This window comes from Trachypithecus francoisi, unplaced genomic scaffold (genome assembly GCF_009764315.1).
Source record: "Trachypithecus francoisi isolate TF-2019V2 unplaced genomic scaffold, Tfra_2.0 Lachesis_group13, whole genome shotgun sequence".
Classification (NCBI taxonomy): Eukaryota; Metazoa; Chordata; class Mammalia; order Primates; family Cercopithecidae; genus Trachypithecus; species Trachypithecus francoisi.
In genome coordinates, this window is record NW_022681458.1 from 5,728,677 (window position 1) to 6,882,109 (window position 1,153,433).

The window sequence follows — 1,153,433 nt, forward strand, 5'->3', positions numbered from 1 at the left end:
CAGGAGTGCACAGAAATCCACCTGAGGGCTCTGCACTCCCACAAGTCATGGAATTATAGGCTTTGAGCCAAGTTTACCACCCTTGAGGCATGGGGAGGTCGCAGGTAATATTTAGGTTACTTTTCTCTCACTTCTGTGATGCTTTTGTCTTCCTGAGATCAGCCAGTCCTTCTCTGAATTTGGAAACCAAAGATTCCATTCTATTCTATGCAGTTGGAGGCACGTCCAATTTACAGGTGACCAGACGCTCCTTTTAGAGGAAGTGAAGGAACACAAGGGGTAGAATATTAGAAAATATTCCTTTCTGCAGAACGGAGGTCCAAGCCCAGTGCCAGGAAGAGGTTTAAAAAGTTTCAGGAGAGAGCCTCACTTTTGATAAAAGAAGACATTATTCAACAATACCCATGAAAGCTCTCTTTGAAAATATTGTCTCTCCTTCTTACACCACTCACAAACATGTCCGCTGCCCCCACCTCTAGAATAATCCTTTGCTGAGGCCTCTGGAAAGATTACTTCACACCTCCCTGCTGGCCGGTGGCCCTCCCCAGGGACTGTAAGAGGAGCCAGGGTGCTGCTACTTATAGCAGCCCTCACGCCACTCTTGCGGACAGCTGCTGACTTTGGAGTCACTTTAGAGGAAGAAAAGAAGGGCTGGTCACTGCACAAACGACACAACAATGTCCAACTCGGATTACCTTCCCGACTACCCACTCAACTCAGATTTAGTGAAGAGATTAAAGTCTGCCCTGGATGCCAAAGATGAGGAGAGAGTGGGGGATTTAATCTGCACTGAAGTCACGCCCGTGGACGCCGTGATAGAACTGGCCAATGATGACTGGATGAAAGACCCCTCGGCTCAGCTGCCCCCCGGCATGCTGCTAGGTAAGCAGAACGAGCCTGCTGCATCTGGGACTTTATTACTAAGTTACGCTGATAGGTGGGCAGATCCTGGAGGTAGAGGGGCAAATGTTTGGAAAAAGCAAATGATATGTACTCGGATATCTGACTCTCGTACATACGTGCATACACGCGTACTGCATAGACCGTGTACATGCATGTGCTACATAAGCAACAAGTGCAACACAACACAAAAAAACTAACCTTTGGTGCCATAATCCACCACAGTGGCTGCTCTGTGGCTCCATTGTTTTCCAAGCTTGTCCATTTGCATATGTAAATTTCACCCACTGATAACCATATCATACACATAATTGTGTGTTCTGCTCCCCGAGATCTAAAAAATCTAAAGTATCTTCCATGTTGCTAGTCTTCCTAATTTCAATCCCCTATTGAAATACTTAAACCAAATGCCTACAAAAATATAATATTTGGTTACCTTTTTGCTTCTATAAATAATGCTGTAATGAGCATCTTTATTAGGATTCATATGGCTTTTTTCTTATTTGGGATTATATCCTTACCATAAATTCCTAGGAGCCATATAACTGGAACAAGAACATAACATTTTTTCAAAGTGTATTGTTTCTAAATTGGTTCCAAATTGTTTTCCGCAAGGGTCTCTATTCCCTCTGACAGTGAGGTGATGTGTTTTGCCACAGCCTCACCAAGGAGCATCGCTGGTAATGAATGTTTGCATTAAATTGCCATTTAATAAGCGTACACTGGTCATTCTTCACTGCCTGCGCCCATCCTTTCTTTACAGGTCTGGACGAAGTCTTGTCCACAGGATTTTTTCTTTGTAGGCCTCATCCGGTGCAAGACTTGTCTATTTGGGTCTTGGGCAGGAACGTTCCGTCTCTTTGAATCATTTTTATCATTTTGTAGGACTTCTTTATGCAGCATAGAAATCATCCCTTTGGGCCGGGCGCGGTGGCTCAAGCCTGTAATCCCAGCACTTTGGGAGGCCGAGATGGGCGGATCACAAGGTCAGGAGATCGAGACCATCCTGGCTAACCCGGTGAAACCCCGTCTCTACTAAAAACTACAAAAAACTAGCCGGGCGAGGTGGCGGGCACCTGTAGTCCCAGCTACTCGGGAGGCTGAGGCAGGAGAATGGCGTGAACCCGGGAGGCGGAGCTTGCAGTGAGCTGAGATGCGGCCACTGCACTCCAGCCTGGGCGACAGAGCGAGACTCCGTCTCAAAAAAAAAAAAAAGAAAGAAGAAAAAAAGAAATCATCCCTTTGTTGTGCTTCCTCAAAGTGTTTTCCGGACCTATGATTTACTTTTAGTTGTATTGTGCTGTTTCCCAGCTTGTCAGATTAGGGGACGAGGTTAGTCTTGGCCCCTAAGGGGTGCTAAGGGCTCCTCTTCACCCCCGTTCTCCCTTCCAACATAGGTGCACACATGCACACACATGTGCGCAACATGCAGGAGGAACACGGATGGGACATGTGTGAGAGTTGCTGCCAGGGATTGGAGCTTTCGGGGTGCTGAGATGCTGAGGTCTGAGATTGGAACTTCCGAGGGGGTCCGCCCCACCCCCTTGGTTTGGGTCTACTTCCTGGGCTGCCTCGCAGCGGGGACTTAAGCCAGCCGCTTTAGGAAGGAACCTTCTCTTGCTTCCTCTTCACCTTGGTTTTCCTCATATCTGGCAGGGGTCAGGAGCCATGATCCAAAACGTGGTACCTTCCATCTCTCTAGATGATTGCCCTGGGGGGATGTGGTTAGGGAAGGTTGTCATCACAAGCAGTGGTTGGACCAGGAGTGCTGAGCTGTACATCTTGCATTTGCCCTCAAGGCCCACCGTACCCAAGCAGCCCCCGAGGCTGATCTCTGCAAACTGCGTCAGTCCCACTTGCCCTCTGGCTCCTGTTGGGTGCCACTAATGAAAGGAGCTGGGGGAAAGCGAGGGCAGGGAGAGTGCTTCCCCGGCCCTCCTTGCCAGATCGCTGCTGGGTTTAGCACCTCCTTCTGTGGAAGGCTCGGCTCCTTCCCAGCAGCTCCTGCCCCTCTTGCACCATCAGGTACAGGGTTAGGAATGGCCACCCACTGTGGCTGCTGCCGCCTGTAGGTGGTCTCCTGTAGCTCCTGTAACCCTGCCTGCCTTCAGCATGCCCTGAGCTCATGCCATCTGCTTTCTGCTGAGATCCCGACGGCAGCAAGCGTCCTCTCAACAGCTCTTCCTTTATAAACCTGTCCCAGTTGGTTGAAGATTTGTGTATTGGGAATCTTGAACCTAAATATCCTTTCTTTTCACATGACTAATTGCCCTGCAAAATCTTTCCTGTGTGTCTCATTTTACCAAACACTTGAAACTGTGAAAATGGTGATAGGAATGTTACATTCCTTCCACAATGAATCCATTAAGTTATAAATTACATACTGATATGGTTTGGCTGTGTCCCCACCCAAATCTCATCTTGGATTATAGTTCCCACGTGTTGTGGGAGGGACCCAGTGGGAGATAATTGAATCATGGGGGCTGTTTTCCCCATACTATTCTTGTGGTAGTGAATACGTCTCACAAGAGCTGAAGGTTTTATAAGGGGCTTCCCCTTTCGCTTAGTTCTCCTTATCTCTTGCCTGCCACCATGTAAAACATGCCTTTGTTCTTCCCTCGCCTTCTGCCATGATTGTGAGGCCTCTCCAGCCATGTGGAACTGTGAGTCTGTTAAACCTCTGTCTTTATAAATTACCCAGTCTCCGGTATGCCTTTATCAGCAGCATGAAAACGGACTGATACACATACACATGCACTTTTTCCTACCTAAGGATTCAGCAGTGCAGGAACAATTTGATACTGATGACATGTTTAAAGTGCTTGGGTCTCTCCAGGTTGCTTCAATTCAGGATGATGGTATGCTAAATGATTAAACAGGTGATCCTAGGGTACGCCTTATCAGTGACTTTATCACAGAGAAAACAGGCTGGACTTCAGGACGAGGGTGCAGGGAGCAATACAGTCAGACGTTCATTTGGGGTATGCCACTCTGGCTAACATGGGAAACTAGGATTTGAAGGAGGCAGAGAAAGGCTAGGAAGAAGATGAATCTAGCTGGGAGTTCCACTTATTAACGAGGGTACGAGATTAGATCACTGCTTCTCACATAGAGACCCACAAGCTTCCTGAGAAAAGCTCCATGGTGGGATGAGCTTGGGAACTGCTTTCTGCTGGGTCCTCCCCTCAGAGATTGTCACGATGACATATCAAAGACTTGGAGGAGTTTTACCACAAAGGGACTTAAGGATTGCAATTGCATTTGGCGCGGTTTCTCATCTCACCCCAGAACCTCACTTTCATGTCTGCTGACAACCCGTAGAATTGGTGATTTGCAGAGGCTCTTGGGGAACTGCTGCTGGCTTGGATCATCGTTTAGGTTCCCTCCTTCTCCATGCTTCCCTGAAGCCATAATCCCAAAGACTCACTGTCGCAGCCTAAAATGGGCATAGGCTCCTTTTTCCTGTGGGAACAAATGTTCTCTTTCTCAAGGCAAGAGAAAGTTTGGGGGGATCATCCTTCACGGAAGAAAGAGCTGTTTGGATTGTAAGCTACATGTAGGGTCTTTACAATTTTTGAACAGTGGTCAAAACTCATCGCAATGACCTTGAAATGCAGCACATTTTGGGAATAGACCCTGTCAAGCATCTAAATCCCTGAGAGGAAGAATGTGAAAAGGAAGGAATGATAACACAGGAAAACGGGGCTGGGCCAAGAGAGGGGGCAGAGCTAGGGATGCCCACCCGGGCCAGGAGAAGGCAAGGGTCAAGGCTCATGTTGGCAAAAGTACCTGGGGGAAAGAAGAGGGAAGAGGTTTCTATCCCAAGGACAACCTCAGTAAACAGAAGAACTCTGAGTTTTGTTCAAAAAATGACAATATGAAAAAATAAGAAAAAGAAAAGTAACCATTCTTTCTGCATGTTAACATGATCACTTGAGGACGTTGCCTCTTGCACTGCAATCACCATGCTCATTGGCCTGTAAACTTATTACTTCCACCAAATAGAACAGAAAGAAACAGAATATATTTTGATGCATCCATGTCAACATCACCACAAAAAAAAAAAAAAAAAAAAAAGCATAGAGAAAAAGTGGTATCCAATGGTGGAAAGAACTTTTTCTGGAGAAGTCCCTCAGGTGAACATGTGCCCCCACCTTGGTGCAGGCAGAAGTCAAAGGAACTGAAATTTTTAGCCCTAGCAGACATTGGGCAGGCATTAGGCAGGAGAATGGCCATCAATCCGAGTTCTCTTAAAGAGCCAACTGGCCTGTGCCCTTGCGAAGACACATGCTCTCCTGCAAGGATGGACCTGGGATGCCCAACATCCTGCTGGGCTCACTGAGGCTAAGCCCCCCAGCTCCCTACAGTCAGCCTCCCCATCCCAACAGGATCCTCCCAGCCAGGGCTGCACCTCCTCTGCTCACCTTTGCCATCTTATCCTTCCAGATCCCAAGCAGGGGAGGTCACCTCCATTGGAAGGCCATCCCTGAGCTCTGGGACAGAATCTTGCATCCTCCCTCCATGAAAGCATAATGCCTTTAGTCTCCATCCATTACTGAAATGCATGGCCTTGCTAGGCTGGTTTTTATATACCAACTGGACAATTCAAACCCAAATGCAACCTCTTCCAGGGCAAGAACCTCACCTAACACTCGATTATAACCAGAGCCTAGCACGGAATTTTAGCCCTGAGAGAAAGCTCGGACTCTGGGTGCAGTGACTGGCATGGAGGAGCCAAGCTCCTTTGCTGACCTTCAGCTGGGTGGGCACAGACTGCATTTCCACAGACACTATTGGGATTTGTGTTTCTGCAGAGAAATATTTAATTCTACTTTCTGCTACAGCCAAGTCTCTATTGTTTAATATTAGTAATAACTGCATTATTTGTGCTTGCCTCTTTTCAATACCAATTGGCTCAGTAGCTGCAGAGAACACAGAGAGGGACAAAGTACGGCTGGGGGAGGGGCAGTGAGACCCATCTCGCCCCCAAATGCATCAACTGTACAATTTGGTAACTAGTGTAATCAAACGACTTAAGAAACAACTGATTACTAATTGCTATTATTAAGGATGTCAGCATTCCATGATTTTGCTGCTGATATATTATATACAAGTCAAGATGCTACTTGAATTCTTGATTGAAATAGAAAAATAGAGGCATTATGTTGTGTTTGGGGTAATGGTATTTAAGCATCCAGAGGAAAGTTAAAGAAATACTAATTGAGTTTTTATTAAGAGATCTCACCAGCCGCATGTATAGGTGGGGAATGAGTGAGGGTAAACACACCACGGACATGTGCATACGTGTGAAAATGGGGTCCATCTGCAGAATTAGACTTCTCATCTAAGGCTTGATGTGGGGCGAACCATGACACACGGGCCATATCCCCTGCTCCTTTAAGTCAGACATCCTTCCTTATGCCTGGAGAATAACATCACTCAGGACAAACCAAATGGTTGACTCGAAGTTAAATGAGCACAGCTCCCGCCTTGGAGGAATCATTTTCCAACGCAATGACAAGAGCGTACCCATTGATGATGGTGCCGAGACGTGGTGTAATGGGAAGGGCAAGGGACTGAGAGGAAGGGGACCCAGGTTCTTGCCTAAGCTCTCCCATGACCTGTGTGACCTTGAACATGTCAGACCACCTCTTTGAACCTTAATTTCCTCATTTTCAAAAATGGATTGGTCTGGATCATCTCTAAGCATCTTTACCAATCGGACTAACTCAGGTTCTAAGACAAATGGCTTGTGTTTGTGGAGGGGATGAACAAAGCCTCCCGACCCCCACTGCCTTCCCAGGAGTGGTGGATTCTAACAGGGGCTTGTGTGGGCCACACCCCGCCTTGGAAGGAAGGGCTCCAGTGCTGAGGTTCAGGTCAAGAGGCAGTGAGGATACCAGCTGGAAGGTGCGTAGGAAGCTGGTTTACGAACTCATATGCACAGATGAAGCAGCAGCTTGGCTCAAGGCTTAGGAAGAATAAGTCCCCAAATCAGGGCATGTTCAAACTGAAACTGGTCCTACACAGAGGCCAAGAAGGAGGAGTCGGCAATGCGTCAAGGACCTGCTGTTCCCTGGAGAACAGGTGAGAGCATCTCCAAGAGCTCTCACCTTTCCACTCCTCCGGCTGAGGAAAATGAGGCTTGGAGAAGTTGCATGACACACCTTGGGTTCCACAGTCGGCAATATAAACCCAGTGCCCTTTCCTGTGCTCCACGGCACCTGTAGTTCATCCCACAGCTACGTTCTACAGACGGGAACACTGCTGCTCACCTGTGTTGCTAGTCGACAGCCAGTTAGGAGCAGAGTGGGAGCAGGTATGCTTCCTGACTTGTAGTCAGGGACTCTTGCTGCCTACCCACCCAGAGACATTTTGCAGGAAGGTCCCTGAAAAAACTTCCCAGTGAAGCTGTCTACAACCTTTTAATCTGACATGATGCACATATATGCATATGTACACATGCACACACACAGTCATGCACACATGCACACACACACACAATCTCAGTAGATGGAGTCCCTGGTTTCAAATCATTGAGCAAAAATAATCCAAAAAATCACAGGCAAGTGAGTGGGGTGCTAGGCTGGAGAATAAAAACAGAAATGGGAATAAAAACAGAGAGGTCACCCACGGCAGGGCAGGCAGGAGGAGAAGCGTTCTGCTGTCTTGACTGCTCATCCCACCAGAGAACGTGGGGGCAGGGAGACCCTGCTCGAAGCAAAATGAAATTAAACCTTTCTAAGTACTTATAAATCAGCACCTAATGACACTATCCCACCACCAGCCTGAGCATTGCTCTTATTACTTTGATTCACAAGCCAGGAAAAGATCCGGAATTATGCACAAATTATTGTCCCATCTTCTTAATTAACGCTGATTGCAAAATTCTTGCTAAAGTCCTTGCTAACAGACTCAATTATGCGCTGCCTGAATTGATTCACCCAGATCAAGTGGAATTTATTAGAAATACACTTTCCTACAATAACATCAGATTATCTTTGAATATAGTTAAATTATTTAGGAATAAAATGGCTGCAGCAGCAGCCCTCTCTTTAGATACAGAAAAATATCTCCCACCACCTAGAATTAAAATGTTTCTTTGCTTTCTATGAGACACACACCCTAGGCTCTTTTTTTTTCCCCAGAAGCAGGTTGAATCACACTGTGATGAGATGAGATGCATGCCTTAGAGCTAATGGTCCCGCTTCAAAGGCACATGGGCAAGAAAAAAAATCCTACAGGGTCGCGTCTCAGCTCCCCCCAAGTACGAACCGTCACTGCCCGTGGAACACAGTGAAATTGCAATTAGACTAAATCAGGATATTTTCAGAATCAAAATTGAGAAACGGGCTAATAAAGAAATAATGTATGCTGATGACATACATCTATTAGCATCACTCCCAAGCACACTGGAGAGTTTGGAAAGAACAAAAAGAAATGAGAATAATAGCGAAGAGGCTTTTCTACCTTTGCAAGATGACGACAGTTTCCTGCCACAAGTGCTCGGCTTGAGAAATAAACATTCTAAAGGAACTAACTGGAAATGGCAGGCATGCTCTCTACAGCCTGATTCTAGCTTCGCATCCAATGCCCCACTATCTTTTAATGCCAGCCTCTGCACCTGGAGATTGGACAGGGACTAGGTTTGTCTTATTTGACACATCCTGCACATAGTAGGTACCTAATAAATATTTATGGGCTGGGCATGATGGTTCATGCCTGTAACCCTAGCACTTTGGGAGGCTGAGGTGGGCAAATCTCTTGAGCCCGGGAGTTTGAGAGCAGCCTGAGCAACATGGCAAGACCCTATCTCTACAAAAAATACAACAATTAGCCAGGCGTGATGGCACACACCTATAGTCCCAGTTACTTGGGGGACTGAGGCAGGAGGATCACTTAAGCTGGAAGGTGCTGCAGTGAACTGGGATCGTGCCACTGCACTCCAACCTGGCAACAGTGAAAATCAGTCTCCAAAAAACAAATGAATACATAGAAGTTAAGTTAAAAATAAATAAATAAATAATAAATATTAATGTGCCAAATAGCACAGGGAGAACACAGTAGAAATCCTCTGGCTCCATCCTCGAAAGAGGAGCATGTTCCTGGGAGACTGTGACCCAAAGGAAGGAAGCACAAATAAAGGGAGACCAGCAGCAAACGTAGTGCCCCCAAGACATCGCACCTGGGACAGGGAAGTGGGACCCAACTAGGACTTGGGTGTGTAAGTCAGAGAAGAGAGGAAGCCCCGGGCAAAGAGATTGGGACGATATTGTTTGAGGCCACAAATTCTAAGCACAGGTGCTTACACTTACTTGGAAAGGCCATGAGGAGCCATTCAGCAAAGGAATGAGGTCATCTTAATTTGTAAAGAAAACACCTGACTCCTTTACCTAAAGAGAAGATAGAGGAGAAAGGACAGGTGCCAGGAGATGCCACCAGCTGCCAGCTGTCCCCTCACAACCACCCTCCTCCTCTGCTTTACCAGCAAAATCCTGTGGCGTGCAACGTGCCCACCTGAAGAAAGAAATTCATCTCCCCACTGTGTTAGTCCATTCTCACATTGCAATAAAGAAATACCAGGCCAGGCGCAGTGGCTCACACCTCTAATCCCCAGCACTTTAAGAGACCCAGGTGGATGGATCACCTGAGGTCAGGAGTTCAAGACCAGCCTGGCCAACATGGTGAAACCCTGTTTCTACAAAAAATACAAAAATTAGCCAGAGGTGGTGGTGTGCGCCCATAATTTCAGCTACTCAAGAGGCTGAGGCAGGAGAATCGCTTGAACCTGGGAGGCGGAGGTTGCAGTGAGCCAAGATCGTGCCACTGTATGCCAGCCTGGGCGACAGAATGAGACTCCATCTCAAAGAAAAAAAAAAGAAATACCAGAGGTTTAACTGGCTCACAGTTCTGCAGGCTGTATGGGAAGCACAGTGGCTTCGGCTTCCAGGGAGACTTCAGGAAACTTTCAATCATGGCGGAAGGCAAATGGGAAGCAGGCGGCTTACACGGCAGGAGCAGGAGCAGGAGCAGGAGAAAGAGCGGGGTGGGGAGTGCTACACACTTTTAAACAACCAGATCTCACAAGAACTCACTCACTATCTTGAGAACAGCACCAAGGGAACGGCACTAAACCATTCCTGAGAATTCCGCCCCCATGATCCCATCACCCCCGACCAGGCCCCACCTCCAGCATTGAGAATGACAATTCGCCTGAGATCTGGGCGGGGACACAAATCCAAACCCTATCACCCACTTCCCTTGAAACTAGGGCTGGTCTTGTTCCCATCAACAATGGGCTTCACAGCAGATGGAGGAGGACAGAAGACAGAGCTGGCAAATTTGAAAACATCAATAGAAAAATATTTGATCTGAAGAAGAGAAAGTAAAATGATGGGAAATTAAATGAACAGGGTCTGTGGGACAAGATAAAAGGTTTAACATACACAACTGGAGTCCAAGAAAGAGAAGAGAAGAGCAATAACAGGATGGAAAAAACGATTAAAGAAATAACTGCCAAGCGTTTCCCAATTTTAGTGTAAAAAACATAAGCTTATAGATCCAAGAAGTTCAGCCAAGCAGAAGAAGGGCAGAGTTGACAGAAGGGGGTCGGCTGTGTGGGCTCGCATGGCTGGGTGCTCAATTCCTGTTGCTGAGTCAGGTTTACTCTGAGAATAAACAGCAGGTTCCATGGGAGTGAAGGGGTGAAACGTGTGCAGAGAGAAGGGTGCAATCAGTTCGATATATGGAGATGCATCATGTAACTCTTCTTCCCACAAACCTGCCATACTCTGTACTGCCTACAGCAAAGGCTGGCCTGTGGGTTGGCTGCCTGTTTTTATGAATAAAGTTTTATTGGAACTCAGCCACCTCCTTCATTTACATATTCTTTATGGCTGCCTTCATGTGAGCGTAGCAGAATTGGGCAGTTGCCACAGAGACCATATGACCTGCAAAATGTAAAATATTTACTGTCTGGCACTTTATGGAAAAAGTTTGGTGACTCCTGTCCAACAGCACACAGTTTAAATATTATAACAGGCATCCAAAGGCCTAAAGATGTACCCTGAGCTAACTCAGCCCTGCCGTTCGTTCTCTCCCAACTTCTCTGCTGTTCTCTCCCCACATCCCTGCACCCACCCAGAGGCTGATTAGTCACAGGGCTACTCTGAGGAGGCAGGAGGCACTGTGGGAAGTGTCTGACAGAAATTGACAGTAAGTATTTAGACATGTTTACAGCAATTTAACACATTCATGTAACATCTATGACTTTGATTTGCAGACTTGTAATTACCTGTTGTTTTTCAGTTTTATTTTTGCCAGTAACTAATTTCATGTACTTTGAAAGAGAATCAGACCAGGTGAAGTGGCTCAGGCCAGTAATCCCAGCACTTTGGGAAGCTGAGGGGGGAGGATCGCTTGAGGCCAGGAGTTAGAGACCAGCCTGGGCAACATAGTGAGACCCCATCTCCCACCACACACACACACAAAAATTAATAATAAATTAACCGGCAAGTGCCTATAGTCCCAGTTACTCAGGAGACTGAGGTGGAAGGATCACTTGTGCCCAGGAGTTCAGGTTCCAGTGAGCTATGACTGGAGCACTGCACTCTAGCCTAGGCAAGAGAGTGAGATGCTGTCCTTAAAAAAATAAAAAACAAAAATAAAGACTGAGCCCCTTGAATAAGAATCAAACTGCAACAGATTAGAATCAGAAAAGAAAAGAAAATCCGTGCTCCCTCACCTCGGGTGCTTAAGAAACTCTGGTCCAAGCCACAGCTCCACAACACCTCAGTCCCCAGTCCCTTCCTGGCCTTTGCACAGCCACCTCCTCTGCTGCTTCCTGTCCTCTTGTGTGCCAGCAACACACGCACCATCCTCCCAGTGGCTCGTGAGCTCAGGGGTCAGTGCTGGATGCTGAGCAGAGCTTGTTTCGCAGGAAACTTCATAGGATTAACACCTAGAAAGCCAGGCTGGCAAGGGCAGTGGGGACCCTTGACACCACGTAACCATGTCTTGGCTGACCCCAGGGGCAGCTCTGGAACAGAGATGACCTGTCACAGTTTTCCCTGCTTGGGGCCAGAATGGCAGGACAGCTCTAGCTGCACCTGGATCCATCACTGGATCTGGCCACATTGCGGGGAGTGTTCCTGGGTGAGGCAGCTCTGCAGCTGAGGCAAACCGTGGAGGAGCCAACAGCTGGGGTGACAAGTCCTCCCTACAGCTGGGGCCTGGGCGGCTCATCTCTGTGTCCACCAAAGGATCTAGGCCCCTCCTCTCCTCTCAGTCCTGAATCACAGGCCTGTTGTCTGTGGCGGCTTCATTTCCTGCTCAGGTGCCCGTCGGCCTGACCCCTCCACGTCATCAAAGGGCTGGCTGCCTTCCTGACTGCACCTGTGTCCCCAAGCGCCATAGCATGGTGGCTAGTGACACCTGCCTCTTGCTCAGGCCGGAACATAGGGTACAGCTCCCCACAGCAATAGATCAAGAGGAGGAAACAGACATCCGGGGGAGGAAATGCACCTTCCGTGTCCTACACCTCCCTCTCGCTTTGCTCAGATGCCACATTAGGGGAAAGCTGGCCCTTTCCCTAGCCCATCACTCTCATCCCATCACTCTCATCCCTTATTTGAGGCATCCCCATCTTAATACCTGTACCTCCATACAGCAGTGATCTGATTCCACCGCTAGTTAATGGTGGCCGTCTGCCCTCCCACTCAATTCAACACTCCTTAAAGGCAAGGATTTCTACTTTTTTTTTGTGAGACAGAGTCTCGCTCTGTTGCCAAGGCTGGAGTGCAGTGGCACGACCTCGGCTCACTGCAGCTATGCCTCCCAGGTTCAAGCAATTTTCCTGCCTCAGCTTCCCGAGTAGCTGGGACTACAGGCGCACACCACCATGCTCGACTGATTTTTGTACTTTTAGTAGAGACAGGGGTTTACCATGTTGGTCAGCCTGGTCTGGAACTCCTGACCTCAGGTGATTCACCTGCCTCAGCCTCCCAAAGTGCTGGGATTACAGGCGTGAGCCACCACGCCTGGCCAGATTTCTACTATTTATTTCTGTAAGCTTCTAGTACCTGAAAAATGCTCTGTACATGTAAACTCCGTATAGAACATTTCCAAACTGAACAGAAATTTACCCTCCCACCTGCCAGCTGGGAGAGCATTAGTGTCATTGAACTCTTCAAAAACTTGACTTTTAAAAAATCTTTCACAATAGGCAAAAAGATGTCTTGTCATTTTTAACTTGCATTTTAAGTTAGTAAAACTGAACGTGATTAGTGGTCCTGTGGTTTAGCGTCACTTATAGTTCTTATCATTTTTTTTTTGGAAGTTTAAAGTTCTAATTTTGGAATTTAACTCCGTCAGACAAAACTGGCCTCACTTTGCTGTATGCAGTGTCTACCAAATTGTCTCCCAGACCACCCTTCTCAACGGCAGGATAGGTAAACTTCTTGTTTCTAGAGGGATATAAAGGATCACAGGGCAGAACATTCAGACCAAACCAACTTCAAGAGAGAAGTATTTTGCTCTCTGTGTGAGATTCATAAAAAACAATCAGTCTGAACATGCAATTTGTCTCGAGAGGCAGGAGCTGCAATTTTATCATGTAATTAAATCCCCACGCCAGTTGTAAAGAAACTTCGTCCCCTTTATCAGGGAGAGCTTCAATGATACGCTTTCCAGCAACGTCCCCAGAGTCTATAAATGTCCTTCCAGGGCTATTTACTTGTGGTTGTGCACGCTGAGGATTGGGCCACTGCGTTTTGCGCTCATCCACAGCGGATCCACGGCGTTCAAGGGCACCTTTGTTTCTGAGCTTCCAAAAAAGCCCTCCTGGCTGCCAGTGAAAGCGGCACTTGACCTTTGGGTAAGATCACGTTAATAATGAGAAGTGACTGTTGTTCTGCATTATCTGCACTGGGCTTGGTAGCAGTGACGGGAAAACAAGTTAGTGAGGTGGTTTCCTCCCTTATTGTGTTCCTCCACTTGATGGAAATGAGATTTCTTAATAATGTGAAATCAGCACAGACAATTTAAGTCATTATTAATAGATGCACTTGATCTGAGGAAGTAAAATGTTTTAATGTTTTGTTAAATGAGGTGTGCTGTGCTAACACTGTTATTCAGAGAGGAGGTTGAGATACTTTAACATTTTTGATATTAACGTCTGTGTGACTAACTCTGGTGGATGGATGTGTCCTGGAACTCTTAAAAGCAGAACTTTATATACCTACCCAGCTTCTTATTTTTAATTTTTTTTTTAATTCTGCAGGGAGTGGGGTGAAAGAAAGGTGGCTTTAGACATTAAAACAGGAAGAATAAAGACCAGAAAAGGGTGTGAAAGTAACCCCACTGGAAGGCCTGGGGCTGCTGCACCAGTCTGTAGTGATGTTACTATCCCAGAGTCCAATCAGACTTAGTACATGGCCATTTACAGAAACCCTTCAGGTAAAAAAGGGGAGAAGGAAATTGACCAGGTCAACAAGGTGCACTGGCATAGTTAAGAAAGAGTGCATGGAATCTCACAATGTCCACAAGGGTAATGACCTTCTGCCCCTGTCTGTCCACTTGGACATTTCCAGAAGGAAGCCAGACATTTGCCAATGACCTAGGAAAGAATCTGAACATTTGCCCTTCCCCAAGAACAGAAGAAAATGGCAGGGTGTCCTGCAGCCTCGAAAACTCTACCTCTTGGCTTGAAGGTATGGAAAGTTGTGACCATGGAGAAAGAGCGTGACCCTGCCACAAAGCCCGCCAGCCCCAGGTTTCAGCCTCAGCTGGATTAATCCTTGGAGGCTTCTGGGGAAAAGAAAATCACTAGTCAACTCAATGGCAGGAAGCAAAGATCCCAATGTCACGTGAAAATAATAATCACCATTCAAACACTACCATTTGGATAACCCATTATAATTTCAAGGTGGATTTTACCTTTTTCATCTCATTTGATCCAGAGGCAAAAACTCCCTCTCATTAGCTACCTACACTATAGGACTCAGTTATAAAGAACTAGTGTTTGTGTCTCCTGCAGATGAAATATTATGCTTATTATTTAAGCCTCCAAAATATTCTTTGCAAAATTATATTTAAATCCAGTTGACTTACCTGGCAAATATTAGAGAAATTCAGTCTATTCACTCTGTTAGCCAGACACAAGTCAGGCCTCCTCTCCTGCTTGGATTCTTGCCTTCCTTTTCCTAAATTCACTTCATGGTCTGCAACAAAAGACCACAGCAATTACATTTGTTTAGTATTCTGCCACGGTCCACCCATACAAATGAGCTTCCTCATCAACTAAGTATACCATTTGAAAAACTAAAAATATTAAATGTACTGCCTTGGAGAAAGTTACATTCATCAGAATCCCTCTCTTTCAAGAAGGGCACTGTATTTGTTTAGAAGCATTCCTTGGCCTCCATACCCTGGAGTAGACGTTGAAACCCCACGGGCCCTGGCAATGCACAGAACAACACTGAAGAAAAAAGGGGGAGGATTTCTATGGCTGTACCAGAGAGAAAGGAAACAGACATGGAAGTGAAAAGTGGAATAAGGCTGTGCAAACTGTGATGGACCCCTTCACATCCTCACTGTGATTGCCAGATACACTAAGTGATGCTCTTAGTGGGCTAGCTTGAAAACAAACCAACCAACCAAGAAAAATCAAAGAAGCCCATGGTGGCCGCCATTGTGGGAGGAGAGCGGAAGGTACACCGTGCAAGCAAACACAGAGATCAAGGACAACACCCGGAAGCAAAGCACAGGGGCTCTCAGGAGTTCTCAGAGGGACTCTCAGTTCTACAAAGCCAAGAGTGCTAATGAGAAAGGGAACTTAAATGGTCATCTGTCTGACATGAGTTACTCTTACTGTACAGACATGCTTTGAATGTTTTCAAATAATTTGCTGCATTTATGCCATCTAAATTTGGGTATAAATATCAATGCATCAAAACAACCAACAACATCTGAACCTGAAAACAAGAGAAATAAACTTCTAGTGCCCCAAACAGGGAACCCATAGCAGTGAGTAGCTGTTTCAGCCACACAATTCTCAAGGACCACAGATGCCTATGGGCCTGGGGTTTGAATGCGGCATTGATTGAATCAGCCCGTTGCTCTGATCTGTTGAGACCTTTTGGAATCTTGGCTGTGTCACGCTCCATGGCACCCATCTGATCCCTAACTTTCCACATATGCATTCAAATCACGATATGTATCACACAGAATAGAGGTAAGTCCAGGGATAAAAGCCATTCCACACTGCATTGAAAGGGTCACAGATTCCACGGCTGCCTTTCACAGCAATGGTTCTCAAACTTGGCTGCATAGTAGAAGTTCCTGGGGACTCTTTTTTTTGTTTTGGAGACAGAGTCTTGCTCTGTTGCCCAGGCTGGAGTGTAGTGGCATGATCTCAGCTCACCACAACCTCTGCCTCCTAGGCTCAAGGGATTCTCCTGCCTCAGCCTCCCAAGTAGCTGGGACTACAGGCACATGTCACCTTGCCTGGCCGATTTTTGTATTTTTAGCAGAGACAGGGTTTCACTGTGTTGGCCAGGCTGATCTCAAACTCCTGACCTCAGGTGATCCACTTGCCTCGGCCTCCCAAAGTGCTGGGATTACAGGCGTGAGCCACCACGCCCAGCCACCGGGGACTTGTTAACAGTCCTGATGCCCAGGCTGCACCTCCAGCCCATTATGTCCGAAACTCCCAGGTGGGCTCCAGGCATCGTGTTTTTTCAAGTTCCCCAGGTGATTCATTGTTCCAGCCAAGGTTTGAACTGCTGCTGTCAAGGCATCATGTGCATTATTTCTGCAGTTTGCATTATTTAGCCAGAGTTTCCTAAAGAAAGACTCACACTGCTTCCATCTCCTCCAAGAGGCTGTCATGAAACTGGCATTGCAGGTTGTTGCCTATACCCCCTCCGCATATTTATGATAACCCTGTCACAGAAGAAAATTCTAGTCCACCCCGACGTGTTCCTAGCGACTCACGGAGCTCCAGGTGATTCCACTCCATTTTCTAAATGCTCCCAGACCATCCTTTTCATAATCCGTGTAGGGATCTTGCCCAGGTCTAATGTCAAGATCATCAGTCTGAGGAATCCGAAGTCTCTTTCCATTTGAAAACTAAACCTCTAGACTTCTGGTCCTTTTTTGTTTGATCACACAGTTCCTCAAAGACTTTGACAATTGTTCAGCAACTTCATACGCAAATTCACTCTTGAAAGAAGTTGAGGCCGGGCGCAGTGGCTCAAGCCTGTAATCCCAGCACTTTGGGAGGCCGAGACGGGCGGATCACGAGGTCAGGAGGTCGAGACCATCCTGGCTAACACGGTGAAACCCCGTCTCTACTAAAAAAAATACAAAAACTAGCCAGACGAGGTGGCGGGTGCCTGTAGTCCCAGCTCCTCGGGAGGCTGAGGCAGTTGAATGGCTTAAACCCGGGAGGCGGAGCTTGCACTGAGCTGAGATCCGGCCACTGCACTCCAGCCTGGGCGACAGAGCCAGACGCCTTGTCAAAAAAAAAAAAAGAAGTTGAATTTGTATATGTGCTAAAGTTGGCAAAGAAGATAAAACCTGAGTTGTATCTTGAGGCTATGTATTGGCTTTGACTAAGCAGAGAAGGGTGAGGACCAAAAAAATAATGAGATTAAAATGACCTGACCCAAGCAAGCTATAGATAATGTGAAGGCAGCAGGCAACAAAGAGCACAGTCAAGAGCACTGGGTCAGAAAACAGTGTTATTCACGCCACTACAGGGCATCGTTCAGCTGCTGGGAAAGAAAACTAAAGAACTTCTGTCTGCTGGAGTCCTCTGCTCCTTGCTTTCTCCTGTTTGATCCTTGCAGGCAGGGGTATTATTAGGTTTTTTGCCTTCAAACCCTCAAACCTTAAGACTCGCCCTAAAACATAAAAAAGATTACATAAATGCTTAGTGAATGAATGAATGAATGAAAATGAATGAATGAATGGGTTGTTTTCAGGTTTGTTTGTTTTAATGCAGTCATCAACATGTGGCTATTATTGTTCTTTAAAAAAAAAAAGACAGCTCTCTGCCATGCTTATGAAGTCATCTGCATGTCCTACTTATGAACTAATGCTATCTACCATGAGCTATTTTTAAAGCTTTCAAAAAAAAAAAAAAAAGTCTGTTTCTTGACTACTATGCCTTACCTACTGAAACCAAGCTTGGATATTTAGGGAGCTGTTGACAAATAACACTGGAAAGCTAAATTTAGCATCTGGTGCAGTGTGGAATGGCTTTTATCCCTGGACCTACCTCCAGTGTCCCAGCCCTTTTAAAAATAACCAATGACAAGCTATATCAGGCATCAGAAAATGTGCTAGTTTAAAGTGAAACACAGGTTCAAGTTGGATCAGATTATAGCTGTGCATGAGTAAGTCCTTCAGAAATTTATCTAATCACGAACAATCAGTCCGAGAAAAAATAAAATGGCAAAATGGCTATGCTTAGAGAAAGGAAGGACCCCAAGACCTTCATATTGTGGGGAAATGAACAGTGCAACTACGGAATACACAACTGAAGGGGGAAGGAGATGAGGCCGAAGCCCATCACGTTGTTCTGGTGGACATTTGAGAAGCGAAGTGGTCTCCACTGCGTTACTGTTGGTCATTTTATGCATGCAAACGCATTTGACCTCCAATGAAGGCTCTAAGTTCCTAACAAATATGGTCCATTTCTTCTTTACTGATGCATTTTCCACTGCACCAGCAGAGTCCTAAGCACACAGTGGGCTCTTTGAAAAAAAATCTCTGCTATTCCCATTGATGACATTGATGCTGCTTTTGCTACTGATGATGTGGATAATGGAGATGAACTTTAAAAACATGTGAAACAAAGTTTTAAAGAGTTCTCAGGGGGCATACGGTAGCCAAGATTTTTTATTTTTTTTGAGACGGAGTCTCACTCTGTCACCCAAGCTGCAGTGCAGTGGCATGATCTCGGCCCACTGCAACCTATGCCTCCTAGGTTCAAGCAGCAATTCGCCTGCCTCAGCCTCCCCAGAAGCTGGGATTACGGGGGCGTGCCACCACACCAGGCTAGTTTTTGTATTTTTAGCAGAGACAGGGTTTCACCATGTTGGCCAGGCTGGTCTTGAACTCCTGACCTCACGTGATCCACCCGCCAAAGTGCTGGGATCATAGGCATGACCTACTGTGCCAGACCAGGTCTTCTTACAAAACCTAGTAAGGATCTCTACAGGTGGGAGAAGGTAGGCTGTGCAGTGAGGTGCACAGATCTGAGGTAAGTCCCCACGCTGAGCACCCGAGATCTGCCCCAGGCCAGCGGAGCGTCCATGTTACTATGGTGTTCTTCCCTAAGGGCGAAAGGCAACAGATGGCCAAGAATAAGAGTAAGAACCACTGAGGAATTTTAACATTGAGCAAATTTCAAAGAGTCCAGTCCATTCGCTCTCTCCCTTATTGACACTGAAGACCTTCTCTGTGTGGAACACCATGCAGTGCATGGAGAACTTCCCAGAGAGGAAGAGGCAGCCCCAGCATCCTCCAAAAAGCTCATGGTGAAGTGGGACACAGGAACAGCAGTAATAGTTAGAGTGCCCAGTGCCACAGTCAGGGTGCAAGGACAGACATCAGGACTGGTCTTGGAGGTCAAGGGAGGCTAAGCTGTGTTGGAGGATGAATGAGGCTGGCCAGGCAAGGAGGGGAAAATAAGAACCGCAGGCAGAAGGAACAGCCTGCACAGACACCTGGAGAGATGAAGGCACTATCTGGGGACTGCAGATCCCTATGCTAAGGTGTGGCGTGCTCCAGGGACAACAGTGAGGGCAAGGTAGGAAGCCCTTGTACTCACGGGAAGGTGCTTGGGCACGGCTTTGTCAGGACTGAGAAACCTTGAGAAAGGTAACTGAATCTGTGAGTCCCAGTTTCATCACCTGCAAATGACCTCAAGGGTAACCACCTGCAGGGATACACCTGACACAGAGTCACTCACAGTGGGTGTCCAGGGAGCAGTAGCCCCCGAGTGCAGCTGGCCCTGACCCCCCAAGAGCTAAGCCCAGTGGGTCCTTCTGCAGCCTCAGAACTGAGTCTTTGCCCAGAGGTCAGAGAAACATGGTAAAAAAATAAACTCACGGCCCCCATGGCCACCAACTGGGGTCATGGCCAAGCCTCCCCCAACACCCAGCTGAGGTTGACTCTCACCCGTGTGAGCCCCTCAGCTTTCATGGCACAGCCCCTGTCCCTTATCCCCCTGCATCATAGATGTCCAAACGTGGCCTCGTCCCTCCCCACCCAGCAACCCGCAGCCCTCCTCTGTAGAAGAGAGGTGGGTTTTATCATTTGGGTGAACCTCCAGGCCTTGGGTCAGTCTGTGCACATAAACTCATGCCTGTAACAAGGGTCAGAACAAGGGTTCTACAACAAGGGTCAAAACACCTCTATATCAAACCATAAATGTGTGTGATTTCTACTTCACCCTTTGCTGCAACCTCTTGTAAGGAAAATCAAAGGTCTCCCTTTGCTGGGCACCCCTTAGTTATAAAAGATCTTGGTGAAAGGGGCAACCCAAAGGCCAGGTTACTCTTCCAAATAAAGAGCCCACACAGAAAGCCTGCTCTGGTTGGACACTCCGAGGTCAGGGGGCACTTAACGAGAGGTTGGGGGAGTCACAGGGCAGCCTTTGTGTGCAGAGAAGAATGAGAGAGAAGAAACTAGCATAAGAGGAAGCTTAGGAAGCTCGACTGTGACCAAGGATGCGCAGCCCAGTGAGCTGTATTCCTTTATTTCACATCTTTTTCCCTGTTGCTTCTCTGCTATTGCTTCCTGGTTGCAACACCATGTGGGGATGGGATCCCATGGGTCCCCAGGTCTAACATTGGCCATGAGCAAATGGGGGCTCATGCTATGCCCGCCTCCCTGGGCGAGGGTCTGCTTAGCTCTCCTGGGCACATACTCCACTGCCCTTCTCTCTGCTCATCCAGGCAAAGCTCTCCTGACCCTTTCGCCTCCCTCCAGCTTCTGCTCACATAGTTTGTATTGTAACTCATGTGCACAAGCCAAAGAATTCTGTTGCTCACCATCATTGGCCCATTCCAACTTCCTAATGGGGAAAAACAAGAATGGTTGAAAGAAAGAAAGAAAAACAGGCCAAGCACGGTGGCTCACACCTGTAATCCCAGCACTTTGGGAGGCCGAAGTGGGCAGATCACCTGAGGTCAGGAGTTTGAGACCAGCCTAGCTGGCCGGGCGCGGTGGCTCAAGCCTGTAATCCCAGCACTTTGGGAGGCCGAGACGGGCGGATCACGAGGTCAGGAGATCGAGACCATCCTGGCTAACACGGTGAAACCCCGTCTCTACTAAAAAATACAAAAAACTAGCCGGGCGAGGTGGCGGGCGCCTGTAGTCCCAGCTACTCGGGAGGCTGAGGCAGGAGAATGGCGTAAACCCGGGAGGCGGAGCTTGCAGTGAGCTGAGATCCGGCCACTGCACTCCAGCCCGGGAGACAGAGCAAGACTCCGTCTCAAAAAAAAAAAAGAAAAAGAAAAGAAAGAGACCAGCCTAGCTAACAAGGTGAAACCCTGTCTCTACTAAAAATAAAAAAATTAGCTGGGTGTGGTGGTGAGAATCTGTAGTCCCAGCTACTCAGGAGGCTGAAGCAAGAGAATCACTTGAACCCTGGAGGCAGAGGTTGCAGTGAGCAGAGATCACACTGCTGCACTCCAGCCTGAGTGACAGAGCAAGACTCTGTCTCAAAAAAAAAAAAGAAGGAAGGAATTGCATATGATTTATATTACAAGAAAAAAAATGAGCTTATTTAATTTTTTGACAATAAAATAACCAAACCTTAGTAAATAACTCATAAGTTACTAATCAAGAACTGTTACCATTCATTCAAAAAAAAAAAAAATGTGGCATTTCTCATCTTCAGCAAGGGACACACATTTGGGGATCAGTTATCCATCCCTGGAAGAAACTCACAGGTACCAGCACCCCAGATCATGTCTTTGGGAACCTCCCCCATCTGTCCCATGGAGCCTCCTAACACCCAGGGACACTTATCTGGAACCTGGTCATTTGCAGTATCCAGTGGGGCCTCCCTCACACATCCTCAGGCTGGCCACAACCCTTGGAACACACAGCTGCTCATCACTGGTCATGGCAACAGAGAACATGGATGGGATAAAAAGCAAAAAGACACTCTTCAAACCAAGAAAGAGAAGCCTCACTTATTTCAGGTAGTAATTAGTTTTTTTTGAGACAGGGTCTCACTTCACTGCCCAGGCTGGAGTACAGTGGCACAATCATGGTTCCTTATAGCCTCGAGCTCCAATGATCCTCCCCACCTCAGTCTCCCAAAGAGCTGGGACCACAGGTGCACATCACCATGCCCAGCTAATTTTTTTTTTTTTTTGGAGAGATGGAGTGACTCTTGTTCTCTTACCTGGTCTCAAACTCCTGGACTCAATCAATTCTCCCACCTCTACCTCCCAAAGTGCTGGGATTGGCCAGACACAGTGTCTCATGCCTGTAATCTCAGCACTTTGGGAGACCGAGGTGGGCGGGTCACTTGAGATCAAGAGTTCGAGACGAGCCTGGTCAACATGGTGAAACCCCATCTCTACAAAAAATAATAATAATAAAAACATTACCTGGCCGTGGCAGCACATGTTTGTAGTCTCAGCTACACAGGAGGCTGAGGTAGGAGAATCACTTGAACCCAGGAGGTGGAGGGTTGCTGTGACTATCATGAAATATTATTCTTCTTTTGATTTTTCCCAACTATTTATAAATGTAGGAACCATTCATAGCACCCAAACCATACAAGAGCTGGGAGTGGAGAGCGCTGACTAGTGACAGCAGACAGACCCTTTCGGCCCTATCACCCTGCGAGTAGGTCCTGCTCCGTGGCACCACCTTCACGTGGAGAGAGACTAAATCCTGGGGAGCCAAGAGCCCTCTCTGGAAAGTGGCTCCTGACAGTGCTGACCCAGTTCTGAGTAGGTCCTACCTGATGAAGTGGAAGCCAGCAGAGTGGTGTGGGGGGACAGAGGACGGACTCTTGAGACAGACGCACGTGGGTTCCAATCACAGCATAGCTGCTAGCTTGCCAAGAGGCCGTGGTCATGCTATTTCCTTCATGTGGTTGTTATTGGGAGTAAATAAATAAATATGGTAATACTTAAAAAGCAACTAGTGTACAATGGGTGCTTCATAAATATTTGTTTCTTTCCTCTGAGCTTAAGACTTTTATTTCCAGATTCTAAATATAGTACTTTTTTAAAAAATCTGAGAGTATATTACTTATTTGCTAAGTATTCTGGTCACTGACGTCATATTTATAAGTGAGTCTCTTACTCCACATAAACAGGTAAATTCAATGCTATTTAAGACTGGGGAATCATCTGCCCAACAGCAGGATAAACAAGTCCATCACAATTAAATGTGTGCTGGGAGTCTGCCCTCGGTGCATGGAGAGCTGCTTTGGAGCTATCCAGATGTGGTCTGTCTCCAGAGTTAGCATCTATATCATCACAAAGGGGGTGGCTGAGCACTGCAACATCCCAGTGCTCACATGCCCCTGGTCATATCAAGTAACCATTATCACATCAGAGCCCACAGGAGTTATAAATACACCACCATCGAGCCCCAACTGGATGACAATTGAGTAATGACAATAGAAATAGCTCACACTCCGTAAGACCATCTTTCCTGTTCCTGAACTGAAATCGACGGTATCGTAATGGAGAGACAGCCAGGGCCAGACAGAGGAAAACTTCAAATCTTTCAAAAGACAGAGAAGGAGCCACAAGCTAGAGCAGGGTCTCCAGTGCTGGAGTACCACACTGCCCTGGTCGCAGGGGACCTGGAGCATCTGAAGCCCCTCATGGACCAGTTCTTCCAGGATGCCAATGTGGTATTGAGATCAGTAAGGATGAGATGGAATGGCAGGTGAAATCTCCAGCCACGTTTGGACTGTCAGGTACCCTTGTTCTTTAAAGCTCAGTCATTTATTTTTAAGGGGCTACTAATACTCTCCTGGAATGTAAGGCTCCCGTGTGTAGACTGGGCACAGTGGCACTGGGTTTAACCTATACAAGAAAAGGACATCTGACGAAGTTTGCTCTGCAGTAGTTTTAAAGTGTAGGTTTTAGGTGATGGCCTATAAGAGATCCAATTGGAAAGGCAAAGCAGCGATTGGCGGGAATGCCTGTCCGATGACGCTGTGTGTGCCTCTTGTCTTTACAAAGGAGCATTGGTTTGGGTGCAGAGCTGCCTGTGCCTGCATCTGGCAGCCAGGGAGGTGGGCGCTGAAGAAGGAAAGTCTCTCCTTCAATTATGCCCGGAGCAGCCTCTGGCACACAGCTCTGTGTGAGGTTTTTCTATGAATCTGCAAATGCCACAGCTACAGCAGGGTGACCAGGGCACAGCCAGCATCAACAGAGGCAGGACCCCAGGGCTCTCTGTAGATCCGCCTCCTGGAATCTAGGGAATCCCGAGAATGGGGAAGGAAAGGGGAAGAAACCAGAGGTCCTGACTTCGTACATGTCTGCAGGTGCTCTTGCTGCCTGAACATGGTGACTGTGCGCTGGGCAGACAAGCAGACCTCCCAAGTGGAGAGAGGTCCCCTCCTCCCCCTGCCTACTCAGGATGTGTAGACGCTTGCTGACCACCATGCTGCATCCGGGCCTTTCTCGGCTGGCATTGCTTTGGGCACCCCACCTGCCACCGGCTCAGATGCAACATATTTACCAGGAAGTTTCATGCGTTGGAATCTACAGCAGCTCTGCCAGACCATGGGCTTTGAGAATCTGAGGTCAGTGGCCGGTGGCCAGTGTCCCATGTCCCTGATTCTTAAGCTCTGGCAGGCAAAGAATGAGGAAGGTTGGCTTCCAAAGAACTGACACAGTTCTGTTTATACCTCACATGGGAGAAGAGAATAAACTCAAGACACTGTCAGTGGGCCAAGCAGCTTCTGCCAATCAGTGAGGCAGTGGGGGCTGTGGGAAAGGCAAATGGCAGTTCCTGTCGGGGCTGCATGTCCCAGCCGAGTCCTTCTGGGCCTCCTCTCCCTCACCTATCCCAGGCCAAAACTACCAACTGCAGCCCTGGACATACACACACAAATGTCACAGTTTCAAATAGATAGTCATGTTCACCCATCATTTGCACATTCTGTATCCAAAATCAGGTTCCTCTTTCCCTCCTGAATCTTCCCACCCCTAAGTTCTGCTGCTGTCCTGGGGCACACCTGGACAACAGGACGCCAGAGCACGCCCACAGTGAAGGGATGCGGGCTGCTACTGAGGAAACCGCAGCCCCCACGTGAGTAGTGGCCCCAGGCTTCCACACAGGCTGGGAAGAGAGGGAGGCAAGCTCAGGCTGCCTGGATTCCAGTCTCCTTCAGCACAGCCACCTGACTGCCCTGTAGCAGATCCAGCAGCAGAAACTCCCAGACCCTGTTTGAAAACAGTGGCCTCATGTGTTCTCCCATGAAAAGACTTCCCGGTGGTCAGTTCCAGCTCCCCTGGCGGGGAATTGAGTACAGGGAGCAGGTCCCCAGTGGCCACCACTTCAGTGCCCCTCTGTGATGGAATGCCGGCCCATCCAGCCCACAGTTATAGAGAGCACTGACATGGGTGAGCCGATGCTTAGAGGGACGCACAACATGCAGAGAAGCCTTAATCCATGTCCCTCCTGGTGGCAGAACTGGGACCAGAGGGTGGGAGTTACAGAAAGCGGATTCAGCTTCCTGACTGCATGGCCAAGGACATGGAGATGGTGCTGGCCCATACTGTGGCTGAGCTAGATCCCCACCTGCGGCTTCTTCCCATCAGTCCCTGGGAAGACTCAGGAATCCAGAGTGGGTTTACTGACCTGCTAGGGTCGGGTGGGGCTGGGATGGGGACTTAGCGTTCCCCAGAGAAGGCAGTAAGTAGTTTTCATCTCTCAAAAAAACGAATCGAATCAAAAAACCAAGCGCTGGTGCCTGCAGGAATGTAGGTTATTGTTACCACAGGGATAACAATGTAGATAGACTACATCCATCACCCCCTCCAGATCGGACCTGGTCTTCACGGGGAAGGGCAGCTCAAACCCATGCAGGTCCACGTCCCGGGGGCCTCTGGCCACCACCATTCCACGCCAGTCCCACAGCTCCCCCTTCCCCCACCGAGTGCGCAACAAGCTCCAGGCTGGGCCTTGGGGACTCAGGGCGGCTGGAACTCGGCACCACATGCAGGTAGGTAATTAATGAATGGGCTTTCAAGGCTGCTCAGCATGGGTCCCAGGAAGGAGGTGGCCTGTGAAAAGGGTCTCCTCTGCGGCTCATTACAGCCACCGTATCGATTCTTCCATCATTATCAGAAGGCCTTCCTGCCATGTGAAATCCTGCCCCTTGAAGTGTATTCACCAGGGACTACTTCCCCCATTTCCACGAGCGCTCCTGGCCGCTAACAACCTTCCACGGGCTTTTTGAAAGTGCCAAAGTTTTCAGAGAAGTAAAAATGTATAGCACCTGCTCCATTCATCCCTCAAGAAAGAGCAACCCTACACACACACACACACACACACACACACCCCTAGAAAGCGCAAAGAAACAAACCAGAATTGTGCTGAATGTGGACCCGCCACATCAAAGCGTGCTTCTAAAAACTCAGCCACTTGCAAGAGAGCTAAACTTCCTCTGAGTCCTTTTCTTGAACAACCTTGGTGATGTGTGGGTCAGTTTGTTTTGTCCGTTGTCTCTTCTTAATGACAAAGGGACAAGTTTGGGGCTCAGCTAAGGGAGTGCTGGATTCGGGAAAATTCCACAACCCACTTTCCTCTTTCAAGCTGCCCTAACTCAGGGCCTGGAACGGGTGGATTCCTCACTTAAATTCGCCTACCGTGCACCCTGCTTGGACAGCTTTTAACTGACCCCATTTCCCAGTCACCCTCGTATTTGGCAAAACCCTCTTGCTTCTCAATACCTGGCGCCCCATCTCTCTGGCTCCGTTTTAGCCTTCAATCTCTCCTTTGTATTTCTTCCTCTGTCTCCGCCTGTCTCTTCCCAGTGTGTCTCTCTGCTCTCTGTCTCTGTGTGCGTCTCTGATTCCACGCTCTTCTCCCTACATGCCCACCTGGTACCTACAAGAGCCGCGTCACCCTCCTTGCGCCTTAATGAACACCGCCCACCACCCCTACCACTAACCTCCCCCTGACCTTACATTCCACCTCCCTCCCCGCAGGCCTCTGGACCCTGGAATACAAACGCGAGCTCACCACGCCCCTGTGCATCGCCGCGGCCCACGGCCACACCGCCTGCGTGCGATACCTGCTCGGCCGCGGCGCAGACCCCGACGCCAGCCCCGGCGGCCGCGGCGCCCTGCACGAGGCCTGCCTCGGGGGCCACACGGCCTGCGCCCGCCTGCTGCTGCAGCACCGCGCCGACCCCGACCTGCTCAGCGCCGAGGGCCTGGCGCCTCTGCACCTCTGCCGCACGGTCGCCTCGCTCGGGTAAGGACCTCAGGTCAGGCCCGCGGCGCCCGCCCCACCCCAAGACCAGACCACTCCCCCAGGGCCCCGACCCCGCCTCCGTCCCAGCCCCCGCCTCCGGACCGAGACCCTGCACCCTTGACTCTGCACACTGGATCCGCAGGTCCGCATCCGCCCCGTCCCTACCCTGGCCCCTGCTTCGGGACCCAGAGCCAAGACCCCTGACCCGGGACCCCAGACCCGGCACCTCCCGGCCCTCGTCCCGCGCCCCGGCCCCCGCCGGTTTAATTAGCGCTTGATTGCGAGCGCGCGCGGGAGGCGCCACGCCGAGGTAATGAGCGCGGTGATCACGGCCCAGCCGCCGGCGCCGGGGATGCTAAAAGGCCACTGGCGGGGTTGGAGGCTGAAAAATTAGGGTTTTTAATGATAATTTTATGCAGAATAATTGTCGCAGTGTGACATAAATGGTTAGCTCCTCGGGCGGGGCTTCCAGGCCCGCTCGGAAACCGAGCTGTGCCGGCCTCTAGGGAGGCCCAGCGGCCGTGCAGCCAGTTCGCGCCCGGGCGCGGGGTCTGGGGGTCCCACAGCACCCCGTCCCTGGAGAGCGCCCTCCCAGCGGTGCTCCGGGGCTCGGAGAAGAAGCGGGGCCACGTGTCTTTGTACAGGACTCGTATTGGGGTTTCTCGGCTTGCATTGTGTCATCTTGACATTTCTGTTAGTCAAAATGCTCCAGCCCCTGCCCTTGGAGTTGTCATTGCGTGGCCTTCTGTCTCTAGGGGAAGATTCAGGAAAGTCGCCCACGTTTAGCGCTGGGAACCCGTGCGGCTCTCAGAAACCGCATCGCCCTTGCTGCTTCTCCACCGACTGTCAAAGCTGCTGGATGTCCTGCCCAGCAGGGGCAGCAATGCAGGCAGGCGGGGCTACTGGGCACTCAGGGACCCAGCCAGGGGAACCCCCCTAAGAAAGGTCACCTGAGTTCAGAGGGGGGACTCAGAGGGCCACGTCGACCTCCGCCAGTCTTGTGAATGAGGAAGGAAACAAGGTTCTAGCAATGCTCTTTAAAAGCAGCTTTACGGAAGTGTGATTGACATTCAGCAAGCCGCACGTGTTTAAGGCGTACAATTTGGTAAATTCTGCAGATTATACACTCGTGCAACACCCCACAGTCCGTGGAGGTTAGATATTTATCATTGTCCCTGTGGCCTCCCGAGGCCCACGGTTCTCCCTCCCACTGGCCCCTTCCTCATTCTCCATCCCTAGCATCTGCTTTTTATTACTTGGCTTAGTCTGAATTTTCTAGAATTTTGTATAAATCGAATCTGCAGTCTTTTATCTGGCTTCTCTCGCTCGACATAATTATTTTGAGATTCATCTATGTTGCTGTGTGTACCCGTAGTTCATTCCTTTTATTCCTGGGTAGTGGTCTGTGGTATGGATGAACCACAGTATGCTCATCCATTCATATGTTGGGAGACATTTGATTGTTTCCAGTCTGGGTCTTTTACAAAGTTATCATGCACATTTGTGTGCCAGCCTTTGAATGGGCATATGCTGTTATGTGTTTTGAATAAATACCTAGGATTGGAATGGCTAGGTCACATGATATGATTAAGAACGTAACTGCTAGGCTAGGTGCGGTGGCTCACGCCGGTAATTCCCACACTTTGGGAGACCGAGACAGGCAGATCACTTGAGTACAGGAGTTCGAGACCAGCCTGGGCAACACGGCAAAGCCCCATCTCTACAAAAAATACAAAAATTAGTCAGGCATGTTGGCATGCACCTGTAATCCCAGCTACTCAGGGGACTGAGGTGGGAGGATCGCTTAAGCACAGGAGTAAGCCCTGTTCACGCCACTGCACTCCAGCCTGGGTGACAGAGTTGAGACCCTATCTCAAAAAATAATAATAACTAAGAAATGGCCCAACTAGTTTGGAAGGTTGTATCATTTTACATCCCCACCAGCGATGTCTGCATGTTCCAGTTGCTTCACAGTCTCACCAATATGTGGTATGGTCAGGCCTTAACTGTACACATTCTAACAGGTGTGTAGACATATCTTGTTATAGTTTTGATTTTCATTTCCCTGGTAACTAGTGATGTTGAGCATTGTTTCATGAACTTACTTGCCATCCACATACAGTCATCTGTGGCTTAACAATGGGGATACATTCTCAGAAATGTGTCGTTTCATCATTGTGTAAACATCATAGAGTATATTTACACAAACCAGGATGGCATAGCCCACTGCCCCCCTTGGCTATATGGTTTAGCCTCTAGCTCCCAGGCTGCAAAACTGGAGAGCATGCTACTGTACTGAATACTGTAGGGAATTGTAACACAATAGGAAGTATTTGTATATCTAAACATAGAAAAGGTACAGTATAATCTTATGGGACCACTATTGTATATGTGGTCTGTTGTTGACTAAAACCATTGTTATAAGGTACATGACTGTATCTTCTTTGGTAAAGTGTCTGTTTAAATCTTTTGCCCATTTTTTAAATTGGGTTGTTTTCTTATTTAATTTTGAGGTTTCTTGGGATATTCTATATATGAATCTCTTGTGAGATACATGATTGATAAGTATTACCTGCCAGTCTCTGGCTTAGATTTTATTCTCTTAGCAATGTGTTTTGAAGAACAGAAGTTCTTAATTTTTTTTTTTTTTTTGAGACAGAGTCTCGCTCTGTAGCCCGGGCTGGAGTGCAGTGGCCGGATCTCAGCTCACTGCAAGCTCCGCCTCCCGGGTTTACGCCATTCTCCTGCCTCAGCCTCCGGAGTAGCTGGGACTACAGGCGCCCGCCACCTCGCCTGGCTAGATTTTTTGTATTTTTTTAGTAGAGACGGGGTTTCACCGTGTTAGCCAGGATGGTCTCGATCTCCTGACCTCGTGATCCGCCCGTCTCGGCCTTAATTTTTATGGAGTCCAGTTTATCCGTTTTTTCTCTTTTAAGGATTATGTTGGGTTATGGTGTCTAAAAAAAATTTTGCCTAACCCAAGGTCATACAGATTTTCTCTTATATTTTCTTCTAGAAATTTCATAACTTTACATTTTACATTTAAGTCTGTGATCCATTTTGAGTTCATTTCTGAATATAATGTGAACTATGGATAGAAGCTTTTGATTTATTTATTTTTGCATATGGATATCTGACAGTTCCAGCACTGTTAGTCAAAAATAAGTATTTGTGCATCTCAACCCTTCCTTTCTCCACCAAATGGTCTTTGCACCTTTGTCAAAAATGAATGGACTACATATGCATGAGTTTATTTCTGAGCTGTCTTGTCACGCATGTGCAAAACAGGGCAAGGTCTGACTGGTTCACCTGGTGAAGATGTGAGGAGCCACTTTATTACATAAACAGTGAAAGGAAGAGTAGCCAGTGGTGTTGGCTCCTCACGGTCTTTATCCCACACACCAAAGAGGATAACACCTAGACAAAAGGGGCTGGATGACGTCAACACAAGTTGAAGAATACCCCATTTCTGAGCAGCCATGCCTAGATCTGAACAGAGAGGTTCATAGCCTGTATCTCTATTCTGAAGGGGCTGAAGCAAGAAGCTCCCTGCCTCCTCAGGATCCAGACGGCATTGAGAAACCGTCTTATAGCAACCTCCTAGGGGACATAGCCAGGCAAGGGGGCAAGGGCCTTATAGCAACTCCTTACAAGCTTCCAACCCAGGAGTATCCAGGTGTTCTGCCGAGATGTAGATTCAGTACTGGTTTGCTTTGTGGCCTATGTGGATATGTGCAGGGTCACCAGGGTGCCACAGCAGAGCCATCCCCCTTCATCTCTATTCTGTTTCATTGCTCTATTTGCCTATTTTAACACCAATACCATACTGTCTTGAATATTGTAACTTTATAATACATTTTGAAGTCAGGTAGTATAAGTTTTCAACCATTGTTCTTCTTTCTCAAAGTTGTTTTGGCTATTCTAACTCCTTTGCATTTCCAGATGAATTTTAGATTCAGTTCATCCATTTCTACAACATAGCCTGCTGGGTTATGTGGTCCAAATCTATAAATCAATTTGAATAAAAATAAAAATATTAAGGCTTTCAAATCATGCACACGATATACTCCATTTATTTAGTTCTTCCTTAATTTTTCTCAGCTGTGTTTGATAGTTTTTTAAGGTACAGGGTTTGCATATATTTTGTAAGATTTATCCCTAATTATTTCATTTTTGATGCTGTTGACAACTATATATTTAAATTTCCAATTCTGATTGTGTGTAGTTACTATATAAAATTTATAATAATTTATTTTTGCATATTGACCTTGTATCCTATAACCCTTCTCAACTCACTGTTCTAGTAGAATTCCACAGGATTTCTTGTAAACAATCATGTCATCTATAAATAAATACAATTTTACTTCTTCTACAATCTAGATGCCTTTTATTACTTTTCCTTGTTTTATTGCACTTACTAGAACCTCCAGTGCACTGCTGAATAAAAGTGGTGAGAGCAGACAATTTTTCTTGTTCCTGATCCTAAGGAAAGCATTAATTCACCACTAAGTATGATATTAGCTGTAAAATTTTGCAGATTCCTTTTTTCAGAGATAGAGAGCTCTCTTCTGTTTCTAGTTTGCTGACAGTTTGTATTACAAATTAATATTGAATTTTCTCAAGTGCTTTTTCTACACATATGGAAATAATCATATGGTGTAAGTTTTGTCTGTTAATATAATAGTTTATATTGATTAATTTTCAAATGTTAAACTAACCTTGCATTCCTGGGATAAACCACACTTGATCATGAGGAGTTATCCTTTTTTGTATATTATCGGGCTTGATTTACTGGAAAAAATATTTAATATCCACATCTATGTTCATGAAAGATATTGGTCTGTAGTTTTATTTTCTTATAATATCTTTCTCTGGTTTTGGTATCAGAGTAATGCTGGCCTCAAAAATAATTTGAGAAGTATTCCCTCCTCTTCTATTTTCTGGAAGACCTTGTGTGAAATTATTATTTCTTCCTTAAATGTTTGATAGAATTCATCAGTAAAGCTATCTGGACATGGAGTCTTTTTGTGATAAGGTTTTTAACTATGAATTTAATTTCTTTACTAGCTATAGGGCTACTCAGATTCTTTCTCTTTTTTTTTTTTTTTTGAGTGAGCATTTTAGTGCTTTAATAGTTGTATTTTCTAAGAGATTGACCTCTTTCAGCTAAGTTGTTGAACTTACTGCCATAAAGTTGTTCCTTATTATCCTTTTAAGTGCTGTAGATTCTATAGTGATATCACCTCTCTCATTCATGATGCTAGAATTTGTCTTCTTTTCCCCCTAATAAGTCTTACTTTTGGTTTCATTGTTTTTCTCTATTTCATTGATTTCCACTACACTATTATTCTTTCTTGCTCACATTTGGGTTTCATTGGCTCTTCTTTTCTAGTTTCTTAAGGTGGAAGCTAATGTCATTGAGTCAGGAACTTTCATGTTTTTTAATATAGGCTTTTAGTGCTATACATGTCTCACTACGTACTATTTTAGCTGAATCCCACAAATTTTAATATGAGGTTTTTACTTTCAATCAGTTTTAAATACTTTCTAATTTTCCTTTTTTTTTTTGAATCATGGGTTATGTAGAAGTATGTTATTGAGTTTCCAAATATGTGGGGATTTTCCAGATATGATTTCTAATTTAATTCCATTGTGGCTAGAGAATTTATTTTGTATGACTTTACTCCTTTCTAAATTTATTGAGAATTGTTTTAGGATCCAAGATATGCTATTCCTTGGTAAATGTTTCATGTATACTAGAAAAGAATGTGTATTCTGCAGTAGTTCAATGGAGTATTCTATAAATGTCAATTAAATCAAGTTGCCTAAGAGTGTTGTTTAAGATTTCTATATACTTGCTGATTTTCACTGGACTTGTTTTACAAGTTATTGAAAGAAGAGTGTCAAACTCTAAGTATAATTGTGGATTTGTCTGTTTCTCTTTGCAGTTCTATTGGTTTTTGTTTCAAGTAATTTGAAACTCTATTATTAGGTACATAAATGCTTAGCATTATTCTGTCCTTTTGAAGAACGGACCTTTTTATCATCATGAAATTATTTTTCTTGAGTAATATTCTTTGGTCTAGGTCAGGTGCAGTGGATCACACCTATAATCCCAGCACTCTGGGAGGCCAAGGTTGGAGGACTGCATGAGGCCGGGAGTTTGAGACCAGCCTGAGCAACATAACGAGAACCCTTAGCCAGGGGTGATGATAATAAAAATGTATTTCTCACAGTCCTAGAGGCTGGGAAGTCCCAGATCAAGGTGCCAGCAGATTCACTGTCTGGTGAGGGCCTGTTCTCTGCTTCCAAGATGGCATTGTGTTGCTGCATTGTCACATGGCAGAGGAGCAGAAAAAATGGAAGAGGCAAATTTAATCCCTCAAGCCCTTTTATAAGGGCACTAATCCCATCTATGAGGGCCTAATCACTTCCTAATGACCCACCTCTTGATACTATTACATTGGGAATTAAGTTTCAACATGAATTTTGGAGGGACACGAACATTTCAACCACAGCATTTGTCATGTGGACCTCTCTAACATGAAACTGGCTTCATCAAAGTATGCAAGCTGAGGAGACAATAGAGACGATCTGCTTGCAAGATGGACGTTATTATTCACAGAAACAATCTCCTGTTACCTTTGCAATAGTCTATTGGTTAGCAGCAAATCAAAGGTTCTGTGCACACTCAAGAAGAGGAGAGAAGAGCATGGATACCAGAAGATAGACTTCAATGGGGGACGATGCTAGAGACTGCCTACCACACCATCCTTCCATTTTTTAACTTACCTGTGTCTTTATTTTTTAAGTGGGTTTCTTGTAGGCAGATTATAATTGAGTCTTGCTTTTTTTAATCCAATCTGACAGTTTCTGTTTTTTAATTGGGTGTAGATCATTCACATTTAATATAATTTTGATACGGTTAGGTTCAAAGCAAATGTCTATTTCTTTTCTATTTAGTTCATCTATTATTTGTCTCTTTATCTTCTCTTCTAACTTCTTCTATTCTGAACATTTTTAATGATTTCATTTTACTTTCTTTTTTGGCTTACTAGATATAACTTTTTGTTGTGTTAAGTGATTTCTTTAGGGTTTATAGTATACATCTTTACTTTATCACATTCTACCCTCAGGTAATACTATTCTACTTCATGTGTAGTATAAAAACTATATGGCAGCATACTTCCATTTCTCTCCTCCTGGCCTTTGTGCTATTATTGGTAATATACATTTTACTTCTACATATAAGTCCCACAATACATTGTTATTATTTTTGTTTAAACAGAGAATTTTCTTTTAAATATATTGAAGTAATAAGAAACAAGTGTTTGTGTTTACTCATATAGTTACCACTTCTGGTTCCCTTCATGTATTTGTGTGGCTCCAAAATTCCATCTAGTATCATTTTCCTTCTGCTTAAAGGGCTTTCTTTAACATTTCTTGCACTGTATGTCTACTGGTAATGGGTCCTTTCAGCATTTGTATGTTTGAAAAAGTCTTCATTTCACCTGAGTAATTGAAAGGCATTTTTGCTGGATACAGCATTATGAGTTGACAGTTCAGTTTTTTATTTTCTTCTTCTTTTTTCTGCACTTTAGACCCATAACTGTACTGTCTTCTAACTTGGATTTTTTAAAATGAGAAATTTGCTATCACCTTTTTATCTTTGTTCTTTCATATCTAATAAATATCCTTTTATCTGGCTTTAAGATTTTCTGTAATCACTGGTTTTAAGCAATTTGGTTATAAGGTGCTTTGATGTAGTTTTCTTTATGTTTCTTTTTTATTATTATTAGATGATGTCTCACTCTGTTGCCTAGATTGGAGTGTAGTGGCATGATCTTAGCTCACTGCAACCTCTGCTTCCCGGATTCACATGATTCTCCTGCCTCAGCCTGCCAAATAGCTGGGATTACAGATGCACGCCACCATACCAGCTAATTTTTGTATTTTTAGTAGATCCAGGGTTTCGCCATGTTGACCAGGTTAGTCTTGAACCCCTGACCTCAGATGATCCGCCCACCTTGGCCTCTCAAAGTGCTGGCCTTAGAAGTGTAAGCCACCACACCAGGCCAGTTTTCTTTATGTTTCTTATGCTTGGGATTCATTGAGTATCTCAGATTGGTGGGTTTATATGCTTTTCATCCAATTTGGAAATATTTTTGCAATTATTTTTTTTTTTTTTTTTTTTTTTTTTGAGACGGAGTCTGGCTCTGTCACCCAGGCTGGAGTGCAGTGGCCGGATCTCAGCTCACTGCAAGCTCCGCCTCCTGGGTTCATGCCATTCTCCTGCCTCAGCCTCCCGAGTAGCTGGGACTACAGGCACCCGCCACCTCGCCCGGCTAGTTTTTTGTATTTTTTTAGTACAGATGGGGTTTCACCGTGTTAGCCAGGATGGTCTCGATCTCCTGACCTAGTGATCCGCCCGTCTAGGCCTCCCAAAGTGCTGGGATTACAGGCGTGAGCCACCGCGCCCGGCTGCAATTATTTCTTCACATTTTTTTCTATACAACCAGTACTCTCCTTCAGGGACTTCAATTACACATATACTATGCCACTTAAAATTGTTCCACAGTTCACTGATGTCCTGTTCATTTTGCTCAGCCTCTCTCTGTCTCTCTGATTGATTGATTGATCTTCTCTTCTGAAACACCTGATCTGCCATGAGCCTTATCCAGGACATTTTTATCTCCAACACTGTAGTTTCAACTTCAGAATTCCAATTTTAGGACTTACATTTCTGTATTTTACTTAACATGGTCAGTCTTTCCTCTAGCTTCTCCAACAAGTGGAATATAGTTATAACAACTGTTTTAATGGCCCTGCCTACTGATTCTGTCACCTGTGTCATTTCTGTGTCACTTATTTATTTATTGTAGAATTGGGGTCTTGTTTTGCTGCCCAGGCTTGTCTCAAACTCCTGGCTTCAAATGATTCTCCTGTCTCACCCTCCCAAAGTGCTGGGATTACAGGCATAAGCCACTGCTCCCAGCCTCTGGGTCACTTTTGATTTTTTGTGTTTTTTTTTTCTCTATATTTCATTGGGTGTTTGATATTTTTGTATTCCTGTCAATATTCTTGATCTCTGCTCTGGAATGTAAAGTTACTTGGAAATAGTTTGATCCTTTTGGATCTTGCTTTTAAGCTTTATTAGCCAGAATTCAATCAGTAGTTAGTCTAACATTAATTTTTTTTTCTACTACTGAGACAACTCATTTTGGTACTCTCTCCATTCCTAATTATTTATAAGGTTTCACACTTTGGTTGCTGAGAACAGCCACTATTCCTGAACCTGTGCATTCCTGAACCTGAACCTATTCCTGATGAGCACTGCACCACTTCTGTCCTAGAAACTTTCTGGTAGAAATCCACCAGCCCACACTCTCAACCTCTATGCACACAATATATTTGACATATTTCAGTCAGTTCTAATCCTTCCTTTCAGGTGGTTCTTTCCACAGCTTAGGTAGTTTCCTCATGCCCACACACTAATTAGTGTTGAGCTGAATCCTCAAGGGGGCCCTCTGCAAAGTTCTTTCTGTGTGAAGCTTTCTCCTCTCCAGCACCCTACCCTACAAACTCCAGCTGCCCTGGGATCCCTAGACTTCCAGTGCCATCTCCTCCACTCAGAGAGCTCACCAGGCTCTGCCTGGATCCTCTTCATAGAACCCTCAGCCTGGGAGCCCAGAAGGCCTTTGAGAGGTTGAGAAATCCAATGTTGCCAATCATACTGGGGAGTAAGTTCCAACCTTGTGACACATTTCTGTCCTTAGCTGCAGGCATTCTCCACTTTCCACCAGGAGATTTTCTTTCCAATTATTAATTAAACATGGATTAATTTCTACCTTGCATTCACTTGCAATTTTTGTTCTTGACTCATCTGATAGATGATTTGCTGGGATGTGAAAAGGTGTCATCTTGTGAAAAAATTATAGAAATTCCATTTATTTTGAAACACACAGCTCCAAGGTCAACCAATATTGACTCCATTCCTGCAAGCATTCAATCACCAGTTATTGAACCCTGTGAGGGGCTGAAGGTGGGCTGCATTAGACATAGTCCCTGCCCTCAAAGTGCTTGCAGTTTCAGGGGAGAGGAAGGTAATGATATGGCAATGTGCCAAACATTGGACCAGAAATACGTCAAATATATTGTATGCATGGAGGTCGAGAATGGGATGCTGGTGGATTTCTACCAGAAAGTTTCTAAGACAGAAAGAAGCATCAGCTTTATTAAAGGACGGAAGCCAACCAAATCAATTGCAAAAGTCTTTCTATATACTAAGAAAAGAGGCAAAATTATTCAATTGTGCATTGAATGCATTCAAGTTTGATCACATTTGCATACGATACAATTTTATATCTACACTTATATATTTAACACATTTGAGGCCCAGGTTGAATTCTAATTCCAACACTTACTAGCTGTGCAACATTGGACAAGTTATTTAATTTTTCTGGGTCTCTGTGTTCTCACTTGTAAAATAGGGATGATAATTGAGCCTACTACATAGGACGGTTATGAGAATTGAATGAATTACTATAGCTAATTTGCTTAGAAGAGCACCTACCAAATAGAATTATGCAGGTGCTGACTGCAATTGCTGGGGTCTCATGTCTAATCACTGTATTTCTTTTATGGGAATTGAAACTGTATTTTACTATTTCAAATTCATTTGGGGGCTTGATGTTTCTTTCCTTTATCTCCATAGTTGTTGGTCATTTATTACTTACTTGCTATAATGTCTTTAGTCAAGAATATAACTCCCCATTATAACATGTTCCTATGGAAAATATAACCCATTTGATGATATTCCAAGTCAGGGTATTCACCATTCCTCCCTCCCCGCCTTGCCAAAATGCATGGTTATATTTATTATTCTCTCGTTCAAAATTAAGTTCTTTAAATGCAACATGGTATCCTGCATTGGATCCTAAAATTGAACATGAACATCAGTGGGAAACATGGTAAAATCCAAATAAAGTCAACAGTTTGGTTAATAGTCTTGTACCATTGTTAATTTCTTTGTTTTGACAAATATACCATAATAATATTGGATATGAACTTTAGGGGAAGCTGGTGAAGGATATTTAGAAACTCTCTATGCTATCTTTCCTACTCCTCTGAAAATCTAAAATAATTTTAAAATAAAAAGGTTTTTAAAAATCAAGTCTGCTTCATACCTTAGGCCCCAACTCCTCTCCCACTTTAAAGGATCAGAAAAGTATTGCTTCTTACTAAGAAATGAGAATGCAGCACCCAATCGTAGCACAAAATAAACACAAATGCTGTGAACCCTTACAGTACTCCTGAAGAGAAGCCAACAAGCTTACATTTGGACACCATAAGGGGCTGAGGCCATCTGCAGACCACCAGAGCTACTCAGCTTACACGCTGCACAACAGAATCTAATATCCTGGCTTCCGTTGGTTTTACAAAAATCATACGGGCCCAGGCCATTGTTTAATAAGGACTTGTTAAATGTCTTTTTATTAGAGTGGAGACTTAAAAAATCTCTCTTCTTCTGTCTTCCTCTTATTCCTCCTCTTTCTTCTTTCTTGTTTCATTTTCTCTTTTCTGTGTCGCTCTATGGGAATCTTTCCCTTTGACTGTTTAATTTGACACCCTTGAGTTATTTAAATCTGGATTATTGGGGGAAAGTTTAAGATAAGTGATGAATAAACCAGCATTTCAGGCAGAACTCTGTAATAGCTGACTTAGAATCCCTTCAATATCAATGATGACAATGGAATATGCTGGCAGGTCCCATTGAACACCTCCACAATAACACAGCCAACTACCTTGAAGGATAAAAAGTTAATAGATGTCGAAAGGGCCTGAGGTTTTGACCATGGCTTTTCAGCTCTAAAGAGTCCCCCTAAAGTCATACTCTGAGGAGGTCTGGCTTCGGGTAGTATAAACATTATCACTTTGACAAGAAAGAGCTACTGTCTCTGCAATCTTTTTAAACACAGTAGATTTTAGGTCATCCTTAATTTTTTTACCTCACAGTAGAGAGGGGGTCGCTGACCTACATACAGAGCCATTGCATTTTCTGACTCTTGATGACAATGGTCTCCACACCTAGGGACCCTGTTCTGCTCCATCCCCTTTTAGCTGGCAATTCGCCATGGGCACAGGACTTTAAAACCTTTGAGTCTCTGAGTTCCTGGGATTAAAAAAAAAAAAATTACCTGTGCTTCCTTCCAACCAGCAAGCTTCAGAATTCAGAATTCAACACACTGAAAGGGATATCAGAGCTTTAATCTAGGAGCCTTTTGAAGAGATTTTCCCAAAAAGAAAAGTTCCAGTAAAGTTCCTGTGTTCACATCAGTAGCCTGCATGCTAGCCTCGCCCTATTTATTATCAGATTCCTCTCCTTGATCCTTTTTTATTCGAGATAATTAAAATAAGAAAATAATGTGTTGATGCTCTATTCTTTTTCTTGTCTGTAGCTGTCTTGATTTAAACAAAAGTGAGGATGACTTGCTTTCCTCATGGAACTTATTAATGAAAAGCATGCAAGTTTACTTTTTTGTCTCAGGTGTGTTAATTCAACTAAACAAAAAATAATTCATGTGGGCACAGTGGCTCATGCCTGTAATCCCATCATTTTAGGAGGCCAAGACTAGAGGATCACTTGAGCCCAGGAGTTTGAAACCAGCCTGGGCAACATAGTGAGAAAAATTAGCAAGGTGTGGTGGCACACAACTGTAGCCTCAGCTACTTGGGAGGCTGAGTCTGGAGGATCACTTGAGCCCAGGAGGTCGAGGCTACAGTGAGTCATGATCATGTCACTGCACTCCAACCTGAGTGACAGAGTGAGACTCTGTCTTAATAAAAACGAACAAAAAAAAAAATTATTCATCAGCCGGAGTTGGATCTATAAAAGCAGCTAATTATCTTATGGGTTGGGGAACTCAGTAATCTCCACCTAAGAACAGGAAGTTCACCTGCCTGAGATCCCAGGTTCACAGGCGTTGATACATAATCCAGAAAACAATACACTCTCCACATCCCAGGGGAGTGACTATTGGTTATTCAAGTAAAGAGGAGAACATGGTCTTGTTCAATAGAACTTTAAGGCATCTTTGCAGAGAAAGGCGGCCCCCAGTAGATGATTTAATATTTGCAGAATGTCACACATTCCTGAGCATTTGCAAATGTCTTATTTCCTCTGAACCTCTCAGGCCTGCAAGGCATGGTACAGATTAGAAAACCGAGGCTCAGAGAGAGTCCGTGTTATGCCAGTGAGGTGGCAAGGAACAGAAACCAGCAGAGCCAGGACCCAAAGCCAAAGGTTGTGAGAACAATGCTAAAAGATTGCCTCTCCTTTGTTAACTGAAGTTTTTTTTCCCAAAAACTGTCTATAATCAGGAAGTAGTTCCACTTATCTCTGGCCACCTCCCTTCAAACATCCTCTGTTACAAGTGTCTCCCCTTCCCTGCCCCTCAGTGGCATCCCAGGCACATTCTTCGGCTTTCTAGTCACTTGGCAAGTCCCATTTTAATACCCAAAAGCCAGTCCAGACCAAATCAAAACTTTACACTCTGGGCAAAAGCCTTGATCAGACACTTTCTGAACAACATACAAATGGCCAATAAGCAAATGAAGAGGTGCTCAACATCATTAATCATCAAGGAAATGCAAATGAAACCACAAAGAAATATTCACCATTTCACATGCATTAGAATGGCTAAAAACAAAAACAAAAACAAAAAAAAAAATTATTCATCAGCCGGAGTTGGATCTATAAAAGCAGCTAATTATCTTATGGGTTGGGGAACTCAGTAATCTCCACCTAAGAACAGGAAGTTCACCTGCCTGAGATCCCAGGTTCACAGGCGTTGATACATAATCCAGAAAACAATACACTCTCTCCACATCCCAGGGGAGTGACTATTGGTTATTCAAGTAAAGAGGAGAACATGGTCTTGTTCAATAGAACTTTAAGGCATCTTTGCAGAGAAAGGCGGCCCCCAGTAGATGATTTAATATTTGCAGAATGTCACACATTCCTGAGCATTTGCAAATGTCTTATTTCCTCTGAACCTCTCAGGCCTGCAAGGCATGGTACAGATTAGAAAACCGAGGCTCAGAGAGAGTCCGTGTTATGCCAGTGAGGTGGCAAGGAACAGAAACCAGCAGAGCCAGGACCCAAAGCCAAAGGTTGTGAGAACAATGCTAAAAGATTGCCTCTCCTTTGTTAACTGAAGTTTTTTTTCCCAAAAACTGTCTATAATCAGGAAGTAGTTCCACTTATCTCTGGCCACCTCCCTTCAAACATCCTCTGTTACAAGTGTCTCCCCTTCCCTGCCCCTCAGTGGCATCCCAGGCACATTCTTCGGCTTTCTAGTCACTTGGCAAGTCCCATTTTAATACCCAAAAGCCAGTCCAGACCAAATCAAAACTTTACACTCTGGGCAAAAGCCTTGATCAGACACTTTCTGAACAACATACAAATGGCCAATAAGCAAATGAAGAGGTGCTCAACATCATTAATCATCAAGGAAATGCAAATGAAACCACAAAGAAATATTCACCATTTCACATGCATTAGAATGGCTAAAAACAAAAACAAAAACAAAAAAACCCTGACAACACCAAATGTTGACAAGATCAGAGAGCAACTAGAACTTTCATACACAGTTTTGGGTGGGTAAAATGATATCTCTTTGGAAAACTGTTTGGCAGTTTCTTATAAAGCTAAATACATACCTACCAGCAATTCCATTTTTAGGTGTTTACCTAAGAAAAATGAGAACATATGTCCCCAGGAAGACTTATACAAAAACATTCATAAAAGCTTTATTCATAATAGGCAAAAAATAGAAACATGCAACTGTCCATCAATATCAATGAGAAAATGGCTTAAAATTATGGTATATACATACAATCGAATACGACTCAGCAATTAAAAAAAGGATGAATTACTCCATGCTTGCAACAGTATGGATGAATGTGAACAGCATGATGCTGAGCAAAAGAAGCCAGATACTGCCGGGCGCGGTGGCTCAAGCCTGTAATCCCAGCACTTTGGGAGGCCAAGACGGGCGGATCACGAGGTCAGGAGATCGAGAGCATCCTGGCTAACACGGTGAAACCCCGTCTCTACTAAAAATACAAAAAACTAGCCAGGCGAGGTGGCGGCGCCTGTAGTCCCAGCTACTCGGGAGGCTGAGGCAGGAGAATGGCGTGAACCTGGGAGGCAGAGCTTGCAGTGAGCCGAGATCCGGCCACTGCACTCCAGCCCGGGCGATAGAGTGAGACTCCGCCTCAAAAAAAAAAAAAAAAAAAAAAAAGAAGCCAGATACAAAACAGTAGAAAATTTTAGAAAATGCAAAACTAACCCACTGTGAGAAAAATCAGCACAGTGGTTGCCTATGGGGGTTATGACTGACTGGTGGTAAATACAAGAGAAATTCCTGGCAAAATGGAAATATTCTACATCTTCATGGCGGTATTGGTTACACAGGTATAGTCCTTTGTTGAAATTCCTTCAATTGTGCTCTTCAGACTTGTGCATTTCTGTGTGTGTACCTCACAAAAGATATTGTATTAAAATATATATATGTACCTACCTGCATACAACGTTTCTCTCATCCAGTTTAAAGCTCCCCCCGGCCGGGCGCGGTGGCTCAAGCCTGTAATCCCAGCACTTTGGGAGGCCGAGGCGGGCGGATCACGAGGTCACGAGATCCAGACCATCCTGGCTAACACAGTGAAACCCCGTCTCTACTAAAAAATACAAAAATCTAGCTGGGCGAGGTGGCGGGCGCCTGTAGTCCCAGCTACTCGGGAGGCTGAGGCAGGAGAATGGTGTGAACCCGGGAGGCGGAGCTTGCAGTGAGCCGAGACACGGCCATTGCACTCCAACCTGGGCGACAGAGCGAGACTATGTCTCAAAAAAAATAATAATAATAAAAATAAAAGCTCCCCCCACCTCACCCCATCCCTGTCTAAGAAGCTAGTAGAGTCTTTCCTTTTCCATTTCCTCCGTTTCTTTTTTTTTTTTTTTTTTTTTAGAGATTTGAAGTGATTTTACCTTTATTTCCTTCACTTTAAGCCAATCATGAAATTTCACAGTGATTTCTGGGGTGGGGACAGAAGGAAGGTGGTGTTAAGAATCATCGGGGCTGTGGCACAGTCAGCCCTCAGAGGTGCAGGCAGGGTGGGCCCTTACTGGGGCAGCTGGAGGAGCACGGACTGCCCTGCCGGCAGGTAGGTGATGTTCCCAGAACGTGAGAACTGGTATGCGATGTCCTCCGCGGCTTCCAGCTTGCGCAGCTCGATCAGGCCGTCCCCTGCAGTGGCCAGTGAGTTGGCAATCAGCTCAGCCGCCTTGGAGTCACCCTCAGCAGAGATGATGGCTGACTTTTTCTGCTGCTCAGCCTTTTCCACCACAAATCTGGCCCTCTCTGCTCCCTGCTGAGCCACCTGTTTGGCTTCCACCGCTTCTGTGAACTCCTTCCCGAAGGTCAGATGTGTCGAGGACACGCCATCCAGGATGAGCCCAAAGGTGGCTGCTCGCTCTGTAAGATCGTCGCTCACCTGCCTGAAGACCAGTTCTCTCTAGGTGATTAGTTCTCCAGCATCAAAGCGAGCCACCACTGACTTGAGGATCTCGGTCGTGATAGATGGCAGCACATGCTCATCATAGGCCTCTCTGATCCTGGTGAAGATGCGAGGAAGCTGGCTAGCGACGGGTCGGAAGAGGATGTGCAGTGTGATGTTGACATTCTGTAAATCTTTGCTACCAGTGATGACTGGCACATTACGTGTTCGAGAACGGCAGTCAAAGATAATTGGTTTCTGTACCCATGGGATGAGAAATTGAGTCCCTTCCCCTACCACAATGTCCTGTACTCCACGGAACTAGTCAACGATGACAGCTCTGTGCCCAGCATCCACATTATATAAGGCAGAGTTCACCACGCCTCCTGCAACAGCTAAGGCCAGGCCAAACTTGCCAATGGACACAAACACTTTGGCAGCCATGTTTTCTTCTGCTGGACCCTCTCACACCTGCTTCCACTCTGACCTCCATTTCCTCCTTTTCTTTCCTCTCCGATGCTACTGCGTCTTCCTCTTCATCTAGTATATTGGGACCAGGGGATGAGGGAAAGACGAAGAAAAGTTACACATGCCTTACTGAGGAAGGGACACCAAAGAAGCTTTCAGAAAGTCAGGTGCTGCTTAGTGGGCATGTGAGGTGTATTAGGCCATTCTTGCACTGCTATAAAGAAATACTTGAGCCTGGGAAATTATAAAAAGAAAAGCTTAGTTGGCTTACTGTTCTGCAGGCTGTACAGGAAGCATAATGCTGGGATCTACTTCTAGGGAGGCCTCAGGAAGCTTTTTACTCATGGCAGAAGGTAAACGGCAAGCAGGCACACCACACAGTGAAAGCAGGAGCAGGGATGGGAGGTGCCACACACCATTTTTTGGAGACGGAGTCTCACTCTGTCACCCAGGCTGGAGTGCCGTGGCACCATCTCAGCTGACTGCAACCTCCGCCTCCAGGGCTTAAGTGATTCTCCTGACTCAGCTTCCCAAGTAGCTGGGACTACAAGCATGTGCCACCACGCCAATCTAATTTTTGTATTTTTAGTAGATATAGGGTTTCACCATGTTGGCCAGGCCGGTCTCGAACTCCCCTCAGGTGATCCACCCATCTTGGCCTCCCAAAGTGTTGGGATTACAGGCATGAGCCACCACACCTGGCTGCCACACACTTTTGAACATCCAGATCACCCATGAACTTGTTATCGTGAGGAAAGCACCAGGGGGATGGTGCTAAACCATTCGTGAGAGATCTACCCCCATGATCCAACCACCTCCCACCAGGCCCCACCTCACCCCCAACATTGGGGATTACATTTCAACATGAGATTTCGGCACTGATAAATATCCAAACTATATCATGGGGCAAACAGTGGAGCTGACTTTACAAATCTTGTTCACGAAATCATTTTTCAGTTTGCCAAGGTTCCATTTACAATGGGGAGAGAATTTGCCCAAAATAACATCATCCACTGCAATCATCCCACACTTCAGAAAAACATATGATGGTTGGCAGCCATTGCTCCAAGGGAAACCATGATGACAGAAATGGCCAACCAGTTTCTTTCTCAGTCGCCCTCCTACCTTGATGGACTTGTCTATTCATATCAGCCATTTCAATTGCAAACATTTATGCCTGATAGTCTCATAACTTAGCATCCCAGGAGAGAGGGAGAGAGAAGAAAATGCAGAACAGAAAGTGGGTAGATGGAAGATCCCCAAAGGAAAGCTTCAGCAGAAGGTCCAGGGAAATAAAGTAGAACTGCTCCTCCATCAAAGTCATGGAGCTGTGGCTTCCCCGTCCTTCATCGGAGTCAGCTGGGGCATAGACCCACAGGAGGGAACCTTCCTGCAGCAGCTTCATTAGAAAACACGGCTCTGTTTTCCTCCCAAGGCTCTCCCCCTACCTTGCCCTCATAGGCTGGCACATGCCCAGCACCCACCCTGGGACCCAGCCTTCAACTGCAGCCACACTTCCCCTGGGATGTGTCTCCAGCCCATCTGCTTCCGTGTCATCTCTGAGGAGGAAAAGCAGCAGTAACTAATTCAACAAGATGAGCTCATAACACCCATTACCCCCACTGAATACACTGTGTAGTGGTCAACCCCCTTCTGTCTGTCAGAAGAGATTCCAGCAGCAGTCACGTAAGGAGAACAGGAGAAGGGAGCTCAGGATTTGCCCAAAGACTCTGGCGACTTCCAGAGACAGATGCTGTATTAGTCCGTCTTCACGCTGCTGATAAAGACATACCTGAGACTGGGCAATTTACAAAAGAAAGAGGTTTATTGGACTTACTGTTCCATGTGGCTGGGGAGGTGGAAGGTGAAAGGCACATCTCACATGGCAGCAGCAAGAGACAGAATGAGAGCCAAGCGAAAGGGGTTTCCCCTTATCAAACCACCAGATCTTGTGAGACTTACTCACTACCCAGAGAACAGTATGAAGGAAACCGCCCCCATGATTCAATTAGCTCCCACCGGGTCCTTCCCACAACACGTGGGAATTATGGGAGCATAATTCAAGATGAGATTTGGGTGGGGACACAACCAAACCAAATCCGATATTTAACATTTCCAACAAAATGTTCAGAAGCAATGTCCTTTTCCCCACACACACACAAAAGAGGTGACGTTTGAGTCTTGAATGCAGCCTTATTTTTATCAGTTGTTTGTTGTTGTTGTTGTTGTTGTTGTTGCATTGCTCAGTCAGCATCATCTTTTGGTGGTTGTGGAGTCCTTATATTCACCACTGGATAGCTGGGGGCTGGAGTTCATATCCCAAACAGAACACACTGACTGCAAGGCCACCATCCTCTGCCAGGCCCTGCCCTTGAGACCACTGCTTAAACCTCAAAGACAAACTCCTCACCAAAAATGAGGGAGGACGTCATCTACCATGCCAGTAGCTGGGAGGACTGGGTGAGAACTAGTTACTGTGCCATCCCATAGAATGCGGTCCCTGGGTCGCCTTGCCCTACCTTCAGTGTCCTGTTGGTGAGTCTGTCCAGGAATTCTTGTGGAGTGATAAAAGAAGAAACACTTCTCCTTGCCTCGAAAGGAGCATGGCACATGTTCTCTGCTTACTGAACGAATGAAAAGGTCAGTGATAACTTGTGGAAAATGCCTAGAACAGAACCTGCCTCAGAGAAGGTGCTTAACAAATAAAACCAGTTGGAAGGGGCAGTGGAGGGGTGTGTGACTGACAGTTGGGAAGCCACATAAAGCAATGAGACCTCTGCTTTGCCACTTCCTGGCCACATGGCCTTATGCATGTCACTGGCATTTTAAGCCTCAGTTTCCCCAACTGTAAATTCTACCTACAATGCAAAGTTGTTGCAGGGACTAAAGATAAATAGTTGTTAAAAAAAAAAAAAAAAAAGACCAAGTACTGGGGAATCCAAAAGACCTTTCAGTTCAGAACCAGGAGGCAGAGAAGCAGCATTTCCAGGGCTTTAAATAAAGAGGGTGATCAGGAGGCAGGTGAGACGAGAGAATGGAAGCCTGGACAGGCTCTGGCTGAGAAGAGGCATCTGGGCAGACGTGCAGGGAGCATGGAGGTTTGGCATGCACATGAAACAGGTGGGAGCAGGTGGGTGAGACAGGTGGGTAAAGGAAGGAGCAAACAGTGGGAGAGCCCAGGCTGAGGCCTTCAGGCCTTGTGCCCTGGGAGGGGACTAGAAAAAGCCAGTGCTTTGGGAAGGTGCTAGAGGGTGGACAGGAGGGTGTGCAGGGAGTGGCCAAAGTCCCACATCCCCCCATCCTGTAGACATGAATTGGAATGACATTGATCCAGCAGTCCCTGATGGGTTCATCTCTATTAACTCCTGCCTTTGGGCTTAAGTTACTTTTTCTTTCTGCTGTCAATCCTAAGCCCCTGTAACAGCCTGTCATTGTAGTCATTATCGAAGACAAAGATGAGGGACCCAGAGATGAATGTGTTTGTCCAAAGTGCTTCATATCAGAAGCTGCTGAGACAACATGATGTCTCCTTAATCTTTGCAAGATAAAGACAAAGTTGTTCTGACATCCTCAGATGGGAATTCTACCCTTAGATCCCAACAGCGACTGTTCTACCCTGACCCCAGGCCTTTCTGACTTTTGCCTATCAGGATAGCAGGAAACCCACTCACAAAATCTTGCCTTGGAGTAAAAGGCTCAGCCAAGGCTGGGTCCCACACATAGGCCTGCAAAGCTTCAGGGATGCTTTCCCTACTGAGCTATTTCTTCTTCCACTGGTGACATTGACACAGAGAAGGCAATGAAATGACAAACTATGCTTTTCCCACTGGGCCATTTCTTCCACTGGTGACACTGATAGGAGGGATTGAAATGATAGTGTTTCAAGGATGGGCCTGGGTCCTGGGGTCAGGTCTGTTATCACTGAGTAGCTCCCAGCCAGCCCAGCTCTCTCCTCTCCTCACCTTCTCATGGGCATTGCCATACATACGTTCCAAAATGTTGCCTATACCTAAACAGATCAATGGAAATTTCAAGCGTATTCTGGGAACCTGGAAAGCCAAAGGGATATTCTTAGAATCCATGAGCTGTTGCTGGAGCAGGTAGGGAGGGTTCTGTTATTAATAACCCCTGTTATGGTTCTTGTATCAAACTGCACCTTGACTTATTTTGGAAAACTTGAAAAATACATGCAGGCAAAAAGGAAACAGAAGCTCCCACTATGCCCATCATCCAGCGATAAACACACATTGCCCTCTACATTTCTAGGTTTTTTGGCAGGGCACATGAGCCTATAATCTCAACACTTTGAGAGGCCAAGGCAGGAAGATCACTTAAGCTCAGGAGCTTCGGAGCAGCCTGGGAAACATAGCAAGACCCCGTCAATATAAAAATAAAACAAAAAAAAATTCAGCTGAGCATGGGAGCACTTGGCTATAGTCTCAGCTACTTGGGAGACTGAGGCAGGAGGACTGCTGGAGCCCAGAAGTTCAAGGCTGCAGTGAGCCGTGATCGTGCCACTGCACTCCAGGCGAGATGATAGAGCAAGATCCTGTCTCTAAAAAAATTAAAATTAAAATCAATTAAAAACTGAAATGAAAAATTTCTGGTATTCTTTTTTTTTTTTCTTTTGAGATGGAGTCTCACTCTCACCCAGGCTGGAGTGCAGTGGCGCAATCTCAGCTCACTGCAAGCTCCGCCTCCCAGGTTCACACTATTCTCCTGCCTCAGCCTCCCAAGCAGCTGGGACTACAGGCGCCTGCCACAACTCCCAGCTAAGTTTTTGTATTTTTAGTAAAGCTGGGGTTTCACTGTGTTAGCGAGGATGGTCTTGATCTCCCGACCTCGTGATCCGCCTGCCTCGGCCTACCAAAGTGCTGGGATTACAGGCGTGAGCCACGGCGCCCGTCCAATTTCTGGTATTCTTCATATACTCATAGATATATTTATGCTTTGTCAAAATGGGACTGTACAGTGGTGCTATTTTGTAACCTGATCTGTTCACATATCCACTGCAAATATATTTTCATGCCATTAAATAGGCTCTCACACCTTCATTTTTAATGACTGCCACTGTGTGCAAGCAGAGACATGCCCCAGTCAATTTGTTGTGTTGTTTCTTCCCCATGCTTGTGGTTCTGCAACTTAAACCATTGCCCACTCTAAAAAAGTGCCAAGGTTTAGCCAATTAGAAGCTCTTCATTAAAAACGAAAAGGGCATCTGCAGCCCTCCAGAGGGTGGGCCAGCGTCCTCATTCCTCTGAAAGGTATCTGTGTTGCAAATAGCAGCCTGGCCATTAGCCAGCTAGGCTGTGCATGTGGAAAAGCCTGGCCATTAGCCAGCTACAGGCTGTGCACGTGGAAAAGGGGACTGGTCGCATTTCCCTGTGGACTTCTTTAGAGAGGTTGAGCTGCTTAAAAAATTTTTTTCTTTAAAAAGAAGAAAATGTTTTGTAATTGTTTGCAAGTGCTCACAGGCTCAGTGGCAAAACGAGATGGAACCCTTGATTTCTAACCTCCTGCTGCACTGTTCAAAACTCCTCCCAGAGAAGCAAGTAGGAAGCAAAGTAAAGCACTCTACTGTAAAATTTGCATCCTCCCTTAGCCAACCTGGTCCCAAAGGACTCCACATCAAACTGTACTTGTTTGTAAAGATCTTTCACTCAAGACACACCACTTCTCAAGACACTGCTGATGTAGAAATGAGACAATCCAAAGGGAGAATTTAAAATATTGAGAGCCTCTAGGTAAAAATATAAATGGATTTAAGGGCAGCCGGGAAACCCTCAGTGGATGATCTTGTTCAGAGCTCCAGTTAGGTAAATATAGTAGGAAAAGCAGCGGCAAAGAAAAGCTGAAAGGTGTTAATTAATGGGATGTGTTTGTTCAACATGCTTTTAGGGAATACCAATAGTGTGGTAGGCACTGGGAATCAGAGATAAACAAAGCCTCCATTTCTACACCCAAGGAGTTCAAGGTGCCTTTTTTTTTTTTTTTTTTTTTTTTTGACAGAGTCTCGCTCTGTTGTCCCCAGGTTGGAGTTTAGGGGCATAATCTTGGCTCACTCCAACCTCCACCTCCCGGGTTTAAGTGATTCTCCTGCCTCAGCCTCCCGAGTAACTGGGATTACATGCATCCACCACTACGCCCGGCTAATTTTGTGTTTTTAGTAGAGATGGGTTTTCACCATGTTGGCCAGGCTGGTCTCAAACTCCTGACCTCAGGTGATCCACTCACCTCAGCCTCCCAAAGTGCTGGGATTACAGGCATGAGCCACCGTGCCTGGCCCAACAAATATTTGAAATATGGGGTGACCAATGTGGTGCCTGGGCACATAGTGCAAGGCATGTGACAACACAGAGGTGTGACCCCTCTTCCTCTGCCTGGTGGCACAGGAAGGCTTCTAAAAGGAAGGAAAGATGGGACTGTGTGGGCCATCGCGTGCAGCGGGGCAATCTGGAAGAAGCTAGCGGAGGGCATGGGGGCATGGCATGGCAGCGTATGCACTCAGCACCATGCCTGGTCAGGTAGAATTGAAGCATGGAGAGGCGGCGCCTCAGGAGGTGAACCCGGTGAGGCCCCCAGGAGCTGGATCATGATGTGTCCTGGGTCTTGAGGAGAGCAGTGTGGGCTTCGCCCCGCAGGCAGAGGGAGTGGTGGGGTTGTCGGCAGGCACATATTTGCTTCGCACTGGAAAGGTTCCTTCCAGATAGTATGCAGCTTGCTAGATGGCAGCAAGGGGCAAATAAAGAGACTCATAAGCATTCAGAGAAACCATGTGGCCTCAACAAAGGACAGTGACAGTGGGAGTGGAGGGGGGAAGCAGTTCAGGTGATGAGATGGACCCAGCACGGCTCAGTGACCAGTTGAAATGGGGCAGGGAAATAGAAGGGCATGAAAATGGCAAGGAGCAAGTCATCTAGAGCAAGACCCCAAAGAGGCCAAAGAGGACTAACTCTGGGTCAAGATGATCGAGAGGGAGTGCCTTCTTTAGGCATGAGGAAGAGGGAGGCAACAGCAGTTGTCAAAACAGATTCTAATCAGTGTTGAAACAGATGTGTTTGCAGAAGGCAGGCAGGTGAGGGAGTTCCCGGGAGCTGCACCTTGAATGAAGCCAGTGCAGACAGCTAAGAGGGAGGAAGGCGGAAAGAGGGCGGAAGCTCCAGGACCAAGGTCAACACTAGGAGTGGCTAGTGAAGAGCAAGGCATGAGGAGGTGGCCTTAACACTGAAAGGTATCAGTTAACTGAGGCCCAGCTGAGACTAAGTCCAGCTCCATGAATGCTACGTCCTCCAACAGGGCTCGGCAGACCGGCAGAGAAAAGGAAGGGGGTGAAGAATGGATGCTGGCTTGAAGATTCGGCCATTTGAGTAGGGGATGGCCATGGTCCCCTCCATTCAAGGGAACTGAGGTTGTAGATGAAGAGGTGACCACAGTACTGCCCAGGAAAGGAAATGAAGCCAGGAAGGGTAGCGAGAAACAAGAAGTCCAGGGCCGGGCGGGCACGGTGGTTCAAGCCTGTAATCCCAGCACTTTGGGAGGCCAAGACGGGCGGATCATGAGGTCAGGAGATCGAGACCATCCTGGCTAACACGGTGAAACCCCGTCTCTACTAAAAATACAAAAACTAGCCGGGTGAGGTGGCGGACGCCTGTAGTCCCAGCTACTCGGGAGGCTGAGGCAGGAGAATGGCATAAACCCGGGAGGCGGAGCTTGCAGTGAGCTGAGATCCGGCCACTGCACTCCAGTCCAGGCGACAGAGCGAGACTCCACCTCAAAAAAAAAAAAAAAAAGAAGAAGAAGTCCAGGGCTTCGGTCTCTATAGAGCAAAGATGGCGAGTAGGACCAACAGGCGTTGGGGAGCTAGAGGACCGGGCTGTAGTCTGAAGTTGGCATGTTTGCAGACTTCCAAGGCTGGAGCGGCCTTATCGATGGCAGGTGACTGTGGGAGCAGGTGGCTGAAGTTGGGGGCGGACTTGTGTTTTTCAGTGTCCGTGAAGGACAAGGACCAGCGGAGGGAGGAGGGTCTGTATGAGTGTCTTCCCGCTTCCAGGCTGGAGCACACTTCTCACTAGGCATCTGGGCCCAGGCTGAGCTGTTTCGCGTGCCCCAGGGGATGGGAGAGGCTCTGAGGAAGCGTTGGTGCCCAGGGTAGAGGACAGTCATGCTCCTGGAGGCAGCAGAAGAAAGAGACTCATCTCTGGGGGAGACCACAGGCTCCCATAGGGGTCTAGAAGCTCCTAGAGACCACTGGGGAATTCGGGTGCAGCCAATATCCAGTCTGTTCAAGGAGCACAGGTAGGCTCACAACAGGGCACGGTTGTACTTCCCACCTAATGCTCCCCGGACTGTCAGAGGACAGAGCGGTGCCAGGCTGAGTCAGTGTCCTGAGGGATGGGGAAAGTCCCTTCCTGGTGCAAGGCAAGGCTTGCCTCACACCCTCACAAAGCTGAGCGGTTTCCAGAAGGGCTAGATGGGGGCCGAGAAAGAATCTGACCCCCAAGGGCCTCTCCCTAGAACTGTGACTGCCAAACGCGTAACCTCCGGGTGTGACAAACAGCCCAGGTAACCAGTGCATGGAGCACTGTCATTTGAACCACATCACCCTCCCAGGAAGCTCCAAGAAGTTAAAATGTCCTTATAAATTGTAACTCTGCACGTGGATTCTTATGACATGTCCTTGGCTATTTCCACCACTCGGGAACTGGTGTTGCCATAATCTCGCTCTCTCTTTTTTTTTTTTTTTTTTGTTTGTTTGTTTTTTCCAGCTTAGTTTGAATTTCCGACGCCTTGTATGGGAGAACGGAGCATGTCTTTTCATTCAGGGATCACTTGATATTTTGGAGCAGCAGGCCGGGGGTGGAAGGGTGCGGGCGTCCTGCGGGGCGCCCAAGTGATGGGCCCTGGCCTCCTACAGGTGCGCACAGGCGCTGCTGGAGCACGGGGCCTCGGTGCAGCGCGTGGGCGGCAAGGGCCGGGACACGCCGCTGCACGTGGCGGCGCAGCGCGGCCTGGACGAGCACGCGCGCCTCTACCTGGACCGCGGGGCGTACGTGGACGCGAGGAACGGCTGCGGGGAGACGGCCCTAAGCGCGGCCTGCGGGGCGGCGCGGAGACCCGACGAGCACGGGCGCTGCCTGCGCCTGTGCGCGCTGCTGCTGCGGCACGGGGCGGAGGCGGACGCGCGCGACGAGGACGAGCGCAGCCCACTGCACAAGGCCTGCGGCCACGCGAGCCACAGCCTGGCGCGCCTCCTGCTGCGGCACGGCGCCGACGCGGGCGCGCTCGACTATGGCGGGGCCTCGCCGCTGGCCCGCGTGCTGCAGACCGCAGCCTGCGCGCTCCAGTCTGCACCGCAGCGCACGGTGCAGGCGCTGCTCAACCACGGCTCGCCCACTGTGTGGCCCGACGCCTTCCCCAAGGTAAGGCAAGATCCGGCCGGGCTGGCACGTGCCCTGGAGTTTTGCCACTTAGTGACCGGCCTGGGAGCTGGGTTGCATGCGGTGCTCTCAAACTGTAATGGCCCAGGCACCCCTGGGGACTTGTGAAAATGCAGAATCTGCTCAGTGGGTCTGGGGTGGGAGAGCCTGCATTGCTAACAAGCTCCCGGGTGTGGCCGAGACTGCTGGTCCTGGGACCCCATTTTGAGGAGCGGGAACCTAGAACCCTTCTGATTGGAGCCACTGGAGAATTAAGGGGTTGCATGTCAAGAATGCATCCTTTCAAAGTAGTCACCGGGGACGGACGCCAGGCACTTATTTCGATGATGCAGTCAGAGCTCAAAATATTTTGGCAGCTCGTCTTTAGGTATAATTTTCAAAACAATGAAAATCAGTCTCTTGCCGCATCTGGCATTTGATCTGAAACGAAATTACCCAATCTGATCATCCACCTTGTTAATGAGAGCGCTTCGTATATTTGCAGACTTATCTCATTCGGTCCTCACCACATTGCAGTGAAACACGAGAGGCGGGTGATATTCTCCCTCTACCTGGGGTTCGGCCAGGTAAAGTGCCCTGCCCAGGTCGTTGCAGAGTTGGGACCTCACCCCCATTCTGATGGCTCACCCTTGCTGCAGACTTGACTCTGAACAACTCATCCTTGTTCCACTCGTCAGATCTACCCTGAAATAATAATGATAGGCCGGGCGCCTTGGCTCACACCTGTAATCCCAGCACTTTGGGAGGCCGAGGCAGGCGGATTACGAGGTCAGGAGATCAAGACCATCCTGGCTAACACAGTGAAACCCCGTCTCTAATAAAGAATACAAAAAATTAGCCGGGCGAGGTGGCGGGCGCCTATAGTCCCAGCTACTCAGGAGGTTGAGGCAGGAGAATGGCGTGAACCCGGGAGGCGGAGCTTGCAGTGAGCCGAGATTGCGCCACTGCACTCCAGCCTGGGCGACAGAGCAAGACTACGTCTCAAAAAAAAAAAAGAAAGAAAGAAAAAAGAAATAATAATGATAAAGAATAAAGATTTCTCACCTCAGACAATACCCAAAAGACTGAAAATGTTTCCAAAATATTGGTTGGAGTAAGAGGTTGTCCTCCCCAAACGACTTCATTGAAGGGGTCATTCCGTTAGATGTAAAACCTGGGTATTTTTAATTTAAAAATTCTCTCCGGGCCTGGCTAACACAGTGAAACCCCGTCTCTACTAAAAAAATACAAAAAGCTAGCCGGGCAAGGTGGCGGGCGCCTGTAGTCCCAGCTACTCAGGAGGCTGAGGCAGGAGAATGGCGTAAACCCGGGAGGCGGAGCTTGCAGTGAGCTGAGATCCGGCCACTGCACTCCAGCCCGGGCGACAGAGTGAGACTCCATCTCAAAAAAAAAAAAAAAAAAAAATTATCTCCATCAACCAAGACTCATCATTCATAGGCATAAGACATATTTTGGCGCCGGGCGCGGTGGCTCAAGCCTGTAATCCCAGCACTTTGGGAGGCTGAGACGGGCGGATCACGAGGTCAGGAGATCGAGACCATCCTGGCGAACACGGTGAAACCCCGTCTCTACTAAAAATACAAAAACTAGCCGGGCGAGGCGGCGGGCGCCTGTAGTCCCAGCTACTCGGGAGGCTGAGGCAGGAGAATGGCGTAAACCGGGAGGCGGAGCTTGCAGTGAGCTGAGATCCGGCCACTGCACTCCAGTCCGGGCGACAGAGCGAGACTCCGCCTCGAAAAAAAAAAAAAAAAAAATATTTTGGCTTGATTAGTTTTGAACAAATAGCTGAAAAGCTAATATGCAAAAGGACAGTGTTCTCAGTGGTCTTGAACCATAAAGAAGTAAAGATTCACACATTTCTCTCAAATGCTAACTTTCCATTATAGGTGCGTTCAGAGTAAAGACTCTATCTAGGAAAAGTTAGAAAATCCCCCAAGACAACTCCCCTAGTGTTTCCTTACTTGAGAAACAGGATGGCACTTTCCGGATGCTATCTCACCCCCTCTATGGGTGATTGTCTTGTGGTGGTCCACTAATGCAGTGATTTCAATATGGTGGACTCCTGAAAGGGAAGAAATGCTAGCATTTTTATGTTCTGTGACAGCTGCCTTTTATTTTTATTATTTAAATTTTAATGTTTCCCATCATTAGCAGGCTTAGTTCATCAACCTATAACATGGAAACAAGACTCACCCACCGCCCTTCCCATGCACGTTATGTCTGCATTAAACCAACACACACTTCAACCCTTGTCATATGAAACTGCATAAAGAATGAAAAGAGGCCAGGCATGGCGACTCACACCTGTAATCCCAGCACTTTGGGAGGCTGAGGCAAGAGGACCACTTGAGTCCAGGAGTTCAAGACCAGCCTGGGCAACATAGCAAGACCCTATCTCTACAAAAAAATTTTTTCAAAAATTAGCTGGGCCTGTTGGCATGCACCTGTAGTCCCAGCTACTCAAGAGGCTGAGGCAGGAGTATTACCTAAATCCAGGATGTGGAGGCTGCAGTGAGCTGTGATAGCAACACTGCACTCCAGCCTGGGTGATAGAGCAAGACCTGTCTCCAAAAAAAAGGAATGAAAAGAGAAAACAAACTTTACAGGATGGGCCACAAGGGTAAAATATCTGGGGCAGTTTTTTTTTCTGACTTATTTCTCCAGGACAGAATGGGGCAATTTATTTGAAAGAAAAAGAAAGGAGTCAGTATATTTCAGTAGTGACTACAAGTCATCCTTTGTTAGCCTTGAAGTTATTTCAATGTGAGTGATCTCTGACCAGGCTTTCAAGTCCTAGGGGCAGCCCCACAGGCACATTTCTTGGAACAGGACCTCTGACCCCTGGACTCTGTTCCCAAGGCTGTAGGAATTACCCTGCCTTGACTAGAGATATAGAAGAAAGCGCAGTGCCTCCCCTCGGGTGTTCAGGGGCCCTGTTCTGGGGTGGGATCCCCAATACTATGTCAGCCACACAGGAATGGGGTAGTCAGTGATACAAGTCATCCTCCATTCAGGTTGGGGGTAGGTTTAGATTGAGGGGACAGTTTGTTCTGGAGAAATCTTAATACCTTGAGGCTTTCACCAAAAAGCATTGCCCACCACTGCCTCCCTGAACATAGCACCTGCAAGTGCAGACCTTCCATCAGTGTTTGCTGAATGAATGAAGGGATTCCAGCCACTCCAGGCTTATGGCCTGCACTAAATCTTTGTAAATAAGGATTCCACCTCTTTGCAAGGGGATTCCCCCAAACCTCCAGCGGGTACCCCTACACCTGGCCAGGAGAGGGTGGCAGATGGGGACGCATTCACCATGCTCAGAATCCCCTAAGCAAAGGCAGCAGTGCCTGTAATGTTCTAGCCTTGTCCCCACAACCGAAGCAAAACACTCTGGAAAGCTAGAGGCAGCCTCTTCCTCCACCCAGTCTCCCTGCAATCGCTCCTCCAGGGACAGCATCTAATCATGTGCGACATCAAAGCAACAGACCCAACAGACGCGGCAGCCGGCCACAAAGATGCTGGGCAGGCACCACACGGGCGCCATGGCGAGGCGAGCGCAGAGCCACCAGCACTGTCACAGGGCACGCCGTCCGTGGGCAGCAGCCGTACTGTGAATAGATGTAAAGAGACACCCATGGAGCACAGAATTACTGAGGCAAAAGGTTTCACAGCGAGCTTATGACATAAATCACAGCTCCCCATGCCCAGACAAAGGCACCATCGCCGCGGCAGGCGGACACAGGGCATCCTTCCGAGCCAGCGCAGTGCTCTGCACTGAGAATCAAAGCAGTGTCATGGCTTCGGAAGCCCACATGTTGACAGTGCCAGGCCTTTCTGCCCGGCTGACCGCTAGTTAACACTGGGGGCAGGGACAGGGCGTCGAGGGCAGGCACAGGGGGCAGGCTGTGGATTCTGGCAGGTTTGGATTCTGGAAGGTGTCAGGACGCGCTGGGGCTGGGTCTGTTGGGCAGCAGGCAGGAAGGCAGAGAAGCACACACAGATGTGGACCTGAATTTGTTTGGCACCTGCCACAGGTGACTCTGTGGGCTGGATGCTTGGTCTGGATAAAAGGCTGTGCTCAGGGGCCTCTTTCCTTCAGCCTCTCCTTACCTGGAAGACGAATTTGTGAAAGAGTCATGAAGTCCCACGGGATCTTTTTCCAAGGAAGCACTACTTTGCCCTTCTCACCTCTTTGAAGAGCATATTTCTGGCTCGACCCCAGAAAATGATGGAGCATCAAAGAGTGTGGGAAGGTGTAAGTCCAGCCCCGCTCCAAGATGGGACACAGAGCTGATGGTAGCAGCACCCAGCCAGGGCTCACACCCCTGCCCTCCCCTGCCTCCTTCACAGGTGTTCATTTGGGAACCTCCTTGATTCACCGTTCAGTTTACATGGCCAGCTCTATTTGTCCCTGGATGTCACCTGATGCCCGTCCATGAACACTTTTCATTCGCAGTCAGCATGCGTAGCCAGCACACTCCAGCCACTCCTACCCTGTCTCCTATTTTGTGCTATTTCCCAAAGGCCCTTCTGTTTCCTGTGGTGCAGAGGCCAGCAGCAGCCCGGGGAAACGCACCTGCAGGTGGCTGTAAAGAGTTCAGGCTCCCACCTGGCAGAGGAGATGCCATGATCACAAAGGTGGTTTTCTCAGGGTGAGACTTCTGGATTGCATTCCAGGTCTGATGACCCGCACGGTTTTCCCAGATACGAGAAACTCATAGATGCAGAAACTGCATGATTTGTGGTTGAGAGGGACTGCATTTCCACTCTCCCCTGTGTAAAAATGAAATCCTAATAATACTTCAAACTTGTCCACCAGTCGGGGACGTGCAGGGACAACACCAGTAATGAACAATTTCCCCTAAGTCATGTAGGCATTGGCTGTGCTTCCCACGGGCATCCCTTTAGTACTTATGTATTCATTCCACAGACATTTTGGGGGAACTTGGGTGCTTGGTACTGGAGTCACGGGGAAGAGCAGGAGCATGCGTATTTCCCACCCTGGTGAGGCTGCTTGTCACGTGGATCAGCCAAGGTGAAGTTGCTGTGGTGAGAAGTGCTGCAAAGCACAGAACAGGGGTTTCACCTGGCTGGGGGGGGGCAGGGTCCAAGGCTCCCTCAAGTGTGTGATGAGTGAGCCGAGATCTGAAGGCTGAAGGCTCAGCTGTGTGAAGCAGGGGACAAACATTCTAGACAAACGTCCTGAGCAAATGTCCTGGAGCAGGACGGGCACGGTTGTCCTGTGCAGTTGGAAAAATGACCCAGTCGCTGGAGAGGAAACAGCTAGGGGCACCAGTTGAGACTAGGCAGCCAAGTGGGGCCTTAAGGGCCTGGGCCTCTGACTTGGGAATATTAGGAGTTGATCACATAATTTTCAAGGAAGGAGATTACATCATCAAATCAGTATTTTGGAATTTCTAAGTTCAACGTAGAGAACACACAAGGTAGGGGGTGGTGGCAGTCCAGGTGAAGGATTCACATAGCTTGCATGGGGGATGGAGGTTGATGCAAGAATAACAGAGTCTAGGCCAGAGGCAGGGGCTCATGCCTATAATCCCAGCACTTTGGGAGCCACAAGGATAACCTGAGCCCAGGAGTTTGAGACCAGCCTAGACAACATAGTGAGACCCCATCTCTACAAAAAATTAAAAATAAATTACCTGGGCATGGTGGCATGCACCTGTAGTCCCAGTTACTCAGGAGGCTGAGGCAGGAGGATTACCTAAACTCAGGAGGTAGAAGCTGCAGTGGGCCATGATCGCGACACTACACTCCAGCCTGGACGACAGAGCAAGACCTTGTCTTAAAAAAAAAAAAAAAAAAAAGCAGATTCTAGAAACATCTGCAAATCTCTGGTCTTGTCTCAGCTTCTGAGCACTAACCATACTGCAAATGGAGACCTACAGTTTTCATGTTTTCTTTTTACCTAATTACAGAATCAGGTAGAGACTTCGCTTATCCCGATTCCACAGGATTTTTAGTGGTAGATTTCTGAGGTAGCAGTAGTCAAAAACCAGGGCTTCCCCTCCCGTTTTCCCAGAGCCCAGTGCACCCAGTCCCCAGCGGGAGGAGGGAGGAGAGATCATAAGTAGGGCGCCTGTGTTTTTCTTGCTCTTGTTTTATTTCTCCATCTACATATAAAGCAATGTGCCTGTGTGATTTTCCCCCTTAATTTTCTTTCTGCCGCCTCATTAGCTGAAGAGAGTGCGCGTGGATACTAATGACATCAGCATGTCAGAGTAATGTGGCAGCCGCCTCTCCGCAGACAGCAAGGAGGCAGCGGAGATTTTTAAACTGTGTTGGCGTAAAAACAATGAAGGCAGCCAGCTGCCTGGCAAACATGAGGGGGCATGATGCAGAGGACGGGGAGGGGCAGGGAGCCCCAGAGAGGTGGAACAGAGGAGAGACAGAAAATGAATTCCCAGAGACAGGCAATAAGACTCTGTCACAGTCTGTGACCCGGTGGGGGAGGGGCGGGAGGAGGCGGTGCTTTTGCTCTAAGGGAGGGCAGCTCTTCCCAGGGTGGGGCATGTCTGGGTTACCTGCGGTCCCTGGGAGCCATTTACCATTTTGCAGAGAAGTGACAGGGCCAGTGGGAGGGTTGCTGGAGGGTTGCGATGAGCAAGACCTAAGCATCGCCTAGGGTACCAGATAAATAGCAGCAGACTCCATCCCGAGGGGTCCAGCGTGAGTCCTTCTTAATGGCGTGATTTTTTCCCAACACAGAAGGGGATAATTGAAATCAGAGATTGCCGTGCACAAGGAAATGGCATGTTAGTGGGGCTTACGATAGCCGGAAATACCAACATGTGTGGGGCGCAGAGAGGGACAGGGCTGGTGAGATGGACTGGGAAGACTGTGCCGGCCCCAGGCCACCTGCCAGGCATTCCCTCTGCGGCTTGGTCTCTCCGTGTCTCTGTGTTCATGCTCCATCTCTCTCTTTCCCTAAAGCTTGCTAAGCCTGACTCAGTGACAGTAATGGATGAGAACAAAAATAATTGGGCGTGGGGAGGGGACCACCGATAATAGCTCTTACAATGTCAGTATGATGCCCAGTCTAGAAAGAGCAGCTCCTGTCCTCTAAAAAATAGCTTTGAAGGCACAGATTAGAGGAAGGAAGAAAGAAAGGGAGAGAAAGAGAGAGAGGAAATCCACAGCAACAACAAGGCAACCTCATGTCTGAGTCTAGGAAGACCCAGACCCAATGTCCTTCTGCTGCACGGCCGTAAGTTTCCAGGCTGTCAGGCAGACATTACCAAAAAAAAAAAAAAGGTCAGCCAGGCAGTGGGGAACGCCTGTGAAGCCAGAGTAAAGTGCAGAGGTGAAAATCCCAGGAATCCCGGTTTCAGGTCAACCTGCCAACTGCAGGAAGAGGGTAGCAGGAGGAAGCCTCCAGGCCAAAGCTCAAGTCCACCAAGCTAACCATCCAACTGGGAACAGGGCTGGATCAGGCCCTCGTCCCCCTCCCTGCACGCTGTCCCTCCACAGTCTCCCGGGTGGGCACAGAGCAGGACCACAGACTTCCCCTGCATGTTGGCAAAATTTGCCTCTGGTTCTCTCCTTAATCAAAGACTAATAAGGAGAAAAAGGAATGGATTCATGGGGGAAAAGAGGACAAACAAAGAAAAATAGAACAGCATCCAGAAAACAGAAAGGAGATCCAAGAAAATCTCAGAAAGTATATGCCATCCTTTATGGAGTACAAGAAGACATAGCCTCTGGGATCCATCGAAACAATACTAGTTAGGATGAAAACTCAATAGAGTGACATGAAAAGGAAGATGGAGGAGATAGTATACCAAGAAACTAACAGCACAGATTGAATTATACACTAAAGAAGGAAAAGGCAAAGTTGATTCATAAAGAAAGAATCAAATCCATGGGTGCTGGGCCATTGACCTTTGTGCCCTCAGACCCTTTTTCCTGCTGTTCCTGGGTCCTGCTCTGCATCCTGGGGGACAGGGCGAAAGGGAAAGCCCCCTCAAACTGCCCTCAGAGCCCCCATCAGCTGGCTTCTAGTTGGACTTAGCCAATGGGAGACACCATGGGAAACTGGAGTGTGGAGGAAGAAAGAAGCCAGGGTAGTTCTCCTCTTCTGTCTCTGTCTTGTGTAGCTTCACCAGCAGCACCTGCATCTTCTCTGTGACACCAACACCCACCAGAAGCCCCTCCCTTCATGGCCCTAGTCCCCAGTGGGTAGCCCCTGACTCAACTTGGTTCCAGCAGATGGCCCTGCTCTCTGGACTCTGATTAGGCTACCTCATCCCACTGTCCCACCAACTCTAAGAGTAATGACAGCTTTCTATTTTGCTAATCTCTGGGCTACTTCACCTTCTCCTTGTTGGAATCTCAGCAGTTTGATTACCTATATAATCAATTCCATGTGTAAAGTTGTTTCTGGTTGAAATACCTGGATTGGTTTCCTTTGCCTGATTGGACTCTGATACAGGTGTCCAGGTGGTTTAAATCACAAGTAGCAGAAAACCCAGTTCAAACAGGTTTAAATAAGGAAATGTATCTTTTTATATCACATATCAGTAAGTGCAGAAGTAGCAGGCTTCAGAATTGGTTGTTTCAGTGTCTGGATGATGTCCTCAAAGAACCTGGTGCTTTCCAACTCTCTGCTCTGCCATCCTCAGTGAGTCAGCTTTGTCCTCAGAATGGCTCCCTCATGGCCACAAGATGGCTTCCAGCAACAATGGGCCCATTTCCTTGTTCATATCCAGTTGTTCCTTTTTTCTAGAAACCCTGAGGAAGTGTCATCAGTTGGCTTAAACCTGCCCTTCTCTGAACCAATAACTGGCAAAGGAGATTGGATTACCATGATTGGATTAAACTCATCATCTGAATTGTTGGAAAGTCAACCTCAATGTTCACTATAATGAAAGACTAATGTTAAAAACTCTTCTTAAGTGAAGAAAAAAAAAAGAGAGATAAACTAAAAGAGAAAGTGATAGTAATAAAGGATAGAGTAGAGAGCCAACCCACAGATAAGTGATGTTACTGCAGAAGAGCCTAGGACAAATGGATCAGAAATAATAACCAAAGATATAATAGAAGAAAACTTAGCTGCACTGAAAGTCTTAACTTTTGGTTGGCAATCAAAAGGGTGTTCTCTGCAAATCAGTGACGGGAGGCACATACCTATATATGTTCTAACTTAAATGTTCTAAAAAGACATGGAAAAATCTGGCAAAGTATTTAAGCAGAAAACAGGCCATTCATAAAGGAATAGAAACCAGGCTGGAGTCAGATATTTGTACTGTAATAGTAACATAGGACAATGAAATATCATCTATAGATTTTGAAAGGAAAAGTTTGGACACTAGAATTTTAGACTCAGTGAAGATAGTTTCATTTTGATGACAAAAGACACTTTTAGATATCAAGCGTTCATAAAACATGCCTTTCTAATGCATTTTCTGAAAAAGAAAAAAATACTTCAATTATTTATCAGCAAGTATTTACTGAGCACCAGTCATGTCCCAGCAACATACTAGGCACATGGGATAAGTGAGTGAACTGATAAGGGAAAGAAGTATTCCTGCTATGTGGAGCTTACATTCTAATGGGGAAGACAGGCATTAAACACTGAGCATGATCAGCAGACCAAAAAGGTGATAAGGACTATAGAGAAATTAAAAGGGTGGAAGGCAGTTGCAATTTTCAGTTGGGCAGTTAGGGTCAGTGACTGCTGAACAAAGACTTGAGAGACGTGAGGGACCCACTGTGCGGATGTCTGGGGAAGAGCAGTCCAGCAGAGGACCAGCCATCTGTAGCCTAAGGCTGGAGTGGGCCAGCCCTGCGCACAGAACCACAGGGGACCAGTGTGGCCAGAGGTGGAAGGAGCTAGTAGGATGGGAGTAGGAGATGAGATTGGGGGGGTAGGGGAGAGGGCACAGGTTGTGTGGGGTCTACATTGTAATGACTTTGGCCATTGGAGGGATTTAAGTAGAGGAGTGACGTAATCCAACAATATTTTGTAAAGATCTTCCCCTCAGCACCATGTTAAGCAGATACTTGAGAAGAAGGACAACAGACATGGAAAGATGAGTTAGGAGGGTGTTGCTGTGGTTCACATGAGGGATGATGGTGGTGTGAACAAGGAAGGCAATCTGACCCTGGATATATTTTGGAGGTAGAGCCAACAGGATTTTTTTTAACAGATTGGATGTGGAGTATAGGAGAAATAGGAGCAATGGATGACTCTGATTCCAGCCCAAGAGACTGCAAGAATGAGTTTGCTGTCAACTGGGAATGGGGCAGGTTATGGGTAGCACAGCAGTTTGGGACCTGGTGAACCAGGGAGTTCAGTTTTTGGTATGTTGAGTGTGAGATACAGTCAGGTGGAGCTACAATGTAAGCAGCTGGGTATTCAAGCCCAAATTTGAGAGGGAGAGATCTGGCCAACCTGGAGATATACCTTTGAGGGTCAGTGAAAAGGGATGGTATTTAAAGCCAGGAAACTAGACAAGATCACCAGCAAGTGAGAGTAAATGGAAAAAAGGAACAGGCCTGAATGCAGAGACAGTCCAATATCTGAAGGATGGAGATGAGACAGCAGCTAAGGAAACTGAAGAGGGGCGACCAGCGAGGTGGAAAGAATGAGAGCACACCTTCCTCGAAGCCAAGTGAAGGCTGCATTGAGGTAGAAGACATCATCGACATGTCAGGCATGGCTGACACAGCAAGTAAAGTGATGCAGAGTATGGACCACTGGCAAGGCAGAGCCTGGGCCAAGAGCAGCATTGGTGCCCTTGGTAAGGACAGTATGGGAGAGTGGCTGGGGCTAATGGCCCCATATAAATATAAATATAAAAACCATAATAATAATGGTTATTATTTCTGATCCATTTGTCCTAGGCTCTTCTGCAGTAACATCACTTATCTGTGGGTTGGCTCTCTACTCTATCCTTTATTACTATCACTTTCTCTTTTAGTTTATCTCTCTTTTTTTTTCTTCACTTAAGAAGAGTTTTTAACATTAGTCTTTCATTATAGTGAACATTGAGGTTGACTTTCCAACAATTCAGATGATGAGTTTAATCCAATCATGGTAATCCAATCTCCTTTGCCAGTTATTGGTTCAGAGAAGGGCAGGTTTAAGCCAACTGATGACACTTCCTCAGGGTTTCTAGAGGTGGACGTACTGCAGCTGACAAAGAGATAACACTAAAGAAGAGCTCAGGAATGGGGAAATCAATCCCCAGATTCTCCCCACTCTGCCCCTTAAATATCTCTCAAAATCTCCTACCCTCCTGACTGCCACCACCCGAGGTGAGGTCACCACCATTTCTCCCCTAGATGGACACGTCTTCTTCACTGGGCTCTCTGTCTCCTCTAAACTCTTCCCCAGATTCAGCCTTGGTGGTATTTCCTTGGTTGGTTGGTTGGTTGGTTGGGTTGGTTTTTGAGACAGGGCCTCACTCTGTTGCCCAGGCTGGAGTGCAGCAGTGCAATCATAGCTCACTGCAGCCTCGACCTTCTAGGCTCAAGCAATCCTCCCACCTCAGCCTCCTGGGTAGCTGGGACTACAGGTGCACACCATCAGGACCAGCTAATTTTTTATATTTTTTGTAGAAATAGGATTTCTCCATGTTGCCAAGACTGGTCTCAAACTCCTGGACTCAAGTAATCTGTCTGCCTTGGCTTCCCAAAGTGCTGGGATTACAGGCCTGAGCCACCACACCCAGCCTTGGTGATATCTCTAAAATTAAAATCAGACCCGGCCGCTCCTCCACTCGTACCCGGCAAGTGCTCCCTGTGTCAGCCTCCTTCTCAGGCAGATAATGGACTCCATGGTCTTCCCTGCTTTGCTCTCCTGTTTCATTGCCCAGCACTCCCCATGTCACACTAATTCCCCAGCCGACATTATTTGCTCCTTCTCACCTCCCAAACCTGGCGTAATATGTTTTCTCTGCCTAGAACACTCTTGTCCCCAGAACTCTCCATGCCTTTTTCCCCCCCCACTAACTCCTGCTCCACGGCCAGGTCTCAACTTGGATGTCACTTCATCCAGAAATCTTCCCCTGAACTCCCCCTCATATGACCACAGCACCTGCATTGTTGTTGTTATATTTGGGACCATAAAGCTCTGTGAAGGTGGAGCTGGCCATCATAACACGCAGACAAAACACAATCCCTGTCTTCTAGTAGGAGCTCGGCAAATATCTACAGAAGGGATGACTTAAAGTACAAGTGGTGAGCATACAACCAAGCTAGAATAGTGACAAATAATTGGGAAGCGAGTTGTAAAACTAAATGCAAATACTAAAATGGTTACTGAAGGAGATACGCAATATAAAATATGATCATGTAATAATCACAAACTGAACCCAAACTCCAGTATTATTAAGAAAGGAAGGGAGGCCGGGCGCAGTGGCTCAAGCCTGTAATCCCAGCACTTTGGGAGGCCGAGTCGGGTGGATCATGAGGTCAGGAGATCAAGACCATCCTGGCTAACACGATGAAACCACCTCTCTACTAAAAAATACAAAAAACTAGCCGGGCGAGGTGGAGGGCTCCTGTAGTCCCAGCTACTCGGGAGGCTGAGGCAGGAGAATGGCGTAAACCCGGGAGGCGGAGCTTGCAGTGAGCTGAGATCTGGCCACTGCACTCCAGCCTGGGTGACAGAGCGAGACTCCGTCTCAAAAAAAAAAAAAAAAGGAAGGAAGGGAGAAGAACTGGTTAAGAGAGAAATGTGAGAGATAGGGTGATGGAATATCCAGAGAGAGAGAGAGAGATTTTTTTTTTTTTTTCTTAGAGTCTCACTCTGTCACCCAGGCTGGAGTGCAGTGGCATGATCTCAGCTCACTGCAACCTCTGCCTCCCAGGTTCAAGCAATTCTCCTGCCTCAGCCTCCTGAGTAGCTGGTACTACAGGTGCGTGCCACCACACCCAGCTAATTTTTGTATTTTTAGTAGAGACGGGGTTTCACCATGTTGGCCAGGATGGTCTCCATCTCTTGACCTCGTGATCCGCCCGCCTTGGCCTCCCAAAGTGTTGGGATTACAGGTGTGAGCCACTGCACCAGGCCTAGGTTGATATTTTTTTATTTTAAAGGTAACTAATAGCATTTTAAAGACAGTGCATACTTCCAAAATATGGAAGATGAACCCAAAGAAAATACATACCTGTACAACAGAACCAGAAAACAAAGGAAACAAGAAGCAGAAAAAAACAAAAAGAATAAAGTGAGACTGGAGTGAGACCAAACACTTGATTTATAACAATAAATGAAAATCGCTTAAACTACCCTTTTACCAACACAGACTCGCAAACACATTTCAAACAAACTGAAACAAAAGGTTAAAATTAAAAAATGAGGCCAGGTGTGGTGGCTCACGCCGATAATCCCAGCGCTTTGGAAGGCTGAGGTGGGTGGATCACCTGAGGTCAGGAGTTCAAGACCAGCCTGGCCAACATGGTGAAACCCCGTCTCTACAAAAATACAAAAATTAGCTGGGCATGATGGTGGGTCCCTGTAATCCCAACTACTCAGGAGGCTGAGGCGGGAGAATCGCTTGAACCCAGGAGACGGAGGTTGCCCTGAGCCGAGATCTCGCCATTGCATGCCAGCCGGGGTGACAGAGCGAGACTCTGTTTCAAAAAAAAATTAAAGAATGAGCAGAGGGCCAGGCACGGTGGCTCACACCTGTAATCCCAGCACTTTGGGAGGCCAAGGCGGGTGGATTACGAGGTCAGGAGATCGAGACCATCCTGGCTAACACAGTGGAACCCCGTCTCTACTAAAAATACAAAAAATTATCCGGGTGTGGTGGTGGGCGCCTGCAGTCCCGGCTACTTGGGAGGCTGAGGCAGGAGAATGGCGTGAACCCGGGAGGCGGAGCTGGCAGTGAGCTGAGATCGCACCACTGCACTCAAGCCTGAGCAAAAGAATGAGACTCCATCTCAAAAAAAAAAAAAAAAAAAAAAAAGAATGAGCAGAGATAGATAATTCTGGCAAAAACAAGCCAAAAAAAATGTATTTTTATATCAATATGCAAATAGAATTCCAGGGAAATACACAAAATGAGAGGGGAAAAAATATTCATTTGATATTGACCAAAGATATAGTCCATGGTGAAAAGATAACCATTATAAACTTTATGTGCCAAAGAAGATTGTGTTACAATAGAGAAATTGACTGAAAAATTTAGGTGATTCTTAATTCATATCTGTCTATCACAGACCAAGTGAGCCAAGAAAAAAAAATGAAGTGCAGTAGCCCCAAACTATAAATGTGACAAACATATTTTGAAAGAAATGAAATGCGACTTCTGCTAATGCCGAAACAGACACTGTCGACAGCCATATTGCAATATACCAGAACACTAATAGTAAAAAGTCTGTTAATTTTAAACAATAACATAACCATTTGAAAATGTTATAGCACACTCCCAAATAACTACTGCCTCAACAGTTATTTAATTGCAGACTATTAAGAAAGATGAGCTGGGTGTAGTGGCTCACAGCTATAATCCCGGCACTTTGGGAGGCTACAGTGGGAAGATCACTTGAGCCCAGCCTGGGCAACATAGTGAGACCTTGTCTCTACAAAAAAAATTTTAAAAATTAGCCTGGCATAGTGGCATGCGCCTGTAGTCCCAGCTACTCAGGAGGCTGAGGTGGGAGGATTGCTTGAGTCCAGGAGCTCAAGGCTATACTGAGCCATGATCACACCATTGCATTGCAGCATAGGTGACAGAGCAAGACCCTGTCTCAAAATAAGGAAGGAAGGAAGGAAGGAAGGAAGGAGGAGGGAGGGAGGGAGGGAGGGAAAGAAGGAAGGAAGGAAGGAAGGAAGGAAGGAAGGAAGGAAGGAAGGAAGGAAGGAAGGAAGGAAGGAAGGAAGGAAAGAAACACTGCCTCAAAACTCTTGGCTATGACCCTACCAATGTTGAAAGGGAAATTTATACCATTTTAAAAGTTGCTTTTATTATGACTCTAGGAAAAAAACGTTATGAAAATGACTGCGCAGTCAATCCAAGGAGCATGAAAGAGAAACAAAACATACCTAAGGAGATAGGAGAAAGGAATTAATTATGATAAAGGCAAAAATTAATGGGTTAGAATATTTTAAAAGAGAACTGATCAACAAAATCCCATAGCTGATTTCTTGAAAAAAGGTGCAAAATGGAAAAACCTCCAGCAAAACTAAACAGGAAAACATTGAAAACACAATTACAGTGAATTTCAAATGAGAAAAGGGTGCTTATTCATTGATACAGTGAAGATCTCTTCCTTCCACCTTTATGGATCTGTATGGACCTCATTCTACAGCTCTCAGCCCTCTGCCTTCCAGCTGGATGTAGCCAGTGGGGTGTCCTGGCAGCAGGAGGGAGGAAAGGAGAGTGAGGGCAGAACATGCATTCTCTGGGCTGGCTCTTTGCCTCAGGCTAGCTGTGTATCCCCAAGCAAGGATTGCTGCTTCTGCTAAGACAGCTCACCTGACTGGCCCTTCAGCCCAGGATGGTAATACCTCTGCCACCAACCCCACATTACCACCCTGACCCTTGTCAGTTTCCTTGTACCCACGTCTGGTTAAATAGTTCCTGTATCAATAAACACTTCTGGAATGATCCCATATCGAACTTGCCATCTCTCTTTTTTTTTTTTTTTTTTTTTTTTTTAGACGGAGTCTCGCTCTGTCACCCAGGCTGGAGTGCAGTGGCATGATCTCAGCTCACTGCAACCTCTGCCTCCTGGGTTCAAGCAATTATCCTGCCTCAGCCTCCCGAGTAGCTGGGACTACAGATGTGTACCACTATGCCCAGCTAATTTTGTTGTATTTTTAGTAGAGACAGGGCTTCACTATGTTGGCCAGGCTAGTCTCAAACTCCTGACCTCAGGTGATCCACCCACCTCGGCCTCCCAAAGTGCTGGAATTACAGGAGTGAGCCACTGTGCCCGGCCTCTCCATCTCTTTTCTATTGGACCTTGACTGGTACCTATGCAATGCTAAATTTCTTTAAAATGAAGATTATTTTCCAGGAAAATATAGATTAACAAAATGGACTCAAGAAATCAAAATAAAATGTGCCAGTAAACATGAAAGAAATGAAAAATATCAAATTATGACCTGCAACTAAATGCCAGGCATAGACAATGTCAAATGCAAGATCTACTGTGCCTTCCTAATTCCAATAATGGTCTGCTTTTTTTTTTTTTTTGAGATGGAGTCTCGCTCTGTCGCCCAGGCTGGAGTGCAGTGGCCGGATCTCAGCTCACTGCAAGCTCCGCCTCCCGGGTTCACGCCATTCTCCTGCCTCAGCCTCCCGAGTAGCTGGGACTACAGGCGCCCGCCACCTCGCCCGGCTAGTTTTTTGTATTTTTTAGTAGAGATGGGGTTTCACAGTGTTAGCCAGGATGGTCTCGATCTCCTGACCTCGTGATCCGCCCGTCTCAGCCTCCCAAAGTGCTGGGATTACAGGCTTGAGCCACCGCGCCCGGCCATGGTCTGCTTTTTAAAATCTTCCCAAGTATTAAAAAAAAAACAAATTTTCTCAGATAGTTTTACTAAGTTAACATAACATGATGTTAAAACCTGACAAAAATAACTCAAAAAATAAAACTATAAACCAAGTTTATTTATTAAAAGAGATTTAAAAATCTTAGTAAATTGAGTCTGGCACTGTTTTATATATACTATACTATTTCAAGTGAGAAAAGGGGGCTTGTTCATAAATATTACAGTGAAGATCTAGCCTGATCTAGTATATATAATAGCACATATATCTCTCTCTGATATATAGTGATATCATAATTATATTTTTTATATATAATATGTGCATTAAATATAGAAGAATAGCCAAATAGGGCCTGTTTTATGAAGGCAAAAATGGGTCAGTATTGGAAAATCTTTTTTTTTTTTTTTTTTTTTTGAGGCAGAGTCTCACTCTGTCACCCAGACTGGAGTGCAGTGGCATGATCTCAGCTCACTGCAACCTCCACCTCCAGGGTTCAAGCAGTTCTCCTGCCTTAGCCTCCCAAGTAGCTGGGATTACAAACGTGCACCCCCATGCCTGGCTAATTTTTGTATTTTTAGTAGAGAAGGGGTTTCATCGTGTTGGTCAGGCTGGTCTTGAACTCCTGACCTCAGGTGATCCACTTACCTCAGCCTCTCAAAGTGCTGGGATTACAGGCATGAGCCACCATGTCCGGCCTGGAAAATCTTTTTCTATCAACTTGGTTAGAAAAAGGCAAAACATGAAATTACATCTTAAACTTTGTAGTAACCTAGGAATAGAAAGATATTTTCTTCACTTAGAACAGAGTATCTATTTGAAACTAATATTCAAGGTTATATTTATGGTGAAACATTAGAGACAATCCTATTAAAGTTAGGAATAAGATAATTATGCATGCTATTAATGTTGTTATTTAGTATTGAACTGAAAAGCTCTAGCCAGTGTAATAAGAGAAATATTAATATTGAGGAGGAAAAAAATCATCATAGACAAAAGTATTGTCTTTTGTCTATGATGTCATCATAGACAAAAGTACTGAAAATAACCCTAATAAATAAAATGTACTTACAAATCAGTGAAGAAGTGAACACACCAATAGAAAAATGAGCAAAAGACATAATTGAGCAATTCACAAAGGAAGAAAAACAAATGGTCAAACAAACAAAACAAAAGTAAATAGTCCATATTGGGCCGGGCGCAGTGGCTCACGCCTGTAATCCCAGCACTTTGGGAGGCTGAGGTGGGCGGATCACGAGGTCAGGAGTTGGAGACCAGCCTAGCCAACATGGTGAAACCCTGTCTCTAATAAAAATTCAAAAATCAGCCGGGTGTGGTGGCACCTGCTTGTAGTCCCAGCCACTTGGGAGGCCGAGGCAGGAGAATAGCTTGAACTGGGAGACAGAGGTTGCAGTAAGTCAAGATCACACCACTGCACTCCAGCCTGGGTGATAGAGCAAGACTCCATCCAAAACAAACAAACAAAAAAGAGTAATTGATTGTAAATAGATTCACAATCTATTCTGCATGGGAAAAAATCAGATTTCAAAATCATATGCAAAGCATTCACCCATTGTTGTCATATATATTAATTTTCTGTGTAAACACACAAAACATTCGCTTACACAAAATGTTAATAGTAGTTATCTCTGACCAAAGGAATATGAATTTTTTTTTTTTTTTTAGTTTGTCATATTTGTATTTTAAAGGGGTTTTAGGTCTGGAGCTGTGGAGAAGGGAGCCAAGCTATGAAGTGAGCAGCCAGTAGGAGTGACTTCAATACTTTCTTCTGTTTGACTCTGTGTCCATAGAACCCCAGCAGACATGATGCAGGGCAGGCTCTGGTAGTGGTTCAAGTCATTGTTGCAGATATATGGCAGCTGGTCTTAGCAAAGCTGCATCACTTCAGGTTTCTCAACCAAGAAGTAGAAAGAACAGATTATACAACACTTGGCAAATCTTAGACCTCAAAAAGAGAGAACTATGAAATTGCCCTGCACCTCTCCGAAATCTAATCTGAATTTGGTCCAGCCTCTTTTTTTTTTTGAGACTGAGTTTCACTCTTGTTGCCCAGGCTGGAGGGCAGTGGCACAATCTCGGCTCACTGCAACCTCCGCCTCCCGGGTTCAAGTGATTCTCCTGCCTCAGCCTCCCGCGTAGCTGGGATTACAGGCATGTGCCACCAGGTCTGGCTAATGTTTGTATTTTAAGTAGAGACGGGGTTTCTCCATGTTGGTCAGGCTGGTCTTCAACCCCCGATGTCAGGTGATCCGCCTGCCTCAGCCTCCCAAACTGCTGGTATTACAGGCGTGAGCCACTGCGCCCAGCAACTGAATCTGGTCCAGCTTCTAAATCCAACTACTAATTTACAGAAAACAGAGGAAGAGCAGCATGTCCGCAAACCCCACAGGAATGTAATCAGCAAAAGCCACACAGTGAGAAACGCTACAAATAACCCAGTTCCCACCACAAATAAGTCACATGAAACAAAAAAAGACATCTAAAAATACATCACAGCAACCAGTCTCACTATGTCGGCCTTAACTAGAATGATTATTCAAACCAACAAATTATTTTGTTAATATAATGGCATTTAAGAGAAATCTGTGAATTTAAACACTGTATATGACATGATATTACAAAACTATTGTTAATTTCTCAGGTGCTATCATCTTCTCTTTGTTTCTTCAAAGGGTCATATAAAAGATGCACTGAAATACAGATAAAATTATAGGATGCATGGAATTTGCTTTAATCTTAGGGGAAGTGGATGGGGCAGGATTAACCATGGGTTGATGGGAGGGGTGGTACATGGGTTTATCATACTGTTGGTGCTACTTTTGTGTATGAAGGTTCAAACTTCTCCATAACAAAAAAAAAAGTTTATTTTTTAAAAGCAAATAGCGTTCCCATCTTTATGGTGAAGCTAATGGACTTGAATTATAAATTTGCGAGTAAGGAAATAGGAATCTTTGCCAGTGGGGACTGTGAAAATACAATGGAAATGCCAAGTCAAGAGGAAATTCAACAGCAAAACAATTCCTCTCCCCCAATTCTCAATTTCCTGACACATTTGAAAATTGAGGTAAGAAATTGGGAACACCATCCTCGGGCCACACCTTCTCCTAGCAGAACTTCATTCCTTTTCTCTGAGCAGCTCTCTGGGGGGCCAAGAAGGCCTACCAAGCCATCAGCATAGCCCCCCGGGAACCTGGATGCTTAAGCACTTGGTCCAGACTTTGGATGGGCGGCCATCATCACGGGAAGAAGGGCTCCCGTGCAGAGCGGTTGCCTTGTGTCTTTGTGTGCACTAACTCAGGTGATCCCTGCAGCAACCCTGTGGTCCTGCTCTGTTGCTGTTTCCTGTGTGACTTGGGCACAGGGAGGTCACACAGCTAGGGAGAACTTCCCCGCACAGCCCCCCACCCTTTCCCCACTGAGACCCAGAACCCAGTCAGCCTACGCTGCGTCTTTCACCTCTTCCCACCAGGTGCTGAAGACCTGCGCATCGGTCCCCGCTGTGGTCGAGGTGCTTTTCAACTCCTACCCTCAGCTCTGTGTGTCAGAGTCCTGGAAGGAAGTGATTCCTGGGGAGGCGTTCCAGGCAAGAGAGCTGCCTTCCCGCCTGCCTTTAGTACAAAACTTGTGTCTGCTTTTGCTTCTTTGCATGGGGAGTTTTGCACTGATATTCAGCTAAGTGTAATGCATCTGAAAAAGGAAGAATGGGAAATGAGGGTGTATTTGCACAATGTCTGTTTTTTTTCTGGAGGTTCCATAATCACACAGCCAGGAGCTTGTTATAGTAGTTGCAGTATCATGGCTTCAAGGAGCACAGAGCCCCATGCTGGCCTGAAAAACGCCAGGGTTCTCTTAACCAGTGTCCAAAGAAAGGCCAGAGCTGCCTGAATCCACGGGCCTAGCTCCATGTCAGGACATACTACTCCGGCCCTGTGAATCAGCTTCATGCTCCAGCTGCTCAAGATATGACCAAGGAAGCAGTGGGCATTACATCTATCCACAACAAAGTCCACAGGTGACTGCCCATTAAAAGAGAGTGAGAACAGGCCAGGTGCGGTGGCTCATGCCTGTAATCCTAGCACTTTCAGAGGCCAAGGCAGGCAGATCACTTGAGGTCAGGAGTTCAAGACCAGCCTGGCCAACATGATGAAACCCTGTCTACTAAAAATACAAAAATTACCTGGGCATGGTGGCAGGCGCCTGTAATCCCAGGTACTCAGGAGGCTAAGGCAGGAGAATTGCTTGAGCCCAGGAGGCAGAGGGTGCAGTGAGCAGAGATCGTGCCACTGCACTCCAGCCTGGGAGACAGAGCTAGACTCCATCTCAAAAAAAAAAAAAAAAAAAAAGGCCGGGTGCGGTGGCTCAAGCCTGTAATCCCAGCACTTTGGGAGGCCAAGACGGGTGGATCACGAGGTCAGGAGATCGGGACCATCCTGGCTAACACAGTGAAACCCCGTCTCTACTAAAAAATACAAACAACTAGCCGGGCGAGGTGGTGGGCGCCTGTGGTCCCAGCTACTCCGGAGGCTGAGGCAGGAGAATGGCGTTAAACCCGGGAGGCGGAGCTTGCAGTGAGCTGAGATCCGGCCACTGCACTCCAGCCTGGGCGGCAGAGCGAGACTCCATCTCAAAAAAAAAAGAGAGAGAGTGAGAAGAGTTGTGTTTGTTTTTTCTGTTTCACTGACTTGAGTCATGTGTGCATGACTGACGACCAGACCAATGCCACGCACTCGCTCCTGAGCCCCTCCCTGGCAAAAGGGAAGAGCTGGTCATGACTGGGGGAGATGAACAGGGCCACCCTGGAACTGCAGGGCTGCTGTGCAAAGAGGATAGAGCAAAACGGAATTCGGGGAGACCGCCTGGAGCATCTGAAGTCACCCCAGTCAGAATCCCCTCTCCCTTGGCAGGAACTGTGCTGTGGGAGAGCACACGAGCTCCCGGGTAGACGGTGGTTCCCACAAAGTGGTGCGTCTCTCCGTGCGCTGATCAGGGGTCACCTAGCCATAAAAAGCCCGCTTGCCCCATCCGTGGTCTAGCTAGGAAGAAAACGTATGTCAGTTCCACGTGCCCGGATTTCTAATCCGCCTGCCTTCCCTTCCAGATGCACAAGCCATTCTACCAGTCCCTCTTTGCCTTGGCCCACACCCCGCGCTGCCTGCAGCATCTTTGCCGCTGTGCCCTTCGCAGACTGTTTGGCAAAAGATGCTTTGACCTCATCCCCCTGTTACCCTTGCCAAAGCCCCTGCAGAATTATGTACTTTTGGAGCCACGGGGTGTCTTGCACTGAAACACAGAACACGGCAAGCAATGCTGTCGTTCTCCTCCCTGCCCTTCCGTGGAGGCCATGTTGAGGAGAGCACCCTGGTGAAGACGGAGATGATGGCAGTTCCCTTCCCACTCGCTCTCGGTGGGACCGGGTGAAGCACAGACCTTGCCAAGCTGCAGGTTCACCTCGAAATGGAATTGGCAACAAAAGCCCTATCTGCCTCTCAGGGTCGCTTGTGAAAATCCAGAGAAATCGTGACTATCACAGCACCTGGTCTCGGAAAGTACCTTTCAACAACAGTTAAGCCAAAAGGTACAGTGAGTCCTCGCTTAAGGTCTTCGATAGGTTTTGGGAACCAGCTTTAAGCGAAATGATGTATAACAAAGCCAGTTTTCCCAAGGTTAATTGATATAAACAAGAGTAACGTTCCTACAGCATATTTCTGGTCACAAAAAGATTGCCACACTTCTAAATAAAGACCAATACAGTTCTAATAGTAAACATTGAAATAAATGCAAGCTACGCATACCCTTAAGAGATTAATAACAAGTAAGATAATTATGTGCCCAATTTTTAGTGAATCAGTAAGTGATGGTGGTTGTCCTGCTGGTGGGTTAGATCAAGGAATAAATGTTTGCAAAACGAACCTTGTCAGGAGCACCTCCTGCCACCACGAAGTTCAGAACAGTCACCAATGTGACAGGCTTGCTAGGCCCTCTCATACTGCATCATTTATTGTCATGCATTTGGATGATTATTGTATGCCTTATGAATTTTTACTTTACAATAACTTGCATTCATTCATTCATTCATATTCTAACATGCTTATTCTAGTTCAGGGTCATGGGTGGCCAGAGCCCACCCCAGCAACTCAGTGTGCAGGGCAGGAACCAGGCCTGGACAGGGTGCTGTTCCATTGCAGGGTACTCACACACCCCCACACCCACCCACACACCCACCCACCCACACACCCCTACACACACACTGGGGCAATTCAGACACCCCAGCTCACCTCACCTGCTCAGCTTTGGGATGTGGGAGGGAACCGGAACACCCAGAGAAAACCCACACAGACGGTGGCCCTGCCCAGGAATCAGTTTTATTTCTCATCAGTGTTAAAATAAAATGAAATTAAACAAAACATTATTTAAGGACCTGCTGTATACATATTTTTCCAATGTGTTAGCAGCCCTCATGCTGTCCCTGAGCCTTGGGACCCTCCCCTCACAGAGAGGCCTCTCACCCCGCTGGGGCCCGACCACCCAGGGAAGCTCTGTACCCTAGATCACGACGGACCTGCATGTTGAGAAAGGACACTTACAACCGCCGCACACACACCTGCCCAGGGCCTGTTGGTGCTCCCAAGCACGTTACAGTCCAGAGCTCCCCTCAGTGCTCCCAGGCACGTTACAGTCCAGAGCTCCCCTCAGTGCTCCCAAGCACGTTACCGTCCAGAGCTCCCCTCAGTGCTCCCAAGCACGTTACCGTCCAGAGCTCCCCTCAGTGCTCCCAAGCACGTTACAGTCCAGAGCTCCCCTCAGTGCTCCCAAGCACGTTACTGTCCAGAGCTCCCCTCAGTGCTCCCAAGCACGTTACAGTCCAGAGCTCCCCTCAGTGCTCCCAGGCACGTTACAGTCCAGAGCTCCCCTCAGTGCTCCCAGGCACGTTACAGTCCAGAGTCCCCAGGAGGGCACCAGCAGGATGGTGAGTGAGAAGTTGCCATCCTGTGTGAGTCTTCGTGTGACACCTTCACCAGAAGCCACTGCTCCAGCTCCAGGAACAGTCTGGGAAGTCAGATGCCAGGAACAGACACAGGTTGATTGAAGGGGCCTTCAGCTCAGCCTGAGCATCATGCCAAGAGAGATGCTCTAGACATCAAGGACTATATCAACTTCGTCTTATTTTCTCTGTTCCATATATATGTCCACCTTGAGATAGAGGGTGGTTCCCACAGAATGGTGCATCTCTCTCGAGCGCACGCACCTGGGATAGGTAGCCATAGAAAAGCCCCGCTTGTCCCATCCGTGGTCTGGCTGGGAAGAAACTGTATGTTGGTTCCACGTGCCCAGCTGTATATATGCCAGAATGTCACTCTGTCACCCAGCGGTGCAATCATAGCTCACTGCAGCCTCGACCTTCTGGGCTCGAGTGATCCTCTTGCCTCAGCCTCCCATGTAGCTGGGACTACAGGTGCAGACCACCACACTAGGATAATTTTTTCTATTTTAAATAGATGGGATCTCGCATGTTGCCCAGGCTCTAATTCCTGGCCTCATGTAATCCTCCTGCCTCTGCCTCCCGAGTACCTGGGATTACAGGAGTGAGCCCCTTCCCCTAGCTTACTTTCTTTATTCAGATTCTTCAACATCTGGGGCCGTGCTGATCCAAGAGGAGCTGACCGTCCCCCTCCCCCCAACCAGGCTTAGCCAGTTCTTAGAGACAGTGAACAATTTCACACAGAGCACGCTTTTCCAATGTTAGCCAACCAATCTGGAGCCCAGAGCCCACACCTCAACCACCTCTTATATCCCACTCTTTCTCACATGCCAGACCACTGTCTACTCCAGAGCAGTTGCCACACAACTTGGGACAGCCCTATGCCCCAGAATCTGCTGAAATTATCAAACTAGCCAAACTTTAGCCTTGCCCTCTCCTGCCCATTCCTCCCCAACCTCCTGAAAGACCCTGAGGCTTCCCCATGGGCTGCCCCCATGTCACAGCATGCCCTCTCCTCTTAGGAACAGTGTGCAGTAAAACACATTTTCAACAGCAATCATCTCCTGATCTGTTGGCCCTATGAGACATCGAATTGTCTATGAATACATTGTATTTTAAAGCAAAGACTCTTCATGGTCATCCTCCAAGGACAAGCAGTGGCTCTCGTGCCCTGATGAACCTCAGAGGAAACAGTCCCTCTGTATTGGTCTGTTTTGCGTCGCTCTAAAGGAATAGCTGAGGCTGGGCAATTTATAAAGAAAAGAGGTTTATTCAGCTCACAGTTCTGCAGGCTGTACAAGAAGCATTGTGCCAGCATCTGCTTCTGGTGAGGTCTTTCAAGAAGCTTTTGCTCATGGCAGAAAGTGAAAGGGAGCCAGTGTGTCACATGGCAAGAGAGGGACAAGGGAGTGAGGAGGAGTTGCTGGGCTTTTTAACGATCAGTTCCCAAGTGCACTAATCCAGCAAGAACTCACTCAATATTGCAGGGAGGGCACCAAGGCCCTGTGACCCAAACGCCTCTCATGGGGCCCTACCTCCAACACTGGGGATCAAACTTCAACATGAGATTAGGAGGGAACAAATATACAAACCATACTACCCTCTCATTGGTAGAGTCTGGAAAGAGAATTCAGACCCCAGCAAATAACTGCAGGGTGAGGTGGGATGTTGTATGCACCATGAGTATAGCCCATTATGGAGTGAAAGGGGGGCCCAGACTGAGCCCAGGAAGTGAGGATGGGCATCATGAAGCGGGTAGCCAGGCTGTAACTTGGTGGACCATCAAGTTTTAACACAGTGGATCTGCCCAGGGAGTGATAAGACAGCATCCCCCAGCTCCATCAGCTGACCCACCTTCACCCACCCTTTGAGATAGACAACTGATCTGTCCTACAAAAGGGCCATGTCAACTCAGCTTCAAGACCCCTCAGATCCCCATCCCAGGCAGATGATTCTCCCCAAGCCTTTCCTACATAGACTTTCAGGAGTTACCACTGCCTCCAAAGGAAAACTTGAATGAAGGCAGGGGTGCAGGGAAGTACAGGGTTCCGTGGAGGGATAGTGATTTACCCTCCTGGCTGGGAGGATCCCCACGCTTTGGCAGCTGGAAGGAGGCAAGGCTGGAGAAGGTGGGGGCAGATCAGGAGGTACTTGGCTTCCAGACCTAGGATTCTGAACTTCACTGGACAGGCTATGAGGAACCATGAAGCAGGTAAGCAGGTTTGGTCTCAGTGAAACTCTAGGAAGATCGCTTTGTCCCGGAAAGGGATGCAATGCACTGGAAGATGAGTGAGTAGCAGCCCAAGATAACACCTTAGAGACAGGTACAGAGCTTCTCTACTGAACAAGAACAACGACTGAATTGAGTTACTGAAACTGGCTCAATTTGCAGACCTGGGAAGTGAACATATCTGCGCCTCTCTCACTTACTTAGGAATTAGTAAGATGTCTGATATAAGGCAGGCCTTCTCCAAATTTGAAGGGATCTTGTTGAAATGCAGATGCAGACTCTAGAGTTTTGCAGTGGGGCCCAGATTCTGTGGCTCCAAGCATTTGGATGTTTCTATTAACCTTGGATCTGGTCTGCAGGCCTCACTGAGCAGAGAAACTGCAAAAACCCAGGCCCAGAGCCCAACCCAGAGAAGGAATTCGATCAATGGTTCCTTCTGTTATTAGGATTGTTTTATCATTAGAAGAAGAAAACAGCCCAATATTAAGATAGAGACTGTAAAAAATGGGGGAAAATAGCAATTTTTTTTTTTTTTTTTTTTTTTGAGACAAGGTCTCACTCTGTCAGCTAGGCTGGAGTGCAGTGGCTTGAACATGGCTTACTGCAGCCTCGACCTTCTGGGCTCAAGTGATGCTGCTGCCTCAGCCCCTCATGTAGCTGGGACTACAGGTGCACACCATCAATTTTTTTGTTTTTTGTAGAGATGGGGTCTCGCTTTGTTGCCCAGACTGCTCTTGAACTCCTGGGCTCAGCAATCTGCCTGCCTCAGCCTCCCAAAGTGCTGGGATTACAGACATGAACCACAATGCCCAGCCAGCAATGTTATTTAAATAGCATGGGTAAGAACAGTAAGAAATAGAGCCACCATGGCCTTTAAGGAGCCCAGTCCTCACTGAATTCTGAAAATGGAAATATGCCTGTCTTCTAAGACTATACCCTCCAGCCACCCCTTCCACCCCACCCTACCATAGAAAACGGTTTGGTTGACATTCTAAAATTTTATGTATTGAAGAGTCCTGGAAGAATGCAGAGCTCTTTTAAAACATACTGACGATCGAGACCATCCTGGCTAACACGGCAAAACCCCGTCTCTACTAAAAATACAAAAAATTAGCCTGGCATGGTGGCACGTGCCTGTAATCCCAGCTACTTGGGAGGCTGAGGCAGGAGAATCACTTGAACCTGGGAAGTGGAAGTTGCAGTAAGCTGAGATCACGCCACTGCACTCCAGCCTGGGCGACAGTGGGAGACTCCATCTCAAAAATAAATAAATAAAAGAAAAGAATACTGACTTAGCTGGGCATGGTGGCTCATGCCTGTAATCCCAGCACTTTGGGAGGCAGAGGTGGGTGGATGACCTGAGGTCAGGAGTTCAAGACCAGCCTCTGACCAACATGGCAAAACCCTGTCTATACTAAAAATACAAAAATTAGTGGGACACAGTGACAGTTGCCTGTACTCCCAGCTCCTTGAGAGGCTGAGGCCGGAGAATCACTTGAACCTGGGAGGTGGAGGTTGCAGTGAGCCAAGACTGTGCCATTGCACTCTGGCCTGGGTGACAGAAAAAGACTCAGTTTAAATAAATAGATACATACATACATACATACTGACTTTACACTTCTAAAAATCTAATAAATAATAATCAATTACTAGGTTTCCAAAAACTTATTTTTCCCCAAATTGCAGCTTAAAAACAGCAACATGATTCTCACAATGATCCCCGAAGGTCTCCCCATAGCTGCCTGAAATTTTGTCAACATGGAGGAATTATTTCTTTTTCATTATTTTTACCCCTAAGATTTTTAAAATTCAGATGCTCCTGGGAAGAGTTAATCCATGAAGTTCCTTTGGAATAAACCATTCACTCATTTGTTCATTTATTTATTTATTTTTATTTTTATTTTTATTTTTTGAGATGGAGTCTCACTCTGTTGCCCAGGCTGGAGTGCAGTGGCGCCATCTCAGCTCACTGCAAGCTCCGCCTTCCGGGTTCATGCCATTCTCCTGCCTCAGCTTCCCGAGTAGCTGTGATTACAGGTGCCCGCCAACATGCCCGGCTAATTTTTTGTATTTTTAGTAGAGGCAGGGTTCACCATGTTAGCCAGGGTGGTCTCAATCTCCTGACCTTGTGATCCACCCGCCTTGGCCTCCCAGAGTGCTGGGATTACAGCCGTGAGCCACTGCCCCTGGCCTATTTTTAATTTTTTTTTTTTTTTTTTACATTTTATTGTGGTTAAAAGCACATAATATAAAATTTTCCCAACTGGGCACAGTGTCTCATGCCTGTAATCCCAGCACTAGGGAGGCCAAGGCAGGTGGATCACGAGGTCAGGAGTTCAAGATCAATTTGGCCAAGATGGTGAAACTCTGTCTCTACTGAAAATACAAAAAAAACAAAAACAAGAAAACAAATTAGCCAGGCATGGTGGTGGGCGCCTGTAATTTCAGCTACTCGGGGGGCTGAGGCAGAGAATTACTTGAACCAGGGAGGTGGAGTTTGCAGTGAGCAGAGATCGCGCCACTGCCCTCCAACCTGGGCGACAGAGTGAGACTCCGTCTCAAAAAAAAAAAAAATTTCCTGCTAGCTATTTTAAGTGTACAGTTCAGTAGTGTTAAGTAGATTCACACTGCTGTGTAATAGTTCTCTAGAACTTTTTCACATTGAAAAGCAACTCCCTGTTTCCCCTCCCCCCAGCCCTGACAACCACCAGTCTACTTACTGTGCCCATAGTTTTGACTGCTCTAAATACCTCCTACTAAGTGGAATCATACAGCATTTGTCCTTTTGCAACTGGCTTCTTTGATTCAGCATAGTGTCCTCAACATTCATCCATGTTGTAGCATGCCACAGGATTTCCTTCTTCTTTTTTGGGGGGTGGGGGTGGGGATTCAGGGTCTTACTCTGTCACCCAGGCTGAAGTGCAGTGTCATGAACACAGCTCACAGCAGCCTTGACCTCCTGGGTTCAGCTGCTTCTCCTGCCTCAGCCTCCTGAGTAGCTGGGACCACAGGCACATGCCACCATATCTGGCTAATTAAAAAAAAAAAAATGTTTTGTAGAAACAGGGTCTCGTGCCATGTTGCCCTAGCTGGTCTTGAACTCCTGGGCTCAGGTAATCCTCTCACCTAGGCCTCACAAAGTGCTGAGACTGTAGGCATGAGCCCCATGGCTGGCCTCTTTCTTTTTAAAAGCTGAATAGGCCGGGCATGGTGGCTCACGCCTGTAGTGAGCACTTTGGGAGGCCAAGGTGGGTGGATCACGAGGTCAGGAGATCGAGACCATCCTGGCTAACACAGTGAAACCCTGTGTCTACTAAAAATACAAAAAAAATAGCCGAGCGTGGTGGCAGGCGCCTATAGTCCCAGCTACTCGGGAAGCTGAGGCGGGAGAACTGCTTGAACCCAGGAGGTGGAGCTTGCAGTGAGTCGAGATCGTGCCACTGCACTTCAGCCTGGGCGACAGAGCAAGACTCCATCTCAAAAAATAAAAATAAAAATAAAAAAATAAAAAATAAAAGCTGAATAATATTATGTTGTATATACTACATTTTGTGTATCCACTCATCTGTCAATGGACACTTAGACTGTTTCCACCTCTTGGCTATGGTGAAGAATGCTGCAATGAATATGGGTGTGCAAACAGCTCTTCCAGATCCTACTTTCAATTCCTTTAGATATATAGCCAAAAGTGGGATTGCCAGATGAGACAGTAATTCTGGATTTAATCTTTTAAGGTACCTCTATATTATTTTTCCATAGCAGCTGCACAATTTTACCTTCCCACCAGCAATATGCAAGAGTTCCAATTCCCCCACATGCTTATCAACAGTAACTATTTTCTGGGTTTCTATTTTTTTTTCTTGACATTTGCTCATTCATTTAGCTATCACTTTTGAAAGTCTGCTGGGGGTGGAGCCCAGTGCTTGGGGCCAAGGATCCATCATCAACAAGACACACTCGACGGGTGCCCTCCTGCTTTTGGTGCTCACAGCCAAGTATAGGACAGCTTGTCTCAAGGCTGCTGGAGAAACCTGGGCATATTAGGAAGGCATGGAGAGGAAGGGCTCCCATTCTTGGCCATGTTCTCTCTGCCTATGGGCCTGTGTTGAATGAGGGCTGTCATATTCCCAGGGCAGGTGGCAATTTGTGCACCGTGTGGCTTCCCTGGCCATTGCTCTCATTAGTGTCCCACAGGCAGTCAGGCGATTTCTGTGATAAGCATTCCCTTAGTCCCACCCCGCCAAGTCAATATCACATGAACTATGGCAACCAGACCTTCAGCCAAGTGCTCTTGGTCAGCGTGGACCATGTGCAGCAGTCGCACAGCAATCAACTGAACCTCCTCAGAAAGAATCCTTCCCTCTGCCCCTAACTTCTCAGGAACATGACATCACAGCTGCAAGAGAATGGGTAGAAAATCAAGTGGCACTAGAAATGAGTTCTGAGTCACCTGGGTTCTAGTGGCTGTTGAGATGTGCTGAATATTGTACCTGATTTATGGATGGCCGTAAGACAAACATGGCTAGTGGGTTATCTGGCCCTATCTGAATCATCAGACGAGATGGAACTTATTCATAGTTTTGTAGAATTTACTGCTAGCAAATTGCTTTGTTAGAGCAAAAAAATAAAATAAAATGCCTGACAAAAATATTGTTTCAGTGACTGTGTTTAGCTATGCTCTGTGCTACATGTGTTAGGAAGTTCTACAATTAAAGGACTTGCATAATTCCACATAGATAAGTGTATTAGTCTGTTCTTGCATTGCTATAAAAAATGAGGCTAAGTAGTTTATAAAGAAAAGGTTTAATTGGCTCAAGGTTCTACAGGTTATATAGGAAGCATGGTGCTAGCACCTGTTCCCAGAAAGGGCCTCAGGAAGCTTCAATCATGGCGGAAGGCAAAGGGGGAGCAGGTGCGTTATGTGGCAAGAGTAGAAACAAGAGAGTGGGGAGGTGCAACACTCTTTTTTTTTTTTTTTTGAAATGGAGTTTCACTTTGTCACCCAGATTGGAGTGCAATGGCACAATCTTGGCTCACTGCAACCTCCATCTCCCGGGTTCAAGCGATTCTCCTGCCTCAGCCTCCAGAGTAGCTGGGATTACAGGCATGCGCCACCATGCCCAGCTAATTTTGTATTTTTAGTAGAGACAGGGTTTCACCATGTTGGTCAGGCTAGTCTTGAACTCCTGATCTCAGGTGATTTGCCCATCTCAGCCTCCCAAAGTGGTGGGATTACAGGCGTGAGCCACCATGCCTGGCGCAACACTCTTTTAAACAACCAGATCCTATGTGAACAACCAGAGTGAAAACTCACTCATCACCAAGGGGATGGCACTGAGCCATTTGTGAGGGATCTGCCCCCATGATCCAAACACCACTCACCAGGCCCCCCTCCAACACTGTGGACTGCATTTCCACACGAGATTTGGAGAGGACAAATACCACTCACCAGGCCCCCCTCCAACACTGTGGACTGCATTTCCACACGAGATTTGGAGAGGACAAATACCACTCACCAGGCCCCCCTCCAACACTGTGGACTGCATTTCCACACGAGATTTGGAAAGGACAAATACCACTCACCAGGCCCCCCTCCAACACTGTGGACTGCATTTCCACACGAGATTTGGAGAGGACAAATACCACTCACCAGGCCCCCCTCCAACACTGTGGACTGCATTTCCACATGAGATTTGGAGAGGACAAATACCCAAATCGTATCATTCTAGCCTTAGACCCCTGCATTTCATGTCCTTCTCACATTTCAAAATACAATTATGTATTTGCAATAGCCTCCCAAAGTCTTAGCTCATTCATTAAATCAAAAGTCCCAAGCCCCAAGTCTCATCTGGAGTGCCTTCCACCCATGAGCCTAGGAGGTCAAAAACAAATTATATACTCCTAAGATACAAGGGTGGTACAGGAATTGAGTGTACGTTCCCATTCCAAAAGGGAAAACTTGGCCAAAGGAAAGGGTCAGCAGGCCCACACAAGTCTGTAACGGCAGGGTAGTCATTAAATCTTAAAGCTCCAAAACAATCTCATTTGACTCCACATCCTGCATCCTGGTGTGAGGGCTGGGCTTCCAAGACCTTGGGTAGCCCCACCCCTATGGCTTCCCTGGATGCAGCCCACATGACTGCTCTCACACGTTGGAGTTGGGTACCTGCAGCTTTTCCACACTGAGGTTGCAAGCTGCCAGTGGCTCTACCATTCTTGGGTCTGAAGGGTGGAGATCCCCTTCCCACAATTGCATTCAGCAGCTGAGCAATCCTGCATTTCCCCTCTGTATTGCCCTAGTAGAGGTTCTCTATGGAGGCTCTGTCCCTGTGGCAGGCTTCTGCTTGGGCACCCAGGCTTTTCCATACATTCTCTGGAATCTAAGTGGGAGCTGCCAAACCTCTTTCACTCTTGCATTCTGTGCACCTGCAGTGTTAACACCATGTGGAAGCTGCCAATGTATATGGCAGCTTGTGCTCTCAAAAGCAGCAGCCCAAGCTGTGCCTGGGCCCCTTTGAGCTGATGTTGGAGCCAGAGTGGCCAGGATACAGGGAACAGTGTCCTGAGGTTGTACAAGGCAGCAGGGCCCTGGGCCTGCCCCACAAAACCATTCTTTCCTCCTAGTCCTCTGGGCTTGTGATGGGAGGGGCTGCCTTGGAGATCTCTGAAATGTGCTTTCAAGGACTTTTTCCCATTGTCTTGGACATTAACACTAGGCTCCCTTTTAGTCATGCTAATCTCTCTAGCAAATGGTTGCTTAATGGCCTGCTTATATTCTTGTCTTGAAAATGCTTTTTCTTTCTCTGCGACACAGCTAGGCTGCAAATTTTCCAAACTTTTATGCATCAATTCTTTTCAAATATAAGTTGCAACTTTAAGTCATTTCTTTGCTTCTGTAACTGTAGATTGTTAAAAGCAGCCAGGCTGCCTCTTGAATACTTTGCTGCTTAGAAATTTCTTCTATCAGGCTGGACACAGTGGCTCATGCCTATAATCCTCCACTTTGGGAAGCCAAGGTGGGCAGATCAGTTGAGGTCAGGAGTTCGAGACCAGCCCAGCCAACATGGTAAGGCTCCATCTCTACTACAAATACAAAAATTAGCCAAACACAGTGGTGGGTGCCTGTAATCCCAGCTACTTGGGAGGCTGAGGCAGGAGAATCGCTTGAATCCAGGAGCCTGAGGTTGCAGTTAGCCAAGATCATGCCACTGGACTCTAGCCTGGACAACAGAACAAGACTCCATCTCAAAAAAAAACACAAAAAAACAGAATTTCTTCTACCAGATACCCTAAGTCATCATTCTTAAGGTCAAATTCCACAGATCCCTAGGGCATGGACACAATGCAGCCAAGCTCTTTGCTAACGGATAACAAGGGTGACCTTTGCTCCAGTTCCCAATAAGTTCCTCATTTCCATCTGAGATGGCTTTCATTGTCCTGGCCTTCATTGTCCATATCACTATCAGCATTTTGTCACAACCATTTAACCAGTCTCAAAGAAGTTCCAAACTTTCCTTCATCTTCCTGTCTTCTTTGGAGCCCTCCAAACTCTTACAACCTCTGCCCATTACCCAGTTCCAAAGCTGCTTCCACATTTTCAGGTATCTTTATCATAACACCCCCATCTTTGGTACCAAGTTTCTATATTAGTTGGTTCTTGCAATGCTATTAAGAAATAGCTAAGGCTGAGTAATATATAAAGAAAATAGTTTTAATTGCCTCAGGGTTCTGCAGGTTATACAGGAAGCATGGTGTCGGCATCTGCTCCTGGTGAGGGCCTCAGGAAGCTTCAATCATGGTGGAAGGTGAAGGGGGAACAGGCATGTCATATGGTGAAAGCAGGAGTGAGAGCAAGAAGGGGCAGATGCCACATTCTTTTAAACAACCAGATCTCATGTGAACCACCGGAGCAAGAATTCATTCCTCACCAAGGGGATAGTGCTAAGCTATTCATGAGGGATCTGCCCCCATGACTCAAATGCCTCCCACCAGGCCCCACCTCCAACAATGGAGGTTACATTTCAATATGAGATTTTGAGGGGAAAAACATCAAACCATATCAATAAGAAGAAGAGAAAGAGCCAGTCACAGTGGCTCACACCTATAATCCCAGCACTTTGGGAGGCCAAAGCGGGTGGATACCTTGAGCCCAGGAGTTTGAGACCAGCCTGGGCAATATGGTGAAACTCCATCTTTACCAAAAATACAAAAAGTTAGCCAGGTGTGGTGGCATGCGCCCATAGTCCCAGCTACTCGGGAGGCTAAGATGGGAGGATCACCTGAGCCTGGGAGGTGGAGGTTGCAGTGAGTCAAGATGGCACCACTGAACTCCAACCTGGGTAACAAAGTGAGACTTTGTGAAAGAGAACAAAAAAAAAAAAAGAGAAGACAGAGAAGGAAGAAGAGGAGGAGGAGGAGGGAGACAAGGCTAAGAAAAGGAAAGGAGGCAATTAGAGAAGCAGGGAGGGAAAAAGGAGACAGGGAGGTAAGTTAGTTGATAAACATGTAAAGAGGCGTTCTAAGGCCGGGCGCGGTGGCTCAAGCCTGTAATCCCAGCACTTTGGGAGGCCGAGACGGGCGGATCACGAGGTCAGGAGATCGAGACCATCCTGGCTAATACGGTGAAACCCCGTCTCTACTAAAAATACAAAAACTAGCCGGGCGAGGTGGCGGCGCCTGTAGTCCCAGCTACTCGGGAGGCTGAGGCGAGAGAATGGTGTAAACCCAGGAGGCGGAGCTTTAAGACTAGAATTATCTTGGCTTACTTCTTTTCCAGTGAACAAAATATACTCTGGTTTGTTTGTTTTATTAAAGGGTCTAAAAATGTTTTCCTTTCTTACACAGTTCACATTGAACATCATTCTTCTTCTCACTGAATATATTATCTAAACTCAATTCTACAAGGCCTAAATTATTTCCTTTAATTTCAAATTTAGCTTTTAATGACACATTCACACAGCTCAAAATTCAAAAAGTAACAAAAGAGTAAAGGATGCTTTTACCAGCTGTTTCTACTTAAAAAAAAAAAAGAAAAGAAAGATAGCAGAGGGCCAGGCACAGGGGCTCATGCCTGTAATCCCCACCCTTTGGGAGGCAGGAGGATCATTTCAGCCCAGGAGTTCAAGACCAGCCTGGGCAACACAGTGACACCTTATCTCTACCAAAAATTTGAAAATTCACTGGACACTGTGGCATGCACCTGTGTTCCCAGCTACTCAGGACGCTGAAGCAGGAGTATCACTTAAGCCTGGACGGTCAGGGCTCCAGTGAACTATGATTGTACCATTGCACTCCAGCCTGGATGACAGAGTGAGACCCTGTGTCAAAGAAACAAAAAAGACAACAACAGAGGAATATTTTCCCTCCAACTTTTGTTGAATGTCTTTGATTATTACTTGTCATTTGACCACAGAGAATTAAAAAAGAAACAAGTGGCTGGGCACAGTGGCTCACACCTGTAACCTCTGCACTTTGGGAGGCCTAGGAAAGGTGGATTGCTGGACCTCAGGAGTTCAAGACCAGCCTGGGCAACCTGGTGAAACCCTATCTCTACCAAAAATACAAAAAAATTAGCCAGGCGTGGGCTCACGTGCCTGTGGTCCCAACTACTCAGGGGGCTGAGATGAGAGGATCGCTTGACCCTGGGAGGTGGAGATTGCAGCGAGCAGAGATCGTGCTACTACACTCCAACCTGGGTGGCAGAGTGAGAGGCCATCTCAAAAAAATAAAATACACAAATGAAGCTCTCCGCCAATATTGGTCCTGGCGAGGCTGGCCTCTGTCAGCACCAACCATGTCCAGGACAGGAAGAAAAAATCACGGTTGGACCATCAGACACAATCCACCGTCCACAGGCAATTAGTACACAGAGCCAGCACTGTGTGACATGTTATGTTTAAAACTCTGAGCTCAGCATTAGGCCTGTCTTTTTAGTATATTTATGTTGATTTAAGTTACTTGATAATCACTGACTCAGTATGGTTTAAAGAAAATCAAAGCCACTGACTCTTTAAGTCTATGGAGCATTTGCTGATCCCAGTAACTGTACATAATTGTCAAATCTCCAATCTCTGAAATGACCCTTTAGACACATACTGATGGGGCAGGCTGTTGAACTTTTGCAAAGACCACTTAACCTTCTGCAGAAACAGTGTAAAATACAGGCTTGGAGAACGAGCTGGTCCACTCCAGCGCCCCCACCTCCTGTCCACGCCAGGCACCTAAGAAGCTGCTCAATCACTACAATTTCAGGTGCTATTAGCTTGCCAAGTGCTTTTCATCTCTTAAGGGCTGCCCTAGGACCAAGGGCTAAACGAGGAATGTTGTATCTTTTATTCCATTATTTTAAGGATAAATTACTGCTTAGTCAAATTTGTTATGTCCAGATGGGATATGCAGAAACCCCTGTGTTTTTATTATGGTCAATACTGCATCTCATTTCTAGGATTTAAGTGTAGTTTGGGAACATCAAAATCCTTTCCAAACTCTGGGATTTGCCTTGAAATTGTTAACATCTTTCTCTGTTAAAACAAAAATTAATTTCACTAAACTGTTAAAATAAGCCTGAGCAATCTAGAACCCTGCGGAAGATTGCATAGGTATTGAAATTCATTTTCAGAGAGGCCTGCAGGTGGCGCCATAAGCAAACGGTCTTACCCTCGCCCACCACCCTACTCTCCCCAGAATTAAAAAACGAGGAAAACAGGAAGATCTTAGCTCACATGGTAAAGGGGAGGAGAGCCTAGGAAAACTACAGATTCGTAAACTATCGTATAGAATCGTGCTGCCATAATAAAAAATTCAGTAATTAAAATATTGATTATGGAATTGCCTGCTTCCTTTGTATTAAATATGTGCAGTTTATAGGCAATGTGTTTATAAATAAATATAATTTTCAGTTGACTCTTTTATGATACCATAATAACAGCCCAATACTCATTTGTGTGTTAAACGTGTTCTTTAACAAAATTATACATTTACTATTGCAATGTAACTAGCTGGGTTTTCAGCCTTCGTCTAATTTTCCAGAATGGTATTTCTGCAGTCCTAACATTCTCTGCTTAATCACTCCAATAAAAACAGTGGATTTCTTTGTAATGCAATTTGTAAGCAATAAACATGATTGAGAATGCAGTATTTGCTGTCGACTATGTTTAACACAGGGTTTTAATTTAGTGGGTAAATTATTCATTTGGTAGACACTTTTTCCATTCACATTTATTTTCCCTGCTCTTAAGAAAGTTCGCAAGTTTGGAGAACCTTGGAAAACCAGGGTTGTGGCGTATTTGATGTAAGCCAGAGTTTGATACAGATGTTACCGCAAGAGAACATTTTTTTTATCTGCTAAAGACAGGAGGTCACATTAACTCGTAATACAGACACATAAAAATGTGATTATGGGTTCTAAACAGAACGCAGTAGGCTCCTAGTTAACACAATGAGATTTCTAGGAAGTGATGCATAAATTCTTCAAAAATGACACATTTCTCACGTTCCATTCCAATTAAATTACTGAGGCAGCTAACAGCCATGAGCACAAAGTACGGGATAAAATGAGGGTTTGCTTCTTGTAACTGTGTCTCTGTGAAAGTATATTTTTATGAGAAGCAGTTAATATTAAGCTATTATTTTTCAGCTGTGCTGGAAGGGATGTCTCGAGCCTTTCTTGTCGCGCTCTCCCTAGAAGACCCTCCTCCTTTGTTTCTTGGGTTTGCTGATAGGAAGAGCGCGTTGCTCCACCGGCTACCGCCTTCACCTGGGGCTTTGGAGTGAAAGGGATCAGCCCAGGAAGGGGTCCCCAGCGCCAGTCCCCAAGGGTGGGTCTAATCGCTGCCCAGAGGCCCTCAGCCAGGAGATTCAAAGGCGGGAGGCGGCCCCTCTGCTCCGCTCCCCCTACCCGCAGCACCCGGCCGGGACGGGAGGTGCGGGCCTGGCCCCCACTAGCAATCCGCGAACACGCAGGGCTCGTCCTCCACGCCCAGCTCAGGCCTCAGGGACACGAGCGCCCCGCGGCTGCGCGGCGTGGGAGGGGTTCCGACAGCCTGCGGAGCCCAGCCCCTCTCTCCCCAGACCCGCTCGCAGCAAGAGGGGTTCAGGGCTGTTCCCCCGGGAAGGAGGCCCGAAGAGCGTGGAGCTGCCGGGCGGGGTGGGGCGGGCGGGGGCGTCGCAAGACAAAAGGATGTGAGGCTTTAAATTCAAAAAGATGTTTTGAAAGCCACGCGCTGGGGTTTGAAAGGCGCTGGGAGGACGGCGGCAGAGCGATCCCAATCAGAAATGCGATTTGAAGTCCTAATGAACTTGATTGCGTGAACATTTATAATCCCCTATGGCCCTAAATGAAATCAGATATAATCAGAAGATACAGGGAAGGGAGTGTTTACAGCCGACGCCGGGCGGCCGCGGGACGGGGAGATGCGGCCTCGGTATTGATGTCGAAAATGATGGATAACGCGGGAATGGCAAATATACTATTTGTCTAATGGCTCGGCAATTAAATTCCCCTGTAAATGACCCATGCCTCATTTCATCCTAATCTATGGAATTTTGATTGAATTCGTCAGCTCTAATTGAAAAATACTGCACTTTAATGTCTGCATTGCAGTTTCAGGACGAGAGTGGTTTTAATGAGACAGTGCCCCCATGACCCGGGAATATTTGAGACTTTTATTCGGAATTTAAAGCCAGGAGATTGCTCGACTGAGCCCTGAGATTTCCTCTCCTGTATCCACGTCCATCCATCTCCAGGCGCGATTTAATAAACGCACTTGAAGATAAATGCGCCCCCGACCCTCGCGCCGACGACGTGTTACCCCACGGGCGCCCCTCCTGGGAATAAGGGACGGCGGAGGCCGGGGCGGCGCCGGGGTTGCGGGACTCCGAAGAAGGTCCTGGCCCCTCCCTGGCCCAAGCTTCCTGCCCTCCCTGCCACCCTGGTCCCCAGGCACTGTTGTGAACCCCAGCCTCCGCCTTCCCTAGGCCAAACCTAGGTGACCTCCCTGGACGAGGAGGCCTGGCTGCCTGCCACCCGCTCACCGGGAGAAGAGACTCGCGCACTCCAAGGGGCCGGGCCCCGACGTGCTTTATATGCAAATGGCGAGGCGAAGCCATCCCTGAGAAATTAGCTACTTGCTGAAGCATATTTACTAGATTGAAACGAGTTAAAGAGAAACATTTTAAGTCGTGCAAACGAGATAATTGGGCCGCATTAAAGCTGGAAATGTTTGCTCCTTTCAAAAAAAAAAACAAAACGCCGGAGGAGAAAGACAACAGAAAAAGGAAGCGCAGAAATGAAGCCCCAGCTGGTCAGAGACCGGAAATCCGGTAGTGCACGGGACGGGTTCCCTCAAGGATCTCGGAGGGGATACCCCGACCTGGGAGGTCCTGAAGGCAGCGCCACTCCCGCCCCGGCGCGCGGCCCAGTTCCCTCATTACAAGGGGCCGATCCCCACCGCGGCCCGCAGGGGGCGCGCTCAAGCCAAGGTCCCGCGACGAGAACGGTGCCCGGTGGGAGCCAAGGGCGAGGCCGGCCCTAGGTCCTTGGCCGGCAGTTCGGGTACCGCCCCCAACTTCGCCCTCCTGCGTCCCGCCACGCTCCATCGCCAGCGGTGTTCAAAACTCTGATGGCATGGGGGGGTTGAGGGGGTGGCCCTGGGGAGACCGAGTGTGGGGGCAAGCAGGAGGCCTAGGTGCACGCGTTGCCTCTCCCCGGCCCACAAGAATGTAGCTGAGGTTTTGCACACATATTTTAAAGTAAAATAATCCAAAAAATGACAGAAAAGCCTTCTCCCTGGGAAGGCCATGCCTGGCGCCCTGGCGATGCCAGACTTGGCGCTGAGAGCAGACGGCAGAGGGAGGAGTCTCCAGGGTCGGGGACGGCCTCCGCGCCTCCGTCTCGATTCGTGCAATGGGGATGGCGCTGCGCCCACCCAGTAGAGGCGCTCGCGGGCTCTCCCTTCCGGGGAGAGGCATCGTGTGTTGTGAAATGTCACACTGCGTCCTCTTCCACTGGGTGGCCTCTGATCTGTTTTTAGATGTTCCAGAGGCCGGACGCGGTGCCTCACGCCTGTAATCCCAGCACTTTGGGAGGCCGAGACAGGTGGATCACTTGAGGTCAGGAGTTCAAGACCAGCCTGGCCAACATGGCGAAACCCTGTCTCTACTAAAAATACAAAAATGAACCGGGCGTGGTGGCAAATGCCTGTAATTCCAGCTACTTGGGAGGCTAAGGCAGCAGAATCACTTGGACCTGGGAGACAGAGGTTGCAGTAAGCCGAGATCACGCCACTGCATTCTAGCCTGGGTGTCAGAGTGAGACTCTGTCTCAGAAATTAATCAATTAATAATAAATAAATGCCCCAGAATCTGGTGCCCAGAGGCTGCCTTCCCACGGATACTCTCACTCCGAGAGCACAGGCTTTCGCCCCTGGCTGGTACGCACTCCCCAAGCTCCCTGCAGCGTGCTTGCTCCTGCAGCTGCCCTCCTGAGCATCCTCTCCGGGCCAAGCTCCCGGCCCACGTGTGTTACGCGATCGAGTTCAGTGCCCAGTGCCCACATCAACTCGTGCTATATTAATTATCCCCGTTTGGGGGACACAGTCAAGCCGCTGGTGGAGGACAGCGGGGATTCCTGCCCACTAGGCAAATGGAACTGCAGAGGGAGGGTGGCCTCAGCTGCAGCCCAGGACCCTCAGGCCCAGACGTCCGAGGTCTTCCTATCTATCCCCTTCCAGGACCTGCTCAGGGTGACGCAGAGTCTGGAGAACCTTACATGGATTCTATAAGGAAGCCGAGGCGGGTTTTCTAAGATCACCTCCAAAATCTGACGGTATTTCTTACACCTTCGGCAATCATGGAGGTCTGATTTTATTTCCCCATCGTTTATGACAAAGGCTTCTCTGATGGCCTGGGTGTTTAAAATGAAAAGAAACTGGAGATCTTTTTCCTGTCCAACTATAGGCATGAGAAAGACATACCTCTCAGCCCTTCTGACCCCTGGGGATGGACAGTCGGGTCCTACCCTGGATTCCAGAGCCCAGCCAGCGTCCACGGCGGATGCCATTTCTTACGTGGTGCATAGGGGGCGCTGCGGGTGCTTGAGCGCCCTGCGCACCCACGAGGATCTTCAGGTTAATACTTCAGAAATTGTGAAGCCTTAAATAAAACTGTTTCCTGCCACTCCCTCATTAACTATAAAATCTATAATACTTATTTGAGTTACGTTTACAGATATGAATAACCTTGTTAGACAGCTAAAAATATAATGTAAAACTACATTATAAATTTCCAAATAACTTACAATATGGGGAATGAACTGAATGTGAAACTTTTTTGGTTAAAGTTAAACTTTAAAAAGTCTCTCATCTCTTAAGGTTTCCAGGATTGTCTTGTTTGTGCTTTAACTGGGTCTACAAGAAACTAGAGAACAAGGGGAAATTGATAATAATAACTAAGAGATAGACTAGGAATATCACAGTAACAATTAGATTCTAAAACATTCACCTCCATAAAATAAGGAGATGGGGAGGGAATGAAGTTGGGTAAGTAGAAGAAGAAGAAAGTCCCTGAACTCAATGAAGGCATCAAAGTTGGTCACATGATATCCAGTCCAATCAGCCGTCATTTTCTGAGCCATGATCAATTTCAGCTCCTTCTAAAGCTTCAATGTTCATTATTGTCACAGACTTCAGGGAACAGGTTTGTCCAGGTGGAGACAAGCCAGATAGCTTCTGACTTTGGTTCATTTCCCATACTAGTTTTTCTCATATGCCCAGAAGGAAAGCTGGGAGGCAGAGGGCCTGCAAGAGGCCCATTCACAAAGTCACTGTCAGCGGTGGCTGCTGTGCTGTGGCCTGGTCACACTAGGTATCTGACACACAGGGGACCCCCCCAGAACCAGCCCCCGGCTCCTCTTCTGGTGTCAATGGCTGTGTCCCCTGCAGATAGCAATTGCCCGCCTTCATGTGTGGGTGTAAAGGAACCGCAGGGAAATAACACACGGTCCTGTGAATGACTTCCCCCTGCAGGGGTGTTTTAAAGTCACTGTGCAGAATAAATACTAGATAGCAAGTCTGAACACCTTTTCTTTAACTCCGTGTTCATCATTTGGAGAGAAAAAAAAAACCACTCACTATACACACACACACACACACACACACACACACACGGACAACATGCCCCATGCAAAATGTTTTCATTTCCTACAAAACCCAGAAATGTCCTCTAGGAATGTCTGAGAGGCAGCATTCTGGATTCCAGCAATTTTCTGGATTCTTCCCACTGTGACTCAAAGAATTAATTTCTCCTCATTCCCTCAGTTTCCTATTTATTTCACACGCACTCTAGCAGTTTTTGGTCACTAGCTGGAAATACTTTGGGATCTTTGGATTTGTTCTCTGACCTCACTCTTAGTTCCCTCTTTTTCTAAAGCTTGGGAACTTCAGGCCACACCCATAGGGAGATGGAATTGTTTGCAGCAAAGTCATGCAAATTGAGTTATCCGTATTTTTTCCCATGATAAATGGAAGAAACCCAAGGGTTTCAAAGGCCAAGGAGGTCACCATTCCCAATTATTTCTGCAATCACCAAGAAGGGGATGTGTACTTAAAGAACCTGAGGCACCGGGAACAATTGTAGACCTAAAAACAAAGAGGCTCTCCTTCCTATGAACTCACCCCGACCTTCTTGGGCAGTAGCAGAGAATGATCGGGGGTGTGAGGTAACTGTGGAACTGCTGGAGATGGCCCCAGCCTACCTTGCATTTCTCATGGCCCAGGAGCTGGCTCAGCCTCTTGTGAGACCATGACCTCACAGCCCACCTTGGAGCCCAGGATAGGTGAGGGTTCTAAGAGCCTGAAGTGGGTGGGGGCAGTTGAGTCTGTCCTCACTGGCTCTGGTTCTCCAGGACTTTCAAGTGTCTCAAACAAGAGCAAAGATCTACCCTGGGATGCTCCTCGAATATGGGAATACGTCTGCCCCAGGTGGTTTCAGGGCAAGGGTTCTTTTCTCTGATTCTGTAAACCTGGTGCCCTACTTTAAGTGAAATGATCGTGTTTACTTTCTTTAAAGGACGGGAATCTGTTGCCCTCACTTTTTTGTATTTTGTAAACAGAATGGACCCCACCACCACCTCGCATCAGCATACACTCCCCTCCTGTTCTCTCCTGGGAAAAGTCCATCAGTTAGGGTGATTTTCCTGAGGAGCTTTCTCTGACAGGCACAGGGGTCCTTTGGAGCAATGTCAATGGGGCTAGACACACCTACCCTTGAGTTTTCCAGATGAGCTTATTTCTGAGTGACATTTCCCTGGGAATTCCAATGACTTTCGCCTGGGACTTCCACCTGGTGACAGAGGCCATTCCAATTCTCCCTCCCCGTTTAGTCAACATCTCTCCTTTCCATTCATACCCAACCCCGTTCCCCTGTCTTGTGACATTCTTTTCAGGAGGAGGAAATAACCAGAGGAAATTCAGGCTCTGCTTTGCAGGATTTTCTGGAAGAAGACACAGTTCTTGCTACAGCAATCGCTGCTCATTTGGTCCCAGAAGAAGTTAGAGTTGGAGGGGTGCCCCTTTGTGGAAGGCTGTTGATTCAACACCCTTCTGCTCCCTCCAGCGCGGTTTCTAAAGGGTTAAATGCGTGCCCTCCGGGCAGACTGCATCCTCTTTAAAATACTACGCCCCTGAAGGAGGTCGGGGCCATCCTGGAGGCAGCGGCTGGGGACTTGGTTTGGGGTGTCCAACAGTCTCGGGGGGTTCCAGCCTCCAGGGAAGATTCATAGGGTCCATGGCCTGCCTCTCCTAGACACACGGTCTCCTGGCCAGCATTGGAAGCTCGTGGGGCCCACAGCTGAGTGCCGGCCATCGTCCTTGGCCTGCTGCTTCTTCCTCCGTGCGTTGGACGCTGACTGCGTCCAGCCCAGGCCCATTGCGACGGGCGCCCGCAGCCTTCCAGTACAAGACAGGCGGGATGCGGCGCCCGCACGGTAGCGGACCCGGGCTCCTCAGGAGGGCTGCTCGAGAGGCCGTCCCGAAGGTCCCCAGCCCAGGCCAATGCGCACCCCCTCACCCCTCTGTGCCCTCTGCCGGGCTCCCAGGCCGCGGTTCACGCGGTCCGGGGATTAGCATCTCTGTGAAGTCCCCCAAACAATGCCTGCTGTGCGGGAGATGAAAGCCGGGCTCCGGGTGGCAGGGCGCATTTGAAGTCCCCGAAAGGTGGGGCCTCGGGAATCGAGGGAGCAAATGGGAGGAGATGAAGCCAGGTGAGAAGCGCCTGGCGGCCGGCGTCCCCCTCACCAAACACTCCAGGGACTGGGGTTCGCCAACGGACGCGGCCTCCAGAACCCTGGCAGGAGTCAGATCCGGACGGGACACAAGGGGACACCACTTCCATCCGCAGCCCTGGCCTCTGCCCGCACAACGGCAGCCCTTGAGCCCGAGCCCCCAGCCTGGCCTCTGCCTGGTGCTCCCTCTTCCCAGGCTGGGAGCCCCGGGGCGGGCGTACGCCTCAGTCCCCACGGAGAATCCCCCTTTGCCTGGCTAAGTGCTCCCAGAGAGACGTGCGGTGAGCGCGGGCGCTGGGCTTCCAGGACGAAGGCGATGGGCGATCAGTTACCCCCAGTGGTCTTGAACTGCCCAGCCTCAATCGTTAGGGCTGCTCTGAAAAAGAACTAGGACACCCGCAAGCGCCCTCTGACATCTGGATCCCGGCCGGGGGAGCCGAGCTCCGCGTGGAGTTGGGGTAGTCCCGGGCTCCAAGCGTACGCAACTCGCACCTGGGTGCACAGTCAGCGCCACAGCGCCCGCCGCCCCAGGGGCTCCGGGGCTGTGCAGAAGTCCACCCCCACCTTCCTGTCCCCAGATCCCACGAGGGCTCCCCTCGGGGGCCTAGCGGCTGTAGCTCCTCCTGTTCCTCGTCGCTGGAGTGGAGAGGGTGGCGCAGGTGTAAAAAGGTCACGTTTCCCAGCCTTCAGGCCTGCGGATAACATTTTCCAACTCCCAGGAGGAAATGAAGAAGCAGCAGAAGAAAAACCCTCCCCCTCACATTTCTATTTTGCAGTTGTTTTGTTTCTGCTACTTTGAGGGTGGGGGACAAAAAGCAAAGTTTCTACATAAGAATGTCGCAGCACACACAGTCCCGCAAAGTGTTTCTTCTTCAGGGCGCTTTAGAAAACCCCCTGTCCTGCTTTCTGCATGGTCAAGGAGCAGAATAATGAAACCAAAGACTTTTATTTTATAAACCACTTGATCTTTGCTTGGGAAACTCTATTAATTGAATGGGTTTGCCTTTTTTGCCAGTCCCCTTTATCATTATTTATGGGCTTTAAATTGTTTAAAGTTCCCTTGACGTTCAATTTACAAGTTTGGGGACTTTTTTTGTTCTGCCTTTTGTCCTGGAGAAAGACATCGTGTTGGAAGTGCTTTGAAAAGCCAAACATGAGAGGTTGGCAATGAAAGGGAAGCGGGCGAGATCCCTTTTAATTCCGTCCTGTTGGTGAATGGCTCTTTTACATAATTGCAGGAGCTATTTCAAAGCCAGCCAAGGGCTGACTTCACTTAGAACCACATGGAGTCTATTTTGGGCTTTCAGATTTAAAAAAAAAAAAAAAAAGCTGAATAAAATGTTTAAAAAGATGAGGCTTCAATGCTTTCTGCTACTTGCAAATTGGTGTGTCTGATGGGGAATTTTACACAAGCACCCCTTTGTAAGTGCGTCCTGGCCTCGGGAGGGACTGTTTAGGGTTAGCTGGGTGTGAATCCCAATTGCCCTTCCATAAATAAAACCCATCCCAAGTTATTTCCCAACTATTGCCAGGAGCAAGAGCTGTGGCAATGACCACACGATCGGGCTTCTCAAAATCCCTGTAAATAAAAACAACTCGGTTGCCCGAGAAACCAGCCTGTCGCCTAGGACTGGGCGACTGGCGGGAGCGCCAGACCCGCGAGGACCGCAGAATTCCCCGCGTCCTCCGAGACCACGGGCGCCCACACCGTATCCTCTCCACGACCACCCGCGACCTCGACTCTGGCGGCGGCAGCGAAAGGCGCGATTCGCGGTGCTTCCTCCTCCAGACTGGGTTGGGCTGGGCTGGGCAGGCCAGCACAAGTTTGCTGCATGAATATTCATGTACTTGTGCGTTTTCTATTTCACCCTCAACCTTCATATATCTGCATGCAAGCGCAGACTGGGACAATCCCGAAGCGAGGGGCCAACTTAATTACCATCTCTTTTTCGGAATGTCTGAGGTTGTAAGTGGCATAATCTGAACCTGACACTAGCCTAGCACCTGTCGAGTAAAGTGCCCAGGGGCTGAGCTGTCTTCATCTGGGTGGGGGAGAAGAGGGGAGGGAAGTTCACGAAGTTAACTGGAGTTGGAGGACCCAGTTCTCCCTTCGGGTGCGCCCTTCATTCGTCCTAATTGGAGGGGGGAGGGGATAAAGTTGCAAACATCTGTGCCCGGTGATTTTCCCGCGCAGACTGGGCCGAGCTGAGTCACGGAGGACTCTGCAGTTTGAGGCTGTTATGAGCTAAGGCAAGTAGGAATCCGGAGGATGGATAAGCCATGTATCTGTCGCTCCTGTCCATAAATCTCTCCGAGGATCCGAGAAAACTCTAAAGGCTTTTATTATCCGCAGTCCCCACGCTCTGAACGCTTTGCAGGTAGCTGAGGTGCCCCGAATGAGTCTTGTTAATCACGCCGAAACACAAGGATCCTTTTATAACACGAACAGTCGTTTTCTAAGCAGTTAAGCATTAGATGAGAAAGTATTACTGCATTGCATTTGCGAAAAAAGCACTAGTAAATAAAATTCATATTGATGAGAATTATCTGAACTCACTAATAAAGGATTAGTATTATAACCCCTGCAGTCAATACTTTCTATGGCAATTTATGGATGCCAATAATATGCCACCAAATTATTTCAAGTGTAGCTATAATTCGACGGACCTAAATCTTCTTGCTGAACTTTAAATGTAGAATAATCACCAAAATAATCAAAGGAATCCCTGTCTCTCGGGGGGTAATCAGGCGACAAAAGTCCCTAGAACAATATTTTTGGGGCGAAATAGCAAAGTGCATGGCAAACCTGCGTAGGTAAAATGAATAACAGCTTCCCCCGGCATGCCAGTGGCAAGCCGGAAGGGCCCCGGCTGTAGCCACATAAATCAAGGAAGGAGTGGAGCGTTTCTTAGTATTCAAAAAACAAGGTAATGGCACCCAAGGCTGTGTTACTGTAACTATCTCATAATGAGAGGGAGTATTTATTATGCTCATAAAGATATCAGCCTTTTGCCCTGGGCTTCGATTTTTTTCTTTTCCTTTTTCTTCTTTTCCGGGACTGAAGAAGGAGGGATAGAGCTTGGAAATCCCACAGACACCTCCTTCTCCATGGATCCCAAAGGGAATTCATTTCCCCTCACACTGCCTAAGCCACCTTGGGGTCTGGGCGTGAAGTCAGGGGAGGCAATCCAGGCAGCGTCCTAATGAATTCCTTTCAAACCGCCTGCTGCCGGAGCCATCTATTACTGCGGCCTGGAGTGGGGAAACGCGCTCGAGACGTCTTTGTCCGGGTGGTGGTGGGGAGGGAGGAGGAGGCGAGGAGGAGGAGAGGGCTGGCGGCGGGACCATCGAGTTTTCCCAGCGTCCCGGGGCAGCAAGGACACACCCTCCCCTCTTTCCTCCAGGCCCGCTGGATGGGCAGTGGGTCTCCGGCGGGACTCCTGGCGGAGGAGCTGATCTGGGATTAAGGCGTCCCCTGGGGGGCCTTGGGGTTGGAGGGAGAGAAACAGGAAGAACGCGAAAAAAGAGCTTCAAAGAATCGGGTCGATAAATTCATAAAGATCGATTTATCTTTATCTCCCAATTAAATGTGCTTGTAAGTGATACATAACACACGTCCAACACGGGCCAACTCCCCAACCACTAGCTCCTCGGCGTGAGCTGATTTCTAATGACCGAACTAACAATGCCCTTCTTTCCTTCTCCCCAACCCGGTGCTGCTGGCGGTTCAGAGCTGACGTCTAGACCCGGGAAGTTGAAGCCCGGGCCTTGGAGTCGCGAGGAAGCCCCGCGCGCGCTGGTGCGCTCTGCACGGTCTGCCCTTGTCACGAAATTAATTCCATTTTTAAAGGGAAGACAAGAGCTGAAAGTTTTTGTTTTAAAATGGAGGAGGGGATAAGAACGTCCCTGGTTTCCCTCCACCCCCAAATTCCCTTACTTCCAAATGTGGGGGTCTTTACCATTGTCGAGAACAGGGGAAACATCCTGAGGGGATCGGCTCCATCCCGCAGTCAGCAAAGAGGAACCGCGCGCCCTCCAGTCCTCGCGCTGGAAACTGGGCGGCGGCGCCAGGGTGAGCACTCCCTGCGTTCGCAACGTGCTTAATTAGCGCCTATTTACAAAACGCAGCTTTTATTTGAGCAAACATCATAAAGCTTTCATCAGGATAATCTCACATTACACAATCTGGAGGCGCAGCAACTCCCCCCTTCCTCCCCGAGGATGGAGCAGATAAAGGACTCTCTCTATTATCATAATTATCGTGGTTGTTATTTTGGTGCGCGCTGGCAAAGTGTGTAAATAGGTGCGATGATTAAGAATGTCATGAAAAATGAGAGACGGGATCGCTCACGGGAAAGCCCGGCAGCAGCCTCCCCGCCCCACCTGGAGCGCAGACCAGCAGCGAGCAACCCGGCGGGTTCCCGGCAGCGGGCAGGGCCTGCCTGCTCCCAGCCTTCGCCCCGGGGGTGGCTCTGGAGGGGTAGGACCCTGTCCCCAACTCCAGGATCCTCGCCCGGACCCCAGGCGCAGCCGGAGCACCCAGTGCTGGAGCGAGCCGCAGGCAGGTTGGTTCCAGGACAAATACAGTAAAAGAAATAAAGCGCCCACGGCCCAGCCGCGGGGGTGCCCTTCGAGGCGGCCTCGACAAGGCTGCAGGGCCCCAAGGTCCGAGTCTTGGAGGTGCCATCCGCCCCTCTCAGGTTTGCGCGGCGCGGGCTAGGCACTCAGGCTCCCGCTCCCCGGCCCGCGCGCCTCCGACGGTGGCGCCCGCAGCCCGTTCGCGGCCAGCTTGGGTGGAAAGGGCGGGGCCCCGCTTTCGCCCCACCCCCTCCCCGCTCAGCCAATGGCCAGCGGCGCCCAGCCCCACGTGAGGCGAGTCGGGCCAGGCGGCAGGCAAAATGTGAATGAGAAAGAGGAGCGCGATTTAAAGGTGCTGGCGGCGCCCGCCGGAGACAAGTACGCCGGCTTCGCGCGCTACCCAGCGGCCAGCGGGAGGCGACGGACGGCGGGACAGACAGACGGACGGACGGACGGCAGCTTACCGGGGCTTAGGGCCGCACCCGCGACGCGCGCGGGCTCCGACGGGCAAGCGGCGGACTGGGGCTCCGGCGAGCCCGCGGGGCCCGGGCGTCCTCTCCACTCCGGGGCGCACGGTCTCACCCCGCACACCCCCTGCACCCGCCGGGCATGCAGCTGGCCCAGGACTGAGGGGCGGAGGCTTCTGCTCTCCGGATTCCGCTCGGCCCCTGCCCGACGCTCCCGGCCGTGCTCCCGGCGTCCGGCGGGCTTCCCGGCGGCGGCGCGGCGCGGGGACTTTTCGCCTCTCGCTGGCCTCTCCCGAGCGCGTCTATGAGCGCAGCGTTCCCGCCGTCGCTGATGATGATGCAGCGCCCGCTGGGGAGTAGCACCGCCTTCAGCATAGACTCGCTGATCGGCAGCCCGCCGCAGCCCAGCCCAGGCCATTTCGTCTACACCGGCTACCCCATGTTCATGCCCTACCGGCCGGTAGTGCTGCCGCCGCCGCCGCCGCCGCCGCCCGCGCTGCCCCAGGCCGCGCTGCAGCCAGCGCTGCCGCCCGCACACCCTCACCACCAGATCCCCAGCCTGCCCACCGGCTTCTGCTCCAGCCTGGCGCAGGGCATGGCGCTCACCTCTACGCTCATGGCCACGCTCCCCGGCGGCTTCTCCGCGTCGCCCCAGCACCAGGAGGCGGCAGCGGCCCGCAAGTTCGCGCCGCAGCCGCTGCCCGGCGGCGGTAACTTCGACAAGGCGGAGGCGCTGCAGGCTGACGCGGAGGACGGCAAAGGCTTCCTGGCCAAAGAGGGCTCGCTGCTCGCCTTCTCCGCGGCCGAGGCGGTGCAGGCTTCGCTTGGTGAGTCGGCGGCGCGCGCAGCCGGGACTCGGGGGCGGGAGGAGGCGGGGGCGGGCCAGCGCCGGGTTCCCGCGGGAGACCAAGGGGCGAGGCCGCGCCCCTGCTCGACCCCCACCGGAGGACCTGGAGGATGAGGCCCGGCTGTGCCGCTGGGCCTCCGGGGGGCATTCAGAGCCACGCAACAAGCGAGGTCTCGGCGGGGGGGCATTTAGCGCCCCGCGACCAGCTGCTGCCCTGGGCCGCATATCTATCTGACGATGCGTTTGGCCGAGTCCGCCTCTACCGCTCCGTGGTGACCTGGGATCCTGGGTAGGTTGCAGCCTCTAGGGGAGACGAGTTGGGCTGAGCGTCTCAGCCGTGCGTGTGCCCAGGGGCGCCCAGACTTTTTAAGCCCCTTCGCTTATCTTGCTACTTTCCGGGAGAACGGATTGCTGGAAGGCTGTGTGTCTGTGTGTGTGTGTGTTGGGGGTGTCTGGTGGGAACTTCTAAGGCCACAAAACATCTCTTTGACCAATGTTGTCTGTCTCAAAAAAGACGGTCTGGGATCTGCACGTCCCTACGCCTCTACTCCGGTTAGGAAGCAATTGAGGTTCACTGAATTTTCGCGGTGGGGGAGGCAGGATGGATCCTGAATCCCCCCATCAGTCCTCCACCAGCCCCCACCCCAGGGACAAAGCGGGTAATGTCTTGGGCCTCGCGCCTCCTGCTACTTCTCCTATGCTGCCGAGGCTGGGAGGGTGCGGGGGAGGCATGGCGACCCTTTGAGTGATGGTTCTGGGCGAAGGGCCGTCGTCTGTACTGCCTCCTCTCCTTTGAGCTTTCTCACGCTCCCCCCACCCCTCCTCTACCCCTCAAAGGCCAGGAAATCACAATGTGTTAATGTCATAGAAAGACAATCCGCTAAAGGGCGGGGGGCGGGAGGGGGGCGCGGAATGCCCAAGTGACAGTGGGAAGGAGAAAAGAAGGCCAGTGTGCGAAATGTAATAAAATGCCGTTTGGTTTTGCTTTCAGTCGGGGCTGTCCGAGGGCAAGGGAAAGACGAGTCAAAGGTGGAAGACGACCCGAAGGGCAAGGAGGAGAGCTTCTCGCTGGAGAGCGATGTGGACTACAGCTCGGATGACAATCTGACTGGCCAGGCAGCTCACAAGGAGGAAGACCCGGGCCACACACTGGAGGAGACCCCGCCGAGCAGCGGCGCGGCGGGCAGCACCACGTCTACGGGCAAGAACCGGCGGCGGCGGACTGCCTTCACCAGCGAGCAGCTGTTGGAGCTGGAGAAGGAGTTCCACTGCAAAAAGTACCTCTCCTTGACGGAGCGCTCGCAGATCGCCCACGCCCTCAAACTCAGCGAGGTGCAGGTGAAAATCTGGTTCCAGAACCGACGGGCCAAGTGGAAACGAGTGAAGGCGGGCAATGCCAATTCCAAGACAGGGGAGCCCTCCCGGAACCCTAAGATCGTCGTCCCCATCCCCGTCCACGTCAGCAGGTTCGCTATCAGAAGTCAGCATCAGCAGCTAGAGCAGGCCCGGCCCTGAGGGTCCAGAAGGGCCAGGGCCTGGCACCCACCTGGAGAAGCCCCCGCACCCAAGGGAACCCATGGTGGACTCCACTGTGTTTGAAGCAACAAAGTCACAGCCCAATTGTGGCCATCCTAAGCAAATTGAGAATATATTCACTAAATGGGCTTAAAAGACTGCTTTTGAAGGGGCTTACAGCCACACCAGAAGACACGCTAAATATTTATTATACTATCCTACTTTGTACATAAATATCTCTATAGACTGGATCTCAGCTGCAGTATTTTGAAAGTTATAGGACTTAATTACCCAGTCATGTTCTCCACTCATTCCAGAAGAAAACAAAACCTCTGCTGTAATATGTGCCGTTAGCAGCCACCTTTCCATACTTTTCCAAAGGTAAACGTGAAACCCAAGAACAAGCGCTGGGGTTTAAACTGATTTTGGTTTGCGTTCTGGCTTTTTGAGTTGACTGAAAAGCAGACATTGTTAGGCAGCCTGGAAATTCGCTTTGCTTTGCTTTGGTTTTGCCTGGCTTTCGTTTCCCCTGGGGTTGCCTATCCTATCTGAGCCATGTGAAGCACGTCTCTGTTGTGTTAATTTATTTGAGTGTAGCTTATTTTCTTATAAGTTATGACATTTAAACAATTTCAGTCTTGTGAATAATAAAAAGGAGAGGGGGGGAGAAAGACCAATCCCTGGGCCTCATAAGTGTGTCCAGAATTTGAATGTCCCGGGCACTGCCAGGGTGTGGCCGGGCAACTGGTCTGGGACCAGTACTGGAGAAACATCCCCTGAAACCTGTTTCCTTAGGCAGCCTGGACTTGAGCCACCCGGCACTTTACCAGGTTTAAAATAGGAGGGCAAGAGCGCCGATAGGGTTACGAATTTAAGAAAACCCAATTTTCACCTTAGAAATCTATATCCCCCTTTTGCACAGCCTAATCGATACCTAGTAGGCCGGCAAACTTCGGCCAGAGGAGGAGGTGGGTGCCCGGAGGAGGCAAGCGAGTGCGGGTACTGGTGGCTTTGCACAAACTCCTGATGCTCCAAATCGACTACAGTCAGGAAGGAAACGTCTTTCCTTTGCAAATATCTCCGGCCCGAAAAGAAGCGGTGCTCGCCTGCTGGCAGAGTGAGGGTCCATAAATCAGGCTCCGGGCGTTACCTGGCGACAGGAGCAAAAACCCTGCGAGCCCAGCCGGCTTCCCGGCAGCCCTCAGTCGGAGGCGGAGGCGGGCTGGAGCGCCCGCGGCCGCTGCACCTCCCCTTCCGGGCGGGGTCGAGGGGGCGGGACCCGGCCACCGCCCCCCCGCAAGGACGCCCCAGTATCCCGCACTACAAAGGGGGAAAAGGGGAGAGGCTACGCAGGGAGCTGGGAGTCGGTCTGCAAGGGACCGGGAACTGCGCGCCTCCCCAACTCGGTGGGGCGTGCCTGGTCCCCAAGCCCACTTCTGTCCCACCCCCGACCCTGCGCTCAGAGCTCCCTGCCGGACCCAGAAGCGCGCCGCCAGATACTGCGGTCCGGCCCGCGGGAGACAGACCCCGGGCGCCTAGGGGCGTGCCAGAGAGGGGCCAGAGAGGGTGAGCGTGGTGCCACCAAGCCAGCAGCCCGAAGCGCGAGAGAAGCCGGGGCTTCGCCAGCCTCAGCCTTTCGAGTGGGGGAAGGAGGGGAGGCCGGGAAGCCGCTGCAGTGCGGCAGCGCTAGGCCCTCGGCGTGGTTCTCAGCCCAAGAAAGGGAAGCGCGGCCCGCCATGGGTTAACACTAATATTGACTTAATTTTTACTACTTACAGGCCGTCACCTCCCCACGCTGGAGGGGCCTGGGGACCAAGACCTCCACCCAAACTTCAGGCGCAGGGTGAAGGCTGGGAGCGACCGAGTCACCCTTTCCCGCCGCGTTCCCAACAGTTCCGGTGACAGAAAATGGCCCAGGCGTGGTTTTTGAGCCCAGTAAAATAGAAGGGCCAGTCCTCCGAGGGCCTCGGCCGGCTCTGCGGGGCGCCGAGAGCTGCAGAGGCTCTTGGCCGCGCCCCGCCCAGCGCCACGAAGCCTGACAGGGAGGGGATGGCTCCCGGGTCGTGTCCTGGCCTGGCGCGGGGGCCGCAAGGCCCGGATCCCACCTGCCAGGACGCACAGAGCGCAGGTCCCCGGTGAGCGCCATCTGCTCGGGGCAGGTCCCCGCTGGCCACACGATGCTGCTGCAGCATTCGAGGCCCGCAGGGACGTCGTTCCCCGACCCACACACCTGAGCCAGTCTGCCCGTGGCTGGGGGCGAAGAGTTTAGCCGGGAAGGTGGAGGAGCGGCGGCCTCTGCCCCGCGGCACTGCGGGTCGGGGGAAGAGACCCTGGGACTCCCCGCAGATCCTGGAGTGCCCCCGACATCCCCTTCCACCGTAACAAGTGTAACCCCCACCTGCCTTCTCCAAAAGCCCATGGCAGGCTTGAGGGGCAGAGGGACCGGAAGCCTTGACCGCGCAAACCCGGCGGGAAAGCGAAACCCACTAGGAACTGGAGGCTGCCGTCAGGAAGTCCCGCTCCTGGGACCGAGCTCCGGGCCCTCCCAGCCTCGAGGTCCTCGCCCTATGGAGACACGAGGAGGAGAGGGCTCGAGCTGGCCGACGCCACCCGCCCTCCTGCTCCTCGGGGCGCTGACCCCCTCCCTCCCCAACCCCTGAGCGCCGGGGCGCCCCCGAGAGCCCGGCAGGGAGGCCGAGGCCCGGGAGACAGGCCGAGGGGAGGAAGATAAACAAGCGGCGCTTGATGGCCGCTGTCATCATGGCCGTCATCATGGCTTTCATTTGGCTGCCTAATGAGTCACATCACAGGCAGAGAGAAAAATTGTCAATCGCCCGGGCCCTAATGAATTTTTTTGCAAATTGTAATCAAGCCAGGCCGTCTCAGCTGGCTGATTAATGAGACCCACGAGGCTCGGCCAGCACCTCCGCTTTTTATTCCATCCCGTCCTCCCTGCACTAAATTAACAGCAACTTGTCTGCGCTTCAAATTAACTCCCAATGATTAATTCTGATGGGGGGGCCTGAAGAATAGCTTGTTCTAATAGGCTCTGGCCTGAGATGCTGTTAGAAATTAATACACTTCCCCTTTGGCTGCCGGCTTTAATCCAAGGTTGGGTTTTGACATCACTATATTTGTTGTTACAATAAATTCCACTTACATCTGCAGATCAAATAATTACGCTTGGGAGCTCCTTGGACCTGCGCCCCTAGCCATGCACTGCCATGCCTCAGGGCTGCCTGCACCCCGCAGCCACCGACCTAGGCAGAGGTCGGAGGAGGGCCACAGGAACAGTCACTCCACCCAGTGACTGCCCTTGCTCCCTGGCAAGTCAGACACCCCTGCCCCGTGGAGAACCAAAGGTATGCTGAAAATCCGCAGCCATCTCCCAGTTCGTGGGGCAGGGCCCTCTTTAGCTTGGTCCCGGGCCTCAAGCAACTTCCTCTTCCAGGAGGAGCCCAGGACTACCTTCCCAGCAGCCAAGACCACCTGCACTGGAGGCTGCTCAAATCCCAACCTGCTCTGGAATTTTCGAGATTTAGTGCATGCTTGTGCATCCAGCCTTTGCCTCCTGTCTTCAGCCCCCTGGGTGGCTCTTTCACAGATGGCTTGTCAGCTAAATGGAGAGCAGGGAGTGGCCCTGCAGGCTTTTTTGAGCCCAGGTTTGCCTCAGAGGACATCCTGACTCTATGGCTGTCTGTAGGTCTGGCCTTCAGCCTGGATGCTTGTACCAGCCTGGGCACATCGCTGGTACCTGCATTCCAAGAACCCTTTCTCTCGGGGTCAGCACCCTCTCCGTCTTGTTTGAGCTTAATGGGCTTAATTATTTCAGCTGCGTCTGGCGACACTCACACAGGGCCTCCGAGGCTGCTCCCTCCAGCCCAGACCTGTCCAGAACAGAGCCCCGTGCTATGCCCCATGACAGGTGGTTCTAGGTGCACTGAAAGCCAGGAGTGACCTGCTAGCTCTCCGGCCTCAGGAGCCTCTGGATCACCCTCTGGTTCTCACCTCAGGGCCTTCCTAGTCCCAAGTGGCTGGAGCCCACGCATTCAGCAGCGCTGGCAGCAGAGACCCACTTGGGGCTCTCTTCTTTCCCCAGCTGGACTTCAGTGGCAGTGTGGCACACTCATGCCCAGCTGTGGCTTCCCAGGGAAGGAGGCTCCAGTGCACACACCTATTTCTGTCCCCAGACCCCAGGCATCTGCCCAAGCATGCACAGCCAGAGCAGGTGGCCTGCTCTGACCTTCTGGCCACTAGGGCCTCCCAGGCAGCTTCAGTGCAGTGCTCAGGGCCCAGTTCCAGGGTAGCAGGGCTCTGGGGTCTTGGGGGAAGCTAAAGTCGGGGTTCTACAGGGACAGCCTGGATGAAGGGAGGTGGCATTAATCTTCATTTTAGGCCCTTATGGTGTAAACAGGAGAAATATGATCTTGGTAACCCAACATGAATGCAAATCACACGGGCAGAGTAATAAAGCACCTGAAACCGACGCACAAAAGCAACACCATATGTATGAAGACAACCTGCATAAATTATAAATTACATCATAAAAATTGATTGCCTTTTTGAACAGTTCAGAGGTGGGGGCCTAAGCTGACTTCCCCCCTGCCCTCCGTGGCTTTGGGGAAAGGTCAAGCCGCAGTTCCCCTGGACAGGCGGGACTGGAGTGACTGCACCGAGTCTCCCGGCAGCGCTGCACTGAGGCCTGGCTGGCACAGGGAGCCTGGGAGGCAGGCAGCACACTGTCACTGCAGTCGGCAAGCTCTGCTCGGCTGGGGCAGGGGGCCAGGCCCACGCATTTGCGAGCCGCGGAAGGATCCAGGCTTCTTGGACTGGGGGACCAATGGCGGATCATGGCTTGGCGAGGGCCCACCCCCAGAGAGACTGCCCCTTGACCCAGGTCCTGGCTGCCAGTGCCTGGTGCTGCTGTCCTGGAACCCGCTCAGATTTTCCAGCTTGAACTCCAAAAGGTCCCTGTGAGCGCCTCCCTCGGTCCCCACGGAGTTGGCTCTGTACTGAGCAGGGATGTGAGCGTGCGCGTGTGGACGGGTGTGCAAGTGCTTGAGTATGTGTGGGCGTGAGCAGGTGACAGTGGGAGTGTGTGTGTGCGTGTGCCATTCCCTTTCACGTCCAACCCTGCTTTGCCGAGTTTCTCCACATTCCTAATAGCCAAGGGTCGGACCCCACTGGCTCAGCCAAAAATGCTGCCCTCAGGCACCCAGCAAAGCTGAACTGTCCCTGTGCCCCTGAGTCCGCCCCTGTGGACTGCTCCTTCTCACAGTGTATCCCTTCCGTGGCGGGAAGCCCCTCCCCCCATTCTTTCCCCTCTGCCTAGAGGACTCCCGCACCCCCCACCACTCTTGTCTGTGACTCCCACCCGGCATCCTGCAGTCCACTTTCCCCCCACTGCCAGGGTTTGGCCTCTGAGCTCTCCCCACATACCCCCAACCTCCAACGCATGGAGCACCCCTCACTTTCTGTCCCTGGGATGACCCCCTCCGCAGTTCACACTGCTCCCACCCCCACCTGGACTTCAGAGCTCTTCCGGGTCTGGCCTATGGGCTGTTCCAGCTCACCACCTACGCAGTCCACCATCGACACCCTAGCCTCCACCGCCAGGCGCCCCTACACTCTCTCTTTCTCTCTCTGTGTGTGTCTCTCTCTGCCTCTCTCTCTCTGCCTCTCTCTCTCTCTCTCTCTCCCTCTCTCTCTCTCTCTCTCTCCTCCTAAACTGACTCCCAGAGCCCCCCACCCCCAGCCCATCCCCTTCATGCCGCAGTCGGGCACACCCTCATCCTCTCCCTGGAACTGGCACTCGGAAGGACGCCAATGTGCGGCCCAGAGCTGCGCCACACGCTAGGCTAGGGCTAGGGAAGCCGAGGCCAGGGTAGCCCAGGGGTAGGCCGCCAGGGAGTCGTGCACCCCATGGGCCTCGAGGGAGAGAGGCAGGAGGTCCGGCTGCGCTACCGGCCTGGCAGCTAGACACTCAAGGAGGCAGGGAGGCCGTAGCGGGGCGCGGCGGCCCATCTCGGGCGACCTTGTTCTCCTGATACTCCCGGGGGCCTGAGACAAACCGGGGACCGAGCCCCGAGGGCGCGCCCACGGCTCGAGAGCGGCCTGGGCTCTAGGCGAAAGCCTGAGGCAGGGCCGGGCCCGGGGGCGGGGGGCGGACGTCACTCCGGGCACCCACCCCCAAAGCCTTCATCTCTTTATTTCACCGCCACTGGGTCCCTGACGGCCTTTGTCATGCCGGTGCATCTCTGGTGTGGCCGCCGTCGCCCTAAAGGGCCGGGCCCCCCAGCTCCAGCCCCGCGGCCTCCTGAATGACAATGGCTGAAATGGGATTACACAGACCTGATCCTATTAAGCCTGACCGCTAGCGGCCGGGCCCCCAGGCCCGGGCCCGGGAGGACACAGATCTCCTAACCCCACCTTCTCGCGTTCCCCTTCTCCCCGCCCCCCATCCGACTTCCCCCATGCACCTGGCTCGGCGGGGACCCGGCAGAGAGCTGAGCGCCATGCGGGTTTGGAAGTGGCCGCCTGACCCCAGGAAGAGAGAGGCACCCGGCTCTGAATAACAAAAGCCGAGCCTGACCAGGCGGAGGAAGGAAAGAAAGGAGGGGCAGACCCCACCCCAGCCTGGCCGGGCCTCCGAGCATGCAGAGGTGTGTGCAGTCCAGACTGTCAAAGCCATGCTTGATGGCTCTGCGTGGCAGTTTCCGAGGCACCTCTCCCACCACGCCACCTGGGACCTGGGATGCGATAGAAACGAGAAAGAGGTGTCCTTGCACCCAGCACCTTACCTGCCCGCCAGTATGGCACAGCCGCCCAGAGGCAAGGGTGAGGGTCCCCTTCTGCAGACAGAGCAGCCATCCCGGGCAGGGGACTCTGGCTGGGCCGCACTTGCAGCGGGAACTGGCCTGGATCCCTCCAAATCCTGACCTCGTCCCCTCCGCAAGCCTTGGGTTCTGAGCCAAGGCCACTGGCACTGACTTCTTTCCAGGGTCGGGGGCCAAGGCAGAGCCCCTTGCCTGCGGGGGAAGGGCGGGACAATGGACGCCCGTCCTGGGAGAGAGGAGAGCCAGAGTTTTGACCACCCCTGCTGGTGGATACCGGACAGTGCTTGGGGGAAGCTGCGATGTTTGCTCTTGTTTCAAGTTTTCATTTTTCTTCTCTTCTCAGCCGAGTTCATCATCTTTATTTGAAGTTGGGTAGAACTTGTGGGAGAGGTGCACAGCTGTGTCCAGAGGCCAGAGAGGCCTCTGCTCCTGGTGGAGGCTCCCCTTAGCTAACCAGATCAAACCACTCCACACAGCGGAACCTGCGCTTCCCCGTTGCTTCTAGGGCACAGGTGTCTTCCAGACAGCTTGGTTTCTGGGGGAGGGGAATGGTGTAGTAGAGGTGAAGTGCGTGATAACATCACACCCACACGAGCAGCCCACTCAGGGCTAGATTCACAGCTTTGAACTCAGACCACCTGACTTTCCATCCTCAGGTGGTTAATTCTCCAAGTCTCAGTTTCCTCCTCAGCTGGTCCAATGCAAGCAAAGGGTGCCTTGCCGAGCTGGGCACACAGTGAGTGCCGGTCACCATCAGCCACCGTTTCTATCGCCACCCACACAGAGGCTGGCTCTTCTGCTGAAGGCTGAAGAGAAACAAGGCTCCAGAGCAGTCCTCCTGCATGGCTCTCCCTTGGTTAGGGTTTGCTGTGTCTGGTTCAGATTCTTCCATGACAGCTGCTCCACCTGCTCAGCCCAAGTCTGTCTTGCCACACTTTAAGGCCATGTCATTCAGTCCTATCCTTTGTGGAGATGGTTTGGAATTCATAGTAGCATCTTCTTTACTCACTTGGCAAACAGGCTTCAGATCCTCTGCTGGTGCCCTCCACCTGAGGAGCCTGAGGTCTGTGGAAGGAGATGGCGCTGTGGGCTGCTGACCCAGAGGTGCTTCCGTAGGACAGCTACGCACTGCTTTAACCCATATAGACCCTCTCTGTTCAGTTTCCCCCATAAAACCAGAGGGTCTCAATTATCTTCATGTTCTGTCTTATTGGACCTAGTTTGATATCTTAGATCCAGAGGCAGAGGGGTCCCTGGGGTTGGCCTGGGGCAGGGGCAGGATTCAGACTCTGTCTTATTCTTAGTCCTGGCAGGGGAGATCTCAGTGAAGGTGTCAATTATGAACAATGAAGTGTCATTTCAGAAAGGCCTTTTCCGTTCTTAGTATTTGCACAATTCCTCCTTTGCACAGGGTCACCCACCTCCCTCAGAGGTGCCTGGTGGATTAGTTAGAAAGATGGCAGGAACCCAAGCATTGCAAAACCTAAGGTAAGAATTTCAACCCTGTGTTGTCACCATCCTTAGTCAAAGAATCTCCAAGCTGGGTAAGATCCTGCCAGATGAATCATTTGATTTTCCGGTAACTTGGGGCTCCGAGCCGCCTGGATGCGGAATGTTGACCTTAATGTGATCACGCAGAGCGTTTCTGTTACCAAAGCAGTCACTTCACACATATATATGTGAGCATTACTTTTGAACCTGAGGTTATTGATCATTTCAAGTATGTTTATCAGTTGTCTTGAAGCGGATTTCCATTTTCTGTGACCACAGCTGGAATTTTTCCCCCAGTAATTTTCACATTTCAGCATTTTGAAAGCTACAGATTGCCAGAAAAGAATGATAATCGCCCATCTTTAAATGAGAAATTGTTAATTTGGGGTTTATAAAGGACTTTCTTTAATGAATAGTAGTGAAGACAGATTTGTCTTCCCGCCTCATTTTGCAAAGTCACATTTGTGAAGTCAGGAGATTTCCATTCTGCCTCTAATTACTCTCTCCCCCAACAGGCCTGCAGCGAAGGAGAGGCCACCGGGGGTGAGCTGGGTGGACTGTGGCGGTGCCCTTGGTCCTGAGTGGGTGGCAGCCATATAGAGGATCTGGGGGCTGTCCTCTGGTTACCCCTACACCACCTCCAGGCAGGGCTTTACCACCGGGGCTGTGGGCACTGGCACAGGATAATTCTTTGTGGTGTGGGACTGCCCATGAATGCCAGAGGGGCACCCTGTCATGTGACCGCCAAAAGTACCCCAGAGGAAAGCAGACCTGTCCCCAGTTAAGTGTCCTCTGCTGGCACTGTGCTAGGCATGAGGGACTGACAGGTGCTTGTTTGCAGTACATGCCCTCAGGGGTTCAGAACCCACAGGGAAGACAGGTAGAACCCAGTGTGGGGAGACCAGTATGCCCTGAGTTCACACAGGGGCCTCATCCCCAGCGTGGATGAGAAAGGTGCTCAGGGCCAGGGATCCCTGGGTGGAGGCTGTGGGATAAGCAGGTATCACCCCAGGGAATGACTTTGCAGTGGAGATGCTTTGGGTCCCCATGGCCTGGAGTCAACATAACAGGGTTTGCATTCAGGCCTCACTCAGACTGGCCACCTGGAACTCCATGCCCTCTGCCTAGAGGCCTCCAAGTTCATCGGTTCCTCCCCTCAGATGCCCTCTGGGCTCTGGCGGTCCTACTTCCCTGGGGGTCTTCACTCTGCCTCTGAAGCTCGGGGTGATTTTGCCCATTTGAGCTCAGTGATTGCAGCCAACCAGAGCTGGGCAGTGGCTGAGGGATCCCTGCCCTGTGGGCACCTGGGCTTCATAGCTGACACCGAACGCAGGGCGAGTCCTCAGGTCTGGGAGTGGCCAGTTCTGTGCAGCGAGCCCTCCCTCTTTTCTCAAGGCACCTCTCCTCTGCCAAGGTTGAACAGCACGTTTTTGGTTCAAGGGCTACTTCCTTGGGCTCAGGACCCTCTGGTCTGTCTCAGGGACATGAGGGCCTTCCTGGGGATCTGCTCTGGCCACCCAGAGCTCTTGAGGTGGCTGCTAACCCCACAGGCCTTTGCAATGCTTTCTCAAGATGAATGAATGAATAGTGGATAATGACGATGATGATGATGATAAATTTTAAAAAATAATAATAACCCTTCCTCCCCACATTACCCAGCCTCAGCCACCTGACAGCTAAGGAGGCAGTCTAATTTGGAGTCATTTAGTGAAGTCCTTGGTGAGGGCAAGTCTACAACTTCTGAGTAATTCAGCACATTAAGCCCACAGCCTGCCTGCACCCTGGCACTGCAGTGCTCCAGCTGGAGGAATTAGATGAGGTTTTCTGGAAAGTTTCTCATTGACATGATTCCTACTTGACAGAGATGCCTTAGTCTGAAAATCCTGATTTAATAAAATGAGCCCCCTTCCTTGCCCAGCCCTCTGTTAGACCCTCCAGATGCAGGCTGGTAGTGGTTCCAGATGTTCAGTGCAGTCCACCTTCTCCCTTCCTTTCCCTTCCAGAGCACATGAAACCGACTCTGCTGGGGCCCTCAGAGGAGACTGGAGTCACCAGGGACACCAGTGGGCACGGGGTGGGAGGACAAGGATTGCAAAGATGTCAGCACTCCCCAAACTCATTTATTAGTTAAATGCAATCCCAATCAGATCCCAGTAGAGTTATCTTGGAAGCTTCACCAAATGGTTCTAAAGCACATCTGGGAGAATAAACATAAGAATTCAGCTGGAGAATTTTTAAAGAGACACATCATGAAGAGGGGCACTTGCTTCAAGAGGAGTGATTGCCCCTTGTGTGTGGGCGATGGACACTCTTTCTAGCATCTGACCTTGAAGCTCACAACAACCCTAGGAAGTAGGTATTACCTTTAACCATACAGAATTGCTGGTATTTGATGATTTTGAGGCCTAGGAAATGGCAATTTTCTATTATCGTCATCTACATTTTGCAAAACCAAGGCACAGAGAAAATAAGAACTGGCGCAAGGTCACACAGCGCCATTGGTAGATCCGGAATTTAAACCCAGATAGGTTGGCTGCAGGGCTGGTGCTCATAAGATTACATTATATAATCAACAGATAATGTAACTCAGAGATAGACTCTAGAATAGGTGAAAATTTAATCTGTGATAAGGAAACCTCTTTGGTTTGGTTCCACAAATCAAATTTGTGGAAAAGGAAACATTGTTTTGCATATATGATATTTGGAAAAACTGGCTAATTGGAGGGAAAGGTGGAACAATCTTCACTTCTCACCTTGCCACAGATCAATTACAGATGGATTAAAGTATTCAGTGTATAAAAGGCAACCTTTAAAACTATGAAAGAGGATTAGCTGGATCATTATCTGCTGTGTGGGGAGGATACAAGGGAAGAATAGCAAAGCTGTCTACATAAAAAACAGAGGTTTCTGTGCATTCCAAAGATAAAAAAACAATGAAAAATACAAGGAACAATTGGGAAAAATGCTCGTCAGAAACACGATAAGGTGAATTAGTATATTTCTACATAAAGAGCTAGAATGAAAGAGAAAGAAGATTGGGAAAGAGCATGGATGACCAGTTCGTGGAAGGTGAAAAGCAAACACACCGATTCCACAAATATATGTGGGGCAGTCATGACTTGTCAGATACCGTTCTGGTCTTGCGGATGGAGCTTGCATTCTATGGGGTGAGGCTGACGCAAAACAAGCCAACAGGTGATATGTAATATAACGTCAGGTATTACGAAGTCATGTAACTGATAGGAAGGAGAATAAGGCACAGTAAGGAGGTAGGGAGTGGAAGGGGCTATTTTAGATGAAGAGGTCAGGGACCATCTTGCTGACTATTGGGTAACTTTTTGAAAGAAGCAAGGGGCCGGGCATGGTGGTTCATGCCTGTAATCCCAGCACTTTGGGAGGCTGAGGCGGGCAGATCACTGGAGGTCAGGAGTTCAAGACCAGCCTGGCCAACATGGTGAAACTCCGTTTTTACTAAAAATACAAAAATTAGCCGACCATGGTGGCATGTGCCTGTAGTCCCAGCTACTCGGGAGGCTAAAGCAGGAGAATAACTTGAACCTGGAAGGTGAAGGTTGCAATGAGCCAAGATTGCACCACTGCACCCCCAGCCTGGGGAACAGAGCGAAACTGTGTCTCAAAAAGAAAGAAAGAAGCAAGGGCTTAAGAAATGCACAGATCTGGGAGAAGAACATTCCAGGCAGAGGGACAGGCAATGAGACTAATGTAACTGGGTAAATTGGGCAAGGAGGAGAGTGATGAATGATGGGTTCACAGAGGTAGCCAGACACATAATCATGTTTAATCATGGGGAGGTTTGGAGGCTCTGCAAATAATTTTTAATTTTATTTCAAGCGATACAGGAAGACATTAGTGGAGTTAGAGCAGAGGGGTACATTTTTGTCTTTATTTTTTAATAAACATATAAAATTGTTCAAACTCAAAAAGATAAACATTAAAACCAAAATGAAATATCAAAAAATTTTAAGACCAGACACTGAAATGGTACAGTTAGATGGACACTCATCTGTGGCTGGAAGAAATACATCTGCTCACTAAATCAATAAACATTCATTGAGCATCCACCATGAGCCATGAGCCAGGTAATGTTTTGTTTTGTTCCTTTTTTAGAGACAGGGTCTCACTCTGTCACCCAGGCTGACGTGCAGCCATATGGCAAACTTCTGGCTTCAAGCAATCCTCACCTCTTCACCTCCCAAAGTGCTGGAATTACAGGCATGAACCACTGTGCCCTTCCAAGCCAGATAATCTTTGGGGGTTTGGGGAGGCAGCACAAGATAAGAGAGACAAGGGATCTGTGTTCAGGAGGTAGAGCAAAAATGTTCTCTCAGTCTATTTTATATTTGTTAAACAATAAGCAATATACTTTACTATCAAAAACAGTAATGGGCTGGTCTGAGTGCAGTGGTGTTTACAACTAATCGATCACAATGAGTTACAGATTATTTTGTTCCTTCTCCATTCTCACTGCTTACCTTGACTAGCCTTATTAAAAAGAAAATAGGAAAACTACTATTACTTTTATTCAGCATTGTTACTATATATCCTAACCAAAGCAATAAGATAAGAAAAATAAATAAAAGGCATAGGATGAAGAAGGGGAAAGTCAAAGTGTATTAATGAAAGATATATTTGAAACCAACACAAATATAAAGCACATAGGAAAAATTATAGCTTTTTTTTGGAGACATGAAAGAACATCAGACCAGCTAGAGAGAGACACCACAGTTTTGGGCAGAAAGATTCAATGTCATAAGCATGTCAGTTATTCCCACAAAAACCCCATGAAGATATTTGAGGAGCTTGGGTTAAGAATACCCTTGACCTGGCTGGGAACAGTGGCTCAGGCCGGTAATCCCAGCACTTTGGGAGTCTGAGGCGGGCGAATCAGGAGTTTGAGACCAGCCTGGCCAACATGGTGAAACCCCGTCTCTACTAAGAGTACAAAAAATTACCTGGGCCTGGTGGCAAATGTTTGTAATCCCAGCTACTTCGGAGCTGAGGCAGGAGAATTGCTTGAACCCGGGAGGTGGAGGTTGCAGTTAGCCGAGATTGCCCCATTGCACTCCAGCCTGGGTGACAAGAGCAAAACTGTCAAAAAAAAAAAAAAAAAAAGAATAGCCTTGACCCATGAGAAGAGGAAGATAAGATGATGAAGGATGAAATATCCTGCCAGAAATCAGCCAGGTGTGGTGGCTCACGCCTGTAATCCCAGCACTTTGGGAGGCCGAGGTGGGCAGATCATGAGGTCAAGAGATCCAGACCATCCTGGCTAACATGGTGAAACCTCGTCTCTACTAAAAATACAAAAAAATTAGCAGCGCATGGTGGCCGGCACCTGTAGTCCCAGCTACTCGGCAGGCTGAGGCAGGAGAATGGCATGAACCTGGGAGGTGGAGCTTGCAGTGAGCCGAGATCGCACCACTGCACTCCAGCCTGGGTGACAGAGCAAGACTCTGTCTCAAAACAAACAAACAAAAGAAATATCCTGCCTGATATCAAGACTTGTAGGCCGGGCGGGGTGGCTCATACCTGTAATCCCAGCACTTTGGGAAGCCAAGGCAGGCAGATCACGAGGTCAGGAGATCGAGACCATCCTGGCTAACACGGTGAAACCCCGTCTCTACTGAAAATACGAAAAAATTTAGCCAGGCATGGTGGTGGGCGCCTGTAGTCCCAGCTACTCGGGAGGCTGAGGCAGGAGAATGGTGTGAACCCGGGAGGTGAAACTTGCAGTGAGCTGAGAACGCACTACTGCACTCCAGCCTGGACGACAGAGCAAGACTCCATCTCAAAAAAAAAAAAGACTTGTAAAGTTCTCTTAAGGAAGAAAGTGTAGCATTGACATGGGAATGAAGAAACCAGGTAAGGAAATAGAAGGAAAGGGCCAATATATATACCCCATGCATCTCTGGAAACTTGATTTATGACGGAGGTAATGGATTATCTATTTTTTTTTTCTTTGAGACGGAGTCTCGCTCTGTCGCCCAGGTTGGAGTGCAGTGGCCAGATCTCAGCTCACTGCAAGCTCCGCTTCCCAGGTTTACGCCATTCTCCTGCTTCAACCTCCAGAGTAGCTGGGACTACAGGCGACACCTTGCCTGGCTAGTTTTTTGTATTTTTTAGTAGAGACAGGGTTTCACCATGTTAGCCAGGATGGTCTTGATCTCCTGACCTCATGATCCGCCCGTCTTGGCCTCCCAAAATGCTGGAATTACAGGCTTGAGCCACCGCGCCCAGCCAAGGAAAGGATTTCTTAAACAGGTTGTAAAAACACTGTTCATCAAATGAGGGCAAAAAAAAAAAAAAAAAAAGCCACAAACTAGAAGAAAATATTTGCAAGGGATTGGTCTAAAGAATGATAAAGAACAGCTACTCATGACAAACGAACAAATTAGCCCATATAAAATAGGAAAGAAAAAGTCTATAAACAGGGATTTCACAAAGGAGAAACTATGCTTGGCAAGTACATTTATGAGTATATGCTCAACCTCATTTGTAATCAGAGAAATTCAAACTAAAGCTATTTATTCATGGTATACGATTATACATTCATCAGATTGCAAAGATGAAAAAGCCTGACAGTACCAAGTGGTGACAAAGATGTAGAGTACCTGGAACTCTCATACATAGTTGGTGAGGATGTCAATTTGTACTACCACCTAAGAAAGCAGTTTGGCTTTTGTACTGTGAAGTCGAACACACACATATCCTACCACACAGCAGCTCTACTCTTAGGGATGTATTCTAGAACAATGGTTTCAAACAGAGATACACACAATGATTTTCCAAGGAGTTACAAGAAACTGACGGTCTTCAGGAATCTATTCAGACAAACTTCCAAATGTCCTCTTCTCCACATTTCCCCTTTTCCACTTCCCTTTCACAAGTGATGATTTTCCTATTTTCCCTTCCCCATGCTTAAATCTTTTCTTTGATATATCACTGCAGGTTGCAGAAAGTTCTAGATTGTCAGATGTAGGTGCACTGAAAGATATTGATGTCAGAATTGAAAAAGTGAATGACTAGTGATTGCTTTATAAACTCATTGCAAGTCAGGTGGTTTTCAATGCATTGTGCTCAGTGACATGGAAGAGGAAGTAATCAAGTTATCAGCTGGTATAATTTTTTTTTTTTCGAGGTAGAATCTCACTGTGTCACCCAAGCTAGAGTGCAGTGGCACGATCTCAGCTCATTCCAACCTCCACCTCCCAGGTTCAAGTGATTCTCATGCCTCAGCCTTCCAAAGAGCTGGGATTACAGACATAAGCCCCTGCCTGTTCCCTTATTTTTTAAAAGATAGTTTAGTTATTACACATAACAAGTACTTTTGCTTATTTCTGAGCTTTATAAAACTGGAATCATTCTCTTTTTACATTCAACAGATTTTCCAAGACATGTCCATGTCATGTGTTACTGAATGGAGTTCATTCATTTGTACTTTCCAGAATGCACCACAATTTGAGGAGTTTCCAGTTGTTGCCATCACCAACCAGGCAGCCAGGAATGTTCTCATACACTTTTCTTTTTTTTTTTTTTTTGAGACGGAGTCTCGCTCTGTCGCCCAGGCTGGAGTGCAGTGGCCAGATCTCAGCTCACTGCAAGCTCCGCCTCCCGGGTTCACGCCATTATTCTGCCTCAGCCTCCCGAGTAGCTGGGACTACAGGCGCCCGCCATCTCGCCCGGGTAGTTTTTTGTATTTTTAGTAGAGACGAGGTTTCACCGTGTTAGCCAGGATGGTCTCGATCTCCTGACCTCATGATCCGCCCGTCTCGGCCTCCCAAAGTGCTGGGATTACAGGCTTGAGCCACCGCGCCCGGCCTCTCATACACTTTTCTAGTGTGCAAGAGTTTCCCTAGGTCTATGGTCTTTCAACTCGCCCCTCATGGACTCCCTAAAAGAGTTTGAAAAATTATGTATCCACTCACGTGTTTTAAAGTTGAAATCTCAGTCTTCTTTAATCATAAGTGTAATCATTGAAATATGCATAATCTTGGCACTTTGTAAGTATTAGCATTAAAAACAATTACACAAACCTTTAATTTTTGAAATAATTTTATTTCATTATATTTCAAGTGTACTATACAAAAAGAATTAGGAATACAAAAGTATTAGGAATTTTGTCAAATATATAAAGCAAGAAATGGCCAAATCTGTTTTGTTTTGTTTGTTTTTTGAGACGGAGTCTCATTCTATCGTCCAGGCTGGAGTGCTTTGGCACGATCTCAACTCACTGCAACCTCCACCTCCTGGGTTCAAGCGATTCTCCTGCCTCAGCCTCTCGAGTAGCTGGGACTACAGGCACACACCACCATGCCTGGCTAATTTTTTGTATTTTCAGTAGAGATGGGGTTTCGCCTTGTTGTCCAGGCTGGCCTCGAACTCCCGGCCTCAGGTGATGCACCAGCCTTGGCCTCCCAAAGTGCTGGGATTACAGGCATGAGCCATTGCACCCAGCCCTGATTGTGAATAAATACAATTTGCCTCTCTTCATGGCTTTTTTATTTTTAGTTCGAGACAGGATCTCCCTCTGTCACTCAGGTGGTGGCACAATCACAGCTCACTGCAGCCTTGATCTCCCAGGCTCGAGCAATCATCTCATCTCAGCCTCCTGAGTAGCTGGGACTACAGGTGCACACCACCACACCAGGCTATTTTTTTTTTTTTTTTAATTTTTAGTAGAGATAGGTTCTCATCTCACTATGTTGCCCAAGCTGGTCTCAAACTGCTGAGCTCAAGAGATCCTCCAGCTTCAGCCTCCCAAAGTGCTGGATTGCAGGCATGAGCCACCATGCCCAGTCTCTTCACAGCAAAACAGTTCTTCACTCTTCAAGCTACACCTTTTTTTTTTTTTTTTTTTTTTTTGAGACAGAGTCTCTTTCTGTTACCCAGGCTGGAGTGCAGTGGCATGATCTTGGCGCCCTGCACGCCAGCCTGGGCAGCAGAGCAAGACTCTGTCTCAAAAAAAAAAAAAAAAGTAAGGGAACAGTTTGCACAGCATTCAAGATAGCAGTTACTTCTACGGGAGAAATACTCAGCGGCACTGGTAATTTTCTAGCACTTCGGTAGGATGGTGGGTTATTTTGTTATTCACTGTCATAGCTTCTATAAATCCCATTCTAGCATCACACCTTATCTAATGAAATCTATTTCTCAAATTTAAATATATAGGAAAATTAAAAGAATAGCATGTGAACTCCTGTATACGCTTCACCTACATTCAATGGTCACTGATATTTTATGGTTGTTTGTGGTTGAATCACTCCAAACCCTTCACACATCTTCTGAGAATAAAGACATGTGACTATGTTACTCTGAAATCATCACCCACCTAAAAATATTATGAGTAATTTTACAGTAGCTTTCAATTCCCCGTCCATATTTGGATTTCCTCAGGTGCTTCATATGTTATAGCTTTAAAAAAACAGCCATCAAAGTTCATAAATTGCATTTGATTATTATGATTTTTAGTCTCTCTTTCAAGAAAAATTTTTGCTGGGTGCCGTGGCTCGCATCTGTAATCCTAGTAGTTTGGGAGGCCGAGGTGGGCAGATCACTTGAAGTCAGAAGTTTGAGACCAGCCTGGCCAACATGGTAAACTCCTGTCTCTACTAAAAATACAAAGATTACTTAGGTATGGTGGCAGGTGCCTGTAATTACAGCTACTCAGGAGGTTGAGGTGAGAGGATCACTTGAACCGGGGAGGTGGAAGTTGTAGTGAGCCGAGATTGCTCCATTGCACTCCAGCCTGAGCGACAGAGCGAGACTCCATTTCAAAATATATATATATATTTAATTTAAAAATTTTTTGTTTGTAGAGATGAGATTTCACTATGTTGCTCAGGCTGTCTTGGACTCCTGGCTTCAAGCAACCTTGCCACCCCAACCTCCCAAAGCACCGGTACTACAGGCATGAACCACAGCGCCCAAATTTGAGTCTCTCTTATTCTACAACACCCACCTCCCCTTCCATGGCATTGATTTTTTGAAGGTTTCATGCAAGTATCCTCACCGAATGCTCTCCTGACTAGATTTGTCAAAGTATTATTTTCTTCTAGCCTTTGTATTTCCTATTGCTGATGCCTTGCTCACAGTGCTGAGGGAAAAAAAACCTTTAAGAAAAGACAAATGACGCGTTTTACTGTATAATATTTACATAGGCAAAATCTGTCCATTCTTCTAAGCTTTTGATTTTTATATTTTGATGAGGCAAGCCTTCTTCAGTCCAGAATTCTAAAAATATGCCATAATTTTCTAATACTTTTGGATTTTGCATTTGCTAGATAAATTCTATTTGGAATTTATTTTTGCCTGTGGCAGGGTAGGAGTCTAAGGATACTTGTCCCTGAATGGTTAGCCAACTGTCCCTCCCTAGTTTGTTTGTTTGTTTGTTTTTGAGATGGAGTCTCGCTCTGTCACCAGGCTGGAGTGCAGTGGCCCAATCTCTGCTCACTGCAAGCTCCACCTCCCAGGTTCACGCCATTTTCCTGCCTCAGCCACCTGAGTAGCTGGGACTACGCGCAGCTAAGTTTTTTTTTTGTTTTTTTTTTTTTTAGTAGAGACGGGGTTTCACCGTGTTAGCCAGGATGGTCTCGATCTCCTGACCTCGTGACCTGCCTGCCTTGGCCTCCCAAAGTGCTGGGATTACAGGCGTGAGACACCGTGCCCGTCCAAGTTTTGTATTTTTAGTAGAGACAGGTTTTCACCATGTTGGCCAGGCTGGTCTCGAACTCCTGACCTCAGGTGATCTGCCTTCCTCGGCCTCCCAAGGTGCTGGGATTACAGACCTGAGCCACTGCACCCGGCCTGATCTATTTGTTACTTCCTGCTCCAACACCGCCTCACCTTAATTTTTCTAGTTTTGATACCGGTTGTGGGGAGCTCTTCCTTGTTGTTCTTCATTTTCCACTTTTTCTTAGCTAATTTTTCACATTTTCTCTTCCAAATGAATTTTAGAATCATCTATTTGAGTTGTTTTGAAAATCCCATTTGGACTTTTGACTGCCAATGTCCTGAACTTACAGGCTACTGGAGGGCAAGGTGACATTTTCACAATACAGTCTTGTGCGTGATCACGGGCCACCTGTTGTTCAGGTCTCTGCTGTGCTTCTGGAAAGATTTAGACTTTTGCTCACGTGGGGCTCGCACGTGCCTTCCACAGTGCATGCCTGGGTGCTTAACAAATATCAGTTGGTATTGTAAATTGGTAACCTTTATCTTACACAAAAATTTCAGATGTTATCAGTGTGCAGTTGGTTTTTTTGTGGGATTTCTCTCTCCTGTTCCAATATTTGTAGCCCTTTTTATTCTTGTCTATTGCACTGGCTAGACCCTTCCATATAGTAATGAGTGGCAGTGGTGATAATTTGCATCTTTGATGTGTTCCTGACTTTGCCAGGGATGCTTCACTTTGCTTTTTAATCTACGGCTGCATGGGGTTGAAGTTCAGCATGTGTACACACATGCACCCCACCAAGCCAGAGCTCAGATCACTCAACCAGGGATGTAGCTAGTCACATTTCCAGGGGTGCTCAGGCCTCAATTTTGCCTTTTCACACCGTTATGTGGCCTTGGGCAGGTTCCTGACCTCTTGACGCCTCATTCTGTTCCTTTGTAAGATGGAGACGATTAGGAGCTCCTAGCTAGGGGATGCTTAACCCCTTCATGGCTGTACTGCCCTGGCTTTAGATCATGGCTTTAGAGGGCATCATGGCTCTAATCATGGCTTTAGAGGGGATGACACACTCTATAGGCAAATTGGTCTAAATAGATCATGAAATATTTTAACTAAAAATGCTGTCTTTTCCTTAGGATGTCCTTGAGAACGTGGTAACAAAATATGTATCATGTAAAGATCAATGAGTTACATTAGACCTCCTTGCTCAACCTCTTCTGGGAGGCTTCACTATGCTGATGGGGGAACTGAGCCCACGGAGGCTGTTTGAGGTCCCATATTCAGCATTTTCCACATATATGTGTGACCACAAAGTCCTCTTTGAGGTTCTATAGCGCAGAACACTTTATTCCAGGTGTGGTGGTACAGGCTTAGCAACCAGCTCCGGGGATGGGTATGTGTGGTGGGGAGGACCTTGATTTGTAGCATATGCCAATTTCCGTGGTGTAAATACTCCCACCTTGGCCACCTATGTGATGTCACGGAACACAGAATTCCGAAGAGGTACTCACGGGCAGCTCCTGAGAGACAGTGAAAGCCACCTCCCGCACATCACTGCTCAGGTACCTGATATCTCACGAGACCTCCGCTCCCTGAGCGCTGGATGGTGACGCCACTCACTGTGCTCCAACACAGGTCATAGTTTGTGTTCCTTCCAGAAATTGTTTCTGTGCATGCATCAGTATATATAAATGGGTAAATGATATGTTCATGTGTTGCATTTTATACTAGCAGAGATGTTTTACTCTGTACCTTGACTTTTAAAAAATTACTATATCACGGTCACTTTTCCATAATCAGAACAAACAGAACATATGCAAGGGCCTGGCTCTGGCTCTTTTGGCCCATTTGGTCCCTTTTTTTTTTTTTTTTGGAGACAGAGTCTTGCTCTGTCACCCAGGCTGGAGTTCAGTGGCGCTTTCTCAGCCCACTGCAAGCTCCGCCTCCCGGGTCCAAGCAATTCACGTGAATAGCTGAGATTACAGGCTCCCACCACCACGCCCAGCTAATTTTTTGTGTGTATTTTAGTAGAGATGGGGTTTCACCATATTGCCTAGGATGGTCTCAAACTCCTGAACTCAGGCAATCTGCCCGCCTCGGACTCCCAGCAACCGGCCAGTCCATAGCCTCTAACCAGCGCCCTCTATTGGACGTTTCAGTGATTTCCTTTCCAGGCCTCTCCTGGGGCAGTCAGGGCTGAAGGTAACAACCCGGTTCTCCCCAAGCACACATTTCTGGGGCCTCCCTTGAGGTTCCACTCTGGGCAGCCTGGCTCAGTCCTGCCTGTTCCCCATCGTGGACTCCTGCAGAGTGGCTGGGAACTGATTTATCTGGGGTGCTACTGCCTAATAACGAGCCAGGAAGTGCCCTTTCCTGAGCTCTTGGGGGTTTCCCCGCCCCCAAACCCACAGACAGGACAACTCTCTGGTGCGATGCACCAGAGGTTTGGGGGAGGTGGAGATTCTCCGGACCTTGGAGCAAGAAGGAGTCTCAGGCTGTGGCGGCTGTGTCCCATCTGTCTCCATCTCAAGATTCTGGGTTCTTGGCAGAGCAGCTGTTTCAGAGTCCGTCTGAACCTGGCTCAAAGCAGGTCCCAGGGCACACCAGGACACTGCAGGCAGGGAAAGCCAGCAGCAACAGCAATTGTGAGCTCCTCCTCGCAGCCACTCGGAAGTAGCTGCTTTCCACTTGGCAACTCTGCGTGGCCAGGGCTGGGAGTCGGGGCAGACGTTTCAGTGTAATTACAGCTGATGAGTTTCCAGAGCAGTGAGGGGAGGGCAAAACTGACTTATTCAGTATATTAACTAAACACTTTATGCAAGGTGTTGTTTTGGGTGCTGGGAAAAAGTGGACAGTGAGATAGAATTAGGGCCTGTCCTGGGATCCATGTTCTGGAGACGATGTAGACTCCAGCAGGTAACAGTGCAGGTGTGCTATCACTCAGGAGCGGTAAAGTGCCTCAACCACAAAGAAGGCGGAATAAGGGAAAAGAGAGTGTCGGTAGGGACTGGGTTACAGGGTCAGGCTGTGCTTCTCCGGGGAGATGAGTTTTGAACAGAGATCTAAAGAAGGCAAGGGAGGAGCCACGGGAGGACTGTGTGAGGAGCTAACCGGGCAGGGGCCGGCGTCGGGGCTGGGCGAGGGGAACCGCAAGTGCAAAAATGGGAACTCATTCAGATTGTTCAGAAAAAGCAAGGCCGGTGTGTCTGAGGGTGGGGGGCAGGCAATACATGGGGTGTGCATAGGCTATAAGATGGTTTGAAGAATGCTATTTTATTCTTAAAATAAAAGTACAGTGGGGCACAGCAGCTCACTCCTGTAATCCTAGCACTAGGGGAGGCCAAGGCAGGAGGATTGCTTGAGCCCAGCCTGGGCAACGTAGTGAGACCCCCATCTCTATAAAAAATTAAAAAATCAGCCAGGTGAGGTGGCACATACCTGTAGTCTCAGCTACTCAGGAGGCTGAGGTGAGAGGGTCGTTTGAGTCTCAGAGGTTGAGGCTGTAGTGAGCCATGATTCCACCACTGCCCTCCAGCCTGTGTGACAGAGCAAGACTCTGTCTCAAAAATAAAATTATTTAATTTAATTTAATTTAATTAAAAAATATATGTGGCCTGGCACCGTGGCTCACACCTGTAATCCCAGCCCTCTGGGGGGCCAAGGTGGGTGGATCACCTGAGGTCAGGAGTTCGAGACCAGCCTGGCCAATATGGTGAAACCCCGTCTCTACTAAAAATACAAAAATTAGCTGGATGTGGTGGCGTGTGCCTGTAATCTCAGCTACTCAGGAGGCTGAGGCAGGAGAATCATTTGAACCTGGGAGGTGAATGTTGCAGTGAGCCAAGATTGTGCCACTGCACTCCAGCCTGGGAAACAAGAGCGAAACTCCATCTAAAAAAAAAAAATTAAAAAAAAAAAAAGGTACATGTTTATTTTAAACAGGATGCAGAATGCCAGAACACATATCCACACCCTAAGAAGGCCTGTCTCTGGGTGGTTGGTCATTGTTCATTTCATTTTCTTTCCTTCTTTTTAAAAGTTATAGAAATAATAATTTTTCAGACAAATAGTTCAAATAAGCAGAAAGAACAAATTAAAATCGAGTTTAATCTCAGGCTGGTGTGGTGGCTCACGCCTATAATTCTAGCACCTTGGGAGGCCGAGGCGGATGGATCGCTTGAGCCCAGGAGTTCAAGACCAGCTTGTGTAACATGTCGGAACCCCATCTCTGCCAAAAGTTAGCCTGGCATGGTGGTACGTGCCTGTGGTCCCAGCTGAGTGTGGTTTGGCAAAGGCAATTCGCCATACGTTTGGAAAACCCACACAAGTGGGGCGCAGTCCTGGGCTACTCCATCCCCTCAGCCACCTCCCCAGCCTGAGGGCAAGAAAGTTGCTGCTGGCTGCATCGGCACAGTCACCTGGACAGGTGGCATCTATTGAGGACTTTGCGAGATATTCAGAGGACCCTGCATACAAGTGAATCACTGAATCCCTTAGCCAGAGGCAGCGCGATGCCAGGTTCCCATCATCCCTGCTAGTGGTGTGTGTGTGTGTGTGTGTGTGTGTATGTGTGTGTGTGTGGTAGTTCCCCTTGTAGTGCAGTAAATGAGGGCTTTTTTTCCCCTCCAGCTTTAAAAATAAACAGATCTTGAAAGTGAGTGCAGCTAGAGCATTGGTCAATATCATATGCAAATAAATAAGTGTTAATTGCCTGCAGTGTCTTTGGATGTCAGGTGCGGTTATTGGACCACATTTATGGGCCAATTAGGAGCCTTACTGGACTCTAGTGGTGATAAATTGCGGCGGAGTGGCTTCTCGGAACATGCTGGAGACAGTAGGGCTGATCGTAACTCCTCCCCACTCGCGGCTGGAGTGGACTGCCAGGCTTTGTCCCTTGTACAGCTGCACTGTCATCCTCGCTGTCACCACGGGCAGGTCTGGGTGCAGCGAGGGCGGGGTGGGGAGCCCTGTATGAACCCAGGCTAGGGGAGAGCCCGTGGGTCAACAAGGTACCTGGCCCCTGGGACATAGGCCATAGTTGAGGTTCCACCAAAGTGCCATGGGCTGCAGAGGAGGGAGGAGTGAGCGAGCCTGGCCCTTCCTTCCAGGGAACCTGGGTGGGCCTGGCTGGAGTTTGGAAGGAGGACCCCTTGGGTGCATTGCCCCCCCAGCCCGTGTTTTGTCCTGTCCTGTCACAGTTATAATGAGGGTTGGTTTCCTGAAAAGTAGACACAAAGAAAACTGCTGCTGCAGCTGGACGCTCGGCACTCAATTGCTCCAAGGCAGGCAAGGCCATTGATGGGCCAGAGCTTGTTCCTTTGTTCATTCACTGGTTGGGTCAGTGGATATTCGTTCAGGCTGGGCCCTGGGTCCTGGGTGTAACCCACACAGATCCATGATCTTGGAGCTCAGGGGAGGTGCAGGAGAGGGGTGAATGATCCCACAAGGAAAGGCCTGTGGTGGGCACCGCAGAGAGGGCAAGAGCAGGGAAGCCTGACGGAGCCGGGGCCAGGTGTGGAGGCCTCTTTGAGGAAGGGACAGTTCATTGGAGACCCCAGAGATGACAAGGAAGAAGCCACGGAGAGCAGGGCCTTCCCAGGTGGAGGAAAAGGTGGAGAGCAGGATCAGATCCCCAGGAGGGACAAGAAAGGTCAAGGAGAGAACATTCAGGAGCCAGCATGGTCCCCTGGTGGGAGAGGAGGGGGCTGGGAGGGCGGCAGGAGGCAGGGCTGGCCTTCTGGAAGGTTCCCAACTGTGTTTGGATGTTGTGGTCAGGGGTCAGTTTGAACTTTATTTCTTCAGATTCTGTAACCTACGGTTTGGTTTGCTCCTTATCGCAATGCTTCCTGATTTTTAAAAATTAATTAATTAATTAATTAATTAATTTATTTATATTTGAGACGGAGTTTCGCTCTGTTGCCCAGGCTGGAGCGCAGTGGCGCGATCTTGGCTCACTGCAAGCTCCGCCTCCCAGGTTCACACCATTCTCCTGCCTCAGCCTCCCCAGTAGTTGGGACTGCAGGCCCCCGCCACCATACCCGGCTAGTTTTTTTTTTTTTTTTTTTTGAGACGAAGTCTCGCTCTGTCGCCCAGGCTGGAGTGCAGTGGCCGGATCTCAGCTCACTGCAAGCTCCGCCTCCCGGGTTCACGCCATTCTCCTGCCTCAGCCTCCCGAGTAGCTGGGACTACAGGCGCCCGCCACCTCGCCCGGCTAGTTTTTTGTATTTTTTTAGTAGAGACGGGGTTTCACCCTGTTAGCCAGGATGGTCTCGATCTCCTGACCTCGTGATCCGCCCGTCTCGGCCTCCCAAAGTGCTAGGATTACAGGCTTGAGCCACCGCGCCCGGCCAGCACTGATTCCTCCTAAAAGCACCTTTCCTTGTGCTTTTTTTTCTTCTGTATTTCTTGGAAGCCAAGTCAGCCCGGTACCCTTGTGCATGAGGCCTGTGGATGTCCTGTGACTGCAGATGACCAGGTCTGTGTGCTGGGTGAGGGGCTGCCCTGCCTGTGGCCTCACATTCCATGTTGGGGCTGTCCACAAGGCATTTCGTGGCACTGTGGGCTCCCATGCCATGGGAAAACGTCAACAAAAAATGTCACTAATGTGTCATGAGATCATGAGGTTCTCTATGTCTTGAATGGAAGAGTAGGGGGAAGAGGACACCCGTGTCTGCAGAGTCTCTGGAAGGCATTCCCAAAATTAGCGGTGGCTTTTTTTGTTGTTTTGTTTTGAGATGGAGTGTTGTTTTGTTGCCCAGACTGGAGTGCAGTGGCGTGGTCTTGGCTCGCTGCAACCTCTGTCTCTTGGGTTCAAGCGATTCTCCTGCCTTGGCCTCGCGAGTAGCTGGGATTACAGGCGTGCCCCACCACGCCCAGCTGATTTTTGTATTTTTAGTAGAGACGGAGTTTCACCATGTTGGCCAGGCTGGTCTTGAACTCCTGACCTTGGGTGATCCAACCTCCTTGGCCTCCCAAAAGTGCTGGGATTACAGGTGTGAACCACTGCACCTGGCTAGTTTTCTGTTTTTTTTTTTTTGAGACGGAGTCTCGCTCTCTGTCGCCCAGGCTGGAGTGCAGTGGCCGGATCTCAGCTCACTGCAAGCTCCACCTCCGGGGTTTACGCCATTCACCTGCCTCAGCCTCCCGAGTAGCTGGGACTACAGGCGCCCGCCACCTCGCCCGGCTAGTTTTTTGTATTTTTTAGTAGAGACGGGGTTTCACTGTGTTAGCCAGGATGGTCTCGATCTCCTGACCTCGTGATCTGCCCGTCTTGGCCTCCCAAAGTGCTGGGATTACAGGCTTCAGCCACTGCGCCCGGCTGGTTTTTTTTTTTTTTGCGGGAGGAAGATATAATGTAGTTTGTATGCAAAAATTACAGTAATATTAATGATAATAATGGTATTAATCAGAGTTCTGGGATGGTTTTACTGCTAGCCACCTGCTGGGAACAGTTCTTATGATACACCTGGGGCAGTGTGGCACAGTGCAAAGATACAGAAGCATCTGGAACTTCTGGGCCCAGTCAACCCTGGCTGGGCAAAGAACATTCTCTTGGAGTTTCTGTCCTTGTAAAGGAAGAAGCCAGAAGAGACACTCTCGATCTCTTTCCTCATGCCAACTGCAAATTCCCTCGGGCCTGGGGCAGCCCCTCCCCGCAGGAGCCAGAGCTCCTTTTCTGATTTACCTTGCTTGGGCTTAGAAACACAGTTCGTTGTGACAAATGACCAATGCCACCAAAAAAAAAAAAAAAAAGAAAACTCCACGGAAGCGGTGTAGACATATTTTCATTTCTTTATTAGAAAGAGGTCTCTCCACCATAGCCACCTCTCTCTGTTACTTTACACATCTTTCTTTTCCCCTTAGAATACTGTACAGCGGACACAAAAAAATCCCAAGGCAGGAAAATACAAACTGGCATATTTAATCAAAACAAGATCATATGAAATAACAAGCCAAGTGAAATGTCTGTCGATGGTTTTAATTACAGTACAAACAATATAAATAAAGCATCATTGAGTCATTGTGAAACATAAAGTTGCTGAATGAGGTAATAGAAAACATCCAAAAAAAAAACAAAAACAAAAAAACAAAAACAAACCTCAACCCATCTGTGGACACGCCCACGCTGCCCTTCCATCTCTATACACTGCTATTTACAGAAACAGAAAACCGGCTGTACGGTGGGCTGGCCTTCCCTGCCCCTGCCTAGAAATGCATCTCAGTCGTCACCTTTGACCTGCTCCGGCTCCCCTTTAGGAAACACGTCCCTGTGGCAAGATGAGAACCAAATTCCAAGCTGGCAGAAGGGAACAGTCAGGGCAGGAGAGTGGGCCAGACAGGGCAGGAGACCGGGACCCGTGTAACCCTCCCCTCTCCAGGCTGAGCCCAGCAAAGGCCTCCCCGGTGCTCAGGTGCTCAGGGCTGAGAGGGGCTGCATCTGGAGAATTAGATGTATTTCAGACACAAAAAACCCAGCTGTGGGAGGGAAACTGATGCTTTTCAAGTCTGCAAGAAGGAATTATTTCCAACATTACACTGCTGGGCCCTCCCCCGTTCTCAACGCCACGAAGCAGCTTCTAAATGCACACTTTGCCCATCCACCGTGCAACTGCCCCACCCCTCTCCAGTCACCTGTGTACCCCCAAAACAGCCGTGCTCAGAACCCTGCTGGGACCCTTGGGGCTGGGGAGGTCCCTTATGTGCCAACCTGAGCAGTGCGTGAGACCCACTCCCCAGACTGGCCCCTGGCTCACAACACCCTTGGAGCCTTCTCTGTTCTCCTACCCTGAGAACCCAGGCGGGAAATGCGTTTGCCCAGGGACCTCCAGGAATGTCAGGGGACACCCTAGGGCTGTGGTACTGGGCAGGGGGCTGGGCTGCCTGCCAGTGTCTGCGTGAGGCCCATCAGGATTCCATGTGCCTAGACTGTCCTTCCTCAAGTCCAAAAGCCTCTGAAATCCTCTTGCACAGCTGCTGACTGAGTGGGCTTCCAGTGTCTTCTTTTTACCAGAGCTCTCCAAGCAGCTCAGACATTAGCTTCCTGGGCCAGTGTGGACTGTTTGGCACCAGGGAGATGCAGGGAGATGAGGGTTTAATCTGATTTAGGGGCAGCTGTTCCCAACAGCTGGTGTTTGTTAAGGGGGTTTGTTCCACTGGGAAGATTTCCCAACGCACTCACGCCTTGTTTGGTTCCTTTCTTTCACCTGCATCTCAAGGCAAAGGCCATGCAATTCCCCCAGAGTGCATTCTAGATCAGTCCGACGTGGACTGCGACAAGGAGTCTCTATCATATGGTTTCACCATCCTCGGGTTGGGGGGTGCTCCCTACAGACGCCCTGTGCCAGGCCAAAATAAAAGCCAAGCCCTGAGCCAGCTCTCCCCACATTCATGAGGATATCCTGTTTCAGGCACACGGAGCGGCCCAGCTTGGGTGTTTGAATGCCGGATGCCACAGCCGCCTGCTGGTCTCACTTAGCGGCCTTAGGCCTGAGCGCTGGGGCTTTCAGAGCCCATGCAAGTCTCTGCTGGCCACTCCGGCCCTACCTGCCCATCTCCAGACCCTGAGGCCCATCTGTAGGGGGTGAGGGCCTCAGACAAGAACAGTTCTACCGAACAGGTGCAAAACCCCAAACCAAGTGCTGTCATTTTACACCAAAACCAGCACCTCACAGGGAAAGACAGTAAGAACGGGTGTTCAGATTTAGGTTTGCTTACTGCTACTCTGGGGTGGGTGTTTACTACACTGGTGAACTTAAATACTTTCTCATACAACTCATGGGTTTAAAACAGACTTGTTGGTTTCACAGACTCCCTTTCCAGAATCACCTGCCAACGCAGACGTGTGATGCGAGGAAAGCCGCAGACACACCAATTACATGGGGCGGCGGGGGGTCGGGGGGGCATTAATATTTCAACAGTCTATTTAAGGGCAGTATTTCTTCTCTAAGGGGAAGAAAGTTTGTGTTTTTGAAACAGTAAATATCTAAGTACATATGTCTTCCTCCATGGAGAGGGCAGGAGTCTGCCATAGGGGTTTCTGTCTCATCACAGACGGGGCACGGGTCACTTCTCTCTAATCACAGACAGCGCAGCATCCCAGGGGCCAGCGATCAAGATCACTCCCTGGCTGTGTCGGAAGGACCAGTCTGAGGACGGTGTCTTAGTGACCCAGCTACTCCGAGGAGATACACCTGCGTCACTTCTGTCTCCCGCACCATGGGAGCAAAGCTGACATTTCACTGAAAAGCAACCTTTTGGTGGCGGCATTAAAGCCATGTGACCACAAGGGCTCCCTGAAGAAAGCCACTCAGAAATCCAAGCGCGAGCCTCGGAAAGGTGGAGAATGCACGCATTGATGCCAAAGGCCCTTATTTAGCTTTTTGGGGAAGGATGAGGGTGACAATCATTCAAGATGTGACTTCACAACACGTGAAACCCCCCTCTGAGGCGACGGTTGGAAATAAATTACATTTCCTTTGAAGGAAAGCTGTGTGTCTCCAGCACTTTCCTATCAGAACTCCTTCCTGACTGCTTTTCAATTTGTTTGCTTGAAGGCCATAAATACAACCCCAGGGAGTTCTAGAAAAGTCTCAACGACCTTGTGCAGGAGGTGAGGGACGGAAGCAGAGCACATGCCGTGCGGGGAGGGAAGCGCCCCCGCTGGAGGTTTGGGGTTTGCTTTCCAAACACCTTTGCCTCCTGAGTAGTTGCTGAGGCCTGATTATACCCCATCTGAGGGGAAGCTACATCGTTGCCAGGTTTCTCACCTCCCAGGGCAGGAATATGGATTTCTCCTCATTTCCAGAACATCCTAAGTGCAGGGAGGAAGAGTTGGCATCCTGGGCACCACGGGGACCCAGGGCGGCTACGGCACACTGCATGCTGCAGACTAAGCAGGTCTCTCGGTCTCTCTTGTGGGGTAAGATGAGTCCACCAAGTTCAAGCACAAAACACACTGGGAGCCTGGGGACGGGGAGAGAGGGACAGGCCTGCAGCCAAGCACGGCGACCCAGGGTGCTCTCCAGCAAGCTCCGATCTCAGACAGGAGGAGGAGGGGAGGCCCAATGCACGCGTGAGTCACGCAGCTCACGGCAACGGGAAGGTGGCATCTGAAGGGAGGGACGCTGTCCACACCGACACCACCTCAACAGGCTGTGGGGGAGAGGGAAGGGTCGTCTTGGCCCTGACCAGCACCGGCGAACAGCACGAGGGTAGAACTCAGCCCCTTCCACGCCTCTAGAAAATCAGCTTCAGACTACAAAGTGGAATATCCATGTTGAGAAAAGTGGGCAGGTTCCAGAGAGGCTCTCAGGGAGCAAGCACTTCCTGGGAGCCTCCCCTCCTCACTGACGCTGTTCCCCGCCATGTGGAGGGCCAGGGCAGGGCACTGGCAGGCTGAGAGAGGAGGGCCCCGGGCTCTACGGGAGGCGCTTGGCAAACATGCCCGTCACGGCCTCCCCTGGGTGCAGGCTGGAGGACAGTGTCAGCCACGGGCAGGTTTCCTGGTGTGTGTGCCGGCTTCGGTCCCATCAGTGTTTCTGTTCTTAACACGTGCTCCTGTCTCCCCAGCATCCCCTGGCCAGGTGTGAGGCTGGCATTTACCACACGGGTTTGAAACCTCACTGCACCCTGCAACTTTCACAGATGAGGAAAAAGAGCTCAGAAAGCTGAGTGCTTGTCCAGAGCTGCGTGGGAATCCTCTGGAGGGCTGGCAGCACCAGCTGAGCCTAGGGGTCCGTCTTTTTCATCAGACCATGTTTCTCCCTAACAAGGTTAGCAACAGCTCCTATGCAGACATAGGGAATGCCCTCAAATGTGCACAAAAACAGGAAGACGGGTATCTACACTGGATGACAGAGGCTGGAACCATGCAGACCTCATCAGGCTGGGCAAAGTCTCAGAAGAGGGCGCTTCAACGCAAGGCCCTTGTGCTGCAAAGCCACTGCCCAGAACTGGCCTGTGGACCAGGGGCCCTGCAGGAAATGCAATTCAATAAGATCCCGCTCTCTCCTGCCTCTGAGAACCCTGCAATTGGCGAGTGACCTGCTGCCTTCGCCCTCCTTTCCGGTGCGTATACATTGTGTACACGCATGGGAGATAGGACACTGCACTTGGTTTTGGGGCAAATGACTCAGAAACTTGTCACTTGCTCACTCTCGGGCTTATTTCCTGGGATGAAACAGAGAGAAGGACCAGGGACCAGGACTGGGATGCTAGGCGGGGTAAACCACTTGTCCGCCCCAGCACCTGAGGTCAGAATCAGAGTCCTGTCCCTGTGGGATGTTCCTGCTGCAGCCAGGTCTGCACCACACCCCTCCACTCCCCTCCAAGTTCAGTCTCTGCGAAGCTGAACGTCGGGGTGCAGACGTGTCCAGATCACCCACAGGGTTACACAAGCCGCTCGTGTGCCTCCCCCAGCTGGCTGTTTCTCATCAAGGCAGAGTTTTAATTCTGAACCGGAAAGGTCAGGTGGATCCTGCAGTGGTGATCTGTCATCATCACGTCACAGAACTGAACATGGAAATGAACAACAAAAACTCAACTGCCTTCTCAAACGAGTTACTCCTAACTCCGCCCTTGGTCCTTGCCTCTCCCAGCCTTGGTGGTAATTAGCTTGAAAGTGGGAACGAGAGTGTGGTCAGCAAAGAACGGGCTTCTGGTTAGACACTGAAACACAAACAGATTAGCCAGCTGTCTTCTTTATTTGGAAAGACCCTCGAAACTGCCTTTCCTTTTGCTACTAAAACTTGGGCCCTAGAAAGCGGCTGCGCGTGGAGCAGATAGACATCGCTGAGAATGGCAGGGGAGGGGCTGTGTTTTCTGAGGGGGAGTCATGGCGGCCCGTGCTGGGGACCAGGAAGGGAAAAGCCAATCTAGCATTCAGGTTGTGGAAGGCAAAGTGAAACAGGAAGTCATTTGGGAAAATATTATATTATAAACACATAGAATAATATGTACAGTCATATACATCCCAGAGAGAAGCCTCAAGGGGTTCCGTTTCTTCTCAAAAGAAGCTTCACTAGGAGAAAGCATTCCTAGAGTGGGAATTCACTACAATGAAATAATTTAACAGTTTCATTTATGCTATATGTGTCCACTACAGAGTCTACGGTGAAGGCTGTGTGGAGCGAGTGTGTCTAGTGGATTCGAACACCAATGCGCTCTTCAAAAATAGGCAATGATCTTTGTTTCTTTTCTATTCACATTTACAACAGCTACACAGAGATGAAACGCAGACTGCAAAATCAAATGGCAGGACCATGGGACTGTCGCCAAAGTTCTCAGACTTGTGGCTTCTGCACCTGTTACACTTTTGGATACGAGTGAGCTCCACTTAGCTTCGTTAAGATTAGAAATTTCCATGAAACACTTACCCACATATAAATTATGTGTAAAGCTTTATTTTTTCCCCACCTACTTTAATTTTTTTTAAAAAGTGAAAGAAGAGGAAAAACTCTTATAAAATATAAGGTTTAATATATGAGAGGGAGGAACACCCCGGAGGCTGCCAGCATGTGTGGCTTTGTGTTTCTGTGCTACAGGAGTCTGGTGTCCTCATCTTCCATCGTGACAACCCTTCTCCCCGCGTCACACTGCCAGCAGGCTCTGGGCAAAGCTGCCCCGTTTGCTTTTAATCTAAGGGATGCTGTGGTTTGGCTGACTACGTTTCACTACCACCACGGAAGGCGGCGGACGTCTGAAGCGGCCAGATACCGCGACGATGGATATCAGGCGAGGTACTAGCGTGGAGGGCCGGGCTGCCGGGTCAAGGTTGTCTGGGTTCTCAGGAGCCAGTCTGTGCCACAGAACCATCGGCAGCTGCCTTCCGTAAGGCACCTCGGTCTGGCATTCGGAAAACCGCCCCGTCTTGCCAGAGCCCCTTGGTCTTGGTTAGCAAAAGCCGTCTCCAATCTAAACCATGCTTTCAATCATGAGAAACCACATTCCTGCTTTTTCCTTTCTAATATACTCCAGTGTGTCTTTTTTTTCTTTCTCAATTTTAATAAGCAAATTGTACCACCATCTTATTCTGAGACGCTCCTTTTTAAAAGCTGTAGATCACGTTAATGGAAGTGTTTACTGCTGGGAATATTTTCCATGTACAATGATCTGTAACCCTCTTATCTCAACTAGTTGCACATTATTAGTTCACATCCAGTTCAATTTATAAATTAAGAGAGGTGCCATTTGTCTGTACAAAAATCAATGCATATTTATGAACTTCTTTTATTCAAATATATTTTCACACATCTTATCTAAATACATAATACAGAAGCCTGTGTGACTTGGGCAATGTGGCCCAGGAGGGCCTGAGACTAACACATCCACCTTGGCAAAAGGACATAAAATCTCTCTTACGGTCGGAAAAAATAGCCTTTTGTGTATTTACTTAGTTTACGAAATATACTCGAAATGCTATTGTTAGCTGTATTTGTGATTTCCTTTTGAATTTGAGTTATTCTTATTTACTTTTCCCATTTTGTTTTTGCACCAAGGAGACTGGAGTCAAATAATACTCAGCGACTGATTTCCTCTCTTTGGACTGAAAAATTAAACAGATACTAAATTATGACAGTGAATTTAGAAAGGAGGGCTCCAAGGGCTTGAAAGAACATGTCTGGGATAATATGACGCTTCTAAGAGTATTGCAATCACATCGTGGCAATCACCGGAGCGTGCTACGTAACTACCTCCTCGGCTAATATGCTTTCTTCTCGGTGATGACTAATCATGTTCTATTAAACAGCAGTAATGCTGGAAGAACTCAACTATACAAGTGTAATGAAGCCAGTATTCTCCCTGGACAGATTAGCTACAACTGATTTGACACATACCATCATAAGGGCTTCAAACCTGACAAACTCTGTGCTTGCTTCTGATTTATGCCGTCAAGCTCCTCAGAGAAGAGATGGAATCCAAGTGTTCCGTTCGGTAGAGGTGAAATGTACTATGTGCTTAACTGCCAGTTAACGGAAGTTGCCCCTTCTCCTTGTTCCTCGCCTCCCCTCCCCCTCACGTCCCCGTCCCTTGTGCCACCAGGACAAGGGTCCTGCGCCGTGTGCTATCGTCAAAGGGCCGAGGCCCGTCGCTCTCTCCTATTTGTGGTTTAGGGGAGTTTATGAAAAGGAGCCACTTCTGCAGTCTCCCGGCCGCCTCTTCGCCCCTTGAGGATGTCCAGGTTTTGTGATTTTGTTTGGGGTGACAGTGGGTGGGCGGGAAGGAGGCGGCCACCAGGAAGAGGGAGGGGATGCGACGGGACTCACGTGCTGCGAATTCCGAGCGAGTATGCGGCAAGGCTGCCGCGTCCCGGGTGTGGCGAGCAGGCGGGCACGGCTGTTCCTCAGATGATGGTGGGCACCCTCCCGCTGCTGTTGTTCCGGTTATTGTTTCTCCTGGACAGGTTGGGAGTGGCCATGAGCACGAAGCGTTCGTCGGGGCAGCCGTACTGCAGCAGGACGTCGATGCACTCCTGGCTGGAGGCCTGCCGGGCGTAGGCCAGCGCTGTGTTCCCGTGGGCATCTCGGGCCATGACGTCCACCCCGTACTGCGGAGGTAACGGAGCCCACATTAGTATCACGGGGGATGTGATGGAAGGAGGGGGCAGGGACGCTTTCTCTCAGCCCTTTGGCGTGGCTTGTGCTTGGACAGCAGGGCCAGCTACAGAACTGGCTGGCACAGCCTGCACCCACGGCCAGCGGATTCTTTTAAGGAAAGAACGTGTCTTTTTTTCAACTGAAAGCCCCTCCTTTGTGCAACATTAAGGAATCAAAGATAACTTTAGTTTTGCTGTTTCTATTTTGACTTTCCAATTGCACAAAGAAAAAAAAGATCACTGTTTTGATCTCAGAATTTTCATTATAAGAAATATATAAATAACACATAAGAGCTCAAGAAGAAAAAAAAATCACCCATAATCTTGCTATTCAGAGATAACCTTTGTCAATTAGTGGATTTCCTTCCAATGGGTTTTCTTCGAATCTAAATGTGTATGTGCCTAATTGAGATAAGACTATACAAATACTTTGTATTGTTTTTCATTTTTTATTGATCACTATACTGTGATCATTTTCTTACATCATTAAACATTACTCAGAGGCCGGGCGCGGTGGCTCACGCCTGTAATCCCAGCACTTTGGGAGGCCGAGGTGGGCGGATCACGAGGTTAGGAGATCGAGACCATCCTGGCTAACTCGGTGAAACCCCGTCTCTACTAAAAATACAAAAAATTAGCCAGGCGTGGTGGCGGGCGCCTGTAGTCCCAGCTACTTAGGAGGCTGAGGCAGGAGAATGATGTGAACCCGGAAGGCGGAGCTTGCAGTGAGCCGAGATCGCACCACTGCACTCCAGCCTGGGCAACAGAGCGAGACTCCGTCTCAAAAAACAAAAAACAAAAAACATTACTCAGAAGCACGACACAAGCTGTGTGCAGCAGCTCACTGCAGCCCAGAAGTTCAAGATTAGCCTAAGCAATATAGGGAGATCCTGTCTCTAGAAAAAAACACGTTTTTTAAAAACTAGCTGGGCATGGTGGCATGTGCCTGTGGACCCAGCTACACAGGATGCTGAGGTGAGAGGGTCACTTGAGCCTAGGAGGCAGAGGCTGCCGTGGGCCGAGATCACACCACTGTACTCCAGCCAGGGCAACAGAGTGAGACCCCGTCTCCCCACCCCTCAAATGGCATGACACAGGCAAGTCATACAATATTCCACCACCAGAACAGGACTCAGAACTCTCCCCTCAACTGTGCACACTCTGTAAAAATTGTCACTGGAGCTGGGTGTGGTGGCTCAATCCTGTAATCCCAGCACTTTGGGAGGCCGAGGTGGGGGGATCACGAGGTCAGGAGTTTGAGACCAGCCTGACCAACATGTTGAAACCCCATCTCTACTAAAAATACAAAAATTATCTGGGCTTGGTGGTGTATGCTTGTAATCCCAGCTAGTCAGGAGGCCGAGGCAGGAGAATTGTGTGAACTCAGGAGACGGAGGTTTCAGTGAGCTGAGATCGTGCCACTGCACTCCAGCCTGGGCGACAGAGTGAGACTCCATCTTAAAAATAAACAAATAAATAAATAAAAATAAATAAATAAAAAATTGTCACTGGAAGAAACAGTACTCGAATGTACGTCCTCACACAGAATCTTTCTCAGGGTTAAAGTACACAACATTTTTAAGCTTTTTGCTCATGAAAAAGAGTGAATTCACTTCCACTTCTGCCAACGCACAATGTGTGGGAGTCTGAGGCCACTCACCAGCATGGAACCAGCGCCGTCAAAGGAATTCTTGCTCAGCTGGAGGAGGAAACATGGCCTGTAATTTATAACTGTGTCCTCTGCTCCCACCAACAATTCATATGTTTAAGTCCTAATACCCAGTACTTTCGCATGTGACTGCATTTGGGGATAGATCCTTTATGTTGGTATATGAGCTTAAATGAGGTCACAATAGGGTTGGTATTTGTATGAGAAGAGGAAGAGGCTGTGCTGAGAGGCTGATACCTGTAATCTCAACACTTCGGGAGGCTGAGGTGAGAGGACTGCTTAAAGCCAGGAGTTCAAAACCCATGGGCAATATGGTAAGAACCTAACTTTACAAAAATTAAAAAAAAATTTGCCATTCATGGAGGTGCATGTCTGTGGTCCCAACTACTTGGCAGGCTGGCGGGGGGATTGCTTGAGCCCAGGAGTGCGAGCTTACAGTGGGCTATGATTGTGCTACTGCACTCTAGCCTGGACAACAGAGCAAGACTTTGCCCCAGAAAGAAGGAGGGGAGGGTGGAAAGGAAAGATCTCCCAGGAGCAAGCGCAGAGGAAAGGACCTGTGAGAACACAGGGAGGGGGCGGCCGTCTACCAGCCACGAGAGAGGCCTCACCAGGAACTATCCCTGCCGAGCCTTTGAGCTTGTACTTCCAGCCTCCAAAACTGTGAGAAAATAAATGTCTGCTGTTGAAGCACCCGTCTGGGGTATTTTGTTATGGTAGCCCTAGCATACTACACACAACTCTTACTGAATTTGCATAACATCACATGTATGACTAATGAGTAAAAGGTAGTATCTTTGATTTTCGTGTAGTGTCTGTATATCTCATCTCATTCTCCAACTGCACCCATCAAAAAAGTCAGATCAAGGCCAGGTGTGGTGGGTCATGCCTGTAATCCCAGCACTTTGGGAGGCCGAGGAGTTCGAGACCAGTCTGACCAACCTGGTGAAACCCCGTCTCTACTAAAAATATAAAAATTAGCCGGGCGTGGTGGCGGGTGCCTGTAATCCCAGCTACTCGGGGGGCTGAGGCAGAAGAATTGCTTGAACCTGGGAGGCGGATGTTGCAGTGAGCCGAGGTCGCACGACTGCGCTCCAGCCTGGGCGACAGAGTGAGACTGTCTCAAAAAAACAAAAAAAAGTCAGATCAAAAACATGCAGAAACCTGCAGCACTCTACACATGCTGCTGTAGAACGTTGCTGCTGTGCTGGACTGATCCATCCTGCCCTGTGAGTGGAGACAGAAGAGCCTCCAGCTGGGTGTCCCACCTCTGGGTGCCGTCCCCACTTCTGGGCATACACCTGCCTTCCCTACCTGGGGAGCCTCCCTGCAGGTGGAGTCTGCCTCTGATGGGGACCTGCCTCGGCTGAAGCCCCAGGGGTCCACGGGCAGCCCCTAGGTGGGCTTCTCAGACGTGGCTCCTGGGTGGCACAGGAAAGGCCTCTCTGCACAACCACTTTATCCTTCTCTTTTACTCATTCAAGCATTGTGACACATGCTTCAACAGGAATGTAAAGAATACTCTTCCCCAGTAGAAATTCATCAGAATGGTTCAAAAGAAGCCCTCTGACAAACTCCTGCCACATCAGACCTCAAAGTTTAGGGTCCAGTCTTTCTCTGTTAAGTGAACAGAAACACCAAAGGTTTGGAAATGGGGAAACCCTACAAGCCATCCCGTTAATACACCGCCTTCTCTCCAGAAGATGATGGGAATGAAAAAGAGGGGCACCACCAACCCTCCTTGACAAGGGGCAGTCACAAAGTGGCAATTTTCAGAAACTCTGGCAAGTACTGTACACGGAGGACCGACTGTGTCTCTATAAGGCCCTCTGCCCTTCAATCAGAGTTTCCCATTAGGAACTCTTCCCACTTGCGGACCAAGAACAACAGCTTTCTGCGAGAAAGATGCCCACGGAAGCAGAACAAAGCAGAGAGTGCCCCCTGTGGCCCCGTCCTCTGCCAGGGATGCCGACCACCTACCCAGATCAGGAGCTGTGCCAGGACCACATTCCCCTTGCGGCAGGCCAGATGCAGCGCCGTGCGGCCGTCTCCCTCCCCGCAGGTCTCGTTCACCTCGTCCCGGGAGCCGTGTGCCAGCAGCAGGATGGCCATCCGCAGGTCCTCGTCGGCGGTGGCCCGCAGCAGGTGCTGGCCCAGGGACAGCTCCGTGCAGGGTAGTGGGGCCAGGAAGAGCTTCTGCTCGTACTTGGCACGGATCCACCGTTCCTTCTCTTCCCTGCAAAGAGCCACCAGACAGGTGCGGTCACGATCAGGCCCGAGAACACAGGCTGCAAGCACCCGCCCCATGTGGTCGGGAGGAGCCAAGAGGGAAGTGAAGTAACAGAAAGCAAAGGTCTTCACTCGGCACAAAGCTCCCTGGAGGAAAGGTTTATCCACTTTCACAAAACAGTATCCTCACCAGCAGCATCAGCCCAGAAATGCAGATTCTCAGGTCATGTCCCAGACCCCCTGAATTCGAACCTCCAGGAGTGTTTTAACAAGCCCCGCAGGGGATTCCAATAGGCCCAAGGTGTGAGAGCCGCTGATCTCAGGCTCACACGCTGTCTTGGTGCTCTTTGTTTCTGTCACTTTTAGTGCAGAATCTGTCCTTGGAAAGAAAACTATCAAGTGAGGGCTCAAGGCCATGGCCTTGGATCAGTGGCTCTCACAGGCCGAGGCACGGGGGAACCACCCTACTGCCTGGGACTGGCACGATGGAAGCATGGTCTCCGGGACCGAGAGCACGGACCTGCATGATGGAGCATGGTCTCAGGGGCCGAAAGCATGGACCTGTATGATGGAGCATGGTCTCCGGGGCCGAGAGCATGGACCTGCATGATGGAGCATGGTCTCAGGGGCCGAGAGCATGGACCTGCATGATGGAGCACGGTCTCCAGGGCCGAGAGCATGGACCTGTATGATGGAGCATGGTCTCCGGGACCGAGAGCACGGACCTGCATGATGGAGCATGGTCTCAGGGGCCGAGAGCACGGACCTGCATGATGGAGCATGGTCTCAGGGGCCGAGAGCATGGACCTGCATGATGGAAGCATGGTCTCAGGGGCCGAGAGCACGGACCTACGTGATGGAGCATGGTCTCAGATTGCCGAGAGCACGGACCTGCATGATGGAAGCATGGTCTCCAGGGCCGAGAGCTGTTTTACTGTAAGCAGGACTGTAGTCAGGACTATAGGACACTTGGCTGAAGCTGAGGGGTGGGGGGACGGGACAGCCAGTGCGCTCCCCACAGCTGGGGGTGCCCATGTGGTCTTAGCTCCAAACTCTGAAATAGGGTGTGTGTGTGTGTGTGTGTGTGGACTCCCCAGGTTTTCTAAACCCTTTCAGCTGAAGAAAACATGGCAACAGACTCAAGCAGGAGAGGGCAGAGACTCCAATGAGGAGGTTTAGAAGGGAGATGCAGCTTTTAGAATCTCCAGATACTTGGGAAAGGCTTAAGTGGAAAGGACAGAATGTCAGGAACTCCTTAAATGACAAAGAACGGTTGGGTGTTCTGAGGGAAACTGTTCCAGGGACTGGGAAACAGGCAGGTAGCTCCCAGAAGCCAGAGCTGAGCCCAGAGGCAGAGGAGAGGATGAAGCTGGGGAGGGGTGCATGGGGTCGGGGGTGTGGGGAGCAGATGATGCTGGTGCCTGCCCACCCCCAGCATCACAACCTGGCTAAGATGGGGCTGCCTGAGCTGGCCAGTGTCATACGTGGTGGTCTTCTCCTGGGGGGGTCTACAGAGGATGGGGACCCTGCTACCCATCTGTGGGGAGGGCTGAGAAGGAGAGGACAGGATGAGATGAGAAGCTCAAGAAATATAAGAGGAAACCGACAGTAAGACACGTTTATGTTGACCCAGAGGAAGGACCCCAGGCGAGCAGCTCCTGTATTCTGGCTACTCACGATGGTTTCTGGTTTCTTAAAAAAGTGTGAGAGATACTGAAAACTCAAGACTCTGTAGCACTGCTAGAGGGGGGAAAAAGGTGGGGTGGTGGGGGACAAGAAATTTACAAAGAACAATGTGAGATTTTACAAGTAGCTCTTGAAATTTTACAAGGATCCCAGGAGCAGAGCCCAGCCAGGGAAGTGCTCCCTGCCTGCCTTTTTGATGAGGATGACAAAGAAAAGAGGCCAGGAGCAGTGGCTCATGCCTGTAATCCTAGCACTTTGGGAGGCTGAGGTGGGTGGATCACCTGAGGTCAGGAGTTTGAGACCAGCTTGGCCAACATGGCGAAACCCCATCTCTACAAAAAATACAAAAATTAGCCGGTGTGGTGGCAGGTGTCTGTAATCCCAGCTACTCGGGAGGCCGAGGTAGGAGAATCGCTTGAACCCGGGAGGCAGAGGTTGCAGTGAGCCGAGACTGCACCACTGCACTCCAACCTGGGTGATAGAATGAGACTCTGTCTCAAAAAAAAAAAAAAAATTAAGAAAAAGAAAAGCCCTACATGTAAGAAAGCACTGCAGTTACCCCACAGAGACTTTAATAACGCGCTGATTCACAATTGCCCTCTCCAAAATTCAGGTTTCTCCAGGGGAATAATCAGAGTACACAGCTACAAATGACACAGAGAAATCACTCAGGGCTTCCGCGAAAGTCTAGAAAGAAAACTCATTACCCATGACATTTCTGCTTCCGAAGTACAGAGGAAAGGCCTTGTTTACACCTTTTACCCGTGTTTACATTGCACCTAGTGATCTAGTGTCGGGTTAGCCCTAATCTGTTTTTAAATACTTAGGCAAACAAATTCTTCCAGGAGTAAATCTGGATTAGTTTTGCTTCACTTCCTGGTACATGTGAGTGACCCCAGAGTGACCCCCGACTCTTTTCATTTGGAGATTTCCAGGACAAACACTTGGCTACAGCTGAGAACTGACGCCAGCCCCCACAAATGCAGCAGAGGCAGCCCCCACACCCCACTCGGGCAAAAACGCGAGCACAAAAGCACTGACAATGTCTGGGAAATACGGGTTCAGGAGACAGACAAAAAGAAGTGCTTCTGATACTGTTTTAAAGGCCTTGTTGAAAATGTATTAAACATTTGTTGATGCATTTCATAAATCACAAAAGAGAAGGAGCAAAACGTGAATTAAATGAAAAGGGATGACGGGGAAGGATACGTCCAGACTTTCCAGTTCCAATTTGCTAACTCTCATTTTTTGGTAGGCATTAAAATCACAACTATTTGATTCCGCTCCAACTGATTTTAATAGCCATTGCCAAATCACCCAGGGATAAACCAGATAACTTAACACAGTAGCTACAGTGCTAACTGCAATTATTCAATTTCTTTTTAATATTCGAACATCCCAGCCAAAGAATGAGTACAAACCTACAGCTCCTGAACCCTTCCCTGTGTCAGTATGTTCTCCCCGGGAACTGCTGGAGTGATTCTTTGTCCTCACATCTCACCCCATAGGCAACCTCATCTGAACTGACAAGCTGATACACAGTTGAATGAGCTGTTCTTTACTTTTAAAAATCAGGATTGTTGGCCAGGCGTGGTGGTGCATGCCTGTAATCCCAGCACTTTGGGAGGCCGAGGTGGGCGGATCACGAGGTCAGGAGATGGAGACCATCCTGGCTAACACGGTGAAACCCCGTCTCTACTAAAAAAAAAAAAAAAATTAGCCGGGCACGGTGGCGGGCACCTGTAGCCCCAGCTACTCGGGAGGCTGAGGCAGGAGAATGGCGCAAACCTGGGAGGCGGAGCTTGCAGTGAGCCGAGATCCGGCCACTGCACTCCAGCCTGAGTGACTGAGTGAAACTCTCTCAAAACAAACAAACAAACAAACAAACAAACATCATGATTGTTGATGCCACCTTAATCCTTCAAGAGTGGCCATAATCAAAAAAATCAAAAAACAGTAGATGTTGGTGTGGATGCTGCTGGTGGGAATGTAAACGAGCACAGCCACTATGGTAAACGGTGTGAAGATTCCTTAAAGAACTAAAAGTAGAACTATCATTTGATCCAGCAATCACACTACTGTATCTACCCAGAGGAAAAGAAGTCATTACATGAAAAAGATACTTACACACACGTTTATAGCAGCACAATTCGCAATTGCAAAATTGTGGAACCAACCCAAATGGCCTCAATCAACAAGTGGATAAAGAAACTGTGGTATATATATATATATATATATATATATGATGGAATACTACACAGCCATAAAAAGGAATGGGTTAACAGCATTTGCAGTGACCTCCAATGAGAGTGGAGACTATTATTCTAAGGAAAGTAACTCAAGAACGGAAAGCTAAACGTCGTATGTTCTCACTGATATGTGAGAGCTAAGCTATGGGGACACAAAAGGCATAAGAATAATACAATGGACTTTGCGGACTTGGGGAGAAGAGTGGGAGGGGGGTGAGGGATAAAAGACTACAAATAGGGTACAATGTATACTGCTCAGGTGATGCGTGCACCAAAATCTCACAAATCACCACTAAAGAACTTACCTATGGCTGGCTGTGGTGGCTCACGCTTGTAATCCCAGCACTTTGGGAGGCTGAGGCGGGTGGATCTCTTGAGGTCAGGAGTTCGAGACCAGCCTGGCCAACATGGAGAAACCCTGTCTCTACTAAAAATACAAAATAGCCGAGGGTGGTGGCGTGCACCTGTAATCCCAGCTACTCAGGAGGCTGATGCAAGAGAATCGCTTGAACCCAGGAGGCGGAGGTTGCAGTGAGCCAAGATTGCACCACTGCACTCCAGCCCGGGCGACAGAGTGAAACTGTCTCTCTCTCAAAAAAAAAAAAAAAAAAAAAAGAAAATGAACTTACTAATTAACCAAATACCACCTGTACCCCAATAACTTATGGAAAAAAAAATCAGCATTGTATAAACTATGTAATAAAAGGTAGGTCCAGGATTTGTGGGCCCGAAACCCACAAATGGGAGACTGAGACAGGAGAATTGCTTGAACCCTGTGGAGGGTGGAGGATGCAGTGAGCCGAGATTGCGCCATTGCACTCCAGCCTGGGCAACAAGAGTGAAACTCCGTTTTCAAAACAAAAGTTTTCAGCCAGGTGCGGTGGCTCATGCCTGTAATCCCAGCACTCTGGGAGGCCGAGGCCGGGCAGGCCACCTGAGGTCCAGAGTTCGAGACCAGTCTGGCCAACATAGTGAAAACCCGTCTCTACTAAAAATATAAAAATCAGCCTGGCGTGGTGGCGCACACCTGTAGTCCCAGCTACTCAGGAGGCTGAGGCAGGAGAATCGCTTGGATCTAGGGGGAGGAGGCTGCAGTGAGCCAAGATTGCGCCACTGCACTCCAGCCTGGGTGACAGAGTGAGAGTCTGTCAAAAGAAAAGGAAAAGAAAAGAAAAGAAAAGAAAAAAGAAAGCAAAACAGAAGCTTTCAATGCTGACTTCTGAGTCCTTTGGGACTGCAATATTTCCGTGTTTTTTGGACACTAGGAGGTGATCAGGGAGCTAGGGGCAGTCACTGGGCTTTGTGTCTGCATCAGACGTGATTCTTGTTAGCAGCTGAAATTTAACTAGTATGAAAACAGGGGCCGGGCGCGGTGGCTCAAGCCTGTAATCCCAGCACTTTGGGAGGCCGAGACGGGCGGATCACGAGGTCAGGAGATCGAGACCATCCTGGCTAACACGGTGAAACCCCGTCTCTACTAAAAATACAAAAACTAGCCGGGCGAGGTGGCGGGCACCTGTAGTCCCAGCTACTCGGGAGGCTGAGGCAGGAGAATGGCGTAAACCTGGGAGACGGAGCTTGCAGTGAGCTGAGATCCGGCCACTGCACTCCAGTCCGGGCGACAGAGCGAGACTCCGCCTCAAAAAAAAAAAAAAAAAAAAAAAAAGAAAACAGGACTCAGACAAGGGCGCTGGGTTTTTTGGGTGCTACTTCAGCAACCTCACGCATATCAGTCCCCTGCTGTGACTTGAAGCCCACTCCTGTGGATGTTCCCATCCTGATACCAGGGGCAAAGCTTAGCTCCCTGGACTTTCTGCAAGGCCCAAAGGCAGGAAAAGCAAATCTCCCCACTGATACTGGGCTCGCAGGCTGCACTCTTACGCATTAGAGAGACTGTGGCCTTAGTGCCTGCTTTTTTCTACTTAGTGGTGCAGATGTTCACCTTTCTAATAACTTCTTGGACCCTCCTTTCCTCATCTGTCAAATGGGGACGGTGACATCTACACTAGGCAGGGCTGTTTTGGGATTTGGGATCACACATTTGGATGACACCATGGCCACAGCGGTTCCCCCGCAAACAGCGGCTGTGGTTATGACCGAAGAGAACCTCTCTGATAATTCAACATTATGTGAGCAACAGGAGCTCACCAGTGGAAGCGGCACGTGTAGGGGAAGTGCCAGTGGCACGGGACCGTGGGTACTGAAGGCCTGCTGGGCACGGGAGGCTTCTAAATGACAGCTGCGTGTACATACGAGCTTCACGCAACTCCTCATGCCCAGCATGGTACGGGGGCCGCTCTTGGCCAGAGGCCTTGCTGAGCCAGCTGGCATCTTGTGAGCTCCCCTGAGGGTGCAGAGGATCCTGAGACTCTGGGGTAAGGAGTTTGGCTGGTTTAAATGACCCCATAGCTGTCAGAGTTGCAGGAGCTACATCTGGTTGGCTCCTGTCCCATAGCCTTGAGATGCTTAAAGGCTTCTTGGATGTTAGAGGACGAGTTGTGTCCCACAAAATTCACATGCTGAAGCCTTAACCCTCAATGTTGCTGTATGTGGAGATGGGATCTTCAGGGAGAGAATCAAGGTGAAATGACGCTATAAACGTACAGCCCTAATTCAATAAGCCAGATGTCTGTATAAGAGGATGAGACACTGGCGATGTCTCGCTTCCTCTGAGCGCGCCCGGAGGAAAGGCAGGACACAGGGAGAAGGCACCATCTGAACCAGGGAGAGAGGTCTCACCAGAACCAACCCTCTGGGCACCCTGACCCCGGACTTCCAGCCTCCAGAACTGTGAGACGTGAATGTCCTGCACTTAAGCCACCCGCGTGTATTACATTATTATGGCAGCCTGAGCTGACGCATACTCTGGATAGCATCCTTCATCTTTCTCACTAGTGTCTGCAAACACAGGTCACATGTGACCGAGGCACATGCTGACAATGGCTTCTTCTCGATGACAATATTCCGTTTAGAGGCATTTGCCCTAAGAAGCCACGACGTCAAAGCACACAGACTCGGATAGTCACTCGGAGGCCGCGATTCTACTTCTGGGATCCCTGGCTTGTCTTGGCTGAGCCTTTCATTTTCCCCAAGGAAGGCCAGTTCAAGAGCAGGCAGCCGGCAGTAGATCACCTCCCCTCATTCCAATCCCCGGGAGGACCACTGCTCACAGCCTCCGTTAGCTAATGAGCTAAAAAATGAATTATTGGCGCGGTCGGCCGTCAGCAGAAAGGAGGGGGCCCAGTTCCTCATTTGATGCGGTGCTGACACACCTTTAAATAAATCAACCGCAGTAGAGCGAGGGAAAATGAGGGAATGGGCGACTCAGCGGAAGAAAGGCACTGACACAATCCCCAAAATGAAATGAAAAGATACATTTAAGGCGCCATCGTATTTTATATTTGCTTTTCCTCCTGCCTAAAAGAAGACCTCTTTTGTAGGTGGCTCTTTCTCTCTCTCTGGGCCATGTCAGGAAGCCATCTACAGGGACAGCCAGGCACTGAGCACAGGACATAGGAATCACCGGGTAGGTCGCAGGAGCCATGAACCCTCTGGTTTTTTCGGGGTCTGAGAGCTCAGAGACAGATACTCTAGCATTGCTGCCTGATGGGCTTTGCTGCACCTGACCTTGAGGGGTGGTGACTTGGCCAAGGTGGCTTTCCTGTGTCCACCCCAAAGACAATTATCTTGGACACTCCCCACCTGCAACCCGCATACTTAGTGCCCGCCACGCCAAATCCACCGTATGACTCAGCTGGCAAGGTGTAATCTCCATGTAACCAGAGCACTTAGTGTCGGGATAAGGATGACAGTAACTGACTTTATTGATCATTCCTGGTAACATCAGACTCTTAAGAGGACTCCCGAGCAAATACACATTTAAAAAACAAACTCTAGCCAGGCATGGTGGCTCACGCCTGTAATCCCAGCACTTTGGGAGGCTGAAGTGGGTGGATCACGAGGTCAGGAGTTCAAGACCAGCCTGGCCAACATGGTAAAATCCCATCTCTACTAAAAACAGAAGTGTGGTGGTGGACACCTGTAATCCCAGCTACTCAGGCGGCTCAGGCAGAGAATTGCTTGAACCTGGGAGGTGGAGGGTGCGTCAGCCAAGATCACACCACTGCACTCCAGCCTGGGCAACAGAGAGAGACTCAGTCTCAAAAACAAACAAACTCCATATCAAATGTGGAACAAGATGCACATGTGACGGCAGACTGGTGGCCATATTTTCGGATATCATAGGAAAAAAGAAAGGCTGCAGGAAAGAAGAGACAGGTCGATTTTATTGCAAGTTTCAAAAGGGGAGAGAGTGGAGAGCCTAGAACTGACAGACCTGGCTTTTCCTTCCTTGAAACAGAGCAAGAAGGAAGGAAAGATCCAGGGAATTTTACACCATCCAGGCCAGACAGGGCTGCAGAGCGGAAGCAGGGAGGCTCCCAATCTAGTCCCCACCTTCAGGACAGGCCTGGAGCCATGAGGTGGCCGGCTGCGCCTGGCAGGGCCAAAGTTCTCTTCTCTGGAAAAAGATGGATGCTGAGCTGCCTTCAACCTGCCCAGGGACCAGACTGCAAGAGCGGGAGAGCCTCCTGTGCATGTATGCGTGAGCGTGAGTGCTGAGAGAGCAGGAGAGCCTTCTGTGCGTGTGCGTGTGCGTGTGTGTGTGCGTGTGCGAGTGAGTGCCGGCTCCCGACTCCTGAGCCCCTGAGGTCGGGCCAGGATGCTCACGCTGCTCCCAGTTTGCTCAGCGTCATACAACTCCCAGAACCTGCGAACAGAAAGCAGGTGCTGCACAGACAGCATGACAGCCAATCCAGTGACAACAGAACCAAGGCAGAGTCAATAACACATCAGGAGGGAGGGGATGGGGGATGGAGAGAAGCATTTGTGTTTACAAAAGAAAATGTGCAAGTCAGCGTTGTGGGGAGAGAGAGCTTTTCTTTCTTTTCTTTCTCTCTCTTTTTTTTTTTTTTGAGATGGAGTCTCGCTCGCTGTGCCGCCCAGGCTGGAGTGCAGTGGCACTATCTTGGCTCACTACAACCTCCACCTCCTGGGTTCAAGCAATTCTCCTGCCTCAGCCTCCTGAGTATCTGGGATTATAGGCATGTGCCACCATGTCTGCCTAATCTTTGTATTTTTAGTAGAGATGGGGTTTTGCCATGTTGGCCAGGCTGGTCTCAAACTATGGACCTCAGGTGATCCACCCTCTTCAGCCTCCCAAAGTGCTGGGATTACAGGTGTAAGCCACCACACCTGGCCTCCAGAGAGTTTTCATTTCAATCTCTGTGGCAAGGACTCAGGGTGGGGGCCAATCATCACATGCAGGCTGCACCGGGCTCTGTCTTGTGGTTACAGGTCCTGGGGTAAAAGCCCGAGGGAAGACCACATGGGAGGCCTCACTGCAGTGCCCACTGGAGAATGTACCTGAGCAAGACCATTCGCGTGACAACACTGTCGATGACTCCAATGAAAATGCAACAACCAACTGTGATGGTTTATCTGTCCTCAAGTGACTGGGGGATGCCACGGGCAGATCTGTGTGTTCCCGACACTTCACACTGCCCGATACTGGGATGGACCCTTTCTTCTTCTTCTTCTTCTTTTTTTTGAGATAGGGTCTCACTGTCACTCAGGCTGGAGTACAGTGGCTTGACTAGGGCTCACTATAGCCTCAAACTCCTGGGCTCAAGCAGTTCTCTCAACTCAGCCTCCAAAGTAGCTGGGAATACAGGCGTATACCACCATGCTTGGCTAATTTTTTATACTTTTTGTAAAGATGGGGTTTCACCATGTTGCCCAGACTGGTCTCAAACTCCTGGACTCAAGTGATCCACCTGCCTTGTGCTAAGGTTACAAGTGTTGAGACACAGTGCCCGGTCTTCTTCTCTTTTCGTTTTTCTTCTTTTTTAAGATAGGGTCTTGCTATGTTGCCCAGGCTGGGTTTGAGCAGGCTGGACTGCTTTGGTCCCAAGCGATCCTCCTACCTCAGTCTCTTGAGCAGCTGTGACTACAGATGTGTGCCACCATGCCTCGCTTTTTGTTTTTTTGTTTTGTTTTGTAGAGATAGGGGTCTTGCTATATTGCCCAGGTTGGGATTCAAGCAATCCCTCCACCTCAGCCTCCTGAATAGCTGGGCCCATAGGCATGCACCACCATGCTCAGCTGGGATCAGCCCTTTCTCATCCCAGTGACTGGAAATGCTGTAGTGAGGGTGCCTTCCCTGCACGGATTTATCAACAAAGTCTGCTCTTTTATCATTGCTATGTGTTTGCGTCACCCCAAATCCATCTGCTGAAATCCTAACTCCCCAAGGTGATGTTATTAAGAGGGAGGGCCTTTGGGAGGTGACTAGCTGCTTATGGCCCTGCCCTCATAAATGGGATTTAGGGCTCCTATAAAGGAGGCCTGAGGAAGCTGGTTTGCCTCTTCTACCACATGAGGATGCAGCAATGAGGTATTCTCCATGAAGCAGAGACCGAGCCCTCACCAGACACCGAATCTGCCGGTGCCTCTATCTTGGACTTTCCAGACTCCAGAACTGTCAGCAAGACACTTCTTTTGTTTATAAATTACCCCATCTAAGTATTTTGTTATAGCAGCCCCAGAGGACTAAGACAATTATAAACATAGGTCTTTCTGCATAATTTCTCCATCTTTATTTACAATGCTACATGAGCCAAATGGTGGGTTTTAGGTGACTGATCATGGACATATATTTATATAATGTAGAGTCACTATTAAAATAGACAAACTCTGTTATATAGACTAGGAAAAGTATCAGTAATGTTCACAGCCAATGCTTATCAAGTATTTGTGATGTGCCAACCACTGACTTGAGGCTTTTTTGTTTTTTGAGACAGGGTCTTGCTTTATCACCCAGACCAGAGTGCAGTGGCGCAATCACAGCTCACTGCAGTCTGGAACTCCTGGGCTCAAGTGATCCTCCTGCCTCAGCCTCCCAGGTAGGTGGAACTACAGGTGCACATCACCATGCCCAGCTAATTTTTAATTGTTTTGTAGAGAAGGGGGTCTTTTTTGGAGACAGGGTCTCTCTCTGTTGCCCAGGTTGGAGTGCAGTGGCTCCACCAGGGTTGCCCAGGCTGGTCTTGAACTCCTGGCCTCAAGGAATCCTCCCGCCTTGGCCTCCCAAAGTGCTGGGATGATAGGTGTGAGTCACTGCACCCAGCCCAGGCGGAAGCATTTGCACAACGACCTGATTTAATTCTGACAACACCTAGTGAGGAAGGTCATATTCTTACCCCCATCTTAGAGGAGAAGGACAGTGATACAGCACACTGCCCAGGACCCCCAGCGGGGACACCTGACAGACCGGCTGCCCTGGCACTGCCTGACCTCTTGTTCAGGGATCTGATGCCTCCCAAATTAGGAAACTTCTTCCCATCTGCACAGCTACCACCTGGGCTTCGAGCGTCTAGGTGGATCCACAACTCCACTCTCACTCTCTCCCTTTGGCCATCTCAACATTTGGTTCTGGTCTTTGGTGAAGGGTTAGGTAGGGTTTGCTCCAGAGAAAGAATCTAGAGCTGTGCCCCCCAATGGGGCAGCTATAAGCTGCCCGTGGGTGTAGACGTGAATTAATTGAGACAAAATAACATTAAAAACACAGTTCCTTTTTTTTTTTTTTGAGGCGGAGTCTCGCTCTGTCGCCCAGGCTGGAGTGCAGTGGCCGGATCTCAGCTCACTGCAAGCTCCGCCTCCCGGGTTTACGCCATTCTCCTGCCTCAGCCTCCCCAGTAGCTGGGACTACAGGCGCCCGCCTCGTCGCCCGGCTAGTTTTTGTATTTTTAGTAGAGACGGGGTTTCACCGTGTTAGCCAGGATGGTCTCGATCTCCTGACCTCGTGATCCGCCCGTCTCGGCCTCCCAAAGTGCTGGGATTACAGGCTTGAGCCACCGAGCCCGGCCACAACACAGTTCCTTTAGACACATTTCAAGTGCTTTACATAAATGTGCGGTTGGCAGCTGCCACCCTGGGCTGCTCGGATCCAGAACATTTCCACAGCTGCCGGTCTAGAGCACCGACACTGACGCCGACTAGGACGTCTCCACGGCTGCCAGTCTGGAGCACCGACACTGATGCCGACTAGGACATTTCCACGGCTGCCGATTGAGAACGCTTCTGCTATTACAGAGGATGCATGGATCTAGATCATCTCAGTTTTTCCTTCCTCCTCTTCTTCACTATCAAAACTATCTATAATTTATTATTATAAATATTTATAACAATTACAAAGATTAATAATAATTCATGGAATTTTAGAATGAAGAGAAAGGAGATCACTAAAAGGAAAAGGCAAGTCATACAGATACCAGCACCCAAAACAGAAGTGCTGCCCAGGTAGGAGGTGCTCGGGGGGTGAGGCTGACCAGGCAGCTGAGTCCCAGAGGTGACCTTGGTCACTGCTAGTGGCAGTGTCATTTATGCACTGGCAAATCCTTGTCAGCGATGAGCAAAGCGTAGACCAAGACCTCTGGGGACACCTGGAGAGTGCAGGGAGAGTCACACCTACACACAACTACCTTCAGAGAGCAACGCTGTCTTCCCGCAATGCCCCATTCTCTGTTCCTCATGCATTTGAGAGCTACAAAGATGCAGTCTCACACAGCCACCATCAGCTGTGTTCGGTCCTGGCAGGGAAGGGTCAGCACATTGCCAAGGGGTAATACGGTTAATGGGTTGGATTCCCAGAAAAGAAAGTTTTTAGCAAATAACCACAAAGCTTCTGACTGCCTTTCAGCACTGTCTTGTGGCAGGGGCTGGGAGATGAACGGGACACAGACAAGGGAGTGGGCAGCCAGACGCCCGCCTTGGTCCTCACAGGGGCCGCTGTGTGTGGCAGGGCTGGGGCGCTCTGGGATGCTGTAAAAACGGTCTCTTGGTGGTTTCATCCTCAGCCTTCGAATCTCACAAATGTGGCTTTCTCAGCACGTCTATAAAACACTGAGCAACAGCCTTTCCCGAAAGTGCACTCCAGGTCGAGTCTAATGGGTTCATTTTTATTGGAACCCCCTCTCTTCCAGTGTGAAAAGGCCAAAAGAAGAATTTGTGTATGTGTGCCTGCCACTTGTCATAGTCTTCCCTTTGGAAACATCTTCCCCTGCCCCCGCCAACAGGGGGGAGAGGAGTTTGGCAGTGATATTCAAGGAGATTCTGTCGCAGAGTGGGCTGGCACGGAGGAACACCCTCGGGATAAGGAGCAGACACTGGAGGGGACCCATCGGCCTGGTGCTGAAACTGACAGAGGAGAGGAAGGGCAGAGGAAGATGAGAAAAGAGGGCTAGCAGCAAGGAATTTCCAGAGTGCTTCCTGCCTCAAGCAAAACAGGAACTGGGAGGGGAGGCATGGAAGAGGGGGCTGGAACAATACGTAAGGAAGAGAGAGGGGCTTCCTCTCTCGGCAGGGGAAGACCCCGGCCCACTGCGAGCGGGCGCTGACAGCTGCCTCCCCCTTGCATGCATGCCTTCTCCCCGAGCCGCGTTGCTAGGGGGTCAGGCGGAGGGACGGAGCACAGCCCACAAAGGCCAGTGGATATTTATTCCTTAATTACTGAATGCTTTTAAGAAGCTGGCCACTGTAAATCCCGCACACGGGGAGCAGGAGTCAGTGGACAAGGATTTATGCTTGTGGGGCAAAGACAAAATAAATATCCCGCCTGACTTCTGATCAATATTATGAGTGTTTTTGCCAACCTGCAGGGTGTTTTATGAGCACAGAGGAACAGAAGAGGATCATTATTAATTAAATAAAGTCAACCATATTAGGCTTATTACTTCTGCAAGTCACAGTTAAATGTGCCTGGCGGCAGGTGTGGGGGCTGGCGGATCCCCGGCAGGTGCGGGCCCCAGGCGGCCCAGGAGAGCGAAGATGTGCCCGGGTGCTCTGGCCCCAGCCAGGTTTTCCTGATTCTGCAGTGCCCTGTGCAGGCTGGCACAGCCTGTGTTGTTCCAGAAGGGATTGGGGCAAGGGGAGGGCCAGTTACCGGGAGGTGAGCTTGGTCTTGTCCCCAAAGCTTCGCCTGAGGTTCAGGTTGAGACTTGGTGCACTCGTGACTTTGCTGCCATTAGCCACTGGGCACTCCCAACCCTCCCTGCCTGTTGAGAACCTGACCAGCCCGAGTAGGATAATATTCCTGGATACAAGTCACAGTGCAAATGCAGCCTCATTCTTCTAGAGTTTTCAGGTGAACTATGGAGACTATCCGAGGAATCATGAAAGCAGGCACCTAGGACATGTGGGACCGGGCCAGCGGCCCACAGCAGCCCGGGAGGGAGGATGCGTGAGGCTAGCTAGTGAACTCAACCAGCTCAGGCCCAAGGGTCTGTTTGGTGTGTAGATGTGCCAAGCGCTCAAGAAGCACCCAGCACAGAGGAGGAGGGACCCAGGCCTCTCTGGGCAGGGCCATGGTTGGCTGTGGGGCCCTGGGCAGCCACCCTCTTCCAGGCCTCAGTTTCCTTCTAGAGAGGCTCAATGATTCAAGGCCTGCTGCCTCTGAAGTTTGAGGTCCTGTAGGAGAATCCGCTGGGGGTGGGGGGAGGTAAAGACAGGACAGAAGGCAGCTGCTGCCCCTCGGGAACAGAGAGCTGCCTGCACAGCAGGTACAGATCCCACCCAGGGTGCTCTCTCACTGAGCCTCCTCCTAGGATGGTCTTGGCCCAGCTTGCCATGTTGACACATCTGTAAAATGCACCATAGGCCAGGGCAGCCACCCCCTCGTAGACTTCAGGCACCTCCACGGGGCCCAGCACACTCTGTGAGATGCAGTTGGGCAAGGAGGCAGAAGAGGTTCTTGCGGTCCTCTCTCCTGGGTCCCCATCATGAAGCCAGACCTTGCCTGCTCCTCCTGGCCTACTCCTGCGAGACCTGCAGACCCCATCCTGCTGCCACCAGCACCATGACTAACGCAGGTGGAAAAATGAGCCCATGGCCTGCAGACAGCCCTGCCCACCAGCTGGCTGTGTGTGACCCCAGCTGCTTTCTCCAACTGCATTCATGGGAGATTCACCCCAGAATGAAAGAACTGGCTTACGTGAATTCTCGGGTCCCTGGAATCACAGCATGCCCCGCTGAGCCCACCCTTCTCGAAGCTTTTCACTGCCTACTTGGGATGCCACAAGGCTGGAAGAAGTGCAGTGCCCATCACACAAAGGGCAGGGGCTGGCCAAGTCACACACACAACAGCCTGGGTGGCACACAGGTGCCCAGGGGCCCCGCACCCTGTGCCCTGCTGCAGTGCCTGCCCATTAACCCTCCTTAGGCTGGCTCTGGCGAGCTGCATATGGACATCTGCTTCCCACTCTGGTTTGGATGACACGCTAGGAAAGGCCAAGAGAGGTTTGGCCACTGCTGCTCTGCAGATGGACCAAAGCTCCTTAGGCTTCAATCAAGGTTCTAAAACCAAGGTCCTCTCTAGCTCCAGCCACACTGATTCTAGTATGTGCTTTGAAATGAGCAAACAGAGCAGGCGTCCTGATGCCCAGGGCCTGGCCCCAAAGGCTGCCAGCCAGCCAGCCAGCCAGCCAAGGGCAGCCAGAAAACAGTGCAAGGTGCAAGGTGTCCCTGGGAGGGGCAACAGGAGCACTGGTGCATGCGTGCTCCTGAAAGTCACTCGCTGAGGCCCTAACCCCCCACATGATGGTGTCTGGAGACAGGACCTCTGGGAGGTGATTAGGACAGGAGAGTAGACCCCATGAATGGGATTCTCATCCTTATAAGAAGAGGCACAAGAGGGGCCAGGCGCGGTGGCACACGCCTGTAATCCCAGCACTTTGGGAGGCCAAGGTGGGTAGATCACAAGGTCAGGAGATGGAGACCATTTTGGTTAACACGGTGAAACCCTGTCTCTACTAAAAATACAAAAACAAAATTAGCCGGGTGTGGTGGTGGGTGCCTGTAGTTCCAGCTACTCGGGAGGCTGAGGCGGGAGAATGGCGTGAACCCAGGAGGCGGAGGTTGCAGTGAGCCGAGTTTGAGCCACTGCACTCCAGCCTGAGTGACGGAGTCTCACAAAAAAAAAAAAAAAAGAGACGCAAGAGAGATGCCCCTCTCCTCTCTCCTCCACGTGAGGACACTGCAAGAGGCATCTGTCTATAAGCCAGGAAGAGGTCCCTCACCAGAAACAAATCAGCCGACACCTTGATCATGGACTTCCCAGCCCTCAGAAGCGTGAGGAATACATGTCTGTTGTGTATTTTGTCACAGCAGGCGGAGTTCACAGAGCCTCTGTCTTCCCCTCTGTTCTTGGTCCCCCTGCCCGTCCCATCTTTCACCCCTACCTGGCTATCATGTTAAAACTGAAGTTGATTCAAGACTGTGTGCAAGCCGGGTTCTTAATTTTAAAACAGGTAAGTGGGATGTTTTGGATTTTTCCATTCAGACCAATTCACCACTTTGCTTGAATCTAACTGCTTTTCCTTACAGGTAGCCCGAATGCATGTCTTGTTGGCTTGGAAAGTCAGCCCTGATCTCTACTCCCCTGGGTGAGGGCCGTGCCTTCTCTCACTGAGACAGATGGAAGGAACTCAGCTTCATCTTCCTGCCCAGCAGCCAGGAAAGCCTGTCTCTCCTAATGCTAACCTGCCAGGGTGGAGTTGGTGAAATGCAGTCAGAGCTACGGGCACAGGCTGAGACGGGCATCCACAGCTCTGCTCTGGTACCTCGAGGACTCTCTGTGCACGCTGCTAGTACTTTTTTTTTTTTTTTTTTTGAGACAGAGTCTCACTGTGTAGCCCAGGCTGCAGTGCAGTGGCATGATCTTGGGCTCACTGCTACCTCCACCTCCCGGGTCCCAGTTCAAGTGATTCTTCTGCCTCAGCCTCCCAAGTAGCTGGGATTACAGGCATGCACCACCATGCCCAGCTAATCTTTGTATTTTTAGTAGAGATGGGGTTTCACCATATTGGCCAAGCTGGTCTTGAACTCCTGATCTTGTGATCTACCCACCTTGGCCTCCCAAAGTGCTGGATTACAGGCGTGAGCCACCACACCTGACCTGTACACACTCGTCTTTGTAACCCAAGTTGGATTCTCTAAGAGGCGAGAGGGCTGTGGCTTTGTAAGGGATTCTGATGATGGTCCTGACCCTCACAGCCCTGTGCCACCAGGAATCAGAGAAGGGACAAGGATTTTGTGAGCAACAGACAGCACAGGTGCTGGTGGAGGGGCAGGATCCACCCCTGATGCGGAGTCGTTTGATGAGGCTGCAGGACTGAATGAAGTCTCCACCTGTCTAGGAGCACAGCTGGGGGACTTCTTAGTCCTGTTCAGCCAGAGGGCACTGGGGATGGCACAGGATGGGGTGCTGGTGGCTGCACTGCTTTGGGAAACTGGAACTGCCCGTGTCAGCCTGGCCTGGTGATGTGTCTCCACAGCAGCCAACAGGCCTGGCCCTATCAACGCCCCGGCTGCTGGCACGGGCCCTCAGCCTCTTCTCGCAGGCCTTTACACAGGCCTCCCGCCTTGCGGGGCTCCTGGGGCAGACCCACTGCCCAAGGCCCCCCACCTAAATGCAAGTGGGAAGTACTTAAGGTTTCACATTGCTGCAGGCCTGGGTTCGAATATTCAGTTTCCCTATCTGCAAAAAGGGGATAAAACCCTCCACATCTTAAGGATACAGTAAGGATGCAAGGCAGCTGTGCATGTGGCTCAATGCCTAGGTTAGCCCTTGGTAAACGCACAAGGGCAGAGTGGGGACAGAAGCCAGGGAGGATGGCGGGGTGCTTAGAAGGGGCCCAGGAGAGGCTGGGCACATGGCTAACGCCTGTAATACCAGCACTTTGGGAGGCCGAGGTGGGCGGATCATGAGGTCAGGAGTTCGAGACCAGCCTGACCAACATGGTGAAACCCTGTCTCTACCAAATACAAAAATTTAGCCAGGCGTGGTGGTGGCTGCCTATAATCCCAGTTACTTGGGAGGCTGAGGCAGGAGAACTGCTTGAACCCAGGAGGCGGAGGTTACAGTGAGCCGAGATTGCGTCACTGCACTCCGGCTCTGGAGGACAGAGCAAGACTCCGTCTTAGGGGAAAAACAAAAAGAAAGAAAGAAACAAACAAACAAGGGGCCCAGGAGAAAAAGATGGAGCCTGTGCTGAGGTGGGGGTGGGGAGCGGCCCAGCGGGGTCAGACTGCACAGGTTGTGAACAAAATGAGGACCAGCCAGCCCAGCTGCCCCCCTTGGGGGCTAACATGCCCTGAACTGGGTGCTCAGGGCTTGTGACCAGTGGGTGGGACCATTACTTTGGAAACAGCAGAGCCTGGCATGTGGAGTGACTGACCAGTGACCTTGGTGTAGAGATTTTTCCTTTTTCTGGGAGGCAGTGGGCAGAGATGAGGCCAGAGGATGGCACGGGACAGAGGTGCTGGTTTTGGTGAGGGAGACCCCTCCATGAGCGTCTTGTCCAGACATGTGCTGTCTGGAGCAGGGAGAGGCGCTATGCTGGGGGCTGTGTCTTCTGGGAGTCTGTTAATGGGGCAGGCGTTGGAGATGTGGCACCCAGGAGGCCGGGCCTGGGGGTGGGGGGTGGGCAGAAACTCCGGAGGGGAGGGGATAGGCAGAGCCAAGAGGTGGGTCGGGGGCTTGCAGTGGGGGAACAGAAAGCCATTTTGAAGTCTAACTTTTAGGAAAGTGACTTTTGAAAAAAATGTTACACTATTAGTGAAAGGCAAAACATCCAGAATGTTCCAGAAGCAGCCGAGATATTTTTAATTTGACTATTTCCCCATCATTTTCTAATCTGTTATAAAAACAACACAACAAAACACGGAACGTTTACAGGAAAAATTGCCAGTGACACCCCCTTCACTCGCAAAGTCTCTTTGTGTCTCTGAGCCCCTTCCTGCCATTCTCCACTTGCAGACATATTTTACCTACTTGGCATTTAACACAGGCAACTTTATTATTCTGCTCAAAGGAAGTTTTTTTTTTTTTTTTTTTCCAGAGTCTTACGCTGTTGCCCGGGGTGGAGTACAATGACGCGATCTCAGCTCACTGCAACCTCCTCATCCTGGGTTCAAGTGATTCTCCTGCCTCAGTCTCCTGAGTAGCTGGGATGACAGGCATGTGCCACCACACTCGGCTAATTTTTGTATTTTTAGTAGAGACAGGGTTTCACCATGCTGGCCAGGCTGGTCTCAAACTCCTGGCCTCAAGAGATCTGCCCGCCTCAGCCTCCCAAAGTGCTGGGATTATAGGCATAAGCCACCGTGCCCGGCCTCAAAGGAAGTTTTATAAGGGAAGTTTGTGAATTCATTTGGAAACTGTGTGCGTGTGTCTGCACAGAAACACAGCTAAGCCATGCTAGTCACACACAGAGTGGACGTTTCTGTACTTCACCATCAGAAAAAATGTGAACTACTGTTTTCAAGCATAAATCCCGATAAATGTGTGCCCAGTGAGAGGGAGCCCGAGCCAGTGGGGTGAGGCCGTCCTACACTCCGCGTAATGTGGCATGAAGCGCACGGCGGCCCTAGTGGTAGCAGCCCCCATCACAGCGAATTAAGTTCACCATAACAGTGGCTGATGTGATCGGCTTTGGAACATATCACATCATAAACAGATAAGGGAAGAGAAATGGCCCTTTTCCTCCGCTCAGGATACTGTAAAGTGGATGCGAGCCCTTGCCGTACGTGTACCGATGCCCTTTAAACACCGGGGAGAGGAACAGCCAACGCTCTTCTCACACGGGAGAGCCAGGGACAGGCCGGAGTGACTGCAGAGGGCACACAACAGGCCAGTGGCTTCTCAGGGACTTGTTGGCTAAGTGGTTGTCAAACCCGAGAAAGAGAAGGTCGCAGGCTATGATACGGCGACACGTTCGGAAAAAGTTGCAGAGAACTCCATGCAGGCTTCTAATAAAAACTGCCAGGTGGCTGTAAGAACTGCAGCCTGTGGTAATATTATTTTTTATTTTTAATTTTTATTTTTTTTATTTTTTGAGACGGAGTCTAGCTCTGTCGCCCGGGCTGGAGTGCAGTGGCCGGATCTCAGCTCGCTGCAAGCTCCGCCTCCCGGGTTTACGCCATTCTCCTGGCTCAGCCTCCCGGGTAGCTGGGACTATAGGCGCCCGCCACCTCGCCCGGCTAGCTTTTTGTATTTTTTAGTAGAGACGGGGTTTCACCGTGTTAGCCAGGATGGTCTCGAACTCCTGACCTCGTGATCCGCCCGTCTCAGCCTCCCAAAGTGCTGGGATTACAGGCTTGAGCCACCGCGCCCGGCCGGTAATATTATTTTTTAAAGACATAGGACTCTTGCTTTGGAACAATAAGGAGCCTTCTTAATGTGGTGTTCCTTTTAATCTGCTTGTGGTAGGGGATTACAACAGTTAAAACGGCCAAACAACAGTACCAACAACCACAGACTCTAAGAGAGGACAGGCATGGGAGTGGGGAATAACCAAAGGGAAACACATTGAAAATTAATTTGCATTTTGACTTTTTTCAAAATACGAAAACATGGAAACATGCTGAAAGCAGCTGACAGAATGAGGGGCCTGGGTCTGCGGATCCCTGTGTCAGCCTGGCTGACACTCACATTCTTTGCAATGGGGTTGCCTGGCATGAAGCCACTCACTCCAGCCAAGATGAATTCCATCCAGGGTAATGATGACTGGAATTTTATTATAGACTGGATGGCGTTTCCAGAGAAAACCCAACAAATGTACAGTACCTGGCTTTTCTTTCTCAACTAATTTTTTTTTTTTTCTTGAGACAGAATCTCACTGTGTTGCCCAGGTTGGAGTGCAATGATGTGATCTTGGCTCACTGCAGCCTCCGCTTCCTGGGCTTAAGCGATTCTCGTGCCTCAGCCTCCCGAGTAGCTGGGACAACAGGCGTGCACCACACCACGTCCGGCTAATCTTTTTTGTATTTTTAGTAGAGATGAGGTTTCACCATGTTGGCCACGCTGATCTTGAACTCCTGGTCTCAAGTGATCTGCCTGCCTTGGCCACCCAAAATGCTGGGATTACAGGTGTGAACCACTGCATCCGGCCTCAACTAATCTTAACCTTAAAAATAATACAAATATCAGAGTCAAATCTACACATCCACTAGGTTTTTTCCCCTCCCTAAGTCTGGCTGTGTAGCTGGAGAGCTGATGAGAACGATTCATCACGAATATATAAATTAATTCTCTAGAGTAAGGAAAGCATTATGATTTAACAAGCTAAGTGAAATTCTTTCATTAAAATCACCAAACCTATCACTAATGGGATCAGGAGGCAGAAACTGGTCAGATGTTTTATTTTCTACAATTGACACAGAGTTTAACTTGCTCAATGTCATTGATTTTGATAAAGCAAAAATCAAAACTCTCTGCTGAGCTTCTTGGTGGGGAAGGAACCCTAGAAGAGGGGCATGGAGGGGGGCCTCGGGGCTCTGTTAGCCCAAGGCTGGCTGCATGGGTGTGGGTCTCTACGGTTGCACAGGGCCCTGTGCTCAGAAGGGGCCCATGCTCGGTTCTGCTGTTACCACCTTGAAATTCTTTTTTATTTTTTTTTTTGAGATGGAGTCTTGCTCTGTGGCCCAGGCTGGAGTGCAGTGGCACAATCTCGCCTCACTGGAACCTCCGCCTCCTGGGTTCAACCACTCCTGGGTTCAACCAATTATCTCTCTTAGCCTCCTGGGTAGCTGGGATTACAGGCGCATGCCACCATGCTTGGGTAATTTTTGTATTTTTAATAGAGACGGGGTTTCACCACATTGGTTAAGCTGGTCTTGAACTCCTGACCTCAGGTGATCCACCTGTCTCAGCCTCCCAAAGTGCTGGGATTACAGGTGTGAGCCACCGCGCCCAGCCTTAAATTCTTGATAATTATTGAAATGGGCCCTGAATTCTCTAACTGATCCTGGAGAGCCCAGTTGCTTTCAAGTGTCGGTTGGTGGCAAAGATATCACCAAGTCCTCTGAGAAACAATATAAAACCACACAGTGAGGTTTTCAGGAAGCTAGATTTTTGAATTTGTGGGGCAATTCTGATGTTATGGTCTCCCTATAAAATGTCCCTTTTTTGAAATGATGGTTGACAGTGAATGACTTATGTAATGTCCTGAATTCTGCAAAATTAAGAACCAAGCACTCTATTTCTATTTCCCAAATACATTTTAAAACCTGACTTAACTGGGAAGCCTCATCCCCCTGTGCGTCCTTGCAGTGAAGTCCGTGCCCAGCAGCCCACCTGCTGGCTGCTCTGCTGGGGAGGTGGGGCTAGTCTGCTCCTAGGCCTGGCCTCCTTCCTCTGTTCTTACACACTAGGATGGTTGGAGGCCTTTAGAAAAGGCTTTTAGGGCCAGGCGGGCTAACGCCTGTCATTCCAGCACTTGGGGAGGCTAACGTGGCAGGATCACTCGAAGCCAAGGGTTTCAGATCAGCCTGGTCAACATGAGACCTTGTCTCTATAAAAATTAAAAAAAAATTAGCTGGGTATGGTGCTGCACACCTGCAGTCCCAGCTACTTGGGAGACTGATGTGGGGGACTGCTTGAGCCCAGGAGTTAGAAGTGGCAGCGAGCTATGTTTGTGGCACTGCACTCCAGCCTGGGCAGGGGAGCAAGACCCTGTTGCTCTTAAAAAAAAAAAAAAAAAAAGGATTTCATTAAGTCAGCCAACATTTTAATTTAATTAATTTATTTTTGCATCAGAGTCTTGCTGTGTCACCCAGGCTGGATTGCAGCGGTGCAATCTCGGCTCACTGTGACCTCCGCCTCCTGGGTTCAAGTGATTCTTGTGTCTTTGCCTCCTGAGTAGCTGGGATTACAGGCGTGCACTACTACGCCCAGCTGATTTTTATATTTTTAGTAAAGATGAAGTTTCATCATGTTGCCCAGGCTGGTCTTGAACTCCTGACCTCGTGTGTTCCCCCTTGGCCTCCCAAAGTGCTGGGATTACAGGTGTGAGCCCCCGCACCTGGCCCAACATTATTTTAAATGAATAAAACATTCAGAATCTAAAAAAACAGTATGACACTTCAGCATGGCATTAGCGTACAGTCCAGCAATTTCACTTCTAGGTATATACCCAAAAGAATCGAAAGCAGGGACTGAAGTAGACATTTGTATGTCCACGTTCATAGCAGCATTCCTCACAATAGCTAAGATGTGGAAGAAACACAAGTGTTCATTGACAAAAGTTTAGATAAGCAAAATGTGGTCTATCCACACAATGGAATAGCATTCACCTTTCTTAAAGGCTGCATATTCTAATATTCAGGGATAGAAATTCTAATATCTGCTACAACATGATGAACCTTGAGGACACTCTGCTAGTGAGGTAAGTCAGGCACAAAAGACACATACTATAGGATTCCACTCACAGGAGGTGCCGGGAGTCGTCATGTCATAGAGAAGGAGAGGAGAATGGCACGGGCCAGGGGCCAGGGGATGTGGGAGTTTGCATTTCATAGGCACAAAGTTTCAGTTTGGGATAATGGAAAAGTTCTGGAGATGGATGGTGGTGATGGTTGTGCAGCAATGTCAACGTACTGAGCACCACTGAACTGCCCACTTAAAATTGGTTAAGATGTCCTAACCTCGTGATCCACCACCTTGGCCTCCCAAAGTGCCAGCATTACAGGCATGAGCCACCGCACCTGGCTGAGACCACCCTGGTCAACATGGCGAAAACCCATTTCGACTAAAATACAAAAACTTAGCTGGGCGTGGTGGCGCATGCCTGTAGTTCCAGCTACTCAGGAGGCTGAGGCAGGGGAATCACTTGAACCTGGGAGGCAAGGTTGCAGTGAACGGAGATCATGCCACTGCATTCCAGCTTGGCGACAGAGCAAGACTCCATCTCCAAAAAAAAAAAAAAACCAAAAAAACAACAAAACAAAACAAAACAAAAGGTTAGGATAAATTTTATGTTAGGTATATTTCATCACAATTAAAACATCCAGACTCTGGGTATTCCTTTGCTCCCTCAGACAGACGCCACAGTGTGAGTTAAGTTGCAAGCCCATGTTTTGAAGGCCCACATTTAGCCAAAGAACTTAAAATTGATACATTTTTACCTATCATGGGTTTGGATCATACTCCTGAAAGACACAATTCCAAATACCATAATCCTAAACGCTGAAAAAAGTACAGCATTTTATTATAAACGCTTATTTGAAGATTTGAGGGACTTTGCAGGAGGAAATAGATTTCACTTGAGTACCAAACCATAGCGACAGATTTGGAATTGGTGCCATCAAGGCTTCTGAAAGTGAATTTCAAGATATTATCAATGAACTTTGCTTTTCCATTCAGCATAATGCATTTGGTAAAAAAGTCAGATGAGAGGATTGGCCAGGTGATACTGGAAGGATGAAACTTCGGTTTAAAAGTGCTTCATTTGGCCCTGCGGGGTGGCTCACACCTGTAATCTCAGCATTTTGGGAGGCCGAGGTGGATCACTTGAGGTCGGGAGCTCGAGACCAGCCTGGCCAACATGGTGAAATCCCATCTCTACTAAAAAAAAAAAAAATACAAAAAATTAGCTGGGTGTGGTGGTGGGCACCTGTAATCCCAGCTACTCAGGAGGCCAAGGCAGAAGAATCACTTGAACCGGGGAGGCGGAGGTTGCAGTGAGACGAGATCGTGCCACTGCACTCCTGCCTGGGTGACAACAGCGAGACTCTGTCTCAAAAACATAAAAAATAAAAAAAATAATAAAACTGCATCATTTGTCTGCACTGGCATTTCATCTAACTGATGACATTCCAGGAGCATTTTTTATTTCTTTTGAGATGGAGTCTCACTCTGCTCCCCAGGCCAGAGTGCAGTAGCGCGATCTTGGCTCACTGCAACCTCTGCCTCCCAGGTTCAAGGGATTCTGTCGCCTCAGCTTCCCAGTAGTTGGGATTACAGGCGCGCACCACCACGCCCAGCTAATTTTTGTATTTTAGTAGAGATGGGTGTTTCACCATGTTGGCCAGGCTGGTCTCAAACTCCCGACCTCCAGGCTTCGCCCGCCTCGGCCTCCCAAAGTGATGGGATTACAGGCGTGAGCCACTACGCCTGGCCGACATTCCAGGAGCTTTTAACGAGAAAAGTCATATTTGGGTGAAGAAGCCAGTGAAGTTACCTACTGGTTCAACAATAACTATGCACATGGTAGGGTAAGAGACACAGTATTGCTGTTCCATCACCAGTATTGCTTCCACCATATCTGTGGTTTGTATCTCAGTGAATGCAGAATGGATTTCCAAGTACCCAAAACAATAAAGAAGCATGGCACAGAAGCTGGGGAAATGTAATGGGAAATAACTCATGTTGGCAAACCCTGCATCACAGAAGAATTTCCAAAAGAGCAGCGTCGCACAGAAAATGAATGTGAATTTATTCTCTACAGAGAGTCACATCCTAAAGGGAAAAAAGCAGCTATGTGGCATGATGCAAAACTCAAGAATATAATGATCGTGAAAGGTGGCCAGCTCTCAGGGATTATCTCTGTGCAACTACCCATAATCTATCCCTAAACTAATATACTTTTTCATATGTCAAATTTCTTAAAAGTTTTTTCCACAATTTTACATTGCCAGCATTATTCTAATTAGTTTTACGCATTTTTTGCAAACTTGACTCCATCAAAGTACATTTACCACAACACTGTAAGCACTGTGCCCATGTCAACATCTACCAACATGAGAATTTCCTGTTACATTTTCCCTTTTTTTTTTGGCATTTTTTTTAAGAGAGAGTCTTTTTTTCATATTCTTAATCTTTTTTTATTTTACAGAGAAGGCATCTCACTATGTTGCCTAGGCTGGTCTCAAACTCCTGTGCTCAAGTGATCCTCCGGCCTCAGCCTCCCACAGTGCTGGGATTACACACACAAGCCACTGTGCCCAGCCAAGACAGGGTCCAACTCTGTCAACCAGGCTGGAATGCAGTGGCATGATCATGGCTCACTGCAGCCTTGACTTTCTGGGCTCCAGTGATCCTCCCACTTCAGCCCCCCAGTAGTCGGGACCACAGGCGCATGCAACCACACCTGGCTAATTTTTCAATTTTTTGTAGAGAGGGGGTTTCACCACAGTTCCCCGGCTGGTCTTGAACTCCTGAGCTCAAGTAATCCACCCACCTTGGCCTCCCAAAGTGCTGGAATTACAGGCGTCAGCTACCACGCCTGCCCTGCCCCGCCCCCTCCAACCTTTTTTGCGACAGTGTCTCACTCTCACCAAGGCTAAAGTACAATGGCCTTGATCAGGGTTCACTGCAGCCTGGACCTCCCGGGCTCAACTGCTCCTCCTATCTCATCCTCAAGAGTAGCTAGGACCTTGGCCGGGCGCGGTGGCTCAACCCTGTAATCCCAGCACTTTGGGAGGCCGAGACGGGCGGATCATGAGGTCAGGAGATCGAGACCATCCTGGCTAACCTGGTGAAACCCCGTCTCTACTAAAAAATACAAAAAACTAGCCAGGTATGGTGGTGGGCGCCTGTAGTACCAGCTACTCAGGAGGCTGAGGCAGGAGAACAGCGTAAACCCGGGAGGCAGAGCTTGCAGTGAGCTGAGATCCGGCCACTGCACTCCAGCCTGGGCCACAGAGCAAGATTCTGTCTCAAAAAAAAAAAAAAAAAAAAAAAGAAAGAGTAGCTGGGACCACAGGCACGCGCCACTACACCCGGCTAATTTTTTTTTTTTTTTTTTGTAGAGATTGGGTCTCGCTATGATGCCTAGGCTGGTCTCGAACTCCTGGACTCAAGTGATCTGTCTGCCTTAGCTTCCCAAAGTTTTAGGATTACAGGCATGAGCCACTGTTGCCCCGATCAATTTTTCCATCTTCTGTGCCAGGCTTTTTCATGGTTTTGGGTATGTGGAAATTCATTCTGTATGCACTTATATACAGTCCACAAATTTCATGAAATTTCTTCAATAAATGAACATCTACATTTGTGAAAGATAAAATTTCTCCAGATCTCACTGGGTGCAGTTCTCATGCCTGTAATCCCAGTGCTTTGGGAGGTCAAGATGGGAGGATCGCTTGAATCCAGGAGATCAAGACCCGCCTGAACAACACAGTGAAGCCTGGTCTCTACAAAAAATACAAAAACTAGCTGGTCGTGGGTCTGTGCCTATATTTGCAACTACCCAGGAGGCTGAAGTGGGAGGTTTAGTTGATCCCGGGAGGCGGACGTTGCAGTGAACCATGATTGAGCCATGGCTCTCCAGCCTGAGCAACAGAGACCCTGTCCTAAAAAAAAAAAAAAAAAAAAAAAAGATTCTCAGCTCTTAGCTCTTTTGGCAACTTCATAGGCCATGGTGACCCATCATATTTGCATTTTTTTTTTTTTTTTTTTTTTTTTTTAAAGATACAGAGTCTCATTATGTTGCCCAGGCTGGCCTGGAAATTCTGGGCTCAAGTGATCCTCCTGACGTGGCCTTCTGAGTAGCTGGGACTATGGTTGTGTGCCATACACTGGGTCCATCACAACTTTTGATCAATCTTGTCAAAAGACTGAAGAAGTTCATCACGGTATTTCAGGTGTTATAAAGCTGAGTGCACACAACTAGCAACCACACTGACATGCATTGATATATTTCTGACCTATGAATACGGTCTGCTTGTAACTGTTATAGCCGTATGACTGCTGTTAGTACACCGGGGGTTTTTATGCTTGCAAAAATATATGTTATCATTGCCTATTTTATCGTGAAAAGTGCTCTAAAAAGTGTTCTGTTGAGTTTTTACATGTTTCTCAGAGAAACCCCCTTCAAAAATGTCAAAAAATATCTTAAGTAATTTTTCAAATGATCTTTTCCAGGATTGTATTTTTGGGATTTCGATTTTTTGGGATTGTCATTTTGGGGATTTCACACTTGAGATTTCAGTTTTTCAAGATTTCAAGACTTGGAATTACAGTGTTTGGGATTGCGTCTTTCATGATCATGACTGGTACCCACTGATATGTGGTCAATATTCAGTTTTCCCCAACTGATCAAAAAATATGTTCTAGGGTTGAATTTCTCTCCCAATCCAGGATATATGTTGCCTTTGGTCATCCTCTTACACCTCCTCCCATGTGAGAGTCCCTTCCAAACCCCACTCTTCTGTCTGGCCTTTCTTTACATTGGTCTTTTGAGGATTTCAAGTTATTTCTATTGTAAAATGCTCCCAACTGTGTTTGTCCGATTCCATTTGGGTCAAAATATTACTACGGAGGTGCCACGTCTCCCTTGTGTCACCAGCAGGAGGCACAGACTGTGAGTCGTTCCACTACTGAGTCTGTCTGAGTCTGTGGTTAAAGCAGGAGCCAACAGGCCTCTGTCCAGGTCCCTGTCCCCCTTTACAACGACCAAGTGATCCCTGGGCTGACACCGTGAGGCGGAATATCTTGTTCCTCTCCCCCAAGGGGCGCAGCTTCAGTTGATGATCCCTGACTGAACCAATTAAAATATCACATTCTTGCCGGGCGCGGTGCCTCACGCCTGTAATCCCAGCACTTTGGGAGGCCGAGGCGGGTGGATCACAAGGTCAGGAGTTCAAGACCAGCCTGGCCAATATGGTTAAACCCCATCTCTACCAAAAATACAAAAAGTAGCTGGGCATGGTAGCACATGTCTGTAATCCCAGCTACCTGGGAGGCTGAGGCAGGAGAATCACTTGAACCCAGGAGGCGGAGGCTGCAGTGAGCCAAGACCACGCCACTGCACTCTAGCCTGGTGACAGAGCGAGACTCCGTCTCAAAAAAAAAAAAAAAAAAAAAAAGAAAAAAAATCACATTCTTGGTTGCGGGATAGAGATCTTTCAGTTCCCTTATCCTATCTGTTTACTGGTTGGCCTTTTTTATAAAGAAGAGCTTCTCCTCCACTGCCTTTCTGGAGTATCATCGTGGACCCATGTTTAAAAATTAAATGTGTCACATAAACTGCCACCACCACTATTCTTTTTGATGCTTCAATTCTTCCAGATCTGGCCAGTGGGAGGCCTGGAGCCACTCTTGTTTCTGTCTGCTGCGTCTGCCCTGGTCCCTGGCAGCTTCATGCTTTCTTTCTGGCACAGCAGGATGCTCCCGGGCTATTCCCTACTTCTCAACCAGATCTGGAATGAGCCATTTCTCCAAGAAGCCCAGATTCTTTTAAGGGAAGCCACCTTTTAGTTTGCTTGATTGTTTTAAACTTTTTAGTAAACTTTTTTGAAATAGTTGTGGATTCACATGGAGTTTAAAGAAATAATCCGGCTGGGCGTGGTGGCTCACGCCTGTAATCCCAGCACTTTGGAAGGCCAAGGCAGGTGGATCGTGAGGTCAGGAATTTGAGATCAGCCTGGCCAACACAGTGAAACTCCGTCTCTACTAAAAATACAAAAATTAGCTGGGCGCGGTGGTGGGCACCTGTAATCCCAGTTACTTGAGAGGCTGAGGCAGGAGAACTGCTTGAACCCAGGCAGAGGTTGCAGTGAGCCGAGATCGCGCCACTGTACTCTAGCCTGAGTGACAGAGCAAGACTCCATCACAAAAAAAAAAAAAGAAAGAAAAATAAATAATACAGAGATCTCATGTACTCCTTACCTGGTTTCCCCCTAAAGGCAGTATCTTGAAAAACTATCATATATTATCACCATTAGGATATTGATACAATCTACCTGGCCTGTTCACATTTCCCGTTTTCCATGTGGTCATTTGTATTTATGTGTCCACGTATTTGGTTCAATGCAATTTGATCACAGGCACATTCCTGTATCTAGCACCAGTCAAGGGTCTCTCTTGTTGCCTTTTTAAAACCTCACCCCCCACTCCATCCCTAACCCTGGACAACCACTAACCTGTTCTCTAGCTCCATAATTCTGTAATATCAACAGTGTGACATAAACAGAATCCTACAGCATGTGATCTTTTGGGATTGGCTTTTCTTCACTCAATGTAATTCCCCGCAGATTCACCTAAGTTGTTGTGTGTATTCAGAATTCAATCCTTTTCACTGCCAACTACTTTTCCACAGTGTGGATGGTCTACAGTTTGTTTACTTTTTCACCCACTGAAGGGCATCTGGGTTGTTTCTGGTTTTGGGCTCTTACGAACAACGCCACTAAGAACATTCACATATAGGTTTTTGTGTAAATCTAAGTTTTATGGTTTATTTATTAAGGCAGAGCCTTGCTTTGTTGCCCAGGCTGACTGTAACCTCTGCTTCCCAGGCTCAAGCGATCCTCCTGTCTCAGTCTCCTGGGTAGTTGAGACTACAGGTGCATGCCACCATACCCGGCTAATTTTTGTATTTTTTTTGTAGAGACAGGATCTTGCTATGTTGCCCAGGCTGGTCTTGAACTCCCGGGCTCAGCTATCTGTCTGCCTCAGCCTCCCAAAGTGCTGGGATTACAGGAGTGACCACCGCGCCCAGCCTAGGCTTTTCTCTCTCTAGGGTGAGTGCCTAATAGCGCAGATGCTGAGTCATAAGGAAGGTGCATGCTTCGTTTTATAAGAAACTGTCAAACTGTTTTTCAGAGCAGAGGCAACTAAATGTTAAAAACAGTATTTGATAAAACCAAATTCCATTATGAAAAAGGAACGGTTGAAACCCTCAGGATTTAGAGGACTTGAAATCCTCTGTGTCAGAGGGCAGGGCCCCAGGCGACCTTGACTAGCAGCGACCTCCGTCTCACCCCTCCAGAGTTCCTGCACAGAGAGACACGCACAGCTGACTCAGATCTGTTTTTGGAAGTACACTGGACATGCAGATATGCAAACACACATGCATGTGTGTAGAAAACGCATGGCCAAGGACACGACACGCAGGCAGCAGACTCATGTGTCAGGAATGTGCTTACCAGGAAGGATTCCGGCCGGCGCGGCAGCTCACCCCTGTAACCCCAGCACTTCGGCGGGCCGAGGCAGGCGGATCACTTGAGGTCAGGAGGTCGAGACCAGCCTGGCCAACATGGTGAAACCTTGTCCCTACTAAAAACACAAAATTAGCCGGGTGTGGTGGCGCATGCCTATAATCCCAGCTACTCAGGAGGCTGAGGCATGAGAATTGCTTGCACCTGGGAGGCGGAGGTTGCAGTGGGCCAAGATCTTCCACTGCACTTCAGTCTGGGCAACAAGAGCGAAACTCCCTCTCAAAAAATACAAAACAAAACACCACCACCACCAACCAAACAAAAACAAGGAAGGATTATGTTTGCAAGCTGGGCAGTATAACTGGGAAGACCCCCTCCCTGCTAGCTTTCAATATCAAAAAGTGATGAAAATAATACAAAAATCTGAACAACTAGAAACACGCTGCAGGAGGCAGGTCTCCCTCCGGCCCCCTCCTCTCACTCGCTTGGCAAAGCCCGTTCGCTTTTCCATGCCTCTGTTCCCTCCCTTCACAGTCTCTTTGGGGGCACATTTGGAAATTATTTAAAAAGATAAAATGCCTCTAATCTGTTACCAATTAGAAGAAACATGTGAATATTATTTTCTAATTTGTGACTCTTGAGTGTGCGTCTCAAAAACCAGAGAGAAGTAATTGAAATAATTATGTCTGCTTCTGAATATTTCTATTATGCTCTTGAAATAAGAGGGTGGCTTTGTCCTCTTTGCATGGTATGCCTGAGGGTTGAATGTATCAGTAAGAACATCAAAGTTCTGGGTGCGAATGGCCACAGAACTGCCATTTCTACACAGCCCATCCCCGGCCTGTGCAGCTGGAGGCCAGGATGGCGACAGAGGGGCGAGGACACGGCTGGTCTCTTTGAAGGGCTCAGGCGCGCAGGGCAGCGTGAGGAGAGCAGTGGGTTTCCTGGTAAACACGTGCTCCTCCCTGCAACTCCACTCACCCCAAACTTCTGTATCCGATGGAGTCATTTGCAGCCGAAGAGCCACTGTACAGGCATAAGGTTGATTTATAACAGGAGCAGGGTGGGTTTTTTTTTTCCAACCTAGTCATAGTACGACTTGAGTGACTAACTCCTGAAAATTGGTAATTTCTTGGTGGTTAACAGTAGAAAGTCCACCAATGAGAAGTGAGGCATGCTAATAAATTTATAGGGCGTTATATGCCAATTAGACCTCGTCAGCCATTCAAGAGGCAGGGATGCCAGTCAGGTTATCATTCCACAAATGCACTCTTTATTGCCTGCACTCTTGCAATTCAATCCCCCATTTGTATGTCTGAAAAGCGGCATATTAATGCTGACTGTACAGGAATCAGAAATGTGCAGAGGGCCTTTTTGGTTAAATAACCTCTCTTTTCTTCTGTGCAAACTCTTCTTTGTTCTCCAGCGCCAAATAAGGACTTTGGGATGAGCATGAACTCTATATGGAACCAGATTCCTTCCAGACTTTGGGTCTCATCAACAGCCAACAGGCGCAGGCCATCAGGCCACCTCCCAGTTGCTCTGCTCACTCTCTTCTGCCCGTACCTGGCAGCCTAGTAGGTGCTTTCTCTCCAGCATGCAGTTCATTGGCAAGGACCTCAGCTTGACCCGGGATGGCATCTTTGCAACTGGGAGACTGAGAGGCACAGCAGCACATGTGTCCTTTACGGAAGAACAAGGAACATGTAGCACTGCCCAGGGAAACTGTGTGTGTCAGTTTGCTCTTTGTGTCAAATTGACTACACTGACTTTAAGCTTTTATTTTTTTTCTTGGGAAAAAAAAAAATCACACAAGTGTATGTGCTTTGAAAAGACCTCATCCACGCAGAAATGTACAAACTGGACTTGGACGCTGCCACCCATGTGAGCGGTCTGACTTGTACCCTCTCCTTTCGGATATTTTCGGCCCCAAGTGTAGCATCCCACTCTTTCTGCTCCTTCGCGTGATGGATGGTGGTGATGTACCTTCCACCTTCTGTACTTTGAAACATATTATACAAATCAATTCTCTCTCTCTTTTGGTAGAAGTGAGTTCTTTGAATTTGATTTCAGCCCTGTGTGTCTTTAGGACTTTCACCATCACCATCGAATGTCCTGTTAAGCATCCATTCTTTCAAGAAATACCCACTAAGCACTTGTGAGGAATGAGGTACTGCACTGCACCGTGAGGTTCTGGAACACAGGTGAACATAGGCAGATGGATACACAGATTCGTGACAATGGGGACAGGGCTACAATTGTGGTATAAACTGCTGGAATTCACAGAAATCAAACAAACAAAAGAGAATCTATGGTTTTTACTATGTAGACAGCTCTGGACTTAGTTTACAAAATTAAAGTGTAGTTAAACCCAGATAAATAATTAACACTATGTTCTGCAGCTTAAGAATACAAAATGCCTCAGTAAACAGGAAAGCATCTATGAATCTGCCTGGAGCCCGTGAGTCACTGCACCAACATTTAAGTTCACAGAGGCATCCTCCTCATGTCACAGCTACCACCCACTGACCCAACAGTGAGGATGACTCTGTGGAAATGCCAGCCAACTCACATGCCCACTGCAAGTGTCTTACCCTCCAAGACGGTCATTACAGAGTATGACAACCCAGGACCCCAAACTCCAGACGCTTAATGGGCCTTTGCACTTTCCAGCAGAGCTGGAGCTATCTAGCTGTTTCTTCAGTGTGCATTAAACCCCTTCAAAGCATTGCAGGGGACAACTTTCCTTTTGCCAATTCCAAAATGAAAACTGTGCTGGCCGCTCTCAGTCAGGTGATGGAAGGATGCCACTGTCCAACGACACTCGGACACGTGATGAAGCTGGGGACTCAGAGACGGGGATGTGGCTAGGTGTCCTGGAGCCCAGCTGGGTAAGGTTCACAATGAAAGGCACATTGGTGAAGGTCCCCACTTTTCTGGAAATAACAATCGTGGAGACTGAGGGTCTTTCTTGCTCATGAGGGAGTCCTGCCAGATAGCCATCATCAAACTGAATAACCTGGACCCCGGAGCCAAGGATACCAAGCAGGTCTCTCGCCCTCCCTGCCCCTCTCCTGGCTGTGTGAGATGCTGATGTTTAATCGAGAACAGTCTTCAAGGTATTTACACATCTTTAAGCAGGTGCCAACCAGAGAGGACTGCCATAACGTCTCCCCGGCAAAGACCTCTGGTCTTTTCCTCCCCACAGCCCATATCAAAAGCTTTGTGATAATAAATAATCAATCTAGTTTAATGGACACCAACTTCTTCTTATTTGGTGCTTCATGGACAAAGAAAATGGATATGTCCCTGGTTGTCACCTAACCAATAAGGCCACTTACATGGCTTATGAGACTACATAATGGACCACATGGAAACAGGAAAAAGCTTTGAAAAACGCCAGGAGATCACGTTATCACGTTTACCCAAGGGTCTCCATTCAGAACATCGGACTGGTCACAGGTGGGCATGAGCCGTCCAAGCGGCCAGTCATGGGGAAGTGTGCACCGCATTTGCCATTTCAGCTGGGACTGTGGGGCGGGCACAAGCTCTCTTGGGAAGATGGTGTGGTAGAGCCACGAGAAGTGTCTAGGTCATAATATAAAAGGTAGATGATCCTGCAAGAAGAGGCTGTCTGTCCTTGGAGTAGGGCTGTCGGGGACCTGGACTCTTTCAATGAACACAGAGAGCTAGCCCCCGCCCCCACCCCCACCCCAGGCTCTGGCTTCCTCTCATTCCCACCTCACCCCCTAAATAACACTGGAATGCCCTGTCCCCTGATGGGCTCCATAATGAGAAGGCCTGTCAATCACAGCTCCATTAGCCTGGACAGACTTTCACTTCCTGAAACAATTTATTGGATTCCCAGAAGCAAATGGGCCTTCTTCCTTTTCAGCTCTGTTTTTAGGGAGCTATTCAGAGGGAGTGTGTGCCCCTTCTGCTCCTGCTGCGCGGCCTTTGTTTCCCTCATTTACTCATGAAAACAGTTTCCTGAGTTTACCTACCTCCTCTGTCCTGGGTCTCCCGAGTGTTTGCCAAAACTTTTTTCCCCCACTGTTCAGTAGCCACACAAAACCCACCAGCTGCTTCCAGCTACTCAACCAGGGAGGAAGCGGGGAATTTTATTTGCAGATTTCTGGAGGGAGGGAGGTAGGGCAGGGGGGTGGGGGAGGGGAGAGGCACATACTTGAAGAAATTAAATTTATGCAAAGAAAGAAAGAAAGAACGCTGATGACTCCGTGCTGGCTGATGGATGCCCTCCTGTGTATCTCTGGGGTCCATGACTTCGTTCCCTTTCTGTCTCATTCCTGACCAAGAATTTAAGCAGCTCTATTAAAAATGACTAAAGACGCCCTAGCTAAAATTTTATCCTAAGAATATTGAAAATTTTTTGGAATGTATGCACAACACTTATCAGCTCTATGCTATGAGCGACGGTTAGTTTTGTTTGGATAAGACTTCCAGCTATTTAAAAGAGAAACTATGGTACCTGCAATCAAATTGTTGCCCAAAGACTTTAGATGGGCACTACTTCTTTCAGTTTCTGAATTGAAAAGGAGGATTTAAAATTACATAAAATAATATTTTCCTTCTACTGCTCTTCTTACAGAATAATATACACTGTGCAACTACCCTTGAGCAGTAAGGCGATCTTCTTTTAGCATAAATCAGTTTAACTTTTAACCTGGGAAAACAGACTGAAGAAGACAGAGAGTTATGTCTCGCCTTCTGAGAATTTCGAGTCAATAGTAAATTGGGGGGCACGTTAGTGCCACTGAGATCCAATCAGGATAAAATTATGCAGTCATGTAAGAAATAATATCTATTAGGCTAATTTAATCACCGAATACTTTACAGATGAATTAGAATTTAGAATCCAATTATTTCTTACATTCGGACTGTCAGAGCCGGTATCTAAGCAGGAGGAGGGGAAAGAGCACTAGGAAAAGGAAAGTTAGGACATAAAGGAAGATGAGGGCATCTTTAAAAATACAGTAAATGGAACAGACCCTGTCCCGCTCCAAGGCCGTGATAACAGCAGAGAAATGACGCGTGTGGTCAGGGTTGCTGCCATCAGCCCAGCCCAGTGGCCAGATGAACCCACGGCCAGGACGCTGGAATTTGCTATCACTGATGGCCAGCCATTGTCCCCTCCAGGAGCCCTCCTCCTTGTGGTGGGCTTGCCTTCACAAAGGAAGCCGGCTGGGCCACATCCTGAGGCGGCCCATGGAGCCAGGCAGCTCCTCGGCCTGGAAAACCACAGGATGCCCCTGGAGGCCACCACATGGGCCCTGGTCACGCCCTGGGCAACGGGACTCGGTCTAACCCTCTTCTAGCCCCTGGTTCTCTTTTTATGAACAGTCAAGGCTGTCTGGAGATGGGGAGGAGAGAAATGAGAAAAAAGGAGCCCTGAGCCTGCTGGGCCTCTGGGATCCATGGGCTGGTCCTACCAGCTGGGACAGTGTTTGTTGCTCCTTGTGTGGGGAAACTGGGGATGAATGGAAACTCAGGCCGGGAAGTGAGGCTGGCACTAGAGACGCACTAGAGATTCGATCATCTGAGCAAGAACAAAACTAGCCTTACAGACTGCTCCTCTCCCAGACAGCTCCTCTGGGCGGTTGGGGAGAGCTGCAGCAACAAAGGACGCTTCTGATTTGCACCCCAGTGCTCCAGCATGACTGGGTGCTCCAGAAAGAATCAAACACCGCCCCCACCTTCTCTGTTTGTCCTGGCCAGTTCAGGCAGTTATAGAATTGGGTAAATACAAATTTTATTTTATTTTATTTATTTTTTAGAGATGGACTCTCGCTCTTTTGTCCAGGTTGGAGTGCAACGGCATGATCTCGGCTCACCGCAACCTCTGCCTCCTGGGTTCAAGCGATTCTCCCCGTTCAGCCTCCTGAGGAGCTGGGACTACAGGCGCCTGCAGCACGCCCGGCTAATTTTTGTATTTTTAGCAGAGATGCAGTTTCACCATGTCGGCCAGGCTGGTCTCGAACTCCTGACCTCAAATGATCTGCCTGCCTCGGCCTCCCAAAGTCCTGGGATTACAGGCGTGAGCTGCCGTGCCCGGCAAAAATTCTTATAATTGATATTTGAGTTGTGAATAGAACGACATATTTGTTTCAAGGTTTCAATTAGTTATATCCATAAAGAGGTTTTCCTGAAAGAAAATGGCTGAAAATTACTTTTTGTTTGCATGCTACATTTTCTTTAAGAAACAGAAATACACTGAAGCCCCTTGCATTATGGCTGTTTCAAAAAGCTCAACAATCTCCCACACTTCCAAAAGTAGAGTAGGAATGTCAGGGAAAAACCACTACTTATCCTTCGTTCCAGAATGATCCTTACAGCGTGAAGTGAATGAATGTACTGTGAATTTAAATTTTAATATGCCAGCAGGTCACGGGGCTGGCCGTCAAGACTGAATCCACTTGTTTAAGTTTAAGGTGGCCGCAGAGACCCCTCCTCTTCAGGAAGGCACAACTAAAGCGAACCATCATTACAGCCATTCCCCACTGGGGCCTCCCAGCCCCACTCCAAGGCGGTAGCGGGAGTGAACTTTGGTGTTTACAGGCCGTAGGGGTTTTATGATGGGGGTGCTTCCTGCCTGGCTGAACAGAGAGTGCCAATCCTCCAGACTTTGTGAGTCCTCCTCCTGCACCTTTTCTTCCACCTGGCACACAATGAGTCCTTATTATCTCTTTAATGACTGAACTGGATCCCTCTGTTCCTTCTCATTGTGTGTGCCTGTGTGTATGTGTGCACATGTGTGTGCCTGTGTCTGTATGTGTGCACATGTGTGTGCCTGTGTGCACGTGTCTGTGCATGTGTGCACGTGTGTGCCTGTGTGTATGTGTGCACATGTGTGTGCATACACACGCACATCCCCATTTATCTCTGATTCATTTAATTGAGGGCAGGGCATCAAATGAGATCTCAGAAGAGGCACTCCTTGCTGTACGATGATTTATTGCGGCTCTTAAAAACACCTGTTCATCCATTCATCCTTTTGTAAAAAACCAGACTTAATGTGCAGTTTTTTTAAGGTATCAAAAAAACCCTTCCTATGTAATATATTAAGTAAAAAAAACCAAAAAAACCCCACATTATTACAAGGAAATAAAGAATGATCATAAGAAAGCCTCCCAAATGTGGGGTTCTCCTCTTTCTATGTAGGTATACGTGTGGGCATGGACACATTTATATGGAATTCCAGTGACGACGTCTTAGTTAAGCTGGTAACTGCTTGAAAATAAATAGGCTCTTCAAAATAACAGGAGAATCACTTGTAGCATTTAGGCACCAACTTTGATGGGTTCATACCAAAAATGTCTCTTCCTTATAATAAAATGAAAACAATCCTTTAATCTTTCCTTTAGAGAAAATATCAGCCTCCAAAGCCAAAACGTCAACGTAATGAGCCCGTGAGGAGGACGACGCTTCCTTGTAACAAACCGAGCTCATCACATGACATCTGCATTATTAGGCACACACTGGCTGTCCTGAAAAACCCAACACCAAAGCCTCGGCGACTGACAACAGCCCCTTCTTCGGCAAGTTCACGAGCCAATCTAAATGGAAGGCGGGGCCTCTTTTCTTTTCTTTTTTTTTTTTTTGAGACAGAGTTTGGCTCTTGTTGCCCAGGCTGGAGTGCAATGGCGCGATCTCGGCTCACTGCAACCTCTGCCTCCCAGGTTCAAGTGATTCTCCTGCCTCGGCCTCCTAAGTAGCTGGGATTACAGGCGTGCACCACCATGCCCGGCTAATTTTGTATTTTTAGTAGAGATGGGGTTTCTCCATTTTGGTCAGGCTGGTCTCGAACTCCTGATCTCAGATGATCTGGCTGCCTCGGCCTCCCAAAGTGCTGGGATTACAGGTGTGAGCCACTGTGCCTGGCCGATGGAGTTTTGCTCTTGTCGTCCAGTCTGGAGTTCAATGGCATGATCTCGGCTCACTGCAACCTCCGCCTCCAGGGTTCAAGCAATTCTCCTGCCTCAGCTTCCCCAGTAGCTGGGATCACAGGTGCCCACCACCACGCCAGGTTAATTTTTGTATTTTTAGTAGATACGGGGTTTCACCATGTTGGCAAGGCTGGTCCCAAACTCCTGGCCTCAGGTGATCCACCTATCTCAGCCTCCCAAAGTGTTGGGATTATAGGCATGAGCCATTGCACCCGGCCCTCTTTTCTTCAACTAGGTGAATTTTGTAAACCAATCACCACTGCAGGTGAGCTGTTTGCCCCTGATAGGCCTTTGGGGAACCATCTTCCTTTCTGGAGGGGATCGATGCTTAGGAAAAGCTCTCCCTCTCTGAGAGATCAAATGGGCAGCAGCCCCGTAGCAGGACCTGGTGGGTGAGCTCCCACCACATGCCTAATTAATGACCCTGCTGGTCGCAGCTGGAAGAGCTGAGCTGGGGGTGATTAATTAAATTAGCTGGCAGAGGAAATTACAGTGGAAAAGCCAAGGTTTGATTGCTCCATAATTAACCGCAGTGCAAATAATATCTGCATCTATAACTTCCAGCGATGAGATCAGAAGCCAATTGAATTTGGCACTGATTGAAGCTGTAAATATCCCGTGGTGAAAAATGATAGGTTTGTTCTAGAGGGAAAACTTACAGAAATGGACATCTAGCAAATGTGATCGGGGGAAAGAAAAGGGCACCAGAGGAAACGGCAGGAAGGAAGCCTTACCTTTCATGCTGCCTTTTTCCAACATTAAAACAACTCTTTTTTCACATTTCTTTTGGATTAGTGACTAGGCGTGCTGTATTTCCTGTCTCTAAATTTCAGGTTTGACTTCCCATGCATGGAACCTATGTTAGGGTTCCATCCCCCTTTCTCGTTCCAGGGATTAAAACCCAATTCAAAAATAATTTCATAGGCTAATAGGAGGGGACCGCTTTCATCTCCCTGAGAAGAAAAATGTTCTATTTAGACCATCAAATGCATGAGCTATTGCAGCTTTTCTGGATAATGACATTTTTTCTTCTTTGTAACAATTTTCATGTTCAAAATATGGTTTCATTAGCAATAGGATTCTACTTAAAAGAAAAAAAGTATTTTATACAGATAATTGCCCTGCAAAAAAAAAAAAAAAAAAAAAAACCACAGAACTTTCAGCAGACTGGAAACATTACTTTTTCTACCATCCACATATTTTCACTATAAGTTGTTTTAAGGAAGGAGTCATGCATCTCTACTGGAAAAGCTTTGAAAAGTAATGACTTGGTGGCTTTGGACCAGGAGGTGTGGTTTCTGTCTGCAACTGGTCAGAAAGAATTTACCCCAGTCTTGACACACAGACTCTCAGTCGGGTGGAGGACACACTGCAGCTACTAAAATGTGACACAGAGAGTGTCTGTCCAAATGTAGTGGGGTTCAGACATGCACCCCAGCCATTTTCTCCGCTGAGCTTCCATACAACCTGAGGGGTCAGTATGGCAGGTGTGCTTACTCTCTCTCTCTCTCTCTCTTTATTTTTAAAGAAGAAAGTTGAGGTTCTAGGTGGTCAGTGTTGTGGCAGGACAAGACCCCGGCCTCCTGCCCATTGTCCTCACTCTAGCCAGGCCTCTCCCTTCCTGATTCTATGTGGTTTTCCTTCCAACAGACAACTGCATCTGCACCCTATATGCTGAGATGTACCCACAGGCACCACCTGTCTGGATGGAAAGAAATAGGCAGGGCTGTGACTGTCATGGGGGTTTGATGACATGGGCCACAGTGTCTACAGAGGTCAGAATAATGTGGTAGAAGGAAAATGGCTACCAAAGACGTCAACGTCCTAATCCCCAGGAGCTGTGACTATGCAACCTCACATGGCAATTTAACTGCAGATACAGTTAAGCCAAGGCCCTTGAGGGGGGAGAGTAGCTTGGATTATCCAGGTGGGCCCAATTTACAAGGGTCCTTATAAGAGGGTCATATGAATAGGAGCATCAGAGTCAGAAGATGTGAGGTCAGAGGGGATGCAAGGCCACCAAGACAAGTGGCAGCTTCTAGAAGCTGCAAAAGACAGGGGCATGGACTCCCTCATAGCCTCTAGAAGGAATGACACCATGCAGACCCAGCTTGGACTTCTGACCTCCAGAACTGTAATGGAATACATCCGTGTTACTTTAAACTACTCAGTGGGTGGTAATTTGTTACAGCAGCAATGGGAATCTTTTTTTTTTTTTTTTTTTTTTTGAGACGGAGTCTCGCTCTGTGGCCCAGGCTGGAGTGCAGTGGCCGGATCTCAGCTCACTGCAAGCTCCACCTCCCGGGTTCCCGCCATTCTCTTGCCTCAGCTTCCCGAGTAGCTGGGACTATAGGCGCCCGCCACCTCGCCCAGCTAGTTTTTTTTTTTTTGTATTTTTTAGTAGAGACGGGGTTTCACCATGTTAGCCAGGATGGTCTCGATCTCCTGACCTCATGATCCGCCCATCTCGGCCTCCCAAAGTGCTGGGATTACAGGCTTGAGCCACCGCGCCCGGCCAGCAATGGGAATCTTATACCTACCCTATTAGGAAGAGAAAGACTGAGAGGCTAAAAGCTGGATGGATGAAACGTGTACGAGACACGGCAGGTAGCTGTCCTTGGTGGCATCCATTGAGCTTGATGTCTGGTGTGATCTGTCCCTCTTGGCCACAGAGTCTCCATAACACCTCTTCCCTTGGCCTGGGAATTCCACAGGCCTCTAAACTTCTCTGGTTGCAAACTGATGTCCTAATTTCCTCCTAGCTGTCCCTCCCAGACCGAGATGGAGGTTTCTGGACTCACAGAATCTAGACCAGAGACTTGGTGGAGAAGGCAGTCTGATCTCTGCCTTCCTTCCTTTGCCAGGTAACAATTCTTCTCTCTCCTTTCCCCGTGTCTTTCCAGCAGAGGCTCTGCCTGCCTTTTTCCCCACCTATCTTTCCAAGAACGTGCACAGGAAACAGCCTTGGACGACGGAGACAGCATCTCCCTCCAGAGCACACGGCAAATGTGCTTTCTGCCCACTGTAGAAGATTTGGGTTCCTAAGCTTAGGGTTCCGTTCCTGCAATGCAGCCCTTGATGTGTGCGGATGCCGTGGGGCCCCGACTGCATCACAGCTATGGGCACTGGGGCCCGGGAAATGACCCAGATGCTAATACTCTGGCTACTGCTATTGCTGTGAATAACGAATTTTTCTTTGTCTCTGACCCTGAAGTCTCGTATCTTAGACCAACTCCATGAAACTGGAAGGCCAACTTGCCAGGGAAGTAAAATCTCAAACCCGTCACAAGTTCTCATTCCCTGGTAGCCAGCGCCTCGAGTGTTAGTCTTCAGCAACAGTGGAATACATGTTAGCATGCTGGGGGGTCCTCTTTTATACCTTTGCGTGGGGGTTCCCTTCATCTGTACCACCCCTTCCCTGTCCCACCAACTGCCTGTCAGGGCCACTCCATCTCAGGTTTTTTTCTCTGAGGCTTGCCTTGACCCTGCAGCCCACTTCCTCCTGTTTGCCCACTTCTGCTGCAGTTTTTGCATGGATCACTCTCTCTCTCTATATATATGTGTGTGTGTGTGTGTGTGTATATACACATATACACTTTTTTTTTTTTTTTTTGAGATGAGGTCTCTGTTACCCAGGCTGGAATGCAGTGGCACGATCACAGCTCACTGCAGCCTTAAACTCCTGGGCTCAAGTGATCCTCCCAACTCAGCCTTCTGAGTAGCTGGGACTACAGACACATGCCACCATGCCTGTTTTTTTTTTTCTTTTTCTTTTTAATTTTGTTTTTTTGTAGAGACAGAGTCTCACTACGCTGCCTAGGCTGGTCTCAAACTCCTGGTCTCAAGGAACTCTCCCACCTTGGCCTCCCAAAGTGCTGGGATTACAGGTGTAAGAAATGGTGCCTGGCCAGCATGGGTCACAGTATCAAGCAATTTTTGATGTGTCTGTCTCCCCTTCATGTTGTGAGCTTCCTGAGGGCAGGTGTGGGGCTAGCACAGTGCCTGGCACACAGCAGCTAGAGGGTACTCTGCAGAACCCTCTGTCTAATGCCAGGCCGGGCGTAGCATCAGAGCCCTAACCCACCAGGTAGAGGTGTGGATCAGGCTGTTTCAACCACCTCCTACACCCCCGGCCGCGGCGCCGGGCGTAGCATCAGAGCCCTAACCCACCAGGTAGGGGTGTGGATCAGGCTGTTTCAACCACCTCCTACACCCCCGGCTGCGGCGTCAGGTATCTTCCCCCATGAGGGAGGAGGCTAAAGGGATGGGACTGGAACGTCACTGTTGAAGCCCATTGGGTCACTGTGTGAGGCTGGCCCTTCTGCTGGAATGAAGAACAGAGCTGGAGGTGAGAAAGGAAAGGCAGTGGGTGTGACCACCCACTTAACCATGTGGGATGGGACAGCTGCAGGGGTGGGAGGGTGGGCAACCAGCCTGGTAGAAAAACCAGTCTGGCTCAAACTTAGGATTCCTACAGGGAGAAGGGGCCGGAGGGTAGACTGGGTCCCATGGTCCCATCCAGCACCCAGCCACAGGAACCAGATAGGGGAGAGACATGTGTGAAACATCTGGTGTCAAGAAATGCTAGCACGCTGCTCAGCAGGTAGTTCAGTAGTAATACTTATCCAGGGAGATGACGTTTTCAAAGGCAAAAGTGCCCAATAAGTGCAACCCACCCCTCTGGGAGAGGCAGCTTGTGGCTTTTGCTGGGAAGGAATTCTCAAGGCAATTAAAGTCATAGCAGGGTGACTCATGATCGGTTTCACACGTCAACCTGGCCAGGCCACGGTGCCCAGTGATTTCATCACACGTAACCTATGCATTACTGTGAAGGCCTTTTGTAGATGTCACCTACAGTCCGTGGACTCCAAGCAAAGGCGATTATCCTTGATAATGCAGGTGGGCCTCATCCCATCAGGTGAGGGCCCAAAGAGCAAAAAACAGGTTTCCTGACGATGAAATCCTACATCAAGCGTGCAGCACTAACTTCTGCCTGGGTTTCCAGAACACCCGCCTGTCCTACACACTTCAGATTTCTCTCATACACACACACCAGGCTGCCTGCCCTACACACTTCAGATTACACACACACACAACTGGTTGCTTCTCTGGAGAACCCTGATGGATATAGCAGGGCTGAGAGCAGAGCAATGAGCCAATCGAAGCAGAGCTCTAGCGCTGTGAGGCTGGCAGTGACCCTGGGGAGGCGCAAGGTGAGCAAGAACAGATGCACACGGAGGGCACCACCCTTCTGGAGAGCAGCACGGTGATGCTGGATCAATACCTGAAAAAGTCCACAGCCTTTGATCTCGTTTGGCTCCTTCTAGAAACTCATCCTTAGAAATGAATGAATCATAAGCTCCATAAGCTGTACTCACAAACATGCTCAACCCAGAGGTATTTCGATATTTCACTGCAAACCCATGTCCAAGGGGGATGATTATGTAATGACGGCTCAACTATGGATGGATTACTGTGACACCATCAAAAATAACGCTTTAAAAGACACACATGGCCGGGCGCGGTGGCTCACGCCTGTAATCCCAGCACTTTGGGAGGTTGAGGTGGGCGGATCACCTGAGGTCAGGAGTTCGAGACAAGCCTGACCAATATGATGAAACCCCGTCTCTACTAAAAATACAAAAATTAGCCGGGCATGGTGGCATGCGCCTGTAATCCCAGCTACTCAAGAGGCTGAGACAGGAGAATCACTTCAACACAGGAGGCAGAGGTTGCAGTGAGCCGAGATCGTGCCATTGCACTCCAGCTTGGGCAACAGAGCGAAACTCCGTCTCAAAAAAAAAAAAAAACAAAACAAAGACATACATAAGGACATGAGAAGATGTTGACGATATAGTATTAGCCCAAAAAATGCTCTTAAATTGTCTTTAAAGCATTGTTTCTTTCCATAAATGTTACATAGGAAGACTATATGTAATATGTCAAACATTAACTGATTATCTCTCGAGGGTTGGAATATATATAATAATAATTATTTTTTCTACTCTTTTTTCTTTCTTTGAGATAGGGTCTCACTCTGTTGCCCAGGCTGGAGTGCAGTGGCATAATCACAGCTTATTGCAACCTCCACCTCCCAGACTCAAGCGATTCTCCCGCCTCAGCCTCTGGAGTAGCTGGGACCACAGACATGCACCACCATGCCTGGCTTTTTTTTGGGGGGGTATTTTCTGTAGTGACAGGATTTTGCCATGTTGCCGAGGCTGGTCTTGAACTCCTAGGCTCAAGCAATCAGCTCACCTTGGCCTCCCAAAGTGCTGGGATTACAGGCATGAGCCGCTGTGCTGGGCCTATTTTTCTCCTCTGTAGGATACAGTCACTTCCCAAAATGTGGCTCTGGCTCACTGGAGGCATCTGTCTAGGAATCATTCTGTTGCCAGGTGTGTTCATAGGGCTGGGGCTTCCCTCTTTAGTGGTTTGGGAAATCATATGTACCGTAAAGAAGCCTCTGTAATTTTGTTTAATCCAGTTCTTAAAACATAACAACTCCTTTTCCAGAAACATCTATCATAACTCTCTGAGATTAAAATTTCCAGGAGTATACTGTGGAAATCACGGCTTTCCCAGATTCGATGGTGTCCTGGGTCACATGCTGAGAAGGTCAGGACAGCTTGTTATGGTATGGGCCATGTGTAAAGTTGTCAGGAAGTAGACATTCTCAAGACTTTTTTTGAGATGGAGTCTCACTCTGTCAACCAGGCTGGAGTACAATGGCGTGATATTGACTCACTGCAACCTCTGCCTCCAGGGTTCAAGCGATTCTGCCTCAGTCTCCCAAGTAGCTGGGATTACAGGTGCATGCCACCCTGCCTGGCTAATTTTTGTATGTTTAGTAGATGGGGATTCACCATGTTGGCCAGGCTGGTCTCGAACTCCTGACCTCAAGTGATCCAACCACTTTGGCCTCTCAAAGTGCTGGGATTACAGGCATGAGCCATGGCGCCTAGCCTCAAGATTTTAAAAAACTCCACAATATTCTCTTGTGAAACCAATCTGACTTTCAATTCCTAGATCTGATTGAGGGGTGCCTCTGAAGGAGGACCGCTATGACAGCACCGGTCTTGGGCTTTGGTAAGGAGCAGAGCTGCCCTTGGATCCCTGGTCTGTGTAATGGGTGGCACCGCCTCCGCCTGGGTGACCCGCGCTGCCCTGGCCTCCCCTGCATCGTGGCCCCTGCTGTCACTCCCTGTGGAGGTTTGCTCTAATGGAACTTCTGCTGCTGCCTCTGAATATCTGTTTGCCTTCTCCAAATGAATTTCAGATTAAGCCACCTATTCGGCCACAGATTTCAAAGCTCGAATCAACGACGGCATCTTGATGACACTGGGCAGCTCTCAGCATTCACTGCTGTTTGTCAAAGGCTCCTCTTGGGACCTTTGTCAGGGACGCAGAAAGGCCTGTGAGGTTTGGGAAGAGCTTGAAGGGGCTATGAGCTCCTCAAAGCAGTGGAGGAGACAGGAGCTCCTCAAAGCTCCTGGGGGGCTTCCCCTGGAGGCCACTGAGGGGGACGTCGGCTGTTTCCAGTGCTGAAAAACCTGGCTGGTCCCATATTTACCTGGAAGGCTTTGAAAACCAAAGAAAAAGATGCGGTCCCAGCTTCCTTCATCCTCACCCAAGGCTAGAACACTGAGCCACCATGTCCAGCCTGTTTCTTTCACTGAGAACTCACTATTAGGATGTCTAAGGGGGCAGCAGCCACGACCCTTTGTGGCTTCAACCCCCATCCATCTGTCTTATGTTTTCCTTAGTTTTCTTAATAAACTGGGAGCCCTTGAGGCTGGGGATGGGCAGTACCAAGTCTTCTGTTTTCCTCAACAGCTTTATTAAGGTATAATTTACATACCATAAGATCTACCTGTTTTTAGGGATACACTTCAGTGATTTTTAGTAAAAAAAAAACCCAGCTTGCAACCATCACCAGAATCTGGTTTAGAACATTTCTGTTACCCCTAAAAGATTCCTCATGCCCACCTGAAATTCCCATTTCCACACCGATGCAAATGCTTCTCTTTCTAGCTCTACAGATTGGCCTTTTCTGAGATTCCATATAAACAGAATCACAACACCTATATAGCCTTTTGGGTTTCGTTTTTTTTTTTTTGAGAGGTCTGCCTCTATCATCCAAGCTGAGTGCAGTGGAGTGATCTTGGCTCACTGCAACCTCCAACTCTCAGGCTCAAACCATTCTCCCACCTCAGCCTCCCGAGTAGCTAGGACTACAGGCGTGCAACCACGCCTGGCTAATTTCTGTATTTTTTGCAGAGATGGGGTTTTGCCATGCGGTCCAGGCTGGTCTTGAATTCATGAGCTCAACTGATCTGCATGCTTCCGCTTCTCAAACTGCTGGAATCACAGGCATGAGCCACCGTGCCCAGCCTGGTTTCTGTTACTGAGAACTCAGTCTTTATGTTAATTCTATAGACTCTGAGTAAACGAAAACAAGAAATGGAAATAAAAACCAAATCTGAGTGTGCTTTGCACTGAAGAAATTTTTGGTCACTGTCTAATTCAATAAATGTTTCATAACATTTTTCCACATTTATTTTGGTTGAGTGTGGTTCAGAATGCCTACTGTATGGAGGTGTTAGGTTTTATGGAGACTATTACCTCGTAAGAGCAAATGGACTCTTTTAATGTTTAGAATGAACTGGAAACTGCTGAGTTTAAGCTTATAAAAATTAAGAACAGCCTGTGCCAGGCCAGATAAAAACTGTTCATTAACTTCCCAGAGTGCATAGTGTGCACAGAACACCCCAGTATCCTTCTATGCTGATCCAAAGTCGTCCCAAAGAAATGGCTAAAGCTTTTACAGTTGATGCTATGGGGAGGGAGTGGAGAGAATCACACGCTTCCCAAGCTAGCAGGGGCTCTCCGGGGGTCTTCTTGCTTAGCCTCTCCCTTGCAGAGGGTACTGATGTTACGAGAAGTGACTGATGCTGACTTGTGGCCCAAATGGTCCAGGAAGGCAAGGTTTCTCACCAGGGCCCCTACTGCGTCAAGCTGCTCCTCACAGTCAGCTGGGATGCAATGGAGAAAACTCTCATGCCAACTGTCACTGGATCTTTAATGAGAAGGAAAGTTGTCTACTAGGAAGGACGGTTTGGAAGTCCAAAAAACCATCGGCTATCTGTTCTGGGGGAAGCCATTTCCCCTGCCTTCTCTGAAGTGGAGGAGTCAGAATGGAAACCGAGGCACGCAGCAGAGGCAGAATCCGTCGTAATGCAATGCCAGACTGCTCCCATTGGCAAAAGCACGGGATGAAGTATAGCCCCGAGCTCGCTCAATAGCTCCTCAGGAGGGTCTGCTTTAAGCCCTGGCCCTGGCCAGAGCTGGGCCTGTGTGTGGGCAGCCTGGCAGGGCCTGATGGGGACCAGCGTGGAAACCCCAGCCCACCCTCAGCCTTGCTTTTCTCTCCTCTTTCACAGCCATGTTGCCTGCCCCCAAAGGTGTGGTGGCTTTATCTGGGGGCGACAGTGGTTCGGGGTTCCTGACGACCCACGGGGCCCATCTCCAGAGGGGTTTCAGAAAAGCCTTTGCTCTATTCATTGGCCAGGTGTGGGCTTGTGACTCCCCTATGCAGCTTCTTCCTGGGCCTCTGCTCTCTGCCCCACCTCTTCATCCCTTCATTCAGACTGTGTCAGGCAGAGCTTCCCTATCTTGGCTTTACATGCAAATCAGCTGGGGAATTTCTGCAAATTCTGAAAGTCTAAACCCCACCTCTGTCTAATCACAGTCTCGGGGTGAGGCAGACATCAGCCTTTCTAGAGCCCCAGGTGCTCTAGGGGGCAGCTACTCTCGAAAGTGTGGCCCCTGGACCTGCAGCCCCAGCCTCTCCTGGGAACTTGTCAGAATGCAGATTCGCCTGTTCTGCCCCAGGCACACTGAGTGAGAACTTCTGGGGCTGGCTGGGTTTTCAACACACCCTCCAGGTGATTCTGAGAACCGCGGCCCCAGGAGGGTTTCTGACCCTCAGTACTGCCAGGTAACTCTCTGTTGCAGGGGAGTTTCCCTGTGCATTACAGGCTGGCCAGCAGCATCCCTGGCCCTGCTCACTAGATGCCAGTGGCAGCTCCCCAGCCCCCCACCACGCTAGGACAATCCAGAATGTCTCCAGGCATTTCCGAATGTCCCTGGGGGCAGATCAGCCCCAGGTGAGAACCTGTGCTCCTGGAGGAGACCCTGGCACCCAGAGGGTGGTTCTTGACCCGGGATGTGCAGTGGAAATGCTTGGGGGGAGGGGCATGCCCAGGCTCACCAGCATAGTGTGATTCTGTGGGTCTGGCGGGGGGCTGCAGGTCTCCCGCAGATTCTAAAATGTGTTGAGAAAGCCACGGGAGTTGGTGGGGTAAAGCCATGTTGTGGCCCACGTGAACAAGCTGGCCTGCCTGTACCCCCACCACTGATGAAGTTACAAGTTACAACGGTTAAGCGGCTTCTAAGCTCAAAGTTGCTGTGGTGGGCCCTGGACTGGGGAAGGGGAACATCACACATCGGGGCCTATCATGGGGTGGGGGGAGGGGGAGGGATTGCATTGGGAGTTATACCTGATATAAATGACGAATTGACGGGTGCTGACGAGTTGATGGGTGCAGCACACCAACATGGCACAAGTATACATATGTAACAAACCTGCACGTTATGCACATGTACCCTAGAACTTAAAGTATAATAAAAAAAAAAAAATAAATAAATAAAAACAAAAATTATAATTAAAAAAAGATCAGGTTACTTAATTACCATTCTCAGGTTATGTTATAGGTACTTATAAATTATTTTATATGCGAGCATCATTACAAGGTCCTTGTCAAAGACTAACTTACGACAATTACTCCCGATTGGCGCAACAACAGGATGGAATAATTCAACATCCCCACTCCCCAGCTGTTTTGCAAGTTGACAGGGCAAATGTAACTCCTGCCCTGATAAGCCATCTAGACCCATGATGGCTAAACATGGGCCACATGTGGCCATCAGAAGCTTGAAATGTGGCTAGTCCTAACGGAGATGTGCTGTGTGAAATAACTTACTGACATGTCAAAGGCTCAGAATAAAAGAAGAATATAGGCCAGGCACGGTGGCTTATACCTGTAATCCCAGTACTTTGGGAGACTGAGGCAGGCGGTTCATGAGGAGAGGAGTTCAAGACCAGCCTGGTCAATATGGTGGAACCCCGTCTCTACTAAAAAATACAAAAATTAGCCGGGCGTGCTGGTGCGTGCCTGTAGTACCAGCTACTCAGGAGGCTGAGGCAGGAGAATTGCTTGAATTCGGTAGGTGGAGGTTGCAGTGAGCTGAGACTGCCCCACTACCTACTCCAGCCTGGCGACAGAGCCAGACTCCGTCTCAAAAAAAAAAAAAAAATTATATATATATATACACACACACACACACACATATATATACATATATATATCTCCTGAATGCTTTTTTACATTGCTTGCTATGCTGAATTGACATGTTAGATATACTGGGTTAACTATATTATTAAAATTACTTCCATCAGATTTTTTTTGACTTTTAAACATGTAGCTACTAGAAAATTTAAAACAACACACGCGGCTCCCGGTCTAGTTCAGCTGGACCACAGACAGTGCTGATGGTAAGACATTCGAGGGGAAAATGTAAGAAAAGACTATTTTTGGGCTAGATGCAGTGCTTCACTCCTGTAATCCCAGCACTTTCAGAGGCCAAGGTGGAAGGATCACTTGAAATCAGGAGTTTGCACCAACCTGGCCAACAAAGTGAGACCCTGTCTATACCTACCTACCTACGTAAGGAAGTAAATTAAATTACATTTAGCTGGTCATGGTGGCTCATACCTGTAATCCTGACTCCTCAGGAGGCTGAGGCAGGAGGAGCCTTTGAGCCCAGGAGTTTAAGGTTGCAGTGAGCCATGATCACACCACTGTACTCCACTCTGGGCAACAGAGTGAGACCCTATCTCTGCTTTTTTTTTTTTTTGAGACAGAGTCTTGCTCTGTCCCCAGGCTGGAGTGCAGTGGCAAGATCTCAGCTCACTCACTGCAAGCTCCGCCTCCCGGGTTCAAGCAATTCTCCTGCCTCAGCCTCCCGAGTAGCTGTGACTACAGGCGTGTGCCACCATGCCCAGCTAATTTTTTGTATTTTTAGTAGAGATGGAGTTTCACCATGTTGGCCAAGATGGTCTTGATCTCTTTACCTTGTGATCCACCCGCCTCAGCCTCCCAAAGTGCTGGGATTATAGGCACAAACTACCGTGCCCAGCAACCTTATCCCTAAAACAAAACGAAACAAAACAAAACAAAACAAAACAAAACAAAAACAAAGACTACTTTTGGAGAGGACAGGGGAGACAAAAGCATTTTTTGAGAATTGAAAAACCACAGGATATGTAAGTTTTTAAAAAAGGTTTAGTTCTCTCCTAGAGATGGGCCAGGGACACCATTTGAAGGAGAATCATCTGGTGTCTCTGGACAATTTTAAGTTTACCACAACACTGGATAATTCCAAAATCTGGATTGGTTTTTAAAACCGAGAAAAATTACGACTCTGTGTGCCAGCCACAGGCAGCTGTAGTGCTCCAACCTGTCTGTCTCAGGAGGCTGCTGGGAGCTTCCAGAAGACCCTGAACAGGGGCTGGGCGGCAGCGAAACTCCCCAGCAACACTGGGGAGCACTCCCCTGCTGCTGGCCATTTTTTTTCCTTCTTCATTTCTATTATTAAAACTTTCACTTTTAATTCAGCACTTTCAGACACATCAGCCCAAATGGCTTTCCTAGGCTGGTCCTGGTCAGTCCACTGCAGATCAGGCAGGTTTTCCTGCATCGCACTGCAGATTCACAAATGCTGGCTGAACTGGTTACCGTGAGTCCCCTCTGCACACACTGCACACACAAGGGTCTACGGATCACATGGCCCGTGTGGTTCTGGGAGAGTGGCTGTTGAACAAATGCTCCAGATTGTATGTATCCTTGGGGTCAGGCCCTGCCACTCCCTGCTAGGCCCTCACAGTCACTTGGGTGGCCTCTGTCTGCTCTCTGTGCTAGAACCAATCCTTCCAGGAGTGGCTGGGACCACTGAGGTGCTCAGCAGGAAGCCATCTGCAGGCCAGGTGAGCTCAGACTTGGTCCATGACTATCCCAGACAGTTCACAAACCCCTTTTATTGTCTCAAATAAAATCTGTTGGACACTTAAAAATCCTGCATATTTAGCGTGAGTGCTTCTTTGATTTTCTAAAAAGGATTCTTCGGGGCTAAGGCCACTGATGTCAAAGAAATGAACCAGCGCTGCCCTCCAAGCCCGACTGGGCAGGCGGTTCCCATCTTCTCGCTCCACGCCGGCAAAGCCGTGGGCTTCCTTAACGGTCTCAGAAACATGATCTCCTCCAGCTTTGTTTAAAACTCAGAACATGCTCTCTTTGATTTTTCCCACCACTTAAAATGTGGCATATCTTTTCTTTTTTCTAACACCTTTGTTGAGATGTAATTCACATACCCTACAATTCACTCATTTCCAAATGCACCATTCAATGGTTTTAGCATTTTTCAGAGTCATGGAACCACCATGACAATCAATTTTGGGACATTCTAATCACCCCAAAAAGAAGTCCTACGAGCAAGCACTGCCCATCCCCCCCAATGTCTCCCCACCCCTGCCCCGGCCCAGGGCCACCCCAATCCACTTTCTGTCTGTATGGATTGGGCCTATCCTGGCCATTTCATATAATCACACGGTATGAAGTCTTTTGTGACCGGCTTCATAATGCTGAAGGTGCATTCACATTGTAGTATACATCAATGCTTTAGTCCTCTTTGTGGTGGAACAATATTCCATTGTGTGGATACACTGTATTTTGTTTATGCATTCATTGGTGGATAGACATCTTAGTTTGTTTCCACTGCTTAGCTAATAGGAACAATGCTGCCATGAACATTTATGTGCAAGTTTTGTTGAACACAGGTTTCATTTATCTTGTGTACACACCTAGGGGTGGAACTGGTAGGCCACAGAGTAGCTGTAAAATTACACTGGAACTTTGGAGGAACTCCTAACTTTATAGATGCTCCTCATCTGCCAAGAGTCCTTCAGAATTAGCCTGAGGATTTACATGCAGCTCTTTTTCTCTTTTTTTTTTTGACATGGAGTCTCGCCCTGTCGCCCAGGCTGGAATGCAGTGGTGCAATCTCAGCTCACTGCAATCTCTGCCTCCCGGGTTCAAGCAATTCTCCTGCCCCAGCCTCCTAAGCAGCTGGGATTACAGGTGTGTGCCATCACGCCCAGCTAATTTTTGTATTTTTAGTAAAGACGGGGTTTCACTACGTTGGTTAGGCTGGTCTCAAACTCTTGACCTCGTGATCCGCCCGCCTCGGCCTCCCAAAGTGTTGGGATTACAGGCGTGAGCCACCACGCCCAGCCCATGTGCAGCTCTTTTTCATTCATCCGGGTGGGTGAGTACGGCGTCTGGATGCTGCCCCTAACCACTTGCCCTGATGCCAAATCCAAACCAAGAGGAAACTGGGAACAAAAGGAGAACTAGCAGGTCCACTTCCAGAGGAGGAAACTGAGTCTGGGGAAGGCGCGGGTCACAGCTGCACAGCTTTCGGGAGCAAAGTGGGGCTCACATCCCAGTGGTACTCCTAACACCAACGCTCTCATACAGTGCCACAGCCAGCAGATGCCAGGGCTCTAAGCGCCACTGACAGTGGACCACTTGGGTGGCGTCAGTCACCACTGTCACACTGGGTGAAAGGCAAGCCATGCCATTCATGTCAATGACACATCCCCGGCCCTCTACGGCTCTGATCACATGGATAGCTTATTAAAAATCTGACCAAAATTTTAAAATGGCAGAAAATTAGAAAATAAAGATAAGCAATAAATAAGAATAAATCAGAACCCTATCCCCTAGAAAAAGAGTCACAATTAACAATTTGGGGTACACTGTATTTTAACGGAATACCATAGCTATCTCTCCATGTAATTACATTTTCACCTGCACCACATTTCATGGCTTCAAAATGTTGCACTGGCCAGGTGCAGTGGCTCACTCCGGTAATCCCAATACTTTAGGAGGCTGAGGTGGGCAGATCACTTGAGGTCAGGTATTCAAGACCAGCCTGGCCAACATGGTGAAAACCTGTCTTTACTAAAAATACAAAAGTTAGCCAGGTGTGGTGGTGTGCATCTGTAATCCCAGCTATTTGGGAGGCTGAGGCAGGAGAATTGCTTGAACCTGGGAGGCAGAGGTTGCAGTGAGCCGAGGTTACGCCACTGTCCTCCAGACTGGGCGACAGAGCGAGACTCTGTATCACAAGAAAAAAAAAGTTGCACTGTTTATATCATGTGCTATAATCATTTGTATAAATAATGCATACACTTACCATATAAAATGTATACATTATATATAATTCATTACATTATATGAAATGTAGGATTTTATGATATATATTCAATTATACATCATGTTTACATTGCACATTGTCACATGTACACCACAAAATCATGTATTTTATATAATGTAAGTATATGTATTACTTGCATACTAAAGTAATTATTTAATTGCCTATTTTGAATTTTTGCTTTATTTAAAATTTCTTTTCTTTTCTTTTTTTTTGTTTGAGATGGAGTCTCACTGTTGCCCAGGCTGGAGTGCACTGGCGTGATCTCGGCTCACTGCAATCTTCACCTCTCAGGTTCAAGTGATTCTCCTGCCTCAGCCTCCCAAGCAGTTGGGATTACTGGCACGTGCCACCACGCCCAGCCAATTGTTGCATTTTTAATAGAGACGGGGTTTCACCATGTTAGCCAGTATGGTCTTGATCTCCTGACCTCATGATCCACCTGCCTTGGCCTCCCAAAGTGCTGGGATTACAGGCGTGAGCCACCACGCTCAGCCTACATCCTTCATTTTTTAGGATAAATGTTAAGAGAAGAACTGCTACATCAAAAAGCATATCATTTTAAAGGCTACTGACACATACTGCCAAGTTCCTTCCAGGAAGGTTTTCCCAGCTTTCACTCTTACCAGCAGCACCGAAGGAGGGGAAAGGGAGTTGGCCAACAGGAAGGGTTATTATATTAATGAACTAAACAATCTCTATTTTTTACCATCAGATGTTTCATAGCGATTTGTGCTAATTATTTGATTTTTTCTTTTTTTGAGCTGGAGTCTTGCTCTGTTGCCCAGGCTGGAGTGTAGTGGCACAATCTAGGCTCACTACAACCTCTGCTTCCTGGGTTTAAGCGATTCTCCCTCAGCCTCCGAGTAGCTGGGATTATAGGAGCACGCCACCATGCCCAGCTAATTTTTGTATTTTTTAGTAGAGACGAGGTTTCGTCATGTTGGCCGGACTGGTCTCAAACTCCTGACTTCAGGCGATCTGCCTGGCTTGGCCTCCCAAAGTGCTGGGATTACAGGTGTGAGCCACCATGCCCGGCCAATTATTTGATTTCAGTAAGAGCCACTCTGTCTTATAGGAGCATACACAACATATCCTTCTCTTTGCCAGATGAGCTAGCAAAGGATGGATGGCTGACTCTAACAGCCCAGTGGTTACGATTTGGGACACGATGCAAAACATCCAGGATAGGTCACTACTCTGAGTCCCTTGTGAAAAACACTTGCTCTTCCTCATCTCGCTTCACGTGAACACGACATACTGGAAAGGATGTGCAGAATGTCTCTATTAAGAGACGAAGTTTCTTCCCCAGAACAGAGGAGAGACCGGACCCCATTCTCTTCTTCCAATACATGTTACTCTCAATCTTGGCTACATCATCTAGTGCATAGTAACATGAATTATTTTACACTGCTTCCTAAGAAAGTAATCGGATTGTCTTTCTAGAAACACCCTTCCTTTCTCAAAGGATTCCTAGCTCAATCCTAGGCATTTCTGTAGATACTGAAGACTTGTCCTGCCCACTTGATTTAGCACATTATAGCAAATATGAAAGGTAGACAGAATATTTTTCATTATAATTTTTAATGAAGTTTCTGAACTTGCTCAGTGTCTCACTCTTATAACTTTTTCCCCTTTAAAAGCTTAGTGATTTTTCCTTAAGAAAAACTAATGGATGACTTCTATTTAGAATTCAGCCCTCTATTGAGAAGATTAGGTGTTCAGCGTTGTGTTACATACATTGTTCATTTAATTCCTGAAATCATTCTGATGAGGCAGGTACTACACTTACCCCTCACTTGGCAGATTGGGAAACTGAGGCACAGTGAGGGTAATCATCCAGCCCAGGTCACATAGCAAGCCAGTGGTGAAGACCAGGTTGGATCCTGCCAGTCTGACCTGAGTTGGAACTCTGAATCCCAACTCCAAAAGCAGGTCTACACAGAGTACATCTGACATACAGTAAACTCTTAGGTCTCAGTGATTAAAAAAAAAAAAAAAAAAAAAAAAAAATTGGTTGGTGAGAAGACATTTTCAGATATCCCCTTACATGCGGAAAATGTACCATTGGTAGATACACAATCCTTTTCAATTATATTTTTGAGTGATAGTAGCCAGGCACAAAAACGTATATACCATATAATTCCATTTCCATGAATTTTCCAAGAGGCAAAACTAACCTATCCTGACAGATGTCAGATTCATGGCTGCTTCTGAACAGGGAGAATAAACAGGAGGGGGGACAGGGGAAGTTCCTGGGATGATAGCGATATTATTGATAGACCTATGCAGTTATCAAAACCAATTGAACTGACTGTATATTCAAAATGTGTGCAATGCAGTATGCAAATTATACCCCAATATAAATTTTTTTTTTAAAGCTAAAAGAAAAATATGCCACTTGCTCTGGGTAATCCAACCATTTTAAGAGTTCATGATGTATCTCAACAATCTAAAAAGAATGGCATGATACTGGCACTTTGAGAATGAGGTATTCAAAATTCTAGTAATTCGGCTGGGCACGGCGTCTCGCGCCTGTAATCCCAGCACTTTGGGAGGCTGACGCAGGTGGACCAATTGAGGTCAGGAATTTGACACCAGCCTGGCCAACATGGCAAAACCCCATCTCTACTACAAATACAAAAATGAGCTGGGCGTGGTGGCGGGCGTCTGTAATCCCAGCTACTCAGGAGGGTGAGGCAGGAGAATCACTTGAGTCCGGGAGGCAGAGGTTGCAGTGAACTGAGATTGTGCCACTGCACCAGCTAGGGCGACAGAGTAAGACTCTGTCTCAAAACAAACAACACCCTCCCCAAGAGAAAAACCAATAAAAAACAAAAACCGAAATTCTAGTAATTTGTGCATTCACTGCAGCCTGCAAATCAGGGCTTCCTGAGGCCCATGTGTCAGTAAAAGGATCTGCAAAGTGAGTGTCCCCTCCAGAGCTTGGGCAGGGTGGCGCTAGTGGGACAAGCAATGAAAGCAGGGTTTTCAGGACACATGGGCAAGTCATTACTGAGGGCACATCCCACTGAGGGCCAGGAGTAGTGACTCCGATGTTGCTGGACACACGCCGACCACAGTGCCACCCCGGCCACCAGACAGCTACTCCCTAGAATCTCAGCGCAACAGCCGGGGACAAGCACAGTGACTTGTCACGTTTAATGATGCAAAGATCTTCCCATCTGATAAGGAAACTGCTGGACAGAAGGGCGGGCTCCGGAAGGCTTTGCTGAAAGCAGTGCTAGATGGTGGGTCCTACGGCTTCATTTGTCCTGCAGCCCAACTGGGCGCCACAGAGCTCTGCAACCCAGCAGGAGGCCGCTGTCAGAAGAGCCTCGTTTTTCAGAGGATGATGGAGATGATCTGTTCCGGCAACAATGGGATCCCACTCGCTTGCCTTACGGAAACAGGGTTTTGTTGTAAATATGTACATTTAAAAGCATTCCTTTTTCTATGAGCTCTGCAACCCCTGTGGGCCTCCCTTTCGATAATCACCCAACTGTCCACAGGCTGGCCGAACACTGTTCCTGTTCCAGAGAGAGCCTGATGGAGTGTTAGCAACGTGTCAGAAAAGGTTTCTAGGCTGCCTGTGAACAGAACATTTAGGGGAGCTTTCTTTGATGGTGGCTTCACGGCCAGATGAAAACTGGCCACGGGGCGAGTGTATTTCAGAAATAAAATGCATCCAGTTGAATGCAGAGTCACAAGCAGGCGGCAACACTAGGGGCCCGAGGAGCTGAAGACACCACCATTGACACTCCTCACTCAAAGCCAATGGACGTGCTCCTGTGTGGGAATAAGTTATTCAACTTCCACTGGCTTGGCCATTTCAAAACCACAAGTGGGAACGTCAGTAACAGAGCCTGTTCCAACACCGTGTTGAAACCCAGAGGTTTTGACGAAGTCCGTGATGAAGGCAGCACGTAAGCCTTCGGGCCTCCGATCAGCTGCTGTCTGTGTCTGCCTCACCTCTCCAGCAGTATCAGTCAGGCTGACACTCCACGGAGCCTTTGCCTGGCCACTTACTTCCACTTCCTTTTTCTTTTTTTTTTTTTTTTGAGACGGAGTCTCGCGCTGTCACCCAGGCTGGAGTGCAGTGGCCGGATCTCAGCTCACTGCAAGCTCCGCCTCCCGGGTTCACGCCATTCTCCTGCCTCAGCCTCCCGAGTAGCTGGGACTACAGGCGCCGCCACCTCGCCCGGCTAGTTTTTTGTAGTTTTTAGTAGAGACGGGGTTTCACCGTGTTAGTCAGGATGGTCTCGATCTCCTGACCTCGTGATCCGCCCGTCTCGGCCTCCCAAAGTGCTAGGATGACAGGCTTGAGCCACCGCGCCCGGCCTCCACTTCCTTTTTCTATCAGTCATACATTGCGACTCTAACTTTAGTTTTAGGGGAAAGAAACAATGAAAAAGTAACACTCTCTCTCAAATATTTATTGAATGTCTACTATGATTCCTCTGGAATGTTATAGAACAGGTGATTATTCTTATTTTCATTTTATGTGTTTAGAAAGGTAGACTTTGGCAATTGAGAATGAAAACATATTCCTCTTTCTCAGTTCATTCCTTCCACACCCCAAAAGAATTCTCCCAGGAAGGGTGCGAGGCTCTTCCAGGCCTTTTCATGTGCTGCTGAAAGGATACCAGCAATCAGCTGGTGGGAGCCGAGCCTGGATCCCTCTGCAGCACTGCAGGTCTAACTTTTGGAGGGCTCTTTCCATGCTCCTCAGCAGGGGTGCTACTGGCATTTTGTTTATTTATTTATTGAGTTTTGAGGCGGAGTTTTGCTCTGTCCTCCAGGATGGAGTGCAGTGGCGCCATCTCAGCTCACTGCAACCTCCACCTCCCGGGTTCAGGTGACTCTCCTGCTTCAGCCTCCTGAGTAGCTGGGATTACAGACGTGTGCCACTATGCCTGGCTAATTTTTGTGTTTTTTTAGTAGAGACGGGGTTTCACCATGTTGGCCAGGCAGGTCTCAAACTCCTGACCTCATGTGATCCACCCATCTTGGCCTCCCCAAAGGGCTAGGATTACAGGCGCGAGCCACCGCAGAACCAATTTTCACTGTGTAGGAGAGTCCTGGGCTTTAGCATTGGAGGCTGAAAGCCACTGGAGGCATTTGCAACCATAATTCCACGCTCCTAAGCCATGCTGTTGGCTTATCTCAGGAGCCTGTGGGTGACGGGTCCACAGGCTTGGTTAATTACAGGCAAGTCACTTTTCCTGTCTGGGTGTCATCTTCTCTGATTTTAAATAGTTATCTCCTAATTTCTTAAGACGGCAAGGATCAGTGTGAAGACATTATGGCAGCTCTTCGAGGTTCCTGAGGAGAAACTTACAGGTAAGTCATCACGATTATGTATGTGTCCTCCAGGGTCATTAGTATTAGATCATGTACATCAGAGATGCTTTTTATATGAGTGGATCCCTAAAACTGAGTGATGTGTACTCCAGAAAACGTTCATTTTCCGGACCCCTGGTTGATGAAATTTTGTATCAGTTATAAATGACATTTAATTATTTGAAACTTTAATGGTGTTGCCACTGCTGTTTTCCCTTCCTGGGCCTCAAGTAATTCTGTGAAGAAGTCAGATCTCTGCAGCCAGGAGTGGCTTGCTTTGTCCCACTGGCCTCGGACAGTTTGCCTCTGAAGCCCAGTGACCCGGCCACAAAGCCAAGACTGCACAGGTGAGGCTAGGCCTCTGCTATACTGGGTGGCCAGCCTAGAAATCAATCAATCAATCAATCAATCAATCAATCTTGTCAAAATCACCAGCACAAATGTGTGCAACTTCTACCTTTCTTAACATGAAAATAATCTCATCCAGATTTTAAGACCGGAATTATCTTTTGTGTGTTGTTCAAAGGTCTCATCATCTTCCCAATGGCCCAAGAAAGAAACTAAACGTTGACATGAATGTTTGTCTTTCCACACCGCACATTCACTTTGGTTAAGAGTCCCAGTGGCTCACGCCTGCAATCCCAACACTTCGGAGGTCGAGGCCGGTGGATCACTTGGGGTCAGGAGTTCAAGACTGGCTTGGCCAACATGGCGAAACCCATCTCTACTAAATATACAAAAATTAGCCAGGAGTGGTGGTGGGTACCTGTAATCCCAGGCAGGAGGCTGAGGCAGGAGAATCACTTGAACCTGGGAGGTGGAAGTTGCAGTGAGCCAAGATCGCGCCACTGCACTCCAGCCTGGGCAACAGAGCAGAGAGAGTCCTGAGTACAGCCGGGTGCAGTGCCTCACACCTGTAATCCCAGCACTTTGGGAGGCCAAGGCAGGAGGATCACTGGAGGCCAGGAGTTTGAAACCAGCCTGGGCAATACAGTGAGATCCCCATCTCTTAAAAAAAAAAAAAAAAAAAAGCTGACGGCCAGGTGCGATGGCTCGCGCCTGTAATTCCAGCACTTTGGGAGGCCGAGGCGGATGGATTACGAGGTCAGGAGTTCAAAACCAGCCTGGCCAAGATGGCGAAACCCCATCTCTACTAAAAATACAAAAATTAGCCGGACGTGGTGGTGGACACCTGTAATCCCAGCTACTTGGGAGGCTGAGACAGAGAACTGCTTGAACCCAGGAGGTGGAGGCTGCAGTGAGCCAATATTGTGCCACTGCACTCCAGCCTGGATGACGAAGTGAGACTCCATCTCAAAAAAAACAACCCAAAAAACCCAAAAAAACAACCATGGAGGCACGTGCCTGTGTGCCTGTAGTCCCAGCTACTTGGGAGGCTGACTAGGGAGGATTGCGGATTGCTTGAGCCTGGGAGTCTGGGATTGCAGTAAGCTATGATCATGCCACTGCATTCAAGCCTGTGTGATAGAGTGAGATTCTGTCTCTAAAAAAATACATGAAATAAATGAAAAGTAACAACAACAACAAAATACGAGTCCTGAGTATGCTCCCAGAATCCCATATTAGCCTGACTCTGCCTCCCTCCCCTCCCTTCTGGCCATGGCTCCCTCTAGGAAGGTCAGATCTTGCGGGGGTTCTGGCCCATCCTCCATGCACAGGCTCAGGGAGACTCAGGCCCGAGTTTCCTCATCCAGCAAAAGGAAAGAATGATGTTGGTTTGTTGTATGGATTCCACAAGGCAGGGCTTGTCAAGTGCCTGGTCGCTCCCAGGGATCCCCAGTATCTGGTGGTGATGATGGTTGATTCAGACTCACTTGCTCACCTGGATAGATGCACCACCTTCCACCTGCTCTCGCCCTCCTCTGGGACGTCCGCGGGGCAGAATTTGCCTGCAGTGCACATCCTGCTCAGAGCTCTGCTCCCCAGGACTGAGGAGGGGCAGCCACACTAGCCCCTGCCCAGCACCCAGGTCCCGTTCCTGTGCACCAGCACCTTTGCCCCAGCTGCTCTCTTTGTGGAACACCCTGGCCCATCTGTTTTCCTTTGGAAATCCTTTTTTTTCCAAAATCGACACAATTTATATACCATAAAATTTACACTTTAAAAGTGTATATAACTCAGTGATTTTTAGTATATTTGCGAGGTTGTACAACCATCACTACTATGCAAATCCAGGTCATTTTTGCTGTCTCCAAAAGAAGTTTTGTACGCATTAGTCAGTCACTCCCTATACGTCATTGCCCCTCCCTTCCCTGCACCTGGCAAGCATGAATCTGCTTTGCATTACTATGGAGGTGCCTGTTTTGGCCATCAGACAGATGGAGTGGGACACGGTGTAGCCTTCTGTGTCTGCTTCCTTTCCTAATTTAGCATCATGTTTTCAAGGTTCACCCAAGCTACAACCTGTATCCACGCTTTACTCCTTCCCATGGCAGAATCACATTCTGGTGTATGGATAGACCATGTTTTGTCCACCCATTCATCCACAGATGGACACTTGGGTTACTTCCACTTTTTGGCTATTACGAATGATGTTGCTGTGAACACTCATGTGTACACTTTTGCGTGGACATGTGTTTTCATGTATCTTAGGTATAGACCTGGGAGAGGAATGGCTGGGTCATACGGTCACTCTAGGTCTAACTTTTCGAGGAAGTGCCAGACTATCTTCCCAAATGGCTGCACCATTTGGCATTCCCGTTGGGAGCGTCCGAGAGCTCCAGTGTCTCCACATTCCTCACTAACAAATTGCCATAGCTGTCCAAGAGCATGTGCGGTGGGGCCTATGGGTTTCTGATCTGCATTTCCCTAAAAAGCAACGACATTAGGCATCTTTTCATGTATTTATCGGCCATTTTTATATCCTCTTTGGAGGAATGCCTATTTAGATTCTCAGCCCATTTTTATTGTTTTACTGATTTTATTTTTGAGACGAGGTCTCGTTCTGTTATCCAGGCTAGAGTGGAGTGGTGTAATAACGGCTCAGTGCAACCTCAAACTCCTAGACTCAAGAGGTCCTCCCACCGCAGCCTCCCAGGTAGCTGGGACTATAGGTGTGCCCCACTGTGTCCAGCTAATTTTTAAAAGATTTTGTAGAGGTGGGGTCTCACTGTGTTGATCAGGCAGGTCTTGAGCTGTTGGCCTCAAGTGATCCTCCTGCCTCAGCCTCCCCACGTGCTGGGATTATGGGCATAAGCCTCCGTGCCCAGCTCTTTGCCCAGGTTTAAATTGGACAATCTAACCTTCTATTGTTGAGTTGTGTGTGTTTTTTTTAATTCTTATTTTTTTGAGATGGGGTCTCACTGTGCTGCCCAGGCTGGAGTGCAGTGGTGCGATCACGGCTCACTGAAGCCTTGACCTCCTAAGCTCAACCAGTCCTCCTGCCTCAGCCTCCTGAGTGGCTTACCTATGACCACAGGTGCACGTCACCATGCCTGGCTAATGTTTTTTATTTTTTGTAGAGATGGGGTATCCCTATGTTGTCCAGGCTGGTTTCAAACTCCTGGGCTCCAGTGATCCTCCCACCTTGGCCTCCCAAAGTGCTAGGATTACAGGCATGAGCCACCACGCCCAGCTGTAACTGTTCTTTAAATATTCTGGATACCAGACCCCTATTAGATATTTAATTTTCAAATGTTTTCACCCATTTTGTGCATCTTTAGTTTTTTGACACTGCCCTTTGAAGCACTAAAATTTTAATTTGGCGAATATTCAATTTATCTATTGTTTCTTTTATTGCATTTACTTTAGGTATCATATCTAAGAAACCACTGCCTAATCTAAAGTCACAAAGATTTACCCCTTACTTTCTTCTAAAAGTTTTATAGTTTCAGTTTTTGCACTGAAGTCTTTGATAAATTTGGAGTTAATGTGTGTGTGTCTGTGTGTGTGTTTTTTGAGACAAAGTCTTGCTCTGTCACCCAGGCTGGAGTGCAGTGGTGTGATCTTGGCTCACTGCAACCTTCAAATCTTGGGATCAAGTGATTATTTTGCCTTAGCCTCCCAAGTAGCTGGGATTACAGGTGCATGCCACCATGCCCAGCTAATTTTTGTATTTTTTAGGAGATATGGGGGTTTCACCATATTGGCCAGGCTGGTCTCGAACTCCTGACCTCAAATGTCCACCCGCCTCCGCCTCCCAAAGTGCTAGGATTACAGGCGTTGGAGTTAATTTTTATATATAGCATTAGATAAGAGTCTAACTTCATTCTTTTGCAAGTGGATATCCAGTTGTCCCAGGACCACTTCCTAAAAAGACCATTCCTTCCCCATTGATGGGGAAGATATCTTGGCATCTTTTTTGGAAATCAACTGACCACCGACGAAGGGGCTTATTTCCGGACTCTCGATTCTACTTCATTGATGTATATGTCTATTTTTACACCAATATCACACAGGCTTGGATCACCATGGTTTTGTAGTAAAGTCTGAAATCAGAAAGTGTGAGATCTCCAACTTTTTAACACTTTTTTCAAGACTGTTTTTGATATCTGATGGTCTCTTACTGTACTATATAAATTTTAGGATAAGCTGTCACATTTTTGGAAAAAAACCAGGCAGCTGAGATTCTGAAAGTGATTTTGCAGACTCTGTACATTGATTTGAAGAGTACTGGCATCTTAGCAGTAAGTATTCCAACCCATTAACATGATGTCATTTCATTTATTTAGGTCTTCTTTAATTTCTTTCAATGATGCTTTGTGGTTTTCAGTGTACAGGTAATTTACTCCTAAGTGTATTACTCTTTTTGATACTATTTGTAAATGGAATTGTCCTTAATTTTATTTTGATTGTTCATTGCCAGTGTATAGAAATACAATAGTTTTTGTTTTTTTTGAGATAAGGTCTTGTTATGTTGCCCAGGCTGGTCTTGAACTCCCAGCTTCAAGTCAGCCTCCCAAAACATTGGGATTTAAGGCATGAGCCACTGCACTTGGCCTTTTTGATTTTTTAAGAGTCAGAGTTGTGCTCTGTTCCCCAGGCTGGAAAGGGGTGGTGCAATTGTGGCCCACTGCAGCCTTGAAATCCTGGGCTCGAGCAATCCTCCTGCCTTAGCCTCTTGAGTAGCTGGGACTACAGGCCTGTGCCACCATGGCCAGCTAAGAGTTTTGCATATTGATGTTGTAGCCTTCAATTTTGCTTAACTTGTTTCTTGTGGGTTCCTTAGGATTTTCTACTTAAAAGATTATGTCATCTGGAAATGGAGGTAGTTTTACTTCTTCTTTTCAAATCTGGTTGCCTTTGGTTTCTTCTTCTTGCCTAATTCCCTGGCTTGAACCTTCAGTATAATGCTGAACAGATCTGGTAATATTCTTGTCTTGTTCGTGATCTTAGGGGAAAAGCCTGCAGTATTTCACCATCAAGTACAATGTTAGCTGTGGGGTTTTTAGAGATGTCCTTTATCAGGTTCAGCAAATTTCCTTTTATTCCTAGTTTGCTGAGTGTTTGTTACCAGGAAAGGGCAATGGGTTTTGTCAAATGTATTTTCTGCATCCCTTGAAAAGATTGTTTTTCTCTCTTTACTGTATTAATGTGGTATATTACACTGACTGATTTCTGTGTGTTGAACCAACCTTGCCTTCCTTGCATTCAATGCCACCTGATAACAGAGTATAATCCTCTTGTAGATGCTCTCTGGCTGTAACATCTGCTGGATATGTTAGGCCAGACAACAGTCTGGTAAAGGAAGAAAACAGAAGACTTGGGTCTCCAGAAGTGAGGAATGAAGTCTAGGGACTTGGACTAAGACAGTGAGTTCACAGGTGAGATTGTGGACTTTAATTTTTCCTACTTAGTGCAGACCAGAGTGTCTCAAACTTTAATGTGCATAAGAATTACCTAGAGAGTTAAAACACACCACTGGACCCTACCCCCTAGGGATGCTGACTGAGTAAGCCTGGGTGGGGCTCAAGAATATACCTTTCTATGTGATACTGATGCTATGATAAACCACTATATAGATACAAAGCAAAATAAACATGGACCACATCTTCTATATCAGCAGGTCCTACACAACCACTGGGGAGGGTATGGACCACTTGTCCCTCTCACTGCCAGTAGGCATGACCCAGGCCTCAAAGCTGATTGTGTCTTCCAGATAAAAAGGAAGCCCAGGAAACTTCATAAATATTATTTTCTTTTAGCACTAATCTACATAATTAAGTGGGTGGAAAAATGACTAGTCTCTTCTTAGAAATGAGGAATTACCCTTCTTTTAAAAAGATTAAAATGGCAGAAGATGCTAGGCATGAAACCAGAACCAGGAACTTTGTGGCCTGAGCTATGTATGGCTCCATACTGTACCATGCAGATAATAAATATGATTGTGAGGTCTCTGTAATATAGGCTTTACATTCCCAAAAGGCAGTGTTGGGTCAGGGACATGAGTAGGATGTGGTTCTGTGAAACATGGGGACTCTTTAACTCTGCACCTGTGTGGGTGGATCTCAACATTTTACAGTTCTCAGCGCTGTTTTTTTGTGGAAGCTCTTAGGATTAGCACTGGTGGAAGAGAATTAAGACTTCAGAATCATGGCTATGTGACTTAAAAGGTCAGGTTTTGGCCAGCCACAGTGGCTCATGCCTGTAATCCCAGCACTTTGTGGGGCCGAGGCAGGCGATCACTTGAGGTCAGGAGTTCGAGACCAGCCTGGCTAACATGTCAAAACCCTAAAAATGTATTTTCTACTAAAATGTATTTCTCTACTAAAAATACAAAAATTAGCTGGCTGTGGTGGTGCACGCCTGTAATCCTAGCTACTTGGGAGGTTGAGGTAGCAGAATCGCTTGAACCTAGGAGGTGGAGGTCGCAGTGAGCCGAGATTGCGCCACTGCACTCTAGCCTGGGCGGCAGAGCGAGACGCCAACTAAAAAAGAAAAAAAAAAAAAAAAGTCAAGTTTGCTACACGAATGTAAACTAAAATGGAAAAGGCTTTATGATTACTTACATTACTGTAAGTGAAGCTACTGTACAGTGGAAAGATACTGTAGTTATATTATTATACGTAAGTTTGCACTACTTATTTAATAAGTTTGACACACGATGGCTACTGAGACAGAAACTGACCAGGGGCGAGTGGTAGGGGATGCTGCTAAACATGTCGATTCTCTCAATGCCACTACTGACATGGATTTGGCAGAAAAGGAACAGGAGCAGCAGCAGGACTGCAGAGCGGCATCTGGAGTCAGATCCTGGTGCCTGCAGTCTGACCCGCGCTCCCATGTGACCCTGGCACACTCCTGGGAATGGGGATAATCCAAGCACACAGGGCACTGCACGCTCCGGCCATGTTTTTGTCTCCCTCCTCTTCATTATGAAGAAGAAGAAAGAGAAAAGTGCCCTAGCAGACAGAGAATCCCTGGTACAAAACAAGCAAAACACCACTGAAAGACAGGGCCCCTTGGAAAATGCTCGACTGCTGGAGCAATCAAAATACAGGCCATATTTATTGGCCTATGTTATATAATTCAAGCCTAAAAAGGTTAATCTTCCCATTCCATTCCTTCATATACTCCCGCAAGTAGACACGGGCTTGAACGTGGGCAGGACACCTGGAAGCCAGTTGCTACCTGCTGATGACTTGCCTTCTCATCTGCTGGGGTAGTAAAAATTCTTAAGCATCAGAAACTCCTTAATTGTCACGACGGTCATATTTCAGAATGTAAATGATAAGGATTTTCAACCCAAGACAGCTCTGTGGTAGCAAAGCCGGCTCCCAGCACACACTGGTTTCTTGCAGGATCAAACAAATAACTGGGGTTCGTGTGCGGCAGGCGGCATGATACACCGAGAGCACCATTCTGTCCGTCTGGTTCAAAGGCAAATGTGAGTACAGTTATCCTTTCAAAAGCAGATCCCATTATACTTAACCTCACGGAGAATCTTCTTAGAATCACCGTTCTTATAATTAGAGCCAGGCTTTCCGGAGAGCTTGCTCGAATTCCCACCAAGCTCCCTGGCGGAGGTTCACTAGATGCACTGCTGTGTCTGTTGTCAAGTGTAATCTATAGGTATTATTTTAAAGGCAGTGTTAACGTACTTCTCATTTGTACATTTTCCTAATTGGCTTAATATTTATAGCAGAATATTTCTGATCCGGGCCCGGAGCTCTAGTAAACTGAAGCATATTTAGCAGTGTGCTAATGAGGACCATCCAGTCATGAAGGGTGGCTAAGTGAGTTATGGTTCTCTCGGTCTGATTCCAAGTTGGCTTGCTAAGACAAGTTGCTAAAATATCTTAAGTAAAGGCTGAGGTCCCCGAGCAGCTGTTGCGTTTGCAGAGCTGAGGATGTATAAACTTTATTGGTAGTAAATGTCACTCCTGCAAGCAGACGGTGTGCCTGCAAACCCACGGCTCCTTGGAAGAGTCTGCCACTGTCGTGGCTTGAGCAGGGCATCGTCCCCGCCTGGACGGGGAAACTAGGAGGGTGGACCCGCTCTGCGGCCGGGGCCAGGGCATGCCCACTGACAGGCACGCCGTGGTGACAGAAATTCACTTTGAGTTGCAATTAGTGGCACTGTCATTTTCGGGGGCTCCTGCCAATTAATTAAGCCTGTCAAATAGAAAAACCACAGCGTTCACATGATAATTTATATTGGAAGAGACGAGCCTCACAGAGCACAGCGGCTTCCTCCACAAACAGAATTCTCCCTCAGAGCACTGAAAGAAACACATGAAAACAAGGCACAGAAAACCACACGCAAAAGTGTGCATGTGTGTACGTGTAGGGGGGTCTGCACGGGGAAGAAGAAAGTTAAACTGTCCTTGCTGTAATTGTTAACTCTGATCGCCGGAGTAGAAGACAGGCTGATTAAAACTCCAAACGAGCCTCCAGCTCCCTGAACCCTCTGCGTCCGGGATGATAGAATCAGAGGAGTTTATTCATACCATTAAGCCCCAGAGAACTTAATTGAAAGAAGAGCACAGCCCGGACCTTGACAAGCGGGAGGTCACAGTAATTGCTGCCGGACATATTTAACATTAAGATAATCAGGCCATTAATTACCCTTTGGATCATTAAATCAGCCAGTTGCAAAATGAAATTTCTGCCTCTATTACTCACTTGAGAGACCACAGGGGTGGCCTTTAATTTATCAGTGAGCTTGAGATACAAAGGCTGGGGCTGGGGGAGGGCAGTCGGGGAGGGGGCCCGGGCCCGGCAGTGGCGGCAGGGGCAGGGCATCAATCCGCCATGCTCGGTGATCGTGGCAAATTAACTAGGTAAGATAACCTCCGCTTCCAAAGGCAGGAGCCGGGAGTATGTAAATAGATGAGTGCAGACAGGGAGATCAGAGTCTGCACACCACTTAGCAGGATAATAAAGGAAATCATCCTTGATTATCAGTGCTAATTTGGACACTGCCGGTAGCTTGTTATGCGTGTTCTGAGTAGCATTTAATTAATTCAATTGCTTGTTAATGAGGGAAGTGACATGTGGGGAGCAGATGCCACCCAACTGCAGATGGACTCTGGTCATCGCGGCAAAGTCCTTTTTCTATTTTTTTTCTCCTTTCTCCCCCTCCCCATTTTTTTTTTTTAAAGAAAGAAAATAGGAAAAGGTGTCAAGCATAGAGGAACACTCAAAAGAGACAAAACAGTGACCTCAGCAGGCCAAGAACTGTTGAAAAATAATAAGATGAGACAGTCCTGGGGCTGTGTGGGCAGTCGTGTTCCCTAAGGCCACATTTGGAACAGTGCATCTTTATGCCAGAAATTTGAGCCCGAGATTACTATATTGTGATCTTATGATCAAACCTAACAAGACAAAGACACAGCCAAGTGGTACTGCTTTTAATATCTCAGAGTTAGCTGTAGGGATCCAATTATTTTCAGTTTGGATACATTTCCCCTTTATCAATATCTCCATGTGCATAAATAAGATGAAAGTGGAGTTCCAGAATCAAAGAGAGACGGAACTCACATCACTGGGCAGACTTGTTCCATCTGGAAGTGTACGGCCAGTCTCTCCCACGCAGATTTCTGATGTCTGGCCCCAAATCTTCCTATCGAAGGCGACATCTTTTTATAGGTTAAAGATGAGAAGGGAGTTTAGGCATGGAGGTGAACTTACAAATAATGGGGGGAAGAAAAAGAAAAAGGATGCTAAAAGAGGGAAAAGAACACGTACTAAATCAGCAAACTCGGTTCCCTTCCAAGTGGCATCAAAGAGGTAATGGGTGATTTCAGTTGCGCTTAGAGCTCCTCTCAAGGGCTCTTTCAGGGAATTGAAAACACTGTTCTCCACTTCCAGGTTCCTTTGATTTCCTGGCCCAAATCAGCAGGCTCCCAAACCCCCGTGTAAACAGGCTACCTGCACTCAAATGCAAATAGCAGCGAGTCCCTGCAGGGCCGTGGGGGCCAAATGCTTTGACCCTGGGAGGCAGAGATGGGAGACGCGGCGCCACGCAGAGCGAGGCTTCCGCCAAGAGGAACGAGGCACCAGAGGGCTCTGCTCCGTCTTGCTAGGAAATCACTTGCGCTGCAGCCAATCCCAAATGTTTTTAAGTGCAATGGGGGCAACAACAAAGAACAGCGGCCGGGGCGCTGCCGCGCAGCCCCGGAAACACTGCTGTGTCGGGAGAGAGGATGAGAGGATGGAGAGAGGGAGAGAGGATGTGCGTGGACGGGTTTACTGAGACCGCTTTGCTGGTGCTGCAAACGTCAAAGCCCCAGTTTCACTCACATGAGGAATTCCAAGGCCCCGAAGGAGCAAGAGCACCTGACATGTGTTCCATGATGAGGAGGTCCCGCTTTCACTCAGTTACTCGTTCAATCATTCATTCATGCAGGAGACAGCCGCTCCACTGTTTCAGCATCTTCACCTCTGAGCTTATTACTCTCGCCTTTGAAAGGCTCACCATGGAGCTCGGCAACTTCTCCCTACAGTAACACCATGTGCCTCTAACACTGGAACCCAGAGCCCTGCCTGGCCGGTGGCCCCCGGCCCCGCTGCTCAACACCCTACAACACGCTGTTATGGTACCACACACACACACAAGTCGGGTGTTATGAAGTCCGGTTCTACACACAGCTGACTCCTCCCTTCTTAAACCCCTAAAACCTAGTTAGTTCTGTCCACTGTTACTACCTCGCCACCACTTCAACGTCCCCACTTAAAATCAGTATTTTAAGTGTGTGCTTAAATGGTATCAATAGCAATTAGAGAGGGGAATTGTGATTCTACCCCAGATGTAGTTAATTGTTGTAGCATTGATCTGTTCTCTAACGCGCTGCTTTCTCCAAATTAAACCCCCATTACAGAGGGGGACGAAGGGCGTCCTCTCCCCTCCTGTGACAATAAATTTAATATCGAATGCACTGGGAAAAAATGGCAGTTGTTGCAGAATCCATCCAAAAAGATTTTTTTTTTCCTTCCTAGGAGTAATTAAAAGATGCTTTTCTTGACTAATGATTCCCCTGTTTAGGAATGGGAAGTCAATACTGCTTCAGCCGTCAGCTTCGATTGATCATGATGCTGCTCAAGTTTGAACGGCAGTTCTCAGGGCGGCAGAGATTTACTAGAACCAATTATAAGCTGTCCGAAGCTGCCCTAATCAGGGGTGCAGGGACACGGCAGAGGCCGGCTGTCCAGGGCGCCTGTTGTCCTAACTGGCCGCACAAATAGGTGACTCCAGTGTGCGGCAGTCTCTTTGGAGGAAGATCTGCTGTGTTCTACTTCCCCACAGTCTTGAATTGTGTGTGTGTGTGTGTGTTTGGGGGTGGGGGCAGGCGGAATGACGCATTTCTAATTATATTCCACTGTCAGAATGAATCTTCTGCACAAGGCGGAATGGACCAGAGCTCCTCGGGAAAACAGCTGGGCCCTTTTTCAAAGAATTACACCGAATATATTGCACTTGGCTTTTCCTTCGATAGAGATAAAAATTTATTAAAATATTTCTTTTTGGTATTACCTGAGGGCCACATTAAAAGAACCTTCCAGCTGTTTCTCCTAACAATCGTAGGTTCTGCAGACCAGGAGGGGTGGAGGGAGTGGGGAAGGGGGAGCGGGGGTGGCTTCCAAAGGCAGAATCTTCTCACGTCATGGACAGAAAGAACTGCGTGCGGAGATTCCAGCCCCGGCTTTCACTTTCCCGTTTTCTATTGAGGAGGTGGTGAAGGTGGTGGGAGTCTGAATTTCTACTCTGTTACTGGCCTGGGTGTGTTTTGCTTTGGACAGTGTAGTTAAGGCTTCCCGCATGTTCCACCAGGACCCCGGCCTTCCAGCTGGAAGGGACAGAGGCCTTGCTGGCTGCCTTTAGTCCTCTTGGGAACAGGTGGGACAGACAGAACCCATGAAGAGATAAACCCCTCCCCTCTCCCCTGCCCCCAGGGTTGCTTTTAAAGTGCCAGCCCTGGCTCAGAGGCCCTTCCTGCTTCTGCTCTTTGGGCTTCCCCCATCCCTGCTCCTCCTCATTCATGGGAGGCTGCCATCCACGGTGCTGGACTCGCTGACACGCACTCCTCCCCACGGGCCAAGCCTGCATCCGCCGAGGCCACTCCCACCCTCCAACCAGCCTTCCCACCTGGTCCCCTGGCCGCGGCCCTGGGAATCACTCCCTATTCCAGCTCAGATGCCATCTCTCCAGTGACACTTCCCAGAACGCACCTACTGCCAGCACTCTCCCGAGCCCTGGCATCCTCAGGCGGCCCCGAGAACCTTCACCAATCACCAGGGAACTGCAATCATCACTTACTGTTTCTTTTCTACCAGAAAGTGCTCAATGATTATTTGCTGATTTTCACTGAAAACAAAACTCCCCAGGAAAATTACTACAGGCACAAAGAAACATTCAATTCTTGTATGTGTTTATCTTCTTAGGTGCGAAGGGAATTTAGAAATGCCACAGTTACCTTCAGCAACAGCAGGGAACCACATCACCAACACCACAGTCTCGGAGAGGAATTACAACTCGGCACTGCTCTTTAGGAAAGCTATGGTGACTGAAGAAAAGATGGGACTGACCTGCAACCACTGTACTTGTGAGAAAGCAAGTCTCGGCAATAGGTCTCTAAAATACAATGATGTGATGTAACTAACACTGGAAAAAAGACTGGGCTCTACACTCAAGAACTTAATTCAAGGATGCAAATTAGAACTATAAAATACCTGTGTACACACAATCTTCATTTACGAATGAAGATGAAATTATACAATATTTATCAGGTAAAACATGAACGCATATATTTGCTTCTAATAATTCTAAATTGTTTCTAAATTGTAATGGATGGATAAACAAACTTTTCTAATAGTTCAGGGTATTGAAAATAGTGAATGTGCTTCTTTTACATATAAACAGTAAGATGCATCGTTTTTTCCAACATATTTCAACGTTTTCTGTGTTCATACATTCAGCTCAATCGAATTTCCAATCATTTTTCATTTTCAGACCCAAGTTTCCTCCAATGTTATTATCTATGAAAAAATAGGTATTCAAACATGAATTCATGTTTTAAGCATGTCCACAGTTGATGACCCAGCCGATTGTTATGGTAGTGTTAAACCAAGAAAAATAATTTTTAAAGTCCACAATGTCTTTGGTTTGTAAGAAACTTACCCCTGTTTACACTATAGAGCATAACTCATAAAGTGCTCATGTATCAAAACCATGTAATTTTAAACAAATACATTCTTTGCACCTTTCCTGTCCTCCCCACTACCACAGAATCCCTCACACAGAGAGCAAGATGAGTAACACACCAGCTTCATTCTCTCCAGTGAGCCAAGGGTGGCACCACAAATTCATTTTTCAGTGTTAATGAATTGAAGTCTACCAGCCCTTCTCACGTTCTTACTGCTCTGCAGTAGAAACCGGTTTCCGTGGCTGAACCACAGATTACCACCTGAACTTTCATTGTATCTGATCAGCAGCAACACAAATCAGAGGAACCTAAAAAGTACCAGCGATGGGAGACCTCTCCTCTCCCTTCATCTCTTCAGACACCTGAGAGGCAAACACTGACAGCAAACCTCAAACCCCTGCTTCCTATTGTGGGGGAAAAACATAGCACCTGAGCAACCCTGGAAGCCACTTGCTTTGGACAAGCACGGAGATGAAATGCTCTATTCTGCCTCCATGCCATACGCCTTCTGAGAAGACATGCCATTTTATCACCTCTTAGGAACATTAAATATGTATGTGTACTCAAAAGCGGTTTATAATAGCTGTAAATGAAAAATGAGAAACTAAACGGCCTCAAAATAAATGCGTTTTTTTACACTGTTGAACAATTAACATTAATGAGGAGTGACACCACACATTATGCTGAACTCGGTTGACTAAATGTGTTAGAGATATATTTTAGAAAATAAAATATATTTTGTTACCATAAAAATAACTTTTATGTGATGGTGGCGGGGGGGAATGACAGAGCAGATGCTTATCAAAGCTATAAGAATAACAAAATTAAAGGATCAAAAATTCATAATTAGTGTCAACGGCACAGCTTATGCCTATTAGAAATGTATTAATTAAAGTAATATATTCATAAGGTTAGAAGCTTAATACATTTCTAAGAGGGGGAGAGAAATCTCCAAGGCCTAAAAACAAACAAAAAATTAAGGAGTGTGAATTATCCACGTCTGCTTAAGACCAGTTTTAAACACAGACATTCCTATGCCGGATGAATCAGAACTCCTGAACTCCTACAGGTTATCAGGGCCATCCCAATTGTGGCCGTCATGACGATCACTTCCAGTTGCCTAACTGTTGGCAAACGTGTCGGGAGCTAGGCATCTTCCAAAGTTCCTACCTTGTGGAGTCTACTGAGGGTTTCGTCCGCCCCTGGCTGCTCTCTTCCCAGACGCTGTTGGCTAGCTCGTTCCCGATGGACGACATCACCTTGATGAGCTCGACTGGCCAGTCATCCAGGTCCAGAGATCGGACTCGGGAAAGGTGGGTGCCAAGATTTCGGTGGATCCCTGAGCACTCGATGCACATGAGGGCTCCCAAGTTCAAACTGGCCCAGTTAGGATCTATGGGAAAAGGAACAGAATGCTAAATGCAATCAGACCATCATCTCTCATTCCAACTGTCCTTAGAAATACAAGGCCACAAATCAGTCCAACTTCGCATCCACAGGCTCTTCCTAGAACCACATCCACGGCTAGAAGAAATGCTCCCTAGCCAGTGCTCAGTCCTGTTTGAGGTGTCCCAAATGACTGGCAGGTGGTAGTAGCTTCAGAACACATTTGGCTGAAGCCAAAGCCTTGGAGTTTCCCACACTAAATAACTGACAGCGTTGGTTTGGATAGAAAAGATGCACTTTCCCATACGTCACAGCAGCATTCACCTTGAGAGGGCTGACCTGTATGGGGAAAAAACACGTGTGACTCAGCACCCACTGTGGACAGCTGCTGCCGAGGAGAAGTGCTGAGGGGCAGCCGGGTGACACCGTGACTCTGGTCATTCCCTCATTGCTACCTCTGCAGCCACTGGCACATCAAAGTTTCCAGGAGGTACACAACGGGCATGCCTGCAAATTTCAAAGATGAGAGAGAGGTACACTACAGTGCAAAAATACCGTTTTCAGTGATCTTATTTAACTATAGCTACTGAAGCAACTGCACTGTGGGCAAGTTGGCGGGCAAGGCCCTTTGGTGGGGTTATCACACAGCGCAACCAACGCTGACTTGCAGAATGAATGGTGACAGGCTTTGGGCTGTGAAACCAGACCAAGGACTAGTGCAAGGATTGCGCAGGACAAGAAGTGGGTTCAGACAGCAGCACTGGAGCACTCACTGCGTGAAACTGGCTGGCATCATCAGAAGACCAAGAACTCAGGCCTGGGTTGACTTCATGCTAGAATCTACAGCTGATGTGCTGAGATGGGGTTGCCCTTGAGAGTCAATGGCTTTCACCAATGTAAGTAGACACGGCTTACTCACCTGGGAATAGGCAATGTTTGCTCCGGGCACACTTGAAGAGTCAACAAAAGACCAAGTAGCTCAGGTCACATTTGACACACTAGGGAGACATCTTTTGTTTTAAATGTCAAGTGACCAGCAATAGCTTTACGCCAGTTGATCAGAAATCAGAAAACCAGTCCTTTATTTAACATCTACTGCACGTGCAAGAAGGCAGTGACAGATACCACAAGAAATGTGAGAAGAGGCTGGGTGCGGTGGCTCATGCCTGTAATTCCAGCACTTTGGGAGGCCAAGATGGGCGAGATAAGGTCAGGAGTTCGAGACCAGCATGACCAACATGGTGAAACCCTGTCTCTACTAAAATTCCAAAAAAGTTAGCTGGGCATGGTGGAGGGCACCGGTAATCCCAGCTCCTCGGGAGGCTGTGGCAGGAGAATTGCTTGAACTCGGGAGATGGAGGTTGCAGTGAGCTGAGATCCTGCCACTGCATTCCAGCCTGAGCAACAAAGCGAGACTCCTTCTAAAAAAAAAAAAAAAAAAAAAAATGCGAGAAGAGAGGTCTGTGACCTCAGAGAGGTTCTGGCTGGGAAGGGGAAACCTGTGCATCAAATGGAGAAAACCCAAGCAGAAGAGAACAGAGAAATGCAGAGACTCAATGCTAAAAAGTGTAGTCAGAACCAATGCGCAGGTCGCACGGGAAGGAAGAGGGCAGCGGGGACAGGAAGGATAGCCACATGGGGGATGCCCTGGTCTGGGGGTGTGGAGGGTGGAGGCATGGCACACAGCTGGCATGGACCCCTCCTCGCCTGTGGCTCTCCCTTTGTGTCTGCACAGCCCACCTCTCCATTGGCCCCCTCTGCTTCTGCACCTCTGGATCACTGACAACCAGGTCCCCACCTCCAGATCAGGGATACAGCACAGCCAAAGTCACCAGCCCCTTCCAGGGCTAAACCCAAAAGACTCCTGTGGCCAACATTTCACTTGGCCTCTTGTGGGCTGGTCACTGCCCAACCCCTCCTCACAACACTGACTACTACTTTTTTTTTTGAAATAGGGTCTCTCGTGGTGGCACAATCACTGCTCACTGCAGCCTTAAACTCCTGGGCTCCAGTGATCCTCCTGCCTCAGCTTCTCGAGTGGCTGGGACTATAGGTGCATACCACCATGCCTGGCTAACTTTTGACATTTTTTTTGCAGAGATGGGGTCTTGCTATGTTGCCTAGGCTGGTCTTGAACCCCTGGGCTCAAGCAATCCTCCTGCCTGGGCCTCCCAAATGTTGGGATTAAAGGCAGAAGCCACTGTGCTGGGCCAGTGCTAACTTCTGATACCTTTTTGGTCAACAACCTCTCTGGATTTTTTTCCCACTTTCCTGGTTGCTCTGTTGTGATCTCTTTCCCAGCTCTTCCTCCCTGACCTCAGGGCTCCTGTGGGGTCATCTCTTCCGATTCTGTAGTCTCTTTTAGGCCAACCCAACCCACACTTTAATCACCACCCAAGCACTAACACCTCTTCCTGGCTCCCGAATTATCATACACGCAACGACCACGTACATTTCAGTTGGGAGAATCTCCTCGTCAACATCCACTCTGCAAATGCATTCTTCTGCCAGGTCCTTCCTGTCTCAGCTATTCAAGTTGGGACCCCAGGGGTCCACCTTGATTCTTCCATCATTCCCACAGCCAATCGCAAGGTTCTCAACCTCTCGTAAGTCCAACCAACCCTTTCTTCTAGAACCTACTGCTCCGATGGGCGTCCTCACCAGCATCGCAACTGGGGTGCAAGGGGCTCCTGTCTGCAGCCTCGCCCGTCACTTCCCTGCAGACCTCTTCACACAACAGCCAGGGCCCCACTGAACACAGTAGTGCTGATCATGTCACACCACCGCTCAAAACCCAGCACCTCTCCTGCTCCCTTACGTCCCCGCATCCGGCCCACCAAGTGCTGTGGGGAAGGGTCTCACACACTGTCCCCACTCACATCTGGATCCCTACAGCCACTTGCCTAAACTCTTGCCAGAACCTCTGATTTGGTACCTATGCCCACCCCACCGCCCTCCATGCCGCTGTGGGTTGCAGACACAGAAGCCACTCATGCTGGCCCCTCATTCAGACCTTCGTGCACCCGCCTCCTACCTCCCCCAAGCAGCTCCCAGGCTGTCAGGTCCAGATCTGAAGGACGACATGAACGCATGGGACACGTTCCTGTGCCTGGACTCCAAATTCTGTGAAACCCAAAATGTTGCAGGGGGCGGGGGGGGGAAAGTGTTCCAGGGCCCCGTGCTCACCACCCTCCGCTTAGAGACAGGGAAGGCTGGGGCTGACTGAGGGGAGAACCTCGCCTCTGCTCCAGCAGAGAATGACTCATCGGCAAGGGCTGGGATCTAAGCATCACCACTGCAATTTCCTTGAAAGACGTCTTAAGGCCAACTGGGACACTTCGCTGTGTCTCGGCCTGGGTGGAGAACCTCGGCCTGTGGCTGATCCCAGCCTCCTGGCACGGCCTCAGACCTCTGAACTGTCTCCTGCCCCCGACCTGGCTTCAGGCCCCGCTGGTTCCACAGCCCCAGGCCTGCCGTGCCTGTTCTCCAGGCCCCCACACCTGTGTGCGTGCCACCTGCCAGCAGTGCCTTTTCACCTTTGTCCTCTGTAAGCCTCTCGCTCTCTGGGCCTCAGCTCCCCTCCTGAGAAATGATAATTCCCATCCTCAAGGGGCTGTCAGAAGGATTAAAAGCTACGAGGCACTTAGAGCAGTGGCTGCCCCATGGGAAGTACAGCGTTAGGTGTTGGCTGTAATTACATCTGTTCCTTCACATATTCAACCAATATTAACACACTGGCTTCTGGGGATACAGTGGTGAAGAAAATGGAGAAAAATCCCTGCCCACAGAAATGTAGGACGTAGATTCTATGGGGACAGACCAACCAGGAAAAAGTCAAAAAACTAGGCCCAGCACAGTGGCCCCCGCCTATAATCCCAGCACTTTGGGAGGCCAATGTGGGAGGATCGCTGAAGGCCAGGAGTTTAAGAACAGCCTGGGCAGCATAGTGAGACTACCTCTCCACAAAAATTTTAAAAAATCAACTCGGCATGGTGGCATGCACATGTAGTCACAGCTACTCAGGAGTCTGAGGTGGGAGGATTGCTGGAGCCTAAGAGTTGAAGGCTGAAGTGAGCCATGATTATACTGCTGCAACCAAGGACAGGCCCTGAGAGGCAGCCCATCTGCTGCACTGCTGCACTCCATCCTGGGCTATAGGGCAAGACCCCATCTCAACCCACTCCTGCCCCCGCCCCAAACCAGAAAAGAGCTAAGAAAATTGTACGATACACCAGAGCTAGGAAGCCCTCAGGGCAGGACAGCAGGGAGTAGGGATGTGTGTGTATAATTTCAAACCTGGTGGTCAGGGAAGGACTAAGAGGCAACAATGGGAATGGAAACCCAACGTTGCGGGACCCAAGGTTCTATTTGTGGGCCAAGCTGAAGATGAGAGCCTGGATGTGCTCCTACCATAGGCTGTGGTGAGCTATCTGGTGGTGGTGGTGGGTGCCAGTCCCCTCTTGTGTGCAGGCCTGGAGTCCACAAAGGGAAATAAGGCAGGATTCTAGACATCAGAAAGGCCCAGGAGAGAGGGGCACCTGTGAGGTCCACGCAGCAGGGCGAGAGGGACCAGCACACAGTCAGCTCTGACCAGGGCTTCATTCACGACATGGATAGGCAGACAGAAAGCAGCAGAAAGGGTGGGCTGCCTCTCAGGGCCTGTCCATGAAGGTCAGACCTGCTGGTGAGAGCCACTGATGGTCCCAAGCCCTAGGATTCTCAGGGGCCTCAGATGTGGATTTCCCTTGGCATGTTCCTGGCAGAAGGCAGGCAACAGGTGCCCTAAACAAAGGCCCCACTGTCCGATGGGCCTGGGACACGCTGGGATGGGCCGTGCTGAATAGGCATCTTCAGAGCAGGACTCCCCAGAAGCACAGGTGTCCGAAGGCTGCAACTTCCTGGGAGGTGGATGCTGTGAAGAGTTTCCCAAATTCACTGGCTCTCGGAAACCCTTTATAGACAGGCACCCCCAAAGCTCCAGAAGCTCAGCGTCCACTCTGGAAACAGTGCTGTGGGATGTGCCCAGTGCGCAGACAGAGGGGGCTCCTGGTGGTCTACAGCATTAGGGGGCCAGGGAGCTGTTACCACAATTCCAAATTCCACGCTGCATGAAAATCCCCAAGCCTCAAAAGATCCTACCACTCAGACACAACTGGTGCTAACCTTTCAGAGATCAGCTTACAGATCTTTCCCCGCTAAATACCTGTAAATATTCGTTAGGTTCATCCAGACTCATTGTCATACCCCTTTTTCATTTTACAGCACATTATGAAGTTTCTTTATCTCAATTAAGCCCCCTACCCTCCCTTTTTTTCCCTTGAGACGAAGTCTCACTCTGTCACCCGGGCTGGAGTGCAATGACGCGATCTTGGCTCACTGCAAACTCTGCCTCTCCAGTTCAAGTGATTCTCCTGCCTCAGCCTCCCAAGTAGCCAGGATTACAGGCATGTGCCACCATGCCCGGTTAATTTTTGTATTTTTAATAGAGATGGGGTTTCACCATGTTGGCCAGCCTGGTCTCGAACTCCTGACCTCAGATGATCCACCCACCTTGGCCTCCCAAAGTGCTGGGATTACAGGTGTGAGCCACCACGCCCAGGATCAATTAAGTCTTTTTCCATGATTTTTAAAGGTAGAAAAGAGAAGACATCACCATGAACTGCATTTCAAATTGTTAAGACATTTGGGATGCTTCTGATTTTGTGCCATATAAAGCACTGTGATGAACATCTGGAAAGACAGATCTCTGCGCCTGCCTTGCTCAGTCCCATCTGTTTAGTTCCTGGAGTGTACACCTGGAGTCAAGGGCATCCACTCTTCAAAAGCTTTTTATATCCATTTTCAAAAGGCCCCATGGAGGTGTTTACAGTTCATCATCAGTGTGGGCAGTGTACCTATCCCAGTACTTTCACCAAAATTGGGTATTTTTACTTAACACATCCTTGCCAACGTGCTACATCTTCTGAGCCTTCCCATTCTTCTCAAGGCCCTTGTTCTTGAGAAAATACAGCAGGCTGGCCAACAGCTTGGTTTGAATCCTGCTATGGGACTTGCTATTTCTGTGACCTCAGACAAATGACTTGACCCTTCAGGCTCCTCAATTCCTCCTCTTTAAGTGGGGCCCACAGGAGCAACAACTATTAGGGTTGCAGAATGAAAAGACAGCGCCTGCGAGGGTTTGGCACGGGGCTGACACAGACCACACATTTAGCAAATGCGTGCTTGCTATTGCCTTCCTCCTGAATTGTCCAACTCTGCCTCTTCCCTTTGTCCCTGTCTATCTGCTCAGGTGGTCTTGCTCAGAACAAACTGGCCCACACCTCCCCTGCACTGGCCTCCCCTTCCCACCCCCATCCGCACTCACATGCACAAGCTCATCTCAGACAGGACCTGCGACCTCCGATTTGCCCGGTATCACGGTCCCCGCAAGCCATGGATGGCTTTCTTTTAAAGCAACCTTCAGATGCACGGTGGAAACAACTGCAGGCATTTTCCTTAATGGATGTTCTCATATTTCTCAGATTTGTGCTTTTAAAAAAGCTCTAACTTTTAAAACTTTTTGATAGAAACATACTTCAAATAACTGCTTCTCTCTTCGAACTTCATTTCACCACACATTTGAAAGTAAAACTTAAAAATTCAAACATAAGGAGGTGCTTTAAAGAACAACCTCGAGATACTTGGAGAAGAACCCCCTTCCCTCACCCGCAGGACAGACTCCTCCACAGAGGCCGTAGACGGACTTTTGATCTCTCTCCTGCCTGCTATGCCGCCGAGTGGACTCTTGGAGGGGTGCTTCCCTTCCCTTTTGTCTGGAGCAGTCCTGGGCTCCTGTCTCCCTTCCCGGCCGAGCTGACCCTGGCTGGCCTCCTCCCTGCTTTGCCTCTATTCCAGTCTGTTCAAAATGGTCTGGCCAGATCCGTCTCCCCAAGTGGAGCTCAGGGTCCATCTCCTTCCTGCTCTAAAACTCCAGTGATGTCCCTCTGCTTACAAATGAAGAACAAAGCTGGCAAGTTTCACTTAGCATTCACACTCCAACTGGCTTCTACTGGTTTCCCAGCCCAAACAGCACCTCTGATCCTACAACCACCTGGAGCAGCTCTCCTCAAGCCACTCACTTTGCTCACAATGATTCCTTCGGCCCCTTCCCTGTACACACCCTGCCCGTCTCCAGAGCCCTGCTGACTGACAGCTCCTGCGTGGGTGGCAAGGCCGCTGGGTGCCCCTGATGACTCTCCCCAGCGCTTAGCTCCATGGTCAGCAGGTCGGTGCCTTGTCCAGTGCGTTTCAGGCTTCAGGATGGCAGGACCCACCACGCCATGCACGTCTGACTCCTGGGCGGCACCCAGCCTGGTACCAGCACCTCTTACCTTGTTTGAACTGGACTTCCTTCTCTTCAAAACACTACTTAACAAAAAATATCTGAATGGAAGAAGTTTACTGAATGTCTCCAATACTGTCTCTAGGCTGGGACTGCAACAATGAAAATAAGTCCATACTCTCAATATCATGACAACAAAATGACTTTTTCAAAGGGAAAATAATAGTACGGATTAGACAACAGAAAGCATGAAATAAAACTGGGTTACTCTATGGCACAAAGCAGTACTTACAACCTGTATCAGTTCAATCAGAGGCATTAGTGGGTAATGGATTTAAGACCAAAAAAAAAAAAAAAAAACAAAGACATCATTTGATGGTGAAACCCAGAACATATGATTATGAAATTAAAAAAACAATACCCAGAAATCTCTAGGCAGGAATGAACCAATTACATTCTATTTTTATGAAAAAAAAATCAGTAAGTGATCACTGTAAGCCAGCCACCATGCCTGGCTAATTTCTAATTTTTTGTAGAGATGGGGGTCTCCCTGTGTTGCCCAGGCTGGTCTTGAACTCCCGGCCTTCCTAGCCTTGGCACAGGCTGTGGGGCCGAATCCTTCGCATCCCAGGTGTGACTGCTGCTCATCGGATGCCTAAGGCAAGGAAAGACTCACAGAAACGCACCCTGCAGACAGGGGCGAGGCTTGTGTGGAAGGCGCTCTGTTAAGGTAAAATCCAAACAAAGTATCTCAGTTTCCTAAAAGCAGTTAACTCTTATCTGTCAAACAGGACAGACGTGAGTTCCCTGCAACCCGGGCCTAGTGGGACCATGTGGTCTCCAGCTGCAGAGTGCCAGCCCCTGCTGCCACCGCATACACTTACTCTGGGTATCGCAGTCCACACAGTGGGAGTTCCCGCGCATGTTCCGGATCGACTGCAGGGCCATGGCCTCGCTCTGGCTCGTCAGCCGGGACTGGGCACGAGGAAGACACAAATACAAGGAGAAACACACATCACTGATAACGTCAGGAAAAGATCAAACAGACTGGGAGCAAATGTAGGATGAGGGTAGTTTCCAAACAATCACTCCTGTTTTGACGTCTTTGGGAAAGAGCATAACTGAAGGAGACATCATCATGCACGGGGCTGGGGGAGGGAGGAAATGTCACATTTTAACACTCAGCAGCTGAGAGGGACTCTGCCAGAAATGAGCAAAGAGGAGAGCTCTGGATCATCTGTGAATAAACATGGACCATGCTCACCTGGAGAAGGTAAATGGGTAACCTTCTGGGCAGCAGCCCCATGTCTACTTGATATGAAGAATGAAAAAGAAATAATCCGTTTATAAGCCCAGGGTTAGGGCTTCATCAGCACTGTAAGACATATCTCATGGTTTCTTGTCAGAAAACCCCATCCATACCACACATCACCCTGGGAGATGCACCTGTCATCTGAAGACCCTCAGTTGCCACAGTGACAAAGCCACTCACCAAGGTGGGGGCAGGGATGAACATGAGCATAGCTGGGGGTGCTGATTCTTAACCTTACACTTGATGGCTTGCTTTATTTATTTATTTATTTATTTATTTTTTAAGCTAGCGTCTCTGTGGCTGAAGCTGGGGTGCAGTGGCGCGATCATAGCTCACTGCAGCCTTGAACTCCTGGGCTCAAGTGATCCTCCTGCCTCAGCCTCCTATAGTGTTGAGATTACAGGTGTGAGCCACTGCACCTAGCTCTATGGTCTTCTTTAAAAAGGATTTAAAAACATACGTGCTCATTGCAGCAAGTTTAGAAAATACAGAGAGGGGAAAAAGAACATAAAGATTTATAAACAATGATATGGCCATCCATAGTTAAGCATTATTAACATTTTGATATCTGTTCTTTCAGCCTGTTGTTTAAACACATCTACATACACATATGTACTTTAAAAAGCCAGCATAATACATATTGCTGGGTAGAAACCTGCCCTTTCCAGCCTAATGACATCTGTTCATTGCTCAGTGCCATCACATAGTCTCTGACATCATCATTTTAAATGGCTGCATAGCATTCCACTTAGTGAAGACCTATTTATTAAGTTCTCTTTGATGGACATTTAAGTCACTTCCAATTTTTCTCTATCATAAACAATGCTGTAAGAACATACGATGGCTAAGTCTTGGTACACATCCATGATTATTTACTAAGAACAGATTCCTGGAAGTAGAAGTTCGAAGTGAAAGGTATGTACTGGATATGTACCTTTTTCCTCCCCTAGAGAGAGGGTCTTGCTCTGTTGCCCAGGCTGGAGTAGTGCAATCACAGCTCAATGCAGCCTGCATCTCCTGGGCTCAAGTGGCCCTCCCACCTCAGCCTCCTGAGTAGTTGGAACTACAGGTGTGAGCCATGCATCTGGCTATTTTAAAATTTGTAGAAACGGGGGGGTCTCCCTACGTTGCCCAGGCTGGTTTCAAACTCTTGGCCTCAAGTGATCTTCCCACCTTAGCCTCCCAAAGCACTAGGAGTACAGGCGTGAATCATCATATCTGGCTGCTATGTACAGTTTTTAAGGCTTATTAAATATGCATTTAATATCACAGTTAAAGCAAAAATTGATCTATTTCAGAGGACAGTTAAAATAAGCTTGATTTTTGTATAAGAATTTTTCATAAATTGAAACATCTCATGTCAAATTGATGTGAAACAATATATTCCTTGCTACATAATAATAAATTGTAATGTATTAATTACTACTGTCTAATTAGCATCATGCATTATTGAATTTTAATTCCCTTTGGTTAGATACCCAAGTATTCAAAATATGTTTAAACAGTTTACACTGGCATCTGGAATGCACATGTGTGATCACACACACACACACACACACACACACGGATGTGCTTCTGTCTCTCTGTGTATATGTATCACTTCTGTAGTTGGTTTGTCTTGTCTGTCTGTCTGTCTGTCTAGCTATGCCTATACTTGTATCAGCTTCAATTATCCACTGGCAGGTAAAACATTATAAAGCTGGTGGTCAACTGGGCCTGTGTTTTTGCCCTCCTGCCACTCCTTGTGGACAGTATTTCCATGTTTTATGCCCTCACACCTGTTCAACCAATGCCCAAGAGGACCAGCTGTGAGTTGGCCACCTTTGGTTGCTCAATGCATCCCCCTCCCAAGGGAGCAATTCCCCGGAGCACAGGCGCCTAGTGGGGGCCAAGGGGCAGCATTCTAAAGGCTTGCGTGTGCATCGGCTGAGACACGAGCAGGGAGGAGCCTGGCAAGGTGTGGAATGGGAAAGGCTGCCACCATCCCAGATCTTCCTGAATTAGGTCGAGGTGGCATGGGCTCAGAGTCTGCCGTGAGAGACTGTGATTCTCCCATGAAGGCGGGAATCTGTGCCTCTGTTTGGTAACACATCCTGCCTCCCCGCCTTCCTTCTCAGAATGAGCTGCCCACGCTTGGAGGATGCGGCGTGCTGTTGCTCCCCATCGAGGTGGCCCCAAAGCACCCTGTGCTCGTTTCAGGAGGCATATCGTGGATGCATGTGGACGTGACCCAGTAAAGCCAGGGTGTATGGAATGAAAGGCAGTGGTTCTCCCCACCTTGGGTATAAAACATCTTTTAAAAAGGGAAGCAAATTACATTATAATAATAATGACCGTGGTCTGGTTTACCCTGGTTAAAGAGGGTAATAAAATAAGACACTTTATCTTTCTGAAAGACAGACTCTCTTTTTAGTGACAAAGCTGCACATAAATCATTGGCAGAAATTTCTTTAAATGGTTACAAATGAAACTGCAGGTCGGTGGGTAACGTCCTATCTCTTAGTTTCTAGTTGAACATGGTTTGAAATATCAAAATGCTCTCCAAAAGTCTATAGCGTCCCAACAAAGAGGTTAAAGAGAACCAAACATGAAAATAATGACATGGAAGCAATCCTTGATGGGAAAAAGGACTTTTGTAGAAGGAATATCACTGGGCAGTAGTCTAGAGAATACAGGTTAAGCCAGGTGCAGTAGCTCATGCCTGGAATCCCAGCACTCTGGGCATCTGAGGCAGGTGGATCACTTGAGCCCAAGAGTTTGAGACCAGCCTGGGCAACATGATGAAACCCCACCTCCACAAAGAATATATATTAAATCAATATATATATAAATAAATAAGCAAGCAAGCCAGGCATGGTGGCACATGCCTGTAGTCCCAGCTACTCAGGAGGCTGAGGTGGGAGGAATGCTTGAGCTTGGAGATTGCAGTGAGCTGAGATTGTGCCACTGTACTCCAGCCTAGGTGACAGACAGACAGACTCTCTCCAGAGAAAAAACAGAGAGAAAAAAAATATAGGTTAAAATCTTTTTTCTTTTTTAGCTAAATAACTACAAAAAACAAATTGCCTCTAATTTTTTTTTAATATAGAAAAGAGCTGCAACACCACCTCTAATTATTGAATAAAACACATACCAGGCTTTATCAGTTTAGATAACAGAAACTTGATCTTCCCAAGCTCCCTGCAAGCTCATATAGACCCTGTACTTTTCATTTATGTCCCTAACAAGAGACGGTTTTCCAACTTGATGTCAATTTGAATTCTGGGCATTTATGAGAACAGTGCATCTTTTAAGTCCATCTCTTTTTTTCTGAGCGTATTCTGTCCAAAACAAAAATAAATGTGGACCCAGAAGCCACAAGAGTCCAAAAGATTCCCTCTGGGATTGGCTAAGAGAGTGAAGATTTAACCTTGGCTCTTCTGCCAGGGAAGCATAGTCAGGCTGGAACACTCACATATGACGGTATGGACACAGGTGTTTCTGATCGTTTTAGTTATTGAGCTTTCTGCTCACAAAGAATAACTAGGTCCTGTCATTCACACCAGTCCTCTATTTTCCCCTCCGTGGGGCATTACTTGGGGCCCGCATTCCCCGAGCAGCCGCAGCCCTGGTTTTGGGCAGCCTGGGGCCTCACCTTGTTCTTGCTGCTCTCGCACGACTGCAGGCTGGCCAGGATCTGGCTCTCGATGGCTTGGACCCAGGCGTCCCGCTCCTCATACGTCGTGGCTTCAAAGTGCCACGTTTGGCCAGTGAGGGACACAATGATAAACTCAAAGTTTTCTTCTTGTTCTGAAACACAGAGTGTGGGATGAAGAGTTTAGCTTTCACGAGACAGCAGTCCCCCTGCTGGCCCTCTGTCATAGAAGTGCCTCTGGGTTCAGCTGCCCCTGCACGGGCTGGTGACGCACACAGCACTGGACAACCACAGCAGCGGAGATCTGAATCTGTGCACCTCCCAGCACTCCAGACGTGGTTCCTAAGGCCAGCATGGCTTAGCCAGGTTTCAACCAAGGCTCAGGAGACAAGGCCTGATGAAATCGACGAGTGATGTCAGTGTCTCTGTGTGGTGCACACACAAAACAACTTACGAGAATAACTATGTAACTCATGGCTGACCATCCTTATCTGTGGGATGAAAATTAAGTTAGGGCCGCTAACCTCCGGATGCAGGGTTAATTTCTACCAAGCACTCGCACAGATCCACAGACATTCCATGGAAAGAGGAACATGGGAAGGTTTCTGTTCTTTTATGGCAGAGGACCTGTTGCCATGGGAGAGGCATCAATTCCCGTGTTTCAGTTGGGCAGAGTGTGTGGGATCCCGCGCGCCTTAGGAGGATCTCAGCTGAGACAGGCCCCAGACTTGGTAGCCACTCTGGGGCCGTGACTGGAATGGGAAGAAAGGAACTTGGGGCTACCCCTGCGACCCCACCTGCCACATCTGAGTCTTTGGGCACATTCCTTGACTCTTCGAGGTTCATTTTTTCTAACCCATAAAATGAAGGCAAAGGGCACTGACTGTCTAGTGCTTTTCTGCTAGTTCCATGAAGTGCACAGACCCACGTGGACGTGGGGCCTGGTCCATGCGAGACACTCCACAGATTCACGCCGGCCTCTGTTCATGATTCCTGTCCCCACTCCCAGGCCCCAAGTCCCTGTCAAAGGAGGAGGCACCACTGGCAAAGAGCATAACTAATTGCAGACAAGCATGAATAATTTCTTTTGAGATGGGGTCCCACTTTGTGGTCCAAGCTGGAGTGCTGTAGTACGATCACAGCTCACTACATCTTCCACCTCCCAGGTTCAAGCGAGCCTCCTGCCTTTGCCTCCTGAGACCCTAGGCTAGTCTCAAACTCCTGACCTCAAGTGATCCTCACTCCTTGGCCTCCCAAAGTGCTGAGTGACAAGTGTGAGCCAGTGCATCAGACCCTTATTAAGAAATCTTCAGCTGGGATTTTAGACGCAACACCTCATTTGACTCAATGTTTCCAGGCCCTGGCCTGTGAACTAACTGCATTAGAATCCCCTGGCAAGCAACTATTATTGGTACTGACTTTCATCTACCTGTCTGCCAACTACTTTACTTATCTCCGTCCCCAGCCCGTGGCCATTGGGCTGGCTCATGTCTACTGCACGGACCTCTGACCTTTCAGACTCTTGGTCCCTGTAGCCCAGCTTCCAAGCACGGCTTACTGCCCTTACCTAGGCTGGCTCTCCCAGGCCCTTCCTGGGACATAAGGATGTGCCACCCCACTCGCCCTTTCCCCACTCCTTTCTGGCTGGGTGGACGTGCAGCCCTCTTTATGGCTGAGATCCCTTCCACCTGAAGGGATCTGCTGCCAAGCCTCAGTCCCAGGGGTGTGGGGACAGCGCCCAGCCAGAGAGGGCCCATGGCCTCCACCAGCCCCTCAAAGGTCTGTGACTCCCCTAGGTGCTGACAGCCACTGCGCCCCGGGCATATTCTGGGGGCTGCAGGAAAGTGCTGTGACGTGGGTGCTGAGTGGAGGTTGGGCCTGAGGTCCTGGCTGGTTAGTCCCCCTTGGGGTGTCGGCACTGAGGCCCACCCCATCTGTGAAAGGGACTGATCTGGGCTGGAGTGGGAGGGGAGAGAAAAGTCTTCACAGGAAGTTCTCGGCTGACCCACACGGTATGTGGGTGTCCTTTGTGCTCTCAATCACCCTGGTTCCTGATTTGTGGAGAGCTGGTGACAAGAGGTCAGGATGAGAGGGTCTGGTCGCTCAGGAATTTTATCCCAATCTATTGGGCTCTTGAATTTGAAGAACAAATGATCCCCCCACCACCTGTGTATTGATGCAGACGCAAACACTCCACCTGCTGTGGAAAGGAGGGTGGGGGAGGAAGGCGGGGGTCGGGGTGTCTGCAGGTCATGCCTTCAATAATGACCTTAAACACTCAGGGACTTGGAGTTTTCATTAAAAAAAAAAAAAATCATTGTAACTGTAAGTTTCACATAGGTTTCACCATGGCTGACTTACAATGATACCGTGCAATTACTGGCTGAGCCACTGCCTCTGTGGGTCTTGGTCCAGCTTCTTGATCCATGGGCTTTTATGTCCTAGTACTATGAATTACAATATTTTCCTTACAGATTCTCATAGGATAGTGCCCCAATTCATGTATGTTATGCAAAACTCTCCTAGTGAACAGATAAGTAAGGTAAGAAAAAACTACGTAACTCATAGTTAGGTCATAAGGAACACTTGGTAATTCATGGGTGGGATGTGACAATTTTTCATTAGGAGATCAAACCCAACAGGCTCACACTTTGTTTAATCTGTGAAATTCAAATACACGTATCAAAGCTCCCTCTGATCAGTGTTTATTGGATCTTCTAGTGAAAAAAATTACAACCATTAGCTTCCCAGTTAAATTTCTGCACAACTGGTCCCCTGTAAAGCTTTCCTGTTCAAATGTGTGGCTCTAGTCAGTCATGAGCTACAGTCACTGGAACAAAGGCCAAAAGCTGAACTTGCATTACACTGTACAGGTGCAGGTCTCGGTCACTGTGGTCCTTAGCTGCCCTCCCCCACATGCTAGGCACTGGGCTGGGTGGAAGGGATTCCAGCATGCAGAAGCCTGTGCCCTCTAAATGTCTCTACATGGTGAGGATGGGCACACACAAGCAGGCAGATGACTGAACACAAAGTGATAAAGACAATGGAAATCTGAAGGAAGTTCCACGGGAACATCTCTATTTTTTGCCTCATCTCAATGCAGTAGCTGCTATCTGGTATCTTGCACTGGCATACTCTCAGTATCTCATGCAAAGACAAAACTTGCAAATTAAATTGCTAAAGCACAGTTTGGCTCTGCCCGATTAATTATGTAAACAAAATTTACCTATGCATGCAAACTCTACGTAGGGGAACAAATATATGTAAGTGTTCACAGGAACATCAGAACCCATTTCGAGCTAATATTCAAATGTGCTCCCTGCTTCATCACTCACTCTATTTATTTATTTATTTTTCGAGACAGAGTTTTGCTCTTGTCTCCCAGGATGGAGTGCAATAGCGTGATCTCAGCTCACTGCAACCTCCGCCTCCCGGGTTCAAGCGATTCTCCTGCTTCAGCCTCCTGAGTAGATGGGATTACAGGTGGGTGCTATCACACCTAGTGAATTTTGTATTTTCAGTAGAGACGGGTTTCTCCATGTTGGCCAGGCTGGTCTTGAACTCCTGACCTCAGGTGATCCGCCCACCTCGGCCTCCCAAAGTGCTTGGATTACAGGCATGAGTCACTGCACCTGGCCGAACATTCACTTTAACAATCTATCCCACCACCTGTCTTCTCCTTGTACTGGATACAAGTAAGTTCCCTTTTCTAGTATCTTCTATGTCACTCAACATTTTTGTCTCTCCTTTCAGCTCCTGGTCCTTTCTTCCCCCATCTCTCTGCATCCTTTACCTGGTCCCCTCATACCTTTTTGCGGACCTGGATTTGGCATGGTTTCCTCACTCTCTTGCAAACCTGATGTCCCCCTTCTACAGACCTCCTGCCCTCACTTCCTGATCTCACTCCATCCTTGAGAGAGATCATCACCTCTTTTCTTCATCCTTCACTTGCACAGCCTGCAAAGCAGACACGTGTATGCATGCATCCAGCTCTTTACCACACTGTGTTTTCTAATAATGCTTCCCCATCATCCACCCTATTGAAACCTCACTTTATAAGATTACAAATCAAGGAACAGCCAGGGGTCATGGGCTGTGCTCGGTCTTCTTTCTCACTGACCCCCCTCTTTTTGGAGCACCTTACGGGGCTGATAGGCACCACCATCTTGCAGTATTTTCCGCCTTGGTCTTCTGAGATGCTTGATCACCTTGAAGACTCACCCAGATGTGAGCAAGGCATTTATCAGGGTGAATGAAAGAGATGTGAATAGAGTTACATGGATTCACAACTAAGGGGTACTAAGTAGCATAAACTAGTAGGAGGTCTGCAGTGGTCAACCATGGAACTTTTACCTCTGTCTTGCCTCATTCAATATTCATTATGTTTTATCAATGACTTGGATAAAGACATATAAAGTCTGCTTACCAAATTTGGAAAGCAAAGAGTTTTGGGGGATAACAGATAAACTAAGGTTTTATTCCCATCCCCAGGGTCTAAAAAGAGGAGGATCTCTGAGCTGAACTGACAACTCAAATGGTCAAATGCATGACTAGAATTCCTTCCCTCGGACCCCAACAGCAAGAGAGGTTTGGGGGGAAGATTTTGCTTCCCAACTACAAATATGAACAGGCTGAAGGACTGCAGTGAACAGGAAGCCCATAATGGGGCTCCCGATGAAAGTGAAGGCTGTGAGTGTGTCATCCACAGTGGTGCGGAGGTGGTCCTGTCTCCATCACTCAGGGTGGTAGCCAGCAGGCACCCCAGTGAGAGCCTCATGCCAGGGACTGCTCACTGGGGACTCTGAGCACAGGGGACTTCTGTCTGATGGAATAGGGATGACACCTGTTCTGGGTGCCCTGGAGTCAACCCAGGACAGAAAAAAATGATGGAGACCCAGCAAGTGGAAGATTCTTTCCCTCTCACAACTATCCATAGATGGAGCTTATGGGTTCTGCTCTCTTGGGAGTTTCAGGACCTTGAATGTGGCCCTTTCAGATGGAGACTGGTGGGAATTCAGCATCTCATAGGTGATTGGGAGGACCCTTGCAACTCTGAGATGCTGTGGGAGTGATGCAAGATAGCTGAGAACTATCTTGCATCTGTGTTCTCAATGCAGGCAGCTTTGAGCAGCTGCAGGGAGTTCTGTGTTGACATCTCCAAGGCTGGCTCCAGGCTCCTGGAGAAGGATCTGTGATTAGCTAGCAATCTCTACCCCAGGGCAAGGAGGGGTGCCCGTGGCGTGCCTGCCATCTTCTCACTGTGCAACTATAGTTCTCTTTCCAGCTTTCTGATCACTGCTTCTCTTTCTCCTCCCTGGTTCCTCTGCATGTGGGCTTTAGTGAAGGCAAACTTCAAGGTTAGTTAATGTTCCTCCTTCCTCCTCCCTCCTTCTTAAGGGTTCCTTTCCTTCCGAAGCTTAGACAGTCACTTCCTACAGACATGTACAGTTCATATATACATATATATACATATATACACACACACATATATACACACACACATATATATCTAATTCATATATCTAATTGGTTTTGGATTTTTAAATGCCTATGGATTGTTTCTCAAATACTTTGTCCTCATATCAAATTTAACATGCATCACATAGATTTGCTAGAATTTTCAAATGCTCCTCTTGGGGTTCTGTATTTCTCTTAATGATTACAATGCTATTCTAATCATAAAATCTCAAAATTACCTGGATTCCTCCCTCTCCCTCTTCCTACTGCCATCTCATCAGTCACAGCCCTGCTTAGCAATACCCGCCAATCTGTACCCTTCCACGTCCTTCCACTTTCAGCCCTTGCCTGACTGTGAATTGGCTCTGGCCCAGCTTTAACCCTTCTCTGAGTTTACCGTGTAGGAAGTTTGTGCAGTTGCTCCCCTCCCCAACACTTAAGCACTTCTCCCTTGTTCCTGGGGCCTGGCTTCTCTTCCAAGCTGATGGTTCACAACACAGCAGTCCACAGTGACGCCTGATCTCCAAGAGGACCCTCCTTCTCCCTCCCCAAATCAGATACACAAGCTGAAACTAGAACTGTGAACCTAAAGTGCTAAAAACCTGCAAAAGTGAAGGCTACCCTGAGAGGCAAACACTTTTGGTAGCACAACAGATAAGGTCCTAAGACAGGAAACATAAACCCAGGGTCTAGTACCCGGCAATCCTGCAAGGACAGGAGCCAGGAAGCCCCAGGTCTCAGAGGTCCCGTGGCTTCTGGTATCTTCTCTACAGGAAAGCTTCCCATGGACGGAGACCAATTATATCTGAACTCAAAACCAGAGGTCATCCAACACACTGCAAACAAGACAGCAGATTTAGATCCAAAGCATTACTGATACAGGCCGGGCACAATGGCTCAGGCCTGTAATCCCAGCACTTTGGGAGGCTGAGGCTGGTGGATCACCTAAGGTGTCAGGAGTTCAAGACCAGCCTGGTCAGCATGGTGAAACCCCGTCACTAGAGACAGATTGTTCTTAACCAAATATCAAGACGGATCACAGACTTGTTAAGAGTAACAGTCAGAGTCGCGAGAGTGTGGAATAATAACCTCAAGGGAAAATAACAGTGTAGACTTGAGACTCAGGAAAATTCTTGAGATTCACTCTGAAGAACAAGAGTGAAATACAGGCCAGGTGCAGGGCATCACGTCTGCCATCTCAGCACTTTGGGATGTGAGGTGGGAGAATCACTTGAACCCAGGAGTTCAAGATTGGTCTGGGCAACATAGTGAGACCTCATCTCTACAAAAAATTTGAAAATTAGCCAGGCATGGTGGCTTGCACCTGTAGCCCCAGCTACTTGGGAAGCTGAGGTGGGAGGATCACCTGAGCCTGGGAGATGGAGGCTGCAGTGAGCTGTGATCACACCACTGTACTCCAGCCTGGGTCACAGAGTGAGACTCTATGAAAGAAAAAACAGAAAAGAGCAGAGAAGAAAAGAAAGGAAGAGAAAAGAAAGGGAAAGAGAAAAGAAAAAGAGAGAAAAAACAAAATATAATGTTTCTGCAAAAGACCCCAAAGTGCTTATTACCAATAGACATCCACTAGGGAAATTACTACGTGATATATTTCAGGGACAGGCACAGTGGCTCACGTCTGTAATCCCAACACTTTGGGAGGTCGAGGCAGGCGGATCATCTGAGGTCAGGAGTTCAAGACCTGCCCGGCCTACATAGCGAAACCCTATCTCTACTAAAATACCAAAAAAAAAAAGAAAAAAAAAAATTGGCTGGGATGGTGGCATGCACCTGTAATACCAGCTACTTGGGAGGCTGAGAAAGGAGAATCACTTGAACCTGGAAAGCGGAGGTCGCAGTGAGCTGAGATCACGCCACTGAACTCCAGCCTGGGTGACAAAGCAAGGCTTCATCTCGGAAAAAAAAAAAAAAAAGATGTACTTCAGGAAGATCCTAGAAGGCAGGTTTGTGAAAGATGTGTTAATGAGCAAAGGAACTGATAAATACGTAAAAAAAAAAAATCTAAATAAAAACAATACAGACTAAGACTGCTAATGACAATGCCTACCATGGGAAAAGTCAAAATGCTGGAGAAAGTGAGAGTGGCGGTGAGGACAGGAGAGTTAGGATGTCACAGGGGCCTTGGACTGCTCTCCTGGGGGAGGTTAAGGACTCACTTCACATGTTGGTAAATTAAGTCTATGTGGTAAACTTCTGCAAGAAAAGAAGTAGAATGTGCAATTTCTCAACCAGAAGAAAGAAAAAAAAAAATAAGAGAAAGAAGCATGATTAAAACTTCTTAGCCGGCCGGGCGCGGTGGCTCACGCCTGTCATCCCAGCACTTTGGGAGGCCGAGACGGGCGGATCAGGAGGTCAGGAGATCGAGACCATCCTGGCGAACACGGTGAAACCCCGTCTCTACTAAAAAAATACAAAAAAACTAGCCGGGCGAGGTGGCGGGCGCCTGTAGTCCCAGCTACTTGGGAGGCTGAGGCAGGAGAATGGCGGGAACCCGGGAGGCGGAGCTTGCAGTGAGCTGAGATCCGGCCACTGCACTCCAGCCTGGGCGACAGAGCGAGACTCCGTCTCAAAAAACAAAACAAAACAAAATAAAAAACAAAAAAAACTTCTTAGCCAACGAGGAATAGAAGAGAACTCCCTTACCTTGGACAGAGACGATCTCTCCCTAAACCCACAGTGTCACTAATCCTAAGGGTGAGATGTCAGAAACATACCTTTGAACACTCAGTTACAGGATGCTCAAGACAAGGACACCCACCGTAACCGCTTTTTTTCATCCCTGCTACCGGGTGTAGCAAGACAAAAATAAGGAAATAAAAGACCGAGAGATTGGAAAGGAAGATAAAGACATTCACAAGGTATACGACTGTCTTCATAGAAAACCCCAAATCACCTACAAATTATTAAAAACCTAACAGCAGTTGGCAAATGGGCAAGATATAAGATGAATACAGAAATATTAATCGCATTTCTGTACACTAGCAAACAAAAATCGTATTTAAGCAGGCCTTCCCAAATAATAGGCATATATTTGTATCTGTTGAGTAGAAAAGGAGAGACACAAAGACTCGTGAATGAGCTAAATACTTCCCTAAAAGTAACGTCAAGAACCACTTGGTATCCGCAGCCGCTCAGAAGAGGTGGTAAAGAGAAGACTTCACACTTTGCCTGGAGGTGACGGATTAGCCAGAGTCTGAGGGTGGCCTGCTCAGGTTCAGGCCTCCTCTCTTGGAGAAGGAAACCCTGGCTAATTGGCTAATTACCATGAAACACCAACAAGGCCCAACAGAGTAAAGAGGAAACAGACGCAAGACACTCCGGGATCCAGGCTGATGGGCACCAGTTTTAGGTAAAGGCATGGATTAGGAAGGCCAGCGCCATGATAGGCCCTGCTGACCCAGGAAAGCACAGCTAAGCTTCGCTTCCCAACTAAGAACCAACTGTGCAACCCTAGGCTCACTTAAGATATACTTTTTGCGAGGGGGAGTCCTGTGCAATAACTCTAAACCTGGAAAAGCACAGGATTATACAAATAATGAAGAAATGAAGACAAGAATTGCAATCCTCAGGATCAACAGCTCGGTGATAAAGTGTGGTGAGCAGGAAGCTGTGCCATCTCTGTGATCCTTGGGTATAGTCTGTCTCTGACGTGTACGAAGCACACACAAAGGCCCTGTGATCACAGGGCAGGTCTTAACGCCACGCTTTTCCTTGTGAGTAGCAGTTCACCACGCAGTGAATGCAGTGAGATGCTGATGAACAGCTCTTTGGGGTTTCTGTTCTGTTTGGACTGGATGGTTCAGCCTATACCTGGAGAAGCAGAAGATGGCCCCCTCTGTCTCGTCAATGCAGGGTCCAGCACCAGCTCCCAAATCAAGAGGCAATGGTGCTGCTGGCCCTGGGCTGGCCTCTCCCAGGCAGGCTGTGCTGATGAGGACCGGGGCTGAACAGTGTTGCAAACATCTGGGACACCTGGAGGGAAGAGGCTCAGTCTGCCCTGCGGAAGGCAGGGCAGAGGCGGGAGATGGAACCCTACACCCTCAGTGCAGAGGCGGGCCCCAGCAGGGGGACTACCCTGTGCCTTCTTTTGGATTTTCAGGCCCTGAAATCTATGACAAGGGTCTGAACAGCTGGACCTTGCTTCCTGAGGAAGGATTAACATCTGAGCACAGAGCCTAATTAAGGCCACTCTACACCAGCACTGCCGAGTGGAATCCAGCTATGCTAGGCCATGTGTTTCCTAGGATCCTGTGTTTAGGTGGCTTTATTTTTTTAATTTTCAAGGAGAGTAATAGGTGAATACCCATACATAGAGTTTCAGATCTAATTTATATCTGCCATATGACTTTTCTCTGCCTCCCAAGATTAAAAAAATAAGCACAAGGATTACAGAGCAACTGCATAGTCATGTTACAACTTCCAGGAAGAAATCTGTTTATCTGTAACAAATCTACTGCATGGAATAATAAATACAAAAAATAATACCACTGGGCTCCAAATTCTGTATCAGGCACAACGCCAGGACTTTACAGCCATTATTGCGTGTAATCATTTTCCTCTCTTAAAGTGGCAGTACTCTTCCTCCATTTCCTAAAAACAAATTAACATTTAAAAAAAGGAGCTCTCCTTAGGAATCAAAGATGGCGTAGGGGCCGGAAGGGTCTCCCAGTGGTTTTCCATTATCTTCTCTTATTCCTCACGCCAAGAGAGCAAGACGGTTGGGCCTTTTGAAAGTAGTTTCCCCAGAAATCCCTCAACAGCTTGTGCTACTGTTATTCTTTTTTTTCTGAGATGGATTCTCACTCTGTAGCACAGGCTCGAGTGCAATGGCGTGATCTTAGCTCACTGCAACCTCCCCTTCCCAGGTTCAAGTGATTCTCTTGCCTCAGCCTCCTGAGTAGCTGGGACTACAGGCGTGAGCCACCACGCCCAGTGTCTCATTCTTTTACAATTGGATTTCTGTCGTTACTAAACCCAGTTCTGACTCATCCAGTACAGAAGACCTATCCTGGTGGTGATCTCCTATGTGCTGCTCTGGTGACATTATTAGGTCAACATCTAGCAAATCTCAAGATTTAATCCGTGTTTACACTTTGGTGGCACTGCAGTGACCATTTATGTTCATTATGTAAACAATGAATAGATTTTTGGACCCACGTGTTTTCCCTTCTTCTGTGTGGAGAGAACAGGGACATGCTCCTCTGGAGGTTCAAAGAAGAATTTTTAGCAGATGATAGAGCCTTATTCAAATCACCGATGGCCCCGAAGGGCTGCAGCACATTACAAAGTGACATGGTGATGACATTTTACTTATGAGCAACTAAATTAAAAATGATCAAAACAGTAATTGGCAGCGTGAGGCCCATCAGTCAGAGACAGAGCCGAGCATTACTCTCCACTGCCACCTTCACTTCAAACGTGCAGAACAAGCATGAACCCGTGAGGATGCCCCGTTCCGAGCTTTCATTTTTTGTGGTGTCATTTCACTAATACAAACTTCCTATTAGTGACAATTGCAGTGGCTTCTATTTCATTCACTGTAAAAACAGATTTTGGGTTGTAGAAGTTCCTGATGATATATCCATTAAAAGCATGTTGAAGTTTCAGATACACTCACAGACAGCAAAATTAATCCCCCTGCTCCTGAAAAATCAAAATGCCACCACGCCCCAAAGCCCGAAGTAACAGACGGTGTGCTCTTTCCCAGTGTGACATTCCAGGGCTTAGCTGTTTAATAAAGTTTTGTGATTGGGCTCACAGGGATTTAAACAGTTTTCTGTGTTTAACGGTTAGCTGTGGAAAGGTCCACTATAATAGTATTTTAGCACCATGAACCTGTCGAAATCAACCTGCCCAATTATTCCAAACGACATTAATAACACCGGATATTACACTAATTGTGTCCAGTTTCTATGCAGACGAGGCCCCGTGGGGCTAATTTTGCCTCCTTAGGGGCAAGAAACTCAGCCATCAGACTGATTTCACAAGGAATCCCTCCTCATTACACGAATCCAGGCTGTCAAACTTTTTTTTTCTTAAAGGTTAATGGGCCAATCCGTCATCAATTACTTTTTGGCAGAATTCTAGCAGACAAAGGGTTAAAGGGCTAAAAACAGCTGAAAACCGTTTCACATTTGGAAGTTGATTTCAACAGGAGGCATCTGACAAGGATGCATGGGGGAGTGTGGGTGCCAGGCGAGGGAAGGAGGGAGGCACAGAGGCACAGGTCTCGGGCAAGGGGTTTGGGGAAGAGGACAACCGCACTGTGCTCTTGCAAAGGCCAAGAGGACCTGGATCTGTGTCCTGGACTATGACGCAAAATGGCTCAAAGCTGTTGATGGGGCCGGGCGCAGTGGCTCATGCCTGTAATCCTAACACTTTGGGAGGCTGAGGTGGGCAGACTGCCTGAGCTCAGGAGTTCGAGACCAGCCTGGGCAACATGAAGAAATCCCATCTCTACTAAAATACGAATAAAAAAAATTAGCTGGGCGTGGTAGGGTGCGCCTATAGTCCGAGCTACTCGGGAAGCTGAGGCAGGAGAACTACTTGAACCCGGGAGGTGGAGGTTGTAGTGAGCCAAGATCACGCCACTGCACTCCAGCTTGGGTGACAAAGCGAGGCTCTGTTTCCAAAAAAAAAGAAAAAACTGCTGATGGGTGCAGGTGCAAGATCATGCCACTGCACTCCAGCCTGGATGACAAAGCAAGACTCCGTCTCCAAAAAAACAAACAAACAAAAAAATTACTGATGGGCGCAGGTGCAATGCCGAGATCTGTTTCTCTCCTGAATCAAAAAAGGCTCAAGGAGGATGTAGAAGTCACACACTCCAAGTTCTTCAATGACCGGATGAGAATCTGGGTCCTGGGGAGAGAGGAGGTTCTCCCAGGGTGCCCTATAGCCTGAAATCCAGGATCCTGAGGCCCACCCAGTGTTCCATCCACAAGGCTAAGCATCCTTTGTGACACATTTAATGACAAACCCATGATGAAAACGAAACGTGCTATTGCAACGGTGTAGAGATGACATGCTCAGCGCGGAGGATGTGCATGTTCGCTGCACGAAGAGTCCAGGATCTACCAAGCCCAGAGGCCTCCAGACAGCACCACTGCAAAATGACGGGACAATACAACAGCCAGGGCCTGAGCAGAAAATAACCATCTTCTCCACTCCTGCCCTTGGTAAAAGAATTGGGACTTCTGTTTTAGGACACACCACAAAGCCCTGGTGAACACATTACCGATGCTTACCTTCCGCCAAGCCTTTGTTCTTTTCCCCCTTTGAACAAGTGGGTTTTCGCTATGGGTTTTCCCAGTTTCTGTCCGAACCAGAGCTCCAATTTTGGGGTTCTCTCTCCTGGAACCTACTTCCTACTCTGCTATCGACAGACTGGTGCCCATGAACAGCCCACTTCATCTTTCTGATTTCAGCTTTATCTGCAAGGGAGGTGCCACGCTGGACCTGGGATGACAAAGGGAAGCTCTCTCTCCTTTTATTTTAAAAACAGACATTCCTAACTGTTCCTGAAGAGGCTGGTGCAGCCCCAGAATTCCTCTTCACACAGTTCTCCAGGTAGCCACTGTCAATGCAATGGGGTTGGAAACTCAGATGGAATGTACTCGCTACCTTGTGGTCTTTCTCCCTCTACCACGACCCATACCCTAAGCGGCAATGTCAGGTACCTACCCGAGCTTTAATGCTATTTTCTGTCATACACTTTGTAAAATCCTCCAATATTTCTGTTTTAAAAGCATCTATTACATAGGCATGTGGCTTAGATATTTTACCCAACTATGACAAAAAGTGCACACATTAAGATGTCAGCCAAAACGCAGTATTAAAAAGTCAGTTTTTGTTTTCAAATTTTCTCCCATTTTTGTAGGAAAAGATTGATGTGAAAGAAAGCCTGCTGGCCGGGTGCGGTGGCTCAAGCCTGTAATCCTAACACTTTGAGAGGCCTAGTTGGGGCAGATCACTTGAGGTCAGGAGTTCGGGAGCAGCCTGCGTGACATGGCAAAACCCCATCTCTACTAAAAATACAAAAAGTAGCTGGGTGTGGTGGCGGGTGTCTGTAATCCCAGCTACTCAGGAGGCCGAGGCATGAGAATCACTTGAACCCTGGAGATGGAGGCTGCAGCGAGCGGAGATTGTGCCACTGCACTCCAGCCTGGGCAACAGAGTGAGACTCCCTGTTCAAAAAACAAAAAACAAAAAGACGAAGAAAGCAGGCAAGCCTGGAGAATATGGACCAGGGTTGTACAGAACCAAGACCTATGGAAAATAACACATAAAGCCCACCCCTTACTGTAATTGAGAAGTTATTAATTTTAAACCAAAACAAAAGATCATTATAAACACACACAGTTCACGGTTCTCAGGTAACTATTTCTGGAAACTCTGAATTTGGTCAATATCTTTGTTAAGGCAAGAGAGTCCAACAGAGGTGCTGTCCTGTGGCTTAATTTAGAAGAGTGTGATTAATTCTGCGAAGAAGCAAGTCCCACAGGTAAATTACAAGGTTAGGAATGTTTAACTACTAAATATTCCCCGGGAAGGTTCTCATGACATACAAAGGACGCTTTTGTTTTTCAAACACATCATAAAGGGTTGGGATACCAGTTCAAGGGCCACGTGTAAAGAAACTCCATTTGAAAGCTTTGGCTTCCAGATCTGTAGGATGCCATATGTGCCTTTTTTTTTTTTTTTCTTTTCTGAGACAGGGTCTCTGTCGCCCAGGCTGGAGGACAATGGCATCATCTCGGCTCACTGTAACCTCCACCTCCTGGGCTCAAGTGCTCTTCCCACCTCAGCCTCCCGAGTAGCTGGGACTACAGGTGTGTGCCACCACGCCTGGCTAATTCTTGTATTTTTTGTAGAGAAAAATTTGTTGCCCAGGCTGGTCTTGAATTCCTGAACTCAGGCAATCCACCCACCTCAGCCTCCCAAAGTGATGGGATTAGAGATGTGAGTCACCGTGCCTGGCCCATGCATGTCTTAAATTAAGAAAAGACTCCAAAACAAAGCTCTTGGAAAAAAAAAAAAAAGTTACCTGACCGCAAATTGAAAACATCTTGCGATATGGCAGGGGTGAGGGTTGAGGTCTCCCTTGTACTTTCTCCGTCCCAGACACCCTGTGAAAGCTCCAGGCCCAAGTGTTCCATTTACAAAGAGAAAGCAATGAGAGGCGCGTGCTGTGATTTATCTCGATTTATCTCGTTACTAAGTGGTAACCATTTGTTACTCATCCTGACACACTCCCCACTTTGCAGAGGTCCCCTTGGGCTCCTAATTATAGGACTAAGTGAACACGGCCACACTGGGCAGGCCTAGGGCGGGTTCCTCTGCAAGAGTCCAGCATGGCCATCATGAGACCCGGCCCCCAGGCTCACCAGGAATCTGCAGGGGCACCCTTCACTGTCCACGGGGGGCTTCCTCTCCTAGGTGCTGCCCAGCGCCGAGGTGATGCCCAAGACTGTCATCCTTTCAAAAGGAGGGGGCTAGAAAAATGAGCATTCTTGCCTCTCTCCCCAAAATGTCGATTCTAGTTATTCTCCGTGCAAGGGTTTCCTAAATCTGAAGTTATCTGCATTATTTTTTTTTTTTTTTTTTTTTGAGACAGAGTCTTGCTCTGTCGCCCAGGCTGGAGTGTAGTGGCACGATCTTGGCTCACTGCAACCTCTGCCTCCCTGGTTCAAGAGATTCTTGTGCCTCAGCCTCCCAAGTAGCTGGGATTACAGGCATGCACCACCACGCCCAGCTAATTTTTGTATTTTTAGTAGAGACGGGGTTTCACCACATTGATCAGGCTGGTCTCGAATGCCTGACCTCAAGCGATCCGCCCACCTCGACCTCCCAAGGTGCTGGGGTTACAGGAGTGAGCCACTGCGCCCAGCCTACCTGCATTAGTTCTTACTTGGTGCTGCTCATCACTGAGGGCGACTGGCTTTGGCCCACTCTGCTCTGCACTGATACATGAAAAAGGCCTACCGAATAGTCCGCAGATATTCTCCATGGAGTCTTTGGGTCATTTTTCTATTAAATAAGTCTGTATAGCAATGTAATAGCAGCCACGGCGACCAGCTTACCCATGTGCCAAGCTCTGTGGGAAGCGCTTCCCAGGCTTCACTTCATTTCTTCTTCAATTACCCTTCGAGGTAGGTTTTACTGTCTCCGTGCGAGAGGAAGAAAAGAACAGAGAGGAAGGACAGATCCAGGAAAGCGTCCCAAGCCACAGAGCTGGGAAGTGGCAGAGAGGGGATGAGACCGAGGCGTGTGTGACTCGACAGCCAAATTTCTACAACTGACGATTCTTCTCAGATGGAGAAAGCAAATGGAAGCAGGAGGGTAGGTTTAAAAGTCTCCAAAACAGATTAAGTTTCATTTCTAAATTCCCCCTCTATGCTTCACAGGCAATGCTTCTTATCAAATCTCTGTTTCTGGCTACATACACAACGTTTAAGCACTGCAATTTTCTTTGAATAACAGAGAGAATCTGGGTACTCGAGTAGTGGGGCTTCTGGTCCCAGGCAAGGACCAATGCAGGGGCCATGTTCCACGCCTCTAGGTATGTTAGCTTGCTGACTCCTCCCCACACCCTGTGCAGTGGCCATCATCACCCCAGTTTATAGGTGGGGAAACCGAGGTACAGGGAAGACACATCAAGAACCCAAGGTTAGAGCTATGAAGTGGGGATGTGGGACTGAACCAAGACCACCTGAGTTAAGATTTGGGCTTGAGTCTGGTGCCAACGCCTGCCTCGCACAAACAAGAGCAGTGATTCAGTGTGAAAGAGAACTCCGCCTGAGCCTGGAGAATGCTCACTGCAGAGAGCAGGTTCTGGAAGGCAGCCTGTGGGGACCTGCACGGGGCACTGGGGAGACTGCTGGGGCATCTGGAGGGGGCCTTGATCAAACACTGCAGTGAGTCCTTCAGGAAACACACAACAGGATGGGTCACAGATTGTCAAGCAGGGCTGCCTTCTTCGTCTGCTGGAGATGACGCTGATGGCTGTCTGCAGATCTGTGGATCATCTAGTCCCCTCCACCGGTCCCGGTCCCCAAAGAATCCTCTGCACATACTTCACACTCAAGCCTAAGGGCGCGGCAGGCTCTGTACTGAGCCCCGTCCAGGTGCAGGCTGTTGCCTCCACCCGGAATTCCAGCCCCATCTCCCTGAGAGCTCCTGGGGCTCATGCCTGCCCTTCTCCCAGGCTCAGTTTCTTCTTTTATAAAACAAAGAGGAGGAAAAGATCTCCCTCTGCTAGCGGTGCATGACAGGATGCAGGAAATTGCTCAGTGCTGAGGATGTGGTCACTGTGGTTCCTGTCACATCCTGCAGGCTGTGATACCTGTCCTGACCCCTAAATTAAATGTATTTCCGCTCTCCACAAAGCCCCCAGAACATCCAGGGCCTCTTCCCTCCTTCTGCATGAGATCCTTTGTGCAGCCTCCTAGACTGACAGTAAGCTCCCTGAGGGCAGTGGGCAGGTGCACCTTTACCCTCTCCATTGCCCCAGAACCCAACACAGGCAATGGCGCATCCCGGCAGGGAGCTGAGAGTCAGGAACAAGGAGGCAGGCCTACCTCACACTCAGCAAGACCATCATTCTCAGATGTGGGTCTGTAATTTGTTTAACTGTGAATGAGCTGAAGTCTCAGAACTGTGACCAAGAATACGAGTGGTAGAGGGAAGGGCCCACGAGTTAGGCCTGCTCACATCTGCTCAGAGAAACAGTGACCATCTGGGCTGTTCAGTGGAGAAGGCAGGTGCGGGTCTGACTGCAGGCCTGAGGCTCGAAGCTGTATCTATGATGACATCTCCCAAAGGAGGTTTGCTGTTTCCCCACGGCCACACCTATGCTTGGAATTGCAGTGCCAGGGAGACTGGGTTCCAGCAATCTCACCCACTGTGGTGAAGAGAAGTACCCAAAGCAGAGGTTTCCCAGGCCTGTTGCTGGGGCGAGCTCTAAATCCACAGAAATGGGCCTTTATAGACAGGCTCCAATTAGGACTTTGGGCCAATACTGAATCTAGCTAACACTTGCATGCAAGCGTCATCACCTATGTGAAGAGGCCTATCTTAAGTATTCGTTCTGCTGCCAGGGAATGGGCTTGGTACCCCAAGAAGTGCTCCCTTGTTTCCTAAAACTTCTCTCCTTTATCTGTTTAGGTACTGGAAGTACTTTTCTTCTGCTAAAACAGTGAGCTTAAACGCTCTTGAAAGAGCCCATTTGTTCACCCAACTCACAGCGGATGATAACATCATCTGTGTTTAGCGGCATGGGGCAGGCAAGGCCTGGAGATGGCTCCAGGTGTCGTGCAATTCTGCCCTGCCGTGCAGCGAACAGAGGCCTCCCTCCCGAGTTTCCTCTTGCACAACGTCCACTCTTCCGCCACTTGGTCCACTTTGTTCTTTCTCCAATACATTTACTTTAGAGTTGAACACGTGTGAGTCTAGCCTCAGTCATCTGGTATTTAGCTCTTTTCCTCCCTTGGGTTGGGAGTCAGCAGTTTATTGGAGGATCATATCATTAAGACACCCTTCCATTCACAAGCTCCTGAGATGGAAAAGTTACAGCTGCATTCTGGTTGAAGAATATTCAATGTCACCCATCTTGAGAAAGTTCATTGTTAAAAAGCAACAAAAGTTTGTACATTAGTGCAATTGTATATATCCAAAGTTTCTATCTCGGTTTCAGTGTTAGCCATAATGGACAGACAACAGATAAAATATTTTTGTTTTTTAATCTTGTCTGTGTGTTTCCCTTGCAAGTTTTGTTTGTTTCTATCCACTCCTGACATCCATCCACAAACTCCTTCCACGTGGATCCGTGAGCAGGTCCCAGAGTCAAGAGATCTGGGCACATGTCCTGCCTCTGGTACATGCTAGCTTGTTCTGCAGAAAATCACTTGAGTTATCAGAATCCCAATTTTCCATCCATCACGTGATACCTACCTGGCAAGGGGAGTGTCAAGATTAAATGAGATAATGTGGTCCAGGGGACGGAAGAGAGAGGACATAAAAGAAAAAGGGCTTCAGAGAGATCCTTAGACTCAAACCGTGGCTCTGCCTGTCTCTCCTAAACCTGGATCCCGAGGAAAGTCCCAGAACAGCTGAATCCACTCCCGGTTTCTAGTGGGTGGTCTCCCCTTATCCCTGAAGCTCAAGTTCTCCCTCTAGACACAGGAAACTCTAGTGTCCACCTTACTTGGGTGGTGTTTTTTGGGTGCCTTTGAGTAAATCACTCAAGTGAGCCACTTTAAAAGATACTCCACTTGGGGATGGGTATATTTAGTGTAACACTCAAGACGTGAGGTTAAAACAAAAGCTAAAGTTCAGGATACAAATCATGAAGTGTCACTTTATAGACAGTGAATATGTGATAACATACATCAAAAGGCTGCCAATCAGAAAGGAATTTGATAATTATTTTATATAATTTTATAAATTCTGTAATGTACTTTTTTTTTTTTTTTGAGATGGAGTCTCGCTCTGTCATCCAGACTGGAGTGCAGTGGAGTGATCTTGGCTCACTGCAACCTCCGCCTCCTGGGTTCAAGTGATTCTCCCGCCTCAGCCTCCTAAGTAGGTGGGATTACAGGTGCCCGCTGGGATTACCCAACAGTAGTTGGGTAATTTTTAAAAATTATTTTTAGTAGAGATGGGGTTTCACCGTGTTGGCCAGGCTGGTCTCGAACTCCTGACCTCCGGTGATCCACCCGTCTCAGCCTCCCAAAGTGCTGGGATTACAGGTATGAGCCACTGCATCTGGCCTGAATCCTGTAATATATTATTAAAAACCATATGAAATGAGATTATATGTGTACAGATGTTAATCTTAAACCCAAAGTAAATGAAGAATGCTGTCTTTTAATTGAAAATTCACACATGACCTTGAACAGCAAACAGAAACTTACTATAACTGAGAAAAATGAGAGAGAATGTGAGGGACAATTGGATATGCAGTCATTATTTAATATCCCCAAGAATGCCTTTCATAGCTACTGAGAGGGACCCCAAGTTTGCAATGCTATACAGTACTGACAGATTTCAGAGAGGAATTCGCACCATCCGCCCCGCCGAGGTGCTGGGCAGCGCAGATGCTGTGTATTACCTGAGAAGCTAAGGCTGAGAAGTTCGCACTGCTGCAAATCCTCACTCCTGGTTCTACTGGGTCCCATGTCACCCACCAGCGTCTCCAGTAAGGCCAGCAAGTCTCAGGGAACCATTAGCCCTCAAGGCTAAGGAGGTATGCCCCTTGCTATCCCCCAATTTTGTATACAATTGCATTTGAAATCAGACCTCACAATTTTTTTTTTTAAAGGCTGGAAGTCAATAAACAAACTTGTTGCGACAAACCCACATGCATACAAAAATAAATAAATAAATAAATAAACCCCAACGTATTTGGTAAGGACACAGGGAGGAGAAATGATATGCACGCTAAGTTGAAAAACTTTTAAAAAACAGTGAAAAGAGTCCATTAATACCCTTTAAAATGCAACAAAAACGATACTGAATGTGACGTTTCTTACATTCTATTCTTTCCCCCCTTTCATTTGGTGTTTCTTGAGTGCTTTGAAAGAAGATACCCACCAGGCCAAGCTCACTGGTATCTTAACACACAACAATTTCCCCTTGAGAAATGAAAAAAAAAAAAAAATTAAAAAATGGCTCTTTAACAAGCCATAGTGAAAACGTAGATTTGTTTTCCAGATTTCTTTCTTTTTCTTTTTTTTTTTCCTGGCTGAGAGCAGGGCTTTCAGTGGCAAGACAGGAGTCATTGTGAAGGAAAGAAAAAAGAGGATGGCGATATAAATCAGCAAAGGTTAATGACCGGGATGTGAAGAGAGGGACTTGTTTACAGAAATAGCGTGCAATTTAAAATTTACAAGAGATTTAATGCCATGGCTTGGCAATCGCTAAAATCAACAGCCCAGAAAACAGTGACATTAAGAAAAATATTACAGTTATAATAATCCCCAAATAAGTCAATTAGTGTTAGGGCACGAGCTTGCGATTACTTGACCCATTTGGCTTGCACTTAAGTGAAAAAAAATTCCCCCATTACACCAAGATTGCTGGATTGTGACCTGCTTTGCATCACACCTCCTATACCCCCGCCTCCCTTATGTGTGCGTGGGCAGATGGCGGTGGCTTTCCCTTGCCTGGCATCAAAATAATTCTGACCCTTGACATTTGTAATCATAAAAAAAAAAAGGCAATTTATAATTGTGTTGTTCAAATGAAGGTGGGGGAAAAATTCAATCTGCTATTATACAAAAGCAATGACGGCTGTCTTCGGTGAAAAAAGCAACGCAAGTCAATTTGTGAACTTTGGCACCAAACGACCTTTAGAAACACAACAAAATACTGAATTTACAAGCAATAGCAGCCCATGCAAATGGCCCGGGCCTGCTTGCCTGTGGATTAGAGCTGCACAGAGCATTATGGAGAATGCTTCCACAAAACAAATTAAGACTGTTACTTAAATGTCACGGCACACTATTGTATTTGGCTACAGATCATTACACCTGATACTAACACTTTTAAAAACTGTAATAACTTGGGAAATATTACACTGAGTGCCCACATGTATAAAGGAAAAGAAAAAAGAGGAGAAAATAGGTTTCTGAAGTAATTTAAACATCACTACTCTACGACTGAAGGGAAAGGTCAAAATTTAAGTAAGCTGAAAGGAACATGAATGGTAAAATAAAACACACAAACAAATAGATGAAAAGACCACAGGAATGACTCTGCAAACACAATAAGGGAGCATGCGGCTTTGGGCAAATTGCATTTCCATGCCTGTGTTGAAAGGGAAGGGGCGGGCAGGGGATGAGGCGGGAAGAGGCAGGTGGAGGTGTGGAGGCGTTACCTTCGGTGTTGGTGCTGCTGCTGTATATATTTCGCAGGCTACCAACACGGTTTAGTTTCCATGCTTTGCGTTTGGCTGCATCCCGAGAGCAGAAAGGGGAGAGGGGAAAAAGAGAGAAAACAAAAAGGAAAAGAAAACAAATGAAAAGGGGAGAAAAAAAAAAACGGTCAAAGCAGCACACAACGTTGCCTCAGAGCTGTCTGCGCGAAGCGGTTGGGTGCCATGGAGCTCCGTGGCCCGAGCCCTCCAACTCCCCCACAGTCAACAGAGGAAGTCGGGAAGGGCGGAGGTGGATCAGGGTCATCAGGTTCGTATCTCACATCAAAGAAGTACCCACGCGCAGAAGTCTACTTCGCCCTGCTGGGTTTCACGCGTGGCCACTCAAAACAGCACAAAAACTGGCCTCTGCCTTGAGAAATGATGGCGCCATTTGAAGGAGCCATGATGCCAGTCACCGAAAGCCCTTTGATTCAGCCAAATATTAGGAGCATGTCAAATCAAGAGACCCCGGTTAGGAGCAGTTCACGCCTATGTGTTGCGGAAGGTAGGTTTTAAAACCAAGAGCTGGTAAAAGTGAAGTTGTCTTCCCCAGACAGATTTTTGATCCAGGCAATATCTACAGCAGCAAAACCCTAGTGCCATTCTGCTGTCTTGAAGGGAGGAGTCCATTCTCTTTGACGTTTGGAGGAGTTTCAGGCTCTAACTGGAGCTCCTGGGAACCAGAGGAGAAAATGCCACCTCAGGTTCCCAGAAGGAAGGACAAAATGCCTAGTCACCGACAGCGGGACGCCGGGCTAACAAGAGAAGCAATTTAACAAGGGTGCACCAGGCCCACCACTCAGGCTGCGGCCAGTCCCTGCCTGGATCACTGATCCCCTGCCCACCCTCCAGGGACACATTCTCCACCCCACCAGGCCTCCACCCTCCCAACCATCAACTCAGAAATGCCGACATCTGTGGCAGGGAAGACGTCGACTTGAGGCGTTCTCTCTCCCTTCAGGAGATATTTTATAAAAACCCAAGAGTTAAACAGGGTGGCTCAAGTCTTCAGGCAAATGCAGGGAAAGGCACAGCCCCAGGTCACAGGGCTGGAGGGCTCGGCCTGCCGTGCAGGCAGGTACGACGGAATGCTTAGTGGCGGTCACTGCCATTCACCTTCTGAACAAGGGGTCTCACAGGACCGTCTGTCTCTCTCAACTTCCACAGGCAGGAAGAGAAACCAGTGCAAGCTCCCACGGGGCTCTGTGTGGCCGTCTGTTTAATGCAGGTGAGCAGTGCTTATCTGGGACAGGCAGGCCTTTACATTTCCAGAGGCAGGTCTTAGGCCCACAAAGCAGGCAGCCAGGCTGACCCTTTGGTTCCCAAGGCATGAGTTGGCCAACGGTCAGCTCCCTGATCAACCCCAACGCGTTCCTGACTTATGACAGGTTAACTCTTCTTGCCTGCTGTAGTGTTTGAGCCAAAATTCTCAATTTCAAACGGTACAGTTTAGGCTGTGGTTGTAGGTTCTGCGTGTGCACCAAGTTCTGGTGGCCACAAAATGACCCAGGGTGATGCCTAGGCCCCTGTCATGAGTTATGTTGCAGAAATGAATCTCAAGAGCTTCCAACTACACTGGATTTCTTTGTAGAGACAACACAAAACATACGCGAGAAACCTGAACCTTTAAGGAAGTAAATAAAATTCTGCAATAAAGCACTGTATACTTAGGATGCAAATTTTACGTCACTCACAAGTAAAAACTAGCTGTGATTTAGTTGCCTCTTGATTTAAAGTGATATTAACTTGTTATAACTAAACACATCTTACAATTCCTTTGCAGCGTGAAAATCAACAAATAGGCCAGGTCCTCACACCTGTAATCCCAGAACTTTGGGAGGCTGAGGTGGGCGGATCACTTGAGGACAGACGTTCAAGACCAGCCTGGCCAGCATGGCAAAACACCGTCTCTACTAAAAATACAAAAATTAGCCGGGCATGGTAGGGCATGCCTATAATCCCAGCTACTCTGGAAGGAGAGGTTGCAGTGAGCTGAGATCGTACCACGGTACTCCAGCCTGGGCGACAGTGAGAGACTCCGTCTCAAAAAATTAAAAAAAAAAAAATCAACCAATAATTTAGTAAGAAACAACCTCTAAACTAGCAGGCATCTGCAGTTTTACAGGATATGGGTCTACATTTAATTTTTCACAAGTGAAGTCTTCCTTATGTCTATACCTTCAGGTTTCTTCACTATCTATAAGGTCCGACCTAAGTATCTGTCTCAGGTGATTCCAAACCTGGGAAAAGGATCCTCAGAACCCACGGGTACAAATGCCTTGCATCAGGAACGAAGGAAACCAAACCCATCACAGCTCTCAAATGTGTGCTTTAGAAATGCTTGATAGATGTGTACCAGGGGCCCCAGGCATAATGATGCGGAATTAGGCACGGGCTTAATTTTTAAGTGCTCCAGCTCTGGTATCTGGGACAGTATTTCACAAGTTCCAGAAAGAAGTAGCCATGACGAGGCTGCACTCCTCAGAGTACAACTTACCTCCTTCTGCAACATTTACATAGAAATAGGCAGAATGGAGGCTGGGCACCCCTCAGGAGGGGAGGGATGCTGGAGTGCAGGAAGCCTCTTTCCTCGCCCGCTTTCTGCCTTGCATTTTTCACACTCCGCTTTCCCATTACCACAGGATGTATAAGCAGGAAGTGAACTTGCAGCCTGGCTTTCTATTAACCTATTGATGAAATAATCCATTTTAATGTGCAAAATGTCGTGCCTGTTTCTTCCTCTTAAACAAATGGACGTTTTCTGGCTGATACTAAGGTCCTGATACGTGCATCGGTCTCCGGGGACATTGATCGCTCTAAATTCTCTTGTTTAGAAGCTTCTCAACGAGAAAATACAATCCTATTATCATCAATAACACCTCGGGTTATGTCGGATGCCGCTGCCTGGAGTCACGCCCAGAGGCTACGGAGGCACTGCACCAAATGGAACCAGGAGGCTCCGAGCTGATGTTCGGTGCCACCAGGCCACTGCCCACCACTGGCAGCCTCCCTCTGGTCTCAGGCCTTTGGAATAAAAGGTGATTCTCGGGGACTTCAGGGGGACTAGCTATAGACTAAACTTTCCAGGTCTTTATTTTAATTAAAATCAATTAAAAGTATTAGTAAAATTCCTGTTTTACTTTCAGGAATATTCTTCCTCTTAAACACAGGCTAACTTATTTTGATTTTGTTACTAATGCTATTTCTCACAAAACCTATTATTCTGATATCAAAATTTCACCTATTATTCAATAAAAAGGCAGCAGGGTGTGAGCATTCTGTGTTTTCCACTCTGCTATTTTGCTTGCTGCATAGGCAAAAGTCTCTTCCGTAAACAGTTTCACAATGCCTCCCATAGCTATGTACGCGGCAGGATGTCTCAGCATTCTCTTACATGTTTAAAAACACACATGCAAATCTCAATAGACATGAAATCCCACAGGTATAATTTCAGATGTGGTACAAACTGATTGTCACCTCCACTGTAGACAGCAAGACTATCTCTTCTCACTTTAGTCTGCAAATCAGATGGAACTTTCTGAGCTCTAATCTGGGTACACAGAACAGTCAGTGGGCCTGGGGAGAGAATGCCACACGTGGGAGGACAGCACTGGCCCCACAATGGTGCCAAAACGTGAACCGTGAGCTCAGGTGAAACACAAGAGTGCTACATGTGGGTATCACAGCAAGAGGTGCAACAAGAGAATCACCGCTGACTGCTGGGAATTTAAAACACACGTGGAAAACGCATCATCATACTGGCTGGAAGGTATTTTCTAAGGATTAAAAGGATCAAAACTTTGAAAAACTCAGGTTAAGACAATGCAGGCGGACTCACTCCTAAACTCTAAGATAACATGTTTACCCTTATCTTAACAATGGTATTAATTTCCCTGCAAACACACACAGAGCCCTCCTGTTGAGGAACACCGAAGGCTTTAGTAAACTGAATTCACAAGGCAGTCTTTGAATTACAAAGAGAGATCACTGTGGCACCTTCTGGTACCACAATCCTAATGTGGACAAAGTGTGCTTTATGTCTGCACTGGCTATGTATGTATTTTCTATGTCTTCAGGTTGGCAGATGGGATGGGTGTCACTCCACTCGTGAGGGTCTCACGTGGTGCAAACCAGAGTGATGCATTTAAAGAAGAAAGCCTGATGGAAACTTTAATTCACAGAACATTTCTTAAGGCATCTGATAGTTATAAACAACAAATCTTGTGTCTGGATGACCAAACGAGGCCTGGCATAATATACTCAACTCCTTGTAATTACTAACAGACAGTCACGATCTTTTCAAAGAGAGACAGAAGGGGAAAGTGTGCAGTTTACTACGTCTTTCTACTAAGTTAGAGGAGCTGGAATCATTTAGCGTTAACAGCTCCCAATTATTACACCTCTACTTATTTTTAGAAGCTACAGCTTTTCATCTGGGTTCTTGTAACATGAGGGACTTCAATTTTATTCTGAAATAAAATGTGTTAATTTGTTTCTCTAAAAGTTTTTTTTTTTTTTTTAAACTAACACATGTGAATGCCTGAAAACTTATCACCTGAGACTCTTTTGACTGGCTCTGTATAAGCAGAATAAAAATATTCTTTAGTCTGCCGGCATGCTCAAACGAGCAGGGTTTTATTCTAAACTCTTCCTCCATCATTGTACCAGGAAACCACAAGCTTATTAATGTCACCTCTGGTCTCCTCCTGACAGCACTCTTTGTTGATCAGATAAATATTCCTCAGATAGCTGATTAAAAAATGATGCAGCGCTGAGGCTGTGTGTCCAAGGCGCGTCAGCCATGTTGGACGTCCAAGTGTGCATGAATTACATCCTGGCGTGAACCGAGCAGGGCCGGCTAAATGAGGCACGCTGCAGCCCTCAGAATCAATTATGAGAACTAATAGGATCTTTTTACCTCCACGGAGGCAGTGGCTGGGTTGAAGAGGTGTGCCACTCATTTCTAACAATGTCTTGTCTCCGAATGAAACAAATAGCTCTCTCTATTCATATAAGGGAGTGTAAATTTGTACCTCTAAGAAAAGTCAAATGATCACCTTGTCAGACAGTACTACTCTCTGTCCACATCAGACGTGTATTAATTTATTTTTAAAGATGCCATCAGTATAAATGCCACCGTTGCAGAGGGGAGCGTCTCTGCTCCTCGCAGTGTTTCAGGCTGACTGCGGCACCAGGATCCTTGATAGAAAGATCATCCCCCAGGAACCTCGGCGGGTGTGAGCGGATTCTGCTGTGGTTCTGTGTCACTTCCAGTTTAGTGTGCCCGGCATCCCGTGATCTTTTGTCCGTGGCAATTTCATTGTGAGGTTAGAGATTGGGGATTTCTTTTGTGCTGGCCATTTGAACGTTCATTTGCTCAACAAGACGGTGTAAATGTTCTGTTCTCTTATAAAAAGGCAGTGGATTTCTTTTTTTCATAAGATGCAACCCAGAAGATTCTTCCACTATGTGAACTCACTACTTTAGCTGTGAAGGGGCTTGACATGATGGCTGCTTCCTGGCGGAGACCTCACAGAGAAGGAGTCATGTTGAAACGTCAGTTCAAAGGGCCTTTGAAGGGATTAAACAAAACCCGAGGCCAAGCAAATATACAGGACACATGTTCAGGAAGGAAAATAACTTTATCGTGATCAGTTTCTGTCAAGGCCAACAGTCTTCGTAATTTGGAGCCACAAAACACAGAAGATAAAATACCTAAGTAAAACTCATGAAATAAAAGTCATCAATCTCGAATTAGGGAATTTGAATCTGGTTTCCAATAACTCATAACGGCTTTCTTTATAGAGTAAATACAACTTTCACATTGGTGGCTTCTTTCAACCTCTTACTCTGTGAAAACTGCCATGGGCTTCTCCATAGTGGGCCCATGTAGGTGCACCCGGGAAATACCATCAACCCGGGAAAATAGGGAAAATAAAAACGAAGCAAGACCTCCAGGATATGCCATAAAACCAGAAGTTCCAATTAAGTAGAGAGCTGGTTTTCCCTTTGGCCTAGAAATACGCAGAGGCAGAGATCAAGGGTACAGGTGCACCCCAAATCCACTGGGCATTTCGGTGCAACACCAAGAGTGTAAGTTTTCTTTTCTTTTTTTTTTTTTTGAGACGGAGTCTCGCTCTGTCGCCCAGGCTTAAGTGCAGTGGCGCGATCTCGGCTCACTGCAAGCTCCGCCTCCCGGGTTTACGCCATTGTCCTGCCTCAGCCTCCCGAGTAGCTGGGACTACAGGCGCCCGCCACCTCGCCCGGCTAGTTTTTTGTACTTTTTAGTAGAGACAGGGTTTCACCGTGTTAGCCAGGATGGTCTCGATCTCCTGACCTAGTGATCTGCCCGTCTCGGCCTCCCAAAGTGCTGGGATTACAGGCTTGAGCCACCGCGCCCGGCTGTTTTTTGTATTTTTTAATAGAGACGGGGTTTCACCGTGTAGGCCAGGATGTTCTCGATCTCCTGACCTCGTGATCCACCCGTCTCTCGGCCTCCCAAAGTGCTGGGATTACAGGCTTGAGCCACCGCGCCCGGCCGAGTGTAAGTTTTCACAGGGAGTGAAAAACAGTGAGTTGAAGTAGGATATAACTTCACGATACATTTCTAATGTAGACTTTTTGTTTTGCACATTGTCAAATGAACACGAGAAATGCATCAGTGAAAACCAGAAACTTCTCTCCCTGTTTTCACAGAGTGCCTGTTCATTTTGCAAAGGAAAGGCTTTTTTGGAGGATGGCTTGTCAGGGATTTGACACCAAGGCGCCATGGTTCCTGGGCTTCCCCTTCTGCGGGGTATACGACAACAACGTAAGAACAGAAACCCACGAGGCCTCGGGTGTGGCTGGGCCCCAGCCAGCATCATGAGGCATCCCCTGCCTAGAAAATAACCTCACCGTGATCAGTTTTATTTTCTAGGTCTAGTTATTCGGCTGCACAGTGTTACATGCACTCCAATCATCACATGTGTTAGGACTGAATACTTGGCAATCAAAATTGAAAACACACACACAGTAAACCAAATTCTCACTTAGAAAAAAATGAGGTTCAAATTAGCTTTTCAAAACCAAATGACGTGTGGAGTAACATGCACCTCTTTCTTGTGCGATTTGATCAGTTGTGGTCACACAATTGTGTGGGTTGAGCAGTAGTGGTGCCCAGGAGCAGCCGCAGGTCCCCTGACTTCTGCCCCTTCTCATATCCCCTCTCCAAGGACTGGCTGGCTGCTCTGTGAAACGGATAGCAGGCTGGGGGCTGGGGATGCCGGGATGGGGAGGCTGGTGAGGAGGGGCCACCTCAGCCCTCCTGAGACAGAAATGGGTGATAATGGGAAACATTCATCTCTTTTTTTCCCTCATCCCTTTCTTCTTTTTAATTTCCTCTAACAGAATATATTGCAGGCCTTTTGGTTCTTTTTTTTTTTCTTAAACACAAAATCTTTTTCAAACATTCCAAAAAACTTGTTTCTTAATCAAACTCCAAATTGTGTTATCATATTTCAAAGGCAATGGCCAGTTCAAGCAACTCATCAAAGGTATAATTATGTAATGACTGCTGCTTGTGCTCTCACGCAGGGCCGTAATTGGGGGGCTGTGATCGCTGGACCACCAGCCTCCACAATGGCAAACCACCACTCTTCTGGAAGTATTTGATCTGCCATCTTTGTAGTTGAGTTCTGACAACCAGAGCGGGTGAAATGATACACTTCAGGGTTATCCAGTCAATCGCGTTCCTCTTATATGTCAGCCATCTGAACTGAAGACTGGTGAAAATATCTACTAGAGATAATTTTAGCTTTTCCATTTAAGGACTTGTCCGGAAATTCCCAAAAGTATCCTGATGGTTTGAGAAATCATGAAAACCATAAGATACACAGCATTTATTCAGTCAGTCAAGTATTAATACAAAGATCAGCGTGGAAAAACAAAGGAAGCATTCCCAACTCTGGGCTCTTCTCGCTATTATGGAAATACCTTCCTTTAAACACTCACAGATTTCCTACCATAAAACTGCTCTGACCGTAACTTCGCAACTTTCTAGCATGCTCTTTGGTTACTGTGAATGAGTAAACAAGGTCATTACTGATCTGGGAGGGCCTGAAAAGGCACTGCAGGGCTAACACAACAACGGAATAAAAAAAAGTCTCATTTCTTTCATTTAAAATTAAATACATCAACTTCATTCAGGTTTCAGCAAGAACTCATTGGAAGACTAACATTAATGCAGAAGCAAAGTTAATTTTATGTTAACTTAATATTAAGAATAAGCCATGGCTAATCTACCTTTTCCATTTTTCCTTTAAAGTTCTTATCCGTACACACACACAACTATCACATTGTAAGCATAAATCCAACAGAGACCTGTACTACTTTTTAATGTGAAGTATTGTGTTTCCATAGTTTTCCAAACTGTCCCTTATAACAGTTGCATCATGGAGGTAGTATAACAGAGTTGTAGCCATTCCTTATGTTAAAACACTTAGTTATTTCCAATTTTATGCCAGTGAGAATATGAAATCTGTTAAATATAGATACAAATGGTTACATTTAGAAACATTTGTAGATATATATGCATATGCAGGTTAATATACACACATGTATTTCTTTACTCTGTTGGCCAAGAGAACCAAGAAATGGCACCCCAGAAGCAATGGGCACACCTAGCTCCAAGACACTGATTTCTAATACTATTCTCTGGTAAAAGGAACCAAAGCTCTTTGGGGAAACAGCTGATTCTAAGATTGTGCCAGGAAAGATACAAAGTGCACCTTGTACTGACAGAAAGGAAGGAAAGTGCTCAAACAAAAGAAAACCCACAGAGATGGGGTGCAGGAGCAAAGGGCGCGGGAGCAGCCAGAAGAGCTCCTAGGAGCCACAGGTGGAATAATCTGAGCCACAGCAGTATTGGATAGCAGGCTAGAATGCAAAATAAATATTCACAAGTCCATATGAATATAAATAGACAATTGAATATATTCATAAATGGGGGACAGAGACAAATCTCCCCTGCACAAGAATTCTACGTAATTTACATAGACACCCCGCCCTCAAGGACAGGGGGTCTAACACCCCACTCCTTAAGTGCAGAGTGACTTCCTTCCAGAAGTACAGCATGGGCTGGGGAGGGGCGCAATGACTTCACAGCAGAGAAACTTGACAGACACTACCTCAAGTCAAAGGATCAAGGTCAACATCAGCAGCCATAAATAAAATTGACGGTAGATACCCTTGACAGGATAGGATGGAAATAGCACATCACCCTGTGGTCTTTCTCCACAAAACTCCTACCTCAAGACTAATCCTGAGAAAAGCACTGCACAAATTCCAATAGAGGGACTCCTATCATACACCTGGCCCAGCATGCCTCAAGACCTTCAAGGTCATCAAACACAAGAAAAGTCTGAGAAAATGTCCCAGCCAAGAGAAGGCTAAGGAGACGTGACAACGGAATAAAATGTGGATCCTGGAATAGAAACAGGGCATGAGGGTAAAGCTAACGAGATGCAAAGAGAGTGTGGAATTTAATTAATAAAAACGTGTCAATATTGGCTCCTTAACTGTAAGAAATGTACCATACTAATGAAAGAGGTAAATTAACAGGGGATAGGGTGGGCATGGTGGTTCACACCTGTAATCCCAGCATTTTGGGAGGCTGAGGTGGGCGGATCATTTGAGGTCAGGAGTTTGAGACCAGCCTGGCCAACATGGTGAAACCCCGTCTCTACCAAAAACAAAAAAATTAGCCGGTGGCACACTCCTGTAGTCCCAGCTATTTCGGAGGCTGAAGGATGAGAATCGCTTGAGTATGGGAGGTGGAGGGTGCAATGAGCCAAGATTGCGCCACTGCACTCGAGCCTTGGTGACAGAGTGAGACCCTATCACAAAAACAAACAAAAACCAAAACACACACACACACAAAACAGCGGAAACTTGTCAGGGGGAAGTGGTGGGAAGCCTACGGGAATTACCTATAATATCTCCTCAATTTTTCTAAAAGTCTAAAGCTTTCCTAGAAAATAAGGTCTATCAAATACACTCTAATAAGCATCTTGAACAGGAATATTATTTTTTCTTCCATTCATTTTAGTTGTTTCCATAGAGTAAAATGCCAAGAGTAACACTGCCAAATTAAAGGCTGGAAGTATTTGATAGCTTGGAGTACACACAGAGAACACTATTATCTCGTCACAATATATCATTTCTTCTCCTCACTAAATTTTACAAATTAATGACAATTTGAAATCTTACTGTGGCACACACACTGTATGTCATATTTGCTACTGAACTGCTTAACAACTCGAAAGCCTGCCCCAACTGGCATTCAGTTGTGACTGAAAGAAGTACTATTTAATTTACGATTGCGAAGATGGCTTTCAAAGTATGTTTGCTAACTAATATTCTTTGGAGGCAATAAGTTACCAATGCCAGTTCTTCTGGATACTGTGCTGTCTCCTTATATTTTATTTGGAATTGTGGGAGGAGGGCATAGCCTCCTGCTGCTCTTTGGCGGTAGACCAGCTGTTTCCACAAAGACGCAGAACACTGCTTGAAATTATTATTTTTGCCCTTAACAGATTACAACGTATGCTTGAACCATGTTCCAGCTAATTTTCAGGATTAGCTTTTAATGATCAGAAATGAGTTTTGGCCCACTGGGAAAAAAAGGTTTGTGCTTATGTTGAATTTGGATCCCAGCTTCTAATCAGCACACTAAAATCATCTTTTTAATAACAATGACAAAGTTCAGTAAAGCTGGAGACTTGGGTCATGCTAAGCTGGCTTTGTGAAATTCACCGAGGCACATCTGTGGTCGCTCATCTCCCCTGGGAAGGTCTGAACTCAGGAATGGTCTCAAGAACCCCAACTGCTACAGTCGGGAGACAAAATGAGCATCTTTCCTGAGACAGGAAAGACAGTGACAAAGTTACACAGGAGGAGGTTTGCAGTCGCCCAGGCATCCACAATACACTGTCCTAAATAGGAATATGTGGGGCACAAGATATGAGGTGCCCACTGGCTATTTTCACCAAAGCTCATTCCACCTGTAAAAACCCCAAGTGAGTTGCCAGAAAAAGGAATACTAAACTACCCATAGCACAGAGCCACGGAGTCCAGGGGCTGACTGTCTGATCACATCAATCTATACCACGTATGTATTATTTAGGGGTTCTCTCATATTCTTTCCTTTTAAATTCTTTGGAAAAAAAGTTACATACTTACAGATAGTGTAGGACATGTAAACTGCCAGAAAACAAAGTAGCAGGACAGCAGGGACCCCTCCACAGTGACCTGCACGCAGGCTGTGTCAGGTTTCAGTGGGGTTAATGACTGAATTTGATCAGTGTGGAAGTGCCCACCAGGCCCTCCTCTCTGCACCACCAGGTGCATGGCCAGAGAAAGAACAGGCGCAAATCCAAGGGAGAGTGTGGGGTGGAGAGAGCTGGGGTGTGGGACTTAAGGTCACCCCATGCGGGTGGCAGTGGTGCAGGGCGGCTGGGGGTGACTCCGGGCCCTGGGCTGTGGGTCCCCTGTCTGTGCTCAGAGTCCACCTCCATCTCAGCATGGCCATGAGGAGGACGTGCGACCACACACACAGGGGGTAAAATCTTGGTGCCTTGGTGTGGGCTAGCACCCTCCCCTGCTGTGTGAGGTCAAGGCCCTCCAAAGGACAAAGACCCATGAAAAGAAAGCATCCCGGGCCGGGCGTGGTGGTTCACTCTTGGAATAGTAGCACACTGGGAGGCTGAGGCAGGCAGATCACCTGAGGCTAGGAATTCGAGACCAGCCTAGGCAACATGGCAAAACCCCGTTTCTACTAAAAATACAAAAATTAGCTGGGCATGGTGGCATGTACCTATAATCCCAGCTACTTGGGGGGTTGAGGCACAAGAACTGCTTGAACCTGGGAGGCAGAGGCTGCAGTAAGAGCTGAGATGGTGCCATTGCACTCCGGCCTGGGCAACAGAGTAAGACTCTGTCGGCACACAGTGGGCAAATATGTGAATAACTTTCTAACTGACTTCTGTGTTAGTTCCTGAGTCGTCTTCTTGGTGAGCAAAACAAAAGAAAAGCTGGGTGCAGAGCAGGTATCTCGTGGCTGTCCTGGAACCCAGTGACCCCGGCCCTCCTACTCACCCACAAACTTCACCTTAGGAGGCTTGGTCATTTTTCAAACCACACTTAACTTGAGCACATACTGAATTCAATGCAAGAAATATCATATACAGGTTTCTATTTATAGAAATCTAATACGAATTGGACTTCTGAAACTTTTGGTAAAATTCAATACTTATATGAAATCTCGCTTTTCAGGGGGACTCTCACAGACCTGCCCATCTCTGTGTCCCTGCTTTAAATGTTTAAGTGTCCTGTATTCATCCAGGAGGGACAAGAAGATGCAGAGTTCCACCCTCAAAGGCCAAAGACTGCCAATGAACAGGAATGCATGAAGTAATTCTTTCCAAGACCTTCTATAAGCACAGCCAGTGACCCACTCATGAGAGGGGGTGACATTACTTGTTAACATATTTGTTTCATGTCTCTTTTGTCAGAAAATCAGGATTCGCTTATGAAAGCACACAGTCTCTCCCCTACTCACACAGGTGCACACATGTGCGCATGGATACACGGAAGAGAGTGAGGATAGGAAAGGGGATGGGGAAGAAGGAAAGTCATTTGCAGACTGTCCAGCTGGGGATGACATCTGAGCTCTGAGACACTGGCAGTTGCAGGACATGACCGGCAGCCTCCTGGGCTCAGGCTGCATGCATGGGTAATGTTGTGTTTGTCTGTTTATTCTCAGAGCCCAGCACGTGCCTACCACACATGTTCTGAACGGGTTTGCTGAATGAATGACTCAGTAACAAATGGGCCCCTGGTAGCACTGCTTGTGCAGGGAAGCCAGCAGTTCTAGGCACGTCACTTGAGAAACTCTCTGTTCTCACCCATGGCCCTGCCAACACAGACATCCCAAGTCTGGCTGTTTCTCACGGTGTCCTCACCCAAGTCCAGGACCAGCCATGGATGCATGAGTTGAATGTGCAACGCAAGCTTCTTCTCAGGCAGAGACGTCCACAGGAGCAAAGCATGAGCGCTTCAGAGTGTATTTAAAACGTTCAGGGCAGTATTATTGGCAACTGTTAAAACACAGTTGGGGCAATTTCAATGCCCAACGAAACCTATTAGAGGCCACGTATTCTACACAGTGTCCTGCAGCCTTTCAAACAGCTTGTGGAAGAACTGGAGACTCATGGGGCGTTAAATTAGAAAAGTAAAATTCCAGAATATACATGGTATGACCTAATTTATGCAGAAACAAAACAAAAGGTGAAATCCCTGCCCCTCCAGGATGTGCTGTTCTTTCACTCTCGGCCTCCTGGTCTCCCAGCCCTGGCTTCTGTGTCCTCCCACTTCCCATATTAACTCCATCAGCAAGTCCTGCCAGCTCTGCTTCCAACCCACAGTCTGTGTCTCTCCTGTGGTGCCCATGCCTGTGGTGCCCGCCGCCACCACTGCCTACTTCAGCCCCTGCAGCCCACTCTGCCCAGCCGCCAGAGGGGAATTTTCAATGTTAACAGGCTCACGTTAACACACCTTCCCCGGCTCCCTACTGTGCGGAGGACACAAGAGACTGGGCGGGGGGCACTAGTAGCCTGCACCTGTCACAATGCACTGCACGCTGGGTGGCGTAAAACCACTGAAATGCGTTTCCTCTGGGTTCCTCAGAGGCCCGAAGGCTGTGCTCCCCATGAAGGCTCCCCAGAGGACCTGTTCCTTTCCTTTCTCTTGGTTTCTGATGGTGGCGTTTATCTCAGCTTTTTCTGCCCACAGCCGTGCTGCCCCAGCCACCACCTGAGTCTCTACACGGTGCTTTCTGTGTGTCTGTCTCGCCGCTGAGGGTCCATCCCTTCCACTCCTGTATGGCTAATGACATCTGCCATGACCCTGGTTCCATATAAGGCCACATTCTGAGGTACTGGGGGTTAGAACTTCAACTCATCTCCTTCTAGAGGTCACAATTCAGCCCACAACAGATGCATGACAGTCCTTGGTGGCACAGACTCTCGTCCTACTCATGCCATGCGGCGCCTGCCTCCCTCACTTGGCCCCGGTTCCTTCCACGCAGGACCTCTCTCATCAGGCACTCTCTGCGCCTGGAAGACCCTCCTCACGGATCAGCACAAGTGAGGCTCCTTCTTGCTGTCACGGGCAACTCCTCCGTCCTCCTTAGTGGCCCTCACTGCAAACACAATCTCTAGCACCTGGCCCGCCACACCATCGGGGCTCATCGCCCCAGGCACGTGCCACTATCTGAAATCACCTGTGTTTTGTTCCTCATTGTGCACCTCCCTGAAGGGAAGTGAGTGCCAACGACGTCCGTGTCCGTCCTGCTCAAGTCAGGCTCGGGCTGGTGTTTGCCCAGCCTCTGCACAGAGCCGGGGCTCCATGGCCTTCTAGGAACAGGCTCAGGGGATGGGGGATTCACACCCTACCATCAACGCTCAGGGTAGGGGACTGGACGGAGGAGGGGGACGCAGGACCACTGTCTCTAAACAACTTTTTATTATTTGAGCTGTCACGCATAGCGATTTTTGTACAGAAAGTCCTCAGTGCCATCGACAGGTTCTTGGACATGTGTGACTTGAAGCAAAACTGTGTACAGCAGGTCCTCAAATAACTTTGTTTCCTTCTAAGTTGTTACGTTATGATGCTGATGAGGAAAAAAACTGGCTTCATTATAAGTCATTTCGCTTCAAGTCAAAGTTTTAAGAAGCTATTGACGGCGTTGAGTGAGGACTTAGTGTAATTGGAAAGATAAAAATAAGAACGTAACACGCAGCTCTCCAGTGATGCTGACACAAACGCTGACCTGCAGGGGGCGCGTGTCCTCCCAGATGGACGCTGCACGCTCATGGCTACTAACAAACCAACCTTGGAGGACGTCCGCATGTGAGGACACCGGTCCAGAAGCTGGCCTTCATACATTCTTTCTGACAGTCATTAGAAGCAGGATCAACGGTCTATGAGACTATTCTGAACTCATGACTATAAAACTACATTCTTGGTGTAGCAGATTTGTTTTGGGCACACATCAGGAGCACCCAAAAATGTAAAAATCGTGACTTACAAGTTTAAATGAATGGAAGTCAGAACACTGCCCTGCTTTACACAGCTCAGACCTGACCCCCAACATTCAGGGAAGCATCAAGATACAGGTTCCTCATCAATACCATAATCAGCATCATCACCACCATACCACATTGGTCATCACACTGCCATCATCGCCATTACCACCACCACTATCACCATCACCACCACCACCACCTCCACCATCACCACCACCTCTCACCATCATCACCACCATACCATATTGGTCATCACACTGCCATCATCACCACCACCACCACCTCCACCATCACCACCACCTCTCACCATCATCACCACCATACCATATTGGTCATCACACTGTCATCATCGCCATTACCACCACCACCACCACCACCACCACCACCACCACCTCAACCACCACCACCATCATCATCACTACCACCTCTCACCATCATCACCACCATACCATATTAGTCATCACTCTGCCATCATCACCATTACCACCACCACCACCATCATCATCGCCATTACCACCACCACCACCATCATCACCACTACCACCACCTCAACCACCACCACCATCATCACCACCACCACCACCTCAACCACCACCACCATCATCATCACTACCACCTCTCACCATCATCACCACCATACCATATTGGTCATCACACTGCCATCATCACCATTACCACCATTACCACCACCACCACCACCACCACCACCACCACCTCTCACCATTGCCACCACAATCACTACCACCATTGTCACCATCACTATAACCTCTCACCATCATCACCACCATACCATATTGGGCATCACACTGCCATCATCGCCATTATCACCACCACTATCATCACCACCACCACCATCACCTCCATCATCACCACCGCCACCATCACCACCAACTCTCACCATCATCACCACTATACCATATTGGTCATCACACTGCCATCATCACCATTACCACTATCATCATCACCACCACCACCCCATCATCACCACCATCATCAACACCACCTCTCACCATCATCACCACAATCACTACCACCATTGTCACCACCCCCACCACCTCTCACCATCATCACCACCATATCATACTGGTCACCATACCATCATCATCATTCTTGCCATCACCACTACCACCACCATCGTTAACTCTCACCACTGTCACCATAATCACCACCACTACCCCTGTCACTACCAGCCCTATACCTCTCACCATCATCACTACCATACCATATTGATCATCATACTATCATTGTCATTGCCATCACCACTACCGCCACCACCACCAACTCTCACCATCCTCACCACACTCACAACCACCACCACCACCAACTCTCACCAATGTCACCACAATCATTACCACCACTGTCACAACCACCTTCATAACCTCACCATCATCACCACTGTACATTAATCATCATACCATCGCCATCAGCATTACTGCTTTCATCACCACTGCTATCATCGTCGTCATCACCACCACCCGCACCTCTCACCATTGTCACTATCACCATCCCTAACTTCTGCTGAGCCAGGTACCATGCTGAGCACTTACCATAGCTTTAGATTTAGAAAGCTGGCCTTAAGGCATTATTTTATCTCATTCCATTTTCCCAGCCTTTCCATGAGTGAACTACTATTCTATCTCCATTCCAGAGGTGTAAGAGCTAGGCTGAAGCCCCACAGCTTTCAGGGGTAAGGTAGGGGCTCAGTGAGAGGGGCTCCGGAGCCTGCTGGCTCACCTCCAGTGCATCCATCTTCTTACCCCTGTCCCTGCAGTCAAGAAAACCTGACATATGCCTCAGGTAATCTTTAGCTTTTTCTCCGAGATTTCTCCACTAGGTGGTAACTGAGCAGAGCTTCCTAAACACTGATACAAAATGTTTTCCTCCCATCTGCAGTAAAATTAGAAAAAGAGGCTCTGAGCAGCGTCAGGGTAAGTCAGTTCATTGTACCTTGGCCAGAGCTTACACTTGCTCTCTCCCGTCGGTGCTTACGCAGTCTTCTTCTATGAAATGATGGTGGCAGTTCACAGTGGTTATTGTTTTAAATATCCTTGTTTGGCAAAACTCAAAGTTGGTCAATCTTATGTTAGTCTCTCAATTTACTGACACGATTTCGTTAATCACTGAAATTACAAACGCCTGAGGTCCACTTTCAGAGTAAAACAGCAGGCAACAGCGACCTAACTGCATCCAAACTGTGGGCCCTTCACATTTCTCACCAGTCTCCGAGACCCTGAAGTGCTACGTGGAAGATGACCGTGGCTCGCAGTTTCAAAGAATACCCCATAAACAAATGCACTGGGAGGTCCGCTTAGAAATGCAATCCCTACAGAAGCGACTGAGCTACTATGCAATTAAGAGGGCAGACCAGAACCTTCCATTGGAATGGGCTTCAGATGTTTTAGTTAGGAAAGCAAAAGAGTTTTTCTTGGTTATTCTGGAGACGGACTGCGCTGGGGAGCTGGAGTGGCTCAGAAGCTCTCAAAACCACTTCTTCTTAAACAATAAACCAAAAGCTTTCACAAGGATCAACATACGCAGTCCCCACATACAGTGGGCAGTTACCCCACGGTCAGCTAGATGCTGCGGGCATGGAAGACACAAGACAGGGCTCTAGGCCTCACAAAAATCTCTGGCCACGCTACAAAAATACCGAACAGTAACCTTAAGGTAGTAGAGAAAGGTGCTGGAAAGTACTAGAAATGCAATTTAGAATGACATCTTAAATTACGAGTTATACTATATTTTAAAAGATCTTCATTAGGCCAGGCGTGGTGGCTCATGCCTGTAGTCCCAACACTTTGGGAGGCTGAGGTGGGCAGATCACCTGAGGTCAGGAGTTTAAGACCATCCTGACCAACATGGAGAAACCCCGTCTCTACTAAAAATACAAAATTAGGCGGGCATGGTGACGTGCGCCTGTTAATTCCAGCTGCCTGGGAGGCTGAGGAAGGAGAATCACTTGAACCTGGGAGGCAGAGGTTGCAGTGAGCCAAGATTGCGCCATTGCACTCCAGCCTGGGCAACGAGAGTGAAACTCTGTCTCAACAACAACACCACCACCACAAAGATCTTCATTAAAGGCAATACGCATGTATCTATGTACCTATGCATGCACACACACTCCTGTCTCCATTATGGGAAAAGCCAGAACTCTGGTAGAATAATTAAACAGGTCTCCATGATACATACATTCAGTGATTTTTTTTTTTCTTCTCCTACATTTAGCTAGTGGTGGATTTATTTCTTCTGATAAATTAGACTTCAGTAAAAAAGTAAAAAAATTGGCAAGGATTAATCTCTTTCAGTGGTTCCCAAATTTTACAAAATACGCAGAGGCGTCTTTGGATGAGCACGATTTGGCAACATTCTAAAATGACTGTTTCCCATTAATCACAATTTCACTATATGATTACTTCCACCTACACAAACCTACACACTGATTCCAGGCCCTTGGCGTCTCCAGAGGTCTGTTCCTGCAGGCTGGGAGCTGTGCTCCATCCTCTCTCCTTACTCCAGATGAACTGGGCGTAATGGTGAACAGAAGGTCCCCGGTGGGCAGCCGGCTGGCAGGGCCTGGCTCTACCGCCAGGTCATGCTGACATCAGCGCTTGGGTGCAGGTAGGAACAACACAATTTCTCTAATCAAGATGGTTGGCATTTAAATGAAAAGGCAAGAATATTTTCATAAAAGGATCAGTAGGTGGTAACAGAATAATGTCCACCTGTTTACTATTCTCATAACTACAGTAGAAATTAACTACGTGTCAAGGCATAAGTTAAAAAATTAGAAGACACCTGTCAGATACGAATCTCTAACGGGCCAAGTGGCCGTGGGAGATGAGTGTGGCCTAATTTCTGCTGGAGAGGTGGGCCGTGGACGGGTTTCCACCTGGGTGCAGGTGTCAAGCGGGGGCCCTGCTGGCGGAAGCTTTGAGTTGTTAACTACAGATAAATAAATGACAATGGCCGCTACTAATCGCTTATTGAATAATGAAACTGACACAACTGATAAAAGGTTTCAATCTTGAGAAAAATGATTTAGCGTATCCCAGTTTACTGGCACTGCTTTTTGTGTGACAAACGGTTGGCAAGCTTCCGGTTAATCTCTGCATCCCTCCGAGCCCACGTGGCAGCTTGGGCTCACACATCCAAATCAGGAACAGCTAATAACACTGCACGGAGGCTGAGAGGGCTGAAGAGTGGTCTTTGATCGAGGCTGACCTCCAGACCTATTGCACAATGACCTCCAAACCCATTTTTGGCAATGGGTGAGGGAAAGTGAGGGACAGAAGAGCCAGAGGCAAGGAAGAAAGGAACACTGCCACACCACCACCACCATCACCACACTCAGGCCACAGCTTGCAGTGACGCATCTAAAGCACGGTTCCGAGAAGGAGAAATGGAATCATCGATGGGACCAAAGCATCAACAGCTTCCGATGAGGTCTGTGCAGCTTTCTTGATGGCAGAATCGGACCCACAGTGTCAAGCTGCTCTGCTAAGGTTGTCTGCCACACGTCGGTGGGGGGCTGCTGTGCACGGTGAATGTGCCTTCCGTTTATGATGCACAGAAGGTCTTTCTTCTTTAATTGTTTCTTTTGTTTGTTTTTTGAGTCAGTCTTGCTCTGTCGCTGAGGCTTAAGTGCAGTGGCACCATCTTGGCTCACTGCAATCTCCGCCTCCCAGGTTCAAGCAATCCTTCTGCCTCAGCCTCCCAAGGAGGTGGGATTATAGGCGCACACCACCAAGCCCGGCTAATTTTTGTATTTTTAGTAGAAACAGGGTTTCGCCACGTTGGCCAGGCTGGTCTCGAACTCCTGACCTCAAGTGATGTGCCCACCTCGGCTTCCCAAAGTGTTGGGAGTACGGGTATGAGCCACTGTGCCTAGCCTTTTCTTTTGTTTTTTTTTTTTACTATGGGAGGGGGGGTGGGGCATGACAGCTTTAAGTAAATTAAAGATTTTATTTATAAGCAATACTCCAAATAAGCTATTTACTACTGTGGTACTCCAAATCATCCATTTAATACTGTGGTACAGAATAAGATACTGTTGTATTCTTTTTTTTTTTGAAGCAGTCTTGCACTGTCTCCCTGGTTGGAGTGCAATGGTGCGACCTTGGCTCACTGCAACCTCGGCCTCACGGGTTCAAGCGATTCTCTTGCCTCAGCCTCCCAAGTAGCTGAAATTACAGGAGCATACCACCATGTTTGGCTAACGTTTTTGTATTTTTAGTAGAGATGGGGTTTCACTATGTTGGCCAGGCTTGTCTCAAACTCTTTTTTTTTTTTTTTTTGAGACGGAGTCTCGCTCTGTCACCCAGGCTGGAGTGCAGTGGCCGGATCTCAGCTCACTGCAAGCTCCGCCTCCCGGGTTTACGCCATTCTCCTGCCTCAGCCTCCCGAGTAGCTGGGACTACAGGCACCCGCCACCTTGCCCGGCTAGTTTTTTGTAATTTTTTTTGTAGAGATGGGGTTTCACCATGTTAGCCAGGATGGTCTCGATCTCCTGACCTCATGATCCGCCCGCCTCGGCCTCCCAAAGTGCTGGGATTACAGGCTTGAGGCACTGCACCTGGCCTTTGTCTCAAACTCCTGACCTTGTGATCCACCTGCCTTGGCCTCCCAAAGTCCTTAGGATTACAGGTGTGAGCCATTGTGCCTGGCCTATTCTAATTTTAGTTAAAAAAAAAAAAGAAAAAAAAAAGGGAAAAAAAGAAAAGAAATCCATCACGCTCTTCCCTTCAGAAGTTTGTGTAATGTGGAAATCTGAACAACTGAGCACTCTGAACTCTCCACTGCTGCCTGGTCACTGTATCATCTGTTTGCAGGGGGCTGGGAAAGTCAGGACTGAACATGGTAATGACCTACTTCTCAACTTCCAAACCAGAAAGAAACGACCCCCTGTTCACGCTGTCCTATCCACAGGTAACTAAGTATGAGCACTAAAAAACTTGTTGCATGAGAAGAAATGAATTTTGAGGTATGCCTTATCAACTATGTTATCTTCATTAACTATGGCACAGCACGAACATGACAGAGAACACCCCTAAATGGAACCAGCTTTCAGGAGGGCATAAAAGCACAGACATGGAGAAATGCTAAATACGATGGGTTTCAACAGGAATGGACGTAGGCACTCTAAGATGAAGGTGTCTTGCCGAAATGAGAGTATGGAACGACAAGACTGTTAAAAAGGACATACATGGAAAGCGTGTTTAGAAGCTTTGGGGGATACAGAAAGAGAGCCGTAACTTGGGCATGATATGCTAGAGGAATTAGAAGCTGGGGGACACACAGCCAATGGGGGTCCCTGGGGAAGGTGTCTGTGCTACAGCTGTCCTGTGGAGCGGGCTTACGGGCTATTGTAACTTTTCGAAGCTAAAAAAACAAAACAAAACACCTAGGACCTGTGTTCCTATGACATCTGGAATGCTCTGGGTTTTCATATTAGTAAAATCCCAACTGCTTACAGACTTTTCCCAAATTAGAAGTGAGGAGGTCTCAGGACGTCCCAAATGTTGCTGGGTAAGTAATTAAAACTCTACCTTCTCAAAGTCCACCTGGGGACACACCTGCGCTCCCCAGGACTGGAACGGCATCTACACAGCCAAAGCAGAAGGGTGTGGTAAAGCCGGTTTGGTAAGAAATAGTTTAAGTTAAACAAGGGTATTTTCAAATGGAGGGTTTCTCAGAGCCCTTCATTGGGTATTGTGCATCAAAAACTCCAACAGGGAGACAGGCTGCAACATTCTCCATGCATTTTCCTTCACGGTATCTTGCTGGCTTCAGTTTCCACAATGTGAACTTTGGGAAGCATTGGTTTATATCACATAAAACCATACTTGCAGAAAAGAAATACATTGCAAATCCAATTAGTACCTCCCTACAGGCCTACGGAGATGCTCCCTATCTTCCACTTTGAGAAGCAGTTTCTATCAGGCACATACCACACGCACACCCTGTGCTGGACTTTCAGGGACACCAGGAAATATCTGAGACTAGTCTCCTGCCTTCTTGGGCTTCCAGTCTAGTCGAAGGGACAAGACTAACCCAAGTGAAATGTTTAAAACACTGGCAGCAGGTCAGAACACAAGGCTGCCAAGGCCGCTCCAAGGCAGTACATATCAATAGTATTGTATAGACTGGCCTGAGCTGAGGAAAAGATCACTGCAAATCGCCTTCCTCCCCGTAAAACCAGTTTGGTGTTTGAACTGTACAACTGTCAATTGTGGGAATCCCATATATATGCTGCTATCGATACTTACATACTTAAACAACTCCACATACTAGCCAGAATCTCTGCTAAAGTCATTTTCGGATTGTACATATGAAAAAAATCAATCCATGCCGTAAACTCATATTTTTGTGATGTGTAACAATAACTTTTGCTACTATCTTACATGAAAGCCAGACATGACAGCACGGAGGCATTTCCAGTTCCACTATGTGGCCAGCCAGGCTCTCCCAGGTATGGAGGAGGTCAGAGAGACATCCATGGTTCACAATGGAAAGAGGCCAACACAAGCTCAACTGTGAAGGCCATGAAGCAATGCGCAGCCTGTGCATGGAAACAGCTGGTCTACCCCAAAGAGCAGCAGGAGGCTATGTTAACAGGAGGCTATGCTCTCCTCGGCGTCCACGGCCCTGATGCATCCCCAGGCGGGCATGACCTTAGTGGCCAGGATATTCTTGGTGAGTTGAAGAGTCACCTTAAAAATGTGGTTCAGTGCTATTTAATGTGTAATTTCTGATGATTATTGCCTTCAACATTTAAAAAGCATAATATAACAAGTGATCTCTTAGAAGAACACGACAATGTCCCCGAGCCTTTCTCAGGTGAGTCAATAAAATCTGAAAATACACTGTACATAATTTGGCTCCCTAATATTGCAGTCTATAAGAACTGAATCCTCAGAAAGGAATGGGTGGCAGCCTCTGTCCCCACATGGAGGGTCGCCTGCCGCTACATGCCAGACACTTGAAGCACAGGAGTTCACTGACTGAATCCTGACAACAGTCTTGGGAGGTGGACAACCTGACCGTTCCCATTTTACAGCAGAGAGCACTATGGGAGAGCGTGTGGCACTCGCCCAGGCCACCCTGCCAGGAAGAAGTGGAGCTGCAATTCAAACCCAGGAAGACTGGCTCCTCTGTGCACTCCTAACCATGCATCTCAAACCCAGGAAGACTGGCTCCTCTGTGCACTCCTCACCACCCCTGTTATCTGGGCCCTCACAGATGAGAGAGAAGTGTGGACATTTGTGAGGCTGGATGTTTCACTTTCACGGACAGCAAGATTCTAAGCATTTTTCTGCAAGTCTGAATCTGTGGAGACTCTTTTACTTTTCTTCCCCGACTCACAATTCAAGAAGACATTACAGGAGAAAATCAGAGGTAAAAAGAACATTTTCCAAAGTCGGAGCAATGAGAAGAAATGAAACCCTTACATGAAATATTTCAGCAGAAGAGAAATTCCTTCTTCTTCATTAGATTTGGGAATTGCAGAAGGAAATGCCTTAATTACCCATGAAGCAAGATAGCCTTACGTGACTGCCTTCACTTTAAGAGCCTTAGAGAGAATGCCCAGTATTAAACGCTTATGTCTTTTTCCAATTGCTGGGCAACTCCAATGCCACGCACCAACCTCTGAAAATAATCTTATACGAAATGAAATGATTTAAAAAACCATCTTTCTTTCTTTCTTAAGAGGTGGGGTCTCACTGGGATGCCCAGGCAGTACTTGAACTCCTGGCCTCAAGCGACCTTCCCGCCTCAGTCTCCCTAGGAAACTGCCTTGAAACTGTAAGAGTGATATGCATTTTTGTTAGCACCACTTCATATTTGCTGGTTCTCTGGACCACTTTTTAAAACTGTCCAATTTTCTGATTGATCATGCTGCTTGGATAGAATAAATCCTACAAATATTGGAATATAATTGTATGTGGAGAATGAGCTAGAACATACTGAATAAAAGTATTTTTTTTTTTTTTTTTTGAGACGGAATCTCCCTCTGTCACCCAGGCTGTAGTGCAGTGGTGCAATCTTGGCTCACTGCAAGCTCCGCCTCCTGGGTTCACATCATTCTCCTGCCTCAGCCTCTCGAGTAGCTGGGACTACAGGTGCCTGCCACCACGGCTGGCTAATTTTTTGTATTTTCAGTGGAGACGGGGTTTCACTGTGTTAGCCAGATGGTCTTGATCTCCTGACCTTGTGATCCGCCTGCCTCAGCCTCCCAAAGTGTTGGGATTTCAGGTGTGAGCCACCGCACCGAGCTGAATAAAAGTATTTTTATACTGACCCTTGCAAATTAAAGGACAGAGAAATAAGAAATGTATAATAATTCTTGAGACATAAAATACTTCTCCAGTCACATTACCAGAGAATAAGTACAACACAAAAATCTAGGTAAAATTCAGCTTGTTTTACACAATACAGTAGAACATAAGCATACAGCACGTGATGTTAACTACAAACAAGTACTGAGTTTAATGCGGCCACCACAACAGTGCAAACACAGTTCCCCGGCCGGGAAGATGCCGACCACAGCGGGCCACCTGGCGACAGCCTCACCTCTGCTGGGCCTCTGCTGTGTGGGCTCCTTGGTGAGTCCTGCTTGGCTGCCTTCGTGGAAAAGAACCTTGCCCACCCCTGGTGGTCCCAATTCCTCTTCCTCTATCTTGTTCACACAGATCTAGCTGATCACAATCTGACATATTACACATTCATTATTTACTGTTGCAGTCCGCATGCGCTTCTAGAACCTTGCCACTCTCCATCCAGAGGCAGAGTCTATTTCTGCTACCCTAGACCCTAGGTGGGACTCTGTGTTGACTACAGATGGAGTAAAATTGACACTCTGTGTCCTCCGAGGCAAGGTCACAGAGGAAACGAGACTTCAGCCCAGCCACGTACCTCTCTCATGTGATGCCTGCCCTTGGAATCCAGCCGCCAGGTTGGAAGGAAGCCCTGGCCACATGCAGAGGTCCCGTGTAGGTGTTCTGGCTGAAAGCCCTTGCTAAGGTCCCACCCAACAGGCAGCATCAACAGTCAGACACGTGAACGACTGGGATTCGAGATGTTGCCAGTCTTGGCTTCTGAGTCTTCCAGGTGAGGCCCCAAACATCATGAGGCAGACACAGGCCTTCCTAGCTGCAGCCATCCTAATTCCTGACCCACAGAGGCTGCGGGGAAGCATCTTTGCGGGAACTCTGCTGGAAGGTGTGGCTGGACACAGGGGCACACATCAGTGGAGAGAGATGGGTGCTTTAAGGAGGATGATCTGTTTTGAAAACAGCATCTACTGCTCAAATAGTAACTTTGACACAACAGATAATATTTGAGCTTTTATTTTTCTGCAATTTGATTTAAACCAATAAAACAGGGTAGGAAAAACATAAAAAAAAAGGTTTTAACAGGAATCTTAATGGTAGCGCTCTTGGGACAACATAAGAATGGCTTGTGGGGCTGTGGGTCCTGGGGTGTGGCCCACATTTTGATGAGTCTGAATCTTGGTGACGCTGGTCCTTCACACAGATCTAGCTGATCTTAACCTAAACCACTGGTTCCCAATCCTGGCTACACAGCTGAATGATCTAAACTGTCCAGATTGCTGACTGGCCAGCCCTTCCCCCTCTCTTTCATCTCTTCTCCTCTGGGCAAAAGGAAGACTCATGGATTCCCTCTTTCGAGGCTGTCCCTCCCAGTGAGCTGCTGCTGTGACTGCTCCACTCCATGCACTTCTCCCGCATGGAGTGATGCTTGCCAATGTCTTCAGTCCTCCTCCCACTGATCCACCTGCTCCAGGGATTCCCCGTCCTCCTGGACTCCTCGATTCATGACTCTTTCTAAAACCAACACCCAGGAGCTGGTGCAGCCTGAACTCTCCTAATCCCCTCTAGCTTCTCCCACATCTTTCTGGGCGGCCCTAAGCTTCGTGTATGGCTTCACGTCCTCCTTCCACACAGGCAGCCCCTCAGCTATGCCACCAGTGTGCCCAGGCCCTGCCTGGGGCTGCCTCCCCAGGGCAAACCCTCCTCTAGCCCAGCTCATCCTGTCCCAGCTCCCACCTCTCCCCTACGCTCATCACCACTGAGCTGCGGACCCTCCTGATGTTTTCACCTGGTCTGTTCTTCCTTCCCCCCATGGTTCCAGTTGGGGGAAGGCTCAGGAACTAGGTTTTCATTCAGGACATTGTAAGCTTACAAAGTCACCAGATGGGCAGAGGAGCTGGGTGAAGCCACACGCAGCAGCGACCTCTACATAGTGCCCGGTCAATAAATACCTGTCAGCGGCCTCAATGAAAAATATCTGATTCCAAGGAAGAAGGAAGACACCACAGACAACAAGCTGTTAAGATCTGGTATTGCCTAAGTCTTACAGTTTTAAAGAACAATAACAACCATCATCATCACCTTCATCTCACATTATTATCTGAAGGACACAGGAGAGGAATTCTCAGGGGATGCAAACTCTGAAGAACAGGAAAACCAAGACTCCACATTGTCGGCTAAGGGAAGCCTGACAACACGTGGTCTGTGCGGTCCTCGGGAGACCCAAACTAAAACTCAACGACCCCAAGGTGCAGGTGCGTGACAACTGGAGGCCCACCAGCTCCCAGGCAAAGCAGCACTGAAGCAAATCACCTGCTGGGAGACCATGTGAGTGATGAGAGTCAAGGAGGTGACAGTGACACCCAGTCTGGGAAACACAAGCCGACCACAGCAAAAAGGGTGGGTGCAGGGGAATGAGCACGCATCACCGATTCTGAAGTGCAATCTGAGAGCTCATCTTGTCCAGAGTGGAGTCGGCGGCAAAAAACATAATCATCTCTTGTCTTTAAGATTCCATTTACCCACTGGGCCACTCATTACTGGAGAGTTATAGGAAAAATGCAAGTGTTTCAGAGACAATGGAAAAAGCTGACCTCTGCAGACAAACGAAAACAAGGAGAAATGCCTGCATGCCTTGACTCAGTACCTGCTGCTCAGAGACACAGCCACACTCGCCAGAGAACACTTACACTAAGGTTCAGAAATCACTTTCCGACTTCAGGGGAGGGGCGCGGGTGGCATTTAAGGACAATAAATTCTGAGTAGTATCTGAAGTAGGTGCGACTGATTCATGGCCACAGGGACAAGGGATCCATTGTCAACCACGCACCAATCAAAAGGAGTTTTAGGCCAGGCACAGTGGCTCACGCCTGTAATCCTACCACTTTGGGAGGCCGAGGCAGGTGGATCACCTGAAGTCAGGAGTTCAAGACCAGCCTGGCCAATATGGTGAAGCCCCGTCTCTACTAAAAACACAAATATTAGCCAGGCGTGGTGGCGGGCACCTTTAACCCCATCTACTTGGGAGGCTGAGGCAGGAGAATCACTTGAACTCGGGAGGCGGAGGTTGCGGTGAGCCGAGATCGTGCCACCACACTCCAGCCTGGGCAATAGAGTGAGACTCTGTTTCAAAAAACAAAACAGAACAAACACAAAATAACAAAAGGGGTTTTAACTACCAACCTTCTGCATACTTTTGATTTTATTTTCTGGAAAAAGCAACAATACTTTTAACGTGTTTAAATCACCTACTTTTGTAATTAGGAGGGAGCCTAAAAGTTGACTGGCTCCATTACAGGAACTTCTTTAATTCTGTATTACGCATGGACGGATGAGGACAAGGTGAAGTCACAGAATGATGTAAGAGAAGAATTTGGCGGTTCCCACACAGTTACATGGAAATTGAATAACCTGCTCTTCAATGACTCCTGGGCAAATAATGAAATTAAGGCAGAAATCAAGAAGTTCTTTGAAACCAATGAGAACAAAGAGAGAACTTAGCCAGAATCTCCGGGACACCACTAAAGCAGTGTTCAGAGGAAAACTTATAGCACTAAATGCCCACATTGGACACAGCTAGAGAGGCAAGAACAAACGAATCCAAAAGCTAGCAGAAGACAAGAAATAACTAAGATCAGAGAAGAACTGATAGAGACATGAAAAACCCTCCAGGAAAAAAAAAAAAAAAAAGTCAATGAATCCAGTAGCTGGATTTTTCGAAAAAAAACAAAAAACAATGAATCCAATAGCTGGTTTTTTGAAAAAATTAACAAAACAGACCACTAGCTAAACTAATAAAGAAGAAGAGAGAGAAAAATCAAATCAAAATAATACAAAATGATAAAAGGGATATTACCACTGACCCCACAGAAATACAAACTACCATCAGAGAATACTACAAACACCTCTATGCAAATAAACTAGAAAATCTAGAAGAAACGGATAAATTTCTGGACACATTCATCCTACCAAGACTAAACTAGGAAGAAGTCTAATCCCTGAATAGACTAATAACAAGTTCTGAAATTGAGGCAGTAATTAATAGCCTACCAACCAAAAAATAAATTTAAAAAATAAAATAAAATAAAATAAAAAGCCCAGGACCAGACAGCTTCACAGCTGAATTCTAACAGAAATACAAAGAGCTGGTACCATTCCTTCTGAAACTATTCCAAACAATTGAAAAGGACGCACTCCTCCCTAACTCATTTTATGAAGCCACCATCATCCAGATACCAAAACCAGAAAGAGACACAACAAAAAAAGAAAACTTCAGGTAAATATCCCTGATGAACATCAAGGTAAAAATCTTCAATAAAATACTGGCAAAACAAGTCCAGCAGCACATCAAAAAACTTATCCACCACGATCAAGTCGGCTTCATCCCTGGGATGCAAGGTTGGTTCAACACATGCAAATCAATAAATGTAAACCATCACATAAACAGAACCAAAGATAAAACCACATCATTATATCAATAGATGCAGAAAAGGCCTTCGATAAAATTCAACATCCCTTCAAGTTAAAAACTCTCAATAAACTAGGTATTCATGGAACATATCTCAAAATAGTAAGAGCTATTTATGACAAACCCACAGGCAATATCGTATTCAATGTGCAAGAGCTGGAAGTATTCCTTCTGAAAACTGGTACAAGACAAGAGCGCTCTCTCTCACCGCTCCCATTCAACACAGTGTTGGAAATTCTGGCCAGGACAATCAGGCAAGAGAAGGAAATAAAGGGTATGCAAATAGGAAGAGAGGAAGTCAAACTGTCTCTGTTTGCAGATGACATGATTTTATATTGAGAAAACCCCATCATCTCAGCCTAAAAACTCCTTGAACTAATAAGCAACTTCAGCAAAAAGTCTCAGGATATACAAGATTAATGTGCAAAAATCACAAGCATTCCTTTACACCAATAATAAGCAAGCAGAGAGCCAAATCATGAATGAACTCTCATTCACAATCATTACAAAGAGAATAAAATACCTGGGAATACAACTAACAAGGGATGTGAAGGCTGTCTGCAAGGAGAACTACAAACCACTGCTCAAGGAAATAAGAGAGGACACAAAAAAATGGAAAAACACTCCATCCTCACGGACAGGAAGAATCAGTATCATAAAAATGGCCATACTGCCCGAAGTAATTTACAGATTCAATGCTATTCCTATGAAACTACCATTGACATTCTCCATAGAATTAGAAAAAACTGTTTAACTGTTTTAAATTTCATATAGAATCAAAGAAGACCCTGTATAGCCAAAACAATCCTAAGCAAAAAGAACAAATCTGAAGGCATCACGCTACCTGACTTCAAACTATACTACGAGGCTACAGTAACCAAAACAGCATGGTACTGGTACCAAAACAGACATATAGACCAATGGAGCAGAACAGAGACCTCAGAAATAACACCACACATATACAACCAACTGATCTTTGACAAACCTGACAAAAACAAGCAATGGGGAAAGGATTTCCTACTCGGTAAATGGTAGCGGGAAAACTGACTAGTCATATGCAGAAAACTGAAACGGGACCCCTTCCTTACACCTTTTACAAAAATTAACTCAAGATGAATTAAAGAGTTAAATGTAAAACCTCAAACCATAAAAACCCTAGAAGAAAACCTGACCAATACCATTCAGGACATAGACATGTGCAAAGACTTGATGACAAAAATGCCAAAAGCAATGGCAGCAAAAGCCAAAATTGACAAATGGGATCTAACTAAAGAGCATCCACACAGCAAAAGAAACTATCATCAGAGTGAACAGGCAACCTACAGACTGGGAGAACATTTCTGCAATCTATCCATCTGACAAAGGGCTAATATCCAGAATCTACAAAGAACTTAAACAAATTTACAAGAAACAAACAAACAACCCCATCAAAAAGTGGGCAAAGGATATGAACAGATACTTCTCAAAAGAAGACATTTATGCAGCCAACAAACATATAAAGAAAAGCTCAACATCACTGATCATCAGAGAAATGCAAATCAAAACCACAATGAGATACTATCTCATGCCAGTTATAATGGTGATTATTAAAAAGTCAGGAAACAAAAGATGCTGGTGAGGCTATGGAGCAATAGGAATGCTTTTACACTGTTGGTGGGAATGTAAATTAGTTCAACCACTGTGGAAGACAGTATAGTGATTCCTCAAGGATCTAGAGCCAGAAATACCATTTGATCCAGCAATCCTATTACTGGGTTTATACCCAAAGGAATATAAATCATTCTGCTATAAAGACACATGCACACATACGTTTATTGCAGCACTATTCACAATAGCAAAGACATGGAACCAACCCAAATGCCCAACAATGACAGACTGGGTAAAGAAAATGTAGTACATATATACCATGGAATACTATGCAGCCATAAAAAGGAATGAGATCATGTCCTTTGCAGGGACATGGATGAAGCGGGAAGCCATTATCCTCAGCAAACTAAGACAGGAACAGAAAATCAAACACCGTAGGTTCTCACTCATAAGTGGGAGTTGAACATTGAGAACACATGGACACAGAGAGGGGAACACCACATACCAGGGTCTGTTGTGGGGTCGGGGGTAAGGGAAGGGAACTTAGAAGATGGGTCAATAGGTGCGGCAAACCACCATGGCACATGTATACCTATGTAACAAACCTGCACGACTTGTGCATGTATCCTTTTTATTATTTTGTTTTTGAAGAAATAAAGAACAACAAAAAAAAGAATTTGGTGGTTCTTTGAAAAGCTGAACAGAGTTACCAGATGACCCAGCAATTCCACTCCTAGGTTTATACCCTGAAAAAACTGAAAACAGGGACTCAAACAGATACTCGTATGACAATGTTCACTGCAGCATCATTCACAATAGCCAAAAGCTAGAAACAATCCAAGTGTCCCTCAACAAACAAAATGTAGTAAATCCACACTATGGAATGTTATCCATCCTTAAAAAAGAGTGGTGTATGGACACATGCTACAACATGGAACATCATGCCAAATATAAGATGCCAGACACAAAAAGATTCATATTCAACTATCACATGATTCTATTTATATGGAATATCCAGATGAGGCAAATTCACAGAGAGAAAACAGATCAGAGGTCACAGGGGCTGGGAGAAGTAGGGGCTGGGGAGCTGCTGCTTCATGGTTAGCAGGTTTCTGTTTGGAGTGAAGACAATGTTTTGGGAATGGTGGTTATGGTTGTCCAGCACTGTGAATGTGCAAATATAATTCAATGGCACTGAATTGAACACTTAAAAATGATTAAAATGGCAAATTCTGTGTTACATACAGCCATGTATCCCCATCGTTAAGTGATGCATTCTGAGAAACGCGTTGTTAGGCGATTTTGTCATTGTGTGACCATCACAGAGTCCATACATAAGCCTAGATGGCGTGGCCTACTACACACCCAGGGTGTGTGCAGAGCCTATTGCTCCCAGGGCATAAACCCATACAGTATGTGACTGTACCGAATACTGTCGGTGGCGGTAACACAATGCGAAGTGTGTATTTAAACATCCAACCATAGAAAAGGCACAGTAAGGACATGGTATTCTAATCTCATGGGACCACCATCACATTATGTGGTCCATCATTGAACAAAATGTCGCAATGTGATACACGACTGTATTCTGCCACAATAAAAAAGTTCAAAGAAAAAAGAAAGAAAAAAAGGGAATAAGAAAGGGAGAAAAAGACAATGATGGAGTTATGGATGGGAAAAGAAGGGAAATTAAATAAGAGAAGCAAGGACAGTCTTACAGGAAAAAAGGAGAATGGAACAGAAAGAAGGAAAGGAGAACAAGGGGCCAGAATGTAGAAAGTGATGGGAGGTTGGTGCTGGAGAGGAGGAGCTGAACAAAAGGAGGGGGCCTAGTAAGAGGAGGAGCCCCTTGCCTGGCCCCTGGCCCTGGTGGATGCCCTCCCAGTCGTGTTCCCTGCAGCAGCACTGGTCCTTTGCACACCTGTACAGAGACCCTGCTGCAGCTTCCCCTTGCTGGGCACTTCCATAACCCCCACTCCTGCCCCTTCCACCAGCCCCAGCATCCAGGGAGACCCCTGAGGCCAGCTTCCTCTCCCAGCAAACGGCCCTGCAGCAGTGAGTACACTTCCAGAGACCCTGCGGGCTTATGGAGTGTCTCCTCATGCTCACACATCACTCATCTGAACAGAGTGGAGGAGGGTTTTCAAATGCTTTTTAGGGGTTGGGAAAAGAACTAAAACAAGAACTGGATTTGGCCTATAAACGAATGGGTATCAAATCTTGTCTCAGAACTCAAGTAAAAGAACTTGGGAAAAAGTAGCTCTCCTGGGCAAACTAAGCTGATGGGCAATCAGAAATAGAAGGCAACAAGTCACTGATGACATAACATATTCATCTTTGAATGTCCAGAAGGAAAGAAAACCAATTTCCCATCAATGACATTCTGGAACCACTTGGGACACAATGGTGGAAGTCTGGAAAGAATGGCTGGCTTTGGTTCTGCCCTTCCACGAATGGACCGGGCAGGTGTTTCTGTGCTGCTCAAAAGGAAACAGGGCCTAAACCTTCTCTATGTCCCTTCAATGAGCCTGGGAGAGCAGACGAGGAAGAGGGAGGTTGAAAATTCCTATCTTTGGTAGTCCCCTAGAGCCAATGATAACACAAGTTACTTCTACCATGTATGAGTTCTTCAAACCAACACCCCACAACAGCACTGCCTCATCGGATGAATCATCCCCCCTTCCTTCTGACCTCCTAGCGATGACCCTCCCAGCTGATGTCCCCACGTTGTGCAGAATAAAGTAATATTTGGGGGGAAAATCAAGAAAACAGTTACAGATCTTAAATTGCTGAATTAATTGGCCTGTTGAGGTAATTATAGGCTCATTGTAAGAGTGACTCTGCATTCACAGCTAAAAGTGTTTCTGCATGTTTACTGACTCTTTGATTCTCCTTAAATGTGAGAAATGGATTTACTTGTCCAGGTAAAATTACCAGGCTGCAAAGAGATCATCATTATATATGCCAGCTTTCCAAAATTACAGCCTTTGAAACTTTGATCATTTGTTCTTCGTGGATCTGATATTTTCCAAGTGCTGTAAAAATGCCTTCTGTCAATCTGCTGCAGCACAGCCTCGGGTAAAATGTCAGAAGTTTTTATGGCTGGAATATTAACTTATTAAAATTAAGAAACACTCTTCAGATAACCCATGATAAAACCCCTTATTTTATATGAACTTCTTCTGTAGGAAGAATCCTAGACAAGCCAAGATTTGGAGGCAAGACCACTGAAAAGACAAGCACCCCCGTCCAAGGGGAGGGAAGGTCACCGTGGAGACGTGTTAGAGGCAGCGAGCACTGCTGCCCTCGCCTGGATCGGTGGCCCTATCGCCGCTTTCTATGTCTATGGCCTTGAGCAAGTTACTTAAACTTTATGACCCTCGGTAACCTCGGTTATAAAAATGAGGATAATGGCACCCACCTCCCAGGTTCTTGTGAGGGTTATGAGACGCTGCGTGCAAAGCATTTAAGCCCAGTGCCTGACACATGGCAATAGTCAGTAATTGATTGCGATGATATTGCTAATAGATTGTCAACTATGAGTTTCTGTTTTGAGATTGATTTCCTCTCTGAAAGAGGCATCACTAAATGTGTATTCTGGTAGAAAATATTTTATTTTCATGAAATTCAGAAAGAAAAAAAATAACACTGTGTGTGTGTATGTGTGTGTGTGTGTGTGTGTACGCATGGAACATGAACTTAGAAATTCTGGTCAGCTCTCTCAGGGGTGTTCTGGTAACCATGCCTACAGTATATCATGGCTTCTGCAGAAAACCAACTGAAGGGGAAAATCATTCCTACCCGAAGAAAGCAAGAAAGATCCAAATGAAAAATCAAGCCAAAGAACGAAGCTACCTATTTATTTAATGAAGAAGAGTCAAATCAAGTGATTGAAATACCTGCTGGAGCAATGCTAGGACTCTCATCCCTCACATAAGCTTAGTGACCAGAGGCCCCCAGGCAGTGTGTCTTGGCGAGTTCAAGACAGACTTTGAGAGACATCTCACAGTGATCACATACTCTGGGGTGTCCAATTCCGTAAGTCTTGCACAAAATGTTAAAAAAAAAAACCACCTTAGAAATTGTCCTAATAATTCTAAGACAATCCTTAAGACAAGAATCAGAATTAACAGCATAACATGAGGAGGCAAAAAAACTTGGTTTATACCAGTTTTCACTTCTACATAGTAACATTGGTTTAATTGTCTGACTTTCGTAACAGGCAACATCATGCCTCAACCTGGTAGGAAACAATCCCATCCTTTCAAATGTCCCCAGACTTCAAGATCAATAGCAAGGGGAGGGAGGCAACAATGGGAGAAAGCCTTTTGGGCACAGGGTAGCAGGCTGAGCCCAAACCCAGCAATGCTGACATGAGCTCCACGGTCACATGGAGCGACCACTCAACAGTAGGAAGAATTCTCTGCCTATTTTCCTGCAGATGAAAATATCTTTAGATAATTAATGCTTTTATGCCAAGATGGAAACTAACCGCCATATCTCCTCAAAGCTTGGAGCCTCCCCTGGATCAATCGGGAACCTGAACACGGTGGCCACATAATTGAACCTGTCCTCGACGCTCAACATGTGTGCTCAGCGGCAAATGCGGTGAGATATCTTAAATATTATCAAACACTGTATCATTAAACAGAAATTAGATGGAAACAAGGGAAGCCTAAAAATTGACTAGGAGTTCGGATGCTCTCAATGGCTAATATGTCCATTTTTCACCTGAAGCCCTCTCCAAACGCAGTTTTGCTATTAAGCAAAACCCAAAGAAAGGTAATCAATTCCAACTAAAAAGCACTTATCCTGGGATGACGATGTACAAGGCACTTCAAACCCCTGGCTGCCTGCCAAAACCCAGACAACAGCCATCAATGTTTCCGACTATTCGAGGAGCACAGGGGCCATGCATAATTGACTAGAAGATGGGCTAAAACTGTGCCCAATCAGTGTGTGATCAAAAACGCGTGGAATATTCAGCGCCACTTGATTACACGGAGGTTCGTCCTTTCACTCTCCTCATGAAATCTCTTCAAGGTCCACAGTACTGTAATAAGATCATTACTGTCAAGCGGTACGAATCGCAGGCAATGAGTCTTGGGATAGGGAGTCATACTTCACAAGCTCCCCTGCTTTCTCTCGCTCTCTTTTTTTTGTATTTTACTGCATGCAGAGGCAGCAAGGCGACGAGGTGGCAGATAATGATCACATCACTGTGTGGCGACTAGAAAGGCACTTTTAAGAAAAAGCAGAGCGAAATCAGCTTAAGAGAAAACTAAAACATTTTTCCTTTGCTTTTTTCCGCTTAAAAAAATTAAATAGAATTAAACTGTGTGCAGTAGGCACTTTTCATGAACTCTGATACAATGTCATTGATTTTACCCATTTGATAGATTTTCATATTGCAGCAAAGCCCATTACCCCACAGACAAATGGCCAATTTTCTCCATGTCCCACGTGCACAAGAGGCCCTTGTGAAGTTGTGTGTGCGTGCCCGGCAATGCCTGCCGGAGCGTTCACTGCGCCTGTCCTTTCATTGGCTCCACACCCTGGTGCCTATGGTATGTCTGAGATGAGAAAGGGGTGGAGTGGAAAGCCAAGAGGGTATTACTACATTAACTAAAGATTACTAAATAAACACACAAAGTTGATCTCAACTACACCTTCTCCAAAGCATGAATAATACATCTTGATAAAATGAGAGCGAGTCAGTAACTATGATCGGACCCCGCAGCCGGGCGAGACAGGCATTTGATTAACACTTAAATCAGCCATGCAGGATTCAAATGAACGATGGGGGGCTTAATCAATCGCCACCCTCCTCCCTCCAACCTCAAACTGCCCTTAAAAATGCGCACTCTAGCTGGCTGTGGTGATACACGCTTGTAAATGGCAGCAACTCAGGAAGCTGACATGGGAGGATCTCTTGAGACCAGGGATTTGAGACTAGCCTGGACAACACAGTGAGACCACATCTCAAAAAGAACACAAATAACACTTCCCTCATCCAAAAAAAAAAAGGCCTATCAATCTTAAAACGAACAGGAAAACTGGGTTTACTACATCTGAATTAAATGTCCATAAGTTCAAAAAAATTTCAAGAGATGTCCCCTTGTAACACAGCCCATCTAATCCTGTAGGTTCTAACTGTCTGCAAAGCAGCTGAAGCAGTGATTTACATCTTTTTTAAAAAACGTGCCAGAGTGTGCATGCACCGTTTTGCAAGGAAGCCATACCACAACCCAACAGGCCTCCTGAGAACACCAGCCAAGGAATGACTGCCTCCCAGTTCTCAAGGGCAGTGGTGGGGATCCGTGGGCACGGCCCTGCTGTGCTGCCGAAATGGACATGTACAGAGGGAGAAGCAACTCTGAGAGCCACAGGATGGAGAGTCAGAGGCCTGCAGAAGGCTCTCCCCCCACTCCAATCCCCTGAGCCTTTTCCAGGTTAACAGATGAAATGCAAAGCAAAATACAGACTTCCAAGTCCCAGAGGCCACTCATCTACTGGCCTTGGGCAAATTGCTCAACTTGATTCAACCCTCTTCCTCATTTGTGACAACAGAAATACCACCACACACCTGCCAACACCGCACGGGGCCGTTTTAAGGATGCAATGAGGTAGCGCACATGTACGAGCAGGCAGTAAATCCATGGTGTCCTTCCTTTGCCTTGGATGATGTCTCCTGACAACAAATCCAAGACTCAGAAGGGAAGAGGGAAGGGGAAAGAATAGCTGTGATCTGTCCAAGCAGTTTCTGACCTGAGAGAGTCCATGGAATATTTTCCTTAAATGGTATATGGTGAGTGGGTGAGTGGGTGGGTGGGGGCCACAGGGACATTAATCCCACAACCAGGAATAGAAAGTCACATGGTTTCACAGACTGAATGTTTGTCTCCCTCCAAAATTCACATGTTGTAGCTCCTCACCCCACCAACATGCTGGTATTTGGAGACTGGGCCTTTGGGAGGTGATGAGGGTTAGTTGAGGCCATGAGGGCTGGGCCCTCATGATGGGATGTGTGTTCTTGTAAGACAAAGAAGAGCTTCTCTCTCTGTGTGTGTGCACACCACAGAAGGGCCACATGAGGACACAGCAAACAAAGGGCCACCTGCAAGCCAGGAAGAGAGTTCTCCCTAGGAACAGAGTCAGTTGGCACCGTGATCTTGGACTTCGCAGCCTGCAGAACCATGAGAAATGAGTTTCTGCTGGTGAAGCCCCCGGTCTGTGGCGTTTTGATATGGCAGGCTAAGACAAACGGTAGGTGCAATTTTATTTCATCCTCCCCATTTGCCAAGTTGCTTCCACATAGACTAAGTTTTACATTAGTCAATATCCCTTTTGTTTTACATCTTTAGACAGAGGAACGAAGTCGCCACTGCCTGTGAGATAAAACACTGCCTAGTTTCATGATTGCCAGGGCTGGGAGGAAAGAGAAAGCGAGCTCAGCTAGAACATCTGAAAATATAACCCCCGGGCATCTCTACTTCCCGAAGCCCGGACCACACGTGTCTAACAGAGCATGGGAACATCTGAGGGCTGCTGAGGCCGAGAAAAATGCCCTCGTGCATGAGATGAGAACCTCTCATACCTTGCTGCGGAACATTTCAATCTGCATCCCTGTACTTTGTGTGTAAAATACATGCAGCTGAGAAAGTATAAAAGAGTAGATGAAGATTTAGAAGAGTAAGGAAGACACAAGTTGAACAGCACTGGCCGCCAGAACCAGCCCCTCTTCCGGCTTCGGGACCTTGATTGGAGTGGACCATAATTTCACTGTGACTTAAATGACATCCAAAGAGCCTGAGAGCTCAAACATTTTGAGACCATCAAGAAAATGACTTCAAGACAGATCCTAGATGCTGATGAAAGTCGACCAACACAGGGTCTCCCAAGCTAGCCCGAATTCTCCTCCCAGGGTGCACAGAGGAAAACATGGTGTCCCGAGTTCTCCGCCGGTGGACACCGGAGCCTGTGAGCAGCTCATGCTAACCGAGCCTCACTTGCAGGAGAGAATCTCGAAGTCTAGCTAAAAAAAGGAGGTGAGGTCCGTCACATTTCTATATCTTAGAAAGAGACCTTGTGAGTAGTGAGCATTTTTCAAAGGCGAGTTTATGCTTCTGTGTAGCAGGAGGCTATGGAGCTCAAACGTTTGTCTGTGGCGTCAGGAGTTGCCTAGGTGCCCCCAGGAGCTCCAAGCCACCTCCTTACAAGATTTAGTTTGTTTTGACTTTTCAGATTGTTTCCTTTTTTCCTCCTTGGAATAGCAGATATTTTGTTCTCTATAGAATGTGTGTGAGTGTCTATTGCCCTTTGCGGAACCTCCCTGAGGTCCCCCAGGCAGCTGGGGGTGCCCTGTGCTCCTGCATATCCAAGTTTCCCAGTGCATTTCTGCTTTCTCCACTGGTCTATGTGCGTCCTGATGGCTGGGCCGCTTCAGTTAACGTCCCATCCAGCATCAGACAAAACTCTTGAGTGCAGTAGGTGCTCAATGAACGTTCTTGGACCTGAATCTAACCCCTTTAAGTTTGCGTGTGCTTAAAAAAATTAAAAACAAACAAACAAACAAAACCACACTACCAAAAATCCTTCTGTGCATCGGTTTGTCATGATGGGAATCCTCTGTTCTGGCTGCCCCTGCTGTGATCGACTCATCTTTGTTTATTTCCAACCTGCCGGCTTCCACAAAGGATGTGAGAGCGCTTACAGCTTCTGTGTGTTTGTGGCAGCCGGACTGTACCCTCCAGGATGGCTTTTGAGTCAACTGTGCCCAATCTACAATGTCAATGTCTAGAGTAAACCCAGATGATCTACTCAATTTCAGCAAACTCATTCTCTTGGAGTTACAACCTGAGAGCAAACTCTCTTTGGAAAAGTCATCTAGTTTGTGGGGAGGAGGCAAGTCCATCAGGATACATGACAGCTCAAGGGTGAGGAAACCCAGCCAGTCTCCTGATACCCTTAGCAGAGTCCAACGACTGCATTGCCAGTGTATCTCCCAGGAAAATGTTCTGATTCTTGGTTTTCCACATTCGCTATAATGAACTGTTCAACTCAACTGTTCAGATGCACTAACCAGTGGTTCACCAATAACGAAGTTTAATTAAGAAGTCCTTATTGTATCAAAAAGTACTGTTGATTATACAGTTTTTATGGAGCTGATTGTGGAGACTTCTTGTTCCCTTTCCAGGGTAGCTGCCAATGGTAAACAAGGAGCAGACACGGGAGGTGCCGGTGGAATGCTGACGGAGATGAAAAGGAGAAAACCCGATGGAGGAATGACATTAACACTCGTGCTACTGGATCTCCCCTCCAGCTTCCTCCAAATAACACAGAATTCAATGTGAAAGCCCCTGTAGACCGGATATAAACCTGGAAGGTAACAGTTTCCGGGCCCTGACACCTTGCCAGTCATGTGCTCACCATCACGTGCATACTAATTGCACCCCAGGAGTGAGAACAGATGAGAACCTTGTGCTAATAAGACTCTTACAACCTTGTTACATTCTAAATAACAAAACAAACACACTGTCCTCCCAATCAGGGCATGCGAAATCCCCAAACTACCCAGCAGTGGCTCAAGCTGCATGACAGTCCATCTAACTGGATGGTTACAGATTAACTGAGAGCTTCCACGCACCCATGTATTGCTTTTCTGTAATAATGAATATGCAAGAAAAAAACAACAACAACACCGTACGCTACGCATGCACGATTCTTTCATTTCTCTCCAAAGTGCCTTCCAAAACATCAACTAATTAATATAAAAAAAAAAAAAAGTCCTAAGGTAAAAGGTAACTGATCAATTCGAATAGCAACATCTGTTTCTTAGCATCTAAGTAAAAACAAAACTCCATTTTGTGACTAATGAAATCACCACCACTGGTGTTTCAAGTTGTAAATAGGCAACATTTAATGAAAAAGTAATGCTTTCTGCAGTTTTATTAAATAAGACAACCATTATGTGCTCAATCTGCACAATAAAAATTAAGCTCTCCAACAGGTTAGCCTTCCCTAACTTTTACAACTCAGTGCATTTTTGTGCTTCTTCTGAATTCCCATGCCTTTCTCGAATATTCTGCCTGACATCCTCGTTATAGTTTCTTGCATGTCTTATCTCCATAATCAGGCTCTAAACTCCTTGGAGAGAGAGAGGAACTGAGTTTCATTTCTCAGCGTCTCCCATGGAGCCAAACACACAACGCTCTCCCTGTGCTGGTAGCTTCATATTTGATGAAAGAATAAAATGATCCACAATTTCAGGTTCTCCTTTGAAAGAGTGAAGGGAAACTAAGTCCTGGGTGACCTCTGCAACTCTGGAGTTAATGAAATTTGTCAACATTTCATTGCTCAGTGAGTGCAGCTGTGATGAGCAATTCATTTTCTACCATAACAGTGAGAGGCCCGTTTGTAACTTACCCTCTACAGGAGAATCTTTCAATATCCATCCAGGATCAACCACACAATGGTGCGATAAAGACCAGAATGAACAACCAAAGGAACAAGATGAGAAGGATAAAATAAATTCCCTTCTGAGACCTTCAGAACAAAGCGCTGTGAACCCAAGGGGGGGAAAACACCAGGATTTCTGCATACCCTCTCCTATAATAAGATTGGGTAAATCCAGCCCGGTCCTGCATTTTTAAAGAAAGATCTTTGCTACACAACTTCTAGATGTTATGAGACATATAAAAGTCAGTATCTTTACATGGAATCTGAGAAATATCAAGGAAGCTATTCAGTGTGCCCCACTCCCAGATTCAAAAGCAGCTCCACATACCTCAAAGACTTGCTTTTTGCCTGGTGGAAAGAGTTTGAGGCAGAGAATCAAGAGACAGTTCTGTCACCTACCAGCAATCTGACCCTGGACAAGAAAGCCACTTAACCTCTCTCTACTTCAGCCTTTTCACTGGGGAAACAGGGAAATTAGCACTTGATGCAAACTTGCATGAATGTTATAAAACTAACGAGAACCACCAGGTTCGGGGCCACAGAATGGGACTGCAGAGACCGTTCATTTTAGCAATGACAACCTCACTACTGGGCCTGAGATAAGAAGATGCCCAGAAAGGATTGTAATTCAAAGACAATGCCAAGAGGTGACAAGCCACTAAAGATCTGGAAAATCCCAGATCTTTTCCAGGTGCTTTTCCCTGGGAACATACCCTTCAACTCGGACCTGGTCGGGAATCCAGGGCCGTGGTGCAATCACCTTCCAGAGCCTGGGTTCCTCTACCGTGGTCCAACCCATGCAGACCTCATGCAGAGTCAGGGTCACTCCCTCTCAGGCGGCCCTGGTTCACAGAGCTTATCCTAGAGCTTTTAATATCGGAACCAAAATACATCTCCTTGAGGCTTCCACCCATCAGGTCCCATGGTTACCACCTGGGCCATCCAGGACAAGTCAGGATGCCCTTCACTCGGCAGACCTTCCACCAGCTGGTCACAGTCACCATGCCTCGTGGCCTTCATCCTCGTCATCACCCTTTTCTCCAGTCACTGCACGCTCCCTCCACGCATGGGCTTCAGGCCCCGTCATCATCCTGCCCAGTCACATCTCAAGCTCCTTCCACTGGTCTACAATGACCAGGCAGCACAGCAGCCCATCTGTGATGTAAGAGCCTAGTGGCGGGCTCCGTCATCCACACATCTCCTGGTAATCCTCAGGACCCAAAATATACACAACAAGATAAGGGATTCTCCAGTCACAGTCCCTGCTCCTGCAACTTTCTAGATTCATCCAATTCATGTTAAATTGTAAACCTAAGAAAATAAAGGCTCTCCTTAGGCTGGGGTCTGACACCCTCTGCCATCTGGTGCAGAACAAAGTGGCCGTTCTTCAGCAAAAAGAGCACAGCAAGGACCTGTGCAGGGAGAAACTCAATGGCAGGACCAGCCCTATTTCCACCGGTCACGCTGACAGGCCCCGTGCAGATACAGCGTTTCTGGGTTTGCAGCAGCAGATACTGGTGATTCCTACCATCAGCCTTTACTTTCTGAATGAGCGCGCCACAGAGGTTAGAAACAGCCAGAGTGGGAACCTCTGCGCTTGGCTGGGAGTCTAGGAAGACCTTCTGGCAGGGTCCTTGTCGCGCACAGCTGGGGAAGGGTGCTGAGGTCTGTTCAGGAAGGCGGGAGGGCTCCCTGGGCCAGGCTAAAGCCTGACCCTGGGGGATGATGGATGGGAGCACACACCCCTGCCCTCTAGCGGCTTCGTTTCCTGTGCTTGCGGACCACCAGCAGAGCGGCATGGCACAGGCTGCAGGGGCTTGCAGGAGGTGCTGTGAAAGACGAACACTCTACGGCTTCCGTTGGTTTTGTCTCGGTCCTGGGAGCCAACTGTGTGAACTGGCATCCTGGGCTCTCAGGCCTTTCAGCTTCTGGTTGGATTTGGTCAAGGAGGGGCCACTGGAGACCAGTGGGAGGGAGAAGAGTGAGGTCACCCTCACCCTCCCGGTCACCACAGCTGCATGTGTCTCTCCCGAAGGCCACAGATCCTAGCTGGAAGCTTGCCCAGATAGTTGCCCTCTCTTTGCCCCATTACACCCCAGGTTCTACACCAAACCCACCGCTCTCCCCGCACCTCTGCAGACAGTCCCAGGAAGACTGTCCTCAGCGAGCCAGCTTGCGAGCCCCATCCCATTTCAGATTCATCAGCTGACCTCAATGGATTCTACTGACCAATGGATTCAAAGGACCTTGAAGAATTTGCTGACTTCAGTGGCATTTTATTTTTCTTATACTCTAAAGAGATTTGAACCTAGTTATTTGTTCCAATAGGGTATGTTAAAAACCATAAAATTCAACTACTTTACACACATCTTCTATACAATTTTTTATATCTGTAATTCCAACTTTTCAGCACTTGGTCAGGTGACAGAGAACACACTAGTAGTAAACAGTCACAGAGCCTTGCAGGAAAGAGAAGCAGAAATGGTTTCTTATAATTAAACAGTCTTCTTAAAATATAAAATACAGGCCAGGTGTGGTGACTCATGCCTGTAATCCCAGCACTTTGGGAGGCTGAGGTGGGAGGATTGCTAGAGCCCAGGAGTTCAAGACCAGCCTGGGCAAAAGAGTGAAACTCTGTTTCTACAAAAAAACAAAAAATCAGTCAGGTGTCATGGTGCCTGCCTGTGGTCCCAGCTACTTAGGAGGCCGAGGTGGGAGGATCACTTGAACCTGGGAGGTCGAGGCTGCAGTGAGCCATGATCGCACCACTGCACCCCAGCCTGGGTGACAGAGTGAGACTCTGTCTCAAAAAATACAATCAATCAATCAATCAATAAAATAAAACAAAACAGATACAACTAGCTTTAATTTCAAGAACAGAATGTTTAATTTGGGTGTTTTACACAATGTACTTTCAAGGAATTAACAGTAAATAAAACTATCAAAAACATCGTATATCATTGAATCTACAATGATAAGATATGTTCTGACTTTAGAGATGTTCCAATCTGGGGGGGAAAACGTGGCTTTGAAAAAATGAAATATAGACTGTTTCATAAAAGTGACTCATTTGTAGTCTGATAGGCAACTTTTCCCAGAGAAAAATGATACGTTCTTTTTATAAATAACTGATGACTTATTTTCTATTGGAAAGATGTCATAGCCGCTGACATAGAGACCAGACTCTCCTAATTAGAGAGTGGGTGGATCCCTTGAAATCTCTGCCTTGGAATTCCAAACACACGCCACCCTCTTACACATCCATGTTTGAGACACTTGCTATTTTCTAATCTCGGAGTTTCCATGGTGCCTGAAATCTTTCTGCTGGTGTTACCACTTCAGCAGTAAGACCCTTTAAGGAAAGGGGTCCCCAGTTGCTGCTTGGACACAGCCCCTGTCTCAGCCTTGGTATCCACTATTGCCTGGCACCCACATACCATCCCACTCACTCAGCAAGTGGACTCGAAACATCAGGTCCAACATGGTCATGGTCACTTGTCAAACTTCCTTCAAACGCACCAGTACTGAAGGGAACACTGGGTAGAAACGGCTGCTCAATTAAATGTGCAGAAACGCTACTGATTTATGGTGGCGCCCCCCCCCCCCCATTCACTTGTTTACACAGCAGTCAACACGTGGGTGGGATAATGAAAGTGTATCTAAGTGGCAACTATCAGTTCCTACCAGGCTGTGCATAAAAAACCACAGACCTCCACTGGAAACACACAACAAACGCAAAAAGGCGTGTACCTGTGAAAATGAGCACATGGCCTGACCCTAAAGGGAATCTAACCCCTGCCCCTGTATGTGCAGCCTGGGGGTGTGGAGGGCACCGGCTGCCCACCCTGGGGGAGGCTAACCTTCTTCCCAATCAGGGACGGGTAGTCACACGTGCTTGCCAGGGTGATTTTTGCCAAACGGTTGTCTGAAGGAGTCTTACCAACACAACGCGCTTGTGGCTGAATCCGTTTTCAGTGGGAAGGTCAGTGGCACCTGTGGCTGCTCTGACCCGTAACTATTACTTTCCACCATCGCTGACTAAATGGAATTATCCTCACTCACCACTACATGAGAAAAATCTTTTTTTTCAAAGACAGTCTCACTCTGTCGCCCAGGCTGGAGTGCAGTGGCGTGGTCTCAGTTCACTGCAACCTCCACCTCCTGGGTTCAATCAACTCTCCCACCACAGCCTCCCAAGTAGCTGGGATGACAGGTGTGCGCCACCACACCCAGCTCATTTTTGGATTTTTAGTAGAGACAGAATTTCATCCTGTTGGCCAGGCTGGTCTCAAACTCCTGACATCACGTGATCTTCCTGCCTTGGCCTCCCAAAATGCTGGGATTATAGGTGTAAGCCACCGTGCCTGGCCGAAAAATCAGTTTTTATTGCCTAAATATGTTAGCAGAAAGCTTATAGGAGGCAAAGCGGGAAGAAATGTCACGAAGGAGAAAGGCTTCCAACCATTCTGCAGAGGCTGGTGGGCTACTCAGAGTTCTGCACTTCAGCTTCCTGATGGTGAAGAAATGATGCTCCCCGCCTCGGGCGTTATGGAAACACACCCCCCACGCTCGGCCCCTTCCCTGCGAACACGCGCACCCTGGGTTCACGCACTCCGCTCTGGATATGCGGAGGGGACGGGCCACCCCCTCAATGTGGTCACTGTCTGATAGCTCGTGGGTTTGAACCCTCCATTGAGCAGAGTATCTGGAAAAAGCATGGCAGCCACAGAGAAAGGACGGAAGCCATCAAGGTTGCCCCTGAGCACAAGACTCTTGCTGAAGACACGCTTTTACCACTGCCGTTCTCACAGGTAACCACTTTCTTACTACTGCCGGTCTCACAGGTAACCACCCCTCTTACCACTGCCGTTCTCACAGGTAACCACAGTCTTTTACCACTGCCGGTCTCACAGGTAACCACCCCTCTTACCACTGCCGTTCTCACAGGCAACCACCCTCTTACCACTGCCGGTCTCACAGGTAACCACCCCTCTTACCACTGCCGTTCTCACAGGTAACCACCCTCTTACCACTGCCGTTCTCACAGGCAACCACCCTCTTACCACTGCCGTTCTCACAGGCAACACCCTCTTACCACTGCCGTTCTCACAGGCAACCACCTCTTACCACTGCCGTTCTCACAGGTAACCACCCTCTTACCACTGCCGTTCTCACAGGTAACCACCCCTCTTACCACTGCCGTTCTCACAGGCAACCACCCTCTTACCACTGCGGTCTCACAGGTAACCACCCCTCTACCACTGCCGGTCTCACAGGTAACCACCCTCTTACCACTGCGGTCTCACAGGTAACCACCCCTCTTACCACTGCGGTCTCACAGGTAACCACCCTCTTACCACTGCCGTTCTCACAGGTAACCCCCTCTTACCACTGCCGTTCTCACAGGCAACCACCCTCTTACCATTGCCGTTCTCACAGGTAACCACAGTCTTTTACCACTGCCGTTCTCACAGGTAACCACAGTCTTTTACCACTGCCGTTCTCACAGGTAACCACTTTCTTACCACTGCCGGTCTCACAGGCAACCACCCTCTTACCACTGCCGGTCTCACAGGCAACCACCCTCTTACCACTGCCGGTCTCACAGGTAACCACAGTCTTTTACCACTGCCGTTCTCACAGGTAACCACCCTCTTACCACTGCCGTTCTCACAGGTAACCACCCCTCTTACCACTGCCATTCTCACAGGCAACCACCCTCTTACCACTGCCGTTCTCACAGGTAACCACCCTCTTACCACTGCCGTTCTCACAGGTAACCACCCTCTTACCACTGCCGTTCTCACAGGTAACCACAGTCTTTTACCACTGCCGTTCTCACAGGTAACCACCCCTCTTACCACTGCCGTTCTCACAGGTAACCACCCCTCTTACCACTGCCGTTCTCACAGGCAACCACCCTCTTACCACTGCCGTTCTCACAGGCAACCACCCTCTTACCACTGCCGTTCTCACAGGCAACCACCCTCTTACCACTGCCGGTCTCACAGGTAACCACCCTCTTACCACTGCCGGTCTCACAGGTAACCACCCTCTTACCACTGCCGGTCTCACAGGTAACCACCCTCTTACCACTGCCGTTCTCACAGGTAACCACCCTCTTACCACTGCCGTTCTCACAGGTAACCACCCCTCTTACCACTGCCGTTCTCACAGGCAACCACCCTCTTACCACTGCCGTTCTCACAGGTAATCACAGTCTTTTACCACTGCCGTTCTCACAGGTAACCACAGTCTTTTACCACTGCCGTTCTCACAGGTAACCACTTTCTTACCACTGCCGGTCTCACAGGCAACCACCCTCTTACCACTGCCGGTCTCACAGGTAACCACAGTCTTTTACCACTGCCGTTCTCACAGGTAACCACCCCTCTTACCACTGCCGTTCTCACAGGCAACCACCCTCTTACCACTGCCGGTCTCACAGGTAACCACCCTCTTACCACTGCCGGTCTCACAGGTAACCACCCTCTTACCACTGCCGTTCTCACAGGTAACCACCCTCTTACCACTGCCGTTCTCACAGGTAACCACCCTCTTACCACTGCCGGTCTCACAGGTAACCACCCTCTTACCACTGCCGTTCTCCCAGGTAACCACCCTCTTACCACTGCCGGTCTCACAGGTAACCACCCTCTTACCACTGCCGTTCTCACAGGTAACCACCCTCTTACCACTGCCGGTCTCACAGGTAACCACCCCTCTTACCACTGCCGTTCTCACAGGTAACCACAGTCTTTTACCACTGCCGTTCTCACAGGTAACCACTTTCTTACCACTGCCGTTCTCACAGGCAACCACCCCTCTTACCACTGCCGGTCTCACAGGCAACAATTCATGTTCTGACAACAAGGTTCTCAAATTTTAATTTTTCCTTTTAAGTACTCCTTTGTTACAACTGCACTAATTTTACCTCTCAGAATGTGGGGGGTATGTGTGTATGTATGTGTGTGTATGCGTGCACTCACGTGTCTCTACTCACATCTATGGAATTTAAAAAAAGGGAATTCACTTGGAGGAGCCACTTCAGGAAGCTCAGGTCCAGTCATCAGTGGCAATAAAAACTAAGGAAGGACTCAGGTGAAAGGAGACTCACAATGAGCGGTGACAACTGGAATATTAATAGAGCCCACATACCAGCAAGAGCTGACGGACATGAACAGAAGAGGTGTTTATCACAATACGTTGCTAAAAGCTGAAATCAAGGCAGGTGTCTGGTTAGTTAAGGGTCACCAATATCAGAGACGATTCCTAAACTAGAAGTAGGCACGGTCCCCAGTGGAGTCAGGCAGCATGGCCCGCCTTGGCTGGAGAGGACACTCGCCCAGGCTGCCAGGGTGGGCGAGGCCTCAGAACCGGATCAGGCCTGTGGCAGGGAGACCAGCACTCCTACCAGCTACCAGCGACAGCGGCCAAGAGTGAGAGCGGATTTGGTTGAGAAACATGAGAATCAGACAGTGATGAAAAGGTCCCAAAGGCCCTCAGCCCTCTAGTGCCACCTTGCAAACAGAAAGCACATTCGGTGACCAGCATTACCGTGCATTTGTGGTGCTAAGGGTGTCTAATTTCGCACATTTGAAGAATAACAAAAGAATATTCCGAAGTGGAGACTCTCTCCCTGGGCACTCTGGAGCCCTTACCTTCAGCAGTGCCGGACAGGCCATCGGCTTTGAAGTTGCTAGTGCTTTTCTTCCTTCGGTGCTTCTTTCTGTTGGCGTGAGGGGAGGGGGGCGGGTCGAGCTTGGGGCTGGTGGTGCTGGAGATACTGGGGCTGGAGCAGACGGAGTCACCCAGCCCCGTGTCTGCCGTTGGACCGGAAAAGGCAAAAAAAAAAAAAAAAAAACGCAGAGAGTGAGCACTTACAAAGTAGAGTATGCAGAAACAGCACAGCCACGCTCCTCCCACATCACACGGGGTCCTGCAAGTAACATCCCATCACTGCATTGCTGGGTTGGAGGCCCAGAGCCTCTGGTATGAGATGGGCTCAGTCCCCCTTGCTCTACTGTGCCACCCGCTATTTAAAAACAAGCATTTATTTTTCTATCACCAGCATGCTATGGATAAGTTCTCCTTCTCTCCTCTGCATGACTGGAGCTCTGCAAAAGGAAAGGGGTGAGTTTATGCTTTTTAGTAGTCTTTCTCTTCTTAAAATTACCTTGACATATTAGAAACGAAAACGATGCATTTAAGAATACATTTGGAAATCTCATCTGAAATGGGTTTGACTCCTGTGGGTGCACAGGATAAGGGATTCCTGATCCTTTCTTCTGGCCTCAATATTACAGATGACTGTAACTTCATCTTGTTTTATTATCAGTGAAAAATTCTATGCTATTTTTTTTCTCTCTCTCACCAATGTCCAGTGACAGTGTTTGGAAGTCGATATAGCAGGCCTGCCAATTTTTGATTCACTGAAGCCACTTAGAAAAGTTTCAAACCCAGTGCACACGTGATTATTCACTGTAAGTGAAACTCTCAATGTATTATGTCTGTTTGTATCTTTATCAAAGAGAAGGCCAAAGTGGTACTAAATAACCAGAACGCACATATAATTCAACCAGGGTGGAAAAGTACACTGAACATGCGCAGGAAAAACAGGTGGTGTGTGCCTCTGAAATCTTGAAAAGTTTTCATTTTACAATTCAGCATCTTTAAGTCCAAAGTCAGAGTTCTGTGCAGCACACTGCACCCATTCAGCTGATTTTTTCAGCACTGACTGTGAGCCAGCAGCTTTTCGAGATGCTGGGAGCCACCACTGATTGAGGAGAAACAGATAAAACATTCCTGCCCCCAATGGGAACCCTCTAAAGTGGAGTGGCAGCGACACGGCAGCCAGGCTAGAACCTAGAGTCCATCAGAAGCTGGTAAGAGTTATGGGAAAGACAGAATAGGAACATGGGGCATCGAGGCTAGGAGGTTTGGGAGAGGTGGCAGTGATGGGGGGTGTCATTTAAAATAGGGTAGCTGGGGCAGGTCTCGCTGAGCAGGGGACACAGAGTTAAGATTTAAAAATGGCAGAGGAGTGAGAAGGTAATGAGGGCAGAGAAACAGCCAGAGCCTGGCTCTAAGGAGGGATCCTGGTGTGTTCCAGAAACGGAGAGGGGGCCGGAGTGGCGGCGGCCGGTGTGGGTGGGGAAGGCCCGTGGAAGGTGGCACTGGAGAGGAGGGGGGCTTGTGGGCCACCGTGAGGACCCTCGCCTGTGCTCTGGGGGAAATGGGGAGCCACTGCAGGGTTTTGAGCAGAACAGTGACATGATTTCAAATATAAAGATAATGGAAATCAAAATGAATTGAAAATATGTTTATTTTGCGAAGTTCTAGGAATTTTTATCGTATGTTGAGAAATGCAAAAACATTCAATTTAAGGTATCTGAGAAATACATATGGTCCCAAGAGCACCCCGACGCACGTTCCTGGCCGCCCTAAGGCAGAGACCCCTCACCCCTCTCTGCACGGTCGGAAACATCACCTGTTATTGCACGCACCCTTTACACATGGAAGAAGAGGGCTGTGGGGAGCTCCTCCTGCGACGCGGGTGAAGGGCCACCCCAGGGCTCCTGCAGGGCAGGCCAGGCAGCACTGGACACCGCGAGACCCCTGAGACTGTGTCCCCCGTGTGCACTCCTTGTGGGTGGACACTCACTCACAAAAGGCGGAAGTTCCCTTCACCACTTTAAGGAGTTGCGAGAAATGTGGCAATTCGGTGTCTCAGCGACTTTCCCTCTACCAGGCCGGAAATGCTTCCTACAGATGCACATTCTCAGATGCAGAGGCACATGGACAGGTCACTGTCCCCTGGCAACAGGTGGGAGGTAACGTCAACGGCAGAAATCTGCCTGTCAGCTTCCTGGGACATCACTGTTGTGACTCCACCATCATGGCTCCTCTACGGGTCTTCTCGCATCTCCTCCATTCCCAGAGAACGAGTTCCCCTCTTCTCCATCCCTAGAGAAACGAGCTCCCCTCTCTCCATCCTCAGAGGAACAGGCTCTCCTCTCTCCATCCTCAGAGGAACAGGCTCCCCTCTCTCCATCCCTAGAGGAACGGGGTCCCCTTTCTCCATCCCTAGAGGAACGGGGTCCCCTCTCTCTATCCCTAGAGGAACGGGCTCCCCTCTCTCCATCCCTAGAGGAACAGGTTCTCCTCTCTCCATCCTCAGAGGAACAGGCTCCCCTCTCTCCATCCCTAGAGAAACGGGCTCCCCCTCTCCATCCCTAGAGAAACGAGCTCCCCTCTCTCCATCCCTAGAGGAACGGGCTCCCCTCTCTCCATCCCTAGAGAAACGGGCTCCGCTCTCTCCATCCCTAGAGGAACGGGCTCCCCTCTCTCCATCCCTAGAGGAACGGACTCCCCTCTCTCCATCCCTAGAGGAACGGGCTCCCCTCTCTCCATCCCTAGAGGAACGGGCTCCCCTCTCTCGCTAAATGAACCTTCCTAGCTTGTCCTGGTTCCATGTTTCATCCTCAGGTGTCTTGGCCAGGTCACTTCCACTCATTCCTCCCTCTCCATCGCTTCATTCCTGTCCTTAGAGGTCCCAAGATCTTTCATACCTGCTTCCCTACACCTTTCCTTAACCCCATTATTCCTTAACCCTTGAAGCCATAGTCTCAACAGCAAATACTCATCTGAGGTCACTACCCATCAGGGGTTATTGCAAGCTCAACCTTCAGCAATGCGTTCAGGGCTCTAAGCAATCCGCTGAGGCAGGTGGTGTTCCTACCACCTCCACTTTACAGATTAGAAAACCAAGGCACAGGGGGAGGTTAAGTAACTTGCTGAAGTCACAGAGCTCGGTCAGGTCTGCTCAAAACCGCTGCAGACCTCTCCAGACAAGGTTCCTATCCAGATAGAGGGTTTAAATTCATTGCGTTTCTTCCTGACTCCTTGAAGTCTGGCTTCCCTCACCACTGCTTCTTCAAAATGGCACACTGTTTCACTGTGCCTTCCTTCGCCCCCTTAAGCCTTCCTTTCCCTTATCATGCTAACTGTGCCCACCCAAGATGCCATGTTTTCCTGCCTCTCCTCCCTACGTCTGCACGGGCATTCTCCATGTGCATGACACCAACACTGGTTCCAGGCTTGGCTCTACCCGAACCTCTCCTCCCGGCAGCCGGCTCCCAAGAAACAGGACTTACTCTGACCTTTGCATTCCGGGCAGCTTTCTCTGCTATCACCTTGCGCTTCACCCTTGAAACCTGACACTTGCCCGCCACTTCTGCCCAACTCCTGCTTTCCACGGTGGACATCTGGTAAACCTCCTTGGTCAGCTGGACCGAAGGTGCAGCCAGCAGTCCTGAGACCCCCTGAGCCTGCACTATGGCTGTTTGGTTGCGGTGGGACTGCAGAGGTGGGAGCGGGCAGGTTTAAACAAGACACGTCCCTTGCCTTGAGCAGCCTGGGACCCCGAGCTCAATCTGTTTTCACAAAGCCGCTCCCTGGCTGCCTGCTCTCCGTTTAAACACCATTCACCCCTGGTCCAGTTCTTACCTCACCCCCAAGCCTGGACCGTGCAGCCAGCTCCACGAGGTCCCTCTCCTCCCAGAGTTTTTAAGCTGTCCCACGATTTTACAATACTAATATTTCTAAAGTAGTGGTTCTTATATGTATTTCTGAAATACTAGATTCCACTGAATATCAGATAAAAGTTATAGATACCCCGGAAAAAAGGGCAAGACTAATTCATTTTTGTGTATGACTTAACACTGTTCAGAAGTCTCGTGATGTTCGGGGGTAGGACATCCAGAGACCACCAAGATCATGACCTGGTTCTAAAGCAACCCTTCCCTGTGTTATTTATTCAGTGCTCAAACCAGGCAATGAATCCTTTTGCTCATTTTAAATATTTTCTGCCCAGGGTTCCCAAGTCTTCACCCCCTTACCCCATCCTCTCTATTCAGTGTTAGGAGCCCACTCTGCCAGGCCTGGTGCCAGGCCATGGGCAACAATGGTCACTGTGACTGTCTTTGTCCTCAGAGAGCTCAACCCTAGTCCTGCAGGCAGATAAGCAGAACAGGCAAACGCAACTTTCCTGCTGCTGGGGGCCGCTATTAAGTAACATTATATTAAAATCATATTATTATTTTACTCTGTCCCTTGGGTGGCCTCTCATTTCGACAGGCCATGTTCATCCCCAACTGTGTGTCCTTCCTTCTGTCACTCTGTGTTTAACACCCTCTCCTAAACTAACATTTCTCATCTCTAAACTCCTATGGAGCCCACAGTTAGGACCTTTTGCACACGGCTGCCAGTCGCTTATCTCAACCTAACTAGCACGCCTATGCCCATGCCCAAGGCAACCACTGTTGCTTGCCTCCCCCGTGACCTATGCAATGCGGAGCCCACAGCAGGTGCATTATAGCATAAACTGTCCTCCGTTATCCAGTGGTTGTTTTTATGAGTGTATACCAGTATTTCTAAGACACTCAGAACATATACATTAGCTATGTCGTCCACACGACAGGCTTCCACACGGGCATGGTGGGTGGGTCCACTGCTCGGCTCTCTATTCCAGGCCACCACTCTTTATGTCTCTCTCCGTGTTCTAGGCCTATGCATTGTTACTCTTCACAATTGTCTTAGTTATGCTTGGCCGTTCTGACCATATACTCCTATCCATCCATCCACGTCAATGAAAAAGACGGTGGATATGGTGGACATGGTGGAGTCAAGATAGAGCTTCCCACCTTCAGATGCACCATCCACTCCTGGGAGATTCTGAGAGTGACCACTGAGCCCAGATAAATCACACTGTCTTTGTGTTCAGCTCACATATCTTTCAACTTGCCTATGAGGAAACCAAGGAACAATCTTATCAAATACTCTGCTGAGGGTTACATGGGTACCCAACTCACACATATTTTTGACAACTTAAAAACAACAAAGGGACATCTATTTGAACTCTATCCATTCTCTTTAATAAACTATCCCTGTTCAAATACATGCTTCCTTTTCCATGTGCACACAAAGCACCCCTTTAACCATCAAATTCAGAATCCCACCTGGGTGTGACCTGACTCACTGGCACCTAGCTCAGAATTCATGTTTCTGCAAATCAAAATGGCACGTCTGTTACTAGGCCCCTTCCCACTTCCAGCTGTAGAAAACTTTTTGCAAAATAGTTGACAGGGACAGGGCCCTCTCATTTCCAAGCTTTCTCCATATCTTGGAACATTTATAATTCAGGGAGAAATCCCGGACTCATCTGGAGGAAGCAGCTAAGTGGCAGTCTTGGGGAGGAGACAGCACTCGGAAATACCACCCACCTTCCCCTAAGAGACCACCACAGCCAACCCACCAGCATTCCCTCCACATCCGCATTTTCCTTTTGCGTCCTTCCATACCAGCGCTTCCAGCCCCATGGGACTCTCGATTCCCACAGATCCACTGGTTCTCCAGGAGCCCCCACCCAGGACCTCTGGCAATGGATGGAGACGTTTCTGGGTATCAAACTGGGTGGGGTGGAGGTGCTAGAGGCATCAGGTGGTAGAAGCCAGAGGTGCTGAAAAATGCCCTACAATGCACAGGACAGCCCCGCCACAAAGAACAGTCTAAAATACCTAAAATATCAATAGCGAGAAACCCCACAGAATTTAACCAGAACTTCTAGTCTTCAATCTCTCGAAGGCTCCTCGTTTGGAATTTTGATCTGTCTGCATCTCAACCTCCTGGGTGTCCTTTCCAGCACCCTGGCCTCTGCACCACTCCACTCTCATGAAGCTCTTCTGCCCTGGACCTCAGCCGCCCTCTCTCATGGTCTCACCCAGGCTTGCTACCAGCAAGAACCACAGTTTCTGGGGTCTATAACTGCCACCCCCACCCCTGCCTCCCCAGCTCACTAGGCCTTCACTCCCATGGCTGCTCTATGCCCTGAGTTCCACGCCATCTGACGTCCAACCTGCTCACATCCCACTGTTGTCCTCATACAGCCGGCTGGCATCCCACACTACTTGAAACTCACCCTTGTAAGTTTCCCTTCTCCCAACCACCTCTCCTGAGCAGGAAGCCCCAACTTCACTGACTTCCAACCCTCCACGTGCTCGGCACCATCACGGGCCAGGGCTGGGAGAGGGTGGTGCTGTGCACACCGGCCACCTCTGCGTGATCAATGTACCCCTCCATGGTCTCTGGCCTGCCCTTCAATCCTACCTCACTTCTGTAGTAACTCACTTCCCACTCTCCAGGGGGCTATTTCACAGCCTCTCCTCCTGCTTCAAACACCCCACGCCCCACACCATTTCTGTGATGACCTCACTTTTCACTTCACTGAAAAACACAGAACGAAAAACCAAAAGCATCCATCAGAAGAGGGCACCCTGCACCCCGCCCTGCCCCAGCCTGTCCCAGCAGTCTCCATGGGCACGGGGCCCCTCCCCTGGGAACTGGATGCTCCCCCAGCACCCGGCACTAAACATGAGCCGTCATCTCACATTTTTTTTTTTTTTTTTTGAGATGGAGTCTTGCTCTGTCGCCAGGCTGGAGTGCAGTGGCGTGATCTCGGCTCACTGCCACCTCTGCCTCCCGAGTTCAAGCGATTCTCCTGCACCACGCCCAGCTAATTTTTGTATTTTCAGTGAAGACGGTGCTTCACCATGTTGGCCAGGATGGTCTCGATCTCTTGACCTCGTGATCCGCCAGCTTCGACCTCCCAAAGTGTTGGGATTACAGGCGTGAGCCATCGCATCCAGCCCCGTCATCTCACACTTTTAATGCAACTCTCCCTTGGCCCCACACCTCCACCCTGGACATTTGACTCCTGCCCTTCTTTAAAGTACAACTCCCCAGGGCCTGTCCCTCTGCACTGCTGTCCACAGCTGGCCTCACTCCAGTCCTGCTCACATCCCACCAACCACTGGGGTCAGCAGCACCCTGCAGGTGCTGCATCAGTGGACAAGGCTCAAAGTAGTCACACCAGTCTCGGCAGCATCCACACAGCTCATCCCTGCCGCCTTAGATGGGGAACTGTGTCGAGGGGTTCTGCTAGGCAGGCAGAAGGGATACCAGGAAGTTTTAGACTCCAGAAGCCAAAGGAAGAAGCCCTAAGAGAGGCCTTCCCCAAGCTGGCCACTGGCACATCCAGCTCCTCCCAGCCCCCTGTGCTCAGTGGCTCTCTCCACATGGGGACACGACATGTTCCATGAGGGTTTCTTTGTTTACAGAACATCTTCCCTGCGAGTGCTCGAGCTTCAGGAAGGTGGGCCTTCGCTCATCCTCTTCGCCAGCACACATCCTTCCTGAAGCATATTCAGGATGAGTAATGGGGTTCCATACGTATTTGTTTTATGAAAGAACTGACCTCTGTGTGAGAGGCACTTGCACAGGTGGATGGAACGGACCACTTTCTGGTGTTATCACACAGCAGTGTATCAATTTCGCGACTTACAGTTTTAAAACTAGCCACAAGCACGCTTTTGTGCCAAAGCACTGTCCTGTGAGTTTCCAACCATTTGGAATCTAGTTTTAGGCAATCGACTGAGCCCACGAGTGAAGTCTATTGACATGGAGAAAGCATCTCCCTGTTGAGTGTCCCCATGCACCAAGCATGCCCTAGGAGCTGGCTGCTCTCAGAGAATAAAGGGCAAGACCCCTGTCTCCACGGGGCTGATTTTTAAGGAGTGAAGAGAATGCCTATCAGATTTCTTGCTTGATGCCTTCTATAAAAGATGATTTTTCCTGGGCCCTGCTACTTGAACAAAGAAGGAAGAGGGGAATCACATCTCCGGCAAGCACGCCGACGGCAGGGCCGCAGGTGCAGGGAGAAGTGAGGTATGGAAGAGTCCGCACGCACCCCTGCACTGGGCCGAGCATACCCAGGCTACCTCCAGCCGCCCCAGAGAATGGGACCAATAGGGAGATGAAGGTGTCATTGCACCAGGAGAAAGCCCAGGAGAGGGCTGGGGAGAAAGAGCAGAAAAATGTGAGCCTTGCTCTGGCCACTGCAGAGAGAGGGAGGCAAGCTTTTCAGAGGACACAGGATTGTCATGGAATAAAAACGACAGTGATCTCAAGAATGGAAACAAAAAGCAAGGCCAGCATTCATGAGCTCCTCGCAATCGTCCTCAGGAGGCTATGACTCGAGTAACTGACGTGTACAAAGCACCGGAGATCCCGGAAGCAGCACCAGCCCACGCTTCCATCTGCCGCTCACAGGGCCGAGGTCCTCCAAGGTGGGTCCGCAAGCACCCTCCCCGCCCCCATTTGGAGGCATGGAGTTGAGGCAGTGAGTGACTTTCCAGGCCATGCTGCAGGCAGGGCGTGGCGCATCTCTGCCCACTGTGTTCTCCTGCCACAGCAATGCTCCAACACTCTACGACCCAGGCCCTGGACATTTTACTCCAACTTTCTTGCTGGAAGGAGACAACCAGTGGCACCTGACCACTCAGAGGTGGGGTGTCTATGGCGGCCCAGGAGGGAGGCACTCAAGCCCTTAGAAAAGTCACGTGCTCTGGGCTGGGGCGAGTGGGAGCAGGTTCGGCAGGAGTGGACAGGCAGCCTGCAGGGAAAGCCGCACAGCTTTGACAGGAGGGAGCTCTGGTGCCAGTTCCAGATGCCTGTCCGTGGGAGGGCCCAGCTGCAGCAGCAGGGGCACCGGCTGCACGAGGGAGTGGCCACCATGGTGCTGAGAAGGCGATGGCAGCGGTGAAATGGGATGTGAACTGAGGGGGCCGTGGCAGGAGACAGAAGTCGAGCAGGAAGTGTGACCTGGGACTCAAGACCAGTGAAGACCAACCAGAGAGGACCCGCCTGGAGGCCAGGCCCTGCCTGACCTCTCCTGGGCTGGGTGTTCTCATGGTAAGAATGACCAGGTTCCCGTCCACCGGGCGCTGGGCTCCGCCACGGGAATATGAATGCCTCTGGCTTCTAGGTCTTGAGAGCTCCCTTTCAAGGAGTTGTTTAACATTCCCCTGGTTTAAAATATGAGCAATCACAACGCACTAGGCTTCCACGCTGTGCTTTTCCATTCCGACTACTCCTCTCGCCTGACAAGGTATTCCTCAAATTGAAGAGGGCCCGAAAGCCCCGCCTGAGACACTGTAAATGAGCTCCAGCCAGCCCACGGAGCGCCATCCGCTCCTCCTGGCTGCATACAAAGAACGCATTTTATTTTGTATCAATTACCGGGCGCCAGGACAGACGACTACTGTGGATGGTGTTAAGTACGGGAGGGGAGAAACGAAGAGCAAAAAGCCATGCCAAATTAAAAAAGCGAGCGCCTCATTACTCCACATCTAAAGTGGCTTTGACGGAGGGACTCGGGGTCCCGAGCCACGCGGCGCTGAACCAGGATGGGCCGGCACCATCCCGCACATTCAATGTCAGCCATTAGTTCTTCCCAATCGGGCATCAATGTTCAACGCACACCCCCAAAAATATATAATACGAGCAATAATGATCACAATCTGCAGTCTCTCCGAGCTTCGGAACGTGAAGTATGAGTCAAAGAAGCAGTTTCACTTTTCACTCGGAGAGCTGACAAGCATGACTAGAGGGGGAATAAAATAACATTCCGTCCGCATAAATATCAAGCAGCCTGCTTGAGACTGATGGGCCAGGAATGTATTCTTAGCTATCATTCCGGCAGACAGGCCCAAGGACACTCATAACTTATTTTACAATCATTTAGTTTCAGCTCAAGTGGAAAACGTGACAACTTATCTCTGCTGACAAGATGCCATATCGAACCTTACAATTAACTCTCCTCTGATTATCTGCCCAGCCGATCATTAGCTGGGCAATTTTTGATGAACCGTTGCAGGGAGCTTGCCTTGGTGAGGGTCCTCGCCAGGTGTGCTGATAGGTTTTTGATATCCCGGGTGATATTCGAGAGAGGAGGCCCCGTGCTTGTGATTCTCATGTCCCTCCCGCTTCCAAGGGTCTCTAAGCGTGTCCGCTGGGGGAGGTGCTGGGCGTAGGCGTACTTGATCTCTGCAAGCCTCCCTGCCGCAAGGACTCCCGCCGTTACTGCTGCCCTTAGCAGGGCCTTAATCCCCGCCCGGCTCACATCTTCCCTGACCCTGGAGCCTGGATTTCAGGGAGTGCTGGGCCCTCCAGAGACACCTGCAACCACTCTTCCGCAGGGGGCTCAGTGTGATGAGGGTCACACCAAGAATTTGCTAGAAGGAGCCAACACTCACTCTGGGGGAGCTTCAGTGGTTCCCGAAGAGTTGGCTGTTAATTTTCTATATGTTGATTAAAGATACAAAATGCCTTAAAACATGTTCATAAGAAGCATGCATCTATACAGGAAAAAAAGGAAAAGAAAGAAGAAAAGAGAGAGGAAAACGCTGAGCACATGTGTATTGGCCCCCCGCCCCCGCTGGCTTCCACCCATACCTTAATTTACCTCTTTGGCAGTGTCAGGTACATGACTAAAAATCCTTTTTTGTTTGGTATTAAAAGAATTTAAAATTATCAAAGACAGGCCCATTTGTAGGTGTCAGGAGGGGAAATCAGTCAAGGGCTAAAGCCCCCTATGATCTCAAGATGAAGTCGTTGTAGGAACTCGTAAATTAAAACACACTTCCTTTGATACACGGCCAATGATAGAAAGCTAATTTGGATCTTTAATAAGGGCTCTGTTCTTTCTGAAGCTTACAGAGATGTGTAGGCCGGTAAATAAAGAACAGGCCACCTTTGCCATCCAAGGAAATCACAACATCCTGGGTCTCTGTTAAAAGGTGAGTGTGAAGTGAGGTTCAAAACCTCACCCCTTCGCACAGTCCTTTTGACGGGAGCTTTCAGCGGGAGGAGGTTGACTTGAATTCCCCATCTCTGAAGATGTTTCAGAGACTGGTATTATTGTCCCTTCCCTTTGCCGCTCACACAGAGGTACACAATGTCAGAGGGGCAGCGGGGACACGGCAGGGGGCCCAGCAAGATGACAGGTGTTGGCAAAAGGAAAAGACAACACAGTGTTAGGCTGAGTTATAAAAACGGGGAGGAAAGGAATACAATAGGAGGAGCCAGAACCAAGAGAACACACGGGAGAGAAGAATCGCCCACTCGGGCCATTTTCAATTACGCCCAGAGATCTCTCTAAATTAAGCCGAGTCAGTAGGAATTTAGGAAATTGGATCTTCCATTGAGATGAGGACCTTGATGACTGAAATATGTTTATAAAGCTTTACAAAGAAAAAAAGCACATGTTCTGACCACCGATTCGGGTACAGAGTTTCTTTCTGGAGACGATGAAAATGTTCTGAGATTGACTGTGGTGATGGTTGCATGTATCTGTGAGATACTAAAAACTACTGCATTGCACCCGTTAAATGCGGAAAGTGTGTTACGTGATTTTTACCTGAATAAAGCTGTTTAAAAAACAAGAAAAAAATGGGAGGGGTTGTTGTGTTACATGCTACAAAGCAATTAAATACGGGAAATTTTAAAAAGTCCACTGTATGGTCCAGTGAGATGGGGGGGCAGATGGGGGAGAAGGTGGGCCGGGTTCCCCCAGAAACGGAAGCTAAAGGCCATCATGAGACTTGGGCCACGAGCTGAGTCTGGATGTGGCTGTCTGGTCTCCAGCCACCTGCCAGGATCTGGCTCTACACAGCGGACCCACAGGAGGCCCTAGTCTTGGTTGCTCATAGGGCCCCACACTGAAGGGGTGTCCCCAGTCTCCTTCCCACAGGCGGGACAGCCCTGGGCTTCTCAAGCTTCTCTCTTCTCGCCTCCCAGGTCATACTCCTCTGCTCTTTCCTCTGGTTCCTGTCGCTTTCTTTGCATCCCATCCATTTCCTGGTATCTCTCCTTTCTTGTCCACTACCACAGTTTTTTTTTTTTTTCGTGCTGGAGGGCCAGCTGGCGCCGAACGGCATCATCCAATTTGAAGGGATGACAGAAGGAACACAGAGTGGCCAAGTGAGGCAGAAAGTCTGGGAAAGCCACGGGGAGTGTGCCAGGAAGGAGCATGCTTGGGAATGCACATCAGGATTTTATAGTTAAGGCTCAAAAATCAAATTGTTCTCTAGCTGATTTTTAGCTGAACGCAAGCAGCACAAAGTTTAAATTAATACGGTGAACTCCAATAAATGGGAAGGCACGATGCACAGTGCTGTTAGGTGGAAATGAAATCATTTCGAGAGATTCCTGCTTCTCCCCAGCCTCTTCACTTTTTACGTAATCAGCCACTACCATTTCTCAAGTTGGGTGCTCAGATCTGCTAAATTGAAAAGAGATTCTGTTTCACATGTGAGGGTGAGCAGACTGGGGGGAGACTGAGGGTGTCTTGCAGAAAACTCAATTAAATCAGGAAGGTAATTAGATGTAGGAGCCCTCTTTGATCACATAAATTTCTCATCTTTAGAAATTTAGCTGTTTCTAAGAAAAGTCACATGTAGTCAAAAGACCCACTGCTGCACAGGAAAGCGTCCTGTCTGAGCAGGGAAGGTGGGCTCCTTAGGCCAGTACAGTGAGGGGCTTTGTCCAGGGTCCTGAACGCACCTGGCCACTTCACTCTGCTCAAGGTACAGCAATACACCAAACTCAGGCCGCTGCCTTGAAATACATCCCTGCTCATATCTACTGACATAATGTGGTTTTAAAAAGCGTGTTGGTGTCCTTAGCTATCGGAAAACCTGACATGCAGAAGCCCAGACTTAAAAAGGAGGCAATCTGGTTGTGAGATATCATCCCATGGGTTGAGCGTTAAATGTCATAAGATAAGTAATAGGGTTCTTTTCTTCTTTAACATCATAAAGAGCAGAATATGCTTTGGTTTGCTTAGTCAGTTCCCTGCTGCTTAGATGGATTCCAAATTTTTGACCATAAATCAGTACTTCTGTGTGTTTTCAGTAATGAGAATTATGACTTTGGGGGCAGTTTTCGAGACACAGGCTCATGAACACGAGCATTCGTGGGGCTCTGGATATATGCTGCTGAGCCGAAGTCCTGGGCTGCTCCCATCAGTGGTGTATGGGGATGTCCAAGCTGTGTGTCGCTGGAGCTGACAGGTCTGTTACACTTCAGCTCCCACCCTGCCCACCTGCTGATGGAGAGGTCCCTGTTCCTCAGGACGGCCCACACCCAGGGTACAAGGAGGAGGCAGATGGAGGTCAGGGAGAAAACTTTATGGTGCTCCATGAACTGGAACCGCACAGACTCAAAGTCAGCTCCAAGCCCCAGCCTAGCCACCTGGCCATGTGACCCTGGGCATGTCATTTCTTTTAGCCTCAATTTCTTCACACAGGAAATGAACAAAATAGCACCCCTGAACCTCTGCCCTCAAACAGCCTCACCCTACTTTTGCTCTCTTCTCCATCCTGGTCAACTAAGATGGCCAAGAGCTAGTTAAAGACCCTCCAGGTCAAACCAAGGGGAGGCAGTGCCATGTGGCCCATCTACCATGTGCTTGGTGTGGGGCTGGACAACGTCCAGACACATGGAGGGACAGACAGACTCACGGCCCAGTCAGGCTGTCTCCTAGGAGCTGTGATAATAGCAGTAAATAAACAAAGCTCCTGCTCTAAAAAGCTTAGGTGCCAGCAAGGGGAGAGAGTTAATAAGCATATATATGTGTGCGTATCGATCATGAGGAGGGATGACAAGTGCTGTGGACGAAACTGAAGGACTCGCAATGGGGTGGCAGGTGGAGGCGGGGTATGGAGGCTGCTGGTGTGCTGGGCCCCCCTTGTTCCTAAAGAAAGTGCAAACATGGCTGTGAAGGGCCCCCGGCTTTTCCAGAGAATCATCACTCACACAGTTAAAACGCAGGACCTCCACACAGACCCGTAACATATGAGATGCACGTCACTTCTGGAAAAGATGAGGCATTGTAAGGAGAAAGTCAGAGACCGATGAGACAGGATATTGGGAAATACAGTTTTAGACCTGCCACAGTGAAAGCTGCACAGACCACCGTGCCTGTGAGCCGTGCTGGGAGGGCTGAAGCCTGCCCGTCAGTGGCACAGGAAGCAGCCTCTCTTCCCAGCTCCCTCGGACACTGCACCCCTTTCATGGCCCTTAGTGTGCTATGATCGCTTCTGTGGATGTCTCCTTTATGTGGCTGTGTCCCTCTGATTTTTTTTTTTTTTTTGAGGTGGAGTTTCACTCTTACCGCAAAGGCTAGAGTGCCATGGCGTGACCTTGACTCACAGCAACCTCCGCCTCCCGGGTTCAAGCGATTCTGCTGCCTCAGCCTCCCAAGTAGCTGGGATTACAGGCAGGTGCCACCACGCCTGGCTAATTTTGTATTTTTAGTAGACAATAGAGGAAACAGGGTTTCTCCATATTGGTCAGGCTAGTCTCGAACTCCCGACCTCAGGTAATCTGCCTGCCTCAGCCTCCCAAAGTGCTGGGATTACAGGCACGAGCCACTGTGCCCGGCCTGAGTTTTAAAAGCACATTTTCTTTTTCAGACAATGTCTCACTGTCACCAGGCTGGAATGCAGTGGCATGATCATAGCTCACTGCAGCCTTGAACTCCTGGGCTCCAGCGATCCTCCTGCCTCAGCCTCCCAAGAAGCTGGGACCACAGGTGTGCCCCACCGTGCTCTGATGATTTCTTTGTAGAGAGAGGGTCTCACTATACCTCCCAGGCTGGTCTCAGACTCCTAGCTTGAGTGATCCTTCTGCTTTGGGCTCCCAAAGCACTGAGATTACAGGCGTGGAAAAAATTTTCTTTATGGATGCTCAGTGGCCAGTAAGCACCATGCACAAAATAGGTGCTCCATAATCAAGTCTGTCAAGACAAGGAGGTGCCAAGTAAGACCACTGCAGCACAAGAACAAACAAAATTTGAGTAATGTCTTTGAAATGCTGGAGGGAAAAAAATGCAGTATACTTCTAATTATCTATTTAAGGCTTAGGAGTGTTGAATATTATTTAAATACCGGCTAAGAAATCTGTATGAAATATCCTTCAGTTTGAACATTTTGGAGAATAAAAAATTAACATAATGATAAATTACACCTTCTTTTCCCTTGGCCATCACATGTAACCTTTTGTTATGTTAGAAGGCAACCATGGGAACCATCAGGGTACTTTTTTGGGGGTTAAATCAAATACTAATTTGCACTAATATGCAAAATTCATTCCCCCTTATCTGTCCTCAGAAATATTTTGTAAACACCTAAAATATTTGAAAAACTTCTTGTTCCAGGTGATTTCGTGACTCTCTCCTAAACTGTAGACAGGAGGTTTCATTATGAAAAGGGGTCCTTGGGGCTCCCAAGCCTTTAGTGGAGGTGGGTGGCACGTCCCAGTCAGCGAGGACGGTGATAGCATCGTGGTGTCAGGTGCCTCGTACGGAAGGCCCAGTCACTTGAAAGAGAGGCCGTACGGGTCCTTCCGCCACACCTGGCTCTAACAATTGCCCCAGTCAACAGGCTGGAGGTCACAGAGCAATATTCTGGCTCTTGGAGCCACCCAGCCCACAGGGCAGCTTTGAGGGCTTGGGTTCCACTGGTAATTTATCCACAGTGACCCTGAACAGAAGGCCGTTGGGGCTGAGCTGAAGGAGGCGATGCAACTGCTCAGGACCACCAGGATGGTGAGGCTCAGCACCGGAGGGACACGATCTTGACAGCACACTTGAGTGCTGTGTGCGGGAAACTCCAGATATTTACAGATTTGACCAACAACTACCCAGGGCCACTCGGGGGAGGCATTGTTTAAGGCCCGGGGAAATAGTAGTGAAACAAAACAGAGTATTTCCAGTTAAAAAAAAAAACAAACAAACAGGTGAAATTTACAGTGCAAACACTTCACACTAATCCAATCCTAATTCTATATTGATACAGACTGACTCGTAGACACAGGGGCACTCAAAATATATCTGTGTACACTTGCATCATGAGCTGCCTGGGGCATCTCTCTGGTACCTGGATAACCATTTAAGAATATAAACATTTTTGATAAAAATACAGGAAAAAAGTCCCCATATTTAAATTTGAGGATTTGGCTGATGATTTTTTTTTTTTTAAAGCTATGTTATGACTTCTTTGACAGCCACTGAAAAGAAAATATTTTTCTCTCCTGCTGTTTTGGGATTTTGCAAATGACTAATGACTGTGCTACATATTTTATGTAGATTCCAAGGCTGGGGTTCACCTCTAACTTCTTCTGCTTGAAAACTAGGTATTATCGGCCCATTCATGTCTCTGACAAGAGGCAGGTGAGCTCTGCTCAGCACATTCATGTCAATAAGGAAGATGAAACATGAGGTCAGCTGTGCACTGAATATTGGAATCAATCTGGTGTGGTGTTAATGAGAAGATGAGGCTTATGACCTCTCATTGCCGACTACACTATTAAACAACTGTGTTTAAAAATAATTTACCAGGTCACAAATACATAGCAGGCAGGATGACAGACGCTTCCCCAAACCAGATGGTAAATGAGTAGATCAGGGTGGGCCATTTGTTTCCAACAAAAACCTGTAGCTAAGACTTCCTCTTGCAAAGGAACCTGACAGTTTCCTGCATTTATGAAGCTCTAAGTTTGGCTGGTGTAAAAACTGCCTGTGTGTGACGAGACTGGGAGACTGGCGTGCTGTGACTCACCTGCCGCCCAAGGCTCCGGTCATCCGGGATAGGAGGAAATGTTTATTTTATATCAACAGACAACGAGCGATTCCCGAGAATGAACTGGTGAGAAACAAAGGCTGTAGCAAAGGGCAGTGGCGCGAGCCGCCTTCACCAGGATGACATTCATTCTGTCTTTCCTGGGAGAATCTCCATTTACACGTGTTTCTCGGTGCAATTATTAATATGTGGTCACGGCAATCTTAAACCAACCCTGCAATCATTCCAAAAATAATAAGAACAAAGTTCAGAGGAAATCTACTAATTTTGACTAAGCTTTGGGCAAGTAAGAGGTTTGAAAACCTGCTACACGTTTTTTAGTTCCACGCTACTCTCTCTCTTGATGACCATAGTCGTACCTAGGGCTGGTAAACGCTGGGAAAATTTGTAACATGAAAGATACTTTGAATGCACTGTGGACATCGATCGAGTATATACTTGGGATAACTATCTCCACTAACACCTCCACTCATGAGCATCTTCATCCACAACTGCAGCTCAAAGTCAGAAGTATCTTCTAAAGCACAGCCTTTTAAAAAAACAGTTCCATCACAGTGGCCAAATGTGTCTTCTTTAGTCTGCATTTTCCACAAAATTAGAAATCATTCAGAGTGCAAACTCTGGAATTGATGATATTTAAAAACTAGAATATAATTTACTTCCAACAAAAAACTATGAGCAATTCACCATTACTATTAGATACTATTAGAACATTCTTTTTTTAAAACAGAACTGAGTTTGTTTGCACCAACAAAGTTGTATCATACTATTTCCACTAGTATCTTGGAATTTGGGCTCTGTCCTAGCGAAAAAAAAAAAAAAAAGGCGCCTGGAGATCCTGAGTTACATTTGCTGTGAGTTTAAAGCATTTCCTTTATCAAACTAAAATTTTGTTAACATAGTTCAGTCAGATACTGTGGTTGATCTTTAGGGAAAATTGCTTTAAAATAAACTGAAAGGTAAGATTGTGCTCCAAAATGTAATAGCTGACATTTTTCTCTTTTCCTTTAAGCAAAACCCTGACCTCCTGTGGCTGCTGGAAGGGTCAGTGTTGGATGTGGTGAGAATTAGAATCCTGGCCGGCTGGCTATTCAGCAGACAAAGCTCCGGCCATTCTTCCCTACAGCGGCCTTTCATCCCCCCACCTCTCAGCCAGAATCAGGGTCCCTCCCTTCCTTCCCAGCGCTGCCAGCCCCCAATCCTCAGGAGTACATCCCTTTTCTCCTCCCGCAATTCCTGCAGGTTCCCACCAGCCATAATTTTCTCTTGCATGCACTCCTGGCATTTGCTCCTGCCCACACACCCTGTGATGTCCTATGGCACAGCCATGGCCAGGTCTGGCTGGCTGGCTCCTGCTGTTCTTTGGAATTCTGTAGCTCACCAGCCCAAGTCCCTGCGCTGGGCTGGGGAAACCTGGAGTCACCGCTGGGAGAGAAGACTTTCCCGGGGCACTCTGGGCATGAGACTGGCAGGAGTTTCTTACTCCAAATTTGTGCAGGCTCACTGGGGCCATAACCCAGGCTAGACTTTCACACTCACCCCACTTTCTGTGCTCTCTAACTCCAGCATGGACCTTCACCCATCCCGATTGGCTTTTCCCAGCAAACACCTCACTCTCTGTGCCCAAGCGTCTCCCAGCGACCCTCCAGGGAGCTGCTTCATCGCTACTTTTAGTGTCTTCCCAGATTTCCCAGCTCTGGCTACAGAAAAAGAAGAAACAGGTGTAGTTTCTTCCATGAAATTCAGGTTAGTTTTCTAGTTCTACATCCAGGATACTTTTGCCTAGGCGAGGGAGTCCATTTTTCCTGGCAGAACTTTCCATTCTGCATGAGCTGTGACTCTGGCCTTTGATACTGTGGTCAGAGATGAGCACAGCATCCACACGCTGGGGGGTGCGGCGTGGCTGGGGAAGCTCAGCCCCAGGGGTGTTTATGCAGCTGGAGCAACTTGTGTTTTGCTTGTATTTTATGAGGCTAAGTGGAAAATGTAAAGATTTTAACTGATATTAGTGAAAAGAGCATGGCGCTTATAAGCTTACTATGCAAAAGAGGCACAAAAATTGAACTTGCTAGGCATGCTCCAAGCGTCAAATCGACGCGGCCTTAGGTGCTCGAGGGATTTAAGCAGACCTGTTCAGTTGTGAAGAAAGAGACTAAGATGATGATGTAGAGACATGGTGCAGAAGAACCAGCTGAGAAGCAGCATCATCAGGAATTTCATGGCATTTTTCAGCTCCTTGGGAAGAGCACCCCCTGGCCACCGCCCTCTTTTCAAGCGGTATGGCTGCACTTCTTACCAATTCAACGTCATAAGTGTTTCCAGAAAAAAAAAATTATAAAGGAAATGACAGGTTGAGTATCCCTAATCCGAAAATCCGAAATGTTCCAAAAGCTGAAAATTTTTGAATGCCGAAGTGATGCTAAAAGGAAATGCTCAATGGAGCCCTTCGGATTTTGGATTTTAGCTTTAGGGAGCTCAACCTGCATGTCTGAAAGAAGAGGCCCTCCTGTATTTGACTGCACATCAGGCACTTTTCAAAAATCTATCGACTCATGCCATGCCTGCCTCACCCAGGGAGAAGGGGCTGGGGCAAGAGAGGATTCAGAGCCTTGCTCCCCATCTGGGCAGGTGAAAATATTCACTGACTATGAAAAATTACAACTTGCTTAATCTAACTAAACTGTAAGTCGTGATATATCCTATTGTGGACACTGCGTTTGTGAATAATTCCAGGTAACACTGGAATGCTGTTGGCTTTACTGGACACGGCATAGGCTTTGCAGAGCCGCACCGTGATTTGATACCTGGCTGCTCTGTACTGAATTGGATCTTCCTGTACACCTGTCATTTTCTTGACTGTGTGGCAAGTGGCAGGATGGGGGCCACGATCCTAGCATTCTCTGTCTTGACACACGCCTCTGCTTGGCCGCTGTGCCCCCACTGTCCCCTCCAAGTCTCAAACACTCGCCTTTGCCTGCCCTTCTCTGTCACGGCCAGCTGAGGACCCCGCTCTAGCACCACAAAGACAGACTCACTGCACTCACTTTTTAAATTAAAGTTTCAAACTAAACATCCCTACTGCCAAAGCGGACGTGGAAATTCTCAAATGTTCACCTCTCAATTTGTGTTTTCATTATGAAATTCGTATTTTAAAATAACTTCATTTAAAACATTTGTAGCCCAGGCGCAGTGGCTCACGCCTATAATGCCAGGGCTTTGGGAGATGAAGGTGGGGGGAACACTTAAGCTCAGGAGTTCAAGACCAGCCTGGGCACTACAGTGAAACCCCCATCTCTACCAAAAATACAAAAAATTAGCTGGGCATGGTGGTGCGTGCTGTGGTCCCAGGTTCTTGGGAGGATGAAGTGGGAGGATCCCTTGAGCCCAGGAGGCAGAGTCTGCAGTGAGCTGAGATCGTGCCACTGCAGTCTGCCTAAGTGACAGAGTGAGACTCTGTCTCTAAGACAAAAAATAAAATAAAATAAAAACCCGGCACATTTTTAGATAAGTATGTACTTATTACTAAAAGCTGAAACGGAACAGGTAAAACAGGTAAAACTTCCCATGAAAACAGGTAAAACTTCCCATGAGTCCCCTGCCCTCTTCATTTGCTCCATATATCGCATGCCAGATCCTCCTCACCCGCACAAGTTATTTAAATTCTTTAGGACTTGAGCAAGTTATTCAAATTATTTACGACTCAGTTTAATCATTTGAAAATGAGGATAATAGTACCACCTCAGAGAACTTCAGTGTAGACGTAACAACTAGTGCCTATAAAGCATTGAATCCAGGGCTTAGACAATGGCAAACAGTAACGTTCAGCTGCTCATTCTACCACCTAATACTTAGAAAAATCACTCAAGAGGGGCTGACTGTGCCCCTACTGATGAAGACACTGTTCTAGGCTTTGAGAATAGAGGCAAACAGGACAGTCCCTCCCTTTAAGAAGCTTAAATTCTGGTGTGTGTGTTGGGGGGTAGATGACAGATCAGAAAATGGATCCAGCAGTCCCACTACTGGGTATCTACCCAGAGGAAAATAAGTCATTATACAAAAAGACACTTGTACACACATGTTTATAGCAGCACAATTTGCAACTGCAAAAATACAGAACCAGTCCAAATGCCCATCAATCGAGTGGATAAAGAAAATGTTATATATATATATGTTATATATATATATAATATATATATATATAAAATTATGGAATACTACTCAGCCATAAAAAGGAACAAATTAATGGCATTTGCAGCAACCTAGGCAGATGTGGAGACCATTATTCCAAGTGAAGTAACTCAGGAATGGCAAACCAAACATGGTATGCTCTCCCTCATAAACAGGAGCTAAGCTATGAGGATGCAAAGGCGTAAGAGTGCTACAACGGACTCTGGGGACTCAGGTGAAAGGGTGGGAGGGGCTGAGGGATAAAAGACTACACACTGGGTAGAGTATACACTGCTCGGGTGATGGGTGCACCAAAATCTCAGAAACCAGCACTAAAGAACTTATCCATATAACCAAATACTACCTGTTCCCCAAAAGCCTACTGAACTCAAAATAAAAACCAGAAAAAAAGAATCAGATTTCAATCAGCTAAATAAAATATCTATATATAATATTTTTAAAAAAGAAAGGAGGACAAAGGTTGTTAGAAGGTGAGTGGTGGCATGGAGAAGTAAGGTGGGGAAGAAGGACATGGATAAGTTAAAACTGGGGTCAGAAACGTCTCATGGTGAAGGTGGTATTTGGTGGACATGAGGGTGGGGAGGGGTTCCCATGCACAGCTGGTGAAAAGGCACTGGGGTGGCAGGGATATGCCTGGCTTGGCAGAGGGGCAGGACCACACAGTGCTGCTTCCCTGCTGGTTCTTAGAACAATGACACCTGGTGATTTCAATGGCCAGCTTTCCAAGCTACTACATAGAAAGCAGCATTGAATGGCTGCACAGCCTCCCGTGGAGGGGCCCCCAGTCCCCCTACTGCTGGACGTGGAGATTGTTTCTAGTTTCTGAACTGTTTCCAGAGACTGTGGAAATTTAACATATTTATACTTATTTTCTTTTAAATGCCATTAAGTACATGAAAATATTCTATGACATGGAAAATTTTAATGAACATATTGTATGTTTAAGTGGAAAAAGCCTGGCTGGGCGCAGTAGCTCACACCTGTAATCCCAGACTTTGGGAGGCCAAGGCACGTGGATCACCTGAGGTCAGGAGAATCACTTGAACCTGGGAGGTAGAGCTTGCAGTGAGCTGAGATCGCACCACTGCACTCCAGCCTGGCTGACAGAACGAGACTCTGTCTCAAAAAACCGAAAAACCAAAAAAACCAAAAAAACCAAAAAAGGAAAAAAGCCTATTATGATCCAATCCCCTTTGGGGGAATAAACAAATAACCACACACACACAAACTGGAAGGGTATACACCTGCAAAATTAACAGCTTTAGAGCTTATCTGCATTTTAAATGTTTCTAAAATGTTTTTAAATTACGGGAAAAGCGCATCATTTGGATCTGTGTCTCCGCCCAGATCTCACGTCAAATTGTCATCCCCAGTGCTGGAGGTGGGGCCTGGTGGGAGGTGACTGGATCGTGGGGGCAGAGTTCCCCCTCGATGTCGGTCTCATGAGATCTGGTCACTTGAAATTGTGCGGCAAGTCCCCTCCTACCGCCCCCCCGCCGCCAGCCATGTGAAGTGCGGGCTCCCCCTCTGCCTTCTGCCATGATGGTAAGTTTCCCCAGGCACCTTCCAGAAGCCAAGCGGGCGCCAACATCACATTTCCCATACAGCGTGTGGAACAATGAGCCAACAAAACCTCTTGCCTTTATAAATTGCCCAGTCTCAGCTGTTTATCTATAGCAGTGTGAGAACAGATTCATACAGGTACACACTCCCAAATCTAACAGCTTTGTGTAGGACGGAGTTTTTTAAGAAACCAAAAAGCTTAATTGCATTTTAAATGTTTCTAAAATTGATGTTTTTTTATTACAGGAAAATGCAAAGGTATTATTGTAAAATTAGCAAAGAGAAATGGTAGGTAACCCATAAGCTGGAAGAAAAAGGCAGACTTGTAAAAACGGGCTGAAATATGCGCAACAGACACCAACATTCTGCTGCCCTCCAGCCACGCACGGTGGCCTCCATTTACTGGTGGGACTTGTCCACTAGCGCACACGTTAACCATGCTTCTGTAATGAAGGAATTTTAAAAATGAAGAGCTTCACAAAACACAATTTTAGGAAAAGAGAAAAGTTGTTTAAAAGGACAAATAATTTCTTTTTTAAAAAATGAATTGTCAGGAACTTGGATTAGCAAGATTTGATCAATAACCCTTTGGTTTACAACGTTGCCACCGTCCCCCAGGAGGAAGTCCTATGTAAAAGCCAGGTGCTGGTCCAGGTAATAACCCAAACCTTGACTGCTTCAGAAGGTGGTGTAAGATGATAATTTTTCCAGAACGTGTGGTCGGAATGGATGCTGCAGCCTCACAAATCTCATCTGGGGGCCTGACCCGCCTGTCTTGCTGTCGCTGCCACTGCCTCCTGATTGATGAGGGCCTGACGTGCCCCCGGACTCCAATTCCCCTCGTACCACCCCCATAAAGGCTCTCGCAAAGAGACACTGACGTGGTGCCTCTGGACACAGCCTTTCCTGAACATCTGGATGTTGAGGAAAGCAACAGCCAGCCAGATGATTTCAGATGTATTACTGTGGGGGAATGGAGATACTTATTTCACTTTCTGCATTAATACGAAGCTTGATAATAGAACAAAGAATGGGTCAACGGCTGGTTTAAAGTTGAGTTTCCCCACTTGGGAAAAGTAAGCTTCAAATGTGGAAGTACATAAAGAATTTGGAAGTAGATGGAATTTTCTGATTCTATTTCACGTAGGAAGTAATTCTTAAGTGGTATGCTTACCCACTTATAATTTCAAAATCCAGCAAAGGACTATTTATCTACAAACATCATAAAAATAGAGTACCGAAAAAGATAACTGGTAAGGTTGTTAACCTGATGAATGTTCAGAGAGCAAGTCTCCTCCTAGAGCTGAATTCTTGAACTATGACCAGATGGAATGATCATGTGTGAGAACAGTGTGATGTACTTATCGATAATCTGAAGCCCCTCATTCTGTTTTCTCTATGTAATTATAATTGTTGCCTGTAAATAAGTATATTATTTAACAGGATCTGAAATATACATAGAAACATTTCCTTGCAAATGTAGTTAAGATTTTAAAAATCCCACTGCAGAGATAATGTAGCAATTAAAATAGCATTTATAACTAAATATGTTTAAAATGTTTCTTCTCATATGAAAGAGTAAAATTTTAAGTCATTTAAAATCACCATCTGCTTCTGTGATATAAAATTTTTAGTATCATTGTATAATTAATATTAATATCACTTTGTTAATAACCTTATCTGTCACGTAATAAAGCCAAGATGTAACATGATATGTTCATTGAAAGACATTTAAGAGTGCAAAACCAAAGTAACATACACATCCTAAAGGAGAAGCTGCACAGTGGGCTTGCTCGGTCACACCCCACCCTCTGTCACCCGTCTTTGGCTGTCTCTCGAGCGAGCCATGTTATAACCATCTTATAACAACTTGTTCGTTTTAAATACCTCTCTTCTTCAACACTCGCTTCTTCCATGCCTTTCTTTCTCCTTGATACCCCCCACCCCCGCCAAATTTTAAGCGACCAGCATCATGCCTGTAATCCCAACACTTTGGGAGGCCAAGGAGGATCACCTGAGGTCAGGAGTTCGAGACCAGCCTGGCCAACATGGCGAAACCCCGTCTCCATCAAAAACACAAAAATTAGCCAGGCATAGTGGCATGCGGCTGTAATCCCAGCTAGTTGGGAGGCTGAGGCAGGAGAATTACTTGAACCTGGAAGTGAGCCAAGATCGTGCCACTGCACTCTAGCCTGGGAGACAAGGCTGAAACTCTGTCTCAAAAAAAAAAAAAAAAAAGCCCTTTAGATCTTTGCCTTTTTGCATGTGTTTATAAAATCTACAAAAGGAAGTGAGGGAGGAAATGAGAAAGATTTGACCAATTTTATTTGAATAGTTGACAAAGTTGCCAGGGAGACAGTGCGATTGAGGTTTCTTAACCTGTTGGCTTCCTAGGTTGTGCCACTGAGCAAACCACAGAAATACCAAGCAAATATTTTCCTGTCCCAAGAGTGGTATAAAGTCATGTGGAAAAAAGTCCTGTATTGCTTAAAAATGTACATTATAAAATCAGACCTTCTAATGTTGAGAACACAAAAGATCACAAAGTTTTCTTTCCAGTTGGAGAAGCAGCACATATATTTGGCAAATATTCAAATATATGTGCCTCTTAAGTAGCCGGGACTAGAGACACACAACACCAGGCCCAGCTATTTAAATGAATTTGTTTAGTAGAGATAGGGTCTCCCCATGTTGCCCAGGTTGGTCTCAAACTGACAAAGCTTTCTGTGCTGTACTGCCTATTCATAATTTGAAGCTAGGGTAGTCAATGATGCTTTCTATCTTTAAAAAGTCCCCTTGAAATTCAAAATTTGCATCTGCAAACATGGGGACTAAAAAAATTAATAAAACGCTACATAATTTCGTAAAATTTTAGATTTCTGTATGCTAGGAAATTTTTAAAATGTAAGTTTTTTTTTTTTTGAGACGGAGTTTTGCTCTTGTTACCCAGGTTGGAGTGCAACGGTGCGATCTCGGCTCACCACAACCTCTGCCTCCCAGGTTCAAGCAATTCTCCTGCCTCAGCCTCCTGAGTAGCTGAGATTACAGGTGCACACCACCACGCCCAGCTAATTTTGTATTTTTAGTATAGACGGGGTTTCTCCATGTTGGTCAGGCTGGTCTTGAACTCCTGACCTCAGGTGATCTGCCCGCCTCGGCCTCCCAAACTGCTAGGATGACAGGTGTGAGCCACCGCGCCCGGCCTAAAATGTAAGTTAATGACACATTGTTGCCTTGAGGCCAATGAGAAGTGACCTGACTAAAAACTGGGCCAAGCAAATAAGAAAGGAACCAAGGAATGAGATGCAAATTTCAGTGACAGCTCTACCTGCGGCTCCTGGACTTCTGGAGCCAGGGGAATTGTGGGTTGTCTGCAGTGAGCCCACTCTGCTCTCGATTAACCCAGCCTGGCATAACCTGTCTACGTAGCAGACGATAACCCAGGCTGACTCAAGAGGGATCTTTTCAGATCACATTTCTCTCCTCCCTAGGAGACGATGAGAGTAGTCATGGCTGGGGATATGAGCTTGGGTACCTTCAGTCCAGAGGAATAGGCAGGCCTATTTCAAGAGGACTGCAGGGAGGGTGGGAGAGAGCTGAGTTCTGGGCCACATCCACTAGGGCATTCTGCTGGCTCAGCCTCACGGGCAATCCTTTTTAGAATCCTTTTCCTCACTCTTCCTGACTGGGTTGGAACCCTCCTTTCTTCCTCCGTGCCTCACCTTCAGTGGCTGCCCTTCTCACCCCCCCACCACAAAGCGCCATAGCCGCTCATACCCTTCCCTTTGCGTGGATCCCACACCCTTTAGCCTACTGAGTTCTTGGCAGCACCTGCTGAACTGGACCCACTGATGCGTCCATCCTCTCTGGGGTCACTTTCCAGTGTACCCTGGGACACCACTGCACATGATCAAGTGCTAGTTATATGTCTGTCAAATGAACGGAACGAACGACAAACAGATACGTTGCTGTGATGGTCTCAGTTGAAAACACACTTAGTAATTCACACACTCATGCATGCACGCCTTGACTTCAGAACGTGAACGGATGCCTTGCACCTGCTCACCCTCATTTTACTTTTCACCACCTGACAAAGCAGATTTCAGTTTGTTTCCTTAGTGATGATCTGTCGGTTCTTCTTTTGCAACTAGAGAGACCTGGGAACTCCGTTTGGATTCCTGCTCCACTCCCAGGGCCAGGGCAGTGGGTGGCCACCAGTGGTCAATAAATACTTGCGGACTAAATGAAGTTACATATGAAATAACTGCTGTGAAATGTACCTAATCTACATAATCCCTATTAATTTACACCACTGACTTTACTTATGATTCAGGAACAGGCTAAGATGATCCAAGGCAGGAAACCCAGTTTCCACTCTAACTACTGATACTAATTTAAGAACCTGTTGCTGAGACTGCTGCCAGTGTTTTCTGCCATAAACTGTATACACGGTGACCAACATGCTCAGTCTTAAGGGGCACCAGCACTGGTTCTCTGTTAAGAACCAGTTTCTAAAGCAATATGCAAAGCATTAAGATACTTAATCTTAAAAATTCAAAAAATTGTATCATATAAAACTGGCGGGAGCCTTGGAGCTCATTTCGCAAGTCTAATAAAATACACCAAGCCACCCGCCCCTGCCACCACTTGGACGATTGCTATTTGGGGATGCCATTCAAGTGTGCTCACTAACTCAGCATAATTCCTGTGCAATGACATTGTGATGACGGGCTGGGCACAGCTCCAGGTAGTCAAGAAAGTGGAGACAGACAAGACCCTGAAGCCCCTCTTTCTGGTGGAGTTAGAATTCTTGCAGAAGACACATAAGCAAACAGGACCATTTCGCATAGTGACAGACGCTAGAAAAACCATACAAGATGACAGGGGCAGGATGACCGCTAGTGACGGGGTAGGAGTCAAATAAGAATGTGCCCAGAGTAAGTCAAGCCACAACACTTGCTGAGAAAGACAATAAAAGTCTGGGTAACCGCGCAGAATGGGATGGAGAGGGGTTGTCTGCAGCGATGTGCACATGCTGGACCCGACGTCTGGGAGGAAGCCTGAACCATTTGGTGGATGACTCATCCCAGATCTCAGCAGAGCAGCCGGCTGGAGCCGTGGAGAGGCCGTCAAGAAACAGGGGTCAGACCAGCTGGGGCCTTGCCAGCCAGAAATCAAGAATTGAGAATATATTCCATGGGCAGTGGGAAGCCACTGGAGTGGGTGTGGGGAGTGGCAATCTGGCTCACGTTTTTTTTTTTAAAAGGTGAATCTGGCTGCAGAGAGAGAGGACTTTTGGGAAGTAAGAATGACAGGCCAGAGATAAGTTACGACTGATGCAGCAGCAGGACTGGGGGAACACAGAGGAGGTGGAGGTACGGGGCAGACCCAGCTTGTATTCTTGGAGGTCAAGTGGAGGGAACCAAGCAAATGAACAGACTGTGAGGTGAGGCCAAGGGAGGGTGTGCACATGACGCTTTGGGTGTGTCTTTAGCTATCGGGATGATAGATGGTGAAAAGGTGGGTGAGAAACAGACGCTCTGGATGAAAGCTGGAGTTCTTCAAACACGCTGAGCATGAGCCGCCCAACTGCCTTCCACAAGTAGGCATTTGGTTACCTGTGTTCGATGCGGAGAGAGCGGTCATGGCTGGGGATGTGAACTTGGGTATCTTCTGGGTCTAGAGGAATGGTCAGGCCTTGTTCAAGAGGAGTGCAGGGAGGATGGGAGAGAGCTGAGTTCTGGGCCACATCCATCACCTGAGGTCTGGTGGTAAAAGGAGGATGACCTCACAGGGGGCAGCCAGAGAGCAGCAGGAAAAACCCGTGTGTATCTTCAGAGAAGCCCAGAGGAGAGAGGGTTTCAAGCAAGACGGGGAGTCAGCAGGGCTTCCACTACGAAGATGACCACGGGAACCAAGGAGCGCTCCCGGGGGTGAAGCGGATGAGAGCAGTGTCGGAGGGTGCTGGCCTGATGATACATGGGAGAGGGTCGAAGAGAACATGGGTGGTAGCTGGGGACAGTGAGGACAGACGAGTGTCCTGGAATGTGTGGTGAGAAGGAAAGTAGGAGGAGAGGCGGAAACTGCAGAGGGCCATGGTGCTAGGCTGAGCGATGGCCGAGCAGGTGTGTAAGCTGAAAGCAGTGATCCAGTATCCGGGAGAAACCGCTGGGACAGGAGAGGGTGTCCGCAGAAGGAGAGTCCTTTGGAAGACGAGAGGTGATGGGTTCAGAGGTGGAAGGGATGCCCTACCCCATGTCCAGGCAGGAACAGATCACACATGGTAGCTCCACAGGTTGGAGAGGCATATGGGTTTTGGCATGGGAGAGACACGGGCACCTTCCCCCGTTTCACTGGGAAAGGAGGCAGAGGGCCTTCAGGCAAGGGAGAGGAAGGCAGAGATGCCAGAGGAGAAAGCTGGAAACAGTCACTGGGAACTGTCTCACTGCATCATACTACTTGGTGTCAAAAAGATGTCTTTCCTGCAACTCCTACCCGTTGCTCCCAGTTCAACTCTCTGGGTTTATACAGAATCAGAATCAGATTTTGTCCTATGACCACCAGTCACACACATCACTCAGGTCCCTCTGAAAGAGCTTCTCAACTCTGGTTGCGTATCTGAAACCCCTGGGGGACACTCCACTGCTAGGGCTCCATCCCAGACCAAATGGACTAGATCTCTAGCTGTTGGTCCCAGGAACAAGCTTTTAAGAAATTGCCACCAAGAATATAATGGGCAGCCATTGGACAATGCCTTCCCGAAAGGCTCCTCTGGCCTCCCAGGTTTTCAGCCACGCTGGCTGCTGAGGGTTTCAGGCCCCTCCCTCCATCCCGGCCTCCGCTTCATGTGCTTCCCAGTCTGCCTATGTCTTTCTCAAAATGTGGCCCCCGAAAGGATCCTCGGAGCCCAGTGAGACGTTCACAACCTCTCTCGTCCTTAGTGCTCAATGTTAAGTCTTGAAAGCACTTCTGCAGACAAACCACATCCAGGCCTTCCCCACCAGGGTCCGGTACTCCTATTCCATTATCTGTAAAGTTGGTTTATTGAGCCTGAATTCAAGATTTTATCTGTTTCACTTTGTTAGTTTTGACCCATTTTGTAGTCTCTACATCTGGAGATTTCAATGTAGATTATGTCTCAGCTTGTGGCATCCACACATCTGATGGCCTCACCCTCCCTGTCCTCACACACGCAGCGGAGGGACATGCTGAGCACCCAGTGTTCTTGGAGGCGGTCGGGTGGGTAGGGGAACAGCTTAGTGACAATTACGACACAGCCTGTTTGAATCTAGCCTTGCCCGCTGACCTGCTGCTGCAATAGGCCCAACTGCCCTCTGCTCCTGCTTCCTCATCTAAAATGGGGAAGTCTCTGGCGCTCATCTCCTGGGGGCCTGTGCCCGGCAAGCAGCGAGTTCCACGAATGTCACATCACGTCAACGCTGGTGGCAGCAGGACTGCTGCTGAAGCGGCCGTGGCCCCCGGCGGATGCTCTGAGACGCGGTGTGGAAAGCACCCTGGGGACCAGGCACTGCCCTGGATTGGCTGCAGTAACCCTTCTGTAAACCAGAAACCGGCTTTCCCTTCTTTGGGAAGGATTCTTACCGACTTACGGTGCAATGCAGCAACCGCAGCTGGAAGGGGCCACAGAAGCAAAACCTTCATTGCCCAGATCGGGGCTTCCTGACCATGGCACTGCTGGTGTTTTGGGCTGAATCACTGTCGGCTGTGGGGGGCTGGCCCCTACACCACGGCACACTCAGCAGCACCCTGGTGGCTTCTACCCACTAGCTTCCAGGAGCATCACCCTCCTGTACGTGACAACCAAAAACGCCTTGAGACATCACGAACTGTCCCAGGGAGACAAAATCAGCCCTGGTCGGGAGCCCTGGAACAGAGGAAGATACGCCGAAGGCCAGGGGACTAAGAAGTCTGGTCCAGGCACTACAACAACTATCAACAGTATCCTTCTCTACTCCCTGTTTACGAGGATTTCTAGAATTTTTTTTTTGCCTTGCAACAACATAAGGATTTCTGGTCTTCGGGCATGAAATGTGCTGCCCCCGTTTGGTTTTGATCACGGGGCAGCATTTCACTGTCCTCTGTTTCCCCTGGTCAGCGGCTACTGCTGAAAATAGCTGATAGGAAGGAACTAAGGAGACAAAGTACAAAGTTACAACATTCTGATTGGGAGGAAAAAAAAATCCACCTTTCACCCCCTGTGTCCAGTTACCCCAGGACGCTTCTGCCTGCTCCTCGGCCACATGCAGAGATAGGAAAGCAGGCTCCGAGCACAGAAGGGAGCGGGGTCAGCCTTTTAATTAGGCCGGCCAGCCTGGCGAGCCGAGCAGCCCCCCGGCGGTGAGGCAGGGAGTGCCCAGCTTTGAGAGATGAGAGCCCAGGGGCCTTTAACACTGAGCTAAGCTGAAGGTTGATGACAACCCCCAGGGAAGGCTTTTGAATGCCAGCCAAGATTTGGGAAGAATTGATAAAGGAAACTTCAGCATCAGGGAGAGAAGACAAAATGTCGATCCATCTTAGAATGTATTTCCTTGAAAAAGCAAGTGCTATCAAAAGACAAACAATTTTTATGATACAATGTTTTAGTACTAAGCATGCGTTTCTCCTTTAAAAAAAAAATAGCAGAGGGGAATGATTATAAGCTTTGAAATCAGAAAGACCTGGGTTTGAATGTTGGCTAATTATGGTAAGTATGGTCTTGGTTTCTCAGCCTTTTGGAAGCTCAGTTATCAGGCATAGATGATGATCCCCAGGAAAACGAGTGTTGGGTGTGAAGGTCACCACAGGGGAGGCAGTCAACACATGTACTTCCTCCTTTCTACGCTTCATTGACCCCCTCCCATCAAAGAAGCTTCCAGGTCAGAGACCGGCAGTATCACATTATCGCCGCCTGCTGGTCATGCACTAAAATTGTCAGTATAACATCCAAAAAGGGAAAAAAAAAAAATGCTCCCATTATAAAGATAAAAATTGATGAACGGTGTGGACATGCTTGCTGGAAAGTGTGGTTCAAATGCATTGGCTCCAAAAGGAAGTGTGGGACGGACAGCTTCTGAAGCTGAAACTCGTGTTTCGAACCCCCATCATCAAAACTGACGTGCAAAACATTTTTATAATGAGAAAAGACATTTAAAAGTTGGCAAAAACTCAAATGCTTTCCACTGAGGATCAGCTGCTTTACAACCACAGAGTCTGCTGGAAAGACACAATGATTACACGGCCAGAAGGAAACAGGGACCAGAGCATACACATGCACACACACACGTGATGCACTCCTTCCACGTGGAAGATGGATATGGTGTTTGTGCTCGATGGTGACAAGGCCGTGTGGTGGCCTGGGGGAGGCCAAGGGAAGTGAGGCTCAAGAGCCACACGGAAGAGTCATGTGAAGAAATGCAATATTAACAGTGATGGCCAGTCGGTGTGGCAGAAGATAAACTGTTGGACTGAAGCAATCGGGGATGGGGTGGAGCTATCAGAAGAACCTGACAGCCCAGGGCTGGGGGAACGAGGCTGCCACGGCAACAGCATCAGCCGAGACCACCAGCTGAGGCTGGCCCAGGCAGGAGCCAGCGGGGAGGGCTGGCCAGGCTCACCCAGGTACTCAGGAGGTAGGCAGGCAGGTAAGCGCTCTGGCCCTGAGGACAGGTGCAATGCATCTTGCCTCGAAGTAAGATAGGACGGCCAAGTATGCTACAAACGACCCCCCAGGGCCCCTGCTACCCACAGTGATGCTGACTCGTGGCTAACACTTCCAGAGGAAATTACCTATGGAGGAAATGATTAATCAAAAAAAAGTACAGGCTTCCAGTAAGATTCAAGAGAACCCTCAGCCAATAGTTGTTGCAGAGATAATTGTTCTGAATCTATCAATAAAGCAAAGCTGCCCCTTCATTGACTGCAAACACCAATTTCTTTCACCCAGGATTATAAGTTGGTGTTCACGGGCTCACTACTGCCATTACAGTGATAAACAGTTTAAACCACAACAGGATCTGACATGTAGATCAATTCTGGGTCCATAAAGAATCTACACAAGAGGTTGCAGGACAGGAATTTACAGCCACCAGTTTTTATTCTCTCTTGCTGCAAAAATTACTTCTGTCAAACACTTAGAAGAGTGAGAAAAAATGTAAAAAAATTAATTTTTCATGTACTCTTGGAACGGCCTTTTTCAATGCAGAGGCTCAAGATGAATATGTTTCTGCATTTAAAAAATTACACTCAGCAGCATGTGGTGCTCAGCAGAGGAGGGATCCAATCCTCTGTGCTGCCTGCAAGCTGGCAGACGGCAATTTGAAACCCGGAACCGAGCTGTCTGCATTTTCTCTAAGGGCAGATGCAAGTCTCATGTTAGCAACGCCAAATTATATTAGACATTTAATTTTAAACCTCAGGTACTTAAATGTGAAACCTTACAACAGTAATAGTCATAAAGCAGTGGGCATTCCATTTCACAAAATGGATTCTTTTCTTCTTCCCTTAATTTAAGCAGCACCTCCTGTTTTGTAGGTTGCCCCTACAAAGGAATCTATCTAATTAGGAGTTTCTCACAGCTGCTTTAAAGGCAGAAACCCCGGGGGGACCTGTGTGTCTAGAGAGTTCTGAAAAGTTCTCCAGAGCCAAAGTCTTAATTTAGGGTGGACGGGGGGCGGGGGGGCAGAGAAACAGTGAATCCCAGTGTTGTTAGGATTATGATGTTTTAGAATAAGAGTGAGCGACTATGGGAAGGCAAACTTGCCAACACGGGCTTCTGTCTTCCCAAGCTGCTTAGGCTCTCCCCGTTCATTCCTGCTGCTGCACAGAGTGAGCGACTCTGAAATCCAAACCAAAGACTAGGGATGGGGGCAGATACATTTAAAAAGAAAGTGGGGGCAGGGGGGACTTAATATAACCTGCAACTTAAGAAGAAAGAACATGACAGAAAGCTCTTAACCATGTTTGTTTCTGCTGTGATTACTTTCTAAGCCCTGCAGCGAAGGTTTATACCAAGACTGAGGCCTTGAAATCCATTCATAAACACGTTTTCTGGAAGTTGTCCATGAGATCCCGTGCCCTGGTGTTCACTAAAAATTGCTGGGGTCTAGCCACTTGACGCATCAGCGCACTGAAGGGGGGAATGACGCGAACCAGAGGGATGCCGGGATGGTGCCCTTGGCGCAGACAGACAAGGATGGGTCCAGCGGTCTGGGTGGAGCCTGAATTCTGCATCACCAGTCAAATCCCTGGAGCTGGCAGATGCCACGCGGCCCATGGACCAGGCTTTGGGAAGTGAGGACTTAGAGCAGTGGTTTCCAAGCTTCAGCATGCCATGTGGTCCCAGAGGGCTTGCTATACACAGGTTGCCTGGTCCCATCCCCTGAGGACTGGATTCAGTGGGACTGACACGGGGCCTGAGAACGGACATTTCTAAGCAGTTCCCAGGGGTGGCTGCGGCTGCTGCTCCTGGAGGCACACCTTGACATGCAGTGATGTGTGGAGAGCTGAATCGGGCCACCTGGGTTTGAGTCCCGGCCCCTCCTAGGATATGACTTTGAGCAGGTGATATTTAACCCTTCTGTACCAAAGGCAGCCCCTGGAGAAGGGAGGTAACAACTGGATCTACTCTGTGACGATCAAATGAGATTATCTACATAAAGCCCTCAATAAATTGTAGCTCTTACTATTATTATTGTCTCCCTTTTCAAAATATTTTGGGTATGACATATTATTAATCCTTAGAAAACGCAGGAATCCACCAAGATCCCCATAAAACTGTAGGAATCAAACCTCTGTGCACCATTCTGCTGTCTTTCTGGATCTTTGCTCCGTAAAATGTCAGCTCCCAAGTCTGAAAATCAGATGCTAACTTGGCAGCGCTGGGCTCTCAGCACTCATCTCTTCTGGTCTCTCCTCATTTTTCTGCACCCCACCTCTCACCTTTCACTTCACGGTAGCTCGTGGCTATTCCATCTTCCCTTTTCCCCCTCTCTGGGTCTTTGTCCGAAGTGCCCCAATGCTTATAATAACTTCCTCCTGCTGTTTTGCACAAAAAAATCCATCTGGTTCTTTAAGCATGGCTCAAGTTTGATTTTCTTTGGGAAGCTTTCCTTGATCAACTCTATCAATCCTTAAACGACCTGCCCAATTTCAGCCCTGGGCTCTCCCTACAGCTCTCCTTCCATGTCCCTCAGCAGGCTGACATCTGGGGCATCCGCTTGCTTGTTTCTTATCTTCTGTGTTCAGGGTTCAAGATTTACGAGGTCAGGGAGCACACTGGTCTTTAATGGACACCCACGTGGGTTAATATTATAGAAATTGCTTTGTGAATAAAAAACTGGCATTCAAGCTTCGGTGACTTTAGACTCGCATGGGTACTGTACAAATGCGTGTGTGCAGACGATGCAGCCCGCTTCTGTGGAAAGAGACTTCCAACCAAACCGAGGCTCTGGAAAGCAGAGTCTCATGACGTGGCAGCGTGGAAACGCCCATTGCAGGTACGAACAGCTCAACAGAAAGAGCTACTCAGTAGAGGGAAACTTACCCAGTGAGTCTTTATCAAACAGGTAAGTGTGCACAAGGAAAATCTGTCTAGGATGAATTTTAGATGAATATTTAAAGACCTGTATTACTGGCACCTCAACTACTCTCACTCAGCAGAGGCTGCTTGGTAAGGCAAGGCCTTGTCCGTGTCACCTGTGCACCTGGCTCCAGAAGGCCCAGTGTGCATCTCCCCACACCCTCAAACGTGGCCCGGAGCAAGAACACCTTCACCAGATGGCGGCCCCAGAATGAAACGTTATCAAATAGTAATACTCATTGATGACATATCTTTTAAAGTATTTGGTAATGAAGTATGTGGACTCTTTGCTCCTCCTAAAGGAACTGTGATAACAGTAGTTCTTCAGTCATGAAGAGCCAAGTGTCCGGTGTTGTGGCACACGCCTAACTACTACGTAAGGGAGGGGAGAACGTGTCCATTGAACAGATGAGAAAACGGAGGCTCACGGAGGTACAGAGGCTCATGCTAGGCTGCCTGGTTGGCAGGTGGCGGGGCTTCAGCTGCAGCACACGCAGGTCTGATGAAAGGCCGACTACGAGGCCTGCTGGGGCACGCAATGGTTACGAAGAGAGTAAACTGTAGACGGTTAATTTATCCTAACTTCAAACTTCTTGTTTGGGGTTTTCAGGGCTTTCATCATGATTCCAGATGAGGCAGAGAGCCTTGGAGAGCCCTTGAAGAGGCTGCAGGCAGACCTTTGCTAAGGGAAGGAAGGAGCCCCAACGCTGGGGTGGGAATGGGCCAGCTGGGGCAGGCGCGTGACGCTCTGTGTGTCTGCTCCAAGTCACAGGCTTTTCCAGATCCGCAGCGCTACGGCGTGCAGCTGCCTTGCTGCCTCCGCGTCTCCTGGCACGGTTTGGAGACGTCTTCCTTTAAGGCTTCTGGTTGGTGGTGTCTGCAGAGCCACTAGAAATAAGGATGATGTTTACCCAAAGCAAATGTCCTGCTGCAGCAGCTGGTGGGTCTACAGGGAAGACCTGATGCTGAATCTTTTAATTAGAACAAATTATGCTAAGATTACTCTAAAACCCTGTCTGATAGATTACATACAACAGTGGGAATTCCTTTAAATACCGGTGAACAGGCCAGAGACAAAACGCCACAGGCAAACCCTGCTGCAGCTGCCAGGGTGCCCTCCATGCCGCGTCCTTCACGCTCCACACAGACGGCGAGATCGTTTCCAACGTGCACGCTTGTTCCCCGAAAAGCTGGCTACATTTGTCAAAATAATAATAATAATAATAATAATAATGCCGAAGGAATGTGAAAACTGAGGGATTACAAAGGGGACTCCAGAATTTAGAGGGTACATCAGGAATTCTGGAAAACAGACAAGGAGACTGAATTCACCCTAATGATATAAAACGTGCACTAGTGTAGAAGTGTAGGCCACGCTGTGTAGGGCAGTGTGATTGGGGAGATAAAATCAGATACTATTTCTCAGTGCTGCCACCTCTGTCACGTGACCCTGGGTAAGCCACCTGCCCTGTCTGCAGCCTCAGTTTCCAAACTGACCAAATGGGATGACCACCTCCTCCCTGTGCCGAAGAGGAACAGAAGAGATGACATGGGCAAGACAGCCTAGCAAGGACACAACGTTCCATAGATGAAAGGCAAGGTGTGAGTCTCTGCTGCAGCCGCCCCACGGGGTGCCGCGCTCCCAGAGGAGCATGAGAGCTTAGGGCGTCCTGTCCAGCCCCCGGCTTACAACGAAGGACCTCGAGGTGGCCGCGGGCCCGTGGGGCTGCGCCCCCTCTTACCACTGCTGATGGCCGAGTTTGCAATGACTGTAGCCTCACTCCACTGGTCGGCACTGGAGACTGAGTAGGAGCGCTGGTGCATGCCGTCGGGTCGGCTGTTGAAGGAGACCAGGCTGATGCCGCTTGCCATCTGAGACCCAGATGCACTAGTGACATTCCCTAGGAATAAACAAGTCAGGTGAACACCACCGCGGACTGCAGACCACAGAGACCAGCGCGAGTTAGTCTACGGGACCCATGCGCTGGCACACAGTGCGCCTTACCACCGAGAGCAGCCGTCGTCCTGCCTGCATGGCCAACGGAAGCGACAGACAGAAGATATTTGGGAGGAATAAAAGGCGGATGCCAATCTTGATGGTGCCTGACAAAGCAATGTGAGGGGACCTCATGCCGCAGATGACTCGCACAGAACAACCCTATACAAAGGCGCAACCCAAGTGCAATCGCAACATCGGGTGGAAGAGAAGACAAAAGACCCAGTCGGTCTCAGCAGAGGCACCGCGATCCGGCAGGCCAGCAAGATGGTGGCTCCAGGAGCCTGGCCGTGTCACCCTATCAACGGAACAGAAAGGGATCACCCATTGAGAGTCAACTGTCTGGTGCCAGAGGATTATTTTCATGGGGAAGCCATACTTTATGATGAACACAAATCAAAGTCCCTAGACACGACACGGAGGAAATGCAGGCTCTTCAACCAGATAAGTTTACTCTTAACCTTGAAAAGACTAAGCAGAGGAAAAATAACCTGCGTGACTTCACAGAGCACACGGGCTGTGATGAAAAATGATTCCATTGTATACTTAATGATTTGAATCAGTTGCTCAACATCAAAATGAATTATTATCTGGTCATACCAATTTTAGACTCAAAAACATAATTAAGTGCCTTTCTCTAAAGCTCAGCCAATCATACCTTGCTGCCAGCAAATTAGTCTGTTAGGTCTGTTTGCAGATCTTCGGAGGTATTAGGGCCTTTTATAAAAAAATTTTCTTCCAATTGTTTTAGTTCAGAACCAACTAAGTTCTAAACTGTCTCAACAGAAGTTTTTCAAAGTGCAGGATTTTATAATAAATACGCAGCCCGTATTAGCAGTTCTTAAATCTGGCCAATTACCAGAATTTCCTGTGGAGCTTTTTAAAACTAGAGGCTTCAAAAAATACAGATTTTGATTCAGAAGCTCTGGGAATGGGGCTTGGGAAAAGATGCATTTTCAAAAGCACGCCGGTGATTTGGATGAGAAGCCAGAGGCAGGAACCAGGGCTCCCCTCAAACAAGTGGCCTCACTGCGATCCCGTGCAGCACCGGGAAGCCAGGGAATGACGAGCTGAAGCCAGCGTACGAGCCCTACACCCAATCAGCGATTAACAACCATGAGGCGTTTGGCTTTGAAGAATAGAGTTTTGCCTTAAAAAAAGAAAAGATACCTATTTTATGCTGTTGTCTGAACTGAGTACATTCTGAACGTCATAGGCAGGTCTGTTTGATTCCAGAAAAAAGTCCAAAGTGATGGCTCAGGGAGGGAAGGATCGGAAAGCCACAGAGGCTGTGGTCTTCGGGCCCACAGAAGCAGCACTGCCAAGAGGCATGAGAGAAATGCAGAATCCCAGGCCCCACCCACCAACTGCCTCTTAGTAAGATCCCGGGTGATCTGCATGCACATTAATTACAAAAACCACTCCAGCCAGAAAATCACCACCATGAAACGAAAAATCGCAACCAAAACTCCACCACGGCAGACCACTGGCATCCAAGGGGCTCAGGTGGGAGGAGCACAGCACAATGGCTTGGAAGCCTCGGGTCTGGGTTCCCCTGCTTACATGTAGGGTCTTGAGGCAGTTTCTCATGCCCCTAATCCCTGATGTTCTGAGAGCTCCATCTCAGGGCATGGGCGTGCCCTAACGCCCTAGAAATGCACAGTGTCATTTGGAGCTCATATTTTGCATGATAGTGCCATGTGGTGCTCCCATGCTTGCTCCTGCACCAAGCCTCATAGCAGCCTGGGGAGGTGGACCAGGCGTGTGGCATCTTAGAGACGTGGAGGAGCAGCCCAGGGCTGGCAATGTGGCACTAAGGGGAGCACTCACGCTCCTTCCTGTATTCTCCACGTGCCACCATCGAAGCCACCCTGGGGTTGTCCTCTGGGTATTGTGTGCCTCAGCCGGATCCGTATTACAATAGGACATTCAGACCCCACAGAAGGCGGCATCCACACAGAGCAGAGGAGACACTCCCATCTGGAGGATCCCCTCCTGGAGCCTGTGCCCACCATGTTCCTGCCATACCACTTCTCCGTCCCGCTCTCCTCCTGGGAAGGCACCCATATGGGCTGCACCTGTTGGCTCCAGCACCTTCTAGCTTCTCACTGGGCTCAACCAATAGCGAGCACGGCAGGAATCTTAAGGAGAGAGGAGGGTGAGGGTGGGTGCTGACTCCAGGGCTCCTTCCCCGAGCAGTCGTCTTGCTGGGTGACCCCCTCTCTCCTTGGCCCTTGGTGCCTGCATTGTCCTGTGTGCTTCTCTTCCCCTTCTCTACCTCAATCCCACACAGCCACCTATCGAAGGTACGTTTGGGGAGGAGGCGCCCCCCAAGAGTGGCTGCCGGGCCTTCCTTGGCCTGGTTCCGCTTTTATCACGCGAATTCCGAGCAGACAAAAGGCTTCCAGATACTGCTGACATTGTTAAGGTGGGCGAAAGGACTCCAGAAAGGTGGAAAGGGACAATGACGAGATGCCTGCAAACAGTTGGGGGTGCGGCAGGGGGGACACCTCCCTTGCTGGGACCCTGACTGCCGTGCCAGGCACTTCTGGGCCTCCTCTACCTGCAGGGACACCTGCTGTGTGGGTACGGTGTCAAGGTGGTGATTTCTTCCCCACTGCAATGCCCAGTCAGACCCCTGTCAAGTCATTATTAAGCATGCCATCTGTCCACAGGCCTCATTTTATACCAGCTTTAGGCACGTAAGGTTCCAACACCTGAAAAACAAAAAAGAATTTCACGATGTCTGTCTGTCCCTCCATCTTTGGGTCGTTGATGACAACATGGCACTCAATACAGCACCACTTCTCTTGCTCCTTCTCCCTGGAGAGTGGTTCTCCGATGACAACCAGGCCTAGAAACCTTCCAGAACAATTCCCTTTAAAAGGCAGAGGAAAGTATTTCAGTGTATTCACTGACTCCTTGCAATTAAGCTCCAGAAATAAGTATCCACACACAGTAAGGAGAGCCAAATCAATCTCAACTCCAGACAAGGGACACGAAATGTTCCAATGGAGGTAGCTGATCAAGAACTCATCTTAGGTTTACCAGTTCTGCATCTCAAGGCCAAATATCACACTACTAAAAAAGGAAGGGAGAGATTCCTTCAAGTCTACACACTAATGAGAAACAACAGGACCCTGCCGCGAACGCACTCGTTTTTCAAACTTCTGTCTGTCCAGCAAAATTCAAGGACAAGTCTGATCCACTGAGATGCTGGTGGAGCAGCTCTGGGGGTGTGGCTTAGAGCCCACCTTCTGCCTCCTGAGAGAGTCCCAAGGAACCAACCCGGAACCTCTGGGGTGAAGAACCTCCTGGCAAGACCACATGCTCCTGGTGTCCAGATGGAAGACACCAGACCAGCTATGCACAATCCTTCTGACGGCAGACTCTTAGAGCCCTATAGCTCGTGAAGGCCCCTAAGCCCCAACCACACCCACTTCCCCACTGCAGGACTAAACTGAAACAGCCGTGACTGAATTTGGGCCACATCACGGTATATACATGGACACACAGTGATAAAGGTGAAATTTTCAATCAGATCCACAGACTACCGCCTGACGTCCAGGCTGAGCTCATAGATGCATTTTTACTTAGTTCATCATTTCTTTCAAAGTAGAATTAAGTTGGGAGATTTCACTTAAAAATTGGTGGTTTCTGGCATCACTTAGAAAATGAGAGTATCCGGGAGCTGTGGGCCTGTGTTTGTGAACAAAGAGCTGACAGTCTCTCTCCCTCTGGATCTGTCTGCAGGATCTGAGTGGGTTCCGCTGTTGCCCAGGCTCACACCTGCCTCCCCCAACCCCACTGCACTCAACCCACCTCACTCTTGACCTTTGGTCAAGACTTCCAAAATACGCCGAGGAAGAGTCTCATTCCATAAGCAAAACATTTCCGATTTTCTTGCAAGGGAGTAAATCTGTTTTAATATATACCCATTCACTATATTTGATGTCAGTTAAACTTTCTTTCAGAAAAACCAACTAACCACGATGTAAAGAAACAAAAGCATTTTCTGTGATAATGCAGAAACATATTTGTTTAACTACAAAAAATTACAGAGGGTCAGAAATACTGTTTCTGGGATCCGAACACAGTACTTGCCTTCCAACATAAATGCATGAAGACATCTGCTTTAACTCTGAGCAAACCAGTGGTCCACGGCCTGAGCCACGACACTATGGAAGCTGCCATGCTGGGTTAACAGGCCCGTGGAGCATCTCGTGCCACGTGTCAGCGGTCCCAGGCCAGTGGCCACACTTTGAGGCATTTCCACTCACTTTCAGTAAATCCATCCGTCAAAGAAATGAACCACCCCCAAATGTGGAGTGAATCTTTTTTAATAACCATGCACATTCTAAATCCAATTACAGTGTCATACTTTCTCATGCTTATTTTTATACACATGCGCATACAGTCTAACATGTATCCTCATTTCTGTTCTTGAATGAATGTCATTAACTAACTGACCTACTAATGCTGTCCTGGCATCCAGTTTTGTTATGTAAGCATCAAGCAATACCAGCCTTATGTGTTACCACACAGGAGTTTTGAACACTTTTGGAAATATCTTTAAGCATAAAAAGGAAGACTGTTTAAAATCATTGTCTTCTCACTCAAAGTACTTGAGGGCTACTGTTTTCACTGACTGGAATTCATTTCATGTTAACAAGTTATTAATGAAGGCTGAAAGTCTGAAGTCCTCATTTGTGAAAGAAGCTGATGACTTTGATTGCTTGAGAGGTAAGGATCCTGACATCAAGACCAGCTAGGATACAAGTGCACCAAACACTGTTCTAGCAGTCCTGCCGAGGTGGGGGCCTCATACCCAGCAACCAGGTTGAAGGGCAGGGGACCTAAACCCACGTGCCACCAACAGTCAATAAAGACACCAAGCTCTGCTGCTGCTATATTGATTAGTTAAATCAAATTTTCACACCTAGACCTGATAGCTAAGAGGGTGAGTTTAAGGAAAGGCCTGAGTGCTTGCTACCCAGGCATTAAAGTTACTACTTCAAGAAGGCTACTGGACTTAGAGCTACATTCAGAAATGCCAGGAGGAATGCAAGGTGCACGGGGTCTGCAGGAAGCCATGCCCCAACCTTCAGCCCCCGTAATGCCCGGGAAAGACAGCCTCTTGAGTCTGTCTCCACCAGGGACCACCTCGACACACAGCTGTTTCGCTGCAGAATTTCATTCCTGTGTCTGAGGAATAAGACATGAAGCTGGGGTCTTTTAGACGTGGGGGAACTCTGCGCACCATAGTTGGAAATGTTCTTTGCAGGCATGTCTGTATTTCCCTAGAAGGAAGAGATTATAAAAGCCAGATTAGAATGTCCTCCTTCCTGGGGTAGACAAGGTAAGTCTAACAAGTGGTCCAAACTCACCAACCTCAAGTCATGGGCAAATACAAGAGCCTTAAAAGGAAGTTTGTACCCCCGGAAGCGGAGGGGACACTTGTACTTGGGGATAAGTACAAGGATGTGGCTCCTTTGGGGGTGAGTACTCTCCACCTCTCCACTCTTCCCTTCCCTTACATTCCTCCCTGCCGCCACCAGCACGTCCTGCCCCACTGCTGCTGGCAGCCAGCTCTCCGCAGGCCTCAGTTTCTTCTCGTCTTTTGAGTGTGGACACAGGCAGGTGCCCTCTGCTCTCGGTTATTTTGCAAGGGATGTTGACAGAGTGAACAGACTGGTACGACAGAGGTAGTGTCTACATCCAGAGAGGGGCACATCTGTTTGCTGTCTGGGACAGTAAATGTCGCTTTCCACGGCAAACTTCGGACAGGCTTGCTTATATGCTATTATTAAACACAGGGGTTTCCTAAGCTCGGGGTTCCTCTTACTGTGTGAGTCACTGTGTGTGCTGGTGTCACCCTGTGGGAACTGAGGCGTGGGGAGCCAGTGCATGACAATGCTGATACTCTCACTATTGCTATTGCTGCAAGAGACTGTCATTTATCTTGATCCAGGAGTCTCATCACCCAGGAACCTAGGTTGGCTAACCTGTTAACCCGTGGGTAGGGGAAGACGGGAACCGGCATGCAGGAGCTGCCGCCTGTTCTAACACTGACCTTCTAGCTTGCTGAGCAGCCGCATGGAACTGAGCCTCTACTGTGTTGAGCACGATGAAGGAAGGAGTCCCTGTCTTAGGAAACATACAATCTAGTCTAGTAGAAGGTATACAGCAGGTTCACATGTGGCCCAAATGCAAGACAGAGTAACACAAGAGTGGCCAGAAAGTATGAGGGGCAGGGAGCCCATCCCTGCTGGAAGGTACAGGAGAGGCTCCAGGGGACACTGTGGCTTTTAAACTTTGGAATTAGGTCCATCTAGATAAAGAACAGATGGAAAGGGGAGATACTACCTTAAGTCTAAGGTAGTATCTTGCAAGGGATGTTGACAGAGTGAACAGACTGGTATGAGAGGGGTAGCGTCTACTTCCAGAGAGGGGCACATCTATTTGCTGTCTGGGACAGTAAATGTCGCTTTCCACGGCAAACTTTGGACAGGCTTGCTTAGGTGCTATTATTAAACACGCGGGCTTCCTAAGCTCGGGGTTGTCCCAGGACAACCTGTATCGCTCTTCCAATCGACTTACCAGATGCAAAGCTTTCATAAAACATTTCAACATCAATTCTGTTTTTCTCCTTTCAGATTTCTCTTCTCCTTTCACATCTTTCAGATTTAAATCATACAGATGCACATAAACATGGCTACCAAAAAGTAGGTGCTAGAATGTTCAGAGCAGCACCGCTCGTAACAGCCCATGCTGGGAATGACGGCACTGTCCATCACCGTAGGTACGTCACGGTACAATGGAACATTACACAGTGGTAACAATGAACTGCTGACACGGGCCACAACTGGGGCAGCATCACACACAGAACACAGAGCCAAAGACAAGTGCGAGAGTGCCAAGTGTTAGGATCCTGTTCAAGGACAGGCGAAACCCATCTATGGAGTGAGAAATCACCCTTGTGAGTGGGGTGGGGGTGCATGTAACAGGAAGGGGTCCATGAGGGCTGGCTACCTGCTGCTTCTGGATGTGAGTGGTGGCCCCTGTAAACGTGGCTGTGACTTATGATTATAGAAACAAAATACTTCTGTTTCTTTACATATGACTTACGAACCCTGAGCTTAGGAAACCCCTGTGTTTAATAACAGCATGTAAGTAAGCCTGGCCAAAATTTGCCGTGGAAAGCGACATTTACTGTCCCAGAGAGCAAACAGAAGTGCCCCTCTCTGGAGCGGCACAGAGTGTACCCTCTCAGAAGTAGAGAATCATAAGTCATTCTTATGTGTATGCTGTATCAATAACACTTATCCAAAAAACGAGAAAATGTCATTGGAATGGTTTGTGAATGCAGAGGTCAGGTCAGGAAGTGTAAGAGATAGAATAGGGTTGTGCAAGGGAACACTTTTATCAGCAATAAGTCCTTAAAAAGTGGCCCAGCCCCAAACTGTATAGGATGCTGGCTTCCACAAGAAGGCAGTCATAAAAGGACCTTTTCGGCATTGTCCCCCAAATATTATTTGCGTTACCATGAAATACATGATTGACAACTTGGCCCATTCTGAACTCAGAAAGAGCGTTTCCTCAAATACTCCATCTACGGATCAGCTGGTACTCGCCCCGATTAGCAGGGGGCGAGCGCATTACCATGCTAATCCATGTCCTCGCAGCGCCACTTCCTTGATATGGATATGTGTGTGTGCTTACTGCGCTGCCTTGATTAGTGCAAGCTTCCATGTGTCAAAAGCGCCAGATTCTTTCCAAAGAATAATTTTAGCTGTACTTATATCCCTAAAGTGGAAGAGTTGATTTGAAAAGGTACTTACCTCCACCATATGCTATTTTTCTTTAAACAATTTGCATTTCAAAGTGAATATGGCATTTATATCTGAATGAATATCAGTATGTTGCCTGAACTGATCTCAAATGAGCATGAAAAAGATGCTGGTTTTCTATTGAACAAGCATGTTTTCATCCACCAAATGACATCAAAGACAGAATCCTTCTTTTAAGCTATTGGCTTATTACATTAAAAATAGCCTGCTCTGATTTTTAAAAATTTACTCTGAAATGATGGCTTTTCACAGCATACAAAGAAAGATTCATCAACAAATCTTTACAATAACAATAACAAAATACAAAAGTTCATTCCCTGCACCTTCCAATTTTGGTCTGTCTTTACAAATAGGACTTAACTTCACCAAAGCATTTCACTAGGAAAATAATAGCTGGCATTTGACTTATTGGTTAAATAAGCCTGAAGAGATGAGCAACTATTGGTGATGGGTGATAGGAACTTTCATGTACATAGAGGGCAGGAAAAGAGCCAAAAAGGATTCTATGAGCACCTAAGTGTAAACTAGACGTTTATTCCCACTGCAGAATTGTATACCTGTTATTTTAAAAAATCCTAATTACAGGAATATGACTGACAGGAATTCACCCCTCCCCTCTGGAGCCCTCACCCTCAGAAACATCCAGGGACTGCTTTTTTCGGTCCGATCTCATTCACAGATAGCTTCAAATGCTATATAAAAACTCAGCGTGAGTGGCTACCTTGCAAACCCTACAGCTGCACTGCACCCGTTCTGCGCATGCGTGGGAAAAGCAGGTTCCCTGGAATCACAACTGGATGAAGGAGGCGACGCTAATGGTCACATCACTTCAAACTAGGCCTTCGCCATCTGTTCTGTCCTCTAATTACAAACCCAACAAGAATATAATTCACAACACTACCATAAAAAGTGACACACATGATTTAAGGCCTGTGAATGGGACCCCTTCGCTCCTGTATTTGCATTGGAGATCTGCCTTGTTTTTGGCAAGTGGAATTTCAGGCTAAGAGGATTTTTTTCCAAGGACACACTCCGTATCTTGTAAGATGTAGGCATTCAGGACTCTGCATCCTGTGATACTTGTTTTGTAAAAGAGTACAATTCAACCTTCTACTAGGGAGACACAAATCTGGTGTTTCTTGATACCTTCCTTTTTAGTTAAGAGATTTTCCAGGTTATGTTTATCAGAGACAAAGTACAGAGTTCAGACCTAGTCACAATGACAGATGTAATTACTACTAAATACAGCAATGTGGCCAGGCTTAGGATTCAACATCCTGGAATTATACAGCCCACGGCTCTTTCCTACAATGTAGAAACAGCTCATTGTATGCTGCTTCCTCCCTGCTCTAAATTATGAAGTCAAGGAAAAAATAATGGGGGCCTATTTTGTTGTACTGTTAAAATTTACTTGGCAAAAAAGTACAGATAAACAAATAATATAAACTGAATCCACCAAAATCTCATCTAATAGATCGATTTTTTAGTGAACATACGCATACATTTTTCTTGGTTATGGCCACAGAAAAGATGTAACTTTATATACTTCTTTAATATGATTTCCTAACCATTTCCCCCATGTTGTTACATAATCTTCATAATTTTAGATATGTAACATTATTGATTTAATGTACATAATTTATATTACCATTTTTCTACTTCTGGATAGTTTTGGTTGTTTCCAATTTCTGACTGTAAACAACACTGCAAAGGACATCTTCTACTTTTGAATTTTCCTTAGGAGAAATTCTCAGTAGCATTATTACTGAAACAAACAGCATAATGTGTCTTTCTGATTCATGCTATGTGTTGCTAATTTTCTTAATGACCAGTAACTAAAAGAAGATGGAACCTGGGCATCTTTTAAAACAATTTAGTCCATAATTTCTAAAGTGGATAATAATAATAATGAAGAAATGGTGATAATGATAACAGTATGCCCCATGTGGTTAATATAATGATCAAATTATGTAAAGCACTCTGTAAACTGCAAAACCTCTACAGATATCAGTTATTAATCTCATCAACAGTGGGTTTTCCTATCTCTACAGTTTTTTAGCAGAAGCTTAAAATGATGATGTTGCTAATTTTGTCTTTAAAATCTAAACCGTCTGAATATTCTCCTTACGTTTCCCTTGTAATGGTGTCTCTACATGTATAAACTGTGCATGCCATCTGCCTTCTGTTTGCTTTAGTGCTGTAGTTGGCATCACTTTGCTTGAGCTCACTCCCTCCCTCAGTGAGTGCTTACTGAACACCCACCATCAACTAGTGAAGTGCTTGGTGCTGGGGACAACTCCACAGCATGCCCATCTTCCAGCATCCCAAAGGTCTGATGATCAGAGCGATGCCAATGTTGTCAGAGGTACAGTTTACAAAAGAAAGGAAGGAGAGAAAAAAAAACCAAACCGAACCCTGTGTTTGGGGCACCATGTACACGCAGATGAAGGACATGGCCTGACAGCAGGTGACAGTGAGCTGGAGCGCCAGGGTCATCCCCTCCTTCCCATCCCTGGGTTACTGCTCCATGTTGGGGGTGGATATCATGTGGCATCTCATACAATTCAAGATAAAGTATTTACCATGTCAGACGCTAACTTCTCATTTAAGTAATTATATTTAGAAATAAATGTATTTATTTATTCTAAAGACAAAGTAGCTTTCTCCAGCCACACAGTTCTACACTGAACAGAAAAAATATATAGAATCCAGACCCAGATGCAACGACAAATGTCATGACTACTAAATACATCAATGTGGCCATGCAGAATTCAACATCCTAGAATTAAGACGGTTCATTGTCACTTCCTAAAATGTGGAGTTTTATTCTGATCTTTGTAAAACAATGTGTGCCCTTCTCATTTTGCCATTTTTATCTGCTGACGGAATACGTGCTGCTCCAGATTCCAATAGTGTTTATAGAGAGAGCCATCATATGGCTGGCTTGGCCACAATCCATCTCCTGGTTATATGGACAAGCTGATAGGCAATGGTGATGATGAGGTGTGTAAAAGCATTATGAAAACGGAGAAGAAAAGAATTTTTCTTTGTTTGTTGTCTTCCTTTGCCATGAATAACGGTTCCATCTTTATTCTTTCTCCTTTATATGATAAATGCAACAGGTGTGTGTGTGTGTGTGTGTGTGTTTTAACATAAAATTCATTTTCATTTGACAACACTGTTTTGAGGGGAGCTTTCTCTGGTCATCTCTGAATTTTACAGTCCCTTTCCAGGAGCAGGTGGCCACACTGCTCTACTCTGAGGAGTATGCACTACTACGTCTTTCTCTGCCTTCCAGTTCTTACAAAATGATCTCACAACCGAATCCAGCAATGACACAGGGAAGACTAAGTACCAAGGGGTACCCCAGGCTCACAAGTCTGATAACATGGGCGGGTTTTACAGGTTTGCTGGTTGGGATGTTGCCGAGTTTGACCACTCACTAGAAATATTCCAGAAAGGCAATCGTGCACTATATGAGTGGTAACTCAAAACAATGGGCCACAATGTTTCAAGACGGAAAAATGTCACGATTACTTCGAAAAACTCTCCTCTGCCAATGTGGGAAAGGACTGCAGAAAGCAGGGAAGCCACGTACTCAACTCCAGCCTGGAAGAGTCAGAAGTCCTTTTCCAAGGCTGCGGTTCTCACTGGCACCTGGGGCTGGCTGCTGGCTCCCTGGTGGAGGGGGCCCGAGTAATTCACACAGGCTCTTCCCGGCACCTCGTCTTTCCCACAGCTGACCCTGCAGACCACTTCGCTGGTCTCAGAAGCATCAGTGCAGCAGCTGAAACACTATTCCTCACCACCCACATGCATTTTTGAGAGAAAAAAAGTTTTTGAAGCACCTTTTATTTACTTGTAGGCACACCTGTTACCACATCCAACTCAGGAGCCTGGCCATCCTGTTATGTCTCAGCTGAAATCATCAGGAATCAAGTTGCTTTAGTTGGTTCTTTCAGAAAAGAACACCCCACTTAGAGTTCAAATAATGGAAGCTTTCCTTACATCGGAAGTGCGACACTTACTTCTGAATTGCGCACCAATGCTCGGGACCATGGAGGGCTACTACAGGGGAACATCATCTGCAGGAAACCAACTAATCTCCTCCTCAACATCGATCACTTACATTTCACATGACGGGTAACATGCAGGAATACAGACTTAATGAAAAAATAATTGCTAGGTCACAAAACTAAAAGAGGATAACAAAGAAAGAGAAATAACAGTGTATGCCTCCAAGAGTTTACAATTTAATGATGGAAGCAATATCACACGAATTTGCCTAAACCTCAGTGGGAGCAATGTATAAACACAGAAACAACTAGCAGTGAGAATGCATTACTCATAAAAGCTGAAGATACTGCAATTCTTCAAAAGAACTAAGATGAACTTTCGTGTCTTTAAATGTCAGATTTAGCTAACTTCCTGACGTCTAAGAGAAGAAGCCTCACAAAACATTAACTTTTTCCCTAAAAATTGTCAAATAGACATTAACACTAATTCCAACAAAACCTGGTTTATGAAAGCAGATATCACATGCTACTGATATTGAGGTTTTATTTCAGAAAAATAATTCTCAACTCTCAATAAGGCTTCTGTTTGCAAATGGTCTACACCAAAGTGCTGGAAGGGTACTTAGCAGAAGCCTCCAATTTACATATTAGAGGTTGGAACCAAGATCCAATGTATGGGAAACTCCCGGGTGACCTCGATTGACATGAGTGGGATGCAAGGATCTGTGTTCCACCAAGCCTTGGCCACGCTGCATGCCGGCAGGGGACACGCGTGGACTGACACTGCTCATCCAGGGCCCACAACAGACTCTGGACTCCAGAGTTATTATAATGTTTTCTAGACCGTTTGAAACTAAACAAAGAAAAACTTTCTTTCCATGAGACAACGGGTCTAGTTTTGATGTTGCGTTATTTTTTTTTTAATAGCTATTACCACTGTAACAGCAGCTTCGCGACTCCGCGTCTGCAGTGTGAGCAGTTTTGATAAACAGCCTCTGCGGGCCACACAACGGGGATAATGTATCCTTAAGTACCGCCAATGAGCTGCCATTCTGCACAGCCAATTACTTCTGTGCGTCTGTCACTCAAAGGAAAAATGACTGAGCCCATTAGATCAAACCTTTGTCACTGTTCCTAATGCACTCTTAGGCCTCATTAATCTCCGGGAGCAGCAACAGAGCCGCCGGTGCCTCATTGCCTCCCCCGAACAGGCCCACGTGAAGCCTCTCATCTCTCCCCCAAGTGCACCACGTTAATCAAGCTCTCCTTATTACCCCGGTCCCTGTCACGGCGGAGAGCGCTCCCTCTTAAATGCTCTCATTATGACCCATCTTTAGAGCCGGCTAAGTGGAAAAAAAGAGAGAGGGAGAGAGGGAGAAAGAGGACGAGAGAGAAAGAGGAGAGGAAAAAGCAAGTCCGATCACATTAATATTCATGACAATAATTAGTATTCTAGGTCACTGAATATTCATGCTATTAGTTTGGTTTTTTATGGGTTTGCTGGATGTCCTGATTGCTGAAGTGTGGAGAAAACAGCATGGTTGAGACTTTAGATGTCAACGGCAGTTCAATACTCAAAACACATTTGCTGTCCCCGCCTCCCCCACCTCCCCTGGAAAATCAGCTTCAACCCTCCTGACGGCTTTAATATTTCGAAACCGCTGGGGGCCTCAAGTGGGGAAGGGGGGGGATGTGGAGGAGAAGGGGAAAGGTTTCCTTTGACAAAGGTCTAAGCATCAATCTGGTTAGGATAAAAACATATCCATAGTTGCAAAAACCCAACAAAGACACACTTTAGAGACAAGAAGATATCTGTCATCCTAGAACAAAAATGTCACAACCAGGAGTTACAGAATAAAGTGACCACAGGACACAGACTGGAGCAGATAGCTCCATGGAGATCCATGAAAGTCCGGAAGAGCATTTCTTCTGTCTGCCCCCTCACTGCCATGATAGTGGGATGCTGTCTGTTGGGGAGCATGGGTTTGTGAAGTCTAAGCCCTATGTCCATTACGTCTACGCAAAGGCTATGTCAATGCTTTATTGTATTTGAAAAATTAATTCAAGAACATAATTTCTTTCCCCTCTTCCTTCCTTTTGGTATGACCATTATGATGAAGTAATGATATAATTCTGTGAAGTCAGCATCAGCCAAGCTTTTCAGAGGAATGCTGTGTGTTCTTCTCCGCAGAACAGAAGTGGACACCATTTCCCCATTTTAAAAACAAGGAAGCTGGGGTTTAGTGAGACAACTTCAGAAGTGTCTGAGACAGGAGAAATGGGATTCTATTCAGTGATTTTGCCTCCGAAACCCTTGCTGTCGGCCATTATGTTTTCCTGCTCTCTACTTAAATGTGACAATAACTGTGGAAGCCAATACAACTCTGCATTCTGTGACACGTGGATACAGCGTCACCAAACCAGGCTGGCCAAACATTCATGTCAGAAAATACCTTGATGTTTTACCTCCTTCTCTGGACCTATACCTGCAATTCAAGTTGCGAAGATTCTCCAAAATGTGGCTTCTGGTGGATCCCCATTAGAATGGCAACTTAAGACAGCGTAAGTTCCAGGCCAAAAGAATGGAAGTGGATAATGGCCATGGACATCCTGAGAAGCTAGTGACCTTGAATGAGGAAGGGAAGGTTTAACCAGGCCTGAATAAATATTTTTTGGATTCTTCTTTTTTTCTGGAGTAGATCCTTAAGTAATTTTTTCAAAACCCTTTAAGACAGAGATGTTGCATAGCCCTGTATGTTGTCTAAAGATGTCTTTTTTTCTACCTTCATTTTGATTAGTAGTCGTCTTTGCATGGGCTTCTAGGTTCAGAATTAATTGTCCTTAGGAGGGAATATTTCCATTATATTTAAGAATGCATGTTGCTCTTGAGAATTCTACAGTCAGATTTCTCTTGTAGGTTACCTTATTGTTCTCCTATTTCAGGTGTGTTTTAAGATTTTATTTTTATTTTTGCAGAGCCTCCTCTCCCATCCAACTTGATACTTGACTCTTCAGATATCCTTACTTGCCTCTAGTATATATTTTTCTGTTATATCTTTGACTACCAACATGTCTTTAGCCATGTTCTTTACAGTATTTGTCTACTGAATTTTTTAATTTTTTGCAATCTTTATTTCTAAAACTCTTTCTCCTATAGTATTTTCACATATTCTTTATTTTTTTGACACAGGCCTCACTCTGTTGCCCAGGCTGGAGTACAGTGGCATGATCAAGGCTCACTGCAGCCTTGACCTCTTGGGCTCAAGCTATCCTCCCACCTCAGCCTCCCCAGCAGCTGGGACCACAGGCACTCATCACTATGCCCAGCTAATTTTTGCATTTTTTGTAAAGACAGGGTTTCACCATGTTGGTCTCGAACTCTTGGGCTCAGGTGATCTGCCCACCTAGGCCTCCCAAAGTGCTGTGGTTACAGGCATGAGCCACCACACACGGCCAAACACACGCTCTCGGTTTGCTTAATTTTATGAGTATCATTAATAACTAACCTATTAAATTCTTCTGTTGACAGGAGTTATAATTTCCTTTTAAATTCCCTTTCACCAAAATGTCATTCTTTTTCCTAAGATCAGTTATCCTTCACATCTTTACTGTTGATTCCCACAAACATCTTCATTGTCCATTATCTATGAATAAGAGCATGTGGATTGATAAGGCAGATGAAGTGGCCAAGGTTTTCTCTGCAGCCTCGACCAACCAGAAGGCTTGTTATGGGCTCTGAGCAGGTGTATGGCCCATGCTGACTGGTGGGTTTCATTTTAGACCTATTGTGTGAGGCGCTGTGAGTGGCTGGTGCACTTCATACCACCTATGGTTAGAGCTGCCTTGCCTCTCCATTTCTTTCTCTTCCTCTGTGACTGTGAGGAGGTTTGAGTTTCACAATCATCTCCGTTTCCCTCTTTCGAGCACCAGCATCCACATCAAAAGGTTCTGCCCTCCCTAGGCATGCTGCCTGTTCCCATGCATGCTCTCTTGGGGGCGTTGGTGGCAGGGACAACACTGGCCAGCTCTCCTTGATTTCGTCGCACAGCCTGCTCTGTGCCCCAGCCCACTCCTGAACTCCACGACTGCCACAGGGAGCCCAGAGCCACCCCATCACCATTGCAGCTCCTCTGCCGTCCTCAATGCATGAGCCCCAGAGGGTGGCCTGAGCCCAGTCATCAGCAGTGCACAAGGCAGCTGCTCTGACAGCGCGTGTTTCTTTTTTTTTTTTTTTTATTTTGAGAGGGAGTCTCGCTCTGTCGCCCAGGCTGGAGTGCAGTGGCTGGATCTCAGCTCACTGCAAGCTCCGCCTCCTGGATTCACGCCATTCTCCTGCCTCAGCCTCCCGAGTAGCTGGGACTAGAGGCGCCGCCACCTCGCCTGGCTAGGTTTTGTATTTTTTTAGTAGAGACGGGGTTTCACCGTGTTGGCCAGGATGGTCTCGATCTCCTGACCTTGTGATCCGCCCTCTCGGCCTCCCAAAGTGCTGGGATGACAGGCTTGAGCCACCGCGCCCGGCCTTACAGTGCGTGTTTCTTCCTCTCTCCCAAACCCATGGCAAAAACTGACAGGGAGATGACCACATTTCCAGCGTTTTAAAGTGTGACATGTAGTCACTATTTCAATACAGGCAAATAACTTCCCAAGTCCTAGGAAGACCTCACCCCAAACCCCTCCCAAACCCCCTCCAGGTATTTTCTATTCAATTGCCCCAAGTATCCCTTCAGCACTTATCATTCCTTACAATGATCTTACTTGTGTGTTTATCTTTGGAATCCTCCACCCCCACTTGAGTGTAAGGCTCCCGGAGAGACCGTCTTGTCCTCCCCCTACCCCAATATCCGGAGCATTAATCAAGGGTGGGCGCACAGCAGACTCAGTAACAATGGAGATGAATGGCACAGGAGGCGGCGACACAATCCAGTCTCTGTGTCAGTAAACTGGTGGGAGAAATTAAAAGTCAACACTGACATACAGTTAGGCATTATAATATCTGAAATATGGAATGCATGATGACTGTGTGCCAGAGAATCAACAGACACCTCCAATAGCTATTCCAACTAACAAGAGTTCAGCAAGATGGCGGAATATAGAAAATACAAAAAGTAGGAGTTTTCTTAATTCTTACCAATTAGATGACATAATAGACCCCACCCCTCTAAAAACGATTAGCTTCACAATGCATCAAAAATTATAAACTAACAGAATAGATTAACAAGACATGTCCAGCATCTAAATGAAAAAAAAAAAATGCTGAACTTTGCTGGAGGCTATAATACAAATTTGAATAAATTGGGAAATAACATAGTAAAGATGTCACTTCCTCCACAATTAATAGCTTAAAACCAATGCCAGTTAAAAGCCATGACAGGATTATTTTTATTATTTTATTTTATTTACGTGCCCGTATCACAGCCTCAGGAAGTCCTGATGTCATGTGCCCCAATGAGGGGATTATTTTTCATCAAGACGGAGAAGGTTTCAAGTTATTCTTTAGTTCATTTGAGAAAAATAAGCAGGTAGCAGTAGCCAAGAAAAACTGGAAGATAAAAGAGAAATATTCAACTGTGTTATATACTACCAGATATAAACGGAGTCATAAACCTACGACATTGTGGTAAATCTACCTAAGGTAAGACAATGTAGGGATACCAGGTCTCGGAATAACATTGGAGAGGCCAGAAACACAGCCCATTGGATGAAATGACTGAGTTCTACAACAAAGGAGACATATGGAATTAATAAGGAAAGAAAAAAAATTCAACAAAGAGAAAAAAGGACAGTTGAGTATTTATTTGAATAAAAAATTCAATTAGATTTCTGTCACACACAATAGACCCAAACAAATTAAAGGTGGATTAGGGGCTAAATACATGCATATACATGTATACACACACATACATACAGATATATATGCATATACATATATTCACACACATAAACACATATACATATATTTTTTAAGGAAAAAAACAATAAAACTAAAACTTAGAAGTATACATATATCAACTGTGATCTGGTTTCAAGATTATTAAAGGCTTTCTAAATAGCTTAAAGTAGAAATCACCACAGTAAAAGATAATCTGATTATAAATAAAAGAGAGGGAAAACCACTTTATGTAAAGAAGACCATAAAATTTAAAAGGTAAATAATAAACTGGGGAAATACCTGCAAAATATATTCATATCCTAAATATACAAAGAGTTCTTAGATATCAATAAGAAAAAGACAAGAACCTAGAGCAAAAATGGGCAAATATACACCTAAACAATTAATTACAACGTAAGAAACACATACAGCTAACACATGTGAGCTGTTCAGCTTCCCTACCGATTGAAAAAATCCAAATAAACAAAACGAGGTATTTTTATGGCTTATCAGATTAGCATAAATTCTAACAATAATATTAATAGCATTAGCAAGTGTGTGAGGTGAAATGGGTGACAGCTATGGATGGGAAGAGTTTTTATATAAAACCTTTTAGAAGTTAATTTGGAAATGTGTATCAAGAACCCTGGAAATGGTTGTACCAACCGAATGAATCATTCCACATATGGACAGTAATTCCAAAGCAATAATAGGTGTTATCCACAAAGACTTAGGTTCATACATACATCAAGTCTATGTGAATGTAAATTACGGGAAGAGAAGGCACAAAACGTTGATCTAATTCAATCACATTGAGATAAGAAAATGAATACAGAAATGAAAACATAAAGAAAGAAAACCCTCCAGTTCACCTAGAACTGAGACAAAACAAACAAGTCTCAAGAGTGAAGAATAAAGTATTCAATTTTTGGGCACACAGCTCTCTAATACCTATTTTTAGCTAAAAGTCCGTCTCTTAAATGTAGCCTCAATTTATTTCAGATTGAATTTGTTGTGTTGGAATTCCTCGGGTGAAAGGACATTTTGTGAATGATGGTTTTAGACATAAGAAACTCCATTTTCAAAGAGCATAAAAACTCAAATCCCCAAACGCTTTAATTTCTGAAGCAAGAAAGAATGTATCACTTTACAGATTCATGTTCATGTTTAGAGGAGGTGAATGCAAACGAAAATTTCCCAATATTTTAATGAAGCTGCTTCCTCTTACAGAAGTGCCTCCACCCGCAGCTCATTCTCAGAACCAAAGAATGAAGCTGAGCAGTCCACAAGGGCTGCCATCTGAGGATCTACCTGTGCATTCTCGCTGCACACCAGCTGATGACTTCACCGGCATGCTTGGTCAGGGTGCCACTTCCCTTAGCACTGCTGTGGCCATCAGGCATTTTCTTCTTCCCAAAGTGGCACTGCCTTTGTGCTAAGGCCATACCCCCACTTCTGTATCCCTAGTTGAAATCCAGAGAAGAGGGAAAGTCAGCCAGGCCCCTGTGCAGGATTAACCTGTCTGAGGGTTGCGGAGATGTCCTGTGACACACTGAGGGCTGTGACCATGGAAAAGGGATTTCAATCTCGTCACAACCCTCCCATTTGCCCAACAGGGGGGCTCTTAAAGAGAATGAAACTGAGCAATGGGAAATGCCTTCCAAGGACACACAGCTCACTCCCTCAAAGAGAGAGGCCCATGCCACAGCCGATTCCATCAGATATGGCACGGTTTATAGGGTCTTTGCATTATCTACTTACAATCAAACATTAGTGTTTCCCTCAGGACAACAGTGGCATTTGGCTCCAAGGAACGTAAGTCTCAAGATGAGGAAGTTCGAAATCCTACTTTTACATAGTGAACGCTTCTTCACAGATTTGGTGCCCTTCCTTCATATCTGTGTGCCTGGCAAATTCCTATCCTTTATTCAAACTCAGCAGGTATCCCCTATTCCTTGAAGCCTGGCCCACCTCCTGGGGTGGAGCCAACCATAGCATCACTGAGTCTCCATGCCCTGCCCTTTACACAGCCCTCCTGGGGCCTGGGGCCTGGGGCCTGGTGCGGCCTCTGTCTACTTGTCTCTCTCCCCAACAACAGGGGAGATTCCTGAGGGCAGGAACTATATCTCAGGCACACACTAGAAACTCCACGAATGGCATGATTTAGCCATTCCACAATGTATATACATAATTCAAAACACCATGTTACAAAGATAAATAACTTTTTATTTAAGTTTAATTAATTCTATTTAACATATTTTTATCAGTTTAAAATTATAAAAATGAAACTCAATAAACACTTGTTGACTGAAATAACTAGATGACTAGATGCGATGTGATAGGTCAGAAGGGGAGATGGAAATGGAAGAATTCTAGAGGTTAGGGACTCCATATCTATAGTTTGCATAATTTCTGGCACAAAATAGGTGCTTGATAGATTTTTTTTTTTTTTTTTTTGAGACAGAGTCTCACTCTGTTGTGCAGGCTGGAGTGCAGTGGCGTGATCTCAGCTCACTGCAACCTTCGCCTCCTGGGTTTAAGCGATTCCCCTGCCTCAGCCTCCTGAGTAGCTGGGATTACAGGCACGCACCACCACGCCCAGCTAATTTTTGTATTTTTAATAGAGACGGGGTTTCACCATGTTGGCCAGGCTGGTCTTGAACTCCTGACCTCAGGTGATTCACCTACCTCAGCCTCCCAAAGTGCTGGGGTTACAGCCGTGAGCCACCGCACCCGGCCTATAGATATTCTTTGAATAAATGAATGAGCTTACGTAATGTGCTAATGCAATAAAGCCTTCAGCTTTTTCCTCACTACAGATTGTTTTCTCTTTCTCGTGCCCTTCTTTTCTCTTCCCACCCCATAGTTAGCACAATGCTCTAGTAAGAAAAACCTCACGCATGTCTTGGAAGAAAGGTCGGCAGGTCATAGAAGCCCCAGGAAAAATACTGTCCTCACTTTTCTGGGAGGCACTCAAGACTCCTTTAGCATAAAGCCAGTTTTTATTTTGATGAGAAACAACAGCTTGCGTTTGTATTCAGCTTTCCAGCACTTCCATGTTATCTTCTCTGACATGGCTCCCCCTGCAACAGAGGGAGGCCAGGCAAGAGCACCCCAGTGTGGTGGGAAGGAACCAGCTCAGTGACTGCCTAACACTGTGCAGTGGAGCCCAGGATGGAGGACCCAAATCTGAACTCCTCTGTACCATCCTGCTCTCACCTACCAGTGTCGTTCATGCCACAGAACCAGGCCGTCAGCATCGTCCCTCTTTAAAAGCACTTAATGCTTCAGAAGAGGAAAGTGCAGCATTAAAGACCAGAAACTTGTAGGAGAGAAATCTGTTGCTTTTTTTTGTTTTTGTTTTTGAGATGGAGTCCCGCTCTGTCACCCTGGCTGGAGTGCAATGATGCAATCTCGGCTCACTGCAACCTCCGCCTCTCGGGGTCAAGCGATTCTCCTGCCTCAGCCTCCCAAGTAGCTGAGATTACAGGCACCTGCCACCACGCCTGGCTAGTTTTTGTATTTGTAGTAGGGCTGGGGTTTCACCAGGTTGGCCAGGCTGGTCTCGAACTCCTGACCTCAGGCGATCCTCCCGCCTCAGTCTCCCAAAGTGCTGGGATTATAGGCGTGAGCCACTGCGCCTAGCCAGAAATCTGTTTTAAGAAGACAGGATGTAGGTGGAAGAGAAGAAAGTTCTGGACTTCCTGCTGGAGAAAATGCAACATTCTTGAAGGGATTTCCCTATGCTGAAGGAGCCTGACTGTGTGTGTGGGAGGACTCAAGAGCATCTTCACCCTATCTCTGATGAACAGCAATGGGAAGGTTCATGACACAGGGCAATTATTTGCACAAACGTAAATAAAAATGAACGTCATTTTGGATGGCTTGCAACTGGGCACAGAGGCCAGAAATTTCTAAACACATCAACATTTGCGAAAATAACAGCTTTCTCTGATCCTGAATGAATAAAAAATCTCCTTTAAAAGAGAATACAGAGAACCAAAGTTGCATTAAAGAATGGCAGATAATTAACATATAGTAACACAAAATTTGCATTTTATATAGGTCAAATGGTTTCCTCTGAATGTTGCATCCGAATGGTTTTACCACTTTCATACATACAGTTATCACAAATGAGTTAATCTTTGACATTAACATTAATTCATGTTTTTCAGAAGGCCCTTAAATACCCAGTTCACACGTTAAACTTCACTTTCCACCACGCAGCCCTGCGAAAGGCCTAGATGCATGGTTTTTGCAGCTGTGATTCAAAGCACCATTTGCTCGCTGGCATTTGCGGAACTGAAAGTTTAAAGGAAATGATCAGCCACAGAAGTGATAAGGTTTCTAAACCTTAATCTGTAACGTGATAGTTACCACCTCCACTTAACCTAAGAGCCCAACATTGTCCTCAAGCCTGGACCATCTGTTGCCATTGAACTTGATTTCTTAGTGCGTTTGCCGTAAGCTTACCTGAATTGGGTGAGATGTGTAAACTGCTCATGTCCTTGGACAGGCCATTGGTTTTAGGGCTGGAGATGGGCGCGCAGGCCGACGTGGCTCGGGGTGGCCTCTTCCCTGGGACTTTCACAGTGGTTCTCAGAAGGTCAATCTCCTTACCATGAACATTCTGCATGTAATCCTGTTCAAAATGTTAAACATCCAAGAGAGATTAAAAAAAAAAGACCTTTTACAACCTAGAACAAAAGGGTCTATCAGACGTCATGAGTTATAACCCTAAGACCCTTCCACTGTGGAAAGCACTTTAAAAATCATGAGATTTTTATCTGCAGAGTACTGGTAGCATCATCATTATATTTAATCAGAGTTTTGCTTCTGTTTCCTGAACTAACCCAGGAGCTACAGATACAAGGAGAGACACAGCAGGTACCTCCTTCAAGGGGCATTAGGAAGTAAGTCTACACATAAAATCCGATTTTTTGAACTCTTGTTTATCAGAGAGTACATTAGGCTCCTCCCATAAATTCCAAATAAAATTCCATGGAGTAGGAAACCATGTTGTAATAACCTTTCTGTTTCAGATGGGAATGTCATTAAAATCTTGATAAGGCTGAAGCTCTCTGGTGAAAAATCAGGAGAAAACTGGAAGTAAAAAGGTCAAGTGTTTCGCTAAGAACCAGGAAGACGTCCAAGGGGTGGGAGTTATGGCATCAAAAAAATAGGGAGCTCAGGGATGGATACAAAACAGCTGGATGTTAGAAAAAGAATCTGGCTTTCTAGGCCTTGGAAGCACATGACCAGCAGCGATCAGGGAACTACCGGGAAGCCTCGGTGGACAGTGACGGCTCTCTGGCAGCTCACTTAACTCACCGTGGAGTCAAACAGTACCTGGGAACTGACTGAAGGGCAGGGAAGGGGGAAGGTGAACAAGCACCTGAGAGCCGGGGCATGGGCCTGCTGGCCAGTGAGTTACTGATCCTTTAGTGCATCATCATCATCATCACTCATTGTTGTTTTTTTTTTTTTTTGGTGATGAGACTCCTTGCCTGCAAATACAGTATCTTAAGCACTCTGGACACATACTACTCGATATCACACCTTAAGAAAGAATATATACTCAGCCCTCTGTAACAATATAACAATTAAAAAATACAAAATAAGAAAATATTGCATTTACGTTGCATGAGGTATAAGTAATCTAGGGATGATTTAAGGTATACGGGAGAATGTGTGCAGGTTATATGTAAATACTATGCTGTATTATATAAGGAACTTGAGCATTTGAGGATCTTGGTATTCTGGAGGGTCCTGGAGCCAATCCCACATGAATACAGAGAAATGATTGTATTTGGAAATCACCCTTGGAAAAACAACATTTCAAGTGTTTTAAGACTCTGCAGGAAGTGGGAATAAATATGCTCTTTCTTTGGCAGCATCTTGGTGAATTCCCTCTAGATTTGAAAACCAATAAATTTGTCTTTGTTTTAAGTAATTAAGTTCAAGTGAACATAATTCCATTTCATTTATTAATTTTTTTAGGCATGGGGTCTTGCTAGGTTGCCCAGGTTGGTGTTCAACTCCTAGTCTCAAGTCACCCTCCCAAAGCACTGGGGTTACAGGCATAAGCCACCGTGCTCAGCCAACGTAATTTTAGAAGAACTGCCAAATAAACTCACATGCTGGATGCAAGGGACCGGGGCAGGGTGGGGAAGTGGGCTGCTGTCTTTTAACAGGCCAACGGCAGTTACCTGATGCAGAGAGATAGTTGGATAAAGTTCTAGAATCATTATGCAAGGGTTGGAAACCTCTGTCTCAGGGACTAGGAAACTTGGCCAAGTGTTTTGAGGGAGCTGCTGGGACACAGGGTAGCAGAGAGGCCAAAGCGAGATCCCAGTGGCTTCCAGCAAACAGGCTGTCCACCTTTTTTTCTTTTTTGAGACAAGAGTCTCACTCTACTGCCCAGGCTGCAGTGCAGTGGCATGCTCTCAGCTCACTGCAACCTCTGCCTTCCAAATTCAAGTGATTCTCCTGCTTCAGTCTCCTGAGTAGCTGGGATTACAGGCAAGCAGTACACCTTTTAATTGTAGGACAACACCCACACTTGTGAAGGAGTCACAGGTTTATCAACAAGTAGATGTTTGCTGATAGAAGAAACGGCACAATGAAAGCCACGAAGTACACAATTCCAGTTCAGGGGAAAGGAATGAAATCGTGGGTCCTTGGGGCAGAGGATGAGAAGACCTGTTTTCTCCCTGCCCAACCATGGGAAGGTGGGTGAGCCTGGGGTGTGACAGTGTAGACCTCCCCGCAACCGACGCGACTTAGAGGGTGCCACGTGGAGCCAAATCAGACTCAAGAGAAAAGGGTGCAGGAATTCTCAATGGCAGGATGGGCGGGAGGAGAACCTCTTACATGAGGGCACAAAGAGGGCACAGCCACACTGGCGGGGGACATTCTGGCAGAGAAATAGAGAAATGCAGGTTCCCCTACACCAGCCCCAGAGGGACAAGATGCTTCAGGGTCCTTGGTGACCCCTGAGGACAGAAGTCTTGGGGCTGACAGAAAGCTCAAAACACCGAGGTCAGAACCAGGAGGAAGAACAATGGGCTGAAGACCACTGAAGAAAGGATCAGAAACTGCCACAGTGGTGCAAGTTCAGAGGCAGGGGCAGGGCCGGGTATTCCCCGGCAGACGACAGACAGGCCATCCAGGCAGAAAACCCTGGCACGCGTGTATCTCACATCAGCCCAGAGGCCGGGAGCAGAGGTGCCTGGCCACCTGAGGCTGGTGACTGGCCATTTCATCTTACAGGGTGGCTCAGGGAGGATGGCCTGACTCTCAGGGCAGGCTGGCCGGAGTCAGCCACGGTCCCACTGGAGGAAAGCTGTCATGGTGGGTTTGGGGTATGGGAGGGTGGTATCTGGGCTGGGAACCGCAAATCTGACTTCACCAGCCCCCGAAAGGAGATTCCACTTGGAAGCCGAGATGCTGGACTCCACAAAACACAAACAACTTTGAGAGGATGTAGACCAAAGACAGAAAGAAAGTTATTATTGAATTAACTCTGTTAAACTAGATGGAAGGAAAGGTAGAGCTGGAAGAGACACAGGAATTCTCAGGACTGCGCCGTGTTGAGGATGACAAATGAAAAGCATATCAGGCTGGGTGCGGTGGCTCACGCCTTGTAATCCCAGCACTTTGGGAGGCCAAGGCGGGTGGATCACTTGAGGTCAGGAGTTCAAGACCAGCCTAGCCAACATGGTGAAATGCCTTCTCTACTAAAAATACAAAATTAGCCAGGCATGGTGGCATGTGCCTTTAAGCCCAGCTACTTAGGAGGCTAAGGCAGGAGAATAGCTTGAACTTGGGAGACAGAGGTTGCAGTGGGCAGAGATCGTGCCATTGCACTCCAGCCTGAGTGACAAGACCTAAACTCTATCTTGAAAAGAAAAGAAAAGAAAAGAAAAGAAAAGAAAAGAAAAGAAAAGGCACATCATAGAGTGGTTAGTGTTGGTCATTTCTTAAAACAGGTTTTTCTCAAGCATCTTTAGTTTACTTCCATTAATATCCACTGAAAATATGCAAACCCAACTTTCCAAACCAAAGTTAATGCTTGTAAATAATGAATTCCTTCTTGCACAGTTACTCCTTTAAAAATATCAACTTGCTATAACTTTCTTCCTTAATGCCAATTCTTAACAAATTAAAATACAATAACAGGAGTGTAATTGAGCATTTATTGCTTATGGGCTCTAAAATGAGGCTAATCAGATAGTGACTAAGCCTCAGCATGGGCTCTTGTAATAGGCATGTTTTAACATACAATAACCAGGATATTTTATTTAAAATTATTATAGAAATGTACCAAGTGTCTGCTCTCCAGATTCGAAAGCGGCAAGGGAACCCATTTATCTTTAGCTCAGCATGGGCTAAGGGATCTGTTTTCTTGCCTGAGTTAGGCGTTACAACTTCAGAACTAGCTCTAAAAAAAAAAAAATCGGTATATAAAATAGCCAATTCTTATATTTCAAGGCACTGCACAATTTTAAAAACTTTACAAAATGCATTTCCTAGTCAATAAAAGCCCTCCGACTCAGTGCTTCACACACAGGTGGGAGGTGAAGACACAGGTATCTGTGGCTTCTAGTTCCTCCCAAGAGGAACGACACCAAGCTTTCTGGTTTTGAAAGAACTGATCCTTTTCATCTCTCTCCCCAGCTTGGTACCTGAGGAATTAAAGCTACAACCACTAAACAATGTCCTTCTTAGAAGTCAAGGGGCTGTGCAGACCCTTCACGGGTCTGAGGCAGGGCACTAGGTAAAATTAAGACAGGAAGCTTGATTCTGATATGCAAATGTTCCAGATACTATCCTTCTCCATGTTCCTTGTTGAAAATGCTGATCGAAGATAAAAGAGGAAAAATCCTTTAACAAGGCGTGAGGGTAATTCAAAGCCAAGTACTTTTAAACAGCACTTAACAAGTCCCTGGGGCCCACTCAAGAGCCAGGCCCCCCAGAGGTGCCATCTCCTGCCCCTCAACAGCTTGAAAAAGTAGTAATTGCAAACCTATTTGCATTTTCCTTCTCAAGTTGTCCATGATCATCACGCGGCTTATTTTTTCCAAGCAGGCGCCAGAGCAAAGGGACCTGTTTCTGAACCCGCCAATCGCTCGGTAACTGTGCCTTGCTGTCCCCCTGCAACCCTGCTCCGGCACCTTTGCCATCCCTTGTTTTTTACATTTCGCTCCTAATTATGTTGCATCTATTGCCGTACACTTAATTAGCTGCATTAATGTGATTTCTTTTCACATAGTCAAGCAATTAAGAGCTATGATTGAGTTTCATTCAATTAGCCTCAACAAACATGCTAATTGATGTCCCAGATGCAAATGAGGTGCAATGAGAGAAACCTGCTAGCAATTGAGAGCCGTGTCAGAGACCCACAGCTTTCAGCTTGCTGACAGCAGCACAGCTTAACGTGGCGCCCGCCTTCTGTGGGGCTGCCTTTGGAGAAGGATGCAGAGTCATTAGTACCTCGGTGTACCAGATCCCTCCTGATACAGAGAATTAATTGATTCGCTGCTGTATCACGTTGTCCTAGAATTTCACAGCTATGTGTTCCCAGGACCGGGAGGTTACCAAATGAGTAACACTTGGCTCCAGTAAGGAGGGTGGTACAAAGTCCTCATCAAAATACCGTATTAGGCTACTAAAAAACATACAAGAATTCTCCCCAAAACTACAAAGGGAAAGGTGCGTACATCTTGTCTTGGCAATCCCAGATTCCACTATGTGCCTGATGACCTCTCCCGTCCTCAGTAAATGGTGAGTTCATCTTAGTCAGCTCTGGGGCATTTGGCACTTGAAGTTAAGCTCAAAATACAGCAATCCATCAACAGTCCCTAAAAATACCCTTACTATATTGATTCTTACTGCCTCACGTCCAGAGGTTACCTTTGGCTGTCTGGTGAAAGATGGTTTGCTGATGTGTTCACAGGGGTACTAAAAGCAGTTAACAAGATCTTAAAGCTAAACTGAAATGCATAAACTATATGATTGGCATCTCAACATTAGATCAGAAATAAGCATAAGGCTTTGAAAATCTGACAGTGCTTCTGCGCCGCTTCTTCAAGGATAATGTAATCAGCATACTCCATGTTTACGTATACTTTAAAAAAGTATTAAGACTTTCAATTTACATAGTTCAAGGATGGAAAAAATAATGGAAAATAGTGGAAATCTTTTCCAATTCGGTTTCTCCATTAAGTTCTAGTTTATAACTGTACATGCATGTTGAGAAATATATTTTATATTAATATATAATACTGAAAAGATAGATAATTCTTCAGACAAATCAATAAGATTTTCAAAACAATTCAGAAACAGTACTTGCCTTTTTATTGCTGTGTTGACATTGGTTTTGATGGTGCAAACATGCTGGTGATTAACATGAATCCGAGTGGGAGCCCCAAACTGTTACTAGTCACCATCACATTATTCACTGGCATGTTCTTTAAGTACGAACAAAAAGTTTCACTTACAGATGTTCTGAATACACTTAAAAAAGAAGTGCTACTGATTTTTAAACATTTCAACCTTTGAGTGCATGTCTTCATTTTCTCAGGTGTGACGTGGAAAGCATGCATAAAGCATTTTTGCTGGGTACCGGAGGGTGATGGTTGGAGTTGCAAGCTGAACTAGCCACTTTTGTGGTGGGATAACATTTTTACCTGAAAGAATGACTATGCCAGACATTGACTGACTATGGCTTTCAGTTCTACGTATGTGGCAAACTTGTATCTCTAACTACGAGCTTGATACCTTCCAAAGACTTAGCAACTTTTCTGACAAGATTTGCGGTGACATCAATGACATTTTTTGATGTTCTATGATGAAAACGGTCACTATTTAGAAATCTGCATACTTCATTTCAGAAATAGTTTTTCTTGAAATGGCCGGGGTATGACATCACATGCCTGGATGCATATGGATATGCTTGTGTGGATAAAACACACATAAAAGATCATCCAAAGGGCAAGTCAGTTGGATGGATTTTAAGGTAGTAGAGGTGGAAAAAAAATTAGTGATTCCACATTGCAGTACTAAGCTTTAAGATTAACAATCACATGTTGAGTTTTGGTGAAGTATCCAAGAGGAATATCCACAATGATCTGAAATGATGATTGTACTCCTCCCTCTTCCAACCACACATCTGTGTAACATGAGATATTCAAAGACTAACCAAAACAACCTATCACAACAGACTGACGCAGATACGAGAATCCAGCTCTCTTACATGAAACTGGGTATCAAAGAGACCTAAAAAATATACAAAACAATGCAACCCTTCTCATGACTTTTTATTTTGAAAATTATACTTTTCACAAAATTATTATTTACATTAACATGTCATGGGTGGTTTATTGTTAAATGGATTACACATTTAAAATTTTTCTCAGTTTGAATTTCTAACATGATGAATATCAATAGACAGAAGCCATATGAACAGATGCTCTTTGGAGTCCCTCCAGAATTTTTTTTTTTTTGAGACGGAGTCTCTCTCTGTCGCCCAGGCTGGAGTACAGCAGTGTGATCTCGGCTCACTGCAATTTCTGCCTCCTGGGTTCAAGCGATTCTGCTGCCTCAGCCTCCCGAGTAGCTGGAACTACAGGCACGTTCCTAAGCTCAGATAATTTCTGTAGTTTTAGCAGAGATGGGATTTCACCATGTTGGCCAGACTAGTCTCCAAGTTCTGACTTCAGGTGACCCACCCGCCTTGGCCTCCCAAAGTGTTGGGATTACAGGCGTGAGCCACCATGCCTGGCTCATACTTCTTAAAAAGATAAAGGGGTCCTGAGTCCAAAGTCTTGAGAACCACTAGTCTAGCTCTGTATCTGCAAAGCAGCCATTGGCTCCATGTGTATGCTTTTATGTACACAACCCGGGAAGAGGAAAGGGTTGGACTGTGGAAAGATACTGTAAATGTTTTCACATTTGTTTGTTCCTCCTTCTCCTGGAAGAAAAGAACGACTCATTATTTCCTATTTTTACTGCACATCATGAATATCCAGCGTCAAAAGGAAGCAGTAATTTGTTAAGTTCTATCTTTAAAGAGCCTCACTTCTGGGCTTAAAAAAAAAAAAAGGGCCGGGCGCGGTGGCTCAAGCCTGTAATCCCAGTACTTTGGGAGGCAGAGACAGGCGGATCACGAGGTCAGGAGGTCGAGACCAGCCTGGCTAACACAGTGAAACCCCGTCTCTACCAAAAAATACAAAAAACTAGCCGGGCAAGGTGGTGGGCGCCTGTAGTCCCATCTACTCGGGAGGCTGAGGCAGGAGAATGGCATGAACCGGGAGGCGGAGCTTGCAGTGAGCCGAGATCGCACCACTGCACTCCAGCCTGGGCAATAGGGCGAGACTCTGTCTCAAAAAAAAAAAGTACGGAAGAGAAGCCATTGTAAAGTCCACTGCTATTCCCAAACTCCGTTTAATATTATTTTCAAAGGAAACTAATCATAAAGACACATATAGGACCACCCATTCAAAAAGATCAAGCAAATGTTCACGTCCCACATTCATGAATAATAAACAATAGCCTCGTACGTAGTCACAGGTGCAGACCAAAGTCATGTTCCTAAAAATACTGTGAAAATATTGTAAAACTACGAAAACTCTTCTGGCCACATCCCTTCAAATCACAGAACTCAAAGTTTGAAGACAATTTCTCTTCTCTCCAAAGGATCATACTCACAATAGCAAGGTAGGAAGCAACTTCAAAAGGAAAAATCCCATGAGAAATAATTTTGTTTCGGAAGACAGCCAACAGCATTCCAGTGTTTCTCTTTCAGAACCGCCTTCCTAAAGACTACTTGATCCATGCTTGCAAGTACATGAGAGTGACCAGCAGCCATGGCGGGAAGAAGGCACCTGGCCAATCGATGTGTAGCACGGATAGAGGCAAACGGCTCATGCTTATGGAAGTCACTGGTCTTACCATGTTCCCCATCATCCTGAAGCAGCTGGATTGACAGAAGGGTGGAATGGCCTTTTAAAGTCATAATTACAATGCCAACTAGGTGACAATCCTTTGCAGGGCTGGGACAAAGTTCTCCAGAAGGCCGTGTATGCTCTGAATCAGTGTCCAATATATGGTACTGTTTTTCCCATTGCCAGCATTCACGGGTCCAGGAATTGAGGGGCATAAATGGAAGTGGCACCACTCACCGTCACCCTAGTGACCCACTAGCTAAATTTTTGCTTCCTGTTCCCGCAACATTATATTCTGCTGGCCTAGGGGTCTCAGTTCCAGAGGGAGAAATGCTGCCACCAGGAGACACAATAACAATTCCATTAAACTGGAAGATTGTCACCTGGCCACTTTGGGCTCCTCCTACCTCAAAGTCAAGAGGCTAACAAGGAAGTTACAGTGTTGGCTGGAGTGACTGACCCGGACTATCAAGATGAAATCAGTCTATCACTCCATCATGGAGGTAAGGAAGAGTATGTGTGGAATATTCTTACTTAGTAAATCCTTTACTGGGTCTGGTTCGTTACACTACACATGGTAAAAGAGAAGGTTGTGATGCCTTGTTGGGGACCAGTGGTGGCAGCTTCTTGTACAATGGAGAATCCCTACATGACAGCAAAAGCAAACTTTCCTGCTCCATGTGCTGCAGAGGCCAGCGTCCAACATGTGTGGGCTCAAGTACACCAGCCCAAAGGGGTAAGTTATTCTAATACAAATCAAAAAGCAGAAAATTCCAAATCAAATTATGAATACACCTCTTGCTTGTATCTGTCTTGACTCCCCTACTATATTGAGGTTTACACTGCGGGAAAGATTTTTCTCATTCTAGGTTAAAGTGAGTATTATGCAGTTGTAATCCACGCCTATTCAAACCTAGCCTGTACAATGAATGCCTCGGACATGAAAACAGCTGCCTGTCTCTACACAGTCGCTGTAGGCCTCTCACTACAATGAACTTCAAGGAGCCAGCACCATTCCTTTGCTGTCCTAGTATTTTAATATTTGAATATGGCTTGAAACAACTGGATCAGCAGATCCTAGAAATTTTGTTATATGGAAATGTTCACCATGGTGATAGTGCCTGTCTGGGTCTCTTTAAAACTTCAGATTTCTTTGGATGAATTTGCTGAAATGTGCAGCTAAAACAGATAGTATATATATATAGATATCTATCGATATCTATCTATAGATATCTATATATATATTTTTAGACAGAGTTTTGCTCTTGTTGCTCAGGCTGCAGTGCAATGGCATGATCTCGGTTCACTGCAACCTCTGCCTCCTGGGTTCAAGCAATTCTCCTGCCTCAGCCTCCCGAGTAGCTGGGATTACAGGTGCCCGCCACCATGCCTGGCTAATTTTTGTATTTTTAGTAGAGACGGCGTTTCTCCATGTTAGCTAGGCTGGTCTTGAACGCCTGACCTCAAGTGATCCACCTGCCTCGGCCTCCCAAAGTGCTGGGATTACAGGGGTGAGCCACTGCACCTGGCCAAAAAGTAGAGTTTTAAGACAGCAGAGCATATACATCTGTCCTCTGAAGTGAGTATCGATTGCTACATTGTGTCTTCTGCCATCAGACCCAAGGTAACATGGAGAAACTCCCACTTCGGTTTTTCCCCATGACAAATGCTAAGTACTTCCAATTTTTAAACTTTCCACCTAGGCCTATTTAGAACTCTCCTAATTGTATTTTTCCCAGGAATTACTCTGTTTTCCTAAACATAACGCCTACCAAGGGAGTTCACAGCACCTTGTATTAGATTCCACTCAAATGAATCAGGTAATTCACTGATAACCACACTTGTCTGATTTCCTAAAGAAGTCTTCGGAAGACCAAAGTCCACTTTCTCTTGGTCAGGGAATAAGCCTCGAACTCAGAGCGCCTCCACTGTCTTCCGAGTTGCACACGTAGGGCATGTCATTCAGCCACTCAGAGTCCCCATGTCCACATCTTTAAAAACAGTTCTTGCTTCATGATACTGTTGTGAGGGTTCACTGAGATGATATTGAAGTGTTTAACACAGCGCCAAAGCCCTCAATAAATGTTAGCTCTTACCACTCTTGTCCAATAAAAATACTGAAATATTTTCTCTCTGACTTTATGGGGCAATTTCTTGAGCTAAAGGTGTTGCTCCCACTTGAGGTAGCAATTCTGACATGATAAGTCATTAGGGTTGACCTGCAAAAGCCATTTTTCACTTTGCAGCACGGGGGGGAAACACAGAAAACCTGTCCTCTACAAACGCATGACATTTTCTGCTTTTTCTTCTTTCTCTTCCCCCACCCTTTTTTTTTTTTTTTTTTAAGTGGGGGCGGCCTGTATATGATAGTCAGACATTTTTATTGCAAAATGCCGTCTGGAAAAGATGCAAAACAAAATTGCTAAAATGCAAGGGGAAAAAAAAGGGGGGGGGGGAACAAAAGGCCCCGTTCCCTTTGCTTATTGAGTTCAAAGGCATAACATGTAGCACCCTGCAGCAAATGGGAAGCTACACTAATTTTAAAGCCATAAAACGCTATCAAGTGCCCTGCGGGGCAGGACTACTCTGAAGCTAGTGGCACCTAAATAAGACATGGTTCATTTACTTCGCAGCTTAGCCTAATGTAATCATCAGCGGATTTTTAGCCTAGAGTTGTAACAGGCAAATAGCCGATGCGGCAGAGGCGGTCCTCCCAGCCATGGAGGGGGCTGCAGCTAGATTGCTGTTGATTAGAAAATTTTTCAGTTTTGACAAGCACTTAATGAACATAAATCGCACCTTGATTGGTTTCCATTTGGGGCCACAGGCACACCTGAGAAGAAACAGGCCTCTCCAGCCCCACCCCTCCCTACCTTCCAAGACCTCAGCAACAAGCTCGCAATCAGGTTAGGCGCCAAGTAAGAAAATATTTATAAAATATAATAATGAAATTCAATTTCTTAGAAGTAAAAGAACATTCCTCATGACCCCCCACAGTCATCCTCTCCCACTGAGTCCTCGGCTGTGACTTACTGTTGCTGAGGAAACCAGAGTGATTGGATTTATTTACTTTGCGTAAGAATTTTTGGCCTCTATGAGTAACACTAAAAGGCCAAAAATGGAAAACAAAATGTTTATCAATAGGGTACAAAGGACAGCCAGAGACGATCTGACATATCACGCTGTATACTGGTAGGACAATGTCTCTTGGATTCCACTGGAAGCTTAGAGACTCAAACCCTCCAGCCACACTGTTAAATCTGCTATTTATAGAAACACACACATGCTCTATTTTTTCGTTTTATCTGGAAATGCAAGAAGGCAGAATTTTTCAGTGCTGAAAATAGGTTAGATAGCATCTACGCTATTTAGTGGTTTAATTTTTAGAAATATGAGGACTTGGTCAGGCACGGGGGTTCACGCCTGTAACCCCAGCACTTTGGGAGGCCGAGGTGGGTGGATCAGTTGAGGTCAGGTATTCGAGACCAGCCTAGCCAACAGGGCAAAACCCTGTCCCTACCAAAAATATAAAAATTAGCAGGGCATGGTGGAATTGCTTGAACCCCGGAGGCGGAGCTTGCAGTGAGCTGAGATAACATCACTGCACTCCAGCCTGGGCAACAGAGCGAGACTTTGTCTCAAAAAAAACAAATAAAACCAAATAAAACAAAAAACAAACAAAAAAACAGAAAAGAAAAAAATAAGAGGACTTTATTTTGTCCAGTCTCACCCTACTTCCATTCACCGCGTGTCAACAACATCAAGGATGAAATGTCGTGAGGACAGCTTTCGGCCCTTTTATTTTTAAATCGCAAACATTTCCAAACCCTGGGGGTATATAAAATAAAGAATTCCTTAGACAGAAATAGACTTTGATAAAGAATCCTTTTCGTGTTTGTGTAACAGTAGTGAGTTTTTTGGTAGGCTCCGTTTCCAACAAAAGTTGTCAATATGCCCTGAAAATATTTCTACTCTTATGGTGGTCTAATACCTTGGCTTTGGAACTGTTGCTATACGGGAGAAACAACAGACCATAATCTTTCAAACAGGTCACGTGAATGACAAAGCTCCTTCCCAGGTCACCTAGGTGCTTGGCAAACTCCGGGGGGCCCACGTGACCACGTCACTGCTAGGTGGTTTTCTTATCACACGGCTTCCAGACCACCATGCAGGTTACGAAGCCTGCACAGTTCACTGCGGTGAGGACTGAGCCCACAAATGTCCTACGACCAGCGTGCTGGCAAGGTTGGGCAGGTTTAACATTCAGCCATACTCTGTAGCTTTCCCATGTTACAGTTTTTACATTTAAAACCCAAGCTCTGAAGAGTTATCTGTATGCTCCCATTCCTAGCAGCATTGTTCACAATGGCCAAGAGGTGGAAGCAAGTGTCCATCCATGGACAAACACAACGTGGTGTGTACATATGACGGAATATTACTCAGCCTCAAACGGGAAGAAAATTCTGACACACATTACAACTGGAAGAACCTTGAGGACATAATGTTAAATGCAACAAGCCAGTCATAAAAAGACAGACAGTGTTATGACTTCATTTATATGAGGTTCCTAGAGCAGACAAATTCATAGAGACAGAAACTAGATGCTGGTTGCCAGGGGCTGAGAGGAGTGGGGATGGGAATTTGTGTTTATGGGTAACATAGTTTGTTTTGTAAGATGGAAAAGTTCTGGAGGTTGATTGCCCAACGACATGAACATACATAGTACTATTGAATCGTATACTTAAAATGGTTAAGATGGCAAATGTTGTATGTATTTTACAATTAAAATGAAAAAAAAAAAACAACTAACAAAATCCTGAAGCTTTTCTCCCACCATCGAGATCCTTCTCTAAGTTGCAGCAAATGGAGCCAGAATATGGCTGAGACATATTTCTGCTTCCTAAAAGCGTTGCATGGTGGATTCCTTCCACGAGGTTTCAGGAACTCTAGTCCTACAGATTTAAGGAAAGGTTAAGCATATGGGCTAATTGTGCCCCCATCTATCCATCTATCTATCCATCCATCCATCCATCCATCCATCCATCCATCCACCCACCCACCCATCCATCCAACAAGCCAGTGTTCCAGATGTTAGAGATACATTGGTGACATACACATCCTTGCCTCAAGGAGCTTCCAGTCTTGTGGGAGAATCAGAGAGACGGCCCTCTAGAGTAATGTGAGACCACACACAGCACGGGTGCTCAAATAGGCTGAGTGGGGGGAAACTCCCAAGAGGAGGCAGCATATAAGCCAGGATTGCCAGAAAACATGGCAAGTATGAGAAACTAAAAGCAAACAAAGACAGCGATAGAGCAGGAAGGGGGTGAGAGGAGAGTCTGAGGAGGCAAGCTGGGGCAAGAGCAGGGGCACAGACATCATCCAAGGGGGAGCAGGGATCTATCTCCATCGTCGAAATACAGAAAATAACTCAAAGGAGGGAAATAAACAAAAATATGATTAGAATGACAAGGTGAAGGTTAAAAGCAGTTGAGGAGTAATCGCTGTTCTTCGTACAGCCAACAGGTTTTAGAAACTTCATGAGCAGGCCACTGCGCTAGTTGAACTGAGCAAAAACGCAAGATGCACACTCAGGGGAGTATGGTCTGCAAGATCATCTCATGTGACTTCTGGCGCCATTCTGGATGAATTCCCAGGAGGAAGAGAAAACGGAGGCCGAGGTTATGGGTGGAAGAAGAAGAGCTAGCAAAGCAGTCACTGCATAATTGACCTTGAGAGGCTCAGTGATTCTCACACTGTGCCTGAGTCCCAGGACTCCACAAAGCCATGTTGGAACCAACATGGAGGTGGGTGGGGAAATGGCAGGACCGGAAACGATGTCTGATTCCCAGTTCGGTGTTCCTTTGACCTGCACACCAGAGGATTAGCTAAGAAAGGAGCTGACTCTCACTTTAGAATGGAGGAGGGGAAGAAATCTTAAGAAGGAAGGAGGTAATTTAGATTTGCAAACCACAAAGATCCAACACCTTTACTTCACAATCTACATAAAAGAAGTTGAAATGAAGTTGTGCCCATAGCTGTGTGTGTGTGTGTGTATATACGCACGTGTATGTATGTGTGTATTGTATGTGTGAGTGTGAGTGTATGATGTACGTATGGTCCTATGCGTGTGTTCACAATACATTTTCACATCAATTGTCTGTTGGAAACTGCCTCAAATCCTATCTTGGAAAGAGGCAGGGCTGCAGTATGACTTGAAGCAGGCAATATCTACACATCAAGGTTGCCAAGGTGACATTCACAGCACTGGCCTGAAGGGCCAGGTGTCCCTGTGAAAGCAATCCGTGCGGAAAGCTGGACTCTGGCTGTTCCCAGGGAACTGAAGAACATTCAAAGACTCAAGGATGTGAGTGTAAGCTCCGTTCAATGGGGATTATTGCTTTAGTCCCAAGAACAGCCAACCAGCTGAGGATTCTTCCTGCTTCCCCCGAGCTGACTCCTGCCAGTCTTAGAAACTTGCAGAAACACCGGTTGCGGTTCATATTGTGTATGAAACCACTCCCATCTGCCTAAAACAGACAGCTCAGGCTAGAACAGCAATGTTGGTTTGTTGTCATAGAGTTCCAGATCTTTGTTCTTTAATATCTGTATAATCTCCTCATATACCTCTAAATGGATTGGCTTTTGGATTCCAGTGAGGTTTTCAGATTTTGCAGCATTTGTAATAGTGTCGTGTGAGGACGTGTGTGAGTGTGTGTTCTCCCCCCACCCTATGTCAGCTTAGGGAGTCCATGTTGTATGACGTGGTGAGTATTGTTAGCTCAATCACACCACAATCTGTAGAGCAGAGCCAGGATTGCCAATGTTGAGGGTTGGAGTCCAGGCAGTTCAGGAACAAAGATGCTGAAGGAGTCACATGATTGGAAGCTTCATTGTGGCAGCACTCAAGTCACTGTGACCAGTGCATCCTAAGCAATACCTATGTGCCACTCACATGACAACCCCTGGGCAGACTGCGGGGAACACAGCTCTCCTCCTCAATGATGTACACTAGATGGGGCAGAAAAGGCCATTCTCACCAGAGACAATGACACACTAGATGCGGCCTGGGAACCAGGGAGGGCCATGAAGGCACAACTGTATGATGGACACAGTGTACCCTCATGATGGACAAGGCACATCCTCACCACAGACACGCCACACACATGCCACAGACACGGTGCTCCCTTATGATGGACACGGCACACCCACACCACAGACACGCCACATCCATGCCACAGACACGGCGCTCCCTTATGATGGACACGGCACACCTGCACCACAGACACGCCACACCCATGCCACAGACACGGCGCTCCCTTATGATGGACACGGCACACCTGCACCACAGACACGCCACACCCATGCCACAGACACGCCACACCCTTATGATGGACATGGCAGACCCGTGCAAAAGACACAATGCACCCTTACCATGGACGTGGCACACCCTCACCACAGACATGGCGCTCCCTTATGATGGACATGCCACACCCATGCCACAGACCGGCACTCTCTTATGATGGATACAGCACACCTGCACCACAGACACAGCACACCCACGCCACAGACATGGCACATCCGCACCAGAGACACAGCACATGAAAGGCCAAAGGACAGCTCCAGGCACCTTGGCTTATGACCAAGAAAGCAAGATGAAATAATTTTCGATCTTAAGATGAATCACGCCTTCTGCAGCAGCGTGCCATAGACTTGACATGTCTGAATACGCTCTTCTCAGTAAGAAAGGGAGGTCTGTCTTTTTGGTCATCCCAGCTTCACATCTGAAAATCTGGCCTTCACATTTGTCAATCCAGTAGCCTGAACAGGAGTTATTCTGATTGTTTCAATGTTCTGGGGAAATCAGTGAAAAGTTTCTCTGAGTGTAAATGAATATTCACCACCTCAAGAAGTTCGAGGTCCACCCTAGTAGACATGTGAAGGTAGGTGAAGAGACGGATCACAGATTCTTAGTGAATCCTCAATCCAAGTAAAATACTGCAGTCCCGTGTGAGGAATTCGTGTATTTACAAAGTCAATTACAGGCACTGAGCACAGCCACGAGCTGCCATTCTCACGGTATAGGTATCTTTTTTTTTTTCTTGAATGATTTCTTTAGAGGAAAATACCCACTTAGGAATCATCACGGATCTTTTTATTGTCTTTATATCAGTAAAGAAGTGGGTCTTCTGTCTGATTTTGAAACTAGAAACTTTCTGAAATCTGCCTTCTGATGACAATTTTAGAGAGTCCAGGTTTGGCCGCCCTGGCTTTGAAAAAACAAAACCAAATCTCGATGACACACAGAATCAAAGGGTTTGTGTGTTGCAGGGGAGTCCAAGCCACTCAGTTAGAAATTAACCTGCCTAGTAATGAAAAGAAGGAAAGCTCTTTAATAATTTTAAAGGAGGAAAACTTAAGAAGGAAAAGTCCAGTATTGCAGGTCAGGAAGAAATGACAGAGCCACAGCTGTTTTAATCTGGGCACATGCAGAATGGAAAGGAATCTAAGAAGGAGATTTTTTTTTTTTTTTTTTTCTGAGATGGAGTCTCACTCTGTTGCTGACGCTGGAGTGCAGTGGCACCATGTCGGCTCGCCGCAACCTCCGTCTCCTGGGTTCAAGGAATTCTCCTGCCTCAGCCTCCCAAGTAGCTGGGATTACAGGCACCCACCACCATACCCGGATAGCTTTTATATTTTTCGTAGAGATGGGGTTTCACCATATTGGCCAGGCTGGTCTCGAACTCTTGACCTCAGGTGATCCAACCACCTCAGTCTCCCGAAGTGCTGGGATTACAGGTGTGATCCACCGCACCTGGCCAGAAGGAGGTTTTTTAAAAGTCTGAGCAGTTCATGCACGTCAGCCAGGTATGGCCCGGGGGGGAGGAGTTTCACAGCTGCCAAACAACCTCCTGAGGAAGCACAGAGAGCCAGGATCAGACCTCAGGTGAGCTTTCCTGGACAGAGGCACCGTGAAGTCCTTGGCTTGACCGTGAGGCCACTGAGCTCATCCTTCCAGGTACACTTAGGCATCCCACTGCACACATCTTTGTCAGCAGGAATAGCAGCCATGCACTCGATGGCCATGCTCGCGACACGGAAGATGAATAGGTGGCCACGCTGAAAACTGTGAAGCCCTGAGGTCCAAGTTCTTTCTCATTATGCCTCCATTTTTCTATCAAGGTGCTCCCTAAGGCTCACATTTAAATCCACAGAAAGGGACTCTCAGGGTCTCAGAACAGGCTGCCCTCGATCCACCTCAACTGCGATCCAGCGAAGTGTCTGAAACCCTGAGACACTCATTTTCCCCCAACAAAGTTAAGCAGTCAGGGCTTTTTAAAAGTCCTGGAGACATACCATTTTTCAAAGACACAAACATGTAGACCACGGAGCAGCAGCAGCAGCCAGCGTGCTTGCTTTGACCGTGTCAGTCTTATTCACATATTTGGGGTTATCTTTGCAAAATGCCAAGTGGAGGTAAAGGAGTTGTTAGGGTGGTCAGTCCCAGAGTAAGTGTGACCAGGTCCCAGCTTGCCCAGGACTTCCCTGATTTTAGCTAAGGCAGTCCGGCACCCTGGGAATCCCTCAGTCCTGCAGAAAACCAGGGCAGTTGGTCACCCCATTAAGGCAGTTTCATTCATTATTTGGTTGAGCTTTCTATGTGTTATCTAAACTGGGTTATAGGTTTCATTTAATAATAGCATCTTGAGAAAGAAAGATGAAATAACTGAAGCTTTTTTTTTTTTAAACCCCCGTTTTAGTCTTACCCCCAGTAGCTTCAACTTTAGGACAGCGTTTTCCTTAGAAATCCAACTAACTCCATTAGCTTTTGTTTGCTAAGAGCTTTTGGTGAAAGTTTCAGAGCTCGCACTCTTCAGAGTCTGAAGTGACTCTTTCTCATCATGCCTCCATTTTTCTCTTGAGGTGCTCCCCAAGGCTCACATTTACGTTCACAGACATTATTAAGTTTGAAGACAACGTCATCAAAACTTCCTACCCAGTCAAAGAACTCGTACTCCACGTTTCCAAAATGGACATCTTCCAGCCAGTTCCCAATGTCTACCTTCAAACGCACCCACTAGAACAGACGTAACCTGAGCGTCCGCAGCAGGGCACCTCTGTGTGACCCGAAAGCTACGCAGACGCTCCTGGACAGGCTGGGCAGCCCCCGCCTACTGTCAACCAGTGGCTGAACATACTCTGCCAGGGAAGCAATGATGTGGACGCTGTAGGTTCATTCACCTCTCCCCACTCTGGCGCTGTCCTTGTTATCCTGCCCTACCACTGGCCTTTAGGAATAACCACAGCCAGGTGCAGTGGCTCACACCTGTAATCTCAGCACTTTGGGAGGCTCAGGCAGGTGGATCCCTTGAGGTCAGGAGTTTGAGACCAGCTTGGGCAACATGGTGAAACCTCATCTCTACTAAAACAAAAAATTAGCCAGGTGTGGTGGTGCACGCCTATAATCCCAGCTACTTGGGAGGCTGAGGCAGGAGAATCACTTGAACTTGGAGGTTGCAGTGAGCTGAGATTGTGCCACAGCACTCCAGCCTGGGGGACAGAGGAAGACTCTTAAAAAAAAAATAAAATAAAATAACTGCAGTGGAAATCTACCATCACTTCCTCCTGTGCCCATACCGCCTTCTCTCAACCTACAAAGCACAGAAGTGCAGGGACCCCATCGTCCTGGGGCAGCCAGTGCTAACATCTCCTAACGCTTTGGGGAAGAGCTGAAGGAGGCTGGGAGATGTGGCTGTGGGTGATGGCTGGGGTCAAGACTTCACAGAATCCAAGCTGAGCACATCTGGGGCCTGGAGGTATCACCGGCATAAACCTTCAGGGAGCTTTCTTAGTCGGAGTTGGCTCAATGTTTTGCTTATTTTCCCCTCTGATTTCCAGGGAAATTATCACATCCTATGACCCGACTACTCCATCAGCAATTCTGTTCCACTGCTTAGAAACAAAGGTTCTCTCCTAAGAAAAAGTTTTACGGTTTTCAACAACAGGAAACAGACCTGGGGAAAAAGATTTCCCTCCACGTCTTCCATCTGTGGTGTAGGAAGGGTATGTAGATGTAGCTGATGTCCTAAGTAAAGGGCAGAGTGAGGCTGGGCTGTGTGTCAAAGGAACTAGGGATTGCTGGTCTCCTAACAATCTTTGTAAGGACTGAGCTGGGGGCTCAGGGCAAAAAACCCCCCAAAAAAACAAACAAACCGAGAAAGGTTTTCTTGTCATTCTGGGAGATGACAAGGACAGAAGGAGAAATCTGAAGCAATTCAGTGGGAAGGAAAGTGACATCCCAGGGCCACCACCCAGCTGAAGTCCCTTGTCAGGATCCCCTGCACGTAGAAAGCTGCCCCCGTTCTGAGGGAGACACGCAGTTCCTGGGGATCAGTATTTGTGAGGTTCCCAGGCAGCCGACCCATTCCAGGTACATGTTCAGCCTCACACCAGCCCCACGGTGTCCTGCAATGCCAGGTGCCCCCCGTTTCATGACTGGCTGCTTTGTTCTGAAGCCACAGTTCCCAAGAACAGGTCATCCTGCTGAGATTCCACAAGCTCAGCACATAGCACGGCCACCGACCGACTGGCCAAGAGCTGGGTCTATTTTAGAACACACCGATGTGTGGAAAACATCTGTCTGGGACTGATACTTGAAGTTCGTGTCCACAGGTGATCGATCTTTCACACAAACATGTCCGTGGACACTTGTGCAATAAGCAAACCGTGTTCAGATACCTCAGGAATCGAACTCACCTCTTCAGGGAGATCTTTTTCTAAGGGCATCTAATGGAGACATTGAAAAACCCTCATCCAGAGTTTTTAGCCAGGTTAGGAAACGGTCAGTCTCCTGCTTCCACAGTGTGCAAAGGAACTGAAAGCCGGGGTTCCCCACTGCTGCGGCATCTTTCCCAAGTAAAGGTATGAGGATGCTGGCACTGCCGGGAGCCTGCAGGAGCGGAGGCGGCCACAGGGAAGACTGGGGTAGCGGGTGGCCGCTCCACCCGACAGCAACAAATGCTATACCTGCCTCTATCAACTCGTTTTTTTTTTTTTTTTTTTTAAAGACAGGGTCTTGTTCTGTCGCCCAAGCTGGAGTGCAGTGGCACGATCACAGCTCACTGTGCAGCCCTGACCTCCTGGCTCAAGTGATCCTCCTGACTCAGCCTCCTGAGTAGCTGGGACCACAGGTGTGCTCTACCATGCCTGGCTCTTTTTTTTATTTGTTGTAGAGATGGGGTCTCTCCATGTTGCCCAGGCTGGTCTATCAACTCGGCCCTTGCATGCCTGTCTTGTCTAGGGAGGACCGGTTGGGGAGCTTGATGGGGAATTCAATTTGGTTGACTAATGCAGGAGCCGTGTGGAGCAGCCCTAGGAGGGCAGTTGAGCCTTCTAGACCCTCCTATCCCACATGGGCAGTCCTCTGACATCGGCCACTATGCCTGAGCATCCCTGTGTCACAGAGGGAAAAGGACAAGGCTGGTAAAGACCCTCGATTCTACCCTCTGGGTTTGATCCTAAAGAAAAAACAATCCTGAGATCCTGTTGAACTACCCCCTCCCCCACCCCCACCCATAACCACATTGGCCTATAGAATTTAAACTTGACTCAGTTGTTTACTCTTGCTCCAACGTTCCTTGTATGCCAGACCCTCTCCCCAGATCCCTGAATTTAACATGATAAGCAAATGGAAGGAGGCTGCTGGTGGCACCAGGGTCCAGCCTCACGGGGACTGCGAGCAGCACACACATGGAAAGAAAACAAATGTTTGTGCTGGAAGGAAGAGGGCCTCGCCACCACAGGCAAGCACTGGTGTTGATGGGCTGCTGCACGGCCCTACCTCATCTCTGTCTGAATCTGCCATATTTAATACAACTGCAGGCCTGGTACTCTCAAGTCCCCACCCCATAATAGAAGTATTAGCTGATTAGAATCCCGTCTCCCCAGAAGCATGCTAGTTTCCTTTTTAGTCCACTAATTACCTGGGCTTCTTAGGTTAGTGGTATACACCAGTAGCTGGTACAGCAACCTCACTATTGATACTCGCTTACATCTTTGTAGAAAAATCTAAAAATATCTGATGCTTTGGCTGGGATTTTTTTCCTGGGCTCTGTGGAAAAGAACGGGCTATAGGCTGCGCTACACGAGAATAACGCAGGCCCCTGTTCCAGGGGCTCCTGCTCTGGGGCTTTTGCTCTGGGGGCTCCTGCGGAACCTGGGCCCCATCTGCCTTTCAGAGAAAAGGTGGATAAGAACCGTGTTCTCAGAAACCAGATAACATTTTCCTCTAGTGTAAGAGAGGGAGTTATTCTGGTCCACTGACAGGTTAACATCTACTTTTAATGACTTGATATAGGTCTACAGAGGCTGGCAGAGGCCCGAATCCCAGAGGAGAGAAAAGGAAGCAGGTTCCCATGTTCAGACAATAGGGTGTTAACAGGGAGAGGCCCCACTGCACGCTGTGGTCAGTAATAGAGTCAGGACCAACAATAATGACTCTGAAACTCAAACGCCACCAATCTTGGTAGCTTCCCCAGCACTTCACCACTTATGCCACCACTGAATGTGGCCAAGGACTCTCACAGTCCTTCTGCCATAATACATCCTGGAGATAACCAACGATGTGGGTGTCACAGTGTGGTCTGTGTTTAACTGAGATCATCTGGTTCTACAATCTTTTGAAATTTTCCAGACTGAGATAACGGGGTCACTCTCACAGTGTAGAATTTTGGGACTTGGACTAGCAACACATTTGCACATTCTCAAGTTTCTTATTAAGGAAAATCTGGATTTGGCTCATGGATGTCCCATTGAATGCCTCTTCCCATTTTGAACCAAGACCACCAGACTAACTCAGCTGGTGTGGGTCAGCATGTCCCCTAACAACTCACAACAGAACAGACTCGTACGCACCTGTCAGAGAATACACCTGGAAGTCACTACCTCTCCACAATTTTATCCAATGCTTGGCTGTGAAAATGAAACCAGTGAAGGATTACATGGAAGGTCATGCAATCTCACCAGGCTCTAGTGATTCAAATCCATTCCTGGATTAAGCCCCTCCCCTAGGGAACTATGTAACTGCATCAAAAATTTCAGTTCCTCAAGCCTGTAATCCCAGCACTTTGGGAGGCCGAGACGGGCGGATCACGAGGTCAGGAGATCGAGACCATCCTGGCTAACACGGTGAAACCCCGTCTCTACTAAAAATACAAAATCTAGCCGGGCGAGGTGGCAGGCGCCTGTAGTCCCAGCTACTCGGGATGCTGAGGCAGGAGAATGGTGTGAACCCGGGAGGCGGAGCTTGCAGTGAGCTGAGATCCGGCCACTGCACTCCAGTCCCGGCGACAGAGCGAGACTCCGCCTCAAAAAAAAAAAAAAAAAAAAAAAAAAAAAAAATTTCAGTTCCAAGGAGACTAGCATTAACAGGATTGCATCTGAAAATGACATTGCCTCGCCGGGCGCAGTGGCTTAAGCCGGTAATCCCAGCACTTTGTGAGGCCAAGGCAGGTGGATCACGAGGTCAGGAGATCAAGACCATCCTGGCTAACAGAGTGAAACCTCGTCTCTACTGAAAATACAAAAAATTAGCTGGGTGTGCTGGCGGGCGCCTGTAGTCCCAGCTACTCTGTAGGCTGAGGCAGGAGAATGGCGTGAACCCGGGAGGCAGAGCTTGCAGTGAGCCGAGATCATGCCACTGCACTGCAGCCCGGGCGACAGAGCGAGACTCTGTCTCACCAAAAAAAAAAAAAAAAAAAAAAAAAAAGAAAGAAAATGACATTGGCTCTTGCTTGTTATACAATTATACAACAAAGCCCCACTGCGCGCCTCTTCTGTACTCCAATAACATTCACGCATACTTATGAATGAAGGCCAAAGGATGGAATTGGCAAACACTGAGGGACATGACAAGAAAAAGCCTGTGGATAGGAGAATTGTTGAAGAACTGGTTGTGATTCTATACTCAAGAGGTTGGATGAAAAGCAAACAGGCTTTAGGCCTCCTAAGGGAATCTTCTGATACATATCGTTGTTACCACACCTGCCCCTTGGCAAGAATCAGCAAACATCCCTTCCACTGAGCCTGGGCTCAGCAGTGAGCATAGGTTGACTGGAAATGTATCATTCATCAGCTCTCACTTTTTACTGGTCAGTGAGTCTTACCAAGAATGATATTTTGATTGCACTTCTCTAACTTACATAAAGCAACTGGTTCAATAGTTAGACCTCTGCTCTCTGACAGGGTCCATAGGAGGAGCTAAGCCAGCAACAGGGCAGCCCCACCGCTGCTGATGGAGCAACTTTGCAGAGAGAACGAGGGAAGACCCGGTGCGTTGCTGTTGTTCTGATGGATGGAAGCTGGGTGTGCAGCGGAGACCTGCAGAACTGGAGACCTAGATGGGGTGGTCCTGGAGAGATGCCAACCTGGTCCCAGGTGGGCCTCATGGGACAGGTATTACATCTCTCTGATTTGAGGGCCCCCTGGAGAACCAGTATGACTATATTCCAAAACTAAACTAGTGGGTCACTGAGCACAAAGGAATTTCCTTACTACAATAAAGAATATCTATGTAAGAATCTATCCTTATCCATATCTTGAACCCCACTGAATAGTAATGCATGGGAGGTGCTCTCAGTAACCACAGAAACCAGAGATGCTGATGGAACACCTGCTTTGCTGCCTGGTTCTGAAAGGTGTAGCTACTGCTAAAAGATGAGGAGACAAGGGCAACTCAGGCCAGCAAGTGAATTCGGCATCAAGGTTACTATGTGCTACCTATCATATTAGGAAAAGCTATTCTTTCTGAAGGTAAATGTTCTTGAGAGGGCAGAGAAAGGGCCAGATGAGACAAACTAATACAACTTTTCTGGGAATTTGACAACATACACCAAAACCATGAAAGCACACGTAACTCTTCAACGCAGGAAGCCGACTGCTAGGAATTTATCCTAGGCAAGGCAAATGGACAAGGGGACAGAGAGATAAACAGAGGAATGCTGGTTAGAGTTCTTTATGATAGTGAAAAACTGAAACTAAATTTATTTGAGAAGGTTCATTTTTCAGATACCGTGGGATCAAGGAAGGCAGATCCACACAGTGGAATATTATATAATCATTAAAAATGGTGGTGTACAAGTACATTTCTTGACATGAAAATATCTACCGTTAGTGAGGAAGGCAGGCTGTGGGCAGTGTATACACAATGGCCACGTGTTTGTGGAAGGAAAAGGCATATATACATAGAAAAGAGCTGGGAGTATGCACCCTAAAATGTTAAGTCAGGTTCCCTAGGTGGTATTTTAGGAATAATATTAATTTTCTTCAATATGCTTTTTCTAACTTCTCATCAATAACTGTGTCATTTTATAAAGCATTTCCAATTTTTAAAAATTAATAGCTTAGCTGGGTGTCATGGCTCATGACTGTAATCCTAGCACATTGGGAAGGCGAGGTTAGGCAGACTGCTTGAGGCCAAGAATTCAAAACTAGCCTGGGCAACATAGGGAGACCCAATCTCTACCAAAAACTACAAAAAATACTGCTGCTGCTGCTACTATTACCACTAGCCTGACACAGTGATAGAAAGTTGTCCTTTGTATCTGTGGATTCTGAATGTGCAGATTCAATCAATTGTGGATTAAAAATATTCAAAAGACGGCCAGGTGTGGTAGCTCATACCTGTAATCCCAGCATTTTGGGAGGCCGACACAGGCAGATTTCTTGAGGTCAGGAGTTTGAGACCAGCCTGGCCAACGTGGTGAAACCACGCCTCTACTAAAAGTACAAAAAAATTTAGCTGGGTGTGGTGGCAGGCACCTGTAATTCCAGCTATTTGGGAGGCTGAGGCAGGAGAATCGCTTGAATCCAGGAGAGAGAGGTTGCAGTGAGCCAGGATCACACCACTGCACTCCAGCCTGGGAGACACAGCAAGATTCCTCTCAAAAAAAAAAAAAACAGAAAGAAAAAAAATCAAAGGAAAAAAAAAAAACAGTGAAAAATAACTAATACAACAATGAAAAATTATACAAATAAAAAACAACAGTATAGCAACGATTTACAGATAATTTACATTCTATTACATATTATAAGTAATCTAGAGATGTCTTAAAAGTATAGAGGAGGATGCGCTCAGGTTATACGCAGATACTATGCTATTTTATACAAGGGACTCGAGCATCATGGATTTTGGTATCCGAGGCAGATCCCAGAACCCATTCCCCATAGATACTGAGGGACAATGGAATAGAAGGACTGACTTCCACCATATATTCTAATCTACACATTTCTCTACATTAAGTAAGAGTTTTGGAATGTATTGCTATGAAACTAGAATTAACATCCCAACTTTAAATTTTATCAAGGGTAGAATGTCTGCATTTTTTGTATTTTATCAATGGGTAGAATGTCTGCATTTCTTCCCCAAGAATAAAGTTAATTTTGTTTATAAATCTATCTTACACACCACCAGTATAACAAACTTATATATAATACAAACTTACATATAACACAAAGAGAAAAGTTTCTTTTGCCTAATGAACTGGAATGTGTTATCTGACAGTAAAAGCTGAGTCATGAATTGCACTTAACTTCCGATTTTTGTTCACAGCTTTTCAAAGCTAAATCCTGGGTTCAATTGTGATTGTTTCCTTCATTCTCGATTTTCAGATACATCACTCTTCTCTCCTTTCTCTTTTCTTCTTGCCCCTGTCTTTTTACTCTCATCTAAAATTTTACTTCATCTGTGCCTTTTATTGTAATTCTTTGTAGAACTGGAAAGCCACAGATTGACTGGCAGGGAGGGGAAGAGAGAGAAAGACATATGGTCTAGTGGAGTGTGAGGGACAGTGTTATTTATCTCACAGTTGAGCAGGAGACCAAATACGAACTTTCACTTCAAACAGAGACAAGAGGCTGGGCTGCTGGTAGGTCCCCCTTCCCTACGGTGTTTAGTTGAGGTCTGCAGCTGTTAATTGCTCCGAGGGGGCCATACTCACATGTAAACTGGGGTGATAGGTCAGCACGCCATTGTCACACAGGGTGACATATTTCTTTTTCCACTCTTTATTCAACGATTTGCCACTTCGCTTCAACAGCATGCCCTGCAAGGGAAAAAGAGCCAAACAGAAAGTCTAACGTAAATAAAAAAAAAAAGAAAAACCAGGTACACAGGCAACGCGTACGTTCAAAACACTTGTGTGTGTGCGGGACTTCACTCTGTGATGCTGGCGAATGCTAAAAGACGTGCCATTAGTTCAACAAACGCGACACGAACACAGGGAGGTGTGCTACACTTACATCTTTTGGATAATTAACCGCTAAACACACAGGGAACACCTAAAGGTATAATGTTTTAAAGAAAGAAACCTCAGGCTGGGCACAGTGTAGGGATCATTTGAGCCCAGGAGTTCGAGACCAGCCTGGGCAAGATGCTGACACCCCTATCTCTAAACAAATAATAAATAAATAAATAAATAAATAAAATTAGCTGGGCATGGTGGTGAGCTTCTGTAATCCCAGTTACTTGGGGGGCTGAGGTGGGAGGATCCCTTGAGCCCAGGAGGTTGAGGTGGCAGTGAGCTATGATTGTACCACCGTACTCCAGCCTGAGTGACAAAGCGAGACCTTGTGAAAGAAAGAGAGAGGGGAGAGGAGAGACAGAGAGGAAAAGAAAGAACAAACTAAAAAAACTGCATCGGCCGGGCGTGGTTGCTCAAGTCTGTAATCCCAGCACTCTGGGAGGCCAAGATGGGTGGATCCCGAGGTCAGGAAATTGAGACCATTCTGGCTAACACGGTGAAACCCCGTCTCTACTGAAAAATACGAAAAACTAGCCGGGCGAGGGGCGGGTGCCTGTGGTCCCAGCTACTCGGGAGGCTGAGGCAGGAGAATGGTGTAAACCCGGGAGGCGGAGCTTGCACTGAGCCCAGATTGCGCCACTGCCCTCCAGCCTGGGCGACAAAGCGAGACTCCGTCTCAAAAAACAAAACAAAACAAAATTAAAACTGCATTAACTGGGCTGGGCACAGTGGCTCACGCCTGTAATCCCAGCACTTTGGGAGGCTGAGGCGGGCAGATCACCTGAGGTCAGGAGTTTGAGACCAGCCTGGCTAACCATGGCCAACACTGGCGAAACCCTGTCTCTACTAAAAATACAAAAATTAGCTGGGCGTAGTGGTGGGCACCTATAATCCCAGCTACTCGGGGAGGCTGAGGCAGGAGAATTGCTTGAACCCAGGAGGCAGAGGTTGCAGTGAGCTGAGATCCCGCCACGGCACTCCAGCCTGGGCTCTAGCAGGAGACTCTGCCAAAAAACCAACCAACCAACCAACCAACCAACCAACCAGTGGGCTCGGAGCGGGATGGCACTGATTGTTTTAAGAAAATGGCAGACAGGCCGGGTGCGGTGGCTCAAGCCTGTAATCCCAGCACTTTGGGAGGCCGAGACGGGCGGATCACGGGGTCAGGAGATCGAGACCATCCTGGCTAACATGGTGAAACCCCGTCTCTACTAAAAAAATACAAAAAATTAGCCGGGCGAGGTGGCGGGCGCCTGTAGTCCCAGCTACTCGGGAGGCTGAGGCAGGAGAATGGCGTAAACCCGGGAGGCGGAGCTTGCAGTGAGCTGAGATCCGGCCACTGCATTCCAGCCTGGGCGACAGAGCAAGACTCCGTCTCAAAAAAAAAAAAAAAAAAAAAAGAAAGAAAATGGCAGACAGCCGGGCGCGGTGGCTCAAGCCTGTAATCCCAGCACTTTGGGAGGCTGAGACGGGTGGATCACAAGGTTAGGAGATCAAGACCACCCTGGCTAACATGGTGAAACCCCGTCTCTACTAAAAAATACAAAAAAACTAGCCGGGCGAGGTGGCGGGCACCTGTAGTCCCAGCTACTCGGGAGGCTGCGGCAGGAGAATGGCGTACACCCGGGAGGCAGAGCTTGCAGTGAGCCGAGATCGCACCACTGCACTCCAGCCTGGGTGACAGAGCGACAGAGCGAGACTCCGTCTCAAAAAAAAAAAAAAAGAAAATGGCAGACAAACCAGACATGGGGGAAACGCCAGCTTTGATGGCGCCAAGCTGAAGAAAACAGAGACGCAGGAGAAGAACACCCTGCCGACCAGAGACCATTGGGCAGAAGTGGAGTGAAATTTCCTAAGAGCCTGGAGGATTTCCTGCCCTCGTCATCCCTGAGACCCCAGTCGTGGTGTGGAGGAAGAGCCACCTGCAAGACGGACACGAGCCACAAGCCGCACTGTGAACCTGGGCACCCCGCGCTGATGCCACCGGCCTGTGGGTCTCTGAAGGAACCACTCCCAATCGGACTGCCAAATTCTCTGGTTGGCTCCGGGACATTATAGAAAATTATTTCTATGAATAATGAAAATAAAACACACCTCGTGGCCAAAAAAACACCAAAAACCAAAACAAAACAAAACTCACAAAAAAACCCCAGAAAAACCCAAACTGCATTAACTGTATTCTCACCTTAGATTTGTAAAGAAGAATTTTTTTTACAGTTTCCTTCATTTCAGATTTTTTATTAAAACCAAAATTCCACTGGCAAATTTCAGTAACAATATTTAATAGATGAATCCCATGTAATTGACTCTAATTCACTTTTAATGGAATCATATTAGGCCTCCTTGAAAACCACTCAGAATCTGAAACCAACACATTTTTGAAGCCATGTTTAATCCAGTTTTCTTAAACGGTTGCTGAGAATTTCTTCTTGTTTTAACACCAATTCCCAGCAAGCCTTGCTCTATCTTTACAGGTTTCCCTTTGTTAAGGAAGCCGATGGCCAACACTGAGCCTGGGCAGGCCCAGCGCCTTGAGCTGGGGTTCTCTCCTCAGCCTGGGCTCCATGCCTGTCCAGCTCAGTCCCTTTCAACGATAGCGTTCACTTCAGGAGTCTCTGCCTCTGTCTTCCTCCCTTCTCATCTTACTCTGCTCCATGTTAACCAAGAAAACTGAGAGAATCTCTTTACTTCCTCTTCCGCTATCCTTTTATAAACTTATGTAACCTTAATAGGACTGAGAAAGCGTAAGACTCAGGCTAATTCACCTGGACTAAGGCAGAAGGAAAGTTATGAGTTTTGAAATACAAGAAGACACTTTGAGAAAGCTGAGATGCCCCACGAGTCACCTCCGGAACTTTTCCCAGGCTCCACTGACCTCCTAAACTCTGCTGTCTTTCAAGAATCACAACATGAGAATGAATTAAGTACTATTATGGGATATAATTGAGTTCAAGTTCCAATTAATTACCAATACTGCGGCATTACTGTTTTTTATTTACTAAATCGTAACCAAGTTTTGCGAACATAAGGAAGTATGGGCCAGCTTGGGGCTCCAACCACCACTAGACATTGTTGCTTAAGGGAAAACATCTGAGTTTGAAACGACTTTGGAAGATGATTTCTTTGCAAGTTCTTACTCACGGAAACGTGGCAAAATGTGGCATACCTTGATTTCTTGGAATCTAAATCACTATAAACCAAATATGGAACTGAGACCAATCAACTGAACGAACCAAGTCCATAGGAAAATGCTAACTAAGTTGCAAACCACGACAATAAGAGCTTCCTCGCATGGAGGAGTGAGAGGAGAGGGGCAGTCACCACTAGTGGCGCAGTAATAAATAAGCGATTGCTTCAACTCATGAGAGACCCCTCTCCAGTGGGATTCCCGAGGATTTTAAAACTTAGCATAACAAAGCCTCACGCAAGGTCCTTTTTTTTTTTTTTTTGAGACGAAGTCTCCCTCTGCCGCCCAGGCTGGAGTGCAGTGGCGCGATCTCGGCTCACTGCAACCTCCGCCTCCCAGGTTCAAGTGATGCTCCTGCCTCAGCCTCCCAAATAGCTGGGATTACAGACATGTGCCACAATGCCCAGCTAAATTTTTTTCTTTTTTTTGTATTTTTAGTAGAAACGGGGTTTCACCATGTTAGCCAGGCTGATCTCGAACTCTTGACCTCAGGTGATCCACCTGCCTCAGCCTCCCAAAGTGCTGGGATTACAGGCGTGAGCCACTGCACCCGGCCCTCAGTCAAGTTCTCCAATGGGCTCCCATTTTTCCGTCATTCATCTCAGATGAAATTCAAACGATGACAAGTCTCTGGTGTCACCAGAAGATGACAGATGCTCCCGGCTTCATTCAGAAAGCTTCGTCCCTTCCCACTCAGACAAACGCTGGCCACGGCGCACGCCCCTGGGGCTCCATGCGGATGGACTTGCACCACTCTTCTGGCTGGCGTATGGGGGGTGCTTTCGCGAGCAAATCATATCCTCAAAATTGTTCTACCGCAGTGAAGGCTACGAGGACTTACTTGTTAAGGGAAAAAGGGGAAACAGTCTAATCGGGAGGCATGTGAAGACATGATTTCATAGCTTTCTGAAGAACTAAACTAGGCTAAATTAAAACCTTTTTTTTAAATTAAAAAAAAAAAAGGCTGGAGTGCAGTGATGCCATCATAGCTCCTTGTGGCCTTGAACTCCTGGGCTCAAGTGATCCTCCCTCCTTCCTCCTGAGTAGCTTGGGATTACAGGCGTGTGCCATCCTGGTCGGCTAATTTTTTTATTTTTGTTTTTTGTGAAGATATGGTCTCGCTGTATTGCCCAGGTTGGAGTGCAGTACACTGATGCAATTACAGCTCACTGCAACCTTGAACTTTCTGGCTCAAGCAATCCTCCTGCCCCAGTCTCCTCCGAGTAGCTAGGACTACACATACGTGCCACCATGTCTGTCTAATTTTTTATTTTACTTTTTGTAGAGACAGGGTCTCACCATCTTGCCCAGGCTGGTCTCAAACTCCTGGGCTCAAGCAATCCTCCCATCTTGGCTTCCCAAAGGTGCTGGGGTAACAGCGAAGTGAGCCACTGTGCCTCGCTTAGGTCTTCAGAAAGTGCTGGATGACAGGGAGTGAGCCACTGCACCTGGCCTAGGCTGATTTTCTTTTGATCCTAGGAAAACTCTTAATGAACTTAAGAGCTTATTAAATAAATAAACTTAACTTAAACTCTACGTCTTGCCAGGGAGGATAATCTTGGATTACAGGCACTATTCAAATGCTGCGTTAAGTCGGCAGGACTACGGAATACCCTGGCCTCTTAGGAGTCATATTTCTGCCTTCCAGCCTCGGCCCCAGTTGGGTTTATTATATGACCCCCCCAAGAACTGCTGTGGAGACGAAGAGCCACTTGGCTGCCCCGCTTGTCACGTCATGGCTGTGGTCCAGCTGGGCTGGGGCAGGTGCGCTTTTCTTTCAGTGGCTGGAGCACTACCCCACGCTCAGCCTGGCTGTGCAGTCGTGTCCCCTGACTCTCCTGCTCCCCAAAGGAACAGGTCAGGGGCAGCAAAGTTATGGAAGCCATGGCTCCCTGAAAGCCAGGACTCTGAGTCACACAGGGCAAGTGTCTTGTTAGCTAATGGAACGTGGCAGGGCCAGCCCTCCTGCCCGCTTCACTCCTGCCAGGACACTGGGCTGCCGGGCTGCCAAAGTCTCCCGTTCCTACTCATGGGCGGTGACCTGCTCCCCACACAGAACCTCTGGGTGTTCCAGCCACTGCCCAGCCCAGCACTTTTGGTTTTGAACTTCAGCTTCCGCTTCCAAAGCACAAACACCAAGGGGCGGCTGCTCAGGATCCTTCTGGCAGGCCCCTCTGTCACCTGAGTCCCTTGTAGGGACAGACGTGAGACTTCATGACAACTCGCATTTTATCTTCCCGCTGCACCCCACAGTTTACAGAGGGTATTCCCAATTCCCAAGACATTCTGATTCAGTCAAGGACCATGAGCAGCCAGGGGCTCCGCTTCACTCCCACATTCCCACTGAAACAAAACGCGAGCTCGGAGTGAGAGCAGAGGAGCAAATATTTCCCTTAACTGAGAGTGCACATGGCTCCAGAGGAAGCAGTTTCTGTTTGCTAAATCCAGGAGCAGCCTGAGAAGGCCTCCACTCTGAGTGTCTTCAAGGAAAGGAGAACAGGACAAGAAATCTTTTTTTTATTATTATTATACTTTAAGTTCTAGGGTACATGTGCACAACATGCAAGTTTGTTACATATGTATACATGTGCCATGTTGCCGTGCTGCACCCATTAACTCGTCATTTACATTAGGTATGTCTCCTAATGCTATCCCTCCCCACTACCCCCTCCCCACAATAGGACCCGCTGTGTGATGCTCCCCTTCCTGTGTCCAAGTGATCTCATTGTTCAATTCCCACCTATGAGTGAGAGCATGTGGTGTTTGGTTTTCTGTTCTTGTGAGAGTTTGCTGAGAATGATGGTTTCCAGAAATGAACGAAGCCTGCAAGAAGTATGGGATTATGTGAAAAGACCAAATCTACGTCTGATTGGGGTGCCTGAAAGTGATGGGGAAATGGAACCAAGTTGGAAAACACTCTTCAGGATATCATCCAGGAGAACTTCCCCAACCTAGTAAGGCAGGCCAACACCCAAATTCAGAAAATACAGAGAACGCCACAAAGATACTCCTCGAGAAGAGCACCTCCAAGACACATAATTGTCAGATTCACCAAAGTTGAAACGAAGGAAAAAATGTTAAGGGCAGCCAGAGGACAAGAAATCTTAACCCGACTAGCAAATTCTAGGAACAGGGTGCCCAGGGCTGCTGGAAACTGGAGGTCAGACCTGCTTGGCAAGGAGGCGTACTTTAGCCCAGAACATGACAGGGCCACGTGCTGCCACCACCAGGCCCCTGGGGTTGTGCAACACAGTGACCCTGCAGGGCTGGAGGGCCCCATGTGTCCAGATATGCTGATTATCGAAGAGAAGTAGAAACATTGGACTTGTGTGTGATGGTTTCTTATGTGAAAATAGTGGCCACAGGTACACATTTTTGCACTGAACACAGGTTACACCGAACCTGCTGCAGGCCAGCTGCACATGCGCACGGTGTTTGTGACTTTTGGCCAAGAGTCACTGGGGTTGGATGGAGCCCCCCTGGCCTCCCATGGATCTAGGGATCCAGCAGTCACAGCACCTATACTCTCCATCTGACATGGGGAGCGTGGCCTGAGGGGCAGCGGTGTGCAGAGGCCACACTACCGGGTTTCCGCGGGCACCGTGGGCCCTTCTCTCAAACCAGCGGGCTACCCTCAGCCCCACTTCCTGCCTGGCCCTGGAGGTGCCTGAATGTCTGGGCCCTGCCATAGGTGAGCAGGGTGGTGGAAGGAAGGGGTTATATGATTTGCATTAGGAAAGATTCCCCTGGTGAGGAGTTGGCAAGACGGAAGCGCTTTCCGGCTCAAAGTATGGCCCACTTTGGAGCAGCGGTTGGGTCTACTCAAGAGGGGAGGAATCAATCCGAATGTAACAAGATCCCCAGACGGTCTGAGCAAATTTGAGACACGTTGGAAGAATTTTTAAAATTTTGAGTGTATTTTAATCACTATCTAAAAAGTGATCCAAAACCACCACTGGATTCCACCACCCGAGTTGGCATCTCTCACTTCCTGGGTCACGAGTTGCGCTAAGGGGGAGAGCCCCGAGGGAGACGCAACATGTAAATCACTCACTCCGAGAACAAGTCAACCCCAGGGGAAGGCACCGCATGCTGTACACAAAACGATTTCTCAGTATGAAAGCAGGAAAGGAAGAGGCTGGCGTCACCACGTGATACAGTCACGAGGCAGTTGAAACCAAAGGAGCCTGCACTGCAACCGTCATCCCTAACCCCTGGCACGGAAGGCCGCCATTTTGTTTCAGCAAAACATCATCATCCTTATCATTAAATGCACAATAAATTAATGCTATTAATTTAAAATTTTAATAAATATAACTTTTATATTTATTTAAAAGCTATAAAGACAAGGAGCTAAATCTTAGTTTTCTGCTTGTACCTAACTGCGTAATTATTATCAAAACAATTAAATAAATGTTGAAGGATTTATGAGATGTTTGTTCTTTTAAAAGGCTCTGGCTGGGCTCAGTAGCTCACGCCTGTAATTCCAGCAATTTGGTAGGCCGAGGTAGGTGGATCACGAGGTCAGGAGTTCAAGACCAGCCTGACCAACACAGTGAAACCCCATCTCTACTAAAAATACAAAAATTAGCCCGGCATGGTGGTGCATGCCTGTAATCCCAGCTACTTGGGAGGCTGAGGTAGAAGAATTGCTTGAACCCGGGAGGCGGAGGTTGCAGTGAGCCAAGATTGCGCCATTGCACTCCAGAATGGGCAACAAGAATGAAACTCTGTCTTAAAAACAAAAACAAAAACAAACACAAAACAAAACAAAAGTTCCACACCATTCAAATGTGGGAAAGACTGGTCTAGAATGGCAGTGATGATCAGGGATATTTCTGGGGGCAAGGGAGGAGAAGGTTAGGCAGGCAAGGAGAACGCAGGTGCGAGAAACACGCTGGAGGTAAAATCGGGACAAGGCACTGGGTGGGGTGGGGCGGGGCCAGCACAGACAAAGTCAGGCTTTAGTTGTTGTGGCCCAGCGGGGTCATTCACTGAGCCAGAGAGTACAGGAGCTGGTGACCAGGAGGGAAAAGAAGACTTTGGTATTAGCCACATAGCACTGGAGGGGCTGGTGACCCAGGTAGGCAAGGCGGCCAGGCCAGCCGTTGAGGTTCCACATTCAAGGAGGAAGTCTGGGAGATGGAAGGTGGCCGGGGAGGAGCCAAGAAATACAGGAAGAAGCCTAGGGAGTTCGAACATGGTCACACTTAAGGTTTAGCATGCAAGGGCCGGGTTATAATCTGCTTAGCCAACACAGAATCAGAATCCCATTTTGAAGAATTATTATCTAAGGGTCAGCAAAATTTTCCTGAGAATCTTTAAGATCATGATGTAATCATTTAATAGGTTGACTAGTTCATTCTCCTTTAAAAATAAATTATTTTAAATATTTCTAAAAGTACATAAATTGATAGTAAAAAGCATCATGTTCACCTTAGGAAAACAACAGATAGAATATTTGCAGTTTCAAATGAGGAAGCTAGAGAATAATGAAGTAAATAAAGAGAAAGCAACGCCCACCTGTATTGGAGATGATGAAATTATCTGCAGGTGAGCCCCTTCCCCTGGAAACAAGTTATCTAATTACAGCGAGGAGACCCTGGTCATGGGTCTGACATAGAACAACTACTTTTTGAGGAAATTAGCATTTGTTCCATTATATGGTCAAACTTAACTCTCATTAAATGAATCTATGTTAAATATAAACAAACAATGCATCGAGGTTTTAAAATGAAATAAAAAGACATTCACCAGTTGAATAAAAATTTGTAAGTCCCTAGTGCAATTACAATGTATTTCGGAAGATGTGTTTGATTAGTCTAGATAATCAGCCATCAAAATCAGTGCACGTACAGTTTGGCAATGAGAAGTGTAGATATCTGTGCACAACTAACACGAAAGTCTCCAAGTGGCTCCACGTGTTGGTTTCATGGCGCCCCATAAGCAAATGCAGATGGGAAACAAGAGAGCACACACTCCCGGGAAAGCTGGGGAGAGAAGCTCTACTCAACCACAGGCCCGGGCTGCAGGTGGAACCTCAGGAAACGTGCTGGGAATCATGTGTCCAATCGTAGCCTTCAAAGCACAAGTGTTCCAACACACAGTAAGCACGTGACTCAAAATCGACCTGGCCCTGAGAAGCACAGCCTTGTGGGTATCGCAGACCTGTGCTGAGGTCTCAGCCCCGGCAAACATCGAGTGGGGAAGGCTGGTCCCCTGGGAATCAGATCTCTCAGCAGACAGCACGATGGTGAGCCTTGGATCTCGGTGGGCTTTTATACTAAGATCCCAGGAACCCAAAGTGCTTGTTCATCCCAAGCATTTAAAATACCATCGATTCTATTACAATTGTTGTTAGTCCCAGGAATTCTAAAAGGTGGAAACAAACCATGGGAGTTGCTCTCCAGTTGGCAGATACAGAGACAGGACGGGGCCATGGACCAGTAAGGTTGAAAAGTGACCTCATTTATAAAACAAGGCTGACCTCCTCCTTGCAGCAAGGGCAGATGGGGGAAAGGGGGTGACAGGGCTCTCTCCATCCCAGGACCCCAGGAATACTGCCCCTGGCCTCCAGGGTTCTTCCCCCAAAACTCAGTCTTCCATCAGTCCTAGTTTCTCTTTTCGCCCACGTTTGGGAGCTGTTTCTAGTTTGCCTCCACTTCACAAGAGGTTACTGCTTATCTAATGGAAATGTGGGGCCATGACATTGACAATTTCTCTGATAAGTGGGTATTTTAGTACCAGTTTTTAAACTCAGCCCATGTCTGCCTTGATCCATGAACATGCGCGCATGCGTGCACGTGCGCACACACACACACGCGCGTGCACACACACACACAGAGTATCTTGGTTCTAGGAGTGATGCTGTCTTTGTAATGAGTTCTATACATGAATGCCTTCTCTTTCATATTCAATGTCCAGGTTCTCTTGAAACTTCCAGAGTAGATGAAGGCAAAGCCAGAAACGTGACAGAGCCCTGTCCTGACCCATGGGGATAGGAGCAGCTGATCCAAGTGAGGCCTGCCACAGCATCTTGAGCGCACCCCTGTCCCACCCAAACCCGTCAGATGTTAGCATCTGAGCCTCTTAGCTCCCTGCAAGTGCACTTCGGTTGCTCTGCCTAGGTGAAAGCATCTACAGTGATGGACAGCAACTATAACCACAGCCCTGGCCCCAAGGAGGCATGAGGGCAGCCATGTCTGAGAAGCTACTGCAGCGCCCCCAGTTAAGCCACCTTCTTTCTACATCACCAGGTAACCTCGGGAGCTCAGCTCAAGAATATGGTTCTGGGTCAGGTGCGGTGGCTTACACCTGTAATCCCAGCACTTTGGGAGGCCGTGGTGGGCAGATCACGAGGTCAGGAGATCGAGAACATCCTAGCCAACATAGTGAAGCTCCGTCTCTACTAAAATGCAAAAAATTAGCCGGGTGTGGTGGCGGGCGCCGGTAGACCCAGCTACTCAGGAGGCTGAGGTAGGGGAATCACTGGAACCCGGGAAGCAGAGGTTGCCGTGGAGCTGAGATCATGCCACTGCATTCCAGCCGGGCAACAAAGCAAGACTCCGTCTCAAACAAAAACAAAAACAAAAACAAAACAAAAAACAGAATGTGGTTCAGGGCTGGGCACGATGGCTCACGCCTGTGACCCCAGCACTTTGGGAGGCGGAGACGAGGGGACTGTGTAAGTCCAGGAGTTTCAGACCAGCCTGGGCAACAAATTGAAACCCTTGAAAGCCCGTCTCTACAAAAAATACACAAATTAGCCGGGTGTGGTGGTGTGTACCTATAGTCCCAGCTACCTGGGAAGCTGAGGTACAGAACTGTCTGAGCTCAGGAGGTCGAGGCTGCAGTGAGCCGTGACTGTGCCACTGCACTCCAGCCTGGGTGACAGAATAAGACCTTGTCTCAAAAACAAAACAAAAATGTGGTTCTGGACTGACATCAAGGTCCTTCCACATGGACCGGACAGCTGCACTGGCCTTCCCACAGCCGGGCAGCTTAGGCCTCCAACTTACTACACAGGCTTCAACTTCCTTGAAGGGCCCCAATCCCAGGAAAGCCCAGACTCCCCAGCTGTGGTTTTAACGCCCACAGATCTTTGACATCAGAGAGTCCATGTCTGCACTTATACATGTAAACCTTAAAAAAAAAAAAAGGTTTGCCAAAACAATAGGATAAACTACAAAACTCTCTATTGTCTCTCCTTAAATAACTCTAAAAGGCCTTTTCTCAAAAGCACAATTAGACAGCTCTCTGATGAGTAAAGACGTTGGCTGGGGCTTCAGAAGCAGGAGGCAAGATGAGCGTTCGTAATCAGAGGTTCAATTGGACTACAAATGAGCAGACTCGGGAAATAGATTTTGTGGATTAAAAACATGCTTTTTCTTTCTTGGCTTAAATTAATTCTGAAGTTGATTTTTGAAGAGTGTTTGTACCAAGTGGGAATCACAGAATTTCAGCCTAGAGCGGCCCCAGAAGTTAAACCATTCAGCCCTGAATCTGCTACAAAAATGTTTTGCAGTATCCCCACCTAGGGCCCCTCAGTCTCTGCATGAGCACCCTGGGGACAGGGGTCCACAGGTCTCAACAGTGAGAGCTGCCTGGACGATCTCCCTCGGAAAGAGCCAGGGTCCTCTGCCCTCCCAGGGCGCGGCTGGTACCTAACGCTAGAGCTGCACTGAGCTGGTGGGGACTTCCACGGACCGTGGAGCCGCCACAAAAGCCCCAGTGAGATGTCTTCTCATATGTGGCAACACAAGCCAAGCCCCTTCTTAGTCCACACTCTTTCCAAAGCAAGTTCCAGTTTGACCATGGGACGCCCCTCTGAATACACTCAGCGTCCCCCACATGCAGCAGCCAAATGGAAAACAACTGGGGAAGACAGGGAGCCCGTCGCCTTCCTTAGGGAGGAAGTGGTACTAAGGTGGCCTCCACTGGTCTGGGCTGAGCATGCAGACAGCCTCCCCTAAGCTTCCATCAGTCCGAACTTTCACACTTCCCTACTCTAGGGACCAAGAAGATGGAAAACTCTAAAAATAGTTCATTTGAAACTTTTAGAGGACATGAAGCCATGATTCTACTGGTCAGGAGATGACAGAGGCCGGAAGGCTCTGCCGGAGACGCTCAGGCAGACAGTTCCCGTCAGTGAGTGCCAATGGTCCCTGTGATCCTAAGTTTTTTTGATTCCGCATAACCCAGGGCCAAACGGCATGGTGGCATGTCACCATGCATACTTTGTCCATCTCTCAGATGCCACTTTTGTACATGTGAAAACCACCTCTGCTTAAGATTCTTTCTTGCTGTCCAGCTGTCACAGTGAAGACATCCATTAAAATGCTTTCTTTGACTCCTATGTGGCTTCGGCATTTATTTAAAAAAGTTTTTTTTTATTTCTATGCAATATTGGGCTCACTCTGAACCAGACGCTGCTGCTCTAAGTGCCTTGCAACTGTGAACCCACTGAAAGTGCATGACAACCGGGTGGTCATTGATTATCCTCATTTCATGGACAGGAATTGATATGACACCTTTAACAGGGGTCCAAAGAGTGTGAACACCAATCCCTCAGCATTCACAACTGCCTATTTCATCAACTGCAGTTTCATCACAATTGACATCCACGACGATCCTCACTTCACGGATAAGGACACTGAAACAGACTGGTTATGGAACTTGCCCCACGTGCACAGCCAGCGTGCCATCTGTTCTCCAAAGACGGCTCCCACTGAACCACACTTCGTGGCACTGGTGCCCTGGTATAAATAAATCCTCCCACACTGACCCTGGGCTGCCCGAGACTCACTTTAGCTAACAGCATCCATGGGAATAACACTAGCTCCTTTGGGTTTAATTCTCGAGAAAGCCTCGCAGCACCTGCCTTGGGGAGCTCTGACAGACAAGTCAGCCCTGCTGGGCTCTGTCCACAGGCCTCAGCCACAGTGTTATAACAAATAGTCAAATGATCATTTTCTTAAATCCTGAAGTATCAGGGCAGATCCTTATGCAGCAACAGGTAAGAAAAACAGAATTAGCATCCTGTACTGCTGTAACAAAAATCAAAAACACATGGCAGTGGCTTGGAACTAGGCAGTTGGCTGAGGCTAGCAGAGATGTAAGAAGCATGAGTGGAAGTTGTGATGACAGTGATGAAAATCCTACCTGAGGATGGAAATGGGGCTGGCAGACCGTGCACCAGCAGGGCAGTTAGCAAACCTGCTCCCCCATCAGGGGGATGGGTAGCATAGCAAGAGTGCCTCGTGAGCCTGCACACCTGGCTACCAGATTGCCATGCTGGATGCTGGAAGTGCTCCTGGCTCTGTTAAATATGGGAGGAGAGAGGAGGTCCAGGAAATTTTCCAGCACAATTAGAACAAATATTTCAACTGAAAACCTTGCTGGACTGATCACAAAACAGTTTCTCATTCCCAGCTTCTCCTGACAGCAGAAAACCCTTGAGTAAGAACCGGCATCGGAACTAAGATCAAATTCTGGAGATACCAGTAGCTGTGATCACAGAATGAGGACCCCTTCAACGGTGTGGCAGTCAGACCCTTTCCATGAGAACTCAAAGATTTGAAGGCAATGCCTCACAGACCCTTCTGATTAGAGATCCATGGATTACAGAGAGAAATCTGTGCATTAGTTTTTGTTTAATGGAACAGATTATGATTCGACACAAAGGATACCCACAAGATTTTTAAAGGAATTATACCACCTTGGATTAAAATGCACAGAGAAAGTTTAGAAAGAAAAGTGGTCTCTGGGCCCTCAACTTTAAGTACAGCAGGAAGCAGGCTGAGAAAGCTGTGTAGTAGCAAACATGGGTCAATTCTTATGGGAGAGGCAGAGCCCAGGGCCAAGGAGGATGCCTCCTGGGGAGAACATACCGTTCTTATGCCCAGAGCAGGGTGAATCAGCATCATGTGCTGGCTGGATTTCAGAATTGTTATGGGCCAGTGACTGCTCCATGTCTCTTGTCCCTCTCCACCTCTTTTTGTTTTGTTTTGAGATGGAGTTTCGCTCTTGTTGCCCAGGCTAGAGGGCAATGGTGCGACCTCAGCTCACCATAACCTCCGCTTCCTGGGTTCAAGTGATTCTCCTGCCTCAGCCTCCGAAGTAGCTGGGATTATAGGCATGTGCTACCACGCCTGGCTAATTTTGTATTTTTAGTAGAGACAGGGTTTCACCATGTTGGCTAGGCTGGTCTCTAACTCCCGACCTGAGGTGATCCACCCATCTCAGCCTCCCAAAGTGCTGGGATTACAGCCTCTCCACCTTTTTAGAATAAGGGTATCTGTTGCAGTTCTCCTGTTCCTGAGTCACCCCTGCACAGTGTGTGAGATAACTTGTCTCCTGGGTACCCTGGTCTTCCGATGGGGAGGACCATATCCAAGGAGACTCATCCACATGTGTACCTCGTGTAGATGACAAGGCCATGACCTTCGAGCCTGGGCCGGATGCCATAATGGCTTGAGACTTTGGGTAGCTGGGGACAGGCTGTGGGTACTTTGCATGAAGGAGGGTAGAGTGAAGTAGATAGTGTCCAAAGATGGCACACAAAAACCAGTTCCCTCATCCCCCGTGGTGCTCATACCCTGTGTGATCACTCTGCCCTCTGACTCAATTGAACCAACAGAATGTGGTGGAAATGATGCTGTGCCACTTCTGGCCAAAGCCTGAAGAAGGCCTGGAAGCTCCTGCTTTTATGCCCCTTGGGAAGCCTGAGCAGCCTTGTGAAGAGGTCAAACTATCCTACCAGGGAGACCAAGTAAAGAGGAGACATCCTGAGACTGCTCGAGGAAGAACTGGGGTCTCAGACAGATGACTGCCAATGACCTTTCCATGTTAGCCCCCAGCCAGCTGAGCCACTTCTGCTGAGGCACCCGATACATTAGTAAAGAAATGATCTTGGACGCTGTGGCCCTAAGAAGTATATTGTGGAGCATGGACAAACTGTCCCCAATATGCCCTGCCGAAACTCCTGGCCCACAGAATGATAAACAATAAGGTGGCACTGTTTTTAAAAATTATTTTTTATTTTTGAGATGGAGTCTCGCTCTGTTGCCCAGGCTGGAGTGCAGTGGCGTGATCTTGGCTCACTGCAACCTCCACCTTCTGGGTTCAAGTGTTTCTCCTACCTCAGCCTCCTGAGTAGCTGGGATTCTAGGCACCCGCCACCACGTCTGTTTTTTTTTTTTTTTGGTACTCTTTAGTAGAGATGGGGTTTCATCATGTTAGCCAGGTTGGTCTCAATCTCCTGACCTAGTGATCCACCTGCCTTGGCCTCCCAAAGTGCTGGGATTACAGGTGTGAACCAGCACACCTGGCCAAAATGGCACTGTTTTAAGCCACTATAATTCGGGGTCATCACCCAGCAACAGATAACCCAAACGGCAGTAAGGGACAGAAACAGGGGCAAGATTCGAGGCACAAACCAAGGGTTTGTACTTGTTACCCCCCTGCTTTGCTGCTTCCGTGCGAATCATTTCATCTACGAGACAAATTTTAACTTGTTTGTATAGCAAGAAATTTTAAGTGTTTTGTGACATCGCAAATTATTCTTCTTACCTTACTTGGAAATGGCAAATGTTGGTCTAATTCCTACCACCTAATTTACTGACATATCAGAAAGACTGATTTTAATGATCTACAACCAAAATATCAGGATTCCAGGCAGGCACATTTTGCTTTCTGCCCAAGGAACCTTTTCTACAGTGGAGCAAAGAGTAGAATTGTCTTTTGGCTGCAATCTCTTTATTCGTCATATGTATTCTTTGTCTAGTCCCAAGAGGTCATTGAAAGCCAAAAGCAATGTTAAGTGTACAAGCTTTAAATAACTTACAAAGTTAATGTAATGAATGTAAGTGCTATCTGAAATCCATCACTCAGTGTTTGCTGCAGCCCCAAGCTGTGATAAAACACCACTCATAAATTTATATTAAAACTCTGCTCGATAGCAATTATTTACCAACAAAGATTTATTGACTGCATTAGAGACTGGGGGTCTTAACCAGGCAAATCAGTCTTTGTTTTGAGTCTCAGGGACCAAATGGTGCTGGCCTCTGCTCGCACAGAGATCGTCGTTACACAGAGGGAACATTTCATGGCTAAGCTCCTACGTGGTGATGGAGCAACAGTCTCAACGCAGGCGGCTCCAAGTCGAGATCAGATTATCAACAGACACGTCCACAACCACTCGCCTTCGCTCTGTGGGCAGCATTCTTTGTCGGCTTTAACAGACACCGGGAGGCCGCACACGCATTTGACTGAATGTAAAGGACAGTGCCCGTGTGATTTCGCAGCGAGGTCCAATGAATCCTCTTGCTGCTGCAGGAGCACCAATAGTTTCCCAATTACCAAGTTAAAAAAAAAGTTTTTCCTGGCTTAAAAACACCCACGCAAGTTCAAAAATGTTTGTTTCTACTTCTGAAAAAAAAAAAGTGATGTTTGAGTACTTCTGTGGTTTTACAGTGAATACTGTTAATCGCTCATTTAGTACTTTATGATTTGCATTCATTACACTTTGGAACAGGTTCTTGTTAAAGGTTTCTATGAAGTTCTAAAATGGCTCAGAGAAAAGCTGGTACCTTTAACTGAGATCCAAAGAGTGTGAGTACCAATCACTCAATTTTCACATTTGTGTTTAATAATTTTATTCTAATTATTCTAATTAAGATTTTTTTCCCTATAACATGTATTAAAATTGTGGCTGAGAGGAACCAAACTGATCTCAATAAAACTAGAGAAATGCATTTGGGTGGGTGGTAGGTGGACGGAATGTCATCATTGGAAACTGGAAAAGCACACGGGTCATACAAGCTGTGACCTATTCTTCCCTCATGGCACCAGCTCCATGTGGAAAATGGTCCATCCAGGTGATGCTCCTGCTGAGGCTCCCGACATCCCACTCTTCCGTGATGAACACTTACTCATCTTGATTCTGTCCTCTCATTATGCTAAGCTATACTCTGCAGATAACACCTAGCTAGAAATAGGCCTGGACCCATGAGAGTGAAAATCCATGGCCCGGTGTGCTTGGTTTGGGGGTCACCCTCCCTCACTTGCACTCACGATTAGGCTGGTGCGTGCATGTGCCCGCCCGCCCGTGCGCATACACACACACACACACACACACACACACAACTACAGCACCAGCATAAGGTGTACAATCCCGAGTGGCCAGAGCCTTCCCACCTAACAGGAACTCTCACAGCCTGTGCACCCTCATCCAGACTATTAGCATTCGGGATCCTAAGGGACTGGGGCCGGCAACCTCCCACATGTTGGCCAAATCTGATCTTCTGCCTCTTCCTGTAAATAAAGTTTTATCGGAACACAGTCAAGTTCATTCGTTGGAATGGGTGCATCTGCCCTGAACTGGCAGAGGTAGATAGCTCAGGAGAAACCACAGGACCCATGAAGCCTCACGTACTTCCTCTCTAGCCTTTTACAGAAGACTGCTGATTCCTGCTACAGGACAGGAAACCATGCAGACCCAACCAGAGGCCATCACCTTTCATGTAAATTGAGAAATTCAATTCTTTCTCTCCGAAATGTCCTTCTTGCATCCTCCCCCTTACTCCGGCCATCCTCGTGAGCACCCCTTTAGCCTCCCACGCTGAGCTGCAGGGTCACAGGCTCTGCATAAGCAAACACCCCCCCCCACAATGCTCATCCATTAGACGATGACTATTATGGGCTGCATTGTGCTCCACTCCCTAATTCAGATATTGAGATCCTAATGCCCAGCACTCACAATGTGACTCTATTTGGAGTCAGGGCCTTTACAGAGCAAATCATGTTAAAATAAGGCTGTTAGGATGGGCCCTAATCCAATATGACTGTTGTCCTTATTAGAAAAGATCAGGACACAGACACTCACAGAGAAAGACCACATGAAGACACAGGGAGAAGATGGCTGTCTGCAAGCCAAGGTGAGAAGCTTCGGGAGAAGCCAGTCCCGCTGATGCCTTGATCTAAGACTTCCAGCCTCCAGAACTGGGAGACAAACGTTTGCTGTGTAAGACAAAGTCTGTCGTCTTCTGTTATGGCAGTTCGAGCTGACTCACACACAGGTGCGTGAACAGGACGTGCACTGCTCTAGGACAGAGAAATGCTGTCCTCCCCTTCCCCCTCCCACACCGACGGCACACGGCATGGGAGGCGGTCCAACGCTGACCTCACCAGTCTCACCAAATATGCCCCACAGGCCCTGGTGTCACACTGGGGACTTCAGCTGTCTCTTTCCCACTTGCTGGAGTCTCAATTCCCATTCCGTGCTGGACACACTTCCCCAAGCATCTATCAGGCACCTCAAGTCCAACACACCCCAACCACACACACGGATTGTCTCCCCAGCGGGTTAGGAATTCTGGGGAGTCAGGACTGTATGAGGCGGCTCTGGCTCCCAGATTCCCACATCAGTAGCTGGCACCCGGCTCAACCTGCAACAATAATCACGCCAAGTTATAGGTACTCCTAGTCTCAGAAAATAAAATAAAAAAAATCAAAGCAATCCATCAAAAACCTAAAACCAAAAATAAAGAAGCGCACAGGGTGTCACATGCTGCAGCTTAATTAAAACAGCATCAAGTCAATCTGGATGAGTGACGCACATACTGTAGGACGTAGGATTTAACAGAAAAAACCAAGGGTGGCAAAAATGACCAGACCACAGATACACATATATGGATCAAGGCAGCTTTCATTCAAGCTGCAGTTAAGTGGAAGAAGTAAATCGATAACATAGAAATCATTCGTTGGGTGCAAAAACACATCCCAATTAACTGGCTTTCCTCAGTCCTCCACAAATGGAAAACTTCTGGCAAATTCACATCCACGATGCTGGGAGGTAAATTTTGGTAAAAGGAGATGACTAGAAAATCTGACCAGCAGACACAAGCTTTGCCACTACTAAATCTTTTTAACTTTCTATCCAGTTTAAAGTGTTTCCATAGGAACAGCAGGAATCCCCCCTTAACCGAGCTTTTTAAAATAGTAATATTTCCCACCCTGCCCCTCCTCCAGAGCACCTATTATTTTACAGATGGAGGCTTTTCTGTTGCTCCTTCTGTACAGTGGAGGGAGTTGGGGGAGGGGCAAACGGGCCAGGGGCTGATTCTGGATCTTTAACCAGCTCCCCAAAGACCCCCTCCCCTTTCTGGTGAGTAATATTTCTGTCGTTCTGCCAGGTTGCAGGGTACAAAGGGTTACACTTTAATTGAGCTGTCAGCATCTCCAACAATCCTATAAAGCCCCGATTATGCACGGCGGGGTTAGTGACACACTTGTTATTGTGGATGCCCTATTTGCGAAACCCAAGCCTGTGCCACACACAGGTCAGTTCACCCGCGCGACCTTCCTGTCATTAGCCGCGTCTATTCCTACCTCACTGCTGAGAAAATCACACAGCACAGGCTTCAAAGTGCCGGTCGGGACTGGATTCGGCCAGGAGCTAATCACCCACAAATCCAGCTCAAATGGCAATAATTGGCTAAACTGCTCCCCTCTCCAGAGCTCAGCAGTAATTTGGGATAATAAAGAAAAGAATTATTCAGCTAACTGCCCCGAAATGTATGCTTTGTGACCGACACACTTCACATTTTAATAATGATGGACACAGAATCCAATTTAATACAGCGTCCACTGAATAACAAGACCAAGAACAATGACAGGGAAAGAAATAAAAAGTTTGTTGTGTTTCTTTCCTTCCCTTTAAAAAAAACCATGCTGATGATAAGTAATGTCGATGACATGTATGGTTCACATTAGGTCTGGCTAGCATTATTAAGTCTCAACCAGAACCAAATGCTAATCAAAGGAATTTTGAATATGGGCAGAAAAAAAGCCAATGAAGCTACTATATGCTGGGGTACTAAAACCAAACCAAACCTCCTCCATCCGAAGGAAAGAAAAGAAAGGAAAAGGAAACTAAGAAAAACAGTAATTTTTTTTTTTTCCCCACCAGGACTGACAGATCCCCTCTTGATTTTTCTAGTTAATATTATATCTTGATCACCTCGTTTTTCTTCCCCTTCACTCTGTCTCTCCCTGTCATAAGATCTTTGGGGACGACACCAGGGACGACAGTATCTGCACTTAATGGCTGCTGGTAACACCTCTGCAGGACGGCCCTCCGCGGTGACCTGCGTTCTGGGGCTCCGGGGGCTGTGCAATGGAGCAGAAATACTCAATCACCTTCTGGCCGCCCATCTCCTCCTCCCACCCAGACCGCCCTGGAGGCCAGAACTGCAAACAAAACCAAAGGGCACTTACCATGGTCTGGAAATGGACTCCATTTCTCCCATAGCTAAAGAAAATTAAACCGAATCCAACTGCCTGCCTAGGAAGTACACCCAGGCCTCCAGGCTGCTCACAGAGTGAGCCGAACCCTCACTTCATGGGATGGGGGCATTCTGCGAAAACGCAAAGAGTTCACGGGACTACACAGTGGCACATGGATATGGCAGGGAGGAATTCCTGTAAAAGGAACAATCAGTACCTGCTGCTCCTGCTTTATGCTAGCGAACGATCCCTACATTGTTGCCGTTGCAAAGATGATATATGCTACCGCAACTGTTTACTAACTCACGTGGGAAGGGCCTGCTTGCGCATTCAAGTCAGATCTGTAGAGTCAAAACCGGGGACATTAGGCAAGCTATGAAGTCGATCTTCATATCTATGGAAAATACTTACAAGTCCTCTGCATGGGAGATTTGTCCTTTCTCTCCAACACACCTTTTAAATACAGAAAGCTCCTGAAAGACACACTTCCCTTGTTCTCTCTAGTTCCTCTTTCCCATTTCTGGCAACTTTTCATCCACCTGACTCTTCAATGCTCAGAGTTCCTTTCTTTCTGAGTTAACTCTTCCCCTAGAAGGTCTCATCCACAGCTGCAGACATCAGTACCTGGTGTCCCACAAGTGGCACATCCTCAGCCTGCACGCCAAGTGTCCCGGCTCACACCAGGGATTCCTCCCACGCTGCTGTCTTGCATTGGCGAGCGACCTGCAGCTAGCCATGTGCTCTCCCGACCCGGGCCTTCGATGACCTCGGGCCCAGGAGGCCCACCTCACACTGCCTCCCCAACCCCAGCCAGCGTCTGTCTCCTGGTCAGCTGAAATCATCCCTCGCTCAAAGAGGAGGCTGTCCTTGGACCTGTACTGTCCCACAGGGCCACCATCAGCCACATGTGCCAACTGAGGACTCGACGGGAGGCCAATCCCAGGTGAGAGGTGCTGTATAGGTGAACTACACAACAGATTTTGAAGGTTCCACAAGGCACAAGGTAACTTTTTGTATTGACTATATGCTAAAATGATCAAACACTGGATATACTAGGTTAAATAGAGCATACTAAAATAAACTTTGGATTCACTTGTTTCCTCTTACTTTTTCTAATGTACCTGCCCCTGCAAAATGGAAATCACATTGTGGTTGGCACTGTGTTTCCATTTGACAGGGCTGTTCAGATCACGTGGGATGCCACTGCCGTCTGGCTCCTTAGTTGCTGGATCGTGGGCTTATGGACAGTAGGGACCACTGCCGTCTTGCCCATAACCTGGCAAATATCAAGTGTTCAAAAAGTATTGGATGAATGAATTACTGATTCTAACAAATATCATGAATGGTAAAAAGTTTCATGGAGGTTAAATAATTGGGCAAAGTAATATAACCAGTGAGGAGGAAAGGTGAAGCCACATTGTCTGTGGGCTCCAAATCCCATTATGGTAACTACATACATATGCCCTGCCCTACACAGAGCAGAGGAGATTAGAAAGAGCATGCACACAGAGATCTCACCAGAGACCAAAGCAACCCAAACAGTCTCAACGCATGCATGGTGAGTGGACAGCACTACCCTGGATGCGAAGAGGCATGAAGAACACACCCAGGGCTGCCCTCAGGATCCTGACATCTGTTACAGAAGTTCAGAGGTGCATATGGTTGGTGAAGGCAATTCAGACATGGACTAGAGGTTCTACTGCAGAAATGAAAAAGATGACTCACTTTCTTCCTGATTAAAGAAAGAGAAAGGTTTATGCAGACAAATAGCCATGTGTCAATTTTAGTCTTAAAGGCTTAAACCAAGAATGGCTAAAAGGTACCTGGGGCAGTTTGCAAGTGGGCTCCCACTGCCCTACCCCACGGTGATGGCAGGTGGCATCTGCAACGCCTGAGCCTCAGAAGCCTTCTCAACACAGTACTCCATGCAGTCTCTGCTACGGATGAGAACCGGCACGGAAAATGCACCCTTCATCCGGCCCTGATTTCCAGAAACATTCCATGTACACATTTCATTACGAGCAGAGCCAATATTTCCTTATACTGCTATTACTACCACTGCCACTTTGACGATGACGATGACAAGGACTGCTACCACTGCTACTAGCAGTAATTCCCTACTACAAATAATTTAATTTCTTGGACATGTGAATACCATCCTGAACGGATTAGAAGTTAGAAAACAAACTATGCTTCTGGAGAACAAAGTGCATTGAATCAGGGTCATGGTCCCGGGCTGTGTGTGCCTGGAGCCATGGATAAACAGAGCCATGGATGAACGGAGCCATGGATGAACGGAGCCATGGATGAACGGGGCATGGATGAACGGGGTCATGGATGAACGGGGTCATGGATGAACGGGGTCATGGATGAACGGGGCCATGGATGAACGGGGCCATGGATGAACGGGGCCATGGATGAACGGGGCCATGGATGAACGGGGCCATGGATGAACGGGGCCATGGATGAACGGGGCCATGGATGAACGGGGCCATGGATGAACGGGGCCATGGATGAATGGAGCCATGGATGAACGGGGTCATGGATGAACGCCCGGGACAGCTGGGCCCCTGAGTGGTCTAATGCGCTCCTGCAGTTTTCTTTCTGAGACACTCACCTGCCAGGTGCTAAGCTATCCGGTAGCACAAGCTGAAGAAGGCACTCCTGGTTCTGATCTGTGATAAAAAAAATGAACTCAAGCAAAGGTACCCAGGACACTCAGGAACCCCATGGGCCAGGGTTCCCAATGGTTCTCTTCCCCCAAAATGGGACTTTTTAAGTCATGTTACATCTAAAATGTCAGAGAGATTTTTCTACAGATGTTAACGTTTCATTGAAGGAAACACCAAGTTACTGGAAATGGTGACCAGATGGGGGTAAGATATAGATATGCATAGAGAAGGTGAAGGGTCATGCCCAGAATCATTCCCCTGATGAGCAGGAACCAGGGTATCTACCAGTCCACCAGCTGCCCACCAGGGACACAGTGGGTCTTTCTACAGACGAGCAGTCAGCTCAACTGCCTGGACCTTCCTGGAACTAAGGAGAGGGAAGAGAGCCGCCAGCATGTGCTCCCTGTAAATCACAGGCAGAGGCTGCCCTGCTCAACACAGGTGGTGAACGTGACAGTTAATGTGGGACGGCTTGGATGTGTTTCGTTTCCACCAAATGTCCAACTTAGAGGCTGTAACAGAGATTGCATGCTGTTGCTATCAATAAGAAATGTGTTCCCTGATGATGGAGGAGATTTACATGGTGCCTCTGACACCTTACCAGTTTCAAAAATCTGGATGAAATGCACGGCAATGGTCAAAATGGCACTTCTGGAAATGACCACATAAAACAGACCACACCTTATTCCACTCCAAAGTTCCCAAATGCCAATTACCATTTAAAGAAGAGGAGGAAGTGATGTTGAACAAATCCTCTGATTCATCACATTTAAAAGAAAACAACTCAAATAGTCCCTCTATAGAAGTTGATTGTTAATCAGAACAGTCTAATGATGAACCACTGCAAATATTATATCAGCAAGTTAAAAACGGCCTTGTTTCAATGGAAGAATCACACGTACATACCATAAAGTATTGTATTTCATGCCCCATTTCCTGTAACATATTAGTGGGTTCAGTCATCAAGTGACAATTGTCTCCTTGCCTGGTTCAGATATTGTGGGGGTTGAGAGGAGGGGTGTCTGCAGTGGGAGAACAGCCCTCGGAGGCTGATGGCCATACACAGGGAGAGATTTGGTACTATTTGTTTTATGGGCCCATCAACAATATTAAATAATTGCACATCTCCATCTTGGCAAATAATGCAGTCTTGGTAAATATTTATTTTTATACATGCTAATTGAACCACCATTTGGCATGTTGTTCTTCCTTTAATTATTTAAGATTACTCAAAAAAGAACGGCTGAATAGCAGAATCTTCCTGCAATTATTTGATTAATTTACTTCACTATTAAAATGTCAGAAACATTTATTACGAAAAACCAGAATCTGCACTACCGCCACTTCTCTGTAAAGGTAAACACTGTACTGTCTTTAATTATGAGCTGTTTGGAATCTCAGTCACTTGCTATATTTTCAAAAAATTCCAAAACTGAGAGTAAGATTCACGAGGACAATATTGCACTTGTTAGATTCCCTTTAACACTATCCTAGATACCATTAATAAAATACTTATCTGTGATGTGAGACTGGAAGGTATGGGGAGACAGTGGTGACTAGAAAGCTGTGCAGTTAGAAAAAAGGAATCCTCATATTAAATCCATAAGCCACCTCCTTGAGGCAAAAAAAAAAAAGTAATTATAATTATGGTTTCAAGTTAGAACACAGTTAAAGGAAATACAGAATGCACTTATGTAATGACTTCCAGCAGAGCTCAGAATCATCTTCCTTTTTGCCTTGAGTGCTAGGACGCTCAGAGACAAAGTTATATTTTTTATTTCCCAGTGTATGTTTTCTGGGATAACGTCCTTTCCTTTGTTGCTTGACAACTATCTTTTCACTGTTTTAATGAGTATCTGTGTTTCTTTCAGGGTAAGATACAAGTTAAAAGAAGGAGGAGGAGGAAGAGGAGCATAAAAAGAAAACAAACTGAGATGAAGGATTAGCCCCTAAACTTAGCATTACTGAGGACAGAAGAAAGCAATTATGAGACTGGGCTGGGAGGGGAAGGTAACCCATGGGGACAGTGATCCCAGCCTAGTTCCTTTACAAGAGACATTCGCTGTGGTGTGGCCATACAACCTCTGCTTGCTGGTGGAAGGCGCTGCGCACAGCCAAGAACTGAGTTGTCCCAGAATCAGAGCTGTTTGTTGCCTCTTGCTGCCGAAAGAGGAGCAGCTCCAGGGCGGAGGCATTTCAGAGCCTTTTGAACTCCACACAGTACTGTGAAGGGCAGGCAATGGCTTTTCAGACAATAGTTCAGAACTTATTCAGCAAAGCTCGATTCTTTCCTTCAAAGGTTGAAATTTGTTCTACAGATAAAAGTAATGCCTTCGGGAAAATAACTCTAAGGCCTTCCGGACAAATGGGAGACTCTCTGAGCATTGAGTTACTATTGTGTTAAGGTATAGTCAGCTATGGAAATACAGTTAGAAAAGGGAAGCAGGAACTTTTTTTTTTTTTTAAACTGTTCAGGAAAAGTAAGAAACTGGAAGGCCTCATACCAATTAGTCGTTCCTATCTGAACGCTGCAGATCCAAAATACTGTGTAGTTTTTAGAGGTAATATGCTCCAGTTTTGCAAGGGGATGGAACAAAAGGCGGAGGGGGGGTTGCAGATTTCAGGATGGGGGTTCTAACCGGGCCAGTCATGGCCATTTCCCCGCAACAACAGAGAATGGTTCTCTGGTCTTAGCAAACAATTCCTCCCATTTAACTTCTCTGAAAACTTCTTATGGGTGGAGAGGGAGTTAACAAAAGAAACAATATGTATAAAAAAAAAAATGCAAGGTGCCCAGAGTACGGCTAATGGAATTTGATGCTGGCTTTAATTTTAATGAAGAAAGTTGCCAGTAGCAACAAAACTGTCAGCAGCCGCCGAGCACCATTAATAAAGATCGAGACAACATTAGTGCCCGGCACCAGTACAAAAGGTTCCCCTCGCTTCATGCTGAGCTAAATTGGCTGCCCAATTTTTCTTAAGTGTCCATTCTATTTAGAAGACAATTTATTAATTTTTGCCATTCATTGTCAGTTGACAGGCCATCATTTTGTAGCCCGAATTTTAGATGAAAACTAATTGAAAAGACTGGCAGTATTTATGAGGGGTATTATTTGTCAATTACAGTGGCAAATACTCCTTGCTACCACCAACTTCGATGCCCCTGATCTCTGGGTGTGAACACTGTTACTGCTGGCGTTAAAATATGAGTAAGCCTCTCCCTGCTCATCAATTTCACAGGCATGTAGGGAAACCACCTTTCATGTTCTAGGGACCTTTTATGGTCGATGGATACATTGTAACTTTTGACAAAGGGGAAGTACACATCAAGTAATGATCAGACAATCATGCACACAAAATATAATTCATTGTGAACTAATTCATATTTATGATTTTTTATCATCTCTCAATAACAGTTATTGGTTAAAAGGTCTGTTTCCTAAATTTTGTATGGTTTTAAAACATTTTCCCCCTAAACTACTGCATCTTAAACTCAAATATGTACAAACAGGATATATACATTCTGCCCATTAATTTGCCAACTTGAAAGCTCAATGTCTTACCTTAAAAAAAGGCTGACTTTATAAGCAAAAACGTTTTTAATCAGTAAGAAGCCCTTAGAAACTTTGTAACTAAAGTTTGATAAGTATACTTCTCTAAAAATATTATGTTCATGTTCTATAACATTATCCTTACATTTTTTAACTAACACTACCAAAACCGTTGATAAAACGCATCTTAGCAATGAATAGCAATCTGCTTACTAACTAAAGAAAAATTTACCGAATTACAATTTTATATGCCCAACTTAACTTCGTTTTTGTGGTAATGTTGATGATGGAATTCATTAAAGATTGCTATATAGTTTGGATTATGTTCAATTTGAATTTATACAAAGTTGAAGATTTTAGCAATTAAGATACACATTTTCCCCAAGTGGTGATACTGAAGTAAATGCTGTACTGGCATAGTATCGTGAAACAGTCCTGTACAGTCCTGTTACATGGTATCGTGTAACAGTCGTGTAGTATCCAGTCCTGTACCAGAGAAGTGAAAATCCCCCAAGATCACCCAGGAAGCAGCCCTGGGTATATGCCTCACACTCCCAACATGGGCAGACAGTGTGGCAAAACACACGGCACAGGGCGAAAGGCCTGCTTCTGCAGGCTCTGGTTCTTTCAGCGCTTTTTCTGGAAAACTCTTTATACCCAGTCAATTTCCAAATGCCGACTGTACTACATTCTTGCAAATGAATTAAACAAAAATGCTTATCATTAGCTGCTTCCAGTCTTCCCTCATCACCAACTGACTTTGAATTTGCTGCTATACAAAAGCTGGTTGGCAAACCGAGGAGGTGATCTTCTGTGTCATTTCTGTATGGTGTATATGTGGAGAAACAGACAATGTATACACATGACACACAATGCATCCATGTTCTTGGTGTATCGACTTCTATAGGTTCTGTTTAAGAAGGAACAGCTGCAATCAGGGTGGAAAGCTGCACGCATGCTGTGAGCCACTGGAGGGTTGGGGTCAGGACCCTGCAAGGCAGGAAGCTGTGTCTGAGGGTCTCCTTGGGGATGCTCATGAAAGGATCGACGACAGCGGCCCCCAACCTTTTTGGCACCAGGGACCAGTTTCCTGGAAGACAAGTTTTCCATGGATAGGGAGGGGGGGATGGTTTGAGGGTGAAACTGCTCCACCTCAGATCATCGGGCAGTAGATTCTCAAAGAAGTGTGCATCCTAGATCCCTCACATGTGTAGTTCTCAACAGGGTTCGCACTTCTATGAGAATCTAATGCCCCCGCTGACCTGATGGGAGGCGGCGATCAGGTAGTAATGCTCACTCACCCGCCGCTCACCTCCTGCTGTGTGGCCTGGTTCCTAACAGGCCACAGACTGGTACCAGGCTGTCACCCAGGAATGGGTGACCCCTGCTCTAAAGTGTAGCATCTCGGGCTCACCACCTGCGTCTCCACGGAGATCACTGATGCTACTACTGCTCCAGTGAGGGCACTTCCCATGGAACGTCTGACTCCCACTTACACAAATCCGGGCCCATTAAATCCCGTGTGGCTGAGTGTGTGTGTCTTCACGTTTCTCTACGGCGGCATTCTTTCAGGCATTGGTCTCACATCTACCACATCCAACCGAACCGCAGCGCAGGAACCAAGCGTGTTCTCAGAACCCTGAGCTCACGACAGTGGCCAGCACTTGCAGGAGGCCTTCAGGTCTGAGTGTCAAGTAGGGAACACTGGCTGAAGTTCTAAAATTTCAGGACAACTTGGGCAAGGGACATTTATGGTGGCTGTCCTACATCCAACTCCTGTGCTCATGGCCAGGACCTGTGACTCTGCATGGGAAGGTGACCCTGTCCCATCCTGGCCTGTGTACTCTAGGTTAACATGTGGCCTAGGCCAAGACAATGAGCCCCAGTCACAGGAACTGGTTCAGTACTGGACAGGCAGATGGTCCACACGGGGCTGCTCACGACTGATGAGGGCATTTCCAGGCCTCTGATTTGAGTCTACTGCTGGCTGACACGTGGAAAGGACAGGAACCTCAAGGGCCCAAGTTTAAGCACACGGGTCATGAGAATGTACAGATCCTGTCGGCAGTCCCAACCCAAAGGGATCGAAATCAAGCCATGCCTCCTCACGGTGCTGTTTGGGGTGACCCCCCTGCTTCCATGAGTCAGAGAATCCCTACTTTACTGACACCAAGCGAATCACATTTTCTTATATGGAAAACCCAAATAATTCTCGGTGAATCACTGGGTATAAGAATAAACTAAAGAGAAGAAGCTATAGCTTCAGTGATGCTAACTTAAGATGAACATTTAAGAATATTTTCGGCCAGGCGCGGTGGCTCACGCCTGTAACACCAGCAATTTGGGAGGCCAAGGTGAACGGATCACAAGGTCAGGAGTTCAGGACCAGCCTGGCCCATCCGGTGAAACCCCACCTCTACTAAAAATACAAAAATTAGCCGGGCGTGGTGGCAGGTGCCTGTAGTTCCAGCTACTCGGGAGGCCGAGGCAGGAGAATCACTTGAACCCAAGAGGCAGAAGTTGCAGTGAGCCAAGATCATGCCACTGCACTCCAGCCTGGGTGACAGACCGAGACTCCGTCTCAAAAAAAAAAAAAAAAAGAATATTCTCAGTACTTCTGAGACAAGGCTGACCCCCCTGGGAATGCAGTAGCCTCCGCGCATCTAGAGACCCCATAGGGTAAACAAGTCATTTCCTCTAAGGCATGAGGATCAAGGATGTGTCCCCACTCACCCACTTGTCACTGTCACACATTTACCAACACCCAGTCTCCAATTCAAACAAATATCTTCTGACTTGAATTGAGGGGAGCTGCTCAGCCTCTCAGTCTTCTCAGCACGGTGGAGGTAAAAGAATGAGATGAGTAGCTGTATATTTATAATATCAAAATCAAAAGTTCAGAGCAGCGAATCTAAAGGAAAGATTGATACTCTATATTTAAAGCAGAAACTGCTCGATTTAAAATTTACTATAACTCAACTTTTATGACTTCAAAAACGTACTGAACGTAACACAGTTTAGAATTTGGTGTGAAAAATGATAAATCTGTAACTGAATGAATAAGGACATCTAAGAAACTATAGCAATTATCTTTAAATGTAGTATAGCAAAGAGAACTTAGAATTTCAGCTGACATTTAGCTTTGAATAAATCTACTGATGATTAATTTTGACATGCCTGTCACACTACTAACTCCCTGGAAAATCAAAGCAACCATTTTCCAGGTAGACTTTTGTTACTGATCACAAGGATGACCTCACGCTTCCATTTCCGTGCGCCACCCCTAGGGACGGCAAGCACACGCATCACCACGTCAGTTTTCCACCTGGGGCCTGATGAGGCCGGTTTGTTGAACATCACAGACAAATATCTTCATCTTTTTTTGCCTTTAAACCTTTTCTACTTTTCTGTTCCTTCACGAAATAAGGGTCCATGAGTCACCCTAGCTTAAAATAACTGGCATTAAGATTTCAGAAGTAACAAATACAAGGAGGCAGATCTCATGGTGGGGCCTCCTCTGAAGCATCCTCTCACAAAGTCTACGTGATGAAGTTGTAGCTGACCAAACGTCTTAGGCTCCCAGAGCAGAGGCGATCTACACTTCTGAGGGCATTGTACAGGATGCAGACTCCAAAAACAAGAATGAATAAAGATTTGTTTCTCATTTGCTCCATTAACTCCTCTAGGAAAACAACAATAATAATAATAAAACAAGTGAAACCAGGGGACACTCAGCCACTTTTGAGCTCTGACCATGGGAGTCCACAATTCACTGCCATCAGCAACTGTCACTTAATAGATAAAGCATGTCAGCATTGGAGGGTAAGAAACATCCCCAAGTCCACCATTAGTAAGCGGACGCGGCAGCCCTAGGCTCCAAGCCGGTCTGGGTTGAAAGCCTCTGGTTTCCTACAATGCGCTGAAATGGGCTGCTGTACAGCTGGCTGTGCCTTTGCAGCCACAACAGCAGCTGAGGCTGGAATGAGGCAGCCATCTTCCCCCACCTCTGTGATGAAGGGCAAATAGCCAGCAGGGAGGTGAGATGGCAGGAGTGGCCCCATCTGATGCCAAGCAGAGCTAGAGACAGGCCTCATAGGTCCCATCTAACGGGGAGAGAAGCAGGGAAGGAGAGCAGGCCCGTAGGGAGCCAACAGGACCACAGCCCATGTTCAGTTGGATGCGGGGGAGGAGCAGGGTCTACTCCATGCAATATTCTTTTTCCATGTGACCCTGAACAAGGCCTGAGTTTCTCGGCTGTGATGGGAGTTGTCAACGCTTGATCACTGGTTTTCAAATTGGGTTTGCTGGAGGTGACCCCACAAGCCCTGGAAGACAAGGGGAGGCTGAGGGGGAGTGCCTGCCTCTACACGGTGGCTCCACTCTCTCTTAGCTGAGTTATTTGGATTTTATCCAGTCGTATAAGGTGCAATCATCCCATGAGCCTACACATCAACTTCCTTTTGCTACACTCAAAGCAAGCCTGGAATGGACATATTTACCATATTTGCTTCATTAAAAACTCGGAATCGTTAGGTATGGCTCAATTATGGCATCTAGTATCTCCACATGGGCAGCTGACAATGAGTCTACAATGAATGACTAGGGACTTCGCTGGTAACAGTGCTTCCCAAGTTAACTCCTTATAGCCTACACTTAAAAACAAAACAAACTAGCAACCATCCTTTCCCCCATCCACACACACCTGTCTGTTGGCTTCTCATCCTACTTCGCAAAAATGAACTAGTTTGTTCTACAAATTTCAGCACTTGTAGATGCACTTATCATACTTTACTCCCTAAATGAGGCTGAATAATATATTCGTCTGATTAAATTTTCATTAACATCCAAAATCATTATACAGCCATATTGTCTGAAAAAACATTCTGGCCTTAAGTCCCCAAATAATAACCATAGGGTGGTCTGGAAAAGTGATACCTAGTCTTGCTAACAACGAAGAAACAAAACTGCCATTTAATCTGTCTATTATAAAACACTGTAGAAGAGTGAAAAGAAAGGCTCACATCTTCCTATCTGCCACATCCCTGGGGTACTGAGAGGTTTATCTGTACCTGCCTGGGGGTTAATTAGAAAGGAACAACTAAAATCACAAGGAAGTTGACATTATTTCCAACTCAGTACCAAGAAAGTCACAACCTTCCCTGTTCCTAAAACAATTCCTCACTCAACCTGCCTGAATCAGATATTTCAAATCTTGAAGCAGAGTAGGGGAGCCATTTTACCCTGTTTTTTTCTCATCCAGTCTATAAAACGCAGTCAAGACATATCCGCTCAATCTTGAATTTTAATGTCTTATGGTTCTACTACTGCTCGTACCCAAAACATGCAGAGTGCCAGCAAATGGATTTTTCTTTAAAAAAAGGTTCCTTAAAGAAAGAGCATAAACTCTCATTGATTTCCTTCCTTTGTGGACTGAGTTGCCCGCTATAGAAATTAAGGAGTCTTTTGTGAGTTGCCCAACTTTCTGGAGGAGTGCTCCATTTCTCCAGCTCTCCCTCCCGTAACCTCTTTGTTGGAAGGTGTCAAAGGTCTATCAGAGATGCGCTGAAGTCAGGACAAACAGCGGCAGCCTGCGAGCTATCGGCAGATCTGGAGTTCACCTCTATGTTAACTCCCACCACTAATTCATCATGGCCCGGACAGCTGGGCTGATTGTGGGCCTTCAGCACAATGCGGGCTGGGCTGACCACCCCTCGGCCCTGGCCAGGGGGAGGACTGACGGGCACGGGCTCCAGCAGGCCCGAGATAAGTGCTGGCTGTCAGTGCAAGGACAAAGAAGGGCAGGCCCTGGGGAGAGAAAGGAGATAAAAAAAATTCTTCACAACTGCTTTATCTGATGAGGGTTATGGCTAATTAATTATAAACTCAATTACCTAACCCTTACTTCAGCAGTCTCTATTCATTAAGAGATAAAACTTGACTGACGGCTAACTTTCTCTCGCACACATCCACACACAGCATGCTCGCTTCAATTTAGACTCGCAAACACCCAATTTCCTCAAAAGATCTCCAAAGGCACCCATACCTGTCAGGCGCCTGTCAAAAGGCGGTCTGTTTGGGGGTTCCCTCCGTTTCCACCCCAAGCCCCCTCCGCGCACACTAGGAGGGCCCTGCTCCCATGCTGGGCGCTGGCATTAGAAAGCAAACGCAGACGCAGACAATAGGCATTATGCACGCGCGGGCCCCTCTCCGCTGCCTCACTCGTCTCTGCTGCATTTTCAGTGAATCTTTTAATTTGGGTGCTCAAATTGGGTAATCGGCTACAGAACCGTTTTTCCTCTTCCCGAGTAAATCTTTTCAGTCAGAAACAGGGAGAAACGAGCACTCAAGCATATATTAGTTTTAAATATAAATCTCCATTTCCCCCCTAAATTCTGGACAGGCCTGACCTTCTTTTCAGTTCCTGGCACCTTGTTTCAGAGCGGCAGCAGCTCACAGGCCTGTTCCATCAATGGGTTCTATTCAGTGGAGGTTGTTAATCTCTTTCACCCTCTCTCCGCTTTGCCCACTTTAATGTATTTTCATGTCTATAAGTTCTTTTAATAAGCTGGGAGGGTCTGGGAGAGAAATACTTCAGGTTTCCTTACTGCTCGTCGCCAAAATTACCTCTGGCGTACTGCAGATGAGATGTGCGAGTTGTGCATCAAAACACAGGGTTTTATTTCTTTTCCTAACAGGAGGCTACCAAAGCCCCCAGATTTAATTTCAGCTCAATTATTTTTATGGCGAGCAGTCAAAAAGCGCTTCCCCATCCCCTTCTTCTTTCTGTTCATGGGCTCCTTGCAGTTGCACTTGCATTTCCGGGTGTTCTGGGTTCAGGGCCACACACGCGGAGATGAGTCCAGAGTACACTGCCGTGGGCATCCTGGTGTCACTGGCTGCAAACGCTCCAAGGGGAGAGATATCCAAGGGACACTGGTAGCAAGTAATTGCAAGAACACACAACACACTTTGCCTTAAAAAAAAAAAAATTCCCCCAAACAGGGGCCATTTTCCCATCACTCGCCTGGGGCACACGGTACACTGGTGGACAGGTGAAGTTTAGGGAAAGGGGTGATGTGCAGACCCCTGGGGCTAAGCTGCTTCTGCCTTTCCCAGGAAATGGCCTTGCTAAGTGTGTTCACCGTTCCATGGCCTCCCAGTCCAAACCCCATGTCTGTAGCGGAGCCGCATTTCCCTCCCAGCTCCGATCGAACAGCAGGAGTGCCAGGCGGGCATTGATGGTCTATATTCAGCACTGACAGCCTGGACAGGGCCCTCTGAGGTCCACTGGCTCCTTGCACTCTAGGCCAGGCCGTGAGCTCAGAGGTCCTGGTGACACTGGCTGCTGTGTCCGAGGTTAACACTGGGCCGTGCCTAGAAATCAGGTCTCCTGGCTCCTTGACAGCCCGGCACCCTTCCTGTGGGAGAGTCCTGTGAATGCCAACCCCGTGAACGGCCTCCCGGGAGCCCCTCCGTAGGTTAAGCAGGGAGGCTGTGTACAGCGGGAGGTTGCTGGGCCAGGTCCCGGAACAGCCATTCCCTTGCTAAACCCCTCGGGCAGGTCAGTCAGCCTCTGCCCACCACAGAACCACAGTCCCCCAAATGGACTTGAACCTGGAAACCCACTGCTCCCTGGAATGCACCTGACATGAGTGGGCTGTGGGGTGGGCCATGGAATTCCCTGACTTTGAAGTACAGTCATCATCCTTTCAAATCTAAAATGTGTGTGACGTCACCACCCCCATCCTGTGGGATGGTATGAAGATGAAGGGTGATCAGAAACAGGAATACTCTTTGCAAAAGCAGCTATTTTTTGTGAGAACACACAACAGCTATTCCAAAATGTCCTGAAGTATGTCTTTGCAAAGCCCTACCTGCCAGCAGCCTCAGGAAACCAAGGGGCAACACCACGCCCTCGTTTCCCAAGCGAGGCCTCTGGAGTCAGAGCTGCTCAGAGGGATGTCTTCACCAAGGTGTGTGGACACTCTCATGTGGGGTGGCAGAGCAAGCTGGCTGATGTCCTGCAGAGGTGCATGATGCAGAGGTGCTGGGACCAAGGGCACCACGTCAGGCACTGCCCCTGGGGAGGTGGCTCCTTTCAGAACTACAGAGAGGCCACACATGAGTAGAGCAAGACTGGAAGAGAGGTAGAGGCCAGTCACTTGTGGCTATGGAGATTTCCATTGCATTTAGATGTAACAGACCACCTCCCACTGCTTCAGATGTTTTTCTGCAGAGCTGGAACACGCACATCTTCCTTCTAGAGTCTCCATTCCTTTGGCTCAGCTGCAGCCTCTGTGTTTGCTAATGTTTTCCGGTGACTAATCCATGGTTTGCCTGAATCTGTCCAAAGCACTGTAAGAAGTGCTGTGGGCTGCAGAGCCCTGGGGCCAGGACACCGTGGGGTGAGTGGGAAAGGCAAGGAGACAGACATGTGTACACCCAGCATGGGCAAGTGCCAGGCCAGACCTGCTCAGGAGGCATCAATGCTCCTCCCCGCCTTTCCTCTGCCCTGTCCTCCATCAAAGAGGAAGAGGCTGTGAAGAAGGCTGAGAGGGAAAAGTGAGAAAGGCAGGACCAAGAGAGAGTGGTGGTAAGAGGGAGAGAGGAGCATGTCAGGGTGTGAGTGGCTTGTTCTACACATGTGTGAGATGGGGACAGGCACACAGGGCACCCAGAACATGCCCGTCTTCCTCCCCTCCAGGGGCAGGACGCAGAGTGGACGGTGGGGGTGTTGTGAGTGGCTTGTTCCACACATGTGTGAGATGGGGACAGGCACACAGGGCACCCAGAACATGCTTGTCTTCCTCCCCTCCAGGGGCAGGACACAGAGTGGATGGTGGAGCAGGGAAAAGGCCATCTGTCCTGGAGAACGGAAGGCTTGCCCTAGTTAGTGGCCATGAGGAACTGAGAAAGGCCAGGTGAGGGGTCGGGTGAGACTGGACACTCCATGCCCAACAGGCGGCAACCCTTATCCAGGCCTGGCATCCCTGCAGCATGAAGAAGTCGTGGCTGCAGAGGCTGAGCTCTCAGGGTACAGGCAGAAGGGGGCCAGGGCTTCTGCTCACTCCAGAAACCCTCCAGCGTCACACATGAAAACCTGCACTCAAACTGTGATGTTTTGCAAACCTGTCCTCCACTGCAGGAGGAGAGGCCACTGCCTGAAAACTTAACGTTGGCTTGTTTCTATCATCTACACCACTCCGATAGAGAAATCACTTTTAAATTTGATTTCAAACAATGAATACTTGGAGAGACATTCACCAAAAATCCAGTTAATTATAGTCATATGTGTACTCATTATTGGCCCTGGTTGGCCAATAGAAGGAAGATATTTGCAACTTTTCCCAGGAAATTATATTCTAAATCCTTCACGAGGTGGACCTCGTCCTTTTTCTGAGAAAACTTGATGGCGGTCTTTAGTATTCACTGGCATAATTAGGACTGCAGTTAATTTCATTAAATTCTCTTGCTGCTAAATGAAGCAGATTATGAGACATCTTTTATTGCAAGGCGTGAAATTACAGCCTGTCAGCTGCCAATGGTGGGGTGAAACTAATGAATTACAGGGTAAATAACACCAGAATTAACCAGCCAATTTAACATAGTGCCACGGAACAAAGTCATTTTTACTTAGAGCTTTAAGGAATAACATGGCCAGGATACCTCCAAAGCACACCGATGGACAGGGAAATCAGTCCTGGGATACTGACAACCCTAAACACTGAGACGGGCAGGAAGGGGGGAGAACAAAGCAGCCCCGAATACAATTCCTAAAACCTTCCCCAATATCAGAAAAGCATTCAGAGCCCAAATGAGAGAAACTCCTCAAATACTCACTAGCTGGGGGGAAAAGTTAAAGCACTAAATGATTACGGTGCAACTGTGTGTTCTCACTTGATCTTTTTGGTCAAAGGACCAGGAAAATCATCTGGTTATCTGGGTGCTGTGTGATTTACATTTCAACACACACAGCAGGGTTTGGAAAATGTAAAAGTACTTTGAAAATAGGACCTTCCGAGCAAACTAAATTACCAAGATTATTCTCAAGAGTAATGATCTCACCATGGACATCACTATCAATGGATTATTAATTTCATTGTGAATTATTTCCAGTTTTTGCTAAATCCAAATCTTTGTTGAGACAATAATTATTTCCCTCTTTTTCTTAAGCATGTTCTTAAGTATGTTCTCATATGGCATAGGCAGCTGAACAGCTCCCAGTGTTAGAAGGAAGAGGCGAACCTCTGAGCACGACCTCGTTCCTTATTCACTGACCTTGCATGGACTCTGTCCCAGGTTCTGTGCTGGGTGTGGGTGGACAGATGACAGCACAGGCACAGCACTGTCTATCCACAGATGTGGTCAGACAGATGCAGTTTAGTGAAAGCTAGGCCAAGACAGGGCCATGCCCAGAGCGCTGGGAGGAGCCAGGCAAGGGCCCTTAACCTAGCGTGAGGACAGCTGTGTGAGCCATGGCTCACGGAAACAGCGTCCTCAGGATGATGGCGAGTGACAGTGTAACCGGTGGGATCCTCCCTGTCTAGGACACCCAGAAACCAAGCAGTGCCTAGAAATAGGTATCACGCAGGAGGCTGTGAACGGCTGTTGCTTACAGAATGGACCAAAAGTTGTGTTATGCCAAAGGTTTTAATTCTTCCCCATTGTATTAACCAGACTGTGAAAACACAGGACTTTTTAACCCTGGTGTGAGAAGTGGCTTCCAAGGCCGCCTGGTAAGATCCATCATGATAAGTCAGGAACAGGATCACTTCCTGGGGATTCTGCCATCCTCGGTCAAGAAATGGAAAACGGAGCCCCAGGGAGCTTGGCTTGGGCAGCACCTTCACGTGAGATATACGTCAGGCGTCGTGCACGAGAGCCACTGTCGTGGCAAACAAGCACAGAAAGGCGCCCGTTTCAGGATCTACGAACAGTACTGAATAGAAATGATCTCTTTAGTAACACCAGCTGTACTGCTTGAGTGATGAGTAGTCAAAATATTAAAAATTTTTCTTATTTGATAAAATGACTCAGATTAAATTACTATGGCTAGAAGAGCTTTACGATAAACTTGATTCATTTTAACCCTGTCATATCTTTTCAAAGATGTAATTTTCTATACAAAATGAACTTCAAGCTAAATAATTTATGAAGTGGTTCACATTACTTATGAATTTAATATTGAGTATGTAAACTGTGTAACAACATCATTTTCTTTATGAATCATTTTTCTTTTGGACAAAATTGAAAGCAAGAGCCAGTGAGTAGAAAGAGCATTCGGTATTTTGGGATAGAGTCAAAAGCCAGAATGGCCATACATGAAAAAGACGGCCGATTTTCAATCCCAGTTTCCTTTCGACAGCATTATTTTTTCTGAACCCAATCATCTTTTCTTCCTTAGTTTGCTATTCTGTTAATGAAACCACCATTCTTACAGGCACCCATTCTGGAAACCTAAAGTCTCATGAGATGTTCTACCTTTAAGCCTCTATATTCAAAAAGTTGCTGAGTCTTGGAGTGCTTGCTGGTCCCCACCTGTTTGCCTGCCACGATGGCCTCTGCACCAACCTCCTAGCATTTTGCTCAACATGTTGAACCTGGGACATGTCAAGCAATCCACGACTCTTAACCTCTTAGGGTGGGGAAGATGGGGAGGCCACAGGCCCTCTTCAAAACTGTGGAGCCAGACCAGGCTCAGTGGCTCATGCCTGTCATCCCAGCACTTTGAGAGGCCAAGGCAAGAGGACTGCTCGAGACCAGGAGTTCCAGACCAGCCTGGGACACACAGTGAGACCCTGTTCTCTACAAAAAAAGAAACATCAGCCAGCCATGGTGGAATATGCTTGTAGTCCTAGCTACTGGGGAGGCTGAGGTGAGAGGATCACTTGAACCCAGGAGTTAGAGGCTGCAGTGAGCTGTGATTATGGCACTGCACTCCAGCCTGGGCCTTGTCTCTAAAAACGAACAAAAAAAATTATTTAATAAATAAATAGGCCGGGCACAGTGGTTCATGCCTGTAATCCCAGCACTTTTAGAGACTGAGGTGGGAGGATCACTTGAGGTCATGAGTTCCCACCTGGCCAACATGGTGAAACCCTGTCTCTACTAAACAAACAAACAAACAAACAAACAAAAATTAACCAGGAATCATGGTGCCTGCTTGTAATCCCAGCTACTCAGGAGGCTGAGGCAGAAGAATCGCTTGAACCCAGGAGGTGGAGGTCGCAGTGAGCTGAGATCATTGTACCACTGTACTCCAGCCTGGGTGACAGAGTGAGATTCTGTCAATAAATAAATAAATCACCCATAGAACCTCTTCTGAGAAGATGTACATACAAACTCTTACATTCCATTTTAGGTTTCACAAGGGTCTACAAACCTCAGGGTAAGAATTTACAAATGGCTTTCTTTAAAATCTTCTGAGTCCTAGATCGAAATTTCCAACAGTTCAGTAAATGATTTACAAGGATGTCTCTTTCAAACTCAACGGCTTATGGAGAAAAAGACATCTAAATATAGGATCTCAGTAAAATATGGTGAGTGTAAAGGTGAGAAGTTTGAGGAAATAGTGAAATTAAAAAAAATTTTTTTTAAATTTAATTTAGTATTCTTTAAATTTAAGCCTTATCTGGGAGGTCTGGAGGGCCTGGGAAAGATTTCAACCCTGTGGCTGCAGCTGAAGGGTGAGTGGAGGGGCCACTCTGGGGGTGCAGGAAGGAGGGCGTATCTGAGGGCTACAGACTGAAGGCTGGAAACCAGTGAGGGGGCCCGAACACACATCCAGGCCCCAAACCACATGCACGACTCCTTTGGCGGGCACGACGGGACAGGTGCTCAGGAAGAAAGGGAGGAAGGACCTGGTGACCATCCAGGAGCAGCTGGAGAAAGATAACAGATGAGACCAGGAATAGTCCTGACTGGCGACTTGGGTGACTCCATGGATGTCACTGAGAGGCAAAGACAAGCAGATTATACCAGAAAACATACACCGAGAAATTAAAAAGCAGATCTGGGGGGTCAGGAAAGGAGGAACTGGAAGCAAAGATTTGCGGCTGACTGGTTAGGCTGTCGGTGGCTAGTGGTCACCCCACAGCTAAGGACTGGGTGTCCTCAGGAAGCCCAGGGTTCGCCCAGTTGGCTGAGCAATGCTCAGCCCCCATTCCATTTGCTGACTCAGAAACTCAGGGTATCACATGATTTTCTGCTTACAAATCTGCAAAATCTGCACTCCCAGAAGCCAGCACCGTGTTGGATTTTGGTCTGGGGGTCCCCTGAGCACACCATACATGTGGTCTGAGCTGGATTAATTACAGACTCAGCCGCTAGAGTCCTGTGCAGGGGTCTGGCTATCTCCCCTGTACTCGCTGCTGGGCCTCTTTGTGAGATCCCGGGATGGCTGGGCTGGTGCTCCCAGGTCTCCTGGACACGCGTAGCTCTTGGGACTAAGCTTCAGCCCCATCCACAGTTCTCTGTTTGAGTGATCGGCTAAACAGGGTGACGCAGGACTTGGGGTTAGGAGGCTGCCTTGTGGACTGCTCAATTCAGCCATGTGGAGCCCCACTGCTGGGCCGGGACCCCGCTAGGTCCTGGGGACGTGGAACAGCAAGCTGTAATTGCTGCTCCTACAAAAATCAGAGTCTAGTGGGGGAGGCGGCAAAGGTAATAAATTATCATTACCCAGCGTGACGGGTGCTACTATGTTCGTCTACAGAAGGCCATCTTGGGAATGAAGGGATGAGGCACAGAAAAGAGGCACCCCTCGGGCCAGGGAGAGGAAAGCTAGTAAGACTTCTGAGGGGGCGACAGCACCAACGCCATGTCTTGGACCAGCAGGACCAATCAGGTGAGTGATGGATGGAAGAGCACTGTGTGCCCAGGTCCGGAGAGGAGGCCACTCAGATGCCTGGGGACTTGGGTGTTGGGCGTGGATAAGACAGAAGCTGGGACAGGAAGGCAGACATCGGTCAGGGGGAGCCCTAAATGCCGTGCCAAGCTGCACGGGCTTCCTGGGAAGGTCGGGGTGGGTTTAATGCAGAGACGCCATCTTGGTGACTTGGGGACTATTTCTAGTCTACAGCAGCATTTTTCATCAGCCCCCAAAAGCGCATAATAGATGTATGGAATCAGTTGCCAACATTTAATTATTGTAAAATTTTATATGCGAATCAAAATTCCTGGCTTTCCTTAAACACTAGGACCATCCGGGAACACGAGACCACTGAGCACGAGGAGGGTGGAAGTGAGGGACGGCTGCCCCGTGGGTGGGAGCTGCCCTCCCTGTTCACCCAGACCCTTGCCCTCTCCAAACCCACTTATGACAAGTACAGCTCCTGCATTCAAGTTAAACATTTTAATTCATTGTTTAGAACATTCAAGATGGAGAGGGAATGGGGATGAGAGCCATGAGCTGAGCTCCAGACCAGCAGGGGAGGCCTGTGGGGGCAAGCCAAGGACTCCCACATGCAGACAATGGATGGCCCGGAAGGCTTTCAGCAGGAAAGACTTCATTAGCAGTGGGGAGAACAGACTCAATGGGGCCAAGACTGAGGCTGGGTGGTCCTATGAGGACTCCTGCCAGATTCCAAGAGGGAGAGGTTCAAGCTCTGAGCTGGGGCAGCGGGCAAGGTCCTGAGTGACACTGATGACAATCTGAGGCCATGCTGGGAAGCAGGCTCCTTTCTCTGCCAGCTCCACACCACTGGCGGCCCAGGAGGCTGCCTGGAAGAAGATTCTGGGCCAAGTGTGGACACAAAAGGAAAAGAAAATGTGGCAGTGACTCTCGATGGTGGCCACTGGCACCCAGGTCTATGCTGTCCACTGACATCTTGGAAAAGTCCAATGGGGAGGTCCTGACGGGAGCTGGGCTGATGAGATGAAAAGGATCCCAGTGGCTACACATCTAGGGAGAGCTGGCCTAAAACCAGCGATCTCAGATGCAGGGCGGAGGGGAGCCCAGGTGCAGAAAGACCATAGTTGAGGGCGAAGAGAAGGCTGGCACTGCTGGTCAAGACATGGCACCCAGAGGCTCCAAATGGGGAACGAAGGGAGGCAGAGGCATCCCGGGGCAGAAAGAGCGCCGTGCAGGAGGAGCTGCACTGCTTTTCTGGAAATGGTAACATTGCTCACTGGTCCCAGAAAATACCTTTCCAGGAAGAACGTGGGGCTCAATCAGACCCTGCCATGCAATAAGCAGATACAGAGGAGGAGGAATTCTGACATGAACTCAAAGAAAGGAAGAGAAAGGGGCTCAGCGTGGGACAAAGGGAGGAGATGGAAAGAATCACTCGGGTGAGAAAGGGGAGGCAGTGAGCAGTGAGACCCAGGGGGCTGGAAGGCCGCAGCCGAAGCTCAGGTCCCCCCCAAGGCTGCTCTCTAAGAGGAAGGAGGGCTGGTGATGGGTTCTGGGAGCCGGGGGTACAGAGAGCCTGCAGGGATGAACAGCAACTTCACAGGTGGATTTGGTCTCGAAGGGCTGCAGGGCGAAAAACCAACAAGGGTGGTAACAGGACAACGAGCACTTCTGTGTCATTTTGAAGATCCGCGTCCTCAACTTTACATCAAGTCTCACATGGGCCAGGCATGGCAGCTCATGCCTGTAATACCAACACTTTGGGAGGCTGAGGCGGGTAGATCACCTGAGGTCAGGAGTTCGAGACCATCCTGACTAACATGGTGAAACCCCATCTCTACCAAAAATACAAAATTAGCTGGGCGTGGTGGTGTATGCCTGTAATCTCAGCTAGTCGGGAGGCTGAGGCAGAAGAATCACTTGAACCTGGGATGTGGAAGTTGCAGTGAACCAAGATCATACCACCGCACTCTGGTCTGGGTGACAGAGTGAGACTCCATCTCAAAAAAACAAAACAAAACAAAAAAACAAACCTCACACATGGGATGAAAACTTCAGTTTATAGAACTAACAGGGTAAGAAACTCAAATCCACAGGGAGGCTTGCTACAGGTGGGTCTTTTTTGGCACGTCCCAAAGGATCCCTTCTCAAAACATTATGTTTAAATTCACAGGATTACAAAAGAACCAATCACATCAAAATGCAGTCACCAAAATATAAGCAATGCCTGTGGCTGGGTAATAAGCACACTGCTTTATTAATGCACTGAGACGCGATGGCAGACCTAGTACCCATCATTGCCAAATGGTGACCAGAGAAAACAACCTATTCAATTATCTGTGACAACGGCAATGTGCTGTGAACGTGTCTGCAATTCCGAGGGCGGCAAAGTCACAGGTTCTGCTAACACGACTGTGGATCGTTGAGGACATTCATGTCTGAAGGAAACGTTAACTTTCAGTTGAAGTCAGTGGAAATACGAATGAATTTCCCCTAGCCACATTCGCGGACCCCTGAATTCTAGCTACGGAACCAGAGTCTGTGCTCCAAAACTAAGAAACGGGGAGCAGGAGGAAGCCCAACACCAGCAGGCCGGGGAGATGCGCCGCCATGGAGTGAGCCAGGGCTTCCAACGAGAGGCCCTCGTCCACAAGAGCAGCACCCGGCAGGAAGCAGCAGGTGAAAACCTTAGTATCCGAGCATCTGCATGGAGTGCTGACGGCAAGATTTCTTCTAAACACGGAGAAGCATCGAAGTTCCTGAACTCACTAATGAGGGTGTAGGGAAGACCTCCCAGAGCTTCAGGGGAAGAGAGAGAGCAGTGGGTTATGGGCGAGGAAACAGGAAATCAGGAGGAAATGCGACCTGGATGAGACTATAGGCGGGAATATAACTTACGCTCTCAGCAACAACCGAGGAAAACAGAAACTCAGAGCTGTCTGGAAGGAACTCTCCTTTGGTGAAAATTAAATGCATTCGTAACATAAAGCCAAATTACAATGCCTAACATGCACAAAGTGTTTGACAAATATAGGTAATTACTGATAAATTGCTAAATGATAAGCTACAAGTTTTCTTTTTCGAGACAGGGTCTTGTTCTGTCACAGCTCATGCTGGAGTGCAGTGGCGTGATCATGGTTCACTGCAGCCTCGACCTCCCTGAGCTCAGGTGATCCTTCTACCTCCGCCTCCAGAGTCGCTGGGACCACAGATGGACACCACTACGCCTGGCTAATCTGTTTATTTCCTGCAGAGATGGGGTCTATGTTGCCCAGGCTGGTCTAGAACTCGTGGGGTCAAGGGATGCGCTCACCTTGACCTCCTACAGTGCTGGGATTAGTGTTGAGCCACCACATCAGGCCCGCAAGCTACTAACTTAAAGCAAATGTATCTCTGCTCTAGGGTTTCCTTGTGAGCGGGGACTGTTGGTAATTTCTGTTTGGAACAGTTTGCCACTGTATCGTTTATTATTCCAAGCGAATCGGTAACTTCTAGACCTGTTCCTCCCTTTAGCATCACAGCTGGGCCTCTCCTGGGCGGTGTCTACACTTGCTGTACCGCGGCTCCCTCCTGCTCATTGTTCCCAGTCCTGTCGCTGCTTCCCCTCCACCATTTCCCTGATGTCATCAATGACCCCTCCATCCCACAAGCCCATGGACATGTGTTAGTTCTTTTCCTATTTGATCTCCCTCTTTCAAAAGGCAAGTTCTTTTTTGTTCTAGGAGAACAGTCTCTCACGTTTCTTTCCCGCTTCTCTGGTCCTGTTTGCTTTCTGGTGATTCTGCCTTTGTCTCTCCTAAGAACACCAGTGTTCCTTAGCTCTCATTCCATGAAATTTCTGGATCTCACACTCTCTCATGTCTTCAATGGCTATTTCTGTATGATTCCCAAACACATACCACCTTCAGCACAAGTGTCCCTCATCTATTAAAAAAAAAATAACAAAAAAACTCTTCTTTCTCCTTCATCCTCCATATCGAACCAACCTGTCCACCAGTCCTATATATTCTACTTCCCGAACGCCTCCAGACAGGTCTTCTCCTCTCCACTCCTGCAGCCCCCAACTCTGACAGCCCACCAGGCTCTCCCTGGGAATGCTGCTCTACCGACCACCTCCTGCCTGGGCTCCTGCCCTCCGACGGCCTCCATTCTACAGCCAGCTTGGCCTTTCTGAAGTACAACATGGTTGAATGGTGCTGCCAAGACAACACGGACCCATGAGTATTGAGGGCTGACCCACCACAGTGCATGGCTTCTAAAGGGGGAAGTATAGAAAGGAGGCTCAGGAAGAGGCCGTTTCTAACACCTTCTGGGCAAAGGTGAGAACAAGGAGAGGAACAGCCGTGTCTTCTCTGCCCCTACATAAATGTCACCCTGTTATGTCTCTAAGCCACTTTACTTTCTTTAATGGTCACTGCAATGGCTGAAGCCATCAGAATGGACAGCGGCGGCTTGTTGGCATGAAAGCCCGGCTGTCAACAGGTGTCACCTCTGGAGGGAACCTACCCTAACTCCCCTAACTGTAAGGCCAGGAGGGGAAAAACAGAAACCACAGGCTGTGGGAAGATCACAATACGACCCGATTACCAACATCCCCATCAAGGGTTTTGAACAAACAGCTAATATGCTCTTAGATGGAAAATTATTTTCCTCATAAATTATTTCAGATTTTAATTTTCCCCTTTTCTGGGTATGCCGCCTCCCTTCATTGACTTTCTCATTTTAACAGAAGTTCATAATTCTTTATAAGGTTCTCCCATCCTGTGTTGGTGACATCTATTTCTGAGTGGAAATCAGGCTACGAAAATGTCTTTCAAATGATAATCTGCAAATAAAAAACCATTTCATGTATGAAAAGGCAAATACTCGTCCTGTTCCCATGTCTCCTGGAAAGGAGGTACACACAGGAGCCCCTTTCCTCTGCCTAATGTTCCTCTAACGTGGGTGTTCTTAAGAGGCTGGAAATGAATTCGCTGGGAAAATGGATTCTCAACAAATCTACCCTCCCCAGGAAAGCCCATTCCCAAAGCCTGGGGTCTGGCTCCTGCAACATCATGTTTTGTTTTTCAGGTGGGGTCTTGCTCTGCCGCCCAGGCTGGAGTGCAGTAGTGCCATCACAGCTCACTGCAGCCTTGAGCTCCTGGCCTCCCGTCTTAGCTCCCCAAAGTGCTAAGATCAGAGGCATGAGCTACTGTGCCCTAAGGCTTGTTTTTTGTTTTTTAAAGCTCTCCAGGTGATTCTGATGAACACCTTCGAAAGGGAAACACTAGAGAACAGATGCCCGGGCCCCACCCAGGCCCAAGGAGTGTGACTCTGACCCTCCGTGGACAGAGTGTGTGTGTATGTGTGCGCGCAGGCCTGCACCTGTGGGCATTTCCAGGGTTGAAAATCACTGGTCCAACGCCTTTGGGGTCTTCTTATGCCATATTTAAATGGAGAAGCACAGGTTTGTGTTCTCAGACATTCTATTGCAAACTCATTCTACTGTTTGTAAGTTTTTTTCCATAAAAGATTGCTTCATACTAAATGCAGACTCAGGTCCCTGGGAAGAGAAACGGCATGGGCATGACTTCTGATGTTTAGACCTCGGTCACACAAAATACCAAACAGGGTTAATATGCTAAATACTGAAACACCAACCATTTATCTCTTGAATAAATCTCACATACATCCGAGTTAGCCTAATGAATGGCTTTATGTTTCCAACTGAAATTCGAGAGCGGCAACATTTAACCAGAAAGTCTTAGGCACTGGATTTTGTTGTTGTTGTTGAGACGGAGTCTCGCTCTGTCGCCCAGGCTGGAGTGCAGCGGCCGGATCTCAGCTCGCTGCAAGCTCCGCCTCCCGGGTTTACGCCATTCTCCTGCCTCAGCCTCCCAAGTAGCTGGGACTACAGGCACCCGCCACCTCGCCTGGCTAGTTTTTTGCATTTTTTTAGTAGAGACGGGGTTTCACCGTGTTAACCAGGATGGTCTCGATCTCCTGACCTCGTGATCCGCCCGTCTCGGCCTCCCAAAGTGCTGGGATTACAGGCTTGAGCCACTGCGCCCGGCCTGGCACTGGATTTTTGACTTACAAGTCCAAAAAGTTGTGTTCACTTCTAATTTATGCTTCTTAAAAAAAAAAAGTCTTTAATCAATTAAGGTCTCAGAGAGAGGCTTTCTGTTCACTAAATGTCATCTGAAGAAAATACTAGAAGGTTGGGGATGGATGTAACACATGAAACTGAAGCAAGTGCTCCCTTTGGGGTTCCCCGGCACATTTTATCTAGTGCATACCTAGTAGAGTCAGATCTGCACGGCAGTTACTGAGACAAACCTAACTTTCTTCCTAGGTTGTGAGTTCTTAAGAGCGTAGATGTATCTCACTCAAATCAATTTCCTTTTTATGATTACTGATGGTGGCTAATACATATATATGGTCAGTAAATGCTGGCTGGCACAATATGTAGTTAATCATGTCATAATATTTTGGAGCAAACTATTTTGAATTCATCAGATTTTCTGAACACTTACCCCTGGGAAAAATTCCAAGGAGGAATGAATGCTTCAGAAAGCACAGCGCCTCTTCCTCCTCCTACCATATGAAATGTTACAGAAAACGTATATATACATACTTTTAGCAAAATCACTTTGGAGACAAAATATTCACCAATGGCAAGTCTGTTATTTATCAAGAGTGCCATTTACTTACATTTGTGAGATGGCTCACTTGTCAATTAAATCTGTTAAACTACAGCTTTGTAAAGTAACCCTGACATTCCCTCTTTTTTTTTTTTTTTTTGGAGACACAGTCTCACTCTGTCACCCAGGCTGGAGTACAATGGCACAATCTATACTCACTGCAATCTCCGCCTTTTGGGTTCAAGTGATTCTCTTGCCTCAGCATCCCAAGTAGCTGGGACTACACGTGTGCACCACGATGCCCAGCTAAGTTTTTTTGTGTTTTTAGTAGAGATGGGGTTTCATCATGTTGGCCAGACTGGTCTCAGACTCCTGACCTCAGGTGATCTACCCGCCTCAGCCTCCGAAAGGGCTGGAACTACAGGTGTGAGCCACCACACCCGGCTCTGACATCACCTCTTAGTCTTTATTAAGGAAGCTTGTACTTCCTTATCTATTCTATTTTTCTGCTTAATTTTTTTCTAACATTGATCTGGAATTAACAGTCATAAATTTATTGATGAGAAAAGAGACTCCTCCGATACGGAGTTACTATGACCTAATAAGGTTCAACGTCTAGTGTCTACATATGGTTACTTTTATAGGAATACAGCGATCATGATGATAGTAACTGTTATTTAGTGGGCTATTATTATATGCCACCTGCTTTACAGGTAGTATCCATCATCTTATTAATCCACCAACAACCCTGGGGAAGAGGGTTGTTTTATCATCCTCATTCTGCACCGGAGTTAACTGAGGTTCAGAGAGGTCTAGGGCTCTGAGGCTCACAGCCGGCAAGCAGGGTCTCCTTCCAAGGCTTACGGCCCTGGACCTAGCAGCCCTCCCTACTCTTCCAGCAGTTGTCACCCTGAACATTAGTGTCAGGGCTCAGGCCTGCAACTGCGTATCTGGATCCTTTAAAGTAAACGTTCCCTCTCAGTAAAGTACTCAGTATTACTTTAATGTAACCGCTGTTAATCATATTTAACCTGAACCTTTCTAAAAAAAAAATCCATGCAGGCTGGGTGCAGTGGCTCATGCCTGTAATCCCAGCACTTTGGGAGGCTGTGGTGGGTGGATCACCTGAGGTCAGGAGTTCAAGACCAGCCTGATCAACATAGAGAAACTCTGTCTCTACTAAAAATACAAAATTAGCCAGGCGTGGTGTCACATGCCTGTAATCCTAGCTACTTGGGAGGCTGAGGCAGGAGAATCACTTGAACCCCAGAGGCAGAGGTTGCGGTAAGCCGAGATCGTGCCATTGCACTCCAGCTTGGACAACAAGAGCAAAACTCCGTCTCAAACCGCAAAAGAAAAGAAAAGAAAAGAAACAAACAAACCCTTGAACTCTCCATCCAGCTGCCTGAGTTGTGATCTCCAGTTTTACACCAGCATTCTGAATCACCTAGAGAGTTAACCGTGAATGTAAATGGCACCAGTGCTACCCGTTCCTTCTGTTCTGTCTGTGCCCCCATCGCTCTGGCCGGAGTCATAGTTCTCCATCTCGAGGAGGCAGCTTTAGAACCCATTGCTCTGGCCTGGGTCATAGTTCTCTATCTCGAGGAGGCAGCTTTAAAACCCATTGCTCTGACCTGAGTCATAGTTCTCCATCTCGAGGAGGCAACTTTAGAACCCGTCGCTCTGGCCGGAGTCATAGTTCTCCATCTCGAGGAGGCAGCTTTAGAACCCATCATTCTCACCTGAGTCATAGTCTCCATCTCGAGGAGGCAGCTTTAGAACCCATCATTCTCACCTGAGTCATAGTTCTCCATCTCGAGGAGGCAGCTTTAGAACCCATTGCTCTGGCCTGGGTCATAGTTCTCCATCTCGAGGAGGCAACTTTAGAACCCGTCGCTCTGGCCGGAGTCATAGTTCTCCATCTCGAGGAGGCAGCTTTAGAACCCATCATTCTCACCTGAGTCATAGTTCTCCATCTCGAGGAGGCAGCTTTAGAACCCATTGCTCTGACCTGAGTCATAGTTCTCCATCTCGAGGAGGCAACTTTAGAACCCGTCGCTCTGGCCGGAGTCATAGTTCTCCATCTCGAGGAGGCAGCTTTAGAACCCATCATTCTCACCTGAGTCATAGTTCTCCATCTCGAGGAGGCAGCTTTAGAACCCATCATTCTCACCTGAGTCATAGTTCTCCATCTCGAGGAGGCAGCTTTAGAACCCATTGCTCTGGCCTGGGTCATAGTTCTCCATCTCGAGGACGGAGCTTTAGAACCACTGCTCTTGCCTAAGTCATACTTCTCTATCTCGAGGAGGTAGCTTTAGAAAACATACCAGGCACTTGATTCTTCAGGGCTGTCTCCATCTTCTCCCGCTCCTTGAGAAGAGTGGATGGAGTCCTGGATTTTTGGAATCACCCACCTAAACTGGTTAACTTTCAATGCCTCCCCCTGAAGCATGACACAAATCAACACAGTTTGAAATGTGAGAACCCAAGAGGAGAAAAAGTGTGATGGACACCAGATTTTCACTTCCCGGCTAAGGTCCTTGCAGCAGGCTGGCTGAGACACTGACTTCGGTATCACAGTGTGAACCTGTACTTACGTGACTGGGTTCTGAAGCAATCTCAGTCACGAGCGTAGCTTTCAAAAGTCAGCAGCGGCCGGGCGCGGTGGGTCAAGCCTGTAATCCCAGCACTTTGGGAGGCCGAGACGGGCGGATCACTAGGTCAGGAGATCGAGACCATCCTGGCGAACACGGTGAAACCCCGTCTCTACTAAAAAAATACAAAAAACTAGCCGGGCGAGGTGGCGGGCGCCTGTAGTCCCAGCTACTCGGGAGGCTGAGGCAGGAGAATGGCGTAAACCCGGGAGGCAGAGCTTGCAGTGAGCTGAGATCCGGCCACTGCACTCCAGCCCGGGCGACAGAGCGAGACTCCGTCTCAAAAAAAAAAAAAAAAAAGTCAGCAGCATTCCCACAAGGGAGTGGACACATTTCCTACAGGACCACTTTTTGGTGTCTCTCCTCTATCGGCCCCTAAAGGATTCCACAGGGCCATCCCCAGCATGCCCGACCACCTGCTGCAGTGCTCTAATTTGAGTATTACTCACTCAACATTGCTTTTGATCGCTGTGCCTTTACCAAAGAATTAAGGTAATGGAAAGTTTATGGCAATATTTATAGCCATCAAAAGTTTGCTTCATTCAAAAGCCGGCTAAAGGGCTTTAGACGCGTGCTGTTCAGTTTACTCTTTTGATTGCTTTTCCACTATGTAAATCAATTTGTTAATGTTCCTTACAAAATGCATGAGCCAGTTATACTGACAAACACACAAAGCTCAATCGTAATTAGCAGTTAATTAGTAAGAAGGAACAGATGCTGTTAGAGTTTCAGCAGGCGAACAGGTTCTGTAAACAATGCTTATAAATCTAAATGAATTTATTAACCACAATACAACTGTCAACATTTTGTTGGCAACCATACAAAATATGGCGGAATCCCCAAAATGTCTCTACAATGTATTAATAATCACGGTGACAGCCGGAGCCTCTCCAGTCAGTGGTTGGCTGTTGTCAGCCGCCTTCTTTGTCTAAGCAGCAGTATCGAAATCATTACTTTCTACCTTCATCTCTGATACACACTTATTAGTAAGCTACATGAGCAAAGCTTAACATGATAGAAACTTTCTGCAATGGAGACATGATTTGGTTGGAAAGTGCTCAGCACAGGGCTAAGCACCAAAGTCCCAGCAATCTCCAGGAACTCAGTGTCCATGGAAAGCCAGATAGGAACCTCTCATCCTCCTTGGAAAAGCTTACACACGTGAACTCAGTGTCCATGGAAAGCCAGATAGGAACCTCTCATCCTCCTTGGAAAAGCTTACACACGTGCCAGGTACTTTAACAAAGTAACGGACGAAGTGCTAAGAGGCCCACAGGATGGGGCAGCGGGCAACTTACACCGCAGATGAATGAGAACGGTTACGCAAGAGAGGGGCTACATGAGCAACATCTGAAAAGATGACAAGTTTACAAAACAGACAAGATGTAGATGAAGGAAGAAAAATGCTCCAAGCTGAGGAGCGTCTCTGGCAGGGGTGGCAGCACAAGACACACTGTGTATTTGAAAACCAAGAAAGTTGATGGCTGGGAGCTCTGGGGAAACTATCTGAGACCAGACCAGGGCTGGGGTGTGCAGGGCTCCCACACCTTCCAAGGGTTATAAACATTTTGGTGCAGGCCATGGGGAGCCACTGAAGAATGCAAGTGAGGCCGTGACAAAATCCAGCTGGCACTCACTGAAAGCTACCTCTGAGCTCAGTGTGGGAAATGCATGCCCGGGGAACACAGTGAGGGCACCTGTCCATCCGGTGAGGCTACTGTGCAATCCGGGAGAGCAGAAGTAGTGAGAATCGGGAACGGGGGAGGTGTGAGGCCGACGGACGGGGATGCCAAGGCTGTAAGCAAGACTCCCTGCTCTGGTTTCTGAAGTCATCCCCGTCCACTCCAACTAATGAATCACATGTTCTCGTGATGCTAGGAAAATGCTTCTGCAAGTTTTCTGCATAGAGTCTGTTCCACCTGCGTGGCGTGATTAACACGGGCTCTCCCTATGGCACAGGGGCCTCACCCTTCACCACTCGACCCGAGCCTCTAAGGGCGCAGATATTCCGCACAAGTGCCCAGAAGTCAACCTCTCTTTCCACATCCACCTTTCTCCAGATGCTTGTCTAACTTCGGAGCCTCTCGTTCTTGCTGACCTTTATTTAAATGGCATTTTCCTGTTCTCTCACGGGACCTCGCAGGGACCTCCTTTCTAATGGTCTGCTAAGTGAACCAACAACTGGTGAAAATGAATGTGAACTCCAGCGGATGGTACCCAAAAAACCGACATTCCGGGTAAAATATTTTTTCAAGGCAGGCACGGAATATGTACATTAAGAGCCATAATTATGGGTTAGGCTGCAGAGGAGGACAGGGCTCTGCCCTCCTGCTGTTCACAGACCCAGCTCTGTGGCCTGGGTGGGTGCCGCCCAGATCCCAGATGAAACAGGAGGACAGGACGCAGCATGGGAAGCAGTTATTCCAGCAGGCGGGGACAGAGGGTGACCCAGGACACACCATTTGATAGAGCAGAAGGCACATCTGAATCTGCAGTGTGATCCTGTCCCCATGTTCTGTCTGACACTGGTGGGTCCCTATGAAATAAAAGCCTGCACGCCATCCTACATGGAAGAACACACAGAGACACGAACCTCATGGCCAGCACACCTCTGTGTACCTGTGGATGCGGCTCAAGAAAACCTGGAACTTTTCTCCCACAAGGCACCATATGGGGCACCCATCTGACCACGGTGATCGCGCTGAGAACTAACCTCAGGTGTTCCACCCGGGTAAATGAGAGCGCAGCATGCCAGCAGACTGCATGGAGACACAGCACTGGATTGCTCCAGACTGACCTACATGGAGAAGGCTGGCTCACCCAGGATGACAGCTAACATGTCAATACTGGACAAAGAGCCAGTGCTGCTACTATGATGTTTTACAAAATATGTGAGATAATTAGTGGGTCATGAAATTACTTTAGTGAGCTGCAACCAGAGCTTTAAAACAAAAACAAAAACAAAGAACCAGAGTGGAGGACTGGCATGAGATGCACTTAGGATCATTTCACGGAACTTCTGTTTCAATTATACACGTGTATACATAAACATGCACACATATAACCAGTGTGTGATTTCATTTTATAAGTACATTTGTAGTGGGATCCCATTTGATAAATGTATTTAAAGGTTTACCAGTTATCGTTCCATTTATTCCTTCAGGATATATTTCTTGAGCACCTTTTATGACATTCACTGTAACGAAAAGTCAAGATTTCTACCCCCATGGAAGCCGGGGTAGGTGCGATCCGGAGTGACACTAGCAAGCACTCCGAGGAGGGAGCGGGGTGATGGGGAGAGTCAAGGTGAGCACGAAGGCCTTGGGGAGTGGCGGTGGGTGGGTTCGAAGGTGTTTCACAGAAAGTGAACTCGACAGGTGCAAACTATGGGGATAACCACGTTCATCCCAGAGTAATGGCATTAAGGGGGTGAATTCTGTTTTTCTCCATGAACATCTCCTAATTTTGCTACAGTAAGCAGGCGTGATTTTTCTAAGTTTCTAAAATAATGCTGCCCAGACCCTTCCTTCCTGCTCATTTGGCCACGTGTGGTCCCTCTCCTGTGCCTACGCGAGCCTCTGCCGTGGCCCTGGCATTACTCAGCATGGTTGCAGGCCGACGGTGCTTCCACAGCACTGCTCCAACGGAGAGCGCCTGCAGCACCCAACGGCCTGCTTGCTGCCTGCACCCTAGGGTCCTGCCAGTGTCCCCAAGCCAGCTGCTCTCTGGCTTGCCTCTTCTGCCATGTTCCCTGGCCCACCAGCCCCCTCTAGGTCTTATTTCCTCGTGATGATGTCCATGCCCTGGCCATCAGATGTGACATGGTCTCAGAGCCAAAGGCCCTGGCCCTGGGTCAGGGCAGTGATAGAGGCTACTCACTGCCTTGGGGCTGCCAGTCTCCTGTCGTACACCACGAAGCAGGGGAGAGACCAGCCTCCTCCTGGCAGCCTGGGCTCTCCCTCCCTCTCTCTCACACGCACAGTATTGATCCATGGGAGCTGGGTGCCAGCTGCCCACCTGCCTTCTAATCTGTGGGGCTGAACATCCCCCCACTCCCAAGGCTCAGCCAGGCTTGGTTTGCACGTGGTCACTTCAGCCAATAAGCGCAGCTGCAAACAGGCAACGACTTCCCCAGCTGTTAATTACAGATGTTATTAGCACTGACATGGGATGGGGAGAATTATTATTCATAAGAACTTCACAGATTCCTGAATGCCTATTAAGTGGAATGAAGTCTAGAATGTCTACAATATATAACTCATAAAACGTCACCCATTCTACATTTCATACAATGTTTAAAAGTGCTTTTAAGAACTGTATATGCTCCTAAGCAATTACCTCAGCGGAAGAGCTGATGATTTGGAGGATGTGCTCACTCAGAAGGTTTAACAGTGTAGAAACTGTTGAAATTAATTTTACCAAACTAAAGAAAATGCTAATGATATATTACGGGCAAAATCAAGCCCAAGATCTATATAAACGGCATATCAATAAGCTGGAGAACCTTGAAGGAGAACAATGATTAGGAATGAAAAGAAGAAAGAGCAAGAAAATGAGAAGACAAGCTAGAGACTGGGAGAAAATATCTATAAAAACACATCTGAAAAGGAATATCCAAAACATACAAAGAAACTTTCCAATCAACAAGAAAGTGAACAACTCAATCGCAAAGTGAGCAGAAGATCCGAACAGAAACCTCAGCAAAGACGACCTACAGATGGCGACTGAACGTATGAAAAGATGCTCCTCATTATATGTCATTAGGTAACTGCACATGGAAATGATCAGGGGACACCACTATACACACATCAGAGTGGCCAAAGTCTAACACCGACAACACCAAGTGCTGACAGGAAGTGGAGCAAGAGAAACTCTCATTCATTGCTGGTGGAAGTAAAAAGTGATACAGCTACTCTGGAAGACAGTTTGGCAGTTTCTCACAAAACTGAAAATATTCTTATCATACCGTCTAGCAATCATGTTCTTTGGTATTTACACAAATGAGCTGAAAACTTAGGTCCACATGAAAACCTGCACCCAAATGTGTATTAGCAGCAGAAATCATAATTGCAAAAAGTTGGAAGCACCCAAGATGTCTTTCAATAGGTGAATGGATAAACACACTGTGGTACATCCAGGCAATGGAATATTACTCAGCACTGAAAAAGAAATGAGCTACTGAGCCATGGAAAGACATGGAGAAAGCTTAAATGCATATTAGCGAAAGAAGCCAATCTGAAAAGCTTACACCTCTATGATTCTAACTCTATGGCATCCTGGAAAAGGAAAAACTAGAGAGGCAGTAAAAAGATCTGTGATTTCAGGGGGTGGGGGAAATGAACAGGTAGAACACAGGATTTTTAGGGCAGTGAAACTGTTTCTTATGACCCTATATACCACAGTGGTGGATACAGCTCATTATACATTTGTCCAGATTCACAGAACACACTCCAACAGTGAACCCTAAAGTACAGATGGACCGAGGGTGACAGTGCTGTCAGCGCAGGCACATCGGCTGCAACAGACAGTGGGGGACAATGGTGGAGGCTGTGGGTGTCCTTCTGCTCAACTTTGCTGTGACCTAAAACTGCTCTAAAAAAGAACATCTACTTTTTTTTTTTAAAAAAAAAAAGAAGAAGAGTGAAACACTCCAGACCAATCCAGTTAAAGTCTCGAATGTGATTCCCTAACAGCTGTCATCAGCACAGAGAGCAGTCGGTAGGTGCTGGTACCACTGTGACTCTCACCGGCCACACTCAGGACATCTTATAAAGGTAGCAAATGCCAGCCCCGTAGAAGGGCTTCCCGGGTATTGCCTACACCTGTGACACACAGGTGACAAGGCAGCACCCATCAACATTCTCACAGGAGTCCCCACCATCCAGTCCCACTCCTGCTTAGCTGTAGACAACTAACCAGCTAATAACTTCCAAGGAAGAAATATATTATAAATGCATTTTCCACCTGCTGTGAGGAACAGTGGGAGTGCTGTGTTAGTGGCTTGGGGCCACACCCTGTCCTGGGCTGGCCTGGGAACCTCAAGGTGCAACCCCTATCCCCAACATTGCTTCCCCCCACAAATAAACTCCGAGCCCCCTGAGCCCCCAAAGTATCTCTCAAAGAGCGCTCAGCATGCAACACTTCTGAACTGTAAACTTGCTGGTACACACGGACCTGATGAGAGGGGACCCTCTGTCAGCGCTTTCTGACTGATGGGATGTTTAATGAAATGAACACTTTGAAAAACAATGAATGCACTAGAATTAGGAGAAGCAAAAAGGGTAAATATATATACAGACGCTAAGTATGCTTACCCAGTCCTCCATGCCCACACAGCAATATGGAGAGAAAGGGAATTCCTAACTTCTGAGGGAACACCTAGCAAACATCAGGAAGCCATTAGGAGATTATTATTGGCTGTCCAGAAACCTAAACAGGTGGCAGTCTCACACTGCTGGGGTCATAAGAAAGGAAAGGAAAGGGAAATAGAAGGGAACCGCCAAGACGATATTGAAGCCAAAAGAGCCGCAAGGCAGGACCCTCCGTTAGAAATGCTTCTAGGAGGACCCCCAGTATGAGGTCATCCCCTCCGGGAAACCAAGCCCCAGTGCTCAGCAGGAAAAACAGAATAGGGAACCTCATGAGGACACACTTTCCTCCCCTCCAGATGGCTAGCCACCGAAGAAGGAACAATACTTTTGCCTGCAGCTAACCAATAGAAATTACTTAAAACCCTTCACCAAACTTTTCACTTAGGCATTGACAGCACCCATCAGATGGCCAAATGATTATTTACTGGACCAGGCCTTTTCAAAACGATCAAGCAGATAGTCAGGGCCTGTGAAGTGTGCCAAAGAAATAATCCCGTGCACTGCAGGCCATACATTTCAATCCCTGTATCTTTAACCTCCTTGTTAAGTTTGTCTCTTCCAGAATTGAAGCTATAAAACTACAAATGGTTCTTTAAATGGAGCCCCAGATGTAGTCCATGACTAAGATCTACTGCGGACCCCTGGACCGGCCAGCTAGCCTGTGCTTCCACGTTAATGACATCAAAGACACCCCTCCTGAGGAAATCTCAACTGCATAACCCCTACTACACCCCAATTCAGGAGGAAGCAGTTAGAGTGGTCGTCACCCAACCTCCCCAACGGCACTTGGGTTTTCCTGTTGAGGGGGGGGACTGAGAGACAGGACTAGCTGGATTTCCTAGGCCGACTAAGAATCCCTAAACCGAGCTGGGAAGGTGACCACATCCACCTTTAAACATGGGGCTTGCAACTTAGCTCACACCCGACCAATCAGATAGTAAGAAGAGCTCACTAAAATGCTAATTACGCAACAACAGAAGGTAAAGAAATAGCCAATCATCTGTTGCCTGAGGGCGCAGTGGGAGAGACAAAGATCGGGATATAAACCCAGGCATTCCAGCCAGCAACAGCAACCCCCTTGGGTCCCCTCCCTCTGGATGGGAGCTCTGTTTTCACTCTATTTCACTCTATTAAATCTTGCAACTGCAAAAAAACAAAACAAAACAAAACCAAAAAAAAAAAAAAAGAAAAACAATGAATGGAACTGACTGCTTCAAAAGTGCCTGCAGCAACCAGAAAATTCACTGGCCTTCATTTGAAGACAAAGGACACTGCTAAGCGGCAGCACACATCTATCTCCTCATTGACATGACCAAAATATGAAGAAAAATTCCATCTGCTACATAATTCAGTGGACTTTTAAAAAACAATGAATTTACTAAGTAAACTAATCCTCCACCGGCACTCAAACGGAGACTGTAGCCTGGCCCACTGGTGTCATGGGGAAGTCGCACAGAGCCGATTCCTACCTTGTCTGCATCTTCTCTGGGCCTCCCAGTCTCGGATCACAGTGCCCTTGCGTTGGAAAGTACTGCTTTAGCACTGGACAATGTCTTCACAAATGAGACCGACTCCATCAGCTGCCAAAGCTCTGCATCACGCTGTCCCACCCCAATCCCGTCTTCCTTTGACTGTCCATGTCCAGGTGTCCTGGTCCCCATGTGCCCCGACTCTTCCGTTGACTGTCCATGTCCAGATGTGCCAGTCCCCATCCCCAGCAATCTTCCTTCTGACTGTCCATGTCCAGGTGTGCCAGTCCCCACCCCCAGCAATCTTTCTTCTGACTGTCCATGTCCAGGTGTGCCGGTCCCCACCCCCAGCAATCTTCCTTCTGACTGTCCATGTCCAGGTGTGCCGGTCCCCACCCCCAGCAATCTTCCTTCTGACTGTCCATGTCCAGGTGTGCCAGTCCCCACCCCCAGCAATCTTTCTTCTGACTGTCCATGTCCAGGTGTGCTGGTCCCCACCCCCAGCAATCTTCCTTCTGACTGTCCATGTCCAGGTGTGCCAGTCCCCACCCCCAGCAATCTTCCTTCTGACTGTCCATGTCCAGGTGTGCTGGTCCCCAGAGACTACCTGTCACTTCCTGAAGCTCTGCCTGTCCCGGCCCAGTGACACCCACTCTCTATTGCCAGTTCTTCACACCACCTTCTCTGGTCCTTGACCAGCCCCTGCATGGAAAACTCCTCAGGGCCAAGCAGCCTCCTCTCTATCTATGCCTTCTACACAGCTCAGCACAAAGGGGAGACCATCAGGCTGAGACACCAAACCCTCATGGAGTTTGAAGAATTTCCCACAAAGAAGATATAGAAATACACAGTGTCCAAAAAATTAAAAATCACCTATTACCAACTTATAAAAAATATCTTCACAATATACAACAAGCTAACATCACGATTAATTTTTCACAAACTACCCAACTGGCTTCATCAGGAGTGGTAGTGAATTCTCCAGCGGCAATTCAGTACAGATTTGGCCAGGATTGACTCAGATGTGAAATGCTGTGCCCTTTCTTGCTCACAAGGTCTCAGGGTTCTTAGGAAAGTTAGAACTTGGTTATTAACATGGCCAATCTCTACATCCCGAAAATACTTCTCCCTTTGGAAACACAGGTGACTGACTGCTAATGCTGCCCCTATCACATAATGGACATAAAGAAAAGAAATCCTTGATCAAGAAAGTGGAATTCTGACAAAGGCCACAGTGGTCCAGCTCCAGCTCTCTCTCTTCAGAAAATGAAATGCACCATCTAACAGCAAGGCCAGGGGCCGGGGGGATGCATGGAGGCCACCTGAAAACCCAAGGTCAGCCAGGCTCTGCCTCACGCCCTGTGGCAGAACAGACAGGGAACGCAGGTTGCAGACAAAGTCCTGGTGCCTATCCACCCAGACACTGGTGCCCATCTACCCAGCAGCCCAGATGTTGAAAGACAACAGGAATAAAACAGAGAGACCTGCCTTAGACTGAACTCTGTACCAGTCCCCAAAACTTCATCTTAAGACAATGACACCTGACCCCCAAAACTGAGGCTCAGAACTCCAGAGAGACCCCGTCTGAGAGCTGTGTCTTGCAAACGAGGACTCAAGGTCTGTCCTTTCTCAAAGGATCCACTGCACATTCGAATGGTAAAGGCTGTGAGTCATGCAAAATGACACCCATTATCTTCGTGTGGTTTAGCATGTCCTCAACGTGTCAACCAGGGACATATCAACCAGTGACACCGCAGTAGCATGTGGACCCAGCAGTCTTGGGATGGACTTTGAAAATGCTGGGTGAGCGAAAGCTTCTGGAGTTTGCTCCCTGACATTCCACTCTTAGGACAACATGCTCTCAAAGTAAACTTGAGCCTAAATTCTACCACGGATGACCCGCTACGTTTCCAATTCCAGCGGCTTATCAACTAAGACATACACACCCCGGGCATGACCTCTCCAGGGCTTTTCTGCCTTCCCACAGAGCAAATGTGACTTGTGGGCAGTCCCACACAATGCATAAGCGTTAGTTTACCACTCCCAGGCTGTGTGACATTAAGTGGCTCAACTTCTCTGAGCATTCATTCTGTCTGTGAAAGGGGGATTATGCCATTATCCTTCCTAAGGTGGTTGTGAGAATTGTGATTTTTCATTAAATAAGTATTTACTGAGCGCTACTCTAGGTGTCTGGGATACACTAGTGACCAAAAAAAGAAATTTCGGACATTGGGGTCCTTACGTTCCAGGGGCTGCTACCGAAAGGGGTCGGCCTAGCATAGAGAAATGCTCATTTCACTGAGTTCAAAATACCTCCTCTTCCATCAAGTCCTGTACCCAAGAAAGACACTTGAATTTAACCCCATTATTTCCCAGAAACCTGAGAACAAACCAGCAAATACTCATCCCCAGGAAACCAAAATTCAGGATCCCCATCCGCTCTCATCTTTCTCTGGGATACTTGTCGTTAGGTCTGTCAAAATGCAGTCCCTTGGTGAGCCGACTTGCTGCGCCGTCAGGACCCACAGTGGCTGGGCGTCAGTACCGGAACGCTGCTGGGCCCGCCCGCTCCAGAAGCCAGCGCAGCCTCCCTCCCTCGCAGCCCGGCCCTCCAGGCCTCTCCCCCTAAGCATGCTAGCAACACCCCAACAGGCCCACAGTATTCCAGAGTGAAGACAGCCACCCCTGAAAACACCTCTCCATCTTCAAGGCCTACATTTCTCTAGTATTCTGACAGCTCTTAGTAGGGGCAAGCTACGTTAGGGCAAAGCCTCCCGGACTAACCTTGGAAGTGTCATTCAAGACCGGTGGCGATTCAGCTACTCCTAGGTGTGCGGCCTGTGCCACTTATGACTTACGCTCAGAGGGCAGAATGCGGGCCATGGCCATGGCCACGGCCACGCCCTCTCCCCTTCCTTCCAGGGGCTGCAGCAAAGTATCCTGGCACACTAAAGAACTTTTAAAAGTCATTGATAAGGCTCATTAATGTATCAAAATATCACCTACTCAATGTGAACCATTAAAAATTATTAGTACAAGTATTAGTAGAAATAGTCATTAAAGTGCAGAAATATCATGAGAAATATCAAGTAGAAATATTCATCACCTTGGAGCTATGCCTGCAGCCCTCGCCTCCTGCTCCAAGCCCCTCAGCCACGTGGGTCAGGAGCAGTGCCCTGTGGTCTCAGCCCTCAGTTCAAAGCCCTGAAACCACAGGGTGAGCAAAGAGAGTCTGGGTGGAGAATCAGTTTCACTCAAGCACTTGGAGAAAAACAGCAATGTTAACTGACAAATAATAGAAATCATATTCAAACACGTGGTACGTTTGTGAAGCAGAAAGCAAAAGTCATATCTGTTTTTAAAATAAGATGTTTGCAGCTGCGTCCTCTCATCTTGAAGGGGGGACGTATTTCCTCTCCTCTATGATTTGGGGAGATGCACAAGCCACACTACAAACCCGCCCAGGGTTGAAGAGCTCCCCTCCTCCCCGCCCTGCTTAGGAAGAGCCATGATCTGGTACTGAGTTCTCCAACAGGCGGAGCCACCATATCTGAAGAGGGAAGGTACTTGTCTCTAACTTAATCAAAGTTAGTGAAACAGGAGGAAGGAGTTACGAAATCATTGCTTTGGAGGCTGTTTCGCCAAATTTGTGTCTTTCAGAAACATTCTGTGGAGAAAGTGACGAAGACAGCCAGCTACTTCCACAGGAACTTCGTGAAGAGACTTTCAGGGGGGCTAATGTAGGAAAAAAAAATTTTTTTTAAGATATGGGGAAGCAGGCCAGATGCAGTGGCTCATACCTGTAATTCCAGCACTTTGGGAGGCTGAGAGGGGTGGTAGGAGTTCGAGCCCAGCCTGGCCAACACGGTAAAATCCCGTCTCTACTAAAAGTACAAAAGTAGCCGGGTGTGGTGGTGGGAGCCTGTAATCCCAGCTACTCGGGAGGCTGAAGCAGGAGAATCACTTGAACCTGGGAGGTGCAGGTTGCAGTGCGCCAAGATCATGCCACTGCACTCCAGCCTGGGTGACAGAGCAGCAAGACTCTGTCTCAAAAAAAGGAGGGGAGTGGGGGAAGAAAAAAAAAGTAAGTGCAATGGAGCAACGGAGACGAAAGTAGAAAGAATGAACCTGAAATGCATGATTATGCAGCTGATGGTTACCTTTCCTTATCCCCAGTCAGGCCCTGTATCTGCCCAAGCCGCACCTCTGAGTTGGCAGAGGTTGGACTTTGGGGCCCTTAATAAGCCATGCTCATGAGGAAAACCAGGTTACTCCATTTGAGGGTAACCTGAAAGGAATCTATCAGGCACAGAGAGGCTGCCAAAGCTCTGCCATCCAGTAAGCAAACAGTGTGTTCCTTCTCCTTCTACTGGAGCCAACAACTAACCAAGTGGCTCTTTCATCACAGGGCGTGGCGCCATGTTAGCACGGTTTAGCACACCTCTTCCACGGCTGGGTGCGGCAACAATTGAGAGGGCTTCTATTTTTTTTTTCCATTTTTAATGTTTGAGTACACAGTAGGTGTATATATTTACGAGGCACAGGAGACATTCTGATACAGGCATGCAATGTGAAAGTAGCACACCATGGAGAACAAGGTCTCCATCCTCTCACTTATCCGCTGAGCTACAAACAATCCAATGACACCCTGTAAGTTATTGTTCAATGTACAGTTATTACTGACTGTATTCACCCTGCTGTGCTGTCAAATAGTAGGTCTCACTCATTCTATTTTTTGGACCTAGAGAGGGTTTTTATATTTCAAATTAAACACTATTTTTTATTGTATATACTGACCAACATGCAAACATAATTTATCTGATAAATTAGTAACTGTGTTCAATGTATATTTAGTTCTAGCCATCTTAAGCTTTTTAATGAAGACATTGCTAAATACATTTTCTGCTTTACCTAACTGAAAATAAAATACTACCATCTACTTTTAAAAGTAGACACGGAAATAATGCACATGATTTTTGCCCCAGCTAAGCAAAAGCATAATGGTATTTATATGTGTAAGTGATCACAGGAAGGGCAATAGAAAAAATAACGGGCTGGCCTAAAATTAATAATAATAGTTTTCAAAAACTTGTTAATGCTGCTTTTCAGGCCATAAGCACAGCCAACAAGATATTAAAAATGTTTTCCTCAAAATGAAGCCACAGCTACCATGTTGGCAGCTGTTCAAAGGGTCGCCAGATCTTCCGCTGGAAATTGAAAAGGACAACGGTTTCTACATCTTCCACATAAGCAGCACCAGTATGTGCATCATTTCAGAGTCCTCTTCCCTTGGTCACCAAGAAGGAAGGGGTCTGGAGATGGGAGCCCGCATCCAGGAAGCCTGGCCCACGATGGCTCACTGTCTCTCCTTCTATCCACACTCAATTTAAACAAGGAGAAACAGGTCTCATTTTCTTCCAGTATCATTTTCAGTAGCAATTTGCACTTTTCTACAAATGGTCTTTCGTATGGTTATTCTTGCTGAATTGCCAACAATAAGAAAAAGCTTCCATAAATCAAGTCTCCCGAATCTCCTCCACTGTTGATAAAAAAGGAAGGTTTCCATTAGGGGGAAAGAAAAATCAGAAAAGTGCCTGTAAACGTAAGACATAAAAACATGCTTTCCTTTTCCTGAAATTATCCAAACCCGTGAATGCACCGGTTACCTTGATGGGTATACATCAAACAACAATATGCCTGAGAAAAACACAGTTGTGTTTTCGGTGGGTATTTTTTGGTGCCGCGAAAGAATGAGGGCCGTCTGATATAAGGGCACATCTCATCTAAGTGTGGAATATATTTTTATTGCTCTGGGAATAGTCACTGTTAACTGAATGCAACAACAAAAAGGGGGAAAAGGAGCATGCAGACCCGAGGGAATCACCAAATCAATTAACAAGTAATTCGGGAACTAATTTCTATATTGCCTCTTAGCACAAAATTGTATCTTTAATTTCGCCGGCAATAAGCATCTCAATGATGGTCCTAACACACACTGACGCTGTAAATGAGTTTACAAGTATCTCTTTTTGATTGGCTGTACAACATTATTTCTTCACAGTTCAATGCTACTGTAGCCAAGTGCTCTGAAATATTTAATTATACTGGTAGCTACCAGTTACCAATTTGCAAGATCCACAGTGAGTACAGTACATTTTAAAGAACCAGTAATCAACTAATTAAAACCACTGTCAATCCCAGATACTCCAATTACAAACAACTGCTTTCGAATACACTTATTCGAGGATTTCTGCATTAAGGCAAAACGGATCTCGCAGAAGGCCAAGCTGTACCATGGAACGCGGGTGCCACCAACCAAAGACCCCTCAGTGTCGGCGCTACTTAGAAAACGTTTCTGCAGCAGTCCCTGGGTGTAGTCCTGTGCCTGAATTTTTAACATAAACAAAACGTTAAGTTATATATTTTTAAGTTAAGTTAGATACTGGGAGCTCGGTGCTACATAAGGAACTTCAATGTGAAGGCCGCTGGTTTTAGGATAAGCAGACCTGGGTTTGAATCTTATCTTTGCCTCTTCCAGGCTCTAGGAAATCATGCAAGCCAAGCCTCAGCTTTCTCATCTATAAAATGTGCAGGGGAATGAATGCCAACTAGGCTCACAGGACTGCTGGGAATCAATGAGCCTGCGAGATACATAAACACAAAGGATGGTCATGTTCTCTCTTAGTAACCAGATGCTTTCAAATGTAATGCTTTTTATCTATTTCCTTGCATATTAAAAAACAAATAGATAAAACAGCACGAAGCTTAAGAATTCAACTTAGAAAAAGGTGACCAGTCACAATACAATCAAAATATCTGGGTTGAAACAGTAAACAAACACTATTTGTTATTTCTATTTTTTTGAGAAGTGCACAAGGAATGAGGAAATGCCAGTGTCAGTGGTGGAAAAGGTACTGGAAGAACATCTGGAAGGACCTTGGACAAGCTCTTTACCCTTCCCGGGACTCAGTTTCCCTATGTAGAAGATGAGGGTGTTCCAGCTTTAAAAACAGCACGTTTGTTGGGCAATTCACCGTAATTCGGGTGCTAGCACAGGGAAAAGCACTCTAGAGCTGGGTGTGGGGGCTCACACCCATAGTTCCAGCTACTCCGAGAGGCTAAGGCAGGAGGTTCGCTTGAAGCCAGGAGCTTGAGACCAGCCTGGGTGACATGGGGAGGTGGGGAAGGAGAGCACTCAGTTATTTGGGCAACAATGGGAAGATGGAAGGGAAAAATAAATCTCAGGGTTAATCTACAGAATTATAGATTATAATTGTGAACATAATATATAATGTTACATATCATAACATCTTAACATATTACATGAATTTACATATGTATACACATACTGTATATAGTTTTTGTTCTCTGAGAGAAATTACTTGGGAAAAACAGGTAAGATTCTGAATAACAATTTCCAACCTTCATGAATGAAATTACATGAGACGAAATCTAAAGAACACACGTTTGTTTGTGGCCGTGCCTTTGTAAAGCTTCTTTACCCAAACAGAGGACCACGCCTGGATCACAGCAGCACTTGAACTGCATCTTTTGCTTGATATACATATTGGCATGGCCTGAAAGGAAATCAATAACCATCCATCCTTTCCTTGGATGTGCTGGGTATCTACGGCGTGCCGACCCCTCGGGGTCCACGACCAGGGGCCCCTCTTGTTCAGTTCCAGAACTGCCACCCTATTCTCACCAGATCTATCTGGGAAGGTCCACTCACACTCACACCCTCAACACTCCCAGCTTGGGCTCACTCTCAGGGCCTCTCCAGTCCCTCTTCACCACTGAGCTGCTTCAGCTTCTCCCCATTCCCAAGCTTCTCTAGCTCCTCCTCACCCTTGGGCTTCTCCAGCTCCTCCTCACCCTTGAGTTTCTTCAGCTTCTCTTCATTTTTGAGCTTCTCCAGCTCCACTTCACCCTTGAGCTTCTCCAGCTTCTCTAATTCTTGAGCTCCTCCAGCTCTTCCTCACCCTTGAGCTTCTCCAGTTCCTCCTCACCTTTGAGTTTCTCCAGCTCCTTGTCACCTTTGAGTTTCCCCTAATTCTTGAGCTTCTCCAGCTCCCCCTCACCCCTGGGCTTCTCTAGCTCCTCCTCACTCCTGGGCTTCTCCAGTTCCTCCTCACCTCCAGGTTTCCCCAGGTCTTAAGTAACCAATAAGTTTCAAAATCATCCTCATTTACTCCTTCCCTCCGGTACAGGAGGAGTGAAAAAGCACTTCAAATGTTATTAAAAACTGTGCACATTTACCAGAAGAAAATAGTTTTCATGTTCTAAAACCTACTTATTATTGAATACAATGTCCAGCTTTAAAAATGATCCGCACAGCCTCAAAGTATCTCCCCCAAGACATGCATCCCTATCTTTATCAAATGGAAAAATAAGAACTCAAGGGAGAAATCCAATAGGTCTCGCCTTGTCCAAATGACCAAGGTCAATGTCCTCAGGAATAAGACAGGTGGCTGTCAAGTGCCTCCGGTAGACAGCACCAGGAAGGTGCAAGGCTTCTGTGGTTTTCCTGCCAGAAATGTAGATCCTCTATCTATTCAGGAGATGACGTTGGGCAATCCAAATTAAAGGGCTTTCTACAAAGTAACTGATCAATATTCCTAAAATAGTGTCAAGGTCATGGACCGTAAGAAAGACAGGAATTTTCTCAGGGTGGAAGTGGCAAAGTAAATAAAGCAATTAAGCGAAAGGAGGGATCCTGGATTGGATCCTGAGATAAAAAAGAACGTTTCAGGAAAAACGTGAAATGTGAAGAAGGCATATAGGTAAGTTACTAGTACTTTACCAATACTAATTTCCTGGGTTTTATAGCTGTACTAAGTTACATAAAAATGTCCACAGTGGAGGAAGCTAAGTGAAGGGTATATGGGCTCTCTGTATTATTTTTTGCAAATTTCCTTCAAATCTAAAATTACTTCAAAACAAGAAGTTAAAATTTTTAAAGTTCCCTGTAGTCCCAGCTACTCGGGAGGCTGAGGCAGGAGAATGGCGTGAACCCAGGAGGCAGAGCTTGCAGTGAGCTGAGATGGTGCCACTGCACTCCAGCCTGGGTGACAGAGCAAGACTCTATCTCAACAACAACAAAAAAAGTAAAGTTCTGTTTTAATCCTAGCCCAATTCACTTGTTACTGTGTTCCTATTCATCCAATTTAACACCACATGTATGCATATTTTCATGTTCCAATTATTACACAGTTTTATGTTTTATGCTTTCAGTCATCTCTAAAGAGTATTCAAATTGGCCATTTTAATGGCTGTACATCCTGGTACTATTCAGTCAGCAATTACTAATTTAACTTCTTGCTTGTTGAAAATTTGTAGCTCCCAGAATTTTAATATTATAAATAACTGCTATGCACACTGTTTTACACTAAAGGTGTTTTTCCATTTCTCCTAGTGAATTATTCCTTTGAGGATAAACTTCTACAAGACAGATCACTGGGACAAAGTGCATCAAATTTCTTATGTCCATCATATATGACTGTTAGATTGTCCTTCAAGAGGGCTGGGTCAAGTTTCAGGACTATAGCAGTGCATTTCCACAACTCTGCTCCTCCTAATATTTCTTAGAGTAGGATTTTATCGTTCTTTGTTAATGATACATTTTAGTATACAATGATTTCATACTGTCTTAAATCTCCATTACTTTAGATATGAGCAAAGGAAGGCCACACACCCACATCCAGGGCTATCTGCTTCTCATGGTTCTCACTGCCTGATCATGACTTGGCACATTACTCATGTCTCCACCAGTACTTCTATGTAGTTGGTGTTTTATATATTTGTATAAAATTAATTTTTATGTACACTAAAAATACAAACATTCTTATTTTTAACACTAATTACAGTCACAGAGGTTGTGGCTGATAGACACTGAACAATACGGTAAAAACCTGGCAATTACAAAAACAGTCTGGTGTTTCTAAAATTTGTGGGTTTAACCTTAAAGAATTCCTTATAAACAAAATTGTGTATGTGAAGACATTTATTTAGACAAATTTTTTTCTGTATAAATACTCAAAAGTAGAAAAGTTATATAAGAAACCAGTTTTCTGAAATTATTTTGGGTCACTGGCAAAAGTTTTATTCTTTGCAGATTAAAAAAAAATGTGACCACTTTTGTGTAACTAAATATACTCTCTTATATACATAAAAGTTAAAGAATGTTGACTTAAAAATTATAACGTTCCTGATAATACAATTTAATGAATACTGCAACTTCTCCAATATAACATATTCTTTTAAACAAAATCTGTTTCGATGAAGAAGACATTTTAGCCAGGCACGGTGGCTGTAATCCCAGCACTTTGGAAGGCCGAGGCGAGCAGATCACCTGAGGTTGCGAGTTGGAGACCAGCCTGAACAACATGGAGAAACCCCATCTCTATTAAAAATACAAAATTAGCTGGGCGTGGTGGTGCATGCCTGTAATCCCAGCTACTCAGGAGGCTGAGGCAAAAGAATCACTTGAACCTGGGAGGCAGAGGTTGTGGTGAGCTGAGATTGCACCATTGCACTCCAGCCTGGGTAACAAGAGTGAAACTCCATCTCAAAAAAAAAAAAAAAAAAGAAAATCCAATTTACACAATTAACTTATGCTACCTAGTATTACTACCACCAGCAACCTCCCTAACAAATACCCTCCCTGCTGTGTAAACAATGCGGGAGAAAGAACATGTCTCGGAGTGTGCACCATCAGGAAGCATGTGGTAAAGGAGACGTGAAGGATGCACACATGCATCAACAGGGAAGATAGAGAGCAAAAGCCCAAGAACGGATGGGCATCGAAGGAGAGAAGAGGAAAGAGAACACATCTCATCAGTTTTCTCGGACCAGAAGGCATCTGACACGGGCCTCATGGATGGCAAGATTTTCACAAGCACAGATTAAAGGGATGGCACCAATCAAAGTTAAGAGTCATCTGTGTGTGAGGCCAGAAACAAAGAAGCCCCAAGTGACTCCATGCACCTAGAAAGGGGATCTCAAAGTATGGCTCCTGGATTAGCAGCATCAGCATCACTTGAGAACACAGAAATGCAATTTCCTGCCAGGTGCAGCAGCTCATGCCTGTAATCCCAGCACCTAGGGAGGTGGAGGTGGTTGGACTGCCTGAGCTCAGGAGTTTGAGACCAGCCTGGGCAACATGGCAAAAACTGGTCTCTATTAAAAGTACAAAAAATTAGCCAGGTATGGTGGTGCACGCTTGTAGTCCCAGCTACTTGGGAGGCTGAGTTATGAGGATCAATTCAACACGGGAGGCAGAGGTTGCAGTGAGCCAAGATCGCACCATTTCACTCCAGCCTGGGTGACAGAGTAGACTCTGTCTCCAAAAAAAAAAAAGAAATACAATTTCCTAATACTTGATTCTGACCTACTCAGGCAACCTCTGGCCCCACAGAGACTCTGATGAACACTGGAGTTCAAGGACCTCATCTGATCTTGATCCAGGTGCCAGACAGCACAGATTCTCCAGGACAGCCCTGCATACAACAGCCTGCCTTGCTGGTCCCCCACCGGGAAAGTACACCGTGTACTTGACCCTTGATCTCGCATTGAAAAGACGGCCACGGGCCGTGCATGGGGGCTCATGCCTGTAATCCCAACACTTTGGGAGGCTGAGGCAGGTGGATTACCCGAGATCAGGAGTTCGAGAACAGCCTGACTAACATAGTGAAACCCCGTCTCTATGAAAAACACAAAACTTAGCCAGGCGAGGTGGCTCATGCCTGTAATCCCAGCTACTCAGGAGGGTGAGGCAGGAGAATTGCTGAAGGTCAGGAGTTTGAGACCAGCCTAACATGGTAAAACCCTGTCTCTACTAAAATACAAAACGTAGCTGGGCATGGTGGCCTGTGCCTGTAATCCCAGCTACTTGGGAGGCTGAGGCAGGAGAATCGCTTGAACCTGGGAGGCAGAGGTTGCAGTGAGCCGAGATCGTGCCATTGCACTCCAGCCTGGGTGACAGAGCAAGACTCTGTCTCAAAAAAAAAATAAAAATAAAAAAAAAGAAAAAGAAAAAGAAAAAAAGATGGTCATGGTGAGCACAGATTGCATGGTGGGGGCAGGAGGGGGATGCAACAGCACAGGTTTTTCTAGAAAGTTTCAGAGAGGACTCCTGGATTTGAATCCCAGCTCCTCCACTCACGGGGAGGTAACATCAGTCTCATACCTTAACATCCCCAAACCTCAAACTCTTCGTCTAGAACAGAGTAGCAAGTTGAGTCTTAGGTTGGTGGAGGATTAAATGAGGTCTTATGATGAAGCATCCAGTGTAATAATGCACAATACATACTCGGCATATAACTGCCAGCATTCTTACTACAAGTCTCACACAGTAATAATGTGGTTGATTCTGATGAGTTCAAGCAGAAGAAAAGGTTACGGAGTAAATATTGCAGGGAGCAGATTGGACTGAACTAGGAGGACTAGGCTTGGGACGGCCCTAAGATGTTAAATTTTGAAATGTTTCTGTTTTCACCAGTCTGCAAACATTAACTATAGTATTAGGTATTTTATAGACAATGTCTAACTAGGAACATATTTCCTAAACTAACAAACTCTTCTGTTTTTGGGGGCGGACAGAGTCTCACTCTGTCACCCAGGCTGGAGTGCAGTGGTGCGATCTCAGCTCACTGCAACCTCCCCTTCCCGGGTTTAAGCGATTCTCCTGCCTCAGCCTCCTGAGTAGTTGGAATTACAGGCAAGCACCACCATGCCCGGCTAATTTTTGTATTTTTGGTAGAGATGGGGTTTCACCACGTTGGCCGGAACTCCTGACCTCAAGTGATCTGCCTGCCTCAGCCTCCCAAAGTGCTGGAATTACAGGCACGGGGCACCGCACCCAACCCAAAACTAACAAACTCTTCCATGCCTAGTTTATAATATTTACATTCCTATATATTTAATTATAGCTGTCAGCTTTGGTACCAAGGAAATAGTGTTTTTTGGTTTCAAAACTTGGCCTTCAGTGAGCCAGTTAAAAGTAAATTCTTTTACTTTTAGATGTAGGAAAGGAAAAAGTGTTTTTGCTACTCAAAACTCTGATAAAAATGTCAATGCCTGATGACTTTCCTGCAAAGCCTCAAAAGAGGACTGTGAAGACTTCTTAAGCTGCCACCTTCTTTAGAACTTGTGGAGCCAAAGGCTCTGGAGTAGGCAACAAGCAGAGCCATGTCATCAAGCGGTGTGTGAGGGAGAACCACAGCGATAGTCTTGGGACAGAGTGGACAGTCTGGGCTTTCCTGACCATGTCTGGGAAAATGTGTCTGGTGTGAGAGCCATGCCAAGTGTGGTAAGTTCCATGGTTGCTGCTTCTAAAGAAAACATGAAACGCTGACGGCCAGTGATTCTCTCTGCCAGGAGAGGTGCTTGTTTGGGTGTCAAATTCTCTATTCACAAAGGACAAAACTCAGCTTGGGAGAAGTCCTGTTCCACAGTCCAAGTTCCTACACGAGGAGAAACTGAGTCTGCTGTCAGGAACTGTTAAATAAATACTGCAGAACTGAAATAATAAGACCTTAATGATATGATTTCCTCAGGATTATTGGTCTTGGTAGATATCTTTTTTTTTTTTTTTTCTTTTTGAGAGAGATCCAAAAAGGAGTCTAGTAGCGTGATCTTGGCTTACTGCAACCTCCGTCTTCTGGGTTCAAGTGATTCTCATGCCTCAGCCTCCCAAGTAGCTGGGATTACAGGTGCGCACCACCACGTGGGGCTAGTTTTTGCATTTTTAGTAGAGATGAGTTTTTGCTGTGTTGGCCAGGCTGGTCTTGAACTCCTGGCCTCAGGTGATCCACTCACCTCGGTCTCCCAAAGTGCTGAGATTAGAGGCGTGAGCCACCACACCCAGCTGGTAGACATCTGTTTCTGTGTAGTGTTTGCAAATGGCCAAAGACTATGGGAAGTAGTCATAGCTACTTGTCATGTGTGTGGAATTTAACCTTTAAGGTGAAAGGCCTCCTAAGTCTGACCTGGGGTCCCTGCACTCCTGCTCTTTCTTTCTTTTCCCTATCTTTTCCTTCTTCTCTTCTCTCTTTCTCTTAATTTTTTTTTTTTTGTGAGACGCAGTCTTGCTCTGTCACCCAGGCTGGAGTGCAGTGGCGCAATCTCAGCTCACTGCAGCCTCCACCTCCTGGGTTCCTGCAATTCTCCTGCCTCAGCCTCCCGAATAGCTGGGACTACAGGTGCCCGCCACCACACCTGGCTGATTTTTTATATTTCTAGTAGAGATGGGGGGTTTCACCGTGTCAGGATGGTCTCGATCTCCTGACCTTGTGATCCACCCACCTCGGCCTCCCAAAGTGCTGGGATTACAGGCATGGGCCCCTGCGCCCAGCTGTATCTTTCAGTAATGAAGTAAGTATACAGCCATCTTTTATACCTGGGAGAAATTAAACAAAACACAAAGCACCACAGCCACTATCAAAGCAACCAGTGACACAACTGATGGACAGCAGGCACCTGCTCAATCCACAGGCTTTTCCAGAACATCCCCAGCTGCAGGCCCAACGTTTGCCCGCGGCCCTGAGGAGCTGCCTCTGCAAGGAAAGGGAGTTTTGGTTTTCAAAACCAGCCTGAGGGAGGTCTCCCATGGACGCGATTGAAAGGCCTTAACGGCTGTAAAATGCACTGCACAGAGAGCTACGCACCTTGGATAAGGATTCGTTCCAGCAACAGTCTTACTTCAAATGACAACAGTTTACCAAACTTAGGAGAGTTTCAATGGAAACCCTCAAGTCGGAGTACTTCGAGTTTCATATGTTTCCTATCTAACGCGTGCGGCCTCGTAAGTTTTTCTTTTTTATTCTCAAACATGTTGGTCAGAAATCAAGTGGCCTCACCTTGTATGGCCTCACCTTGTATGACCAGGAAGCTAGGACATTCCAGATGGAAAGAACATGGCAGATGGCCCTCGGCCACACAGAGCTCAGCTCCCGTCCCAGCTCTGCTACTACCCAGCTGTGTGTTACAGGATGAAATATGTCCCCCCAAATTTGCACACTGAAGCCCTCAACCCCAGGCGGACTGTATTTGGAGACGAGGACTTTAAGGGGGTCTATAACGTAAATGACGTTGTACAGATGGGGCCCTAATTCAATGGGACTGGCATCATTATAAGAAAAAGAGACAGCAGGCGTGTGCACATGGAGTCCAGGCCATAGGAGGGCACAGCAAGAAGGCAACAGGCTCAAGCCAAGGAGAGGTCTCTTCAGAAACTGCCAGGCCTTGTCTTGGAGAACCGAGAGATCAACTTCCGCTGTTTAAGCCGGGGCTGCCCAGCATGCCCCACTGTCTCCCCAAGCCTTAATGTTCCCATATGGGAAAGCGGACTGTGGCACTTCCTAGGTAAGAGGGACGGCAGCAGAAAACTCTAGCACAGGGCACTCGAAAAAGTGGTCAATAAACGCTGGTTACCGCCAATACTCTGGTACATGAGAACCCCCATCATCTCAAACCCTGTGGGGACAGAGTAAGAAGGGGAGGGAGATCCGTTCCGTGTGGCCACAAGTCTCTAAACCCCCACACCACTGCTCCTACAAACAATACGGGGAAATCAACCCCCCTCTGCAGGGCAGCCAGAGTCCTTGGCAAGCAGATGCCCCGGGCCTTTAGGACCCTCCTGCCCGCTTCCTCGTGAACCCCTCCATCCGCAGCTCTGCTCTCCGCCTCCCTCCTGTTCTGTCACCACCTACTTGTATGTCCCAGTTCAGTGGGATTGTCCCCATCTCCATTTAGCTGTCCTTTCCTCACCCTCTCCTGTCTAACTCAGTAGAATGCACCATTCTTTGGTGTGACATCCGTCCACTTGCATTGGGGGTCATGGGATGGGATTGTCAGTACATGTCTGAGCTGAGCCCGGGGGCTGCAGACACCTTCTGCCTCCTCCAGCCCTAGCAGAGGACCCAGGGCATGTCACACAAGGACCAGAGCACAGTTGTGACTAGTTGATCAAATCTGATAAGAAATTAATTCTAGAAATAAGTATCTTATTGATTCATCAACACAAAAACAAGTTCTGGCAACATTAACTTTGAGAATCTTCCCTTTACTTGTAGGATAGTTTGTATTTCTGGAGCTCATGGGGAATTGGATTTCACCACCACTGCTCAACTTTTAAAGAAAATAAGCACTATTTTGCTGAAACAAATCACTTAGATACTATCCTGGTGAAATGGGAGGCAGGCGGGGAGGCAGGGAAGTGCTGGGTAGAGAAGGGCAGGCCACCTGGCGAGAGCTCCACCCTTGGGCCTATGCCCACAGACCTAGGTAAGGACAAGCACTCCAGTTTTTGCGCCCAAACATTGCATTTTCCGAGACCACCCCGGCCTGCCATGTCCCCCCATCCTGTGCCTATAAAAACCCTGAGACCCTAGCGGGCACACACACAAGCGGCTGGGCATCGAGAGAAGCACACCAGCAGAAGAACATACCAACAGACTCTGGAAGGCCACCAATGGCAGAATGATGTGGATGACATGGAATTCAGCTGGCGGCGGTAGGAGGAGAGTCTGGCCACTCAGTGGCTGGACTCCAGGGGAAGGCCACCTTCCCACTCCATCCCCCTTCTGGCTCCCATCCATCTGCTAAGAGCTACTGCCACCACTCAGTAAAACCTTGCACTCCTTCTCCAAGCCAACGTGTGACCCAATTCTTCCAGTACACTAAGGAAAGAACCCTGAGATACAGAAACCCTCTGTCCTTGCAATAAGGCAGAGGGACTCATTGAGCTGATGACCACAGGCCGCCTGTGGACAGCCAAGCCGAAAAGCACACTGTAACACACGCCCACGGAGGCTTCAGGAGCTGTAAACGCCCAGCCCAAGACCATGCTGTGGGGTCAGAGCCTACGCTCCCCACAAGCCGCCTGTCTGCCTGCCCCGCTAGGGGTCTGAGCTGCAGGGCCCCGGAGAAGTGAGCCACACCCCATCACACGCCCTGCGAGGGGGATAAAGGAACTTTTCCTGTTTCACTAGCTCCTGGATAATGGATACACAGACGACACACTGAGTCTTCAAGGTAACTTCCGTTCTTGGAAGTGCCATTCTGCTGGCATGGCAGTTGGTAGCGTCTGAAGCACCTTGGCCTACGCTACTTCCCATCACCCTCATGCAGCCCTCACGACCAAGGGAAGTATTCGTTCCGATTGCTCTGCAGATTTGTGTATAAATGATGGGTTTTGTGTTTTGACGAAAGTAATTCCAATAAACATTCTGTGCATCCTGCGAGGAACATATTGTCACCCACCAACGTTGCCAAAAGGGCGGGGATGTAGGGGAGGGTGTGCCCGATATACTCAAAGACGGATGAGTTGTCATTTCACGTGTAGGCCTCCAGATATTCTGGACTGTTCTGGCAATGACAATATGAGATTTGAGGAGTCAAAGTAAAAGCACTGATACACCCGCCTGGCCATTAAATTAATCATTGTAACTGGGCCAGGTCTGTTGTGAACCAGGCTGAATATAAGACTCTCACGGAGCTGTTCACCCAAGTGAGGTCAATTAGCTTGCAGGGCACGGCAAGTTCACCCAGTAAATTATCTGCTTCTGGGGAGCACAACGGGCTCCGATGCCCAGGCAGAGCTGATTTGCCACGTGGGTGGGCATCGTACACTTGGCGAGCCTCTCGCTCACCTTGTTTCCTCAATGGTTGGGCTTAATAAACGTGAGCTGTCCTCCTGTAAACCTCTGCCTACACAGAGAGGCCGCAGGCCTGCGGAGCTCCTCTCTCCACACCCCGGAAGGAAGGGCACTGCCATTCCTCTCCATCTCTTCCAATCTCTATCAAGTTTCGGCGCGGTCTTCACATTTGTTTCCTCCATGAAAGCAGCACGCGACGGCGAGGCACTCAACCAACTCACTGTGACCAGTGTCAAAGTTTCAGGAGCTGTTAACGCGGGCGTCATTAGGCTGCTTTCATTCTGCCCACGCCACACAATACACCCCTCGTGTTGATCCCAGGTACCAGACAACACAGGTCGGTGGCCTGCGGCAGGCTGGACGAGGGGATTAACTCCAGAGGTTCCTTTCACTTAATTGACAATTGCCTCTTTCTACTCAACTGAGAATCAAAAACACGCACGGCTTCAAAACAGTTCACAGGCCTGATGGCGGGTGCGGTGGGCTTGTCCCGGGCAGGCCGGCTCTTCCTCTGACAGCTTGGGAAGGTTTTTCCCGCGGCTTCAGATGGCTGCTGGAAAATGACTGCTCTCACAGCTGACTCCCTGGAGGTGGTCATGACATCAGGGTTCAAGGTCAAAATGAAGACTTAACAAAAAAAGTTTTGAGGAATGTTGTTTCTTTGGTGTCTCCACCGAGCATCACAAAAGGGAGCCTGCCGGATGCAAGGTCCCCCTTAGTGCCCTGCAGCCCCGAGAACTGACAAACAGCACCTTGGCGGGCATCGCAGAGGAAGGACCAGAGTGGGTGGCCTGCAAGAAAAGGACCCCCAGCACATGACCACCGCAGCCATCAGGGCTGTCGCCTCCCGATGCACACCTCTCTGCCTACCTTTCTTTGAGGCAAGCAGAGACCTGGTTCTCTCAAAACATCAGCCAGTTGATCAAATAAACAAACACAAAACTTCCGAAAGTCGCAGGCAGTGCTCTTCCCATGAACCTCTAAGAGCTCTCTGTGAGTCCTGCTAGCACCTAAATCCTTACACACAAAACCATGAGCGCGAGACACCTGGCCAAAGCTGAGCCAGGCCAGGGGCGGCCCCTCTGAGGGGTCTGCATGACAGGGAGGGGTCGTCCCCATGGCCTGAGGCACAGAGCATGCCCCGCACACTTTCTGTATTTCTCATTCCTGACTAACCCTAGGAATGCCAATCCTCTGATGGTCCAACCACATACCAGGGACGGGGGATAATGGCTACATACAGTTGGCCTGTCTGAAGCAGGAAGAAAAGACCCCCAAATGGAAGCATGATAAGGCAGAGATGGTACCTTCCATTCTGTTTCATTCTCTGAAACCTCATGAGACAACACATAGTCTAAATAGATGTCATGAGGAGGTTCCGTGTGTCCCCACCAAATAAAAATAACATGTTTTCAATTGTGTAAGTATGACGAAATAAACTGAGCACGATTTTCAAAAAATTCAAATCCTTCTAGTGTATGCTACCAAGTACAAGGCAAGTCTTGAACGGTTTCTGCAGCCTGGACATCGGGGCAGGAGGGGATGGCCAGGTTCTCTGGCCAGGGCTCTGCAAAGGGCAGGGAGGAGGCCAAGGCGTACGGCTGTGTATCTGTACTCAAATATAGAGATTAAAAAATGCTAAAGAGAAAGAAAGAAAGGAGAGACACAGCTGCCATCCCCCAAACAGACCTCCCATCTGCCACCCACGATTTGCATGTCACCTTCTCCGGGCTCATTTGTACTTCATTAACTGCCATTGACTTAACAAGATTTATGCAAATGGCACCATAGGAGCTCCCTAACTCCCACTGCAATCAAGTGATTATGTATGTACAACTCTCCACAGCAATGAAAAATTAATACGTGACAAGCCCACTCGCCGCTGAGCCAGGCCTCTGGCTTTTATTTTTCTTGCTTTGCTTTTTAATTTTTACTCCAATAGACCTTATCTTCTTAGTTAAAAAAAAAAAAAAAAAAAGAAACCGAACTCTCTGAACCAATCTCTTCCAAGACCCCAGAAAGGACACAAAAGGAGAAGTAGACCCAGGTCCACAAGCAATGAAGTTATAGTCCAGAAAATAAGTTATATTCTTGATGAGGAATCTGTAATTGGGAGAAAGAAGAGATAATGTCATTGACCATCATGATTCGGCGAACTCCCACACTGAGGTCGGGGGAGCCTTGGTGCTCACGGTGAACCAGCTATCACATGGAAGTGAAAGTGGGTTAACACAAGCCACTGCGACATGTACAATCTGTAAACTCAGAGGTTAGGTTGCAGAGTGTTGAAGGCTGACTTGCTGGGTCCTAAACCATCCGTTACAAGACTCCTGTTGGGGGAAAGAAGAGTCTGCATTAGCAACTCCACGCAGGTTGCTGAAGTTCTAAAACGATTCCTCTGCCATTAGGCAAAGGTCCATTAGCTGGTGTGTGAGGCTTTGATCACGCAGACCTGAGTCTTTCACACGGGCTGAGCACTAAGACACAGTTCTCTGCAGCTGGTGACAAAAGCAGAGAACACGTTTGCGGCAAACACGGTAAGGATGGGAATGGAAAGATGCCTCCCACCCGGAGAATGGCTGAGCACGGCTGTGTTACCCCTGGAGAAACATGTCGCTGCAGGCAGTCTCAGAAGTTTCTTTATACAGTCATAAGATACTTTCGTCTCAGGTTGTGGTTCACTTATTTAATTGAAAACATGTAACGTTGCTTCCTCAGCTTTCTGAAGGCTTTTCATCGACGGGCAGTGGAAAGAGCACGGGCGTGGGGGCAGAGAGGCCTGGTCTGCATCCTTGCACCTACTTCCTGGCTGCCTGGTATAGGGTCCTCCCCATCTCTGTTTAAAATAAGGACAACACAGCTACCACAACTGTGGCAATGTCGAGGATTACATGGGATCCCGAATGAATAGCACTTACATAATAAGCACTCATTTAATTGTTCATTTATTCAACAAATAATTCGGTTGAGTTTCTAGAATATGGCCATCAGGCTCCATCCCCTGCAATCCTCTCATTTCATTTCCACACTGAAGTCATCACACCAGGAGGGTCAGGAATTCGGGCTACCTGGAGTGATCTATGTTCCTTTAGAAACAAGGGCACATGCAGGGATGTGAGATTAATCGATACAACCGTCTGCAAATCCACATCCATCTGCCCGACGCACAGAGAGGCTTTGACAAGGGTGCCCTGAACATGACTAATTCAAAAATCCAGTATTGCTAACATTTAAAAATTCTCTGTGGAACCTCCACATCTAACTGCTTCAAGGGCTTCAGACATCATCCAGTTCCCCATTTTACAGATGAGGCACCTGAGGCCTGGAGAGCCAGCCACAGGGGGACTCTGCTGGGCCAGGTGTGGATTTGAGGAGGGAGCTGTCTGTGGCTGCAAGAGGGGGACAATTAGGAGGGACAAGGAGCTAGCTCCCTGTGCCCAGGAGTCACCGGGAAATCAGACCATGATTTAGATTTCAACGAGATTACTTTGAACATTCACAATCGAAAGGCTTCCAAGGACTGGATAATACTCATTTTACGCTTGATGGTCAACTCCAATCTGCACACATATTGAAAAGGAGCCTGCAAAGCCAGCCCCTCCACAGATGAGCAGGGTACACATTGAACGAAGGTTCCAATTATTCCGGGGCCCGCCTGGCTCGCACAGAGGGACTCCTGCCAGGCTGCTGAGCACTCCCACCCAAATCAACCACAGACAGGCATTAAGAAAATGGTCTATTATTAAGTTTTAATATTCCCCAAAGTAAATGTCCTGGCACCAGTTTATAAAAAAGAAAATAAAATGTTAAATGATTTTTAAATTCCAGTTGAAAAAGGTATCAATGGCATAAAAATTACACATTAAAATCAGCTTATGCAGAGTTAGGTTAAAAATAAATGCACCGAGAAAGAATAAACAACTATGCGCACGGACCTCTAAAGTGAAGGACCTTTTTTTATAGTGAAAACACCACCCACCATCAAAGTGGGAAGTTCTGTTGTTGCTGTCTTTGAATATATGGAGGGAAGAGAACCTCTCCTCAAGGTGCTCCGGGCCAGTCCATACATTTGCGGCCCAGTAGATGAACGTGTGTCTTACACAGATGCATGAGGGCCTTGGTGATGACCTGCAGGCCTCCTTCTTCTCTGCCTGGCAAAGGCATGCCCTGTGAGCAAGGAAGAAGCAAGCCTGATCCCGGGCAGGGTCAGTCACGCTGCGGGCAGAGGTGTGGTCTTTGCAGTAGTTCCTGGGCATCTTGGGAAACTCTGTGGACTCCCTCCTCTGGTCTCACCCAAGATGCCGTGGCCCTATTTAACCCCTACCTCTCCCACATCTTCACGCTGACACTGCCTGGCCACCCTCTAAGGCTGTGTTCCTATTTGCTTCAAATGGACGAAACCTACATGACCAGAATAATCCTCCCGTTTTTAAGGGCAGCCAGTGCCTACACAGTGCCTAAGGGATTAGGGACGCGGCACAGGTACCCGCAGGAGAGAGGACAGCAAAGCAGTGAGCTGGACCAGAGGTGCACACCGGTCACAAGCCCTGTGCCTGAGAGGCGGAGCCATTCTCCTGCCCACAGAGGCTTTTGCTCAAGAAGGATGCACTCCAAATCAATTGGCTTTCTTTAACAAACCAGAAGATGCCATTTCCAGAAGCCACTGTGTGGGGTTGAACTCTATTTTTATTCTCCTTGGAAATCGAACCACAATCTACGTCACACGTGGACTCCAGGGTTTTTTTTTTTTTTCTTATTGGAGACATAAAGTGATTTAGAATCCGGTTCTGGGCTAATGAAACCCTGTTCCAGGCTAGCAACACAGGCCAAAACAAATGGTTGAATTCAAGTCCTGTTGTGTAATGAGGAAGTTTAATTAAGGCCCCACATTACAGCTGTAAATGTTCCTTTATATAATAAGGTCTAAATGAAACCGAACCTAATCAAAGTTACAATTCCTTCATTAGCAAATTACAAACAAGAGCGCACAGCTGACACACCGGCTATGATTATCACAACTAATTGCCTCGTTGTTACAAACCAGCCTGAAACAGTGTTCAGATGTCCGTCTGTGAGAGCAAATTAGGGCCACGTCGGGCTGTTCCTGTGATCACAAGGGGCTCTTGTAGGCGATCTGAGTTACCCCTGTTGCCCGGCGGCCCGCGGCCCAATCAAAGCCGCGCTACAAAGGCAGCCTTTGAAGGCTCTCAGCCTGCAAACGCACTCCATATGCAGGCGGGCAGCCCGCACTTCATTAGGTCTGTTGTCTCCGTTCCCTCTTCTCATTCTAATGATCCCATTTGAATACACACAGGAACTCTGCTAATTGATGTCAAGTGACAGACTTCTACATTCATCAACAGAGCACAGCAGACAGACCTTGGCGCGCGAGCCAGCATCATCTCCGGGAAGACCTGAGGTGTGTCTCCGGCGACAGGGAGGGAAGGATGGGGATGCTGCTCACCTGTTTAATTGGGATGGCTCGGCCGCTCCCGATGCTGTCCGCACGACTCTCCAGGCCTTTCTTCTCTTTGTCTGGGTCGCTCCCTTTCCGAGACTGCAAAGCAAAAGGAAAGTTGGCATCTGGGTAAGGGCTGCGGTTCACAGACGGGGCTCTGCCCCTGTTTGTAGAATTCCTGCCAATACACATTTAGAAAACACGCGTGATCTATGTGTGCACACAGACATGTCCGACCAGCAGACCGCTCGGTAGTTCATCTCCACTGACTCATCATTTTTAAAGAGAACCGTCTAAACTTTCCCGCTGACTTTTCCACCACAAAATTATCTTTTAATTCTTTTTTAAAAAGTTCAAAATTCAATTACTACAAACCAATGGGCCATAGAGGAAAGTAACACCCAATAGAAAAACGCATTCGAAAGCTGCAGTTCACATAGCCGAGGAAAAAAGGGGCTGCTCTATGTTCATTTGGAAAATCCACTACATAAACATACATATTTAACTAATGTTTGAATGATTTCAAAATTCTATTAACTAGTCAGCTGTGCGATTTAACGGCACACCCTCGATTAGTATCAAGGTGCTGTTAACATTTTCCTTGTATTGCTTCTGGATGGGTGGAAAATGGCAAATTCGAAGTTAAGCTAATGGACAAAACCACAAAAAATAACGAAGGGAAAAGAAAACCCCTGAAAATCGCCTTTGGACCACAGGTCAGTATTTGGGAAATAATGAACAGCTTTGTTTGACAAGGTCCTGAGTCAATTATCTCTGATGCACTGCTGACCTGCTGCGGACGACGAGTGCCGGGCGCCGGGTGGGAAGGGTGGCGACCTTTAACCCAGGGAAGCCCCAGCCAAAAGCACACGTTGACTTGGGTAAAACTGAAGGAGCTCCATCGTCTCAGCCTCCTCTCTCGATGGCATGAGGAAGTGTGAGCACAATGATTTTCTGACAGATTTATTTTATTATGAGAGAAAGATCGGAGACTCGTCCTCCTTAATAACTGTGCTGACAAGTGACAACTTCACTCCATTACTTTTCAATGGGAACATTACTCACGCAATATTGAAAATGGAGAAACATTTTCATGTGCTTTTCAAATCTGAGATGATATATGAAATGAACAGACTTTGTGGTGTCCACTGCTACAATGAAACGCTAATGGAATCCAGGTTCAAAGGGATGTGAGATGGAACAGCTGATTTAAAAAATATACATATTAAAAGGGGGCAATGTCACGGGTCGTAATAAAAACAAGGGCTGATGAGACACATTTAGGATTCCAGAGGTATCCTCTGGATAGAGGCTGCTACCAAATTAAGGAGGAGGACAAGGAGAACAGTTCCCATGATGGAAACTCAGATCCAGCACTTCAAAGGGTGCTACTCTCCTGCGCAGCTGTGCTCATTAGGAAATACGCTTCGCAGATGGTGATAAGAGCTGATGTTTATTGAACACCTACTACGTGCCAAGCACTGTGCACTTGTTTCCCTTAGAATGGTGGATGCCTAGAATGAGATGACAGGGAATAAGTCAAGTAACAAACACAAAGTTGCAGAAGAATATAAAACGTAAGGTTAACCCTTTGGGCTAGAAGGAAAACAGAGATATTTATCAATTCCTTGTCAAGAGCTCATTTTTCTCTTTAATTAATTAATAATGTATAGTAAGAGCTACACAATAGCCTTAAATTCTTTTCTCCACGTCTCAATTGATGAGAAAAGCTGGCTCCTGAGGTTCCTACTTTTAAGATAAATTTCAAAGCACACAGTGATAACACTAAAAAAAAATTTTTTTTAATTAACAAAGAATATTTAAGAGTACTTTGGGAATTTTACAAATTCTAAATTTCTAAATTTGGAAATCCATCTTCATTATTCTCTATTAACCAGAATAATTAACAAAACAAACATTAAAAAATTACCATCTTCAAGGCAGCACATCTGTCCCCCCAGCCACTCCATTCTCAGAACAGAATTTCAGATTCCACTTGAAATGGGAAGAAATAGCTCATTGCCCTGCTGCAAACACCTTAGAACACGAACTGTGGACAACGAAACTCAACATCTGATCACACACTGAGATAAAAGAGACTGAAACTTCAGTAAGACTTCATTGCAAAAATAAAACAAAATTTCCTGACAACTTTAACAATTCGCTGGAGACAGTCAAAACACTAAAATTTCCAGGAAAGAACAGTGGCAAGCTGTTAGGCAAAAGAGTTTGCTGTACCTCAGCCCCACAATCACTTTGTCTACATCAGGCTGTATCCATAACATTGAAATCCGACAACCAGACTCAATCAAATCCAATGGGCAGAGACACCCCAGCATATACAAATTCCCAGTAGGGTTTCCTTTCTCTGCCAAGTTGGGAGACTTCATCACTAACGGCACATCCTTCTGTGATGCTGGAATGGCTTTGAGGAATCATCAGACACAAGGCAGCCCTCAGCACCCACGGCGTCTGCCAGGAGTGACCCTGCCCTGCATACAGCCTGCTGCACACTGCCCGAAATGTAACAACAGCAGATCACACCCATCCCAGAAGGGTTGCAGATTTAAAGTCAACGCACAGCAAGCCACCATAGTAACTGCTTCGCCTCCAACAAACACTCAATGCAGAGGAAAGAAAGGTTAAGGTAATCCAATTATCACCTGCTTCTTTACAAAAATGTTTAACTTCTCGACATGGTGAGAGAAGCCATGAAGGACACCCCCATCAACTACCTGCCTACAGGAACAAGGGCATCATTGCCAAGAGCCCTCTGTATCAAACAGAAACCGCTTTCCCCCTTTCAACCAGTGGCTAAGTCAACAGCTGCTGGAACACACTATGGGAGGTACCCAGGAGCTCCTCTGCAAAAACAAATAAATGCCATTCAAACAGTTCTGTTCACACTATGAATTTTGCTGCCTTTTTTTTTTATGGCAAGTTTCTGAGTTGGGCAATGTATATTCACAATCTTTGCTTCCTGGGTACGCTTGGCTCTGTTTAATGGTATCAGCATTATACGGTAAGCTTTTAAAAAATATCACATAAATGACATCGTTATTATAAAGCTTGAAAATGAACAAAGCCATGCAATGTATAATTTCAGGACTCAAACTAGAGCAAGTTGACAGCATGGACACAGATAATACAGACCAAATTCAGGTTAATGCTGATCCCTGGGCAGACAGGCAGGAGAAATGTGTTCTGGAGACACATGGAAGGAGCTGCAACTTTTACTTAGGATTTGCTTATTTCTTGCAGTAGCAGCGTGGCAGAAAAGGGCTTGTATTTGATGAAGTGCGTGGTGAGGACACATATGCTTTTTATTTCTGTATGTCTGAAACATTTTTCTAATAAAACATTTTAACCACATGTAAACTAGGGCTGCTAAACTAAATTAACTGCTCTAGGAACCCATATTACCAAACTAGGGATTAACTGGAGACAGTCTTTCAACGCTTTTTTCCCGAAAGAAATGAATGAAATAAAATATAACTTAGTGTTTGATTAGTAAAGTATAATTCCTACTGTAAATGTAACATAGAATTTGGACTATGACAGAGATTTTGTTTGTACTCTTTGGTAAAAAAGTGTCATTTACTTTTGTTTAAAAATTGTATATGAATATATGCAAACAAACATCTGGGAGCACAAAATGTTAGCCCAGAGCAGTACATTACAGTCTACTTTATAAAATGTATAAGAATGGTATTGGAAAAAATGATGCGTGTACTACTTAATTAACTATGGCCTCTTTATGATGTTCTAATAAATACGGTGGATAGTGCCCCTCCAGCTGGGTGTTACAATCCCAGTCTGCACAAATTTTTATTCACTAAGATTGTCTGTATACCATGCATCTGTCCTCCGACTAGATACTTCCAAACAAATACACATTTTAATAGTTTATGCCTATAATCACCAACAACTGCCAGGGATGAAGAGTCTATCAAATTTTACATATTTAAAAATAGAAGAAAACTGGTCACGCTAAAAATTTAATTTCTTAATTGCTATGATTTCAAAATTAATTTGCCTTCTTTTTGTTCCTTGGATGACACTGACATCTAGTGGAGTTACTATTTCCAAGAACTTCAACTTAAGACTACACCACACGCATCATCACCATCACCACCACCACCACCACCATCATCACCATTATTTTGTTCAATGTCGAGCCCACAGAGGACCAACATATGGATCCCTGCCCAGAACTATCACCATCTTTTCCTTAAACGCCACAATGCAAACCTATTGCAGTGGCAGCTTCTGTGATGACTCCAAGTTTCTATTCTCACTAATGCCAATGAGGCAGCTGGATTCAATTTCTGATCTGATCTCAAATTTGTTTTCCAAGATCAAGGAGAAAGACAGCAAACACTGGTCACACTTAGATCCATAGGCAGGCCATTATATTACGCGACACATTAATGGTGAAATAATTAATTGTCATTTTTGGTCACTGTAACAATGAGTTTTTACTGGCTTCTGCACCTGCCCTGTCCAGCCTCTTCATGGATGCCTGAAAGTGCATCTGTGTGTCTGCAGCGTGAATCCGCAGGAACAGGGTCTCTCTTCCTAGGGTGCAGAGTCCCTTCTCCTTCACCCTAAACTCTTTCTCGTGAACATGTGTTGACTCCGGCAGCGAGATTCTCCTAGACACTGAGCAAAACCAGGGCTGTGCAGACAGCAGATGTTAAGTCAGTATTTATTAACTGAGCTGTTATTTTGATTCTCTCTGCCTTCAGGTCTTTTCCTCCCTAAGTCACCTGGGTGGTCAGTTACCCAGTGGGATACTACTTTCTGGCACACTCCAGTTCCACAGCTTATAAAGGGAGGGGACGGGAAGGTGCTGGCATTCTCCTCATAAATATTCTCATTTTTAAAGACACTTTGTGGTTTTTAAATTTCTCTCCTTTGAAGAGAAAGCAAAGTCCACAAGCAGAAAATGTGGCCCTCAGAAGGTGTCTGAGAATGAGTGCTGTCCCCCTTCCACTCCCTTAACAAAGGCACAGAAGGTGTTCTCGACCACCACGATGACAAGCCCGCCCCTCCTCCCAGGGCACAGGCCGCCTGCCCACAGCCCACCCTCTCGCAATCCAGCTGCATCTTTGGCTATTGGTCTCTCAAGTCACCGAGTCATTGTGCAGCCTGTTCTGAGAGGAAACACTTCAACCCAGAGCCCCCCAGCCTGGGTGCAGACAGGGGCTCCAGGTGTTAGACGGAGCTGGGAAGCAGCTATTTAGGTAACTGCTGCTGTTCTCGGTGTGTCTGAAGAAACTGCCCAATAAAACATGTTATCCATGCACTAATTTAAGCATGTGAGATACTCACCTGTATTTTGCAGAAACCTAGTTACCCACCTCCTATAATCTATCACATATGCTTAACACTACCAGAAATCATTTTATAGCATCAATGGCAGTGAGAAAACAACGGAAGTAATGCCACCAGGTCTCTTCTGCCTCCTCCAGGAAGCCCTCCCGGAAGCCCCACTGCAGAAGTACTGTGGTTTCCAGCTCAAAGAGGTCAAGTCATTTGCCTAAGGTCAGACATCCGTCAGCAGTGGAGGCCGGGGTCTGAGCTTGGTCTGTCTGATCAGTCCTGACCCTGCTGCCCAGCAGCAGCCTCTGTGGGAGCTGATGTGGCGTAAGGCAACCAGCAAAGGCAAGAGGAGCTGTGTGCAGCTGGCAACTGCCTCAGCAGTCATGAGCATCCAATGAGAGCCTGCCCCAGACACGTGGCAGAGGGGCTGGGGATCTCCCAGACTTGGCAGGAACCACAACGTAATATCAAGATCGGATTTACAAAGGGGCAAGCAATGTGACTCCCAGCCACCCCTCTAGAGTCCTCCTTTAACTCAATAGGAAATATTAAGCTTTGCATCTGGGTCAGCAGTAATCAATCAGAAATGGAAGTCGGATGGTTTAAAACAGGGCACCACTGACATGTGGGGCTGGATAATTCCCTGCTGTGAGGGGCTGACCTGTGCACTGTGGGATGCTTTGCAGCACCCCTGGTTGTTACTCATGACTAGACATCTGCAGAACCTTACCTTCCCACTCCCATACTCCTGTTGTGATAGCCCAAAGTCTCTCCAGAAATTGCCAAACGTCCTTGGAGAGCAAAACCACCCTGGTTGGGAAGCACTGTTTCAAAAGCATGTACTTGTGAGGCATGATCCAGGGAGGACAAGCATTCTTCTCAAGTCCAAAGGCTTCGGTCACCTGGCAGCAGCCGTGCCTGGAGTTTGGGGCTCAACTGTGTAGACTCCAGATTGACTGGTAATGTCTGCTATGCACAGGGAAGGGACAGGCTGGTGGCATTTTTGCCTCCTCTGTAATTCAGGGATTCTCTGCATCTCAATCACCCAGGGAGTTTTTAAGCACTTCCCATGCTGGCTGTGCACTATGGCTCTTGCCTGTAATCCCAGCACTTCAGGAGGCCAAGGCGGGAGGATGGCTTGAGCCCAGGAGTTCAAGACCATCCTAGGCAACACAGTAAAACCCACTTCTTAAAAAAAAAAAATAGCCACACATAGTAGTGAGTGCCTGTGGTCCCAGCTACTCAGAAGGCTGAAGTGGGAGGATTTCAGGAGGCTGAGGCTGCAGTGAGCCATGACTGAGCCACTGCACTCCAGCCTGGGCAACAGAGTGAGACCCCGTCTCAACAGGGGGGTAAAAAAAAAAGGAACTACGCGTGCCCGAGTGCACCCAGATTGTGAATTTATAAACCTGAACCCAGAGAGCTCATCTCTGCTTTCAACATGCTCTATAGAAAAAAACCCAAGCGGAGAGCCTCATGGCAATGAGCCTCCAGGAAGTACCTCCCAGCCCCCAGCCTCCACCCCGAGGCAGCACCAGGCACGCCAGCAGAAGAAGAGGGCCTGTGGACAGTAATAGCTTAGATATCATCTGAAACGTTAGAGACACACATCTGGGAAACTTAGAGTTTTGTCATCTCCTTGTATCCACTGTGACATGTCTTTAGCTGGAGCCACAGGATAACAAGTGCCTTTATACACACCCCCAGCTCTTTATTTCAGACACATGAAGTCAGGAATGTCTACACTAAGAAACCCCCACTCTACTCAACATTCAAATCTTTGCTTCTCATGATTTTCTTAGGGTTCCACAGAAATCAATGGTATTAACTTTAATATAGTTGAGATTCTACAAATCCCACTGAACCGTGTGGCAACCAGGTTTGCATTCATGGAGACGCTTCAGAATCCCATTCAGATCTCCACCCAGGGGTGACTGACACTCACGGTGAACAGGTTGGACCGGCGCTTGGACTGCTTGCGAACAGGTGTGGGCGTGTTGGCAGTGGGAGGAACATCGATCCGAAGTTCCTTCTGGCTGGTGCTGGGAGTCGATGGAACAGAGGAGGAATAGTCGCTTAAACTCCCACCTCCATTACTTGTCTGAAATGATTAAAATCCAAGGTTTTATTAACGACACACTCAGGAACCCAAGCCCTCCACTTAAGCAAGGTCATAACCAACAAGTGAGCATGAGCCCCATGGAAGGGATGCGTGAGAATGGCTGACTGGCGTCTATGGCTTTGCCAGGTGTATTAGCATCATGTCTACGAAGTCTCATCCTGGAACATGCCAACCATCTCACTCAGTGGCGTCCCCTAAGAAAAGTGACTGAAGACAAAGAAGTCTCTTTCATTTAACTTAGAAGATTTCTGAAGTTCAAATTTGATTATTTTCTCTTTTCTCTGAAAATGAAAGAGACTGGTTAAACTAAATGGATTCTATGTTTTTTTCGCTGCCTCAGATCAGTAGAACCACAGCTAAAATTCTGAAAGCAACACCTGGAAAATCTGAGTGTTTTTGAAAAGTATTTCAAGATTCACAGAAAAATAAACACAGCAAGTGAAGACATTCTTTTTTTACGTATTTATTTTTTTGAGACAGGGTCTCACTCTGTCACCCAGGCTGGAGTGCAGTGGTGCAATCTCACTCACTGCAGCCTCGATCTTCTGCTGGGCACAGGTGATCCTCCCACCTCAGCCTCCCAAGGCACAAGATACCATGCCTGGCTAATTTTTCTATTTTTTGTAGATACAGAGGTGTGATTCTGCCATGTTGCCCAGGCTGGTCTTGAACTACTGAGCTCATGTGATCCACCTGCCTTGAGCTCCCAAAGTGCTGGGATTACAGGCATCTGCCACTCAGCCCAGCCAGCATGAACATTCATGACTGAACATTCATGACTGTACCTGGACAGGCTCTGACAATACATGCCCTAACTTTACTGGCTTCCCAAGTGAACTGAAAGCATGACATTGAACCTTTTCGCCATGTCCTTAAAAAAAAAAAAGTGCCAATAGAATACCTGCCCAGGAAACGTAATCAAAAAACAAGCACAGGCAAAAACAAAGCATTAAGAGGTTTTTGGTTGGGTTCTTCAAAGTGACAATTATTTCGTTTGCTTCCAAGTAAATAATTTTGCAAAATGTTGTTATGGAAAGATAGCAGTTTCTATGGGACCTAAGGGAGATGGTAATTATAATTGAATGCCACTACCAAATTTAAGTATAAAGCGAGATTGGCCATTAAGATTTACTCACAACTGTTCAACCTATAAGCAGACTAGGACCAAGACCAGAGAAGGGTGGTTTAAATCACCAGCGAGGACCACAGCCACACACCTCCCATCACCACCTGGGCCAGCATGCCTCATAACACAGGCAGCATGAAGACAGAAAACATTAAAGAATGATTCCCATAAAACTCACTTGGCCACAGCAGTTTCTGAAGAAAATGTTAAGTCAATTACATCATGCTGTTACTCACAAAGTTGAAAAAAAAAAAATCAATCTTGCATTGGCTGGGAACACTATTTGCACATTCTCTTTGGTTCTAAGAGTCCGACTTCTCATGTCACCTAACATACCTGGCTGATGTGCACGGCGGACACCTGCGCAGAACAGACGGAAGAATGGCTGGGAGAATTAGGCAGCGACTTGCAGGGTCCTATGGACAGCTGCTGCTTCTTCCTTGTGGCAACAATCTTCTGGGCAACTGGTGGACGCACAGACAAAAAGAAATCCATGTCAATCAATTTCCAAATTCAGGCACAGAGCAGAGATCATCAGTCTGTCATCGAAATCTGTTATTTCCTTCTTTCGCAGTAATAGCATTCCTGGTTCTTAGTTGGGCAAATGACAACCAGAATAAACATGACGTTTTCCAGAGCCTCTTCCCATCCCCCCACACCCACATCAGCTGAACATGGCCAGGTGCACCAGCTCTGGCCAGGGGAATAAGAGCAGAAGGATCACAGGGCAGCTTTTAAGGATCTTTCTTGAGAGCTTCCCTTTGCCCCCAAATTCTTGTATGGTTTTCCTACTTGTTGCCTGAAATGCACAAATGTTATGTAGCCTCAGCAGCATTGTGGAACACGAGGTGACACTGGGAACAGGAGCCACATGGGAGGGAGACAGAGCCGGTCCCCCACCTCCACAGAAGGCCTCAGCCGCCCTGCACAGACCACCTCAGAGGAATGTGAAGCAAAAAAATACACACCTGTCTCATTTAAGTTATTCTCATAAAATGATCTTTTTTCCCAGTTACTTGGAACAAAAATAATCCTAAATAAGGCAGGGCAATTTAACCAAACCCCCTGGAAAGACAAAAACTGTTTTTTTTTGGGGGGGGTTTTTTTTTCCCCTAAAGCCTAAAGAATTCCTCTTAACTCTACAAGCTATCATACAGAATTATATTCAAGGACATGTAATTATATCAAAGACCTCTTTTATTTAAATATATTACTGCACACATTGGAAGTTTATCTTAATCAATACAAATCTAAATTCAAGCAGCCATAACTCCTCTTGGCAAATAGGCTCGCTGATAAAGCATACTGGATGTAATTGGAAAGGAAGTCAACGATTAGAAAACTCTTCCTACACCAATGGGTGTCAGTGCCGCAGAATAACTACAGTTTTGATTTGAATAGATGTGTGTCTTTGGGGACTAGCAGTAATTAAGTTCAACGATATTCAATCCTTGTCTTTACCTAGATAGTTGCTATTTTTGGAGATGTCCATGGAAAAGAACATGGGATCTCCCCCCAGCAATAGGTTATAACATAGACGGGGTCCATATCGTGTTTGCAGATCATTTCTTTTCCGAATGAATGCAATTTTAATAAGAAACTGGTCTGTCCACAGCCTATAGGTTTCATGTAAATGAACGATGGTATAAATATGATTAAGTGAAAATGCAATATATAAAAAATGGCTCACAGAGATGAAGAAGCAGCTTCATTAGTTACATCCCACCTCCAATAGGCCTCTTATCATCCTGAAAGGATGATATCAATTAATTTATCTTCCGGTAGTGTATTGATCATAACCTTCATCAGCTAATCATGTTTAAATTACGGAGGAATATCGTGGCACTCTGTCATTTCAGAACCATTGGCGTATTGATCTGGGGTCTTTGAAGACATTTACTAGAGTATTTTAAAAGTTTATTACGTGAACTCAAAATTAAAATCTAAGATTTCAACAGATGCAAAATGTGTTGTCTAGGTACCCTGAAATTGCAAAAACCAAGAGTAAATTAGCCAAGAATCGTAACTGCCTGGGTGAGAGCTAAAGTACTGCTACTTTGTTTTTGAAAAATAGCAGTAAGGGGACTTTGATTATCAGCTACACTGAGAACTGATTTTACTCCCAGCCTCAGAGCCACTATTCAGCTGGATGGCCACACTGACTTTACACTCGCAAGAAATGCGCAGATGTCAGAATTAGATAGGTCTAGGAGGCAGGCTTTGAGAGCTCTGCAGACATTTTCATTTGTAGAAACTAGGGGAAGACATGAGAAACTTACTACAAGTCAAATATGTTATTAAAATCTCTACTGTATGAAACTTCAAATGCAAATGAATGTTCTATCCTTCCTACTTGGAGTCTAGGAAGAGTCAGTTCATGAGTAAAGAGAATATTTTTACAACAAAGCCTCTCATCAACCTACAGACAGGATGTACAAAGTATGAGTATTTAGCATTGTTAACTGCTGAAATTCTTCTATTTAATTATTGTTCTACCACATTAATTAAAAAATAAAACGAAGTCACAACATCCAATAACTGGTAGTATTTTTTAAACTCGACTGTTTTTTTCGTATTTGTCCTATTTCCCCTCTACATGTAACTGTTATGTCCTTCCTGCTTCCATCCACAAACGAAGGAAAGAAAATGATTTATAAATATATTGTTCTAAAATATACAGACTGCTTGAATGCTTTAAGACTATAGGGTGACCCATAAGAATAAGGGAAAACTTTAATGAAGAACAAAAAGTATCTGACTTGAGGGGGAGGAGGGAGAGTATGAGGAACAGGAAGGGAAAGGACTCCTCTGTAACATCTGCCTATGTCTCCCCCATCTTGAAAATGCAAACTGACTACAGAGTCAACGCTGGCCAACAGCCACAAATTTGTCAATGGCTGCTGCTGCTATTTGCTCCATGTCCCAGGGATGGGATGGAATCTCTGGGCGCCTCACTTAAAGACATCCCTAAATGAATTGTTTGGGCAAGCAAAAAACTAGAGTGACGACTGCCATCCAAGACATCGGCAATCCTTCTCCACATAACCCGGCAGCAGGCTGGGTGAGTTCACAAAAGCTCCTAGAGGGAAAAGCTTGCTGGGTCTATGTGAGTGGAGGAACCCCCACTCCATTCCCATCCCCAAAAAAACAACTCAAAGAAAATGGATGGAATGTCACGGGAGGGAGATCGTCTTCTGTGGCTGTAATCGCTAATTACTCATAATATTTAGAACATTTAAATGTTAATAGGTTTAACATGTGAATATTACCCCAGACTATGCTGTCTGGGAAGCTTTTTATAACCATTGAGTTTTTGTCTATATTTGATTATTCAAGAAATAAATTTGCTGCTTTATATAAATACATATGTTCAATGTAAACGTGTGTTGGTGCAGAGACATAAATGTTCAATGTAAATGTGTGTGGGTACAGAGACATAAATGTTCAATGTAAACGTGTGTGGGTGCAGAGACATAAATGTTCAATGTAAACGTGTATGGGTGCATAGACACAAATATGTTCAATGTAAACGTGTGTGGGTGCATAGACATATAGGTTCAATGTAAACATGTGTGTGCAAAGACATATGTTCCATGTAAATGTGTGTGGGTGCATAGACAAAGATGTTCAATGTAAACGTGTTTGATGCACAGGCATAAATATGTTCAATGTAAATGTGTGTGGGCGCACAGACATAAATATGTTCAATGTAAATGTCTGCGGGCACATAGACATAAATATGTTCAATGTAAACGTGTTTGGCGCATAGACATAAATATGTTCAATGTAAATGTGTGTGGGCGCATAGACATAAATATGCTCAATGTAAACGTGTTTGGCGCATAGACATAAATATGTTCAATGTAAATGTGTTTGTTGCATAGACATAAATATGTTCAATGTAAATGTGTGAGGGTACATAGGCATAAATATGTTCAATGTAAATGTATGTGGGTGCATAGATCAGAAACACAATCACACGGACTTATGTAAAAAAAATCTGTAAGTTGCTGGGCGTGGGGGCTCACACCTGTAATCCCAGCACTTTGGGAGGCCAAGGAAGGCAGATCACCTGAGGTCAGGAGTTCAAGTCCAGCCTGGCCAACATGGCGAAACCCCATCTCTTACTAAAAATACAAAAATTAGCTGTGTGTGGTGGCGGATGCCTGTAATCCCAGCTACTTGGGAGGCTGAGACAAGAGAATCACTTGAACTTGGGAGGCAGAGGTTACAGCGAGCCAAGATTGCACCACTGCACTCCAGCCTGGGCAACAGAGACAGTCTCAGAAAAATTAAATTTAATGTTTAAAGAAGTCTGGAAGCTTTGTCATTGAGATTTGATGTTTTCTCAAATTGGACGGCACACTTCACCATGACTCTGTCACACGAGCTATTCCTAAATCTAAAACAGTGTCAGCGGGTACAGAAAACATTTGCTCTTACTACTGACACTACCAATTAAATTACCCTCCTGAGACTCCCAAGAGTAATGCTTAGCGTTCTTTTAAAAGTCACTTCCTCTACGATTTTAAAATTTTATCTGGATTTACAGATAGAAGATACCTTTAGCTAGCCCTTCGACTGTGCACGTGTGCGTGTGTGTGTACCCTGTGTAAAGGTGAAAACCAAGCCGGTTTCACCACGGGCTCAGAAGGGAGAAGTGCGCCCATCTTTAGGGAGTAGAGCAGACAGGTGCCTGGGACAGGATGCAGGGGGTTCTGGGGGCTGGAAATAGGTCCTTCTTGACCTGAGGATAATTTTGTGACAACTTTTTAAGCCCAAAAATACACTTTCATGTATGTTTCCATTCTTCAATAAAAAAAAAAAAAGTTTAAGAACAAAAAAAGTGAGGCATACATTTACTTTATCTACAAATTGTAAATGTTTTATTCTACAGAGGGAAACAACACCCTTTAATTAGTGGTTAAAAATAAGACAATAGCTCCCAAACAAGGCTTCATTAAATCCTGACATAATGCCCAATTTCTACTTCCACCTTGTTTCTAAATCACACAAAATGAGGCAAGGAATCGCCCTTGGTCACACTATGAGCCTCCGGGCCAGCCTCATGCCCTCTATAATCAGAGAACAGCTCCTCCTCCTCCTCCTTGCTGTTCAAAGGCTGAGCAAGGCTGGGTGGCCTACACTTCCCATCTATTAACTCATTTCATCCTCTCAGCTCTTTCATTTTGCAGGTGAGAAAAACCAGGCAGCGAGTTCACCAGAGCAATCCGACGGCTCCGTGACTGCTCATGACACCACCACGTGGCAATCAAACACCCAACTTCCTTGCCAGCGCCCCAACAGACTGTCCTGCTTCCACAGTACAAATAATGTGTTCTTTTGCCCTGCACCCTCAGTTTCTCATCAATTTCTAACTTTTATTTGGGTGACTAAACAAAATGCTGAACAGGACTGAGTGTGGCGACCGGCACACGGGAGGTGCTCACCAAGACTGCCCCGATTACATGGTGTGCCACACCCCATTCCCAGCCAAATGCTGAAAAGGACTGAATGTGGTGACTGGCACACAGGAGGTGCTCACCAAGGCACACCGATTACCCCGTGTGCCACACCCCATTCCCAGCCAGGCCTTCTGGAAAGCTTGGGGATGCTGCTGGACTCTGCCTCTCCTGCTCTCTGCAATCCCTGGGCTGGGCCTGCCATTGCCATGGTCACTGGGAACGACCCAGAGGCCAGGTGGCACGTTCCTGGACCTCTGAGCAGCACGTGGCATTCCTGATCATTCCCTCCTTTCCTCCTCTGCATCTTCCTTGGGCTTCCATAAACCCTGACGTCCCTGGTTTTCCTCCTCCGGCTGGAACTTCTCTTTCTCATCCTCCCTTGCTGGCTCCTGAAGTATGGGCGCTTCCCTGGCGTCCTCCTGGTGTCCTCTTTTTTCCCATGCCCTCTGCCTGGGCAATCTCCTCGCGAATGTCTCAGTCACCACCTCAGCGCCAGGCGCTCCCACCATCGCCGTTGCCATGAAGAGCTCTGCCTCGCATCCTGCCTTCTAGAGTTGTGCAGCCAATGACCAACTCAGGATCTCCCCTTGGATCTGCTTGCAGCGCCTTCAAGTCTGCGCTGCCCAGCCTGGGCCTCCTCGCCTCTCTCCGACCTGCCTCTCTCATCTGTTTTCTAGCTCAGTCGATGGCACACTCACTCTTCAGCATGGACAGAACAGGCCTAACAGATGACTGGTTCAACCACCAGAGTTTCCCAGAAATTCATCTTCACTGCCACTGCCTTGATCTTTAAGACTGATCCCTCCATAGCTGGTGACCAAAGCAGCTTCCAAATGAGTCTCCCTGACTGCCCCCTAAAGGACCCGAACACGCCGCGGGGTGACCTCAAAGGCAGATCTTACCACGGCACTGTTCTATTTCTACTTCTTCAACAGCTCCTTAGCAAAACTGGGCTCTTTCACGTTTGGGGAAGGTGGCTTGTCCACTCCTGGTATTTCCTTGTATTAGCACTACTGGATAAGGATCATAGTCTCTTCTGGAATAAGCGGAAAGCTCAGACAAGCCCCATGCAGCAGCTTTATGGGGGACCAGATGACACGCGAAGGGTGGGAAAAGTGGGGGCAGAGAACTAAGGAAAACACAGAGAAAGCGTAGAGACTCCAGTGACACCGAAGAGCCACCATTAGATGACAACCAACAACTCGGTGTAAATCGAGCCCACGTTTGGGAAGAGGATTCCTCTGCTACCGGGAAAGCTGGAGCACAGTGAGGCCAGTAACTCGGGAGAAGGGGGAGCAATTCCGAGTAAGCACTGTTAGGGAGGGATTATCAAGTACGAACCACATCTCCAATAAAACCGTATTTTAAATGTTCATCACAGAAACAATGATGAAATTTAATTCACATGAGACAAAACACTAACTTTACTCCACGAAAATATTTTAAAAGCAAAACTTACGCAGCTGAGGGCACTGCAAGTCTTGTGGTGTCTTTGGTGTCTCCACCCAAAGGTGACATTTACTCCACCTTTCATTGAAAGGCTCTTCCAGGTCGGGGGCGGTGGCTCACACCTGTAATTCCAGCACTTGGAGAGGCTGAGGTGGGCGGATCACCTGAGGTCAGGAGTTCAAGACCAGCCTGGTCAACATGGTGAAACCCTGTCTCTACTAAAAATACAAAAATTAGCCAAGCATGGCAGTGTGTGCCTGTAGTGCCAGCTACCCTGGAGGCTGAGGCAGAAGAATTGCTTGAACCCAGGAGGCAGAGGTTGTAGTGAGCCGTGAGCCAAGATCACGCCACTGTACTCCAGCCTGGCCAAAGAGCAAGAATCCGTCTCAAAAAAAAAAAAAAAAAAAAAAAAAATCAATCAACGTGCCATCTTATTGTTTATCATGATTCTGTGGGTCAGGAGTTTGTGCAGGGCGTATCAGGGACAGTTTTCCCTAATCCATCTCAAAAAAAAAAAAAAAAGAAAAGGGAAAAAGAAAAAGAAAGCATCTTCCACTCGAAACATGGGGGGCTTACCTGGAGACCTTCCATAAATAATGAAAGCCACTACCGGCTGTAAATCTTCCAGTAACAAATAAAAGATCCCCTAACGTCTCAACGTGGTTTTAAATTACAGTAGAGTGATCATTAAACTATCTTATTAATTAAGAAGAAACTAAACCAAATTATCTATGTAGTTCAGAATGTGTGACTTTGGAGTGAAAAGAAATACGCAGAATTTTTCTCACCATAAAAATCTCAAAGTTAAACGTTAAAGAAGGTGCACTCTATATGGTTGCTAATGCAAGCCTATCTCCTCAACGTGTTTTCATAGGATCTGTGAGCAATAAAGAAAAGCCAAGTCAAATCACAGCCACGTGAGGAAGCACACACATCCATGAGGGTCTCTTGGGTTTTCCGGCTCCAGTATGTTCCTTAATGGCAATCAGTGAACCATGGGACCCACGGCACGGCCTGGCACTTAACACACCTGTGGAGATCCTGTCCAACTGTGCCGTCTACTGAAGAATACAGTCAGCCCATGTTCCAAGACAATGGATCAACTCCACGGAGCTGGGACCTCTTCTGGAAATGCTTGAGGCCATGCTGTCTTTAACTTCCTAGGGCCAGGGCCTGCCCGACACTCAAAGGGCACACACCAACTGGATGAATGAATGGATGGATCAACAGTGGGGCCGGAGTGGGAAGGTTATAAGAAGGGAGTGGTAGAAGATGCTGAAACGGGCAACTAGACATGCATTTCTAAGGACTTGATATGCAGAGAAGAGTGGCAAGTGTGAAGCTGTCCTTAGCACAACGGAGGTTATTCACATTGAATAGTGAAGAGATTTATGCTTTGGAAAGATACCTGGGGTGGTTAGAAAATACAGGTCATTCCTACCTGGAGTGTGCAGGGGTGTGGGGAGGGGACAGGCTGGGAAAGAGCCTCAGGGGCTGAACTCAGCAGCCTGGTTCCAGCTGTTTCCCAAGAAACACACAATTTGAATTTTGTTTTGAGACTCCCATATCTAAAACTGTGTCCCTCTACCCTTTTACTGGATTAATATTTTGGCAGCACATAGAATTCTAGGCTAATTACATATCATCTGATGATTCTAAGCTACCCAAATGAGTTCTGATAAGCGGATACAAGCTCACTGATACAGTTTTAGCTAAACTCCAATAGTTTCTTTAACCTGCGTTCCATCTTCCCATAAGCACGGCGACCCCACAAGGAGAAATTCATTATCCCTGTTCTAGAAGAAGAGGCTTTCATCATTTTTTTGCCACTACCTTTAAAATCAGCACTTCGCTATTCACCCCAAATCTACCCATTCCCACCCATCCTTCACACAGATGCTGCATTTATGAACAAGTCTGGTCCAGCCACTTCCACATTTCAACAGGACAAATTCTAATTTTTGCAAATTATTTTTTTTTTGCAGAATACTTTCCCAATCAAAACAAATACTAAAAAGGAAGGTAAGACATCCTGCAATAAACAGGTCATAAATTTAACGTAGGGGTGTATAAATAGGAAATGCTCTTCTATGCATTTGCTTTTCGGTTCCTTGTCACTGAAAGCCTAATGAGAGGCTGTGGCCAAGATTCAACTGCTCAAGCAAGTCATTAGGACTTGCCATGCCCCAAGCAAGCCAGCAGGAGAAAGGGTTTGGTGGGTGGTAATCCTTCGATAACTTACCTCACGTATATCAAAGTAATCCTTTGATGCTTTTACCTTCTGAGTACCGAAGCACAAAATATGTCTCTCTCTCTCTCACTCTCTCTCTCTCTCTCTCTAGATATATTTTTTTGCGCAAACAACCCTCTAATCTAAAACAGGTTATGGTTAAAAAGGCAAGCTTGCTTTAATTTCTTCTAGTGAAGCTTTCAAGTTTTTCCTGAAGTACTGAAGTCCGAATTCTTAATCTGAAATTCAGCTCTTGTCTGTATTCTTTTTATCTCGTTGTATTAAAACAAATTTATCTTCATTTATGTCGCAATTACCTATTAGGGTTGTTAATTTGCTGGAGATGAAGCTATTGTTTAATTGCTCCTATTAATCGGGGGATTTAAATGCCGACTGTAATAAACAGTTACCTTCAGGACGGAGCAAAGTCAAGGCTGCTGACATTAATTTCAGAATTTTAGAATGAGGGGAAATTTCTACCATGTCTAGGGCAGCTGGAGTTCCCTTTTCCTTTCAGAGAAAAGGGGAAAGAACACAATTAAAAACAAAAACAAGAACAAAAAACACCCTGTGCTGAAGCAAATTGAGTATATTTGACATCTGTTAACATGTGGATCCAATTCTGGTATAAAGTAGCTGTTTGTGGTAAAGCGGACATCAAATCATGCTGCAGGAAACACATACCCCTTCCTCTTCCACCTCTTCCATGCATTCCTCCACAGCAAAATCGTTCCTTAAAACTGCATCCCAAAGTCAAGCTGCCAAAAATCAGGAATGTTTGATTCCTACAGTCACCCTGGGCGACAGGGCCGCAGGGGCTGAGGAGCTGACCATCTGCCAGGCTCCAGGCCTCGGAAGGACCAGGGACCCTGTATTCAGAAGCACCAACACGCCAACATTCACTCCTGAGAGATGTGGAAAAGCACCCTAAACGTGGTGTGGCCCTGCAGCTGGTTTCGTCTACCGCCAGTGTGAACGCACGCTTCTGAGGGTTCCATTCTGCTTCCATCAGCACGTCTCCCCCACCATTTGGGAAAGGAGAAGGGGCTCGATACGATCCTGTCTGGAGAACCCTCGGGGGTCATGTGTCAGGCTTCAGTCTGCCCCATGTGCCAACAGGACACCCACCAGTCAGTTCCAGGCACTGGGATGTGCACTGAGGACACCGATGGATCCTCCCACTCCTCTCCTTGCCCCACTTTACCTCCCACTCCTCTCCTCACCCCACCTCACCTACTCTCCCACTCCTCTCCCTGCCCTGCCTCGCCTTCCCTCAGCATTGGTCTCATCCATGCCTTCTCCAGTTTTCTAACCTTCATCCAAAATCCGCACCATACCATCCTGGCTTACTAGTTGTTTATCCTTTTGGTGGACCTTCCTGAATTAAAATCCTCAGACCTTCTAGGTCTTTTCCTATCCTTAGGGATTAGGAGTTTGTACATCCAAGTCATACTCCAGCTTGAAGGACTTAAGCTGTGTCTGTAACCCTGTGTCTCTGGCTGGCTGTACCACAGAGTCCCAGTCTGGGGCTCTGCTTCTTGGTGCACTTGAGCTAAGTTCTGTGTATGATCATGGCCTTTCAAAACCTCTTGCCCTACTCAAGTAAGTCCTACCCATCAAGCACAGTAGTTAAGTCAGGATGACACCCATGAGGCATGCGTGACCCAGAGGCTGCAGTGCTGATGCCAATGGCCTAGGAAGGCCCCAGAATGTATAATACTTGGTCAAACTCTTGGTCCCAGAATGCTCATCATGGTCATGGCTCTTGGTCCCGGAATGCCCATGGCCTAGAATGCTCTTGATCCTACAATGTATTTGGTCATCTTCCTGGTCCCAGAATGCTCTTTGGCTTGCTCTTGGTCAATGCAGAGTTAAGCAAGTCCTCAAAGAAACAAAGCAAGTTGCTTCCCATTCTTTAATACGTGGAGTTGGCTGCTTTTCCCTTTCATGTGTCAAGGAAGGTTTCTTTACTATGCTTTATAGCATCCCTCACTCATCCCATTTACTAACTGTTTTCATTGAGCAACTAGTATGTGCCAGGCAACTTGCTAGATGTGGGAGACTGTGGGATCCAGACAAATCTGCCAGCTGCACCATCTAGAAAATGTCAACCAACCAACCAGAACATCCCATCCATCTCCTGCACGCCTTGTCAGCACCTTTCTCTCCCAATGTGTTAGATAAGTGACAGCGTGCGGGATACAGAAAGCGCTGTCTAGAGAGGTGTGTGTTTATGATGCAGACAAAGAAGGAATCATCTGCAAGAGGGAAATACTGAGAAATTATGAATGTTGCATAGACACAGAAGAGACACTTAAACCAGGAAACACTCAGATGGGTGAATGAAACATGAGAAAGTATTCCGCCCGTGGAACAGGCGGTCATTAGTGCATGACGAAGAAAAGCTTTCATGACATAGGAAACCCACATGGTTTGCAAGCAGCAGCCAAAGGGGGAGGCGGCCCCTGCTAGTTCAACTCTAAAACAGGAGAGGGGAGAAGTCTGAGAACTCAAAGGCAAGAAGTGAGAACTGGAACCCATTGATCACAAGCCTGTGGGGCCACGGCCTGGGCCAGCTCGACTCTGAGCACTGCCTAAGTATGTGTCAAAGTGGCAGGAGCTGGTGTCAAGACCCTTAAGGGGGAGCTGACAGCTCCCTCGCTCCCTCAAGGAAGCCTGATGGAAACAAAACTAGCATATGCCGGAAAAGATGTCAAGGAGAAAACGGGAGCCAGTACAAGCGGGGAAGAGTGGCAGGCCCGGGAGGATCAATGGACAGAGCTCACGCTTTCTCACTGGAACTCCAGGGGTCTCCTGATCCCTATAAACAAATGAACTTATTCTTCAGGACCTTATTAATGAGCTTCTTCTTCGGGACCTCACCTGCTCAGAGTAAGAGAGCTGTGCTCTTCTCATCACAGGGTACAAGAAAATAGACGAAATCTTGTCACAGGCACGTTCTCCTTCGGATAGCTTTTAACTTCCCAGAAAAATGGACTGTAACACAACTGAAGCTGTTTTCCTATTTCCAAAAATAATTATAACTACAACAATCTCCATAAAAATTTCAGAATCTCTTAGAGCGCTGAACACACCATTTCCCTCCATGCCCAACTACAATTCTGTATTAATTATTCCACTTAATTAAATAAATCATCATCAACAACAAGTAGGCAGAATTGAAAAGCAGCTCACACAGCTTAGGTTAATCTGAAATGAGAAAGATATGTAAAAAGCATAAATTAAAGATCTTCGGAAGAGCAGAGCTTTCTAGAACAGGACACTGTTCTATTCTCCTTGTGATACAGGTTAACACAGGGTTGAATATAGACTCTCATTAGAAAACATGTAACATTTCAAATGCTACAATTAAACACAGTACAAATCGGTTCCAAAGGCCAGGAGATGATTGACTTTCTTGCTCACTTATTCTCAAGCTGGATGCAAATCAGCGTCTTCCAAGACGAGGCAAGTGAATATCCCAGTAAATTGGCAATACAATTTAGATGGCAGGCAAGGATCTCAAAGATAAATGGCTTAAACAAAGAGGGGAAAGATGAACCTGTCACTTCTTCTCAACTCATCAAGCTGTCTCGCAGAGAAAGTTGATGATCCTGGAGCAGCAATGTTTCTGCCACCCCCTGAAGGTGACGGCTCCAATTCTTTCATCCACATGGCGAGGCTGCTCCACACTCTTCCATGCCAGCAAGGCTACAGGACTTCCCTTTTCCATCCACATTTTTTTTAAAAGGCCCAAATTAGGGGTTACAAAGTAAACTAACACAATTTGTCAGCAGAATGAAAGAAAGACCTAAGTGCAGATAAATGTGGTGGTATCAAAGGAATATGACACACTATGAAGACAGAATACAGAAAAAGTGACTGGCAAAGGATTTTAAAACATACACAGAGAAAAACATACCAACAAAAACATGATAGCGTGCCAGACCAATTACGCTAACTTATCCCAGCTAAAGAAACTACACAAAATTTAAAATAGATTGTGCTAAATTATCCCAGCTAAACTACACAAAATTTTAAAGAAAATAGATTATGCTAAATTATTCCAGCTAAAGAAAAATAGACTGTGCTAAATTATTCCAGCTAAACTATACAAAATTTTAAAGAAAAAAAGATGACAAGATCAAGATAAACGAGGAACAGGAGACTCAAGAGTCCTAAAGATGGGAAAACATAGGATGTAAAGGCCGAAAGTCGATTTTGAAATCAGGAACCTTGAGACAGATTCAATTAAGTACAATAATTGGTTTTCTTTCTAAAAAATTAAGTTTGATTAATATAGGCTTAACAACTTATCAGGTCTAATTTGCTTCCTATTTTGAGATATGAATACCAACAGAAAAAGGAGTTTAGAAACTTCTCTAATCTTTCCATTTGTCACAGGCACACTCTCCTTCGGATAGCTTCTAACTTTTAAGAAAAATGAACGTATCTACCACCACTGAAGCTGTTTTCCTATTTCCAGAAATAATTATCTTTACAACAATCTCCATAAAAAAGACATTTTCTTCTTAAAGTGGGGGAGAGAAGATGTCTTGGTTGGAACCTGAGAGAATTATTCCTCTCCTCCCTGCTCTGTTAATAATGAACCAGCAGCGGTGGCCCTGTGCACGGGAAGAAGTGACAGTGACACACAGGTTGAATTATACAATGTATTGTGATGCAATTAGGAAGAAGGATGAGATGACAAAACAGATTTCCACTTGGTCTTCAACAGGGCTTTGTGCATTAAGTCATTGTAATACTCTCCCCAGCACCCATCCATTATTATTACTTAACCAGCATTACCTCCCAGAAACCTACCTTTTCTGATACATGAAGATCCTTTGGGGAAGTTTTGCCCTTTGTGATGTTATAGGAACATTACCCACGAAGTTAGGAGATGCATGATGAATGTGAGGGTCCACATAAACGCTTTTAAAATGATCTACATACAATTCGACATGATTGACATATAAATCTAGATAAATTTTTTTTGCATAGGCCACGGCTACTGAAGAGTTAAGTATATAGCAGAGAGAAACTTTTCATGGTTTTCTTCCCCCCTCTAATAAGAAATTAAGTTTATCAATTGCCATTGTAATTACTCACAGCACCTCAGGTAATTAAAAGGGATCTAAATCTAATTTTATTTACATTTAGAATACCTGAGGTCATCGCCGATCAAGATTTCACATTTGTGACTAATAATGTTTAAGTGTTAATTAGAGTTCAGCAGAGAATACTGATTGATTTTGAATCTGTAATCTGCTGTGATTTAGAAATTGTGAGGAAGTCAAAGTATTCTTACTGTTACTGCAGTTTCTACGCATTAGTGAAATTCTTCAAAGAATCATGTATGCCTTTTAATTCTGGCAGGATTCATTTTTTAAAAAATTGTGGCTCATCATAATACTGTACACTTCTACTTGTGAGAAAGCACTCACATTAAATTAGGTTTATCTGGACCCATCTTCATGTAAGAGCTCTACAATGACATTTTTAATGCAGTAACAATTATTTTGATTTTCCCCTATATTTTATTAACACATTTTTTTTTTTTTTTTTTTTTTTTTTGAGACGGAGTCTCGCTCTGTCACCCGGACTGGAGTGCAGTGGCCAGATCTCAGCTCACTGCAAGCTCCGCCTCCCGGGTTTACGCCATTCTCCTGCCTCAGCCTCCCGAGTAGCTGGGACTACAGGCGCCAGCCACCTCGCCCGGCTAGCTTTTTGTATTTTTTAGTAGAGACGGGGTTTCACCGTGTTAGCCAGGATGGTCTCGAACTCCTGACCTCGTGATCCGCCCGTCTCGGCCTCCCAAAGTGCTGGGATTACAGGCTTGAGCCACCGCCCCCGGCCTATTAACACATTTTTTAAGCATACAAAAAAAGTTGAAAGTGAACACCTCCTTCCACTCCAGCTACATTTTATAATTGTAACATGTTGCTATATACTTGCTTTATTACATATCTATCTATCCATCCATCCGTCCGTCCGTCCATCCATCCATCCGTCTGTCCGTCCATTTCATTTTCTGATGCAATTCAACTATGGTGCAGGCATCAGTTCACTTCACTCCCACACATTTCAACATGCACGTGATTAACTATTAGGTTCTTTTTTTGAGATTAAATGTACATACTGTGAAATGTAAAACACCTTAGTTGTACCAGTCCATGAATGTTGACAGATGCCGTGTAAGCCAAGCCACGATGAAAATATCCCTCTAAGGAGTTCCTCTGGGCCACCCCCAACCCCAACCAATCCTGCCTTCTCACTTCCTGGCAATCACTCTTCCAATTTCTTTCGTCACCAATTAGTTTGCCTGTTGTCGAACTTCATATAAATGGAATCATTATTTTCTGTGCATGCCTCTTTCCACAGAGCATAATGTTCTGCGGGTATGTCCATAAAAACAAGTTTTCCAACCACATCACTGGCATAACAAGATACTAGAAGCCTGTGATGACAGGGACGGGACAAGGTCTTTTTCTCTCCACAGTGACACAGAGCAGTCAGTCCTCTGCTTCCTAACAGGACTCTAGGAGAACATGGTGATGTTCTACCACAAACAAAGGAATACCTGATTATCAATAACTTCTCTGGTCCGGCCACGGATGAGCAAGGAACAGACTTTTTAGAACATTAAGCATATATCTAAATTTATTTGACCTGAGGTATGTAAGTGTTAGCTATAGGTAAAAGGTTATAATGACTCTTCAGGCCATAAATTCAACTTTTTTTTAACCCCCAAATCTTGCTATAAACTACCCTAGGAAACTATCTTTCAGTAAGAAAAGCCTGAGAAACACTGTCTTTGGTGACATCATAGTGCAAAGCTCACTGAGAAAAATGGTATTTAAGAAAAAAAATCCATGGTGAACACTTTGAAAACAAGTCTCAATCACAGACTCGATCCTCACTCTACAACCTACACACACACACAAACACACACACACAATCTCCTGCTGATCACAAAGTAGTCTACAAAGTTAAAAACTAAAATAAATAAACCACTATTTATTCCATTTACAGCTGAAAATGCTGCGTGCCATACCATGCCCATCCTGCCACTGCCAGTTACACAACTACTTGGAAAGGTATACCGCAACTTAGACACAGTCCGCAGGTTTACCTTCATACTGACCGCTGTGAAAATTAAGCATGCAATACGGTTTCCTCAATACCATCCAAGGGTGATAAAGAGAAAGTGGGAATAGCTGACGGGGACTCCTATTCAGTTATTCCAAAGAAGGCAGATTTTCCTTCCGGGCTTCAGAGTTCTCCCAATGGTACTGCTACACAGCACCTTTTTATCTATTACCAGCATAAATGTTTACATATAAGCTCTTCTAGTGATGCTTTTGCAAATTCATTTTGAAGGGGGAAAAAAACAACGTGCATAGATAAAAAGAACTCAAATTTGTGCCAGTTAATAACCCAAACCATTAGCACCCATCTGAAGAATTAAAGGAAGTAATTTGAAAGTAATGCAACCATTTCATTGTGGACACTCAAATACATCTGTGGATGAGATACGTAAGAAAAAGGCAAATTACAGCTTGTAAAATTTAAGGTGGCAAATGGTGACATTGTCAAAGTATAGAAAATCGGCTATTTCCTTCCTCCAAAAAATAACATACATGGGAAAAGATGGTAAAGATATTACCTCTGTTTTCAAAACAGATTTCTCTTTTGATGGAAAAAATACAAAAACAAAAACAACAAAAAAACAGGCAGGAGTGTATATACTGTATAGTAGCCAAAGTTATCCTTCATATAGATTGAAAATCCACCCAACCATGGCTTTGAATCAAACGCCATGCTCTCGGTGCCCTGCGTCCGGCCTGCAGCCTCTCATGAGGAGGGCACCTGCCCAGCTCCATCTCCTGGGCTGGAGGCCTTCCTTCTGAAATGAAGAGTTAGTCCTGCTGTCCAGTTACACTAGGCCTTAAAACAACAATTCCAATCAACTGGCCAAACTGTGAACAATGAAAGGAACCACATTGTATCACTGGGTCTAGAAAGTCAAAGGCTATCACAGCTTCCATGATGCAAAAAGATGTAGTTTCAAGTTTCCTTGATTCTACAAAAGGAATGCAGAAACTCCGTATGTACTGGTGGCGTCCATTAGAGAAACAGGCATCTGATGAAAAGATTATTTACATCCAAAGAAAAAAAAAAGCCCCCCCCCCACCACCTTCTACTCACCTCCCCACCCCCCAAAGAAAAAGCCAACTGGTGATAGGAACAATAATTTGCCATTTGAGTGTTTTTCGAAACAGCTTCCACTGGCTCAGGCCTTACCCTTCCAGAGCCCAACTGCATCAGAAAAAAGAGATACTGGATACTGTTTGGCTTATGAAGGCTTCTAGGTGCCTCTGAGACTGTGAATCTAGGAATGAACAGGTGTCCTATGAAAAACTGTCTGCATTTGGTAAGTGTGATTTAGTCTCCAATAAAGACCCAACTCTCCATTTGTGCCTTTCTGGCCTTTATAAGCATTTAACTGTCATAACATCCATAATTCAGCATAGAAAAGGCATCATAGAGCATTTATTATAAATCTTACAAAACATCTAAGGCCCCTTTGCACTTTAATCATGAGCTAACAGTTACAATAAGATTGTATTAAAAATTTAAACTGCCCTACTTAAGCAATTTACCTTCAAACGTCCATTTCCAGGGAATGAATCCAAGGGATATGAATGTCGAACCCTTGGTCAGATTTATTGCACCAAAGAATATTTCTCCCGATATAGCTCTGATGAGTGAAGTCTAATGACTTTAGTTTTATTACTTTTTAAGCACTTAATGGGAAAATTTAGACATTTTCACAAGACTGAGCTTCAACAAGAATGGTACATTTAAAAAATGACAGGTAGGGAAAGGTCTATAAGATTACTTTAGACATACCCAGATTAAATATAATCAGTGGAAATTTTAAGGCAGTGGCTAATATCACAGGCTTGCCTCTGTCATTATTAGTTTGGGTTTCTTTTTTTTAAATGTCTTAAATAATAGTCCAGAGAATATTTAGCAAAGAGTAACTGCAGAGAATTTTATTATTATACATGTAAAATTTTAAAGCCATTTAAAAACCCCACAGTATTTAATTTTTTTTCCCACACTTATAAACCACCTACCTTGAAGAGGCTATACAGCATATACCGTAATTATCTCGGTATAATTACCCCAGCCTTGGCCAGGATCAACTGTTTCTACCACCAACCAGACTGTCAGCGGGAGAACTATCTTCAAAATGTTAAGAAGCAAATCTAAAAGTTTTCCTTTACTTGAAGTAATTTTTTCCCCCTAACTTAAACCCACAGCTGTGATCCCTCAGATTTCAATTAATGCCTAGGCAGTAATCCTATCAATCACCAAGGACTATAAATTTCTGATCTTTCTCATTAGCTACACCGTTGCACAGCTTAAATATAAACATACCTTGCCACAGCACTGTAAATTACTTGGCCGAGCGACTCTACCCACCGTCAGAAGGGGCAGGAATGATTTCAGCAAATCTGTGGTGTGCTTGCTGCACTAAAGCTGATTTACAATTCTCCAAAAAAATAAAAAAAAACACCAAGAGTCACACTGACAGCAGATCTCTTTGAGTTTGCTTATTTGGCTTAAAACTGGTAATGACCTGACTTTATTAGTATTACTAAGTTTTATGGGCAGAATCCAATTTTCTGTGGAAAACATATATATATATATATATATATTTTTTTTTTTTTTTGCTGCATCTGCCAATGATATCTTTTGCAGTTACCTGTAGCTATTAATTTTTTTAAACCTAAATTCCTCAACTTACTTTTTAAAGCTGTAAAAAAAAAAAAAAAGGCAACAAACTATCTTCTTCTTGAAATAAAATTAGGCACAACTGTATCAAGAGATGGCGATAACAGGAGGTAGGGTGGAGGTGGGAGGGGCGGTCCACCAGGAATGTCACCTCCTATCTCAAACACTCTTTTAGGCTAACGTGGTGATACCATTACTCTGGGTCTTGCATGAACTGCTTCATTAAATTTTCTCTAAGGAGACTGTGCAGTCCAATTCTTTAATGGAATAGAGACTATTTATGCCAGTTGTTGTTAAGTACAAACTTTGCAGCCTACATTCCGAGCACCAGTGATGAGGATTTTGCTGCTGCACCTTACAAAGCAGCTGCCAGGGGTCCAGGCTTTAGGCTGCACAGTTCCCACAGCGGACCGGGCCTCAGCCATGAGCTTCCAGTTTCCTATTACATTCACTTTATGTCTAATTTAATTAATTGTATCTTTCAAATTAAAATGGATGTAGCACATTAACTGGCTATCACCTTCAGTCTGCAAAGCCTATAGGTTACTGATGATCTCACCTGAAGGAAACCAGGGGCAGGGATGTCTGAGCCCCAGCTCCAAGGGCACCTCCAGCCAGGGCGGTACTGCCATCTAGTGGCCTCCGCTGTCACTTGCCGGACTTTTCCAAGGAGCAGCTTGGGCTCTGGACTCGGAGAGCTGAAGGGCAGAAACCGGAGAGCCAGCGGGTTCTGAGTGCTGAGCTCTGACATATTCTCACATAACCAAACATGGCATTTGAAAAGCCCGGAGGAGTAAGACTAATAGACTGATGTTCTACGGGAGGAAATGTAACCAACATTCATCCCCAATTATTTTCAGATTATGAACAACCCAAGAGTGGCGCAAGCCCCTCAAAACAAGTCAAACCCAAAACCATCTCAAAAACAGAGCTAAATCGTTAGGTTTGAGGCTATGTGAATTGTATCTTGGGGAAGCTGTATTTTAAAAATAACACACGCCACCTGAATCCACTGATGTGTCTACAAGGATTTTTCTCCCTCGAGTCCTCTGGCTGCTCCTTGTCAGGTTACTGAGGCTTCCTTGCAGATGAGTCTGTGTTTTCGGCAAATGTTCACAGGTCGCCTGACAGAGGTGGGGAGCGCCGACGCTGACTGCCCGGGTTCCCAGCTCAATTAGGCAATTTATGACCTGCACGATCTTTAGCAAGTTACCTGGCTCTTTTGTGCCTCAGTTTCCTTATCTGCAAAATGTACACACCTGATGTACTTCTTGGGGTTGGTGAGGAAAGTCAGTTAATCCATATGAGGCACAGATGGGGTGCCAGTCTCATGCAGTGAGGACTGCCACGGGGCTGGAGAGACCACAGAGATGTAGGTGACAAAGATGTGGTACCCGGGCTGGCATCCCTAATATGAGGGTCAAGATGTGGTTCTTGATCCCATGGGGTTTATAGTCTAGACCAAGAACACAGCCACCAGAGGTCACTGTCATCTCCAGGCCATGCTGAGCCCCACCTTGTGTGGGGTCCTGCTCCAAGCACTGGTAGGGCCTCTGTCATCACCAATTTCTCAGATGAGGACCCTGGCACTGCGTCTCGGGTCAGGGGAGCCACATGGCAGCCACGAATCCCGACCCCAGAACTGAACTAGGGAGAAGAGGCGGAAGAAATACTCCCCGGGAAGCTAGGAGCTGAAGCTCTACGCTCACAGGTAAGGAGTGAGTGAGGGGTTCAGGGCAGGAGGAAGAGCACAGAGCAGGAAGGATGAGGACAGGGACTCTAAGAATCTCGAGGAACCTTCTGGCTCTCAGGATCCACAGCACAGGGGAGTCTGAGAAAGACACTAAAGAGGTGCTGTCTGATGAGATGTGAAATAAAACTCCCCGCTGGCTTCACTGGTCAAAGAACTGGGGGAAATGGGTGGATACCCAAAGTGGAAAGTGCAGAAGGAAACCCAGGCGGGACGATGGTGGCTGCGGCCGGGGCACTGATGGCAAGGGTCGCACAAGGTACGTGAACCAATATAACCTGGTGCTCAAGCGGCCACAGGGACTAAGAGTCAGAGCGGTCCAGGGGTCTAACCTGAGCCAGGGACACGGGGGCCACTCGGCTGGGGCCCAGGTGTGATGTCAAGGACACAGCTGATATTTAAGTCTCAAGCTCAGAGAAAGGATCTCAGTGGGCGGAAATGTGAGCGCTCCGGTGCAACACACAGATAGGAGATCACCCAGGTCCGAGGCAGAGGGTGAGGGCAGCGGGCCCAGGGCGGAGCCAGGAGGGGCCAAGGAAGCCCCCTCCTCCCAACCACTACAAACATTTCAAAGGTACAGAAAATGTAACACAACAGATAAACCCCATAAACCCACCAACACGCAACAAATACAAGTCCTTTGCCATATTTGTCCTATCTCTGTATTTGTCAACTGAGTCAGTTACATCACAGCCATCATTTGTTAACATCCCAAACACTTGAGCATGCACCTTTATCAGGACATCTGCCTACCTAGTCCTTATGCCAATGGCAGTGCTCAAGTCCTTATGCCAATGGGCAGGAGGCTTGAACATGCTCAGGTGACAGCTGAAGGCACTCAGGACCGGTGTCGGATTCTGAGAAGGCGATTGGAGGGGCGCAGGTTAGACAGCTGGGACTTGTCCTCTATGGCAACAGGATGTGGCGAGTACAGCCAGCATAATTTGCTGGTGAAACAATGGTTTCTGCTCCCAGAGGCAGACGTGAGGCTGCCTGCTGATAACGAGGAGGGAGGTGGGTGGCTATCAGCCCCACAGAGGCTCTTCACACCTGGAATTTTTCTTCTGTCCCAGGTCTGCTGGTTCTGTCTCCAGCTTGGAGCAACTCAAGAAATCACTTTTGTCTTTTTTTTTTTTCTTTTTGAGACAGTCTTGCTCTATCACCCAGGCTGGAGTGCAGTGGGGCAATCTTGGCTCACTGCAACCTCTGCTTCCCAGGTTCAAGTGATTCTCCTGCCTCAGCCTCCCGAGCAGCTGGGACTACAAGGGCCCATCACCACGCCTGGCTAAATTTTTTTGTATTTTTAGTAGAGATGGGGTTTCACTGTGCTAGCCAGGGTGGTCTCGATCTCCCGACCTCGTGATCCGTCCGCCTCGGACTCCCAAAGTGCTGGGATTACAGGCGTGAGCCACCGTGCCCGGAATCACTTTTATCTTTACTTCCTCGTTCCTCTGTGGGATCCAGTCCGGCCTCTCAAGAGCAGATGCTCATATGATAAAACGTGCTGGGAACTCGCCATGTACTCCACAAAGGGAAGCAAGAGTGAGCACAGCCCTACCTTTTCCTGCTCGGAGGCTGCTTCCAGGTTGGCGGAAAAGGCAGAGATAGGTTTCAGCCAAGAAAGGGCTAGGGGAGCCTGGAGGTTTTGGAAAAGGGGCTCCGAGCTAGTGCTGATGCCTGAGGTACGGGCAGGTTTTTGCTCAGTGGAGCAAGCGTTCGAGGCTAAGGAAAGGGTGCGAGCTTGCAGCACCTGGAGTACAAGGTGTGCAAGGGGAAGGGGTAGGGCCCTCCGCTCCCTGCAGGGCGTGGCACCTGCAACACAGGAGGCTCTCTGGGAAGAGCTGCTCAGTGAGCGAGTGACGCCCACTGTGGCAGGTGGTGCCACATTCAGAGGGCAGGAATCCCGGTGCCCTGCACTGCCTGCTGCCTTACACATACATGGCCTTCAACTTAGGAGACCCTTGAAGAGTTCACAGCCAAAAACAAGTTTGGAAACCACTATGGTAGGTGCTAGGGAGTCATCAAAGGCTTTTGAGCAGGAAAGAATCCTATCTGAGCTGTCACAGGCAAGCGCAGAGGCCAGCACAGCAAAGATTCGGAGTGGGGGCATCTGCTTGGATACAGAGGGGGAGGCTGACAAAGCAGTCTCAGTGACCGAGGAGGAGGCCTGGACTTCTGAATGGGCAGTGAGTAGGGGGAGAGAGGCTGAGGGACTGGAGGCAACACCAGTCCTGACCACCCCTGCTTGGCCTTGGAGCCCCACCCTCCTCCCTTGTCACTCTCATTCATTAAGCCACACTGATGGAGAATTCACCACATTCTAGACACTGTGACCAGAATTTTGAAACAGGTCCACTTGGCCCTTGTAGAGCTTATTAAAGCAAAATCAGTTCTTAAGAGGAAGGGTCACGCATCTAACATACATTCAAAACCAAACACAACGCAGTCTCCTAAGCCATACAATGTCCGATGTCCACACTTCCTTATAAACTAGGAAAATATCTTAGGAAAACCTTCAAAGGGCCGAAGCTGGCGGTTGCACATAAGGCAATCCTAGGTACAAGAAAAACCTAAACACTTAAAAGGAATCAACAGGCCATCTTGATATTCAATTCTTATTGCCAACTCTGCACAACCTCCTTGAAAACTTATGTTCAGAAATTCCTAAAATGTGTTTCCAACGTTTTTCTATCTTTGAAATACTTCCAGGAGTACTAATCAATGTTTTGATTAATTACATGTACATAGAATTTAAGACGAAGTAAAGGCTCTTCCATCCCCTCAAGTCCCCAGAGAACATTTGTAATAGCAAAGGACCATCATTACTAAATGAGAGTGTGACCAGGTATGTACCGGAGTTAACACGTAACTCGGGCAGGGGAGGAGGAAGGACGATGACACTTCTCAGTGGCCATGAATTATTAAGCCTTTATCTCCTGACAGACAGAGAAATCTAGGCCGACAACAACAGAGGAGAGTACATTTATTTTTCTTTTTTGTCTTTAAGAAATAAGCTCAGAAGGTAGGAAATCACATTTTTTAAAAAAAGCTTTCTATGGTAACTTGTCCTGGAAAGAAAGTCATTACATCCATGATTTAAGAGAACAGCTTTTTATGCTTCCACTAATAAAACTCACTTTTGGCTGGCACAAAGTGATCTCACAAGAATTCTTTCAGTCATCAGGGTCCCAAACACAGGCTATACTGATGCAAACCTCCTTTCACTGAGGGTGACACGGCCCCACGACAATCCTGCGCCAAAGAGTGTGCAACCGTCTGGGACAGGAATCCCAAATGGTTGGTTCCTGGACACCTGCAGGACCTGTGGGCGCTGTCTCCACTCACCTTCTCTGTTCCCCGGCTGGCTGCAGGCAGACAGGACAATCTCCAACGTCCCTTCTGTCCACCCGGTCCTTTTTCTTCGTCACCACTCCTGGAGCTTCCTCTCAAACCTTCCCAGAATTGACAGGGGAATCCCTTCCATACAAGTAATAAATTTGGCTCTCAGCAGGAAACTCCAGCCTTCCCCACACCGACACTGACATGTCAACAGGGACCCCAGTGAGGGGTGGTGGCTTCGTTTTTGTAGCCTGGTGACAAGTACAGGAGGTGAATGAACGGGCGAGTGAATGCAGGCGTCACTCAGATCATCCCACTGCAGAGATCTCACTCATCTGAATTCTCTTTCACAAGATAAAAAGGTTAGTAATTACTTTAGGACTGCATCTGTTTTCTACTCTGAGACTTCACTGAAGATACCAAAATAAGTTCATTTGAAATCTCTGATTGGATTCAAAGTACCGCCATAAAGATGCAGGCAGCCTGTGTAGCTAAGGTAATTGGAAGCGGCCTAACGACTATTTTAATTACTGCATTTAGGCCCAGCTCTACTTCAGAGCACTGGCTTCATTTCCATTTTAAATGCGACAGTTCTCAGTCCTTGATCGCTTTCCTATCAGCAATTTTTAGGCTACTACACTTGAAGGTTTGGCTTCTTATTTTCCCATTAGCCTACTGGTCCTGCCCAAGTCCACACTGATTTGGGAAAAGTGACTGCCTGCCGTGATGGAAGGGAGGTACCCAACCCGACAGACTCAGCCCTTTCTAAAAACTGGAAGCAGGGGTGAGTCGCGGAACTCCCTCCGCAGCAGGGCCTCCATCTTCCCATCCCTGGGCTGGCGACGGTACGCCAGGGACTCCTCTGATGGCTGGGGATGGGGGAGGCTGGCATCTCTGCCTTACGGATTTTCTGGATGTGCATTCTTAGAGGTATGCTGTACTTCATGGGAGAAACGTCTATAATATCAAGAATAAGGGCATTCATCTATTAGTTGAATTTTCAAGATTTTCTACAAATCGTTTTCTCATAGATCTGGATATTTAATTATAAGACAGTAAAACAATTTGAGATAAAGAAATTTAGCTTTTGTTCACAGTAGTCATAATAGTAGTAATAATTGCTATCTCTTGGTCCTGTTTATTTTTGCTAAAAATCTGGGGGGGGGCGGTGGGGGAGGGAAGATTGGCTGAATGAACTAGCAGGCGAGATGAAGAGTTGGTTGTCTTCAAACATAAAATCTCTCTTCAAGCAAGAAAAGAAGAAAAAAATCTCTTCAGTAAATGTTGGCAATATTTTCAAAACGATTTTTTTTTCTTTTGGTGCAAGGACAATAAAGGAAAACAAAAGACACTCAATTAATTAGAAGATAAACTGTGGTTCTCCGAAGAAAACCAGCCCCAACTCAGAAAACTTTGGTAGGCGAGGACATGACTCACCAGTCCATTCACAGGTCCAACCACTGTTTCTAACGAATGAGCCAGCGCTATTATTTAAAAGGATCTGAATCTATAGTGAGGCAGTAGAATCGAGTATGGGGGCAGGGAACCTAAGGCCGATTCACACTGACTTCCAGGAACTAAATAGAAGGAAAACCCCAACTTTCTATACCTAAGTAACAAAGGACCTGAGGCTGCTCCCTTTGCAACCCCCTCCCTGCCTTCTTCTGCATGGCAGACAGAAAATTGAAAGTGCCTCTGCCTGGTTGCTTTCTGCAACCAATCAGACGTTTGCATAGGAGTGTACCTTTGTAACTTTGCTTCAGCCTTTGATTGGCTGCTTTCCACAACCAATCAGACTGACCCTAGGTCAAATCTTCATGTGCACAGAAGCATAACCTTTGTCACCTCACTTCCACCTTGGATTGGCTGCTTTCCGCAACAAATCAGACTGACTGGGGGCCACTATTTCATTTGCATGGGGTGTACGCCAAGTGGCCAATGGGAAACCTCTAGAGGATATTTAAACCCCAGAAAAGTCTGTAACTGGGTTCTTGAGCCCCCTACGCTTGGGCTGCTCCCACCCTGTGGAGTGTACTCTCGCTTTCAATAAATCTCTGGTTTTGTTGCTTCATTCTTTCCTTGCCTCGTTTGTGCATTTTGTTCAGTTCTTTGTTCAAAAGGCCAAGAACCTGGACACCTTCCACCAGTAACAACAGTAAGTTGATCTGCTTCCAAAACACAGAGGGGAGAAAAAGTGCTTACAGAGAGCTTGGTGCTTTTTACGCTACATCCCAACAAAATCAAACAGAGCCATTCCAACAGCTTTACTGGGCACGTAAAGACTGCAGGGCCCACAAGGACTCGGTCGCCTCCTGAACGTCAGAGACCGACCAGTGTGCATCCCAGGCTCCGAGGGCGGCCTCTGCCTCTCTGCTTGCGGCTAGTTCTGTGTGAAGGCTGGTCACAGTCGCTCAGCTGTGCTCAGTCCTGTGACAATGAACTCTCTGCCTTGTGTTTAGTGTCACCCACCTTCTTGGGCCCAAGCTACAGACACATGTCAGCTATGATGGGCATTCCCAGAAGGAGATAATCAAGAAAAGGCAGATCCATTTCACAGCTGGGTCAACTGAGATGCTGAATCACCACGATTGGGAGGACTCTGTGGTTCAGTCCAGCGTTTATCCATCCACAGGCCATAATCTACAAGTGTTGGCTTCTTGGATAGCTGACTGAGGAACAACTAAGATGGAGATCTGATGGGGCTGGAATTCATGTGCCTGCTGGTGAGTAGCTATTTGTCAACAGCTGTCTTTAGGGAAGCTTGTCAAGAGAAATCAGTTTCTCTGTGTGGTCTGTGATGAGCATCCGCTCTGCTTGTCTTGTCGTTGGCAGGATTATAAGAAACATCTGGGGCTAGGTGCGGTGGCTTACACATGTAATCCCAGCACTTTGGGAGGCTGAGGCAGGCGGATCACCTGAGGTCAGGTTTCGAGACCAGCCCGGCCAACATGGTGAAATCCCGTCTCTGCTAAAAATACAAAAATTAGCCAGGCGTGGTGGTTGGTTAATTAACGTAATCTCAGCTACTTGGGAGGCTGAGGCAGGAGAATCACTTGAACCTGGGAGGTGCAGGTTGCAGTGATCCAAGATCACACCACTGCACTCCAGCCTGGGCAACAGAGCAAGACTCCATCTCAAAAAAAGAAAAAAGAAAAGAAAAAAGAAATATCTCAGTTCTGGAACGTTCCATTCACTCCTATTTTCTAAACAGAATCGTCAATGTAATTCCATCTGAATTTTTTGTCACAGGTCTCGAAACAAGTAAAAAGGATGAATGATTAAAATATGCAGTATCCTAAGGCTAAAACGACATACTGATTCTTTGAAGAGAAATTCAGAACTCATATCTAACGCTGGGGAGAGACAGGAGTGCTGGAAAGATGGGGAGGTAAGGAGTGAGTGTGTGGGAAGAAGGAAGCAGGGGGCCCCTGGCTGCATAAGATGACACTGACGCAGATGGGGGCCCACCACAATGGCCGGAGAGGAGCCAGCAGTCACACAGCCTCTCCTGCTCGCTTCAGCTTCCCAGGCTCTAAGCCTCTCCAGGCGGGGATGAGTCTTCGGGGAAGACCCAACAAGGCAGATGGCGCTCTCAAGTCACGTGAACACGTGGCCACCTGTTCCATGAGTCAGAGACCAGCATGTCTCCAGTTGAAAAGCCACACCGGTCGTCTCTGCATGCCACACATGCCCTAGGTCACCCTGGCTGTGTCGTGTGGCAGATCTGTGGGTTCCTGGTGGTGCCCTGCTCCCCCAGGTGTGCCCACATGTGGTGGGAGCCCCAGAGCAGCCCCGAGGCTCCTTAGGTGCACCTGAATCTTCTGCACCTATGGCATGGCCTGGAGATCGTGCTCCCCAGCAGAAGCCCTCTGGAGCCGGCCTGCCTCTGACCATCTGCCTTAGCTTCCCGCAGCTACTCTAACAAGTTCCCACGAACCCAGTGGCCCAACAGAAACTTAATTTCCTCAAAGTTCTGGAGGTCAAAGTTCGAAATCGCCATCACTTGGCTGACAGCAAGGTGCTGGGGGCCACGCTGGACCCAGAGGCTCTAGGGGAGCAGTGGGCCTCCCAGCACCTGTGGCTGCCACACTCCTGGGCCACGTCAGTCCCAACATCCGAGGCAGCATCTTCAAACTCCTTTGCTCCACGTGGACCCTTCTGCCTTCCTATTATAAGGATACACGCAACTGCTTTCAGGACCTGACCAGAATGTATTCAAGATTCTTCATCACATCTGCAAAGACCCTTTATATTCTGGACATAAAATACAACATGCATCAATTCCAGGGATTGGAACATGAGTATCTTTTGGGAACCCGTCTTCCCGCCCACCACACCATCTCGGTACAGGGATCGGACGTTCCTGAAGCTTTGGAATCTGTCATTTCGAGCTTAATTATCCTAGCACTGACTGTGATAATCCACCAAAGGCAATTTTTTTTCAAAACCCACCAGCTTTTCTAAGTAGTTTAAATAAAAGTCTGAAATGATTCTGAGTGTTCTAAGCCTTGTACTTCAATTGAAGATTCTATTTAAATCTTCTACTGTAGATTTTATGATTGGGTGAATACTCATCACGGGTTTAGGAGTGGATCTTTATAAAATCCAGCTCAGCTTTATCATTTGCCAGCAAAAAGGGGACTCAGTGAGCCTGTCCGGTCCCTGGCAATTTTCATCAAATGTATTTATTTAATGATATCAGTTCCATTATTTCCAGTGAGACATCTACTTATCAAAGGGATGGACTCCTGTCACCCTCTGGCTACTGGTGACTTCTCATGGCGAAATCTACCTGGAAGCCAGTTTTTAACTGCACAGTCCACAGGTGACCAGGGACGCAGGAGAGGGGGTCCTGACAGGCTGACATCCCCCCCCAACTGCAGGGACTTGGGGCACCCATCCGGGAGCCCTGCCATGTGCCAGCTCCTGTCTCCCCATGACCGGGGTGCTCTGGTCAGACCCAGGAACGTCACAGCTGGCTGTGCCTGGGCTAAATGCCCAGAGTCTAATCTGCTGTGAGTTCAACAAAAGCTCTTGAACAAGAGGCATGCACTCCTGCTACCCAGTAGGCACTCAAAAAATATGCACAGCACGGACCCAGCGAAGGACTGAGCAGCACATGGCTGTCCCTGGGGATGTCCGTCCACCGCCAGCAGATGCCAGCAGGGAAAAATGCTACGGTGTCATCAAGACATGGGTTCCAGAGGAAATTAAGTAACATGGTAAATAGTGTCAGGCCTTATTAAAGCAAATTATTTAAAAGAGAGTCCCAATTTTACTTAAGAAGTATTGAAAACTAAGGGGCATTTACAATTAAGTATTTGTTATTGGCTGGGCACGGTGGCTCATGCCTGTAATCCCAGCACTTTGGGAGGCCGAGGCAGGTGGATTACCTGAGGTCAGGAGATCAACACCAGCCTGGGCAACATGATGAAACCCAGTCTCTACTGAAAATACAAAAAGTTGCTGGGCGTGGTGGCGCAGCTTGAGGAGACTTTATGATTGGCTGAACACCCGTCATGGGATGCAGGAGCCCTCTGGAGTCCCGGCTTGAGAACCACTTGAGCCTGGGAGGCTGCGGCTGCCATGAGCCAAGATTGCACCACTGCAGTACAGCCTGGGTGACAGAGTTGAGGCTCTGTCTCAAAAAGAAAGGTTAGAAAAAAATGTGTATATATATTAGTTATTATTAGCAGGTGGGATTACAGGTGATTTTTACTGGCTTTCTTATAGTTTCCTGTATTTTTACAAACAAGTTATTTTAATCACAAAAACATGTTTAAATGTATGTAAATATTGAGAAGATATGAGATACACATGCTAATATATGAAACATACATAACTTGTATCTTAATAGAAATGGATGTGAAGTGTAACTCTGGAAAACCAAAGTCCGTGGAAAGGACCAGATGCTCCTTGGCAGCTGAGGGCCATGTCCTCCCCTGCGCCAGCGCAGAACTCAGCGAACACAAGCCAGGCTGCCTCTGCACGACGTCTGTGCCTCCCCCATGATCCACGACCGGGTGAGAGGCGGCACCTGGAGATGCCCTTTAGTCACTGCTTTTGTTTTTCTTCACTGCCTCCCCGACATTTTGACGATATTTTACAGCAATTATTTGTATGCTGTGTTGGAAGGATTTCCTTTGAATGTCATTAAATTTCTTCAAGAGCATCCTAACTTATCTCACACAACAATATGAACAGAACAACTAACTGTTTGCGTTTCTTTAACAACCATTTGGGCAAAGGGCCTGCCTAGGAAGGAGGACAGAAACCAAAGGCCCAAGTGAGGCTTGTCACCATCTCTCTCACAAAACTCTAATTCTTTAAAATATTAGTTAGTAGCATAAGCCAATGATGCAATGCCAACACTTTTCTGCAAAAGGGTGAAGATCACACAAACTTTGCCATTAGAGGAAAAAGAAAACTCCAAGCAGAAAGACTTGGGCACACGCCGCTCAGCAGCCCAGGCATGTCCTGGCTCTCGTGGGTTGAAGAGACAGACCCAGCTGTGTGTGCAGGTGAGCAGTGACTGCATGACCTGCCACCAGTCCTAGGAGGGCTCCTGGAGGGCACCATGCCAGGCACTGGGGGGGGGACAAAAGACACGCCTGGACCCCAAGGCAGCAGCAACAGGACTGTGTGACGGAGCTACTGGGGACGGGCACCAAGAACCCAGAAGAGGGAAAACACCCGGGGAAACAAAGTATCTGGGAAAATGATCCTAGGCTGGCCATTTCCAATCCAGTTAAATAATTTTCACTCATTTATTGGGAATTACTCGTGTCACTGGGATCTTTAGTGCAGTTGGTATAATTATTGGGGTATTTGCTAAGGTCTGTCATCAGGAATCCTATTTCTGAGATGAGCATTTTTTAAACTGCATTTCGGCAGCAGGTGCTGCTTCTTCTGTAAGAAATGCATCTGGGAACTCGATGAATCAGAGGAAGCTGCAGCGCTGGCCGAACTGGGGCCTGGACCACATGGCTTCCCCTATCCTCCTGACAACACTGTCAACCGCTCACAGTGCTGGGAGCCGGCTTCATCCCACGGAGGCTGTGCCTCTCTACAAAGCCGTGCCCACCTGCAGGCAAGTTCTGTGAATGCACCCCGGCACCATGCACATCCTTGGATGCCGCTGGAGTTTACTGATTCGACTGCACCTCCTGAATGTTGGGCCACAGTTCTACCCACTGGCTCCCCATAGAATGCCCTAATTTTTAGAGGATGGTAAAACATTGTCTTTTGGCACTAACAGACTACTTTGAGAAAGCTACCCTCCTAAAGGCAGTGCAGCACTCTGTTCTGACGAAATGCCCACTTTCACTCACTTTTCTCATGACTTTCTGCCAAATGTTCACTATTCTATATACTGAAAGTGGTAAAATTCTTGAAAATCTTTAATAAATTCTAGACACTCAATTTGTACATATTCTGATAGAGAAAATGTTTGAAGAATACTGAGTTTGTGATTGGATGTATTTCTCGTTTGAGGTACTGAAAATCCAATTAGTCCCATTTTACAAATACAGAAATTGAAAATGTTCTGATCTGAGATGCTACAATTTCTCAAATTCTAAAGAACCTTATGTAGTGAGAGAAAATAAAGGGTGAAAACAGTAAACAAATAAAGGAAAACTGGCAGGGAGCAGTCCTCTATCCAAGGGTGGGAAAACCTAAGAGGGAAAAGAAAAAAACCTTCAAGAAGCTAGAAGACTCTGCCCAGGCTCGTTGGTTCACACCTGTAATTCTAGCATTGTGGGAGGTACAGGCGAGTGGAATGGTTGAGGCCAGGAGTTTGAAACCAGTCTGGCCAACATGGTGTAACCCTGTTTCTACTAAAAATACAGAAATGAGTCGGGCATGATGGTGCGGGTGCCTGGAGTCCAAGCTACTTGGGAGGCTGAGGCAGGAGAATTGCTTGAACCTGGGAGGCAGAGGTTGCAGTGAGTCCACATCGCACCACTGCACTCCAGCCTGGGCGACAGAGCCAGATTCCTTCTCAAAAAAAAACAAAACAAAAAACTCCCCCGAAGAAACCTTTGTATCTTTGGCCAGCTTTTCTTTGATTCTTCTGTAAAGTTACATGCAAGGCAAAATCACAGGATATATAACCACAGAACGTAGAATTCTTTAACCACAGAATACAAAATTTCACCTTTTCAATTTTGTTCTCCTCCTCATTCCAATGAATGAAACTTTTTTACTTCTGCACTCATGTGCTGCTGATCCAGTAACTTCACACGCTTTATGGAGTGTATCTTATTACAAGTCTAAATGGTCTCTTAAACCAGTGTGTTTTATTACGTCTGTGTTCTCCATGGTGACAGCAAAAGGAAAAAATATGCGCAAGAATAATCCTTAGAAGCGCTTTCAATGCCTCCTAGTGGCGGTTCACTAAATTACAACAGCACTTGAATGCATACACTGTACTTTATGGGCCACATGGTCCTTCTAGCTCAGACCTTGTCACAGATCCAATGTCCTGTTACCCACATGTTCTGCTGCACGCAGAAAACGCTCTGTGTGAATGAGTTTTTATTAGTTAGCTTATAAAAAATAATCAGTGTGTTGATTATCATACTGCATTTAATCCAAGCACCCTGTGTTCAAATGGCTTAAATTTTATTAAAAATAATAACTTAAAGGAGCATTTTATTTTAGCTCACTACCAAGTTTTTAAATGTAGCCAATGGCTTCTAAGTATAACATTCATAAAACAAGAAAAAAACTGTGCAGCCAAAATATACAGACCTAATTTCTAGCACCTGCCTTGCTACTGAACATGCTCTGACAAGACCGGTCCTGTCCACCTGTGAGGGGAAGGGTCGAGCTAGGTGGGGTCTCTGTCCTTCCAGCTCTGAAATTCTACACATCTAGAGGTCAGGCCAGAAATGTAAGCGCTACCTTGGACTTTTCATTGAATAATGAAATCTCGGTGTGGGCATGGGAGTATTTCCTAGTATCCAGATGACTATGCTGGTGTTCAGTATTTTTTCTTACAGTTTACACACAAAGTTAAATGAGGGAATTTTCTGAAACTTCAGAATTCACAGACCATAAACAGTCACTCTGAACTATGGCTGTGCTTAGAATACAGTTGGCTGGGGACAAGTCACAGCCTCTCTTGCAGAAGTAGACATGCAGAAGCCAAAGTGCTGCTGAACATTTAGGGGGGAAGCGAGTGCTCAGCCCAGGGAGAAGGGAACACGTGGTACAGTCCACTTGGCTGCGCTCACGGCACCAGGACTGACCACGCAGCAGCAAGCCGATGAGCCCCCAAACAGTGTTCGGCTTCTCTTTTTAGGCTGGAGTGCTGCTGATTAATTCTATGTTTGACTACGAAGTGCAGGCACATGTTTCCACTGGAGGGGCCGGGCCTGTGGGGGCAGCATGAGACTGCCACCCATGCGGAAAACAAAGCAGCTGCCACGGGTGCTCCCAGATGCCCCCATCTCACGGGTGCTCCCAGATACCCCCATCCCACAGGCACTCCCAAATACCCCCATCCCACAGACACTCCCAGATGCCCCCATCCCAGACACTCCCAGATGCCCCCATCTCACAGGCGCTCCCAGGTGCCCCCATCCCACGGACACTCCCAGGTGCCCCCATCCCACAGACACTCCCAGGTGCCCCCATCTCACAGGCGCTCCCAGGTGCCCCCATCAGAGGTGGGAACATGTAGGCAGCTGAGCCGACTCAGGATGCAGCACAGATAAGGAGGCAAGTTTGGGTTTTAATTCTTTAACAGTTGTGGCAGTGACCTGTCAGTGACGGAGTTCTGAAATCTTGATACTTCAAACATGGAATAACAGATTCTTGTGATCACCAAAGCGGGGGACGTGCTTTAGGTGCCTGGGAAACACAGGTCTGCCCGACCAAGGTCCCCAGTTCAGACGGACGATGAGGAGAAGCAGAAAAGGAATAAACATGGCAACGGGGAGGAGCTGAAGCAACCGTGGCGGGACACAGCTCTTCCCTGAACCTCGGTTTCTGAGCGTGAAAATGAAGGGTATAGAGGGGTTCTCAAGCCCTTCAGAGCACCAACAACGTACAGCCATGCTCAAGAACTGGCAGTTTTGCTTTCTCTTTGCCTCCCTTGAAGTGTACTCCAGATATTTGTCTGTAAGGTGCTGATGTGCCGATAAAAGTGCCTACCAACCAGTCGGAAGAGTTTATGGAAGCACCCTACTTCTGCCGTGGAAGTTAACCTCCACGTGTCACAGCCACACACGGGCCAGAGCCACGCACGGGCCACAGCCACGCACGGGCCATAGCCATGCACAGGCCACAGCCACGCACGGGCCACAGCCACACACGGGTCACAGCCATACATGGGTCACAGCCACACACAGATCTTCAGACCAGCACTCTGTGCTGTCAGCATTCCGGGGAGCATGGCTGCGCCCACCTCTGCAACCGCCTGATGACCCCAAAAGGGCGCATCTGTAAGAGCAGCAAGGACTGCCTGGGTCCCACGTGTCACCCTCGATAGCAGACCTTTCCTAGCTAGGACAGGTACAAAATCAGTTAACAAAACTGATGACAGGACGTGGACTTATTTTCTTATTTGGGGGTGACTTACATGAAATAATACTTGACTTTTTTCTGTGTATAAACTGATAGAGGTTTTCAAAATGAATATACCCAGTGTGGCCAGGTGCAGAAAAAGGGCAGCTGCTGGGGAACCCTGAATTAGGACGGGCCTCCTAGAAGGCAAGTCAACACTGGGGATTGAAAGCCTTAACACTCTGCAAGCCATGGACGTACAGTCTCACTTCCAGAGATGTATCCCAGGGGAAAATTAGGAAGGACAGAGACACAGCTTTCAGTAAAGAGAACCATGCATGGAAGCACTGATCAAAATGAAATACAGAGGGATAAAAATCCAACTGAATGTCTAACTGGAGACTGGATCCAAACGCTGTTCTGTTTGCTCACGGAAACGCCATGCAAAAATCAGTAACCACAGGGTAGGAAAAGAACTCACAGGTTGGGGATCTCTTAACCAAAATGTTTGGAAACCAGGGTGTTTCGAATTTCAGTTTTGTTTTGTTTTTTTTATTTTTTATTTTGGAGTATTTGCAGAATATCTGCAGACGGAGCATCCCTAAACTGAAAACCTGGAATCCGAAATTCTCCATGAGCACTTGTGTGGCATGTCTGCACTCAAAACATTTCAGATTTTGGAGCATTACCAGTTTTAGAGTTTGGATTTTCAGATTAGGGATGCTCCACGTGTATGTGAAAGAGTACGCTATAAAGTCTCACAATGCATGACAGTCCATCTTTTTCAAACACGGCAGGCACACGCGCGCAAGTGCACGTGCGCACGCGCACACACACTCACCCACTCAGCCTTAACAATCATTGCCCCTGGGTGGCAGTGTTGTGAGTGGTTTTATTTCCATATTTTATATCCTCTAAAAATGATCTTTCTTCTCTTTGGCAAATTTCACAAAATCCAATGTACTCACTGAAGGTTTTACAATCTATTTTTCCTTTTTTTTTGAGATGGAGTCTCAACTCTGTCTTCCAGGCTGGAGTGCAGTGCTGCAATCTCAGCTCACCACAACCTCTGCCTCCTGGGTTCAAGCAGTCCTCCTGCCTTAGCCTCCTGAGCAGCTGGGATTACAGGTGCCCACCACCATGCTCAGCTAAATTTTTTTTTGCATTTTTAGTAGACACAGAGTTTCTCCATGTTGGCCAGGCTGGACCTGAACTCCTGAACTCAGGGGATCCACCTGCCTCGGCCTACCAAAGTGCTGGAATTACAGGTGTGAGCCATTGCATCTGGCCTATTTTTCTCTAAGAAAAACAAGGTTGGAATCCACTCTTCACAGCTGACTTTTGCTTGCATCAGGGAAGACTGACAAGGCTGTCAGTGCATCATTCTCCTCGTCACAATGCTTCCAGTGGTTCCGCATTCAATACACAAACTCACCCCGGATTTCAGAGCCCAGCCTTTAAGGATGCCCCTGATTTGCTCCAATTCTTCACCTCCTCTTGGAGCCAGTGCCTGGCCAGGCTCACCCTACAAGGACCATGCAAAAAACATCAAAAGTCCACGAGACAAAGCCACCCTTTCCGAGGTTAAAGAACTTCACGACTTAAAAAGGATTACTTTTCCTCATCTGCCATGAAGTGAACAAATTCAGTGCTGCTAACGCAGTGGTTTGAGGGTAGCTCCCCCATGAGTGAAGTCTACTTAGGAAAAAGGACCATATGGCTATGTCCATATTCTCTGCAATTTTTTTTTTTTTTTGAGACGGAGTTTTGCTCTTGTCCCCCAGGTTGGAGTGCAATGGCACAATCTTGGCTCATTGCAACCTCTGCCTCCCAGGTTCAGGCGATTCTCCTGCCTCAGCCTCCTGAGTAGCTGGGATTACAGGCACGCACCACCACGCCCGGCTAATTTTTTTGTTTTTAGTAGAGACGGGGATTCATCATGTTGGCCAGGCTGGTCTCAAACTCCCAACTTCAAGTGATCCACCCACCTTGGCCTCCCAAAGTGCTGGGATTACAGGCGTGAGCTACTGTGTGTCCAGCCTATGTCCATATTCTCTAAGGAAAAAAATTATAAAAAACTTCAAAATAACTGGAAAACATCAGCTACGGATTGTAACAACTTCTGACTAGCCTAGCTAAGTAATATTCTCTTAATCTTTTCATCAGCGATTCCGTGGAGGGTTAACTAGGTCAAAAAGTACATCACTACTTAATCATTTTAAAAACATTAGAAAGAGCAGAATGCCGTGGCATTATGAACAGATTATGAACAAAAATAAAAGCCATTTGTATGCATTAATGATACATCACGCTAATTCAAGCTGGCTAAAGTCATTAGAGAGAAGTCCTGGGGCAAAACACAGCTATGATACCGCAGTGCAGAAAAGTATTAAAATAACCATTTTCTACGTCATTGATAAAATTAATTCTATGAGCAAAAGAGATGAGTCTTAACATGAAAATCAAAATAGAGAACTTTCCTAATAGTGTGTTTAATGATCTAATGTTGGCAGTGTGAGAGTTAATTCAGGCATTTCTCTGCACACGTATGAGCATCTGTGCACACTTAACGTTTCCAGTAAGAGAAGCACAGCAGGAAAAATCCCAGACTTAGGGTAAGAAATTGCCAGAAGAGATCACAGGCTCTATTAACACAATATTTTACAACACTACTAAATAACAAATATTGTCTCTCGCTGTTTGTAATATCAACCTTAAGATTTTAAGATAATTTCTTCCTGTTATCTCTGAATCAAAATTCCTTTCCTTATTGGTTCCTTTGGAGTCACTTTATCATGTTTCATACTTGACCCCATATTGTTAAGGCCAGCAGGTGCAATCTGTGGAGTACGGAGCACAATGATAATTAAGATATTCCCTCCCCCACCTAAACATTTTCATGTTAAATGGCTGGTGTTAAGCAAATCAAGCGACAGACTGAGAGAGAATCCTTTAAAAGTGGGGCTGCTGGGAGTGGTGGCTAACGCCTATAACCCCATCATACTTTGGAAGGCTGAGACGGGAGGATCACTTGAGACCAGTAGCCGGAGACTAGATGTGACAATACATCGAAACTCCCATCTCTACAAAAATTTTGAAAAATGAGCTGGGCATGGTGGCACGCACCAGCAGTGCTAGCTACTCAGGAGGCTGAGGCAGGAGGACTGCTTGAGCCCAAGAGTCTGAAACTGCAGTGAGCTATGATGGCATCACTGTACTCCAGCCTGTGTGACAGGCGAGATCCTGTCTCAATTAAGAAATAATAATAAAAAGAAGGGGCAACTCCAAACAAGAAACAAGCTGATTTCCTGTTGCTAAGATGACATAATTGAAATGATATTCAAAAACACTTGGATGATTGAAGGATCATCACCTCAAGCACATTCTCCAATTAGTTCTGAAAATGGTTGGTGTAGTTTCGTAATGAATTCTATCTTACACATTCGTATTTATTTTGTTTTCGGTTTTGTCTTTTTGAGACGGAGTCTCCCTCTGTCGCCCAGGCTGGAGTGCAGCAACGTGATCTCAGCTCACTGCAACCTCTGCCTCCCGGGTTCAAGAGATTCTCCCGCCTCAGCCTCCTGAGTAGCTGGGATTACAGGCATGCGGCACCACGCCCAGCTAATTTTTGTAGTTTTAGAGACGGGGCTTTCGGCATGTTGGCCAGGCTGGTCTCAAACTGCTGACCTCAGGTAATCCGCCCGCCTCAGCCTTCCAACGTGCTGAGATTACAGCTGTGAGCCTCCGCGCCCAGCCCATCTTCTATATTTGTATTTATTGAGTGAGTATGGACGATTTTTGTCTCAGCTGATGTGCCAGAAGCTTCCCTCATCAGTAAAACATGTACTTTTATAGCTTCATGAGGGTAAGAATTTTTCAATCCAAACTAATTTTTTTTCTAAAAATAATAACTCAAAAGTATTTTTCATTTTGTTGGATTTTTTTAAACCTCTGAATGTATGGTTTACTATACAAAAAGCTTTATTTTAGTTTTGGTATTAATTTGCTATTTCAGTTTATAATTTAACCCTGTTGTAGAAAGAGCTTCTTTGGTTAAGAACTGAATTTGAAAAAGCGTTACGAAGAAAGGAATTGGCAATGTCATGTTTCATAAAAATGATCACTGTCAAACATGTACGCATTTTCCCATCCAAATATAAACCAGGGATATGGCATAAGAGAAAGACCCACACAAACCCACAAAGGCTTCTTCCTTACCTGTGCGCCCCCACCAACAGGCTGAATCAAGTCTCCTTACAGTCAGTGGCAGGTCAGTACCTCCCCCATTCGTGGGAGATAAGCTACTAGGCCGGCCAGATGCGGCTCTTCTGAAGACAATCTGCAGATTCTGACAAGCCCTGAATGGCCCTGCATTAGATGTTGCCGGCGAGTGACATCAATGACCCTAGGGCTAATGACACCAGAACGGCTCCCAAACTAGCATCAAACCCCCTTATATGGCCGGGTGCCATGACTCACGCCTGTAATCCCAGCACTTTAGGAGGCTGAGGCAGTCGGATCGCTTTGAGTTCAGGAATTCGAGACTAGCCTGGGCAACATGGCAAAACCCCATTTCCACTAAACATGCAAAAACTAGCTGGGTGTGGTGGCACGCACCTGTAATCCCAGCTACTTGGGAGGCTGCAGTGGGAGGAGGGCTTGAGCCCAGAAGGCAGAGGTTGCAGTGAACCAAGATTGTGTCACTGCACTCCAGCTTGTGTGACAGAGTGAGACACAGTCTCAAAACAAAACAAAAACAACACACCTTACGTGACTTGATCATCCAACCCCCCATTTGTATTGGTACCGCATAAGTGCTGCCAGAGCCTTATGTAAGTCACTTTCTTCGTGTCATCTTTGTTCTCAGAAAATGCTGAAATATGAACCCCCTTAATGAAGTGTAACTTAAGCAGCTGAATCTCTTTCATATTGTCCTAATACACATCAACCACCCATCTGCCCCTGGAAGTCTTGGAATTAGACTTTTAATGTGTGGAGGGGGTGGGGGTGTGGAGAGGGGGGCAGTGATGAGTACAGGTGCACAGCCAAGACCACAGGTAGAAACGGGAAATGCTGGCCCGGCCTGACACCAGCTGCACCGTGTGCCTCTGGGAAGGAAGCATTTCCAACAATGTAGTCCCAGCTGTAACTGGGCCTAATGAGATCCACTATCCTACATCATAAGCCGTTAAATTGTTATATAATTATTAGTCATTACAAGTGATTAAAAAATGGACAATTAATGACCCATTAATTTACCTTTTGAACATATATCAAGTGCCTAATGTACACATATACAGGGCTTGCTTTCAAGTGTAAAAAATCTTATTTTTTGAAGTATTCCCTCGCTAACACACACACACGCCTGCACACACACACACACAAGTTCCAATCTAATCTCTAATACAATAAAGGAGGAAAAAAAAATAGCAACAAAAACAAATCATAAAACCGGCCACCCCGACAATGAAAATTAAGCTGGTTTCAGGAAAGAACGGAATAGGCCTAATTGATATATCCTTTAACAGCACAAAGACTGCGGTGCAAGCAAAACGAAATGGTCCAAGATGATGGAGGACTCAGGAGAAAAGGCCCAGAAGACCGCGTACATTCACCGACGCTCTAGCTCAAGGAATTAGGTGGCACCAACGGGCTCATTAATACAGCTCCCCTGGTTGTGGACTCACCTGTAATTAGGACCAGGCAGCTGCAGACATTTAATGTGAGGTGGGGTTCTTTGTACACCAGGATTTCAATCTCTGGAAGCCAAGCATCAAGAGCACACCGAGGTTCCCTGACTTGCAGCACAACCTTGGTAAAATCACGCAACCTCTCCCAGCTCGGGCTCTCGGCATGGGTTAGACATGCCCATGTGAGCTGTTACTGGGAAGGGACGAAAGACAAATGGAATGGCTTCTGTAAAAGTGCTTTCCAGAATGTTAATTGCAACACAAACATAAAAAACCTGGGGCAATGAGGTCAAAGGACTAACATAGATCTGCCTAGACCAGGAACTACTCTGCCAGATAAATACCCATCCACCAGGATGATGTACACAGCGTGTAATCAGAGGAAGCCCTAATAAGCCACAGGCTGTGGCCGTGCTAGCACCTGGCACACAGAGCCCTTCCAGCGCCACTGCCCAGCTTTCCCATACACCCAGACCCCACTGTCTCTCCCTCCACAATAATGCAGGTCTGTTCTAGGACAGAAGTCTCCCATGTGAGAGCACAAAACTGACCCTGGAGACAGTTAAGCAGAGAGATGATAATTTGTAATTTACCTCTTTGACATGGATCTTGACCTGGTCTAACAACTATTATCACAGTCAAAGTTCTGCACGTAGGTTTTCCTATGGTTGTACGAATTACAAGGTTAAGAAGAGGCTGAGGTTTTGGTGGGGAGCACGCCCTAGCACAGTGCAGATCATACATACAATGTGATGCTTTAAACTGGGATTTGACACCTGACTAGAAGGTTCAGAAGACGCATGCAAGAATATTAAATTCTATATACCAGCAGTCCCCAACCTTTTTGGCACCAAGCACGGGTTTCATGGAAGACAATTTTTCCAAGATTCAGGGGTTGGGGGGGCAGGTGGGGGATGGGGATGGTTTTGGGATGAAACTGTTCCACCTCAGATCGTCAGGCATTAGATTCTCATAAGGAGCATGTAACCTAGATCCCACGCATGTGCAGTTCACAATAGGGCTCGTGCTCCTAGGATCTAATGCTGCCGCTGATCCGACAGGAGGCGGAGCTCAGGGAGTAATGCTCGCTTGCCAGCTGCTCACCTCCTGTGCGGCTTGACTGGAGACCCCTACTGTATACAAAACATGCTGGGATGCAAAAAACCAATCCACGCATAAAACCACACTGTGGACCACTCAGATACATCTTTATCAGCTCGTTCTAGGAGAGGGGGAGTGAAGGGAGAAAGGGTACCAAGCTGTTTGGAGAAGAAGAAATGAAAACAATTCTTTGTACCACTATCAGGTTGTACTCCTGATCGCACATGAACGGGAAACCCCTCTTTCTGTAGGTATCAGGGGCCTTTAAAATCCCACATGCCATACAGCTACCACAAGGACACCATAATTGAACAGTCATAAACCATGCCCAGTAAAAGTTGGGGTGCATTGGCTCTAAAATGTCAAACAAAAACACCCTGATCCTGTCTCCCCGACTGAACAGATGCCACGACACAGGCCCCTGTGTTCCTCTACGGCACAGCCACCTGCAGCAGAGAAAGCTCCTAACACGCCACTCAGGAAGACAAGAAACTCAAATGCATCTGAAGACAGACTAAAACTGACGCTCTCCAAAACCTAACTGCAGGGAACGACAGTGCTGAATGCACCCTCCAAGAATATACAGGCAGAGCCTGATCTCTGCTCTCTTCCTCCCAAGGTGCACGTGTAATGCTCAAAAGGGCCCTGTCGTTACCTATACATGGCTTGCTACCACCTTGAACATGACTTGGCCTTCTGAAGGGAGGATTTACTTTTGTCGCTAAGTTGTAACTATCTTAGGTGACCTTTCAGCATGTAAGCTGAGAAATCCCATTGCCAACACTACATCCTTCCTGACCTTCCGAAGACCTGACTACAGTCTCATGTCAGACACGCACTCTGTCTGTCCGGAAGAGCTGCTTGCTGCCACTCAAAAAGCTGGTTCTTCATATGACGTGGGAGAAACGTCTCTTTAAAAAAGACTCGCAAGCTGGGCGCAGTGGGTCATGCCTGTAATCCCAGCACTTTGGAAGGCTGAGGCTAGAGGATCACTTGACTTGAGGCCAGGATATCAAGACCAGCCTAGCCAACATGGCAAAAACCAGTCTCTACTAAATATACAAACAACTAGCTGGGCATGGTGGTACATGCCTGTAATCCCAGCTATTCAGGAATCTGAGGCAGGAGAACTGCTTGCAACCAGGAGGTAGAGGTTGCAGTGAGCCTAGGTCGTGCCACTGCACTCCAACCTGAGTGACAGAGACCCTGCCTGAAAAAGGAAGGAAGGGAGGGAGGGAGGGACGGAGGAAGGGAGGGAGAGTGGAAGGAATCACAGGACCAGAGAACAATGTCTACAAGGAAGGAACTTTATTTTTCTGTAATCCTTCATGTTCATGTATCCAGGCCCTAGGAGAACAAATGAACACGGACTTTCAAAAAATTTCATGCCAAACACTGAAATCACCATTTTAACCTTAAGAATAGAAAAACTTGTATATAGGTAATTTCCTAGATGTGGCAAGAGGCAAACAGAGCCACGCAGAATCTGACAGGTGCAGAGCCGCTGGCTGTAGGGCGATCTAGGAAGGGGAGCCCTGTGCAGCCCCCACAGACGGACCTGCAGCCCCCAGCTGCCAAGTCCACACGTCCAGCCTGCCCCAAGCCCCCAGTGTCTCCCTCCCCCAGGGCTCTGCTAAGAATCCAAACAGTTGGGTATCCATGGTCCATGTCCAGCTCAGCTGCCCAGGTCAAGCAGAAATCATCTTGTGGAGCCAGCTCACCCTGTCCCACAAGTCACACGATCTCGCCTGCGAGCAGGAGCGAAGACGCTCCCAGGCTGCTGGGAAGGACCCCCAGAAAACGGCCTAGGCCGTCACACTTCTTCTCCACCCCTGGGCAAGACACAAGGTCATGTTTCTGGGTGACTGATGTTTACCCTCCCTAGCGGACCTTAACTTCACGGAGGAAGGGACCCTGCCTGCGCTTCCGAATCTGCCTCCAGCCCCTGACCAGAGGCACAGTGGGTGGGAAGCTGGTGCTCAGACGAACAAGTGACTGGATGGATGAACCAGCTTGCTAGCCTGCTTCCCAATACCTAAAGCCACTTGCTAGTAGCCATCTGGCAACTCCATGAATGAAAGAAAAGTAAACAGGACTACACAAGTGAACAGGAAAGTGAATGCAATGTTTCTTCATTAATTTTTAACAATGTCCTTTTGTTATAAGACACTAAGAAGTCAAATGTTGAAGAAGCAAAGAATAAGGTCCCTGGCCTTTTAAATGAACCTTGGTACAGAGTCAATCAGGAACGCAGACTCCGCAGGGCAATAGAAGCAGCTGGATTATTTTTTCTTTTATTTACAAGCCGAACATTACGTAGAAATTACACGGTTTTCCTTCATGTTTTCTTTCTACCATATATAGGTATAAAAAGTAAATAAACAAAGTAAGCCCTAGGGCAAAAAAGAAGCCAGAGAGTCATCGAGATAGCTGAATAAACTGAGTCTGCAAGCGGGCAGGGGCCCTGCTGGCGGGGTGCGTCCCCTGAGACAGGCCCTCCCCAGACCTGTGGGGAGAGCGGGCAGGGGCCCTGCTGGCGGGGTGTGTCCCCTGAGACAGGCCCTCCCCAGACCTGTGGGGAGAGCAGGCAGGGGCCCTGCTGGCGGGGTGTGTCCCCTGAGACAGGCCCTCCCCAGACCTGTGGGGAGAGCGGGCAGGGGCCCTGCTGGCGGGGTGTGTCCCCTGCCAGGCCCTCCCCAGACCTGTGGGGAGAGCGGGCAGGGGCCCTGCTGGCGGGGTGTGTCCCCTGAGACAGGCCCTCCCCAGACCTGTGGGGAGAGCAGGCAGGGGCCCTGCTGGCGGGGTGTGTCCCCTGAGACAGGCTGTGTCCCTCTTGGTCAAGCTATGTCATTTCTCTAAGCCTCGATTTCTTCAACAGTATATAAACCTTACAATGTTTAACTTTCCTTTAGGATTTTTACTTTGTTATTGTTAGGGATCGCTAAGTACTGAACAAAGCTTCTCCTCAGCAACTACTTTTATCACTAACAATGAGAGTGTTTGTGATTTAAGTGAAAAAATATATATAAGAAACCATATACCATATAACTACTACATAAAATATGCAGAGTAACCCTGATTTTATTTTTAAAATGTATCTTCATATGAAAATATTTGAAGGACAAAAAAAATGCAACAGTCACAGAAGTTACAGCATCACAGGTATTTGCTTTTCAGATTCCATAAAGTTCGAATACTTTTTGTTTTTTTCTTGAGACAGTGGCTCTGTCACCCAGGCTGGAGTGCAGTGGTGCGATCTCGGCTCACTGCAACCTCTGCTTCCCAGATTCAAGCAATTCTCCTGCTTCAGCCTCCTGAGTAGCTGGGATTACAGGCACTCACCACCACACCCAGCTAATTTTTTGTAATTTTAGAAGAGATGGGGTTTCGCCATGCTGTCCAGACTGGTCTCAAACTCCTGGCCTCAGGTGATCCACCTGCCTCGGCCTCCCAAAGTGCTGGGATTACAGGCGTGAGTCACCACACTCGGCCAAAATCTGATAATGAGAACGTATTATGTCTTTTTTTCTTTTTGAGACGGAGTTTTGTTCTTGTTGCCCAAGCTGGAGTGTAATGGCGCAATCTCAGCTCACTGCAACCTCCACCTCTGGGGTTCATGTGATTCTCCTGCCTCAGCTTCCTCAGTAGGTGGGATTACAGGTGCACGCCACCACACCCAGGTAATTTTTTTGTATTATTAGTAGAAACGGGGTTTCACCATGTTGGCCAGGCTGGTCTCAAACTCCTGATCTCAGGTGATCTGCCTGCCTCGGCCTCCCAAAGTGCTGGGATTACAGGTGTGAGTCACCGTGCCCGGCAGAGAATGTACTACTTCTAAAACATGAAACTGGAATGGAAATCTCCTGTGCCTATGAAAACAGACACTCGTCACAGCACTACCTGGGGAGGTGTGACATGAGCTGTCACAGCAACGGTGACGCTTTATCTCAATATTTTAAAATAAAAATATTTAGAAATATCAGTCCTTATTCTCCCCTTGCCAACCCCCCAACTTGACGAAAACAAAACACTTCCAACACAGAGGTGGCTGCCTGTCCTCAGACTTGAATGTGCTGGGTATGGTATGGAACTCAACCCAAATTCTTACCCTGAAATCCCGACCCTCAGGGGAAAAGTGGGGCCTCTGCCAGGTGACTGATCACAAGGGTGGAGCCCTGTGATGGGTTAAGCGCCTTTATGGGAAGGGACAGGCGAGGGCTCATGTCCTCTGTTCTCCACTATGTGAGCACACAGCCCACCAGGAGGATGGCCCTCGGCAGGCACCACACCCACCAGCACCTGGCCCTGGACTCCCATCCTCCATAACTGGGGAAAACAAAAGTCTGTTGTGTAAGCCACTGGGTCTTGTTAGAGCAGCCAGAACGGACGAAGACAGGCTGTTTGGCAGGAAGGCACCATCATCCTGACATCCTCCAGTATTCATTAATTGATAACATTATTTTTATAAGGAACATTCATCAATTTATGGAAAACTCATGTATGTTAACCATGATAAACATAAAAGCAAAGGAGTCACTGTGCAGACTCAACTTATCCAGACAACTGAGTCCCTGATATCCTGCATCAGGGACTGGCAAGCTCTCTGCACGGGGCCAGAGTGTCAATATTCTGGGCTTTGCAGGCCGCAAAGACCCTCATCTCTGCTGTCACAGCTGGAGAACAGCCCAAACCCGCTGCAGCCCATCGACACAAAGCATGGCTCTGCGTCACCAAAAGTCTATTTGCAGCCAGGCGTGGTGGCTCATGCCTATAATCCTAGCACTCTGGGAGGTCAAGGTCGGCGGACTGCCTGAACTCAGGAGTTTGAGACCAACTTGGGCAACATGGTGAAAATCCGGTCTCTACTAAAATATAAAACATTAGCCAGGTGTGGTGGCGTGTGCCTGTAATCCCAGCTACTAGGGAGGCTAAGGCACAAGAATTGCCTGAACCTGGGAAGCGGAGGTTGCAGTGAGCTGATCGCACCCCTGCACTCCAGCCTGGGTGGCAGAGCAAGACTCTGTCTGAAGAAAAGGAAGAAAAGTCTATTTATGAAAACAGGCAGCAGGCCTCATGCACGGACCCGGGGACGCCTCCTCTACACAGCTTTACTTCAACATTCACGGCGCCTCAGCAGCGCGGTGGCCGACAGTGACCTTGCTCCCCGAAGGTTCACCTCTCGGAAGAGCTCCAAGGGCCTCCCTGCACAGTTCTTCCAAGTCTTACTAACATCCCACCAACGTTCACCGGCACGGCTAGAAATGAGGTTTGCTCCCCACAGGACGTTCTCCCAACAGAGGTGGCACGAGGTGCCCGGAATAAACGTGAGTGGAGGGAAGAAGCGGCTGTGGGCCCCCAGCGACTTCGTGCTGCCTCTCAGGGGAACCCTGCGCTGCTTCAGCACTGCACTGGAAAAGGCGAGAAGAAACGTGGAGGCCGTGAAGGACTAACTAGGACCAACGTGCTGAAATGCAGCTAAGTATCTGAGAGGCAGAGATGCGTGGGAAGAGACGGCGGGCTCAGAAAAGGAACCTCACTGCTACAGGAAAGAAAACGTCAAGTCTGAGAACTCATGTCATCTTTGAAACTGAGTTGAACAGTGAACGTACAGAATCTCTACAACTGCATCTGAAGACTACTTGAAACATTTAAAAGAACAACACAGACTGCCCCATTTGGAGGAGGTCCCGGAACAGTCCGTCACTGCTTTCATAGCTCGTCTTCGGGGTCAGGGCGCGGCGAGTCCTCCATCTCCTCCCAGCTCCGAGCGGCTCTGGCACTCTCCAGAGAGCCCCAGCGTGGCTGCCCTGCTCTGCCCCCAACAACCCCCTTGGCACCAGAGCAGGGGCACAGGTGGCTCTGCCCCCATGGATTAAACCAGAAGGGGAGAGGACCCTACAAGTGATTTCCACCACTCCTGCCAGCAATGCCACCCTCTGCCAGAACACCATGCCTCTCCCAAGTTCCCAAGTTGAAAAGACTGGATTTAGAAACATCAGTCTTTATTCACCCCACACCTTCCTATCCCCAGGGTGACACCACCTCTCCCGCCCACCCCACGCATCTCCACAGGCTCCTCTCTCATAGCCCACGTCTGGAGCTACAGTCATCTGCCAAGATCTGACCCCCTGCAGAACCTCAGCCCTTCTAGGAGAACTTTCTGTCTGATTTGTGGCCGTTCCTGAAGGCAGATGATCAATAATGAATAAAATCACCTAAAAACAATTCCAAAAGGCTGGTCCTCACTCGCTGCTGTGAGTCCTACCGTGTCATGTTATTATGTTTTTGGTGGGAAAGTCCAGACTTGATACTCACTCTCCTCCTTTCAGTTCTCTCCTTAAAGCCTGATATCAAATATTGAAACTGCTTTAAAGGACGGGATTGGATTAAGCATGGGCAATGACAATAAAGAAATGGCTCACAAACAAGTTTTACAGAGCCCATGGATGAACAACAGCTCAAGAAATGTTCTATCCTGTATACAAAAAGGCCCCATCGGTGACACCAGGCTGTTCTCAAGCCATGTCTTGTTGCCTCTTCTGAACACAGCACTTTATATCCAAAACATACCTGAGAGTCGCCTCCGGAATGGAGTGCTCTCGACACTAACGCCCACCCATCAATGACGTGTTTCCGCCACCCACGTGCACAAGTGCAGGCAGGACTGATTTCTTGAAGTGCCTCCTGTATCGTGAACTGAAAGTAAATTCCCAGCCATGCGCATTTACCGTCCTGGAAGACCCTCTCCACGTTCAGCCCGTAGGTAGCACACGTCTCGTAGTACGTGCACCGTTTCAGGTCATTGGAGAGCTTCCTCGCCCTGGCGTCATCGATGACCCTCGGGTTAGTAGAACTTATGGCATCTGGAACAGAAGACCAAAAAAGTAACGGCATGGTGACAACGACAGCTCTGACTACTTCCCACACTCCCCACGTCGCAGAAAACCGGTACCTTACTCAACAGAAATGTAATCAGTCTATGAATCTGGAGTTTGTAGAGCATAGTTTGCCTCCCAAAGAACAGGTTCAAACACCAGAGAAAGTTATTCATTAGTAGAAATGTGTTTTGCAGGAGAGCTTCTGAAACTGAAATTTCACAATGTTCAGAAAGAAGCAACAAGATTTCAATGTGGGTCTGAAGGACACGTACTTCCGAAAGAAGGAAAAACCACACACCCAGTCCCTATGTGCAGGTCCCTTCTGAGCACCACGCAGGTGCCTAAGCATATTCCCTACACTGGCATTATTCTTCCAGGCGTGGTTGCTTGTCCAATGACCCATCTAATAAATGCTCAGAGCCCCCATTTTGGGTCTGTTCCTGTTCTATGCACAGGGACACCCCAGTGAATGAAACAGACATTTTAGCTGGCCAGAGAGGCAAGCAGAAAATAAAGACGAATGTGATGAATGGTTCTGAATGTAAGATGGCCACACCGTGAGTGATGCTGGGAAGGAGGTCAGGAGGCTTGGGTGAGTCTGGGTTTTAGAGCCCTTGCTGAAGGGATCAGGGAATCCTCACCTGCAGCAGGTGGGTGCAGCAGGCACTGCCTGGGGCAGAGTGCCTGAGGCAGAGGGCGGCAGGGCAGCTGGTGCATGTGAGGGAGATGCTGCGGGGGTGAGGCCTAGGGGGTGAGGGAGGTGTGCGGAGAGGGGAGCAATGAGTCCCCTGAGGTTTTGATGGACCTCCTCAGGGTCACAGGTGACCTGAATCCCCCCAATCTAAGTCATGTGTGCACATGGGGGCGTTTGAGCAGCTGCAGAGATGTTGGCACCAGTTTCCTAAAAAAGAAACTGAGCCTTTTTTTTTTTTTTTTTTTTTTAAAGTTCAGCTGCCAGGATCCCCCAGCCTCAGCCCCGCCCCATTCATTCTGTTACTATTGAGTTACAGTGGCACATGGAACACAGAAATAAGGAGCTGGAATGTGAACAGCCACGAGGCTTAGGAGTGATAGAGGACTTTTCACAGACGGTTTTCTTTTTCTTTCTTTCTTTTTTTTTTTATGAGATGGAGTCTCACTCTGTCGCCCAGACTGGAGTACAGTGGCATGATCTGGCTCACTGCAACCTCTGCCTCCTGGTTTCAAGTGATTCACCTGCCTCAGGCTCCCAAGTAGCTGGCATTACAGGTACCCACCACCACGCCCAGCTAATTGTTTGTATTTTTAGTAGACACAGGGTTTCACCATGTTGGCCAGGCTGGTGTCAAACTCCTGGCCTCAAGTGATCCACCCGCCTGGGCCTCCCAAAGTGCTGGGATTCCAGGCGTGAGCCACTGTGCCCACCCTTCAGAGACAGTTTCCTAACCTGAATCTTTTTCATAGGGCTTGAAGGCTCTTACGCCAAAGAAAACAATAAGCGACTCTTTAAACAAAAATCCACCAACAGGATTTCTCTACCAGCCAAAGAAATAGTAGCAAAGTTATACTGCAGAATGACCACCTTTGACATTTTATTTTTGTGGAGGAAGGGCATTTGGTAACTCCATTTTCTGAAGTATATTTAAAACGTGACGTCCGGAGGAATTTATCCCGTTTTTCCTTTTCTCATGTTATTTTCTCAGCCCTATGAAATACTGACCTCTGTAGTTAAGGGTTCCTCCTTTGACAATCGCCACTACAGCCTCCATAGGCTGCACCCCTGTTCCAGGGATACGGTTAAAGGGCACCTCATCCTGCCTTCTTGTCTTGCTGATTAGTAAATCTCACTTGCATTTCACAACATTTAAGAAAATAGTTTTTTTTTTTTCTTTAAGTACAAACATTTCTTTTTAATTGTAGAAAGAAGTTAGAAGTCCATGATGTTTCAATGTTCTAGGATAATTCTGAAAACACAGGCCATGTGGCATCCACCTGGCTTCCACGAGACCCTGACCTGTGGCCCAGCGATCCCGCAGCCCCTCCGTCCTCAGTGGCTCACTCGGTTTCTGTCAACTTTCCGCTTCAAAGGTGCACCATGGGAGTCTCTGCCACTGCATGGAAATGGGCTTCTGCACTCGCATTTTGGTTCTATACCTGTCTCATTTTCATTCCGCTTTTAACTCCGTAGCTTTTTACAGATCCTGCTTCTCCCTCAAATCAATTTCATTTGCAAGTCTTTAAAACAGAACCTGTTTAACAAACATTAAATGATTACCTCATTCATTCCCATCTTGTCCAATTACGAACATTCGTGTAGTCCTTAGCTGCTGCCCAGAAAGAGCTCCTGCTGGCAGAGCTGCCCCTCCTGCCAGCGGGCGGAGGCCTCACCCCAGCCCAGGCATTCTTTGGCAATGAACCTAATTCCTCTTCGGTTCTTTCCCATCCCATATGCTCTGACCTCTCTGGCTGCCTACCCCAAACCAGCAGGAACAGAAATGCCAGGTGCCCTCTTGGACAACGTGGTCCCTCTTTTGTCTCTGGCAGCCCAGGAAGCCAAGCCCCTGCAAAAGCAGCCGAGCACAGGCTTTACAGAGAGCAAGTCTGCAGGCAGGAAGCCAGCGTCGCAGCAGGGACCCTCAGAGCCCACGTGCATGCCAGCTTCCTGCCACCGGGCTGCTGGGGTGCTCCTTGAAGTCTAGGTAAGGACCAAGAGAATCCCACAGGTGAGGAATGCAGCCCTAATTGGAACTTTTCGTTCTGGTTCATCTGGGGGTGGTCCAGCTAAAAGGAGTCCACGGGGAGGGCATGGGGCCGGCTTACCTGCTCACCCCAGGAGGGTGTGCGGCCGGCTTTACCTCCCCACCCCAGAGGCCACCCTCGCACATGCAGACACTCCCTTGTGGTCTTCCTGGGCATCTTTCCACATCCGATCAATGGATGTCCATGGAATTCACGGGAATAAATGGGGGTACTTTCTTTCACTCAAGGACTTCAACTTCATTAGTGTTTCCTGAGAATCTAAGTAGCCATCCCGGCAGGAGGCTGGATGTGCCCCTCGGCTCAGGCAGGAGACTCAGAGGGATATGCTGTCTCCAGGGGCAGGGATAGTCGGGGGTGGGGTTCAGGATCCCAGGCAGGGCCCTTGGAACACCAGTCACACATTGAAATATGAGGGACAAAAGCAGCCACCATTAGATGCCTATCACCTACCCATGGATGCACTGAGTGTCTTTTGGGAATTCCTGTTGAACCCCAGCAGAGCCCCGGGGGTCAAGGTCACACAGCAGCAGCCAGTCACATGCAGGTGTGTGTGGTCCCAACTCCCAGGATCTCAGACACTCCCTTCCTACTGACGGAACATGGCTGTGTACTCAGAACTCCGAGAACAGACACTGATCGCAGAGAATCTTTCCAGGCTGGGAACTTCACTGCCACTTTTCACAGTGAGTCCAAGCAAAAGCCCATTCTGAGTCCTAAAATCAAACCTTCTGAGCTCCAGCAGCCCACGAGCGGTGTCTGCACAGCCCCGAAGGACTGCTCAGAAATGCCATGGTCGGGCCTGCGGGAAGGGGAGCTTATCTGGAATTTCTCTATTCGACTTCAAGGCAGCTTCAAGCAGAATCTGCTGTGGATGAGCATCCACTTGAAAACACGATTAGGAATTTTCAAGATGTCACCTCAAATACAGCAATTCTGCATTCTCACAAGAACCAAGGGCTTTTTGGTGGTGCGGCCTTGTCTCCTGGTGAACACTAGAGGGCGTGTTAGGCCTAAGAATCCCTCCTCCCTTCTGTGATAGGAAAAACAGAGCTCTGGCTCTGAGGGTTTCAGGAGGGAGAGTGACCGGTGGCTACTCCAAGAGTTCTTTAAAAAAAAAAAAAAAAAAAAAAAAAAGGTGGAGAGGTGCTCTCCAGGAAGCCCAACTCTAACACCTCCCATCTATCACACTGAGAAGATGCTTTTAGTTTTTTTTTTTTTTCTTGAGATCGAGTCTCCCTCTACCAGGCTAGAGTGCAGTGGCACAATCTTGGCTCACTGCAACCTCCACCTCCCCAGATTCAAAAGATTCTCCTGCCTCAGCCTCCCAAGTAGCTGGGATTACAGGTACCCGCCAGCATGCCTGGCTTTTTATTTTATTTTATTTTATTTTTTTGAGACAGAATCTTGCTCTGTCACCCAGGCTGGAGTGCAGTGGCATGATCTCAGCTCCCTGCAACCTCTGCTTCCTGGGTTCAAGTGATTCTCCTGCCTCAGCCTCCTGAGTAGTTGGTATTACAGGCATGCGCCACCATGCCTGGCTAATTTTTCTATTTTTAGTAGAGACGGGGTTTCACCATGTTGGCCAGGCTGGTCAACTCCTGACTTCAAGTGATCCACCTGCCTAGGCCTCCCAAAGTGCTGGGATTACAGGTGTGAGCCACCATGTCTGGCTGCAAAATGCTTTTAGTTTACGCCACACTATTTATCTGGGCTTCTGTAGGTTCCTGATCAAGCAGCCAATCATTTGCCTGCTCAACCTCCTACTTAGACCACACCCAGTACGGTATGGACAGCTGATGTCCTAATGAGAAACGTCTTGCCTCAGAGCATGGACGGGCATGTCAGATAGGCTAATTTTAAAAGAATTTGCAAAACAGTCTATTAACAGCCACAACAAAAATGAAGGGATATACAATTTTTCCTGACGGGATCATTTGTCAGTTACCCGTATTTCTGACAAAGCAGTTTTAAAGCTAACCTCCACCTGACTTTTAAAAACATCCTATGTGACATCGTAGACCCTAGTGGCAGACCCCAGCACAGCCATGGGTCTGTGATCAAGAACGAGGATGCTGTGCCTCAGTCCATGTGACAGCCACTCTACTAACAGACCAAGCGTGAAGTGACCTGATGGAAAACAAGAAACGTGCCCAGCATAATTCTACGCTCTCTGAGGCGCCTGCTAGATTAAATATGAGATACAGATCACAAGACGGTGACAAGTAGAACTTAATAAACGGAACTGCTCTATGTTGAAAATCAGCACTGTAAGGCCGGGCGCGGTGGCTCAAGCCTGTAATCCCAGCACTTTGGGAGGCCGAGATGGGCGGATCACGAGGTCAGGAGATCGAGACCATCCTGGCTAACACTGTGAAACCCCGTCTCTACTAAAAACTACTACAAAAAACTAGCCGGGCGAGGTGGCGGCGCCTGTAGTCCCAGCTACTCGGGAGGCTGAGGCAGGAGAATGGCGTAAACCCGGGAGGCGGAGCTTGCAGTGAGCTGAGATCTGGCCACTGCACTCCAGCCCGGGCGACAGAGCGAGACTCCGTCTCAAAAGAAAAAAAAAAAAAAGAAAATCAGCACTATTTTCAAGATGCACTGAAAGATAAGCTTTAATAGATTGTTTATAAATCATTTCATAGAACGCAGAATTAAAATACAGCAGAAAACAATATATGTATTTGGCTATATATGTTTATACACAAAACATACACACACACACACACACACACACACACACATATATTTTTTTCTCCCCAGAAAACAAGGGAAAATAGATTTATTTTTCCTAAAGCACCTAGGATATGTGTGTGTGTGTTGTTTTCAGGTTGTTAAATGAGTGGTTCCACCATAAAATCCAATCAGGAAATGTGATCATTTCAGTTTCACGATTTTTCCCAAAAAAGTGAGCGTTCAGTAGGCAATTTTTCCTTTTTAAAAGCATTTTTAAAACTCCCCCATACTGAAAATACGTAACTGTTAGAATCCTCTCAAAACAACCTACACACGAGCATCACTCACCCTGGGTTCCCACCAGAACCAGAGGAACCTCGCTCGTGTTCCGATAGTTGGCCATTCGACTGTAGTAGTGGTAAACAGTCTGGAAACTTATTTCATCCTCCAAGCTGAAGACAAATATAACAGCGTCCACCCACATGGCAAACTAGGGAGAGAAGAAGAGGAGGAGAGCAGGAGCTGAGTGAGAAGGCTTAATTAAGAACAGACGTCTGGACGGTGGCGGGCAGCAGGGACTGCAGGAATCCCCTCGGTCGTGTGCTGGGTGCCTGACTTGACTGTCACTGTCCCACACTGTCACGGCACCAACGTCCTCCTCCTGAGCACACCGTGGGCGGTGTTCCCCTCGGGAATGGGGCCTTCATTCTGTTCCCACTCAAGACGCTCTGTCTTCAGAGGACACAAACCACACAGTCTCCCCGCGGTCCTCATGCTCCTGGCCTGTCCACCTGCTGCCCCGACCAGCCAAGACGGCCCCGCAGACAGGCGGCCAGCCCCACTTCCTGCCAGAGCCTCTCAAACCCCGAGGCTTTCCACTGTACTCTCAACCTCTTAAGGAAGCCTTGCTGGACCCCTCAGCCTGCTCAGAACCTCCCCACCCCACAGTCCTCCCCACTCGCTACCGCAGCAGCCGGCCTACTCTGATGAAGGGTAAAGACTCAACCTAGGCTCAACCCTGGCTGAACTCCTGCAGCACCCCTGCAAGAAAATGACTATTTATTTTCAGGGAAATTAACAAAACTTAGGGAAGAAAGCCTGACTCTTGCCATTTTGTTCTTGCTGTGCTGTACTCATTTGATTCTTGTCTTGCCAGTTTAACCTACATCGCATCCTCTTTCTGACAAATACCCACGCTGTCAGGCATATATTCATGCCTCAGTTAGTACTAATAACCATCTTGCAAAACTGGAGCTGAGTGAGTGCAGCCTCCCTGCAGGGCAGACGCTTCCCACACTCACTGCAACTGGCTCAGCAAATCTGACATCAGGTCTATCAGGCAACAAAGATCCTTCTCCTTCCAAGCGGAAATTTGAAAAACAAAACCGAAATGTATCCTGTTTCCTTTCTCTCTAGAAGCAGCTGTAGTTCCTAGATAGGTTTTTATGGCCAAGGTAATCACCTCTAATACATTTGGGGGAAGTTTTTAATGGGTTAAACTCTGACTTCCGCATATAAGTGAAAAGTGTATTCAGTTATATGTAAAACGTTTACATGAGAAAACTTAACCCAAAGTTCTAATGATAAATACAAAATTAAATGAGAACGAGGACTTGAAAACAAAGAAGGCTGGGAGAGACCTGGGAAGACTGCGATAGCAGCTCCCACAGAGTGCAGCAGTGCAGCAGGACCTAGACTGATGAAAGGCATCTCCTTTTCCTCTTCTCTGCCTTGAGGAAGGCTCTTCCTGTCTCTTCCAAACAAGCGGGAGGAGCAGACTCCCCCTGCGCCCTGAAGAGCGCTGGCTGACCGGAACCAGACCTCAGTTCCCAAACCCATGGCTGAAGCCCATTTGAACATCCACCCGGAGGAAACATGCACCGTGGCCGTCATCTCCTAAGGGTGCATTCTGACTTCCACGCTCCTTGTGTGTGAGGTACCCAATACATAACCCCCCACTCTAACATGTTCACCATCAGAAAACTGAAACTATGCTTTGGGAGTTTTTTGTTTTTTGAGACAAAGTCTCACTCTGTCGCCCAGGCTGGAGTGCAGTGGTGAGATCTCGGCTCACTGCAACCACCTCCTTCTAGGTTTAAGCGATTCTGCTGCCTCAGCCTCCCAAGTAGCTGGGATTATAGGTACACGTCACCACGCCTGGCTACTTTTTGTATTTTCAGTAGAAACGGGGTTTCACCATGTTGGCCAGGCTGGTCTTGAATTCCCGACGTCAGGTGATCCGCTTGCCTGAGCTTCCCAAAGTGCTCGGATTACAGGTGTGAGCCTCTTCTGTAGATTTTTCTATATATATAAGCTTTCGTGCTTCATATTCAATTTTGTGCTTCATATACTGCTAAGACTTGCTCCTTAATCGTGGAGAAAAAAGCTTGTTTCCAGTCACTCAAAACATTTACATGCTGGGGAAAACGGAAAATAAACTCAGGTGATTCTAAATGTTACCTACTTCTTTCTCCGATCACCAGCCACAGGAGGGCCCTTGCATTCAAGAGTTCCTTTGCAGCAGAACCCAGTCCTATATCCTCAGTGGGACTAAGAAAGAGCTGACTTTCATCAGCATCACAAACCTAGGATCCTATCAGTCAGACCTCTAACTTAGCCCTGCCTTACTATAAACTACCAGATGGTCACTGAACATGGGCTCAAACTGCTTTGCAACTAAGTTTTCACTTTTAACATGTCTTCAAGCTCTTTCCTTATTATGATCAGCATATGGTATCAATGCTAAGAAACAAAATGTTACACACTTTAACATCTTTGAAATCAGAATGCACCTAATTATTGCGGCTGTTTCACAGTTCAATTGGCAGCATCCTCCCTTTGAATATTGGTACATCCTACGGTCACTGATGTTTTAGAGTCAATGGCACATGGCACATCTGTGGCATCTCTGTCTAACCACACAGCCCTCCAATGTGTGGAGTACTAGACCTGAGGCCTCAGAAGTCCTGTATTCAATATCTTTCACTGTCATCATCTTACAATCCTATGCTGCATGTTCACAAAAAGACAGGTCCAGGAGATAACGCCAAGAAAATCTTTGACATTCAGTGTGCATTTACTAGCTCCTGGCTCCTTTCAAGTGTGTACTCGGTAAATTACGCTTCAAGTAAAACAAAGCAGGTTAAAGAAACCAAAAAAAGAGATCTTCCACACGCGTGCTTTGTTATTTCCAGAATGTTCATCTTTCCAGGAACTTCCAAAGAAATCATCATATGCTTCATACCAGCTTTCGGGGGAGACCGCCTTGCTTGGGCCAAGGCCAGGGAGGCACAGAGGCGCCAACGCCTATGGTTAGCAGAGACAGAGAAGATGAGACTCCAAATTCCACCCAGCAAGCTCTCCACATCTCACTGCTCTAGAGATCACACCACTCAAAGGCAAAGGCCAAAACACAAACCAAACTACAGACATGTCCAGATGTCATTTCCACTGGGTTCCCCAGCCAGGGCAGAGGGTGCGTTTCCTGCCTTTTTAAAAACACAGAAAGTGAAAAGCTACCATACACACCCAACTTCTCTGTAGGATTTAGTCCGGGGGGGAGGGGGAGGGGAAGACTTAGCTTCTTAGAGATGAGAAAAAAGGCAGTGACAGGAAACATTTTTTATGGGACTTCCACCTTTTTGGAAAGCACTTCACTGATTTCTAGAAGCACGTGTTGAATGAGACCTTAGAAAACAAAGGGAAAAAGAGCTGGCTTGGGTCGTCTGCATATACTCACCTGCGCCTCCGGGGGGCCCCCTTCATCTCTAATCAGCAGCAGATAGCTCTGTCCGTCAACGACAATCTCTTTCTTGAACCTGCCACCTGCCACACACACAAAACATCTCGTTACACAAGAACAGCAGAGAGTGAGGAGGGCAGACAGACGTGGGCTTCGCTTGTGGAAAAATACACCCTAGGCTGTCGCCCTGGAGGCAACTAAGGATTTAGGATGTCGCCAGCAAACGCTGAATTTTAACAGAGCTGAACTCAGATTTAAATGTTCGTCTGTAAGAACTCGTGTGCGTTTCCAGTTAGAAGGCACAGCCTCCTTCGCAATGCCAGTCACTCGTGGCCAAGAAGTGTGGACTTTTCATGTGGGCTTTCTATGTAAATTCAGGAATTCTCACTCACTGGGAAACAGAGAACATCAAAATTGTCATTCTCTTGTTGGGTTCACGAAACTGAAACAAATTTTTCATGCTTAACAGGTGCCTGATCTGCAAGCTCTTGGTAAATGACAGGGCCGAGAACCTGTATTCTCCTCAAGAGAAACCCAGTTCTTGAAAGGGAGACACAGAACATCATGAGAATGGTGTTTCCAGAGTCACAGGCCACAATTAGGGGAGGGACGCTTCACTACTACACACGGGTTAGACAGAAACTACTGGATGGGACCTCCACACACGTGGAGACAGCAGAGCAGCAGCTGACAGAAGGCGTTAGAGACCACGTGGGGTTAACGGGAGACCACCGGGACCCTGCAGGAACAGAGGAGACCACGAGGAGGGGGACGGGCATGAGGGGCCCAGTGCTACCCTGGATGTCCCGGCCCCTGATGCTCTCAGGAGGGGATGGTACAAGGTTGCTGCAGTGCCCAGCCGGCCCTCTAGGCCAGCCCTGCTCCTCCTCGGCAGCAGGAAGGACTCCACCCTGGCTCCTCTGCCTTCTCCAACGACAGACGCCCCCTCCAGATCCTGGGCTCTGAGAGCACGCTAGGGGACCCTCACAGGGATTCGGAACTCTCGTTTTAGAGAGGGGAAGGCACGCACCAGTTCCTAGCTCTCCTCTTCTGCTCCTCTGTGCGGATGTCTTCCAGAAACCCTGTCTAAACCCCACATCACTGGATCCAGAGGACAACGCTGTCAGAGCCCAGAGGCTACCTGCCAGCTCCTCTGCCGCCCAGAGACACATCTGATTCCCTCCCCTGCGACAGGAGCCTTCCCTCCTAGAATCCTGGGTCTGAACCACATCAGTGTCCGAGAGGCAAAAAATCGGAGTACCCATCCCAGCCGGAAAGTGTCCGAGGCCCTCCAGACAGGCAGCTACCCTCTGAGGCCACAGAGGGCTGACTGGGGTACTGGCCCGTTCCCGCAAACTCCCGCCGCACTCGTGTGCTCACACTCAACACCTACGCCACCATCACAGGCAGCTGCATTTGCTAAAGCAAATAAATCTGCTGTTCAGTTCACTCAATAACACAACAATGAAGAAAACCTTTTGATATTAAAGCAGATAAACTCTCCTTTTGCTGTCCCCCCATCACTGAAACAAGAGGGTGGGGCCTGCTGGAAACGGTCAGGCTGAGGTCCATTAGCAGGGGACAGAGCCGGGCCAGTCAGGGCGCCGGGTCCAGACAGGGTGAGGCCCAGCTGCACGAGGGGCCCAAAGACTCAGGGTCCCTGAATCGAGAGTGCTCATAGGCAAAAAGGAAACTGCTTTTCTAGCAGAGCTCTTGTCATCATGAAACAACCTGGGAAACATCTGACCCAGGTGGACGTCCCCACGTATGTGAAGCTGATGCAGACGGTCGCCCCCAGACCCCGATACTGATCTAGCTCTGCCTGAACCCTGGCTCTGCCACACACAGCTGTGTAGCCTCGCCTCACCTCTCCCCACCTCAGTGTCCCCAGATGCAAAGGGGATGATGTCCTAGCAGGTGAGGAGTAACAAGTTGACACAAAGCACTCTGAACAGTACCCAGCCTGGTCTTACTTGAAATTTCTGCCAAGGTTCTTTTAACCTGTTTTTATAAAAGTCATATTTAACATTGAATAAACCTGCTTACGACACAAAAATCTGCAACAGTGATAGCAATATTATTCCTCTTTAAAAAAACTTTTTAAAAAGAGATGCTGGAAACCTGCTATATCTTGGAGACATGAATCAAATGTGACCCTTTTAAGAAAAATAACATTTGAGGCTGGATGCGGTGGCTCACACCTGTAATCCCAGCACTTTGGGAGGCCAAGGCAGGTGGATCACCTGAGGTCAGGAGTTCGAGACCAGCCTGACCAACATGGTGAAACCCTGTCTCTACTAAAAATACAAAAATCAGCCAGGTGGGGTGGCTGGTGCCTGTAATCCCAGCTACTTGGGAGGCTGAGACTGGAGAATTGCTTGAACCTGGGAGGCGGAGGTTGCAGTGAGCCAAGATTGTGCCACTGCTCCAGCCTAAGACTGTGTCTGAAAAAAAAAAAAAATAATAAAAAGAAAAAAAGAAAAAGAAAAAGAACATTTGAAAAGGCAATCTGTTACTCTTTATTTGGAGAAAAATCTCCTTCATGCCCTGATCTGTGCATGGCCCCAGGTAGCAGCCCACCAGGTTCAAATCCCTGTCTAGCCCTTCCTAGCTGGGTGACCTGCGGCAAATAACTCAACTGCTCGGTGCCTCAGTTTCCTCACCTGTGAAATGAGGGTAAACAGAGCCTTCTTTAATGAGTTAATGCATGAAAAGCACTTGAATCCTGCTTAGGACAGAGAGCTCAGTGAACAGGTATCCTCATCACCCCCACCCCACTTATCTCATCCCCAAGCATTTTCATATCCCTCCGCTCTTCTTCCCTGCCTCTCACATTCACTGAAATCGTCTACACTTCTTCGCTAGGTTTCTGCACAAATTTCCCACCTGTCCGCGCCCACTCCCGGCCTTGGCTCCTCCTTCCCCTAACATACAGCACAGCAGAGGGACCGCACCGCGACATAGTCCTGACCCTGTGTCCTGAGCCCCACATGTGCTCCTCTGTGCCCTCCGGACGCTGATTGCCCTACAGGGCCCTGGCTCCAGTCCTGCCCTCTGACGGCCACCCCAGATACAAGAGTGCGTGGAAGGCCCTTCCCTGCTAGATGAATCCTAGGGTTCAACTTTGATGAAGCTTCGTCTCGCCGAGGCACGCTGGCCCCAGGTCCCATTCCTCAGTCACTAGACTGTGTCACCTCCAGAGCAAGAAGGGAGGCGTGGAGCCTGTCCCAGGGGCCCTGCAATGCCAGTGTCCCTTGGCTGCCTACCTCCCTGGGAATGGGAACTTGGGGAGTGTCACCACCCAGCTCTCGTGGAATGACCATGACGCCTTGGCAGATGACCCCCTCCCCGCTGCATTCAGGTGAGTACACGCAGGACGGATTTCACGTCCATCCTCTCCTTTGCTTCCTCTAACGTGTTTTTGCAGAGTCACGTTCACAAGTGAAGAAGCTTCCAGGTGGCTGAATCACAACATTCAAGTTACAAAAGCTTCCCTAGAAGGGCACTGAGCCTTCTCGCTTCTGCTCTTCTACAGTCTCTGGCTTTGTAACCTCAAGCAAAGGACTCCAGGCCCAACTTTCATTGCCTCTAAAAGCAGCAGTGATTCCTTCTCTCATCAGCAAGGTCTCTTCGAATCCTAAAGTCGGTTTACATTTCCCTCCCCAGATACAGAGTAAAATTAACAGTTCTTTTCAGCATTTTACAGTTTCAAACACTAGATACTGGTAATTGATTTGCATGCTTTTTTTTTGTATTACCCTTAGAAAGCAAAAATTAAATACTGCTAAGTATTTGCCACAAACCCAAAGGTGAATAATAAGATAAAAGTCAGCCAGATGCTCAAGCAACCAGGTTGTAAGAATTCAAGAGTGTCTTTACTGGGGACGTTTTCAAAAGGTCCTGCAGGGCACTACTGATAGGAGCAGGCTCAGCTCAATAGGACCACTGGGCCTTGAGAAGCCTGGGCTGGCAGGTAGGTAACACTTTAAAATTCATTTTCTGCACTTGAACCACTTTAACCACAGAAGGAGAGCCTTAGGATGACAGCATGGTTGGCAACAAGCTGGTATTCTGCCGGCACCACCACTCGCATCATTTTAAATTCAACCCCACCATTTCATCAGATCTCATCCCAGTCATTAGATTTTCATTGTTGTTGTTGTTGTTTGTGTGTGTGTGTGTGTGTGTGTGTGTGTGTGTTCTGAGACACAGTCTCACTCTGTTGCCTACGTTGGAGTGCGGTGGCACAGACAGGCTCACTGCAACCTCGACTGCCTAGGCTCAAGAGATCCTCCCACCTCAGCCTCCCAAGTAGCCAGGCCCACGGACACGCGCCGGCATACCTGGATAAATGAGATGGGGCCTCATTATGTTGCCCAGGCTAGTCTTGAACTCCTGGGCTCAAGCGGTCCACCTGCCTCAGCCTCCCAAAGGGAGATCTTTTTTCCACCAAAATTTTAGAGGATATCACCAAATTCTCATCCAGTTTCAAGCTGAATGTCGCTTTTTAAATGCCTATTTTGTTCCCGTTTCCACGTATTTTCCTGCAGGTCTGTTTTGCCCACCTGGATCCTCCCAGCACCCGATGCACACAGCTTCGCCCATGGCCCATGTGACAGATCTGCCATGAGGGATGTGCAATCTTCTCTGCTGCCAATTATGTTGACATAACATTAAATCGTATCAGGATAACTTCATTCTCAAAAAGGGTTTTCAGTCTCTCCAAATCTGACGTCCCTGTCAGACACGCATCTGGCCCAGGCACACCTGTGAACAGGTGCTAGGCGAGCTCTGCAGGCAGGGCAAGTGTCCACCCTGGAACCGCAGCACCTCCCAACGGCGGGCACCCCCAGGCTGAGGAACCAGACAGATCAGCCACAGCTGCCTGACCCTAAGGTGGAACCAGGTTGCTGGGCAGCTGTGACCGCATCTCAGTGAGAGGGGAAAACAGAGTCCCAGTCTCACTGAAATCTGTGCTTCTCCAAGACACAGGGATGTCACCGGAGGTAAACAGCATCACATGGAATCCTCAGCCTAGAGCAGAGGGAGGTGAGAACAGAACCTGCATCCTTTCTGGGCTTGGCTTTCTGTACTGAGTTTAAAGCAGAATGGAGTGCTCTTATCTCATCTGAGTTACTTGGGGATACGGCAGTACTGTCTTCTTGTCTGAACTCAACTTCAAGTACAATGTATTAGGTTTCTGTTTCACCCCAAGGCAAGTCTTCAGGGTTCCCAGAACATGTGGAAACTGCACTGGGAGCCTTGGTTTGCCCTTGAGCTTGTATTTGTAAGTGAGTCGAGGTCTTAATTTTTCCCTGAATCCCACACTGCAGAGAGAAAAGTGTATGGAAGGTGGAACTGAGTTATTTCCACCAAGATGCTGAAGTGGATGTGTTCGCCGTGAATGAATAGCACACCAGGAAGAAAAGGATACAGCTGCCCTCTTGTTTTTAAATACCTTTTTCTAAGTCCTCCTAGCCTTTCGTGATTATTTCTCTGAATCCTGGTCTCACAATATGAGAACCAGTTTTAAATGTGGGCTGCGGGGGGAAATAAAACAAGCGGGTTCCTTCGAGTTTCTGCACTCACGCGAGGTGGAGCTACAGCGGAGCCTCTTCAACACAAGTGCGGTCTACACAGAGAGCCATCGGAGAGGGGGATCATCTATGCTGTCATTTCTGCTTTCAGAAAAAAAAAAGAAAACTGAACTTTCCCGTTCCAAAAAAAAGGGCTCTTTTGGGAGTCAACACTGCAACAGATGTTTGGTATTTCTGTCATTTTGGCTAATTGAACTGAAAGCTATCAACGTATCATTAACAGTCCTCCAAGCGACAGCTATGGCAACGACAGTGTGCTTTCCAAAGCCGTCGTCTACAAAGCACTTGTTTTCCCACATCATCCCCGTTATCCCTCACCCCGTCTTATGATGCAAACATCACTGGCGACGCCCAAATCCACGCAGGAGGAAAAGGAGTTCAGACACAGAGCAAGAGCTCCACAGCCAGCACGCGGCAGGACCAAGACTCCAATCCAGACGCTCTGACTGCTTCTTACCCCTCCCTCTCTTTCCATGTGAACTTCTGCTAAGACAAGCCCTACAGAAACAAAGCCAGCAGCCTCCGTGTTTGCTGGGTTTTGCAGCACTCACAGGGTCAACATCAAACACGCAGAGAGGCGGGACTATCTTATCCTTACTCCACTCACACTCGGGGAAGGGTGGTCTCTGCCTTCAGCTCCAACAATCATCACTGTGCTTAGGAAACTAAAAAGACACCTATCTGTAACTTTCATTTTCTACTGTTGATTTTTATCTTTTTAAAGTGTTTTAAAATGTTTTATTATTATTATTTTTCTTTATGCCTGAGCTAAGGATGAAAATGACTCTTGACTTCAAAGCTGCATGTGTAGAACCCACTGTTTCCCTTTGCCATTAGAGAGGGGAGGGACCTCATGCAGTGTCTGATCAAGATGCAGTGGAGCCACCCGGTTCTTTCAGCAGGTGCAAGCTGGCCACGCCTCGTCAACCGCCCAACGCTGTGCGGTTCAGACTGGACGGGAGAGACAGGCGGAGCATGGCTGGCAGGTCCTGGGTTCCTTCCGGCCATGTGTTTGGGATTTCTTCCAGGAAAACATTTTCAAAATTCATCTACAATATTCTTTGTTGCTGAGTGCCATCATGACATCGGGAGAAAATCTGCAAACTGGATTGTTCCCTGATTATTTTTAACAAGTGGGGTGAGATGGATGCCTTGGAAAGGACCACAGGCCCTTGTTTTTCCCTAGAAGACTTAAAATTTCAATCATGAATGCGCCAGAAATTTGTAAAAAATTAATTTGGCTCGTTTAACTTGGATAAAAATACTGAAGTCAGTTACCAATGTTGGGGTTTTGGAAAAGTTTCGTATTGTGACATTTAAAAGGAATTTTGGACCACATATTTATTTATACACTGGGAAAAAGGTTTTACTGGTAACATCTTTGTTTACAAAATTTAGCCAAATCAGATTTCACTTCCTCTCTCAACTTGTTTTTTTAAAACTTACATTGTATAATAAAAAGTAACTACTCTACAAAGGTACCAGCAGTGAGTGAGGACCCCACACGTGCGGACTGCTGACTATTTCCAGGGGGGGGAAACATGCCGGGGTTCTGACCCGCAGTGAAGTGGGGCACTTAACACACGATTTTCCTGGGCAGGCCACGGTCTCTCACGGTTTTATTTAACCCAGATCTAAGCAAGGTACTAAAGGAACACAGAAAAAGAAAAAAGCCAAACTCCAGGTTAAGACAGCGGATAAGAACTTCACTGTAACTGAATTTTCTTTCCTCTTTTCCTAATAAAGCAAGGGGGAAACATGAAAGCCCGAAGGAAGGGACTTCACCATCCAACAGGAAAAAGGGCACAGCTTAACATAATAGACCTCAAAAAATGCAGGCTCTAAGGAACGAAAAGGAAGATTGGAGCTGAGCGGAGGCTCCTCGTCTCTCCTGAGCCATCAGTACCCCACCACTCCACCCCAAAGTGTGCAGGGAAGAAACAGAAGGGGCAGCCGTGGCCTCATCTTTTTGGTCTCCTGACTGAGGAATGGAAATGACAAAGCCTTGGAAGTGAATGGCCTGGCAGAGGCTCTCTGGAGGCGAAGAAGATGCCAGCGGTGCCTGGTGAGTGGGAGAAGTGAGCCACGCAGGGGGGCACCTCAAGGGGAACGATGATACATTCCTCCCACCCCCCAGGACAGGTGAAGGGAACCTGGAAGAGGAGGTGGTAAATTCCCAGGAAGAGCAGAGCTCTGGTCCCTAATGAAGGGCAGACTCCTTCAACGGGAGGCAGCTCCCTCTGACTACAGAGGGATGGCAGGGCATGGATGTTCAGCAAATCCTGGGATCTCTGGAAGAACGGCATCCAGTCTCAGGTCCCGCAGCATGGGCAGTGACACTAGACAGATGCCCCCAAACGCCCCTGCAGCTGGCTGGGAGAGGTGGCTGAGCTCCAGCAAATGGGAATGTGGACAGAATGGTCCAGCCCATCTCATCCGGGACACTCAGGATGACAGCATCTCCTCTCCCTCACCTTCTCCCACCACCGGAAGCAGGGCGGTGAGAGGCTCCCAACAGCCCAGATCTGACTCAGAATGAGGGAGAACCCTTCCAGTGGTCAGCGTCAGTCTCGGTCAAGACAACGTCTGGGAAGAGAGGTCCAAGCCCAGAAGGCTGAAGAGCAGGGCTGGGAACATAATGCAAAGGCTCCCCAGCAGGGAAAACAGGAAGGTGGGAGAGGCTTGGGAATAGGAAGGAGGGAAGGGAACAGAAGAGAAACAAAGCAACAATGGAGAAGAAAACAAAACTCAGAAAGCAGAAGGAAGTCCCTTAAACCGCTTCCCACTCCAATGTGACTTAAGAAAGAACAGCCATTCCGTGAGACGAGAAACTCCAGGATGAGAATTTGAAACAACATGAGATAAAATGGAAACGTCCAGATCTGAGGATCAAAACAGCATTTGGGGAACTGAGGAATAAAATTAGAAAAAGTAAGGAGCAGGAGAGACAAGGCTGAAAGAACGGCTTGAAACAGACACAGTCAATGAGATTAAAAAGACAGAGGTAAAGTATTTAAGAGAGAAGTTCATTGACAAACGGACCTAAACAAAAGGATAAATGGTATCTCTGACAACACATCCCCAACAAAAGGACTCAAAGACTATTCGAAGATAAAAGACAAAGGAATGTTCCTGAGACGCAGAAAGATCTGAATCCGCAGATCAAAAGTGCACGCGATATCCCAGGACAATGTGACACAGATTCACAGCTTTCAAGATGAGAAAACCGAGGTCTGGGGAAAAACAGCACACGCTGGCCGAGGTGGGGGGCGGGGTTCTTATTGGCTGCAAGACCTCTGAGCAGCAGGGTTTCAAAGTGAGTTCCAAGGAGCATTTTTCCAAGGAGGCATCAGCGAGTTCAAAACTGGCTCCAGGGCCGGGTGCGGTGGCTGATGCCTGTCATAATCCCCGGGCTTTAGGAGGCCAAGGTGCGAGAAGCGCTTGAGCTCAGGAATTTAAAACCAGCCCTGGCAACACAATGAGACCGACTCTATAAAAAATTTAAAATTTTGCCAGGCATGGTGGCACAGGCCTGTAGTCCCAGCTACTAAGGAGGCTGAGGCAGGAGGATCGCTTGAGTCTGGAAGTTTGAAGCTGCAGTGAGCCATGACTGCCCCACCGCACTCCAGCCTGGGCAACAGAGTGAGACCCTGTCTCCGAAATAAAAATAATTAAAAAAAAAAAAAAAAAGTCTGCTTTAGATATTTTAAAATATATATATACACCTGTTTTTTTAAACTGTATCACAGTAACAACAAACCTGCACTCAAGTGTGCTACTGAATAAAAGTGAGACCAAGAACACGGAACACATGGGTAAACTCCTGTGCAAAGCAGAGCCCACCTGCTGTGGCTTAGGCTGGAAGACTGCAGCTTCACACTGGCCTTTCAACAACCTTGGCCTGCATTTGTTTGCACCTGAAAATTATGCAGACAAGCACACAGCTGTGGGAGGCATCCAACCTTCTCATGAGTGACATGTCAGGTAAGCAGTAAGGACTGTTAACTAGCTGACTCTTCAAAGTATGTTATGGTGGGTTTAATGTTTACCATGACTTAGAAGGCTTCTATCTGACAACTTCCAAGGAATGAGAACAGTTGCTTTTACTGACCCACCTTGGAATTCTTGAAGACCCGCTACTCCTATTATTTAAAGACTCTGGATCTATTTAATTGAAGAGCGCTTGAAATTACAAGTAGGTTGATAAAGAAAGGGTTAAAGAAAGGGTGGGGAGAAGTCCTTCTGAACCCCCTCGGCACATCTCTGAATGCACACAAGCAGGAGGATGGCCTGAACACAGAAGGTGGAGGTTGCGATGAGCCGAGATCACACCACTGCACTCCAGTCTGGGTGTCTCCCCGCCAAAAAAAAAAAAAAAAAAAAAGGAGAGGACTTACCTGAGTAGCTCAGGAATTACTGATACAAAGTAAACAAAAACAAACTTAACTGGATGAAAAACCAGATATAAAACTGAAACCTGAAGGTCCTAATATGTGTTCATGAAAATAACTTCATTGCTGTCTTCAACAAATGTACAAATACATAAACTTGAACTAGTAAGTTATACTTACAATATTTTTGAAAAAATATGATATTGCTGCTCGAAAAGAAGCTAAAAAGCTAGTGTTTGAGAAAACAGTTTCTTGCCCAATAGTTACAATTTAATTTTCTTACGTCTTGACTTCCAAGAGCTTTGAGAAAAACAAAACTTAGCAGCTTAACACATAAAACCTATTAAGAGCTCTCTCTTCCAAATAACATATTTTAAAAACTAAAATAAAAACAGGCCAGGCGTGGGGGCTGACACCTGTAAAACCAGCCTCAGCCTCCTGAGTAGCTGGGATTACAGGCACCCACCACCATGCCCAGATAATTTTTGTGTTTTTAGTAGAGACAGGGTTTTGCCACGTTGGCCAGGCTGGTCTCGAACTCCTCACTTCAGGTGATCCACCCGCCTCGGCCTCCCCAAGTGTGACCCTGAATATCTCTTGTGGCCTCTGGTGCCTCCGTTTCCCTAGGTGTAAATGAGCTAATCCACGTCGGCTGTCAGCTTCCTCAAACATCACAAGTGGCTCATAAAAATTAACGAACGACTGCTACATTACGACCATGACCACATCATTTCCAAATGGAAACTCACACATGGAGGGAGAGCTTAGCAACAGAAGAAGCAAAACTGCAACAACTAGAACATGAGAGATGCATCTGTCTTCTGTTCAATTCCCATAGGAAAGCCAGGCCTCTTCCTAATATGCAGTCGTAATTCCATGCTTTCTGGAAGATTCAGGATACATCTCTTCCTTTACATCAAAATAGCCTATAAAATAGCATGTCTTGGACAAGTGCTTCTCAAATGGCTCTAGGGACAAGATTCTACAAATCTCCAGTAAAGGAGTCCATGTTTATCCGAGCGTGTGGCATGTTCCTAAAGTCAGACCAGAGCTTGCAGGTAAGCAAGTGATAAAATAACAAACGGGAACGCATCTGCTGTACACTCAGCCGATGATACAATCTGGTTCCTATTAGTGTGAGCTCCTTTTCTGCAACTACACCACAAGGGCCTGTGCCTGTTTCTCCATTACCACCCCACACAGGTCAAGAACATCCTGGTCATCTCAACCACCACCAAACATCCAGCCCCATAACATGCCAGACACAGCCTTGATGCCAGGAATAGGGTGAACAAGGCAAGGTCTCCGCCCTGATGGAGTTTATTGTCCAGAGCAGCAGGAGAAGCAAACTAACTCATGTTAGACAAGGAGAGCCGGGCTGGGGGCTGGGGGCTGGGGGTTGGGGGTGAGCTGCAGGTAGGCTCAAGCCTGCACCTCTCAGAGAAAACGATTGGGGGCTGCTTTTCAATCACCACTCTGAAGAAAAAAAAATAGTCACATAATGATGGGCCCCACCCAATAAAACCGAATTTACAACCAAAGAAGTAAACTGTTAATTGAAAATCTTCCAACACCCACCAACGCAGTGGTGCTTGAATATTTCAGCATCTCCCGCTGTCTCTGAGAGAGCCTGCATGGTCAGCTTAACATATTTAGTCATACACATTTGGTTCTTGTGAGGAAAATGATTTTTAATATTTTGTACATTTATTTTAAGCATAAAAAGGGTAAACAGGCACAGTGGCTCACACCTGTAATACCAGAACTTTGGGAGGCCAAGTCAAGTAGATCGCTTGAGCCCAGGAGTTCAAGGTGTAGTGAACTATGATGGCACCACTGCACTCCAGCCCAGGTGACAGAGACCTTATCTCGTTTAAATAAAAAAAAAAAAAAAAAAGTAAACAAAGGAAAATTGCAGAACTGGAGAAAGTGCCTAACTCTTCACCTGGGGTATTTAAATAAGGTTTTCTCACCAAGTAACGGCACCGTGACCTGAGATGGATGCACAACGGCACAAGTGTTAGAATCCAGAGAGGGCAGGAAGTGACAGCAGAGTGCCACTCAGGGGCCCCTCGGCAGTTACTCGGCTGCCCACACGGGCTCCTCATCCCTCAGAGCCTATTGCTCTACGCTAGTGCTTCCTATGTGAACGTAACTTTAGATTAAAAAATAATTGCCTTTACATGAACTCTCTTTTTCAATATGCAATTCAGGAAGTGAGTATGTAAAAGTATGGGCTGATGAGCTGTTAGTCCACATATAATTCTCTGAATGTAAATAAGGTGCTTGTTTCAAGAAACTAAGAAAGGGTGGTTGCTATTCGATGAGCCTGCATGGAGAAACCAAGAAATCCTACGCAATTTGACTGTTCTACGTCGGTTTTATACACTGTAGGGTAGGGACTGGCGAACTGCCCATATAAAAGGCCAGAAAGTAAGTACTTTAGGCCTTGCATGCTGTATCCTTGTTTTTATGTTTACGACCCTTTAAAAAAAACTAAAAACCTCTGTTCTCAGGCAGTAGCAACACAGACGAGGTGACAGGTCGCTGCTGCAGTCTCATCTTTGGTATTTCTTTTGTTGACAGATGCACTTTGTTCTTCTAACTGCCAGACTCCTTTTACTCTGGGGACTCCGGAAAACGCATCTGTAATTCTTACAATCCTGAGGTGACACTGTAATAGCTTTAATGGAAGGAGGCCAGCAAGTTGTCTCCAGGCCTGTCCCCATCCTAACTAGGATTTTGGTCCCCAAGAATACCCAAGTGGACCAACGCCCTGGGCTGGAAAGCACCAAGACCGGGTCCAGCCTCTCATCCACAGGTGGCAGAGGTGAGACCACCCCTAGACCACCCCTACAGCATCCTCGTGGGGGATGGGGTCACTGGCTCTCAGGTTGAGCTGACCACCCAAGGCCCAGTGGTTCTTCCAGGAACCTCCTGCTTCTGGAACATCTTGGAATGAGCTACATCTGCCACTGAGGCACTGCCGGGCTCCCAGCCGAGATGCTGCCCATGTTAAAGTAGGTGCCAGGTCACATGGTTCTAGACAGTCCAAACACACCCGGGAACCAGTTTTTCTTAGGCCTAATAAGCAGATGCAGCTCCTGAAGGAGCAAGTGCCCTAGTCAGCGCGGGGGGCTTCATGGTGATGGGCTTTAGCAGCTCATCCCATTAGCCAGTGTCAAGGTCCAGAGGTAGCCTGGGGATTCCCCTATCTGTCCTCTTAAGTCCCTCTCCAAAGCCAGTGCTCCTACTAATAACCTGGCTGGAGCCCTGGAGCCCAGCCGCCCTGACTCTATCGTGCCTCTGCCCGGCCAACCCCACTTCTCCTCTCTCTGTCCCTGGAAGACCCACACAGCAGCTGGCCTGGTCCCCTGCCAGATGGTGCAGCCACATCACGCCTGGGTTTTGACCATTCCTCCACACCCCCTGCTCTTGTCCAGGCTCCAAACCTCCCTTCTTCGTCCAACTTAAACCTACTCCCTTCTTGTGTCTAGAGGGAGATGCTGCAGGCTGGCTTCCCCTCCTCCCCGCCCCACTCTTGGTCCACCAGGCATGCTTTCATTTCAACGTATTTGGCCTTCAAAGAGCAAGTGCTGATTTTTTTCCTTCTTCCTTGTGGTGGTGTTATTTTTAAAAATATACAACATTAAGAAACGGGGCTCCGAAAATAAACACTGGCCACGTGGACTGCCCTCACGCAACAAGAAGAGACCACCAGCTTGTGGACCCAGGGCAGGCACCAGAAGCTGTCACACTAGCACTCCTCCTGCACTCAGACCTTGCCTTAGAATCCTCCTGAACCCTGTGCCTTCCAGAAGCCACCAAGCATGGATAAAGGACTACACTGTGAGTTGAATCAGGTTTCCATTTCTGGTCTGGGTCAATCATTAATGAATTTATTACGTTAAGCCATTGGCACCATATGAAAATGTCATCTTTTGCAGATTATTGGCAGCCGTATATAGCCTAATTTACATTGATTTAAGAGCACGCGTGGACACACACACACACACACACACACACACACACACACACACAGAGTCTGGCCCAGTCCTTTTCAGATCTCACGGCTGGTAGCCCATGAAGCGGAGCGGGGAGCTTGGGGGCACTTTCACTACATCTCAAATTCTCCTGATGTAATTCTTTCTGGCACTCGACCTAATTTGCTATTGGGACCTTCCTTCAACTTCTACTTTCCTTGTCTCCACTGTCCTGGCCCTTGGAGTTTGCCATGGGCAGGGAAGTAGCACTTAGTGTCCAGGTCCCCACTGGGCAGGCACGATCTTACAGGATGCAACATTTTCTTCGGGGAGCTGCGAGAGGCAATCCCAGCTCTAACCACTGCTGAGCGGAACGTGTGCTCCGCACATTCAATTTCATTCCCGGCCTCCTCTCAAGCATCAATCTCTCCATCCTGACCCACAGCCAGGCCCTCAAACTAGACATGCTGCACCCTCACCCTGTCTTTTCTCTGCACTTCACCTTTTTTAGTATGCTATCTTCCACAGGAAACCATTCAACCCCGATTGCTGGACTGCCTACGCCTAAGAAAGGCTGTATTATGATCAATATGGGTACCTTCTGAGAAACTGCTCTCTCCCCTTTTCTGACACCGATAAAATAGGTTGGGGGAGAAGGGGAGAGGAGGAGGAGTGGTGAGTTAATGTGGCTGATGACGCTGGAGGAAGGATGTAAAAACATTATTTTGTGAGCTGACATTTTTAAGATCCAAACAATGTATAACATTCCAAAGACTAAGCTTTCAGCATTGGAGATTAAGAAGGAAAAACTTGCCTGAAAATGTCAGAGGTCCACAGCCCAAGTGAGACTGTAAAAGTCACAGGGAGACATTTACCAGAGGTAGTTTTGGGGTGAATTCAAACATACCCCAGGTGCTTCTCCTTTAGCACCCAAGTTCAAATCGTGCAAGCTGGGTGTAACCTGATCTGTGAATTAGGAGAGAGAACTGCACTGCACAACACCCCCCTCCCTCCAACCCCCATACTGGCCAAAATGCTTTAAAAGGGCAAACTCTGAAGACACAAGGTTCAGACACAAGGTTCAGACGTGCCTCCCTGCCTTTTCTGGGGTCCACCTTCTGCCCAGCCCTAGTCTATCATACTCCTGCTCAAGCCACTCAGCTCAGTTAGGCTGACCTCATCTCCCTACCCCAAGAGACAGAACAATCAAAACATCCCCTCCAACCCCTGTGATACGGATTGTTTTAGGGAAAAGCATGTGGCTCAAATGAGGCCACGTGGAACTGACTTATAGTCTTTTGCTGGAGCTACTGACAAAAATACTCACCTTTCCCTCCTCACCATATCTGAGCACTAACGACCATGAAACCACCATGAAGGGCTTGCTACCAAGTGGGGAGACCTGGCGGGGCATGAAGACCAACACGGGCAAGAAATGGGGGAGAGGGTTCCTCAAGAACTCCAGTGCATCAGGAGATTAGGGTCTTTCTAACACTAAATCCATCCCCTTGGCTGCTCCAGGGATGCAAGTTAAGAAGTTAATAATTCACCACTGACCCCTTCCCTTTCTGTTTTAGCTCTTTTAAGCTGGTCAACCATCTCTTGCAACCAACAGAGCACAGACTAACACAATGGGCATGGCCCTGGGGCTTCCAGACCAGAACAAGAGGTTCCTGGCCAGGGGCAGACTGGTCTGCTGCCATTTGGTCTCCTGGACCTGGAACTGGGCTTCCAGAGAGATGGCGTGATCAAGGCCAAAGACGGGAGCAGTGAACACAGGCGAAAGTGTGTGATGGTGGTTCCGGTGGGATAGATCCAATGGCTCTGTTAATCCGCAATTAATAGGTAAATGCGCACACAGCCTCAGAACACCTTTGGGGTAAAATTTCTCTAGGAAAAATGAAGAATGATGAGTAATCACATATGTGAAACTCTCTAGGCTCTAGCCTCCTTTTTCGTCTTAAAGAACAGTTTTGTTAAAACCTCCGATGCCCTGAGGTTTCTTAGGGAAGCAACAGTTGTGTCAACAGCATGTGCTGTGCTGTTTCTGGGCTCTGTGAGTTAAGGGACACTATGAGCCTCTGGGTCCTGCCCTGAGGAGACAGTGACTCCCGACAGAAGCCAGCGGGCTTGTCCTCTTCAGGGCGCTCCCCGACCGGGTGTAAGTCCCAGCCCTGAATCACGGTTACTTATTCAGAAAGGTCTTTTCTCTGGAACGCAGGCTCCACCGCAGGCCCAGTATGGCGTTCAGTAAGCCCTGGATTTCTTGTCAAATTAATTATAACAATATGGGGCAATACATTCTGAGTCCATGCAGCCAACTCAAAAACACACTCTGCCCTGCCAATTTCGTCAATGCCAAAAACACGACAATCTCCTTAGTCTGATTTTACAGCTTTTTTTCTTGCTCAAAATGAAACAGAACAGGCTTCCTTTTATTATTTTTTTGAACATCTAGTAATGTTAGCATCCTTTACCTATTTTTAGACAATATCACCTGATCCTCATTGGCAGCTTCCATGCCAGGGGTCAAGTTGGGGACTGTCACACACACACAGGAAGACAAGAACAAAGGGGAATGGTATTTCCATGGTGAGTGATCAGGGTATTCTGAAAATCATCAGTGAAGATGGCTGAACTGACTTCTGCTGTATCTATGAAACCAACATAGCAGCAGGCTCATAATCTCAAAGTTTACAGATAATCCTCATTAAAAAATTATCATGTGTTTTTTATAATCACTTGGTTGCAACTAACGGTCAAATTCAGGTTGAAAAATCTAAATGGCTAGATTTCACGACTAGTCAAGTGTTACTGGAGTATTACAGGTTTTTTTTTTTTTCCACTGGAACATTAAACAGCACCCGAGAACAGCTTTAGAAATAAGCCCTAACATCTGGGATGCAGTGGTAGCTGACAACTATTTTTTTTTTAAACTTATTTGACTTGGAAAGGGTTTGTGGAGCTGACAGCTTAAACACACTTCATGTGTCCCAGAAAATAAGACTGGGTGTTTACCACATGTTTTGTTTCTAGGAAACTAAGTAAACATTCGTTAAAACATATTTAAGATACACGTGCTCCTGAGAACACATTTACTGTCCTGATGACAGGAAAAAATTCTGGGCAGTCCTGGAGGAGGGTAGCAAGGCTGACCCCGGGAGAGAGACTCGAAGGTGGCTGTACAGCCAGCTGGCTCTGGAGGCCAGAAGCCAGTGGCCAGTAGAACTCTCCTTCAGCATGCCGCATCAGCAGCTAGGAACAAGCAACAGAAACCAAACACGCAGTGGAAAATCCCAGAACCCTTCAGCCTCAGTGCAGCACAGCCTGACCCTCGAGATGCTGGAAACGAGACGTCCTTTCTCCAGGAGGTGAAGCAGCTCATTCCTTCCTACAGAACCTCCAAGCCTTGAGCAAACTCTGATGTGAACCAAATAAACCGAACAGACAAGCCAAAGGGTTCTCTTGGAGAGATGTGAGAAATGAAATGGGTCTGGTGCACTTTCCTACTTCCCAGGCACAAAGCAAAAGTATGTTTGAGAATTTCCTATGACTTATGCTCCAAAACTCGACTTTCCTGAGTTATGGAACTGTCAAGCTTCATCTCACCCACTGTTTCTCACTGGTCCTCACCTGGTAGTTATAAGTGCTCTTAGCACCTGATATTTTCTCTTAAAGCTTTTCCTCATGAGCACGGGGTGTTGAGGTTTCTTCAGTCTCCCTTATCTGTTTTGGACTCTTCTTTACATAGGGAAGCCTCCTTGCAGGTACCTTTTCCACCTGGGAGGACACCGGCTTCCCTGCCCTATGCTGGCAGGCTCTCGAGTGAAACAGCTGCCTTGAGCTCCTTGACCTTCCTCTTCCAGCTACCTCGACTATCATACTCTATCGGCAAAACGAACAGGGGAGGCTAATCTCCTAGTGACCAATGTGTTCTGTCTTTGGGACAGAGCATGGGGATAGCTGCTGCCTATGTGTGGCCCGAGCTGGGAAGATGGAAGAGCCTGGAGATGGGGCTGATGGGCTGGAGGGTCACCCTTCTGGGAGGGAGGCAGGGCGGGCACAGCCTTTACCAGCCATCCCCATTACCAGGCTCCCGGCCAGGAGCTCGCTGGCTGTAGGCCTAGGCACATTCAGGGCTGTCTCAGCCTTGGAGCTAGCTTTCTGCCTAAAATTTTGAGTTGGTTAAGAATCAACAGAAACTCTAGATTCCATCACTGAAGGAAGGAGCCCCTGCTGAATTCAGCTCATGAAGACTCGGGAATGACAGGGCCAACGTTCCCACATCATGCCTGGCTAAGGCCCTTCCCTGCGAATCCCTCTGTGTGGTGGCAGCAGGCTACAACAACACTGACCCTCGCAGGCAGCCACCGGGCCTCATGGGCAGGCCGGCCCCGGCCCTCCTTTTGCCACTTTCACACCTGGATGTTGGTTTCTTCCGGATCTGGGATGAAAGGCGGCTCTCAGATGGCACACCTTCCTCTCGGGACTTTCAGTGCCATTTCGCAGCTTGGAGTTGGTCTATGAACATTCTTAAGTCGGTCTCGACCAACCAACCATAAAAGCTCCCACTCAATCCATACACAGTTTAATCTCATCTTGGGAAACTTGTGGGGCCACCTTTCTGCCCTACTCCAGTGAGCCACGATCTCAACGTGGTGCCGGCTTTCAGCTTTTCTGGCCCTGAGGTCCTTCTAGCACATGGGGTTACCCTGCACAGCTCAGGAGGGCCCATGGCCCAGGGCACCTGGGACGCCATGGGTGACACAGAGAAAGACATCCTAGCAAATGGGTCTCAGAGCAATGACTCAGTTCTGCAACCTGGAAAGATCTCAGGAGGATGCCACACTCTCCCTAGCTGCAGGGGCTGAGTGCCTCGGGGCAGGCCCACATTTCCTACCAATGTCCACATAACACTGGATGTGCTGGCTTTGCTTCCTTTGACTTTCTCTTTTTTGAAAGGAGAGTTAAAAGCTCAGTGGCATCATGTGGGGTCTGTGTTGGGGGAGGCAGGCACATGCTGAATAGGAAGCACACAAACACACGACGAGGAAAGTCACATCACACACCCAAAACATCACACGATTCTAATCAGCAGCCATTAACAGGGTTCCACTGGCAAATGAGGAATTTTCATTTGATTCTGGAAGTGAATGGCAGCTGTGAAATTGTCCTCAGAGGTGTGAAGGTCACTGCCAGCCGAAGAGTCCTTGTGAGGTTCTAGAACACCAGCAGAGCTTGCAAAAGCATCGCCGGCAGACCCGTGACCACCACCAAGGGATGGGGCCAACTCCAGCAGTTCTAAGTGTAGTGCCCATCTAAACCGAGCTTCTCTAACCTGCCACCCAGGAAGGCTTTGAATGCGGCCCAACACAAATTTGTAAACTTTCTTAACACATGAGTTTTTAGTGTGTGTATAATTTTTTTTTTTTTTTAGCTGATTTGCTGTTGTTAGTGTTAGTGTATTTTATGTGTGGCCCAAGACAATTCTTCTTCCAATGTAGCCCAGGGAAGCCAAAAGACTGGACACCCCTGGAAAACATCACAGGTATATAACGCACACACTGCTGCGGATTGAATGTGTCCCTCAGAAGATACGTTCAAGCCCTAACCCCTGGGACCTGTGGTGGGACCTCACCTGGATACAGGGTCTTTGTAGATGGGATCAAGTAAAGATGACGTCATGCTGGAGGAGGGTGGGACCTAAATCAAATGGCTGTTGTCCTTATAAGAAAAAAAGTTTGGACACGGTCACCGGTAGCTGGGAAAATGCTGTGACCACAGAGACAGAGACTGGAGTTAGGAGTCTGAGCCAAGAAACGCCAGGGATTGCTGACCACCACCAGAAACTCTCCCAGCCATCTAAATATCCCAGCCACAGGTCATGATTAGGATAAAGGATATTCACGCACTAATTAAACCACAACAACTGTGCACAGACATACAACAGATTCAACCTCAAAGCCTGCAGAGGGACCAATGCCGTCAACACCTTCATTTCTGACTTGCGAGAATACATTCTGTTTTAAGCCACAGTTTGTGGTACTTTGTTACCACAGCCCTAGGACTGAGGTACATATACATGTATTACCCCCTGGGTGCGCGCACACACACATGCATGAGCACGCACACCCAATTAAGGAATGTGTCTATACAAGAGGTTTACTCTCGGACTGCTTTCATGAAATCACAAGCTCTCTATGGAGTTACCCACTTTCACATTGTTAATTCACTAATTGAAAAACAGTATTTACATCCTTCCCTCATTTGAACTGCATCTTTAAAATCATCTAAATCTTGTGAGTTGGCTCTCTTCACTGTAAAAATAAAATATCAACCAAAATGCATCACACAATTAAAAGACAGCAGATGTTACCCTCTGGGACGGAGCTAAAATGCATCTGATGTATCTGCTGAAAAGTAGGCTCAGATCTGGAGACGGCTCCGCACCAGAAATGTTTCTACCAAGAGAGAGCTCTCCCCGGAAGACAGGAAGGCCCTCACCGCCTCACCCCTCCCAGCTATCTACATATCCTAGCTACAGGTCAGGATTAGGAATATAAAGGATATTCACGCACTAATTAAATCAGAACTGCACAGACACAGAACAGATTCAACATTCAACCTCTAAGCTGCAAAAGGAACCAACCCCGTCAACACCTTGATTTCAGACTTCTGAGAACTATGAGAATACATTTCTGTTTGAAGCCACACTGTGTGTGGTAGTTTGTTACTACAGTGCTAGGAGTGAAGTACACATACACATATTACACATCTAGGTGTACACACACACACACACACACACACATACATACACACATACACACACACACACATACACACACACACACACATATACACACACACATACACACATATACACACACACACATATGCACACACACATATACACACACACACATACACACACACACCACATACACACACACACACATATACACACACACACACACAGTTAAGGAATCTGTCAATCCAAGAGTTTTACTCTCTGACTGCTTTCATGGAATCACAAGCTCCCTACCGTGTTACCCACTTTTGAGCTGCTAATTCACTAACTGAAAAGCAGAATATTTACATCCTTCCCTCATTTGAACTGCATCTCTAAAATTATCTAAATTTTGGCTGGATGTGGTGGCTCATGCCTGTAATCCCAACACTTTGGGGGGCCCAGGCGGGTGGATCACTTGAGGTCAGGAGTTCGAGACCAGCCTGGCCAATATGGTGAAACCCCACCTCTACTAAAAATACAAAAATTATCCAGGCATGGTGGCACGCACCTGTAATACCAGCTACTCAGGAGGCCTGAGCAGGAGGATCACTTGAACCCTGGAGGCAGAGGTTGTAGTGAGCTGAGATCGCGCCACTGCACTCCAGTCTGGGTGACAGAGTGAGAGACTCCGTCTCAAAATAAATAAATAAATAATATAATCCAAATCTTGTGAGTTGGCTCTCTTCACTACAAGAATAAAATATCAACCAAAATGCATCATACAATTAAAAGACAGCAGATATTACCCTCCGGGATGGAGCTAAAATGCATCTGATGTATCTGATGAAAAGCAGGCTCGGATCTGTAGACGGCTCTGCACCAGAAATCTTTCTACCACGAGAGAGCTCTCCCCTGAAGACAGGAAGGCCCTCACCGCCTCACCCCTCCCAGCAAGAGTCAGGATTAGGATATAAAGGATATTCACGCACTAATAAATCAGAAGAACAGGGTACAGACATTTAAGAAGCACAGGGAGAATCCAAGGAACTACCTGGACAGGCAGATACACAGCAAATGCCTTTCATTCAAAGTAGCTGCCCAGTTGATGGCTCCAGCAATCATACGAGGAAAGGGGGGCTGATGAGAAAGGAGCAGTACACCAAGAAATGGGAAGGTCACAGAGCTCACTCAAAATCCAATCCCTCAACCGGGCGCCAACCACTCCCACCATCGGTTGTGCCCTCACCTTTGTGTGGGTAACTAACCACAGGTGAGGCTGGGCCATCGTCGGCTTTGTCAACCTCCAGCACTCCCCAAGGACAACACATCCCTTTGACATTCTCCACACACCCAGGCGACAGCACAGTAAATTATATCCCAAACCCACAACACTCTATACCTAAAGCTTCTCAATTAAGCAAAGCACAGGTAATTGATCAACATTCACTGGACAAAACTTGAAATCACTTTCCAGGTACAGGCTCCCTGAGCATGAGAAGGAATTTCAGGATGGCAGGACCATGGTATGAAAGAAATCACGGCTTCTCGTTCACTTTCTTTCCCAAACAGCAAGTATGGCTCCCTTCATTACAAGTTACATTACAACAAGCTATGGCTCCCTGCTGCCACTGTCATGAGGCACACAGTCAAATGAACAGGAAGTAAAAGTCCGTTCCCTGGTCTCGTTAAGAAGGGCAAAGACAGTGTGGAACCACCTGCTTGGTTCTACACGGGAAAGGTGGCTCAGCCATGAGAAGTATGAATTCAGCAGGACTAAGAGTCTTCCAGGCACAAGGAGCCACGTATTCATAATTCTTTCAGCACCTGGGGGCCCTAGACGCACACCCACTGGGGTGTACCTGGGCGTCTGCTGCTGTCAGCTCCTCACACTCCCACAGAACAATCCCTGGGACCTTGAGTCAAAAGATGAGAGGCCACATGCCCAGGGAGGGCTGCTGCAGGGCATGAGAAAAGGTCAGGGATCATGATCTTTCCCCTGACCCAGGAAAAGCCTTGGGCATGGGGCCCCATGGAGGGGATGAGCTATTTCCACTTTGCAGATGAAGAAAGGGAGGTACTCACCCATGCTCCTACTCTTCACAATAATGTATTTTTAAAAACCATAGACAATACTATGAAATTCCAATGGAGTAAAATGAACTACGTGAAAAACCAAAGAGGCAGGGCTGTTAGTGATCAGTTTAGGTCCCCCCAAAATCCTTCCTTTTGATGTACAAACGTTCAAGAGAAATGCCTTGGTGTTAGTCAAAATGTAAGGGTCAATTATGCATCGCAAAGACATCACAGCTGGAACCAAACACAACGGAACACACTGTGAATGCCCAGAGGGAAAAAAGCAAAAAGCCATAAAAATGACCAAATAGCTGCACAGCAGAAAGGCTACCATGAGGGAGTCATGGTCCTTGTTCTTACTCCAGAGACCCAGGGCCTCCAGCGCGGCCCCACCAGACACCTGAACCCCAGGGCCAGGGACAGCCAGAGCAACAGCAACACCCACGTCTAACTTCCTGTGATCCCAGGTTGAAATCCACAGAGTTGCAGGGGCCTGAAGGTAGACTTACTTGGAAAAGGTGGTCATTTCACTTGCAGGTGAGTTAACCTCTGTATAACCTCTACAATAGCGAGCCCCGAGAAATAAGTGGAAAACCCAAGGGAACATCTCTAAAAGATTCTCTAGGTGTCATCAGCTGGCTGTGGCTAACATTCAGACTCCAACACAAAGGAGCAAATAAAAGCCATCCAAACTCAGGGACAGAGCCTTGGCAAAATGTGGCCTTTGCTCGTTTCTCCAAATCATGCCATTTTCTAGCATCTGTATGCATTTCTCAGTGGATAGGCAAGCTTTCTCTTACTGACCCCCACATACGAGCCTTCATTTCCATCTTTAATCTTCCTAAATCATCATTTCAGTATGGAAGGTCTTTTCCTGAAGCATGAGGTGTTCATTACATGACTGCACAATTCTGCAAAACAGTGGCAGAGCCTCAAGCCACTTCTATACTTTTCCGAACAGTTCCACAGTATTCAGGACAAGAGTTAAATGCTAGGACAGGTGTTACAGGAAACAGGTGAAGCTACTTGGGACTACTGCTAAAAAGACAACTAAGGGACAAAACAGGGTGGAATGTTCAACTGAAAAAAAAGATAAAATGAAACCAAATAGGATGGTACATAGAACAAGGAGGGAAGGGAACGCTACAGTACAAAGTGGTGCCTTTCCTCTCTCTCCAAAACAAGACAAGCGCTGCCATGAAGAAAATGAATAGTTACCTGCATCCATATCTGCAAAGAATGGAACAGCCAGTAAGAAAAAGAAGGAACCAGAAATTCAGTGTCTCAGAGTTGGATTTAACACGGTTACATGGAGAGAAAATTTCATTTAGAAAACTGCTTGTCAACTACACCCCTTCATTATGGGACGTGGGAGCTAAATGCTTTCCTATCATTATCATAACTTTATTTAAGGCAAAAAATAAAATATGGACATGTTAACTGAAGAAGTAAATGCCTAATGGCAAAAAAAATAAAAAAATCTTACTCTCATGCAAAATGATTATTAAATGTTTATAAATATAAGGGGGGAAACATAGTCAAACATATGGTGGTGGTAATCTGAACGTCTTGTCCAGAAAGGCTCATATCTATAACTAAGTAACATTACATACAAGTCATGTATAAATTCAATATCCAGATCACAGAAATGTCCAGTCAATATTTAAAGGAGTAACAGTGGATAAAAAGGACACTGGATTAAAAACGACATTTGAAAGGACAGAACAATTAGATAAGAAATAAATTCAATGGTATTTCATGGTCCTACTGTACTATTCCAAATACCAAAGTGAATATAATGGGTTTGCTAGAAATACTACAGAAGAAACCGCATACTTAAGGGTTTTTACTGCTTGGTATATTTTATTGCTTTCTTGACCTGTGATACATCAAAGTCATGATTTAGAATGTGCTAAGGAAAATTTTTTCAAAGCTACATTCTTAAGCTTGCAACCGCCTGCCAAACAGCATACCTTCCGGAGACTCCTCCTGGACATATGTGCCCGTCAGGTACCGGTGCACCAGGGCAGACTTGCCGCTGGCCAAGTTACCCACAATTCCCTGAAACAGAAATGGACAACCGTTAAGCATCATCAAATCACTCTATTTGGCATTTTGCAAATACAAAGAGGCTAAAATAGACAAGAGGCCTAAACACAAACATAACCAAGCACTGGCTGGATGGCCAAAAACAAGCTCGTTCAGTACTTCTATTGGAGTAAAAGGGAGTCCAACACTCTTAATGAACATCTCATGTTCTCATCAGCCTCAACAGCTGCAATGGCATCAGCAATGCTGGTATAAACACTGGTTTGGCATTCTTCCAGAAAACAAGCACATTGCTTACATCAGGGCTGTTCCTTGAGTTAGCCCGCCGGCATCTACTGTGCACCCTCCAGAGACGGAGAAAAGCAGCAAGTGAGGTGGCATCCAAGGGCAGAGCTGAGTGACATGGAAAGAGTGGCGAGGACCCATGCATGGCAGCATCTCTAGGGAATGAGCCTAGGGTAGACTTGGGGGCAGGACAACAGGAGCAGAAAAGAGCAGTGTGGGGAGACCTGGGGGTGGAGGAGTGAGGCGGGGGCCGGCCATACAGGTAAGGACACACACCTGCCTCCCAGACACAGGACCCACCATGGCATCTCCGAGAAAAAGGGGATGGTGCCGGGGCTGCTGGGAGAGACAGCAAAGGTGCTCGTTTGTGCTGGATTAGAAGGCGACCCTCAGGAGTAAGGGTGACATGAGGGCCACTGTCCTAGCAGTAACCTGGCGGCAAGGCTGACCCTCCAGGAGCTTCTTCAGAGGAAGCCTCCCTGTTGACACAGTGTACACACCTGGCCTCCAAGCCTCCAAGTGGGTGGATCCCACAGGAAACCTCCCTTTCCCTGTGCCTGGGAGCTGTATACCCCCAACACCGCCTTCTGTGGGAAGCTGCTCATCAAAAACCTCCTGCATTTTAATCTCTTCCTCCCCCACTAGAACATTGCTAGCGATCAAATTTAAGCATGATTGAACTGATTCCTTTAAAAGCCCAAAACATCACAAGGGACCCATCCCTGGGCACAGGCGCTTATTAAGGCCACTTGCCATTCCCAGAGCTGGGACTCGGCCCCACTTGCTCTCGGTTCCACTTGTTGACCTCCCTCCTGCCTCCACTCAGATTATCTGAAGCTCTGGCCCTGTTGCTACCAGGAAACTGCCCACTAGGTCACCCGTGACTTTCATTTCAAAGCCACTAGCCTGTCTTGCTCTGACCTGACCCCATCACCGGCAGCTGCTGCTAAGACACTCTCTTCCAACTCTCACATTGGCTTCCGCCTCTACCTCCCTCCCAGCCCTATGGGCTCTTCCTCCATCTGCCGGGACACCCTGGGGCTCGCCAGGGCTCCATCCTCACATCTCCAGCTGATCCTCCACTCTAAGGTCCCAACACGTGCCTGTCCATATCCAACTTTCTCTCAATGAGCTGTGATTCCATTTAAAAGGAGACGCCCTGCAGACTCTGGAATCATAGCTCGTTGATAGAAGGTTGATGTGGGAAAAAAAGCTGCCTATTCCCAAAATCTCATCCCCTGGCCGCTGTCCACCCCAGCTCCAGGCGCCCCTATTCAGCTCCCACCAGGACTTCTTATATATCCATACACCCCCTACGTGGTGCTCACGCCTCGACGAGTCCACACCTCGCCTCTCCCCCAGACTGCTCATCAGCTTCTGAGGCCACATTACACCCAGCCTCTCAAACCAGAAAGCCGGAGGCCATCCCCGACTCCCAGTGGCTGGAAGTCAGGGAGCCCGCTCCCTCCTGGGCACGCTGGTGCCACCTCGGTGCGGACTCTCTGGTGTGCAGAGATCGAGGAAGCAGCCTCTAGGGCCTCTCCCTGCCTGCAAGCACCTGCTTTTCATCCAGAGAACACGAGAGGTTCCTAGAAACAAACTGACCATGAGAAAGTGGCATCCCTTCATTTCACAAGCCCTGGGAGACTCCTGCTGCCTGGAGGCCAAACTCCAAACATTTTAGGAACAAACTGTCTCCCTCCAAATCCTCACACACAACTTTGCTGGCAGCTAATGGACCCAGCAGGTCCGTGAACTTGCCACAAGAACACTTCACTGCTCCTGTCACCTGAGCACCCCTCCCCTCTCACCCGATGAGGGCTTCACTTTCTCCTGGGAAGGCTTCCCTGCTTTCCTCCCATCCCCAGAGGGCCTTGACAGTGGCTGGTGAGGCCCTGGGCTCCACCTACCACTACACTTAGGACCCTGAGGGCCAAGATCTATGTCTCTGGATATGGGCCAAGACACCAACTCCGACTCTGTGCACTTGTCATAGTTTCTGGCCCCTGGAGAGGCCTGGTAAACATAAGATGGGTCGATGGATAGATGGATGGCAAGGAAGAACGACGGGAGGGAGGGAGGAAGGAGAGATGGAAAGAAAGCGGAGAGGAGGAGAAACAGGAGGGAGGAAGGAACACTGATTAAGTAGATGATAGAGCCAATAGCTATAAGAACAAACAGGGCCGGGCGCGGTGGCTCACGCCTGTCATCCCAGCACTTTGGGAGGCCAAGGCGGGCAGATCACGAAGTCAGGAGATCGAGACCATCCTGGCTAACACGGTGAAACCCCATCTCTACTAAAAATACAAAAAAATTAGCCGGGTGTGGTGGCGCACACCTATAGTAGTCCCAGCTCCTCAGGTGGCTGAGGCAGGAGAATCGTTTGAACCCGGGAGGCAGAGGTTGCAGTGAGCTGACATCACGCCTCTGCACTCCACTCCAGCATGGGTGACAGAGCGAGACTCCTTCTCAAAAAAAAAAAAAAAGAAAGAAAGAAAGAAAGAAAACAAACAAACATAGAAGAACATATTTGGCATGACAGTGTAGAAAAAAGGTTCTCAGTGATTTATAGGCCACCGTGGTCTGCTGTCTGAGTGATGGCTTATGGATCCAAATGTTCTCCTTCACCCAGTTGTGGCCGCTCCCACTCTCTACTCACCATCCAGAGTGGCCTTTCTAAAACCTATACCCGGTCCTTTTCTCTTTTACACCCCAGTTACAACCCTCCTGTCTCTCACCTTCCTGCTCTCTGCTCGGCCTTCTAGTCAATCAGCTACCAAGCCCCATCCTAACAGGCCTTGCTGTCTCCAGGCAACTAAAGCTTTCCACATCAATCATTCTCTGAAACCTACTCTTTCTATCAGTTCAGATGTCACTTCCTCTGAGAAGCCTGCAGCTATGGTAGGAATGTTTAGGCTTCCCCCTCCTACTCCCACACTCCCAGCCAAACTCATATGTTGAAACCTAACCCCCGGCTGGGCACGGTGGTTCACGCCTGTAATCTCAGCCCTTTGGGAGGCTGAGGCAGGTGGATCACCTGAGGTCAGGAATTCAAGACCAGACTGGCCAACATGGTGAAACCCCATCTCTACTAAAAAAATACAAAAATTAGCCAGGTGTGGCAGTACATGCCTGTAATCCCAGCTACTCCAGGCTGAGGCAGGTGGATCACCTGAGGTCAGGAGTTCAAGACCAGACTGGCCAACATGGTGAAACCTCATCTCTACTAAAAAAATACAAAAATTAGCCAGGCATGGTGGTTCATGCCTGTAATCCCAGCTACTCGAGGCTGAGGCAGGAGAATCACTTGAACCTGGGAGGCAGAGGTTGCAGTGAGCTGAGTTTGCACCACTGCACTCTAGCCTGGGTGACAGAGCTGGTAAAAAATAAAAACAAAATAATACATAATTTTTTAAAAAAAGAACCGTAACCCCCAAGGTGACTGTATTACGAGGTGAGGCAGCTGTGGGAGCAGATTAATGCCCTTATAGAAGAGGCCTGAGAAAGACCTCTTGCCTCTTCCTCCACGTGAGGACACAGCAAGAAGATGCCACCTACAAACTAGCAAGCAGGTCCTCAGGCATCAAATCTGCAGGTGCCTTGATCTTGGACTTCCCCGCCTCCAGAACTGTGAGCTACACATTTCTGTTGTTTATCAGCAGCTTAGTGTATATTTTGTTACAGGAGCCGGAAGAGACGAAGACACCTTCCTAATGCCACAGTCTCAATTGGATGGCTCTCCTGAAAGCTCCCTTAGGCCACTGCCCCAAGGATATCTTACAAGGGAATACATTATTTTGGAAACAACAGTATGTTGATCTGGCTCCCTCCAATACTGACAATTCCTCAAGGGCAGGCACCCTGTCTTACTTGTCTTGTTCTCTGAATTTCTGAGTAACACAGAGCCCAAGGTAGACGCTAAACAGCACTGGCCGAGTAAAAGAATGGGTAAGTAGATGAATGACTCCACTGCTGGTGAGTATGAATGAGATGCTTATTACTAAGGCTCACAGCCAGGCTCAAGTCAGGCTGTGTGGACAGATTCTAAAAAAAGCTGTTTCCCCTCCTAATTCGACGTACATCTTTTTTTTACTCTGGGCCTCTATAATCTGAGAATTTCTACCTACTAATTATTCTTTTGCTCAAGGGCACCCGCTGTTTGTCAGCTTCATGCTGGGAAAATCCAAAACAGTATGCCACAGAATTAAATTTTTAATTAAGATCAGTTTCTCTTTCCCGAGGAAGAAAATGCTCAAAAACCAAACATCCTTTGGTCTGCGCCTTCTCTGCATAGCAACGTTCCTGCCTTCTTCCACCTAACAAGATGGGCGAAGACTAAGCTCACACTTTAGGGGAACAAAGGCAATCAATCTTGGAGTGCAGCGGGAAGGGGCTTGGTTTGGCTGGAACAGCCATCTCACAGACCACCTCACAGTCACACATGATGGCATTATTTTACTTTGAAACGCTGGTGGAAATTAACGGTTGATGGTGAAAGGAAAATAAAATAAGGAGTCAAAATGCCCTTTCAAGTGCATCACGTCACCTGTGAAGCTGTCGCAGCAGCTGCTGGAAGTAAACCAAGACAGAGGAAATCAATCCAGAGCGAGCCAAAGACCTACGTGAGGAGGAATGAAGTGTCTTAAAAACCACAGAACTACACACTTAAGGCAAGAAGAGGTCGCCACTGTCAACCCCGCATCGTCTAGTGCGGGGCCATGAAGTGTGTCGGAGCCCATACTCGGCCCTTCATATGACAAGGCCAAAGGGAACGCAGTGTCTTTCTAAACTGTTTTTCTCCAGCGCCCCACACTTCACCACTGACCTGCTAACCTTGAGGTTTGCTGAGAAGGAAATGAAGGCTTTTAGAAAAATCCCAGTTGGTGTTCAATGAAAATACACAAATAGGATGTGAGGAGCTGGGGACTGAGGTCCCTGACACAGGCAAGATGTCCAGGGCCTATCTGCCTTCCCCTCCGACAAAAGCATCAAGCCTTTGCTGCTGGGCACACATCCGCAGCCAGCAGCGGTTGGCTCCTCTGTAGCGCCAAAAGCAACCGGTCATGGACGCTCTGACCACAGTGCAACTTCAGAAAACATAAGGCCGGGTGCGGTGGCTCATGCCTGTCATCCCAGCACTTTGGGAGGCCAAGGCAGGCGGATGACTCGAGGTCAGGAGTTCGAGAACAGCCTGGCCAATGCGGTAAAATCTTGTCTCTACTAAAAATACGCAAATTAGCCAGATGTGGTGGTGGGCGCTTGTCATCCCAGCTACTTGGGAGGCTGAGGCACGAGAATCACTTGAACCCAGGAGGCAGGTTGCAGTGAGCCGAGATGGCACCACTGCACTCCGGCCTGGGTGACAGAGTGAGACCCTGTCACAAAAACAAAAAAAAAAAGAAAGAAAAGAAAACATAAGACATGGTACTACCACTCTTGAGAAGAAAGCGAACATTGAATTTTTTTCTCTGACAGATTTCAAAAGATTTACTGCAAAATGTTACATAAAGGGCCTATTGGAGGCTTGCCATGACATCATGTCACTGCTGCGCTTGTGAAGCAGGGGCTGGGTTCCTGAGACGCTGACCTAAAGGGCCACCTGTCCTGGAGGGGGGGGCTGCACTAGGAAGGAAACAATTGCAGCCCTATAGGCACTTGGAGATTGCTTAGGGAACAATGCAGCGCTTTCTTCAGACCCTGAGCACTCCTTAGCACACAAGAGATCTGCTGAGGCTGCCGATGAGGACCAGCGCCCGCTGATACCACAACAGGAAGGCACTTGGGCTAGAGCAGAGCTGGTGGGGCTGCCAGGATCCCGTCCATCCACACTGAGGCCAGGGACAGGAGTGTTCTGAGAACTGCAGAACCAACAGCACTGAAGTCCCCGGTGTCAGCAAATTGAAGCAAGCCTTAAGACAGTCCATTTCAGAATGAGGAGCCCATGCTGCGTTAAACGCAACTGTCTCCTCTAGCTCTCCTCCAGCAGATATTCCAGAAAATCACATGCCTTCGAAACACCAGGAAAGCACAAGGTTTTGGTGGTAAGCATCCTCGATTGTGGGTTGGTATGATCACGTGGGCCCTCCCTGAACCTGTAACACCTTGAACTGCCAAGTCAGGAGGTTCGATACTTGACGATCAGTTAGTCTGTAATGCTGGCACTAGGGTGGCCACTGGCCCTGTGTGGCTATTTAAATTTAAATGAACTAGAATCAAACTTAAAATGCAGCTCCTTGATGGCACTGACTGGCCACATTTCAATCACTCAACAGCCACATGGTGCCAGCCACAACCGCACTGGGCAGTGCAGACACAGGAGGTTTGTACCGTCGAGAAAGTTCTACCAGGCAGTGTGGTGGTGGAAGCCCTAACTCCAGGTTCAAACCTCAGCTCCACCACTTACTGTGGCTCCTTGGGCAAGCTCTTCATGTCTCTGAGCATCAGTTTCCTCATCTGTGAAGTGGGGATAACCGTACCTACCCCTCCCCATGGGGCAGTTGTCAGGATTAAGTAACGTTGTAAAGCACTCAGAACGCGACCCGCACAGAGCCGAGCCAGCGCTTATCGACACCATCACCACCAGTAAAGCACCGTGCCTGCTGCTCCGTGCCCATCACAGCACCTGAGTGGCAGGGGCTGCCTTAACAGGGAGTAACTGAAACTGGGGGATTGTTCTGGAAATCTCCTGGTAACAACACTGCCAAGCCTGTGCCATTTATTCAACACATATTTCCTGGACGGCTTCAATGGGCTTAAGACACCCTGCCAGTGCCGCGGTGACAAAGCACACAAAAGGCAGAAAGAGGCGGCTCTTTGCAGGCCAGTCTTGCGGAACCCCAGGCTTCTGAGACGGCACTGGGACTGAGAGATGCTTTGTCTCCCATGGGCGAGCGCTGCAGGGACAGCCCAGAGACCTTCAGGGAGGAATAGGGCGGGGGGCAGACACCAGGAAGGAGATGGGCCCAGCCGACGACACCCCGTGGTCGCAGTGGGGATGAGGGTGTGTCAGACACCAATGAGAGAGAGGGCACAGTGACCACGGGGCGTTCCCATCTCAGGGCACTCCCACTCATTGTACTTCATCTCCTAAGTTTAAAAACGAATACTTTTCCTGGTGACAAAAGGCTTTTCAAAGACCTAGAAGTTCTTTGTTGCTCTATCTCCTCATCTCAGACATGAGAGACCAAAAGGATCCTGTCTCCTGGCCCCTGTCCTGTCCTCCAAGCACGCAACGAGGTTGGGGGTCAGTGGGGAGGAGTCCACGGGCTGCAGGGGATCTGGTGCTGTCAACAGAAATGCAGAGGACAGAGACACTAGGCAGGCCCATGCCAGAGTCTGCAGAACAGCGGGAGCTCATCTGCTTTCCTTTCATGGTCAAATTAGAAAATACATACACACACACACAGAAATTAGACATATATACGCACATATATGCATGCATACATACATAAATATAAACATACACACACAGAAATTAGACATACATACACATATACACCTACATACATAAACATACACACAAAACGCCACATATTTCACAACAAAGAACGTGGTTGTTTCGAAGTTAGACTTGCCCCTTCCTTCCATCCTACGGTGGGTGGTGACTAGAGGGGAGTGGCTGGAAAGGGTGGCTGCAACGGACCATCTTTTACATACGCCAATTTGAAGCTCTGGATAATTTCACCAAAAGGGTAAAGTTAATAATAAAAGATAAAAAATTTTAATTTTATGCCAATACTTGGTCATACGGTAAATAGTCACATTTCAAAAATGACGGATACCAAAGTGTGGCCACCCATTACAGAAGCCTTCCGTGACCTCCTGCAAAGGACAAATCAACCCACCCACGAGACATGAGAGAGAGGATGATGATGGCCTCTGCCCTGCACATGAAACGCCACCCTGGCTGGGTGGGAGTCATGGCTGTCGTAGCTGTCCCGGGGCACTCAGGGACTTGGACTCTAGTCCCAAGCTATCAACTATACCTGGCCCTTCCCAGGAACACACCCAGGGTCACACTCCCCGTCTGGGCCGCAGGCGATGACCAGTTGCCTGGGAATGCAGGCTTGGGTGTGCACAGAGCCCCCCCCTTCCCACAGGTGAGGAAGGACAACTGCCAGGGCCAGAAGGAACCACTCACCACTTTGAGCTCCGGGACAGATCGACTCAGCGTCCATTCCTGGCTGTTCACAAAGGCATCTGAAAAACAGAAGGACACAAAGTCAGACACCACAACTCACGTAAAGGCCGAGTCAAAGTACCTCCAATGGGCCATTTTCCCATCCGAAGGTCACCGAAGATGGTGCAGATCAGCCTCCTTGTGTCACTCCCACTCCAGAAAGATCAGTTTGTCCCAGTTCAAGACACTCAGCTAGATGCCAGTGGGGTGTTCCAGCTCCAAGTCTGTGGTCAGTAACACATGCTCTGTCCAATGACTTTGAAAGTTACTGAAAAATCTAACTTTCCATTTTTCCCCTGCTCAAGCCACAGCCCTTCCTACAGAGGAGCATGTATCTTCAGACCCTCCTGACTGTGCCTGTTCACAAGTGTGGAGATATTTAAGGACACGCCTCGCTTTCTGGGAAGTGATTCTGTTAGAGCCAGTAGGTCCACTTTTGGTCTTTTGGTTGTCTACTACAATAGTCACTTTTCCGAAATCCCACACACACAGAAAAAAGTATGACGACTGAATTTGAAGATCTTAACACTCACAATGTAAGTTAACACTTTAGTGTTTATAAGTAACAGGCTACAGCTCAGAAGAAAGATCTGGTGCTACAGTTTTGATCCTCACAAAGATATTAAACACTGAACACCCAGCCAGGATGGTTTAGACTACGTCAGAAAGATGGAGGGCTCCTAAGCTCCATGGGGTGGTCTACAGAGCCCAGCTCTGTGCAGGGGCACTCTCCCCCGCCTCCCCTGAAGGACTGTGCACAGGGCACCCACCCGATACAGATGACCCAAACAACCATGGCTTTACCTGCGACCCAGTTTTCCACACTAGCCACAAGCCACTCTTATCATAATGAGACCCCATGATAGTAGCCATGATCTGTCCTAATGACCACATAGCAGCTCGGTCAACACAAGCCGAGTGGGCTGGACTAGAGGAAGGAAGTGCATCCCACTGACAGAAAAATAGCTCTTTCCACATGGGATTCACTTCCGATATACTGTCCTCCAATGTTGAAACTTAGTCTACATTATGTCTAAGAAGTGACGTGATTCGTAAGATGCTTAAAAGTTAAGAAAAACCATCACCTTCAAAGAACTGTGTGATATGAGGACCGCATGGATGCAGGGCTAGAAGCCAAGGGCCTGACCAGACCACAGATGTGACACAGGAAGGCAAGCCTGGCATCTGAAGGAGGCCAGGCACACCCTGGGGAGCACAAGCCACCATGTCACACGCTGGGGGAGCACAACCCACCATGTCACACGCTGGGGGAGCACAACCCACCAGGTCACACGCTGGGGGAGCACAACCCACCATGTCACACGCTGGGGGAGCACAACCCATCAGGTCACACACTGGGGAGGGAGCACGTCCCACCAGGTCACATGCGGGGGAGCACAACCCACCATGCCACACGCTGGGGGAGCACAACCCATCAGGTCACACACTGGGGAGGGATCACGTCCCACCAGGTCACACGCGGGGGAGCACAACCCACCATGTCACACGCTGGGGAGGGAGCAGGTCCCACCAGGTCACACGCGGGGGAGCACGTCCCACCGGGTCACAGATTGGGGAGCACGTCCCACCGGGTCACACGCTGGGGAGCATGTCCTACCGGGTCACAGATTGGGGAGCACGTCACACCAGGTCACACGCGGGGGAGCATGTCCCACCGGGTCACAGATTGGGGAGCACGTCCTGCCGGGTCACACGCTGGGGAGCATGTCCTACCGGGTCACAGATTGGGGAGCACGTCACACCAGGTCACACGCGGGGGAGCATGTCCCACCGGGTCACAGATTGGGGAGCACGTCCTGCCGGGTCACACGCTGGGAAGCATGTCCCACCAGGTCACAGATTGGGGGGCACATCTACCCAGGGTGTGCTGGGCGGGGAGCCAGGGGGGCAACTGTGCAGCAAACCAACCAGATGCCATAGGCCCTACAACGACAGCACCAAGGGTCTCCCGATGTCGAGTGAGACATCCAGTCAGAGGAACACTCCCTGCTCCAGAAAAGGAGAGCTGGGTAGATCAGGAGGAGATCTGAGTGATCTCTAGAGGGCAGAGACTTTCGGGGCACAAAAATGCCTGTCCAGCTGGCAGAGGCCCATCTGCAGGAGCTCAGGAGAAAAGTGCAAGAGCCCTGAGGAAGAAGATGCCTGTGGGCAGGACTTTCCCTGCACTGCCCACAAAGACTCCAAGTCACTGTCCCTCTACTCTCCTCCCACTGACACGGACACATTGGGAGCTCAATATCGGGGGTGCACATTGTGATTTTGCATAATTGTGCACCCAAACACCACGCCAACATGCTGCAGACAAACTTTACCCGTGCACAGATGACGTGAGGAATGCACTAGCATGGGCCTGACACCCAGCAGGCGCTCAGTGGTTACTAATTGTGTCTTAATACCATAAGTGAACAACAGCATTACCAATTAAGTTGCAAAACACTTCTTTCTGTTATCAACTACTCTCGCAGAAAAATGGCAATGTGGCCTCAGAGGATCTGCAGGGTGACCCCAGTGGTCCAGGGAAAACTGAAAGGTCAATGATGATGACTCCAAAATGCATGCACCGTGGCTCAGGCTGGGCGTGGTGGCTCACGCCTGTCATCCCAGCACTTAATGTGAGGCTGAGGGGGGCTGATCACTTGAGGTCAGGAATTTGAGACCAGCCCGGCCAGCATGGTGAAATAACACCTCTACTAAAAATATAAAAACTAGCCAAGTGAGGTGGTGCGCACCTGTAATCCCAGCTACGTGGGAGGCTTGAGGCAGGAGAATTGCTTGAACCTGGGAGGTGGAGGTGGCAGTGAGCTAAGATTGCGCTACTGTACTCCAGCCTGAGTGACAGAGCCAGACTCTGTCAACAAAACAAAACAAAACAAAACAAAAACCAAGAAAACTGGCTCACAGTGACCATTAACTCCACATGGAGTAAAACAAACTAAAAGGCATTACTAGAGTTAGTTTTCATCCCAGGTCAACCCATATTGCATCAACCCACATAAAATTGCCGGGTCAATCTGACCGTAGCCAGGAGGAGATGCTGCTGCTTGGAGACAGGCACACATGCTATCTGTACTCGCTGCTGCACTAGAGGCACAAATATGGTCAAATATGGTTGAATAACGGCAATTTCATAGGGAGGTTCAACCTACAGCACATAAACATGCATGAAAAATGTCATCCATGTGATATGACTACTAACATACACCAGAAATTCTAGAGTGGGAAGTAATCCTGGAAATGCCTCCACTTGGACTTTCTTAGCATTCTACCTCAGCAAACAACAGCATCAAAGGAACAGGGTCCAAGGACTACGGTCAAGGAAGAGAACTTTCAGAGGAGACTGGACCTGAGATAAGGAAGCCCCACCTTCCCAGGCTGCGGGAGCCCGGCTGCAAGGACCAGGTAAGGCAGCTCCTGTCCAGCAGTGCCTCCACTGCGTCCTTCCTCGGGATTTCAGAGCCTTCTGCTAAAGGCTCCCCGACAATCTTCATTCGACAAGGGAGCCAGGACCTCATCTTCATCAAAACAGCCATCGCCTGGCAGGTAGGCTCATTCCCCAGCAGAGCTATGGACTCTAATTTTCTCCTCCAAATTATCAACTAGAAGCACAGCGGGCTGCCAAATATCAGAATGACTTGATGGTCTCCTGTGTCATGCTCACCCCCAGCCCAGCTTGGCTCCAGGAACCACAAATACGCATTCCAGACAAAACTGGTGAAATTATACACAAGGGTAAAAAAAGGAACCAGAAATTGCAGGTGAGATTTTAAAAACAACATATTATCTCAGAGATTAGGATGTGTCTTTGAAAACCTTAAATGTCACAAGGATTTTAACTATTATTTTTAGCACAGAAAAGGGGAGGTGCGTTTATTTTTAGTTTAAAGCAGCTGTAAAGTCCCCAGATATAAAATAAAACAACAATGGAAGAAAGATGGCACATCCACACACAGAGGAGAGGAGCGCTGGACGAGGCTGTGGCTGCCGCGGCCGGGTCAGTTCTGTGCCGAGGAAGGAAGTGGAGTCCTTAATAAAGAAATCCATTTCAATGCAGCCGGAAAAGAGCCCGCTGCAAACTGGATCAGACATAATCCGCTGATGACTTTCAAATGCAGGACTTAGCAGAAGTTCACCAGCACAGTTTCAATGGTATGATTTACATTCTTATTTGGAAATCCTTGAATCCCTATAATAACTGAAATAAAACATAAACCCTGGGGATACCAGATTGTTTCAGGCTTCCCTGGAAGTTCAGGCTCAAAGATCCTTTTCAGCAGCCTCAAAGATCCACAGACAAGACAGGTTCCCACCCTGCCACGTCCCGACAGCATCCCCTGCCCTCCCATTCACCAGGCCCTCTCAGTGCAGGGTGACGAACACCTGGCCACCAACACAGCACCATGCCCACGCCTGCAGGCACATCCACACCACTGCCTGCAATTCCAAGGCTCTTTCCCCTGAGCCCTGAGGTGACTCAGAATCTGTCACAACAAGGTCAGCATTTGACTGGGTCCTCTCTCATCTCCTCTAAGGAAATCCCACAGCAAAAGTCTATCAGCCCAAATGGGCTCTAGAGGAATTGCAGGTTTTTAACTTCTTCGAGGATAGTGATTGTTTTTCTTCTCTCTCTCTCTCATATATACATACACATATATACATATACTTATATATGTATATATAATATACAAAATACACACTAGACTATATAATATATACATAATATGTAATATATGCATATAACCATGTTATATAGAGTATATAATACACATATAGACATATATAATATATACTAGAGTATATAATACATAATACACATATAATACCTACATAATATATATTATAAATATACACTATGTAGAGTATATTATATAATATATATAATATACACTACACACACACACACACACACACAGAAATTGATTCTCACTCTGTCACCCAGGCTGGAGTGCAGTGGCACAATCTTGGCTCACTGCAACCTCTGCCTCCAGGGTTCAAGGGAATTCTCCTACCTCAGCCTCTCGAGTAGCTGGGACTACAGGCACGCGATACCATGCCTGGTTAATTTTTGTATTTTCAGTAGAGACGGGGTTTCGCCATGTTCCCCAGGCTGGTCTGGAACTCCTGACTTCAAATGATCCGCCCACCTTGGCTTCCCAAAGTGCTGGGATTACAAGTGTGAGCCACCACGCCCCGCCTCATTTTCATTACAGTTTCTTCAAAAGCATTCCTGAGTGCCTCATAATACTCCTGTTCCAGAATCACCGTTCCCCAAGAACGCCCTTGTTGTGGGTGTCTAAAGCATTGCTTAAAGGATTCATGTCTGAGAGCAGCAAAGCAGAGGGCGTGAGGATTTGAAAGTGAAAACGGCAAGGAAGAAAATTGCCCTTTCTTTTTTAACATGTGAAAATAGAGGCCCCCACCTACAGCCTTGGGGGCGGAGCACAGTTCTCCTGCGCAGCTGGGATTATTTTCCACATTTCCTTCAGAAGAACTGTGTTTCATTAGCTGAGGCTGCTTCAGAATATTTAATGCATAAATAATAACTTCACAGTCCTGAAACTCGTGCCCCAATTCCACCCAATTTCCACCTCACTGTTATAAACCAAGGTGATAACAGGTTTTGTTGCAAGCATCTTCCTAGGGCAGGTTTTGGGTCCAGTGCAGTATGGCCTTCTGACCCCAGTTTGTTAACCTACAGGCTGAGTACAAGCTTGTTCACAGATGCAGGGAAGACATTCATCCCAAGCTCCAGAAACAGGCCATTCCCCCAACACCGAGGTCCCCAGAAGAATCAGCCTCAGGTTGCCTCCAAAATACATTTTGTGGCCTCCTTGGCACTTCTGGCAAAGTCCCACACCTCACAAGTTCCTTGTTTCACAGTCTCACTTCCATCTTTAATTCTCGAACCTGGACAGCTTGGTAGAGAGTGCAGACACCCCTGCTGCAATGGTAGAGAGTGCAGACACCCCTACTGTGAATGCTGGTTCTCCTGGAGCCCGGACTGCTGACGCGGTCAGTGGAGAAGGAATGGCCTGCCCATCCTGTGGGTAAAGCACTGCGGCTCTCAAAACCAAAAATGCTTCTGAGTTTGCAACTCCGAGTGACGTTAACCACTTTGGGCATGGAATGCAATTTGGATGTGGTCCTTCACTTTTTGGAGGGCATTTCATGACTCTAAGAAGTAAATTTCAGCCACAAAATGCTGTGGGGGTTTTACAAAGAGGGAGGGAGTATCCAGGATCCCATTTAACCCCCGAGGAGTCACAGAACTCCAGGGGAAAAAAGTACAATTCAACTTCCAGTATATAGTGAGCTCCAATGTCATGAAAAGTTAGCCCCAGTTTCCCCTGCTAAAGGGACCAAACCCCTGATCACCATCATCCAAAACCTTCTTAGCCTTCTTACAAATACATCAGGCTCTCTGGACCAAGATAACCCAACCAAAGACACTGCCTGCATCTACAGGAGGTCTCCCCAGGCCCTGGGGCCCTGTCCCCTGACCCAGCTCATCCACTGTAGTTCCCATGCCTCAGCAGTAACACCTGACTCCCCCCACCAAAGGAGGGGAAAACCTGGAGGGGAAGGGTGGGGGCATGGGGCCCAGTGGGGACATCCTGCCCAATCAGTTCTTTCCTTCCCACCTTCCCCGTCCCTCCTGTGCGAGCCTGGGATGGGGGAATGGGGGGTGGCATGTCTGATGCCAGTGGTCGTCCAGGCCCCCATCTCCTGCCTGCACCACCGACCAGCCACGGGGAAGGGGCTCCCCTGTGCTCCTCTCCTCTCTAATCTCCAGACAACTGCCTTCAGGAGCTTGCTAAAAATCCACCCCAGGGTTTCACACGCTGACCACATGTTCAATTTATTGTTGAGCCTCTGAGTAACTGAGCTTCTATCTGAGGTGGGAAGAGCAATAAAAATGGAAAAATTGAGATAGGTGTGATGAACAATTATGCAACCATCAAGCTGCTACAATAACAAGAACCTGAGAAAATGACTGTAGGAACACACTGAGCGCCACCACCAGAACGCCAGCTGTCACACTAGGGAGACTCGGCCTCCTGCCAGGGGTTCCTGGCACCCCAAGAAGCGGGAGAACATCGTCACCTTAGACCAAAGCCAGAATCCTACATTTATATAAGAAGTAGAATTTTGAACAGATCTCGAGAATGTTTTAAAACATGTTAACACCTAAAATGAAACCGCCGAGTCCTTGAGAGTAAAAATGTTGAAATAGGGATATTTTATGAAAAGGTACGAGTCAGAAACTGCAAGAGAAAACAAAATTCATAGATTAAATTCACAGCCTTTTTTTTTTTCTTGACATATAATAGTAGACAGCTATTTGTCTTACTGCAGTTTGGGTGGAGATACATATTATTTATTAAAACAGGGGTCCCCAACCATGGGGACATGGACTGATACTTATCCATGGCCTGTTAGGAACAGGGCCACACAGCTGGAGGTGAGCGGCGTGTGAGCCAGCAAAGCGAAGCTTCATCTGTATTTACAGCCACTCCCCATGGCTCCCATTACCTCCTGCACCCTGCCCTGCCTCCTGTCATATCAGTGGCGGCATTAGAGTCTCATAGGAGTGCGAGCTCCATTGTGAACCGCACCTGTGAGGGATCTAGGATGCGTGCTCTTTATGAGAATCTAATGCCTGATGATCTGAGGTGGAACAGTTTCATCCCAAATCATCCCGCCTCCCCCGACCCCTGGGTCCCTGGAAAAACTGTCTTCCACAAAACCAGTCACTGGTGCCAAAAAAAAAAAATCGATGGAGACCACTGTATTAAAAGGTAATTTCGACTCTGCAGCTTAGATGCTGGAAGCATGCAAGAGCCACTGTATTTGCTTAAGTTCAGACAAAGTTGATAGACATGAGAACATTTTCCCGGGTTAAAATAAAGAACGTAGGAGAGAAGATATTTACAATTCGTATGTAGAGTTTCTGTCAGTCCTGGGCTGGATATAATTGGGCCTGACAGTTTTCATTCCAGAAAGAATTATCAACTCAGTCAGTCATATTGTTTAATTCATGGTGAAATTAATGTTTATAATAAGGGATGGCTCAATAATAGACACAAACAAATCCAGAAGATTATTACAGAAAGAGCAATCAGAATTAACTTGCTCCTTACTGTTGCTGAATTTTGGCCACAACAGCAGACTAAGAAATTGGTTGAGGGACAGTCCGTGGGGCAAGGTGAAGGTAGCACAGTCTGTGAAGCCAAGGGTCACCCCTCCCAGGCAGAGGGGTGACAGGCACAGAGAGTTCACTGCCATGTCACTCACAGAGAAGCGTTCCTTCATCAGGGATTGCAGGGGGAAGTGGGAGCAATGACTGATGTGGCTAAACTACTTCTAACAACCTCACATGAAGAAGAACTACATGTATATCCAACACAGCTCACAAGCAAACCAGCACCTCCCCATCCCGATGCGGCAATGCTCGTTCAAATCCACGCTCTGCATGGAACACCTGGGCAGCTTTTCTGTGAGTCACTTAGCCTGTTGGGGCCTCAATCTCTTCATCTGTGAAATGGGAGGGCCACATCTGGTTCTTCCAGCTCTCACCTCCCAGAATCTACTCTTAGTAAGAACACCCTTTCCATGCAGATCTAAAGCTGGATGGTGCCTGGGGCTGTCCCAGCTTCTCTCAGGTTAACGGGCTGGCACTGACCAAAGGGGAAGGTTCAGCTAAAATCACCCCTGACTTAATGTTGATAAAAGCAAATCGAACCAAACAAAAGTTAGGATATTTCTTTTTTTTTTTTTTTTTTTTTTTTGAGATAGAGTCTCCAGGCTCTGTCGCCAGGCTCGAGTGCAGTGATGCCATCTTGGTTCACTGCAACCTCTGACTCCCTGGTTCAAGTGATTCTCCAGCCTCAGCCCCCTGAGTAGCTAGGATGACAGGCATGCACCACCACACCCAGCTGATTTCTGTATTTTTAGTAGAGATGGGGTTTCACTGTGTTGGCCGGGATGGTCTCGTATAAGATGGGGACGAGGCTCATTCTGAGAGGCGGCATGGAGAACTTTTCCCCCACAAATAAGTCTGCAGCACACGCATGGGGAATGGGCAGTGATTTCATGGTGCCACTACTAATTTTGTGGTTGTGTTACACGATTAAAACAAATCCTGCCCATCAGGTTGTAATGCCTGGCAAACCTAACCAGCCTCCTGGGAGAAGGCCTGTTGAGCCAGCTGACCCACACAGACCCTCTCTCCTCCCTGTGGGCTTGGTCTGTGCCTCACATCCAAGATGCCACGATCCAGGCTGGAAAGTGTGGAAGCTGGGGCACCCGACCCGCCCTTGACACTGAAATGTCCACCGTGCACCCTGGGACCTCACACGACTCTTAGTTTCCCCATCACTGATGCTCAGGGTAAGGGTCATAAGCCATGGTTTAAAAATTGGTAAACAGGCCGGGGGCTGTGGCTCATGCCTGTAATCCCAGCACTTTGGGAGGCCGAGGCAGGTGGATCACCCGAGGTCAGGAGTTCAAGAACAGCCTGACCAACATGAAGAAACCTTGTCTCTACTAAAAGTACAAAAAGTAGCTGGGCATGAGGGTGCACACCTGTAATCTCAGCTACTTTGGAGGCTGAGGCAGGAGAATCGGGAGGCACAGGTTGCAGTGAGCTGAGATCATGCCTCTGCACTCCAGCCTGGGCAACAGAGTGAAACTCCGTCTCAAAAAAAAAAAAAAAAGGTAAACAAAACAATCACGCAGGTTCCCTCTGGGCAATACCCATCCTGGTGCCACTCTGTCGACAACCCCATGCAAGCATCTCCTTGGCCCTCCTCTGTTCTCAGCACAGACCTTCCACTGGTGCACTGAAGGGAATAAAACTTGAAGACTATGTCACAGTGTCACAGAGGTGTTGGTGATTCAGCATCTCCCGCGACCATGCTGTCTGGTGTCCAGAAAAGAAGCTACCTCCTTGTGAAGGACAGTGACCCCTCTCAGCTCCCTGGGCTTGGAGCTCAAATGTTACTGTAAACACGCACGGTTTCTTTGTGCCCCTGCTGACTTACCTCTTAGCTCTTTCACCCAGCAAAGTGCCCCCACTGTACCCGGCCCTCGGCCTGACCAGCTCAGATGTGGAAGAGACACTGCTCTGCCAATATGTATGCTCAGAGGCAGACCTTGGCCCCACCAAATACTGTGTCTGGAACAAAAGCTGTCTGTTCTCGAAAAAAAGTTCCATGGCAGATCAAGTGTAATAATACACTGAGCACAAAAACTGGGCTACAGATTGTCTGTAACCTGAGCCCCTGAGCTCCCCTCATGGACACTCAGCCCCAGGCCCAGCACCTCAGAGAAGCCGCTGACTGGCATGCACCTCACCAGCATCAAACCACACTTTGCCCTGCTGCCCCTATGCCCTCCCCCCTTGCCTTCCTGGGCCATCCTTTTCTGACTCGGCCTTAGTGCCTAGCCAGTGGGCTCCCCTTGCTGACCCTCAGCCCGTGTTCACCGTGTCACTGACGGATTGAGACGGCATATAAACACCTGTGGAGGAAGCTGTCTTCAAGAATATCCAATTGATCTTACAACAGCAGCTATCTCTGAGGGACAGGGGCTAGGGGATTGCCTTTTTCTCTTTACCAGTTTCAATCCTGTTGTAAGTCTGTATGATGAGCTAGATCTAGTATTTCTGTAAGACAGGGCAATAAAGGTGCTCTCACGGAGAGGAGCAGGTCCTTTCTACACCTCTAAGGGCTATTAGGGTGTGAGTGGATTCATCTGCATCCACGTGGTGATCAAGCTGAAACCCTGAAGCCTGCAAAGATCAGCTTCGATGCTTAAAACATCGGCAAGCATCGTTAAGGAGGAAACGTGAGGCAAAGGTCCTTGTTACTTCCCAGCTTCTCATTCTTCACACTATGAATGTCAAAGATTCTTACCTGGTTTCGAGGGTATACAGTCTATTTGATAGTAAAAGAGCAGACATACGATTTTTAAAATACTTACATTCCCCAACTATGGAGCCCTGCTCAGCACCTCCCACCCGCCCACGTGCAGGTGAAACTGTAAAGAAGCCGGAACCCCCCCAAGCATCCTGATGCTTACACGTCTCTTCATTTGATATCCAAGTCTGAGATGCGTTTGCTTCCTAATCATCCACAACTCCTCAGGAGAGGAGAGGAACACCCCACATATACAAGGTGAGCTGTACAGTGACAGCAGGACTTGCCCCGAAAGGTGTCCAGGAGATGCCTGAGCAAGACGAGGAGGAGCAAGTGTCCTTGGGAAGGTAGCAGCTTCTTGATCTTTTTCTTTTTTTCTCCCTGAGGCAGAGTCTCACTTTGTCACTCAGGCTGGAGTGCAGTGGCGCAGTCTCGGCTCACTGCAACCTCCACCTCCCGTTAAAGCAATTCTCCTGCCTCAGCCTCTCAGTAGCTGGGATTACAAGGGCCTGCCACCAGGCCCAGCTAATTTTTTGTATTTTTAGTAGAGATGGGGTTTCACCATGTTGGCCAGGCTGGTCTCGAACTCCTGACCTCAGGTGATCCACCCACCTCAGCCTCCCAAAGTGCTGGGATTACAGGTGTGAGCCACCATGTCCGGCCAGCTTCCTGATCTTATTCCTTATGCTTTACATCACTAGACTTCAAGATAAATAGACAGTTTAATTAGATCCCATGTGTCAATTTTTGCTTTTGCTGCCGTTACCATCAGAGTGAACAGGCAACCTACAGAATGGGAGAAAATTTTTGCAATCTACTCATCTGACAAAGGGCTAATATCCAGAATCTACAAAGAACTCAAACAAATATACAAGAAAAAAACAAACAACCCCATCAAAAAGTGGGGAAAGGATATGAACAGACATTTCTCAAAAGAAGACATCCATACCGCCAACAGACACATGAAAAAATGCTCATCATCACTGGCCATCAGAGAAATGCAAATCAAAACCACAATGAGATACCATCTCACACCAGTTAGAATGGCAATCATTAAGAAGTCAGGAAACAACAGGTGTTGGAGAGGATGTGGAGAAATAGGAACACTTTTACACTGTTGGTGGGATTGTAAACTAGTTCAACCATTATGGAAAACAGTATGGCAATTCCTCAAGGATCTAGAACTAGATGTACCATATGACCCAGCCATCCCACTACTGGGTATATACCCAAAGGATTATACATTACTCTACTACAAAGACACATGCACACGTATGTTTATTGCGGCACTATTCACAATAGCAAAGACTTGGAATCAACCCAAATGTCCATCTGTGACAGACTGGATTAAGAAAATGTGGCACATATACACCATGGAATACTATGCAGCCATAAAAAAGGATGAGTTTGCGTCCTTTGTAGGGACATGGATGCAGCTGGAAACCATCATTCTTAGCAAACTATCACAAGAAGAGAAAACCAAACACCGCATGTTCTCACTCATAGGTGGGAACTGAACAATGAGATCACTTGGACTCGGGAAGGGGAACATCACACACTGGGGCCTATCATGGGGAGGGGGGCGGAGGGAGGAATTGCATTGGGGAGTTATACATGATATAAACGTCATGCACATGTACCCTAGAACTTAAAGTATAATAAAAAAAAAAAAAAGAAAAAAAAAAGATAAATAGTTAACTACGCAGCTTCCAGAATCACATGGTAGTCTCTGTTGCTTTTTACAAAATGTTCCTGGTATGCTTTGCAACAGTGGGAGACACTGAAACTGCCATGTTTTTCCAATGGGAACGTCATTAACCCCCAAGTAAATGCTGGGGACCAACTCACAGGACCCACCCTCATGCCAGAGGAAATCAAGTTTATTTCTGATTTTTTCAATGGGAATAGAAACTAATTCAAATCCATTCTCAGTTAACTCTTATCTAATTTCTACACCCTCCTATGGGAATAGCAAGCACTACTACATCTAATGTTTTGTGGGGTTTTTTGGGGATGAGGTCTCACTATGTTGCCCAGGCTGCACTCGAACTCCCGAGTTCAAGCAATCCTCCCGCCGCAGCTTCCTAAGTAGCTAGGACTACAGTCGTGAGCCACCACGCCTGGCTTCATGCTCTTTTAATGAGGGCTTTCCGCAATGCCTTCATGTGACTGTGGTGGGCACCAGCCTGCCCCCTCTGTTCAGGGGTAAAGCCTTCAGTACCTGGCTGCCGCGAGTGCAGGTGGCTGGTCACTCCAGTCCGAGTCCCCACGCCAGAGACTGCACTTGGGCTGCGAAGTCAGTGGTGTGGCCCAAGGATACGACCCCCGGAGGGTAGAACACATCCAATCACAGACTGGTAACAGGCATAAAGGCCCAGCCCCCTTGCCTAATGAGGGACAGCTTTGAGCGCTACCCCAGCTCCTAAGCCCACAGTGCCATCACCTTCAGGGCCCCTGAACCCTTTGTGGAGACTGCATTGCAGCCCCAAAGACCCCTCCTCCAGGCCTGCCAGCTGAGCGAACCCTTAGGTGGGAGCTCGAGAGGCTCTGTAGCACGTGCTCTCCTTCCAGAGCCTCCTTCCCGAGGAGCTGGCCTCCGCCTGGCCTTCCCCAGCAGTGACTGTCGCAGCCCACACCAGGAAGGCCCCTAGGCCAGCGAGTGGAATCTGACACTCTACAGTCCACACTGGGCCTCAGCCACTGGTCTGCAGGCCACATTCCCTCTCCCATGGACGGTACCTGCCAACTCCACTGACGCCACCGCCAGCAGCAGGTCCTGCTCACTGCCTCCCTCCCTCCCTCGATATCTCCAGAGCCAGGCAGTACCACACCGAGGGAGATATGCACACCAAGCATGCCCTGATTCCGCCTTCGAGAAGCAGCAGAGCAGGCGACCAGCAAGTCCACCGCAAGACCTGTGACTGCAGGCTGTAATGAATGCCACGGAGGACACATGAGGTGGCGGAAAAGGATAAGCAGGGGAGACTGGTGGGGTGCATGTCAGTCAGCGGCTTCTCTGAGGTGCTGGGACTAGGGGCTGAGGGTCAGCGAGGGGAGCCCACTGGCTAGGCACTGAGGCCGAGTCAGAAAAGGACGGCCCAGGAAGGCAAGTTGGGCGGGCATAGGGGCAGTAGTGTCAAGTGTGGTTCGATGCTGGTGCTGGAGTGCAGAGTTTGGGTTTCATTCTAATGGCAGTGGAAGTCACTTGGTGGCTTTTGGGAGTTGGAAGGCAACATGAGTCACATTTTCTAGCTGGTGCCCCTCCTGCTCTCTAAGCCAGATTAGGCTTGGTGTGCGCCTGGCAGTGCAGGCACAAAGGAGAAAGTGGACGGCCCAGTGCTGGAGAAGGCAAAGTACCCACTGGCACACTAGGGAAGATGGAAGGCAGGGGCCACGTTCTGCTATGGGGATGAGGCCAGAGGAGCAGGTGCGAGGCAGCAGGCATATCTACATGGGTGTCACCACCTAGACTGATGAGACCTGGCCAGGCAGGGGCATCTGCCAGGGAGCCCCCAACTTTGGCTTATGGATACATAACACATGTACAAAAGCTTCCTAGATGGATATTCAAAGTCAAACTCAATATGCGCACTTGGGGTCTGAATTGATTTGGTTTACTTCGTTTACATCCTCTTGAGAAAACTTTATGGTCTTTGTTAACTGGCTCTGTCTTACCACTAGGAACTAGATAACCAGCAACTAGAGGATGTGCTGTCGTGATGCTGCTGACTTCGCTGTGACATTTCACAATATGCTGCATGTCTGTTTCTACTGGGAACTCCGACTCTGCATTCCTGCCTTGCCTCTAAGTTCCCTCTCCTGGATGTCACTGGCCATTGTCCCCAAGCTCATCCCTATCCAATACTTTCTCCTAGTGGTTGAATGTGGGGTGGGCAGGAGCGCAGGGGTCAACATGACGGAGGCCACACTCAGGACAGGGCATGAAGGGAATGGAGGCATGGTCCCCAGAGCAAGAGGCCCCTCAGTTCCCCAGTTTGGAGCCTTCTGCAGATGTGCACGAGCCCAAAGCAACACAACTTGTCCTGAGTCTCCCGCCGGTGTCCACTGTCCAGCACTTGTCAACATGGGGCCTGGCAGTGGTCACATCCACAAATGACCGTGGTTATCCAATCGTTTGAGAACCAGTGTTGCTGTGTGGAGGGAGAGGGACTGACGGTCAGTCACAGAATCCTCAGTGCCCCAAATAAATGTTGGCACATCTCAAATGAGTATCTTTAGAGTCTTCAGCAGATTGTAAAGATGTGTTAAATCTACTTTCGCTTCTTGCGATGGAGACGTTTAACAATTCCTGCCTCCAAAAGTAAGTACTGGCAACCATTGGCCATTACATAGGTGTGCCTTTCTAACTTGCCACCAACAGGGTGGCGCCCACTGCCAGAGTGGCCTTTCCCTGGGTATGACAGTCCTGGGGCCGGGTACAGAGACCTACGTGCATGTGCTTGATTGATGGTGGGGAAAAAGGCACCAGCATCAAGCAGCCCAGAGCCTCCCAGGGCTGGGGTTTCGCAGAAGGGACTAAGGCCTCAGAATCACCTGGGCAGACTCCTCACTGGCCCTGCCTCAGCCTAGGGAGCAGAGTCTGGAGGACGGGGTAGAATCTTGTCTACAAACCCACCCCGGCACTCTAGGCACACTAATCTGAGTGTTCTAAGATATAGGCTCACAGCCTAACTGGAGAAAACCGGGTGGTGAGCAACTTCCAAGAAGGCTCCTGGCGTATCTAAAATAGCAGCCACAAATCCCTGCCAAACCCTCAGGCCAGATCCGAAGTATTTATATGGCTGGATTTAGAACTCCGAAAATAAAACCATTGATTTTAACTTCTCAAAACCAATACTATGACTAGACTGGAGAAAAAATAAATACATTAAGAAGAAACACAATGACTTTGCCCGAAGATACTGTAAAAGCAACAAAAAGTCAATGCGCCTGCCCCAAGCAGACAGGTGTCTACCAGTAGCCGGAAGTCTGTACCTTTTCCCAAAGAGCTCCTTCAAATACAGTCAGGGGCAGGAGCACTGGCTGCCCAACCCATCAGAGCTCCTCAAGCAGACACCCTGCTGTAGATCTCAGCTTTAGCAATATCCATCCTGCCTCGGACTCCGGGTCTGATGTGGCTGCTTAGGTGTCTGAGTTGGCCAGCCTCCTCTACCGGAAGCTAGGAATAAACCAAGCTTTCCTCCTCAGTTACCACCTTTATTTTAAACTAGAAGCTGTGTCTCAATGTTTCAAATGCACAGTATCAAGTGCTCCAATGTAAGCCCTGCCTCTGAAACAAAATTTAACCTGAAGACCCAGGCTCCCTCCTGCACCTGCCCCTGCCCCCAGGGGCACGGCCTCCCCAGCCCCAGGAGTCCGCCCCACCTGCTGCTTTCACCTTTAAAGGGTGGGGTGCGGAGGGAGGGTCAGAGTCCCTTTTAGCTCAACATTCCAGGGTTGTTTAAGACTGTGTACTGAAGTTCTCTGAGTGATAAAAGGAAGCCACTGGATTGGCTCCAAGCATGAGGTAGGAAGTGAGATCCCTCAGTACCTCAGGTAGGGGTAGAGGGGAACCTGGGGAACCAGCGCCTGGGGAGAAGAGACTGTCAATACTGCATGAAAACCCACAAGGAGAGACACCCGGGGTCTTAGAACTCCCAGTCACCTTTGCATTTGCTGTGATATCACTTTCATCAAATGCATGCAACAATGCGATCCATTTACCAGCCGAAAAAATTAGACCAGGGAAATAAACAAAAGCAGTATTAAAAAAAACATAAATGACACTATAGGTTCTGAAGTGCTCCATGCACACAGAAACTCCTGGAAAGGAGGTGTAGGACACCACCCCAGACACTCTCCTGGCAGCAGCCTCAGCCCTGCTGGCTGAGTCTCTGCAGGCACGAGCTGGCACATCACACAAGTGTGCACGTACATACATGCAGGACAGTTTACCAACAGCACAGCAATATGACTGTCCCAAAAAGTGCAACTCTCAACCGAGTGGGAATGTTTCAGATACTTCATTACACAGATTTGAGGTTACGGGTGGTCCCTATGGTGACCTGCCAATTTGGGGTCCATCAGAAATTATTTGCCTGAAACAAGGAAAACAAGAGCGGAGTTGAGAAACAGACTTAAGACTTTCAGAATTCCCCACCACACAGTACCATCTTTCTCTGGCTTACAAATGCACTATTATTTTCCTGGACAAGCTCTTCTGCCTGCCTCTCTGCAGTCAAAATTGTTATGTTCTATGGTTTAACGCACTGCTTTCTGCTCACTAACCCGGTATTGTGCTGGAGACCCTACGGGCCGATGAACAGCAGCAGGCACACGCCAGGCCGGCATGGTGAGCTGTGCAGTGACCTGTGGACACAGCAACCTCACTCTCTCCATTGCTCTTGCTCTAGCTCCCAAGTGCCCTGAACCATCTTAGTGCCGGCGAATGAAGAGTGTCCAAGGCACAGGCAGGGCCAGGGCCATCTACTGAAGGCAGCACAAGGGCCAGCAAAGCACAGAAGCCCTGAAGCCCCTAACTCATGGGATAGATTTGGGCTTATTTCTTCATTGTTCTATAACTACGTATATGCAGATGTCTCCTACAGATAACCAATCAGTCTTACAGACCTACAGGACAATAATCGACCGCACAGGGTTGTTGCTGGAATCACTGCACAAATGCATGCCAAGTGCTTCCAACAGTACTCAGCTTGGCGAACGTCACACAGGTGTGGCTGCTGCTGCTGTAACTGCGTTACTGTGGCACAGCAACAAACCCCGTCTAAACACAGGCACAGGTGGTTCTGGCCCTCAAATAGCACTAGCAGGTGAATTAGGGACAGGATGAGGGGACCCAGGCCTAGCCCTGCCATTGATTCCCCTGCTCCTCCAACATGTCACCAAAACATGCTCATGTTCATTTCCTCCAATACAAAATGAATAAACAATGACTTTTCTTTCAGCAGCGGTGACTCCCTTGTCTAGTCTTAACGGGTACACACGTGGTCATGACAAAAATCTCAACAAAAGGAAAAAATTCCAATTCCCACTTCCCACCCACCTAAAACTGGAGATGTAGGATACAACAGATTCCAGCAGGGCCTGCAGTTTCATGTGGCGGGATCTGGCGTTTTCTGAAAGCAGCTTACATCTGCAGGGCATACTAAGCACCACCAAGAGAGGCAGAAAGTTTCAGAAGTCTGTCTGAAGCGGGAGGACTGGAAATGTGAGAGGTGAGTGAGTGGAGGGGACCCTCATGACCTTCCAGAGAGAATGCAAAAAACAACGTCAGGAAAGCAAAAGTGGAGAGTGCAGATTCCTTCCTGCACACACCTGCTCCCCAAACAGACATCACGGACCCCAAACACCAACAAGCAAAAGGAGTGGTCACACACCGAAAATACTGACACCTGTATCCATCTACAGCCCAGCAAGAGCAGACAGGAGATTCAAGATCTGAGGGCAAGGCTGGGCATGGTGGCTCAATGCCTATAATCCCAGTACTCTGGGACACCGAGGCAGGCAGATCTCTTGATCAAGGTCAGGAGTCTGAGACCAGCCTGGCCAGCATGGTAAAACCCCGTCTCTACTGAAAATACAAAAATTAGCTGGGCATGGTGGTGCGTGCCTGTAATCCCAGCTACTCTGGAGGCTGAGGCTGGAGAATAGTTTGAACCCAGGAGGTGGAGGTTGCAGTGAGCTGAGATCGCACCACTGCACTCCAGCCTGGGTGACAGAGTGAGACTCCACCTCAAAATAAATAAATAAATAAATAAATAAACAGTCAGAGGGCAGAGATTAAGAAAATCCAAAAGAAAAAAAAGAAAAAGAAAAATCCAGGAACACATCCTTCTACCAGAGAGCACTGATTCCTCAGTAACGTGTACTTTGCCCTCACTTAAATTATCTGACCTTCCTCATCACAGCTAATGTCTTAAATAAATCTCTGGCTACATCCTGCAAAGGAAAGTAAGTCTGATCTGAATGAAGGTGGCGTTCTGGCGTTCCTGCATCTCTGTGTATTTTGGAAATGGACAAAATGAAAACTCATCAGGTTATGTAAACCATCTTTCTAACACTGGTCCTCATGTAATATGTTTTTATCTGCATGTTTATCAAATTGAACTGATAGACATCCAATGTATCTGTTTGGAAACTCACTTAAAATGAATTTTAAACTGTTATCTACGATGAAGGGCTACTACAATTTACACATATCAGACTGTCACCCCCAAAGGTCAACTACAAATGAAATCTGGACTCAAAGGTCTGCAGAGGGATGACATTCCTACACATGAAAGGTTTGGGTTAGCACTCGCCACCTAGGAACATTAAAACTGAAATCATTACACCTGATGGAACTGGAAAACTTAATCTCCTTCCAAGGGATCAATATCTACCTTAGACTTCAAAGAAACGCGAAACGTCGCAAACGTCTCCTGCGGTGTGGAAAATTAACTGCCTGAAGAACGGGAATCTGTTTGATAGTAAATGCCCAGATTCTTCTGTTGAGAATAATGTTTACTTTTAGAGCTAAGGTGCATCCCTTCACTGGACATACGAGGAAACTGAGGCCAAGTGAGACTGTTATCAGCTCCTGCCCACCTGATCTGCCATCTGCACGTCAAGTGAGCAGACATGTAATAAATTCCAGCAGGGTTCATCAGGATTGAGTGGAGAGTGAGCAGAAAGAGAGTGAGCAAGATGATTATTCAAAAAGCCTTCCTAGGCCAAGCCCAGTGGCTCAGACCTGTAATCCCAACATTTGGGAGGCAGAGGCAGGAGGTTCACTTAAGCTCAAGGCTCTGAGACCAGCCTGGGCAGCACAGTAAGACCTCATCTCTACCAAAAAATATATATATATATACATTTTAATTACCTGGGCATGATGGCATGTGTCTGTAGTCTCAGCAACTTGGGTGGCTGAGGTGGGAAGATTGCTTAAGCCCATGGCTGTTGTGAGCCATGACCATGCTACTGTGCTCCAGCCTGGGCTTCAGAGAGAGACCCTGTCTCAAAAAAACAAAACAAAACAAAAAATACACACACATACACACACGTTTACATGTATATATACATATATGTATATGCACATATGTGCATATGTACATACACGCACGCATACGTGTGTGTACATATATGTATACACATGTATATACATATATGTATATTTGTATACACATGTATGTGTGTATACACGTATATACACATATATAGGTGTGTGTATATATGTGTCTATATACATTTATGCACTGAAAGTGAATCCTAGGGCTTGCTCCTTCACCAGGCCACGACGGGCTGGGTCTCATGATTGCCTTAAGAAAGGCTGTCTCCCAGTGTGGCGATTCCTCAAGGATCTGGAACTAGAAATACCATTGGACCCAGCAATCCCATTACTGGGTATATACCCAAAGGGTTATAAATCATGCTACTATAAAGACACATGTACATATATGTTTACTGTGGCACTATTCACAATAGCAAAGACTTGGAACCAACCCAAATGTCCATCAGTGATAGACTGGATTAAGAAAATGTGGCATATATACACCAAGGAATATTATGCAGCCATAAAAAAGGATGCATTTGGCTGGGCGCGGTGGCTCACGCCTATAATCCCAGCATTTCGGGAGGCCGAGGTGGGCAGATCACATGAGGTCAGGAGTTCGAGACCAGCCTGGCCAACACGGTGAAACCTCGTCTCTACTAAAAATACAAAATTAGCTGGGCATGGTGGTGCCTGTCTATAGTCCCAGCTACCCAGGAGGCTGAGGCAGGAGAATCACTGGAATCCAGGAGGCAGAGGTTGCAGTGAACCAAGACTGCACCACTGCACTCCAGCCTGGGTGACAGAGTGAGACTCCATCTCAAAAAAAAAAAAGAAAAGAAAAAAAGAGAAAGAAAAAGGATGAGTTCATGTCCTTTGCAGGGACATGGATGACACTGGAAACCATCATTCTCAGCAAAACTTTCACAAGGACAGAAAACCAAACATCACGTGCTCTCACTTACAGGTCGGAGTTGAACAATGAGAACACATGGACACCGGGTGGGTAACATCACATGCCGGGGCCTGTCAGGGGGCGGGGGGTTGGGGGTGGTGGAAATAGCATTAGGAGAAATACCTAATATAAACGACGAGTTGATGGGTGTAGCAAGCCAACATGGCACATGTATACCTACATAACAAACTTGCATGCTGTGCACATGTACCCTAGAACTTAAAGTATAATGAAAAAAAAAAAAAAAGGCCATCTCCTCAAAGGCGAGCGAGCTGGACTCTTGACCTCAGCATACACCTTTCAATCCAGAGCTTCTTTGCCTTTCTAACAAGTTATTCCTAAATTTTACAAACTTACATTTAACACATTTAAATATTAAAATAACTAAACTTATTTTATAATCTATACATTTTATTGTATAATTTATAAATATTAAATATAATACGTATTAAGTATTGTACAATATTTATAAATTATACAAATCTAGATGGTATTATATCAAATATGAGGGAGGCAAGTACATTTTTAATAAAACAATGGTATCTAAAATAGTTACTTCTTTCCAAGGGATCAGTATTTTTACCAATTCTGTCTTTTTTGTTGTTGTTTTTTGAAATGGAGTCTCACTCTGTTGCCCAGGCTGGAGTGCAGTGGTGCGATCTCAGCTCACTGCTATCTCTGCCTCCCGAGTTCAGGCAATTCTCCCACCTCAGCCCCCCAAGTAGCTGGGATTACAGGCATCCGCCACCATGCCTGGCTAATTTTTTTAGTATTTTTACTAGAGACAGGGTTTCACCATGTTGGCCAGGCTGGTCTCGAACTCCTGACCTCAAGTGATCTGCCTACCTTGGCCTCCCAAAGTGCTAGGATTACAGGAGTTGAGCCACCGCGCCAGTCCCCAGTTCTGTCTTAAAGAAAATAATTTACTTTGGGTTTTCCAGGAGAATAAGATTTCCCACAGACACAGAACCATGGCAGGGTAGCTGCACTTCCTTCCAGAACATTCCCTGTGTTGGAGGGGGTGGGATGAGTCCATTAACAAAAAGGACTGTAAACTACAGCAGCTGGCAACAAGCCGGAACACGAACTCCATGCTCGTGCTACCTGAAAACACACACACAAACACGCATGTGAGCACACTCCCACACGAGTTCACTCACCAACGCCCAGCAGGTTAAATGCCATTGCCAGTCCTCGCTTTTCGAGTGAGAAAACTGAGGCACAGACAGGTTAAATAACTTGCTAAAGGTCACACATCTAGAAACCGGCAAATTCAGGGTTCTGGGCCAGGCACAGTGGCTCAGGCCTGTAATCCCAGCACTTTGGGAGGCCAACGTGGGCGGATCATTTGAGGTCACGAGTTCGAGACCAGCCTGGCCAACATGGCGAAACCCCATCTCTACTAAAAATTTTTAAAACATTAACCAGGCATGGTGGCACGCACCTGTAATCACAGCTACTTGAGAGGCTGAGGCAGGAGAATCACTTGAACCTGGGAGGCAGAGGTTGCAGTGAGCCAAGATTGCACCACTGCACTCCAGCCTGGACAACAGAGTGAGACTCCATCTCAAACAAAACGAAACAAAACCCCCACCAAACAGGATCCTGGCTCCAGATGCCTCATTCTTAGCTACCAAGCTAGTTCAGAGTGAAAATGAAATATGACCATCTTGAAAGGAGGAGTCCACAATGTATATATTGTTATTTCTACGTTAAAACAAACAAAAGTGTTGATACTGTTTTATAACACAGTATAAAATATGCAAACTGAGGCCGGGCGTGGTGGCTCACACCTGTAATCTCAGCACTTTGAGAGGCTGAGGTGGGTGGATCACAAGGTCAGGAGTTCGAGACCAGCCTGGCCAACATGGTGAAACCCCATCTCTACTAAAAATATTTAAAAAATTAGCCAGGCGTAGTGGCGGATGCCTGTAGTCCCAGCTACTTGGGAGGCTGAGGCAGATAATTGCTTGAACCCAGGAGGCGGAGGCTGCAGTGAGCCAAGATCGCACCACTGCACTCCAGCCTATGCGACAGAGCAAGACTCCATCTCAAATAAAAACTACAAGCAAACTAAATTAGACCCTTTATAGGACTTAAGGTATACACACGTGGAAAACAATAAATTTCGCCAATACTGTAATTTCCAACCTACTGCTCTACTAACAATCTACTTTTAAAAGTCAATTAACACAGAGCCTAAGAGCACATTACTCAGTAAGTGCTGGTCAATGCTAACGGTACAGATGAAAATTAAAACTATTCTATTTTTAGGTGCATACTGTATTCCACATTTATTCTTGTCTTGTGAACTTGAACTGTTAAGTCTCAAGAATGAGTGAACAAAGCCTTTACACTTTCACAGATCTTTCAAAAAACAATGGTTCTGCATGTGTCTGGCGTCCATGTGTGGGCTGTGTTGGGAGAAGGGAGCAGACAAGATGGTTAACCAGCTGGAGGAAGGGTAACAGGACAGTCACCCCTCTCCCGTTCCAGCATGGCACCAGGTTTGCAGTCACCTGCTCCTCCACTCTAGTGCATGCTTCCTCCTTGGGAGGCGCACAAGAAGTGTCAGAGAGAGTGTCAAAGGGCTAAAATTTTCAGAGGCCAGCAAACCGCCCAGCTGAGAGGAAGTAGGAAAAACACAGCTGGCTGCATCCTGAGCTGCAGCTGTGAGCTCGGTCATCGTATCTGCATTCACAGTCGCAGTGTCAGCTCAGGTGTTCAGAGGGGGAAGCTGGCCCAGGAAGTGTGGAGTGGGACTCTGAGCTGAACCTGTGGGAGCCCGCAGCCACTCTCTTCCCACCAGGCCAGGCGATTCTTCTGGTGAGGCCTGAAGATGAGGATGTGCCTAAGGACAGCAATCCCAACAAGGAGAAGCTCAGGCAGGCTACCCATGCCAGGATGTTCCTGGCAGGTACAGCCCAGCTACACATACCTGCGTAGGTACTATCACCATGTCAGCACCAGCCAAAATGGATGTCACTTGCTCCCTGCCAAGAACAAGACACCAGGAGAAGCCAGCCTTCTGCTCTCGGTGCCTCCCACCATGGCATCAAGAGGATGCCTGGGACCCCTTCCTCAGGCCCACAGAGAGCCACAGAACAGAGACGGGGGGAATCACACATCAAGTCACCTGAGATGGGTCCAAATGGTCACAAGCGTGCTTCCCAAGTCACAGCTTCCAGAGGGGGCTGCAGGGCCCCTGACCCCTCTGGACACCAGCATTCATACTCAAACCCCTGCCCCATCCCACCCCCACAAGGGCTCAGGCCCAACACTTCTCCTGCAGCCCAATCAAAGCCCAAACATTCTTGAATTCTTTTTTTTTTTTGAGATGGAGTCTCGCTCTGTCGCCAGGGCTGGAATGCAGTGGCCAGATCTCAGCTCACTGCAAGCTCCGCCTCCCGGGTTTGCGCCATTCTCCTGCCTCAGCCTCCTGAGTAGCTGGGACTACAGGCACCCGCCACCTCGCCCAGCTCGTTTTCTGTAATTTTTAGTAGAGACGGGGTTTCACCGTGTTAGCCAGGACGGTCTCGATCTCCTGACCTCGTGATCCGCCCGTCTCGGCCTCCCAAAGTGCTGGGATTACAGGCTTGAGCCACCGTGCCCAGCCTGAATTGTTAATATTTTAGCTCATTTCCACAGACAAAGCAGATTTTATCAATCTTCTATGAATATATATTTAATCACCGCTCTTCAGTCGCAGGGCGTGGGTAGCCACAAGGAAGGCCAGCCATGGGGCCAGCTCCCTGTGCTCTGGTCTCTTGCATATAAAGCTAAAGTTCCTCTCACTAGTTACCTGCTGGCACAACCATTATCTAAGTTTGTAACATTATCTTCAATGGTTAAGCCACGGTGCTTTTGATCCAAAGTAGTCGTACATTACTTACAAATGACAGTCAAAATGTCAGCGTCAGTACAACACAGATCCACGTAACACCATTCGTATCATATTAGAAACCTAAATATCTGAAAATACTGAATTCACCGAATGACCTTTATTAGACTCCAGTGAACAAACCTCATCAATATATTGTGTCAATGCTTTCTTACTCTGAAGATGGAAAGTCACACCCAACAAGGAATATCCATCCTTATTCTCTAAAATCTCAAGAGCACTGATGACTCTGCTTTCCAGGCAATGCTCTCTGGTGCCAGCCCTCCGGAAGAAGGCACAGCAGGGATTATGAAAGGTGACGCTGGGACGCAGCACTCAGACTAGCTCTCCAAAATAAACACATATTTGGCTTGTACCAGGAATGAGACGAATCCATATGCTGCCAAGTAATCGTTACTCCTCCAGTTCTATGAATAAGAGGAGTGGGAAGGGGATTAAGCCAAAGGAAAAAAAGAGCTCTATTCTTCCCGTTTATAATTTTAAGGTAAGAATGGTCAATCATTTTAAAGGAAGTAGTTAAATTGAAGATCATGAGAAAACACAGGGGAAAACAGTGAAAGCAAAATACAAGGTTGGCTTATACTTGTAGCTTCGGGATATAAAAAATCCACCTGGGCAAATGTATATCTCATAGTAACTATAAATACAAACATAGCCACATATGCAATGTTTCTATTTTTAGGTCTTTTGCAAAACCCATATTACAGCTAAATCAAGTAAAACAAAGATATGGTGCTGGGCTGCACGGGGACACATTTGTTTACTGGCATAAGGTAGGCAGGGCTCAGGGATGTAGATAACTAGGCAGAACCACCTTACTAACCGAAGTATTGCTGTCAAGACTAAATCCACTCCACTGAATCAAGACACTGTGCTTTCTCCACGTGGCAATTTAAATGTGTTCCAACAACCAACAGAAAAGCGTTCATTCTTTCTTGCCACCATCATTGTATTATCCACACACCTAAAATCAGTTTTTGAGTCAAGACTGTGCATAGGAGGAATCCGATTAAGATCATGCCCAGCCACCACTCGCCATCTGGATGCCCTGAAGACAAATGGCATCGGTATCGAGAGGGGCTTCATGGCCAAACACAAGCCCAGGCAGCACTACTGTGGGGCTGGCAGGCGGGAAAGGGAGAGTGGGAAGCAGGGACCTTCCACCCAGCACTTCGCAGCTGACAGGCAGAACTCTTCCTACGTCTCAGGTGAGCCAGCAGAATATACCAGGATTCCAAGTTGGGGGCGGGAGGCAGGCAGGCAGGAGGACAGTCCAAAGAAACTCCAGACAAGTATCTTCCTTTAAATCTGGGAGAAAAGTAACCGCTGAGAGAAGACCAGGTGAAACATCAAATCCTAGATTCTGAAAGGACTCTAGACCTTGAAAACTAGGATGGGACTTGAAGACCACCAATGCTACCCGCGACAATACACACAGCCCTATCCTAACAGACCCTCACCAGCCCGAGTCTGGGTGCCTCCAGTGATAGGAGAAGCCAGCTTCTTCCACATTGGAATAGCTCTGCTTGTGAGAAATGACTTCCTAATTCGGAGCCCAAATCCTTTTGCCTTTAAGTTTCCTTAAGCAGCGCTAGACACTGTGTCCTTTCCATGTCTGTTTCTCTAATACTAGGAACAAAGCCTCCATGCTCCAGTCTCCTCTTCCAAATGACACATCCACAGTGTCTTCAATGAACTTGGCTTCCAGAGTGTTCATGAACCAGATCAGGAGAGCAGAGTAGACATCTATGAACAAATCCAAAAGAGAACAGACTCTCAGAAGGTTGAGATTCTAGTTTGGCAACTGAAATAGCCAGAAGAGTGAGCTATCCAAGTATCTTGGAGCTGTCAACGAGCTGCACTGGCACCAGAGGAGCAAGACCAGCGCCGCGCAGGCCCATCAGCACCATACGTGACTGTGCCCGCTCCTGAGGCAGCAGCACTTATGGTACAGGAAAGCAAGTCACAAACACACATCCTCAAGGCCAAAACCCTGCTTTGCATATTTCACAGAACAACTGGTTTTGCTTTTTTTTTTTTTTTTTTTTTTTCCTGTAAAGAGCTAATGGGGGCAGAAAGGCAGAAACTGGATAAATATTCTTCCCTCACCTCCACCAACAGAAGTGGTATCTGAGTGATTCTGATCCTGTGTAGGAGTCAGAGAGGGCGGGGCCCGTGTCAGAAAGGCTGGCGGCATTGTTCACGGAGTCAGTCTCAAGTGCCTGACAGTCAGCAGACCAGCTCAAAGAAGCCCTTGCAATGACAGGCACAGAGAGCAAAGGAACACAAGATTCCCTCTGACAATCGTCTCAAACAAATGAACATCCACTCAAACGATGCCCCCAAAGGCCGTACAGAGAAAAAAGGAGCGCTCCTGCATGCTGACCAAGCCACCCGGCACACGACGTCGCGTGAAATCTTGGACCTCACGATCACACCGGAAACAGATTCAAAATATTTTCACCATTCCCAACAAAGGACAGTATAGGAAAGCAACCATCATTTTCCCTTCCACTCCCACCGACCCAAAGGCACCTCATAAAAATTATCTTCATTTGTTAGATAAGGAGCTGCGGAAACAATCCCTTCACGAGCCCCTCACTGGTACACCCTGGTACTGAATGAGAGGAGAGGACGCCCATCTTCCGACCCAGCGAAGCGTGCTGTCTGGTAAGCTTTCTGAGTCTTTAGAGCTGTTAGTGATGTCACAATTAAAAATCAACCAGGAAAATGAACACAACAAAAGATGATAAGAATACAAAGGGCCAAGACCCATCGTTGAATTAAAACTAGCTAAACGAAATTAAAGGAGCAGCTACATTCATGTCTTAATAGGAGAAGAGAGAACTAGCAATGGTGAGTACATGTATCCACAATGGGAAACACAGGAAAAATCAACACCGCAGTGGATTCTAATTTGGGCTGAACAAAACCTAAACCAAAACGATCATGGGCAGATGGTACTTCTTTCTAAATAACGAAGAGACAATAATCTCCCCCCTTTCTGCTAATCCATTGACCTTAATACCAATTCTGTTCTTAACCACCTGGCAACATGAGTGCAGCTGTGCACACTTCAGCTCATCACCAGACTACCCTCAATAACTAAAACTTTTTTTTTGTTATTTCACTCATTGTGACATCATTTTAAGCTAATATAATTGTTTCAAATCATTACAGGAAAATAAATTGACAACAGCCTAAAGGAGAATTCCTATCAGAAACAAAAACCATATACCAAAAACAGTTTTCAAAAACAAAAACACCAAAGCTCACTGCAGAAAGAGTAACATCCTGTTTTATGTTTAGTGTTAGCATTAGTCATAAAGATCTGGGGAACAGGAATAAATTCTTAACAATTAACTACAGAAATCCCAAACACCTTGCTGGTGGAGTCGTCTCTACCTGGTAAACTCCTACAGATCCTACAAGATCCAGTTCGTTTACCCCTCTGTGAGGCCTTCATTAACTCCTTCCCATTAACTCAAGGACATTCAATTCACTCCCTCTTCTAGTTCTCTCATTAGTTCCTCCCACAAACATTTACTAAAATCCATGTGTCCAGCACAGTGTCTATAACTCGGCAGTACACAGAGAAATGATGACGCTTCATGCCCAGGAAGGACTCACCCGTTAGAAGTGGCAGGCATGTATGCGAGGTGATTATTACACAGTGCGACTAGTGCTCTAATGGAGATACGCCGTGCAGAGAAACAGTCGTATCTTCCCTCAAGTACCCCGTGAGGCTGTGATTCATTCAATCGTTTCCATCTCCTCCAGGAGATGCTACTGACCTGTGGAGACAGGAACTGTGCTCTAGCTAGCTCCAGCTCCCACTGCCTAGTGAATGCAGAACACACTATAGAAACGCAACATGTTGTTAATGCATTAGAGACAATAAGATTACTTAAAAAAACAAAACTACCGGTGCTTTATAATTGGGCCTTACAGCTCCAAACGAAAGGTATTTGTTAACTGTATAACCCAATAATTTGCTGCAATGTGCGTGCTAGCACTGGAGGACCTCTGGAGCAGATATACTTTTGAACATTCCCCTGGTGGCAGGATATTCCAACCCCAAGTTATCAAAGAGAAAGATGTTGACAGGTGACCTATGCTGAAACTTGGGCTCCAACCTAAGGAAATAAACACAGCAGGACACAGACCCCGGGGTGGCTTACAAGGTTCCCTGGCTGACCTTCAGCACAGCTCTTCCATGTACCCCAAGCACAACTGCTCTGTCTCCAGGAGAATAATTTTAGCCCTAAACAAAAATAATGAGAAGTTTCCCAAATTGCTATCTGGAGTCATTTACAAAAAGCAAGCAAACTCTAGGAAGGTTCAGTTGTAACAGCAAAAGACTGTAGCTAATCAATTCTAATAACAAAAGACTGTGATCAGTTCAAAATGTTTCAAATGAGAAACACTGAATTACATAGTTTCCTTCCAAGTGTCCTTTTCAGGAACAAATCAAATTTAAAAATCAAAATCTATCAAATTGTTTCCTTGAATTGTTGTGTCCTCACATTCTCCACTGAAGGTTGTTTGTTTAAAATGATTTAAAAAACAAAAACAAAACCGGGGTGAGGTGGCTCATGCCTGTAATCCCAGCACTTTGGGAGACCGAGGGGGTTGGATCAAGAGGTCAAGAGATGGAGACCATCCTGGCCAACATGGTGAAACCACGTCTCTACTAAAAATACAAAAACTAGCTGGGCATGGTGGCGGGCGCCTGTAGTACCAGCTACTTGGGAGGCTGAGGTAGGAGAATCGCTTGAACCTGGGAGGGGGAGGTTGCAGTGAGCCGAAATTGGGTCACTGCACTCCAGCCTGGCAACAGAGTGAGACTCCGTCCAAAAAAAAAAAAAAAAGTCTATCACCCTACAGTAATTGAGTGATATAAATCAAGGGAATCAGAAATTAAAGAACAAAAGCCACTCATAAAATGTGCTGTCAAAAATTAGTTGTAAGTTACTAATTTTAAAAGCTAACCTCAGTAAGAGTATCAACGAATCACTTTATTACTGTAACAAATCCTCCCAGACAGCTAGAGAACACCCTAAAGACACTGAATGCTCTGGATGGGCATAGTCAGTGTGGACTTCACTCCCAGCGCAGCTGGTTCCAGGGCTGGCCCGGATGGCATCCACTGGGATGCAGAGAGCATGCGCTGCAAGGGGACACCCTACAATGCCATTAATCATTTATTATTTGATCTTTCCTTGCATTAAATTATACTTGAGTCAACGGACTCTGCCTCAATACATGTGTATCAGGTAACACGAAACTGCCCTTGATCTGACACAGGGTCTTTCTGGAATGTCTGCTGGCTAGCTGCTGTCAGCTGCAAGCCTTACATAGAGGGAGCAGCCCTCAACTCAGGGAGGCAACTGTTCTGCGTTAGGGGGAAGAACTGGGAAGAGCCTAAATAGACAAGTTCCAACACGGATCAGACAGTACACGAGAATCATCCTACAAAAGGTAGGTGTTCCAATCCTTTCATCCTTAACGCCTTGAGTTCAGAATACAGGCAAACCAAAGGCACACATATGTAGGAGCCCGTGTGTGCTTTAAAATAAGACTCCAGCCATCTTGCTTCCCTGTGCTAATGGAAATACCTTGCCTAAGCATTTAACTTTAAGAAGCCAAATAGACTATTTAATGCAATAATTACTTTGTCTTTAGTTTCCTGTAGCCAATTCAAAAATTTACTTAGCTGTTTTAAAGAAGATGGAAAGATTCTAACAGAAGGAAAACCTGCACCAGCTGATGTCATTTTTAATTTCCTTTATATTTTCAAGGGCTCTAAATTCTAAACATTATGGCTAAGATGCAGAGAAAGCCGGTGGTGCTTCTCACGATGCTTATCATGTTGCAGATCTACGATAGTTTAGCTGTCAATCTAAAATCCAAAAAGGTCTGAGAATGGAAGGAACTTCTTTTCATAAATGGTTGGCAAATTATTTTGGTGGCAAAACCAGACTCTAACCTAACTGGCATGAGGCTATTTTTAATCACTATTTATTTCACTGAGTGTGGATATCTCAGGCTTTGCTGCAAAATACTAGTGTGTTATTACAGGGCGCCACCCGACCTCACAGGCAGTGTTCTATAACACACACCATTTTACCTTCCTCAGATCCAAAATTTCCGAGTTCTACAAACTCACCTGTTCCCAGTGGTTTCGGGGCTTGCATCCTATGGACATTTACAGGGAAACCGAGCCTGGGCTCTACTGCATCTGACTCTTACCTTAGAGACTCTCATCTAAATTCAAAATCTTATACAGCACCTAAATTCTGAATAATTTATGTCACAGGAAGCAAATATGTCAAGACTGGAGAAGTGTAATAAAATGAGAGGTTGTGATACTTGTGGGGACAACAGCTTTTACCTGTAATAGACACTGGTATCACCAAAATCCTAAGAATATTGATATTTCAGACATTTTAGCCAAAGGCAAAGAATTTATCCAGGTGAAAGATGTAGCTTTTTTGAGTATGTAATTACCTAGCACTTCAGAAAAAAGTGAGGCCCTAGAGTTCTGACCATATGTGCTGTAGTGTAGTTCATTAAATTTCCATTTTTCTATACAACTCACAATGCTAGTAATATTATGTCTCAGACCAAAGTAATTCCACCCAGAGAAGGACTGACCACAAAGAACAAACTGAGCATTACTATAAACATTCCAACACACGTCACCCCCTTACTACTCCAAATCTACTATCAATCCATTCGACCAGAGGAACTACCCAAACCCCAAATGCTTTTAACTTGTATCAAGAGGGACCACAACGAAACGCATCCTCTCTAAATCATGTCTGTGCCTTTGTCTTTCTCTCTCTGACACAAACTTGTCTGGAACCAAGGCAGCTAATTACTGTTTTCTTCAAAGTCCACAGAACAAAGATGCAAACCTGCTATTAGAGAACTGGGACCTTCGGGTCTTAACTTCCTCTGAACGCCAACGATGACAGGAGCAATTTCGTGCAAACCAATTCGTTTAACAAAATAACACGCATCATTTTCTAATATTTTAAGAGAATACACGAAGGGAAGTTTCTGGAGGCTCTGACCCCCAAATGCTACCAAAAGGTTAACTGATTCCTGCAGTGGAATACCATATCTGGCTGGAGATCCCTCCCTGCAAAGTCCCTGTCAGAGGACATAAGGGAACAGACACCTGAGGTTTCAGAACAGGCTGCAGGGCTGCAGTTTTCCTGCCCCTTTGCTAGCCTACATTACGAGGAAACAGATCCAGTCCCAGACTCGCTCTCCTCATTAAGATGCCACCTGGGCCGGGCGCGGTGGCTCAAGCCTGTAATCCCAGCACTTTGGGAGGCCGAGACGGGTGGATCACAAGGTCAGGAGATCGAGACCATCCTGGCTAACACGGTGAAATCCCGTCTCTACTTAAAAATACAAAAAACTAGCCGGGCGAGGTGGCGGGCGCCTGTCGTCCCAGCTACTCGGGAGGCTGAGGCAAGAGAATGGCGTGAACCCGGGAGGCGGAGCTTGCAGTGAGCTGAGATCTGGCCACTGCACTCCAGCCTGGGTGACAGAGCGAGACTCCGTCTCAAAAAAAAAAAAAAAAAAAAAAAAAGATGCCACCTGGCAGGAAAGCTGTGGAGAGAGAGACCTCCGTCCCGCCCTGCGCCCCACCACTGTAGTGAAGTGTCCTCACAGCCAGCTCAATACCGAGGGCCACGGAGTCATCTGAGGCCACACCACAGCATTCACAGACGGTAGCACCAACAGGGAGACGACTCCAGGCACGGAGGGGCGCCAGGATGAATGCCGGCTCTTCCCGCCCAGGCAGCGGCACCTGTGCGGCGGCGACCCGCGAGCCTCAGCTCCCTGGGACGGCCTCACAGGTGTCGCGGGCAGCCAGTTGAGGGCCCGCTCCCGCAGAAGGCCGAGCCAGAACGCGAGGGAAGTCGGCGCCGCCTGGCAAGGCGACCTGTCCCGGGTCAAGCTCTCCTTGATGAAGGTGGTGGACCCCGAGGGAAACTAGCACGCACAGCCAGGCGCAGGGGCAGCCAGAAAACCCAGGACCGCTGCGCCCTGCTAGGGAAAACCGCAGTACCCGAGTTCACATCTCTCGAGGCCACGTGCCGGCTACCGACCCGGGAGGGCGGGTTCCATGGCCACCGCGGAGCCAGCAAGTCCCCACCACGCCCCTTCCCGTCCCGGGACCCCTGGCCACGCTGCCCACCTCGGCGCGGGGAGCCGTCGATGCTCTCGGCGCTGGACGAGTGCGCCTCGGCCGGCGGCCGCCGCAGACTGAAGTAGCCGCGCGGCCGCGAGGCTCCGCTCCGTGGGGAGGGCCCGCCGCCCGGGCCCCCATCCCTGCGCGCGAAGATGCCGCTGAAGAAGCGCAGCAGCCGGTGTTCCGAGGCCGCGCCGGCCCCGGCCGCCGCCCGCGCGCGCTCCAGCCGCTGCAGGTCGCTGTTGTCTAGCGTGCGGTTCTTGCTCTTACTGCGCTCCCAACGCTCCAGGTCCGATAGCGTGTCGTTCTTGCTGAGCACCTCGCCCACGTCCAGGGTGTTGCGCTTCTCCGAGGAGGGCTGCGTGGCAGCCGCGGGCTCCAGAGTGACCCCGGCGGCGGCCTCGTCACCCGGCGCCCAGGCCAGGCTCCCGGAGCTGCTGTGGCGCCTCCCACCGTCCAGTATCCGGCCCTGCGGCGCCTCAGGCCCGCTCCAGTGCCTGAAGCTCAAGCTCCGCCGCAGGGGCGCGGCCCGGGCCCCCTCCACGTCGGGGCTGCAGGGCGCTGGCGAGCCTCGTCCCTCCTCCTCCGCCCGCACGCTGCTGGCCAGGTCCGCGGGCTCCAGGCCGCGTGCGCAAGGCCGGAGCCGCCCCAGCTCCAGCTGCCCGGTGCTGCGGGTGCGGAAGGTGCGGAAATCCCATGCGCGCGGCCGGCGACCCTCCGGTTCCTCCGCCTCCTCGGCTTCCTCCTCAAGCCGCCCGGGCGCGTCCGGGGAGCGCGCGGGCCGGGGCCGCCGAGCCGGGCGCGGGTCCGAGCAGCCGGAGTCCGGCGCGGCCAGCTGCTCTTTCCGGACCATGGTCACCGAGATGCGGTAGACGGTCTTTCTGGGAGGCGTCCCGCGCGGCATCGCGTCCGCGGGTGGCGACGCGGGCTCGCCGCTGCCGTCCAACAAGTACATGTCGCCCGCACACTGGAGCCCCGCCGCATCCAGCGAGCCCGCGGGCTGGGAGGGCGTCGGGTCAGGCGGGGAGGGCAGGCGGTCCGGGAGTGTGGCCCACGCCCCCCGCTCGCCGCGAGGGCCGCACTCAGGCTGCGGGGAAGGCGCCCCTGGCACCCGCCGGCCCGTACGCCGCGCCGCCCGAGTGCCGGGGTCCGAGCCCGGGGCGCCGAGCCATGGGCCGGCAGGGCCAGGCGAAGGCGGCCGGTCAGGCGCGAGAGCGCTCTCGCCGGCAGGTGCGGCCGCGGTGCGCAGGGCCCAGGGCGGGCGGCGGCGCCCGCGGCTTCATTGTCTACGACGCGGGGCCCGTGCGCATCCTCCCACCCCGGCAGCACAGCTCCGCGGTTCCGCAGCCTCCGCCACTCCCTGGGCTCCGGGACGCGCGGACAGCTGCGCCGGCTGCGACCGAAGGGTGGCGGGCGGCGGGCGGCGGTTTAAAATGGAAACGCGCGCCGGGGCGGGGCGGGCGGCGGGGCCAACGTGCAGGGACCGCGGGCCGCGCGCCCAGCCGGGCTGGCGGAGTCCCGGGAGCGCGGTGGCGGCGGCGGCGGCGAGCGCGGCGGCGTGCAGGCCCAAGCGCCGGGATGGATCGGCGCAGCGCGGACCGGAGCCACAGGGGGGCCTAGCCCAGCACCAGCCTGCACCCTAAAACCACGCACACTTTGGGGCTTGGCCTGCAAAAACAAAACTAGGGGCATGTCTCACCTGCTGCGCGTTTATATGAGGCATCTTTCCTAACCATGCAGCCTCGAAGATGCAACTCATGTGACTTGTTTAAAAAAGTATCTTTAGGCCGGGCGCGGTGGCTCAAGCCTGTAATCCCAGCACTTTGGGAGGCCGAGACGGGCGGATCACGAGGTCAGAAGATCGAGACCATCCTGGCTAACACGGTGAAACCCTGTCTCTACTAAAAACTACAAAAAAAAAAAAAAAAAAAAAACTAGCCGGGCGAGGTGGCGGCGCGTATAGTCCCAGCTACTCGGGAGGCTGAGGCAGGAGAATGGCGTGAACCCGGGAGGCGGAGCTTGCAATGAGCTGAGATCCGGCCACAGCACTCCAGCCTGGGTGACAGAGCAAGACTCCGTCTCAAAAAAAAAAAAAAAAGTATCTTTAGCACCTGTTACCCCCAGCCTCACCTAGGAACAGGAATAAGTGGGCTTCCAGGAAGACAAGAACAAAGATATGTGACTGTGAGGGGAGGGTGCTGTTTACACCAATGCCCTGCCAATGAAGGGCTACAATCTGTCTCCTCACATAATTCTATCTTGTTTTCATTTTCAATTAGCAACAATCTCACCCCAGATAAACCTCTATGGCTACGATACTGCCTCTGTGCAAAGCTTCTAAAATAATCTCGTAGGGTTATTTTACCAATGTGTGGGGAAAGATTCCTCACAGGTAAGCACTTGCTCCCCATGACAACAGACAGGAGAATACTGCGGTTAAGAGCAAGAAGACAGACGTGCCTGCCCGCAAGCCAGGCTTATCCACTGACAAACCACCTGCTTTTCCACCTGTAAAACAGGAGTGCCGAGAAAAGCTCCTAAACTTTGAGCATTCTTGTGAAGATTAAATTGATTAAAATCCTATGTGCCATGCATTCTGTATACATGCTACATATTCACCATTAATACTGAAAACTCAACTTCTCTTCCATCAAATCCCCCACTTCCTACCTGGTGGGCTGACAGATATTGGTCTTGGATATTACCGAGGCCACACATATTTAGACATAGGTGATCAGCTTATCAGTTCCTCACGCTGTCTTAAACACAGATGTCTTGTTTCAGAGTTTTCTTGATGAAAAGTTTCAGAAGGAAAAATACAATGTCCCCTAATCACACCACATGCTTACATGACCTTCTCCTGACCTAGAAATGCCACAGCTTGCTACAGGCTGTTTCTGGGCAAGGTGCTGGTGGCCAGGCCAGGGGGAAGCATTACTTTGGGATATGCTATTTGCAGGCAGGGATTGTCAGGTGCCAACTTTCCCTACTTTAATCTTACTGTGGGGGTACCTATTGTGTTCACGGCACTGGAAGTGGCATAAAAATGAATAGGGCAAGCTCTCTTTTGAGGAAAGTTATAGAAGTTATAGCCTAGGAAATCTGGATTTTATGACAGCTTGAAATTTAATATTCAGATTTAATGAAATAAATCCGAGTGACTGCTAGGTGATTCACTTTATTTTTCTTGAACGGATACTTTAAAATACACCTGACCAACCCCTCTGGCCTCGATCTTAACATGATTTTCAGCATCATAGGGTCACACCTCAGCCTACCTGCTACTCAAACTTTAAAGGCTCTGGATGTGGTACCTCTGATTACGTCCTCATTGTAAGGAGGGGTTCCCAAGACAGAATCATTTTACCTTTTGAGTTTCAATAACGAAGCCCTCTTTGATAAGAACCAAGAACCCCCAACTTCTAGAGTGGGAGCCAGGTGGAATTCATCTGTCAGAATGGTTCAGAATGACAGCCTAACACCCATCTGGTTAGGGAGATGCAGAGGCTTGGAGACAAAGGGCACTTCCCCAGGTTTACACAGCTCCTCAGTAAGGGTGAAATCTGGGGTTTGGGGGTCACACTGCCTGTGCTCATTTTTTTTGTCTTAGCATCAGCATTCTGCTTTGTTGATAACAAAGACCAAAGTAAACATGTGAGTATTACTAAACTCCAAGCAAGTCAAATGTAAATGTTATCTTGACATTTCCAGGTAGCATTTTTAGCAAACTTTCAGACTTACTCATTTTTCTATTGGTTCATTTATTCATCGAATATATATTGAGTACCTACTGCAATGCTACACAGTGACAATGCAGGGGTTCTGTCCTCAAAGAATTGACACAACTCCCCAAAAATGCTAAGACTATGTGATTTTACCGCAAAAAGACAGTGGGGGAGATAAAAGCTTCGCGATAATCCCAGAGACAGCTACAGTGCCATACCGTCTCTTTAATGATGAACACCACTAAAATTTGGCAAAAGTCTAAAATTTTATCACTGCAGCTATACAGACTTAAAGGTCACCCAGGTCTGTAAGTTGAGAAACGGAGCAATGTGGACAGACAGAGATCTTTGCTACTGTCAAGGGTGGGACCAGAACCCTGGGCTCCTAACTTAGCCAGGTGTGGGAAGGGGAGGTCAATTACCACTATTTGAGACCATGGCTATGTTCAGATACTGAGATGAACTTTAATATGAAAGTAGCTTGTCCATAATTAAGATATGCAAATCTATCTCACTTGTTATCTGAAGCATTCACAGAGCCCAAAGTAAAAAATAAAGTAGTACTCCTTCGGGGCTAAAATACTGGACTGTTTGTGTCTCCCAATTACTGTACCTTTGTCTAGAATCCATCCCAGGTTTTGCACTTTGCCATATGAGATGCAGGCTGCAGAGTAGAAGAATCCATTCCATCCACCTTAGATGACACTGACTCTTCCAGGGAACCTCTTTCAGCCATAGCCAGTGTGTTTGTGATCCTTCAGCATTTCCACCTCAGAAGGAAGCACTTATTTTCCATACTGATCATAATAATGCCATGTCAAGTGTGACTGTGGGTGCTGAAAAACCTGGTCACAGAGAATTGCCTTTCCCCACTGCCCTAGAGAGATGGGCTCTCCCGATGCAAAGAAGACACATGCTCCCGACATGTCACTCGAAAATCTAAATCCCCTTCTACAAAGCCAGACCAGTCTTTTTTGAAGAGGAAAAAAAAAAAATCATAATCCTATATATGTTCAGGTGGCGTTATGCTTTATTTTTCAGTGGTTTTTTAAACTGACTCCACTAGACTGTCATTTCCTGAATTTTTCCATGCCATGGAGCATATCACCATTTTTTTTTTTTAAGCATGTAGTTGATTTCACTGCTACCTCAAAACCAAACAGCAGCCGGGCAATGCCTCCGTGCTGCAGGGACTAATGCCGCCCAAGAGAGGAAGACTGCAGAGGAGAGTTCAGGAAAGGTGCCAGCCCTAGCTAACCCCCATTCATCACCCTCAGCAGCTGGCTTCGCTCCCTTAGTTCCAACTTTATGAGATGCTTTGGCCACCCTCCCACGACTCCTCTGTCCCGGGTCATTTCTAGCGACCTATAAATCAAACATTCTCCTTGAAAATAGTATTTCCAAGTGTTGCTAGAGTCGATAAGCCTTATTTAAAGGAAACTTCTGGTAGCCAGTCAGCAGAGCCCCATCTGCTACACAGGCTGGCTTTCCAAATAACAGAACCTGACAGCCAGTAATCACGTTTGCAGTATCTTAGCAGAACCGCGTCTGCTAACTGTAGAAACTGGCCAACCACTGGTTCTGCCCTGGCCCTAGCATGCCCACCCCCGGAGCCAACCAAGAGCCCCTTCATGGGCATATCAAAGGCTATTTTCTGGTAGCCAGTTGGCTGACAGATACATGTAAGCAGCAGCAATTAGAAAGACAGTTATGTCTTATTAATACTTTTATATTTTTAGCATGAGACTCAAATTCTCATCTGAGAATGTCATGGTAGAATGGTTTCTAAGCTAAGATTTGCCATGATGCTCAGCTTCCAGGAACTGAAAATTCTGCATGCATCTCTTTGCCTGGCACACTCCAGCCGAACTCACTGGGGATCCCATTTTTCTCATTTTAAAAGCTGAAGGTTAAACATGGAACTGTAAAAGAGATGGGGACTTGACCCTTATCTGCTAGTCGAGGAAGGACTGGTATGGTCTGTCTCTAAGACAGGAACATTGATCCAGCAGGAAAAAAGACCCTAGAAGGTCCTCTGAGCACCTGCATCCTTCCTGTGTTTTTTCTTAAGGATCAACGATGGCAATTCCTGCCAACAGAACACTGGCCATTTCTATTGTGTATGAACACACCACCACACAGACAGGCTAGAGGGCAGTGGCAAGATCACAGCTCACTACAGCCTTGAACTCCTGGGCTCAAGTGATCCTCCTGCCTCCTGAAAAGCTGGGACCACAGGCACATGTCACCACCCCTGGCTAATTTTTTAATTTTTCTGTAGAGAGGAGGGTCTTGCCATGTTGCCCAGGCTGCTCTCGAACTCCTCACCTCAGGTGATTCTCCCACCGTGGCCTCCTAAAGTGCTGGGATTTACAGGCGTGAACCATCATGCTTGGCTAACTTTTTTTTTTTTTTTTTCCATTTATTGTAAAGATGGGGGTCTCACTATATTCCATAGGTGGGTCTCCCTTGTTATGCCTGCACCTGGCAAGGGTTGAGGTGGCATCACTCACACATACCTTATGCTCTGAGAACGGGAACTGCCACGTTACAGAAGAAGAGACTTTAGTTCTACCTACGCATGAGGAACACGGGAGAGATTCAGGCCCAGATTCCTTTCCTCCATGCAGCCAACAGGAAGCATCGGACCCCACACTAAGACTTCATTTCCACTTAAACAGGCCAGTGAGAAGCAAGCTTGGTTTTAAAACAAGCCAGTAAGTGTCCGTTGTGAGTAGATTCTTATTAGCAAACAAAAGGAAAATATTAGATATTTCTTGGTAGTTTTTCTTGCTAAGTGTCAGGCAAAGGTGACTTAAGATATTAAATCAGGCCAGGCATGGTGGCTCATGTTTGTAATACCAGCACTTTGGGAGGCTGAGGCGGGTGGATCGCCTGAGGTCAGGAGTTTGAGACCAACCTGGCCGACATGGTAAAACCTTTTTTTTTTTTTTTTTGAGACGGAGTCTCGCTCTGCCGCCCAGGCTGGAGTGCAGTGGCCGGATCTCAGCTCACTGCAAGCTCCGCCTCCCGGGTTTACGCCATTCTCCTGCCTCAGCCTCCCGAGTAGCTGGGACTGCAGGCGCCTGCCACGTCGCCCGGCTAGTTTTTTGTATTTTTGAGTAGAGACGGGGTTTCACAGTGTTAGCCAGGATGGTCTCGATCTCCTGACCTCGTGATCCGCCCGTCTCGGCCTCCCAAAGTGCTGGGATTACAGGCTTGAGCAACCGCGCCCGGCCCGGTAAAACCTTTTTTATATCTGTAAAAATACAAAACAAAAATTAGCTGGGTGTGGTGGTGTGTACCTGTAATCCCAGCTACCTGGGAGGCTGAGGCAGGCAAATCGCTTGAACCCAGGAGGCAGAGGTTTCAGTGAGCTGAGATCATGCCACTGCACTCTAGCCTGGGCAACAAGAGTGAAACTCCGTCTCCAAAAAAAAATAAAAAATAAAAAAAGCTATATATTAAAATTCGATCTATTTAAGCACTGTTTTATAGAGCCAACACAAACAACACTGAGCAGCCACTTTACAAACACAGCAGCTCCCAGTTCTGGCCACAGTTAGAAAGTCCCCAAAGGAGCTCCCATCGACCATCCAGCCTTGGAGCTCAGGGACAGGAGGGATGCAGTCAAGGGTAACACACAACACTGCAGCTGTCTATCAGACAGCCTCAAAGCAGCTCTGGAGCTTGTGTGCAGAAAAACCAAGACATCCCTACAAATTATCTAATCTTCCTAGTATTAGGTACACAGGGGAACAGGCCTGTTTGGTAACATTTTCCTCTACAGGATTCACGGGAGGGAACTCTTCTAATATCACCATGTGTACGATGGTCTTCATGCAGACATTCCTTCTCAAAGCACAGGGAAGAGTCAGATTTGGATTCGCCTAAGAGCCTTCTGGAGTAGGAACGAATACCACGAACTGTCAGAGAACAATGACCTAAATATGTTTGACAACATCTGGATGTTTACCAAGCTTTTCTTTAGATCCACTGACCTCAAAGATTTAGAAAATCCATGACTTACATGAAAATCACATCGAGGCCACAAACGATGCCCTGGGAATTTCTGCCAGCCCCATTACAAAGCCCAGCTTCTGGAAGAGCATCATTTTACAGTTCTCCCTTCTGCATCCCATCTGGGATTTGGCTGCAGAGATATGTGAAAAATCTTTGATCTGTGCTGAGGAGACTTGAGTATTTGATGTATCTTTTTCCTCTAAATGTGGAAAACAAAATGCCTACGATGCCAGTTCAAAGCCCAACCCAGTGCTGCTGCTCCCGTCTCAGCAGAGGGAGGGACATGATTGCTCCCCTTCCATTTTTTTTTTTTTAAGACAGTTTCGCTCTTGTTGTCCAGACTGGAGTGCAATGGTGCAATCTCGACTCACTGTAACCTCTGCCTCCCAGGTTCAAGCGATTCCTCCTGTCTCAGCCTCCCAAGTAGATGGGATCACAGGCACCCGCCATCACACCCAGCTAATTTTTTGTATTTTCAGTAGAGGCGGGGTTTCACCTTGTTGGTCAGGCTGACCTCAAATGATCCACTCGCCTTGGCCTCCCAAAGTGCTGGGATTACAGGCATGAGCCACCACACCCAGCTCCCCTTCCTCTATTAGCCAGCGTGTCCCTAGCTCGGTGTTCCCCAGGCTTGGAGGAAAACACATCAGGGGCTGCTGGGAGCGGCAGCTACCTGCCCTCCTAGTTAGAATGTGCATGGGAGCTCTTAAGAAAGAACTGGGTCCCCGGGATCACGTCTGACACAGTAAGATGGAATAAAACCTCTGCTCGCCATGTACCAGTCAGCAGTGGCCAGGAGCACTGAGCAGGGTGAGGGGTTCTTGCAGCGGGGCAGGGGGATGAGGGACCCAGAGGCTGGGTGTGAGCCCCGAGAACCCCAACTCCTGCAGCTGCTGAGCACCTTTGATGAGTTATGACACCGTGCTATCTTTCCACTGTCCAAAATCACCAACTCTGGCCAGGCATGGTGGCGTGCGTCTGTAATCCCAGCTACTTGGGAGGCTGAGGCAGGAGCCTCAGCTTGAAGCCAGGAGGCCGAGATTGCAATGAGCCAAGATGCCACCACTGCAATCCAGCCTGTGCAAGAGTCAAAAAAAAAAAAAAATCACCAACTTCCATGAAGGCAGAGACCGAGTGGGGGCATGATAAACTAAATTCTGAGGGCCACACGATCTACATTACTTCAAAAGCACTGTGAGTCCTCCCCTCCAAAGACGCACTCTGTCCCGGGGAGTGTGGCTGAAGGTGGGACCTGGTTGGTTACGTACCAAGACTTTCCAAATCTGGAAAAGGAGGTTAACTCCCCATCAGCTCAGCTCTGCGCGCTGACTGAAGGATCAGAGGCAGACTGCACAGACACTCTCTAAAGCCACACCACAAGTTAAGATGTGACTACCTGGCATGGCACTGAGTGGATACACCAAGCTGGGATTCATGTGCCACCACCCTGGGTCCCGTTTTTCCTGGTCACTGCCTCACAGTCACTCCACCCTAAAGGAGCTGAGTAGGGTGGTCAGCTTGGAGGTGGAGGGCCAGGCCGTGCCGCCTCCTCAGCGCCATGGTCTTTTCCTTCCCTGAGTTCCTGGGGCCTCCTCCCATGGCCATACCCCAACTCACCCAGGATAATGCTGCCCTGCAGTCTTGGCCTCCAAAAGCCCTTTCTCTGCCCACAACTCCCAGGTTGGCCATCCTTTCTGGAACTTCCCCTCCAGCTGTAGGGGAGCTGACTGTCACGCATCCTTTCCATCCCAACTCAGAGCTGCCTCCTGGCACCTCCTTCTCTGTCCAGCAGAGGCCAAGGGATATCACTGTATCACTGTCCACTCCAGACACGGCCCCACCTGTACCTGGCTCCTGTGAGACCCCACCCCACCTGGGCATGCCCCAAAGGCGGATCTGTACAAACTCCAGCGCACTGGACCAGTGTTCTCCAAGCACGGTCCACAGATCAGCAGCAGGGGCTTCACCCGGAAACCTGACCCCACCACGAGATGCCCCTCGTCTCCCGGAGATTCAGGTGAGCACGAGCATCGGAAGCCCCAAGTCTACCTCACCAAGCCCAGCTGCAGATGCACACGTGTTGGGGCTGCTTCCAGCATCCCACAGCCCCACCACCCCCACAGCCCTGGCCAGCCCGTTTCCCATTCCTAGGATTCCTTGAAACTATCACTGCCCCATCCCCTCAGTAGGATGGCCTCCGGCCATGACTTCAGAGCTCCCTCAATGTCCTGCCTCCCGCCCACACCCAACTCTCTGGCTCAGAGTTGGCAAATGGACCCTGCACCCTCAATCATAATCACTGCCTTTACTTCACTTGGCAGAGGAAAACACTCGATTACGTCCCACTTAACAGAAAACACAAACAGCCTGCCTCTCCTCCCTCCCTCCCTCCAGCCCTCAACAAAAGCCTGTCCTCCACCTGTCAATCTCTCCCCACTTGCGTATCTGTCTGAATTACCCGAAGAGTCCACTCTCCCTCTACTGTTTACAGCCTCTTCATCCATCCCGGGATTCCCACAGCACACGCGTCCTTGCTGACCCACCCCCAGACATAGCCTACTCTCAGGAAACCATCCTTACTCCTGCAATCTGAGTCTGAGGGTACAATTCTGTGTGGAGCCCTCAGTGAGTCCCTGTCACCTGCAAAATAAAGCATCCATTTCCTTAACCGGTATTCAAGGCCCCTGACACTCTCCAGTCTCCCCAGTTGCACTGAGTGGCTTAAGAGGCTGGGGTCCAAGGCCAGAAGGATGCAAACCACATGTGACCTCGGGAACGTGACCTTGCGGCTCTGCATCAGGTTTTCATTTCTGCAAAAACGAGACAGTAACAATACGGTAGCTGTGACAATAAGATGTGATGATGTAAGGGAAGCATCTGCCCAATGCTGAAAACCAGCAGGGGTTGCTTCTGCTGCATCCCAAGATTCCCCATCTGAGCACACCAGTGTCCTTTCTAGTTCCCAACCACACCATACCCAGTCTCGCCACTGTCTCCTGCTGGGACCAGCAAGATGGAGCTCAACTCTACACATCACTGGGGCCTGGACTGAGGAGTCCCCAAGCTCTTTCTCCTGCTGGCTCTGACCCCTTCTTCTCCTCTCACACCTGGGCACACCTGTGCGCACCTGGGCACGCTTCCTTGGCATCTGTCACCCTGCCCGGACACTTCCATTTATAGAACCCCCTCCTTCAGTCAAGGACAACTTCTGTCTCTCACCCTCAAGCCCTTATCAATATTCTGCTTAATAAATGCAGCTTGGTGGCTGACTTAATCAATCCAGGTCATGCCTCAGTCATGTTACCAACAACAAGGTTGGTCAACTTGTGTTAAACCCCCAGGAAGCCCATTTACCCTTCCACACAGTGCCTCCCCCACCATGACCCCGCAAGTTTATCTATGAAGTCTCCAGTGGTTAGGGAAAGACATAGAGAAGACGGTGATTCACTTCTTCCCCTGGCCACAAAAATCCTCAGCGCAGCTGATCTTGGGTGGCCGCCCCCCCGAGAAAGCCTGTCCCTCCCTCCCGCGGTGGAAAACATGAAAACACATTCACTGTGTGTGCTGAGGGGGTAGGGAGCATCCCGGAGTGTGACTGCCTGGGAAAAGTCAGACTGGTGGCAGCTGCTTCATTTCAGGGAATGGGATACTGGTCAGACACAGGGGTCTGCAGCCTTGAGGGGCCCATGCAGGGGTGCCTGTGGGCCTGTTCCTTCCCTGCCCACCCCACCAGCCTGGGCCCATGCCAGGCCCACTGCACAAGGAGACAGATGTAAATTCACAAGTCCCTGACCCTCCCAGGACCAGGGGTGGCTGGCTGGTTCCCCAGACTTCGCATCCAAGGGCTTTTCTGCAGAGGCCAGGGCCCCAGCTGAGAAACAAAGAAATAGACACTATTGATCCAGGGCGTAGAAGATCCATTAAGAAATGGAATACTTGGAATAACTGAGAACTGTTTACAGAGAGGATAATAATTGAACCCATCCCCAGAGCTGATGCAGGGATCTGACAGCCCTCGGCACCTGGACCTGCACAGGTTCTCAAAGGAATGGTTGCTGTGCTTCAAATAGCACCTTCAGGGGAGCTGCAAAGGGACCCCGAGCAGGGCATCGACATCTGGGAAGTGACCCACAAAGACGTGTTCAGATAGCACCCTGACTGTCAAAGGATTTCCCCAGAAGCCACGGTTGTTGGAAATTTTGAAAAAGGTGACAGGTTCAGCCTGCCCAGCTGACGCCCCTTCCCAGTACGCCAAGACCAATGCTTAAGGAGGACATGGTGGCACTTCAGACGTTAATTCAGTTCATCCATTCTACCCCCAAAGTGCCCCGAGAGGTAGGTACTATTACCATCCCGATTTTACAGACACAGAAAGACATAAAAAGTCAGCCACAGGTTAAAAGAGTCCCTGGATCTCACTGTAAAGGGTGGGCCTGGATTGAAGTCCACGACCCACTCATCAGATTCACAGAAACACACAAACTCTTCTCGGCGGGGTGTGGGAATCCAGCTCCAGGGCCTTCCCCAGGACAAGCCCAGAACAGCAGGTGGATTTGCAAAAGGAGGCCGGCATGGAAGTTGGCAGGGCAGGAACAATGGAGGGCCTCTCAAAGGAAAGCGAGAGCTGTACATTTTGCTGGGCTGCTTCAGTGTGAGAGCAGGAAGGAGGAAAGAGGAGGGAGGGGGGGCAGAGAGAAAAGCAATGTGTTAAAAGAGCTTTCGGAGAAAGTCCCCAGAAATGGTAGTCAAAAGGGGTAAAACACCAACAACAAAAACAGAAGGTCCCTCACTGGTATTCCAAGGGGGAGGTGCTGATAACTCAAGGCTGATTGGGGTAAAACAGGCTCCCATTTCATTTCAATGTCAAAGGACAAAGGAACAGCCCAGTGATCAGGATTATCTCCCAAATCCCGGCCTCACCACCAAGTCCCCAGTTTCCTTCCAGAGTTCCTGGAAAGGCTGGGCAGGTGCTCCTTGAGCTGGCTCTGCCCCACCAACAGCTCCAGGGAAGCCCAGCCTTGTCCACTGCCCAGGTCTCTCTTTTGAGCCTGTCCACCCCTCCATCCCTGCTGGGCGCGTGCCCCCAGCACCCTCTCACCCGACACTCCACTCCACACCTCCTCCCAGACTCGACCTCGACCCCAGGAGGCTGCAGGAAAGCCTTTCAATTGTAGATGTCTCTTTGCTCATGCGGAAATACTCACTTATAAAGCCATCAATTCTTCCCATCCGAAGCATTCCGGATATAATTAGAGCAGTACCAAGGCCTGGGCCTTCGAAAAATCGCTTATTTCTCCAAACACATCCAGACCTTTCGCAGGTCTGTCAACCCAGACCCTTCCAAGGAAAATATCAGCACCATTATTTCTAAAGCTGGTAATAGAAGACATTTTGCTAATAGAAGAAGGTATGCACAAACAAGAAAAAATGCTTTGCAAAAGTGTAAAGGAAAAAAATTCCATAAATATTTAATAGGCCACCAAGGTTTTAATGACCTTCAACTAGCAACAGAAAGATTTTAATGTTCATAACATTTGAAGCCATCACTATAGGAGTTTACCAGCGTTGACCTAACAAAGTACCACGGGTTGTGTGGTTCAAACAACAGACACCTATTCACTCCAGTTCTGGAGCCTAGAAGGAAGAAATCAGCACAGAGTGGACAGGGCTGGTCTCTTTCCAGGTCTCTCGGCTTGGACATGCCGTCTTCTCCCTGTGTCCTCACTTGGTCTTTCCTCTGTGTGTCTGTCTTAATCTCCTCTTCTTATAAGGACACAGTCTTACTGGATTAGGGCCCACTCTACTAACCTCATTTTGACTCGTCACCTCTTTCAAGAACCTGTCTCCAAATAGAATCGCATTACGAGGCACTGGGGTTAGGACTTAAAACACACACATTCTGGGAGGCCCAGTTTAGCCCACAGGAATCACCACCATGGTTATGGAGTAATCGCATCACTGCGCTGGGCATGGTGGCTCACAGCACTTTGGGAGGCCGAGGCCGATGGATGACCGGAGGTCAGGAGTTCAACACCAGCCTGGCCAACATGGTGAAACCCCATCTCTACTAAAAATATAAAAAATGAGCTGGGCGTGGTGGTGGGCACCTGTAATCCCAGCTACTCCAGAGGCTGAGGCAGGAGAATCACCTGAATCCGGGTGTGGGGGCGGACAGAGGTTGCAGTGAGCTGAGGTCATGCCATTATATTACAGCCAGGGAGACAACAGGGAAACTCCATCTCAAGTAATAATAATAATAATAATAATACCACCACTATAACTTAAAGTAATGGGAACATTCGGTGTGTAATAGTCACATCTGGATTCACAGAAGGCCTTTTTCTCAATAAAAACTCAAATAGCGACATAAACAAGGTCATGCATTGCACAACTCAACTCCAGGGCTACCCAGTGCCCTACAACCGAAGTAGCAGTTATAAATTGGAGAGAAACTCAGGACTGAGAGAGACAAGATCTCCCGTATCTGAGGATGAAGTCCAGTGGCTTCCAACTGGAAGAAGCAGAGAGTCCCTCACGGCTCAATTTCACTGTGATACTCTGGGGGGAAGTAGGAACGTTGGAAAGTAGGCAAGTTAACAGTACATGTGTGAGAGCTCAGTCAGCTTATCTGGACTCTGGTTTCCACTTTTCAATGGAATATTAATTGGATTCATTTAAAATCATGCATGTCTTGCTCAAATATTAAATCATAATCCACGTGACTGTGGTCGGCAATTTCAGCGGGGCCTCCTAGTGCAGAACTGAACAGGATGCCTTTCCTTTTCCTTTCTGTTACGTTAAAGGACTGCAGCATTATGTTGTAAATAAAGTTTTGGTGCCGCAAAAGGAATAGCACTCAAATATAAAATTTTCTTTTTAATTATCAGCAAGGCAAGTTACTTCCATAGAAGGGTGCGCCCTTAAAGATGGAACAATGGTGAGCACGCACTTGGACAAGGGAGGGTAGGGGGGTCTTATCCCTGATGCACGTGGTCCTTGCTGCGGTGTCGTTCCCCTATTGGGTTAGAGCGTACAGGCTACATTAATTCCGACTGGATAACTGAAAGAGAGTGACGGGGTGAGCGGTTTGGCGGCAAAAATGGTTATGCAGGGTGGAGAATGACTCAGGGCGGAGCAGGAAGCAGGTAATCGGAATGAGTCAGGGTGGAGTCGGTGACTGAAATGAGTCAGGGTGGAGCAGGTAATAAGAAAAGGTTGCTTTATGAGAAAGTTAAACTTAAAAGTAAAAGGCAAAGAATTGAACATACTGACATATTGATTCTTTGAAATTTAGAATCCATATCTAACAATTAGCTTCATGTAAACCCAAGTCTTAGGCTTGAAACTGGTGTTTGTTCTTGTGCAAGCACGTAGCCTTAAAACAAGCATACAATGCCTGCCCTGCAAAAAAAGTTGTCTTCTTGAAAGCCGAATATCTGTCTCCATCACGGTACAAAGCACCAAGATAAATGAAAGCAATATTCTCTACTGCTTGTCCTCATTAGCCATCATCAGCAGGAGCGGCCCCCTGAGGCCAATCAGAATGGACGCTGCAGTCTTCCTGGTGAAGGAGAACTCCAGTGCCCTTGCAGGGAAGGAAGAAACTTGCGATGGATTACTTTCCCTGGACTCTGCATTTCTCTGGCTTTCCTGGTAGAGTGCGTACAGCCCTGCTAGTGACTTATTAGAAGTAGTGGAGCTCCAACAACTGCCTTGCCACATCCTGCACTGCCCCCTCCCTTTTCCATGCAAAACCCAGGGTCATATTCCAACAAAGATTCTTCCACAGCATCCAGGGTGGTGCTTCACTTTAAAAAAACAAACAAAAAAAGACCTTGGAAATTTCTACTGAATAAACTTAATCCTGAAGAAATCATGCTTTTGGAAATGTGTTAAAAATACACGCATGACACTACGGATCCCTTCTTTAAGGCATCTTGTTCCATGTGGACTTGCAGAGCGACACATGGGGCACCTGCTTTGCTGGAACGCAGTGAACTGCTTGGCCTGGGATCCCACTCACAGGCAGCCTTGCTAGAGAAACGTTTTCACAGCTACTAACTCATCAGATACAGGTACTCAACACAGGTCAGATATTTCCGTCTAGGGGCAGGGAGTATTATACTGGTGAAATACCGGGAAAGGGATCAAAAGTAAGGCTAGAGAGCCCATGAGGCAATCAAGGACTAGACATCTGGGTTGTCCAGGTGTGATTCTGCAACGCTTAAAGAGATCCCTGGGCATTACCAACATCGAAATTACCTAGAAGGAAATTCAGGCCACATCACTTTCCAGCTTTCCATCTATTGTCTTTTTCACCTACTCGATGTATTAATACACACCACAAGGAATGCATACACCAGGCTACGAAATTGTGATCTCCCAATGGAATAAAGTGCTTTAAAGAACAAAAATGGAGACAATGACCCATCTACCTTCCAGCTTCTGTACACTTAATTAATTCCATGTTCAATTTCAGCACGAATAAATTTTCAAAGCTTATGTCTCCTGATAAATCTATGCTGACCTTGTACCAAATGCACAAATGTTTCTGTTAACACACAACTCAAAAAAAAAAAAAAAAGAGGATCATTCTGGATATAGTAATTAATATTCTTTATTCGTGAAGAGCTTTGTTTAAAACGGTGTGATTCAATCAGAAAGTCATTTTCTTTCCGAGTTTGCTGGCCTTCCGATATGAATGCAAATCATGGTGACAAAGACAACATAGGGATTGAAAACATACTGCCTACTCCTTATAATTGTTTAATCTTGCTCCAGATATAGCTGGGAGATTCTAATTGAATATTTTGAATATTTTTATTCCAATTTTCTTGAGATCATTTGCCTACGTGAAAATAAAGCAGAGACTAGTGATGGAGACCTTTCTGATGAAATTATCATCAAGCACTGTCATTTGATAAGAGAAAGAAAAAAGGATCTTAAAAATCCTGTGGGTATGATTAGAAGCATGTCATCTTTAGAAGTGGCCGGGGGGACTACTGACTACTAATAACCAAGTTCACGTCACTTTAAATGTGTCACCGTCTTGAGATGGCTTTATCTCCACTAACAGACACGTAGGGACATCTGAGGATGATCTGACTTGGTGAACCATTCTTTACTTTTGGTCTCTACACTGCGACAGCAACGCACCTATTAAAATATTTCTTGTCATCATTCAATCAGGGGCACAGAATATTGTGCCCCTTCTGAAGCCACCATTTATTAAAATATCCAATTGGAAAATATGTTTCCCTTATCTTGCTATTGTAGTTACACAGTTAAGCAACCCCAGCTGTGCAGGAAATACCACGGCAGTGAAGACATCGTTGAGCATAGAGGAATCAATTGGGGTTCCTGTCAAAGATGTCACACGCCACAAAGAGGCCAGGGGATAAAACACAAACACCCATGTTACGCTAAGCACACAGTTATATATAGAATCCCTTCATGGGTCTCTGTTGTCCTGTCCCAATCCAGATTGAAATACGCAACGAATGAAGCTAAAGGATGTGATTAAAATCTCCTCTAGGTACCCATCCGATTCTTCCTCTGGTTCTGTATCTGTACTTTCTAAAATTAACATGGATTATTTTTGTTTTGTTTTGTTTTTGAGACGGACTCTCACTCTGTCACCCAGGCTGGAGCGCAGTGGCGCAATCTCAGTTCACTGCAATCTCTGCCTCCCGGGTTCAAGCGATTCTCCTGCCTCAGCCTTCCAAGTAGCTGGGATTACAGGTGCCCACCACCACGCCCAGCTATTTTTTGTGTTTTTAACAGAGATGGGGTTTTTTAGTAGAGACGGGGTTTCACCATGTTGGCCGAGCTGGTCTTGAACTCCTGACCTCCAGTGATCCACCCGCCTGGGCCTCTCAAAGTGCTGGGATGACAGGTGTGTGCCACCGCGCCCGGCCTGGGATCATTTAGTTTCTGTTCGACTCTACCCTTGAGTTCTCTTCCCTGATGTTCAGCGATGGCTCTGAAAGGATGACGTGGCATCTTCTGAATCACATGGACTCTCCCCGCCGAGCCTGATAGAGGCTGCTCTCTCAACATGGACTCAATGCTGTCACCCCACAGACAGGTGACCTGCTTAGGGTGGCTGTTGGAGGCTGATGGGCCTCTAAGGGGCAGGAAGCATGCAGAGGACAGGGGTCCTCCAGGGACACAGTGGCCCGGGGTGGGGCAGGGGGAGGGGGGTCCTCAGGTCTGCGTGGGCAGAAGGCTGGAAAGTAGCCAGATAACTAAGATGGCCATCTCCTGATAAGCATGGAAGCCAGGGCCCTGTCACAGGGTCACAGAGAGGTGGGCTGCTCCCAGAGGGACACAGGACATTCAATCAAGCTTCCAGTCAGCCAGTCAGGGAAGTCACTATAAAAGCTGCCTCTGCCACCTGGAAAGCTGATCAGCTGGTCTCCTGCCCAGTCCAGGGGTCTTTCAAATGAAATTAAGTTTGCCCCCTTCAATATGGTCTAGGGTTTGCAATATCCTGTATTTCTCAATTATAACCATTAAAAAAGTAGAGAGTTCAAAAAACAAAAAGGGTGCCCCAAACCCTAAGAATTTCATACCAAAAGACACTTGCTGTAAAACAGAGCTCCTTCTCATCAAGACAAGCTGTCTTCTGGGTGCCATGCTGCTTTTATATGCCTGTCCCTCCCCGTGGACCTCTTTATCCTTTCTGGAACAAGACACGAGTATAAATATAAATCAACCTGTCAATTATTATGAAAATCTCTTTAGCTTAGATTCCTAGAAGCACAATTCCTGAGTCAAAGGAAGCCAACATTTCATACATTCACATTTCCAAACAAGTGTTTACAAAGGTTTCCATTCCCACCATCATTATTTGGGGGGCTCAATGTTGCCCACTCCCAGCCCACCCACCAGCACACAGGCTTAATCTGCCAACAGCCACAATGTGTCTAGAGGGCTGAATTTGTCTATGTCGTCGTCGTCACTGTTTTTAGTCTTTGCTGATTTGTTCAATAACAGCATTTCAGATTAATTCGTTTTTGTCTATTTGCCTATGGGAATCTTCATGTTTTTCCAATCTATTTGTCTGGGCTGTTTAAACATCAGGAATAACCATTTGTCTGCAACATTCCCTGCAAATATGTTTCCCTTAAACTTGTCAAAATGAGGATTGGAGTATGTCAAAAACAAAACATGTTAGGAACATTGCTGATGCAGATATCTGGCAGATCGTTTTCTCAGTGGCACTAGATCTCCTTCCTGTTTATCATCATCCATTGAGTCGTTCCCTACCTCGTCCACTAGATTCCTCGGCCTGTGACCACTGCCTGCAGGGGTGTCTCTCTTTTTTTTTTTTGAGACGGAGTTTCACTCTTTCGCCCAGGCTGGAGTGCACTGGCTGGCACAATCTCAGCTCACTGCAACCACCGCCTCTCAGGTTCAACGGATTCTCCCACCTCAGCCTCCCGAGTAGCTGGGACTACAGAAGCATGCGACCACGCCCAGATAATTTTTTTATATTTTTAAGAGAGACCTGGTTTCACCATATTGTCCAGGCTGGTCTTGAACTCCTGACCTCAGGTGATCCACCCACCTCAGCCTCCCAAAGTGCTGGGATTACAGGCGTGAGCCACTGTGCCCAGCCAGGGTCTCTATCTTGGCTGTCTCCTAACGGTGCCACACATCTCAGAGGTTGCTCTGCCAGACCCAGTTCTTTCAGAGCACATACTAGCTCTTTTTACAGGACATTCCTTTAGTAAGACTTTCTAGAGTTTTACTTGAAGCTAAGCTTACAGGTTTGTAATCTGCGAAAAACACACTTTTTCCTACTCTGAAAATTGGTACATTTTTGACATTGAGTTTTCTGTGCCCTATTTGCCAAGGTTTTCTTCAGCAGAGCAGGGTAAAGAGCAAAAGCTAATTTCCAGAAACACTCCGGACCTCAGAAGGCACCACTTGCCACAGCATGAGACTGCAGAGTTTTATGTGTCCTTCTTTGCTGTATCCCCTGTGCCTAGAACTGAAACAGAGCATGCTCAAGTAACACATAATAGATGGAGGGGTGAGTGGGCAGAGGAAGGAGAGGAGGAAGACATGGATGTCTAGGTGGGTGGAAGGATGGAGGGACAGAAGGACAGACGGACAGATGAATAAACGAATGAACAAACCCAACTCCCAGAACTCACTCTGTGGCCCAGGCTGGAGCGCAGTGGCACCATCTCGGCTCACTGCAACCTCTGCCTCCCAGGTTCAAGTGATTTTTCCTGTCTTAGCCTCCTGAGTAGCTGGGATTACAGGCACGCGCCACCACGTCCAGCTAATTTTTGTATTTCTAGTAGAGATGGGGTTTCTCCATATTAGGCAGGCTGGTCTTGAACTCCTGATCTCAGGCGATCCACCCACCTTGGCCTCCCAAAGTGCTAGCATTACAGGCGTGAGCCACCATGCCTAGCTGGTTTAATCAATTCCTTTTTTAATATTTTCCATCCAAAGATCACCATCTAATCAAAAATATATTTTTCTGATGGTAGAGGATGTTCATCCGGTTTCATTTACTGAATTGTGTTGCCCTGGAATCTCATCAATTAACCTGAGCCAGACATTAGAAAGCCACTACTCTGGTGTAAAAGGCACTCCACAGTAAAATAAGAGAAGCCAGCCCATGCTTGCGTGGAGGAGCTGAAGTACTTCAATTGGTTTCATTTTCATCAGCCTAGATCTTTAAATTAGTGACACCTGATGCCCTGTACGTTACAGTATCATTACAGTGATAGAATCTATAGAGTAGTGCTCCTCAAGGCGAGGTCCCAGACAAGCAGCATCAGCACAACCACCTGGGAGGTGCTAGAAGAGCAGAATCTCGGCCAGGTGCCATGGCTCCCTTCTGTATTCCTAGCACTCTGGGAGGCTGAGTGGCGGGCGTGGCGGCTCATGCCTGTAATCTCAGCATTTGGGGAGGGCAAGGGAGGAGGATCATTTGAGTTCAGGAGTTCAAGACTAACCCAGGCAACACAGCAAGATCCCATCTCTACAAAAAGTCTCAAAATTAGCTGGGTGTGGTGGGGTACACTTGTAGTCCCAGCTACTCGGGAGGCTGAGGTAAGAGGATTGCTTGAGCCTGGGAGTCTGAGGCTGCAGTGAGCTATGACTGCACCACTGCCCTCCGGCCCAGGTGACAGAGCAAGATGTTGTCTCAGAAAAGAAATGTGATTGCTCAACTAAAAACCTCTATTCACTAAGGCTTCAATCTGATCTGAGACAGCCATGCCACATGGGTACCCTCAAGCAAATACTTGAACGGCAGGGCAGACTGTGATCAAATTGTTAAGATGATAATTACAAAACTCAGTTGCATGCAGTTGTGACCAGACTGGAACCTTTGAAAAGCAAACAAAAAGCTGACCTTGTCTCACTGGCAACATTCACTGTGAAGACTCTTGACTTTCTGTGATGAGGATGAGCCTGCTTGGAGCCCGGCCCCTCCACACTGGCCAGGAAGTTGGACAGAAGGCCTCAGCCTGTGCCTCTCTAGGCCTAAGGGTGGCCCAAGCACCCACAGGTCAGTTCCAGCAGTGATCTTGAACTTATCTCTAGTTGTTGTTTGGGGGTTGGAAGAAAGATGGAGAAGTCAGAGAGCAGGCGGAAGAGTTAGGGGCGGGGCGGGGGGCAAGGGAGAGAAGCAACACACCAGCCCAGGAAAAGCAAGCATGTCATGTTAAAATTCAGCAAAGCCTAACCCAGCTAACCGAAATGCCCACCGTTCCTACGTGGAGAGGAGGCTTCGCAAGGCTGCAAGCTGACGTCTGGTTTCGGTCAATAACATTATTCCGGAGGCACATCTTAGAATGCTCCATTTCAATCACCTGCATTTCAAGTCTTGCTAGTAAGGTTGGTACAGGCAAGAATTTCTAGTTCTTTCAAAAGATTCATTTTGGACCTTGAGAGAGTCTATTCATAACTGTTAAATAAAGATGCATTATCTTAAGATGGCTCCTTTTCTGTTTACCAAACAGAACAATCTTTTTTTTTTTTTTTTTTTTTATGAGACACAGTCTAGCTCTGTTGCCCAGGCTGGAGTGCAGTGGTGCCATCTCACTGCAACCTCCGCCTCCCAGGTTCAAGGGATTCTTCTGCCTCAGCTTCCCAAGGAGCTCAGATTACAGGCACCTACCACCATGCTCAGTTAAGTATTTTCAGTAGAGACTAGGTTTCACTGTGTTGGCCAGGCTGGTCTCGAACTCCTCATGATCTGCCCACCTGGGACTCCTAAAGTGCTGGGATTACAAGCATGAACCACTGCGCCCGGCCGGAACAACCTTCTTGAATGTCAACCAAGAAGCTTGATAGACCTGGTTTCACCACTTCTGGGTTGGGGCAATTATAGCAATGGAGCGAAGAATTGTTAGATTCTGAAGTCCTTATCCCAAGTTGTAATTTTCAGACAAGACCCTCGCTCAAAAATCAGAAAAGTTCTCTAAGCTGTTTAAAAATTACCTTTCTATAAATTCTGATGTAACAACCAGAGACTCGCTAGTTGTTTCTGTGCTGGTTTTCTCCTGCCCCTGGACACTCAGGCCGACCTTGTCTCCCCATCTCCCTCTGCAGGAAGGGGTGGTCATCTGATTGTGTGCTGACCCATGGAAGGGGGATGTGCAAAGCTCTGTGGCCCTGCCAGGTCTGGGGCGCAAACCCCTACAATACCCCATCCTCTCAACTCTTCTCCTTTCACGGTGGCCCTGGATGGCTGAACCCAGTCATGGAAGGGTGCCTCTAAGCACAGGCATCTCTTTCCAACTTAATGTGAAAGGGCAATAAACATCCCTTTGGTTAGTCATTGAGAATTTGGGATTTATCTGTTGCTGTTTAACAATAGTGCCCTAATAAATACAAAGCCGGAGACCTCACTTCTCGTGAATTCTATCCCTTAGCTTCCTTTCAATGGGCTAAATCCATCTTCTAGAGCAACTCTGAGAGAGGTATGTGAACCCACCTCTTCATTTTTGTTTTATGTAGAGTTAATTAGTTTTCAACTTTAATTCTACTTGGTCCTATGGCAGGATGTAGGCCTAAGATTAGAACTCATACCTTGGCCGGGTGCAGTGCTCATGCCTATAATCCCAGCTCTTTGGGTGGCCGAGGAGGGCGCATCACTTGAGGTCAGGAATTCGAGACCAGCCTGGCCAACATGGCGAAACCTCATGTCTACTGAAAATACAAAAAATTAGCTGGGTGTGGTGGAAGGCACCTGTAATCCCAGCTGCTCGGCAGGCTGAGGCAGGAGAATAGCTTGAACCTGGGAGGCAGAGGTTGCAGTGAGCCAAGATCGCGCCACTGCACTCCAGCCTGGGTGACAAGAGTAAAATTGTCTCCAAAAAAAAAAAAAAAAAAAAGTCTTGTTGCTCAACTACACTTAAATGCAATCTACGCAAGTCATCCTTGAAAGACAGCGAAGCTGAACACAACAATACTGCTATAGCGTCAACACGTAACAGGGGTTCTCAATGCATGGGTCATGGTGGACCCATGGACGCAGCACCACCGGTCAGAACTCTGGCACCAAGGCGCGCTGGGCTGCGTATCAGTTCTAACTCTCAAATCCCACGGCCTCTCTTGCCAAGATCCCCTGGTGGCCAAGTGCCTGACTTGGCTTTTCCTCATGCTGACCCAACAGGGATGTTCGAATGATTCCCTCCAAGTGCAGAGAAAATGGTAGGTCTCCAGTTCTGGGGATGAAGATTCCGCAGTGAGTTATCTACACCCAAGCAGAGAATGATGATGAGCTACTCTCAGATAAACGGGGGCGATCCTCTGTGGTTTTGGTACAGACTCCATGGAAACGCACGTGTAAGCACCAGCATGTCCAAGGGCTAAACATCAACAAGAGTTCTCAGGAGACCCTGCAGACACATATACGTCCGTGAAGAGGCCACACGACAGTGAACGGGACAGAGACCGCGCTGGCAACAGGCTCCGCTCCGTTCTTCCCACTCTCACTCGGTATTATCTAATCAGGAAGAAATCTAACTGTTCTTCCAGACTTTCTTCTCCTATCCTCTCATCTCGCCTCCAAGGATTCCATCCAGTACTTCCCAACCACCTGCAGCGGAAGCAGCTCAAATAATCTTATGACATCTGCAAGTCTGCAAGGCTGACCTTTCCCGGCTCCAACGGCTCCCTGCTTCCAGAACGTGAAGGCTGCTTTGCGATAGAGTGACCCCCCTTTGTGGCCAGGGGAGCCCTGTTTCTGCTCATTCCAGGCCTCCCTTACTACAGAGGCACAGAACAAGAGTAGCACACATCACGGGGCTCTGTCATCTGCTTCCTTTGAGTAGATAATCAGTTTTCACTCAGAGGAAGATCACAGGACACGGAAGAACCGAATGTGTGTGCTGGCTCAGATCAGGGGCCCTATTAAGAGATAGCATAATGGGAAAGTAGGTTTTCCCCCTACAAAGTATCTATTTCTAAGCTACGTTTCAACAGTGCACTGCAGTGGTTTCTGGCTTCCTATCCAAGGGAAGAGAAACCGGGTTTTGCTCAGATGGATATACAAGATACGGTTATCTCACTGGGCCCCTGCAGATGGAGATGGTAAATGCCTAATGACTTTCCCAGGGGAGATCTTTGGGGGCTCACTTGGCAACACTAAACAGATCTATCCCTTTCTGTCAAACCAAGAAAGTTTTCCAGTTTTTTCCATCTCCCCAGTGCCACGATGATGATCACTGCTTCTTGACAAACACATTAAAAGATAATGTGGGGAAAATTGTTAACATCCTTTAAACTTTCTTTTCTTTTTTTTTTTTTTTTTTGAGACCCAGTCTCGCTCTTGTTGCCCAGGCTGGAGTGCAATGGCACGATCTCGGCTCACTGCAACCTCGCCTCCTAGGTTCAAGCAATTCTCCTGCCTCAGTCTCCCGAGGACGCCCAGCTAATTTTTGTATTTTTAGTAGAGACGGAGTTTCACCATGTTGGTCTCGAACTCCTGACCTCGTGATCCACCCACCTCAGCCTCCCAAAGTGCTGGGATTACAGGTGTGAGCCACCGCACCTGGCTATCCTTTAAACTTTCAAAGAATCCATGTATGCACAGCCTGAGCCTCAGTTTCCCCCTCTGCAATAGAAGGAAGGGGGAAGAAGCTGGTCCCTGGAGTCTGTCCCAACTGCGTATTTTCTCCTCCCAAGGAAACCTGCCCCAAAGCCAGGGCTAATCCTACAGTCACCTCCGCCGTTTAGCACCTCTCCAGGTCCCCCCCTACAATCACCTCCGCCGTCCGGCACCTCGCCAGGTTCCCCCGCTACAGTCACCTCCGCCGTTCGTTACCTACCAGGTCCCCCCCTACAGTCACCTCCGCCGTCCGGCACCTCGCCAGGTCTCCCCCTACAGTGACCTCCGCTGTCCAGCACCTCACCAGGTCCCCCCCCTACAGTGACCTCCGCCGTTCAGTACCTCGCCAGGTCCCCCCACCACCGTGCCTTGTCATGGCAGCACATCACAGACAGGCGGCCCCAAACACCACAGTCTGGGCCATGAGAAATCTCTCAAGACTCAGCAACCTGGGATTCGCCTGATCTTTGCAAAGCAAAATAATTTTATTCCAAAACAATGAGATAACTACTTCTCTATTTTCCCTCCTCCTTCTAAAAGCAAGAATTATGTCTGCACATCTCGCATAAGCAGAGTCCTCTACGGCTGCTGTAACTTCTGAAGCAAAGTGGCCCTGGGAGAGTAGCAGTCAGAGCACCCGCTGATTCACTCCCAGGCTGGTGTGGAGGCCGGAAGCTGGCCTGCCCTCCAGGGTAGGTCCGCTCTGGACAGCTGGCCCCTGGTGGATGACGTTCCCAACAGCTGTTAGGACAAGTGGAAGGTGGAGAAGACAAGTCCAGGCATGACTGTCCACGGGGAGTGCTGGCAAAACCAAGACCCAAATCCCCATTCAGAGGGCTGCTGCTGTCCTGGGCTCTGATAAACCTACTGGGGACAGTCCCTGCAGATAAATACCTAAGCCAGGTTTTCCTCGGTCACAAGCTCTCTTCCAATCAATGCCAGTGGGTGCAGCCCCAGGTCCCAGGAGGTTGAGTGCAGAGGGCCCCCCCACCTCAAGTTTCTTTGTAAATCCTCCCCCATTGAATGCCCCCAAATGTCAGTGAGGAAATAAATGCACACTCAGGAAAGAGATACCACTGCACATGCCACGAGCTAGTAAGACTTGGGAGAGGAATCCCCAGTGCCAGAAGGCCAAGTCGAGCAGGCGCCCCACTCCATGGATGGGCACCCTCTGGAGGGCCCCCAGGGAAGTAAGGTAAAAACACAGGCCTGTGCACGCCTGGGACCTGAGAACCTACCATGAGGCTTTATGCTGAGTAAAGAAGATGATGTAAGAAGATACCTGAAGAAATGGACAATCAATAGTAAACGGCTTAAATGCTCACAAAATGGGAATGAAGAGAGAGGAGCAGTTTCAGAGAATCTTGTGCCACTGTTCAAATGACAACTGTGAAGGCTAAAGAGCAATGCAGAAAATGCTAACAATAATTTTTAAAAAGCACTGGAATCAGGTCATATCTGTGCACAGGGAAAAGCAGGGCTGGAGAGGACACAGAATACTCCATCCAAGTAATGTGTTGAAATTAGATTATGGGAAATCATTCTTCAACCATCATATCCTATAGTGTGGTAACGTTATGCCAGTAACATTGCTTGTGAAATCAATAAAATACGTATTTTTTAAAATGTAATACATAATGTCACTGAACGTATGCGGGGGGAAAAAGTAAAGCCTTGGGACAAAGACAAGAGAAGCACGGTTCTGAGTAAGAGGCACAGCCGCGCAGGCGGGAGAGGAGCCCACAGGCACAGACGGGCCACGCAACCCACTCAGCCTCTCCAACTTTTTGACATTTACCACAGTGCTGCTTGAAGTGCCGCCTTGGAATGCAAAGGGAGGCATCCTACCCGCCTGCCCCCCACTCCCGCCAAAAAAAAAAACAGGTCAGGGAGAGGAGAGGCATTTCTTTTCTAATCACAGATTACCCTAACACAGCCAGTACACTTAAAAAAAAAAAATGAAGGGAGGGAGGGAGGGAGGGAGATAGAGAGAGAAAGAAAGAAAAAGGGAAAGAGAGAGAGAGAAAGAGAAAGAAAGAGGCCGGGCGCGGTGGCTCACGCCTGTAATCCCAGCACTTTGGGAGGCCGAGGCGGGCAGATCACAAGGTCAGGAGATCGAGACCATCACGCGGTGAAACCCCATCTCTACTAAAAATAAAAAAATAAAAAAAATTAGCCGGGCGTGGTGGCGAGCACCTGTAGTCCCAGCTACTCGGAAGGCTGAGGCAGGAGAATGGCGTGAACCCGGGAGGCGGAGACTGCAGTGAGCCGAGATCATGCCACTGCACTCCAGCCTGGGTGGCAGAGTGAAACTCCATCTCAAAAAAAGAAAGAAAAGAAAGATGGAAAGGAAAGGAAAAATGAAAGAAAAGGAAAGGATGGAAGGAGGGAGGGAGGGAGGAACAAACGAAAGAGGAAGGAAGGAAGGAAGGCAGGCAGGCAGGCAGGCAGGCAGGCAATCGCAGTACTGAGGACCTACACATACATCTGCGGTTTTATTTGCCTGAATCGTATTTGTAACATTAGAGAGTATTTTTTTTAGTTCAAAACTCCCATTACGCATTGTTTCGGATAATGTGTAGGTCTGACCAACTCCATTTCTGTAATTTAGTGGGGGGCAGGACATGTGCTTTGCGTGATTTATGGGAAATACTCTCTAATCACAACCTGAATTAAACTCCCAGAGGAAAAAAGAACTATTGTAGGCAAAGGCATTAGGCCAGTCGTTACAAAAAGGCAGAGTGATGAGACATTATAAAATACATTGTTATCAGACAAATCAGACAATTATAAAAGACACTGTTATCAGGCAGGAAAACAGGTGGAGTGGCCAGCGCGGCTTGCCAGCCGGCCTAAATGAGTGGAAGCAATCAGGACTCCTAGACTTTTCTCTCCAATCTCTTCCAATCCACCAAATTTCTGACACTTCTTCAAGTGGAAAGAAAAAGAATCTGCCTCCCAGACTCACTCTCAGGCAGATTTGCAAAGTGAAGTTCAAAGTGTTTGCCTGCCTAGACTATTCTTTAGAATTTGCCCTCATGACATTTTTAAAAGAAGACAGGAGAATAACAACGGTGGTAGGTAAACCGAGCAGACAGGGGTTAGAGAGAGGGAGGCCAGCCCCATTCATGGTTTTTCCCGCAGTCATTCCCAATTAGACAGCTTAATTACAGACTGAAGCTGTTTACCGAAGAGAACAGCCAGTAAACAACCAGGAAATGCAACTCCTAGCTGGTCTCTAATTAAGCTGGGCCTGTCAGTGGGGAAAAATGGTCCTTTGGAGTTGTAGGATTTTCTTGTTCCTAAGTTCTGAGATGGGTAATACATGCTTCCTTCTTTTTCCGAGATTATCCTTCTGACCTGGGTTGGGCCAGCCTCCCCCGCCCTTCGAATTTCTGCTAGAAGGAACAGCACCTTTTCTCCTGGCCTGAGGCCACATGGCCAGTACAGATCATTTTTTCTTTTTTAACTGCAGGGTGAAACCAGCCAGAGCTAGGGAGATAGGGAGTTCGAATCAAAAAGGGTAAGAAATGTTACAGGGTCTTAAGCTTGCCTGTAACAACTGTCCTTCTCTATCTGGGAATCTAGCAGAAAACAGCAAAGTGAGTTTCTGACTAACTGCAACTGTCCACCTCACACAAGAACTGCCAGTATTAGTGACAGACAGTGCTGGTGTGCACCTGAGAGGGATGAAGTTAAGTGCTTGTAAACAAAGAAATGCAATTAGGTTGCCCTAAAGGCTGCTAACCATTTCCTAAGAGATAACCCAAATCTAGCAGAGAACCCCATTATCAAGAAAAACAAAAAGTGCTTTTGAGCAACTGTGGGTCTCTAACCCCATCATGGGCAAATTACAACTACAAAGGTGCTGATCTCCCAAAGGGGAAACTGTCCATCCCTGCCAACTCTATCAATCCCTGGACCCCACAAGACATTGCAAATAATCCAAGAAGGAAGTCCAAGAACAGTTTATCCTGCTCCTAAAGTGTTTTAAAGAGCCTGAGAAGCCAAACTGGATGGTCTAGAATGTGAGATGGAAAGCGCTGATTTTGAGAACATGAGATGCAGCAAGGCAAGCGCTGCCACTTTTTTAAGAGTGAAGGACAGTCCCTGCGATTCTTCCCCAAACAAAAGTGTGCCCAGAACATTTGGGCACCAGAAACACAGCAGGCAACTTGACCAATAAAGGCCAGAGAGTGCTGAGTGGATGATGGGAACAAGTCCCACCCACCATGAGATCATCCCACGATGTTTCCACATCTGTTCATGAGCCTCATCCTCAACGGCCAACAGTCGCTGAGCAACAGCTCTGGCCAGAGAAACAAATTCCCTTCCCAGCCTCCTCTTCTTCTGCCCACCCTGGAAACGCTGGGATTCCCCGGGTTCTATCGCAGGCGGACTTCTCGGGCCACACCATGGTCCTGGGTGAGCTCACCCACCCACCCCCAGGGCGTGCTTTCTGTCTTCTGATAACCTTCAAACGGACGCCCCCAGCTGAGCTCTGAGCTTGAGAACCACTCACCCAACAGCCTACTCAGCTGCTCCCCGGGAACCACAGACAAGCACAGCATGGCCAAAGCTGAGCCCATCCCTCCCTCGACCTGTGGGCCACTATCATCCGTTCAATTCCCCAAGCCCCACATCCACCCTCATTCCTGCCTTGACCAAACTCCATCCATCAAGTCCTCTAGAAGCTCCCTCTCAAATGGCTCTAAGACTCTTTTGTCCCCTCCTCTCCATCCCCACTGACACCGTTTTAACAAGTGGGTCTCAGCAGGTGATTCTGTCCCCCAGTGGACGTTTGATCTGGATTGTCTGAAGACACTGTTGGTCACCGCAGCTGGAAGAGATGCTACTGGCATCTAGTAGGTAGAGGCCAGAGATGCTCCTAAACATCCTGACATGCACAGAACAAAGAATTATCTGGCATGAAATGTCAATCCTGCTGAAGCTGAAGACCCCTGAGGCCCACGCCAGCCCTCGCCTGGGTTGCAACCAGCTTCCTGCCTGCTCCCTTCTCCTCCGGCCTCAGCCTGTTCTCCACTGGGAAGCCAGAGCAGCAACGTGACTCCAGGACACCACGTTATTCTTCTCCGGAAAGCAAAGGCAATGACGGCTCCTAATTCTCCTACTAATTGGGAGCCACCATTCACACTGTGGTATCTTTCTTTCCTGTCTTTTTTCTGGGCATATATCCAGTTTTGAGGGTTTTTCAGTACAAAACTGAGCTTACATGTGACCTACTATTTTATAACTGGTTTTAACTTAATAAAGTGAAATAACATTTTCCATCACCATTGTGATGTTTATTTTAACTAGTTTCTATTCACGACTTCTTCTTGGAGCACACTTCGGTTTTCCCCACGATTTCAGTCAAGGTTTATGGAGCACCCACCCTGTGTAGTGCACCTCCCAAGATGAAGGCCTGGAGTCTCCAGGCTCCAGTTCCAAGAGCCCAGCTGTGAGGGGCCACACTTACCTCTCAGGATACAGCAGCCCAGGCAGATGGGAGGAGTATACCCAGGCCACACAGCTCCGCTATGTGACAGAACTAACTAGAGTCTTGCTCTCCTGTCTACCCACACCTGTGATGGTTAATGTTATGTGTCAATCTGACTGGGCATTTCATTGGGCTAAGGAATGCCCAGACAGCCGATAAGGCATTATCTGTGGGTGTGTCTATGAGGGTGTTCCTGGAAGAAATAACAATTCAATCGGTAGAACGAGTAAAGATGATCTCCCTCACCCATGCAGGGGGCATCATCCAATCCACTGAGGACCCAAAGAGGGCAAAAAGGTGGAGGAAGGGCAAACTCACTCTCTCTGTTGGAGCTGGAACGTCTGTCTCTTCCTGTGCTCGGACATCAGCGCTCCTGGTTCTCGGGCTGAAAGATGCCACCAGCCTTCCCAGTTCTCCAGTTAGAAGACGGCAGATCATGAGGCTTCTGGACCTTCATAATCTCATGAACCAATTCCCCTAACAAACCTCCTCTTCTATACCCATACATCCTACTGGTTCTGGTTCTCTGAGAACCCTGAATAATGCAAGACTCACTTTCTTCCATACACAATACTTCCTCTTCATATTTGTAAAGGTCTGAAACACATAGCCCTCTGGTCCGAACTTTCCACCTTCACTTTTGTCTTAAAAATAATAATTAGGGCTGAGCACGGTGGCTGTACACCTGTAATCCCAGCTACTCAGGAGGCTGAGGCAGGAGGACAGCTTGAGTCCAGGAGTTCAAGACCAGCTTGGCAACATAGTGAGACCCTGTCTCTACAAAAAAAAAAAATTTCAATTAGCCAGGCATGGTGGCATACACCTGTGGTCCCACTCACTGGCGGGGCTGCAGTGGGAGGATCACTTGAACCCAGGAGGTCGAGGCTGCAGTGAGCTATGACGGTGCCACTGTACTCCAGCCTGGCCTGGGTGACAAAGCAAGACTCTGTCTTTTTAAAAAAGTCACATTTTGAGCTCCTAGGAGGTACCAGGCAAACTGTCACTACCACTCGATAAAGCAAGTCTTAGCCTCATTTTACAGACAAAGGAACCGAGACCGGTGGCAACTGCCTCGTACAAGACGCTGAATTCCACAGTGAGTCAGGTAACATTTTAGTTTCCTGCGGCTGCTGTAACAAAGTACCACAATCTGAGTGGCTTCAAAAACAGACATCCATCGTCTCACAGTTGTGGATGCCAGTAGTCCAAGATAAGACATCAGCAGGGAGGGTTCCTTTACGGGGGGTGAGGGAGGGTCTGCTGCGGGCCTCTGTCCTGGCTTCTGGTGGCTGTCTGGTTATCCTTGGCATTCTTTTTGGCTTGCAGAAGCATTACCACAATCTTCACATGACGTTCTCCCTCTGTGCATCTGTGTCCAAATTTCCCTTCTCAGAAGGACACCCATCATATTAGATGAGGGGCCCACCCCACTCTGGCATGACCTCATCTTAAATACTTACATCTGCAACAACCTTATTTCCATTCTGAGAGACGACCACATTCATAGGCACCGGGCGGTAGGACTTCAACCCCCAACAAGTGATGACACAACAACTTGGTCAGGCCAACTCACCTCTGAGCCAACGGAGTCCCGGAACGGTGAGTCCAGCCCAATGTCATGGGACGCTGATGTGGAGGGTCCCAGAGGTGAGGGATACCTAGGGGAGTGGATGCTGCGAGCGGGGGGCCTCTGGAAGGGGAGGCTTCACATCCTCTTGGTTTCTGGATGAGTCCTCTGCCATCCCTGACACTGACTCAGAGAGCTCGAGACCAGACAGCCAGCTTCCCTTTCCACAGGCATGACCAAATCCACAGCGAAGGGCTTTCTCTTGGGTGTGAATTATTTGACTTCAGTGATCCCACAAATGCTCCCGGAGTGGGTGTGTTCATTTTATAGTGGTCACCCCAAAAATTCGGGGTAGGGGACACTTCCCTGTCTGTCTGCACACAGCCAGACAAAGTCCTGGAAAGGTGCCTCAAGGATAAAGGTCCTGCACTCGCCGAAGAAAGGAGAAGAAACCAGAACTGAGCTGGATGAAATTCAGGACCAGCCTTTCTCCTGAGAATCTTTTGCTCCATAAGATGAGACTTTTATTATTTATTTATATTTTTTTATTTATTTATTTTTTATTTATTTTCTGAGACAGAGTCTTGCTCTTATTGCCCAGGCTGGAGTGCAGTGGCACGATCTCGGCTCACTGCAATCTTCGCCTTCTGGGTTCAAGCGATTCTTCTGCCTCAGCCTCCCAAGTAGCTGGGATTGCACGCTTGCACCCCCATGCCAATTTTTGTATTTTTAGTAGAGATGGGATTTCACCATGTTGGCCAGGCTTGTCTTGAACTCCTGACCTCATGATCCATCCGCCTTGGACTCCCAAAGTGCTGGGATTACAGGCGTGAGTCACTGGGCCCAGTCTAAGATGAGACTTTCAAAGCACTGAAAGGACATTTGTTCTACCCAGAACGACCTATCGGTAAACCTCTAAAACCAACACATTTTAACCTTCTCGCCTCACACATCAGACTTCTAGGCAACATGGCTCTCCATAGCACAGCATCAGTGCAGGAGTGAGGCAGCTTTGGAGAAGGCGCCATGGCTAACTCTGATGCCTACCGTAGAAAACTCATTGATCTAGTCAGGTTGCTCTAGGTTTCCAAAAGAAAACCAAAGTGCATTCTTTCTTCTGTCTTCTTGTTCCTCCGAGACTTATCCCATGGTTCCATATCATGTTATATCATCTCAGACAATGGAACTTTTTGGATGATGAATAAAAGAACAAATTCACCACATCTAAATGACAAATTTTCAGAGTAACTTGTTTTCCTAGGAGGGCTTATTACCAGGCAAGATGAAAGTCAATCGTACGGGCAGAGAAAAGGAGAAAGGGAGAAATGACCTGCTTGTACAAGGAGACCATGCGCAGCTCACTCACGGGCATGTTTCATTCTCTGCTACGTTCCTTCGGGGAGGCATCCTCATTCCCATTTTCAGATGAGGACGCGGAGGCTTGGAAAGGTTTGACCGACCCACCGCTGCCACACGCAGGGTCAGGGTAAGGCTGGCATCGACACTCAGGACCCCTGTCTCTAAGTTCAGCCACTCTTTCTACTTATACCACAGAGCCCCTAGACCACCACGTCCTGGGGCAGGAGATTCCCAACTGGAGAGGAAACATTCACACTTTAGAGGGAAAACTGGTCCCAGAATTGAGAAAGGGCCACAGAAAATTCCATGCAGATCTGAGGACACACAGTTGGCCACTGTCTACAGCGAGGGGAGGATGAGGGTGAGGAGGTGGGGGTGGACCAGGCACCGTCTGCCCCATTCAGTCGTGCATGCAACAAACACAGCCTAATACCGATAACCAGCCAAAGCATGTTCTGGAACAAAACAGAGCCTCCTTCGTGGTACGTAAACTCCGTTCTCTCTGAAAATTAAACATTTTGACATTTTGAAAAGATGGTTTTATTTTGATCAAAATAAAAAAAAATTAGTGTTCTCAGTTTCGAACTAAAGCAAGAACACAGAGAAATCTGATGAGGAAAAAGCCACAAAAATGTGGAACACAAGCCTTTCTAAAATGGAAGGCAGAGGAAGAACTTAGGCTGTACCCAAATTCCCCAAAAGGCTCAGCTTTCTCTGATGAATCGCAGTGTCTTGGTCACAATTAGTCTGCAGTACAGGTGGCTGAATTGATTAGAGATGGGCTTGCTTCACAGCCTGAGAGACTCCATTTTGACACAAAAACTTGTTTTTTTGATGGACAGCTTCTAAGCTCCAGCTCCCACAGCTGCTTGTGGCAGGACCAAGTTCCATCTCAGGGATGCCCTTGGCAACCTTCCGGAGTCTCAGCTCTTTGTTGCTTAAACAGTACCATAGGCAGGGTGCACAATTATTACAATGACAGTGCTGCTGCTGTGTTTAAGACTCCAAAGGATGTATAGATGAAATATACAGATATACAGAGATACACAGTGAACTAGGTGCTTTCCTCTAGCAATGCACCAATGCAAACTCAAACACGCATTCTGGAACATATGCCATAACTGATCATCAGGACTCGAAGAAATTCAGGAGACAGACAAGATTAATGGTGGGAAAATCGAGTGAGAATCCCCACAAACTTGCCGTAAAGCCTCAGCTATGGCTTTCCCCAGGCCTGTGGGCCCGTCCACCCAAGATCTTTAGAAAATCAGGGCACCAGGCTGCAACGTTGCAGGCAGGGGCTTGCTGGGGGCTGCAACGTTGCAGGGAGGGGCTTTCTGGGGGCTGCAACGTTGCAGGGAGGGGCTTGCTGGGGCTGGGAAAAATGATACCCCAAAGTAAAGGCCTCCCCAGAAGCAGCCAAGTTTCTCTCTGAGCTTCTCCTGTTCTCCTGTCTCTTATCCCTCATTCTCCCCTGAGCCACAGAAACTAGAATTCTTCTTCCCTAAGACAGGTCATAGAAACCAAAACCCTTTTTCCCCAAAGCTAGCCATAAGCCTAAAAATATTACTCTAATCTTCCCCTATCTTTTTAGGTAAAGCTGTCATAAGGTAATTAAGACCCTCATTCCAGAGGGGTCCCATCCCATACCCGGGAGGAAGAAATGTTACACAGAGGCCAAGAGGAATCTGAACAGACAGGCCTTGCTGGGTCTCCCCACTCCGTCTATGACAATTCACTCATGTCCTTTTTTTTTCTGAGACGGAGTCTCGCTCTGTCGTCCAGGCTGGAGTGCAGTGGCGCAATCTCGGCTCACTGCAAGCTCCACCTACCAGGTTCATGCCATTCTCCTGCCTCAGCCTCCCAAGTAGCTGGGACTACAGGCATCCGCCACCACGCCCGGCTAATTTTCTGTATTTTTGGTAGAGACAGGGTTTCACCATGTTAGCCAGGATGCTCTCCATCTCCTGACCTTGTGATCCACCCACCTTGGCCTCCCAAAGTGCTGGGATTACAGATGCGAGCCACCACATCCGGCCCTTTTTTTTTCTTTTTTTTTTTAAGATGGAGTCTTGCTATTATCACCCAGGCTGGAGTGCAATGGCATGATCTTGACTCACTGCAACCTCCTCCTCCCAGGTTCAAGCGATTCTCCTGCTTCAGCCCCTCAAGTAGCTGGGATTACAGGAGCCCGCCACCATGCCTGGCTAATTTTGTATTTTTAGTAGAGATGGGGTTTCACCATGTCGCCAAACTGGTCTCGAACTCCTGACCTCAAGTGATCCACCCACCTTGGCCTCCCAAAGTGCTGGGATTACAGGCATGAGCCACTGTGCCTGGCCCGCTCATGCCCTTTTTGTCCAATTCCACTTCTACTTGGCTGCCCCCAAGTCATGGAAACAAGGCACACAGACGACCTCCCCTGAATTTTCGGGTCTTCATTCTGCAGGCTCCCATGTGACGTAAAATCAGGATCAAACAAATGTGTAATGCTTTTCTCTTGTTAACCTGTCTTTTGTTACAGGGATGTGGGCCATGACCCTTATGATGGAGTAGAAAGGGATTACCCCCTTTCTGCCACTAGAGGTTCAAGCAAAAAAGGAACTCAAAAGCCCACCAAGAGCCAGGGGTTCAGAGGCTGCAGCACGGGCTTCTGGTTTGGAAGGAAGCCAAGACCCCTTCCTGCAAGGCTAGGGCCAACCCCACTTTGCAAGAGGTAGTCTCCCTTTTTCTGCCAGCAAAGCACCTGAACCTTCTTCTAAAATAATTATGTAAATCCAAGCAAGGAAATCAAAGCGGCAGAGCATGTTTTATAAACCACACACCAGCACGCCACCAGGCGCCACAAGAGGAAAACCGGGCTGATGAATGTGCAATGGCCAGCTATCAAGTCACTTGATTACATCAGCAGGCACTGTTTAGCATGGAAAACACGGCCACCGAAACGGCAGGTGAGGCGACAGAGCCTCTATCCCCAGAGGGAGGCCAGGTGGAGCTAGAAAAACTGAAGCAACTGAAGCAATCAAAGTTTCCCAACTGCTGCCAAGACCCCAGTCCGATTTCAGCAAAGAAAGTAAAAATAATACCTATCAGACTTGGCCATCAGCAGATGGTCACGGACGACCTCAGGTGTGCTTCCGACTTGCCAGCTCACCAAAGCCCATCAGGCATGCAAAGCTCACTAGGCGGTTGCTGACTACTGCAAGTATAACAGATGTGGCAAAACAGGGGCTCCATGGAAGAACACAAAGGCAGAGGGAGGCTGAGAGGTCCCAGCTCCCCACAGCTGCCCTCACAACTCTGAGGCACCCCGAGGACAGCTAGAGGCTCTCAAGCTCAGAAACTGACTTCTTCAGCTCCTTGGGATGGCTGGCTGGGCGGTTCATGGGAATACTGCTCTGGTGGTGGGAGACGAAGTCAGAAAACCAGTTCATTAACCCTCCTTAAGTCACTGAACTGCCAGGGTGGCTAAGCTCTGGATCTTGCAGATAACACATTCTCACCTTGTGTGTTAATCAGAATCACTTGGCCACGTATGTCTGAAAACCCCAAATAACAGTGGCTTATACAAGACAGAAGGATATTTCTCTTATCCCTTAACAAAATCTCCAGGTGGGCTGTCCCTGGAGGCTGGTGACCCCATAAACCCAGACCCCTTCCAATGCCAACATGACCCTCGCTGTCCCGGTCTCCGATGGTGGCCAGCTATCATATATGCATGTAGGTAACAGATGGAAAAGCAGAAAGGAAGGGTCAAAGGGAGATCTTCCAGAAGCTGCCACAAAACACCTCCAGTTGCATCCCATGAGTGACCACACCTGACAGCAGGAAGGGCCACCCAGCCCTAGGACCCAGGAACCCTCTCTACCAGCAGTGATGGCCCACCCAGAGGCTGTCCTCCTTGGCTCTCCCGCCACCTGGCCTCTCCTTGGCTAGCTCGCACAGCCTGGACGGTCATGGTTGGCGAATCCATCGTCCTTCCTTGTGCCATGCTGGACGTTTCAGATGAACTCTCTAACTCAATCCTTCCAAGCCTTTAGAGGACACCACCCTTTTGTTACCCTGGGATCTGACAGCATTCCAGTTACCGAGTTTGCCATCTACCCACTGGAAGGAGCCTTTTCAACGTGTTTATTTGCAGAAGTAATGAACCCTGCTAACATCAGCCCTTGTCCTGTGGATTTTCCCTGAGTGTATAACCCTGGTACCCAGGCATTACCAGCGCATTTGCATATGAAGGAGCTAGACTGTGGGCCCTGTCAAAATATTTTTGACAGGCCAAAGACGCGTTTTACGACACGATTCACAGTTACCAGAGAATGTGTTCACAATATGCTTCCGCAATCTGCCCCTCTCGTGCAGCGGCTCTTTGTTTTGATCGGGCTGCGGCTGGCTGTCACTCGTGTTCATACATTATGCAGACCCGCAACGGGTTGGGCCAGCACACAGACCTCAGTTCAAATCATTAGGAGGAGAAATGACAAACGGAGGCAGCGGGGCTGAGCGTTGCCATGGTGGCAGCAACAGAGGGTGGTCCTGTTCTGATGAAGGACAAATGTACCTGCACCTAAGCCAGTGGCGAGCCAAGGGGCACACCAGGGCAGACAAGGAGCAGGACCAATTAACAAGAACTGAGGCACACATCAGCTGCTGCTCCCCAAACCAACCCCCTAATTCTTTCTCAAATACAGCTTACCAGTAACATGGATGTGCAATATTACAACATGACATGGAAAAATGCTAATGTGTCAGGGCCACAAGCCCTATCTCAAACATCTTTTAAAAAACAATGTACAGGGGCTGGGCATGGTGGCTCACGCCTGTAATCCCAGCATTTTGGGACGCCGAGGCAGGTGGATCACCTGAGGTCAGGAGTTCAAGACCAGCCTGACCAACATGGTGAAACCCTGTCTCTACTAAAAATACAAAAATTAGCTAGGCTTGGTGGCGGGTTCCTGTAATCCCAGCTACTTGGGAGGCTGAGGCAGAATTGGATGAACCCGGAAAGTAGAGGTTGCAGTGAGCTGAGATCACACCACTGCACTCCAGCCTGGGAAACAGAGCGAGACTTCGTCTCAAAGAAAAAAAAAAGTACACAAAGATGTTTAGGAAGAATTCCACTAAAATATTAAAAATTGTGTGATAACTCCCTGGGTTTTCAAAAATTAATTCTTTGTTTCAGTATATGTTTAATTTCCCATAAAATCTTTCTACATTCTTATATTTTTAAAGCTTCATCTTCATGCATTTCCACCCTGCTGGAAAAAAAATTAAATGTAATCAGACATTTTGTATACAGTGATGAAGTAGTTAATATCTGCTTTGAAGATGATACTTTAATTAATAAAGTAAAAGTCATAAAAATCTCTGGAGTAATGGTAATTCCATGTCTTTCATGAAGTCTACTCATGTCACATTATCAATGGTGATTTTTTTTTTTTTAGGAGACAGGGTCTCACTCAGTCACCCAGGCTGGAGTGCAGTGGTATGATCACGGCTCACTGCAGCCTTGACCTCCTGGCTCAAGGGATCCTCAAGAGGGGCTGGGACTACAAGTGCATGCTACCACGCCAAGGTTTTTGTTTTTTTGTTTGTTTTTTGTTTTTTTACATTTATTGTAGAGATAGGGTCTTACTATGTTGCCAGGGCTAGTCTTAAACTCTTGGGCTCGAGCAATCCTCCTGCCTTGGCCTCCCAAAGTGCTGCGATTACAGGCATGAGCCACTGCTCCCAGACCCTCAATGATTTCTTACTCTTAAAAGTCCTCAGGAAGTCCCCATGCTGAACACTCGGTCCCCGTGCTGGACACTTGATACTCACCTGCTGATTTTCATGTCTCTGTCCTGTTCTCCTTTTCTTGGTCTATGGTGTCTGACTAGGGCCAGAGCCTCCCAGCACCCACTTTCCTCCTCGCTCCCCAACAAGTCTGATCCTGTTGCATCTCAAGAGATGGGCAGTGGCATCAATCAACAGGTGGATAAAGAAACTGTGCTATATATATATACACGATGGAATACTACTCAGCCATAAGAAAGAATGAATTAAAAGCATTTGCAGTGACCTGGAAGAGCTTGGAGACTATTATTCTAAGTGAATAACTCAGGAATGGAAAACCAAATATTGTTGTTCTCACGGATAGGTGGCAGCTAAGCTATGAGGACACAAAGGCATAAGAATGATACAATGGCTTACACCCATAATCCCAGCACTTCTGGGAGACCGAGGTGGGCAGATCATGAGGTCAGGAGTTCGAGACCAGCCTGGCCAATATGGTGAAACCCTATCTCTACCAAAAATTAGCCAGGAGCGGTAGTTCGCGCCTGTAATTTCAGCTACTCAGGAGGCTGAGGCAGGAGAATTGCTAGAACCCAGGAGGCAGGGGTTGCAGTGAGCCAAGATCACGGCACTACATTCCAGCCTGGGTAGCAGAGTGAGACTCCGTCTCAAAAAAAAAAAAAAAAACAAAAAATGATACAATGGACTTTGGGGACTTGCAGGGAAGGATGGAAGAGGGGGCAAGGGATAGAAGACTACAAATTCGGTGCAGTGTACACTGCTTGGGTGACGGGTGCACCAGAATCTCAGAAGTCATCACTAAAGAACTTACTCATGTAACCAAACACCACTTGTACCCCAATAACCTATGGAAAAAAAAAGAAATGGGCAATGGCTCCCTCTTCTTTCCAGAGCATTCAAGGCCCCACCCAATCTTGTCTCCATCTTCCCCCAAAGATACCCTGGGCTCTTCCAGAACCGGGTACTTCTACCTGCTTGTTCTGCCTGGAGCTCACTTCCAGGCTTCCCTTCTGCCAAGCACATTCCCAGAAATCCATGCAAAGAACACCCCCTTTCTGGCCCTGCCCGGGTCCCCGGCTCCCTGCTTGGTGCCCCTGGACATGCCCAGTGCTCCTCCATGGGGACAGGAACAAGCACAGGGCAGTGATCAGGCTCAGAATCCTCTGTCCCAGCAGTGGCTCCACTACTGGCAGGTGAGGGGCTCTCGCTGAGCTGCCGAGTCTCTTAAAGGACTATGGGCGGCAATGCACAGGTGCCCAGGACAGTGCCTGATGTGTGTTGGGGGCTGGCCCTGCCTTCTCCCCATCTGCTCACCACTGAACTAATCCCAGTGCAGTCAATGGTCTCACGGAGGGGTCTAGTGCTCCCCCTTCTCCCACCAGATGCAGGTCCACCTTGCTTCGGGGGGAGACCTGCCCAGTAAGTGCACGAGGGACTCGGATCCTCTCCCTGTGTCAGTCAAGGGCACGGTGCCAGTTCTGCCTATGCCCCCCTTCTTTTCCACCAAACGCATCATTTTCTTTCTTAAGTTCATGCCCCCGAGGGAACCTCTTCCTCCCTCCCATCGAGAAGATTCCAGGACATATTTTTCTAGTTCTGACCTTGTCCCATCTCTGTTTGGCCACAACTCAAAAATAACATTCAAACCACTGAGAAAAATCACCAAGAAAAACCATTTCCCTTTCTCAGCAATAAACATGAGCCCCAACTGTGAATAATCTCAAACAGGAGTATTGCAATGGGAGACTAAGGGCTGAGCCAGGGACAAAGCATTTTACTGTTATTATCCTGGGCAATCTGGGGGACACAGACCCCAAAATCAACACATGCTGCTGCTTCATCTCACACCACAAAATAAGCCCCGAGGGCACTGGACTTGGTACCAAGACAGTCAGACGCTAAGGCTGGGGGATCCGCATGCCCAACATAAAGAACTCAAAACAGCCGGGCGCCGTGGCTCACGCCCGTAACCCCAGCACTTTGGGAGGCCGAGGTGGACTGATCACTTGAGGTCAGGAGTTCGAGACCAGCAGGGCCAACATGGCAAAACCCCGCCTCTATTGAAAATACAAAAATTAGCCGGGCATGGTGGTGCATGCCTGTGATCCCAGCTACTCAGGAGACTGAGGCAGGAGAATTGCTTAAACCCAGGAAGGGGGGGTTGCAGTGAACCCAGATCGCGCCACTGCACTCTAGCCTAGGCAACAGAGACCCAGTCTTAAAAACAACAACAACAACAAAAACACCTCAAAACAGCCTGGGGCCCGCATAGGAAAATCAGGGGACAATGCCACTCCCCCTTACAATTCAGACTGAATCTTTTATTAAAAGGATTCCACAGCGTAAAATCAAATGACAAAACAATATCCACGCGATTTCTTACTTTTCAACTTAAGACAGTTTGGTTTCAAACTGACGTTATGTGAATAGTGAAAATAAACCCAACACACCTATGTGCTGGAATGACCCAGTACCAGTGGATTTCAAAAATGAAGTCCTTAATGGGACATATGAGAACAGAGATCAGGCCATGGGCCACGGGCCAAATCCAGCCCACCATGTGTTTTTGTAAATAAAGTTTTATTGAAACGCACCCATGCCAAGTTGTATCTGTTCCTCTCCCTACAACAGAGTTGAGCAGTTGCCAGAGATGGTACCATCCACAAAGCCTAAAATAGTCACCATCTGGCCCATTCTGGAAAATGCACTATAACATTTTACTTCAACTATACTTTCGCCCCTCGGAAAACACATTTTTAGTATTACTCAGGTTACTTCTTCTTAAATAACTATTCACATAATTAATGTGTTCATTGAGGAAAGGAGATATACAAATTTAAGAAAAAAATGTAAAGGGAAAAAAAATCACTTATAAAATCCACTGTCACTGCCACGAACATTCTGCTGTATGCCTTTCCAGACTGCTATAGACATACGTACTTTTAAAAAAATGCCACTAACTGTCACACACTTCCCATGTGCCACGCACTGCACACAGGCCTTACATGCATCTCCCCATTAATGCACCAAGCAAGCTTACAAGGGAGTGACAGCCATATTCAGTTCGTTTTTTTCTTGAGACAGTCTCACTCTGTCACCCAGGCTGGAGTACAGTGGCATGATCTCGGCTCACTGCAACCTCTGCCTCTCAGGTTCAAGCGATTCTCCTGCCTCAGCCTCCCAAGTAGCTGGGATTACAGGTATGCACTGCCATGCCCGGCTAATTTTTTTTTTTTTTGTATTTTGAGTAGAGATGGGGTTTCGTCATGTTGGCCAGGCTGGTCTCGACTCCTGACCTGAAGTGATCCACCTGCCTCAGCCTCTCAAAGTTCTGGAATGACAGGCAGGAGCCACTGCACAGGCCTATATTCAGTGATTTCTGCACAGTGTGGAGGCAGACACAGATATCACACTTCCCAAGTTTTCGTTCATAGGCTGCAGCAGCAAATGCCTGTGCGTTATTTTTACAAATAGCTCTGCTAATATTCTACTTCCCCGAAACACCTTTCTCTGTGTGGAATTTCAAGATTAAATGTGAGAACATTTTCAATGTTTGGTCACATGTTGTCACAATGCTTTCCAGATGCAGCAGCAACATCTACACCTCCCAACAGTGTGGGGCAACCTCCTAAATTATTTTAATCTTCTCTTAGAAACCTCACTGAGCCATGATTACAATGAAAAGTACTAGCTGAAGCTACAAACAAACCATAATGTATTTCAGATGACTATCTTCCCTCCAGCTGAATATGTCACAGTCAACTCCGTATTTAGAGAAGCTGCACAAAGATCTCTGAAGCACACACCTGCCCTCACTGATGTTGTTCCCTACGAACCCCTCCTTTTAAGCTGAAGTTTATAAACAACTAAAATTTGGTGACTTGTACTTGCAAAATCAGCAGTTTTGTTGGGTTGGTAACAAGACACATGCAAAGTATGGTTTTCTCTTTCAAACCATTGAAACCCACCATTCCTCCAAAGGAAAGGCACCTTTCTCCCAGATATACAGAACCTCCCCTGACCTCAGTGATGCAGGACTCCCATGAATTTCTTCCAGCTGCCTCAGCTAGGCTTTCAAACTGTCCACACGTGCAGGTCTTCACACCTCCTCCAGGTCACCTTCTACTCACTGCTGCCAAAAGTATCACCCCAGAGTTGGAGGCTTGAGTGCCCTGCAGGGGGGCCTGAAGCACTTCCGGCATGCGCAGAGGGGACTGCTGGAGTCAGAGAGTTCAAGGTCATGAAGGAAAGAGCAACAGCAAGAGCCTAGAGCAGGCACCTGGAATGATTCTGAGAGCCCTCCGCATCCAGTGATCACACCTGCTGTGTTAGTCCAGTCTTGCATTACTCGAAAGGAATACCTGAGGCTGGGTAATTAATAAGTTTAATTGGCTCACGGTTCTGCAGAGTGTGTGGAAAGCATGGTATCAGCATCTGGTTTTGGTGAGGCCTCAGGAAGTTTCCAATCACGGTAGAAGGTGAAGGAGGAGCAGAATATCACATGGCAAGAGCGGGAGTAGAGGGGTCGGGAAGCGGGGAAGGGGCACACTCCCTTGAACTGAATCTTGCATGAACTGAGCAAGAACTCACTCATCACCAAGGGGATGGTGCTAAACCATTCATGAGGGACCTGCCCCATGATCCCATCACCACCCCACCAGGCCCCACTTCCAACACTGGGAATCACATTTCAACAAGAGATCTGAAGGGGACAAACATCCAAACCATATCACCTGCTATGACCTGAGTGGCTATAGCTGAGTCCCCTGGCAAAATCAGAATCTCCTCCACCCTCCCCACCAGCACAAACATTACAACGTCAGCACACATGCACATACACTTTATGGCACACAGAACAGAAAAGGCTATATTTAAATAACAAAATATTTTAAGTTCCAAATGGAATATTCTAGAGCAGGTAAAACGAAAGAACCAGAGCAACATGTAGCAGAACAACTGTTTTTCCATTCCAACCGCTGAAGGACATCTTCAGCAGGTGACCACTGTAGGTGCTTCCCCTCACACACACAGAGGACCATCGACTGTCAGCGGAGGAAAGAGATCTGGGTGGGAAAGACAGACCATCTTCAACAGAACAGAGGAGGGGGAAGGGGACTTCCACTGTATCGGGCTTCTTCCAAAAACGTCAACATGCACAACATATAGAGAAAGCAAATATGGTAAAATGTCCCATCATGGGGAAATGACATCCATCATGGTCTTCTCTCCAGCTTTTAGTATTTGAACCATCCTGTACATTCAACGATTAAGATACAAGGTACGTTTAATGGTGAGACGTTTCCTTTCACAAAGTCTCACTTGTAATGGTGGCTGCAGAGCTGATATTTGGCCACTGGTTTTCCTGGATTCAGCCTGGGAGCAGGTTGGCCTTATTTTGGTGTTTTTCTATTAGTGGTAAGCAGTGACAGACCCCCAAGACTGCTTACGAGCACACTTAGAAACACGAATGGATCCAACTTCTCCAGGAGACAGCTCAAATTGGAATCATCTTGAAAATGGAAACAAAATATTCCTCTTGGGCACTACACCTTTATATTAAGTCTGACCTTTTGCTGCATTACAAATACTAAGCATTCTATAAATACTGAAAAACACTACAATACTCAAAAAAATCTGACATGTAAATTAATGGCTTAGGGAGGCTGAAAGCAGAGATGCACCATTCATTCTGAGAAAACGTCCAAAATGAGGGGAGAAGTGAAGATCCAAAAGTCAAGAAATACGTCGCAACTGCATCACAGATCTGCAACACAGCACCCTGACCTACCATGCATCTGCAGCCTGGCTCAAAGGTGTGCAGCCTCAGCAGCCAGCTTGGGAGCACCATGCAGTGAAGGCCCAGCAGTACAGGAACAGGAACAGAGAAGCGCTGAGCAAGAGGGGCTGAAACAAACATACTCGATCTCATGGCTCGTGTCATCCCGAAACCTTCAAGCAGCAAATCTCAAAGCCACCACGTGCCGAACAAGTGAAGTCTAATAACCCACCATCTCCAAATTAACTAGTTTTCCATCCCCAAAATATGGTTTGCTGATATTTATACAACGAGACAAAGCAAATCTTGATTTGTAGGCTAACGTCCAGATTCATTTGACAGGCCCAACATGCTATAATACAATCAACAAGCAGAGGTCAGCCTGCAGAACATGCACAAATCTCCAAAACAGTCCATCCGTTCCGATGCATTGTTTCTGCAGCTGTATTGAAAGTTCAAAACGAAAGGAAAGGCCCATTGATTTAAAAATATCATAGCTGTAGCAGCCTGGAGAACATGAGGCAATCCACAGGAAAATGAGCTGCAAGAGAGACATCTGTTCCCCCCAAAAGAATGTCCAAGTTAGCTTCTAACCTCACCCACTTTTCTCAACCTAGAATAAACTTAGATTCAGTGACAGTCATTGCTGTTGACTTTTTCCCCTCCTGCTTCCCTCCAGTGTGCAGGTGGGAATAGTGTGGACGTGACTCTCATGCCAACAGGGCCATGAAGCAATGCTGACTCCGAGAAGAGACGATTAACATCACAACGTACTTTCTACAATGACTGTCCAGTGTATGCGCAGGAAGTGACATGTGTGCCTGCCCTGAAGCCTCACTGTATAACGGGGCCTGGGTAAATGGCTTCATGCTAAGAGAGTCGGGCACGTGTGAGTGCGCCACGAACATGAGCTACTGTGGTCCAAGTGATCCACAGCACCTCTGCGAGTGTCCACAGAACCATGTGCTTCTGATCCAGCCAGGGCTCCAATTTCACAGGTCGGGTTCTCAAAACTGATGCTGGCTATAGTGTTAAAGTTCACTTACTGAGTCCACGAAGAGGAGCAACTGAGACACTGCGGTTCAGTTAAAGGAAACACAGAGACAGCCAACACTGTCCTCAACTGCTGTCTTCAGACCCCAGACACCTATCTCTGCAGACTGAGTCCAGGCACCAGGTCTAGACCTATTCATCTCCCCAGTGACATGGGCAGACAGGCATGAGCAGTGTGGCCGTCAAGAAGCTCAGGGAGCCGGGCGCGGTGGCTCAAGTCTGTAATCCCAGCACTTTGGGAGGCTGAGACGGGCGGATCACGAGGTCAGGAGATCGAGACCATCCTGGCTAACACGGTGAAACCCCGTCTCTACTAAAAATACAAAAACCTAGCCGGGCGAGGTGGCGGCGCCTGTAGTCCCAGCTACTCGGGAGGCTGAGGCAGGAGAATGGCGTGAACCCGGGAGGTGGAGCTTGCAGTGAGCTGAAATCTGGCCACTGCACTCCAGCCTGGGTGACAGAGCGAGACTCCGTCTCAAAAAAAAAAAAAAGAAGCTCAGGGAGCTCTGAAGGATGAGAATGCTACAGACCACTAATGCTGTCCAGAGACTTATCCCAGGACCTGCTGACAGTCCATCCCACTGCGAGCACTCCACAAAGCCAGCGGGAGGGCTGGGGTGACTGTGACCATTCCCAGGAAGCAAAGATGACAGGTTCCTTTCCCAAAACTGGGAAGAGCATGAAGAACAGCAGCTTTTAACCTAAGCTACTTTAGCTAAATCTAATCTTGCACAGAAAAAAAAAAAAAGTTTATTTTGGATGTCTGCATGTAACCTATTCAAAACACAACAAGACAAGACGAAGGCATCCTAAATTGTTGAATATGATCTTAGGCTGGACAGTAGCAAGCTGACCACTAGCTAGAGGCATGCATTTAAAATTCTGCTCCATCAGCGACAACAAAAAGGACAGAGTCTGTAAGAGGCCGTCAGAAACATCCACACAGTGGCCGCTGTTCTGAGTGGGTAGGGGTCTGCGTGGCACTCCCTTCAGATAGCACCCCTCCTCCACTTGTATCCAACTGCAAAGAGCCAGAATATCAGCAGCTGCTTCCGGGGATTACTGCCATGTGCCCTCTCCTGTTAGACTGGGAATACCTCCCAAGTGACTGCTATGCCTCTTCCATCTTCAAATCCTTAGGACATAAACCCAGGGCAGAGAGCAGGCACTCCAACTTGTAACGCATGAACAATGGGCTCAGGGAACGACCATCCCTTGTGTTGGAGAGACCAGAAGGGTCACTGACCTCAGGAGTCAGAGGAGCTCCAAATGCATGATGGGCAGGGGCCACTGGGGTCAGCCCAGCCGGTGGCCAGAGAAGCCAGATCAGAGACATGACACGGCCCTTGATGGTTTAGGTGGAAGCCCCTGACACCTTCTCGTTACAGCCTTATAGGTACAGGAGGTAAGAAAGGAGACAATGCCAACAACAGCAGCAGAGGCTCTGGCTCATTCGGCCCTGTCTAAGTACCTGATGCTGTTCCAAAGCTTACTTCGCATAACCCTCCCACCCACTCTGGGAGGTAGGGACTGTTAACATACCCATTTTACTGAAACACATGAAAAAACCAAGGCACAATGAAATTAAATAGATCGGCCGGGCGCGGTGGCTCACACCTGTAATCCTAGCAATTTGGGAGGCCGAGGTGGGCAGATGACAGGAGGTCAGGAATTCCCTGGCCAACACGGTGAATCCCAGTCTCTACCAAAAATACAAAAATTAGCCAGGCATGGTGGCGGGCGCCTGCAGTCTCAGCTCCTCGGGAGGCTGAGGTAGCAGAACTGCTCGAACCTAGGAGGCAGAGGTTGCAGTGAGCCGAGATCGTGCCATTGCACTCCAGCCTGGGTGACAAGAGTGAAACTGGGTCTCAAAAAAAAGGAAAAAATTAACTAGATCTCCAAGGCCACCCAGCCACTTCAGCAGCAGAGCCAAGATGCAGACGCAGCCCACTGGCTCCTGAACTCACAACAGACGCCAGCCCTCTCCATCAGAGGTGATGGGGAGTCAAGAACTTGTCACCAATAAAAGCTGTAGGGCTGCAGTTCAGGAATTACTTCCCACAACTAGAAGGAAACCAGAGCAAAATCAGGATCATTCATTCACGTGTTCACCTGCATGCCTAACGAACATCGATAAAGGGCCTAGCATGAGCTGGGTCCAGTCTAGGTGCTGGGGACACAGCAAACACAAGCCCTTATATTCCATCCAGTGGGGAGAGAGAGACACCAGACATGTCAGGGAGCTGGGGTTTATGGGGAAATAGGAAGCAGGTGAGGAGGAGGGGCTGTGGCTGGGAGCAGGGTCAGGTGCCACGGATGATCCTCAATGACACTGGAGGTGAGGCTGAAGGAAGTGAGGGCCGAGCTGCAAGGGCCCCGGGAAGGTCTTCCAGAAAGAGGAAGCAGTGCAGACATGTAAGGGGAGGAGCATGCATTTCGTTGAAGGATCAGCAGAGCCATGCAAGGGGAGAGCGGTAGAAGGCGAGGGCCAGGAGGAGGTTTTGGCACAGGGCATCACACATCACACCCTGACCCGGGTTCTGAGGGATGCCTCTGGTTGCTGGGCAAGTGGACTGTCCAGGAGAGTAGCAGCATCGGCTTAAAGAGCAGAGCAGTAATCCACCAAGCAACGCTGCTGCCCGGGACCAGGGTGCTAACGGCTGAGGTGGCCCAGGAAGCCACTGCATCCTGGATATACTCTGAAGGCACAGCCCAGCATTTGCTGATTTCTGGAAGGCGGTTCCTTTGCCAGCATCCATGCCCTGCAGAAGAAGAATGGCAAGTCTCCAGCATGCGAGGACTTCAGCTGTGACAAAGAAGGTTCCTGGGGGCCGAGGGCAGGGGCTGCAGAGGCCCAGGAAGGCAGCACCACACCTGGGGGCACAGGCAGCTACAGAGACAGTAACACTGGTCTTCTTGGGACAGCCATGCCACCAAGAACAACTGGCCCGGGATCGGGGGGCCAGCAGCAGCCCAGGCTCAGGAAAACCAAGTCCAGTACATAGTCTGGCCGCACACTCTGGACAAATCTTGCAGAAAATAGTAGAATGAGGCCCTTGCTGCAATGCAGAACCACCCGCACACCTGTCCCCTCAGAGGAGGTGGACACCCACCTGAGTGGCTGGGAGTTTGCAGCAACTCGGTCACCAAAGCTGGTGTTGCTGACCTCCAGCAGCTGGCTGCCTCTTGGCAGTCTTGTCCCCTTCCAGTGCAGCCAGCCCAGGATGCTCATGAAATTAAAGGGGTGGGCATGCGGAAAAGGGCTGCGTCCACATGGAGCCTTTTCTCTCCTCCAGCCGGAGACTGCGCTCAAGATCCTAGGGTCCAACAGCCCCAGGTTTGATCCCAGCTCCCCCACTTCATGATGTGAACTCGGGCAAATCATTCAACTTCTCTGAGTGTTGGTTTCCTTCATGGTAAAGCGGGGATAGCCCTGTCCTGACTGCGTGAGTTCCCTATTACTACTCTAACAAACCACCAACTTGGTGGCTTGCTTGACACAACACACATTTCTTACCTTACCTCCAAGGTCTAAAATCCATATGGGCTAAAATCAAGGTGACTTAAGGTTGTGATCCTGGAGGTTCTGGGATAGAGTCTATTTTCTTGCCTTTTCCGGCTCCTAGAGACCTCCCCCATTCCTCGGCTTATAGCTCCATCACTCCAGCCTCTGCTTTCATCTTCACATCTCCTGTGACTCTGACCCAAAAGATCATTCTTACTGTCTCCTTTGACAGAGACCCCTTTGATTATGACAGACCCATCCAGACAACCCAGAATAATCTCCCAATGCAAGGTCCTTCATTTCTTTTGCCAACATAAGGTCACACATTCACAGGTTTCAGGGATTAGGACTCGGGGGCCATTACTACCTCTACCACATCTACCCACCCAGGTTTTAATTTCTGCTTTTGTTCTGAGGATTACATAAGATTATACATACCACATAACAAGGGCTCAGTAATAATAATTATTAGCAGCCACTATTAAAATTTAAAGTCTTGTAGGCCGGGCGCGGTGGCTCAAGCCTGTAATCCCAGCACTTTGGGAGGCCGAGACGGGCGGATCACGAGGTCAGGAGATCGAGACCATCCTGGCTAACACTGTGAAACCCCGTCTCTACCAAAAATACAAAAAACTAGCCGGGCGAGGTGGCGGCGCCTGTAGTCCCAGCTACCGGGGAGGCTGAGGCAGGAGAATGGCGGGAACCCGGGAGGTGGAGCTTGCAGTGAGCTGAGATCCGGCCACTGCACTCCAGCCTGGGTGACAGAAAGAGACTCCGTCTCAAATAAATAAATAAAGTCTTGTAACTTTAAGCTTTTATGGTACATTATTTAAATGTAAGTTTAATAATGGATCTTAATAAAAAGATAAAATAACTAAAGCCTTTTCATCTATAAATCCTTAACCTGAAGCTTTATGCTTGAATTGAGACTGAAAACTTTTTGCACTAATGTGAAATGGGTCTACCAGAAAGTGAAGGTTAGAAAAAAAACTAAGAAAAGACCAGACCTGCAGGAGGCCAATTAAACTGGACAGACAGGGGCTTCAAATTGCAGGAACAGACCAGGTGCCCCACGACAACAGAGCCTAGTCACACCCACTCTGTAGAGTAGGATGAAGGCCAAGGAAAACCAACCACTCCCTAAAAATCACCTACCAAAACCTACTGGCATTTTCCAGCTCTTGTGGTTTAGCAATGATAACACAGAAATTACTAGTATCCCACGTATTTGGAGCTCTGGGTCAAAACAAACAAAAAAATCACAGTAACTCATGGATATCATGGGGTACACATCACCACTGCAGTAATAGTAAAAGGGAGCAGAAACTGCACGCGCCCAAGACCGAACACATCCCACCCTCCAAAACATGCGCGATCACATACAGATGCAGACCTTCCAAGTCTGAGCTTCTCAAAATTACACAGGTGGCATCCTCTTGGTTGATGCTCCACGAAATGTGAGCTACTTAACTCAGTTCGGTTAACTCGCCATCCCCTACGAACCCACACCACCACAAAGGAGACTCAGGTCCCCCAACTGCCATCTCAGTGTGTATTTAAATTCAAAAGTGTGGCCGGGCGCGGTGGCTCAAGCCTGTAATCCCAGCACTTTGGGAGGCCAAGACGGGCGGATCACGAGGTCAGGAGATCGAGACCATCCTGGCTAACACGGTGAAACCCCGTCTCTACTAAAAAATACAAAAAACTAGCCGGGCGAGGTGGCGGGCGCCTATAGTCCCAGCTACTCGGAGGCTGAGGCAGGAGAATGGCGTAAACCCGGGAGGCGGAGCTTGCAGTGAGCTGAGAACTAGCCACTGCACTCCAGCCTGGGTGACAGAGCGAGACTCTGTCTCAAAAAAAAAAAAAAAAAAAGTGCATGCACATATATCTCAAAACTATGTACTGCATCCACTTACTTAATAAAAGAAATCTGAATTCGGAGTGTTTTTAAAAACAAAAAAAACAAAATACTCGTGTATGTAAGATATGTTTCTATCCAAACTATTAGCCAGGCCACAGAAATAGAGATTATAACTCAAAAACAAATGTTCTTTTGTTTGTTTGAGATGGAGTCTCACTCTGTCGCCCAGGCTGGAATGCAGTAGTAGGATCTCGGCTCACTGCAACCTCCGCCTCCCAGGTTCAAGCGATTCTCCTGCCTCTGCCTTCCGAGTAGCTGGGATTACAGGCGCCCACCATCGTACCTGGCTAATTTTTGTATTTTTAGTAGAGACAGCGTTTCACCATGTTGGCCAGGCTGGTCTCAAACCCCTGACCTCAGGTGATCCACCCACCTCAGCCTCCCAAAGTGCTCAGATTACAGGTGTGAGCCACCGCACTTGGCCAAAAACAAATGTTCTTTACAACAACAAAATTAACAGCAAGCACACTGCTGATTTCGGGCTTAATGATTTCAAACACTATTCTAATTTCCTCTTAAAAATCAAAAATGTTTTCAAAAATTGTAGAAAAAGCATCTTGGTTGTGCTTTGAACATTAATAAAATCTAATTCTCTGGACATTTTAACCTAGTTTTTGAAAGTTATTATTTTAACTGCTGTTCCTCGTCTATTCACACGTGTTTGTTTTCTGTTTTAACATTTTTTCCCCCTACATTACAATTAATTCTGAAAATTAAAGTCACAATCCCCTGGTAAGGCCACTTCAGCATGCCAAAAATGAAAGCAAATGTTTCCCTTCTTTACTGCAAATTCATAAAATGTGAGCCTAGCCCAACCCCTAGAGAGCTGATGTGACTTTGACTTTTCAACTCATTTGAAGCTTAAAAAAAAAAAAAAAATTAAAGATTCACATTTGCTCATTTTACAAGCATCCCTAGGGAAGTTAATAATGGCATTTAAAAATTACAAGATACATCCCTCCTCACTTCAGAGAAGCAACAAAAAAGCACGTTTCCTAAGTGTCAGGCTACCAAATGATTTTTAAAATCACGCATTCAGAATTTTGTTTTCACTATTTGTTTTTAAATCTGTTCAGGACAGAAACATTTATTAAGGGTCTACTCTGTGCTAGGCACCAAGCGTTTCCAGTTGAACACAACCGGACAGAATGAAACCGCAGGAGGGGCAAGAAGCCAGAAACCTATAAGTTTTGTATACCCACAGATGTGTTTTATTTAACGAGCTTAATTAATCTAGGGTCAAGAGAAGATAGGTAGAAATGAAGTTGCTAGGTCAGAGGCCAAATACATTGTTAGGGTTTTCATTACGGTTTGACAAATTTCTCTCCAGAGGGTTATCTCAATTTACATTTTTCCCACTTAAATGTAAAAGAGGAACTATTTTCCATCACCTTGGCCAACACTGGGCCTTTGTTTTTAACACTGAACTTAACCTGATGAAAAGAAAGAGGTCACCTGTACTTTCTTTTTTTCTTTTTATATTTGAGATGCAGTCTCACTCTGTAGCCAGGCTGGAGTGCAGTGGCGCAATCTCGGCTCACTGCAACCTCTGCCTCCCGGGTTCAAGTGATTCTCCAGCTTCAGCCTCCCAAGTAGCTGGGACTACAGGCGTGCGTCACCACGCCCAGCTAATTTCTGTATTTTTAGTAGAGACAGGGTTTCATCATGTTGGCCAGGATGGTCTTGATCTCTTGACCTCGTGATCCGCCTGCCTTGGCCTCCCAAAGTGCTGGGATTACAGGCTTAAACCACCGCATCTGGCCCAGAAGTCACCTGTCATTTTAATTGTTCTTCTTTAATCAACAAAGCCAAATATATTTACATCTTAATTGCTCCTTTGTTTCTTCTTTTATGAATTTTGTGCCCATTTCCTTTCGTTAGGAAATACCTGTTTTTCTTATTGTTTTGTAAGAACTCTTTACATATAGAAGACAATGCTCTACATGTAATAAATATTTTTGTTGGTCTTTTAATTTTGCTACAAGTGTTTGTGCTGTTCAGAAGGTGTTCTGTTGTTTGGATGCTGTCAAAGTAATCCCCTTTCATTTATTTTCTGCCCTCGAAGTCCATCCCAAGAATATATGAACACTAAAAAATACTCACTTTTTGAGGAAAGGATTCTGTCTTTGGAATGGCTATGAGCATAAAGAGAAAAACAATAATTTGACCTAGTTTCACAATAACCCAGCTCCCTGAGAGGGAAAATGCATAGCTATCCTGTGAAGTCAGGGGAGCGGAGGAACGCTGACCCCACTTCCTTAAAATACTTTCTCTTGGCATTAAAAAATAGGTTGCAATGGCTCAGAGATGAGATTCATGCCAAATGTGCATTTGATCCATGCTTACGGATAAATTTAGGCAAAATTTAATAAATTCTCTGCCTACAAACAGTGGAGAGATAATGCTTTGAAAAAAATAGCTCAGGCTGTGAGTAAAGAATGGGATCATTCCAACTTTTGGTCATATTAGATCACTCCAATTGTAACAATACTGGCAAGCTCCTCAGTGGGGCCCATTACAAGGCGGTGCGAGGCAGAGCGGGGAGGATGGATGCTGTAGTCACATGCCCTTTGAAGTCTGGTTCTGACTCCCAACCACGTGATCCTGGACGACCCAACCGAGGCTGGGGATGTCCCTGGACCGTGCAAGCTGGCTGGCAGTGGAAGTGAGAACGCCCGCCTCTGTGGGTTGTCATAGCAATCAAATGAAGGAGCAGAGGCTGCTCGTTCCCTGCGCAGAGGAGTCACGCGTACTTGCGCTCTTCGCGAAAGAGGCTGTAATCATTTGCATTTTATTAGAAATTTTAAAACCCGCACTGCCAGGAAAACCACTCACCTCGAACGGCCTCCTTTATTTGAGCGCACCACACACAGGCAGACGCTTACTTGGACTTCGACTGTTTTCCAGTCAGCCCCAGTAAACCAAATTCGTTGTAAAATGTCACTTATGGCATTGGGCTCTGAGTAGAGAGCTAAACATCTCAGCTAAACCATTAATTTAATAGTCACAGAATCAAACTGATTCCCTAAGAGGCCAAGAAAATGGGAAAAGACAGCACCGTCTTGGTACCCAACGTCGGGTTCTATTTCGCACACAAGAATTCATGGAGAATGTTGAGTTAGCCAGTCTAACATCTTCCCTAAGCGTGTGGAAAAAGGGGCCTGCCCCTGAGCCTGGCACACCCCAAACCGTAAGCCAATCTGCAATGGGGGTAGAAAGCCAACCCACACTGCTGCAGGCCTGGGTGCTCCGGGGGGAAGCGAAACTGATAAGATTTTACACCACGCAGCCTTCGATGACTTTCCACTGCTCAGAGGCTAAAGGGCAAAGCCACCCCCCACCCCCGCCTGCCACGTTTCTCCTTGCCTTCTCTCTCCCTTGAGCTACCACTGCCTTCTTCCCTCCCCAAATACATCCAGCCGGTCACAGGCCCTTTGCTGCTGCTCCTCTGGGATGACACACACTCCTAAACCATCTGAGACCTGAAGCAAGAACAGCAGCTCCCTAGAAAACTCCCGCTCGCCAGGAGCCCTTCCTGGATCCCACTTTTGTTATACACGCTCCAGCGTCAGCCACCTCCCAGCTTTAAGTGACACTGACCATACTGCTAACTGTATGATTACGGGGTGACTCTGGCCAATGTCACCATCCCTTCTAGACTCCAAGGACCCCCGAGGCCAAAGACCTTGGCTGCTTCTGCTCACCAGCACCAGTAGGGTGTCCAGCACATTCACAGACGTACAATCAATATTTGGTGAATCAATAAATGAATAGATACCAAGCAAGAAAACTTAGAGCTTTTAGGAGTATTTGGCCAAAATCCACACAAGGAAAACAAAACAAAACAAAAATACATACCAAAGATTCTGAATTCTGATTCATCTACAACATTCTCATTAACAAAGCATTTTCGCAGGCTACCGCTAGCCAGGTGTCACCTAAGTCCCCTACACAGCAGATGGACAAGGCCACCCTGCGGGCCACACAGAGCCGCTATATGCTAATTCACTGTTAATTACAGCCTCTCCTTGAACTGCAGGAGGAGCCTCGTTCTATAGGGAAGGCCGCGCCAATTAGGCACATTCACAAAGGAATATTTTAAAGTAATTACCAGTTTATATTAATCCTTCTTTTAATGTATCAGCAGATCACCTGGAATAATAGCAATAAAGTGGTTCTAGTTACCTGTGATTTATTTCCTCTTTTATTCCCTTCCTTACAATTTCTTGTAGTTTTTTTTTTAGGGAGAATGGGGAGATAAAGGGAGAGAGGAAAGAAGGCTTTACTATTTACCTAAAAACACTCTCCCTGGCCTCTACCTCCTTAAGGGGAATGAAGAGTTCTGTTGGTTTCTGAATCCACAGTTTCTACTCAAAAAGATATATGTCTTCTCATTGAAGGAAGCAAAAAGGCTTGGGTAACAGCTCTCAAAATATGCATTAAGTATAAACAGCTTTGGATTTTAAGATATAACCCATTTTCTTACCAAATAAGCTGCCAAATTAAAAGGTGCTTACATCCCCAGGTCTGCTTGCCTCAAAAATCTCAGGTAAAGAACATTAAATGTGGCTGAGTGCAGTGGCACAGACCTGTAATCCCAGCACTTTTGGAAGCTGAGGCAGGCGGATCACTTGAGGCCAAGATTTCAAGACCAGGCTGGCCTGCATGGCGAAACCCAGTCTTTACTAAAAATACAAAAATTAGCTGGGCATGGTGGTGCATGCCTATAATCCCAGCTATTCGGGAGGCAGAGGTTACAGTAAGCTGAGATCGTACCACTGCACTCCAGCCTGGGCAACAGCGTGAGCTCCATTTCCACAAAAAAAAAAAAAAACAGCAAAACTCTCTCGTTACAATCTATATCTATTTGCTCACCTCACCCGGGAAAGAGAGGTTAACTCCAAATCAGAAGGACATCCTCAGGCATCATCAGAGACGCCTCACAATGGAGAGATAAAAGGCCACAAAAACACAACCTGGGCTGAGTTTCAATTGGAAGCGGAAGCCAGAATCCAGAGACGTGGGGTCATTCCCCCCACGAGATCACAACATCACTGGCAGGCCAACCTGGAAGCAGGTGCCGGGCAGGCGTCCAGCATGCAAGCCCAGGTGGGACTCAGCACACCTGGCTGGCTGGCCACCCCATGCAGAAGGACCACTGCACCTCAAGCGACGCTGGATGCACTGGTCAGGAATTCCAAAGTTTGGTCCATGTGAACCACAACTGTTCTTACATGAGTTTTATGCATTTGCTGGTTCTGAGGAGTCAGGGAGACCCCCCCACAGTCACGTTCTTTCCCTTAGCACCTGAATACAATTAGCTAGTAAGTACGTATTTGTCAGTTTGAATAAGTACAAAGGCAAAGACCAATTCACAGATCATCTGGAAGGGTCCAGCACTCTAGGCGTTGCCCCTGAGATCTCATTACCAGGGCCAAGGGCTCCAGCTGACATAAATTATTTACTGCTGTCCTTGCCCTCTGATTATGCACACACATTAAATGCAACCAAGGGGCATCTGAGCCCCACTTTAACCAGGCACCGCCTCCACGCCACAGGAGAGGGGCAATCAATTCACAAGCACCCCTGAGATGAAAGGTGCTGGCGTAAAATCTGTACACTCTCTCTTTCAGCACAGCAAACCCGCCCAAGCAGCAGATTACCTGGGCTTCACTGAGAAAAGAAAACGCGTGAAACAATGAGCCATCTGGAAAACAAAGACCTGAAATTGCACTCAGATTACGATTACAAGTAGAAAATAAAGCATGTCTGATTGTTCTCCAGTGAGACTGCAGGCTGCAGACCAGAATGATTTTACATAATTATTAACATCAATATTGATGGAGGACTCCCTAGCAGGGAGGCCGCTGGGCCGGGTTTGTGACCGCAGCCTAGGATGTGGTCTCAACCCTTAAACCGTGCCCACAAGCATGCCAAACAGCAATGCTCCAGTCACAGAACAGTGACCATATGTTCCACAACTGGAACAGGGAGGGAAGGATTTCTTTGTCTCCTATGTACATCTATTTATATGAAAACTCCTACACAGGTATAAATGAAAATCATTAATATCATTGACGAATGCTCTTTAAAGAAATGAAGACAGTTACACAAAATCTAGATTTTAGCAGAAACTCAAGGTTGTTTTTTTCTCTATGTAACGTTCCTCACAATTGGTTTACTATCCAGCTTATCAATCAAAAGATCCAAGCCTCTCTGGGCTCCCTGCTCAGAGGACACATATGGAGAGGGATTCTCCAATGACACCACGTCTGTAATCTGCAGGCCTGGGCACCACAGGGAAGTACATGGGCATCACAAATCACCACCTCAAAGCAGGAATCAGAACCACCCACCCCATGTTACCACAGGTGTGTGCAAATGCAGACAAACCACTCCTCCAAAAATCAGCTCCTTAATGAGAATTATTCATTATGAAAATAGGAAGGCTGCACTGAGGATGACCATGACCTTGAAATATTAACATCATTTTCTATTATATTCATGGGAGCATCCTGACCTCAAGGGGCTTGCAATCTGAAAGGGAGACTCTTCATCTCCAAGGAAAGTGTTATGTGGGCCAAAAGGGAGTCAAACCAAGACCACCTTTACAGCTGCCTAAGAAGGTGCTCTGGCAAGACAGCATGGAAGTGGTAGCCCCTACGCTGGGCGGGGGAACATTTCAACTGGCAAAATGAGGTGAGAGGCGGAGGACCCAGTGGGGCAGAGTCCTCCTCTCAGGGCAGTGTAAGGTCAACACGCTAGCACACCCAGGGAGCTGACTGGGCTACGGGGACACAGGCAGGCAGTCAGCAGGATGCCGGAGGTCATGGTGCACAGTTTCAATGCAGAAGACGGTGCCTTGGGAAGAAAGCCAAGCCAACGTCAGTCAACCATCCCACTGGGTGGCTCTTCAGAGGGGCTGAAAAGGATCATAGGCAGGGGACAGCTGAAACAAAACTGGGCTACAGGCAAAGAATGAGAAGGTTGTGGGCAGGGGGTGGTGTCAAGGCAGGAAGCAGGGCCTGCAAGAGTTTTCTGAACCAGAGCACACCTGTGGCACAGTCTTAGCGCACCTCCTCGCCAGCCCAGGGTCTCAGCTCCAGGTCAGGGAGCTCACGGGAGCGCAGGGCGTTTGAGGACGGCGGGTCTGCATTGTGGATGTGTGCGGAAGCACTGTGCTATGGGCTGTATGGAGCTCTCCTGAAATTCGTGTATTAAAGCTCTAACCCCCAATGCGATGGTGGTATCTGAGGTGGGATCTGTGGAAGGTAATCAGGGTTGGACAAGGTCATAAGGATGAGGTCCTCATGATGGGATTAGCACCCTTATAAAAAGAGACAGCAGAGAGCTGGCATGCTCTGCACCACGTGAGGACAGCAAGACAGCAGACATCTAGAAGCCAGGACAAGAGTCTCTCCAGAGCCCGACCGTGCCAGCACCCTGATCTTGGACTTCAGCCTCTAGAACTATGAGAAAATGAATTTCTGTGGTTTAAGGCACCCAGCATCTGGTATTTTGTTACGGCGGCCCAAGCAGACAAATGCACGGTGGACTCCAAGATGACCAGGTATCAGGGCACAGCAGATCCTGCCTGGCCAACTAAGAAGCCAGAGCCGTGTTCGGTGCAGACTCAAGCAGGCACACAGGATGACTGTGGTTCTATCAGGCAGCAGTCAACACAGAGCAGAAGCCAGAAGCTGGGCTGGAGTTTACTCCAAAGGTGGAGACAAGCCTGTCACCATATCTGTAACTAGGAGCTCAAAGTGCTGGCCCTGCACAGAGTCGGGACAAATGCAGAAAAAGCACTGCTGCTGACAACTTTACAATTATCCCACCCTAGCTAAATGGAGCTGTCGCCCAGTGCCAAACTGTCCCTGAGGAAGGAGACGTCAGGTATTCCAAGGTGGCTGGCCACTCACTCCCTGCACCCAGCCCAGTGACTTCACCTCATGCACCCGGCGAGCAAGACTCCATTTACCCACCTCTGAAACACAAAGCCAAGAGTTGCGCCTTCAATCCTGCCAAGAGACACATATGCCCACAGCCTTCTGCTACACTTTCTGGCCTGTGAGATGGGAGCGCAAGTGGCCACATAACTTCTGAGCCAGAGCATGCAACGGCCAACAGAAGATCTCCAGGGCTCCTGTCCCTCCGGTACAGAACCAGGGACGTTTACAATAAGGATGCTTCCCCAGCCCGGAACCTCAGGGCACTGAGACAGGCAGGAGTCCCTCTGCCATCCTCAGCACGCATGTAGGTCCGGGGTCAGAGCGAAGAACAGGCCTTCTCTACCGAAAACTCAAGACGTGTAGGCTGCCTATGACCACAGCACACCCAGCCTGCCTTCCCCACACCCTCTAGTGCTTCTTCCACAGCCCAGCCCCTAGTTCTTACGTCTTGGAATCTCAAATGATTGTGTCCAGCGGACCTTGCTATTTTCTCCACCGGTTGTGGAGGCTTCCTGCTCATTCTGAAGCCCTCCGTGCCCCATGTCTCCATGTCCTCTGGCCATTTCAATAGGGACTTCTCATGCTAGGGGCTGAATTTCATTGTGTTCTCTTCCAAGCGCCACCAGTGGCCACGTCTGCTTTTCCTTATGTTCCCACGGCTTGTTTACGGTCACCATCGGTGATCAAGAAAAAGTGCTCAGAAAGCTGCCTCACCAGGACCTGGTCCCAAACTCTCCTGACCATGAAGAAAGAAAACTGCCAAAAATAAGGCAAGAATGTAACAAATTCACCAGTCCCCTGTGATAAGCACCCTTCCCAGTGACAAAGCTCTGTGCAAAAATGCAGAACTTGACCACTGCCTCCTTCCTCCATGATCTCTTAAATTTGCTCTTCTGTAATTATTATTATTACTTCTACTACTATTATTCCCAGTACTATTGTTTGCGTAGTTGGGGTATTAGGAATTGGGGGGAAGTCAAGAACAAGCTGAAAGGTTTTATGGCCGAAGTTGGGTCATGCCAGCTCAAACCTTCGGACAATCTATTTGAATTTCACCCTCATCCCCTGATCTTCCAGGCCTCTGACAGACTGACATCAAGGCCTGCCATCAGATATATTCCATGGAAAATCGCTCCTCTCCCCCCTACTAAGAAAGTAAGGAGAAGAACAATTTTTTGGTTGGAAGCCAAGTAGCAGCAGGGCCTCTGGAATCCGGAGACCTCGTTCCTGTCTTGGCTCTGTTGTTTCCTGGGCCTGGGACCCCGGATGCATCCCCCAGTCTTGCAACCTCTCTGGACGTCATCAGCTCCATGATGTCCTTCCATCCATTCAGAGGGTAGGGTTGGTCTCACTGGGAGAGGCAGAGGGTCCCAGCCTAACGCTGGGCGAGGGGGGCCGCTGCCATGGGACCCGGGACCTGACCACCCACTCCCTGAGCATCTCCAGGTCTCCATGGCCTGGAGCAGCTCCACCTCCTGAAGGCCTCACCCCACAGAATCCCAGCCAAGCCCTCTCAGCTGGTCTCCAATCAGCGGGTTTCCTCCCAGAGCCAGATCACACGGGGGTGTGGGGGGGGAAGACACAATGGAATTTTACAGAATACGGCCATGGATCCAGCCTGCTCTGATTCTGACAGTCTCCAGCATGTTTGCCAACACACTTTCCCTGCAAGATGAAGAAGGGCTGCTAGACGTGAGCCAAGGAGAGAAGAGATGCTGAGGCTCCGCAAGGGGATGCTCCAGAGGCATCACTCTGTGAAGCCCAAAATGAAAAGTGAGTAAAGCTAAAAACGACCCAGTCAACATACAGACGATGCCAACCCGCCTACGCTCCGAGACAGGACGCTATGAAGTCGCGGTAAGCTCTTCGAAGAGCAGCCGCCTCGTGTCTGAGATGCAGCAGGCACTCACTCACTCAAGGTACTTCCAAGTCAAAACTCGAAGATCTAGATGCATATTTTCAAAAGAATAATATTTGTTTTGGTAGAACACAACATCTAGATATTATCTATCCTTTTAAAAATCCTAAAATACTACTAAACCTCAAAGAATGTTCCCCGATAGTGACTTGGGGTCTGGGAATCCAAGCCTTCCACCAGCGCAGCAGTCTCCCACCCCGCTGCCCTTCCACCTCCAGGAGGCTGCCCTCGAGGCTGGCTTGCAGCTTCCCACACCCAAGCCTGCACTTAAAGTGCGATCCAGTCCTTGGTGGAGGCCCAAAGCTGTCCTCTTGTGTGCACCAGCTGAAGGGGGCCTTACAAGGCTTGGGGTCTAGCCCCCTTCAGGTGACAGACAAGGTAAAGGCTGAGAAAGGTACCCCAAATCAATCTCCATCCTCTAACAGTGGATACCCAGGCCAATGGGCTCCTGGCAAGGCTACATGAAGTCAGAACAGCTCTCTTCCTGCCCTGGGCTCTGTGTGTTTGCTTGTTGCTGTGGGGAGTCCTAAAGGTAGGTTCATATTATTCTGTATAATAGCTAGATTTCCACATAACTGCGAGACTGCATGAATGTAAGGTAAAGTTTGATCCAAGTACACTGTTATTAGCACACAACGGAATATTAGAACCCAAGTACTAGTGGGCTAAATCATGCATTGAGCTTCAACAAAATGTCCCATTTCCCACTTAGGATTCCCCGGCATGGTCTAGGGGCAGCCCTGGGTCAGGGCAGGGAGGGGGGCTCTGGATTTGGAAACAAAGGAACTCACTGTGGTCCCACCTCTGCCACTTAACAGATCCGGGAAACGTCCCTCACCCAGCTGACCCTGTTTTTTTTGTCAGCGGGATGTAAACAATAATTTAATACCCATTTTTCTCACCTGACAGTCTCATGGGCCAGATGAGATAGTGTGTGTGAAACAGGTTTGTAAACAGTTGCAAACAATTTTAATTTAAGGTAAGCAGTGCTTTTTTTTTTTTTTTTTGAGAGGGAGTCTTGCTCGGCTCTGTCATCAGGCTGGAGCGCAGTGGTGATCTCGGCTCACTGCAGCCTCTGCCTCAAGCGATTCCCCTGCCTCAGCCTCCCGAGTAGCTGGGACTGCAGGCATGCGCCACCACGCCAGGCTAATTGTTTTGTATTTCAGTAGAGACGGGGTTTCGCCATGTCAGTCACATTGGTCTGGATTTCCTGACCCTCAGGTGATCCACCCGCCTCGGCCTCACAAAGCAGTGGGATTAAAAGCGTGAGCCACTACACCAACAGGTTTGTAAACAACGGTAAACAATTATAATTTAAGGTAAGCTGTGTTCCTTCTTTCTTTCAAGTTCTGGCACCAATGAATGCTTCTATGACTCAGGATTGGCTTTTGATTAATCGGTGACATGCAAGATTCATTCTGATGCCCAATCGCTTTTTTCAAAAAAGGTTCATTATGGATGTAATACTAGACATTCCAAACATATGCCCAGATGATGCTTTCACAGAAGTACTTCTTGGTCTCTGAATCAAGTAACTCATTCCTGCCACCCCAAACCCCCAAATCTACCAGAGGCTGGCTCCAGGGTGAAGGATATTCACCTCTGGCAAGCGGGTTTTGCTTTCCTTAAAAACAGATACGTGATCCGCTCTCAGCCGTCTGCTGTTGTGGAGAACGGAAGTCCTTTCTTCGGCCTCCTACATCACATTCACCAAGGAGTTAAAAAAGGACAGCCGCAAACACATGTGAAGCAATGCCAAGGGTGATCAATGGAACGCAAGCCACTGGCCAGAGCAGAGGCCTCACTTCTCACCTGTGAAAGGCCGGGGAAATGGCCGATCTTGGGAACCATGATTACTCAACACTGTTTACAAGAACTCTTCTCTGCAGACCTACAAACATGTTTGCTTGTTTTGTTGTTTTCCTTATAAAACACATACTTATTGGAGAAAGTGTAGAAAATCCTTAAACAGTAGAAAGAAAAGCGCTGTAATTCCACCAGGCAAACACATCTTAGAGTCTGCAGACAGCATTAAGCAACCGGAGTGCTGTTCACCACGACGCCGCCGCAGCCGAGGGAGGAGGGTGTGCGTGCCGCGTCGCCATGGCAACACAGGGCGTACACCGCGTCCTCTATACTCATCGGATCTGCGCTGAAATTCTAGAGTCATTGACTAATTGCTGGTTGAGAACAAATGTTAGACAACAAAAATGTGCTGACCGGGTACAGCTGGCAATTTTTACAAAAGCAGCCTCTTCAAAGACCTCCCTGTTTCTGATGGAGAATGAGTCTAAAATGCTTAAATTTTTGTATGTGTGCCTGCATTTCTTCAATGTCGCTTTCCTTCTAGTCTCTCTTAGGATGTCTTGAATAACTGGTGTTTCCATCCGTTAGGAACCCACACTTGTCTTGGCAACAAGGTAGGGAGAAGATAAATGACGCCGGGATACAAATGGTGGGTACCAGATAATGCTGTGCTGCACGACAAGCCGGAAGGGCCGGCATCATCTGGTGAAGAACAGATTTTAGGATTAGCTAGAATCTTCACATGTGGCAAAATTCTGCTCTCTGGATGTCAGTTGTGCAGCCTTGGGGTGGTTACAAACTCCCTGAGCCTGGCTTTCCTCATCTGTAAAATGAGGATAATAAGAATAATAATATAAATGAAGATGAGGGGTGTGACATGCAAAACAGCACAGCTCCTGGAACGCGGAAAGCACTCAGTTATTATTTATTACTTATTACCACTTATTTATTACTATTAAATGTTATCTGTCAAAAGAAACATGAGGCTGGGCGCAGTGGCTCACGCCTGTAATCCCAGCACCTTGGGAGGCCGAGGCAGGCAGATCGCTTGATTGAGGTCAGGAGTTGGTGACCAGCCTGGCCAACATGGTGAAACCCGTCTCTACTAAAAATATAAAAATTAGCTGGGCGTGGTGGCCGCCTGTGGCCGGCTACTTGGGAGGCTGAGGAATGAGAATCACTTGAACCCGGGAGACGGAAGTTGCAGTAAGCCGAGATGGCGCCACTGCCCTCCAGCCTGGGGGACAGAGCGAGATTCGTCTCAAAAAAGTAAAAAATAAATAAAAAAGCAGCATGAAAGTGCAACCTAAAGGAACTGGCATAAAGAGGACAGTAACAAGCACTTGTTTTTTGAGGCAGGGTCTCGCTCTGTTGCCCATGCTGAAGTGCACTGGCATAATCATGGTTCACTGCAGCCTCAACCTCCCAGGCTCAAAGGATCCTCCTGCCTCAGCCTCCTGAGTAGCTGGCACTATAGGTGCACACCACCATGTTCAGCTAATTAAAAAAAAATTTTTTTTATAGATGGGGTCTCACTATGTTGCCCAGGCTGGTCTCAGATTCCTGGAGTAAAGCAATCCTTCCACCTTGGCTTCCCAAAGTGCCAGTATTACAGGCAAGAGCCACACTACTCTTTTTACATATGCCAGTGGGAGGAATGATACATCTGAACTAATTTTTTTTTAATTCCATTCCTGATGCTAGATTCTGAAATATGCCTCAATTCTGATATATTTATCTTAAAAGAAAAAAAAATGAGCAAATTAATCGCATGGCTGGAGAGCTTCTAGCAAGATCCAGCTGCTACACAATAGATTTTTCATTCTTCATCTCAGGGATGCTCAAAGAAACCAGAGTCACCAGTGTGTCATTCTGATGGGTGGGTGCCTGTGTCAAGACAGCAACTTGCAGACGGTCAACCAACTCGATGGATGCATTCCTTTCTGACAAATGTGGTACGACCCACCTAACTAATGACCAAGAATTCCAGTGTTCAAATTCCCCATGAAACATTTCATAGCCAAAACACTTACAAGCAGGACTTCCCAGATATGAGAGGAGAAAAAACTTCACACATGGAGAGACACTCACCGTCAAGAGGAAAAGATAAAAAGCGACTTGTTTGAAAAACAAATCACTGAAAGTTGCCTATTTACGGCACTGAACATAACTTTTATACCCAAAAGAGAAGGTATCTAACTAAAGAATTGCATTTCCTGGTGTATGCTACAGTTTCTTAAAGCATTTGCTCTATGACTTTCATACTGCTCCTAGCACCTGAACTGTGTAGCTATTCATTCTACATTAAGTCATTCAATAAATAATGTATTGAGCACTATGAAGCACCCATTCTGATCTCGGTGTTCGGCACACATCTGTGCGCTCTGGGAGCTCACAGTTCCGTAGTGGTGCACAGACAAGAAAACAAATACAGTAAGTGCCTTAGTTCGTTTTTCATGCTACTGATAAACACACACCCTAGGCTGGGTAATTTATAAAGAAAAAGAGGTTTAATGGACTCACAGTTCCAAGTGGCTGGGGAGGCCTCACAATAATGGCAGAAAGTGAAAGGCGCATCTTACCTGGCAGGCAAGAGACAAATGAGAGCCAAGCAAAAGGGGTTTCCCTTTATAAAACCATCAGATCTTGGCTGGGCGCGGTGGCTCAAGCCTGTAATCCCAGCACTTTGGGAGGCCGAGACGGGCGGATCACAAGGTCAGGAGATCGAGACCATCCTGGCTAACATGGTGAAACCCTGTCTCTACTAAAAAATACAAAAAACTAGCCGGGCGAGGTGGCGGGCGCCTGTAGTCCCAGCTACTCAGGAGGCTGAGGCAGGAGAATGGCGTGAATCCGGGAGGCGGAGCTTGCAGTGAGCTGAGATCTGGCCACTGCACTCCTGCCCGGGCGACAGAGCGAGACTCCGTCTCAAAAAAAAAAAAAAAAAACCATCAGATCTCATGAGACTTATTCACTACCATGAGAACAGTATGGGGGAAACTGCCCCCATGATTCAATTATCCCCCACTGGGTCCCTCCCACAACATGTGGGAATTACGGAAGCCACAATTCAAGATAAGATTTGGGTGGGGGACAAAGCCAAACTGTATCAGTAAGAAATGTGTCCTATGGGCTAGACACGGTGGCTCACGCCTGTAATCCCAGCACTTTGGGAGGCTGAGGCGGGCAGATCATCTGAGGTCAGGAGTTCAAGACCTGCCTGACCAACATGGTGAAACCCCTTCTCTACTAAAAATACAAAAATTAGCCAGGTGTGGTGGCAAGTGCTTGTAATCCCAGCTGCTCAGGAGGCTGAGGCACAAGAATCATCTGAAGCCAGGAGGCGGCAGTTGCAGTGAGCCGAGATCACGCCACTGCACTCCAGCCTGGGTGACTAGGCGAGATTCCATCTCAAAAAAAGAAAAAGAAATGTGTCCGATGCAGATAACTGCTACGGAAAATGGAAACAAGACAAGAGGAACTGTGGAGGTGGAGGAAACACGCACCGTTAGGCTGAACGGGACGGCCGCACTGAGAAGCTGAGGTCTGAGCAAAGGCTTGAAGGAAGGGAAAAATGCAGGAAGAGGAAGGGCACTCAGGCAGAGGGCACGGCTGGTGCAAAGGCCACGGCTGGTGCAAAGGCCCTGGGGCTAGTGTGCTAGAGGAACGGCAGGGACTGAGTGTGGCTGGAGTGGAGGGAATGAGGGTGAGCCTGGTGGGCAAAGAGGTAGCAGGGAAAGAAGGCCAAGCAGGGGTTAACAAAGTTCCACTGCCACGGGCCAGACAGTAGATAGTTTAGGTTTTGTGGACCAAGAGACAAAATCGAGGGAATTATGTAGGTCTCGTCACAACTACTGAATTCTGCCAATGTCACATGAAAGCAGCCACAGATAACATTTGAGCAAACAGGCATGGCTATGACCCAACACGGCTTTATTTGTGCTCACTGAAATACGAATTCCATATCATATTGTCATGCACCACAAATTATTCTTTTGATTTCTTTCCCCAACTACTTAAAACCACAGCAACTGTGCTAAGCTAGAAAGCCATACAGAAGCAGGTGGCAGCAGTTTGCCAGTGCCTGCTCTGGGGCCCTATAGGCCATAGTAAGGAGATTGGTATTTATCCTGAGTATTTCGGAGAGCCGCTGCAGGTGTGAGGCCCAGGAGTAATGTGACTGGACTTGGGTTTTAGGGGTCACCCTGGAGTCTCCTTTGAGAATGGACCTTTTGGGTTGGGGCACAGAGGTCACCTAAGAGGTCACTGCAGTGACCTGGGTGACATGGTGGCTGGATTGTGTTGAACCTCCAGGGTGACTGTACCAGAAACAGGGCCTGTTGGGAAGTAATTAACTTTTAAAGAGGTTGCCCAGGTTGGCCTCCAGTGATCTTCCCGCCTCAGCACTGGGATCACAAGTGTGAGCCCCCACACCTGGCTCCACGACTGGTGATATGTTGTGGCTGTGTCTCCACCCAAATCTCATCTTGAATGGTAGCTCCCACAATTCGCATGTGTCATGGGAGGGACCCAGTAGGAGGTTACTGAATCATAGGGCTGGTTTCCCCTATACTGTTCTGTGGTAGTAAATAAATCTCACAGGATCTGATGGTTTTATAAACAGGAGTTCCCCTGCACAAGCTCTCTTGCCTGCTGCCATGTAAGATGTGACTTTGCTCCTCATTCACCTTCCGCTATGACTGTGAGGCCTCCCCAGCTATGTAGAACTGTGAGTCCGTTAAACCTCTTTCCTTTATAAATTACCCAGTCACAGGTATGTCTTTATCAGAAGTGTGAGAACAGACTAATACAACTGGTGTTCTTATAACAAGAGGAAGAGAGAGCAAACCTGTCTGCATGTGCTTCTCCTTCCCTCCTCACCTCTCTCCCCTCCCCCAAGCACAGACAGGACGCAGTAAGGAGGAACCATCTGCGAGCCAGAAAGAGGGGCCCCTCCAGAAACGCCACCTTGACCTTGGATTTTCAACTTCTGCAACTATGAGCAAATATACTTCTGTTCAGCCACCCACTCTGTGGTCTCTGTCGTGACAGCCCAAGCTGACTAAGACAGCGGCATCCAGCGGAGGTGGGCAGCGGGCCGGACCCTGCAGGTACTGGGGCAGTGGCGTTTCTCAGCTGGGCTGGATACAGAAGGCAGTGAGAAGAGGAGAGGTGTTACCAGGACTCTGAGGTCTGGGGCCAGAACAAGCAGTTAAAAACAAAGTGAGCACCAGCTGAGATGGGGAGGCTGCAGGTGAAACAATGATGGGTATGATGGTTAATACTGAGTGTCAACCTGACTGGATTGAAAGATGCAAAGTATTGATCCTGGGTGTGTCTGGGAGGGTGTTGCCAAAGGAGATTAACATTTGAGTTGGGCTGGGAAAGGCAGACCCACCCTTAATCTGGGTGGGCACCATCTAATCAGCTGCCAGCAAATACAAAGCAGGCAGAAAAACATGAATAGGCGAGACTGGCTTAGCCTCCCAGTGTACATCTTTCTCTCATGCTGGATGCTTCCTGCCCTCGAACATCGGACTCCCAAGTTCTTCAGCTTTGGGACTAGGACTGGCTTCCTTGCTCCTCAGCTTGCCGACAGCCTATTGTGGGACCTTGTGATCATGTGAGTTAATACTCCTTAATAAACTCTCCTTTATTATGTATCTGTCCTACTGGTTCCATCCCTCTAGAGAATCCTAACACAGCGGGGATGGTGGGGGTCTTAACGAGGGGGTATCTACAGGGGTATGGGGGTTTACAGGGCAGTGGGTGGGTAAAAGGAGGGCTTCAGGTGAGGGCTCCCTGAGCTTGAGTTGCTACTGAGTGTTTCCAGCACAGTCCATGAAGGCTGAAAAGGTGGTGCCAACACCTCCCTTAGGAGCAGCCCCCTGGAAGCAGGCACACTGATCGTTTGTGGGGTAAACAGAGGCCATAAATCATCCGAATTAGATCATCAGCTCTGGCCCTGCTGCCAGATGAGCTACAGACTATTTCCAGTGTCAGCTTTTTGGATTTTGGATAAGGGACTTGAACCTATAATTACTGAGTAAATAACAGCTGCGAGAGAGGAAGAAAGGCTGGGATGGAGAGAGGGGCTCCCACAGGCTGTTTCCATTCCCCGAAGTTGGCACCCGGAAGTTTCCTGTGGCTGCAGTTTGCACCTACTCGTCTTTAAAGTTGTCTGGAAGAATTGCCTGTTTTCAAATCACAGTGGAACCTCTGTCCTGAACACAGGCACCTCCCTGAGTCAGTTTCTCAGAAATTATTTTCCTCATCCTTCAGGGCTGCCCGTCGTGGGCACCAGCACTGCCTCCACCAGGGACGACTGACCGCACCATCGCATCCCAGGATCCCTGCTCATCTTCCCAGCCCTGGGGCAGGTGCTCTCTCTGAACCTGGAGGAGAAAAGCCCTCGGTCGTTGAATCTGCCTAGAAAGCCAGCGATCAGGTGGCATCAAGTGGGGCCCAGAAAGGGCACTGGCGGAAGTGACACTGGGCAAGTGGCCGGCAGGATTCCCTCTGAAGGACGAGAACAGGCTCTACGATCCACTCCCGGGAGGTTCTGGAGGCACGTGGGCCATGGCAGGGGATCCACAGTTCTGTGCAATTGTCCAAGGCAGAGTGACCATTCTGGACAAATCCTGATTTCGTGGGGGCTTTTTATAAACTTATTTTTGTGGCCATGGAACAAAGAGTAAGAGAGCTTTGCAGTCATTTCCCACATCACACATAACTGCCCTCTGCATGCGGCTAATTCATACCTCCTCCTGGGTCATCCAGAGCTCACCCTGCAGCACCCACTTCCCCAGCCTCCTCGACACCTGCCACACCTTCTCCAACACCAGACTCCTCCTGGGCAAAATTGGGGCAGGAAGGAAGCACACCGCCACCCAACATACAGTGTAAATGTACTCCTGGCCACATGCCCTCGGCCACTGAAATGAACAGCTGTGTGGGTTCTCACAGTATTTGTGGAAGGGACTGGCTGCGCAACCCGGGGTGCTTTCTACAAGCAGCCAGAAATGTCCTTTCTGGCGTCAAGTAAGTTCTCCACGAGGAAAACAGAAGCAGCATCTCAAACGGACTTACTGCCAGCATCTGAAGGCATGCGAGTAGATAAACGCATTCCTACCTGCTCCGAGGACAGCAGTAAGCCCATCTGTGTATACCACCACACAGGGAAATGTCAACAAGAGGAAGACAGGCTCCCACTCATCCACCCAACCAAATATTTAAAGCAGCTGAGTCCATCCACAGCCCTAAATATTTAGATCAGTGAATAAAGAACTCGTTTCTCATGTGCTTTTTAAATAAAGCCATTGCTCGAGTACACACAGCAGGTGCGAGGGGAATGAAGCCCTAGCTCTTCTCGCTGACCATCAGTGACAAGTAACCAATCGCCTCTCTCTGCCAGGGGATCCTGGGTTCACCAAGGGAGAGCAGCGCTCTAAGGACAATGAGGACTCCCCCGTGTGACCTGGACCACCACACTCACCTGCACCACACAATTTCAGAGCTCTCAGCTCCCGGATGTGAGGAAATGGCTCCTGACTTCTCCCAGGATAAAGCCCCAACTCCTCAACTTGCACTGATACCCTCCCTTCAGATCAGCAGAGTCATATCTGCATGCGGTGACCTCCCACCCTCCTCACCCACCAAGCCCCATCACCTGCCTGGGCTCTGAATTTAATTTACAAGGAGCCCTTTGCTCACATCCTTAATCAAGGGCTCCCCATTCCTATGGTTCTTTCTGTTCAAATGCAAGATCTCATTGCCAAATCAAGGTTTCCTAGAACTGTACTTTTTAAACGTGGTGCCTTGTCCTTCATGGACAATACACAGAAAGTGAGAACAGATCAACACCCCCCTGGAAGCACCTATTGTGGGACCTTGTGATCATGTGAGTTAATACTACTCAATAAACACATATCTATGTGTGTGTGTGTGTGTGTGTGTGTGTGTGTGTGTATATAATATACTACTCAATAAAGGCATATATATGTGTGTGTATAATATACTACTCAATAAACATGTGTGATATATGACATAGAGGATATATACATATAACATATAGGATATACGTCTATATACCCATATATAGGATATATCATATAGCATATATATTGGATATATACCCTATATATCACACATACACACATCCTGTTAGTTCTGTCCCTCTAGAGAACCCTGACTAATACAGTGGGGGTGTATTGAGGAAGGTTTCCCAAAAAGGTGGTCAGCAGACCTGGTTTCAACAATCTTCAGGGGTGATGTATGTTTTTAAATGTGTTTTCATTTTGAATAAAATCTAAAACAAATTATCTTAAAAAATAAGGACTTTGCCATGAGTCCGGCTGAGGTAGTGGGACTAAGACGTTCCACTGTGCAGCAAATACACAGCCCTGGGCCACCATGCTGAGTGGCACAGTCAGCACCAGAGGGACGACTCCCTCACAGCAAAAACGCATCATCTGTACATTCAACATAAAGCAGCTCCTTTTCACATCTTTGCATTTAATTTGGCAATCCTGAGTTTATACTTGAGTAATCCCAGGATGATGAGTAAAAGAAAGTTAAAATTTGTTTCATGTCATCCAGTAAGTCCTCACTTCACATCAACAATAGGTTCCTGGAAACAGCAACTTTAAATGAGACAACGTACAATGCAACCAAGTTTCCCATAGGTTTATTTGATATAAACAAGAGTTAAGCTCCTATGGCTTATTTCTGGTCACAAAAACATCACCAAATGTCTAAATAAACACCAAAGCACTTCTAATATTAAACACTGCAATAAATGTGAGCTTACATACATGTAAGAAAGATTAGTAAAAATAAGTAAAACAATTATTTACCCAATTACTGTAGTTCAGGGTGGTGGGTGGCTGGAGCCTGTCCCAGCAGCTCAGTGGGGGCCGGCAAGAACCAGGGCGCTGGCCAGGGCGCTGTTCCATCGTGGGGCCACTCACACACGCCCACACTCACTCAGACTGGGGCGCTGTAGACATGCCATTCACCTAATGTGCACAGCTTTGGGACGTGGACAGAAACCGGAGGACCCAAAGGAAACACGGGAGAACATGCACGCGCCACACAGACGGGGCCCCAGCAGGAATCCATTTTTTTTCATCATCAGCATTAGAACAAATCCATGTTATTCCAGGGCATGCTGTACATTTTTGGGTAACCCAAAAATAATAACAGTATCAATCGTGCAGTGAGGTGGTTACAATGTCCTCCTTTACAAGCAGTCTGGACAGTTACTTACAGCTGGAGACACTCCTCAGGGTCAACTAGTCTGAAGCTCAGGAGACAGAGAAAAAGGAAAGGAAGTGACGGAAAGACTGGCCAAGCAAGGGGTGCTTGCTGGGTGGCCAAGGTGTGTGGCCCTGGAGGGGCCAAGGCCCTGCACGAAGGGCTGTGTGTGACAGAGGACAAAGCAAACCCCGTCCTCATCTCTGGGAGCTGTGCTTGCAGACAGAAGGTGGCCCTGAGCACACAACACTCACTCCCAATCTTCTCCACGTGTCCTGAACACCTCCGGTGCCCCCAGCTCTGCCCTGGAGGCTGGCAACAAGGGTGACAACACTGAACCACAGGGCACCCCTGCCTTTGGTGGTTGAAGGGGCATCTTTCCAAATAGAAGAACTCTGGAGCTGGAGTCTGGAACCTTCACTGTTTTTGTTTTTTTGTTTTTTTGACCAAGTGAGGTTTATTCCTAAAATGCAAAATTGGCTTAAATTTTTTTTTTTTTTATTATTATACTTCAAGTTCTAGGGAACATGTGCACAACGTGCAGGTTTGTTACATATGTATACATGTGCCATGTTGGTGTGCTTTCAATCTCCATTCCCTTAATCTGGCTGTGATGAGTCAGCCGGGGTTGTTGTCACAAAGACAGAGGCACTTCCACAACACACATTTACCTCTCACCGTTCTGGCAGCTGGAAGTCCAAGCTCAAGGGACTGGTCAATTTGGTTCCTGGTGAGGCCTCTTCCTGCAGAAGCCGTATCTCCTCATGATGTCCTCATAGGGTACAGACCAAGCACTCCTGAGGGGCATTCATGCCACCACCAGGGGTCCACCCCCGTGACCTAACACCTCCCACAGACCCCATCTCCTAATACCATCCCACTGCGGGGTGGGGCTTCAACACACAAATGCGAGGTGGGACACAATTTAGCCCACAGCCCCAGCCTTAGGAAACATCATTGGTTTTCTCATCTTTAGGACTGGGGCATAAGAGAGGAAGAGTGAAAGCTGATTGACCTCCGAGGTTTCTTTTCTATCTAAAAGTCTATCGTTCTAAAAACAAATTTAACAATGTCTTCTTAAGTAATTGCATCAGATACAGCCATACGATGACAGAGCACCTGCAGTCAGGAACCTGGGAGGGGTCTCTCCAACTCTGCCTGCCTCTCCCCAGACCAGGGACCAGCAGCCGGGGCGCTACCTGCCACTCATCAGAAACACAGACTCTCAGGCCCACCCTGCCTTGCTGAATCCAAATCTGCAGGCAAAAAGGTCCCAAGGTGACTCCAGGCACACGGCAGTCTGAGCAGCTGAAGTAAGTCTCTGGATGCCCCTCTCAGGTAGACTCCCGTCCTCAAGGTCCTTGGGGCTGCAGTCTGAGACTCTATTTCCTCATATCTCTGTAGGGCCCCACAGGCATCTGGATAGTCCCACCTGTCTAGTTTGAGCATCTGTTAAATAAGAGTGAATACACATCCATGGCCAGATTCTGACTCCGTTTAATCTTAATCGCCTTAGATGGAGTTGGGAATGTTTACAGTGTTCACGGACAGCTGTGCCACTGACACTTGACATGAAGTCAGAGCGAAGGCTGTGCTTATCGGTGATTTCCATGGAAAGATGGCATCACTCTGTTAGGCGCACAGCAGGCTCTTAGGGCACACAATTTCACAGGGCTGTGATTTTCACAGCCACTTCCAAGACCACAGCTTCTAACATCGGAAACATCTGCCGGGTCCCAGTACACAGTACACAAAGTAGTACATTACTGCTTCATTCTGAGACGAAACACTTTGACCTTGTCCTTCTCCATCATAGTTTAAGAAGCTGCCCTAGTTTATGCTGATTTATTCTTAAACAGTTCTTAGCAAGGCAAGTAAATGTATAATTTTTTTTAATTTTCAAAGACAAGTGAAACTTTCTCAAATAGCCTTTGCCACCTCATATCGCTATCAACTGCTAGTTTTTGTTAATTTCACATCAACCCTCAGCTACAAATATTTGTGTCGTATCAGCAGGGGATTTATTAGTGAGCGAGCTTTAGCGACGCATCTGTACAAACACCAAGCGTGAGGGACAGTTTGTTTACGCATCTCACTCCCTCCACCTGCTGGCGGCTGCTGGAAATGAGTCCCCCAAAAATCCAGGCTTCGGTTTGTACTAAGTGGCACCGACAAACCGACCTAGTACTGCTTTACTTAGCTACAAGTAACAGCATAATTGAAAGTGCTATACATGTTTTTCAGAACAAAAAAACACAGGAGCAGGCACATTAAGGCAGCAGCAGGCCCAGGAGTGAGAGTAAGGTGAGTTCTGGACTTCAGCCACACTTACTTCCCGAGAATGTATTTCAGTGTCCACTGGACCTACGCGCTTCGGGTCAGTTTCACGGTTTCCGGCCCCTCGGGGGTGTGCTCCCCAGGAAGCCTGTCTTTCTAAGAGTCAGCTGCCAACGCTGGTGAGAAGTCCAGGAGCTGTTTTCAGGCATCAAAATCATGTTGGCCAGATCCCTTACAAACCCTCAGTTTCCCTCCCCTTCCCCCGGAGGCTGGGCTGTACCTACTCCTCTCCCAAGCCCTCTGAGTCAAGGCTGCCCCTTATTCTCTGAAACCCCCTTTCTGGAAAAATCACTGGAGTTCTTCAGGTCTGCAATAGGCCCCTCTGGCTCCACACCTGCCTCACCTGGGCCATTCCACCCATATGCCGGGAGGCGCCCCTCTCCTCCTTGCCAGTGCCAACCTGGTGCTCTGGCTCTAGCTACCTCCTCTAGATAGCAGCAGATGGAATTTTCCTTAAAAAATATGTTGATACTCTTATTTATATCATTAAACAAAAAACAAACCAAAAAAAAAAACAGCAATCTGGGCCGGGTGCAGTGGTTCCCGCTCCTTTTTTGTCCTGTAATCCCAACACTCTGGGAGGCCGAGGCAGGTAGATCACTTGAGGCCAGGAGTTCGAGACCAGCCTGGCCAACATGGTGAAACCCTGTCTTTACTAAAAATCAAAAAAAAAAAACCAAAACAAAACAAAATTAGCTGGGTGTGGTGGCATGCCTCTGTAATCCCTGCTACTTGGGAGGCCGAGGCAGGAGAATTGCTTGAACCCAGGAGATAGAGGTTGCAGTGAGCCAAGATCACGACACTGCACACCAGCCTGGGTAACAGAGCAAGACTTCTTCTCAAAACAAACAAAAAAACCCAGCAATCTGGAAAACTCCGCATCATATTGTCAATTCTTTAAAATTGATAAATGCCATGAAATGCTGAACACAGTGCCTGGCTCACAGAGATGCTCTACCCATCAGAGGAAGGAAGGACAGAAGAAACGAAGCCAAAAGGAAACTATCATTTACAAAGAACAGCAAGAGACAGAAAGTTACTCCTCCTCTCAAGGAAGAAAGGACCGTACAGGGGAGGAGACGCTACCTCTGATCCTCATTTTGTTTTTCAGGTTCGATAATAAAACTAATATTTAAATACAAAAAAAAAACAAACCCAGAATGCCTATTTGCTACAGATACTAGAATCTTCCTAGTCACCAGAAGGGGGCAGCATTTTAAAGGCCATGTAAAAACTTTATTCTGGCTCTACAGTAAGAAGCGCAAGTACTAAAGTCTATCTGAAAAGCATCTCAATCTCCACTTCCTTAATACCACTTGAAAACTATCCTTACTACATGTGCACCTGTGATTATTAAATAAAAAATTTCATTAAACTTACGTATACTCTTAAATCCACCTTAGAATTTGATTCATTTTTTTTTCCTTCTCTTCTTTTTCTTTTTGAAACAGGGTCTTGCTCTGTCCCCCAGGCTGGAGTTCAGTGGCACAATCATGGCTCACTGTAGCCTTGAACTCCTGGGCTCAAGTGATCCTCCTACCTCAGCCTCCCAAGTAGCTGGGACTACAGATGTTCACCATCATGCCCAGCTAATTTTTGATTTTTTTTTTTTTTTTTTAAGAGATGTTGGTCTCACTATGTTGCCTGGGCTGGTCTTGAACTCCAGGCCTCATGCAATCCTCCCATCTTGGCCTCCCAAAGTGCTGGGATTACGGGAATGAGCCAGTGAGCCTGGTCCTTTTTACTTAATTAGCTGTAGTGCTACACAATTTGAATACACATTTTTGAAAACCTCAAAGCCAAAACACACAGTAGATATATTTATGTATGTATATACCCAGAAAACATATTTATGTTGTAGAGTTGGCAGGCATCATTTGCTTAAATGAAGCAAAAACCTTGAAGATTTTTCAAATCAGAAACATTTAACATGTAAATCCAAGCAGGAAAAAGTACTGTAATCTAAAACAATTAAAATTAGATTCTGTCCTCCTCACCTAAGAAAACTTACTAACATCACCATAACTCATTCTGAAATAAATTTTAAGCCTTTGTTTTTAAATCAGAGGTTGTTCTGTTCCACTTTTGTTTCCTAAGCTCAGTCTTGGGTCTCTGGGGTTAACACCATTCCTCCAGGTAAGACCCTATTTACCCAATCCAATTGTCACCCATGAGCTGCACGACAGAATCTTCCGGAGAGCTCAGGAAAAGCTGCCCGTCTGAATGCCAGCTTGGGAGCCACAGGTGATTCCGATTTACATCTCAGGTTGAGGGTGGATGCTATCAGCAAGGATTACAGGCCCATAACCTGCACCCCTCTCCCTTCCTTCCAAGCTCCTCTCACCGGGTCAGGTGAACAGGGCCTTCAGCAGGTCAGGGTCACCTAAGGCTCATTTCAGACGCTCAGCGGCCCTCCAGGCCACCCTCCCCGCCACCTGATCATCCTTAACTGAAGCTGTCAGACAGCCTATCCTTATTTTGAGATGCCAAGTGTCTCCCTGAGACGCCAGTGTTCCTGGAAACTGTGCAGAAGGTGGTCCCCACCCCATCTTCCATTTCCCAAGGGATGCTCTCTTCTGCAGATGAGCAGCCACCCAGCACCCTCACTCTGCAAGGGCACAGCTTTAGCCATCACGTCCCCAGGCAACCTCAGCCAGACACAGGCTTTGGGACTGAACCCTAAGATGCGCCCATATTCCGTGTGCAACATCAAGCGGTACTGAGGTCTCACCTCCCTGCCTTGACTCTGACATGGTTACTTCAGTTCAACACGCCTTCCGTGAAGCCAGCTTGGAATCTGCTCAAACCCACGAGAAAGGAGGCCTGACTGGCTGATTCCTTAGGGAGAATCTCCAAGAGCTCATGCCACCAGCAGCAAGCCCGCAGTGAGCCCTAAAGGAGCCTTTCCTGGAGCCCAGCCCTCCAAAACCCTGGAAAGACGAGGTCTTCTTGTGGTTCAAAGCTCCTTCACCATCTTGCTCATTGCCCCCAGAACATGGCTCATCTACTCCTCCTTCTGGAGTATGGTGCCCAGAATTAAATGCAGCATCCAGGTGGCCAGGGCAGTGGAGGAGGAGCCTCCTCAGCTGCAGAGCAGGGATACTGAGCACAGCTCCTGGCCTCCGGTCACCCTCCCTCCCCAGGCCTTCCTGGCCACAGGGCGCTGTCCAGCCAAGCCTGGGCCCCTGCGAACCAGTGCCACTTCAATATATGACTGTATGAGTCTGTTCTTGCGTTGTTATAAAGGAATGCCCGAGGCTGGGTAATTCATAAAGAAAGAGGTTTATTTTGGCTCATGGTCCTGAAGGCCATACAGGAAGCTGGTAGCAGCATCTGCTCTTGCTGAGGGCCTCCCAGAGCTTCCAATCATGTGGGAAGGGGAAGGGGGAGCAGGGATGTCACATGGCAAGAGAGGAGTGAGAGAGAGAAGGGGGGGGATACCAGACTCTTTTAAACAACCAAGTCTCTTGGCATCTAATACTGTATATTGTTTTGTAAAGGAAAATTAAAAACAAAACAGAACAGATCTCTCATGAACGATCAGAGCAAGAATTCACTCACTGCCAAGGGGTGGTGCTAAGACATTCATGAAGGATTCACCCCCATGACCCAAGCACCTGCACCGGGCCTCATTTCCAACACTGGAGATCACATTTCAAGGTGAGATTTGTAGGAGAAAATCATCCCAACCACATCAGTGACATTAGGCTGAAGAGGCCGTGGCTCATCCCAGACTCGAGGTCAAACAGCTGGCTGCAGCCTGGGGCACATTTGCCTCTGCGGAGTCAACATCACACCAAGAGAAGGAGGGATGAGGTCTCTAAACCCAAATCCGTGTGCCTTTGCTGCGCATTCTGGCCAGGGCCACCGCGTTTCAGACCCCAGACCCCAGCGGCACATTGCTTCCCACTCCACTCCTCCCCCATTCACTCACTTCATTCCTTCGCTGTTTACAGAATTTTAAAAACAGGGCCGGGAGCAGTGGCTCACGCCTGTAATCACAACACTTTGGGAGGCTGAGGTGGGCACGTCACCTGAGTCCAGGACTTCAAGATCAGCCTGGCCAACATGGCAAAACCCCATCTCTACTAAAAATGCAAAAATTAGCTGGGCGTGGTGGTGGGCGCCTGTAATCCCATCTGTTCGGGAGGCTGAGGCACAAGAATCGCTTGAACCCAGATGGCAGAGGTTGCAGTGAACCGAGATCGCCCCACTGCACTCCAGCCTGGGCAACAGAGCGAGACTCTGTCTCAAAAAATTAAAAAATATATCAAAAAAAAACAGAAACAAAAACAGAAATGAGTGGCCTATCCTGGCAGGTTCTGTTATCTTTAAACTCAAAAAGCAGGTTGTGGTGGAGAGTAAAATGCAGGGCATTGCTGGTGACCCCCAGAAGCCCTGTCTCCAGGCACGGTCACAGTCTCCAGCCTCCCATCCCTTCCAGCAGCACCTGTTCATCACCAGCTTCAACACCCAACTTCACAGAGCTCAGGCCTCCTTCCATATCCCTAGGAGGTGCAGACACTGGGAATCTGTGCAGACACTCCCTGGTCAACTCGGCATCTGGCATAAAAGGATGGGCACCTAAAGGTTAAGAATATTTATCTTTGGGCAGAGAGCTTATGGGTGCTTACATCTGTATTTTAAGAAAGACTAAAAACTAGTTTTGAAACTGGAGCTTTTAAACATTACCACGGAGTAAAAATTCAGGCAGACAGTAACAGTGAGAGAAAAGAAAGGGCCGGGCATGGTGGCTCATGCCTGTAATCCCAGCACTTTGGGAGGCTGAGACGGGCAGATCACTTAAAGTCAGGGGATCGGGATCAGCCTGCTCAACATAGTGAAACCCCCTCTCTACTAAAAACACAAAGATTAGCCGGATGTGGTGGCTCACACCTGTAATCCCAGCTACTCGGGAGGTTGAGGCAGGAGAATCGCTAGAACCCGGGAGGCAAAGGCTGCAGTGAGCTGAGATTGTGCCACTGCACTCCAGCCTGGGCAACAGAGCAAGATACCATCTCAAAAAAGAGGAAAAGACACTTCCTACTCATTCCCAACCCCTTTCCTAAGAGGCGGGCCCCTCTCTCTCTCCAGATGCTCTGAATTCTGGCTACCCCAACTCTGAGTGAGTCCTGGTGGTGCCCTCCTGGCTAAAAAACGCTAAAATGACCACTGCATCCTCCAATTATCTCCAATCTCTCTCTCTCTCTCTCTCTCTGTGTGTGTGTGTGTGTGTGTGTGTAAACACACACATATATATATATATCTCAAAATATGTATGTTTTTTGAGATGGGGTTTCACTGTGTCATCCAGAATAATTTTAAAATGCAAAGATAGCCCTTCCCAAAGAGGACATGCCACCTAGAGCGGACATGGTCTTCCTGCCCATGAAGAACCAGGAGTTACACTTGAAAAGTTTGGTTGGACGGGAAATTCAGAAATAAGCCATTAACTGGGACCAGCACTGGCGCAGTGGCCCATGCCTGTAATCCCAACACTTTGGGATGCCAACGTGGGCGGATCACCTGAGGTCAGGAGTTCGAGACCAGCCTGGCCAAAATGGTAAAACTCTATCTCTACTAAAAATACAAAAAAGTTAGCCAGGCGTGGTGACAGGCGCCTGTAATCCCAACTACTTGGGAGGCTGAGGCAGGAGAATCACTTGAACCCGTTGCAGTGAGCCAAGACTGCGCCATTGCACTCCAGCCTAGGCAACAAGAACGAAACTCCATCTCAAAAAAACAAAAGAACAAACAAACAAAAAATAAGCTATTAAGTGGTATTTCTCAAAATCTCCCTTTCTACCAGCATTGGGGCTCCTGATACTTCCAGAGGCCCTGAGCCCTGTACCCAAGAGGAACCAGAAAGGGCATTTCAGGGTCTCCCAGAGCAAGGAGCACCTGGGAAATCTGGCAGAGCTATTCAAGGTCAAGAAAACACAGTTGTATTTCAATAGGAAGACAACTCAGCACGAACACAACAAACAGTGGGAAATATAGACTGCTGAGAAACCTAGGGGCCAGGCAAAATTCTCAAACAAGCCAGGAAAGCAGGCCACTCGGGACCTTTCCCAGCCAGAAGATTCTTTAAAGGTCTTGTCAGTAATCACAATCCCCAACGTGCTGTGTAAAAGAGGCAGAACACTGTCTGCAGAGCTGACTGCAAATTTCAGTGAATAATGACATGTATGACATTCTTGATCTATAATTTACTCTAGTAATCTCCAAATCAAAGATGGATTTTAAAGGAACAGAAAAATAACCATTTGTGTTACTCTGTGAATTTAACAAAATTCAGAAATTTTTCCAAAAAGGAATGAGTCAAAGTGAATATGGTATAATTTGTTAATAACTCAGCTATAGAAGACTGTTAATAGCTCTTTGAAAACCCGATTTTTTTAACCCAGATTTTACTATTTGGAGGGGGTTAAGTGTGAGAGGCCAGATACGACCAGGGTGTAACAGTCACCGGGAGTCCTGGGTTCTAAGGGGTCTCGAACGTCTCAGCATCAAGGGTGAGGGAAGTGACAGTGTGTTGTCATTAAAGAAAGAAATGGGAAGGGTGGTTGAGTGTAGGGAAGTGGTAAGAAAAGAAACCCTAATCTTCCCTTTGTTCTGATGTTTTATCCAAAATGAATGCTGAGAACTAACTTCCCAGTAACAATTTTCATTTAACAGCAGCAGAATGAAATAACTGATGCAAATGCGCACTTTTTTTTTTTCTTTTTTTTTTTGAGACAGAGTCTCACTCTGTCACCCAAGCTGAATGCAGTGGTGCAATCTCGGTTCACCGCAACCTCCACCTCCCGGGTTCAAGCAATTCTCCTGCCTCAGCCTCCCGAGTAGCTGAGACTACAGGCATGCGCCACCACATCCAACTAATTTTTGTATTTTTAGTAGAGACAGGGTTTCACTATGTTGGTAAGGCTGGTCTCAACTCCTGACCTCAGGTGATCCACGTGAGTCGGCCTCCCAATGGGCTGGGATGACAGGCGTGAGCCACCGCGCCTGGTCGCAAATGAGCATTTCTAAGGCCGCCAGATGACTTCCCTTCCATTTATGGGAAGCTGCAGGCATGAAAGGAGCAGCAGGACCTGGAGACCCCTTTGGGGCTGAGCGTTAGCTCCTGACCCTCACACTGGCCTCTTAAGCCCATACTTAAGTGAAACAGGTTGTTGTGAGATTTTTTTTTTTTAAAGCCGAGTTTTGCTCTTGTTGCCCAGGCTGGAGTGAAATGGCGCTATCTCGGCTCAATGCAACCTCCACCTCCAGTGTTCAAGCAATTCTCCTGCCTCAGCCTCCTGAGTAGCTGGGATTACAGGTACCTGCCACGACGCCTGGTTACTTTTTAAAAATATTTTTAGTAGAGACGGGTTTCACCATGTTGGCCAGGGTGGTTTCAAACTCCTGACCTCAAGTAATCTGGAATTATAGGCGTGAGCCACCGTGCCCGGCCTGCTGTGAGACTTAAACAGAATGATGCATTTCTGGTCCTTCAAAGAGCACCTAGCACATGGTGAGCATCCCACTGCCCTGTGCTCAGAATCCCAGCCTCCCACCTGTGGTTACTACAGGGAAGAGGAGCAACTGAACAAAAAGCTGCTGCCTCTCATTCTCCGTCACTCTCCAGCTGTTTGCAGCTCCATCTGCTTAAAAGACAGGAGTCCTCTCTTCACCCCTCAGAAACTCAGTCCGACTTTTCCACCTAGAATGCTCTGCACGGAATGAGGAGACAAGAAGTGTCTGCTCAGTTAACAAGTGAAATCAAGGTGAGTCTATTATTACTACCATGTTTCTGTTTGGGTAATACCTTCTCCCTACAAATGGCTCAAAAACTATTCAATTCAAACCACTGACTCATCCATTCAAATAAGGATTTTGTGAGCATTTAAACTGCACTAGAATTAACTAGAGATGGAGCTAGACAGAGTAAATGTGTTTGTTTTCATGGGACTCAAAACTGCCACCCTAGTAATTTCCTGCCTCCGGATCTGGTTGCTAGTTACACACGTGAGTTCATCCAAGCTGTATGCTGACAGGCCGTGCATGGTATGTGACTTACACTCCAACAAAACCCGTCCTCGAGAAAACTCCTTCACTCAGGTCTTTTCCAGCCAACCGGCCCCTCCTGTTCTATCAGGAATGGGAGGATGTATCCCCCAAGCTATGCTTCCTCTGACGGAAGAGCTTTGTCACGTCTCTTAGTGCTCTGTTGTTCACGTGTAGAAACCATACTGTACAGGGAGAGTCCTGCACAGCCTGACTCTGCCAACACAAGTTGGAAATGCTGCAACACCAAGGCCCAGGACAGTGTGTGGATTAGCACCAACACACCTCAGTCTGCAAGGGCCTTCAGGTCACATGGGCCTGTGGCACAGCATCCTCTGGCGTCAGCCTCTGCATGGACACAAGGAGCACACAAGACACTCGCTCGCAGCAGCCCTGACTGCTATGAATTCGAGGCCCAGACATCACATAACATCTGCCTCCACCTTGCCTTCCACAGGGGAGTCCAAATATTTGGGGAGGTCACAGCCTCTTCAGGCTCAACAATCGTCTCTTTCCCAGCTCCACACACACCCGGGGGTTGTGGCAGGGGGCCCACCTGCATCCTTCATGGAATGAGTTTGCAGAGGGCAAAGTGAGTGGTCTGGTCGGTGCAGAGTGCAGCAGGCTTCTCTCTGCTCTCTTCTGGATAACACGCCCGTATCGTGGGCTGAGGGCTCTCACCCTGTTCACGTGTATGCACGCGCGCACGCACACACGGCAGTGTTGACTTACACTCAGCCAACGGCCGACCTAAATCCTTACATTTACTGTTTTTTCCAGGAGGGGGTTTTTTCAGCCACTTCCCCAACCTGCATTTGACTCACTCATGAAGCTCCTAAATCACCTTCCCACTCAAGCCCAACACCACATCTGCTGCCAGAACCTGTCTAAATACACTTCTCAGTGACAGCTGCAATCCTGAAACCTGAGAATTTAACTGATTTCTCCAAGTAGTTTGGTTTGCCAACCCATGCAGGATTTACTGGGTTTTTAACAACTCACCTGTGCTCTCCAGGCCCTCCAATTAAACAGAAAGGGTGAGACTGCCTTTATTTCGGGTCCGCACAAAATAATAAGCCAGCCCTGCAGCAGAAGGTAAGACAGTGGTGGACGGTAAAAGTCGGCATGTGATTGGTTTGAATGCACCTGTTGGTTTTTACCTGCAAGTTTTTCTAAAGGTAAAAGTACATTTAAGTAAAAATGGACTCAAATTTCTGTGGAGCCTTTTTAAGTACCTCTTCCCAATCCTAGATTGAATCACCTATTCCCTGCAGATGATGATGTAATGATCAAAATGAATGTGAACTCAAAGAGACAGAACACTAAGCCTCAGAACGCATTCAGGCTGCACAATGGCCCCCAGAGATGCCCACAGACTCACTCCTGGAACCTAAGAGTCTGTGGCTCCACGTGGCAAAGCCACTGTGTGCATGTGATTAGGTGAAAGACTTTGAGATGGGGGTTTTGTGACGCGTCTGGATTACACAGGTGGGTCTAACGTAATCACAGGAGGTCAGGGTCAGAGCAGGCCACGCAGCTACCGCGGCAGAGGTCAGAGTGATACAGAGCTAACTAAGGCCAGGAATGCAGCAGTCACTGAAGCAGGAAAAGGCAAGAAAATCGAGGCCAGAGCCTCCAAAAGGAGCACAGCCTTTGATTTTAGGGCTGTAAGACCCATTTGGAGCTTCTGAGCTTCAGAACTGTAATAAACCTATGCTGTTTTAAGCCATTTAGTGTGTGGTAATTTGTTACAACAGCAATAAGAAACGAATCCACAGCCAAAAGAGGGAAAGACCAAAGCTAAAGAAAAAGGTCAGAGCTACAAGAAATCCACAAGAGTCTCTATCAGAGAGTCAGAAAGAAGGTTTCAAGAAGCTAGGGGCAGCAGCAGAAGCACTGGACCTAAGAGGGCCAGGGGGTGATGCCTAAAAGGAGGTTTTTGGTTTTGGGTTTTCTTTAAAAAAAAAAGGTAATGGCTTAGCCACAATACACTGGGTAGCCACACAATAGCCAACGGCCTCCAAGTTTCCACTGAGAAAAGCAATAAAAGCAGAGACCACGTGGCAATGGGAGAGGGAGGAGTGAGCAGCAAATAGGTACTCAGAGGTCATGGGTAACTGTGGGGAGCGTTAGCACTGCTGTAATCGAGTACTACAGACCAGGTGGCTCAAACAGCAGAAGTGTATTCCCTCGCAGTTCTGGAAGCCAGAAGTTCAAAAAATCAAGGTGTCTGCAGGACCGTGCTCCTCATGAAGGCTGGGGGAGGGGATCCCTCCTTGCCTCTTCCTAGCACGGCTTGCTCCGGCCTCTGCCTCCATCATGACCTGGCCCTTCCTGCCTGTTGCTATCGCAACCTCCCCCTTCTCAGATGAACACTGATCACTGGATCAGGACCCACTCCAATCTAGTATGACCTCATCTTAACTAATTACAGGCAAAGGCCCTGTCTCCAAGTATGGCCACACACACGACTACCAAGGTTAGGACTTGAACATCACTATTTTGGGGGACACATTTCAACCCACAACAGTCTTCCCTCAACCCTGTTCCTATAAGAACAAAGACTGTAGAATTTAAATCACTTGCTCGTTAATGTAATTATCATGTTCAATGACAGGCCTGGACACAGGCTTTCCCAAGGCCTTCTTTCTTCACAGATTTCCATGCAAAAAAAAAAAAAAGTGGCTTATTGAGGGTCATGCTTCATATTCTTAGTGAGGCAAGGCTGGAAGACGGCCTGATGTCATGCTCTGCAGAAACCCCAAGGGTATCATGAGCTACGTCTGCACTCTCCAGGAGGCTCTGCCACTACTGTGTTTTCAATCCTGATACTGCAATGTGGGCAATTTGACAATTAAAAACAGGCCCTGGCCAGGTGTGGTGGCTCATGCCCATAATCCCAGCACTCTGGGGGGCTGAGGCAGGAGGATCATTTAAGTCCAGGAGTTCAAAGACCAGCCTGGGCAGCAAAGTGAGACCCCATCTTCTTTTGTTGTTTTTTTAAGACATGATCTCATTTTGTCACCCAGGCTGGAGTGCAGTGGTACAATCTTGGCTCACTGCAACCTCCGCCTCCTGGGTTCCAGCGATTCTGCCTCAGCCTCCTGAGTAGCGGGGATTACAGACACACCACCACACCCAGCTAGTTTCTGTATTTTTAGTAGAGACGGGGTTTCACCGTGTTAGCCAGACTGGTCTCGAACTCCTGGCCTCAAGTCATCCACCTGCCTCAGCCTCCCAAACTGCTGGGATTACAGGAATGAGCCACCACACCAAGCCTCTGAGACCCCATCTTTACCAAAAAAAAAAAAAATTAGCCAGGAATGGTGGTGCACGCTTGTGGCCCCAGCTACATGAGAGCCTGAGTATGAGGCTGAGTATGCTCTCTTCCTATCAGGCCAATAATCACTGGCCTGAAGCAGCCGCATAGGCTCAAATGAGTTTCTCTGGTAAGATCACCATGGCCAGGGTTCTGTGGCAGTGAGACTAACCCAGGCAGGGGACCCACACCTGATCCTGGCCCCCTTGGAGTGGCCCCAGAGCCCCTGGCTTCTGGCCTTTCCCTTTATGAGTCAAGGACAAATGAGGATTATTCTAGAAAATGCAGCTGGTCTGAAAGTGGCCAATTTACTAGGGAAAACTATTTCAACTTTAACACACAGGGGTCCTTAGCAGGTTCCGAGCCAAATCCCCAACAATGTAAAACGAGTGGAAAGCAGCCTTACAAGCTTCCTCCCGATTCCGGAACATGCTCCATCAAAGGCTCACCGAAATCCTTGCCAGCGCTACCTCCTGGAGTCAGTCAGTGCTAGAAAGCACTTTAGGAAATGCAGCAGAAAGCTGTGATCCTGGGAGGTTAGAACGGGAGACACAAGTGCCGGCTGGGCGCGGTGGCTCAAGCCTGTAATCCCAGCACTTTGGGAGGCCGAGATGGGCGGATCACGAGGTCAGGAGATCGAGACCATCCTGGCTAACATGGTGAAACCCCGTCTCTACTAAAAAATACAAAAAACTAGCCGGGCGAGGTGGCGGGCGCCTGTAGTCCCAGCTACTCGGGAGGCTGAGGCAGGAGAATGGCGTAAACCCGGGAGGCAGAGCTTGCAGTGGGCTGAGATCCGGCCACTGTACTCCAGCCTGGGCGACAGAGTGAGACTCCGTCTCAAAAAAACAAAACAAAACAAAACAAAACAAAAACAAGTGCCAACTCCTGCTAACAGCAATGAGAGTCCAATAAGGACCACGAGCTACTGCACTCTGACTTCTCCCGGGCTCCTTTGGCCATCGCTGCAGCAGCTAAATCCTTCCTTCTGAAGTACGTTCTGTGCTTTTGTTGTAAAACACTTTTAAGAAGTATTTATAGGTCCTCCCCCAAAGAATCCTTCTTTTATATCTGAGAAGCCCAAAATGTGGCATCCCTTTAATCTCAAGGCACCAAACCTCACCACATAATTACACGCATGACCAACCAACCCCACGATCTGACTCAAGAGGGCTTCATCAATGCAATGAGCTCCCATGGTGCCCAAGGGGACAGCCATGCTTCTCAATGAGGACTCATCAGCATTTAGGGCCAGTCACTTCTACACGGTGTGGCTCCTGTCCAGTACACTGCAAAGGTCAAGCAGCCCTGGTCTTGGGCTTTAGTGACAACCTGAATGCCGGCACACAAAGCCATACCACCTCTGCAGGCAGCACCACGCAGCTGGGCAGAAAGGCTCAGCACACTCCTGCACCTGCCGAAGGTCAGGCTCAAGCTGGGGCAAGAATGGGTCAAAACCACAATCATGCGCTCCAGGACTCACATCTGGTGACCAGGGGCCCCACTAGGATCCAGGGGTCTCTGCTCCTCGTACAGGGTAGACAGCCCCATAGCATCACTACAACTCCTGCCTGCTGCAATCACGTCTTCCCTGGGTGGAAGGAACATTTCATGTCTCCTAAAGACAGCGTTAGTATGTTGGGTTGCTGAAGGACATCAACACTCAGGCCTTAAGAATTTCCTGAGGTGAACACAGAACAATAAAACCTCCCCAGGTGCTAATTCAATAATCATAGTCCAGTTTTCTTCTTCCAGATTTTAAATTTTGACACCAATCATTGTGATGTTTGAGAACGATCATGTGACTGCAGGATATCCATGGTAACCTTGTTATTTTCTTTCTTTCTTTTTTTCTTTTTTTGAAGATGGAGTCTCACTCTGTTGCCCAGGTTGCAGTGCAGTAGTACAATCTCAGCTCACTGCAACCTCCACTTCCCGGGTTCAAGCAATTCTCCTGCCTCAGCCTCTTAAGTAGCTGGGATTACAGGCATACACCACTATGCCCAGCTAACTTTTTGTATTTTAGTAGAGACGGAATTTCACCGTGTTGCCCAGGCTGGTCTTGAACTCCTGAGTTCAGGCAATCTGCCCGCCTCGGCCTCCCAAAGTGCTGGGATTATAGGCGTGAGCCACTGTACCCGCCTATTTTCTTTTTAAATGGCCTCCTGGAATATATTTCCACCAGTTTCACACTCAATCCATTAAAAAAAGAACAATATAAACAATCATATTCATGATCGAATTCTTATAAAGCTGGGAACAAAGACCGAGCCAGAAGTCCTGCACCTCCACTGAAGAGTGTGCAACCTCCAAGTCTCCATCTCTTTTTTTTTTTTTTTTTGACACAGACTTTCGCTATCGTCACCCAGGCTAGAGAGCAATGGCAGGGTCTCAGCTCACTGCAACCTCTGCCTCCCAGGTTCAAACGATTTTCCTGCCTCAGCCTCCCAAGCAGCTGGGATTACAGGCACCCACCACCACACCTGGCATTTTTTTTTTTTTCTTGAGATGGGGTTTCATCATGTTGGCCAGGCTAGTCTCAAACTTCTGACCTCAGGTGATCTGCCCACCTAGGCCTCCCAAAGCAGTCTCTGTTTCTTAAAAAGCCTCTACTCCACACCTCACGGATTATCATAAGGATCAGAGGATGCAATAATATATACAAAAGTGCTTTGTAAACTGTCAAGCCATGTGGTAAACACAGCAGTCACGAGTTATTCACCACACGAGGAGCAGAGCCACATTATGCCCCGAGGTCGAGAGCAAGAACCCACTGCTCAGAGACCGGATGATCACCTCTCACACCAGGTCAGATAACACCTCTCTAGATTTTTCTCTTTCCACCTTGAACTCAGGCTGTGTGATTTCATTCACTATTGCAATTGCTGACTGTCATCTAAGTACCACTGTCAAAATATCGGAGGCCAAAGAAGTCAAAAAGAACTAAACACAAAAAGATAGCTATCATCAGGTAACAAAACCATTCTCAATAAACTCAGCTTCGAGAACTTCTGTACATGAAAATGCCCAGTCAGGCACAAGCAGCTGTGTTTTCATATGTTAATGTCGTTTGTTCTAAGAGGGAAGCACTCCCAGATACACGCAACTAGAAGATACACTCAACTAGTGTCTAGAAGACACTAGAATGGCGGAGTGGAAAGCGTGCCCTCCTCAACCACTGCCTCCAACAAGTACCAAGGGAAAAGCCGCGGCTGCCACTGTGAAGGAGATGCAAGAAAATGAAGAAATCAGCCCAACAAAATGTAAGCGGCTGGCATGTCTTCATTCTCACCACTAATGGGGAGAACAGTATGGCGGCTCTTCACAAAGTCAAATACAATTACCTTTCCACCCAACCACTCAGCTCCTAAGGATACACTCCAAAGAAGTGACAATGGTAACTCAAGCAAATCCCTGTACATGCACGTTCATAGCTATGAACACGGTTGCCTGTAGCCACATGGTTCCCTGTAGCCAAAAGATGGACACAGCCCAAACGCCCAACAACAGATGAATGAACGAACAAAATGCGGTCCCTCCATACAGTGAAATATCATTCAGCTGTAGAAAGGAATGAAGCACCGATGCATGCCACAACCCTCGATGAATCTCAAAAACATTACACTAAGGGAAAGAGCCCAGTCACAAAAGGTCACATGTTGTATGGTTCTGTTTATACGAAATGTCCAGAATGGGCAAACCCACAGGAACAGAAGACGGCAGTCATCAGGGGCTAGGGAGAGGGGGAAACGGGCAATGATGGCCAAAGAGTATGGGGTTTCCCCTCGGGGGTGATGAAACTGTTTTGGAACTAGACAGGGCTGGGTGGTTACATCACATGGCGCGTGCACTAAATGCCAGGTAAGTGTTCACTTTTAAATGGTTAACTTTATGTTATGTACATTTTGCCTCAATCCTCAATAATAATTTTTAACGACACCAAGAAGAGCCAAGTCACCCCCCTGGGATTGCAACCCACCGCTGTATGGATCACGCCCAAGTAAGGTTTGCTTTGTTTTTTAACAAAAAGGCCGGAGACCTCGGGGCATGGGAAGGACAGTGAAAGGTCATATCACGCCAGGAAGGACTAAAGCAAAAGTGTCGCCTGGTAAACTGTCAAGTACTGACGAGGTGCCTCAGAACGTGGCCTGGCCGCCCCAGGATGCTACTGTGTGGCATCAGAGTGAGACCGTCAGGGGTTTCCAAGGTGCTTCCCATGCGGAGAAAACTGGAGCCCGGCTCTGCAGAAGCCAGCTGGGTGTAAACAGAAGTGCCTTTCGTTTCTGAAGCCCTCAGTGGGCAGGGGCTGATACAGTGTGTCCTTATACGAAAGTTTTACGGCAGTAAACAAGCCACAGAAATGAGCGCTCCACGGTGACACACGCTGGGGAAGGCTGTTTCAGGATGATAATTTGGTTTCCTGGTTTTCTTTCCATGATGATTAAACTGGGTACCTTTTAACTGTAGCCAGTAATAAGAAAATCCTTAATTCTTCTAAGACTTGGACTAGCAAAGAGAAAGAAACAGAAGTAATTCAAATTACATACCTACATCCGTCTGTATGACTGACAGCTAGAGGGACAGGTAGACAAAGGTAAAATTTTGACCCTCAACAGTGAAAAACTATTGGGCTACACACAAATGTTTATTTAAATAGCTTATTGTAAAGACTTATTGTAAAGACTGAGTCTCGCTCTACTGCCCAGGTTGGAGTGCAGTGGCACAATCTCGGCTCACTGCAACCTCCACCTCCCAGGTTCAAGTGATTCTCCTGCCTCAGCCTCCCAAGTAGCTGGGATTACAGGCACCCACCACCACACCCAGCTAATTTTTGTATTTTTAGTAGAGACGAGGGTTCACCATGTTGGCCAGGCTGGTCTCGAACTCCTGACCTCAAGTGATCTGCCTGCCTCAGCCTCCCAAAGTGTTGGGGTGGCATAAGCCACTGTACCCAGCCTGTAATTTTTTAAACTACGGCAAAATACACATAAAATGTGTAAAAGCCACTTTTAAGTGTGTAGCTCAGTGGCACTAAGTACCTTCACACTGTCATATGCTTACTATAATTTTTGAAGGTCTTAGTCACGTCACTGACTTCTCCCAGAACACCTGGGGGCAGGTAAGGGGAATAGGCATTGTGGTTCTTGGGTCGTGGGTCGGGAAGGAGAGGTCAGATCCTTGTCCACAAAGGTGTGGGGCACAGTGCAGGTGGGAGACGGGCACCGTGGAGCTCAGGCTGACTCTGACGGTGGCAGTTTCATGACCTGGGGGGGGGGCTCAGCTCCAAAGGTGGTGGCCAAGTCCTTTATAGCTCTACTGATCAGTGGTGGTCCCAGAACTGAGACCCTCCCCCCCGCCCCCCGAAGTCTTCCCTCTGCTCCCAATCATGCTCGGACCCGCAGAGCAGCAGGCAGGATAAAAGTGGTACCCAGCTCCTCACGAGGGGCAGTCCTGACGGCGGGGCCAGCACAAGCAGGCACCTGGATGGTGTCAGGTGCGATCCAGGCGCCCCCATGTAGACACTGCTCCCTTCTCTGCAGCAGGAGCCTCAACAAACAGCCCCGCTCAGACCAGGCTCAGTGTTTGGTTTTTTTCATCCGTACAAAGGCGAACTATCAGGTCCCAGCGAGCAGACATGGGGCTTTTGTGCAGCACTGAAGGAGGGATCACATTTCAGGAATAGCAAACCTACTCTCTCTCCCAGGGGAGGCCAGCAGACAAGCCTGTGTTGAATGCACTTTTTGTTTACTGGTTCAATCACCCAAGCCTTCGAGGGGATGACGACACACACGTTCCACTCGGGGAATGTTCCGAATGCTCAGAGTTAACTGCCCAAACAAAAACAACCAGGGGAAGAGCCGTGCAGTCAGGCAGCCACACAGCCATGCTCCGGGCAGTAAGGAACTCTCAGCTACCACGGACTCCAGCAAGCGACCAGGGACACAGGAGCTTCAGATCATTTCCAGACAAACACAGGACTCTGCTCCGAGCAGGCATTCAGTGAGAGGCGGCGTCTCATCTGGCAAAGGCTCTGGGCAGAAAGTCAAGAGAAAGGAGTTTAAATCAAAACCCTAAGGCCGTGGTGTCCAATACAGTAGTTCTAGCCACAGGTGCTACTGAGCACTAAAACGTGGCCAAATTGAAATGTGTGATGAATGAAGGTGACACAGCACCACCCAAAGCATCAGTACCAAACAGGATTATAGCATACCTTGTCCACAAATTCCAGATAATTGCAATGAAAGGATAATATTTTGGATATGTTGGATTAAACAGTTTATGAAAATTAATTTCATCTGTTTCTTTTTATTTTTTCTAATGTAGCTAGTAGAAAATTTTAAATGACCTATGTGGCTGGCATTCTACTTCCACTGGACAGAAGTACAAGGGGGTTCAAGAAAGTCTGATATTTCAGGACAACAGAAATGCTTTCAGTGGTGGAGATGTGGAGGTGGAGTTCGGCATTTGGGGTACGGAGGGAAGACAGACACCTATGGAAGGAGGGGAGGAAGCAGAACTGACCACAGAGAGGCTGAACTGCCAGGCAAGCCTGAGGCCACCTTACCAATCCAACAGGGAGCAATGGAGAGGCCATCTGAATCGTCCCATGATGGGTCCAGATGGCCCCACCCTTCTGCCCTTCACACCCTGGAAGAACAGTCATGGGAAGATGGTCTGATAGGATGTGCCCTAAAGCTGGGCATCTCTCCATGAGGGGCTGCAGCTAATGATGCTCCCAGCAGCAGGGGCAACAGTCCTCCCTCAGAGGGGGCCCAGGCCAAGGCATCCCTCTCCTCTCCTCTCCTCTCGAGTTCCACCTTGTTGCCTGCGGGACTCGAACCTGCCTTCCACGGCCTCTGAGGTTCTAGCAGCCTTTAGGGCACAGCATGACCACTTGGGAACACTGCAGTCAACCAATACCTGCAACAAAGTTCTTAAAACCAGATTCAATAAGTCAACTCATAAAAATCAGGCAATGCTTCCAGCACATCGACAGTAGATATTCCCCAAGCATCACCTGCCTCGTGACCAGAACATACCATACTTGCCAAACTTCAGGGGAAACAGCAAGTGAGGACACAGCGCACTAAGAAGTACGTGCTGAGTACAACACACACAAAAATAATCAATGCATCAGCTCCGAGTGAACCAGGTTAACACCTCCCGGCCCCCAACGCTTTTACAGAAAAGACTGGAGAGTAAAATGAATATGGCGACTGACGAACTGGACAAAGACTCACAGCACAGAGGCGACCAAAGCCCCCATCCTACCTTTGCCACTGGGGACCTGAGGCCCAGGGTTGCGCCAGGTATGAACCCGGCCTCCTGCCTGGTGCCCTCCCAGCCTGGTGGCTCCTCCTGTTGCAGCCAGGCTCTAGGGAGCAGCAAATCACCCACAGTTGGTCTCTGCCACACAGCGGCTTATTGCGGGCTGTGCATGCACAGTGACACCCAGAGAGGCTTAGGTCCCTAAGACAAGAGAAAGGGATCCAAGAAGTTATGTGAGGGGACAACATGTCTTATAAAAATGCCACTGTTTTTTGTTTTTGTTTTTTTCACATCATCTTTTGAAAACAGAAAATAAGGTAACATCTTATCTGATGTTGACAAGAGACAATTCAATGGAGACATACTTCCCTCCCCAATCTCAGGAAAGAGGTGGTTATTTTACAGAAAGAAAAAGGACGCCAGAAACAGAAAAAAGACATATCTCCATTTACTTGAAAAGAAAAAAAGCTGAAAAGAACCTTTGCAATAAAAAAGTGCTATAATTGGCCGGGCGCGGTGGCTCAAGCCTGTAATCCCAGCACTTTGGGAGGCCGAGATGGGCGGATCACGAGGTCAGGAGATCGAGACCATCCTGGCTAACACGGTGAAACCCCGTCTCTACTGAAAATACAAAAAACTAGCCGGGCAAGGTGGCGGGCGCCTGTAGTCCCAGCTACTCGGGAGGCTGAGGCAGGAGAATGGCGTGAACCCGGGAGGCGGAGCTTGCAGTGAGCTGAGATCCGGCCACTGCACTCCAGCCCGGGCGACAGAGCGAGACTCCGCCTCAAAAAAAAAAAAAGTGCTATAATTTTAGGCATGCAAACTTGTGCATTCACACCTTTCCCTACGGCAGCCCTTTCTTCCAGGTTCCAGGAATAGAGCCGAGGGCGCATGTCTGAGGGCGCATCTCTGGACACCAGTGTCCAACACCTGGCCACCCGCAAGCACAGCTCACAGGCGAGGCAGAGCAACAGGACAAATGGGTATCTGAAGATATTGTTCAACAGTCTAGAATCACATTGGTCCTTAAAGGAGAAAGTCTTCAAGTTTCCTTAGCTCAGCTTTTCCCAAACTTCATGCACCACCTTTGTGGCTTCTGCCACATTCAAAGACCACCTAAACTATCAACTACTTCACCTCTCTTCAACCTTAAATTCTTTCAAATCTTAAGTTTATCCTAAGTATTAATATTTATGAACTCACACCTTTGGTGTCTTTTTAATACACATTAAAACATATACAAATAATCAACAAACATCACATGTAATTCAGGAATTTAGGAAACATTCATTATGCCAAGCTACATTCTGTACAACTATTGAGCAGCTGGAAAAATACCCACAAATCCAACCACCATCTCTTTATTCTCAATGTCATCTTTTTCTGGTTTGTTGTTTTTGTTTTTTGAGACAGGATCTCACTCTGTCACCCAGGCTGGCATGCAGTGGTACAATAGTGGCTCACTGCAGCCTCAACTTCCCAAGCTCCAGCGATCATCCCACCTCAGTCTCCCATGTAGCTGGGACCATAGGTGTGTGCCTCCACACCTGGTTGATTTTTGTATTTTTGGAAGAGTTGGGGCTTTGTCACGTTGCCTAGGCTGGTCTCGAACTCCTGAGCTCAGGTGATCCACTCGCCTTGGCCTCCCTAAGTGCTAGAATTACACGCGTGATCCACTGTGCCCAGACTCAACTAAGTTTAGATTCTAAACCAAAGGTCTCAGAAAATATTCAAAATTAGTTATTTGGTCTTGTGTGATTTTTTTCTTTTCTTTTTCTCGTTCATTCCCTCCTGGTGTACTTGCTCCATTATTCCTCTTAATACAGTCTCTTTAGAAAGCAAAAGGCCTTCCTTTTAGGGGTCAAATGTGCATAGCTATTCATTAACTGTTACACAGAACCAAAAAGGACCTAAAAGAATACTGCTTGACTTTTTGAACAACCTGGTAAAAACTACCAAATCAAGGAAACCAAAGACTTCAGTGGTGGGAAGTGTTTAAAGAGATTTAAAGGTATAATCTGATCACAGCTATTAAAAGAGAAATTACACTGCCAAAAAGGGCTCTTACCAGTGGCTGAGATTTACTTTATCAGATAATGCACCTTCACTAATTACATTTTGTTATACAGTTTATGCATTTAGCAAAGAAGAAAAACTGCTTCACACATACAATTAAATCAATCCATTGAGCCTTTCCCTTAAGGTAAGGGAACACTTTCAGCTCTTCTGTTCGGAAGATTTTAATGCCTGATGGCAGGAGTGGGGGTGGATCTCAAAGGCGTTTTTAGGATGATTATCCAAACGGTAAACAATCTGAAAAAGTCCGTCCAGGCCCTGATGCTTCAGGTTCCAGAAGGCATTCACAGCTGAATGCCCAGCTTGGTCTGCGTGCTGCTAACGAAGCTGATGACAACTTTTAGGTGATGTCCCTGCAGGCTGTGGACCTCAGACAGGACAGGCCCCAAGGCACCCAGGCCCTGCCTCCCTGACAAGCTAACAGTCAGGGTCTGGTGAAGCCAGCGGGCTCCTGGCCAACACAGGAAGGGAGGGGTCAATGAAAAGGTTGTGTAGACAGCAGGGGAAAGCTGAACAGAATGCTACCCTGCAGGGAGGCTCTGCCAGGAGCCAGATCCAGCCTGAATGCATGGAGTCTCCAGCCTCTCAGCTGGCCAGGCTCAGCACTGGGGCGAGGCAAGCATTTGGATTTAGGAATGCATGTTCCATGTGGTAACAGCTATCCTGACCAGCCACCCCTGACCTGACTCTCCAGATGAGCCAAGGCACACCTGCCAAGGCCACCCGCTGGTGACGGGGTGCACCCACGCCGTTTGCAGACCAGAATTCGGTCCTCCAGTGCCAGCAGTGTTGTTGCCACACTTTCTTCCGTACGCTTCCTTCTAACTATAATTACATCACTTAAATATCACACAGATCGATGAAATGGGAGTTTTAATAACAGTAACTATAATGACATCATCTGATTAAACATTATACACACTGACTAAATAAGAATTTAAATAAGAGGATTTTTTCCTCCGAAAATTAAGTTGAATGTTTTGATAAGTCTCAATGAAGACAAGCGGCTTAAAAAAAAAAAGTAAGTAAGTGTAGGCAAGACAATTTTAAAGATGGAGCAGCAGCGGGTGCAGGGGCACACACCTGTAATCCCAGCACTGCAGGGGGCTAAGGTTAAAGGATCACTTCAGCCCAGGAATTTGAGACCAACCTGGGCAACAAAGTAAGACGCTGTCTCTATCAGGAAGTAAAAAAATAACCAGGTGTGGTGGTACACGCCTGTCGCCCAGCCACTCTAGGATCGCTTGAGCCCAGGAGATCCAGGGTGTGTTGAGTTGTTTGTGCCACTGCACTGCAGCCCGGGTAATAGAGCGAGACAGTATCTTAAAAAAAGAAAGAAAAAAATAAAAAAAAGATGGAGCAGTGGGGGGAGTCTGACAGCAGCTCTCGTGCTGCTTCTCAATCACGTTCTAAAAGGAGTCTCAGGCAGAATGTCTGCTTGCCTGTCCCCAACGCCAGAAGCTCCCGCAGCCGAGCTGGTCCTGTTCATGTGTGTAGCCTTGCTCGGGGCTGGGCACACACTGGGCACACAGTAGGTCCTCCTTCATGGGGCTGAAGTCAGTGTGACACACACAACAGCCTGCCAGAGCAGGAAGACTCTAAGGGCAGCTGCTGTGGCATTCCAAATTGAGAGGTGACTTCTAGCCAAGGTGATGGGGAAGTTGGCCACTATTTTCTGGACAGGTGAGATTTTAGCTGGGGCAGAAGCCCAGGTGCAGAGAAGTGGGCAGGAAGCCCCTATGAGAGGGACTTCAGAGATGAAAACAGCAAGGGCAGGGGTGACGGGACCTGTAGGGTGTGGTGCAAAGGAGGCAGGAGGCAGGACGTCTAGAGGACAGAGGGGCACCCGCCAGGGAAGGGCGCTGGTGCCCAGTGGTGGAACCTGGCTGACGGATATCACTCCTATTGCCCGGAGAACTCCCCCACCAGTGCACAGCAACAGGGAGGTGCCAGTCATGGGGCTCAGTTACTCCGTGCCTGGTGCCCTGCAGGGGAGGCCAAATGCACTCCAATGCCACTCCCGAAATTATGTGCATCCAGAAAGTCCTAAGTCACACAGCCATGCTGCAGTGCAAGAGGCTGTCAACAAGAGCCAGCTGACGCACACAGGGCACGGCACGCAATCGCCCCCACCCTCAAGGGCTCTCGGTAATGCCACCTGGCAACGCTTTCTTCATTGCATTTGCCAAGCAAAGCTCAATAACGTTCAGACCCAAATTAGAGGCTAAGCCTCGCCAAAGCCAGGAGCAGAGCTATGAGCTTTGAAAATCAGGTTGGATGTTTTGAGAAGTTTCAATCAAGACGAGTTGCTTTAAAAAAAAAAAAAAAAAGAATATATATATATATATATACACACACACACACACACAAGTGTGGGCAAGACAACTTTAAAGATGGAGCAGCAGCTGGATGTGGCAGCAAATGCCTGTAGTCCCAGCACTTTGGGAGGCCAAGATTGGAGGACCATTTGAGCCTAGGAGTTTAAGACCAGCCTGGGCAACAAAGTAAAACCCTTTCAGAGGGCCACTTTGTTGGGGAAGTGAAGCCTCTTTCCCTTCACTGAACACTGACTATATACTACAGTCTCTGCCTCTTCCCTTTCAGCAAGTCATCTCCCAGGTGAGTTGCTTTAAAATGAAAATTCACAATTCCCCTGTAGCACAAAGAGCTACCCAGGCAATAAGTATTGGGAAAGAACCAAGGAAATGGGTTTAGATACAAAGGAAGTGTAGGTGGTTAATATTTTAACCTTAGCTGAACAAACACTGGCCAACAGAACTCTCAGCCATGACAGAAACCTTTCATTATCTGTGTGGTCCAATAAGGCAGCCATCAGCAGCACATGGTTATCAGGCCTGGAAAATGTGGCTAGTGCACCCAAGGAACTGAATCTTTCATTTAAATTTAGCCACATGAGGCCTATACTGGAGGATACACAGCTACAGCATATAGAGACAATCATTCATAAAATGCTTTACTATGCATAAGATACTGATATGGTGTGAATCCTTGTCCTAATCCCAAACTTCATGTCGAACTGTAACACCCAATGTTGGAGGTGCGGCCTGGTGGGAGGTGACTGGATCATGGGGGTGGATCCTCCATGAACGGCTTAGCACCATCCTCTTGGTGCTGTTGTTGTGATAGGGAGTTCTCATGAGATCTGGTTGTTTAAAAGTGTGTGGTACATCCCCCTACAACCTCCTCTTACTCCTACTCCAACCATGTGATACGTGGGCTCCCTCTTCACCTTCCGCGATGACTGTAAGTTCCCTGAGGCCACCCAGAAGCTGAGCAAATGCTGCCATGCTTCCTGTACAGCCTGCAGAACTGTGAGCCAGTTAAACCTGTTTTCTTTATAAATTACTCAGTCTCGGTCGGGCACGGTGGCTGAAGCCTGTAATCCCAGCACTTTGGGACGCCGAGATGGGCGGATCACGAGGTCAGGAGATCGAGACCATCCTGGCTAACACGGTGAAACCCCGTCTCTACTAAAAAATACAAAAAACTAGCTGGGCGAGGTGGCGGCACCTGTAGTCCCAGCTACCCGGGAGGCTGAGGCAGGAGAATGGCGTGAACCCGGGAGGCGGAGCTTGCAGTGAGCTGAGATCCGGCCACAGCACTCCAGCCTGGGTGACAGAGCGAGACTCCATCTCAAAAAAAAAAAAAAAAATTACCCAGTCTCAGGTATTCCTTTATAGCAGTGTGAGAACAGATGAATGCAGAAACCTAAGATTCCTCGAGCAGCACTACTTGCCAGGCACCGGCCTAATCACCTACACGCACTGTCACACTGAATCCTGATAAAACGTTTTCAGATGTTTGCCATTATCTCCACTTCACAGAGGAAGAAACCGAGGCTAAAGGAAGCTGGAACCTAAACGGTCTTTGGATTTAAAAGAATCTCGGGACACCCAAAGAAACTTCATTTTAAAAAACTAGTCTCTAATGCCGAGTCCAAAGAGCAGCACTAAAACAACCACCAAACACACCTAGCAAGTGATCAAAAGAACACTCGATGAGTACACTGCTTCTTCTCAAAGTCTCTGCAAAGACAGACAGGAATGGGAGGCTGCCTTTACAGGGAATGTGCTTCCCACATTAAAAGGGACCCAAGCATATTTGTGTAATAAGTCTTTGTCCTCTTTTTAAGCAGGACTCTCACACACATTATAACTATAAGATAATGATCTGGCTTTAACATTCCTTTTGGTCAGCAACAGGGAGACCAGCATTAAGCAACCTGTTGTTTTCTTGAAAGGAACCTCCTGCCCCTACCTAGGCCCCATAAAGAAATGGCTTCCTAATGGAGGCGGAGGCTTGTAGGTGGCAACAGCTGCTGGTTGGGGGCTGCTCAAGCCTTCTCCACCAGGGCAGTAGCACCGATCATCGCTTTAGGAAGAAGAAATGTAACAACTTCTTCTCACGCAATTGGGCACGGCAAGTAAAGCAAAGGCTGGGGGGAAGCCTGGGAACTCATTGTGAAGAAAATGAAAATAATTTCCCTTTGATTCCCTCTTCAAAAAGAAAATCCCAAACGGAAAGAAACAGAGAGAAGGAAAGAAAAAGAGAACTGACTGAGTTAACAAAGACGACAGGCAGTGCAAATATTTTGGATCCCGGGCCAGTCACACCATGTTTTCCTTAGATATACAATTCTGGTTTTCATGTTCAATTCTATAAACATTCTAAATGTTTGCTGTTTTCACTAAGCAAGTAAAGAGACCACCAATCGGAAAAACAATAGCATCTACTTTCAGCTACTGATTAGCAATGGGGATTTGGGAGAATTCCAGAGAGCCTAAGAAATAAAAACTACCCAAGGCTCCGTCTTAGAACCTACAGGCTCCATACAAAGACCTGGAACTCCTGTGAGGGGCAAAACCCAGAAAGAGTTTGGCAAAGGTGTAAGACTGCAAACCCTCACACAGGGGCACAGTCCCTCCACGGATGTCCGTCCCTTTGAATCCCCCGAACCTGTCCCCAGGAAGGTTTGCTCACAGACCATGCTCACGTGGGCAGAGGGCAGAATTCAGGGCTCAGAGGCATAAGAGGCCAGGTTCGTTTTCCATTTTGCCCTGTACTGCCTATAGAGCCACCAAAAGTCTCCCTGTGCCTTAGTTTCCCTATCTGTAAACCTGAATCCCGAAACCGACTTTGGAAGGTTGCTGGGAAGATTTAAGGATAACATACACAAGGGACACCTGGCCAGGAGAGGCATCCACTTGGGGTCATGGACTTACTCCAAGATCCTTTCTAACAATGTGAGGGAAACGGAATCATGGGTGCCCCAAAATGTCCATGTCCCAACACCCAGAACCTATGAATATGCTGCTATATCCTTCTATGGCAAAAGGAACTTTGCTGGTGTGATTAAATTAATGGCATTGAGGTGAGGGTGTCTTGGACTATCCAGGGGGGTTCAATGTAATCACAGGCATCCTTGTAAGAGGAAGCAGTAAAGTTAGGGGTCAACATGATGATGGTACAGAGGGACAGAGAGGTGGGAAGATGCTCCATCCACTGCTGCCTTTCAGGATGAAGGATGGACCCACAAGCCAAGGACTGCAGGTGGCTTCTGGATGCTAGAAAAGGGAATGAAACGGATTCTCCCTGCACCCTCTAGAAAGAACACAGCTTTGTGGATGCATTTAAGGACTTCTGACCTCAAAGAGAATGACGTGTGCTGTTTTTTACCACTAAATATGTCGTAATCTGTTACAGCAGCAGTAAGAAACATCTGCAGTTGCTTCCTCTTACAACCGGCACGGAGCCAGCAGCGATCCACATCCTCCCCCAACACACACACAGCTTCTCCTTCCTGCCGTCTGGGTCTCGGTGCCCAGCCACATGCTAAGTGCTGTTGGCTTTAGGACATGGCTTCACTTCATCAAGGAGCTTCAGTTTCTTTCTCCGTAAAATGGAGACAAATTCTGGTTCAATGGGTTGTTGCGTCAACAGAGTAAGAGAACGGGTGTCCACGCTCCGCACAGCGCCTAGCCCACGGCAGGCAGCCCACGAACAGCAGCAGCTCAGATCCCACAGAGCTGCTCATCAACCTGCAAGCACCGCTTCGCCCTCAAGTTAGCTGGCAGAGCATCACCAAGCCCAGTAAGGAATGACGTCCATGTGGGCCTCGATCTGACAACCTGACACCTTCAGGGGCCTCTTTTCATGCAGGCTGCAGCTCAGGATGCTGTCCAGGGGCCCTGAGGCCACTAGAGACATCACAAGGTCAGTGTGGAAATCCCCACTGAGTCACAGCCCCAGAGACTGAAGGGAACTGGCAGTGACACCCAGCCCACAGCACAACCTCCCAGGGGCCACATACCTGGCACTGCTTAAATACCCGCAAAGATGTTGGCTCCAAAGCCACCTTGTGGAAATGTCTCAGTTCTGCCCCAGAGCATCCTCTAGTGCACAGCCCTCCTGTCCTCAAGGCCCTCCGCGTATTGAGAGACCACTGTCACCTTTCCCCTTTCCACCTTCATCTCTGTCCTTTCCTCTCTCCTCCCCCACTTCCCCTACAGGCCCAGAGCCCTTGGTTTCCTCAGCCGCCCCCCACAGTGGACAATGCCCACTCTTCCCACCCCAATGCCACCTTCCTCCTGGCCACCACCATCAGACGCTCCTGCCCTGTAGCCCCTTCTCCCCACCACTCCCTGGGCCTCTAAATAGTCCACCAGTCCCACAGTATTCGATGGGCTGGGAGGAAGCAGGTTGAAAACATGGGGTTCACAGCTCCCCAGCTGCATACTGGCACAGACCTGAGACCCATGAAAAGATAGCTCCCATACAGATGTACAGCACAGGAACAGACACAGTGGGAGAAGCAAGGGCGCAGGTGTGGGTGGGGAGCTGTGGAACCTCTGCCAGGGACAGTGACGGGGGCTTGGAGAGAAGGATGACCAGGTAGGTGCTTGAGCTAAATGACACCCAGGGCCCATCTCCCAGCTGAGGGCAGGGCCCACCGGGGCTCTGGAAGGGAAGGCCATGGGCCAGCTGAGGGCAGGATAGTCCTCTCCCGTGAACAAACACCGCTCGGCCTTTTCCCGTTCTCATGTCTGAACATCCTTCCAACTGAAACTGGGACAGGAAAGGAGAGGCAAAGACATCCGGCCCACACATCCAAGCTCTGTGCACACCCTCCGCCAAGGGCTGCCTGCTGGCCTGGGGGTGGGCACACTGGCAGTGTGCTCCCTTTACGGGGACAGACCTGTGGGAGAGGTCCACACAGCCCACTCAACCAGGCTCAGGCCTGTACTGGGGTGAACAGTGTCCTCCCAAAGTTCACACCCACCCAGAAGGCACACGCCGGGAAGAGGCACCTGATAACAGAAGCAGAGACTGGAGTGACGCAGCTGCAAGGGATGTCCAGGATTGCCAGGGGCCACCAGAAGCCAGAAGAGGCTAGGAGGAATCCTGCCCTAGCTTCTGGAGGGAGCACAGCTCTGGACACACCTTGATCTTGGGCTTACCTTGATCTTGGGCTTCAGTCCTCCAGAACTGTGAGAGAATGACATTCTGTTGTTTTAAGCCACCTAGTTTGTGGCTGTTACGACAGTCATGGGAAACTGACATAGGACCCCCTTCCGGCAGGGAAATCTAGGGTCCACTCATGTTAACCCTAACAACTTCTGCCTGAATACGCATACCCTGTTCCTCGAACAGCCTCTCCCCGGTCCCAGCTGGTCCTGCGGGATGAGGAAGGTGCTTAGCATACAACATAAATAAGAGAGGCAGGAGACAGATCTGCCTACTCACAGCACTGGTGACCTAGTCCTCTGTTTCATAAAATAAAGTGCTGGCCAAAACGCACGGCACACTCATGATTTGTGCTTTTCACTGTTTATGAATGCTTATCTGGAAATTAAAAAACAAAACAGTAAATCAATATTGATCTCGAGTTAATAATAGCAGCTATGGATGCAGCAGTCCTTCAGTCTGCCGTTGACTTTGCAATGCACTGAAAAATAATACAAGGCCGCGCGTGGTGGCTCACGTCTGTAATCCCAACACTTTGGGAGGCTAAGGCAGTCTGAAACCAGACTGACCAACATGGAGAAACCCTGTCTGCACTAAAAATACAAAATTAGCCAGGCGTGGTGGCACATGCCTGTAATCCCAGCTACTTGGGAGGCTGAGGGAGGAGAATCGCTTGAATTCCAGAGGCAGACATTGCAGTGAGCCTAGATCACGTCATTGCACTCCAGCCTGGGCGAAAGAGTGAAACTCTATCTCAAAATAATAATAATAATAATAATAATACAATCGAGGAATGGGCAAATGAAAGATGACACAAGCAGAGGAAAATATTGCTTATCGAATCTAGACAGGCTACAAGTACTCACTATAAAATTATTTCCACTTCTCTGTATGAAAGTTTTCATAATGAAATGTTGTAAAACAACAGTTCAGTTGTAAAACAATAGTTCAGTGGCAAAACATTCTTTAATAGTTTCTTAATATCTTAAGAGGTTGAGGTGGACAAATTGCCCACCAGCCTGGACAACATGGTAAAACCCGGTCTCTATCAAAATAAAAAATTACAGGCATGCACCTGTAGTCCCAGCGACTCAGGAGGCTGAGGTGGGAGAATGGTTTGAGCCTGGGAGGCTGAAGTTGCAGTGAGCAGAAATCATGCCACTGCACTCTAGCCTGGGTGACAGAGCCGACCCTGTCTCAAAAAGAAAAAAAATTCCAAAAAGTCTTTTAATGTCAATGACATGAGAAGCTTTTGGTATTGACGCTTTATAGCAGGCCTTTTAAGAGTATTTTCATCACAAATGACTAATGAGGTAAAGTGTCTTCACAATAACATTCACACACAGGAATCCCGGGTCAGTTCCTGCGAGCCCCGCCCCCACCTTTCGTAGGTCACACTGTTAATTATGCTGGGTGGGCATGAGTGGTAACTGCACAGGCAACACTGGAGATGAGAATCCTAAGATGGACCTGTTAAAATACCCCCTTCATTCCTATAAAACAGATACCACATAGCTAAGTGGGACCTCTTCACCTTGGTTTAAAATGCTGACAAGGGACAAAGAGCACCATGTGGCATGGGGCCAATGCCAGGCTCACACCTGGCCCTGCGAGACCGCTCCTGGCTCACACCTGGACCTGCGTGGATGATCCTGGTTCACACCGGGCCCTGCAAGGACGATCCTGGCTCACACCTGGACCTGAGAGGATGCTCCTGGCTCGCACCTGGACCTGAGAGGATGATCCTGGCTCACACCTGGACCTGGGTGGTGGTTCAGGCTCACACCTGGACCTGGGTGGTGGCCCAGGCTCACACCTGGCCCTAGGAGGATGATCCTGGCTCACAACTGGCCACGGGTGGTGGTTCAGGCTCACACCTTGGTCGTGGGTGCTGGCCCAGGCTCACACCTGGCCCTGTGAGGATGACCTTGGCTCACACCTGGCCCTGAGAGGATGATCCAGGCTCACACCTTGGCCGTGGGTGCTGATCCAGGCTCACACCTGGTCATGGGTGGTGGTCCAGGCTCACAAGTAGCCCTGGGTGGTGGTCCAGGCTCACATCTGGCCATGGGTGGTGGTCCAGGCTCACACCTAGCCCTGGGTGGTGGGTGGTCCAGGCTCACATCTGGCCATGGGTGGTGGTCCAGGCTCATACCTGGTCATGGGTGGTGGTCCAGGCTCACATCTGGCCATGGGTGGTGGTCCCGGCTCATACCTGGCCCCCTGGCAGGCTCAAGGCAGGCAAGCCCTTAACTACATGTGAACTGGATGAAAAGTGGAGGAACCTTAAATTTAGGAGTAGCACTTGAAGATATACTCAGAAGTATAGACAGTTCCATGGAATTTGCAGGGAGCTAGTCTCGGGTATTTGGCCTGAGCAACTAAAATCCTTCCCCCACCAAAGGTACCTGCAGGCCTCCCTGGCCTACTGTATGGCAGAAGGAATCAACTTCTGCAGCCAAGAATGCTCAGTAATAGTAACAGTATCCCTGGAGAGTGTGACTGCTCCAAAGCAAGGCTCAAGGCTGTCATGTAAGCCAGGTTTCTCAGTCCAAGGAAAGCATCCCGGCTGTCTCCCCTGGTCAGTAGTAGCCAGATCACTTTAGGATTAGATGGATAAAGGTCAGGGTCACGGTCATAAATAGATTTTAAAAGGTTGTGTGGGCTAAAGAAAAAACGTTCATGAGAAAAGGTAACTGAAAAGAGGAAGACCTACTGACTGGTCCGGAGACATTTTCTCCAAACGCAGAGCCACGCACTCGCCACAACACACGCACTCTCCCACAAAGAGGCTCCGGGAGCATCTGAGGACGGGTTTGGGAATCACAGACCTGTCCCATACCCACCACCCGGCTTCCCAGTGATAGCCATGTGACCTGGAGCAAGCTTCTTAACCTGCCGGAACCTCAGTGGCCCCATCTGTAAAAGAGGGTAACAGACCCACTTCACGGGAGTGTGACAAGGATTAAATCAAACAGTCCAATTCAGCAGCCAGCACAGAGCCTAGCATATACCAGACCCTCAAGAAATGCTCGCTTCCTTCTCTCTCTCCATGCAGAGGTCCCTTCCCAAGCCATAGCCAAGTTCATTAGAATCAAGAGAATACAGCAAATTCCTGGAACTTACCCAGAGAGCCAAAATCATCCTATCTAAGAACAGGACGATCACTTTCTTAACAATCCAAGTCCCCTGGCCCCCGGCTATAATTTACACAGGAGAACGTTATAAAACGACAACTTCCTGTCCAACTGTAAAAACAGCCCAGTATGTGCTGAGGACCCTGGAACCAATTAACACATTACTTTCCTCCACAGAAGGAGCCGAGGCATCTTAGTTTCTGCCTGGGCGGAGGAAAGCGGGGGGCTGATTAGCGGAGCTCGGGAAGCTTCTTCGGGGGTCACCTGGGCAAGAGGCATGGCAGTGTGAGCTCAAGCCATGGCCAGGAGAGCGCAGCAGAGGCAGACACAAGAGCAGTGATAAAAGAACCAGACACAGCAAAGAGGGGCAGGATGGAAAGAAATGAAGTGCTAGGGGCGCCCAGTGGGCCAGGGCTGGGGGGCACGGCCAAGGCCAGGCAGCTCAGGGGGTGCGAGGCATGAGAGATGCTGGCATTGCACGCCTCCCAAGGACAACAGAGGTGCTGCATTCAGCACGAGGCAGGTCCTGTTTGCAGACTCCCCACAGGAGACCCAGGCCAAAGTGACTGTACTTATTTTATTTTTATTATTTTTTGAGATAGGGTCTTGTTCTGTTGCCCCAGGCTGGTGTGCAGTGGCATGCTCCCAGCTCACTGCAATCTTGGCTTCCTGGGCTCAAAGGATTCTCCCGCCTCAGCCTCCGCAATAGCCGGGACTACAGACGCACACCACTATGCTGGGCTAATTTTTTTGTTTTTTGTTTTTTTTTTTTTACAGAGATGGGGTTCTCCCTATGTTGTCCAGGCTGGTCTTAACCTCCTGGGCTCAATTAATCCTCCCACCTCAGCCTCCCGAAGTTCTGGGATTACAGGCATGAGCCACAACACCAGCCAGTATCCCCATTTTAAAGATGAAAAACACAGAGGCATGGTGACTTGCCCAAGGTCGCCCAGCTGCAAAGGACCGGAGCCAGGACCGGACCAGAGCCAGGACCGAACCGGAGCCGTCTGGCTCCAGAGGCCCTGCTCTTAAAGAGGACTAAGGGTTTTCACAAAAGAAGGCATGTGGAAGAGGGTTTTGCCAAGGACTCAAAGATAGTCCTGAGTCTGCCAGGCCACCAGAAAGCGTGGGGCAGTGGAGAGAAGCCAGACTGCTGGGACTGGGGATGCACCTTGGCGAGTTGACGGCAGGAAGGGAAAGCAGTCTCTCACACACCGTGCTCAGAAACACGTGCCAGCAGTGCTATTCAGGAACAGGGCGCTCTGCCCCAAAACGCTCAAGAGGGAGGGGGGCTTCGGGGAACCATCTCTCCCCAAGGTTAGTGCCAAGTGGTGCAAAAAAAGACACACTTTCCACTCCTCACACCACAGAGGCAAAAAGTATAATCACATGCTATAATCACTTGATTGCAGTCATAATATGTCATGATTTGACTACACTGCTTATCAAGGCATGAGAAAATAAAGGTACAGTTTCAATCACACTTAATGTAACACAGGAATCAAGGAATTGCTTTAAATTATGGTGAACAGCCTTAAAAGTTAACTAAAAACTGACTGATTTCCTTTAGAAGATTGCTTGACATAATCTTTTACATGCAAAAGTATAACACTACACATACCCCAATCTCTCAGCTCAAATATTTCGCTATCATTTGTTAAGATGTGTGTTTTTGCTATTTTGACAATGTCAAGGTATGAGCTGGTTTGCTTTGGAGAAAAACCTCAAGATAGTCCACGGAAGAGCCATAAATCTAAGTTAAATTAAAAGCCTTGAATTTTGTAAAATATGACAGAAGTCCAACTGGGAAGGGTATAAAGAAACCTATGTTTCAACTTGACTGGAAGTCACGGCTTTCCTCTGCAAACAGAAGCAGCTTAGGCTCCGATCTGTCAACAGTTTTTAAATCAAAGGCCTTAGTTTCTGCCTTAAACACTAAGTCAATTACAGTTCTAATCCACAGAAGGTATGTAATGGGCCTCTATTTAAGTTTACAGATACTTTTTCCAAATACTGAATTAGCTATGTAATCCTCTCAACATCCTCCCCAGCTAGGCAGACAGCAAAAAGCCTCAACAATACTTGCCTGGGGCTGGGACTGTCCAGGGTTAGCCCTAAACCTTAGAAGGAAGCCAGGTACACCCATCCACAACCCTCCAGCCCTCCCCTCCTCCCAGCATCCCTCCAGGTCAGCAGCCAGAGGAAGCCAGAGATAAACGGTGTAACTATTAATAATTATACACCTGAACCAACGAGTAGGAATAAAGAAAAATTCTACCATGTCGGGAAGGCCCTCCCAACCTCACCCCCTACATCAGTGGAAGAGCTTAGCAAGCCCTCCTGCCTTTCCCCGCAGCCCCTGACCTACAAGGTTTCCAAAAGGTCATTTGTGTGTGGGTAGTTTAAAAGTGGGGATACCCTTCCCCAAGGAAATAACACTGGAAACAGCGACTAGGTCCATGGACAACTCACTGAAACCTCCCCATCCCACAGTGAAACCGAAACTCTGTGTTCACATAAAGAGCACAGGTGAGGAGGCAGTGAGACTGTGGAAGCTGACACAACAGAGAAGGCTAAATCGAGACCCTAGGCAGGGGTGCACCCAGCACCAGTCCTGGGAGACCTTGTCCCACACTGTCCCCTGCAGGAGCCACCGTCTCCTGCCGCAAGCCTTCTGTGCGTGGCCCAAATAACCAGGCAGTGGCATCCACTCCAAAGAAACACTCCCACCTTTATTGCCTGCACTGATATTCTGGACAACATTTTACGACTTTTTAAGGAGACATGAGAAACTGACAGAGGGCGGAGCATCTGGTTGTGACCTGAGGTTTCCCGGAGCATCGCTTGGCCTAGTGGAGAAGGCAACATCTGAGGTTTACCAGGCTGGAAAGGGGAGGTGCACTCATCTCCTACTGCCACGGTGACCACTCAGCTGACTGGCTTAGCATGACGTGATTTCACTGTCTGACAGTTCTGAGGGTCACAAGTCCAACGTGGGTCTCACCAGGCTTACTCAGGTGTCAGCAGGGCTGTGCGCCCTTCAGGAGGCTCCAAGTTTCCTCACCTTTTCCATAACTTTTAGATGCCATCCACAGTCTTTGGCTGGTAGCCTCCCTCCATCATCAAAGCCAACAACGCTGCAACTCTCTCGCTCTCCTTCCACAGTCCCCTAACTCTCCTCTTTCACTTCCCTCTTCTACTTTTAAGTACTCTCATCATTTCATTGAGCCCACAAGATCATCCATCTCAAAGTTCTTAATCATATCAGTAAAGTCCCTTTGGCCACGTGAGGTAACATCATCACAAGTTCTGGGGATTAGGGGACAGGCATCTTGGGGCCATTTTTCTGTCTACCACAGTACGGGAAGGGATGGGGAGGGGAAGGGGGAGGCAAGGAGGGAGGGATGGAGAGGGGAGAGGAGAGTGGGGAGGGGAGAGGGGAAGGATGAGGGGGAGGGGAGAGGGGAGGGGAAAGAGAGAAAGAGAAAGAGAGAGAAAGGAAGGAAGGAAGGAGGGAAGGAGAAAGAAAGAAAAAGAAAGAAAGAAAGAGAGAGAGAAAGAAGAGAAGAGAAGAGAAATCAATCAATCAATCGATCTAAGCATGCTGATACGAAGACAACCAAATATACTATGGAGGGGAAAATAACCTGTACAATAATATTAATAGAATTTCATTTTCCTTTTAAAAAATTGACAATTACCCCATCTTATACCATATACAAAAAGTAAGTCAAAATCAAAGACCTAAATGTAAAATAAACCATCAGAAAGCTCTCAGAAGAAAACATAAGGAGTATATTCTCATGACCTTGGATTAGGCAGTGATTTCTTAAATATGACACCAAACTCCAAATAACCAAAGAAAAAAACAGGTAAATTAGATTTCATTAAAATTAAAAGCTTTAGTACCTCAAAGAACAATATCAATAACATTAATGGACAAACCACAGGAAAAAAAATATATTTGCAAATCATACATCTAATAAGTGTCTACTATCCAGAATCCATAAATAACTCCAACCACTCAACAATAAAAAGACCCAATTTAAAAACAATCAGAAGATTTGAATAGATATGACTCCTAAGATATACAAATGGCTGATAAGCATATTTAAAAAAAAAAAAAAGCCACAAGGGAAATGCAAATCAAAACCACAGTGAGATACCACATCGTACCCACCAAAATGCTAAATTTCAGGGGTATAGAAAATGTCTGGGAGGCCATAACCTAACCACGTAACAGTGGTCATGTCTGGGGATCTGGATGAGGGATCATGAGGGATATCCTTCAGCTTTGTATCTCCTGTGCTAATTTTTCCTACACTGAGTACACATTACTTTCATAATGAAAAACTGACTTTCAACCTTAGAGAAGAAAGTTCACAATGAGAGATACTGACACTAATGTCAACCAACCCACTGGCATAGGGCAAGCACCCACCAGCAGCTGCAGGAGTGTTCATCACAGAGGCCTCTGGCTAGCCGCAGAGAAGCCCATCAAGTACAAAACATCAGCACCTGCTTCTCAGAACAACCTTCCCAACAGTCTTGGCATACCCAAATCACCCCTTCATTGTATTTCTATAAAGTCTCAGCTGGCAAGTTTCAAAAAATCTTCAAGCCAGCCGTGGTGGCGGCTTAGGCCTATAATCCCAGCCCTTTGGGAAGCTGAGGCGGGAGGATCGCTGAAGCCCAGGAGTTCAAGACCAGCCTGGGCAACATGGCAAGACCCCATCTATACACACACAAAAATACAAAATATTAGTCGGGTGTAGTGGCGCATGCCTGTAGTCCCAGCTACCTAGGAGGCTGAGGTGGGAGAATTTCTAAGCCGAGGAGTTCAAGACCAGCCTGGGCAACACAGCAAGACCCCATCTACATACACACAAAAATACAAACTATTAGTTGGGTGTAGTGGCGCATGCCTGTAGTCCCAGTTACCTAGGAGGCTGAGGTGGGAGAATTTCTTGAGCCTGGGAGGCAAAGGCTGCAGTAAGCGGAGATCACACCACTGTACTCCAGCCTAAGACACAGAGCAAGACCCTATCTTTAAAAAAAAAAAAAAAATCTTCAATGACATGTAATGAATTTTTTTTTTCTTTATTAAGAACAGACATGTTTGAGGCTATGGTAATGATTTCACAGCACTCAACATTTGTAGATGTTCTCCTTCTACCCACAGTACCTTGGGGCTCCTCAGGAAATCAATTTGCACAGTGTATTTATGGCTGAAGGCATAACGGCATTATTTTAAGTTGCTGCGGCTGAAAGCGGTTGCATCTTTCTAATTGCACATTTCAAGGCAGAGTCCTTTGTGAGGAATGCGGTCCCCATCCCATAACATTGTTCCTATGGGAAAACCAGACTGAGCTTCCTGGAACTCAGTGTGGGGGAAAGTGGGCTGGCCTCTCTGGGGTCTTTTTATTTCTCCTGAAGGCTACAACTGGAGGGTAGAGGGGTTAAAGCAGAAAGGGAAAGGAAGTGGATGGAGACGTGAGAACATTCTGGAAAAGCTCTGAGTATTTTCAAGGCCTTGAGAGGTCAGATTTCAAAACATACGGCTTTCCTGGTCACACTTTATTCTTGGAATCAATCATACACATATCTCCCAGAGATGCTGGGAGACAGGGAAACTGGAACCAAGAAACACACACAGAGGTCTCCAAAGCACAGACGCCTGTCAGGGACAGACAGCAGAGGTGATGAGGAAGTGACAGAAAAGAAAAGGAAGATATGACAGTACTCGAGGAGGAGAGCCTGGTCCATCCCCACTGAGCATCACACCCCCATCTACACACAGTCCATGAGGAACCGAATAATCCCCATAAATGTGCGTGTGTACCGCATACCCCTCAGGGCCAGGCACAGAGCAAGGCTCCTTCCACACAGGGAAGGCCGCCAGCCTCCTACTCGCCATCCCCCTTCTCCACAGCCCGTGCCTGGTCCTCTTCCCACTCACAGATGGACTCTGCCCCAGGTGTATCTGTCTCTAAAGACCACTTTGTTCGTCTAAACCTATCATTTTACAAACAGGCAGCCTCTGGAGGAGAGCTAACCTGTCCAGGACCTCACTCACATGGGCCAGGGCTCAAGGAAGCACCAACAGGTTCCTCAAACGTCATTTAAGCATCAACAGTTAACTGTGAATCTAAAGTGTCTAACTTCCCCTCGTCAAAATGTAGCCAAGTCCGTCGTTTTCATAGGGCACGACCCCAGCACATACCATGAAGGTGCACACAGCTACAGAGCGGGACCTGAAGTGCCTGCTCTGGGGTCAGGATGTCTGGGTGGACCACAGAAAGTTCCTCCACCCTCTGTGCCTCAGTTTCCTTATCCAGACAGCAGGGAAAGTTCTAGGACAGGATGCTGGAAGGATTAAGTGGGCTTCTTCAGGTTAAGCACTGAGAGTTATTGGCACAGAGAAAAAGGCCAATAAATGTGTACTGACATCATTTCTCATTTTCCATTTTTTATAAGTTCTCTTTATATAAGTTCTCAAAAGCCAGAATCTTTGGAATGAACTCAGACTTCATGCCTTTTACCAAATCAAGATGACTCCAGAGTCCGTCCCCAGCATCACCGTCTTCGGAGTGATTTCCCTTCCCAACGGTGATACATGAACAAGCCTTTCCAGTCTTAAACAAAATCAACACGTGGTGAGCAACAGCTTCCGAGGGGAACGAACTGGGATCCCATGAAAAAGCCAGGCTCTGGGCATCCCCATGACCAGCCCAGCTCGGTTCCAGCCTTTTCCTCTCATTCCACGTGGCAGATGTTCCCAGGGATTCACCTCCCAGGATCATGAATGGCGGTTCACGTCCGACAGGCTCTGCTATGGAAGCAAGCACGAGGCAGATCCGGTCAGCAAGACAACCAGACCCACGGGCTCCAGAGCTCATCCCAGGACCCAGTCTCGCAAGTCCCCAGTCCCGCATCAGCTGGGAAGGCCACGCCTGCCTTCAGGATCCGCCCCCCAACCTCCAGAAAGCCCTGTGTTGCACAACAGAAGTAGAACTAAATGCTGTATCCTCAGAAAATGATCAAACCTGGATCTAAAATAAGACAGCCCTCAGTTCAAACCTGACTTCTACACTGACAGTGAAGAGCAAAAGATCACACAAGCTTAGGTCAGGAGTTTAGCCAAAAGACACTTCCAGTAACACATTCACTCCAGGGTGAATAAGGGCCACTTCTCAAATACACAACAAGCCACGCCTTTTAGATTCATGACCTTATGGTCTGAGAAGTTGAATGTTCATCTTACTGTACTTTCTAAGGCAGGAGACACATATAACTATCTTACATTCGTTTGTGTTAATTTACATGTAGTAGCATATTATTTACATGCACATAGGGGAGAGAGGGAACCAGAGTATTGGAAAGGAAGACCACCTTCCACTGAACTCAGCAGAAGGCTCCGGATGCCTTCCCTCCCACCAGGTGCCTGGTTAGAGCAGAAAACAGATAAAAGGTTAGGCACTCATGACCCTCTACTGAAGTCCTTCTCTGGTTTGTGTCACCTGAGTCCCCAAGACTGCCTTGTCCCATCCTGAAGACTTAGGTGTGGACAACCTGGACGAGACTGGCCTGGGCCTTGGGGTCAGTGTCTCTCTTCTCTCTTCTGTAGCCACTGAAGCAAAGGGTGAGCCCCAGAATGCAGACGGCAGGTGTAGGCCAAGGACAAAGGGGACCCAGGGGGTCACAGGCTTGTTCTTGGACCTGGACCTGGGGGCTGATCAGTGGCCTGGACAGAAAGGGTGCTCTGTGATCAGTCGAGGCATGAGGAGGCAGCTCTGAGGAGCTGCTGCAGGTGTGCAGGCCAGGCCCCACCAGGCTGGCTCCCTCCCACATGCACAACCCTTCTTCAGGTCTCAGTCTCCCCGTCCATCCTTCTGGAGGCTTCCAGAAGTCACGCCGGAGGCATCGCTCTCCTGCAGGATGCTGTTTCTCCCTCACAGCTCCCAGGCAGCCCACAGGTAGAAACACAAGGACACAGCAGCCAGGTCTACATCGCTTTGCTTTTGAGGTCTAAGTATTGCTTTGCCTCATCGTGTACCTGGCCCAGAGCAGGTGCCCCAAATATTCCTCAGCCAGTGAACCAACCAACCAATCAATGCCCTGCACAAACCTGCAAACTCAAGTCTCACACACATGGGATGCCCCCAAATCAAGTCGCTATTTAACTTCTGTAACTCAGAAGTGAGTGATGACCTCCAAAGTCTCCCCTCCTGAGCACTTCAGCCAACCAGGGCTTCACTATGGTCTGAATCACAGAGGGAGACTGACAAGGCCAAAGCAGAAGTTCAAAAATATGGTTTGGGCCAACTTCCTTATATTCTGTCAAAAGGAATCTGGTGAAAAGACCCCAAGGCCTGAAGAGCTCATGCACAGCCCGACCTCCAAACATGACTACCTCTTCCTGCTGCAGGACAGCTGGCGGTGGCGGATGGAATAACATAAGCTGCCTTCGCTTGCAGCCATTGACCCCCATGCCACCCCCAGTCCAGCCCTGGATGTGCCTGGAGAGTGTGCCCCACATGCCTGTTCCCTGAGCTCCACCCACACACCTGCTCGAGGTTCACGTGTGTCACTGGCAGGGACCAGGCATCTATGAGCATCTTCCGATGCATGTGGCCAGGCTTTGCAGACTGGACTGGGGACTGCCTTTACTCAGACACTAGAAATGGAGACCAATGAACACAAAGAGACAGGGCAGGGTGGCAGGTTCTGTGCATCACAGAAGTGGGTGGGGACGGCAAGAAGGATGGCACTGCAGAGCAGGTACAAGCCTCTGGCTCCTTTAAGAGAGATTTCAGAAACATCCATCTGGCAACAGGAATCAGCAACCCCTGTGGTTCTGCCTAGGAGCATCCAGGCTGACTCTGGCGGCCACACTGTCCTCACCCCAGCCCTACCCCACAATGCTGAGAAGCCAACTGCTCCACCACCTCTCAAGGACCCTCTACAATTAAACTGGCTGGAGAAGAGGCATTGTTTGAAAAACTCAAGAAACAGTTCCGGCCAAGTGCTGTGGCTCACACCTGTAATCCTGGCAATTTGGGAGGCCGAGGCGGCCGAATCACCTAAGGTCAGGAGGCGGCCGAATCACCTAAGGTCAGGAGTTCGAGACCAACCTGGCCAACATGGTAAAACCCCGTCTCCACTAAAAACACAAAAATTAGCCAGGCATGGTGGCAGGCACCTGTAATCCCAGCTACTCAGGAGGCTGCGGCAGGAAAATTGCTTGAACCCAGGAGGCAGTGAGCCAAGACTGCGCCACAGCACTCCAGCCTGGGCAACAAGAGCAAAACTCTGTCTCAAAAAAAAAAAAAAAAAGAAAAAAGAAACAGTTCCATGATTTTAAAAGGGAAAGGAAAGAGAAGAAAGAAACAGCTCCAACGGACATCAAGGCATTTTTCAAGGCACTTGGAACCTCCAACCACAGGCGTGTAAATGGACCATCCTCCCTAAAGCTGGAGCCTTGCTGGTGGTTTCCTGAAAGGCACTGGGAACAGCAGGCCCAGGTGCAGAGCGGGCTTCTGATTAACGGGCTGTAACACAGCAGCCTGGCCTGGCGTTTTCTTTCCTTCCCAGGAAATCAATGCCCGGGTGTGGGTGCCCCACCTCTACGTGGGGTTGTCAAGAGCTCACCCCTGGGCCCTAGGAGGGACCTCAAAACAAATGTCACTTGGCCCAGTCACATGCAAACTTCCCAAATAAGAAACCCAAATAAATGGTGCGGAGCATCTAAGCAGGCCACTCTCTGCTTCAGCGTGAGCACCACAAGGCAGGCTGGACCACGCTAATTAAAATGAGATGCTCAAGATCAGAGTTCCTAATTACCTGCCAAATTAATGTGCTGTCTTACAGGCTCCTTCTCCTTCTCCCAAAAGCCCTACCTTAACCTAACCTTTCTATTTTTGAAGATCACTTTCCCCAGAGCCCTTCTGCAGGCCTCCCGCAGCGACCGGGTGGTACTGGTTACAAACAAGCTTCCCCAAATTTCTGGCCAGAGGTGAGTCACCGACAAAAGCCTTTGTCCACCCAGTAAGGGGTCCAGGAGGGCTGACTTCAGAGGGCTGGTCTTGGTACAGGCCCCACCACGGGGTGGGGTGGGAGGCGGAGGCAACCGTGCTTTGGGATCCTTACATGGCAGTTTCTTTCACGCATCAAGTGAACCAATTCACTATCAGGTGGAAATGCTACTTCAACTGCTCAGCATGAGGAGTGCCACTTACGAATGTCACATGTGCTCACAGGTGCCCTGAACGCTCCTCTCCTGCACCCCACCCTCACCTGCTTGAGACTCTGGCACTTGGCTCTCTCCAAATCCACGACCCGGGAGGCAACTTTCCAAATGGTGGCTCCAGACATAAACTGTACCTGGGTCACCAGGGACCAGGCTCCACTTCACGCACAAATGCCACACCCCCAAATGTGAGCCAACAGGCCAGAGAGATGCGTGGACTTGCCTTCTTAGTATCGACAACGATGATTCTAGCTGGAGCAATTATTTACTAACTACTCACCATGTGCCAGTGACCTCGAATCAGTTCTTAACTAATCCTAGCAATACAATCATGTAGTTTTTAGAACTAACTGTGGGATTAAAGGAGAAGTATGTAAACAATTATGTTTTATTAAAAATTCACAGGAGCATCATGACCTGATCAAGACAAAAAAACTCACAACTTCCTCTGACCCCCACTGCCTCCCAGATGTCCACAGTCACGGGTCACCTCTTGATCTTAAACCCCTCCTCTTCCCCCAGCCCTTAATATAAAAAGCCTAAAATCTGTACTGACTTAAGACAGTACTTGAGAATGTTAGTTCACCATCTTCTTGGTTTTCAAATACACCTGCTTTTTCTCCCACCAACCCTTGTCTCTCAAGTCTGGCTTTCGAGTGGTAAGTAGCTGATTCTGTATTCAGTTACAGTATTAATGCCAATTGCAGATGAAATAAAGTAGAGGCTCAGAGGAACCACCCAGCTAGGGAGTTGACTGAAAACTGAAACCCAGATGTGGCTGTCCCCATACCCTTCACTGTGTCACACACACAATCAGATACATGTGTGTGGATGTATGTGTGTGAGAAGTTAGGGCCAAGACAGGCGCTGCCTCTCTGCACTCCTTGAGCCCACAACAAGGCCTCCGATGCTCTGCAGAGTCAGAACCCGGCTCAGCAGAGAGGGATGGGGCCCATCACACTCTCTGTCGGGCACTGCATTCTGTAGCTGGCTTTCTGAAACCCAACTCTCTCAACTTTGGCCACTGCTCTCTTCTCACTCTTCACCTCTCTGAACTCTCCTGGTCTCCTTTTCCTCCATTCTCCAGGCTAAGCCTCTCTGCATCCCTCACCCACAATCCAGCTCCACACCTCTGCCAGGTGTGTGTGCACCTGCCCATCCCCCCACATCCCCAGTGCCTGGCCAATGGCAGCAGCATCCCCCTACACACATTGTGGGTGAGCTCCTGAGGGCAACTGAAGCCAGGTGTGAATGAAGGAGTAGCAGAAAAAAATCCCACACTTCCCAGGAAGTCCATTCCCCAGTGCTCTGCACGGCACTCAAGCAGCCAATGGCGCTGCTTGACTTGGTTTGTGTCTTCCTGAGCTCCAACAATGCCAAGCCTTAAACACATAATGAAATCCCACTTGCATTGTAAGGCCACCAAGGCAGCACTCCAAACCTGGCTTCCTAAGCTATTTGCAGTTACTAAATGTCCCCGACAGAATTTCTTGGCGCCAATGTCTCTCTACTTCCTGCAGAAACTATTTCTCAACACCATCAATAGGCAGAACTGCAGGTGGTTCTCAGAAGCCCTGTCCAGAGTACCGCAGCCAGAGTTATAGGGCACTGAACAGCCAAGCACACAACACTTCCTGCAGTCCCCTTCCAGCGGGTGGCAGGCACCCGAGAAAAAACATTAGTTCTACAACTCCAACTAGAGTTATTTCAAGAAATCTTGCAAACTTCCTGTCTTTTTAAGAGGGTAAAATTAACCAGGAGAAAGCTGGGATCACCCTCCTGGCTCCTCACAGCTGAAGGACAGCAGTGGCCGCCTCCAGCTTCACAGGAAGCTCCTGAGGCCCAGCAATGCTCAGTTTGTGTTCTCCAGAGGACCCCCTTTCTACACCTTCGGGACCTACCAGTCAAGGTAAAGAGCAAAGGTAACATTCAGAGAAAGCCTTTTAGGGTTTATCCTGCTTTCCCTAAAGATGCTCCACTCAGAAATGCTCAGCAAACATCCTGCAGGAAAGAAACAGCGCCCATCTGCCATGTGCCTTGGAAAGAAAAACGTTTTATTAGTCTCACAAAGGGTCTTTAGAATGTATGCAGCTCAGGCTGGCAATGGTAGTTCATGCCTATAATCCCAGCACTTTGGGAGGCTGAGGTGGGTGTATCCCTTGAGCCCAGGAGTTAGAGACCAACCTGAGTATCAGCCAGGTGTGGTGGGACCTATAGTCCCAGCTACTTGGGAGGCTGAGCTGGGAGGATGACCTGAGCCTGGGAGGTTGAGGCTGCAGTCAGCTATGATCGAGTTACTGCACTCCAGCCTGAGTGACAGAGTGAGACCTCGTCTCAACGAAAAGAATTCGTCTAGCCCTCTCTCCTCACCCTCTAAGAATCAACTCAAGAGATGCAGAGGCCTGGAAATCCTGATCCAAGAAGGCATACAAGTGAGACATGAGGACCTTTCCCAGGTGGCCTAACCTCAGATGACATCAAGCAACCAACTCATACCACTGGGGGCGGCCAGGGAGGTGGGATGCCCCCGACCCCCACTTCTCTTCCTCAGAAGCAACTCACTCTTAAGAAACATGATCTATGGCCAAGCGTGGTGGCTCATGCCTGTCATCCCAGCACTTTGAGAGGCCAGGGTGGGTGGATCACTTGAGACCAGGAGTTCAAGACCAGCCTGGCCAACATGATGAAACCCCATTTCTACTAAAATACAAACATGAGCTGGTTGTGGTGGTGCACGCCTGCAGTCCCAGCTATTCGGGAGGCTGAGGCAGGAGAATTGCTTGAACCCAGGAGGTGGAGGTGGCAGTGAGCTGAGACAGTGCCACTGCAGTCCAGCCTGGGCCACCGAGTGAGACCCCATCTCAAAAAAAAATAAGATAAAAATAAATAAACACTATCTCATCAGCATCAAAGAGCTCACTCCGGCCACAGGAAGGATCTGCGATCGTCACCACGTTCGGCATCGTGCGCGGAGATCCCCACGCCTCGGGTGTGGGCGCTGCTGATCCTGTGCTATGGTCCTGCTGGGCCCTCTGCACCTCTGCGGCAAGCACACCTGTCTGTGGCTCCCAGACTGAAGCCTGCGGACCCTCATCCACTCCAAGTCTGGAGTCAGCAGGTGTGCGGTGGGGCCCAAGAACTGGCATTCTAGCACACTCCGGGTGGGCACTGACACTGCTATGAATGGCATTTGAGGTGAGGAAGGCAGAGCTGGGACCAGGACCTGAGAGCCCGTGTGCACGCTCAGCTGACTCCCAATGACGAACAGCTATGAGAAGTCACTGGCAGTGATTTTATAAAGAGCTCAAAGGCAAAGAAACACAGAGTCCCAGAGAAAGAGTGCCAGAGGGGACCCTAGCACAAGGCATGAATGTGGGGACGTGCCCTCCTCGCCAGTCGGGGCTGCGGAGAACACTGTGATGAGGAGGTGTCTTGGGCTGCCTGTGTGCTCCGTGATAATCCATCTAAGATAGCCACGGGGGCTGGGAGTGTGCAGACTGCACACAGGATGCTGGTTCTGCCCCACTCAGGGTCTACTCCAGACATGGACATGCCACTCGATCTCTGAAGCAGCAACCCTACCCGTCCTTCCTGAAAATGTACAACACAAGGACATTCATCATGTTATACAGCTGCAGACCACGAAAGAGTTATGTGAGACTACCAGAGCCAAGGAGCAAGGCCTAGGTAGTTCCTCCACCACTGAGGGCCGCCTCATACCTGTGGTTATCTGAGACCATCCCCAGCCTCTCATTACCCTCCACCTGTGCAGGGCGAGTCCTCCCACTCACTCCACCAATCCTCATGCTCCTGGGGATGTTAGGCCCTGTGAGATGCAACTAGGGTGTTGTCTACACCTGTTTGCCAGAGTAAGAATCCTGAGAGGTGTCAACAGTTCTCCTATATAGACCGCGAGCTGCTAGGGGCACTCTTAAACTCATGTGAATGCCCAGAAATTATCAACACATTTGCCAGGTGCTAAAATGTGAACAGTATTAGGCTCATTTTTTAAAAATTAGATGGTGCAGGCCAGGTGCAGTGGCTCATGCCTATAATCCCAGCACTTTGGGAGGCCGAGGCGGGTGGATCACAAGGTCAGGAGATCGAGACCATCCTGGCTAACATGGTGAAACCCCGTCTCTACTAAAAACACACAAAAAAATTAGCCGGGCGTGGTAGCAGGCGCCTGTAGTCCCAGCTACTCGGGAGGCTGAGGCAGGAGAATGGCGTGAATCTGGGAGGCGGAGCTTGCAGTGAGCCGAGATTGTGCCACTGCACTCCAGCCTGGGCAACAGAGCGAGACTCCATTAAAAAAAAAAAAAAATTAGATGGTGCAAAGGAGTTTTAAAGAAACAAAAGTAATCCAAAGGAACAAAAGCTGCCCACAAGCAGGCAGAAGACGGACGAGCAATGCAACCCCCTACATGAAAGGCTGCCAACACCACCTAGAACAGCAAGGCTGGGCTAAAGGCACAGGCTGGAAGCAAGGGTCTCATGCTGGCTGGTGAACACGCTACATCGCCTCCCAATCTCAACAGCATCTCTCCAAGTAGCTGAGGGTGCTCTCTGGGGTTCTCTGACAGGAGGGAGATTAAGCAGTCTGCAACCCTGCACGCTGCCCTTCCCAGGTGAGAGCTGGCATCCCAGCAGGCTGCACTCGCCAGCTCTTCCCAGTCATCCCTGTCCTCCACGTTCCTCCCACCTTTGTCATCTACAGGAACCAGTCTCTTCTAGTTTGCATTCCTTAGAAGTAAAAGGTCTGGAAAATCCCGCTGAACATGGCACACCATCCTCAAAGAACTAGGAGGTATAAAATCTAAGAGGAAGCCTTGAATGATTCATGAGCTCCAAGTACCCTGGGGCAAAGCAGGTCCCAGTTTCTGCACAAGCTGCCCTGCAGTGCTTTCCACGCAGTCTTGGACCACCTTGCAGGCAGGGCAGGTCCTCTCTAGGGCAGGGGTCCAGATGCTTTTTCTGTAAGGATCAGGTGCAAACACAGCCAAAGGCAATATAAGCGAAAGGCTATGGCTGTGTTCCAATAACCCTTTATGTTAAAAAAAAAAAAACGGGGCAGTGGCCTGAGTTGGCCGACCCGTGTCCCAGAGCACCCCTGGTCAGACACATGGGTACTCCTCTAATGAAGGGTGCACCCTCACATGCGCAGATACCTCAGGTTCTGCTGCCAAATGAGTGGGCTGCAACAATCAGTCCTTTGGGGTTTTCAAATTCCAGATAAGGGGCTGCAGGTCTTCATACATTGTGGTATTTATTTTTTTTTGAAGACGGAGTTTCATGTGTTTTGCCCAGGCTGGAGTGCAATGGCGCGATCTTGGCTCACTGCAACCTCCGCCTCCTGGGTTCAAGTGATTCTCCTGCCTCAGCCTCCTGAGGAGCTAGGATTACAGGTGCATGCCACCATGCCTGGCTAATTTTGTATTTTTAGTAGAGACGGGGTTTAACCATGTTGGCCAGGCTGGTCTCGAACTCCTGACCTCAGGTGATTTGCCCGCCTCCCAAAGTGCTGGGATTACAGGTGTGAGCCACTGCACCCGGCCCGTCGCTGCATTTCTGAAGGTAAGTTGGAGAGAGGTGAAAAGAATCTGAAAGTGGAGGAAAAGAACTGGGAGAAAGTGAGCCCATTCAGTAGCACCAGCCTGTAGTGCATTTTACATGAGCGGCACCACAGGAACAGGAGAGCAGTGCGGCGTGCAGGGCTGCCCTACCACTGCCGTTCCAACGGAGATGAGATGCAGTCTGCTGAGTGCTTGACTCAGCTCTCTGCCCTAGAACAGGAACAGCAGAGCAATCACGCCATTTGTTTTCTTGCTCTAAGATGGACACAGCGATTTCTCATGACACTGGGGCAGAAACAGCAGCCTGACGCCAACCCTTTGACAACAGCTTGGCTAACAAATATTCTACCTGTCACCACTATACCTGCACTCTCATGAAATAATTTACGAACGATGTGCTAAACACAGACAGGCGTGGAATTTCACTGGGCTCTTTTCTGTTCAACCCACAGACACCGAGCATCTGCCTGTTGCCTCCACTACCAAGTTCACCCTGGCATTTGCAAATTCAGCTTCTCACAGCAGCAAGGGGAAATAAGGCCAATCCCACAGTAGAAAGGACTCATGGCCGAGCACGGTGGCTCACGCCTGTAATCCCAGAACTTCGGGAGGCTGAGGAGGGCAGACCATTTGAGGTCAGGAGTTCGAGACCAGCCTGGCCAACATGGCAAAATCTCGTCTCTACTAAAAATACAAAAATTAGTCGGGCGTGGTGGTCGGTGCCTGTAATCCCAGTATTTTGGGAGGCCAAGACAGGCAGATCACCAGAGGTCAGGAGTTTGAGACCAATCTGGCCAATATGGTGAAACTCTGTCTTTACTAAAAATACGAAAATTAGCCAGGCGTGGTGGTGCATGCCTGCAATCCCAGCTACTCTGGAGGCTGAGGCAGGAGAATCGCTTGAACCCGGGAGGCAGAGGTTGCAGTGAGCCGAGATCACACCACCGCACTCCAGTCTGGGTGACAAAGCGAGACTCCATCTCAAAAAAACAAAAATAAAAATAAGTCAATGTAAGTAGCATATTACTGCCTGGAGTTTTATTCAGGTGTTGGGAGAAAAAAAAATTAAAAACAGGTAAAGACTTGCTACAGAGATTTATTAAAGCCTTCAAGAATCAGAAAAAGAAAGTGTGTAACTCTGGACATGGGCCTCAAGTGGCTAGCTCATCTCCTTGGAGTTAATGGTGTCCCAAAGCCACCGCCTGTCCCCGCCCTGGTCTGTGTTGGAGCGTAGAAAGCATCTCTCCACCGTGGGGTCTTACCCTACGATCCTAAAAGCATGGGGATTTTTTCCCTGTTAAACAGTCAAAGACTCCTAGATCTCTGCGGGGAAGCCTCTTTCTGCTGAAGCGGTTCACCTCTGCACAGCTCTACGGCTGCCACAGCAGGTCCCCATGGTGCAGAGCTGAGGACTGCCAGTGAGCCGCCTGCACAGTCGGCTTCCACAAACTGCTTGGTTTTCCTTAACCTTCTTTTAACCTGCTTCAAGATGCACAGCAGCATCTACATAAAAATCTTTTCATTTTGTCAAAGAAGAAACTGATGACCACCGAGGTAAAGTAACTTGCTAACCAAGAAAGAGCAGACTGAGAGGTCTCAGACTGACAGCTCCTTGTTCTGACCCACCCTGAGGTCATTCACGTGGTTCTGGACTCCAGATCTGCTGGTGAGAAGACAAGTCATCGTCATTACTCCCAAGGACGCCCCACACCCCCATCACCACCCCAGCCATGTTCCCACACTCACACCCTTACCATCACCACTAGCTGCGAAGAAACCTGAACCCTGGATGGAAATCACCATTCACCTTGGAAGGGCCCCAGCCTGGCTTCCCAGCAGAGATCTGTGACAGACGTGCGGATCCCAGGCACGGCTCTGGAGCCATAATTCCTTCTCTTGTTAGGACATTAGGAATCACTAGGAGTGCAACCTGGCTAACTTAAATCTGGCTACTTACAGACTATACTTCCACTTTTCTTGTCCCTTCTGCCTCTGAAAAAAAGACTTTTAAGCCATCTATTTCTCTTTGTGGGATATAATCAAGGACCTGAAAAAGCAGGATGGCCCCTTCAGGTGGCAACTGAGGGCCTGCTGGACACTCAGACATGGGGATCCTGTAGCTCCACCTTGGGCTCGGATGAACGATAGTCACACAAAATAAGAAATCAACTGAATTCTAGCAGAACAGCCCGGATTGGTGTGGCCTGCTTTGATGAGAGCTGTCCTCCGTCCCTGAATTTCTGCCCTCCCCTTCACAGACAGACTGTTGCAGTTCATTTGAAAGCACACAGCACAGCTGGGCACAGACGGAACCTAACTCACTCCTCACAACAGGCGAGGGCTGAAGAATCTTAAAGAATGAGGAGGATCTGGCCAAGGTGCCTACGGGTGAAGGGTGGGGAGCCATCCAGACAGAGGGGACCCTGCCTTCCTGTCTTCATGGTCAAGAGTCAGTCATTCAAGTACTCAGCAATGCCAACAATGCCTGGTGCTTTTTCGAGTACTCAGCAAAGCCAATGATGCCTGGTGCTTTGCAAGATATCGGAGGTGTGTGGACAGTGGTCCTGCGCCTCGGCACTTTCAGCACCAGCAGAGCCAAGACAGAATCCAGCTCCGTCCAGCATAAAGCAACATCCCACAGGCTGGAAGAAGCATGTCATTGCAGGTGAGAGGAGGGAAAGAGGACTCCAGCCAAGTAATCCGGGGGAGCACGGGAGCAATACGTGTTGATTTCCAGAGGCAGAATCTGCAGGGAGAGCTGCCAGGAAGGAACTCCACTCAGGGCAGTGACGCCCACGGCCCAGCGTCTTCAGAAAGAGCAAATGACTCTGGGAAACAGCAACGGAGTCGGAGTAAAACTAACAATGTGCTAGAAGCAGAAAACCCCAGCTGCTACTACTTCCCCTGCAGGTGCAAGAGACCCAGAAAGGTTCTGGCTCAGTCTCAAACTTCCTATAAGTAAACCTCTCAGGGCTCACACACCAGCCCTGCAGAACTGTGACAAGGAGGGAGGCACTGTTCTCCTGAACCTGGTAACCCTGCAATAATCACTGTTCCTTCCTTTCCAGGGCTACATACTCACACTCGGGCTGTACAGCTGAATTGAGCCGTATTTCACCGATCACATTCTTGAACATTGAACACTATTTTCCACACGAGAAGGAGGTGATGGCCAAAACGATTTTACTCAGTGGCACTATTATTAACAAGCCCTTTGAACCTGTGTGCCGTTATTTAGAACAACTTGTACAGTGCCCATATCGTGGACCGCATGGAGTCATATTTCCGCTAACAGACCATGATCTAAACAACAAAGCAGCAAGAACCATGGTAAGGGACGGAAGGCTGGGACAGAAGGTTCAGAAAATTGTCTAATTCCACTATATAGAGTGCAAAAGACTTATTGGTATGTCAAATGACCCCTTACCCCATTAGAATACTGCTGAACTCAAACCTGAACTTTAAAACTACTCAAAATTTAACTTAAAGCCTTCCCCACCACACCAAGAATACTCGAGTATTGAGAAGACAGCAACATGACCCAGCAGAAACAAAGCAAGTCTGAAATCTGAGAGGAAAGGTCCCTCAAGTCAACATTCCAGCAGGAAGACAGATTTTCCACCAACTGGAAATTGGAGTTTGACAGTGACAGTGTGGGAGGGCCTCAGGCGAAGGGCTGCCTGGGAGACGCAGCATTGGTTTTGGGGGCCATCTACAATCCAGCAGGGGTACTCAGCAGGCCTCCCCACCTCCGCCCGGCCCAAGATGCACTGTCCCACCTCGGTGGACCACTGATGGGATAACACCTGGATGACTTCGTGCATGACAGAGGAAGGGGCTCCGTGGTCAGTCCGGCTGGCTCCTCGCTTTGAGAAATGGATTTCCAGCGATGGAAGCCTCCTTCCAGCCACAATGACCGGGGGAAGATTCACATATTCAGCCCAAGGGGACCGCTGAGGCCCCAAAGAGTATCCTTTCCTTCTAAAACTTACATGGTAGGAAACTCCTAGAGAGGAAGAAAGCCAGTCCCTGCGAGGCTCAGAACCTCGTAAGCAACGCCAGGAGGCACAAACCCAGGCGGTGCAGTGCTTGCACAAATTTAACAAAAGGGAGTCCGCTGGCTCCCTTCTTGCCACACCACCTGACCCTCCCTGGACCAGTGGACAGGAGGAGACCTCTCCTGAAAGCCAGGGAAAGTCATATCTGAGCAATCTGTCACTCCTCATAAAGACATGCCGCCATTCACAAATGAAATGCCTTTTAAGCATTTGAGCATATTCAAGGTTAGCCTTACGAAAATGTCACCCCAAATCGCTCTGCATTCAAACGTGTTTGTTTAAAGTGGGGGCAGGGGGTTACTCAACAGCCAGCCACGAGGAACGGGGCACGGCCAGAGCCAACCTGAACTAGGCCACAGCAGTGGCCTGGGCACAGGCAGCAGAGAGATAACTCTTCCTATTTGCAGCAAGCCCTTGGCCAGGTATCACCCTGGAACCATCCCGTGATTCCCTGACAAGTCTCTGTTTTTAGAGGGCACGTGTTGCCTGGATACAGCTCCTAGGGCCAGTGTGAGCTCGGATGGCTACCGCCCTGACACCACCACTCCAAGGAGCTCTCGTGCTGTTCCTACAGATGCACAGGCCTGAGGTGGTTTCAGCCCAGTCTCCCAGGCCTGCACGGAAGGGCTCCAGGAGACAGATCCTTGGAGAGTGAGGTCAACCCCCCACCTGCCTCACTGCTATCCCGGGCACTGTAACCAGGCACCAGCACCACAGCTCCGGGCTGAGGAGAGGCCCAGGAAATACCCCCCGGCCAGCCACAGCCCTTGCTGCACAGCTCAATCCAGCATGGTTCTTCCCAGCCAGGTAGACAGGCCCAGCCCCAGCTTCTCCCCTGGATGCTCTACCATGTCCTTCGTCCCGTGATTAAGACTGAAACCAGCAGTTCTCCTCATACACGGGGACACAGCCCATCAGCCAGAATTCCAGGCTCTGATTCAACTCTCTCCTGGAGATCATGCCCCACAGAAGTGGAAACTGAATACAGGGAAGCCACTAACTTTACCCTGAAGAACACGTACGTTCCGACTAGGTATTTCTCACTGATGCTGCCTGGCTCAGTCAAGCCCCCACTCAGAACCTGTGGGTGACACTGAGTCACTTTGGCTGCTGATGACTGTGATAATCTGACTACTGCCTGCATCCCAGCCGGGAAAGAGAAGCCCTGGGACACTCAACAGCCAACACCCAATGGGGGGCAGGGGGCGGGGGTTGAGGGGGGAGCAGGGTCGCAATACCCAAGGAGGGAGGGAATGACTGTGGCTCCTGGCTCAACTCGCCAAACAGGTCCTGAAGAAAAGTCCGCCCTCAGCAAACAGGAAGTCAGGCTTCCAGGAGACCATCCCCAGGTCAGGAAAACAAGGACAAAAGCCCAATGCAACTGGACTCCTCCCCTTGGGTGATGCAATTCACACAGGTGAAAGTGAGATTTAGAGCCTTTTACGGGAAGGGCCTCAGTCCCAAGAGACACAGGGAGCAGTGTTGGGGGCTGAAGCACCATGGGGCCTGCAGGGGTCTCAAAAGGCTCGGTACAAAGAACACATATATTTACATACACAGATTGATAAAGCAAATACAACAAACTAGTTTTTTTAAGTCTCCAAGAAAATCAACTTTTTAAGATCATATTTGCAAGCAATTCTCAGAACCGTCTATTTTTTGAAATGACTGTACATGTAAAATATGTTATTTTATTAAGAATTTTTAATCTGAATGGACACATCAAAGGTATATATCAGTATCACATGGGTCAGGAGGATGTACGGACTTGGGATTTTTCCTTTTTAACAGTGAATAGGTATTATCAGACAGAGATGAGACTTTCTTTTTCGGTGATGGAGGCTGGGAGTTGATGAGCTCTTTTGATCCGGTAGAGATGGCGCTGTCTGAAGCTGCAGGAGGAAACGAGCTCCATTGATTGCTTCCTTTTCATCTGAGGATTCAATCCCGCTCATCCACACAAGGGCGGGCTCCCTGAAGGCCAAGGCCAAGACCCTGGCCCTGGCCCTTGTGCTCAGGCTGGGTCTCTGCTCACAAGGCTTCAAACACCTAACTCCGGGCTCTCTGACAACTGGCCCCCCCAGGGACCCACTGTCTGAAGTGCACTTTGCTTCCTAGGTCCCGCTCTGAAGTCCAGTTGCAATAAACGAAAGTGAAAATACAAAGCACACAAACAGTTCCAGCCTTGGGAGCAATCACCCTGCTTCCACAAAGGATAACAACTTCCATCCTGGAACAATCTGGTCATTCGCAACTTAGGTCCTTATCCATTTAATATGTCAAGATAACATCCAGTGTCCACAGAAAAAAATAAATAATGCAGCCGTCAGAAAGAATTAATGGAGGTCATACCGTGCAATTCATTAAATAGAACATTATATAGCAGTGAAAATGGATGAACTATAGCTATGTGCATTACCATGACTCATTACCAAAAATCATGTTTAGCCAACAAAGTAAGTCACAGAACCACATACAGGTAAATAACATCTATATAAAGTTTACAGAAACAGGTAAAATTGAGCAATATATACTTTAGGGACATTATATACATAATGAGGTAGAGATTCAGATACAGATACAGGTATGTTAAGTGATAAAGTTAAGAATGGAAAAAGGAAATAATGAACAGAAGATTTAGGAAGAGGGTTAAGGGCGTGGACGCAAAGTAAATGGAGAAGAGGCCCACAAGATGCTTCAAAGCTTCTTGTAAAACATCTCTTCAGCCAGATGGCGGCCAGGCTGGCATTTTTATTATCCCTTAATCTGTACATTCAAGTTCATTCTTGTTTGTGTGAGGCAAATCCACATGTACTGATGAAAGTCCACGTGCCCAACAGCGATTATTAAACAGAGGTATTGCATTTAATGTTTTAGATGAGGAGATACAAGCTCATATAAGGGTAGAAAATTTCTGGAATATTCCAAAATCATTCGCTAGAGTTACTTTTGAAGGTCATACTCCCTTTTTTAAAACTATAAGCAAATATTACTTGTATTAAAAAAAAATTCTGGCCGGGCGCGGTGGCTCAAGCCTGTAATCCCAGCACTTTGGGAGGCCGAGACGGGCGGATCACGAGGTCAGGAGATCGAGACCATCTGGCTAACACGGTGAAACCCCGTCTCTACTAAAAATACAAAAAAACTAGCTGGGCGAGGTGGCGGGCGCCTGTAGTCCAGCTACTCGGGAGGCTGAGGCAGGAGAATGGCGTGAACCCGGGAGGCGGAGCTTGCAGTGAGCTGAGATCCGGCCACTGCACTCCAGTCCGGAGACAGAGCGAGACTCCGCCTCAAAAAAAAAAAAAATTCTAAGTCTACCCAGACTTTGTGTAAGCCATTGAACGACCACATAGAGAGCCACGTTGGGTAAAAAGTGGCTGCAAACATCCCTCCAAATCTGCAACTTTTTGATTCCACGCCCCCAAAATACCAGAAATCATATATTTATCCAACATGAAGTTTACGCACCAGCCCTGAAATGTTTCCTTCTCCCATTTTACATTGCCCGGCACGGAAAGTGAAGGGGCTGCACGTCCCGCTCCTATCCCCACCATCTTCACCTGCTTTCTCCCTTCATAAGGGTCTCTTCATCCCATTTTAATTCAACAAGGATGTGCTCACTATTACTCTCTCCCAGGCACTGTAAGAGGAAGATTTTGTGAACATTTTCTCCAGCATTCTCCTCCAAAGAGAAAACACCCAGGGAGGGAGCACAGCTTTCTAGCATCTTTAAAAACATCATTTATTTTGCATTTCTGATAACCAGGCCCTTTTCTCTTTTTTGATTCTATTAATTTATTTTCAAATTCTCTCCTCAATTAGGATAAAGAAATGGATTGAGGCTGGGTACAATGGCTCACGCCTATAATCCCAACATTTTGGGAGGCTGAGGCGGGTGGATCACCTGAGGTCAGGAGCTCGAGACCAGCCTGGCCAACAATGGCAAAACCCCATCTTGACTAAAAATACAAAAATTAGCCAGGCGTTGGTGGCGCGTGCCTGTAATCCCAGCTACTCGGGATGCTGAGGCATGAGAATTGCTTGAACTCAGGAGACAGAAGTTGCAGTGAGTTGAGACTGCACCACTGCACTCCAGCCTGGGCAACAGAGTAAGACTCTGTCTCAAAAAAAAAAAAGAGGAAAAAGAAAAAGAAAGAAAGAAAAGAAAAACAAATGGATTGAGAGGAACAAAATGAGATGGTGGTGTCCCCACCTGCCACTGTACATCTGTCCATCCTGCCTACCCCTTCCCCACCACCTTCCTAAACAGGACACAGGGCAGTTACCTGGGAGGGATGGGGCAGTCCAGAGACCTGTGGGCCTGAACGGAGGCCAGGAGGACTGCGGTGGATGACCAGGCGGAGGCACTAGACACTTCCTTGCCCCAGACTGAAAGGGCTTGCTTTCCTATTTCCAAAATACGTGCAAGGGAAAGCTTCATGTCCTTTAGTTGCTCTTCATTTTCATTCCTATCCCTTCTGTCTCTCGTGTCCCCCACTGGCACCCAGAACTAACAATCCTGACCCCAGGCCCCACAGCAAGTCCTTACCGAAGCGTCTCTCCTGGAAGCCTCTCTTCTTAGAACAAATGGTTGATAAAAGAGAGGTGAGTTGATCTAGATTCCAGCTACCTAGGACACAGCAGCCACCTGCACCACCTCACACCTGGGTCTCCTCCCTCCCACCCTAGAAGGGAAATATGGGAGAGGAGATGGAAGAGAAAAAAATACCAAAATAGACACAACTCGAAAAATAACCACGCAACAAGGAAGGAGGGAGCATGACTTCCTGAAGAGGAGCAAGAACTGGAGGCAACAGGCCAGCACCCCTCACAAGGCAGCGCCAGGCAGGGATGAGACCCACGGCCCATCCCCATCCCTCAAAATGGGCATGGAGTTCAACCAGAAAGTTCCCTAAGAGATCCACTACCTGGCATGCGTCAAGACTGCAAAGCACTGTTGTCACTCCATGCCCTGTTGGTATCTCTAAGGCCATGACAATCCTGTGCATCATAAAAGTCCAGCTGCAGAAGGTAACCTTCCTAGTACACATTTTCCTGGTAGGGGTTGCAGAAAAAGTCCTGATTAGATGCAATCGGATGTGTGCGGAGCAATCTCTGCGAGGCTGCACAAGGTCTTGAGACCAACGCAGATCACTATTTTAAATTAGGAAAAGGCAGGTAGGCACGGGTTCTCTTTCTCACCCTGAAAGCTTGCAATTAGCAATGTAGCTGCCACTTGGCTGTGAACAAGAAGGTATAATATAAAACTCTCCCTTTAAGAAAGCAGTGAGTGAAACATGACCGAGTTTTTCTTTCTGCCTCCCACTAGGAAAAAAAAATGGCTTTAAAATGCTGTAAGAAAGTAATAACAGGTTCAAAAAGCCTTTTTCCACTTACTTGAAAAAACTTTTAAAATGCCATAATAAAGTAATAGTAAGTAAGCTTTCCCCACACTAGAATTCCAAGTCTGGCTCCAGGATACTAAATCCTATCTTGGACAACACACTTCCACAGTCTCTGCAAAAAGGAAAGCTCAAGAAAAGTAGGAACGCCGATGCGGAGATGGGAACAGGCGGCTCTACGAGATGAGTGAGGATGGTTCAGCCTCAATCAGAGGCAGAGGGAAGGTGGTCTCCGTGGCGGAGACCGGAGTTACCACCAGGTGATAATTTGCTCCACGCCTGCAACAAGGAGGAGACAGCAAGGCATGCGGATGTCTGTGCAGAGAACAGGACCCCAAGACTTAGGTCTCAGCCCCTTCCCCACCCTCGGTGTACAAGCATGCATACACACACACACACACACACACACACACACACACACACGCAGTGGCTGAGGTTCTTCCTCCACAGCCTAGGAGAGGAGCAAGCATATTCTCCCACAGTCTGAGTAGAATCCAATGCATTTTGTGATCACATAACGCTAATCACATAAAAATAAGATGCTCTTTTTCCTTCAGCAGCCCCACAGACACAAGATGCCTCGGCCAGAAACGAACCTTGTCCCTGCCCTGGAAATTCCGATTTTACATTATAAATCAGTAACACCCAATTCGTACAACCACAAACAGTGAAAGGCTCCAAATAAGCCTATAACCCTATTTTCTTTTCAGCAACATCACAGTATGGATTAGACTTCACAGCGATTCTCTGAATTTATCCTGGGAGAACAGGGTATAAGCTGAGATTTGGCTTTTATCTTGAATATGCAACAGTAATGGCTCTACCACGCATATTAGCAGCCTCAGAAAATATGAATTAACAGCTAACAAGAAACCTCTTAGTGCGGTTGGTACAAAACATCAGAAAAAGATGTCAAGCCTGCTATTAGGGGAAACCATGCTAGTTCTTCCGATGACCGAAGCACACAATCTAAAATGTGGCTGACTTAATGCCGTGCAGAAAAATGGAGGGCAAAAGGGAGAGAAAAAAACCACAAAACACGCAAGTGACTGCCAGCAGTGAGTCCCTCCAATCACTCGGTGACTTTAGCCTGAAAACCTCCATGACCCTCAGCCAACAGTATCCCAATTGCTGAGATAATTATTAGACAAAATTTGGAACTCAACAATTTGAACGTGAAAGCACTACAGGATCAATATTAATATTGGTAAGTAATAAAAAGAAACAAACAGATCATTTTCACATGGAGAGCTGCAAGCTTTAAGATTTCTCCTATTTTACACGTGCCCAGCAATGGAACAGCCAAGACATGAACACAAGGGCATGTAAATACGGTGCTGTCCTCTCCCCGCTACCTGAGCAGTCAGAGCTCCCCCGTCCTCATGACTCTTCAGCCTCCATGAGGCCCCACACTGCCTGGCCTCCCCGCCTGGTCTCCCTGCTTCCCTGAGCTGACGCCAGCCCTCTCCCTCAAGCTCTGTGCTTCCTCAAGGCCTCTGCCTTTCTCTTCCTTGGGCCTGGAAGCAGCATCCACCCTCTCCCCTCCAGGCTCTGCAGCGGATGCCACCTTCCCAGCCAGGCTCCTGAGGTGCCCCTGGACCCACACACACATTCACACCACCCCTGCTCTCATTGTTTTCCTTGCCACGTTTGCTAGCTGTGGTACTGTATGTTTTACTAAATTGTGCTTATTGTTTATATCCTCCACTCGTCCCCCAAAACATGAGCTCTGTGAAGATGTGTTTGAGTCTGTTTTGTTCATCACGGCATCCCCATCGCTGGACCTGGGCAGGCGCGGAGGAGCCGCTCATCAGGGACCTGCCGCACTAGAGAGGAATGAATAAACGCACACACGGATAGATGGACTCATGGAGGAGCTGGTCGGACTCCCGCACCTGCCCACAGCAGAGAACCAGGGAGCCATGGCCTGTCCAACTGCAGAGGGAGGGGAGAGGTGGAAGAAAGCCGCAGTCCCTGGAAACTAAGAAAAGGTAAAACACGGTGTACCCCAGCCACAGAAGTGAAAAACACTGACTCGTGAAGACTCAAGTGAATGCTCCCTCTCTCTTTGGTTCACCACTGCATTTGGGGATGCCAAACGGACTCAAAGACGTCTTCAACAGACCTCATGTTTTCAGGGACGGGTGGAGGACATAAGCAAGGGGTGTGTGTGTGTGAAGGATGCCACACACAAACCCAGAGGTCCTTCTGTATGTGTGTAGGATGCCACACAGAAACCCCGGGGTCCTGCTGTGTGTGTGTGTGTGTGTGTGTGTGTGTGTAGGATGCCACATACAAACCCCGGGGTCCTGCTGTGTGTGTGGTGTGTGTGTGTGTGTGTGTGTAGGATGCCACATACAAACCCCGGGGTCCTGCTGTGTGTGTGTGTGTGTGTGTGTGTGTGTGTGTGTGTGTAGGATGCCACATACAAACCCCGGGGTCCTGCTGTGTGTGTGTGTGTGTGTCTGTGTGTGTGTGTGTAGGATGCCAAACACAAACCCCGGGGTCTTTCTGTGTGTATCTGTGTGTGTAGGATGCCACACACAAACCCTGGGGTCCTGCTGCGTGTGCGTGTATGTGAGCGCGCGCACATGTGTGTGTGTATGTGTAGGATGCCACACGCAAACCCCGGGGTCCTGCTGTGTGTGTGTGTGTGTGTGTGTGTGTGTGTGCAGGATGCCACACACAAACCCCCAGGTGCTGCTGTGTGTGTGTGTGTTTATGTGTAGGATGCCACACACAAACCCCGGGGTCCTGCTGTGTGTACTGGGAGGAAATCGTGAGAAAGCCACAAAGAAAGCAGCCCCTCCACCCCCACAGAGGCCTAGAGGAGGCACCACCAGGGGAACAGAAAGACATCTTGGAAGCGTGAGTCTTAAAGGTGAGGCTGGCTCCAGGAGAGCAGGAAGCAGATGGGGCGAGGGGCCTTATGTCCGCCAGACAAAGAGGGCAGGAAAGCCACTGTGGCCGGAACCTGGAGAGCTTCAAAGGCCAGGCTACCTGCGCATGGGCTCCCAGTGGTGTCTGCCACTCCCAGAAGGTTCTGGAAAGCAGAGCCGCTGCCTGCCGGGCTATGTAGAGACTGAGCCCACTGCATGTCACACGCTCACTTATTAGGCATGAAAATACAAGTTTTGTGAAAGGCGGCAGAAAGGCTTTTCTATAGAAAATGAAAGTGAGTGGCTTGAATGGCAAAGAGCATTAAAGGGCTGGAGCTGGAGCGCAACGCGGGTGCCTGGCACAGCCCCGCCCGGCCCCCAGGGTCTTTGAGGAAACCTTTGGCCCCGCCACCGTTCCTTGCTACCTGCCGCGCAGAACAGAGACAGGGGAGGATAAAGAGGACAGGGATTTCATTTCATGTGTTTTTTTAAATCCAAAATACTACCCTAAGATCAATTCCTCCTGCACCTCGATGGGAAAAAGAAAAAGGGCAGTGAAGTTCTAATTTCATTTAGTAGTAACTGACATAATGAGGGTCAGGCGCCGCGACCTCACACCCTCTTCAATAAACTTGCTCGTCGCACGCAGTACTTCATTTTCTTGAACTCGGCTCTACCTGGAAGTTCGCACGCCGGCATTGAAAGAGACGTGCAGATGAAACGGGAGGCAGCAGCAAGGGCACTGTGAAAACTGCTCCGTCAGGTCCTCCGCTCCTGCAAAGGATGGGGGGCAACCTGGTGCGGGTGGCCCGGTGGAGAGAGGCTGACCTGGGCTGCCTGGCACATGCCCCTGCGGAAAAGTATTGGCCCTGGCAAGAATCCATTCACCTGGGGGGGGCAGGTCCTTTTACATCTGCAGACACATGGGCTCCAACTTCAGCGAGGATGCGGGAACGGGCAAGAGGCACTTGCAGGAAAAAAGCATCCTGGGCTGCTCCCTAAGCACTAGTGTCTGCTTCCCACTGTCACGCGCTTGAGTGACACTATTTACAGAAAATGTCAATACACTGATAACTCATCCTAAGACCCCTAAAGAGAGCAGGATGAGGCTAAAACAAGATACCCTGACAACTAAAGATGTAGACTGATACTACTCCCCAGGCACTGACGCCTGCACGGGCTGCCGTCGGCTCTTCCATGGATGACTGCCTTTGAACTTCCCCATGCCATGCTGAAGACGCACTACCACTATCCCTGTGTCCCTGAATGAGGAAACGGTGGCACTGTGTATCCCTGAGGCTTCAATGAAATGATTTGCACTGGGCATATATTATGATTAGACGGAACAGTATAATTTATAGATGAATATGTATATAAACAAACCTCTAAGCTTCAAGCACTGATCAAAGGTAAATGACCTTGAGGCTGAAACAGGTTATAGAGACAAAAATACCAAACCCAACAATGAACTACCAAACGTGCGTCTCCAAAAACACCGAACCTGGTAAAGCAGCACAGCCACCCTTGGGCACTGCAGGCAGGTGCCACGGTATTTTTTTAGGTGTACATTTAATCCAATGAGTCCTCAGATGGACGCTGCTTTTTAAATAGTGGAAATGTCTGACCGACCCCTATCATCACGGCAGCGACCTCTTATTAAACATGGACTGTGTGCGAGTGACGTGGCAGCAGGCACTGTATCTATTTCCCCAGTCCTCCCCTCATCCCCACAATGAGCACACTATCGGTCCCATTTGGCAAAGAACACCGACCATCTGGCAAGCCCTTGGCCTGAGCCACCAGGGGTCGGCAGGAGGGCACAATCCAAACACGCCACGCTGATTCTGAGACAAAAGGGCACGGAGAACACGCAGTGAGTACTCCTTCTGCACCCAGAGGACTACTGTGACATCAACAGAGATGGTGTTTGGAGGCTCCAATCAAGTGCTACAGAAATGCTGGTTAGGGGGCTACCCATGTGGCTCCCCTGAAGCCCACTCCCTCCCTGGAGAAGTTCTTTGCACGAAGCATTGGTTTGGTTCAGCAGTTAAGCCACAATCAACATGGTTTAAGCAGTAAGCGCTTGTACAGCTCACAGTCCAAACCAACCAACTCTCTTGACTGTTATCCCCAAGTCCAAAATGGATGCTTGCAGCACAGAGGGGCCGGTGGGGAGGGATCCAACTCCTGGGAGCAGAGCTGAGGGGTGAAACCAGGGGACAGGAGCAGTAACAGCTCCTCACACATGAGAAAATCCCGACGCTGATTTCTTGCTGGCCTCCCAATGCCATTTTCTAAGCATTCCTTTTTATCAGAGCAAAACATGAAAGAACAAAGACCCAAAAAATATAATAAAGCCTGGCTGATGATTTTAAATACTGGAGTAGGATGCTTGCCATGTGTTTAATCTCAACCAGAGTGTAATTTTGCTCAACATTCCAAGCAAAATCTTTGTTTTGATCCTTAGCATAAAATGCCACCCAGTTCCTAATGATCTGACATGCTTCTTTCTATACAATGGTAATTATAATATAGCAAATTAATGAGTAATGGGTGTACACATTTCCCTAAGACTGTTCTCCACTTGTCTGATACAGAAAAATTAGTCATTAAGCTTTCTTACATAATTTCCCATTAAAATCCGCTTCATTTCCTGCCTGCCACAAACATTTGGATGTATCTTCATTAATTTTTAAAAAATTAAAGTCAAAACCTCTTTCATCAGAATGTGGCTGATGATGGTTTTTAGCAAGCTTGACCATTTCTGGTTTTTAATGAACTATTACTGGATTTTTAAAAGATGTTTTCTTAAAACACAAACATCCACAGCAGAGCTGTAACTCCACACACATCCGTGACGCTCCTAACTTAACACGGTCATGACTCCTGCCACATCGACTCACTTCCTACTATACATGGTTGTGGGTTTTTTTCCTTTATAAAAATCTATAGCAAGTTATTGATATTGACCAATTGATTTTTTTTTCCCCTTCAAACAAAAGCATGACTAGTCTGAAGCATCAATGACAGAATCAAACCAAGGAAAGCTAAAGCCACAATTTCCAACATACAAAAGTAGCACTGGGTGGGTAACAAAGTAGCCCACGGCTGTTCACAGTCACTGGTAAGGACCACGGCCAGCCACGCACCGGCTGCCAGGAGGGAATGGCACGGCTCACTGCCCACTGCAGCCAGAGCCACGCTGCACCCACGTACCAAACAAAGGGTAAGCTGAGGCAGGCAGGAGCTCTTGGTTTTCTTTTCACTTCTTTTACAACATTAACTTATGACATTTTTTATTTAAAGCATCCAAAGAGTGTTTTTAATAGAGTTTGAGATGAGTCAATCTCAATACATCCGTGATTAAATATCAAGCAAACATTTAAAAAGACAGTTTATGAAAAGGTGAGGACACAGAAAAATGTCGCTGTAGTAGTAGGAGAAAAACTGGACAAACCACTGCATATGTGACACATACACAACCCTCATAAAACACAAAGGTAGGGCAGGTGCAGTGGCTCATGCCTGTAATCCTAGCATTTTGGGAGGCAGAGGCAGGAGGATCGCTTAAGCCCAAGTCTGACACCATTCTGGGTGAAACCCTATCTCTACAAAAACACAAAAATCAGCTAGGTGTGATGGCATGGGCCTGTAGTCCCAGGTATTTGGGAGGTGGAGGTGAGAGGATCACTTGAGCCAGGCAGGCAGAGGTTGCAGTGAGCTGAGATCACACCATTGTACTGCAGCCTGGGTAAGAGAGAGACTTTGTCTCAGGAAAAAAAAAAAAAAAATCCCCAAGAGTAACAGCAGGTACCTCCAGATGGATGAATTATAGGTGACTGTTTTCTTCTTCTTTATAGTTTTCCATAGTAGCATATAACACGCTGATACGGTTTTTAAAAGTTAAACTCATTTTCTGCAAAATCTACTTTTTGTGATCAACTCTACCTTTTCTCCTGTATTTTCCTTTTTAGAATTCTAAAACTTAAACAAGAGTCTGCCAGGTGTCCAATCTAATGGGGACAGCCACTTCACAGGGCTGGAGTCCCTGCTTGCAATTTAAAAGCAAAGCTAGGCCGGGTGTGGTGGCTCACGCCTATAATCCCAGCACTTTGGCAGGCGCATGGATCACCTGAAGTCAGGAGTTCAAGACCAACACGGTGAAATCCCCGTCTCTCCTAAAAATACAAAAAATTAGCCAGGCATGGTGGCAGGCGCCTGTAATCCCAGCTACTCTGGGAGGCCGAGATGGGAGAGTCGCTTGAACCCAGGAGGCAGAGGTTGCAGCAAGCCAAGATCGTGCCACTGCACTCCAGCCTGGGTGCCACAGCAAGACTCTGTCTCAAAAAAAAAAAAAAAAAAAAAAGGCAAAGCTACCAGAGAACCAAAGGTGTCCCAATTCCCTTGTCCCACTGGATGTGGCACAAGTGAGGACACACGCACGAATCATTACCAAATTTCGGGGCCAAAGTGGCAGGTGACATGGGAGCGGGTCACTCATGAGCTACAGGACATAAAAAGAGAAGACTGATGCAGAGATGAGGACAGGAAGCCACGGAGCAGGGCAGAAAGGATGGGCAGTGAACACTCAACACCATGCGTGAGAGGGAGAATCCAGGAGCCAGAGTCTGCCCAGCTAGAAAAGCCATAGGAAGGAGTGAGACCTCTTCCACGCACGTGACCAGCAGCGTGAGGCTGGCTGCAAAAGTGCCAGTCATCTCATGAACTGCAAGATGAAGCACTGCCTCCCAGCAAAAAGAAGAGCTCCAGCCAGTGAAGAAGAGCCCAGAGGTATCACTGGACCAGAAGAATCCGCTGTGATCCCAAAGTCAGCCTCCTTGTGCTGAGTCTAGATTTGCAGACACGTGCATTAGCACGGTGCTAAATATCCCAAATCTTTATTCAGCTACTGGTTTTCTCACTATACTTCCTAAACTGAAGTGGAAGTCTGTGGAGACCACCGAGAGTCTTTGGGTTGGCCCGTGTCCCCCTACCCTCACCCGGTGTTGAACTGGCTCAGCCCCAATGACAGCAGGTGTGCAGGGCCTCCCACAGTGAGGAAAGAGTCAGCCCTCAGGAGAAACATGGAGGAAGGAGACTGAGGTGGGCAGACACCACCCTCCCCAAAGATGCCTAAGTCCTAATCCCCGGAACCTGTGACTATGACTTTACATGATAAAGAGGCACTGTCGCTGTGATTAAGTTGGGGATTTTAAGACAGGGAAATTATTCAAGATTATCCAGATAGGCCCAGTGTAATCACAGGGGTCCTTATCAAATGAAAGAAGAAAGCAGAGGAGCCGGAGAAAGGGACGTCAGGATGGAGTGGAGCGCAGAAGAAGGGATCGAAGATGCTACGTGGCTCGTTTTGAAGACAGAGGAAGGGGCCATGAGCCAAGGAATGCGGGCAGCCTCTAGAAGCTGGAAAAGGCAAGGAAACAAATTCTCCCCTAGAGCCTGCAGAAGGAATACAGCCCCCTGATACTAGGAGCTGACCTCCACAACTGTAACAGAATAAATGTGTGTTGTTTGAAGCCACTGCATCTGGGGTAACCTTGTACAGCTGCAATGGGAAACAGAAACAGGGACCGAGATCACAAGGGCTCCCGTGAAAGCCCTTGTAACTACTACCTATCTAAAGCCAAAGCACAGTCTAAGGGGATATCCCATGGCGCATATGACAACTCAATAGTACATCGAAATCTTTCAGTCCTGAGTTCAGATACACCAAGACTGGGAATGAGCTCAGCCTCTGCAGCAGCTGGCTCTGGTCAGTTCATGAACCTGCATTTGAGGCTAACTGCAGCTGTGGGATGATCCGCGTCTTGTAGTCCTATGGGGGGGGGGGGTTTACTGTCACTGGTACAAGACTCCTCAGTACACTGGTACAAGACTTGTACAAAACCATACAGAAGCTTCAGACTGCAAAGCCTCCAACAAGCCTTATTGTAACCTTTCAATCTCCAGAGGACAGGTAGTTGCTGAGTCCCATCCTCATCACCCAACAAGGTGGACACTGCCTTTGCCCAGCCCAATTCCTGCACCAATCCAGCTCCGGGCCCTCCTCCCAACCACTCAGGCTGATGGGCCTGGGGCCTGGATTTCTGCCCACCCAGCTTCACTTCTCTCCTCAGCTGCCCAGCCACTGCTTCCAACATTCCCAACAGTCCAGAGCTGAGGATTCACATGCAGACAAATGTGTGCACCTCACACGGGGGGTCATCGGTGGGGGTCAGGTTAATACAGTCACAAAATAACCTCAATGTGGGGGCTCACTGCTCCCTTCCAGGTCCTGGATTCTGTGATGTGGGGAGCATGAGCTCTCAAGCGTTCTGTATTAACTGGAGTCTCATGCTAACTGTACAGCTGTCCCCCGTCCCACAGACACTCCGCATGCTTGCGAGATCTGTACCTCCTGCCAGTTCAATCCCCATCCACAGGCTCGAAGATCAGTCACCCCTGGACACCAAACCTGGATTCACCATTTGCCACTTTAATCCTTACAATGGCAATGACAGCATGGATTCTGTAAATTATTATAAGAGGTCACCCATGTACATAAGATACTTGGCAACAGTGGCTGTCCACTAAATTGTGGCTACGACAACCATCAGCACAAAGCAGCCTCCAGCATACACTGTAAGACTAGTTCCCTGGGAGGACTGAGATCAACTTTCCACCACAGGAAAGGACCGGTGCCAAGGCAACACTTGCATGGCCACAGGGGCTCTGTCACAACGCAGCTAGGAAAGTTACCAGACAGCAGAGGTACAGCCTAGGGGCCACGGAGTTAGAGTCTCAAGCAAGGGGACTTGGTGTTTTGTGGCTCTCAGAAACAAATGGCACCACAGAGAAGGAAAGAGAGAAGACACACAGCAGGAGAAATCAAGTAATAACCAATAGCCAGACAATGATCACAAAAATTTACCCCACTGGCTGGGGGCGGTGGCTCATGCGTGTCATCCCAGCACTCTGGGAACCTGATGTAGGTGGATCACCTGAGGTCAGGAGTTTGAGACCAGCCTGACCAACATAGCAAAATCCCGTCTCTACTAAAAATACAAGATTAGCTGGGCATGGTGGCACATGACTGTAATCCTAGCTACTAGGGAGGCTGAGGCAGGAGAACCGCTTGCAACCTGGGAGGTAGAGGTTTCAGTGAGCCAAGATCACGCCACTGCAGTCCAGCCTGGACGACAGAGCGAAACTCCGTCTCAAAACAAACAAAAACTCAGCCCCACATACAAATGCACACAAGAGAAAGCTGGAGAGGTATGGTCTCCCAGAACTACTATACAAAACAAGCTGAGCAAACATCCTTTGTTGAGAAGCCAGTCTTTCACTGACTAAAGGAAAAGGACAGTCTCTCTGACATCCCGCCATATGCAACTCCCACACTGTGCTGCGACTTTTCCCTGCATTTCTGTCATTTTTCCATCTCACTCTCTAATTCTAGATCCGAAATCAGCCAAAAGTCCATCATCAATATCCTTATAAAGCATAAGAAATAAAAATAAAACCGCCAGTGGGAGGGGAGGGGGCAGGGGATGGAGCCTGAGTGCACAGATGGTGGCTGGAGCAGGGATTGCTGGGGTGAAAGAATTCATGCGCTCCAGCAGCCTGGCATGGCTCAGGAATGCCAACCACGCGGCCAGGTTCCCCCTAAGATGCAAGGTCCTGAATGTGGGGGGATGGGGAAGGAGGTCCATTCTGCTTGGAGGGTAAATTGGTACAAACTTTCTGGAGCTAATGCAACAATATGCTATTATTGTTAAAAACAAATTTTTGACAGATCCAGGACAACATTACAAAGAGCCTAATGAGGTTATCATGAAAATATCTTCACTGCATTGCCGAGAATAGTGAAAACTGAGAAGCGACTGACATGTCCAAAGAAGTGTGGCTAGTTAAGAAACATCTGTGTACTCGAGATGATACAGATAGAATTTGGTGAAGATGCTCTACTTATTATACTGCTAGGTGTGAAACGCAGAGCATAAGGCTTACGAATACCTTTATACAAAGGAGCCTCTCTGTTCTAAGGTGTGAATGGGAGCAAGAAAAGAACATCTGTAATGACAGACACAAGAATTAAAATACCGCGTCTTGAAATGCTAGGCTGTGAGCATTTATTTTCACCCTGTTTCTACTGTGAATAATCCTACAATGAACACAAATTATAGATGTTTAAAGTAGGCCAGGAGCGGTAGCTCACTCCAGTAATCCCAGCACTTTGGGAGGCCAAGATGGGCAGACGGCTTGAGCAAAAGAGTTCGAGACCAGCCTGGGCAACGTAGCGAGACCTTGTCTCCACCAAAAAATGCAAAAAAAAAAAAAAACAAAATAGCCAGGCACGATGGTGCATGCCCGTGGTCCCAGATACTCAAGAGGCTGAGGTGAGCGGATCACATGAACCTAGGGGGTCGAGGCTGCAGTGAACCATGATCGTGCCCCTGCACTCTAGCCTAGGCAACAGAGTGAGACCACGTCTCAATCAATCAATACGGTAAGTAAAGTCTGTTTCAAAATAATAGAACAGCCCTGACAGGCACAGGAATGGAGTATGATTTTTTCGGTGTTTTCCCCATTTATTAATAACTGTGTGATTTAGGTCAATTTAAGTGTGTAAGCAGCCCTACCTCCACACGGAGACGCTTGCCTGGCCAATGTCTTCATTCTGCTCCCTGAATCCTCCTCCTCTCATCACATGTCATCCACCATTTCTCATTTCCAGGGGATTTTCCAATATCCCATCCCTTATCTATTTCTACTGATTGCTGTATGTCATGGACAAAATATTAACTTGTCACAGGACAACTACTGTTTCATTTTTGCTTGATACAGCTTCACGGAAGACTCTTGAGTTTGCCAGCGTTTCCATCTCAGAAGAAAAACAAGACTAGAATGCCTCCACTCCAAAAGTGTGGAGATAAGTCCTTTCCAAAACAAAACCACCATATCTGGTCCACCATTTCATTTCATCTGTGGAAGTTTTCCTATTTGTTTCTGGACACAACCCACCCACATATGATTTGACAGAAAAGTTGGTATTTTAACTTTTAGATTTATCATAAATGGTAACTATTCTGAACCCAAAGAAGCAACAAGCACCTCAAATTTCCAGCCTCAGGGTGGCAATCACGCATGTTGTTCAGGTCCTCATCAGTATATCCCTTTGATATTAATGCACACACAGTAATTTCGTAAAGTTCTTATTACTTGTAAAAACCTTTTTTAATTTTTAAGGGTTTTTTTTTTACTTCTCCAAATAATTCATTCCTTGTCACCCTAACTTATTCACTAGAGGCTTGTTAAATCTTTTTATGTAATGAGATTTCAAGAGGAATAGTCTACAATTTCAAATGATTTTCTAGGTGCAAAAATAAAAATCTAATTCACAGTCTCCAGTCTCCGAGTAAACAGATATGAGTTACAAGCAAAGGGAAGCTATTGGAAGAGACAGGCCAAGACATCTGTGGTGCACCAAAGCCCTTCACACACCCTCCCCCATGGAAGACCACAGGACCAAGAGCACAGCTGGTCTGCAGGCTCCTGTCAATCAAGAGAACCCAGATATGCCTCTGGATTCATCTGGCTGAGTGGCCTTTACTCCAGATATGCCTCTGGATTCATCTGGCTGAGTGGCCTTTACTTTGAAAAAAGCCATCCGGATACAACTGCCTCTCAGTTCTCCACTTTATAAATCAGTCCTCTCTCCTGTAATGGAGACATTTGCTTAAGATCACATCAATATCTCCAGTTTCCAAAGAGGCACTGACATACAACACAAATTTAACATTAAACAGTTACTGCCCCAAAAGAGAGAAAGTAAATGAAAGTAATCAATCTCAATTTTCTGTGCTAAATTTCATGCCTGCCCCATGTACTAACCGTAAGAAATTTAACCCTGACATTTTAAGGTGACATTCAGATTCTGCAGACTAAGGAGGAACACATGATACATTTTAAAGCTTTTCTTAATTGAAAAATCCTATTTTGCAACAGAGACATTTTACCTAAAATCTGCAAAAAGAATTAGTTTTTCTAGGATTTAATAACTAGCTGGCGAACAATATCCAACAACTGGCCCAAGAAGACACCTGTTCACTGAAGAGTTTCTCTCCTCGCCCCCACCCCCACTAATTATGTTTGGGTCTAAGCCAAGCCAATGAGGTCCCTGCAAGAAAGGGGTGAGGTCCCTACAAGAGAGCGGTGATGTGTTACCTGCCATCAGGTTTTCTCTTGGACACAGGGTCCCTTCCTCGCTGGGCAGCAGGAGCTGTTGTTAGGCACCCTCTCCAGCGGTAAGCATGTTTTCCTACTTTACAGGAGGGAGCCACTCATCCATGTGGGGAAGGCATGGTGGGTGGGCAGTGGTGGGGTGGGGGTTAAACTTACCCATGGGGGCTGGGTGCAGCCCCGTGGCCTGTCTTCTCACAGCAAGGACGAGCAACTGCCCATCTACATCCACTGCTCTCCCCAGATTCTCAGCTCAAAGGCTCTAAACTGGACCCTACCGTCAGGCTGTGCAAAAATATCGCATAGGACTGTACATTTTCACTCCCACGACACTGCAGCCTGGTAACCACCCTGTCTTGTTCCTGCCAAACCGGATAAGGAGGCAGGACTAAAAGTTACATCTGGGCCACAGTGGACCATGCTGTCCCCAGCCTCCCTCTGGTGTGACCCTACTTGCTCTGGGCAGGACTTCTGATCAGAGCCCAAGTCCCTGGGTGTTGCTGGGTTCCAAGGGCAGCCAGATGCCGGGAGACAATGGTGGTCCACGGATGCCCGTGGTAAGAATACACATCAGCATTTCTGATGGAGCGTCTACAGTGACACAGCCCTTGCCACAGTCCCATGGAACTCAGCAAATGCCAGTCATCGTCCCCACCGCAAGGACAGGGAAGCAAGGTACAATCCCATATCCTGGTCAGGTCACAGGGTAGGGAGTGGGCCATTCAACCCAAGGCCACCGCCCCCAGCCACACCCTTGCAGGGTCATCCCCACTGGAAGGGTGGGGAGGCAGGCTGCAATCCCATACCCCGGTCAGGTCACACGGTGGTCAGTGGGCCTTTCAACCTGAGACCACCGTCCCCCTGCTACACCCACGCAGGGTCATCCTCCCTGGAAGGGCAGGGAAGCAGGGTGCAATCCCATACCCTGGTCAGGTCACACGGTGGTCAGTGGGCCTTTCAACCCAAGGTCACCTGACCACTGGTCACCATCCCCCAGCAGTACATGCAGCCTCCCCTGCAGACATCCATTCCCACCCCACTGCCTGACTGGTAACACCTGCCGTTTCATCCTTGGGTGAAACAAAGCCTTTCTCAAATCGGCTTGTCACAGTGAGGACCACTAAGGGCCGGGAGGGAGCCAAGCGGACAGCATGCACCTGGACGTGGGCACGGGAATCTGCACCGAGTCGCCGACCCTGCCAGGAACCATCCATCAAGTCCTAGGCCTTGACTCAGGGGCTGGTAAGAAGCAGTTCCTCTCAAAATTCACAACAATCACCACGTGGCACAGGTGAGCAAAGCCTACATCCCCACAGGGAAGGAAACGCTTTCTCCCCAAGAGCCTCCTGGGGCTCCAGCTGAAAGACAGCACCCTCACCCTGTTACGGGCTGAATGCGTGTGTGTCCCCGAATCCGTATGCTGAAGCCCTAAACCCAGTGTGATGGCATGAGGAAGTGGGGCCTCTGGGAGGTGGTCAGGTTTAGATGAAGTCATGGCAGTGAGGAGCATGATGGGATCAGTGCCCTTACAGGAAGAGGAAGAGACCAGCCTTTCTCTCTCTCTCTCCACCATGAGAGGCCACAGTGAGAAGGCAGCCATCTGTAAGCCAGGAAGACAGCCCTCACCTGAGCCTACCCTCGCTGGCTCCCTCATCTCGGACTCCCAGCCTCCAGAATACACATCATAAACGACTCTGGTGGTCACACTGTTGGAAGCTGCGCTGGAGCTGCGAGACATAAACGACTATTGTTTAAGCCACTCAGTCTTAGGTGTTTTGTTACAGTAGCCCCAGCTAAGACATCCTGGTGGCATAATGTCACCCACAAGACCTCCACCATGCCAACTGCCAATCCTGGGAGATATCAGAAGGATCTATCCTTCTCCTCTTCTGCCCGCAGGTTGCCCAGAGATGCAGGTCAAATCGTTCTAACAGTACCAAACAGATATCACCATAAAGTTCAGCTTTCCAGCCTTACAGAGAAAACAGGCTCAGGTACAAAGGCCAAGACGTCCTCCTTTCCTCTCATCTTGCTTGTCTTTCCCACTCAGCCATCTTCACACACCTTTCAGCCTCTCCCCTGCCTTGTGGCCAGCCTCTTCATCGGCAGCACCCCGTCCCTGTCATCGCTCCCTCATCAGGGCCAGTATCAATCAAGCACTCATCATACTCAAGTCTCTCCCAACCAAAAACCTGGCCTTCTTCATGGGCCGTCTTCCTTCCCTCCCCACCTTGGCTTCTCCAGGGTGTCTCCCATTCTCTTGTGTCCTCTCCTTCCTCACCTGCACCGTCACCACCATCACACCTCCTATGAACCATAAGATTGGTATTATCAAGACCCCACACGCACAGAAAGGCTGAGCATCTTACGGAGGAGAGGTACCTCAGAGCCGGTACAGACAGAAGCCCAGGAGGTCTACGTTCACTGCGCCCACTCCTTACCACCTTTTTACCAAACCAGTGACCTCTCCAAATCCTCAACAGACGTGACATTCTCGCCACTCCATCTGGACTCCCTGTACACAGTTCCCGCTTCTAACAGAGCCTGGCCTAAGGCGGGCACACGAACAATGTTTACTGACGTTTAAGGAACTGCCAGGAAGCCTCATCACCCCTAAACAGACTCTAAGCCTCTTGAGGAAATGTTCTAGGCTTCTCAGAGCCCAGTCAGCCTCTAGGAATCAAAAAGACTGTACATCCTGATTACATCCGATGTATTCAAAAACCAAGCTGTGCCTCTCTGGCAAACATCCAAAAGTTTGACAACACCCTGTTGGGAAAGAGGCACTCACATATATTGCTGGTGGCACACTTATTATGGATGGGAATTTGGCAACCTTCAGCAAAACTACATGCACATTACCCTTTTGACTTAGCAATCCTCCTTTCTAGGCATCTATCCCAAAAATACATTGACAAGAAATAGGAAAAAGATAGATGCAGACTATACAGCACTATTTTTTAAATAGCAACACACACACACACACACACACATAAAACAAACAAAAACAAGAAACTGGCTCAATCCCCACGTCTATCAATAGGGGACCTGTTAATAAACTGGGAACCGTTTCACAACGAGGCCTGTCCTGGACCCCACGCTATGGAGTGGTTTCTCGAACATGTTCCTAAAGTTAAAAAGGCAAATGAGGCCGGGCGCGGTGGCTCAAGCCTGTAATCCCAGCACTTTGGGAGGCCGAGACGGGCGGATCACGAGGTCAGGAGATCGAGACCATTCTGGCTAATACGGTGAAACCCTGTCTCTACTTAAAAATACAAAAAACTAGCCGGGCGGCGAGGTGGGCGCCTGTAGTCCCAGCTACTCGGGAGGCTGAGGCAGGAGAATGGCGTAAACCCGGGAGGCGGAGCTTGCAGTGAGCTGAGATCCGGCCACTGCACTCCAGCCTGGGTGGCAGAGCAAGACTCCGTCTCAAAAAAAAAAAAAAAAAAAAAGGCAAATGAAAAACAGTGCATGGGAAGCTACATGTATCTAAGCAGAGGTTATGTTACGTACCCATACACATGGATTTGCTTATATTTAAAAGAGACAATATAAACAATACTCATTAAAAAATATTTATAGGTGAAGAGAAGAAAACAAGGTAAAAAACTGACAAAGATAGAGTCTTTGAATTTCTCTTTAAGAATCAAAGCCAGGACTCTTAGAATTTCTTTTGATGACGTGACACTGGTTCCACATAAATATTTAACTAGTTACATAACTATTTCCCTAAACATTGAAAATAAAGAAATGCATCTAAGTACATCTCCACCAGGATAGCAGAGTCACAGAGAAGACCAATTCCACATGACTTAAAACACAGTAACTGGAGTTCATCACCGAAAGTGAGACAAACCCTAAGGATGAAAATCACGTTGAACTCGTTCTGGTGGTCACACTGTTGGAAGCTGCGCTGGAGATGTCTTCTGAGAGTTGTCTGGGGAAGCCCAAAGCAAATGAGGAATTATGTTCGTGTCCCTGAAAACCTTGACTGCTAGAGAGATGACCAATGTACTACACGAGCCTGGAGCATCTTTCCGTCTTTATCTTTCCTGTGACATCAGAAATTTAGGAAGCAGTCAATGTCATGTCAAGAGAACACAGGAGGCTTCCTGAAACGCTGCCACATGCCGAAGATGGGATCATTGGAGCATCCGTAACAGCTTCCATCGGAATGCACCACGTACACTTAATCCGGAGAGTTCACAATGATCTAAAACTAATTAGTCAATTTTAACAGGAGTCTACTAAACCAACACTTGCTATTTTTACAATTAGTAAATAAAGAGGGTTATCTTGCCTTTCCTACATGACCTGAATGGTACTCTTTATAGATTATCTCATCTTAAACAAATAACAGCAAAAAAAAAAAAATGACAGGATTATAAAATCACCATTTTGCAACCCCTGACAAGCTAACTGGTCCAGACTGCCAACATGGACAAAGTGACAAATACAAGGTGGGATCCTCCTGATGAACCACACAGACCCGCCCAGGAAGGAGTCCAACCAAATCAAACAAAAGCTAAAAACCTAAACAAGCCTCCAAACACCCACTAATTTATAGGAAAATACAGGAGACAAAGGAGCATGCCAACTGACTCCAAGGGGAGGTAGTCAAAAAACTCCAGATCAGCAATGCTGGCTTCTGAACAAACACAGGCCCTGGGAAGGAGAGAAAGACGGTTGTGGAACCTACTCACTGGAGGAGTTTTGGAAGACGTCTCCACCAACTGCAACGTGCACACAGTATTTGACCCTGATTCAAAGAGGCAAACGGAGGGGGAAAGTTATGGTAATCATGACACAACTGGAAATGTGGGCACAGACTGGATATCTGACCATATTAAGGAACTGTTCATTTTCTAGAGTGTGGTAATGGTCATGGGTGCTTTTTTAAGTTCTCACCTTTTAGAGATAGATACTGAAATATTTACAGATGAAATGGCAGGGTGTCTGAAATTCACTTCAAAATAATATTCAGGCCAGGCGCAGTGACTCACGCCTGTAATCCCAGCACATTGCGAGGCCGAGATGGGCGAAATAACCTGAGGTCAGGAGTTTGAGAACAGCCTGGACAACATGATGAAATCCCATCGCTACTAAAAACACAAAAAAATTAGCCAGGTCTGCTGGTGGGCACCTGTAATCCCAGCTAATCGGGAGGCTGAGGCAGAAGAATTGCTTGAACCCAGGAGGTGGAGGTTGCAGTGAACCGAGATCATGCCACTGCACTCCAGCCTGGGCAACAAGAGTGAGACCCTTCGGCTACAGGAGCAGCGGGCATTCACGAACTGCACCCGCAAGGCAAGCCTGCCGTCCAGATGTGAAGTTTAACCTGAGGACGTGCAGCTGCTGTTAGCTATGCCACCATCCCTCTGGCTTATGATACAGAAAGTTATTATTACTTTGAGGATTAAAAAATTGGTATCCAGGCTGGGTGCGGTGGCTCAAGCCTGTAATCCCAGCACTTTGGGAGGCCGAGACGGGCGGATCACGAGGTCAGGAGATCGAGACCATCCTGGCTAACACGGTGAAACCTCGTCTCTACTAAAAATACAAAAACTAGCCGGGCGAGGTGGCGGGCGCCTGTAGTCCCAGCTACTCGGGAGGCTGAGGCAGGAAAATGGCGTAAATCCGGGAGGCAGAGCTTGCAGTGAGCTGAGATCCGGTCACTGCACTCCAGCCCGGGCGACAGAGCGAGACTCCGCCTCAAAAAAAAAAAAAAAAATTGATATCCAAGCATTAATTTTTTCTGTTTGTGTGCAGGTGGAGGCTGTTTTCTTATTAAAACATTCAAAACATCACATGTCACTCTCCTTTCTCTTTGTCCTATGGCAGAAAACACCAGCTGAAGAGACATTTGCAAAGCTCCATGCCCCTCCCAAGGCTGGCGGTGGGAAACAGCTGGCACCCGGTGACCTGCAGCTTCCGCCCTGGCTCTTCGTCAGAAAAAGAGGAAATAAATCCAAGGAATTTCTATGAAACCAAATGCAGGGCGGGGCACACACATCACAAAAAGTCTTAGAAGAGGTAATCTGGGAGGTAAGGAAATTGGTTGATTGCCAATTTTATTTGTCACTTTTTATATTCCTTATGAAAAACCTTTTTTAAAAGCATTCAGAGATCATTGTCAGTGGGAGAAAGAGAAGTCAAAGGCATCCGGTTGCCCAAAGCTGGGTTTTAAGATTTCTGATAAGCACCCAATCAATCAAACAGTGTAAACAGCTCCACTGTCTTCACGTGGATTAAACACCAGAGTTACAGAAACAACACAGTGAAACCAATGCAGCAGAAGAGTCGTCTTCGGGCAAAGGGGAGATGGCCACAGCCTTTCTGTGCTTTCTCTAAGAAAGCATTTCCAGCTCTCGGATTAAGGTCCCTGCACTGCACCTTCGGAGACTGGGCCTGCCTGAGCTTCCACCCCTCACCTGTAAATGCGGGTAAGAACCCCAACCGAGGCAAGCCAGGACTCAGACTTCAATGGCAACTATGAGTACTACCTTCTTTTTTTGAAACAGAGTCTCACTCTGTCACCCAGGCTGGAGTGCAGAGGCACGATCTTGGCTCACTGCAACCTCCACTTCTTGGGTTCAAGAGATTCTCCTGCCTCAGCCTCCCGTGTAGCTAGGGTTACAGGCATGCGCCACCATGCCTGATTTTTGTGTTTTTAGTAGAAATGGGGTTTCACCATGTTGGTCAGTCTGGTCTCAAACTCCTGACCTCAACTGATCTGCCCGCCTCGGCCTCCGAGAGTGCTGGAATTACAGGTGCAACCCACTGCACCTGGCCCAGAATTCTTTTTAAATAGAGTTTTAATTTTTTTCATAATCTAGTTTATATTTTTAAAACATGACTTTGATCTAAACAAATTCTTTTACTTTTTTTTTTTTTACAAAGTAAAGAGGATCTCCTGCCTCGTGGCTGCTACTTCTTTCCAGTAAAATTTAGTCCCTGCAACCTCAATTAAAATAAAATGATCATAAAGATCTATGTTGGGCACAGCTATGTCGTCAAAGCCCTGCTCTGGGTTAAGTGACGAAACACTCGTGATGCTACATCAGCGACAAACCCTCGGAAACCACCAGGGAGGGAGGGATGCTGTACAGACTGCGCAGTATCCCCCAAATGCCTCTGCAGAGGCTCACGCCCCATGGTGACTGTCACTGGAGATAAGGTCTTTACGGAGGCAATCATGGTAATATGGGGGCTTAAGGGTGGGACCCTCGTCCAACAAGACTGGTGTCCTCCTGAGAATGGAGAAACACTGAAGACCACACACAAGGAAAAGAGCAGGTGAGACACAGAACGGGAAGAAACCAAACCTGCCAGTGCCTGGATCGTGGGCTCTTGGCCTCCAGAACTGTTGAGAAAACACGTTTGGGCCTCCCAGTCTGTGGTATTTTGTCACAGCAGCCCGAGCTGACTCATATGCAGGCGCCAAGCCCCTCCAAAGCCGCACGGCACCCGTGGCTGCAGCCTGTCATGCTGGTAGATCTACCCTATAGGGCCAAAAATGCTTCTACCCGCAACTGCCCATCATTAACATCTGCATGGCTGTATGTAGGGGGGCAACCAAAGAAGAAAGTTCAGTCCTACTGCACCAACCCAGCTGACGGAACAGGGTCCCACATGGCACTCTCCCAAACCGGGCAGCAACCCCACTTACTCCCAGAATACAGGGAAGTATTCTGAAGCCTGCCAGGGAGCTGAGTGGACCCGCATCCACTCACTCATCCACTCCACAAGCATTTGTCCCACGGTCTCCAGGTGTGACAGGAAGCCAGGGTGCCTAGGGCCAGAGGCCACAAACACATTCCTGCTGGGTCCCGGAGGAGGGAGGCCAGCCAGGAATAGGCGTGGCATGAACTGCGCTCAGGCTGCAGGTGCCAAGCACTTCCATTTGTTTCCTTTGGAGTAAAGCAAGAGGAAACTGAGGCTCCAACTTCAGATGGCTTTCCCAAAAGCACACAGCTAGAAGGAAGCTGCACCAGACTCCATTTGAGGACTCTTCTTAGACACGACATACACGGCGCATGACATACGCTGCCTCTCAACATGCAGCTGTACCGTGGAGGAGAAAGGAGAAAAGTGCCACAGGAGATTTAAAAAAAAAAAAAAATGCTCCTGGGCCTGAGAGAGGGAAAGAGTACAGCATTTCTGTTTTATTTCTATGGGCTCAGGAGCAGAGCAGAACATTCAGGAAAGGCATTCATTCTGCAAAGCCTTTACTGGGGATATACTATTCACCAGGCACGCATGTCAAAGAGGAGCCACGTGCCCAGAGGGATGGGAAGACAGCACATTCCAACCATGAAGTCGGGGAGCAGAAGGAAGCACCGGTGAGGGAGAGCCCGTGGGAACCGCCGGGCCAGCAGCAGCAGCAGCAGCAGCGGAGCCCATGCGGCAGAAGCAGGAGCCCACACCTGAGCACTGAGGCACCCAGCCACCTGTCGCGATCCTGGGATGATTGGGCCACAGAGGCCGCACACCCCAGTAATCAACTTCTCCCCGCTCCTAGCAGGCCCTTAAGTCACTGTTGCTGAGCTCCCCTCATCCCCTTCAATATCTCTTTTCCACCAAGATGCAAAAGGCAACACCATCCTCTAGCATTTGCCCAGCACTATGTGTGTTTAATTTCCTTCCTATTTGCAAGAAGTCATTCAAAATGTAGACAGCATCTTAACAGCTTGCACATGGTATGTCTGCACGCCTTCGGGTTAGCATCCGTGTCAAAAGTCACCAACGAACACATCACAATCTCTCCATTTCCATTCTCTTGTAAAGGCTGCAGAATGTCTGCCTCAACACTAAGCAGACTTTTTTCTGCAAAATTACAAGGAAACACTGAACAAGGGCAGATGCACAAAATGATCCCCATGACGCCTGACGAACGACTCCATGTTGAGACAGCAGCTAGTGACCCTTCCCACCCCAGTGGATCAGCGCTGTTACTGCCAGCTCAGTATCTATACCCCTGTCTTTCAGAGAACCTTTCAAGTGTTCCTTTGAGGACCTGCCCCGCTATTCTCTCTGCTGCCACTCTGATGAGGCTGTCCATGAAAGGCCTCCCCTGGCCAAGGAGTGGCAGAATCTGGGCCAATCAAATACTCTCCAGGCAACCCAAGCAGTGCCCTAAATACACAGGCAGCCTGTGCCTGTCCCCTGGGCCCCTGGTTCAGTCTACTCCAATGCCTCCATGCTCAAAACCATCCCCACAACCTTCCAATAAAATCCACGTCTGCTGGAGTCAGCCAGAATGGGATTCTCATATTTTCAACCAAGGACCCAAAGAGTCAACTTACCACAGTCCCCAGATGGAAGGGTAAACAAGTTCTGACAGTTCTAAAAGGCAAAGCCCATCTGCTAAAGGCAAACATTACCTAAATGTAAGGACTTTTTTAATGCCCTAAATTCTGATGGCAACTCCCAAAGAAAAGATTCCCAAAATGGTGGCCATGGCAAGCTCAACGGCCTGAGTATACAAGTTCCCCAACGATCAATATGGCCGCAGCCCCCTTCTCTGGGACATGAGTCCTTGAACACCTGATCTAAACAACCGTTATGTTCCTTGTTGCTACACAGGCTGTGCCCTGCAGGCCACAGTCCATCTCACCTCCCTCGTGCAGTTAAGCTCCACGGAGCTCTCACCATGTGTCCAGTCCTGGACAAGACACTGGGGTTTGGTCCCTGAGCACCTTGAGCCCATGCTGGGGAGAGACGTGCAGTCCCCATCACAGCAAAGTGCACAGGCTACCAGGTGGCGGGCCCTGGCATCGCCAGCAGGAGCCATGGAACTGGCCTTGGGGAAGCAGGACTCTTGAGCTGGGTTGTGAAGGCGTCGGGTGGGTTAAGAAAAGAGGCTTGCCAAGGGGCAGGACTCAGGTGATCCAAAGCCACAGAAGGGGCCCCAGACAGAGCAAGCAGCCTGCCAGGAACTGTGAGCCTGGTTCCTGGTATCCTACGCAGCAAAGGTGCCACAGGCGGGGCGACACCAGGCTGGAGAGCAGGCAGGGCCACAGCAAAGGGCCTGGCAGTCCAGCGAGGCAACTCCATTTCCATTTCTTTACTTCCTCCGTGACTCCTTCTAAAAAGGCTTAAGGGTGAGGCCAAGGAATTTCAACTTCATTCTAAAAGCCCTAGTGAGCCATTTAAAGGTTTAAGCAGGTTGAGGTCTGGGTAGATTTATATTTTGGGATCTATTTATGGGTTAACCCAGCTGTCAAACATGAATTGCCACATCATTCTCTGAGAGGAGATGTGTGTGAGCGCACGCGGACCACACTGGCACACACCAAGGTGAGACTCGGGAAAATCGCCTGTGCTCAGTCATCTGAATACAGAAACATGTCTTCTGGACACATAAACACCCACAGGAAACATACAGGGGAACATACAACCTCATCATAAAACATCTCAACAGGAGCCTGGGAGTTACCAAACTTAAAACTTGAAAAGCTACAAAATTGCCCTTTATTTGGAAGAGCGCAATCATTCTTGGGAGGGTTGAGTGTGGGGGGACTGTGTGTTGTTGGGTCTTCGGATTTTTTAACTAAGAAAGGACTCCAACCTCATGGACATCATAATGGCAAACCAGTTTCGATGCTTCTAGACCCCATCAAGCACAGCTGGGTGGTATTCTATCCGCCAGCCAGGAATGCGCCCACTGGAACAGTCCAGGTTCCAGGTTTTGGTTTACCCACTGTTCCCCATGCCATGGCACCTGGATTGGGAGTGCCCAGAGCCATAGTACCCAAAGTGTGGCACCAAAATGGCAGCAGCAGCCTCTCCAGGGGACTCGTCAGCAAGGCAAGTTCCCAGGTCTCACCCCACACCCACTGAATCAGAACTTCTGTGGGTGGAGCCCAGTGATCTGCATTTCCTTTTTTTTTTCTGAAACAGAGTCTCGCTCTGCTGCCCAGGCTGCAGTGCAGTGGTGCAATCTCAGTTTGCTGCAACCTCCACCTCCTGGGTTCAAGGGATTCTCCTGCCTCAAGCTCCTGAATAGCTGGGATTATAGGCGCCTGCCACCACTACTGGCTAATTTTTGTATTTTTAGTAGAGACGGGGTTTCACCATGTTGGCCAAGCTGGTCTCGAACGCCTGACCTCAAGTGATCTGCCCACCTCGGCCTCCCAAAGTGTTGGGATTACAGGCATGAACCACCCGCATCCGCACAGTGATCTGCATTTTAACCCACTCTCAGTTAAAACACAGGTGACCTGAGGTGACCCTGATGCAGGCTAAAGTCTGAGAACCACTGATCTCAAACCTTTAAGACCACTTAACAGCAAGAAAAAGCTGGAGAAGCCACATCTGAACTAGAAAAGCACAAACGGGTCCAACAAAACTGCAAACTAGATTTTCTCAAAAACGACCCGAACTGCCACAAAATGAACTGGTCAGGATAAACTTGACCAGAACCAAGAGTGCCCAGCTCTAAACAGATGCTGCCGGAGGAATCTCACATGCAGAGGGCCCAGGCCAGCCGGGAGCCCTGCTCGTGCATTAATGGCACAGTGTGTTTTTTTTATAACATCCAAAGCACTTAAAAGAATAACATTTTCACTCATATATCTCAACAACTTCCTGGAGAGGAAGGCAAAGGGCAGATTCTCTGGCTGGCGCAAAGGTTACACGGTCAGGAGGGACCCAGGAGCCACCGAGCAGGGGCAGGCAGGATGGGAGGCCCAGGGAGCTCATCACCTACCTCCAGTTCAGACGCCTTTGCCCAGCTGCCCACACCACGGCGAATCCTAACAGGGAAATCAAGGCAGGAATGGGGGAGGATGTGCATGGATTGATCAATCGATTGATTGGTTTTTAGTGATAGGGTGTCACTCTGTTGCCCAGGTTGGAGAGTGGTGGTGCAATCATGGCTCACTGCAGCCTCAACCTCCTAGGCTCAGGCAATCCTCCCACCTCAGTCTCCTGAGCAGCTGGGACCATAGGCAGCACCAACACACCTGGCTTGTTTTGTTTTTTAGTAGAGATGGGGGTCTCCCTATGTTACCCAGACTGGTCTTGAACTCCTAGCTTCAAGCAATCCTCCCACCTCGGTCTCCCAAAGTGTTGGGATCATAGGTGTGAGCCAATGCGCCTGCCCAATTTTCTTATTCTTATGTCAACAAAACAGTGTTTCCCCAAGCTTGGCATTCTCCCCTAAAAGTTAAAAAACAGATACTCAAAGAAACTCTCAAACTCCCAAACAAGACACAGCCATCTGCCCCACATTCTGCTGATGCAGCATCAGATCAAGAAGTGACTGACATGGCCACCGATGTGGACAATGACCATCACCACACACACACACACATTCATACACACATTCATACACTCATACACACATTCACACTCACACACACATTCACACTCACACATATTCACACATATTCACACTCTCACGCACTCACATTCACACACAGTCACACACTGACACATTCACACTCACATTCACACACACGCATTCACACATTCACACACTCACGCATTCACATTCACACACTCGCACTCACAATCACACTCACGCATTCACACACGCATTCACAAATTAACACACATTCATACACACTCATTCACACACATTCACACATTCTCACAGTCACACATTCACACATACACATTCACACACATGCATTCACACACATCCACACACATTCACTCATTCACTCATTCTCCCACACATTCACACACACATTCACACATATACACACAATCTCACAAGCATGTTTTATAGGAACAAAATCCACAGTTTGGGGAAATTACATGGGTTTTTCTCCCCACCCTACAAATAGAACTGCCAGGGGAACTCTCTCAAATGCGGAATTGTCAAAAAGATTTATATATTAAAGTTTCCAGATTTTCTCTTGGCCAGAAAACAAGTGAGTAATTTCCCTGAGCCCAGCATAGGTTAATAATCAAAGAAGTTCGTTAGGAACTGCCCTGAGCTCAGGCTGCCAGGCGGTTAGTCATAAAGAGCTAGGTGGAATTTGCCTACTCAGGCAATGGGAGGAGAGAGAGTCACATCCCCACAGAGAAGCCGGTTTCCTAGAACACTTGTGGGCCAGGAGCTGGCTGAGCCCCCTGCTGCTCCCGGCTGCCCCCTCCCTGAGGGCCTGGGTCAGACCCCAGGGAACCAGGTATCCTTGCTCACCGAGAGGGCGGTCCCCTCTGGACACACAGGTAGACACACCTCTAGAAAATTCCACCAGTTCCCACCTGAAACAGAAGCGTGTACCAGAGTGACCCTTGGTGAGTGCAGATCAGAGGCTGAGGGGGTCACAGAGCTCATCTGACCTGGGGTTCTCAGTCTCAGGACGATGAAGACTCAGGGCTGCCCCCAGCATGGTGGGATCTTGGGCAGCGTCCCTCACCTCCACCTGCCACGTGCCAGTAACAACCACGCCACCCCAAAGTTGTAACAAACCGAAAATTGCCCCAGACATTGCCAGATGTCCTCTTGGGGGCTACAACGCTTGCATGCCATACCCACCCACCCCTAGCACCTTGTTGAAAACTGATCTTGGCCAAACATCTGGATTTACAGACAGGGAAACTGAGGTCAGAGGTCAGAAGGAGAGGCACACTGGCTCTGCTCCCCTGGGTTCTGCGACCTTATAAGGTGGTCTTCAGTCTGCACCTCTTTCTTGGGCTTCTCCTTTCCCTCTTCAGCCTCACCCCTACAGCCTCCCACCCCCTCATCAGTACAAGACACTTCACAGCTCAAGAGACACAGACGGCAAACGCTCTTTCTGAAGGACAGCTGCTATCCCATCACTGCCAGAAGCCTGCTGAACTTAAGCCCAAAGTGGACACTGCTAGCGGGAGAGTAAAATCAACCAATTTGGAAAACAGTAGGCAGTTTACGTAAAAAATACACACCCACCACATCTCCCAGCCACTCCACTCCCAGGGATCTACCCAAGAGAAATGAAAGCACGTGCCCATATGTAGACTTGTGTGTGAATGTTCACAGCAGCTCTATCTGTAAAAGCCAAGAACCGGAAACAACTCCATCAATATCCATCTGCAGGATAAACACATTGTGGTAAATCCATACAATGGAACATTACTCAGCAATGAAAAAGAAAAAGCTACAGATATACATGACAACTTGAATGACCCTAAAAATCATCCTGCTGATTGAATGAAGCCAGTCAAAGAAGGGGTCCTTTACTGCAGCGGTCCCTAATCTTTTTGGCACCAGGGGCCAGTTTCGTGGAAGACAATTTTTCCAGTGATGAGAGGCAGGCGGATGGTTTCGTGATGATTCAAATGCATTACATTTATTGTGCACCTTATTTCTATTATTACTACATTGTAACATATAATGAAATAATTCTACAACTCACCATAACGTAGAATCAGTGGGAGCCCTGAGCTTGTTTTCCTTCAACTCGACGGTCCCATCTGGGGGGGACGGGAGACGGCGGCAGATCATCGGGCATTCGTCTCATAAGGAGCGCCAAATCTAGATCCCTCATATGTGCTGTTCACAGTAGGGTTTGTGCTCTTATGAGCATCTAATGCCACCACTGATCTGACAGGAAGTGGAGCTCAGAGGGTAATGTACGGCACAGGGAATGGCTGTAAATACAGACGAAGCTTCACTTGCTGGCCCGCCACACACCTCCTGCTGTGAGGCCTGGTTGCTAATAGGCCAGTACTGGTCCATGGCCCAGAGGTTGGGGACCCCCTTTTTAATGCATCTTATTTCTATTTAATTCTGGAAAATGCAAACTAATCCACAGGGACAGAGAGCAGATGACTGCAAGCAGACAGGCAGAGGCGGTGTGGGTTGCAAAGGGGCAGGAGGGTGTTGGGGTCAGGGAATGGTCACCTCCCTTACCTCCGCGGTGGCTACACGGGTCAAAACTCATCAAACGGTAAACTTTCAAGAGTTGGAGTTTACTTTTTATGTAAATCATACCTCTGGCCGGGCACAGTGGCTCACACCTATAATCCCAACATTTTGGGAAGATGAGGAGGGCGGATCACTTGAGGTCAGGAGTTCAAGACCAGCCTGGCCAACATGGTGAAACCCTGTCTCCACTAAAAATACAAAAATTAGCCGGGCGTGGTTGTGGATGTCTATAATCCCAGCTACTCAAGAGGCTGAGGAAGGAGAACTGCTTAAAGCTGGGAACCCGGGAGGCAGAGGTTACAGCGAGCCGAGATCATGCCGCTACACTCCAGCCTGGGTGACAGAGCCAGACTCCGTCTCAAATAAAAAAAAAAAAAAAAATCACACCTTTATAAAGAGGTAGACAAAAATCAAGTAAGTGCAGACAAAGCATTCCAACCATAAAACCCACCAGTAATTTTCACAGTAACTGTCAGTAATTGTTCACATCACATGAGTTCACACCACCCTCTAGGTAAGTCTGGTTCAAGCAGGTGAGGGTGGCTGCAGGTGAGCACACACCCCACACTGCTAGGCCGCCACTGTGTGGGAAGCAGATAGCACAGTCACCAGCACACCCCCCACTAAAGTGGTGAAGAGTCTGGCGACACTTGGCATCAGGCCCATGCACTGGATTCTGCCACTTCCGGCTCTGCCACCTTCCTCTGTGTAACCCTGGGCAAATCACTTTGATGCCCAGAGCATCCCTTTCTCCCTCTTTTGCTAATTACAGCACAGGGGGAAAGTAACTTCTATTTACATGTATAAAAAGTTAACTGCCCACTAACATCTCCATTATTAAAATGTCACAGAATTTGTGTGGCTTAAATGTAAGCTGTATTTTCAGCTAGCTAGGATTAAAGGTGTTGCAGATTTCCTAAACTCAGGTGAATTTTCAAAGGCATGCTGTTTGGAAATCCTCCCTCCTCCCGTACTGCGGAACCTGTAATCGCAGGCAGTCAGCTTGCCTCCATGCCTCCTCCTCATGTAATCAAAACCGTCAGTCAGCATCCCAGCCACCACCAACTCTCAGCAAGGGAATAAAAGTGAACCAACAGCTGTTATTTTCTTTATAACCTTGGTGAGTAAAAAACTGAGGGTGAATGTGAGTTTCAAAACACAAATTGAAATCTGCCGGAGAGCTGCAAACTGCAGAGAGAATTCCCCAAGTACTGTCTGCAGACTTATGGCCTGATTTCTGAAGTTTCCTTTTCTGCTTTATCAAAACATCAAAACTGTAGGTGGCATTACTTGGCATATACCTGAAGGAATACACATTGTTCTACCATAAAGACACATGCAATTAGTTATGTGTTCACTGTGGCACTACTCATAATAGCAAAGACACGGAATCAACCAAAATGTCCATCAGTGGTGGGCTGAATAAAGAAAATGTGGTACCTACACACCGTGGAGTACTATGCAGCCATAAAAAAAGGAATGAGATCATGTCCTGTGCAGCAACATGGATGGAGCTGGAGACCAATATCATAAGCAAACCAGCAGAGGAACAGAAAACCAAATATCTCATGTTCTCACTTGAGCCAAACATTGACACAAAGAAAGGAACAACAGCCACCAAGGCCTAGTTGAGGGTGGAGGGTTGGAGGTGGCAAAGGACTGAAAAACTGCCTATCAGGTACTGTACTTACTATGCGTGTGATGGAATAATCCATACACCAGACCCCCATGACACACAACTTACCTATGTAACACACCTGCATGGGGACCCCTGAAACTAAAAGCTTTTTAAAAAAATAAAAATAAAAACCCATGGGTGGCTGGTGTCCATGGGTCCTGAGTTCGAATCCTGCCTCTACCACCTTCAGGAGTGGGCGGATTCAGGCAAGACTTTAAACTCTCCAGGCTGCAGGCTCCTGACCTGCCAAAGGAGGGTTCTACCACCTCTGTCTGGCAGTGACCAGGATAACAAAATGACACAAAGGACACCCAGCCCTGAACACGGCGTCCTGAGTGTCGTCCCCAAACACTCAGGTGGCAGGTGCTATTATGGATTTTATTCAGTGAGGGGAAGGGAAGAAACCAGGAGGATGATTCAGGAAATGTCCCACAGAAATTTCTGGAATCTGGAGCAGAAGCAGCTGTCAGAGATGCCTGCAGGCAATGGTGTCACTTACAAAGCAAAACCGCACGGGCTGCTGCAGTAGAGCTGTGCCCCAGTCCAGCGGGACACCCCCGACTCCTCCGCCAGCGCTCCCCTGCCATCACCATCCAGACTCTTGCCAGCTTCTCACTTATCCTCCTCACTCTTATGTCTTCTCGTCCTAAACACAGATTCATAACTAACGTCTGAATAAAACCACAGGTGACAGGGTGACAGGGACAAAAACTCCTTAGTTGGTCGGCACACAGGACACTCAGCAACTGCCCATCTATTAATGACAAGACAGATTCTGGGCAGCTGCTTCATTCAGGCCTGTGCAGGTACTGACGCTTAGCATTAAAGAGACGACTCACGACTACAGAGCAGTCACCCAGAGAAATGGCAGGAGGTCCTAAGTCAGGGTCGCCCCAGCGCAAGCGACCTCGGGCTGCCCACGGGCTCCAGGAAGAAAGACTCAGCAAGCAGCCACTCCAGCTCCAGCTCCCTTCAAGCTCAAGTCCTGCGAGAGACGATAATGTACACAAGACTGGAAGAAAAATGCACAGAAATAAACCCTGCCCATCCCCTGTGGGCAGACAGCTGAGGTCTCTATGTCACCTGCTCTGCCGTTCACTTCCCAAGGCTCCAGCCCTCATTCTCTCCCAGCTTTGTAAACCATCAACCCAGGAAAGAGGATGAACGTGGATGTGAATGAGGAAAACAAGAGTGTGTGCTTCGCTTTCATGTGTGGTTTTGCGTCTCACTGGCCCTGCCCGTATAGACCCTGCTTCTGGCGGCTCCTAACCAAGAATGTTCCCAGTGGCATCCTATTTTCAAAACCAGAAACTGTTGGACAAATAAATTCAAGTTTCTACGTAAAATTCTGAAATTTATGTCTAGACACCCCCAAAAGACAATATCATAGTCATCACAATTCAATTTTTTTTTTTGAGACAAAATCTCACTCTGTCACCCAGGGTGGAGTGCAGTGACGCAATCACAGCTCACTGCAGCCTGCAATTTCTTGGCTCATGCAATCCTCCTACCTCAGCCACGCAAGTAGCTAGGACTAATGGCACTCGCCACTGTGCCGAGACTGGTCTCAAACTCCTGGCCTCAAGCAATCCTCCCACTTCGGCCACCCAAAGTGCTGAGATTACAAGCATGCGCCACCGCATCCTGCTTCAAATTTTTTAAAATATTGAAACTCAAGCTAAATAAATAAATAAGTAAATAAATAAAATAAGGCCGGGCACAGTGATCCATGCCTGTAATCCCTGTACTTTGGGAGGTCAAGGTGGGTGGATCATCTGAGGTCAGGAGTTTGAGACCAGCCTGGCCAACCTGGTGGCACCCCATCTCTATTAAAAATACAAAAATTAGCTGGACGTGGTGGCAGGTGCCTGTAATCCCAGCTACTCGGGAGGCTGAGGCAGGAGAATCACTTGAACCCAGGAGGCAGAGGTTGCAGTGAGCTGAGATCGCACCATTACACTCCAGCCTGGGTGACAGAACAAGACTCTGTAAGAAGAAAAAAAATTAAAACATAAAATAAAAATTAAAAAAAAAAACTCAGTATCTGGATCTAACAAGAATTATGTAACAAGAGCCAAGGTAACAGTAACCATGGAAAATGGGTCTTCTAAACACACATTTCTGGAAACGCTGACTGCAATGAGCTCCCTCCCTTACAACATCCCTGATACTGTTCCCACAGCCCAGACCCCTGGTCACCAGCATCTCCATCCTGCGTGGTAACAGCTGGGTATCAAAGCACTCCCGGCCGGGCGCAGTGGTTCACGCCTGTAATCCCAGCACTTTGGGAGGCCGAGGTGGGCGGATCACCTGAGGTTAGGAGTTCGACACCAGCCTGGCCAACATGGTGAAACCCCATCTCTACTAAAAATATAAAAATTAGCTGGGTGTGGTGGTACATGTCTGTAGTCCCAGCAACCCAGGAGGCTGAGACAGGAGAATCGCTTGAACCTGGGAGGCAAAGGCTGCAGTGAGCCGAGATCACACCACTGCACTCCAGCCTGGTCGACAGAGCGAGCGAGACTCCATCTCGGAAAAAAAAAAAAAAAAAAGCACTCCCCTCTCCAAGCGGGATCCATAATCAGTAGTTCCTACCATCCAATAAAAGGTCTCCCAGCCTGCTTTCAGGGGCTGTCAAGGACCACTCACCATTCGGTCGCCTACCCTGCTCTTCCCAGGTTGAAGAGACTGTTCCGGATGCTCCAATCATAGTACCCACTGGCCTGGAAAGCCCGGAAAGCCCTCCTGACGGCTACCTGGCTTCCAGGATCTCTCCCTGGACTCCGCCCCATCCCCCAGGCCCCTCCCACACAGCCTTGTGTGGCTCAGCTCTCTATGTGCATCAGCGGCTCCCAGGTGAGATCTGAAGGGCCCTGAGTGTCCCACACATCTGCCTGTTCTCCCAGCTTCAAAAACTGGGCTCTGCCCAGTGAAGGGGCTTGATAAAATCTGGTCTATTGATTCTCACATTTAGCCATTTCCCCTACTAAACAAAGTAAGTATAAACTTGGTCCTCCCACCACCATCCCTCAAAATAAATATTTGCCATTGCAAAGCCACCAGAGAAATCCACACATGCACACACTGCCCTTACTCAATCCATGGCCCCGTGTGTCCTTCCTGGCTCTGGCCTTGCTTAGCACTGGCCTTTGTGGAGGGGGATGGGCAGCTCCCAGGACACAGACCCGGAACAGAGAAAATTACTCCTTGAGTTGGCAACACTTAGTTTTTTTTTTCTTTTGTGTCTTCAGCATAATTGCTACAAACAACAAAAACTGAATAATGCTAATACGTAACTATGAAGGCCATAACACAGTTTAGGCCAAACATACAGAGTGAATTCCCTTTCAAACACCAACACAGATCCAGTGGGTTATCTAAAACTCAGCACAGAGATGGATTGAGGCTGCTTGGGGCTCAGCCAGAAAGAGTCCCCCAGTTGACAACTGACTTCTGCTAGGAGCCAAGGAGAGCCAAAGGGGGCCCCTGTTCCAGTCCCAGGGGAACTGCACCCTCTTCCTGGTGAGGGATTTCGCTTACACAGCTCCATTCACAGAGCCGTCATTATTCAACTAACAAGGAATTAATAGCCTGCAGACAATCCAAAAGTTTAAAAACCTAATCTCTAAGACAGTGCTGGAAATGCATTAGCCATGCAAATATTTGTTTATGAACAAACAACTGAAAGAATGAAAATCAGTAGAGGGAGACAAATGGCCATCCTGAGTGTCATAAAATGAACCTTGAAAGCACTGAAAGGTTTCCCAGGTAGGGGCTGCTGGGCTGAAGGAGCGGCCTCACGAGCAGCTATGTCCAACCCACAGAGAGAAAGAGACAGAGCCCAGCACACACCCGACAGAAATGAGGCCATAAGGGCACCAAAAGGCAAGCGAGAATGTGCACAGTGGTGCTATTCATGATGGCCCCAAAACAGGCTGCCACTCAAACACTGACAGCCCCAAAACAGGCAGCCACTCAAACACTGACAGCCCCCAAAACAGGCAGCCACTCAAACACTGACAGCCCCCAAAACAGGCAGCCACTCAAACACTGACAGCCCCAAAACAGGCAGCCACTCAAACACTGACAGCCCCAAAACAGGCAGCCACTCAAACACTGACAGCCCCAAAACAGGCAGCCACTCAAACACTGACAGCCCCAAAACAGGCAGCCACTCAAACACTGACAGCCCCAAAACAGGCAGCCACTCAAACACTGACAGCCCCAAAACAGGCAGCCACTCAAACACTGACAGCCCCAAAACAGGCAGCCACTCAAACACTGACAGCCCCAAAACAGGCAGCCACTCAAACACTGACAGCCCCAAAACAGGCAGCCACTCAAACACTGACAGCCCCAAAACAGGCAGCCACTCAAACACTGACAGCCTCCAAAACAGGCAGCCACTCAAACACTGACAGCCCCAAAACAGGCAGCCACTCAAACACTGACAGCCCCAAAACAGGGAACCACTGAAACACTGACAGCCCCAAAACAGGCAGCCACTTAAGCGCACATCACAGGCGGAAGAGACCAATAATCGGGGGCTACAATTTCTAACCACCCTCAAGGTAGATGAGTCTGTGCTGGCCACTGAACTGGATGCTGGTACTACAAACAGTTTGTGAAAACTTTCTCCTTTATGACTCAGGCACCTTTCTCTATGTTATGTGTCAAAAAAAAGAGAGTTCGAGGCTGGGTGCAGTGGCTCAAGCCTGTGATCCTAAGACTTCAGGAGGCCAAGGCAACACAGCGAGAACCCATCTCTACAAAAAAATTTAAAAAAAAAAAAATTAGTCGGACATGGTGGTATGTGCCTGTGGTCCCAGCTACTTGGGAGGCCAAGGCAGGAGGATCGCTTCAGGAGGGCACAGCTTCAGTAAGCCATGATCATGCCACTGTACTTCAGCCTGACTGACATTCGAGACTGTCTCAAAAATTAAAAAATGGGTCAGGCACGGTGGCTCATGCCTGTAATCCCAGCACTCTGGAAGGCGGAGGCAGGTGAATTGCTTGAGTCCAGAATTTGAAGACCAGCCCAGGTAACAAGGTGAAACCCCATCTCTACTGAAGATACAACGAATTAGCCAAGCGTGGTGCACGCCTGTAGTCCCAGCTACTTGGGGGGCTGAGGTGGGAGGATCACTTGATTCTGGGAGGTTGAGGCTACAAATGAGTCCCAATAGTGCCACTGCACTGCAGCCTGAGCAACAGAGAACCTGTCTCAAAAAACAAATCATAAATAATAAAAAGTTCCAAGAAAGAGTTTGAAGTGGTCTCAATCCCACCAGTTCCAAACCCAAACTTCAAGTACCACATGAACACTCAGAGATCCAGGCTTGATTGCTGAAGCCAAAATTACCACAGTGCTGTTCCCCGCCAATCACACCATCCCCTCCCAAATCAGGTTCACCAGCCTGAACTTCCAGCAGGAGCAATGTCATCAGAACAGGAGCAGATACTGGATCCGGGCTCACAGCAGCCCCCCAGACCTTCGAAAACAACAGCAAAGCGGGGGCAGACAGGCTTCCGGAAGTGCCCTCTCTGGAAAACATGCTGGATTCTCCCCCACTGAAAAGGGCAGCTCAACGCACAAACAGGATGGAAGTTCAGGGCAATCAGTTCTTTCCAAATTGATTTCTTTTTCATTACATAAGCTAGCCAGCACTTCCGACAATATCAATCCTGCTGAAGGGTACCATCATACAGTGGGCATGCCCCCAAGGTGACATTTAAGAAGTGCAAACTCTTTCCTGAAAAAAGGGTAGGTCTTGTGGCTATTTTTTGCAGGCATTCATATACATTTTTAAAAAATATCTAACTTCTGTCTTTCAAGTATCCTCGATACTATAAATCACTATCGGCTAAAACTAAAACGTGTTGAATTGAAGCTAAATTTACTTTCTAAAGATACCATTCTGCCTTTAAGACTATTATCTGAGTGAGAATAGGGGAACAGTAGCTTTGTCCTAAGCTGGAAATCAACATGGTTATATTTACTAGAGCCTGTTGAATGTTGACATTTCTCCAAGACCAAACATAAATCATTTGTGAACACGGCCAGTAATTATTTGAAATTCTTCTCCCAGAACCATGAAAAGTGTTTTCCCACCCTTTAAAAAAAATTAAAAAAGGAAATAAAAAGCTTCTAACCATGATGCTAATGACAACCAGACGGCATGAGCAGTTTTAAAGATTAGACAGTTGCTTGTGTAGAAACACTGTACAAATACTCCAACACTGCAGCCCAAAAAAGACAATCCCCATCAAACAGCGGGAGAAGTGTGAAATTTGCAAATGAGCCCCTGGTTAAACAAAAACACCAATCTGTTCCCAGAGAGCTCAGGGTGGCCACCTGTTCGGGGCTGGTGGCAAGTTCTGGTTACCAACGGAAGAAACAATACTGGAGTGAGCAGCGACAGCCCCCTCTCGGGCCCTGGTCCCCACCCTCGAGCCTATATTTAGTCTGCTCTTTATGGAAAATGTCCCAACCTCGCACACAAACAAGCTATCTGGCTGGTTATTCAAAAGATCCATCAACGATCTCTTCTGCAGGGAGTGGTATTTGTTCTCCTTTCCTCCCCAGGCCTCAGACACAAGCACGATACCCACTTCTGGCCATGGTCACTTGTGAGAAAAGTCCTGGAAGACAGAGGGACTGGACCCAATGGACAATGCCAGCCCTGCCTCCGGATGGTCATCACTGCATCCTGGGAAAGACAGAGGCCCACACTATGAAATGGGACCCCCAAATCCCCCTCAGCCCCTCAGAAGCACAGAGCTTCCAAAAGGCCAGGGCTCACTGCAGCACACACAAAGCACTTGTACCCCTGAATAAAAATAACAGATGCTGCAAAGATTAGAGATTAACATCTGTAGAGTGCATTTTGTTTCTCGGAGAAAGGTACTTAACAAAGGGAAGGAATTATGTAGCTAAGCACCAGATCAGAACCTCAAACCCTGGATTTTAAAAATAGCTAAGCCTCATCCGCTTTGCCAGACTCAATCACTTAAGCTAAGGACTCGAAGGGTCTGGAGGATTGGGATGGGGGCAGGGAGGGGGACACAGGTTTGCTAGAGTGTACAGAAACACGAGACAAAATGAAATCGGTGGTTAAAACAAGCCAGAGTGAGACTCACAAACTATAAACACCTGCAGGGTATACAGCGGGAAAAACGGATGCAAAATAAGGGATTTTCATCTTAACAAAATAAAATGCCTGGTTTAGGCAAAACACAAGAGGTGGTAGCAACAGGGCTGCAGGTTTTGATTTGAAGGTTCCTGCAGCTGCCCCCACTGCTTCTCTCCCTTCTGAGTCACTTCCTTCAGGCTCCTCCAACAGCTCTTTTAAGCTACTAGTAACATCTAGATCCTGTCTTTTACAGAAATGTGCTTTCAACTTGGAAATATTGGTAACAAAATGTGTCATCTGCCAAATTATCATACAATAAGTGAATATTGAAGAATCCCATCTAAATATACATGAGACTACATTAAAAAGCAACAATCTCCGAAAGACAAGAAGGAAAATCCACAAAACCACAGAACGAGACTAGAAGGAAATGGACATCAGCTGCCTCCACCTCCAGACCAGATTCTCTTGGCAATGGCCATCCGCCATGCCACCATGTCACAGAAACACAGCCCACTGGCAGATGCCCCTGAGAGCAATAACTGAAGCACACCCTGAGAATGGCCCCGCACGGCAGGTGCACCTGAATGTGTGTTCGGGGTTCTGAGCTAAGGAATCCAGGAGTGGCCAACCCGGAGATTCATTCCTTATCTATGAGGAACATCTAAACCACCAGCCTGTCCCATGGAAAGCAGGCCATACAGGGTATTCAGGCTCTTCGATTGGGGTTAAAAGAAGGTGGCTGGGTGGTGGTTGTTTGGAGGAGTGTGTTAAGTGAAAATGCTATATAAACTGCACACTTTCTGAAAGCAGGTAGCAGCGCTTCTCTTGCCGAGGCTGCCATGGGACCGCTATGTACGTAAGTTCCCCTAATAAACCCTGTGTCTTTTGTCTGCTGGCTCTAGGTCTCTTCTCCAGTCTCTTGAACCCAGTGCCATCCCTAATGAAATTTAAAGCGGTCCAGGACGACAGACTCAGCATTCAGCTCCTTTTCAAAAAGCATCATGGAGATCATATGAACACCAGCTTGAAATCATTCGGATCTGGTTTAAGTCCCTCCTCCACCACACTTAGCCTGTGTGACCACAAGCAACTCCCTGAGCAGCTGGCCTTCGGTGTCTTCACCTGCAACCTGCAGGAGAGGCTGATGAAACCTTCTCACCTGGCTACAAACACAGCAAGGAAGAAGAAGTCATGGCCCAGAGATGATACCAAGTCAACTGGAGCTGCCTTCCCTCTACAGCAATGCTTCCTGAATTGTGGTCCCTGGACCAGGGCATCCGCATCCTCAGGACACTTGGTAGAGAGGCATATTCTTGCATCGTGCTCCAAACCCACAGAACTAAAAACTTGGGAGGTATGGGAAGGGCCGGCAATCTGTTTCCACCAGCCCTCAATGTGACCTGACACACACTCACGTTTTGCTCTCAGTGTGATACCGAAGATACTACATCATGGCAGTGACACAGGCTGTCACCCATTTGTCCTCTTAATATTGATTCTATGTCTGAAATTCACTTACACCAAACATAAACACCAACCTGTTGTAGACAGGTGATCTGAAAAAGCTGCCAAGATTTAGCAAGCACATCTTTTGCTTCCCCTACCTACAGTCAAGAAAATTCCACTTCCATCCCAAACACCACATGATACTGAGTTCCCACCAAGCCAGCCCACCAAATCCAAAAGGTGTCGAACCCTAACTTCTGTGCTCTGGGGACGTTTCAAAATGCCCTCACTTCTGCAGCGCATAAACACTGCTGATCCTACCAAGAAGGAGCTTCTGAAAGGACCCTTTGGCAAGTCAGCCAGCCAGCCAACAAACAACCCTCGGGCATCCTTCGAGGGCCAGACATGACATATCAAACCACTGAGGATACAACAATAAACAAGCCCTGACATCTGCCCTCTACCAGCTTCCAGATCTCCCGACCAGCTTCCCGACCTCCCGACCAGCTTCCAGACCTCCCGACCAGCTTCCGGACCTCCCGGCTGGAGTGGGATTAAGTAGGTGAGCCAAACGGGGTGGGCAAAGGGCAGGAGGGCCTTAATTCTGGCGAGGCAAGGCTGGTCATGAGTGACACCAACACAGACCGGGCCTCGCATGGTGAGCAACAGGCAGAGAAGGCGGCATCTCAAAGAGCACCTGCACCACAACTAAGAGGAATGAGTAAGCCGGACTCACAAGGAACACCCACACGGAGGCGGCCCCGGGTTCCGGTAAGGTATGAGAGCTCACCTGGAAGCAACTAAAAACCAACCGAGTGTTATTTTTAAGGAGGGGACTGCAAACCTGCTGCCTTCCATTCAACCTGAAGGATTACGAACATGGCCAATGGTGACAAAGAAACATGACACTTATCGGCGGCAGGAAGAAAATGTTTGTTTCCCTAAACATGCACACCTGCATCAACCGGACTAAACACATTTCCACGTGAAAACAAACGCTTCTGAAGTTTTGCCACAGTCAGTTGCTTTACAGAGAATACTTTTGGTTCTTTGGGGCCTTCTCAAATTCTCTTGCCTTAGGTGGCGGAAACAAGCTTGGGACGCTTTGCACATATGGCCTATGGGGAGTATGAATAACAAGGGCTCTGTTTCTATCTCACACGGCGACAGAGGGCCAGAGGTGAGGTTGGACGGGCCCAGCTCACCGCTCTTGCACAAGTGTCCCAAGCTTGCTGGGCCTCAGCAGTGTATCTGTGTACAGGATCGCCGCAGGAGGAACTGAGATGATGCACATTAGACACTCCGCACTCTGTGGGGCACAGATGCTCAACAGAGCAGCTGTATCATGGGACACAATGGGGAACCCTGACCCACCTTCCCAGGTCCCCCAAACACTGGGGCTCAGATACTACTGAGATTCCAGGGTCCTGGAATCTCCCTGTGAAAATGCCCTTAAGAAGTGCAGGGCAGGGTTCTCCCACCAAATGCCAGGCCAGGCCAGGCCAGTGGAGAGCTTGGCTCATCGGCCACCTGGTGGGGATGGAGGCTTGAGGGCTGGCTGAGGGCTCAACCTCAGAAGAAGGCCAACCTTCCCGGCGACGCCTGGGAACCGGGGAATCGCGCTGCCTGGCTGAATGAGCTGGCTGGGTTATCACTCACATCACGGTCCTGCTGCTGGCAAGCTGAATTACGATGTGCAACTGCTAAGAGAGGCTTTATCCTTGAAAAAAGAACAAGCTTTATTGAACAAGAAAGGCAGTTGATTCATCTACCTCAACGCCATCAACCCCAGATGGAGTTTTCTAAAGAGAATCAGAGGGCAAACTAACACACGCTGTTCAGATTGGAGGCAAGGTGGGTCTCAGGCTCATTTCTGGGCATGGTGGCTGCAGAGGCTCCGGAGACGACACAGCTGTGTGGCTACGTTTCACAGCACGCCATGCCCCATAGGACATCCCAGAAACCTGATCAGATAAATCTGGAACAATCAGCAATGCTTCCTTAAACTCTAGCAATTTGGGGGTGGGGGGAGGGAGGAATAAACCTCTCAATGTACAAAATAAAAATTGGGGGAAAAAAAAATCTCTCTGACAAGCTAATGTTTTAAAACAAGACTGAGGGCAAAATCACATGTAATCCCACGCCTACAAACAGGATTACAGATCTGTTTTTATTTGGGAGCCTTGGTGAGCCTTTCAACTAAAATATATTTCGTCCATCGTTAAGAGATTTTCTAACCCAGACCCACTTCAAGTCGTTCTGAAATGAGCATCAGCCAAAACATCCTTCCCTTGGACAAGGCCGCACCTCACTCCAATAGCAAAAATTCCTGAAGATGCCAGAAAACAGGGAACTTTTGAGTAGGGTGCAGCCAAATGTGGGAATATTGTGCCAACAAGAGAAACCCTATCTTCAAAAGCTCTTCATAACATTAAGAAGCGCCCACATCATGGTAGTCCAGAGGCTTTGGAAGTCAGACCCCAATTTTGTGTATGTACATATGGAGGAAGGGGGGGGAAAACTCTAGTTGGAAATCTTCTAAAATGTGGCTAGTTTTCTGTCTGGTGGGACAAGTGACTTTTTGAGCCATTTGTTATGACGTGCACCTGCTGTTCTGATTAGAAATGGGTAGACTTTAAAACCTCCAAGGTGCACGCACAGGCAGGGGCAGCTCCTTGCCGGGAGCCCTCTGCAGTTACTGTGATGTTCCAGCGCAGGCTGAGTTGCCAGCACTGGGTTTCTGCCATCCACACGCAGTCTGGAGACTGAAACTCCATTCAAATGACCCCTTGGTTCAGATCAGACTTTAAACCACCGCAGTCAAATGTTCAGGAGACCATTATCCCTCCCTGAACCTCCACCCGCTCCTCCATAAAATGAGGATAACAGGGTTGGTGAAGTCACACAATGAGACGACAAATGCAAAAAGATTTCTGTTAAAGTTCTACAGAAATGAAAGGTAGGTATCATTATTGATCACAGAAGAACATGCAAAGAACAGTAGCATGTCTGAGTGGTTCTTCGGCCTCACTAAATTAACTACAGCTCCACACAATGTAGACATCCCCATTTCTAAGAGAAAAATAACAGCATCCCCCCAGTCCCAAACAGGCTTCGCCCAATGATTCTAAGCCTTATGAAAAATGACAAGGATCCCGGCCAAGAAGGTGCCTACAGTCTCAAATCACAAAGGAAGCATCATACTGTCAAAAACCACCATCATCTAGGAACGACTTTTTTTTTTTTTTTTTTTTTAAAGGAAGAAAGGAAAAGGCAACCACATCCTCCTTCTAGAAAGTCAAACTGCTTTGCTGGAAGTGCTTGAGCCCCAGAGCTCAGCTTCAAGAATGGGAAATAAAAACGAGGTGCTGTGAACCCCACTCAGCCAGAGGTCTCCACGCAGCAACAGAGGCTCTCAGCCAGGTGCCTTCAATGCCTGACACCGGCTTTCACAGCATTTCATCAGACTTCTGCGGATGCTGCCAGCCAGCCAGGAAGAACCATCTGAAATGAGCACCGTGCAGCCTCCACAGCTCCCGTACCCGACGCAGAGCTGGAGCTCTGGAGGAACCTTGCTGCAACACCACCCAATCATCAGCAGAGGGGTGCAGGTCCCACCGCCTCTCACCACGAGACACGGCCTGTCTCTTGAGGAATTCACAGAGCATCTTAAGTCACCAACAAGGCAGCCAGGTGACCTCATGGGAGACAGATACACACCAGGGGCCAGGACCCCATAAAGCTGGAGCTCCACCTGGGTCCTCCCCTGGAATTAGCAAGTACCCCAAGGGTATAGTCTGCCAGTCAGCCAGCCTGGCTGGGACATGGTTCAAGCCTACAGGGCTGCCAAATGCCAAGGGCTCAGCAACACAACATCCACTTTCTCCACCTAACTGGCCAAGTTTCAAACCAAAACACTTCGGGGTTAGTAGTTCAGACTGCAGAGTGCCAAGGCAAAGCCTCTCTGTGGGCTGATACCCTCTCCCTCACAGAGGGAGGAGGCTGGACAACGCCAGCACCAGGCTTTCAGGCACATTCCTGCCGGCCTTGAGCCATTCTCAATGTTCCTCAATAGAGGTCTTACCAGCCAGTCTGTATTATGGACAAGCCACTCCGCAGGCTTTTTACCATCACAGGCCAATAGCGCTGACAGGGGAGAAAGTGCTGATCAACTGTGGCTAGGATCTGACTCCACACTGCCCACACACATGTCACCTGGTGCCCCAGGTAAGTCTTGGCAGGACCAAAGGGATGAAGCAAGGAAATAATTCAGCAGCCTGGAAACAGAGAAATGAGAGCCACCAGAAATCCAAAGGGCACAGTCTCGGAAGGCAGACTGCTGTTGTAGCTCTCCTGGAAGGCCATGGCCCTGCCTGACATTCAGAGGGAAGCGGGGGATTCTGCCCAAGTATCCGGCCCCCCTTAAAATCACAGCACCCTCCACTTCAGTGGCCTCCAAGTGCAGACATACGAAAGCGAGACCCTTCCGCTGGAGGACGCCCTGCCCTCCTGGTAGGGTTCTTCCCTCCTCTCATCCAATCCAGGACTTCTGGTTGGTACAAAGCACACTACCGGGGCCAGCGTCTGCACAGGGGCAAATGGACCTGCATCTGGACACGATGCTCCCGCGGTTGGGGCTGGCTCTCGGCATCCACTAAGTTCAGCTGCACCCCTGAATTGAGCAAAGACACTAAGGAGGACAGCCCTCCTGCGCCCAAACACGCCGGCCCGGGCCTCGCCCCCCGAGGCAGCACTTCTCAGAACACGTCTTCAACGTTCAGCAAGACGCCCAGGCCTGGCAACCTGTCAGGGGTCGGGTGGCACCAACCCCTCTAGCTGCCCCCCCGCGTCTGCTGGGCCGGGACGCTTGGGCGGCCCAGGACGCTGAGGCACCGAGCCACTTTCCCGCAGGAGAGGCTCTATTGTCCATTAGCAAATTAACGCTGACGATCCATCTTCCTGGCGGAGCTCGCGGCGTGCGGGGCGCAGGCGACGCTCGCCGGCCTTACAAGGCAAGCAGCGCCGCAATGCTCCCTCTGCGGGGCAGCCGCGTGCCCCAGCCGGCGAGTGTGGACACCCGCACGCACACAGCGCACACCCCCGCCGCGCCGCGGGCGTCCGCGCCTTCCCGAGGCCCCAAGGCGGCCCGGCCCTCACCTTCGATGGCGATGACGTGCTCCCGGATCTGGTTCTGCAGCACCGGCTCCTCCACGCGCTCCAGCAGCTCGTAGATGGAGTAGATGTTGGGGTGGACCGACTCGAAGCGCTGGATCTCGGCCCGGATGGCAGCCGAGTTGGCCAGCTGCTGCTGGTAGTTCATGGTGCAGGCGCCGCGTCCGGAGCCGCGCGCCCCCCGCCGCCGCCGCCCCGCGCCCCGGGGCCCGAGGGCCGCCGAGCCCGGGGCTCCGCAGCCCCCGGGGAGCCGGGCCCGCCGGCGGCGGGCGGAGGAGGCGCGAGAAGAAAGGCGCGGGCGGAGCAGGCGCGGGGCTGGCCCGCGGGCTCAGTTCATGCCCGGGACGCGCGGCCAGCAAGCGAGCGGGCCCCGGCGTCCCGGGTCAGCGGGCCGCCCGCGGGGAGCGCGCCCCCATGGAGCGCGCCGCGGCGGGCGCGGCCGGCCCCAGAGGAGGCTCGCTGGGGCGCCTTCCTGAGCCGCAGCCGCCTTCCAGCCCTAGGGGCTGCTCCGCCGAGCAGCCATTAAAGCCCAGGCAGCCGCCGCACTCCGAGCGCCGGGGCCGAGGGCCGACCCCTGGGCAGTGTGACCGCGCCGCTCCCGGCTCCTGGCCGCGGCGTGGGTCCGCGCGCTGCGTACTGCGCCGCCCGGCGCGTCGGGACCCCGCGCGAGCCCGCCGTGCGCCGCCGACCGAGCTGGAACCGAGCCGCAGGCGCCGTGCAAGCCGCGGAGCCCGCTCCGAGCGCCGCCCGCCGCCTGCCCGGCCGGCCCCCTCCCTGGCACGCAGGGCTCCGGCCCACGTCGGCCCCGCCCCCGCCTGCGCCCGCGCCCGCGCCCCGCCCGCCCGCGCGCTCGCCGCCCTCCGGCCGCCGCCGCTGCGTCCTCCTTGGCGCTTCCCAGCGCGCCGGATCCCGGGGAATTGCGCCAGGCCCCGCCCCGCGCCTGCCTCTGGGCTTCCTGGGACTTGTAGTCCGCGCCCCCGGCGGGCCGGGGCGGCTGGGTGCGCCGGGTGTTCACACCGGGCCAGGGTGCGGGACCCTGCCGCCAGCCGGGCCCTGCGTCGCCCAGCTCCTATCCGGGTTCTCGCGGCGGCCCCCGCGCCCTGGCACGGGGGAGGCTGCCCAGGAGTCCGCCCGCCTGCGTTTTTGTTTGTTTCCAAGCGGCTGGCTCCAGGAGCCTCTGCGACTCGCCAGTGTCCCACGGCCTCGCTTGGTTAGCGGGCCTCCCCGTCCCGCGTTTGGTAACTTTCTGCCTCCTTTTCTCAAAGTAGCACACGTGTTTTCTCTTAATACATACGATTTCTTTCCAAAGGCGAAGCGCCTCCTGAACCCATGCGGCGTGGGGATCCACACTCCACGAGTGGACTAAAGTTTAGACAGGGGTGCGAGATGCGACAAAATACCACGGAGGCTTTCGAGGCATCCTTCTCCCTTACAATTTTTAAAAATTGAGCCGTGGATCTCAAGCTGCTGCCTCCTGAGCGCCGCTGCCTGCTCCACGGGGGTCCCTAGCCCCTGGCCTGTCCGTCCCACAGCAATACCCGATTGAGCTCAGCCCCGGGGACCCCGCAGAGCTGGGACCGCACTGCAGCCGCGCTTGGAAGGCTCGTCCCGCAGCCTTGAGGCAAATGGGACCCTTGAGATTTGCGGAAGCACCGACTGCTGGGCGGTCCCACAAGATCCTGGATTGAGGACACTGGCTAAGTCCCTGCCCCCAGCCATCGGCGTGGTCTTTTTGAAACACAATCAGCCGGCCGGCATCCCAGTTTAAAGCCTGCTGAGCCTTCACCGGCTCACATGCAGTTTGCTGTGGCCTAAGCACCCTGGTATCCAGCTGTGTTGGCTTACTGGCTGGGTTCCACAACTTGCCAGAGATGTGCTGACATTTTTACTATTCCGGGCCTGCTTGTCTTCTCCTTGACTCTTAGGCACAGGTCATCACACCATGGCTCGGGCTTTCCACGCATAATTAACTCTAGTAACCAAAAGGCAGGCATGTGGCCTCACCTAACCTGACTTAGCAGCAGCTGATCACTCGCGGATCACTCGGTTTCCACTCCTGGAAACCCCTTCTCCCAGTGCTCACCAGGGCTTCCCGCTGTGTTTCTGGCTTTGCTGTCCCTTTTGTGGTTTTCTCCTACTCCGCTAACCTCTAAATATGGAGGGCCCCAGGGCTTATGGTTAGGCCTCTTTCATTTGCTGTTTGCTGTGGTCACCTCTGTCTTATGATTTGAATATCATACACAGGTTAATGAAGCTCACGTGTATCTCCAGCCTTGACCTCACCACTGAATAACAAATTCACATACACCTGCATCCTCAACATTTCCGGAAGCCTAGCTGGTGTTTTAAGTCCAGCATGTTGCCAGGTGAACTCCTGCCATCCCTTCCTGCTACATCTCCTAAAAATCTTCTCCATCCCAGTCACGGGCAACTCCAGGCCATCATTTGCTTAGGCTAAAAAATCGGTTCTGTCATTTTTGCTTCTCATTTTCTCATATCCCAAATTGTGTCAGCTCCACCTTCAAAGGATCCAGAATCCCACGACTTCACTCACTCCCACCACTCAGCTGAAGTCAGGATCATCTAGCTGGATCATCACTAGATCTAACAATTGTAATAGCTCCCTGCCTCCTACCTGTTCCCTTACAATGTATTCTCAATAAGTCAGACCTGGTGAAACTTACAAAACCTTTGTCAGGGCTTGTCATGCCTTTTCTCAAAACCCTCCAGTGACTCCCATCTGGCATCCCCTACAGGCATGAGCTCTTATCAAAAGCTGCTCAGGGGCTGAGCTATTCCCTTACTTGTAAGCTAACAAGTTAGCCTGCCACAATTCATGGATGCTGGCAGAAGACATGAGACTCCCAGATCAGAAACCAAGGACTTTGTTATTCATAACAATAGCATTAGTCAGAATATCAGCATTTTCATGCACCGGTTCATGGATCCCCAATTCCCATGGGCAGCATGAGGCCCAGGTGAAGCCTGTACTTGCAGTCAGCTGCCCTATAGGAGTTTTGTAAGTTTTATAAGTTTTTAATCCTGAGCTTAGAGAGCTCAGATGCTTCATATGGGCAATAAGTGTGTCTGCCCTTCACTCCAGAGGGAGACACTGTTTTCATCATGGATAGTAAGTATGTCTACCCTTGACTTGGCAGAAAACATTATCTCTGTCTTCCAAGGCTGTTTGCTCTGCAAACATCCATGAGAATATAGTCCAGAGCAAAGGCAGCTGGTGTCTCTGCCTGTGTACCTATGTTACCCAGCAAGGGCTGCCATGAAAACCTTCCATGAGCCTGGCATGATGCCCTCATGCCTGTAATCCAACACTTTGGGAGGACTGCTGGAGCCCAGGAGTTCAAGATCAGCCTGGGCAACATGGTGAAACCCTGTCTCTACAAAAAATACAACAATTAGCCAGGCATAGTGTTGTGAACCTCTAGTCCCAGTTACTCAGGAGGCTGTGGTGGGAGGATGGCTTGAGCCCAGGAGGTCAAGGTTGCAGTAAGCTGTGATCATACCACTGCACTCTAGCCTGGAAGACAGAGCAAGACGGTCTCAAAAAAAAAAAAGCTTCCACAGACTGCATGGCTTTAACAGAAATCCATTTTCTCACAATGCTGGAGGCTGAAAGAGCCAAGATCAAGCTGTTGCAGGATTGGTTTCTCCTTGGCTTGTGGATGCTGCCTTCTCACTGTGGCCTCATGGGGGTCTTTCCTCTGTATGTCCATGTCCCCATCTCCCCTTCTTAGAAGGACTCCATTCATATTGGATTCAACCCCCTCCTAATGACATCATCTTAGCGTAGTCATCTCTTTCAAGGTCCAATTTCTGAATATAGTCATAGTCTGGAGTACTGGGAGTTAGGACTTTAACATATTAATTTTGGGGGCATAATTCAACCTATGACTGTCCCTCTTGCCACAGCATCTCTACTTCTAGCCTGTTCTCTCCTCTTTGGCCACACTGGCCTCCTTGCTGCCCCATAAATACACCCATCACGCCCCCACCCTTGTCATCTGTTTCTCTGTCTCCCTGCCCCCTTCACCAGGACTATTGTTTCCTTATGTATTTGCTCCAAAGCCACCTTCTCAATGTGACTTTCCCTAACATCTTCTCTAAAATGGCATCCCTGTTTCCCAACACTTCATGTCCCCCTCCTTGCTGTAGTAGAAAGAATAATGGTCCCCTAAGATGCCTACATCCTAATCCCTGAAACCAGTAGATATGTTAGTCTAAGTGGCAAAGGACTTTACAGGTGTGATTAAACTAAGGATCTTGAGATGAAGAGATTATCCCAGATTATCTGAGTGGGCCCAGTGTAATCACAGCAGGCCTTGTACAAGGAAGGCAGGAGGGTCAGAAACAGAGGAGATGTGAAGACAGGTGTAAGGGAGAGAGAGAGGAGAGGAAGGCAAGGGAGAGGGAGAGATTGGAAGATGCTGCTGGGCTGGCTTTGAAGATGGAGGAGGGGGCCACCAGCCAGGGAATGCAGGCTGCCTCTACAAGCTGGAAAATGGAAGAAAACAGATTCTCTCCTACAGATTCCAGAAGGATCACAGCCCTATTGACCCATTTTTGGACTTTTGACCCCCAGAACTATAAGATAATACAATTTTGTCATTAAGCCACTAAATCTGTGCTAATTTGTTATAGCAGCAATGGGAGATGAATGCACTTGCTTTATGTTTTTCTTAGCACTTATTCCTGTCTAACTCACCATATATTTTACTTATTTATCTTGTGTATGGTTTGTGTCCCCCATTAGAACATAAGCTCCATGAGGGCCAGGATTATTTTTTGTCTGTTTTGCTCCCCATTCTATTCCCAGTGCCTATAACAGTAGCTGACACAAAGTAGCTACCTAATAAATGTTTGGCAAACAAACAGCTTCCCCATTAAATTGTAATAGTCATGAAGACAAGAACCATATTTCTCTTGCACAGGGCTTGGAGCATTGTAATGCAATAAACATTCAATAAATTAATTAATCAACAATAGCTCTCCTATGGTAAGAGCTGTTCTCTCATCATGCCAGGCACGTTGTAGGTGCCTAGTAAAGGTTTACTGAGTTAAAATTGAAGTTTCTCCAGCAACATGGGACCCAGTGACATTTACCAGGAATGTGCTGCAGATTTATCTTCTGTGAATACAGCCAATAATTCTAGCTTTGTGTGTGTGTGCGTGTGTGTGTGTGTGTGTGTGTGTGTGTGTGATGGTCCTTCCAGGCACTTATAAGCTCTGAGTGAAAACTCCACTGTGAGAGAAAGCCAAGTCTTAAAGTAGTGAATGTCTTCTGTCCCAGAAATATCAAAGATGGTTTGAATGATCAGCCCACTCATTTGTTCATTCATTCTGTCACTTATTTATTCATTCAAGAAATCTTTATTGATCATCTACTGTATCCTAGGCAGGGTGATATGTTCTAGGGATACAGAGGTGAAAGATGAAGCTTGCCTTTAGTGAGTTTGCATTCCAGGGGATTATCTCTTGAAGAAACATTGCTTCTAGATTTCAACTTCTGAATCCAATCTGAGACTATAAACAAAGAATAAGTGAGAGGCCAGGCACGGTGGCTCACACCTATAATCCCAGCACTTTGGGAGAGCGAGGTGGGTGGATCACCTGAGGTCAGGAGTTCAAGACCAGCCTGGCCAACATGGTGAAACCCTGTCTCTACTAAAAATACAAAAATCAGCTGGGCATGGTTGTGCACGCCTGTAGTCCCAGCTATTCAGGAAGCTGAGGGAGGAGAATCACTTGAACCCAGGAGGCAGAAGTTGCAGTGAGCCAAGATCACACCACTGCACTCCAGCCTGGGCAACAGAGTGAGACTCTCTCTTAAAAAAGAAAGAAGGAAAGAAAGAGAGAAAGAGAGAATGGGAGAAAGAGAGAGAGAGAGGGAGGGAGAGAGGGAGAGAAGGATAGAGGGAGAGAGAGAGAGAGAAAGAAAGAAAGAAGGAAGGAAGGAAGGAAGGAAGGAAGGAAGGAAATAAGGAAAGAAAGAAAGAGAGAGAAAGAAAGAGCAGGAAGGAAGGAAGAAAAGGAAAGAAAGAAAGAGAGAGAAAGGAAGGGAGAGAAAGAAAAAAGGAACAAGTGAGACTATCTGTGGATGAAGGCAGCCATGATGATTCATACACATGAACACAGAGCTTACACACAAGAACATTCAGTGGCTGAGCAAGGCTGGAAGAATAATTCTGGTAATGTCTAATTAAAAGTGTGAATTAAAGACAATTCTGCCAGTGACCAGCATAGTCCTGTATTCCTAAGGCACAGCAGCGGGAGTTGTGAGCTTCATAGGAATATCTTTACAGTGATCACTTGATTTTATTTATTTATTTATTTATTTATTTATTTATTTTTAGACAGGTTCTCACTCTGTTGCCCAGGCTGGAGTGCAGTGGTGCAAACACAGCTCACTGCGGTCTCAAACTCCTGGGCCCAATCGACCCTCCCGCCTCAGCCTCCTGAGTAACTGGGACTACAGGCACGTGCCACCTTGCCGGGGTATTTTTTGTATTTTTTAAGAGATGGGATTTTGCCATGTTGCCCCAGCTTGTCTTGAACTTCTGGGCTCAAGTAATCTGCCCACCTCAGCCTTCAAAACTTCTGGGACTACAGGCGTGAGACACCGCACCCAGACACTGCCATCACTTTAAACATCCAAATGCTAGACCTGACACACAGCTACATAGCTCTTCTACCTCAACTAGCTCTAAGAAGTGTTTTAGGAAATGTCTGAAACTTAGTGTGTCTCTAGACTTTTGTGTGCTTTACCCATTTGCCTGATCTTGAACTACTTTCATTAGCATCCTTCCCGTACCTGGATAAAGAGCTTCATGACATTTTTATTTGACATGTGTGTGGACTATAATATGACAGAGCTTGATTCATATAGCATGGGATCACCAGCAGGTCTTGATGAAGCCAGCAGTGGGAGCTTTGGTTAATTAGTGCCTCATAAAGGCTTTGGGCTCCTGGTGGGAGGGGTATATGGGAGAGCAGAGGAGGGCAGGAACAAGGAGAAATAATCCAGAAACTCCACTGATCAAATTTCCTTTTCTTGCTTTTTGCCCTTCTTTGGTGAAATAACTCTGCAATGAAGAGCAGATACACCCAGATTGTGTTTGCAGTTTGTAGTTTGGGCATTTGACGATGTATTGGTCTCACCAGCAATCTGTATCAGTTAGCTTTGCCCACAAAAATGCTGCATAACAAACATTCACAAAATCTCAGCAGCACGCAACTTTGAGCATTCACTTTGCTCACCCTTTTAGGGCCGGCTGTGAGTCAGCCAATCTAGGCTGGGCTCTGCTGGGCTTTTCAGCTCTACCTTATGGCGTTCTCATTCTCCTCCTGGCACCACCAGGCTGGACCAGGCATCTTAGTGACGGCAGAAGTGCAAGAAAAGAAACCCCAGTGTGCAAGTGTGCAAGCGCATTCCAAGTGGCTGCACCCTTCACGTCCGCTGATATCCCCTTGGACAAGGCAAGTCACAAGACTGAGCCCAGAATCAGGAAGGGACACACACCCCACCACAGCAGAGGGCCCTGCAAAGTTACATGGCAATGGTGTAGATGTATAATCCCATCTCTGGGAGGTAGTGCAGAGCCAGCTACTAGTTCAGTCTGTCACACCATCTTTGGCCATTCATTAGGCTGAAATTGAGTGCCTCATTCAGTTCTTTGGCTCACTGAAGACAGCAATGATGTCTCACAGGGTGGCGGTGAACATCAATAAGATATGCATGCTATGCTTTGTCAGCTGGAGATGTTATTCCAGCAGGGGAGCCAAGGAGCTCTTTAAGCCTCCATTTTATTATGTGTAAAAGATAAATTATTACACCTAAAGCATTCCATTATTACTGTTCAAAGAGCTCTAGTCAACTTGCCTAATTCACATATCAAAGAAATGACTGAGCTAGGATTTGAATCCAGATCACTTTTACTCCTTTTTTTTTTTATGGGAAGCAATAGAAAGGTGGTGTCCATGTTTTCTATATGTGTAATTTCTCCAACCACCGAATGCAGCAAAAGCAGTGAGGCAGGATTTCTGAGACTGGCTCATAAAAACACTACAGCTTCTACTTGTTTCTTCTCCCATACTCCCACCCACTTGCCCTTGACCACCATGTTGTGAGGAAGCCCAAGCCACATGGAAGGGCTGTATGTAAATAAAATATCCTTCAGATGACTCCAGCTCTTATGCTTCAGGTCTCCCAGTTGATACCCTAGATATGGTGGAAAGATACAAGCTGGCCCCTCTGAGCCTTGCCAGAATTCCTGACCCACAGAAACTCCGAGAAGTAATAAATGATTACCATTGTTTTAAGCCACTAAATGTTAGAGTAATTCATTCTACAGTTATAGATACTTACAGCATTCCTGGAAATGTGTAAGAATACATGAGAATTCTGGTATGTGTGTGTGAGAGAGCTTACCAATGCATGACATCTTTATTCCTTGAGTCATCATTTACCAAGTATTGCATGTTGAAAGGGCCACATGTTTACCTTGAATAAGGGACCCCTTGAGAGAGAGCCCAGTCCCCATGCTGGTTCTGCTTGTCATCTCCAGGCAGCCCTTATCTGATGACCATGACTCATCTTCTAAAGCATTATGAGTTTTCTATTGCTGCCGCGTGGCTTAGACACACAGGCATTATCTTACAGTTCTGTAGGTCAGAACTCTGATGCAGAGCTCACCAGGCTAAACCCAAGGTAATGGCAGGGCTGCGTTCATTTCTGTGGGCTCTGGGAGGATCTGTTTCCTTGCCTTGCCCAGATTCTACAGGCCACCTGCATTCCTTGGTGGTGGCCCCTTCCTCCCTCTATTTCAAAGCCAGCAAAGGTGAATTGAGTCTTTTTCACATCATGTCACTCTGACCTTCTCCTTTGCCTCCCTCTCCCAATTTTCAAGACCCTTGTGATGATACAGAGTCCAGCTAAATAATCCAGGGTGATCTCCCCATCTCAAGGCCATCCACAACCTGAATTCCCCTTTGCTATATAAGGTCACATACCCAACAGGTTCTAGATATGAGGACATGGACATCTTGGACAGGGAATCTCGTTCTGCCTGTAACACATTGATAAAATCTTGCCACTGTCCAACATGCATTTCCTGTTGACTATTTGGGGTTGTCAGGTGTAATAGAAATTGCCTTTTGCTTTTGTTTTTTAACAATGGGGTGTCACTTTGCTGCCCAGGCTGGAGTGCAGTGGCACGATTATGGCTCACTGCAGCCTCAAACTCCTGGGCTCAAGGGATCCTCCCACCTCAGCCTCTGAGTAGCTGGAACTGCAAGTGTGCCACCATGCCTGGCAAAATTTTTTTTTTTTTTTTTTTTTTTTTTAGAGACAGGGTCTCACTATCTTTTCCAGGCTCACTTAGAACTCCTGGGTTCAAGTGATCCCCCTGCTTCGGCCTCCTAAAGTGTTGGGATTACAGGGGAGAGCCACACATCCAGCCAGTTATTGTATTTCAATCCACATCTACGTAACTAGAAGAACACTCAATGCTTGTTAGGTTAGCCTGGGCTTATTTATAAGCTTAAAAGAATATCTTCCTGGCCAGATGTGGTGGCTCATGCCTATAATCCCAGCACTTTGGGAGGCCAAGGTGGGAGGATCACTTGAGCCCAGCAGTTCAAGTTCAGTCTAGGTGACATAGTGAGACCTTGTCTCTATTAAAAACAAAACAAAAAATTAGCTGGGCATGGTAGCACGTGCCTGTAGTCCCAGCTACTCAGGAAGCTGAGGTGGGAAGATCTCTTGAGCCCAGGAGATAGAGAGAGCAAGCTTGTCCAACCCCCGGCCTGCGGGCCACATGAAGCCCAGAACAGCTTTGAATGTGATCCAATACAAATCAGTAAACTTTCTTAAAACATTATGAGATTTTTGTGTGTGTGATTCTCTTTTTTCGCTCATCAGCTATTGTTAGTGTGAATATGTTTTACGTGTGGCCCAAGACAATTCTTCTTCTCCCAGTGTGGCCCAGGGCAGCCGAAAGATTGCACAGCCCTGAGTTAGAAGTTTCAGTGAGCTATGATTTTGCCACTGCACTCCAACCTGTCCAGTCTGGGTGACAGAGCAAGACCCTGTTTCAAAAAAAGAGAATATTTTTCCTGATGTGCAAAGTAAACAAACGTGCAGCAGTACTGTTTGCTTAAAGTCACTTTTTTTTTTTTTTTTTGAGACGGAGTCTTGCTCTGTTGCCCGGACTGGAGTGCAGTGGCCGGATCTCAGCTCACTGCAAGCTCCGCCTCCCAAGTTTACACCATTCTCCTGCCTCAGCCTCCGGAGTAGCGGGGACTACAGGCGCCCGCCACTTCGCCCGGCTAGTTTTTTGTATTTTTAGTAGAGACGGGGTTTCACCGTGTTAGCCAGGATGGTCTCGATCTCCTGACCTCGTGATCCGCCCGTCTCGGCCTCACAAAGTGCTGGGTTTACAGGCTTGAGCCACCGTGCCCGGCCTAAAGTCACTTTTAAAAAGATGTTCCCATTTATTGGATATCCTTAAAATTAATTTAATAGAGTCTATAGCTTTTATCTCAATTTTCAAAATCTCATTCAAAATGCAGCCTTCACCTCCCAGGCTCCAGCAATCCTCCAATTCCCCTGCCTCGGCCCCCCAAGTAGCTGGGACTATAGGTGCGAACCACCACGCCCAGCTAGTTTTGTGGGGTATTTTTTGTATTTTTTATAGAGATGGGGTTTCATCATGTTGCCTAGACTGGTCTCAAACTCCTGAGGTCAAGTGATTCACCTGCCTCGGCCTCCCAAAATGCTGGGATTACAGGCGTGAGCCACTGTGCACAGGCAAGGATGTGTTTCTTAAAGGCTCTTAGAGACCTTTAGGGTAACAAAAGGTGAGACGGGGCTAATGAAATCTCAACACTGGATACCACTTTTCCTGCAAGTTCCTTAGTCACAACCATGTGGCCTGGTCACCTTGCCTCACCTTTGCCCTCAAGGACTCAACATCTGCCCTCTGACCTGTCCCCTGCCTTCTTCTGGGGGCAGTCACTCCTTTCCCACAGTTGCCACCCTCTTGGATTGCCAAGAAGGAATTTTCCCTAAGCCATAATAGTTTATGGTACTCACATATTTTCCTAAATTACAGAGTGTTACTCAGAGATGACCTCTATGGGTCAGGATTTTTTAATAGGTTGAGAAATCAATTCAATCAATCCCTAGGCTAGGCTAGACTAAGATAGCGGTACACCGCAGATAAGGATCTATCCACAGGTACTATCTAAAGGTAATAATTGTTCTGTGAAACTTTTGTAATTGAAGACAGAGAAGAAGTACTATTTCCCAGAGGACAAGCACATAAGCAAAACCTGCACCCTGCCTTCTACCTCGGTGTCTTTGCTGAGCGTAACTATTCCGGAGTTCCCATGTTGTACTGGTTCCCCGTGGCTGCTGTAACGAATTAGCAAAAACTTGGTGGCTTAAAACAATACGTATTTATCATCTTATAGAGCTGGAAGAACTATAATGGTCTGGAATGATCTGTCTTACAGAACTGGAAGTCAGAAATGGGTTTCGCCGAACTAAAATCGAGGCGTTGGGCAGGGTTGCATTCCTTTCTGGAGGCTCTAGGAGAGGGTCTGTTTCCTTGCCTTTTTTGGCTTTTAGAGGCTGCCCACATTCCTTGGTCCCTAGCCCTTTACTCCATCTTTAAAGCACTGTAGCATCTTCAAATCTCTGACCCCCCTGCTTCCTTCTTTGGCTTTAAGGGCCCTTGTGATTGCGATAAACCCACTTGGATAATTCAGAATAACTCCCGTTCTTTAGATCCCTAATTTAAGCACATAGGCAGCGTTCCTTTTGCCATATAAGGTGCATTTTCACAGGTTCTGGGCTTGAGGACATGGACACTTTGGGGGAGCCTTTCTCCAGCCTGCCACTCATGCTGAGAATGCACAGAAATAGATACAGGCTTTGCATATTTCCCCGAAATACATCATGGGATGTTTCTTGGATATATCCACACCAAAAAATACTTCATCTCACACACACACACACACACACACACACACACCCCAGCCTGTCAGCGCAAAATGTAAGCACTGTTGGCTTTCTTCATTTTCATTTAAAGCAGGGAATTAATTTAAAAAAATTTTTTTGAGACAGAGTCTTGTTTTGTAACTCAGGCCGGAGTGAAGTGGTGTGATCCACGGCTCACTGCAGCCTTGACCTCTCAGACTCAGTTGATCCTCCCACCTCAGCCTCCCGAGTAGCTGGGACTACAGGCATGTGCCACCATATCCGGCTAAATGTTTTACTTTTTGTAGAGATAGAGTTTTGTCATTTTATCAGGGCTTGTATTGAACTCCTGGGCTCAAGCAATCCGCTTGCCTTGGCCTCCCAAAGTGCTGGGATTACAGGCCTGAGCCACCACACTTGGCCTAATTTAATGTTTTTAAATGTATTCAATGTAATACATAGAGTACAGAGAAAATTAGTTATATTAAAATGCAGTTATCAAGATATGTAACCATTTGTGATATAGGAATATATATGCTTCTTTGTTAACAAAGTAATTCACAAGGTGTAGCGCTGGTCTAACTACCATAACTCTGGATTATTGATGAACTTAAGCAATATTTAAATATACTTGTAATATTTGAATGTAATAGGAAAATATCTAATTCCTTTTGGTGACAAAGTCACAGATATTCCTACTTCTGTGATTTGTTGTCTACATTCGTGGTGAAAGGAAATGCTACATTTCAATTCGAGTTAAGTGAAATTAGAGATGTCAATGTTTTCTTATTCAAGTTCATAGAATGCTTCCTCTAAGGCCAGGACAGAGACAGAGAGGACAGTGCCTGGCTCGGGCAGAGGGTTAGGGTCTTCCAAGGCAAGTCCTTTCTCTTCCTTTTTTTTTTTTTTTTTTTTTTGAGATGGAGTCTCACTCTGTTGCCCAGGCTGGAGTGCAGTGGCGCGATCTCGGCTCACTGCAACCTCCACCTCCTGGGTTCAAGCGATTCGCCTGCCTCAGCCTCCTGAGTAGCTGCGACTATAGGTGTGTGCCACCACGCTCAGATAATTTTTGTATTTTTATTAGAGACGGGGTTTCACCATGTTGGCCAGGATTATCTCAATCTCCTGACCTCATGATCCGCCTGTCTCGGCCTGGCAAACTGCTGGGATTACAGGCACGAGCCACGGCACCCGGCCTGATCCTTTCTTTTAGATTGTAAAATACATATAACACAGCATTTCCCACCTCAGTCATTTCCAGGTGCACAGTTCAGCAGTGTGAAGTGTTAAGTATATTCACGTTGTGGTACACCCAGCTCCAGCTCTCTTCTCACCTTGCAAAACTGAAACTCCCTGTGCTTGAAAAAAAAAACTACCCTTTCTTGCTCCCCTAGGTCTCTGGCAATCACCATTCTACTTTCTGTTTCTGTGAATCTGTGTTAGGTACCTCATACAGTGTTTGCCCTTTTGTGACTGGTTTATTTCATGTATCATAATTTCCTCAAGATTCATCTATGGTAAAGCCTGTGTCAGAGCTTTCTTCCTGAATCATATTTGATTGTCCCTGCCATATTTTGTCCATCCATTCATCTGTCAATGAACGCTTGGATTGCTTCCAGCTTTTAGCTGTGGCAAATAATGCTGCTATGAACATGGAGGTACCGACCTCTCTTCCATAACCTGCTTCTGATTCTTCTGGGTACACGTCCCGAAGCAGCACTGCTGGATAAGGCAGGTTCTTTTTTTTTTTTGAGACAGAGTTTCGCTTTTGTTGCCCAGGCTAGAGTGCAGTGGCATGACCTCAACTCACTGCAACCTCTGCCTTCTGGGTTCAAGTGATTCTCCTACCTCATCCTCCCCAATAGGTAGGATTATAGGCACATGACACCATGCCTGGCTAATTTTTGTATTTTTGGTAGAGGCGGGGCTTCACCATATTGGCCAGGCTGGTCTTGAACTCCTGACCTCAGATGATCCTCCTGCCTTGGCCTTCCAAAGTGCTGGGATTACAGGGGTGAGCCACCACACCCAGCCAGGCAGGTCCTTTTAATGTCACATAAGAGCTCAACTCAGCTTCGTGGAGTTCACTGTGCATTCAGGCCAAGGTTACAACTCCTAAGCTTTGTGTCTGAGGGAAATAGAAGGATGCATTCTGTTTAAGTGTGTCACAAAGTCAGCTATGAAAGGGACCTCAGGGCTCCTTTTCCACACTGATGAGAAAACTGAGGCTCCACAGGTGAAGTGACTTACCCAACCTCACACAGCTCCTTAGAAACAGACCCAGGAGTGAACCTGAGCCGCTGAAGCTACCAAGTGCAGAGCAAGCATGGGGGTGGACCTGAACCAGCTGCAGACCCCAAGGCTTGTGGTGTCAGGTAACAAAGCAGAGGGTGCTGTGGCCCCCTGGGATGAGGAAGAGGAAGGGGCGATGCAGAAATTTTACTGCTGGGTGGAAACGCTCCTGCCCCTTCTCTGATGGAAACACAGTCACACAAGGACTGCTGCCCTGCAAGGTTTCCACAGAGGTGGCAGCTGCTGCTTTTTCCCTTTTCAAATGAGGGTAATGTGCAAAGAGTCCCATTCTTCAAACCTCCTCAAGCCACCTTCTGTATGTGCCACGAAAATGCCAGTCCATGTGGACACCAGCTATGGGGACAGGGGGAGGGGAACTTCCAATCCATCTGTAGCTTGCACACCCACTTGGCTTTCATAGTGTTTCAAGTGGATGTTTATAGAGACACATGCTAACACAATTGTGCAAATCATTTCCTCCGTGCTTCCAGTGCAAAACACAGGATAATTCTGAGTGTATGAATTCTTCTCTCATAAAATGGAAGATTAATTTGCTTATACACATTCCGTGAGCTGATTAAAAAGCTGGTTTTATACACATAGCTTTGGCTGATGCACAAATTAGACATTGAGAAATCAGATGCAAATGAGTAGTTTGCAGACACTTTTGAAATTATATAATCATTTCCCAGATCATGTGAACACCAAGAAACTGATTTAGAATAGATCTATTGAGGCAGCTAAAAGAAGGCCTCTGTAATGTTGACCAACTTCATTCTTCTCATCACATGTATCATTTATTTTTGTAAAGCATCTTTGCACTTTAGCTGTTGTTTGCTCATTTGTTTTGTATATATTCTGCTACAATATCTTTGGGATTTGTTGTTAAACTTTAGGATTTAATACATTTGGTAAACTGTTCCTTTTAATGCAGCCCCAGAGCAGGGTATACACAAAATGACAGCCACTGCAAAGGACTGCTTTTCTGTTCTTCAGTTTTCCCCTGGTTTCCAAAAATAGATTCAGTTTAAATATTTATTGAACTGCCTGCCACTAAATACAGGTGAGGCACCTTTCAACATTATCTCATTTAACCTTCTAAGACCTTGCAAGGCAGACAAAGCTGTCCAAAGATGAAACCCTGAAGGCTGAGGAAGCGGTGACTTGTCCAAGGCTCAGCTTTCTGAGTGTAAATCCACAAACCCACAAGTTTTCCATTATAACCACAGTGTTTCTCCTAATCTTAAAAACACAGTGGGATATTTCATCTGTGTGATCACAGGGACATTTTTCTGCTATTTAGAAGACAAGCCCATTATAAATCGTATGTTGATCAATGTGCATGGTGACTACGTGACTTCCCGTAGCATTGGAGAACATTTTTACTGACCATTTTGCTCATCCAGGCTGGAGTACAGTGGCATGATCTCAGCTCACTGCAACCTCCACCTCCTGGGTTCAAGCGATTCTCCAGCCTCAGCCTCTCAAGTAGCTGGGATTACAGGCACCTGCCACCACGGCCAGCTAATTTTTGTATTTTTAGTAGAGACAGGGTTTCACCATGTTGGTCAGGCTGGTCTTGAACTCCTGGCCTCAGGTGATCTACCCGCCTTGGCCTCCCAAAGTGCTGAGATTACAGGTATGAGCCACTGCACCCAACCTCTCAATGTTTTTTGGCTGTGTAGTATGACCTACCCAGTTGACTTGCTAGCTCACCATAATCCCTTCTGGTCAAACTGTGAGTGTGCATGGCAGACACCCACCAGCACGTGCCCCACCTGGATCCATGGCCACATCTGTCACGCAGCGGGCTGGCCAACGTTTTGGATATATCCCAAGAACATAAGAGGCCCTTTGGAAGAGGAACATCAGCAATTTGTTTGGACTTGCCACCTCCTTTCCTTAGAACAGTGGCCATCAGACTGTGTTCTGTGGAGCCTGCTACCCCTGAAAACCTGCACAAAATGGGGGTAAGGGCTCTATATACTCTCTCCCACTGACAGCTAGGTTAAGTGATAATAGTCCATTCTTGCTTCATTCTGTCTGATCAGAGATTTGGGTGGACTGGTACCTACAGCCTAGGTACTCAAATGGCTATAGCCCCCAAGCCCTGACCCCCTTTGTGTAAAAGCTCCACTTTGATCTTTTTAATATATGAGGTTCCCCATTAGACTTACTTGGTGGGGGAGAGTTAAGAACCACTGGTACTGAGTATCAAAATATTTTGTAGATATTAATACTTTCCAAGGCCAGGAGTGGTGGTTCACACCTGTAATCCCAGCACTTTGAGAGGCTGGGACGAGCAGATCACTTGAGGTCAGGAGTTCAAGACCAGCCTGGCCAACATGGTGAAACCATGTCTCTACTAAAAATAAAAAAATAAAAAAAATGAGCTGGGCGTGGTGGTGGGTACCTGTATTCCCAGTTACTTGGGAGGCTAAGGAATGAGAATCCCTTGAACTCAGGAGGCAGAGGTTGCAGTGAAAAAAAACAAAAAGAAAACTTTCCAGTGCCATGACACTTCTTCATTATTATCTGGGCATCAGCCACTTGGGTGTCTTTGCTGTACTGGTTACATAAGGAGATAGTGAAGGAATGATATGGGCAAATGAGGAATCAGTGAAGAAGACTCTCCTTTGACACCTCCCACCAGTTCTGTTTTCCTTTTCTCCACTGAATGCTCTCTGCACCCTGCAGCCTCCTGGCCAGGCCGAGCATCTTCCCTCTGGCCTCTGTCCAGCTTTTCCTCAAGCCCAAGTGACAGGAGTGTTTTGTGTCCCTTGCAGGGCGCTGCTCTAGGAGGCTGCCCAGCCATCCCATCCTCCGTCCATCTCCTGGGCTGCAGGGAGGAGAAGGGAGCTCCTAGCTGTAGAGGAGGTGCAGCAGCAGTGGAAGGAGCAGGAGGTTTGCCTTGGCTGGAGCATGGTGAGTGCAGGGCTCTCCTGGCTCAGCCACCAGCTTCCTGTCAAGTGGAGTAAATGACTTTCTCTCCTGGGCCTCAGGGTCCTCACTTGAAAAGCGTCAGCTAGACCAGAGGACCTGGAGGCCACATGCCTTGGACTTTAAAGTGCACAGACATCACCTGATATATTCCTTACAATGTGTATTCTGATGCAGTGGGTCTTAAGGAATAAATAATTCTGCACTTATTTATTTTTTAGAACATAAGATATTTAATTTTGTTTCTTTAATAATGGCTAATATTTATTTTTTTAATTTCAACTGGTATTTTAGATACAGGGATTACATGTGTAAACTTGTTATGCAGGCTTATTGTGTGATGCTGAGGTTTGGGATAGAGATCCTGTCACCCTGGTAGTGAACATAGTACCCAAAAGGTAGTTTGTCAATCCACGCTCCTTCCCTCCCACTTCTAGTAGCCCACAGTGTCTACTGTTCCCATGTTTATGTGCATGTGTGCTTACTGTTTAGCTCCTACTTATAAGTGAGAACATGCAGTATTTGGTTTTCTGTTCCTGTGTTATTTCACTTAAGATTATGGCCGCCAACTACATCTATGTTCCTGCAAAGGACATAATTTTGTGGTTTTTTAATGGCTGCATATTATTCCATGGTATATATGTACCACAGTTTCTTTATCCAGTCCACCATTTATGGGCATCAAGGTTAATTCCATGCCTTAGCTACTATGAATAACATGACAAAGAACATATGAATGCGTGTGTCATTCTGGTAGAATGATTTACTTTCCTTTGGGTGTATACCCAGTAATGGGATTGTTGGGTGGAGTGGTAGTTCTGTTTCAAGTTCTGTTCTTTGAGAAATCTCCAAACTGCTTTCCACAGTGGCAGAACTAATGTACATTCCCACCAACAGTGATAAATGTTCTCTTTTCTCCTCAGCCTTGCCAGCATCTGTTGTTTTTTGACTTTTTTGTAATAGCTATTCTGACCAGTGTGAGATGGCATCTCATTGTGGTTTTGATTTGCATTTCTCTGATGATTAGTGATGGTAAGCATTTTTTTTTTTCATGTTTGGTTGGCTGCTTGTATGTCTTCTTTTGAGAAGTGTCTGTTCATATCCTTTGCTCATTTTTTAATGGGGCTATTTGTTTTCTGCTTGTTGATTTGTTTAAGCTCCTACTCTCACCATTCCTGTACAACATAGTACTGGAAGTCCTAGCTAAAGCAATCAGGCAAGAGAAAGAAATAAAAGGCATCCAAATAGAAAAAGAAGAAGGTGGATTATCTGTCTTCATTGATCATACCACTGATCATTCATTATACATAAAAAACTCTAAAGGCTCTGCCAAAAGGCTTTTCTTTTTTCAAAAGGATATAAAATCAATACACAAAAATCAGTAGCATTTTTATACACCAGTAACATCTAGGCTGGGAGTCAAATCAAGAACACAATTCCATTTACAACAGCCACAAAGAGAATGAAATATCCAGGAATATAGCTAGCCAAGGAGGTGAAATATTTCTACAAGGAGAACTATAAAACACTGCTGAAGGAAATCAGAGATGGTGCAAATAAATGAAAAAACATTCCATGCTCATGGATTGGAAAAATCAATATAATTTAAGTGCCCATACTGCCCAAAGCAATATGTAGATTTAATGCTACTCCTATCAAACTACCAATGTCATTTTTCACAGAATTTGAAAAAACTATTCTAAAATTCATATAGAACCAAAAAAGAGCTAAATAGCCAAAGCAATCCTAAGTAAAAAGAACAAAATTAGAGGCATCACATTATCTGACTTCAAACTATACTACAAGGCTACAGTAACCAAAACATCAGGGTACTGGTGCAAAACAGACACATAGACCAACAGAATAGAATGGAAAACTCAAAAATAAAGCTTCACACCTACAACCATCTTATCTTTGACAAGGGTAACAAAAACAAGCAATGGGGAAAGAAATCTCCATTCCATAAATGATATTGGGATAACTAGCTAGCCTTATGCAGAATAATGAAATTAGACCCCTACCTTTCACCATATACAAAAGTTAACTCAAGATGGATTAAAGATTTAAATGTAAGATCTCAAACTATAAAAATCCTAGAAGAAAACCTAGGAAGGCCGGGCGCCGTGGCTCATGCCTGTAATCCTAGCACTTTGGGAAGCCAAGGTGGGTGGATCACCTGAGGTCAGGAGTGTGTGACCAGCCTGGCCAACATGGTGAAACCCCGTCTCTACTAAAAATACAAAAACTAGCTGGGCGTGGTGGCAGGTGCCTATAATCCCAGCTACTTGGGAAGCTGAGGCAGGAGAATCGCTTGAACCCGGGAGGCAGAAGTTTCAGTGAGCTAAGACCACGCCATTGCATTCCACCCTGGGCAGCAAGAGTGAAACTCTGACGGAAAGAAAAGAAAGAAAGAAAGAAAGAAAGAAGGAAAGAAGGAAAGAAGGAAAGAAGGAAGGAAGGAAGGAAGGAAAGAAAGGAAGGAAAGAAGGAAGGGAAGGAAGGAAAGGAAGGAGGGAAGGAAGGAAAGAAGGAAAGAAGGAAGGAAAGAAGGAAAGAAGGAAGGAAAGAAGGAAGGAAACCAAGGAAAGAAGGAAGGAAACCGAGGAAATACCCTTCTCAATATCAGTGTTGGCAAAGAATTTTTGACTAAGTCCCCAAAAGAAATTGCAACAAAAACAATAATTGACAATTGGGATCTAATTAAACTGAAGAGCTTCTGCATAGCAAAAGATACTATGGGCAGAGTAAATAGACAGCCCACAGAATGGGAGAAAATACACGCAAACTATGCATCTGATGAAAGACCAACATTCAGAATCCATAAGGAGATTCTGCATTTCCAACAGGTTCCAGGAACAGGTCCGCCACTCTTGCGTGGAGAAGCCAGTCTGGAGGCACCAGGCAGAATGATGCGGGAATGGGCTCTTGTAACTTACACAGCTGTCATTGGAAAGGTTTCTTTTCTGTGTTCTAATCATTGCTATTCAATTTCTCTCTAAACTATTTTACAGCATAGCCCTGTTTGAGGAAGCCTACTGTATTTGTGAAAACCAAAGTAGCTCCCAGAAATTTCATAGAAACGAACACAATCCTTGCTTCTTTCCCTCTGAGATTCAAAGGCCCTGGTTGTACATTTCGCCACACTGCCTGCTTAGATATTAGAAGCAGAAAGTCATTCCCAGGTTTATAGAGTAAAACATCCTTGCTGGGGTGCGGTGGGTGTCTCACCAGTTATCTTTCCTCAGACCTGGAGTAGAGTCTCACGGTCCATGACTGCTGGAAGCTCACCTGTCTTCTGCCTTGACAGCAGCCTGGGCTCAGCCTGGGCTCGTGCTTCCTGGAAGTGATGTTAGGCTCAATCAGCCTTACGCTTGATGAGTTTGATGAGGTCCTGCGTGGCAAGACCTGGGTGCTACACCTGCTGATGGGTCTTTTTTATGGATGAGGAAACAGAAGCTTACAGTTAGCCTCAAGCCACCCCAAAGTCAATGGCAGAGGTAAGAGGAGGACAAGATGTCAGCTCCATCACCCTCTCCAGAGAACCCCTAAACCTAACACAAAGAGAAGGTTGCATACACCGGTCCACTTGGTTCAAATTCTGGCTCTGCCGTGGTTAGCTCTGTGATTTGGGGTGAATTCATTCTCTTATTCAGGCCTCGGTTTCCTCATGTGTAAAATGGAGCCACTAAAAACGTCTCCTGCCTGCAGAATTATGACGATGTTTCCAGGAATTTGCCCCATCTGCAATCTTATTAGCGACATGAATAACTTTAATTTATGCACACGCAATTACAATGTTTAATGTCTTTTTACACTTGCCTTCGAACTCAAAGTACATCTAACTGAATTTAAATATGCCCTCTGCCATCTCATTTTTCAAGATATATGCATTGGTATCCTGGCTAATGCGGTGAAACCCCGTCTCTACTAAAAATACAAAAAATTAGCCGGGCGTGGTGGTGGGCGCCTATAGTCCCAGCTACTCAGGAGGCTGAGGCAGGAGAATGGCGTGAACCTGGGAGGTGGAGCTTGCAGTGAGCCGAGATTGCGCCACTGCACTCCAGCCTGGGCGACAGAGCGAGACTCCATCTCCAAAAAAAAAAAAAAAAAAAAAAAAAAAAATACATTGGTAGGGTGGGTTAGGCTTAGCATAAAAATGGGGCCAGTCAACCAATCAACACATATTTGTTGAGTCCTGCTCTGTGTCAGGTGGTATTTGGGGAGACAGGTATGTATTTGGGGAGCATGACGCTAGAGATTCAGGATGCCGTGGTAAAGGAAGCAGAAAGGTCACTTCCTTTTCAGAGCTGCCGGGGTGGACAGAGAGTAAGTGAATACTTTCTCATCACTAATTAACTAACTTCAAGGGTGTGCTCCCGTGCACATGAGGTAAGTCACACTTGACGTTGGCTTCAGTGTCTGCACCCCAAGGGTCTGGAGCCAGATTTCCATTTTCCTTTCTCTCAGATTCATGCGTTTATTACTCCGTGGCACCTGAGCTTCCCTTTGACTCTGAGCTTCACGGGCATGATGAGCTGGAGTTGCAGGGACAGGTTTGAAGAGCAGAAGCTGGTCAGGTTTTGGCAAGTGATAGGAGTTTTTGTTTGTTCACGTGTTTTTTAGAGTCAGGGTCTTGCTCTGTCACCCAGGCTGGAATGCAGTGGTATGATCGTGGCTCACTGCAACTTTGAATTCCCGGGCTCAAGCCATCCTCCTGCCTCAACCTCCCAAGTGACTAGGACTACAGGCGTATAACGCCACGCCCTGCTAATTTTAAAAAAGGAAATTTTGTAGAGATGGCGGAGTCTCACTACATTGCCCAAGCTGGTCTCAAACTCCTGACCTTAAGCAAACTTCCCTCCTTGGCCTCCAGAAGGGCTGGGAGTACAGGCATGAGCCACTGCACCCAGCCTTGTTTGTCTTGAAGAGAGGGAATAAATGTTTGCAGAAGAAGAAAGTTAAAACTCTGAGGTGATTAAAGGTAGGGTTTCAAGGCTCTCTGGGAAGAGATGGGAGGAGGAGAGGATACCCAGTAATGGGTAGTCAGGTCTAAACCTAGAGGCAGAAACAATAAGACTAATGGGAATCTTCGTTAAATTTTACTATATGGCACATGATCTATTTTAAACCACTATGTGACATTCTTTTCTTTCTATAGGAAATCCATAAAATCTACATTACTTGCACATGCATTGGACCTGGATGTGGATCTTTCAGTTTGAATGGAAGGAGTGCTGGGGCTGAGTGGGGGAGTGAAGGACAATACTCGTAGGCTCCAGCCTCCTCCAGCCTCCCAGGGTACAGGTGTGCGGGTTGGGTCAGAGCAGGGTTCCTAGTCTTGCCCTGCCTGTTCAAGCAGCTTCACCCACCAGTTCTGGTCTCATGGGTACCACTTTTGCTCCCTGGAGGAATCCCTATGGCCAAAGTGTAGACCCACTGGGAACTGTCCAGCACTGCAGAGCATAAGACGTGGGTGAGGGGCATATTGGCAGGGAGACCATCTTTTTTCCATCTTGCCTTGAAACAGAGAGCCCCTGGCCAGTCGTGGACTGTTTGGTCATGGCGATAGAAGGGGGTGAGGACTGACCTTGGGGCAGTTTGGAACAGGTGATTCAATGGGAGCCCACCTTTGTGAAGCTTGCTCCAATCAATGCTCAGCTATCGCGTCACCTGTCTCCAAGGTGCTGGCGACGTCAGGAGGCCGATGATGCTCTTAGAGATTCTCTAAAGCAAACAAGCCCATCTTCATTATGCTACTCCAGGATCCTGGGGAAGCTGGCAAGGTCCCGGTGGTGGTGTCAGGTCACCTTAAGATCCGAGCAGACTGGAGGTGCAGGAACCTGACAGGTGATTGTTCAGTGACAGATTTAGGTCTAGAATGCCACTGCCTCATTCTCAGTGTGCTTCAGCTGCGCTCATATCCAGTGATTGTCAATTACAAACAAACCAGGTTGGAATCAGTCTGCTGGTCTCAACGTGGAAATCAAACTTCCCCACCTCTCTGTTTTAATGACTTCCCCCCAAATTCTGTTAAAGGTGTGGAGCTCATGTTCCCTCTTCTGATATCACGCAGGCTTTTCTGCAGAGAAGAGGCTAGTGGAGTGGTATGTCCGTGGACAAGCTGGGCTCAGATGGCCCGGGAGCTTCCCTGGTGGGCAGGGCTACCGCTATGGGCTGAATTGTGTTCCCCCACCCCAGTGCATATGTTGGAGCGCTAACACCCAGTCTGGTTGTTTTTGGAGATAGGGCTTTCAGGAATTTCTTAAGGCTAAATGTGGGCATAAGAATAGGGTCCTAATCCGATAGAGGTGGTGGTCTTAGAGAAGATCTTGTTCTCTCTGTCGAGTGCACACTCCAAGAAAATGCCATGTGAAGACATAGCAAGAAAGTGGTCATCTGCACACCAAGAACAGAGTCCTTATCAGAACCTGATCATGCTGGCACCCTGATCTTGGACTTCCAGCCTCCAGAACCGTGAGAAATAAATTTCAGTTTCTTAAGTCTATAGTATTTTGTTATAGCAGCCCCAGCTGACCAAAACAGCTCCTGTCTTCCTGGCTTCCTGGCTCTATTCTTGTCTGAGCAATTCCTCCCAGCAACTCATAGGCACAGAACACCATTATAACCCAGCTGGAAAGCAATGTGGCAACATGTTGCAAAAATGTTTATGCCTTTGGCCTTGTCATTCCAGTCCTGAGTAGTTTTAGGAAGCAATTTAACAGCAGGAAAAAGCTGTACATTGAAGATGCGCCCTGGAATAATAGCTTTCAGGTCATCAAATCAGAAGTATTTGACAATATAGAACTATCCAAAACAGGCAACGCTGTGTCAACTTGGTAAAATGTGGTACAGTAAGACTACAAGTAGGAGGGTTATATAGAGATGTAAAATGTATATATATATTTCACAGCAAGTTTCGCTCTTGTCGTCCAGGCTGGAGTGCAGTGGCATGATCTCTGCTCACTGCAACCACCACCTCCTGGGTTCAAGTGATTCTCCTCCCTCAGACTTCCGAGAAGCTGGGATTATAGGCACCTGCCACCACACCTGGCTAATTTCTTTTCTTTTTTTGAGATGGAGTCTTGCCCTGTTGCCCAAGCTGGAGTACAGTGGCGCCATCTCGGCTCACTGCAAGCTCTGCCTCCCAGGTTCACGCCATTCTCCTGCCTCAGCCTCCTGAGTAGCTGGGACTACAGGCGCCCGCCACCACGCCTGGCTAATTTTTTGTATTTTTAGTAGAGACAGGGTTTCACCATGTTAGCCAGGATGGTCTCGATCTCCTGACCTCGTGATCTGCCAGCCTCAGCCTCCCAAAGTGCTGAGAGTACAGGCATGAGCCTCCGCGCCCGGCTACACCCGGCTAATTTTTGTATTTGTGGTAGAGATGGGGTTTCACCTTGTTGGCCAGGCTGGTCTCGAACTCCCTACCTCAAGTGATCCGTCCACCTCAGCCTCCCAAAGTGCTGGGATTACAAGCGTGAGCCACCACACCCGGCTGAAAATAGATTTTATAGTATATAGTTTAAAAAGGCAAAATGCTACAACTTGTGAGTGTCTTAATTAGAAATATGAAAAAATGTACCCATGAATAGGAAAATAGGAAGAAAATATGCCAATTAATTAACTTAAGGTGGTGGGATGTTAGGGAATTTAAACAATTTTTCCTTATGCTTGAAGTTTCGTTGTTTCTACAGAGAACAAAACAAGGCTTATGCTTGTCAGCCTGCATCCTCAGCAGAGCCTGTTTTTCTCCTCCGGCTAAGAGTTTCCAGACCCACAAGAGGCCTTTGATGCCAGTCCCATGGGGCTCTATTTTATAATGGAAGAGAACATCCACTTGTCACAGGAACTGCATCCTACACAGCAGTGTAAACCGTCACCACAGTCCCCCGACAGCCTTCTCTGCACCTTGCCATTAACCTCGCACCTGAGCTCACCTCTGGTTAATAGAAAAACCTACATAAAGCCCGGAGCCAAGACTAACTTCAATTTTCCACAGCTTTACACTGGCCAGCCATTTCTCACACTGGGGTGTCACATGATTTGCTTCTCATAACAAAATTCCCTGGAACCAGATCCTTCTCTGAGTCAGAGCTGAGTCCTCAAGCTGAGCTGAGTATCGGGTAGCAGGAGGGAGGTGATACTCGGCCTGGCCATTTTTGACATTGAGACATCAGGAGCGGGACTGCCTCCACTTCCCTTCCCAGTGACGGGCAGGAGCATCTCCTGCTTCCATGTGTGCTGGGGCAGAGTCCATCTCACAGTCCCTAGACTCGTAAGGTCTCTTTATCTACATTACTGAGGTGCACGCTGTCCTTTGGAATTAAATTTACACAAGAAGTGATGAATATTCTCCATTGATACAGCACCTTTATTCAACTTTTGGATCTGTTTTCTTTTCAATGTAAACAAATGAATATATGGCAAAAAAACAAAACAAAACAAAACAAAAACAAAAACAAAAACAAAACAAAACCCCAAAACACAAAATGATCTAAAGAAAAAAACCAAAACTATGTCCCTGCCCACCAGTTCTACTCATTGGGAGTAATTATTGGCAAATTCCTATGTATCCTCGGGTCTATCATGTTTGCCTCTAAGCAGAATCTGTATGAATATTCTGTATCCTTTGAAAACAAAACAGGACCAAGTTAGGATCATACTATGCTTTGTTCTAGCCTCACGTTTTTCACTTAATTATGTATCTTGGGGATCTTATCAGCACATATATACTTTTAATTTTTTATTTTTGTGGGTACATGGTAGATGTACATGTTTATGGGGTACATGGGATGTTTAGAAAGAGGCATGTAATGTGTAATAATCACATTGTGGGGAATGAGGTATCTATCCCCTCAAGTATTTATCCTTTGTATCATAAACAATCCAATTACACTCTTTTTTTTTTTTTTTTTGAGACGGAGTCTTGCTCTGTCGCCCAGGCTGGAGTACAGTGGCCGGATCTCAGCTCACTGCAAGCTCCGCCTCCCAGGTTCACGCCATTCTCCGGCCTCAGCCTCCGGAGTAGCTGGGACTACAGGCGCCCGCCACCTCGCCCAGCTAGTTTTTTGTATTTTTAGTAGAGACAGGGTTTCACCGTGTTAGCCAGAATGGTCTCGATCTCCTGACCTCGTGATCCGCCCGTCTCGGCCTCCCAAAGTGCTGGGATTACAGGCTTGAGCCACCGCGCCCGGCCCAATTACACTCTTAATTATTCTAAAATATACAACTAAATTATTATTGACTATGGTCACCTCATTGCAACACATTTTTTTTTTTTTTTTTTTTTTTGAGACGGAGTCTCACTGTCACCAAGCTGGAGTGCAATGGCGCGATCTCGGCTCACTGCAACCTCCGATTCCCTGGTTCAAGCGATTCTCCTGCCTCGGTTTCCTGAGTAGCTGGGATCACAGGCACGCGCCACTATGCCCAGCTAATTTTTGTATTTTTAGTAGAGACGAGGTTTCACCATGTTGACCATGCTGGTCTCAATCTTCTGACCTCGTGATCCATCTGCCTTGGCCTCCCAAAGTGTTGGGAGCCACTGTGCCCGGCCAACACATATATTTTAATGGGTGCATAGTATCTTACTTAGAGCTGTAGCATAATTTATTTACATAGACCCTTTAATAGACATTTCAGGGATTTTTCTTTTTTTTTTTAAATAACAAACGCAGCTGCAAGTGAGCATTTTGTGCACATAACTTTGTGCACATTTGGAAGTATATTTGTAGATTTGTAGGGTTTTTTTATTTTTTATTTTTAGATAGGGTCTGGCTCTGTTACCCAGGCTGAAATGTGGTAGTATAATCATGATTCACTACAGCCTCCACATCCTGGGCTTAAGCAAGCCTTCCTCCTTAGCCTCCTGAGTAACTGAGACCACAGGCACATACCACCGAGCCCGGCTTATTTTTTGTAGAGATTAGGTCTCACTATGTTGCCGAGGCTGGTCTTGAACTTCTGGCGAAGTTGAAGCCAGGAGTTCGAGACCAGCCTGGGCAACATAGTGAGAAGCCTGCCTCAGTCTCCCAAAGTGCTGGGATTACCTGTGTGAGCCACTGTGCCCGGCCTGGTAAAATTTTAGTGATGGACATACTGGGTCAAAGGTAACATGCATTTAAAACGTTGATTTCTGCTGGCAAACTCAATACACTGACGTAGTTTATTCTTCTACCATCAACGTGTGACCCTACCAGATTTTCCACATTCTAGCAAATGATGCATGCTAACTGTTTAATTTTCCCAATGATAGTTGAAAAGTGGTCTCTTCCATTATTTAATGATGATACCATCGTTATTTAATTTGCGTTTTCTTAATGCTGGGGTTAAGCATCCTCTAAAGTATTTGTTGGCCGTTTATATCTTTTTAGTTCAATGAAATGCCTTGTTCTTGACACAGTTTTTTCTCTTGGGCCAAAGTCCTCTCACAGAAAAGCCCAATGGGTCCTTCCCAGAGGGATGAGCATTTCGAAGGGGAGAAGATCCCTGACTTTATAAGAATAATAATGACAAGTTGCTGGGGAATTTCTGGTACAACCATTCAGAAGAGACCAATAGTTGGGGATGTTAAGTCACCTTCTTGTCTGCTAAGAAACTTGATTTCTTAGATTTGTGAGATTTGTTGGCTGGGTGCGGTGGCTCACGCCTGTAATCCCAGCACTTTGGGAGGCTGAGGCGGGTGGATCACCTAAGGTCAGGAGTTCGAGACCAGCCTGGCCAACATGGTGAAACCCCGTCTATACTAAAAATGCAAAAATTAGCTGGGTGTGGTGGCGTGTGCCTGTAATCCCAGCTACTTGGGAGGCTGAGGCAGGAGAATCACTTGAACCCGGGAGGCAGAGGTTACAGTGAGCCGAGATGGTGCCTCTACACTCCAGCCTGGGCAACAGAGCAAGACTTATCTCAAAAAAGAAAAAAAAAAAATGTTGTCAAGTGGGTAAATGCCAAGGAGGAGCCATAAGGAACAGTCTTGACTCCCAGCTGTCATTCTTCTTTACTTTTCCAATCCTGCTCCATTGTTTCTCCCTTTCTGGCCATCTCAGCTATCATAGCCTCATTTAGGTGATGCCAATTCCCTTCCCAAGATTAAATGATTGAGGGCAGCCTAATACCCAGACTTCCACCTCGTCTGGGTGCCGAACACCACCATGGGAGAGAGGGTGCCTCTGCTCTTCCTTCTCCCATCCTTTCCTGTCTGTGTCTTCTGGGGTCAGGGCAGGCAGAGAAGGGCTTAGCAGAAAGGAGCAAAAGTTATTCGACTTTGAAGGTGTTCTTTGTAGTTCTCTCTTGGCTCTCAAAGCCCTTGGCCATGGCACATGTCCAAGTGCTGGCTCTCTTGTCACACTCAAGATATCAGCTCTTAGGAGGGCCTGTGCTCTAACTTACTGCAGCTCTGCTCAACTCCTGCCCCAGGGTCCAGCCCACAACTTCTTACAGCTGAGGACCCTATGCCCTTGAAGGCTGCCTTTCTGGGTGGGTTCCCATAATGTCAACTCTAGTCAGTCTATCTTCTCAGCATCTACTTGCCACTCCCCTCCCAAAGAAAAAACTCATACATTCATACCAGACCCAATGTTGGGGGTCTGTGCAATTGTACAGTGGCCTACTCCCCCAGCCCTGCCATCTATCACAGGTGCCCCAGCCAGCTCCCACTGTCAGAGTCCTCCGCTGGGGAGCAGGCTCCAGTTCTCCCAAGCACTCCCACCTACACTCCATCCCAGTGCATCAGAATGGCCTGCACTTCTGCAGCTCAGCCACTGTTAGGTGGAGTGAGGCACAGGCACCAGCAGCCTCAACAGAGGGTTCTCTTGGAGGCATCTGGGGTTTGAGGTGGGAGTAGCGGGAAAACACTTCAGTGCCCTTTGCCACCTCAGTTGAACTCCTCTCCATTTCTTCCTCAATTCCTACCAGCGATCTCCAGTAAACTCCAGTCTTTCTAAAGATAGCTTGCTGATGGGAGTGGATTTGAGTACTGCAGAACCTACCTGGTCCACTCAGGATAAATTCTATGGGGATGTGTCTTGTCTTGTCTTGTCTTGTCTTGTCTTGTCTTTTCTCTCTCTCTTTCTTTTTTGAGATGGAGTTTTGCTCTTGTCGCCCACGCTGGAGTGCAGTGGTGCGATCTCAGCTCATTGCAACCTCCATCTCCCAGATTCAAGTGATTCTTCTGCCTCAACCTCCCAAGTAGCTGGGATTACAGGCGTGCACCACCAAACCCAGATAATTTTGTATTTTTAGTAGAGATGGGGTTTCACCATGTTGATCAGGCTGGTCTCGAACTCCTGACCTCAGGTGATCCACCCACCTCAGCCTCCCGAAATCCTGGGATTACAGGCATGAACCACTGCACCTGGAAGGGGTGTGTCTTGAAGCTGGACTTTAGAACCTGAAGTTATTTTAGAACGAAATGCTAGAACAACAGTTAGCAAAACAAAAAGAGAAAAGTTTTTAAGTTGGTAGGTATTCAGATTCATTTTGAAGTTCTTTCTTTGCATTTGCACTGCCACTGGGAAGGTTTTTTTCTCCTCTTTGGCAAAAGTAGGCTTCGTGTTATCCATTCCAGCTCGCTGTGTGCAGCGAGCACGTGACAGGCATCCTACCTGGCTCTGCAGCTGTAGCTGAGCAGAGTCAACCCGTGGAATCCAGGTATGGGCAGTAGAGATGGCCCCATGATGCTTGGCACAGCTATAAGGTCTCCCAATGAGAACAGGTGGAAATTGTGCTAAGTTCAGATAAGAGGTATCTAATTAATAAGAAATTTAAAGAAGACCCAGTTTGTGCCCCACAGTGAGTAGTCTCCTTATACAAATGCCATAGACCAGCAGATTCAGGGAACCTCGTGGCCACAATGGGCCTAATTGTCCTTTATGGAAGCACAGCTGAGCATAGCTGAGAATCAGAAACGGGCTTTGGGAAATAGATATTGGCCAGTTAGTTCCACATTCATTTTCAATTGCTTGTGAACTGAGACATTTTCCTCACAAATAAAACACAAAAGGTAATTTTCCTCTGCTGACATTGAATTTTGAAAATCAGGCTGGATGTGTTGGCTCATGGCTGTAATCCCAGCACTTTGGGAGGCCAAGGCGGGATGATTGCTTGAGCCCAGGAATTTGAGACCAGCCTGGGCAACATAGCGAGATCTTGTCTCTACAAAAAAAGTTTTTTTTTAATTAGCTGGATGCAGTAGTGTGCAACTATGGGCCCAGCTACTCGGGAGGCTGAAGTGAGAGGATTGCTTCAGCCCAGAGGGTCAAGGCTGCAGTGAGCCATGATTGCACCACTGCTCTCCAGCCTGGGCAACAGAGCAAGATCCTGTCTCAAAAATAAAACAAAACAAAAACAAACAAACAAAAAACAACAACAAAAGAAAATCATGCTGGCCAGGCGTGATGGCTCACGCCTGTAATCCCAGCACTTTGGGAGTCCGAGGCTGGCGGATCATGAGGTCAGGAGATCGAGACCATCCTGGCTAACATGGTGAAACCCCGTCTCTACTAAAAAATATGAAAAACTAGCCCGGCGAGGTGGCAGGCGCCTGTAGTCCCAGCTACTCGGGAGGCTGAGGCAGGAGAATGGCGTGAACATGGGAGGTGGAGCTTGCAGTGAGCCGAGATCATGCCACTGCAGTCCAGCCTGGGCGACAGAGTGAGACTCCATCTCAAAAAAAAAAAAAAAATCATGCTGAAGGCCTTTTGTTTTGTATTTAAGTCCTAGAAATATAAATCGGTAGCCAGAGCTGTCTTGAGCGCCTTGTCAATGCCGAATGCATGAGCAGGGCATGCATTCCGCTCATGCATCTGCTTCTCTAAGCCCATGAGCATCCTCATTTTCTCTCAAGAGGAACCATTGTTTTGTTCAACCCACATCCATTGAGCAGCATTGATAACCAGCTCCTCAATGAGTAGAGGCAAGGGAGGGAAGAGTCAGGATGTGGGTTATAATCCTGGTGCTGGGTCCGGCTCTGAACCTTTCCATATAAGTCTTCTCGGGCTGCTCTCACAAAGCCCCGCAAACTGGGTGACTTAAAACGACAGAAATTCACTCTCCGGCAGTCATGAGGCCAGAAGTCCAACAGCATAGGTGGCAGCAGGGTGGGTTCCTTCTTGGGGAGCCCAGAGGTTGAATCTGTCCCATGCTTCTCTCCTGGCTTTGCTGGGAGTCTTTGGCGTTCCTTGGTTCATGGACACATCGCTCCAGTCTCTGCCCCTGTACATGCCCAGCATGCTCCCTGTGTCTGTCTCTGTGTCTCTTCTTTTTATAAGGACATCATTCGTATTGCATTAAGGGCCCACCCTACACCAGTAACACCTCATCTTAACTTCATATCTTAATGACATCCACAAAGACCCTATTTCCAATTCAAGTTGTATTCACAGGTTTAGGACTTCAACCTCTTGTTTTGAGGGACACAATTCAACACCTTCCAACCTGGCTTCTGCTGTTGGGATATTTACTGTGAGAGTCACGAGGAAGAGCTCTGCAGTCCTGGTGACATCTAGCTAGCCCACACTACCTCTTCCCCAGTGCCTTGAAGAGCAGCCCTTGGCTACTGACGGCAGACCAATGATTGTAATTCGTGTTCTTCATTCGGTCACACAAAACCCAAACTAATGCACAAAAAGTGAATGTAGTGGGTCACAGTTAGTAATAGAGCTAGTACAATCTTTGAAAAATCTCTTCTCCACAACTCTCAGATTCTTCCTAACCATTAGCCTTTGGTCTAACTGAATTTTCCTACTTGTTCTCTTGCTCTACTTATTTCCTTCTGAGATCGCAAATGAATCACCTCGTGAAAGTACACACTTGCCACACTTCTTTTGAATTCTGATCCCTTTAATTCTGATCCTTTGATCCTTTGTCACTGACACCCATCCTGTTTCCTGTGCTAACAGACCAACAGCTTTGCTCTTATCTTCACCCCCTGGTGGCATGACTCTGAGTTGTGTCCCTAGATAGCATGTAATTTCCACCAGTGTTTATGGAACATTCTATCTAGCCCATCTCCTCTGCTGACTCATCATGTTCAGTTTGAGAGCTTCAAACTGGCCAGTGTTGGTGGACAGGGCAAGTGTGACACAAGAGCCACCCACAGGCAAGTAGCCCCCACTCTGGGCTCACCTCTTCTTCCGTTTTGCATAACTCCATCCCAATCCTCTGACTGTCGGTCTCTTCCACTCAGCTCCCCCAATAGCTGGGCTGTTTAGTTGACATCAACTCCCAACAGCTGGGCTGTGTGGTTGTCCTGATGTTGACATCCTTGGGCTGTTTGCAAAGGAGAAGCCTCTAGCATTCTGCCTGGATTTTTGTTTTTGTTGTTTTGTTTTAAGATACAGTCTTACTCTGTTGCCCAGGCTGGAGTGCAGTGGCTCCACGATAGTTCGCTGCAGCCTTGGACTCCTAAGCTCAAATGATCCTCCCATCTTAGCCCCCTGAATAGATGGGACTACAAGCACATCATGTCCAGCTAATTTTTTTATTTTTTATTTTTTTTTTGTAGAGACAGAATCTCACTATGTTGCCCAGGCTGTTCTCTAACTCTTAGGCTCCAGCAATCTGACTGCCTTGACCACCCAAAGTTCTGGGATTACAAGCATGAGCCCTGAACTCGTGCCCGGCCCTGCTTAGAGTTGAGGTCCTGCAGCCCGTGCTCTGGAGCTGTGAGAGGAAGGGGTGGGGTCTCAGCATCCAGAAAGCGAACATTCACCAACCTCCCCATCTTTAGTAGGAGGCTCTGCTCTCAGGGGAGCCTGGTGTGGCCAGTCCAGAGGGCATTTGCTTTCCTCTCTCCTGAGAGTCCAGTCCCAGGCTTTGCTGGGTGGGAAGAGGCATTTTCTCAACTGAGTGTTGCTTGAATGAACCCTCATCCCATTCTCCTTGGTTCAGCTCTATGACTGCTGCCCCAACTCACCCTACTTCTGGAGGTACCTAGACGTTTCGGTGATTCCCCCCCTGGCTCTTAGCCTTCTCGTAGACTGCATAAAGTTCCCAAGCTCTGTTGGATCTTTATCACTCACTGGACTGCTTTCCAACTTCCAAGTCTTGTGGCTGTTGTTTAGTTTTCCATTTTTCTCATTTATATGCCTTAAAACAACACTTTTGTATTGTATTATATGGCTCTATTGTAATACATTTAGTTAATCAACTATTGTTTTGGATATTTAAATTGTTTCCATTTTTGTTATATTGCAGTGAAGCTGAATTGAACAGCCTTGTGCATATTTGTTCCTATAGCTGTTCAACTGTTTCTTAGAATAAATTATTGAAAGAGAAATTGCTGGAAACACAAACATACACAATATTTACTACATATTATATACATATCAAAAGATTTATGAGTATATACATATTGATATCATATATAATATATGTTCTAGATATATATGATAATATTGTTTAAAAAATGGTTTTGATGCTATCCAGTGCAGATACACTTTTCTTTCATTAACTTTAGTGGTTGGGGTCGGACTCTTTGGGCTCAAATCTCAGCTCTTCCACTCACAGTTGGTGTGATATCACTAGCCTCTCTGTGTGTCAGTGTGCTCCTCTGTGAAATGGCCATGGTAGATTGCCTGACTTTCAGATTCAGTGCAGCAATCACTGTAACGGCCCTGGCACTGAGCCCAGCACAGAACCAGCCCTTAGGAAGGTTCTGAAACGCTGGCCTTCAGGGCCAGGAAATAGCATTCCTGACTTCCTTTTTTTCCTTTTTTTTTTTTATTTTTTGAGACAGGATCTTGCTCTGTCACCCAGGCTGGAATGCAGTGGTGCCATCACTGCTCACTGCAGCCTTGATCTCCTGGGCTCAAGCAATTCTCCTACCTCAGCCTCCTAAGTAGCTGGGACCAGAGGTGCATACCGCCAACCCTGGCTAATTAAAATTTTTTTTTTTTTGTAGAGATGAGGATCTCACTATGTTGCCCAGGCCAGTCTTGAACTCCTGGGCCCAAACAATTCTCCTGCCTCAGCCTCCCAAAGTGCTGGTATTATTGACGTGAGCCACCGCTCACATTATAGATTATAGATCTGATCCCCACCTGACTTCTGAACAATGCTAAACTAAATAAAAATAATCAGTGGACAGAGACCTCAATGTCTCCTTTATTACTGACAAGGCCAGATTGAAGGAACAGCTTATTAGCTCCCTACCTGTACTGTAGAATTGGCACAGGCATTGGAGGGAGGTTTGAGTCTGTGCCCAGCTAGACATTATACCCCATCCCTCCCTTGGGCTGGTCTGCATAGAGACAGAAGGGGAAAGACAGACTCTTGGGGCTTAGACTGTCCATAGGGTACCTTCTTGCAGGAGAACAGTGAGAGCTGGAGCTGTTCCCCACAGAGAGCTTGCTCTGCTACTGTGGGGTGGGGGCAGCAGGCCTGGAGTGCTCTGGGAAAATCCTTCTTCAAGAAAACCAGAGGGGCTGCTTCTCTGATCCCAGCTTTCTGTTCTCCTTACCCCGTGGGCCCTCCGTTCAAGACAGTGGTCGACCAAGGGCCAGCCTCACCTCCCAGAGCAAGCAAAGCAGCAGTTTGTCTGAGCAGGGCTGTGCCCAACTTCCTGTCATGCTATCTAACACCAGGCACTGGGCTTTCAGGGATTCTCTCAGGAGCTTAGAGCAGTACAGAGTTTGCTCCTAAAGAGCTCTGCAATCAGTCAGAATACCACATGAGTTAAATCAACTCAAGGTCACTTTTCCTCAAGGGCAAACACTCACTGTCTTTTATTTCTCATCTCAAATTATATCTAACCTTGTTGTTTGACATCGCTTATCAGAGGTTCTGCAATGTGATCAAATGACATCCTAAAGACACGCCCAAAATTCAGAGGCACTGAGAAGTTGTCTCATATTTGAATATAAACCCTCTCTTCATTAAGAAATTCCTGGGGATAAATTAAAACCAGAAGATTAAGTTTCCTTGCAAGTTTTAGTTCAAAGCAGTGAAAGTCCAAGGGAATCAAAGTTGAAATTAAATTTTTTTGCCCTTGCGAGTTAAAAGTCAAAGAAATTAAAGACCAAACATCAAGCTCCCCAGTTTCTAATTTGTCTCGGGCTCAGCCATAGATGTTCTTGACAGATGTGTGGGTAGCCCCAGGGCACTTCCTGCCGTTGGGTTCTCCTCTGTTGGAGACGGCAGGGTTTCCAACTTTGGCCACAGAAGACAGTCACCTGGGGTCTTAGTTGCCTAGGACTGCCATAACAAGAGAGCACAAACCGGATGGCTTAAAATGACTAAAATTAGCCTGGGCAACATAGTGTGACCCCATTTCTACAAAAAATAGAAAAAATTAGCCAACTGTGGTCGTGCACACCTGTAGTCCCAGCTACTTGGGAGGTGGAGACAGGAAGATCACATGAGCCCAGGAGTTCAAGACAGCAGTGAGTTATCATTGTATCACTGCACTCCAGCTGGGCAACAGAGCAAGACCCTGTTTCAAAAGAAAACAAAATGCAAGTCAACAAAAAACAACAGAAATGTATTCTCTCATAACTCTGGAGGCTAAAAGTTCAAAATCCTGGTGTCATCAGGATTGGTTCCTTCTGGAAGTTCTAAGAAAGAAACCATCCCATGCCTCTCTCCAGCTTCTGCAGTTGCTGAGACCCCTTGCTGTGCCTTGGCTTGTGGACCCTCCACTCCAGTCTCTGCCTCTGTCTTCATGTCACCTTCTCTGTGACTCTGTGTGTCCTTTTTCTGTCTCTTATAAGGACACTCATAGGATTTAGGGCCCACCCAAATTCCATATGCTCTCCGTATTAGTCTGTTCTCTTGCTGCTGCTAAAGACATACCTGAGACTGGGTGATTTGTAAAGAAAAAGAGTTTTAATGGACTCACAGTTCCACGTGGCTGGGGAGGCCTCACAATCATTGTGGAAGGTGAGGGAAGAATAAAGGCACATCTTACATGGGGCAGGCAAAGAGACAATGAGAGCCAAGCGAAAGGGGTTTCCCCTTATAAAACCGTGAGATCTCATGAGACTTATTCACTACCATGAGAACAGCGTGGGAGAAACCACCTCCATGATTCAATGATCTCCCACTGGGTCCCTCCCACCACACGTAGGAATTATGGGAACTACAATTCAAGATGAGATTTGGGTGGGGACATAGCCAAACCACATCACTTTCACTTAGATCCTTAATTAATTCCATCTGCAAATATACCCTGTTTCTAAAGAAGGTCACATTTTGAGCTTCTGGGTGGACACAAATTTTTGTGCTACTGCACTTGGGGAGAGTCAGTGACTCCTGGCACCCAGACCATATCCCACCCCTGTGGATTCTGAATCTCTGGGGCAAGGCCCCAGCAACAGGACTTTTCAAGTCTCCTTGGGCGATTCCAACGTGCAGCCATGGCTGAGAAGCTGATTCAGGCCTCAGAAAGTTGAGTGGGTCTCTTGCATGTACCTCTTTTAAAATGGCCAAGAGTGAAAAGGATGGGAACAAAGGAATGCCCTGGGCACACCATGTGCCTTAAGGAAGCAGACTCGTGCCAGCCTTGCAGCCACCCAGGGGTGGGGTCTGAATGAGGGGAGGAGGTGGGGAGAACCTTGCTTTCACCTCCAAGGATGCCCACCAGTCTAAGGGAGTTGACTGCCACTTTCATAGTATATTTTATTTCAGCTGGAGTTTTTAACAACTTAGATGGAGTTTAGCTTTATTGAGGGCAGACTTTAAACACTCTTTACACCGAATTCTATTAGCTCGGGTTAATTGTATGGCCGTGGTGGTTGGCACAAAATTGACCAACCCTAAATATTAGTATAGCTTAGTTAAACTTTCGTTTATTACTAAAGATTTATCACTGCTGTTTCCCGTGGGGGTGTGGTTGAGCAAAGTGTTTTGAGCTGCATTCGGACTGGTGAGCACCCTTGACCTCTGAATGACAAAGTGTTTTGAGCCGCATTCGGACTGGTGAGCACCCTTGACCTCTGAATGACAAAGTGTTTTGAGCCACATTCGGACTGGTGGGCACCCTTGACCTCTGAATGACAAAGTGTTTTGAGCCGCATTCGGACTGGTGGGCACCCTTGACCTCTGAATGACAGTGTTTTGAGCCGCATTCGGACTGGTGGGCACCCTTGACCTCTGAATGACAAAGTGTTTTGAGCCGCATTCGGACTGGTGGGCACCCTTGACCTCTGAATGACAAAGTGTTTTGAGCCGCATTCGGACTGGTGGGCACCCTTGACCTCTGAATGAAATGCAAGAGGAAGAATCTGTATCAAGACGTTGTGATGATGCTGTGTTTGCTTCATCTCAGGGAGAATCCATCTGCCCATCGGAGACTTTGTTGTCTTCTGGCAAAGCTTACACATTTGTGGTGGGTGCACACCACATTCCCAGCTCTTACTTGAGATAATGCTTTTCCCTATAAATATATATTTATGATGGTAGCATAAGTATATATTTTCCCCATTCTGCATAAGGAGACCTCTGATTTTGCCTTTTCATTTTCAGCCCAAGCTCTGGGCTGCTCCACTGGGCTTATGGGGCCTGGTCTTGAAGTGTTTGGCTGGTGTGGGTTTCCCACTGCTGTCCTTATGTGACGGTGGTGGTGGGGGCCCTTGAGTTTCTAGTGGTTTAAGTTATTTCCTAAATTGAGCATGTAATTTTTCTTAATTTTGTATTTCTTCTTAATTGTTCTTAATATTTTTTCTTAATTTCTTTCTAATTAAGCATGTAGGGTGAGCCTTGCTTGCCTGGTCTAAGTGCCTTGCCTCCTATTTCCTGTGGCTTTGGTTTTTCCAATGGACTCCTCCATACTCTGCCTTGTGAGGCTGCCATAGTGAGAAAAATGAAATCAAAATGTTCTAGGTCTGTCGTAACCACCCACTGTTCAAAAGGTTCTCTTCTGCTGATGACTGACTCCCTTCCTGAGTGGGACAATTCTACCTGGGTGATATTCTCCCATAAGATAAGTATTTAGGCTGGCCTTAGACTTAATTTATTACCACCCTCCTTGGCTCAGGACATCTTGGCTGAATCTCCTCTTAGAGTTCTTATTCCTGGAGCTTGTTCTCATAGGGTACAGGAAGTACTCTTGTCACTCCGACTGTGACACCTTAAAATCCACCCAAGGATGCTACTTTCAGTGTTTTGCTCTCATCTTGGCGGCCTTCTCTCAAATCTGTTCACATTTTCTGTACCCACTTAGAATAGCTGTTCAACCATTAATGGTGTTTTTCCAGCTACGCTTACCACAGACTCTGATGCTCCAAGTGGTTCTCCTGGAAAGGTGGTCCTTCCAACATAGCCCTGAGAGCGCAGAGTTGCTAGATTTCATCAGACACCATTGCTGCTTCTGATCTGCTGACAATGAAGACCATGTTGTCACCAGCATCCTCCCCCTTTCCCCTGTAAGAGTAGTTAGGAGTGCCCTTTCCTGTTGATATTTGTCTTTCCTAGACCATATATCTCATTTTTCCCCTGCAATACTGCTGTGGATGTCTGCTGGATTGCACTCTTTCTCCTATCTTATAAGGAAATTTCTTTCTCCAGTGGAAACCTCCTGGTTGGCCTTATTTTTATTTTTCCAAGCCTGCTGTTCTGACTTTAAGCCTTAAGCATTTTTTCTTAAATGTCACTCTGATTTCTTCTTGATTTTTAAGCAAATATGATTTCTAAAGACAACAAGTAACGGGCACAGGACTTTTTAGCTTTTGGGTTGGCAACAATTTACTGACTTGTTTCTCTATCTTAATCTACAATGGCAGCTTATGTACACACACACACACACACACACACACACCCCTGCATATATATGTGATGGTAGCATAAGTATATATTATTTTACAACAGAGACCTGTGGTTTTTATAATTTGTTTATTGCCAGAAATCCGCCACCTCCTGAGAGTAAGTCAGTTTGGGTCTCTGAAGTTGAAAGCCAATATCGGAGCTTTTGCAATGAACAGATCAGATCCAGAGCTGACTTGAGACCCTGATGGGGAATCACAAGGTTCAGCTGAGTCCCTCCGGCTTTCTCCTTGGCTGTGCGTGAAGAATAGAACTGGGTAACCAATCTATTACTGCCCATCTCCCTCATGCTAAAGCCTCAGTGAATGTGGAACCCAGCTGCCTCACAGTTTAAAAGCAGAACATATTCTGTCAAAGGAGGTCTCCTTTAGCCTTAGCCTCACCTGTAATACCAACATGCATATTCTGATGTGTCTGCACAGTGCGGCTCAAGGTCAAGCCACAGCAGCCTGCACACCAAGGCCGCCCACGCAGCTCATGTCTGGCTAATGCACCTGCTTGGTCCCTGTGGCACATGCCTGTGCTAAGGCCCCGGGGTCTGTGCAGCTTCCCTGCAGCTTGTGCCACCTGTTCAGGTTTGCATAGGTTATCCTAGCTTGGGAGCATTTGCTAAGGTGTGGGTAGCCTGTACTTGGACAAGGTCAAGGTCAAGACCTACTGCCCTTCTGTTGAAAAACAAAACTACCCAAACCTGCAGCAACTCACCAAGGTCAGACCTCATGTGGACTGTTTAAAATCTGCTTGTCCAGAAGCTACGAGAAGTTACTAGAAACTGTCAATATCCAAAATCTGCAACGTCTGTTCTCACTAAAACCTCAATTGACCCGTGTCTTTTGTAATCCAAAAAGGACTCCTATACCAGATCATGGTTTAGACGTATGGCAGGACCAGGCTTAGAAGTACCCTATTGGCTCACCATAAGTAAAGACAAAGGATGGCAGCCTGGAAAGCTTGGGGCTGGAAGCTGTAGATGTAAATTCAGCTCTTTGCTGGCAGAAGTGGGGGTGGGCCTGAGCTATGCAAACTCTATCTCTTTTCCTGACTTCCCAATCAGGTCACTGAACCCAGCCTTCTAGGGAAAAGTAAGAGGTAGGACAAGGAATTGGAGTATTTAGGGAAAGTTTCTCTCATGGAAACCAGTGTAGCAATGGAGAAGCAGTGGAAATGCAGTTACCACTAATAAGGAGGAGTTGAATGCCTTTTAGACATTTAGCACTATTTTGAGGTTGTCACCGACGCATCTTGTGTTAGCTTGCGAATGGTAAGCTTCATATTGGCATCTAAACTCAGGGGTTTCCAGTGTCCCTTACTGAAGTGTTAACTTAAATTATACACAAGTCTTTCACCCAACATGCAGTTAATTGCTGTGGATTGGTAGAGCTCCAATGTCCATAGAAAATGCAATTTTGGAAGTAAAATTCAGTGTGATATAAGTATCTTAATTTATTTGACTCTTTGCCAGTTATAACGTTTAGAGAATTGGCAATTACATTAGGATCATTTTTGTTCTATTTCGTGTCCTTGGCCCTATAATGGTAACAAAGGGAAAAGGTTGTGTATTTGTTTCCAGTTGAGGCTGAGCCCCTACATCTGTCTTTTTTTTTTTTTTTTTGAGACGGAGTCTTGCTCTGTCACCCAGGTTGGGGTGCTGTGTGGCCGGATCTCAGCTCACTGCAAGCTCCGCCTCCCGGGTTCACGTCATTCTCCTGCCTCAGCCTCCTGGGTAGCTGGGACTACAGGCGCCACCAACTCGCCCGGCTAGTTTTTTTTGTAGTTTTTAGTAGAGACGGGGTTTCACCGTGTTAGCCAGGATAGTCTTGATCTCCTGACCTCGTGATCCGCCCGTCTCGGCCTCCCAAAGTGCTGGGATTACAGGCTTGAGCCACCGCCCCCGCCCACATCTGTCTTAAGCTGCATCACTAGAGGAGGAGCTCAAGTGAAGTATACCCTTGCGGAGTGTTCACGAGTCCTCTCAGGCTACAAAAGGGACTGGAGGTTTCTGGAGGATTGGTTTTGCTGCTATTTCCATGACACTAGTAGCCTCCCCGATATACTTACCTAGAGCAGGATAAATGAACCCTGTGGTGTTGGACTGGAATCAGAGGTATCAGCATAAACTCATCATTTTAAAGAGCAAGCGTAACAGATGATAGTGTAGTTGTATGTGTACACATGGGTTATTAACACATACATATATTTCCTAGCTCTGTCTGCTGAGACAGTCTAGAAGCAATGACATCCCACTAACAATGAGTAAACCTAGTGCCCGTAGCTTGGTCTTTAAACACCACCCCCAATAAAAGGAAGCAAGGGAAGTGGTGCCAGGGCAGGGAAAATACAAGATGAGCCTAGAGCATCCTGTGATGCCAGGAAGTAAGGGAGTGCTCAAGAAAAGATGGAGTTTGTCAAAAGATTGCCGAGTCAACCCAAAGGACCTGTTAGTGGCCCAAGAAGAAACATTTGAGCAAGAAAACAAATGATGATAATACTGAATTTTAATGTAAAGAATAAAATAAGGGTGGGCATGGTGGTGCAAGCTTGTAATCCTAGCACTTTGGGAGGCCGAGGTGGGCAGATCATGAAGTCAGGAGTTTGAGACCAGCCTGGCCAACAAAGTGAAACCTTGTATCTACTAAAAATACAAAAATTAACTGGGCATGGTGGTGTGCGCCTGTAATCCCAGCTACTGAGGAGGCTGAGGCAGGAGAATGGCTTGAACCCAGGAGGTGGAGGTTGCAGTGAGCCAAGATTGTGCCACTGTACTCTAGCCTGGGAGACAGAGCAAAACTCCATCTCAAAAAAGCAAAAACAAAAACAAAAGCCAAAAAACAAAAAGCAAAAATGAGCTGGGTGTGGTGGGCGCCTGTAGTCCCAGCTACTGGGGAGGCTGAGGCAGGATAATCGCTTGAACCTGGGAGGCAGAGGTTGCCGTAAGCTGAGATAGCACTGCTGCACTCCAGCCTGGGCAGCAGATTGAGACTCTATCTCAAAAAAAATAAATAAATAAAATAAAAAGCCATCATGAATTTGTAATGGTATAAATGAACAATTGCATAAATAGGTGAGTAAATGGGGGAGCAATAGAATTTCAATTACTAAAGAGAAACAGAAGGAAGTAGAGGAGAACATTAAGCGGATACCTCAGTAATAATTGCTGCAGATAAGAGCCCCCACTGATACTAAAATTAGTAGTTTTAGAAACCACTAAACTAAATCTAGAAACTACTAAACTAAACCTACTTAGTAGTTTAACTAAAAACTAAGTAGTTTTAAATTAAAATTAGAAAGTTACAGGAGAAATAGGGTTTGTATAGTCTCAGAGTATCTCCTTGAAGATACTAATCAACTACCAAGAAGAGAGAAAGATAGTAACTTACAGTGGAGAAGGCTGGCAGAGAGCAACGTAACCACACGATCAAGGTAAGTGTGCACATATTGGCATCAGGAACTCCTTGATAAGATGCACGGAAAGGATGTAATGTCATTTTTTTGCCACATTATTGCTAAACTATGTACAACTTTGCACCAATCATGAGGAAACATTGGCCAAACCTAAACTGAGGAACATTCCATAGAATAACTGATCAACATTCTCCAAAAATGTCAAGGTTGGGAAAGATGAGGAAAGACTTAGGAACTGTGACACACTGGAGGAGATTGGTAAGAACCAATTAAATGCAACATGGGCTCCTAGATGAGCTTTGGGGCAGAAAAAGCACATTCCTGAAAAATTGCTGAGATTCTCATAAGGACTGCAGTTTGGTTAATAACAGCAAAGCAGTATTAATTTCCTGTTCTTGATTAAACTATGGTTGTGTTAGCATTAGTTGGAAGCACAGTATACTACTTTTATATCTTTTTTAATGTCTAAAATTAATTCAAAATAAAAAGTTTAAAGGAAAACATTTTCTCTCCTTGTGACTTCATGCAGAAGCAGGTCCAGATTTTGTGGAGACTGAAGAATAATTTTGGAGAGCCTCTTTAAGAAGAATGTCAAATTATGAATATTAGGTACAAAAACTATGAAAATTAGCCACCAAAATTAGTATTAATTTAAAAAGAGTAAAAAAGTACAAGAGATTTTTGATTATACATAATTTTGTAATTGAATTGCGCTCATACCGCAAACACTGACTTATAGAAAAATATTATGCTTTTGGCTGGGGACGTTGGCTCACGCCTATAATCCCACCATTTTGGGAGGCCAAGATGGGCGGATCACTTGAGGTCAGGAGTTCGAGACCAGTCTGGCCCACATGGTGAAACCCTGTCTCTACTAAAACCACAAAAATTAAATGCCAGGTGTGGTGGTGGGTTCCTGTAATCCCAGCTACTCAGGAGGCTGAGGCAGGAGAATCATTTGAACATGGGAGGTGGAGGTGGCAGTGAGCTGAGATTGTGCTATTGCACTCCAGCAGGGCAACAAGAGTGAAACTCCCTCAAAAAAAAAAAAAAAAAAAAAAGGAAAGAAAGAAAAAGAAAAATATGCTTTCAATGAAACCTTGTTTATGTAGCCCATTTTGCTGTGTGGGTAGCAATTTGCATGCTGTGTCTTCTAGAGCCATCAGACTTGGTAAGGACAAAATGTGTCCGATATGTGAAAACACAATCTACAGGTTGATGTGCATAAACAATACATCTTTATCCATGGGTGTGCCTGCTGTTTGTATCACTGCTGCAGGTTAGTGTGCACTTACACAAAAATTCTGGTAAGTTCTACTCACACAATTCTCATGGGTAAAGGAAAACTTTGTCCATGTGCAGCATTAAAGTATAGATTCCTTATGAGAGAGGATGGCCACTGGAGGTAGCCACCGTGATCACTGAGGCCTCAGCTTATGATTTTACACACATAATGGCTGGGAGAGCTTCCCACAGACCAGCTTCAGCATCTGCCTTTAAACTCGTGTTTACTCTTCCACCCACATGTTTGGAATGCTGGGAACCAAAGAGTGCTGGAAGCCCGCAGGTCACTAAGCAATGGCCCGGTCAGTACATCAGGTACATCAACTGAGCCACAGAGTGGGCGACAGGATTATTCCTGGCAGCTATTCCTACGCAGAGATGGCTAGAATACCACAACCATGTACAAAAAGTCACCACAAGCCAGATATTAATAAATAACCCATTAAACTCCAACTGAATATATCACCAAGGCAACTTCCTCTCAGTCAGATCCCAAAACTGCCCACAGCAGTTTAATGGCACCAGCATGAGGAGAGGTGGACAGAGAGAAGGATTAGAGAGAGAGAGTGTGTATGGTTGTAACCAACTGCTGTTAAAACATCTTAGTTTTGGCCGAGCACAGTGGCTCATACCTGTAATCCCAACACTTTGGGAGGCTGAGGCAGGAGGATTGCTTGAGCCCAGGAGTTTGAGACCAGCCTGGGCAACATATTGAGACCCTGTCTCCTCAAAAATAAACACATAAAAAAAAAAAATAGCTGGGCGTGGTGATGCACACCTGTAGACCTGGCCTGCAAGCCTTTTCTGTCTGTCTTTCCCATCCCTTCTCTTCTAGTACCCCTTTGTGGAGACATCTCTGACTTCCTTGGCTTTTCTCTTCAAGACACTGCAAACAAGAATGACTCCACCCTGGAAGCTAGAGAGAGGGAAGGCTGAGCATGACCCTGCACTGGTATTGCTTGTCTCTGTTCTACACTAAGAGCTTAGGTTCCCTTATAATCCAGCCCTGATGATTAACTTGTACCAGGTGCCAGGTGAGCTCTGCACGTTGCCCCTTGGAATATTCCTAATGACTCCATGACAAAAGCAAGAGTGATGTTCAACTTGGGGAGCTTTGGTAGGGCATAAACAATGACCGATCGGAAATGGACTTGGCTATAGTGATGGATCAGGGCCCTGGAGGCCTGCCGGTGAACTGGGCATAAACTTTCTCACTGCCACGTTGTGTGAAAATGGTGGGACAGCCCTGGGGGAGAGGCCGGGGGAGTTGTCATGGAGAGGGTTCAGGCAAAGAGATGGGGACAGTGGCTATTTGCCAATTGGCTTATAAACATTTTGACATTTTATGGCCCTCCTAGTGCCAATAGCCTGAATGCCAGCTCTGGAGATGGGAACTGAGACTGTCTTCATTTCACAGAGGAGAAAAAAAGATTGAGAACTGGTAACTCATTCAGGCTTACCCAGGAGTAGCTTGCAGAGGCAGCTGTAGTGTCCACTTCCTTAACCATTGGCCTTGCGGCCTCTACCTGAAGGCAGGGTCCCCTCTTGCTTCCTCTGTCATTCACTCTGTCCCTTGGTGTTGCTGCACACCTACTGGGATGGGAAATCCATGCTTTAAAGGAGAGGAAATCAAGTGAGAGCCTCTCACAAGAAACCATCTGGCTCCAGGAATGTGTTTGTGGCATCTGGGAAAGCCTTTTTCATGGAAGAAAGAATGCCCATGACCTCCTCAGCTGCTGGATCACTGAAGGCCAAACTAGACTTTGCATAATAATTTTAAAAAGCCCAGCATGTAGATATGCCAAGACCAGCCTGACCAGATTAGCAAAGCAGTATCTTAAACAAGACACCACTTAGTGTGAGAATGACTTCTCTCAAATTATTGCCAGCGCTGGCCATCTTCCAACAGTTTCATCTTTGACAATTAGGCAGGTAGGAATTGGTATTGTATTGTGGTTTTGATTTGCATTCACTTCTGAGAGAGATTGAATATCTTAAAGTCAATATTTAGGAAGGTGATTTTTGACTACATGTATCAGAACTAAATGTACTTACACGTGAGTTTTATTTACAGAAATGTATCATTTATTCTGGCACAGGAACACAAAGGTTTATAATAATAATAATAATATTTGACAATTACTGAGTGTTTACAACATGCCAGATGCTGTTCTAAGCACTTAATGTTATTATCTCATTTCACTCAGACAACAACCTATTGGGAGGTACTTCGTCTATTCCCATTATACAGATGAGAATACTGAGACAGAGAGAGAGAGTAATATCTTGCCCACAAGTCACAAAGTGAATTTATTACAGTACTGTATATAATTGCAACATCCAGAAATGACATATAGCTGTCAATTAGAGAACTGGCTAAATAAAATTTAGAATAGTCATTCAATGGAATGCTGGACAGCTAGCTACTTGGATGAGTAACATAGATGCTTATTACTATGGTAAGGAAAGATGTCCAAGATATACACTATTAGGTGAAAAAATAAGTGACAAAATAGTATCAGCCCACTTAAATATATTATAAATGTATTTATGTATGGATCTGCTTCTGTATGGGTAGACATTATCTGGAAGAACATGTAAGAAAGCCATATAAGGCCGGGCATCGGGGCCCACGCCTATAATCCCAGCACTTTGGGAGGCTGAGGCGGGCAAATCCCTTGAGGCCTAGGGTTTGAGACCAGCCTGGCCAATGTGGCGAAACCCCATCTTTACTAAAAATACCAAAAAATTAGCCAGGCGTGGTGGGGCACACCTGTAGCCCCAGCTACTTGGAAGGTTGAAGCAGGAGAATTGCTTGAACCCAGGAAGTGGAGGTTTCAGTGAGCTGAGATTGCGTCACTGCACTCCAGCCTGGGTGACAGAGTGAGACTCCATAAAAAGAAGAAGAAGAAGAAGAAGAAGAAGGAGGAGGAGGAGGAGGAGAGGAGGAGGAGGAGAGGAGGAGGAGGAGGAGGAGGAGGAGAAGAAGAAGAAGAAGAAGAAGAAGAAGAAGGAGGAGGAGGAGGAGGAGGAGGACAACAAGAACAAGAAGAAGAAAAAGAAGAAGGAGAAGAAGAAGAAACCCATATAGGACAAATAACCTACTTGTGGTTACCCATGGAACATAGAATTGGGATAAAGGAGAGGAACCGTATTTTTCACTTTGTATACTTCTATACAGCTTGGTTTTTAAAAAGTACCATGAATATGTATTACTTTAGAAATTTTAAAAAATTGCATTTTAAATGGACGTCATGGTCTCTAGCTCATGGGACTGTTTCGAGAATTAAAAGGACTGACAATGAAGGGGTCTAGCCTATGCCCAACTTAAAGTTGGACCTCAGTGAATATTAATTCTGAACCTAATACAATGCTTGGCAAGGGGTATGCTCTACATCATTATTGATTGAAGAGTGAGTTCTGCTCTGAGCAAGTGTACTAACTGCTTTAAACTTAAGTTTCTTTTAATTAAAATAATGTGTAAGAAAAACAGCATGCGACTTGTAGAGCTCATGTGATTGCTGTGAGGACGAACATGCCATAGAGAAAGTCACCTTGAACTTGGCTCAGAGTGCTGGGCTAAGAATTGAGTGCCGCCACTCACAGGCATGTGTCTGCAGGAAGCGTATGGGTCTCAGGTTGCTGCGAGGATCAATTCGATAACGTATTCAAGGCAAGGCTTCTGTCAATGCTAAAACACTGCACCTATGTTCAGCTGTGTAAAGGCATCACATGAAACAAACGATGCGACCCCCAGATCTTGTCCCATTCATTAAAAACAAACCAAACGAAATAAACTCAGGGGCTGGGCATGGTGGCTCATGCCTGTAATCCCAGCACTTTGGGAGGCTGAGGCGGGTGGATCACCTGAGGCCAGGAATTCGAGACCCGCCTGGCCAACATGGTGAAACTCCATCTCCACTAAAAATACAAAAGTTAGCCAGGAGTGGTGGCGGGCGCCTGTAATCCCAGCTACTCGGGAGACTGAGGCAGGAGAATCGCTTGAACCCTGGAGACGGAGGTTGCAGTGAGCTGAGATCATGCCACTGCACTCCAGCCTGGGCAACAGGAGTGAAACTCCGTCTCAAAAAATAAGTAAATAAATAAAAACTCAGGGAGCACTCACCGAAATGGATTACATGAAATCATTTCAATCAACTCTCTATTCTTTTTCTTTCAGAAAAAGATGGGAGGACTTCCAGGTTCCACTTAGGATGTAGGAAGGTGGAAAAGAGCAGGGCTCACACCCCAACAACAGCACATCTCCAACACCGTGGCCTTTCCAATCCCATCACAGCGCTGAGGTCAACAGGCAGTCAGCCTGAAAGTTGAGGAAAGACGTGTGGCTCGGGCCTGAGCGACGGCTTATCTGAATCAGAGCATGGGAGGAAACAGGTTGGGGGGTAGGATGGGGGGTGCAGAGGAACACGCAGCAGGTGAGAAGATTCCAGCCAGGACTTTTGTTTTTTGTTTTTTGTTTTTTGTTTTTTTGAGACGGAGTCTCGCTCTGTCGCCCAGGCTGGAGTGCAGTGGCCGGATCTCAGCTCACTGCAAGCTCCGCCTCCCGGGTTTACGCCATTCTCCTGCCTCAGCCTCCCGAGTAGCTGGGACTACAGGCGCCCGCCACCTCGCCCGGCTAGTTTTTTGTATTTTTTTAGTAGAGAGGGGGTTTCACCGTGTTCGCCAGGATGGTCTCGATCTCCTGACCTCGTGATCCGCCCGTCTCGGCCTCCCAAAGTGCTGGGATTACAGGCTTGAGCCACCGCGCCCGGCCTCCAGCCAGGACTTTTAACTGATTGACAAAGGCCGAGTGAGGGCTCTCCTGAGAGCATGGGCTCCCAGGGACTGCAGCCACAAGGGAACTTTGCACCCACTCCTGGCTCTTCTCTGCAGACCTCACCAATTGCTCACAAGAAAAATGAGGGTGGGGTGGGAGGAGCAGCTGCCACTAAGGGAAAGGCCCAGAGGCCCCCAGGGACCTTCTCACATGGGAAATGAGAGCCTTAAGCTGCTGGGGGGCGGAGGTGGGGTGGTGGAGGAGGAGCAAATCCTGCTCTATTACTTTAATTAGTAGAAACTGAGATTTAAAGCTGATGAAGACCCATTTTGTCTGGAGGAAAGAGGGAAAAAAGTCTTCTACTCCTGGGAGAGTGACAGGGAACCAAGAGAGGGTTCTTGGCTCTCACACAAGAAAGAATTCAGGCAGGGCAAGTCCACAAAGTGAAAGCAAGTGTATTAGGAAAATAAAGGAATAAAAGAATGACTGCTCTGAGGGCTGCTGGTTGCCAGTTTTTTTGGTTATTTCTTGATTATGTTAAATATAGTGAACCCGAAGTTTCTCTTCAAAGAATCAGTATGTTAGTATGTTCAGCTCTGTTATTCTTTGATTCTCCATTTTAAAGTTTAAGTTCCTGGTTCTCTTCGGTCCCTCACCTGTTGTTTCAGTAAACAACTTTCCTGTCAGTCCTAATCAGTAGTTCACATCTGTTCCACTGGTCACCTGCTCCGTCCTGACTCATCCCCGTCACCTGCTTTGACCTGAGTCACCCCTGGTCACCTGCTCTGACCTAAGACACCCTTAGTTACCTGTTCCTCACCGTCCTTCATGCCAAACTACTCACCCCACCACCCTGGCTCATACCCCTGCCCTCTTTAAAAAAAAACAATCGGAATTAGCTTAGGCTATGCAGTCCAACCCTAGCCAACAGGGGAATGACACAGCAGTAGGGCTACCTGCATCAGGAATAATAGCTCCTGCCTCTCCCCTGTCCAGGTGTGCTCTCGCCATTGTTCCATCCATGAGGAGCAGCCTTTCTGCAGAAAGCAAAAGTTGCCTTGTGAGAAAATTAAATTTATGTTTGAGTGCTGTTTCTTTGTGGCACCGGGGAACAAGCATTTTGCATTTCTAACAATTATATGCTAAACAAGAGGTGGATTATTCGTGTCTCCCCTTTGTAGACCATACAGGGTAACTTCCTATTGTTGCCATGGCATTTGTAAACTCTCATGGCGCTTGGGGGAGTGTAGCTGTGAGGATGACCAGAGGTCGCTCTTGTCGCCATTTTGGTTTATGTGGATTTTGGCCGGCTTCTTTACTGCAACCTGTTTTATCAGCAAGGTCTTTATGGCGTGTATCTTGTGCTGACCTCCTATCTCATCTTGTGATTTAGAATGCCTTAACCCTCTGGGAATGCAGCCCAGTAGGTCTCAGCCTCCTTTTACCCAGCCCCTATTCAAGATGGAGTTGCTCTGGTTCCCACACCTCTGACCTTTCCACTGGGATAGGGACAAGAAGGAGGGGAGAGGCATCCTCTGTGGCGTGCATCACAGGAACAGCCCAACACTGAGATGCAGCACTGGCCTTCAGAAAAGCTCTCTGGCCACCCAGCCTACACCCTAGCAGGAGGTAATTCCTGAGGAATTTGAAGCTGATGGTGCACTGAGGATAATCATAGCAACAAGACTCAAACCCAGTTCAACTCCTGCCTAGACTGACCCAGCATCTCAAGCCAGAGGTCTGGAAGAAAAAGAGGCCTACCTGTCTCAAGGCACAATACAATGAGATGTTCCTCAGCCCTTGTTGGCCTATGTAGGAAGGTCAGTTTTCAACCCCAAACCACAAAACACATAACAAAGTCAAGAAAAATCAGCTTACTGTTAAGAGACTAAGCAATTGGTAAAACCAGACTTAGAAACGACTCCAGAAGTTGGAGCTATCAGAGGAAATTTGAAAGAACGATGATTAATATATGAAAGTTCAAATGGAAACAGTGTGTATGTAGGTGAGCAGATGTGGTATTTCAGTACAGAGATGGAAACTATTAGAGACAATCAAAGGGAAATTTCAGGGGTGGGGAGGGGGGAACCCATGGCAACAGAGATGAGGAATGCCACTGACAGGTTAATCAGACAGCTTCACATAGCTGAGAAAAAGACTCCAGTAAACCTGAAGATAGGTTAATAAAAATTCACCCAAACTGAAACACAAAGAAAAAATAATCAAACAGAAGAGAACAACCAAGCCGGGTGCGGTGGCTCACGCCTGTAATTCCAGCACTTTGGGAGGCTGAGGCGGGCAGATCACCTGAGGTCCAGAGGTCGAGACCAGCCTGGCCAACATGGCAAACCCTGTCTCTACTAAAAATACAAAAATTAGCTGGGTGTGGTGGTGTGTGCCTGTAATGCCAACTACTTGGGAGGCTGAGGCAGGAGAATGACTTGAAGCCAGGAGGCGGAGGTTGCAGTGGGCTGAGATCGCACCATTGCACTTTGCATTTCAGCCTGGGCAACAAGAGCGAAACTCCGTCTCAAAAATAAATAAATAAATAAATAAACAAAGAAGAGAACAGCCAAGAGCTGTAGGATGGTAACAGCATGTGGTCTAGTATGTGTGCAATTGAAATCCCAGAAAGAGAAGAGAGGAGAGAACAGGCACAAGAAATATTTTAAAGAGATAACAGTGAAGAACTTTCTAAAAAGCATCAAAGACCTTAATCTACATAGCCAAGAAGCTCAGAGAATACCAAGTGGGCTAAACGATAAACAAAACAAGAAGCCACACCTAGACTCACGGTATTCAAACTGCGGAAAATCCACGGAATAAAATGAAAATAGTGAAGGCAGCCATGGTGGGAGGTGAGAACACATTTCAAAAAAAGAGAGAATTATGGCAGACTTCTCTCCAGAAGATAAGAAAGCTAGAAGATAGGCTGGGTGCGGTGGCTCAGGCCTGTAATCCCAGCACTTTGGGAGGCTGAGGTAGGCAGATCACGAGGTCAGAAGATCGAGACCATCCTGGCTAACACGGTGAAATCCCATCTCTACTAAAATACAAAAAAAAAAGAAAAAATTAGCTGGGCATGGTGGCGGGCACCTGTTTTCCCAGCTACTCGGGGAGGCTGAGGCAGGAGAATTGCTTGAACCCGGGAGGCAGAGGTTGCAGTGAGCCAAGATCACGCCACTTGCACTCCAGCCTGGTGACAGAGAGAGACTCTGTCTCAAACAAACAAATAAATAAACAAACAAAAAAGAAAGCTAGAAGACAATGAAGTGATTCTTTTTTTTTTTTTTTTTTGAGACAGAGTCTCACTCTGCTGCCCAGGACGGAGTGTAATGGTGCGATCTCAGCTCACTGCAGCCTTGCCTCCTGGGTTCAAGTGATTCTCCTGCCTCAGCCTCCCATGTAGCTGGAATTGCAGGCACCCACCCCCACATCAAACTAATTTTTGTATTTTTAGTAGAGATGGAGTTTTACCATGTTGGCCAGGCTGGTCTTGAACTCCTGACCTCAAGTGATTCACCCACCTCGGCCTCCCAAAGTGCTGGGATTACAGGCATGAGCCACTGTGCCCGGCCTGAAGTTATATTTTTACAGTAAAAGAAAAAAACTCTAAACCTGCGAACTCTGAACTCTGTACCTAGGAAAATACCTTTCAGAAATGAAGAAGATAGAGTTTTTTCCCCCCCAGTAACGCAAAACCTGAGAGAATTCATTACAAGCAGACCTGTACCAAAAGAAATGCTAAAGGAAATTCTTCAGACAGAAGGATTAGGAAGAGATTATGGATCAACACGGGAAATAGAGTGCTAAAAATAGAATGCAAGTACAAAGAAAATGCATGTCTTTTTCTTATTTTTAATCACTAGAAGACAATTGACAGTCTACAGCAAAAGCAGTAGCAATGGGTCGGGCACGGCGGCTCATGCCTGTAATCCCAGCGCTTCGGGAGGCTGAAGCAGGTGGATCACCTGAGGTCGGGAGTTTGAGACCAGCCTGACTAACATGGTGAAACCCCGTCTCTACTAAAAATACAAAAATTAGCCAGGCATGGTGGCGGGCGCCTGAATCCCAGCTACTCAGGAGCCTAAGACAGGCGAATTGCTTGAACCTGGGAGGTGGAGGTTGCAGTGAGCCAAGATCACGCCACTGCACTCCAGCCTGGGTGACAGAGCGAGACTCTGTCTCGAATCATTCAATCAATCAATCAATCAATCAAGTAGTACCGATGTAACTGTGTGTTTACAGCAGGTAAATGAGTGACAGCATGAGGGATGGGAGAGAGGAACTGGGGTTCTACTGTTGTTAGCTACTCTACACACGAAGATGTCTAATATTATTGAGGGTAAATTGTAATTTGATTTGCTTTGTAGCCCCTGTATTCCTGCATTGATTCACCCTTTCCTGTCCGTCAACAGCTTATTGGGAGGATCCTGCAACGTCCCGGCCTTTCAGATATTGAAAAGCTCGGTGCAGTCCCGTTTGATCCTGCAGTCTCATATCCAGCTCCTGTCTTCCCCGAGGGCTCCAGCACCCACCAGGCATCATCCTGAGGGGCCGGCAATGGGAACATTCCCTTCTCGCCGCCTCCAGCATTTTGGTGTCTGGGAGGAGGGTGGAGGAGGGCCCAGGTCTCTGCTTACCTGGCGCTGCTGTGTGTGTTCGCCCTGTGCTTGGCAGCTGTGTGGGTGCCTGTGTGTGTCCAGAGCCCTCGGGTTTGGTTGCAGCCCCTCATTACCCAGTCCTCAGACTCCCGCTTGCCCTATTTCCCCTTGGCGGCTGCCCAGTCATGCCGTCCACCTCCCAGCCTCCCGCGGTGAGGGCCCAAGGTGCTGAATAGTCCCCGATTCTCTCTCGGGAAGTTCAGGTGTCCCTGCTGCGAGAAACCGGGGAAGATTGCTGCTCCCAGCGGTGCCCCTCTCTGGCCTTTCGTCCGGCACCGACTGTCCTTTCCTCTGCTCAGATAGACTGGGGAACAGCAAGTCGGCTTCTTCAGCCACCGCCCAAGTGGGGATGAGGGCAGCCTTCCTTTCTTTAGGCATCCTCCAGTCTCTGTGGGACAGTCCCAGGGCTCCTCCTACCACCTGCTTTGCAGGGAAAGTTCCACTCTTTGGTAGAGGTCAGATGCACATGGGCTGGTGGTGTATGTCTTTTCTATGCCATTGAAAACACGACAGATGAGCCGATCCACTTTAGTTATTCCCCACAAATGAGCCCAGATGCCAAGGCAAGGATGCCTAAGAGAAACCTATTAAATACTAGGAATAATGCATTTCTTTTGCCTTCTATCTCTAGGTCAATTTTCCATAGCTTACTATGCAACCGACAATGTAAATAACGCAGCTGAAGAGTATCCTTAAAATATTGTTTTGTGATGGTAGAAAAGAGGAGTTTGAGCTTCCCAATTTTTTAAACCTTATTTTCTTTTCTCCCTAAAGACAAAAACAATGAACATTGTCAAAAAAAACGAGGAAAGGGTATGTAGAGGAGATAGAAAAATTGCAGAACCAAATTTCTTAGCCTGAAAGCTAAAGTCTCATGACTTGGATTCAGGCTGGGTTTCCCACTTCCTGGTGGCCCCTCTGCAGCCACGGGGCCTGCCACCGTGTACCTCTCCTGTGCATCTTTGCTTATGATGAGCTGTTACTGCCAAAGGGCTTTAGACTTACCACCAAAATACAGCAAGCATTTTGGTTTACATTTTCCACAAACTCTCTCTGCATATATATGCTTATGTAACTTGACTATGCTATTTTGATTAAAGCTGTCGATGGAACAACTCAGCCAAGCCTCCCTTTCTCAGCAGCAATAGAGGTGGCAGACTTTGATATTTCAAAGCCCTCCAGGAAGAAGCAGGGTGGCAGTGCCAGCACTGTGCTGTGTGCCGGAAGTGAAACAGCTCTGCAAACAAGCGCTCCTCGCAGAAAGCAGAAAAGATGTCCAATGACACTGAACCTTGGTTTTGTGTGTGTGTGTGTGTGTCTAATGACAAGTTGGAAGGGAAAAGAGCTTTTGCTAGGCTTTCCTTCATCTATTGTCTTTCTGCCATTATTTTCTAACTCAGAGATTGGCAATCTATGCCATGGCATGGTGGTGGGTGGGCACGTGGCATTGGGGATGACTTTGGAGGGCTCTGAGGATGGGCAGAAACAGGTTTGAAGCACAGCCTTGTGTCTACTAGGCTTGAAGCTTGTTCTCCACCTTAGCTGTCACTTAAGCCTGAGAAAAAATAAGAGAGGGATGGAGAGAGACAGAGAGAAAGAGAGAGAGAGAGAGAGGAGAGAGAGAGAGAGAGAGAGGAGAGAGAGAGAGAGAGAAGAGAGAGAGAGAGAGAAAGAGAGAGAGAGAGAGAGAGAGAGATTCCCTAACACCTCAGACATGCTTTACCCTCAAAGGAGAGTGAGATTTTTCTCCCTTCTGCCTATTTGAACCTGGAGTTTGGAATTTTTTTTTACTTTCTTCATTCTTTTTTTTCTTATCTTGAAACCTATAGACTTTTGAAAAGATTACTATTATTATTTTAAAATAATATTGGATTCTTCCTGACCACCTAATACATTTAGAGGCCAGGCCCATATCTAGGTCATATTGTCTTTTTTTTTTTTTTTTTTTACTTTTATACTGCAGTTCTTTTGCAACTGGAAAGTTAACATAATTTTCCAATTCACAAGGCCATGGGCCATGAGGAAAAGAGGTGTTATTGCTAATTTCTAACCTATAAGTTGGAAAGACATTTCCCAAACACTGTACTATGTAACGCTAGTACTGCCAAGTGTATACGGCTATTTCATGGGCAGACCACTCTGTGATTAAAATAAACAAGAAAGAAAGAAAAGAAATTATGAATATTGGTGATTCATTTACAATGAATGTTAGCATTGTAAAGGCTTCTGTAAGTTTTGCCATAGAGAAATGTATCTAACATGTTAAGCTAGAATTCTCCAAACTAACTTGACTCCAGAAAAATTTTTCTTTAAGAATTGCCAAACCCAGGTATGGTGGCTCACTTCTGTAATTCCAGCACTTTGGGGGGACAAGATGAAAGGATTGCTTGAGCTCAGGAGTTCCAGACCAATCCTCACAACATAGCAAGACCCTGTGTCTACAAAAATTAAAAAATAAAAAAAGTTAGCCAGACACAGTGGCATGTGCCTGTAGTTCCAGCTACTCAGGAGGCTGAGGTAGGAGGATAGCCTGAGCACAAGAGTTCATGGCTACAGTGAGCTATGACCAAGCCATTGCACTCCAGCCTGGGTGATTGAATGAGGCCACTGTCTCTAAAAAAAAAAAATTGCCATACAATAAAGAAAATGTGGTATACATACACAATGGAATATTATTTAGCCATGAAAAAGGATGAAGTCCTGTCCTTTGCAGCAACATGGACAGAACTAGAGGTTACATTAAGTAAGCCAGGCACAGAAAGACAAATATTAAATGTTCTTACTCATATGTGGGAGTTAAAAAAGTGGATTTCATGAAGATAGAGAGCAGATGGTGGAAGGGTATGGGGGAGAAGGGAATGAAAAGAAATTAATAAGTACAAATATACAATTTTATGGAAGAAATAAGACCTAGTGTTAGATAGATCAGTAAGGTGATTGTAGTTTACAATAATCTATAGCAGGGATCCCCAACGCGTGTGCCATGGACTAGTATCAGTCCATGGCCTGTTAGGAACAGGGCCGCACAGTAGAAGGTGAGTGGCAGGTGAACAAGCATGACTGCCTGAGCTCTGCCTCCTGTCAGATCAGCGGGGGCATTAGATTCTCCTAGGAGAACTGTGCATGTGAGGGATCTAGGTTGCATGCTCAGCTGATCCATGGTACGTTTCAAAGTAGCTTGAAGAGAATTCAAATGGTTCTAACATAAAGAAAGACAAATATTTGAGGTGATGAATATTCCAACTACATTGGTTTGATTTTTGCAATCTATATGGATATATTAAATTATCACATGTACCCCTCCAAATTAATTAAACATATTAGTGGTTCAATTTTCTTTTGCTGTATTGATCTATATCTCTATATATTTTTGTTAATATCACACTATCTTGATAATTGTAGCTTTATAGTGAACCTTGAAATCACATGATGTAAATATTCTGTCTGTTTTTATTCTTCTTTTTCAAAATGATTTTGGCTATTCTAGGTCCTTTTCCTTTCCAAATTAAATTTAGAATTGACTTTTGAATTTCTACACAAAAGAATTGTCATTTTGAAAAACTCTGAATTGTACTGAATTTAAAAAGTTAAATAACTGGGCCGGGCACAGTGACTCATGCCTGTAACCCCAACACTTTGGGAGGTTGAGGTGGGTGGATCACCTGAGGTCAGGAGTTCAAGACCAGCCTGGCCAATATGGTAAAACCCTGTCTCTACTAAAAACACAAAAATCAACTGGGTGTGGTGGCATGCGCCTGTAATCCCAGCTACTCGGGAGGCTGAGGCAGGAGAATTGGCTTGAACCCAGGAGGAGGAGGTTGCAAAGCCAAGATTGTGTGACTGTACTCCAGCCTGTGTGACAGAGTGAGACTCCATCTAAAATAAATAAATAAATAAATATATAACTGGGCCTATTCCTTTTTATAAGCAGTTGAAATATAAGCTTGAGTGGCCGCAATAAGATTAAATTCTGAGCCTCCATTCAAAATCATTCTAATAGGCCCTATACTTCTAATGTGCTATTTGTCTTTGGTCCCTAGATGATTTGTTTGTTCATTTGCTCATTCATTCATTCATCAATTTGCTAAGTATTTAGGGAATCTGAAATTTTTCACATAGAGTCTCTGCCCTCAAGAAGCTAGAGATGAAGATGACAACTGACTCCACTGAAGGGCAAGATAATACTAATAATATCAATTAATCAATTCATTAAACTAGTAATTTAGTGAATAGTAAATAGAATGCACTCAACAACATTTCTGGGGAAATGTGAGTAAACAAGGCCAAGTCCCCACCTTCATGCGATTAACACTCTGTTTAGGAGAGGCGGACAGTAAACAAACACATATGTAAAACACCGGTATGTCAGCTGATGACATGTGTTGAAAGTAGGGAACAGGGCTAGGCATGGTGGCTTAAACCTGTAATCCCAGCACTTTGGGAGGCTGAGGTAGGCGGATCACCTGAGGTCAGGAGTTCGACACCAGCCTGGCCAACATGGTGAAATCCCGTCTCCACGAAAAAAAAAGCAAAAAAAAAAAAAAAAAAAATTAGCCAGGCGTGGTGGCGTGTGCCTGTAATCACAGCTACTTGGGAGGCTGAGGCAGGAGAATCGCTTGAATCCGAGAGGCAGAGGTTGTGGTGAGCCGAGAATGCATCATTGCACTCTAGCCTGGGCGACAAGAGCGAAACTCCATCTCACAAAGAAAAAGAAAAAAAAAGAAAGTAGAGAACGGGACAGAGAGTGCCCGGTTGGGAGAGTGTGAGGTCAGGGTGCTCAGAACAGGGTTCACTGAGACGTAACATTTGATGTCTGCGTGTGGAGTTGCTTACTTCCCTGGCGAAGAGCATTCCGGCAAAGGAAAGAGGCAGCGTACTGGCTGGGGATCCGGTCTGCTGAGACAGAGCCTTATAGAATGTTGCATAGTCACAGACTGACATCCCATCACCTCTGCCATATTCCATTAGTTGGAGGCAAGTGACAGGCCCTGCCCACACCCAAGCAGAGGGGACCACAGGAAGGTGCCAACACCAGGAGGCTGAGACTGTGGGGACTGTCTCAGTGTTTCCACAACAGGGCATTTTTCAAGGAGGCCAAATGGCATTTGATGTTCAGAAACCCACCTCTCTGACAATAGCCCACCTAAGCGCATGGACAGTTTCTCTGTCCTATAAGTTTATTGAGAACAGAGACCTCTGCCTTATATATACCTGTGCTTTCAGATTCTAGCTCAGCACCAGACACATAGTTGGCACTCAAAAAAATGTTTATGGCAATGAATGAAACAGAATGAAGTTGTGTTGCATTACAGAATAGTGACGTAATTGGCAAAGGGGGACCATTCCGTCCAACACTGAAGGAGATGGAGAAAACGAAGGTGAAAGAAGGTACAAAATAAACACATCTGAAATGGAAAGGGGATGGATATAGACAATTTTGCATGCTTTCCGAAATATTTAAAATCTTCTTCCCATTATTAAAGAGTTGTTTGTAAGGCAGTCACTAGGAACCAGCAAGTGCCCCCCTCCAACGGGGCATGCTGTGCACATGATAAGCCTTTCCTGATAGGGAGGTTGGAGGAGCAGATGAGCAGTACACCAAATATGGGGGGGACATCCTCAGGAAGGTCCCCAAATCTTCATGATATTGTTAGGGTGAAGGGTTTACAATCTGACCTGGATTACAGTTCATGCAGTCATGAACAGCTGTGGGACAATTATACCTACAGAGCATTGATTAACTGACCAATGTCAACATCAATGATGGTTATCGGTTGGGTGTAGTGGCTCACGCCTGTAATCCCAGTACTTTGGGAGGCTAAGACAGGTGGATTGCTTGACCTCAGGAGTTCAAGACCAGCCTGGGCAACATGGTGAAACTTTGTCTCTACCAAAAATACAAAAACTAGCCAGACGTGGTGGCACATGCCTGTGGTCCTAGCTACTCGGGAGGCTGAGGTGGGAGGATCACTGGAGCCTGGGAGGTGGAGGTTGCAGGGAGCCGTGATCGTGCCACTGTACTCCAGCCTGGGTGATATGACAGAGCGAGACACTGCCTCAAAACAAAACAAACAAACAAACAAACAAACATTAAAGAAAAGAAAAGAAAAAGAAAGAAAGAAAAAGGATAGTTTTCTATAGTGCTTCACCTCGTCCTAGTCAACATTTTAAAAACCTGAAGCTCCCTTGCTCAGTAGAGTCTGTTTCTCTTTGGTGACATTTGTTCAAGTCGCAGCTCCTCAGCTTAGATCAGCTGTGTCACTGGCCTTGCACAGTTCCCTTCCTGGCTATGATGGATGCCAAGTTGGCTGTCTTCCAAGTTCCATCATTTCCACTGTACTCATTAGATCTTGTGTTGCTCAGCCTTATATCAGCAGTGTCGGTTCCTCTCCCAGCCTTGGCCATCTTCTTAGCGTGAACTTGTTATTAAAACTAGCTAAGACCTTTCCAGAGGCTCTTCTTTTAGTCAAATGAGACATCTGGTGGACACCCAGCTCCTCCATATATTTCAAGCCACACTTTGTTTTTGCAATGGATTTGTGATTTAGGATGTAGGATGTGTGTGATTTAGGTGTAGGATGGAGTCATATGCCTCCTCTGAAAGGCCACACTTTCTCCCAACTGAGTTGTTTTCCTTTCCTGGAATCAGCCTTCTTCTCCCCGAGCTCCTCTCCTCCCCAAATGAGTTTCTACTCTTTCTCCGTAGATGCGTTTACAAGCTCAAAATTCTGTCTAACTTAGCTGACAGTTTCAAGGCAAGCTTAGAGCAGCTCCCTTTGGTGTAGAAAATGAGAATTCTTCTTATTTAAATGATGGTGAAATATTTAAGGCTGAATTATTCTACTGAACTTAAACCCTCTAATGGACATTACAAAAGTGTTTCCCTTGTAACCATTTAAACCTGTAAAAAGGGCACAAATGTGCAAGGAAGCATTTCAAGGTCACGTTGGAGACCGTGTCCTGGGCTGTGATCCAATTATCGGTTGGGAGGAGGACACACGTGTGAAGTGGTGTCCCTTCTAGCTTTGGGGAAGTTATTTTTGTAAGTCCGGGGAATGTCTCAGTGGGTCCTGGGCAAGTGACTCTTTTCTCGGCTGTGTTCTCCGAGGGGAGAGAGCCTGTCTGCTTGGGTCAAGTCATGTCCTGTGAAGTCGGAGTGCTGTGAAGGTTCTTGGCACGGATTAGCTTTTGTGCCCTTAGCCACTATGGTCTTTCCCTTGGGCTCCTTCCAACAGGATGGTGTGGGCATACGGTGCCAAATGGCCCTGAAACAGAGGCAGTGATGTGAGCACAGAGAGGACAGCTGCCTTGTAGCCTGACATCCGCCTAAACGCCCCACTCCACACACAGCGCACAGGAAGAAAACCTGCTTACGTTCACATCGCAGACCTGCCTGAGTTCATTCTCACAGTCGAATTTTCTATATTTAGGCTTTTCCTTCATCTAGGGAAGCACCTGCAGGTTACTAATACCTCAAAGTACTGATTTTATTTTTTTCTAGAAATCAACACGTGTAGGGGTTGATAGGCTAGAATGACACAAAAATAGTCCAGCACTTGCAACTACTAAAATATGTTAAAAGCAAGCAGAGGAGTTATTCTAGACAGTTGGCACAAAAGTCAGAGCATCTTACTAAATAAGAGCTCGTTTTGGAAACTTAGCATTGCTTTAATATACAAGTAATATGTGATCATTGCTGAAATATCAGACGAGTCAGATAAATCAGGAGAAAACATGGGGAAAGCACTTGTAATCAGAGGGTAGCATTTAAGGACTTCTGAATGTCCTTGCAGAGTATTCTCCATCTTATGTGGAAATCAATCACATGCTATTTATAACCTGCTATTTTTTTTTTTTTTTGAGATGGAGTATCGCTCTGTTACCCAGGCTGGAGTGCAGTGGCATGATCTCGGCTCACTGCAACCTCTGCCTCCCAGGTTCAAGCGATTCTCCTGCCTCAGCCTCCTGAGTAGCTGGGATTACAGGCACCCACCACCACATCTGGCTATTTTTTTTTTTTTGTCGTATTTTTAGTAGAGATGGGATTTCATCATGTTGACCAGGCTGGTCTCGAACTCCGGACCTCAAGTGATCCACCCACCTCGGCCTCCCAAAATGCAGGGATTACAGGTATGAGCCACTGTGCTCAGCCAGAGCCTGCTTTTTTACTTAATACATTATGAATAACTTTCCATATTGATTAATTTATTTCTGCAGTATAACCTTTAAGGGCTGCATATTATTTCATCATATAGTTGTGTCATAATTTACTGAACTGATACCTTAATTCTTGACTGATGAAATAGCTTCTAATCTTTCACCACAAATTTTCTCACAATAGTCATGAATGTTTGTAACGTTTTTGTTTTGTGTCCCAGGTACACAGGATTGGATTGGGCACCATCTCCAGCTTGGGGCGCTCTATCTTCATTAATCCATTTTGAAAACATTTCCTATTACTTTTTTGTTCTTTACCCTCATTCCAAGTCTCACTCCATTTCTCCCCTTAGATCCTACTGTTGAGTAATTTATGTGTGTCCTTCCGATCTATCTTCCATTTTCTAGACCTTTATTTACACGCAGGTGTAATCTGGTGAAAGATATATATTGCTTTACATGTTTTAAAATGTGAACTTCTCAATTTCCCTTCAACATCACATAGTGAGCGTTTCTCATGTTGGTTTGTGTAGCTTTCTTCCTCCCTTTTAGTTTCTGAGGCGTATTCAATCACGTGCAGGAACTGAATGTCGTGTGTCTTCCCATCCTGGTGCTGGACTTTTAGATTATTCCTAACTTTATGTTATCATAAGCAATGCTGTAAGGAACATCCTCATAGATGTACTTTAGTGGCCCAATGTGCAAGTTTATTGGAGATATTTACCTTGGAGTTGAATTTCTAGGTACCATTATGCGTGCAGAGTAATTTCCATTAATTAGCTTTGCAAGTTTATACTCCTACTAATGGTGTGTGGGGATTCATGCCCCACTCCCTGCCCCCCAATAGGATCTTGTTTAAAATTGTGGGCCAATCCGACAGGTACAAAGCGACCATTTTTACCAATTTAATTTATGATTACTAATAGGGACATTTCATTATGTGTTTTTAGCTATTTATTTGTTTCCAGCTGTGAATAAACTCTTCATAGCCTTTTACCATCTTCTATTTTTTCATTATATATTCTAGGCTAATTTTCTGTGTTGTATATGCTGAAGTCATCCTTCAGTCAGTTATCTGCCTATTAATTTTGTCTCTGAATTGAAATCTTTACCTTTCAGTTGGTCTTAAACCACAAATCTCCTCCTTTATGTTTGATCTTTCAGAATCTTATGTAAGAAATCATTTCTCACCCCCATAGTCGAGTTCTTTCTTAATTAACTACTTCCTTAGAATACATTATTTAGAAATGGTATTGCTGGGACAGTAAGTATTTATTAGATCCCTTTGCTTACAATGGAAAGAAATTCAGCTCAAACAGCATAATGTAAGGAAATGTATTGGCTCACTTAACTGAGAGATCAAAGGCATGGACTCAGTTTCAGGAGCAGCTGGATCCAGGAGTTCAAATAATGTAATTAGGGCATTGGTGCTGTGTCTTCCCATCTTTCCCTGTTGCCTGGGCTTGATTTTCAAGCAAGAAGTCTCTATGTGGTGTCAAAAAGGAACACTGGCCAGTTTTGTTCCATAAAGTCTACAGAGGTTGCAATTGTCCTGCCTGGTATCCCTGGGAAAAGTCCTGAGAAAGGCTTTGCCTAGTGGCTTTGAGGTAGGAGGTGGGACTTACGGTAGAGGTGGGGCTCGGACACTGGACCAAATTGAGGATGAAGTAAAACAGGTCCAAGGCGGAAGTAGCTTTCCGTAAGACACATCCACCAGTGTGCCATGTCAGTTTACCATTGCCATGGCAACACCTGGAAGTTACCACCCCTTTCCATGGCAATAACCCGATGACCCAGAAGTTACCACCCTTTTCCTTGAAATTTCTGCACAATGTGCCCCTTAATTTGCATGAAATTAAAAGTGGGTATAAATATGACTGTAGGAGTGCCTTTGAGCAACGACTCTGGGCACACTGCCTGTTGGGTAGCCCAGCTTGCAAGGAGCTGCACCTCTGCTGCTGCTGTGCAATGCTACTTTAGCAAAAGCTGCTGTCTAACACCACAGGCTCGTCCTTGAGTTCTTTCCTGGGTGAAGCACAGAACCTTCCTAGCCTAAGCCACCATTTTTGGCTCGCCTGACCTGCATCAGCTCAAGTCTCACGTCTACCCTTGGGAATGGGGACAAATGGCTCTTGATTTGAAGTATTATGAACCCCCCCCACCCCAGAAAAGGAGAACAGTGGTTTCCCAGAAAGGGACATGCTGGACAAATAAGCATATGTCCATATTTTTTTATTTTGTGATACATACTGGTTCCAGAATAGTGAACCAATTTCCATTCTCAGAAATAGCCGTGAAAAATATTCCTTTATGACATCCTTCCCAACAGTAAGTATTATCATTTTAAAGACTTTACAAGTTTAATAGACAAAAGATAACCCTGTGATTCATTTAATTTTTTGTTTGTTTTGAGAAGGAGTCTCACTCTGTTGCCCAGGCTGGAGTACGATGGCACAATATCTGCTCACTGCAACATCTACCTCCTGGGTTCAAGTGATTCTCTTGTCTCAGCCTCCCGAGTAGTTGGGATTACAAGTGCTTGCCGCCATGCCCAGCTAATTTTTGTGTTTTTAGTTGAGATGGAGTTTCACTATGTTGGCCAGGCTGGTCTTGAACTCCTGACCTCAGGTGATCCACCCGCCTTGGCCTCCCAAAGTGCTGGGGTCACAGGTGTGAGCCACTGTGCCCAGCCTGATTCATTTAATTTGATTTTCTGGATTACTATGTGGGTTAAGCATATTTTTATGTATTTATCAGTCATTTGTTTTGAAGGGATTTTCACATATTTATTGGTCATTTGCTTTGGGGTGTGGCATGGTGAGATCATTTCTTGCCCTTCACAGGGCACAGCACTTGCTGGGTAATGAGGGAACTGGCCGGTTCTCTGGTTGGGATGCCTAAATCTCAACCTGGAAGTAGAAACTAGGGTGAGATTCTATTTTATGAAACAAAGGTGGGCCTACCTTCAGCAGAAGCCCGGGGATACATTTCCTAACCTATTGTTGTTTGCCTGATAACCAGTGTCAACTTCTTTCCCCATCCTGGCAATAGCTTATATTGTCATTCATTAAATGGGAGTCCTTCTGAATTTGCATCTTCTACATTTTCAGGGAGACTGGGGGTTGTTGTCCAGGCACCATTTCGGACTAGAAGGGGAACACTTTTAGATTTCAGAATCATGTGAATGTCCCCTCTTACTCTGTCCCACTGGATTACAGGAGTGTGGACGAGGATACAGCACTAGACACACCTGTGCTTTGACGATTCATACCTGAGACCAGCAGTCTCTCCTCCTGCTGGAGCTCTCTCCATGAGGCTTCTTATCACATGTCCTTCAGGCAGTCTCCCAGAATCATGTTTGTCCTGTACAGCAATCATCTCTCTGTCCACGGCTGGCTGCCTGCCGGCTTGCTTCCTCTTTGGCCCTGCAGTGGCCACTCCAGTGAGGTCCAGCTGGGCGCTTGGCCAGTCCGGCTTCCCCTTCTGGCCCAGGATCTCCTTTCTCACCAGGGACAGATGGGGTCCCCGCAGCAGAGAGCAATGCCTGAATGGTCGACCACTCTGCGTCCACTGCAGCTTTCATTGTTTTACGATACATAGCTTTTGAGTGCACCAAAATCATGATTCCCATTCAAATCCTTCAGAGCTAAAAAGTTTTTTTTCTTTTTAAAAGAACTAGTTCATATAAATATTTAATCTAACAGATACAACACACTAAACAAAACCAAACCCAAAAAAGCCTTTAAGACTGTTGTTTTATTAATGTCCTTGTGAAGATTCGTCTGGGATTGATAAAGGATAGGAAGTGGTCCCTTTGCTCTGGGAGCACGCAGAGTCAATGGCGGGATAGGAGAATGCTTCCTTATTTGGGGTGCGAGTCAGGGACCAATGGGAGTGCTGTTGGCAGCCGACTCCACCCTCGAGGACCCTCACACCTGGCTTCTTCACTGTCCTGCCTCTGGGAGACTGCACCCAGCAGGAGGAGAATCACTCAAAAGCTCTTCAAGTTCCTGCGGAGCCACCTCAGGGGCCGCTGAGACCGTCCCCATCCCATAGTGCTCCCCTGAGCACATCGGCTGATCCTCCACAAGTGCCGCCACCCACCCTGCTGATCCCGCCCCCAACAGCTAACAGAGCGATGGGGCTGCTGTAGTCCCAAGTCGGCCCCCTCCCCGAATCAGCTAAAGTGGGTATCTAGGCAGGCCGGGTTCCCCAGACAACCACGCTGGCCCCATTCCCAACGCCTTTTGCTCAGGAATCTCTTGGAGCTGCCAGGAAATCCAGAGATGGTGGAGGAGGGCACCCGCCCATCCTGGGTTCTGGGGAGCTGACCTCTCCTGTGCTGGAGCAGGTCAGTCATCACCCAGGAGCCCTGAGCTGGGCCCGGCTGATGCATGCGGTGGCTTAGGGCCTGTGTAGTTTCTGGCCGGGAGGCTGATTCTGAGAGAGCAAGCTGACAGTTCTAGGCAGCAGGGCCTAGAGTGCAGTCTGGCCTACACACGCAGCTTAACATGTGACTGACTCATAAGTGTTTGGACCCGAGGTTCATGTCATCCGTTTGTGTGCATGCATCCACACATGGTAACGGGGAGCCTTAGAGCAGGGATTACTGATTTTCCATGTGCCCCAAGTTTCCTTCTTTGTCTGATTCTGCACAGATTTGGGACACCTGCTCCAGTCTTCCTTGTGACCCAGGGGTGGTGGCTCTGTCCAGAGAGAGAAAAAGGGTGAAGAGGGGCTGCCTCATGTTCATCTGATGGGCCTGGGCTGTACTCTCCATGGAGTGGCACTCGCCCAGGAGAAGACATCCAATGGGAGATCTGGTGTCCTTGCCCCCTGCCTGTGTGGGGCAGAACCAGTCAGCCTTCAGGTGAGACAGAAAGTGGGTGCCCACCAGGTTGCACAGGGTAAGTCACAAGCCAGGAAATGGGTATTTGCTGACCACAGTTCAGGCATGGACTGGAGATGCATGAGGACTCCTCATGGCAAACCCTTTGCTCGCTCTGCTGGGTCACAGGACACAAAGCATCCCAGAGCAGGGGAGGCAGAGTGCAGTGATTGAGGCTTGTCATGCTCCCCGGAGACTGGCCGGATGTCTGAGTGTTCCTGGTACGGAAGACCGCGTGGGAACTGCCTTGATTCTCAAAGTGTGGCGTGGAGAAGGTCCACATGGTGGCCTCAGGCAGATCCCCAGAGGCAAGTCATGTATTATATCTAAGGGCCGAGTGCAAGTCCAAGGACTTGGTTTCATTTATGACCAAGCGCTCCTCCAAATGAGTTATCAACAACTTCTACAAAGGAGCACTCAGAAGCGAAAACTAACATGTCACTAGCGTGTGCTGCAGTTAATTTGTTTAGCTGCTAGCAAAACTGGCTGCCACGAAGAGCCAGAAATTTCCTTCTTTCTCTCTCTCTCTTTCTCTCCCTTTCTCTCTCTCTCTCTTTCTTTTCTTTTCTTTTCTTTTTTTCTTTCAACAGGTTCTCACTCTGTCACCCAGTGCAGTGTCATGATCTTGGCTCACTGCAACCTCTGCCTCCCAGGCTACCTTAACCTCCCGAGTAGCTGGGATCACAGGCATGTGTCATCACACCTGGGTAATTTTTTGTAGAGATAGGATTTCACCATGTTGCCCATGCTGGCCTCCAACTCCCGGGCTCGAGCAATCCACCAGCATCAGCTTCCCAAAGTGCTAGGATTGCAGGTGTTAGCCACTGTGCCCAGCCTAGAAATTTCTACCAAGCCTGTGTGCACGTGGATTCTTAAGGTTCTTATTTTGGGGTAGGTTCTTGTCCTTATCAGTACATCATCAATGCCATCTTCAATTGAACATGGTTATTAATTTTAGCTATTTTTAAAAAATTCAAATTTATTGAGGTCTAATTTATATACAACAGAATGCATGTATTTTAATGTATAATTTGATGAATTTTGACAAGTCTATCATCTAATTACTATCTCATTCAAGATACAGAACATTTCCATCACTCCAGAAAGTTCCTATGGGCTCTCCTTTGTGGTCAGACTCCACCATCAGGTAACCACTGTTCTGGTTTCTATCACCATTGGTTAGTTTTGGCTATTCTAAACTTCGTATAAATGGAACCATACAGTACGTGTTCTTGTGTATCTGAATTCTTTTGCTTAACATAATACCAGTGACATGCATTCATGTTATTGTGATGATCAGAAATTTATTCTTTTTCATTACAATTATGGGCATACCTTGGAGATATTGTGGGTTTGGTTTCAGACTGCCACAATAAAGTGAATATCACAATAAAGTGAGTCACATAAATTTTTTGACTTCTCAGTGTATATTAAAGTTATGTTTAGGGTGGGCATACTGGTTCATGCCTGTAATCCCAGCACGTTGGGAAGGCAAGGCAGGTGGATCACTTGAGGCCAGTAGTTCAAGACCAGCCTGGCCAACAGAGTGAAACCCCATCTCTACTAAAAATGCAAAAATTAGCTAGGGGTGGTGATGTGTGCCTGTAATCCCAGCTACTTGGGAGGGTGAGACAGGAGAATCACTTGAACCTGGGAGGCTGAGGTTGCAGTGAACCAAGATTGCTACACCGCATTCCAGCCTGAGTGACAGAGCAAGACCTTGTCTCAAAAAAAAAGTTATGTTTATACTATATGTAGTCTATTAAGTATGCAACAGCATTATGTCTAAAATATATATATACCTTAATTAAAAAATACTTTATTGCTAAAAAATGCTAGCAATCTATCTGGGTCTTTAATGAGTTGGAATCTTTTTGCTGGTGGAGGGTCTTGCCTCAATCTTCATGCTGCTGACTGATCAGGATGGTGGTTGCTGAAAATTGGGGTGGCTATAACAATTTCTTAAAATAAGACACAAAAGTTTGCTGCTTTGACAATTTCTTCCTTTTATGAAAGATTTCTCTATAGTGTGTGATGCTGTTTGATTGTATCCTACCTATAATAGAACTTCTTTCAAAATTGGAGTTAATCTTCTCAAACTTTACTATTGCTTAGTCAACTAAGTTTATGTAAGATTCTAAATCCCTGCTATGCAAATTACCAGGCCAAGTTAAAAATAAAATAAAATAATTTCTTCGTTGTCATTTCAACAAGGTTCATAGCATCTTCACCAGGCGTAGATCCCATCTCAGGAAACCACTTTCTTTGCTCATCCATAAGAAGCAACTCCTCATTCATTCAAGTTTATCATGAGGTTGCAGCAATTCAGTCACACCTTCAGGCTCCACTTCTAATTCTAGTTATCTTGCTATTTCTACCACATCTTAAGTTACTTCTTCCACTGAAGTCTTCAACCCCTTAAACCCATGAAGGTTGGGATAAACTTCTTCCAAACTCCTGTTAATGTTTATATTTTGAGCTCCTCCCACAGATCACAAAGTTCTTAATGCCATCTAGAATGGTGAATCCTTTCCGGAAGGTTTTCCACTTACCTTGCCCAGATCTATTATAGGAATCACTATATATGACAGCTATAGGCTTATGAAACATATTTCTTAAATATTAAGACTTGAAAGTTGAAATTACTCCTTGATCCATGGGCTGCAGAAAGGACATTGTGTTAATAGGCATGAAAAGAACATTAATCTCCTTGTACATCTCCATCAGAGCTTTTGGGTGACCATGTTCACTGTCAATGAGGAGTACTATTTTGAAAGGAATCTTTTTTCCTAAGCAGTAGGTCTCAACATTGGGCTTAAAATATTCAATTGACCATGCTCTGCTGTCACCCAGGCTTTGCTGTTCCATTTATACAGCAAATGAATCAATTTAGCATAATTCTTAAGGGTTCTATGATTTTCTGAAAGGTAAATGACCATTAGCTTCAACTTAAAGTCACCAGCTGCATTAGCCTCTAACAAGAGAGTCAGCCTGTCGTTTGAAGCTTTGAAGCTAGGTGTTGACTTCTCTCTAGCTATGGAAGTCTTGGATGGCATCTTCTTCCGGTAGAAGGCTGTTTCCTCTACATCGAAAATCTGTTGTTTAGTGCAGCCACCTTCATCAGTGATCTTAGGTAGAGCTTCTGCATAACCTGATGCAGCCTCTACATCAGCACTGGCTGTGTCACCTTGTGCTTTTATGTTATGGAAATGGCTTCTTTCCTTCAACCTCATGAACCAACTTCTGCTAACTTCAAATTTTCTTCTGCAGCTTCCTCACCTCTCTTAGCCTTCAATAGAATTAAAGAGACTTAGGGCCTTTTTATGGATTAGGCTTTGGCTTAAGGAAATGTTATGGCTGGCTTTTCTTTCTTCTACTTAAATCACTAACACTTTCTTCATATCAGCAATAAGGCTGTTTCACTTCCTTATCATTTGTATGCTCACTGGAGTCGCACTTTTAATTTCCTTCCAGAACTTTTCACAACTTGGGTACCTGTTTGGTAGAAGAGTAGCTTTCGTCCTACTTTTGATGGGCACTCCTCACTAAGCTTAATCATTTCCAGCTTCTGATTTAAAGTGAGAGGCATGTGACTCTTCCTTTCACTTGATCATTTAGAAGGCCTTACAAGGTTAACTGGCTTACTTCCAATATTATTATGTCTCACGGAATAGGGAGGCCAGGGGAGAGGAAGAGAGATGCCAGGAACCACCGGTTAGCGTAGCAGTCAGACCACATACCATATTTATAGATGAGTTTGCTGTCTTATATGGGCATGGTTCATGGAGCCCCTAAAACAATTACAATAGTGACATTGAAGATCACTGATCACAGATCACCATCACAGATATCATAACAATAATAAAGTCTGAAATATTGCAAGAATATGTCACCAAAATGTGACACAGAGACACAAAGTGAATGCATGTTGTTGGAAAAATGGCACTGATATACTTGTTCAACTCAGGGTTGCCACAAATCTTCAATTTGTAAAAAATGCAATATCTGTAAAGTGCAATAGGCAAACTACGCCTGTGCATTTTTTTTTGTTTTTTGGTTTTTTTTTTGAGATAGGCTCTCGCTCTGTGCAGTGGTGCGATCTTGGCTGTCTCCTCTTGTTTGTTAATAATTAGTTATTCACTTTAGTCTCTCTTTTGCTTTCCCTATAGGTGGAAAAGTTGGAGGTATAGCTGTCACTCTCATGTTCGGAGCTGCTCTCTTTCTGAGCCATCAAGAGCTTGCACACTATGAGAGCTGGGTTTGGCCTGAGTCCCAATCGGGCCTACAGCCCCCCACCTTCATGTGCACCTGGCCTCTAGTCATGTGTTCTCCTGCCTCAGAAGGTACCTGAGACCTAGATCTGTGTGTTTTCATATTATGAGTCATGACCTCTAGGGGGTCATGAAACAATGTAGAGGTTTCTGATCTGCATTACAAAAAATGAAATTCCCAGCAATTTGGGAGGCTGAGGTGGGCAGATCTGTTGAGGTCAGGAGTTCGAGACCAGCCTGGCCAACATGATGAAACCCCCATCTCTAATAAAAGTACAAAAATTAGCCGGGCATGGTGGCACATGCCTGTAATCCCAGCTGGAAGGCTGAGGCATGAGAATCCCTTGAACCTGGGAGGTGGAGGTTGCAGTGATCTGAGATCGCCATACTGCACTCCAGCTTGGACAATAGAGTAAGACTTTGTCTCAAAAAAAAAAAAGAAAAAGAAAAAAGAAATAGAGAAGGCATCAGAGTGTATTGTACTCAGTAGGAGTAACTAATATTTTATGAAGTTTTGTTTCATTTGTGCATGTGCTTGTGTGAGTGAGAGAGAGAGAGTGTGTGTGTGTGTGTGTGAGAATGTGTGTGTGTAACAGGCCACCATGTAAAATGCCTTTTACTGTGGGTCATGCACAAAAGCAAGGTTTGAGAAACACTGGTCTGGAAGAGCTCCCAGAATCTCTCTCTTCTGTGTACAGGCAACTCTGGCTGCAAATGTGTTGTGGATGTGTCTTTTTTTGTTGTTGTTGCCATTATCGTTATTATTTTTGAGACAAGGGTCTCACTCTATCACGCAGGCTGGAGTGCAGTGGTATGATCTCGGCTCACTGCAGCCTCGACTTCAGAGCTCAGGTGATCTTCCCACCTCAGCCTTTTGAGTAGTTAAGACTACAGGCATGTGCCACCACACCACCACACCTGGCTACTTTTTTCGCTTTTTTTTTTTGGAGGGTCTGGGTTTTGCCATATTGCGCAGCAGGTCTTGAACTCCTGGGCTTAAGGGATCCGTCTCAGCCTCCCAAAGTGCTGAGATTATAGGCATGAGCCACCACACCCATATGTGGATGTGTCTTTGGCTATCCTAGGAGTGTCCCCCAAGTGCCATCCAGATCCAGATTCACCTTGAAGATGTTCTAGTTTTTCCTCCCTCCCTCTCAGGACAGGAGTTGGGAGTTGGCACCTGTCCTGCTCTGGCTGGGTCCAGTTCCTTGCAGCCCTGCCAAACCCCTCTCTGGTCCAGATCCCAACACCCCCTTGCCATGGTTGCTGTCCTCTGGAGCCTCACTGCCCTTCCACAATGATGCAGCCACTTCTGCTCTGCCAAGACTGTGACCTCTGCACCTGGTTGGCAGCTGCTGCCATTCCTTTTGCTCTGCTCCAGCTGGTCACCCTGGGCTGCTGCTGGATCTGCCTGGCTCAAGGCTAGGATGTGAAAGCTTCAGCATCCAGATGGGTGTTTTTAGAGGTTGGGACCCTGAGACCTGGACCAGACTGGGTGAGAACTACACAGTGGTGGCCCAGGTAGTACTTCTTTGAGTGATGGCATCCTGATTGATGAGGGAAGGCACCAGGAGTCAGGTTAGGGGGAGGGAGGAGGGAGGGAACAATGGGAAAATGAATCACAAGGCTGGGGCTGGGAGGATTGGAGGGAGTTAGATGTGCTGTGCGAATCAGCTTGGGAGGGATAAAGATGGAATCTGTGAGTGGGAGGAGGGCATCCGAGGCCCATTTTAATGCGGCACTGGACACACTGGGTGGGGACAGACTGGGTGGTTGAAAGAGCCAGGTAGACCAGATAAGCTGGCAGGGCACCAGGCACCTCTGGGCTCCTGCCTCAGGAACCTGACTCTAACATTTCCTCATCTCAGAGTGAGTCCCCTCTTCCTCCAAGTGTCCTACCCAGGGCTTACTCTGAGGTGCCCGTCTCCTCCGGCTTGTTGTCAAAAACTGGAGTATCTTAACCTAAGTGCAGGTGATCTAATCTGAGCTCCAAATCCTTCTTAAAGGCCCACTTGCTGGAATTTTGGGGCTTCTTATGTCACAGTGGAAGTAGACAGAAGAAAACGGTGCTCTTGGATTGAGTGCAGTGACTCATGCCTGTAATCCCAGAACTTTGGGAGGCCAAGGAGGGTGGATCACCTGAGGTCAGGAGTTCAAGACCAGCCTGGCCAACATGGTGAAACCCCATCTCTACTAAAAATACAAAAATTAGCTGGGTGTGGTGGCAGATGCCTGTAACCCCAGCTACTCGGGAAGCTGAGGCAGAAGAATTGCTTAAACCCTGGAGGTGGAGGTTGCAGTGAGCCAAGATCATGCCACCGTACTCTAACCTGGGCGACAGAGTGAGACTGTGTCTAAAAACTAAAACAAAAGCGGTGCTCTAGTAACACAGAAACGGTGACTGAGCACTTGGTCAGGGGACCTTGCACACAAGCTTGGCTCTGTCCTGTGAATTTCTTGTGTTCCAGAGGTTCAAGGGCCTCGTCCTGCTCTTTGTAGAAGTGGAATTCCTTCTGCTGCTGGGCTCACTTGAAGACACTTTCTGACTTACATGAATAATTAGCATGGTATAAACACACTTTATTTGAATACATGCTTTCTTCTTATTCAAAACTGTATGCTCTTTTGAAGTCAGAGATAACATGTCTTCATCTTCTATTTCCCCAGCATGGCCAGAGACTTGTATACAGTGGGTGCCAATTAAGTATTTGTTGAATTGAACCGGAAAGCCAAAGTGAAACGCTCTCAATCCTCGCAATGGGTTGTTCCTTCTGTGTTTAAAATCTCACTCCAGAGCCACACTGTGACCGTTTACGTGAATCGTGCATATCTATGTTACCTCCGCCTCTCCTGATGCAGCAAAAGCATTTAACAAAAGCTGCACCTCCCATTTGGAAGCTTGTCTTCTTACTGGGAGGACAGCTCCAGCGTGTACATTCATTCCTTGCTGGAGAGGTGGGTGTTGGGTGGAGTTAGGGGAGGGAGAAGGTGTTAAAACACCATGGGAATAGGTTGCATTGAAACTATTGAAAGTCAAGGGTGGCACTTGTGTTTTCTCACTTAATTAACCAAGTAACACAGTTATTAGCTAAGTGGAACTTCACGGAGAGGATGCCCCACCCGGGCTGGCTGTGTGGAAGCAACAGGGGCTTGAGTGTTGGAACGCTGACCGCCATCACTCTCCCTGCGCCCTGCCATGAAGGGGAAAACGCAAGTCACCACGAGGCCACTGAGAGTGGGGGACAGGGCCATAGACTGGACGTCAGAACGCCCAGGATGGAGCCTGGGCTCAGCCTTTAACTCGTTGAATGACCTTGGCAGGCCATTTCACGCTGCTGCAATTCAGTATCCTCATCCATAAAAGCATTGGACAGATCAGATGACCCGCGAGGTCCCTTTCATCACAGACGCTTTAAATCTGAAATTTCCTTTGGGCTTTAACATTCTCCGCCTGAGGGGGCAGAACAGGGAGGCATCGAGACACAGACTCTGAAGCTGTGGCATGGCTGGGGGGCCCAGACGTGGCTCAGTCAAGAGGGCACTGGCAGCATAGTTTGGGCACAGCGTGGTCCACAAATGAAGGGCTGACCACTCAGCAACTCTGAAGACATCGGGGTGGCTAATGATACAATTTTTCCAGTTTTTCACAGCTATTGAGGACATTTATGAAAATCTCTTTATATGCAAGCAATTGGCCACAGACCTTTAGACTGAAGTTTAGTGTTGCCCATCTTCACATATAAGTGTATCTCCTAAAAACAATTGTGCTTTGGAAAAGTAAGATGTAAACTGCACGTGGTCTGATAAAGTGGTTTGCTGTCAAAATAGAGCCAAATAATAAGATGTGCTGGATGTAGGCAAATAATATCGTTCACACTCAAATAATATGCAGAGCTGGTAGGGAAATAATATTTTGCATAAATAGCTTCAGAGAGGGACGTTCAGTTCCACACCCTCTGTTCTCATCTGATCAAATTTTCTCCACAAGGGGTGAGCTAAGCAGGTCTCCAGCTCAACATATTCTGGAACTGCTGGGAAGCAAACAGACTCCCCTGGGAAACATTTTTTTTTGTTTGTTTGTTTAAGGAGACTCAGAATTTTATGCAATGTGGAAAAATGCATATCCTAGATCATAAAATTAATGTAGCATTTTGGGTGTTAGTTTGAGGTTGAAAAATAGCAAAATGAAAAATATTGAATGTGGAAGTATTCCTTTTTTTTTGAGACAGAGTCTCACTGTCACTCAGGCTACAGTGTAGTGGCACAATCATAGCTCACTACAGTGTTGAAATCCTAGGCTTGATCGATCCTCCCAACTCAGCCTCCTGAGTAGCTGGGACTACAGGCACGCACCACTGTGCCAGCTGATTTTTAAGATTTAATTTTAGTAGAGACAAGGTCTCATCATGTTGCCCAGGCTAGTTTCAAACTCCTGAGCTCAAGCAATCCTCCCACCTCAGCCTCCCAAAGTTCTGGGATTACAGGTGTGAGCCACTGCACCTGGCCCGAAGTATTCTTGTAGGTAGATAAGTTCAAATGCCGTCCTTTACACAGAGTAAGATCTCAAAGGAATGTTGTTATAAGGCATTTGTGTTCTTCATTAATTTGGAAGACCTTGAAGACCCTAGAAGCAGAGAGGTATAATGATAATGCATGAAATTAATTCATTCAATGCTGCAGTCTTGGAAGAGGTCGTTTATCATAGGGTGCATGTGCTTCCTGAAAAGCAACTTTAAAAATTAATGATTACTTAAAAGTTGATGAACTATTTATACAAAAAAGTTTTTTTTTTTGTTTGTTTGTTTGTTTTGCAATCTACAGTGGGATACTTCAAGAATTTTGCCAAGAAGTTAATATTTTGACATATATATTGTCTCAGACTGCCATAACCAAATGCCATAGACTGGATGACTTAACCAACAGAAATTTATTTCTGATGGCACTAGAGGCTGGGATGTCCAAGATCAAGGTGCTGGTAGTAGGTTTCGCTTACGGCCTCTTCTCTTGCTGTGGGCCCCTGGCATCTGGCTGTGTGCTCACATGGCTTCTCTGTGAGTGTGGAGGGAGAGAGAAAGCTAGCTCTTTGGTGTTTCTTCTGTAAGGATACTAATTCCATCATGAGGGTCCCATCTTCATCTGATTCTATTCCTCTCCCAAAGACCCCATTTCTAAATACCATCCATTGGAGGTTAGGACTTCAATATATGAATTTTGGGTGGACACAAACATTCAGTCTATAACATGTGCTTTGTACACACATTTACTCATAAGCTATGCTTCTTTTAGACTGTTGCTTTGAAAGCCAGCAGGCAGGAAAGCGGGGATCATCCAGCCAATGTGCAGCGGCTGCCAAGAGGAAGTGAGTGGAGAAGGGACACAGCTCTTTCATCCTGGCTTGGCGATGGAGGTTGGATGGCACTGACTGCAAGGCCAGCTTTGCTGTGCCCCTGCCTTCCACCCCAGACCTGCTTAGCACGTTTGGTGTGGGGAAGGCATTGTTAAGACAGTGCTTTTTCCATCCATCCATGAGTTTATTATCCACAAGAAAAATAGCACAAACCACATGACCATCACTGGGACACCAACAGTGGCCATCCAGGAGACCTCTGGCAGTCCCATTTCATCAGGCAAAGTCACGCACGGTGGAAGAGCAGGGATTCTGGGAGGCCACTTCTCAGTCCTAGATCTTCCATTCTGCTCTACCTGCATTCTGCCCTACCACATTTTAACTCGCTTCCCGAAACCTCAGATACTTTCCAAGCCCAGACCCTGATGACATGGCAATTTCTCTTTGAGGGAAATGATGCCCCTCCCCTCCAACTCCAATGCAGTTCTTTCTCCTCTTCCCACCCTTGGCTCAGAGACCAGCTTCTCCATGACCTTCCCAGAAAACCCACTTCAAGGGATCTCGCCCCTGAGCACACAGCACATTTTCTCTGTACGATTTGAGCCATCTCACCAACTCCTTGTGCTGTCAACATGAAGATTCTGAGGTCCTTAAGGTCGGGGGAAAATGCAATTAGGCTCTTCTTTGAACTTGCTCAGCTGCTGAGAACCAGGCTAGGAGAAGGCTCTGGAGTGTGTGCTGATTGGCTCAGGCGCCCAGATCATCTACCCTTGACAAACACTAAGGAAATACAACAGGAAATTCCTTTCCTCAACCAAGAGAACATCTTGTTGCTATGAAACATGTAACAATTATGAAAGTCATGACAATGTGCTACAGCGAAACTGACCCCGGTCAAGTATTAGGAGAAAGAGAAGGGTCCACAGCTTATTGGGGTCAGCAAGTAACAGGTTCTGTCTATTATTTAATTTAATTTTCACAACAAATCTGTGAACTAGGTATTTGCTTCCCTGTGTAATTGGTGAGGAAGCTGAGCCTTGTAGAGATTGACTTGACAGAAGCCAACTAATTAACAAATGGCAGAATGGGAATAAAATTTAGATGCTTTTGATTTCTAAGTCTATGCTTTTTTCGTATATTAAAGAGCCTTCTGACATACTATACACATGCAAGTATATTTAATCACAGTAAATTTCAGATTTAAAACATCCTCCTTCATGCCGAGAATTAAATATATGAATGGGTTCTCAGAGCTTCCCTCTGTAACGTTGTGCCTTTACTCACCTTGATACCTATGGACAGTGTTCATGTCACTTCTGGGTTAGGCAGTCCTGATCTGTCCAATCTAAAGTGATGACCTTCAGTGCTTTTTTGTTTTTTCTTACGTCAAGAAGTCAGGCATTTATTAAACTTTTAGGACGGACTTTAAGAAGACAGAACACATGAAAAAAAACGGACTATTATTAGTCAGCAGGGAAATGCAAGTCAAAACCATGATGAGATACCAAGTTACACCCATTAGGATATCTGTAATAATAGTAATAATAATAAGCTGGCGCCTGTAGTCACAGCTACTCGGGAGGCTGAGGCAGAAGAATCGTTTGAACCTGGGAGGCGGAGGTTGCAGTGAGCTGAGATCGCCCCACTGCACTCCAGCCTGGTGACAGAGCGAGACTCTGTCTCAATAATAATAATAATAAGATATTAAGTATTGATAGATGTGTGGAGAAATTGGAGTCTCATTCATTGCTGGTGGGGGTGTAAAATGGTACACCCACTTTGGGAAATAATCTGGCAGTTCCTAAAAATGTTACATATGGAGTTATCATATGACATAGCAATTCCACTCCTAGGTATCTACCCAAGAGAAAGAGAAAGATATGTCCTCATAACAGCTTGTATGTGAATGTTTATAACAGACTTATTCAAAATAGCCAATAAGGGGAAGCAAACTAAACCTCCATCAACAGATGAATGGAAAAACAAAATGTGGTAAATCCAAACAATGGAATATTATTTGATAATAAAAGGAATGAAGTGCAACAACATGAACGTTGAAAACATTATGTTAAGTGAAACGAGCCAGTTACAAAAGACCATACATTCTTCGATTCCATTTAAATGAAATTTCCAAAATAGGCAAATCAATAGAGATGGGAAATAGATTCGTGGTTTCCAGGGACTGGGAAAAAGAGGGAGTGATTCCCACTCTCTAATGGTGTGATGGTTAATACTGAGTGTCAACTTGATTGGATTGAAGGATGCAAAGTATTGATCCTGGGTGTGTCTGGGAAGGTGTTGCCAAAGGAGATTAACATTTGAGTCAATGGGCTGGGAAAGACAGACCCACCCTTAATCTGGTGGGCATAATCTAATCAGCTACCAGCTAAAATAAAGCAGGCAGAATGGAAAGGTGAGACTGGCCTAGCCTTCCAGCCTACATCTTTCTCCCGTGCTGGATGTTTCCTGCCCTCAAACGTCGGACTCCAAATTCTTCAGTTTTGAGACTTGGACTGGCTCTCCTTGCTCCTCAAGCTTGCAGACAGCCTATTGTGGGACTTTGTGATTGTGTAAGTTAATATTAAGAGACTCCCGTATATCTATATCTATATCTATATCTATATCTATCTATATCTATATCTATATATCTCTTATTAGTTCTGTCCCTCTAGGGAACCTTGACTAACACAAATGGGTATGGATTTTCTTTTTGGGATGATGGAATATTTTAAAGTTAGTGCTGAAGGTTGCACAGTATTGTGAATGCACTAAAAACTATTGAATTGTACACTGGAATGGATGAATTTTATATTATGTGAATTGTATCTCAATAATGCTGTTATTTGAGAAAAAATGGAGAAAGGAAGGAAGGAAGGCAAAAGGAAGAAAGAAGGAAAGAAAGAAGAAAGCAGGCACCCCTACTGCCTGTCCTTGTAGAGCCCAAGGGTCTGGGTCGTTCAAGAAACTGGTCCACTAGCAGTTTCTCAAGTCCCCATGCACCTTCTGAACACCATGCTTCTGTTCATCCCATTCATCCTGGAAGGCTCTTTCCACTTCTGTCTGCTTGGCCCAGCTCCTTTCATGCCCACTCTTCTCTGGGGTTTCCGCAGAGTGACCTGGCAGGTTGCCCTGCTCTCTTAACTGTGTGCCCAAAGACTGAGCTCTTTTGGGCTTATCACATGGTGCCATGGTTCCCGGCCACCTGTCCATCTTCCTGATGACTCTGAAGGTTTGTGGAGGGTCAGGACACACTTGCAGTTATTTCTGAGTACCTAGCAGCTGGCACAGGACCTGGCAGACAGCAAAAGCAGGTAAATGCATGTGGAGTGGAACTGCAGCTATCCACACAAAGGCCACACGCACACCAACTCCCACCCCCAACCCCGCCCCAGGGAAAAGCCCAGGCAGAATTCACTGCATTTCTTTTTAACCAATTTCCTCTTTCCTGTTAAATTTAGGGCAAATGATCAAGTATGTGTGTTGCCATTGTGATTAAAAAAAAAAACAAAAAAACCCAGGTTTGTAATCCAATTCAGGAAACTGGAGATTATACTAACCAGTGCTGAGAAAAATTGGCAGGTTCTGCTAGAAATTCAGAATGCCAAAAAAGTCAAAGGCAATTACCTTGAAAACAGCAATTTACCTTGTGCTATCAACTCACTTTGCCTTCTGTAGAATAAGTAAAATTGATTTAATTTAATAATGTGTTTGCCAATTCTGAGAAAACTTGGTCAAAATAGTAAATAATTTCATGGAAGATACGTATTTGCTGCCTAAATGCCAAATTATTTTGTTCACAGTTTAGATATATTCCATAAATGTTTTGAGAGTATCAATGGAGTATTCAGATCACAAATTGATCAGTGCTGGCCTGCCTCAATTATAGTTTGTATTACTTAGGAATTTTGGTTGCAAAGGACAGAATGTCCTATGAACTATTTAACCAAGAAGATAAATCCATTTTAAGGGCATCAGGACCTCTATGAACCTAAGGCCTGAGAGACTACTGAGCTTCAGGGCAGAATGAAATCAGGCACTGGAATTCAATGGGACTCTCAGGAAGAACACTGCCAGGGCCTCCAGTTTCTGCTTCCCCCAGTCTCTGCGTCAGCCTTTGCTTTGCTGCCCAAAGGCCACCTCTGCATCCCAGCCAACACATTTCAAAGTGGCGTCCCAACAGCTCCAACGTTCATGTTGGCTTTATTCAAGACAAGAGTCAAGCTTATATGGAAACAGCCTCATTTCCAAATTACATATACATTTAAAGTTAATCTTGGTAAATTTCAGATTAAAAACATCCTCTTCCAAGCCAGGAATTAAGTACACAAATGGAACTTCTCTCCACACACAAAGAGTTCTTTGGTCTGGCTTAAGTCAGGTGCCCAGCATAGTGATATACAAACCTGGATGCTTCCTGTGGGCCACGTAGATGAACAAAGCAGGCTCAGTCCCAGCAGGAGGAAGGGCCTGCTGGGCAGATAAAACAATCTTACCTGTCATACAGGGACAGGGCTCTTGGCTCCTCCTCTGCAACTTTGACACCAGTTCCCTACAACTGCACTGGAATTTCCCTGAGCTCTTTTCTGTGCAGCTCAATAACAATAGTAAATAATCATTTACTATTCTCACTACTTTTTTCTAAACTCTTTTTTCATTCTATTTCCTTAAAAAAGATGCTTTCTTCCCAGCAATTTATAAATGCCTGTGTTGCAATATGGATTATTATTATTTTTTGAGATGGTGTCTTACTATGTTGCCCAGACTGGACTTGAACTAGGCTCAATCAACCCTCCTGCCCCAGCCTCCCGAGTAGCTGGTATCACCGGCACGTACCACCACTCTCAGCTAATACGGATTATTTTATAAGTAACACTTGGAAAAGTTGAAATTCCATGGAGACCCTCTAGAGGTGCAGGGCCAGCTAGCAGTGGGATACAGTGGGTGGGGTCAAGGGAATGAGGAAAGGGTGTTAAGATCTCGGATCTGCAGTCAATATCCATAGTTGGCCTGCATTCTCCACTGTGGACTGCTGTTGGAATCAGGAGTCAGGTTGGAGGTCTAGTCAACAAGAGGAGAGGATAAGGAGGGGGACATTTGGCTGCTTCCATAGGTGTCTAGGGCTGGTTCACTGGAACCCCAGGCTTGGGTGGCTATGGGGTATAGATCACACCCATAAAAGATGACAACCCGTGTTCTTCTGCCCAGCTGAGTCTAAGGGAGGTGGGGCTTTGGTACCCAGAGCTAGAGACTGGGGGACTGCTGGGCCAGGAGGTCTAGGGGCTTTGGCCATCAGCTTGTCCAGAGATGGCAGTTATGGAGGGAATGTGGAGAGGGGTCGTGGGTTGGCAGATTTTCATAGGCCCTGAGCCTGGATGGGATTCAGGGATGGGTTCAGGAGGCAGGAAGTCAAGATAAGCTGCTACTTATTCACAAGGCTGAAGAGGGCAATGGAGAGGTATCTTGAAATGGTCTTCACCCACTGCTATGGCTGAAGGTTCTGATATCTTCTTTCCTTCCAGGACTGGGTGGGGCTGAGATGGCAGTTGCAAGGTGTATTATTAGTCCATTTTCACATTGCTGTAAAGAAATACCTGGGCCGGGCGCGGTGGCTCACGCCTGTAATCCCAGCACTTTGGGAGGCCGAGATGGGCGGATCACGAGGTCAGGAGATCAAGACCATCCTGGCTAACACAGTGAAACCCCACCTCTACTAAAAAAAATACAAAAAACTAGCCGGGCGAGGTGGCGGGCACCTGTAGTCCCAGCTACTCGGGAGGCTGAGGCAGGAGAATGGTGTAAACCCGGGAGGCGGAGCTTGCAGTGAGCTGAGATCCGGCCACTGCACTCCAGCCTGGGAGACAGAGTAAGACTCTGTCTCAAAAAAAAAAAAAAAAAAAAAAAGAAAAGAAAGAAATACCTGAGGCTGGGTAATTTATAAAGAAAAGAGGTTTACTTGGCTCGTGGTTCTGCAGGCTGTACAGGAAGTGTGATGCTGGCATCTGCTTAGTTTCTGGGAGGCCTCAGGAAACTTACAATCATGGCAGAAGGTGAAAGGGGAGCAGTGCTATCACATGGCCAGATTTGGAGGAAGAGAGGGGAGGAAGATGCTATCACCAGGACAGTACCAAGAGGATGATGCCAAATCATTCACGAGAGATCCACTCCTACAATCGAGTCACCTCCCACCAGGCCTCCCTCCAGCATTGGGGATTACATGTTGACATGAGATCATATCACAGGGCGACTCAGGAAGGTAGGGGCTGGTTACTTGCAGTGACGGATAGTGACCAGGTCCAGGGGTCTGAAGACCTGGGTTCTCATGAGAGCTCTCTCCCTGTTAGTCATTGATCTCACAGCATTTGCCATCTCTGCAAGCAGGCTTCCTCAGCTGTAAAATAGGAAGAAGAAAAGTAACTCCCTGTGAGACTTAAATAAGGTCACAGACCTCAAGTCTCTTACACAGATAGTTTGGCACAAGGGAAGCTTAATGGGTGTCAATGCCCTGCCTTCAGCTTCCCCTTCCCCATCCCCTCCTTCTCCTTTCCTCTCCTTCTCCCACTTTCTCCTTCTTCATCTCACTCCAGTTGCCCAGGCTGGAGTGCAGTGGCATGATCTTGGCTCACTGAAGCCTCGACCTTCCTGGCTCAGGTGATTCTCCCACCTCAGCCTCCAGAGTAGTTGGGACTACAGGCATGTGCCACCACACCTGGTTAATTTTTTATATTTTTTGTAGAGACGGGTATTTGACATGTTGCCCAGGCTGGGATCTGCCCACCCTGGCCTCCCAAAGTGCTGGGATTATAGATGATGTGAGCCACTGCACCTGGCCCCCTTGGCTTCTTCGAATGCTGAATAAAATATTTGTCTCCTTGCCTTATAAAAGCGGATAGCAAATTTCCTTCTGACATCACAGGGATATTTGCAGGTTCAAATGTTCTGATGCACATGAGGGTGCCCTGGCTGTGATTAGTAGTGAATGCTGAATACTCCTCGGTCCTCTAATTTCCCAGTCTCGCTTAAAGTTAGATTGGGACTAGGTTCCAGCCCATGTGATGTGGGCAGAAGTTATGTGAGCCACCTCCAATCCTGACTTTAAGAACACCCTCCAGATTCCCCAGTTCTCTCCCTTCTTCTACCATAACCACCTTGGAAGCCAGGGAAGTAAGGGGGCTGCCCCACCTGCATTGTGAGAAATCAACCTTTATTGGGGGTTTGTTTTGCAGAAGAGCTGAGTCTATTCTAATTCAGGTACTTTGAAATTCCTCAAGGGTTATCCAACAAACAAGCAAGCAAACAACCAACCAAACAAACAAAACCCACACACTCAAGATGATGCCGAAGCTGCTTCCTGCTTACAGAGATCCATTTGGAAAAATGTGAAACATACAGGAAATGTACAGCATCCTAATGTTCAGTTGGTATGTTTTCTACAATGTAATGCTCTAGGCTTGAGAATTGTTTCACACTTGTCTTTACATTTTAATTTTTTTTTCTTTTTGGGATGGAGCCTTGCTCTGTCACCCAGCCTGGAGCGCAATGGTGCGATCTTGGCTCATTGCAACCTCCGCCTCTCAAGCCATTCTCCTGCCCCAGCCTCCCAAGTAGCTGGGATTACAGGCACCCACTGCCATGCCCAGCTAAGTTCTGTATTTTTAGGAGAGACAGATTTCACCATGTTGGCCAGGCTGTTCTTGAATCCCTGACCTTAAGTGATCTGCCTACCTTGGCCTCCCAAAGTGCTAGGATTACAGGCATAAAGCACTGTGCCTGGCCTATATTATAAAATTAATACATGCTTACGGTAAAAAAATTTTAGAGTGTAGAAAGGTACAATCTGAAAAGCAGAAATTACTCTCACCCTCTCAAACACAGTCCTGTTCCTGAGATAGTATTTCTTGTAGTTATTCTCTTCAATTATAAACACTTTTTTAAATAAAAGAAGCACAACTGGGATTCCCTTAAATATATTCTTCAATAATTTGCCTGTTAGCTTTTAATATAGATTATGAATATCTTTCCATGAAGACCTATTTTAAAAATGACAACATAGTATTTCATCATGTAAATATACCATAATTTATTTAAACAATTTTATATTTTTCAGGGCTTTTCAATTGCAAATAATGCTGCAATAAATGTGCATGTTGGCCGGGCACATTGGCTCACACCTGTAACCCCAGCACTTTGGGATGCCAAAGTGGGTGGATCGCTTGAGCCCAGGAGTTCAAAACCAGCCTGGGCAACATGGTAAAACCCCATCTCTGCAAAAAAAATACAAAAATACAAAAAACTAGCTAGGCATGGTGGCAAGCACCTGTAGTCCCAGCTACTTAGATGGCTGAGGGAAGAGGATCACTTGAGCCCGGGAAGTGGAGAGTGCAGTGAGCTGAGATCACATCACTGCACTCCAGCCTGGGCAATAGAGTGACTCCAGCCTGGGCAATAGAGTGAGACTCTGTCTCAAAAAAAAAAAAAAAAAAGTTCATATTTACATCTTTGCAAATTTCTGGAAGTTTATTTGCAGGAAAAATTTCTAAAAGGGGAGTTTCTTGGTCAAAGGGTATATGCTTTGGAAATGCTGAGAGATTGTGCCAAATGGCTCTCCCAAAGTACAATAGCAATTACGCTCCAATGAGGAGTACCTCAGTGCAGTCACTGCTTTCCAAGGAGGGTTTTTAATGTATTTATTCATGCTTGCATTCAACCAGTCATTCAATCAACCAATCAACCAAGCTTCACTGGATTGTCTATTATGTGTCAAGTGCTCTATGGATAATACGGTGAGGGGAACAGATTTGAACTTTCCCTGTTTGGGTGACAGTGTAGTGGAGAGTAGCTATGCACCATTATATGTATTTTGATATATGTAGTAAGAAAAAGTATGAGAGACCACAAGACCACAGAGCCGTTGGTAATGATCTACTCCGGGAGCATCAACTTAGACCATTTGCAGGAATGATCAGCTGGAACCCCATGTTTAGGCCTTTCAGAAACTAACACAAATACTCTCTGTGGCTTGTTTTTCTTTTTCTTTTGCCTTGGTTAATAGGTATTTTCTCTATTCTTTGTCACTAGGCACAATGGAGTCCTTCATTTCTCTATATTTCCTTCTTTATTAAATAGGACCAGCTGGTGGTAGCTTGCCTTCCTTTTGTTGTAAAATCATTGTGCCTTCACCTTTACTTGATGTCTGGACTTCGTAAGACTTTTTTTCCTTCCTCAAAATTATTATTTAAAAAAATGTTTAATTGGGTGGGGCTCTTGGCTCACGCCTGTAATCCCAGCACTTTGGGAGGCCGAGGTGAGTGGATCCTCTGAGGTCAGGATTTTGAGACCAGCCTGGTTAACATGGTGAAACTCCGTATTTACTAAAAATGCAAAAATTAGCTGGATGTGGTGGTGCACACCCATAATCCCAGACACTTGGGGTGCCTGTAATCCCAGCTACTTGGGAGACTGAGGCAAGAGAATGGTTTGAACCCAGGAAGCAGTGGTGGCAGTCAGCCGAGATCCTGCCACTGCACTCCAGCCTGGGCGACAGGGCAAGACCCCATATCCAAAAAAAAAAAGTTTAATTGATGTAAAAGATACATGACATAAAATGTACCATCTTGACCATTTTAAAGAGCACAGTTCAATCTTGTTAAGGACATTCATGCTGTGCACCAGTTTCTAGAACTCTTTTCGTCTTCCCAAATTGAAAATCTGTATCCATTCAGCAGTAACTCACCCTCTCTCCTCCCCAGGGTAGCCACCACTCAACTGTCTGTCTCTATGATTCTGGCTACTCCAGGTGCCTCACTCATATAAATGGAATCGGACAGTATTTGTCCTTTTATGACTTCTTTCACTTAGCATAATGTCCTCAAGATTCATCCATGTTGTAGCATGGGTCAGGACTTCCTTCCTTTTTTTTTTTTTTGAGACGGAGTCTTGCTCTGTCGCCCAGGCTGGAGTGCAGTGGCGCCATCTCGGCTCACTGCAAGCTCCGCCTCCCGGGTTCACACCATTCTCCTGCCTCAGCCTCCCGAGTAGCTGGGACGACAGGCGCCCACCACTACACCAGGCTAATTTTTTGTATTTTTAGTAGAGACGGGGTTTCACCGTGTTAGCCAGGATGGTCTCGATCTCCTGATCTCGTGATCCGCCCGCCTTGGCCTCCCAAAGTGCTGGGATTACAGGCATGAGCCACCGCACCCAGCTGACTTCCTTCCTTTTTAAGGCTGAGTAATATTCCCTTGAGTGCATACACCACATCTTGCTTGTCCTTTTCTCCCCTGATGGACCCTTGGGTTACTTCCACCTTTTGGCTGTTGCAAATAACGCTGCTACAAACATGGGTATACACATAGCTCTTTTAGTTCCTGCTTTTTATTATGTTGAGCATTTACCCAGAAATGGAATTGCTGGATCACATTGTAATTGGTAATCCTATGTTTATTTTTAGTTGTTGTTTAAAGAGACAGGGTCTTGCTTTGTCATCTAGGCTGGAGACCAGTGGCACGATCTCCACTCACTGCATCCTCCAACTCCTGGGCTCAAGCAATCCTCCTGCCTCAGCCTCCCAAAGTGCTAGAATTACAGGTATGAACCACCACACCTAGCTCTGTTTTAATTTTCTTTTTTTTTTTTTTTTTTTTGAGATGGAGTCTCGCTCTGTCACCCAGGCTGGAGTACACTGGTACGATCATAGCTCACTGCAGCCTCGAATTCCTGGGCTCAAGCAATCTTCCTGCCTCAGACTCCCAAAGTGCTAGAATTACAGGCCTGAACCAGCACACCCAGCTCTGTTTTAATTTTTTTTTTTTTTAGACAGAGTCTCTGTCGCCCAGGCTGGAGTGTAATGGTGTGATCTCGGCTCACTGCAACCTCTGCCTCCTGGGTTCAATTAGTTCTCCTGCCTCAGCCTCCCAAGTAGCTGGGAAAACAGGCATATGCCACCATCCCTGGCTAATGTTTGTATTTTTAGTAGAGGCCGGTTTCACCATGTTGTCCAGTCTGGTCTCGAATTCCTGGCCTCAAACGATCCACCTGCCGCAGCCTCCCAAAGTACTGGGATTACAGGCATGAGCCACTGCTCCTGGTCTGTTTTAATTTGTTTTTTTTTTGATAGCATCCATCCTAATGGGCATGACATAGTATCTCGTAGTTTTGATTTGCAGTTCCTTCATAATGACTGATATTGAGCATCTTTTCATGTGCTTCTTGGCCCTTTGGGTATCTTCGCAGAAATATCTAGTCAAGCACTGGGCTCATTTTTTAATCAGGTTGTTTGCTTTTTTGTTGTCGTATTTTTCCTTTTTAAGACAAACATATGCAGAAGTGAGCAGGGTGAATTCTGAAAGTTATCACTGCAGCTTTTATTCTGAAACTCCTGGCCCTGGGCCACATTCTCAAACTAAAGAAAAACCATTTCTTCCACTCAAGGCTCAAGTTCAATACCCACAGAATGTCTCCGGAGTGCTGACTTCATGCCAAGAGGGCATTGTCTTCCTTCAAGGACTGTGTGGCCTGTTCCTGCTACAGGGTTGCTCTCCTGGCTGGGAGGCTGGCAGGCGACCACTCAGCCACCTCCCTGTGCTTGAAGGGGAGTGGCCTGGGGAAGGCACATGTGCCAAGGCTTTCTTCTGATCCTGCTCCCCAAGGCCACCTAGTTCTTGTCCTCCTTCCTTAGAGTCCTGAGAGCAGCTTCCTAGAGGTCTTTGGTTCACCCAACGGTAGCCCTCTCTCTCCCTGGTGGTGGTGGGGAGTGGAAATGCGGCTTCTGGGGAGTCAGGACCCGCCAGTGCAGAGGGAGGCTCCTGTGGACCTCCAAGGGCCCCTCCAGGTTCTGCGTCTTTTCTCCCTGATTGCCCCTTTCTTCGCTTCTGCACCCTGCAGCAAGCGGTCCTTCAGGTCTCATGGGGAAGAAACTTTGTGTCCTTCAGATTCTATCAGCTAAAATATTTCTGAGGTAAACAATACTTTTTCTTACAAATATTGACCAACTGTCAGTGCATAACTCTGATTTGGTGACTTAGGCCAAGGAAGTTTCTGTTCTCATGAGTGAAGTCTTCCTGGAAAGCGAGATTGGGAAGGAAAGAAGGGACAAAAGGCTTCCAAGAAGATTTCATTCAAAAGAAATGTTCCTCTGCTTTAGAAGGAAAGGAGGAAGGAAGGAAGAGGGAGGAAAGAAGGAAGACAAAGAGAGAGGTAGGAAAGAAGGAAGGAAGGAAGGAAGGAAGGAAGGAGGGAAGGAGGGAAGGAGGAAGGAGGAAGGAGGGAAGGAGGAAGAAGGAAGGAAGGAGGAGGGAGGGAAGGAAGGAAGGAAGGAAGGAAGGAGGGAGGGAGGGAAGGAAGGAAGAAAGGAAGGAAGGAAGGAGGGAGGGAGGGAAGGAGGGAAGGAGGGAAGGAGGGAAGGAGGGAAGAAGGAAGGAAGGAAGGAGGGAAGGAGGGAAGGAAGGAAGAAAGGAAGGAAGGAAGGAGGGAAGGAGGAAGGAGGGAAGGAGGGAAGGAAGGAAGGAAGGAAGGAAGGAGGGAGGAGGGAAGGAAGGAAGGAAGGAAGAAAGGAAGGAAGGGAGGGAAGGAAGGAAAGGAAGGAAGGGAGTATAACAAAATGATATTTGAAAACTACCTCTCCTGGTAGTGGGTGCAACTAGGAGGGTGGTGGCCCAGGACTATGTCTGTAGTGATTCTGGACTTCTTTTTCCTTCTGCAGGCTTGGATAAAGTATTTGTGAAAGGTTTTTTTTCTGTTGTTGCTGTTGTTGTTGTTGAGATGGAGTCTCACTCTGTTGCCCAGGCTGGAGTATGGCACGATCTCGGCTCACTGCAACCTCCACCTCCTGGGTTCAAGCAATTCTCCTGCCTCAGCCTCCCAAGTAGTTGGGATTACAGGCCCCTGCCACCACGTCCCGGCTAACATTTTTGTGTTGTTAGTAGAGACGAGATTTCACCATGTTGGCCAGGCTGGTTTCGAACTCCTGACCTCAAGTTGTCTGCCTGCCTTTGCCTCCCAAAGTGCTAGGATTATAGGCATGAGTCACTGCGCCCGGCCTTGTGGAAGGTTTTAAGTCTCTTGACCAGGATGTTCCATCTTGGAGTGATGACTGCTGCATGTTTGGGAAATCAAAGGTTGGTTTCCACATAATTTCAGCACAATTACAGATGACCATTGAGAGACCAGGGAGGACCCCCCCCAGCTTCCTTGCTCTGCCCTTGGAGAATAAGGCGTCACCAGCCCATCCCGTGATTCCTCACTTGAATCCTCAGTCCACACTGAGGGCTTGGCTGGATTTCCTTCATCTCATGCTGCCACGACTTGGAGGAAAAGTAGCAAGGTACAGTCAGTTTGTGTGTTTCATTTCTAAACGCCACAGCCCCTCAAATGTGACAGCAGAGAATGGCCTTTCAGCAGCCCACAATCCCTCAAATAGGAAAGTCTGCATAGCACCCCAAATATTTTTATTTTTTAAAATAATTAATTAGGCCGGGCGTGGTGGCTCAAGCCTGTAATCCCAGCACTTTGGGAGGTTGAGGCAGGAGGATCACCTGAGGTCAGGAATTTGAGACCAGCCTGGCCAACATGGTGAAACCCCGTCTCTACTAAAAAAAAAATATATATATATATATATACACAAAAATTAGCCGAGCGTGGTGGCAGGTGCCTGTAATCCCAGCTACTCAGGAGGCTAAGGCAGGAGAATTGCTTGAACCCAGGAGGCGGAGGTTGCAGTGAGCCAAGATTGTGCCATTGCACTCTAGCCTAGGGGACCAGAGTAAGACTCCATCTAAAAAAAAAAAAAAAAAAAAAAAGAAATTAATTAATTAATTTTTTTGAGACAGAGTTTCACTCTGCCACCCAGGCGGAAATGCAGTGATGTGATCCCAGCTTATTGCAACTTCTTCCTCCAGGTTCAAATGAGTAGCTGGGGTTACAGGCGTGCGCCACCACACCTGTCTAATTTTTGTATTTTTAGTAGAGACAGGGTTTCCCCATGTTGGCTAGCCTGGTCTCGAATCCCTGACCTCAGGTGATCCACCTGCTTTGGCCTCCCAAAGTGCTGGGATTACCAGCGTGAGCCACCGCATCCAGCCACATTTCTTAAGTCATAGAACTGATATCCCATTCTAACTGCACTGAGGTCAGACAGCTCAGTAAAGTTTCCTCTGTTTCTTTCTCGTAGTATACATTCTATTTGAGTTGTGCTTTCAAGATTCAAAGCACCTAACATACTTCATATCAACCCTATGAGTTTGGGAGGCACGGAATATTTTTCTCACTTTACAGCTTAGGAAACTGAGGTCCAAAGAGATTAAATGACTTGCCTGCCCTGAGATGTGAATGCCAGGGCCCAGATGTGAAATTAAAATCCTATTTATTCTCTTCCATACCAGGGATTTACAAACTCTTCAGTAAAAGCAGGCCTGTTCTGTATTATGTTTTATATATTAGAATTTGTATTACAAGACTTTCTCTAAAGATTTTGCTTTATGGCCTCTGGCCCTCTGCCGTGTGCCCTGAGGACTTTCTGTAGTATTGAGCCTGGGCAATCCTTCCTAAAGCCAGACTTTACAATTGCAGGGCATCCTTTTCCAAAGGTGTTTGCACCAAGGAGAATTTCAAACTTTGATTGCTTTTAAGATCTAAAGGAAATGAACCTCAGGTGTGCTAACATTCCAGGTCTGAGACAGGTTTACTATAGGGACGGGGCTCTGGATCTTTTGCTCCCTGGAGAGTTGGTCACACTGTAGTCATATGAAGCCACTCCAGGCCTGGCTAATTTTTGTATTTTTAGTAGAGACAGGGTTTCACCATGTTGCCCAGGCTAGTCTCGAACTCCTGACCTCAGGTGATCTGCCCGCCTTGGCCTCCCAAAGTGCTTTTAGTATATATTCCATTTTAATCTATACTCACTGCCTTTGTAAATCCAATACTCTCCATGACTGCAGCATGCCCTTTGTGGTACCTGGAGTATTATTTGTCAACTTGTCTCTTCTTATTGATCTTGGACTCTTTAGCGCCTAACAAAGTGTCTGATTAAGAATTTATTCTTAATAAATTTGTTGAATGAGTGGGCGATTATATGAATGTAGCCGTTTTCTTTCTTTGGAGACGTCTACAGTCATTTAAGCATGATTTCAGTCTTGTCTTATCCATATAGGATAAATGACCTTTAATATTGACCTTTAGACATGAAGACTTGGAGTTAAGGTGCACAGCTTTTCTGAAGTCAGAGGCCAGACTCCAGTCTGTTATACAGATTTTCTCAGTGCTGTTTGATATGAAACTCCACTAGCTCAGCCCTAACTGCAGTAGAAAGACAACAACAGTTTGGGACTGTTTTAAGATGTGTGTGAGGTAGAGAGAATCTATTTTTCCTTTTAGCTTTAATTGCATCCAAAATAGACTCTCATTAAGGTTTAAAAAGCAGCTTTGTTATTTCCAGGTACAGAGGATTCCAGTTCATCTTATTGCCATGATAGCTACTGAGTGACCATGTCATCTTGACCTTTATTAATTCGTTTTGGTCTTTATACTGCACACTCCAACACGGCTCATTGGGTTGGGCAAACTTATTCACAGTCTTTCCACAGTCTGTGCTTTTGTCAGTCTCCTTAAATTCAGGATAAAGGAAATATTTATTGTCTAGGAAAGAAAGGAAAACAACAACAATAACAAAACAACCCAGAATTCAGGCATTCTGGTAGTCCCTTCCTTAAAAGAAAAGGGAAATTGTCTTCTATTTTTGACACCTAAAAAAAGTTTTGTCACATATTGCCCATGAAAGTAACTTAAACTCCATTAAAAAACCCAAAAAAGCAACAAAAGCACCACCTCCCCAAGCCTGTTTAACAGTATCTGTTGGGAGATTTTCCTAAGGGTGAGAACAGAGTAGTATCAGCCAGGAAGTTTTACTTTCTTTACCTGTGTATTGCTTGAATTTTCTAAAGCTAGTTTGTATTACTTCTGTGATCAGGAAAAGCAATAAAGAGAAATTATTTCCTTGAGGGTAAAAATGTTGGGAAGGAATAAGTGTGCTTTTAGAAAACAATTTCTGGAAAGCCTTATGCAATTTCAGGTAAGCTTCTGTTGCTAGGGGGTTGCTAAGGAACATCAAGTTCCTAATAGAATCCACTGAGCAGTGATCAATGGCTGCAAGAAAATGTCACACTCCTTTAATGGGTATGAGAACAATCTTTCCTTTTGATTGAAAGGGATCCAGGCAAAGTTCAGGGTTACCATACAAGGAGGGTACTTTTGCTTTTGGAAAGCCAGTGAGAGAGGTTAGGTCCAACAGAAGTGGGAAATAGACCAGATACCCCGTGGAAGACCTGAGGCATGGAGTTTGGTGTGACACAGACACATCACATGTATCTAAGTCTCACTACTGCCCTGAAAGTTAAACAATCATGACACCATTGGCAGATAAAGAAGCTCAGAAATAATGTGCTTGCCCAGATCCTATAGTTATTAATTACAGGCCTGGGACTGAAACCCAAGTCTGTCTGGTGCCAAAGATTACGTTTTTTTCACTGTGCTAGTCCTCGTATGAGAGTAATGGAGAATCACTGGGGGATGACTTCTGATAAAAATGGCCAAGGAGAGCTATTGCAGAAATGAACTAAGATATTCACACTCAGCAAGTGTTACCTTTTTGTCATTAATCGGTTCTGACATCTCAAAGTCAGGTTTAGCCTTGGAGCATTGGATTCAGGAAAGGATTAACTGTTGCAAATTAGAGAGATGTATTTGAATCTACATCTCTGTATAATAGGATTGGAATAAGTTCGTGAGAGTTAAGAAATACTGATAAATGTATCAAATTAAAATTAGACATTTAAATAATTTCAGGCACTGCTGGAGAAGGAGAAAGTTGTAGACTGTTTTAAATGCAGGTGAATTTTTTCGCATTACTTCTAATGGCTTCAGGAATTGGGTTAGTGACAAGGATCTGGGTCAGAGTCTACTCTTTACTTCAAATCCCCATATTCTGTGAAGGCTTGGCTTGCCTGACCGGGACACCAATCAAGAGTCTGAGGACAGGGAATTGTATTGGAGAGGGGAGGAATTCTCCCTAAAGGCAACACTAGAAAAAGCCAAGATTTACATGATGGGATGATCACGTGTTTAAACTCTATGCATAAATGTTGAGAGACTGTATTGAAGTATCAAATCTAGATGCGGTAACTCATACCTGTAATCCCAACACTCTGAGATGCTGAGGGGGGAGGATGACTTGAGGCCAGGAGTTTGAGATCAGTCTAGGAAATGCAGTGAGACCCTGTCTCTACAAAAAAAATTAAAAATAAAAAAAATTAGCCAGGTGTGGTGGCACATGCCTATAGTCCTAGTGTATTAGTCCATTCTTGCATTGCTGTAAAGAACTACCTAAGACTGGGTAATTTGTAAAGAAAAGAGATTTAATTGACTCATAGTTCCACAGTCTGTACAGGAAGCATGGCTTGGGAAGCCTCGGGAAACTTACACTCATGGCAGAAGACAAAGGGGAAGCAAGCATGTCTTACATGGTGGGAGCAGGATGAAGAGAGTGAGGGAGAGGTGCCACACACTTTCAGGCAACCAGAACTTGTGAGAATTCTATCACGAGACAGCACTAGGGGCATGGTGCTAAACCATGAGAAACCACTTCCATGATCCAATCATCTCCCACTATGCCCTACCTCCAACACTGGGAATTACAATTCAACATGACATTTGGGTGGGGACACAGAGCCAGTTCTACCTTATGGCATATTATTCCATCCTGGCACCTCCCAAATCTCATGTCCTTCTCCCATTGCAAAATACAATCATCCCTTCTAAACAGTCCCCCAAAGTTTTAACTCATTTCAGCATTAACTCAAAAGTTCACAGTCCAAAGTCTCATCTGAGACAAAGCAAGTCTCTTCTGCCTATGAGCCTGTAAAATAAAAACAATGGGTATACAAGCATTGGGTAAATACTCCCATTCCAAAAGAAAATAATTGGTCAAAACAAAGGGGCTACAGGGCCCATGCAAGTCTGAAACCCAGCAGGGCAGTTGTTAAATTTCAAAGCTCCAAAATAATCTCCTTTGACTCTATGTCTCGTATCCTGACCACATTGATACAAGGGGTGGGCTGTGAGGCCTTGGGTAGCTCTGCCCCTGTGGCTCTGCAGGGTACAGCCCCAGGGCAGTTTTCATGGACTGGCGTTGAGTGTCTGCAGCTTTTCTAGGCACACAGTGCAAGCTGTAAGAGGATCTACCATTTTGGGGTCTGGAGGATGGTGGCCCTCTCCTCACAATTCCACTAGGCAGTGCCCCACTGGGGACTCTGTGGGGGGACTACCACCTCACATTTTCCATTCACACTGCCCTAGTAGAGGTTCTCCATGAGGGCTCCACCCCTGCAGCATACTTCTGCCTGGAGTCAAGTGTTTTTATATATTCTCTGAAATCTAGGCGGAGGCTCCCAAGCATGAACTCTTGCCCTCTACACACTTGTAGGCTTAACACCACTTGGAAGTCACAAAGGCTTGCAACTTGCACCCTCTGGAGCAGCGGCCTGAGACATAGCTGGAGCCCTTTTAGCCATGGCTGGAGCTGGAGTGGCTGGAACACAGGGAGCAGTGTCCTGAGATTGCACAGGGCAGCAGGGTCATGGGCTTTGCCCATGAAACCATTCTTTCCTCCTAGTGCTCTGGGTCTGTGATGGGAGGGGCTGCCGTGAAGATCTCTGAAATACCTTCCAAGCGTTTTCACCATTGTCTTGGCTGTTAACATTTGGCTACTCTTTATTTTTGCAAATTTCTGCAGCCAGCTTGAATTCCTCCCCAGAAAATGGGGTTTTCTTTTCAACCATATGTCCAGGCTGCAAATTTTCCGGTATTTTACATTCTGCTTCCCATTTAAATTTAAGCTCCAGTTTCAGATCATCTCTTTGCTCATACATATAAGCATGAGCTTAAATGCTCTGCTGCTTAAAAGGTTCTTCCTCCAGATACCTAAATCATCTCTCTCAAGTTCAAAATTCCACAGATCTCTAGGGCAGGGACATAACACCTCTAACCTCTTTGCTAACTCATAACAAAGGTGACGTTTGCTCCAGTTCCTCTAAGTTCCGCATCTTCATCTGAGACCTCCTCAGCTTGGACTTCATTGTCCATATCACTATCAGCATTTGGTCACAACATTTTAACAAGTCTCTAGGAAGTTCCAAACTTTCCCTTATCTTCCTGCCTTCTGAGCCCTCCACACTCTTCCTGTTACCCAGTTCCAAAGTCTCGTTCACATTTTCAGGTATCTGTACAGCAATGCCTCACTTTTGGTTCCAATTTTCTGTATTAGTTCATTGTCACATTGCTATAAAGAGACTGGCTAATTTGTACAGAAAAAAGGTTTAATTGACTCACAGTTCCACAGGCTGTACAGGAAGCATGGCTAGGGAGGCCTCAGGAAAGTTACAATCATGGCAGAAGACAAAGAAGAAGCAAGCATGTCTCACATGTCAGGAGCAGGAGGAAGAGAGAAGGGGGAGCTGCTATACACTTTTGAACAACCAGATCTTGAGACAGCACTAAGGAGATGGTGCTGAACTATCAGAAACGGCCCCCATGATCCAATCACCTCCTACCAGGCCCCACTTTCAACACTGGAGATTACAACTGGACATGAAATTTGGGTGGGGACACAAATCCAAAGCATATCACCTAGTTGCTTGGGAGGCTGAGGTGGGAGGATTGCAGGAGCCCAGAAGTTTGAGGCTGTAGTGAGCTATGATTGCACCAGTGCACTCCAGCTTGGGTGACAGAGTGAGACCCTGTTTCAAAAAAAAAAAAAAAGAAAAAGAAAACAAAGAAATATTAAGAGTACAGGAGCTGAGCATAAGATCAAGGTCATAAGAAGCTAAGACAGTTAGAGTGAGTGCTGTGATGGTCATAGCATGCCCCCACCTTTCCTCATTTTGCTGATGTGCATGTCCTCTTGAACTGAGCAGGTTTAATGGGAAAATGCAAGGAAGGATAGTCCCAGTGGTTCTTAATCTGGGGTCTTGGACTGGCTTCATGGAAGGACTCCATGGGCAACTCCTATAATTGTCTGCAGTATTTTGTGTACATGCATCCACTTCATTTTTTAAAATTTTCTGCTCTGGCTCTTACTTGTTGGCTACTGCTGCCTGCAAGACCTCACAGCTTCCCTGGCTGGTGGTTTTCATTATGTTGGGCACATGTGCATGCCAAGGGTGCTGCCTCCAGGTGTCTCTAAAGCTGATGGCTTTTTGTGAGTCAAGAGTGGACCTGGTTCAGAAGAGAGGTAAAGAGAAGGGCCTTTCCCCCATTCATGCTTTGTACATGCTTTGTCATGTCACCTCTCAATGCTCTGTTCTGCTCAGAGACTCATAGTGTTCTTTCATGAAAGCAGTTCCTTCAGCAGCCAGCCCAAACCCTCTAAACACAGGGCTACAAACCTAGTTCAAAAGCCACAGGCTGCAGAAAGGAACTGCTACTCCTCCGCATTTATCTGCTATGATGACCCTTCTCTCCAAACTAAAACCTTCCTTTTATAACCTCACTACTATGCACATTAGTTTCTTTTTTGGGTATTTTTGTATATTTTTAATTGACAAAATTGTATATATTAATGGGGTAGAGCATAATTTTTTGGAAACACGTAGGCATGGGAGAATGGCTTGTATTAGTTTTCTATTGCTGCTGTAATAAATTATCACAAACTCAAAGGCTTAAAACAATACACATTTATTTATTTATTATTTTACTTTTTTTTTTTTTTGAGACAGAATCTTGCTCTGTTGCCCAGGCTGGAGTGCGATGGTGCAATCACAGCTCACTGCAGCCTTAACCTCCCAGACCTAAGAGATCTTCCCATTTCAACTTCCCGGGTAGCTGGGACTACAGGCGTGCACCACCACACCTGGTCAATTAAAAAAATTGTTTTTGGTAGAGATGAGGTCTCCTTATGTTGCCCAGGCTGGTCTCGAACTCCTGGGCTCAAGCAACCATCCCTCCTTGGCCTCTCAAAGTGCCGGGATTACAGGGGTGAGCCATTGCACCCAGCCACAAATTTATTATAGAATTTATATAGAAAGATTCCAAAATGGATCTCGCTGGTTAAGATCAGGTGTTGGGAGGGCTGCTTTTCCTCTGGAGGCTCTAGGGGAGAATCTGTTGATCTGTTTTCTTGCCTTTTTCATACTCTTAGAGGCCACTGGCATTCCTTACCTTGTGGTCCTCTTCCATCTCCACAGCCAGAGTAATCCAAATTCATGTTTCTCACATCACATCATCTTGACCCCGACCCTTTGGCCACTTTATTTCACATTAAAGAACCTGGCAATTGCATTGGACACACTCAGGGGCTGCTACCAGATAATCCAGGACAATCTCTCCATTTTAGGGTCAGCTGATGAGTAACCGTAATGTCCCCTTGCCATGTAATGTGGCCTATTCCCAGGTTTGGGGTATTAGGACATGAACATCTTCGTGAGAAGGGCTACTATCTGCCTATCATCCTATACAAACATAACTCTAGGTGCAAACAATCCAAATGGCAGGCACTATTATCTACATCAGGAATCTGGGCCAACTCAGCCAGCCAATATTCCCTGCTATGGTCATAGCTATTATTATTACGTTGAAGGTGCACTTACATAGGGAAGTATTGTTTTGTCTGTTCCTCTCTCTCCTGGTGAGAGCACTTTCCTTCCAGTGTGTGGGTGGGCTTGAGATCCTATGCTTAGAGGACTCAGGGCCAGGAGCTAACAATCATTGACTCAGGTCAACGTGGATGGATCTGGTCTGAGAACCTGACCCAGGCCAGCCTGCTCAGCACATCTCAAAGTTCCTGGGACTTCTCACACTGCACCTGTAAAGGTGGAGTGTGTCTCTGATGATGGGAGACCCAAGATGTCACATGTGGCAGGTGCTGGCCACCATACTTCCAGCCACATGGGGAAAGCCAGCTCAGGCCGAGAGGGAATGAGGCTGGGAAGCAGAGACGAGGCTGAGATGGGAGAAGAATGAGAAAGACACGCACCCTTGGAGTCCAAGCTCTGGTAGTTTCAGCTGCTTTGCATCCTGACCATCCTGTGCTGGCGTTCATTAACCTCTCCTTCCACCGCATCAACTGACACAGTATTCTTCCAATAACTTATCCCTTTTGTCTAAGCTAGTAGGTTTTTGTAGCTAACGGGTAAAATAATCTTCACTAATACTACTTATTGTAGAAGTAAAGACAAAAAGTGTAAAAGGAACCTAGAGTTAATAAGAAAAGGTGTCTGTTATAAGGAGGAGGAAAAACCTGTAACAACAACAACAACAGACATTTTGAGTGTGAAAAAGAGAAGAAAGAGACATGAGGAATCAAAGCGTAGAAATGTTAAAATGGGAAAATGAGTTCCTCCCTTCGCAGGTCTTCAAGTAGAGGCCGATAGAAAGATAGTTTGTGGGCCAGTTGTGGTGACTCATGCCTGTAATCCTAGCACTTTGGGAGGCTGAGGTGGGCAGATCATGGGGTCAGGAGTTTAAGACCAGCCTGACCAACATGGTGAAACCCTGTCTCTACTAAAAATACAAAAATTAGCTGGGCATGGTGGCATGTGCCTATAATCCCAGCTACTCAGGAGGCTGAGGCAGAATTGCTTGAACCTGGGAGGCAAAGGTTGCAGTGAACTGAGATCGCACCACTACACTCCAGCCTGGGTGACAGACCAAGACTCTGTGTCCAAAAAAGAAAAAAGAAAAAAAGAAAGGCAATTTGTGCATTTGGATGATGACATTTCAGATCGTTGATGCATCTGAAATTCTATGACTAGGATACTCCAGTGCTCTAGTTTTCTACCTCCCTTTCTCTCTTTCTCTACAACTTTCACTCTCTAGCTTTCAATTCATGGAGAGAAATCCAAAAGCTAAATAAAAATCACAGACCAGAGGGGAAGAAAACTCTGTTAGATGGTGATGACCTATGGGACTGTCCTAACTGTAGTTTCAGAAAGTAGTTTCTAGGACCTGCCTCCCAAATTGGGAAAGGTTTTGTGGGATGAAGGATATTGCGTGTGGCTTCCTGCACATGAGGGTATATCTCACTTGTTGTGGTGCCTCAATGCTCATCTTCAGAATTGTAGAGCTGGAGAGGAGAGAGTTAAGTTATAGTCCCCGAAATGCTCTCATTTTATTGATTATTTATTGAAATTAAATAATTCATTGAACAGAGAGCTGGTAGAATGGGCACTGGCTATAGGAAGCTTAGAGGAGACGTAACCAGAGTTTTTATGACAGGGCTGGAAGAGAGGTGCAGGAGTGACAGGTCACAGGAAGAAATGCATTCAGGCACCTTTCCCCAGCTTGAGGCAGGGCAGGTATAGATGGATGTTTTGTGGTTGGGAAGATGTAGGAGCGAAGGCAGTGTTCTGGGCAAAAGAGTGACATGACAAAGTTGTGTGAAGATTTGGCTGGGACAGGGACAGATAGCAAATGATACAGTTGAAAACAATTTGCCAGAAAGCCATTTGGGAGAAAGCAAAATGGCCGATGGAAAGCAAATTGGTTGAGGCAATAGTTTGGTCCATAAAGAACATCCATAATATTTTGAGTATTAGTAATTTTCATGCACCAATGGTTGCATGGTTTTGCGACCATTTGCAAGTTTTTGCAGAATTATTTTTGTATTTGAATTACTTAAAATTTCTAATTAACATCCAGTGAAGTTTCTTGGCCAAGATTAGCTGGAGCTGGGGGAAAGACAGGTGACCTAGAACTTTTGGTTCAAGAATTTGTAGCATCTGAACTTGGGGAGAAAATGTGATCAAGTTCCAGAGTTAGGTCAGGAGCTATAGCCTGTGAGCTTGGAAAAGAGGATGGAGTCTGGATATTGGAAAGAGGCCGATTTGAACCTGAAACGCAAGGTCAAGAACAACTTTAGAGCACAGGTCATCTGGGCTGTGGTCCAAAGGTGAAATGGTCGTGGTGGAGTATTTCCAAATCAAGGCTTTTGTAAGCCTTAAATTCCACCCTTATGAGTAACAACTCTGAGTCATAAGGTAGTGGAGAGAATGCCTGACAATACTCAAAACCAAGTTCAGTACGTGCATTACTCGGTTTTTGCACTGCTATAAAGACTTACGTAAGATGGGGCAATTTACTTGAAAGACAGGTTTAATTGATTCACAGTTCTGTGAACTGTACAGACTTCTGCTTCTGGGGAAGCCTCAGGAAACTTACAATCCTGGTGGAAGGTGAAGGGGAAGCAGGCACGTCTTACCATGGTGGAGGGAGAGAGAGAGAAGGGGGAGGTGCTACACACTTTCAACCAGCCAGATCTCGTGGGAATTCTATCACGAGACAGCTCTAGAGGGATGGGGCTAAACCATTAGAAACTACCCTCTTGATCCAATCACCTCCCACCAGGCCCCACCTCCAACACTGGGGACGGAAATTCAACACGAGGTTTGGGTGGGGACACAGAACCAAACCATGTCAGCACAGGCTCCCAGAGGTCTCCTCTGCTGTCTTCCCAGTCTTTGGAAGAATATCAGGGGCTGATGGAAGGCTTTGAAACCAAACGGGACCTACCAGGGGAAACCTCATATGAAGAGGAAGAGCTGGCAGGGGCTGTACTGCCCACAATAACGTCCTCTCTTGCTAGAGAAAATTCATTCTCCTGTTCAGCTGACCCCATTGCAGGAACTTCTGCCCTCTTCGATGTCATTGGTTGCCACTATAAACTGAGCATGTCAGCACATAGAGAGAGGCCTTTCTTTTGATGTTTGATCGCCTTATGATTTGATTTATTTGGATTCTATAACTTTTTTCTTTTGTCGAGATGGAGTCTCTCACTTTGTCTCCCAGGCTGGAGTGCAGTGGTGCGATCTTGGCTCACTGCAATCTCTGCCTTCCAAGTCCAAGCGATTCTCCTGCCTTTGTGTCCCTAGTAGCATGGCGCCCGCCACCACGCCTGGCTAATTTTTTGTATTTTTAGTAGAGACGGGATTTCACCGTGTTAGCCAGGATGGTCTTGATCTCCTGACCTTGTGATCCACTCGCCTTGGCCTTCCAGAGTGCTGGGATTATAGGTGTGAGCCACCACGCCCGGTCAGATTCTATAACTTCTAACTGAACCCTTTCATCCCACCTTCCCCAGGGTTGTGTGAAATGTGCAGACATCACAGAGTCTCTGAGAACTATTCTGTGGTGGCGGCTTTCTCATTGAAACCCTGGGGACCAGAGCCTGTGGCGCGACTGAATGCCTTACAAGAGTGTTTTCTAATTGAAAAAAGTCATAATGCTCATGCCAAACATTTAGACAACTAAGAGATATAAAATGAAGATAAAATTCTTCTTCCTATCTTAGGACCTCAATTTTTTCCCCTGGGGGACTCCTGTCATTTTCCAGGGGGTAGGCTATGACCCGTGTATTGTTCCAGCAATGTCCATGTCTGTATTTATTTTTGAACTAAACCAATTCATTTCCATCAGTTGTCATTATTTTCCTCTGGTAACTCTGTCTTGAAACCAGGCTGCAGTACCCATGACGAGTGCCATGTTCTCTAAAATGAGAAGAGCTGGCCGGGCATAGTGGCTCATGCCTGTAATCCCAGCACTTTGGGAGGCTGAGGCAGGTGGATCACGAAGTCAGGAGTTCGAGACCACCCTGGCCAACACAGTGAAACCCTGTCTCTACTAAAAATACAAAAAATTACCCAGGCATGGTGGCAGGCTCTGTAATCCCAGCTACTCAGGAGGCTGAGGCAAGAGAATTGCTTGAACCTGGGAAGCAGAGGTTGCAGTGAGCTGAGATGGTGCCACTGCACTCCAGTCCTGGGCGACAGTGTGAGATTCCGTAACAACAACAACAACAACAACAACAGAAGAGCCTTTGGCAGACCATCCTTGCCAGGCACCTTCTTGAAAATCCCATTCTTCCTGTTTTGGGTTGATCTTGTCTCTGAATCTGTCACCTTCTCTCATCCTGATGGTGATAGCTGACATTGCTGCTGATGGCCAAACCACAATACTACATTTCAAAGTGTTAACAGTTCATTTTCTCCAGCCATAGGCTTGTCTGGGGGACTTAGCCTCTCTTCCTGGGGTGGATTCCTGGTTGGTTGAGGACTTGGACTCATACAGATGGAGGTCTTCATTTCTTAGAGGCACATAGTTGGCTGCAGGGGTAAGGAAGCAAAGCAAAGCCCACGTGCAGGAGGCCACGAGGCACCTCTAGCAAGGTGGCAGCTCCTAGCTCCAGGGCCGCCGGGTTAACAACTGAGAATGTTACCCAGCGGCAAGGGAGAGCTGGCTTCCAGCACATTCTCGAGGACATCGTGGTATCTTATGTTGCCGATGGCTGTTTCTGTTCGAAGGTATTATTAGACTGTCATGCAGATGGAAATAGCATCGTGCTGGCGACGTCACATACTGATGCCCGATCCGGGATGTGCACCGAGAGGCCTCATTTCATTCCCTTCCTGGGAGGCAGGTGCCACCACTGCCGCGGTCCTCGCTCTGAAAAAATTCTTCCTCGTGTGGATGTTTCTAACTGTCTGCCTTCCCTGCCAGTAAATGTACAGCTTGTCGGAGAAGACTGTCACGTTAGGGAGCAGTTTGCTTCACGAGCTTTGTTATTTTTCTACGACAGCTGTCCACGTAAAGATTAAAATCCTGAGAAAGCTTGAGTGTCGCCCCCTCTACCCCCAGAGAAACCTGGCCCACCAAATGCTGGAACACGCAGCGGTTTGCTGAGTTTCCTCCTTACTCTGTGGAAGTCCGCTTTAAACGGTGCGTCCCGAGGGAAGCCCAGTCGGTGTATTTATACATGAGGATGCCTAGAAAGCCACGTCTTCACAGTATTTCATATATTTACAGAAAACAAACATATGGCTCGCAGTGTGTTGAATATATTTTATATATCTATAGCTGCATATTTCTACCTTTCTGTGTGTATCTAAACCCACAGATTATTAAAGTGGAAACAGGTGGTAGAGATTGTCCTGTAACTAGTAGATTTCCGTGCCACAGTTCACTTTTAGGTGAGGAAAATCAAAACCTACAGAGAGTAAATGACTTGTCCAAGGAGGCAAAGCTATTATAGTTGGTGACGGAGTCAGGCTAGAAGGCAGGCGGCTGCTTTTTCCTGGTTCCTGCTTCACCCCAACGGGATCAATTCCTGCTTCTCTCTGTCTTCTCTGTGCCTCCAAAGACTAACTCCTTGAGTCGCATCTCCTGGGCTCCCCTTCCCGTTGGCTTCTGGTTGGGTTTGGCCAATGAGAGGCACTGGTGTAAGGTGGAGGGGAGGTAGAGAGAGGTTGGGGTGTTTCTGCCCACCACCCCCTGCTTTGACACCCCACCTCTGACAGTAGCTCTGCCCTTCATGACGACAGCTTTCTCCTCCAGGTTCCAGCTCTCACCTGCCTTTCCTTGCTCCTTTGGTCCTAGGGAAGGTGGCACTGCCTACTGTGAGAAGTCTTGGGGTTCCCCACCGTCTCCCGTGTGATCCCCCAGTCCTACTCATGCCTCCGCAAAGAATCCTTTCTCTAGAGTCTCTTCCTTTGGACAGTTTCTTGCTTGGTCCCTGACAGATGTGCCTGGTGTCCTGAAGGCTCTTCTCACTCCCCTGTGCTGCCTTGTGGCTGCGTCTGCAATCAGTCTGCACAGCCTACGCAGTGCGTGGGGCTAGCAGGCCTTTGGCAAACACTTGCAGAAAGAGTAAATGAGTGCCTGCAGGAAAGAAGAGAAATGCCCAAACGAGGAACATGACCTAATATTTGAGCAAAATGTACCCATTTTGAAGTTTTTCTAGAGTAGAAAAATAATGTTAAGAAGTAAAACTATTGATACAGAGGAGTTCAGAGAAGGTACAAGGATGGTACAAGGAAAAAAAAATGTGGCCTGACAGAGCTGTAACCTCATTCGTGCTCCCTACTAGAGAAGCACCAGCTGGCGGACGACATGTCTGTGAAAGCAAGTCAGACATTGCCCTTTTGAGCACAGCGAACCACAAGCCACAACAGGGAGAAATCTGCCAGGGCCTTAGAGATCTTCTCATTCTGCTTCCTCATCTTACAGAAGAGCGGTATGTGGTCTAGGAGAGTGGGAAACTGGATGATGATCCCTAAAGGTCCACACCTCTGTCCCTGGCACCTGTGAGTATGTCCCCAGTGTGGCAAAAGTGACTGCAGAGGGGGTTGAGCTGAGGATCTTGAGATGGGAGATTATATCCTGGGTTATCTGGGAGGCTCAATGTAATCACAAGGGTCTTTATAAGAGGCAGGAGGTCAGACTAAGTAGCAGGAGCTGAGATGAAGGAAGAAGAGGTTGCGGTGATGCAAGGAAGGGGCCGCAAGCCAGGGATGCAGCTGGTTCCTGGAACTGGAAAAGGCCAGGAAGTGGATTCTACCCAGAAGGGTATGCAGAAGGAATGCAGCCCTGCAGAAACCATGATTTTAGACATTGGCCCTCCAAAACTGGGAGAGTAAATTTGTGTTGTTTTAAGCCACCGCGTCTGTAGTAATTTGCTACAGCAATGCTATGGACTGAATGGGGTCTTCTCCCCAGTTCGTAGGTTGAAGCCCTAAGCCCTGATGTGACTGCATTTGGAGATGAGGTCTTAAGGAGGTAATTAAGGTAAAAGGAGGTCATAGAAGTCTGGTAGGACTAGTGTCCTCATGAAAAGAGACACTAGAGAGCATGTCCCCTCCCTGTGCACACTTAGAGGAAAGGCCACATGAGGACAGAGTGGCTGTCTGCAGGCTAGGAAGAGCCCTCATTAGAAACCAGCCCTGCTGGGCCTTGGTCTGGGACTTCCAGCCTCTAGACCTGTGAGAAATCAGTTTCTGTTGTTTCAGCTGCCCAGCCTGTGGTATTTTGTTATGGGAGTCCTGGCTGACTAGTATAGTCCTATAGAGCAGGTCAGAAATGCTGAGGTCTTTCCCAGGCCTGCCCATCACTCCTGCCTGGGCTATGGGATTGCAGGCATCACATATCACCTCTGCACTTCAATTTCTCTACCTTGAAAATGAAACTAACAATATAAGTCCTTGAATACTTCATCAGAAGGTACTAATGGTATAATGCAATAATGAGGAAATACTCTTCTAAAATTGTACAGTGTCAGCCAATTGTAAAGGGCAATATTTTTATCAACTCAAGTTTTTTTTTTTTTTTTGAGACAGGGTCTCACTCTGTTACCACAAGCTGGAGTGCAGTGGCATTATCACAGCTCACTGCTGCCTTGAACTCCAGGGCTCCTGCCTCAGCCTCCCAAGTAGCTGGGACTACAGGTATGCTGGGACTACAGCCTCCCAAGTAGCTGGGACTACAGGTATGCCCCACCATGGCCGGTTAATTGTTTTGTTTGTTTGTTTGTTTGTTTGGTAGAGACAGGGTTTCGCGGTGTTGCCCAGGCTTATCTTGAACTCCTGGGCTCATGGGATCTGCCCACTTTGGCCTCCTAAAGTGCTGGGATTATAGGTGTGAGCCACTGCACCAGCCAAGCTTGAGGTTTGAGAGGCAGTGTATTGTGGGGAACTGCCCAGCCAGGTACTTCCCAGGGTGTGGTTACCTCATCTACAAAAAGACAGATGACGGTAGATCACTTGCTGGGGCCCATCACCATCCAGACTCCATGTATGGGGCACTGCTCCTCCTGTCCACAGCACCTGGACACACCCACAAGCCCAGGATCCAGCACCAGGTCAGTTCATGGGAGCAGGGCGTGAACATTAGTGATAACGACAGCAGAGGGCCATCTCAAGGCACTAGTCACTAAGATTGTGCTTTACAGAAGCTCATAAAATGTGACTTAGGAAATGGGCTACTGGAATGCAGATTTGGCTTATTAAAGTGACAGGCTTAGTCCAAGGTCCCTTAATGGGACAGCATTAACCATAAACTCACAGCAGTCTGTCCCTGGCCATGTTATAGGTTACCCAGAAAAATTAGAGGGCACTGAGATGACCAAAGTGCTGCAGAAATTCTGAAGCAAATAATTACAGAGGCACAGCTGGAGAAGAGAAGAAGCATTTTCAGGACCAGAGAGGGTTGCACCTTCAAGACTAGAAAGGCTTCCATGGGGATTGGCCCCTGGGGCCTTAAAAAGAGAGCTGGCTGCTTAAAAGAGTGTGGAATTGGCTCCAGAACAGACAAACAGACCAAAGGAACAGAATAGACTGAGGAAACGCAATAAAGAGCTCAGAGACAGACATGAGTGCATATGGAAATCTAACATGTGATAAAGGTGGCATCATACATCAAGGTAAAAAGACAGGCTGTTTTGAAAATAGTGTCGGGAGAACTGACCATCTCTATGGAGAAAAGTGAAACTAGATTACTGTCCAGCATCACACACAAAGGTGGAATCCAGCTGGACCTGAATGTGAAGGGTAAACTGTAAAATTTATTACGTGTGTTTCCTTTTGACCTAGGGAGGAAAAGGACTTCTAAAACAAAATTTCAGTATCACAAACTATAAGGTAACACCAAGCCAAAACAGAAAACCAGCGTGATTATATCAAATCGATGATTTTGTCTTTTGTTGTTCAAAAAGTACACCAAACTCTTACTACTCAATACTTGAAAAAAAAAAACAAACCAATTTAATAATAAACAGAAGATCTGAGTGGTCATTTCTCCAAAGAGGATGTATAAATGGATGATAAGCACATGACAGATGCCCAACATCATAGCCATTAGGGAAATGCAAATTAAAGCACAGTGAGATCCCACTTCACACCCACTAGGGTGGCTGTGATAAAAAAGACATCACTAGGATTGGTGAGAAAGTGGAGAAACTGGAACCCTCGTGCATTGCGAGTGGAAATGTAAAATGGTGCAGCCACTGTGGAAAACAGTTTGGCAGCTCCTGAAAATGTGAAACACAGAGATACTATATAATTCCATTCTTAGGTATACATTAGAGAGAAATAAAAACAGATTTCCATATAATAATTTATATGCATGAATATTCATAGCAGCATTATGCATACTAACCAAGAAGTGAAAACAACCCAAAGTCGATTCACTGATTAATGGATTAACAAAATGTGGTATAGTCAAGCAATGAAATGTTATTTGGCAATAAGGAAAGAAGTATTTTGGGAGGTTGAGGTAGGTGGCTCTCTTGAGCCTAGGAGTTCAAGACCAGCCTGGGCAGCACTTGGAAAAAAGATAAATCCTGGCATGGTGGTGCTTGCCTGTGGTCCCAGTTACCTGGGGGCTGAAGTGGGCGGAGCACCAGAGTCTAGGAGGTTGAGGTTGCAGAGAGCCGAGATCGCACCACTGCACTCCAGCCTGGGCGACGGGGTGAGACACTGTCTCAAAAAAAATAATAAAAAAAAAAAGAATGAAGGGCTAACAAATGCTACCACAAGTGAACCTTGAAAACATTGTGCCAAGTGAAAGAAGCCAGCCTCAGAAGACCGTGTGTTACATAATTACATTTATATGAAATGTCCAGAATGGGCAAATCTATTGAGGCAAAAAGTAGATTAGTTATTTTATAGGACAGGGTGCTGGGAAGTGACTGTTAATGGGCATGTGGCTTATTTGGGAGCTGATGCAAATGTTATAAAAATTGATTGTGGTGCTGGTTGCACAACTCTGTGAATATACTAAAAAACCATTGAATTGTACACTTTAATGGGGTGAATTGTACAATATATGATTTATTTCTCAAGTTGTTAAAAAGTACACCATAAAATTAGTAAACATATATCAAAGTGGGAAAAGGCATTTATCTGTAATTGAAAAGGAAATAATACTTAGAATATGTAAGGAACTACTGCAAACCAACAAGACAAGGATGTAAACAGGCAATTTACAGAAGAAAAAAAACTCAAAGAATAACAATCATGTGAAGAGATACTTCAACTCCCTCACAAAAAAAATGCAAATTAAAACTATAATGAGAGCTCACTTTATTAGACTGGCAAAAATTGGAAGAAGAGCAGTTGGATAGTGCTAGTGTTGGCAGGGCTGTGGCATATGGGGACCCCCATGCTCTGATGTGAGGAGTGTAGACTGGTACATTCCTTGAGAGATCAATCTGGAAGAGTTCAATTAAGCATGCCCTTGGGATTCCGTGGGGTTCTGTGGAATTTATACGCACACACATACCACCAACAATCTTCTCTGTGTCAATCAGGGCATAGCCCAGAGTGTTTATGTGTATGTGGTGGGGTATGAAGACAGCTGAGCACCCATCACTTGCGGGGTGCATAGATAGAATGTGGGAGACACCACAGGGATCCGTGTAGTCCTTCCAAACGATGGAGGAGGGGCACACGTAGCCACATGAATACACCTTAAGAACTTTGTGCAGGATGAAAAATTAAAAAGCAGGCTGGGCACGGTGGCTCACGCCTGTAATCCCAGCACTTTGGGAGGCCGAGCAGGACAGATTGCCTGAGGTTAGGATTTTCAAGACCAGCCTGACCAACGTGGTGAAACCCCATCTCTACTAAAAATACAAAAATTAGCCTGGCATGACTTGGGAGGCGAAGGTTGCAGTGAGTTGAGATTGCACCACTGCACTCTAGCCTGGGCAACAAGAGTGAAACTCCGTCTCAAAAATAAATAAATAAATAAATAAAATAAGCAGCTATGCAGGGCAACCTTATTTGTAGAAGTCATACAGGTACACACCAAGAAATAGGCACTTTCTAAGGTTACATCTAAATAACAAGATGCATATTATCCATTGGTCTGGTTGCCTAGGATGCGGTGGTTAAAATAGGAGTGAAAAGAGGCAAAATAAATAATAAGAGAGAAGGGAGATTTGAAAATACTTTATAAGGTTCTGGTCTTCCCACTGTCTAGAGAAAGCAACCTATGAGGTTGTTTTTGCACACCTCTTTCTAGTTTAACCCATTTATGCCTAAGGTTGCTATTTTTGGGTTTTTGCAATCAGACCTTGGCGATGAGCTTGAGCAGTAGGAAATAAATAACTCCCATATGCTCAGCATTCCAATAATGGAACACTAGGCATGCATGTGTTTTAATGAGCTCACGTGGCCCTTCTAGAGCCCCCCGTTTTTTTTTTTGTTTTTTTTTTTGACAATGTCCATTCCCAGGCCAGAACTTTGCAGCTTCTTTTTCTGTTGGTCTGGGGTAGGAACAGTCCCACTTTGTGATTCTGACACAGATGGCCCTTAGTCCATTGGAGAAGCTGATCAAGACAGACTTTGACTTCCCTGTTTTGGACACGTGCTCCCCTTGCTCACTGCGGCTGGACTTGGCCTTGGTCTGGTCTGTGTAGCCTCATCTTGCCCCACTGGGATCTGCTGTCTGCTCTGCACTAACCCAGCAGCTAGACTGGTCCCCATTCTGGCTTTGCTGGGTGGACGTGGCATTGGCCCTGACCATCTCCCTTGCTGGCCTTCATTACGGCCAGATCCCTGCCCAGGGCTCACAGCTCCTGTGACCTCATCCTTAAGAACCAAGACAGGGAAATGTCTCTTACTGCCTGTAAGAGCTTGTCGTCCTGAAGCAAGAACGACTGTGGACCCCAAAGCCACAGGAACGCCTCTGCCTGCAGCGGATGCCCGGCCAGGCTGAGGCACGCGTGGGAAAGTGCTAACCAGGACTTTTCTCTCTGGGTGGCTCACACCATCCTGGCAGAAAGGCAGCGGGTCACTGTGTGGCCACACAGCCCAGAGCCATTCGGGGGCAGGAGGGAACATGCAGAGCGGAAATGAAATGTCCTCTCTCAGAGCTGCCAGGCCAGATGATGTGCCCCGAACAGTCGCGACTTTCTCTGTGAGAACCAGGGCTGCATAATGCGCGTCCTAATGCGCGTCCCCGAATAGAGCCCCGTCACCCGGGAGACAGAGGCCTTTTCTTTCGCAGGCTGGTGACTTCATTGTACATTCCCAGGCCGCGGGAAGCTCCGGGAAGCCTCTCTTCCGCCAGGCCTCGGACAATGCCGGGGAAGCAGAGGAGGCCCTTGCGGGGGCCTGGACATGGGCAGCACCGGCAGAGAGAGGTCCACATTGCCACGCTGGTCATGTCGAGCCCAGGCTGGCCACAAAAACGGCCTCTGTGAATGGGGATCAGCGGGGCAGGGGCTGGTTTCCTTTCATACCTCCCTGAGGAAGAGGCTGAGATGGAAAACAGCAGGCGAAGAAGGAGCCGGGGAGCTGGGGTCGGGTGAGCACAGGCCCAGAGCTCCATCACACACTGACTGTCCCCTGGCAGGGACTGGAATTTACATGAACGAGTTCTGGAAGCTCTCAGAGACTATCTTCTTAACTGTAAAAGGAGCTCCCAACGGCCACTCATGGGATGGCTATGGGATTAAAGTTCACTAAGTGCATAATAGTCCTTGCAAGATAAAACTTAGGAATCCTTCAACTGACACTGCCCCGAAACTCTACTATGGGCCAAACAATGAGTACTTATTAATATCAGTGGATACAATCTAAGAATAGTTTGCAAAACAGATTTTCTTATTTCATCTCATTGGCCCACTTTGTAGTTGAAGACATTGAAACTCAGATAGTTTAGGCAAGGTGCTCACCCAGCGCACGGGAATTGGCAGATCTTTTATCTCTAAGTTCAGTGATTCTTCCCCTGTGCCAACAATGTGTCTTCTATGTCCCAATAGTTTACCCAACTGGGAATTCTGCCCCTTCTGGAAAACTTGACCGAGCCTCTGTCCAACACAGAAGTGATTCATTTTCAGATCACTGTCCGCGGACAGCCCCTGCATTGTCTGGCCTGACCTATTTCTCCTCCCTCTACCCAGGGCAGAGAGAAACCTTTCTTCCCAGCTGTGCCTCCTCTTTGAGATTGCTCACCACTCTTTCGATGGCTTGATTTGAGACTGTCCCCCCTGCCGTACACCCAGCATTGGCGAGGCCAGGTCAGGCAGGCATCCAACCTCAGCCATGGAATTCAACCAGCAGCTGTGCACTCTTGCAGCTGGCAGCTTCAAAGGACAAATGCTAGCATTTCCTCCAATTCTGAGGGCTTCTTAGAGTTAAATTCTCACTGACTTCTCTTGGCACTGGGCAGGACGAGGGTCTTAGTACAGTGACCCCGGAGTGCTAGCCTTTATTGTGGTCTTTAACATGACTGGTCCTGCAGCGATCCATGTGGTAGAAGAAATACCAGCCCTTCATCATCAAGACTTTGGGCCCTTTTCTTCTCTAATTAAACAGGTGAGTGTATGATAGTCACTGGCACTGTGACTGACTGACAGAAGAACACCAGACACTCAACAGAGGAGAGCATGGGGACCAGGTGTCTACCTAAGGCAGGAGATGGCCCAGCATGTGCTTTCTAGAAGCTCAGAGCTGCGCACACTGAGCCTGCAGGTGACTGACCTCTCCTGCCAGGAGCGAGGAATCTGCCAGGTGTCAGGAGCTGCTTAGCATCTCCAGATGTGGGGTACCCTTTGCCATTAAAGAAATTGACATTCTCTTACTGGGCCTGCGGTCGTCTTTAGTCAATCATCTTCAATGATCATCTTAGGCTGGTCACGAGCCACAGCAGGCAAGGAAGTGGGAGCAGCATGACATGGTGAAGAGGTCTGAGGCAGGCGTCCAGTCTCTGCAGGAGGGAATCTGGTCTTGAATCCTGTCCTGACACAAACTGTGTGAGCTCTGCCAAGTACCCTCTGCTTCTCTAGACTGCAAATCTCTCTTCTGTGAAATGAGTGTGTTTGTTTCCTATTGCTGCTTGTATAAGTCAAGGTTCTTCAGAGGAACAGAACAATAGGATTCATATGTATATGTACATATAATTTTTTAAAGGAATTGGCTCATGCGATTATGGGGCCTGACAAGTTCCTAGATCTGTAATTGGCAAGCTGGGGACCCGGGAGAGCCAAGAGTGTAGTTCCAGTCCAAAAGCTTAGCAGGCTCCAGACCCAAAAAGAGCTGACGTTTCAGTTTGAGTCCAAAGGCAGAAAAAAATTAAACAAACAATGCTCCAGCTCAAAGGCAGTCAGGCAGGTGGAAGTCTTCCCTTGCTCGAGGGAGAGTCAGCCCTTTTGTTCTATTCTGGCTGTCAACTGATTGGACGAGGCCCACCCGCATTAGGGCAGGCCGTCTGCTTCACTCACTGTACTGATTCAAATGCTGATCTCATCCAGAAACGTCTTCAGAGACACACCCAGAATAATGTCTGACCAAATGTCTGGGCACTCTGTAGCTGATGAAGCTGATACATAAAATTAACCACCACACTCACTTTGTCTAAGAAGTGTTCTTTCTACTACAATTATACTCATTTCCCTCTGGCAAGTTATGAGGAAAATCGACCAAAAGCCAGACACTAGACTTGGTGTTTGGTCCTAAAATAACTCAGGAAAGGTTTCTAGAACAGCTAGATTTGAAGAAAAGAGTTGAACTGCAGGGGTCTCCTCCTTCATGTGTTAGGCACCCAAGGCCTTATTCTGATGTGAAAGACAAGGAAATGGGAAGATGTCCATTGAGGTCGCCATATTTCCAATATGGAGAGCAGAAGCCAAATGGGAGACAATGGACAGAAATTCCAGTTAGAGTTTTGAGAAAACAAACATTCTACGCAACCAACCAACACACCAACCAACCAACCAACCAACCTATCCACCCACCCACCAACCAACTAACTAACCAACCAACCCACTCACACCCCTCCCCCACCACCAACCAACAAACCAACCACCCCCCACACAAACAGCTTTTGGTTGCACATAACCAAAGCTGTTGTTGAGTGGGAAGTGGTGATTGTCTAATTAATAATCTGTTTCATTATTTTTCAGATCACGTTGCACAGGTTACATAAAGTTGAATCATTTGGGGGAAGTTTGCTAAAGACACAGAACGCGGCCGGGCGCGGTGGCTCAAGCCTGTAATCCCAGCACTTTGGGAGGCCCAGACGGGCGGATCACGAGGTCAGGAGATGGAGACCATCCTGGCTAACACGGTGAAACTCCGTCTCTACTAAAAATACAAAAACTAGCCAGGTGAGGTGGCGGGCGCCTGTAGTCCCAGCTACTCAGGAGGCTGAGGCAGGAGAATGGCGGGAACCCGGGAGGTGGAGCTTGCAGTGAGCTGAGATCGGGCCACTGCACTCCAGCCCGGGCGACAGAGCGAGACTCCGCCTCAAAAAAAAAAAAAAAAAAAAAAAAGACACAGAACGCAAAATCCCATCTCACTCTTCTTGAATCAGAATTGCTGACTGTGGTTCTCAGGAATTTGCATTTTTAATAAGCTTCCCTCAGGTGAGTCTAATGAATGCAATTTGAGTACTGTTTAGTATATGCTGAGTATAGCTGCAGCTTTGATGTGCTGCAGGGATTAGAAGAGTCTTCTGATTTTGACCTTCCCATTTTGAAATAAGTAGATTCACCTCTTTTTTTTTTTAGATGGAGTCTTACTCTGTTGCCTAGGCTGGAGTGCAGCGGCGCGATCTCCACTCACTGCAATCTCCGCCTCCTGGGTTCAAGAGATTCTCCTGCCTCAGCCTTCTGAGTAGAGGTGGAGTTTCGTCATGTTAGCCAGGCTGGTCTCGAACTCCTGACCTTGTGATCCACCCACCTCAGCCTCCCAGAGTGCTAGGATTACAGGCGTGAGCCACTGTCCCCGGCAAGTAGATTCACTTTTACATGACAAAGAAGACTTTGTCACTTCTCCCACCACTCATTAGTCACTAACTCAAAGAGGAAGTTGGGACCAAAAGTCATGCATCTGAGAGGCTGCCATGATTTCTCCCCAAAACACATTGGCAGGTGTAAAATTACAGAATGAATCCATCCCACATGTGGGCTGTGTTTCTGGCTGGGTTTGACCCACTTGCATATCTGTGGGCTGCTCTGTCTAGACTCTCCACTATTCCAGCCACATTTTGTGCCTTAGAATGAAATTGCTGTCGAGATACTGATCTACGTTTTTGTCGGGGTGCAGGAACTTTATTCTATGTTGTCAGGAACCCCTCTGGGTGGTGTAATAATATTGTGAAATAGTTCTTTAACATATCTTTAAATCTTCATGTTTACTTTGAAAAGACTGAAAATTTTAGGAATATGCACTCACTTTTTGCACTATCCAGAATAACAACTGATAGTATTTTGATTTATTGGCTTCCTTAAAAAATTAATTAAAAAATTAACGTATTACAGATATAGCTTATGTCCTTGTTCTTATCAGATCTACCACCCCCACTTCAATTCCATATTCTTCTCATCTCCCCCAAAGCCACCTACTTTCCTAAGCTTGGCACATGTCCCTCTGTTCCATTTGAAGATAATTTAAATGCATATATCCACATGTGCACAGTATCTAGTATTGTTTTTGTGTTTTCAAAATTTCTCACACACATAGCATACACTTTTTCTTATTCTGTATCTTGTCTTTTCACTCAGTCTTTGACTTTTGAGTCTATGCATAGAGCCATCTGTGGATCTAATGCATCTCTTCGAACAGTTGAACCTTGGAGACCTACACTTATTTCATTCATGCATTCCTACACCGATGGACATTGACACCTGGTTTCCTCCATTGCAGATAACACTACACCAAACATCTCCATACATATCACTTTGTGCACAGAGTTTCTCTAGGATATAGAACTAAGAGTTAAATGGCTACACTGAGGAGCATGCACAATTTTTTTTTTTGACACGGAGTCTGGCTCTGTCGCCCAGGCTGGAGTGCAGTGGCCGGATCTCAGCTCACTGCAAGCTCTGCCTCCCGGGTTTATGCCATTGTCCTGCCTCAGCCTCCTGAGTAGCTGGGACTACAGGCGCCCGCCACCTCGCCTGGCTAGTTTTTTGTATTTTTTAGTAGAGACAGGGTTTCATTGTGTTAGCCAGAATGGTCTCCATCTCCTGACCTCGTGATCTGCCCATCTTGGCCTCCCAAAGTGCTGGGATTACAGGCTTGAGCCACCACGCCCGGCCAAGCATGCACATTTTAAATTATCATAGATATTACAGAAACACTCTGCAAAATGACTGAAAGAATTTATTTTCCCACCAGCAGTCTGTGAGAAGGGCATCACTTCCCCTCCACTGTTGCCAATGCTATGTACAGTTTACCTAATTTTTTTTTTTTTTTCCGAAAGGGCATCTAGCTCTGTCACCTGGGCTGGAGTGCAGTGGCTCTATCTCGGCTCACTGCAACCTCCGCCTCCTGGGTTCAAGCGAATCTCTTCCCTTAGCCTCCAGAGTAGCTGGGATTACAGGCACCCACCACCATGCCCAGCTAATTTTTGTATTTTTTTAGTAGAGAGGGAGAGAGGGTTTCACTGTTTTGACCAGGCTAGTCTCAAACTCCTGACCTTGTGATCTACACGCCTCGGCCTCCCAAAGTGCTGGGATTACAAACATGAGCCACTGTGCCTGGCCAGTTTACCTAATTTTTGTCAGTCTGATTGAAGAAAATGATGCCTTGCTGTTGTTTTGCTTTTGGGGTTTCACTAATAATTGTTGAGACTGAGCATGTTTTATAGGTGTCTATAATACTTTTTGATGAGTAATTCATTATCCACTCCTCTAGATTATAGATTAGAGAGAATTTGTAAGTGATAAACCGTTTAGACTTTTAAAAAGACTATTTTATTATAAAATAATCAGTGATCACCATTAAAAATTAAAACTTCACAAATTTAAATGAGGTTAAATGTAAAATCCTCTATTCCTCTTAACCCATTCCTATAGCTGATGACCAAGCGGCTTACTGTCCATGAAGGGAGGCTTGTAAGTATCACATTTTAGGACATGGTGTGGAAGCCAGGACTGCCCTGCCCAGCAGCCGCCGTGAGCAGCTTGCGATTTGTGTGAATCTCCCTGGACTTCTTCCAGCTTACAGAAAAATAATAATGCAATGATTTTGTATATACCCTTTACCTAGTTTTACCAAGTTGTTCACATTCTGCCATATTACAGCATACACTCTCTCATATACATATGCGTGTATACATATATGCACATAAGGATTGCTATTATTTGCAGAGACATTTGGGACTAAGTTGGGGGACATCTTCATCATTTACCACTAAATATCTCAACGTGTATCTCCAGAGAGCAAGGGCATTCTCTCATACGTGCAGAGTACAAATCATTTTCAGGGAATTTCACATCCATATAATACAACTATCTAATATACAGTCTATATTGATAGTCCACCAGTCATCCCCATAGTGTCCTTAATTGCAATTTATTCTTTTGATTTGGGATCCAATCCAGGGGCACTCACTGCCTTTGGTTGTCCTATGTCTTCAGTCTCTTTAACTATTGTTCATCCTCTCTCCAAGACACTGAGATCTTTTAAGGCACACAGGCCAGTTTTATAGAATGTCCCTCAGTTTGAGTTCATCTGAATGTTTCCTCACTGCTAGAGGCAGGTGATTCATTTTTGGCAGGAGTCCTGCATAAGTGATGCTGCCATCTCAGCGCCTCACATCAGGAAGCTCCTGATGTCACTTTCTGTTACCCTCATTTCCCTTAACAGTTGCATGATTGTCACATTTCATCCTGTGGGTGTAGCAGAATTACTCCAACCCTGACCCTGTTGATGGCTTTTAGGTGATTCTCAGTGTTTGGCTAATGAAAGTAATGCTGCAATGAATGTGACAAGGAGTGTTGTAAAGGTTAGAATAGATAGAATGAATGTGATCAAGAAAATAAGAGAGAAGAAAGAATAATGGAGAACAGTGCTTTAATCAGACTTAGACATGAATCTTGATGGAAGAATGGTTGGCTGATGTGGGGAGCGGGACGTGATGGAAAAAGACATGATCACTTTGGCTGCAATAAGGAGGATGGGTGGGAGAGCAAGACTGGAGGCAGGGAGACCACTTGGAAGCTGTTCAAGGCAACAGTGAGGGAAGAAGGAATAGAGAAAGATGAGGGAAGAGGAGATAAAGGCCTGAAGTAGAGCAGGGGTGATAGAGATAAAAATAAAGGGAACAATTAAAATAATTTAGATGAGTACTGACACATGCTACAACTTGGATGAACCTCACAAACATTATGCTAAGTGAAAGAAGTCAGTTGCAAAAGACCACAGCTTGCATGATTCCTTGTATATACTATATTCCTAATAGGCAAATCCACGGAGCTAGAAAGCACGTTCACAGTTACCAAGGGACGGGCGGGAGAGTGGGGAATGGAAGTGATGACTTTAATGGTACGGGGTATTTCTTTGATGTGATGAAAAGTTTAGCAACTAAAGAGAGGTGGTGGATGCCTAATGCTGGGAAAACACTAAATGCCGCTGAATTGTACACCTCCAAAGAGTTAATTGCATGTTATCTGAATTTTACCTTAAAAAAAAAAAAACCTTAAAAGATACAAACCATCAGGATACAGGATTTGATAGATTTTGTGAAATGAGAACTGGTTGTCTTTCAAGCTTTCTGGTTTAGGTGCCTGGGCAGAAGGTGATGCCATTAACTGAAATAAAACTTTGAGGAAAAGGGGCAGGTCAGAATGGGACAAGAAAATGATGTGTGCAGATGTTTGGAAAGCGAATCATATGGCAAAATGTCAGACGCATGCAAAAGTACCCAGAAGAGGGTGATGAAGCCCCAAGGGGCCATTATCCAATTTCAACAGCAACCAGTCATGGCCAATATTTATTGCTTCTTCTGTACCCACCTCCCACTTCAATATTATTTTGAAACAAATCCGAGATATCATATTCTGTTATCCATTAATAGTTTAGGGCATGTCTATAAAATATGAGGAATTAAATAAATACTAAAAATGCTGTTATTGCAGCTAAAAAAATTAACAATGATTCCTAAATATGATCTTATATTCAACCAGTGATCAAACTTTCAATTATCTTGTAATTTTTTTCTTATGATTTATTTGGATCAGGATCCAAATAAGATCCTTTTGTTATGATTGAATAATATGCTTCTCAAATCTCTATCTCTTTTCCCCTACATCTCTCTCTTTTTCTTTGATGATGATGATCATTTTTAGGGGCAAGTCTTGTTCTATGACCTAGGCTGGAGTACAGTGGCACGATCATAGCTCACTGCAACCTCAAACTCCTGGACTCAAGTGATCCTTCTGCATCAGCCTCTCAAGTAACTGAGACTACAGGCATATGCCACCATGCCCAGCTAAGTTTTAAATTTTTTGTTTGAGATGTTGTCTTGCTATGTTGCCTGGGCTATTCTCAAACTCCTGGTTTCAAGTGATTCTCCTCCCTTGTTCTTCCAAAGTGCTGGGATTACAGGTATGAGCCACCGCACCTAGCTCTCTTTTCCCTTTACGTTCATATGTTGGAAAATTAGATTATTTGTCCTAAAGAGTCTCCTGTGGTTTGGATTTAGCTACTGTTTCTCCATGGTGCCTTTTACATGTCCTTCTGTTCTTTGCATTTATGATTGGTAGCTGGGTCAAGACTTGATCAAATCTGAGCTCAATTATCTAAGCAACCCCTTCCATCAGGAGGCATACAAAGGCCGACTGTCTGTTTTTTGGTGATGTTAATAGCTGCTTCTGATCCATGTCTAGCTAATCCAGAGAACCTATTCCCAGATTCCTGATCCTCAAAAACTGTGGGAAAACAAATGTTGATTGTTATTTTAAGCCTTTAAGTTTCGAGATAACTTGTTAGGTAGCAATAGATAACTAATATAGCAAAGTCAAATCAATATTAGGAAATCCATTAACATAATCCATCATACTAATAGACATAAGGAGAAAAACCACAAAATCATCTCCAAAGATGCATGACCAAACCAGACCAAAGCATTTGATAGAAAACAATACTCTCTCCATCAAACAGGACTTGACAGATAGTTTCTTACTACGATTATGTGTGTGTGTTCATATGTGTGTATGTATATATGTATATATGTTTATATATGTGGTACATATATGTGTGTCTGATTTTATATATATATATGTGTATATATATATATGTATATATATCTCACCCCAAAGCCAGCACCTTACTTGATTAGAAAACACAAGAGGCTCTCTCATTAAAGTAAACAATAAGACAAACACGCCCACTATTTCAGCTGCTTATAATGTGTTGAAATTATTAACCCAAGCATTTTGGCAAGGAAAGTAATAAAAGGCATTAGTATCGCAAGGAAAAGCTGAAACTTAGTGAAGTAGTCAGTTATGAAATTAACATATAAATATGAAGCAGAGCAAGACAGAAGATATAATAGAAGAGAAGACCCAATTTATGGTGGCAAGTAAGAGAATAAAATAGCCAGGAATAAACTTAACAAATGCCTACCATCTGCATAAAGAGGGCTTTCACATCCTTCTGAAAAACACAGTAGTAGAACTTAAATCAATGGAAAGGTATACATGTCTTTGGATAGAAAACTCAACAACTTAAAGATGAAAATTCTATTGGTTGGTGCAAAGTACTGCAATTACTTTTGCACCAACCTAACACCTATTAATTTATATGTTAAACATAATCTCAAAAAAATTCTACAGCTTTTTTTTTTTTTTTTTTTCCTAGAGTTAGGTCAATTGATCATAAAGTTCCTTGTGAAGGACAAACAAGCATTGTCAGGAAAACGCTACTGCTGCTGATTTTAGTCATACGGATTCTTTTTTTAGATCGAGTGTTGCTCTGTCACCAGGCTGGAGTGCAGTGGCACGATCTCGGCTCACTGCAACCTTGGCCTCCTGGGTTCAAGAGATTCTCCTGCTCAGCCTCTCGAGTAGCTGGGATTACAGGCATGTGCCACCACGCCCAGCTAATGTTTGTATTTTTAGTAGAGACGGGGTTTCACCATGTTGGCCAGGATGGTCTCGATCTCTTCACCTCATGATCCGCCCACCTTGGTCTCCCAAAGTCCTGGGATTACAGGCGTGAGCCACTGCGCCCTGCCAGTGATGTTTTTCTTAAGTGGCCATGGATTTGAGTGGCCAGGTGAAAATGTTCAGCCAGGAATTAGACCTGTGAGGCTGCAGCCCAGGAGTCCTTAAGGACCCAGGTGGGTGGAGTAAAACCAGGAGGGCCTGGGCTTTCCTTGGAGCCCTTGGGCTTTTCCGGAAGGATTGTGAAGCGAGGAAGGCCTTAGGAAAGACCAGCGAAGAAAGAGGATGTCAGTGAATGAGCGAGTGGTGAGGGAGGGGAGGGAGAAGGGGAGATGGAGGCAAAGGATGAAAAATAGCAAACAGGAAGGAGAAGACCCAGGGAAGAGCAATGCTACAGGAGACAAGCGTGTGGAGGGTTTTCTAAAAGGAGCCGATGAAACCCAGTGGCTCAGATTCTGGAAACAATGACAGAACGTTTCGTCTGGAACTGGCCGTGAGTTCATTGGTGACCGTGGCACGGTAGGGTTTGAAACCGAAGTGCAGGAGGTGGAGGTGTGAATGAGATCACCAGAGATAACTACTAAATACAATGTTTTGGTGACTCTCCTCCTAGACATGGCGCTCTCCAGCTGTGCACGCTCTATGTGCGTACATTGCAAATGAATGCATCACACTAGAAGAATATTCTATAATCTACTTTTTACACTCAGCAATATAGTGTGAAACTCATGAAGTCACATCTTAGTCATCTTTCTAAGTCTGACTTAATACAAGAAAAATTCGGCGAATCTGAGGGCTTCATTCCCTCATTTAAATATGTAATGCGTGCCTCCACATCCGGCGTTATTCTGCATGTTTGGGATATACTGTGAACAAAACAAAGATCCCTTCCTGACAGAGCTTCCCTTCTAGACACCAAATGTGTAGAAGGGTGGTGAGTGCTATGCTGGAGAAAGAGTGATCAGGATAAGGGGGACTGAGGGATAGAGGTGGGTGGGTGACAGGTTGCAGTCTTGCAAACAGTGATGGGGCAGACTGGCAGGAGGTGAGATATTGGGAGGTGCTGTCCATCCAGAGAGGTAATGATGGAGGAAGGCGGAGTGGGGGGTGGGCAGGTTGGATAAAATGATGATATGATTTTCACCCAGAGGAGTCGAGGTGCCCTTTAGACATCAGAAAAGCAGATGCCCTTTGGGGAATTTAATTTGTGGGTTTAAAGCCCATAAAAGATGTTTGGCCTGGAGAAAACGGCCTGGAAATTTTGATGAGATTACGTGGAGCAATGCTTGGGCTCAAACCCCAGAATTTCCAATTCAGTGAGTTGAGGGCGAGGCCTGAGTATCTGCATTTCTCACACGTTTCCAGTTGATGCTGCTGGTCCAGGGACCACACTTTGAGAACAACTGGGGTAGAGCAAAGGAAGCTGAGCTTAGAATCTGTAGACAAAGGGAAATGGATGAAGAGGGCCTTTGGACGAGGGGTGGGGAACGGGGAAGGAATAGAAGGGGCAAGGTGTAAACTAGAAGGAGTAGGTCACAGAAGCCAAAGGAGGGAGAGTTGCAGGGCAGTGGGAGAGGGCAGCAGAGGGGAATACTCTGGTAGATAAATCAGAGACGTGCTTGCTGAACGTAGTCATTGGAAAGCTATTGCGATGGTTTGAGGGTGAGAAGAAGCTGGTTCTCAATTGGCAAGTGAAGGAGCAGCTGCTCTGAAGACCAAGGGGGCATGAGGTTAGGTATTAAACAAGGACTCTCTCTAACTCATTATCCTGATTGCTTGCTACTTTGAAGTGAATAGTGACTACACTTCTGCGAGATGCAATTACAGAAGGAAAAAAAGATTTCTGCTAGACTGGTGGGTTTAAGCATATGTTCCTTAATGATAATTGTTGTAGCTATTAGAAAGGACGTTTTACTTAAACCCATCTGTAAGGTAGGAACAAGTTCTTCATATTTGTAGGATAATTGATTCCTTTGAGCAACTAATGCTTCTTATACAGTGACAAAAATTTCGATGCACTAAAATGGACCATTAAGAATGGATTCAATCAATTGTTAATTATATTATACATGGATAGGACATGTAATATAGGACAATGTAGCAGAAACTATTAAGTGTACAGCAGTTTAAAAATGTAATTTAGCAATGAGGTACTGCCAACCAAAGCAGAAATCATAAAGCAAAATACTGGCAGATTTTACTACACACACAAAAACCTTAGTATCCCAAACATGTTGTATATACAAATAAAAATAAACACATAGCATACAAATGTTAAAACATTTGAAAATATGTATTACATATATGCAGTAAAGGGTCAATATCTTTAAAAGATTAAGACTTTGAAATTAGCAAGAAAAATACACAAACACTGCAATGGGCAAATGACCATCAGACTAGAAAAATCCTCAGAGGAAGAAATAAAAATTGTCTTTAAATATTTTTTAAATTGCAATTAATATTCTTGGGGATATAAATTAAAGTAATATTCAATTTTTCACCTTTCAAATGGACACAGATGAAGAAAATGTTAAAACCTCATAAATTATTCAGATTTGGTAGTTGTGTATGGAATTTTTTAGAGGAAAATATTTTTAATTCTGAAAGTTTGCAATAGGCTTAGAATAGGGAAAAATCCACCAGAGGCAACCTAAACACGGAATAATAGAAAATGGATTATCAAAATTATGAACCAGCCTGACAGTGGCCTCCCTTACAGCCCTGAAAAATGATGGCATAGAAGAAAATGGGTTGGCATGAGGGGGTGGCCCCTGTCTTTATCTGTTTGGTTAGCTTGTTCTTCCAGATGCAGTTTTGGGCAGCCACCTTTGACTTTTGGGCAGCCTCTGCTTTGCTGAGCTCTAATGGAACTTTGGTAATTATGTTAGTGGAGACCTGTTCATTGTGTACAGTAATGATATATTCATATATATATATTTTTTCAGACGGAGTTTCACTCTTGCTGCCCAGGCTGGAGTGCAGTGGCACAATCTTGGCTCACTGCAACTTCTGCCTCCTGGGTTCAAGCAATTCTCCTGCCTTAGCCTCCCGAGTAGCTGGGAGTACAGGCACCTGCCACCACACCTGGCTAATTTTTGTATGATTTATTCTTACTTCTGTTATTTGTACTTGAAAATGAGCTTTTCCATTGCAGGGATCATATTTTACTAATTTATCGTAAGTTCCCTCCCCTCCTCACCCATCTCTCTGTCCCTAACGCTGTGCAGGGCCAAGGAAAGTACCTGGTCCATGTGTATTGAAGAAATGAAGATGGAGGTGGCACTGGAGTTCTTTAGCAATGCTAGAGGCACAGGACCTGGGAGCCAGGATTTACAGGCTGGGTAGCACTCACACATTCGACTGCAGCTCAGAATCAGCTGGGGTGCTTTTGAGAGAAATAATTCCTAGGCTCCAGCTCATACCACTTATGGGTCTAGAAATCTGTACAGAGGCTCCTCGACTTATGGTTGGGGTTTCATTTCAATAAACCTATCATAAGTCAAAAATGGATTTAATATTTTGATAAACCCATTGTAAAGTCAAAAAATTATAAGTAGAGCCAGCAGGGACTGTCTGTAATTTAAACTTCCTTTGAAATTGAGAATGACGCAGCCAAACCAGTTCAAATTGGTTCAGGTTCAAGAGTTGCCCGGAGAAAGCTCTGGGCTGAGCGGGTGCTGTATCAAGCTGAGTAGAAATGGAGGAGCCCACAGGAAGTGTGCTCAGGTATGTGGGCAGGTGCATGGGCAGGTACGTGGACAGGAGTATGGGCAGGCGTGTGGGCACATGCGTGGGCAGGTTTGTAGACAGGTGCGTGGGCAGGTATGTGAACAGGTGCGTGGCTAGGTACGTAGACAGGTGTGTGGGCAGGTATGTGGACAGATGCATGGGCAGGTATGTAGACAGGCGTGTGGGCAGGTGTGGGGGTAGGTATGTAGACAGGTGCATGGGTAGGTATGTGGGCAGGTGTGTGGGCAGCTGTTCAGAGTCTGCAGGAGTGAGTGGATGAGCAGCTGGTAACTTTTGAGACAGGGTTCCTTGATTCAGCCCTGATCTTGTGCCCTGGGACTCTAAGGAGAAGGTTTCTGGGCAGGATTTGAGGTGGAGGTGAGAAGCTGATGGGGATCTATCTGTCCTAGTGGAGAAGCATAAGAGGAGAGGAAACTGGTCTGCTGGGAAGTCTGGAAGTGAGAGGACCCAGAGTCTGGACAACCAGTGTGGTGAGCAGGTGGAGAGAATGGGCCAGGTGGGGTTAGATTAGCCCTCATGCCTCCCAGGTGACACTGGTGCCCATGACATGCTCTAGGGCGGCTTCTTGTCTTTGGGCTTCATTTAGGTGACAACAATAAGGGTAGCAGTTGCAATACTTATGCAATTGCAGCACAATCTCTGAGCAATTATTTTTACTCTCCCTGATGACTCTGGTCCAGAATCACAGGTTAGTTGAGTAGTTTAACCATTTGCTGTTGTGGAGATAAATCACTTACTGTTCCCATTCCCGGGGCACAGTCACAGTCTAGTCTTGGGAAATTAGGAAAGGGGTGGGATGCCACGGGCTGGGGGTCTACAATTTAGTGGACGTGAGTGGCTATGGAGAAGGAGGTCTTACAGCTTTCATTAGAGTCTGACACTTAGACCCCAAAGTTAAAAAGATTTCAGGAACTCTTGATGCATGATGCATTTATAGTATTTCGTGGAGAAAGGTTGATTTCTGCCTAGTTTAGAAGTTGCCAAAGAAACAGCTTCATGAGCTGGGGTCAGGATAATAGCACTCAGGTCACAGCAGGAAGGTCTCTGGTCTCTGGGGGTCCTCCTGGGAAGTACAGCTCTGGGATGCCTAGACAGTAGTCTCTAAGAGGCGAGGCCTTTTGACTCTGAATTGAGGCCAGCTTCTGTAGCATCTACCATGCAAGCCTTCTCTGCCCTGGCCTGGCCCTTCCTCTACTTCTCCTCCTCCTTCCCTCTCCTGCTCAGCTTCTCACACTACCCAGCAGCCAGGCCAGACAACCACTGTTCACTCAATGAGCTTTTCTATCTGTCGTCTTTGTCGTCTTTGTGAGTGCTGGGGCCTGTCCTTGGGAGCCCCTCCTTATTGCTGACATTCACAGTCCCCAGGTCCAGTTCAAGGCCCTCCTTCGAACCATCTTCCTGGATCCCCGGAATGGAATGGACCCTTCCCTTCCTCCAAATGGCTGCCATAGTCTGCCTGTTCCTCTTTCATATCTTCCTCCATCCTGCCAGGAGAAGCAGGGGTTGTCCCTGCCTTTACTCCTGGACGGTGGTGAGCTCTCCCATGGTAGAGACATTACTTTCACTCTTCTTTGGGATTGATGCCCCTGCTACGGTGGCCGGTGCATGCTGCCTGGGACACAATTGAGGCCCAATGGAAAGGAGCTAGTGTGGGTAAGGTGGGCGGTGTAGGAAGGTGAGGAGGATGGAGAGGTGGGTTTGGGTGAGCCTGGCCACCATGGACTTGGTCTGCACATCCTTACCTCTGAGCACTGCCTAAGTGTGTAAGGTACGAAATAGATTTTCATTTACAAACTTTTGAGTAGACAGGCAAGTTCATTCTACTCTAGATTATTCACACTTATTTCAGCATTCCTCTACTTCCCCTTTGTGATGACTCTTGAAAGAAAATGTGAGAATTCGCTTTGCTTTGAGTTCACATTAGAGCTTGGGAATATGTTTAAACTGTGATTTTGGAGCTCTTCATGATAACACTTTCTTCCTTGTTTGTGAAATGAGCAAGCGCCTAAGTTAGTCACATTCGTTTTCTCTTGCTTAAAGTGCAAATTTTTACAGATTTAGTTTGCTGCTCCTTTTCTTTGTGAAAACGAAAGCCTACAACTGAAGAAGGCTTTTTAAATAATGCATCTATTACAGAGTCCCCAACATTCAAATAGTATTTTCTTTTTGCTTTTGTTGCCCAGGCTGGAGTGCAGTGGCGCGATATTGGCTCACTGCAACATTCGCCTCCCGGGTTCAAGTGATTCTCGTGCCTCAGCCTTCCGAGTAGCTGGGACTACAGGCACATGCCACCATACCCAGCTGATTTTTGTATTTTCAGCAGGGACGGGGTTTCACCATGTTGGTCAGGTTGGTCACGAACTCCTGACCTTAGGTGATCCACCCGCCTCGGCCTCCCAAAGTGCTGGGATTACAGGTGTGAGCCACCACGCCCGGCCTGAAACAATATTTTCTGATTTAGTCAGAGAAATGGACAGATGCTTTTCCTTGTGTATTTCCTAGATTTTCCTGAGGTGTTTTCCATGACATGTAATAAAGCACATATCCCTTTCTTTATCCCAAGTCACTTTATCAATTGCAAATGAAGAATAACCCTGGCCCATCATCAAAGTGGCGACTCTCTTGGCAGGCCTCGCCGTCTAGTGGCTGGGCAGAAAGGAGAATGGTTTCCCTCAGGGGTCAACTTGTCTCCTTTGCTACTGCTTCCTTGCTGAGACACGTCAGTAGCTTTCGTAACAGAATGGAACCTATGTGTCAATGTGCTTATCGTGGTCTTGTCACCAGCATGTCACACTGAGACCAAAAACGTTAGGTCCTTGTGCAATCTCTTCTGCTGCCTCGTTCTCCCTAGCACTTTTGCTGGAGCAGAGCACAGCCATGGGATGTGACACTTCCACATTTTTAGAGCCGACAGAGACCAAAGGCTTTTTATAGATGAGGAAATGAAAATCGATGATTTTGAGCATGAAAGTAACATGATCTAATTTAAGTTGAAAGTAGATTGCAGGGGACAGGGCAGAAAGAGAGAGCCCAGGTAGAAAACCTTGCTAGTCTGGGAGAGGTGAAGGTGCTTTGGACTGGTGTGGCGGTGGTGAGGGTGAGAATCGGTCAGATCCGGGGTATATTTGCAGGTGTGGATTGGATATAGAGAGTGAAAGAAAAGAGAAGGGTTAAGAAGGAGCTCATTGTTTTGGCCTGATCACATTGGTGAATGAGCTTACCCCTTACTGATATGGGCTGTGCTGGTAGCGAAATGGGAGAGAAGAGTTAAAACAAGAGTTCTATTTTGGACAGGAAAAGCTTGAGATGCTGGTGTGACATCCAAGGAGTAGTGAGGAATAGAACATTGGAAGGGTGGGTGAGGAAGCTCAGAGAAGGGATTGGGGCAGGACAAACGTTTAGGAGCCAACTGACCTTTGGATCTGGTGATGTGGAGGTCTTGATGACCTTAAGCAGGCTGGATTCAGTGCAGTGATGAGGAGAAGATCTTGTTGGAATGGGGTGAAGAGTGAGGGGAGGGTGAGGAGGTGGAAGTACATTTATGGATGGCTCTATTTTTTTTCTTCTTTTGAGGAGGAGTCTTGCTCTGTCACCCAGGCTGGAGTGCAGTGACACCATCTCGGCTCACTGCAACCTCTGCCTCCTGGGTACAAGCGATTCTCCTATCTCAGCCTCCTGAGTAGTTGGGATAACAGGCACCCACCACCACACCTGGCTAATTTTTGTATTTTTAATGTAGATGGGGTTTCACCATGTTGGCCAGGCTGGTCTCGAACTCCTGACCTCAAGTGATCTACCCACCTCGGCCTCCCAAAGCGCTGGGATTACAGGAGTGAGCCACTGCACCTGTCCTGGACAGCTCTTTTCAAGAGCTTTGTCATAAAGAGCAGGGGAATGTGGCAGGGTTGGAAGTGGGTCCACAGACCATCAAGCATGTCCGGATCATTTCCCGACCTGGGCTCCTGGCCCTGCCTGCTGGCTGCTTGTTCCCCGTAGCGACTTATAATGGCTCGTGCCCATGGAACCTGCCCTAGGACAGGTGGTAATGTGCGTGGTTGGACTTCAATGAGACGCCTCATTAAAGCTGACACATCCTGCTCTAATGAAGCCACGCTTCACAATTCACAAGCCCCTGCCTAAAAATAACAACATTGTGGAACCCTTGCCCAGTACTTTGCCAGCTAATTAGCTCATTCCTGCCCCTTAACAATTTGATTTATGTAGCTCCTCCCTCAGTGAGGCAAGCTCCTAGGTAAGGAAGTGCAGAGACCTTGGGTGACCTGCCAAGGATGTCCCAGGTCTGCTCTGGATTCAAGGTCCACACCCTCTTTTCCTAACTTGCTGATGGCTCCCTGAGCCACGGAATGAATGGGCCTACCTCTGTTCAGTTTCTGGCTGGATGGTCAGGAAGCTGTCCTTCCTCAGGGAAGGAAGAATGTACTTCAATATTCTGGGAGCAGAGAGTGGCAGGAGCTAAAGCCTGGGGTGTGGGCTGAAGCCATGAAGAGTCTGAAAGACCTGTCCCATGGGAGGGCCAGGTGGAGTTGCCGTGGCGTCAGCTGGAAGCTCAGGTGTGAGCGTGCCTAGCTGTGTTCCAGCCCCTCCCCTGGTCCTTCCCCATTCTCGCCCAAGCCATCACATTCTAATAAGACGAAAGGGTGAGCTTCATTGCTGTTTTAAAAAATTCATGTATTCATTTGCTCTTCAAACTTGTTCTAAAACAAGGGAGGCTTCCCCAGTGTCAAGGCTATGAAGGGCAAGGTGCAGCCAGCTCCCATGCCAGGCAGACTATGGCACCAGGGCAGCCTGAACGATTCCCTGGACCAAATCCCTCTTGGACTTTCTGCCCTTCCCTGTAGCTCAGGCTACTGAATTGTGTTCAAGGGGAAAATGCTGCTGCATTGTGTTTAGCTGGAAGCTGGCTCGTCTCACTGGGTGAATTAGTAGCTGATGGACAGCAAGAGAAGGGGACATCTGGAGTGCAAAAAGGACCCTGTCTCACCCCTCTGGGGGGACTTTCCCCTGAATAAAAGAGAGCACAGTACTAGTATATGTGTAGGTACATAAATAATGGCAACTTATTAAAGTCCTGAGTGCCTTGAAAATAAAGTTCAGAAATTCTCATGTTACAAATGAAAAGAGATCTCCACTTTGTATTGTCCAAGAATCTTGGGGCTTTCTTGGCTGAGCGGCCAGCTCTGCTTCTAAACGCTACTAGGGAAGGGAGGATGGAGGATATCAGTCCTTGCACAGCCCCCAGCTCTGCTGCTACTGCTCCTGCCTCCCTGAATGGCTGGAGGAAGCAGCCCTGCCTTGAGTGGTGTGCCTGGCTCTGCAGCAAGGGTGCCCGTCGGTGTCGCAGAGCCCTGCCCACATTGGTGGGGCCCATTCCTGGGCTTGTGAGTTTCCAGTTCTCTTTATTTCTGACTCCTTTGTTCTGCCCTGGTGGCTGGAGTGGGGGCATCTTCTAGCATTACTGCTTTCCCCCGAGATGGCTCCTCCCTTGCAGGATGGGCCCAGGCCCCCTTCCCACAGCAGCTCCTGCCTCAGCTCCTTGGAGCCTTTTCCTGCTGATGAGCCTCAGGGTGGTGCTTCGGGGAATCCTTAGGAGACCCCTGAGGGTACAGCTGCACCCTCTCACTGGGACAGATGAGCCTAATAGATGGGGACACTGTTTTTCAGTAAGGAAGGTCAAGCTTGTGATCTCAGGCTGTCTGTGGTGGATCCCAACTGAGGAAAGAGAAGTGCAGCCCAGAAACCAGGCAGGGAAATGTGTTTAAACATCTTGCTGCTTTTCTCCCCTTTCCTTCCTCCCTCCCTCCCTTCCTCCCTTCCTCCCTCCCTCCCTCCCTCTCTCCCTCTCTCCCTCCCTCCCTTCCTTTCTTCCATGTGGTTGCCTCCATGGACAGGTTAGGAAGACCTTGTCTTTGCATCCCAAAGAGAAATAAAGCAAATTAAAACTGGAGTTTTGCTACAGCCCTGCAACTTCCATTCCAAGGTATGGAGGGGGAGTTTCAGAACATCCCCACCTGTTCACTGGAGGGGAACCCTGTGGTCCCTGCAGGGCGCAGAGGTGGGTCCTCCCTTATCAGTCACTGAGTGGCAACCTCTAACTCTCAAAGACACTCCCTGGGTCTCAGGCCATCCCCGGTGTCTACAGGCAGAAGTCAAGGGTGGGTTGGCAGCTTCTGCAGAGAGCATGAAGTCATGTTTGAGAGCGAATGGAGGGCACAGAAAATCCTATCCCTGGTTTCTGTCCATGGTGTCCAGAAATACCTGTCTTGCTGCAGTTGCAACCACTCATGTGATGGGGGCTCCTGAGAGGAGACAGTGCCTTGTGGGGCAGACGCTGTGACTGCGACCGTCTCAGTGTGTCTGAGGGAAGAGGCCCAGGTCTCAGGACCTTTCCCCTCAGCCTTGGTGGAACCATCCAGAGGGTCCCGCCACCCCTGCCCCCAAGGCCATGGCTAGCTGATGACACTCCTTCCGTGGCATTGAAGAGGCCTCTTGAGTGAATCTTCCTGGGACCTGCGAAGTCAGTCCAGGGTGACAGAGGTGGCTGCTGTCCACCAGGTCAGAGAAGAAGCTGGTTGTGTTAACAGCAGTCTTCTTGTTGATCATTTCAGAGTCCTCTCCCCCAACCTGGCCCCTGCTGAAAAGAGACAGCAGAGAGTAGAATATTGTTAACTTCCCTACAGTCGGTTGACAATTTGTCAGAGACAAGGGCTTTACAAACCACTTAAATATCAGCCCCCTACCCTGCAAAAGAGCAGCCGATGGCCTCTGAAGGCAGATAGCGTTTTGCTAAATTAGTGGACATATTCACAGTTTTAAGCCCTGTAACCACATAGGTGATGCTGCTGGCAGAGTATTCCCTGCTTGCTATGCTCACTCTCTCCCAAAGAAATTTTATTGCCTGTGAAAAACAGGCTGTTATTAAGGTATTAAGATGACTTAGTCAGTGACTGATGAGACTGAGTGCCCATCTTGCTTCCATCACTCCTTCCACAGACATTAATTCTGATCTTGGCTGTTACTGACCCAGAACAGGGAAACCGCCTTCTCTGCTGCCTTTCCCACAGAGCCTCATCAATCCTGCACTGAGATCTTCACTGCTGAGGGATCTTGTTCCCATGGAATGTGGGCTGAGCATTTCTCATAGGACACTGTGTAGGCCAGGCCCGGTGGCTCACACCTGTAATCCCAGCATGTTGGGAGACTGAGGTGGGTGGATCACCTGAGGTCAGGAGTTCAAGACCAGCCTAGCCAACATGGTGAACCCCTGTCTCTACAGAAAATACAAAAGTAGCCGAGTGTGGTGACACATACCTGTAATCCCAGCTACTTGGGAGGCTGATGCGGGAGAATCGATTGAACCTGGGAGGTAGAAGTTGCAGTGAGCCGAGATGGTGCCACTGCATTCCAGCCTGGGCAACAGAGTGAAACTCCGTCTCAAAAGGAAAAAAAAAAAGGACACAGTGTGCCGTGGAACTCTAGCACTGGGGAATGTTCATGGACAGATGGAAAAATACAGTGATTTGGGACATGCTGGGTCAAGCTGGCCTTCTCAGCACAGGACGACTCAGGGTCCTTACCTGTGTACGAATGTGTGTGTATCTTCCAAAGAGGGAGGAAATACATGATGGCACTCCTCAAATTACTTAACTAAGGAGGCCTTGTGTGGAGAACACCCCTGGCACTCATGTCCTCAGGAATATATTTTGGGAAAAGCTGCTATAAAAGGAATGATTGAGTCTTCTCAATGTCCAGTAGCAATGTAGCCTGAGCCACAAATGTGAGTCACATATGTAATTTTAACTTCCCAGGCTGGGTGCAATGGCTCACGCCTGTAATTCCAACACTTTGGGAGGCCAAGGTGGGAGCATCACTTGAGTCCAGCCTGGACAAATGGTGAAACCCTGTCTCTACAAGAGAATACAAAAATTAGCTGGGTGTGGTGGAATGGCACAGCTGGGTGTGGTCTTAGCTACTCTGGAAGCTGAGCTGGGAGAATTGCCTGAGCCCGGCGAGGCAGAGGCAGTGAGGCAGAGGTTGCAGTGAGCCATGATCGTACCACTGCACTTCCAGCCTGGGCAATGAAGCAAGACCGTGTCTCAAGAAAGAACAAAAACCAGGTGAAATTAATTTTAATAAGATATTTTATTGTGTATTACAATATATCATGAAAGTAACTTTTCTTGCCACCTGCCTCTTTTTACTTTTTTTTTTTTTTAATTGTGGCTGCTAGATGATTTAAAATTACTTAAGTGGGTCGCTGTAGGTGAGTTGGATGCATGCTGGAGCATGAGACCTGCTGTCCTAGAGCTTAGGGCTTGGAGGAACTTTAGAAATACCAGGAATCATTGCTAGGAGAGAAGTGGCTTGTGCCGCAGGCCAGGAAAATGAAAAGGACTTCCTTACTCCCTAGGAAACAGGTCAGAGAAGCAGGAACTTGAACTTTTCATTTTATGCCTCTTTGCATTTTTTTTGCGTCATTAAACCAAATAAAATGAATTCAAACTAAACAAACACCAAAACAACAAATACAACAGAAGTTAGAAGAATTGAGGCAATGGGCATTTTCAGCATTTCATTTATGGGGAGAGGAAGGAAAGCGATCCATTTTCTCACTGCTGACTCAAGTGGCAGACACTCCATAAATTCCACCCATCTCTATATAAATTTACATAGATGCAAATATCATACTACCGCTATGCAGATTGGTCCCATCTCTTTAGAAGTAACGCCTTTGGTACCTACTTAAAAACAACACAATGTGGGGGTGGTCTGAGCCTTCCGTTCAGTTAATCATATCCATCCCACACATTTTTGTATGTGGAGAGGAAGACAAGAATGTGGAAGGCAGAGCTGGGTAAGTTTTCATTGGGTTGACATTTTAGCTGCGCTTGTGCCAGGGGACTGCTATAAATGGAAAAGATGTGGCAGAGCCGAGCGGGCAGATCTCCCCCTGTGTTGTTGGTGTATTGATCGTGGAGGCACACATGGCAGAAGTTTGCATCGCACCCACATCACTGGGCACCAGGATCCTGGCAATAAAGAAAGCAGGTTCCTGATCACAAGAATGGGAACATCGCAGCAAGAAGCTCTCTCTTACAAAGCTTAAAAGAAGTCTGGTTTTGTTTTCTGTTCTTTATTTTTTATTTTTGGCATTTATGGGGGAACGAAATGGAAAGAAGGGTTGACTGAGGGCGTGTGCGGCTGAGGGTGGAAGTCATTGTCCAGGATGACTTAGGAATAGGAAGGTGGACGGAATGTTGGTGTGGAAGGAAGTCGTACATGATTGAGATGCTCTTTTCATCTCTAAACGATTCTCTCTTTCAGATGCGTAGACTTTAAGAGCAAGATCTTTAAGTTTTGGAAGAAACCAGATTTTTCCTATGGTGACCTTTTTATACGTAGAGAGGAAGACAAGAGTGTGGAAGGCAGAGTTGGGTAAGTTTGAATTCATGTTATTTAGTGTAATGATACAGTACATATAAAGAGGTATCCAGTGTGATGTTCACCAAAGTCCTACACGGGGTGCTAAAGATGAGCCAGTCAGGGGCAGCCTGTTTTTCTCCTGACTACTGCCTATTTAGAATTATTATTATTGTTATTATTTGAGACAGAGTCTTGCTTTGTCATCCAGGCTGGAGTGCAGTGGTGCGATCTCAGCTCACTGCAAACTCCATCTCCCAGGTTCAAGTGATTCTCCTGCCTCAACCTCCTGAGTAGCTGGGATTACAGGCGCCCACCACCATGCCCAGCTAATTTTTGTATTTTTAGTAGAGATGGGGTTTCACCATGTTGGCCAGGCTGGTCTTGAACTCCTGACCTCAGGTGATCTGCCCACCTCAGCTTCCCAGACTGTTGGATTCACAGGCGTGAGACACCACGCCCAGCCTAGAATTATTTTTAAAAGATTTGCTGGCAACATGATGTTTTCAAAGAACAGGAAGGGGGGTGCTTCAGTCCAGCAGTTAGCCAAATGCTTTTAGGTGTGAGGTTGTCTGTCTTTTGCAAGCCTGGTAATGAGACAGACATTCCCGGCTAAGCTGAGCCTGCAATCTTGGAGGCTACCCTGTGTTTCTATCTCTAAAACCATGTGTATTAGTCAGGGTTCTCCTAAGATACAGAACTAAGAGGATGTGTGGGTTTGTATATAGAGAAAGAGATTTATTTCAAGGAATTGGCTCACATGATGATGGAGCTGGCATATCCGGAATCTGCAGGAAGAGCTGTCAGGCTGGAGACCCAGGAGAGAGCCAAGGCTGCAGCTCAAGGCTGAGGGCTGTCTGCTGCAGAATTCCTTCTTGCTTGAGGGAAGTCAGTCTCCTTGTTCTGTTCAGGCCTTCAACAAATTGGATGAGCCTCCCCCCGCATTAGGTAGGGCTTTACTCAAAGTCCACAGATTTCAATGTCAGTGTCGTCCGAAAACAGCCTCATAGAGAGACCTAGAATAATGTCTGATCACCTATCAGGGCGCCCTGTGGCCAAGTTAACACATAAAATTGGCCATCACATGTTATATCCTGGTATATCACAGAAGAGGCTCTTCAAACAGAATTGTATTTAATCTCTTCCAGTTTGAGGAAATGGAAACTTAGCATGTTGAAGCCACTTGTCTAAGGGCCCTCAGCTTGGCCCTCCCCAGCCCAGTGTGTCTCTATGTTGGGAGGTCACCTCCACTAACCAGGTCCCTGATAAGTGGAAAAGCCTGTGTGTGCAAGAGGCTTGCCAGTCTTGCTTCCGAGGAGGGCTCAGGTTCTGAAACAGAAGGAAACTGCTGCAAGCGTCCTGCCGCTTTTCAGGAAGCATAATATCAATGAAACATGCTTTTCCAATTGTTAGTGTTTTTCAACCTTAAGTTTTCTTTTCTTTTTTTTTTTTTTGAGACAGTCTCGCTGTGTCACTCAGGCTGGAGTGCAAGGACCTGATCCCAGCTCACTGCAACCTCTGACTCTTGGGTTCAAAAGATTATCCTGCCTCAGCCTCCTGAGTAGCTGAGATTGCAGGCACATGCCGACACACCCAGTTAATTTTTGTAGTTTTTAGTAGAAACAGGGTTTCACCATATTGGCCAGGCTGGTCTCAAAATCCTGACCTTAGGTGATCTGCCTGCCTTGGCCTCCCGAAGTGCTGGGATGACAGACATGAGCCGCTGTGCCCAGATCAACCTTAAGTTTTCTTAAAGCATTGGCATCTGCCTCTGCTTTCCTGCTAGTGGGTGCTAACAGGCCATGCAGCCATCCCGCAGACGCAAGTCCCCGCCACAGCAGCACATTAAACCAGTAAGTCCCTTCCTCTGGAGTTGTCTGAATCCTGACCCAGCTGCCTCTTGGCCACATGACCTTGGGCAAGGTGCATAGCCTTGCTGTGGCTCCCTCTCTTCATCCATAGGAGTCACCCCTTCCAGAGGGCTGTGGGGAAGAGATAAGACCCTACTCCACATGGACCCAGCTCAGCTGTGGAGCCACTCCGGGTCCAAAAATTTGCCTTGCTTTCTGGCTGGAGGGCCCAGCACTGGCTTATGTTGGGAGCCAGTTGGTGAGAAACACCTGCAGTGGTGGCTCCTTCTGATCCCTTCTGCTGTGGGCAGGTGTGGCCTCACAGCTCCCCCCTCATACCCACACCTCTATCTGCCTGCCTCCCACCCCTGGCATCCCATTTCCACCAAGGTGCCAGACCCCACGGGAGATGAGAGGCGTCCGGGCCTGGTGTTGAGGAATGGGTCAGAAGGCTCACAGAGGCGGGATATTAAGGTGGATGTGCCACATAGGATCTGAGGGCTTAGAAGGACCTAGAAGACATTCCCTTCAGAGCTAGATAGGAAGTACCCAGGAGGAGGGCTGCTGGCATCTCAGAGGGGTTTGGAGGAGGCTGTCCTCCATGGTTGGGGTTGACTCGCAGAGGCTCTGGTAGAACTGGCTCCCTTATAGGAGTGGAGCCAAGGGCACATTACCAGCAGAGACAGAGTGCAAGTGCTCCCAGGGGTGGCACCGAGGCCTCAGTACAAGCAGAGAGTGCTGGCCCTTGGGGATCTGTGCTGATAACCGTGAGGTTGTGATGATTTTTTAGGGGTGAGAGAGATGAAACAGTCAACCAGACTGTTGCTTGCTTTCTAGGATAAAAAGTTGTGGTGGCTGGGCGCGGTGGCTCACGCCTATAATACCAGCACTTCAGGAGGCCAAGGTGGGTAGATCACGTGAGGTCAGGAGTTTGAGACCAGCCCGGCCAACATGTTGAAACTCTGTCTCTACTAAAAATACAAAAATTAGCCGGGTGTGGTGTCCCCTGTAGTCTCAGCTACTCAGGAGGCTGAGGCAGGATACTCACTTGAACCTGGGAGGTGGAGGTTGCAGTGAGCCGAGATTGCTCACACTGCCTGGGAGGCAGAGTGAGACTTCATTTCAAAGAAAGAAAAATGTGGTTTGAATTGTATTCTTCAGAAAGATGTAGAAGCCCTCACTCCTGGTTCCTGTGAATGTGAGCTTCTTTGGAGATAGAGTCTTTGCAGATATCATCAAGGTAAGATGAGGTCCTACAGATTAGGGTGGGCCCTAAATCCAGTGGTGTTACCCTTAGGAGAAGGGGAGATTAGGATCCAGAGACACTGAGGAGACGGGGGCAGAAGGCCCTGCCCCATGATGATAGGGGCAGGGATGGGAGTGATGTAGCTGAAGTCAATCAACAGACGCCTAGGTTGACCTCCGCCACCACCACAAGCGAGGAGGAGGCCAGGACAGACCCTTCCCTGGTGTCTTCAGAGAGAGCATGGCTCTGCCAACACCGTGACCACGGACACCCAGCCTTCAGGACTGTGACGGAAGAGATGTCTGCTGTGGGCGATTTGTGAGGGCAGCCTAGGAAGCTGACCAACAGTCAAGGCTTGGGGAGAAGACTGCTGCCTGCGGCTGCCATGGAAAAGTGTGCCCTCATCCAGCTCAAACCCGAGTCTGAGCAGGTCACAGTGAGCCCGGGGGTGCAAGCCCACCCTGGTGTAATCTCCCCAGCCTCCCGACAGGTGGCTGGGAGAGACCCTCCGAGAAGCTGGCAGAACCTTCATCTCCGATCTCTGATATGTGGAGGATGAGTAATGACAGCACTGAGTGCCACATGGAACCATGGAAACATCAAGACTGCCACGCGACGGATGAAGCTCACGTGCCACCCCAGGGCCTAGCAAGGGTGTGTGTGGTGCTGCATCCATGGAGCGAGACTGCTGAGGCCTGTGGTGGTGGCAGCTCCCAACCCTGAGTGTCACTGGCAGACAAAACCCAGCAGCGCCTCCCTACCGGGCATCACACGCCTCTTTGCGCTTCATTATTGTGGCTGAGGTGCACAAGCCATGGCCCTCACTCACCCCGACACATGTGCCTCTGGGACGAGCAGAGAAGGTGACACCCCCACAGGTGAATTTGACCAGTGGGAGACAGGAGCCAGTGGGTACACTTTTCTCTCCTCCCCACTTTGCACAGGCACTTGTTCTTTGAATGCCTCAAACAATAAGGAATGGGCTTTGGAGTAGGGCAGCCTTCCTTCTCCACCACGTACTTACTATTTACTTTGACTTTGTGCAAGTTGCACAACCTTGAGCTTCACAATCATAATTTAATGACAACGGCAACCTGGCAGGGTTGCAGACTTGTCGGGGGTGGTGGGGAAAGAAGGAGCATCTATGACACACCTTTTTTTTTTTTTTTTGAGATGGAGTCTCACTATCATTCAGGCTAGAGTACAGTGGCGTGATCTCAGCTCACTGCAACCTTGGCCACCTGGGTTCGAACAAATCTGCTTTGGCCTCCCCAGTAGCTGGGATTACAGGCATGTGCCACCGTGCCCGGCTAATTTTTGAAGTTTTAGTAGAGACGGGGTTTCACCATCTTAGCCAGGCTGGTCTTGCACTCCTGACCTCGTGATCCACCCGCCTTAGCCTCCGAAAGCGCTGGGATGACAGGCGTGAGCTGTCGCGCCCGGCCAGTGAGGCGCCTTCTACAGGATCTGCACACCATAGACACAATAGCTGCCATTAAAAAATATTAACACAAATTTGTCTTGTGAGTTTGAAAATTAGGACTCTTATCAGGAAAATTTGGGTCTTCTAAGCCTCTGTCCATGTCACCTGTGACCATGGAATAGGTCAACTCGAATCTTTTCCCCATCTGGGTGCCTTGCTGATTTCCTTGCCTGCATCACATCTACCTGGTTCAAGGTGAAGTGGAAAGGTATCAGGTACTCAGTGACTCAGAGACAGCCTGAATGAAGAGGCATGGAGCGCTTAGCAGCCGACTGCCTGAGCTCCGTGGGATGTCTCTGGTCAGCAAATGCTTTTCCCCTCTGCATCTGCGTTGGTGTCATCCACATCTGAATGATGTTAAGGGAGGCTCCTGGTGGGACCTCATTACAGCTTCTCTGTGAGGGAGATCCCACCCTTTGGCAAAACCAAGGCCATGGAAAATGGGTTCATTAAATAAAGCCTCCAGGACACATGTCAGTCGTAACAAGCATGCCAAAGGAGATCATTTCCTTTTTGTTTCTATTCACGTGGCTGGAAAAGCCAAAAGAGAAAACTAAGCTCATACAACCCATCGATCTAAAAGAAAAAATAATCCTCAAACCACCAGAAGTGTGGCATAATCCTTAGAGTCTAAATGGTATGATCGGGCTGCCATAGATAAAACAGAGGCGAAATCATTTTTACAATCAAAGCCTCTCTTAACATTTTATACATTATTTATAGTGTGAGCCTTCACAAAGAGCTACTTTTTGAATATATGAGACAGTTTAATATCAAAATCATCTCTGACTTTATTTTAATTTAGATTTCCGTTTATTGTGGAAGCAGTAAAATACTCAAAAGAATCAAGCTTGACATCCGATTCTTATGTCCGATTTCTTTACTCATTATTCTATGTAAAACACAAGCCTCTGTTTTTGTACTAATCCTTTAAAGCATTTCTTTGGCCAGCCTTCATTGTCTGTTTCCTTTTTTTTTTTTTTCTCTTTTGAGGTGGAGTCTTGCTCTGTCGTCCAGGCTGGAGTGCAGTGGCACAATCTCGGCTCACTGCAACCTCCACCTCCCAAGTTCAAGTGATCTCCTGCCTCAACCTCCTGAATAGCTGGGATTACAGATGTGCACCACCATACCCGACTAAGTTTTATATTTTTAGTAGAGATGGGGTTTCACCATGTTGGCCAGGTTGGTCTCGAACCCCTGACATCAGGTGATCCACCCACCTTGGCCTCCCAAAGTGCTGGGATTACAGGCATGAGCCACTGTGCCTGGCTGTCTGTTTCATTTTAAATGCCCTCAAGATAGCACTGTCAGGCAGCGTGTGTGTTCTGGTAGCAGAGTTACTTCTAGATCCAGCATGAAATGAGATGAGATGGAAGTTGATGAGGCAGAAGGTCTGTATAAAAACTTAGTGCAGTCATGTGGCTAGGTTAGAGAAAAATCTGTCTAAGTTTTGCAGCCTCTCATTTCCCTCCTCACTCTAACCTCTGCTTTTCCAATGTCCTATCGCCCAGGTGGAAGGAAATCAAATATGTACAAACAATGCTGCCAACTGTGGTGGAAAACCTGAGTAATGTAGGTATTGCGCTGTTTGAAATAGTTAATTAGTAAACACAGTATCTGTAGCATCTGTTTGACTTTTTTCCCAGGGATAGTATGGGTTTGTCTTGATCTCTCCATGTTAGCTGGCTCAATCTCTTTGGACCGAGGTTCCTCAACCTCAACACGAAGACATTTTGAGTGTGCTGGTCGGGGCTGTCCTGTGCATTGCAGAATGTCTAGCAGCACCCCTGGTCTCTACCCATTAGATGCGCCCACAACCCTCAGCTGAGATAACCAAAGATGTCCCCAGAAGTCTCCAGATGTTCTGGGGGCACAGCGAGTTGTGTTCAGAACCACTCTTTGGACCACAATGGCTGTGTTGCTTTTACAGGACACCCTCCCTTCCTTTCCCCTTGAGGAAGAGTAGGTTTCAAGGTCAGTAGGGCCAATCTATTGCTTTCTTTTTTGCAGAATTTAGATGGGAGAGGTGGGCAAAGAAAGGACAGAGAGAGAGGTCGGGTGTATGTAGTTCTCTCCTCCTCCATTTTTAGGGGGGGATGTGGGAGCTGTGTGACTCCCCGTAGAGAAGCTGCTCTCAATCTCTTGGGCTAAGGGGTGCAAGTGAAGCCAGGGGTGGGAGGCACGGCTGGGTGAGGAGAGAACGGCCATGTTTTATGTTCATGTCCGAAACACCCCACACAGTTTCTGGCACATGGTGGGTGCTCAGAGGCTGGTCTGTCCCCTGAGCCTGTGTAGTGTACTTCCATCCAGAACACTGCTTTACCTGGAAGCAACGGTCTCCCTCCTGCACTCACAAGCTGAAGGGGCTCAGGATCTTACAAAGTCCTGCGTAAAAACCACCCAGCAAGTGTTACGTCTTTTTGTATAACCTGATAGGAATGTTCCGTTTTTATCACCTTCCTTCCCACTTACTAATGTTTTTGCTATTATTTTTATTATTACTCATGAATGGACAGATACATTTCTTTTTTCTTTTTTTTGAGATTGAGTCTCACTCTGTTGCCCAGGCTGGAGTGCAGTGGTGCCATCTTAGCTCACTGCGACCTCTGCCTCCCAGGTTCAAGTGATTCTTGTGCCTCAGCCTCCGGAGTAGCTGAGATTATAGGTGCCTGCCACCACACCCAGCTCATTTTTGTGTTTTTAGTGGAGATGGGGTTTCACCATGTTGCTCAGGCTGGTCTTGAACTCCTGGGCTCAAGCAATCCGCCTGCCTCAGCCTCCCAAATTGTTAGGGAAACAGGTGTGAGCCACCACACCTGGCCGACAGGTGAATGTCTTCTGAAGTTTTCTTTTGCAGTCTTGACAGTCTGGTGGCTGCTAAAATGAACAATTCAGTTGTTACCAGGACAGTGCTGAATACCGACAGGGGACTTTTCCTTGTGGTACCAGGGCTCTGAGGACTGACTGGAGATGCAACTTTAGATGGGTAGATTGCAGCCACCGCTCTTACAGCGAGGTGGTGCCACGGGCCTTTAAAACATTTTACGTGGCACATAATTGGTTTCTGTGAGTATGTGGCCATGTTCAGGTCAAAGGAGACTGCAGATGAAATTCCCACAGCACAACATGACAAGAATTGTGGGTCTGTGTATACCATGTTTTGATTAAATAGAGCATATTCATATAACATAGCATAGGGTGCAACATTATTGACGGAAGCCAGGTGGGTGTTTGTTGAGGTCTGTTTAGAGGCTGAGACTCTAAAATGTACATCTCTAGCCTCATCCTTTTTCCTGAATTCCAGACTACAACTTGACATTACCATTTCGTCATCCAGCAGACATTCCAACCCGGTCCTGTCTAAAACTGACTCCCCGATGCCCTCCTCCAAGCCTGCTCCACCAGCATGCCCCCTTCCCAGTGGATGGCAACTGCAGAATTCCAGAGCCTCCTGCCAGAAAGCTTGGCAACTTCCTTCACTTCCCTTTTTCTGTCTTCCCCCACCATCAAAACCATCAGGAACCCTCCTGACACTCGACTGGCTTCAGAACAGATACAGAAACTGACTACTTCTCATGGCTCTGTAGCTACCTCCCCATTTATGCGGTTGCCATCTTTCTCCTTTATTGTTGGGCTAGTCCTGCTCTGATCCCTGACCTCCTCTCCCTTTCCCTCCCCCACTCTTTTCTCAACACAGTTGACAGAGTGATCCTTTAAAATTAAATATGATCAGACTACTCCTCTACTCAAAAATGATCTCATGGGGTAGTTTTTCATCAGACTAGAAAACAAAACTCTCACAATACCCTCCAAGGTCAACGTGAATCTCCCTGCCATGACCCCCTGCCCCCACAAGCATTATCAGCTACCACACTCCCCTCATCACCACCACCCTGGCTGCCCTGATGTTCCCTGACCCTGCTGGGCCCCCCAGAGCCTGGCCACTGCATTTGCTGTTCCTTCTGCCTGGAATACTCTTGCCAAATATACCCATACTCATTCCAGCCTTTGCTCAGAGATCATCTTCTCAATTTGGCCCACTCTGGCCATCCTATTTACAACCTGCATCCCTTGCTCCTGGGACTCTCAATCCCCTTACCTGCCATTTCTGTAACATCCAGCCTTCTTCTTCTTCTTCCTCCTCCTCCTCCTCCTCCTCCTCCTCCTCCTCCTCCTCCTCTTCTTCTTCTTCTTCTTCTTCTTCTTCTTCTTTTTGAGACACTTTCACTCTGTTGCCTAGGCTGGAGTGCAGTACAGCGGTGTGATCTTGGCTCACTGCAGCCTCCATCTCCCGGGTTCGATTCTCGTGCCTCAGTTTCCTGAGTAGCTGGGATTACAGGTATGCACCATGCCTGGCTAATTTTTGTATTTTTGTATTTTTAGTAGACATGGAGTTTCACCATGTTGGCTGGGCTGGTCTCGAACTCCCAACCTCAAATGATCCACCTGCCTTAGCCTCCCAAAGTGCTGTGCTGGGATTACAGGTGTGATCACCATGCCTGGCCCCAAAGTCTTCTATAATAACATATGGTAGCCTCCCTTTTGGGTCTGTCTGCTCCAGCTAGAATGTGAGACACTCAAGGCAGAGATCTTTGTCTTTTTTGTTCACTGATGCATCAAAGCACTGAGTAGAGTCTGGTACACAGCAGTTGCTCAAGTGTGTTACCTGACTGTGCGCGCATGAACGAACCTCTCAGTTCTTCTTTCTCCATTCCCATATTTTCTTTTTCTGTTAGTTCTGGAAGCATTTTTCCATCTGTTCTTTTAGGTCGTTGTTTGTTTTCTGCAATATACAATCAATTGTTTGCTGCCACTATGAAGTGAAAAGGTTCCATTGTCCTATTTTTCATGTCTTTCTTTTGGATTCGAGGTGGCTCTTATTTCAAGATGGCTGGCTATGATTTTAAAGATGTAGAGTCCTTTCAAATCATATTGAGAAGATAGTAGAGTTAAAAAAAATCTGTTCTTGTACTTGCAGTAACTCTTTTCCTGGGCTTCCATTTGATTGACTTGCTCTTTCCTTTGGAACTGGCACAGTCTTTTAATATGCTTAGTAGTTGTTTTCTCTCTGTTGACACTTGTTTGGGATTAGTGGCTGAGATGGGCTCTATCAAAAACTGTTGAGGCCACTGTTCTCATCTTTCGATCACTGTCAAGAGGGAAGGGAAATGTTTAGACTGATCACAATTCTCCTTGACTGTTTGAACAGCTGATCATATTTTCTAAAGAAGGGCAGAGCTATAGGAGAGAGAGGTAGCCCAGTGCTGGGAACCTGCCCTCCCAGCCAGCAGAGGTTGGCGCCTCCCCCAGCAATGCCCTCCCCCTTCCCTTACCCTCATGTCTCTGCTGTCTTCCAAGGATCATCTCTCTCTCGCAGCCTCAAGGAGAAGGCTTTGGGCATTATCCAAACTCTCAGGTTAACACTGAGGGTGGACCAGAGACCACACTGCCGTCTGTTCACCCTCGACAGTACTTCATCATCACCATCCCTCCTTACTCAGGTCCCCATGATGGGAGTGGTGTTCCAGGATAAGTGTGGGGAGGTGGGAATGGCCCCATGTGTTCTTCCTGACTGAAGACTGCTCCGCCCCAATCTTTTTTTTTTTTTTTTTGAGACGGAGTCTCACTTTGTCACCAGGCTGGAGTGCAGTGGCAGGATCTTGGCTCACTGCAACCTCCGACTCCCTGGTTCAAGAGATTCTCCTGCCTCAGCCTCCCCAGTAGCTGGGATTACAGGCACATGCCACATGTCCAGCTAATTTTTGTATTTTTAGTAGAGATGGGGTTTCACCATGTTGACCAGGATGGTCTCAATCTCCTGACGTCATGATCTGCCCACCTCAGCCTCCCAAAGTGCTGGGATTACAGGCGTGAGCCACCACGCCCTGCCCTCTACCCCACATTTTGCACGGAGGTAAGAGAGTGTCCCCCTTACCCCTCCTCATTCCTCTTTCAGGCGAACTGTTGGCTGCGTGACATCATTGATGTTTCAAAATGTGACAGGGAGCTCTTCTCATTTCCAGTAGTATGTTAGCATTTCTTCTGTGGTGCTGGGGGGCTGGGAACATCGAGGTGAACAGGTGGGTTTAGGATGCCTTCCTAGTTCTACACTGTATTTTAATTATTAACTATCCTATGTAAGTTGTGGGTAGTTAATAATGGTTAACTAATAACAGTAGTCATGGGTTGTACATTACAGGGTACCTAGAAGAATAAACATAGTTCCTACACCCAAGGAAGCCGTGATCTGGTTGGGCACAGAAAATACATCTTGCAGAGGCCATTGGCCTGTGTTCTGCTCTGTGCCTTCCATAGCACCTGACCCAGTTTCCCAGCCCCTCCTTTTGCCCCTGTGACTATGTGCAATTCTTGTTGCTTTCCAACATCTCATGTTTCCCAAGAGCAGGTGTCTCTGTCCTCCCATCCCCATTCTCCTATGCTCCTCTCTCTGTTCCCACCCATGGACCTCCTTTTACCTTTATGGTGTTAGCCATCTCCAGAGGCCCCATCCTTGTCTGAGTGGAATGGTTTGTCTACCTCCTTACTCTACAACTCCCCTGCCTGTTGCCTCCCTCATTCAAACACTTAAAACCAAATTTCCATGATGCTCCTCCACTCTCCATGGGCTCAGTTTATCCCGCTCTGCCTCTCCCGCTTCCCATTCCTGTGTCCTCTCAAAGCCTTTCTGGCAGCACAGGAGTTACTTTCTCTTTTTCCACCTCCCACTGTGGCTGTGGATTAGACCCTTGCCACATCTCCCCTGGATGATTGTGTCTTGTTTTAACTCCTGCCCCCGCTCTGGCTTCACTCCAATGGAACTTAGGCAGCAAGCCTTCAGTTTGATGTCCCCAGACCAAGCTCAGATCATGTTGTTTCTCTTGACCAAAAATGTCTTGCCAATAACATGAAATTCACGCTTCTTAGTTTGGCAGGGATCTGGTGAGTTTTCTTCCTCCACATTCGCTCGGAGTGTTCTGCTCCCCCCTCTGCCCTCCCACCACACTGGGCTCGGTGGTTCCTGTGTGTGCCCCAGGTTTCTCTACCATTGCTCCATCTCTCATCCTTCTGGGCTGCCTGACCCCTAACTGTGCGTGTCTCATCCATCCCTCCTCGTCCTACTCCTGATCACCTAGCTGCAGAGTCCTTGGCTGCCTCTCCATTCACCTAGGGCTTCTTAACCCACACACTCTCGTGAACTATCTTTGTTCCTGGTATCCATGCATATGCCTTTGTGCCCTAAAGACTGCTGCTTAACTCATTGTGTTGGAGACATAGCGCATTACACCGTATAGGCCTCAGAAATATTTCCTGAGTGAGTGAATGTCAAATAATGGCTCTAGGGCACTCTTGACATTGTGGTGATCGTGTCGAGACCTGTGTTAGTCCATTCTCGTATTGCTATAAAGCACAACCTGTGAGACTGGGTATTTTATAAAGAAAAGAGGTTTAATTGGCTCAAGCTTCTGCAGGCTGTACAGGAAGCATGGCTGGGGAGGAAACTTAAAATAATGGCGGGAGGCGAAGGGGAAGCAAGCACATCTTACATGGCTGGAGCTGGAGGAAGAAAGAGAGGGGGAAGGTACTACATACTTTTAAACCAGATCTTGCAATAACTCACTCTTGCCATCATAACACCAAGGAGGATGGTGTTAAACCATGAAAAACTGCCTCTGTGATCCAGTCACCTCCCAGTAGACCCCACCTCCAACATTGGGGATTACAATTCGACATGAAATTTGGGTGGGAACACAAATCCAAACCATATCAAGGTCTTTGAGTGCTTATGGGCTGTCGTTATGAATATGAGTTTTCCAGTTAGACAGACTTGGGCTTAGGCACTAGCTGTGTGCTCTTGCAAGAGTTACTTAACCTTTCTGAGCCATTGATCCTTAAAGATAACAGCTCTCTCACAGAGCTTTTGTGAGATGAGGCATGCAAGGCCCTCAGCACAGTATTTGGCATGTAGTAAGTGCGCAGTATGTGGTAATTATTAATATTACTATCCTTTGCCTCCATCCAAAACCAAGACCCATAAAAGGCAAGGGACCCTTCTGACCTGAACCCAGTAACAGCAGAGTGTAAAGCGAGCTGAGAGGCTTCAGGTTTTCTCATTAGCAAGTGGTTTCTCTGCACATGCTTTTCAGGGCACCCAGACCTTCCCCGAATGACCAATTATTCACATGTCTTTGACATTTGGAACCCCTCAGGAGTATCTGAAATTGAGTACTTTAAATCAGTGTCAGGCCAGGCACAGCCAAGGATGCCTCTTGGGGGTGCAGCAGGGAGACCAATTCATTCCCCATTCTGATATCTCCGAGCGCTCTCCAGGCGGAAGCTGCCTAACACGTCCAACGTGACCCACAGCTCCAGGACCACCATGATTTGTGTGTGCTGACCTGCTCCAAATTGCCAGGAGCCAAGGCCAGCTCTGGAGACTCCTTTTTCTTGTTTATTTATCCGTAGTACAACCTTATCTTCCTAGGTGTCACCCTTCTGTGCAAGAGGAGAAAAATTGCTTTCCTAAGGCAAAGCATTGTTTTATCAATAATGTTCCAATAAATCATAGCAGGCTTGACTCCCAGTAATGAAACCAGAAACCGTTGTTCTTTTATCTTATTTTTAGATGTTCTTAAATGCAGCGCCATTTCTAATAGAAGGAAAGGCATTTACTTCCCATCAAATTCATAATGACCGTCAAGAATTGGTAAAATGCTCTTAGCTGAAATGATCAATCTCTTTCTCAAACTCTAATGTGTGTCTCATTTCCTGTTATTAAGCAAGCCTCTGATATTGTATGGAGTTCGCTGATGAAGTATTTTCTTTTGATTTTATGGTTAAACAGTGCCTTAGCTGGTCCTTTTGATGCCTAATGATGATTGTCTTGGAGCTCCCTGGCTGGGCTGTGAGTCACAGAATCTGGTAATGTTTGAGGTCACGGTGACTCATTACACTCAAGAACACAACTTGATTGGGTTTTCTGTAAAATAAAAAGAAAAATGAGCATTTGTCAAAGACAAAACTTGGCAGTAAAGTCTAGGATTAGCGAGACTTCTGGGAGATTGGGGATTGGCTTGAAGAGTGAGGGCATCTAGGCTTTGGTTTTGGGTGTGTGGGTTTGGGGCCAGAGTTATCTGTGAAGAGCTCTGTATGGCAGTGGAAACTCATTGGAAGGGAAGTTACAGTAGAGACCCGGGAGTTGGCCCATGGGCTGTAGGGGCTGAGGCCATGCCCTAGAGAGGGTTCCAAGTACAATGATGTCCTTGATGGGGACATTGAAGCCAGAGCATTCTGTGGGGTATGGTGATGTTGGGCTGCACGTTTTCAACAGAACAAAGTTCCAGAAGCAGAGCAAAACGGTCTCGAAGGAGAGGAATGTTGGGAGAGCCAGGGCAGAGCAGACAGGGAGGAGTGGGCCGGAGACACTGGCCTGGGGGTGGCAAGGATGAGAGCCGTGGCGGACAGCCACCTTGCAAATTCAGAGTGGGTATAGGTGTGACTGTGCTCCTAGGAACTGCTTTGATAGCATGTGTTTCCTGAAGCTTGGGCGAAATGGAAATTTAAAGATGGAGAAAATGAGAGAGGAGGTGTTTGTACTACCTGATGCATCGGGGGGCCTGGTGAGACACAGATGGGACACTCAGGTCGGGTTATTGGAGGAGAGTTTGATGAGGGGCGATTTACAAAGGTGTGAGAAAGATGCAGGGATGGGGCCAGGGTCGGTGCACCCGCCGGGGCTAATTCTAGTCTGGTGCTGTTACTTCTCTGCTGAACGTTTGTGTCCCCAAATTCTCACGTTGAAATTCTAGCCCCCAAGGTGATGGTATCAGAAGATGCAGCCTTGGGAAGTGAGTAGGTCCTGAGGGTGGAGCCTCATGACTGGTATTAGTGCTCTTACTATTAGAGACCAACGAGGGCTAATTAGTCCCTTGCACACAGCAAGGACACAGCGAGAAGGCACTGTCTATGAGGAACCGGCCCTCACCAGACATCAAATCTGCCAGTGCCTCGATCTTGGAATTTCCAGCCTCAAGAACTGTGAGAAATAAATTTCTGTGTTTATAAGCCACCCAGTTTGTAATATTTTGTTATCACAGCCTGAACAGACTGAGACACTAAGGTGAGGCGTAAGCTCAGAGTTTTGGTCAGCAGAAAAGGGAGGCAGCCAGCTGGTGTGACTTCACTATGCTGAATTGGCAATATTTGACATGAAGGAAGGTCCGTAGGCGGAGAGTGTCTGATGTTCACAGCGTGCCTCCCGTGGCCCAGCTATAAAGTTTCTCTCCTGCAGAGGAAGGGAGCTTCTTGTTGGGAAGTGAGCTGTTCTAACATTTCAAAATCTAAAGTGTTCATAGAAATGGATGAGAAATGTTGAACTTTAATCTGCCCTGAAATTTCATTTGCTGATGTTGCTCAGAAGTATATTGATTAGACCATTTCTGTTTCCAGGAGAAAAGTTCACCTTTGAGTTAAGGCCAAGCTAGGAAAATGACAGTTAGAAAGAAAATCCGAAAAAATGGGAAAACCTGAAAAGGGGGCTTGAGAGAGAAATTTCCTTTTCAGTCATGGCACTGTTGTTCTGACTATCATTATCTTCCTGTGTACACACATGTGCAACCAGACACACGCAGTCATGTGCCTGCACACACACAGCACCACACCATATCATACACACCATACCCCAGGCACACACATACCACATACATACACATCAAACATACACAATCACACATATGCACAACCACATACATAACCATGCACATAACCACACACACCACAACACACACACAATCACACACACAACAGACAACACAACCACATGCATGCACACACGGCACCATACCACATACGCCATACCACATGCACACAGATCATGCCACATGCATATGTATTAAACACACATAATCATACACATACACATAAATACAACCCCCCCAGACAATCATACGCACATAATCACATACACCATAAAATGCACAACCACGCATTACAACACACAACATAACCATGCATACACAATCACATGCACACACATGCAACATCACACCACACACACCATACCACATGCATATACATCATAATTCATGCATATCTATTAAACACACCAATCACACATATACACACAACAGACAACACAACCATATGCATGCACACAACATGCCACATGCACACATCATGCCACATACATATAAAACACAAGCAGACACACACATACATACAACCCCACACACAATATCACACACATCATCACACACATCATAATACGCACAAGTGCATATTACAACACACAACACAGCCATGCATACACAATCACATGCACACACACACAACATCATACCATATACACCATACCTCATGCACACACATCATGCCACATACATATGTATCAAACACACAATCACACATATACACAGTCACATATAACCACACACATACATGCAACCACATACCTAACCACACCTATCACCATACACATACAATCACACACCACAACAGACAACACAACCACGTGCATGCACACAAACAACATACCACACACACATATGCCCTATCATGCCACATACACATATATCAAACACACACAGTCACACTCACATCACATGAACACAGCAGCCACTTCCAGCCCCATCTCCACTTCTCCCTTAAGTCAGGCTGCTTTGACAGGAGTGAGATTTCGGTGTGGAGCGGAGCCATCTTCCTCTACGAGAGCACAGGCGACTGCAGACAAGTTGTGTGCCTGCCCTGAGTGGTGGACTCACGATTGGCCCCCGGCAGCCCTTACCAGAGGGTCCACATTGATGGCACAGAGGTGTGAGTAGGCATTGTATTTACTGAAGCTCAGGGGCAACTTTGACCTTCATCTCCCTCAGACTGTGTATTTAACATATATGTATGTGGAATGATGTGTGTGCATGCAGTATGGTGTGTGTGGTATAGTGTGTGTGTGTGCGTGTGATTGTGTGTGCATGGCTATATTGTGTGTTGTAATGTGTGGTTATGCATATTATGATGTGTGTGATGATGTGTGTGATATCTGTGTATGTGTGTGCGCACGCAAGTGAATGTGTGTGACTGTGTATGACAGTGTGTGAGCATGGTGCTTTGTGTGTGTGTGTGTGACTGTGTGCTAGTGAACGCAGGTGATTATGTGAGTATGAATATGTGTGTGAGTGTGCTTTGTGTGTGACTGTGTACAAGTGAACGTGTGTGACTGTATGACTGTGTGAGCATGGCTGTGTATGTGTGTGTACACAACTGAATGTGTGTGACTATGTGAGTGTACACAATGTGTGTGTATGCAACTGAATGCGTGTGTGTATGAGAGAGTGTGTGAGTGTGCCTTGCAAGAGCGTGCTGGTATGTGTGTGAGTGTGCCTGTGAGAGTGTGCAGGTGTGTGTCAGTGTGTCTGTGTGTGGGTGTGTCTGAGCACTCCTGTGCATGAGTGTGCTGGTGTGTGTGAACATGCCTGTGCGAGAGTGTGCAGGTGCGCGTGAATGCCTGTGTGCAAGTGTGCAGATGCGTGTGAGTGTGCCTGTGCAAGAAGATGCTGGTGTGAGAATGCCTGTGCGAGTGTGCGGGTATGTGTGTGCCTGTGTGAGAGTGTGTCTGTGTGTCTGTGTCTGAGTGTGCAGGTATGTGTGTGTGCCTGTGTGTGGGTGTGTGTGTGCCTGTGTGAGAGTGCACTGGTGTGTGTGAGTGTGTGTGTGAGTGTGCAGGTGTGTGAGTGTGCCTGGGTGTGTGGATGTGTGTGAGTGGGCCTGTGCGAGAGCGTGCGGGTGTGTATGTGAGCATGTGGGCTGGTGAAGGGGCAGGGAGAGATGGTAACCTCGCGTGTGGGATCAGAGCCGAGGACAGTCAGCTTGGTGAATGATTTAGTGGAACTCGTAGGTTTCCGGGAATGTGTCTTAAGTAAATGGGGCAATCCATGCTCTCCTTGAAAATCTGGGCTTAAAGGCCCAGAAGCAGCATGCTATCAAACTTCTGGGTTTAGACTCTTCCCACGCCCTCACCCCAGTTCGGTCTTCCTGTCCGGACTCTGTTTTTAGGCTCTCCGCGTGGGCACTGGGTACAAATGATCCTTGTGGATGTGGGCATCTGGGCAGCTGCTGAAACTTCCGCCTCCCCTGCTGCGATTCTCAGTGGAAAGAGCAGAGGGCCACTCCCAGCCCCCGGAGGCCCCCAGCAGGCTCTCTGGTTTGCAGGGGAGGAAGGCTTTGTACTGGGTGAAAGGGCGGAGAGAGCCCTGGGTCCCTGAGCTCTGCCGGCCTCTTCCCTGGGGTGACTGATGTTCTTGGGGAGCCTGCCACAGCCTCCAGGCTCCTGGGAGAGGGTGGCACTCAGGGACTGGGAAGGATGCAGAGGGCAGCTCCTCAGTGGTTCCCAAACTGGGCGAGCATGAGCTGATTTCAGAAGCAGATGACCGGAGTCACTTCCAAGATGTGCAAACTTATCACTTCCAGAAGTGGGTCGCAGTGTGGGTATTTCCAAGCAGCTCCCCCGGGGAGAGGGAGGCAACCATGAATGTATCTTGAGGTTTTTCTGAGGTTTAACCTGGCTCACCAGGGGAGGAAAGGATGGACTTGGGGCAGGAACTTGTCTTCTAAAAAGTGCTTTTTTAGGCTTGTGCCCTGTTACATGGCTTCTGGGGTGAGACTTTGTTACTCCTACTCATTGATTGGGTTTCTGTTTATACTTTGCTGCCTTGGCTGACCTCATATCCCAGCTCAGCTGTCCCTTTTGTTTGGTGTCACAGCATTCTGGCATTTTTCTATAAAATCCCTAACTTATTGAATTATTTACTCTTAATTTATATATTCCCAGGGCCTGGCAGAGAAGTATCAATTAAGATTTTTCCAGAGATTAAGTGGTGGGGGCATGGGAAGAACCCAAGCACAGAGGACCAGAAAGGAAGTAGATGCATAGACATAAGTCAAGGACCAATGATTGACACCTGAAAGGCTTCCCTTATTTTCAGGCTTTTACTCACAATATCATCATTGCCACATGTATCAGTCAGTGATTGCCACAGTAATGCTGCGTAATAAGCTACCCCAGAACTCAACAGCTCAGAGCAACAAGCATTTACCCTTACATTCATGGGTTGACTGCAACTTGTGTGGGCCAGCCTGGACTTTTACCTTCAGTTTGTAGTCTGAGCTCAAATTCATCCTCATTCTGACTCTCAGACTGCAAGGGTAGTGGCTACCTGGGGTGTGTTCTTCTCCTGGCAGAGATCAGAGGCCTCCAGGACCAGCCACACCATGAGGGCATGTGGAAAGCCTCTGCAAGCATCACGACCACAAGCATCCCATTGACCAAAGAAAGATACACAGCCAAGCTCAGTCTCTATGGGGCAGGACAGCACACTTCACCCACCCCTTGAAGGGAGACGAGTGAGTCTTTTCTGAACAATAATTTGAACTATCAAATAATTTAATTCTATCATCTTAACGTTTTGATTATTCCTTGCTAAGGAAGAATCACAGTAACAATATTTAAAGTTTGCGGAGTCCTTATTAGTGTCAAATATAAGTTCTGTGGACTCTAGATACATTTTCTCATTTAATCCTCCTGAAAATCCTATGAAGTGGTGCAGTGTTCATGAGACTTGCCTGAGTCACAAGCTGGAAGAAACAGATGAGGCCCAGCACTTCTGATTTCCAAGCTTAGGTCCTAATACTACCCAGCGGTTCCCTCTCTTTCTTTTTCAAGAGTGGTTCTGATGGGAAAGAGTGAAAAAACAAACAAACAAAACAAAAAACAGGTTCTAAGGTGGAGGCTGGGGGCATTCCTGAAGGCCAGATGGGGAGGCTGGGGAAGCCAAAGGCAAACTCTCCTGGTTTCATTTTTGAGCTAACCCAGAATGAACGTGTACATTTCCAAAACAACTAACGGCCATTACCAAAAATGTAGGCCATGGCAGATGGCAGGTGCTGAGATGTTTAACTAGTCCCACCTCCTCATTTTACAGATGAGGAATTAGAGTCTGAATGGGAGAAGTAACTTGCCCAGGACATATGGCTCATTCATGGCAGACCTCGATGAAAACTAGATTCGCAGTGCCAGATCCAGCACTCTATTCCTGCCTGCTCAGTGGGAGCCATGAAGGTGGTGCTGGGTCACACTGCCCCAGGAGGTTTTCCTGGGTAATTGATCATGACAGAACATGCAACTGATTCTACAGAAGCAGTTGAAACATTTGCATAGGTATGTCCAACAAGGCCACTTGGCATCTCATAGGCACCACTTTGATGATTTTTATTTAACATGCTACCACCTGGCATTTGTGCAGTCCTACCAATTACTTAGTGGTGGTGATGTAAATATTAACTGTTGGCTGATCTGTTTTATTTTGAGAGTGAAAAAATGCAAATCCAAATGAATAATAGGTTTAGAGAGGCAAAATTATCTAGAAATATGGTCTATGGTTAATATTTTAACATATTTAATATTTGTTATTTTCTGTGTGAAGAGTGAGATAGTTGGGTGGGTTTTAGTTGTGGCTTTTAAGGGCAAAGAGGATATAGGGGAAAATAAAAGGAACAAGTATGTAAAGCTTTGCAAACTTGCATAGGTGGCAAAGTTAAGGTTACGTAAAAATAGGGGATTAGGAAAGAGACTGGGTGTGGTGGCTCACACCTGTAATCCCAGCAATTTCGGAGGCTGAGGCAGGCAGATCACCTGAGGTCAGGAGTTCAAGACCAGCCTGGCCAACATAGTGAAACCAATCTCTACTACAAATATACAAATTACCTGGGTGGGTGGCACGTGCCTGTAATTCCAGCACTTTGGGAGACTGAGGCAGGCAGATCACTTGAGGTCAGAAGTTGGAGGCCAACCTGGCCAACATGGTGAAACCCCATCTCTACCAAAAATGCAAAAATTAGCCGGCCGTGGTAGTGCACACCTATAATCCCAGCTACTCAGGAGGCTGAGGCAGGAGAATCACTTGAACCTGGGAGGCAGAGGTTGTGGTAAGCTAAAATCGCGCCACTGCACTCCAGCCTGGGCAACAGAGTGAGTGGATTCTGTCTCAAAAAAAAAAAAAAAAAAGGATTAGGAAAGAAATTGTAAAAACGGCATTGAATGTGTGTTAAAAAATCACCTACTTGTAACACAAATCAGGTTCATTAGATTCATCAAAACCTGCTCTGGAAAGTAGCAGTTCTTCTTAATCACAGTTTTTATATTTATTTAAATTTAATTTATGTATTTAAATGTTTTTGAGAGTCTTGTTATGTTGCCCAGGTTGGTCTTGAACTCCTGACTTCAAGTGATCCTCCTGCCTTGGCCTCCCAAAGTGGTGGGATTACAGGTGTCAGCCACCATGCCAGGCCCTACTTTAAAAAATCTTAATCATGGTTTCTGACTCTTCTGGAAGCAGTGCTGTGGTATCTTGAGGTTCTGGTACAGAGTTTTGATCATGTCTCGTATTCACCACTGTGTTCTAAGCAATAGGGTCTGTTCCATAATAATTGATTAACATATGTTTGTAGAATGAGAATTTCCTCCTCAGATTAGGATGCAAAAGATCACCTGTGTCATAAAAACTAGAAAGAAATACTTACAAACGTGAAAAAGATAGTGTATTTTAAAAATCTATCTAAGAGACTGCAAAGAAGTCTAAAGGAATAAATTTTCAGAGAGAGACAAATGATTCCTACAAGAACTGAGATCAGCAAGCCTTTTCCTCTCTGAGGGAAATTGGTGAGTCTGAGGACATCAGACAGAGACAATTTCTAAGAGTAAGAAGGAACCAGCTAAAGGCAAGCTCTGCATGTTTAAAGGCCATGTGTTCTAATCATATGGACAGATTTAGGAGCAGGCTCAAAAGCAGCTGGCTGCTCCTTGTCTACTCCTTTATTCTCCTGGGATTCCTCAGTGCATGGTGTATGGAAAACTGAGGGATGGTCGGGGGTAGGGAGAGAGAAAGAGAGAGAGAGGAGAGAGAAATACTAAAGAAGGGTTTAGAGAAATGTATAGCCTTAAATATAAAGTCAATAAGAAAGTTTAAAAATCAAATTTTCAAGCTTTCATCTCAAAAATGTTGACTTTATACTTCTAGCTTTAAATAGAAGTAATTAAGAGAGTTTAAAAATTAATTTTAAGCTTTCATCTCAAAAAACGTAAAAGTAAGAGAACATGAAAACAAAAGAAAGAAGGAAGGAAATAATAAAGGTAAAGTCAGAAATCGATGAAATAGAAGATAGACGTATAGTTGAGAAAACAAGTCCAATGCTGGACTTTTTGGCAATATTCATACATTGATATACTTCTAGCAAGATTGAGCATGAAAAGAAAGAGAGAAAGTACAATCATCATGATTAGGAATGAAAAAGGAGGAAACCACTCCAGATTCTTACATTTAATGGATAATAAACTATTATGATACGATGTATAGATTTTTATAATGAATTTCACAGAACAGATAAAATGGACATATCATTGAGAAAGACAACTTATCAAACTTGACACAGAAAAGATATAAAACACTTGTGGAATGAAAGAACATTTCATTTTATACAGTTGTGTACTTTTTCTAGAGTTTTGACCCAGCTCTTACTGGTTGGAAACATAATGTCTTTTACACTTGAATTTTCCTTGACGTTGTCTCCACATGCCTCATTGGAAGGCTTTTTACCATTCAGGCATTTCTGGTGTGGTTGTGGATCTTTGGAATACATGTTTTGGAGCCTCATCTTCTGTCAATACATTGAGTGGTTTGATCATCAACATAACCTTTCCACGTTACTCCATTGATATGACCAGGTAGTTAATGAGAGAGGGAAGTGAAATTTCTCAGAGTTCTCTAATATTCCTGGATCTGTGGTTTAAAGTCTTTCATTATTTGTGGAAAATTCTCAGCTTATTTTCATTTCAAATATCTCTTTTGCCCTCTTTTCTCTCTTTTCTCCTTCTAGGATTGTAGTTATTTGTGTGTAAGTCCACTTGGTATTGTCCCACAATTCTTCAGTGTCCTGCTCTTTTTATTTTCTCACTTTTTTTGTTCTCCTTGTTTGACAGTTGGGTAGCTTCTTTTGATCTATCTTCAAATTCAGTGATTCTTTCCTTAGCCGTGTCACCTCTACTGATAGGTCTGGCAAAGGCACTCTTCATTTATGTTACCATGGGTTTAAAAAAAAATGTTGCATTTTCTTTGGGCTCTTACAGTTTTCTTTTTTTCTATTGAAAGTTCCCACCTGTTCACATATGAAAGTTTTGACTTGTTAATCATATGCATTTTACATTTCCTACCTGATACTAACAATATCTGGGTCATCTCTGCACCTGTTTTTGTTGATTTCCTTGTCTCTTAGAAGATAATTGCTTCTTTTTGCTTTTGTTTGTCTCAGAATTTTTGTGTTATTGCTGGACATCATGTATAGAACAATAGAGACTGAGGTAAAAGTATTATGCCTGGAGTGGGCAAACCTTTTCTCCTGTACTGTTAGCATGGGGTTGAGTCACTCTGGTCAGAAGTTCAGCTGGGTTTGGGTTTTCTTGTTGGTCTGGTTATGTTCAGTGCACTCCCATCCTCACTGAATTCTTCTAGTTCTACCTTCTACTTATGGAGGAGTCTGGGATTCTGGAGGGATTTTCTCCATATTCAGCTATAGACCTTCTCTGTGTGCCTCTGTTACAGACAAGAGTCTTTCTCTATGCTCATGGCCCTCTCGCAAGAGTAGACTCTTGTTTCTTGTTACTCGGTTCTTGGTAACCTGGTGATTGGAGTGATTGGGTTCTCTGTTGTCCTGGCCAAGCCTCAGCCTTGGGCGGGCCTGTGTGTCAATGTCATTAATCTGTGACTTTCAAAGTGATGGTGTCCCTCCTGCCCATGGTGGCCAAACACTTTGTGTCTTTGGCTGGACTTTTGTGGAAGAGGCTTTCAATAGTATTGGTATAGGATTGTGGGCCCATTTCCTACCCCAGGGGTTGAGGCTTTTTATTTTTACTCTTCTCCTAGCCCTAGTGGGTCCTCTCTTGGTGCTTTATGGAAGATAGCCCTTACCTTGCCTCCTCCAGAGGCTTAAGACTGTTTTTTTCCTAATGGAGTAGGGTCTAGGTGGGGTTCATGTCTTTCCTGCATCTGCTCCCTTTCTCAAGGTCTGTGCCTTCGTTCTCATCTCCTGCCCAACCCCTGACCTTTCTTGTAAGTATTTGCTGGAACTCTGTGGAAAAGAGACTTTAACTGGGTGCAGACCCCCCTTGTGTCTGCTAAGGTTCTATATTCTCATGCAAGCCCACACTCAAACATTTGCAACTTCTTAGAATTGCAGCTGAGTCCTTACCTGCCTCTGTGATGCTCAGCACCTCCTCCTGTCGTGTGCTACAGGTGGGCAAGTGTTTGTGTTCTGCATTGGAGCTACCCTCATTTCTTTGGGTTTCAGGATACTTGGTTGCCCATACCCTCAGATCTCTGATTGGTCCAGCAAGGTGATGATTTTGTAATTTGTCTGCCTTTCATCATTAGGATAGGGGTGATGCTTTTTTTCTAGCTTTCTATAGCCTAGGTGGAAGAGGAGCACCATAGTTTTTCTCTGTTCAATTTTTGTCTTTCTTTGGGATTTTCCTCTAAATATTTCTGAAAATAATCTTGATTTCTTCCCAAGTTTGATTTCTAATCCAGGGGAAGTAGTTTTGATTTGCAATGCTGGGGCTAATGGAGTTGGCAGAAGAGCTTCAGGTTTGCAGGCGCTCTGATTCTCTGTGCTGAAGAGAGAAAGGTTCACATGGTTGGGTTGAATTTTTGAAAATTTACAGCAAATTGAACCTAGTAATGAAAGGACTTAGGATAATCCTTTTTTATTATGTATAGGGTTTAATTTCTTTTAAACCCTATTGATTGGCTTGACCTATTTTATTTCCTCACTGTGGCAAGATCTGATTAACAAATATATGAAATTGTTCTCCTTCATGCCAGTCCCTGTATCTTGCAAAATAGTTTTACTTTTATTTTCTAAATATGTCCTCTTGGAGCTATAGATATTCTGGGAAACCTAGACCAAAATTAACTACCCAGTAATCAGAATCCATTGAGGCCTCACTGACCTAGCTATTCCGGAATTCCAAAGCTATGGTTCGTGGGTTTTGTTTTTTTTTTTCCTTTTTCTTTCTTTCTTTCTTTCTTTTTTTTTTTAGACGGAGTCTCCCTCTGTCGCCAGGCTGGAGTGCAGTGGTGCGATCTCAGCTCACTGCACCCTCCGCCTCCTGGGTTCAAGCAATTCTGCCTCAGTCTCCCAAGTAGCTGGGATTACAGGCACGTGTCACCACGCCTGGCTAATTTTTGTATTTTTAGTAGAGACGGGGTTGCACCATGTTGCCCAGGATGGTCTCTATCTCTTGATCTCATGATCCACTCGCCTCAGCCTCCAAAGTGCTGAGATTACAGGCATAAGCCACTGACTTACAATTCTCCTTGCAGTTCTCTCTGCTTGCAATGTTTTCTCTGTCGCTAAAGCACAGACTACTTCATGTATCTTCAAGCAGGGAGTGCAAGAGGGGAACATTGCCCAGCAATGCTCATGTGCTGATGGCAGCCTCAGATCCTCTGATCCTCTTGTAAAACACAGCCTTGATGAACCTTGCTCAAGTCTAAATTTCACAGCCACTGGAGTCATTTCCAGAACTGACTATTTAGAATGGCAATTAATTTGTGGTTAATTAACTCTAGTGTTAACCACCTGTTAGGCTTGGCAATGATGCTTGAAGTTTAAAGAGAGGGAGAGAAAAGGAGAAGAAAGAGGGTTTATCCAGGCAAATGACAAAAATATAGCTGAAGGACTCACAAAGGTAAATACGAAGAATTTGTTTGCGCGGGAGTATTTTATATCACCACTCTGTGAAAGGATCCTTCATTTAAACTAATGCCCATAGTTAAAAGTGGCAAAACAAGCTTCTTTTGTTTGACTAGGTCTTGGCTTCAATTAGCAGTATTATTAAGAGCTGAGCAATGCTCTTCATTAGGCAGCGAGACTCATTAATAACACCATTCATTGGTCTAGGGGTTCCTCTGGGAGGGGACGGACTTTGCAGCATGTACATTCTCATCCAAATGGGTCACGAGTACCCTGCATGGTCTGACAGCGCTGGAGGACATGGTTCCGGGTAGAGAGGGGTCAGACCTCACCCCCAGCTCCTGAAGAGTGCAGAGGAAAGGGGCTAGCCCAAGACGGAGGTGATGAGATGACAGCTCTGGCTCTTTACTACCCAAAGGGCTTGAGATGATGTCTGTTCCTGAGACTAAGATGTCTTGTTGCTCATTCATCTGACATTGTCAGTAAGTGAGGAGCTCCTCAGTATGAACGGTCTAGATGGGGTCAGAAAATGATAACCAGGGACCAAATCTGGCCCACTTCCCAATTTTGTAAATAAAGTTTTATTGGGAACACGGCCACACTTATTTATGTAGTATTGTTTATGGCTGTTTTCATTTAGCCCACAGAGAAAGAGCTTGCCAATTCCTGTTCCAGATCATGAAAGCAGCAAAACATTGTCATGATTTCAGGGGGAAATATTTTCAGAATGTACTGTCTATGTTGTCTGTTTTTAAGGTGAGAATACATGAGTAATAATTTGACTTATGAGAAAAACCGCAGCCACTGGGCATTCAGTGTAGGGACAAATATCTTCACACCAGCAGGAGTCCTGAGGACATGATTGTGTGCTGTTTCCAATGACAGTCTTAAGTCACCAAGATAATCATTTTGCCCTTTTTTTTTTTTGCTTGTTTTAATATTGTTTTTGTTACCATCAGGCTGTTAGCATTGATGCTGTTGTCACTCACACCTGCCTCTGACTGTCCTAACTTCCATTAGAGGACTGACACAATGCTTCTAACCACAGCTGTTTAAGAAAAAAGAAAATCATCCTGAGGAAACTATGTCTAAAGTCAGTGGGAGAAGGCTGCTTCTGAGCTGTTTATTCCAGGGCCCACTGTGAGGGCTGTTGTGGCAACTATCTCACTGAGTCAGTATCAATGAAGGATGACTTTGTGCAGGGTCTGCTGTCTGCATCTGTCCTGGGTCTCACTGTCTAGTGGGGGAGCCAGTCGCTTACCTCTCCCATGGATGCATCTTAAATACAGACTCAGGAGCAGGCTCTAGAAAGGAGTGTGGTTCTCCCTGAGCAGGGAACTGAGGAATCTGCCCATGCCTGGAAGGCTTCTGTGGGCAAGTGGTGGCAGGGAGCGGGAGGAATTGCCTTAAGGAGGAGGCTGGGCTGAGGGTGAGCAGCCATCTGCAGGGCTGTGTGGTGGGGGGAGGTCAATGGGGAGTGGAGGCCCTCATTCCTGCAGGGCTGTGTGGTGGGGGGAGGTCAATGGGGAGTGGAGGCCCTCATTCCTGCAGGGCTGTGTGGTTGCGGCGGGCATGGGGAGTGGAGGCCTTCATGCTTGCAGGGCTGTGTGGTGGGGGACCACGGGGAGTGGAGACCCTTTGTCTGCAGGGCTGTGGGGTAGGGGGCCATGGGGAGCAGAGGCCTTCATGCCTGCCGGGCTCTGCCGTGGAGAGTAGAGACCCTTGTGCCTGCCAGTCTCTATGATGATGGGAGACCATGGGGAGTGGAGGCCCTCGTGCCTGGGCCTGTGAGGCGAAGGTGTCTGCCTATGGGCCAGATCATGTAGGGCCCTACAGACCATGGAGAAGGGGTACAAACCCTTGGAGGGTCTTGGGGTGTGTCTAAACAGGGATGGTGGGCAACAAGATCACTAGGATTATTCTTGCATTTTTCCACATTCCCTGAAGCATCAGTGCAGAAAGGACCAGAGGGAGGGAGGAGCCCAGGAAGGGACCTCAAGGTTTTAATAGGTAGAGACTATCTTATGTCCCTTGAAGGCCCTTAGATCAGGCCCTGTGCTGATCACATGACCTCCTTGTTGTCACCTGTCGAGTCTCATGACTTTCCTTGCCAGCACCCAGACATCAAGAGAAACCAGCGGAGAAAGTATTACACCTAGGTTCTGATCTCATTTGCGCCACCAGCTCATTGTGTAAAACAAGAAAGTACCAAATGTATAAGGCTCCTTTTCTCACCCAGAAGCCTTGTGACTAGGAGATTCTCATGCTGGGCCAACCACATGCAGTCGCAGGCAAGACTCAGTGTAGACCCAGATACTGAGCCACAGTCCACAGATCATGAGCCCTTCCTTTCTTCCATTAGGCTCCTCTGCATTCTTAACTTGTCATATGTTTCTGCTTTTAAATAACAAACAAAGCTTATAGGTTGTATTAGTGCTATTGCAATTTCAAGTTCACAGGTGATTAGATGAAGGATTTGTTGGTGCATCGCCTTTTGGCCACCTAGATGGTCCCATAAAATTGAGACAGAGACGGGGCTTGGCTTCAGCTCACCTCCAGTAGAACATTCCCATTGCTCACAAAACCCATACCAATATCTCACAGACAACATAATGTTTAACCATGCCTTTTACTTAAAGAATTCCAGGAACTGGCCTTAGGAGATAACCAAGGTCGGTAGTGTCCTGTCCTGGGAAGGAATGCTAAACAATCGATTTATAGCCTTGTTGCTGCAGGCCTGACTACCAGGTGGCCCATTACTCCAGAGAACCATGGCAGCCAGATAATGCTGACCTGCATCCCCTACCCGTCACGTGCTTTGCCCAGCCCAGCCTGCATACCCTACTCCTGATGTCAATTCCTGAGTGTTGCCTAATAAAAAAGCCCTACTGGCTCTTTCTGGAGAGTCAGTCAGGGAATTCTCTCTCCCTCTTGTGCTGCCCTCATTATGTCCAGGAATAAACTCCAATAAAATCCTGTCTGGGCAAACTCTTTTGGCCTCGTATCAAATTCTATGGCATTAAGAGCCCGAGAACCAGTGGTCGGTAACAAAATGGCAAGTGAATCTTGGCTTGTCCGTTAATGTCCTGGGCTTATCCTCAATTTGGCTTCTTCAGAAACTCAATTTTGCCAATGCACCTGGGGGTGAAGTTTCCTTAGAGGCAGATCTGCTTGTCTCTCCAAGGCTGGTGCATGTCTCTACCTGTTGTGAAGGCTGTGGGATGCCGACCCATGTAGGTGCACCCACTGTATCTGCATGCATGTGCACATATGTTAACAAACCTTATGCTGGTTTGTTAAGAGTTGGGTGAAATGTGCCCGCACAACAAATGCTTGGGGCAGCCCAACAAGTATGTTCTCCTACCTGTGCCTGCCTCAGGGGATGCCATAGGCAGATGGTTTCCTGGGAGTGTAGAGTCAGCACAAGGGAAGCTGTTGGTCTCAGGAAGGTGACCTTGGGGGAGGGTTACCACACACATTGGTAGGGTCTGTGTTAATTTTCTTGGGTGGCCTTAACAAAGTACCATGGGCAGGGTGGCACAAACAACAGACATTAATTTTCTCACAATGCGGGAGGCTGGAAGTCCAATGTCAAGGTGTTGGCAGGGCTGGTTTCTCCTGAGGCCTCTCTCCTTGGCTTGCAGACGATGTCCTCTCCCTATGACTTCACATGGTCTCCCCTGGGTGCGTGTCTGTGTCCTAATCTTCCCTTCCTATAAGGACACCAGTCATATTGCATGAAGACCGACCCCAGTGACCTCATTTAACCTTAATTACCTCTTTGAAGACCCTATCTCCAAATACAGTCACATTTTGAGGTACTGGGGGTTAGGACTTTAGCATATAAATTGTGGGGGGGGGCACAATTCAGCCCATGCCATGATTGAATCTAAGATGACGACAGCCTTTGTTTTAAGAACCTCCATTTCTCACCATACTGCTATTGCTGACCAACTCTTTCTTTCTATAAGCATGCTATGACACAAATGCATAGATTTCTGCTTATTTCATGCCAATCACAATGCAATCCTACCTTCCTGAGATTTTTCTCAGTTGGTCTCTTTTCTTTCTGCCACACATTAGCCATCTCTTGGTTTGTTCCTGTAGTTGGCTATTCACATGCACTGTGTGACAGTTTTACTGAGTTCAGAGAGGGGTCATGTGCAAGTTCTTTGGGGGCACCTTTCTTTTCTTTTTTTTTTTAGATAGGGTCTCACTCTGTGGCCCAGGCTGGATGGAGTGCAGTGGTGCAATCTCAGCTCACTGCAACCTCCGTCTGCTGGGTTCAAGTGACTCTCATGCCTCAGCCTCCTGACTAGCCGGGACTACAAGCACATGCCACCACACCCAGCTAATGTTTATATTTTTACTAGAGATGGGGTTTCACCATATTGGCTTCACCATGTTGGCCAGGATGGTTTCGATCTCTTGACATCTTGATCTGCTGCCTTGGCCTCCCAAAGTGCTGGGATTACAGGTGTAAACCACCATACCTGGCCTCTAAGACCTTTTTCTAGTGCTGACATTCGTAGAGGGAAACCTCAACAAACAGAACAGGGAGGAAGTCACAGTGATTCAGTTAAGCCTCAGAAGGTTGCAGGTTTCACGAAGGGAAAGAATTTGAGGTCTGCCACCAGTAATCACACATGTCCACTTTGACACTGTGAAGCACTTGTTTTCTAGAGCTGCCCCTCTGGAATCTGGTGCCAAGAACAGAGCTATAAGTCATACACCACCAGTCTTGGGGACTGTAATACCTCAGGGAGGTGCTGTATCTGTCATGCAGCTGCTAACACCTACCTGTGCCCTGAGGTACGGAGTCAACCTCTGTGCCTCATGGTACTTCTCCTCTCTAAAAACAACACTGAAATAAAAAACAGTGATGAGCTTTTCCGTGTTTTTGGCTATTGCAAATTTTTAGATGTTAGACACATTTGGGAAATGGCTAATTAATTTCTCTTGTTTTCTTCCCTCCTTTTCCAGGGCGGTAGAAGCCCTTCCCTGAAGCCCTCTCCTTTATCTAGGGTTCCTTGAGAGAAGCCCTCAGGTCCTGAGTGGGGTCACAACCTCCTTGCCAGGCTAGGGCAGAGGAAAAACAGGTGCTTCCCGACCTTGACCCATATTATGTCGTCATGGAGCAAGAGCCTGGAGCTCTTCTAGAAATCCATGCCACTTTTACACATGTTATCTGGTTCCACAGAGCCTCCTACAGCACGGAACAATGACAGGGACAACGTGGGGGCCTGATGGAGGCCTGGGGAGGCTCAGAATACCAGTTCAGAGGCTCCCTTTGCAAAGAAAACCAAGTCTGCCCTTTGCGTTCACTAATTGCTGTGGGTCTTGGGAACATGCTGTAATTGGATGAATTATTTCTGTCAATCATTTCACAAATGTTCATAGATGGCCCCCTGCTTTGCTCCACACAGCAGGCACTGTGGACAGTGTATGGGGGAAATTGGCAATCGGTGCTGTGCTAATTTCCTGGGGCTGTAGTGAAGTACAGCAGATTGGGTGGTTTAAGACACTGGACATTTTTTTTTTTTTTTTTTTTGAGGCGGAGTCTCGCTCTGTCGCCCGACTGGAGTGCAGTGGCCGGATCTCAGCTCACTGCAAGCTCCGCCTCCCGAGTTTACGCCATTCTCCTGCCTCAGCCTCCCGAGTAGCTGGGACTACAGGCGCCCGCCACCTCGCCCGGCTAGTTTTTGTATTTTTAGTAGAGACGGGGTTTCACCGTGTTAGCCAGGATGGTCTCGATCTCCTGACCTCGTGTTCCACCCGTCTCGGCCTCCCAAAGTGCTGGGATTACAGGCTTGAGCCACCGCGCCCGGCCGACACTGGACATTTATTTCCTTTCTGTTCTGGAGGCCGTTCCTTCTGGAGGCTTTCAGGGAGAATCTGTTTCATGCTTCTTCCGGCTTCTGGTTGGACTTGTAGATGCACCACTCCAGTCTCTGCCTCTGTTTTTGTTGTCGTTGTTGATATTTATTTATTTGCTTATTTTTTATTTCAATAGATTTTTGAGAAACAGGTGGTATTTGATTACATGAATAAATTCTTCAGTGGTGATTTCTGAGATTTTGGTGCATCCATCACCTGAGCAGTGTACACTCTACCCAGTGTGTAGTCTTTTATCCCTCACCCCCCCACCCTTTCCCCAAATCCCCAAAGTTCACTGTGTCATTCTTATGCCTTTGCATCCTCATAGCTTAGCTCCCAGTTAAGAGTGAGAATATATGATATTTGGTTATCCATTCCTGAATTACTTCACTTAGAATAATGGTCTCAATTCCATCCAGATTGCTACAAATGCCATTATTTCATTCCTTTTTATGACTGAGTAGTATTCCATGGTGTGTGTGTGTATGTATACACTCATATATATATATATATATATTTTTATATATGTGTGTGAGTATATGTGTGTGTGTATATATATGTATATATTGTGGGTATATGTGTAAATCACAATTTCTTTATCCACTCATTGATTGATAGGCATTTGGACGGGCTCCATATTTTTGCAATTGCAACTGTGCTGCTGTAAACATTTGTGTGCAAGTATCTTTCTCATATAATGACCTCTTTTCCTCTGGGCAGATACCAAGTAGTAGGATTGTTGGATCAAATGGCAGTTCTATTATACTTTTAGTTCTTTAAGGAATCTCCACACTGTTTTCCATAATGGTTGTATAGTTTACATTCCCACCACCCATGTAAAAGTGTTCCCTTTTCACCACATCCATGGCAACATCTATCATTTTTTGGCTTTTTGATTATGGGCTTTCGTGCAGGAGTGAGGTGACATCGCATTGTGGTTTTGATTTGCATTTCCCTGATCATTAGTGATGCTGTCTGCCTCTGTCTTCACTTGGCCTTATTACCTGTGTGTGTCTGTGTCTCTGTGAGTTCTCCCCTCTTATAACCCCAGTCATTGGGTTTTGACCCCACCCTAATCCAGTATGACTTCATTATCACTGATTTCTTAACTAATCACAACTGCAAAGACCCTGTTTCCAAATAAGGTCACATTCTGAGGATCTGTGTGGACATGAATTTTGGGGGACAACACTCAACCCACTCCATGTACCCTAATGCAAATGCTATGGAAGAGAGACCACGTGGAGGTAGGAAAGGCTTTGGGGAAGCCAAGTGACATGGAATCCTTGGACATAGGTAGCATTTGCATGAGAAAGCAAGGAGAAGAAGAAAGGGTCCTCAAAGAAACAAGAGCACACATGGTGCCCTGAGCTCAGGTTGCCTGCTTGTGCGGGATGTGGGTTGGGGCAATGGTGGGGGAACAGAGAACCTTAGAAAATGAGGTTCTGAGAGCAGCTGGGAGCAGGCGGTGGGCGGCCTCGACTGCCAGGCTGGGTTAGGCTTCTCTGGGTCTCCAGCCCTTTTCCATAAGTGGAGACCAAGACCGCCCTCTCCGGGCCCCCAGAGGCTGCTGCTCCCGCTGGTGCTCTGTACCTCCAGGGGCAGCTGGGTGGGAACAGGCAGGTCGAGGCATGCCCAGGTGACTTAGGTGACGCCAAGACTGTGGAGTTCAGTGAACAAGACTCCCCTCCCTCATGGAGGCTGCCAGAGCTGGGCCTGCTCCTCCACTTCCCAGTCAGTAAAAGGGTCCTTGTATGGACAAACCCCTCAAAACAGAGACCATCAGGCTCAGCCACAGTTTCCTCTGGGCTGGGGGAGGGAGGGGAAAGGACGATTAACATTCTCAAAACTTTGCCTTCACTCAACGTGCTACACCACGAAGGCATTTCAAAAGGAGCCCAAACAAATATCGAATCACAAAGATGTGAATTTTCTCAACAACACAAGTCATCATTCTGAACCTAGAGTCCACATACAAACAAGTTGTTCAATTTCAAATGGGCAGTTTCAATCCATTGTTGTTAAAAATGAAGGAACAGCAGGAAATGTAGAACACTTCACACCTGGAGTGCTTCCAAGCACAGCTACTGTGCCGCGAAAGGCATTTTTATTAATCTCATTACTGGCCCTAATTTACCCATTTTATCAATTAGTTTAAACTACTGAGAAAGAAGGAGCCTCCCACGGCTTCAGGGAAGGGAAAGACAGGAAGAACCTATTTATCAAGCAGTTACCGTGGGAGCCTCCCTGGTCCACCCTCCCCAGTCCTGGCTCCCTCCTTTGCAGAAACGCCCGCCTGCCTTTGATCCCTGGGCTGGACCTACGGGAACTTTCTCCCTGCGTGCCTACTCGAGGGCAGGGGCTCTGCCTGCCTCCTGCAACTCGGGCGCTGTCCATTTACCTCCAGCCCTGTGCTGGGGCCCTGCAGGGGCTCATTCAGCCTGGAACTGGGATTTCTGGCTGTCAGCGTGGATCTTGGTGATGTCATAGCCGTTCACCCGACCTCCGTCTGACAACATCTGCTTCAATTCATTTGTGGAAACGGGGAACCATCCATCTTTTCCATCTTTTCACACCCGTGCTGACACTGACAGCCCCAAAGAACTCGGGGCAGTGAAGTTACCTCCCGTCAGCCCTGGAAAGGTAATTGAGGGAGCCCTTCCATAATCCTAAGAAGAATCAAACCCTGCAGTCCGTGGTTCTGCATAAATACAGCAGGCAAAGTGGATCGCTTCCTCTGTGCCATGTGAGGATGTACAGGGGCTGTTCTGGGAGACTGAGGGCTCCCTTCGAAGGGGCGTCCCTCCTGGTGACAGATAGGGGTTCTCCATCAAGGTGAACCTCAGAATCAACTGGGAAGCATTTCAAGTTGCAGCCAGACCCCACATAGACCTTGGGGGCTCAGCTGAGGAGGGCGCTTGGACTTGTGGGCGACCCGTAGTGCACTCTTGTCTTTTTGGAACTTTATCACATTTTCTGAACACATATAAGTTATGTTCATGGTTTTTTAAAAATGAGGCCAGTAAAGAATAAAGACAGCATAAGGAGGACATTAAAGTGAACTGTAGTCCTCCCAACCTCCTTTAAAATGCTGACGTCTATCCTTCCAGACTGCTTTCCAGAAAAGAAAGGCAGATTATGAAGGAAGTGCCGATTATGGGAAGAGCAAGCCGCTGCCCCCAGCCCTGGCGGGACTGTACCCGTCAGGAATGGAACTCTCACAAGTGTATGAAATTGCACAATATAAGGCGTGGACTCATGGACTTATTTATGCTGCAAACGTGTAAAGATTGTTAAAAAGAATTACATCAGGATAAAAAATAAAATCCTGCGGCAGCCACTCCCAAATCATCACTTCTCCCCAAATGTTTTAGCTGTGATACCGTAGATCGTATATATGGTTTTCTTTACTTGTGATTATGCAAAGTATACTGTTTATTACCTACTTTTCTTACTAAACTACACATTATGAACATATGTCATTACAAATTTTTTTTAAGAGATAGAGGTCTCACTCTTGTCACCCAGTGGTGCAATCATAGCTCACCGAGCTCAAACAGTCCTCCTGCCTCAGACTCCCAAGTAGCTGAGACTACAGGCATTAGCCACTGGACCTTGCTCAATTTTTTTTACTCGCTGTATAGTACAAGGATGAAGAAGATAAGCCAATAAGTCAAATCAACTGGGTTTGAATTCTAGTTCTCAGAATTACTAGCAATGTGTCCTTAGGTGAGTTAATTGACATCTCTGTGCCTTATTCTGTCCTCTGAAAAGAAAAATAATGCTAGCATACACCTCATAGGGTTATTGTGGGAAACTGAAACCAAGTGCTTTCAGTTTGCAAAAAAATACCCAGTACATTCCAACCATTATTATTTTTCTTTTAATGTAAATTTTAATGGCTGCTTAATAGTTCACCATATAGATATTCTACAAATTATTTTACCATCTGTGAATTTTGTGTTTCTATTTCTTTGCCACTGTAAAAATGATATAATGAATAACTTTTTTTTTTTTTTCTTTTCCTGAGACAGAGTCTTACTCTGTTGCCCAGGCTGGAGTGCAGTGGTATCATCTTGGCTCGTTGAAAACTCCGGCTCCTGGGTTCAAATGATTCTTGTGCATCAGCCTCCCGAGTGGCTGGGACTACGGGCGTGCGCCAGTGCACCTGGCTAATTTTTGTATTTTTAGTAGACATGCGGTTTCGCCATGTTGGCCAGGCTGGTCTTGAACTCCTAACCTCAGGTGATCTGCCCACCTTGGCCTCCCAAAGTGTTGGGATTACACGTGTGAACCACCGTGCCCGGCCAATATAATGAATATCTTCGTGTCTACCACTTAGACAAAATTCCTAGAAGTAGAATTTTTAAATTTTTTTGTTTCCCCATACATAGTAAACTATGGAAGTGGAGTTTTTGGAGCATAATTTTTACTTATAATGCAGTCTAGATAAAGTTAAAATAGTCAAGTGGGATGAGTGTTTGTTACACAGGCTTGTTACTTCGATGTACATAAGAAAATACACTCATTGTCAACCAAACAGAACTACATGTGATGCTTGGGTTACCCCGCTGTCCTCAGACAGTGAGTGCGTAGATAACTCGCTAGCTTGGGTTACCCCGCTGTCCTCAGACAGTGAGTGCGTAGATGACTCGCTAGCTTGGGTTACCCCGCTGTCCTCAGACAGTGAGTGCGTAGATGACTCGCTAGCTTGGGATACCCCGCTGTCCTCAGACAGTGAGTGCGTAGATAGCTTGCTGGAGAAGAGGTGACTTGGTGGAGCCGAGTGTTTGCCACTGGGGTCACATCTGGACTCTGTCTTCATCTCCTCTTCCACGGGATCTCTTCTTCCAGGTCCCAGGCACTAAATTTTGGGTTTCAGGACTGCATGGCTGTCTTCTCGACTGTCTGGACCCCACCAGGCACTGCTGTATCTCTCTGGCACTCATTGTTACCCCAAGAGAGGGTTCTTAGACCTCGCGCAAGAAAGAATTCAGGGCGGGTTCATACAGTAAAGTGAAAGCAAGTTTATTAAGAAAGTAGAGGAATAAAGAATGGCTACTCCAGAGATGGAGCAGCCCCCAGGGCTGCTGGTTTATATGATTATTTATTGATGATATGCTAAACAAGGGGTGGATTATTCATGCCTCCCCTTTTTAGACCATCTAGGGTAACTTCCTGTCATTGCCATGGCATTTGTCAACTGTCATGGCACTGGTGGGAGTGTAGCAGTGAGGATGACAAGAGGTCACTCTTGTTGCTATCTTGGTTTTGGTGGGATTTGGCCAGCTTCTTTACTGCACCCTGTTTTATCAGCAAGGTCTTGATGACCTGTATTCTGTGCTGACCTCCCATCTCATCCTGTGACTTAGAATGCCTTAACCATCTGGGAATGCAGCCCAGTAGGTTTCAGCCTCCTTTTACCCAGCTCCTATTCAAGATGAAGTTGCTCTGGTTCACACGCCTCTGACACTCACAACACACCTACTTAGCCGGACTCCTTTCCCCAGGCTTCTCAAGGCTTTTGGGATTTTGCCCTCTGCCCCACCAGGAGGGATGAGAAGGAGCCAGGTCTGAAATGGCAAGGAGAAAAGGGTTCCAGGCGTTGGAGACAGCAGGAAGGAGGCAGGACCAGGTACAGAAGGGGGACTTTGTGGCTGGACACACAGGCGAATGCTGCTGCTTCACAGGGAGGCAGCACCCCCACAGCCCCAGCACTGGCCAGCAGGGAGTCATCAGGCCCCCTGGCTTCCTTCTCCCTAGAGGAGTTTGCTTTTCATCCCTTTCCCAAGTGTCTCTTTAACTCCATTGATCCACAACTCAGCCCTGCATTGCAGTTATGGCTAATTTGTCCACGAATCAACCAAACCCAATGTTAGCTTTGTAAAATCAGGTTTATAGGTAACAACGTTTTTATTCCTATAAAGAGAGATGAGTTGTAATTCGACACAAAATATAAAAGGGAGAGGATCATGGGCTCTTTGCAGAACCAATCCCTGATACTTTTCATGGATCCCACGTATTTGAGATGTCAGGGACATGCCCTCTCCATTGGTTGCTTAGCCACTATGACTGGCTCCTGAGCCTGCCTCCTCCCTGAAGCAGCAGCACTCGCCCTTCATCCAGTCATACAGTCCCCCTTCTGTACCTGGAGATCCCGTCTCCCTCCTGCTGTTTGCTCTGTCATTTCATATGTAGCTCCTTCTCATCCCTCCAGGTTCAGCTCAAATGCCACCTCCTCAGAAAGGCCCTCCCTGACTGCCCTCTAAGAGCAGTCCCTCCATAGTCCCTGTGAGGTTACTCTTCTTGTATAAAGGATATGTCAGAAATCATCTGAAAACATCTTGTTTCAGGTGGGTCCTTCCCGATGGGCTGTAAGCTCAACAATGGCAGGGAGCTCATCATCTTTCCTAGGGCTGTGTCCCATGCAACAAATATCTGAAGAGCGAATGCAGGTGCTCAAGCTAGTAGCTTTGCAGTGGAACAATACAAAAATGACTCACATCTGTAATCCCAGCACTTTGGGAGGCTGAGGTGGAAGGATTGCTTGAGCCCAGGAATTCAAGGCCAGCCTGGGCAACATGGCCAGACCCTGTCTCTACAAAAACATACAAAAATTAAGTGGGTATGGTGGTATACACTTGAAGTCCCAGCTACTCAGGAGGCTGAAGTGGGAGGATTGCTTGAGCCTGGGAGGTGGAGGCTGCAGTGAGCAGTGATTTTGCCACTGCATTTACCTGGGTGACAAGAGTGAGAGCCTGTCAGAAAGAAAGAAAAGAAGAAAGAAAGAGAAGAAAGAAAGAAAGAAAGAAAGAAAGAAAGAAAAAAGAGAAGAAAGAAGAGAGAGAGAGGAGGGAGGGAGGGAGGAAGGAAGGAAGGAAGGAAGGAAGGAAGGAAGGAAGGAAGGAAGGAAGGAGATGATGTTGGTTTCCTATTACTGTTATAAGAAATTACAGCAAACTTAGCTTAACCAGCACAAATTTATCGTTTTTCAGTGCTGGGTCAGAGGTCTGCAAATAGGTCTTATGATGGGGCTGGTTCCTTGTGGAGGCTGGAGGATGGAGTCTGTGTCCTAGCCTTTTCCAGCTTTCTCACCTCTATCTCCTTCCTTTCTCTACCTTTCCTCCTGATCAGGTTTTTCCTGGGGTAGAAAGGGGAGAGGGGCTGGATTTTTGCTGAGAAATATTGGTGATCTCTGTTAAGTCTCCATCACCTCCTGGGCTAACTCTAGGTCATTCCCTGGCTTCCCATGATGTCACCGATGTTTTCCTGGGAAGCAGCTAGTTGTGGATTTTGCTTTCTGGTGGGTGACCCAGAGCCCACTCACTGTGCCGCAACAACTGGGCGGTTAATCGATTCTCAGGCTGTGCTGATCCTTAGAGGCTGCCTGTGATTGTTGGGGAAGACTGAGCAGTAGGACTGCCTGGGGAGGCCAGGCCGACAGAGTGCCTTCTTCTCTATAGCCCTGCCTAGGAGGCTGTGGGAAGCTGCAGTGCCCTCCTAGGGTCATCTCTGTATAGTGTCATTTGAACAGCAACAAGAAAGATCACTGTATGCCTAGATTATTTACATCAGAAATGACCAAATATATCATTGATAGCTCTGAGGACATGAAACCCGGAAAGAAAAGCAGAAAAATGTACGCTTGTTTCAGGGAAATTTACAGTAAGAAGGCGTAGGGAGCTGTTGCCTTTACTGCAAATCCCACAGGGCGAGGGGCATGGATTTCTTTTCTCCACAGCACTTACTGCTTTCAATGTACAATGCAGTTTACTTATTTATTATTATTACCTTATAACTGCAAGCTGCTCAAGGCTAGGTTCTCCCCTCCCCCATGGATTAATCCCAAGCACCTAGAAGAGTGGATGGTGGATGCTCAGTAAATATTAATACAGTGGATAAGTGTGGGTGGGCGAGGTTCTCAGAAGCTATCAGGTGACACGGATTTAAAGAACACGAAGCTCTTACCATCTGCCTGACCCTTACAAAGGTGTGGCGGTTTTCAGAAATAAAGTGAGGCAGGAATGTAAGGAAACAATCCGGTAGAGGAATCCTCACTGGGACATCAAATACAACTGTATACAGTTAGTACTCTTGCATGGATTAACTGATCCACAGTCCTACAAAGAAACCCTTACACCATGCACAGGGCAGGTATGCAATTCACAGTTCACCCAGTTTGATATTAGGTGAATTTCTCACACAGCTGTCATTGATCTCCTGGGAACAGATCTTCCTACTGTAATACTATTTCTAGGATAAAATCAGTTACCACTGAAATTTGACTCCTCACAATTGGCTCCAAAGTGAAACTCTGCTGCAGTATCTAGTTTACCTTTTTTTCTTTCTTTTGAGACAGAGTTTTGCTCTTGTCGCCCAGGCTAGAGTGCAATGGTGCGATCTCGGATCACTGCAACCTTTGCCCCCCCAGGTTCAAATGATTCTCCTGCCTCAGCCTTTTGAGTAGCTGGGATTATAGGCATGCACCACCACACCTGGCTATTTTTTTTTTTTTTTTGTATTTTTAGTAGAGATGGGGGTTTCACCATGTGGCCAGGCTGGTCTTGAACTCCTGACCTCAGGTGATTTGCCCACCTCGGCCTCCCAAAATGCTGGGATTACAGGTGTGAGCCACTGTGCCTGGCCTCTACTTTACTTTTTAGCTTCTCTATGGAGTTTTAATTTTCACTAATGATGTTATTACATTCTAGCAGCCAATTTCTCGCTTCAGACCTATCCTTGTTTATTTCAGAGTCTACTTCTTTTCCTGTAATTTTGACTCCTCTTACTGTTTATTGTGTCTGTGGTTTGATGTGGGATATTGAAGCGCTCCTTGCTGAGTGTCTGTTATGGAAGATTGCTTTATGGTTTTTGGATCCCAAACTCATGTTAAGTGTTGTTGTTGTTGTTGTTGTTGTTGACTTTTCCTGTGGAATTCATGAGGTTTTGTGTTTTTCTTCCTCCTGCTTTACTGAAATACAATTGACAAATAAAATTGATATATTTAAGATGTACCATGTGGTGATTTGATACATGTACACACTGTGAAATGATGACCACAATCAATTAGTTAATACATCCATCACTGCACATAGTTACCTTTGTGTGTGTATGTAGCTCTTGCTAAAAGATCTACTCTTTTAGCTAATTTCAATGGTGTGCATTAATTATAGTCACCATGTGATATGGTATGGCTGTGTCCCCACCCAAATCTCATCTTGAATTGTAATCCCCATAATCCCCACATATTGAGGGAGGGATCTGGTGGCAGGTGATTGGTTCATGGGGGCAGTTTCCTCTATGCTGTTCTTGTGATAGTGAGTTCTCATGAGATCTGATGGTTTTTATCAGCATCTGGCATTTCTCCTGCCACACACTTCTCCTTCCTGCTGCATTGTGAAGAAGGTCCTTTGCTTCTCCTTCACCTTCTGCCATGATTATAAGTTTCCTGAGGCCTCCCCAGCCATGTGGAACTGTGAGTCAATTAAACCTCTTTCCATCATGACTTACCTAGTCTCTGGCATATCTTTATAGCAGCGTGAGAATGGACAAATACATCATGCTGTAATTAGATCCCCATAATTTATTTATTTATTCAGTTAATTGTTTTTTGAGACAGAATTTCACTCTTGTTGCCCAGGCTGGAGTGCAACGGCATGGTCTCGGCTCACTGCAACCTCCGCCTCCTGGGTTCAAGCGATTCTCCTGCTTCAGCCTCCTGAGTAGCTGGGACTACAGGCATGCACCACCATGCCTGGCTAAAATTGAGTGTTTTTAGTAGAGACAGGGTTTCACCATGTTGGCCAGGCTGGTCTTGAACTACTGACCTCAGGTGATCCACCAGCCTTGGCCTCCCAAAGTGCTGGAATTACAGGTGTGAGCCACCTTGCCCAGCCCTGAATTTATTAATCTAACTAAAATAGATCAGTTTAATCATATTCCCCCATTTTCCCTGCCTCCCAGCTGTAGGCATCCACGGGGTTTTTTGTGTGCCTCAGGCATGTCACTGCTTCTGTATTATTATTATTTTTAACCATTAACTTCAAGCTTGGAGTTTCCCGTGACTGTGAAATCAAACTCCAAACTGGCAGGAGGCGAAGGTGGTGTTTTATTTTTGAAGGGAGACATTTCTCCTGTCCCAGATTCCAGCGAGTCACAGGCTTCCTGCTTCTTTTCTTGGGCTGGTCAGCACATTTTTTTTTTTTCTAGCCCCACATTAAAAGCCCTGACAAAGCGTGGATCTCCACTCTCCCATTTCACCTCCCGCACAGACTCACCTAAACTTGTCCTCTGCTGCTAGGTTTCTCTCCATGCCCCCACCCACCACACTCCATCCCTTACCCAGCACTATTTTTCCTGACTTAACTAGGCATTGTTGTTTTTCATTTTAGTTCTATTTTTTCCTGCACTTTTAGAGAAAGATTTTACATTCATTTTGTCAAGCATCTTGCAAGAAACAGAAGTACCTTTAGTTTACATTCCACTATCCTCTCTCTCATATGCAATAACTGAGGAAGGTGGGATATGGGTCTTCTCAGTGTCTTTTTCTCTTATTATGGTAGCATCAGAAGCCTTGCCTTACCTCATTGTAGTCTATTACTATAACCCTATGGCAGTGGTTCTTGGCTTAGGATGATTTTGCCCCCAGGGTTCAATCAGCAATGTCTGGAGACAGTTTTAGTGTTGGGACTAGGGGGCTGCTACTGTCATCTAGCCTATAGGATGCTATTGACATCCTGTGATGCCCAGGAGGATCCCACAACGAAGAATTATCTGGTCCCAAATGTTCGGAGTGTCGCAGTTGAGGAACCTGGTTCTAAAGGAATGGCTCTTTCTTTCTTTCTCTTTCTTCTCCCTCCCTCCTCTCTCCCTCCCTTCCTCCCTCCTTCCTTCCTTCTTCCTTCTTCCTTCTTCCTTCCTTCTTCCTTCCTTCCTTCTTTCCTTCCTTCCTTCCTTCTTTCTTTCTCTTTCCTTCCTTCTTTCTTTCTTTCTTTCTCTCTTTCTTTCTTTCTTTCTTTCTTCTCTCTCTTTCCCCTCCCTCCCTCCCACCCTCCCTTCCTTCCTTCCTTATTTCCTTCCTTCCTTTCTCCTTCCTTCCCTTCCTCCTCCCTCCCTCCCTTCCTTCCTTCTTTCCTTCCTCCCTCCCTCCCTCCCTTCCTTCCTTCCTTCCTTCCTTCCTCCTTCCTTCCTTCCTTCTTCCTTCCTTCCTTCTTTCCTTCCTTCCTGCCTTCCTCTCTCTTTCTCATTCTTTTTGAGACACCATGTCACTGCCACCCAGGCTGGAGTGCAGTAGTGCAATCACAGCTCACTGTAGCCTGGAACTCCTGGGCTCAAGTGATCCTCTTGCCTCAGCCTCCCCAGTAGCTGGGACTACAGTTGCTTGCCACCATGCCTGGCTAGTTTTTTTTTTTTTTTAACTTTTTTTGTAGAGATGGTATCTTGCTATCTTGCCCAGGCTGCTCTTGAACTCCTGGCCTTAAGCAATCCTTCTGCCTTGGCCTCCCAAAGTGCTGGGATTATAGGCATGAGCCACCACACCTGGGTGGCATGTTCTTAATTATTAGTCATCACTGTGTGTGGTATTCTCTGCCTCCTCCCTGGCCCCAGCCATCCTCCTCACTCCTGTGCTCTGAGATCCCTCCCAGATCTGCAGCTTCTGTCTCCCTGCCTGCTGGCTTCCTGTTGGCTTGGGTATTTGGGAGGCACTAATGATTGACTATTGAAGCCGGGAGAGAGGTCTGAATGTTGCTTTCCAAGTCTTATTTTGGCGATGGCTGTATCCCTGCATGTCTGCAGTTCCTCCTGGGCAGCCCCTTCTCCACAGCTGCCCCTCTTGCTGGGCTCTTGCTGGGCCATAACCACCCCTAGGCTATTTCCTCTCCTGTCATTTTGACCCAGGTAGGCGGCAATGGCTCCCACTGTGGCTGGGCTCTGGGTACCTCAGCATCCTTTGATGTGTCCGCTTACTCTGCCCACAGCTCTGTAAATGGGAGCTTCGTTAGTTTTGTTCTTAAACCATCTGAGTGGAACTCTGTGTCCTGCCAGGATTCTGACTGATATAGTCACCATGGTTTCATTAACTGGAGGGCACGGTAACCTAATTTAATGCACCAAATTGTCTTTCCTCTCTATCCTGTGTCTCTGCTACACTAGGCTCATGTAGGCCCATCACCCAATAAGGTGACCTCTGTCTCTCTACATTATGGTGATATAGTGGCATCCATCCGCCGAGAGGCCTTGACCCAGATTCCTATGCTTAGGAAGAACTGCAGAGATAGAGCTGAAGACAAAAGTGATTTGACTTTTGAAGGTTGGCAGCCAGATGCTGAGCTAAGGATGCCTTCATCTGTTGTTTTTAAATTATATATATTTACTTTTTTAAATTAAAATGAATTTTTTTTTTTCAAGTCATGATCCCACTCTGTCCCCCAGGCTGGAGTGCAGCGGCACAGTCTCGGCTCAACTGCAGCCTCAACTTCCTGGGTTCAAGTGATCCTTCCACCTCGGCCTCCTAAATAGCTGGGACCACAGGTGTGTGCCATCACACCTGGTTAATTTTGTTTATTTTTGTACAGACGAGATTGGTCTCCAACTCCTGGGCTCAAGTGATTGTCCCATCTCAGTCATCCGAAATGTTGGGATTACAGGCGTGAGCCACTGTGCCTGGCTATATATATGTATTTTAATGTATATCCCTTAATGTAGATATTTCCCATATTTATGTTCTCTTTGTTCTTGTTCCAATTTCTCCCCTCTCCTTGGGAATGCCTCACTCAAAGGCTAGGACCATGTACGCCTCACCTCTGAGAGTGGCTGAGCTCTCCCTGTGTGGGTGTCTACTGGAAGTCTAATCCACAGCTAAGAGAAGAGTGGGCCTTTTACCCCAACTTTGCCCTGGAGTACAGTTTTGTCTTCCTTTGGCTCAGGATCTGAGTGAGTATGGCCCTGAGCAAAAGAATTGGAGACCTGCAAAGCTGGACAATGCCTGTGCTCTGAACAGTCCATAATGGGGTTTAATGAACTCTGGGCAAGCAGCCCAGCTTGTTTGCAGGAGAAGCTGAGCTCTTCTCTGACTCTGACCTCAGACACCTTGCCGAGTGGCTCCTTCATATCCCCTGGGGAGGCCACAGCTTGTGATGATACTGCAAAGAGGAAGCGGCAGACAACTGCACAGAGCCAGAAGGATGGGCCGCTGCAGGCACCACTTGCTGGTGGGCAGGTGCCATGAGCGCACAAATGACACTGAGCGATGCTTTGGACACAAGCATCTGGAAGGGGAGGGAATGAGCGCGCATGCCCATTTTTGTGTGGGATTTGTGTGATTTAGGCTCTTTTAGAAGGACTGTTCCAGTGACAATGACAGCGAACTGAGTTGTGGACTTGCATTGTCCTGTCTTACACCAGGGACACTAACCAAATTCTGCTCACTTGGGGGTTCTGGGTCACTTTAAGTCTCTGGGTCTCCTCCACCGTGATTGTGGAGGGCGTGGTCTGAGTCTCCCTGGGGTCAGGGTTCAGTTGTGGTCAATAATGGGAGTTTTGTGTCCACTGGAGTCCTAGTCCTGCAGGAGGGTTTTGATGCCAGGGCAGGCTGTGTGTAGGAAAGATGTCACTCGATTGGTGCCTCAGCAGAGATGAAGTCTGAGTGAGGGCAGCCACAAAATGCTGGCTGGACCCAGGGGCCTCCCCAGGGCTGACAGTCCGCCCCTCAGTGCAGGGCACAGGTGTGCAGATTCCCTGGCTCTGTGGGGCTCCCTGACTGTAGAATCAGACCCTTAGGCTGCGGGTGGAGGCTGGGGTGAGGGCCTTGCTGGGACCAGCATGGCTGCAGACAAAGCTATGCTTCCCCATTCTCCTGGACATTATCCAGCACTAGCAGGCAGGAATCTGTCAGAAAGGGGAAGGGACAGGCATCTGAGGCACAGGGTCCTCTGGCCCTCCCTTGGGTAAGTACCCTAGGCTGAGGGCCAGGGCTGCCTGTAGTCTCCTCTCCTGCCTCAAAGTTACATCCGTTTCCCGTACCTTTTTGGGATCCGAGATTTCCATGACCTTAGTCTTGGGTTGACTCTGTGACGTTTGCACTGTTTTCCTGATATTTCATACTTTTCATAATATGGTACTGCTTATTTCACCTGACTTCTAATTATTTTTGAATCAGGAAGCTTGAGCTCTTGTTCTTCCCTATTTTAAAGGGAAGGATTCTACTTTAAATTTCTTATCATTTCTTTTATATTTTATCTTGTCATTTTTTAGTGTCAACTTTTGTGCCTTTTAAGTTTTAAAAATTATCTTTTAGTTTGTTACATTACTGTTTAGAATATTTTCTGCTTGATTTTCATCATATCATGATTTATTATTCTTATATTGGCTGGTAAAATACTTAAATTTCATTTTGCTACCTTGTCCTTTACCACCGAACTATAAAACTTCTTTTCTTTTTCTTGAGACAAGGTCTTACTCTGTTGCCCAGGCTGGAGTGCAGTGGCGTGATCTCAGCTTACTACAACCTCTGTTTCCTAGGCTCAAGTGATCCTTCTGTCTCAGCCTCGTGAGTAGCTGGGAACACAGGCATGCACCACCACAACTGGCTTATTTTTGTATTTTTTTGTAGAGATGGGATCTCACTATGTTGCCCAAGCTGGTCTTGAACTCCTGGGTTCAAGCAATTCTCTCATCTTGGCCTTCCAAAGTGCTAGGATCATAGACATGAGCTGCCGTGACTGGCCTTTTCTTCCTTTTTTATACCGTTATTTATTTATTTATATCAATTCTTATGTTGTTTCTCTGTAGTGTCCTTTTACATTTTTTCAAAGTGGCAAATGTTGTAGATAATCCCCTAAAGTTGCACTTTTCTGAGCTGAGCAGTTTCATCTCTGCAGTAACTCTTTGTCTACAGGTTTGCAGGTACATGTTGAAGGAAAACAGAAAACAGAAACAAATACAACCTCCTTCCCTAAAACCGGATGTTGTATTTGTTTCTATTGAGGCATAACAGCTTACTGCACACTTAGCAGCTTCCAACGGCACTCATTTCTTAATGCACAGTGCTGTGGGTCAGAAGTCAGGGTGGGGCATGACTGGGTTCTCTGCTCAGGGTCTGGCGAGGCTGAAATCAAGGCATCCATGGACTGTGTTCCTGTCTGGAGGCTCTGGAGAAGAATCTGCTTCTAGGATCATGGAGGCTGTTGGTTGTTGCTTGTGTTTGTCGGACTGAGCCTCCTGTTGCCTGGTGGTCTGCCCTCTGCTGCTAGAGGCTGCCCCTGTTCCTTCTCACGTGGCTCCCTGTCTTCAAGCCAGCAACAAACGCCTCTCATGCTTTGAACCTCTTTCCCCTCAAAAAGCCAAGTGCCTTCATTTTCATTTTACTTATTCATTTATTTTAGAGATGGAGTCTCACTTTGTTGCCCAGGCTGGGACGCAGTGGCGCAATCATGGCTCACTCCACGCTCAACCTTCTGGGCTGAAGCAGTTCTATTGCCTCAGCCTCCCAAGTAGCTGAGACTACTGATGCATGCCACCATGCCTAGCTAAGTTTTTAGTTTTTTGTAGAGATGGGGTCTTGCTATGTTGCCCAGGTTGGTCTCAAACTCCTGGCCTCAAGTAATCAGCCTCTCCACATGCTGAGATTATAGGTTTGAGCCACTGTGCCTAGCACCCCTCCACTTTTAATAACAACTTTATTGATCTATAATTCACATACCATATGATTCATCCATTTAAAGCAGGGGTGTCCAATCTTTTGGCTTTTCTCGGCCACATAACAAGAAGAATTATCTTTGGCCATATATAAAATACACTAACGATAGTTGATGAGCTAAAAAAAACTCACAAAAAACTCACAATGTTTTCAGACAGTTTAAGAATGTTGGGCTGCATTCAGAGCCACCCTGGGCTACATGTGGCCTGTGGGCTGTGGGTTGGACAAACTTGATTTAAAGTGTAGCATTTAATTGTTTTTAGTATATTCACACAATTGTGTAACCATCACTACAATCTAATTCTGGAACATTTTTATCATCTGCAAAAGAAACCCCATACCCCTTATCAGTTCATTTCTCCCCAGTCTCCAACCCTAGGCAGCCACTGATCTACTTTATGTCTCTATAGATTTGCTCATTACTGACATTTCAATACATTGAATTATTTAAGATGCGGTCTTTTGTGACTTGCTTCTTTCCTTTACCATAATGTTTTCAAGGTTCATCTACCTGGTAGTGTGTCATTCCTCTTCTTTTTCGAGACAGAGTCGTGCTCTGTCACCCAGGCTGGGGTACAGTGGTGCAATCTCGGCTCACTGCAACCTCTGCCTCCCGGGTTCAAGCCATTCTCCTGCCTCAGCCTCCTGAGTAGCTGGGATTACAGGCACCCACCACCACTCTTGGCTAATTTTTTTTGTATTTTTAGTACAGAGTTTCACCATGTTGACTGGGCTGGTCTCGAACTCCTGACCTCATGATCTGCCCACCTCAGTCTCTCAAAGTGCTGGGATTACAGGCATGAGCCACGGTTCCTGGTCAGCACTTTATTGCCAAATCATATTCCACTGAATGGACAGACCACATTTTCTTAATCCGATCATAGGTTGGTGGGCATTTGAATTGTTTTCACCTCTTGACTATTAGGAGTAATGCTGCTCTGAACATCCATATACTAGTTTTTGTGTGGACATATGTTTGCCTTGCTCTTAGGTATGTTCTCAGGAGGAATTTCTGAGGCAAATAGTAACTCTATGTTTAACTTTGTAAGAAATGTCCAAGCTGTTTTCCACAGCAGTGGCACTACTTTATATTTGCTCCAACAATATATGAGGGCTCCAATTTCTCCACATCTTTTTTTTTTTTTTTTTTTTTGAGACGGAGTCTCGCTCTGTCGCCCAGGCTGGAGTGCAGTGGCCGGATCTCGGCTCACAAGCTCCGCCTCCCAGGTTCATGCCATTCTCCTGCCTCAGCCTCCCGAGTAGCTGGGACTACAGGCGCCCGCCACCTCGCCCGGCTAGTTTTTTGTATTTTTTAGTAGAGACGGGGTTTCACCATGTTAGCCAGGATGGTCTCGATCTCCTGACCTTGTGATCCGCCCGTCTCGGCCTCCCAAAGTGCTGGGATTACAGGCGTGAGCCACCGCCCACCGCGCCCGGCCTCTCCACATCTTTACCAAGGGTTGTTACTGTCTTTTTGATTATAACTGTCCAGTGGGTATAAGGTAGTAAGTATCTCATATTTGATATGCATTTTCTCAGTGACTAATGATATTGAACACTTTTGCATGTGCTCTTGGTCATTTACACCTCTTTTTAAAAGAATTTTCTATTCACATCTTTGGACTATTTTAAAATTGGGTTATTTTTCTTTTTATTGTGGAGTTGTAAAAGTTCTTTGTATATTTCAAATATGACTCTAATCAGATACTTAATTTGCAAATAGTTTCTCCCATTCCATTGTCTTCTCTCTTTCTTGATAGTGTCTTTTAAAGACACAAGTTTTTCATGTTTATGAAGTTCAATTTATCTAGCTTTTTGACCAGGCATGGTGGCTCATGCCTGTAATCTCAGCAATTTGGGAGGCTGAGGTGGGTGGCTCATTGAAAGCCAAGAGTTTGAGACCAGTCTGGCCAATATAGCAAAACCCCATCTCTACTAAAAATATGAAAATTAGCCAGGTATGGTTGCACGCACTTGTAGTCTTAGTTACCCAGAAAGCTAAGGCATGTGAATCTCTTGAACCAGGGAGGTGGAGGTTGCAGTGAGCGGAGGTCATGCTACTGCATTCCAGCCTGGGTGACAGAATGTGTCTCCATCTCAAAAAACAAACAAACAAACAAAAATATTATGTAGCTTTTCTTTGGCTGGTTGTGCTTTTGGTGTCTGATCTAGGAATGTTTGCCTAACTGAAGGTCATGAAGATTTACTCCTATTTATTTTATAAATAATTTTAGCTCTTACGTTTAAGTCTATGATTCATGTTGAGTTAATTTTTGTATATGATATAAGATAGAGGTCCAACTTCATTCTTTTTCGTGTAGATACCCAGTTATCCCTGCACTATTTGTTGAAAAGACAAGTCTTTCCCCATTGAATATCTTGGCATCCTTGTCTAAAATCAATGTACCATAGATGTGCAGGGTTATCTCCAGACACTCAATTCTATTTCACTGATCAGTATGTCTGTCTTCACACTAATAACATACTATTTTGATAACTATCCCTTTGTGATAAGTTTTGAAAATGGGAAGTGTGGGTCTTCCAACTTTGTTCTCTTTCTTAAAGATAATTTTGGCTACTCTAGATCCTTACATTTCCACAAGCATTTTAGGATCAGTTTTTCTATTTCTGTGAAAAAGGAAGCTGAGATCTTGATAAGATTTGCATTGAATTTATAGATTGTTTTGGAGAGTATTTCCACTTAAACAATGATAAGTTTTCCAATCCATAAACATGGATTGCAAATGGAATTATTTTTCCATTTATTTAGGTCTTCTTTAATTTTTTTGCAATATTTTATAGTTTTTGGTGTTCAAGTCTTTCTCTTCTTTTGCTAATTTTTTTCCTGAACATGTTATTATTTTTATGCCATTGTAAATTGAATTTTCTTCCAAAATTTCGTGTTGAGATTGTTCATTGTTTAGTGTAGAGAAATATAATTGATCTTTTCATATTGATCTTGTATCCTGAAACCTTGTTGAATTCATTTATTAATTCAATTCATTTTTTGGGGGTAAATTCCTTAGAATTTTCTGTATACAAGATCATGCCATCTACAAATAGAGATAATTTTACTTCTTTCCCACTCTGAATGACTGTTGTCTCTTTCTCTGCCTAATTGCCCTGGCTACAACCTCCAATACAGTGTTGAATAAAAGTGGCAAGAGCAGACGTCTTTGTCTTGTTTCTGATTTTATGGGAATGTTTTCAGTCTTTCACCATTAAGTATGATTAGTAGTGTGTGTGTGTGTTTTTTCTTTTTTTTTTTTGAGATGGAGTCTCGCTGTGTCACCCAGGCTGGAGTGCAGTGGTGCGATCTCGGCTCACTACAAGCTCCACCTCCTGGGTTCATGCCCTTCTTCTGCTTCAGTCTCCCAAGTAGCTGGGACTACAGGCACCCGTCACCATGCCCAGCTAATTTTTTGTATTTTTAGTAGAGACGGGGTTTCACCATGTTAGCCAGGATGGTCTCGATCTCCTGACCTCGTGATCCACCTGTCTTGGCCTCCCAAAGTGCTGAGATTACAGGCATGAGCCACCGTGCCTGGCCCAATTAGTAGTGTGTTTTAATAAATGCTCTTATATTGTTATTTTCAGGAGACCTTAGTTTTTGGAGATATCCATTGAAATATTTACAAATTAAATAATGTGATATCTTAAATTTACTTTAAAATAATTCAACAAAAGGAAATGGGGGACATAGATAAAAAGGAGTTAGTTCTATGTCAATAACAAAGCTGGGTGATGAGAACCTGAGAGTGCATTCTACTCTAATGAACTCTAATTTTGTGTATGCTTGAAAACTTCTATAATAAAACTTAAAAAAAACCCCATCAGACACACATTCTCCACTCAGTCCCCAGGCCCCTACAGATAATTGACTAAAGGCTTTAGAATTGAATGGAGCCTCAGTTGGATATGATTACTCATTAAATGGTATAACCAATGCCCTGCCCTAAGTTCCCATGCAGGAGGAAATCTGGCTGGAGTATACAGTCACCATGTCTCAGCACAGGCCTGGTCCCTTTATGAGACTGGGGTGCACAAATGATCAGGCCCTGGATGAGCAAAGTTTCAGTGAAAGAGTAGACAGTCTTAGTCCATGTTCCCTGGATGCAGGCTTTGGGTGGAGAAGGGGTAGGGTGGTCCCAGTATGTCTGGGAGGTAATCCTAGAAAACAGTAGTAAAGACTGGGGAAGTGAAACGGGGAAGAGAGGAAGGATATCCAATACAGAATGCATTATCAAACCAATGACAGTGTGGGACACTGGCCCTTCGACGAGCTGGGGAACTCTCTGCAACAGTGTGGCGTATGCCTCAGAGATATCCTAGCATAGGTGCTGGGACGTTTACACAGTAAATCCTGCCAGTCTTTGATGGAGGTTGCTCCCTGGGGGCTTAGATTTTCTAGCAGGAAGCCCTCAGGCAAAGAGATGCAACTGCTGGGTTGGAAGTAAGGTGGGCATTCATTGCAATGTAAGGCCCATGGTCATATGGGGCTGGGGTGTATCACTACAGTGAGAGTATACACCATACAGGATATCTGTCTTTAATGTATTTTCACCATAATCCTGTCCTGCAATTAACCTTGGGTATCATTTAAACATTCACCCAGAAATTCACCTCTTTCCCAGGAAATGGAATAGAGAGTGACCTGATTAGCTGTTTACTTCAATTGCACCTTTTCTTTCAAGGCCATTGATATGGTTTGGCTGTGTCCCCACCCAAATCCCATCTTGAATTGCGCTCCCATAATTCCCACGTGTTGTGGGGGGACCCAGTGGGAGATAATTTGAATCATGGGGGCAGTTTCCCAGACACTGTTCTCATGGTAGTGAATAAGTCTCATGAGATCTGATGGTTTTATCAGGGGCTTCTGCTTTTGCATCTTCCTCATTTTTCCTCTTGCCGCCACCATGTAAGAAGTGCCTTTTGACTCCTGCCATGATTCTGAGGCCTCCCCAACCATGTGGAACTGTCAGTTCAATTCAACCTCTTTTTCTTGCCAGTCTTGGATATGTTTTTATTAGCAGTGTGTAAACGGACTAATACAGTCATCCTGTAGAATCTCAGAGAAGCAATTTTGAAAACGAAAGAAAATGAAGATGCAGTCTTTCAAGCTGTCACAGACATCTGTTATGCCATCTTACTCTATGAAAGGCAGCAGAAGTGACTCATGTTTCCAGGTGCCAAATGGAAGAATATTTCTGATATAACCTCTGGCTTCAATCATCCTTCCTTCTGGGAAATCTCATCTCCTTCACTACCATCTTTTTGGGCTTTCCAGTAGCCCGTGAAAGCAATTAGGAAGTCTGTCAGGTTCTCCTGGTAGCCAAGATGTGACCCAGCTGCAGTGGTATGCTGGTAAATGTTTAACAATAGTTCAACAGTGGACTCTATGGAAAAAACAAAAACAAAAACCCAAAGCCCCAATTTTAGCATTTGCTGATTTCGGTAGTGTAAATGATTCCACTGTGTCTGATTTCAAGCTATTCAAGCTACCAGTGGTTTGCCAACTGGCTTGCAAAATTTCTGAAAATGTACTAATTGGCCCTCAGGAGCTGTTATAAGCTGCACCCAACACGCCACACCTCTCCTGGACCCCTGTGGTTTAGAGCCCAGTCTCTGCAAATCCTGCCCAAGGCATCCACTGCAGGAACCACCCCAGCCCTGAAGGGACCGCAGGAAATCAGTGCTGGTCCAGACCCCTGAGGTGAGGAGATCAGCAGCTCGCTGCAGCCCTGCACAGACTATTCATAGACCCTCACTGGTTCTGAAAACCAATCTGGCGTGACAGATGAGGGTTGGAAAGAGGCTTGTGATGGACTAGCAGAGAATGCAGAAGTCCCAGCTCTGCAGACAGCCCCTCAGGCTAAAAGGCAGGTTGCAGATCGTTCAGAATTCACGGTTGGAGTTGAGACTCCCACCGCTCCTTGTCCTGATCAGCGCACTCTGTGGGAGGTCACGGAACCTCACCTAACCTCACCTGAGTTTGGTTGTCCTACAGTCACTCTTCATGAATCACTTTTCATTTTCTTTAATAGAAGCCAAATTAACTTCTGGGTACTGAGCTAAGCCCAGTGTCTGGTGGGATGGGTAATGGAGCTAAAGAGAAGTGCCCCTTGGCCAGTGAGAGTGGCCCCTTGTGCCCAAGAAAACAAGAAGTTCAAACTCTAGAAAACCTCACGTTCAGCTGAGTTAAATTAGTTGATGATATTTAAATAAGCTAGCTATTTTTCTAAATTGGTGTTTCAGTGGAATTCCAGGAAAATGTAGATGGAAGGGAAAAAACAGAGTTAGGAGAGAGAAATTTAGGATAATTTGAGAATTTATTTTTGGAGAGGCACTAGAAACATTTTATAATTACAGAGCAATGCTCTTTATTTCAGCCTAAGTTTTCCAGGTAACCAACATATGTGCACCACAAGACAGTATCTATTGCCCAGGCTGGAGTGCAGTGGCGTGATCTTGGCTCACTGCAACCTCCGCCTCTGAGTTCAAGTGATTCTCCTGCCTCAGTCTCTTGAGTATCTGGTGTTACAGGCACCCACCACCACACCTGGCTAATTTTAGTATTTTTAGTAGAGATGGGGGTTTCACCGTATTGACCCAGCTGGTCTCGAACTCTTGACCTCAAGTGATCTGCCTGCCTCGGCCTCCCAAAGGGCTGTGATTACAGGAATGAGCCACCGCACCTGGCCTAGATCAGAGTGTTATGTGCTTCTTTTGAATGCTAAAAGGACTTATTAATATCAGACGTCAAATCTTGGAAAGCTTCATTGTTCCTGGCTGAGGAAAGAGCACCTTGGCTAATCAAGCCACTTCCCCCCATTATGTTTCACCACTGAAGTGAGAGCTTGTCATTTTATTAGCAGGCCTCCTCACTAGGAAGGAACAAGTCGCTCTGTTCATTTTTCATCTATGATACGGTATTTCAGTGCTTACAGACTGGAATAAAACAATATGCAATAAAAGAGGGAAAGAAATTCTCTCCACTTATCCTACAAAATTCCCGGAGATGACAGTTACGCTATTGATCTCAAATGACACATTATCAGATAAAGATGTGGTGTGTCAATACAGCCCGAAAGGATCATACTTAAATCGATCTACTTGAACATTGACTTTCAATGCATTAAAGATATTTTAAAAACATGGTCCTTCTTGCATGTCTGTTCTGCCTGATCAATTTTTGCATTATTGCTAACAAATGAAACCAGTCATCAATGATGAAAGACAATTAAAATCTTCTCATAAACATTATCTGATGCATCCTCAAGTACATGTATATTGAGAGGCTATTGAGAGAGGCAGAAAGACTGTGGAGAGAGACAAAGAGAGTGAGGGAGAGATTGAGTCACTGAAGGTCTGGGAAAGAAAAATGCTGGAAGGGGGTGCCCTTTGGGGACAAGGACTTGGCAGTGGCATGTGGTGGAATGTGGATAGCAGTGGGTGCGGGGAAGTCTGGTCTTGTGGAACTGATTTCTTTGAAACTGGATTCTGCTCCCCAAAATGTTCCCTTTTATTTTCAGGTGTCTGGAGCAGGCTGGTAGCTGTGATCTGGGGAGAAGGTGGCATCGGGAGACAGCTTTTGAAGAGGGAGTGTTGAGATGTCAGAGCAGCCAGGGAGGGTGGGCAGCCAGGTTTTCTGCCTCTCCTTCCCCCAGGTCTAGACCAGCCTTCCCCCAGATGTGGTCCGGGGCCACTCTCAAGCCTGTAACTGGTCTCCCTGTGGCTGCTCTTGCCTGTTCCCATCAGTTCTCATCCAGCCCCCGAGGGAGCCGAGCATCTAAATCTGCCCACATGCTGCCCTCAGAGCATTCCCACTGCACCTGGATGCAGTCCTGCCTGATGTCCCCTCCCATCTGCCACCTTCAGCTCATAACCTGGCCCCATAGTCTCTTGTGGTATCGTGCCTTTTCTGGCCCTTAAACATGCTATTCCTTCCCATCTTCGAGACTTTTTTCATGACGTTTCCTCTGGAATGTTCCTCCTGTGGCTATCTCTCTCCTTCACATTCAATTTAAACGTTGTTCCTTTACAGAGGCTTCCAGAGAAATGGGTGCTGCCTATAATCCCCCATCTTAGGCCTCATTTTCTTCAAAACTCTGCACCCTTTGTCTGACCCATGGTGTGAGCCTGTTCACCTGCTTAGTTTTTATCTCACATTAGAACTGAAGCTTGGCTGGGGCTGGGCAGTGGCTGTCCTGTCCAATCCACATCTATGGCACCTCACAAGGATCATTTTGAGACTCTGACGAAAGCTAAGAACTTCCTAGAGAAATGCACACACATTTCTAGATGTAACAGCAGCAGTGCCATGGTTCCCCCGGGCAGCGACCATGTGAAGAACCACCACCACCCTAGAAGGTCTTTTCCAGCAAGACTGAAGATGGGCTGGGTACAGAAATTGTTTTGCTCAGAGAAACTGTAAACTGCCTTAAGGTCGAAAGAACTTCTTTTTTCTCCTCTCTTTCTTTTCTTTCTTTCTTTTTCTTTCTTTCTTTCTTTCTTTCTTTCTTTCTTTCTTTCTCTCTCTCTTTTCCTTCCTTCCTTCCTTCCTTCCTTCCTTCCTTCCTTCCTTCCTTCCTTCCTTCTTTCTTTCTTTCTTTCTTTCTTTTTTCTTTTTTTTGACTGAATCTCGCTCTGTTGCCCAGGCTGGAATGCAGTGGAACGATCTCAGCTCACTTCTCCTGCCACAGCCTCCTGAGTAGCTGGGACTACAGGCGCCCACCACCACGCCTGGCTAATTTTTTGTATTTTTAATAGAGACGGGGTTTCACCGTGTTAGCCAGGATGGTCTTGATCTCCCGACTTTGTGGTCCGCCTGCCTCGGCCTCCCAAAGTGCTGGGATTACAGGCGTGAGCCACTGTGCCCGGCCAAGAACTTCATTTTCTAGAGCAGAAGCCAGAGTGGCAGAAAACACATTTTTCCATTTTTAGGGGAGGGCCCTTTGGCTGCTCATGGAGATGGTCAGAGGTACAGGAGGGACTTTGGCTGGTGTGCACTGGGGTGGTAACTGGAACAATAAGAACTGTGTGGCCTGCTCAGTGTGGAAAGGTGCTAGGAAGGCTCCATGGGCTGCAGCGTCTCAGGGTGTCCTTTCATGTTGTTTCCTTCACTGACTTTGTGAATTCCTTCATTTTGATGTTGATCTTTGCTAAAATTCTGCTTCCAGGGGAGAGCTGGGAGCTGGGGGAATAGGAATGGGCCTTGGTGGAGGAGGAGGGAGGAAGAGGAGGGAGGAGGAAGAGGGAGGAGGGGGGAGGAGGGTGGGGGAAGAAGAGGAGGAGGAGAAGAAGGGAGGAGGAAGAAGGAGAAAGGGGAGGGGGAGGAGGGAGGAGAAGGGGGCGGAAGGACGAGGAGGGAAGAGGGGTGAGGGAGAGGGGGAAGGAAGGAGGAGGGAAAAGGAGGAGGAGGGAGGAGGAGGAGAGAGGAAGGGGAAGGAGGGAGGAGGAGGAAGTAGTAGGAGGGAGCAGTATGAAGAGGGAGGAGGAGGGGAAGGAGGTAGGAGGATGAGGAGGGAGGAGGAGGGAGGAGGGGAGAAAGAGGGAGGAGGAGGGAGTAGAGGGAGAAGAAGGGAGGAGGACAGAAGAAGAGGAGGGAGGAGGAGGGAGGAGGAAGAAGGAGGAGGATGAAGAGAAAAGAGGAGGAGGAGGAGTATGAGAAGGGAGCAGAGAAGGAGGTGGGAGGAGGGATAAAGAGGAGGGAGAAGGAGGAGGAGGGGGGAGGAGGGATAAAGAGGGAGAAGGGGGGAGAAGGAGGGAGAAGGGGGGAGAAGGAGGGAGAAGGGGGGAGAAGGGGGAAGGAGGAGGAGAGAGGAGGGAGAAGGAGGGAGGAGGACAGAAGAGGAGGGAGGAGAAGGAGGAAGGATGAGGAGGAAGGAGGAAGAAGAAGGAGGAGGAGGTCTTCACACCCAGCACCTTTCTACCCATGTTTGGGAACTTCACTCACTGTCCTCTGTGTCGTTTCTGGCTCCCCAGGACAGCTGCCATGAGAGGACCCTATGACCCCACTGCCGCTGCTGTGGGCTGGATCATCAGTTCACCTGGATCACTGGACCCAAGGTGGGCAAGAGTGCTTTGTGGGGCTTTTGGAACTTGGAATTGAGAAAGTCAGCCTCCTTTAGGTGTCTGAAGTTTTAACACAAAACTGCGGTTTCCGCCACGTGGGCTAAAGAAGGGAAGAGAGCTGGGTGGGGTGGTGGGAGGGGAGAGAGGCTCCTGAGAGCACCCTGCCTCTGGCTTTCTTGAGATTCATTGATGCCTGAAGCCTAGATAGATTCTCACTGTTGAGTTATTGAGACACTTCATGATTCTTTAAATACATCCCCCTTTTTGCTTATACTTGAGTTGGGTTTTTGTTATTTGTAACCCAAATAATTTGCACTGTTGGAACTTCAAATGATTCAGAGTCAGGTCTGCCCAGGGCATGACCCTAGCCCCATCGAGAGGAGCACTGCCCATCAGGGCTCCTGAAAGCAGAGGCACCGTGGGGTGGATCTGTGAGGTCTCTGAACCACCGAGGGCTGGACAAGTAAACTGGAGGTGCCAAAGGCCAGGAGTGGGTCAGCTGTCTTGCCTAAAAAGGAGGTCAGGAGAACACATCTCGGGGGGCTTCAACCTGGGACACAGCCCTGAGACACTAGTGTTTCTGCTTTGGTACCAGAGTGTCTGATCAGCTACGGTCCCTCCGTGAGTCAAGGAGTCCCTGTGTGAGCTGCATTAAAGGAATTACATTGCTTTACAGGACGAATGATGTAGAACGATCAGCTAAGACCTACCTCTGATGACTGTCCTTTGGATTCATGGAGCTAGTTAAGGACTCAAGAATAGAACCAGGGGTAGTGACTACCAGAAAGCCTTAGCTACGAAATCAAAGTGAATAGAGTGCTAGGTGGGCATAATTTAGAGGGGAAAAAGTCAAGCTCACACCAGGAATTACAATTTCAAAACATGGGAATACTTGTGGTCTCAGAGAAGAACGCGAAGCATGCTTGGCAGCAGGCCGAGCCCCACAGCCTTTCCCGGCATTGTGCCCTCTTCCCCACAAATCTCACTTGAATGATACCCAGGAGAGGTGTGAGAAGGGTAGGCTGCTCTTTTTTTTTTTTTTTTCTTGTTTGGAGATGGAGTCTCCCACTGTTGGCCAGGCTGGAGTGCAGTGGCGTGATCGCGGCTCACCGCAAGCTCCGCCTCCCAGGTTCATGCCATTCTCCTGCCTCAGCCTCCCAAGTAGCTGGGACTACAGGCACCCACCACCACACCTGGCTAATTTTTTGTATTTTTTGTAGAGACGGGGTTTCACCGTGTTAGCCAGGATGGTCTTGATCTCCTGACCTTGTGATCCACCTGCCTCGGCCTCCCAAAATGCTGGGATTACAGGCATAAGTCATTGTGCCCGGCCGGCAGGCTGCTCTTTAGGGGCAGCTGGTAGCTTGATACATCCACATTTGGTTTCCTCCTCCAAAGAGGCACCTTCATCTTGGGATGACTACATTTAAAAGTTGGCAGAGACCAAAGAGGTCACCTGGGGTCCTTTAGCAAGGATTCTAGAGTGGGCTTTCCTTGTTCCACAAGTTCCTGACACTGTACATGAAATGTCTGTGGAGCTCTAATTAGGCAAAAGGAGTCAGACTGCTAGGACCAAGGGAAAGCAAAAAGAGAAAGCAGGTAGGCTGTACATCTGCCTTTCTTCATGGTCCAGGACACATGGCCTCACTGCACAAATAACTCAGTTGTTTTCTGCTCCTAACTTATCACCAGACCCTTGGGTAATAGAAAAATGCAAGTTATAAGGCTAGAAGATCAAGACCAGTCTGACCAATATGGCAAAACCCCATCTCTACTAAAAATACAAAAAATTAGCTGGGCGTGTTGGTACATGCCTGTAATCCCAGCTACTTGGGAGGCTGAGGCAGGAGAATCACTTGAACCTGGGAGATGGAGGTTGCAGTAAGTGGAAATCGCACCACTGCACTCCAGCCTGGGTGACAGAGTGTGACTCTATTAAAAAAAAAAAAAGTGCAAGTTAGCTCACTGCAACCCTGATGTTACCAATACTGGACAAAGCCCTCCCCAGCACACAGCACAAGCACCAGCCTACAAAATCCCTAGCAAGCCTTTGTCTCTTTGCAGTCCGCTCCTCTCTTGCTAATTTGCCCCTTGTACCATTGCAATGTATTTTTGTACTTACTTTTCCTAGTAAATCTGCGTGTTTTGTTTGTTTGTTTGTTTTTTAAAGAGTCTTGCTATGTCACTCAGGCTGGAGTGCAGTGGTGTGATCTCAGCTCACTGCAATCTCCACCTCCCGGGTTCAAGCAATTCTCCTGCCTCAGCCTCCCAAGTAGTTGGGACTACAGGCATGCACCACCAGGCCTGACTAATTTATGTATTTTTTAGTAGAGACAGAGTTTCGCCATGTTGACCAGCCTGGTCTCGAACTTTTGGCCTCAACTGATCTGCCCACCTTAGCCTCACATCTGCCTTTCTTTACCTACAAATGTCTTGGTAAATTTTTACTGCCTACACAATACTGACCTAACATAGTTGCTACCTGTGACAATGTTGTGTGTCACATTACTGGGGAAGAAGGTCTGTGGTTTTCATCAGGTATTCCCAGGACTTGTCACCTTCAGCTAGTTCAAATCCACTCTCCAACCCAGTTAGTGGGGATGAAGAGAGAGAGATCTGAGGAGAGGAGTGTGGGTGAAGGTTCTGTGGGTGGGAACAGCAAGGCCTGGATGAGGAACAAAATATACTAAGACCTGGATTGCTGTTTCCCCATTATTGTGTCTTTCGAAGAACCCACTGGAAGGACCCCAAAGAAGCTTAATTTTGGAACTTAGAGAAGTGTGACAGCTGTAAACCGTGCTTTTCTTAACTGGGAATTAATAAGTAAACAGGAACTCCTCAGCTTCTAGAATGGAAGAGGATATTAGGATACTCCTGGTTATGACTTTGTATTTAAAAATACTACTTGCCAATGTTCTCGAAGTTTTGTATAAATATTAACTCATTAATCTTCATATTTTTTCCATAAGACAGATTTTTTTTTAGCTTGAGAATTACCCTTCTGCTTCCACTAGCTTTAAGGCATCTTAAGTGTTAAAACTCATTGTGGAAAACAAGATATCTAAAAATAAATTTAAAAATATATCTAACAGGAGGAAAATAATCTGAGATGCTGAATTTGGCATTAAGATTCCTACTTGCAAAATAAAAACAAAAGCAAAAGCAGAACCCACAGCTTTCATTTTCCATTTATATACCCAAGAAAAACCAGCATTATCCACGTTGCCACAGAAGAAACACAGGAGCTTCTTTAACGTGTGTTCTTAGGTACATAACTTGGCACTTCTCCCTTGGTTTCCCTGGTCATAGAATGAAGGTAGAAATGAGTAATGACCCTTCCCAGGGAGAGCAGGAAGCACAGTAATTAGCACAGAAGAGGCTTCACCAGCAGGATACCATGCAGGTGAGCCCTCCCGAGAGATGAAGCAAAGTGAAGAAATTTTTTTCCAGGGTCATGAGAATTATTTTCAGTAGTTTCTTTCCATCTTCCCAGAGGCATCTGCAGAGATCAGCCCTCATCTGATCTCAATTTCTCATGCACTGCCCTTTCAGCTCCTCCTCCTATTGTGGTAAATGACTCCTCCTGATATGGTTGGGACACATGTCCTGTCCAAATCTCATGTTGAATTGTAATCCCCAGTGGTGGAAGTGGGGCCTAGTGGGAAGTGATTGGATTTTGGGGGTGGATTTCTCATGAATGGTTTCTCTTGGTACTGTCCTCATGATAGTGAGTTCTCACAAGATCTGATTGTTTTAAAGTGTGTGGCATCTTCCTCCTCTCTCTTGCTCCTACTCCAACTATATGATATGCCAGCTCCCCCTTCACCTTCTGCCGTGATTGTAGGTTTCCTGAGGCCTCCCCAGAAGCCAAGCAGGTGCCAGCATTATGCTTCCTGTACAGCCTGCAGAACTGTGAGCCAATAAACCTCTTTTCTTCATAAATTACCCAGTGTCAGGTGTTTCTGTATAGCAATGAGAGAAAGACCTAATACACCTCCCCAGTGCCCGAGCCCCCTCCTGTTTTGGTGCCTGAGTGCTGTGACCCCACACTGCAAACTTACCACATGTCAGTCATGGTCCTGCAAGATAACAGTTGTCTCATGTGGTCAGCATAAAAACTCTATGAGGAAGTAATGCATAGTCATGTTGCCAATCAGGGAATTGATACCTAGCAACTCCCTTATTTCCTTTAATCTTCCCTCCATTCTTGCAACTCTGTCTTCTCTAAGATCACCAATGACTGCAAAGTATGGTGGGAAACATGCCAAACTGATCAGTTAATTTTTAAAAAATACATGTTTAGGTTTTCTGAATATACAAGTAATACACATCCTTTGAGAGGACATAAAAACTACAACAAGAATATAGATAATTATGAGAACACCTCTAATCACACCAGAGATGTAGCAACTCTGGAGGTGTGTTGCTTTAGTCTTCCTTCAAGAAAAATCTTGCCATTGAAGTGCAGTTAGCAGATGGACTCCAGATGTCAGCATCTTCAAGACCCGCCTCAGTGTTGGAGAAGAAGCCATATTCTTCCTGGATGGCCCACAGCCAATGATTGAGTATGCTGGGGATACCATGACTGAACAATGTCTGCGCAATCTAGGACTATTCTAATGTCTTCTCTTCAGAGTTCCCCTTGGGTTGGCAGGGGCCAGAAGACTTCACTAGAGTGTGATGTTCTCTGTTCCATGGGAAGGCCTGGGGACACGCTGTTCATGAAGGCCATTGGGAACGTGTGGGTGGAGGGGCACTAGCATCACAGAGAATTAACTGATTACTTTTGGTAAAAATGGGAGTAACTCTAAAAAAGATTGTATTTCAGTAGAAAACTATAGTGCACCCATTATCAAAGTATAGTCCTGCTCATTTTCTTTGAGGTTTTATCTCTCTGTGAATTTAACTAAATCTATTGGAAGCCAAAATAAAATTCTAAGGCCCCCCAGTGATCTGAGTGGACCCCTCGTCATGACCAAGGGCATTCCAAAGTTGGTTCAGGCCATGACAGAAAAGGGGTGTTGAACCTGCCTCATTATACCCTCTTCCCTTCTGGAATTTGGGAAAAGCTGACCAGTATTAACATCAACACAGATCCTGAGTCTGATAAGGAACATTCACAAGCTATTCTCTCTGAAGCCTGCTATCTGGAGGCTTCATCTGCATGATGAAACTTTGGTCTCCACAACCCCTTATCATCATAACCCAGATATTCCTTTCTATTGATTCCAGGTCTTTGATAATAACTCTTTCAACCAATTGCCAATCTAACTGCCTTTCCAGATGGAAACAATGTAAATCTTACAAGTATTTGATTGACCTCTCACGTCTCCCTAAAATGTGTAAAACCAAGCTCTACTCTGACCATCCTGGGCACATGTTCTCAGGATTTTCTGAGGGCTGTGTCACGGGTCATTGGTCACTCATATTTGGCTCAGAATTTCGATTCTTTTACAGAGTTTTACTCTTTTCATCAACACGGGAAACATTCAACTGCCATCTTTATTCCACCATCTAAAGATGCTTCAGTCTCAAATCTAAAATCTTGACTACCTCCCTTTTGGCAGATAAGAAAGACCATAATTTGCTTCAAATGTTAACCTTTGTTTTTCTTTTGTTTTCGTAGAACAATACTTCGAATTCCGATCAAGCAATGCCATCTGAAATGAACAATTTAGCCTCAATAGTACCCTAAAACAGAAATTCTTGATACCTTAACAACTTAATAAGCAACAAGTTTGTGCTATGATGAAAAAAGTTGTTGCTATGTTAATACACTAGAAATTGTTGCTCTATATTTAAAAGATCTTAATGAAAAAATATGAACTTTTTTCTTTTTTCTTTTTTTTAGATGGAGTCTTGCTCTGTCGCTCAGGCTAGAGTGCAGTGGTGCGATCTCCACTCATTGCAAACTCCGCCTCCCTGGTTCAAGGGATTCACCTGCCTCAGCCTCCCGAGTAGCTGGGATTACAGGCACCCACCACTGCACCTAGCTAATTTTTGTATTTTTAGTAGAGACGGGGTTTCACCATGTTGGCCAGGCTGGTGTCGAACTCCTGACTTCGTGATCCACCCGCCTTGGCCTCCCAAAGTGCTAGGATTACAGGCGTGGGCCACTGTGCCTGGCCGAATTTTTTTTCTTAATCAGAAAAGCACTGCCTCTTCTGTTGATTTATTCAACTGGTTAGATCTTGACTCCTGGAAATCTGCTCAGAGGAAGTTTTTCAGTCCTCGGCGATTATTCTCTGTATGGCTGTTGGGTTTACCCCTGGTGTATCATATGCTCCCAAGGGTTTTAAATGCTCCCCAGCAGCCACTTGAACATCAAATGATTGCCATCCGGCTCAGACAACTTGAGGAAACCAACATCAGTTATGTAATTCCTGGCAGTGATATGACTTTGAACCCCACATATCTTTTGATAACGGTGACATCTTCCTGACTCTTCGTCCCAACAAGTGCATCAATAGTGCTAAGCGAGAGGAAAGCTGTGCCATTTGGTCACACTCTCAGCTTGCTGAAGGAAAGACCCAAGTGGGGAGAAATGTTAAAAGAAAAAAATTAAAATGAAGACTCAGGCCTGAAAAATTTCTGAGCAAACAAAATCAGGTAGGTCTTACAAATATCTTCAATTTTGCTTAAATGGCAAGCAAAAGTAAAACAAAATGTGCGTCATTTCTGATAAATGCTTGATTAGAACTAAAACATAACCCCAGGCAACTAATGTATGATAAACATCCAACTAACATATGATTTTGTGATTTTCCATCAAGATACTTAAAAAAAGACAATTTTGTAATTGCAAACCCATCAAATAATTTCTTTATTTTGCTTCCATATTTACCCCATAAATACTTGCCCCAGGCAATTTGCCACTGGAACACTAAATCTTTTTCAGTCTGGTGTTCTCTAATTCAGGAATTGCTTCTTAAGTAAACTCTTTATGACTTTATTATGCCTCACATTTTTCTCAAATGCTTTCTGAGCTTAAAAATTACATCTAAATAAATAAAAGTAAAAATATTGTGACTATAAAAACGGCAAAATTCAAAAGGCAAACAACAGACAGGGGCAAAGTAGTTCTAACAAATACTAAACATTTGTTTTCTGACACTGGGGCTGTGAATAATATTTTCCATTTTCCATGTTTTCTGCAATATGGTTATACAACTCTTCCAAGACATTTATATATTCATTTAGAAAAAAGAGGAAAAAATAGCATTTTTAATTTTTCTGAAATAAACGTAACGTAAAACTGGCAGTTTAAGGAAGTATTGAGAGAAAGGACTTCAGAACACTAAATAAAAGAAAATATATTTGAACACTATGTCTAAACTATATTCATGTGAAATGAAAAGAAAAATTTTAAGTTTTGAATTATTTCTTTTTTTTCTTTTCTTTTCTTTTTCTTTTTTTGGTGAGATGGAGTCTTGCTCTATTGCCCAGGCTGGAGTGCAGTGGCGTGATCTTGGCTCACTGCAACCTCCTACTCCCAGGTTCAAGCAATTCTCCTGCCTGCCTCAGCCTCCTGAGTAGCTGGGATTACAGGTGTGCACCACCACACCCAGCTAATTCTTGTATTTTCAGTAGAGATGGGGTTTTGTCATGTTGGCCAGGCTGGTCTCAAACTCCTGATCTCAGATGATCTGCCTGCCTTGGCCTCTCAAAGTGCTGGGATTACAGGCATGAGCCACAGTGGTTGGCCTGAATTACTTTCTTTTCTGTCTAGAAAGAAAGTGCTGCTGTCATGCACGTTGAATATGGGTTTACTTCTCTAAAAAACGTAAGAAGGAAAACTCTTTAAGTAGACACACAAACATTCCAAGAAGCTAAACATAGAAGCAGAGTTTTCCTAGTCCTTTTGCTAAACAGATGGTAACCAGTGACTAGATAAGAAAATGGAAATTTTGATTTGACAAATGAACCAAAACAAAACGGCCATCCTTCCTCTAAGAGGCAGTGCTACTGGTTATGAGACACAAAGGGGTTGCATGGTAACCTGCAATTCCCGTTTCTCTCTGCTGCGAATCTCTTTTCCCAGTTGTAACAAATGAGTAAATATTCCAACAGGGTGGATCATTAATTGAATTCCCTACTAGGCTGACTTCAGAAACTGGGAAGCCCTGAGCTGGGATTAGCAGCAGGGGTGCTTATGGTTTATGTGATTAAAATGATTTAGCCAGGTCTGGAAGAATGTCATTATGCTTCTTAGTGTCATTCAGGAGGTCTGCCAGGGACAGGGACAGGGAGGCTAACCTTGCAGTGATACGTTTCATTTGAACAGTGACAAGGAACATGCAATGTAAGAAAAATGCTGTAAGTCGCAGCAGACTGTGCATGCAGAGACTCAAACCCTGTGGTTTGGGAATTAGAATCGCATGCATTTGAAGAGGCTGGGTTGTTGATGCTAATGAATCCCTTTTCCAAGGAGGAGAATCATCTGGGGACTGCTTCAGCTCAACGGACCCACTGGCTTTCAGAAGAACCCTGACTTACTCTGTGCCAACTTGCTACCTAGGCTGTCCTTGAAAACAGCAAAACAATTCTACTAGTCTCATAGCTCGTGGGTATATCCCCTTCTGCAGCTCCATCAGACCCGTGCTGGGCATCTTATCCAATGTGCCTGACAGTGACAGGGCTCAAGGGAAACCAAAGAGGACAGGGAACAAATAAATATCTTCCCTGATCAGCCCTCAGCCCTCAGCTGTCTTCCAATTTGGGTTTTCCCAATGGAAGAGCCTTCTTGTTCTGGTGGCTGTTCTGTGAGTTAACTTCTCTCTCATTAGGTTAGGCAGTGTATCTGGACCATCGCTACAGTGAGTGCCACATGGTTATTAATTCACTGCTCATGTCCTGAACCAGAGTTTATCATGGTGGTTGCCAAGTGGTGGCTTTCTGATTTCATGATTCCATGTACTCGTATTAGTTGGTATTCCACTGTAAGAAGAAGATGTTTTTCTTTTTCCCTTTGTTTGTATCAGTATTTTTTCTCTATTTGTTTTGAAGCTTAAATTGTCCCAGATTTGGCTAGTGGAACAGACAAGATGGCCTCAAGTCCTTTGATATGTTTTCATCCTTCTTAGCACACATTCTTATCTCCAGGCCTCCAGGCACAGCGGGATGTGCCAGGCTGTGTTGAAGTTTTCTACCTTCAGACCTGAAACCAGCCATTTCTCTAAGAAGCCCTGTTTTCTCTTCGCCCCTCTATCCTCCCCTCCCCTCCGCTCCTCTCCTCTTTTTCCTTCCCCCACTCTTTCTTTTTCTTTTTTTTTTTAGTGTTTAGAAACCAAGATCTTGCTGGAAGGCTTGCTCATTACCACTTGGTATCACTGTTCCTAGGCTCTCAGCAGAAGACAGAACAATATAAATATTTATATCAATATCTATGTATCATCTATCTATTCAGCCATCTATCTGCCTCCCTATTTATCTATTTTAAATACCATGTAACCTGATATCTCCAATACATGACTTCAGAGTTCACTCTAAACTTTCCCAATCTCCTTATTTATAATTTCCTTCTCAGATATTGAGAAATATGTCTCCCAAGATGCACAATATATTGATTTATTTCCTCAATGCTAATGTATAGAGAGTAGTCTCCAAAGTGCTAACTCATACCACTGAGAAAAACTAACCTTCCAGCTAGAGTTCAGTATCTGTTTACTGTTCTTTCTGTCGCCAGCCTAAGGACAGTTAAAGTACCGTGTTCACATGGGATTTGGGCATGTCCTTCTTCCTCATCCTTCAGTGTGGTGGTGCTATTCATTTGAAATCACATAATAATGAAGTTGATTTGTTTCTGTTTGTATTTTATTGGTAGTTGTTTTCCCATTTCTAATGATTTTAAGCATATGAAACATTAATATGGTTTTCATAGTCAGAACTAAACTCAGGAAGGCCCACACCCTTCCCTATCCTTTTCATCCCATTCTCTGGAGGTGACCAATGCCAACAGTTTCTGGTTTTCCCGTGTTTCTTTGCACAAATGATCTAATGCATATGTATTTTATTCCCCCCTTTCCCTTGGCCTCTTTTAAACTTCACCTTTTTTTCTTAAATTTAATAATCCTTCTGGAAATCCTTCCAGCTCTTGGTATGGAAATCTTTGATTCTTTTGTATAGCCTCATGGTATTCTGTTATGTGGATGTACCACAGTTTATTAATCCACAGTCTTAGGTGTGGGCATCTAGGCTGTAATATTTGGCTATTACAAGCAGTGCTGTAAAGAATCATCTTGGCTTAGATTTATAGTTCAAAAGGTAAACACATGTGTAGTTTTGTTGGATATTGCCAACTTACCTTCCTTAAAGGTTGTACCAATTTTCATTCTGATTACCAATATCAGAGAGAGCCTGTTTCCTCACAGTTTTGCCAATATAATGTGTTGTCATACTTGTAAATTTTTGCCACTCTGATGTATGAGGAATGGAAATCTTAGTGTAGTCTTATTTATTTTTATTTTGGGGGCTGTATATATCTTCATTTATTTAGATCTTCAATTTCTTACAGCAACATTTTGTAGCTTGAAGCGTAGAGGCTTTGCACATAATTTGTTAAACTTATTACTAAGCATTTATCTCTTCCTCTTTATGTCTTGCAAGATTTCCACTTTTCTATTGATGAGCTGCAGGGTGTTAGCCACGTGCTTTGAAGAAAGTGGCTTGACAATTTTCTTTTTAGCCTTTGCATAGGTAATCAATTTGTTTTACTCCCCAATAAAAAAGTGGTTCCCACCTCTGCCCCCGGCAAATATTCGTTCTAGTGATGCATTTAGGATTACGGGATACCACTTCTAATTCTCTAACTGGCTACCTATCTCTTTCTAATTTAACCTTAGTTCTCACTGTATGAATATTGGTGTTTTACCAAAATATCTGATTTCTCCCTTTTCAGTCCCTTTAGACAACTTAAAAAATCTCTAAATTTATCAGAAAAATCATTCCATGGGGTCCAGTGTCAATTCATGCTAGACTTTTATTGCTGCATTTCACTTACTGTTGTGTTGAATCTACAGATCAGCAGAGGGATAGTGGACATATTTATAATATAAAATCTTTAAATCTCTAAATGGTATTTCTCCTTTTTCTTAGGTATTCCTAAATATTTTTCTGTATAGTTTTGACATTTTATGGCTGAATTTGGAGGTCATTAGGAATGTTTCCATGTTGAGCTTCCAATGCGTGATTGTGATTATTTTTCTATTAATTAAGGAGTTTTAATTATTTTTTATTTTCGAGGAAAATTTTGCTTTCTTTTTTAAGCTCTATTGAGGTATGTTTGACATTAAAATGCATGTATTTAATGTATACATTTTGATGAGTTTGGACATATGCATATACCTGCAATGCTGTATCAGTGTAGTTTTTTTTTTTTTTTTTTTTTTTTCAGACGGAGTCTTGCTCTGTTGCCCAGGCTGGAGTGCAGTGGTGTGATCTCCACTCACTGCAGCCTCTGCCTTCCTGGTTCAAGTGATTCTCCTGCCTCAGCCTCCCAAGTAACTGGGATTACAAGTGCCCGCCACCACACCTGGCTAATTTTTGTATTTTTAGTAGAGATGGGGTTTCAATGTGTTGGCCAGGCTGGTCTCAAACTCCTGACCTCGTGATTTGCCCGCCTCAGCCTCCCAAAGTGTCAGTGTGGTTTTAATTTGCATTTCTCTTTTTAAGAATGAAAGCATTCTCATTTCTGTGGGTCATTTTTGTATCTTTTTGTAAATTGTATCTTTTGCCCATTTATCTATCAGGCTTTTGGTTACTTTCCTCTTAATTTTAAAGAATTATTTATATTAGGACTATTATACTTTGTCTTGATATACATTATGAATATTTCCTACTAATTATCATTTATCTTTTGACTTACTTATGATGATTTTGCTGTGCAAAAGTTTTTTTATATTTATGGAGTCAAACATAACAATCTTTACTGTGATTGCTTTTACAATTTGTGTCATAGTTAGAAAGACTTTCCCTATACTAAAGTTGAAGAATTCCCCATGTTTATATGTAATATGTGTGTAGCTTCAAGATTTGCAATGAGATCTATGATCCGTTTAGAGTTTCTTCTTGCATATGGTGTGAGGTGTGGATCTAATTTGAACTTTTCCCAAGTATCTCCCTTATTGCCCTAGTGCCGTTTATTTAAAAGTTCATTTTTACTCTGGTTATTCCAAATACTAGCTAACATACACAAATTTTCACATACACTTGGGTCTACTTCCAGACTTTTAGTTTGATTCCACCTGTCTGGCTGTTTATTCATGCCCCAGTCCTCCACTGTTTCACTTATGGAGGCCTTTTAGCATGTATTCACACCTGGAAGGGCAAGATCTCATCATGGTATTTTTCTTTATCCTTAGTTTCCTAGCTATTCTTGCATGTTTAATTTGCCACATGAACTTCAGTATCAACTTTCGTAGCTTCATAAAACTACCTATTGATATTTTCATTGGAAGTTTGTTAAATTTACCAGTTTAACTTGTGGGAGAACTGAGATCTTTATGCTTTGAATGATCTTACACAAAGCTCATCCTACCACCTGCTTCCTCAGACCCTCCTGGTAGCAGTGTGCTAGCTGGGAAGCAGAAGCTGAGACAGAATTAGGAGATTGAATTAGGGGTGGAAGAGGTTATTGGGAGGTTCATGCTTGTGAAAGGGACCAAAAGTAATAATTTGACACTGTTGGATGAAGGGAAGTGGATGGCAATGATATTCTGAGATGCGTCATAGCAGAAAGCCACCAGCAAATAAAAAGTTGATAAATCAGAGCTGAGTGGTATATACATAATATTTAGACATAAGGGATAATCATCAGGGAGAAAAAATTAAACAGTGCTGCCTCTGGAGCAAAGGTTGTGGAGAAAGGAATGAAGCAGGAATTTGTTGCCTTTATTAAAAGTCTTGCAGAAGTTTTTGATTTGTTTAAACCAATGTGCTGGTTTTGTTTGGTTAAACAATAAATCAGGTAAAGACATAAACTTGTATGCACATTTATAATGATCATAAATTATCTCTTCATAGATAGATAACCCATTAAGGCCCAAGTGATAGCACTGCTGGGAGTAACCTCTAAAAATACGAGCAAAAATGCACCAACACTGACAAAGAGGGGAAGTGAAGGAAATGGTTAATTTGGAAGCTGGTTAAGAATACAATTTTTCCATGCATCAGTGTTCCAAAGCGAGAGTGGGATTTGTTAACCCCGTCAGCTGGCTTCTTAATTAAATCCTTGCCTATCCAAGACCCATGGAGGTGTCAATTACCCTTATCCACGAAGTCATTCTCAGCACAAAAAGATCCATTATTTAAATAACTTGCATCCTTCTTTGTGAAGGCGCTTTCTAGGCTGTCAGTGGATAAAACAACCAGTTAAAGGATAAAAAACCACACTTGCTCAAACAGCTGCTTTGTTTTTAATTGTTTTGCTGATTATTTTTGAATGGGATGGGTTATTTTGATGTCAGGTAGCTGTGGCCTCAGAATCCTTAAGTGGCTGGAAGTGAAGTGATGTCAGTGGAGCTTGGCAGCTGCAGCTGATGCTATGGGAGTCAGATGCTCCCAGTTGGGGTGGCAACAGTCAAGGAGGCTCAGATTTAACCCAGAAAGACACTGTGTAGTGGTGACAAGGGCCGGCTAATTACAGTCTTCTTTCATGGAAGTGTCAATCTTATGATTTACTCTAAGAACAATCTTCATATCGAGATGAGTTGGACATACTCATTTATATATTCAAAATATGTCTGGTAGATTTCATTTCAAGTTCCAGCATCATTCAATTTGCAGTGACCCCTGCAGTGCACATTGAAAAGGATCTGCCGTTGGTGTGTGGTAGGCAGGATAATGGCTCCCAGCTGCCCACAAGCTGGACTTTGTGACTACATTACCTGACATAGCAAAAAGGACTTTGCAGACGTTCTTAAGGATAAGGACTTGGAGATGGGGAGATCTTTCTTGGATTATCCAGGGAGACCACTGTAATCACTTGAGTCCTTAAAAGTGGGAGAGAAGGTAAAAGAGGAGGTCAGAGAGATGGCAGCATGAGACAGACTCCACCCTCCGATGCTGAGCTGTAGGGGGTTATGTGCAGGGACCAGAGAGAGACCTCTGGGTGAGAAAGGCAGCCACTAGCTAAGAACCAACAAGGAAATGGTGACTTCAGACTTACAACAGCATGGAATTCAATTCTGCCAATAGCTAGAGTAAGCAGGGAAATTCCCCTGGAGTCTCTAGATGGGAGCACAGCCCTGTCAACACCTAGATTTTAACCAGATGAGAGCCGTATAGACTTTAAACTCACAGGGCTGTAGCTAATACATTTATGTGGTTTACATTAGGCTTGTGGTAGTTATCTCAGTAATAGAAAACGAATACAGTCTAATTAAAAAAAAGAAAAAATAAAATGAATACAGCCAGGGCTGCATTTGGAGTCAGATCAAATAAACCGTGATTGATTAGTGATGTCTGCCATGGGTACAGAACTGGAGCACTGCAGCACATGCCCTGGCCATTTGTCATCTGATGGAAAGTGTCCATCACTTGCCCAGTGAAGAAATGAATGATGTAAAACAGTAAATGTGTTCCATGAATAAAAGAGGTGCCTAAGAGGTAAGAGCTTAGCCCCCCAGACAACCTCCAGTCCAGGAGAACCAAGCCTTTTACCAAGGTTGGGGCAGGGAGGCGGCAAAGGAGGAGAGGGAGAGGGAGAGGTTCAGTTTGAGAACAGTCTCCATGTCCTATACTAGAGACTAACAATATTGATGTTAATGTCCAGAGTTTTTGCTAAGTAAAGGAAGGGGAGGTGGGGCTTTGTCATAGCAGTCCATTGCAAGGATTTGTTAAGGGGGTCAGAAGGAAAAGAAAGGCAGTTGCTTCCACTAACCATAGTTTCAGTGAGCAAATACATGGAAGAGCAAAGGAACAATACGGCATAGCCCTAGCGCAACGTCTTCACGCTGTCCTCCCGTGATTCCAGCTCTAGGTGGTCTCAGGCACCTAAACCTCTTCATTGGAAGCTGGAGGAATGGCTGGGATGGTTGTGGTTGGCTAGCAATAGGAAAAAAGCCTCCAGAATTCTATGAAATACCTACATAAAAACTGCAGATGAAAATATTTACCCCATCTACTTTCTTAACTTAGGATAGGTAGCAAACCAGGTGCAGCTGAGACCTTGATTACACAACTGCCTCAAGCACACCTATTATTGTTTCCTAGCAAAAGATCCTGATGCCCTCTTCCCAGCCCACCTACACATCAGAAAGGCAAGCTTTCTCCTGGCCTATCTCTCCCAACTCCCCAAGTTCAGTATAGAAGTTCTGAGTGGAGGGTGGCCTCACAGATGAACCCTGTAGCCACCCACCTCACTGCCAGCAAGACTGCCCCTTGATTTACAAAATTGCAGATGAAGTCTACATGGGTGCCTATAGGGATCAGTTCAGTTGCCCACTGAGGCAAGTGAGGAAACAGTGATGAATCATGTATGCAAGCTTCCTCGTCACCAAAACACACCCATGAACGGGACCTAGTACAAGTAGGATAAAGTCTCAATAGAGGGAGTATAGGGCAGGATAGGCAGTGTTCAAAACCAAACTAAGGATATAGAAGAGTAAGTGGAGAAATTCTCTTACCACGTAAAATATGAAAGATAAAAGGCCATGAAAATGTATCAAGGAAAAGATTGTAACGATATAAGGGAGAGACCCAGGAGCTACAATGTCCATGAAAAAAAGTCTCCAGTGAGAATTATTGAAAGAAACATCCCACCTGGTCATAGCCTGCATTTCCTGTGTAGAGAGACAATCCTACTTGATTTCAGTTAGTAGAAAAGAGATAGTTTAGAACAAAAGAAATCAAATTTTCATTAAGCTTCCCAGTTGCAACACAAAATAAAAGGCCAGTGATTTTTACAAGGTTCTAAGGAAAAAATGGCGACCTTGGAATTTTATTCCCAATCTAATTATTCTTTATGTGGAAGGCCCAGTTATTTTCAAATATTTAAGAGCTCAGAAAGTATTCCACAGTTATTCTCATAAGAAAAGATTATTCAAGGAGGTAGCAGAGCAGAATGAAAAATAAATCAGAATGAAAACCTCACAAAAGGGGAGATGGAATATAAAAGAAACAGGATAAACAAGGAAACCCATCTAATTGTTAAATAAGTAACTTTCGATAATATAGTGATACCATTAATACAGTTTTTAAGGAGGGGTTCTCAATAAAGAAAGGTCAGTCTTGAAGGAAAAATCAGAGCATTTCCATGGAACCTGGGCCTAGGGCAGGCAAGGAGTATGGTAGGTGGAGAAAACAAGAAAATAAAAGAGTGACAAAGACCTTGTCTGGAAAAAAAAGAGGAGGCTATTGCTATTTGGTTCTTTATATCAAAAGAGAAAGATGGAATTTGTATACATACTTGTAAAAAAATTAAGTTATGAAAATAGAGAACCTAGCGCTTTCATAAAGCTATGGATAAAACTGGTCAAGTTCCATATCAAAACACTTTAGCAATTCATCAACAGTCAGAAAAGGAAAATAAGGCAATTTTTCAAAACCCAGAAAAAGGAAGCACACAAAAATACATCCATAGTAAATGCAAACTGGATAAATTGCCTTGTTGGAAGATAGAATTTCACACTGGGTTAAAAAAAATAAAAATTCAGCTCTATTTCATTCATAAGAGACCCACCAAAAGCACAAAGAAGTTACCGGTAAAGATGGGCAAAGATATATGAGCCAAAATGTACACATGGGTGTGCATATATACATACATATATATGCAATCTACTTTGATGCAATCTACTTTGAATTTTAAATATTGTGCAATACTGGCATCAAAATAAATTTAAGGCAAAAGTCATTAAAAGGATGGAAAGGGCTGGGTGCAGTGGCTCACGCCTGTAATACCAGCACTTTGAGAGGCTGAGGTGGGCGAATTACGAGGTCAAGCGATCAAGACCATCCTGGCCAACAGGGTGAAACCCCGTCTCTACTAAAAAATACAAAAATTAGCTGGGTGTGGTGGCACGCACCTGTGGTTCCGGCTACTCGGGAGGCTGAGACAGAAGAATCGCTTGAACCTGGGAGGCAGAGGTTGCAGTGAACTGAGATTGTGCCACTGCACTCCAGCCTGGCGACAGAGTGAGACTTTGTCTCATAAAAAGAAAAAAAAAAAAAAGGATGGAAAGGGATTTTTATGTTAATAAAAGATGCAATTCAAAAACACTTTGCATATAAACTTTTATACTGATCATAGCTGTCTGATATAGAAAGTATAATGAGAATTAAAAGGAGAACCTGATGAAAGCTTATCATGTTAAAAGATAACACCACATTCTCATGATCAGACACATCTAATAGAAAAAATGGCACAAGCTCTTGAATAATACAGTTAGCAAGCACACAAATATATAACATGTACGACTTAGTTAATTAGTGCTAGCAAATTTTACTGAACATCTGCTCTTTGTTCTACAGTAAGAAATCAGCAATGAGTAAGACATGAACATTCCTAGCTCTCCAGGAGCAACATTTGGCAGCTTGGCTCTGTGGGCCACATGGAGCTCACAGAGCCACCTCTAAGTTGTGAGGGAGGCTGGGATTTAGAATTTCAGTGCTGATGGCCAGGGTTGATCACATAATTTGCAGGACCCAATGCCAAATGAAAATCCAGGGCCTCTTATTCAAAAAGCAAAGAAGGCCAGGCGCAATGGCTCCTGACGGTAGTCTCAGAACTTTGGGAGGCTGAGGTGGGAGAACTGCTGGAGCCCAGGAATCTGAGACCAGCCTGGGCAACATAGTGAAACCCCATTTCTATAAAATAAATAAATATTAGTTGAGCTTGGTGGCATGCACCTGGAGTCTCAGCTACTTGGGAGGCTGAGGTGGGATGATTGCTTGAGGCCAAAAATTTGAGGCTGCCGTGAGCCGTGATCATGCCACTGTACTCCAGCCTGGGCAACAGCATGAGACCTGTCTCTCCCTCTTTTTTTTTTTTTTTTTTAAGGCAAAGGAAAAGTTTTTGTTCCTTCGGTGGTCTTTGTCCGTCTGCAATGGTGTTTTAATTTGCTATTTAATGTCGTGCCCCCTTGGAGACAGAGACACTCATGAAGGAAGTACAGACACTCCAGGTGCCCCCTGACTCCGTGTGGGAAGTGCACCTGCCCAGTCCTTCCTGTGCCTGTGCCCAGGTGCTTGGTTGCAGTTGCTGGGTGGAGGTGGGAGAGAAAATGCTGAGAATTGGTGACGGGGGGACGTAGGGAGGTGGCAGGAGGCAGGGCAGCCTGTGGGCCCAGGCTCTTAAGCTATGGTCACATCTTCCATTGTCCCCGGACTTCACTCATAAAACATAAATTAAAAGAGAACATTATTAAGAATTTTAAGATGATGACCACAGAGGATTAAACCCCAGGGTGGGATCCCCTTCTGAGGGCATGACTCTGTGATGTACTGGTTTGGTGCCCATGAAGCCAGACCTGCTTATGGCCTCCATAGTGTAGGCTGGCAAGAGCAAAAGATGTGGGGAACAGAGGGGAGCTCTGCCAGCCCACAGTTTCTGCCAATGTGTCAGATGGATGAAACGCATTTTATCACTCTGCGTTTTCAGCAGGAACCACAGTTGCCAAACGGGGCAGCGCAGCAAGCTCCTGAGTTTGTTGACTCTGGTGCTAACTCAGAGAGCTTAAAGATCTGAGGCATCTGGGCCATGTCTGCAAAGACGGTGTTAGCAATGCCTTAACACCATCCTGATATTTTCAGCCTTACTTGTTTTACTTGGAAATAAAATGGAGAGGTAGGTGGAAAGTTAATTTTGCATAGAATATTTAACAGGAAATAAGAATACGAGCATAGTAAACCTGTATTAGTCCATGTTCACACTGCTATAAAGAAATACTCAAGACTGGGTAATTTATGAAGGAAAGAGGTGTAATTGACTTACAGTTCAGCATGGCTGGGGAGGCCTCAGGAAACTTACGAACATGGCAGAAGGCAAAAGGGAAACAAGGCATGTCTTACATGTTGGCAGAAGAGTGAGGGGGAGGGGAAACTGCCAAATATGTTTACACCATCAGATCTTGTGAGAACTCACTCATCATCACAAGAACAGCATAGGGGAAACTGCAGCCCTGATCCAGTCACCTCCCGCCAAGTCTCTGCCTCGAGAGATGAGATTTACAATTCGAGATGAGATTTGGGTGGGGACACAGAGCCAAACCACATCAAGACCCTTCCTAGTGTACGTGATCTTTAGAAGTCTCTTGAATTATCAAAAATATAATGACTGCAATCTAAAAAGTATCTTAAGGAAACGTTAATACATATTAGCAAGTCCTTTCAACATCTCCAAATATAACTTTAGGTTTATAATTGAGTCCACACCAAATTTTCATTTCTGTGATTTTTGGATTTTATGATTTTGCTGCCTTTTTTCCTTTTCCTGCCACTGTATCCCCAGTGCCTAGAACAGAGCCTGGTACAGGTTAATAAATATTTGCTGAATGAATGCACAAGTTTTTTTGGAATTATTACTCAGGTTTTTTTTTTTTTTTTTTTTTTGAGACGGAGTCTCGCTCTGTCGCCCAGGCTGGAGTGCTGTGGCCGGATCTCGGCTCACTGCAAGCTCCGCCTCCCGGGTTCACGCCATTCTCCTGCCTCAGCCTCCCGAGCAGCTGGGACTACAGGCGCCCACCACCTCGCCCGGCTAGTTTTTTGTATTTTTTAGTAGAGACGGGGTTTCACTGTGTTAGCCAGGATGGTCTCGATCTCCTGACCTCGTGATCCACCCGACTCGGCCTCCCAAAGTGCTGGGATTACAGGCTTGAGCCACCGCGCCCGGCCATACTCAGGTTTTATAAGTTATATTCCTTATAAGTGAAGCCAAAATAGAAAAGCTGACATCTTGTTAGTCAATTTCTTTAAAATTCTTAGAATGTTTTTCCCCTTTTGTTTTATAATAAATGAATATAATTTATTTTTCAAGTTATTCAAGTATGGAATTTGTTAGAAATCCTTAATTATTTCAATTCTGGGTTGGGCTAAAAAAATTACTTTTGACAGTGAAATTACGAAAAGAGGCCAAGTCAGACATATTAGACTCTTGGTCTGAAAGCCTTGGTTTGGATTAAAGCTGTGTGCTAGAGGTTGGAATTAGAGCCTGTAACATAAGTACATCTGCTGCAGCCCCTAAATAGTCCTTTTTCTGGAGGATGGCTAGCAGATAGCGTGGAAGAGCATGGGCCATATGTTCCAGCATGTTATCCGAGATCATGAGTAAGAGAATCAGTTGCATTGTTGAACCTGGAGATCTAGTTATATTAACCCAAAGCTGAAGAATGCTGTTGTAACCAATTCCTCCAGTTTGCACAATCTTGGGATGCAAGAAAGGGTGACAAACAAAGTCAGCCTTACAGTGAAACCCTATATACCATGCCTATGCCAAGGCTCTCTTGTCCCTTATGCTAGCTACTAAAGAGACCCTTTCATCCTGAGGTCAGGCCTGGTGGTTCCGGATCTGTGTCAATGGAACAGGAATTTGGATATGCCTCTTAGGCTAGGGTATGCCCCCTGCTACAGGCCAGGATGCCAGTGATTCCAGGCTGGCCCTGTATTTTGATGACCCACTGAAGATTATGCACTTGAAAGTGAGCAAGCCTGGTGTAGAGTCATTGCACCCGAGGAAGAGAGATACCCGTGGTCACCATAGAGAGAGGATATGCTCAACCTGGTACTAGCTGCTTAAGGCTATGTCGACAGAGGATGGGGGTGGGTCTTGGGGAAGTTACTGAATATGAGAAACTGGAGAGGAGCCAGAAGCAAGATTGTCCTGATACTTTAAAGTTTGCAGCCCCATGGTAAGGCATTTTCCCTTCCCACTTGGCTTATGAAAAAAACTGTACAGGTAACCCCACAGAGAAGAGGTTCTGCCATAGCCTCTCAGCTTTCCCCAGGCCCCAGTTGCTAGGGTCAATGAAGACGCAATCCAAGAGTTACTTCTTTCAGAAATTTGCAATGCCAGCAGAGACATAGCCTGGGCTACAGCCACTGAATGACAGGAATGGGCTTTCATTAGTATGCCCACAGTGCTCAGGCATGGACTGGGAGCAGCCCACAGGAAGTGTAGCCTCTATGAGAAGACAGTGGTGGATCCAGAGAGGTAGCATCTGGGGCTGCAAGTCAACCATACTCCTACAGCAGGAGATCTCAGTGGCTCATTTTTGTGATTGCTGCAACCCTTGTTGCTATTTCTTGCATCCTGTCCCTGGACAGAGCCATCCTGGTCCATAGGCAAGTTTTAAGAACTTGGAACTTTGCAGGTTCTTTGTAAAGAAACTACAAATAGATATGACTTTGGAGGGTGTGGCAGGCAGACTCTAAGATGGACCATAATGATCCTGTCCTCTTGATTGTCACACCCTGGAGTAAGCCCCTTCTCTTGAGCATGGGCTGGACCTTGTGACTTGCTTCTAGCCAATAGAATGTAGCTAAAATGAAAGGATGTCACTTCTGTGACTAGGTTATGAGAGATTGTAACCTTGGTCTTGCTAGTACTTCTGCTCTATATAAATTCTTCTTTGCTGGCTTTGATGAAGAACCATCTGGAGAAGCCCATGTGGTAAGACTGTGAGAGCAGCTTCCAGGCAACAGCCAGCAAGAAACTGAGGCCCTCAGTCCAACAACCTGTAAGAAATTGATTCCTGCCAATAACATGGCAGGCCCCCATTGAGCTTTCAGGTGAGACCTCAGCTGTGGCTGACTCTTTGATTGCAGCCTTGTAAGTCCTTGAGCAGAGGACCCAGCTAAGCCATTCCAGGACTCCTGCCCAGACTCCTGACCCACAGAAACTGTGAGATAAATGTGTATTGTTTTAAGCTACTAAATTTGTGATAGTTTGTTACACAGCCATGGATAACAAATTGAGGAACTTGCTCAGCCTTTGAGCGATATCCAAACCCTGAATTCTCTGAATATGTTGAAGGAAGGTTATCAACCTCTTCCCACTTTAAGAGCATGAGACCCAGCCCTGATTCTAACACACACTTGTATACAACACAGAGTTAATCATTGGCTACACAAATTAGTATGCAAAGCAAATATCCTTGTTATCATACTGGAGTTCCAGGAGCAAATGTGAAATATGATCAGCAGTAAATCCTGCTGAGACTCTTAATTAGTCATGCTTGGCACAAGATCAACTGGGAAAGAAAGCCTGCTCCACAAGGTGAGTGAACAGAGACACAGCAAAGTTGAGTTTTGTCAGCAAAGCTGAAGAAATAAAGTGGGCTAGGCTCCTTAAGATCTGTGAGCAAGGGAAAGTGACTCACGTGTCTAGACAATGCTTTGCCATGGTTTTATCCCAAGTGTATCTTGCCTAGAAAACGGTTAATCCTTTTTCTGAAATGTGTACCTATCTCAGAAAAGAGTGGCCTCCCAAAGATGTTCTAGAGTTAAAAGCACTACAATGTTCACAAAACATCCCAGATTTAAAAAAAATCTATAACACAGAATGGGTGCAGTGGCTCATACCTGTAATCCCAGCACTTTGGGAGGCTGAGGTGGGCAGATGACTTGAGCTTTGGAGTTTGAGACCAGCCTGGCCAACATGGCGAAACCCCATCTCTACTAAAATATACTAAAATTAGCTGGGTGTGGTGGTACACATCTGTAATCCCAGCTATTCAGGAGGCTGAGGCATGAGAATCACTTGAGCCTGGGAGATGGGGGTTGCAGTGAGTCGAGATCACACCACTGCACTCCAACCTGGGTGACAAAGCGAGACCCTGTCTCAAAAAACATCTTAGCAGGAATTAACAGTAAGAAAAGCTGAGTTCAGAATACTAAAACTCAATTCTCAGTTCTAGAAAAAGGTGCTCATGATGGAGTAAGGACATAGCAAAGCCTGTGTACAAGGGGAGTGAGGAGAGTTGTGTGATATGCTGAAGCTTCTTTTCAGTATCCGCATCCACAAACCAACCACACTCTCTTTACTTAAGAATTATGTACATAGTTCCACATCACTTTTCTGCATTCAGGAAAAGGCCCAGAAAGAACTTATGGTCCTTTCCTGCTTTCCCGTGCTTCCATTGAGTGCTCTTGCTCACCTGTGCACAGTTTTCGTGGTTGTTGTTGTTACAGAATGGATCTATGAGTAAGGGATTTGGTTGTTGTCTACCAGTCTAGGAACAAAGCAGGGGTAAGTGTGGGGATGTTAAAAACTCCTGTGAAAATCTGAAGGGAGCTGTAGAACTCTCTCCAGACATAGGCACATTTACTCAGGCGTGCTTTTTGTAATGAATTTCTAAACACGTTCTTAATCTCTGTGAAGTTAAGGTCTGCGGACCTCAGGGTAGGAAAATCCCAAATTAAAAAACATCTTGTCCCTGGTCCATACCCACCTTGTAGGGTGGCTCTTTTGGGCCTTCGGGTTTATCACAGTGGTGCATGAAGACCCTGGAAATTTGCGTCCTCTTCATCCCACTAGGCTTGGTTTTGTGGAGTGTCTTGTGGCTGAATGACCACAGACTGGCCTGAGCATAGCTTGCCAAGGGAGCAGCAGGAGGAGGCCCCAGACTCCCAGGGACCAGACTCTCCTTCCTTCCTTCCATCTTTCCTTCTTTCCTTCCTTCCTTCCTTTCTTCCTTCCTTCCTTCCTTCCTTCCTGCCTTCCTGCTTTCCTGCCTTCCTGCCTTCCTGCCTTCTTTCCTTCTCTCTTTCTCTCTTTCCTTCCTTCCTTCTTTCCTTCCTTCCTTCCTTCTTCCTTCCTTCCTTCTTTCCTTCCCTTCCCTTCCTTCCTTTCCTTCCCTTCCCTTCCTTTCCTTCCTTCCTTCCTTCCTTCCTTCCTGCCTCCCTCCCTTCCTCCCTCCTCCCTCCCTTTCTATTTTAGTCGACTTATCATGAAGTTCTCCCTAGAGAGAGAATGCTCCTGATAATTATTTTATGATTCATTATAGTGTTCAATGTGACAACTATTCACTATTATAAATTAATAAATTGACACTATGGCCACACACATTACTTACGGTCAGCCTGATTTCTTAAACCTTTTTAAAAATCAATAGACTTTATGTTTTAGAACAACTTTAGATTTACAGAACACTCAGCAGACAGTATAGAGAGTTCCCATATATCCCTTCTCCCTCTCACACGGTTTCCCATATTATTAACATCTTGCATTAGTATAGTATATTGGCTGCAATTAAAGAATCCGTATTGATGCATTATTATTAATTAGTGTCCATAGTTTATATTAAGCTTCACTGTTTGTATTGTACAGTTTTATGGGTTTTGACAAATGCATAATGTTCTGTGTCCACCAATACAGTGTGACTCAGGTCGTTCTGCCACCCTAAAAACACCCTGAGCTTCATCTATTTATTCTTCCACTGCCTAGCTTCTAGCAACTGCTGATCTTTTTACTGTCTCTATAGTTTTGCCTTTTCCAGAATGTCATTTAGTTGGTATCATACAGTATGTAGACTTTTCAGACTGGCTTCTTTTACTTAGCAGTGTGTATTTAAGTTTCCTTCATCTCTTTCTGTGACTTGTCAGCACATTTCTTTTTTACTGCTGAATAATATTCCATTGTATGAATGTATTGCAGTTTGTCTAGCTCTTCACCTAATAGAGGACATTTACATTGCTTCTCGTTTTTTGAAGATTATGATTAATGCTGCTATGAACGTTTGTGTGCAGGTTGTTGTGGGGACATAACTTTTCAAGTTAATTGTGTAAATACTTAGGAATGCAATTGCTGGATGAGATGATATGACTATTGTTTAGCTTTGTTAGAAACTGCCAAGCTGTCTTCTAAAGTGGCTGTACCATTTTGCATTCCATGAGCAATGAATGAGAGTTCCTATTGCTCCACATTCTCACCAGCTTTTGATATCATTGGTATTTTGAATTTTAGGCATTCTAATAGGTGTGTAGTGGTGTCTCATTGTTTTAATTTGCAATTCTCTAATGACATATGATTTTGAGTATCTTTTCATATGCATCTTTGCCATTTATATCTTTTTGTGAGGTGTTTGTTCACTTTTTAAACATATGGATATCCAATTATTCCAGCTTCATTAATGAAAAGACTATTCCTTCTCTACTGAATTACGTTTGCACATTTTACAAAAATCACTGCCCACATATACGTGTGAATCTATTTCTGTACTTCCTATTCCTTCCCGTTGACCTATTTTTTATCTTTATGCCAATACTGCACTGTCTTGATTTCTGTAGATCTATAATGAGTCTTGAAACCAGAAAGTGTTAGTCTTCCAATTTTGCTCTTCTTTTTAAAGTTGTTTTGGATGTTCTAGGTCCTCTTCTTTTCATTTACATCAAAATTTTAGAATTAGCTTGACAGTTTCTACTATAAATCCTGCTAGGATTTGGATTGGGATAGCGTCGATTCTATAGAATAGGGGGAAATTGTCATCATACAATATGAAGCCTTCCAACCCATAAGTGAGGTATATCTCTCTATTTATTTGGGTTTTCTTTAATTGTTTCAGCAATGTTTGTATACTTTAGTACATACAGGTCTTGTATATCTTTTGACTAATGTATCCCAGAGTATTTCATATTTTTGATGCTAATGTAATTGGTAGTTTTGGAATTTCATATTATTTGATCCTAGACATACAACTACTTTTTTCACATATTGATCTTGTATACATCTCAAACTAAATTACTTATTAGTTTTAGTAGATTTTCTGTAGATTCCATTTGCTTTTATACATAGATAATCATATCATAGTGGAACAAAGACAATATTAATTCTCTCTTTTCCATCAGGATAACTTTTATTTCTTTTTATTGTGTTATTGCACTGGCTTGAATTTTCAGAAATAGAGGTGATAAGAATGGACATCCCTTACTTTTTTCCTGATCTTAGAGAGAAAACAGTCAGTCCTTTACTACTTAGTGTGTGTTAACATGGATTTTTCATAGACGTTCTTTGTCAGATTGAGGAAATTCTCCTCTAGTGCTGCTTTACTGAAAGTTGGATTTTTCTGTGTCTGTTGAGATGATAATATGGATTTTTCTTTTTTAATCTGTTAATATGGTGAACACATTGATAGATTTTCAAATGTTGAATAACCTTGCTTCCCCAGGAAGTGCACTGGTTATAATGTATTATCCTTTTTTGTATTGTTGGATTCCGTTTGCTAAAATTTTGTTTCGAATTTTTGCATTTATGTTCATGAGACATAATGATACGTAGTTTTCTTCTCTTGTAATATCTTTGACTAATTTTGGCATTAGGGCAATGCTTGCTTAATATAATGAGTTCAGAAGTGTTCTTTCCTTTTCAGTTTTCTGGAAGAGTTTGTTTGGAGTTAGTATTATTTCTTTCTTAAATATTTGGTATAATCCACCAGTAAAGCTATCAGGCCTGGGGAATTTTTTTTTTTTTTTTGGAGGGGAGATTTTAAACTACAAATTCATTTTTAAAGATTGGTATAGGGCTATTCAGGTTATTTCTTTCTTCTTGAGTGAACTTTTATAGGCTGTATCTTTCAAGGAATTTGTCCACTTTATTTAAGTTGTCAATATTATAGGTATAGAGTTGTTAATGATATTCAATGATTATCCTCTTCATTTCTGTAGAATCTGTAGTGGTGTCACCTTGTTCATAACTAATGTCAGGAGATTATGGCTTCTCTCTCTTTTTTTCCTGAGTACTCTGTCCAGAGGTTTACCAATGTTATTGATATTCTTCAAGAAGTAGCTTTGGCTGTATTTTCTTTATTTTTATTTTCATTTAAAACTTTGAAAAATGTCTTTGATTCCTTTCTGACCTTTATTTTTTTAGGTCTAATTTGTTATTTTTTCTAGTTTCTTGAGGTGGAAACTGATGTCATTGATTTGAGACCTTTCTCTTTATCTAATATTGGCATTGTGCTATAAATTTCCCCCTAAATGGCTGGGCGTGGTGGCTCATGCCTGTAATCCCAGCACTTTGGGAGACCGAGGTGGGCAGATCACAAGGTCAGGAGATCGAGACCATCTAGTCTAACACAGTGAAACTCCGTCTCTACTAAAAAATAGAAAAAATTAACCAGGCGTGGTGGTGGGTGCCTGTAGTCCCAGTTACTCAGGAGGCTGAGGCAGGAGAATGGCATTAACCTGGGAGGCAGAGCTTGCAGTGAGCTGAGATCGTGCTGCTGCACTCCAGCCTGGGTGACAGAGCGAGATTCCGTCTCAAAAAAAAAAAATTCTTGCTAGATGCTGTTTTTCTTCTCCATTTAATAATGTCTTCTAGAACTACTTCCACATTAATTTATAGAGAACTTCCTAATTCTTTTGTTTTTAAATTTATTTTTTCTGGGCTTTGCTTTAAAAAAAGTTTTCATTTTAAAATGGTTTAAATTTATAGAAAATTTGCAAAGACAATACAGAGAGTTCCTATACACCTACACCCAGTTTTCCCTATTGTAATACTCAGGGTTCTCCAGAGAAACATAACTAATAGTATGTACATGTCTAGAAAGAGATTTATTATAAGGAAATTGGCTCACACTTACAGAGGCTGAAAAGTCCCCAAATCTGCAGGGTGGGACAGGAGGAAGCAGGAGACTCAGGAGAACCGATGGTGTAGTTCTACTCCAAAGGGCCAGCAGGCTCAAGACCCAGGAAGAGTCAATGTTTCAGTTTGAGCCCAAAGGCAGGAGAAACCAATGTCCCAGTTCAAGTCCAAAGACCTCTCCTGGAGAAAACTTCTTTTGCTCAGGGGAGCATTTTTTAATTTTATTCAGGCTTTCCATTGATTAAATCAGGCCCATCTGCATTACGGAGAGCAGTCTGCTGTACTCAATGGCTGCTGATTTAAATATTCATCTTATTCAAAGAGATCCCTGCAGGGATGCTCCAAATAATGCTTGATCAAGTATCTGGACACCCTGTGTGGTCCAGCCAAGTTGACACAAAAAATTAATTATCACAGCTATTATTAACATCTTACATTAGGATGGTACATTTGTCACAATGAATGAACCCATATCAACACTTCATTATTTACTAAGGTACATACCTTAGTCATATCTCTTTAGTTTTCACTCAAGGTCCTTTTTCTCATCTGGGATCTCATCTAGGATATCATATTACATTTACTCATCAGGCCTCTGTATATTCATCTTGGCTGGGACTTTGACTGATGAGTACTGGTTAGGTTATTTTATAAAATGCCCCTCAATTGGTATTATTATTTATTTTATTTTATTTTGAGACAGAGTCTCCGTCTGTCTCCCAGGCTAGAGTACAGTGGCCTGATCTTGGCTCACTGCAACCTCCGCCTCCTGGGTTCAAGTTGCCTCAGCCTTCCAAGCTGGGATTACAGGCGCCACCACCATGCCTGGTTAATTTTTATAGTTTTTGTACTGACTGGGTTTCACCATGTTGGCCAGGCTGGTCTTGAACTCCTGACCTCAAGTGATCTACCCGCCTCGGCCTCCCAAAGTACTGAGATTATAGGTGTGAGCCACCATGCCCGACCTCAGTTGGTATTATCCTGATGTTTTTGTCATGATTAGACTGGGGTTATGAGTTTCCAGGAGGACACTACACAGATAAGTGATATTCTCTTCACATCAAATCAAGGGTACACTGGATCAGCATAACTTATCATTGATGATGCTAACCTTGATCACGTGGCTTGAGGTAGTATTTGCCAGGTTCCTCCACTGTCAAGTTACTCCCCACCTCCCGTTTTAATACTGGACTCTTTAGAAGGAAATCACCAGGTGTGTCTCATACTTAAGAAGTGGGGAGTTATGCTTCTCCCACTTGAGGGCAGAATATTTATACAAATCATTTGGAATTCATCTCAGATGATTTGTCTGTACTCTTTTATTATTTATTTATTTATTTAGCCAGAGTTTCACTCTTGTTGCCCAGGCTGGAGTGCAATGGCACAATCCTGGCTCACTGCAACCTCCACCTCCCGGATTCAAGCGATTCTCCTGCCCCAGGCTCCCAAGTAGCTGGGATTACAAGTGTGTGCCACCACACCCAGGTAATGTAATTTTGTATTTTTAGTAGAGACAGGGTTTCTCCATGTTGGTCAGGCTGGTCTCGAAGTCCTGGCCTCAAGTGATCCACCCACCTCGGCCTCCCAAAGTTCTGGTATTAGAGGCGTGGGCCACCGTGCCCAGCACTTTATTTATCCATTCAATCTTTTATTTGTACCTTTATGAATTCATGGACATTTATTTTATACTTAGGTTATAGTCCAATGTCACTGTATTTTCTTCTCCACTTATCCCAGCTTGGGTCATTGGGAGCTCTTTCTGTTGGCTCCTGGGTCCCTTTCATGTGTTCTGTTGTTGTAGTGTGTGTGCGTGCATGCATGTGCGTGTGTGTGCATGTGTGTGTTGTTTGTTTTTGAGTTTCTTTACCTTCTGGTACTATAAGAAGTTCCAGGCTTGTCTTATGTATTTCCTGTCCCAGTCCTAGAATCAGCCATTTCTCCAAGGAGCCCTGATTCCTTTCATTGAACGGTGGGATTGGAAACTAAGATCTGGCAGCAGGGAATGCTCATTGTTCCTGGAGTGTCATTGTTTCTAGGCTCTTTCAGCTGAAAGAATGAGGAAATACATGCATGTGCCTCATTCTTTGTACAACTGCTTATTATTCCATTGTATGTATGTGCCAGAGTTTACTGAGCCAATTTCCTGGGTTCAATAGATGTGTTTTTGCTTGGACATTTTGGTAGTTTCCAATGTCTTGCCATTACAAACAATGCTTCAGTGAATAACCTTGTGCATCCGTATTTCCATATTGTTGGAAGTAAATCTTGGGGTAAATTCCTAGGACTTGCTGAGTCAAAGCCCAGATGCATTAGGTAGATCTTTTGGATATTGCCAAGTTGTTTTTCACAGGGATCACAACAATCGTTAATCAGCTATGATTAAGTATCATAGCTGTGATAATTAATTTTCTGTGTTAACTTGGCTTCACCACACAGAGTGCCCAAATACTTCATGAAATATTATTTGGGGCATTTCTGCAGGGATCTCTTTGAATAAGATGAATATTTATATTTGCCTTCTCACTAGCAATGCATGGTAGGAATGTCTGTTTCTCCACAACTTTGTCAACAGAGTGTACTGTCAAGCTTGTAAATTTTTGCCAATCTGATGGGTGAGAAATGGGTTCAGGGGCTACACAATTCTCATGGAATTCCGAACTCAGAGTTGGCAGCAATGAGCTAAGACAAAGGAATCTGAAAGCTTAGGAATGAAGTAAAGAAAATTCCTCTCCTGGACTCCATTCTTACAGAGGTTTAAGAATGATACAAATAAAATAAATTTAAAAATTAAATGAAGATAGAAAAGAGAAAAAAGGAACAATACTTTTGTTTGAAAAAGGATCGTTTCAGTTCACACATTCTCAAGTAGAACTAAGATTCTGAACAATGACTCACAAACCCCCAAAAAAATCTTCTTCTTAATAGATGTATTGCAACCCATGTGGCAATGTGTAATAACTAATTCTTTGTGGTTACCTGTAACCAAAATCTAACTTCCTCCAAGGCTCTTTCTCTTTCTGTGGCTGGCCACTGAGGTTGTGCCAGTGTCGCAGACACCCACGGCTTTTGTTTTACAATTTCTTCGGCATTCCAGGTTATGGTATAACATCTCTAGAAGTTAATCCTCACTGGTCAAGCTATATTCTTTCCAGTGCTCAGGTTTTTCAACATGAAACAAAGAATTCAGAGGAATTCTTTCTTCTCCCAGGTGGAAGTGCTCCTAATAAAGACCCAGTTGTGTCAAAAGTAGGAAGGAAATATCACTTTAAGTAACTTTAAGTTGGCACAAAAGAAGAAGCTGCTGGTAAAATAATAGCAGCAGCTGGCATTAAATGTTGGTTTACTTTTTCAAATTCTCCCTGCTGTCTCATTAGAGGATACCCCTCCTCTATCTCTAGTGAGGTAGGGGGAAGGGCACATTATCCCATCGTACAGATGAAGAAAGGGTTGATGTGGGTGGAATAAAAGCTTCTGCTCCAGCGAGAGGACTGGGATCCGTGTTCTTGTCTGCACTCCGTTTGACTCAGAAATGGAATACAGTTGTTGAAAAAAAAAAAAAAAAGCCCAGGGGTCGGAGAATAGTGTGTGACATCAGCAAGTTGTGGAACTGTTTCAGTCTCAGTTTCTTTGTCCCCCACAGTGGGAAAAAATACAGACTCTAGGACTCTGTAATGGAAGTCAAGGCCCATATGTGTAGGGACACGTGAGTCTTGTTCTACCAGGCTATTATTCATTTAATCATCCGTTCACTTAATACCTTTTTTTTTTTTTTTTTTTTTGAGATGGAGTCTCGCTCTGCCGCCCAGGCTGGAGTGCAATGGCCGGATCTCAGCTCACTGCAAGCTCCGCCTCCTGGGTTTACGCCATTCTCCTGCCTCAGCCTCCCGAGTAGCTGGGACTACAGGCGCCCGCCACGTCGCCCGGCTAGTTTTTTTGTACTTTTTAGTAGAGACGGGGTTTCACCGTGTTAGCCAGGATGGTCTCGATCTCCTGATCTCGTGATCCGCCCGTCTCGGCCTCCCAAAGTGCTGGGATTACAGGCGTGAGCCACCGCGCCCGGCCACTTAATACCTTTTGACTGTCAAAACTAGATTACAAGTTTCTGGACTTGGAGTTGGGAGAGCCCCCCGCTGGCTGTCGTGAAGGCATATCCCCACCGCCCCCCGCATCATGCTGAGACCAGCCACACACGAACTTGGTTCCACACCCTCCAAATTCCACTCTGGCAGACAGAGAATTGCTCAAGTCATGGGCAAAACTCCCAAATGTCCTATTTTTCAATTCTCTGATTTACCTTGCTGGATTTACCCAGGACTAGGAAGATATTTCTCCATTTCTAAGCTGAATTTTCATGTTTTTAGTTGAATATTATCTTCTCACTCTTTCTGGAGAAAAAGTAAGGTGCTATATACCTTTAAAAGTTTACAATATTTCACCATGAATGAATGGATTGTTGACATACTCTGTGGCAAAGAAAAATGTCAGTTTAATTTGGATAGAAAGGCATTTTGTAGACTACTGGAACTCTAGGATTGAAAAGAGCTTCCACTGTCTCATAGTACCAAGTTCCGCAGGATGCATCTTTTACAAGATCTTAAGATGACTCTTTGGTGGGTGCCATTGGAAAGATCGAGTGATTATTCAGCAGGTGTATCCACTTAGCAATGACCAAAACGACTCACACATGCAAGGAGAAAACCACTACAGTGCTTCCAAGGTGGGACATTGAAAAAGAAATGTAGGCAGGGCTCCGTGGCTTACACCTGTAATCCCAGCACTTTGGGAGGCCAAGGCAGGTGGATCACTTGAGGCTAGGAGTTCAAGACCAACTTGGCTAACTGGTAAAACCCCATCTATACTAAAAATACAAAAATTAGCCAGGTACACTGGTGCATGCCTGCAGTCCTAGCTACTTGGGAGGCTGGGGCATGAGAATCACTTGAGCCTGCGAAGTGGAGGCTGCAGTGACCCGAGATTATGCCAGTGCACGTCAGCCTGGGAGACAGAGCGAGATTCTGTATTGGAAAACAACAACAAGATAAAAAGAAACATATTGAACTAATGAAGTTTTTATGAGCCCGGAAAGAATGGATTATTAAAAGTCAGAAATAAGATTAAACACATCAGATAGAGAAATTAGCTTCTGAGAAGCAGACAAACTATACTATGTAGTTCCATTCGTTGGTTAAGGGTGGAGGAGAAACTGAGTTATTTATAAAATGATATTTTGATTTTCACAAAGTCCTCTGTCCATTTAAAGAAAACTAAAAACAAAGCAGGAGAATTGGAGAAAATAGGGTAAAAAATTTCAAAAGTTAAATGATGGCTGAAATAAAGTTTTAAAGTAGTTTTTAACCAGTGGAAAAAAATTTGTCATTTCTTAGTTTATAAAAGCAGAAGAGGAATAAACATAAATAATGATGATAAATATAAATCTTCTAAGCAACAATCTGTTAATTATGGATATATATTTAGCCAAGAGGAGAAGAAAAGCACCTGAAAACATGGAAAAGTCATCTTTAAAAGAGTAGCTGAGCCGTGGAAAAGCAGAGACACAACTAGGAGGTTTCTCTGTAACCCTTCAGTGACTTCAGAGGGGGCAAGAGTTTTTGGTATGAAGCATTGTGTAACAGGAAGTTGAAAGAATGCCTACGTTTTCCTCTTTAGACTCAGAATGTAAACAGATTTCTTGCCATCATAAACTGTAGCAACTTCCCTTTGAGAGTCTTCAATTCTGGACCCAAACCTCAAGGAGGCTGATGGGGTCATCCGTTAGGTTAAAGATCGGAGGACAGTGTGTGCATCTTAGTAACCTGCCATCATCATTACAACGAACACCGCTCTTGTGCAAACTCAAAGCGGGAGCTCACGTCTGCAGACACAGAGAGGGGAAGAAAGGATCAGAGGGAAGGGAACTTACATGAACCCTGTGGGATGTTTCACCTGGATCACCTCACTTAATCCTTGCCTGTGCCCGGTCGGGTGGCTGTCATTATCTACATCTGGAAGATGTAAGATTTGAGGTTCAGGAGGTTAAAAGATTTGCCCAGGGATGAACAATTAGAAAGTGGCACAACCGGTATTTGAAGCCACAGGGGAGAAAGACAGGATATCTGTCGTAGGCTGAATTGAATCCCCCGGAATTCTCATGTTGAAATGCTGTCCTCCAATACCTCAGAAGGTGCCTGTCTTTGAACAAGGAAGGGTGAAAATCACCTGCATTTGGGGAGATTGGGATTTGCAGGCAGGAGGGGTGACTCCAGGATGGGAGGAGAGGAGAGATGGGGAAAGAGGCGTCTCCAAAACAGAGCTGGATGTGGGCATGAGGAATTTCCTCTGGTGAAGAAGGAAGGCATTTTGGAATGCTGGGATCTGCTGTCCAATTTGAAGAGTTTCTCATCTGTCTTCAACATCTCTGAGCCTCGTGTTGCTTCAGGGGGCTGGAGGCAGGCTGGTGGGGGAAGGCCTCCAAATCTCAGACAATGCCCAGCAGTGAGACCACAGCAGAAAGCAGCCTGGGGGGCTCAGGACACACGAGGGCCTCCGGCAATACCCTACAGTCAGGTGACCCTCCACGGCTTCCTATGGGATGGGCTGGGCTTGAGCCACTTCGGATATTTTTTTTTTTTTTTTTTTTTGAGACGGAGTCTCGCTCTGTCGCCCAGGCTAGAGTGCAGTGGCCGGATCTCAGCTCACCGCAAGCTCCGCCTCCCGGGTTTACGCCATTCTCTTGCCTCAGCCTCCCGAGTAGCTGGGACTACAGGCGCCCGCCACCTCGCCCGGCTAGTTTTTTGTATTTTTTAGTAGAGACGGGGTTTCACCATGTTAGCCAGGATGGTCTCGATCTCCTGACCTCGTGATCTGCCCGTCTTGGCCTCCCAAAGTGCTGGGATTACAGGCTTGAGCCACCGCGCCCGGCCGAGCCACTTCGGATATTAAAGGGACAGATGAGGCCTGGGAGAATGGGGGACTTGGGTCCAGCAGAGCAGAACATTCAGGCTCCACACTGTTTTCATGAGAGACACAGGGGAACCCTGGCTTGGGCTGGGAGGAGGCGGAGGCATTCATGGGAGAACATGTCAAGGAGGGCACTAGCTACAGGAGGAGCAGGGAGGGCATTTCAGGAAGAGGGAAGAGCAGATGTGAAAGGCATGAGCTGGAAAACTTGGTGAATTTGGGGGACTATGAGAGGGGAGTTGATGGCAGGGAGAGGCCTTGGATGTGGCAGGAGGGGTTGGAAGGGAAGACACAGGAAATACAGCCAGGGCTGGAGCAGGAGCTGGGTCCACGGCCAACTTTGTTTCAAGATCAGAGACATTTGAGCAGAATATGCTGATGAAAGCAATGGAGGAGAGAGTGCAGTGAGAAAGGCTGGAGACACAGAAGAAAGGAGACTGGGTACATGAGCTCAGGAAGGTGGAGGGCTGGTGGGAAGGCCAGTCCCAGAGCACAGACGCCTCCTCCACTGTGACAGGAAAGAAGGGGAAGCAGCAGAGGGGAGATGCAGCGGAGTCTGTGGGTTTGCAGCAGGAAGATGAAAGAGGTCCCAGCTCCTAGTTTCTGTCTTCTCTGTGAAGTAGGAGTTGAGGTCATCTGTTGAGAGTGAAAGATGAGGTAGGGAAGATCATCAGAGGTGAGAGGCTCTGGGAAGCCGGGAGACTGGGGGTTGTTGACGGGATTGCAGTCAAAGTCCACCAAGCTGATGGCAGCAGTGTGGGAAGGGAGTCATCGAGTCTTTGCTGCTTTCAATCAAATGCCCGGTGGTGCCACTTCCCATCCTCATCTGGCCATGAGCAAGTGGGAGGAAGAGGCTGGAGGAGTATTGGGATGGATGTGTCAAGGCAGAGGGGGTGCAAATCCCAGGTCTCAACCCTGAGAGAAGGGGCTTCTGAGACATTAAGCAGCAGCCACGTAGCATGGCTGCAGGGAAACAGTGAGCTCAGGGAGTGATGCCTGCCAGTAAGGGACATGTTGCAGAGGATGTTCTGATGGGAAGTGGAGACCTGGGTCATTCGTTCAGCAGGAGTGCAGGATGCAGAGGGCATGGGAGGCTGAGGAGGGAGGAGAGAGGCAGGTGCTCAACAAGGGACAAGGAGTCACAGGACACAATAGGATCAGGCTTGGGATGAGGACAATGGGGCTGGGAAGTGGGGGACTCCAGGCTGCTGGAGAAGAGGCAGTACCCTGGGAGGAGCGAGCTGGCTGATGGTACCCTGCTTGGCAGTGGGGGCCAGCAAGGTGCCAGTGAGCACCTGTCCCAGTAGTTGCAGCCTCCCTGAGCTCAGATGGCCAATGTGCATGCCTGACACTCGATATTCATCTTTCCCTTTCACCCTAGGAGCTGGTGGAGGAGAGCAAGGGAGGATACCCAGCGGCTCGCCCCTGCTTGAGTGCTGGGTCGGGAGGGAGGCTGGCTGAGGATGAGGGAGCAGGTCCCTTCTGCTTGTCCTGACTCCTAGGATCGGGCACCAAAGAGCACCAGGGCTGATGTTCCCACCTGCTTCTCCTGACTCCTAGGATCGGGCACAAAGGAGCGCTAGGGGCTGATGTTCTCACCTGCTTCTCCTGACTCCTAGGACTGGGCACCAAGGAGCACCAGGGCTGATGTTCCCCAGGGTTATCTTATCTGCCCATTGGCATCAATGAGCCATAAAGTGGATCTCAGCAATCTCTCTGCTCTGGGCCAGGTATGCATGGGCCACTTATCCCAAAAGTGTCAGGTGACACTGTCCATCCCACAAACGAGGAAAATGAGGCTTGGGCAGGTGGGTCACATGCAAATGGTCCCACAGATAGCCAGAGCTGGTGCAGTTGAGACCCAAGTGTGCTAGGCTGAGAAGCACCCTCCCCTCTTCTTCCCACACTCACCCTCCTGGGCTCTGCATGGGACTCTCTCTGGCTGCTCTGAAGTCCGTGCTTGCTGGGTTCTTCGTTTGCCTTTGCTTTTTCTCTGGCTTGTTTGGGGCATGGTTTAATTTACCCCACAGGCAAAATGTGTACTTTCACCTTAGGCTTCGGGTCCACTGGGGGTGATGCTGGGGATAGGCTGGGACTGGCTGGCTTGTTCAACCTTTTGAGATCAGTAGTGAGAGAACAGTGGGCTGGATTCAGGAAGGCAGCAAGGTGTGATGAAGCTCCCTGGGCTGAATGGAGGAATTGGTTTGGAGAGCCAGCTGTGGCTCTAGGAGAGGCCATCTGACAGTGGATGGGGAGGGGAGGCAGCCACGCCAAACCCTGGCCCAGCAACGCAGGGCCAAGCGAGTTGACACCCTGGCCCCTCTCCCTTCCTGCCCTTTGATCTCCTGCCAGGGCCTCCAGCTGGCCAAGCCCATGCTGCCTGCTGGAGCAGACTCAGGGTGGAGACGGGGAGGCTGGATCTGCAGGGGCTACTGGAGAATACCAGCACAGGCTTCCAGGCCACGCCACGGATTCAATTATTTTACAGCCTTAATTAGGCTCCGACGTTAATCATGTATTTCATTCTAGCTTGCTACAGATTCTTCATCACAGCAGCGTTATGAGTATTATAAATTTAGTACCCATCTGGATAGTTAAGGACTTCCTAAAAATCACCCTGTTCCATCCCGAGGGTTCTTTCTTCTGATTTTTTCCCTTCCCACAGCTTGTAACCCTCTAAGCCAGCAGTCCCCAGCCTTTTTGGCACCAGGGACCGGTTTCACGGAAGATGGTTTTTCCATGGATGGTAGGGGGACACGGATGGTTTTGGGAGGAAACCGTTCCACCTCAGATCATCAGGCATCAGTTAGATTCTCCTAAGGAGCGTGCAGCCTAGATCCTCATGTGTGCTGTTCACACAGGGTTTGGGCTCCTATGAGAATCTAATGGCACTGCTGATCTGACAGGAGGCGGAGCTCAGGTGGTAATGCTCGATGACTGCCACGCACCTCCTGCTGTGCAGGTGGAATTAATTTTAATGCTATTTTTATTTAGCTTGATATAGTCAACATATCATTTCAACGTAAAATCAACATAAAGAATTTATCGAGGAGAGAGTTTACATTCTCTTTTTCATACGAAATCTTTGGGACCTAGTTGGTACGTTACCCTGGCAACACAGCTTGGCTTGAATGTGCCCCCTTCCCAGTGCCCAGTGGCCCCACGGGGTGAGTGGCTGCTGTGTTGGGCAGCACAGGTTTGGACTCTGTTGCTACCACTCCAATACCCAGGCTACTGTCACAGCACGGCTCCTTGCCAAGAGTTCCCCTCCCTGACTGCTGCACAAAATAAAAACAAGAGACCCATTTGAGAATGTGCACACTCAATTTGGTATCTCTAGAAGCCAAGTAGCTGAGCCAGGGCGACAACGAGGACAATTCGGGGTAAGGAATCTCCCTCTTTGAGGGGAAAATGTAGATTAATTCTTTGCAAGCCTACAAGAATTTTCCTTCCTCTTTCTTCAAAGCAAAGGAGCAATTGTTCTCCCTGTGGTTCACCGCAGAGGGCACCTGTGGAGTAGTGATAACCTGTGTGCTTTGGAGTCAGACAGGTCTGGGTTCCAATTCCAGCTCTGTCATCTCTAGCTGTGTGACCCTGGGCAAGTCACCTGACCTCTCTGAGTTTCAGTACCTTAATCTATAAACTGTGAAAAACTTACCTACATTTTATGTGGTTTGTGATAATTTACTGAATTGACATATCTAACTTGCCACACACACACAGTACAAGCTCAGCAGATGGTGGCCACCATTCTACGTCGGTGAGAAGCATGTCAGAGAATAAAAAGGAGAAAGTGAATGTTAGACCCAGTACCCCTATCTTCTGAGGATGAGCACAGATCTTCCAGGTCCGAAGGTCAAAAAGATGATGTCAAACAGCCCTGGTGGATGGGGAAAAGTCTTTGGCTTAGAAATGCTGGAGTGATTTGAGAGAGACGGCTCTCCACTTGATAAATCACGTCTCGTGACAGCTCCAGGGAAGTCTATGGGAAGAGTAGCTGCTGAGCTCTGTGCCAGATCCGGCGGCTTCTGTATCAGAAAGACATAGTCCAGAGGATGCCACGTGGGAATCGAAAGAGCAAGAGTTACAGGAAGGATGAGTCAGAAGCGAGCCGGGGTGAACAACAGTCGTCTGTTCCTTGAGACATGCCGGGGCGCTGGAATCACGTTGTCCCACCACGCGACGCCTGCTCCTTTCCTGAGCCCATCCTGACTGCCCTGCAGAGCTACCGAATTGTTTTTCTTTTTTAATCACTTGGGTAAGTAGATGCTGTGTGTCTGTTTAAAAAGTAAAGGACAATCAATTGCCTATGGCGGTGGTGGTGTGGGGGAAAATCAAACATGACTTTCAAGGATAAATTAGTTTCCTATGGTTTTAATACAAGAGGTAAAGAAAACATTTATCCCTCTGCTTTTCAAAATAAGAAAAATAGGGATGAAACTTGGTTACCAAAAAATGACAAATAATGGACTAACTTCTGCAATCCCACCTTATGGGCAAGTAAAGGAGAAAAGGAGGACTATGGGGAGAAAAAAGGCAAAATGTAAAAATATGAAGAGAAATCATACAGATCATCTACAAGAATTCCAACTTGTCCAGCCTCTGTGAGAAAATAGGGTGTTTTGCTTTCCCCATGTGGTGGAAATCCATCTCAGAGTAATTGAATATTCTTTTTTTTTGAGACAGGGTGTTGTTCTGTTGCCCAGGCTGGAATGCAGTGGCGCAGCCATGGCTCTCTGTATCCTTGACCTCCCGGACTCAAGGAATCCTCCCACCTCAGCCTCCCCAGTAGCTAGGGCTATAGATACACATGCCCAGCTAATTTTTGCAGAGACAGGGTTTCACCGTGTTGCTCAAACTGGTCTCTAACTTCTGGACTCAAGCAGTCTTCCCACGTTGGCCTCCCACAGTACTGGGATTACAGGTGTGAGCCACCACACCCAGCCCAGCATGTTCTTTTAAATGAATTCATTGAGCAGACTGAAGAGTTAACTGACCCTGTTGTCAGCCTGCATCGCTTCCTCTTTCCTCCTCCCTCACCCGATCTCTTGGCTCTGTTTTCCTCCATGATGGCGTCATTCCCAGGCAGGAGACAGCAGTGCAAGGCTCATAGTGTCCTTGCACTACCACCCAGACAAAACAACAGTGGCTTTCCTTCCCAGGGTCCCTCTTGGTTCCTGTGCAGCCGTTTCTGTCCCCGTGCGCTAGTGTCAAGGTGGGAGAGGGAAAGACAAGATTCATAGATTGGCTCCAATTGAGCAAATGCCCAGCTCTGGCTGGTGACGTGTGCAGCAGATTCATGTTCAGCAGCAACACGCACTTCAAGTGGGAGAAAGCAGCTCTGCAACAGAAAGAGGAGCTGCTGTGGGAGGAAAGGAAGGAGTGAGCATCCCAGCTCCTGGGAACTCATCTCTAGGGTCCCTGGAACGTGGTTTAAGGGACCCTGCTCCCTCCTCTTCTAATGTATTTTGCAAGTAAGGATGCTGAGGCCAAAGAGGAGAAATAAAATATAGCTGTAGATCCTCGTTATTTGCCAATTCTGTATTTGTGAATTGGCCTTACTTACTAACATTTATGTGTGACCCTAAAGTGAACACTCGGCACTCTTGTGATCACCAGTAGACATGGACAGGGGAATGACCAATTTGAATCTTCCCGTGTACATTTTCCAGCTAAGGTCAGACAAGGCAACACTGTTTTCTTGTTTCAGCTCTCCCATGGGAAACAAGTGTCCTTTTCAGTCTATCAAGTGCCCTGTTTTTAACATTTTTGTCCTTTTGGTTGGTGATATTGCTCTTTAAAATGACCCCCAAGGGTAGTGCTGGAGAGCTTTCCATGTTCATAGCACAAGAAGGCTGTTACATATCTTGGGAAAAAAACACGTGTGTTAGGTAAAGCCTGCTCAGGCATTCGTTATAACTCTGTTGGCTGTGAGTTCAGCGTTAATGAATCAACAATCTATATTTAAAAAGGTGTCTTTACACAGAAACACACACAAAACAAGACTGTGTATTGATTGGTTGAGGAAAGTGTTATAACCAGAGATTCACAGGAACCTAACTTTGTGTTTTCCTTAGGAGCAATGGTTCAGTATGCATGAGTTCAGTGTTCGCAGTGACTTTATAGACCGGAACTACAGCAAATAATGAGATCCAAACAAAAGGTCTTGGAGGCCACCCAGAGAGTCATTGACTAAGCCAGGACTCTGTGAATTTGGAGTCCACTGCTTTTGCATTCTGCCATATGTAGTGTGTGGTAGAGATAAGGAAGACAAAAACAAAGCAAGATGTGAGAAGATTGAGGGGAAGGAAGGGGGAAACAGCAGTTGAGCAAGCAGAGAAGTGAATGTCTATGAGGCACAGCTGTAGATTCAATGGCTCTCAGGCAGGCCAGGCTTGTCACACCAAGCTATTCCAATGGCTTGGACACCCACATCATAAGATTGTATAGGGAATAAGACTTATCAGCCTCGAATATCATAATTGAGCCTTCGTCTAGAAGTTGTATAAACCTAGGCCATAAGTTTCAACACAACTCAAAAAGAAGCCCCTCAGGACATTCACAAATGCTTTTGAGAATGTGAAGACTTTGGTTAACAACATCCCCTGGTTTAGGAAAATAAGAGAGGTGAGAGAATATTTATAAATAGAAACCATAAAATTTAAATTAAATATGTACGTGTTCTCTATGTTGCCATCAAAGTTCTGAGTCTTTTTAACAAAAGGGGTGGGGAAATTTCCTGCAGGATTTTGGTGTTTGCATGAGTACTGATCTTCAAAGGAGAGCTGGTTAGTAAACTCCAGGCTGTATAGGAACATCATAGAAATTGCTTGTTGTTAGAAATTGTTGTTAAAGTGCTTGATGCGGAGAACTGTAGTTATTAAACTTGCAGTTGTAAATTATGCATGTCATAGGAGAGTGAATTTACTCACCAAGCTGTGGCATGATTAAATCATGTACTTTACCTTTGCTGATTCTGTCATATTGATTCCACCAATACATCAAATCGGACATCGTTGTAAGTCACAATCTGGCATGAAAGTCTCCTGCCTGGAAAAGTTATTCTGACAAGTAAATAAGTGAGTGATACTAGCAAATTAATATTGGAATATAATTTACATTTCAAAGTGCTTTTCTTTCACACATGTTTTGTTTGATTCTCTGCTCTTTAAAACTAGGATTCCAAAGTTTAAACTTCAATGTCTTAGAAACTGTCGTTCTTTACCCAAAGAAAATGATCTGCTTTTATTTTCAAACTTCAGAATTTATTTTTAAAAGAGCATGTTTACTTCATTTTCTCAGGAGTTCTAAAAGATTAAAATACGTATGAATAGAAAACTCATGGATCTGAAATTAAATATGTGCTTGTATCTTAAAGCTTACTGTGTAGCCTTAGCATTATTTAGCAATTTAATAGATACATTTGTAATTTCTTACATAGTCACATAGACTGTCAAAGGATCTTCATTTTGGCTTTTGTTGGATTTATTCTCTGAGATTTCACATCTCTCTCCATTGGCGATAACTGCAGGTTATATCTGGAATTAGCATGTCTTTCAATTCATCAACCTTTTTTTCCAAAGCAAATCTTGGTTTTCTTATACATTGGTCTTAGAACGGTAAGCATTTGGAAAGTGCTTATATTGATGTTTTAAGACTCAAGACCTTCAGTGTGGGGGCTCAAGGAAGAACCCTGCCTCAGACTGAGCTGCTTTCAAATCAGGCATATTTTCCTTAGATCCTGTGTCATGGATTCATGCAATTTTGTACAACTATCTTCTAAGCTGCCTTTTATTCTCTAGTCATGCTCTTTATAAACTGCCTGCATGTAAAGCAATGAGAAGGAACAGTGACTTGTATAGGCGTCATGCTTTATAGTTTACAGAATGTTTTCATAACCTTGAAAGGATCCCAACACCTTAAAAGGGCTTTTTGTCACATCAGTATATTGAATGAGTAAATGACTGAATGAATGAATGAATGGACCCAGGATCTTATATGAGTTTGACAACATCCCTGGGAGGTATCTTCATTTTACAGAGAAGGAAATAGATATGTATCTTATAAAAGTCAACACCAACCTCTATTTACTTTCTATTCAGATAATTTCTCTAGCCTGGGATTGTATAGTTCCCTTTAGTTAAATTAGTACAAAGAAAGCAGTTTCAGGAAGCAAATGCACAAAGACATTCACCTCTTTTTGGTTTGCACAAAACTGACTCTAGATTTATTCATTCAGTCAAATGACACCACGGTCAAATGTCCTCTCTCCATCAGAGCTGGAATTGGCATGATGTACACTTTCTGCTACAGAACAAAAGAAATATGTGGGTGTCCCTGAAATTAACCTGGCTCACATTTTCAGCAATTGAATGAATCTTTGTGGGCCTGCTTTTCCTGATATTTCACTAGCGTTTCATTGAAGGCTCTCTGCAGGGGCATGGTCTCGTTGACTCTTCACTGACCCTATCCTTGAGCTGTATGTATTTCAGTCGCTGCTAAGTGTGTATGATCGCTCTCTGTGTATGATCCTTAGAATAAGACACAGGACCCACATGTCAATCAAACTGACCATCGTTTCCATCAGGACCATGCCATGGGCAATCCTCAAGGAGGGTGGAAGCATCTTGCTCTTGTCCACAATTGTGTACAGGCAATATCAGGTTAGTCGAAACAAATGATATGGCTATTTACTCTAAGGTGTGGTGATCTCTGCTCTTTTAGACCTCAGCAAAGACCATCTGTGACACTTCTTTCTAGGGCTGGCATTTCATCATTGACAAACTCAGTTTCATTCCAGGTGTCTCTTTGCTCTTCTGCTACCTGCCGGCCACTTTCTCTGTATCTTCATTCTAATCCAGAGGAACAGAGACTCTGATTCAGTCTGTCTATGGACGAGTCCTCTTAGATCATGTGTGTTCTACCTGATCCAATCAGTTCTGGATGGAGCATCGCAAGACCTCAGTATGCCCTCAGGCCCTGTTGGTAGTAGGGCTGTGGACAGGACCAGGGCCTGGATAAGGGGCATAGGAAGGGCTGCATACCGGCGTGCATCTCATTCAGGCCCTTCATCCAGTGGTGCTGGATCTGGTTTGCATCAGCTCATGAGAGTCAACTGTGAAAATTTCAGGAATATTGTGAGCCAGTTGTTAAGTATAGCCAGAATTAAAAATTAAATTATGTAAATTTATAATAAAACAAATTATATTAAAAGCAGAGGTGATAAATGCACAAAATTCATTTTCTAATTATTTCACTACATTTTATTATTATTGATGCCTAATGATGGATGTTGCCTAGCCCCATGGTAGCAATGGTGTGTGACCATGCTTCTCTTCTCAGCTACACATTTACTGCCGTCAGGTTGCTACCCTGATACCAGTCATGGTGGGAGCATTTACACCATGGCAATTGTCAAATGCTACAAACCAGGGCTTAATTTACTGTTTTGTTGATTATCTAGACCAGGGGTCCCCAATCCCTGGGCCACAGACTGGTACCCGTCTGTGTGGGTGGGAGAGTCAGCAAACTTCATCTGTATTTACAGCAGCTCCCCATTGCTCTCATTACAGCCTGAGCTCCACCTTCTGTCAGATCAGCAGCGGCATTAGATTCTCATAGGAGCAGGAACCCTATTGTGAACTGCATTTTCGAAGGATCTAGGTTATGTGCTCCTTATGATAATCTAATGCCCGATGATCTGAGGTGGAACAGTTTCATCCTGAAACCATTTCCCCATGGCCTGGCTGTGGAAAAATTGTCTTCCATGAAACTGGTCCCTGGTGCCAAAAAGGTTGGGGACTGCTGGTCTAGACTAATAAATTAATGGAGTTAATGCTAATAGTGAAGATTAAATGAGAAAGTGTGGCGTGTCCATAGTCATTATAAGTATCACAAACAATTGAGGAAATATTTTTGCAGTGTTTAAAAGTATTATCTGACTCAGCAGAACGGGTGCTCAGACTATTGACAAACAAGTTAGGTTTCAGAACACAGCTTCATTGCTTTCTTTTTGTCTGATGCTTTAACAGGAGGGAAAATGTCAACCAACATTTTGCTTTTTTTTTTTGAGATAGAGTCTCACTCTGTCACCCAGGCTAGAGTACAGTGGTGTGATCTTGGCTTACTGCAACCTCTACCTCCTGGGTTCAAGTGAGTCTCATGCCTCGGCCTCCTGAGTAGCTGAGATTACAGGTATGTGCCACCATGCCTGGTTAATTTTTTTGTTGTTGTTTGTATTTTTTTTTTTTAGCAGAGATGAGATCTCACCAGGTTGGCCAGTCTGGTCTTGAACTCCTGGCCTCAAGTGATCCACCTGCCTCGGCCTCCCAAATTGCTGGGATTACAGGTGTGAGCCACCACGCCCAGCCAACCGACATTTGTCTCAAAACTACACTTGTTTGTGAATTGAACCATAGGTTGGCTATGGATACAAGAGTTCACCAGAGATTGAGACAGCATCTTGTCAATCAATTGACTTTTATTTAATACTCTTTATTATAAATTCTATATTATATTTTCTATAATATATATTCTAAATTTTATATTATATATAGAATTCTAATATAAATTCTAAATTCTATATTATAAATTCTATAATAAAGAGTCTCATATATTTGATGATTTGTAAACTGTGTGACACATTTCTTGTATTAGTAAAGTTTATAATAACTATATGCATGTGTGTATATATGCATACTGTTTTGGGAGACTGATTGTTAAATGTTTACTGCACCTCAGTGCTCTTGCCCACCCATGGGACAGCCCATGGGCTGAGGAGAGCCCAGCAGGGGCTGTGGGGAGGTAGCAGGGAGTGTGGAAGGTGCTGAGTGGGGCCAGCTCTCCTGCAAGGGGGGTTGATGTGCAGAGAAGCCTTGGAACCCTAAGAGAGTGGGACTCATGTTCCCGCCCCTAGGAAGTGTAAAAGAAAAATAAATGCCTGGATCCCCAAATCACTAAGCCAAAGGGAAAAGTCAAGCTGGGAGCTGCATCAGGCAAACCTGTCTCCCATTCTGTTCCTAAAGAAGGTAGCTACAAAGATCAAGAAGCTACAACCTCCCTCACAATTTGCCCACAAGGAAATTCCTTGTGGAAAAAGGACTGACGGAACTCAAAGTCATCCCTCTCCTCATGGGAGACAAAGATGTATCTAGATTGCTTCCTCGGCCCTGTTGCTTGACTAAGCCAGACTAGAGCACAAGTGACTATTCCTATAAATTGGGTATTCATTTTGGGAAGCTGAGGCAGGTGAATCACGATGTCAGGAGATCGAGCCTGGCCAACATGGTGAAACCCTGTCTCTACTAAAGTACAAAAATTTAGCCGGGCATGGTGGTGTGCTCCTATAGTCCCAGCTACTTGAGACTGAGGCAGCAGAATCACTTGAACCCAGGAGGTGGAGGTTGCAGTAAGCCAAGATCGTGCCACTGCACTCCAGCCTGGCGACAGAGCAACTCTCCGTCTCAAAGTAAATAAATAAATAGAAAAAGAAAAAAGAAAAAAATTGGGTATTCAGTGAGAGGCTAATCAGAACCTCAAAAGAATGCAACCATTTGTGCCATTTGTCTCTTATCTACCTATGACCTGGAAGCCCATTCCCCGCTTTGAGTAGTCCTGCCTTTCCGGACCCAACCAGTGTACATCTTACATATATTGACTGATGTCTCATGTCTCCCTAAAACGTATAAAATCAAGCTGTGCTCCGATCGCCTTGGGCACATGTCATCAGGAAGGACTTCTTGAGCTGTGCCCCAGGCATGTCCTTTACCTTGGCAAAATAAACTTTCTAAATTGATTGAGACCTGTCTCAGATAAATGTTTTGGTTTATGGAAGGCACTGACAGTTATGGTGACGGACAGAGCTGCAGAGACAGTCATCCACGGGACGCCAGCCCAGCAGCTGGGTGGAGAGTGCTGTTCCTCCTCCCCACAGCAGCACTTCTGAGAAAGGAGAGGAGGCCTGTCATCCTCTCCTCCAACCCAAACAGAGCCTGAGCTCAAACATTTGCTCCAGGGAGGAAAGGGAATGTAAATCATCCTGGAAATGAGGCTTTAAACTGGATTGAGTTTTTATACTTAAAGCAACTGGAAAGTTTTGGATTCTATTCAAGATATCATCAAGGAATGAAAAGGAAGATTCAACAATATATAGTTCCAAGTGGTGATTTTTAAAAATTCCGGATTTCCCTCTCACAGAACTAACTACTGAAAAGCATGGTTGGACTGGCCTTGAATAACTGTTAGGTTTTTTTTTGTTTTTGTTTTTTTTTTTTTTGCTCTTTTTGCCTGGGCTGGAGTGCAATGGCGTGATCTTGGCTCACTGCAACCTCTGCCTCCCAGGTTCAAACAATTCTTCTGCCTCAGCTTCCCAAGTAGCTGAGATTATAGGCATGCACCAACATGCCCAGCTAATGTTGTATTTTTAGTAGGTTTCTCCAGGTTGGTCAGGCTGCTCTTGAACTCCTGACCTCAGGTGATCCACTCTCCTCGGCCTCCCAAAGTGCTGGAATTACAGGCATGAGCCACTGAGCCTGGTCACAACTGTTAGATTTTTATTGTAGGTGAAGTGACAGCTTTTCCTCTTTTCTTTGCCCAAACCTCAGAGTCAAATTAGTGACCAACTTCATCAACTCACTATGTGGTATTTTGGGGCAATCTGTATTCTCTTCCTGTACATATTTTACAATCACTCTAACTTCCTCAAGTACTTCTTCTTATCTTTTGTGTCATGAGTAGTTTGTAAATCATGTCATGTCGTTTTTAGGAAGAGGAGAATTGGAAATAAATGAAGAATTACACTCACTAAAGTAAGATGTAACTTTTTGGGAATCGAGATGGCAGAACAAAAGTTCATGACCATGAGACGTGGTAGATGTGAAAACTGAGTTATTGACGTTTGAAGGATCTGTTACAGCTAGATGCTCAGACTGTGCAGATAAGGTGAGTCTTTGGTTTATCATTTCATTTCTTTTTAACTTCAGAGAAGGAGCACTGAGTTAATAACACTTCTCTGGTCATGACCCATTTTTGTTAGGGATTCATGAAAAGTGCCTGTTTTACTATACTTTTATCCCCATTTCAAATTCCCCATTCCTCTCCTTTAATAGGTAATGATTTAAATGAATTTAACATTTATTTTCTTGTTCATATGCATTTCTGAAAAAATGTCCAGTTTTGTTTCGAGTGCATTTTTAAAGTTGGACATTGCTTCACATTTTTATATTCTTTTATTTTATTGCATTTTCTCTCCTGAAATGTCTGTTTCTTTTTTCTTTTTGCACTTTAGTTGTTGATGTTTTTTCAAATTGATTTGTTGGAGTTATTTTAAATGTATATTCTAGATACTACTCCATCGTCTACATGTGGAATGCAAGTATCTTGTTCCAGTCTGTTGTTATAAAAATCTTGAGTGTAGTTTAATAAATTTTTATGGAGTGATAAGCACCAGGTTGAGAAGTAGAACATTACCCACCCCAGCAGCCCCCTCGTGGATCCCCCCAATTGCTCTGTCCTGTTTTGTTCCCAAATGTAACTGCAATCCTGATCTCCAATATCAAAAGATGAATTTGCCTGTTTTGACATTTCATATAACTGAAATAATACAATACGCATTATTTGGTGGCTGGCTTCTTTTGGTCAACAACGTATTTCTGAGAGCCATGCATCTTGATGCACTTAGGTTAGTTGTCATTGTTGTATACAAACAAAAAACAACCCCTTTAAAAAGCGGGCAAAGGACATGACTGGACACTTCTCAAAAGAAGACATTTATGTGGCCAAGAAACATATGAAAAAAACTTAGCATCACTGATCATTAGAGAAATGCAAATCAAAACCACAAAAAGATACCATCTCACGCCAGTCAGAATGGCAATTACTAAAAAGTCAAGAAACAACAGATGCTGGTGAGGCTGTGGAGAAATAGGAACGCTTTTACACAGTTGGTAGGAATGTAAATTAGTAAATTAGTTCAACCATTGTGGAAGACAGTGTGGCGATTCCTCAAAGATCTAGAACCAGAAATACCATTTGACCCAGCAATCCCATTACTGGATATATACCCAAAGGAATATATATCATTCTATTACAAAGATACATGCTTCCATATGTTCACTGCAGCACTATTCACAAAACAAAGACATGAAATCAATCCAAATGACTATCAGTGATAGACTGGATAAAGAAATATGGTACATATACACCATGGAGTACTACACAGCCATAGGAAGGAACGGGATCATGTCCTTTGCAGAGACATGGATGGAGCTGGAAGCCATTATCCTCAGCAACTAACACAGGAACAGAAAACCAAACACTGCATGTTCTCACTTATAAATGGGGGCTGAACAGTGAGGCCTTTCAAAGTGCTGGGATTACAGGCGTGAGCCACCATGCCTGGCCTCTGCTAGATTTTTAAATACATTCCTGGAATAAACACGACTGGGCCATGATACGTTATCCTTCTGAAAACTACTAGATTTGATCTGAACACATTTTTTAAAGCATTTGTACATCTATATACTTGAGTGAGATTGATCTGTAATATTCCTTCTTTGTTATGCCCTTGTCAGATTTTGGTATCAAAGTTATGCTGGATTTGTCTATGAATTAAAAAGTGTTTCCCTTTTTCTGTTTTCTGGAAGAATTTGTAGACGAACAGTACTATTTCCTCCTTAAATAATTTGGAAGAATTCATTGGTGAACCCATGTGGGAATACAATTTTCTTTGTAGATAATTTTAAAATTATGGATTACATTTTTTAGGTAAATAGAAAGTTTATATTTTTCTACCTTGTATGGATTTGGTTGGTTTTAAGTTTTTTTCCCCTGGAAGTTTTTCATTTTTTTTCTAAATTTTTAAATGTATTGGCGTAAAGTTATTTTACAATATTCTTTAAATGTATTTTAAATGTCTGAAGAACCTGTAATGATGTCCTCCACTTTATGACGTGTGCGTGTGTGCACAGGTGTGTTTGTGCCCTTTCTCCCTTCCTCTCTCCCCTCTCTCTCTCCTTTCTGAAACAGCATTGGTCAAGGTTTATCAGTTTTATCAGTAAACTAACTTCGGCTTTATCAATTCTCTATTGCCCATTTAACTTTCTATTTGGCTGTTTACACTTTTTTAAATTACTTCCTTCTTTCTACTTTCTTGGGACTTAGTTTGTTCGCCTTAAAACTTTTCCAGGTGTGTTGTCAGCACTGATTTTAACCCTTACTTTTATTTTTAAAGTTTTTTGAAAATTTCAATAGTTTTGAGGGTACAAGTGGTTTTTGGTTGCATGGATAAGTTCTTTAGTAGTGATTTCTGAGATTTTGGTACACCCATCACCCAAGCAGTGTACACTGTTCCCAATATGTAGTCTTTTATTTCTCACCCTTCTCCTGTCCCTTTCCCCTGGGTCCCCAAAGTCCATTATATCATTCTTCTGCCTTTGTGTCCTCATATGAAACCTTATTTTCCAATACACGCAATTAAGGCTATTAATTTCCTGCTAAGCACATCTTCAGTTGTATCCCATAAGTTTCATCTGTAGTGTTTTCATCACCATTCAATTTAAAATATTTTCTGATTTCAATTTTAATTCCTTTTTTTTTTTTTTTTTTGAGACGGAGTCTTGCTCTGTCGCCCAGGCTGGAGTGCAGTGGCTGGATCTCTGCTCACTGCAAGCTCCGCCTCCTTGGTTTACGCCATTCTCCTGCCTCAGCCTCCCGAGTAGCTGGGACTACAGGCGTCCGCCACCTCGCCCGGCTAGTTTTTTGTATTTTTTTAGTAGAGACAACGTTTCACCATGTTAGTCAGGATGGTCTCGATCTCCTGACCTCGTGATCCGCCTGTCTTGGCCTCTCAAAGTGCTGAGATTACAGGCTTGAGCCACCACGCCCGGCCAATTTATTTATTTATTTTTTTAAGTGGTGGGTTATTTAGAATTCTATGGCTTATTTAACAAAATTAGAATAACTTAGTTTTGTTTTCATAACTGTTTTCTAGACTAAATTCACTGTGGACAGAAAACTCATTAATTCATGTATTATATGAGTTAATTCATTTAAAAATTTGAACTTGGACCAGCTAATTGTCAATTTTGGAAAATGTTCTACATGAACTCAAAAAGAGTATATATTCTACAGTTGCTGGGAGGAATTAGATACAATTTGTTATGAATACTGTTCAAATCAATATCTATAGATTAAGGAAGGATGTGTCTGATCGTTCTATTAGGTACCAAGCAACGTGTTTTAGTGTTCCAATCTGATTGTGTACATCTCCTTTTAGTCTGTCAATTTTTTCTTTTTAGTCTGTCAATTTGGAATCTATGCTATTTAGTAATGCAAATTTAGAATTCTTACATCTTCCTAATGGACCACACTTTCCTCATTGTGAAATATCCCCACATTTCTCAAGTAATGCTTCTTGTATTATGGTTTATTTTGTCTGGCATTAGGGTAACTATGCCAGCTTGCTTGCTTATTTATTTATCTATCTATCTATCTATCTATCTATCTATCTATTTATTTATTTATTTTGAGAGACAGAGTCTCACTCTGTGGCCAAGGCTAGAATGCAGTGGCACCTCAGCCTCCCAAGTGGCTGGCATTACAGGTGTGTACCACCACACCCAACTAATGTTTTGAAAATATTTTTTGTAGAGACAGTCTTGCTATGTTGCCCAGGCTGATCTCAAACTCCTGGCCTCAAGCAATCCTCCTGCTTTAGCCTCCCAGAGTGTTGGGATTATAGGCATGAGCCACTGCACTTGCCCCAGCTTACTTTTGATTGGTGCTTGGTTGGTGTATCTTTTCCCATCCTTTTAATTTAAATATTTCTCTTTTTTTTTATTAAATGTGTTTCCTGTAAGAAACATATAGTTCAGATTTGCTATTTTATCCCATTTGACAGTACTGTCTTTAAAAAAATCAGTAGATTTTATTCTTTGGGGAAGTTTTAGGTTTATGGAAGAATTGAGTGGGAAGAACATAGAGTTCTTCTGTAGCCCCTCAGTGCCCCCATCCTCTCTCATTAACATCTTGCATTAGTGTAGTGTATTTGTTATAATCGATGAGCTAATATAAACACATTATTATTAACTAACATCTATAGGCTACAATAGAGCTCACTCTTTGTGTGGTAAATTCCAAGAGTCTTGACAAACGCATAATGACATGTATCCCCTATTACAGTATCATACAGAATAGTTTCACTGCCTTAAAAATCCTGCATGCTCTGCCTATTCACCCCTCCTTTTCTCTTCAACATCTTTGTACTATTTAATTTTTTAATTGTAGTTTTTAGTTTGACTACAGGCAGTAAATTGCTAATATGTTTTATTTTAACTACCTCTTACTATTGGATTTCTATTTGTTCCACATGTTCCATGATCCTTTTTCTTTCCTTTTTTTGATTATTTAAGTATTTTAAAAATTTTCTTTCTCTCCTCTATTAGTTTGTGACTTACACACTCTTGTCCTGCAGTTACCCTAGAGATTTCTACACACATCCTTAACTTTTTAGTGTCTAATATAAATGAAAATATAAATGAATATTTTTAATGCTTCTGAAACAATATGAGGACCATGGAATACTCCAACTTTATTTACTACTTTCACCACTACATCCTACTGTTGTCCTATATATTTTTTTTTTTTTTTATGAGACAGAGTCTTGCTCTGTTGCCCAGGCTGGAGTGCAGTGGCCGGATCTCAGCTCACTGCAAGCTCCACCTCCCAGGTTTACGCCATTCTCCTGCCTCAGCCTCCCGAGTAGCTGGGACTACAGGCGCCCGCCACCTCGCCCGGCTAGTTTTTTGTATTTTTTATTAGAGACGGGGTTTCACCGTGTTAGCCAGGATGGTCTCGATCTCCTGACCTCGTGATCCGCCCGTCTCGGCCTCCCAAAGTGCTGGGATTACAGGCTTGAGCCACCGCGCCCGGCCTGTTGTCCTATATTTTATTCTATACCTATTTCAAAACCACAAGACATTATTTTTTCTTATGTAGTCAATATTCATTTGTGTTTACCCACCTATTCACCCTTTTTATTGCTCTACATTCCCTCCTGCATTTATGAATTCTGTATGAGAGCATTACTTCTGCCTTAAGAATGAAGGCAGCCAGATATTAAGACAAACTTCCTTCAAATAAGCAAAACTAAGACTGCTAACTTCTCAGCAGAAAACAAGACTGCTTCTAACGTGTCCAAAAAAGCCAAAAGACAATGGAACACCTTGAAAGTCTGTATAACTGCCAACTAGAATTCTGTACACACAGCTGAAGGGCAGATTAGATACTGTGAAGAGAGAATGAGCAGATTGGAAGACAGATCAGAAGAAAATATCCAGACTAAGCTTGTAGATGTTAAAGGGTCAAAAATATGAAAAAAAGTTTAAGAGACAGAAGGGATAGGTATAAAAGGTCCATGTGGAAGTGGAGCCTCTTGAAATAGAATAAATATCTCTTAAAAGTGAAGACAAATAAGATTTGTCTTCCAGATTAACAGAATCTGACAGAAAAGATTATAGGTAGACCTGCACTAAGGGAAAGCCAAATGGTATCCTTAAGCTTTTAATAATGTTATCTCCTAACAAAGAGATGTATTTATTTATTTGTTTCTGGAAAGCAGCATATCACATCAACGGGTCAAGGTGTTCAGATGGCTGAGTGCTGGATGGCAGTCCTTTTGTGAGCTAGCCTATTGTCTCTTCACTTTTCTTGCTAGGGAGCAGTCTTCAGGGTCCCATTTGAGAGCCTAGGGTGTTCACAAGGGCCCCTTCCCATGACTGGGCCCAGAACCCAATTTTGGTACCCCCACACAGCAGGGACACTGAAGAGGAGGGCCTTCGGTCTTTCCTTTGGGAAAAGGACAAATGCAACACAAATGCTGGGCTCACCTCTCTTGGTTTTATTCATCTTCTAGATCCTTCTTCATACAAATGTTGTCTGTATGTTTTTCAACTTTTAAAGTTTTTCTTAGTGGAAATGTTGGGCCTGAAATGACCTAATCAGAATATGTCGGAAAGTGAATTCTCTGAATACATTTTTAATACAGTTGTCCCTCAGTATCCTCAGGGGATTGGTTCCAGGACCCCCTGCACATACCAAAATCTGAGGATGCTCAAGTCCTTGATATAAAATGGTGAAGTATTTGCATACAACCTACACACAGCCTTCTATGTACTTTAAATCAAGCTTGTTCAACTCGCAGCTCACAGTCTGAATGCAGCCCAGGACAGCTTTTAATGAGACCCAGCACAAATTTGTAAACTTTCTTAAAACATTATGAGATTTTTGGGCCCAGCGCGGTGGCTCACGCCTGTAATTTCAGCACTTTGGGAGGCTGAGGCGGGCGGATCACAAGCTCAGGAGTTCGAGACCAGCCTGACCAACATGGTGAAACCCTTCTCTACTAGAAATACAAAAATTAGCTGGGTATGGTGGCACGTGCCTGTAATCCCAGCTACTCAGGAGGCTGAGGCAGGAGAATCTCTTGAACCTGGGATGTGGTGGTTGCAGTGAGCCAAGATTGCTCCACTGCACTCCAGCCTGGGCGACAGAGCGAGACTCCATCTCAAAAAAAAAAAAAAAAAAAAATTATGAGAATTTTTGTGATTTTTAATTTGTTTGGCTCATCCACTATCATTAGTATATTTTATGTAAGGCACAAGACAATTCTTCCAGTGTGACCCAGGGAATCCAAAATATTAGACTCCCCTGCTTTAAATCATCTCTAGATTCCTTATAATGCCGAACACATGTAAATGGTATGTAAATAGTTGTTATGTTTTGCTGTTTACAGAATAATGACACGAAAAAAAATCTGAATATGTTCAATGCAGTCACCTTTTTTTACTGAATATTTTCAATCTGCAGTGATTTGAATCCACAGATGTGGAATCCATGGATAAGGAGGGCCGACTCTATATGAATGGTATCATGATGCATATTCATATACATCTCATTTGGTTTCTCATTTTTCACTAGCATCCATGTTTATTTGTAAGATTCATTCATATTAGTAAATATTCTTGTCATTCTTTTTCTTTTTGTCCCCCTTCATTGATGCAGGAAATGTCAGGAAACACACACACACACGCACACACACACACACACACACACACGCGCACGCACACACACACACACACACGAGTGCTTCCGGCAGCCTGCCCCCCAAAATACTGCCACAATGAATATCTTTGTGCACGCTTCCTTTTACATCTGTGCTGTATCTCTTTGTGGTCTCCACCCAGGAACAGAAATTTTCTCCCTCAGGTGGTGTGCTACTATGTAATTTGTCAGTAATGCCGGATCATTCGAAATGGCTGGTGTACTCTGTCTTCTCTCCAGGACATCAGAGGGCCTGTGACCACGTATTTTCGGCTTTTCGTTTATGCTCATCTTCAGTTGTAGAGTGGTTTCTTATAGTTGTTTGGATTTGCATTTTCCTGATGCAAACTGATGAAGTTGAATAATCATCATATGTTTTTAGCTTTTTGAGTTTTCTCGTTGTCATGTCCTTGTTGATATTTTGCCATTTTGTTGTTTATTGATACATTTTCCTAGAAGGTCTGTAAGAATCCCTTGTATATTACACAGGTGTATTCCTTGTCAGTTTTTGACACAGTAATTTTTATCTAATAATTTTGTCCATCGTGCCCTTCCTTGAATACCAATCTTGAATTTTAATGTATTCAAATTGGTCAATTTTGCCATACAACGTGTGCTCTTAGAGTTTTGTTCCAGAAGCATTTTTCCAACCCAAATCACAAAAATATCATGCTACATTTTCTCCTATTAACTTTATAATTTTACCTGTCCCATTTGGTTTTTAATCTAAATACAGTCCACTCTCAAATGTGGTTTGGTATAGGCACCCAACGTAACTTTCCTTTAGATAGTGAGCCAGTTTTCCCAAGATCATCTGATGAATTTGTCCATTGTCCATAGATGTGTGTCATTCACATGCACTAAATTCTCATAGCATTTCCTCTTCCTGAGCTGTTTATCTGTCTCCCTCATCCAGATGTCCATTCTGCAGCAAATGCCACATTCCTGTGATCTTGAAGTATGTCTTAATATCTGTTGAGGCAAATCCCCTGTTTCTTCTTTGTAAGATTGACTTAAATGTTGGACTTTTATTTCTCTATGTAATTTTTAAGTAAGTTAATGAGTTTCTTAAAAAAGATCTGAAATTTTGATTGGAATTGCATTGAATTTATATATAGTTTGGTGATAAAAGATATCTTTATAACATTACATCATCTCAGCCAAAAGTAGAACATCTCTCCATTTATTTATATCTTCTTCTGTTTCCTTCACCATAATTTTGACGTTTCACAACACAAACATTGTATATTATTGGTTAAGCTAATTTTATAATACTTATGAATGCATTGCTCCTGTGAATGGATTACTGCTTTTAAAAAAGCATTTTTTCTTCTTGTTGCTGAATAACAGATAGAGAAATGCTATTGGTTTTTGAAGGTTAATCAAGTAATCAGAAATCAAATGGCCAATCTTTTTAACTCTAATACTTTGTGGAGCCAAGTTTTCTAAGTAGATAATCATTCAATGATGACGGTTTTATCTATTCCTCTTTCATTCTCATACTCTTTGTTTGTTTTCTTTCTTTGTTCTTTTGACCAGAGCCTCTGACAACATCTTCAGCAGAACCAGTAAATAAGAACCAGTAAATAAGACTCTTGTCTTATTATCTTAGCAAAAAATGTTTCCAAAGTTTCTTCATTAGGAATAAGATTGGCTGCAAGTGTTTAGGCATAAAGTATGATCAAATTAAGGGAGTTCAGTTCTTCTCCCAGTTTGTGAAGAATTTTTTCGTTAGTACTGTTGAGCACTACTAAATACTTCTGTATCAATTGAGATAATCACATGCTTTTTTCTTCTGTAATCTATCATTGCTCAGGGTTACTGTCAGAAGTTAATTCCCTGACTATGTGGAGTGGCTGAGTATGGGAGAATTTTTCTTCAGGAAAGATTTAGAAAAAGAATTTTGTTAACTGTCCCAAACTTTTAATTTTTACCACCAGGTTTGCAACTTTAAACTGGCGCTTAGAAGAGGACTCTTCAACAGGGGTCCCCAGCTTCCGGGCCATGGACTGGTTCTGGTCAATGGCCTGTTAGGAACAACTACACAGCAGAAGGTGAGCAGTGGGAGATCTAGCAAATCTTCATCTGTATTTACAGCCGCTCCCCATTGCTCACATTACTGCCTGAGCTCTGCCTTCATTCTGATCAGCGGCGACATTAGATTCTCATAGGAGCAAGAACCCTATTGTGAACTGCACATGCAAGGGGTCTAGGTTGCATGCTCCTTATGAGAATCTAATGCCTCATGATCTATCTCCCATCACCCCCAGATGGGACCATCCAGCTGCAGGAAAACAAGCTCAGGGCTCCCACTGATTCTACATTATGGTGAATTGTATAATTCTTTCACTATATATTACAATGTAATAATAACAGAAATAAAGTGCACAGTAACTGTAATGTACCTGAATCATTCTGGAACCATCTCCCCCTCCTCCGTGCCAGGTCCATGGAAAATTTGTCTTCCATGAAACTGGTCCTTGGTTCTTAAAAGGTTAGGGACCTTGTTCTTCAAGATTAGTTTATAGTCCAACCTGAATAAAATGCTCTTGGAGTCCCTTTGTCATTAAAAAAAAGAAAGAAAGAAAGAAAGAAAGTGCTGCATTGGCCAGCAAGGTGGTTCATGCCTGTAATCCCTGAGCTTCAGGAGGCTAAGGCAGGAGGATCGCTTGAGCCCAGGAGTTCAAAGTTACAGTGAACCCATGATTGCACCACTGCACTCCAGCCTGAGCAACAGAGCAAACCCTATCTGGAAATAAATAAATAAATAAATAAATGCAGTATTCTATCTGAGAGCAGTTCAGCAATTATACTTACTGTTGGTATGAAAAAAGAGGTGCAGAGAAAAACACAATGTGAGATATAATTAGAAGGGCCTGTGCAAAATGTCAGCTCAGCTTCCCCTCCTCCTGCTAGTGCTTCCAAAAATGTGATTCCTGGAACCTTTGAGTTTATTTCTAGTTTATCTGAATGCGTTTTATGAGCCGTTTCCCAAAATATCCATTGGATCTCCTTTGGTCATCGTAATCAGCTCATAAATTGAGCTCATCATCTGTAGGGCTGGAAGACGTTGGTGCTTCTCAGCCATGAGGGCCATCATGTGGGATTCCTCTCTTCCAGCCACTGAAACCACAGCTGAGACGCTGGCTGGGACAACTCAGCTGCAACCAAAACCATCCCAGTAGGAGGCTGAAGTAAGTCTGTGGCTCCTGAGATATTTTCCATCTCTTACAAGGCTGGATTTAATCTAAAGCTTGATAAACAAAACAAAACAAACTCTCCGCTTAGCTTTTAGTAAATAGATGCCATTTCTTGTTGTCACTTGTCTATTGTCACAGCTAAGCGAGTAGTTCTTGGGATGACATCATACTTAACCATGCTCTCATTTTAAATTACCCTTTGTTGTAAAGCCTCATCAACACTGAGCCGCATTATTACATAAACCGAAGGCTGATGGTCGCCCCATTTGTCTTGTGGAAAATGAGTGTGTTCTGTGACCGTGGGAACAGCCCGTTCTTGGGAGAGGTATCTGTCACTTCTGGTGAGGATTGGTCTCTGTCTTGGTTATAAAGGGAAGGGTCTCCCCCTCCACCCTGTTTGGCAGACAGCCTTTTTCTCTCACATTTGTTGCTGCTGTGGGTTCTGTGGTTTTTAAGAGAGCAGAAAAATTCAGCTCTTCTGGTTTCCTCTTTTTCTGAAAACCCAGTATTAACTTCTCATGGACTGGCATTTTGTAAAATTTGCCTTTGAAAAGCAGTCCGTGTTGTGAAATGCTCATATACACGGCTGGAAATATCCTTCTGTAACGGATGCTGTCAGGCAGCAGGAGAGGCTGCTGTTTGTTCTGTGGACAGCATCATTTCTTTGCTGCCTCCTTCTCCCCAGTGGGTGTGCAGACAGCATATCTGGGGACCTGAGGGAGCTTCTCCCTGAGGCCTGGGCTTTAAAGGCCCAGTGGGCAGGCTTGGGGTCTGCACAGCTCCAACTAGCTGGCAGCTTGGACAAATCGTCTCATTTTTCAGGACCTTGACTTCATCCGTGACAAGAATTTCGGGCTAGGTGATCTCCAAGGTGCCTTTCAGCTCTCAACTTTTTATTTCATTTCCTTCTCATCACCATTGCTTTTATTTATGGAGGGGTACACTGAGCTCCAGAGGAAGTGTGCTCTCTCTAAGTTTCTCTTATCATTTCCAAAGCACAACGTCAATGCTTTAGGAAGTGGAGTTTAAGTCAGAGCAGTGTGTCCTGTCTGAAACCTTCTCTCTGGAGCCTACACTGAGAAGATTACTGAAAATTCCATATGATCTTTTTTTTTTTGAGACAGAGTCTGGCTCTGTCACCCAGGCTGGAGTGCAGTGGCATGATCACAGCTTACTGCAGCCTCGATCTCCTGGGCTCAAGCAATCCTCCCACCTCAGCCTCTCAAGTAGCTGGGACTATAGGTGTGCACCACCACACCCAGCTAATTTTTGTATTTTTTGTAGAGCTGGGGTTTGCCATGTTGCCCAGGCTGGTCTCGAGTAAGACTGCCTGCCTCGGCCTCCCAAAGTGTTGGGATTACAGACATGAGCCACCATGCGCAGCCCATAAAATCATTCTCCAGAGTGGCAGAATAACATTTGAGATTTGAATTGCTGTTTTTCCTCCCCTGTATTTCCTTAATCCTTCTGTCTGTGCAAGCCGAGAGCCACCAGTGTGGAATGTTCAGGCCTTCCAGAAGGTTCAGAGGGGAGTTTCCTAATGCAGGTTTCCAAACACACAATTGGTTATGGAAATTGGATGTAGGCGTTGAAGAGCATGAAATGACACTGTGTGCCTCTGGGGAAAGAAGGAGAGAGAACTGGTCAGACCAAAGGCAATCCCAATAGACTGGGGAGGAGGGAATGAGTTTTACTGGGGAGGAGGGAATGAGTTTTCTGGGCTCTACGAGCCATGAGGTCTTGACTGGGCTCCTTGTCAGTGACCTCGATGTGGCTGATTTCAGAGGGCATGTGATTAGGAGACCCCAGGGTTGAGGGTGCCCAGCCAGAGTCTGGCGGGGAAGAGACCATGGGCCTGGGACAAGGATGAGCTGCTGACTGCGCCAACCTCACCCTGCCCTGGTACTGCCCTTTCCCTCTTTGCCTGGCTTTAGTGCCATTACTTTTAGGAAATAAAAGTGATTTTTCTTGCAGACCTGAATATGGGGCTTGCAATTTGCTCCCCCCACCATAGTTTCTAGTAGGGTTTTTCCAGCCTGGAGTGTTAGCACATGTTATTTTAGCAAAGGCCGTGGAAAATTCTAGGATATCAGTGCAGCAGTAGGCACAGGCACCCCGTGGTGAGGTGCAGGGCACAGGGAACAGTGGGAGACACCCACACAGGGAGGGGCGGAGGGGAGATACAGTGAGAGGTGACCGTGGGGACAGGCAGCACCTGCAGATGCCCTTGATGGGAAGCACAGAGGGAGTTCCTGCAAGCGCCCTCCCTCCCAGCAGCCTGGAAGAAATTCTCACAGCAGGCCGAGGAGAACAGAGGAGGTGGGCATGACGACTAGGGCAGAGAGACAGCAAGGACGCTGTCCTTCACGTGCAGGAGGAGGGATCGCTGGTCTGGGTTGAAGTCACTGCTCTATGGCTCACTCAAGGCTGGGGTAGAACAGGTTGCGGAGGCGGAGTGAGGGGTGTGGACTGGGAAGCCAGATGGCCGGGTTCTGATGGCACCTCCACCTTGCAGAGACAAGTGACTTAATGTCCCCTTAACTCAGTCTCCTTGCCTCTGAAAAGAAGGTAACAGCTCTGTCTGGATCCATGTGAGTGGGGTGCAGTGCGAGGGCTACACCAGCTCAGTGGACTTTAAACAACCCCTCAATGGAAATGGCCTAGGTGGTTGCCAGGTGCTGGGGTGGGGGGATGGGGAGCAACTGCCTAATGGGACAGAGTTTCCTTTCAGGGTGATGAACATGTTTTGGAATTAGACAGAGGTGGTGGTTGTACAACACTGCAACTGTGCTAAACGTCATGGAATTGCTCACTTTTCAATGGCTAACTTTGTCATGTGAAACTCACCCTAATTTTTAAAAATGTTAAATATTTTGAAAAAACAAAAAAAAATAAAGAACCCTCAAAGCAGTGGCTTAACTTGAAAAAGCCAAAACCCTAGATAAGGATGGTTTATGTCAGAAAAAAAAAAAAAAAAACCAAAAGAACTGTGTTACCACTTGCTACAGGTTGAATCTTGTCCCCCTAAAAGATTCTGAGGTCCCACCCTCAGAATGTGTGAATGTGAACTTATTTGAAAATAGGCTCTTTGCAGAAGAACAAGTTCAGATGGTCATTAGGTCATTGGGGTGTGCCCTAATCCAATATAACTGTTGGCCTTAAGAACAGGCAAAATTTGGACACAGAGACAGAAATAGAGGGAAGAGGATGTGAAGACACAGAAGACAGAGAAAGGCCCACGGATACCAGATTCTCCCACGCAGCCCTTAGGAAGAACAAACCCTGTCCGATGTTGGCCTTCTGACCTCCAGAACTATGAGATGAAAAATTTCTGTTGTTTGAGTCACCCAGCTTGTGAGACTTTGTTAGGGCAGCTCCAGGAAACCAAGACAGTGTGAGTGGCCTCTTGATGCCTAGGTTGGCTGCCATGGGTGACCTGATACTCCCTAGTTGACTCCACCTCCAGGAGGATGTGGAGGTGGTATTCATGCCCCTGCCATTTGAGTGTGAACTGAACCTAGTGACTGCTGCTGGCCAATAGGATGTGGTGAAGATGATGGGATTAGATCACCTCACGGGGTAGCACCCTTGACATTGATCTGCTGCCAGACTCTTGTCTCTTCAGCTCACACACCTTGATGGAGCACACGGCTGTGTTGCAGAGGCCGGATAGGAGCTGATGGTGGCCTTCAGACAGCAGCCATGGGCACATGCTGCAAAACATTCCCAGGCCAAGACTTCAGAGGTAGGCCAGGGAGTGCACAAGCCACAGGCACCGCATAGGGACAGGCAGAACATGGGTAACACACCAACAATCACACCAACAACCACACGAACTGGGAAGCAGGCTCTTCCCCAGTCCACTGTGAGCTGTGAAACACCTGGCTGACACCTCGCGAGAGACCATGACATCGAGGAGCCAGTACAGCTATGCCAAGGTTTCTGATTCACAGAAGCCACAAGATGCATGCGTGTTGTTTTCAAACACAAAGTTAGACGGCAATTTGTTATGCAGCAATAGGTAACCAACACATGCTCCTTATGTCCTATTGATGTAAAATGTCAGGTTTCTGGATTCTTGTCCTGATGGCCTGTAGTTGCTAGCTAGAATAATAGGAAGCCTTTGTCAGGGCCAGGGCCAGATTCAGAATGTCTGGGGGTGGGGCTTAGGCAGGGGCAGGAACCCAGAGGAGGACTGGCAGGAGAGACCCTGCCCTGGGGCTGTGCTCACCTGACATAAGAGCAGACTGAGGAATCCTTCACAGTCCATGTCCATGAATGGGGATTTACCTTGCATCTCCCATTTCCTAGACAGAATTCCCTTATTCAAGGGAATTCAACTCAGAGAATAATGTTCAACCATCCAGAAATGCATCACTACAAGAGGGGGCATTTTTTCCATCCATGATATCTTCTGCCTCATTTGTTTTATGACTTTTACTGAAAGTTCCTAAAGTTTGCCACAAAAATCAACTCACCAACACCCTGTGGATTTTGTTTCCGTTTCTACCGAGATCCTAACGCATCAGATGGCCAGGTTTTTGATAAGAAGTAAAAGAATGGACCCCATGCAGGTGACCTAGCTTCTGCTTCTTCTAGGATGCTAATAGTAGAAATTAAATATTAAATAGGAGTATAAGGGGAAGGTGTTAATTATCCATGTATTTCTGGTCTTGCAGATATTTCCAGTAAAAGCCTGGTTTCATTTGCTTTTGGTTTTTGTTGATCAAGGTAGCTGTGAATTGCTCTTGCGTTGCTGAGAGTTTCGGGATGTGCCAACTTCACTGGCCTGTGAAGCCAGTTCACATTACATTATGCTACTGCCAAAATCAGGAGGCCTTCAAGCCCCCACCTGCCTATTCATTCATTTATTTATTCAAAAATATGCATTGGGTAGAGGAGATAGATACAATGGCACACACAATCAGCCAGGTTTGTGGCCTCATGAACCTACGGTTTAGTTGGGAAGACTGACATCAATCACATAATCAGACCACACTGCAGTGTGACCCAAGCACAGCTCCAGGTGCTTCAGGGAAAGCTACAATAAGGGGACAGATCTGGTACTGAACACCAAAGGTTGAGGGGAATTAAGCCATCAGAATGCAGGGGGAAGAGCATTTCTGGCAGAGAGGGAGGCAAGAAGGAACGACGCAAGCATACGAGGACAGAAGGAAGCTGCTTCTCCGGAGAACAGGGAAGTGTGTCTGGACAAAGGCTAGGATGTAGGAGGACTCTCATAGGAAATTTTGTACAGATTTCTGGTTAGAAGTGGCAGACTTAACACATCCATTGAGTCACTCTTATTCCTGAAATATCACTAAAACAACAAAAAGGTGTTTTGTTTGTTTGCTTGTTTTTTTAAAAAGCATAAACGCTCAAGGATATAATGAAAGAAGAGAGAACAGCAATAAAACTCTATAAGCAGGTGAACCTAAACAGGGAAAGCAGAGAAGCAATCTGATACATGCCTCAGCCCCTATAAGCTCCATGACAAGGTTTTATGCAGGTGGTTCAGACACCCAGGCCCCAGGCTTATTCCCCACTTGACTCCCAACACCTCCTGCAGGAAGGAGACTAGGAGAACCTTCTAGACAAGAAGGTTCTGACTCTGGTCAGTCAGAGATGAACACTTAGCATGTTCACCTTAGGGTACAAACACTTAGAGAGCATTAAGAGTACAACGTGGGGCCGGGCGTGGCGGCTCATGCCTGTAATCCCAGCACTTTGGGAGGCCAAGGCGGCCAGATCACCTGAGGTCGGGAGTTTGAGACCAGTTTGACCAACATGGAGAAACCACGTCTCTACTAAAAATACAAAAAAATTAGCCGGGCTTGGTGGCTATGCCTGTAATTCCAGTACTGGGGAGGCTGAGGCAGGAGAATTGCTTGAACCCGGGAGGCGGAGGTTGCAGTGAGCCGAGATCATGGCGTTGTACTCCAACCTGGGCAACAAGAGCGAAACTCTGTCTCAAAAAAAAAAAAAAGAGTACAACTTGGGAGTGTCCCCAGAGATGCAGCCTGGGCCATCACCTGCAGTGGAGACTAATCCTTCCAGTGGCCACACAGCCAGCAGCCCCCCACGCACAGAGCTTAGAGCTTGCAGTCTGCTTTTCAAGGCCTGGCACTTAGATGGAAACCGATTGCCAAGGATTATCAGACAGTCAGGGGAAACAGCTGCCTGGCATCTGGGAGCTCTAAACAAAGGCAGCTCCTGGCACCACCCCAAGCAACTCTGACTTAATAGTCTTGGGATGGGGCCTGGAGAATGTGTTTGTTTCTTTCTTTGTGTGTTTTGTTTTTATTGTTGATGAGTTGCTTTTAAACTCTCCACATGGTTCAATGTTCAGGTGGGACTGAGAACAGCTGATATAATCCATTGAAAGAGTTTAGAATTAGAGATCAAAACACCTGTGTTCAAGTCATCCTCCACCAGTTAGCAGCCATTGATCGCTGCAGCTTTGCACACACAGATGAGAGCATTAGGATCATCCCAGAGCTTGCAGAAAGGCAGAGCTCTGCCTCCAGCAGATCTGATACAGCAGTGTCAGGGGAGGCCCCAGAATCTGCACCTCTAACAAGTTACCAAATGGTGCTGATGCTGCTGGTGCAGGGGTCACACTGTGAGAACCCCTGCCTCAGTGCTAAGTGTGCTGGGTGTGGATGCAGACCCAGATGCTCAACTCCTGATTTTTTCCTTTCACTGGCTGTGCAGTATCAGGAATATTACCTAAATTCCCCCATCTTCACTTCCCACATCTATAAAATCTGCATCCTAATGCACCCACTCAAGGTGCTCTTGTGGGATGAGAGGAGAGGACCCAGGAGAGCTGAGAGCTCCATACTGGACGCGGAGCATGGCTTTGTGTTGTTACTGGACATTTCTCTCAACCTCACCTTCAATAGAGCTCAAATTAAATAAGGTGAATACAGCTCTGAAACTTCAGAAGGTGCAAACGGAAGCCCAGCGTACACATGACACTACTTTGAAAACGACAAAGTGCCACACCAGTGTGAACCACCCCGATACTGTTACTATCACCAAGGAACTGGAGTAATCTCAGCGTTCTGCTTCATTCACTTGTTTTTTTTTTTTCTTTTTTGAGACGGAGTCTCGCTCTGCCACCAGGTTAGAGTGTAGTGGCATGATCTTGACTCACCACAGCCTCCGCCTCCCTTGTTCAAGCGATTCTCCTGCCTCAGCCTCTCGAGTAGCTGGGACTACAGGTGCCCACCACCATGCCCAGCTAATATTTTGTATTTTTAGTAGAGACGGAGTTTCACCGTGTTAAACAGGATGGTCTCAATCTCCTGACCTCGTGATCTGCCCACCTCGGCCTCCCAAAGTGCTGGGATTACAGGTGTGAGCCACTGCACCCAGCCTAGTTACTGCTTTTTAAACTGAGTAGCCTGAAACTAACAACACTGCCTACAACAGCGCACTGAGCCTGTTTTCCTTTCCACGCATCCTTCCTGTCCTCATCTTTATGCATACATGTTTTACACGGTTGCAAGCATAACATGAATGCAGGTTGTGTTCTTTTCATTTAACTTTGTATATTTAGTTTGCTCAAAGTTGGCATGATTTAAATTCAGTGACAGTATAAAAGTTCTACAGTTAATGCAACTTTTCGATTTCAGCATTACTACGTTGTTGGCAGTTTCTACGTTGTTGGCAGTTTTAACCGCTATAAATCTCGGTGCATTCCCATATTTATGGATACACCTTCGTTTTCATCAATCATGGTTGTGTAATAAAATGAACAGGAGAAAACAGACCCTGACCTTGAATCCTAGCTTTGCCACTTCCTGGCTGTGACTGTGGATGAGTCTTTCCACCTCCCTGTGATTCATTTCTCCATCTGTCAAATAGAAACGATGACACTGTCTCCCTTAGAGCGTTGTTGTGAGAGTGAAAGGTATGAACATATCTGTGCTTAGAACATTCCCCAGCACATGGGAGAATATATGAAGATTGTCAACCTAAATAACAAACAGAGAGAGGCTGTCTAAAAAAAGAGATGTTTTATTTGAGAATAGAGCATTACTATATGCAATGCCATAGTAAACTACGTGTGTGTTCAGGAAGGTAAAGAGGCGAAGGTTTTCACAGGAAAAAAATGCGGAGGATTATGTAATTATTTTGAAATAATTATCCTTGGTGACAAAGATCCATAACAAGGGTGATGCCATTCCAAGGCTGGACAGGCAGTGGCTGGGCAGATACGCTTGCAGAAGTATTTTTTGAGAGAGGTTGTGACAGTCTTTGTGCAACGTTGTGGTTTTTGTTTTGTTTTTTTTTTTTTTTTTTTGAGACGGAGTCTCGCTCTGTCACCCAGGCTGGAGTGCAGTGGCCGGTTCTCAGCTCACTGCAAGCTCCGCCTCCCGGGTTTTTTACGCCATTCTCCTGCCTCAGTCTCCCGAGTAGCTGGGACTACATTAGCTGGGACTACAGGTGCCCGCCCCCTTGCCCGGCTAGTTTTTTTTTTGTACTTTTTAGTAGAGACGGGGTTTCACCGTGTTAGCCAGGATGGTCTTGATCTCCTGACCTTGTGATCCGCCCGTCTCGGCCTCCCAAAGTGCTGGGATTACAGGCTTGAGCCACCGCGCCCGGCCTTTTTGTTGTTTTTTATGTTATCAGGCACACAAGTATGAGAACCTTCTCTTCACGGCCTTCCCTGTCTCTACTTCTCAGGGTGGTCTTAACGTTAGTGACTCCATTTTGATTCTGACAACTTTCACACTATTAAATAAAATATTCTTGTTTATCTTTGCATCTGTTAGTTAATAATGAAGTAGTACTGTATGGGTTAAAATAGTTTCTCTTTTCCACAAATCTGTTGCGTTTAATTTTTTCTAATCAATTTCTGTAAGTTCTTGATGGACTCTGATATTTTCTGGTAGTTTTGTCATAGCCTGTCCTCATTTATATATTTTAAACATTTTTAATTACCAAATATTTTGAATATCCTTTTTTGTGATTTTTTATGACATCAAAGCTCATAAATTAATCTTGTGTTTAAATTCTAATCATCAATTCCATTTTTTCAGGCATAATTTATTATTATAATTTTATTTCAATATATAGTGTTTTATTTTCCCAATAATTTACTATTAAATTATTTGATTTGTTTGGTAAGTATTAGTTCAGGGAGCACTTGAAAATGTTGGAGAAGATAAAATTTCTCTACTTTAAATATAAACAACTAGTATTACAATGTATCATATTGAGGTCATAAATATGGACTGGAACATTTCTACTTTAACATTTATTGAGCATTTCCTTATGACCTTGGAAAAAATATAATCACTTCCCATAAATATTATTTTGCATCTTGCAAAACAGCTAACACTTCTATGCTGCCTCACAGTTCACAAAGCCCTTTTGCATCCCTCATGATCCCCAGACAGCAATTTGAGTGGTTGCTGTTGTCTGAATTTAGACGGCAGTGAGTCACAATCTCATGTAATGATTGTATTTCTGTCTATTTCTCTCATATGTCTAATAAATTCTTCTTTACATATTTTGTTGCCACGACGCTCAGTGCACGGAAAAAGAAAATTATTGGGCAGCTATTTATACCCGTTATTGTGTGAGTGCCTTCACATACAATCCATTTAATTCCACGACCTTGTGGGGTCACTAATGGTGTTTCTGCTTTTAGGGATGAAGAAAACGGTCCAGAGAGGTGCTGGTGTCCCCAGACCAGCTGATAGGTCACTGGTTTTGTTGTTGTTGTTGTTGTTGTTGTTGTTTTGAGATGGAGTCTTGCTCTTGTTGCCCAGGCTGAAGTGCAATGGCGTGATCTGGGCTCACTGAAACCTCCGCCTCCCAGCTTCAAGCGATTCTTCTGCCTCAGCATCCCAAATAGCTGGGACTACAGGCATCCGCCACCATGCCTGGCTAATTTTTGTATTTTTAGTAGAGATGGAGTTTTACCATGTTGGCTAGGCTGGTCTTGAACTTCCGACCTCAGGTGATCTGCCCACCTCGGCCTCCCAAAGTGCTGGGGTTACAGGTGAGCAGGTCACTGTTAAGAGTTCAAATTCACACCTAATTCTCAACTCCAGGCTCTGTGGACACCATAGTGCCCTAGTACACATCTGAAGGTAACCTTTCCTGATTAATTCTACACAAAATAACAAGGTTTCTCACAGTACTGTACAACTTCTTAATTTCGATTTCGTCTTCTATTAATATTAGATGTCTGCCTCCTTTTTGCTTTCCACTGTTTTATTCCCATCATCTTTAAGCATTGTGTTGTGGGTCTTGTTGGAGTTCTTTGTGTGTGTGTTTTTTTTTTTTTTTTTTGGCTTTTAATGTAATCTTATCAAAACATTTTGGTTTTAGTAGTGAAATCGAGACTATTTAGATGAATTGCTATACACTTTCTTTTTGTTTTAATATATCAAAGTGTGCATTAGAAAATTTTGTAAACTCTTTACAAAATCTCATTGCAGAGATTTTGGAAAATGCCGTACATCGCAATGACCCCTGTAGCCAGAAAGAATCATTCTTAACGTTTTCGTTTCACAGAAAATTGATGCGCTAAGTTTTATGTCATTTTTTCACTTAACATTGCCTGTTGAGAATGTTTTCATGCCGTTGAAAACATGGATTTTCATACAAGAGATGCACTGTAATTTTTCAATCATCTTCACCCTTTACACTGTCTATGTTGCTTCCAATTTCTGCTTTTATAAATGAAGCTGAAATAAACAGTGTTGAAGTTACAGCTTTGACTGTATCTCAGGTTGAGTCCCATCGATGGATTCCTGCAAGCAGAATTAGGCAAAGATTATGAATAATCTCAAGATCCTTGTGGCATATTACCTCATCACTTTTCATTAAAAATCCCCTAGTTTATAATCTCATTCTCTGGGCATGAGGAAGCCCTCTTTCCCGCAGTAGTCCCGCACTCCCTACCCACCCGACACACAAGTCTGGAAAAGTCCTGCGAATCCTCTGCTGCTGTAGATGAAATGGCACAGACTTTCAAGCCAGGGAGACACAGAATCCAGGCTGCACTCCGGCTCTAGGCCTTAAAGTTGGCAAGTCACACAACCTCTAGGCGCCTCAGTGTTTCCTTCGCATGACAGACACGTTTAACAATCGTACAACCAATGCTATCCCCTCCCTGGGGAAGGCCAGATGGTGGGGAGATTTCAGACATGTCTGGTTGCAGTTACCTACCCAGATCTCATTGACTTCCTGCAGAATGGACTCACCCAGGCTCCACAGACACCTAGAGAACACAAGCAGGCTTTTGGGGGATCCATGACTCCCCTGCAAAAGCTTAAAACTGGCCTTCGTAAAACAGAGTTTGTATTATAGGATAAAAATACTGTTTCTCTCCAAATAGCTGTGAGATGGTGTGAGACACTACTGTGCTTAGCAAAACAGATACAGTGACCACAGGAATCACAGGAACATTCTCGGGAGAGGGGCTGAGTCCACCCAGGCACTGGCCATGCACCAGCCACATGAGAAGTACCCTCCGCAGACCTGCCTCTCCCCCGTCATCCTGCACCAGTTAGTACCACACGGGAGACATAAGGAAAGAGGCCCAGGGAGGTGAGGACCGCTCAGTCAGGATGTGGAGGGTGAGACTAGATCCCAGGCTGGATCCGAGGCGGGTCCAGCAGTGACAGCATTGTTATCTCATGGTGATATCCAGACCAAGTTCCACTGCGGAGGGAACAGGGCATCCTCTCTCTCCTGACTTTGCTGCTGCCAAGGTAGCCACCCCACACTGCTTTGTGTGGCGAGAAGCTGGCTGTAGAAACCTGAAAACCGCCCTCCTGCTCTGAGTCAGGGCAGCTCCACCACCTGCTCTGGCTGATTTGAGCAGAGTTGATGAAAAGAGTTCAGTGTAGAAAAGGGAGGCCAGGCAGCCTCCTTTTCTGGTGCCACCATCACAGTCAGCACTCGCAGGAGGTGCAGCCCCCAGCCCAGCTGCCCCCACCCTATAGACCCTGCCAAGCTATGCCTCCAGTATCAGCATGCTCTAAAATACGTAGGGGGATACAGAGTCTCCCTTTACTCTCAATTCAGAAACGAGAAAGAGAGAGAATTGTGAAAGCAAATTGGGTGCATCTCTCTCTCCTATTGAGCATTCAGTGGTGTCATGCTAATAGTTTTGAAATGGCCGTGTCAAGAGCATTTACACCGCAGAAAGTGGCAACCACTGCACTTCCTCTCCCCCACAGCTGGCTTGTTAAACATTTTCCGTGACACTGGGATGGTCCCTCCTCCAGGCCTGCTGAAATCACCCTGGTGGTCAAGTTCAGCTAGACCCCCTCAGCTAATTCCTTCCCCTTCCCCAGCATCTCTTTGAGTTTAGCTTGGTCCTGCCCATAAGTCCATAAATGACTTGCTTGTCTCCCCCTTAAGAATATAGATCAGTTAGTATTTGATTTATCATGATACCTATCCAGATCAATTTTTTTTTTTTTTTTTTTTTTTTTTTTTGAGACGGAGTCTCGCTCTTCCACCCAGGCTGGAGTGCAGTGGCCGGATCTCAGCTCACTGCAAGCTCCGCCTCTCGGTTCACGCCATTCTCCTGCCTCAGCCTCCCGAGTAGCTGGGACTACAGGCGCCCGCCTCGTCGCCCGGCTAGTTTTTTGTATTTTTAAGTAGAGACAGGGTTTCACCGTATTAGCCAGGATGGTCTCGATCTCCTGACCTTGTGATCCGCCCGTCTCGGCCTCCCAAAGTGCTGGGATTACAGGCTTGAGCCAGATCAATTTTTAAAAGACTCTAGTTTTCTAAATATCTTCCAATGTGTCCATATACCACAACTACCACATTAGACACAATGAGCAGCGCTGCAGGCGTTAACAATGATAACAGATAAAACACTTAGTATTTTAGACAGCGTTTTGGAAAACACTTTACAGTGAAAAAGGACAACATAATAGTTTTTACAGTCCTCACAGCCCAGAGAGCAGATCCGTAAGTCACAAAATGTAAAAAATAGGGGGAGAATAATACACAGATCTTTGGGATTAAGGACCATTTTACTGCTCATTAGTGCCAGATTGTGGTTTCTAGTCTGAATTACTTAACATTTAGAGCAGAAAGAAAGGAGGAACAGTTCTAAGTGGGACCATCCAAGGGGAATCTTGGCTGAGGCTCCCGCACCCACCCCAGTCCCCTACAAAATGCTTTCTTTTTTTCTCTGTAGGCTTGATTGTCCCATGGGAGCTGATTGCATAAGGAAGAATATTTTCCTATAATTGTCAGCAGAACATTTCATAAAATAGCCTCTAGCTAGGTTTTTAATAGACAGTGGCCGGTTCTTTGGGAGTATTTGAGCATTCTCACGCCTTTGAGAGAGTCCTCCCCATGTTTGTCAATGCGTAAGTACACCGGAAAGATGCAGATGGCCAAGGGAAAACAGAAGTCTTCCATCCTGTGAACAACAACGTCTGTGCATTTCACAGTGGTAAAAGCCGATTGGCTACTGAATTTCCCCTTGATTACTATTGAACACATAATTGCTATACAATTAAAATGTAATTATACTGTCAAAGGATAATTCTACAGTTACTCTAGCATAGTGATTTACAAAACTGAAAACATTTTTGAAAGAATTCTGAAAGTTCCTTTCCACATCACATTGCTAAATAGTTTACTAATTAGTGCCTTTCTGGGCATCTCTCCAAGAGCTTCTTAGCTGCCACACTTTTAAGGTCAACTGTACAAATATTAGCTTATCATCTACTCAGGGCTTCTGAAAACATGATATTAGTTATCAGGAGTGATCTAATTATTGCTTTGTTTGGAGAATAGATAATAAATTATTTGTGCTTCTGAAACATCCCCCATTCCCGGAGCTCAAAACCTTATCATAATTCCTTCGGATAAAGAATTACCAACTCTTGCTTGAGACTCTGAAGAAGGAAAAAATAAGAAGGAAGGAAAGAAGGGAGAGGAAAAGAAAGAAAAAGAGGGAGAGAAGAAAAGAGATGAAATGAAAGCAGGGTTTGCTTTCGAGGTTCTGTGGAGGGTTCCAGAATGTGGGTGTTGTGGAAGCCTCTGTTTCTCCCCCTCCATTTATTCCTCTGCTGCTTCCTGGGTTCCCTTTCTCTCACCCTAGTCTTTTGTCTCCTCCTCCCATTCTTTCTTTAAGCTTCTTCCTTCCTCTCATCTTTGCCTCCTATGAACCCTCACGGAGAAAGGTTAGTTCTCCCACCAGGCTCAACTTCAGGTCTCTGCTACAAACCTGAAATCAGATAATTTTAGAAAACTGAGTACTATATGTTTAGTTGTGTGTAATTAAAGCTTTGCTTCACTCATAAAATCTGGTTTTGTTTGTTTTCTTGTATATGCCAGAGGCAGTGCCATCTGAGAGCCCATTTTTCTTTCTTAATGATCATTTACTAAATGTTAGGTATCTGCACTTTTGTGCCACAGGGAAAAGGAAATGATTAGTTTTGTAATTCTTGCTGTGGAAAATTCTTTGCAGCAATGGAATCAGCTAAGCCTGGACTGTTTGTTGTATCCTCAAATGTTCCTCATCTCCAAACGGATATTTGAAGTCTTCATAGGCTGGGCGCAGTGGCTCACGCCTATAATCCCAGCACTTTGGGAAGCCAAGGCAGGTGGATCACTTGAGGTCAAGTAGTTCGAGATCAACCTGGCTAACATGATGAAACCTCTTCTCTACCAAAAAATACAAAAATTAGCTGGGCATGATGGTGGGTGCCTGTAATCCCAGCTACTTGGGTGGCTGAGGCAAGAGAATTGCTTGAACCCGGGAGGCAGAGGTTGGAGTGAGCAGAGATGGCACCAGTGCACTCCAGCCTGGGCAACAGAGCGAGACTCTGTCTCAAAATAATAATAGTAATAAATAAATAAAAATAAAAAATCTTCATTGAATTTGAGGTTTGGGCATGCAAGTCATGTGGAACTCGTAGTCTTTGTCAAGATTCTTAAATTATGAGCAACAGAAATGAAGGCTAAGTCGACTAAGGAAAAAGTAGAAGGTTCTTAAGTTATAAGGATTAGAAGTAAATCAAATAGATTAAGGAAAAAGTGGGGTTATACGACATATGGGTTCTGGAGTATCTCCAGGAGCCAAGAATGGGAGTGAGTTGGATACAGGATGAGGAAGGCTTAGAGGACTCGCCATGGCTCTTCTCTGGGCCATCGGCCTCATTTGCTTTCTCTTCGTAGACAGCCTTCCTTTGCTTCCTTGGGCACCTGGATAGGGCACAGACACTCGCCCTCAGCTCTGCAAGGCACATTGCCAGCTGCCTGCTGGTTGCCCACATGGAATTTCACTTCATACTCCTGAGATGGAAACTGGTCTAGATTGGGTCCAGTGTCCAACCCCAGAGCCACCCAGAGATACTGCCAGGGGATCGAGTCAGGTACAGCAGCGACCACCTTCACCTGCTGTCAACCACAGCATCACACTGACAACACCTTGCTAGAGTGTGGGAGAGCAGAAACCACCTCACCTCAATCCTTCCTTCCCAGCTTCGTGGCCCTGCACACGTCTCTCTCCTCACCTCAGTTTCCTTGAGAGCAAATCTGTGCTGTTAATTTCAGAGACTGATGGAAATTGTATATGTAAATGTAAACACTCTAAAACAAATAGGAAATGGCTTTGTTTTACTAATCTGAAAGCACCGATAAACTTCCCGAAGGAGTACATTGATTGTCACCTGCAGTTGGCTTGTGGGGATGTCATATTAAATGCAAGCCCAGAACCAGTGGGATCTGCTGGTTGTCCCCAATGAGGACTCAGGGCCAGAAATGCCTACGGGGGTCTTCTAGTACAACCTACAAATATAAATGCTAAAAATAAAGTACAGTGCTTTCCATTTCAAATAGGCGACAGTGAGAATGTTCAACACTGGGTGGTAACCGAGATAGTCAAACTGGACTTCTCATGGTGAGAAAAGGGAGTCCCATATTGACCAGCATCACTGTGACTCTTTTAATGAGTCTTCAGAACCTTGCAAAAAATTATCTGCACCGTATAAAAAAGAAGAGGTTGTAAATAGAAACATTTCATATTTTTTAATTTTTATGTATTTATTTATTTTGAGACAGAGCCTCACTCTGTTGCCCAGGCTGGAGTGCAGTGGTACAATCACAGCTCACTGCAGCCTTGACCTCCCTGGGTTCAGGTGATCCTCCCACCTCAGCCTGCTGAATAACTGGGCTACAGGCATGCACACTCACGCCTGGCTAATTTTTGTATTTTTCTGTGGAGTTGAGGTTTCACTATGTTTCCCGAACTGGTCTCAAACTCCTGGGCTCAAGCAAACCACCCACTTCAGCCTCCGAAAGTGCTGGGATTAAAGGCATGAACCACTGTGCCTGGCCTCATATTTTTTAAAGATGCAAAAATAATAATATCATTTATAATCATCACAATTCTCATTGCTTATGCTATGTGGCAAGCACTATGCTACATGCTTTATGGATGTTATCTTGAAATGAATTCTGTGACATAGGGTTGCAATCTTTATTTTGCAGTGGGGAATCCTGAAGTTCAAGAAAGCTGCATGACGCTGGAAGAGCTCACGTGAGTCCTGGGTAGCCAGGACCAGCAGATGAAACTCTCACTCAGGGACACACTGTGGGACAGAACGCAGCAGCTGCGATTTGTGCTTTTAGGTATATTTTCTTAAGATGACGCTACATGTAAGAGGAAAGAGAGGGCTAAACATCTTAAAACAAGCAAACAAAAAAACCAAAAAAGTTGGACCTTGGAAGGCAGTATTTCAGCTCATATAGTGGGAGCTGAAAATATACTTAATTTACTGAGTTTGCAAGAGGAAAACAGAAAAGGACAGCAGAGGTCAGTGTGGATTTTGGAGGGAGGGCTTTGCCAGTGCTGAAAACAGTGATTTGCACTGAGATGGGACAGAAGGTTCTTCCCAGCATGTTCTTCACAAACGCAGTGAGAAGCAAGGAGGCTTCACTGAGATCTGTCAGCCAGGAGACAGGAAACTCCAGGGATGAGAAGGTTAGAGTCTTTCCAGCCATGGCTGAAGGACTTGTGAGTTGGGGTAGGAGCCTGAGGGGTTGGGGGCACCATCCACCAGAGCTCCTGAGTACAGAGGCTGTTCAAGCTTAACAGGAGAGGGCTGAAAGCAACTTGAGGATGCCTGGTTTGGCCAATGAAGAGATTCACTTTGGGAAGAGCTTTAGCTGCCCAAGGACAAGGTGCCCTTGACATGGCCAGCCTGGACAATATGGTGAAACCCTGTCTCTACAACAAATACAAAAATCAGCTGGGCGTGGTGGAGTGTGCCTGTAGTCCCAGCTACTCGGGAGGCTGAGGTGAGAGGATCACCTGAGCCCTGGGAGGTTGAGGCTGCAGTGAGCTGCAGCTGCACCACTGCACTCCAGCCTGGGCCACAGAGGGAGAACCTGTCACTTTGTCTGTTCCTGACAGAGTTCCTAAAACCCTTGTCGATGGGGGCACCAGGAGAATCTTTTGTTCTAATGTTTGGCTTTTACCCTGGTTCCTGACACAGAGCCCCTAATCCTTTGGAATTTCCTGAGTGACAGAAGCATCTTTTGTCCTAATGAAGTGTCCTTGATGGGCTCCTGGACAGTGTCAGGATTGGGGGGCTCCCTGTGAGGGGAATCACCATGCAATTAGAGGATTGGAGCTTTCAAACCTGCTCCCTTACCCCTGGCATCTGGGGAGAGGTGAGGGACTGAGGTTGAGTTGATCACCAATGGCTGATGATTTAATCCATCATGCCTGCGTAACAAAGTCTACATATAGACCCAAAACTGGGTTCAGTGAGCTTCTGTATAGCTGAACGTGGGAAGGCGCCTGGAGGGAGGTGCCTTGGAAACTCCCTGCCCTCTCTCACACACTGCCATGCCAACTTCTTCCATCCGACGGTTCATCTGTGCTCTTTGTAATACCCTTTATACTAAATGCATAAACATAAGGAAGGTGTTTCCCTGAGACCTGTGGAGCACTCTAGCAGATTAACTGAACCTGAGGAGGGTGTCGTGGAAACCCCCAGTTTATACCTTGTCAGTCCGAAGCACAGGTGACAACCTACTACCCGTGGTTGGCATCTGAAGTGGGGGTCAGTCTTGTGAGACTGAGCCCTCCACCTGTGGGACCTGATGCTGTCTCCAGGTAGATCATGTCAGAACTGAATTGGATTAGAGGACACCCAGCTGGTGTCTGCTGGACAATGGGTTGCTGGTGGGGACAAATCCCTACAGTGCCTTTTGGTGACCACAGAGTAAGTATTCTGTGTTGAGTCTAAGAATAGGAAAATGTTTGTGTTTTCATCAGACCTGCCTTGAATTCTTTTCTCACCTCTCCCTCTTCTCCCCTGCTTTTCACCTGGCTAATCCCTTTTGGTCCTTAAAATCTTGGGTTATTTTCTCCAGGAAGCATTTGCAGCCCTCTGGGCCAGCCTCTGCACACCCACTTGCAGGCTTCCTGCTATCACTTGTCGCATTACATTGGCATGTATTTATGGGCTGTTCTCGGCCTTGGAGCATATGCTCCTCAGGGGAATGTGTCTCACTTCTTATTGCATCTCTAGCAACTAGGAGAGTACCTGGTGCAAAGTAGTTGTTCAGTGAGTTTGTTGAACTGTACCAAATAGCCTTGGTGGCAGGAATAGAAGCATTGCTAGGAGTAGCTGTTGTGACACACATTGGGAAGAAGACTCTGTGAAAAGGATGCACTCCTGAGCTGTGGAATAATTCAAATCTGCCTGATCCAAGAGTGACCTGGGCAGAGGAATCCATGCACGGCTGTCCACCAGCTCACACAGCACCACCTTGCCACAATGGCAAAGATGTGATTTCAAAGTCCTGCAGCTCACCAGCCTTGAAATTAGGTGATTATTGACGTTTGGACTTTAAGGCGTTGTATTATTCCAAATATTTGCATATAGTTAAGTTGTATTAATTTAAAAATAGATATAATTTCAAATTTGCATAATTTGAATTCACAAACAGTATTTATCATTGAATCATAAGCAACACACAGAGGTGGTCTGATCACCCCTGAAACTAGAGCTGAAGGGAGCTGGGCCAGCAGAGGAGCAGGAAGGCAGAAGCAGGTGGAGCACCTGACATGGCTGGGCTGACTCAGTAGGCGATGCACCCCAGCGAGGGGGAGGGCACTGAACTGACAGTGATGACAGCAGCTGATTTCTTTGGTTTTTCTAGGCACAGTAAGGCCCTGAATGTGTTATTCAGTTTAATCCTCACAGTACCATGCAGTATGGGTTCTGTTACCGATGAAGAAACTGGGATACAGAGTGAAGTGGAGGCGTCTTGCCCAAGATTGCACTGTGAGGATAGTCAGTGTCTCGAGCCAGTGCTCTGACTGTAGATTCGCATGCTTTACTCCTCCATCTCTGCCCTGGTCCCCGTACTCCTCTCTAACTCATGAATTGATGTTGTTACTTCTTAAGAAAACCTTATGCTGAGTCGGCTGAATTCAACAAACCCTTCTCGGGCACCCACTGTGTTAGGGAGCAGTTCCTCCCTGCACTCAAGGCATTCACTGTACAGAAATTTGAGTTGCCCAAAGTTGACCTTGCTGGACTGTGGCCACTTTCGAGAGACTCTAAAGCCCAGAGTGAAACAAATAAAAAGTAAACAAGAACTTCAGTGGTCTAGAAATTGCTCGCGGTGAACAGTCCAAACCCACCTACAGCTGGAGCCTGAACAGGGATGGCCACAGACACAGCACTGGAACAAAGACCGTCCGTGGCCTAGGCATGCTGCTGTGTTAGACGATTCTGCCACCCTGTAATTATACTAGCTTACTGGCAGTGGCTTTTATGATCGGGCTAGGCAGTTTGCCCCCTGTCCACAAATGTCTACTCACCGAAGAGTAGTGGTTCTAAAAGAGAGATGTTGGTTTTATGCTGTGGCAGGGAAACAAGACACTACAGTGTTTCAGCTTTTCCTGGTTCCTCTCTGAAACAGTTCAGCAGGCTGGCATCAGCTAGAGACTGTTAATAACATGATATGCGATTCTGGTCAACCTCATTCTCTGGAGGGAAATTTGCAGTGAAATTTCTGTGATTATGATCAGAGCTCCCCAGTGTTCATGGCAAATACCAAAAGGAAGGCAGACTTGCCGCAGGACCGTCTCGTCTCCATCCACAGAACTCAGTGTTCTCTGGTTTCTCGAATGCAAACCAAATCAAAACAAAATAATAGATTTTCCTTTAAGATTGAACATAGATGGGTATACTTGAAAACTGACACTCCATGAATTTAAGGAGGCAGGACCTTAAACTAAGTTGGTCCTAGATTAGGATAAGGGTTGTTATGGGTTTGGGGGACAGTAGATTTCTCTGAAATGAAATGAAATGAAAGTTGGTTGAACTTTCATTTATGAAATGAAATTTTCATTTCGTATGTTAGAACTGTATGGACCATACTAACAGCAACCACAGGTATCCTGAAAACGTGTGCAGCAAGCCCTTAGGGGACTGACGATGACAAATGAATGGAACTTCAGAATATAATACTGGTTTTTAAGTCCATTTGCATCCACTTAACTTCGAGTTCTCTTCTTATCAAGTGTAAATGAGAAGAACAATACCAACCTACTTTGCAGTGTCTTTATACTGAGATGATTGGGAAGAAACTCAGCCAAGATCATACATGCACAAGGATGGAATATAGAATGTTTTTAAAATATCATCAATATGACAAAAGATTAATATTTCTACACACAGCTCTTAAAGGTAAATAAGAAAGAAAACCCAAGAGAAAAATGGGCAATGAGTATGAACAAGCAATTAATGGAGGAAATACAAATGTCTATTAAATTTAGGAAAATGTTTAAACTTACTATCAATGAAAGAAATGCAATTAAAGTGGGGAAATATTTTTTCTGCCAAATTGGAAACATGAAATTGAGGTTGTCTGGTGTAGTGAGGGTAGGGGGAGATAGATACAGTTGCACACTAAATGTGTAGACTGAGATAAGTGTTTCAAAGATCCTTTTAAATTTTTTTTTTTTCTTTGAGACAGAGTCTCGCTCTGTTGTCCAGGCTGGAGCGCAGTGGCATGATCTGAGCTCACTGCAAGCTCCACCTCCCGGGTTCACGCCATCCTTCTGCCTCAGCCTCCTGAGTAGCTGGGACTACAGGTGCCCGCCACTACACCCGGCTAATTTTTTGTATTTTTTAGTACAGACAGGGTTTCACCGTGTTAGCCAGGATGATCTCGATCTCCCGACCTCATGATCTGCCTGCCTCGGCCTCCTAAAGTGCTGGGATTACAGGCGTGAGCCACTGTATCCAGCCCTCTTAAAATTATACATCAACATTTTAAGTTTCTCATCCTTTCATAGGAGAATTCCACTTCCAGGAGTTTGTGGCTATGGAATGGTAGCTCAAGTGCGTGAAAGTGTATGTATAAAGATACTTTAAAAAAGGTTTTGCTGGAAAAGTGATATCAAAAGGGAAAAAAATCCCTTTAATTACCTCTCCAAATTGAAACGTGTTTAAATTTCTTTCCTACTGTGCTGGACAAAACTTTGTGTAGCAAGGCAAAATGTTTATTTTGCAATTTGACTTGACCTCTTCAGAAACTATCCCAACTGCAGTTGAGTTTTTAATCTTTACAGTAAACTTTTTTGGAAGAAAAAGGGCAAATCTTGCCAAGAGTAGAAACTCATGTCTGGGTACAAATTAGACCATGCTTATGTTGTTATGGTGACCCTGTTATTTAAAAAAATGTAAACCAATCTCTTGGAAGAGTTAATGGGCTCCATGAAAGGACTGGATTACATTCAGGAAAAGACATTGGCTGAGTTTCTGAGTCATCAGTGAAATTACTGAGCAAATTGATATCTGGGCACCATGTGTAGTTCGGTCAAATTTGATGGTTAAAGAGATTACATGAGAGTCAGAGGTTGTGCCCTGGCCTGTTCTAGAAATAAGAAAAAGCAAATGCAGCTCTTTAGCCCTTATTTTTACACTCCATAGAAATGCTATGCTGTAAGTTAAGTCATAAACCTTTTGATGCACAAACAACATAACACTGAAATATGTATAACTGCAAATTGTTAGAATTGCTAGGAGAAATTATCAAGACACAGTAACAATGCAAGACATTAATGCACCGATTCAGAATTTGACAGAAACAAGAAAGAAAGAAAAAAGGATATGAACGCTGCAATTAACATGTTTATTTTAATAGATACAAGGAATTTTGTACCCTACTAACAGATACTAATAGAGGTTTATCCCCCTCAAATAACCAGGGAATATTTATAAAATTTGGCTATATGTAGGCTAAAGGAAAACTTGATTACTTACCTCAAAGTAGAAATTACACATCTCATTATTTAATCATTTGTATTAAATCTAAAAATAGGCTGCAAACAAATAATGAAACATAAATTATAAGTATACTGCGCCATTTTGAAAGCACTCTTTCAAAACAGTTTTGAGTCAAAAAGTAAATCAATTTATTGTTAAAGTAAATTTACAAATGGGTTGAAAATTAATAATAATGAGAAAAATACAAATCAAACATACAAATCAAAACTATAAATAATGTTGTCAATTCAAATCCAAAACTTTAAAAGCCTTTACTATTAGAGAAGAAATATTTTTAAGGATTAACGAGAAATATTCAACTCAAGAAGTACATAAAAACAAAAATAAGCAAAAGCAGGTATTAATCATGATAGAAGAACACAATAAGTTAGAAATAAAATACATAGAAATAATAAATAGAAGATCCAGTTTTTTGAAAAGGTTAACAAAATAGAGTTGTTTTGGGGAAATGTCACCAAGGGAAAAAAAGAAACAAATTAAAACATATAACATTTGGAATTAGAAAGACGGTATCACCACAGATAGACGGCAAACTAAAACTTTTCAAATAAACAATTTTTTTTTTTTTTTTGAGACAAGGTCTCACTCCCATCACCCAGGCAAGAGTGCAGTGACATGATCACAGCTCACTGCAGCTTCAACTTCCTAGGCTGAGGTGATTCTCCCACCTCAATCTCCTGAGTAGCTGGGACTACAGGCAAGAGCCACTGAGTCCAGCTAATTTTTGTATTTTTTGTAGATATGTGGTTTTGCCATGTTGCCCAGGGTGGTCTCAAACTCCTGGGCTCAAATGATAAGTGATCCTCCCGCCCTGGCCTCCCGAAGTGCTGGGATTACAGGCGTGAGCCACTATGCTTGGCCAAGAATAAGTTTTTTATAGTGGTAGTATTCTCTCTTTTTTTTGTAGCTCATACTTTATTTTTATTTTTAAATTATACTTTAAGTTGTAGGGTACATGTGCACAACGTGCAGGTTTGTTACGTAGGTGTACATGTGCCGTGTTGGTGTGCTGCACAATAGTGGTAGTATACTTAATAGCAAAAAAACAAAAAAAAACCCAAGTACATATTCATCAATAGATAAGTCAAATGTATGACATCCAATCTGTGGAATAGATGGTGCTGCTTAAAAGTATGAGATAGGCCTGTATGTACTAACATGGAAAAATTAGAGTTACATATGTAGAATGCTTTAACTTGTGGGCAAAAGGATGGCTATGTTTTTCATCTTTGCTTCCATGTACATTTAAAAGCTCTAGAAGAAAACATCAAAAATGTTTGATAACACTGGATAGATGCTTGGGTATAGTGCACAGCAGGAACTAATTTGATGGAATCAGAGAAAAGGGAGATTTTTTTTTTTTCTGTATATATACCTGTATACTTTTGCCCTTAGAAACTTGTGAATGTATGACCTATTCAGTAAGTTAAATAAGTAAAATAGAAGTGTTGTGAATAGAATTTAAGCAGATTATGGCCAAGCACGGTGGCTCACACCTGTAATCCCAGCACTTTGGGAGGCTGAGGCGGGTGGATCACCTGAGGTCAGGAGTTTGAGACCAGCCTGGTCAACATGGTGAGACCCCCGTCTCTACTACAAATACAAACATTAGCCAGGCGTAGTGGTGGGCGCTTGTGATCCCAGGTACTTGGGAGACGGAGGCAGAAGAATCTCTTGAACCTGGAAGGCGGAGGTTGCAGTGAACCGAGATCACACCACTGCACTCCAGCCTGTGCGACAGAGTGAGACTGTCTCAAAACAAAACAAACAAACAAACAAACAATTCAAGAAAATGAGGAATCTAGATGTGGTGATGTCTTTTCATACAGGCTGCTGAAATGGGTGAAAGGAGCGGTGTCAAAGCTTAGCATGCCTGTCATCTCAGCATCCTCCAGTTACATCTTTCTAACCCAATGCATCTGTGTGGGGACAACACCATGCAAGTTTGCCCTTGGAAGCTTTTTCAAAACCATCCTTTCTTCTTTAGCTGACCCTGCCCCTGCTCTGGGCTGGGCTGTCACAGCCCTCTGACCAAGTCTCCTGCCTCAGTGGCTTGGCCCTGGTCTGCCTCTCCTGGCACCTGCATCCTCTTAAGACCACCAGCTCTGCATGTGGAGGGCTGGGGTTGCTACTGCTCCTGCTGCATGCCAGCCTCTTGGTTCTGAGTTCACCTTACCTTCCTGAGCCATGTCCCTCACCTGGAAAATGGGAATCATCCTAATAGCACTTCCCTTACTGCTCCCCTGAGGGTTGAATGAAATAATGAAGGAAACGTGCTCAGCAGCAGACATACCCTGCCCTCGATAAGCCTTCACTCCTGTCACTGGTGGATCTCACTGTGGCTGCCACAGAGGTGTCACTCAGCGCTGCCTTCAACCGGAGGTGGTCGCCTGGAGCCTCCACCTGTCAGCTCCTTCAGAGTCCACTCTCAGCTTTCGAATCCAGGTCCTACTCTTTTCAGGGAGGTCCCAGATTGTGTAGGCTGGGACTGGGGTGGGGAGTTGCGGTAAAAGGGCCTAGCCCTGTCTACCAGTGTGGGCCTCCATCAATGGGAAGCCCTTTGTGGGGGCAGGGGAGCTCTGTGCCATCTCTTTTTCCTTCTCAGATGTCATCACTGACATGTTCCTGGGTCTAAGTCTGTTCCCCGAAGAACCCAGCAAGCCAGCTTGTCAGTTCACTTTACCAGACCCCGTCCACCTGAGGGCTAAAAGCCTTGAACTCCGTGTTATGGCCATGGCCTTAAAGGCCATCCTCTCATTTCTTCACCCTGTAAGTTTTGCCCATCCTTCAAGAAAAGCCTGTTTGCTTGCTAGTTTTCCCCAAGACCCTGAAGTGATGTGCCCCTCCAAGCCCCAGGTCACTCTGTGCATTCCCAGGGTTGCCTGGGCGACAGGCAAAGCTGGCACCATCATAGGCAATGGGGCACCCAACCCACTCCTCAAATCTGTGGTGTAAAATCTGTGGCAATAATTTGCCTTAATTTTCCCTATGCACTCTACATTCTCACTAAATATTACGGAATTGTTGAACTTAAATTAGAAGTTTCGTGAGAAAGATTTTCCTCCCCTTCTTTTAATAGAATTATCCATTTAAGAGAATCATACATTTAACAGATGCAATACATTCTCCCCATGTGATTCTAATAAATGGAACCACCCAGGCCCTTTAAACGTTCAATTATGTTGGGGGTTGAAGGGGCATGTGTTTTCTTTTTACACAGTATTTTGACTTTTAAAAAAAAATCTGAAATGAATCCGAATTCCTCCACACAAATACTGGTAAATGTATTCACAGGGTCATCATTCACAGCTCCAGCGGGAAGCTTGGGAATTATAACCTTACATCAGTGTCCAGGCTGTCATTTCCAGGCTACTTAACAGCCGGCTGCTGAGAGGACACTCAGACGACCGCTTGGTGAACACAGGGCAAAGGAGATCCCGTGGGAGAAGCTGATCAATGGGCTCTGAGCTCAGGGACCCATCTGGACTCTGGGGCGTGGCCTCAGCTTGATGAGGTATACAGTGTGCCTCTGATTGAATCTCCTTGCACTTACTCTGAACTCAGGAGGATCAGAAAGGTGTGAGTCGGTAGGACCAACACTCAGCTCCTCGCCAGCTGGCTCTGAGACCCTCTGTGAACCCCAGTGTCCTTGCCTGGGACAAATAGATTCGCTGATCTCCACTTTATTGGGCCCTTCCGAAAAGTAAATGAGACAATGGCAAGGAGTATTTAGTGGAGGCTGAATTGGAAGCACAGGACTGGGGAATTGGATGCATTTTAAATGAAATCTAGTCGGATCTCCTGAGACTGTAAGTGAGGGAGCTGGAGCACAGACAGGGGAAGAGATTTCCTTGCTGGTTCCTGGAAGAGTGAGTCTCAGGACCCAAGTCTCCAACCAATCCATCCTGAGCATCCCGTCAGCTCTGCCTCGCTGATGAAACGTCTAGCGATGATATTAAAACCCAACATGTGTTGGCTTTATCCCGTGCCAAGTCCTTTTCACTCATTATCTTCAATCCACAAACAACCCTATGAAGCTGGTGGTATTACTTCCCTTTTATGGATGAGGACACCTCGGTTCAGAGTTGGGCAACTTGCTCAAGATTATGCAGCTAATTGCTGGCGGTAGAGGATTGGAACACCATTGGTATCCACAATGATGCTGGCGTCTGTTACCCAATCAGGCCTCCCCCTGGAAGAATCCACACTGCCTGCCAATCCTCAGTAGTAATGGGAGTTTTACTTCACTCTCCAAACAGGTATCACTTGTTGTAATAGTTAGAGTTCATGCATATAGAGGAAAACAAATGTATTATGTGTTTAAACCATGCATTTAAAAATGAATGTTATTAAATGTTTCTTTTACAAAGACATTTTTGTTTTATGTTGATAGTTTTCCCAGCTTTGTGACCCATGACAGAAAAGAGAAGATGGGTGCGCGTGCGCGCGTGCGCGCACACACACACAATTTCTCCTCGTTACTCTCCCCTTTAAAAAAAACTAACTGGTTCCTTCCCCAAAATATTTATACTTTAATTAAAGTGGCCTAAGGCAAAACCAATTTTCATGAGAGATTACTCTTCACTGATCTCCAATTATAGGCAGTTGCTATAGTTACACCTGAATTAAGCAAGATACATGATATAATAACTTCACAATGTAGAACTTCTCCCGGAAATGTGTTGCATACTTCCACCATCTATTGGGTAAGTTGAAAGGCTTTTCAAGGCTCCCTCTTCCATATTAGCTTCAAGAAAGGTTTAATGGAAGGGAAAGGAAGGGAAGGGTCAAAGGGAAGATCAAGAGGTTTTTACAGTGGTGGTGTGCTTCTGTGCCGTCACTGTGTGTTTTGTGAAGACATTGAATAAGGCAGTGACTCTTTAACAAAATCTATGAATTAGGCCCCTTAGTTAGCGTCAACCTAAACTTCTGCCAGGGCTGAAGTGGTGGGGGATGGTTCCTACTAGGTAGAACCTGAAAGCTCTGTGAGAGACATGTGTATAGTATATATTTACTTAATAGTTTCAAGTGCGGACAAGACCACGAATAATGTTTATTTTCATAAAGAAAACTGTTAAAAGGATGACAACGACAAAATTGCATGTGGCAATGACTTGTATTTTTTTTTTTTTAGTTCCCAAATGGCCTTGTTTAGTATGGAGAATGTTGAAAACCACACATCAACTCTTGGCAGGTAACCACCAAAAAAGTTTTCTTGGGTATTGAAAAATGTTGACTACAAGACAGAATCAAAGACATGACTAATTTTCTTCTTTTTAACTTAGTTCATAATTGTATTATTAAATAAATAGCCAACAATAGACACATTTGGCGCCTATATGTTTTTAATTCCAATTCTATATGTGTCTTGGGAAATTCTTTGGGGGTTTTTGCTAAAATCATATAGACCATGAGTCTGGATCTTGTACTAACCCCTCCCCCATAAGTTCTTCCTTCACACACAGAAAATGCAGGCAGAGGCGGGAGAAGAAGGACCTAGCGTGGGATGAGCCCTGCTGTGGCTCAGCTTCCTGTTGGGTCATCTTCAGAAGACCCTTCAAGGCAGGCTTCACGGGACTTTCTTAGGGATTAGGAAGTCAGGCCTCATAGAGGCAAGCAATTTGCCCGGAGCCTCAGTGTCAGGATTCAACCCGAGACAATGCCCAGCCTCTCCATCGAGCCTCCGACTCCCCAGTGGATGCCTTTCCCCTTACTGAGCAGAGAGTGAAGATGACTTTGAGTTCATTCACCTCAAGGTGGCACATTCTTATTCTATTGTCACAGTGATGCAAACAACACAAGTATTTCGGGAGAAAAAAGAATAGTCTAGGAACCTGGCCACAGGGTTAGGCTGATCAACCAGGCTTTTAAATTTTAGTTTCCTTTATTTTTGCAGCATTTTTCCCATGTGTGGACCCAACTTCTTCATTGTTATGTGATACTCAGATTTTATCTTTCCTTTGCAGGATTAAAATATTAGTATCATTATTATTACTAGCTACAGATCATTTTGAGATATATTTGAACTCTTCTGTCCCTTCCTCACTAAAGTGTTATTTTAGAGAAAGCCCTGGTTACACCTGCCTCCCACCCCACGGTGAGAGTTCTGTCAATATTAATTGGTAATCGATGGTGAGGAGTCTGGACTCCCCCCTTCCACCCTGGAGCATGTGTTTTTGATCTTCATGACCTGTTGCCCAGGTGAACAATGACTAATCTTACTAACAAAGCATAAATCTCATTTTCCGATTTGCCGCATCTCTCCAACTAAACTCAATCCTTTGGGGAGAAAAGATGCACCTGTGTCCTTGAACTATCAACCCAATTACAGGATTATGCTTCCCAGAGTCCCTAAAGCCCTTGCCCGGTCAGCTGCCTCACAGGTGAACTCAACAGGATGAAACCTTCCCCGTGGTCCTTGACCTCCCTGCTACCCCAGGGTGAGCTTGGCTGGGCTGAGAAAGAATATTATCCTCATGCTTCATGGGTCCTATTTCATGGCTGGGGACCAAGCAGGACCAAGCACCAATTTAGAGACAAGTTCCTGTTGGGCAATTTTTACATTTGCAAACCAAAGAAGTGGAGCTCTAAAGCAAGCTTGGGGTGGCTTTCATTTCGTCTGCTTTTCCATTGGCAGCCAATGGCATTTCCAACAAAAGTATGTCACCTTGCCCTGCTCATCTGCCTGTCTCTCTTCTTGCCTCTTTGTCCGCTCAAGCTCCCTGATACCCAGCCTCCTCAGTCTGCCTTCTCACGCCCTGAATAATCTGTTCCTCTTCTGCCCACTTACCTCCAAGCACAGACCCAATGAAAACTCCCTTAATGTGGATTTATGCAGGAAGTAATGGATGCACCTCACAATAGCAGCTGGGGGAAACAGCAGCACTCCTTCCAGTCTCCATGGGGGACGTGCATCCTCCCCTGGACAGCCTCTCCTCTGATAGCTCCATGATGAAAGTATTGAGCAAGGAACATAGCCTTTCCTGTGTGCCAGGTGAAGTTTCAGGGGCTTCAGCTCTGCTGTGTAACAGACTCCTGACAGCTCCTGCTATACTCGAGAGTGTACGAGGTTTATGTAGGATAGTCCTGGGCAACCCAAACACGTGCTCACTCTACCTCTAGTCATGATTCCTGCTGAAGTCTTGAGAAAACTGAGCAGAGAGAAGATACATGCATTTTCCAAGGTCACCCACTTAGTGAGGGGAGGAGGTAGCCTTGAACCTGGGTGGTTTGGCATCAGCATGGGCGTTCTATGCTGTAGCACAGGGGTCCTCAAGCCCCAGGCCCCAGACCAGTACCACACAGCAGGAGATGAGCTGTGGACAAGTGAGTAAAGCTTCATCTGTATTTACAGCCACCCACCCCCATTGCTCGAATGACTGCTTGAGCTCTGCCTCCTATCAGATCAATGGCAGATGGCATTAGATTCTCATAAAAGTGCCAACACTGTGGTCAACTGTGCATGCAAGGGATCTAGGTTGCATGCTCTTTATAAGAATCTAATGCCTGATGATCTGTCACTGTCTCCCACCACCCCTAGATGGGACTGTCTAGTTGCAGGGAAACAAGCTCAGGGCTCCCACTGATTCTACATTATGGTGAATTGTATAATTATTTCATTATAAATTGCAATGTAATAATTACAGAAATAAAATGCACAACAAATATAATGGGCTTGAATCACCTCCAAACCACAAAACTATCCCCCCTCCTACCTCCCTGGTCTGTGGAAAAAATTGTCTTCCATGAAATCAGTCACTGGTATCAAAAAGGCTGGGGACCACTGCTATTAGCACCTTCTACTGCCTACTCCTCTTTCCTGTTTCAATGCCAGAAAAACAGGATCAGAAGCCTGGTACTTCTGAAAGGGCTGTGTTAAAATCAGGGCTGGGCAAGTGAGCAGGAATTAGAGGGACCCCCTGGAGCTCCTTGGAGCCAGCTCAACACAGACCAGAGAAGTGGCCATGTGTCTTGAGGGTCATCCTTGCCTCCTTGCCCCAACCTCCCAGGACCAGCTCCTGACAACCAGACTCTTCTGCTCAAGAGCACCCACCTCCAAAGGCAAAGGCACTCACCACACAACTGAATGCTCCCTGCAAGGAGGGTCTGCCATTTAACAGTGGCCAGGGAAGGAGTGGCCCATTGCAAGGATGCAATGCATGTTGAAATGTCATGGACTTTGGGAAAGCAATTGTATCTAAGGCCTTGTCTCAAGTCATGAGGTCACTTACAGCCTCAGAGATGAGACAGGAAGGGAAAGGGCTTTGGCAGGTGGCCTCAGGCTTGTGTTACAAGCAGCAGATGGCCCCAGAGGTGGCATAGTGGGGCCTACCCACGCCAAGAGGCGTGATAAAAGGAGGGTTGGTGCTGAATTTGGGTCAGATCATTGTGTAAGGGGCAGCTATCACCTGAACCAAGGCAGGGAACTCCTCAACATGAGAATTTTGGATACTAACCAGCAGGGGAACTGCAAGGCACAAGAGAGCCAATGTCACCACACAGACCTCCTAAAGCAGCTGTTTAGGGTGGACACACAGTCACCCCTGCCCACGTTTCATGCGTTACAGCAAGTCATGTGGCCAAGCCCAGTTCAGTAGGGAGGGAGGCACACCTTGCCCAAAGGAAGCCATATGGTGTGGGAGGGACAGAAGAGTTGTGAACCAACACTACAATCGACGCCCCTCTCTAACCTTTGAGGGACATCTGCCTGCTACCCTTAAGCTCAATTTCTGGGTCCAGCCCAGTCTAAAACCTCTGGGAGGAGCAAATTAAGAAGGGACGGTTCTTACCAATGGAGTTGTCTGTCCCATGTGTGCTGGGCAAGGCACGGAAGAGGCTTGGGGACAGAGGTTCTTCAAACTTCCAAGTCAGGTGAGGTGGACGTTGAGATAGGCACTGGTTTTGCAAGGCTGGTAAAGTGGGATCAGGGACATGTACAAAGTCCCCTCCATGACATCAGCCAGGGGGTTCAGCTTCTCCTGCTATAAGCCACAGAGACAATGAACTTCAGAGCACCTGCATGTAAGGAAATTAAATGATTTGTGAGATTGTTTTTAGAATGAAGAAGAGCTATGAGTACTACAGGTTAAATGAAAGCAAAATAATGAGGAAAGCAGGAATTGTTAATAAGCAGCCAATAATATTTAATTATTCCGAACAATGTGGAAGGTAGGTACTACTATTCCTATTGTTCAGAAAAGGGAGGCAGGACTTGGAGAAAACTTATGACTTGCTCAAAAAAAGCTTATGCTTTGTCCCATTAGGGCAAAGACTCACTTTTGTGGATAAAAAGTATTGCCATGGGTAAATAGTTCCTCTGTTCTGCAGATACGATGGCATCGTACCTGCTAGATGACAATGGAAGCACATGTGGGAAACAGAATCACCAGGAATGCACTCCTAGAAAGAATCTAAAGGACGTGTTCGAAACCAAAATGGGGGTTGGGGCAGAGCCTAGAATGAGTCTTGAGCTCTCAACCCTTAGTCTGGGAATTGGTCTTCACTGGTGCCTTCACTGTAGTTGGTTTCAGCTGTTAGTTCTCAACTAGGGGCATAGCTCATGCTTCTGAAAAATGGAAAGTCCCAGCTAGTGCTCTCCTCCGTAGCAAAGCTGTTTTGATAGCTGCGATATCTTCAAATGACCTCGCTGGGTTGGGGGTTACAGGAGATAATTCCTTTCTACTTGCACGGACACTGTCAGTCCTTAATCCAGATATTTTCAGATGTATAGTCACTTTTCTCTGCAGACAGCCTTCTGTGATCACCAGGGGAAAATACAAATCCATTACTCTAATTTGCATAATCTGCCCTTTGATCTACTGAATTGTTTTCCCCTTAGAAAAATGCTACTCTGCCTGATTTTTTATTCTTAACCTTTTCCACAGTGAAAATGTTTTCCAGGCTTCAGAAATTTCTTAAGTGGATATGACATAAATTTAAAAAGAGCTCCTTTAACATCACCAGCTTAAGTGCCAGACTGGCCATGTGGCTGGGCTTCTCCTGGGGCTTCCTGGCAGCTGTAACAGAAAAGGCTTGATAGACCACTTAGTAAATGAAGCTGGTAAATCAAATATTCATTCTAAGAACTGTCCCGAAGTACTTAGTACCAATTTTACTAGTATTCTGCAATGTACTCAGCACACAGAGAGATGGGACAACTGATTAGCTGGAACTGGGGGGCAGGGACCATCCCTCCATTTAATTTCTTTTCTAGTCCTAGACCAGCACAACACAGAACCCACAATACTCAAATAGGCAGGTGATAATACATTTTAAAAGTGGACCTTTCAAACCAACTTTACAAAAGTCACTTTTGAAGCCCTTAGCGACATTTGAAGTGGGTATTGGATTATTTCAAAGAATTGTTAATTGTGTTAGGTGTTAATAGCATCATAATTATATAAGAAAATCCCCATTTTTTAAAACAGCAAAGCATACTGAAGAAGGTCAGGATGAAATGATCTGGTATCTAGAATTTGCTTTACAATATTTCAGAAATAAGGAAGGACAGGAGGAAGGAAAGAGGGAAGGGAGGAACGGAGAAAGAGGGAGGGAAGGAAGGAAGACAAGAAAACAAATAAACGAATTACGGCAATTTCCTGATAATATTTGGAATCTGGGTGATGGGTGCATGGGGCCATTGTAGACATGCTTTTGTGGTGTTTGGTAATTTTCATAATAAAACAAGCAGGCCTTCAATACGCCTAAGCTACAACAATAAAGCAAAACATCTATGTTTCAAGAATGAGGCAAGCAGAGAACAACAAGGAGCAAGGACCTAGAAGTATGTGAAACATAAAAAGATCATTGTTACAACAACTAAGAAGAAAATCTTCACCTGAAAGGGATGTACTTTATGGAACAAAGGAAAATCTTATAAAGGGATGGTTTTCTATTCTTAAAGAGACAAAAAAAAGTATGTCATTTGTTAAACAGAAATATGATGGTAGAAGGGGAGAATAAAACATTTAATAAACCAAATAGCATCATTGTTGGAAGAAATTAAAATCAAAAAATGGCCCTTCAGCAAGTTAAGCAAATGATATAAAAAATAAAAATAGAGAAAACACTCAAAAAGTTGAAATTTCTTAAGAAATAAGAAGAATGTGAATGAAGATGACATTTTTGCTTATCAGAATTGATACTAGCCAGTGTTGGTCACCAAAGTACAAGAAATAAACGCTTTAGTTTGGGGCCTATAAATTGGCATAGTATTTTTGAGGATCCATTTAGCATTATCTGCTAACATTTTAAAGATACACACTCTTTGGCCTTGTAATTCTACCTCTAGGAAAATATCCTATAGAAATGCTTGCACACATGCAGAATGATACATTCACAGAAATATACAACGCGGCTCTGCAAGTGTGAAAAACTAGTAATCACTTAAATGTCCATCCGTTGGGAGGAGGTTGAATATTCTATAATACATGCATTTGACAATGACTACTACATGTCAAGGAAAATCATCACAAATATGTCAGTACTGACAGGAGAAGAAAGAATTTCACTTTTATAATTTTCTATTTTTTGACTTTTAATAAAAAGCATGAATAAATATGTTATTTGTGTAATTTTATTAAAGGTAACACAAAAACATTTTAAAAATCAACAGACATGGAAAATAGAGTCTGGAAATACCATCCTTTGTAATGGGATGGGAATTGGTAATCAAAGGTATAATGCAATTGACTGTGACTAAATATGAAAACAGCTCACCATATTCAAGGCAAAACAAACAGAAAATTTCTCAAGACATTCTGGTGGAATGTTCGAGCTTTAAGATGAAAAAGAAAACCCATTATTAGACAAAAATCAGGTTACTTTAATTCAATAAGGATTTGAAGCCATTTCCTTTATACAGTGTTCACTGCTCTAAACACTGCAGATGAACAAGATGAAGACTGTTGATAGGAAAACTATGGTAAACAAGGAAACAAATAAACAAAAAAGTCATATGTTGTAATGCAAAAAACTAAAATATGGCAGTGAAACAGAAAAGAATGGCCTTTACTGTAATAATGACTAAGCATGTCTTTAAGTCTATAAATGTTGAAGGTAAGTATTTGAGAGTGAGAAAGTTGTCGTTGAAAAGAATTATGGATAAACAACTAAAATCAATAAAAAGATATCCTTAGAGATATAAATACACATATTGATGACTCACAGAAAAAGCTGTGAAATATCCCAGGTAAAAACGTTTTGGAAAAAAATTATGTTGATAATAGAAAGAATATAATTTTTTAAAAAGCTTCTCAAGTTAGACGAGTAAATAATGAGAAATTGGCCAGCAAAAGACAGATAACCCAATGGGAAAATGATCAAAAGACTTGAACAGGCACTTCACAAAAGAGGAAATCCAAATGTCTAATAAACATGCAAAAGGTACTTGACTTCCCTAGTCATTAAAGTGAAAATTAAAGCCACAATGTGGTATAACTGTACCCCTCTGCTCTCCTCTCCAATTTCTCTTCTTCCAGTCTGAGGGGGTAAAAGAAGGTAGGCTAGGGAGGTAGAATCATACTTCCTTAGACCCAGATGTACTCTCTCTTTTTAGCTTTTGCTTTTGTTCCTAACTAGTCTTAGAGTGAAGTCATCTCTTACATGGCATTTTCTGGATTTTTAATAGACAGGCTATTTTATTTTATTATTTTATTTTGAGATGGAGTCTTGCTCTGTCACCCAGGCTGGAGTGCAGTGGCCCCATCTTGGCTCACTACAAGCTCCACCTCCCAGGTTCACGCCATTCTCCTGCCTCAGCCTCCTGACTAGCTGGGACTACAGGTGCCCGCCACCACACCCAGCTAATTATTTGTATTTTTAGTAGAGACGGATTTTCACCAGATTAGCCAGGAAGGTCTTGATCTCCTGACCTCGTGATCCGCCCATCTCAGCCTCCCAAAGTGCTGGGATTACAGGCGTGAGCCACTGCACCCAACCTAGACATAGCCTTTTAACAATACTTCTCAATTTTTGTTTCCTTACTGGTAAACTGGTTTGCTCTCTTTGTACCCAGCCCAGTATTCTAGCCAGTTGTGTGGTGTGCTGGTGAGGGATTAATAACTAGATGTCTAAAATGTATGCCTGTAGACATAAGTTCATTGTAAATTTACCGCTATAAAAATATGCAGCAAATATTTACAAATAATGCCAAATCCTATAATACTTATTATTATAAATTTCTTATACCAATTTACTCTCACAGAATAGTTTATTGATTTTTTTTTCTGCCAAACTTTTATGTAATATCTGTAGTCAACCTATGGTTCCGATTCGTGAATGAGAGTAGTTCTGACATAAATGTTGGTTGATATTTTCATTCATATTCACAAGTAAAAAAGAAATGAAACAACAATGACGCTTCACTAGCTTGTTCATGATGTGAGTGACTTCTTTGCTGAATTGCTGAGTTTTCTGATAGTGAAAGAATATATCTTCAAGTTTTTGGGCTATTCACAATATGATAGTTACAGACATAACATGCTTTCATGTTTAATCTGCATTGAGTATTAACATTTCCTCTATCATATCTTTAAGACTAAACAATCAACAAAACCATAAGTCAAGTCCTGGTTCATAGCATTTGCCAATGTCCACCGTGTAAGTACTCCCTCCATGGCCAATTCCAAGCTACCGATGTGACCTGACAGATCACAGCCCTGGAAAGAGGTTCCCAGTGATCACTGTCAAGCAGTGTTTGTTTCCACCATCAAGAGACAATGAATGTAGACAACAAGAGCACTAATAATAGTAAAAAGTAGCAAGATAATTAGGAGGTGATAAGTAGCAAGATAATTAGGAAGTGATAAGGTTTAAGTATTTATTGCTGTTGCTTTTAATGAAATGAATCTAATTGTGAATTTTTATGATTTGCTTTTTAATAATGCCTTAACAACCAGTTTGCAAAAGCCCTGAAAATCTAACAATTGGCTCTTGGATCTTTCATCGTGCTCTTGATCGCCCCACATGGTGGCAGGAGAAGGAGAAAATAATTAGTCAGATATGTGTCACAATTGAGGCTGGAGTTCAAGAGGTATGGAGGACGTACATTAAGAGAAAGATTGAGGGTAAAGCAAAAACACAGGGGCTTCTGTGTCACTCCCCACTGAGGACTGGGGGAGGAGAATGCATGGTCCTGCAGAAGATCCAAGACCAATACTCCTAGGATGCCCCTGGCTCCTTCTGGGTGTGGAAGGCAGTGAGAAATTCCTGCCCATGCCTGTGGGGGCACTCAGGGGGCATGGAAGTTTGACCAGGAGGTTTCCAGGAGTGGCCAGGGTAGGGAAAAGGACCCCATAGGCAGATACAGGCCAAACACCTAAGCTAAAGCCAATGGGCAGCATTGTCAGACTCAGGAAAAATGCACGAGGGAGGCTGAGATAGCACCGGTTGGTTGGCAGAGGGAGCTACTGGGCCATGACCCAGCTGAGAACAGCCAGAGATGTGGGCAGCAGTGGCAGAGACAGAGCCAGACCAGGGCCACCAGACCATGCACGCCAGGGGCAACTCTAGGCCTGAGGCTGCCCTTTCTCATGGAGCTGCAGTATCATTTTCATCCTTTACTCTCAGAAACCACCCAGACGGGAGCAGGGAGGGAGGGGACATCAAAGACCAAGTGATGGGAAAGAGCCCAAGGTACCCCCGAGACTGCCCAGAGGATGGGTCGAGGCATTTACTAGGTGATACAAAAATGTAATTTCTTCCCTGCTACTCAACTCCTACTGAGAGCAAAATCTGCAAAGGAAATCTGGTCTCCTTATTTTTCTTTTACTCTAGTAAATGTCAGTTTGTGATGCCACAATAGAATCTTCACTGGGGACTTGGAAATCCTATATAAAAACCAAGTATTTATTCCCAGTTGCATCTGGATTTAAAGAGCACCTCATTCTAGAAGGATTTCTGGTGAGGGTTTGAGGCAGTGTTTGTGGTGGGAGCCATGAAGGCCGGGCTGGATGTGTGGCAGGGTGAGCTGTGCCAGGCACTGACAGCCCAGGGTTCCCCTTCCCTGGGGGGCTCTTAGTGCTGGGGATGCAGGTCCCCCCTACAGGGAATTGCACGTGTGAGGCAGGGAAGAATGGATGGTCAGCTGGGGCTGACTTGAGAGAGTCAAAGCTCGGTTGGACAGAATACAAACAAACAACCATGGGTGCACGTCTGCAGGCTGACCAAGGATGGCCGCAACACCCACTGAGGTTTGAGGTTTCTCTGCTCCTCCCCACTGTATTTCTCAGCAGTGCCATTAACGAACTCATTGACTGAGTACCCTGGGGACTTCCTTCTCTCTCCTTTCATCTCCACAGTGGCCCTGGGGCCCACAAATCCAGGGCAGAATAGCTTCAATTTTCCACTTTCTTAGAGTTGCCAGGGGCTTCAAACTCCCTAACTTGCTTGCTCCACTCTTGCTTCCATCCTGAGAAAACTCACATTTCCCCAGGGCCGCATGTGCAGGCGGTGGGAAGTGCCAGTTTTCCATCCAGAAATTATTGACTTACTTTGAGAATTCTTCAAAGGAAACTGTCTCACACTTGATAATTTAGTGAGTTTGCTTATTTACTCCAGGGCTTTATAGGAGGTGCAAACCCTTCTCATCAAAATCACATGTGGACTTAGAGTATTGCTGTATTCAGATTTTCAGTCAGTTTTGTTTTTTTTAATACTAGGCATGGTTTTGTAGACAGCTTTATAGGTGGCACCAGCCGCATCACCCACGTTTTTCACTCTGTCCTTGATCAGGCTGGGGTGTTGTACCTCTTGTCTTGCGAGAAATGCTGGGCACCCAAGACTCAGGCAGAGCATGGTGGAGCTTCCCGGGAGAGAAACAAGAGACTCGGAAATTCCCAGGCCAAGGTATCACATCTGCTCGGCATTCCCCTTCAGCTGGAATTCTCGGGAATGGCTGTGGGCTTTGTTAGAATAGCCATGGCTAAGGGTGCTTTGCAGATCTCGTGAGCTGAGATTGATTTTCTGAAACTGTGCCAGGGCAGAGGCTCCAGCGTGTGTTTCCTGGGGTCTCTGGCGACACCCTGGTGAGTGCTCTCCTCCTCCAGCCGTGCCCAACCAGGGGTGGTGTGTTCGTCCACTTCTTACACAATGCTGTGTGTTGCTGTCTTGGTTGCCACCTTCCCAGCCAATGTTCCAGCCAGGTGGACCCTTATGGAAAAGGCACCAGTGGTCTCAGACTGGCATTGCTCCCTGTCCCACCTCAATGTTGCAAATGTTCCCTGCCCAAATGCCTGCTGTGCAGTAGGAAAACCTATGTGACACCCCGCTCATGTGAACAAGAAAGAAATGATTTCCTCCTTTTGTCCCTTTCTTGGAAGTAGAACCAGAATTGGTCCCATTTTGATTTTGCTGTACAAGTGACTTAGGGTCCCATGGGTAAGTTGGACCTCTCGACGAAGATCTCACTGTGAGGAAAAGTGTTTTTTCTTCTTACTGTTGTTCCAGATTGATTCACAGGCTTTCATGATAGAATTAGAGTCATTTCAGTGGAAGCGTCTTTGAAGACACCTGGGTTGATGGTGGATTGATAGGAATTGTGGGTATCTCTGAGTAAAAGTGTATTTCCTTACTGGGGTCCCGCTTAAGAAGTTATACATGTTCAGGGACTATGGGCATTAACTAATGAGGGAGGAGCAATGCCTGTGCGATCCAGCCAGCTGCAAACCAATCTGCAGGGTATTGAGTTACAGTTAGGACTAGAATGCCAAACCATAGCGGATGTGTAGAGAGACCTATGATGGGTCATTCCCAGGGAGTGAGGAGCTAGCTCAAATACAGGACGACAGGGAAGGAGTAGAGCACGGAGCAGGAAAAGGCTTTTCAAGATACATACCTGGCATAGAACTCATCTGCAGCAAATATAAAGAACTCTCACACACCAATAAGAAAAAGGGAAAACCCAGCAGAGAGTGGGTAGAAGATGTGACTGAGTGTTTCACAAAGGGGATATTCAAATGGCCCATGTACGAGAAGATGCTCACCTTGATGCGTTGTCAAGGAAACGCCACAGAAAACCACAGGAGATGCTGCAACACATCCACCAGAATGGCTCAAACAAGGACGACAGGCAAGACCCAGCATTGAGGAGGATTTGGAGCTGTTAAACCTCTCACACACTGCCACTGGGGGTGTAAATGGCACCACCAGTTTGGAAACTGAATGTCCACACACGCCTTTGTATCTTATTCCCCAGCAATTCCACTCTCAGGTAGGTATCCAGCAGAAATGCATATGAATGTTCACCCAAAGACATATGCACAGAAATGTTCATAGCGGCCATAGTCATATCAGTAACAAAGTGAAACCAGTCCAAGAGTCCATCAAGAAAAGATAAATACAGTAAAATCTCATACAGTCATAGAAATGGACAAATCAGAACAATTCACCACAACAACACAAATGAAGCTTGCAGATACAACTTTAGACATCAGAAGCCAGACACCAAAGATATACTATATGATTCTACTTATGTTAAGTTCAAAAATAGGCAAAACTGGTCTATGGTGTTCAGAGTCTGAATAATGGGAGAAGGGGGCTAGTTAACATGAGAGGGGTAATTCTGGGTTGCTGGCAAGGTTCTGTTTCTTCTTTTAATTGACATAAAATATTTTAAAATATTTATGATGTACATGTATTTGTTCTATGCATAGAATGTGTAATGATCAAGTCAGAGTATCTGGGGCATCCATCACCCTGAGTATTAATCATTTCTATGTGTCAATAACATTTCAAGTTCTCTTTTCCTTTTTTTTTTCTTTTAAGACAGAGTCTTGCACTGTCACCTGGGCTGGAGTGCAGTGGAACGATCTCAGCTCCTCTGCCTCCCAGGTCCAAGCGATTCTCTTGTCTCAGCCTCCCGAGTAGCTGGGATTACAGATCCCCACCACCACACGTGGCTAATTTTTTGTATTTTTAGTAGAGACAGGGTTTCACTATGCTGGCCAGGCTGGTCTCGAACTCCTGACCTTGTGACCTGCCCACCTCGGCCTCCCATAGTGCTGGGATTACAGGCGTGAGCCACCACACCCGGCCTCAAGTTCTCTCTTCTAACTACTTTGAAATACATTATATGGTTGCTATTGTCACTCTATTCTGCTATCAAATATTGGGACTTATTTTTTTCTCTCTAACTGTATGTTTGTACCCACAAATCAACCTCTCTTTATCCCCTCTCCCTCGCACCCTCTTCCCAGCCTCTCATATCTGGCATCCTATTCTCCACACCCTGCTCCTTTTTTCCTATAATGAGCCAGATAATATAGCATTCTACTCTCGATCGCCATGAAATCACAGTTTTTTTGTTTTGTTTTGCTTTTTTTTTTTTTTTAGCTTCTGTATATGAGCGAGAACATGAAGCATCTGTCTTTCTGTGTGTGGTTTATTTCACTTAACAATAACTTCCAGTTTCATCCATGTTGCTGCAAAAGACATGATTTCATTCTTTTTTTATGGCTGAAAAGTATTCCGTTGTGTGTATATACTGCATTTTCTTTATCCCTTTGTCCGTCAATGGACACTTAGGTTGAGTCCATGTCTTTGCTACTGTGAATAGTGCTGCAATAAACATTTGATGCAGCTATGTCCTTGATATACAGATTTCTTTTGCTTTGGATAAATACCCAGCTGCTTCTTCATCTAAGTGACATTCTGTTGATGATCTGTGGGTTGGTTGCATGAGTGTGTTTACTTTATGAGATCCATTTATCTGTTTGCTTATTATATGTGCATCTTTCTGCATGTGTGTTATACTTTAATGAAACTGTATTTAATGAAATTTTATTTATAAATGGGAAAAAGAAATAATGAAGAGGGGCTTGTTAGTTCTTAGGGGGTTAATCATTCATAAGTCCTAAATCTCCTATGAATTAAGACCTCCTAAGAAATAAGACACAGGAGCTGTAGAGATTGAGTTTTAAAGCCAACAAGAGATTTTGTTCATCTGTTGTTTGTTGTCTGAGAGGCAAATTTACATTGGAGAGTTCAGTTTGGATTTATGGCTCCAACTGGACTTCTTGTCGGCCTCTATCCCAAGCCAGTCCTTGGGCTGACTCACATGGAGGAGGATTGAGGTCTGCAGAGTAAGAAGAGTCAGACTGTTGGCTGGATCACCACTGGGTGCTCTGCCTGACAGAGGGAGAAGGCCATCCTGACCCACACCTGACCCTAGTGTGCTTGCTGCAGAGTGGGGAGCTGAGGTCAGCCACAGTGGCCTGTTTCCCTCTCGAGTCTCACCAGTCAGAAAAGTCTTTGGGACAAGTGAGTGAATTGGGATGAGGAGTGAATTGGGATGAGGAGTGAATTGGCCAGGAGAGGTTCTTCCAGGTAAAGGCAGAAACACTTCCAAAGGCTGTCCTAGAGACTCATGCATCTGAAGGAAGGTGGACAGAGGGCAGGTCAAAGAAAGCTCTTCTTGATTGCACTCCTGCCAAACGTTAGTGCCATATGTCCAAAAGCAGAGCCTCCAGCCCTACACTGGTTTGGAAAAAATCTCTTAGGGGTATAGTGGTAGCTTAGCTTCAGGGTCCCAGACCTTCACCCTCTTTCTGTAATAGATCATACAGCCAAAACTTGTTCCGTGTGATTCCTTGGTGCCTCCCGGTGGAATACGTGGAGGACAATCTATCTTGGGTTGATTTAGAGGTTTGTCACATGACTTGCTTTCTTGGCCCCTAGAAAGTCAGCAGACAAGAAGCTAACAGTCCTCACTCGCACCCATGTGGTTTAGCTTGGCTTCTTGCCCTTCTGCCATCAAAGTGACATGCCCTGCTAGCTGCTGTCCTGAGAGGAATGAGGGGATTCAGTGAGTGGACCTAAGCCATGCCCACAGACTGGAGCCAAGCCCAGTCAATCCCAGCTGAGCCCAGCAGGGCCACGACCTGCACACGACTCTGTGAATGAAAAAGAAAGCCTGAGGTTCTGGTTCTGTTTGTTATGCAGCATTTTTGCAGCAATAGCTGTCTGATGCAAAGACAAAAAGCCAAACACAGATGTTTCCTGTATCAAAGAGTGACGTCTGAAATATACCCATTATCTTGCAACACTTAGGAAGTTATAATGACACCCTGCTCACCAGGGCTTAGATTTGGGTTCCTTTTTGCACATTTTGAATATAGAAAGGCTTGTAATTTTCACTTCTCTTTGAGCCTCATGCCCTGGCACCTGGGTGCTGTGTTGAAGGTGGGCTGGTTAGCAATGGCACCTGGGGCCATGCTGCAGCTACCACCACCACTTGCCCCTGCCAGTGAAATCTAACAGCTAGAGGTTATTTTGTCTCTCCTTCTCAGAATCTATTTTGGCCCGAGACTCCCGCTCAGCAGATTCCTGAACAGCAGCTGCTGTTGATGATTGTGAGATGCCCAGTGGCCTGGTGGGACCAAGGTTTCTGCCGTCTGCTCTTCTCCAAACTTGCCTGTGCTCAGTGTGAACTCTGCAGACCTGGAGGTCCAGTGCAGGGGTGGGCTGGGCCTGGAGTTTTCTCTTCTGGTTCCAGCATCATCCTGAAACTTCTCTAGCTGCTGCCCCAGGTCTCGTGGTGCCCATGTCACCCGTGTCCCACATGTAAATCTCAGGTAAGGATAATTTTGGTCTTTAGATTTTCCTGAATGTCATTCAACTTTATTCCTCCATTTCCCTCTCCAAAATGGCTCTTCACATGCTCCATTTGTTCCTTAATACAATCTATGTCCCATGGGGAAAGCTGTGCTCCCATTTTTGATTCCCAAAATCCAGAATCATAACGACACATTTCTGGATTTCAGAGCAAATGGGGGAAGCCACATAATGACTGAATAAGTCCCCCTTCACTTTAGATGAAGGTCAGACAAGATGAAGAGGAAAATACTAAAATATCTCCTAGTATAGATACTGCCCTGGCTATGGAACCAGGGAGAACTCCCAGAAGCATCTGCTTGCCCACCTGCTCTGCCTAGCTGGGCTACAGAGACTCTCTTTCTGGTTTTCTAGTCCCTGCTGTGGCCCAGGTGGAGCTGGGGAAGTCAGGCCAAGGTGAGACCTGGGTAAGAGCCTCACTGGAGTCCTCACCTGTCACTAAGGAGCCCCAGCACCATCCCTCTGACACCATCAAGGTCAAGGGACTGAGCTTCCTAAAGCAGTAATGCTGAAAGCCACTGCCCTGGCCCAGCCCCAGGCTTCTCTCTCCACCTGTGAATTCTGACCAGCACATGTTAATCCTTTCCAGCCACCTCTCCAATTTAGTTCACTGTCAAATCCCAAACCAGTTGGCGGGCAGACAGAGGATTCAGACATACGGACATAGTAAGTCAGTCTTTCTCCTGCTAAAGCTGGCTGGGAGACCTGAACTCTACCTGGGGCCACGGACTGGCTTCCAAACCCCTTGGCCTTTGTCAGAAGTGCAGGACAATGACGCCAGCGAGGGTTGGGAGTGGCTGAGCAAACTCGCTTACCCAGGGCTTCCAGAAGGCAGGTGGGGCCCGAGCCCACCATCCTTAGCACAGGGCAGCAGGGACACAGAAGAAGACCCTCTCCCTTCTTTACAGGCACGACACGAGGATGGAAAGGAGAGCACCCCAGGGGCTGAGTGGCCCACGCAGGCTCCTTCCTCCTCTCGGTCTCACCCTGCAGAGAGGCACACGACAGTGGGGTGGAGAGAAAGGGGCAGGCCTCTCCCCTCTGTGGGAAATTGAGGACTAGGAATTGACCTACGGGGTCAGTTGGTTTACACACATTTCATATCGTATTTCCACACGGCACACACAGGGTTTGAATAGGGCTTTTCCCCCTACATTTCTATCCTTCCTGGAACTTCTCAGAATGTGGCTTTCTTTGAAAATAGCATCATGGCTTGATGTATTTGGCTCAGATTAGGTCATTCTGGAGTAGGATGGGCCCTGATCCAATGGGACTGGTGTCCTTATAAGAGAAGGAGAGACGCCTAGAGGAGCACAGGGCGGACACCATGCCAGGCGGAGGTGGAGGTGGGAGTGCCGCATCTCCTAGTCAAGGAGCTCCGGGGACTCCCTGCAGCTCCAGAAGCCTGGAGAATGGAACACGTTCTTCCCTGGAACCCCCAAAGGGAGCGTGGCACTGCCAGCCTCTTGATTGCAGGCTCCTGGGTGCTCCATCTGTGGGACAATCAGTTTGTTGTTTGAAACCATCCGGTTTCTGGTGTTTTGTTACAGCAGCCCGGGGGAATGAAGACACCTCAACAGCTCAGTTGTTTAGGCCCAGCTCACGGGAGTCGAGTGCACGCCCACTCAGGAAAACACTGAGAAAGAACAAGGAGATAGAGGAGGAGGCAGAGGCAGAGGAAAGAGGTGACTTGCCCAGCCAGTTACTCCTGAGTGCCCTGCTGGTCTCTAAAAGCAGAACATGCTGCTCTGGGAGACAGAATGGAGAGGCTGCAGACACTTGTGCATGTAGAGATGTGAACGGTGTGACAGGAGAGTCGCGGCTGTTCTCGGCTGGACACTGCTGACACTTGCTGGCTCGATGAGGTTTGCACGTCACCTCTCCCCTGTGAGCCCCAGACTCCTTGTCTACAGGATGAAGGCGGTAAGAGCCCATAGTGTAAGCTGATTGTGGGAATTAAATGAGATGCTCGGGTAACATGCTTCGCAGTGTTCTGCTCACACAAGCATTCAGGTCATGGAAGATGATTGTGGAGCTACCACTGGGTATGAAGTGAGATGCTGGGGAAACAGCAGATACGGCACACAACTTATACCAGAGAAACTTATATATAAGGACATATTATTCGATAAAAGTGGCATTTTGAAGCAATAAACAAGGGAGGAATTGTTCAACCAACCGTTGGGGAAAAATTAGCTGATGATTTGGAATTTTAAAACGATGTATGCCAAACTTTAAACCCGATGTTAAAATACATTCTAGAACTATTCAAAAATTAAATATAAAAATCCAAACCAAATCAACTTACTTGTTGATATTGCAATGTAGAAAAGGAAGAAAAATAAAGTTCGACTGCATTAAATCTGCATAAAAACAGAAGAAAAAACTATAAATTGAGGAAAATATCTTAGAAATGATTTACACACAAACAACTAGTAAACACATGAAAGTGTCATATAAATCAGTTAAATAAACTAAAATACCTGTAGGTGTGTCGGCACCACACTATCCATGAAGACTTTTGTGGTGACCATGGAAATGGGCCTCTCAGCTCTTCAGCCATGGGGACAATCATTGACCAAGGGCCCTCAGTCAGCACATTATTTGGTCACCAAATCTGTCACCAAGTCTCACTGGTTTGCAGTGAGGCCACACTTGTTGCAGACTGTTCCCAGGCGGAGACGGAGGGCAGCAGGGATGCTAAGTGTCTCCTAAAACAAAATTAAGTCTTTAAGAATTAAAGTTCGTTTTGCTCAGCAGTCTTCCTAAGGGCCGTGGTCGAGGCCCACTTCCCTGGGCGGGCCTCTCAGAGTGGTTCTGTCAGCCGCTGCCGCTGCCAAGGCAGCATTTTGGCTCACAGTTGATGTACAGAGGGTGAAAGTTCAGTCTGTGCAAAATCACATCAAGGTTTGGGTGCAAGAGGACACCTGGTCATAGATTCCAGAGGCACAATGACAAAGCCTTCAGACGTTACTTGACGTGCAGGAAAAGGCATCATTCAGCTTTTGAGGAAGAGGGTGATCCGGGCGAGAGACCTGGGGGGCTGTGTGCCCTGTCCTGTTTTGTCTTCAAAGCATCTTTCCAGGGAGCTGCACATTGTCCCAGAGTCAGGGGCTTTGTGAAGTGACGCTGGCAAGCAGAAATGAGCAAAGGTGGCTTCTTAACGTTTACTGCTTTGTCTCACTGGAGGCAGATCATGCCCGGGGGACGTGGGACTCCTCTGATTGACAACATTAACTCCAGGACTTCCCGACAGGCTCGCTGGACTCCACCAGACTGCACTGCAGCTGAGGGTGCTGTTTCTCAAGCCCTCCTCCTTCCCTCCTTCCCTACCTCCTTCGCGTGGGTCACACCTTCATTACCTTCCGGCAGCCCCCCAGTCTTCCCAGCACCCTCCCAGCATCCTCATGGGGCAGAGCCTTCGTGAGTTTCTTGCAGGGCTGAACCCAGCTTGGCGTCTGTCTCTCAATAGACACAAACTCACAGATTTTTAACAAACCACTACTGGTTTAACAACAATGAGAAAAATATATTCAACCCCTATAATATTCAAATAACCCATTCAAGTTGCAATCACTATCATGATGAAAGCTTCACTGGTTTGTTTGTTTTTTAACTAGACTACCCCTGGCTGGACTTTTTCAAGGAGTTAAACATGCTCCTATGTTGCTGGGGGAAACCCAAAGTTGCTCAGATGTTGTGAGAAAAAATTAGCAACTGTACCAAAAACCTTAAAAATGATCACATTTTTGACTCTGGCGTTTCATGTGGAGAAAACTCTCCTAAGCCATATAAATACTTATAAATAGACACTAAAAATAGCCAACATTTTTTATTGGTTTTGGAAAAAATAAGCAGTCATTTAACTTAATGTTGGCAACAAAGCGGAAAGGGTTCTGATATGATGGGGTGTGTGGCAGGTCTGGAGGCTGCTACATGAACATCCTTTCAAGGAAGACCCTGGCGTGGAGGACATAACTTACTCCTCTATCTGAATGTAGGTTTATGCCCATTAACCACCCTGTTGTCGCCTACCCGTTGCCCCTGACCCTGCCCCTGCCCCTGCCCCCAGCCTCTGGAAACCATCAGTCTACTCTCTACCTCCTTGAGATGAACTGTTTTGGCTTCCATATATGAAAGAGAATACATTATATGCATGTAACAAAATAATGCACATATCCCATAAATACACACAAATACTATGTATCAGTTTTTAAAAAGATGCAGTGAGCACTCATTTTTTTTAAAAAGAGCCTGCTCAAGGGGTGGTGAGATGGCAACTTCCAGCCTTTAGCAACTTCCGGTCAACGCCAGGTTTTGGACTGAGGCCAGGCTCACCGCGGGTAGTGGGGCCTGGGCCCGTCCACCCGGTGTGGATCCCCTCCTTACCAGTAGTCCTTGCTCGGCCCTGCGTCTTCATCAGATCCGCAGTGTCCATGTGGTCAGGAGTCTGCCCCTAGCCAGTGCTATCTCCTAACCCCATCCTTTGGCAGATGTCAGGTCTCCATGACACCTGAAAGTCTCTTCCTACTCAGCCTTGCTTCCTCCCTCTTTTATGTTCCACAGGACACGTCTATCGGGTAACTAGTTCGAGAACTCCCCCTTGGCTTGGCCAGAACTCTCTTGGAATTGGGCTGCAGTCTGAGACAATTCCCACCTGCTCCTCTTTCCTTCTCTCTTCTTCCCTGGGGGGTCAGACCTGCGCTGGTCTAAGGCACTCCCTCTACCTCTGGCTCCCATTCCTTTATCCCCCAGTCAGTCTCAGGCTGTCTGGGCATCAGCCTCTAGTGGACCCAGGCTAACACACCAAACTTCCAAAGACTGGACCCTGAGGCTGTTGCCTCCCTGGCCTGCAAGTCAGGACTCTTTGGGTCTCAACAGTCTGGTTTTCAAAAGCGTGCTTTGTTGCCAGGGAAACTGCAAGAGTGCCACCGAAGTACCAGCTCCAGCTGCCTGCAGAGCACTGTGGACCCCTCCCACCCAGGGATCAGTGGGTGAAAGAGAACTTACCATCTTGGCGGAGGTCATGGGCTCTGGTCTTTGGAAGGGTCAAGACTGCTTTGAACACAGTAGGGTCAGGAGGGATCCATGAGGAACTCAGGTGATGCACTTGTGTGAACTTCTTAGTGTTTTCTTGATCCATTGGGATGACAAATGGAGGCACGCAGCAGCCCCAGCCTGAGAAGGGATGCGATCCCGAACTCTTCCTCCTGGGATGGGGGCCTGGGTCACACCAACAGGTAAGCCCCCTAGACCTGCCAAGTGAATGGTGCAGGGTGAGGTGAATTTACAACAGATAGTGGAGGAGGGTGAAAAGGAGTACCACTGGCACCCTCCTTCTGCTCACAAAGAGAAGCCCACTGGCGCCCTGCAGGTGCAGCTCCAGCACATGTATGGAGAAGCAGATGGCCAGGGAGCAAGGGATGGGCTGCAGCATCCATGAGAAAGCACAGCAGACATCTCCCTGCAAGAGAAAACTTGCCGTTCAGCTGCAAGGGTGCAGTGGGCTCCAGCCAGTAGCACCTCCAGCCCCCTCCACACTCCTTCCAGGCTGCCCCCAGACACTGACTGAGCACAGCTGGGCACTGGAGCCTGGTAGTTTCTACCCAGTGCAGGAACTCCTCCCTGTGTGGTTGGCCAAGACCTTGTCAGAGCTGCATTGCATCTGCAGGCGCTCCCTGTCCAATCCACCTCTCTCTTATCGCTCACAGAGGCCAATTCCCAGCAATCCAGCAATCCTCTGGAGTCCTAACTCCATCTCAGCATCTGCCCCTTGGAAGACTCAACTGGTGCATTAAGCACAATAAATGAGGAAATGAATAAAGAGACTTTCTTCAAACACCAAGTGTGAGGATGGCCCGTCTGGAAACACCGATTCCAAGAAATGGAGTCGGTGTTTCCAAGTAGGAAACTTAAGGTTTCACTTAAACAGGCAGGTTTTTTTTTTTTTTTTTTTGAGCAGGATTACAGTTTTCATACAAAGTTGGTGTATATTAACAGTTGCAGCAATTTGACTGGTTAGGCAGTGTTTCTTTTTGGGAACAGTACATTTAACATTTTTGACAGAGGAAGTACTAGTCACGGGCTTTCCGTTATCTAGTCTAAGCAAAGCAGGGCAACAAAAGGGGAAGTTAATCTAGTTAATCTATCACAGGGCTCATTAGTTAAGAAGGCAGGAGGTTTTCATCCCTGGAGTCATTCAGCTCTCTCTAGTCATTGTACAGAACAAGAAAAATAAAAAAGCAAGGGAATCTCTGATCTGAAAAACAGATGTGATAACTGTCTGTGACTCAGATCACGGTCGCATCTCTTTCAAGGCTTAAAGTGTTTGAGGGGTTTCAACAGCTTTTAAATTGTATTTATTTACACACTTATGAAGCAGACATTATTCTTCCCATTTTACAGACTGGAAAGCTAAGTCTCAGGAAGGTTGAACAATTCATCCAAGGTCACAGAGCTGGAAAGTAGTAGAGATTTGGATTCAGACGTACTTGACTTCTGATCTAACTTTCTTGAGCACGGTGTTTCCCAAATGTCCACCCACACACCACCTCCACCATCCCGGTCACATCTGCCCACATCTGCCTACTGTGAGTCTTTAGTTCAGGGTCAGGTACCTCTTTCTGGAAAGGGCCGTATTGTAAGTATTTGACATCGTGTCCCACATGGTCTCTGTAATACATTTATCTCTTTAATTTTTACTCTTTTAAAAAGAAAAAATATTCTTAGCTATGGGTTATACAGAAACAGGCTTCAGTCAGCCTCGGCCTGAGCCACAGTTTGCCAACCCCTGGTTTAGCTTATTTTTTCTATATACAGACTTTGTAAGTGAATTTTATGTATTTTTTTTCTTTCTTATTTAGCTTTATTCTAAGCAGTAGTATCTGCAAAGTCCCAAGATGGGTATGCCAGTTGTACATGTTTCTAATACACATTTCAATAAATACATGCCAGTTCTTTTTTTTTTTTTTTTTTTTGAGATGGAGTCTCACTCTGTTGCCCAGGCTAGAGTGCAATGGTGTAATCTTGGCTCACTGCAACCTCTGCCTCCTGAGTTCAAGTGATTCTCCTGCCTCAGCTTCCTGAGTAGCTGGGATTACAGGCACACGCCACCACGCCCGGCTAATTTTTGTATTTTTAGTAGAGACAGGGTTTCACTATGTTGGTCAGGCTGGTCTCAAACTTCTGACCTCATGATTCACCCAACTCGGCCTCCCAAAGTGCTGGGATTACAGGTGTGAGCCACCATGCCTGGCCAATACATGCCAGTTCTTATGGAAATATTGGTTCTATATGCCCATGCTTTGGACAGCAGTACATTTGACTACTATGCTGTCTACCTGATATGAGTGGTCATCCCACAGGGTGGGTAGAGGCTGGGGAAAAAGGTTTTTCTAAAAAAAAATTTCTTTTTATCAGGCAGAGTCTTATGATTGATATGTATCTTGGTTGCAAATGTAAACCTTTCAGAGAGGCTGACAGCTGTCGGCCTAACTCATGTGTGGTTGTTTGGTACCAGGCAGAGTCAAACTTCTGAATGATGACTGGCGGCTTGACCATCAAAGGACCTGGCACCACAAACTGGTCACCATTGTTCTAGAGCCAAGGCAATCAAAACACAGCATTGATTCCTTCCTTCAGTCACCAAGCATCCACCAGGGCTCACCATGTCCTAGTTACTTGCTAAGTGCTGGGGATAGGATGATAACAGTTGCAATTGTGGCCTTTGCCTGGGGAAGCCAGTGGTCCTTTGGGAGACAAACAGTAATTGCTAAACCATAAGTAATGCACAACAGCAATTACTCCCTACTCAGTGGAACAGGCATGGCACCACATGCAAGCATGAGGTGGGGGTTTGATTTAGAGAAGTAAGGGAACTTTCTTTGGGAGTTGATAGCTGTCCTGAGATTTGGCAGGTGAGCAAGATTCACCTGAGGAAAGAGGGAGAAAAGGGGGTCTGGGCAGGATGAACAGACTATGCAAAGGCCCTGTGGTGAGAGAGCAGTAGGTAGGGGCAGAGAGGGTGCAACAGAATGGTAGGATGGAGCCAGGAAGGCCAATGGGCCAAACTGTGCATGGCCAGAGGCCATGTCTAAAGCATGTGTCTAGCCTGCAGGTGGGATGCTGTACAGTGATTCATGCAGGTAGCTCCTGGGAGGGTAGCTGCATTTCCCAAAGATCCCTCCCGTGGCAGGGGGAGACTCCTTTGGGTTAAGCATGAGGGAGTGTAGGTGGATGAGATGGTGAAACACTGCAGTCGTCCAGGCAAGATTTGATGGAAGGCTGGAGAGGGCTGCAGCAGTGGTGGTGCACGGAGGTGAACTTGTTAGACACTGGGAAGGGGGAAAATTGGTAGAACTAGATGAGAGGCAGACAGATGGTTCCAGGGAGAAAGGAAAGGTCACTGATTACCCCTAGGTGCATGCTGGGGCATTCACTGAGAGGGAGAACAATTGGAAAAACATTTAAACACAACTTTAAGCTTTTCTTATAGAGAGAGCCAAGCATCAAACATCTCAGCTTTCCTAATTTGCTTTCCTTGTCTTGCTCCAGCCATGGCTCTAACTTTGACCTCTGATGAGAACCTCATCCAGGTCCAGATCCCAGAGCTACCCTTGAAAGCCATGCTCTTCTAGACCATATGTGTGCTGCCCAGACAAGGTTTTCATAACTTGCCTGCAGATCTCTGCTGAGGTCCAGAGTGCAGTCTGCTCGCTGATGCTCAACTCTGAACCCAAATACACAGCCACAGAACTTTTAGCTACCACTTCAGAGACCTGGATTCACATTCACCAAGCTCCTCAACTAACATTTCAATATGAAGAAGGGTAAATTTTGCACATTGTGGATGTCTTTATGAAAGAAGGCATGCTAAATGTTGTATCCACAGGTATTAATTAAAAGAGCTGCACCTTTAAGAACTGATTTATCTTTTGGCAGAGGTCCTCAATAATCAAACATCAGCAGAGGAATGGTGGGAGCAGGCATATGAGTGTTACAATCAGTAGCAACACTGCACACACCCACACATGCACACACACACATGCACGCACATGCATGCTGTTCTGTATAGTAGCCTATGTGATGATCAGACAGAGCATATCCTGTTGTCAAGGATGATTGCCTGAGCCCAGACAACAATGCTTTTGTTCCTGATAACTGGTGTCTGTGTGTGTGGTTCTGTTCCCATGATGAAACAATGGCCCAGAACGATAATGACACAATGCCAGGGTGTTTTTAATATTTTCAAATGATCTAGGGTGCCTTTGCTTTGTACACATGAGATGAAAGACAGGAACGTAGTAACAGAACTTTAATTTCTATGTCAAGGGACTCAATGTTGGGTGTCTGTGTCTTACTGACACCCCGTGTGTCTTACTGGCACCCTTTGAATGTAGGTGCATTGTCTTGTGTGGTTCTCATCCCTCATTGGCCCACTAGAAAAGCATTTTGGCTTCATGGAAAGAGTGTGAGCTATAGAGCCTGTACACTGATCCAAGCTCCCTATCCATGGCCTGGTGGCCTTGGGCAAAATCCTCATGCTCTTTGAGTATGACAGTGTCTCCGTCTGTCACATGGGCTCATGCCACCCATCTTACAGTTGGTTGAATTAGAAATGCAGCTGGGTGCAGTGCCACTTCCAGTGGTCTCATCATGATTGATTGGTTTGGGAATCAGAGACCATCTTGCAAAAGGAAAGGAAATGGGAAGGTAGCGTGTGTGTGTCTGCACACCTGCACACAGGTATGCGTAAGTGTCTTCCTGAGTGTTGTATTGGAGATGTATTATATTAAAGTGTCAAGAATGGAAAGTTCAGCCAGTCACTGTGGCTCACGCCTATAATCCCAGCACTTTGTGAGGCCAAGGCAGGTGAATCACCTGAGGTCAGAAGTTCGAGACCAGCCTGGCCAACATGGTGAAACCCTGTTTCTACTGATAATACAAAAATTAGCCGGGCATGGTGGCAGACGCCTATAATTCCAGCTACTCAGGAGGCCGAGGCAGGAGAATCCCTTGAACCCCGGAGGTGGAGGTTGCAGTGAGCTGAGATCGCGCCACTATACTCCAGCCTGGGTGACTAAGCAAGACTCCATCTCAAAAAAAAAAGGGAAGTTTTCCAGAAATGGCTATTTGTTCCCAGAATGAGTGTTTTAGAATAAGTACAAATATATTGGTACAAAGTGGCTCTGCTGGTTTTAGTAACATTTTAGAGGAGCGGCCGAGGATGAGCTGAGTTGTAGATGATTCTCCCCCACTCTCTTTAGAAGGTGCTTTTTCCCTGAAGGACTGTGCTGGACTTGCCTAGCCCATGGGCAGCAGTCAATTGTCCTGCCCTTGGAGCACATTTCTCCTTCCCTTCCATTTTGTGCACATTTCCGCCAACTCCCTGGAGAACTTTGGAAAGACGCAAACGGTGCAAGTCAGAAGTCACCAGTTCGGCATGCCTGGAAACCACGTTATGTAATCCATGCTTCTCTTTCATCATCGCTTGAAATACAGAAGATGCCCAAGTGGTATCTTGAAAGTGAACAAATCTAGAACAAATTGCAATGAAGGAGCAAACCATGAAAGTGAACAAGTTCCACCTCCACAGACTGGACTTTTGAGGATGAAAGAGCATTGGAGCAGCTTTGAAATGAAAGAACCAGCAGAATGAACACAGCTGTATCTAATCCACTGGATTAAAGCTGAAAAGAAATCATGTTTATAAAATAGTCTTGCCGGCATGGGCTGCTTGTGTCTCAGCATGCAGGGTCTGTTGGTTGGTGCCTGCTGCCAGGTTCCTCCCACGACCCAGCTCGCAGGGAGACTGGGCTGGCCGGCGGAATCCCCCCTGGATAGAGTTGCGGTAAGTCCCGACCAGAGCGCTGGAGCGGGGTAGGGATGGAGATGTGCCACCCAGACAGCGAAGGGGTTCCAGGAACCTGCCTAGTCTCTATTTTCCATAAGGAAGAACCAAGCATGCAAACATTCTCATGGAGCTGACACGAGCCTCAGGGGGATAAGAATTCTTGCTTTGTTTTTTAAACAGCTTTATTGAGACATAAATCACGTGCCTACAATTGACTTGTTTAAAGCATACAATTCAATGGTTTCGATATGCTGCATTATTAATTTTGGAAAATTGTGGTGGTATATACATAGAGTCACACATACATATGTGTGTGCGAGGCTGTTTTACACAGGGTGGTCAGGCAGGGGCGACATTTGAGCACAAGAGCAGGAAGGAGGGACTGGGCCTTGCAGTCCTCCCTGAGGGAGAAGACATGGGGGACTGACATGGGAGCTAGCTTGGGACAGAGAGTGGGCTCACATGGCCAAAGCAAGGAAGCCGTTGTGGGGTGAGGTGGGGAGGAGGCAGAGGCTGGGTCTTGAGGGGTCCCCAGGGTCGAGTGGCGGGGTTTGGTTCTATTCTACGTGTGATGGGAAATAGCAGTTGTTGGATTTGTGTAGCAACATGGTGCCCATGGGAGCCCACTCTAGGGCTGAGCAGAGAATCGGCTGCTGCCAGCCATGGAGGTTCCTGCATCAACTGGGCTCAATGGGGAGACTGGGAGAGGAGCAGCTGGGAGGGAGGTCAGACTCTCCAGGAGAGGAGAGGAGAGGAGGAGGAGAAAAGGGGCAAAAGGAAAACGAGTAGAAGTTGGGAAGAGGAGAGATGTCAAATTCTCCAGGAAAATGGGAGAAAAAGGAGAAAAAGGCATAAGGAAAAATGAGTAGAAACTGGGATCCACACCTCCACATCAGTAGAGGGTGTAGCATTCTTATCATGGCCTCTGACTTTATCCTAATAGTATGAGAGGCTTCTAATCAGAAGAAAATACAGATTGAGCATGCTTCCTCTGAAAATCCAAAGTCCAAAATCCAAAACTTTGTGAGCACCAACATAATGCCACAAGAGGAAAATTTCACACCTGGCCTCGTGACAGGTCACAGTCAAAATGAAATCAAATGCACAAAATGATTAAAATATGCCATAAATTTACCTTCAGGGTATGTGTGTAAGGTGTATATAAAACATAAGTGAATTTCATGTTTAGACTCGAGTCCCATCCCCAAATATCGCATTGTGTATATGCAAATATTCCAAAATCCAAAACAGTTCAAAATCAGAAACACTCTGGTCTCAGGTATTTCAGATGAGGGACACTCAGCCTGTACAGCATTGGGCTGCACTCTGTTTATTCAGAGTTGAGACATTCGGCCTGATTCTCTTCTGCTGTCCTTTATAACTCACTACATAGATCTCAGTCTGTGAAGTGGAGTCTAGGGGAGAACTGTCCCCCACTCCAAACGCACACCTCACCCCCAGCTTCCCCAGGCAGAACTCAAGGCGGGGTTTACACTCCATTCCCACAATTCTCGCAGATGTGAAGGATTCAGCATTAGCCTCCATTTCCCTGCAGTATGCTCAGAGCTCTCCAGAGACCTGGAGATAAAAACTATCCCAAAAAGGAAGAGTTCTTCATGGGACATCACATTATAACTGAAGCCACAACCAACTCTGAGCATGCAGGTGACCCTCCCACCACCTCTGGTGAGTCACTGGCAGACCCCAGAAGCAAAGCGTGTGATGCCCAGGTGGCAACGTGGCTCCCACTGTCTCCTGTGCTTCCCTTCTTAAGAAAACACCGGTGGTCTAATTTCAGATCTGCGTTAGTTGCTTCTTGCACCGCTGTAAATACCTGAGACAGGGTAATTCATAAAGAAAAGAGGTTATATTGGCTTACAGCTCTGCAGGCTGTACAGAAAGCATAGCAGCTTCTGTTTCTGCTTCTTGGGAGGCCTCAGGAAACTAACAATCATGGTGGAAGGTGAAGGGTAAACAGGAACATCTCACAAGGCTGGAGCGGAAGGAGGAGAGGGGGGCAGGGAAATTGCCACACATTTTTAAAAGACCAGCTCTTACATGAACTCACTCACTATCATGAGAACAGCACCAAGGGAGAAATCTGCCTCCATGATCCAATCCCCTCCCACCAGGTCCCACCTCCAACATTGGGGATTACAATTTGACATGAGATTTGGGCAGGGACACAGATCCAAACCGTATCGAGGTCTTTCTCCTGTTCACTCCATGAACTATGTCATTCTCATGTCAGGTTCCCTAGGGCTGCTTGTCTAGGTTGTCACCTGGACCACCTTGGACACCTGGGCACCTCATGTCAAGTCCCAGGCTCTGTTTCACTTTGTCATGTGTCAATGGACACCTGGCTCTGCATGGCAGGTTTAGCCCGGATGCTCCCCAGTACAGAAATACTGGATTCTGGAGGACACCCCTGCACAAAGACCTGAGTCACTGGGACCAGCTACGTAGATTGCAAAGCTTATGGCAAAATGGAAACACTTTTTAGGATCGGTTTCTGAAATGTATTAAGGATTTCAAGATGGTGATGCATAACTTTGAACCAAGTGTGAGGCCTCCTACGTGCAGAGCCTTGTGTGTCTGCACGGGTCACATTTCCATGGCACTGGCCCTGAGAGCCACGTAGCATAGTTGGAAAACAACTCTACTCCACTAAGGCAGACCAAGATCAAGGCAGATTGAGTTCCCATCAAGGAATGGAAAAGGCTGGGTCAGCCCCAACTGTGGATACCCAGCTTTGGGAGAAGCACTTGTGTTAAATGGAGATCCTAACCTCTCATTATATTTGCTTCTGGTGTTAATATTTAACTCTGTATCATGTGCACATGTCCTTTTTTAGAAAGAGAGAGAGAAAAAAGGATGAACTAATTGCTTGCGATGTTGACACCTTATTTTTGTCTTCATTTCCAGGTCTGATTATCTACAGTGACTTAGACGGCCAATTAGTTGATGAAATGAATTTGCATCCAGAGTTCAGCGCTCCATCTCTGTAGTCTTAGCAGCCAAGAATGGTAAGGAGAGAAATTTGTTGTAAAATATTCATGCTAATCCAGAACTTGGATTTTTTTAAGGCTAAATCAGAACTTTTTACTCTGAAAATGCTCAGCCACACCTTGCTGCTTCTCAGTGACAATTTTGACCATCACTGCCTCCCCAAGGCAAAGTCATTCTCCCAAAGGGGGGTTTAGATTTTGATCAGAATGAGTTGGAGGCTGCAAGCCATCCAAATCTCCAAGTCTGCTTTTCTCCCAAGTAGCCAGCTCCCAGTGCTGTGGTCCCTGCATCCTGGCAGCTACCAGTTGGGCATCCCCACACTTTCCTGGTGGCAGGTGCCTGCTAACAGGCCAGCACTTTCACAGCACCATTCACTCAGATGTATCCACCTGGACAGACACAAGGTTGAAATGGGCCTGGCAGAGGTGGCAGGCACGCCTCAGAGCAGAAAGCTTGCACCCAAAGGTACAGTGAGCATCTGGCTTTATCCCTGCTGGCTGTGAAATCCTGGCTGGCGGCAGCTTGCTCTAATCAAGCCCCACACAATCCTTTGAGCATTGTGAGTGCTCAGTAGGGATGTATTTGGGCCAGGATGAATAGCTCAGTTAATTTAAAATATTGGACCAGGTCAAGGCCCATGTGTGCTGCTCTGACCCCAGAGAACACAGTACGCTGGGAACCCTTGGACAGGGCTGTCAAACCTTACATATATCTTTCTTCAGAATAAAACACTGTTGTCTTCTCATGAGTAAGCTCCTTAAGTATGGATTAATTTTTAGTTATGAATTAATTTTGGCTTTTAAAGGGTTTTTAAAAGGGGTTACTTGAAATATCAATGAAATATCTTTCAAAACCCTTTGTGAGCTTGCTTAGCAATGACTATCATAGCGGTGATGACAGGAAGCCTCTTCTTATTAAAGATGCACATAAAAGGATGCCGTATTTTAATGATCCTTTGAAACGTTTGCCATGCAACTGCATTGCTGTCTGTCCTCTGTGCTTTGATTCACAGGTTCAGGCAGGAGCATCATGGAAACCATGTCCTCCATCCCAGTTCACACACAGTGATGATCTCATGTTTCACCCCAGGCCGGGGTAGTGAGAGCGAGGATGCTGTTCAGCCGTGGTGACCTTCCCTAGACACCAGCAGCCTTCAGGGAGATGCCTGTGTTCCTGAGATGCTTGGCTCCGAAGGGCTTCAGGGAAGAACCAGGCCAGCGGTGGCACAGGGGTAAGAGGGAGAGGAAGAGGAAGAGGAAGGAGGAAGAGGAGGAGGAGGAAGAAGAGGTGGAGAAGAAGAGAAGGTGAAGTCAGAGATTCACTTCAGTTTTTGGCTGTCCCTGCCCTGAACATGAGTCAGTCCTAAAGCCAAGGGGTAGGGAACCCACTGACATCTGAGTCAGTTCACCCAGATGATGGTAAGAGTGTTGCTGCCACTCAGCGAGCCTTACACAAATGTGTATGAAATCCACGTTGATGTATAGCAGGAGGGAATGAACCTGGCTCTGTGCCCAGGAGAACCAGAGCACATGGCCAAGGCAGAGTATTTTCAAGGCCCCACATAGGGCAGGGGAGAACCGTGCTTCTGATACCCCATTCCTTTGTCTGGCATTTGCTTAAAACAAACACATGGAGGAGCAGATCAGGGAGCTCCGAAGGGGATGGAGAAGAATGAGTAGAAAGTAGCACCTGGTTTTCTGCATATGGCTAGCCTGCTTTCCCAACACCGCTTATTAAATAGGGAATCCTTTCCCCATTGCTTGTTTTTGTCAGATTTGTCAAAGATTAGATGGTTGTAGATGTGTGGCATTATTTCTGAGGCCTCTGTTCTGTTCCATTGGTCTCTATATCTGTTTTGGTACCAGTACCATGCTGTTTTGGTTACTGTAGCCTTGTAGTATAGTTTGAAGTCAGGTAGCTTGAAGCCTCCAGCTTTGTTCTTTTTGAATAGGATTGTCTTGGCTCTATGGGTCTTTTTTGGTTCCATATGAAATTTAAAGTAGCTTTTGCTAATTATGTGAAGAAAGTCAATTGTAGCTTGATGGCGATAGCATTGAATCTACAAATTACTTTGGGCAGTACAGCCATTTTTATGACATTGATTCTTCCTGTCCATGAGTAAGGAATGTGTTTCCATTTGTTGGTGTCCTCTTTTATTTCCTTGAGCAGTGGTTTGTAGTTCTCCTTGAAGAGGTCCTTCACATCCTTGTAAGTTGTATTCCTAGATATTTTATTCCCTTTGTAGCAATTGCGAATGGGAGTTCATTCATGATGGCTCTCTGTTTGTCTGTTATTGATGTATAGGAATGCTTGTGATTTTTACACATTAATTTTGTATCCTGAGACTTTGCTGAATTTGCTTCTCAGCTTAAGGAGATTTTGGGCTGAGACGATGGGATTTTCTAAATATACAATCATGTCATCTGCAAAAAGAGACAATTTGACTTCCTCTCTTCCTATTTGAATACCTTTATTTCTTTCTCTTGCCTAATTGCCCTGGCCAGAACTTCCAACACTATGTTGAATGGGAGTGGTGAGAGAGGGCATCCTTGTCTTGTGCTGGTTTTCAAAGGGAACGCTTCAAACTTTTGCCCATTCAGTATGATATTGGCTGTGGGTTTGTCATAAGTAGCTCTTATTATTTTGAGATACGCTCCATCAATACCTAGTTTATTGAGAGTTTTTAGCACGAAGGGGTGTTGAATTTCATCGAAGGCCTTCTCTGCATCTACTGAGATAATCACATGGTTTTGGTCATTGGTTCTGTTTATGTGATGGATTACATTTATTGATCTGTGTATGTTGAACCTGCCTTGCATCCCAGGGATGAAGCCGACTTGATTATTGTGGATAAGGTTTTTGATGTACTGCTGGATTCGGTTTGCCAGTATTTTACTGAGGATTTTCACATCGATGTTCATCAGGGATATTGGCCTGAAATTCACTTTTTTTGTTGTGTCCCTGCCGACACGATTGAAAACCTAACTTAGTAGTATGCACTTGTAGCCATAGCTGAGTGCTGGCCAATCCCAGCGGCCATACATCAAACCACTCATAGACTGCTGAATATTCAGACTGTGTTCAAATAAGGCAAGTGCTGAGCTATAATCAATCCCACTGTTTCTGTACCTCCCTTCCAATTTCTGTATGTCACATCCCTTTTTGTGTCTATAAATTTGTTTTGACCACGAGGCACCTCTGAAGTCACTCCGAATCTCCTGTGATTCTGGAGGTTGCCCAATTCGTAAATCATTTCTTTTCTTTTTTTCTCAATTAAACTCCATTAAATTTTAAGGAAAAAAAAAAGAAGCACCTAGGAGACCTTCTGCTCCACCCCCCATTAGCTGTGTGATTTCAGCACATTTTTCAGCTTCTTTGGACCTGAGTCTCTAATCTGTCAAGTTTGAGGCAAGACTAGCTGACCCTTAAGGTTCCTTTTAGCATTTCTATGAGAGGATCCCGTGATCCCATGAATCGTTATTTTAACACGTGAGATCCAAAGAAACTCATGACAGAGAAGAATTTTAAGAGTGACTGGTTACCAAGGGAGTTTGAGGAATTTTATTCCCTAAAGGCTCCTTAAGAATGAACAGACAACTTTCCTCCTAGTCTCATTTAAATGCAGTTTTGCCAGAGGGGAGAAGGTTGACCCTGCGGCTTCTAGATTCTGTGAACAGCTTCATCATTCTGTAATTCTGCAACCCCATCTTTTGTGGAGGGTTGATGACCACAGCTGGGAATCTCAGCTATGTCTCTTCCTTTGCAAATCTGAATTTGGCCACAGGTGCTGGCAATAAACACATCAAGAGGACTGGTCCCAGTGCTCCAAAGCCACAAGTTTCACTCCGAGGACATTATTCAGGACATGGAGATCCTCCTTCCCAGTGTGCTATTTCAGGATGAGTGACTGACCCTTGGTAATGAAGCTGATCCTACAACTTATGTTATACATTAATGTTCAAGATGCACATTTTGATTGTGTTTCTGTGCTCCTTGGCAGTTACTATGTAAATTATTTAACACCATCTTAAAAACTGACTATGGATCAAATATTAACAAGTTGAAGTCACTTTAATGATAACAAGTGATATGGTTTGAATATTTATCCCCTCCAAATCTCATGTTGAAAAATGTGATCCCCAGTGTTGGAGGTGGGGCCTGATGGGGAGGGGTTGTGTTGATGATGGTGAATCCCTCCTGAATGGCTTGGCGTCCTTCCCATAGGAAAGAGTGAGTTCTTGCTCTATTCGTTTTTGCAAGGGCTGGTTGTGGGATAAAACCTGGCACTTCCCTCCCCTCTCTCTTCCTTCTTCTCTCCCCCGTGACACCTGCTCCTCCTTCACCTTCCATCATGAGTGGAAGCTTCTGGAAGCCCTCACCAGAAGCAGACGCCGATGCCATGCTTCTTGTACATCCTGCTGAACTGTAACTCCAAGAAACATCTTTTTTAAAAAAATAAATCACCCTCCCTGTGTATTCCCTTATAGCAACAGACTAAGGCAACAGCTATATTTACTACTTTGAAAACTACTGCAAAAGAAAAAAAATCTTAGTTCAAAGACCTTAACCTTTAGGTTTTATGAGATTAGATGTTGGCATATACATCTTCTGTTAAGCAACGAACCCAAATATATATTTGAGCATTCAGTGTTTTACTTGGTGAGCTGGTTTTTTTTCCTCTTAATGCAGAAAATGTTTACCAATTAGAAAGGTGAACCAGCATAGAGAAGCTCAGGGGGGAAATGCAGAAAATATATGTCTGAATTCCTTGCCCTCGTGAGTCACTATTCAGCCACCATATGTTGAGACTACATCTCAGACCCTCTCTGTGGAGAGACAGGGAGGAAGGCATGGTCCTGGGACTCCAGTGACTGCATCTGGGAGGCAAGGGGGTAGGAAGTGCCACCAGCAAAGCAACTCAGGCCCATAATTTCACTGTGAGGATGGAAAAGTCCTCACATTTACTGTTGACCAGCTGGATTGCTTTATGAGTAATGGTAAATCTGTCATGTTCTTAAGGAATCTCAACTCTCATTCCCTCTGAGCTTCCTAACTACCTTGTCTGAGAGCATTATCTTTGTTGTTGAAAAGCCAGACCTTGTTGAGAGCCCAGTGTTCCTCCCTGCAAAGTCCACTAATGAACCTCACAGCACTTTTCAAAACTCCACTGTACAGAACTCATCCGAGGAAACACCAGTGGAGGACACCGTGCACAGGAGCACACCCTCATCATGCTAATATCATCCTTGGCCACTAGGCTTTGGGTGGCTGGGGACAGCTGGAAATGGGTTACTGTAATCACACTGGGTCACAGCGTGACTTTAGGAACTAATAATACTTTAGTTTATTAAAAGTAAATACTATTCTATTTCTACAAATGACGAGGCAGGTGCCAACGTCTCCAAGTCACTAAAGGAATCAACCTGTGTTTAAAGCCAGGAGAACCAGGAGAAGCAGAACATGACTCAGAATGGAGGAGTAGTTTTCCAGAGGACAACATGTATCCCCTTCAGTGCCGAATTACTCAAAGCACAGGGTCATGCCCAACTTAGCTCACTCTGTGACAAATGAAAATGTTTTTGATATAAACATGTGATACTGGCAGGGCGCAGTGGCTCACACCTGTAATCCCAGGTTTACGTTTGGGGAGGCCAAGGTGGGTGGATCACCTGAAGTCAGGAGTTCAAGACCAGCCTGGCTAATATGGTGAAACCCCATCTCTACTAAAAATACAAAAACTAGCCAGGCGAGGTGGCACGTGCCTGTAATTCCAGCTACTCAGGAGGCTGAGGCAGGAGAATAGCTTGAACCTGGGAGGGGGAAGTTGCAGTGAGCCAAGATCGTGCCATTGCACTCCTGCCTGGGTGATAGAGTGAGACACCATCTCAAAAAACAAAATGAAATATTTGATAGGGTGAGGATGTGGAGCAGCAGGCACTTGTTCATTGCTGGTGGCATGCAAAATGGAGCAGCCACCTTGGAAGACACCTGGCTCTTGCTTACAAAAGTAAACATAGTCTTACCACATGATCCAGCAGTCATGCTCCTTGGTGTCTACCCAAATGAGCTGAAAACTTGTGTCCACACAAACGTCTGTACACAGATGTTTATAGCAGCTTTACTCATAATGGATGAAACTTGGAAGCAACCGGGATGTCCTTCAACAGCTGAGCGGATCGACAAACTGGCACATCCATGCAATGGACTATTATGCAGTGATAAAGAGAAATGAGCCACCAATCCGTGAAAAGCCATGGCAGAAGCTTAAACGCTTATTACTACGTGAAAGAAGTCAGCCTGAAAAGGCCACGGACTGCACGGTTCCAACTCTGAGCCACTCTGGAAAAGGCAAAACTATGGAGATAGCACAACGATCAGTGGTTACCAGGGGTTTGGCTGGGGGGTAGAAAGGGAGAGATTAATAGGTGGAGCACAGAGGATTTTTAGAGCAGTGAAACCACTCTGTAGGATACTATGATGGTGGATATCTGTCTTTATGCATTGATCGAAACCCACGCACAGTGTGAAGCCCAATGTGATCTGTGGACTTTAGTTAACAATAATGTGTTACCACTGTCTCATCAGTAGTAACAAATGTAGCACCAATGCAAGACGTTAGCAGTAGAGGAAGCTGCGGGGAATGGTGCTGAGGGAGAGACAGGAACTCTGTACTTTTTGCTAAATGTTTCTATAAACCTAAAACTGCTCCAACAATAGTCTATTAATGTAAACATATTTTTAAAAGCTTATCTAAGAAGTCATTGTGGGAAGAAATAAGACCATTGGTGGATTTCCTTACACTTGTTCTGTTTTTTTTTTCTCTCTCTATTTTATGATTTAATCTCTTTAGGAGGATGGGGAGGAGGGTGCCATGCTTGTATTTCTGTGCTAAGGGCCTCTAAAGGTTAACAAACACATCTGTCTCCAGCACAGGAGAAACGAAGTGGTCTTTCTTCACACATAATAACATTGCAGTGTTTCCCAAGTCCTCTAGCAAGGGCTTTTCATGAGTCTGACAGATTATTACCAGAATACAATGGCAGGATTCATTTCTCCCTCGGAGTAATGAAAGCCCCAGATCTCCAGCAACCCCAAAGAGCTGGGGTGGAGGAGGTTAAGGCGAAAGTCATCTGGGGATTTGCCCTGATCCACGAGGGCACCGTTCCTAACCCCAGGCTGCAGGCTCCCAGCAGGGGTTAGAGGAGGGATCAGCATAGAACTGGCTTTGTTATGTATTTGGGCTGAGAGTGCCAGGGCTTCTCATTCATTTCATGTGTCCCACTTCTCTTTGGAGAACGTATTTTTCCACATGAAAAATAGGTTAACGTGAACCTCGACAAGAGTCCCCAGAGAGCTAGTCCCCTGACTTCAGGAGGGTGAGAAACCCACAGTGGAGGAGGAGCTTTCCCTTGGAGAAGGGGAGAGAAGCCATGTCACTTGGGAGCAGAGACACCTTTCTCCTGCATCTCCAACTTTCTGAATTTCTAGTATCTGCCTTTGTCCCTCAATTTTTTTCTTATTGTGGCAAGATACACCTAACATAAAATTCATCATTTAACCCTCTTAAGTGTACAGTTCAGTGCTATTAAATACTCTCTTCTTGTTGTGCAGGCATCACCATCATCCAGCCACAGAATTCTTTTGATTTAGCAAAACTGAAACTCTGTGCCTACTGAATACTGACTCCCTACATCCTTCTCTCTCCATTCCCTGGCCATCACCTTTCTATTTTCTGTCCCTAGGAATGTGATTACTCCAGGTACCCGGTAGAAGTGAAGTCATACGGTATTTGTCCTTTTGTGACTGGCTCATTTCACTTAGCATGATGCCTGCAAGGTTCATCCATGCTGTAGTATATGACAAGATGTCCTTCCTTTTTCAAGGCTGAATAATATTCCTTTTTGTTTATAGACCACATTTTGTGTATTCATTCACCCGTTGAGGGATAATTGAGCTGCTTCCACCTTTTGGCTATTGTAGAGAATGCTGCCACGAATACAGGTGTACAAACATCTCTTCAAGACCCTGCTTTCAATGCTTTTGAATAGACATAACCAGAAATAGAATTGCTAAATCGTATGGTAATTCTATTTTTTATTTTTTGAGGAATTGCCACACTGTTTCCCATAGTGGCTGTACCATTTCACTTTCCCACCAACAATGCACAAAGGTTTGAGCATCTTCACCCTCCCTAGTTGTTTTCTGTTTTTTGATAGCAACCGTCCTAATGGGTGTGAGGTGTCATCTCCATGCAGCTTTGTTTTGCATTTGCCTAATGATTAATGATGTTGAGCATCTTGGCAAATGTTTGTTGGCCATTTGTCTGTCTTCTTTGGGCTTCCATTGCTTTTAGAATGAAGAGCTGTCATTATCCTAAGCAAACGAACGCAGGCACAGAAAACCAAACACTGCACGTTCTCACTTCTAAGTGGAAGCTAAACATAGAGTGCACATGGACACAAAGAAGGAACAACAGGGGTCAGAGCATACTTGTGGGTGGAGGGTGGGAGGAGGGCAAGGATCGAAAAGCTACCTATGGGGTCCTATGCTTATTACCCAGGTGATAGAATACTTTGTACGTCAGCCCCTGCCCCCCACCCCCAACACTCAATTTACTTGTATAGCAAAACTGCACAAGTATCCCTGAACCTCAAATACGAGTTAAAAATAAAACAAAATAAAAGGAAGAGCTGGACAGGGTCCCAGGGGATCAACTGCCCAGCTCCCTCTCCAGCCTTGAGGCTGCAATATGTTGGGCTTAGTCTGGGCTGCTACAGGCCCTCGAGGTCTTCATCTTTCTCGTTGGAGCATGGTCCTTCAGTTTCACGACCTCCACTTACCCGTCTTACCCCTGTCTCCAGGGACCACAGAGGACAGGTGCTGGGTTCCGCCCACTGCACCTTCTCAGAGCCTCAAACCACTCCTGGTCCACAATACACAGCCAACAAATGATTCTGCTTGGATTTGGCCCAAGTCTTCAGCACCGGGAGTCACAGTGCCGTGCTGAAAGTCAGTTCTCTATTTGAGAAAAGTGTGGCTAGCAATAAGCCCAGAAACTCCATTCATTCTTTTATTCTTTATATAAAATATAATGTGATTATATTTTACAGAATTTCCAGCTTTGCTTTCTCTCTCTCCCTCTCTTTGTATCTTCTGTTCAGCCCAGGATATTCTGAACTCATGGTGCTAGAAGGGCACCTCTTTAGCTCCTCTGAAGAGTCTGGGACCATCCAGTACTTTTCGTCCACACTGCATCTTCTCTCATGCCCCTGTACCCTACACTGAGAGCCTCTCTTCCCATTCTTCCTGACCAGTGATTGACAAAAACCATGGGAGGATCTAGCCAATTTCCACTCACTAATGACAACTAGTCAGGTGGTAGCTAGCAGCCCAGATAACCTGAGAAAGGTGCCCTTTCTCTCTTTTTCACAGCACACTCTTATCTTTCTATATTTTCCTCTTGGAGGAGGAATGAACCCTGACCCACCACTCCCTGATTGCCAAAAAGATCCAGCTGCTCAACTCCAGGCTTAGTGACACAGTCTAGTTAAATCCAAACCCTACATTATTGTTCTTCTTGTATTTTCAGAGATTACACTGAGAGACACTTGGTACACCCAGGAAATCTCACCCACACTTTGAAGTACATTTTGTATAGACACGCTGTAAGTTATCTTCACTTTTTAAAAAATCTATGGGACTGATACCTGCCTTGCAGGGTCGTTGTAAGAATTAACTTAAATCACAAATGTAATGTCCCCAGCATATTAATAGGACCGCAGTAAATATTTTTATGCAAGTCAAATTTTATTTGGTGACTCTGAAAATAACAATACCTGAAATTGAATAGCCCATTACGGTTTAATGGGGTCTTTCTCAAGCTCTACCTTATTTAATCTCCTTAGCAATCATGTGAGGCAGTTACTGTGCCACTAGAAAGAATGCTAATTGCAAATCATCTTGAGGTTAGAGATATTTCCATGTCAGACAGTGTCTGCTAGTAGAATTTTAAGCTTTTCAAGCTGATGTTCTCTTTTTACCCAGAGCAGAGATCTTGGATGATGTCACCTGAATGAGCCTTTCCAGTGTCCTTATTGCCAAAGACATCCAGCTCTCTGCATCTTTGTCTTCCCATTATCCATCTGTGTGCCAGCAAAGCTGGGTTTTGTTTGTTTGCCTCTTTCCTCCTTCCTCTTCTTCCTCCCTTCTCTTTGGCAACAGCAATTTCTCCTTGGCACTCTTCTTCTCCCTACTTACATTGCCTCCTGGAGCTATGGAAAAGAACTTAGCTAACTAACCCACCATACAAATTTAGGTAGCTTATCTTTTCTTGAGAGAGAACAGAAAAATTTATTTGATCACATGACATTCATTCACAGTTCAGATTCCTGGAGCTCACGTCTGTAATCCCAGCACTTAGGGAGGCCGAGGCAAGTGGATCACGAGGTCAGGAGATCGAGATCATCCTGGCTAACACGGTGAAACCCCGTCTCTACTAAAAATACAAAAAATTAGCCAGGCGTGGTGGCAGGTGCCTGCAGTCCCAGCTACTCGGGAGGCTGAGGCAGAGAATGGTGTCAACCTAAGAGGCGGAGGTTGCAATGAGCCAAGATCGTGCCACTGCATTCTAGCCTGGGTGACAGAGGCAAGACTCCATCTCAAAAAACAAAACAAAACAAAAAAAGAGTTTGTAATAAATACAAATGCTACAAATGCTACTAGAAAATTGCAAGGTATTTTGACCAAGCTCCTACTCTGAAAGAAAAGACTAGAAGTAAACAAACTTTTCAATCCTGGAGTAAGTGTGGGACAAGCAGGAGTCAAGGTGACAAGGCCTTGTCAAGACTTCTGCAGGAAGAAATCTGTAGGTACCTGGAAACCCTGCAGAACGTTTCCGACAATATCCTTCTTTACCAGACCTTCACATTGAAATACGGATGTATAGTCCTTGCTTTGCCAGAACAGACAAGAAAATAGTGCAAGGCTGGTCAGAGATGACTTCACTGTCTTGTGGACAAGGGAAATCGTGCAACATGGACTCAACTCAAAAAGCCTTGGAGAATTCTGGAATCCTTTGACAGAATGGAAACCTCAACTAGCAAAGTGAGCTAATGGAAGCAGTGATTCTATTACTAACAGCTAATTTTAAACCCATGATTTTCAGCTCACTGGCCTCGAAATCAAATGCTGAGACCAAATGTCAGAGACTAGTTCACAATTCTGACTTATTATTCAAGACAAATAGCAGAAGTCTTCTCATTGAAAGCAGGATAGGTGCCTAGTACTGGCTCCTTAAGAGATGGAGGTGGGGAGGGGCAGAGGTTTTTGTTTGGCTTTGCTTCGTTGTCATTGTTGTGTGTCTGCGTGTGTGTTTTAAAAGAAACTTATTCCTATCCGAGCAAGCACACAGGTGGACTCTAGAAAGACCACAACATAGTCTTTCGCTTTATCCTACCTACTTTTACCCAACTCATACACCACCCACAGTTGGGTGGGATTTTCCTGACACATCTTGTCCCTATTGCCCCATGGGCAATAGGTCTTTGATGGGCAATAGATCTGAATCTGCGATGCAGGCTTTCTGGAGAGCCATCTTAGACTAAAAGAGTAAAGACAGTCTTTCCCATTGGACCATCCCTCCTCCTGTCATATCTTCCACACAGAGCTCTATATTCTTATCTTAGCACACCTCCTCCTAAAGGGTGTTCTGTCCCTTCCTTTTCCTTGAGATAACAAGGAATCACAACCTGCTAAACTTATTAAAACCACGGGATCTCCTTTGACAGCTGATGATAGTGTGTCTTGCCAAGCATCACTTAAATGTTTAAGCTACATCTCTGTAAAGTAGCTTGCAATTCTTTTGGGAGCATCTTAGATACAGAGAGTGTGGACAACTTAGCCCCGATATTTTTTGGGAAGTGCACAGCTTGCAGAATAAGGTGCCTAAAATTTGACCTGGATTCATTCTTCCATTTGCATCCATCCATATGAATTTTCTAGGAAGTTAGGACTTAAAGGTGATTTATCATTCTGACTACCATGAGGCCCCAGTGGGTTATGAACCACTAAACTAAAATCTTTATAAAGCATATGCTCTTCTCTATCTTTCCATTCAGGGACAATGCATCTTGGGATTCACTTTGGCAAAGCAGAGTGAACATGTCCAGGATTCCAGAACACTTAATTGATTTTTGAGTGTTAAACCAACCTTGCATACCTGAGATACATCACACTTGGTCATGGTGTATCATCCTTTTTATATGTTGCTGGATTTGGTTTGCTAGCATTTTGTTGAAGGATTTTACATTTATATTCATAAGAAACATTGGTCTGTAGTTTTCTCTTCTTGTGATATCTTTGCGTGGTTTTGGTATCAGATTGAGGTGGGATCTACTTCCAGCCTTGCTCCCCACAATTGATTTTAAATTCAGTATCTAAAATACATTCTAAATGTAAATCAAATCTATCATGTTCTGACCCCACCTCCAATGGCTTCCCATTGCATGCACCATGCAGAGCACTCACCAAGGTCTCCAGTGCCTACATCTTGACCTTCATGTCTTGATACCTCTCTCTTGCTCCTTTGACTGCCGCACACTGGTCTTTTTGAGGTTTTGTCAATCTGTCATGCTACTTTCCTCATTAGGGCCTCTATCCTTCCAGTTTCCCTTGTCTGAAATGCCGTGAATGGCCCCTTCTGATCATGCAGGTCTGTACACAAACATCAGTTCCTTAAAGGCCTTCTCCAAAGACCGCACCTAAAATAACCTCTATTCTATGGTCACTCTTTACTCATTACCTTGCTTAATTTGTTTAAGCACTTATATTCTCATATCACATTACTTGTTCACTTATTTATGGCTTGTCTCCCCTACTATAATGTAAATTCCATGAAAGTGTGGATTTTGTCCTATTCCATAATGGATCATCCGTACCTAAGACTGTGAGGGATGCTTGGTAAATGCTTATGTTTCTTGAATGAATGAAGTGCACAAAGATTTCTATACAAGGATATTCATCAAAGCATTATTTATAATAGTAACATATTTACAACTACATAAATGTCCAACAGTAGAGGAATTGCCAAATCAGTTCAAATATCCATAGAATGGAACAAGATGTAGTCATTTAAAATAATGGTTTACATTTTCTAGTGACATGAAAAAAATTGCATAATATAGTGTGAAAAATATGTTACATCACCACATAATTTGAGCCTAATTATATTTTATAATTATGTATATAAAATAAAAGACAAGCATCAAAATCTTAACAGTGACAGTCTTGGGTAGAGAGTTATGGGTGATATCAATGTTTCTTTTGCATTTTTTGTATGTTCTAAATTTTCCCTGATAGGCACACATTATTTTATAATAAAATTTTTAAAAAATTATTATTGTTCTATAACTTGAATATAGCCAATAGATATATAGTACCTGCCTATCATTTTGGAGCACACAAATTTTCAAGTGAGAAGATAAACTCTCTCCTAAGCTGAAGTATTCCTTCTAGTAATCTTTCAAGTAGAACTCTCTACAGTGGTTCTCATTATATAATGGATTGATGGTTTTCTTGTGCTTCTTTTTGCCCAAAGAGGCTGGGGACGAGGTTTGGTTTGCCCTCTTTGTAATGCCACCTGATCCCTGATGCCCACAACCCACTTAGCCCTGCAGATTGCCACTCCCTGATAGGAGACCACATCCCCTGCGTCTTTCTCCATCCTGTGAAAGCTACTACGCACCTCGTCCCAGCTCCATGTTGATGACACTGATCACACAAAGCACAGCCCTCCCTTCACTGGCCTGTGCTCTGTGGCTTCTGCCCACTCACAGCAGGACTGACAGGTGACCTTCCCCTCAGATCTCAGGGCTTCAGGAACTCCCAACAGGCAAGGTCTTCTGTAGGATGGTAGGAGCCATGCTGATGACCCTACATGCTCTTAGAGAAAAGAAGGAGCTTCATCAACACAGGGCTGGTGAGAAGAGAAGGCCCTGCCTGTATACACAGTCTTTCCTGCTCCCTTCCCTTCCCTGGTGTGGATGATGGATCTTTCCAATTCCAGATTAGCTCTTCCTTCCCATGTGCCTGGCGCCATTGGCTGCAGTGGAGACAGCTCCCCACGGGTTGGCAGGGCTGACTGAGCCTCGCATCATGAAGGACTTCATCTCTGGAGAAAGAACTATGCTCTCTCCTGCCAAAAGGTGCCAACCTGCTCTATGGGACGGCTCCAGCATCACAAGGCAACCCCCATGCAGTGGGGAATATCAACCTGTCTGCACTATTCTGAAGACACAGAAACATTCCAAGACTTGGGCTGAACCTGAGTTTCCCAGTCCAGGTTGTGGATGTAAATAGAAGCTGAAACGGCCAAGAAAATCTCACAAGCAAGACTCGATCGCCCACTCATTGGCCCAGAATGTGTCCTGGCATAACTGTTGCCAGGCCCCTGGAATCCTGAAGAGTTTAAAGAATTCCGGGAGGCAGCCACATAACAGAGGTGCAGAACAAATTCCAGATCAGCCACCTCTGAAGGGACCAGGGGTCTGCTTCCAGGGCCCTCAAGCCCAGCTCCCAGATGGAAAGGGGGTTTCTGTGTTTTCTTCTCAGACTCCTTCCTTAAATTGTCTGTAAAACGAAAGCAGCCAAGACATTTTCTCTTAAATGAGTTAAATGAGCTAACATTAATAATAATCACCAGGCTGGGTGCGGTGGCTCACGCCTGTAACCCCAGCACTTTGGGAGGCCGAGGTGGGTGGATCACGAGGTCAAGAGATTGAGACCATCCTGGCCAACATGGTGAAACTCTGTCTCTACTAAAATACAAAAATGAGCTGGGTGTGGTGGCATGCACCTGTAGTCCCAGCTACTCGGGAGGCTGAGGCAGAAGAATTGCTTGAACCCAGGAGGCAGAGGTTGCAGTGAGCCGAGATCACGCCACTGCACTCCAGCCCAGTGACAGAGCGAGACTCCACCTCAAATAATCATTATCATCATCATCATCATCACTAATATTCGAGAAGCACCTTTTTCCACTAGGCATTGTGATAAGCTCTTTCTACATCCCCATCTAGCTCAGTTAGAGCCAAAGTCTTTCATTGAACCTACGAGCCCATGAGATGGTCCCTACCCCTCTGACTCCCAACCTCCTCCCCAGTCCTTGGCATCTTCTGTCCCCAGACACACAGATCAGCTCCTCCTTCAGGGCCTTAGCACTTGGTCTGGCCTCTGCCTGAATGCCTCCTCCCAAATTCTCAATCCACACAGCTCCCTCTCATTGCCTCCAGGCCTCCCCATGGACACCTGCTCCTTAGAGGAGTGTTTCTTGGTCTTGGGCATAAAAGTTTCCCTGCCAACTCTGTTGTTCTGTGGGGTATTGTCATCTTCTGACACCTAGAGGTGCTTTAGTCTTGTACCGTTTTCACCTAGCAGGATGTGTGCCCTGGAAAGGTGAGGGTTCGTCTTTTTTATGCCAAGTTTCTATACTTAAAACCGTGGCTGTCCAAAGAGGATATACAGAAGGCCAATAAGCACCTGAAAAGACGCTCAATGCCACTCATCATCAGAGAAATGCAAATCAAAACCACAGTGAGACACTACCCCACCCACTAGGATGGCTATTATAAAACAAACAAAACAAAAACCTGAAAATAGCAAGTGTTGGCAAGGATGTGGAGAAATTGAAATCTTTGTGCGCTCTTGGTGGGACTGTAAAATGTGCCACCACCATGGAAAATAATATGGATGCTCCTAAAAGAATTCAGCATGGATCCACCAAACGCCGCAATCCTACTTCTGGGTGTGTGTCTGAAAGCATTGGAAGCAGGGTCTTAAAGAGGTATCTGTATACCTATGTTCACAGCAGCATTATTTATAATAGTCAGAATTTAGCAGCAGCCCAAGTGCCCATCAGCAGATGAATGGCTGAGCAAGATGTGGTAAGTACACACAATGGAATACTCTGCAATCTAAGAAAGAGGAAAATCCTGTCACATGCTGCCACGTGGATGGACCTTGAGGACACTAAGCTGAGTGAAATGAGCCAGCCATAGAAAGACACACACTGTATGATTTCACTTACATGTGCTATCTAAAGTAGTCAGGGCAGGGCGCATGGCTCCTGCCTGTTATCCCAGCACTTTGGGAGGCCAAGACAGGAGGATTGCTTGAGCCCAGGAGTTTGAGACCAGCCTGGGCAACAAAGTGAGATCCCTGCCTCTACAAAAAATGGAAAACAAGTGGCAGGCCAATTTCCCTCATGAGAAGGGAAATGGTAACACCATAAGTGAGCAGGCCCAGGACCCGGAACCGCACTCCATTGTCCCATCAGACTTTACCCACAAAACACAAATTCAGAAAGAAAATGATCTAGAAGTTTAAGACAGTGATCCCAGAGTGTTAAATGGCAAGTAGGGGCTCTTCTGAGTCTGGACCCTGAGCAATGACCCCGATCACATATCTATGAAGCCAGCCCTGTGTGGGGGATGCTAAGAATCTCTGAAGGGTACTTGCTGGACATTAAGACTTTTCTGAGCACCCCAGGCTTAGCCAGAATCCTAGCCAGGGCAGGAACCTGGTCATTTGTGTCACAGAGCCCCAGTAATTCTCATGACTGGATGTATTTGGGAAGCACAGCCCACATACCTGCTTCCTTGCTGAGGGAGTGGCAGGAAATACCACCTGTGCCTAGGCAATCATTCTGTTATGTTTGTGACCCTGACCCTTACAGTCTGATTAGACCAGGGACAGGTACGTGGCCCAAGAACAGATAACCTATAGGCTGACTGACACCCTATTATGTAGCTTCACACAAAAAGCTCTGCCAAACAGAAGCAGTGGTGATGGTCCACTCCAGTTAGAGTGGTTTTTATCAGGATTGCAAGCTGAAACTGAAAGACAGACAGACACACACACACACACACACACCCAGAGGAATTACATGTTGATGATACAGCAACAGGATCAGGATGAGTAGACGTCCCCTCATGAGAAGACATTCTCCAGACCTCTTGGCTGGTAGTTCAGCTGGTGGGCTCCTGGGACCCTAGGACCATTGCTCAGAGCCTAATATGATTTGTTCTCTTGGCAAAATGGCCCAGTGTCAAGGCCATGCCACCCTTATTTCCAAGAGTTTTCTTGCCTCTTGTGCTATAACCTGAGTGAGTTTGTTCTTGCAACAGGAGAGGATCATTGCCATTTGTCAGATGAGAAAACTGAGGTTCGGGTTGCTTAGGTAACAGGCATGATGTCATAAAGATACACTGATGCCGAAGGTCAGCATGGGCCGTCTCCTGCAAGACGGCAAAACCTAGAATGTTGATCATTGGTGGGGGTTGCAAAATGAGAGGCAGAGCAGAAAAGAGGTCCCTGAACATCATTGGTGCTCCTACCTGAGGCCAGAAGCAGATCAATACCCTAGCTTCACCTGCATCCGGGTCAGATTGGCACAGGCTACAGGGCTCCTTCTTCTCTGACACTGTTCTCTGGCTGCAAGCCTCATCTCAGCCTCCTGGGGTGCTTAGGGAGGTTATAATAGCCCGAGGCAATGACAGCTGCAGTCCTGGTGAAATAGCTGAGAAGGAATTTGCTTGTTCTTTTCTGGTGATCAAAAGAGAGAGAAGGCAGTCCCCCAGGCTGAGACAGTGGGTGGGGGCCTATATCGTGGCACCTCCCAAACAGGCCGAAGGGGAGAGAGCCAGCGTTTTCTATGGGGCAAAGTCTTGTACACCCTTTCTTTGCTGCTCCAACTTTAATGGCCTTTATGGTTAATGCACACAGATACCCAGGATCTTTGCAGAATTATTCATTCTCTGCAGCTTTCCTCCTGGGGGTTGGCAGGAATTGCTTGGTTTGATTTTAATAACATTCTTAACTGTAAATGCTGCAGCCCAGGCTTCAGCGATGGGGTGGGGAGCTTGGGAAGTGATTGGTGGGATTTCTGACACAGAGCCCAACGGGCTTGTCTTAAGATAGGATTCCTATCAATTTCTTTGAATATCCTGCTACATTTAGGGAGAGTCAGCTAGGATGGAGGAGAAACACTCCTCCTGTTCCCATCTGTCATTTTTGCAAGATGTTTGTTTGTCCTAACTAATGGCTCACCTCGGGCCATCAGACATTTGTTTTTAATTCTCCTCCTTGGATTGAACTTGTTTTAGAAAACAGATTGTATGGAATATTCCAGAAGTTCACTTTTGTTCCAATACACCAAAAATATTCAGTCTATAAGGGCTAACCTTTAAAAGATTCAATGCCCTTGGGAAAACAAAGTTGCTGAGTCAGAACTTAAGGTCCTTAGAATTTGTCTTAGGCTACCTTTGCAGACCGAGTGACAGCATTTTCCTTGTCACAAGTCTCAGATTTCTAGGACAGAGGTAAAGGGATATGACTAAAACAGGAGACTGCTCATCACTTTTTAATTCACAAGAATGAGCACAGAGTTTCCATTTCCGCTGGCTACACTGAGTATGTCACTGGGGAGCATATCATGACTTGGTTGCATGGGGCTGCAAGAAGTAGCTTAATTTGGCCTCACCCACCAAGGCAGAAGGCCTGTCCTGCTCACTGCCTCAATTCCACTGAGTGGAAGACCTCCTTCAGCTGTTCAAGGGCCCAGCAGGTTGGAGGTGCCCCAGAAGTCCCCACTGTTCCTCCAAGGGTGAGGCACAAGTTCCAAGTGAAAGACAGACAGAGGGTTTGTAAGCAGTGGGTCACTGTGCTCTGATGGGCATGACTATCTGGGAAATAGAGCTTCCCTGTCCACACTTGCCAACCAGTCTCCTCTTGGCTGTAGTATCAAGGACAGCAAATGATCATTGTTCAGCCAAAAGTTCTAATAGCCTGGAAGGTAGGGTACACTGACTTCCCACATCCCTGGCCAAGTCCTTTCTCAGTAATTTAAAACCAAATTTAAAACCAGGCCAAAATTTTGAGCACTCAGCCGAACTGTACCTGCTGTCTCTAGACTTTTTGAAGGTCTACTTCAAACAGTTTGTTGCGATAGTGGTGAAGTGTAAAATGCAACTGAAGGCTGTTCATGCATCATTGTCCAGGTGTAAATGTTAATAGCACTCACAAACTGACTCACTTTGGATGACAAATTAAGTGGCTCCTCCAAGAGATGAAGCAAGATAGAAACCATAGGGATTCTAAACCACCTTGCAGGAAGAAAAAGACACTCCTCTGCATCATCACCTCACCATTGTCACCATCGCCATCACCACCATCACAATGATCACTGTCACCACAACCACCACCATCACCATTATCATCACCACCACCATGACCACCATCACCATCATCACTATCACCGTCATCACCATCATCATCACTATCACCATCATCACCATCACCATCATCATCATCACCATAAACCCATTCATCATCACCATCACCATTATCCTCACCATCACCATCATCACCATTGTCATCACTATCACCATCACCATCATTACCATTACTATCACCATCACCACCACCATCACTGCCATCATCATCATCATCATCATCACCATAAACCCATTTATCATCACCATCACCATTATCCTCACCATCACCATCATCACCATTGTCATTACTATCACCATCATCACCATCATTACCACCACCATCACCATCATCACTATCACCATCATCACCATCACCACCACCATCACCGTCACCATCATCATCACCATAAACACCATTCATCATCACCATCACCATTATCCTCACCATCACCATCATCACCATTGTCATCACTATCACCATCACCATCATTACCATCACTATCACCATCACCACCACCATCACCGCCATCATCATCATCATCATCACCATAAACCCATTCATCATCATCATCACCATTATCCTCACCATCACCATCATCACCATTGCCATTACTATCACCATCATCATCACTATCACCATCATCACCATCACCACCACCGTCACCATCATCACACCATAAACACCATTCATCATCACCATCCATTATCCTCACCATCACCATCATCACCATTGTCATCACTATCACCATCACCATCATTACCACCATCATCATCATCACTATCACCATCATCACCATCACTATCACCATCACCACCACCATCACTGCCATCATCATCATCACATAAACACCATCGTCATCACCATCACCATCAGCATCATCAACATTATCGTCGCCATCACCACCATCACCACCACCACCATCACTATCACCATCACCGCCATCACAATCATCACCATCATCACCATTCACCATCATCACCACCACCACCACCATTACCATCAACTCACCATCATCTTCACCACTATCATCATCACCATGGTCACTGACCCTCCTTATATTGAATGCAGTTTAGAAGGTGTTATCCAATATTCTAACCTGATTTTATCCTTACAACACGCTGTAGGCAAGACAGCAGGGACAATTATGCCATTTGACAGGAGGGAAGGCTAAAACTCAGAGACGAAGCTACTTCCCTGCTCAATCTGGACTTCAAAGAGGTTTTCCCAGGGTGTGACTCTTGCCCTCACAATAGAAACCGTCTGTCAGGCTGAAAGGGAGAAGAGAGAGAGAGAGCACGCGTGCGTGTGGCCTGTGTGCTCATGCAGGTGTTTGAGGAGGAAAAACACATTCCAAGCAAAGGGAAGAGGTTGGCAGCATAAGCCAATACTACGCACTTTCAGATAACTGCTGTTTCTGACAGGCCACTCCTTCTGAAGTCCTCTTGGGTCATGTGGCATCCTCTTCCAGCCCTCTAGTGGTCTCTGTTTCCAGACGAAGCAGAGTCTACTCTGCTTATCATGACCCCTGTGGTCCTTCCCCATCTGCCCCTGCTGCCTTCCTAGCCCCATCCAGTCTTCCCCAACCCCTTCTTTAAAGCCTCTGTAATGCCTCTCACTGCTCCTTGAGCTGCTCTTAAACCCACATGGGGTGTTTTCCTGCACATTATGCCTCAGCTCTTGCCTCCTCCTAAACACCTTGCAAATCCCTTTCTGCTTGTCTGCCACCTCCTCCATGAGGCTTTGCCATCACATCCTCCTCGGTGCCCTGCTGCACCCTGAGCACGCTTCCATTCTGACTGTGCTTGCCCTTTGTGCGCTGCGACAGGGCTGTCAGTGTGAGCTGTCCCCTCAGCTGCCTGTTTTCCAGGACCTGGCATGAGGGAGCAGACTCCGGAAGGGGCGGGCTGTCTCTGCACGGGGGCTAAGGGCCACCCTGGGATAAGGCTCACACTGTTTCCTCTGCTGGGGATGAGCCAAACCTCCACTGACAGGGCAAATGGGTGGACTTCCATAGCTACCTGGGTGGAGGGGAGGCCAAAGAGCCTACAGGAAGAGAATTTCCTTTAAGAGGAAAGGAGCCAGGCAGGATGAGCTGGACCCACTGACAGCATTTTGGCTGTCAATAGGAAGGAGAGATTCTGAGAACAGCATCCTGGAAGTTAACTGAGCCTACAAGGGCTCCTCCTGAACCAGTATCCTGGGGGAAGAGGACCACACGTGCACCTGAGTGAGCGGTGTCGTTGGATTAGTCTGCTAAGGCTGCCTCAAAGTGCTGCAAACTGGGTGACTTGAACAACAGACATTGATTCTCTCACAGTTCTGGAGACTCAAGTCCAGCTACAAGGTGTCTCCGGGGTTGGTTCCTTCTGAGGCTGTGAGGGAGGGTCTGTTCCAGGGCTTTCCTTGGCTTGCGACAGCTGTCTTCTCCCTGGGTCTCTTTACATCAGCTTTCTTCTATCCCCCGTGTGTCTCTGTGTCCTCCGGATAGGATCCCAGTCATATTGGATTAGGGCCCACCCTACTCTGGGATGACTTCTTCCTAGCTGAGATGATTGTAACTGCAATGACCCTCTAACCAAATAAGGTCACATTCTGAGGTCCTGGTGGCTGGGACTGCCACGTATGAATTTTAAGGCAGTATAATTCAGCCCATAACAATCGCTGAACCCTGTGACATACTGGGACCCCAAAAGCGCTTCTCCAATGCTGTGTACTATGATGGGGTGTGTACGGGCAACACCACACCCAGCTAACACACCACTCCAGGCCATCAGGCAGCCCAGGCACAAGTAGCCTCCAGGAGAAAGCTGCTGAATCACGAGGGCTGGCAAGGCCCCTGCTGTGCCCTGCAAAATGGCTCTTCCTAGCCCTGAGCCATAGCAGGGACCTTGGTGCCAGGAACACAAGCCTAGCCGAGTGACAATAGGATCACACCTGCCCCCATCCCTTAGCTTGGAAGTGGATGTGTTCGGAACCTGACGTGGACTCCCAGAAATGCTTGGCAGGGGGGAGAAATCTTTGCACAAGCAGCAAGGAGCCAGCATCAGGGCTATTTACAACATACCTCCCTCTCCTACTGATTTGCAAGATGATAAAGGGGTGGTTTCTATCTTAATTCATCTTTGTAACCCTAGAAACCAGCACAGCATCAATGCTTAATATATTTGTGGAGAATAAATGGGTAAATGAGATAGACAAGGCATTTTGGATCTCTGAAGGAAAATCAATTTATCAGTGAATCATTCCATTGGGCAGTGCAGGGCCCACTGGAAAAGCACCCAGAAACAGGCAACACATGGCCCATTAACTCTGTAAACAAGTTATTGAGTGCCTTCTCTGTGCTGGGCTCCCTTACCTGCCGGGAGTTACAAAGACGGCCTGGTCCAGACACTCGGATTAGCAATCCCGAAGAACAGATAAAGCAGGAACAGAGGCAGGGCACAATGGCTCACTCCTGTAATCCCAGTACTTTGGGAGGCTGAGACAGGAGGATCGCTTGAGGTCAGGAGTTCAAGACCAGCCTGGCCAACATGGCGAAACCTCGTCTCTACTAAAAATACAAAAATTAGCTGGGTGTGGTGGTTCATGCCTGTAATCCCAGTTTCTTAGGAAGCTGAGGCAGGAGAATTGCTTGAACCTGGAAGGCATAGATTCCAGTGGGCCCAGATTACGCCACTGCACTCCAGCCTGGGTGACAGAGCGAGACTCTGTCTCAAAAAACAAACAAAAAAACAAAAAAGAAAACAACTGGAACAGAGTCCAGTGGCATGCTCAACTGTGTGGTCCTGTTGGCCGGGCTACAAGCAGAGCATAGAAAAGAAATTGAGGCAGGTGAGAGAAACTGGTACAGGCTTCAGTTTTGGTTCTGGACTGTCCAAGGAGGGGGTGCAGGGTTAGAGCAAGGAAAATGGTTGGAAGTCACACAAGTTGCCAGATGTGAGAAGCAGGTCTAAGAGTGAAGCTCTATTGTTTTCTTTTGAGATGGAGTTTCGCTCTTGTTGCCCAGGCTGGAGTACAGTGGCCCAATCTCGGCTCACTGCAACCTCTACCTCCTGGGTTCAAGCGATTCTCCAGCCTCAGCCTCCTGAGTAGCTGAGACTACAGGAGCCACCACCCTTTTGTAATTTTTGCATTTTTAGTAGAGTTGGGGTTTCACTATGTTGGTCAGGATGGTCTTGAACTCCTGACCTCAGGTTATCTGCCCACTTCGACTTCCCAAAGTGTTGGGATTATAGGCATGAGCCACCGCACCTAGCCGAAGAGTGAGGCTCTATTTTTCATTTTCCCCAGAACAAGCATTGGGATATCATGGGAAGTAAGGTGAGATAAGTCTGTGGGGTCTAAGCCTACTGGTCAAGGGTTGGGAAACTTCTGTAAAGGACCCGAGAGTAAATCTCTCCGGCTGTGTGGTTGCCTATGCTGTCTGTTGCAACTACTCGGCTCTGTCGTTGGAGTGTGAAAGCAGCCAAGAGACATATAAAGGCATGAGTGTGGCTGTGTTCCGATCAAACTTTAGTTATGGACATTGCAGTTCAAATTTCATATACTTCTCACATATCACAAAATATTCTTCTTCCCTTTTTCCCCAATCATTAAAAAAATGTAAAGATCATTCTTGTGGGCCACATGAAAATAGGTGGCTACGGTGTGCTAGCCTCTGGTGTCCCTGCTGTTCCTCAGAGGGTGCTGTTAAGACGCAGGCTCAGACTCTGAGGGTCTGAGGTGGGGCGTGAGACTGCATGTCTGACAGCGCTCGGTGCTGGCGCGGTGGACCCACAGACCACACTAGAACCACTGATGTGGGGTCGGGAAAGCGCAGCAGGAACATTTGAGAAGGGACCCTGGGTCACCTCATCAGTCACCAGGTCTACAGCAGGCAGGGTGCCAAGCATGACGTGCTGACAGGGTAGAAAGGAGCAACCCACAGTGGAGTGGTGGAAAGACAGTCTCTCCGCAGGTAGACACTGTGCCAGCACATCCTGCCCAGCCATCATGCTGGGGGAAGTGGCCCCCATACGGGCCTTGAGAGCAATCTGGAACATTCCAAAACAAGCTTGAGAACTAATATTTCCAGGCAGGCATTGCCAAGTGCATTGACATTTGCCAATAACCCCAAAGCAGGATTTTTCCCTGATTTGCACGTGTTGCTTTAGCATGGGTGAAGTTAGGGCCAAGTATCCAAAGATGCATTTCCTCTTCACAGCAAATGTGGGCAAACATGTGCCGCATGTCACCAGGCACTGCCGTCCTTGCTCTGCGTGCAGGAGTGGAGAGCCTTGGGCAGCAGCAGCCAGCCATGCGATGGAGAGAAGGCTCCTGCAAGGCCAGGGAGGAAGCAGAGCTGAAGCCCACGGGTGGGAGCCAGCTCTCTTGTTTGACTCTTTCCTGGGTCCCCTGAAATGTGGCAGATGGAGAGCCAGGCCTGACGGCCAGCCTGCAGGCTTCTCCTGTGTGCATACTATGTTCTCATGCATGTGTGCATGTTTGAGAGAAAGCCTAAAACATGCTGTCTTAACAACAGCCAATATACATCACTTGACTCCATGTACTTAATATGGATTTAGTAATAATGAAAGTATGTGATAAAGCAGATCCTTGAAATAGGATGGAAAGCAGCATGTTGCTATGTGCAAAACATGCCCAAATAATGCTTTTGCATTTGTTAAATAAGATGAATAACAAATGTTTCTTGTAGAAGAATAAAAATACAGATAGACAAAAAGAGGTGTCAGGTCCCCCAAACTGGGGAGCTTACCCTGGATGCCTGCTCTCAGGGGCTTGCTGGGCTGCTCCTGGGCCCCTTCTTGCTGGGAGGAGCCCGTGTGTGGTGCCCCTCCTAAGAAACCCCTCCTGCCTCTCATGGATCCACTGCCCATCGCTCCTGCATGGCCTCCATATGATCAATTCACTGCACCCCAGGATGGGTGAACAGTCTGGACCTTTGCTTTGAGCAGACCATGTCTTTTGTCTTTTTGTAACTTCTTCTGATCTCTCAGGAGTACAGTTTCTTTGGTGGCTCCTCCTTGAGAACCATCCATGAAATACCAACCTCTCTGGGTGCTTCCATCATCTCCCATATTCGAGGCTGGGGATTGTGGCCAACCGCCCTGATCTGGCCTGCCCTGCTGCACTGGGCCCTGCCCAAGACCATGCTGGAGAGAGGGTGCCCGGTTTCGATAGCACTGGTTGGTGTCCCGTCTGGCAATTTCCCACTCTCTTATTTGCATGCAGACTAGCAATTGGAGATGCATTTGGACAAGAAGCTGCCCTTTCAAACACGAATACCCTGAATGAGTTACACCTCTAGGCTCTTGTGAGTTACTTTTTTCAAATATCCAAAGATCACTGGGGCTCAGGGAACCAGCTCAGATGGAGGCAGGAAGGAAGAGCTGTGTGGAATGGACATTTTTGGAAAGTCAGAGGGCAATTCCAGGACCTGGCATCTTGGGAAATGGGAGAGAAAGGAGAAAGGAAAGGGAGAGCAGAGATGGGGAGGGGCTGAGGTTCCTCCTCCACTGGATCACTCTGCTGAAGGCTGTGGTGTCGTCTGCAGGGAACAGGATTTCATGTCCAAGCCTTCCCGACTGACCTGGTTTGCAGTTCCTTAGCTGGTCAGTGCTTAAATCAAATGCCCAAGACTGTGGTGTGGAGCATCAAAATACTTAGCTTTCCATTCTCCCATTTTCTCTCGCATTTCCACATCTTGAGGTAGAATCTCTCTCCTTTCCATAAAGAGGTGTAGAGAGAAAGTGGAAGGAGCAGAAGAGAGAACATGGAGAGACCAGAGCCGGAGTCTCCAGTCTGTGCCTCCATGCCCCCTCCCTGCCTTCTTCTCCCCTTATTAAGGGTTCCCTACCTGCAGGTTTCTGTTCGTGGTGTTCCCGTCCATGGAAAATCCACTTATGAGTGAATGCAGGGTCTCCTAGGCTCTCCTCTTTCTGAGGATTTGTGCAGATATGGTTGAATTTACTAACAAAGAGCATCTTAATTAAGATAATGAGCATCTGGAGGGGAAAAACCTCATTCTGGAGTAGTGTCTTTGGATTTTGGGCTCAGATGCAACACAGGGTTGTCTCTCATGCAGTGCAAAGTGCTTTTGGTATCTGTCTCTGTCTCTCTCTCTCTACGCCCCCTCCCCCCGCAGCACCCCCACCATCCTCTCTCCCTCTTTTTCTCCTGCTGTTTCATTCAGTCTCAGGATGAGTTGGCTTCAGTTCCTGTCCAGTTCCCGTGGGCATCTTCTGTTTGGGCACCAACTGAAACATCTCAGCAGCCTCACGCACTCCACAGAAAAGGAAGTTCTTTCACGTGCTCCCTGTTGCCAAGGCAACCACTTCCTTGAGATCCAAAACATTAATATCTCTCCCCTTGCATTTGTTTTCTGGTCAGATTTTTTCCTGCAGTGACATCTAGTGACCAACTACAGGGAAAAAACCCAAAGACTTATTCCTGGTCTTGATGGTAACATTACAGCAAAACAGCAGACGTGCCCGGCCGGGCGTGGCATCTCACGTGGTGGTTCACGCCTGTAATCCCAGCACTTTGGGAGGCCGAGGCGAGCAGATCACCTGAGGTCAGGAGTTTGAGACCAGCCTTGCCAACATGGTGAAACCCTGTCTCTACTAAAAATATAAAAATTAGCTGGGCGTGGTGGCAAGCGCCTGTAAGAACAGCTACTTGGAAGGCTAAGGCAGGAGAATTGCTTGAACTCCGGAGGCGGAGGTTGCAGTGAGCCAACATCGCACCACTGTACTACAGCCTGGGTGACAGAGCGAGACTCCATCTCAAAAAAAAAAAAAAGGAAAAAGAAAGTGGACATGTCCTCCAGCCGAGGGCACTGGGCCCCACCAGCCATGAGCAGCCCCCTGTACTTCCCCAGCGCCAGACCTGCCTGGGGACCTGGCCTGTGAGTGTTAAGGAGGCACGCTGGACCTTTTAACACGTGCTCAGCCGCTGTTTCAGGCTGTGGCTTCGTATCACAGTCACATTCTTGAAGGCTCCCCCACACTTATTAAGCTCGTGCTGGGAGCCTTTGCATCATCCAGCATGTATCTTTATTTTGTGACTCATTCCCAGTTTGACTTTTTTTCTGACATACAGTGGGAATCTTTACTACTTCTCCCTGCTGTCCATCACCGCCACTGGAGGGGATGCAGGGATCTCAACATCAAGCTAAGAATGCTGGGACAAGCAGTCACAATTTCATAACCAAATGACAGTGACATCACCCCTTATTAAAACACTCCTCCAATGACTCGAGTAGGGGCACATGGCAAATGACACAGACTCTTCCCTGGTGAACCAGTCTCCTCCAATCCCAGGAGGAGCAGCCTCATCATTCTGAGGCAGGAGAACAGGATATGGAGGCAGGAAACCTAAGGCCTATTCATGCTGAGTGGAAATCAGAGACATACTCCCTTTTCAATCCCTCCTTTTTCTGCCTGGCAGCAGAAAAATGGAAGTACCTCTAATTGGTCACCTCCTGCAACCAGTCAGGCTGGCTGTGGGCCTCCTCTTCATTCTGATTGGTCCCCTCCCACAACCAATCAGACTGGTTGTGGGCCTACTCTTCATTCTGATTGGCACCCTCCTGCAACCAGTCATACTGGTCATGGGCCACTACGTCATTTGCATAAAGTGAGCCAATGGGAAACCCCTAGAGGGTATTTAAACCCCAGAAAATCCTGTTACGGAGGCTCTTGAGCTACTTGTTCCAGCCCATTCCCATCCTGTGGCGTGTACTTTCATTTAAAATAACTCTCTGCTTTTCCTGCTTTGCTTTGTTTGTGCATTTTGTCCAATTATTTCTTCAAAATGCCAAGAACCTAGACTACTCTCCACTGGTAACAACTTCTCATGGAGACCCAGGCTGGGTAGGCAGCCAGCTCCGGATGAACTCAGGACGTGGTGGGTATGTTGGTTTTGACACTGCTAAGGAGATCATGAGTCCCTTTCCCCGGGTCAGCCTGGTTTCCACCATTATCCACCACATGGTAGAGTCTCCCCACGGCCACAATCCTTCATGTCTCCTGGCGTTCTCATCTTTGCAAGGTGACGTCATAGCTCAGTCCATCAAGGGGTAGACTCAGTAGCTTTCTGCTACGTTCGGAACTGTGTCAAGCATGGGATATAGACGTCATAACCAAGCCAGATAGGAGAAGAGTTGGAGGAAGGAGCATTCCAAGCATAAGAGACATCAGTGAGAGCACAGACGTGAGAAGGAACTTAGCAAAAGATGCAGTGGGCAAAACCAGAATGCAATTGAAGCGTATTGGAGGATTGTACGTGGGGGTGATGTGAGTCAGCCTGGGCTGTATTTGGCCCTGTGGCTCCTGCACCAAGTGTGCCAGAGAGGAGACTGGAGTGGAAGCCGTCACTGAGGAGGCCATTGCTACCCTCCGGGTGAGCGAGTAGTGCCTTGGAATAGACTTGGAATAGACTAGTGTCAGCAGAGATGGGGAGAAGAGAGATACCACATCCGTTGTGGAGGGAGGGCCTCCAGGGACACGGTGATGCAGTGAAGGAAGGACTCACAGGGAAGCAGCACCAGGTGGTTCTGTGGGTGTGGTGGGGAGGTCCCCGAGCCTTGGAGGTCACTGGGTGACCTCCAGGTCCCAGCTTGTCCAGGTTCCCAGCTTGAGCAAACAAGTGTGGGATGGTGCAATTTGCTGAGAAGCATGGTGGGATATAGGAAAGAGAACTGTTGGTTTTGCCATCCCAAGCTCGAGGTGCCTATGAAACATGTAAATAGAATATCAAATAGTCAATTGGATATATGATCTTGGCACTCAGAGAAAAGGAATGAACCAGAGGTATGAATTCGCAAGTCATTAACATGTAAAACCAAGTGCAAGTTCTCAAAATTAACTTATTTGCGTGGTTTGAATTCCTGTTCTTTCATACATAGTAACCCAGGCTGCATCAATCAAGTCCCAGCAGGAGGCAAATCGCATGCTCAAATTAAAATAATAAATGTGGTCGACTGAATAATGACCTCCAAAGACACCAGGCCTTAATCCCTGGAATCTGTAAATGTTCCTTTATATGGCAAAGACTGCCAATGCAATTAAGGATTTTGAGATGGGGAGATTACCCTAGACTATCCTGGTGGTTCCTAAATGCAGTCACACGTGTCCTTAAAGGAGGAGGGTGGCAGGAGATTTGACCACAGACAGAAGAGGAGGTGATGTGATCCTGGAGGAGACTGGAGTGATGTGGTCATGAGCCAAGGAATGGCATCTAGATGCTGGAGGAGGTAAGAGACGGATTCTTCCCAAGAGCCTCCAGAGGGAGAGCAGCCCTGCCCACACCTTGGGTGCAGCCCAGTGACACTGATTTTGGACTTCTGACCTCCAGAACTGTAAAACAATACGTTGTTTTTTAAGTACTAAATTAGTATTTCTAATAGGAAATGTATACATTGGAGGACCTATTTACAAAGGTTTGGGCAGAGTGTAGGGAAATGACAAGATTCACAGCAGTACCCTGGGACTGCCCACAGCACTGCTGGTCACTGTGGGATGAGGGGAGGGGGCAGCTACCAACACCTGGAAAAAGAAGAGGCGGATGAAAAGGGCAAAAAGAGCAGCAGCCTTCGGTCAAGGGCCATAGCTTCTACGGGGACCTGCAGGAAGGGTGCCAAGGAGATAGAGACCCCAGCCTCCCCTGCTCTCATGCTGGGCAATCCCCTTGGCCGAATCTCCAAGCTCAAGGGCCAGGTTGCTGCAGTTGTGCGGACAGCCTCCTGGGGCTCAGAGCAGAGAGAGGATCTGCTTGTCTGCCCAAGCCTCTGAGGTCTCCAAACGAGAAGAGTACCAACTTTGACCGGTGGTGGTATTAAATGGGTCAACATGTGCAGTGCCCCTGACAGACAGCAGGTGCTCAATAAATGTCATCTTGAATCATAAATCCCAGGAAGACGTTTGTAGCTCAACGGAGATGGTGAATTGGGGGACACATGACAAAGGCCATGAGAAGCTACCTTTCTTGAAATGTGAAGCATTTCTATGGGAAGTTTTATTTTAAAATCATCGGAAAATATCAGTCCGTAAACAAATGGTCAATCCATGCAATTCCAGTTATTTATGTCTGGGCTCTTTAGAAAGGAATTTAGTTACTTGTCTTTGTAAAATTTAACATGGTTACTATGCTTCCAAGAGGCCTGTGACACAGCACGTGTGCAGCCGATTCGGCTGTGCCTCAGTGACACCTTTTGTTCTGTCATACTCTCTTTTCTTCTCATGGTTGCATCCACACTTAAACTTGGACTCAACACGAGCCTGCAGGCATGTGCCACCGTCACCTCTGTTTTCTATATTACCTTCATTTTCTACGATAACGCAGTCACCTCGGCATGTTGAAAATGTGGCGACATCACTAAAGACACAGGAATTACGGGGCTGTTCACGTAATGCACCATGGGGCCTCTTGCCGTCTGGCTGGCCTAACCTCACTCACTGCCTGCCCTCCACTCTCCACTCGGGCCTTTGGTGTCCTCACATTCCAACCATTTCCAAAACCCAGATGACCACGTGGCTGGGCACAGCCCTCTGGAAAGTGTTAATGAGTGTTATGCAGCTCACTTGGAAGAGCTGGTCGTGCACTTTTCTTCCCAGCTCTGCCATTCAGGGAATGTCCACTGGTAGTTTGAAATCAGCCATGGTGGGAGTGTTTACGCCAGGGAAATTGGCAGACACCACACATCAGTGTGTTTTTCTCTTCAGGACAGCCAGTTGCAAATCGCTGGCTAGTACACCTTGGGAGTGTGGCACTGCCTTCAATGCCTCCTGGTCCACTGTAAGAGCTGACCCTGCCCCGCTCAAGGGTGGCCTGCCTGCCCAAGTGCCCCTGGAATAATATTGGAGAACAAAACACTCTCAGGCTCATTACCTGCTCAAGACTCATCCTCCACCAGGGCTATGCATCGATCCCCTCCTGCCTTCCCAGGGAACTCATCCTGTGCCAAAGCCGGGGTTCTTAGCGAAATCCCGCTATGGGGAGGGGGGCCTATCCTGGCATTGTTCCCCATGAAACAGCTCCTCTGCTCCTCAGGTGGTGGTGCAAACACATCATTGTATATTAACATGCATAACCCTTGTGCCAAGGGATGCAATTATTTAATAGGTCAAATGAAGTCAGAATCCAACCACTGTCCATTGATTTTGCTCAGACTAATGCACACCCAAATCCAGATGCCATGTGGGATGCATAACCATCTTCACACGCAACAGGCAGCTAGCTGCAGGATGCTCCTACTCGCTAAGTCAGCCAGTGCAGGATCCATACGAACAGGTGGCAGAAAGGCAAGAAATGGGGTGGCTAAAAGGTTTCCTAAAACACACTCTGAATTTGTGTGGTTGTGTGTGTGTGTGTGTTAGTGTTGGTGGGGTAACACATTTGTTTCCTCCCTTGTGTGTCCCCTGGTAGATAGCTGCTCCTTGGAGTGCTGTGTTGAAAAGCGTCAGAGGGGAAGGCATGGAACAGGCAGGGATGAGGAGCAGCAGGCGGCCCACGTCCTGAAGCAAGGGACAGAGGTGGGACTGTGGGGAAGTCAGTTCTCACCACCTGACACTGGCAGGCCTCCCCACAGGGATGGAGAGGGTTGTGTTACACACACAACTGTTGACTTTCATTTTGGCCACTGTTGAGAAATTTACAAATTGAACCAATTTGGAGACTTAAATTAGTTGGCTGGATTTAACCCCAAAACTAGGTTTTCTCTAATTAGTGGAAAGAGGTCTTCTAGCTCTTTAATTGAAAGTTGAAAATAGCGAGTTTATGTAAGACAGTAAGACCTTCCAGAGACTCATTTGGAATGTTTTCACCAATTACTCCCTGCTGAGGAGCTTCTATGCTGGTCTCAGGTAAGTCTATTCCCAGCAGCCAGAGAGGCTAGCTCTCGCTTTCTTTTGTAAAAGGGCAGACAGATAGCTCTTGACCCAGACACCCCAGAGATGTAATGACAACATGCAGAAATCTGTATGTTAGAATCAAGGCCCAGTTTTGCTCTGGGGGAAAAACTCAAAACAATTCTCAGAGGCATTAATTTTAGAGCACTCCAGAAGGCTCCATAACCCACAATCAGGACACCTCCTGGGAACGGTGCAGAGCTGAGATAGGGGTGTGGGATGTCACAGCCAAGGCCTCGTCACTCACCCCCAAAGGGCTGTACAGGAAAAAGAGGAGCTGTTGAGCACAAACTCGTCAGAAAATTCATGAATCTCAGGCCTTTGCTTCCCTCCAGGAGCCATTCAGTGGTGTACTGGCTTTACCAGCTCACAGGTGCAAATGTGACTTTTGTGGGAATTTTGCAAAGCAATTGTTAAACACAACCAATATTAAAAATGAAAGTATACAAACTTGGAAATAAAATTATATTAAAAACAAAGTAATAAGACCCAAAACACATCACTTCTTGCTTATTTTACATTGTCAATGGCCATGAGACTATTTCCATCTGTGCGTCTGTGTGGTGGAAATCCTAATCCCTGGCGACTGGTGTGCACTTCTTCCCAGTGTCGCGTTGAGTGATGTCATGTTCATAGCTTGAAACTGGCCACAGAAATAGGCAAATGCTGATCAGAGCTTTTTTTTCTCTCCAAGAAGTTGGTTGGTTAACATGTATCAGAAAACCACTGCTTTTGACTGCACACGCACACTTTTTATAGCACAGAGAGGAAAGAGCGCATGGACCAAATGATATGATCCAGCAGCCCGGAAGAGTGAGGTGGGGAGGAGTGAAGGGAAGATGTAAAAGACAAAAACAGGAGAAATTTATGCATGAGAAAAGACACACACACCACACACCACACACACACACACACACACACACACTCACACATATGCCCCACTCCCGTCACTGGCTGGGGAAGCCCTTTGAAATGGCTGGTTGGCACTGGGTGCCCTCTCATTTCTTGGATCACACATGCACACTGAGTTGCCTCTGGGCTACCTCTGTCCTTCCTGGCCACAGGGAGAGGAGAGGCACAGAGGCCACTGATGGCCTCCCAGGGAGTAGCCATCACAGAAGGTTCTTTCTCCTTTGAATTCCCAGCCCTCTATACACAGCCTGGCAGACACTCCACCAGGCAGTGTGGACCTAGGATAGTGGGAACAGGAACCAAGGAGGGGATGTGTGAGCCACAGCAGGAGCAGGTGTGCCCTGTCCATCTGCACCCAGGGAAGGCTTTCCAGGCGCGGCCCCGGGGTCTGGAGACCAGCCCACAGGCTGAGGACCACTGTTAGCTGCTAATGTGATCTATCAGATGGAGCAGAAAGCAGTGGGAGAAGCAATCCTTCGGCATGAAGTGGGACAGGGCTTTGAGCTCAACAGGAATCTGCTTCAAATTCTGACTTTTAAGGAACAGGGGAGAGCAGAGCCCTGGAACAGAATCGAGGTGGAGGTACCAGTAGGCACTCTTTTGGAGCAATCCCCACTAGAGCCGGCAAGGTGATCACAGAACACAGTCAGGAAGGGAGAGACCAAAAGTGCTAAGACTCAAAAGAGCAGGAGTTGGGAGTAATTTGGCAATATGTGTCTAATCTAAAATGCAGAAGTACTTTGACCTGGCAGCTCCCCTCGCAGATACACTCACAAAGATATTTGACTGGTGAGAAATGGTTACCACCGAAATGACCCTTGATTAGGGCCAGGTATATCCATGCAAAGGAAAACACACTTCTTTAGCGTGGCATTTATCTGCTGGTTTTGCCTGCCTTATGTCCATTCCTTTTTTTGCTGACTTGGAGCATGTTGGTTTTCATTTGGGAAATCCCCCTCCCTCACTCTCAGTCTCTATGGTTTGAGCTGGTCAGTTCTAGGATGGGGGTGTGTGCCTCAGGCCTGACCCATCAGTGCATGCATTCTTTTTGCCACAGACAGGCACATGGCCCAAGCCTGGGGGATGCCATCCAACTCCAGGGTGTTGCTGGAACTATTAGGAAAAGCAGCCGAGTTTCCACGGGAATTGTTGGCTGTGATTCTGATGGAAACCTGGGATCCTCAGGGAGCACAGACAGTGAGATCGATTGTGCCCAAAAATAAACCCAATACCGTGTGAGCTCCTACTTGCAAATGGAGGAAGAGCAGCCCTGAGAAATGGAGAGAGAAAGAGATCTGGGCTGACACCCAGGAAGCCCAGGCCCCAGCTGTCCCTCTGGATAGTTCAGGCACCAGAGCCACTGTTCTTTTTGTTGGCTTCAGCCAGTATGAGTTGGGTCTCTGTTATTTATAATTGAAAGAACCCTGACCAGTATATGCAGAAAAAACACCTTTCAAAGGCTTCCTTTTCCTTGGTCAACTGCATCACGAAGAATTTCCTAACAATTCCAATTCCTACCTGGGCTCCACCGCCTCACCCAGCATAGAAAAGCAGTGACTGCACAGTGGGAAGCCCAGGCTAACGGGAGTTGAGCTCCCACTGTGTGCCAGGTCGAACCCCACGAGATTTTATGACATCATCATATGTGATCCTCCCAATAATTCCATGTAGTGGACACTTTCTCTTTAACAGATGAGAGTGGGCCGGGCCCAGTGGCTCATGCCTGTAATCCCAGCACTTTGGGAGGCTGAGGCAGGTGGATCATGAGGTAAGCAGTTTGAGACCAGCCTGACCAACATGGCGAAACCTGGTCTCTACTAAAAATACAAAAAAATTAGCTGGGCGTGGTGGCGGGTGCCTGTAATCCCAGTGACTTGGGAGGCTGAGTCAGGAGAACCCCTTGAAACTGGAAGGCAGAGGTCGCAGTGAGCCGAGATTGCACCACTGCACTCTAGCCTGGGCAATAAGAGCAAAACTCCATCTCAAAAAACAAAACAAAACAAAAAATAAAAAACAGATGAGAGAAACCAGAATTAGGGAGGGTAAGTACTGTGCCCAACAGCACGCAGTAGTAGGTAGGGAAACCTTTGTTCTGAATTCCTATTTTTATTGCCAGCTCTATGTTTCTCATATATATAGAAGAACACTAATTCTATTAGTCTGTTTTCATGCTGCTAATGGAGACATTCCTGAGACTGGGTAATTTATAAGGAAAAGAGGTTTAATAGGCTCACAGTTCCACATGGCTGGGAGGCTTCACAGTCACGGCGGAAGGCAAAGGAGGAGCAAAGTCACGTCTTATGTGGCAGACAAGAGGACATGTGCAGGGAAACTCCCTTTATAAAACCATCAGATCTCATGAGACTTATTCACTATCACGAGAACAGCACAGGAGAAACCCATTCCCATGATTCAATTACCTCCCACCAGGTCCCTCCTATGACATGTGGAATTATGGGAGCTACAATTCAAGATGAGATTCGGGTGGGGACACAGCCAAACTGTATCATTAACTCTCAGGAAAGTCAACGTCATTGATCTCCATCTTATGCCTAAAAGTTTATCCAAATATAACCTGAAAGTTTATCCAAATATAGCAGAGGCTTGCCATCTGGAGACAGGTGGAAGGATATGCAGCTAGGAGAAAAGTAGAACTGGAGGCATGGACTAAACACAAGAAGAAGTTGAATCTATAAAAAACAAACAAACAAACAAAACAAACAAAAAAACTATCCTCCCACAATACAGGTACTAATATCCATGATGAGGCTCACGTGTGTCTTCAAGGCTTAAAGCCTCAAGGGGTCCACAGTGGAGACTCTGTTTAGTCACATCTATGTGGTCTCCATTGCTATAGATGTTGGGCTTATCTGTGGCTATTCAGGAAATGCAATTGCATGTGTGACATGGGCAGTGCTTTCTAGAAAAAACAGCATAGCTCGAATAACTGGGTTGATGGGTATTTTGAGAATGGAAACGTATAAATAAGTTTGGATGGTAATATTTTAAAATGATAAGGGGTGGGTGATACCAGGTCCAGATGGCAGACTGAACTCTTGGTTTACTGGCCTCCCTCTCCAAATCTTATTTAAATGACAGAAGAAATATTTAAAAACCAAAAGCCTTTAAAATGTAGTGGTGGGTACACAGGAGTTTATTATATTATTTTCTCTGCTTTTTGTGTGTTTAGAAATTATCATATGAAAAGGTAAAAAGGAGAAGGAGCTCATCGCAATGCCAGAAGAGAGGGTAACCAGTAACTCGAGAAAATCTATGAATGATGCAAAGCAGAAAGGATAGCAGCGATGAAATTTACTCAGAGCTGAAACAAAGCACAGCCATCAGAGGCTGCAGGAAAAGTGAGTGGACCACTTTTTCCTTTTTTCCTATGCAATCTCAGAAACGTCTCAAACTCAAATGCAGGGAGCAGGCTGGAGCTGCGAGTCGGCAGCCAGATTCTAGAATGGTCTAGGACTGTGCTGCAGGTCTGTGGGCTGCATGAGAGCATCAAGGCCATGCAGGAAACTGGCCCTGTCCCTGGGCAGCTTCCTGCCACCACCTCAGCACTGAGGGGTAAAAAGCAAAAAGTTTTTAGCACAGCAGAGCAGTCCCCTAATCAGTGTTTCTCAGATTGTCATTCTGGGACCGGCAGCATCAGCACCTACTGTAAGTGTGTTAGAAAGACAGGCTGGGTGTGGTGGCTCACGCCTGTAATTCTAGCACTTTTGGAGGCTGAGGAGGGTGGATCACCTGAGGTTGGGAGTTCGAGACCAGCCTGACCAACATGGAGAAACCCGGTCTCTACTAAAAATACAAAATTAGCCGGGCATGGTGGCACGCGCCTGTAATCCCAGCTACTTGGAAGGCTGAGGCAGGAGAATTGCTTGAACCCAGGAGGCAGAGGTTGTGGTGAGCCAAGATCGTGCCATTGCACTCCAGCCTGGGCAACAAGAGAGAAACTCTGTCTCAAAAAAAAAAAAAAAGCAAACTATCGCAAGGACAAAAAACCAAACACCGTATGTTCTCACTCATAGGTGGGAATTGAACAATGAGAACACTTGGACACAGGAAGGGGAACATCACACACCAGGGCCTGTTGTGGGGAGGGGGGAGGGGGAGGGATAGCATTAGGAGATATACCTAATTTAAATGTCAAGTTAATGGGTGCAGCACACCAACATGGCACATGTATACGTATGTAACAAACCTGCACATTGTGCACATGTACCCTAGAACTTAAAGCACAATAAAATAAAAATTAAAAAAAAACAAGAGAGACACATTCTGAGGACCTACCCCAGACTCCCTGAATCAGAAACTGAGCAGGCGGTTCCCAGCCCGTGGCCTGTTAACACACCCTGCAAGCGATCCCCAAACATACTAACCTACTCTGCTTCGGAGATACCTTCTACCTTTCTTCCTTCACAAAAGAGAATCTCCAGTCCAGCAGCTACTTCTCTATCCATACAAACCAAAGAGAAGTCTCTACTGGCAAATATTCACCTTTTCCTCGCAGCCGTGGGTAAGCCCACCCTCAAACACACAGCCAAGGCTTGCATGCCAGGGATCTACGTAACTAGAGAATCAAAGCAGTGGCTTTCATATTTTCAAAAGATGCTCACAACAATTACCAATACTGATTAAATTGAGATCTGCATTGACAGATAAAAGCCCACAACAGGAATCATGAGACGTTTGAGGAAAATCAACTGGCTTAAAGCAGCAAGCATAGCAAATGGTTTTCAAGGAAACGTGGTTCACACAAGAAAGAAAAAGACATTTTTGTAAGCCTAATTAATATCTGTAGAACATTTTAAGAATCAATACTGCATTCATGAAAGAAGAACAGATAGCTGTGAAAATGATCAATGAGAAGATAGTCAACAGGTTTTTGAAATTAAAAATGATAAAACAATAATAAGAATCTAAACAAGAACTTGGTGGACTAACTGGTAGTTAAATAGATGCAGCTGAAAACCAAGTGAGTGTTTTAGAACACAGAACATACAGCAAAATTACAAAGGAAACAATGTTTTAATGAATACACTGAAAGAAATTCACAGTTAACAGAGAGGAGGAGAATGTTCATATTTAACTTTAGATGTTTCTTGTTGGTTGAATTGTCTACATTAAGCATCGGATATTTTGCAACTTTATTTTATTTATTTTTATTCGTATTATTTTTGAGATGGGGTCTCCCTCTGTCACTAGGCTGGAGTGCAGTGGCCCAATCACGGCTCACTGCAGCCTCAATCTCCTGGGCTCAAGCAATCCTCCCATCTCAGCCTCCTGAGTACCCGGGACTACAGGCCCCTGCCACCATTCCTAGCTAATTTTAAAAATTATCTATAGCGATGAGGTCCTGGCTAACTTGTTAAGTTATTTGTAGAGACGAGGTCTTGCTGTGTTGCCCAGTCTGGTCTCCAACTCCTGGGCTAAAGTGATCCTTTCACCTCAGCCTCTGGAATTGCTGGGATTACAGGCATGAGCCACCAGTCCCACCCAATTTTTCAATTTTAGGAAAATAAGCATAAATTTGAATCTCAGGATTGCATTTATTAAAACTCTATGTGTGTGTTTGTACACCGTGAGATGTGTGAAGGATGCTCACCAAAATGTTAACAGCTCTTTTCTCTAATTGGTGTGGTTTAATAGTCTGCATCTGTTTCAATAAATGGTTGTTAGTCTTACAGTAAACTTTAAATTGCCCAGTGCTGATGATGATCCAGTTTGCAGATTGAAGGGAACCTGGAGACTGCTCACTTTCACAGCAGTCTGAGTGCTGGCTTTAGAGATGGGAGTTGATTGAGTCAAGGATCTAAATAAAGTGCTCTTTTCCACGCTGGATGGAGAGGCTCGAGTGCCTTGCAGTTAGACCTCCCTGCTGCTCCCGTCAGATTGCAAGGCCAAAGCCCTCTCCTCTTCCATCCTGGTGGGGGCCATAGTCAAGCTCACTAACTACTGGTTCCCAAGCCTGGGAGGACACACCCCAGGGCTCTGCTTCATGGTATCCACAGCTTATGCACAAGCCAGTGCTGTTGTAGTTTGGCTTTTATCATGATTTTATCTCATCCATAATCTCTTTACCCTCAATATCTCTTATATAGCGTTATCAGTTAGTTGCTGCTGTGTAACAAACCTCCCCAAAAGTTAGCGGCTTAAAGAAACAATCATGCATGATTTCTTACAAGCCTAGAGTTTGCCTGGGCAAGTTCCACTGGACTTGTTGGTACATCTGTAAGCTGGCTGGATGACAGCTGGTCTAGCCTGGTCTCAGCTAGGAAGATTCAGCTCTCTCTGTTCCTTACTTACATTTAGTCTTTCTCCCTCCAACCACTTAGCCTGGGCTTGTTTTCATGGTGGAGGCAAGGGTCCAAGTGAGAGAGCAGAATTGTACAAAACATCTTGAGGTCTAGGCTTAGAACTCAGTCGCTTCCACTCCACTCTGTTGGCTAAAGCAAGCCTAAAGACCAGTTCCATTCAAGGAATGCAGAAATGAACTCCAACTCTTGAAGGAAAGAGTGCAAAGTCACATTGCAAAAGGCATGAGTGGAGGAAAGGATGAAACATTGGGATCACTTTTGCAATCAATCTACGAAAGTCAATTATGTAACCCTGCTGGTCACATCGTCTCTGCAAGGGCACATAGAGATAGAACATACATAGTCACACTATGGGGCCATTTGTGAGCTGCCATTTTGCCACCAAGGCAGATTTTGGTGCACGCAGAGTTAAATCTGGATGGGTGCCTGGGAGTCTCCTGTCTACCTGATTTGGTGTCCCTCTCTTTTTCTGCCACATCTATCTTCTCTTTCTGCCACATCTATCTTCTCTTTCTGCCACATCTATTTTCTCTTTCTCACCCCTTACCCAAGGAACCCTTGCTCAGAAAGTCCATGGAGATTTTAATTTTGCAGAATTGCCCTGGAAGGGCGGCACTTAACCCTTACACTCCTCCCGCAAAATGGGCTTGTCACACCATTAGCTTCTTCCTGCAAAGTATCTACAACACACCCACATTTTCCCTGGCTGACTGACACCTTTCAGAAGATGGCTTTATTGCTTTATTGCCCTAAATCACTTTTCCACCAAAGGTAAAGAGAGAAAGGAACCACAGAGGGAAGGGTTGTGGGAAGGGAGTTTCCACTAGACTTACCATAAACAAATTTGAGCTCTTTTTATTTGGGGGGTGAAAAGAAAGCAGATGACAGATGAGGGAGCCTCTGTGGAATTGAGGACTATGTCCACAAAGCCCTCCTGGCGAATCCTCCCAGTGTTGAGATTCCAGTGTGTTTATGGGTGGTGGGCTGCAGATGTGCCCTCTTCTCTCTGGAACAGTAAAAGCAAATGCCTCTTTCTCTTCCACCACTGTGTCAGGGAAACAATGGGGTCCTTTAAGTCCATTGGTTCTTTTCCAGGCCAAATGATGACATCATTAAGGCATCTGATTTTCTCCTTACATAAAAGAAGATTAATGGCTAAGACCACAAGAGGAACTATTGTTTTGCCAGCTTTGTTCAAATGTGTGGTTAAAATACTTTCTTTCACAAAACACAACATTGCCCCAGAGGTAACAAAAAACCCTTCTGTAGTGATGTGCCTTCCCTTCTTGAGCGAGACCACACACAAGAAACTGAGCCGTGCCCACAGTCAATGCTCCTGATTGTCCTGGGTCTCGATTCCTTACCAATAGCCCAGCTGCCAGGAAATTGGAACTGCATGCGAAAAAGCCAAGGTAAAACAAGCCCATCTGCACCATGGTCAGAAAAACAATTATCTTTGCCAAATCCTAAGGTCTTCATCCATAAAGAGAGTCAAGGATGTTGAACTGGAAGCCTTGAAAGTGTGAAGGTGGATGGGCGACTTGCACTCTCCTAGGTGGGCTCCGTGTCCTTTCTTATCAGTGATGAATGAAGACACCATCTGAGAAGCAATGGAGAAAGCTTATTTCTGAGATAATGATTCCAATCATTTCATTATGTCACCTGTCAGGGGGCCCCTGGCATTTTCCCGGCCATGAGCAGAGCCCCTTCTCCATTCTATGGAGTCTTTGGGTCTTGGAGCTGTTCACAGGAATTTGCCAAGGTCTGGAGGAAATTGGGTCTCTGTGGGTGGTTTCCCCACATGGACAGCCAGCTGCGACGGGATGAAGAATCACTTCTTCAGGCTGTCAGATGCTTTGGTCCTTGGACTGCTCCTAATACTTTTTTCCACAGAGCTAACACAAGACGGGATGCTTCCTCTTTTAACTAGACTTGGCAAGGGTCTTATTGTTCATATAAACAATAGTGAGAAAGGCTATCCATGGCTTTTTGAAATATCCTTTGCCCAAATCAATACAAGTGTTTCTGTTCTGAAACCCAGTGTATTAAATTGTGTACCAGTGCTGTCTAATGGAAGTTTCCAGGATGATGGAAATATTCCATGCTGTGCTCTCCCACATATATTTGCATGTGGCTAGTGAGTAGCACCTGACCTGTGGCAACTGCAACGGAGGAAGTGACCAAATTTGTATTTGATTTGATTCACATATGCATAGCCATGCGTCCTCTATATAACTTTTACAGTTCTGCATTTGCTTATAAAGTTTAACATGCACTAACACATGACCCAGCAAGCCTATTCCTAGGTATTTATCCAAGAGAAATGAAAGGAAATGAACACACAGGGAATCGTATGCAAAATGTTTGTAGCAGCTTCCTTCAGGATAGCCGGAGATGGGAAACCACACAAATGTCTATCAACTGAGGAGCAGAAAAACAAATGATGGTATAACCATGTAATGGAATATTACCCAAAGGTGAAAAGAAACACACTTCGGACACACAGCAGCACTTTGCTAAGTGAAAGAGTGTCTAATTGTGTGATTTCACTTCTCCAGGGGAGGCAAAGCTATAGAGACAGAAAGCAGAGCGGTGGCTGCCTGGGGGCAGAGGGAAAGGGAGCACCGCTTAGAGGCACAAGGGGCTTTTTCCAAGAATGGACATGTTCTATTTCTTGAATATAGAAAGTGGTGGTTGCGTGACTGTAGACTGTAGACTGTATACTGTCACAAAACTCATTGAGCTGTACGCTTAGAATGGGTGAATTTTGGTGAGTCCTGGGTGTTGCTGTGGAAACAGCTCAACCAGTGCCCTTCAGGACTCTGAACCCCCACATGCCATCATGGAAGCCAGCATATGGTGCCCTGTGCCGGCCCCACCTCTCCTTCCAGGGAGTTCACCCGGCCACATCAGTAGGACTGTGGCCATTGCCTCTTCCTGCAGTACCAGGCTCTGCCCAGCCTCAAAGTTGACTTAGGTGCTCCTCTTTGCATTGCTGTTGGGTGGGAGCAACCCCTTCCTGGCAGTATAGATGTTGGCCTGCAGAAGAAGATGCCCTTTCTGTAGTTTTCCAAGGCAGGAAGTCATTATGCAACTCATGCATTTTCATCAGATTTCCTCCAATATCCTCTGAAGTGTGTGTGGGAATGAGGTGCACTGCCAGGAAGTGTGGGATCTGATTCTAGCCTCCAGCTAGTGTCTTCATCTATGAGAATGAGATCAAGGGGAGAATTCGCTCGCACATTCTGCCAGTTCAAAAGTTTTCAAAGCTTTCAGGTTGCATCCAAGTGGCTGAACAGTTAAAGAATAACCCATGACACGAGAGTTACCCATAACAAGGATTCCTGAGGCATCTAGAGAAGCTTTCCAGTTTTTTACGAGGTTACTTGTCGGGGCAGAGTTTGGCAGAAACGATGGGACAAATTCTACCGGAAACAACCATTGATCTGAAAAAGACCTGAACTTACTGGATAACAAGGAGCTTGCCAAAAGGAAGAGCATCATGGATGAACTTTTTGAGAAAAATCAGAAGAAGAGTGATCCAAATTTTGTTTATGACATTGAAGTCAAAATCCCACAGGATGAACATCTGCAGTCCTGTGGCTGGGACACAGTCAGCTCATGAGTTCTGATACGAAACACCCAAAAGATTTATTGGGCTAGCAGAATATTCATGTTTATATAAATAACATACATTGGTTCTAGAAAAATCTTTAGAGAACACTAAAATGTATATGTTGAGTCATAAGGGGATTGACTATGTTGCTTTTCAAAACCAGGACATTTAGAGCATCTACTATGTAGGTGCAGGAGGAAAATGGGAAAAAATGGAATTAATTTTTTTTTACTTTTTTGAGACAGGGTTTTTCTCTGTTGCCCAGGTTAGAATGCAGTGGTGAGATCTCAGCTCACTGCAGCCCCCACTTCCTGGGCCCAAGCAATCCTCCCACCTCAGCCCCCTAAGTAGCTGGGACTACAGGCGTGCACCACCATACCTGGCTAATTTTGTTGTTGTTGTTGTTGTTGTTTGTTTTTTTTGTAGAGATGGGGTTTTGCCTTGTTACCCAGGCTTGTCTCAAACTTCTGGACTCAAGCTATCTGTCCACCTTGGCCTCCCAAAGTGCTAGAATTAAAGGCACGAGCCACCGCACCCGCCTTTAAGTAGCCTATCATCTAATTGGAACATATCAAAACTTGTGAAAAGCTAATTAGCAGTATTGGGCAACCACAAGATTAGAGCCAGATACTTGATAATGGCTAAAGAAGATCAGAGCCTAGATGACTATGGAGTAGAAAAGCAAGGGAAGACTTTGTCCTTTAATGAAGGACTTTGCTGGCCCTTGAAATGGTAGTATTTGGGTAGAAACTTGTGTAGGATTCTAGAGAACAGAAACTGAAAAGAAGGGGAAGGGAGATAGTAAAGAGATAAGAGGTATATATATATCTTATCTCTCTCTCTCTTATATATATATACACACACACACACATATATATATAACAGTAAGTAAATTATAGTTTGACAAGATTGGGGTGTGAGGGTGATCTGGTTTGACTGTGTCCCCACCCAACCTCATTTTGAATTGTAGTTCCCATAATTCTCACATGTTGTAGGAGGGACCTGGTGGGAGGTGATTAAATCGTGGTGGTGTTTACCCTTATGCTATTCTCATGATAGCAAGTGAGTTCTCACAAGATTTGATGGTTTTATAAGGGGCTTTTTCCACCTTTGCTCAGCACTTCTCCTTGCTGCTGCCATGTGAAGAAGGACATGTTTTCTTCCCCTTCTGCCATGATTGTAAGTTTCCTGAGGCCTCCCCACCCATGTGGAACTGTGAGCCAACTAAACCTCTTTCCTTTATAAATTACACAGTCTCAGGTATGTCTTCAAAGCAGCGTGAGAATGGGCTAATACAGGGGCCATATTTGGTTACCAGGGAATTATCTTTTTGTGTATTTAACTCTGAAGAAGCCTCTGCAAAATGCCCTGCAGCTGCAAGTAGCTGCTACTTGATGGACAGAAGGGGAATTCCGCCCCTTGGGTATCAGGAAATATACACTGAAGACATTATGAAGCCCTGAACCTCCTCCCATAAATAGCATGTTTGTTTATAAAATGGGAAATCCTCCTACCATAAATGAACAATAGGTACTGCCGGTTTAGGCCTACTCATGACTTTGGATCTACAAGAGAAGATCTTTGTTTAGCAAGGTTATCTGTGATTTCATACATCTATTCTTACTATAATATTGTTTAATTGCTAGAAATTCTATGTTTTCTTTTTTCTTTTTTTTTTTTTTTTTTTGAGACAGAGTCTTGCTCTGTCGCCCAGGCTGGAGTGCAGTGGCCGGATCTCAGCTCACTGCAAGCTCTGCCTCCCGGGTTCACGCCATTCTCCTGCCTCAGCCTCCTGAGTAGCTGGGACTACAGGCGCCCGCCACCACGCCTGGCTAGTTTTTTTTTTTGTATTTTTTAGTAGAGACGGGGTTTCACCGTGTTAGCCAGGATGGTCTCAATCTCCTGACCTCATGATCCGCCCATCTCTGCCTCCCAAAGTGCTGGGATTACAGGCTTGAGCCACCGCACCCGGCCGAAATTCTATGTTTTCTATAAGAAAATTAATATTCATTGAATACAACTGTAAAAATAATTTTTAAAATTGGGGAATTTTATTCTATGTAAATTATACTTCCATAACTGAGCTTTTAAAAATTCTATATAGCTTTTAAAATAAAAATTAGGAAATTCATGTCCTTCAGGCTTCATTCTTTACATCTCTTTTTACCTACATAAATGACCACAGAAAACACTAAAAGCCAAGTTGAAGGTAGCATCAGCCAGCCAGTCAGTGAAATTAAACTCTCCTAGATCAGTCAAGTCTATGATTTGAAAAAAAACAAATGGTTTTCCAAGAAACAACGTGTCTCCTTGGAGCTGTAGTTCCACCCATTACAACGAAGTCAAGCCGAGGCCAGACAAGATCATCTCATGAGCCACCTTTGCCCTCTCTGAATGGAATGCTTCAGGCTCAGTGTAGATGCAACACCAGGGGCAGAGACAAGTGCCCTGGGGGAACTCCATCACTTCCAGGCTGGACCAGGAAGCAGGGATGGAGCCAGCCAGCCTATACCCAGATCACCCCTGAGCATAGCCGCGTAGAGGTTAATCTGCTGTGCTTTGAATGCTCACAGCGCCTAGCATCCTGAAGTCAGAAAGGGATCAATTTTCATTAATATGAAGAACCTCACTTTGAGGGATGAGACTGAGCCCATTAGACTCCTGGAGAGGCACATTCTTAGTGAAGAGTGCAACAAAAGCATTGGATATTAGCCGTAAAGATTGCAGGAGACCCAAACACTTCCAGGAGCAGAGAGGGGCTCTCTACCAGCCCCAATTCAGAACCTCAGGATCACTACTTACCACATGAAGCAGCTCTTACTCCTAGTCACCAGCTGTTAGCATCCAAAAGTGGAATGAGAGTTTCTCATATCCGGAATGACTCCCAATCTGGAGATCTCCCCTGCCAGGAAGACTGTCCTTATGAAAACCACCCTCCAGGTGCAAGCTTCAGAAATGGTGGCTGCTGAATGCACAGAGGGCAGGTGAGGGAAGCTGTCCATGAAAGACAAAGCACTGCACACACGCATTCTCCCCGTTTCCTCCTGAGACCTCACTAAAATACAGCAAAGGTTTTCACCTGTGTCATTTGTTTTATTCTTTAGTCATACATTTCCAAGGGCAAATAGAAGACAAGATGATAGCATAAAAGATTTGCAAGCCAAAGAGTGGCAGGACCAATTGCAACTGACCTATCCCAAAAAAGAACAGGGAATCCTAACTTAGCAGCTGAATTTGAGCCCTACAGAGCCAGGAAGCTCAGGGGTTGGTGGCATTCAGCACTCTGGAAGGGGGTGAGGGTGGGCTAAACACTGGAGGAACAGTTGAAAGTAGATTAAAAGTACAGAGACTCCCAGATCTCCTTACCCTGCCCATCAACCAGATGACCTCACCTCCATCCTGGCAGAGACTGGAGGAACCCCCGGAGGGGAAAACAGACAGGCTCTGGTGTGGGAGAAACAGCACCTCTGGGCCAGAAACACTGTTCTGAAGGCACCCAGGGGAAAAAAAAGACATCCAACCTGCTTCTGCCAGGGGGTTCCCAGAACCTCAGCCTTTGAGCTTCTAAGAATGAGTTTGCTGGAGTCTAGGAATCTGAAGCAACATAAGAAAGCAATCCTTCAAATTGAATAGTTCATGCAGATCACCTAGAGCAAATGCACCTCTTTTTTTTTTTTTTTTTTTTTTTTGAGATGGAGTCTTACTCTTGTCACCCAGGCTGGAGTGCAGTGGTGTGATCTGGGCTCACTGCAACCTCCACCTCCTGGGTTCAAGCAATTGTCCTGCCTCAGCCTCCTGAGTAGCTGGGATTACAGGTGCCTGCCACCATGCCTGGCTAATTTTTATAGTTTTAGTAGAGATGGGGCTACACCATGTTGGCCAGGCTGGCCTCGAACTCCTGACCTCAAGTGATCCACCCGCCTCAGCCTCCCAAAGTGCCGGGATTACAGGCGTTAGCAAGTGCACTTTTATCAAGACCGATCTTCCCACATGGAGCTGCCCACCGGCTTTTTAGAATGTACAAAGAGACAAAAACTTAAAAAAACAAAAAACAAAAAACTCTCACAATCCCAGCAAGGACTAAAGAGCAAAAATATAATGCTTTTTAAAAAGTAATGTAAGGGAATAACAAGGCTTCTGAAATTTAAAAAAAGAAGAAGAAGAAGAAGAAGAAAATGATAGATATGTAACACTTGATAAACATTTTGAAACTAAAGTTTAAACGATTTTCCAGATCAAAGAAGAAAGGAAAGAGATGGAAGTCAGGAGAGAAAAGAGAATTCTAAAACCAGTTCAGGACTAACATCCAAATAATGGGAGTTCCAGAAAAGAGGTTGGTGAATGTGCTGAATGGGTATGAAAATACAGTTAGAGAGAAGGAATAAGTTCCAGCAGTCCATAGCACAGGAGGGCGACAATAGTTAACAATATCTTATCATATGTTTCAAAGTAGCTAGAAAAAAGGATCTGAAAAGTTCCCAGCACAAAGAAAGGATACATATTTAGGCAATGGATATTCCAGCTAACTTGATTTGATCATTACACATTGTAGGCATGTATCAAAATATCACATGTACCCCATATATATGTGTAATCATTATATGTCAATTAAAAATAACAAGAATAAAGAAACAAAAGAAGAAGATAAGACAAAGGAAGGCAAGAGGGAAGTCCAGAACTGAAGTACGTGGGTTCCCACAGGGCAGGGACCAGCCAGTGCACAGCACAGCAGATGCAAATAGTCTTCCAAGGACGCTTTGCCTTGAAATTTCCCAACACTGTGGACAAAAATAACACCTTCCAGCTTTCAGAAAGGGCGGGGATAGCTTTCGACAAAGGATCCAGAATGCACTTTGGACTTGGTAAGAGCAATGCTGGGACAATAGAACAGTGTCTTCGAGACTCTGAGGAAAGGTGATTTCCAGCCCAGAATTCTATAGCCCTCAGTCTGAAGAGAGAGAAACACATTTCCAATTGCCTCTGAACACCAATGAAGATGTGTTCCACTGAATTGAGGGAACAAAGCAGGCAAGAGAGGGCACAGAATCCAGGAGTGCGGAGGGTGGTCCCACAAGGCAGTGAGACCCAGCGAATCCTCCAGGGTCCTGGGAGGCCAACCCTGCAAGGCCCAGACCTTCCTGCAAGGCTGAGAGGCTTCCATAGCACCCCAGAAAGAGACTTAAGTGTAGAGAGTACTAGGTGGGACATCTGGGGATAAATCACTGTTAATTACGTTGGAAACTAGGCAAATAAAAACCAAGACCATCATTAACTCCTAGAAAACTAGGAGGATGTAGAAAGCTTATATACTCCAGGCTTAACTGATATATTAATCAGGGTTCTCCAGGGAAACCAAACCTGTGGGACATGTTAGCCATACACACACACACACACGCATACATACACATACATAGGTATGCATGTATGCATAACATAAAAAGATTTATTTCAAGGAATGGGCTGATGTAATTGTGGGGTTAACAAGTCCAAAATCTGTAGGGCAGCTGGCAGGCTGGAAACTGTCAGCCAAGAGCTGACACTGACGTGTGGAGGCAGAATTTCTTCATCCTCAAGGAAGCCTCAGTTTTCTACTTAAGATCTTTCAACTGATTGGATGGGGCCCACTCACATGGCTGAGGGTTCTCTCCTTTGATTAAAGTCAATGATTGTAGACATTAGCCGTTTGCACAAAACACCTTCACAGCAACCCCCAGGTTGGCATCTGAATTAATAGCTGGGCACTAGTGCCTAGCCACATGGACATGTAAAACGAACCATCTCAGCTGGGCATTGCATTTACAAGTTTAGATTAATGTAAGCACTGACTATTGATTTCACTAAAGTTACCATATCACCTAATTGGGAGGTGGAGGGCAGGACAGGGCTCAGGTGCGTTGTGGAGTCAAAGGGGTAAAACAGAGCCATGTCCTAAGGCACTGTGGAGATGTCGCTAGGTAAGGACCAGGATAGCTACATCCGGAGGTGCTGTGTGATCTCAGACTTGCAGGTAGATACCAAGAGAATCTGCAGCCATGGTGAAGGCAGCTGGCCCTGGGAAGTAGGAAATGGTGGTGAAGAGGACCACCATTATCTCAAATGAGCTTTGCAGAACAATCCCCCTTTCAATCTCTGGGTGTGTGAAGTGTTGAGAATACAACAACTAAATGAAAAACAAAACAAAAAAAACATATAAAAGATGACTTAGGCTCTTCGTCCAGTTCCTCCTGATCCTAGTGTTAATTAATTCCCCCTGGCTTTCTGCTGCTGAGAGTAATTTCCAGGCCTGGAGACCTCTCAAAGTCCCCTGTGTGTAAGATGTCAGAAGGTTCTGCCCGTTCCAGCATCCCCAGGCCTCTCTATCCACTCTGGGCAAAGGACAATGCCCTGGGTGACTCTTAATTGTGAAGAGGACAAGGCTGAGCTTTTCAGCCAGATGCAAAGCCCTCTTAGGATGGAAGGAGAGGATCCTCTGTCATCTTGGTTTGCTCTGTGAAGTTGGATCAGGGTCTTCAGGGAGAGCTGAGAAGGGGATGTGGGGTTTGTGCATGGGGAGAGAAGGGGAGGTCTGGAACAGTGGGAGCTACCTGGGGAGGAGTGGACACTGGTGTGTAAGCTGCCGAGAGGTCTGAGCCACATATGGAGTTGGCGACCAGGGGTCTGTGGTGCTGGGCTGAGTTCCTGCAGGGCCACTCAGCATCAGTGTGGGAGATGTGATGCGAGCTGCTGGGCAACCGAAGACAGGGATGCTGTGGGGCCGTGAATCTCCGCAATCGAGCAAAGGGTGAGGACCTGGGCTGGCAGGATGCGGAGCAGCAACAGGGTTGGGGCCAAGGCCTGGGCCAAGGCTGGGACCAAGCAGCATGGGCAGAGGGAGGCAGAAGGGTAGGGCCTGCAGCGTGAGGCTCCCACTCCGTGCTTCAGTGTGAGCTGCCCATGGGTGCTGGGTGGTGGCTGGCAGCACAGGTCTCAAAGGGGAGGAATCTGGAATGTGCAGTTAGCCAGGAGCAGGCTGATCTCTCGCACCCCATCTCCAACCCCAGGCAGGAACTCTGGAAGAACAAAAGTCTGTAATAGAGAGAGTGGGGCAGGTGCTGGAGCTGTTTAGGAGGTTCAGTCCCGGCGAGGCGGGCAGGATGGCGTGGCATGCTGGTTTGTCACATTAGAAAAGAGTGGGTTCAGAGGGGTCGAGGGAGACTGTGTTTCTAGGAGGGAACTGAGACAGCCTTCAGGAGGGAGTTGAGAGGGGGAGAAGGGGTTAGAGTTGGGAGCAGTGGGGAGGAAGATGAGACAAGACAAGGTTGGCATATCTGCCGATAGGCCTGGCCTCATGTAAGCAGGCTCAGGATGGGAGGCTGACAGCACATTGGCAGGGAACCTGGGTCTCAGCACCCTCACATACAGATACCTCCCCCAACCCAGGCCTGTACACAGATATTTCCCCCAACTCAGGCCTCCACATAGACACCTCCCCTAACTCAGGCCTTCACATAGAGACACCTCCCCCAACCCCGGCCTCCACATACAGACACCTCCCACAACTCATGTCTGGGCATCCGTTTTCTTTCCAACCTCGTGTGTATTTTTGTGCATCAGACAACATGACCAGGAAGCATAATGGGTTCATCTTTGAACCGAAACTGCAACAACCAACCAAACCACCTTGAGGTGATGTTCCCGGTCTGTAGATGAGGTGCCTGGTAAAATCTGCTTGTCTCTTTGAGTCATTTGGGTTTTAATTTTATTCATTCTATTTTAAGTTTGCAAACAGCCTCAAATCATTTTTTAAAGACCTACACACACTTTAAGTAAAAATTATTAACTAATTCACCACCGTCTTTTAGTTTGATGAAAAGTATAGCCAAGTCCCAAATGATAAATTAGGCTAATAACCAGCAATTATTAGTTTCATTTTGAATGTCTTTGGGACTTAAGCTAAACGTAAACTGGAAAAAATTGTTCTAATTTAGAAGACAGAAAAATGAACAGACCAAATCTAATATTTTAAAAGTATTTTTCAAAAATGGCAGGAGCGTCCAGTGACAGGCACAATAACCATGCCCAGCCCCAAAATGTTCACATCCTAATCCCTGACATCTAATCTTTGAACATCTGACTTTACATTTTGCACTTTGCAGACGTAATTCAGCTAAGGATCTCGAGAAGAGGAGGTGACCCTGGAATAGGTGAGTGAGCCCAGTGTTATCACAGGGTTTTATTTTTTATTTTTTATTTTTTTGAGACAGAGTCTTGCTCTGTCACCCAGGCTGGAGTGCAGTGGTGTAACCCTGGCTCACAGCAACCTCTGCCTCCCCAGGTAAAGCGATTCTCCCGCCTCACCCTCCCGAGTACCTGGGACTACAGGCGTGCGTCACCATGCCCGACTAATTTTTTATATTTTAGTAGAAACGAGGTTTCACCACATTGATCAGGATGGTCTCGATCTCCTGACCTAGTGATCTTCCCTCTTTGGCCTCCCAAAGTGCTGGGATTATAGGCATGAGCCACTGCACCAGGCCCACCACAGGGTTTTTATAAGAGAGAGGCAGGTCAGAGTCAGACAGAGCAATGCGAGGACACACTTTGAAATGGAGAAGGGGGCCGGGCGCGGTGGCTCAAGCCTGTAATCCCAGCACTTTGGGAGGCCGAGACGGGCGGATCACAAGGTCAGGAGATCGAGACCATCCTGGCTAACACGGTGAAACCCCGTCTCTACTAGAAAATACAAAAAAAAAACTAGCCGGGCGAGGTGGCGGGCGCCTGTGGTCCCAGCTACTCGGGAGGCTGAGGCAGGAGAATGGCGTGAACCCGGGAAGGCGGAGCTTGCAGTGAGCCGAGATAGAGCCACTGCACTCCAGCCTGGGTGACAGAGCGAGACTCCGTCTCAAAAAAAAAAAAAAAAAAAAAAAAAAAAGAAATGGAGAAGGGACCATGAGCCAAAGAATGCAGGTGGCCTCTAGATGCCAGAAAAGGCAAGAACGAATTGTCCCTCGAGTCCCGGGAAGGAACGCGGCTCTGCCGACACCTTGATTCTAGCCTGTAAGACCCATGTCAGGCTTCTGACCTCAGCATGGTGAGATAAGTTTCCATTGTTGTAAGCCATTAGGTTTGTGGTAGTTTGTGACAGCAGCAATGAGCAGCAGACACAAGTCTGTCTCTTAATATAAAATATTAAGCCTGGAAAGGCAAAAGAGTCTCTGAACCAACCGTGGACTCACACTTCATGTAGATCAAGTTTCCTCTCCGTCCCCGCCACTGGGGACTCTGCAGACTGCCAGGGGATGAGAAGATTCCACTGCCCGGACACTGGTCAGTGGAGTCAGTGGAGTCAGTGATGAGACGGTGGCTTAGATGAGAGACCCTTCCACCCAGCTCACCCACTGTGCTGTGACTCCAGAAGGACCCAGAGCCCCTGGCGACACCGATCACAGTTGAGGTCCTTGGGGTGTAGCTGTTTCTGGGGTCTGGGCTCCCTGCTCCGGGGGCCGCCTCAACCCTGCCCATTGCTGATGGGTCTCAGCTACTGGTGCTGGACTTTTCCCCCCAAATCCAGCTCGGCGCTGAACCGTATTCACAAGTTCTGGGGATTAGGATGCGGATGTCTTTGCGGCTGGGGGCTATTTTTCTGTTTACCATAGGACTCTAGGGCCATTTTTGAAAAATAATAACTTTGATTCACTAAAGAAAGCTCCATCTTGAGTGTTTATTTCTATCTCCCAAATTAGAACAGTGTAATCCAGTTTATAGTTAACTTCAGTCCCAAAGAAATTCAATATGCCATTAATGATTACTTGTATTTAGGCTGATTTTCATGTACGATTTCAGGGTGTTGGAAAGACCGTGGAGGTGTGGATGAGAGCTGGGCTCCTGGGAGCTGTGGATACCTGGCCTGGGGAGACAGAGAGGAGTGAAGAGTTCAGTTTAGTCACATGAGGCCTTTCAGCAACTCTGCAGAAAGCTCACAAGCTAACCATCCTGAAGCCTGTTCTGATGACCTGTCACAGGAATGTCTACGCTGATTTCAGGAGCCCCAGCAACCATTTTGGGACCAATGGCCTGTGGCATTATCCCTGGAAGGTTCAGAGATTTTCAGACCTTAATATTTAGAAAAAACAAAACAAAACAAAAAAAACCAGGCCTCCTTGAGGCAGGACACAAAGAAGGAACCCTTCTCCATAACCAGATCCTGCAGGCAGGGCTCATGTTATTTATTTGTCTATTTATTTGTTTCTACAAAGCAGGCAGCCACATTCTCAAGGCAGTAAGTGGGTCTGCCCGGGTGCAGACGACAGTAGGGGTGTGGGCATTTTTCTGAAGTATGTTGAACAAGAAAAACAAAACCAACTAAAATCCAACTGCTTTTTATTATCACCATATGCCAGCAATTCTAAATAATGTCAATAATAAAAATACTCCCACGTGAAAAAGAATCTTTCTTTTAGTTTTTATTTATTTATTTATTTTGGTCTCAGTCAAAAACAACTGCTGTGGTCACTGTTTTAATAATATATACGTAAGCTTTAGCAGAGCACCTTTGTTACCACTCACTTTACTAAACACTGTATTCTGCGTGGAAGGTGATTCAGAGAACTCCCAGTTATGTGGATGGGCTTTGATAAGGCTGTGGGGTGCAGTTTGGATCTCCCACTCCAGTCTACGCATTACCGCTCTATCAGGAGATTTGCAAACAGTTGTGGCAGCATGGAGAAGCAAAGACCAAGAACCAGAACGCTGGTGGCTCATGCCTGCAATTCTAGCACTTTGGGAGGCCAAGACGGGAGGATTGCTTGAGACCAGGAGTTCGTGACAAGCATCAGCAATATAGTGAGACCTTGATCTCTACAAAAAAAATTTCTAAAAATTAGCCAGCTGTGGTAGCATACATCTGTAATCCTAGTTATTCAGGAGGCTGAAGTGGAAGGCTTACTTGAGTCCAGGAGTTAGAGGCTGCACTGAGCTAAGATCATGCCATTGCACTTCAGCCTGAGCAGCAGAGCAAGGCCCTGTGTTTAAAAACAACAACAACAACAAAACCCCCTCTCTCATGTTGTGTGCCCACTTGGAGTTTTAACTTTTGTTTATAATTTAGAGCAGTAAGACAGTGCCACTTTGGAGGTGTAATATTTTTATTTGGTTTACTTCATATGTCCACTACTGGTTGAATTTAAATAATATCTTGAAAATGAAGTGCATTCTGTAGTTATTGTCCATTGTTTTAAAACAAAAGTAAATCAAGAAAATTTACAAAAGTGGAATGATTTAGTAGTTGCCTAAACTGTATCTTCTGTAGATGATTCAGTTTGATTAACATCCACTTACTGGTTACTGGACAATTATTTGCACAAAATATTACACTAAACTGTTACCAAGGCATCAAAGTTGAAACCAAGATGTAGATTTTTAGACTCTTGGGAAAAAAAGCAGGACTTGTTTCCTTTTTTGTATTATGATGTTTGCTTTATTTGTATTCATTTGTGTTTTTACTGGTATGATTATATTTATGAAATTCAATAAAAGAAAAATTTTCACTGGTAATGTTTCTTTTCTGGCCACTATTATTATTTGTTTCATTTTATAATTGCCATAAAAATAATCCTATCTTATATAGAGAGAGGTGTTGAACATAAGCTGCTCAGGAGGTCAAACATTCCAGGCACACCAGGTGACAGCGCCATCTTCTTCTGTCCCCAGGAATGTCATTTCTCCTACTGGAAAGTAGCATGGAAACCACTCGTGACATTTTGGGTTAGAGCCCTTTTGTCCCCTGGTGGGTGTGTGAACACTGGTTGCAGGGATGAACAGCTGTGGGCCTCCATCCCACACATCATCCATACCCTCAAGCAACAAAGCAGATGGACTCGAGGTGCGGTGTTCGCCTACTACCTTGTGGAGTCCGACCCTGTGTCTCCCTCCACAATCCGGTTTTGGGACTCAGATGCTGCAGGGTTGCTCCGGTTATTTTTATATTAAGAGGGATAGATTACCCTCAGAAAGAAAGGGGACAAAGACCCTATCTCCCTTTACCTCAGGCTCAGAAATATGAAACTATGCCTGAGGGGTTGGAGTATCTCTAATGTGATGAATTGAAAGGAAGGACCCTGGAATCCTGAGAGAAAATCCACCTCAAGAAATGGGGAGACTGGAACTATGAGCACTGAAGGAGTGAAATAATAAAAACAATGCCAGAAATCAACAAGATAGAGAATAAAAATAGAAAAGATTAACAATACAAAAAGTTGGTTTCATAAAAAGAAAATTAGATAAAGCCTAGCAAGATAAATTAAAAATCAAAGATAGAAAATGCAAATAAACAATACAGAGAATGAACAGGCCAGGCGTGGTGGCTCACGCCTGTAATCCCAGCATTTTGGGAGGCCAACAGAGGTGGATTACCTGAAATCAGGAGTTCCAGACCAACCTGGCCAATATGGTGAAACCCCATCTCCATTAAAATTTTTAAAAAATTAGCTCAGCATAGTGGTGTGTGCCTGTAGTCCCAGCTACTCAGGAGGCTGAGACAGGAGTATCACTTGAACCTGGGAGGCTGAGGTTGCAGTGAGCTGAGATAGCACCACTGCACTCCAGCCTGGGCAACAGAGTGAGACTGTCTCAAAAAAGAAAAAAAAAAGAGAGAGAGAGAATAGATGGGAAGCTATAGATTTTTTAAAAAGAGAATATCATGAACAACTATGCTCTGATAAATTGTAAAAGCTGGACAAAATAAATTTCTAGAAAAAAATAGAGAATGTGAAAGTAGGCACAGGAAAAAAAGAGAAAACTTGAACAAAACCACAAAAATGTAAAAGCTTAAATGAAAATTAAAGACCATCCTCTCCTGAAAATCACCCCTAGGTTCAGTTTGACTGGTAACCAAACTTTGAAGGAAGAGATAATTTCTATCTTCCATAAATTATTCTATAAAATGGGAAGCTGCCAAATTAATTTTTTGATGCATGTGTAACTTTTATTGCAAAATTGGGTATGGTACTACAAGAAAAATATATATAGTTCCATTTCATTTCTGAACAGTCATGTAACAACCCTAACAAAATACTAGTGAACCTAATCTAAGAAGATGTTTTAAAAATTACATCTTAATCAAATGAGGTTTATCTGAGTATTGTAAGGATGGTTCAATAGCTGAAGAATCTAAGAATATATGTACCACATTGTTAGTTTATATGGTTTGGCTGTGTCCTCACCCAAATGACATCTTGCATTGTAGCTCCTATAATCTCCACATGTTGTGGGAGGGACCTGGTGGGAGGTAATTGAATCATGAGGGTGGATTTTTCCCATGCTGTTCTTGTGATAGTAAGTCTCACAAGATCTGATGGTTTATAAAAGGCAGTTCCCCTGCATACGCTCTCTTGTCTGCCACCGTGTAAGACATGCCTTCGCTCCTCCTTCGCCTTCCACCGTGATTGTGAGGCCTCCCCAGTCATGTGAAACTGTGAGTCCATTAAACCTCCTTTTCTTTATAAATTGAAAGGAAGGACCCTGGAATTCTGAGAGGAAATCCACCTCAAGAATTGGGGGATACTGGAACCATGAGTATTGAAGGTTCACGCCACCATCTAAAGGCTGGCTCTGGGTCAGCTGAGTGGTGATAAGGAACACCATTTGGATACAGCAATCCTGATGTCATTTGTGTCTGGTGAAAGAGGCCTGCCCAAGTGTAAACTGAAAGAATAGCTTTAAGAGTGAATTGGAGGAGGCCTGTCCAAGGGTGAATTGGAAGAGGTTTATCCAAGAGTGAATTGGAAGAGGCTCCCCATGAGTGAACTGGAAGGGGTTTGTCCAAGGACGAATTGAAAGAGCTCACCCAAGTGTGAATTGGAAGAAGGTGTGTCCAAGTGTGAATTGGAAGGAGCTTTTCCAAGGGTGAATTGGAAGAGGCTCACCCAAGTGTGAATTGGAAGGGGCTTGTCCAAGGGTGAATTGGAAGAGACTCACTCAAGTGTGAACTGGAAGGAGGCTTGTCCAAGTGTGAATTGGAAAGGACTTGTCCAAGAGTGAATTGAAAGAGGTTCACCCAAGTGTGAATTGGAAGGAGGCTTGTCCAGGGGTGGATTAGAATGACCTTGTCCCAGGGTGAATTGGAAGGAGCTTGTCCAAGTGTGAATTGAAAGAGGCTCATCCAAGGGTTAATTGAAAGGAGGCTTGTCCAAGGGTGAACTGGAAGGGGCCTGTCCAAAGGTGAACTGGAAGAGTCTCACCCAAGTGTGAATTGGAAGGGGTTTGTCCAAGGGTGAATCGGAAGGGGCTTATCCAAGGATGAGTTGTAAGATGCTACATATGGGGTCCAGGTAGCTTTTCTGTGGGATACTCCTGAGTCCGTATCCTCCTTCTCTTGAGGAATCCGCACAGTCTAGATACAAAGAGGATGGTCTCTTCTACCAGTGAGGGGAACAGGCACCTGTGGGGTAGCTCAGATGCTGAACTGATTCGTGAACGTGTACAAGCACCTCTAGGCTTATCTGGGAATGCCTGAGCAAAAAAGTATTCAGAAAAAGTTTGGATCCATTTCAGAAGAGTTGGTGGGGGCCTTTGAGTCTGGACATAAATGTCGATATGGCCTCATTTGTATTCCAGCAGCAAAGCCTGCAGCAAAGAACAAGTCACAAATTACAAAGTCAACCCCCTAAAGCAATAAGATCCCAGTAACATTATGCACCACAGGGCTAAGCTGCTTATAGGAACTAATCAATTTAGTCATTTGCAATCTACTTCTAGAGAAATTGTTATGTGTCCAGGCACTGGGCTATTTAAGCAAGAAACACGCTTGCTTTTTTCAAAAGAGCTGCAATCTTTTTTGACCTATAGGTATATACTGCATCCAGAAAAATGTCAACAGAAAGACATCTTTGATGGCAGTTGTTTTGAGAGATGAGAAAGGAAGGAGGTACAAGAGGGAAAAGAGACCAAACAGAGGTATACAAGAACCAGGGAAGGAACACGCTAAAAAAACATCAAAACAAACCAGGAAAAGCAGTTGCAGACCACAGGGACTTTAGCGAGAGAGAGCAGCTGCTGAAAGAAGCCCCCAAACCGCAGCCTGGGCTTGACTCTGAGCTCCCCACACTGCTAGGACAGTGCTGGAGGCATAGCTGCACTCCTGGAGCCCCAGGAAGCCCAGTCTGTAGCATCATCATTTCCCACCAATAGTCTCCTCCCTCCCTCTAGGACCCCTCTGGCTGGCTCCCCGCAGCTCCTGCTGTGATCTCAGTTTCTTATCCTTCCCTTCCTCCCCCACTAAAAAGGAAACCTGCTCAAGCCAGCCGCTTCCTCCTGTTAAGACCCATTTCCTAGCAGTTAGGGCCACCCTGCTTCCTGACACTTCCTGCTCATTCCTACACCTCTCTGAGCTTTCCATGGATTCATCACTGCAGAAGGACAGAGCTGGTCAGAGGGAAGGACAGAGGCTGCCCTTGGCAGGCCAGCTGAGGACACCATGATTGCAGCTCTGGCAAAGCCATCAGTGAGGGAAAGGCAGTCTCCCAACTATTTGTCAAGCGTGGTTTGAATTTAAGCCACAGTAAAATTCTAATTCTAATGACAATTAATAAAAGCAATTAGCAAAGCAAGTATCCAGTAATTGCCATGAACAGTAATGAGTAAAATGAACTGAGCATCATTTCAAATATGACAAATAACTAGTAATGTTTATTAGTGGTATCATCTATAAAAAGATTCTTGCTTTGCTCACTTAAAATGGCCTTTCATTAAGACTCAGAAGGAACAAAAACAAATCGACCATGTCTGTGTGTGTGTGTGTATATGTGTTTGTGCGTGTGTGTGTGTGTCAAGGACTCTCTCTGTCACCCAGGCTGGAGTGCCGTGGTGCCATCACAGCTCACTGCAGCCTTGATCTCCCAGGCTCATTTGATCCTCCTGCCTCAGCCTCCTGAGTAGCTGGGACTAAAGGTGCCCACCACCATACCTGGCTAATTTTTGAATTATTTTTGTATAGACAAGGTTTTGCCATGATGCCCAAGCTGGTCTCATACTCCTGGGCTCAAGTGATCCACCTGCCTTGGCCTCCCAAATTTCTGAGATTACAGGTATGAACCACCGTGCCCAGAAACCATGTGTCTTTAAAGTAAAAGGTACTCAGTGGCCAGAGGCCCACGACTTCTTGAGCACCAGTGATGGCGCTTGAAATGATGTTGCCACACTCTGGCATCCCTGCCTTCCAGATATTTCCAATGAACTGGGGTCTCTCCACAGAAATTACGATCTGGGAAAATAAAAGAGATAGAAGGGAAGATAATAGTTCTTGTGGGCTCTGGGGAAAGGAAGGAGGCTATAAAATCTCTCAGTGCTTTGCTTTAGATTTCCTGGAGGACAGGAAGCTGCTTTGAGCAATTCACAATTTTAATAAAGAAAGCAGTTACTAAGTCTTCTTTTTATGCCTAGGAAAATAGCTTTATCCAATAACCAATGAGCAACCAAAACATATCAACTTCCACTCTAAGAAAAGCATTGAACTGTGAATTAACAGTCCCATCTGAGCCCTTGTTAAGTAACAGGCATATTTTGTAGGTTTTTTTGTTTTGTTTTGTTTTTGTTTTTCCCCTGCACCCTCCATAGGAAGAGAAGAAATAACAGGCATATTTGAAGCAGTTAGTAAACTCCAACTGCCTTTAGAACTTTTATTTATTTTTTTAATTTATTATTATTTTTGAGACAAACTTTTGTTCTGTCATGCAGGCTAGAGTTCAGTGGCGGGATCTCTGCTCACTGCAACCTCTCCCTCCTGGATTCAAGTGATTCTCATGTCTCAGCCTCCCAAGTAGCTGGGATTACAGGCATATGTCACCCTGCCTAGCTAATTTTTGTATTTTTAGTAGAGATGGGATTTCACCATGTTGGCCAGGCTGGTCTCAAACTCCTGACCTCAGGTGATCCACCCACCTCAGCCTCCCAAAGTGCTGGGATACAGGTGTGAGCCACTGCACCCAGCCTGGCTTTAGAACTTTTAAAATATCAGTCTTGACCGGGCGCTATGGCTCACGCCATATGGCTCATATTTGGCAAAAGATTAAGAAGTTCCTGCAGCGTTCTAGGCCAGCTGGAGTTCTTTAAGCAGGAGCACCTATAGATAAAGAGACTAGAAAAAGCCTGGTTATGAAAATAATAAGTTTTTTCAGCTCTTTCTCTAGGACTGCCCTGGTAACACTAGACTCGTGAGTGCACCATCTTGAAGGCCAGCCCAGTGGGCCTTCAGATGACCCAGCCCCAGCCAACACGTCACTGCAACCTCATGAGAGACCCAACTGGGAGCTGTGCAACTGAGCCCAGTCAAGCCACAGAGCTCTGAGAAATAATAATCAATTGTTGTTTGAAGCCACTAGTTTTGAGGTGGTTTACTATGGGGTAAGCGATAACTAAAACAAGGCTTGAGGACCTTTGTCTGGTTCCTCAACTTTTCAGATTTTACTTTTGCATCTGTTAAAGAAAGAGAATGATTTTCAGGACTGACCTATACTAAAGGCTTTGGTGAAGATCAAATAAAAGTACTTTAAATATCTATTAAGTGCTGGACATTGTTACTGCTTTTATCTATCAGTTCTTCCTTCTAATTCTATTGTTATTTCTTTTTTTCTTCTATTTAAAAAATTACCCCCCCAGCAGGGCTCATACCTGTAATCCCAGCACTTTGGGAGGCCAAAGAGGGCGGATCACTTGAGCTTGGGAGTTTGAGACTAGCCCGGGCAACCTGAAGAAACCCCATCTCTACAAAAAACACAAAAATTGACTAGGTACGGTGTTGTGAGCGCTTGTAGTTCCAGCTACTCAGGAGGCTGAGGTGGGAGGATCGCTTGAGCCCAGGAGCCAGAGGTTGCAGTGAGCTGAGGTGGCACCATTGTGCTCCAGCTTAGGCAACAGGAGTAAAACCCTGTCTCAAAAAAAAAAAAAAAAACCAGAAAAACAAATTACCCCTCTGATCACAAGAATAATACAAATTTACCATAAAAATGTGTCAAATAGACAAAAGCTACAAGAAGATATTATAACTATTTATAATTCTTTCATAGAGCTAGAAGTATTCTAGCATTTTGGAATATATCCCATCAATCTTTTCTACAGATGGACTGATATTCACACAGATGCAGTACATGCCCTCTCAGCTGAACAATGAGAATGATTACTTGGTTCGTTAATCAAAAAACCAAAAGTACAGAATCATAAAAAATACATGAATACATTAAATATTTTATTTTAATTTAAAACCTATAATAAATTAAAATAGGCAATATCTTCACGCAACGCTTTGGCTCTGCCTGGAATTCTGAGTCATTTTTCTTGCATAAACCACACCTAGAATGCATTCTTTATGATGTATCATTTTGTATTCTGTAAAGCCAAGTAAGTCCTTAAGGACATGCATAAGAAATCTAAGTGCAGAATCTTTCCAGATTTTACGCTTTTTTCCCCAACTTTTACAATTATCTTACTAAAACCTCATCACTAAATTTCATATATATTTTTAAGCAAACCACTTTAGTTTGTGTTTCTACAGGATTTATCTTCAATTTCATAGAAAAACTATGTTGATAGTTATATTTTGTTTGTTTATTGTATATATACATTGCTTAATTATAATAACAACTACAACAAACCAAAACAGATTTGGAAACAAATGAAATGCATTAGTCAAAATTAATCAGAGGAGCTGAACAACACAACTGTTAAGTGTGAAAGCTATCCCCAACTCTAGTGAAAACACTATTTTCAAATAGTCATAAAAATGTCCATGAAAACATTGACCATGTTTTAGACAAAAAGAAGTCACAACAAATGCCATAATGGAATAAATTTTTAATTGAGAAACAAAACTTAAAAAGTCCCATATGACTGAAAACTAAATATTATATTTCTAAATAAAGATTGAATTTAGGGGTAACCATCCTTAAAATAGTAAAATATTTATAACTGAATAATATTAAAATCCTGTGGATCAACATTTTGAAAACCAGAAAAGTCAGTACATATAGAAAAATGTATAAATATACTTACTAGGAAACAGGAAAGATTGCAAACAAGTTAAATATTTTGTCCGAAAGTTGTAAAAAATATTGCTCAAATATTAATAAAAAAGGAGTGAAATAATAAAAATAATGCCAGAAATCAACAAGATAGAGAATAAAAATAGAAAAGATTAGCAATACAAAAAGTTGGTTTTACAAGAAGAAAATTAGATAAAGCCTAGCAAGATAAATTAAAAATCAAAAATAGAAAATGCAAATAAACAATAGAGAGAATGAACAGGCCAGGCGTGGTGGCTCACGCCTGTAATCCCAGCACTTTGGGAGGCCAAGATGGGCGGATCACCTGAAGTCAGGAGTTCCAGACCAACCTGGCCAACATGGTGAAACCCCATCTCTACTAAAAACAATAAAATTAGCCCAGCATGGTGGTGTGTGCCCGTAGTCCCAGCTACTCAGGAGGCTGAGACGGGAGTATCACTTGAACCTGGGAGGCTGAGGTTGCAGTGAGCTGAGATCGCACCACTGCACTCCAGCCTGGGTGACAGAGTGAGACTCTCTCCCCCTGCAAAAAAAAAAAAAAAAGATAGAGAGAGAATAAATAGATGGGAAGCTACAGATTTTTGAAAAAAAGAATATCATGAACAACCTTGCTCTGATAAATTGTAAAAACTCGACAAAAAAAATAAATTTCTAGAAAAAAATAGAGAATGTGAAAACAGGCACAGAAAAAAAGTAGAAAACTTGAACAAAAACCACAACAATGTAAAAGCTTAAATGACAATTAAACACCATCCTCTCCTGAAAATCACCCCTAGGTTCAGTTTGACAGGTAAGCAAACTTTGAAGGAAGAGATAATTTCTATCTTCCATAAATTATTCTATAAAATGGGAAGCTGCCAAATTAATTTTTTGATGCATGTGTAATTTTTATTGCAAAATTGGGTACAGTAGTACAAGAAAAATATAAATAGTTCCATTTCATTTCTGAGCAGTCATGTAATAACCCTAACAAAATACTAGTGAACCTAATCTAAGAAGATGTTTTAAAAATTGCATCTTAATCAAATGAGGTTTATCTGAGTATTGTAAGGATGGTTCAACAGCTGAAGAATCTAAGAATATATGTACCACATTGTTAGTTTATATGGTTTGGCTGTGTCCTCACCCAAATGACATCTTGCATTGTAGCTCCCACAATCTCCACGTGTCGTGGGAGGGACCTGGTGTGAGGTAACTGAATCATGAGAATGGGTTATTCCAGGCTCTTTTCGTGACAGTGAGTAAGTCTCACAAGATCTGATGGTTTATAAATGGGAGTTTCCCTGCAAATGCTCTCTTTTCTGCCACCTTGTAAGATGCGCCTTTGCTCCTCCTTCACCTTCTGCCATGATTGTGAGGCCTCCCCAGCCATGTGGAACCGTGAGTCCATTAAACCTCCTTTTCTTTATAAATTACCCAGTCTCGGGTATGTCTTCATTAGCAGTGTGAGAATGGACTAACACATGAGTTAAATTTTTAAAAGTCTTAAGATTATCTCAATAGAGTCAGAAAATACCTTTAATAAAGTTCAACAATTATTTATATTATTTAATCTTCTTAGCAAACTAGGAAATAAGAAGAACTTCACAACCTACAGCAAACATCCTATTTTATTTATTTATTTATTATTTAATTTAATTTAATTTTTTTTTTTGAGATGGAGTCTCACTCTCTCTCCCAGGCTGGAGTGCAGTGGTGTGATCTCGGCTCACTGCAACCTCTGCCTCCACGGTTCAAGTGATTCTTGTGCCTCAGCCTTCTGAGTGGCTGGGACTACAGGTGTGTGCCACCATACCCAGCTAATTTTTGTGCCACCATACCCAGTTAATTTTTGTATTTTTTTAGTAGAGATGGGGTTTTGCCATGTTAACCAGGCTGGTCTCGAACTCTCAATCTCAAGTGACCCACCTGCCTTGGCTTCCCAAAGTGCTGGGATTATAGGCATGAGTCCAGCCATTATTTAATGAAAATATTTCAGCTACTAGTATCTGAAGAAATACTGGTGGTACTGACACATAAGACAATTATAAAAGAAAAGTGTTACAGTGTTTGGAAGAAATGATTTAAAACTGCATTTTGCTAATGATATGATCCTATTGACTAAGACTCTCTCCATGACCAAACTGAGCCCTCTTCTCTACTAGGCCTCAAGCTTGGCTTGTGAGAACCGCAAACTTTCATCACAATGATTTTTGTCCACCCTCCACACAAAGAGACTTGAACATACACTTGGATAGTTTCTTTCCGCTCAAGCCCATGCCCCTAGAATGACAGCCCCAGTCTTCTTAAGTTCCTGTCTGAGATAGCTCAGTACCACAAGAAGAATTTACTGTTTGTTCCAGCCAAATCCTGACTAAAGGCCACTGACCTCCCTTTTCTTAGAGCATTTACTTTAGAAACTTGCATTTGTAAATCTTGTCTCTGTTCCTTTGAGATGCATCTTCTACAACACAGGAATGTCTTTCTTAAGGACCTGGGAGCCAACCAGGTCCTTACTGACATGTAATCATCAAGAAATATAGGGCCTCTGCCTCCCATCTCTGTGGGAAGGTAGGAACCTAAGTTTGATAAACACCAGTTGGCAGACACAGATGGCCTAACATTGATCCACCCACTATCGTCTTCTGCGATTGTCTATTTTCCTGACTTTGCTGGAATCCCTGTTTATTCTTACTCTCTCATTCTCTCTTCTTACTCTCTCATTCTCTCTTCTTACTCTCTCATTCTCTCTTCAAATACCCAGTCATCTCTGCACAGAGTTCAGCTCAGTTCTACACTGAACTCTCTCCCTCCTACTGCAATAGTCTGAATAAGATCTGTGTTGCCATTTTAAACAAAACTCTGGGAAAAATTTCTCTCCAACACTACACTTAAAAAATAAACAGAATTGACTATTTAGAAACAATGAGAGAGTTTAGAAAATTTAACTTGATACCAGATCAAATCACAAAAACACAACAGCATTTTCTACATAGGTAAATACAACTAGAAAATACAATAAAAAATAATATGCAATTCACAGCAGTAACAAAACTATGCAATATCAAAGAATCCCCTTAAAAATGTGAACATTATGAAAAGAAAAAGTGCTATGAAAGAATAAATAAGAAAACTAAAAACAAAAATGTAAAAGTATGCTATGGAGGAGGTGAATTAGCTTTTAAAGATGTCAATTTTCCCAAAAGATCATCTATATATTTCAAGCAATTACATTAAAATTTTCAGATAGTTTTTTTTTTAATTTTAAGCATCTAATTGATTTGCATGGAAGAATAAAATTCCCAATAGGTAAGTGAACCTTCACAAAAGAAAAGGTAAAAACAAACTTGACCTACTAAATTAATACAGACTCAAAAGTATTCCAACAGTATGGTATGGTGCAGGTAAAAGGTCAGATAGTGGCAAATGGAACAGAGCAGAGATCTTAGAGTTCCTTGGAAATTAAGAACTTGATGTATAGTAAAGACTGCATCAATGGAGAAAGACTGTTTTGTAGATATTATTGGGAGAACTGGCTCATTATATAGAGAAAACAACACTGGATCTTACATCATAGACTCGATAAAGGTGCATTACCCTAGATGGACTGAAAACCTAAATGAAAAGGGAGAAATTATATAGTCAACAGAAGTAATCAAAGAACGTCTGATTCCAGCCAAGATGAAATAACGAGGACCAGATTTACCCCACCAGCTTAAGAAACTAGAAAATATATATATATCAAACAATGGTTCAAACATTGGACAGTCAGAAGAAATCACTGAGAAAGGAGAAATAAATGAGATGACACTTCTGATCGCCCCGTTTACTCCCTGGGAAGAGTTTCCAACCAGCAATGCATGAATGTGAAACTCAGGCCAAGCCCAGTGGTCTTCTCAAGCTAAGGAGATGGGGTTGAGAATTTCAACAGGCGAAGGAAGTTGGAGTTTGCAGGACAGGGTACCAGAAAGGAGAGAGCTGGATAGGCAGCAAGATTTCTGAGACCCGGCAGAAGGTTTTTTTCTTCATGTTTGTAGCTGAGTATGGATCAGTGCGTGAGGTTCTCAGTCTAATTCGGCTGCTGTTTTAGTCCCATTTTCATACTGTTATAGAGAAATAACTGAGACTGGGTAATTTAGAAAGGAAAGAGGTTTAATTGACTCAGTTCCATATGGCTGGGGAGGCCTCAGGAAACTTACAATCATGGCAGAAGGCAAAGGGGAAGCAAGGCAACAGGAGAGAGAAGAGCAAAGGAGGAACTTCCAAACACTTACAAAACCATCAGATCTTGAGGGAACTCACTATCATGAGAACAGCATGGGGGAAACCACATCCATGATCCAATCACCTCTCTCCTCGACATGTAGGGATTACAGGTCCCTTTGTCGACATGAGATTTGGGTGGGGACACAGAGCCAAACCATATCAGTTGCTATGGCAATTATGACAGACTGGGTGGCTTAAACAAACATTTATTTCTCATGGTTCTAGATGCTGGAATTCAAGATCAGGGAGCCAGCATGGGTTCTCAGTGAGGACGTGCCTCCTGGCTCACAGATGACCATCTCCTGATTTTATCCACACATGGTGGAGAGCAGAGAGAGAAGGACAAGATCTTTCATGTCTCTTCTTATAAGGGTACTAATCTCACTCATTACGATTCTGCACTCATGACTTAATTACCTCCCAAGGCCCCACCTCCTAACCCCATCACATTGAGGGTTAGGATTTCAACTTATGAATTTGGAGGAAGGGAAGACACAAACATTCAGTCCATAGCAAAGAGCGTGAGTGAACTACTCATGTCTGGGGAAAGAACCATGAGAAAGGAGCAGATGGAACTATTCCCAGGGATGGTAGCAGTTTATATCCAAAACAATCACAGTGGAAAACCTCACAATACACATGTCAGTGAGAAGAGCACTCAAGTGAGCACTGTCTCAGCAGTGACCCAAATTAGTCAATGGCTAGAGGCTGTTCTGGTCCTGCCTAACAAAGTCTAAAAGCAATCCCCAAAGGATGAGCCTGTTTTCAAGTAACTTAGCCATGTCCCAGAACAAAACCTAAAATAATGCTAAGAAATACAAAATCATCCAGTCCCCCAAAATGTAAAATGTATAATGTTTAATATCCAATAAAACATGACCAGGTGTGCAAAGAAGCAAGAAAATATGAACCTTACTTAAGAGAAAAAAATTAATCAATAGAAACCAAACCAGAAATGACAGAGATAATAGAATATACAAGAACATTCAAATAGCTATTATAAATAGACTTCATATTTTCAAGAGGGGAGAGGAAAGCATGAGCATACTCAGAAGCGATAGGAGAAAAAAAGACCCAAATCAAACTTCTAGAGATAAAAGCAAATGCAAGATCTGAAATGAAAAATACAATGGATTGGAATAACACACATTAGACACAACAGAAGAAAAATAGTAAACTTGAAGACCAAGCAATGGAAACTAAATAAAGCGTACAGAGGAAAAAAACCGAAGAAAAAAAGATCAATGAACTGTGAGATAGCTTCAAATCATCTAACATATGTGCATTTGGCATATACTTATTACAATAAATTTAACTTGTAGTTTAAAACATTTCCACAAAGAAAATTCTGGTCCTAGATGGTTTCCCTGATAAATTTTATCAAACGCTTAAGGAGGAAATAATGGCAATTCTATCTAAACTCTTCCAGAAAATAGATGCGGAGGAATACTTTCCAATCCATTCTATAAAGCCAGCACTACTTTGGCAACAAAGCCAAATACAGACATTATAAGAAGAAAATAAGAGATCAACATCTATCACGAACGTAGACATAAAAATTCATAACTAAGTTTTAGCAAATCACATTCAACAATATCTGAGAAGAATAATATATTATGACCAAAGTGTGGTGATCCTAGGAATGCAAAATTATTCTGACGTTTGAAAATCACTAAAGAAGAAAAGCCACATGATCACTTGAATAGAGGCAGTAAAAGCCTTTGGCAAAATACAATATCCACTTATAAAAAAAAACTCCCACACAACTATAAATAGAAGGGAACATCTTCAATCTACTGAATGACATCTATGGAAAAACTCCATTCAGTGTCATAGATAATGGTCAAAGATTAATTCTTTCTTATAAGATCAGAACAAAGCAAGGATGTCTGCTCTCACCACTTCTATTAAATGTTGTACTGGAGGTCCTAGCTAGGGCAATAAGGCAATAAAAATAATTAAAAGGGCCGGGCGCGGTGGCTCACGCCTGTAATCCCAGTACTTTGGGAGGCCGAGGCGGGCGGATCATGAGGTCAGGAGATCGAGACCATCCTGGCTAACATGGTGAAACCCCCTCTCTACTAAAAAAATTACAAAAAACTAGCCGGGCGAGGTGGCAGGCGCCTGTAGTCCCAGCTACTCGGGAGGCTGAGGCAGGAGAATGGCGTAAACCCGGGAGGCGGAGCTTGCAGTGAGCTGAGATCCGGCCACTGCGCTCCAGCCTGGGCGGCAGAGCGAGACTCCATCTCAAAAAAGTAAATAAATAAAATAATAATTAAAAGGCATCCAGATTGGAAATGAAGAAGTAAACTAGTCTTCATTCCCATATGACATAGTCATGAAATCCCATGGCATCTACAGAAAAGCTACTAGAAGTAAGAACTGTGTTTAGCAAAATTGCAGGATATAAGGACACTACGTAAAAACCAGTTATATTTCTATATACTGGCAAAGTTGGAAATTGAAATTGAATAATTAATGCAGTTTACAATAGCATCAAAAAATTTTAAGTACTTATGTGTAAAGTTGACAAAAGATGTGTAAGATTTGCATGTTGAAAACTACACAACATTGCTGAGAAAATTTAATGAAGACCTAAATAAATAGACCTAAATAGAGTTCATTGTCTAGAAGACTCAATATTGTTAGCATGTCAATTCTTCCCAAATTGATTTATACATTCAGTGCAATCTCTGACAAATAAAAATTCCAGATTTTTTTTCTTGGAGTTGGGGGTGGAGGGATTGACAAACTGGTTCTAAAATTTTTATGGAAATATAAAGAACCTAGAATAGCCACAACAATTTTGAAAAAGAAAAACATTAGAAAATTTAAACTACTTCATTTCAAAACTTATTATGAGCTACAGGAATCAAAGCAGTATGGTATTAGAGTAAAAATAGGCCAGGTGCAGTGGCTCATGCCTGTAATCCCAACTCTTTGGGAGGCCAAGGTGGATGGATCCCTTAGCCCACGAGTTTGAGACCAGCCTGGGCAACATAGGGAGACGCCATCTCTACAAAAAATACAAAAATTAGCTGGGCATAGTGGCATGCCGCTGTGGTCCCAGCTACTTGTGAAGCTGAGGTAGGAGGATGACCTGAGCCCAAGGAGGCTGAGGGAGCTGTGATTTTGCCACTGCATTCCAGCCTAGGTGACAGAGTGCAACCCTGTCTAAAAGAAAAAAAAAAAGAATAGAGATAGACATGTAAAACAATGGAAGAAAAGGGAGTCTAGAAATAGACCCATATTACATGGTCAGTTGATTTTTGACAGAGGAGCAGAGGTAGTGGGGTAATAACAATGTTTTCAGCAAAAGGTGCTAGAACAATTGGACAGCCATATACACAAGAATGATCTTTTCCTCACATAATACACAAAAGTTAACTCAAAATGGATTATAGACTTTAAGTGTCAAAACTTAAAGACTTTCAGAAGAAAGCATAAGAAAAATTCTTAGCAATGTTGGGTTTCACAAGGATTTTAAAAGTAGGTTTTAAAATTAAAACTACTAATTGTAAAAGAAAAGAATCAGTCAACTGGACCTCATCAAAATGAAAAACTTTGCTTTTCAAAGGACGGTGTTACAAAAATGAAAAGACAAGCCATGGACTGAAAGAAAACATCTGTAAATCATGGATGTAATGAAAATCGTAAACAAAGGACTTGTGTATATAGAATACAGAAAGACTCAAAAATACAATTAAAAAAGAAAAACAATGTAATACAAAATTGACCAGACACTTCACCAAAGAGCATACACGGATGGTGAATAAGCGTATACAAAGTTACTCGTAAATCATTAAGGAAATAAAATTAAAACCACAAGGTACCATGTGCAAGTATTAAAATGTCATAGAGATAGATAGATAGATAGATAGATAGATAGATAGATAGACAGATGATAGAGATAGATAGATAGATAGATAGATAGATAGATAGATAGATAGACAGACAGATGATAGAGATAGATAGATAGATAGATAGACAGACAGATGATAGAGATAGATAGATAGATAGATAGATAGATAGATAGATAGATAGATAGATAGATAGATAGATAGAGATAGATAGATAGATAGATAGATAGATAGATAAATGATAGAGATAGATAAATAGATGATAGATAGATAGATAGATAGATAGATAGATAGATAGATAGATAATGACAATGCCAAGTGTTGGTAAAGATTCAAAGCAACTGGAACTTTCATGCACTATTGATGGGAACTTAAAGTGGCTCAACCACCTCAAAACAGTACAGCAATTTCTTAAACATTAAATATCCACTTACCATACTGACTCTTACCATACATGGCTTGTATCCATGAAAAACGGAAACATATCCATACAAAGACTTATACACAAAGTACAAGTATTATTACTTACACTAACGTTATAAATGTAAAATTATAAATATATTATAAATTATTATTGTTTACGCTAATCCAAAACTTGAAATAACCCAAATGTCCAACAAAAAGAAGTAAATGGATAAAATCTTGGCCTATGTATGCAAGGCAACACCACTCAATAACACAAAAGAATGAGCTAACACACAACATGGATAAAACTCAAAATATGCTGAAGGAAAGAAGCCACACCAAAAACAATACATTCTTGTGGTTCCACTTATATACAATTCCAGAAAATTCAAACTAATTTATAGAGACAAAGAAAATCAGTAATTTTGGGGACTGGAAATGAGTGGGAGGAAGAGATGGATTATGGGGTCTTGAGTAAATTTTGGGGAGTGATGGATAGGTTCATTATATTCAGTGTGGTGACCTTTTGTGGGTGTATATGTATTTTAAAACTTATCAAACTATATATTAAATAGATGTAATTTATTGTATGTCAATTATATCTCAATAAACCTACTTTAAAAAAGAAGAAAGCAAGGTGAGGAATCCCTTTGAACCTAGGCAAGTAAGAGGTTCTTTAAAAAGTCAAAGTAGTACAATTATAAGGGGGGAAATTATGATTTGATTATATCAAAATTAAAGATTTCTGTTCTCTAAAGTATCACATAGATAATGACAACAGACAGATGAATGATTGGTTAATGGTATTTGCAACGTCTATAACTAATAATGAATCAATGTCATGAAATTACAATCTTGTTTCTTCTGTAAGTAAACAAGAAGACCAGAAGCCCTATAGAAAAACAGGCAAAAATGAACAAGCAATGCATAGAGAGGAAATGCTACTAGCTAGCAAGAATATGAAAATGATGTTCAAGACTGTATTACCCAGGGAAATTAAGACATCACTTTAATCTCATCACTATGACAAAGTAGAATAATATCTGTATTTGCCAGAAAAAAGAGAAGCACATAACATCTATATTTGCCAGAAGAAAGAGATTGATGCAGTCATTCTGAAGAGCAATCTTCCCGGATTTGCCAAATTGTGCAAGCGCGAGTGTGCGCATGCACACACACACACAGAGTTACTTCACAATCACACTGGCAAATATGTATCCCAAAGTGATTCTCATACAGGTCCATGTGGAGACAGGTAGAAGGATGTCCTTTGTGTAATTTGGGGATCGTTGGAGGCAACCTAGGTGTTCATCGCGAGGGGAATAATAGATAAGAAAATGAAGTGGAGGCAGGCGAAGAAATAGCTGCCAGGCATTGCAACAGTAACACAGAGAGATCTTAAGAGATATAATGAAAAGATAAGAAACCATTTAATTTAAAGCAAGAAACTATGTCATTTACACTTTATGTAAATTAACTTCACCACCACTCCCTGCCCTGCCCTGCGCCTGCCAGCACACACACATTCATGAACGTGTTTTCCAAGGACGCATGTCAAACCCTCTAGGGCAGCTCTATCTGAAGAAAGAACTAAGGAGGATAGAATTGGAGAATGTGGAGGAGGGGAAAAAATGAATGTATAAATAAAAGCCAAGAGGGAGTCTTGCACAAATCGTGGTGAAGGTGTACCTTGAACTGAAGAGAATAACTAATTTAAATCTCTGCAGCTGAAGTCCCAAAAAGAAAAGTAAAACAGAAAAGTATCAGTATGTTCTTAGCTTACAAAATTTTTGTTTTTATCAAGAATGGATCTGCAACCCCCCTCCAAATCTCCTATTTAATTTGTTCCTTTTATCTACTTGATTAAATTTCTTAAGAGAAAAATTGTGCTTCACTGTATGACAATACCATAATTTATACATTCATCCTACTATTCAAGGATATTCACATTGTTTTGCATTTTTAGCTTTACATCTAATGTTGCTGTGAATGCTTTTGCATGTGTACTTTGGAATATTTGTGCATGGGCCATAGAATATGTGTATATTCAATTTTAATAGATAATACTAAATAGATTTCCAAAGTGCTTATATCAATTTACTTATACTGCCACTAATAGTACACGTGAATTATTCTACATCCTCATCAACACTTCATGAAGTCAGTCTTTTAATTTCAGCTAATCTAGAATGTATTTAAGAATTTAGCTAAGAAAATGGTAGTCTCTTACTGTGATTTAAATTTGTGTTTCTCTGGTAACTAATGAAGTCAAAGTTCTTAGATTCTTTTGGGAATTTCCTCATCAAACTTTTTACACATTTTCCTTTTCATTGATCTTGAATATAAGCCTTTGGTCAAGTACATGGTTCACAAATATAAACAATTATATTTGTTGGTGTTGCCTTTTTATTCTTTTAAAGGTATATTTTGGTAAACAGAAATGCTTGATGTCAATTATCAATTTATGTTCAATTTATCAATTATGTTCATTAGGTTTAGTGTCTTTTTTTTTTTTGAGACAGAGTCTCGCTCTGTCGCCCAGGCTGGAGTGCAGTGGCCAGATCTCAGCTCACTGCAAGCTCCGCCTCCCGGGTTTACGCCATTCTCCTGCCTCAGCCTCCCGAGTAGCTGGGACTACAGGCGCCTGCCACCTCGCCCGGCTAGTTTTTTGTATTTTTTTAGTAGAGACGGGGTTTCACCGTGTTAGCCAGGATGGTCTCGATCTCCTGACCTCGTGATCCGCCCGTCTCGGCCTCCCAAAGTGCTGGGATTACAGGCTTGAGCCACCGCGCCCGGCCAGGTTTAGTGTCTTTTTAAAAACTATTTCAGATATCTATTCTTACGTCAAAGTCATGAAGCTATTCTCCATCTTCAGTGTTTCTTTTAGTGCAAGTCTACTGGATACAAATTTTCTCAGCTTTCATTTGTCAAAAATTCCTTACTTTGCTTTTATTTTCCATTAATATTTTCAATGTTTATAAAATTTCAGGTTGACTGATACCTAGCTCTTTAAAGATGTCATTTACAACATGAGTATGTTGTAAAGTCAGCTGTAAGCTTTATTCTTAATCCTTTGAAAGTAAAGTATTCCCACTACTCCTGCCTGCTTTTAAGATTTTCATTTTGTCTTTGGTTTTCAGTAGATTGACTAAGATGTGCCTATTCTGGTTATCTTGGGGTTTGCGGAGACTCTTGATCCTGTAGGTTGCTGTCTTTCATTATTTTTTAAAACATATACTTAGCCATTCTGTCTTCAAATATTGTTCATGCTCTTTTCCCTCTTCTTTGGGGACACAATATTCTGTATATGTATACAATATTCTGTATATGTATACAATATTCTGTACTGTTTATTCCATTATTTTTCTCTCTTTGCTTCAGTTTGAATAAATTCTATTCCTCTACCTTCTGCTATGTCCAGTGTACTGTTAAATTCATCTAATGAATTCTTTATTTCAAATATTGTATTTTTCAATTCTAGACTGCCCAGTTGCTTTGTTCTTATATATTCAATAATGTTGAAACTCTCTATATTTTCTCTTGTTTTTCCATGCCGTCCTTTATTTTCTTGACTGGCTAATCAATTTTTAAAATTCCTCTTTGATAACTCCAATATCTAAATCACCTGTGAGACTATATATAATGTTTACATTTTACTTAGTGTTTGTCTCTCTTGGTACTATCTTTTTTATCAAATCCTTTAATTTTTAAATTTTATTTTGCTCATTGTAGTTAAAAATTGTAGAGGCTCTGATAATGACGTTTTTCTTCAGAGAAGGTATTTTTTCCTGTCAGGCAGTACTCTACCAGTGAATCACCTTGGGTCCCACGGAGGCTTGATTTTCAGCGTTGTTAGAGGTGGTCTCTGTTTCTCATGCAAGGATTTTTAAGAATTCCCTCAGGGAAAACCACCAGGGTTAATGTAGAAATTATCTTGTGTACTTTCCTTCTTTCACAATTGTGCCTTTCAGTACTGTCTACATTATTTGCTGCCCACTGCTTCACACAGTCATTTTGTACATTTTATTCAGCTTTTACAGGATTTTTTTTCTTGGCATGAAAGTTAGCCCAATTTAAGTCACTCCATTATGTCTGAAAGCAGACACTTGATTTGTCTCAATTAGACATATTTTACAAAGCTTTCATGGCCTCACTTTCTATATGCCTGGTTGGAATATAGAATGTTGGCATTATGAATATGTGTGTGTGTGTGTATTTGTATATACACACACTTCTACTGCTTTCATACTTCTGTTAATTACTCCTTGTATTTCAAACAGTTTTTGCTTTATGCATTTTTAAAGCGGTGGATGGCACTTTCTATAAATTTAAATGTCCAATTTTGT

The 1,153,433-nt window shown here is 46.7% G+C and overlaps 3 protein-coding genes, 6 long non-coding RNA genes and 3 pseudogenes across 21 annotated transcripts; 8 read left to right on the forward strand and 4 right to left on the reverse strand.

Moving 5' to 3' along the window:
- Positions 1–600: 600 nt before the first annotated feature.
- ASB18 (ankyrin repeat and SOCS box containing 18) lies at positions 601–76,545 on the forward strand. Its single transcript, XM_033229791.1, is given in 7 exon segments — positions 601–882; positions 23,745–23,801; positions 23,804–23,866; positions 27,114–27,381; positions 53,321–53,825; positions 73,797–73,910; positions 75,426–76,545. Coding segments are annotated over 7 exon segments (1,398 nt in total). The 5' UTR covers positions 601–677; the 3' UTR covers positions 75,612–76,545.
- Positions 43,384–44,449, reverse strand: LOC117094343 (annotated as a pseudogene). The gene has a single exon (XR_004441512.1). The product of XR_004441512.1 is annotated as a prohibitin-like (transcript).
- LOC117095514 lies at positions 58,442–58,616 on the forward strand (annotated as a pseudogene).
- A 26,194-nt stretch (positions 76,546–102,739) lies between the features above and the next one.
- Positions 102,740–109,757, forward strand: GBX2 (gastrulation brain homeobox 2). Of its 4 annotated transcripts, none has more exons than XR_004441513.1 (3): positions 102,740–103,685; positions 104,697–105,601; positions 106,999–109,757. XR_004441513.1 is itself a non-coding variant. In XM_033229794.1 (2 exons), the coding sequence occupies exons 1-2, from the start codon at positions 103,163–103,165 to the stop codon at positions 105,218–105,220; spliced, it is 1,047 nt and encodes a 348-aa protein (XP_033085685.1). In that variant the 5' UTR covers positions 102,740–103,162; the 3' UTR covers positions 105,221–105,897. The 4 variants fall into 4 exon arrangements, 1 of the variants encoding a protein (XP_033085685.1); XR_004441515.1 differs by lacking the exon at positions 102,740–103,685 and adding an exon at positions 103,707–103,994; XM_033229794.1 differs by lacking the exon at positions 106,999–109,757 and having other exon boundaries at positions 104,697–105,897.
- A 27,394-nt stretch (positions 109,758–137,151) lies between these two features.
- Positions 137,152–775,068, reverse strand: AGAP1 (ArfGAP with GTPase domain, ankyrin repeat and PH domain 1). Of its 8 annotated transcripts, none has more exons than XM_033229799.1 (19): positions 774,263–775,039; positions 566,576–566,634; positions 558,075–558,162; positions 557,320–557,331; positions 533,325–533,410; positions 529,934–530,075; positions 524,021–524,155; positions 476,286–476,413; positions 474,647–474,802; positions 467,383–467,475; positions 386,294–386,398; positions 359,824–359,992; positions 337,362–337,520; positions 300,414–300,575; positions 230,395–230,549; positions 226,333–226,423; positions 217,912–218,134; positions 143,482–143,737; positions 137,152–139,784 (listed from the first exon to the last, which is right to left on the reverse strand). In XM_033229799.1, the coding sequence occupies exons 1-19, from the start codon at positions 774,423–774,425 to the stop codon at positions 139,581–139,583; spliced, it is 2,586 nt and encodes an 861-aa protein (XP_033085690.1). In that variant the 5' UTR covers positions 774,426–775,039; the 3' UTR covers positions 137,152–139,580. The 8 variants fall into 8 exon arrangements, with proteins under 8 accessions (XP_033085690.1, XP_033085686.1, XP_033085691.1 ...); XM_033229795.1 differs by lacking the exon at positions 774,263–775,039 and adding an exon at positions 599,675–600,752; XM_033229800.1 differs by lacking the exon at positions 557,320–557,331 and having other exon boundaries at positions 774,263–775,068.
- Positions 182,519–190,850, forward strand: LOC117094348. Its single transcript, XR_004441518.1, has 3 exons — positions 182,519–182,663; positions 185,161–185,262; positions 190,679–190,850. It is a non-coding gene; the product is annotated as an uncharacterized LOC117094348 (long non-coding RNA).
- On the reverse strand, positions 267,413–267,871 carry LOC117094349. The gene is made up of 3 exons (XR_004441519.1): positions 267,677–267,871; positions 267,616–267,624; positions 267,413–267,457 (listed from the first exon to the last, which is right to left on the reverse strand). It is a non-coding gene; the product is annotated as an uncharacterized LOC117094349 (long non-coding RNA).
- Positions 593,491–598,755, forward strand: LOC117094347. Of its 2 annotated transcripts, none has more exons than XR_004441516.1 (3): positions 593,491–594,312; positions 596,764–596,937; positions 598,355–598,755. It is a non-coding gene; the product is annotated as an uncharacterized LOC117094347 (long non-coding RNA). The 2 variants fall into 2 exon arrangements; XR_004441517.1 differs by having other exon boundaries at positions 593,491–594,126.
- Positions 775,069–1,002,456: 227,388 nt separating the features above from the next.
- On the forward strand, positions 1,002,457–1,020,573 carry LOC117095292. The gene is made up of 3 exons (XR_004441901.1): positions 1,002,457–1,002,689; positions 1,011,195–1,011,370; positions 1,020,469–1,020,573. It is a non-coding gene; the product is annotated as an uncharacterized LOC117095292 (long non-coding RNA).
- Positions 1,020,574–1,031,684: 11,111 nt separating this feature from the next.
- On the reverse strand, positions 1,031,685–1,067,211 carry LOC117094350. Its single transcript, XR_004441520.1, has 4 exons — positions 1,067,144–1,067,211; positions 1,052,840–1,053,065; positions 1,035,825–1,035,955; positions 1,031,685–1,032,503 (listed from the first exon to the last, which is right to left on the reverse strand). It is a non-coding gene; the product is annotated as an uncharacterized LOC117094350 (long non-coding RNA).
- Positions 1,067,212–1,075,142: 7,931 nt separating this feature from the next.
- Positions 1,075,143–1,080,239, forward strand: LOC117095293. The gene is made up of 3 exons (XR_004441902.1): positions 1,075,143–1,075,509; positions 1,078,438–1,078,538; positions 1,079,534–1,080,239. It is a non-coding gene; the product is annotated as an uncharacterized LOC117095293 (long non-coding RNA).
- A 40,831-nt stretch (positions 1,080,240–1,121,070) lies between these two features.
- LOC117095294 lies at positions 1,121,071–1,121,555 on the forward strand (annotated as a pseudogene).
- The last annotated feature ends 31,878 nt before the right edge of the window (positions 1,121,556–1,153,433 follow it).

Coding starts and splice junctions, on each gene's coding strand:
- GBX2 (XM_033229794.1), top strand. CDS start 103,163: ATGAGCGCAGCGTTCCCGCCGTCGCTGATGATGATGCAGCGCCCGCTG. Junction 103,686..104,696: donor GGCGGTGCAGGCTTCGCTTG/GTGAGTCGGCGG, acceptor TTTTGCTTTCAG/TCGGGGCTGTCCGAGGGCAA.
- AGAP1 (XM_033229795.1), bottom strand. CDS start 600,623: ATGTACTTGTTGGACGGCAGCGGCGAGCCCGCGTCGCCACCCGCGGAC. Junction 359,993..386,293: donor CCTATCACCCCAGTTTACAT/GTGAGTATGGCC, acceptor CATTTTGAACAG/GATTACATGCAGAATGTTCA. Junction 300,576..337,361: donor AAACTCGGCCATCAGCAGTG/GTAAGAGGGGGC, acceptor GTCCAACGGCAG/ACACGGGGCTGGGTGACTCC.